This window comes from Aotus nancymaae, unplaced genomic scaffold, assembly GCF_030222135.1.
Source record: "Aotus nancymaae isolate 86718 unplaced genomic scaffold, 86718_ANA_hifiasm-v0.15.2.pri h1tg000064l_1, whole genome shotgun sequence".
Classification (NCBI taxonomy): Eukaryota; Metazoa; Chordata; class Mammalia; order Primates; family Aotidae; genus Aotus; species Aotus nancymaae.
The window spans coordinates 11,600,216-12,631,437 of record NW_026988479.1 but is presented as its reverse complement, the minus strand read 5'-3'; the positions used below and the strand labels follow the sequence as shown (position 1 = coordinate 12,631,437).

Genomic DNA, 1,031,222 nt, shown 5'->3' with positions numbered 1-1,031,222 from the left:
TGGGCAACAGCTGGATAATCACTGGGAACCACTGGGAGTCAGGTTTTCGGGTAAGATGGCTGGCTCAGCTGGGCATCACCATTTGGGAGGGACGCCTTATATGAAGTGGGTGGGGATGCGTGGCTCAGCTGTAACTTCTCAAAGCCTTCTGCTCAGAGACCTTAGCTGCCTCTCTAGCTAACAAACTGGTCAGTGCCAAACCCTTTTGGGATGTCAGTGGCTCTGGCCTGTACCAGGTGACAGATGGTCAACACAGAGGTGTTGGACTTATCTTCAAGCTGGAGAGACCCAAGGGATGAGTGAAAACCCATTGCCAGATTCCTCCCCAGATTTGGGAAAGCAGATTCTGAACTCCAAGAGGGCACAGCCTGCTCGACTTACTCTGCACTTCTGGTGCCTGGCACTCAGCTAGCATTCAGGACTATTGATGGGAGAGGGAGGAAAGGCACGTGAGTAGGGCTTGACTGGCAGCATCTTTCCTTCATCCACCTCCTCTCCCCTCTCCTGGGCTGGCCTCCACTGGAGCTCTGTTCTTCCAACTCTCACCACTCACCCTCTGCACCTGGTCGGGCAGTTCAGAAGAACGAGGTCAGGCCTCTTTGAGCCCCATGGTTCCCAAGCAGGTGGGCAGGAATTTGTGCCCTGGGACAGAGAAGGCCCAGAAAGGCGAATCCATTTGTCTGAGGGTGTGTTGTGAGCAGTGGAGCATACTTGGATGAAACCTGCTAACTCTTTCGACCCACAACTGAGTTTGAGCATCAACCTGAGAAGACGGTTCAGGCTGCAGTTGTTTCAATAATCATAGCAGCCAGCATTTGTTTTGCATTTGATGTGTGCCATGCCCTGTGCTGAACGCTTTAATTCCAGTTAATCTCCGTAACACCTCACGAAGGCAGATGACAACATGACACTCTGCCTAATTCACAGGATTACGGGAGTTAGTTAATAGACCCTTGAGAAGAGGTGCAGGCCCCCTCCTCCTACTGAGGCTGCTTGCTGAGCTGTGTCATCCTCAAATCCCAGAAGTCATACCCTATGAGTGCATTCTGCAGCTAGGAGGTCACGAACGTCTGGCCCTCAAGGGTGGGCAGGAAAGCAGATGCCAGAGCCAGGCTGAAGACCCCCGCTGCGGCCAACCTGCTCTGGACCTCGCCTGGCCTTGGAGAAGCCCAGTGAGGGGCTGATGGCTAGTGAGGGCTTTGTCTCAGCGCACACACATTTCCCCTGCTATGCTGCTGGCCTGGTTTCTCCTTATAGGAAAAGTTCCAGAGTGATTTCATATTTGGTGGTTTTTCTACCAACCTATGTTTCCATAGTTTACAAATAGTGTCTTTTGACCCTAACAAACTATTTTACTTTAATGAAAACATCTTCTGTTCTGTTTTCCTCATGTGATTTTCCCATAGGAGTCTGCACTCCCCGTTGTCCATCCCTTTCTGCCCAGGCAGCTTCTCCTGCCGTACCAGGGTCAGTGCCCATGGGAATGGGCCCCTGGCTGGGATTTTAGAGATTTTCAGATGCTGCCCATATGTTTGCACATGGGGAGACTGGGGCTTGGGGCTCGAGAGGCAGCTGGCTGTTGTTCTTAGGGAGTGTTGATGTGGCTTTCTCTCTAGACCACTCACAGCTCCAAAGCTGCCCCCTAGTGGTTGAGGCCGATCTAGGTTTCCCATCACCCCGGTGGAGGCTCCAGGACCCATGCCTGCCTGCCTGCCTGCATGCCTGCCTCTGGGGTGGCTCTGGGGCTGAGGAAAGGCAGTGACTGCGGGCCTGAGGGTCAGGACCCTTTCGGGGGTGGAACAGAGAGGAGGGGTGGCCCTGATGACATGGCAGGGCTGCTCTCTCTCAGATTCCCGCCCTGTGGTCACTCCAGCTTCAAAGGCTGCTCCAAGCTCCCAGGGTCACTGGAGGCTGCAACTCTCCTTCGCAGGTGTCAGGGCTCTCGACTGGCCTAGGGTGGAAGGAGGCCTTGTTCTTGGCTGTGTGACCCGTAGCACATCCTTTTCCCTCTCTGAGGAACATGTGTCCTTTTGAGCATTTACCGCACTTGCCGGGCCCTGTTCTAGCTCCTGCTTGACTGGCAAGGAGATGGATGGGGCTCAGGGAGGCTGAGGGATGAGGGGAGCAAGAATTTGAACCCACATCTTCCCTGGTAGCAGTTTTTGACTGCTATGCTGCAGGTGATGTTAATCTATTAGACCCCTGGACCCTGCCAGTGGACATGCATGATAAAAATGTTTTGATGAATCTCTGAATTGTAAGTTAAAGGCTGGAAAGTTTGGTTTTGGACCTTTTTCCTTTCCTTGGTTTTTCTTTCCTTCCCATTCTTAGTTTCCAGCTGCCTCTAGGAAAGACCCCACTGTCCTTCCCAGCGTTAGGAGTCTTTCATTCTCCCTTTTCAGTGTGTTCAACAGTTACTCCTTCAACAAGAATATATTCATCATCTATGTTGTGTGTTTCTGGGAGCTTGAGACACAACTGTTAACAGAACAGGCGATCCCTGTGTATGTTTCTAAGGAACATGGTCAGATAAAGATGCAGGTATAGTCTGGTGTGCTGCAGGGGCAGGGGTGCGAAAGGAGGGGAGAAACATGCCCCCGAGAGAGAAAGAGTCACAGGGAGCAACAGGAGAGACAGAGACAGACAGAGACTGGGGGATAGGGAGTGAGATTCACACAGAGCAAGAGACAGAGCGTGAGAGACAGAGACACACAGAAACACAGGGAGGCAGAAGCATAAAAACGACACACATGGCCAGAGAAGAGATACCATCCATAGAGAAACGCAGAGGCAGAGACCCAGAGAGCGAGAGGGCGAGAGTTTAAGACAGAGAGCAAGAATCATTTCTGGCAGAGGACGGGTCAGCATGGCAGTTCAGATGGGAAGCTTTAGAGTCATCAGGAGACTTCAAGCCTGAGTTCAGGCAGGGTGATCACGTGGGTTTGAGCAGTCTCCTCACCTCTCAGAGCCAGTGCCCTGGTCTGTAAACTATGGATGATGTACCATTTCTGTGAGCTTGAGGAGATGAACTTGAGAAGGCCCTAAAACATAGAAGGCAGCTACTTCAGGCCCTCGGAGTCAGGCACAGCCTGGCAGAAGCGTCCCGTAGCATGAGATGCTCTGGATTTCTGGTGGCGGGTGCTGGTGCTGGAGATGTCCTGACTGCGTGCAGGCTCAAGGGGCTGGAGTGTGAGTGGAGGGAAGGCACCCAATAAAGGACGAGCTCTCTGTCCCAGGGTCTTCTCTGGGCCAGGAGATACACCTAGGACCTTTTTTCTTTTTTAAAAAAAACACAAGCTCTTTGATAAGCAGGCTCTCACTTCTGAAGGATGCCTCAAGTGGAGTCATCTGGCAGGGCCTGGTTTCACCTGTGGCCACTTGGCTGCTCTCTATTTGGCACAAGGTGTTGAAATCCCTTTTAATTTGCTCCTTCCCTCTGAGAGGGGGTGGAAGGCATGAGTCGCAGGAGCTTACTTCCTGCTTTCAGAGTAGGGCCTCTTGGTTTCAACTCTGCGCAGCACGCCAGGGAATGTGGGCCTTGGTAAGTATGCGTGTAAGTGTTTACATGACTAAGGAATCTCCCGTGTGGTCGCATCTGACTCAGAAGTCCTGTGGGGTAGCCTTGGCAGTTGTTATTGTATGCACTGCCTCTGCCTGATGTATACAACAGTCACTTTCTCAATTCATGGGTGGCGCATGCTAAACATCCGCATGGTGCCTGTGATAGCGGGTAGTGTACAAGGGGGAGGGAATATTATCTTATTCCCTTTATATAGATAAGGAGGCTGAAGCTTAAGAGAGGTTAAGGAACTTGATAAAATTCTCCAAGCTTGGATCCTATCACCCAGGATTGTGTTTGGTTCCAGGTGACAGCAAAATGGCTACAGTGGCTTTTCCGAAGAGTGGACTATTTGCTTACATAACCACAGGTACAGAGGCCGGCTTTCCAGGACTGGCACAGCAGCTCCACCTGGCCACGTCCTGCTGTCTTTCTGTTCTTCCATCCTTAGCATGCTGGGAGATAGGTACTCCATAGCTCTTTTGACATCTGCAAAACAGGATGAAAAAGAAGCGGCGGTGGGGGTTCGGGGGGTGGGCAGGGAAGTGGAAGAGACCGTGCCTGTAACAGGAAAGCAAAACCTTTTCAGAAATCCCTACTAGAGCACCACTGACCATTCTTGCAGTGCCCCAGCTGCAAGCGAGTTGGGGCAGATGAATACTTTTACTTGGGCATGCTGCTGCTCCAAACAAACTCAGAGTCTGCTTTGGGAGAAAGAAGGGGAGAACGGACATTAGATGGGCAACCAGCAGTGCTGGCCACAGTGAACAGTCCTCGTAGCCTTCTGTCTCCAAATGCCATGTGGCTTCCTCTCCACCAATCAGCTTGGACTTTGCGTTCTTGGATACCAAAGTCCAGGTCTTTTTGGTCCATCCCCTAGCATCTGCCCTGCAGGTTATTTTGGCTGGATACTAACTGTATGCAGGGCTGCTTGTGAGTGAGTGCTAAGGATGCTCCCTGTGTACTTGGCATCTTCTGAGGGGATACAGAGTGGGGTTCAGGATAGGGCTGGGCAAGGAAGGCTTCCGCTCGCTGCTGCACTCCAGCCTTCTTCCTTGCTCTATTTGGCATCAATGGTAGGTGTCCCTTTTGGAGGATAAATGAGAAATCCTGAGTCATGGAGACCTTTAGGAGCCCATTGCTGAGGCTTTAGTGGCGGCTCATTTATCAGCTGTGGAAGTTTTCCTGAAGCACTGATTGAAAGGACTTGTCAGCTGCAAGATCTATGAACTTTATCTCAAGAATGACCCATCCGTGCAGCACCATAAATCTTTCTGAGCCACAAACTGGGAGGTAGAGATGGGTGAGATTTGCTATTGGCCTCTTGGAGCCAGTTTTCTCAACTCCCTTGTCCTCTTGCCCTCCAGCACGTCCTCACGTTTAAGGATAGCCCATCCGGTGGTGTCCCGAGCTGAGCTGAGCTGAAGGAGGTCACAGAAATGATGTGGCCAGCCTTGCTGTCAAGGGGCTGTGCCAGGTCTGCGCCCCCCAGTCGTGGGCCTGACTCTAGCCTTGGCACCGAGTGGGCAGGGAGGAATATCTGGGCTGGAGGGGCTTGGGCCTTGCGTTACACCTCATACAGAGGATGTGAGGCAGCATGGAGAGGGTAGAGTGAGAACAGGAAGATCTAGTCTCAAAACGTCATTTGACAATAGAGCATAATGGCAAGGGCACAGGCTCTGGTTTGGACAGCATGGGTTTGAATCTCTGCCCGTCAATTACTAGTAGTGTGACCCTGGTGATAAAAGGCCCTTCCAGGACAAACAGGTCCACACAGGCAGCGCACTTCAAGGGTGAGGAAGCTGGCACTCTAGGGGAGCTAACAGCCCCCTGCGGGCCTTTCCCTCGTTCTGGGCCTCACCTCCACCTCCAAGCAGCAGGCTGGATCTGAGGTGAGAGTGTACAGGGGAAGGCTGAGGCTTCGTAGGGCATTTTGAATGTATTTTCCAGCCACAGATCCATCATTTTAATGTAACACAGGCCTCCTATTTGAATGATTAACTAAGGAACTGTCTGTCCTGGTGCCGGCGACTGCTGCAGAGCCCAGATAAGGACACCCATAAAACCATCTCTAGGCAGCCAGACAAGGCTTTATGCATGTCCTAGAAAGGGTAGTTTGATTTCCAGCTGTTTCCAGTAGAAAACTGCTGGATCTTTTACCTGCTGGATTTTTTACCTGGATCTGGGAAACTGCTAGGCACCAGCAGCCTGTGAATGTAGGCGGGCTAGCCCCAGGTGGACTCCAGGAGGCCCAGGTGGAGATAGGTGGGGTGAATGAGAGAATTAGGTTTTGCTGTAGTGCCAACTCTACATCATGGGGGTGCCAAAGTGAGCTCCAGAACTCTGGGGTGGTGTCATGGAGCCCTCCCACTGCCAGTCTGGGGGACTCCTGTCCACTGTGAAGCCCTGGGCAGGAGCTACCCCTTCCTGAAGCAGTCCCTAGCTGGACACCGCCTTCTCTGAGCTGCTTCTGCACTTTGCATGTGTCACGCATGCACTGCATACTTTTGAGTCTTCATGAGTGTCAGGCTCTGTGCCAGCTCTAGAGATAGGATGTAAATGAAAGGATCCCAGTCCTCATGGGGTTCATGTCAAGTTGTGGAGACAAAGTCATAAAGAAGGAATTACAATACAGTATAGTAAGCATGAGGGTTGGGGAGTGAAGGGGTCTGTGGAAACACTCAGAGGGTCAAGGCAAGGGTCCTGGTGGAAATGATGATGAACTGAGTCATAATTTTGGATGGATGAGGGGTATCAGCCAGGTGAGGGGATAGATGTAGGTGTTAGGGAGGAAGGAGGAAGGAATTCCAAGTGCAGAGGACTGGTGGCTAGAGAGATGGCATTTATGGGAAAGCACAAACAGTTCAGTGTGGCTGAATTATAGTGAATGAGGAGAAAGTGTAGAGATGAGACTGGATACTGGGCAGGGGCCATGTCACAGAAGGACTCGAAACTATGATGAGGAGGTGACCCTCTGTCTTGAGGTTGATGAGGGGACATCAAAAGTGTCTAAGATTGGGTACCCCAAGAAACAGACTCTGAGATGCTGATATTTTCATGCAGAATGTTGTTGGTTAGTGCTTTCGGCAATAACACCTATGAAGGGGTGAGGGAAGCAGGAGAGGGCAGAGGGCAGAGAAGTCGCAGTGGAGGCTGCGGAAAATCCCTAGGGAGCTCTGGAGTTGGGTGGCCTTGCAGTATTGTCCTGAGTTGACACAAGGGAGACAACCCTTTGTATCTTTGCAGAATTAGTGATTGGTGCCAAGAGTATAGGCAGCCAGAGAAAAAAATGGGTAAATTAGACTTCATCAAAATTTAAAAAATTCAGTGCTTCAAATGATACCATCAATAAAGTAAAAAGAAAACCCACAGAATGGGAGAAAGTATTTGCAAATCATATATCTGATAAGGGTGTAGTATCCACAAGTATAAATAATTCTTACAATGCAACAGTTAAAAGATAAATAACCCAATTAAAATAGGCAAAGGATTTAATTTCCAAAGGAGATATACACATGGCCAATAAGCACATGAAAAGACGCTCAACATCATCAACCAGGGAAATGCAAATGAAAACTACAGTGAGATGGCACTTCGCACCCCCTGGCATGGCTGCAATAAAAAAGACAGTAACAAATATTGGCAAGGATATGGAGAAATTAGAATCCTCATCCATTGCTAGCGGGAGAATAATATGGTGCACCTTCTTTGGAAAACGGACTGGGAGTTCTGCAAAAAGTTAAATGTAGAGTTACCATACAACCCAGCAATTCCACTGTTAAGTATATACCCAAGAAAACTGAAAACATGACCCCATAGAAACTTGTATATGAATTTTCATAGCAGCATTATCTATTGTATCCCCAATGAGAGGGAAAAAAACCCCTACATGTTCATCAGTTGATGAATGGATAAACGAAATGTCCTATATTTACAGTGGAATATTATTTAGCATGAAAAGCAATGAAGTTTTGATACATTCTGCAACATGGGGGAACCTTGAAAACATGCTACTTAAAAGAAGGCAGACACGGAAGGCCACGTGTTTCATGCATCCATTGATATGAAAATCCAGAACAGGCAAATCCATAGAGACAGCAAGTAGATTAGAGGTTGCCAGGGGCGAGGGGAGCGGGACAGGGACTGGCTGCTAATGGCCTTGAGTTAGCAGGATATCTTTTTGGGGTGATGGAAATGTTCTGGAAATATTGATGATGGTTGCACAACTTTGTGAATATACCCAAACTCCCTGAATTATAATTTAAAGGGGTGCATTTTTATGGCATGTAAATGATGACTGAAATAAAAATAGTCACTGAATGTGCACACTTTGGGGACCCGGGTTACACACCACTGCATCCATTGCAGAAGACTTTGTCTGTGGGAGTAGCACAGTCAGATTGTCACTTGAGCACATGACCCCCATGACAACCCTAAGAGGCAAGCATTGCTATTCCCCCCTTTAAATGAGCGAACCAAAGCCTCAAGAGGTTAAACAACTTGCAGAGGGGACTAGAGATGATTTGAACAGGAATGTGAACTCATGTCTATCTCAGGTTGAAGGCCACGTTCCTTATGATTCTGAGCTATTTCGTGTTCACTCATTCACAGATTTGTTTCCCCTGAAAGATTAAATGGCATCTGTAGTAGTACAGATGCCATTCCACAATGAACGTTCAGCACCAGTATTCTCCCAAGCCACAGGAAAAAATTAACGGAAGGAACAGCATTTCTCATTTTTAATCTTTTTTTGATGCAAATTTTTGCTTATACTTTGACAACTTGTTTCTACTAAAAATATATATCAGAAGGCATCTTATTTGTCAAAAATATTACAAACTTATCTTCATCAATATTTCAGTTTCCTGTCAGATGTTCCCACACCTAAGCACATTCCCTTGACGACCTGGGGAGAGTTATGGATTTCAGTCATTGAAGTCAGGGCTGATGGAGACACACTTTCACTGCTGTTTTCCCCAGGCTTCTCCATGAGGCTGCATCGCTATGGCTGATGGAGAGTTGAGGATATTATCCTTGGCATATATGCCACCGACTCACTCCTCTCTCAGACCTGCTCTTTCCAAAGTCCCATATTGGTGCCTCTTGGGTACACCCTGGCTAGGGGTAGGGGAGGAGAGGGTGTCAGGTGCATCTAAGGTGATTTTGGTAGATTCTTCTCCATATGAAGGAGGTTGGGAGGAGGTGCATGGGTTGGGGCTATTTAGTGGGGAGACAGAATGAGCCCTTGGAAAGGCACTTTTCAGACAAGTGGACAGTGGGGATGAGTTTCAAGACCCCAGGAAGGACCCACACATCTTGCTCTGCTTACTTACTGTGGCCTGAAGTTTCATCCTTAGATGCATTCTGCAATATGGGGACTCAGCCAAGGAGGATGTTGATGCTAGTGAAATGAAAACACCCCTGCTGCCCAGGTTACAGCCTCAGTGGTTACTCCTATTTCAGCGTGAATGTCCAGGCACACTTCCACAGTGGGGGAAGCAGAGGGTGCCAAGGACCTGAGTGATGGCCAAGAGACCAGGGAGGGGAAAATCGGGGGTGAAACAGCAAAGTGGTGAAGAGGGCTCTGGGGGTGCACTGTCTAGTTATGGGCCTGGCTCTGGGCGTCACCCTGGGCACAGTCTGTGTTTGCTACCTGATCTTTGAAATGGAGGTAATAATAGTCCTGAATTTGTTGGGTTGTTGGAAGGATTAAATGAGATAATACATATTTGGCAGGCATCCGGGAAAATATAGTCATATGAGCAGAAAAATGCGGTCTCTAATAGTGCTCTAATTTGTCTCACAAGTTTCCCACTTGCTGGCTTGTGGGAAGGGAAACTTTTCAGTTTTAGTCTAATCTGGTAAACGTAGACTTGGTTCTTGCCTAGTCAGGGTTCAGTTGTAGAGAGACAGACATATAGCAGGATATATAATGGCTTATGAAATTGTTGGGGAGGTAAAGAAGCACACTCTAGGCTGCCATGGCTCTCTAAGCTATATACTGCTGGGTTAGGGTGCCAGGGGTGTGCTGCCTCTGCCCCAGGCAGAAACCTGCAGAACTGGGAACAGCTCCTGTCCCCACCTTTGCCACAATCTACACCAGGAACACAGGCACTCCACAAATCCTCAGTGCCCACTCTCTGTTTCGCTTTAATGCATCTGGGTAGCAGAAGCTAAACTGCATTCAGAAACCCTAGCTGCAAATGAGAACGGAAATGTGGTTTTTAGCTTTCTAGGCTCTTTGTGATAGAAGCAGGGTAGAATGCCTGTGGAACCATCAGTCCTCAGCGTTCGCCACATTCTTCCCATGTGCCTAAACAGCCGTGGCAAGAGCTGGCTCCTTTCTAACTGCTGCAGCTATCCCCTGTGAAAATTAAAATGTGCTTACCCTTCTTCCACAAAGGGAAAGCTTCAAATGCCGTCAGTCACTCCATCTCTAGGTGGCATTATTCCTTCTCTAGTTTAGTGACGATTCTGCCTTAATATCATATAACCTGAAGCCTAAATATAAAATTAACAACCACAGAATATACTATGCACAACCACAGTATACATTATGCAAAGTAGAAAAAAGGAGAGAAAGAGGGGAATTGAGGCCTGTGTGTATGTATATTGTATAACATGCATATATACTCACATATGCGTTGGTTTTTATGGTGTAACAAAGTGCTCCAAAACTTACTGGCTTGAAGCAATCACTGTTTATTATTTCCCACTATTCTGAGGATTGGCTGGGCAGTTCTCTTGGTCTGATGTGGTTTGGCTGATCTCTGCTGGGCCTGCTCATGCATCTGTCATCAGCCAGCAGGTCAGCTAATGGCTGAATGACCTAGGATCACTCAAGTATCTGGTGGTTAGCAGGTTATTGGAGAGCGTACCTCATCTTCCAGCAGGTTAGCTCAGGCTTTTTCACATGGCAGTCTCAGGGCCAAGCCCCAGTGTGCAAACACTTTTAGAGCATTTGTTTATGTTATATTTGCTAATGTCCCATTGGCCAAAGCAAGCCACGTGGCCAGCCCAGACTCAAGGAATGGAGAAATAGACCCCATCTTTCATTGGTAGGTAAAGAATTGATGGCCATCTTAACCATCTACCACAGTATATGTATACAACAAGATAGGCCATATGCGGGGCCATCAAACAAGTCTCAATAAATTAAAAAAAAACAAAAAAACAACTGAGGTCATACAGAATACCTTCTCTGTCCACAATGGAATTAAACTGGAAATCAATAGCAATAGTATATCAAAAGAAAAAAAGCCAATTATTTGGAAATTAAACCAAAGTCCTGATCAAGGTTTGGGGAGGGTGACAGGGACCTGTCTTGGGTTTTCTTGATTCCCATCTTGTCTTAATTTTTTCACAGGGATGGCAAAGATTTAGGAAATTTGTCAGATAATCGTTCTTTATTCTCTCAAGCACAACCTGTTGTCACATTTGCTGATTAAAAAAGTTTTTTTTTCTAAGGAGTGCCTTGATCAAAGAGGCTATTTGTTAAGATGGCTTTCATCATATTCCAATTGTCCAAACTCTGTTTTCCATCTCCTCCTGATTGGCTCTAAGCATTGGGCCATCCTGACCCCAGGCCCCCATCTTTGCTGTCACAAATGTTAAGCAGAATGTGGTCATTATTACTGGTTTTCCTAAGTGTCTGGAGAATTGGCATAGACTCTACTGATATAAAAAGCATATCAAGAAGCCTCTGGTACCCTATTCTGAGCCTAAGGCACACATCACTCACTAATCAACTATGACACTGACCCCTGCAAGACAAGGCACCAGGCTGCCCCTGCCAGTCAGTTGGAGTTGGCAACAGGGATGAAACTGATTTGTCCTTTCAGTTTTAAGCACTTGCCCTTGGGTTTTTCTGTATGGTGCAAATATGATGTATTGTGCTGATGTTCCAGATGTTGGGGCCTGGACTATAGAATTTTATGTACTAGTGATATGCTGTAACTGTCCAAAGTGCATGAAATTGACTACATGCAACAATAAAGCAAGTTATGGCTCTTTCCCCCTTTTCTGTAATAGTGTAAAATTTGCAGCTTTTTTCAAGTTGAAATAAAAAAAAAATACCCTGAGTAGTGTTATGTGAGCAGACTTAACATCAAGCCGCCTGCCGTCCCTCGAGCTGTCTTCCCCCTTTATTTCCAGATCTTAGGACATCCTAGAAGCTTTTACCTCTTCCTATGAAGAGGCTCTCAAAGATTTTAATAGTCAGTTCTGCCCTGTAGCATAGGAAAATACCTTACTTGCACACCAGAGGCCCCTGTTTGATTTAGAAGTACAAATAGTTTAACAGCTACCAGCTCTCGAATTTCTTGTGTGCCAGGCGCTCCCCTGAATAATTTATCCGCACCAGCTCACTCACTGCTCACAACAGTCCTGAGCACCTGGTATTAGCATCCCCATAGTGCTCAGGATGAAATGGCTCAGAATGGTCAAGTAATTTGTTGAAAATTGCATGCTAGTAAAAAGCAGAGGTAGGATTGGAATCCAGGTCTGTCTGGCATCAAAACCTTGATTAATCCTCTCCTTGGTCTTTCCCTCAGGGGATGTGGTGCTCCTTGTTTTGGGGCTTATAGGCTCCTCTGTCCTTTTTCCCGCTTTCTCGCTACCTTTTACTTGCACTAAATCAAACGCTTTTCAATCTCAATCTCGATCTCTTCTCAGCACCACCCATGCCCCACACCCGCTGCCCGCCTCTGTGAGTCTGCAAAGGGCAGACATTCCTCAGATAGGAACAACATCTTTCATCCCAGGCACCCAGCTTAAAATACAGGAGTCCTGGAGCAGAGAAATATGCCTGAGAAGTAAGCAAATGTCCTTTCTGGAGAGCAGAATTTGAAAGAGGCAGGGAGCTCAGCAGAGCATGGGAGGAATGGGCATGGGGGAGCTGGGAGCTACAAAGTCAAGTTACACTAATCTCACCAGCTTCAGGCCTTAGACTGAGAGATTTATTCATTGTTTACCCACTGAGCTCTGGGTGTGCCCTGTTGACTAAGATCTGCCTCTAGAAGTCACATGCAGAGTAGGGAGAAAGTCAGGTACACATGGAAGCCTGCAGCTGCTGGAGAGGGAGGAGCTGGCACGTGAGGAAAGAGACTTCTCTTTGGGGCTGCGTCCTTTTGGTGCCAGTTCATACTGAAACTTCAGGCCATGCTCTGCATGTTTTCCCACTGCTCTCTGGCTAGTTGCAAAGACCAACATCCCCCTCCTCCATCCCTTTTGAGGCTCAGATAAATTATTGAATATCAGGAAATAAGTACTACTCACTGCCTGGTAAGAAGCTGCCCATCACAACCCGAATCCTGCAAGCCAGGGAGTCTATGTTCCTGACGTTTGGTTTAGAACTCACACTGACCACTCCTGTTTGTCTTCTCTGTCTGCAGTGTCTTAATATTCATAGAAATATTTCACCTGAGGCTGTGGTCTTTGGATCTCAATAGCTGTAGTTTGGTTTCAACTGCTTTGGAGGAAGAGGCATCACCTCATGCTGCTTCCAAAATCACTATGATGTGTCCCTGTGTTTTACGTCATACAATCTTAAATATATCCTTAAATATAAAGGAAAAAAAAATCTCCAGCCTTTTCGCATGTTGTGCTGGGACAGAAATGTAATTTTCTGTGGAGGAGCCTTGCTGATAATTTGCCCAAATCCCTGGCCTGGCAGAATTTGGTTCTGGAGGCAAACTGTCAACCGTCTCTCTGCTTTCCCTGCAAGTTCCACCTCCTGCCTTTCTCTGCCTTCAGCCCACTGGGATCCAAGACACATAGACGTGCCTCTGTGTCTATTCCATGTACGACATGAAACCAGATGGGAAGGCTTCAGCCCACCTAACTGGACCCTACTGGAGAAGGGAAAGAAGTGCTGCTGTTTCTCGTGATACTGGTGGTCTGATTTCCCTGAGGCCCCTGAGAGAGGTTGGTTTTGACTTCTTAGGTGTTGACCATACTCTTTCTGCTAATGTTAGACCTTGGGACTTAAAATGAGCACATAATATTAGACCTGGGCCCTGGAGCAAATTGCTGTTTTTTGCCTACTTGCTTGGCTTGTGATATTAGACAGGGGCCCATGTGTTCTATCCCGTTGGAGCACACTGACTATGGGACTGGCAGCAGGGGTGTCTACCTTCCTATCTCTGCCTCTCATTCAAGCCCTGTGCTGACAATTCCAGCATGGTTTTTGCAGAAGCGCTGCATCAAAATGGTAGGAGAGAGGCAGAGTTCTCCCAAAGTCTCAGCATAATTTGGTTTTATTACAAGGGTTTTCATTTTGATGGCAACATTATTCTTTTCATGGAAGAAATTATCTTCAAATTATTTAATCTCACTCTTTTTTCTCTGGGGATACTTTGGGGTATATTGCTGCAGTCTTTACAGATTGCTGGAAAGTAGCTAGACTGTCTATCGTCTTAATCATTATCACAGGCCCACATTTGGAGGGGAAGAAAGTCTCTAGTTTACAGAGACATTTGGTCTCTGAAATAATCCTGAAATATCTGTGCTTTCCAGAGTAGAAGCATTTAGGCTCTTTTATTTCTCCAAAGGAAAATATTATCAGCCTAGGAAGAGCTGATGATTTCAGTCAAGAAAGGTTAAGAAGGAGATTGACTCCACCATCTTTCTGGGGTAATGTGTTACCCTGAGATGCAGATCCTGGGCAGAATATTCATTTTCATTTTGCTGTGATATGGAATCTACGAAGCATTACAAAATCATAATAGTAGTTGTTGATAATAGCAAAGCAGCCAGATAAGCTGTGATCTGGAGAAGGCCCCTTAGGGGTAAGTGGTAGGGCCCAACCTGATGTCACCATGACAGGTGGCACCTGACATGGTCCCCAAATCCCAGCCCAGAAGCAGCCCTGGAGGAAAATACAAGGTGAGGGAGGGTTCCAAGTGAGGCAGAGGCCAAGGCTGCTTGAGCCTCATTGGCTTCTTGAGCCAGTATCAGGAGCTGAGCAATCCCAGACCTTTGTGGCCTCCTGGAGGGTGGCACTTTGTGGAAACTTGTGCCTCCTGGTCAGGTGAGTATTAATTGGGCCGAGGAAAGAGCTGGGGACTGCTGCTGTAGATTAATCAGGGGGAATCCTGGGAGAGTGGACCAGAGCACCCCACAGACCCATAGAGACAGGAACATAAGACATAGGTGGCCACTCCGGTTAGCTGTCCTTAAAGTAGCTCTCAAATTCCTGGGTCTGGAATGCTCTTCCCAGGCACATTAGTCTACCTGGCTCAGGCAGCCCCCCTTCCTGGCAGCCCCTGCTTTTGACGCTCCTTCCCTAGCAGGGTTGACTGCTGTCTCCTTTGTGTCCCTAACGGAACTTGTGCAGACCCTTGGTGAGGTACCTCTACCCTAAAATGCAATCATCTGTTCATGGTGGCATGCTTATCTGTCCCTACATGACTATGAGATCTTGGAGGGCAGAGCCTTGTATAGTTTCTGGCCCAAGATATGGACTTAATAAATGAATGACAAAGTATTCTTTGGCTCGATCCATATAGAAAGATACAAACAGAGGGTGTGAAACAATGGCCTATGTGCTAGATCAGGGCTTGATTCCTGGAGCAGTCTTCACTGGCTGTGTAGCCTTGGGTAAGCCACTTCATTCATCTTTCTGAGACTCTGTTTCCATATCTGTTACCTAAAGAGGGTGATCCTGAAGGCCGGAGGCTCCAGTGCTGGTCAGGGATGGTGTTTAGCCCTATTCTGCACGTGGACGTGGGCACAGCTACTCCAAGAAAGGCCTCTTGGCAGGGTTGACGTGGTCAACTTTGTTCTCCCTGATGGACGGGCCATCTTGCAGGGTAGAAGGTGTGATGCCAGCTGACACAGCCTGCTGCATGCCAGGCTTTACATGCATCATCTCCTTCATTCCTTGCAAAAACCTCATGTAGTGAGTCCCACATTGCAGACTGGAAAACTCAGACTTGGAAAGAGGAAGTGCTTTTCTCAAGGTTCTTAAGGCTGTAATCCTTGTGGTCTGACTCCAGGATCTTGTTCTTAACCATTGTGTTCCACTGCCTTTCTGTGCCTTAGAGGAACCTAGGGGTCAGTGGGACCATGCCAGGGTAGGCTTTCCCACCAAAGGTTTGAAGGAGGCTAATGAAGTCAGCCCTAGAGACAGGTGGAGAGGGGAAGGGAGCGCCGTCAGCCTTAGTCCTGGATTCGGGGTTCCCAGGGACTTCCCCTTCTGAGAGCTGCCCTCCAATGGCCTCAGGGGACCCAGCATCTGAACCCTTGCCTTTTAGCTCTGCAGTTGTTTCTCTTTGTTTTCCAGCCCAGTAGGCAACAGGAGGCTTGCAGTCTGGGTGGGGCCAGAAGTAAGACCATCATTCTTATTCTCATTGCTGAAGAGGAAACTGTGGCCCTTCCTTCATCCCTCCGCCCCCCTTGGCTGACTTAGCCAACAGTACCTGAGAGGTGACCCAAGGGCCCAGTAGGAGGCTTAGCAAAGTGGTTAGGGTGTGGTTCAGAAGTCAGACAGACCTGGGGTTCTAGTCCTATCTAAGTCACTCACGAGTTGCTTAACTTTTCTGAGTCTCAGATCCTTCACCTGGTGTACAAGACTTATTTGAAATGTTGGTCTGGCTTTCAATAGCTGCTCAATAAATTATAGCTGTTATCATCATTAGTAGCCCTAGGGTGGATGTGGGGTGAGACAACAGGGGCCTGCTCTGTGAAGCATGAGTGAAGGTGAGCTTTGGAGGGCTCAGGTCTGCCACTAGGGCTCATCCTTAGCTGTTGGCTCTGCCGGGCATGGCGCCTCCCATGGGTGGAGTTATTGCTGCCTCTTCTTTTCTGAATCCAAGCATTTGATGAGGGCAAATGTGTCTATGGATCCTCCCTAGAAAAGTTGGTTTGAGATGAGATAAAGGATGCCGCTTAGAAATGACTGGATATATATTTCTGACAATATCAAGATTTTTATTTAATTAAAAAGCATTTATTTCCCACTTATAAGTGAGAACATATGGTATCTGGTTTTTCATTTCTGCCTTAGTTCACTTAGGATAATGGTTTCCAGCTGGGTCCATGTTGCTGCAAAGGACATGATTTCATTCTTTCTTATGGCTGCATAGTGTTCCATGGTGTATATGTAACATTTTCTTTATGCAGTCCACCACTGATGGGCACCTGGGTTGATTTCATGTCTCCTTAAAGATGGGAACAATAGACACTGAGGAATACCAGAGATGGGGTGGGGGCAAGGGTTGAAAACTACCCACTGGGTTATATGCTCAGTACCTGGGTGACGGATTCATTCACACTCCAAACCTCAGCACCATGCATTTGTAACACATCCGCACATGCACCCCCTGATTCTAAAGTATAAGTTAAAAAAAAAAAAGAGAGAGAGAGAAAGAAAGCATTTATTTGGGATTTGGGCTGGGTTTGGGATGGATTTACCTGCCTCTTGATATCTTGTTTCTCCCTTTTGCAAAGCACTTTGATGACATATTTCTTTTCCCCTCTACCAAGGGAGGGAGGTTTTTCACCTGTTTTCCTCTCAGGGGTGCCACCTCCTTCCCCGTGCCCTAGGAGCTCTGGTTGAAGACAGACACTTAGCTATCAGTGGGAATGAGGCCTACACTGGGAGGCACCCAGAGCTGCCCTTGGCTTTTTCCAAGTATAGGGGAGTAGTATTTGGAGAGGCTGAGACCTCAGGAATATCCTAGAACTCAATGTTGGGCCATTGCCCCTGGAGCTATGCAAGGTCTAGATGAGAAGGTATTGGGCTCTGGCTCTTCTCTGTCCTATTTGCTACTCCCCCATCCCCAGTTCCCACTAAAAATGTCACCAGACTTAGTATATAGCTCACCACACCTCAATCTATCATCCTCTCCAGGCCACCCTCCACTCCCACCTGGATGAAAGCATTAGCTTCATAACTCAGCTCCCTGCATCCAGCTTCCCACAGCTCTCATCCATGCCCTGCACAACAGCCAGTGTGACCTTGCCAGCTTAGTGACTTGTCATGATGCCTGACACATAATAAAATACCCTAAACACAGCCTCCAGAACTCTGTGTGCTCTCAGGCCCACCTCCTCCTACCCACCTTGCCTCCCCAGCCTTCCTCCAGCACCCAGACTTCAGAGCTTTGCCCATGCTCTTCCTTCACGCTGTGATGCTTTCTCACTCCCACGCTCCCTTAGCTCCATGAACTCCTACTCACCTTTCATGTTTCTGCTTAAATGTTTTCTGTTAGGCCTGGCATGACCCCATCAAACTAAATCAAATTGAATACTCTCACAATTTGCCTTTCCTCTATGGCATCCGTCACAGCCATTCATGACGTATATTTTGAAGTTGCTCTAGGCAGGGTCTCTCTCCAACAGACTGCGGGCTCCAGGAGAATGTCTTGCATAGAGACTGGTGCACAGTAGGTGCTCAAGATTGCTTCCTGAGTGAATAAATGGAAGTTTTTCCTTTTTCTCTACATTGAGCCTACCTTTTAAGAGTTTCTCTGGAGATGATTCCCTTGTATGTTTTGAACCTTGTGAATTTTGACTGTATGGTAAATTGACATTCAGGAAGAAGAAGCCTGCGTGGACTACTACCCACCCGACGTCCCTACTCATTTCTGATCCTCGGCAAGGGTCGTGGTACATTTCCCGGTGCCATGTGCAGGGCCTCCCTGCTTTTCTCGCAGCATGGCTGCAGGCACGTGTGAATGTCCTCCCGGAGCTCAGTGTGATCCACCACTCTTCCATTGAAGGGCTCCCTGTCCTCCTGCCATATGGACGTACTGGCTTTTCATCACGCCCTTGGTGAGCACCAGGCATGGTGCCAGGCCCTGGGGGAAGTCGTTATGAGTGTAAGCTGTCAGGTCAGAAAAACCTGGATGTGACTCCTGAATCCATCACTTACTAGTGGTGGGAGATTAGACCAGTTATCTAACCTCTTATCCTCAGTTTTCTCATCTGTAAAACAGGGATAATAATAGTGCATAGAGCATAGAGTTGTGAGGAGGACTGAAAGAGGCAGGCTGTGGAAAGCACTCAGGTCAGTGCTTGGCACGTGGTAATATGCACAGATGGTAGCTGCTGCTGCTGCTGTTATTAATGTCAGGCCACACACTTCCATAAATCCTCTCTGCAGTGTGGCTTGGTCTCTGGTACTATGGGTTCCTGCTGGGAGGAGTGGAGGGCTGAGGCAGGTGGACTGTGGAGAGGCACACAGAAATCTGGTTGCCCTGTGGGGCTCTCAGGAAGTTTGCTCTGGTTGTGTGTATGGGGGCCTCCCACTCAGCATATGGGACTGCTTGGCTGGGAGCCACATTTCCATGGGAATCCACTGGCTAGTAGGTATGAGCTGTATGCTGAGATCTGTGGGATATTTTATTTGGAGAGAGACAAAAGAAAGTTCCGTTAGGTTTCTTGTTTCTCATGAGACACCTCTCCTCGGTCTGGGAGGGCTTCAGACATGGCGGTTGGCCCCGCACGCCAGCAAGCAAGCTGGTGGGGATGGCGGAAAGGTGAACTGCAAGGTGGAGGCAGCTTCTTTGCATTTCTTGAAATTACAGATTCCTAGAGGTAAATGGGATGTGACGGATCATCAAGTTCAATCTTGCAATTTCATACATGAGGAAACTGAAACCCAAGCAAGCCATTCTGCTTTGCTGTGACTCAGTTTCCTGATCTGTAAACTAGGGATATTGGCATCTCCTTTACAGAGCTGGTGTGAGGATATGGTGTATGTAGTGCTTGGCTCGTAGCAGGTGCTCAGGCAATTTCATCCCTTCCTCTGTGTGTGCCACTCCCACATTCTGCTAGGTTTCTCTTACTGAATCAAGGTGACAGGGAGATTTCTGCAGGGGTTTCCAGTATAATTTATTTTTATTATTTATTTTCATTTTTATTTTTTGAGATGGAGTCTCACTTTGTCACTCAGACTGGAGAGCAGTGGGGTGATCTCGGGTCACTATAGGCCCCGCTTCCTGGGCTCAAGCGATTCTCTTGCCTCAGCCTCCTGAGTGGCTGGGACCACAGGCACATGCTACCACACCTTGCTAATTTTTGTATCAATATCGTTTTTATATGTGCATAATGAACAATGTTAGCCCTGGAACCACAAAACGCGAATTTGAATCCTTGCCCTGGTGCCATTAGGGAAAAATATCCCCAATTTGGACAAATTGCAGGACTTCTTGGGAACTCGGCTTCCACATCTAACTGGACAACATCTGCTCCCTACTCCCACAGGGCTGGGACAGAGCTTGGGTAAAATCATGTACACTGAAAGGCCTGCAATGTCTAAAATGCCCAGAAAGTGGAAGGCGCCATCCTTTCTGCTTATCTATATTGTCTCTTCCATGCCCTAACATGGATTTTTCTGCTAGAGGAATGAGGCCTTCAGGATTGAGCTGTGCGTGGGAGTGTGAGTTGGAGTTTGATCTGGTTCTTTGAGTGAGTCTTCAAGTATGTAAATGCCATGAGCCGGTCTAATTGAGTCCCACCTTCGGGTTATCTTCCCCTTTCTTTTCTCTTTTTCCTGATGTGTGTGAAAGCTGGGCCTTCTTTCCTGTATGTTACTTTTGGTGATGATCTATATAACCAAGAGTGAGCAGCTGCTGAATTGGCTGGAAATAATCCCAGACTCACTGGATGAGAGCATTACAATCTGATCCTGATTCACAAGACTAAGGGCTGAATTCCATGACAGAGGAGTCAAATCTCTGGTTTATTTACAGGTAAAAGGGGCAATTTAATCTGATGCAAGAGGTGTTTTTTGTTTGTTTGTTTTGAAAACAGCAGTGGTAATTGTATCTTTCTCATGTTCAGTTAATGACATCTTTTAATATTTTCCATCTAACAACATTTATTCTTTTATCTTCCAGGCATCCTTGGTAAATTCATTTCTTTTTTCTCATTAACATGTTTATTAGTCCTCAAACATTTATTGGGCTTCATCAATAAAGTCAGAGGATGAATAGAAATTTGGATTTTGAGCAGTTGAAGCTACAGCCGGGTCAGAATCACAAAAGATAGGATTTCTGTCTGCTGATGGCTTCATTCCCCAGCATGGGTTTTGGGGATCAAGAAGCTGGGAGTGAAGAACAATTCAAGTTCAGTTTTCTTCCTGACTCTTGGGGCATTCTCAGCTCACTACCTGGGGCATTGTGGGTGTCTGAGGTGCAATCTTGCTGGCTTCAATACACATCTGTCCTAATAAGCATGTTCCTGAGAGAACGAATCTCAGTATCTATAATAAGTTAGGGTTTAGAACTCAAAAGCAATTATTTAGAATGTTGTTCTCTTGCCAAGTCTTCTTGAAACTCTAATACCTAGTTTCTTCATAGGTAAGATGGAAATTAATAATAACACTAATAATAATAATGTGAATTCTCATTTATTGAATACTATGAGCCAGACACTGTGCTAGGCACTTCACATAAATTACCTCATTTGATCCTTATATGAACCCAAAAAGAGAGGTGCTAATTGTGTTCCTCTTTAACAGATGAGAGAATTTGGGCACAGACGAGGTAATCAATTAACTTATTCAAGGACACATGGACAGTGAGAGGCAGGGCTGGAGTGATCATTGTGTAATGAATAAACCCTGGATTGGGAGCAGAGACTTGGATTTCTGCCCTGATTATCTCCTAATTCTGTGACTGTGGAAGTCACCCAACTTCTCTGGGTTTCAGGGTTTGTTTTTGGGTAGTTTTTGTTGTTTGCTTGTAAATGAAAAACATGCTTAGAAAAAAATGGACTTTACTTAAGCGCTATTTTAGCTCTGACATTCTGGAATACTGAGAAATTCTACTGAGAATAAAAAGGGCCACTAAAGCTAACTGAATAGAATTCTCTCCCATGCAGAACACTCCAGATGGCCTTGATTTCTAGCAGTGACACCTCTATGCCAGTGCCTGTGATTACATTGCAGCAAAGTTCCTACCAGGCTCCGAGCAGTTCTCAACCATCTCACACTCCAAGCCCCTTGAACATTGCTCTCAATTCTGCAGTTTCTCCTCATGTGCCCTGAAGCTCAAACTGCACGTAAACAACCAGTCCAAGAACAATAATTCTGCTGCTTGGGATTGAGGAGTGTATCAATTTTCTGTAATTCTTTGTAGCAGAGTGAGCATACATTATAGAGTTCAAGTGTTTTGAAAATAAGCTATGAAGAATTGTTATCTACCGAAAGAACTGGCAATTTGTCAGCGTTCAGCAGCTGCGGGGCCGAGTGACTCTGGGCGGTGTATGCTGTCAGTGCTGACCTCAGGGAAGTATGAGCAGAGGAGGTGGGGGCAAGGAAGGGAGTGCTCCTCAGTATCTCAAAGAGAAAAATAATTTAGCTGTTGCAGGTATGAGAGGACTTTTACAAGAGCCTGAAAGAAGCTACGTCAATTGTGACACAAAAGTCCTAATTTGCAGCAAGATATAAAAGAAAAATCATAAAAACATTGGTACAACTCAATCTTAGCATCTTGACCTACCTGCTATTCTCATCCAGTCCTAAGAACTCATTTGCTTGTATCAACACCAACAAATCTCAGTCTCCTTGATAAATTTTTTACTTTCCTTCAGCAATTTTGTAGTTCATATTTCAGTTATGGTTGACTGTGGCTTCTCAGTAACTACAGTTTGAAAAATAAAACAGAAACCTTCTTTTTCATTTTGCTAATTAATCTTACAGTGGTCTCTGCTTTTGAAATAGCCTTTTTTCCCTCTTTTTCTCTTTCTCCCTCTCTGCCTTTTCCTGCTTTCCTTCTCTCCCACCACTGCCTTTCTCTTTTATATTTTTAGAATTCTTGGAAGAGGTTGCTCAGTTGTCATTGATCTCTCAGGTTAGGAGTGGTTGGCAAGCAGGACCAGAACCATGGACAGTGCCACATACACGCTTGCTTCTCCAGAGGCACCATTCTGTTTAATTAAAATGCATTTAATGGCATCACTTTAGGGCAAGATTGAAACCTGTAGAAAAAGTTTATATACTCATTTAGAAGCTACAGAGCTGAAAGTGGACTAATATGTCCCTTGTTGTTCTAGGAAAGAAAATGTCTTATTCCTAGGAGCCTAACAGCTCCAGACAAAATTTGTGTCAGAAGTTGCTAGCTGTTAGCAGGGAATGAGGATCCTGTGACAGCTGGTAAGATTAAAAAGGAAGAAAAAGCCAGAGTTGACTTTGATTGGAAGTTTTGGGGGCAGAGTTGGGACTGTGTATTCCTCAGTGGAGACTAGTGAGTGGTTTTCCTAGAGGTCTTGGTCAACCTGCCTGAGATGGAGACATCTGGGCGTTTATAGGAGTTATGGATGAGAAACTGGGGTACATTTTGTTCTCACAGGAAGAGAGTATCAAATGACATGCAAATGACATGCAAATTGGCCACCACAATTTTGCTGCCATTAGCTCATGTAGTTTACAGAATGTCACAGAGCTAGGAGAGTAATAATTTAAGTATCAGGAACGTCACCTAGAAGTAAGGGATAATTCAATAAGGTAGAACACGTTTTCCCGAATAGCCATGATTAGGGGAGGTCCTCTGTTGAGGAATGAAGGTTGAGATGCTTTGCTGCTCAGAGCATCTGGTCCTGGAATTATAGTAATGTAGAGAGAGGGACAGAGATCTTATGAAGTCCATGTAGCATCAGAGACTCAAAAGTATTTAAATGTGATTTTATTTATTTTGTGGTATGTGGTACATGCAATTACAAAATATAAAATCTTAAAGGTACAAAAGATGTTTTTATTGTCACGCAGGAACATTTAATTTTTGCTATTTGAATTTGTTAAATTTGTTCTTTTATGATATCTCAGTTTTGTGTCATTTTAAAAAGCCTTTGACTTTAAGATGATAAAAGTCTTAAAGTTATAAAAATATATATTGCCATATATTTTGTCTAGCACTTTTATGGTTTTATTTTTTTAATGTTATTATAAAAAATTTCAAGTAGTTCTCTCTCTCTTTTTCCTGTTTGCAGCTATCTACTTCTCCTACCCAGAAGTAACTGTAGTTATAGATTTTTCAAGAATCCTAAAATGTACTGTGCACATAAAAGTATACACTTGCCGTATTTCTTCCTCTTTATATACAAGTAATAGCCTACTGTACAGACTATGATGCAACTTCCTTTTTCAATTAATAAACTGTCTTAGAGGTAATTTTATATTAGTACATAGCAAGTTGCCCCATTGTTTACAGATTTCAAAAACTGTTAGGATATGTGATTCTATTCAAGCTTTGTACCAGCCCTGTTCTGTAAGTGAACACACATTTCTGTGTTACAGATGAAGAAAACTGATTTACCAAGAAGTTCTGTGACTTGTCTAACTCTTTTTTTTTTTTTTGAGATGGAGTTTCGCTCTTGTTACCCAGGCTGGAGTGCAATGGCGCGATCTCGGCTCACTGCAACCTCCGCCTCCTGGGTTCAAACAATTCTCTTGCCTCAGCCTCCCGAGTAGCTGGGACTACAGGCGTTCGCCACCATGCCCAGCTAATTTTTGTATTTTTAGTAGAGATGGGGTTTCACCATGTTGACCAGGATGGTCTCGACCTCTTGACCTCGTGATCCACCCATCTCGACCTCCCAAAGTGCTGGGATTATAGGCGTGAGCCACCGTGCCCAGCCGACTTGTCTAACTCTTATTTTCTCCAACAGTAAAGGGAAGGATGCAAACTCAGGTCCTGTGGTTCCAGTGCTAAAGCTTTTCTTTCCCTACACACAAAAATTATAGTAAATATTCCTCTAAAAACTCTCTATCAACTTATTCTGCTAGAATAGAATTACCCAGTTTTCACTTTTCTTTATTTTATCCATATCTAGATTGGTAGCAATGTTATTTCAGTATATTTTACATATAATTCCACCATGCTCAGGCTTCCATTGTTGTTAAGTCAGCTGTCTATGGAACTCATTCCCTTTATCATATTCCCATGACTGCTTTTATGTTTTTTCCCTTTATCTTTGGTGTTCTGTGCTTTCACTATATCACATTTCAAGGTGTTTTTATTTTTCAATTTTATTCTTCTTGGTATTTGTTGGGCTTTCTGAATCTGTGGATTGGTATCTCTTACATGTTCTGGAAAATACTCTCCAAACTTTGCCTCTGAGTCATCTCTCCTCTCCTACTTCTGGAACTCTGGTTAAACATGTTAGATTTTTTTCACTCTACTCCCTTATCTCTTTGTAATAGCTTTTATTGGGATATAATTCACATACCATACAATTTTTAAAGTATATAATTCAATGGTTTCTTAGTATGTCCAGAGTTGTAAAACCATCATGGCAGGAAATTTTAGAGCTTTTAATCACCTAACAGAGAAACTTCATGCCCTTTAACTATCATATCCCAATTTCCCATCTCACTTAACCCTAAACAACCACCAGTCTACTTTCTGTCTTTACATATTTGCCTGTTCTGGACATTTAATGTAAATAAAATTATATAGTATGTGCTCTTTTATGAGCAGTTTCTTTCACTTAGCATAATGTCTTTAAGATTCATACATGAATGAAGTACCTTCATCCATGTACTTCCTTCCTTTTAATGATTGAATACTATTCCATTTTATGGAGATACCACATTTTGTTTATACATTCATCAGCTGATGGACATATAGGGTTTTTTCTTCCCCCAACCATTTCTCTATGCTGCTATAAACATTCATGTAAAACTTTTTGTACGGACACACGTTTTCATTTCTGTTGGGTGTATACCTAGGAGTAGAACTGCTGGAATGGTAACCATACATTTAACTTTTTGAAAAACTTCTAGATGGTTTTCCATAGTGGTTGCACCATCTTACATTCCCAGCAGAAATATATGAGGATTTTTATTTCTTCACATCCTCACCAACCTTATTATAATCTGACTTTTTGATTACAGCTATTCAACTGGCTACAAAGTGGTATTCCATGGTGATTAACCTGGTGCATTTGCCTGATGATTAACAATGCTGAGCCTCTTTTAAAATGTGCTAACTGGCCATCTTCTTTGGAGAAATGACTGTTCAGATTTTTTTTTTTTTTTGCCCATTTTGACTGAGTCATCTGGTTTCTTAAAAAATTATTGTGTGCTTTTATGTATTTTAGATACAAATTCCCCATCAGATACAGTTTGCAAATATTTTCTCCCATTCCATGGGTTGTCTATCACTTTCTTGATAGTGTCCCCTGAAGCAAAAACGTTTTTGAAGAAGCCCAATGTCTATTTTTTGCCTTTCTTTATTTTTTATTTTTATTTTTGAGACAGGGTCTTGCTCTGTAGCTCAGGCTGGAGTGCAGTGGCATAATCATGGCTCACTGCAACCTTGACCTTCTGGGCTCAAGCAGTCTTCCTGTCTCAGCCTCCCAAGTAGCTGAGACTACAGGCATATACCACAATGCCTGGCTAAATTTTAACTTTTTTGTAGAGATGGTGTCTCGCCATGTTTCCCAGTTTGTCTTGAGCTCCTGGGCTTAAGTGATCCTCCCTCCTTGGCCTCCCAGAGTGCTGGGATCACAGGTATGAACCACTGTGCCTAGTCTAATTTTTCTTCTTTTATTTCTTGCACATGTGGTGTCATATCTAAGAATCCATTGCCTAGTCCAATGTCATGAAGATTTACCCCCCTATGTTTTCTTCTAATACTTTTATAGTCTTGGTTCTCACATTTAGATATTTGATCCATTTCAAGTTATTTTTTGCATATGATGTGACATAGGAGTCCAACTTCATTCTTTTGCATTGGCCATTCAGTTGGCCCAGCACTATTTGTTGAAAATATTATTCTTTCCCCATTGAGTTGTCACAAATCCTTGTTGAAAACTAATTGATCACAAACATAGGGATTTATTTTTAGACTCTCAATTCTATTCTGTTGATCTATATATGTCCATTCTTATTTCAGTAATACATGATCATGATTACTGTAGCTTTGTAGTATGTTTTGAAATCAAGATGTGTGAGTCCTCCAATTTCATTTCTCTTTTTCAAGAGGGTTTTAACTATTCTGGGTCTCTTATATATGAATTTTAAGATCATGTTGTCAATTTCTAAAAGGAAGCCATCTGGAAGTTTGATAAAAATTGCACTGAATTTGTAGATTGATTCGTGGGAGTCTTGCCATCTTAACAATATAAAGTCTCCTGTTCCATGAACTGGGAATGTCTTTCTATTTATTGAGATCTTTATTTCTTCCAGCAATAATTTATAGTTTTCAGAGTATAAGTTTTGTACTTCTTTTGTTAGCCTTATTTCTAAGCATTTTATTCTTTTTGATGTTATTTTAAATGGAATTTTGTTTGTAATTTCACTTTTGGATTGTTCATTGCTAATGCGTAGAAATACAATTGATTTTTTATATTGATTTTATATTCTGCAACCTTACTGAACTCACTTATCAGTTCTAGAATTTTTTTAGTGGGTTCCTTAGGATTTTCTATTTTTAAGATCATATCATCTGTGAATACAGTTTTAGTTTTTCTTTTACAATCTGGATGTCTTTTAATTCACTTTCTTTCCTTATTGCTCTGTGTTGGAGATCTGAGACAATGTTGAATAAAAGTGGTGAAACTGGATACCCTTTTGTTGTTTCTGGTCTTAGGAAGAAAGCATACAGTTTTTGTACCATTAAGTATGATGCTAGTTGTGGGTTTTTCAGAGATGCCTTTTAGCATGTAGAGGATTTTACCTTTCATTCGTAACTTGTTGAAGGTTTTTAATTATGAAAGGCTGTTGGATTTTGCCAAATGCATTTCCTGCATCTATTGAGATAATCATATAGTGTTTGTTTTTTACTTCTATTGATATGGTATAATACATTAATTATTTCCATATATTAAATATCCTCCTTGTCTTCTTTCCATATTTTCCATCTTATTATTCCACTTATATTTTATTGTAGTGTGTGCCTCCCAACTAAAATATGAGCCTGATGAAGGTAGAAACTGCATCTTGCAGTAATTATTGGTTTTCAGGTTTGAGATCTTTGTGGATCTTGAAATATGTGAACCCACTAAACACCCCCCTGGTAAAAATACCACTAAGAATAAAGGAGAGAAAAACGAAGTTGGATTGAGGTGTGTATTCTGGGTGGTCACTGGGTCTCAATCACCAGGGAGGTGTCTTTTTCTTACAGACAAGTCTTCAAGAAAATAATTTAAGTTTGTGCCTCAGCAAAACGACGAACCACAGACTGCAGAGTCACTCTTGGATAGCATAAATTTCCAGTGCTGCATTCTCTAGGGTCACAGGCCATTCATATTCACCCCTATGGTACCTGGCATGTTAGGAGGATAGCAATTGTTTGTTCATTTTATTAGGACTGTGTTCCATGCAGTAAGTAGCAGGTTAAGTTCTGAGGTTATAGAAATGCAAACCACCATGGCACGTGTATACCTATGTAACAAACCTGCACATTTCTGCACATGTACCCCAGAACTTAAAGTATAATAATAATAATAATAAAGAAATGCATGAAATATGGTCCTTGCTTCAAGGAGCTCAGAATCAGTGGAGGTAGAAGACACTTAAAATACAGGTGAAAGTGCAATAGTGGTGCAAACACAGGGGAGGAGAGAGGATGAGTCTTCCTGTAGCAAGTGAGTTCTGTTTTCCCTTTCTCACCTCCACTGCCATCGCCTGGTCCAAGTCACTATCCTCTCGCTCCTGGAATAATAATCAGGTAGGAGCCTTCTAACTGACCTCCCTGCTTTTACCTGCTACCTGTGCAGTTTATTTTCAGTAGCACATCCAGGGTGGTCCTTGAAAAACTTAAGTCTTCTCATAGCCACGGCCCACACTGACTGCCTATCTTTCCACTGTTCTCAGAGCCCTAGTTGCTGCCATGGTTCACAAGTTCCTACCTGATCTGGTCTTCTACTATGTCTCTGACCTCTCTTACACTTTCACTTTTGATAATACCATGGCACACGCTAATTTCCTTGTTGGTCTGCAGCACATCTCCACCTAGGGTCTTTCCTTTTTTGCCTTCCTCTTCCTGGGACCACTCTTCCTCAGGTACCGCTCCTTCCTGCTCCCCAGGCTTCTGTGCAAAGCCCTTGTGAACAAGGCCTTCTCTGATGTCTCTACATAAACTGAAAGACTCTCTTTCTCCCACTCCCTCTCTGCCTGAATCTGCTTTATTTTTCTCTATACCACTCATTCATTTGTTGATGGTCTATCTTTCCAGACTAGAATTAAGTTCCATGAGATCAGATGTTTTTGCCCACTTGATTCATTATTGTGACTCCCACTGCCTGGCCTGTTTCCTGGGCCATTAAATATTTGCTGACCAATTTAATGTACTGACATCCTAGAGTCTGAGTAGGAGGGACTTAGGATGAAAAAAAATGGGCTGGAATATGAGGTAGACTGGGTGTTCATTGAACTGAATGATTTATTTCTCCCACATGTAAGGGTTGATTTTTGGACTAGATGGTTGCTGAAGTCCATTTTCATCCACTCATCTCTGAAATACTATAACAAAGTGGCAATTTGGAACCTAAAGTGGACCAAAGCTCTATGTGAAGGACACTGACAGCTTTTTGCAATCTGAAGGGGGAAGCATGCCTGAAGGCACCACAACACATTTCCAGGTAGTGAACGTGGCTCCTGAGACCGCAGCTGGTCATGGAAGCCACCCAGTACCAGTTCGGAAAGCATCTGGTTCTCTCATCTCAAGAACAATCCTTGCACCAAACCCCAAAGCTCAAATTTAATAAAAGGCTTCCTTAGCATAATGTATTATTAACAGTCATGGGCTATTGAGTGCTTCCCTTGAGCCATGCTCTGTGCTGGGAGCTCAACACAGTTCTCTTTTAATCCTTTGAGGTATATATATTGATATCATCTTCATTTTACAGATGAAAAAACAGAAGCTCAAAAAATGTTTATTATTTGCCTAGGACCATGTGGCTGGCAAGTAGCTAAACTAGTACCTTTTAATTCCAGTCTGCTGGAGTCCAAAACTCATGTTCTTGGCTACATTGTATATCCCTAGATCAGCCACCTGCAACAGATACATTACTTCAGAGGGTAAGAACACATCCCTGCAGTTTCTCTGCTTTTCTGCCTTTGGAAAAACATGGAGAGAAAGGTCTGGCTGGAGGATCTGTGAAACAGCAGGGAAGAAAGAGGAAGGTGGGGAGTCATGGAGACGACTGGAGAGAATGCTATTGTACAGGAGATGTTGGACTCTGTGTATGTATCACAAGCTAATTAGGAGAACAGATTAAGCTGCTTTGGTGTCAAAATAGCTGTGGGGAAAACAACCTTAATAGCAGGTTGCAGATGAAAGAAAATGAAATGAGAGAGAAATGAGGAACATTTTAAAAGAAAACAATCAGGCTGGAGGGAATGGAGAGAGGAGAATAAAGCAGTGCATTTAAAAAATTAAAGAAATTAACATGGAGTGGCTTATGCAAATCTGGTGAATGACAGTGGAAGAGTCTAGTCCCACAGTAGCCTCCGTGCTTGCCATGTTCAAAGCCCCACGGTTTCTACGGTACAGGAGACAGAAGGAAGGCGGTAAGCAATTTGGGGGAAATCACTCAAGAGAAATTTCAGGGACCTGGGTGTGCTCTTTCCCTTCTCATTCTCAGCCTGGCCACTCCCTGTGGTTCTGCCCTGTTTCCCTCTTCTCATTCCTCCCAGTGAGATCCCTGGTCATTCTACCCCTCTCATGGATCACCATCCCTTAGTGGATGGCTCTCAGATCCAGCTCTTCAGCCCAGATGGACCTCCTGAGTTCTCTAGCTGTTGCCTACCCAATCCTGCACTATCTCACCTAACACATCAAAAAGAAACTCATCTGTCTCTCCATGTCAGCACACGGTACCACCATCCACCCAGTCATCGGGGCCAGAAAACTGGGAATTTTTTTGACTCTCCTCTCTCTCTCATATACCCATCAGTCAGTCACTGAATTCTGTTGCCTCTACTTTCTACATATATCTCTAATCAGGTCAGCATCTCTCTTGACCTTACTGTCACTGTCCTGGTCATCACTTACCTGTACAACTGCAGTAGCCCAAACAGTTGTTCTACTTCATTCTTCTCACTTCCTAATCCATTCCCCACACAGCAGCCTAAGTGGTCCTTCCAGAATAAATCTAATCATGTCACTTTCCCTCCTGAAAACCTTCAATGTTCCTTTTCTTTTCTGGTTATCTATTGCTACTTAAGAGGAGACCCCAAAACTCAGTGGCTTAAAACAACCGTTTTATTATATTTTATAATTTCTGGGTTAGGAATTCAGGCAGGGCTCAGCTGGGTGATCATTCTGTTGCATGGGGTATCAACAGAGGTCAGTTAGTGGTATTAAGCTGGTAATGGGTTTCACTCACAAATATGGCACTTTGCATGGAAGATCAGAAGGCTGGCCTCAGCTGGGGCTGTCAGCTGGAGCTCATACATGCGGCCCCTGAAGCATGATGGTCTTAGGGTGGTTGGTCTTTTTACATGGTGGCTCATGGCTCCACAAGTGTGAGCTCTAGGGAACAAAGTGGAAGCTGCATGGTGTTTTATGGCCTAGCCTCAGAAGTCATGTAGCACCATTTCCATATGACTCTATTGGTTGAAGCAGTTACAAGCCTGCTGAGTTTCAAGGAGAGGGGATATAGACCCCCACCATGGGAGAAATGTCAAGGAATTTGCAGCTGTGTCTTCTAACCACCTTAGGGTGAAGAATGGCCTCTGTAGCATGGTATATGTGGCCCTTCATGAACTGGCTCCTGCTGATCTCCTTCCTGCTCAACATTCCCAAACTCATTGCATTTTATGCTCCAAGGCTGTAGCCCTCCTTAGTAACTTACAACTCTTTAAGTAGTCTGAGCTCTTGTGAGCTTTTGGACTCCTTACTCCGTTTATAATGACCTGTCTTCATTTGACAAAAGCTTTTTCCCCTCTCAGAGATATATATTTTCAGACACAGAGCTTAAAATCTCAAATGTCAGCTGGTAGGATTTCAGGAAAAATAATAGAAAAGTAAAAAATAAAAATCAAGTTGTAGATCTATGTTGGGAGAGGAGGTTAACTTTCCAGGTAGTTCATATTGAGAGTGTGTACATAGCTCCTGAGGGTCATTTCTGCTTTCTGTGGCTTTCTTTAGCTAAGGCCAGAAATTTAAAAAAATCCCAATGGTTGTGGAGAGCTCTTCTCACCCACCCATCCACCCAATTAGAAAGAAGAACTTGTGGAGGGCAGGGGATATCACAAGAGAAAATGGCACACGAGGGTGTAATGTCTCAAGTAAGAGGCTTACTTTACACTTAATACTAGTATATTACTGTTCATAATACTATATGGTAAAATTATCATGTTATAAACATATATAAGATCTTATACGAAACTCTGAATGGATTGACACTTGATAATTCTCTTAAGTAGAGCACAGTAAAGCAGTAGTGGTTGGCTACATTCCATCAATTGTTTAAAATTCTTTTTGACTTTTTCTCCTGGTCTTCTGTTATCCTTTCTGCAGGTTGCTTCTTCAACCCTTACATTTTTCTGGTTTATAGTTTGCTTAGGTCTTGCTTCTGCATATGAATCCTTCCATAAGTTTTACCCAAAGTATCATGGGAGATATTTTTCTTCTTCTTTGGCTTGAGAGCTTTTGGCATTTTCATAGATAGTTTATAAAGATCATCCAATGCCAGGTGTGTCCTCCTCAGAACCAGATCCAATAAGGGTCTCATCTCCAATCCATGGTGTTCGGCAACCAGATTTCTTCAACAGCAGCTTATAGTTTTGAAAGTAAATCTTCCCATTTAGTGCAGTGAAGTGCAGAACATACTCCAGGCAGATATTTGATACTGTGGGGCCTCTGAACAAATCAATAAGAAGACTTTTTAGTCTTCTATGATCTTCTGTTACATCAGAATCATCACTAGCAAATATTAGCATGGGTTTTGTTCCCTCAGAACATTTACTGTTCTTAATGTCTTTTAGAGAGACAAAATTCTCAATACCTAGTTCAATGAGATCCAGCACATGGTAGTCATACATACGACCTATTACTAGATTATTTAGCCGCTTCTTCTTATAGGAGCCAAATATCAATAAAGAACAATCTGACTTCTTTGAAAAGAATTCCAGTGATGTCTGATCCTCAAAAGATCTTGTAATATTTTTCTTTTTATACAGTATACCATATGGTTTTTGCAGTGCACACACATCTTTAAGTATTTGCATCACTGTTGCATTTGCATTTCCCCCTTTAATCAGCATGGCATTTTTATTGTTTTCATTGAGTTTCGGCTCTCTCTTTTCAAGGAATCTCTTGGCTCTTTTCATTTTGAGCTTTACAACTTGATCCAGAGCGTCCATTGCTACTGCTACCTGCAACTCTATTTTTGACAAAATTCTATTCCCATTCAATACTCAGCTTAAGTGCTACTCCTTTTAGGAAGCTTTCTGTGAATCAGTCTAGGTTAGATTTTTTCCCAGGTAGTCAAATAATACTTATTACACAGTATTGTAACTGCTTGTTTAACAGCCTGCATCTCTCACTAAACTGAAAGTTGTTAGAGGATAAGACTATGTATTAGTCATCTCTTTCTCAGAATTTAACACAAGATTTGGCACCTGTCAATCACTCAATAGATGTTTATTGAATCCCTTACCCTCTCTGTGTCTCAGTTTCCTCATTTCTAAATTGAGCAGGTTGGTTAGCAATTGGGGGTTTATTTTAGGTGCGTTTGTCTCATTCCGTTACTAGGCATAGAATCGGAAAAAATTATGAAGTTAGGACTGGATTCAGCAAGAAAGAAGATGGTGATCCATTAGTGATGTCTGCCATGGGCATGGCAGAGGGAAGAGGTAGCATGTATGCTGTGCATTTAACATGCCTAGATTAGATCACCTCCAGGGCTTCTCCAGCCTTAAATGTCTATACGTAGTACTGTCTATATCACATTTATCTTGAATCCCACACTGTAAGAGCTGGGTGTCACTCATGGTGTCACTCAGTTTAATGTCTTCATTGCATGGATGAGAAAACTAAGACTCAGAGGGAATTGATTCACCTGGATGTCAGAACCTGAGTACAGGGACAGATCTAAATCAAATTAATTTGCACTTATCTAAGCCAAGCAGGAATAGAGGGTTACTATATAATAGATGCTAATCTCAGCTCAATATTAATTTTTCCCTTGCCTACTTCAAGGTGTCAGACAACTTGGCAATAGAACCCAAATTGGGCTTAAATCCTGGGCACAATCACTCACTAGCTGTGTGTTCTTGAGGGAATTACTTGACTTTTATAAATTTCAGTTTCCTTTTCTGTAAATTGTGGATAATATCTATTGTATAGGTGAGACAATATAGGGAGAGCACTTTTCATGTCTCTGGAACACAATAGAGTAGTATGGAAACGTGGGGACAATGTAGGGAGAGCACTTCTCACATTTCTGGAACACAGTAAGGACTCAAATGTTAGCTATTACTACTGGTAGTATTAGTATGGCCACCTCTGGTGTTATCACCAAGCTTTTTACCTAGCTTACTCCCTGGAGCTAGCACAGAGACCCAAACAGTGTGGGTTGCAAGGCTTGGGGCACTGGTTATTTGGACTCTCAGGAGGGACTTGGTACTTTGTTAAGGAAAATTTGAAGAATCCTATTTTCCCCAACCAAAAGGCTTTGAAACTGAATGCAGTGACAAACTGTGGCTTGCTCCTGGGAAATGTTTCTAGACCACTATCAGATCAGCTGCATTTTCAATCAGGATTTCTATAAAGGAGCAAGGGCAGCTCATCTAACAGGCCAGATGCTTGATCAGATCTAAGTAGTTTTGTCTTTGGGAAAGAGAAGGAAGAAATGGTAAAAGTCAATGGAAAACAATTGACTTCAGACAAATACATATCTATCTGTCTCAACCAGAGGGGACAGGATCAGAGTCTCCCAGTGTTTAGGGTTTTTCACTGAAAGTTGAATACTAATGAATTAAAGTGAGCTGACTATAAAGTTTAAAAAATAAATAGTTTGGGAAAAATCAATAGAAGGTGATTGTTGTAGAGGCCTGGCATAGCAGTGAGGACTTGGGGAGCAGTAGGGAATGGTTAGGTGTTAATCTAATATGGGGAGGGCTAATGCATGAAGCTCTCCAGGCAACAGTGACAAATGCACTTCTAATCATCTCCATATTAAATTTAGTATCAAGGAGAGGAGCACTTCTCTCTCTTCAGTTTCACAGGAATGTGATTAACACGGATATGAAAAAAGTTAAAGGAAACAGAATTTGATTTGAACTTCATAGACTATTTCAGTGTGAAAATTAAGATGTATTTGTAGGGTTTTAGTGGATAAATTTACAGGGATTCTAAATTGTGACTAAACCAATTCCATCTTGTATTTTTCTCCCTCCCCTTCCCGTTTCCTGGAGGTGTAAGTCTGCTGAGAATCAAGCAAAAGGAAGAAACAGCCAACCCAGCTGAGGGCGAGCCTTGCTGTGGTGGGGAGGAAAACCACTTTGGGAACATAGCAGCGTGAAGGATCTGAGGCTGGTTGTTGACAGGGGAAATGAATCCCTTGGTTGGCCCTGAACCCTTTATCAGCACAAGAATGGGCGCTCTGAATTTTGAATGAGAGAGCTGAACACAAGAAGGAGGTGCTGTACGGTGATTCTAAATCTGATGGTCAGCAGTTGGCTATAGTGCTGACACAGCTGCAATTCCACTGACAGTGGTCCGGGTGGGATGACTCTGAATTTTCATCTTCCTGCAGTCACTCTCTCTCACCTTCTAAGTAAAAGGTTTAGGATTCAAAGGCTGAGAATGTAAATGGCTGCCTATGGGCATGTGCACCTGGAAAGAACTCTTCCCACTGAACAGAGACACACCATCAGTGACAATCCCCAGAATGTGCTGCAGGGTTTGCATGCTAAGATTCTCTCTCTCAAGTTTCACAATTTGGGGGCATAGTGAAGGAAAAAAGGGGGAGAAGAAATCTGGGGCTCCTCCCGCTTTGACAGTGAAGGTGCCAGCAGCTTTCCCGCCTTACGTTTTGAACACTGGCTGTGCTTTATGGCTGTCAGGCTATGGTGTTTCAGGCTTACTTTTTATAAGAGGTTCCTTTTTGCAGTGTGCTTGCAAATTAATCCCCTTTAGGGATGGGCCTTCTTTGAACATGCTCTACCTTTAGTAAGTAATTTAAGGAACACAGACCGTTGGTCTGGCTACACATTAGAAAACAGTGTAATTAAAAGGATGGGTTTAATTGGGAAATTGACCCAGAGCTCAATTTAGCATCATCATCCAGGCCAGACAGGGTCAGGCTGACGTCAATGGGAGTCTGGCTGCCTCAGGAGTTGGGGACAGAGCTTGCTTGATTAAGGTGTTTCCTGGGAAATGAAATTAAGCCTAATGATTTTCAATGAAAGGGACTGCTAATTGGGAGGCAGTGCTGCTTAACTGGGATCATCTGCAGGTAATTAAAGGTTTCCTCCTGATGGCCTTCCCTGCTTATGACTCTGGGAGGTTAAGATAATGTGAGCGATACAGACGTCCTCAGCCCCCTGTGCAGAACCTCTCCCTTGACCCTCTGTCCAAGGCCACCCAACTAGGCCACCTTTCTAGTCCTTGGAAAATAGTGCTTAGAGTGATGTCTTCAGTAGACCCTCAGAAGCCTGGGTGAGTTTAGGTTTCTGGAGTGAAGCTGCTGCCAGGGAGTCTGTGAGGTCCCTGGAAAGGGGAGAAAAAGGCAATGAGGTTACATGGCACGCCAAGGAGGTGCCCTGTGTTTTGGACTTGACACCCTGACCTCCAAGACCTTTGTGTCATATAACTCTGGCTGAATGGGACTTAAGGTTGACAGTGTTATCTTCGGTAGAGATAGGTGTCTTGCCCCATGTGAGAAGGAAGTCCTAGTATAAAACACTCTGAATTAGGAGTTGAGAAAACTGATTTCTGGTTCCAAATTTACTACCAACTGGCATTGTGACTTTTTCTCTTTAAGCCCCAGTTTTCTCATCTGTAAAATGGGAATGGCTACACCTAACTATGGATTATGTAAATATCCTTTCATTCTAGGTATTGGGTAAGGCCTGGGGAAGGATAAAATTTTAATCTGTGTTTTAAGGAACTCAGTCTATAGTGGGGAAGACAGACCTGTAAACCAACAATTGCTATTTGGTGTCACAAGCCCTATAGGACAATAGAGGAACAGGTCAGTCATCAGAGAAGGCTTCAGAGAGAAGGGAACATGAAGCAAGATTTTTATGAGAATAAGTTTTATGACTGGATGAGGCAGTTGGCGAAAGCATGCCAGGCAGAGCAAACAGGGTGTGCAAAACAGGGGCATGCAGACCCTAGGGCACAGTCTGGGGATTGTCCCTGGTGGTGCATTTCTGCTGGGTGGGAAGGATATGCATTGTGAGGAAGAAGAAAAAGGGCAGTGGCGGTCACAGGCAACAAATCACAGAAGGCCATGTATGTTACTAAGGGAGCTTGCTTGGACTTTCTCTAATAGGCAGTACGTGGTCACTGAAGAGTGTTAAATATAGGAGTGACAGGTCAGGACTGAGTTTGAGAAAAGCTACTGATAGAAGCGTGCTCCCAGGCGGGGCACAGTGGCTCACACCTATAATCCCAGCATTGTGAGAGGCCGAGGCAGGCAGATCACCTGAAGTCAGGAGTTCAAGGCCAGTTTGGCCAACATGGTGAAACCCTGTCTCTACTAAAAATACAAAAATTAGTCGGGCATGGTGGCACATACCTATAGTCCCAGTTACTTGTGAGGCTGAGGCAGGAGAGTTGCTTGAACCTGGGAGGCAGAGGCTACAGTGAGCCGAGATTGTGCCACTGCACTCCAGCCTGGGCAACAGAGCAAGACTCCGCCTCAAAAAATAAATAAATAAATAAATAAAAATAAAAAGAAGTGTGCTCCCAATTTGGGAGCTGGATTGAAGGTGCAAGAGGCAGGGACACTGCCAGGAAAGTTCAGAAGGCAGGAGGTGAGTCCCTAAATTCAGGCAAAGGCAGTGAGAACAGAAAAGGGAACAATTTGAGTTTGTATCATGAGTTGCATTGTTTGCTCGTGTACATTTTTAAGCTTCTGAGAACCTGAAATCACAAGTCTCATTATATAGCCCCTTTGTTCACACTTCTTTACCTGCTGTAACCCCACACTCTGAAGAGAGAGGCTCCCCGGGATCTGACTTTCCAAAGGAAACTTTGATGAGGCTTTGGACTGCCCACCCAGTCTCGTCAGGTAAGAGGAATGAGATAGGACCAGAATTTGGGGCGTCTGGCCTCCCTAGGAGGCTTAGAAAAGAGAGCTCTGGCAACAGGCAGGAGTCCAGCCCAGCTCTTAAGTGTCAGTAGCTTTTGAAAAAACATGCGATGAAAAGCAGCCGAGACTGGAAGCACAAAGGGGAGCAGGAGCCTGGGTAATTGCAGCTTTCACTGAGACTGCAGTCTCATGTTCTCTCCTTTCAGACCTGGCAGTTTGGGTAATAGGCAGAGCATTCATGTTGCAATGGATAAGGTAGGGTCCCATTTCCAATTTTTTTGAAAAGCTGTTCCCAAGAGTTGGGTCACCTTAAAGACTCAGTATCAACTGTTGGTGCCAGTGCAGACTCTTGGGACTAAAGCTATTACCTTCTAACCCCATCAAAAAGCATCTTTAGTGTTGAAGTTTTTTGAAGTGTTCAGCTATGATTCTCTATAAAGTGCCTCTTTGAATAGCTCCTGTGCAGAGTATGAGTTAATGGGGCTGAGATAAGCTAGATGGGGGATTTCTTGCTTTTCCATCTGAAACCTTAACTGATCCAGCCCTCCTCTTCTTAACTCTTACAGCACTGACTATCCGTACCACCCCTCAGCAAAGAATGCCCTAGGCTGAGATTGAAATGTATATCTGTTGATGAAATACCTACAGCCAGTTGTGAGAGGTTATTAATCTCAATTAAATCTGATTATGACATGATTGGATTTGGGAAGAGACTGTCCAAGTCAAGCCTGGCCCCTCTTGATGTTTACCCAATGGCAGGATCATATCACACAGACTGGTGTCCATGTCGGACAGAAGGAGAGCCTCTGGCACCTCCAGGAAAGAGGGTCTGGATGCCGTGGATATTCAGGTCCCCAGCCACAGAAAGCTTCACAGATTGTAGTGGTCTAACTGCTGCTGGCTTCTTGGTGAGATGTGACATTCATTTTGGGGACTCTATTAATCATTACAATTATGGAATTATTACCTTGAAAAATGCCATTTTCATTACCTTCCCAGTAAGGATGTATTGGTAGAGGACTTGGTCCTCAGTGTTAAGCCAGAGGAACAAGCTGGCACCAGTAACTTCCCAGGTCCTGCTGAAGGCCAGGCAGATTCCTGAAAAGACAGGAGTTTGGCCTGACCTGGTGGGCTGCTAGGGGCTCCAGCTGTTGAAAACCACGGCTCAGCCTGCTGTTATCTTAGGGAACAATGAATGGGTCATTAGCTTGTGGGCCAGACAGGCTGGGCGAACTGTGCTAGCCTGGACTCAGAACTGCAGAGGGCTGGGGAGCCATTAGCTACTGAGTGCTAGAAAAATATTAACAGATGAATTCCTGCCTTTTTACAGAACATGTGTCTGAAAGTACAGGTGAAAAATAGGTCCAAGCTGAACAATAGACTTATGTGTTATAAGGGAGGCTGTTTTCAGATAATGGGAAAGATCACAAAAAATTTAACATATTTAAGCATTTAAACATAATTGATAATAGTGTGGTAATGTGTCATGTATGTTATTTTAAAAAATAAAACATACTTTTATTAAAGTAATATACGCTCATACATTAAAAACTCACAATGAGCGGTAGCAGTCAGGAGTCCTGCCTCTCATCTCTTTTCAGAACTGTCTCCAGGGTCCACTACTTTCAATACCTTTTTATTTTTTAAATTATATTTTAAGTTCTGGGGTACATGTGCAGATGATACAGGTTTGTTGCATAGGTATACAGAGAGGGGAACATCACACACCAAGGCCTGGGGGGTGGGGGGCTAGGGGAAGAATAGCAGGGGGTGGACAGACTGGGGAGGGATAGCATTAGGAGAAATACCTAATGTAGATGATGGGGTGATGGATGCAGCAAACTTTCAACACCTTTAATATTTCTTTAGAAACTTACCTCCATATTTGTAAATAATATGCAACTACTGCTATTTCTTGACTCATTCATTTTGGGCATTATTGAATTCTTGTTAGAGTGTGGGTGGGTTTAGGATGCTTACACACACCCTTCTATTCACTTTCTACCCCGCCTCACTGCCACTTCCCCATCTTCCAGTAAAATGACATAAGGTATTTTGGTTGAATTAGGAGTCTATGCTTGCATTGCTATGATGACAATTGTTCATTGAGAAGCCAGGTAAAGTACTGCAGTTGTTTTCGTTCTTTGAGAATTTTTAGTTTGGTTTTTATTTTCTAGAGTTACTGTCTTTTTCTTTCTATTTTTTACTCCCAGAACTTTTTTTACATACCTTTTTTTTTCACTTCTATCAATTTTTTTTTTTTTGCAAACTACATATCAATATTCTATAAATTCTATGTGGTTGTTTTCCTCTTAGAGTCCCCTTCCTTGGAAACTTCTATTTTCCTGCTTCTGACTGGGACTGATTGTTCTCTATGTGACAAGGTTTTGGCTGTGTGTCCCCACCCAAATCTCATCTTATAGCTCCCATAATTCCCATGTGTTGTGGGAGAGACCTGGCAGGAGATGATTGAATCTCCCGAGATCTGATGGTTTTAAAAACAAGAGTTTCTCTGCACGAGCTCTCTCTTTGCCTGCCCCCATCCATGTAAGACGTAACTTGCTCCTCCTTGCCTTCCACCATGATTGTGAGGCTTCCCCAGCCACGTGGAACTATAAGTCCAATTAACCCTCTTCTTTTGTAAATTTCCCAGTTTCAGGTATGTCTTAGCAGCAAGAAAATGGACTAAAGCACTAGGTCTTCATCACTTGGGAACACTGTAACTTTTCTGCTTTAGATTCTCTGCTTAAGTTTTTAGTTTGTTCAAGTTTAAAATGTTTCTGTTTACTCTGAATTGCAGAGAGGTGGGAAATGATAGTTTTGGTGCTTATAAAATCTCAGGTTTAAAAACTCACTCTAAAGCTGTGCCCCATTGTCTTCTTCATTCCATATCCAATTATCACACTTTCCTTGGTCTCCCTCTCTAGGAAAGTAGAAACTAGGCAAAAGTTTCAGGAAAAATTATCTTTGTCTTCCAAACCTTCCACTGATTTTTTTTTTTATTTGCATGATCTTATTTTTAATTTTCAAGTTCTTTCTTGAACTCTGTTCCCTTAAAAAAGATAGGATCCTATTCTGGTTTCTTGTATGCAGTATATTGTTTTTTATTAAAAATTTCAGCATTTACTTATCTTTATTAGTTCATTTTTTTTCTGGTTCTTTCCTTTTTTCCTGTTTTGTACTTTCTTTCATATTGGAGGGATTCCTCAAATGTTAAGTGATCCTGTTTGCTGTTAACATTTAACATTACGGTTTTTAAAGGCAGGTAGGGGTGTGTGTACATGTGTGTATGTGTATATGTGTAAGAGAGAGAGAGACTAGCCAATTACTAGGCTTCACTGTAGTAATATCAGGAAAATATAAGAATCTGGCCAGCTTTTCTACGGATAAAAATAATCTTGTCTGCAGCCTATGGGGAGAATGCCTGATTACCAGCTTTCTGGTAGTGGAGCGGAGGAATGGGGACTGCAGACTTTAAATTAACCTCTCTTTATCTCGAATATGCCTGATTTTTAGAGTCCAGAGTCTCTCTGATCTGATTTCTCCAAAGAATAAACCTTTGGTTTCCTTGGGAATGGGGTGGATGGAATTAGTCAACTGGCTATGTGGAAGTGGAGAGGAAATCTTGGAGCATAACACTTCTGTATGTCCACTGTCAGTAAGTCCTGTTTTCAGCATTGTGCCTCCCATTCCCAACCTCTGCCTGTTGTTGCATCTAGAACCTTAAGTCTTGAGCCTTTCTGGAAGGTGTGGAGGGAAGAAGTAGCTTATTTACTATAGTGATCTCCATTTTGTGGGCACATTGGCGGTAGCTTCCTCTGCCCTGCTGTGTAAGTTACCAACCCTCCATTTATTTGCTGTCTTCCTAGTTTGTAGACATTTTTCATTCACTGTTATCTCCTTTCTCACTCTCTTTTCCTTTGGTTATTTTATACTTAAAAATTAGTTTACTATCATTTTAGTGGGATTTTTCAGAGGGAGAAGAGACAAATGCTTGTGGTCAAAGTTTTTAAAAATACTTTTGTTCTTTTTCAAAATTAAACATGTAGTTGACTGGCTTAGGTCCAGCGAGTACTATTCTCCTTTTGTATCATGAAATAAATTTCATCTTTTTCTAAACTGTACAGTGTTTATATGCTGTTTTTCCTCTAGTAATAGGCCTTTGATTTTATCCCCCTATAATCTAATATTGAAGAATTTGTAAAAATAAGGAACAACACACAAATATAGTGAAGCTAACAAAACTGAACTGCTGTTTGGGGAACAAGGTCAGCCAGTAATAACTTGAAATATTTGTCTATTAGTTAGGAAAATCTGCCTTTGAAGAACAAAGAACAGATTAGAAATGACAATGTATGAGGTACAACAATTAGATGTGGACATTAAGGGCTGTTAGTAGACACAACAAATGAGGCTTCCTATTGTGCTTCTCCCCACCTGCTTTCACTTCTGGTGTGTCTACAGGACTCCAGCAACCCACTAGCTTGAGCTCTTTTCATCCTTCAGCACCCAGCCCAGACAGTTCCGCCAGTGAAAACCTCTCTTCAATCCTAGCAAGGCAAATTGCTCTGCAGATACTTTGCTCTTGCTTTCTTTTCCAGATTCTTATAGCGGTTTCCAAATGTCCTTCTGTAAACTGGTGCTCAGCTGTGATGAAATTTCACTGGTCTTTAGAACAATTAGAAAAATAAAGAAATGTAAACTGTGTATTTGTGTTCATTGTGGGTATACACATGGTGTGAAGTGCCAACTCTTTTTTTCTGGTGAGGAAAAGCCTTCATTATGAAACTGCCCTTTATTTTTATTCTTAGATAATAAGGAAATGTCTTTCACAAAATGGTGATGTTAGTAAATAGTAGACAGACAAATGTTTGCTTGGCAAAATAACAGGTTGTAAACATCAGAAACTAACCTCTGAGTTAGGAGACTAGAATGTCACATGGGAGCAGTAATTGCAGTAAACCATCTGATATTGTTTGGCTGTGTCCCTACCCGAATCTCATCTTGAATTGTAGCTCCCATCATCCCCATGTATCATGGGAGGGACCTGGTGGGAGGTAATTGAATTATGGGGACGGGTCTTTCCCATGCTGTTCTTATGAAGTGAGTAAGTCTCTTGCGATCTGATGGTTTTTTAAAAGGGCGGTTCCCTCCACATGCTCTCTTGCCTGCCACCATGTAAGATGTGCCTTTGCTCCTCTTTCACCTTCTGCCATGAATGTGAGGCCTCCCCAGCCATGTGGAACTGTGAATCCATTAACCTCTTTTTCTTTATAAATTATCCCATCTCGGGTATGTCTTTATTAGCAGCATGAGAAGAGACTAATACACCACACATGGACTTAGCTACATTCTTTGCACTTAGTCTTTGCTTTCTTACAGCAAATATCGCTGTCACAAATTCTCATTCCTATGCTGAGTGTGTAGGGTCTTTAGAAGACACTCAGCACACCCCTGGAAATTAATGGTTAACCGGTCACATTCCCTGGCTGCTGGGTTAAGCTTCTGGGCTTGCTTTCAAGGGTTAGCATTACTTGTATGGGACTCAGGTCTTGCTATTAATACCACTGTTGCATGTTCAGTGCTGAGGCACTTCCCTGCCTTTCCATTCCACCTGCAGCTTTCATAGGGAGGCCAGCCCCAGCTTGGCAGCATCCCAGGGACCAAAATTCTTCCAGTATATCCTCTTCCTTCCTTCTCAGCATAACCCACATCCTTCCCTTGCCTCTCCCACTTAGGGGAGCTCCTTAAGGGACCCTGTTTTATTCATCACCACATCTTGACTCTCTTCTGGCAATGAGCCAGATGCCTGGAATGCAGTAGGCACTCAGTCAATGTCTGTGGAATGAATAGTAAAGAATCATGCCTGGAAATTTCACAGTACATGTGATTTGCAGGTGCCTCCATGTGTTCATCATTTACTAGATAAAAACAAATGAACACTGAGAACTTTGTAAATCACAAATTCTAAGAAATTCATGGATAACCTTGTGTAAGAATTTCTTAAATTCTTAAAATTATGTGAAAAATCTTGTGTATGGTTGATGAATGTGCATTTTTCTGGGGAAAATAATTTTCATGACTACACCTTTAAAAAGTTAAGAACCATCGAAGAAAATGAGGCTTGGACCTATGCACAAATATGCCTGAATACACATTCTAAGATGGGAAGTGCTATATTGATACAAGAAATTGTTATTATTATCTTTGAGAGTCTTGCTTTGGGATACCTGACCTTCTGGCTCGACCACATTTTTGCTGTTGTTGTTGCCATCCTTTCTTGGAAACTCTATAGCTTTGGGGTCTAGCATTTACCACTGGAAATGAAGCCTGGAATTTTAGAGTCAGAGTCACCAAGCTTACTACATGAACCTAAAGCTCCAGGTGACTCAGAAAGATTTTTAGGTTAATAACTAACTGGATTGGATAGAGTGTTTTGTTTCACAAACATGATCATAATTTGCTCTTATTTACTTTTAAATTATAAATGATTATTCAGTAGTTTTTCCTCCTTTTTAAATGGGCTCTTGAAAACATTGCTTTAATAAAATATAAAACTTAAAAGCAGCTGTGGTGTTGGTATGTAATGACTCAAGTATAATTAAGAGTCATAATTATCCCCAATTAGCATTTGGAATGCCAAAGTAGGAGCCCCAATCAGCTCAATGTGCACAGGAGAATCCGACGTGAAACAGGGACAGGGCATGGGGTGGGGAGGGGTTGATTTAGGGATCCCTAAGCATCAAATTGAAGAGGGTTGGTCGTGGAATGGGACATCTAGGAATTGATTCGTCATGGGTGGGGGGATTGTGGAGGAAAGGAAGGTCCCAGCTTTCTCTGGTTTAAGGAGAAAAGAAAGCCTTGCTCAAGGGAAGGTGCTTCTGACAAATGTTTTCCTTGAGTTCTGAGCCTTAATTACTCCAGATCAGACAGACACCCTGGAAGAACTTCCTGCCCTTATGAAAATGTAAGTTACTTGAGGACATATCGAGGGCCAGAAAGCCCATCCTCTATAGCCCACAGGGACTCCATGACCTGGTGTAATCTCCAAGGCTGCCAGCCTTTCCCACTCCCACAATTTTGTGCTGCCTTACCCTCACCTGCTTTCCCCAAGACTCCACTAGAAACCTTTGCTTTCCCCACCTTCTTTTCACAGTTAATATGACAAGGGTTCTGCATTCCCATGGCCCTTGGGCATCCCATGGTCCCAAGGGAGTAGGAAGCCTTTTTACCTACCCGTCCTTCCTCTAGGAAACTTGGTGTAGATCAGAAAGTGTGGTGGTGATTTCCCACCTCCGCTCTGGTTATGAGTCTCCCTAAAAACAAGGGAGCCTGCAGAACCTTTCCCTGCTATTAGCTCATGAATGAACCCAATCTATGACTTGATGACATGGAACTAACAGGGGCAGCAACGACTTTAATGCTTGTATAATTTGGCTTGTGAGGATGGACCTGCCAATGTTGTTATTTCCCTTGAGCGCTGCTCCTAGATGACGATGGTGCCTGGGCCAGGGTGGAGCAGGAGGAGGTCTGAGGAATGGCATGCCTTGCAGACCTGTCAGCTTGGAGTGCAGGCACATGTCGCAGAGCCATGGTGGGATATGGCTGGAAAGGTCTCTTACAACCAGCTTACAGTAGTGGACTTTGACACTTGGGTTTTATTTACCAATGTGGGTTAGTACGGGCTCACTGGAGGATTGTGAATAAAGGAGAGACCTGGCTGGAGTTGGGCTTTGGAAGACTTGTCAGGCATCCTGTTTAGGGGTGTTGATAGATGCGAGGAGCCTGGAAGCAGGGAGATGTACTGTTCATCCAGAGAACACTGTTCAGTCCAGAGAATGGTGGTGATGAACTGGGAAAGGCTGGCCGTGGGAATGGCACGGGAGGGCTGTGGTCCGATGGGTCTATGGGCAGGGTGTGGGGAATAGCAATAGAGGAGCCCATATGTCTGGCAAGATGGCACAGGGGAGTAAGGAGGAGGGGGCCAGGCAGAAATGTCAGGGTTGGGATATTTTGAACTTAGGTAATTGGAGGGATTAAAAGAGGGAGAGAGGGATATGAGACTATTTGGGAATGAGAAGAGGAAGAGACTGAATTTGGGGTAAGTCATATTGTTTGAAAGAAATGGAAATGTCCAACCAGCATGAGAGTATGGGAGCTGGGTTGGAGCATCTGGGTTGGGGGAGAGCAGAGTGAAAATGCAAGAGGACGAGGATCGAGTCCCTTGGGGGTGGTGCCTGTGTGAACCCAGGGCCAGAAAAGAGCCGGGGAAAAACAACTCTACTGGCAAAGCTGATGGCTTTCTTGGGACCTTCATCCTTAAGGACTGGAGCAGCTCGGGTTGGGTCTGTGGACTCACTGTGACTCTGGTCTGTTGAAGGTATAAAAGGAGGCTCCCATGCTGGTTAGTCATCTCTGACCCCAGAACTGGGCAGATCTGAATTCTAATCCCATTGTACACTTCTAGCTGTACAACATTGACTAACTTATTTAACCTTCTGGATGTCAATTTTCTTATCTGTAAATTAGGACCTGCCTCATAGGTCTTGCAGCAAATATTTACTGAGCACCTTTGGTGCGCTAAGCGTGGTGGGTTTACAGAGATAAGATGTGACACATCTCTGCCTTCAAGCCATTCATCACCTAGAGGAGAGAGAGACAGAAAGCCAAATACAATAAAATGTAGTAGGTGCTACAGAGCCTGGACCAGGGAGGGTTAGGAACTTGTGGAAGGTTCATTAAAACTGGATTGTGTATGTGTGTGTGTGTGTGTGTGTGTGTGTGTGTGTGTATGCGCCTGTCTGTGTGTTGGGGGTGGGACAGGAAGTTTCCTGGAGGGAATGTTGCAGATAGTTTGAAGATTGAGTAGGAGTGAGGCTGAGTGATTCTCAACTGTGGCTGCCCATGAGGAACCACCTGTGAGTCAGGGCTCCACCTTGACCAGTTAAATCAGGATCTCAGTGTGGGGGTGGGGGTGGGTTGGATAGGGCCCAGGCATTGGTATAATATTAAGGCATCTCGTGATTCTCATGTGCAGCTAAGATGGAAAACAACTGAATTAGCCAAAGGGGGAATGGAGAAGAGAAAGGGAATCCTACCAGAAAGAGTGGTGTGTGTGAAATCTCAGAGGGGCGAGAGGAAAAGTTTCAGAGGGACTGCAGAAATTCAATTAGAATATGGTTTTACAAACTGGAGTTCATGGTTTGTTAGTGAGTCATGAAACTGATTTGGCATGTCATGACCTGCTTTAAAAATCAAACAGAACAAATGGAATTGAAAATATCAGGGCACATGGTGCATAGTAAAGATCAGTTTCCAGAAACTTTTGCTTCACAAACACATGCGGGTGTGTGACCTGAGCCCTGCAAAACGTACCTCTTGCCCCGAGCACAGTCACAGACTTTGGAGAACGCCGGCTCAGCTGGATAGAGTGCCGAAGTTGGGTGGTGATGGGGAGGTAATGAGAACTGGGCTGTGAAAGGCACTTGGGCTCTGTCCCTAGGAGAGCGGGGAGCCTTGATGGGTTTTTAACAGACAGCAACGAGGTCACCTCTGCATTTCAGAGCAGTCCCTCACCTACAGCGCAGCCTGGAGGAGGAAGAGAGGCTGTGGCTGTGGTGATGACTCCAAGGGAGATGATCAGGTGTGACTGGCAATAGCTCAGGGAAGGAGTGGAGGGGACACAAAAGGAGGACACTGGGGCTGATGGATGGACCTTGACCTCTGCCCTCATCTTTCCCTTATTCTTCTTATTATTATTTGAGACAGAGACTTGCTCTGTCACCCAGGCTGGAGCGCGGTGGTGCAATCTCGGCTCACGGCAACCTCCACCTCCTGGGTTCCAGTGATTCTCCTGCCACAGCCTCCCAAGTAGCTGGGATTACAGGTGATCATCACCATGCCCAGCTAAGTTTTGTATTTTTGTAGAGATGGGGTTTCACCAGGTTGGCCAGGCTAGTCTTGAACTCCTGACCTCAAGTGATCTGCCTGCCTTGGCCTCCCAAAGTGCTGGGATTATAGGCATAAGCCACCAAGCCCAGTTCATCTTTCCCTTATTGTTTCTTCTGTGGCAAGTCCCTTGATCTCTAGCCAAGGTGCAGACAGTCCTTCTGGCCAATCACAAGGGCTTGATTCAGGACCTTGGTAGCATTTTTTCTCTCAGCTCTTTACCCACTTTCTGTCTCCATCTGGGGAGCTCAGCATCACTTCAATGATTCAAGCAGGAGGGAGAAAAACCTCCGAATCTTTCTTTAAGTGAAGGCTTTTGGGGGGGGCTTCCTGCTCCCCTAGATGCAAAAATAGCAGAACAGATGTAACTAATGCTTTACGAGAAAATTTTCTTTGAGCTGATATCAAACATAAATGTTGGGCCCTGATGGGGATGTTCAGAAAGTTCTAGGTTGGAAATACTCATTTTATCTCATCTAAGGATGGGTGCTCTGTGGACTTCCTCTTATCAGCAGGATTTGTGCCTTTGTGGCGCTAGAGGCTCAGATGAGGGGTGGGAGCAGTCAAGCTACAGCCTTCCTCTGTCTCTCTCCTAGGCTATGTACTGGTGATAGAAAGAAGAGTAACAGGCAGCACCTACTATGAGCACGCTTGTGGGGAGTGAGTAGCACCGCCAGCCACTATGAGCCACCTGCTATAGCCCCCCACCCCCGGGCCACCCTGGCCCCCTTGCTGTTCCTACCACACCCACTCCTGCCTTAGGGCTTTCATTTCTGGTCTTCCCTCTGCTTGGAATAGTCCTCCCTCAGATCTGCACAAATGTCTGTGCTCACATGCCACCCTTCCTGCAGGTGGCCTTTTCTGACCACCAAGATAGATTTTTCTTCCAATTATTTTTAAAATTTGAGTCAGGGTCTTGCTCTGTTGCCCAGGCTGGAGTGTAGCAGTGTGTCCATGGTTCTCTGCAGCCTCAAACTCCTGGGTTCAAGCAATTTTCTCACTTTAGGCTCCTGAGTAGCTAAGACTAAGGGTATGTGCCACCATGCCTGGCTAATTAATTTTTTTTTTCTGTAGAAATGAGATCACACTATGTTACCCAGGCTGATCTGGAACTCCTAGCTTCCCAAAGTGTTGGGATTACAGGCGTGAGCCACCGTGCTCAGCCTCTTCCAGAACTTTTTTGCTCTCACCCTGCTTTAGTTTTCTTTAATTGTCCCGATCCCTACCTGAAACAATCCATTTGTTAGTTTTTGGTGGCCTTTTCCCTCAACTAGTGGGCGAGTTCCTTGAGGGCAGGGACCATATCTGTCCAGGTCTGCCTCGTTCACTGCTGTGTCCTTTGTGCTGGAACATGTGAACCTGTAGTGCATGTGGCCCGAGGCAACTGATGCTGAATAAATATTTCTTTAATGAATGATGGTAGATGTGGGCATCATTGATGGACTGACACCCAACCATGTGTGAAACCCCCTGCTTGCTGGTGAAGGAGGTTTGGGAAGCTTGGGTCATCTCCTGGGGCTCTTGTGGGAGACAGCCGCTTGCAGTGTGACACCGCGTGGTTTCGTACCCAAGCACCTTTCCCTGGGGCTGTGATATGGCTTGATTCTTGGTCCCCACCCACATCTCATCTCCAATTGTAATCCCCATAATCTCCATGTGTCGAGGGAGGGACCTGGTGGGAGGTGACTGGATCATGGGGTGGTTCTCCCCATGCTGTTCTTGTCATAGTGAGTTTTCATGAGGCCTGATGGTTTTATGCTCTTTATCCTCCTTCACATGCTCTCTCTCACCTGCCGCCATGTAAGACGGGCCTGCTTTCCCTCTGCCGTGAAGCCTCCACAGGCATGCGGAACTGTGAGTCAATTAAACCTCTTTTCTTTATAAATTACCCAGTCTCAGGCAGTTCTTTATAGCAGACTAATACAGGCTGGGACTCTGCTCAGAAGGCACCCTACTCCCCTTGGGGGCTTCCAGATGGGGTTCAGCGGTTTGTCCTTCAAGACTGACAGTAGGGGTCCAGGTCCATGCTGAAATCAATACATAAGTTATGTCCGAATAGGCACTGTGGTTTTGTAAGCACATATACCACCAGGCCCAGATCTGGGACTCAGCTGTACCCCACTCCTTGCTCCTGGAGCCTGTGTTGCAGCCTCCTTCACATGTGTTCTCAAGGCCTTCCTCCTCTGCACTGAGGCTGGAATCTCCACTTCCTTTCTTTGTTCCCTTTGTCATCCTTTCAGCTGGATTTGAGACTGATGGGAGTTTCAGTCAGGTCACAAACTCAGAGGTTTCATGCGTCTCATTTTCTGTAAATCTGAGTCCCCATCCTACAAGGCTGGCAGAAACTTGGGCTCAGTCATTCTTGGGTACTGCCCCTCCTCAGGCAGTGCCAAGGACTTAGAAAAGCTCTGCCATTGGCCACTGAGCTGCCATTCTTCCAGCCACATGGTTCCCTAGGTCCAAGTTCCTGCTGTTTCTTCCCACACCAGGGCCCTGAGCCTCCTGTCCAGTCTGCCTACTGCATAGGGGTGTTCATTCCCATTGCGCACCTACCCGACGTGTGTTTACAAAGAGACCAGCCTGTGTAGCTGCAAGTCACAAGGCTCTACATGTGAAAAGGACAGGCAGCAGATCATGTGTTAAAACCACCAAAATCAGTGTTAAAACAATCAAATGCGGTGGCCCAGGCCTGTAATCCCAGCACTTTGGGAGGGTAGATCATGAAGTCAGGAGTTCGAGACCATCCTGGCCAACATGGTGAAACCCTGTCTCTACTAAAAATACAAAAATTAGCTGGCCGTGGTGGTGTGTGCCTGTAATTCCCAGCTACTCTCGAGGCTGAGGCAGGAGAATCACTTGAACCAGGGAGTCAGAGTTTGCAGTAAGTTGAGATCACGGCACTGCACTCCAGCCTGGCAGCAGAGCGAGACTCTGTCTCAAAAAAAAAAAAAAAAAAAATAGCCAAAGACTTCAGCAGTTGGGAGGAGAGTGAGGGTGGGGAGGGTTGGAGAGCTGGTGAAGGGCTCCTTGTGGGGAGACAATGGTAAACCTGCATCTGGAAGGTGAGTTGATTTGAGGGTTTTTGTGTGGGGGTTGGGGAATTTTGTCTGAGGGATGGGGAGAACTTAATCCCCATCTCCCATACAAAACCCAGCCAGCCAACTCCACAGCCAATATGAGGGGAATTTGCCAGGAGAAAGAACCAACCTGACCTGTTGAACTCTGAGGAACTTGAAAAGAGTGCTTGACAATTTCTGCATCAGTATTCTCCCTGCTGCTGCCAGCCAGGCCTGACAAAGTTGGGTTTGAGATGCTGCAGCTCCGGATGGCTTTGCTTCTCTTTATAACAACGTGTGGCTTTGAAATGTAATATAACAAGTTCGCCTGTCACAGGCCTGAGCAGTTCCTCAGCTGTCGCCCCCAGCTCTGCTTCTGCTGCAAAGGAGCCACATTAGAATCCCACCCTGGAGAAAATGAATCTGGGGTTTGTGGAAGACGGCAGGTGCTTTTTATAGCTTTCAATGGATTTGGAGTGGTGCACAGAACTGACAAACCACCTCTCGAGGCAACGGCTCCTCTGGACACAGTGTTTGAAAAGGATTCAATTCCACTTAAATGATGGCATTTTAAGTATTTTTTTTCACATTCTGTACCCCCTGTCTTCCTTTTTCTTTTCCGTAGGAAGTAATGTGAATTAAAATTGCCTGGGAAAGTCTAGGCATAAATATTAAAATGTTTGGCTGCTGGTTAAAGGAAATTTATGTTTGCAATTTCCCTCTGTTGTAGAAGCTTGCTTTTATTTTTAGCAGGGCTGTTATCCCCGACTTCAGAAGATGTTCCTCTTGGTGTTTCTCCCTCTTTCTCTATGATTCCTGTGTCCTGTTCTGCCACACCTCCATGTCTGGTGGTCTTGGGAACAAGTGCCCATCATCTACAAAGCAGGGAAGCAACATTCTAGTAGCCACAGGGTCCTGCAAGTAAGCAAATGAGTGACATAGGGTGGGGGCAGAGTGGGTGTGCCCAATGGAAAGGGAAGAAGCTGCCCCGCCAGCTGCCTGCTGACGGTCGGGGGTAGGCCCCCAGGTTTTCATCCAGATTGTAAGGTGAAATTCCTTGAATTTTAAATGTAGATAACTAAAAAACAACCCCACTATGTGGCTGAATAAAACATACTCATCGGATTCAGCCCTGAAGTTATCAGTTGGCAGCTTCTGCCACAGATGCATTAGGCCAGTTATGGCAGCTTATCACACAGTGATAAGCCCAAATTACCCTCCAGCATAAGGAGTTCTCTTGACGCTTCCAGACCTGCTTGGCCGGCAGCTGCCTCTGTAGGGATAGTTTTAGTTTGAAAGAGTGACCTTGTGGCATAGAAGAAAGAGCCTCGGCTCTTGTACTTTTGTTCAAGTTCTGCAACTTCTGGGCCCGACTGACCTTGAGCAAGTTGCTTGAACCTCATGGGTCTTAGTTCCTCTAATCTTTTAAATAAGAAAAATTATATCTGAATTACTTACTAGGTTTCTTTTGAGGCAAAAAGGATCACATCAGTAATCATGACTGGAAAAGTGCCGATACCAATTGCTGTTCTTATTTTGTGTGGCCAGCACGTGGCGGGAAGGAACTGTGAACTTGAAAAGATGCTTACTCCATGCCTGTCCAAGTTCCAGCCTGGTTCTTAGTTCTGGCCTAAGCCCAAGGGAAGTGAGGCTTGGGGCTTTCTGTCTGTAGTAACATGATTTCCCAAAGCCATCGTGGCACAGACCACTGAAGGCGGAGCAGGGGCGGGCAGGCAGGAAGCAGGGGCACCTCAGGTCCTATCTCACCTCACCAAGCTCTGTGGCTCAGAGCATTCTTGAAGAACAATGTGTTCAGCAGATTGTTTAAATAGAATATTTAAGCACAGAAGCGTTATCTAGGGTAGTGTTTCCCAAACTGCTGTTCTAGGGCATGCTACTCTCTAGGATGTTGAAAGAGAGGAGGACAGGATTTCATACTCAGCTAAGCTGGGACACATTGCATTAAAGTTAAACAGGTGTCTTTCTGGCAGGACTGTGAGTTCTTTTTTTTTATTATGCGAATGTATACTGTGAGGTGAGTATACACCGTATTTCTCAAACCTTTGTTTATAAGCTGTCATTGGCATTTCATTAAGAGGCAGTTTGGGTAATGTTGACCTAGGTTAGCTGACGCATTTCTTCTCTCCACGGATTTCTGTTGCATGCCACTTGAGTACTGGGGGATAAATGAGCCGAAGCAGACCTAGTCTTGGCCCTGCCCTCCTCACGTTTACAGTCTAGTGGGGGAGGCGAGCACTAACCAAGTAAGCACACACTTAAGTGTAGAGTCATGGCGGGAGAAAACCCGTGTGGGAGAGGAGTGTGGTGCCGTGGGGAATCCACCCCTCTGTGTGGGTGTCCCAGAGGGAGGGAACACTTTGAAGGATGCAGAGGTCTGAGCCGACCTGGAGAGCCCAGAGCCAGGAGGTATGGGTAGACAGGAGCCAGTGTGGCCAGAACCCTGGGAGTGAGGGCTGGGGATGTGTGTGGGCAGCTGGAGAGGCAGCAGGGCTTGGCCACAGGAAGGATTTTGGCCTTTATCCTGAGGGTAGTGGGATCTCCGGAATCTCTCTTTGTATGGAGAGGGGAGGCAGAGCAAGAGTGCTATTTCCATTTAGATTTTGAGGTGGCTTGTCAGGGAGCTGATGGAGATTATGGGGGAGGCACTAAAGCCTCCCTAAGCCATGATTTGGTGTCGCCATTGCTTGACATCTTTGGGCTGCTGGGGCGACTGGGGAATGTCTGCACAAGGGATGCCTCCTTTTTGCTGTCCCAGTTGCAGGATGCCTTTACACATGGAACACAGAATGACAAATAAAACTGGCAGTGTAGAGCAGTACTGAATGTTTTGCTGTATCTTGTTACTTGACCTATGGGTGCAGTCAGCTTTCCACGCAGATGCACTATTTCCCAGGAAGGATGCTACTGCCTGTTGGGGCAGCCAGGTCACAGTATGCTTTTTCTGGTCCCTGTTTGCTCTGGAATCAAGAATGTGTTGATTGTGTCTCCCTGAGGACTAATGTTCCCTTGAATTTCATGTTACTCAGCCAGTACAGCATGAACTACCCTCCATGTGTTCAAACTTCATCCCATAAATATTTATTAAATGTCTTGCCAAGCATGGGAGATAGAAGAATGAACAAGATAGGCATGGCCCCTGCTCTTACCCAGCTCTCCTGCTCATGGGAGGCAGACCATTAAATAAGATTGTCAAAGGTGAAGGATTTGGGCCCCTCCCTAGTTCAGGGGGCTTCAAGGAAGCCTTCCAGAGGAAATTGCTATCCAGGGTGGAGAATGAGTATCTGCTAGCAGGGTGAAGTGAGGGGTGAGAGAAGAATGCCGGAGAAAAAGGAAGAACAGACACAGTTCCAGAGGTGAGAGAATGGGGCTTGTGCAAGAGAAAGGGGAGGCCGGGTGTGGTGGCTCATGCCTGTAATCTCAGCACTTTGGGAGGCCGAGGTGGGTGGATTATCTGAGGTCAGTAGTTTGAGACAAGCCTGACCAACATGGTGAAACCCCGTCTGTACTAAAAACACAAAAAAATTACCTGGGTGTTGTGGTACACACCTGTAGTCCCAGCTACTCGGGAGGCTGAGGCACGAGAATTGCATTAACCTGGGCGGTGAAGGTTGCAGTGAGCTGAGATTGTGCCACTGCACTCCAACCTGGGTGACAGAGCAAGACTGTCTCAAAAAAAAAAAAAAAAAAAAAGAGCGAAGGGAGAGTCAGTGTGGCTGCAGCATGGGTGCAGGGCAAGGTGAGAAAACTTTGTAAGATTTCCACTTTTCTTGCTCTCCTGGAGAATGTGTGGAGTCCTGAGTAGTCTTGGTGGCAGTTGTCCAGTGCATCCTGAGCACACTCAGTCCTACACACAGCAAACTAAGCTGTGCTTCTCCATTGACTGCAGGCACAGGTCATGTAACAAGACAGCAAAACATTCAGTACTGCTCTAAACAGCCAGCGTTTGTTATTCTATGTGCTCCAACTGTAAAGGCTTCCTGCAACTGGGGCAGCAGAAAGGGGCCATCCCTTGTGCAGACATTCCCCAGCCACCTCAGCAGCCCAAAGACGTCAGGCAATATGACGGTGTCAGGCAATACAACCCGTATGAGGGGGTTGTGACACTAGCGATGTCGGAAGTTGCAGGAAGTAATTATTGCAAACTCTTGGAGCAAGCTTACTGCTAAGAAGCCTTTGCATGGATGCCCTGAGCCCTGCACCCATGAATTGATATAACTGCAATGACAAGGGACGGCTTTTTTCATTTAACGAAAGGAATTGGTGGGGGAGTAGCAGAGATATATCGGCTACAGTGACCTTTCACGGTAGGCAGAGAAATGCCAGTGTTGAAACAATTATCTCAAGTGCCCGCGGGTACCAGCTTCCTGTTGATAACATGTGGTGCTAATTACATTGAAGAATTTAGGGCAGATGTTGTGTCTAGAATTAATTGGCCTGCAGAAAGGCCGAGCCTGGCTCAGGACCAGAGCAAAGATGTCAGCCTCTTTCAGAGCCAAGTGTGTGGGGCAGCTTCGCCTTCTGGCTGCCTCCTCTCATGACTTCGGATGAGGTTCCACTCTCCTCCAGTCACTGTGCTTTACTGCACTCTCTTAACCTTTTCAGTGAACCAAAAATTCGATTGGCCAACCACTCTCCCCCTTTTTTGTTTATAGTCTTCTAGCCCTGCAGGGGAGGAATCAGTGGCTAGTTAATCAAAACACTCTGTGTGGAAAGGTCAGTGTGGTGAGACCCCTGCAATATATTTCCCTAGAATGGGTGATATTAGCATTCTGCCTCTGCATGCCTTTTCGTATTGCCCAAGTCGAACCCTGTGGTCAGGAAATTGCATCGGTCCTGTGGGTTCCTGATGGCTATGATTTTAATTAGCGAGAGGAACAGTGCCAAGTCTGATTGAGTTGCTCTTTCCTCCTATTGGACCACTGTTACTGGGAAAGGTGGGCAGTGGTGCTGGGAGATGCTCAGTGGTTTCCTGGCTGTGAGCACCCAGTCCCTACTCTGGATCTCTTCTTTCTTTCTCCTTCCTTCCTTCCTCCCTCCCTCCCTCCCTGCCTCCCTTGATCCCTCGATCCCTCCCTCCCTCCCTCCTCCTCCTCCCTCTCTTTCTCTCTCTCTCTCTTTCTCTCTTTCTTTCTTGGTCTCTCTCTGTTACCCAGGATGGAGTGCAATGGCGTGGTCTTGGCTCACTGCAACCTTTGCCTCCCGAGTACAAGCAATTCTCTTGCCTCAGCCTCCCGAGTAGCTGGGAATATGGGTGCATGCCGCCACGCCCAGCTAATTTTTTGTATTTTTTTAAATACAAAAAGTATTTCCAGATGGGGTTTTACCGTATTGCCCAGGCTGGTTGCGAACTCCTGAGCTCAGGCAATCCACCTGCCTCGGACTCCCAAAGTGCTGGGATTACAGGTGTGAGCCACCGTGCTGGCCTGGACTCTCTTCTTTCATAACTTACAAGTGTAAGGGCTGATGACAGTATTAATTAGCCTGCAGCCACGCTGCTTTGTGCCAGGTCTTGTGCCGAGCATTTCACATGCATCGTCTCATGGAATCTCTGTTACAGCCTTGTGGGTTTATTATGCTTCTTTGTCAGACAAGGGAACAGAAGCCCAGAAAGTTTAATTAACATGCTCAGGCCACCCGGCAAGTAACAGGAGCCAGGATTTGAGCTCAGGGAGTTTGACTCCAGAGTCACTTTTTTACAGTCCCTTGTCCCCACGAGATCCTGAATTCTATGAGGAGAGGGTTGGCGGCATGTGGTTTTGTTCACCCCTGTGCCTTCGCTCCGACTGGAAGCCAAACACAAAGGGTGGGGGGTCTCACAGGCATTTGTTAAACGAATAAATGAACTTAACACCCAAACCTTGTGTGAGTGTGAGAGCAGGAAAGGCAGTCTGGAATCAGGTTCACGCCCTCTCAGCAGCTTTGGTGTGTTTTACATACAGGGTCTGGAGGGATGGTGTGAGGGCCCAGGCACAGTGCTGGTGGTTTGCTGTTCTTGAAGAATCCAGTGGGCTGGGCATGGTGGCTCATGCCTTTAATCCCAGCACTTTGGGAGGCTGAGGCAGGCAGATCATGAGGTCAGGAGATTGAGACCATCCTGGCCAACACGGTGAAACCCTGTCTCTACTAAAAATACACAAATTAGGCCAGGCACAGTGGCTCATGCCTGTAATCCTAGCACTTTGGGAGGCCAAGGCAGGCAAATCACAAGGTCAGGAGATAGAGGTCATCTTGGCCAACATGGTGAAACCCCATCTCTACTAAAAATAAAAAAATCAGCTGGGCATGGTGGTGGGTGCCTATAGTCCCAGTACTCGGGAGGCTGAGGCAGGAGAATCACTTGAATCCGGGAGGCAGAGATTGCAGTGAGCCGAGATTGCACAACTGCACTTCAGCCTGGCAACAGAGCGAGACTGTCTCAAAAACAAAAACAAAAACAAAACAAAAAATAACATAAATTAGCTGGGTGTGGTAGCATGCGCCTGTAGTCCCCAGCTACTTGGGAGTCTGAGGTAGGAGAATCACTTGAACCCGGCAGGCGGAGGTTGCAGTGAGCCTAGACTCCACCATTGCACTCTAGTCTGAGTGACACAGCAAGTCTCAAAAAAAAAAAAGAAAATCTAGTGAAAGTTGCTGTGCTTGTCAAGGTAAACTCACTTCTGAGAAATGAAGACATTGTTGCCATTGAAGGTAATTGTGGGCTATTTGGTATCATTTCTTATTTTCCAAAATTCTTTAGCATTGAAAACTTTAATCCATAATAGTCAGCTAACCAAAAATGGAAGAAAACTCTAGACATCTTCATTTACCTTTCAGATATCTTCAGAGAATTTTGTCCTCCAAGTGAGTGGTGGGATGGGGCGGGGGCGGGGTGCACCTGCAAGTGTCTCCATTACTGAACTCACACATTGGTTTTCTGTGGTGAATGTCTCTTATTTTTATCATAGAAAGCTGTTTCATTTAGAAAAATTTAAATTATATAAACAAAACAGAAAGACAAGAAGAGTACAGTAAATAAAAGTCCCTCAAAAACCCACCTCCCAGAGCTAAGTAGTAGATAATTTGGTGAACATCTTTCTAGCATTTGTGTGTGTATAAAATACAATTTTAAAGAGAGTAAAGTACTGTAAATACTGTTTTGCAATCTGCTCCCCTCTCTCCTCATTTAATATACTGTGGAGATCTTTCCATATCAATGGAAATATGATACAAATATGATGCTACATTATTCTTTTTAACGGCTGTATAGGACTCTGTTGTGTGGCTGTTTCAGGATTAATTTAATCTGTCCCTTAAAATGTGCATTTATCCACATTCATGTGGCACTATAATTATCCATTATTGTCTGTCTCTATGCTGTGAGCTCACTGAAAACAGGGACACAGTTAAACCCACGGGCATACAATAGGTGTCCTATAAATGTTCGCATGGGTAGATGGATGGGTAAGTGAGTGAGAAGGAGAGGAAGAGGCTTTGTTTTGTCATTGCTGTGGATGGTTTCTGGCTGAACCTGTCCGAGTGACAACCTATTAACCCAGGGCTGGAGAAGGCATTTTAGTGATTATATAGCTGCAGGGTCCCTGTCCTTTTGGAGCCATGAGTTTAAATCCTAGTGCCATGAGGAAGTATTTCTGACACCAATCAGATTAATTCCTGATCTTCCTGAAGGGAAATCCTTGGTTTCTGGACCCTGTGGGTTACTTTCCATGCCGCTGCAGCCTCTCTTCTGCTCATCTTTTTCAAAGCCACATTGACTGCCCACAGGAAAACGCCTCTTACACATTTAGGGAAACTGGAATTGGCTTTTTGTGGGGAGTTGAGGGGCAGTGTCAGGGATAATAGCTACTTCTCTCTTTGTCTCTGTCTCTCTCTCTCAGGGATAATGGCTACCTCTCTCTCTCTCTCTCTCTCTCTCTCTCTCTCTCTCTCTCTCACACACACATCTTTTAAAGTTCTGAGCTGGATGCTTAACCCTATTCCAGGGGTACAAAATGTGATGAAAAGTAAAAAGAAATGAAAACCTCCAAGATCATTGACTGAAAATAAAATTAAAATCCTAGAGGCCTGCTTCTGGGGACAGGGAAAGATAGAATCAAGCTGGGGTTCTTAACCTGGGGCACAGCAGTGGGAGGCACACAGATGGACTTCACTGGGTCCATAGCCATTGCTAGATTTTCACAGGGTTTTGAGACCCCAAATAGGTTTAGAGTCTCTGTTTACAGAGGAAAAGCAAAGTAAGAACCCAAGCCTCATTTTCCTTGTCTATAAAATGGAACAATTACAGAATTGGGTGAGGACTGAAAAAATAAGATGTTTAGAGTGCCTGATTCAGGGGCATGGGAAATAGGTACTATTACTGATGCTTACAGGGTAATGTATGGGTGACTGTCTAGTCCAGTATTGTCGTGTGTGTGTGTGTGTGTGTGTGTGTGTATGTGTGTCTGCGCGTGCGTGCGTGAGTGTACATGTAATGGACTATAACCAGAGATGTGCTTTAGCAGTTGCTGTGGTCTAAATGTCTGGGCCCTGCCCCCACCCCAATTCGTACACTGAAACCCAATTTCCAATGTGGTGTTATTAGGAATTGGGACTTGGGGAGGTGATTAAGTCATGAGGGTGGAGCCCTCAGAAATGGGATTACTGCCCTGATAAAAGAGGGCTGGGGAGCTTGGTTGCCCTTTCTGCTATGTGAGAACAGACAGAAGATACCATCAACAAGGAGCCCTCACCAGGTACTAAATCTGCTGGCACCTTGATCTTGGACTTCCCCAGCCTCTGGAATGGTGAGCAACACGTTTCTGTTGTTTATCCAGTAGCCAGTCGAGGGTATTTTGTTATAGCAGCCCAAATAGATTAAGACAGCAGCCTTGCTCTGACAGAGTGTTGGTCCCATGGACCATAGAGAGAGAGAGACAAGAGCAAGATTGGCGCCAAGTTAGAGGCTGTCTCATTGTCCCGACGTGAGCCTGGCCGCGCTGAGGATGGATGAGGAGAGAAGCAAAAAGGAAATGCTCCTTAGGACTTGGTGGCTGGAAGAGGAGTTGAGAGAGAGTCCAGAGGAAAGTGGGTAGTGGGGGAGAGGTTTGCAGGAAGAATTTGGTTTACTCCTAATGGGTCTGAGGAGAGGTAGGCCACAGGAGTAGCAGTGGAAATCTAGCAAAAATACAGGTCTCAGAAACATAATCACTTTGAACCCCTTTAGTTCTTTATTTGCATGAGTTGCAGTTTATGGGGATTTTTGGAGTTTAGCTAAAACAAGGGGGCTGACTTCTGGCAGAGGGAGAACCTGGAGCAGATAGAGAAGGAGAAGGCAGGGTGATGGAAGGGATGCCCTGGTGTCCCAGCCCAGTCCCTAAATGTGATGGTGAAAGGCTTAAGGAAAGAAGCTGAAGTTGCCATTTTTGCAAAGAACCCCATAAGTCATGGAGTTGCTGAAGGATGCCCTGTCCCCATGTGACAGAGTGACACAGAGTCAGAGAAAGGGGATTTTCCACTTGGGTATAGAAGGCAAAAAGAATCTGTAAGCACAGGAAGAGAGGTCCTTTTTTTTTTTTTTTTTTTTTTTTTTGAGAAAGAGTCTCACTCTGTTGCCCAGGCTGGAGTGCAGTGGTACAATCTCGGCTCACTGCAACCTCTGCCTCCTGGGTTCAAGTGATTCTTCTGCCTCAGCCTACCAAGTAGCTGGGATTACAGGCATAAGCCAGCATGCCCAGCTAATTTTTGCATTTTGTTAATTTTTGTACCATGTTGGCCAGGCTGGTCTTGAACTCTTGACCTCAGATGATCCACTCACCTCGGCCCCCCGCAAAGTTCTGGGATTATAAGCATGAGCCACCGTGTCCCACAAGGAGAGACACTTTTGGAGTGGATGTTGGCATATGGTTGATGTATTTGTGATTGTTACTGTCAGAAGCAACAGAAACGAGACTCTCTTGTTGAGTGTGGGGGAGACTGTAGATAAGGCAGAGGAAATACGTGGCTGATCCTGCCTAGTGATCACAGATGATAGATGGGCTTATGAACCTGTAAGAGACACTCCTTGGGGACTGTTAGGAGATGGAAGATCTCCAAAGACTGGAGGACTTTTGTAAGTGTGTAGGGCAAGAGTAGGGAATCTGTTTTTAAGGTCAATGTGCCTTCATTTCCATCTACAGGCTGGAGAGACCAGGGAAATTTTAGATAATGAAAGTAGCTATCTGAATGTTAGATTCAAGGAAACTCAATTCAAGAGTTTGAGGACTCAATTGATAATTTTTCCCCCAGCTTTTAGTATTAGCCAGACCTTTGCATCAGTTTCCCTCTCCTCTCCTCTCCTCTCCTTTCCTCTCCTCTCCTCTCCCGTCCTTCTCCTCCTCTCCTCTCCCCTCCTTCCCCTCCTCTCCTCTTCTCTTCTCTTCCTCCTTTCTACTTCTTCTTCTTCTTTCTTCTCTTCCTCTTCTTCTCCTCTCTCTCTCTCCTCCTTTCCCTCTCTCCCTCTGCCCCCTCCTCCCTCCCTCCCCCACCCTCTCCAGTGAGAATCTGCATCTCAGAGCTGAGTCCTGGCAAAGAAAAGTCAGTAAGTCAAAATAACTGAAGTTCTTGATTAGAATTCCAGTTTTTTCAAGCCCGCTGCTGCAGACCCATCTCTTGGGACTTCATCGCCTCCCAGTTTGCTCTGGCTTGAGTGATCTTTGTAGGGTGACTCTGTGGGTAGAAATGTCTAGAAGCCCTCTGTTGAGAAGGGGTTATTCGTTTTCCAGCCTACCACATGATGCTTGAGCTCCAAAAGACCTCCGGGGCAGAGCTGCCTTGTCAGCTCTAGGATCCACTGAGTCTGTTTCAACAACTGTCGCCAATTTCCAACAACACTGGGGCTGGATGTAGAGCTTGTGGCTAGATTCTTGGGTCTCCTCTTTCCTTCTCTCAGTGTATCCACCTTTTGCTCTCACCCACCCATGAGGCTAGTTCTCACTTTCCATTATCTTTGGCGATTACTCCCCACTATCCCCAAAGAGGAATAAGATGTGGTTCCAGGTGGGTAGAGTTTTCAGCTTTTAGGCCAGAGATAAGGCATGGGCTTTCCAGGTCCCAGTCTCTCTCTTTTTCATTTGAATTTTCTTTTTTTAAAACTTCAAAACATTTTTTAATTTTTAATTTTTGTGGGTACATAGTAGAAATATATATTTATGGGGCACATAAGGTGTTTTGATGCAACTATGCAGTGCATAATAATCACATCATGAAGAATGGGGTGTCCATCCCCTCAAGCATTTATCCTTTGTGTTACACACAATCCAAGTGTATTCTTTTGGTTATTTAAAAATGTGCAATTGAGTTATTATTGACTATGGTCACCCTGTTGTGCTATCAAATAGTAGGTCTTCTTCGTTCTAACTTTTTCTTTTTTTGTATCTATCAACCATCTCCACCCCTACTTCTTTTGGGTCACACCATGCCTGGTGCCCAGTGTCTGATGGGACTCTCACACCTGTCTCCCAGTCCTCCTGGGCAGAATCCCCTGCTCTCACCCTCCTCAGCTTTGAGCTGATGCCTCATTGCCACAGGGCCCTGAGCTTTGCTGGGTGGCAGTGGGTGCTTACATGAACATCCTCTCTTGTAACACCTATCGGATTCCACATCTTTCCTAAACCTCTTTATAGCGTCAAATGCCACCACTTAGGGTAATAAGTTCTACATGCACCTAACATCATCGAGGAATTTATTTCTTTCAGAGAAAGAACTTTTCTACTTTAACAACTTTTTTTTTGGATGGAAATATTTTAATATTATATTATAAACTTCCTTGCCTTTATGATCAGAGTATTGATTATATTAGTAGGAATAATTTTTGTTAATCCTGTGGTAAGATATATGTATTTCCTCCCTCCAAAAATCTGTGTTCCATGGAGCTGGGCTCTTCTAGTTCTGCAGCTGGTCATTTTCACTCTCCTCCCATGCCGGTCTGCATTCGGCAGTCACGTCTCATGCCCTGCCCTCTCATTTTTATTCTCTACTCTTTAAAAAAATGTTGGTACAGTGTGGTGGCTCACACCTGTAATCCCAGCACTTTGAGAGGCCAAGGAAGGTGAATCACTGAGTTCAGGAGTTTGAGACCAGCTTGGTCAACAGGTGAAACCCCGTCTCTACTAAAAATACAGAAATTAGCCGGGCGTGGTGGCATGCGCCTGTAATCCCAGCTACCTTGGGGGGCTAAGGCACAAGAGTTGCTGGAACCCAGGAGGCAGAGGTTGCAGTGAGCCAAGATCACACCACTGCACTCCAGCCTGGGTGACAGTGAGATTGTCTCGAAAAAAAAAGTTTAAAATTTTTTGATTGTAATAAACACATTTATGTAGAAAATAGATAAAAACAAATATGGAGAAGAAAATGCAAACAAGTATGAAGAAAGAGCATTTTTTTTCCCATTTAGTTCTCCTTCCCTTCGTCGTTACACATATGTATGAAAATTCAATCATGCTGAATATATATTAATATATATTTCAAATTACTGAGCTATTTTACAAAATGATTGAATAGTGTTTTATCATAAGATGTACAGTTTTAATTTAGCTCATCTCTTATGATTTAAAAAATTTACATTTTTTAAACTAATTAAATAGATGATGAATATTTGTGAGTATTTTATCCTCATTTAAATTTTTTTTAAAAGATAGATGCTCAGATGTGAGATTAATTGATCATATTCTAGAGTTTTGCTTTGTTTTTTTTAAGCCCAATTTCACTGACTGATTGTACCAATTGTTGCCGATAGCAGCATCCCTCCTCTTCTCTTGTTGCTTGTAAGAGTGTAAAATGGTACAACCTCTTTAGAAAACAGTTTGACAGTGTCTTAAAAAGTTGCCCTATCATATGACCCACTCCTAGGTACTAACCCAAGAAGAGAAATATATGTCTACAGAAAGACTTTTACATAAATGGTAATAGCAGCTTTACTATAATAGACAAAAATTAGAAGAAACCCAAATTTCATCAATGGATAAATAAACAAATTGCAATGTATTCACAGAATGGAATGCTGCTCAGCAATAAAGAGAAATCAACTATTTTTATGTGCAACAATATAGATGAATTTCAAAACAATTTTGCTGGGTGAGAGAAACCGGACAAAAAAGGACACTATACTGTGTGATTCCATTTATATGAAGCTTGAAAAAAATTCAAACTAATCTAGAGTGACACAAAGCATAGCAATGGTTGTGTAGGGATGGACGGGTTGGAAGAAGTGGTGAAGAGGCTTTATGAAGGTGCACAAGGAATATTTTGGGTGATGAATATGTTTGCTATCTGGATCGTGGCAATAGCTTCACAGGGGTACACATATATATCAGAATTTATCACATAATACTTTTATGTATAGTTTATTATATGCCAGTTATATTTTGATAGAGCTAGTTCTTAAAAAGATATTGTTATATATGGCAATTTTTTTCTAGGAAAGTATTAGTTAATATTCCAACTGGAAGGGAGTGTGTAAATCCCTTCTCACCAGATTGGTACTATTAAGGTTTATAATTTTTAAGCATCTGTGATCAATTGAATAGGTAAAAAACTGATACACATATTAAGGCTACTAACCCTTATGCTTATGTTTACTTCATACATCTTTCCCCCAGTTTCTGGTTTTAATTATTATGGAGAATTTGTGATACACAAGAACTGTAAAAAGTTTTATGGTTAAATCCATTGAGCATCTCTTTCATGTTTTTCTGCCTTCCTAATGTGCAACTTCTAATTTTGGAAAAAGGATTAGTCAAGTACATTAAAATTTCTTTTTAAAAACAAGTGAATGAGGCTGCAGTGTGGAACTGTGATTTTTTCCCCACGTAGTAGTGTATGTGAGTTTGGTGACAACTGTTTAAGGCCTTTCAAGATCACTATTTTCTAAGTTTATTGTGTTGAAGTACTCTTTTTAATGTTAAAATATTGTAGACCTCCATATGATAGTGATTATACTTTTAGGGTCTGCTGATGGAGAATACATAATGACCAAAAACTCCTACACATTCGGTTGCTTTAAAAAATGAATTTGCCTAAGCAATGTCTAGAAGGGTTTTTTCTGATGTCACCTCCTAGAGGTTTTATGGTTTCTGGTCTTAGATTTAAGTCTTTGATCCATCTTGAGTTGAGTTTTGTATAAGGTGAGATATAAGGATCCAGTTTCCTTCTTCTACGTGTGGCTTGCTAATTAACCCAGCACTATTTGTGGAATAGGATGTCCTTTCCCCACTTTGTGTTTTTGCTTGCTTTGTCAAAGATCAGTTGGCTATAAGTATTTGGCTTTATTTCTGGGCTCTCTATTCTGTCCACACATTGGTCTATGTGCCTATTTTTATACTAGTACTATGCTATTTTGGTGACTATGGCCTTATAATATAGTTTGAAGTTGGGTAATGTGACGACTCCAGATTTGTTCTTTTTGCTTAGTCTTGCTTTGGCTATGCAAGCTTTTTGGTTCCATGTGAATTTTAGGATTGTTTTTTCTAGTTCTGTGAAGAATGGTGATGATATTTTGATGGAAATTGCATTGAATGTAGATTGCTTTTGGCAGTATGGTCATTTTCACAATATTGATTCTACCCATCCATGAGCATGGGATGTGTTTCCATTTGTTTGTGTCACTTATGATTTCTTTCAGTGGTATTTCATAGTTTTCCTGTAGAAGTCTTTCACCTCCTTGGTTAGGTATATTCCTAAGTATTTTTTTTTTTTTTTGCAACTATTGTAAAAGAGTTGGGTTCTTGATTTGATTCTCAGCTTGGCTGCTGTTGGTGCATAGCAGCACTACTGATTTGTATACATTGATTTTGTATCCTGAAACTTCACTTAATTTATTCATCAGATCTAGGAGCTTTCTGGAGGAGTCTTTAGAGTTTTCTAGATATATGATCATATCATCAGCAAACAGCGACGGTTTGACTTCTTCTTTACTGATTTGGATGCCCTGTATTTCCTTCTCTTGTCTGATCACTTTGGCTAGGACTTCCAATACTACGTTGAATAGAAGTGGTGAAAATGGGCATCCTTGTCTTGTTACCATTCTCAGGAAAAGTGCTTACAATTTTTCCTCTTTCAATGTAATATTGGCTGCGGGTCTGTCATAGATGGCTTTTATTATCTTATGGTATGTCCCTTCTATGCAGATCTTTGCTGAGGGTTTTAATCATAAAGAGATGCTGAATTTTGTTAAATCCTTCATGACCAAGAACCCAAAAGCAAATGTAAAAAAAACCAAAAATAAATAGATGGGACTTAATTAAGTTAAAAAGTTTCTGCACAGCAAAAGAAATAATCAGCAGAGTCAACAGATAACTCACAGAGTATCTTCACAAACTATGCATCTAACAAAGGACTGATATCCAGAATTTACAAAAAACTAAAAGAAATCAGCGAGAAGAAAGCAAATCATGTCATCAAAAGTGGGTTAAGGACATGAACAGATGATTCTCAAGATATACAAATGGCCAACAAACATGAAAAATGCTCAACATCACTAATAATCAGGGAAATACAAATCAAAACCATAATGTAATGCCACCTCACTCCCACGAGAATGGCTATAACTAAAAAAATAAGAAAATAATAGATGTTGGTGTGAATGTGGTAAACAGGGAACACTTTTACACTGCTGGTGGGAATGTAAACTAGTATTACCACTATGGAAAACAGTATGGAGATTTCTTAAGGAACTAAAAATAGATTTACCATTTGCCCCAGCAATCCCACTACTGGGCATCTACCCAGAGAAAAAGAAGTCATTATATGAAAAAGATACTTTCACACTCATGTTTATAGCAGTGCAATTCACCATTGCAAAAATATGGAACCAGCCCAAATGCCCATCAATCAATGAGTGGATACAGAAAGTGTGGTGTCTATCTATCTCTATATATGTGCCATGGAATACTACTCAGCTATAAAAAGGAATAAAATAATTGTTGTTGCATTTGCAACAACCTGGATGGCATTGGAGACCATTTTTTTTAAGTTTATTTTTTAAATTATACTTTAAGTTCTGGGGTACATGTGCAGAATGTGTAGGTTTGTTACATAGGTGTACACGTGCCATGGTGATTTGCTGCACCCATCAACCTGTCATCTACATTAGGTATTTACCCTAATGCTATTTCTCCCCTAGCTCCCCACCCCCAAACAGTCCCTGGTGTGTGATGTTCCCCTCCCTGTGTCCATGTGTCTCAATGTTCAACTCCCACTTATGAGTAAGAACATGCAGTGTTTGGTTTTCTGTTCCTGTGTTAGTTTGCTGAGAATGACAGTTTCCAGCTTCATACATGTACCTGCAAAGGACATGAGCTCATCCTTTTTTATGGCTGCATAGTATTCCATGGTGTATATATGCCACATTTTCTTTATCCGGTCTATCATTGATGGGCATTTGGGTTAGCCCCAAGTCTTTGATATTGTGAACAATGCCACAATAAATATACCTGTGTTTGTGTCTTTATAGTAGAATGATTTATAATCCTTTGGGTGTATACCATTTGACCCAGTAATGGGATTGCTGGGTCAAATGGTATTTCTGGTTCTAGATGCTTGAGGAATTGCCACACTGCCTTCCACAATGGCTGAACTAATTTACACTCCCACCAACAGTGTAAAAACATTCCTATTTCTCCACATCCTCTCTAGTATCTGTTGTTTCTTAACTTTTTAAGGATCACCATTCTAACTGGCATGGGATGTTATCTCATTGTGATTTTGATATGCATTTCTCTAATGACCAGTGATAATAAGCTTTTTTTCATGTTTGTTGGTGGTATATATGTCTTCTTTTGAGAAGTGTCTGTTTATATCCTTCACCCACTTTTTGATGGTTTTGTTTTTTCTTGTAAATTTGTTTAAGTTACTTGTAGATTCTGGATATTAATCCTTTGTCAGATGGATAGACTGCAAAAATTTTCACCCATTCTGTAGGTTGCCTGTTCACTCTGATGATAGTTTCTTTTGTTGTGCAGAAGCTCTTTAGTTTAATTAAATCCCATTTGTCAATTTTGGCTTTTGTTGCCATTGCTTTTAGTGTTTTAGTCATGAAGTCTTTGCCCATGCCTATGTCCTGAGTGGTATTGCCTAGGTTTTATTCTAGAGTTTTTATGGTTTTAGGTCTTACATTTAAGTCTCTAATCCATCTTGAATTAATTTTTGTATAAGGTGTAAGGAAGGAGTCCAGTTTTAGTTTTCTGCATATGGTTAGCCAGTTTTCCCAATACCATTTATTAAATAGGAAATATTTTCTCCATTGCTTGTTTTTGTCAGGTTTGTCAAAGATCAGATGGTTATAGATCTGTGGTGTTATTTCTGAGGCCTCTGTTCTGTTACATTGGCCTTTATATCTGTTTTGGTACCAGTACCATGCTGTTTTAATTATTGTAGCCTTGTAGTATAGTTTGAAGTGCTTTGTTCTTTTTGCTTAGGATTGTCTTGGCTATACAGGCTCTTTTTTGGTTCCATGTAAAATTTAAAGTAGTATTTTTCTAATTCTGTGAAGAAAGTCAATGGTAGCTTTATAGGGATAGCATTTAATCTATAAATTACTTTGGGCTGTATGGCCATTTTTATGATATTGATTCTTCCTATCCATGAATGTTTTTCCATTTTTGTGTCCTCTCTTATTTCCTTGAGCAGTGGTTTGTAGTTCTTGAAGAGGTCCTTCACATCCCTTGTAAATTGTATTTCTAGATATTTTATTCTCTTTGTAGCAATTGTAAATGGGAGCTCACTCATGATTTGGCTGTCTGTTGGTCTATGATTAGTGTATAGAAATGTTGTGATTTTTGTACATTGAGTTTGTATCCTGAGACTTTGCTGATGTTGCTTATCAACTTAAGGAGATTTTTGGGCTGAGATGATAGAGTTTTCTAAATATACAATCATGTCATCTGCAAACAGAGACAATTTGACTTCCTCTCTTCCTATCTGAATACCTTTCATTCTTTCTCTAGCCTGATTGCCCTGGCCAGAACTTCCAATACTATGTTGAATAGGAGTGGTGAGAGAGGGCATTCTTGTCTTGTGCCAGTTTTCAAAGGGAATGCTTCCAGTTTTTGCCCATTCAGTATGATATTGGCTGTGGGTTTGTCATCTCTTATTATTTTGAGATACTTTTCATTGATCCATAGTTTATTGAGAGTTTTTAGCAAGGGGTATTGAATTTTATTGAAGGCCTTTTCTGCATCTATTGAAATAATCATGTGGTTTTTGTCATTGGTTCTGTTTATGTGATGGCTTATGTTGATTGATTTGTCTATGTTGAACCAGCCTTGCACCCCAAGGATGAAGCTGACTTGATCATGGTGGATAAGTTTTCTGAGACACTGCTGGATTCGGTTTGCCAGTATTTTATTGAGGATTTTCACGTCAATGTTCAGCAGGGATACTGGCCTGTGATTTTCTTTTTGTTGTGTCTCTGCCAGATTTTGGTATCAGGATGATGCTGGCCTCATAAGATGAGTTAGGGAGGAGTCCCTTTTTTTTATTGTTTGGAATAGTTTCAGAAGGACTGGTACCAGCTTCTCTTTGTACCTCTGGTAGAATTTGGCTGTGAATCCTTCTGGTCCTGGGTTTTTTGGTTGGTAGGCTAGTAATTACTGCCTCGATTTCAGAACTAGTTATTGATCTATTCAGGGATTCGACTTCATCCTGGCTTAGTCTTGGGATGGTGTATATGTCCAGGAATTTATCCATTTCTTCTAGATTTTCTAGTTTATTTGTGTAGAGGTGATTATAGTATTCTTTGATAGTAGTTTGTATTTCTGTGGGATCAGTGGTGATATCTTCTTTATCATTTTTTATTGTGTCTATTTGATTCTTCTCTCTTTTCTTCTTTATTATTCTGGCTAGTGGTGTATCTATTTGTTAATCTTTTCAAAAAATCAGCTCCTGGATTCATAGATTTTTTGAAGAGCTTTTTTTGTGTGTCTCTGTCTCCTTCAGTTCTGCTCTGATCTTAGTTATTTCTTGTCTTCTGCTAGTTTTTGAATTTGTTTGCTCTTGCTTTTCTAGTTCTTTTAATTGTGATGTTAGGGTGTTGATTTTCAATCTTTCCTGCTTTCTCCTGTGGGCATTTAGTGCTGTAAATTTCTCTCTAAACACTGCTTTAACTGTGTCCCAGAGATTCTGGTACATTGTCTTTGTTCTCATTAGCTTCAAAGAACTTATTTATTTCTGCCTTAATTTCATTATTTACCCAGTAGTTATTCGAGGAGCAGGTTTTTCAGTTTCCATGTAGTTGTGTGGTTTTGAGTGATTTTCTTAATCCTGAGTTCTAATTTGATTGCACTGTGGTCTGAAAGACTGTTTATTATGATCTCTGTTCTTTTGCATTTGCTGAGGTGTGTTTTACTTCCAATTATGTGGTCAATTTTAGAATAAGTGCAATGTGATGCTGAGAAGAATGTATGTTCTGTGGATTTGGGGTGGAGAGTTCTGTAGATGTCTGTTAGGTCTGCTTGGTGCAGAGCTAAGTTCAAGTCCTGGATATCCTTGTTAATTTTCTGTCCCTTTGATCTATCTAATATTGACAGTGGGGTGTTAAAGTCTTCTACTATTATTGTGTGGGAGTCTAAGTCTCTTTGTAGGTTGGAGACCATTATTCTAAGTGAAGTAACTCAGGAATGGAAAACCAAATGTAGTATGTTCTTGCTTATAAGAGGGAGCTAATCTATGAGAATGCAAAGGCATAAGAATGATACAGTGGACTTTGAGGACTTGTGAGGAAGGGTAGGAGCAGGGTGAGGGATAAAAGAAAACACATTGGATGCAGTGTAGTGATGGGTGCACCAAAATCTCAGAAATCACCACTAAAGAACTTACTGCTGTTCTCCATAAGCCTATTGAACTAAGAAAAATTAAAAAATGAATTTGCATTATAATAATCACCACAGCACTTATATACATGTTGGGAAATAGTGTAGATCTGTGTGAAATACATATTCTGTCTACAAAGTTTGGTGTGCTTGAGGGTGCTTGATCTCTGTAATAATTTCAATGCCTTTCAGGTTTGGGAACCCACACTGGGAGCCGTACCTTTCCAGGTAGAGCTGAGACTCAGATATTTTGCCTTTGCTGAAACCTGCCCCTTCCTTTAAACTACTTTCAGCTGCAAATTGTGGGGATGTGGATTTGGGGCTTCCAGGAAGCCTGAATTTGGCATAAGTGGGAGTATTAGTAGGCTTTTAAAAACTTTTGTCTCCAACCTACCTTTATCAGTTATGAAGGCGCATCTCATTCAAGAGTCCTGAGAGTGGGTGAAAGAGATATTAATTATACTCTTCTCATTTTCTTTCCGGGAATGTCTTTACCCAGAATAATCAGCATATGGCTTTTCCCTGGTTCCTTTGTCATTTTCTCTCAGGGGACTGGAAGCATGCCTGTTTAAATGAGATAACATGTGAACTGCCCAGCACAGGGCCTGGCTATAGTTCACGCTCAACAAATCTTTGTCTTCTCTCCTTCCCTCTTCTATTTGATAGCAGCTTCCAAGCTCACATGCAAATTGAGCATTGATCTCACAGCAAATATGTTTTGGCTTAGTGATGAGTCCACTCAAAAGGAGGGAGATAGTTATTTAAATTATTGAAACATCTTAATCCATAAGTTCACATAAAGTTGTTTTGAACTAATAGTTTTAGGCACTTAGGCTCCTGTGTTCCATCTTATGGGTGGTTAATGTCTCTTGCTATTACATACCAGGCAAAATCTCTCTTGCTGTCACATACTTTAAAGATTCAGGCGTTTGAAATTTTCTTTTTGTTAAACTTGCAGTGGAGTATTGGATTCCTTGGTTCATTAAAAAAAAAAAAAGCCCTTTATCAAAATGTTAAGCTTGGTTAATTTGCATAAAATATTTCTTCTGCAATTTACTCTCTATTACTTTTGAAGCACAAATTGTCTCTGCTGCAGCGTGGGGTGCTTGTGATGGCACTCAAGCTATTAGGGCATTCAATTCCAGGAATGAACAAGCTTTAGGTTTGAAGCTCAAGGAGAGAAATTGGAATCTTGTTTCACTTTATTGGGTGATCTGAGCTGATTTGAAGGAGAAAAGAAAGAAAAGGAAGCTGATCTTGCAAAGAGTGGGTTCAAAGGCCTAGACTGAGAGTATAGAAAGGTGTGGACAGAAGCTGGGATCAGTTTTGAGCTCACATATGCTTAGGGAGCAGAGGAAGATGAAGAAAAGTCTTGGGGATGTCTCTAGAAAGAAGCTCAGTGACAAATCTAATGGGCATTTGCAGCCAGATTCCCCTGCCTAAGATGCAGCCCCCATCCTGCCATTCCTCTGTTTTTCATTCAGCCTTTCTGCTTTCCATTAGCCCAGAATCAACTCTACATTCAAACAGGGAATCAGAGTAGCTGGTGGATATCACTGAAGGAAACAAACAAGCTTCAGCACAGCAAGCAGGCTGTTCGGAAACCAGAGGCTGAGAGACTTTCCTGGGATCTCAGAAACAGGAGCCTTGATGGTTCTGGCTTTTCTACCTCAAACCCACCCACCTCAAACCTGGGTTTGATGCTTTCTGTGCAGGGCAGCAGAGAGGAGCCTTTCTGCACTTGCAACCTCTCCTTTAAGGCGAAGCTACTCAGCCTGAAAAACACTGACATTCACAAATAGCAGATGGGCAGGCCATAATTAGGCAGTCTCTGGCTCCTCTCACTCCACTTTTCTTAGAAAGGGGAAGACTCACAGAAAAGAGTGGGGGTTCCCTGCTGGGGAAGGGTCTTTCCTTTGCACACAGGAGTTTCTTCCTGAATCATCCTAGGCTTTTCTCTGAAAGTTCAGGAAGAGCTAATGTTAGTAGGAGCAAATTTGGTGAAAGGTGGGATTCGTGTGCAGGGAGATGGGGTTATATTTAGACCTGTATAATTAAAGATCCATTTATGTCTGAGCATCCTTAAACAGACAAATATAAAACTCATGAATACCAAATTCTATTTGGGTAACTGGCTGGAATCACATACACACTTGCATATACACATCCTTTGAGCCTGTCTCTGTCTATTCACGTAGAAATAAAGGCCACCACCCGTCTCGGCTCAGGGCTAATGAATTTTGAGCCTCACTTCCTAGGGCTACAATAAAGAATTCTTCAACTCTATGTTCAAACAGGAAATCAGAGCAGGTGGAGGACATCAGTGCCGAAAGAAACGCAGGGAATCAGGGTAGGTGGTGGATGCTGAAGGGAACAGACAAGCTGCAGGACACCAAGCAGGCTTTGGGGAAACTAGAGGCGGAAAGACTTTGGGGTTTTAGTGACAGAGGCCATCATAGCCCTGCCTTTGCCCAGAAATACCCTCCTTAAATCCAAGTGTCCTGTTCGTTCTGATTTTAAAAGTCTGGTTCTCTTACAGCCTGAAACCTGAGATGATCTGACATGAATATTGACAAGGGAGAGACCAACGTTTCTTCTGAGTTGCTTTTCTTCTAGGACTTAAGTAGAAGTAATGTTCAAAACCTAAAAACAAAGAAGTCAGTGATTCACAGCTATTGAAAAAGTTTGTTTTTCACTTAAAAATACTTCAAAAATAAGAAAAAACACAAATTCCCAATCTTATAGAAGCCCAGGCAGTCTAGAAAATGGGGAAAGCTTCCTTTTTCAATGAGTTAGTGGTAGTGAAAGTCCACTGATACCGACTTTCTGCACTTCAGAGATCTCACACATCTCCGTATCACATCAGAGATAATCATGTGAAATTACTGCAGTCATGTCAATTTCCAGGCAAGTAGGTACAGGTAGACTTTTGGATTTCAAATGTACTGGAGTTTAATGACCTTAATATCCTTTGCCACAGAATCCAGCAGAGGCCCCTCTCCCTTTCTCCCTCTCTCCTCTGAAAGCCACACACACAGGCACGTGTTCTACACAATTCTGTTCTATCCTGTCTGATGTTTATACTCTCGCAATGCAGCATCTGAAGGACAGAGAACGCAGCCAGGGGAGCCATGACTCTGGGTGTCATGGGATCACAGAAGGGATACACAGGAGAGTGGAAGCTCCAGGGACTACAGGAGAGCATGGCCATGTCCTCCTAGAGTTTTCTCATCAAGGTCTTGAATGCAGATGGAGAGTGTCTTCTCAGCAACAGAGATGGGAGAGATGGCTAGTATGTTGAATGACAGGTTCAGGGATTGAAGAGTTCTTGAGTGGATGGAGCTGAGGCCTAGAATTCAACAAGGCAAGAGCTAAGGGGAAAAAGGTAAGGCCTAAAATACCAAGGACACCAACATAGAATTGGGGAGGAAGGACTTAGCCTGTGTGGATGTGATGTGGGGATGTAGCTGATTGTGAATGCATTCTGAGTCAACAGTGGGATATGGGATGCAGGGAGGTAAAGTGATCTTTGGTTACTTCACTAGAGGTCTGACTGGAGTGGAGGAGCTGCCAGCCCCCTTCTATTATGGCCTGGACATGCTGGAGCATCATTCTTAGGTCAGGACCCTCCAGCAAGAACTGCACAGAAAATCGGAGTGCATTGGAGGAGGGTCCAGGCCCTTGGAGAAACTGGAGACCCTACCGATGAGAAGGGAAGGCATTTATTATTTGATCCAGAGAACTGAGTGCTGTTGAGTTTATTGTAAAGTATCTGCAGGACTGACCAATGAAAGAGGGATTTAATTTGTTCTAGGTGGTCTAATGCAGGGGTCACCAAACTATGATCTGCTGCCTGCTTTTATAAATAAGGTTTTATTGGAGTACAGCCATGATATTTTATATATTGCTTATGGCTACTTTCATGCTGCAATACTAGAGTTGAATAGTTGCCAAAGAGACCACATGGTGTATAAAACCTAAAATATTTACTATCTGATTCTTTCCGAAGAAAAGTGTGTTGACCCCAGGTCTAACGTGTGGGAATGAGGTCTGATTTGGAGGAGCTGATGCTAAATACTTTAAGAAGGTGTATTTTACTCAATAAAAGGAAGAAAAGTTAAATTTAAGGTATTAATTGAAGGTAAGAGTTGAGCTACCTTCTTGGTGGGATTGATTTAGAGGCAATTCAGTCATTAGTTGGTGTTTGGTCTTAGGTGGCCTTGGACTCTTCTCCAGTTTTGGGTGTTTCTGATTCACTGCCTTATGGAATTACTTAAGTTACCTTTGGTTTATTTTCTGATTAACAAATATGGTCACCTCTATTCTTCCCTACCCTCCTCTCCTTATACACAGAGTTAACATCTTACTCTGATTTGTCACTCCTGCTATGGCTAAGGTAAGTCTGCCCTGCACTCTCTTCAAGTGTGTTTATAACGAGAATTCTAAGAGGGTCCCCTCTTAGTGTTTCACCTACAAAGATGCCCATAGGCAGGCATTTAAATGGCAGTATTGTAACAGCAAATCTAGGGAGGTGGTATGGATTAGAAATAGTACAGGTCTTAGAGCCAAACAGCCTTAGTTTGAATCTCAGCTCTACCATTCACTGTGATCTTGAAAAAGCTTCATTCATTCATTCATTCATACATTCAGTGTGTATTGGATACCTACTATGTGCCAGGCACTATTTAAGGCACTTAGGACATGTTAGTGAACAAAGGAGTAAAAATTCCTTCCATCTGGGAGCTTATAGTCTTCCAGTGAGACAGATAATATAAATAGAAAACATAGTAAATATGGAAATTATCTAATATGTTGGAAGATGATTAGTACTATGGAAAAATAGTTTCCAAATATTCTTATCCGGCTCTACTTTCTGAGGTTCACAGTTTAGAAAAGATGGTCAGGATAGACCTCCTCATTGAGAAAGTGAAATTTAATCAAAGACTAGAAGGAGGTGAAGGAATTGTCCACCCAGACCTCAGGAGAAGATCAGGGCATTAAGGTAGGGTTATCCCTGGTGTGTTCAAGGAACAGCAAGGAGGCCAGAGTGGCTGGAGTGGAGGGGCAGGAGGGAAAGCCGGAGAGGAGGAAACCAGGGAGGAAATGGGGTGGGGGTGGGTGGGTAGAATGGGAGTGGATCCCTCAGGGCTTTGCACATACTTTGTCTTTTACTGTGAATGAAATGGGAAGCCACTGTAGGAGCTTCCATTATGAACAACGGAGTGGATCTGACTTTTGACTCAACAGAATCTTCTGCCTGCTAGTTGAGATTAGACGATAGGGGTGTGTATTCCTTTCCTGTGCTGCCAAAACAAATTACCACAAATGGGGTGGTTTAAGACATCAGAAATTTATTCTCACACTTCTGGAGGCTGGGGGGTCTGGTCAAGATATTGGCAGAGGTGTACTTCCTCTGGGGCTGTATTAGGATTCTCCGGAGAAACAGATCCAATAGGGTGTGTGTGTGTGTGTGTGTGTGTGTGTGTGTGTGTGTGTGTAGATACATGTACATAGACGATCCCTGACTTACAGTGGTTCGACTTAATAATTTTTTGACTTCACAATGGTGTGAAAGTGACACACATTCAGTAGAAACCGTACTTTGAATTTTGATCTTTTTCAATAAATCACATGAGATATTCAATACTTCATTATAAAATAGTCTTTGTGTTAGCTGATTTTGCCCTATCATAGGCTGATATAAATGTTCTAATCATGTTTAAGGTAGGCTAGGCTAAGCTGTGATGTTCAGTAGGTTAGTTGTCTTACATGCATTTTTGACTTACAATATTTTCCATTTATAATAGATTTATTGGGTTATAACCCTGCCCAAGTCAAGGCAACCTCTGTGTACATATGTGTAGACACACTCTCTCTCTCTCACACACACACACACAGACACACACAGAGAGAGAAAGAGAGAGAGAGAGAGAGAGAGAGAGATTTGTTATAAGGAAATGGTTCACATGATTTTGGAGGCCAAGAAGTCCCAAGATCTGCAGCTGGCAAGCTGGAGACCCAAAAGAACCAATGTGTAGGTTCAGTACAAGTCTGAAGGCCTGACAACCAGGAGATCTGATGGTATAAGGTCCAGTCCGAAAGCAGGCAGCCTTGAGATTGGAAAGAGCCAGTGTTTCTGTTTGAGTCCAAAGGCAGGAAAAGACCAGTGTCTTGGCTCAATCAGTCAAGCAGGATGAGTTCTTTTACTGAGAGAGGGTCAGCTTTTTTGTTCTATTGAGGCCTTCGATTGATGGGTGGAGACCAACTCACATTAGGGAGAGCAATCTGCTTACTTACTTACTCAGTCTACTGATTTAAATGTTATTCTCATCCAAAACACCCTCACCAGACACATAGAGTAATGTTTGACATAATACCTGGGCACTCTTGGCCCAGTCAGGTTGCCACATAAAAGTAACCATCAGGGCCAGGCATGGTAGTTCACATCTGTAATTCCAGCACTTTGGGAGGCTGAGGTGGGCAAATCATGAGGTCAAGAGAGTGAGACCATCCTGGCCAACATGGTGAAACCCCATCTCTACTAAAAATACAAAAATTAGCTGGGTGTGGTGGTGTGCACGTGTAGTCCCAGCTATGCAGGGAACTGAGGCAGGAGAACCACTTGAACTGGGAGGCAGAGGTTGCAGTGAGCAGAGATCATACCACTGCACTCCAGCTTGGTGACAGAGTGAGACTCTGTCTCAAAAAAAAAAAAAAAAAAAGTAACCATCACAGGGGCTCCTGAAGAGAACCTGTTCTTTGCCTCTTCCAGCGAGTAGTGGCTCCAGGTATTCCTTTGTTTGTGGCTGCATAATTGCAATCTCTGCTGCCATCTTCGCATGCCCTTCTCTCTCTCAAATCTCCCTCTGCTTTACTCCTATAAGGACACTTGTCATTGGATTTAGCCCACTCAGATGATGCAGGATGATCTCATATTGAGATTCTCAATGATATCTGCACAAACATTTTTTTGCAAATAAGGTCATATTCACAGGTTACAGGGGTTAGCATGTGGATATATCTTTTTGAGGAGCATTCAACCTATGACTGGAGGCAAGGGCAGTGGTAGGGAGATTGGTTAGGCGGCAACTGCAGAAATCCCGACAGGAGATGATAATGGCTTAGGCCAGAGTGATAGCAGGAGAAATGGTGGAGAGCTGAAAAGATTAATGACAGATTGGATGGGGAGTGTGAGAGAAAGACAGGATTCAATGATAACTCCAAGGTTTTGGTATGAGAAGTTAGAAGGATGGGATTCCTTCTATGGGTTGGGGAAGGCCAGTGGTGGAGCAGGTTTTTGATTGATTCACTGTTTAAATTATTTTTTGGTGGAGCAGATCTGGAGTTCAGTTTTGGACATATTAAGTTTGAAATGTGTTAGACATTCAAGTGGAGATATTAAGCAGGCAGTGGGATTCACAAGTCTGAAAACTGAGAGGAGACATCTAGATTAGAGATGTGAATTTGGGAATTTTCAGCATGTAGAAGGTATCTTAAAGCCACATGACAAAGTTTATTAACCTCAAGGAATAAGGATCCAATTATATGGAAAGTTGAGTGGAATCCAGTTTGTCTGGGAAGGGTGAGTCCAGGCTCATCTGAGGTGAGACACTTTAGTCTTTGCTACTCCTGGGACTGGCAGCATTGACATCACCTGGGAGCTTGTCAGAAATGCAGAAGCTCAGATCGCACCTCAACCCACAGCATCAGGATGTGCACTGTACAAGATGCCAGGTGTTTTCAATGCACGTTGAAGTTTGAGAAGTGCCACTCTCATCAGTACAATTACTCACCTCACTTTCAGTGTTTGTGGGATGGGCTTAATTTAAATTTTCTGGGAACACTCATTAAGAACATCTGCTAGAGTGAAACAAAGGATTAGGGAACATTCTATAGGAAAGGGCAGATACCTTGTTATCTAAAAGGTGTCCCCAGAGGTCCAGCAAGGTGCATCAGCCTCAGGGGAAAGCAGGCGTGAAGGTGCAGGTGAATGGGGGTCATCGTATGTTGACCATTTGACTCCTCAGTACCAGTCTTCACAGCCCAAGAGTCCTTGTGGTGTTTCTTCACTTTCTCCAACCCCCTCTCACCACCTCCTGATAAAATAATTGTGAATTTTATAGCCCTGAAAGGATCTGGGGGCACCTCAGGTACATGGATTTTTTTTTTTTAACAGATAAAATGTGATTTCTCTAAAAGTCTTAAAACATTTATTTTAGAAGGTGAGTCTTTTTCCCTCCGTTCAGTGAGGTTTGTACCAAAATAATCTATAAATCCTTGTGTGTGTAGGTGAATAGACTAATTTTAGGAGATGCTATCTCCTGGGAGAATGGCTCACAGCCTGAGGACAAAGGTACTGATGTAACTCATTTCAACCCATGATTTGAGAATCCACTTTCAAATATTTGCTTTACGAGGATTTTGAAAGTAGGTATGTCTTGTTTTATATAGTAGGCCCATTTCAGAAGACTTTTCATGAACTCTAACTTCTAGAAACCAAGCTGCATTTCTCCATGAGTTAATGTGATTGTTTCAGAGATACTTTGCCCCCATTTCTGAATGAGGCACAAGCAAAACTTATCTCAGCTTGGGAATAGGGTGACCAAATGTCCCTGTTTGCCTGTGACTGAGAGGTTTCCTGGGATAAGGGCCTTTTAAAAAAATAGACAATACTTTTAGAGCAGTTTTAGGTTTTCAGCATAAATGAACAGAAAGTACAGAGACTTCCCATATTACCTCCTTCACCCACACATGCACAGCCTCCTCCACTATCCACAGCCACCACAGTGGGAACATGTGTTACAATCGATGAACCTACTTTGACATGTTATTATCACCACAAATCCATAGTTTACATCAGGGTTGGTGTTGTATAGTCTATGGTTTTGGACAAATGTATAATGACATTCATCTACCATTACAGTATCATACAGAATAGTTTCAGTGTTCTAAAAATCCTCTGCATGCCACCCATTTATCCCTCCTTTCTCCCAAATCCCTTACAACCAGTGATCATTTTTACTGTGGATTTGCCTTTTCTAGAATGTTATATAGTTGGAATTGTACAGTCTATAGCCTTTTTAGATTGGCTTCTTTCGCTTAGGAATAGGCATTTAAGTTTCCTTCAGGTCTTTTCCTGGCTTGATAGCTCATTTCTTTTTTAGTGCTGAATAATATTCCATTGTCTGGATGTATCACTGCACTGCTTACATATACATTCATCTACTGAAGGATATCTTGTTGGCTTCCAAGTTTTGGCAATTATGAATAAACCTGCCATAAACATCCATGGACAGATTTTTGTGTAGACAAAAATTTTCAACTTATTTGAGTAAATACATATGAGCATGATTGCTGGATCCTACGGTAACAGTATATAAGAAATCGCCAAACTGTGTTCCAAAGTGGCTGTAACATTTTGCATTCCCATTGGCAATGAATTAAAATTTCTGTTGCTTCATGTCCTCACCAGTATTTGGTATTGTCAGTGTTTTGAACTTTGGTAATTCTAATAGGTGTGTAGAGGTATCTCACTGTTGTTTTAATTTGCAATTCCCTCGTGACATTTGATGTATCTTTTTATATATTTATTTGCCATCTGTGTATCATGTTTGGCAAGTTATCTGCTCAGTCTTTTAATTTTTAATCAGGTTATTTGTTTTTATACTGCTGAATTTTACAAGTTCTTTGTAAATTTTGGATTAAAAGTCCTTTATCAGATTTATCTTTTGCAAATACTTTTCTTATCTGTGGTTTGTCTTATCATTCTCTTGATCGTATCTTTCATAGAAGAGAAAATTTTTATTGTAATGAAGTCTAGCTTATCAATTATTTCTTTCATAGATCGTGCCTTCAGTATTGTGTCCAAAAAGTCATTACTATACCCAAGATTATCTAGATTTTCTCTTGTTGTCTTCAAGGAGTTTTATAGTTTTGCATTTTACATTTAGGTGTATGATCTGTTTTGAGTTAATTTTTGCGAAGGATGTAAGTTCTGTGTCTAGATTCATTATTTTTGCATGTGGATATCTGGTTCTTCCAGCCCTATTTGTTAAAAAGTCTCTATTTTCTCCATTGTACTGACTTTGCCTCTTTGTCAAAGATAAGTTAACTATATTTCTATGGGCCTGTTTTTGAGCTCTCTTCTGTTCCATTGATCGATTTGTCTAATCTTTCACCAATACCACATTGTCTTGAATATTATACCTTTATAGTAAGTTTATAAAAAGTCCAAACTTTGTTATTTTTAAATTGTAAAAAGTGTACAGTGTGATGTTTTATTATAGTTATCTTGATATACATACACATTGTGAAGCAATTACTATGGTTAGGCAAATTGCATGCCCACTGTCCCACATAGTTACTGTGTGTGTGTGTGTGTGTGTGTGTTATGTGTGTTAAGCGTTTCTAAAATCTATTCTCTTGGCAAATTACCAGTATATAGTATATAATATATTGTTAACTATAGTCCGTATGTTATGCATCATGTCTTTTTTAATTACTCATCCTACATAACTGCGACCCACCCCCTCTATCTGCCCTGGTAAACTTTTTTTTTTTGTATGTGTAACCACATTATTGAGGTCTGATTGACATACAAAAAGCTATATGGATATATGGTGGATATGTTAAACTGCTTGACTGTAGGAATCACTTTTTCTGTGTGTGTCTATGTATTTATGTATGTGTCTATCTATCTACCTATCTATCTATCAATCTATCTATCACATCTATCACTACAGTCATATGCTGTATAATGACATTTTGGTCGACAGTGAACTACATATACAACAGTGGTTCCATAAGATTATAATGGAGCTGAAAACTTTGTATTGCCTAGTGAAGTCATAGCTGTCATAATGCCTTAACTTTGTAGCTACCATAAAGTTGTAGCACAACACATTACACATGTGTTTTAGGTGATGCTGGTGTAAACAAACTTACTGTGCTACCAGCTGCATAAAAATATGGAACATACAATTAGGTTCAATGTATCATACTTGATAATGATAATAAATGACTATGTTAGTGGTTTATGTACTTTCTATACTATACTTTTTATTGTTATTTTAGTGTACTCCTTCCAGTTATGAAAAAATAGCTAACTATAAAACAGCCTCAGGCAGATCTTTCAGGATATATTCCAGAAGAAGGCATTGTTATCATAGAGAAGACAGCTCCATGCATGTTATTGCCTCCCTCTGAAGACCTTCCCATGGGACAAGATATGGAGGTTGAAGACAGTGATATTGATGATCATGACCTTGTGTAGGCATTACCCTGTGTGTGTTTGTGTCACAGTTTAAAGGTTTTAAAAGTAAACAAACAAACAAACAAACAAAATACCTGGGAAAAAAGGCAGTTATGAGCTCTGCTGCATCAGACTTAAATGTACTTGCCCAGCAGCTCTGAATGGAACAACGGAGCTCCCAGCACAGCACTTGAGCTCCTATAAGGGACAGACTCACCTCAAGCAGCTCCCCGACCCCCATATATCCAAAGAGACACCTCATAAAGGAGAGCTCAGGATGACATTTGGTGGGTATCCTTCTGGCTGGGATGAAGATAACAGAATAAGAGACCAGCAGCAACCCTTACTGTTCTGCAGCTGCCGCAGGTGATCCCCAGGCAAGCAGGGTCTGGAGTGGACCTCCAGCAGTCATATAGCAGAGAGGCCTGACTGTTATAAGGAAAACTAAAAAACAGAAAGAAATAACTTCAACATCAACAAAAATGACATACACTCAGAGACACCATCCGAAAGTCACCAACTACAAAGACTACAGGTAGATAAATCCACAAAGATGGGAAGATACCAGTGTAAAAAGGATGAAAATGCCCAAAATCAGAACGCCTCTCCTCCTCCAAGGGATTACAACTCTTCACCAGCAAGGGAACAAAGCTGGACGGAGAATGAGTCTGATGAATTGACAGAAACAGGCTTCAGAAAGTGGGTAATAACAAACTTCTCTGAGCTAAAAGAACATGTTCTAACCCAATGCAAAGAAACTAAGAACCTTGAAAAAAGGTTTGACAAAATGCTAACAAGAATAAACAGCTTAGAGAAGAATATAAATGACTTGATGGAGCTGAAAAACACAACACGAGAACTTCGTGAAGCAGATACAAGTTTCAATAGCCGAATTGACCCACCAGAAGAAAGGATATCAGAGATTGAAGATCAACCCAATGAAATAAAATGAGAAGGCAAAATTAGAGAAAAAAGAGTGAAAAGAAATAAACAAAGCCTCCAAGAAATATGGGATTATGTGAAAAGACTTAATCTACATTTGATAGGTGTACCTGAATGTGACAGAGAGAATGAATCCAAGCTGGAAAACACTCTTCAGGATATTATCCAGGAGAACTTTCCCAACCTAGCAAGGCAGGCCAATATTCAAGTCCAGGAAATACAGAGAACACCACAAAGATATTCCTCAAGAAGAGCAACCCCAAGACACATAATTATCAGATTCACCAGGGTTGAAATGAAGGCAAAATGCTAAGGGCAGCTGGAGAGAAAGGTCGGGTTACCCACAAAGGGAAGCCCATCAGACTCACAGCAGATCTTTCAGCAGAAACCCTACAAGCCAGAAGAGAGTGGGGGCCAATATTCAACATCCTTAAAAAAAAACTTTCAATCTAGAATTTCATATCCAGCCACATTAAGCTTCATAAGCGATGAAGAAATAAAATCTTTTACAAATAAGCAATTGCTAAGAGATTTCGTCACCACCAGACCTGCCTTACAAGAGCTCCTGAAAGAAACACTAAACATAGAAAGTAACAACCACTACACAGCTACTCCAAAACGTACCAAATGGTAAAGAGCATTGACACAATGAAGAAACTGCATCAACTAACCAGAAAAACAACCAGCTAGCATCAGAAAGGCAGGATCAAATTCACACATAGCAATGTTAACCTTAAATGTGAATGGGCTAAATGCCCCAATCAAAAGACACAGACTGGCAAATTGGATAAAAAGCCAAAACCATCAGTGTACTGTATCCAGGAAACCCATCTCTTATGCAAGGACACACATAGGCTCAAAATAAAGGGATGGAGGAAGGTTTACCAAGCAAATGGTGAGCAAAAAAAAAAGCAGGAGTTGCAATCCTAGTCTCTGATAAAATAGACTTTAAACCAACAAAGATCAAAAGAGACAAAGAAGGGCATTACACAATGGTAAAATGATCAATGCAACAAGAAGAGCTAACAATCCTTAATATATATGCACCCAATAGAGGAGCACTCAGATACATAAAGCAAGTTCTTAACAACATACAAAGACTTAGACTCCCACATAATAATAGTGGGAGACTTTAACACTCCACTCTCAATATTAGACAGATCAACAAGACAGAAAATTAACAAGGATATCCAGGACTTGAACTCAGATATGGACCAAGCACACCTAATAGACACCTACAGAACTCTCCACCCCAAATCCACAGAATATATATTCTTCTCAGCACCACATCGCACCTACTCTAAAATTGACCACATAATTGGAAGTAAATTACTCCTCAGCAAATGCAAAAGAACAGAAATCATAAGAAATAGTCTCTCAGACCACAGTGCAATCAAATTAGAACTCAGGATTAAGAAACTAACTCAGAACCGCATAACTTCATGGAAACTGAAAAACTGGCTCTTGAATGTTGACTGGATAAACAATGAAATGAAGGCAGAAATAAAAATGTCCTTCAAAATCAACAAGAACAAAGACACAACATACCAGAATCTCTGGGACACATTTAAAGCAGTGTCTAGAGGAAAATTTATAGCAATAAATGTCCACATGAGAAGCAAGGAAAGATCTAAAATCGACACCCTATCATCGAAATTGAAAGAGCTAGAGGAGCAAGAGCAAAAAAACTCAAAAGCTAGCAGAAGACAAGAAATAACTAAGATCAGAGTAGAACTGAAGGAGATAGAGACACAAAAAACCATTCAAAAAATCAATAAATCCAGGAGCTGGTTTTTTGAGAAGATCAACAAAATAGACCGCTAGCCAGACTAACAAGAAGAGAGAGAAGAATCAAATAGATACAATAAAAAATGATAAAGGGGATATCACCACCAATTCCACAGAAATACAAACTATGATCCACGATTACTACAAACAACTCTATGCACATAAACCAGTAAACCTGGAAGAAATGGATAAATTCCTGGACACTTGCACACTCCCAAGCCTAAACCAGGAAGAAGTCAAAACCTTCAATAGACCAATAACAAGGGCTGAAGTTGAGGCAGCAATTAATAGCCTACCAACCAAAAAAATCCTGGATCCAGACGGGTTCACAGCCGAATTCTACCAGACATACAAAGAGAGCTGGTACCACTCCTTCTGAAACTATTCCAAACAATCCAAAAAGAATGAATCCTTCTGAAATCATTTTGTGAGACCAACATCATCCTGATAACAAAACCTGGCAGAGACTCAACAAAAAAAGAAAGTTTCAGGCCTATATCCATGATGAACATAGATGCAAAAATCTTTAAAATACTGGCAAACCGACTGCAACAGCACATCACAAAGCTCATCCATCACAATCAAGTAGGCTTCATCCTGGGGATACAAGACTGGTTTAACATTCGCAAGTCTATAAACGTAATTCACCACATAAACAGAACCAAAGACAAAAACCACATGATTATCTCAATAGATGCAGAGAAGGCCTTCAACAAAATTCAGCAGCCCTTTATGGTAAAAACTCTCAATATATTAGGTATCAATGGAACGTATCTCAAAATAATAAAAGCTATTTATTACAAACCCACAACCAATATCATACTGAATGTGCAAAAACTGGAAGCATTCCCTTTGAAATCTGGCACTAGGCAAGGATGTCTTCTCTCACCACTCCTATTCGATATAGTATTGGAAGTTCTAGCCAGAGCAATCAGGCAAGTAAAAGAAATTAAAGGTATTCAATTAGGAAAGGAGGAAGTCAAATTGTCTCTATTTGCAGATGACATGACTGTATATTTAGAAGACCCCATTATCTCAGCCCCAAATCTCCATAAACTGATAAGCAACTTCAGCCAAGTCTCAGGATACAAAGTCAATGTGCAGAAATCACAAGCATTATTCCTATACACCATAACAGACTTAAAGAGAGCCAAATCAAGAATGAACTCCCATTCACAATTGCTACAAAGAGAATAAAATACCTATGAATACAACTACCAAAGGATATAAAGGACTTCTTCAAGGAGAACTATAAACCACTGATCAAAGAAATAAGAGAGGACACAAACAGATGGAAAAACATTCCATACTCATAGTTAGGAAGGATCATTATTGTGAAAATGGCCATATTGCCCAAAGTAATTTATAGATTCAGTGCTATCCCCATTAAGTTACTTATGACCCTCTTCACAAAACTGGAAAAAAACCACCTTAAACTTCATATGGAACCAAAAGAGAGCCCAGTTAGCCAAGACAATCCTAAGCAAAAAGAACAAAGCTGGAGGCATCATGCTACCTGACTTCAAACTATACTACAAGGCTACAGTAATCAAAACAGCATGGTACTGGTACCAAAACAGAGATATAGACCAATGGAACAGAACAGATGCCTCAGAGGCAATGCCACATAACTACAACCATCTGATCTTTGACAAACCTGACAAAAACAAGCAATGGGGAAAGGATTCCCTGTTTAATAAATGATGTTGGGAAAACTGGCTAGCCATGTGCAGAAGGCAGAAACTTGACCCCTTCCTTACACCTTACACTAAAATTAACTCCAGATGGATTAAAGACTTAAACGTAAGACCTAACACCATAAAAACCCTAGGTAAAAAGAAGAAAACCTAGGCAGAACCATTCAGGACATAGGCATAGGCAAGGACTTAATGACCAAAACACCAATAGCATTGACAACAAAAGCCAAAATAGACAAATGGGATCTAATTAAACTCCAGAGCTTCTGTACAGCAAAAGAAACAATCATTAGAGTGAACTGGCAACCAACAGAATGGGAAAACATTTTTGCAATCTACCCATCTGACAAAGGGCTAATATCCAGATTCTACAAAGAACTAAAACAGATTTACAAGAAGAAAACAAACAAACCCCCAAAAAAGTGGAAGAAGGACATGAACAGACACTTTTCAAAAGAAGCTATCTATGAGGCCAGCAAACACATGAAAAAATGCTCATCATCCCTGGTCATTAGAGAAATGCAAATCAAAACCACATTGAGATACCATCTCACGCCAGTTAGAATGGCGATCATTAAAAAATCTGGAGACAATAGATGCTGGAGAGGATGTGGAGAATTAGGAACAATTTTACAGTTAGTGGGAGTGTAAATTAGTTCAACCATTGTGGAAGACAGTGTGGTGATTCCTCAAGGATCTAGAAATAGAAATTCCATTTGACCCAGCAATCCCATTACCTGGTATTTATCCAAAGCATTGTAAATCATTCTATTATAAAGACACATGCACATGTATGTTCATTGCAGCACTGTTTACAATAGCAAAGACCTGGAACCAACCCAAATGCCCATTGATGATAGACTGGACAAGGAAAATGTGGCACATACACACCATGGAATACTATGCAGCAATAAGAAATGATGAGTTCGTGTCCTTTATAGGGACATGGATGAATCTGGAAACCATCATTCTCAGCAAACTGACACAATAACAGAAAATCAAACACCGCATGTTCTCACTCATAGGCGGGTGTTGAACAATGAGAACACATGGACACAGGGAGGGAAGCATCCCACACTGGGGTCTGTTGTGGGGGACTAGGGGAGGGACAGCAGGGGGTGGGGAGGTTGGGGAGGGATAATATGGGGTGAAATGCCAGATATAGGTGATGGGGGATGGAGGCAGCAAACCACATTGTCATGTATGTCCCTATGCAACAATCCTGCAAGTTTTGCACATGTACCTCAGAACCTAAAGTGCAATTATATATATATATAATATATAAAAGTTAAACAGCCACTAACAAATTCTAAAAATAGAAAAAAGCTTATAGAATAAAGATAAAAAGAATAAGGTTGTAAAACATGTTTGTGTTTCTAGTTGTTATTACAAAAGAGCTAAAACACTAAAAAAGTTTACAAGCTGGAAAAGTAGAAACGTTATAGTAAGCTAAGGTTAATTTATTATTGAAAAAAGAAAAACTTTAAAAAATAGATTCAGCATGGCATAAATGTATAGTGTTGATAAAGTCTATAGTAGTGTATAGTAATGTTCTAGGTCTTCACATTCACTCACCACTCACTCACTGGCTCAGCCAGAGAAAATTCCAGTCCCACAGCTCCATTCATGGTATGTGCTCTATACAACTGCACCCAGTTTTTATCTTTTATATATATTTTTTTATGGTACCATTTTTATGTTTGGATATCTTGAGATACACAAATGCTTACCGTTATGTTATGGTTGCCTGCAGTGTTCAGTAAGTAACATGCTATCCAGGTTTGTAGCCTCAGAGCAATAGGCTATACCATATAGACTAGATGTACAGTAGGCTATACCATCTAGATTTGTGTAACTACACTCTATGATGTTCTTACAATGCTGACTCGCCTACTGATGCATTTCTCAGAACATGCCCCATTGTCAAGTGATGCATTACGGTACGTCAAAACATCATGTTGTTCACTGTAAATATATACAGTAAAAGATAGAACAAAGTTGGAGGACTGACATGACACAACTTCAAGACTTACTATAAAGGCACAGTATTCAATTCAAGACAGTGTGATATTGGTGGAAGAACAGACAAATAGATCAATGGAACAGAAGAGAGAGCTCGGAATATGGACCCATATAAATGTAGTTAGCTGATCTCTGACAATATGAAAATATACATAATTAATGTATACAACCTTGATTGGCTTGAAGATAAGCATACACATGGGAAACCATCACCGCAATCAATGCCATAAACATATGTGTGGCCTCCAAAAGGTTCTTCCCACCCTTTTTATTTATTATTATAATTATTATTTATGATAAGAATACTTAAAATCTACACTCTTAGTAAACTTTTAAGTCTATAATACAGTTTTGTTAACTATAGGCATGATATCTTCTTTTTTTTTTGAGACAGAACCTTGCTGTGTCACCCAGGCTGGAGTACAGTAGTGGTGTGATCTTGGCTCACTGCAACCTTCGCCTCACGGGTTCAAGATATCCTCATGCCTCAGCCTCCCTTGTTGCTGGGATAACAGGAATGTGCCATTGTACCTGGCTAATTTTTGTATTTTTGGTGGAGACAGGGTTTCCCCATGTTGTCCAGGCTAATCTCGAACTCCTGGCCTCAAGTGATCCGCCCACCTTGGCCTCCCAAAGTGCTGGGATTACAGGCATGAGCCACTGCACCTAGTCATGATGTCTTTTAGTTTGTGTGTCTGGGCTATTGGTATTTAAAGTAATTGTTGATATAGTTGAATTAATATCTACCATTTTTTATTAATGTTTTCTATTTATTCTTTGTTCTTATTTGTCTTCCATTATTTTTCTACCTTTTTTGGTTTTAATTGAGCATTTTATGTAATGCTACTTTTTTTTAGCATATCCATATGCTAAAAAGTGTATACTTTAAAATTTTTAAGTGGTTGGCCTATAGATGCAATATACAGTTACAATGAATCCAAGTTCACTTTCAGATAATACTATACTGCTTCCCAGGTAATGCTTGTACCTTATAATAACTCGTATCCTCTCTCCCATTTCTTGCAGCGTTGCTGTTATTCAGTTCACTTATGCATAAGATGTAGTCACTGATAACATTGTTGCTATTATTATTTTGAACAAACTATTATTTGTTAGATCAATTAAGAATGAGAAAATAAGAGATTTTAATTTACCTTCAATTATTCCTTCCTAATGTTCATTCTTTTTTAATGTAAATCTGAGTTTCTGGTGTTTATAATTTTGTTTGAAGGAGTTTTAGCATTTCTTACAAGGGAGGTGTACTGGTAACAAATTTTCTTAATTTTTATTTTTCTGAGAAAGTCTTTATTTCTCCTTTACTTTTGAAGGATAATTTCACAGAATATGGAATTCTAGGTTGGTGAGTTTTCTTTTTCTTAATATTTTAAATGTTTCACTCTATTGTCTTCTTGCTTGAATGTTCTTTAAGGAGTCAGATATAATTCTTATCTTTGCTTCTCTATAGGTAAGAATTTTTTTCACCTTTGGTTACTTAAGAGTTTTTTAATCTTTGGTTTTCTGCAGTTTAAATTTTAGGGTCATGCTTGTAATCCCAGCACTTTGGGAGGCTGAAGTGGCAGGATTGCTTGAGCCCAGGAGTTTGATACTAGCCTGGGCAACACTGCGAAACTTTGGTTAATTTTTGTGTTTTTTTAAATCAAGACAGGCACGTACCTGCTGTCTCAGCTACTCAGGAGGCTGAGGTGGGAGATCGCTTGAGCCCGGGAGGTCGAGGCTACAGTGAGTGGTGATTGGGCCAATGTACTCCAGTCTAGCCTGGATGACAGACCCTCAAAAAAAAGAAAGAAAGAAAGAAAAAGAAAAAGAAAAAAAGAACAGAAAAAAAAAATAACCTAAGTAAATGCCCAAGTGTAGCTTTTTTCTTTTTTGGGATTTGTGCAGCTTGATGTCCTCTGTTGTTTGGTGTCTGACAGTAATTTTGGGGAAATTCCCAGTCGTTATTGCTTCAAATATTGCTTCTGTTCCTTTCTGTCTATCTTCTTCTGGTATCCTCATCACATGTGTGTTACTACATCATTTGTAGTTGTCCCTCCGTTTTTGGATATTCTGTATTGCTTTTTTTCAGTCCTTTTTCTCTTTGATTTTCAGTTTTAAAATTTCTATTGACATGTCCTTAAGCTCAAAGGTTCTTTCCTCAGCCATGTCCAGTCTACACAAGAACCCATGGAAGGTATTCTTCATGTGTTAGAGTGGTTTTTATTTTATTTTTTTATTATTTTTAGAGATAGGTTCTTGCTCTGTAGCCTAGGCTAGAGTGCAGTGGCACAGCCATAGCTCACTGCAGCTTCAAATTCCTAGGCTCAAGCAGTCCTCCTGCCTAGCCTCCCAAGTAGCTGGGACTACTGGCACACGACACCATTGCTGGCTAATTTTAAAAACATTTTTATAGAGATAAGATTTTACTATGTTGCCCAGGCTGGTCTTGAACTCCTGGCTTCAAGCAATCCTCCCACTTTGGCATCCCAAAATGCTGGGATTACAGGTGTGAGCCCCTGCGCCTAGCCTGTTAGTTACAATGCTTTTTATTTCTAGCGTTTCTGTTGGATTCTTTCTTAGAATTTCCATCTCTCTGCTTATGTTACTCATCTGTTCTTGCATGTTGTCATTTTTTCCATTAGAACCCTTATCATGTAAATCATAGTTGCCTTAACTCTTGTCTGATAGTTCCAACCATCCTGCCACACCTGACTTTGGTTCTAACACTTGTTCAGTCTCTTCAAATTGTGTTTGTGGCCTTTCAGTATGCCTTGCAATGTTTTTCTTAATAGCCACACCTGGATGAAGGGAAATGGGCATTTAGTTGTGTGGTGGTGAGGTGCAGGCTGGGGGAGGTGCTCTCTAGTCCTATAATTGGGTTGTGGTCTTTTTGTGAGCCTGTGCCCATGGACTGTGACTTTCACAGTGTTCCCTGTCACCCACTTTATGTGGGACAGGATGGTTAGAGGTGGCCCGAGTTGTGTATTTCCTTCCCCCACATGGAAGGCTGGTGTGGGATGCAGTTGGGTATTTCCTTTTCCCTGTTAGGTTGGACTCTGTTACAACCTTGATAGGTTAAGCTCTGGTAAAACAGTTTTTCTTGCAGGCAAGCCTTATGAAGAAGGACAGAATTCCCTGGTGTATTTCAAAGCGGCTGCTTTCCCTGTCTTTCTGTTGTAAGCATGAGGGGATTTTTCTTCTGTTTTCACTGTGAGAACCTGGTAGGCTTCTAGAGATAAGACTCATAGAAGTGTGAGGGCCTGCCTATAACTGGGGACTCCTGGAATTTTTAACTCTTAGACTTGTCCACGCTGAGCCTCTAGCAATTCATCAATTACAGTTAAGGTCATCTCGCTGCAATACTGGCTCCCGCAGAGGTTTCTTTCTGCTCATGGGATTCTGCTCTGGTAAGTTGTAGTTTTTTGTCTCTGCCTGTCTGATTGTCCCACTTTTGGGGCAGTTGTTTGCCCCATGAACCTTCCTTCTCTGATGGATCTGAGAATTATTAATTTTTCAGTTTGTTTAGGTTTTTACTAGGACAGAGTGATGGCTTCCAAACTCCTTACATGTCAGATCAGAAACTGGAAGACAGATAAGGGCCTTGTCATACTAAAATGGGTACGGTTTTGGGAAAACCAGGATGGTTGATCACTGTAATTGGGAGTAAAAAGATCCTGGATCCCATCTGGGCTCAGGTGAATCCCCCAGGACATGGCATTCAGTGTGTTGGAGCCTTAGTTTCCTCTTGGCTGAAATCAGAGAGGGTTGACTTTGGGCTTCCTTCTATCTACTTTTAAGTTTGTAGGATCTGATTTTCTTTTACTGGATATTCTTAAAGCAAGACATCTCCGGACTTAAACTAGTGGAGACTACTTGCTAGGAGAGAAGACCTACGTTCTCTTGTTAAACATCCTTATCCTTGACTTGGACTAACCTTGGTTTGGAAGTCACAGTGACCCTTTGCTCTCACAGGGCCTCCCTGCTGTTTTCACCCATTACAACATTTGTCACACAGCAGGGAGCTCTTGCCCTTAAATATCACCTATTTCGAAACAGAACAATTTTGGTGGGTGTGGACTCAGGATGTTCTGCCCTTTTTGGTTGAACTTGACTGAAAGGATCTGATGTAGAAGTTGGAGTGGGGCAGGGGCGTGGTGTGAAGGCCTGGCCCAGCCTATTAGCCTTGGACACAATTCTTGCAGGTTTGCCTCTGATTTATTTCTTTCCAAAATGCCTTTCAGTCTTGTATCTCCAGTTATTTCATGATCCCTGATTTGCCCAGCAACATAATCAGAAACATTAAGTGCATCATTATCTTCTAAAGTCCGCAGCAGAGAAATAGCTAAGACAATTTTTATGAAATTGTAATGTGCCCACTTGAACACAAACTCTAATTTCCTGAAGTCTAGCTCTAGTTTGAAGAATTGCCTGATTTTTAAAAGTTGAATTTTGCTGTCAGAGAGGCTGCCTGTACTTACTGCCAGCATTGTTATTTGTCTTTATATATTTTAATCTTAGCTCTTGAGTATAAAAAGCTCTCTCCTTCCTTCCCTTCCAAGAGTTGAGTTTCAACTGCGTGACTAGATTGTACAATTTTGCACAGGCTTAAGGCTTCGCAAGGAAATGGAACATGCTGCTGTCTCATTGTTTCTTCTGGCAAATGACAGATTTTCCCAGTGGCAAATAGACATGGGGAGAGGTCAAACAATTCTGAAAAGCAGAAAGGGCCTTAAGAAGAGGTCTTCTGCTCGAGCTCTTTGCTCCCTGGCAGAATTGTATTCAAACCATTCTAGGTAGGAGAGCGGGTGTCACAATGTCCCTTGGGAATCATTTCATTCCCAAGAGTCTTGTGGAAGGTCTTTAATTGCAAGCCAAGTCATCCACAATTGCAGAGGACAACACTACGTAACAGGTATGGTTTTAAGTACTGAGATACAGCAGTAAGCAAGATAGGTGAATACATAAGAAAATCGGTAATACTATCAAAAGAATAAAACAGGGACATGTGGTAGAAAGGCCTAGGGATGCAGCAAGGGTGACACACCTTGAAAGGAAATGGGCCAGGAGAGGTTGTGTGAAGTATGTGCTCATATTTAAGATGAGATCTGGATGACAGTCATTTAGATTCTATCCCATAGACAGCTGGGAACCAGCAAAGATTTCTCAAATGGATGAACACAGTATAATGTAATCAATAATCCATGACCATACCTAGATGAGCATATATGTCATATTTTTTAGAAGAAGCTCAGCCTGGCCAACATGGTGAAACTCCATCTCTATTAACACACACACACACACACACACACACACACACTAGCTAGGTATGGTGGCAGACACCTATAACCCCAGCTACTTGGGAGGTTGAAGCACGAGAATTGCTTGAACTTGGGAGGCAGAGGTTGCAGTGAGCTGAGATCATGCCATTGCACTCCAGCCTGGGTGACAGAGCAAGCAAGACTCCATCTTTAAAAAAGGAAGAACCTCTGTGAAGTAACCATTATTCCCATTTTACACACGAACACTAAGATTCAGAGGCTTCAGTGAACTTGTGCCAGAGGGGACCGACAGTCTCTTATACCTCTTGATGAGAAATGTGGAGACCCCTTTTCCTTTTCTCATTCCCTTCTGTTCCCCAGGGCCACAGAGGTAGTCCAAGGAACTGGCTCTTTCACACATGTTGTCTGTTTGACCTTAGGTCAGTCACCTCGGGAATGAATATGCCTATCTATAGATGGATGAGGTGCCCTTGAGAGGCCTCACAGACTTCAGATATTTTGAGCATGGAATTCATCCTTACATATACTCTTTTTAGGCCCAAGGGAAGCAAGATGTGTGTGTGTGTGTGTTGGGAGGGGGGTCTTCTGGCTCTCTTTATGAGTTGAGGGATGGTAAAACAGGAAGCCATTTCCTCTCCTGTGTCCTGGAGGGAGAACCACAGAGCACACTGGGGTCCTTGCCAGCCTACGTTGGGCGTGTTCGGCTGCTTTTGAGACCCCACATTCCATCCGATCCTTGTAATAAATGGGTGCACACATGTTTATCTCCCCCGTTTCCACCATCCTCACTATAGTGGGCTTAACGCCGACCTATTAAGCTGTTTATTATAAGGTGATGAATAAAAACAGTCTTTGTTAGTTTCTCAAAAAGTAGATCAAACATACCAAATCTGTTATCGTGTTATTTAATCTTAAGATATTAACTCCCATCTATTCTGTAACCTCCCCTGGGGAGTTTGCAATGAGAGGGATGTTTTATAGCCTGAAATGTGTGTTTGATGATCTCTGCCTCATTAAATTGGAATAGAACCCGTCATTTGTTCTTCTAATAGACACTTAAACAACACACCATATATTAACACTCTTTGTTACAGTTGCTGTTTGAGATACCTAAGCAGTCAGAAAGAAGCCAAGGTCTTGAACGCCCCTCAACCTTCCCCCACCCAAATGCCCCCGGCCATTTCTGGGACTGTTAACAATAGATATGGAACCACTTACCGCTCCTCCACAGGACAATGGCTCTATTTTGTGTGTGTATGTGTTGAGGGGAGGTTGGTGATGACTCAAACAGTTGTTTTGTGGTAAAATACATATAATAAAATACGTACCATCTTAACCATTTTTAAGATACAGTTCAGTGGGATTAAGTACATTTATCTTGTTATGCAGCCATCACCACCATCTACCTACTTTTTCATCTCACAAACTCAAAATTATGTACTCATTAAACATTAACTCATCCTTCCCTCCTCTCCCTGAGTTCCATCTTACTTTCTGTCTCTATGATTCTGACTACTTTAGGTACCTATTGGGAGTGGAATTTATTCTTCTCTCACTGGCTTATTTCACTCAGCATAATGTCTTCAAGGTTCATTCATGTCATAGCCTGTGTCAGAATTTCCTTCTTGTTTGGGTCTGGTGCAGTGGCTCACACCTGTAATCCCAGAACTTTGGGAGGCAGAGGTGGGCAGATCACTTGTGGTTGGGAGTTCGAGACCAGCCTGGCCAACATGGTGAAACCCCGTCTCTACAAAAAATACAAAAAATTAGCCGGGCATGGTGGTACATGTCTGTAATCCCAGCTGCTCGGGAGGCTGAGGCAGGAGAATCACTTGAACGTGGGAGGCGGAGGTTACAGTGAGCTGAGATCGTGCCACTGCACTCCAGCCTGGGCGACAGAGTGAGACTCTGTCTCAAAAAAAAAAAAAATTCCCTTCCTTTTTTAGGGCTGAGCAGTATTCTATTCAACATATAGACTAGGTTTGTCTCTCCACCACTCAGTCAGTGAATACTTGGTTTGCATCCGTCTTTTGGTTATTGTGAATAAATAAAACTGCTCTGAATGTGGGGTACAAGTATCTGAGTTCCTGTTTTCTTTCTTTTCTCTTTCTTTCTTTCTCTCTCCTCTCTCCTTCCTTCCTTCCCTCCCTCCCTCTCTCCCTCCTTTCTTTCTTTCCTTTCTTTCCTTCCTTTCCTTTCCTTTCCTTCCTCTCTCCCTCCCTCCTTCCCTCCTTCCTTTCTTCTTTCTTTTTTCTTTCTTTCTTTCTCTCTCTCCTTCCTTCCTTCCTTCCTTTCTTTTTCTTTCTTTCTTTCTTCTTTCTTTTCTTTTCTTTTTCTTTCTCTTTCTTTCTTTCCTGTCTCACTCTGTCACCCAGGCTGGAATGCAGTGGCATCATTACAGCTCACTGCAACCTCTGCCTCCTGAGTTTAGATGATTCTCCTGCCTCAGCCTCCCGAGTAGCTGGGACTACAGTACCCCCCACCATGCCCAGCTCATTTTTGTATTTTTAGTAGAGATGGGGTTTTGCCATGCTGGCCAGGCTGGTCTTGAACTCCCTGCCTCAAGTGATCCACCTGCCTCGGCCTCCCAAAGTGCTGGGATTATAGGCATGAGCCACTGGGCCTGGCCCTGAGTTCCTGATTTCAATTCTTTTGGTTATATACCCAGAAGTGGAATTGCTGGATCATATGAAAATTCTATTTTTAATTTTTTGAAGGAAACACCATACTGTTTTCCATAGCAGCTCCACCACTTTATTGAATATATGTATAATTATTTTTTATCATTTAAATTCTAATGATATATAATTCATTATACATTCAAATATTTTACAGAAAAATTTCCTTTACCTTAAAATATTCTTTGTATGTTTCCTTTGCATCCTAGTCAGTAGATCTCCCTTTGGAGTCATCCTTGACTTGTCTTTTTTCCTCCATATCCAACATTCAAAGCATGAAGGAATTCTGTCAGCTTGGTCTTCAAAATATATCCAGAATCCCATCAATTCTTGCCACTTCCACTTGCCTGACTTGCCAGTCTGCTCTCCCCAGAGCAGCTGGAACAGTCTTTCTAAAACCTGTCAGTTCATGTCATTCCTCTGCTTGAAATTCTCCTAACGTTTTACCAATGTCATAAAACCAAAGGCCTTACCATGGCTGCATGGCCCATCCATCCCTGCACCTCCTAAATTTGCCTCCATCATCCCTGCCCCTCCTCCTGAACTCACCTCCATCATCCCTGCCCCTCCTCCTGAACTCACCTCCATCATCCCTGCCCCTCCTCCTGAACTCACCTCCATCATCCCTGCCCCTCCTGAACTCACCTCCATCATCCCTGCCCCTCCTCCTGAACTCAGCTCCATCATCCCTGCCCCTCATCCTGAACTCACCTCCATCATCCCTGCCTCTCCTGAACTCACTTCCATCATCCCTGCCCCTCCATCTGAACTCACCTCCATCATCGCTGACCCTCCTGAACTCACCTCCATCATCCCTGCCCCTCCTGAACTCACCTCCATCATCCCTACTCCTCCTCCTGAACTTGCCTCCATCATCCTTGCCCCTCCTCAACTCTCCTTCATCATCCCTGCCCCTTCTCCTGAACTCACCTCCATCATCCCTGCCCCTCCTCCTGAACTTGCCTCCATCATTCCTGCCCCTCTGCCTGAACTCGCCTCCATCATTCCTGGTCCTCTTCCTGAACTCATCTTCATCATCCCTGCCCCTCCTGAACTCACCTCCATCATCCCTGCCCCTCCTCCTGAACTGCCCTCCATCATCCCTGCCTCTCCTTCTGAACTGGCTTCCATCATCCCTGCCCCTCCCGAACTGGTCTCCATCATCCCTGCCCCTCCTCCTGAACTTGCCTCCATCATCCCTGCCCCTCCTGAATTTGCCTCTGTCATCCCTGACCCTTCTCCTGCACTCACCTCCATCATCCCTGCCCCTCCTCCTGAACTTTCTTTCATTATCCCTGCCTCTCTTGAACTCACCTCACATTATCCCTGTCCCTCTTCCTGAACTCACCTCCCATCATCCCTGGTCCTCCTCCTGAACTCACCTCCATCATCTCTGCCCCTCCTGAACTTGCCTCCCATCATCCCTGCCTCTCCTGCAGCAGCTTTGGTATTCTGGCTGCTTCTGGAACACCCAGGTGTGTCCTTTCTAATCTTTGCACAAAATGTCTCCTCCCCCTGGGGCACCCTCACTTCCACCATCTCCCCAATCCCAGCTGCATGGTGGGGTCCCTCCTTCACTTCCTCTGCTCAAATATTACCTTCTCAAATAGACCTTTCCAGACCACCCTGTTTAAATGGTTAAACTAGCACCTTCCCCACTCACTCCTACCCTCAAACCCTGCTCGATTTTCTTCACAGTCGTTAGCTCCACCAGTCACATTTGCCTGTCTCCTGTCTCCACCACAAGGTAAGAGCCTTAAGACCTATACCCTTGTCTACTTTGTTCATTCTGTATCCCAGAACCCTAGCAAGGGCTGCTGTATCTAGGAATTCCTACCTAGTCCTTGAATGCATGTTCATACCTACATTTCATATAGTGATAAACTTTTAAAAGACTCTGGAGTCAAATGTCCTAACTTCTAAAATGGGTTCCACTTTAATGACTTTCAACACTTTGCTTAACCTAAGCCTCAATTTCCTCATGTGAAAAATGGAGATAAATAATAACACTTACCTCATAGAATTATAGCTGAGGATTCAATCAGATAATCTATGTAATGTGCTAGTCACTACATCTGCAAATGGTAAGTGATCAAAAAAAGTTATTTTGTCGTAATTGATGTTATTCTTTTGATTTCTGCATTTTTTACTTGATCTTGTTTCATGTGCACAATGGCAAATATCACTTTTTAGGGCTATATGATCTGCATTCTAATGATTTATGGCACCTGGCTTAGCCATTCCCCAGGTAGATGATTCTGAGCTTTTTTTCCTCTTTATAAATAGTGCTGTGACCAGCTCCTTTGTACACCCTGCCAATGTGTACTTTTTGTTCATCCTTGTTAAATATAAACTGTTTGGGATGTTGTCTTTATTTGGCTTGCTGGATGTGAGACTTGGAGGTGGTCATGTGGCCTTTCTCCACTTGGCTCACACAGCACCCCCAGTCCACCTCCAATGATACCAGCTGGACACAGCACTCCTGCTTGTGGCTTTTCTGGTTGAAGTGGAGGCTGTGGAGGAACAGGACCCAGAGGAAAGGGAACATGCTCTGTGGTTAGGCAGGCCTGGGGTAGAATAACGGTGCTGACGTTTCCCAGCTGTAGGATCTTAGTCAAGTTCTTTAACCTCAACTTCAATTTCCTTGCTTAACAAGACTAAGATGACCTACCTGAAAGGGCTGCTGTGAGGACTGCTGATCCCGTTCAAACACGTTTAGTATAGTGCCTGGCACGCGGCGTAGACAGTGTCTGCTATCATTGTTGTTATTGTTCTTTGCTGGGAGGTGGTCTCTGCCCTACAGGACTCTGGTTAATAGGGGAGGGTGGGTAAAATGTTAAGGTCGAACGATAACATTGTCGCTCAGTCTCATGGAAATGCAGGTCTGTCTAGTGTCTTTGTGCGTTGGAAGATAGGTTTCAGCCCTGCAACTTCTCCTTCTAGAGGATGCTCTGACTTGGTTTAAACACCATCAGTGAAAAAAGCTTTCTTTTCTATCTAGCCTAACCCTTCATTTCATGGTGTTTGTTTGTGGTGCCAGTGCTGAGGCCGGTGCCATCAGGGGCTTTGCCTGAGATAACTGAGCGGGTTGGTGTCTGGTATGAAAACACAGATCCTGGCAACTCCGGTCTGGCTGCTTCCCCTGTTAGAATAAACCTGCAAGCGTAACCCCAGAAGGAGGATGCAAGTCTTTCTCCCCATATTTTTCTCTTCTCTTTTAAAAAATACCATTTATGTTAGAGCTGAGAGAACATTCAAAGTCTGAGTTAGAGGTTTCAAATGTGTGACACCTGGGGAAGGGGGCTGGTGGGACACTTGACTGCTCCAGGAAGAGGTGTGATTTGTAAATCTTGTTGAGGTCTGAGGTGAGAGGGAAGACCAGAAACAGAGAGAGGGAGAGGAGATAATTAAAACAACTACAGAGATAGGATTATTTATAATGGTACAACAGAGGGAGTGAATTCAGAGATGGATCTGAGTTCTGAGTTAAGCTTCAATTGGGAGATATGTATATATAAAAACAAACTAAATGGAATGTGTGGAATGTGTTGACAAAGGTACCTGGGTGCTCACCTTCCCTTCAGCTCTGCTTTTCTCTCTGTTGGCCTTGTTCAGCATCTCCTCCAAGAATGACAGGATGGCCACCTTTGACTGTCATCTTAGCATCATCAGTGAAAGGACACCTCCTCTTTCCTACTAATTCCAATGAAAGCCCTAGAATTGAGCCTCATTGGCCTGGCTTGGGTCATGCGCCCATCCTGAACCAGTGTCTGTGGCCAGGAGAATCACATGCTCGTTGGGCAGGCTGGGGTTGTTTGTCCAGCTTGGGAGGCACCTGCCTTCCTTCATCATATGGGCTGAGGGAGGGCAGGAGGGGCTCCTCATGGGAAAATCAGGGCACGTTTAGCAGAAGAAAAAGTAAAGAAAACTGGGCAGGCAAAAGCCTCAGGTCTCTGCTCCATTTATTTATTATGTGCTGATATTTACTCATCTGAACATTTTCCTTTGTGCAAATGAAAGGGTGCCCCATGAATGGCTTGTGTCAGGTGAATACACCCAGTCTTCATAAGAATAAAATTATAATGTATCACCTTTTGTAATTTTCCTACAACCTTTGTACACACCACAAGTAGGGGGTTTGCACGTGACTATTGAATTTGAGTTCAATAAAAGATTTGTACCTCCTGAATTACACTTCCACACACAAGATGGGATACATGAACTTAATTACTGTTGGATTCAATAACATAGGCCATTGCCCTGGGAATTTATTTTGTGTTATACCCGGGGGGAGAAACTGGGCATCATTTCTAAAGGCAGTCAATTTCCAATTATCCATGCTAATGGAAGAACGCAGCATGTGGAGACTCTAAATACAGTTTCTGTTTGGTTTAGGGAGTGGACATGAGTTTTTATTTTTCTGCCTGAGTTATTTGTCTTGCTTGGGCTTAGGAAATATTAAAAAGAGTTTGCATTATCTGTATCTGTACTTTCTTTCTTCTTTTTCCCTTGGTTTACAAAATATGAAGTATATTTTATAATTTGGATTAAAAAATTTTTTTCATTTTGAACTAATTTTAGACTTGCATAATAGTTGCACAAATAGTAAAGTTCCTTATATCCCTCACCCAACTTAGCTTAATGTTAACATCAGATATAACCATAGTACAAAGCCAGAAACTAATGTTACACTATAAACTATAGACTTTATTTTAATTTCACCAATTTTGACCCTTTTCTGTTCCATAATCCCACATTTAGTTGTTATTTCACTTTAGTCTCCTCCAATTTTCAACAGTTTCGCAGTTTTTCTTATTTTTTATGATCTTGATACTTTGGAAGAATACTGATCAGTTATTTTGTGGAATGCCTCCAGTCTGGGTTTGTCTGATGTTTTCTCATGCTTGGAATGAGGCATTCATTTTTGGCAGGAACATCAAGGAAGTGTCCTCTGTGCATTGTGTCAAGAGGTTCACGATGTCAGCATGTCTTATTATTGGTGATTTTGACCTTCATCCCTTGGGTAAGGTGGTTTCTCCACAATAAAGTTACTATCCTTCCTTTTATAATTAACAAATATCTTGGGGGAAATACTTTGAGACCATGCAAGTCCTGTGTTTCTTCAAACTGTCACCTGCTAATTTTACCATCCGTTGATGGGTCTTGTCTGCAACAATTACTATAGTGTTTGCCTAATGATGATTTTCTATTTCCCTTTTTCCTTCTACATTTATTAATTAGAATTCTACTGTAAGGAGGAACTGTCCTTTCTTCCCTATTTATATGTTTATTTATTATATTCCTGTGGGTTAAATCCAACACTATCATTATTTTTTTCCCAAAATTTTTCTAGCTCTGACCATTAGAAGCTCCTTTAGTTTGGACTCTATTCTTTCATTTATTTGTTCAATAGACTTTACTTATTTAGAGTAGTTTTAGGTTAACAGCAAAGTTGAGCAGAAGGCATTGCTATTTCCCACCTACTCCCTGGTCCCCCAACATGTACAGACTCCCCTATTATCGATATCCTCTACCAGAGTGGTACATTTGTTACAACTGATGAATCTACATTGACATATCATCATCATCTAAAATCCATAGACATTATGTGCAGTATATTCTATGGGTTTGGATAAAGTCTAATGACATGTATCCATCATTATAGTATCATACAAAGTAGTCTCTCTGCCCTAAATGCTCTGTGCTCTGCTTATTCATACCTCCATACCCACTATTTTCTGACCTCATTGATCTTTCTACTGTCTCTGTGGATTTGCCATTTGTAGGGTATTGTGTAGTTGAAATATCATGCAGTCTGTAGCCTTTTCAGCCTGGCTTCTCTAACTTAGTAGCATGTGTTTAAGTTTCCTCCATGTCTCTTCGTGGCTTAATAGTTCATTACTTTTCAGCACTGAATAATATGCCATTGTTTGGACATACCACAGTTTATTTATCTAGACCTTATTCTTTTGACAAATCCACATCCTTTTTGAGCATTTTCTAACTTTCTAGCACCACAAAGTGTTCCAGCTTTATCTCACATTTTTGCTGCTCTAGCACTGAAATCAAGTACATTTCAAGGAAGCTTGGTTCTTTTTATTGAATAGTGCTTAGAATAGAATAGCACTGTGAAACCAAGACCTAGGCACTACATATGCTCATTGATACTGGGTTGTGTTTGTTCTAGACCCTCTCCGTAGAGCTAGGAAATATATGTATTGTACTAATCCTTACATTAATACCATCTATATTTCTTGCACTGTGGTTTGATGAAAGCAGTGGCCATGGTTGTAGAGATAAAAACTACATATGGTCCCGATAACATGGATTCCCTTACCCTAAGGCTAATTTAGCTACTGCCACAGCTGAATGTTCCACCTGCCAGAAACAGAGACCATTGCTGAGCCCTGTGTATCAGACCTCTTCCAACTTGGAATGGGCAGTGTTTCATTCTGACTGGGATTGACACATATTCAGGGGCCAGATTTGCCTTTCCTGCCCACAGTGTCTCAGCCAGCACCACAGTGCGAGAGACCAAATTGGTGTCTGACGTACTGGCATGGAATACCACATTACATTGCCTTTTATGGGAAAGAAGGTATGGCAGAGAGCACATATCATGAGATCCACTGATCCTTTTAAAAACTGTACCATCTGAGAGATGCTGGCCTGATTAAGGATTGAAACAGCCTCTTGAAGGTATAGCTGAGGTACTAGTTTACAGGTAATGTTATGCAAGGATGGGGCAACATCCTTTAGGCTGAATATACACCTTAAACCAATAGACATTAGATGGTGCTGTGTCCCAGTAGACAGAATACATGAGTCAGAGAATCAAGGGGTGGAGGAAAGAGCACCCCTGCTCAACCTCATACCCCTGCACCCTGGCAGCCGGCAGCCAATGCCATGGGGAAACAAAAGACCAGTCCCTCAAGGGGCACCAAGAAGGTGTACAAACTCTGTTCCTGAGTTCCTTGGGGACCAGACAGAAGTGGCCTCTAGCAGACACCACACCTTTGCTTGGCTTTCTTCCCCTGAACTCGTCTGCTTCCCTTGCTCTCCTTCTTAGGGCATCTTCTCAATCAATCACTTCCTCAAGAATCCTTGTCTCAGGCTCTGCTTCTAGAGAGTCAACCTATGATAGTGCTGATTGGTCACTTTTACTCAATTAATGTCATACTTTCCCAGCTCTTAAATATTCTCGAATAATAAGATTTCTAATGGCCATATGATGTTCTATTGTATGACTATTATGTGGTTGTTTCTGAGTTTTCACTATTATAAATAATTCAGAGAAGAACATAATTGTGGCTGAGCTTTTGTAAATATTCTTAATTATCTTTTTAGGTTAAATTTCTATGGGTGAAGTTACAAAGTCATGGTTCACAAATATTTTATGGTTCTTAACATAGATATCAAGAACTTTGGCCTCCAAGTGGACTGTACCAGTTTATGAGTCCGCAAAGAGAGCAACTTTTTTTTTTCATTTTTGCCAACCCAGAGAATAATGATTTTTTAAAGTATTTGCAAATTTGATCAGTGACTGATTATCTTAACGCATTTTATTTTAGTTACTTGGCAGTTTGGTTATTTGTATTTCTTTGATGAATTGTCTATTCAAGACTTTTGCTCATTTTCTTATTGATGTATTTTCCTCATGAATTTCTTTTTTTTGAGACAGAGTCTCACTCTGTTGCCCAGGCTGGAGTGCGGTGGTATGATCTCGGCTCATTTCAACCCCCATCTCCTGGGTTTAAGCAGTTCTCCTGCCTCAGCCTCCCGAATAGCTGGGACTACAGGCATTGGCTATGTTTTTGCATTTTTAGTAGAGATGAGATTTCACTGTGTTGGCCAGGCTAGTCTCGAACTCCTGAACTCATGTGGTCTGCCTGCCTTGGCTTCCCAAAGTGTTAGGATTACAGGCATGAGTCACTACACCTGGCCCCTCATTAATTTGTTTAAGCCTTTTTTGTACCTGATTGAAAGTACAGGGAACTTTCAATTGTAGATGTAAAGGGCACCACACAGCTTTTCACAGAGTACAATGACAGGGTAGAGGTACCATGACCCTGTCCCTTCATTTTACAAGAGAAGAAACTGAGTCCTAGGGGTATCCAGGAAAATCTGGCATTGGTTGAGCCCAGGCCTCATGACTCCAACAGAGTTCTTGCTCCACCACCTTTGTCAGAAGTGAGGGCTAAGAGTTGACAGAATAACAGCCACTATTCCCAATCCAACATTAATTGTACACTTAGTATGTGTCATCTTTAGTGCAAAGCACTCTATGTATATGATCTAATCTTCTCAAAACCCTGATAGATATGTGCTATTATGACTAACACTTTACAAATAAGGAAACTGAGTCACATAGAGGGTGAAAACCTTGTAGAGATCATCCATTCTAGGAACACTTTGGAAGAAGGAAAAGAACATCCCCCACGATTGTGCCCTAACATAGTCATGGCTTGTGCCTGGTGCGGTTCTTTTCCTCTTCCCTCCCCTCCTGCTAAAGTCATTCTGTGCACCCAATTCTGTAACTTGCTTTTCTTTCACTCTGTGTTTCATGTTGCTTCATAGATTTTATAGCCATCATTTTAATGCCCTGCATAATATTCCTTTGTTGAGCAGATGCTAAATTCTTGAATTTAGTGTTCTCCCACTGAAGATGTTGGGAGAATTTCTGGGGACCCCTGCTGTCTCCCCTGCAGTTCTCCCTGGCTTGATAATTCCCTTTTCACTTCATGCCTTGAGTGAAATGATACAAATTTAACTTGCAAATTGCCTACGGATGTCTTTCATAGTTGGAGGCATCTGTAAATTATATGCAAATATGTGTGCAGCCAGGCAAATTCTTCCCAATGCTTTGACCTTAAGAAAAATCTAATGGAGATGAGTCTGTAAGTGGTTAAAAATTTCTTCTCTGAGCCTCAGTTTCTCAGTCTATAAAGGGGTGTACTAACCTGCTTGTGTGAGCTGCATGTGTGAGATTTTAAGGAGAAATTGCCTAGTATAGAATTATAAAATGCTGGTACCATTCCTTCTGAAACTATTCCAACAAAAGAAAAATAAGGACTCCTCTCTAACTCATTTTATGAGGCCAGCATCATCCTGATACCAAAACCTGGCAGAGACACAACAACAACAACAAAAAAGAAAATTTCAGGCCAATATCCCTGATGAACATCAATGTGAAAATCCTCAAAATACTGGCAAACCGAATCCAGCGGCACATCAAAAAGCTTATCCACCATGATCAAGTTGGCTTCATCCCTGGGATGCAAGGCTGGTTCAACATACACAAATCAATAAATGTAATCCATCACATAAACAGAACCAATGACAAAAACCACATGATTATCTCAATAGATGCAGAAGAGGCCTTTGATAAAACTCAACACCCATTCATGCTAAAAACTCTCAATAAACTAGGTATTGATGGAACGTATCTCAAAATAATAAGAGCTATTTATGACAAACCCACAGCCAATATCATATCATACTGAATGGGCAAAAGCTGGAAGCATTCCCTTTAAAAACCGGCACAAGACAAGGATGCCCTCCCTCACCACTGCTATTCAACATGGTATTGGAAGTTCTGACTAGGGCAATCAGAAGAGAGAAAGAAATAAACAGTATTCAAATAGGAAGACAGGAAGTCAAATTGTCTCTGCAGATGACATGATTGTATATTTAGAAAACCCGATTGTCTAAGCACCTTCAGCAAAGTTTCAGCATACAAAATCAATATGCAAAAATCACAAGCATTTTTATACACCAATAATAGAGAGACAGCCAAATCATGAGTGAGCTTCCATTCACAATTGCTATGAAGAGAATAAAATACCTAGGAATATAACTTGCGAGGGATGTGAAGGTCCTCTTCAAGGAGAACTACAAACCATTGCTCAAGGAAATAAGAGAGGACACAAACAAATGGAAAGACATTCCATGCTCATGGTTAAGAATCAATATCATGAAAATGGCCATACTGCCCAAAGTAATTTATAGATTAAATGCTATCCCCATCAAGCTACCATTGACTTTCTTCACAGAATTAGAAAAAAATACTTTGGATTTCATACAGAACCAAAAAAGAGCCCAGTTAGCCAAGACAAGTCTAAACAAAAAGAACAAAGCTGGAGATATCATGCTACCTGACTTCAAACTATACTACAAGACTACAGTAACCAAAACAGCATGATACTGGTACTAAAACAGATATATAGAGCAATGGAATAGAACAAAGTCCTCAGAAATAATGTCACACATCTACAACAATCTAATCTTTGACAAACCTGACAAAAACATGCAAGGGGGAAACAATTCCCTATTTAATAAATTGTGTTGGGAAAACCGGCTAGTCATATGCAGAAAACTAAAACTGGACCCCTTCCTTACACCTTAAACAAAAATTAACTCAAGATGGATTAAAGACTTAAATATAAGACCTAAAACCATAAAAATCCTGGAAGAAAACCTAAGCAATACCATTTAGGACATAGGCATGGGCAAAGACTTCATGACTAAAAACAAGCAATGGCAATAAAAGCCAAAATTGACAAATGGGATCTAATTAAAGAGCTTCTGCACAGCAAAAGAAATAATCATCAGAGTGAACAGGGAACCTACAGAACAGGTGAAAATTTTTGCAATGTATTCTCACAAAGGGCTAATATCCAGAATCTACAAAGAACTTAAAAAAATTTACAAGAAAAAAACAAACCCCTCAAAAAATGGGCAAAGGATATGAACAGACACTTCTCAAAAGAAGACATTTATGTGGCCAATAAACATATGATAAAAAGCTAATCATCACTGGTCATTAGAAAAATGAAACTCAAAACCACAATGAGACAGCATCTCATGCCAGTTAGAATGATGATCATTAAAAAGTCAGGAAGCAATAGATGCTGGCAAGGCTGTGGAGAAATAGGAATGATTTTACACTGCTGGTGGGAGTGTAAATTAGTTCAACCATTATGGAAGACAGTGTGGCGATTCCTCAAAGATCTAGAACCAGAAATGCCATTTGACCCAGCAATCCCATTACTGGGTATATACCCAAAGGATTATAAATCATTCTACTATAAAGACACATGTACAGGTATGTTTATTGCAGCACTGTTCACAATAACAAAGACTTGAAACCAACCCAAATGCTGATTAATGATAGACTGTATAAAGAAAATATGGCACATAAATACCATGGAATACTATGCAGCCATAAAAAAGGATGAGTTTATGTCCTTTGCAGGGACATGGTTGAAGCTGGAAACCATAATTCTCCTCAAACTAACCCAAGAACAGAAAACCCAGCACCACATGTTTTCACTCATAAGTGAGAGTTGAACAATGAGAACACATGGACACAGAAAAGGGAACATCACACACTGGGACCTGTCAGGGGTTGGGGGGCAAGAGGAGGGATAGCATTAGGAGAAATACCTAATATAGATGATGGGGTGATGGATGCAGCAAACCACCATGGCATGTGTGTACCTATGTAACATACCTGCACATTCTACGCATGTATCTCAGAACTTGAAGTATAATAATAATGAAAAAAGATGGAAATTAGTATTTCAAAGAGATATCTGCTCTCCCACGTTTAATGCAGTGCTATTCACAATGGCCAAGGTTTGGAAGCAACCTAAGTGTTCATCAACCCAAATGATAGACTGGATAAAGAAAATGTGGCACATATTCACCATGGAATACTATTCAGCCATAAAAAAGGATGAGTTCATGTCCTTTGCAGGGACATAGATGAAGCTGGAAATCATCATTCTCAGCACACTAACACAAGAACAGAAAATCAAACACCACATGTTCTCACTCATAAGTGGGAGTTGAACAATGAGGACACATGGACACAAGGAGGGGAACATCACACACCAGGGTCTGTTGGGGGGTGGGGAGGTAGGGGAGGGATAGCATTAGGAGAAATGCCTAATGTAGATGATGGGTTCATGGGTGCAGCAAACCACCATGGCATGTAGATACCTGTGTAATGAACCTACACATTCTGCACATGTATCCCAGAACTTAAAGTATATTAAAAAAATGACAGAACAGATTAAGTTTTATAAATGTAAAGCAGGCACAAATAATCAACATCAGCAAAGAAAAACAACACTACAAGGTAAAGATATAAACAAATGTGTGCAAGAAATTTAAAAGGCTGGATGAACTAGCCAAATCCTTAGAAAAACACAACTTTCAAAACTGACAAAAGAAGAAATAGAAATCTGAGTGCTTCTATGACTATTAATAAAATTTAATCCATAATTAAAAATTTGCACCTCTGCACTCTATCACTCCATTACCAGAATCTAGACTCAGGTAGCTTATCAGGTGAATTTTACAAAACATTTAAGGGAGAAATAACATGATTTTAGGAAAACTCTTCCAGATTACATAAAAAAAATACTTTCTACCTCATTTAATGATGCTAGAATAACTCATAGCTGTAAAATTTTTAAACAAAATATCAGTCAATCAAATACAGCAACATGAAAGAAGGATAATACATTCCGATCACATTTATTCCAGGAATCCAAGGTTGATTTAACATTTGGAATTGATCAATTTATTTTACAACATTCACAAAATAAAAAAATAAAATAATATGATTAGATTTATGGATATAGTAAAAAGATTGATTAAAATCCAATATCTACACATAATAAAAAGTCTTAGCAAAATAGAAATAGAAAGGAGCTGGTGTGGTTTGGCTGTGTCCCCATCCAAGTCTCATCTTGAGTTTTAACTGCCACAGTTCTGACATGTCATGGGAGGAACCTGGTGGGAGGTGATTAAATTATGGAGGCGGGTCTTTGCTGCTCTATTCTTGTGATAGTGAATGAATCTCACAAGATCTGGTGGTTTTAAAAATGGGAGTTTCTCTCTACAAGCTCTCTTTTTGCCTGCTGCCACCCACGTAAGATGAGACTTGCCCCTCCTTGCCTTCCACCATGATTGTGAGGCTTCCCCAGCCACGTGGAGTTCTCCATTAAACCTCTTTCCTTTGTAAATTGCCCTGTCTCAGGTATGTCTTTATCAGCAGCATGAGAACAGACTAAAACAGGAGCTTTCTAAAAACACGAGGTATTTATATACTTACTGGTAAAATGTTGAAAACTTTTCCTCCAAGATTGAGAATGAGACAATTGTGCTTGCTATGCCTACATCAATTTCATATTATACTAAAAGGTGTAGTCTATGTAATAGGGCAGGAAGAAATATAAATGTATAAGGACTGGAAAGGAAGAAGTAAAAATTTTCATTTTTTTGCAGTAGATATAATTTTGTACATAGAAATCTCAGAAGAATCCACAAAAATAATTAATAAATAAATTAGCAAGATTGTCATGTACAAAGGTCAATATGCAAAAATCAATTGTATTTTTAAAATCAAGAAGATAACAATTCAAAAATACAATTTAGAACAATATCATTAAGATCAAAGCTTAGTTTATGCCCTGCCTCCTGAGGGTAGGCCAAACTCAGTGACATCTTTAAAGAATAGAGAGAAAGGTAAAAATAGTAACTTCACAGTGAAGAAGAAATCTGGCAAGCACCACCTTAACCAAATGATGAAGGTTAACATCATCACTGATATCATATGGCTAGCTTGTACCCCCTAATATAATGTAACTTTACCTCTGTATGATCTTTTAAATAAACCCATATTACCAGTCTAATAATGAGGAAAACATCAGACAAATCCAGTTTGGAAGACTTCTACAGGACACCTGGCCAGTAATCTTCAAGACTGTCGATGTCACAAAAACAAAGAAAGTGTAAAGAAAGATTCCAGACAAAGGAGACACAACAACTAAGTGCAATGTGGTTTCTCGGATGTGCTCCTATAACAGAAAGAGGTCATGTACTGAAAAAAGTAGTGAAATCCGAGTAAAGCCTGGTGTTTAGTTAATACTAATGCAAGACAACGTGGTACATACACACAATGGATAGTAAATAATGAGATCCTGTCATTTGCAACAACATGGGTGGAACTGGAGGTCATTATGTTAAGTGAAATAAAGGCACGGAAAGATAAAGTTTGTATGTTCTCATTCATTTGTGGGAACCAAAAATTAAAACAATGGAGTTCATGGACATAAATAATAGAATAATGGTTACCAGAGGCTGGGAACAGTAGTGGGGTGTGGGAGGTAAGTGGTGATGGTTAATGGGTACAAAAATATAGTTAGTTAGGATGAATAATATTAGTATTTACTAGCACAGCAGAGTGATTACAGTCAACAATATTTTATTGTACATTTAAAAATAACTAAAAGAGTATATAGAATGTTTGTAACAAAAATAAATCATAAATACTTGACTGATAAAAAGATTATGAAATCCTATAAATTTAAGGGGTACAAGTACCATTTTATTACATGTATATATCATATAGTGTTGAAATCTGAGCTTTTAGTGTAACCATCACCTGATTAGTGCACCTGGTACCCGTTAAGTAATTTCTAATCCCTTACATTCCTCCTCCCACCCTTCTAAATCTCTAGTGACTATTATTCCACGCTCTATGTCCATGTGTACACATTGTTTCGCTCCCAACCATAAGTGAGAATACAGAGTTCTTGACTTTCTGTTTCTGAGTTGTTTCACTTAAGATCATGGCTTCCATTTCCATCCATGTTGCTTCTAAAGACATGATTTTATTCTTTTTTATGGCTGTATAGTATTCTATTTTGTGTGTGTGTGTGTGTGTGTATGCACCACATTTTCTTTAATCATCTGTTGATGAACACTTAGGATGATTCCATATCTTTGCTTGAATAGACATTTCTCCAAAGAAGGCCTACAAATGGCCAACAGATACATGAAAAGATGCTCAATGTCACTAGTTATCAAGGAAATGCAAATGAAAATCACAAGGAGATACCATCCCACACCTGTCAAAATGGCTATTATCAAAAACCAAAAAAGATAAGTGTTGGTGAGGATGTGGAGAAACTGAAACCCCTGTACACTATTGGTGGGAATGCAAAATGCTGTAGCTGCTATGGAAAACAGTATGGAAATTCCTCAGAAAACTAAAAATAGAACTACCATATGATCCAGCAATTCCACTTCTGAGTATTTATCCAAAAGAATTGAAATCAGGACCTCAAAGAGATGTTAGCCTTCCTATGTTAACTGAAGCATTATTCATAAAATGTGGAAACAACCTACATGTTCATGGATAAGTAAATGGATAAAGAGATTGTGGTATACACATACAATGGAATAGTATCCAGCCATTAAAAAGAAGGAAATCCTGCAATATGTGACAATATGGATGAACCTGGGGGATACTGAGCTAAGTGAAATAAGCCAGTCACAGAAGTACAAATACTGCATGATTCTTCTTATATGAAGTATCTAAAATAGTCAAACTAATTGAAGCAGAGAGTGGAATGGCAGTTGTGAAGGGGCAGGTGGAAGGGGGAGTTGGAAGTTGTGAATCAACAGGTATAACATTTCAATTATGCAAGATGAATAGATTCTAGAAATCTGCTATACAACATTGTGCCTATAAATGACAACGTTTTAGTATTTTAACACTTAAAAATCCACTAAGGAAGTACATGTCATGTTGAGTTTTTAGCATAAATAATATAATAATACAGATGCTTTCCAGTGTTGTTCATTTCTGGGCACTTGAGCCAGTTCAGTTTAGTGTGCAGAACCTTCCTGACCCACCGTATTCCATTTTGGAAATTTCGGTAGGCAATATTGAACGGAAGTATGGTTTTGGTTCAGGCTAGTTCAGTGGGTGGTTTTGGAACTCTGCTTGTGTTAGTTAATGCTACAGTAAGATGGGGCTTCTCGAGGGGCACAGCAAATGAGTTGGGTTCCTTTCGTTGTGTTTCCCGGGCCCTTCTGGCTGTGTATGACTCCTCCGGCTCCAGTTCTGCTCTCTGGTCTCCGTCCCAGCTTGAAAGCTGCTTGGGTGCTCATTCCTTAAGGAACTCCATTTTGCTCCTAGTCTTGGGATCCTTGCTGAGCTGGAGCATCTTTCAGCACCTTCGTCCTGTGGGACACAGCCACACTGTTGACCCAGCAGTCAGCATCCTCCATTCCCCAAGGCGTGAGCCTGCAGCATACCCACACTGTGTGGTCCTTCTAAAGGCAGCCTTCTGGCCCTGACTGAGAGGAAAGAAGGGCACTGCCAGCCTATCCCAGAGGTTTGTAGTGTGTGTGGAGTCTGATGCCAACATGGGGATACATTTCTCTTTGTAAATGAGTACAAAGCTAATGAGAAAAAGAAAAAGAAACTGCATTGCCTTTCTGAGAGAGGAAAAGAAAATTGTCTTCAAGTCTCAGAGGGCTTGTTATTCAGCTAACAGAGATCAGGTGTCTACATATTTTCCATCAGACTATAAAGTGCGTAAGGCTTGGACATCAAGGGAAATGCCATGGGTTCCATGGGAGGTGGCAGCAGTGTGCCTGAGTGCTGCAGTGTGTCATAGCGGGAGCTTTGACGTCAGGCAGTGCCTGGCTCTTCTTCCACTTACTCACTGAGTGATCTGGGACTCAGGCTTTTATTTTTAACATGGGGCTTATCACGGTGCCTATTTCATGGGGGACTGTCAGGAGGATTACATCAGATAACACACAGGACCACGGCGTCTGCCATGCCGTGAGTGCTCACGTGTGTCAGCCCGTGTTAGTATTGTGGCCCTCATGATTTTTTCCTCTGGGGTCAGAACTTGGGCATCCTCTGCTCTGTTTCTGAGTAGGTGCTTTGCCATTAGACTTTTCTGGTGTTTATTTTTATTTCGTTGTGAGTTATTCATTTGCTTAAAATCAACTCTTCCTAAGGTGTGTGGTCACTGCACCATGGCTCTGCATGGGGGGAAGAAAGCAAGAAGGCATGCATGTGTGTGTGTGTGGGGATGGCTGTGAGGGATGCAGGGAGACGGAGTGAGCCTGGCTCTGCCGAATACATATAATCAATAGGTGAAATCGACGTGTTCGCAAAAGCTACAGGCCCTGCTGGGTGAGCTGCTTTCAGTGATGTCAAGAAATGCATCTATTTCATTACTCCTCTTCTTGGGATGAGGAATTATTCCAACGTCACCTTCAAACCACAGCAGAATAGCCTGGGAGTGGGAACATCATGTCATTCCCTCGCTGTCCTTACTTTCTATCCAAGGGGTAAACCTTTGGGGGTTAAAATATTCAACGTAAACCTTGGAGCTTCTTTGCTTCAAAGAAGGGAAGGAAACAAACGTATTATTGAGCTATGAGCATTTATTAATTCACTCAATATTTATTGTGTACTTAAGTCCCTTTTTTTGGCACTATGGGTTCAGCAGCAAATGAGACAGACCCAGACCTGGACCCCACCTTTGTGCCGCTGAATGTCAGGTGGGAGAATGACATCAAGCAATTGTGCCCTGTGATGAGTGCAAAGTTGTAAGGGTCAGGGGTGCCTTTTCTGAGGACTTAGAGAAGCTGTGGCCAGAAGGGTGAGTGGGGCTGTCCAGGAAGAGGGGACAGGGAGGAGAGCATCTTGGCAGGAGGAAGCCCTGCAGGAAAGGCCCTGAGTGGAGGGGGCAGGGTGCTGGTGGCCAGAGCAGGAGGGGCAGGAACGTCCAGGACAGAGGGAGCTAGAGGCTCCTGGGCTTAGCAGGATGCACCGGGAGTCATGGTGCTGTGCCTGGTCTTTGTCCTGAGGACCCAGGAAGGGAAGTAAGTAGAGCAAAGTGATCACATTTACCCTGAGAGAGGACCACTCTGACTCCTGTGTGGATAATGAATGACCATGGGTGAGCTGAGAGAGGGAGACGCTTATAAGGCCTCCGTGATGTGCAGGTGACACGTGGTGGGAAGCAGACTCTAGAGGTACAGCAGTGAGGAGTGGGCGGAGCTGAGGGGAGTGAAAGGGAGATTGACAGGTGAGTGAGTCACTGAAAGTGGGGGCTGAGAAGGAGGGCAGGGTGACACCAGGGTCTGGGTGGGGTGGGGAGTGGTTTCCCCAAGGTGGGGACACAGGAAAGAAGGTAGGTTTAACAGGGGATGCAGCTCAAATGTTCAATTTTGGACACACTGAATTCGGAGCATACCAATGAGACAGCGAAATGGAGATGCATGTAGCAGGTAGATACATGAGTTTGCAGCTAAAAGTAAATCTGGGCTGACGATAAGGTATTATAGGCACCTCTTTTATTGGATGGAGCCCAATGGGTGATTTGATTCTTGCCAGCATAGCATCATGAACAGGGGATGGGGGTACACCTAGAACTTTCTGCAAGTAGGTCCATCTTTCTCTCTCTGTGACCTTCAGCAATTCATCTAGCCTTTCTGCGCTCCCCTAGCCTCAGCATAAAATGGTGATAGTTATATCTGCTTCTGACTGCCAGTAGCACATGTTTGAGGATCCATTAAACTGAAAATAAAACACGTGGGGCTCGTGGAAATAAGAACTATGTTAAAACAAGGAGTTATTATAGTTGTGCATAAGCCAATGAAAAGCAGAAATACAGCCCCAAGGCTCAGTATTGATTTTGGTCCCGGGTGCTTCCCGCGGCTGAATAAATCTGCCATTTCTCCCCCCGAGCACTGGCGGAGCTGATGGCAGGTCTCCAGCTCCCAGCCTCCTTGCCCCCACTCCAAGGTTATGTCCTTCCTTGGCTCAGGCCAGATCCAGCACGCCCACACCTGCCTGTGCCCCTCTGGTCACCCTTCCCATGCAGGGGTTGGCTATGGGGAAGATTCCAGTTGTGAAGTTGGAGCATGGCTAACAGCAGATGCCCTCTGATTAAACTGGGGACAGGTCCTCGAGGAAAGTGGAACTTGGATCTCCAGAAGAAGGGATTTAAGGACAGAGGAAATGGCCCTAGACAAGGCTTTCATACTTCAGGATGCATTAAGGGTTTTTGGAACTTGCTTCATGTGTTGAACCACTGGATAATATTTATTGAGGGCCCACTGAATGCCAGGTTCTGAGATTAGCCCGGGGATACAGGAGTGAAAAAAGACAGTGTTTGCGCTCTCGGAATTAATATTCAAATTGAGGAAGAGAGAGATAATAAAGGAATAAAACACTCTTAAAGGAAGGACTGAGCAACCAGATACAAGAGAAAATACGGATGTGGCTGGGAGGGAAGTGTCTATTTTAGAGGGTGTGGTCAGGGAAGGCTTCAGTGAGATGGTGACATTTGAGTGAGACCTGACAGCTATGAAGGAAGGGAGAGGGAAGAGCAGGGAGAGAAGACTGTGGGCAGGGGGCCTGGCCAGAAGGGAGGACCTGCGGGGTCTATGCTCGCTAAGTTTGCAGAACCATGAGAAGAAATGTGGCTGGAATCTAGGGAATGAAGGGCAGAGGTAAGGGGCTAGATGGTGCAAAGCTTTGTGAGTCATGGGAGGAAATGTGAATTTTTGTTTTGCTGTCATGGCAAGCTATTGAAAGGTTTTATGCAAGGGAGTGATTTCTATTTTAAAAAGATTGCTACATAGGTACAATGGAGTACTATTCAGCCATGAAAAGAATGAGATCCTGTCATTTGCAACAACATGGATGGAACTGGAGATGATGATGTCAAGTGAAATAAGCCAGTTGTGGAAAGACAGATTCACATGTTCTCATGTATTTGTGGGATCTAAAAATCAAAATAATTGAACTTATGGACACTGAGAGTAGAAGAATGGTTACCAGAGGCTGGGAAGGGTAGTGGGGGGTTGCAGGGAAGGTGAAGGTGGTTAATGGATCCAAAATAATAAAAAGAATGAATAAGACAGAGTATTTGATAGCACAACAGGGTGACTATGGTCAATAGGTTAATTGCACATTTAAAAATAACCGGGCCGGGCGTGGTGGCTCACGCCTGTAATCCCAGCACTTTGGGAGGCTGAGACAGGCAGATCATGAGGTCAAGAGATTGAGACTATCCTGGCCAACATGGTGAAACCCCGTCTCTACTAAAAATACAAAAAAATTAGCCAAGCGTGGTGGCGCGTGCCTGTGGTCCCAGCTATTCAGGAGGCTGAGGCGGAAGAATCGCTTGAACCAAGGAGGCGGAGGTTGCAGTGAGCTGAGATTGCACCACTGCACTCCAGCCTGGTGACAGAGCAAGACTCTGTCTCAAAAAAAAAAAAAAACAAAAAACCCGAAGGAATGTAATTGGATAGTTTGTAACACAAAGGATAAATCTTGAGGAAATGGATACCCAATTCTGCATGATGTGATGGTTATGCATCAAACATCTCATGCACCCTGTAAATACAAACACCTACTATGTATCCACAAAAATTTTAAGAAGAGAAGTTTCTCTTAAAAAAAAGTTGCTCTCACCTTAGGGGATAATAAGTTGCAAGGGAAAGGAGAGAATCAAGGAAACCAGCCAAGAAGCACCGCAGTTCTCTGCATGGGAAGTGATGGTCTTGTGAACTTGGGAGTATCCGTGGAAGTGGGTGGCTTCAGCGGGTGTTTGAAAGTGGAATGGACCCCCCTTGCTGATGGATGGGAGGTGAGGGGCGAGGAGATGGATGAACTAGAGATGACTTGTGGGATTCTGGCTTAAGCAGCCATATGGTTGAGCATACATTCACTGTAACAGAGATGAACAGAGAACACAGATGCATGGAGGAAATCCAGACTTCTGTTTTGGCCTGGTCACAGGTCTGACGTGTCTGTGGGGCATTGAGGAGAGGTAAAGTATGAAGCTGGAGGTATAGTCAGAAGTCATCAGAATTTCCAGGCTGGAAGTGTACCTGGAGGATCTCAGCATAGGACTGGACTCGGGCACCTAGGGAAAGGGTTTTGGGGGAAGGAGCAGAGGGCTGGATCTGAGCCCTGAGAAGCCCTGGAATATCAGCAGGAATGACGGTGGTGGGTGGGTGGTTGGGCGGGGCAGGGGAGGTGCAGAAAAGCCAGCAGGGCTGGAGTCACAGGAGCCAAAGGAAACTGCTCAGAGGCCACCACGGAGAGGATCGAGGGTACCCACTCGGTCTGGTGACTTGGAGGAGGCTGCTGATGGTGACAAGTCATTTCAGTTAGTGAGGATGAAAGGCAGATTGGAGTGGGTTGAAGAATGAGTTGGAGGTGAGGAGGCAAAAGTGACATTTAGGGACAACTCCTTGGAGAAATTTTGCTGTCACACTGGGCAGATAAATGGGGAAGTGCTGCTTACTTGGGTTTCTATGAACATAAGAAACAGTCTCTTCATCGTTTCTAAACCTCTCTCCCACTCCGATGCACCCACCCACAGCATTCCATGATAAAATAAACCGTGGATGATATGCAGTCCCCAACATAGTAGCTGTGACTCCACTCCTTTTTCTCCCTTTTGAGAAAGTTTCTAGGAATGCAAATCAGTCAGAGTAAAGCTGGGATAACTACAGATCTGCTGACTTCCACATATTCAACTATTCCATGTAACCAAATTATTTGTAGCAGAACATCCTATTGACCACACCTTACATTGTTGTTGGCATGCTGGCTGAGATGTGTTGTTGTTCCAGACATGGTTGGGTGGCATTCATTCATTAAATCATTCATTCATTTATCAACTACTTTTTGAGCATTAACATCATGTCAAGAGCTTGTAGTATGGGCACTGGGAGAAGTGGTGAACAAGACAAACACAGCCTCTGCCCTCAGGAGCTCCAGCCAGGTGGGCAGGCAGATGTGGAGTAAGTGATGTCAAGTGAGCTTACAGCCAGAGAAGCACTGTGTTCTCAAAGACAGCATCACTGCAGGTGCTGGCCTGGTCCACAGGCATAGCAAGAGTCTCTCTGAAGAAGTCAGGATGAATAAGCAGAGAGAAGAACTAGTGAGACTTATGCTGGGGCTGGGTGTGGACAGCAGCCCAGGCAGAAGTGAATGCCGAGGGATGGAGGGAGCCCATTTCCACTGGGGTCAGGGCTAGCCCATCCAGAAGGTCAGGGAAGGAGGAGAGTGAGAGGTGAGAGGCAGGGGCCAGACGTGCAGGGCCTGGGGGCTCCAGCGAGGAGATTGATATTTATCAGGAAAGCATTGTGAAGAATTTTGTGTTGAGGGGAGAGGGGTGATGGGATGGTCAGACTTTTTCTGAAAGAGCACTCAGGTGTCTGGGGAATGGGGTGTAGTTGGACAGAGAAAGGTGACAGGCCAGTGTCACCTGTATACAGGCAGGGGAAGGCATTAAGTCCCTTCCAGCCCTATTTTATCAAACCTTGCTGGGTATTTGGAAAGGGGCTGGGGCAGAACCAGCCTATTGCTTCTCAGTGTCCTGTCCCTGTAGCCTGATCTGTTTTTCCTCTGTCCCCTCCCTCTCATCTAGGGGAACCCAACAGGTTAGTTGGGGCCGGTTCTCAAGGGCCAGGACAGGAGCAGACGCCATGGGATACCCACAGGGTCAACATAGGGACACAGGATGTAGAACTAACAGCCACGGAAGCTAGAGGGGCCGTCTTAAGGAACTGACAGTGGTAAGCATGGAGTGCAGAGATGCAGGTGCGTGCATGACTTGGGATGGGCAGTGCAGAAATTCACTTATCCAGGGAATGGCAGGACAGTGATTCGCAAACTTTGCTGTGCATAAAAAAACGCCTGGGGAGCTCATTGAAAGTGCAGACTTGGAGGCCTTCCTAAGGAATGCTGACTCAGCAAGTGGGGCTGGTAGGGCAGGAATCTTCATTTTTAAGCAGCTTTTTCCTCTCTCCACCCAGGTGATTTTGATCTAGATAACCCAACGGCCTTCCTTTTGAGAATGCCTCCATGCTGGCCCGCGTCTTGGCCTTATATCCTCAGTGCCCTCTTCTGTCTCGCACCAGCGTGAGCCTGAAAGCTGATTTCAGCTCTGCAGGAAGATGCGAATGACCACGTTCCCGGCTGGGGTGGCCGGGCTGTCGGGCAGGCAGCGCGCGGCCGCCAGGGGGCGCCAGAGCCCTGGCTCGTGCGCTCGGGCTCCTCCGCCCGCGGACGCCGCGCCCGAGCCAGCGAGCGAGCTAGCGAGCGGAGCACAGAGCTGCGGGCTCACAAAGCGGCCGGACGCGCGGCGGCGGCGGGTGGCAGGAGCGCAGGGGTGCGAGCCGACGATCAGCCTTCCCGGCGACCGTGCCGCGGGAGCTCGAGCAACTCGGACGCGGGGACCCGGGCCGGCCCCCAAGGTACGTGCCCAGTGGAACCCCGCGCCCCAACTTGGAGTAGTTGGGACCTCCCCGCGGCCGCCTGAGGGGCCGGCAGGGTCAGGGCCCGGGGTTGCCTCTGCGCGCCCCTCTTGCCGCCGAGGCCGCAGGGCGCGCGAGGGAGCCTTTCCCCTAGCTGTGGCCGGGGACCCCCAGCTGCAGGCAGCTCCCACGCCGCTTGCCGGAGCTCGGGTGCTGCTGGAGCCCTGTACTCCCCTCCCCTTCTCCAAAGCGTGTGCACCGTCCGTGGGAGTGCGGCGTGCGGACCCGGGCTCCCCGCTTCTGGGGAGGGGTACCAAGCGCCTGACAGGAGGGCGGCATCTGTGGGGCACTCGGAGAATAGGCGAGAGGGGTCCCCGTAGTTGGACGGCAGCCTCCGATTCGTGACGCAGCCTCCAGGTTCGTAGCTGAGTCCCCCATTCGTGAGAGGGGTCCCTGGGTCTAGACGCGCGACAGGCGCCCTAGGTGCGCGAGCGCTGGCCGTCCCCGCCGCAGGGTCCCTGCCTCCTCGCTGGGCCGGGCTGGGGCGCTAGGACGCCCGGGTGCCCGGGGCTCGCGGCCGCCCGCCCTCCCCGCTCACAGCCCCGCGCTCCCTGCCCCGCAGATGCCTGCGATCGCGGTGTTGGCGGCGGCCGCCGCGGCGTGGTGCTTCCTCCAAGTCGAGAGCCGGCACCTGGACGCGGGCCCCAACCACGGCAATTTCCTAGACAATGACCAGTGGCTGAGTACCGTCTCCCAGTACGACCGGGACAAGTACTGGAACCGCTTTCGAGACGTGAGTACTGGCGCCACACGGCCCTGGGTAGGGGGGCGCGGAGCCTCTCGGAGCGGGGACCCCTGAAGCGGGGTTGTGGGGGGCAGGTGCGCATCTCCCGCGGGGGCTGGTCGGTCGCTGCTTCCTGGGCACTGTCTTGCCTGAAAGGAACTTTAAAGAACTTCGAAGCCTCCATGCGCTTGCCTGGTACCTGTGGTCCAGGTGTGTGTATTTGTAGGGCTGGGAGAGGTGACTGCACTAAAATACGGCACAGATCACCAGCAGCTGTGGAGAAAGAGGTTCCCTGCGCTTCCGACTTCTCCTAACCGTGGTGGTAGACTTTGCTTAGCTCCCGAGAAGACCTCCCGGGGCAGCGGTGACTTGGACCATCTCTAAGATGTGTCAGGAGAGTCCTTGCTGAAGAGGTTAGGTCTGGGAGTCCCAGCTATCTATGGGGGAGTCAGGTGTTGCGTGTGTGGGGGGGGGGCGGGGAGGGGGGTTTATGGCAATAGGCCTGATAAAATGCAGGGGAGGTGGGGTGGTTTGACCCTCGGAGTCTTGAAAGGAAACAGGAACAGCTAGCCCGTGCAGTTGATCCCCTGCCCTGAAAGGGACCCTGGGTGGCAGAGCATTGCTCCTCCAAGGGAGCCCTGCGGGTGGAGAAAGCTGCTCCCGGACACCCAGAAGCACACTTGCGGCCGGTTTCTGCTCCAAGGCTGGCTGCCATTCTCCAGGTGTGCCCTAGGGATGTGGGGCAAGAGGCATCTGGTGCTGTCTTTCCAGCAGATGGCATCTCCTCTGTTCTGTGGGAGCAGCTGCCAGCTCCTTCAAGGACTGCCCCAGCTGGCCAGGGCCATGCCCTTCCAGGAGACTTGGAAGTACCATATTTTATGGTACTTAATGTTAGGAATTCCTGTTTCTGAGAAGCCTTAAATATTATAAAAGTGCCCAAGGAATAAGAGTAAAAAGAGAAAAGCTTTAATGTTCAAATACAGTTTCTTTGTTTTTGATTAGTTTTAGGTGTTAAACTAATATTTTTAGCAGTATATATATATTTTTAAATGGTAATTTGACCCATGCCACAGACCCCCTTGTTAATGTCGCAGGGCATAGTTTACAGAGTCTTTGAGGTGGGGTATGTGTGGAGGTCAGCTTCTGCACTCCTCTAAGTCCTGCTCCCAGTATCTGCAGGCCTTGCAGGGAGAGGGGATTTGAGAAATTGAATGAATCCCAGATGTTTCTTTGCACCTTCTAAAGAGCACGCTCTCCAGATCCTGATCGAGAGGAGATGCACTCAGAGCCTTGTGTGGGGGCTTATCACTCTCCTCTCTGTTCCTCCTTTTCCTCTTCCTAGTTGAGGTTGGGCTGCTTTTCTTGGAAAGGGGATTTCAAACACATTCAGGTAATAGTCACAGTTATTTGGGGCCTTTTATCAAAACTGTAATTTCATTAAAAATTTTTAATTGGTACATAGTAACTGTTGGGGTCTTACTTTTGCAGTAGATAGGCCCCCCACTCTCCTCCCCTACCCCAGTGAGATTCCTGCCACTCCTTGCCCCGTTCCTGACCTGCTCCCTTAACTGCTCAGATCTGAGAATCCTGCATTGATGACCTTTGTCTATGACTGAAAAAGATGCCCAAACCATGAAGGATTCACCTGGGGCAGAGATAATTTTGCTTTTCGTTTTGTTTTTACCTTTCTATGGTTCAATTTTAGATAGAGTTGAGGAGCAGGGCAGATGCTTAACTCTGCTAGAGGTGGAAGAATTGAGCCAGGATTAGAAGTGAAGGGCCACCTCTGCAGATGCCTTGGTGCTCCTGGCAGCTGGATTGGGATGAAAACACTTGCGCTTGTTGGGTCTTTGGGTTGTGGAAAGGTTTACTGTGCTTCCATGGCTGTTCAAGATTTTCTAGTCTCAGTGTATTATAAGCATGATATTCTGGATTCCTGCTTAGCTTTAAATTTTTAAAAATTGGACTTCATTTCTCATAATTCTTATGGATGATGGTGACATTTTTAGATCTTTGGATCAGTGTATTTCCATACCTGACTGAGGATGAAGCTCACCTGAAGTGCTTGTTAAAGCACAGCATCTAGGATCCTCCCCTGGAGAAGTACTCTTTAGATTTCTGGGGTGAGTGCTGGGACTCCATATTCTAAACAAACATACTAGATTATTATAATGTCTAGGAAATACTGCCTTTAGATAGTGTAAAAATGTCCAAGACAGCAAAAAGAAAAGCTTTGATGTCCAAATGCACTATTTTCTTGGTTTTGTTTTTGGAGCAGTTTTAGATATTAAACTAATATTTTTAGCAGCATATATTTTAAAAAATGATAATTTAATGCAGCATACCACTAAAACATCTAAAAATGTTCAAAAAAATCCCCAACATTTTGAAGCATCACCCATTTTATATGCTTTATGGAGTCACCTGTCACTAACAGCGGCTCAGACATAATTTAATGTCATTAACCTCTTTAAAGTGTTGTGGAACTCAGACCAGACACTCTTTGAGGGCAAGTCCTTGGAACACTAAGCCTGAGCCTGGAAACAGGTAGTTAGAAGTTGCTTTCTGTAGAAACCCACTATTCGGTGGATAATCAATAAAGCCTCAGCTAGCCTTGCAGTTGCTCAGCCAGCCTGATCATTTTCATTGAGCTAAGCCTTGCTTGAGATTGACAAAGTCCCAGTTTCTTTGCTATTTCTTTAGTTGGTTTTTTTTTTTGAGACGGAATTTCGCTCTTGTTACCCAGGCTGGAGTGCAATGGCGCGATCTCGGCTCACCGCAACCTCCGCCTCCTGGGTTCAGGCAATTCTCCTGCCTCAGCCTCCTGAGTAGCTGGGATTACAGGCACGCGCCACTATGCCCAGCTAATTTTTTGTATTTTTAGTAGAGACGGGGTTTCACCATGTTGACCAGGATGGTCTGGATCTCTTGACCTCATGATCCACCTGCCTCGGCCTCCTAAGGTGCTGGGATTACAGGCGTGAGCCACCGCGCCCGGCCTCTTTAGTTGTTTTGTTGAAGCTACTGATAACTTTGAAAGGCTGTGTCCCACGATTATTGTTTTGATGATTGTCAGTTTTTGAAACCCATTGTGAAAGAAAACTTCTTGCCTTCCTTCTGACTTGTCTCTGTTGGACTTGGGGGAGGGATATTCAGATGTGATTTTTGAACCTGGGAAACTGAAAGCTAAGGGCTATTGTTAGAGAGGTGATTGTAGCCCTTGGGTGTTGTTGCAGGGTCAACTTTGAAATGAATATGACAGTGGGGTGTGTGCTCCATCTCCCTCGACTCTTGGGTGTGCTGTGACATTGCTAGAGGGGACTTGGCAACCTCTACTTATCATTTTGGAAAGTGTCCTATTGCTCTAGGTGTGTAAATACCTACTATCCCCTTATTTTTAGAAGTAAAGCTTTCGGAATAACTCCATGACTTATTCCCTGGAGTTACAGATCCAGGAAAAATAGAACAATATTCAGATAATTGCCCTTAAATGTATTTGTGGTCTATTAGTTTCATCATTATTCTTTTATAAACACTAGCAATTGGGAAGTTTTGGTCAGATGGAGGCCTGGACTTTTGTACACATACAATGTTAAGGAGGCGATGAAGAGGCAGATGTTTGTATTAAGTTTTACAATAATTCTCCATCTTTAGCTGACATTCATTTAACTCATGGTTTGAGGTTGAGGCATCAAGATGCCACAACCGTTCTTCTAATTTGTCTGAATCTGATTTGGTGTTGGCTTTCCATAACCATTACTGTAGGAAGTTTTCCTTTTTTCATCAGTACATTCATTCATTCCAACAAATATTTGCCTACCGTCAGCTAGGCATTGGGTTATAAGAATGAACAAGATAAATAAATGTAATCTCTTCTTTCATGTAACCTCTTGTTTGCTAGAGGAAATTCTTTAACTTACGCTGTCATAGACCCGTTTTAACAATTTTTTTTCTATGAACATAATACAGTCTGGTTGTAATTGAAAGATTAAAACATTGCAGAAATAGGTAATAGCTAACACTTATGGAGCACTGAGTGTGCCAGACAGTGTTTAAGGTACTTTCCATATATTATCTCACTTAATATTCATACAATCCTATGAGAGAAGTACTTCTATCGTCTCCTATTTTCTAGGAGGTTAAGTCTCTTGATAAAAATTACAAGCTGAGATGTTGAGGAGCTGGGGCTGGAACTCTGCCATCTGACTCTAGGCTCTCACGGTACCACAGCCAATCAGGAGCTGAGTGGATTTGGGGTGCAAGCCTCCGCTGATAGCACATTGCAACTGTTTCCTGCTTTATGAATGAGAGCAATCTATGAATAACCTTAGGTTAAGACAAAGTGGGATGGGAAGTCAGGTGGACATAGTGTATCGCTGGGGTTATGTCAGGGCTTATCGTCTCCTCATAATGAGCTTCTGATTTGATTAAAATAATATTGTTGCTTACACCAAACATGACATTTTCTTTCTTTTGCACACATGAAACTAGCCCTGACATTTAACTTTAGGATAATTACCTTTAGCAGGCCCGCAGAATCACAAGTGTTGCCTTGGCTGGCATTTATCTTACTGTGGAGTGACCTGAGTGTGTAATTCTAATAAGAGCACAAGGACCAGCTTCTGTTCTTTTTCATTCTGGCTCATGCTCTGTGGGATTTGGTGGTCTCTGTAGCAGAACTGGGGTGGCAGTGAGCATCTGATCTGCTCATTTGATCTTAACATATCAGCTATAATGAGTTTCAAGGGCAAGTGGAGCCTATTGATAAAACAGTGGCTGGCTCAGTCAGTGGGACTGGTGACAAAAGAGGTGGTATGGCTTAGTGGATCAGTCATTAATCTGTCACCACGGAAACTCAGCCTGTAATCGAGAGTAGCAGAAAATCATTTTGATTAAACAGGTTCGAGGAGACTTAAATGAGTTTGTGATCCTGACTCTCTTTAATGAACCCACTATTTAAATCCCCTGTACTAGCTGACCATTGATAGAAACAATTATTTCACAGGATCATTATAAAGGGACAGTTTAAAAGTTGACAGGCCTGAGAGCCTTCTTGTCTTCTCTGTCCTTACCTTCAGTGTGCCCTTGCCAGAGAAAAGCTAGGTCTTCTTAGATGGCAGAACTCCTTGTCCCGGTTGATCTTCCCAGGTCTCTCCATGGTACCTTGGTAGAACTGTATCGCTGGGAGGATAAGTGCTCTCCTATATTCTGATGAGGCCAGTTTCAAAACTAAGAAGTGACTCCAAATGGTTAACACTCGCAGGTTTCTGGTCTAAATGCACACTACCATTGTGTCTTTCCCCCCATAAAAAAAACTTATGCACAGTTCATTTAACTTAAAGCAATCTCAGATTATCATCTCTGAGCCTCTGACTCTTCATTTGTTAGGAAGTAATAATAATATTCTCTTGGTGAAACTCTAGATTGCAAGTGACTGAAATGTGGTCCAGACTGGCTTAAATGGAAGAGGAAGCATATTCACTTGTATAACTAAAAATTCTAATAAGCTGTGGTTTAATGTAAGGCTGGATCCAGGGGCTCAGGTTACATGGTAGGACTAGGAGGGGTTTGTGTGTGTCTCATTCTGCCTTCCTGCTCCCCATCTTTGGGCTTTGTTTCTCCTATGTTGGTTTTGTGCTCAGGCTGTTTAGTTCCATGTAGGGGCTGATAGCAGCTGCAAATCTGCATCATCATAGAGTTTTCATGTTCTCAGTAGTGCCAACAAAAGTCCCAGAACTGAGACTTGCCAGATTTCCCAGCGTTAGGCACCCATTCCTCCGCCAATTACTTTGACTAAGATGGTAGAATATGCTGATTGTCCAGGGCTGGGGCCTAGGACTAGAGGGGCGGAGGAGGTTTCGTTGGATCCCACTGTCGATGGATGGGAGAAGGGTAGTTTTTCAAGAGGAAATGGTTGCCTGATGGGCACATGTCAACAGATGTCCACTGTATTGACCAAGTTTATGGATTTAGCATGAAGAGTAAATTGGTTAATGCAGGTGAGCTCTTAGCACAGTGTCTGGCATCATAAATAGTAAGTAGAGGCTATTCTTTTTATTAATTGTAACAACTCCTATAGTACTTTTATGCAGCATTCCTTGATTTATAGTTGTATATATCTATATTTTAACTTATTTAATTGTTGGATGCCTGCTGAAGGACCTAAGTCTTGTCATGCCTCATACACAGCAGGTGGCCACTAAGCATTTTGTTGGCTTGAATTGCCTCCTGAGCAAACCTCTTGGATAAACCTGAGGAAGGAAAGCTTTTAGGAGCATACTAGGCACACGTGTTTATAGTCTTTGAGAGGTGGAAATTCTGGGGATCACACATATTGAAAAACCTTTTTTTTGGTCTAACTCCTATCTCTAAGCTGGGACCTCGCCACTTTGTAATTCTTTTTAAGCTACACCATCGTATATAGCTTGGTGTCCTCGAGACCTTTACCACAGAGCCCCACTCAGAAAGCTGCTCATTGAATGTTGGAATGAATGAATGGTTGAGTATACTGTCCCAGACCAGAACTCTCTACATTTCTGGCAAGTGGAGAGGGCTGTCATTGCAGAGTGAGTCATACTAGCTTTGAATGTGTATGTCTCACTCTATTAGTAATTGACAATGACGATAGATACTAACAAATGCAGTGCTGTTGAGAGGCAGAGGGAACCCAGCAGGAAAATGCAACCCCCCTCGCAATTCCAGCACAATCTCTGATTCCGTGAAAAGCTCTTTGAGACTGAGTCATGTCATGGTGTAAATGCCCACTCTTAACCTGAGATCACATTCCAGTCTTGCCAAAGCTAAGCTTAGGTCTTTGGCTAGAGCGCCAGTTTCCTCTTCTGTAAAACAGGAATGGTGATACTTGCATTGTGGGGCTTGTTGGGAGGACTGAGTAAGCACGTGGCACAAAATAGGTGCTTGTGATCTTTGAGTGGCTGGTATATCTATTTTAATTCATATGATCTATAGCCATTTAATTTAAGGGAGCTTACTTCTCTTCTGCCTTGTGAGTGTGAGTTGTTGGCACTCAGCTATAGATGCTGCTTTCTGTCTCTTAGAAACATGTTGGGGGAGTTTGTTCCATGATCCTGAGCCTGTCTTCACTGCATTTCTTGCCAGTCTGGAGGGCTGTGTGAGGTTCCATATGGCCCGTTCTTTGTTATTTTCCAGTTGTAGCTCTTGGCACAGAAGATTTTGCCATCACATTTCACGTTCTTGCTGGAATCCCCTCCCCTAAACTGGCAACTGTCATCATGAAGTATCTGGGATGGGGTTTGTGCGCAACTGTGCCTGAAATCCGACTTATGTGAAGGATGCCCCTGGGAGCCCTGTGATGCAACTAAGCACTATTTGGTGTCACTTTAATGTTAAGCCCTGATCCAGTTGTCTCCAGCCCATCTCAAGAGTTAGAAACCTCATCTTGTCCTGCAGAGTGGTCCCAGGCAGGCTTTAGGGGCAGCAGGGGATGGAGTCCATTTTGAGACAAATGATCCAACCAGCCTCTGTATTACCATGGTGTTCTCAGCACCCTCTGTACACCTGGTGCCCATAATTTGGTTTTGATTTTGCATCACGTTGGCATCACTATGCTTGGGGAAGTTCTCGCAGGGGCTAGCACATGCTTCTTGGCATTCAGGCAGTCCCCAAGCACCAGATTTGGCTTTAGAACCAAAGGAGAATACTAGTAGGATTGGCCAGATCTTTGATCTTTCTCTCCAAAGACCCAGTTCTTCAGTTCCAGATCATTTACAGGTCATCGGAGAGCCTATTATTCACTACAACCCAAGCAGGTTGGGTGTGGCTTAGGGGACACCCAGCAATAACAAATAGTTAATGCAGGTAGGGTAACTTGTTTGCACTCAAGATGTTCTTCAAATGCCAGTTATGTGCCAGGCCTCTGCTAGGCGCTGGGTGAAGAAGATAGACAAGTTTATACCTTCCTGGGGTTTATGGTCTAGTGTGGTGGACAAATAATCACAAAATAATCATTTAGGTTCCTTTGAGAAAAGCACTACAAGGCAGAGGCACTGATGCTCTCAGAACATGTCATGGGAAGTGGGAGGAGGAACTCATTAACCATTTTGGATGGGGACTGCTTCCCTGGGAAGGGCATTGAAGCTGAGCCCTGCAGGAGGACGGCAGTGAACCAGGTGAGGAGAGGCTGTGGGGAGAGTGGGTTCGAGGATCTTGAAGTGGGAAAGACCTTGATGTGTTTCCATCAGATGTGTTTGCCCTAGGGTTCCCTGAAGTAGCAGGCTCTCTCCTAGTGTATTGAAAAGTACACTTCCACATTTTCAACTTAACACACATTTGGGGGCAGGGGAATGAGTCAACCGCAAAAAGTGAGGCACACAGAGGGCCCAGGTACTTGGGAGGATGGCCTGTTCTTTCCCCCAATCTTTGTGGCTCTCTGTGTCATCTTCTGCAGCCATCTCTATTGTGTAAACATCCCTCACCCTGGTCTCCGCTCAGTCCTTCTCACTCCTCTCGTGTCCGTGGTCTGGAGTTTTTCCTTCCTTCTGTGGTCAAGTGTCCTGGGCTTTAGCACTCCGACAGTTCCCACTGCTGTTTAGAAATAAGAACATCATAGTGTTTCTTGGACAGAATGGTGATCTGTGAAGTTTCTGTTTTAAAAATGAGACTAGTATACATGGGGCTGCTCCTTCCCCTTTTCCTCTTACCTCCTCCCCTTCCACTGTTGCTTTGGGACTAAAGATGAAAAGCAAGACTCAGGGATCAGCTTAGTGGCAGAGACAGACACGCATACAGTTACTTCAGTACCACATGGGGAGTGCAGGATAGAATGTGCACCTTCTAGCCCTTGCGTCTGAGTCCGCCCAGCGTTCCTATGACAGACATGAGGATAATGGTTTATTTTGGGGGGAGATGAAAGATGCATTCACAGACTGGTGTTGTGAATTATCGGGGATTCTTTTAGGAGGGTAATGTTAAGATCCAAGTTAATTTGACTGGACAGCTTTTCTCATGGTTTTATGAAAATATAACCCCCAGAGACCCTCTCACTTGATCCTTTAAAACTAACTTTTTTCTGGGGCAAGGAAGGAAGGGAGGACATATTATACAAGGATTTGTAATGCTTCCCAAACCCTTCCTGTGTGATCTGGGACACATCACACTATGGAGGGTACCATCAACATTTCCCAGCAGAATTATGAGGTGGGTGAGCAGTCATTTAGCGTCCATTGGCGCCTGTGATTGGAGCAGGGAAGCGGAACTTACTGCAGGTGTTCCAGGCAATCTTTGTGCAAATAAAACATGGAGAAAACAAACGTGCGGAGAGCAGAGGCCTCCACTTTCTATTTCAGCTGTGCTCATTCTGTCCCACTGTGCAGATAGAGTCGCACTCTGACTCAGTTCTGAGAGGCCTGGCCAAGGCAAAAAGAAAAGATGCCCAGAGTGGTCTGTTAGAGTGGCATTCTCAGACTAACATCTTTACAGTCTTGAGAAATCACTGTCACGGTTTATTTAAAATGCAGATTTCATCCTCCTAGTCCAGAGCATAGTCTTTAGAAGGTCAAAGGTGGCACCCAGGAACCTGCATTTTAAATGAGCAGTCCAGGTAATTTTTTTTTTTGAGACAGAGTCTTGCTCTGTCACCTAGAGTGGAGTGCAGTGGCGTGATCTCAGCTCACTGCAACCTTCGCCGCCTGGGTTCAAGTAATTCTCTTGCCTCAGCCTCCTGAGTAGTTGAGACTACAGGCATATGCCACCACATCCAGCTAATTTTTGTATTTTTAGTAGAAATGGGGTTTTACCACATTGACCAGGCTGGTCTCAAACTCCTGACCTCAAGTGATCAGCGCCCCTTGGCCTCAAAGTGCTGGGATTACAGGCTTGATCCACTGCGCCAGCCCAGTCTAGGTGAATCTGATGTAGGTAGTTCTCAGACTATATTTTTAGGAAAATCCTAGAGAATTGTTACTTATCCCAAATAGCCAACACCATTTAGCTGCAATGAATAATAACATTTTAGACAAAATGAGCGTTTTATTTTGAAGACTTGCAATAAATTAATATGAGTGCAGTATTTTCCCCTTATGCCAACAGGGCTACCATTCACATCAGGAAAAAACCATCTTGTTTTCCAATGTGTGACTCTACATAGGTCTCAGCAACAACTATTGTCATGAGGTATTCCTGGAATGGAGTAACATTTGGGTCTTGATTGGCTGCTGGGGCCTAGGGATGCTGGCACACTTGAGCACAGTAGAATCGATGTGGGACCCTCTACATGACAAAATTCCAGGGGATCACCTCAGCAAATCTGTCTCCAAAAGGCCTGATTCTAGCCAACTTTGTCCTGACTTTGTATCTTCTCTAACAGAACTGCTATGTTTTCTGCACAGATGAAATGAGGGAAATTGACTCTGGCATTGGCTTTAGTTTATAGTGAAAAGAGTATTGAAACTGAAGTGGTGTTAAGGGTGTGTAACAAACGAGGAATGGTGGATGTGATAAAGACTGTGTTTACTCTTGGGCACTGAGATGCAGCCACTGATAGTCGGAACCCTAGAGGGAGTCTGAGACATAGGGGCTGGACGGTGACGTTGCCTGATACTCTTTTTGGTATAGTCAATTCTTTTCTTGATTGATCAGACTTTTTTTTTTTTTAAATATCAGAAGGCACCCACCCTCCTGCCACCCCCTCCCACCAAAGGACTCATCAAAGTTTAGAAAATTTATGAGCATCAACCAGACTTGGCAGTATTCCTCATTCTGAAGTCCTTCTGTACCTACTGAACAAACTCTCAAATGTTCTTTACCCCAGCTGGTTGAATTTCCTTTAATTAATGGTAAATTAATGGCACCTAAAATTGATAAAAATTATTGCCAAGAGGGAGAAATAGTTAAGTCTATTGGACAGACTTGTATGACTATTTGGGGTCTTTCCATTGTTCCATTGTTAGGGGAACATGGGGAATTTCTGGGTCTTTCCATGCTCATTGGACATGATGATTCCCTTGTGACTTCTGTGGGCGTGGTTGGCTGGTATCAGTACTTTCATCTGGCCAAGCCCTCACTTCCCATCCGAGTCAGCCAGCCTGGTCGTGGCTCTGGACCTGGTCTGGAGCCTTCGTCCAGCCACCTGGAATGAGGCCTGCATCACTTCCAGTGAATAAAACAGTCAAATGCTATCCACGGTAAAGATAAAAATAATGTTGTATTCACTGTTGTTAGAGAAATTGTGAGATTTTACATGCCAGAATTGTTGTTTTAAAAATTCCTACCTCAGAAAGACCTTTTCATGTGTGTTTTGGAATATTTTGCTTCTTTCCATGGCCATCTGCTCCTAGATCTTTGCCTTTTTAGAAACCAGATCCTGTTGTACTGATTCAGTAGGTTTTGTTTGTTCATGCATTCATACCAAAGATACTTACTGACCAGGGTACCATGTACCAGGCGCTGTGCTATGTATTAGGATGTAGCAGAGGGGAAACAAACATTCTTGTCCCCTGAACAGGTTGCAGGCTTTCTATTTGAGACAAAGGGAAGAGAAAGAGGTGCTTGGAGGTCAGGGAATCCTGTTGGAGATTTTTCTGCAAAGAAAAGGGCCTACTCTGCAAATGGCCCGGAGCAGTTCTGGCCAGCTGGGCCTCCAGAGGCCTTCATTGTCCTTCTTGTGATCCAGGGCCACATCTCTGAATCTTTCTGGTGGTCAGGTCACTTCAGCTTGCCTCAAGTCTTCCTGGTGAACATTAGGCAACCTCTGTTATTTTGCCCAATTTTGTGGGTGCAGACACTGCCAATAGGCAAACAGGAAGGTGCTGGCCTGTACAATCAAGGTGGAGAGTTTAGACACGACAGAACTTGTGTGTGCATAAATGCTGAAGTGTGGCGAGTTTAGCCTTGTCAGGGCTTTTGGTCAAGGGCTGTAGTGCATGGAGAGGTAATTATGGAAAACATGCTCTGTCTTTAGCAGCCCTGGATTGGTAGGGAGTGTGTTTCATTGGAGCATAGCATGCAGAACTCAAAAGATGCACATTATAAATGTCCTACTTGATGCAGTTTCTCAAAGTGAACACACCCAAACAACCAGACCAGGAGACAGAATATTACCAGCATCTTTGATGACCATCTCATGCTCCTAGTAGTCACTGACTTCTAACATCATAGATGTGTTTTGCCCATTTTCTTACTTGTATAAATGGAATGAGTATGTACTTTTAAATGTCTGCCTTCTTTTTTTGATATTAAATTTTTTATGCTTGTGTGTGTGTGTGTGTGTGTGTTTATTTTCATTGCGGTATAAATATTCCACAATTTATTTACCTGTTCTCTTGTTGAGGCGCAGTTAGTTTCCAGTTTTTGGTTATCACATAATAGCACTCTCTGAGGCATGCCTTTTGGTGAACCTACATACGCATTTTTCGCAGGTACACACCTAGGTATGGGAATCCACTGGTCACCGTAAGAAAGGTGAGTGTTTAACTTAAAGAGGTGCAATTAACTAGTTTTCCAAACTGGTTGTGCCAATTACTCTTTCATTCATATATGGAGATTCACTGGGAGCAACATTTTTTGTTTTAGTGATTGAGAAATTAAAAACAGAAATCCTATAATCTAACTCATGCATCCAATTCAACAAAACTGTATCAATTATGTGTCAGACATTTGCCTACCCTTATGAAAATTACGTTCCAGTTGAGGGAGGGAAGCAACACAGTTAAAGGTACAATGGTTGGTTTTAAGTGCTAGAGACAAAGATACCTTAGTATAGAGGGAATATAGAAAGGATATATTTATGCTCTAATGGTGGGTCTTCCATTATTCTTTTGACTTGACATTGTTCTTTTCCCAATTTAAAGAAAAAGATACTTAAAAAAAAAAGACGATACAGAAAAGTGGAATAAGTTACTTCCCTCTGAAATACACTCACATTGAACACTTTTTGGAAAGGGTCTATTTGCCTCCAGTAGACTTTTGAATACTAAAATTTTTATTTTCGTGGTTGATATCATGCTGTTTATATGATTTGGGGCTGTCTTTTCTCATATAACAAAGCATAAACATTTTAGTGTGGTGCTATTCTTTGTAAATGACATTTTAATGGTGTATTTGAGTCCAGTGAGTGTATATGCCACAGTATACCAAACTAAGGTATCTATCTGATGGGAGGCAACTGCCGTTTCTTTTTTTTCCTTATTCTAAATAATTGTGTGATGAATATTTTTGGTCACATGAGTCTTTCTACGTTTACAACTATTTCCTTTTGATATATGTCCAGAAGTAGCAATGCTCGGTGTGCCATCACGTGTATTTTTTTTTTTTTTTTTTTTTGAGACGGAGTTTCGCTCTTGTTACCCAGGCTGGCAGTGCAATGGCGCGATCTCGGCTCACCGCAACCTCCGCCTCCTGGGTTCAGGCAATTCTCCTGCCTCAGCCTCCTGAGTAGCTGGGATTACAGGCACGCGCCACCATGCCCAGCTAATTTTTTGTATTTTTAGTAGAGACGGGGTTTCACCATGTTGACCAGGGTGGTCTCGATCTCTTGACCTCGTGATCCACCCACCTCGGCCTCCCAAAGTGCTGGGATTACAGGCATGAGCCACCGCGCCCGGCCCCATCACGTGTATTTTAAAGGCCATTAATGTATGTTATCACGTGGTACTGATTCTACCCCTGGAACTGTAGGCTATGTGTTTTACTGCAACCTTGCCAGCTATGGGCATCAGTGAATGTTGGTAAAGAAGAGGAATTTGATGGAAACATGGCATGCCAGGTTATGTGCAAGTACTAAATCAGCACAGGTAAAGTTAGGCATGATCATCAGAGTCCCGACTGGGAGGAAAGTTTTTCGGCTCCCACTTCACTTTTGTCAGGGAAACAGGTGTGAGAACTCACAGTTCACCCAGAGCCGGGGAGCAGAAGCTGCTGCCTTTCCTCATGCTTGTGCCTGGCCTTGGGAATGCTTTGCAGAGCCTATTCTCAGAAGAGCCCTTTCAACTGGTTGTGGGGATATTAACGAATCCCAGCCTTGTTCCTAATTAGGAGCAGGAGCAGATGCTCCAAGCTGGATTTTAAGTGAGATTGCTGCTGACCGATGCCCTGCTGCTGGTGCAATGTATGGATGTTTTAATGCCCTTGTGGTGGAGGAGGGAGAGAAGATCATTAAAACCCAAGTCCATTCCCACCACAGCAGTAAAGTGGTTTTTCCTGTCGAATACAGACAAGGCATGGGCCTACATCTCAGCCTTCATTTGTGTTCAAGACATCTACTTGATTTTCATTACCCAATATTTCCTCCCACCGCAGGCTTGTCTGGTGCACTCACCTCAGAGAGCAGGCAGGGAGAAGGGCTTCCCCAGATGCTGTCTCAGCATCATGAATGAGACGGAAAACACAACAGTTCTCACAGTCTGTGTTAGCTTTTTGGGAGCTTTCTGCCAGCCTAGAGCAGTGATTCCCAGCCACAAGATTTTGCCCCTAGAAGACTTTTGGCCCGTCTGGAGACATTTTTGGTGCCATACTGGGTGGAGAGTGTGGAGAGTGTGCTACTGGCATCTAGTGAGTAAAAGCCACGGGTGCTAAACAGCCTACAGTGAACAGGGCAGCCTCCCTCCAACCCCAAAATAATTGTCACTAGGGTCAAGGTTGAGAAATACTGGCTTAGAGAGATGGTTGCTCCTTTTATTATAATTTTTAATGTGAGATATGGCCGGGGGGATGAAGGGTAAGAGTGCCGTTCATTTGAGAAATACATGTGCCAGGTACTCTCCTAGGTTTTGGGACACAGTTCTGAACAAAACAGACGATGTTCCCTGCCCTTGTGGAGCTTACATTCTAGGGCATAAGGCTCTTCTTGGTTGTGACGTTTGACTTTTCCAGACCCTAGGGAAGGGAGGGCTGACTGAAAAAATACATTACTTTTTATTTTTTGTCTTTTTTTTTTGAGATGCAGTCTCTCTCTTGTTGCCCAGGCTGAAGAGCAATGGCGCGATCTTGCCTCACTGCAACCTCTGCCTCCCAGATTGCAGTGATCCTCCTGCCCCAGCCTCCAAGTAGCTGGGATTACAGGTGCCCACCACTATGCCCAACTAATTTTTGTATTTTTAGTGGAGACAGAGTTTCACTGTGGTAGTCAGGCTGGTCTTGAACTCCTAACTTCAGGCGATGTGCCCGCCTTGGCCTCCCAAAGTGCTGGGATTACAGGTGTAAGCCACCGAGCCAGGCCTAAGTACATTACTTTTTATATCTCAAGGATGTTTGATAGATTATTACATTCAATCAGGCATAATAAAGACTATGATTTTTATTATTTTTGCCAAGATAAATGGCCACTGGGAGATGTTGTTTATTTACCTATGCATTACAGTAAATTGGCTGCACCGTGAATCAGAGGGCCTGTTTGATTTTGTTACCCTGAGGAGTGGGAAAATGCAGCATAACAATATTTATGTTCCCCAAGAGAACTAACAGTCTCCAGATGGACAGGCTAAGTATTCTCCCTTAATTCTTGTTTCTCTGCACGTCGTGGGTAGTGTCCGTTATTTCCAACAAGATGAACTTCGTTCACAGCTTGCTTCTTTCTCATCTGCTGCATGGCACGTTTCAATGACCCATGCCCCTGAATAGCAGTGACAGCCATTGCCACACAGCTGGGTATAGGGAACATGTTCCTTACCCTGGTTACCATTTGGTCAGTTTGAGGCACACCTGAATTGTGAACTCCTGCGTTCCAGGCCTTGGTTCCTGTATTGTGGCATCTTGAAGCCTCTCTAGATGGTCAATATACATTTGAGGCTGTGCTCGGGGAGCATCTTCTCTTTCCCTGTGTAATTCTAGTATCTCTGCCTTGGGGTGGGAAAGGGGACATGATCCATAACAAAGTGATCAAGCCCACCAGCCTCTGAGAGGATGTCTGATCACGTCTTTACTTCTGATCAAGTCATCTGTGGGTCCACATCAAGTCCACAGGACAGTGAAGATGGAGAGGTAATGCCTCTGCTTTATTTGGGTTTTTCTATAGCTGCTGCTCATGGATATGAAGTTTTAGTCCAGAATTATGGGGTGTACCATGTGGCCCATTCCCATGACTGGCAGAGAGAGTTCCCCTTGGCATTTTCTGCAGTTTCCCCTTCCTCCCCCCATTCTTTATTCTGTATCCCTCCCTAAACCCTCCCAATTTCCATCCCTGACATCCAGCATGGGTTGCTGTCTCTGTCTTGGCTGGTCACTTGCCAGGTGAAGATCAGATGTCTTAGGGATGGATAGGAGTATGGGAGAAAAGGTCTTTCGGGTCCAGTCTGAAAAGGCCCTTTCCCTTTAAATATTAACTTCCTGCCAATGTAACTCCTGAGCAATTCTTTTTTTTCTTTCTTTTTTTTTTTTTTACCTTTATTCTTTTTTTACCTACGTGTGAATTGACAACTCCTGAGCAATTCTAAGCTAAAGTGTATCTTTCTCCTTTCCTGCCTTGAGTTAAAGTCCAAAGTCCCACTGAGCTCTTTGGCATACTTTAGTGGCCTGGAAGACAGAGAAGAAAACCTGTAATGTCATAGCCCGTTCCCTTATTACAGCTTGGCAGGACCCCATCCTTCGAGGTGCTCACACAGACCTGTCGCTGACGTTGCTACTGTGTGACTCGTCATCCAACAAGGGACCTTGACACTCCGGTGAATTTTCTGGAGTAACTTTTTAAGATACTTAAGTTATAGTTTTAAAATTTTACTCTCTCCTCCATTCCCCTCCCCACTGCAGAGTTAGTGTTTATGTGAAATCTACATAAGACTGACCAGCAGAGTGGGTGAGCTTCTGCAGAAAGAACACAGATGTTGATTTATAGGCAAGAAATGCAGTTTGTATTATACTGGACAAGGGAAGCAGATAATCATTTCTTCCCATGTTTTTGATCAAGTAAAATTTTTAAGTTTGAGAAATGCTAGTTTGTCTTAATTACTAAATACTGTGTGGTAGGCATGGTACCAGACTCTGGGGTGTGAAATTGAAGACTAAATCTTGGCTCTGAGGAGCTGAGGCTGTATTTGGATAAACAGGTAAATAATTATAATACAAGGTGACATGAGGGGAAGCATAGGACACCAGGGGAGCCTCAGGGAGGGTCATACAGTCCCAGTGGAGAGGTCAGAGAGGCTTGCAGAGAGAAGGCATCTGCTCTGAATTGTGAAGTGCCTTTTGTAGAAGTATCAGAGGAAGAGGGCAAGGGGGAGAATGATGCAGAAGAATCTGTCACCCACATAAACCCCAGAGCCTTACACAGCTAGGACTTTGCTTTAAGTCCCATTCACAGATGCATATCCAGCAGCCAAAGGAATTCAAGAGGAGTTTCAGTTTTTACTTTGAGGAAAAAATGTTAAAGAATACTCAAAATCATAACCCACAATGAAGGTTCTCAAAAGCTCTGTTCTCCTCCTCTTCCTCTTCCTCCTTTCTCTTCCTTCTCATCTTCCTTTTCCTCTTCCTCTTCCCACTTCTCATTCTTTTGGTCCCTCTGTGTGCTCAGCAGTCTCTTTTATGGCAACAGCATAAAACTCTTCTTAGCCAGGAGGTACTTGCCTCTCCTGGTTAAATACTTCCCACTTTCCCCTGGCTTCTTAGGTGCTCTTCTACCCTCCTGACTTCCAGGCTAGAAACAGATAAAAGTGTTCTTTAGAAGGCATGGGGTGGGCGATGTGGAGTGGGGAGAAGTTGGGGAAACTTGACATCTTAATAAATCTCCTCCCTGTCACACTCATGGGGCATTTGGCCATTCAGTGCCCACCCTCTCAGTAATGATAGGTGGGCTCTAATCCACTTACTTCTTGGACACATTATTTTCAGACATCCTAATCTCTCTTTCCCAGCGGGTGCACCCTCTCTGTGCAGAGCAAAACAACTCTATGTCCAAAAGAAGCAGGAAGGCCGCATAATAGGATTAGTATATCACAGTTGGTAGAGCCGATTAGAACTGATTGTCTTGGGGCAATATTGATTGTCTTTTGGAAATTATTTCAGTAATACGAGTGAGTGAATGTGTGTGTGTGTGTGTGTGTGTGTGTGTGTGTGTGTGTGTGTGAAGGAGAGCAGTGTGAACAGCTGCAGCTTTCTAAGACCAGTCATAAACACATGTCCTTGTTTACCAAACATGTATGGGCAGCCAGCGTATTGAAGAATTTCAATTTGGGAAATAAACATGAGGCAGTTTTGTTTATTTTTAATTGCTGCTTTCCCTTAATAACATCTTGGCAGATTGCATAGCTCTCTATCATGTTTAGCCTTAAAACTAAGTCCAGTTGAGTTTGCAACTTGCATCTGCTATCAGATTTGGGGTTTTCTCTTCCTCTTCCCCTGCACAGTTTTGACTTGTGGCTTGAGGAGTCCGAGTGGGGATGAATGTCTGATTGATTATTTAACCTTCTTCCCCGCAGGCTTGGCATCAAGGCATGCCCTCTAGAGGGCCAGGCAGGGAACTTGCTTACTATATAATTTCTTGATGCAGTGGTTTGAATCCAGGTCAACCTCTTCCTTCCTATCTTGCTTTTATCAGTTAATACGGGTTAAATTATGCTGTGGTCAACAATAACCAACTCCATGTGAACCACACTTTTGCTTAAAACAACAAAGATTTATTTCTTCTCATGCCACACATCTCATGGATTGGTAGGGGCTCTGACCTGCGTTGTCCCAGGACACCAGGCTGATGAAGGCTCCATCTCCATGCATTCACTGTGCAGGAGGAAGAGTGTGCTGCAGGGCCTTGCATCAGCAATTCAGTGCCTCTTCTTAGAGGAGACACAATTTGGAGAGCAAAGTAGGTCACATGCCCAGACCCCACATCAGTAGGGCAGTTAAGGGTGATGCTGCTGTCTTGTGCCTAGGAGAAGGAGAAGCCACATGCTTGGCCAGTGGCATTAATAATGTTCCAAGGGCATCCCTTTCTGGGGATCTGTCCTGCAGCTTATGCTACTAAAGCCCTCTCACCGATAGGTGGTCCCCATCGATGGATATGCATGCAGTGGCTCCAGCTGAGCTGTTGATGATGCTCCCTAAACTCTCATTCCTTGCTCTACTAACCAACAGGGACAGTGACTTCCCTAATGTAGCCCCTTCTCTCAATTTGGTTAGACCTCTTGAATTCCCTTTTCTCTTCTCTTTAGTTAGTCACAGGACAGATAAGCAAGTTTGCTGCCTGAGAAAATGCCCAAGCGGAGAAACAAATCTTCTCTTCTTGCAGATGCTCCAGTTTTTGAGCGGTTCTCCTATCTAATAACCCCTTAAATGGCACTGGACTAGGGAACACACCTCAGTGGGAAAACCTGATGAACGTTGCATGTCCCCAAAGGCTGGTGACCACCGCCTTCTCCCTTTGATTTTCTTCTCATACAGATGGGGGAGCAGGGAGGGCTGGTATGGAGTAATGTTAGGGGTTAGTTCTTTTACCCCTTCTATGAAGCTCTCTATGTAAAAATCATTCTTTCACATCTGGAAGCTCATTGCCTGCTCCCCATCCCTATCTCCCTTATTATTATTTTTAGAATAGTAAGGAATTTGGTGCTGAACTTTGATCTTAGTCAAATTTGGGGTGGGGGGGTGAATACAAAGTCTGACTTAAACAACACAGTCTGGATATAAGGGACCTAACTGTCTGCCTGGAAACACATTAGTTTATTGATAAATAGGAAAACTTACTAATATATACCAATTTTAAAATACTCTAGATTTGTGGCTTAGCTTATTTTGGTGGAACTTCTACTGAATGCAAATTTCTTTTTCTGTTCAAATTTACTAGGGACTAGGGAGAAAGCTTGTTTCATTTCTGAAAACAAACATTTTATTGGGTCATTTAGTTTATGTTGCATTTAAAGTAAAAGCAGTGATAATTTCAAATCTGAATGTCTCTGACATGTGGGACTTGGATGTGATTTTTACTTTAAATTCAGTATTTTCTCCCCTTTTTGGAATACCAAAGCCAGGCTTGTCTGCTGGAGACTTCGAATTTTGCCACTAGGGATTGTGTCTCAGGCCCTCATGCTTGGTTATCTGATCTGTTGGTGGATGACTCCAGCTCACCAATCTTTGCTCTAGTGGAACTTAGATGCGATTTTTACTTTAAATCCAATAATTTCTCCCCTTTTTGAGATAAGAATGCCAGGCTTTTCTCCCGGAGACTGAATCTTGCCACAAGGGATTGTGTCTCAGGTCTGCATGCTTGGTTAACAATCTGTTGGTGGATGACTGCAGCTCACTAATCTTTGCTCTAGCCATAATAGCAGCTGGTATTTATTATGACTTAGTCTGTGCCAGGTGCTATTCTAAGATGGCCTTGTCACCATCTTCCTCTGTTTTTCCATCCTCCTGTGCATGTGTATGCCCACACATGTACTGGACTTCTACCCAAGCATTAGAGATAGCCCATTTAATCTTCCTGGTTCTGCCAGAAGATCCTGTTACTGCCGTTTTATACCTGAGGAATCTGAGACACAGGGTGAGGAGGTGACTTGCCCAAGTAGAAGAGCTAAGGAAAAGCAGGGGAGCTTCAAATCTGGGTTTGACCCCAAACCTGCATTCTGCGGCATGCTGTGTTGCTGAATGGAATCTTCTTCATTCTGTTCATCGGCTCAGCAGCCAGCAAGTTGACAGAAACCGGGTCTTTTTCAGCTTCCTTACATGAAGCCAAGTGTTCCTCTTTCCAGAGTCACCAGGATATGCTGATGTGTGGGCGCTGCTTTTGTCAGCTTTTTACAGTGGTCCTTAGCTTCAGGTGCTGTCTGAACTGACATGTGGAGCTTAGGAAGGGGTGCCCTGTTGAAATGAGGCTCCGTTTTCCCCCTCAAATGTCATCATTCCCTGGAGAGTAAGTGGGGAAGTGTCACAGTCCAGTGGACATTGACCAACTCTAGCTGCTCTTAGGGGTTGTCGGCAGGTTGACACGTTTGCTTTGATATATAGCCAGCAGGCTGGCCCCGTCTGCCTCCCTGCAAGTTATACTGAGAAATGCTTCAGAAGCTAGAGGTGCAAGTTGGCTATACCCGAACTCTGAGTGGTCTGCAAGTGTCTTCCTAACCTTGAAGCTAATAAGAAAGGGATCTGGATTGTGCTTCTCTGGAATTCTTGCAAGGGCCTTCCCAGTCCCACTTACAACAATAAATTCACTACTTAAAAAACCCATAAAATAAACCTCATTTTTTGAGAAAATTAATCATAAGGAAAAAAATACCTGTAATCCTGTCACCCCAAGATAGCCACATTGCTTTATGCATTCATATACCCACACATACACAATTTTAAATGAAATCATGTTGTGTATACGCCCTCTTCATTTTAAAATGCTACATAAACATCTTTCTGGATCATGGCATATACTTTGACCACGTCTGCCTAGTATTTCTGTGGGTGGATAGTTCAATAATTTATTTAAATAAGGCTTCTTAAAGCATTTGGACTGTGTTCAGTTTTTCCCTATTATAACAATGTTATGATGAACATTTTCAGTGATTAAATCTTTGTTCATCTTTATTATTTCCTTGGGATACATTTTTAGTAAAATAATTGCTGGGAAATAAGAATATGTAAGACTTTTTTTTTTTTTTTGAGATGGAGTCTCATTCTGTTGCCCAGGCTGGAGTGCAGTGCTATGATCTCAGCTCACTGTGATCTCCACCTCCCAGGATCAAGTGATCCTTCCACCTCAGCCTCCCAAGTAGCTGGGATTAGAGGCACCTGCCCCCATGCCTGGCTGATTTTTGTATTTTTAGTAGAGATGGGGTTTTACCATGTTGGCCAGGCTGGTATTGAACTTCTGACCTCAAGTGATCCACTCCCTTCAGCCTGCCAAAGTGCTGGGATTACAGGCGTGAGCCACCATGTCCGGCCAAAAATGTAAGACTTCTGATGTGTTTTGCTGAGCTGCACACCTGCTCTAACCCACTCAGCCCGACAAGGTCATGTTTCACAATACCAAGAACATCACTGACACCCCTAGAAAATGTTAAGGTCCCGCCCTCAAGATCTCAGAGTTCTTAGTTCTTTCACTGACCTATTCCTTCCACCTTCTAGATCTTTACTTTTCTCTTCTAAAACACAATGCTGACTTTTTTTTAGTAGCTAATATCTATGCATGGTTCAAAATATTTCAAAAAGGATACAGCAAATGTACTTGCCTCCACCTCTGTTTTTTATCTGCTCTGTTTTGTTCTCTGCTTCTCTTTGCTACCTGCCACAGGTGACCACCTTTATTAATTTCTTACACATTCTTCCAGAAATTGTGTGTGTGCATGTAAGCAACTGTATAATTTGGGACCTACTGGAGAGTGGAGGGTGGGAAGAAGGAGAGGATCAGGAAAAATAACTATTGGGTACTAGACTTAATACCTGGATGATGAAATAATTTGTACAACAAACCTCCATGACATGAGTTTACCTATGTAACAAACCTGTGCATGTACCCTTGAACTTAAAAAAACCCCTATAATTTGCACCCTTCCCAACATTTTACCCCAAGGTATGAGTCTATACACACTGTTCTCTAGCTTGCCTTTTTAAACATAAAATATGATAAACTTAAAAAAAATCAGAACAGAGACATCTTTGTCTTTTTTTTTAATATATATTTTATTGTACTTTAGGTTCTGGGGTACATATGCAAAACATGCAGGATTGTTGCATAGGTACATACATGGCAATGTGGTTTGCTGCCTCCATCCCCTCATCACCTATATCTGTCATTTCTTCCCATGTTATCCCTCCCCAACCTCCCTACCCCCCACTGTCCCTCCCCTGTTGCCCCCCAACAGACCCTAATGTGTGATGATCCTGCCCTGTGTCCATATGTTCTCATTGTTCACCCGCCTATGAGTGAGAACATGCAGTGTTTGATTTTCTGTTCTTGTGTCAGTTTGCTGAGAATGACGGTTTCCAGATTCATCAATGTCCCCACAAAGGACACAAACTCATCATCTTTTATGGCTTCATAGTATTCCATGGTGTATATATGCCACATTTTCCTTGTCCAGTCTATCATCGATGGGCATTTGGGTTGGTTCCAGGTCTTTGCTATTGTAAACAGTGCTGCAATGAACATACGTGTGCATGTGTCTTTATAATAGAATGATTTATAATCCTTTGGATATATACCCAGTAATGGGATTGCTGGGTCAAATGGAATTTCTATTTCTAGGTCCTTGAGGAATTGCCACACTGTCTTCCACAATGGTTGAACTAATTTACACTCCCACTAACAGTGTAAAACTGTTCCTAATTCTCCACATCCTCTCCAGCATCTGTTGTCTCCAGATTTTTTAATGATCGCCATTCTAACTGGTGTGAGATGGTATCTCAATGTGGTTTTGATTTGCATTTCTGTAATGACCAATGATGATGAGCATTTTTTCATATGTTTGTTGGCCTCATATATGTCTTCTTTTGAAAAGTGTCTGTTCATGTACTTTGCCCACTTCTGAATGGGCTTGTTTTTTTCTTGTAAATCTTTCTTAGTTCTTTGTAGATTCTGGATATTAGCCCTTTTGTCAGATGAGTAGATTGCAAAAAATTTTTCTCATTCTGTTGGTTGTCGGTTTTCGCTAATGATTGTTTGTTTTGCTGTACAGAAGCTCTGGAGTTTAATTAGATCCCATTTGTCTATTTTGGCTTTTGTTGCCAATGCTTTTGGTATTTCAGTCATGAAGTCCTTGCCTATGCCTATGTCCTGAATGGTTTTGCCTAGGTTTTCTTCTAGGGTTTTTATGGTGTTAGGCCTTATTTTAAGTCTTTAATCCATCTGGAGTTAATTTTAGTGTAAGGCGTCAGGAAGGGGTCCAGTTTCTGCTTTCTGCACATGGCTAGCCAGTTTTCCCAACACCATTTATTAAAGAGGGACTCCTTTCCCCATTGCTTGTTTTTGTCAGGTTTGTCAAAGATCAGATGGTTGTAGATGTGTGGTGTTTCTTCTGGGGTCTCTGTTGTGTTCCATTGGTCTATATCTCTGTTTTGGTACCAGTACCATGCTGTTTTTATTACTGTAGCCTTGTAGTATAGTTCGAAGTCCAGTAGTGTGATGCCTCCCACTTTGTTCTTTTTGCTTAGAATTGACCTGGCTATGCGGGCTCTCTTTTGGTTCCATATGAAGTTTAAGTTGTTTTTTTCCAGTTCTGTGAAGGGGGTCATAAGTAGTGTGTTGGGATAGTGTTGAATCTATAAATTACTTTGGGCAGTATGATCATTTTCACAATATTGATTCTTCCTAACCATGGGCATGGAATGTTTTTCCATCCATCTGTGTCCTCTCATTTCCTTGAGCAGTGGTTTGTAGTTTACTTGAAGAGGTCCTTTACGTTCCTTGTTAGTTGTATTCGGAGGTATTATATTCTCTTTGTAGCAATTGTGAATGGCAGTTTCTTCTTGATTTGGCTCTCTTTAAGTCTGTTATTGGTGTATAGGAATGCTTGTGGTTTCTGCACATTGATTTTGTATCCTGAGACTTTGCTGAAGTTGCTTATCAGTTTCAGGAGATTTTGGGCTGAGATGATGGGGTCTTCTTTTTTTTTTTTTTTTTTGAGATGGAGTTTCGCTCTTGTTACCCAGGCTGGAGTGCAATGGCGCGATCTCGGCTCACCGCAACCTCCGTCTCCTGGGTTCAGGCAATTCTCCTGCCTCAGCCTCCTGAGTAGCTGGGATTACAGGCACGCGCCACCATGCCCAGCTAATTTTTTGTATTTTTAGTAGAGACGGGGTTTCACCATGTTGACCAGGATGGTCTCGATCTCTTGACCTCGTGATCCACCCGCCTTGGCCTCCCAAAGTGCTGGGATTACAGGTGTGAGCCACCGCGCCCGGCCCTCGATGATGGGGTCTTCTAAATAAACAATCATGTCATCTGCAAATAGAGACAATTTGACTTCCTCCTTTCCTGTTTGAATACCCTTTATTTCTTTTCCTTGCCTGATTGCTCTGGCTAGAACTTCCAGTACTAGATTGAATAGGAGTGGTGAGGGAGGGCATCCTTGTCTTGTGCCGGTTTTTAAAGGGAATGCTTCCAGTTTTTGCCCATTCAGTATGATATTGGCTGTGGGTTTGTCGTAAATAGCTTTTATTATTTTGAGAGATGTTTCGTCGATACCTAGTTTATTGAGGGTTTTCAGCATAAAGGGCTGTTGAATTTTGTCAAAGGCCTTCTCTGCATCTGTTGAGATAATCATGTGGTTTTTGTCTTTGGTTCTGTTTATGTGGTGGATTATGTTTATAGACTTGCATATGTTGAACCAGCCTTGCATCCCCGGGATGAAGCCTACTTGATCATGTTGGGTAAGCTTTGTGATGTACTGTTGCAATCAGTTTGCCAGTATTTTATTGAAGATTTTTGCATCTGTGTTCATCATGGATATTGGCCTGAAGTTTTCTTTTTTTGTTGGGTCTCTGCCGGGTTTTGGTATCAGGATGATGTTGGTCTCATAAAATAATTTGGGAAGGATTCCCTCTTTTTAGAGTGTTTGGAATAGTTTCAGAAGGAGTGGTACCAGCTCCTCTTAGTATGTCTGGTAGAAATTGGCTGTGAACCCATCTGGATCTGGGCTTTTCTTGGTAGGTAGGCTATTAATTGCTGGCTCAACTTCAGCCCTTGTTATTGGTCTATTCAGGGTTTTGACTTCTTCCTGGTTAGGCTTGGGAGGGCAAGTGTCCAGGAATTTATCCATTTCATCCAGGTTTACTGGTTTGTGTGCATAGAGTTGTTTGTAATAATCTCTGGGCCAGGTGCAGTGGCTCACGCCTGTAATCCCAGCACTTTGGGAGGCCGAGGTGGGTGGATCATGAGGTCAAGAGATTGAGACCATCCTGGTCAACATGGTGAAACCCCATCTCTACTAATACAAAAAATTAGTTGGGCATGGTGGCGCGTGCCTGTAATCCCAGCTACTCAGGAGGCTGAGGCAGGAGAATTGCCTGAACCCAGGAGGCGGAGGTTGCAGTGAGCCGAGATCGCGCCATTGCACTCCAGCCTGGGTAACAAGAGCGAAACTCCGTCTTGAAAAAAAAAAGAAAATAAATAAATCTCTGATGGTAGTTTATATTTCTGTGGAATTGGTAGTGATACCCCCTTTATCATTTTTTATTACATCTATTTGATTCTTCTCTCTCTTCTTGTTAATCTGGCTAGCGGTCTATTTTGTTGATCTCAAACGACCAGCTCCTGGATTTATTGATTTTTTGAAGGGTTTTTTTGTGTCTCTATCTCCTTCAGTTCTACTGTGATCTTAGTTATTTCTTGTCTTCTGCTGGCTTTTGAGTTTTTCTTGCTCTTGCTCCTCTAGCTCTTTCAATTTTGATGATAGGGTGTTGATTTTAGATCTTTCCTTGCTTCTCATATGGACATTTTTTGCTATAAATTTCTCTCTAGACACTGCTTTAAATGTGTCCCAGAGATTCTGGTATGTTGTGTCTTTGTTCTTGTTGATTTTGAAGGACATTTTTATTTCTGCCTTCATTTCATTGTTTATCCAGTCAACATTCAAGAGCCAGTTTTTCAGTTTCCATGAAGTTATGCGGTTCTGAGTTAGTTTCTTAATCCTGAGTTCTAATTTGATTGCACTGTGGTCTGAGAGGCTGTTATGATTTCTGTTGTTTTGCATTTGCTGAGGAGTGATTTACTTCCAATTATGTGGTCAGTTGTAGAGTAGGTGAGATGTGGTGCTGAGAAGAATGTATGTTCTGTGGATTTGGGCTAGAGAGTTCTGTAGATGTCTATTAGGTTTGCTTAGTCTAGATCTGAGTTCAAGTCCTGGATGTCCTTGTTAATTTTCTGTCTCGTTGATCTGTCTAATATTGAGAGTGGAGTGTTAAAGTCTCCCACTGTTATCGTGTGGGAGTCAAAGTCTCTTTGTAGGTCATGAAGAACTTGCTTTATGTATCTGGGTGCTCCTGTATTGGGTGCATATGTATTTAGGATCGTTAGCTCTTCTTGTTTCATTGATCCTTTTACCAGTATGTAATGCCCTTCTTTGTCTCTTTTGATCTTTGTTGGTTTAAAGTCTATTTTATCAGAAACTAGTATTGCAACTCTTGCTTTTTTTTTTTGCTCTCCATTTGCTTGGTAAATCCTCCTACATCCCTTTATTTTGAGCCTGTGTGTGTCCTTGCATGTGAGATGGGTTTCCTGGATACAGCACACTGATGGTTTTTGACCTTTTATCCAATTTGCCAGTCTGTGTCTTTTGATTGGGGCATTTAGCCCATTTACATTTAAGGTTAATATTGTTATTTGTGAATTTGATCCTGCCATTTTGATGCAAGCTGGTTGTTTTGCCCATTAGTTGATGGAGTTTCTTCATTGTGTTGATGCTCTTTAACATTTGGTATGTTTTTGGAGTAGCTGGTAGTGGTTGTTCCTTTCTATGTTTTGTGCTTCTTTCAGGAGCTCTTGTAAAGCAGGCCTGGTGGTGACAAAATCTCTCAGCAATTCCTTGTTTATAAAGGATTTTATTTCACCTGCAATTATGAAGCTTAGTTTGGCTGGATATGACATTCTAGGTTGAAAGTGCTTTTCTTTAAGGATGTTGAATATTGGCTCCCACTCTCTTCTGGCTTGTAGGGTTTCTGCTGAGAGAACTGCTGTGAGTCTGATGGGCTTCCCTTTGTGGGTAGGTCAACCTTTCTTTCAGGCTGCCCTTAGCATTTTTTTCTTCATTTCAACCCTGGTGAATCTGACGATTATGTGCCTTGGGGTTGCTCTTCTTGAGGAATATCTTTGTGGTGTTCTCTGTATTTCCTGGACTTGAATATTGGCCTGCCTTGCTAGGTTGGGGAAGGTACTCCTGGTTAATATCCTGAAGAGTGTTTTCCAGCTTGGAATCATTCTCTCCATCACATTCAGGTACACCTATTAAATGTCAATTAGGTCTTTTCACATAATCTCATATTTCTTGGAGGCTTTGTTTATTTCTTTTCACTCTTTTTTCTCTAATTTTGCCTTCTCATTTTATTTCATTGGGTTGATCTTCAATCTCTGATATCCTTTCTTCTGCTTGGTCGATTTGGCTATTGAAACTTGTGTATGCTTCGTGAAGTTCTCGTGTTGTGTTTTTTAGCCCCATCAAGTCGTTTATATTCTTCTTAAGCTGTTTATTCTTGTTAGCATTTTGTCAAACCTTTTTTCAACATTCTTAGTTTATTTGCATTGGGTTAGAACATGTTCTTTTAGTTCAGAGAAGTTTGTTATTACCCACCTTCTGAAGCCGTTTTCTGTCAATTAATTGTACTCATTCTCCATGCAGCTTTGTTCCCTTGCTGGTAAGGAGTTGTGATCCCTTGGAGGAGGAGAGGCGTTCTGATTTTGGGCGTTTTCATCCTTTTTGCACTGGTCTCTTCCCATCTTTGTGGATTTGTCTACCTGTGGTCTTTGTAGTTGGTGACTTTCAGATTGGGTCTCTGAGTGGACGTCCTTTTTGTTGATGATGAAGTTATTTCTTTCTGTTTTTTAGTTTTCCTTCTAACAGTCAGGTCCCTCTGGTGTAGGACTGCTGGAGATCCACTTCAGACCCTGCTTGCCTGGGGATTACCTGTGGTGGCTGCAGAACACTAAGGGTTGCTGCAAGTTTCTTCTTCTGTTATCTTAGTCCCAGAGGGATACCTGCCAGATGTTAGCCTCAGCTCTCCTTTATGAGGCGACTCTTTGGATATACAGGCATCAGGGAGCTGCTTGAAGAGTCTGTCCTTTATAGGAGCTCAAGTGCTGAGCTGTGAGCTCTGTTGTTCTATTCAGAGCTGCTGGGCAGGTACATTTAAGTCTGCTGCAGTGGAACTCATAACGGACTTTTTCCCCAGGTGCTCTGTCCTGGGAAGGTGGGGCTTTATTTATAAGTTCCTGATGTGCTGCTGCCCTTTTTCAGAGCTGCTCTGCCTAGCAAGGAGGTAGCCTAGTCACAGTCTGCCAGCAGAGGCATTGCTGAGCTGCCGTGGGCTCTGCCCAGTTGCTGGGTGAACTTCCTTGTGGTTTTATTTATAGAGGTATAGTTAGAACTGCTTCAGTAGTGGCAGATTGCCTCAGTGATGGCGGACTGCCTCAGTAATGGCAGACGCCCTTTCCCCAACAGAGCAGGACCCTCCTGGGTCCAGCTGCGCTTGCTGCGAAACTCTTGAGTCCAGAGTGTTTCAGATTGCTGGTCTTTGTAGGAGTGGGACCCATCGAGTCAGATCACCTGGCTCCCTGTTTCAGCCCCCTTTTTCTCACTCGAATGAGCGGCTCTGTCTCCCAGGCATTCGAGGTGCCAGTTGAAATGGCCGCCCAGATTTCTGTGAGTTTTTGTGCGGAGACCCGCTGTGCCGAGTGAAACAGCTGTGCTGAGAACTCACAGTGCTTTTCAGCCTGGGAATCTCCTTGTCTTTGGGCTGTAATAACTCATTTGGAAATGTGGTGTTTACTCACCCTCTGTGTTGTTCTCGCTGGGAACTGCACTCCAGAGCTGTTCCTATTCGGCCATCTTGGATCTGCCACAACATCTTCATCTTTTTTGTGTTTAAAACCCTTTAGGCCAGGTTTGGTGGCTCATACTATAATCCCAGCACTTTGGAAGGTTAAGGCAGGAGGATTATTTGAGGCCAGGTGTTCAAGACCAGCCTGGGCCACATAATGAGACCCCATCTTTACAAAAAATAAAATTAGCCAGTATGGTATGCCTGTAGTCCCAACTATTCATGAGGCTAAGGTGGCAGGATGGCTTGAGCCCAGGAGTTCAAGGCTGCAGTGGGCCATGGTTGTGCCACAGCACTCCAGTCTGGACCACAGAGTGAGACCCTGCCTTAAAAAAAAAAAAAAAAAAGACACTTTAGGTGATGGATTAACTAAGTATCTCATGTTTTCAATGACAAAATTATCAGACCCAAGAAGTTTAGCATTAATATAATAATGCTATCAAGTCTGCCTTAACATTTCTTACTTTCTTTAGCCAGAACCTTGTTGAAAAACATTTTCTCTTACTTTACAAAAGCATTATATGTAACTGTTTTTTTCTTCCATTCCAGGATCTGTGAAATACTGAATTTGGTTGTTATGTCACCTTTTATCTAGAAAAGAGAAGAGTACTGCTACCATTTTGGGGAAGGGGGGTCTTTCAGGACATGGCTATTTTTCAAAAGTTGAGGCAGGTTGTCCTGCTGAATGTTACCCCATCTGTATTTGCCTGGTTGCTTCTTCATTATTGGACTCTGATCAGACACTTTACCAGGAAGATCACAGCAGTGATGTTCTGTATTATACTTCCTGCTGTATCACATAAGATGCCTAATGCCACTTTGTCTCACTGTTGGGGATGCTTAGTTTGATCACTTGGTTAAGGGAGTGTGCTGCCGGCTAGCTCAGTGTACAGGCACCCTGTTTCCTTTGTATCCAATAAATAATCTATAAGCTGGAATTTTGAGAGCATGTGAATATCCTGTTCTTCACAACCTTTTACCCAATGACTATAGCATCCATTAATGGTCCTTTCCTGTAGTATTACATTGCAAAGTGATGATTTTCCAGTTCTACCTACATGTTTTCACTAGAATTTTTTAGTAAAGAAGAGCTTCATTGCTCTCCCACTTTGTTAGTAACACTGTGGACTCTTGGACTTTTTTTTTCCAGTTCAGTGCATTACCATTCAGCATGTTGTCGTGGACATCACTGCACCTATTGATGCACTAATTGTCCCAAATTTGACCCTGGGAGCCCTTTGAAGCTTGCTTTTCTGTTCTTTTGAGCACTTTTGCTTACTTTATGGCATAATGAGATATTCTAGGCTTATCTTGCATTTCCTGAGTCTTGGAATCAGATTTAAAGAATCCTGGTTCCTTCTAATGAGGACTGGTATTTACAAACCAAGATCTAGGGTCTGGGTGTGCGTGCCACTTTTGGGACTTGTCATTACTTTTAGGCACTTTAACTGCACAGAGGTAGGAATGATATAAATTATGAGCTCGTATCGATAGTTTCAGTGTAAATCTAACACCATACCATTAGACTTCATAAAATAGGCTCTTTATTTTTCCCACAGTGAGAACCCTGATTCCAAATAATATCAATACGTTTACTTATTTATAGTATTCTACAGTGTATACAGGAGTCTAGGAATTACAGTACTGATCATACAACAAACCTACAAAAGTTTAAGATTTCTTTTTTATTTTTCCATAAGTTACTGGGTATAGGTGGTATTTCGTTATATTAGTAACTTCTTTAGTGGTTATTTGTGAGATCCTGGTGTACCCATCACCTGTGCAGGCACCATGTATGTAGTCTCTTATCCCTCACCCCTCGTCTACTCTTCTTCCCAAGTCCCCAAAGTCACATGGTATCATTCTTAGGCCTTTGTGTCCTAATAGCTTCGCTCCCACATCAGTGAGAACATACAATGTTTGGATTTCCATTCCTGAGTTACTTCACTTAGAATAATAATCTCCAGTCTCATCCAGTTCAGTGCAAATGCTGTTAATTCATTCCTTTTAATGGCTGCATAGTATTCCATCATGTATATACACCACAGGTTCTCTGTCCACTCTTTTGATTGATGGGCATTTAGTTTTATTAAAGTTGTGAAGTGAGGTTGTCCTAACAGTGTGAAGAAAATAATTCAGGTGCTGTAGACAGCCAGCTCTTTTTGTTCTTATGGTATATCCTTTAAAGATTTAAAGGAGTGGTGTTTTGAAAATTACTTGGACAAATTATTATTTTTACAGTGATTTTGTTTCCATGTTAATATACAATTAGGTCTGCTTATTACTGTTTGTATTCAGCTTTAGGGTGTGCTTTGTTCATCACTTTAAAATTTATTTCTTGAAAATATAAAACACTTATGTTCAAAATCAAAACTGTATAGAGAGGAATAGAAATCTTACTCCCTGTTACTGTCCTTTCCCCCAACCCCCATTCCTCCTACCCACTGTGAGAACCATTTCCAGTAGCTACTGCTTTATTATTTCTGTTTCTTTCTACAAAAGCAAGGATGTATATTTGTATGTTTTTATTTCCTCTCTTCTCATATGTATATATGTATACATGTTTACTTTTGCACCTTGCTTTTTTCCACTTACCAATACATGGAAACAGCTTATAGCAGTTTATCAAGATCTTTCTCTTTCATATGGTGCAGAATTTTTCCCATTGTGTGGATTTGTAGTTGTTTATTCAGCCAGTCTCCTATGGATGGACATTTAGGTTGTTGGAACATTTTCTGGCATATTCATGAGGGTGAGTGAATAACCTGTGCATCTGTTGTTTCATATTTGCAGAAGTATGTATCTTTGGGGTAAATTCCTAGAAGGGGAATTGCTGGGTTATAGCAGAAGCATATGCAGGTTTGTCAGCAATTGCCAAATCGCTCTCCACAGGGCTGAATCATTTTGCACTTTAACCAGCAACATAGAACAGTGCTTGGCTCCCTACAGCTTTGCTAACAGAATATGTGATGAAGCGTTTGGACTTTTGCAAGCAGGATAGGTAAGAAATGGTATCACAGTGTGGTTTGAATTGGTATTTCTTTTATTATAAGTGAAATAGAGCATCTTTTCAAATATTTTGTGTGGCTATTTTATGAATTTTGCTCATTTTTCTGTTGGGTCCTAATTCTTTTTTTTTTTTTTTTGAAAGTTGCATAGTATTCCATTCTCTGAATGTATTTTGATTTATTTACCTTGTCTCCTATTGGTGAAAACTGGGGTTGTTTCCTATGTTATGCTGTTAAAAACAATGCTGTAATGAATAATCTTAAGGAAGCCTCATTTCATTCATGTGCAATTGTATCTGTAGGTTGCATTTCAGAAATGAATTTGCTTGGTTAAAGGGTATATGCATTAGTTATGTTAATGAATATTGCCAAATTACACTCCCCTTCCATGGGTTGCTCCAGTTAACGCCCCTACCAGCGGCACATGTGAGTGCCTATTTTCTCCCTAGTGACTGAGTGATTGCCTTTTGGAATTTTGTCCTGATAGGAAAAACATGAGCTCTCAGTGAAATGTTAGTTTGCATTGAGCATTTTTGTGTGTGTACTTAAGACATTATTTTAAGGTTTGAGCCCCCTTTTTCCTGGCAGAATCCCTTCTTCCTGGTTGAGGTGGTGATGGGGGAGTCAAAGAGAAGATAGTATGATGCAGATTGCTCCTGTCTGACCAGAAACTCTGCCTCTGGAGAATTGCAGCCGCAGACTAAAGCACTCATGAAGTGTCCTTGTTCCTGAGGTCCATTCCAAGTGTGTGAAGTGTCTGTTGGCAGCACTGAGCCAGGGCCCCTGATGTGCCCTCCCACGAGTTCATGGCAGTGAGTCTTTGGCAAGCCACCCTCCAGATGAATTCTTTAGTGGAGAGAGAGTCTGAATCTGGCACCACAATTTGTGACTTGAGGGATGTTTTCATCCCTCTTATTTCTGCTCACCCTTGTCAGTTGCTCTATTCTCCTCTCCTGCCCAATCTACCTGGGTGAAGTCACTCTGCCCTATTATTTTCCATGCCCTCAGGTCCCATAGATGTGTGATTACCGCTTCACTGATTGCAAGGCTGTGGAGTTTCTTGATCACCATGTTCTCAGCCTCTTATTTCCCTGCTGAGAAGTGGAGGGAGTGATGGGGCCCATCCTGCTCTTGGGAGACAGTCCTTTTCTGGCTGCTGAGACCTTGCTCTCCTAGGCGTGGCGTGCTTTGCCGTGGGTCTGATCTGACGGCTGGCCTCCAGGAGCCATCATTATCTATGCTGGCCTTTCACGTTAATTTATAATAGTCACCAGGGTCCTGCAGTTTCCAGCCATGTTTGTTAGCCACGCTGTGGTGGAAAAAGCAGTGGTGATGGATCTTTTTCTTGATTCTGGCAAATACAGATGCACAAATAAGAATAGCAGCTACTATTGACTGAGAAATTACTACAGGCTGAGCACGTTACTTGTATTCCATTTAACCTTTGCAGCAACTGAATGAAGTAGGTGCCATCATCATCTCCATTTTTACAGATAAGGAAGCTGCCCAAATCCTCATAGCTATTCAGTAGCAAAGAAATAAAAAAGTAAAAATATACAAGTAATTTGACTTCGGGGAGTATTATGATTTGGTGGGGAGGGCAGCAAAATCTGCAAATCTATGTAAAAAATAAATGTCATTTATTAAGCCTCTGTCATCTGAATAGATCAGCCCAGGATCACCCCATGTGGCTCTGGAGACTTTAGCTTGGGTTAGAGAGTTGAACAGAGCTTAGTCCTGCACAGAGCAGGTGGAGCTGTTGATCAGTAATGCCAACATTTAGTGAGCATTTACTACAGGCCAAGTGCTGGGCTGAGGACTTTGTGCAGTTAACTCATATTACTCTCACAACAACCCTATGAAAAAACTGTTTTCCCCCAATTTACATTTACACACAAGAAGACAGGCTCTGAACATTAACCACGTTGCCCAAGGTTGGATGACTAACCACTAGAGAGCTGGCTGATCTGCCTTCAGTTACTCATGCTCCTAGCTATCATGCTTCCCATGAGGCTGGGGAAAGTGTGCCAGACCACTGGGCAGCTTCCTCCAGGCAGATTCTCCCTTTTAGTATTGGAGAGAGGGAAGCTAGAATTTTTTTCTGTTTACTGTTTGGTGAACCAGTGACCAATGATTTTAAGAAAGCAGATTTCCTCTCTGGCTTTGGTGGGCTTGGTACCAACGCAGTCTCCGTGGACTGCAGAGTGCATGGCTCTTGGGTGAGCCACCACACTAGACTTAGAGATGGCTGACCACTTCTCAGAGCATGCTGGGGTCTCGAGGGCACCGTGCCCAGCAGCCACACCTTCAGAAAGCTTCTGGATGTCCCTGTGGCCTCTTCTACCTCTGCCTGGGTTTGGACTTCTTGCTAATACTATCATCACAGTGTGGGATCAGCCTCACCTCCCACACTGTGCCCATGGATAAGACAAACAGCATAGCTCTTATCTCAGAAGGCCAGTGCCAGGCTGGTTGACCCAGCTTGACTGACCTCTTTTCATAACAATACCTTACATTTCTCTTTAAATTTTTTTTTGATCAATCAGCAAAAATTTAAAAGTATGTTCTCAGTGCCACAGGAAGACACAAAGACACTGCTCTTGTGGAACACATTTTTTAGCTGAGGATGCCCCCATAAATCCATCCACAACAAATGGTCAAATACATTTCATTGTGGATAGATTTGAAATCCATAAGGCAGTGCCCAGGTGAGTGCCACGAACATCACGCAGGCCATCTGTGCTCAGAGTTGAGCAGACAGGAGATCAGTGTGGTCTAGAGTCTTTCTAAGGGAGGTGGAGCTTCAAGGGTAGGAGATAACTTACAGTATCATAATGGAGTGAAGAGTGTTCTAGGTCCTGGGAGGTTTTCACAGCCAGCCTCTGGGTCCCAGATGGGAATGCAAGGTTGAGCTGCTCTGAAAGCGCATTGTATAGCAGCATAGTCAGTAATGGAGCATGTTCGAGTAGTGTCCACAGCTACCGCCCATGGAATAGCCTCTTTAGTGGGGGCGGCCAATGGAGGGAAGGCATTTCCATGCAGCAGCTCATCCCCATGACAGAGGCCCATGACAAGACGGTTCTGAGCCATCAGGAACATTTACTCAAGGAGGATCGGATATGTATAGCACAGTCTTTCCAAAGTATGTTGCACTGAACCTTAATCCCATGAGAATAAATGATTCCCTAGAGAAGAACATAATATATTTCATTTAGATATGTGCAGTACACATTAGTTTTTAAAGGGCTCTAACATGTTCTATAGTTAAAGAAACCTATTTAACTTGTTAACCCATTGTTTCCCAAACTTACCATAGGATCTCCCTACTTTTTTTGCATAACTCTTATTAATATTGATAAGAACCAGGGTTCGTGCCTTTCAAAAAAACTTCGGGAATGGTAAAATAGTATATTTCTGAAAGATTTCCATGGTAAAAGCACTTAACTATTAAAAAGCTTTTGTATTTAAAGGTTCCAACTCTTGGATGACTGAATAGCAAAGTTGTTCCTGGCTGGTTCTGAAAAGCTAACTACACAAGCTGACTACATATTCCTTTTTCCTCCTGAGTTAAAATGTTAAGTTCCTTGAGGGCAAGCAATGATCCTTTGTATCAAGCCCACAGCTTTCTCAGCACTGGCAATGTAATAGCCACTCAATAATAACTTGTTAATTGATTGATTGAAGCCATTTGTTAAAGGCCAAAGAGTTAATTAGTTGATGCTGGAATCCAGTTCTTTCAACTTCCAGCCAGAGGCTTGTTTTATCCGCCCACACACTCTAAATTTAGGGCCCTCCAGCTTCCTGCAGTTTACCAAAACTATTTTAAAAGGTCAACGAACTCTTTTATTAAGTGGTTTTCTGCAGGCCCATCATTCCTGACTCCCCTTCTCCTATTATCATGGGACTTAGCTGTGATGAGGTGGGTGAGGGGACAGTTGTCGGCAGGTGTGTGTGTGTGTTCGGGGGAACAGCCTTTCTTCCTTAGTTTTCTCTCACTACAGCTTCTTGACCCAGGAAAGCATGGAACTGTGATCGTGCCTGCTTCCTTCTCCCTGTGGGTTTCACTTTGGGAATTCCATCCTGGTACTGGTTCTGTGGGAAGTGGGGCTGAAGGCCGGCAGTTCCCATGGCTGACTTTCAGCTGACACCCAATTTTTGAGCATAACAAAAATGTGTTACTCTCCCTGCAAACTTCCATTGCATTACTATTATGTGTGTATTGGCTATTGACAGTGTACTTGGGGGTTTTGCAGAATCAATAGAAAAGATGGTCCTTTGTCAATAGGATGACAGTGTAAGCCGTTTGTCATATCAGTCTAGGTTAATGTGGATATAATGAGCATCTGTTAATTTCTTTTCCTGTACAAATGTATCAGATTTCAGATGTATTGAAATGTGTCCTTCTATGGCTGATGCTTGAACCTACAGCTTGTTGGTAGACAGGAAAAGGCATTGGTAGAATTCAAATGGCTTGCAGGAAAGTTCTTTAACACCCAATGGGCTGTATCTGTTTCTGGGTCTATTCTTTAACCATGAAAATCAAAAGAAAAACAGTGTGTCAGTCTACCTCTGCCATGTATTGGCATTCCTCTGTTCTCTTTAACTCCAGGAGTCACTAAGCAGCGTTACTATGTAAAAATTGATTGAATTTAAAGAAATGGAATGAGGAGACTTCACTGTTCTACGTGAGTCTTTTGGTTAGCAGTAGTCCATTGGAGTGAGATCTGATTTTGGTTACAGACAGGGTGTCCTACTGTATAAAGCTGTTTTAATAGAAAAATTATTAAAATAATTCTAAGCCCTGAAGGCAGTGGAGGTTTTAAAAGTGTGGAGGATTTGAGACCAAAGTGGGTTTTATTAAAACTGTTTATCTGGATTGTTTGTGGCACTAACCTAAACCATGGAGGGCCAATTTGCCTGAATTACATTGTTGGCTTTAATTTCGTTGAAAACAAGGGCCAGTTAGAAACCTTTCTATTTGATGTTGCGTAGGCATATATCTGCCTCCACCCTTCCATTTGCTGAGCCCCTGCCATGTACAAAATACTTTCAACCTTGCAGCCTTCATAAACTCTATTTCCTTTGTGTCTGAAATGCTGTCTTTTGGCCGGCCATGCCCTTTATCTGGTTAACTCTTCCTCATCCTTTTAGTGTCAGCCTGGGTCTCCTCCTTAGGGAAGCCTTATTTGAATCCCAAGCAGATCACATTTTTCCCACAATATTATCAGATGTAGTTTTTCTTCATTGCCCTTGTCATGCCTTTAGGTCAATGATGATTTGTTTTCTTTAATATCTGTTTCCTCTGCTAGATTATATGCTTCATGAGAACAGAAGTGTGTCCGTTTTCTTTAATACGTTTTCAGGGCCCTTGTACAGTGCTCGGCACCAAGTAGGTACTCAAATAGTTGTTGAAAGAAGGCAAGAAAGAGTTGGACGCTCATTGTGGAGATTTTGGCTTTTCGGATTGCAGTAGGTACACCTCTCAGGAGGTCCTCAAATATTCCCACCTGACATTCATGCCCTTGTGTAGTCCCCTCTCCTTGAGTATGGGCTGGACCTGGTGACTCATTTCTAGCCAGTAGAATATTGCAAAAGTATAGGATGTCACTTCTGAAATGAGGTTACGGAGAGAATGTGGCTTCCAGCTTGTGTGCCCTCTCTTACTGCCTTCTTTGCTCGTCCTGATGGAGGCCAGTGGCCATACTGTAGGCTACCCTACCAGAGACCTAGGCCATGTGTCAAGGAACAGAGGGAGGCTTCTGGTTGTCGGCCAACCAGTGAGGAGCTGAGGCTCTCAATCCAGTAGTCCCTGAGGACCTGAATCCTGCCAACAACCATGTGAGTGGACTTTGAGGTGGCTCCTCCCTCTCTCCAAGCTTCCCATGAAACCTTGGCAGATGCCTTGATTGCAACCTGTGAGGAATCTTGGGCAGAGGACTGAGCAAAACTGTGCCCAGATTCCTGACCCAGAGAAACTGAACTCATTAATGCTCACTATTTTAAGCCACTAAGCTTTGGGGTAATTTGTTATGAAGCCATAGAAAACTCATACACAGATTTTTCTCTATTAGGTTATTAGCTATTAATGATGCTCATGGAAACTTAATACATGCAAGGTCTTGTGCTAAACACTTAAGGTGCACACTCTTATCTGTTCCTCACATTAACTCTGTGCAAGTTCCATTATCTCCATTTTACAGATGAGAAAGATGAGGCAAAGAGAGATTGAGTAACTTATCCAAGGCCTTAGCGGAGCACTAGGAGTGTAATCCTGGAATCTGCTTTTACCTACCAGTCTAAAGGTAGACTATGATCTAGAATGGCTTTGGGCTCCTTCTTCACCTAAAGACCAGGGCTGTTGACTTTATGAGCTTCCAGGACTCAATGCAAATAAGTTGTCCAACTGTTCAGTCTGAAGTTTTGGGCAGTGGCTTAACTTGGACCCTGTCTCTTTAAGGAGCTGTAATAAGCCCCTTTAGGAGAGAACAGATCCAGCTGTTGTTTTATTTAGGCATGACTCTCTTAATACCCTATGAATTAGCATGCTTAGTGTGGAAACCCAGAAAGAAATTCTGGTCAGCCATTCTGCTTGTGTCCAAGAATAAAATCCAATCTGGAACAAAAAAGATGGTGGCTTTTGGAGTAAAATGAGCAGCATCCACTGTGATTACAGCTTGTTTTCAACTTCTGCAAGATGAAATTAAATCGAGTAATTGTTTGCACATTTAACCACATGACTCTGATTTGTCTGAGGCAGATTGTGGCGTTGTGAATATTTAAACCAGTAATAAAGTCTTTAAGCTTATGTTCCATTTTATTTCATTTATGTGTGTAGATCTTAAAATCTAATGAACAGAATGTAAGATGTTTGGGGGAAGAGACAAATGTTGTGTATGATCACTATGGATTTCGGTTATTAAGTTCCAAGACCTTGTGCTGTAATTTTGTATGCATTGTGATTCTGATCTCTGGATTCTGGAATATATGTTCTTCCTTAGAAATCTTGGAAGACCAAGACTCTTTTGTTGTCTATTTTTCTATTCTTTAGTGTGATTCTATATCTCTTGTCTCAGAATTGATTTTTGGCAACTTCTTGAGTACTGTGTGGTTGCACGATAATCACTTACCCAAATAGATTCATTTTGAGTGATTGCCAAATAACCAGGCATGTATAGATACAGATTGCAAATAAGTACTGGGTGTGTAATGTGTCTTGAGTGTGTAACTCAAGACATTTCATATTGGGTATGAAATGTGTCTTGAGTGTGTAACTACTTGAAATGTTGCTTCAGATCAGACCTTGTATTCCAGAGACATGCCTGTGTATCTAGTAGCAAAAACCTCTGACAGTTCAACAGAACTTTTCCAGCTAAACAGGAATCAAGTTGGGGCTCTCAGGAAGAGATGAGTTTACAATTTTTAGAAATTATAAGCTTATACATTAGTCTTAATGTCGTTATGAGAAGGAATTTGGATGGAACTTGGATTTTATATTCCAAGGCTTTGCTTTGCCCATGGTGTTCAGCTGTCATATATTTTAATTTTTTTTTAAAGCCGTCATGATGTTGGCAGCTTTCTGATGCTGGAGTTGTTTTCTAACCTCAGTGAGATCACAAGCAGATTAAGTGTGTTTGATTTGGTAGTTTCTTCAACAATCTAAATTTGGAGAAGTGTGTTCATTTATTTTGGTATCTTATATCTTTCTCATGGAAGTATTTTATGAATATAACCAAAATTAATGGGCTTGGGTGCTTGTTGGTTACTTCTCATTCTGTCGTGAGTCCTGGATCCTGGTGTTACCTGGCACTCCCTTCCTCTCCTTTGGCTTCTATAGCATTGTTCTCTCAAGGTTTTCTGCATGGTCTCTCCGATACCTCTGGCTCTTTTTGTCTGGGTCCTATTTTTTCTCCCAACCTTTAAATATTGGTGATTCTCCAGAGTTCTGTCCTCAGACCTCTTTTCATCTTACTAATCTCTCCTGGATAATTTAATTCACTAGGAATGTTTTTGCTACCACATATATACTCACACTGTAATACATGTCTTCAGTCCAAGTTGTTCTCCTAGGTTCAAGACACCACTTGTTCATCTGCCCAGCAACCTCTCCACTCGAATGGCCCCTCCACCTTTCTACGGCACAGTCAACATGTGCAGACCTAAGTTCCTCTTCCTTCTAGACCTGCTCTCCTTCCCCTTGCTTCTCATTGTGAAGACTGGCGTTGCCATTCTTCCTGTCACCTAGACTGGCAGGCTGTTGGTATCTACCACCCCACCCTACCCAGGCCTGTCCATTTGATCTACTCAGTTGCTCTCAAATTCATCTTCACTGGCTCCTTGTCAGTCTCTTAATTTAGGCCCATAACATTTCTTGCTACACTATCTTTTCCATATTCTTAAAAATTTGGGGTGTTGAACAATGAGAATACATGGACACAGGAAGGGGAACATCATACACTAGGGCCTACTGGGGGGTGGGGGACTAGGGGAGGGAGAGCAGGGAGTCAGAGCCTAGGGGAGGGATAGTATTAGGAGAAATACCTAATGTAGATGATGGGGTGATGGATGCAGCGAAACCACTGTGGCACATGTATGCCTATTAACAAACCTGCATGTTCTGCACATATACCCCAGAACTTAAAGTATAATAAAAAATTATAAATTTTTAAATTATGATTTTTAATTCTTTGGGTACATGGTATATATATTTGTGGGGTACATGAAATATTTTGATACAGGAATGCAGTGTGTAATCACATCACAAAAAATTGGGTATCCATCCCTTCGAGCCTTTTTTTTTTTTTTTTTTCTTCTTGAGACAAGGTCTTGCTCTGTCACTAAGGTTGGAGTGCAGTGGCATGATCACTGCTCACTGCAGCCTCAACCTCCTGGGCTCAAGTGATTCTCCTGCCTCAGCACCCCCTGCTGCCCCCCAGTAGCTGGGACTACAGGTGTGCACCATCACACCTGGCTAATTTTTGCATTTATTTTTTAAGAGATGGAGTTTTGCCATGTTTTCCAGGCTGGTCTCAAACTCCTGGGATCAAGTGATCTGCCCTCCTTGACCTCCCAAAGTGCTGGGATTACAGGCATGAGCCACTGTGCCTGGCCACCTCAAGCACTTATCCTTTGTGTTACAAATGATTCAGTTATACTCTTTCAGTTATTTTTTATTTTTTGAGATGTAATCTTGCTCTGTCGCCCAGGTTGGAGTACAGTCATGCCATTTTGGCTCACTGCAACCTCTGTCTCCTGGGTTCAAGTGATTCTCCTGTCTCAGTCTCCCAAGTAGCTGGGACTATAGGCACTTGCCACTGTGCCTGGCTAAGTTTTGTATTTTTAGTAGAGATGGGGTTTTGCCATGTTGGCCAAGCTGGTCTCAACTCCTGACCTCGTGATCTTGCTGCCTCAGCCTTTCAAAGTCCTGGGATTACAGGCGTGAGCTACTGCGCCCAGCCTCTTTTAGTTATTTTTAAATGTACAACTATTATTGATTATAGTACCCCTGTTATACTATCAAATACTAGGTCTTATTTATTCTTTCTAATTTTTTTTGGTACCCATTAACCATCCCCAACTTCTTCCTCCCAATCCAATCCTATTCCCCTTCCCAGCCTCTGGTAACCATCCTGCAACTCTCTATCTCCGTGAGTTCAATTGTTTTGATTTTCGGATCCCACAAATAAGTGAGAACATGTGATGTTTGTCTTTCCGTGCCTGGCTTATTTCACTTAACATTGTGATCCCCAGTTCCATCCATATTGATGCAAATGATAGACTCTCATTCTTTTTTATGGCTAAATAGGACTCCGTTGTGTATATGTACCACATTTTCTTTCTCCATGCATCTGTTTTTGGACACTTAGGTTGCTTTCAAATCTTGGCTGTTGTGAACAGTGCTGAAACAAACATGGGGCTGTAGAATCTCTTTAAAGTACTGATTTCCGTTCTTTTGGGCATATATCCAGTAGTGGAGCACATTATCTTTAAGCCACCTTCCACATGGACCTTGCTTTGAGCTCCATATTTCTGAAACCTAAATCTGATCTTGTCACATTCTGGCTTAATATGCTTCAGTGGTGACTCTTCATTGTCCTCAGGACTAAGTTCCAATTTTTACCGCGGTCCATGAGGCCCCTGAATGATTTGGCTCTTGCTCACCCCTTTAGCCTCATCCTTTGCCACTCCCTGAATGGTACTGAAACTGTTGGCACTTGTTGAAGCTGGAATGAGCTCGCTGTTCTCAGTGAAGCTCTCCTTGTTTCTTCTAGTGAATTTTTGGCTTTGTATCTGGCTCCTAACCTCTTTGTTCATCTCTCTGAGATACTATTCAGCATGCTGCATTCTGACATATGGATATGTTCCTCCCCATCCCTTTCTTTGCAGACTCTCTTAACCTTTAAAGAGCATTATATCTGAAATAAGAGCAATTAATGATAATAGCTTACGTTTATTAAGCCCCTGCTTAACATGCTAAACACCGTTCTAAGTGCTTTGCAGGTATTTTCTCATTTAACACTCACAGTAGCCCCATGACATCAATATCACTGTAATCCTCATTTTTTTTCAGATAAGGAAACCAACACACAGGCAAGGTAACTTGCCCTGGGTCATACAGGTGGGAAGTGGTGGAGCTGGGGTTCGAAGCCTGGCAGTCTGACCATGAACCTGCCCCTTAGCTGGTGCACAATCTAGCTTGCCAGTGTCTGTGTCTTGCAGGAATTAGTCTGACCTGAGGAAGCCTTTCTCATCTCGAGTGTGAGCCATGGCCTTGTCTGTGTCCAGCCGCAGTGAAACTTTGGGCTGAATGCCTGAGGGGATGGAAGCTCCAGGCTCTGGCTGCTTCCGGAGGAACAACAGATGTCATTCCTGCCTTTGGGGTCTTTCTGGATCCTGGCTGTCAAGGAGAAATGTGCATGCTAGAAACAATGGGAAATTCTACCGGTGAAAAGTAAGAGAAAATAAAGTGGCTATAAGGGTGTGAGGTTTGCCCAGATGTGGCCTCCTGGTGTCCCTGGCCCAGAAGGCTAAGCACAGGGGGGCATCAGGACCTTCCCACTTCCTGTTGCTCACGACTTTTAGTGCCAGCAGGTGTAGGCACAGGTTGGGCGTTAACCCCTTCAACAGAGTCAGAGGGTCACGGCTTGAGTCCTCATTAGGCCTTTTATCTGGGGCTCTGGATGAGTCTCCTTGTCGTCCAGAGCCTCAGTTTCTTCATCTGATGATGTTAACACTGGCTTCATGGGGTGTTTGAGGATCACAGGAGATGATGGGATGTGAAAGTGCTTTGCGAGTAATCAAATGCTACAGAAATGGTGGTGGCTTTTATTATTAGATCATAGAGAGGTTTGCTGGAAGATATTTCCGATTTATCTGAGTTTCAGTTATTGTCTCTCTATCTCGTTAGTACCAGTAAGTGAGACTTGGCTGCATTTTGCTGTTTCTAGGTTAGGATAAAATTTTCTTAAAAGGCAGCTCCGCTTTTCATAAAGCCTCATTAGAGCCCAGAGACAGGGGCAGAACAAAGACGCAGGCCCCGGAGCACACTGTGACTTGCAGCCTAAGCTTTCCAGGAGACTCTCATTTCAATTACAGTGGAATGCCAGTGATCTTACCCCTGTCTCTCCTGCCCTAAAGTCCACAGTTGTGGGAGTTTTATTAGCAACACTGACAGCATTTCAAGGGGCTGTCCCCAAAAGCTGCTTCATTAATGAAGACATTTCTGGAAGTATCCTTTCTGACTGACTGTGTGTTCAGCTGGTTCCCCATGGCTTTTCCTCCATTTGATGCGAGCATGCACGATACCCAGTTGCCAGTGTCTTGGATGCAGATGGTTTAAAAGAAAGTAGAAACTCTGAAGCTGCAGTCTCTTTAAGATCTGCCTGAATATCACATACCCTTAAACAGATTTTCTACCCAGGGAGGTAAAGTTTCATGGATCTCTCAAGACATGGACTGATTAATTAATGATTCCATTTATTTAACAAAAATGTATTGAGCACTAATATGTGCCAGGCACATTTATAGATCCTGGAGAGACAGACTTGAGCAAGATGGAAGAGGTCCCTGCTCTCCTGAGTTTTACATTCGAATAGGGCCATGGACAACAAACCAACCATGTTTGTATATTAGAATTTCGGATAGAGCTCCATGCAGAGAAGAAGACAGGACAGGGAGATGTGATATGTGTGATATGCCTCCTTGGGGTCACAAAAGTTAAATAAGAGCAGCCAGGAAGGCCTTGCAGAAAGTTGAGTAGAGGCAGCTGAGTTAAGATCTGGGGAGAGGCATTCTGGTTGAGGGAGCAGCAATGCAGAGGCCCAGAGGTGAGAATGAATATGGTGTGTTTGAGGACTAAAAGGAAGGATGTCTGGAGTGCATTCAGTGGGCATAAGTGTGGGAGAACTGACAGGCAGAGCTCTGTAGATCACACAGGGCCTTGTAGATCAGTGTAAGGAATTGGATTGTATTTGATGTTAGAGATCACCTTCTCTTCTCATCAAATTCAAGTGCAACAAGTAGTTACTCAGAGTGGATTTGCTTGTAAAGTCTTTGCAACTCCATGTTACTTGCTTCTCTACTAGAGACAGTCACCGTTGTCCTCTCTGTATGTCCAGTATTCATCCTGGAACCTGACCTCCATCTGCTTCCTACTGGACCAACTTACTTCAACATCTGTCGAGTTGGGGCAAGGAGGAGGGCAGGGAGTGGCTGCTGAGCTCTACTCCTTGGCTCTTCTGTGTCCCCTAAGTGCATTAAACAGGCTGGTCCTTATCCTGTACCTTGACCTAGAAAAGACTCTGGCGACCTCATATCCTAAGGCCTTACTGCCCTGCCATGAACATTGTTAAGCATACAGGGGTGGAGATCTTCAGAGGAGTCCTGGTCGGTAGACTCCTCACCTTGCAGATGAAGGGCAGATCTCCCAGACTTCTTGAGCCTCTCCATTCTCCAGCACAGGCCTTCCCCATACTGACCATCTCAGTGCCTGATTCATATTTGTCTTTCATATTGTCCTTAAATGTACCTGTTTGGGTGCTTTAAAAACTAATTCAATTCAGTGAATTGAATCAACACCCCTTAGCTTGGATTTTAAGGCCCTTTACCATTTGGTACTACTTACTACCCCATCCTTCTTACTTATGCTTCTTCTATACAGATTCTCTCCCGTACCATACCATACCCACAATCTGTCAATACCACTGTCCTTTGTGCATCTGTGTTTGCCAAGCCCCTTCTAGCATACCTTTTCCATTATCCTAGAACTCCAGGAACACCTTCAATTTCCAGTTCCAAGCCTGCCTCTCTGGGCAGCCTTCCTCAATTGCTTTAATTCATGAGGATCTTTCATGTACCTCTGAATGGCTCTAGTGCTTATGGTCTTTGTCGGTAATGGCCTCACCATGTAGTTATTTTACCTTTTTATCTCCTCCAGTATACTGTTGGCTCCTGGAGTGCAGGGCACTTGCTTTATTGATGGTGTTGATAAAAGCCTCAGAGATGATGAGAATCTGTGAACAAGCTGGGAACCACATGCACCTCCTTCAGGTCAGGGTGGGAGTATATTCCCAATGAAATAGTCTAGAAAGATGGAGTAGCATTGCTTAAATTTCTCGGTGTTCTGGTCAGATTTTTAGATAGTTTCCAAAAGAAGTCCCTTGCTGAAAGAATTCCCTGTGCCTCCAGCTGTGAGCAATGAATTTTTTTTTAAAAAAGCCTTACATTAGCCTCTATCTCTTTGTGGAAACCAAGGACATCCTGCCCTTGTAACCACCTCTTTATTGATGGGAAAATTCCTCTAAGGCTTGAAGTTGGGAGTTGCCTATTTTTGTTGGAGGGGGAAGGTCAGCTCTGGAGATAGGTGGATGTGGCCACAGGGACTGTCTTGTTGCTTCTGGCATTTAGTTGGTAAATGTTCTTTGTCTCAGACTTGAGGATGCTTCCCCTGCCCTTGAATTCAATAATAGGTCTTGTTTTTGGCTCTCAGGAGACTACACGACATGTACATCCACACTCACTTATCTTGAGCAAGAACGGGCCCTGTCTGGTTCAACATGTAGTCACCAACACACTCACTTGATATGGGGTATTGGACTTGGGTTGCCTGCCTCACTGCCCACCTGACCACATAGAATTGTGTGTAGAGCTTCATTGGGAAATGGCAAGATACAGCCAGACTCCAGACTTTCCTTCCTGTGTGTATTCTCTGTTTCCCTGTTGGTACACAACGTTCCAGCTTAGCACAGCCACATTGGTAGCCCATCTTTATGAGCTTAGAAGATGATAAAAACAGTTGCTTCTAGTATTTATTTTGACATGAGTGTTCTACAGCATTTGATTTTAGCTGGGGGTCTAATCTGTGTGTTGTCATTTGATGCTCAAAATGCTTCCCTTGTACCCACAGAGCACAGGTGTTTTCTCAAAGGGACAATGTGATACCCCCAAGAATGTTAGATGTTTTCTTGCCTTTATTGGTAAAAGCTAAAAAACAAAACAAAACAAAATAAGAAATGGAACTCTTACTCCAGGAGAAATTTAGTTGGAGCAAAATGAGATAATTAAAGAACAGTAATGTTTCTTTTTTTTTTTTTTTTTTTTTTTCTTTGTTGAGACGGAGTTTCGCTCGTTACCCAGGCTGGAGTGCAATGGCGCGATCTCGGCTCACCGCAACCTCCGCCTCCTGGGTTCAGGCAATTCTCCTGCCTCAGCCTCCTGAGTAGCTGGGATTACAGGCACGCGCCACCATGCCCAGCTAATTTTTTTGTATTTTTTTTAGTAGAGACGGGGTTTCACCATGTTGACCAGGATGGTCTCGATCTCTTGACCTCGTGATCCACCCGCCTCGGCCTCCCAAAGTGCTGGGATTACAGGCTTGAGCCACCGCGCCCGGCCAGTAATGTTTCTTAAATTTCATAGCACATGAGTTTTTACCATATCTTACCATAAAAGCTTGACTGAAGGCCAAGATTCACTGACTTTCTCAGGACGAGTGATTATTTTGCAAAGTTAAGGCATCTAGGGTCTAAAGATGTTGCTCCAGGCAGTATTTAATACTTTCTATATTTTTTGAAATTTGTTTCTCTTATTACAAAAGCAATAGTAACATATAATCATTGTAGAAAATTTAGAAAATAGTGTCAACTCTTTTTTTTTCTAAGACTCTTCCAGGCTGGTCAAGAGAACCTGATTATGGAGCCAGTTTTGGAAATGATGACCAAAGCTTGTGGTGTCTTCAGGAGGGTTTGCTGGCCAGTCCACATGTCTTGAACATATGCCACGAGAAAGTGACACTGGTGTCTGTTTATGTCAATCCTTTGCCAGGTCCTGTCTCCCATAGCCTGTTCCCTCTGAAATGTGCTTCTCTGACTTATCAAGAAGAGTTCAGCCAACCTAGAAGGAGCACTCACTGGAATGATAATGCTGTGGTCCATAAAGAAACCATCTCTCTTTAAAAGACACCTCAACATTCCTTTAAGTTCTTGCTTGTATTTCATAGCAGTGCACTGGCTGCCACTGTTTTCTTTATTTTTGATAATCACAAAACAGAATTGAGTCATTTCTGTGGGTTTTCTCATTTTGTGTCCTTTGGTTTATCCCCCATATGCAGCTCCCACTTTGTTTAAAACTGAAGGAGATTTATCTTGTTCTAGCAACAAATTCCTTTTTATTTCCCTCTGGGATAGTTAGACAAGCCAATATGTTCTTGTTGAAAAAAAAAGGGATGTAGTAATTCTGTGAGGGTAGGCTCAGTGCTTTTTAATCTTTGCATCCCCAATGCCTTTCACGCTATTTGGCACATAGTAGGTACTCAAACAAGGCTAGTTGAATTACTGATTTAAAACATCGACACTGATTTAAAACTCCTTATTAGCTTATCTCATGGAAAGAGGGCTGTCACACTGTATACCTCTAGGGGAACCTGTCTGTGCAGACTAATGGAGCAGCCTTGTCTGTAAGTAGTAGTCAATCCAGGGTATGAGATTTGAAAGGCCTCTTGATTCTTGGTATGGTTAAAACAAAATCTTGAAAAGTGACGTTGAGTCTGAAAGCTTCTCATGCTCTCCCACTGCCCCACACTGATAATACTCATCAGTCTCCTCAAACCTAGGAACATTGTATGCTGCTCAAACTCATTCTGTGTGGATAGACTTCATCTAAATTCTAATCCATGCCAGCACTGCTTCTACTTTATATCATTCTGGTCCAACCCATTCATGTCTATTTTCTCTTTGATCTTCCTCTGAAAAATTCATAAGGACCTCTGCAGGTATCTGCATATGTGTGGGTTTCTGCTCAAAACCTACTATGTGTGAAACTCCTTCTTCTTCATAGTGAAGCCTCATCTTAGCTAGTGATTTTTCTATCTGATAAGTTGTTTTCCTATTTCAATTTATTCTCTACAGGATATCAAGCTAAACTGAGAGCCCGAGACCATTAGGTAGGATGACTATTGGAAAACATGAGTTGACCAAACAACTTGCAGACTTACTTCAGATTTACTGAATAGTTTCTTGAAACAAAGGTTAATATACCCACTAGCTGAGGTATAGTAGTTGGTAGTGTGTGTTAACAATGAATTTCTTCTGTGAGTGTCAAGCTATCTTGTATTGAAGCAGCCTGTTTGGGATCACGATTATAGTCTCATAGATAAAATAAAATTTATATAAATTTCCCATTGGTTCTAGGTGACTAGCTATTGTTTGGGTCCACCATGGTATCCATTACGTTCTGTCATATTCTCTACAGAGAATCATTTTTCTGATTGTGGGTTCTTTCCTTCATCATTCATTATTGCCTCCTTGAGGACAAAGACTTTCTCCTTTCATATGCATTCCCAGTGGTGATAATTATGACAGAATGTAATACCTTTCAGTAACTGTTCATTTACTTAATAAATATATCAAAAATTCTGATTAAGCTGATAGGTCAAAAACACCCTTGGGTCATTGGATATAAAGATAAAATCTGGGATCAAGAGTTACCAAGATTCTTTAGCATTTAATATAGTTAGAGAATTAGAAGGTATAAAGGGCACATTGCTTCTCAGTTTGCCAAAAGGAGAGAAGAAATCATTTGTAAGTATTAAAAGTATGTGCAAACAGCTCCATGAGTTATGATGCATGAGTTCTTGGTTATGTTAGTTTTGTAATAATATAGAATCCCATTTCTCCTCCTGTCAAAAAGAAAGCTGTGAGCACTGGATTGAGCAGGAATCTCCTGAGAAATAGGAGAAGCAACTGGGGGCAGTGATAAGTAAACACCATGGACAGCTACGGAAGTTTCTCAGATTCGGGCTGTGGCCCCTTATGTGAGCAGTCTAGCTTATTAAATTGGACTAGGAAAAGAAATTAGTCTCTGAATTCTTTTTCTCTTTCTACTCCTCCTTTATCTTCTTTCTACCTTCTCTTCCTCCTTTTTTCTTCTTCCTCCTCTTTTTAGAGATAGGGTATTACTCTGTTGCCCAAGCTGGAGTGCAGTGGCATGATAATAGCTCACTTTAACCTTGGACCCTTGGGCTCAAGCGATCCTTGTGCTTCAGCTCCTGTGTAGCTAGGTGAGTACCACTATGCCCAGCTAATTTTTTTTGTTTCTACTTTTTGCAGAGACGGAGTTTTGCTTTGTTGCCCAGGCTGGCCTAGAACTTTTGGGCTCAAGTGATCCTCCCACCTTGACCTCTTAAAATGCTGGGATTACAGATGTGAGCCACTGTGCCCAGAAAGTCTCTGAATCTTAAGCCATGAAGAAAACTGGTGGCTGGCAGGAAGGATTGATTCCATTTTAAGGAAGATCCTCTGTCTCAGATCCCCAGGGATGCAAGTATTAGAGACAAGGAGCCACCTGTTGCTGTAGGTCACATCAGCACAGATACCCATGGTAAATGGTTGCCATTATTCCAGGCTATCTCAGGGCTATGACTTTGGCTGGGTGCTGTCTCTTTAGCATTGTCTTTATTTAGGCTCCAAGAAGTAGCTATTCTTCTCGTACACCCTGTTAGGCCAGCCTGGGCCCTGTCTCCTAGGAGACATGCTTGATATTCTGAGAGCAACTATCTTAGTTTGATTCAGGCAGCCTGGTGTCTACAGTGTGCCCTGGAAACAAAACCATCTGTAAAGAAGGATCTTTTCTTCTTGATGAGTTACTGTGGGACTCTGGGCAAGTCTCTCCACCTCTTCTGGCCTCAGATAACTTTATTGTCCTTAAAATAAGGTGATATGTGTGAATAGACCCACATCCTTTGAGGAAACGTGCTCCTGAAGATGGAAGTGAAGTAATATTATCACAGTGATAAATGGGTGCATTCTCTTGTGTAAGGTACAAAGTCTTGTTACAGCCTCAAAACTTGGCCCCATTTCTCCACAGTTCCCAGCTAAGTGAACTGATAACCCAAAGGTTTGAGAATTGCACACGTATCTGAAGAAGCTTAGCCTTTAAGACAATGGAGGTCTGGTTTGGTGATAAATTTAATTTGAAAAGAGAGACCATTTTCTCATATATTATTTTCTTTTGGTAAAAAACAATGGAACAGATAGATAGATATGTGCTTCATATTCAAGTGTTCCAAATTATGCATGACAGCTTTCCAAAAATTGGTATCTAAATACAACTCCCCTTTTGCATATATATGATTTGACCGCATTCTTGGTCTTGGATTGTATAAGGGCTGTCATTTATTGCTGTGATTCAGCAATTGTGATTAATTGTTCAAGGACCTTCATTGTCCTTTGCCAAAACAAAATTAAGGGAAAACAACATTCTCATCATGCCAATCATGTAACTTTAATGTGTATTTATCCTTTCATAGAGGAATCAATATCTATTTTTGAATGAGAATGCAAATCATTATGAGCCTCTCTCAAACATTGCTGGAATAAATCGTTTTGAATTCTTCTAGGGAACTCACTTCATTACCTTAGCAAGTTATATCTTGTTCACCCCTCCCCTCCAGCCTCAGCAGATTTTGAGGCACTTGTTTGGATTTATAGGGATGTGGCCTTTGCTTTAGGTTTTTTTGGTGATGTAAAAGAGATTTTAAATGCTCTTTCATATGAATGTTATCGAACCACCTTAAGCAGGAGCTCAGTGATCCTCTGAATGTGTTTCCCATTCTTCTAGATATTTTGGGGGGATCTTTGTGGTTGACTTAAAACCCATCCTGTGATTGCCAGAGTTGATGTAGGAGTGACTGTTCTTTTAAGTCTGGCTTCCTGTCTGTTGTTGAGCTCTCATTAACACTCATATAGGCCCAGGTTTTGCTTGTTAGATGAGCCACCTTAAGTTGTATGAACTGGGCTACACTAACAGAGACAACAACAATTCTATTTTATACTGTGGAAATTTATCTTCACTATTGTCACCAGTGCTATTCTTAAGTACAATATATGGACTCTTAAATCTTACTTTTCTTACTTTTTTTTCCTGTTCCCAAGTAGTATCTGTCTTTTATTCTTGATAGTGACATCCTTGTACATCATAATGTTTGTCCTTAGGGAGCATGGCATTCATTTGCATTCATCCATGCACAAACAGCTAAATTTGGTTTGGAGAAGTGAAACCCAGGGGATCAGGGGACTCCACTACAGTCATATTAGACCTCTAAGACCTTGATTTTTCATTTAATTTTCTGCATTCCCTGGACCCCCACAGAACAGGACAATAAAAAACACACAATGACATCTTGATCGTGTCTCATTCTACCCCTGAAATTGCGTCAGTGTTGTGGTGTAGATACCTATGGAGCAGTGTGGTAATGTTTACCTCAGTACTGCTGCTAGGAACTGTCCGTGGTGCTGATAGTCTTATTAAGAAAACTATTCTTGAACAAGAGTGCAGCCCTGGATTGAATGAAACCTTTTGCTCCCTGAAATTAGAGCTGTAGATTCCCATGGCTGGGTTTTGCCATACTGAATGAAACAGAAAATTGGGAACAATTATTTCACTAGATTGAGCCAAAATAATGGTTTTAGCTTTCAGTGCCTTGATATTTTGGGCTCAAGTTTTCTTGGTCTTAGACATTGGAAGAATTTCTTACTACTGGGCTGTTTTTGGTAGATAAAGCTCATGTTTTCATTTTTTCTTTCCTGTAGCTACCCAGGAGTATCACAGAGAGCACACAGGGAATTGACAATTATTTTTAATGAGAGGTGTGTATGAAGCAGCTTCTTACTCTGAATTTCCTGTACTGCTTTTTAGTGGAATCAGGGAGTTTGAGATGTGCCTCTGGTACCGTTTGCATTGACAGTGAATTTCATAATCACTTTCTGGAAGGACCAAATGGGCTCTGGCTTTGAGTTTTATTTCAGAAGCATGCCTTATTTTTTTCTAAGCAAACCTACTAGTTGTGACAATTGGGGAAAACAAAGCTCTCTAATATTTGCCTTTGGTTTGAATGAGGTGAAGAACATGATAAAGTGGAAAAGGACTTAAAAGTCAAGTAAGCTTCATCTTCTCTTTTTCTAAAACTCAGATTCATGGACTTGAAGGTGTCCTGGATTCTTAGGGTGCTAGTGCCCTAGAAAATTTTCAGGAAACAAGGGAGTGCTTTTTTTCTCCACCCAAGTAGCTCTGCCACTTTGATACTAGCATCAGGACCAAAAGTGATATTGAATTTAATGTATATTTCTTGAGAATTTACATCTGGGCCCTCATGGAGCTGATAGAGCAGTGGAGAAAACAGACATAGGATAGCTAATTTCCCATATGCCAAGGGTGCCATGTAAGTAAACAGGGAAACTATATTTTTTGCATTTGAAATGCAGGTAATAAAAATACAAGTACCATTGTGAGTCAGAACTGTGTTTTGGGGATTTGTTGTTGTTGTTTATTTTCTTACTAAGAATTATTACATGAGGTATTAGATGAGACATGTCACCTATGCACATTATAATCTAAATTTTTAGGATGTCTGTTAGAGACATCCAAATTAAAAAGAGGAATTCTTTCAAAACTATTATGTTATAAACCTTGAATCAGATTCACTTTTTTTATTTTACTAAGTGTCAGTAGGTAATAGTCAATGCAAATGGGGAAAAAGATAACTGAATCATTTGGGATTCAGTAAGCCCCACTCTTTCAAAATAACGGCTTCATAATGACTTGGCAGAACACTCCATTTTCATATTTTCTTAGTCTATGCAACAACAAGCCAGCAGAATTGGTATAAAAATACATTTCATTGGCAAAAAGCTCATCTAATCATAATGCCATTTTGACACAAAACACACAGCATGTGATGGTGAAGTTATACACCATGAATGTAAGTAATTAAATTTTAGCTTGTTTTACAAAACATACTTTCAAGGTTTTCTATGTAGTTAGTGGTCTAAAATATGTAGTTGTTATACAGATTAAGAATCCCAAATCCGAAATGTGAAACACTGTAAATCCAAAACATTTTGGCTGTCCACCTGATGCACAAAGGAAATGCTCATTGGGGCCTTTTGGATTTTCAAATTTGAGACGTTCAATCAAGGTCAGTATATAATGCATGTATTCCAAAATATAGAAAAGTCCACAATCTAAAAACTACTGGTCCCAAGCATTTTGGATAAGGGAAACTTAACCTTTAGTGTCTAAAATTACCCTAATTTGTGGAACTCAAAAACATACATGCATACTTACTGAGGTAAAAAGTCATAGAACTGGCTGAAGGAAACAAATCTAAATGGGTGAAGCAAATCAGTGGACTCTGCTGGCAGCATCTTATACAAGCCAGAATTAGTGTGCTGCAATAGGATTAAGATTTCAAGTGGAAGCATAAAATGTATGTGCAGGACCAAACACAGTCTGAGTGGGCTAAATCCATTTTTTATTTCTACATAGATCAAGGGAATGAGATTTACTAAGATGATGCTTGTTAAATATTCAAATGAGAGCTGGATTTTTGTGCTGTTGCAGGGAAAGCACATTAGTTGGATTAGTGCAGATCTTTCATACTACTTGGAGGTAGATTTCAAGAGTCTGTTTATGCTTAATGTAATTCTTCTGTTTGTGTTTATTGTCACTAAAAAAAGGAAGCAAAAGAGGTGACAGATGTCCTGTAAAATTGAATACATTGTAAAACGCACTGTGATAGCATTGAGTTCATTCCTGCTGAGGCTGAAACGTGAGCTCGGGGCAACATTGAAACTGTGTATTGTGACAAGTCACTTTGAAAAAAATTTTGTGTTGTGCAGGAGTGTTTGGTGATAAGCAGAGATGGAATGATCAAGCATATCTTCTGGCTTCAGGGAGCATGCGGTATAATAAGAATGATATATACCTCAGAAAGGGGAAAACTGTTCTGTTTTAGACTAAGGATCAAGGAGGGAGAGGTGATCTAACCTGTGGCCTGTGGCTTACCTGAAAGATTTAAGAGTCCTGGGTAGGGTGGATCTGTTCCTGGACTGGGCTGGGTGTGGGGATTATTGGTGGCTTCAGAGCAACTGAACTGCTACACTGGGAGAGACTGAGGGGCTTTGAGCAGGAGAATGCTATGATTGCTCTTGCCTTGCTGAAATTAACCTGACATGGGTGGGCAGGGCAGATGAGCTGTGGAGGAGGGGACACTGGTGGAGAGGATATTTTAATAGTATGGGTGAGAGAGAGGGGTGGAGCAGCCATAGTGAGAATGGATGGGATGACACGGATGCAGCATGGAAATAGAATTGGCAGCATCTAACAGCTTTCAGATGCAGAGGGCTGGTGAGGTGAGAGAGCCTATGACTTCAAGCCCAGGTAATAGGGAAGATAATGGTGCCATTGTCAGGAAAACAGGGAGAGCAGTTTTGAAAGAAGCTGAATGTTGTTGTGAAATTTGGAGCTAAGGACTGTCTACATAATTTTCAGGGCCCAGAAAAAAGTTAAATGTGAGGCTTCTTGTTAAAAAATTACTAAGAATTTCAAGATGGCAATAGCAGAGCATGGCGCTTCTAAGCATGAACCCTGTGTGAATGCCCAGGTCATACACCCATGGAGTCAGCCCTGATTGAGCTGGAGGTGTTAAGATGCATGTGTACCCCACAGCTTTCCTGGGGGAGATGCACCTGCCCCCATTTTTGGAATGTTCAAGTAAAAACTCAGAGCAGATTTGCATGTACTGTTGCAGGATGCCACAGAGTGGTGACCAGGGCTGAAAAGAACAAGAATCATAGCAGTCTTTGAGTGGAACTGAACTCTATCCCAGTGGGTTAACACCTAGCATTATCAAAGGTGAGAAATTCCCTAGAACAGGTGTGGAGGCATGAGTCCTCTGATATTTGTTATCAGTTGCAATTTGAGTGAAAACTATTAAAGTTGAGAAGAAGGGTCCTCAATCTTCTTGCCCTTCCCCACCCCAACATCTCACTCCTCTAAGGGTATAGCTTGAAGATTCCCTGGGCTTTTTTGCATCGAGGAAAGAAGGTTATACACTTTTTGGGAGGTATCTACTATGTTTTTTTGGACACATTCTTCTAGAGATTTTTTATGAATGCCACATCGTTTAATTAAAAAAAAAATTATTTTTTTCTTATTTACTTTTGTCTTTTTCTTTCTTTCTTTCTTTCTTTTTTTTGAGACAAGGTCTCACTTTGTTGCCAAGGCCAGAGTGCAGTGGCTGTGATCATAGTTCACTGCGGCCTGGGCTCAAGTGATCCTTCTACCTCAGCCTCCTGAGTAGCTGGGACTACAGGCATATGCCACTACACCAGACTGTTTATTTTTAATTTTTCATGGAAATGGAGTTCCACTATGTTACCCAGGCTGGTCTGGAACTCCTGGGCTCAAGCCATCCTCCTGCCTCGGCATCCCTAAGTGCTGGGATTACAGGCATGAGGTACTGTGCCAGGCTCCTTGTTTAATCTTAGTCATGGATTTTGCCTCATTTTACAGATAAGGAAACTGGGACTTAGAGAGGCAAGAGGCTCAAAATTTCACAGTTACCACTTGGCAGAGCCCGTCTCTGTGATGCTGTCTCTCTTTGCTGGCCACAGAAACACAGACAATCAGAACGCTTAAGACTGAAAAAAACTAAGTCATAGCTGAGCTAATGTTAAAACTACTTTCTGAGGAAACTAACTGGTTATTTTATTCAGGGCTGAGGGGAGAGAGGTGAGGTGGAGCAGAGAATGTTTTTGAGTCAAAATTGTGCAGGCGGTTCATGTTACTGGCACATGACCCAGGAGAGCCTGTGTCTGCTCAAGGAGACTATCTCTCTTTTTGTCCCACTGGGCAGAAGGTATTGGGCCCTTGGGTCAGTTGAGAAGAAGTCATTTTCCACTTTGTGACTGTGACCAGCCAGCAGGCTGGAAAGAGTGCCAGGGCAACTAGTCCTGCAACTGTCCCAGAGGCTGAAGCCAAGCATGTCCTTCCTGGCTTCTTATCAGTTCCAATGCCTTGAAGCAGGGCCTGAGGGTAAGGAGATCACCGGAAGGCTGTGGAAGAGAAGTGACACCTGAACGAAGAGTGCTGTCTCACTTTCCTGGCACCCTGCTGACAACTCAGTGGAAATCAGGTGTCAGGCCAGATTCCTGCTGAAGGGCAGATCTTCCTCCCTCAGGCAGGGCTTTTCTGATAGGGCCCTGCCTGACAGGAGGAGGGAAGCTGGGAGGGCACAAAGTAGAGCAGGTGCCAAGTGCAGGATATCTCTGTACAAAGTGTCTGCTAACTCTGAGAAAGATGCAACAACAGAGAATGTTTTGGAGTTTGAAATAATCGTTGAATTAATTAATTCTGATTTAATGATTCAAATTAATTGATGGGGAAAAATGTCCTTGATATACTGCTGTTTGTATATGCAAGTTCAAGGAAATTTTACTATAAAATTTAAAAAAGTCTGATTGTCACTCATACATTCTTACCTGTATTTGAATTCCACTTAGTGGCTACACCTAATGAAAAGAAATCTCTGAGTCCTGGCCCCTGTATGTAGCCCAGGCACACAGGGGGTCAGGTGGCATCTGTAGGTGTTTGGGCATCTTTGGGGTTGCATTTCATGGTGGAATTCTGTCTGATATTCCCTACCCTAAGAGACCCAAAGAAACTGCCAGGTTTCTAATCAAATGATATTTGGGAGAAGGAGGGTGGACTGTAACTTGCTTTAAGATTATGTGCCCTCTGTAGTACAAATGTGAGGTGAGGCGTGGTTCTTAATGAGATACCAGTGAGTGCGTATGTATTTATTTTTTAATACCAATGCTCAATGCTTATTTGATGTTAGAGACTGAATGGTAGTATTATGGAAAGCCAGGCATCAAGCCCCTGGGCTTTTGAATATAGCCAGATTATATCACCTACCTTGAGGTTGCTGGTGTTTTGGGCTGGCTTTATAGATGTGATTTAAATTTATTTAGGAATTTTCTTGCAGGCATAGATTGAATCCTGATCATTTCTCTCATAGGTATGGTAATAGATTCACAGATGCCTGAACAGGTGAGTAGGGTGGTTTAGGGAGGTGTTGCCTACTTCTGGCTCTCAGACCCCTGTGTGGAGTGTTAGCTATGGTGATGGTGGTGAGTCATTTATGGGGGGGGTTGACTTCAAGTTGGTGAATCCATACAGTTGCCAAGCTTTGCCTATTATATGGGTGTGGTTGAGTGTAATATAAAACCGATTTATTTCAAAACACCTCTGATTTGCCAGTAGCTTTTTGTCACAGTGTACTCATTTTAATTAAGATTTTTCTAGATATGTAGAGGAGTCTCCTCGGATAGAAACAGAACAAGTAGAGGACCATGGTTAGGGAGCAGCTACATCCCTGCGGCTGGGTCATGGTCTCCTCTGTGTATTCAGTGGCATATATTATGTAGCGCACAGGACGGTTCTTTAGTGTGGACACTCTTCTCTGCTGGTGAAGGCCCTTCTCAGCTGTTGCCCTCCTCCTCTCTACCTTATGCAAGAGGGGTAATAATTTATGTTAGGAAACAATGAAAAACTTTAGGCTGACCTTTTGTTCAAAATAGGTATTTATGCTTATGAGAATCATCACCACATCTGTACACCCATATTCATAGCAGCATTAACCACAACAGCCAAGAAATGGAAGTAACCCAAGAGTGCACTGATGGATTAATGGGTAAAGAAAATGTGGTGTATGCACACAAATGGAGTATTTTTCAGCTTTAAAAGCAAGGAAATTCTCTCACATGCTACAACATGGATGGATGTTGAAGACATAATGCTGAATAAAATAATCCAGCCACAAAAAGACAACTACAGTATGATTCCACTTTATGCAGTATCTAACGTAGTCAAACGCACAGAAACAGAAAGTGGGATGGTGGTTGCCAAGAGCTGAGGGAAGAGGGAATGGGGTATTGTTTAATGAGTATAGGGTTTAAGTTTTGCAAGATGAAAAATTTCTCGAGATTGGTGGCACAACAATGTGAATATACTTAACAGTACTGAACTGTACAATGGTAAATTTTGTTGTGTGTTTTTTTTTCTTTTTTAAAAATTTATTTAAGTTTCAGATGTACATGTGCAGATTGTGCAGGTTTGTTACATAGGTATACACATGCCAGCCATGGTGGTGGTTTGCTGCATCTATCACCCCGTCATCTACATTAGGTATTTCTCTAATGCTATCCCTCCCCAATCCCCCCATCCCCTGCTATTCCTCCCCTAGTCCCCCGTCCCCCAGGCTCCGGTGCGTGATGCTCCCCTCGCTGTGTCCGTGTGTTCTCATTGTTCAGCACCCACTTATGAGAGAGAACCTATGTGGTGTTTGATTTTCTGTTCTTGTGTCAGTTTGCTGAGAATGATGGTTTCCAGTTTCATCCATGTCCCTGTTATGTGTTTTTAAAATCACAATAAAAAGAATCATCATGTTTAAAGTTTCTAAGCCATGTTGACTTGTGCCCGTCTTGTCTTTTCCATGGCATTGGCACCTTCCCAATTTTCTCATACTGTGTATCTCACATACCTTCCTCCTATGGGAATTCCTCAGAATCCAGGTTAGACTTGTTCTGGGATCTCTCACCTGTGGGATCCTGCTGAGACCAAAGGGAAGCCTGCCTTTGCCTCTGGGCCCCTCCTGTGGTGGATGTCTACTCTTCATGTCTCCTAGCGTCTATGCTCTGTTTCTTCCTGGCCCAACAGCTCTCTGGAGATCCAAACACTGAGTCATTTTCTGCAGCTGCATTGATTAGTTGCATCATTAGATTTGGTTTAATTGCAGTGACTCTGCTGCTAACGATTTATACAAGGTACAGCAGGAAAAAAGTCTTTGGGTGTTTCTATCTCCCCAACAGATAAAATGTAATCATTTTTCCATATCATTCGAATTTTTATTGTTAACAAATGCCTGGCACTGTTTTTTGGTGTGATATTTAAGTCCAAAGGGATACTGTGAAACCTGCATATACATAATTTAATGTAGAGCATAGAATTTTAGTGCTGGAAGGGATTTCTGAGAGCTTTAATTTCAACTTCCTTTTTTTATAGAGGAGGAATGTGGGGCCCTGATTAGGGAAGTGTTTAATGGCGAAGCTGGAATCAGGCTTAGGTCACAGTTTGTATTGTGTGCTGTATTTCTCAGTGCACCCCCTTGGAATTTATAAAACTATATCCAGTGCCAGGGATTTGAACACCATTCATTTTAGAGCATAATATATCTATTAGCTTGAAGTCATTGTCTATTCAGTCTGTCAGCAACGAGAAGTGGCTGGTACCTTGTATAAATTCTTCAGACCATGTCTAAAGTCCTGTATCAGTTACCTTCTCTTTACCCCAGATATATGCTTCTGATGCCATGTGCAAAAGTCAACTTTTGCACTTAATGCTTCCAAGGAGCTGGTTATTAGAGGATTGCTGGATTAAAACATTTTGAAAATGGAAAAGTTCTTCTATAACATGACAAAAATCGTCCTTGAATTGACCTTTCTTGGGAAGTAATGTTTCATTCACCTTTGACTCCCTCTTCACTTTCCTTATTTAAACATGTGTAATACTCTTCAGGGACCTTGTACATTACTCCTTGTGAGATTATAAGCTTCCCAAGCCTCCCTGTCACCTCTGAGTGCTCAGAGGGACCACCCTTTTCCCCCTCAATCTGGCTGTATTGAATTTAAGTAGATCATTCATAGGGTTGAAGAGAAAGTATGATCACAAATAAAATGCAGCTTCCTAATGCAATGTGAATAACATTTTGTAACCAGATAGAATGGGCCCCACCCAGTTTCATGGGGAGGTGAAATTTGGTCTCAGTTCTGAAGGACAGAGAATTTGTGAAGCTAATTTTAGTAGAGGGAAAATAGCATACCTAGGAAGAAGGGACTATAGAGAAGCGGCATGGAAGAGGGCAGTGGACTTTTCTTTTGGAGTGTTTACTTGGCTCATGTGATCCCTGATGTTCTGCCTCATTCTCCACCATTTGTAATAGTGGGTTCCTCCAGGCCATTCTGTCTGGAAGCATCCTGCCAGATATCTACAGTTGACTGAGCAAGTGACAGGCCCCTAAACCAAGATCAGAGCCTCTTTCTTGGGAATTTGGACTAGGAGCTGGGAGAGGCACTTAGTTAGCTGGGTTTGTGCCATGTGAGCTTGGGAGCTGGGAGGCGGACAACCTGGTACCTGCCAGGAGGCTGGAGAAGGGGACGAGAATGGTCAGCAGACGGTGATTTTCCAGTCCTTAGGGCCTTGCCTGGTTGTAGGGCCTGGCTGTAGCCCTGCCTGCACACCCATGTCAGATTTTACTTCCTTGCCAGCTTTCACATGACCACTGTCTTCTTCCATTTTATTACTACAGCAGCATAGATTTTCTGGAGGTCCCCACTCTCCTCTGGGAAGAAGTGAGGATGGCTCTATTACTTGCATCTCCGAGTGTTAAGAATAAAGGGAGCCTCAGGGAGCAGAACGAGTCCTGGTTGTATCTCAGGAGTTTGTTGCTGAGGTTTGGTTTTGATCTCTGGAGGCCAGGTGGCTTGCTTGGTCCTAGTGTGCCTGGGTCAGTCTGTTCTGTCTGCTGTGACTCAGCACCTCTGGCCATTCTGAGCTCAGCACCTGAGAGAGGGGATCATTGGTTGGAAGCTTACATATACTTTTGGTAAACCTGGGACACCTATACTGCATTCTGCACTTGACCCTGTTGTGACGCCAGGCAGAGCCCATGTGACGCATGCTCAGGCACTTGAGAGGGTGGGAGTGAAGGACCCAGGGTGCTCCAGGGAGCAGGAAGACTTCACAGGGAAGGTGATGTGGAGTTGGATGGAGGAACCTGCCTGATGAACAGGGGGAGCATCTAGGCAGAGGTAGAGGGTGTGTCAAGTGGAGAAGAGCATGACACAAGGGATGCAGGGAGAAGTCCAGAGCAGATGGCATTTGAGACAGAAGGGGAAGTACAGTTGCCCTCACAGGCAGAAGCTAGGTCACAAAGCATCTTGGGAGCCTGGCTGAGGCTCACTCTTCACAGGTAGGGTGATCGCACATCTCACTGTGTCAGGGACAGTCCCGGTTTATGCCTGTTATCCTGGTATAATGATGAACAGGGCCCCTCTTTTACTCTCAAAAGTACCTAGATTTGGTAAGAAATGATATCTTTGTCCTACTTTTAGATGATGGGACCCACTGAAGGATTTTAAACAACAGAGGGACAGGATGAGATTTCAAGTTAGGGAGATGATTCAGGAGGCCGGGGAGAGATGGAGGGGCAGGAGCATGACTGGAAGCCAGATTAGAGAGAAGGGCCTGAGCAAAGCAGTAGTAATAAAATGGAAGAAGACAGTGGTCATGTGAAAGCTGGCAAGGAAGTACAGACCACGGCCCTTGGTGAACCCACAGCTGTCTGGAGAGGGGGCTGGTGAAGGTAGCTGAATAAGAGCAGGCATTGGCAGGGGTGCAGTTGAAGTTTGTTTTATGTCTGTGGTGTAGGGTCATGGGGAAGCCGGACAAGGAGTCAAGTATGGAGCTGAGGGTAGTGGTCTGGGGCCCAGGAGAGAAGGCTGGCCTGGGACAACCATCTGGAAGTCATTTGGTTGTGAGTGAGAACTGGATCCATCAGTGTGTATGCTACTGTTCGGGGGGAGTGGTGTCACGGAAGAAGAGAAAAGTCAAACACTAAGCCTTTGTTTAGGGATACCAGTGTTTAAGAAAAAGGCAAGAAGAAATGAGTGCACACAAAGGACACTGAGAAGGATTAAGGAGAGAGGGAGGAGAAGACCTCAGGGCATGGCAGGAATAGCTGTTATCATGGGTTGGAGATCTCCTGTGATTCACATACTATGCTGAGAACTCCAGGTCCTCACATTGTAAATCTGCAACAGTCTTGCAGGTGGGTGGAATTAGCCATGACTTAGGGGCTCAGAGTTTAAATAACATGTCCAAGTTTAGCTGCTGAGCTGAAGTGGCAGACCTGTTGGGGCTTTTTTTTTTTTTTTTTTTTTTTGTCAAAGCCCATGTTCTTTTCCACCCCATGGGGGATTGGTGGTGATAGCAGAGATGGACGCTCCAGAGTCCAGAAAACCCCCTCCTTCAGGGGACCTCAGCAACTTGGGCAGATGTCAAATTGGAGGAACTTGACCATTACAGGTACCAGTGAGAGGGAGGCCACTGGGCTTATTTCTCTGTTGGCCCCACTGAGCAGGTCACATGACAGAGACCTGGACAAGAGGCTGTTTAAAATGGAACATGAAAAACAATGCCAGGGATTTAATTGCACCATGAATTGTGGCCAGAAAAGGAGCCTAGCAACAAACTCATTTTCTGTTGGGCACAAGGCACAGAGGATCTACTATAATTATTTCGGTTTTTTTCCTTGTTGGCACATGCCTCCCTATTTATTATTTCCTTCCTTGAGTGCACATGATGGATCAGCTTTTATCTAAGGTACTGGTGTTAGAATTGCATAGCTGCATTGTGAAGAGTTTGCAGGGTCCTCAGTGTGAGTGTGGGGACACACCTGAATCTGACATTTATTGAGCACCTACTGTGTGTGCAAGGTAGTGTACCTGAGTGTTGTACATGCACTATCTTATTTAATCCTTGGCACAACCATATGAGTTAGGTAATATTATCTTCATTTTAGCAGTGCAGAAACAATACTAAAGGAAGTTAGCAATTTGTACAAGATCTCGTGGCTAACAAATGGCAAATTGGAGATTTGAACCCAATTCTCCCTGGACTTCCCAATTATTCTCTACGTCTTCCTTCCTTTGCCCTGGACTGATGTCTTATCCAAGTCAGAACCTCCTTGGCTTGCGTCTTTTTTTCCCTCCTAAACTATGATTGTTCTTGGAGACTGTGAAGGACTAGCATGACTGTTTAAAAAGTAACTGGTTGAATGACCCAAAATATTTCCAACAACCCATGAAGAAGCCTTAGCCTGCAGCTGGACTAGCTGAGGTCTTGGGATTAGCTGAAGTCCCAGGAGGAGTGGATCAGAATCTGCAGAAATGTCATCAGTAAGTGAACACTCCAGGCCTGTCACTGGCAGGCTTTGTACTTTTTGCCTCTTTAGAAGTGGAAGGAAGCTATTTCTGAGACTCAGGAAATTGTGATGCTATCAGACACCCTGTGGCCTTTACGGGTGGCTCTGGGGCCCTTTCTTCTTGCAGGGACATGCTTTTCTGGTTCTGTTGGGAGCTCTGCACCTGCCTAGAGAGCTGGAGTGAGTGTTCTTTTAAAAGGCAACGTCTTAGTACATAGACAGAAACATCCCTTTTGTTTGAGACCTCTTGCTTATGGATTTTCTTTTGTTACCAGGGTGGGTCTGTGCTCTTTTGCTAATGAATTACCCAGGAGTCAATGGCCCATGCACAATGGATTGGTGTTGCCATCCATGCATCATAAGACACAGCTGCCAGCCCTTTGTGGCTGGGACCCAAGGGTCAGAGCCTCTAGAGTGATTACAAAGCTCTGCCATTAGCTACTTTTCCATTCCCTTTCTGTATTCCAAGCAGCCCTGCAAATACGCATTTGCTCACTTGCCTGGTGTGAGCAGTGGTTTAAGCCTGGCGGGTGGCTAAAATGGCTGATTTGATTTATCTTACTAAATAGTATGATTGATAAAAGTTGGAATCATAGAGCCAAAAGTAACCTTGGTCCAGGGCCTTTATCCTGCAACTGAGAACACCACGGCTGGAGAAAGGTGGTGATTTCCTTGGCTAGGTCTTGAGGAGACTCCAAGGTGACAGCTGAGGCAGCAGCCTCTGCCTTGTACCCTGGTGATTTTTCTCTGCTACCACTTCAGATGCCTGCATGGAAAATGCTTCCAAGGCTGGTCCCGTTGCCTAAGAGAATTGGAAAAGAAGATTATGAAGAGATCGGAGAAACCTCATCAATTTCCAGTGGCTGTTGGTGGGTTTCTTCTCAGCCACTCTGATGTTGAGTCTGATTGTGACTCACCTATTTCTATCCAGAATCACAGGAAGAGTTGTGATGAATGCTGAATCACCTGCAGACAAGTGAACGAGCATCAGTTGTCATATTAGAAAACTCCTTTACTCCTCAGGTTATTAAAGAACTGTTACTGCCCTCCAACAGTCAGGTAATAAGTGAAGCCTCCCAGGGCTGAATGGCAGCAATAAGTGCCTTATTTGCACCTAAGGATTTGCTTGCTCTCTCAGCAGGATCTGGGTCAACAGACATGATTTTCATAAGACATTTATCTTTCTTTACTTATATTAGACAGGCTTTTTTTTTTTTTCTGGAACTTGCTTTTGAAGCAGTAGGCTTTGGGGAAAAAATAAAACTGGCAGATTATAAGAATAAAAGCTTAAATCAAATTTAGATATAAAAAATAAAATATAACTTCGAGGGAACCAAATCACGACACCATTTCCATTTATATCAACACTTCACCATAATGTAGTTTAGACTCAAAATTTGATTCTGAGTTCTGTAAGATGGTTGCTCATAGCAAAGGTACAGTTATACCCACTGGATGGTGCTTACATTGGAGAGATCATTTAAAAAAGATCATGAACAGCAAGTGGCAAGGGTCAACCTTTGACATAATCAGATTTCATACGAGAGTCTGTTACATCATCATTCCTGTTGCTCTTGGCTTTGCTCTTTAATGAACACCCCTCCAGAGCTAGCTGTACATATTTTTTCCTACAATTACATTCTTGGGTCATGCAAACTTATTTCTTCTCTCCCTTTCTGTCTTCTCCCTTTCTGTTTCTTTCCCTTTCCTCTTTCTTTCACTTCTTCTCTATTTTCTAGGAGCTTTTCTCAAGTTTATCTTTCAACTCTCTGTTAAGTTTTCCATGTCTGTAAATATACACGAATATATGCATGTACCTTTCCAAGCCTTTTTTCTTTTGTCTTTCCAGATGTTCTTTTATTTTGTCCTATTATTCCTATTTCAGGGGTACTATATCCTTTCTTATCTCTCTAAAGATATTCATGGTAATTATTTTAAAGATTTTTTCCCCCTCCCTGCAGAGTCTTTTTTCCTCCAGGCTCTTTTTCCCTCTATTTTGATCTCCATTTTCCCTGTGAAAGGTTTTCTTCCAAAGTCTGATAATACTCAGTTGTTGGTTCATCTGTAAGAGGTACTACAAAGCTGTTTGGAGGCTTTGATGTGTGGGTAGGGCTAGTCGACTCTGAGCTTCACTGTAGGGTGATCTGGCCGGGCTGTTTGATTAAGAATCAGTGTTGGTATCTTTAGGTCTTTCCTCTTAGGCTTCTCAGACTCCTCAGAGGAGATGCTTATCATAGCTCACCTGTAGAGTGAAGGGCCAGCTGTTTTTACTGGGAGCCAGTGAGGATGAGAGAGTTGTGTTTGTGTGTGGTGGGGTGTGTGTCTCGGCATCCCCCTTTGTTTAACACTCCTACTTTAAATGAGATACCCCAGCTTTAAACCTTTGCCCTCAATTAACAGACCCTGTGATGTACCAGTTAATAAACTTCCTATGTTTTGCCATGGTAGAGAAAGCAGGCAGCTCTGTTGTGCAGAGTGGCAGAGGAGGTCTAGGGGCCTGACAGCTTCTTGATCAGAATTGTATTCAATTCGTCTTACTTTAGCCCCACTCACCCCATACCTCTGGAGGAATCTGTTAATAATAGCATGAGCTCCTCAGCCTTTTGAGACTTGCAGTGTTAAATGGATTGGTCCTTAGATCTCCCTTTGCTAGTTTACACTTTAGTGTCCTCAGGTCAGCAGAGACTTTAATGAGTGATAAAGCCCAGGGCAAGAGAAGAGAAGTGGCTTGTCTGTTGTCATAGAACTAGTTAGGGCAGAAACTAGTGTAAAAACTAGGTCTTCGGACTCTTCATCCATCATTGAAACTATCCTGTGTACTTCACCACTGTGTCACACTCACACCCACACACAGTCTCCCCATCCTCTATCTCTTCATTGCCCTTCCTCCCCCTCTCCATTTCATGTGACCGCTGAACTAATCCTATGAGTTAGGCTTGATTATCTTGATTTTACAAATTAGGAAACTGAAACTCAGATGGTATAATTTGCTTGTGGCCAGAGTTATCTGGTGGTAGAGCCAGCGTTTGACTCCAAAGCACATGCTCTTTACTGCTGCATTGTAACCTCTTATGTCATGTGTTGGGCTGCTGAGCCCTCCCTAAAGAAACCAAAGGATCTGTAAACTTTACTTACTTTTATCATGGACTTTTACAGCTGACTTGACTTGAAAAACTTAAGTAATGGCTATTTTCCTTGTGATTGGGGAGTCTGTCTAGTCTATCTCCTCCTGCTCTCTCTGCAGTTCAGCAGCCTGCCTGCCAGTTCGTTTTGGCCAAGAAGAGATTCTACCTTCCTTTTTGAACCTATGGTTGGGAATTCAGACAGACAGGTTATCAGGTTCAGCTTGGTGGCTTCGGTGTGTGTGTGTGTCTGTGTGTGTGTGTGTGTGTGTGTGTGTGTACACATGCAAATATCTCCAAAGGAAATTTTAAAAATGAAGTTTTCTTACAAAGGTACACAGTGGTGGTAGATTGGTCAACACATTCTAAGAAGGAAACTAGCTGTGGACATTCCCTTCTGGGGCAGGACTGGGATCACGGATTTGAGGACTTGCATTTCTCCTCTGGGTTATTTAGGAGGTATGCCCAGGAGCTGCTTGCCTTGGGTTTTCTCTGTTCCCTGTAGTGTTCCCTCTGTCAGGCAAGGTGTCACCCTGGAGATTCCTCTCCCTTTCCCACATCCCGTTGATCTGCAAGTCCTCTCATTTTATCTTTAATTATATTAATCCAAACATACCTTGAACTCATCTACTCGCATCCATTTCCCCATCTCTGCTTGAGGGCAGACTGCCATCATCTCCTGCCTGGACCCGTGCAGGGGCCTCCAGTTGTTGATCCCCCTCCCTGCTCCCTACTTCCTTCCTCACTGCCCCCTTACCTTTCTCTCCCTTCTTCTTGTCTCTTTAAAAAAGCTCACAATGTATTCAGCCTAAAAGAGGAAATTCTGACATATGCTATAACATGGATGAACTTTGGGGCCATTATGCTAAGTGAAATGAGCCAGTCACAAACAAATACTGTTACGATTCCACTTATATGAGATTATTAGAGTAGTCAGAATCACAAAGACAGAGAGTAAGGTGGCAGTTGCCAGGGTCTGGCTTGGGAGACGGATGGGGGGTTACTGTTTGTTGGATATAAATTTCAGTTTCTCAAGATGGAAAAGTTCTGGAGATTGGCTTCAGTGAATCAACTTAAAACTACCAAATTGTAGACTTAGAAATGGTTACAATAGTTTACAATAATCTGTACATTTCAAAATAGCTAGAAGAGAGTAATTCAAATGTTTCTAGCATATGTAAATAACAAGTATGTAAGGTGATAGCTATCTCAAGTGTGCTGATTTGATCTTTACAAATTATGTGAACGTGTTTGAATGTGTTAAATTATCACATGTATTCCATAACTTTGGACATCTATTCTGCGTCAATTAAAAATTGTTTAAAAATGGCTAAGATGGGAAAGTTAATGTATATTTTACCACAATTTTAAAAAAAACTACAGGATTTTTTTTAGAGGTGATAAAAATGTTCTAAAATTCATTGTGGTGATAGTTGCACAACTCTACTAAAACCCATTGAATTGTGCACTTTAATTGGGTGAATTGTAGGGTATACGGATGATAATCTCAATAAAATCATTAAAAAACTTAATCTCTTTTATTGCAAACCCGCTTTTTAATACCATCAGAGCTGACCTCTGTTTCCCCTGTGCTCCTCTGCAGGGACTCAGAGATGGTTTTCACGAGGAGATAGCTCTCTCGGCTCAGTTCCAAAGGCTAGTCAATCTGTACCAAACTGAAGTTCCCTAGAAAAACTTTGGCTTGTTTGTATCCACCTCTTGGGATGAGATGGAGAACCAGGGGTGGTGGGAGAGAATGTACCGTGATGACAGAACTATCAGGGGTAGTTGTATTATTATTTTAAGATGATTTATTATTCTTTGAAAATGCAAAATTGGCACTGAGCATGAAAGAACAATCGTGAGTCTGCTACATAGTCCAGCCCTCCAGTTCTGTACTGATAGTAGGGCTTTTGGACCCATTTGTCATTCTTTCATTCATTCAGGAAATGTTGAGCCCTCTCTGTCACACCCTGAAGAGAGATAGGCATATCTTTCATGATGTGGTGTTGAAATTCAGGGGTACAATCTAAGGCTTTCTTTGCTTGGTGTAGTTTACTTAGGAGTAAAAATGTATAAAACACACAGGAATAGCATAACAGGAAATGTTGCAGAATCCATATGAGGAAAATCACAAAAATTTACTGACTGCCATAAAAGAAGACTTCAATAAATGGAGATGTGTGCTGCCAGTTTCTCTCTGTGTGATAAAGATGTCAGTTCTTTCCAAAGTAGTGTATCATTTCACCCCATTCCAATCAGCATCTCAGCTGGGGTTTTCTTTCTTTCTTTCTTTTTTTGGATTGTGTCAAATTATTCTCAAATACGAATACGCTGGTTGGAATTGCTAAAAAAATTTTTGGAAATGATGCATAATATAGGAGATTTGCATTTCCAGATATAAAATGTACTCAAATGATGCTAATTAAGACCACGTGGTTATTATTGCAGGAACATGCCAGTGCGTGGAATGGAATAGTCTAGAAACAGAGCCTAATGTGAAAGAGGGTTTAGTGCATGATGGAGGGAAATAATGAATTATTTAATATATCTAAATTAACTACTTGGAAAAATAGGATTAGAGTCTTTCCTTTCCTTACTCTATATACAAAATAAATTTTGGTTTGATGCAAAAAATTTGATAATAAAAAGATGAAAAGTAGGAAAAATTGTGGGTAACTTCCATATTAGGGAAGTCAACAGAAACAAAATGTCACTGGAGGAAAATGACTCCTCTCTCTATATGAAATTAATTTTTTTTGAGATGGAGTCTTGCTCTGTCAGCCAGCCTGGCATGCGGTGGCACAATCCCGATTCACTGCAACCTCTGCCTCCCAGGTTCAAGCAATTCTCCCTGCCTCAGCCTCCCAAGTAGCTGGGATTACAGGTCTGTGCCACCACGCCCGGCTCATTTTTATATTTTTTAGTAGAGTTGGGTTTTTGCCATATTGCCCAGGCTGTCTTGAACTCCTGACCTCAGGTGATCTGCCTGCCTTGGCCTCCCAAAGTGCTGAGATTACAGTTGTGAGCCACCACGCTTGGCCAAAATTAATGTTTTAATAACTAAAAAAAAAAAAAAAAAAAAAAAAAACTTCCCCCAAGAAATTAAAATTAAGATGCTGGTAAAAAAAATCTTAGAAAAACACATGCAACAAAGCATTAATTATGTAAATATATAAAAACAACACTAGAACCTTAGTGGGAAAATTGGCAAAGGATGTAAGATGGCAATTAATAGAAAAAATACAAATAGGTAATAAATATGAAAAAAATCTTAAACCTTTTAATGCCTCCCACTTAAAGAAATACATTTTATAGGATGGCTTATATGTGCTCCTTAAGAGAATCATGTTTTCGATGAACCCTTAATATCCTAAGGAAATGAGTTTAATATTAAGTGGAAACAACGGGAAACAAAATTGTATGTCAAAAATCTGTAAAACAAAGAGAAAGATACAGAAAAAAATTGGTAAGACATTCATTGAAAGTTTGGTAATGCTGTTGGAAAGAAAAAAAAAGTTTTAAATTTAAGCTATTCATTACACCATTGGTAGAAATGTAGATTGGCATAACTTTTAGATAAAGCAATTTGGCAGGTCTTATTAGGAACTTTAATGAGTCAATGAATGCCATCCAAGAGTTTATTTTTGAGAATTTCTCTTAAGGAATTAATTAGAGATACAACCATAGGTTTGCCTATGTGAATGTAAGTCAGTTTATTGATGAAAGTTTAAAAATTGGAAATAAGCTGTAAATCCAGCAATGAGAGGTTATTTAAAGAAATTACATTGAATGTACTTGATATAATGTTTAATGATAGTATAAGATGTAAGATTATAAATATAACATGTTCACGTTGTGTTAAAAATATGTAAGCTTAGAAAATACATTGGAAGTAAGGAGAGCAAAATGTTAATTGTGATCATACATGGTTAGAGGGATTGTTGGAAATTTTAATTCTCTTTGTTTCTTTATATGTTTTCCATATTTTCTTCCTTGAGCAGTTAGTACTTTTATAATCAGAATCTTGTCTTCATGGAATATTTAGTATTTAAGCAAACAGTTCATTGATGTTTTAGGGATTATACAAATTCTCCAGGCTACTGATATTTAGCAGTTAACATTCTTAAGAAATGGAGAAGGGAAATCTTTTTCTCAACCACTTTTAAGGTTTATACCTACTTCCTTGAGATATAATATAGTTTGAATGTGAGACCTGAAAGGTAATAGTAGGAGAGTTCTCGTTTATCCTGCAGATCTATCGAAGATCATTGGAATGGGGGATGCGTTTTAGGAGTCGAAGTAAATTCTATTGTGAAGGACTGAAGATCAATATAGAAATGTCTCTTTTTTTTTCAAATGACAGCTGAAGAAGAAAGGTAGATCATTACTCTCTGCCTATTTAAAGGCTCTTCACGAACTGCTTTTAAAAATCAGTGCTCGGTTCAGCAACTTTGCCATTTCTTCAGACGGCCAGTTTTGGTGGATCTATTTAATTAGATTTAAACATGATATCTGTAGCCCCAGTAAATTCAAATAATTAAGCTTCATGATTTCTTGTGTGTTATAAATGTCACTAAAATTGCTGTTGTGGAACAGATTATTTCTTTGGTAATTGTAATTTTTGTCATGAATTGTTTCATCACTTATAGTGATTAGAACTTTGAAATAATTTCTTAAAATGGTACTCAATTGAATATATGTTGTATTTTTTCTTTGGATTGAGTCTCCTTGTCTGTTTTTTCCCCTCAAATATTTGTGCTAATGTGCTTTCCTTCCATATAGGAAAGGATACAGATAAATGCTTTCAAAGTGTACGGTGCTCAGATTTAGAGTTGTCCTGGGAGGGTAGCCTCAGTGTTCCTTTTAAAAGGGAAGCTCTGTGCTAGTTGGTTGGATTCCATCTGGGAGTATGCATGATAAAGGTTTTTGGGAGGTTTGGACTGGCCTGTGGTATCCATCAATAACCAAAGACCTTTTGAGATATTTTCCTGTTTGCTATGGCTCCTCAGTCTCTTGGGAAGTAACCTAGACAATAGTGACATGGAAGAGGTGGTTTTGGAAGTCAGATGGGGCCTCTTTTTTCTGATCATCATTGCTAGACACTTGGAGGATTCTACAGGTCCTCCAAAATGCTGGTCAGTGATTGAATTGACAATGTTGAGAACTTGATGTGTGTTAAGAGAGTCCTAGATGCTGCGGATGCAAATACATCTTTATCTCCTGCCCTCCTCCATGAGATAAAGATGCACCTTCACTGCCTGGTGACTGGCAGTTGTCTTTTCTGTTCACCCTAATGCACGGTTCCCCCCAACCAAACAAGATGCTCTGCTGTCTCTGCTCACATTGCTGCTATTTCTACCTGGAATCATCTATAAGACTCGTTCTGTTTCAGCAATAAAGGTTCTGATTTTTCAAGTCCAGCTCCATTTCCATCTCTTCTCTGGAACTTTTATCAGACCCCAAAGCCAGGTGCAGTGGCCCTGCTCTCAAGATTCTGCATTTGTCTCTAACTCCCTTCAAGGCAGGTGCTACATCTTACCTTGTAGCGTGGCTATTTGTTAACATCTTTTTGCCTTCCACAGGGCAGGAAACCATTTGACTTACCTTTAGTTTCCTAGAGAACGAAGTAAATATGCTTGTTGGCTGGATGGGTGAAATGCCTTTTAGATATGTTGATCTAGGACAAATACACAGTGGGGGCAAGCATTTCAGCACTTGGCCCAGGGTTGTACTCAGCCAATGGTATTGTCTGACAACTTACTAACTTACTGAAAACTCAGTAAGATGATAATATCAGTATTAGGATCAGTAATGCAGGTCATTATTTTATTTCATTTTCATTAAAAAAATTCAATACAGTGTAACATAAAAATCACCATTTTAATCTGTGAACTTCTGTGGCATTAAGTATATTCACACTGTAGTACAATCATCACCACTGTCTTGCTCCAGAATTTTTTTCACCTTGCATAATGGAAACACTTCTCCTTTCCTCCCAGCCCCAGGGAACCACCATTCTACTTGCTGTCTCTGTGAATAGTTTGACTACCCTAGGTGCCTCACAAAGGTCAGGCAGGAATTATAACAGCATCTGTCTGTCTGTGTCTGGCTTATTTCGCTTCGCATAATGTCTTCAGGGTTCATCCATGGTATGTCATATGTCAGAATTTCCTTTTTTAAGGCTGAATAATATTTCATTGTATTATATGCTACACTTAAAATATCTTTTCACTGGTCAGTGGATACTTGGTTTGTTTCTACCTCTTGGTTATTGTGAATAATCCTTCCATGAGCATGGATACAGATACCTTCTCAAGTCCCTGTTTTCAGTTCTTTTGGGTATATATCCAGAAGTGGAATTGCTGAGTCATGTGGTAATTCTATATTTATCTTTTTGAGGAAACTCAGTGCTGTTTTTTCGTAGCAGCTGCATCATTTTATGCTCCCACCAGTGGTGCACAATTTTTCCATATCCTCACCGACACTTGTTATTTCCTGGGTTTGTTTTTGTTTTATGTAATGACCATCCTAAGGGGTGTGAAGTGGTATCTCATTGTGGAATTTGATTTGCATTTCCCTAATGATTATGGTTATTATCTTTTCACGTGCTTATTGGCTGCAATTTATCATTTGAGTAGCTATTTAGCCAGACATTACACAAAAACTCTTTATATGTGCTGTCTTAGTTCATTTTTTGTTGCTTTAATAGAATACACAAGACTGGGCAATTTATAAAGAAAAGAGATTTATTTGGCTCATGGTTCTTCAGGCTGAGAAGTTTAATGGCATGGCCTTGGTTTCTGGTGAGAGCTCTTAAGCTGCATCATAATATGGTGAGAAGGTCAAAGGGGAAATGGACACCTGCAAAGAAACAAAACCCAAGTGACGTCCTGGCTTTATAACAATCTACTCTTGCAGGAACTAATTCATTTTACTTGAGAAACAATCCAGTCTTGCCAGCGGAAGAACTTACTTAGTACATCAAGAATGGCACCAGGTCACCTGCCAGGGTGAGACCCTCAAGACCCAAACACTCCCCACTGGATCCTGCCTCCCAACACTACTACATAGGGGAACAAATTTCAACATGAGTTTTGGTGGAGACAGACAAACCATATCCAAACCATAGCATGCACCATCTCACTTAGTCCTAACAGCAAACCTGTGGAATAGGCAGTTACGATAGATTCATTTCATGGAAGATAGAAACAGAACTCTGAGCAGTTAAATAACTTGTCCAGACCCATGCAGCCAGTGAGTGACTGTGCTAGTACACAAATCCAAGTGTGTCCAGTTCAAAGACTAGGTGAGGAGTTTATTTTTCATACTTAATAAGTAGTCTGAGGGATATAGCTGCTGTCCTTGCCTCATCAGCTCAACAGCATCAGAGCTAACATCTGATTCTCTGGGTCTTTCTCTTATGGCTCCCTCATTGCTTCCTGTTTGTGGGATGGCTGGTACAGCTCGAAACATTATATCTATGGTGAAGATGGGGAGAAGAAATGAGGGCCAAACTAGCTGGGACTGTCTTTAAAAAAAATTGAAGCAAAAGCTTTCCTAGAAACCTCTGAACAGATTCCTGCAGACATTGCTGTGGCTAGATCATCTGATGACCCCTCAGTGTAAAGGAGGCAAGTGGGTGGCTGATGCTGCCGTCTCTATAGTGAAAGGCAGCAAGGGAAAAGGTGTTTGCAGTGGCTTTTGGGCAGCCACTCAGCAGTCAGTCATGGCATACATTTCTAGAGAACTTTGTGGTTTATTTTTCCCTAATTAGAATTCTAAAGCCAAAATGAGTGTGATTAAGTTCCTCTGCTGCATTTTAACTGGAAACAAATTTTATGTCAAAATCTTCTCTGACCAAGGAAGGCATATACAAAGATAATGACAATACCAGGAGAGGAGGATAAAAGATTTAAGTCCAAATCACTTAGTAGACTGTAAAGGACTATACAAATGTAGTTTTGCTAGGCTGGGAGCTTCCTGGGGCAGAGACTGTGTCTCATCATTGCTGAATCTCCAGGGTCTAGCCCAGGGCCTGAAACATCATAGGCAAAATAAATAGGTGATTACAGAATTGGCTGAAGCATCATTTTAATATGCCAGTGGTAGAAAAGCTTCCAGGACACCCAGCTGTCCTAGATGAGGGAAGGAGAAGCTGTCTGTGAATTGCTGAGTATGAGTTGGGGTGATGGATAGTGTTTTTGCCCCCTTGTGAATAGAGCCTTCGGTATATTCTATAATAATTCTATAGGTATGTTTAAATCAAAATTTAAATTCCAAGTAAATACACTGCTGGCAGAAATCAGTTAGCCAGCAGTGCCATCTTTTTAAGATGTATCACCTGCCATGTGGCTCTGTGTGCTAGAATGTTGAACACACCTCTGTGTAGTAAGATTATATCATGTGTTTATCATCCTCATCAAACACTGTTTACTAGCTGCCTGGGGGGAACTTCTCAATATGAAATGCTCTCCTGCCTTCCTAAGTACTTGCTATTCTGGCCTGGATTGAGGTGGACACACAGGAATTGAAGACACGCTTCACAAGCTGTCCTAGAAACAACACATCTTTACAGAGACCACTCAGGCCAAGGTCCTACCCCAATCACAGTGTACACATCGCCTTGCTTAATTTATGCCCCAGCTTTGAGTAGTTTGAGTGCTCAGTCCATTCAGGACTCGAATAGAGATCTTTGGTCTCCACAGTTTAGGTTCTCTCCTCTCTTTTGGATTATAGATGAATTGATCTCTTGGGTCTAGAGTGACGTCAGTGTCAGTATGGATGGATTGATCTCTTGGGTATAGAGTGACTTCAATGTCAGTATGGGCTAAGGATTGAACAATGGATTAAGAGTCCGGGGTTTGAGCCACAGCTCTGCCAAAGATGGACAAGGCTTTGGGAAATCCCCTTCCCTTTTCTAGGCCTCAGTTTATTCTTCTGTTATGTGGGCATGCTGAATGTGCTAAGCCAGATCATACTTACTGAGTGTCTACTATGAGCTGGGGGATGCACTGGCACCGAGGCCATTGTTTTGAGCAAGTTGAACTTGTTTCTGCCTTTTTGGAGCTTACATTCAGTAGATATGATATGGCCATTAAGTAAATACTTATCCAAGTAAGTATTAATTACAGTGGTGGTAAGCGCTGTAAAGGAAAGTACAATATAATGTATTATGTAATAAGAGACCTGACATGATGGGGGTGGGGGTGAGCTGGAAACACCTCACAGAAAAAGTTCTGCCTTAAACAGAGATGAAAGTACATAGGAGTTTTCTGTGGGATTATGTTTTGTGGGATATGTGATCCCAAGGGGCAGAGTCATCAATGTATTCCCACAGACAGAGCAGGCTGAGAAAGTAAAATCCTGCTGCATTTCAGGAACTGAAAGGAGACCAACCTATGGGAACAGAATGAGTGAATAGGAGAAAAGCAGAAAGACTGCGGAAGGGTAGGCAGGGCCCAGATCACCACAGAATCATGAAAACCACGTGGAGATTTTGGTATTTATCCAAAGAATAAAGGGAAGCCACTCAAGGTAGGGCGAGAGTGCCATGATCAGGTGTAAGTCTGCAAAAGATCACTCTTCCTGTTGGATGAAAACAGGTTGGAGGAGAACAAGGGCACCTGGGTTCGAGGGAGTTCTATCAGTCTGTCCTCTATCAGAGCTGCTCCTGGTTTAGATGATGGCAGCAGTAGAGATGAAGAGAAGCTGAAGGGCTTGAGAGAGATTAAGGAGGAAGAATGGATAGGATTTGGTGTTTTACCTTAAGGTGGAGGAATTAAGGAGAGGGACGTGTTAAGACAACTCCCATAATTCTGGTTGTCTGTCTTTGGGGGGTAGGTGGGCTAGGAGCCAGTGAGGAGAACCAGAAGGGGTCCCACAGTTTGGCAGCAGGACATTGAGGGAGGACTTAGGCCTAACTGGGATGAACTAGTGCTTCTTTAAAGCTTATCTGAGGGAGAACATAATATTTCCATTCAGTGAGTAGACAGAGTCTACACATTTTCCAGGGAAAGATGCAGAATGAAAATGGTTGATACGAACAGTGAAAGGAACTTAGATTCCATGAGGTCCAGCAAACCATGAGTAACTCCAGGAAGAGTTGAGGGAGTTGCCTTGAAGGACAGGTTGGGGACTGGCTCTCCTATGGCCATCTCTCCTGGTTGGTTGGCTGTGATTGCCTCTGAACTGGGCTCCCTGCCTTTCCATATTCCCCACACGACTCTCCTAGTGATGTGACTGTGTCTCAGAAACCCCTTGCTTAAGAGGTTAAAAGCCTGAATAAAGGCTCTTTGTTGTATGAAGGACCCAACCTCTGCTCTCAGTCTCTCTCCTACTACTGTCCTCTCCACTTTCTCCTTCCATCACACATTCTAACTTGTTTTTAACCTGAGTGCAGCCAGGTTACAAAGAGATTGGTATGTCTACAGTGGCCCCAGGGAATGACTTGTGCTGGATCATGGCTTGGCTTATCCATAGAAAGTCCTAAAGTGGACAGAAATGGAAAACTTCTGGGTTCTACAGTGCAGGTACAAGTAAAGAGAGGTTACTCGCAGCACAGCAGTACCTTTGAGCATGGAAACAGGACTTGGCCAGGATAACATGACTTGCTGAGTAGCCAAAGTATTGCCTTTTATGGTAGGACAAGTTGTTTCTGGGTTCTGACCTAGAGTGGAGTAGTAGGGAGATCAGAGTTCTGAGGTCTTTGGCCTGGTAGGCATCTTACTCTATGGGGGATTCTGTGATCACCGAGCTCTGGATGCACCTTTGTGAGAAAACAAGGGAGACCACAGAGAGCTCAGCCCTTGCCCATGTTTTTGGCTTCTTCCTAAACCTGGACCTGCTTAGCTACTTCTTCCAGAGTAAATGAAGAAAACTGTGTTTTCATGGGGACCTTGGTGAGATATAAGAGCATAGCCCATGCTGCTTTTGGGCCCACGCATAAAAGCATCAACCAATCTTGGGGAGAAAGGCTTCTCTCCACTTCAGCAATGAACACAGTGCTTTTAGTTAAGATAATACTAGCTGCTGTAGGAGAGAAATCCCAGCACCTCAGTGGGTTAGGGGGAGGGCTTTGCTTCTTGGCATCATTCAGGGACCTAGGCTATTGGGGGCAGCTGCTCTCTCTAACATGAGTCCACTGGCAAATGGGGAAAGAGTAGGGAGAAGGCACACCCACTTCTTAACTGTTGGACCTGGAAGTGACACACGTTATTTCTAGTCACTCCATTAGCAAGCATTAGTACCTAGATGCAGAGGGCTCTGGGAAATGAAGTTTTTGGCTTGGCAGCTGCTTCCCAGCAATGCCTCTGCTCTGGAGGAGAATATGAATGGTTGGTGGGCCACTCACCCTCTGTGCCACACACAGCAATTGTGCACCTTATGGGAGTCCCTTGGAGCCTGTGACCCCTGGCAGAGATGTCAGCACTCTCAGGGTGTTGTGTGGGTAGGACTGAGCAATCGGGGTGCCAGACTGGGAAGCATTCTTTGTGAATTCTTGTTTTCACTTCTGGGGACTCCCAGAAATAACTGGGTAGCACTTCCAGTAGCAGGAGGTCCTACATCATGTTGAGACAGTCACCCATAGGTTAGGGAAAGGCCTATAGGTTGATGAGGTTTGAGGAAACTCAGGTCACATGTAATAAAAATTTTCCAGAGTTTTTCTAGGGGAGATGATCCACATTTCTTCCATAGAAATACCCTACAAATGTAGGAGAATAACTCAGCCGGCTGCCATTGTTAGAAACATCTTTTGAAAACATGCCATTTGTCTTGACTCTTACCTAGCACTCAAAAGGCAAACTTCTGATCTGCGTTGAGCTCAGCGTGAAGGGGCCTCCTTCTGTGGATGTCCGCCTCTTGATCATAGATACTCCTGTCACAGATGAATATGTAAGTGGACATTCTGACTTCCAAATCAGTCTTACCTTTGTTTCAGAAAGAATGACTCAGTTCTTAAGCTCATCTGCATCAGAAAATTGAGCATCAAGCTTGCTTTTCAGGTAACTTTTCAAAGCTCAGCCCTAAAGAGCCCTCATTTCTTTTGCTGATGTCAGTTGGTGTCCAAAGAGCATATCATGTCTGAGTAGGAGTTCCTGAAAAGATGTGCATTCATATTGGGTGTCCAGAATTCTCATTGCTTCCTTCTGCATTTGGGAGTAAGCAGTTGATAATCTTATTACCAAATGGACTGCAATTGATATGTAAAAAAGTTATGTCATGGTATGTATAGATTAAAAACAAACAACAGCAATGATGATAGGCAGCTAACAATTGATCACTTACTGTTGGCCAGGCATCTTAACTGTGCAGTACTTTATAAGCTAGGTACTGTTGTCATGTCTATTTTATGGATGCAAAAACTATGGCAGTTCTTCAAAGATCATATTGTAGACATGTGGCCAAACCAGGATTGGAGCCCAGCTGTTGGCTGTAGTACCTAATTTCTGGATAGACACTAACCTAGAATGAGTTGGTGTACTTCTGGCAACCTTTTTTTTTTTTTTCCTGTAATGTACCCTTAACAACATAGAAGAGGTAATATATACCCCAAAGAGGTTTGAGGGTTTTGGGAGTTTAACTGGAAGCATCTATTACAGTAGGAAATGTCTTTTTAAACATCTTAATACATTTTGTAAATATGGCTTTCTATTTTATAACATAGTGTGACTCTTTTACCATGAAAACATTTTCATTTTATCATTTCTAAATGTCCATGTCAAACTGACACTTTAGAAAATATGCACCATGTTATTTTGTGGCTTGCTGTACTCTCTGGTAAAATGCAGGACACCAATAGAGGTAAGCAGGTCCCAGCTTGAGAAGCTTTGACATGTGGTTTGCTAAACTGGAGGTTATAGATGTGTGATCAGCATCCAGACACTGACGTGCAAACATGGATATCTGGAGAAACTTCATTTCTCCGTAGTGCTATGTTATATTGTGATTGAGCAACATTATTAGAGTTGTCATTTGCTTCAGAAAATACATGTGGTCTTCTTCTTCCTTTTTTTTTTTTGGAGATGAATTTGGCAGCAGAATTCCAGGTCATTTTCTTTTCGAGGGCAGGTTGGGAGGATGTTTGCTGGGACACAGATGAAAAGCCACACGTGGGAGCAGGAGGTAATGTGCAGTAGGATATATCTTTGTTGAATATTCTCCCCTGTCTCCAGCATCATAGTCTTTTTCCATACCAATGCTTTATGGGAATCTAGAAAATAAACAACTGGGGCAGATCAATAAGTACATTAGTAATAAATGTATCTCCACTAGGTAAGGCCATCCATTGTACTAAGCCCAATCTTAAGTGTTGGTTTAAAATATTAGCCTTGGGAAAGCATTTTAGAAATAGTCAGTAGAAACAAGGGACAGCCTTACATCTTTATGACTGTTGTTCATATTTATGAATATAGACAGACCCTTTGGTAGACTTTTAGAATGAAAACTTGTATTGGTAACAGAGAAGACTGCTTTTTAAAAAAATCAGTTTACTGAGGAATAATTTATATGCAATAAAATGCATTTATTTAAAGTATACAGTTTGAAGTTTAACAAATATATTCACACATGTAAATACCACCACCATCAAGACTTACAACATTTTCATTATCCAAAGTTTCCTCATGCCCCTTTAATACTCAGTCCCTCAGTCCCAGGAGACCTCTAATCTACTTTGTCACTGTAGATAAATTTTATGTGTAAGTGGAATCATATAGTATGTAATCTTTAGTGTCTGGCTTCTTTCCCTTAGCACAATCTTTTTTAGATTTGTCCATGTTCTTGTGTGTATCAGTAATTCTATGTTATTGCTGACTACTTTCCATTGTATAGGTATAACTTGTTTACCCATTCACCTGTTGATGGACATCTGGATTGTTTCCAGCTTGATACTATTATGAATAGGGTTGTCGTGAGCATTCATGTACAAAGCTTTTGTTTGCCATGAGCATTCATGGCAATGAATGCTTTTAACTTCTCTTGGGTAAATAGGAGTGGAATTGCTGGGTCATATTTATAGATCAATGGAACAAAATAGAGTGTTCAGAAATAGACCCACCCATATATAGGCAGCTGAATTTTTTGTTTGTTTTTAGAGGTAAGGTCTTGCTCTGTCACACAGGCTGGAGTGCAGTGGCATGATCATAGCTTGCTTCAGCCTCAAGCTCCTGGGATCAAGTGATCCTCCTACCTCAGCCTCCTGAGTAGCAAGTGCTACAGGTGCATGCCACCATGCCTGGCTAATTAAACAAAATTTTTTAGAGATGGGCCTTTGCTTCATTTCCTAGGCTGTTCTGAAACTCCTTGGCTTAAAGCAATCCTCCTGTCTTGGCTTTCCAAAAGACTTGGATTATAGGTGTGAGCCACTATGCCTGGCTTATTTTGTTTGTTTTTACAAAGATGTCAAGGTATAAATCACTGGGGAAAAGAATAGATTTTTCAACAAATATTGCTGGAACAACCAGGTAACTGTATAAAAAAAAGAATCTTCACTCATACCTTACAACATACACAAAAATTAACTTGAAATGGGTTATGCACACCTGAACATCAAAGTAACATGTAAAAGTATAAAACTTCTAAAAGAAAAATCTTTATTACCTTGGAGTAGGCAAAGATTTGTTAGACAGGACTCCAAAAGCAATACTCATATGAGGAAAAAAAAAAAACTGAACTTCATTAACATTAAGAACTTGTGCTCTTAGAAAGTCCCCATTAAGAAACTGAAAAGATGAACACATACTGGGAGAAAATATTTTATATACATACCTGTGCATATACACATGAATATGGATATGTATATGTATGACAAACGATTTATACCCAAAATATATAAAGAAGTATTACAACTTCATAATGAGAGGACAATCCAATAAGGAGATGGGCAAAATATTTAAACAAAAACTTCACAAAAAGAGATCTATAACTGGCCAATAGGCACATAAAAAGATGTTCAAAATTGGTGCTTATCATGGAAATGCAAATTAAAATCACTAGAAGTTTCACTTTAATGATAGTGGCTAACATTTAAAAGTCTGGCAGTACTTGGTACTGGTGGGAATGTGGAACTCTCATTGATTGTTGCTGAGAGTGTAAAATGGTACACTTGCTTTGGAAAAGTTCATGGCAGTTTCTTATTAATACTATTTTTGATAGCCTTTTTTCTTAGTGAGTTACAGTTATACCCTCCACTGTATCTTTTACTTCCCCCAGTTTTATGGCTTTTTGGGGAGAGCGATAGGTTTTCTCAAATCCTATTATTATCTTTGAGTGGATTATATAAGGCTATCACTTTTGCTCCTCTGCTTAACTAAAAGTAATATCAAAGAAAGTGATAGGTATATTTCAAAAGACAATTACTATAAGAAAAGCAGTTAATATATATAACTAGTGTTGATTCTGAGAACCCATGTAGTTACCATTTCTAGAGTTCTTTATATCGTTATATCTTTGTGTAGATCCATGTTTCCATCTGGTATAATATTTATTCGGCCTGAGGCATTTAATTTTTGTTTTGTTTTTTCATAGGGGCAGATCTGCTGGTGATGAATTCTCTAAGGTTTTGTATGTCTGAAAAAGTCTTTATTGAAACTTTTGAAAGACCTTTTAGCTGGGTATAGAATTTTATGTTGACAGATTTTTTCCCCCAGTACTTTAAAGATGTTGCTCTTCTGTCTCGCTTGCGTTGTTTTCAGCCAGAAATTTGTTCCTTTTCTTTTTTCTTGTCCTCTGTATGTAACATGTCTATTTATCCTCTGGCTACTTTTAAGGTTTTATGACTTTTTCTCTTTAATGAATTTGGAGCAATTTGATATGAGCATTTGTATCCTTTTCTTCCTGTTTCCTGTGCTTGAGGTTCATTGAGATTCTTGGAACTTTGAGTTTATGGTTTTTATCTGCTTAGGTTTCTGAAAACTAACAAGGTGACTTGAGCTTTTGGGATATTTAGGAAGATGTGATTCTCAGGGTTGCCAAGGTAAGAGTGCCAGGTAATGTATTTTCATTCAATTGAGTTAACAGGTAAGTAAGTGGATATAGATCAGCAAAAGTTTCTCTTTTTTCTCAGAAACCTTAAGTGGGCTTGCCATTAGATTCTGGGTTAAGAAAATAAGGACATTAATTTTAATTTTAATTTTTATTCACCTGAGCAATTGACCAGGTAGTGATTTCCCATTTGTGGCTTTTTGGCTTAGTGCTTATTGGAATCACGCTTCTGGAATATGGTGAAGAATTCCTCTGAACCAGGGAACTGCTGGTTATCCCATTGTGGGGATCTGAGCAGTTTTCATTATTCTTTACAATGGAGAGAGAGGGAATGACCTCTCCCTCCATTGTAAATAATAATGAAAACTGGCTCTCATCTTGACCTCGTCCTAGAGGACCCTTCCTACCATCTTTGGGTGCATGTCCCTCAACACTGGGCCTTTGTAGCTCATAGTATACTTATTAGTATACTTCTTAGTCACTGGCCTTCATTAGTCAAACAGACATATGGCTTGTGTTCCTCCTCTTCCCTCGCAAATCCTATTTAAACAGCCCACAGAATTACCAGTAGCACTGACTCAGCTCACAAATATTTGTGTGCTCATAATAGGAAGGGATTGCCTTTTATGATTGGAATCTCAAACTATTTGGACCCTTCTCTATTTGTCTCACCTTCCTCCCTAATTCAGGAACTATTTACAAATCTCTATTTACATATTTATCCTGAAATACATTTTTCTCATCAGTTTTAAATTTAATCCTGCAAATGGCTTGTATCCTATAAGTAGGACTTAGAAATATTATCCTGTATCTCCTTTTCTGGCTTACTTACAACTGTGCTAGTTCCTAAATTGGAATGCTTCCCTGGTCCTAATTGAATGTTCATTTGTGGATTCAGGCCAAATTCAGATTCAGGGAGGTCTTTGATGGAACAAGCTTTGATCAGCAAAGATATAGCACCTGAGGGACAGGATGCAATATCCTCCAGTTAGTAAGGGGGGTGGGAACATACTTGGGATTATCTATGACTTTATTTAGCTTCAGAATATGCGGCTGTTGAAGCTCTAGACCTTAGGTACTAAAATATAAAGTCTTGGAAAATATTTTTTAATACCTTCCAGAAACACATAGTGCTTATTTCAGGAATTACTGAAAATGTAAATCTCTGTTATTTTCTTTTCCCAGCGATGTAATTAATATGTGGATACGTGGTCACATCCTAATTTAGTAAAACTTCTCCAGCAATAAATCATGACCAGAAGGGTATTTTCAATGTTTTGCCACCAGCAAGTGAATGTCTTCCATTTAATATGGGGAAATGTAAACAGAGCAAGCATTCCTGTTTCTCCAGGCTTTATAATCATTAATAAAGATGTCTTTCCTCCAGAAGAGAAGGGTGATGAGCAGTCACATTTTTATTATTCTACTGAATAAGTGAATATACCCAGCACATAAATTAGCAAATACATTTTCTCCCTGCAGCACACGTTGACATTTTCCTGCAGATGGTTTGGTAGAAGCAGAAGCTCAAAAGGTGGTTAGTGACAAAGGACAAGCATGTCTGGTCACTATCTTTTGCCACTCAGAAACACTGGCCTGCTTCCCACTCTCACCCAGCCAGTGTACGTGTTGGGAGGGGAAGCTTTGTGACTGTATACACTGTAGTGAAGAATGGAGGAGGAATAGGAAGTAAGCAGAATCTGATCCCTAAGAATTGTATTTTTGCTCTTCTGTAATAAATTTGTTCATTTGGTTGTAAGCAGGACAAAGCATTTTTTTTGTGTGTGTTTTCCTTCCATTTGGAATTGTTTACCAATTGCAGTTTGTCTATAGATGATATTTCCTTGGACCCCAGTAGTTGGGAGACAGATTATTTGACCTGTAAATGCCCATATATTTGTTTCAGGAGAACAGTTGGGTAGAAGGAGGGTAATCTCTGTTTAAAAAAAGTGGGTGCAGGGCTGAGTAAATTCAGATTCTTGTCATGCACATACTTGGTGGAAACCTTGTGATTGAAAAACCAGTTGTTGATGGGAACAGTTTTGGGCTCAGTATGACCAGTTTGGTATTTCTTGATTGTGAGTGAGGTATTTAGGACTGAAGTTTGTGTAGAGGCAGAAGCCTTCCAAATAGAGTTGTGACATCACATTATACCCTGATGTGACATAGGGCATGGTACTGCTCCCTCCAAAGGTCGTGGCTTCAGAGAAGCCAGGAGTGTAGCTCAGGTCTTGGTTTGAGGGTTGTGATTTATGCTCGGGTGGGATGGAGTTCATGCCAGGAGCTGACAAGGAGTAGATGTGACTGAGATCTTCCAGGAAGGCAGGACAAGATCAACTGGAAACTACCCTAGTAAGCGAGTAGAAATCCCATTCATCTATCCACTCAGCCATTAATTATCTGCTTATTATTATTATTAAAACTGTTCAATACCAAAGTCAATTTTGAAATAAGAGAAGTTTGTAAAATCATAGATTATGGTGCATGTTTGTTTCTTTTGTTTTTGCTCACGATTCAAAAAATTTTGCTTGTCATCAGCGAAAGAGAATTAGTGTTTATGCATTTTTATATTTTCTTCCACTAGTTTATATTTAGAATGCAGTATAATTCTGGGGGAAAAAATCTCAAAATAGACTAAGAGTCAATGAGAAGCAAAATATAGCTCTTCATTCAACAGAGTTGACTGAGGAGAAAAGAATTTTGAGCTACTGTCCTCTTTTCTAAAATGAGGTAACAGTGGTATTTACATCATAGAGAACGAGGTTAAGACTGTAAGGTTTTGATACAGCACCTCCAAAAATTACTTTTAAGATTTTATAAAAATAGCTTTAGATGCTACATGTTGTTTTTAAAGGTACCTTTTTTTTTTTTTTTTTTCACTTAACACTAGATTTGGGACAGCTTTTTCTGTTAGAACACAGTGATCTAGTCAGATAATCAGAGTACACTTGGACTCACATTTATCTTCCAAGTCTTCTGTTGAAGGAAATTTAGGTCCTCTGCACTTGTCTTCCCTCACAGTGCAGTAGAGAACATTCCTGCACATTTATTTTGCTTTATTTATTTATTTGCTTTGAAGGATAACATCTCTGTCACTTGTGCTTATGGCCTGTGAAGGGCGACATAGTCCCTGCCCTGGATCCCAGGCCCTGGTGAAGACTCCACTGAAGTTCCCAGGCTTCTCCTGAGGTGGGAATTGGAGTCGATACAGTTCTCTTTCTGTCCAAAGGACTGCTCCTCTTTCTGAGCTTCAGGGGCTCTGAGTGCGCCAACTTGGTTCTTTCCATTTGGCCTGGGAATGATATTTCCCAGACAGTAACCTTGCACTTCACTTGTGTCCCTCCCTAAACCAAAGTGGACAGCCATGCAGTTATTTTCTCATTCACTGACATTTCAAGGTGACACATTTTCCTTGGGAAACATCTGCCCATACTTAGCCATCTCCCACGAGTTGCCTTTTTCAGGCCTGTCAGCTGTAGAAGGGAAGTCCAGCTAATGTCTCACTGTGGCTCAACTGCTATAGGGTTGCCAGATGTTCATTTTGGCATAAGGCACTCCAGCTGTCAGAAACTGGGTATCAAGAAGAGGTCTATACCTGCCCCCTTGTCAGTGAGGTCCTGAGGTGGACTGGGCCTTCAGAGTGCAAATCTGTGCTCTGACAAACTAGAGATTTTGCCTGAGTGGAGTGGGGCTTGTGGGCCTGGAAAATGATTGTCTGGTGAGAGAAGTAATATATGAGGTCACTGTTGCACTGGGCTCATGTAGTCCATCTCCATGACACGTAGTTCTTCCCTGCAACTCTGCGTATTGTGGGTGGATTGTTGATCTGGCATCAGAGGGCTCTAGATCAGAGTGCTAGAGCATCTTTCTCCCCCTATTCTTCTTTCTCCTTGGCTGCTGTGATAGCCACACAGACCGTTTCTTTCCTGTAGAGGTGATGGCTAGAAAGTGCAATGGAAAAGCATATTCAGCCTTTTCCTTTTCAAGGTCTAAATAGATTTTTAAATTTTTTGGAGAGGGTTGAAGCTGTGGAATGAAGTAAAATTTTGGTGTTTGGGAGAGCTGTCATTATCCATTGCATTTATTTAACTTCCCAACTTTGCCATGCTCTCATTTGTAGGATGGGAGCCTCACAAGGCCCTGGTGAGATCAACAGACCCAGAAGTTGTCAGCCCCATTTTACAGAAGATAAAAGTGAGGCCCATGAGGGGAGGTGGCACATCTAAAAACATACAGCCAGGAAGCAGCAGAGTGGAAAGAAGCCTGGGGTCTCTCTGCTTCCAGTTCAGGGTGTGTTCCAGAACATCAATCACATTGATTACTCAGAGGGATTGTCTTCAAATGCCAATAGTATTATGTCTTTACTGTTCTTGAAATCTTTTGGGCCTCCTTGTTGACTTTAGAGTGACACCCAAACTCTTAATATGCCCGACAAGGTTCTCGGTGATTTGACTGCCTCTCTCTCCATCCTCATTACTCATGCTCTCCCCTTCTCCAAGTCTTTACTGTAATCCTACATAACACCCTCCATCGCGCCTCCTGTCTGTAACTGTGCTCATCTCTCTGCCCGTCCTCATTCTGTGGATAATTAGGACCTATCCTATAGGCCTCAGCTCAGAGCTCCCTTTATATGTGAAGTCTTGGCTAGATCCCAGACTGGGTTAAATAGTCATCCATTCTAGCTGCTCACTCCACACCTTATTCCATTGTATTGTGATGGGATTGTGAGGGCAGGGAGTGCACCTGTCCTTTTCTCCACTGTATCTTCATTGGGGCCCAGTATAGTGCCCGGCCCATAGGAGGGTGTAAAGTAAAGACCTTCTGGCTGGAAGCCATCCTGCCACTGGTCCTGAGAAGCATGGGCATTTATGACTTGATTCTGGAGTTTATTCAAAGCAGGACACTAGGAAATATACTTTCCTGAGGTCCCTAAACTTGATGTGCTCATCTGCAAGGCTTGGTGCTGTTCTCAAGGTGGCATTTCTGCCTTTTCTGTGGCTTGCATCCCCTTCTCCCTCCCACTGCATTGCTGCCTCTTTCTCCATTTGCATCTCCTTTCAGGGAAAGCGGGTTTCCTTTGTGTGTGGGATGTCTCTGACTGTGCATTTGGTGGTGTCCATCAGAGAGCTGGCGTGCACACTCCCCTCTGAACTAGAGCTCACGCTCACGTGTGTGAATCTTGCTTGTCTTCTCCTTGTGCTCGAGGCAGAGAGAGCTGTCCAGTGGTGTGGAGCGCAGTCTCTAATACTTGTTGACTTCATTAAAATGTGGGGATGTCTTCTGGGCCAATTATCCAATGGGCACAAAACTGAACTTGTTTGGAATAATGAAACCAATAACAGAACCCGACAGCTGTGATTCATATGGCCAATGAGATGGTTTTCAAAAAGCAGCCTTTCCCTGGCTTCTTACAGTCAGCCTGCTCAAAACATCTCAAAAAGGCTCTGTTGTCATGATAGACCTACATGGTCATCAGTTTCCAAGGGCTGGTTCCCCTTAACATCTTGATCAGTTCTTAAAATTAATTATCATCAGGAACAAGTCAAATGATACCTCAGATCCTTTTAAACACTAACAGGCACTGTGGTGGAGTGTCCAGATAACAGAAAATAGATCAACTGGAAGATGTTGTAATAAACCTGCACAGCATCTTAAATGCCTGTGAATACCGAATATCAGGAGCATGAAAATAAGGGCATAAAATGGGAAGGCTTGCAAAGTTAATAAGGTCTGTGGTGTGATGATTTGGGAAGTGGTGAAGCTGAGGGAGAAAGAGAAGTTTTCCGGGCTTGAGGAGACAGCTGGGGCCCAGGCCAGCTATGTGGTAGCACTGGGAGGTGGCTCATGGTGGACTGTTTCTAGACCATTTCTGATATGCCTGGGCATCCCTTCCCACCACCACAATGCTTATCCATGGCCTGAATCATAGGAGGTACCTGGTAAAAGCTAAACCAAGCTAAACTTAATTTTCATTCAACCATAGGTTCCCCAAGGGCTAGACATCTATTTTTCTCAGCACCTTGTTGTGAGCCTAGCACTTAATAGCTGTCAGATGATGGAAGGAATGGATTCCTGGTATGTATATCCTTCTAACCTAACAGAGAAACATAGGAACATCAAAACCAAAAAACAAAACTAAGTTTGCTCAACCCAGGCATTGTGGGCACAATAGCTAGTCTTCAATGGCAGCTGTTGTGTGCCTCTTAGCCATGTAATATTCGTCATGTGCCAAGTATTGCTAATTTATCATGTTAAAATGCTGCTAAGGCTAATTTTACTTGATCCTTATAGGCAACCATAGGCTGTAAGTACTATTATTATGCCGTTTTACAGAAAGTGATACACAGCCAGCACACAGCAGATTTGGGATGTGAGCCCAGGCTGTCTGACTCTAGATCCTGTGCTCTGAGACACCAGGCCAGACTTCCTCCTCCAGATTTCCTTTAGCCCAGTGCTCTTCAGCCCAATCCCATGGCAGCCTCCCTCACCACCTGCATGCTGCCTGTGGATCTGCAATTCCACAAACATGGTTTTGGTTCAACTCACCTGCCTAAGGTTATAAAGCTTATGTCTCCTATGAAGGATGTAACAAATAAGATTGGTACAGACATTTTCAGTGCTTCTAACAGTCTGCCTCCTTCCAGGCTTTTCGTAGGGAAGGGAAAATCCCCTTTGAGGATGGAGAGGCAGGAACCCTGTCTGGTGCTTCCTGGATGGAGTTAGGAGTGGGTGGTCATGACACTTTGGAGATCATATAGGGGACTGGAGGTAGCCTGGATTCCTTCAGACTTGGAAGTTATGACCTTATTTCCCGGGAATCTGATAGGCTGTGCTCTAAAATGTGTGTTTGGGGAGGGGGTTTGGGAGGGAGATGGGATGACCTTTGTGGAACATAAATTAAACACTGGGTACAGTGACCCACTCACCCAGTGAGGAAGGTGGAGTTATCCTTCCTTTTTATTTGGTTGAGAAAATTGAGGCTCATGGAGGCTGAGAAGCATGGGCAAGGCCCTGCAGCTAGTATGTGGTGGAGCTGGATGTTCCTGGTCTGTCTCATGTTCTTTCGTTGACATCTTGTTCTGATTTCTAGGGGAATTGACTTTTGATGGAGGCTGGTGTCCTTAGCCATGACATAAAATTAGAAAATGAGCTGCAGGTAACCTTAAGAGTTATGCAGTTAAAAAAAATAAAGTAAATGGGGTCCAGAGAGGGTAAATATGTTCCTTTCATGTTGGTCATAGCTAGGAGCTTAAGGCTGTTCCCCTTTCCCCTTACTTTTTCTCAAGAATAGGTTGGGATTAGAGGCAAAGATAAGCTCTTTATTCCTGAGAAGGAGGGCAAGGACTAGGTTTAAAAGGGACTCAGGAGGTATTGCATGCTATCGGTGGCATTGGCAAGCAGGAATGATCACAACAAAGGGCCGTGGTGTTTCTTCTTCAGCCTCAGTCTGCTGGGCATCATGGTTGAGCCTATACAAGAGGAAACGTGTCCCTGTCTGTCTCTCTCCCCTCCACATCCCCGCCCCCTGCTATCTGATAGTTAGACCATACCACTTACCATTCATGGTGGGGTTGGGGGACACCTAGCCTCTTCTGCCTTCTGTAATGTATAGAGATTGCCAGGGATACAGCTCTGAATAACACAGCCAAGGTCTTTGTTCTCATGGGCCGGCCTTATGGTCTAGTAGAGCTAACAGACAGACATTAAGCCAGAAAACAAATAAATCATCTATTTTCAGGTAATGGTAAATGTTGTGAAGGAAATAAGTCAAGATGCAGTGAAAAAACATCTTCCAGGGAGATGAAATATCATCTACAAAGATCCCAGGTGGTGCAGAGCTTGGCCTGTTGCAGAGGCTGCAAGGAGGTCCTTGTGCCTGGAGCCAAGTGAACAGTAGGGGTGGGGGTGGGAAGGAAGCCAGCAGGCATAGACCCTGCAGGGCCTTGTGGCTTGGAAGCAGGACTAGGATGTCATTCTAGGCACAGGGGAAAGCACTGATGGGTTTTAATCTAGGAAATGATGTGCCCTGACATAGGTTTCAGATGTTCTCCGTGTCTCTGGCTCCGTTTTCTCTGACGCTGTTAGGTGCACAGTGGCTTGTGTTTTCTTACAGAGCAGAAAGACTTGAGGTTCTGTTTTGTGTTGTGGGGAGAATGAGATTCTTCATTTTTTTTTTTTTTTTTTGAGATGGAGTATCACTCTGTTGCCTAGGCTAGAGTGCAGTGGCACAATTTTGGCTCACTACAACCTCCACCTCCCAGGTTCAAGCAGTTCTCTGCCTCAGCCCCCTGAGTAGCTGTGATTACAGGCACCCGCCACCACACCTGGCTAATTGTTGTATTTTTAGTAGAGGTGGGGTTTCACCATCTTGGCCAGGCTGGTCTTGAACTCCTGAGCTCATGATTCACCCACCTCGGCCTCCCAGCGTGCTGGGAATACAGGCATGAACCACTGCGCCTGGCCAAGAATGAGATTCTTTATGTTAGCCTGGGTGATCAGAGTTCTCTCTGTGGTCTAGCCTGAATCACTGGCATGTTGGGGTTTGGACTCAAGAATGTAGTGCTTTGTGCTGCTTTTCTCATATGTATGTACATATATGTATATGTACATATATATACACACACATACACACACATATATATGTGTGTGTATATATATGTGTGTGTGTGTGTATATATATATATATATATTTTTTTTTTGAGACGGAGTTTTGCTCGTTACGCAGGCTGGAGTGCAATGGTGCGATCTCGGCTCACTGCAACCTCCGCCTCCTGGGCTCAGGCAATTCTCCTGCCTCAGCCTCCCGAGTAGCTGGGATTACAGGCACGCACCACCATGCCCAGCTAATTTTTTGTGTTAGTAGAGACGGGGTTTCACCATGTTGACCAGGATGGTCTTGATCTCTTGACTTTGTGATCCACCTGCCTCGGCCTCCCAAAGTGCTGGGATTACAGGCTTGAGCCACCGTGCCCGGCCAATATATATGTATTTTTTTACAGGGACCTTGAGGAAGGGAAAATGAGCTCAGGCAGGATTTATACATTCCTGGGTCACTACAGAATGCTACCATCGAATAGTTTCCTAACCTGATCACCACTCCCCCTTCTCAGGTACACCAAGCTAGTAAGTGACTGCAGGAACCCTGGGGTCCTGTGTCCCAGGAAGGTTTAATTTTTATCATAACATCTTCCCTCTGGGTTAAGCCTGTTAGTGCTCCTTTTTCTCTGCCTCTTGTCTCTTCCCAAGTTTCTCCCCAGTTGTGAAATGCAGCTTAAAGAGCATAGCGTTGTCACCTTTCCCTAGAGAAAAAAGATCAATTGCTCTAAAATTGCCCATTCTCCTTGGACAGCAGTGGTTTAAAGTGACAGCTATGGAGTTGAAGTAAAAATCTTATATCTGTTTTTTCCAGACCATGAAATTATGTCCTGCTCCAGTACGTATTTCACTGATATAATTAAGCTCTTAATTCTCTCTGAGTTTTTTTCAGCCATGTTTTAGCAGCATTCCAGGATGCTGTCAATGCCTCACAGCGGTTAAGGGCAAGACCTTAGTTCAAGACCCAGCCTGGCCACTCAGTCACTTTTTGGCCTTAGGCAGATTTCTTTCTCCCGCGAGCATCAGTGTCCTCAATGTAAAATTGTTATAATGGTAGAAGCTAATGGCAGTGAACATTCATATTAAATGATTGAAGCACTTGCTTGAATAATTCATTGAGTCCTCTTAACAGTCCTACATGGCAAATGCTATTATTATTTCCACTTTACAGGTGCAAACACTGGGGTGAGGTTTAGTCACTGACTGAATGCCACTTACCTAGAACTTAGAAGAGCTGGGATCTAAAGCCGGAGTCTGTGTTCTTGGCCCCTCACTAAAGCTATCCATAGAGCCTCCCTCTGAGGGTTGCTGGAGACTTAAATGGAAAACTGTGTGCATCACACTTACTATAGTGCCTGGTGCATAGTCAGTGTTCTCTAGTTCTGAGGTTGCCCTCTTGGAAGACTTCAGAGTGGAAGGGCAGAGGCTTTGAATCCACATGGGCTTTCTGCTGATGGTGACAGTTCTTTGGCAGCCAGTGCTCAAGATGGACTGCATGTTAAGCCATTAGGTGTTGACAAGGTAAGACTGTCTGAAAATTGGTGTTCTGCCCAGTCGCCCAGGCCCACTGGCTGCCTTCAATATCGTGGGCGTGTATCCACTCCTGCCTGGCCTTACTGCTCCTGTGGGAGTCCTCGCTCATTGATACACACCTCAGTCCTAGAGTTAATCTCTTCCTTCTGATGACTTTGGCACCTACGGCGTTTGGCAGTGGCATCAAGCACTAGGGACTGACACCACTTTTATGTGTCCCTAGGTGTGACCGTCCTGGTGAGAGGCTGCCCCTCTCTGCATGCCTGGCTCCTGGGCTGCAAGTATGTATTAGTGGTGAGCCTCTGTAGGAGGCTGGGCTTCTTTAGCAGGGAGCCGACAGCTTCTCGTTTTGACTCTGTAGAAATTGGGGCATCCTCTCAGCTGACTATCACAGCAGCCTGGAGAGCCACAGCTTGCCTGGGAGCTCTGAATCAAGGAGTGACAGAGCCAGGCTGCCTCCCAGCCACAGTCTTCTGTTTTCTTTTTCCTCTCAGTTGGTGGGCCAAATAGGTGAACGGAGGAGAGTTGGAGACTCAGCCATTGGAGGAAGGCTGTGGGATGGTTCTGCTTGCCTGATCTGAGTTCCCAGATGGTGTGGAGAAGATGTGATATTGATCCACAGCATGGCTCTGAGGGCCCTTGCTTTCTTTTCTGACCACAAAGAATGTCCTCTCAAAGGAATGAAAGAATGTCCTCTCAAAGGAATGAAAATATTTGGCTAGACTGGGAAGGGAATTAGCCAACTTTTTCTCTTTCCCTTGCCCTGTGCAATTTAGATGTTGTCAGTGGGTTTGTTCTTGGTGCTTCTCACTTAAGCAGCTGGTGGCGATCTGGAGCTTATATAGATCCGGGAAGGAGAAACAGGAAGAGCCCTCTATGGCCCAGTAGGGGTCTGTCCGCCAGTCCTTGGCTCATTCATGGTGACAGAGCTGGGACAGCGAAGGGGGTGTCTGGCATTCAGCCCTGGGCTATGCACATGAGGACCCTTGTTTCTGTCTGGAAGAGAGGACACAGGAGGAATTGGCAGCCAGCTTTACCTCCTGCCTCTACACCTTCTCCCAGGAAGCGCACCCCAAGCTCTCTCCCTTCAGAGACTTAATAACTTGCAGTTCAGCTGATTTATGGGACTAAGATAAGCTCATTATGTGAGCTGTCAGTAATTATATGAATTGATGAGGGGATTCCCCTGTTCCTTCCCTTTGATGCTTGCAAAATCATTTCAGGTTGATTTCACTTTCTTGACCTAAACAGTGATGAATTTAGATATTAGCTTCTTTTAGTTCAGAATAACTTCTGATATCTGCACCTATTGCATTGTAAGAAACTTGTCTTAGATGGGGTTTACAGGAAATTTCCTGGCACTGTGAGTGACCAAAGGCTCCTTGCATCTTTGATACGGTTGTATTGTCTTTATTTTCCTAATTGTTAAATACTTATTGAGAGCATCACCTGGGAGGGCTTCAGTGTGCTGGCTCCTGGTATGAATGTTTGCTGTATTGGCAGCCAGATTCAAAGGAAATGATGGAGTATTTTTAAACATGAAAACTAATAAGCACCTGGAAACACAGCTCTGTGGTAGTGCTGATGCAGTATATCTCTTTATATATCAGTAGGCTAGTGTTTCAGTGATTCATAAAACTAATTAGCACAGGAGCACCAGAGGTGACAAACCCATGGGTTAACTCTGGCTTGGATGTGTTTTGTTTGGCCTGTACAACCATATTTAAAATGTTATTTTGAATTGGTTGTTAACATTAAAAAAATTAGAAGATGACATCTAAAAGCATCTAAAAATCCATACATCTGGATGGCCTGATTCTCTGGGAAAATCCTCAGACTTGAGCACACTGTCCCACGATCCCTTTTGGAGACAGTTGGCGGTCGTAGCGGCTCCCCATCTCGGCAGGGCATGCATGCACTCGCCATCCAGGTTGTTTCTCTGTTTCTACTTGATCTACTTTGTTTGTTTAATTTATCAGTTTGGCCTCATATACGCATTTGAATTAGTGACTCCAGGAGCGACCAGTGAGTGTAGTTGTGCTCAATGAGTTATTGCCTGTCAACCCTGCTGCACCATCCTGGCCTGAGCTAACATCTCTGGTCGGGATTGGCACAAACATCTACCAGCGGGTTTGTCTGTCTTACCTTTGCGTCCTCCCTGCTCCTCCCAGCCCCAGTCTATGCTCACAACATAAGTCAGACTATGCCTTTGAAAATGTAAGTCAGAGCATATCACTCCTCTGCTCCAAACCTTGCTGTGGGCCCCCGTTTCTCTCAGGGGAAAAGCCAAAGTACCCACACTGTTACCTTGGAACAGGTAACAAGGTAACAGGTGTTGGGCCTCCTGTTACCTCTCGAAGATGGTCTCCTCCTCTTCCTCCTCCTTCTCTCTGCCTCACTCACTCTGTTCTGCTGTTCTTTGAATAAGCCAGACCTTAGGGCCTGTGCCTGTGCTACCTGGAATGCCCTCTAGATATCTGCCTGGCTCTCACTTCCTCACCAATGAAGCCTCCCCTCACCATCCCATTGATTACTGCAACCTACGCACACCCTACCCCCTGCATTTCTCACCCCCTCAGCCTTCTGTACCGTTTCATTTTTCCATAGCATTTATTCCCTTATGACACATTAGATGCTTTCTCTATCTTGCCTCTTATTTGCCACTTCTGTCTGCTAGAAGGTGAATTTGATGATGACAAGGAATTTTTGATTGTTTATCATTTTATCCCAAGCATCTTGAGGCACGCCTGGCCCAGAGTAGGCATTAATAAATGTCTGTTGTTGGATGTTTCTGTTTTCTGAGCACTTCCCAGTGCTTAACCCTTAGAACAATGGGAATTGGGAATTGTCTCTTTGGACACACACTGCCCAGCATGGGAGCTCAGCAGAAGCAGTGCAGCATGACTGCTGTCAGCTGGAGGTGTGAGGGCCAGAAATCATCTTCCGTAGTGGTCTCCTTGCTCTTCTATCTCTTTCTCTGTAAATGGGAGTTAAGGTGCCAGCGTATCTGTCAAACAAAGCAAGGAAGAAATGGAGAAGGAGGGAAAGAAGGTGAAGGGACAAGTTTAGGTGGTTCCAGTTCTGAAGTCATCAGCTCTGGGACTGTAGGCTCATTTCTGAGCACCAGTTTTACCATCTCCGAGATGAGTCCTGTTGTTTCAGAGAATTCTCTGAGGTTTCTCACAACTCTGTAAGTTACCAGTAGTTTTACGAGGGTCCTGACCTACACTGGCTGTATTTCACATTTAGCAGAAAACTTTAAGTAGAATTACTTGTGCCTCTCATCTACACTATGTAGGATCCATAATTGTTTCCTAAATCAGTGTTATTAAAAACACACTTTTTCTTTTCAGATTTCATTAGAGACTCCATTTTGGGTTCAGATATTGCCTCCCGCCTCAATGAAGTATGACATGATTTCAAAGAGCGGTTTTACTGGGCTGTGGTTTTAATATCCCCTTTGGGAAGGTGGGGAGCAGGTTGAGGTCTGACACCCTGGGGCTGCTTTTGCAACCCCAGCATTCACACTGTCATATGTTATTAACGGAGTTGTTTAGATTTTCACTGCCATTCCTAATTACTTATAGAGAATTAACTTCAGTTAAAGATGAAATAGTATAGGCCAACTATTGCCTCGGCCAAGTGGCACAAAACACACCTCATTCCCACTCCAGATGCTTGTCAATAAAAAATGACATTTAAAAATGCTGACTAACTTCAAGCCTGTGAAATGCTTTCTTCCATAATTCAAATTCATTTTTGGGAAGATCTGCAAGTCTATTTTCTTATAATGCCTGTAAGCATATTTAACCTCTGATAAACTAGAGTATCTACAATGGTTGTACATTTTCCTAAAAGCTTTTCCAAGAGAAACTTAACAGCTTCTACTGAAACAAATGAAAACTCCTCTGACTCAGGAGAACTGAAATAAATGGGCCTATTTTCTCTAAGACACGACAGCTTTGCACTTGTAACCTGTCTTCCCTGGCTTTTTGGTGCTAGCCTGAAGGTGAAATCTTCATGAACAGATGCAGCTCCTTGTTACTCCTGGGGAGGGAGATAGAATGGCTCTGAGGTAACACTAATAAATGCATCATTTCCAAGTGCCCCAAGAGAAATGTGAGACTAAAATCTTGATATCTTAGGCAAAATAGAAGCCTTTCTTGAGTAAAAACACCCTTAGCTTTCCTCTAAGAGAAAGAGATGCAGGAACTCAAGGAGAGGTGGGTGAGAGAGAGGGTGTGGGGAGTTAGTGCACATCACACATACAGGTACCATGAGCAGATTTTCCTTGGTGCAAGCTGTGTGGCCTTGAGAAAATTATATAATCTCTTTGATCCTCCATTTCCCAATCTTTTTTTTTTTTTTTTTGAGTCAGGGTATTACTCTGTCACTCGGGGTGGAGTGCAGTGGTGAGATCATGGCTCAGTTTAACCTCGAACTCCTGGGCTCCAGTGATGATCTTGCTTCATCCTCCCAAGTAGGTGTGTGCCACCATGCCCAGTGAATTTTTTTAAACTTAATTTTTTTTTAAAAGATGAGGTCTTGCTATATTGCCTAGGCTGGTCTCTAACTCCTGGCCTTAACTGATCTTCCTGCTTCAACCTCCCAGAGTGCTGGGATTACAGGCATGAGCCACCATGCCCAGCCATCATTTCCCAGCTTTAAGATGAGAATATTAATAGTGCCTGCTGCATAGGGTCAATCTGAGGACTAAATAGGATGATGCATATAAAACTAGCACATGATAAGTACTTAGTCGATTTTAGCTTTTATTAGCTATCATTTTGCTAAGTTTCCCCCTGCCCCTCACAAGACTCTTTCTTGTCCCTGTTGGAATGATGGAAAGATAAACTCCTTAAGCGCTATTCCTTTTCCTCCAGCTGAAGTGTTCCCATGAGTGGGACCTGGTGTCCACCTCTCTTGATGACTAGTCCAGCACTATCCCACCTGCTGAAACCATCAGGGATGACCCTTGGTTTCTAGCCTCTGGTTATATGTTGGGTTTGGTACAAGGATGCTTGATAGACCCTGTTGGAAGACAGGCCCTCTCTGTGCACTGACCCCATGCTTGTCCACTGACTCTGGCTCCAACAAAGACAGGATATGAAGGAGTGGGCTGCAGTGGGGTTTCCAGTGGGTGCTCTGCTGGGTAAGTCTGAAAGTGGCTGTGGAAGAGCTGCCCTCTGGGTAGTGACAACCATCCCTAATTTGTCTGTAGCGTGGCCTTTTCTCTGATCCACACTTTTCCTCCTTGCCAGCTGTTCTTTGGACCATCTGTGTTTGGGTGTTTGCCTATGCAGTATTGAGCTCCTTGGCTGGAAGAAGCACTCAAGTCTTGTCAAGGGCCTTCTGAAGTTCTGAGTGCTGTGTGTGCTGAGGGCGGTGCAAGGACCATCTGATGGCCACTGTGCTGACCACACTGCCACAGAACTCCATAAAACCCTGAAGACTAGTTAGACGGAGAGCTCTTCCACTTGTTCCCTCAAAGCAGAAGTAATATAGTATAATCCAAGGGCCTTTTTTTTTCCTAGGAAATACAGTGTATCTTGCAGATTTGCTGTGGTGACTGGGTGGGGTGAACAGGGAGAGATGAGACCTTTCTCAGGCGTAGGTGTGGGAAGGGACTCTACATAGCTTCCTGGAAGACTTCAGTGGTGTCCTTATCTGCCTGTGTATGTTCCATACAGAACTGGCCTGAGCCCCTCTCTGTGAAGACTTCCTGTAGTCTTTCTCTAAGTCATTTGCATTTGTCCTAGGGACCTGCAGCGTCTGCAAAGGCTGGCTTGGTACAGTCTCTGTTTGTGTTGACAGGCAACAAGAATCGGCCTGTATGAGGCTGTACTTGGAACACTGTCCTCTTCCACACCGTGGTCTGGTGATCACCCAAGCTGGCCAGAAGCTACAGTGACCGCAGCCTCATGATGCACAGGCTGCCTGCAGAGGGGCAAGAAGACAGTCACCTTAAAGCCCATGATGAATCAGCTTATCTGCAGTTTGGTGGATGAGACCTGCTTTAGGGCAGAAAATGTTGAGATTAAAAAGCAATTCTGTTTATTTTCAGGAAATGTTGAGCTTAGAGATAGCAAGTCCAGAAAAGAAGTTAAATTCTCCCAGAGTTAACAAGCCTAGTGGTTTCTTTATTCTCACAAACGTCTCCTCCTTTTCCCTGCCAACACTGTGTCAAATTGTGGGGTTTGCCTGTCTGTCCTGTTAAGGTACAGCGGTTGAACAGGAGGGCTCTGAAGAGAGACTTTCTAAGTTCACTTACTAGTTCTTTAAAAAAAGAATTTTTGCAATTAAAAGCAATCTAAATTACATCGTTTTAAAAATATGTAGTTTGAAAAGGTCAACTTTTAATCACTGCACAAAGCTTTCCCCTGCTATTGGTGGGATCTTACTTTACGGTGCAGATGTCTGGCCTACACTGGTCTTTGGGGTTGACCCGTATCACTTGGTTGGGAGCTATGGTGGTGGTGGTGGTGGTGGTGAACTCTGCAGGGAATAAATGTTTTCAACGATTGAGACAAAGTCACAGTTTTTTTTTTTTTTTTTTTTTAAATTAAGAGGCAGTATGGTGATAATGATGATTGTTTCATGAGTATATACTTACCTGCAAACTCACCAAGTCATATATGTTAAATATTGACAGCTTTTTATATGTCAGTCATACCTGAATAACAATTATAACAACAACAACATCAAACAGTAAAGGGTCAATATGGCCCAGTAGTGAAGCAGCTGTGCCCTGGATATTTCCTGGTAGGTTTATTAGAATTAAATGAGCTCATGCCTGCAAAAGCTTGCCACGTACCACGCCTAGTCCTCAGTGTTAGTTATTAAGGTTACTAGGTTTCCTTGATGTTCCTGCTCCTGACATGCTTCAGACCTTTTCTGGCATTACTTTTGGCACCCTACATAGGCTACTGTGACTCGAAAAGTAGAACTTTCAGGAAAAATAAAAGGCTTGTTAAAATATAACTGTGAAGTGCCTATCTTTGGGTGGCACACGTTGTCTCCTTGCCTTTCACTGCATGAGCTTTAGGATGGTGTCATTTGTATGCAGATGTTCTCTCCCCTCCCATTCATTTGGCGCTCTTTAGTTCTCCCTAGTGACTTGCAGTGTCAGGTTTTTGGAAAATCCAGCGGGCACAGTGCATGCTGTACCTATTGGGTCGGTCTCTTTGCCCCGTTTGTGGGCTGCAGATTATGGTAGGTTGGTGCTTTTGGCATCCCCCATAAAGTATTTCTCATGCAGCTTGTTCATTTGCAGGAATAAACAAGTGCTATAGTATTAGATTTTATCGATCACTTAACTAGGAAGAAATTATGGAAATATTATCCATAAAATCACCATAAAACCCTGTTAATCTGCCAAATTTTCAAATTAGAGAATCAATTAGATTTGTGAGTATTTGTTTAGCTGTGGTCTCTGGGTGACTCCTGCTTTATTTACTCTTATAATTCCCCCAAAGATTTGTTTCTGTCTTCCTGAGAGAAGAATGTGTTCTGCATATCCTATCAGAAGCTGCTTGAAGGGATTGAGACAGAGAGATAAATTAAGCAAATATTTCAGATTTGTTACTATATTTTCGTGAGCCATATAAGTTAATGATCCAAGGCCAGATACATTGCTTAATGCCAGATACAATCACGTTACATTCTGCTTTTCCTGGGGAAGCTGAGGATGGATTTTAGTTCAGGTTTCTCTGGCCCATCTCCCAGGGTGATGGGGATCTGCCTCATGCTACTTTATCTCGAACTGAACACTTAGTCCCTAGGCACCAATTATTTCAAAGGCACAAATTATTGTCATGGTGCCACCTCATTGCACCCCATCAGCTAACGAGCCTTCCTCACTAAGGTCTGCACATGCTCAGAAATGGCAGGCAGTCTGGCTGGCAGGCCTCATGGAAGTCTTGTCAGCCAGTGGAATGGAATCAGGTGTCGGTGATATTGGCAGCCTCCTGTATAGTGTGGCTGGCTGGTTAGACGGTGTCCTGGGCAGTCTCTCCAGGGTACTGAGGATTGGCCCTACCATCGCCATTCTAGTAGTTTATCTTCCTTCTTTAAGGTTCTGATGATTCTCTTTTCTTTGGGAAATTTTCATCAAACATTCACTTGATAAATATTTACTGAGCATCAAGTATATGTGGGATGCAGTGCTGGCCTCTGTAGACAAGAGGGTGGGTGTGTCCAAGAAGGCTTCCTGGGGGAGTGATGTCTGAGCTGAGTCATCATGTCTGAATGTGTGAGAGCTAGCTGAAATGACTCAGCCCCTTGCAGCCCTGAGTAGTCAGTATTAGTGTTATTCCCACTTGATGGAGAAGGACATGAATCTCAGAGAGGGTAAGTGACTTGCTCAAGGTCAAGAGCAAGTGAACTTAGGAAGTCTTTCTTCAGAGCCCACATGTTCAACCACTGTTCCTTAGTAGAGGACAGACAGGCAAAATCCACAATTTGACCCAGTGTTGGCAAGGAAAAAGAGGAGCCATTCGTGAGGAGCAAGAGGACAATGAATAAACCTGACCTCCAGGGCTGCCTCTATGAGAGGAGGGGAGTTTGGGGTGAAGAGAAAGACAGACTTGATCACCATCCTTAAGGCTTTTAAGGAGTTTATGATCCAGTTAGAAAGATAAGGCTGGAATGCTCTGTTTGATAGAAATAGAAACTATGATCACATGTATAGCCCAGACATTGATCTCCAGGAGATGACAGCAAGTGATCTATAACCACTGTTATCCACACATACCCTGTGTAGGGGTCCAGTCCTCAAACATGAAGGAATAATGGGCGTGGCTCCACTCACTTCTTGGGCCAGCCCTTGCTAGGTGGCATGCCACTGCTGTTCTAGACGGTCATCCATGGAGCTCCCTGCCTCCCACTTCTGGAGAAGTTCTTTGGTAAAGGTCTGACTCTTTGGCCTGGCTTCATGGTGGGATCATGGAGCAGGGTGTTGAGCTTTTGGACCAAGAATCTGGAAGCCTCAGTTCTAATCCTGCCTCGATTGCTCACTTACTGAGTGACCTTGGGCAACTTGCTCAACATCTATGGGCTCTGTTTTCTTCATCTGTCAAGTGAAAATAATACCACAAGGTAAATAGGTGTTGATGGTTGCAGAAGTCTCTTTTAGCATCCAAAGTATGAAAGGATAAGACTCTTTGGAGAGCAAGTTCTTAGTGTTACATGTTTTAGAAGGGGTATAGATGACCACTGAGATACCCTCTTTTGGGTGGCAGTGAATGGGTTCAGCCACATTTCAAGGTCAGATAAGTCACTCAATCCACATGAGATTAATAAATGTACTACTTTGGACAACTACTTAATGTCTCTGAGTTTCTTCCCCTGACTATAAAATGAGGAGGCTGAGTTTTACCTTACAGGGTCATTAGGAAAATTAAATGAGACAGTGCATAAATGGCTCCTCAAGCAGAAAATGTTCATTGTCTTCCCCTAGTAACAACCTAGATGTGTGCTCATAGGTAGCTGCAGGTGTAGCAGGTGTACCAGGCAGGGGTCTCCAATCTCATATCTAATCCAGTGTCTCCCAGATTTGTGAGTACCACAGTCTTGATTGCTGCCACATCATCAGACACCTGAATTTATGTTAAAATATTTAAAAAATCAATTCCCCTTCCCCCCAACTTAGTCTTAAAGAATAATCCATGTGAAGCCGCAGGTTTAATACACCTTCACATAAATTGTTTAAATAAAAATATATGTGTATTTTCTAAATTCCTCAGTTGTATCACACTTTGAAAAACACTGTGCTAGTCAAATGCCTTTGAGATACTTGTCATGCTTGCTGGTGGTGGTTTCTCTGTTACTTCTCATTAAATATTCAAGAAATTTTGGAGATAGGAAATTTGAGGAACAGAACTAGCTGACTTTCAGTGAGGAACCCCAATCCAGTTTGGTGTCTGGGTCCTGAGGCTTAAAAACTCCATCTCTCTCAAGATAGTGGAACCCAAGGGTCTCAACTGAGGTAGTCCTTCAAAAAGCTGCAAAATATTGAGGAATATTATTGGCTGCAAAGAAATGTAACTTATGTTGGAGAGATATTCAGAGTTATGAATGGGTGCCATTAGTATGCAGTTGTAGCCTTTCCTTTGGTATTGAGGGATTGGGATCTTTCTGGGAGAAAATTAAGTGAATGACCTTGGTTAGTTATTCCTATCTAGGCCTTTCTCAGAGGGTGAGTGCACATACAGGATAGAATCCCACCCAGGATAAACAGCATGCTTTGGACTGGCCCGCTGGGCTTACCTCCTCACCTCTCAGGAATAAGCTCCATGCCTTACAGGAACTGACTTGTATCTCTTCCAAGCTGCATTGCAGGAACATTATTTCTGCTCCATCAACCGCCTCACCTCACCATAGCCTTGCCTTCTCCTTTTTTTCAGTGTACACATAATGTAGCAGCTGCCTGCAGTTGGGCTGGTAGCTGGGTGATTATGTTAGTTATTAAACACAGTCAGTTGGGAATGAGTCACCAGGTATCAAGTGGCAGATCTGGTGCGGATGAGATTGGGGAGGATTCACAGGCCTGATAAAGTGTCCTTCCTCCTGTTTACCACTTTGTTCCCTGCTGGAGACCAGCTCATCCCAGACCAGTGAAAATGTGTCCTGTTTGTCAAGACTGCACTTCTATTCTCTTCTGAAGAGAAATGTGGTTTTAATTCCAAAGACCAGGCAGAATGGCTTGTGTTCATATGGCTGATAAATCATTTTAAAGAAAATTACTTTGGCACGCCTGACATTTGTATGAATTGCTGATGAATTAGAGGAATGTATCCAGATCACGTCAGAAATTTTTTACCCTTACGAAACGTTGTGGTCTGCAGGAAACAAAATCCAATAAAGCTATAAAGCTGTCTGACCATCCTTCCAAGCTACAGAAATGCAGTGTTCTGGGAGCATGTCACTGGCGTATACATGCCACGTGCTGGGCAACCTACAAGGAAGAGAAAACCCCAGGGTAGAAATGAGGAGGTTTGGCCCCAGCTCTGCCCATTGGCCACCATGCACCACCAGGCAGAAGTCACTTAGTTTTGCTGGACCTCAGCTTTGCTGAGTTACTGACACCAATTCTGATCAAAGCTTTACCCTTTCTCTGAGAAACATGTACATATCCAAAAAGCATTTTTTTTCACACAGTACCAGTGCTTGGTGGACCCTGTGAAGTACATCTGTGGGTCTCAGGTTAAGGACCCCTAGACTTAATGAGCCTTACAAACTCTTTCTGCTCTAGAGACTATCTTAAAAACCTATTACACTTTATAATACTTCTCTCATGTAAGAAACACTAACTGGCTCTTGGAGCTGACTTTCTCATTCCTGTGGGTTCTGCCTCCTGGTTCAGCTCAGTGAACATTTATTGAGCACTTACTGCATGTAAGGCACTGATTCAGATGGGAGAGTTGCAAAGATGGATGAGATTGATACCCAGCCTTTGAAGGGTATAGCCTGTGGGAGGCTGTTCGTGTGGTCACCAGTGTTAATACTGATGAAGGCTATAAGGCATGGTGGCAGCAACAGTGGAGAGAAGGTCAAGGTTTGAGATCTGATTCCAGCCTTGTGATGAATTAATTGTAAAGCTGTCCTTTGTGATCCTAAACATCTCACTAAGTGCCTCAGTTCCCTCAAATGTACAATAATTTTAAGACTTTTTCTCTTTCAGAATTATAAAATTCAGAGATGCTAATGAATTAACTTAAAAAAGTTGACATTAAATGCTATGGGACTGTGTAGTGTGTAGAGGGCTTAAATGATAACTCCTGTTATTAAGAGTTTTACAGTCTACCGGTGGAGACAAGATCCACCAGTAAACCATACAACTCTTAGTATCAGGAGTTTTTTTTTTTTAATCTAAAAAATTAAATAAAATGTAAGAATGAATGACAGTGCATACTAAGGGTTCAGAGAAGGAAGCATTGCCAGGGATTTGGCTGACTGAGGAAGCCTGTGCTTGGAATCCATGGATCTTTATTTTGAAAGATTTATTACTTTACTCTTATTACTTTATTATATAAGTCATCCATGTTAACTATAGAAAAATAGAAAATACTTATTAAACCCTAAAACACAACTCATCATTTGAGCATGTGGAGATAACCACTTTTTACCATTTGGTGTAAACCCTCTAGATCTGTGGATGCATGCACTTGCATGGAAATTCACTCATTTAATAGCGTTTATTATGATTATAAAATGTTTCTGGCCTTGAGGTAGGCACTTGAGTTTATTATAGTAAACAAAGCAGATACAGTTTCTTAAGAACATTCTCTGCTAGGCTGAGAAACAGCCTAGCATTAGATGAACAATTATTAGAAATATGTAATTGTAGCTGTGTCACTGCCTATGAACGTAAGCATGCACATACAGTTGGGACCGTGTTATTGCTCTGCTGCCTATGATATTCCCTTTCTAATGCACTGTGAACTTTTCTTGATGTCACTTGATGCATATATCAGCTATCTGTTGCGAATCAACCAGCCATAGAAACACATAACAATAAGCACTTATGTCTGTAGTTAGCTGGAATTCACTCACCTTGGCTGGTCTCCTGGCATGGCTGTGCATCTACTGGCTGTCAGCTGATGCAGGATGGTCTCAGCTGGGGCAACTCCATGTGTCTCATCTCCTAGCAGATAGCTCTGGCATGTTCTCATGGTGATGGCTGAGGCACAGGAGCAGAAGCTGAAACACTATAGTGTTTTTTCAAGCCTCTGCTTGTGTCCTCTTTTGACAAGTCACATGATGGGCTCAATGGTAGAGTGTGAGACCACTGCAAGGTGACATGGCCAAGAGTGTACATACAGTAAAGGGTAAAGAATTGGGGCCGTTAATGCAATTGATGTGTAATATACATCCTCATTGCCCTTCTTACTTGCTGCACAAAAATCTATCATGTACATAAAGATGGCGGGGGTAGGGGGAGGGGAATTTTAAGACACAGAGTATGTGTTGGCAAAGATGTGGAGAAAGCACTGGATATTGGGACTGGGTCTGCCCATTTGCTGTGAGCAGAGGAGGGTTGCAGGTCATCATGTGTTAGGAGAAAGAGGCTGGACTTTATCTTGTCAGTAATGGGGATGATACAATAAGGGTGGGGGCCTCAAAAAGTAAATTTAAGAATGATATTTGGCACATATTTGGGTGAACAGAGGCTGGATAAAGGGAACCAAGTCACTATGTATTGGAATAATTCAAGCATGGGCCTAGGGATGGAAGGAAACGGAAGTGAAGGGATAGACCAAAGCAATCCGATTAATAATTGCAGCTTTCATTAATTGAGTTCTTACTAAATGCTGGGCACTATGCCAAACTCATTGTGTTTACCTGTAATCCTCTGAACAGTACTCGTATTATCCCCTTTTATAGATAAGGAAACGGAGGCAGAGTAGTTAAACAGCTTGTCTAAGGTCACACAGACACCTTGTGGAAGTCTGGGTGTGAGCCCATGCCGTCTGTCTCCAGAGTCTGAACCCTTCCCTGTAACTCCAGAGATCACCCCTGGGGGCAGCACATACCATCCAGGGAGATTTGCTACGACTCGGTGATTCCTTATGGAAGAAAAGAGGAACAGAGATAAGTTATAGAAATAACTGAGCATTCTAGTCATAGGAGTTGTACTTTGGACAGAAGTAGGAAAGCTAGGTGAAAGTCAGGTTTTGGGCTGGTGTTGGGGATTGTAAAGTTGTTGAGGTTGGATATGCATTGGGCAGTTGGATGTCTATGGACTGCGGGTGGAAGCAGTGGTAAAGCCATGGACTTGGGGGATCTGGGAAATACAAAGAGAAGGGAGAGCTGGAAATGGAGCCTTGAGGGCAGCATACACATAGGAACAGAAAGTTGAGCCAGTGAAGGAGTGACCTGAAATGTAGGTGGAAATTGTAGATAGAGTTTAGTTTAGACTAAAGGAGAAGAGTTTCAAGATGGAGGAATGGTGTATGGTCAAGAGTGGGAAAAACCGTGAGGAAGAAAACTGAGAAGGGTTCTAGGATTTGGCAGTGTGGAGGTCAGTGAAGGGGTTGGAGAGGGCAGTTTCACGGAGCTGTGGCAGTAGAAGGCAGGCCACATAGCTGCCTGGAGGGCAGTGTGTGGATGTCAGATTAGAGCCTATGCTCAGGGAGTTTGGCAGCCAAGCCCAGGACCTTTGTTGGGGGCGGCAGGGCTAGGGGAAAAGGCTGTCCTGTGCCGTAGAGACTTGGAGCTCAAGAGGAGGCAGCTGGGGATGATTGAGGATGCTTGAGAGAGGGGCCTGATTGCAGGAGCAGATCCCAGGAGGAATACATGAAAAATGCAGACCAGGAACTGGCTGAGGAGAAGGAAGAGGAATTCACCATGGAGGGAGGAGGGAGAGATGTGAGGAAGGACCTGGGGAGACGCTGAGTGAATTGGAGGTTTGGTGGGGCTGGGAGAAAAGGATGAGCCTCGTTCTGATGCGGGCAGTTGCCATTGCTGTACTGCAGTTACAGCTTCCTACACAGGAGCCAGAGGTTCTTCTGAAAATAAAACCACCTCTCCCTCGTGGCCTCAGGACAAAGTCTCTTCTCCTTAAGGTGGCCTGTATTGCTGGGTTCCTGGCAGTTCTTCAGACTCTCCCAGCCACTCCCTCTCTCTGTACTTTTGCCAGCGCACGTATGTTTATTGCAGCACTTTCACAGTAGCAAAGACTTGGAACCAACCCAAATGCCCATCAGAGATAGACTGGATAAAGAAAATGTGGTACATATACATCATGGAATACTATGCAGCCATAAAAAGAATGAGTTCATGTCCTTTGCATGGACATGGATGAAGCTGGAAACCATCATTCTCAGCAAACTAACACAGGAACAGAAAACCAAACACCACATGTTCTCACTCATAAGTGGGAGTTGAGCAATGAGAACACATGGACACAGAGAGGGGAACATCACACATCAGGGCCTGTCGGGTAGTGCCCCAACAAGGGAAGGGAGGGCACTAGGACAAATACCTAGTGCATGCAGGGCATAAAACCTAGATGACGGGTTGGTGGGTGCAGCAAACCACCATGGCACATGTATACCTATGTAACAAACCTGCATGTTCTCCACATGTATCCCAGAACTTAAAGTATTAAAAAAAAATACTCGCACCAGCTCTGTTCCATTTGCCACATCCCCCACCAGCTACTCCCTAACTGCAGGCCTTGGTTCAGACAGTTGACCTCTGGCTTCTTTCCTGAACTCCGCTGGAAAACGCTGGCCTTGATGCCATGCCTTGCTGGCAGTAGGGGCTCAGAACAGATTTCCTGAAGGCAATTGAGACAGGTCATGTTAAAACACAGAGGGAAACCTTTTTTGCCTCTGGTAGTTGAGAACATCTATGAAGGTAGGGATTTCTCTGGTGTTTCTCTCAACCTCTTTGTATGCTCACCAGGAGAACCACTGTGTATTTTTCAAGCCCAAGCAGCTGTCCTCTGCCTTGCAGTCCCCTTTTCTCTTATTAAAAACAGAAATAGAATGGGCAAAGCAGACCTCACAAGGACCTTCTTCCTCAAGACAAATAGCTGGTGTTCCTATTAAAATGGTAATTTCCTTTATTTAAAAAGGCAGATGTGGTCAAATTAAGCTAATCTAATTTGCAATTTTTCATTAAAAATATATATGAGTTAGGCTGGGAGGCTGTTCAGGTCCCAGGGGTCATTGCGTTAGTAGTCGTGGGAACAAATGTCCTTTATTTGCTTATAGATACATATGGCTTCCAGGCAGGCATGATTTCCCCACACTGACTTCTCCATGACCTTCTTTCAGACCACAGGGGATTTCTGACTGCCAAATTGTCTTGTATTTTGCCCTTTATATTAAATAGAAAATCCCCAAGTCCCCCCAGGTTGCAGAGTCCCTTCCAGAGAGAAGAGGAGAAGGGTCTCCTTTAGTAGGGAACATAGGACAAAGACATGGGAATTTTTATGTCACAGCAAGAAAGAACATGACGTTCTGCTTGAGCCTTGGTGGAGGTAGAGATCCTCCCCCACCCACGTACGTTGACCAGAGTGAACAGGACACTGTGGGTGGAGGAGGACGGGATGGTGGTATCCCTGCATGCTGAATATGCCCTTGACATTCTCACATCACAGAATTAGTTGATATTGTTAGTAGCCTAGAATTTTTCTCATAAAATGCCATCAAGCATGTCTGACACCTGTATGCACCCATCCAAACCTTAAAGACACAACACAGCTAAGCTGCATGGAACCCAAGATGTTGTGGCCAACTGGTTTTTCTTCCACACTCTAGCCATGAGGGACTTGATTCAGATCTCTTCCTTAGCATCTCGGAGGCCTGGATGTGAGCACCAGCTCTGCCTCTTGCAGCTTTGTGGCTCTTGGTCTGTGAAATGGGGATGTCGCTATGCTGAGGACTGACCTGCAAGTGCTCCGTGGAAGCTCAGCACGTGGTGGTAGTCAGGAACAGTGGCTCTTGTCATCACCACCAGCTTTGGGATTGCTCATCACTTCATCAGCTGTTGGGACCATGTGTTAAATCCACAAAGTCAGGGATCCCTCCTGCTTCTGGTTCACCTCAGCAATGACGCCTTGAACCCTGATGAAGGATGTTTGGTGCAGTGATGCACTGTGCTGTCAAAAACTTAGTACAAATCTTAGTAGTATTAGATAGCGGAGATTCAAACATTTGGGGTCCACAGAGACAGGCGGTGCCTAACAGAGGGCAGGGCGTCTAAGCTTGTGGGGGCACAGGACCAGGGAAAGGTGTTCTTGGAAGTCTAGAAAGCTCTTGGCCCTTCTGGTAGTCTTGTGCAACACCATAGCTTGTGAGGAATTGGAGGTGTTTCTGTGCTATTTTAAAGAGGGCTGTTACGCTTGGAACTTATGTGTCTTTATTTGGATTATCATTTGTAAGCCTGCGATAAAAACCATCTCCCAGGAAGTGTGTGGCAGTGTGCTTTATTTGTACCTCTTGCATCCCGCCTTGATTGGTCTTTGGAATGAGCCTTAGGTGTTTTGCTGTAGTTGGCTTATTTTCTTGCCTACCTAAATTATGCCAATTTGTGCACAGTGCTGTATATGATGACAAGTGAATGGTCTGTGGCAAATTCTTTCTTCTGCAGTCCTTTTCTTGTCAGTGTCACAGCTGTGAGTGTTGGCAAGATCCTCCAGATGGATTTTCTTTTCCTCTTAAATGTTTGTCTAAAACTAATTTTGACTGTTTTGAAGAGGTTGCTGAGCAGTTTTGGTGTTCTGTAGAACAGAATCTGCAGCCCTGGCAGAGGCGCTAAAAGTTTCTAGTTCAGTGTGATGTGTGAATGCCACATACAGAAACTGCGTCCACATCTTTGGAGAGCTGGAAGGTGACTGGCCATGCATGCCATTGAGCTGAACTGGAGGGCTGCCTCTGTGGCTGGGGCCCTCCATGCCATCATACCATGTCGACTTTAATGAGGGGTTGAAGTCCTTCAAGGGCAGGAAATGGTACAGGTCATCATAGACCCACACACTCTAGACATCTGTCTGCATATCATGAAAAATAGAGCATAATCTTGTGATCTTGCTTTTGTTCTACAATGTCTTGTAAATTCAACATCAAAATTTCCCCCCACATACCCCTTACCCTAGAGATGCCATCAGAGAACACAGGAACTTGGCATGATATTTGAAAGAGTATCTGTATTCAGTGGGGTTTCTTGGTCGGCCATGTGCTTATATAGTTGTGTGCTTTCAGTTAGCATCTAGCACAATACTGTCACCCAGGAGATGAAACTCTCATTCACTCAGTAAACACTAGTTAAATGTGTGTGTGAACAGACTCTTCATATCTGTTGATTGTATTTCATATTATAAATATTTCCTCTGTGCCATCTGACAAATCATTTTGGTGTAACTGTTCCTATTTTTCCCTTTAAATGCACTTTTAATTGATCCTGGGTGGAACAGGTAGGACTTAGTTCAATAGCCTTTATGGGGATGGGAGACCTGGATTCTATTTTCAGCACTGTCTCTTCCTCTCTGTGTGACTTTTTCTCATTGTATGGATACTGCATCTTACTCATTTGTGTATCCTCAAAAGCAGGGGTCACAAACTATATATAGCCCACCACCCTTTTTTTGTTAAGTAGACTTTACTTTTTTTTAGTAGTCTTAAATTTACAGCAAAAATGAGAGGAAAGTACAGAGATTTCCTATATAGCCCCTGCTGCAACACCTGCACAACCTCTGACCTATTATCAACATCCCTGCAAGTCACACATTTGTTGCAGTTGATAAACCTACATTGACACATCATTATCATCCAGAGACTATAGTTTACATTACTACAGTCATTCTTGGTGTTGTGCATTTTATGGGTTTGGGCACATGTATACTGACATGTATCTATCACTATATTAATAGTATTCTACAGAATAGTTTCAGTGCCCTAAAAATCCTCTGAGGTCATACAGTATTGTAAGCCTTTGCACATTGGCTTCTTTCATTTAGTAAAATGTATTTGAAGTTCCTCCATGTCATTTCATGGCTTGGTAGCTCATTTCATTTTAGTGCTGAAAAATATCTCATTGTCTGAATATACCATAGTTTGTTTATTCACCTACTGAAAGTTTTGACAATTATGAATAAAACTGCTGTAAACGTCCATGTGCTGGTTTTTGTGTAGATATAAATTTTCAACTCCTTTGGAAAAATACCAAGGAAAGCACTTGTGCTAGATTGCATGGGGAGAGTGTGTTTGCTAGTATAAGAAACCACCAAATGGTCTTCCAAAGGGGCTGTACCATTTTGCATTTCTACCAGCAATGAATGAGAGTTCCTATTGTTCTACATCCTTGTCAGCATTTGGTGGTATCAGTGTTCTGGATTTTGGCCATTCTAATAGGTGCGTAGTGGGATTCATGGTTGTTTTAATTTGTAGTAAGATAAATTTAATGTCACGATGTAAAGCATCTTTTCATAGGCTTATTTGCCACCTGTATGTCTTCTTTTGTAAAGTGTCTGTTAAGGTCTTTGACTTTTTTTTTTTTAATCAAGTTGTTTGTTTTCTTATTGTTGAGTTTTAAGAGTTCTTTGTAAATTTTGGATTACAGTGCTTTGTCAGATATGTCTTTCACATATATTTTTTATGCAGCATGTGGCTTGTCTTCTAATTTTCTTGACAATGTGTTTTGCACAGCAGAAAATTTTAAGTTTAATGAAGTCCAGCTTATTGATTCTTTCTTTCATGGATTCTGTCTTTGGTGTCATATCTTAAAAGACATCATCAAGCCCAAGGCTATCTAGATTTTCTCCTGCATTATCTTCTAGGAGTTTTATAGTTTTGTATTTTACGCTTGGGTTTGTGATCCATTCTGAGTTAATTTTTGTGAAGAGTATAAAGTCTGTGATTTATTTTTTCTTTGCTTGTAGATGTCTAATTTTTCTAGCACTATTTGTTGAAAAGACTACCTTTTATCATTACTTCCTTGTCAAAGATCAGTTGACTATATCTGTGTGGGTCTTTTTCTGGGCTCTCTATTCTGTGCTGTCTTGATTATGTAAGCTTTATAATAAGTCTCAAAGTTGAGTAATGTCAATCCTCTGACTTTGTTCTTCAATATTTTGTTATCTATTCAGGGTCTTTGACCCCTCCATATAACCTTTAGAGTCAGTGCATTAGGATCCACAAAATAACTTGTGGGAGTTTGATTAGGATTGCATTAAATCTCCAGTTGGGAAATACTGATATCTTAATAATATCGAGTCTTCCTATCCATGAACATGGAATGTCTCTCAATTCTTTTTTTTTCATCAGAGTTTTGTAGTTTTCCTCATATAGATCTTGTACTTTTTTTAGATTTATACTTGAGTATTTCATTTATTTGGGTGCTAATGTAAATGATATTGTGCTTTTAATTTCAAATTCCACTTGTTCACTGCTGGTAAATATGAAAGCAATTGACTTTTGTATATTAACCTTGTATCCTGCTACCTTGCTATAATTCCCACCACCTGCTTTTGTAAATAAAATTGTATTGGAGTATGGCCATTCTCATTTGTTTACATGTTGTCTGTGGCAGCTTTCATGCAGAAGAGTTGAGTAGTTGCAACAGAGACCATATGGCCCAGAAAGCCTAAAATATTTACTGTCTGGCCCTTGACAGAAAAAGTTTTTTGATCCCTCCTCAAGAGCATTCAGAAGGTGTTTAGCAGATGGTAGGAACCTGGCAGAGTATGTGTTCAGTGAATGCCTGAAGAATGGATGAATGAGTTGGTTTATTAATCTGCAGGTGGGGTGTTCACTCCTAGGAGATGCAGAGGAGATAAGATTGTGGGCTCAATCCCAGCACTACCTCTGAGGACCAGAAGTCTATGCAGGAGTGTGGATGGTGAATCTGACACCTCTGTTGGACTGTGAGGAGTGGCTGCTGGTATTCAATTATTTAGTTACTAGATATTTATTCAACAAAACAATTCCCAAGCACAGTAATGAATCATTATTCTAGTTATGGAGCACATACTATTTGCTGGTTACTCTTTGGGGCTACATATGTGATGTCTGAAGTGTTTTTGACATTCCTACATAGCTGGTCATTTTCCTGTTTTGCAGATGGTAATGGTGAGGCTCAAATATTGATTCACACATCTGACATCATATCATTAGAATGCAGCTGAACCAGTTTCGAAGCATGGGTCTATCTGATGCAGAAGCACATGCTCTTGCCACTGAGACCACAGACCTTTATATGTACCACACACTCTTACTAGTACTGAGGAAGTGGATATCAACAAACATGGTTCCTAATCTTAAGGTGATTGTGATCTAGAGTGGAAGCCTGAATTGTCTCAAATTTTTTTTGGAATGAGGTACTAGGAAGGCTTCCTGGAAAGGGAGATGAAGGTTATAACTGTGATAAAAACAACATGTAATGTTTATTATTTACCATGTGCCTATACTGTGCAAAGTGTGTTGCAGACATTATCTCTTTTAATCTAACTCCATGTAATTATGTGATAGACACTGCAGGGCTGAATTATGCACACACCCCCATCTGCACTAGTTATATTCAAGTCATAATCCCTGGTACCTGTGAATGTGACTTTGTTTAGAAAGAGGGTCTTTGCAGATGTAGTTAAGTTGGAAATTTTGAGATGATATCATCCTGGGTTTAGGGTGGTTACTAAATCCAATGATCAGTGTCCTTAAAAGAGAAAAGGCATATTTGACACACAGAGGGGAAGGCCATATGCAGTTAGAGGGGGAGAGATTGGAGTTTTACTGCCGCAACCAAGGAAAGTCAGGTGCCCCTAGAAACTGGAAGAGGCAAGAAAGCTCCCCTAGAAACTTCAGAGGGACTCTGCTGGGCACCTTGATTGTGAACCTCTGGCCTCCAGGAAACATGCATGTATGTATATATATGCTACCAAGGCTGTGTCAATTCATGGTGGCAGTCACAGAAAACAGTTATTACCCTACCCAGGGAAGTTGCATTTGTTGTCCATGGTGGCATACCTGGTGAGTGGTAGAGCTTTGAATTGAAGCTAGAGCTTTGATAGGGTAGTCTATTTTAGACTGCTAGAGCAGGGTTTGGGTTCCAGGTGTAGTGGAACCCGATTAACCAAATATTGTGGGCAGAGTCCCAGTGGGCAGCTCTGCCTGTCAATTCTAAGTGAGCATTTGTGCTTATTCCTCAGAGGCCTTGTTTCTTTGCCACAAAGGGCAAGCACCCCTCTGCCTCCTGTGTACAGAGGCCCAGGTGGAATCCCCATAGGGAGCTTGCTGGGCCATATGTCCATGCTGTGCTGACAGTCCTTGTGCCTGGAACAGAGCCCATGTCGTTTGTGCCAGCTGGGGACTCAGAGGGCAGCCTTGGAAAATGTGGCCTGGAGCTGGACTGGACATTTGAGGCACAGGCTGTGGACATAGCAGGAGGAAGAGGCTTTCATGCTTGGTCTAGGAGTGGGGAAAACAGTGTGTGCCTTTTATGGTCCTTGAAAGAACAATGACCTTGGTTGGGCTGATGAGGAGGGAGCCAGTGCTGAGTTTTACCGGAAGCTTCATGTTAAATTGCAAATGATTCAGGACTCTTGGGGGTTGTAGAGGGTGGGAAAGAGGTGGAATAGACACCAATGCCTGAAAGAGTGAAAGCATGTCCTGAGAACTGCAGCTGTGGAAGGCCTGTCATAGATGCCTGTTGAGAGAGTGATATGGGCCTACAGGGGCCTCATAGTTAACTGTTTCTTGGACTCCCCACTGTCAATCATTTCCCTCTCAATCAGTGGATGCTTCTATTTGGCCAAAGCCTGTGGCACTGCCCTCTTCATTTGTCAGCTGCCTTGGTTTATCTCACTGCAGCTCCATCTTAACTAGCTGGAGGGAAGGAGAAAGTTATCCTGACTAGGTCACCTTGTAAGGCCAGCCTTTCACACAGGCTGGCTGCATTCTTGTAGGTGAGGATCATTATTAGAGAACTTCTAAAGGCTCCCACAAATCTGTTTCCATCCTGTCTTCTTAAGGAGTATAGGTAGTTGAAACTCAGCCAGCTGGTTAGCAGCTACTGTGGTTGGAAAGACGAACTCATCGGGCCAGCAGTAGGTACTAAGGGCTGGGTGGGTCAGGATGCGGGGAGGGGAAGGGCAAATGGAGCTGCCATTTGTTGAGCCCTGCCAAGTGCCAGGCAGTGTGCTAAGATTTTAAGATTTTTCCCCCCGTTTTTCTTAAACTTAAATATCACAGCAGCTCTTTGAAGTATATTTTCCTGTCTCCATTTTCTAGGTAGGAAAAAGCATTTAAGGGCTTAACTCTTAAGTGACTAATTTAAGGACTCACAGTAAATGGCAGTGATGGGATTTGAACCTGGGGTCTTTCTGACTCCAAAGGCCATGCCCTTACCTACTGCTTCTGAGGCATGAGGGGCAGGCCAGGCAGGGCCCCCAGGAGGCTGCTTGGTGATGGCTCTTTTACATGGAGATTGTGGAAAGGGACTGGAAAAACAAAGAGGCCATTTTTACTAATTTCATCATTTTATTTTTTATTTTTTTTAATTTCATCATTTTAAACAGTCCTGGCCCAGCAACTAAGAAAACTTCTGAGACATTGTCACATCACATACTTTCATTTTATGGTGAATATGTTTAAGCTATTCTCTCCCACTGGGTAATGCTAGCCACTCTCTCTTCCTGGGCATCTAATATGGTTTGGATTTGTGTATCCTCTGAAATCTCCTATCAAATTGCAGGAGGAGGCTGGCTGGAGGTGATTGGCTTATGGGGGTGGATTTTTCCCATGCTGTTCTCATGATAGTGAATGAGTTCTCATAAGATCTGATGATTTAAAAGTGTGTGGTACTTCCCCCCTCACTCTCACTCCTCCTGCCATGTGAAAAAGGTCCTTGCTTCCCCTTTGTCTTCTGCCATGATTGTAAGTTTCCTGAGGCCTCCCAGTCATGCTTCCTGCTAAGCCTATAGAACTGTGAGTCAATTAGATCTCTTTTCTTCATACATTACCTAGTCTCAGGGAGTTCTTTATATCAGTGTGAAAATGAACTAATACATAGAATTGGTACCAGGAGAGTGGGGCACTGCTATAAAGATAACTGAAAATGTGGAAGCGACTTTGGAACTGGGCAGTGTGCAGAGGTTGGAAGAACTTGGAGGGCTCAGGAGAAGACAGGAAGATGTGGGAAAGTTTGGAACTTCTTGGAGACTTGTTGAATGGCTTTGCCCAAAATGTGAACAATATGGACAATTATGTCCAGGCTGAGGTGGTCTCAGAAGGAGATGAGGAATCTATTGGGAACTGGAGCAAAGGTCGCTCTTGCTATGGGTTAGTAAAGAGACTGGCAGCATTTTGCCCCTACCTTAGAGATCTGTAGAACTTTGAACTTGAGAGAGATAATTTAGGGTAACTGGAGGAAGAAATTTCTAAGCAGCAAAGCATTCAAGATATGACCTGACTGTTTCTAAATGTATATGCTTATATGTCTGAACAAAGAGATTATCTGAAACTGGAACTTATAATTAAAAGGGAAACACAGCATAAAAGTTTGGAAAATTTGCAGCCCAGCCATGTGGTAGAAAAGAAAAACCCATTTTCTGGGGAGAAATTCAAGTCTGCTGCAGAAATTTGCATAAGTAGAGAAGAGCTGAATGTTAATAGTCAAGACAATGGGGAAAATGCCTCAAAGGCATTTCAGAGACCTTTGTGGCAGCCCCTCCCATTACAGGCCCAGAGGCCTAGGAGGAAAAAATGATTTGTGGGCCCAGTCCAGGGCCCAGCTGCTCTGTGCAGCCTTGGGACATGGCGTCGTGCATCCCAGCCACTGCAGATCTGGCCATGGCTAAAAGGGGCCAAGGTACAGCTTGGACCATTGCTCCAGAAAGTGCAATTCCCAGGCATTGGTGGCTTCCATGTGGTGTTGGGCCTGTGGGTGTGCAGAAGAGAAGAGTTGAGGTTTGAGAAGCTCTGTCTAGATTTCAGAGGATGTATGGACATGCCTGGATGTTTAGGCAGAAGTCTGCTGCAGGGGTGGAGTCCTCGTGGAGAATCTCTGCTAGGGCAGTATAGAGGGTAAATGTAGGGTTGAAGCCCCCCCACAGAATCCCCACTGGGGCACTGCCTGATGGAGCTGTGAAAAGAGAGCCACCATCTGTCAGACCACAGAATAGTAGATTCACCAACAGCTTGCACTGGGCTCCTGGAAAAGCCACAGATACTCAATGCCAGCGCATGAAAGCAGCTGTGGGGACTGTACCCTGTGGAGCTGCTTGAGGCCTTGGGAATCCACCCTTTGCATCAGTATGGCCTGGATGTGAGACATGGAGTCAGAGGAGATTGTTTTGGAGCTTTAAGATTTAATGACTGCCCTGCTGGGTTTTGGACTTGCATTGGGCCTGTAGCCCCTTTGTTTTGGCCAATTTTCCCATTTGGAATGGCAGCATTTACCCAACGTCTGTACCCCCATTATATCTTGGAAGTACATAACTTGTATGTGATTTTACAGGCTCACAGTGGGAGGGACTTACTTTGTCTCAGATGAGACTTTGGACTTTTGAGTTAATCCTGGAATGGGTTAAGACTGGGGGACTATTGAGAGGGATAATTGTATTTTGCATTGTGGCTTGAGTTGTATTTCAGGGATCCCAGGGAAGATGAAGAGGCTCAAGAAAGGACATGAAATTTTGAAGGGGCCAGGGGTGGAATAATACGGTTTGGATTTGTGTCTCTGCCCAAATCTTCTGTTGAATTGGAGGAGGGGCCAGGTGGGAGGTGATTCGATTGTGGGGGTGGGTTTCCTCCCTGCCGTTCTTGAAATAGTGAGTAAATTCTCATGAGATCTGATAGTTTAAAGCGTTTGGCACTTCCTCCCACACTCTCTCTCCTGCCACCATGTGAAGAAGGCCCTTGTTTCCTTCACCTTCTGCTATGATTGTAAGTTTCCTGATGCTTCCTAGTCATGCTTCCTGTTAAGCCTGTGGAACTGTGAGTCAGTTAAACCTCTTTTCTTCATAAATCACCCAATCTCAGGTAATTCTTTATAGCAGTGTGAAAATGGACTGATAGAGCATTCCCCTTCCTAAGCAAGAGCCTCTTTCAGATGCTCACATTCATACATTAGATACAAACAGATCATTTTATTACCTCTGTCTCCTTATTGCATAGGAAAATGTACCCAGAAGCTATTGTGGTGACTACAGCCATAAAGCAATTACATTAATGAGTTTTCTATTAAGTTATTCACTTTTAGCTTTGGATGTTGTCTAACCTGTCACATTACCTTTCCCCCAGCCCCCACCATTTCTACTCCTGCCTGTGCCCTTAGTGACTCCTTTTGGTGGCAGGTGGATAGATTACACCAGAGTTGGAGCGTGATTCACACACACAGCATTTGCTTCACCAAGCTCTCGGTCTGGAGTTTATTTGGTGTGGGTCTTAGGGAGTTGGTATATGAATATCTTAGAGGGAAAAAAGGAGAATGATGAATGCTTGGAAAGCCCTTCCCTGACATTCTAATTCTTACCCAGTAAGTGTTAAAGTGGCAGTATTTAGTTTGATGATTCAGTCTGTACAGGGGAATTGGTTTTAGTGCTATCACCACTGGGGCTCATGAATTGATCCACCACTAAGGTCTGAATGACTTGAGAGATGAGTTTATTTGGACTTTGGAAAGAGAAGATAGTTTCAAGCCCCACTTGCCTCACAGCTTCTGTTGTCACATCAGGCCCTGGCTGGTACTAGTGTGGTGGCACTGCCAAGCATGTCTTGGCTCATCAGAGCAAAAATCTCACATTCAAGTCAGATGCTGATTTCATGTATGATTTATGGCTGTTAAGCCAAAGACATGAGTAAAGTTTAAAATCACTGGCTTGTCTTGTGTGATTTTTAAGTAGCTCCCAAATCCCTCTGGTCAGCAATGGATACTGCTCAGAAGCATTTGCAGTGTGCTTAGGTGTGGGGGAGTATTAAGAGACCTTGTTGCTTGAGCAGCGTCTTTTTGAACATTAAACCTCCCTTTTTTGTTGGTTAAAGCCACAGGATGGCTCAGAAATGCATTTCCATATTACCCAGGATTTATTTTCCTTTTCAGTAAAGATGAATCTGTTTATGTTTGATCTCTGTCATGTTTGAAGGAGATTAAAATAGAATCATTATGATGAAACTCTTTTCAAATGGTTAGTCTGTTGTTGCTGTGATGGAAAGCTAGAATAAGTTTTCATTCTGGTGGCTTCAAAACATGATCTTGACATTATCAGCCCTACTCAGGGCCAAGATGGGGGATGCTTGGGGGATTGTGGGGTGGGGGCAGGGTGGCAAGTGCTCTTTGGCCCACAGCCGTTTACAGCATCCCACCATCCCTGTAGACATGGCTTTCAAGGTTAGATAGTGATGGGAGAGTGTTTAGGTCTCTTTTAGGCTCTTGGAGCAGAGGGTGGCTTGGGTTGTACTGCAGGGCTCCCAGGGGAGAGGAAGAAGCTCAAGATATTGTCTTGGTTGTATAAAAGGCAAGCCCTTCAACAGCCAACCCCATTGAACCCTGTGAAGTGGCTCAGGGTAGAGCAGTGATTTCCTGGGTCTGGCTCCATGGACATCTCCAAGGCTAGCAGTTTGCCTTTTGGGTGCCTTTTTATGCCTCTGCTGCTGCTTTCTTCTCTCTGTCTAGCTACTGACTCATTCTTCAAGCCCCACTTCAAACTCCCCACAAGGGAACGGAGTTGCTACAAGTGATCCTGTTGCTGGCTAGTCTATATAAAACAGCCTTTGCCTCAGGTGCTGAGCCCTGGTCTGGCTGGTTTAGGCCAGACGTGTTTGCCTGGTACCAAACATGCTGACCTATGGCCATGGAACTCTGTCCAGCTGATTTGTTCAAAAAGGAAGCTGTCAGTGTATAGCCGTTTGTACCATCGTAGGCTCCTCTCTGGCTCAGGTGGGGATTCCAACCTCGTTCCCATGGAGGGCCTTTGGGTTTGTTAGCATTTCTAGCTCAGAGACTGCAGCCGTTTATGCGTGAGACAAGTTACTGCCGTTTAGCTCAAACTTCAAGGTGGTTTTTCACCATCAACAGGCCCGTCCACAGTTGACAGAGCTGGAGTGGCTATGCCTGTCCTACCTGTATCCCCAGTGCCACTTCTTTCTTGCCTCCTACTGGATTTGTTGTCTACATTCTTCCTCTAGCTGTAGAGCTGTGAGAACCCAAGCATCTAAGTCTCCCTCACATAGCAGTTCTCATGCAGAACAAAGTTAAGAAATGGAAGAGAAGAGGTGATTGTATTGCATTTCTGCCAGCTCTGTCTCCTGCTTCCCATTTAGGCTCGCCTGATTTCTTTTAGACCCTGTCTGATTTCTCTTTAGAACAAGAAATTCCATTCAGGACTTATTTGATTAATTTGTTGATCTTGGAACTTGTCCATTGTAGAGAATGTCAAGGGGTTTCTTCTGAACACATTGTAAGAGAATCCGGAATCCTCCTACAGCTGGTGGTCATGCGGGAGCATAAGAAGTGGTCCCCTCCCACGATTTATCTGTCAGCTTATTGAATTGCTTATGTCTTGCCTTCTTCCAAAAACTTAATTTTTTATTCCACAAGTAGTACATGTTCCTTGTAGAATAAAAGAAAATAACAGGAACAAATTGTTCCTTGATACTTGGGGAGTAAGACTTCACATGTTAAAATATTTTATTTTTCTTCTATTTTTTTTTTTTGAGAGATGGAGTCTCACTCTGTCACCAGGCTGGAGTGCAGTGGCATGATCTTGGCTCACTGCAACCTCTGCCAGGTTCAAGCGATTCTCCTGCCTCAGCCTCCCAAGTAGGTGGGACTACAGGTGCACAACATCACGCCCGGCTAATTTTTGTAATTTTAGGAGAGACAGGGTTTCACCATATTGGCCAGGATAGTCTCAATCTCTTGACCTCATGATCCTCCCATCTCAGCCTCCTAATGTGCTGGGATTACAGGCTAAAATATTTTTCTAAAGTTAAATCAACTTTAGGCATAACTTGCTGAGATAGATGAGAAGCCCAGTATCATGCATTCCTCAAGGCTTCTTCCCTTGAGAGGGGTCATTTATAAGACTCAGGAGGGAGAGGGGATGGCTAGGAGACTCTGTAGGCCCCAGCACTGAGTGTTCCTGTCTCAGAGGTACCTCCCTGTCCTTCCCCACACAAATTTCTACCCCATGCTGGCCCTGTGTTACAGAGGCATCAGGCTCTCCCAAGGGAGGCCCCATAAGCTCATCCCTGCCTTGTCCAGTAACCTGTGTGGGGCCATTTCCTGATTCAGTGCTTGAAGCACATACCTTCATCTCTCCTATTTGAAAATGCTGGTACAATTAATTTGCCTCATTAGACCAACAAACTGAAAACAAAAATTGGAGGAGGACTTATCCACTGCCTGTCAGTTCCTCCCCTCACATTTGGAAACCCACAAATAATGTTTACTCTTTTGTAGAGCAAGGAGAGCCCAGACCTTAGGGAGTTCAAAGCTGGTCTTTCCTTCGTGAGTTAGGAAGCAAGATGCCATATTGCAGCAAAAACAGATGAACAGATGACACCAGTGAAATTCCTAATGTATTCTTTCAACATACTGGCACACAAAAAGGAGGCCCAAGTCACCCATCGTCCATCTATTCATACTTAACAGCTGTTAATACTGTGCTGTTGACCTTCTAATCTTTTTTTCTATGCATCTATATAGAGGTGTACCAGAAAGGTTGGAGACAGCTTGCAGACAGTCCATATACAGCAGTATTTGAAGTATACAGTATACAGCAGTATTTAAAGAAGAAACTGACGTGAAGGGGAAAAAACCAAGGGCCTGAAAATAAGATAAGTTCAGGAGTTAACTTTTCCCATAAGGCTTATTCTTTTCCCTCAGCTCCAGAAGGGATTTTTCATGAAAAAGAATCTTCCATAAGGAGCTAAAAAGTGAAACCTGTTTGTATGGTGGATATAATTTCCCTTTTAAAAGCACCCCCTCTGCCCCCATCCCAGGGGAGCTCTGCGGCTGAGGACCTTGTAATTGCTGAACTGCATTTCAAATCGGAGTGCAATTGTGATCAAACCAAGGACTCTCATTACTCCTTTGCCTCTTGCATCAAAACCATTCACACTGACAGCGAGCAAAGCCAAGCACACTCAGCCTGTGATTCTTGGCAGGCCGACCTCCCTTTTAATAGGCAGGGTAGTGCGGGAGGGCGGGGCAGCTGGTGCTGGCTGCAGGAGGAGGGTGGTGGTAGGTAGCCGGAGGTGCCTGTGCTGCTCTCTTCTTGGAACCAGAAATACCCAGGGCTCTGGGTCGCTTTCTGGGAGTGTAACTGGGTGGCTCCGTGGGCTTTTATTCTAGGCCCTGCTTGTCCCCAGACCTGGAAATAATTAGAGGCAAGTTTGTCTGGAGTTGTCTACTGTGTGGGGAAAGCCTGGTGGGCTGTTGGCTTCCTTTTATCATGTCCATTTTACTTCATGCACTTGGTTGTTGAGATAGCCAGCGACAGTTTTATTGCATTCAGTGCTTTTGAGTTTCTCGTGGGGCCTTCTTAAAAGGCCCGATGCTCCTAGGCACAGAGGAAGGGAACATTCTTCTAAGCCCCTTTGAAGTGGCAGGCGTGGACTTTGTTCTCTGCAAACATGTTTCTGAGAATCAAGCTGTGGATCTCCCCAGCAGGGTGGACTGGGGTAGCTGGAGGTCACGCGTAGCCTGTGCAGACTTGGAACACAGAGCTCCTGTTAGCCGGTTCTGTGCTCAAGTGTTCTTTGTCAATGTTGAATTTCTGTTTTAGAATTTAAAAAATTCTTATTTTTAGTTTTTTACAACTAGGAGATACAATTGCTCTCTTTCTTAAATGCGTCTGGCCTCATTCTTACCCAAAAGTGGAATTCTGGATTAAATAATTTACTGAGATATTTTTGAGTTTTTATTTTACATTTCTATTGAGGTATAATACACATACAGAAAAAGTGCACAGATCTTAAGTGTGCATCTCAGTAAACGTTTACCTCTAAATACTCCTTTGTAACTTTATCCAGATGAAGATAGAAAGCACTTTGAGCGCTTTCAAAGGCCCCCTCATGACCTTCCCAGACAGTGCTCCCTTCCCAAGGGTAAACTGTGGTTCTGACTTATCACCAAATACTCATTTTGCCTGTTTTTGAATTTGGTATCAAATGAATTCATGAATTCATCCAGTGTATGTTGTTCTGTATCTGCCGTCTTTCACTCATTATGTCTATGAGGTTACGATGTTGATGTGTCTAGAAGTAATTGTTTGTCATGGCTGTGCTTTATTCCTTTGTTGATTAGACATTTTACTTCTTGACATTTTTTTAAAGCTTGTCTTATCAAAAGCGATCTTTTGATGTTGGCCATCATTTATTTCAATGATTTTTTAAAAAAAATTAGCAGCGGGTCTTTCTTTTTTTGCAAAGGAGATGTCATATAGAGTCCGTTCATAGGAAACAGATAAAATGTGAACTGCTGCAACTGAAATGGGAGAGGGTGGCTTGGAGCCCCATCCTATGGGGATAAGAGAGCGGGCATTGCTTTCCCTTAGCCCCATAGGATGGCCCTTAGGTGTTTAGCTTATCGGTTCAGACTTGGCTTCTGGAGTTGGACTGCCTGCCTAGTTTCTCCTTGCTGTACATTCTTGGACAAATTACTTAACCTCAGTTTTCTTATCTGTGAAATGGAGATTTAAAAAAATAATATTGACATTGCAGGGTTATAGAAAGCATTAAGGAAAGCGGTGCCAGGAAAGCACTGTGCTCTGTGTTCCGCTCAGCAAGGGTGTCATAAACGGTGTGATGAGTACTGCTGTCATCTTTGTAGTCAGTGTCATTTTCTGCAGAGCCCTAGCACTCCCTGGGGCACCATCAGAAAGCCATGGATTCATGGCAGTAGCAGAATCACAGCCCTCACTGTCCCTCCAGTCCGTGAAGATGTGACATGCCATGGCATGTTGGCATGCCTCTGAGGCCCTCCTCCCTGCTAGTGTGGGAACCCATGGGCAGCAGGTGTGTCACTCATCATGGGACTGGCAGAAAGTTGGCACTCTCCTGACTAGTGGAACTGGACCCCCCAGAGCCCTACTTCTCAGACCCATTTTTCACTATGTACCTGGGCTTGGTGGGACTTCTGAGTCTGCTACATAAAGACTGTCTGGGACTTCATCTTTGTAGCAGGATATCCTTGTGGCATGAATCCAGAAAGAGGTTAGGATGTGAAGAATGGAGCCCCTTTCAGGCTTTTATAATACCCTGGCTTCCAGCCAAATTGGACTTTTGGAGCCAGGCCCAGGCCCATGTGTTGCTGGAAGGATTAGATATTACTATTACTGTTGTAATAACAATAGGTGACAATTATTTAGCGCATGCAATCTCCACTGGATGTGTATTTAATCTTTCTGACAGCCCTATGAGATAGGTATACTTACATGCGTTGATCTGCCCACTGGGCATCTCCTCATTTTAACTAGAATTAAATTCCATGAGGGAGAGATTTTATTTTATTTTCTTAACTGTTGTATCCCCAGAAGCTAAAACAGCATGGGCTAAATAAATATTTGTAAAATGAATGAATAATTCTTTCTATTAAAGACAAAGAATTTGGGGCTTAGGCCAGTTAAATGACTCACCCAATATCACACTGCTAGTAACAGGCCGAGCCAGGTCTGTTTGATCCTGAGCTCCTGCTGGTAACTGTCCTCCTCCTGTACACCAGTTGGAGGGGAGGCCCCTCCTGAAAGGATTGGTGAGAGAGAGGGATTTTACCTTGAGCTCAGTGTTTGTATGTCCTGTGATGATGAGCCCAGCGTGCTGCAGAGTACACGTGGGATGTGCCACCTGCCATTCAGGTGGGGTCATTCAGGACCCTCACCCACATGGGCCCAGGTCTTGGCTGCCCCCAGACAGCCTGGTAGGGCAGAGGACTTGGCGATGGGCTTCCGTCTTGTCCCTTCACCAGGATTCTGCAGGCATTGGGCAGGTATTCCTGTCCTGGACCCTTCTACAGGGATGCTGCAGAGGAACTGGTAGGGCAGGAGATAAAACCCACCCTTGTCTGACAGAGACCTTGGATCAGTCCTGTGCTTAGGGCAATGATTGTTCATGCTTGGGGATTTTCATTCCCCTTCTCTTTAAACTGTAGGTATTCCGAGTAGGAAACTCCATGTTGATCTTGTTAATCTTATGGAGGCTTTTCAAGCCATTTTGATTTTTAAATGCACTTTTACTCACAGTACAGTTGGCAGCAGGTAATTACCATTAGGCCTATCTTAGTGTGTTTTGTGCTGCTTTAACAGAATACTTGAGATTGGGTAATTTACAATGAATAGAAACTTAATGTGGTTCACAGTTCTGAGGACCGGGAAGTCCAAGATCCAGGGGCCTAAACGTGGTGAGGGCCTTCCTGCTACATCATCACATGGTGGAAGGTGGAAGAGCAAGAGAGCATACACAGAGAGAACAAGAGATGGGACTTGCAGCCTCAAGCCTTTTTAGGATTGGCATTAATCCATTCATGAGGATGGACACATTCAAACCATAGCAGTGTCCTCATACCACGAACTGTAGCTGCAGCGAGTTCCTGTCTGCCATCGTTTCTACATTCTTGAAGGAAGAACTGAAGATTTATGAGATGAGATGAAGGAAGAGAGTAGCTGCTCACCTCCAGGTCTTTTTTTTTTTCTTGGTGCTTATCCTTTCTTTGCTGTGTCTCCAGTTAAGTGTGTATTTACGCATTCCCACTTAAGTATGTATTATCTCCTCTTCTATTCCGTATTTTTCTGTGCTTAGCATTGTCATTTTCTGGCATTTTACATTGGAGTCCTTACCTAATTGTATCTAATCTCTGTAACACTCACTGTCTTTACCCTTTCTTGGAATTTCTGACACAGTGTTGGACCCTTTTTTGTGTGTGACAGTTTTGGAATTACCCTCTGACATCAGTTGGGTGCTGTTGAAAAAGTGCTTGTCTCCTCTTAGCTGTTTCTCACCCTGGGGTCATTTTTAGCAAGTTTTAGCGATGGTGTATTGTCAAGGTCTTTTCTTTAAAAGTTACAGTGCAGGTGTCTCCTTACGCTTTCTCTCAGCATGCAGGAAGGGTTTTGTAGCCAATCATTATATGGAAAGATCAAGCTTCTATTGCTCAGGGAGGGTATTGGTTGGCAGAGTGTGGGGTTCAGTGGATCCAGCAAATGAGACGCTGAGGAGCACAGTAGTTGAGAGCTTGGCTGTGGACACAGAGTGCTTGCGTCCATGTGGGGAACCGGCCAAATTTCTTCCTATTGTTTTCTCATTCTTTAGACCTACACAGTTCAGTACAGTGACCAGCAGGCTCATGTGGCTACTCGGCATCTCAAATTGGGCTAACCCACAGTGGGATGTGCTGGGAGTGTAAAACACCAAGATTTTGAAGCCTTAGGATGATAGATTATTAATATTTTAAAATATTGGTGGCATGTTGAAATGATACTTTGGATATGTTGGGTTAAATAAAATATTAGCATTAATGTTACCTGTTTTTGCTTTTTAGTGTGACTGCTAGAAAATTCAAATTATATACGTGGTTCACATTTGGGGTTGATGTGGTATTTCTGTTGGATAGCGCTGATCTCACCTGAGGATAGTAACAGCCCCTTCCTCCTTCATGGGTTTCTGTGAGGGTTAAATGGGTGAGTAGATGAATGGTGTTTAGTTTGATACTTGGTGTATAGTAAGCATTAACAAAGTCTCGGACGATCATCATTGACGCTGCTGCCATCAACACCTTATCCAGGGTGAAAACCTAAGCTAAGAGGAGAAAATTTGGGTGTGGAGACATCTGGATTGTGGTTTGAGGTAAACTTATCAACCTCCACAGAGGTTGTTTATGATTTGGGGCTCTCTGGTGTTATAAGTAATCCTCACCCCGTCGGCTCCTCATTTGTATTGGTAATGGAAGGTTGTGTATACAGTTCGTGATAAATCCTGTTACCTAAAGGGAGGGCTGCTCACTGCAAACTGCTTTGTAGAATCCCCAGAGGCTTCCTTACTTACCAAGCTACTTTGACTCTTGCAATGGAGTGAAAAATCAGGTTTTCATGAAGCCAGTTAAAAATAGCTAACCTTTTGGATTGCTTACCATATGCCTAGCACTATGCTAAGTACATCTCGTGTATTTCTTCATTTAATGCCCACAGTAGCCCTCCAAGGCAAGTGCTGGCCTCGGCAGTTTAAGCGGAGGGAAGCAGGACTTAGGTAAGTAACATCTTGCAGCCAGAATGTGAGGGAGCTGGGCCTTGAATCTAGGTCGGTCTGATTTTCAATTTGTGGCACTATTCATTCTGCCTCCTTAAACTCAAAAGCGAGTCTCTTTTAATCAGGAAACCTTATGCAGCACACTGGGTATTTCAGAATGATTGAGACACTGGAGAGGGCAAAAGTCTAAGGCATAAGCCCAGAAAGTGGCTACGAGTCCTCAGGCCAGGGCTGAACTGCGTCTGGAACCAGAGTGCAGTACATGGTGGCCATTGACAGGTGTGGCCAGGTACTGTGACCAGATGTGAGAGCAGCACAGCCCTGGTCTTAGGCTGTCCCTTTGTGTCAGCCGGGCAGGTTTTATAGGATGCATTCATGGACCTGAGGCCCATCCACCAGAGAGGCTTTTCCAAAACCCTGGGGAGGCAGAGATGCTTGACAAATGCATTAACTTTGCCAGTGCTGCTTAAAGGAGGCAGGTGATAAAATGTTTCCAAAGCTACAGTGTTTTCTTGGAGAAATCTCAGTACAGCTAAAACTCTAATGACTGCATGTGTCAGAAAGGATCTTCTCTTTCATTTAGTCCTGATGTAAATTTGCTGGTGACTTTACTGTGTTAGCTAAATTCCAGGAAAGATACATGTCACTGGGTTGGGTGTTTCTGTTGCCTCGGGACACTGAATGGTGCATTCTTTAATGAGCAACTGTCACTCACTGGAGCAGTTGCCTTTCAGGGAGCCTTTCTCTTGAATAGAATAATTCTATTTAGCATCCCAGTTATTTCCTCTTTGACCCCCTTTCAGTCAAAAAATGCAAGGTTTATTCCTCACCTTTTGACATCCAATGCCTGTTCGAGCTTCATTAGCATTTGTTCTCATTGATGTTCATTGCATTTTAAATGCGGCAGGGACGTGATTAAGAGGTGGAAAATCACCGGACTTGGTCAGCGTGTGACTGTCTGATTGTGGCATGATGACCAGCTCAGCATTTAATCACATCTCTTGTGTTTTCAGTTTGCTTTCATACCCCTGGAGGGAAAAAGTTCAATTCCAAGTCATGCTCTGGCTTGGCAGAGGTAGTCAACAGGTGAGAAGGGTACAGAATCAGTTGGTCCTGAGTGTGCTGAGAGGCAGGCTAGATCCTAGATAGAATTCATCTATCTACCGATCATGCTAGGCACTATCCTTGCATTGCTCACTGCAAGAATAAGCCAGCTAGCTGGGCTTATTCTTATAAGGAAGTGTACCTGTGGGATCCCAGTAAATCATTGCACTAATCCTGTGGGGTTGGTGGTTGCTATGGATGGAATTGTGTCCCTCCAAAATTCCTATGTTGAAGCTCTAACCCCCAGTGTGATGGTATTTGGAGATGGGGCTTTTGGAAGGTGATTAGGTTTAGATGAGGTCATGAGGGTATGGCCTTCATGATGGGATTAGTGTCCTTATAAGCAGAGACATCAGAGAGCTTGCTTCCTCTCTCTCTCTTGGCCGTATGAGGGTACAGCAAGGAGGCAGCCATTTGCAAGCCAGGAAGGGAGCCTTCACCAGGGAACTGAATTGGCCAGCACCTTGATCTCAGACTTTCAGCCTCCAGAACTGTGAGAAGTAAATTCTGGTTGTTTAGGCCACCCACTCTAATGCATTTTGTTATGGAAACCTGAGCTAAGACAGTGGTCCTAATTCTATTTCACAACTTCGGGAAGCTTACATAAGTTCCCAGTCAGTAAGTGGCACACCCAGGTCAATCTGGGGGTAACAGCTGTTCTCCCTGGCACTTTTTGACCCCCATGTGGATATTGCCTATTGGGGTTTTGCTTATATATGTTCTCCTCAGGAGACTCTTACAGCCCTGTCATTATCTCTGGGTCCCTCGCAAAGTCATGTATAGAGCCAACATTGAATAGATACCAGCATAGTGAATGAATGAATATGACAGCCTGGGATGGAAACCAACCAAGGAAAGAGGTAGATAGATGGAGGAAGCCCCAAGTCACTCACCTTTTCCTTTCACTTATGTCTTGTGTATGAGTTTGCATGAATAAGGGTTCCCAGAGAAGCTTCCTCTGCTGTCCAGACACCCACCCACCCAACAAGGAGGGTCTCAAGCTGTTCTTTCCTACATGGGCCCAACTCAGCCTACTTGTCAGCTCAACTGACACCACCCTGGTGGGAGCCCAAACCTCTGCTTCCATCTGAGCACCAGGCTGGATGGGAAAGAAAGGATTAAAGCCTGCAAGTATGAGTCTGTTGTACAGAGCAGCATCTAGGTCATTCCTCCAACACAAAAGGAATGAAGTATAGCTCACCTAGCTGCAGTTTGCAGCCCAAACCTTGCTGCTCTGTGCAGGATAACAACAGGCGGGCATGAGGCCATTTTACTAAGATACAGCAAGATTAATAAGGGAGCAGAACACATGTTCCTCTGGAACCCACAGTCCTGTGCGCAGCTGTGAAGGGAGACACAGGGGAGATGCAGAAGCAGTGGGGACAGGCCTGTGGGGAAGGGAGGGGGAGGCACAGGGCCAGCAGGGCTAGTGTAGCCCCAGGCAAAGGCCAACCCAAGACACTTCCTGGGAGGAAGAGTCGCATGGTGGTAAGGGTCCTAAACCTGGGTCGGTGATGGGTTTCTAGAAGTCTGAAGATATCCTGAAGCTGTGTGTGGAATGCTCCACGTATCCCCCTTGCACACTGTCCTCTAGCCTAGCTGGCTGTGTTTGGGACTGCACAGGGCCTTTGCCTGTGCTCTCCTTCCTGCCTGGATCAGCTTCTCCCATCGCTGCCTAGAGTTCCTCCCACTCTGCCTCCAGGTCTCACTTCCTTGTGGAAATCTTTCCAGACCGCCAGAACAGGTCACAGGTGTCCATTGTTCCCTAAGGTCCCTGTGCTCCCTTTCTTTGTGGCACGGTTCAGTTGTCACTGAACCTTAATTTGTAACCCTCCTCCCACATCTTTTGCCTACTTGGGTTATTGTGCTTCACTAAGTAAACTGGATTTTCCTGACTGTTCGTTAGGATGTTCATGCCTGGAAACAACTCTGCCAGCCCTGGCTCAACATCATCTGGTTCAAGAGCCATAATGAGCTGACCACAATCTTTGTGAATGTTAGGTACAGACGTTTGAGTGGGAATGTGGTTGGATTAATTTGGGCTAGTGAGTGTGTCTTCTAGGACCAGGGTTAATCTCAATGGAAACTACTTTGAAGAGAGGGTCATGTGATAATGAAACTGCCTTTTGGGGGTTGTTGGGTAGTGTAAGTGGGGAGAGAAAGCCTGGCGTGGAGAGCATATGGGCTGATATTTCCACTGCAGTTTCCTAACTAGAGGTGGACCCGTGCCCTCTTCGCCCTCACCTTGGCTACGGCCCTTTTCCTGCATCCATAGCAATAGCTCCTCTGACTTTGGGGACAGGGATGAACTCTCTATGTTAGCATCCCAAGAACTTGGCACAGTTATTGACAGGTAGTTGGTGCCTAACTGGTGTTGGTTCCAATGTGAAAGAAGAGAAGAGGCATAGGGGGGTTTCCAAACTGCTTAGCCTGAGCTGCTTTGCTGGGATGTGTGGTTTTTATGGGTCAGCATGAAGGAGTGTGGGCAAAGAAAAACAGGGAACTAGAAGGAGCTTGACATGGGATAGCCTTGGGGAATATAGATCACGAGTGTTGACTCTTTTGTTCTATTCACTGCATGCCTGCTTTTGAATTTAATGTTCCTGAGGCATGTCTCAAATTGAGTTATTTATATATTTTTTCATTAAGTTGTAAACTTCTTACAGGAAGGTGTCCCCCAGGTGCCTTATCTGGAGCTTTGATCCCCTGGAGCTGCTCTAAAAATACTCAGTGACTTGGTTTCTGTAAAGCTGAACTTCATAGTCTTCCAGCCACAGTGCTCAACAGTGCTGCTGCTGCTGCTGCATGTTGACTGCAGAGGTGGGTGTGACTGTTCAGGGCTGTTGAAGGCTGACGGGGATTCCAGGCCAGGGATCCTCTTGTCAGTCATTGCATTTTTTACCAGTTGTTGCCACCTGGTGATTGTCAGTGTTTCACTTCGAGTAGCAAAGGAAGGGCATCAGCTTAGGTGGGGAAGCCGTTGATGGAGGCAAAGCAGAACTACAGGCGCTCCGTCCCCTGAATCCAGGGCTTATATGAAGCAAGTGTAATTCAGATACTTCACCTACTTTAGGATATGTGAACAGGTGAATTGACAAAACAAACAAAAACACTGGAAGCACAGAATCGCTGCCGTTGACTCCGTTGTCTCAGTGCACCCTCTCTGTCTCTTTCTCATCTCTGGCTCAGCAATTTAAGCAGTCAAAGGCCTTGTGTTAAAAAATTGTAGCCACATCACATATACACCATGGAATATTATGCAGCCATCAAAAACGATGAGTTTGTGTCCTTTGTAGGGACGTGGATGAACCTGGAAACCATCATTCTCAGCAAACTGACACGAGAACAGAAAATCAAACACCTCATGTTCTCACTCATAGGTGGGTGTTGAACAATGAGAACACACGGACACGGGAGGGGAGCACTACATACTGGGGTCTGTTGGGGAGAAATAGGGGAGGGACGGGGGAGGTGGGGAGTTGGGGAGAGATAGCATGGGGAGAAATGCCAGGTATAGGTGAAGGGGAGGAAGGCAGCAAATCACACTGCCACATGTGTACCTATGCAACAATTTTGCATGTTCTACACATGTACCCCCAAACCTAAAATACAATAAAAAAAAATTGTAGCCACAGTTATATGTTATTCTCCTCTTTTTCTTGGTCTATTGATACTTTTCTTGTTTTGCTGACAACTGGCCCACACTTAGCCGGAGCATCCATCCCCCTTTCTCTCACCTTCTCTTCGAGCCATATTCTTTTCCCTCTGGTTCTGACTTTCACAAGGCTGGTGAGAGACTCCCTTGCCCCACCTGTTTTGACTAAACTCCTACTTCATCACTTACGTCTTGGCAGGACTTGAAGACCTTCCCATTCAAAGCAGTTAAGGTGTTCTGACAAGCAGTTGGTTAGCGTTAAATGGCATTAACTGACTTCACCTGAATGTAGTCCTACAGCACAGGGGGTGGAGTGAGGCAGGACTCCAGCTTTGACCTCCTAGGTCAGCTTGGTGGAATTTAGGGCACAGGTGTTGGAGTCCAGCAGGCCCCTGGTCCTAGCCTGCTCTGTTACTTTTGGTGGGGTGGTCGCAGGCAAGTTTTTGGTTATACCTGTTACTTTTTGGTGGGGTGGTTGCAGGCAAGTTTGTTAGCATCTCTGTCTTTTCTTGTCTGAAAAATAAAGATGATAAAACCTGCCTCCTAGGGTTTTTGTGGAGATTAAACAAGATCTTCTATCTTTACATTAGTTAGCACGATGCCTGGTACTGAGTGGTCAGTAAATGGTAGCGATTTGTGGTATTATTATCTAGTTTATAGATTTTGATAACACAGCTCCAAATTTTCTATTTAGAAAACATCAAAATTGTCTTGTTTCCTATGTGACATCCTGGATCTTAATAAAATTAAAAAGGGCTGTCTTATTGGAGTGCTGGGGGAGTATTCTTGGAGAAGATTCAGTGAAATTCTTGACTAAAGTGCAGAAATCCCAGATTTTTGTCTGTTTGCTTGCTCACTGAACTTCAGGGCGAAGAGCTCTTCTGGGAGCCTGTCCCCTGTCCCTGCCTCCCATGGCACTGGTTGGGAGCCCATGCCATGCTCAGAGCCTTTGCTGCACCCTCTGGGGCAATTCATGAAGATTTTCTTTTTTTTCCAGTGCTGCCAGAAGTTTTGGTGCTGTACTTTTGAGCGCCGTTGTGTGTAAGTGGTGCTACAGAATATTTAATAAGGTCAAACATAATATATGTTTGAAAACTGTGTAAGTTGAGTTAGGAAAACAGCTTTGATTGCATGAGTAATATTTAAAGTGCCTGTTAAAAATATAGTAACTTTTCTATCAATAAAAGAAAACCTTCTGAGCTCTGGAGAGATTTTTAAAGCAAGATCCAGTGGCTCTTGCCTGTCTTGGTGAACGTTTTCCATTAAACAGATGATTCATATTACAAGAGTGGAATGATTAACATGAATTATGGGGAAATTATTCTAAGACTTGAGTGTCTGATTTACGAATGGATTAGGAGGCAGATTGCTTCATAATTGTTTTTTTTTTAAAGGGAGATTTTTAGCTGACTAACCAAGACCCTCAAAAAAGAGGGTTTGCTTCAGTATTGGTGTTCCTTTGAGGGGCAATTTCTCAGGGTCCTTTATTTAAAGAGGGAAACCTACTTCTAGGGAAGAGTGGCTACCTGCTTCTGTTGGTTCTGGAGTAGACCCTAGAATTAATCTCAAACCTGACTCAATTAGAAAGGCTCGAGAAATCCAGAACTGCCTCTTGTGGGGCGAACCTTTGAATCCAGGGCATGTGCCAGAGAGCTGGGAAGAAACCAGCTTAATTCACATTGGCTGGAGATTCCCGTGTGGGTGCACAGAATGGCTGGGGCTGTCCTCACTTGCTTACTGGCCATAGCACTGCTCACAGGAAGATCTGAGTGGAGACTCCTGGACTGAGAACTGCAGCCTGGGAGGAGAGGGGATGACTGAGCAGGGGGCAGCTGTGGAAAGCTGGGTGTTCTGCACATGCATCCCACAAGCTTGGGTGAGTATCCTCACCAGAAGTATGACCTGAGGCCCTACTGTGTGCCAGGGCACTTGGATATGAATTCTCCCTGTGAGGAGCTCACATTCCATCTGGGACAACAAATGATGAGCTGACTGTGTCCTACAGTGAGCATGAAGAAGCAGTTTGCATGCAACTAAGTCACCTGATCCTAATAGCATCTCTTTGAGGGAGGCACCATTATTAGCCCCATTTTACAAACGAGGAGCCTATAGACCACACAGTAATAAGTGACAGAGCCTCAGCTAGGACACAGCTTTGCGTAATTCCAAGACTTGGCTCTTAAATCCTGCTCTATCCTTGGTATAAAATGGTAGCTAATGCTGTGGTGTCATAAGCACTGAGTATTGGGCACTGTCCCACACTATAGGCTCCGGGAGGGGCGGCTTCAGATTTTGCCCTTTTTATACAGTACCACTGTAGGTGTTTGTCAGGGAAATGGGTGAATTGCCCTTGTCTTAGGTGGGGCAGCTATAGGTTGAGGCAAAGCAGAACTATAGGCGCTCCTATGTCCTAGATTCCGGTATCAACAGAGCTGTGGGACCCTCATGCAAAAAGATTCTGCAGCCTTGCGCTCATCTACCCCATCCAAAGCCTGTGTAAAAATGACTCCATTTTTCTGTGACTTTGTGCCGATTCTTCTATCAGGTCACTTAGGTTTCCACTGGCAGATAAATCACTCATAATTTGAATGTTAAGTCCCATGGTGCCTGGCACATGGCAGCTGCAAAAACCATCACCCAACATCTTTGCCTGTAGCTTCGAGGTTGATGAAACAGCCACAGTTGTGCAGATGGTGATTAGGTATTAGGGAAAACTGCTTGCAAATCTTGGTATTTAACTTCTGTCCTTCTCCAGTGAGGCAGTCTCTGTCAGAAAGGCCAGCAAAGTGGAAGTGAACACCCCCATGTAATGGAGGTTAATAAGGTCAGAGTTTATTTAGAATTAGAAGCAGGAGATGAGTGGCTGGGGGAAATAAGCAGCAGAGCTAGGCTAGGGGCACGCGCAGGGCCCTGGGATCTCAGGTTGTTAGTGTAGAGATGGATAAACAGAAGGTGCTCCTATACCTCGCTGCTCACTTTTACTGTCATCCACCCTGCTTCCTGCAGGGTCTCCCAGGCTCATTCTGAGCATGGATTTGTGCATCTCAAGCCTGTCCCCTGTGACTGGCTTGCTCAGGCAGGTTCTGCAGGACACCTGCAACTTGCTTCCAGTTCTAGACTTCTTTAATTGGGTGGTTCTTTGCAAAGTAAGTCCTATTTTCCTTTAACTGAGGTTATTTCAGAAAGTCTCCATTTCTCTTTATCTTCCTGTATTTATTTTGTACCTGGTATGTGCCTGGTACTGAGGATAGCTGATGGATACGACAAATGTAGTCCCTGCCCTCCAACCCCACATTGTCTCCTGACAGCTCTAGGACAGTAAGGATTCTTAACCTTTGTGTACAGGTGAGATGTCTGAGGCTTAGAGCAGGTTGGTCATTGACCCAAAGTGATGCATAGCTGTGAATCCAATCCAGGTCTGTCTGTCTTCAGGTTCTATGCTCTTAACCATGAAGCTGAACTGTGACTCAGTACAGTGAATTCTGGTAGGGCTTCTCAGGCTACAGTTTGTTTCTTAGCTTCTGGACTCAGGACTTATGGATGTGTAAGCCAATATTTACAAGTTCTGAGTGGGATCACTTAGCAATGTCCTTGCATAGAGCATAAAATCCTTTTGTAAAGAAATGAGATATATTTAATGCATGTCTGTGGTGTGGGTTTTTGGTATCCCTGGACCTATTTTATTCTACTGGGAACATACTTGTACTGGGGAGGGAGAGCTCGGTAGGTGCTTGTGGGACAGATGCCCATCTCAAATTATGAACTTGGGAAGGCAAGGTCTTACTCATCCTTTATCTCCCATATTCAGCCTGATACCGGCACAAAGATGTGCTCAGTATGTGTTCCCCTGGTGAAGAAGGCTGGATTACTGTCATGAGGGCCTCTGAGGCAGAATAACCTCATGAAAAAGTGTGTCCCCTTTGGAGTCAAACTGACCTCGGATTGAGTTGAGCCTTGCCACCTTTTGAGAGCATAGCCTGGTAAGGAATTTAATCTCCCTGTGTCTTAGTTTCCCCACTTGAAGGTTGTGGGAATTAAATTAGTGCTAAGTCAGGAGCTTAGTACAATGCCTGCCCATGTTAAGCCAGGGGTTGCAAACTATGGCCCTCAGGCCAAATCTGCCCCATCTGTTTTTATAGAGGTTTATTTAAATGCAACCATGCTCATTCTTTTATGTATTATCTGTAGTTGCTGTGGCACTGCAATGGCAGAGTTGAGGAGATGTCCTATGGCTCACAAAGTGGAGAATATTTACTATAGGGCCGTTTACGTTAAAAGTTTGCTGACCTCTGTATTAAGTCCTTAATAAATGGTAAGCTGCAGTGGTTATTACAATTACTGTTTTTATCTATAATTTCACCACTCCCCTTATAACCCTTAATTAAGTCACTTTTAAAGCAGTGACCTTCTTCTGTACTTTTGAGTTTTGGGAGGAACTTCTCAATGCTTGGTGAACACATTTGTGCTTCCTTTGGTTTTGGTCTTGATGGCTCTAAAGATTTGGGTGGAATTCCTTCCCAGTGTTTTCCTTCTGGTCTTTTGATCCCTCATATTTTTGGGTCTGCCCTCAAAGGTGGCATTTCTTCCAGCAGCATCTCTGAACAGCTCTCCTTACTGAATGGCTGGGGATGAGAGGAACACTTAAGGGGGAAGCTTGCTGTAAAATCATTGTGTTCGAGGGTCCTTCATGCTGCCCCGGAATCTGTAGAGACAGGAGTTCCTGAACTCTGGGAACATGAACTCACCCAGAGTCTTGAATTCTTTCCTGAGTCTTTCTGCCCTGATTTTAGAGATGAAAAACTCCTAAAACATGGAGGCAATTTTTATTTTCTCTCAGTAGTTTCCTTCTTAAAAATGTAATCTTATTTTTGAATCATGAATGTAATATATGCAATTTGTGGAAACATGGGAAATGAAGGCAACGGCAACAATTCATGCAAATCTTACCACCCAGATAACCACTTTTTAGCATTTTTTAGCATATTTCCTTCCAGATTCCTAATCATGTGTAAATTTTTATGTAATTGAAATCACATTGTTTAAGTAATTTTATTTCCTGCATTTTTACTTATGTCATAAAGCATTTCCTCTAGTGTCTAATGTTCTTTAAAACCATAATTTTTATCTATGCATATACACATGCATCCACCCACCCATGCATCCACTTACTCAGTAGGTATTTCCTTAGTGCCTCTTATATCCCCGACCCTGTTAGGTGACTCTGATACACTGATGAGTGAAATAGACGTCATCTCTCCCTTTACAGAGCTACAGTCTAGTAGGGCATATAGAGAGATGGTTAATCATTATAACATTGTCATAGCTCAGACTGCTATAACAAAATACTGTAGACTGGGTGGCATAAACAAAAGACACTTATTTCTCACAGTTCTGGAGGCTAGAAGGTTCGAGATCAAGGTGCCGGCAGATTCAGTGCTTGGTGAGGCCCTTTTCCTGACTTGCAGATGGCTAACTTCTCTCAGTATCCTCACATGGAGAAGAGAGGAGGCTCTGGGGTCTCTTCCTCTTATAAAGACATGTATCCCTTCATGGGGTGCCACCCTCATGACCTCATCTAAACCTGATTACCTCCCAAAGACTTTACCTCCAAATATCATCACACTGGGGGCTAGGGTTTTTTTTTCAACATGTGAATTTAGGGGTAACCCATACATTCAATTCATAACAGACATTATATGATAATGCTTTAATGGAGGAAGCAGAGGATATGTAGAAGCAAATACAGAAGGGACCCATCACTGCACTTGAAGTGTTGAGGGAAGGCTTCTCAGAGGAAGCCAGTCCCAGTCTCTGAGTCATCTCTTTGGAGGAAGCTTGAGAAATCCTGATCTACCAGCTTTCTTTGGGATGGTAGACAGTCTTCTGAGAAATATGTACCTAAATGGAATGGAAGGAAAATAAATTAGTAGTTACTGTGATAGGTGGAACCCCAAATATTACTGTGCTGTATTATTATCAAGACTGTCTTCCTGACACAGGGCACTTTAGAAATAAAGTGAGGCACTGCAGAGATCAAAGTGGGCAGACTCATTTGGAGATGCTGGGCTTGTTCCCGAAATAGGAGGCAGTGTTGCAGAGAGAATCACCTCCATTGACTTAAGGGCACAACCTAGGAAGGGTAGTATTGGAAGTACTCTTAGCTTTTGAAGGTCCAGCAGCACTGTTGTGAGATCCTGGATCCTGTCTGCCTTCTGGGGACTTTAGGGATGCTCTTGGTCCCTGTGGGTCCAGATGACCATTGGATTAATGTGGACAAGGCTGTGTGCCTTTGTAAGATGTGAAGTGACACACCATTTTAACAAGGGCAAAACTCAAACCCAATGCTCTTCCCAAGTTCTGAGCACACAATGCCTGCCTTCTTCCTTTTGCCTTGTTACCTTTTTGTTTGTTTTTATGTGTTTCCCCTGAGGAATGACATGGGGGAGAGATGGCTGTTGTGGCAAACTGATTGCATATTGGATCTTGGATGTTGATGTTTGACAGCTGATCTGGGCTTGGACTTGTGCATCTGCACAAAGAGACTAATGGCACCAATTGCTCTTTGTCTTAAATCCTCTCTGAGTGGTTGAAATAGAAGTTGGCCCCTCTTTTTTTTTTTTTTTTTGGGATGGTGTCTCGCTCTCTTGCCAGGCTGGAGTGTAGTGGCATGATCATGGCTTACTGCAACCTCCGCCTCCCAGGTTCAAGCAATTCTCTTGCCTCAGCCTCCTGAGTAGCTGGGACTACAGGCGTGTGCCACCATGCCCAGCTAATTTTTGTATATTTAGTAGAGAAGGGGTTTCACCATGTTGGCCAGGATCGTCTTGATCTCCTGACCTCATGACCCACCCGCCTTGGCCTCCCAAAGTGCTGTGACTACAGGCGTGAGCCACCTAGCCTGGCCTGGCCCTCTTTATTACTTGAGTGATCAGGAGATGGAATGGGCCAGGGACACCCTTGTGGGGATTTACTAGTACATTTGTCACCACAAGGGTCTCTGAAGTTGTTCCAGGACAAATCTGTGGACCACAGCCACCTCCCAGCAGTGGATAAGTAACCACGTAGATGTTCAAGTGATGTGGAGAAAGCTCCATGCTATATTACGTCCATCCTAGAGGGAAAAGAATCCAGTTCAGGAAATGTATCTGCCTATGTATTTCTTCTTGACTTTTTATCTTTATCCAAGTTGGGCAAGCATATAAAAATGCTGACTGCATTTGCTCCTTAGTGTGGACGGCAGTGCTTCATAAAAAAAGTAAAAATGACCTTTCATTAGCAAAAGGCTGCAAGCAAGGGCAGAAACCAACACAATTTGCATGTCTTTACCTTCATCTGTAAAATGTGAGAGTTAGCACTACCCTGTAGGGTTGGCTGTTAGGATTAAATTAAAGAGCACATGTGCTAACCGACTGTCTGCCCTGTAGTAGGTACTCAATAAATGGAAAATGTTATTTTTATTGATATAATGGCTAATTTTGATTCAGGCTTCAAAGTGCTTTACATGTGTTAACTCTTGTAATTGATTTTGTATGCTCTGGATCAAACGTATTTTGGAGTTTAATCAGAGAGGGAGGTGACGATGAGAATGCCTTGTATCTTGCGCACCTTCCTGCAGGCAGCTGCTTTCCTAGTGATGAACAACCAGAGAGGGGGGTCTTATAACCAAATGAGAGTATCATGCAAATTTCAGATTCAATCCCTAGATTGCTTTCTAAGATACAGTAATATTACTGTGAAGGGATACAAAGTTTTATTTTTAAGAAGGTCTTATGCCCCAGTTAGAGGGAGAATTCTTACCTCATATGGACATGATGCTCAAAAGATTGCTCCTAATATAGGTCTTATTTCACAGACTCCCCAGTGGGCTTGATTTATTTAGACTCCCTTTGAGGCTAACTGGCTGTGATAGACAATTTTTAGCCTTCATCTCAGAAATGATGCCTTAAGAAGCTGTGCTCTGTTCTATACTGAAGGCTTTGTGATGAGTTCCTACTTTCAGTACCATCCAAAAGTGCCTATTAAATTGGAGTTCAGGGTACCTAGATTCTTGATTTGATCATGTAAGTCTTGAGATTTTGTCCAGGAGGTATAGAAAAACCCTTCAACGTTTTGAGTGTTTAATCTGTTTGAACTGAGTCTTAGAAAGGGGTTAGCTAAAGAATATCAAACTCTGATGTAAACAGTTCATCAAAAACCAACAGAATATGTCTCTTAGATGCACAGTCACCTGGAACACTCCAGGTTTGCAGAAAATACTGAATACCTGTTGGATAGATTCAATTTCTTATCATGGTTGGTGGAAAGATACAGCTGTCTGGGGAGGTATTACAGGGGAGAAAGCCACCCTCCCTCCCTCTCTCCCTTCCTCATTTCCTGCATGAAGGTAACAAGAGCTAAATGTATTGTACAAATCAGGGGCAAGAGATGCCTTGGGTCAAGACTGTGTCCTCTTCTGTGAGTTGGGCAGTGGTGTTGGATGAACCTCACCTGTTGGGCACACTTGGCAGGTATGAAGGATGGTGGAGATTTTCTGGCCTCGGGAAAGTGGCTTTGTCCAGTCACTGCTCAGTGATGTGTCTTATGGACACATAGCATGTGGCCACAAAACACCTTTACTCTGCTCCTCCTTCCTAAGCAGGCTGGTTGGGTCACTTGATGCTCTCTAGCAAAACCTTCAGGATTTGCAGTGACTGGTGCAGTCCTTGGGAAGGAAATGACTCCAGAAGTCCTTGTTGGAAGGCAAAGTTTCTGGTCTTTGTTTTTCACATTTGTGTCTCAGGGTGAGGTAAACCTGGCAATGATATCTTGATTCCTAGGAAGATGATCTATAAGGTTTAAATGGAATGATACCTTAGGGTAGTGATATTTTATTCTAATGAAAGGCGGATTATTAACAGAAGGTAAGAAGAGGGGATTATAAGGGTTCCAATTACTCTGTTGTGACAGAATGAGAGAAGTTCAATTTCCTCAACTTCACAAAGATTGTATGAGAATCATTAGTCACAAATGGAAACATGACTGATCTCTTTAAAGGAAATGTGTAGTTTATGTTCAGCCTATCCCAGCAGTACAAGCTGGGTTACACCATGACCCTTAAAGCATTTGCGTACACTCACCTGCTTGCCGTTCCTCATATGTGCATGCACGTGTTACATATCTGTCTGGCAAACTCCTACTCATTCTTCAAGATCCAGTCAGGTATTTCTTTCTCTGCGCAGCCTTCCTTGACCCTCTCCTTCCTTGATCCACAAACAGAGCTCATCATGAACTCCTTTATATTCCCACTGACCTTGAAAATGTGTTTATTACAGTTCTCATTCCCATATCCCCCAGTGCCTCATGCTGTGCCTAGAACAAAGTGGGCATCAGGGCTAATTTGTTTCATAGTGGTTTGTTTACATGAGCAGCTACCCTTCTGGTCTGTGAACTTCCTAACAACAGGGAACATGTTCTGTTCACATCTTTGTCCTTAGTACCTGAATCATAATTATAGATGTTCACTTAGGATTAGCTAAATGGATGGATTTAGCACAGTGGCCTAAGAAGAGGATGGGCTAGTGTAAGACAGCAAACTCCACGAGTTGTCCTCTCGTTGGATTCCATTGTAAGCTCTAATGCCCTGTTCAGGGGAGTTTCTGTAGGGAAGATGGAGCCATGGGAGAGCCAAAACCAGTTCTTTGTATAGATATGGGAGAAAGGGAGGAGAGTCTCTGCTAATGTCAGGTCAGCAGTAGGCCATGTTTCCCTTTATGTTCCTGGGAGACAGGATGAGCTCCTGTAAAGAAGGTGCCCTATAGCTATATTAAGGTGGATATTGGCTATAGGATCTGCAGCTGGAAGAGGACACTTCGTGAGTAGCTGGCCCCCTGGTTGGTCTGCACACCTCTCTAATTTTTTTTTTTTTGAGATGGTCTTGCTCTATTGCCCAGATGGAGTGCTGTGGCACGATCTCGGCTCACTGCAACCTCTGCTTTGTGGATTCAAGTGATTCTAATGCCTCATCCTCCTAAGTAGCTAGGGTTACAGGCATGTGCCACTGTGCTTGACAAATTTTTTGTATTTTAGTAGAGATAGTGTTTTGCCATGTTGGCCAGGGTGGTCTCCAACTCCTGGCCCCCAAGTAATACATCTGCCTGGGACTCCCAAAGTGCTGAGATTACAGGCCTGAACCACCACACCCCGCCTCTAAAATGGTTTTTGGTGGAGGTAAATGGAATTCATCTGCTTGGGTTCCTGGTAAATAAAATGACAACAGCAACAAAAGAGCACTCTCTGCTGACTAGCATGATGCTGGGTAGGTGCCCACTTCCCTTTTTTAGATTTCCCACTAAGTTTCCTAAATGTCCAGATGGCAGTTTGCGGGTGAATAATTTATACCAGGATCTCTTATGCATTATGCAGTGCAGATTTAAATTACAGATTGACCTCACTTGGCAGCCTAACAGTAATAAGTGGGCTTTGTGGTGGTGGGCTTGATAGGCTAGCCTGTGGCCGAGTTAGAGTTAGGCAAATGGAAGTGGCAATGTCATCCTAATCCAACCTACACTGATGAGACAGAGCAGGTGTAAGGAGGTCCCAGAGCTTGGTGTGTTTTCATTCAGTCGAGCCCACCCTCTAAGGGTGAGCTCAGCTTCAGTTACTATCTCAGGAGTACACAGGTTCCTTCCAACAGGAGGGTAGTGGAAGTGACAGGTGGAAGAACTGAGCCTCTCCTGGAGTCTTTGGCTTCCCAGGAGGAGTGGGTTTTGCTCCTCCGGCAGGATCAGTCCAAGGCGGCTGAGCTACCAGGCTGGCATCTGCTCCACTGGGTCTGTTGTGTTCAGCAGCTGCTGCCTGAGCATTTTTGACTCTGTGAGGGAGGCATGCAGGACTCCACCCAGGGGCTGGCTATGATCTGAGCCAAAAAAGGAGAGGGGGAGGCATGAGGGCAAGAAAAACTATTGGAGGAAGAGTGGTGTCGGGGGTGTTGTGGATCATGTCTGGAGTGGCTCCGGTCTTTGATGCAAACTGGGTAAAAGAGGTGTGGTGGGAATGCTGAGACGATCCAGCACCTCCAGGATGATCATTGCAGGCACACATGGTGCCCAGCCCCACACCAAGCTCTCATCCTGGGTTACTTCACTGATTCCTCATGACTGCTCTTTGAGATGATGCTATCCTGTTCTCCTATTTTGGAGGTGAGAACTAAAACTTGAGTCAGGACTGTGTGTGGTGGCTCATTCCTATAATCCCAGCGCTTTGGAAGGCTGAGGAGGGAGGATCACTTGAGGCCACGGGTTCAAGACCAGCTTGGGCAACATAGTGAGACCCTGTCTCAACAAAAAATTAAATTAGCTGGGTTAGGTGGCACACACTTGTACTCCCAGTTACTCTGGAGGCTGAGGCAGGAGGATCACTTGAGCCCAGGAGTTTGAGGTTGCAGTGAGCTATGATCGTGCCACTGCACTTCAGCCTGGATGACAGAGTGAGTCCAAAATTCTTAAAACAGGCCGGATGCAGTGGCTCACACCTGTAATCCTTGCACATAGGGAGGCTGAGGTGGGCAAATTGCCTGAACTTAGGCATTCAAGACCAGCCTGGGCAACACGGTGAAACCTCATCTCTACTAAAATACAAAAAATGTAGTCAGGCATGGTGGTACGTGCCTGTAGTCACATCAACTCTGGAGGCTGAGGCATGAGCATTGCTTGAACCCAGGAGGTGGAGGTTGCAGTGAGCTGAGATTGCGCCACTGCTCTCCAATCTGGTAGACAAAGAGATGCCTTCTCATAAAACAAAAAACAAAACTTAGAGTGAGTCACTTACCTAAGGTGATACAGTCTTTAAGTGAGACTTGAAAGCAGGTTGTTCAATTAATGAAATATTCACTGAGTACCTCCCAGGGGCTGATCATTTCCTGGGTGCTGGGATACAGCAGGAGTGAGGAACACAGCTGTGTCCTCAGGAAGGTTACATTTTTGTGGCTGAGACACAAAGCAGTCAACAAACAAAGTACCTGACATCTGCATCTGATGGCCGGGGCCTTGCCCTTAAACTTTATGGTCTATGGATTGATTAGACACAGTGTGTTCCACAAATATTGATAGAAAGCCTGTGGTGTGTAAAACTGTCTGCACCATGAGAGGTGTGCTCAGAGGCAGATACACTCAGTCCTGAGTTCAAGGAGCTCACAGTTGGTGGGAAAGAGAGAAGTCGAGTATACAGGTGACACAGGGCAGGGTGTAGCCCCAGGGAGGGACTGAAGAGGCTGCCTGGGGGGGTCAAGGGAGGGTGCAACGTCATCCTGGGGAATCTTGGAGAAGCCTCAGTGGGAGCAGGGTTTGAGGTATTCTTGAGGAGTGGGGAGAGGACCAATAAGGGCAGGGCCTTGCAAGGGCAGAAATCCACAGCAAGCATTCTGGGAAGATTTGGGTGGAATAAAGGATGTAAGCAGAGGAATGCAGGAGACTAGGAAGGGAGAGGCTGGGAGCCAGGGATCAATGCTTGGTGTGGCCAGGGCCGGGAGCTACTGCTGGGTTTCCTGCAGCAGTGGATTAAGAGACACCCTTTGGGGTGAGTGTGGGGATGGCGTTAGTAAGTGGAATGAGTCGGGGAGATCGGATTTCAGAGCTCCTGAGGGTTGGAACATGAGTGAAAATGGTGGGAGTGGAAAGGAAAGGGCAAATGCGAGAGTTTCCCACCTTCAGCAGACATCAGGAAATTAAGCTGGTGAGGCTGTTTGGGAGGGAAGACGTGGGGTTTAGCTTTGTCCTGTGGTGCTGGGGAGGCCAGCAGGTGTCCGTAGAGGGAGGATATAGGTAAGGAACGGAAACTCAGGTGTTCCTCTTCTGAAAGTCGATGGGTCTGCCAGGGAGAGAGACTGGGGACAGGAAATTGAAGAGGGGACACCTCGACTTGCCCCTTCTGAACCTCCCATCTAGGAAGAGTTCTAGTTCATCAATTAGTGCTATAGGTGTTCTGAGACTCTTGATTTGTTTGTCTATCACTGCAGTCCCTGTTGGTCAGAGTGTACAGTTAGTTTCCTGGAGGGACCTGGCAGTAGCTACGGAATTTGAATGGACTGAATAATTAGTCTCTGTTGAGGGTAACACTTTAACTGATTGGGAGCTCTCTGTTATCTGAGCAGAGACATTTGTTTCTGATGTGTAAAGATAACCCATCCCGAGGTGTGTGGTGGCAGGTGTGGTGCCAGCAGAGGCTCTGTGATTGGGCTGTGTGTCTGGTTCATCTGGAAGAAGGCAGTGGACTCCCTTGGCCTATGTCACTATTTATTTATTTATATTTTTATTGATTGATTGACTCGGCGTTTTTCTCTGTCACCCAGGCTGGAGTGCAGCGGTGTGATCTCTGCTCACAGCAGCCTCGAATTCATGGGCTAAAGCCATTCTCCCACCTCAGCCTTCCAAGTAGTTGGGACTATAGGCGTGCACCACATACCCAGCGAATTTTTGTATTTGTTTGTAGAGGTGGGGTTTTGCTATGTTGCCCCTGGTCTCTTGGGCTCTGTTGATCTGCCCACCTCAGCCTTCCAAAGTTCTGGGATTGCAGGAGTGAGCCACCCTTCCTGGCCCCTGTGTCACTTTTAGGAAAGGGTTCTGAAAGGTTTTTCCTCTCTGTCCTCTGTCAGTTTGTCTTCTCTGACTTGACCAGTACTGCAGTGGTACTTGGTAAGTCCAGAACTACAAGGGTGGCAGCTGTTAAAAGGACTTTGCATGTTTTTTTGTAAATAGAGAAAATAAATTGTATGTGTGTGAGAGAGAAAAGAATATGGCGAAAGGGTCACTGCAGTGTCCACCTTCTACAATCACACATGAAACATCACCCGCTCTTTCCTTATCTTTGTTTTGAATTAGAGAAGTTATTTCACTAGCATTTACAAGAAATGACAAATTCTCCTTGACTATAGCCTATCAGCGTCTCTGAATGCATGGTTTTGGCCGCGTTTTCAGGTAATTTCTGACTTAAATGCCTTTTCCTCCTCCTCTACCCCCTCTGCCCTTTCCTCTTCCTCACTCTTTCTTCTCCCTCCTCTCTTCTCCTCCCTCTTTCTTCCTCCTCTTTCCCTCCTCCTGTGCCTTTCCACCGTGCCTTCTTGCTGAGCTCCTATGTGAGCTGTGCCAGGCTCTCTGCTAACTCTGTAGCAGATGTGGTTTAATCCTTCCAGGGAAGGATAGTCATATGCGAAAAAGATTAATAACAACTTAGTGAAAAAGATAGAAAATTCCTTCGCAATCATGTGTCCAAGAATGCCGCATCCTCAGCAGTCACCGCGTCATAACCACCTTGAGGGGAGACACAGTGAGCATTATTTGTTTTTCTGCCCCCAGTTGACTGCATAGGGGCCTGTTAAATATTTAATGAGTGATTAACAGAGATGCCTTTGTGGATAGAATTTAGTTCTGTGCCTTGAGGAAGAACATCTAGTCTATTAAAATATTTACTGGCATGGTAGTAACAATGATAGTAACTGCTGCTGGTTGGTGGCATGCAGTGTATCAGCCCTCATTCTAGATATTTCTCCACAATTTTCTCAAGCCTTCTGAACAGCCTGGCAAGTCCAGACTTTACTCATGAAGGAAAAGAGAAGTTAAGAGACTTGCTCCAGATCACACAGCCAATACCTTGTAGAGGGGATTTCAACCTTATCCTGTCTGATTCCAGAGCTGGAGTCCTTTGAGTCTCTCCCCACATCCTTGCTTATGGATTGGCCTTAAGGTCTTTTAGTGCCTTCAGGAAAGTAGCTTCTCATGCAGGTTCTCCACTGTGTGGTGTAGAGCAAGTCTGATGAGAGGCTGAGCTGGGATTCATGCTCCTCCATGCCCGTCCTTTAATTTTGGTTTACATGGGCCCTACTTCCATCAGGATTATGTGGCGCTTCTGATCTACATGAAAAAATCATGTGTCCTTTTTGTGTTTTAAAGGGTGCTATCTTAAAGGATGCATGAAAGATGGTGACAGTCGAAATGTTTAGTTACCGTATGATTGTGGTAATGTGCTGCCCTTGGATGTGGTCAAAACATAGAACTATCTTGGCTACAGATTTACAGCACTGGACGTCAGGCCCTTTGCAAGGCAGCTGACTGGCTGTGAAACAGAACTGGGAGGGCCTGGAGAGCAAGATCCAGGAGTTTTCTCCTGCTCTGGGAATGGAGAATGCAATACTCCTTGGATTCTGTCTCACATTATGTTCCTCTCCTTGTCCGTAGAAGGTGGACAACAAGGGGATTGTGGTTTTCAGGAGGGCCCTTGGAATCAGCAGAATGACAACGAGAATATCTCCTGTAGAGGGTGCTTCCCACTAATCAGCTGTCGTTGTCACAGCCACCTAGCAAGAAGAAGGCATTGTGTTTCCACTTCATCAACGAGAAGCCTGAGTGGCCAGGCACTTTGGGCAGCTGCACACACCCCGTGAGTGGCATCCTCAGCAGATGTGTCTGAATTCTTTCTGAAGGACCATCTGCTCTGGTGGGAGGGTGGGGATCCACTGCAGAAGGCCTACCTTTCCAACCCAGCATCTTGCTTCTCTGATGCTCTTGTCTTCTTCAGATTATTCTGGCTGTTGGGCTATCTCAAGTGCCTGTGGTCCTTGGTGGGTCAGGAATGTTTTTATAACTGTTCTCTGAAACAAATGTGGCATTTGCTGAACCTGCAACTGAGCCCTAGTTGGACGTTGTGACTACCTACACTCAGCTGGATCATGGTAGACTCAGGAATGAAATATGTCCTTCATGTGAAGCACATGGGAAGCATGCATGTTGATAAAATAGAAACTCGTGTCCCCTGAAAAGTGATCAGACTTGATCCTAGCATAGTAGTACTTCCATGCCCACTTTGATGCTACATTACACACACACACACACACACACACACACACACACACACTAACCCTATATGTTTCCTGCTTTTTGAAGAAGGGATCTCACACTTTCATTTTGTATTAGACCCCACAAATTCATTTTGCAGCTGAGGATTGCTTCCACTGAAACCAGGGGGATGAAAAATCGTGAACCAGACAGAGCCCTGCCCTCAACCCTGCCCCTGAGACCAACAAGTTGGAGAAGCCATCTGTGTGCACTCTTTTGGATGACTGCAGCTGAGTCCAGCCTTCTAGCCCTTTCCCCTGCACCCACTCCCCTGGCACTCCAGGTGCCAGACATGGGAGTGAAGCAGTGTTGTACCCTGCAGATGAGTTCAGCCCTTCTCCAGATGAACCTCCTCCAAGTCACCTTGGTTGATGCCACGTGGTGCAGAAGCCTTGCTCAGCCACGCCTTACCACAGAATTGTGAGAGACAATATGTGGCAGTTGTTGTTAAGTCACTAAATTTTGGGGTAGTTACACAGTAACAGATATTGGGACAGTGTAATTAGACCAGCGACATTTCCCTTCAGACCTTCTTTTCCCTTAGCTTCACTGAGGTTTCCCTCTTGGGTTTTCTCCCACCTCATTGGCAGCTCCTCTTCTCAACTCTCCTGTCCGTAGCACTGTAACGTCTCTGGGGTCAGTCTCATTCCTGTCTGTGACTTCAGCCATGCCATCCACACCAGCACCTGACTCCTAAACATCTGCTTCTGTTTGAACTGCTAAAGGAACACATCTCTCAGCTCTATATCTCTTGTGCAAAGTTTTCTTCTGATCTCAGCACCCAAGGATTCATAGACAGCTCACTCTCAGCATGCTGAGAACTGGGCTTAACATCTCCCTGTCCCTCCACATTATGGCTTGAATTGTATCCTCCCAAAAAGAGATATTGAGGTCCTCATCCCCAGTACCTCAGATTTTGGAAATAGATTGTCTTTAGGGAGGTAGTCAGGTTACTCTGAGATCATTAGGGTGGGTCTTTAATCCAGTCTGACTGGTGTCCTTATGAAAAGGGGAAATTTGGACACAGAGACAGACATGCACAGAGGGAAGAGTATGAAGACACAGAGATAACGCCATGTGAAGATGAGGGCAGAGATCTGGGTGATGCATCTACAAGCCAAAGAATGCCAAAGATGAGCAAACCGCTAGAAGCCAGGAGACTGGCAGGGAACAGATTCTCCTTCCTGGCCTCCGAAGGAACCAGCCCTGCAAAGCTCCATCTTGGGCTGCTAGCTTTCAAATCTATGAGACAATAATTTCTGTGCTGAGCCACCCAGTTTTTGGTCATTTGTGTGACTACTCTAGGACACGAAGATACTCCCCTATACCATCTATGCTGTAAGCTTGATCTTCCTCCTCTAGTCCTGCTCTCAACAAATCATTCCCCAGTTTCTCCCCTTGCTGACACTGGCAACCTGAATCTTCAGCCCCAAGAACTGGGCTGGCTTGAAGTTAGGCACTCAATAATATTGACTATTTAATAGATGCCTTCAAATATTGCAGGTCTTTTGGCAATTATAGCTGCTACCCTGAGGATGTGCAGAATTTGAATTAAAAAGAGAGGCAAACCCCAAGTATCTTTTTTATCCATCCCATCTCTCTGTACTTCAGGTTTCCTGAGAGAAACTATTGATTTCTTCCTGAAGCCATGGGGAAGGCATCTATTGAGAGCCACATATATGTAAATAAGGACTCAGCAGCTTGCCTGCCTTTCAGTTCTTCAGAGAACTATTGATTTTGACTTGGGAGAGTTACCTGAGAGTTCTCTTTTGACCAGTTTCTCCGTCATTGTGTAAGGGCAGCACCAGTGTGTTGAGTTAGACAATGTGACCTTTGTAACCAATCTTGCAGGTTTGCCTGAGCTCTTTGGATGGCTTAGGGCGAGGAGGGCAGTGTTAGAGCTGTATTGATCTGCAGTGGGTTATTGAAGTTGTTGCAAATGCTTACCTCTATTTTTCCCATTCAGTGATATTGAAATCACTGGTCTGCAGAATTAAGAGTCAGGTTTCCAAAGAGATGTTGTGCTATTTTTCTCTTGATGGTGATTTGAACAAGTCAGTGTGCTGTGTCCTTTCAGAGCATCTGGACTACCCTTAGCAACAGGGGAGCAACATAATTGTGGCAATTTTATTTTATATTGTAACTACTTCAACATATTTCTGATACTTGGTCTATGCAAAAATTTTTTTTTTTCAAAGAAATTATAGTTGTGTGTTGAAGCCCTGAGCAGGGCACAAAGACATCAAAGTCAGCTATAATCATAAAAAGCACATGCAAATCTTTCACATTAATAATTCACAGTTAAGCACAGGCGCTGTTCCCCCCACCACCCCAACCCTCTGGGATTGCAGCAAGTAGCAATTTGTTTAGCTTTGGTAAAGGGCACAAAATCACCAAGTTCAGATGTTCTATTTTGGTCATGCACTTGCTGTATGGATTTGATTTAGGTCAATAATCAACTCTATAAATGGATAAATATTAGGAAGTTCTGATTTGTAAGGGACAGTGCTAATTTTATAGACAATGTCAGTATCATTATCCTCTGAACCCCAAATTGCTCCATGTCTACCTCCAACCTGTTTACTTTCCTCATTTGTTCATTCTATAAAAATTTACTGAGTGCCAACATGTGCCAGGCTTGGGCTTGGTGCTAGGGATACTTGGTGAACAAGACAAGCTTGGCCCTGCTGTCTCTGTGCAGCAGAGTCTAGTCTGTATGCACCAGGTGTGGCCCACAGCCCAGCAGCAGCAGCAGCAGCAGCATCACCTGAGAGCTGGATACAAACGCAGCATGCCAGGCCCCGCTGCTCACCTATGGAATTGGAATGTGCAGTTTAACAGGATGGCCAGGTGATTCCTATTCCTATAGAAGAGGACGTATATCTTCAACAGTTATTCTAATATGGTGTGAAAATGCTCAGGAAGGCCATGTGTGGGGCATTCTGAGAAGAGCCACAGGTAACACCTGTGCTAGAGTAGGAGGGGCTCTGAAGATTTCGGCTTCAAAGCAAGAGACTGTTTTCTTGTTTGTTTTGAGATGGAGTCTTGCTCTGTTGCCCAGGCTAGAGTGCAGTGGTGCCATCTCGACTCATTGCAACTTTCACCTCCCGGGTTCAAGCCATCCTCCTGCCTCAGCCTCCTGAGTAGCTGAGATTACAGGTGTGTGCCTCCATGCTCGGCTAATTTTTGTATTTTTAGTGGAGACGGGGTTTTACCATGTTGGCCAGGCTGGTCTTAAACTCCTGACCTCAGGTGATCAGCCTTCCTCAGTCTCTCAAAGTGCTGGGATTACAGGCGTGAGCCACCATGTCCAACCCAAGAGACTGTTTTAGTTGAGACTGGAAGGACAAAGAAGCATGAGCCAGGCAGAGACTGGTGGTTGTGTGAGATCTCACGTTCCAGGCAGTGTGCCTAAACTCTGACGCATGAGAAATTACACTCTGTTAGAAGAATTACAATCTTTGGAGCTCAGAGCACTAGGGGCAACATGGGAGGCGGAGAGGGGCTTCACGTCCTAAACAAAAGAAGTTTGAACTTTCCCTAGATGGTCACAAGGAGCCATTGAGGGATTTAAACATTGTTTGATTTGAAAACGTGATTAGATTGAAGAAAAATCACTTCAACCCTGGTGTGGGAGATGGGTTGGTGCAAGGGAGGGTAGAGGGCTACCCAGGCTACAGAGGACAGGCCTAGACCAAGTAATGACATGGCAGGGGAGGTAAGTGGTACTTTTGAGACATATTTCGGAGGCAGAACTGGAAGGACCCTGGAGTGGGGAAGGCAACAGTCAAGGGAGAGGCCCATTAGGAGGTGCCATTGGCTGGACCCTGCAGAAGGTTTGGGTAACTTTTTCTGACACTCACGTTCTGGAATCTGCCCCACTAAACATATGCTATGTGGATTTTGGGATATTTCTCATTTCCCCTCTTTATCAGATCATCAGTTTTTTGAAGACGGGGCTCACGTATTGCACAGTTTTGACTTACAGTGTCTAACACTAAGCTTGGCACACATGCTATCAGGCATCTTTTTTCTGAGTTGCAAACCCCTTTTCAGGAGAAGGGTGGTGGAAGGAGGTAAGCCTTGGAGGAGAATTGTCTGGAAAAGCCCTGTTTCCCTGTTTGTTTCTTTTAAATTTGAACGATGTCTCCTGTTTGTATGGCGCTTTACAGTTCAGGCATCATTTTCATAACCATCACCTCATTTGCATTCCTTCCGTCCACCCTCTGTGCAGCTTTAGAAAAGGTTGTGCATTCACAGCTCAATGTTAATCAAGGGCTGATTATCCCGGTCTTTTTCTCCTCGCTGTTCTGACTTCCTGCCTTTTGACTTGGGAGTTATAGCTGGAAGCAGGTTGGGGTCAGACAATGCAGAGTTGAGTCAAATAAATTCTATCCATTTAAATGAGCCATTCAGGAGAAAGGACAGGTGGAGGAAGGGTGCAGGGAAGGAGGGGGAGCAAGCTCCCGGTCTGTGGCCCCAGCTTCCAGGTACCTGGCTCTTGAGGCCAGGAGGAGCCCACAGGGAAATGCAAGTTCTTAGCCTTCCTGGGCTTCTCATTATTTGAGATCTGTTCTGTTGTGTGCTGGGAGAGGAAGCCAAAGGGCATTTGGTACAGGAGAAAGGAGAGTTGAGGCCTTACCAACATTGCATCTTGAGAGGGAGCCTGTGTAAAGGAAGACAGGGGCTTTGGGCGGCGCAGACCTGAGTTTGGATCCTTACTCAGCTACTCTTAGCCCCATGGCCTTGGGCAGCTGTTTAGCTTCTTGGAGTCTATTTTTTTCTGTAAGATGGCAGCGATAAGCCCTGTCACACAGGTGTGCGAAGCCCAGATGAAGCAGAGGTGAGTGCTCTTTGGTGCCCCCAGTGTCTGGTGGAGTGCCTGCATTAATGCTGAGACCTTTGTGTCTATCTGGTAGTTTCCCCTTCTCCACCTTTTTAGAGATGAGGCTTCCTTAAGATCTGGGAGGACATCATGCTTTAAGTAATTTCTATATAGAGTGTTAGGGTCCTCAGCCTTAATGTGCAAAAATACTCATCCAGCAGTTTGTTACACATTCCTGGGCTCAGCCCCTAGAGAGAGTGATTGGTCCAGAACGGCTCCCAGTTGATTTTATTATAGGGACCACATTTTGGGAAAGTTTGGAATAGAGCCAGAGCTAAAGAACCACTTAGGCCAGGGTGTTTGGTAAAAATACATATTCGCAGCCCTGCTCCAGACTGACTCGTGGGACTCTCCGGAAAGCCTGTATTTTTACCAAGCACCAGGTGCTTCTTGGATAAAGCAAGTTTGGTTAACACTGAGCTGTGGAATCCAGGTGATGCCCATCTCTGCAGGAGTATTTGCTGCATGAGGTACAAGCAACTGGGGATGTGTTTCAAAGGCAGACACAAGCTTACCCCATAAACAGGAAGAGCTCATCAGGGAAGGGATTCTGAAGTGCTCACGATTGGGACTGAGTGGGTACAGCATTGTAAGGTGTCAAATTCTGGAAACTGGTAGTTAACAGATAGTCATATTCTTTGCTAAAATGAGGCTTTGAGACTGGATGACTTTAGTCCTTCCAGTTCTGAAATCACTTGGCTCCAAACAATTCCATGTAAGTTACATTACGCAGAGATTAATATTTGTTAGAAGGGTGCCCCTAATATCTGGTGTTTGCATTCTTTGAAAATATTGATCTATATTGTGTGAGTTTATTCACTTTCTACATTTAGTCCATGTTTCTTCTTACCTGTGATTGTATTTTCGAGGGGAAGTAGAGCATGTGTGGTTCCGTGAGACTCTGCCTAAGAACCTTCTATGAAGCTTTTGTTACACAAGCTAACAGCACTGCTTCCTGGTGGTAGCTTTTGGAATTGCAAGCTCATCATTTTGGGACTATAGGAAACACTTGCATCAAAATCCCTTGGGGAAGGGGGAACAGTCTTTGTTTTTTTTAAAAAAGGCAAATTCCCATTTCAGACCAACTGAAACAATCTCTGTGGGTAGAACCCAGAAACCTGCATTTACGCTAAATACTTTATATGAGCCTTTTGCCCAGTGTTGTTTAAAACCATTGCTTGACAGCAGGATTTCTCAACTTGGCAGTATTGGCTTTTTGGGTTGGAAAATTCCCTGCTGCAGGCGGCTGCCCTGGGCAGTATAGGGTAGTATAGGATAGTTAGCAGCATCCCTGACCTCTATCCACTAAAAATATCAGTGGCACCACCCCTCACCATTTGTGAAAATCAGAATTATCTCCAGATATTGGCAAGTGTCCCCTATGGGGCAAAATCACTCCTGCCTAAGAACTGCTGCCCTGAGGTGTGCTGTGAGTGTCTATCCTGTTTCAATGACAGCATGTGCCACAGGGTCACTCAAAATTAAGATGTGACACCTGTCTTCACGGAAGGTTATTCATGCAAATGTGAAATGACTTCGGATTTGTAAGTAGAATAAAACATTTTGGCTATGTGACCTTTGTTTTGATTTTTAAATAGTCATCAGGGAAAGTCATACAGAATGGACTGGAATTAAGGACTCCCCACACTTGAGCATGGGCTACCCTGTGTCTTTCTCAGGTGGCTGTGTCAGCTCAGACTCCTGGTGCATGGGAGCCCCTTGGGAGAGATTGAGAGATAGAAGTGTGATTTCTTTTCTCCCAGAATCTCTTTGCAATAATTAAGTTCTATTAGGTTTTTCCATTGTGGGAATGGGCTGTTTATTGTGTGAATTGTGTTTTTGTACAGAAAACACATTCCTAAAAGGTTATGGACAATATTCACTGTGGGGGAGAGAGTTCACCGGGCATTCCTGTGGACCCCAGCCTTGTTAAATGAAACTTGCTGAGCCTGTTCTATGAGGGGGAGCTGAAGTATCCTGTATGGCACCTGGTGTGGCTTTCCCTAAAGTGACCTCTTGGTCTTAACACTACCACTGAAGGTCAGTTACTTGGTGGGAATGTCAAAACCCCCATAGCACCTTCCAGGCTTTCTGATCTTTTCATGCCGGGACAGAGGGCCCCACACTGGAATAGCCAAATGCCAGGGAACCTGTTGCAGGATGAATCTTTGGGTATTGTGGAAGGGATTTCACTTCTTCTTCCCTAAAAGTAGATGGTTGCCATTGACCCAAGGAGGAGCTGTGTAAATATGCTTCCTCTTGGATCTGGGATTTCATACAACAGGGCTGAGAGGCTGAGCTTTACAGGTGGCTGTGATGGGTGCTGGAGTCGAGGCAGCTGAGTGGGTTAGAAGCAGTGAGGTGCTTGCTTTCTGCAAGGCTCTTCCATCATGCCTCGGTGCAGCCCTGGAGAAGCCCCTGCCATATCTCGGGCCCTTTCTTCCACTGTTGAGTGGGAGTGTTGAGCTTGGACATTTCCAAGGCACTGAAAGGTGGCATCACTATGTGGATGGGAAGAAGTTCTATTAGGTTTTTCCGTTGTGGGAAGGGGCTGTTTATTGTATGAATTATATTTTGGTACAGAAAACACATTCCCAAAGGTTATAGACAATATTCACTATGGGGAAGAGAGTTCACTGGGCATTCCTGTGGACCCCAGCCTGGTTAAATGAAACTTGCTGAGCCTGTTCTATGAGGGGGAGCTGTGACTTGTGGGGAGAAGAGCTGGCCTTTGTACCTCTTCTGCTCTGGGTAAGGCTAGACAAGAGGGTCCTGAGTAGGGAGGGGAAGGAAATACTATGTGGTTTTTGACCTCAATCTAACTCATCGTCCCCTCCTGAAGGTTTGCAGGTCTAGCTAGTCTCTGCATCAACATGAACACTGAACAGGGGACAGCCAACCTTCCCAGCCCTCCCCTTTGTGACTGAGGCCCTTGCAGCTTCCTCTGACACCTGTGAGGGTGGACAAGGGTCGGGATGTACTTGCACTTGATTGAAGGCCTTCGGCTCAAAGACAGTCATCCAGCAGCCGTCTGATGCCTGAAAGCTTGCTTTGGGAGTACAGTTCTTTTGGTTTAACACTTGATCTGGCATCAGATCATTTAGCATTAGTTACTACATTTTGGCGTGAATGAGATTCAGCTCATTTCCTATGATCAGATTTTGCTGGGAGAAGAGAATATAGATACTGTACTTCTGAGGGGTCAGGTAAGAACAAAGAGTGGAACAAAAAGCCAAAAGGAACAAAAAAGGCACCGAACTTGAAGACCAGAACTGACAAAAGAAGTTTCTACTCTCCAGTGTTGCCAAAGGGCAAGGTTCTCTGACTCCTTCCTCAACCACAGGTAATTTTCTGAGAATAACCGAGCATCTTCCATTTCAGCCTGCTCTCCTCTTCTAGTCTGAAACTCTAGCCAGATTTCTTTATTTTAAATAACCTGTGAAGACCCTCATTTTCTTCCAGGAGCCTACTGTCTTTGTCATTCTATACCACTATTATTCACACTTCTGCCTGACATTCTTCTAGTGGAAATCGACTTTATTTGCTCTTGAACGGGTAAGAAAGAGGTCATGGAAATCCCTCTTGAGATAACAAGTCTTGCCACCCTCCATGGACACAGCAGAGATTGGCTGGGCTACCAGATGAATTTTTTATTTATATTTTCAATTATTCATAGTGATCAATTCCATGGGGTGAGCTGAAAGAAATGCCCCAGACAAGATTTTTATTTTAGTGACATAAAGAATGAAATGCCTTTCAGATTCTTTATTTTATTTTCTTCCATTGAAAATTTCTTCTTCTGAAGGAAACCTGGCCGTTCTGTATTGGTGCATTAGGGCAACAGCATACCTAGGAAGGAGGGCCAAGGTGAGGCTGGGATTTCATGTCCACAGCAGGTCTAGGTCAGACACGGTCCTCCACGGAGGTGTGTTTCTGAAGTGCTTTCTGTGGAACACCGTCCACCAAAATGCTCTTTGCTAAGAGTTTGTTCACATACATGTTTGCAAGGCTTTGCTCATGTCCTGGAGCTGGACAGGCCTGCGTGCCCACACACTGCACCCTACACACTGCAGACCTGGCTCTCTCTGGCAAGTCACTGAGCGCAGTCACATGGTAAAGGATCAGTGAAGTCTTGCAGTAAATAGTTTGCTAGTTTTAAAACCACCCATTCTCAGCTAATTTGGCTACAGAAGCTTTTTGTTTTCTTCCTTTGACACATCATTAGAAGGAACAAGTTTTTAGAAATGCTGCTCTATGAAATGATTTTCTCCTGGGATTAGCTGCTACCCACATCATTGTAAACATGGAGTTTTTGCAAATCTATCTGAGTGATTGTCAGGGGATGCAGGGAAATGTCCTCTCTACTCTCAGCAGGAGGGCCAGGGCTGTGTCTGTCCTATTCAGGGGTATAGCCTGAGGGTCTACCACAGTACCTGGCACACAGAAGCTCAGTAAAAATTAATGGAACAAATGAGTGAATAAGAGAAGTTTTGTTTAAAAAAGGCGATAGGCCTGTAAAACTCTTAGTTCACACATGTCCTCTGTGGTAGTAAGAACAATCTCAAAAGCCAAGTGACATATTTCATTTTGCTTTTATTTTTTACTATTATTTTTTCAAACCTGAAACACGATTGCATCCCTGAGGCCTAAGCCATCTTCCTTGGCAGCATCCTGATTTTGTTTGTACCATGATGCACCTGTTCGATTTGCTGGATTTTCTTGACACTTATGAAGAGTAAAGTCTCTGGGAACAGGTTTTGTTTATTCTGAGCAGATCTTAAAATACAACTACGTTTATACTATGCCTGCAAGGCACTCTGAGCAAACACACACATTAGGAGAGGATATAACTTGTTTCTTGTCTCTGAGACCTTGCCTTGCAGAGCATAGAAGTTTCTGCCAAGTGTGTGCAGAACATAATGCTTGAAGTTGTTTCCCCTCGAGGAGACTGTGGCCTGGATGGTGCAGCGAGTACATGAATAGAGACAGTGAAGAGAGCATCACAGATATGCATGTTGACTTCAGAGTCGTGGAATGCGAGAGGGACCAGGCCCATGGTCCCGTGGAGGGGTGCAGAGTACGAGGGCTCTGGATGCGAGTCCCAGATGCTGCATTTATTAGCTCTAGGACCTTGAGGGGGTCAGACAGCCACTGTGGGCCTCAAACTTCCTCTTCCTTTTTTTTTTTTTTTTTGGGAGATGGAGTCTTGCTCTGTCACCGTGGCTGGAGTGCACTGGTGTGATCTCAGCTCACTGCAGCCTCCGCCTCCCAGATTCAAGTGATTTTCCTACTTCAGCTCTCTGAGTACCTCAGATTACAGACACATACCACCATGCCCAGCTAATTCTTGTATTTTTAGTAGAGACCAGTTTTCACCATGTTGGCCAGGCCAGTCTCAAACTCCTGACCTCAAGTGATCTGCCCACCTTGGCTTCCCAAAGTGCTAGGATTACAAGCATGAGCCACCATGCCTGGCCTCAATTTTCTTACAACTGAAGTAAGATCTGCTGCCTCCCTGACCTCCTCACTTAATTCTTACAACAGCCTGGTGAGGGGTATTACAGTTATTCTTATTTCGCAGATGCAGAACTGAGGCTCAGATAAGTAAAATATCTTGCTTTAGGTCATAGTTAGGAAGTGGCAGGGTGGGTCAGGAATCCAGCTGGGGCTGGCTGCTCTGAAGCCTCAGGGTGTGGCACTAATCATCGTCCAGCATTCTCTCAGTGAGACCCTGTTTATTGGGGAGCTACAGGAAGGGGTCAGAAGGAAGGGATCAGCAGAAAGGTTCAGGCCAGGCAGCAAGTGTCAGGTAATGACACATTGCACCTGTGCCGTGGAGGAAGGCGTGCCATCCAACTGTTTCAGTTCCCCTTTCTTGAATCAAATGAGGATCAAGATCTCCTTCAGTCATGACAGCTGGAGATTGAATGGCCCCTAGCTCTCTACCTTCTCTGGTGTGTGTTTTAATCAAGTGTTTTTTTTTTTCCCTTTGAAATAGCAAAGTGGAATTTATGAGGAGCTTCTACCACATGCTCTAGAGAACATGACCCTTGTAAATATCATGTTCCCACCCATCTGGAAGGATGAGACAACTAGGAAGTCAGAAGCTGGCATGTGTAGGAGCACACATCACACCTGAACTGGACCCCGGGGGCAGACCTCAGGCTCTCAGGCTTGGAGGGTGCTGTCCCAGATTAGGAGCACTCATCCCAGGGGCTTCCAGTTTGTTGTGAGGCCCCCAGTGACTTCTTCAGAGCATCTTTTCTATAGTCTAGAGTTAATCAGAACCCATAGCTTAAAAGTAGAATCATGGTTCACCAAGCATAATCTGGGCATCTCTGCTCGCTTCCCCAAAACCTCTAAGCAGCCACAAACACCCTTGCTATGTGTACCCATCTGGACTCTTCCAGTATCATGAGACAGAATACTTATTTCAAACTGATTGAAAAAAAGGAGCTTTAAGACACAACCCAGAATTCAAGAGATATTTCTGGTTTTAGGTTTAGCTTGATGCAGAAGCTCATAAATGCCACTGGGAGCTCGGTTCCCCCTTCCCATCGCTGAAATCTGTTCTCTGTGTATTAAGTCTGTTCTTGGGCAGGCTGTCCTCATGGGGTAAGATGGCTGCCACAGTGCCAGTCTCATAGGGCCTTGCATTTACATTTAGTAGAAAACATCTTTCAGTCATTCTGGCAAGCATCTCATTACATTTCCTTGTCCAAGGAAAATGTGCCCATTCATGGACCAATCACCTTGGCCAGGAAAATGCAGTACATTGGTGGGCTTAGGTTTGGGTCATGTGCTCCATCATGGAGCTGGGGTGGAGTCCCAAAGACAAGGACTAAATATAGGGGTAGCTGGTTTGCCAAAGGAACCTAAAGAAAGGGAGATGGATGCTAGTGGCTGTGATATAAAACTTGCTACTTCCCTTAGATCTCTTTGGTCCGGTCACTGGCTGTACGCTGGCGTTATGTGTGCTGGCTGGGAAGAGGCCAGTGTACGCTTCTGACTATATTACAAAGCAGACATGTATGTGTGTCCTGGCCATGTGCTAACACTGATGTGACAACTTAGACTTAATGAAGTCAGTGACAATGTTACAGTTACCATTCATTGGGTCCCTCGCACACGTTAGGCATTGTCAGTCCCTTTGATGCGCATTCTCTGACTTAATCTTTGAAATAACAATACAGAGGAGGGTCACCAGCCTCAACCTACAGATAGAGAAACAGATTCAGGGAAGTAAAATGCCTTCAAGATGATACTGTTAATTAGTCGAGAGGCCATGGTGAGAATTCATTTGGGTCTTGTGACCAGAGTGTATTCTTGCTATCAAATCACTCTCTCACTCCTGTGGATATACTTATTTGAAAGAGAATCATATGTTTATTAATGCTTCTTCATTGACAAGGAGAAACTGAAAAATGTCTTCGTTTAGGAAGGTCAGAGCTTGATGCAGTTGTAAACTGAATTCTTTCTGTGTGTTTGTGAATATATACACTTGCATACATGCTGTTATAAAAGTGGAGAGAGTTGAATCCCTGGTCTTAGTGTGAATTGATTCTTGCCCTTTGCCTTTAGTTGGATGGATGCTGCAGCTGATGCTGCCTCGCTGATCCTGTAACTTGAGTTATTAGGTGCCTGTGGTCAGCATGTCCGGAAGTGGAGGATGTTGTGAAGTCTGAGACCACAGCTTTAGTAGACTTATCATTTGTACATGATACAGAACGGAAGATGCCATCAAGTGTCCTGGGTCAGTAGGGATACCCAGGAGGTAGAATGAGAAGGCTGCATAGAAAGGATAGGTTTAACGAACTCCAGTGGAAATGTGTTCTTGTCATTAGAAATGTTACCTGCAGGATGTTCAGCCTTGCAGACAAAACTGCTTCTGTAGCCTGATACACAAAGCTTTCTTCCTCATAGTCCCATCCTATAGCTCTGTAAATAGGCTTGTTATATCTGCCAACTGGGGTTATTACCTGCTCCCTGGACAGACAGTGTACTTTTTTGCTTCCACCTTGGTGTATGTAACTTCTTGAGTCTGTGCCTAGAACTTTTTGAAAAAGGTAGATGTCCATCAAGTATGTATGCACCCATGAGTTAATTTAGCAGGTACTAGTTGAGATCCCACTGTGTGCCAGGCACTGTTCTAGGTGCATGGGATGTAGTGGTTAGCAAGGCAGACAGTGTCCCTGGTCTTTGTCCTGGGGAAGCTCTCCTTCTGGCCTTCACTGAGTAGATCATTCACTCTGAAGGTTCTGCTGGGCCTCCAGCCTGGACACCTGCCTTAGGAGCCCTTTTCTTAGGAACTTGCACTTGAAGCTCTCTTGGCCTCCAGTCCTGAAAAAATATTTCATTCCTTTGGCTGTCCTTTTGCTAATGCCTCTAGGCAGAGAGCCCAGGGAAGTAGTTCCTATTTTAAGGGAGAAATTCATTTTGTAGGCTCTTTATCCAAGCCTCCTTTGATGTAAGTCACAAAGACTCATTCAGGGTAGGAGGAGGAATAATCAGGAGGCAAAGAGGGTAGTTTGTGCAGCCTGATTGCTGACCTCACAGAGACCGTTACCAGGAGCTAGAGAACTAAGGGGGCCAAGAAAGCAACTGTTGGTCTCTTCTCTTTGTGTTCTTTGCTTTTCTGCTCTGCACTGCTCTTTCCTGAGCCTGGGTTTACCTGCTTTACCAGGTACATTGGTGGCAAATGTCTGTCCCACAGCTCTGGAATTTATAGAGCCTTATTTCAGATTACCAGTGGAGAGCAATAATACTGTAAATTCCCATTCCTGAGGTTAGAGGAGAGAATAACTGGGTCAGCTGTGCTGCCCACAGCTCCAGCAGCTGTGATCTGAAAGGGGATGGTGGGTTCTGGGGTGCAAACTAGGCTGCAGGGCTTGTCCCTATGATAGACAGAGGTCAATCGTGGAAAAATGCTGATGAGCTAAGGATACCACCCTCAAGGTTTCCTCCGAAGCCAGTCAAGGGAACTTACTGTCTGCTCAGTTTTAGGAACCTTCTCCAAACCAGCAAACTGCAGGATTGGCCTCAGCTGACCCTTGTCCTCAATCTTAACACCAAGGATGGAGAAACTCCTGTGTTAGCGTGGTACAGAGTATTCATTATTTTAGAAAATTCTGTAGGTACTGCAAAGTACCTAGAAATTCAGTGTGTGATATTAATATTGAAGGAGAGAAAATCATTAGTTTGGGTCAGTGAATCCTCTGTTACAGTAAGACTGTGTATTCCAAGAAAATAAAGAGCCTTTCTCACAGGGGGAAAAAAAGAAGCATTTGTACAGATAGGCTGTGTTCTAGACTGGGGATGGGCACCGCAGGGCTCAAGCTTTATAATGTATTTCAGTTCCTCTCACCTGTATTTGATTGACTTGAACACGTTGAAATTTGTTCCAGTGTGTTAACAGGACTGGTGTGTGCACATGCAGTATGCAAGTTAATTAATGTTTGCTTTCTCCGTGCAAGGCCTTCTGGGGACACATACATTGGGCCTGATGAGGGCAGGGGGTGTGCTTACTTGACAAGGGAGGCCTTAAATCTTTCTGGTCCCTGAGTTTCACAGTAGCCATTAAGTATCTGCTCAATTGCAGGAGCCATAAGCAGTGTCGTCTCAGACTTTGCTATTAACTCTTCAGTTATATACTCTTGGCCAATTATTTCATAGGTGCATTACTCAATTACAGCATTAATTTTCAATGATGAAAGCAAGTGCATGTTCATGATAAAAATTTGGAATATACAGGAAGCATAAAGGAGAAAGTGAAAAGCACCTGTCATTCTGCTACATAGAGAACAATCACTATAAACATTTTGGCATATTGCCTTCTCTTATCCCTCTTAACCCAATGTGTGCATGATACGTTTTTTTAAAAAAAATAGCATATGATTTAATATCTGGTATTCTGTGTTTTTTTTAACCTGTGTTTTCCCATATCGTTTGCTAGTCAATGAATGTATCTCTTTTACAGTTTTATTGATGTGTAATTTAATATCATAGCAGTTGCCCATTTTAAGTACACCATTAATGAATTTTAATAAAATTTCAAGTTTTGCAACTGTACCACAATCCAGTTTGTGAGCATGTCCATTTTCTCCCCAAATTCCCTGAGATCTCACTTGTACCCTAACCCTAGGCAACTGCTGGTCTGCTTTCTGCCTCTGTAAATGGGACATCTGTGGACATGTCACAGGGGTGAAATCTCACCATGCGTGGTTTTTGGCATTTGGCTTCTTTGTCTGAGCATCACGAGTGGTATCCCCCTTGTTGAGGGGTGCCCCCTTGGGTGCAACCGAAGTGCAAATAAACCAGCGGTCAATTTAAATGTTCTTAGAGACCCAGCTCTTCTCGGTGCGCTGGGAACCACAGTCTGAAGGCTGTAAGCATGTCTCCTGCCAGAGAAAGGCAAGACAGCGAAGGTGTCTCTCCTCAAGCCAGAGGACAGCAATTACAAATGTTAGGACTGTGAGGAGAAAATGAGGCATCTGTGTCAGCATCTCTCTGACCTCAACAGGGGACTTCGTCTTAGAACCTGGGTTATTGCTTCATTCTGAACCAAAGACTGTGTTACAGCTATTGATTTTTACCATGAAGGTTATCTTTGAAACCACAGGGCCAGAAAAACATTGTCTGCTTTGGAGAGAATATGGAGCACCAGAGCAAGAAGCATAGTAAATGCGTTCTGCGACCAAACCCTCCCGCACTCCTGGAATTGAAACATTTTTGCTCTCAGTTTGCGCTAGCTAATTAGAGAGACCTTTCTCAAACCATTTACTTTCTTGCACGGAGCTTAAAGGACTCCCAAGACATCTTGCTGGAATGTTTACAGCCTGTCTACCTACAGACAGGTAGAAATGATATAGTTCCTTTTGGCTGGAACCCTGTTCATATATTTGAAAGAGGAAAGCTTTTGAAAAGTCACCTCTTCTATTTGTCTCAGCAGAAAATAAACTTATTTGGATGCTCATACACTATGTCAGCTGGAGTTCAAGTTAGGTTCAAGTTATGTATCTGCATTGTTTTGAGGCAAGTCTGTCTCATGGAATCTGTGCACTCTTGTGAAGATAGCGAATTTTGTACCACTCACGGTGCAAGAGCCAGGCAGAAGCAAGGAGGGAGGGAGGAGTGGCTCTGTTGGCAGAGACCCCCAGAGAGTAGGACTCCACTGGGCCCTGGTGGGGCACCTTTTAAACACCGCAGTCAAGATGGAAACTACCCAACCTGCTTCACATTCACAGTGATGCATCGGACATGATGGTTATATAGCCTCCAACTTCTGATTGTTTTGTCTTTTTTTTGTTGTTGTTGTTTAGTAATAGTAGAAGTCATTGAGATTCATCTCCCAACAAACAGGCACATCTATCTGGAAAATCTCACACTTCTATTCAGTGCTTTCAGAAATCTTTATGTATTTATAGATTTAATGTGGATATGCCAGTGTTCCTGAGAAATGTAAGTTCTCGGCTTTGACCAGATTACAGTTACTATTCATTTGTTTCCAGGAACTTGGGTGCCTGGCATACAGTACATCCTTGCCAAGTACCAGTGCCTGAGCACTTGGATTCTGAAGGATCTCTTACTCTCTTGGTCTGCAAATAAGATTTTCTCACTCTTGCCTTGAGATCCTTTGTGTTTCTTTTTTATCAAAAGATCCTCAGGCTTTGGCTTATCAGAAAGACCAGAGCAGATGTCCATGCAGGAGATCGGGGGGCTTCTCCATGTCCTCGATTAGTCCCTAGTGGTGGCTAACATGGGGGTCTCAACCTGGGGAGGGACCCATTGTCTGCTGGAGGTCTGTGGCTTCTGACTTGGCTCCCTCCTCCTCAACTCTTTTCCCAGTCCCTCCTGAGCTGCTTCCCAAGCTTTCTAGAACGTCGTGTGCATCTTTCCTTTACCTATAGAATCCAGACCTAGCTCTCGAGCCTAATGTGTATTTCTAGCTGCTACTTCGTAGTTCTATCAAATTATTGTCCTACACAGCTTTGTACACTTAGGCCCTTTTGCCCGGTGAGCTCGGTGATGACTTTAATGTACATCAGAATCACCTGAGCATGTGATAAAAACTACAGACTCCCAGGCCCGACTCTGGGAGCACTGCTAGTAGGCAGGGAGTTGACCAACACCCTAGGTGAGACTGATGCAAGTGGGTAGGGGCCACACCTGTGCTGCTCTGGCTGTCGACATCTGTTGATCTGTACCGCTTTTTAGGGCCTGACTGAAGTTCTTTTCTCCTGGGTAACCTCCCCTTTCCCTCTTAGACTCACCCTCATTTTTTGCAGCACTTACTATTTGTGATACTCACTTTGCACTTAACATATTTTGACTTGGACCATGATTTAAATGTTTGTTATATATGTATTTTTTCAGCAGACATCTGTTTGTTTGTCTGCCTCTCTATCTACATACAGTCGCCTCTCGGCCTTTTGGCTAAGATCAAGTGTAGTATCTACACATATACAGACATATATATGAAAGCGCTTTCTATTTGCATGGCACTGTATCATCTGAGAACACTTTTGTATATATTCCTTAGGTCCTGCAGAGCAGAACATTTGCTGCCTGCACAAAACATGGCACATTCCCCTCCTCCAGCCCATAGAAGTGGAGAAGAATCTGTGGTGCTGACCAGCCAGTCGCTATAGTAATCATACGGGGCCTGTTGAGATAAGCAATGCTTGTTCTTTCAAGCATTCGGCAAGTGTTACCGACTGCTGGTTTTGTGCTAGGTGCTCTGTTAGATGATGATCCAAGGAGGAACAGACCATGAAGAGCTCAGTGCCTGGGGAGGTTGGAGTGGACAGCTGGGGCGTGGGAGCCGAGGCAGGGCCAGAGAGGGGAGCAGAAGCCAGAGTGACCACCTGGGGCCTCGCAGGCCTTGCTCAGGAGTTTCTATCACTGGCTTTTGGGTGGGTGTGTTACTTTGGATGCAGGGGAGTGATGTGATCTGAGTTAGTAGAACTTTAATCTTGAAAAAAAAATGGCTGTATTTCAACAAGTCTGATGAAATTCGGGTGGAACATGAAGGTCAGTGAGGCGGCTGGGGAGTGTTACGTCTGCCTGGATGTGCTGCGGCAGGTTGATATGGTTTGGATTTTTGTCCCCTCAACATCTCATGTTGAAATGTGATTCCCAGGGTTGGAGGTGGGGCCTGGTAGGAGGTGACTGGATCATGGGGATGGGTCCCTCCCCAGTGGTTTAGCATCATCCCCTTGGTGATGCGTGAGTTCTCGCTCAGTTCACCAGGATCGTTGTTTAAAAGTGTCTGGGGGTGGGCGCGGTGGCTCAAGCCTGTAATCCCAGCACTTTGGGAGGCCGAGGCGGGTGGATCACGAGGTCAAGAGATTGAGACCATCTTGGTCAACATGGTGAAACCCCGTCTCTACTAAAAATACAAAAAATTAGCTGGGCATGGTGGCGTGTGCCTGTAATCCTAGCTACTTGGGAGGCTGAGGCAGAATTGCCTGAACCCAGGAGGCGGAGGTTGCGGTGAGCTGAGATCGCGCCATTGCACTCCAGCCTGGGTAACAAGAGCGAAACTCAATCTCAAAAAAAAAAAAAAAAAGTGTCTGGGACCTCCGATTTCTCTCTGTCTTGCTCCTTCTCTCACCATGTGACGTGCCTATTCATGCTTTGCCTTCCTCTATGAGTTAAAGCTCCCAGAGGGCTCATTGGGAGCTGAGTAGATGCAGGCACCATGCTTATACAGCCTGCAGAACTATGAGCCAATTAAAGTTCTTTTCTTTATAAATTACCCAGCCTCAGGTGTTTCTTTATAGCAATGCAGGAATGGCCTAACACACAGGTCTTTTGGAGTCAGCTTCTCTCTGGTGGGCCCTGATTAGGGTCTGATTATGTGCTGCATGCCCTGGGAATGAGCTAGGTCTTCTTGGCCACACTTTGGCAGGTCTCCCAGATGCAGGGATTCAGAAGACTCTGGAGTTGGAAGACATCTTATGGATCCCTTTGTTCACTTTCCTTATTTGAGAGATGACAAGGCAGACTCAGGGGAGGAAACTCACCTGGGACCTACAGCCACAGCCTTGCCAGTCACTTCACTGCTCCTTTTTCTCACACAGAGGAACAAAGAGTCCCTTGGCCTCAGTAGCGTGAATGCTGCTGTACAGCTGAGTGAAGAGCAGGCCTCCTTTGAATCTCTTGGGCATCACAGTGGATGCCCAGGAAGTACAGCTAGACTAGGAATTTGAATCCCAGCGCCTCCACCATTTGCTGATTATATGACTTTTGGAAAGTTATTTAACATCTCTCTGGACTTCTCCTGTAAAATGATAGTAGAAATACCTACCTTGCAGAGATATCAGGTGAATTAAATGGTATAGTGTGCATAGTACTTACCACAGTACCTGATATAATAGGTGCTCAATAAAGGGAATGCTGAAAATACCTATGGCTGAATAATGCTTGGCATGTGTGACTTCCTTAGATGAAAGCTATCATTATCAAGGCGAATGTGGGGCTGGGAAGATCTTTGCAAAGATTCACACAACTCCTTCCTGGCAAACAGAGGGAGGTTTGGTGGAGTGCTTTAGAACATTGAGCTCACGTAGGCTTGGCCTCATCTCTTCGTCTCCTCAGTCTATATCTGGCACATAGTAGTTGGTCAATATGTATTTGTTGAGTTGGGTATTTTTACTATCAACTTAAAGCAAGTTACATACCTAAGTATCAGCCTTGCATTCACATTCGCTTTTAACTCTTGCTTCTAGCTTTCTGTGTGAATTTTTACCATGCATCTGGTGATAGGTTTGGAGGAGGTTCATGTCTTGTGATCTGAGAGATATGTGGCTTTAAAATAAATGCTGATGCATTTAAGGAGTGAATTAAACTGGCCTTATCCTAATCTAACTAAAGAGGTTGTGTCAGTTTGCATTTTGGCTGAAGCTGGTGGAAGGAGCTGGGAAATGCAGGCGGATTGTAGGTATGTAGCCCTCACCGTAAGAGCCGCTCACCACTGACAATTGCAATTATAGTTCCCATCCCCACAGTGTCTGGTTGGGGGGTCTCTGATTCAGCCAGCCAAAGGCACTGAACAGAGATAGAAGGCAGGGAAGTGGCAGGAACATAAATATTATGAATTGGGCCCATAGGTCATCTCTTAGCTCCTGTGCTTCGGGCTGCTCGTCATGATGAAAGAGCTAATTTTCAGGAGCAGTGGACTGGTGGGAGGCCTGGCAGAGCAGAGTGAGGTCTCAGCTCTGCTTCCCGTGGGACATACAATAATGGCTGGTCTGGCTCCAGCTCATAACGGCTAATCCCCACTGAGCCTAGTTTGAGGGCCAGGGGAGTCTGTCTTGTAAATGAGAGAGAGACAGGATCCGCAAAGAAGGTTCTGTCCCCCAAACAGCGTTTCCTTCTACCATTTGTTCGGTCTCTTTCAGATCCTTACCTAGACTCATTTAGGTGAGGAGACCTGTGGGTGATATGCTGAGTGAGCCACGCAGATGGCTTCTTGAGCTTGCGCTGTGGGATAGCGTGTGTGCATAAATGGATGTGGTGTGTTAGAGGAGCCAACAAAACAATAATGCAGAAAGGTTCTGCAGGGGCCAGAGAGCACACCATCCCCCTGTGTTCCCTTTTCCCTCCCCACTACATCCCACAGTTAGAGTCAGTTCCCATTTTGTTTTCACGGCAGCACTTCTTTAGGTTGGACATTCCTCTAAAGTTTAGTTTTAAACACTGGACAACTGCATGCTTAGTGTCTAAATAAACCATAAAAAAAAGCTCTACTGTTAATGAAGGCTTTAGTTGGATTTGTGTGATGCATGGCATCTGTATTAGGGTTCTCCAGAGAAACAGAACCAAAAGGAGAAATTAGAAGCTATAGATAGATGTATATGTGTATATATAGATGTAGATACAGAAATAGATTTAGTTTAAGGATGTGGCTCAGTGACTATGGAGATTGAGCAAGCCAGAGACCCAAGAGAGCCAATGGTATAAATCTCAGTCCAAGATCTGGTAGTCTCAAGGCCCAAGAAGAGCCTATTTTTCAGTTCCAGTCTGAAGGCAGGAAAAGACTAATGTCTCAGCTCACAGTTAGGCAAGAGGAGGTCCCTCTTACCTAGACATTTTGTTCTATTCAGGTTTTCAACAGATTGGATGAGGCCCACCCACACTGGAGAGGGCCAGTCTGCTTTACTCAGCCCACTGACTCAAATGTGAATCTCATCCAGACACCCCTTCACAGACACAGCCAGAATAATGTTTCACAAAATGTCTGGGCACCCCATGACCCAGTCCAGCTGACACGTAAAATTAACCATCACAGTATCCAAAGGCTGGGGTAGGGTGGTGAAAAGTCAGAAAAGCGTGCTAGCTCTTTCTGACTTTATATACCATTTGCAATTCCCCAAAGAGTTGCAGGTAGCAAGAACCGTTCTTAAAAGATCCCATGGTATACGGAGATGATGCCGTTTAGAAGTAGTGATGCAGATGGTCCTGCCGCGTACTAATTGTGTGATCCTGGCACATCTCCTAGCCTCTCTAAACTTCAGCTATCTCAGCGGGAAAGTGCGAATGAGGATAGCACCTGCTCCTTAGGATTGTTTTGAGGAGAAAATGAAATAATTCGTGTAAAACAGTTAGCATTGTGCCTTGGCCTGTAGCACACTGACTGCTGTTACAGCTGTGTTCTGTGTTGAGAAGGAGGGCAGCGACTAGCACCAATGTGAAGTGAACACTGTGGGCCTGGCACGGTGTTAAATGCTTTGTGTGTGTGAACTTTCTTCTGGCCTGTCTGTTCAGGAGCTAGGTTCAGGTCTTAGTATCTGCTTTGTTCTCTCCCCCGAAGACCACACAGATATTTTCTCTTCTGGTTTTTTTCTTTTGTCATTTAAATGAGAGGAGTTTTATATCTGTGGAGGACATAGGTCATCCTTGTGAACTGTCACTCTTCCCAGTCCATCCTCTTCCTGCCATCCCTGTCCCCAGAGTGCAGATGAGGTTGGGGATATGGCCTAGGAAGCTGAGGCCCCTGACCAGGAACTTCGGTATGTTTGCCATCTATCTGGGTGAGATTTACAGATTCTGCAGAATCACATGGTTACCCTTCCAGTAGGTTACTGGCACAGATTTATGGGTCAGTCCAATCATTTTGCACACTTTGTTCTCCAGTTACTAGCAAAGAGAAGTTCAGCTTTCAGTGGGAGGTCAGGTGGCACAAAAGGCTGTGATGAGCTGCTGCTGTTTCCACCTTCAATGGCTTCACAGGTGGGCATGGACCATGGACAGTTAATTCTGCAGTGTGATCTTAAGAATCTGAGGGGTGTCTGTAGGAACAATATGTTCATTATTTTTTCCTGCTGTGGCTTTTCTCCACTGTTTCTTTGGCTTGAGGATCTGGGCTATTTGCCATGTTAGGAAGACCCACTCTAGAACAGGCAAGTGGGCATGCCTCTGCAGCAGCTCATCATGCGTGTGGAGGACTCGTCTATGGTTTTGGTTCATTTTCTTCACTGTGACCCTAGGAGCTATGTGTTTTTATTGTTGTCTACCTTACAGATGAGGTAACAGAGGCACAGCCTGGTTATTTGCTTTGTCTGAGGTTACACAGCTTGTGTGTGAAAATTAAGCCTATATTTAAAGAATGTACTGGCCTATTGGAACAGAAAGCACCAAGACACCATTTAAAGAGTCATGAAAGGCTGGGCATCCTCCTCTGTGTTGCCTTCCTCTTTTCCGGGAGGTTGAAACCAAATGTCTCAGCCACTGGTATCTCAGTTTCCCTGATGGCAAAATAGATATAGTTGTATTGGTTTCTGCCAGTGCCACAGGGATATTTAACACTTCATTATGTTATACTTAAGAATCTGTTTTCTTATTTGTTCATGTGAGTTGTTTATGAGATTATAAAAATAAACCTGTAATTTTTTATATTAGAAAGATGAAAAGTTACTAAAAACCGTTAGTTGTATGTTTTTGGTAACATCGGTTTTTATTATTGGGATATGCCCAGTGATAATAATTGCAGCTGGCATTTACTATGCGGAAGGCAGCGCTTTAGGTGGTTGACTCATGAGATCTTTAAAACCACTCTGTGCAGGAGGCATTCCTGCCATTCCCATTTGACAAAAGGTAAGTGGTGGAGCCGGGACAGGAAATCAATCGGACTCGGAGTGTGTGCTCTGAACTACAGTGCTCTCTCCCTACCCACATCAAAAAGCAGAGCTCCTGGACTTTCCAAAAAGTTCTGTTTAAGTCACTGATGAGTGAACATTTTTGTTTTTTAGACTTTAAGGGAAGTATATTTAGAGTGAGTCTCTTTTGGATAATGTTAGAAATGATGAGGTTTAATGCAATATGTATCAAAATACACCCCACTTGAGGGCATCCTGAGAGAAATTACTTGTTTGAGTTTTCACAATGGGCATGAACACAATGGAATGATAGATGAGACAAATTCAGGTAATCTCCAGATTAAAATTCTGAACAGTTAAATAGTATTTTTCTGTGAAAAGCTGAATCTCCTGATAAGCTCCAAATTATATTCCCACCTTATTTGAGAATATGTGTTGGCAGGTTTAACAAGATCTTGGCACATTCTAATTTGAGATTTATTACAAGATGTGTGCATGTTTAATAGCGCCTTAATTATTCATATCCACATCTTCCTGACAGTAACTTCCTTCAGCTGTAGATAAATTCCTGGTGCATTGGGGAATATTGGCTTTTGCTGTTAAAAAGATCCAGTAAAAGAAAATCAAATGCATATGCAAGAAATTACCCAGGGCAACCAGCTGCACTCAGGCTGGAGCTTGTCCCTCATATAGGATTGACAAGCTCCTCTCTGCCCTTGGACTAGGGAGCGACCTGGTGGAATGGAAGGAGCTCAGGTTCTGAAGGTAGGCTCACCTGAAGTCCATTCCGGTTACAGCCTAAGAATCAAATGCCTTTGGCCTGATTTCTTAAAGTCTTTAGGATCTAGATTTTTTTTTTTTTTTTGCATGCAAAAGTAGGTACCTAATGCCTCTCTTAAAGGTTTGATGTGAGGACAAATTGAAACATCTGTCAAGTATGTGTGTGTGTGTGTCGGGGGGTGCCATGTATGGTACAGGGAGTACTGAATGGGAGCTGCATTTTTTTCATTTCCTCATCTCCTATCATCAGTCCTTTGAGTCCCTCTATGGATATTACACAAGATATGATGCAATAGTAATTATCTGTTATGGAAAATAAAGGGAATATGGTAGGTGAAGTGCTGGTAAAAATGTAGGGGAATAGGTGCTCACACTCATCCCTGCTGATGAGTGTGAATTGGTGCAGCCCTTTTAGAGGTTAACCTGTTGATATCAATGAAAACCAAAAGGCCTCAGGGCCTTGGCACTTGCTGTTTCCTTTGTCTGGAATGCTTTCCTCCCACATGTCTGTGTGGCTTTCTCTTTATTTTAGCCCTTGGCTCAAATGTAACTTACTCAGGGAAGTCACAGCTGACTGCCCTGTGTAACTACACTGCCCCTCACTCTGTGGATTGCTTATGCCACTGTTTTCTCCATAGCTCTTAATATTTCCTGGTGTTATTACATATCCATGTGTGAGTTTGTCTGTCCATCTCCCCCATAAATGAGAGTTCTGAGAGGGCAGGGACCTTTGATTTGTTCCTTCCTGTGTACCCAGCCCTGAGAGCAGTGCTGTGTCCGGCACAGAGTGGGTGGTTCATAAATCACTGTTGAGTAATATAATTACAAGTTACTGCCTTGAAGTTCTGTTTTGGCAGACAACTTCAGAGAGCTGGGCTGTTAGCTTTCAGGAACTGTGTATGCAGAATTCTTCTTAGCAAAGGCATCAGTGACTTAAGAGAAGTGTTTGTATACAAGATCTGGCTCTCTTGTTGAGGAGGGTGCTGGAGTACTTTGTCCTGGCCCCAAAGCACAAAGTACAATGAACCCAGTGGCCAGAAACCATGTGGCTTCCTGATGAGAGAAAGATGAAATTTCCCTGATTTGAGAAGTGGTGTCATGCAAGGGAGGGCTGGTATGTTTTTAAATATCAAGGACATATGTTGAGAGATAATACCATAGCTGATTGGTAAATAGTTTATTTCAATCAAAAACTTATTTTCACTATTTTGAATTACATAATTATGACATTATGTTGACAACCTCTTAGTTGCCCCCATCCCCAAAATCTTTCCTGTTGGAAAGATAGAGCTGTTAGTTTGCCATATCTATTTCCAGACTTACGTTTTGTGTATTTATACACATATATATCAAACTCAAGGTCTTCAGGTGTATGACAATTTAGCTTACTTGGTAAGTGCAAACCCCTCATATATATATATACATACACACACACACACATATATATGGTAAGTGTATATAATATATATATATATGAGGGGTTTGCACTTACCATATATACATATATGAGGTGTTTGCACTTACCAAGTATAAATATATATATATATATATATATATATATTTTTTTTTTTTTTTCCAGGATTGACCCATCAAGCTTATCTGTACAGCTTAGTGTTGGTGTTGCTCTGCTCTCTCTGTCCCTTTGGAAACTAAATTTTGGGAAGGGGAAACCTACTTGCGAAATGGGTTGTGTTCAGATTATTCTGAGATTTCCAGCTTGTACAGGAAGTATAGCTTTTTTTTTTCAATTGTGGTTAAAAAAACAAATAACATGAAAGCTACATCCTTAAGGAAATTTTAATTGTACCACACAGTGTTAATTATATGCACAGTGTTGTACGGCTGATCTATAGAAATTTTTCATCTGGCGTGATGGAAACTTTGTGTCCACTGAATAGCCGCTCCCATTTGTCTTCTGCTTCATTCTGCAGCCCCTGGCAACCACCATTCTACTTTTTGTTTTTACAGTCTAACTACTTTAGATATCTCATGTAAGTAGAATGATGCAGTATCTCCTCTTTTGTGATTGGCTTGTATTATTTAACACCATGTCTTCCCGGTTCATCCATTTGTAAGATTTTCTCTCTCTTTTTTTTGAGATGGAGTCTCCTGTTGCTCAGGATGGAGTGCAGTGGTGTGATCTTGGCTCACTGCAAACTCCACCTCCTGTTTTCAAGAGATTCTCCTGCCTCAGCCTCCTAAGTAGCTGAGACTACCAGTGCCCGGCCCCACACCTGGCTAATTTTTGTATTTTTAGTAGAGATGGGGTTTCACCCTGTTGGCCAAGCTGGTTTCAAACTCCCGACCTCAAGTGATCACCCACTTCTGCCTCCCAAAGTGCTGGAATTACAGGCGTGAGCCACCGTGCCTGGCCAAGATTCTCTTTTTGTAAGGTTGAATAATATTCTTGTGTATTTGTACACCACATCTTATTTATGCATTCATCCATAGATGAACACTTGGGTTGTTTCCACCTCTTGGCTTTTATAGATCATGCTGCAATGGACATGGGAGTGCAGATATCCCTTTGGGATCTTGATTTTAAATATTTTGGGTGGGTACCTGGAAGTGGGATGGCTGCATCATGTGGTAGTTCTCTTTTTAAATTTTTTGAGGACCCTCTATACTGTTTTCCATAATGGCTGTACTAATTTACACTCTCTGATAATATGTGAGAGATTCCTTTCCTCCACACCCTTGCCAACACTTACCTTTCGTGTCTTTGATGATAGTCATTCTAGCAGGTGTGAGGTAATACCTTATTATGGTTTTAATTTGCATTTCCCTGATGATTAGTGATGTTGAACATTTTTTCCCATACATATTGGCCATTTGTATGTCTTCTTTGAGAAATGTCTATTCAGGTCCTTTGCCCGTTTTAAAAATTGAGTTGTTTTCTTGCTGTTGAGGTATTTGAGTTCTTGATACATTTTGGATATTAATCCCTTCTAAAGTATGGCTTGCAAATACTTTCTCCCCTTTTGTTGAGCCCATGCCATGTCAATGTTTGTTTCATATATTTGGGTCCTCTAATGTTAGGTGCAAATATATTTATAATTGGTATATCTTCCTGGTGAACTGACCGTTTTATCAACATATAGTGTTCTTATTTGTCTCTTATGACAGTTTTTGACTTGATGTCTGTTTTGTATGAAATACATATGACCACTCTGCTCTCCTTTGGTTACTTTTTGCACTGAATATCTTTTTCCATCCTTTCACTTCCATCCTGTGTGTGTCCTAAAATCTAAAATAAGATCATCTTTAAAAAAAATCCATTAAACTACCTTATGTCTTTTAATTTGGGAATGTAATTTGGTTTCATTTAAAGTAATTACCGAAGGGGAAAGACTTACTATTGCCATTTTGCTGTGGCTTGAATGTGTTCCCCAAAAGGCACATGTTAAAAACTTAATCCCCATCGCAGCAGTGTTTGAAGGTGGGGCCTAATGAGAGGTGATTAGGCCATGAGAATAGTGTGAATGAATTAACGCTGTTATTGCAAGAGTGGGTTTGTTATAAAAGGGAGAGTTCATCCTCCTTTTACTCGCTCTTGCCCTTCCACCATGTGATTCCTTTCACCATGTTACGACACAGCAAGAAGGCCCTGGCAAGATGCTGGTTCCTCAGTCTTGGACTTCCCAGCCTCCAGAACTGTGAGAGAATAAATTCCTGTTCGTTATAAATTGTCCGGTCTCAGGTTTTCTGTGATACTAAAATGGACTAAAATGCACTTTAATTGTTTTCTGCTTATCTTTTAGTGTTTTTTTTTTCCTTTTTCCCTCTCTTGATTATTTTTTCTTTTTTGGTAGGGATATGTTTTGATTCCTTTCTCATTTTCATTTATGTATCTTATGTGGTTTTTTTTGTGGTTACATGGGGCTTATTTTACAGTTGTAATATCTATCTATTTTAGGATGATACCAACTTAGCTTCAGTCACATACAAAAATTCTACTCTTTCACTTCTTCCCTCTGTGTTTTCTGTTATTGTCACAAATTACATATTTTGTATTGTGTATCCATTAACATATCTTTATAGTTATTTTTGTACTTTTTACTTTAACTTCTATGCCAGAATTAAGTGATTTACCTACCATTGTTAGAGTATTACAATATTCTGTATTTGTAATATTTATATATTTGCCTTTACCAGTGAGCTTTTCTTTTTTCCCTTGAGATGTTATCTCACTCTGATGCCCAGGCTGGAGTTCAGTGGCACAATCATGGGTGACTGCAGCCTCAACTTCCTGTGCTCAGGTTATTCTCATACCTCAGTCTCCAGAGTAGCTGGGATTGCAGGTGTGTGCCACCATTCCTGGCTGATTTTTGTATTTTTTTGTAGGAATAAGGTTTTGCTATGTTGCCAAGGCTGATCTTGAACTCCTAGATTCAGGTGGTCTGCCTGTCCCAGTCAGTGAGCTTTACACTTCTATATGCTTTTATGTTGCTGACCAGTGTCTTGTCTTTTAGCATTCTTTCTATTCAACTTGAAGGACTCCATTTAGCTTTTCTTGTAAGGCAGGTCTAGTGGTGATAAATTTTATCAGCTTTTGTTTATCTAGGAAAGCTTTTAATTTTTTTTGATTTTTGAAAAACATAGATACAGGAATCTGGGTTGACAGTTTTTTTTTCTTTTTTAATCACTTTGAATATATCATCCCACTTGGTCAGAATATATCATTTTGGCCTGCCCACCTTTTGGCCTGCAAGGTTTCTGCTGATATATACACTGATAGTCTGATGGAGACTCCTTTGTATGTGATGAGTCACTTTTTTCTTGCTTTCAAAATTCTCTCTTTGTCTAACTTTTGACAAATTGATTATAATGTATCTCTGTGGATGTTTTGGGTATGTTCTGGTCGAGATCTATTGCTATTCTTGGATTTGGATATTCATTTCCTTTACCAGAGCCATTATTTTAGACAGTCTTTCTGCCCCTTTGTCTCTCTCTCCTCTCCTTCTTCTGGAACACCTATAATATACCTATATATACCTATTCGTCTTTATGGTGTCCCATAGTAGGTCCTTTAGGCTTTCTTCACTTTTTTTTTTTGGTTGGTGTTTCTATGACTGCATAATTTCCAGTGGCCTGTCTCTGAGTTTGGTGATTCTATGTTGCTTAAACAGTTCTGCTCTGCTCTTGAATTACTCTAGTGAAATTTCCAACTCAGTTATTGTGTTCTTCAGCTCACAAATTTGTTTGGTTAAAAAATGCTCTTTTTCTTTTGTCGATACTCTCGTTTGTTTATACATAATTTTCCTGAGCCTGTTAAGCATCTTTATGATGGTTATTTTGAATTCTTTATCAGATAATTTATATAACTCTGTTTCTTTAGGACCAATTTTTGGATATTTATTTTGTAACTTTGATTGAGCTATGCTTCCCCAGTATTTTGTGAGCCTTATAGTTTTGTGTTGGGATTTACACATTTGAAAAACACAGTCACTTTTCCCAGTTTTTCTTACAGGGAAAGACCTCAGCAATCAGCCCAGCTAGAGATTCCAAGGGTCTCTTAAACCTTTTCAGGGGAGAAATCTCTAGGCTTGTGCTTGTTATTTCCCATTTAAAGGGATTTGCTGATCTGGTCTCTCTTTCAGGAGCTTGTAGCCTCTTGCTCCCTCTGGTGTCTGTATGAGGTACTTCAGGTTTTCTGGTACTTTGATGATTGAGCTCTTTTCTGTTCTCTGGCTCCCAGGTATCCGAAGTTTTCAGAGTCTGTCATCACTCTAAGTCAGGCAAAACAGAAACCACTCCCTCAGGCAGCCCTTGAAAAACCAGAACATAATGTATACATTCCTCCCTTCCCTTTTCCTCCTATTGGAGAAGCCATGAGTTGGGTGCTTTCTGCAAATTGTGGCAAGCTGTGCTGGTGTCTCTGTGTGATACTACAAGTTCTCTGGTGCTGCCACTAGCTTCTGTGCTCTCTTTTGTTCTCTGTGGATCCCAGGTATCCAAGGTATGTCAGTTTCCCATCAGCACTCTGAGTCACTTGAGACAGAAATCAGTCCCTTGGGCAGGTCCCTGAAAAACTGGAACATTGGATGTATGTTCTGCTTTTCAATTTCCCTCCCAAGGGAGAATCCACAAGTTGGACTCTTCCTTTTGATCATGAGCTGTGCTGGCTTGGGAAAAGGATTGATACAGTTGGAATAAAATAGTTTTATGTTACCCATTTCAATGTAGCTGTTCTTGATTTTGAGTTTGCCTGGGGTACTGTGACTTCCTAACTGATTTCTGGAGTCCTCATAAAGGCTTTTGGATCATGCGTTGTTGTTAAAGCTAGTGTTTCTGTTGGGAAATGAGTTCTCGGGTTTCCTATTCTACTGTCTTGCTGATGCTACTTCAATAAGAAGTATAGTTTTATGGCATTGCATAAAATTGTATCCTAGCATCCCTCTACTGAAAACATAGCTAGTTTTATCATTGAAGCCTTCTGAGAAACCATTTATAAGTATTAAAAGGACTTGCTCTTGGAGAGCTGTCAATCTATTACTTGAAATTAACAATAAGCGTATTGGAAAAATCTGTTGGATGAAAGAAAAGGGTAATGAATGGCTTTAAATTAATGAATCTTTCACCTAAAGCTAGCCATGGAGTATTGGCTGTAAATCAATTAAAGGCCAAAGGAAATCTTCATCATTGAATTCTGTGGGTTTTTACCTAGAAAGATTTCCCTCAAAATGCAGTTTCCCTGGAAATCTGTGAATCTTCATTTCTCTGATGAGAGACAGCTTAAAATTCAGCTGGGTAGTTTTTGTGATGTCTCAAATAGGCTCCATAATCTTTGTGATATATAGTCCTGGAATTTGTGTGCACCTTCTCTTTTCTCTGAGGGCAGAGATTGGACAAACTTGAACTGCTGATATAGAGAAAGTGACTTATTATGGTTTTTAGCTTTCAACTACATTGCTTGGCAAATTTTTAGGAGGTGAAGCATGAATTGTATGCCCTGGACAGAATGGCATCCATGAAATATCCTCTGTCACTGAGCAAGTCTGTGAATGAATGAACTTTGATTTCCTGCTGAGAAGCAGGTGAATTGGTCAGTAAATCAACATTATTTACTGACATCAGAGCAGCATGTCTTGGGATTAGGAAAAATTTTATCTTGACCAAGAGAAAAGTTAATGGAGGGCCTGCTTTGTGCTGTCTCATGTATGCTCTGGTTTTTAGAGTCTAAGCTTTGTCCCCAAACACCCTACTTGCAAGGAAGGGAAAATTAAACAATAGGTAATACTTGTTTCATCTTTGAATTCCCATTTAATCAAGGGGTAGTCTCCTAGTAACATCCTAGGTCTGTTTGTGTTTCCACTTCAGACCCACTTGGCCATCTAAACAATTGTCTGGCTCACTGTCCACCAGAACCCTAGTTACAGGGAGAGGAATCTTGAGCACTCTTATCTCTTCTCAAGGTACTGAGAGGGGTTCCCAGGAGACTGGGCTGAGAGGACAGACAAAGCCTCTGATTATGATCAGGTGGTCCCTCAGTGCTGCTACCTGGAAATAGGAATTCTGCTTGACATTCTAGACAATAGAGCCATGCTTTTTTTATTATTTAAGGACAGCCTTTTCTTGCTTCTCAGGTAGTCGACCGCTAGCAATTTAAATGAGCTGGGTTTATGGATGGCTGCAGAAATCCTCTTTACTCAAACCCAGTATCTATCCATCAGCCACTGTGCAGCACTTATACAGTGGAGGCAGCGGGGGGACAGCTCATCAGAATCGCCCCAGTGGAATGTTATGATAGGAAAAAAGAGGAATAGATTACATATTTATGTGGTCTTTGAAAATGCAGTGGGACAAGAAGATTGCTTGTAATGTATGCAGTTACATTAAATGACTATTAACCTTCGCTGGTTGCAGATGTCTGGCGAATACATTTGTGCCTATGTATGTTGTGTGGCTTGAAAAATTAATGAGACTTTTTAAATAATCAAATTAAAAGTGTATGTTACTCCACGTTCTGTTGAGCTATCAAAACAAAACTGGGTACAGCTTACAAAAATAAAGTGTCTACTGAGAAGAAGGAAAATATGAATTGCAGGGTGAAATTCACAGCTATGTGGATCTTGGAAACTAGTTTCATCTGATGGAGTAAAATAAGAGAAAATATGCCCATCGTGACTTGTTTTATTTGTAGATTATGGTTGGTGAATTCTCTCCTTTGTCCTGAATGCATCACACTCTGGAGGAAGGACGTGGCCTCGCAGTGATGTTTTATTTCTCTGGATGCCAGACTTTTCTTCAACCTGTTGGCTTGTAGGGTTGACTTGTCAGACGTGGTAAAGAACGGTACCTGCTGAGCTGAGCCTTCATTTCCTGAAATGGTGTGTCCGAGAGGCTTTTTTGACAAGGATGTCTTAGTTATGCTATATACACCGTTAGAATTTCAATTGTTTTTTAAACAAGCCCATTCAAAAGTGGGCGAAGGATATGAACAGATACTTTACAAAAGAAGACATACATGAGGCCAACAAACATATGAAAAAATGCTCATCATCACTTGTCATTAGAGAAATGCAAATCAAAACTACATTGAGATACCATCTCACGCCAGTTAGAATGGTGATCATTAAAAAATCTGGAGACAACAGATGCTGGAGAGGATGTGGAGAAATAGGAATACTCTTACACTGTTGGTGGGAGTGTAAATTAGTTCAACCATTGTGGAAGACAGTGTGGCGATTCCTCAAGGACCTAGAAATAGAAATTCCATTTGACCCAGCCATCCCATTACTGGGTATATATCCAAAGAATTATAAATCGTTCTACTATAAGGACACATGCACACGAATGTTCATAGCAGCACAGTTTACAATAGCAAAGAACCAACCCAAATGCCCATCAATGATAGACTGGACAGGGAAAATGTGGCACATATACACCATGGAATATTATGCAGCCATCAAAAACGATGAGTTCGCGTCCTTTGTAGGGACATGGATGAACCTGGAAACCATCATTCTCAGCAAACTGACACAAGAACACAAAATCAAACACCGCATGTTCTCACTCATAGGCGGGTGTTGAACAATGAGAACACATGGACACAGGGAGGGGAGCACCACACACTGGGGTCTGTTGGGGGGAAATAGGGGAGGGACAGCAGGGAGGTGGGGAGTTGGGGAGAGATAGCATGGGGAGAAATGCCACATATAGGTGAAGGGGAGGAAGGCAGCAAATCACACTGCCACGTATGCATCTATGCAACAATCTTGCATGTTCTTCACATGTACCCCAAAACCTAAAATGCAATTAAAAAATAAAGAAAGAAAGAAAGAAAGAATTTCAGTTGTTTTTTAAACATTCTCATCTGACTTTCACAAAGCTTCCCTCCATCCATTCCTGAAACTCACCCATTCCTGATCTGCTGAAGCCCATGTTCTCCCCAGTGTCCTGCATTGCATCTAAACAGCAGTAATATAGGTCAGGGACGAATCCCCTGGAGCCCCTGAAGGTTGGAGACCATGAGATCTCACTACCCTTTCTCCATGGCCAGGAGATAGGAGGAACAAGGAAGAAAAGGCTTCCAGCAATTTCACTGTAGGAGCTAAATGCAGAGGCTCTTTCTGCTTCTTGATTGAACATTTCTTACAAAGCCCTTTGTACTTATCTAGCTGTAGTGGAAACTGCGGAGGGAGGCAAGGACTGTAGTTGGTGACCAGAGACTCTTGCCCAGGATACCTACACTCATCTCTGCCAAAAGACATCCTCCTCTGCCTCAGTTAAGCAGTAAAATCAGGGAGCAGCCATGTTATGCCCAAAGCCCTTGAAAGATGGTAGGCTGTTTGATCTTCCTAGCTGAATGGCCATTCAGAGCTGTTGTCAGCTTGGGAAAAAAGTAATCCTCAGAAGGATTCACAGTGTCACCCCCTGTTGGATCGTGAGGCACCATGGGGACTCTGGTTCTTAAATGGATCTCCTCCAAAGACGGGTAGATTTTTTTCTCCAGTGGGCACACAGCAGGCCCACGCTGAACACAGAAACGGTGTTATTCTAATTGTTAAATAAGAAAAATGACATGTTGTGAGTTAGGCTAATTGATCTGCAGAATTCTGGTTTCCTTCAATTTAAGACTCTGTCCTGGGAATGAATGAAATATTCAGAAAGCAGAAGAGTTAGAGATATAAACTGCAGGGAAAAAAGGAGTTAGAATAAGGTTTTACTTGTACAGTTCTGAATTCCAGGGATTTAAAAGTAAAGGCATCCAAAAATGCTCCTGTTGCCAAGGCCAGGTTGTCAATAATAAACTGTGAGCCACAAGTCCTGGTTGTGGGCCTGGAAGCCAGCAGAGAGGGGATTCAACCTGGCAGGTTCTCCAGCTCCCAGCCTTTAGCTCTTCAGGACTCAAATTTTGCTCTGAAGTTCTTGAATCATATGATATCAAGGACTAGGAGGGAGGGCTCATGTCATAGCTGAAAGAAAGGACAACTCCCAAGTGCTCAGGAATGACGAAGTTCTTTTTTGAAAATAAGAGGATTGCCTCTAGCTAGCTGCTGTGGTTTGAATATGTCACCTCCAGAATTCAGGTGTTGCTCATTTGTTAGCATTCAGAGGTGGGCCCTTTGAGAGGTGATCTGTCCGTGAGGACACCTCCTTCATGAATGGGATTATGACTCTTATAAAAGAGGCTTCACACAGCAGCGCTTGGTTCTTGTCCTTCCACTGCATGAGGACACAGTATTCTTCTCCTCGGACGGTACAGACTTCCTTGGATGCCAAATGCTATCACTTTGATCTTGATTTCCCAGCCTCCAGAACTGTGAGAAATAAGTTTCTGTCCTTTATAAATGACCCCAGTCTCAGGTGTTTTGTCATAGCACAAGTGAACTATCAGCCAAACCTTCAACGACTAGCAGCTCGCCTCTGAGAAGGCAGTCTGCTTTCCTGTGACCTTGGCATAACCTGGGAGCTATTGGAAAGACTGGTACCCCCGCTTCCACCCCCGCTGACCTGCTGAGTCAAAATCTGTATTTTAACAAGATCTCCTGGGGATTCACATGCACCATGAAGTCTGAGAAGCAGAGAGGGATGGATGAGTTATCTGTGTCCTTTCAGCAGATCTTCATGGGAACCTACAGCCTGGCCTCCATGCTAGTGCTGGACACACAGTGAGAGGAGACAGACTCTGCCTAGTCTTAGGAAGCTAAGTGTCCAGAGGAGAAGATGGCAAATAATGATCATGAAATGATCTCAGGGGTGTTTGTGAGATCCTTGAGCCACATTGCAGCTGGAGGCCACTTGATGTACTCTGGTGGCAGGTGTCCTGGCGTGGAGGTCTCCTTTCTCTCCTGTGTAAAGCAGAAGCATTGAAGATGAAGTGCTCAGCTGCTCCTAGCTACTGTTTCTCATGTATCAAAGTGGAGATGTGGGGGTGGGATGCAATATTTGCTTCATAAGGCTGGTGAGTTATTCACCGAAAGTTGTTGAACCTGTATTCTATACCCATTGCCATGCATGGTTCAGAGTTGAGGACAGATCCTTGGAACTCATAGCCTCATGGGAATGACGGATGAGATGGAAAAGGAATCACAGTTCCACGGAGTACAGCCCCATGGAATATGAAATGCAGAGAGGCACTGAGGATTAGTGTTGAATTCTGTCCAAGGTGAATCTTGGAAGGCTTCCTAGTGGAAGGAGATGGATTTTTAGCTAAGACAGTGCAACTGTTCATTGACATGGTTCTAGCTCTGGCCTTTGCCTTTTCTTTTTCCTATCAGAGCTACATAGGGTCATTGATAAACTCAGGCAGAGGAGAGTAGGGACCTGTACAGATTGGCAGGGTAAGCAGACAGGTGAGGGTTCCTATTTTAGAGAAGCTACAGGATTTGGTGGATACCGAAGCTGGCTTTGGTGCATATAGCAACTGTTTCAAATGTTCTTGAAGACAACTTATTTCTTCTGGGTATTGAGACTGTAGTGCATGCAGGTGGACAGAGAGCTTTAAATGCTACTATCTCAGTAAAGCCAATTAAAGACATGGAACTGGCTCGGTTTGTTCTGTGAGCCTAATTTATGGAGCACCTGCTTGGTGCTTAGCTCAGGATGAGAGGCAGTGGAGGAGTAAAGGGAACATGGAAAACGTGGTCCATGCACTCTACAGCCTTTAAATATGGCAGGATCCCATATGTCCTTTTAAACAGAGCCAGGCAGTAAACCAATAGCTAAGGATTCTAGCCGTGGATAAACAACAGACGTGACAAATACTGATACTGGCTACTTTTCATAGAGAACAGAGTGTGTTCCTGGCACTCTGCTGGATGCTTTATATATTGCATTTCTAATTGATTTTATTTTAAATCCCCAAAGCAGGTTTTATTATCTCTGTTGTACAGGTGAGGAAAATGAGACTCAGAAAACTTGTCATTGGAAGAACTGGGGTTCCAGTACAGGTTTGCTAGGTGCTAAGTCCTGTCTTGTTTCTGTGGAACCATGTGTCACTTCTAAATTCAGCCCATGGAGGCTGGTGGAGGTACTAGAGGGCAGAGATGGTAGTGTTTGTGAGACTGGAGTTTGGAGGCCTTTGAACTGATATTGGAAAGCAAGAATTGTCCCAGTATCATGTGAGAGAATGATGTTTCCTGGTCCTTATTCACTGATGAGCAGTGATGTGCCTGGTTGCCTTGTTAAGTAAAATGTGCCAAGGAAAGGAAATGAAGTGGGTGCTGCTTGTCCTCAGAGGCTGTCAGGCTGGGGAGGGGCTGGGAAAATTGAGGGTTAACTTGGATAAAGCCCCGAGGCAGGAAAGCCTAAGGGGTGGAGCTCAGAGCTTGAGGCCAAAATGAATTGAGATGATCTAGAGATGGAGTTCTGAGAGGGTGATGGGAGGAGAGCCTGGATGTCTGCAGGTGAGTATAGTGCAGGACCCATCTGGGAGGACAAAAAGCAGGCTCTAGCCAGAATCTCCTTATCTCCCTGTTATGAGCATCTGCCAGTTCTGCTGCCACTCTCTTCTGTGGGAAGCATTTACAAGGGGGTTCTTAATTTTCTGACCAGTATATGGTCAGAAATAGCTTGGAAAACAGTTGTTTTTCCTGCAGTGCATGAATGCAACCCTTCTGTAAATGCCTTTGTTCCAAGGAGCTCTGGAAGAACTATAGGCAGCAGCTGGGTAGGGCAGGGTGGCCTCCTGGCCAAGCAGTGGGTTGTAGCTTGGATAGACTTGGATGATTGTTTTCCTCAGAGCATCTATATTTGTGCAAAGTAGCAATATGTTCTGGGAGCTTAGAAGAATGGGGTCAGGTTCATTTTAAGAGGAGGTAGGAGGGAGGCTGGAGCCTGTGACTCTCCTACGGGTCCCTTCTGAGGCTGTTGGTGTCCTTCCTTTGGGTGGGTGTCCCAGGTGCCTGGCGTGTGCCCTGATGATTTCCTGAGACTACCCCTTGCAATAGGTAAGACACTTTCTGCAGCAAGATGCTGGGATTTACTTTTCCTCTCTTTAATCTTGTTGTCCTGACAAAGTCTGGCTCTTCTGTGTGTCCCTACCTCATCCCTACTTCCAACTAGATGACGGTAGTTTCCTACCAATAGGGCTAATAGGATTAATGAGTGTAGCAGGGACTGGTTTCTGTGTTGCTCCAAAAGCATAATGCTTTATGTTTATTAAAACACACACACATCTCCACTGGGTGCGTAGGAGAGACTCGAACGGTGGGAATTTCAGGCACTGTTGGGAGTGGATGGTAGGGACATGTTTTGGTTCAGGTAACTTAACCCCACCCTCTGTTACTCCAAGTGGGTGGCACTGTGTTCTTCTCCTGGAAGAGATTCTCCTTTTACTGTGGGAGCTGCAAGGGAAGACAGTAACCCAGGATGCTCCTGGTTGGGATTAATGTTTCCCTGACAGTAGGAAAATGGGCCTGTCCCTGGCTTACTGTGGTCTGGTGGTAGCTGTCATCCTTCAGATCCACGAAGAAATGGGAATTCCTCCTTCAGGGGCATTTAGTCTTCAGAGAAATCCTCCTAACACAAAGGAGTCTCCTCTTGCTGGCAGACAATTTACTAGATGGGGATGATGGGAGAGAGGTGAAGATAGGATTTGGGGGTGAAGAGAGCATCTTTTCTCAGGACCTCTAGACAGAGCCGCTGTGGATGCTCTCCTGTTCGCTGTACCCAGCTCGCTGTGTGCTTGAGGGATGGGCCTGCTGCTCCTGAAAGCGCACAGATTCCAACCTAAACCACCCCAGATTCCTGACAGCTGTGGGCTCCTGCATTGGCACTTCTTGGAATACTCTTTTATAACCCAGCGTCTGAATTGAAATTAAGAAAAAAGAAAAAATTTTTAGAAAGTCTGCTCCTTCCTCACTGGTGTGGTGACAAAGGATTTCGACTGTTCGATATGGCATGGTTTTCCTGAAGGCCTCAGCAATTTTCTGCTTTATTCTCCAACCCTCCTGGAGGAGGTCTCTCTCATTTGAGTGCTGTGGGGATGAGTTCAAGCAGCTCCATGACCCTCTGAGGTCCCGAGCTGGGCCAGACCCTGGAGTCTGAAACCTGTGACATTCCTTCCCTCTCCACTTCACTTGACAGGAGGCTGCCTGGGACCAGGCGTGGTAAGCTCTTTCAGGCCAGCTCCTCTGCTAGGGATTTAAGGGAGCTGAGTTTGAATACCGAGCCATCCCCTAGAGGGTTTCCAGGCATTTTTTAAAATGAGATGTGTCTAGGATCCCTTTGAAAAAGAAGTACTCGAAAGAATTGGCATATTAATGGAGCTACGTGCCAAGCAATGAAAGTGTCTCCACATTTTCAAATACCTGGGTACCTGATTTTTCTAGTTTGGGCACAGAAATGGAAGACTAACTTTTGTCAGACAGTAAAGCCTAATTAATTCAAGCGAGCTAAGTAAATTAGGACATAGGCATACACCACGATGCTAGGCAGCCACTAAAACGATGCTGTAGAATATTTAATGATGTGAAGCAAAGTTCATGCTTTATTAAGTGTAAAAAGGTTACAAAAGAGTGGGTACAGACTTACCCTATTCTCTCATAATTAAAAAACAGTACACAAAAAGACTGACTAGGCGGACATCAAAATGTTAACAGTGATTCTTTCTGGGAGTTCGGCTTTCAGGTGATTATTTTAAAATTTTTACATATTTATATATTTTTCAGTGTATACATATTTATCAAAAGGAGAAAAGTCAATAAAAGTGTGCACATGTGCTTATGTTTGTGTAAAGATTAGACTGAAGGGAAAGAGGAGTGAAGTAGATACTTTGAAATTATTTAAAATGATGTTGCACACATTACTTATGCTTGCCGATGAAGAAACTGAGGTTCAGCAGAGTGGGCATAACCTTATCTGTTATACATGCTTGTTATAATTATGGAAGGAGAACATTTGTAAGGAATCCGAGACAGTGATACGTTTTAATACTCTGCAGATGATTTTAATATATAGTCCACATTGAAAACCAACCATCAGCCTGGTGGCTCAGGAACAGACACAAATTTGCAGTCACCCTCCTTCCCTCCCCTCAGTAAGAGAATGTGGGGAGATGCTTAGCACATAGTAGGTGCCCAGAAGATTCATCTTTTTTTTTCTGAAATCAGTGCTTTTGTTCTGGTTGAAATTAAACCATGACATTCTAAATCAAATGGAGAAAAGAGATGACTTTGAATTTATCCCTTTTGGATTATACTGTTTGTTAAACTAACACTCAGAGGCTCGGTCTTAGGGCCTCAGATCTTAGTACCCATTTGGAAACATGTGCTTTTTAAGATGAAAACAGCATAGATTTTCAGGCTGGCCTGTAGGAGATTTGTTCCAGAATGAGATAAGGGTTCCCCAAGGCCTGTTCCCTCACAGAGGGTGCCTGTATTAGGGAATTGAGCAATCCTTCTGTTCCTTTCTCACGAGAGTCAAATTGAGTTTAAAGCTGTGTGTTACCTGCATCTGGGGGAGATAGCTTTTTCTTTTGTTTAGCATCATAGCTTCTCATTTTCTGGGTGGCTTTTGCAGTTTTACATGAATGTTATTCAGTAGCAAATAGCCAGTAAACGTTCTCTAAATTATTAATTCATTAATAAACGCATTAAATGCTTGCAGCAGCTTTGCAGTGATTAATGATGGGGTCCATCCTCCATTGGAACTGCCATCCTCAGATGCAGATTCCCACTCTATTGAGTGGAACAGGGCAGATATAGGAAAAATGCCAATGAGTTGTTGGATGACCGGGCTGGAGATTTTTGTGCAAATTCTCCTTTCGTCACAGAAAGCAAGCTCCGCAGAGGCCAGCTCATCAAATATATGTTGCTGTTTTGATGATTAGTGATTCTGGCATGTTGATCCACCCTACTTTCTTCAAAACAATTATTTCAACTGTAGTCTTCTCTGGGGAATTGCTTCTTATGGTTTATAAATCAGTAGACGATATAAAATTCTTAAATGAGGATGACACTAGCATGGTTCCACCTGGATGCTATTATGCTGTGCTGTTTATAATTACAGCCAGGTCTGCTTGCTTTTTTCCTGAGCTCAGAAAAGCTTGGTGCCACTCATTTAAATGGGAGAGACAGGAACTTATAGAGACTGCCCATGCCGGGAGCTGTGTTAAGCACTTTGTGCATACGTTTTCTCATTTAATCCTAATGAGACTCCTTTTGAGAAAGGTAAAGTCTCTTCCATTTTACAGAACTGACTCAGAGAGGTTCAGTAACTTGGCTGAGATACACAGCTAGTGAGTTATGTAACCTGAATTGGAAGAATGACAGGACCCTGGCTTGAAAGCCTATGCTGTCTTTAGGCTTTTGTGCCTCTGGGGTTGTGGTACAAAGAGGCAAGCACTTTTGAGTGAGGATTCCTTGGTGACTAGATTAATGATGTATATGTGGAAAAAGAGACATTAACAACTATTTACAGAATGCCTATGATATGTGATATGTCAGACCCTCTTGGGAAAGTGGAACCTATAAATTGTATGGGGACTACTCACTGAGCACCTGCTACTTGGGAGGCATGATACTAGGTGCTTCACATACATTTTCGTATTTAATGCTCATGATCATTCTACGAGATAAGTCTCTGTAGCCTTAACTCATAGCTCAGTGAAGATAAGAAATCTACCCACATAGACACACCGATTTTAAGTGGCAGGACCAGGATTTGGGCTCATTTTTGAGTTTGTTGTTAACAAATAATTACAGTGAGTGAGAATCGGGTTATAGCATGCTCAGCCCATGACAGAGGATCACTGTATTCATCAGATGGATAGGCTGTGTTTAGTGCTTGTCCCTAGAGGAAAGGCACAGGCACTAGGTGGAGAATAACAATGCCTGGCTGAGAAACGTGGGCAAGGCTTTGGGAGCGGGGGAGGTTTGGTTACTAGGAGTGGGCTCCTGAAGCAGGTGGTGAGAACAAAGCCCTGGAGACCAGGATGGGGTGGCCAAAAGGAGCCCACAGAGAAGGTGTGTGGTGCCTGGGACCCTAAGCAGGAATTCCAGCAAGTCTTTGCCCTTCTCCTTTCTCCTTATCCATGCTCTTTTCCTGTGGGCTCTCTGCTGCCTCTCTCCTTGTGCCAGGAAACAGGTTGGAAAGTGTTTCCCGTTAGGAGTCTCCGGGTGTTGTAGAGGAGAAAGAAAGATGGTGATGATGTTGGCATCCTTCACTTCTCACCGGAGATCGGTCTCCTTTTGGATGACTTTTTCCCCAAAATGCAATAGGCATTTTTTTTTTTTTGGTTCTGATATGAAAGCAATTCCTACTCATTTCAGAAGAATCAGATTCTTCAGAAAAGCACAGAAAAAGGGCAGGGGGTGGGGAATCCACATTCTCACCACCTGGAGATAACCACAGTCAAAAGTTTATGTGTATTTCTACAGTCATGTCAGTGTGATGTAAATGTGCATACTTCTCACCATCCGATCTCTGGGTATAATTCTGTCTTACTGTCTTCTGGTTTTCTTCACTACAACCCTCAGTCATCTTTATACGTCAGTATGTTTAATGTGTATTATTGTTTCTAATGGCTGCTAAGTACTCCATGGGACGGTTGTATAAACATTCATCTTTAGATGATGTATCTGCCAGGGTCCAGTCAGGAAAGCAGAAACCACGTTAGGTGTTTTAAATGGAGAATATTTTATATAGCGAATTGGTTACACAGGAGATGAAAGAGCTGACAGCAGTAAGGAATTACTACCACCCTTAGGCTAGGGGTCACATGGGAGGAGGCGGTGCTGATACCAGAGGCCAGGAGCCAGGGCCTTCTGGTGGGAGCTGGAACCGCAGAGGCGCTGTCCTCAGGAACTGGAGCCCTGGGAGAGATGCATGGCACTCTTCTTTCATGGCTGAGGTACCCCCCAAAGCAGGGGGAGCTGGGGAGAAATGCCTTGGCTTCTGGTTTCCTACCTCCCAACGTTCTCTCTGGGCCTCCCACTGGACAAAGCTGCCTTGCTGCAGCCAGAGGTCAAAGGAGTGTGAGAAATAGCTTTCTCTCTGATACAGAGCAGAGCAGAGGCAGAGCCAGGAATTGTTCTGAGATCAAACAGGCAGATGGCTGGTAAGGATGAGAATCAGTCAACTTAGTCCAAAGGCTCTTTGTGTGTCTGAATAAACTTGGTAGAATTAATGAGATAATATCGTTTTAGTACTTTTGTATGCCCTGCACCGGCTGAAGTCCAGTTGGGAACACAAAGAACTATGGGACATGACTCCTGCTCTGTAGTAAAGTTCAGTAGGGGAGATAATAGGAACGTTAATGCCTGCTGTTTGTTGAGCATTTACTAACTGCCAGGCACTGTGCTCAGCCCTTTGTGTATATCATCATTTTAATCTTCATGGCTCATAGCAACACATTCATTTCTTTTGAACATTTACCTTGTTTTGTCATTATAGAAATGCACACTTGGTTTAGTGCAGGATGTGTTCCTGGAAACGAAAGTGCTCACTGAGTCAGCACTATGCAAGGTCGTGATACTTGAGCCCCTGCAGCACAGCGTTCTAGTCTTCAGATGTCGGCAGTCACCCTTCCAGGCAAAGGCCCCAAGGCCATGTCAGGCATCCATCTTTGCCTGTCATACTCCCCATTTCTGACAGCTGTGGAGTAGTCCATCCAGGCTACAGTAGTTTTTATGATATCCTCTCTGAGTCACCAATGTGGTCACCAATGGCTAAAAGCCTGCTGGTCTTTGCTCTGTGTTCTGTGCGTTTTTATCTGGGAAATTGGCATTTTAGCATCATGTGCCAGATTCTTCCTTTGCTAGACAACTTTTACAAACCATTATGGTTGTTACCCACAGTGGGTAAAAACCATGGACAAGAACACAAAATAAACGGTGAGAAGAGAAGCTTCAGCATAGTAGGCACATGCTGCAGAACTGAATTGGCTCAGGACGGGGTGGCAGAGCGTGCTGGCTGGGAGCTTTAGCTGTATGATGGGTTGTGTTTTTTCTCCCTGGCTGAGAGCATAAATAGTACTTGGAGAAAAATAGATAAATATCAAAACTGGGCTCTTGTGGCTTGTGTGTATGTATGTTTGGTTGTTAGAAATGATTTTGGAGACAGCAGTTAAGTGGCTGAGTTCTTCCATTGATAAAGGCCTGCCTCCAGCTTTGTCCTGTGAGGACAAGGGATGTGTCTTGCTTTGCTCATAATTGTGTCTTTATCTCCTAGTATGTGGAAACTTAACAAATATTTATTAGCAGTTGGATATATGCACTACTGTATAAAGCTATCCTCATTTTACAGGCAAGGACATCGAGGCTCAAATAGGTTAGATAAACAACTAGTGAGTACTGGAGTTGGTAACGGTGGAGTCTGTCTGATGCCAGGATGGGGCTTCCTGAGGGTTCTGTGTGTGCATAGAGCCTTCTAAGACCACTGGATTTTCCAGAGAGAGAGAGAGAGCAGTAAACTCAGAGACTGCAGTAATTCAAACATGGGTGCACCCAGATTTTATGGGGCCTAAAGCTTGTATGACATAGTGGTCTTTTTATAAAAAAAATCCCTGCAGAATTATATGTACACATTTAGGAGTAAAATTATGTGTTGTTTAGGCTGAGAAAATAATCACAAAATTACAAACTGTTAAAAGCTTATGCACATCACAAACATGGTCCAGTCTGAAGAATAACAGATTGACGTTGTGGATTAACTGCCCGACACACCTTTATAATAAAATGTCCTCGTATGTTATGTTTTTGCTGTATGCTTTTTGGTTGTCTCTTTATATGACATCAATTTTGTAATCTTTCTCTACTGAGAGATCGAAAAGATAATTCAGTCTTTCCTCTAGCATGGCTGAGGAGATTTGTTTTTTATTTTTGATATTTGGATGAAGAACGCACACAACTTCCTACACAGATGTCCCCTGCTCACTGCTTGTAATGTTGCTCCCCTCAAGCACAGGGACTCTAGTTAATTCTGTGTCATGTGACTCCCACCCAGAAATAGAGGAACAAAGCATGAGCGTCTGTGACTGTACCTGGTGCCTTACCGGGGACACTCCTGCTGGGTGAGAACTTGCATTTTGAACAGGCAGCAAGGGGCACCAAACCCCCATGGCGGTTTTATGTGTCTGATTACTGGAAGGTTGTGTCACAGGTTAGATTCTGGCTCTGTAGCTTTCAGAACTTGTTTCTCCTCCACCTTCCCGGACTTCCAGTGCTGTGCACTGTATGACATGTTCCTCTTGTCATATGACTTCCCCCCGATTCTTAAATGTTACTGTGATTTCCTCAAAGCCATTTCCATGCCATGGTGACTAGTGATAATTCTAACTATACATAGATGTGACCACAAACTACACGGTCCATCCCACTGAATCTTCTCTGAATACATCCCTACCTCTTAGCTGGATTCCAGTGCTACCTGGAACAAGGTGAGATAGAGGTTTTAACCAATTGTTGTTAAAAGAGCTTGGCTTTTGCACATTTTATGTAAACACATATCCATGTGAATGCATTGCTAGGGCCCACCCCAATGTCTTGGAAGGAGCGTGCACAGGAGGAGCTCTGAGGCTCTCTTAACCTCACAGCGTGCCTGCCTCTAGCCCAGGGGAACTCTGGCTGCCTTGAGTGAAGAAGTTTGCATGGAGGAACTGGGGTGGAGCTGGGTGTGAAGGCAGTAGGACTGGGAGCAGCCTCAATGAAAAGACATGTTTTTACAGTGGAGATCATAATTAAATGGCCAGTGAGCTGTGAGGAAAAGACGATGGTGTAGAGTAAATGATGAGAATGGCCATCCCGAAACCAGCCCATGTTGCTGATTACAGCGCAGCTGCTGACATCCATGAAGCACTTCTGGTGGCCGGGTGAGTTTCTCCAGCCCTATCTCAGTGAGTCTCCAGACCATGTGCTGAACTGTGGCTTCCAAAAAGATACTAAGTCTTAACCTCTGGTATCTATGAATGTGACCACCTTTGGAAATGTAGTCTTTACAGATGTAGTCAAGTTGGGATAAGAGAAGCAGGATGGGGCCGAATCCTATATGACAGACATCCTTATACAGGAAGAAGAGACATGGGGCACAGACACACAGGGTGAGAGTGCCGTTCAAGGCAGAGGTTAAAGTGCTGCCTTCAGGCAAACACCCAGGATTGCCGACAACCAGTAGATGCTTACCATGTGATAAGCATGAGTTTGGTGGGCCGTTATGTAAGTAAAGACTTTACTAATAGTGTAAAGACATAAGCCTGAATAAGGGCTATAGAAAATTCAAGGGTGGTTAATAAAATTAGAATAATGAGTGTTATTGCAGCTGTGGATAAATTAATAGTTGAAGCTTGGAAGGGTCAGGGGAAGGAACGTGGCCCTGCCAACCCTTTGGTTTTGGATTTCCAGCCTCTGAATCTGAGAGAGTACGTTTCTGCTGTTTAAGCCCCCAGTTTATGGTGCTTTGTTATAGTGGTCCTAGGAAACTGATGCACTCCCCGCCCCAACCCTACAAGGTACGTGCAGTCATAGCCCCCAGTGGCAGAAGAGGAAGCTGAGACACAGATTAAGTAAATTGTTCATGTCACGCAGCCACTCACGGTAGAGCCTGGGCAGCGCCTCCAGCCTCCTCTCTGTAGAGAGGCCCTTCTGGTGGTATTCCGATGGTACATGGACCACTGGCCCACAGCAGCAGGGGTCTTGCTGCTCAGTTGACGAAGACAATCTGCCTTGTTCACCTGTTGGGGGGAAGCTGTCTTCTTTTATCAAACCTGCTGGTTTCCCATGTCACAGACCTCACCAGGGCACCTTCTGTGGCACATTCTTAATTTCCTCTTCCCATAAAAATCTGATTCCTGACTGCCCCACATCTTCTGCAGTTCCTGTCCCCCAGCTCTGCACAACAGCTAAGCTTACATCTTAGCTGACACATTTCAAACTGGTAAACTTGGCAAAGCACATTCCCTTCATTTGAGGGCCTTTTGGAAGCCTGAGAGGAAAAGCAGCTGGGCCAGGGCTTCTGAGTTGCTGTTTGCACAGGTTTATTGGCAAGCCTGTGTGTTCCAGGGCCTGGGTCAGGTGCTTTGGGAATGCAAAGATAAACAGAACATTGCTCCTTTCCCTACCTTCAGTATTACATGTGGGTTCAAGCCTTTGAACATCAAAACCTAGTTTCTCATGGATGTAAAATTTTGACTGTGGTTATCTCCAGGTGATGAGATGGTGGGTTTTTTTCCTCTCTTCTTTCTGCTTTTCTGGAGAATTTGATTCTTCTGTAACGAGTAGGAATTGCTTTTATAACAGAACCAAAAAAAAAAAAAGAAAAAAGAAGCCCGTTGTATTTTTTGGAAAAAATCATCTAAAAGGAGATAGATCTTCAGTGAGAAGTGAAGGGACACATACATCATCACCATCTTTCTTTTTTTTTTTTTTTGAGACGGAGTTTCACTCTTGTTACCCAGGCTGGGGTGCAATGGCGCGATCTCGGCTCACCGCAACCTCCGTCTCCTGGGTTCAGGCAATTCTCCTGCCTCAGCCTCCTGAGTAGCTGGGATTACAGGCACGCGCCACCATGCCCAGCTAATTTTTTGTATTTTTAGTAGAGATGGGGTTTCACCATGTTGACCGGGATGGTCTCGATCTCTTGACCCTGTGATCCACCCGCGTCGGCCTCCCAAAGTGCTGGGATTACAGGCGTGAGCCACCACGCCCAGCCCTCATCACCATCTTTCTTTCTCCTCTGCAACACCTGGAGCCTCCTAATGGGGAGGCTTTCCAACCTGGTTCCTGGCATAAGGAGAGGGGCAGCAGGAAGCCCACAGGAAAAGGGAGTAAGTACAAAGAAAGGAGAAAGGTAGAGAGTTGATGGAATTCCTGCTCAGGGTCCCAGGCACCATGCACCTTCTCTGTGGGCCCCTCCTGGCCACCCCAGCCTTGTCTCCAGGGCTTTGTCCTCACCATTCCTTCAGGAGCCCACTCCAGCTTCCTAGGAACCAAACTAAACCTCCCTCCTCCCGAAGCCTTGCCTGCCTTCTCAGCCAGACACCGTTATTCTCCACCAAGTACCTGCTTCTTTCCTCTAGGGACAAGCACTAAACACAGCTATCCATCTGATGAATACAGTGATCCTCTGTCATGGGCTGAGCATTCTATAACCCGATTCTCACTCACTGTAATTATTTGTTAACAACAAACTCAAAAATGAGCCCAAATCCTGGTCCTGCCACTTAAAATCGGTGTGTCTATGTGGGTAGATTTCTTATCTTCACTGAGCTATGAGTTAAGGCTACAGAGACTTATCTCGTAGAATGATCATGAGCATTAAATACGAAAATGTATGTGAAGCACCTAGTATCATGCCTCCCAAGTAGCAGGTGCTCAGTGAGTAGTCCCCATACAATTTATAGGTTCCACTTTCCCAAGAGGGTCTGACATATCACATATCTTAGGCATTCTGTAAATAGTTGTTAGTTAATGTCTCTTTTTCCACATATACATCATGAATCTATCACCAAGGAACCCTCACTCAAAAGTGCTTGTCTCTTTTTACAATAACCCCAGAAGCACAAAAAGCCTTAAAAATGTACAGACTTGCAAGTCATGGTCCTATGATTCTTCCAATTCAGGTTGTACCACTCACTGGCTGTGTGTCTCCGCCAAATACTAAACCTCTCTGAGCCGGTTCTGTAAGATGGAAATGATATTACCTTCCTCAAAAGGATTCTCATGAAGATTAAATGACAAAATAATATTGCTAGTATTTATTGAGCACCTACTTTGTGCCAGCCCTGTACCTGTTCCAGACCCAAAAATACTCTTGTGAAAATGACTGGAACAACCCCAGCCTTGTAACTTCCGAAAGACTAAGACGGCAGTGGGAAGCAAAAGATGCACTATTTTGAGTTTCTTAACCTTCAGTCAGGAACTCCTAGTGGATGCAGAGTTCATGGACATTTTAGAAGGGCATACCTTACTCCTGAAATTCTTTATAAGGTATATGTACGTGTATAAATGTTTAGTTCCTTGGGAGAAGAACTATAGTTGGGTTAGACTTTTAGTGGCATCTACAACTGATTTAAAGGATCTTCAATATTAATTCCTCTTGTAAAGCAAAGGAATCTCCCACAATATGCATGTTCTCCTATAGTTTATCATTCAAAAATATTTAATATCTAATTTGATTTTCTCTTTCCCTTTACATTGTCTTTCTAAAAAGTCTCATTTCTGTAGAGTGGACCAGCCTGAATTTCTGGACAACTGTTTATAGGCTCTGCAATATTATTTGGCAGTAAGTTCAGGCTGTTTATAAGATGCCTCTTCAAGAGCCAATTTCATTTTATAATGGTTGAAAGCACATTGTTTTAGAAGCACCATGACCCTCAGCATTATGGGCCACCTGGAATGGGCTTGTGGATGTCAGTCATCATACTCACAGCTTTTGCCCTCCTCCCAGTATTTAAATTATTCATCTATGACTCTGAAGCAGTACTGTTTAGGGAAAATTTGTGAATCTGGAGTTGTCAAAATAGAAAACCTGAAATCAGCTTGGTTTTTATTATTCTCTAAATTGTCTCTGCTTGTTTACAGGAAATTTTGTAAGGCATAGAATTATCTTGCCAATATTAGTTGAGTAAACCATGTCATTGTTCTTCCTTCTGTGCCCCGAGTAGTCCTTGGCCAAAATGAGAACACATTAAAAACAGTAGTGACAAAGTGCTTAATGGGTATGTTTGCTGGTAGTTCCTGAAGATCACAACCAGAGTTCATTCCCAGGAAAAAGGAGACGCGAAGATACTGCTGTAGTATTGACTGACTGTTCTAGAGTAGACCAAGGGGAACTGATGGTAGAGGTGGAAGGAAGATTTATGTGAAGCTGTTCATGCTTCTGAAGGAGTTCACAAATGGTGTTGGCAGAGAATGGTACTACCTGCATCTTGCCCAACATAGTTACCCTGTGGCTTCCCCAAGTGCACAAAGTAGTATTGTCATGATATCTCTTAGTTGGTAAACTGCTTTGAGTAATATCAATGACAAATAGGTCCAGGACAGCCATGGGCGTCTGCTGGGATCTGCTCTTTGTTCAGGCTGGAGGAGAAGATCCTGCGGGTATGAGTAGAGCAGAGGCATCCCCCTTTCCTGGGAAGGGGGAGGAGGTCCCCTGTATAGACCCTGAGCATCCCTACTGGGGGCTCCAAGGCTGTAAGAAAATACTTAATTCCAACGGAGGCATGGACAAAGAGATCAAGGGGTCAGTTAAGACACTAGAAGATTCCCAGGGATGTCTCTGTTTCTTCCCTGTTTGGCTAAGGATGAGCGTCTTTTTTTATTAAGACCTCATGATCTTAGACTAGACTCCTAAAGAAGGCTTTTCTCTTTGAGGAACAAACCCAGTGGCCACCAGAACCTGAAATGGAAGAGTGTTATACTTGATACAATCTGTGTTCATGGGGCTTTTTGCATGAGGGTGCTCTCCACTCACTGTGGCACAGAGCTGCTGGAGGTCAAGCGAAAGCTGTGTTACAACTGGTTTCAGAGTTGGAGGACACAGTTAAGAACTGCTAGAACAGGCCAGACACGGTGGCTCATGCCTGTAATCCCAGCACTTTGGGAGGCTGAGGCGGGTGGATCATGAGGTCAGGAGATCAAGACCATCCTGGTTAACACAGTGAAACCCCGTCTACTAAAAAATACAAAATATTAGCCAGGTGTGGTGGCATGCACCTGTAGTCCCAGCTACTTGGGAGGCTGAGGCAGGAGAATTGCTTGAACCCAGGAGGCAGAGGTTACAGTGAGCCAAGATTGCACCACTGCATTCCAGTCTGGGAGACAGAAAGAGACTCTATCTCAAAAAAAAAAAAAAAAAAAAAAAAAAGGGAGGGAAGACATTTCAGAAAGGATGGAACCACAGAAGGGGAGCACTAAAATCATTGTAGACTCTACCCAAATCATTGGCAACCCTCTGAGCTCACATGAATGGTGAGACTCCAAGGTTTCTAGCAAAAAACAATAGCAAAAGTCTGTAGTAACTGAGCAGTTTCAGCATTGCAGGGGAGACAGTTTGGACTTGGAGTCTAGCCACATTAACTGCCTATTGGAATACAAAAATTATTTTAAAGATAAAAGAACCTGGAGACTCTGTGTGGCCAACAGTATGTTTTGTACAATACAAATTACTAGGCACGTGAAGAAACAGGAGTGTCTAAGTCATGGTTATGAGACAATTAGATGAAACTGACCCTGAGGTGATCCAGATGTGAGACATAGGAGACAAGTACTTCAAAATCAAATCATGTTATAAATATATTCAAAGGCTTAAAGGAAGCAGGAGACATAATACACAGATTGGGGATTATAAGCAGAGAAATGGAAACCACTTTTTTTATTGTACTTTAGGTTCTGCGGTACATATGCAGATCATGCAGGATTGTTGCATAGGTACATACATGGCAAGGTGGTTTGCTGCCTCCATCCCCCTGTCACCTATATCTGGCATTTCTCTACATGTTATCCCCCAAATTTTAACAGATGGAGTCAAGAGTAGATTGGAAATGGCAGAAGAAAAAGTCACTGAATCTAGACTTAAATCAATAAAAAACTTTTCCAATATGAAAAAGAGAAAAAATTAGGAAAAAAAATCAACAGAACATCAGGGGCCTGCAGGACAATATGAAGTGGTCTAACATATGTGTAATAGGAATCCCAGAAAAAGAAGAGGCAAGTGGGACAGAAAAAATGTTTGAAGAAATAATGGCCTAACATATCCTAAAACTGGTAAAAATATTAATTTATAGATACAGCAAGCCCAGCAAACTCAAAGAAGGATATATACAAAGAAATCTGCACTTAGGTGTATCATAGCCAAAACGCTGAGAACCAAAGAAAGAGAAATTGTTAAATTAGCCAGAGAGGGCAGAAGGATACGTTATTTATAGTGAGAATAATGATTTTTAAAAAGGTGACTCCTTATTAGAAATAATGGAGACCAAATAACAATGAAACAAAATATTTTAAATTTAAATTTGTTTAGAACATTAAAATCTTGTCAGCTGTTAAATCTGCATTAAATAAAAATATTAATCAAAAATGAAGGTAAAATATTTTCAGATAAAAGCAGAAAATTTGTCACCAGCAAAACTACACTGTAGGATATGCTAAAGGAAGTTTTTCAGTCTGAAAGACAGTTGCACCAGATGGCAGCATGAATGTACAGGAATAAATGAGGTGTGTTTATGTTTAATATGTAAACATAAATTTATGTATAAGTATAAATGTATATAGGACTATATATATTTTTTTCTTCTCTTGATTTATTTAAAAGACAGCAATTTAAAACATTTAAAAACTTTATTGGATTTGTAATGGGTATAATGTATAACCCAATATATATTATATAATATGTGCATATATATTCATATATATAAACATCAGCAATAGCCTGCAGGAATAGGATGTGGGGAGGGGATAAATAGAATTATTTTGTTTCCTATGTTAAGTGGTACAACAGAAACTCTGCCTAGACTGTTATAATTAAGGACACATATTGTGATTATCATGTCAATTACTAAAAAAAGTAAAAGATAGACAGTATAAGAATTAAAACGGTATGCTAGTAATGTTCAATTAAATGAAGAAAGGAAATGAGAATTGGAACAGATGGAACAAATAGAAAACAAATAGGAATATGTCAGACCTAAATCCAACCATCTCAATGATTATATTAGATGTAAATAAACATTCATGTAAAAATCAGAGATCGTCAGGCTGAATTGAAAGGGAAGACACCTAAATGTTATCTACAAGAGGCTTACTTGAAACACAGAGAAATAGGTAGGTTGAAAGTTAAATTGTAGAGAAATATATACCGTGCAAAATATAAGAATAAGAAAACTTGAGTGACAATAGTAATATCAGACAGTAGACCTTAAAACAAGGCATATGAACCAACATAAAGAGAGGCATTTCATAAGAATGAAAAAGTCAATTCACCCGGAAAACCTGACAGTCATCAATATGTACCTGCCTAGTAACAGAACTTCAAATTATTTGAACAAAACCAAACAAGTATAGGAAGAAATAAACAGATTCTCCCTTGTAGTTGGAGATTTCAACACTCCTCTCTCAGCAATTGATGGAACAATCAGATTAAAAATTAGTAAGAAACAGTAGATCTTAAAAACACAATCAACCATCTTGAATTGATTTTTGTAGAACAGTCCACACAAAAGAAGAACATACTTATTTTGTAAGTGCATGTAGAACATTTGCCAAGAGAAACCATTTTGTGTCATAAATAAGACTCTCATTTCAAAGCGTTGAAATGTTAGGAAGTTTGTTCTCTGACCACACTGGAATTGAATTGGAAATTAGTATCAGTATAATATCAACAAAATCCTAAATAAATGAAAATTAAACATGCTCTGGGGAGACCCCGTTCTGGTGTCCAAAGCAAGACAACCTGCCTTCAGGGTGGGTTATGGTCAGCCCATCACAGCGAGAGGAGAAGGCAGCTACCATTCACTGGGTTCTCACTGCACACATAGCACTGTTAACAATTATCCTAGGTGGAATAACTCATGTAATCTTCATACCACTATTCCTGTTTTAGAGGTGAGAAGAATGAGGCTCAGAAAGCCTAAGTGACTTGCCCACGGTTTCACAGCTAGTGGGTGGGTGAGCTGAGGCTGGGGCCATGTCTGTCTGATTTCAGAGACAGACTTCTCTGGGCCATAGTAAAATATGGCCTTTTAATCATTCTTGTATGGTCAAATTTTCTGTCTTGATGAGATTTTGGAACTATACCATGCTGTTTTCTGATGAAAATGTGTTCATGACTACCTGATTTGTACTTTCTCCCATCATTTTCCTCTTTCTATTAAAATTAAGCATGCACAGAAGTTCAATCGAAGACATCCACTGACCTCCCAGATCTTGGTGAGATAGCTTCTGACGGTCCTTGGTCTGCTCATGTTTGTGCCCTATCAGGTCTCCCCAGGGTCTCACTGACTTTCTTCCTGCCTCTGAACCATCTCCCCAACCTGTTCCTCAAGGATTTGAATGCTCACTGCAGGCCAGGCCCTCTACTAGTCCCTTCCTCTCACAAAATAGAGGCACACCTCATAGTCTCCTTAAAACATAGTCTGATACTTATCATGATGAAAACAATTCATGCCTGCTATAGAAAAAGGAAGAAATATCTCTCATCACTAAGAGGTAGCTACCCTTAAGATTTTTTAAAATATTTGCTTCCACTGTGTTTTGTTGTGCATGCTTAACAAAAACCTATTTTTTTTCAGTTATAATTTCTTAAAACTTTCTCTTTATTTCAGATTCTTTGGAAGCATCCTTTTTAATGTATCGTGATATACTGTTGAGTGAATGAATCATAGTTTACTCAGTCATTCCAAAGGAAACACATTCTGAGGACAGTCTTAATTAAAGGGGGATAAGGAGCACATACACACATACAGACACACACACCACTTATTTGTGTAAAAACATGTATGTGTGTGTTCACACACATACACACATAAAGATATGTACACATACATATATGTGTGTGTATATACATCCCTCTTTAATTGAAGCTTAACTTCAAGAAAAGGCAAAAGAAAGAAAATATCCATACATATTATGTTTATATACATATATACACATTTATCTATTGCATGTGTATGTATGTATTGTGTGTTTATACACATATACACACACAGATACTCTTGTCTGTCTCTTCTTAAGGTTCACTTAAGCTAAAATTCTTTAAGCAAAGTACATTGAGTTTCATTGAGGTTAGCTGTGCCTCTCTCCCCCTTTTGCAGGAGAGCGTGGTAGTCTGGTCTCAGGAAGCCTGCTGCGAAGGTCTCTGCTGTTCCATACGTGGGCTTCTGTTCCATACGTGGGCTTCTTCACATCCCAAGTCCCTAATTCCCCACCTGTGTGAGCCTGTGTCAAGATTCTGCATAGTGTTGAATGTACCTTTTAACCTGTCTCCCTGGGATGATAAATTGTGCTAGTCAGGACATCTCTACCAGTCCTTACAGAGGGGAGCCCTAAACTGCGATTTATCAGTGCTTGTCACAGATGAGTGCTATTTACTTATGAGGCCTGCATTAGTGCCGGGTCAATGGGAAAGCCTTTCTATCCTCCAATTCACTGGGCAGCATTTGTCCAACAGTGGTGTTCATAGGCAGAGCTAGGAGTGCAATTTCGCAGCCTGGATGCTCCTTTAGTTCACGTTCAGTCGGCCATACCATGCTTTGCAGTCACCCATCCCAGCTTCTCCATTACTTGGACGCCCATTCTTACTGCTTTGCTCATCACTCGTGACTAGAAATGACGTCCTTTAATGCAACCTGAGTCCCAAGTTTGAATGCGGGCTCCCGCTGTGTGACTTGGTGATATTTGAGAAACGCATGCGTATTGCTTTTCGGTGCTTTAGTTTCCTCAGCTTCTGACTTAGTCTGTTCAGGCCACAGTAACAATACCATATGTTGGGTGGCTTGTAAACAACAGATAACTTATTTCTCATAGTCTGGAAGCTGGAAAGTCCAAGATCCAGGCACTGGCAGATTCATCATCTGGCAAGGGCCCATTTCTCATAGATGCTGTTTTCTCACTATGTCCTCATGTGGCAGAAGGGACGAGGGGTCTCTTCAGGGCCTCTTTTATGAGGACACTGATCCCATTCATGAGGGCTGTGCCCTCACAACCTAATCACCTGAAGGCTCTACCTCCTGACACCCTTACATTGGGGATTAGGTTTCAACATAAAAATCTGGGGAGGTGGGACACAAACATTCAGCCCATAGCAACTTCTTAACAGGAGTAAGAGTAAAACGCCCTTACTGAGTTGTTCAGAAGATTCAGTGAGTAAATACATGAGGGAAAACACTGTAAAATGAAGTAATATGCCATGTATTTTTATTGTTTTAATATATGATATTCCTCCACTGATAGTTGATTTATATAAATCAGAGACCACTCCTGATAACATGTATTTTTTTTTCCTGTAAAAAAGTATTAACTAAACTTGCTTGGTCAGTGAAGTGAGTGTTCCCTTAACTTCCTGATGCCAGAATTGTAAACAGTGTCTGTAGTTGGCCTTTACTGGGGTAAAAGATCTTGTGGCTACTTTAGTGAATACTGAGTCCTTTAATTCTTAGCCTTCAATGCAATTTTTATATTGTCAGAAATGATAAAGTTGCATTTTTCTTAAATAAGTGGCGAATTCTTCATTGGCTGGCTCTGTGGTGACCTCCTGGATCCAACCATTTTGATGAAATGTAGACATGGCCATCTCTGTTTCCAGGAAGATTAGCTCTGTACCTCTGGTAGTGGAGCTCTAAGGAGGAAGAGTGGCAAGTAGGGTAGATATAAGGTGACCTTTCGTGGTGGCAGTGATATTTAGGGCAACACAGTGACTGACCACTGAGTAGCATTATGTGAAAGACGTGTTGATTTGTGACTGCAGGGGACATAGTTTATTGTAGAATGTTGGGGAAGTACAGAAAAGCATAAAGAACAAACAACAGCTGTATTGCAACCATGCAGGTGAACTTTTGTAGTTTAGCTAGGTATTTATTCAGAGTATTTACGCAGTGTCTCCTGTGAGTCAAGTGCTGGGATGCATCAGTGACCAGGATGAAATTCCTGCCCTCATGTAGCTGATGTCCCAGTGGAAGTAGAGGAAGACAGGGAATAAATGAGTGATGAATCCTACAGAGAAAAATAAAAGGAGAAAGGCAATACCAGATGTGGGGGATCACGGGGGTGGAAAGAGGAGTTTGGTCTTCCTTTAATAGCTAGTGCAGGCAGGAAGGATTCATTTTTAAATGGCAGTTGAGCAGAGATCTCAAGAAAGAGGGAGTAAGCTGTGTGGATATCTGAAGGAGAAGTATTTCAGATTAAAAGAACAGCAAGTGCAAAGGCCCTGAGGCAAGAATGTGCCTGAAACATTTCTGTAGCAGATCAGAGTGACTGGAGCAGAGGGAACCAGAAGGGAGAGCTGGAAAGTAGGAGAAGCAATAGAGTCAAGTCCTCCTTCTGGAACATCTTCCCTTCTCTGTGAGATGCTGTCTTTATTCATGTACAGAACCTTGCATAGGAATGCCAGTTGATATGTGAAAAATAATGGAAAATATCAATTTGGGATAAGGGAGGTGACAACTTCCACGACATTGGCCTTTGTTTTCAGTTGAGCTTATGTACATGAAGGCAGTGTGTTGTGATGGAGACAGCATGGGTGTTGAAGTCGTAGGACTTGTGTTCAGCTCCTGACTGTGTCATGGCCAGCCCTGTGTCCTTGAGCAGATCATTTATCTTCTTGGAGCCTCAGTTTCTTCACTTATAAAACTTAATATAGAGTTTTTGAGAGACTTAGATTTACAATGCATAGTAGATACTCAAACCAAGCCATTTTGCCTATATCTATTGATAGGGAATTGCTATAGTTTTTCTCATGATGGAAAGAAATATGGTCTACTACAGCTAACTCTCAATTATGTTTTCTTAGATGCTGCTGTTTCATTTGGAACCATATGGTTCAATAAAGAAGCCAAAAGACACATGTGGCCATTTAAATTTAAATTCATTGAAATTAAATTAAATGCTCAATTCTTCAGTCATACTAGTTATATTTCAAGTGGCCAGTAGCCCGTGTGGCTACTGTTTTGGGCAGTGCAGAATAGGGACCATTTCCAGCATCACTGAAAGTTTTATTGGGTGGTGCTGCCCTATAGCAAGCGGGCAAACTTCTGCTTATTCTGAACTCTTTCCGAACTCTTGTCTGAAAGTGGTAATACCTGTCTTTATGGTAGCGTTCATAATTTTGTCTCTGGACCTCCAGGAGCACAGTCACATTGGGTGCCCACAGTGGGCAAGGTGGGATTTCAGAGCCCCATGACAGGTTTCCTGAATCTGAATTTCTGTGGGTAAGGCCCAGGGATCTGCCTCTTTAACCACTTCCTCTGTAATTCTGATTCAGGCTAAAGTTTGAGATTTGAAGCTCTAGAGGGCATTGTCAGAATTTATTAAGGCATGTCCCATCCTAAAATGCTCAGGCGATGCAAGCTACAGAATTGCAGAATATTAGTACTAATTGCGTATTGCTTTGGTGAATCACTTCCCTTCATCATGGTCCACTTGAGATTAAACTAATTTGTTGGGCTCTGTGAACTCCCCTGGAGATAGCATTTCATGTGCTCTAATAAAAGTTGCCAACATGTTATTTGTGCTTTCAAAATATTCCTGAAATAAATGGTGCTCTGTGTTGGTTTATTAGATTTATTTAAAGGAATAAGTCCAATACCCAGTGGCTTACAATGTACATTGAAAAAAAATTCAACAAACCAACCGCAGAATTGAATTAAACAACAGTGGCCACAGTTTTCTTAAAAGAATGTGCCAGATGGGCACTGGGCACAGGGGATTACTAGACCAAGAAGATAAACAAGATTAAAATGGAATTATTTCTCATTCCAAATCAGGATTTTCTGCCGTGTTTGCAGCGACGACTCTGAGGGAAATGTGGCCTGCAAAGAGTTTACCGTCATGGTGCCAATTGTGTGTTTGTCCAGTGATAAATCAGTGGATTTATGGATTTAATTTCCTCTTATTGCCAACTCCCTTCCTATCTGAAGATACGAATTTAAAAGTAACGGTGTATATCTACAGGTAGTAAAATTCCATTTTGTTCTTTCTCAGTGGCTGAATCCGGTATGGAATGAAAATCACAGGAAAATCTTGTTAAAGATGTGTCAATGCATTACACTGTAGAGATTCATGTGCAGAAGACTAGCTGGCTGTGCACTAGTTCTGTTCCGGGAAGGGCTCTGTTCTAACAGTTGTTTTCTCTGGAAGGTGATGGGCGACTCAGTCTTTTCAGATCACATCCACACCCATATGGCAGCTGCCCCGGCATTTTGGTCTGGCTCCCACAAACTTTTTTTTTTTTTTAACTACCCCAGCGAGTAGACAGCATGGGGTTGTCTTATGAAACCAAGCTCCTCCTTTTCCTGGATGCCGAGCAACATTTTTGGGGGTTTAGCTTAGGGTAGTTCTCATTTGAAACTCTCCTCAAGGGTAATTAAGACTTCAGCTTCACCCCTTTTAGTCTGCAGTTTCTTGCTTTGGAAATTGTTCCTACCTCATACCTCATAGAGAGAGACCTCTGCTGAGTTAGGATGCTCATGGTTACACATGAATGAAATTTAGTTCAGGCTGGCTTACATACAAAGCAGAGTTATTGTTCCCTGAAATTGGAAAGTTCAGTGTTGGACTTCAGGCACAGCTGCATCCAGGCTTGCACTCGCTTCCTCCTCTCTATTGGCTGCAGCTCCTTTGGCACATTGGATTTATTCTCGGAGATGCTTTTTTCATGTGACTGGGAAGATCTTCTCTGATAGCTCCAAGGCAGCCTCCTCCTCACAGGGCCATGTGGAGAGAGAATCCTTTCTTTCTGGCATCCACATGCAAACAGGAAGGGTTTTTACCAAGCTGTGAAGGTCACACATCCATTCCTGGATGAATTGCTGTGGCAAGGAGGGTGAGCTCACAGTGGCCAGCTTGGCTGGGGGTGTAGTCAGCTATGCCTGGACCTTAGGCAATTGCTTGGAAGAAGGGAAGCCTGTGGCACAGACAGAACAGAGGTCCTCTCCACCACTCCAGGCGGGGCATGCCAAGGCCTCTCATCAGCTTTCGTTTGCATGGGGTTCTCATAGCTCAGCCCACCCCTGTCTTTGCTCGAGGGAGCTCCGTTCTTACTTGCTGCATTTGGTTCTAGCCTGGGCCCATAAAGCCGTCTTATAGATGTGAACCCCTCTGCTCACACCTGACCTTAGTGGTGGTGGCCTCCTGGAGTTGCCATGGAAACACCATGATGTCAGGGCCTGTTCTGATTCTGGTTTGTAGGACCTGGGAGACCATACTGACCTTTCAGGTGAAGTATCTACACACTTGCAACCTGCCTGTGCCCCTCCCTGGCAATGTGAAGTGAACTTTTCTGAGCCTCATGTTTTTCATCTTTCAAATAGGGACAGTAATCACAGCTATATTAGAAGGCTGTTGTGAAGATGAAATAATTTGGCACAGAGAGCTCGCCTAGCCCGTTGCCTGGCATGCGGTCGGTGCCCATTCCCTGTGGCTCTGCTTCTCCGGTGTCTGTCTTCTCTCTTCCTGTCACTGGCATGCATGCTTCTACTGAGGCAGATGGATGGATTTCTTCTTGTTCTGTAGATCGCCAGGTAGTCCAGGGAGGTGGTAAGTTGTGCAGTTAAACTGGTGGGTTCTGGATCAAGACTACCCAGGTGAATCTAGGCTCTGGCTCTTGCCAGCTGTGTGTCCATAGGCCAGTTCCCAAACTCCTCTTTGCTTAGTTATGCACTCGAAAAATAAAATAGGGAGTAATGAGGATTACATCAGTTGAGATGCTTTGTGCAGTTGGAATGATACCAGCACTTAGTAAGCAATCGATATGTTAATTACTACTTGTGCCAGTACTAGTCTTCCCTTGTGCCTTTCTGGCTTTCCAGACCTGTCAGGGTTGAAGCTAGACAAGGGCCCCGCCTCTCCCTGACTGTGGGGTATGCGCCTTCAGCGGTTCTCCTGGTGTTAGGAAACCTGTCCATTCTGCCATGTGAAGGTTTTCCTGGAAATACCTTTTTCTGGCTCAGAGTATTTCTTTATTTCCAACTGAGCAGTGGCCCAGCTCAATCATATCAAGACATCAGAATAGCCTGTTTCTATTTCACTTATTTCTCAAACCTTTATTGAAGTGCGATATTCCTGTGTGCAAAGTACATGAATAGAATTGACCTACTACGAAGTGAGCGCACACATGTAACCAGCCCTGAGATCAAGATACAGAATGTTGCTGGCACCCCAAAAGCCTCGCTAATGCTCCCCTAATCTTATTCTCCTCCTGACTCCTTTCACCTCCCTTCTTTCCAAAGGATACTGCTGTTCTAACTTTTCATCATATGTTGGTTTTGCCCTTTTTTGAACTGTGTATAGATGGATAGATGGACTGACACAGTTTATATTCTATGTCTGGCCTTTTGTCAGTCACTGTTATGTATCTGATATCTCTGTGGTAATGCATAGCAGTAGTTTTATTTTTCTGTGTAAAATTCCATTGTGTGAACATACCACAATATTCATTTTATTAATACTCCTGGTGCATATTCAAGTGAGGGTTATTTTGAGTATTTCTGCTTATGAACATTGCTGCTGAGGTCTTTCGTATTCCTTACTCATTTTCATTGGGTTAAATCCTAGGGTTAGAGTTGCTGGGCTGTGAGGTACATGTGCTTATCTTCAGCGCCTGTGGCCAGTTTTCTGAGGCGGCTGTCCCACTTTAGCGCTGCCTTCCTGCCAGCAGCGTGCAGTTCAGTTGCTTCACATCTTCTCCTATGCTCAGCATGGCCATTTTTTAGTTTTTAGCCATCTTGGTATATATTGGCCTATGGGTATCCTATGTTGTAAAGTGCCTATCCATACCTCCTGCCTCTTATTTTTAATTGGATTATCGGTCTTCTTCTTATTGATTGGTTTAAATTGTATATTCAGGCCATTTGTTGGTTTTAAATGATGCAAATATCTTCTCTCCTACTATGTGGCTTGGAATTTTACTCTCTTTATGGTGTTTTCTGGGGTGGGAGATGCTTTATGAATTTTATTGTTTGCATGCTCATTTCCTTACACATTTTAAAGCAAGATCTGGGAAAATACGGTTTTCCTCCTCTTGTTGAGCAGGGTATACAGCTCTACATGGCTTTGTTCTAGCTTCAACCAACACATCTCTAGCTGGGAAACTTGTGGTCTTTCCCCCCTGAATTGCTTCTGCTTTATGATTAAAAAAAACACCTTCTCTCACCTTTGCCTCTGGCTTACATGTTAGACCTCTTTTTAAAAGACTCTAAATCACTGACTCTTTGGACCATATTTTAGACCATGGAGCCAGAATGTGCTGTATTTTAAAGAAAAGCAACAAGCCAATGAAGTATTTCCTTTAACGATTTTCCCCTAAAATGGTTATATGATGGGCAGGCCTTGAAAGAAAAAGAGGAGTTAAGGGTTAAAATACACAAAAATTATAATCATTTATTAAACAAACAGTATTACTTAAAATGAGCATTCATCAATCCTTTAGCTAAGCACTTTACATGGATTAACTCATTTTGACTTGGTAAACTCTATGAAGCTTGCCTCATTAATAAACTCATTTTATAGATTGGATAAGTGAGGTATGGTTCATTTCTAGGTTACGTAGTCAATAATTTTGTTGAAGCCTAGACTCAAGCTGGGTTCTGTTGGACCCCATAGCTCAGTATTCTGCGCTGCTCTGCTGGTGAGGATGTATCCTTGGTTTTTGCAGTTTGCATCAAGCTAATCAAACCACATTTCAAGCTTTCTGCTATGAATAGTTTGGTACTGAGGAAAAATTGGATAGCTTCTCCTTCCCCAGTTCTCCATCACAGAAATAAATCAGTGAAGTCAACTCTCGTCTTACTGGCTTTTAAAGCTATTTACTAAGGCATTATTCCAGATGGCACTGTGTCTTGTTCTCCTGGTACCGTTAGGAGAGGCTGCAGGTTCTAGGTAGACCAGGAGGGACTTCAATAACCTGGCTTAGAATTCTGTATGTAAAAATCATTGTGAGTTCAGTTTTCCTTCTAAATGTAGCCTGGTGTCCAGGCTTCGCAGCAAATGACTGCCAGGTCTCAGGAACCTAGGAGAGGCTAGTGATTTGATTCTCTGGCTGCTTCTAGACCCTCTCTGTATTCATTGGTTGAAGACCCTTGCTTTATACCCCACTGGCTCACAAGTAGGAGGGGTTCAAAGTAGAGAGTGGGAATTGGCTGTGGCTGGGAAGATAGGGCCTTTAGAAGGGGAAGCACTGAGTAGGATTCAGGATGCCATGCTGGTCTTTCTATGTTGTGGGCAGCTTATTGTCGAGACCTGGGACAGAGTTAGGATTGGGTATGTCCAAGGGTTCCAAGTCTCTTAGGTTCTTGACTTATGTTTGGAAAGGAGTAATAGGTGTGCTGCCTTTACTTGTTCTTTCAAAAGTCAGTAGCAGTGTGCAGTGAGCCACAGACTTTACCAAAATTGAGATAGAAGCTGCCTCTACATGGTGGAGTTCTGTGCATTGAAGGAGAAAATCACACAGAAGCTGAGGACGGTGCCTGGCTCCCTCTTGCTGAGTGAAGCACCGTCAGTGCTCTTGGGACCATAACAGTGGTGAAGCTAAGTCTCTCTGGGACTGTTAAAACTCACTTATTTGTCATCTGGAGGGGACTCTTGCTGCTTCCCTTCTCTCTTTAACCAGAGGGTCTTTTCTTGTTGTGCTTCCTCTTGATTATTGATTACCTCTTGCAATGGGACTTCCCTTCACATTTAACTTGAAAATAGTATTTTCTCAATTTTATGGCCTGTGACTTCCACCCGCCCATTGCTTCTCTCTCCACGTAGGTACTGCCTAAAGCATAAACAGCTGTTTTCTGGGTAATTTTCCACATTGTATTTAGCAGTAGCGAAGGGCTCTGGGAATGATTGCCCTAGCCTGAAACAGCCATCCATAGACACAACTACAATGGCAGCATAAAGATTGGCTCTTTAGGGAGTTCAGAGCTGAGTAATTGCAGGGAGCAATTTGCTTTCTCTCTTCACTAGTATCTGTCTAGAGACAATTGCAGAAACTTTTAGTGGCATCTGAGAAAAATCTTGTCCTTGAAGTTGGAGATTAAAAAAGGAAAGCATGGTTTCTTCCATTGGTTAACTAGTCCCTATCCATTTAACTAAATTTTTGCTCTCTGTAATCTCAGGGAGATGACTCTGAGTCTGTTTTTTCCAGTTGGGTAGGATAGGGGAGAACAGAAGCCTCAAGGATGCTTAAGGACCGCCTCCTGGCACTGTCACTGCAAGGAAGTCTCGTCGAGTCCTGAGGCAGGAGCACGCCTCTGTGTGGAGGTGCTTCTGGTGGTGTTTGGCTTCGTTTGCCTCCTGCAAGTTATGACCAGAAGGTCTGAGTCCAGGAGGAGGGGCATGAGGAGCAGGACATGTGGTCAGTCTTGGAACTGGACCCCGGCTATCTTCTGACAGGGAGCTTTGGGGCAGAAACAGTTTGCACCATAGCAGCCAAGTGGAGACTTGTATGTCCCCATAATGCTTGGGTGATGATCTTGGAGGTGGTGGGCTGGGAGAACTGTGGGTTGGGAGCCTGCAGGACCAACTGAAAAACAGTGTGACCCTGGGTGCCACCTATTTTTCTTCTAGGTTAACAGTGTGTTTTTGTTAAGGATGGCACCCATAGAATAGAAATATCAAGATATTAGGGAAATTCTCCAGCACTTCCTGTTGTCTTTTAATAAGCTCTTATAAAGCGATCACTAAGAGAGCCAATAATTATTGAACTGAATAGAATTTGTGTAGCTCTTTCTTTAAAGTACCCATTTTCCACTGTTACCTTTTGAGATAATGATGCATGTTAATTCATACTGTGTGTGAAACAGTGGTCTGTCTTCTTACTGCAAAATTCTATCCTAAGATTGTTGGGGGGACTTGGTCCTCCTTGTGGCCGAGACTTGGTGCCTGGGTCCCTGTCACTGGATTCGCCCACACCGTTCTGCTCTGTGATTCCATACACTTAGAAACTCTATTCTGTCTCCTGTCGCTGTTCTAGGCTGCAGTTTCCCCTGGATTTTGGTGAGGCTCATCCTCCCTCATTCTGCCTCCCTGGGAGGTACACTAGCAGAGCTGCCGAAGCCACCATGGGCCTAGTAAGAAATAGGAGGAGGGGCCCCTCTGGGTGAGTGCAGACCTGCTCCAGGGTGCTTGGTCACTACGTGCAGTGCAGATGGGATTTCAGCCTTCATTACTTTCCTGACCTGGCATTCTTGTGTAGTGAGTGACCTGTACAACCATCCAAGCAGCCCTGTGGACTCTCATGGTCAGGACAATACATAGATGTTCAAGAAACATTAATTCCCTACATCCCTTCTTACTCAGTATAAATTCACTCTTTTCTGAGAAGAGAGTTGCCAAATTTAGAATGTTTTTGAGGCCATGTGATATAGTAGGAAGTGTCTGACCTTTAAAAACGAATGGACCTAGATTTAGATCCTGCCTGGCTTTGTACTTTGGCACTTAGCCAAGTGTGTGAACTCAAGCAGATTCCCTAACATCTCAGGACCTCATTCCCTTTATCTTTAAAATCATAAAAACAGCATCGACCACATAGGGTGGTGAACAACATTAAGAGATCTAATCTTTTTAGAGCAGGATGGACAAACTCCGCCTGCAGGCCTGTTCCATCTAGCTAGTTTAGAATGATTTTTTTTTTTTTTTTGAGATAGAGTTTCACTCTTGTTGCCCAGGCTGGAGTTCAGTGGCATGATCTTGGCTCGCTTGAACCTCTGCCTCCCAGGTTCAAGCGATTCTCCTGCCTCAGCCTCCTGAGTAGCTGGGGTTACAGTCATGAGCCATCATGCCTGGCTAATTTTTGTGTTTTTAGTAGAGACTGAGTTTCTCCATATTGGTGAGGCTGGTCTCGAACTCCAGACCTCAGGGGATCCACCCGCCTCAGCCTCCCAAAGTGCTGGGATTTTAGGCGTGAGCCACTGCATCCACCCCTACAATGATTTTTAAAGGAGGGGTTAAGAAGAAGATGAATGTGTGACAGAGTCTATGTGGCCCAAAAAAACTAAAATATTTATTTACTATTTGGCCCTTTACAGAAAAAATATGTACCGACCCCCACTTCGGAGGATGAGCTCTGCCTGGCACAGAGCAATGGCTCTGCATGTGGTATTCTCCCCTCTTACAAATGTCTCCCTAGGGCTCTTCCATGCCTGAACATTTGGTGCAAAAGGCTTCCATTACCAAGATCAGGCACAAAGGCCAAGGCGAGGCTGAAATGCAGATCTATTCAAAATGGAATAGGATGGCCTTGGCAGTCCAGCGTTTCATGACTTTTTCCTATCTCTAAGTAGAAACCTCACTGAGGACCTTCCGTGCTAATAGTTTCCACAGGGGTGAGTGGCTCATGATAATTTCTAATAAATAACCATGTTTAAGCTGAATATGAGTTGGCCATTTTTCTGATAGTCTTTAAACTGGTTATTTATTTTCTTGGAGAAATATAACCCAGAATGGTTTGGTAATGAACTGCTGCTGCTGTTAGGGGACTTGTTCACATTACGGTGAGGGAGATTTATGTTCCCAGGTAGATTTTAGTTGTGAAAGATTCAAGAATAATGTGGTCCTCTAAAGAGCGGAGAGACAGTGTTAATCAGCGCAAAAGGTCTATGTTGCTGTGGTTGAGTATGTGTTCATAATTTATTTAATAATTTCTCCAGTTCTGTCGTCAGGCATAATCACTGTGTGGAAGAGAAGAATGCAAGGACCAGCAGGAAGGCAAGCAATGACCAAAATCAAATTTGCATCTAATTTTAGTGAAGCGGGCCCCAGGTTTCCTACCGTGAGTGTGTGCCAGTAACCTGCTTGGCTGTTGGGCCCGATTTGTGCTTGCGCTGCTGTTGGGGACCAGGCACGTTAGTCCGGAGCGATTCACAGATCAGACTGCAGGCTGGTGTTCATTAGCCAGTTGGTCTCCATACATGGAGAACTGGTCCTCCCTGGAACCTGTGTAAACAAACACTGTATCAGTGAGACTCTGCCCGCTGCCCCATCTCTACCCAGGAGGCATGCAGAGGTCCAGTGTCATAGCGAGGTTGATGTGGGCCAGCTGTTCCTTGTCCTGTAGCTCCCAGAGCTTCCCTCACAGTCACAGAACTTGCCACCTCTTTGAACCCACCCCTCCTTTCCCAGAGAGGAGTCATTTGCACACAGGTGTTAGTGAGCCCAGTGGATTTTATGAAAGATTTTGTGTGGGAGACTGAGGATGGTTCTTACCTCACACATTCCACAGCAGACAGTCCCAAAATTTGTGATTAAATGCATATTTTCTCCCTTCTGCCACCTGAGGGCCCTTCCCATTGACTGGCTTTCTCCTGACCTTGCTTGAGTGCAGAGCCAGGCTCAGCACCTTCCTTCTCCTTCCATCCCCTTCCTTCCAGATGTCTCTTAGGGTTTCAGTTCTTCTCCCCTCTCTTTCTAAACTCTGGGTTCACTCATATTTTAGTGCAGAAAGCTCAGTTTCTTTGTGCTTTATCAAGCGTGGTCCATTTCCTTCAAAAGAATTGTTAGTTGCCAAGAGGAGCCATAATTTCTCCATGTAGCAGCTTTGATTCCTGTTCTGAGTCTCTGCTGATTGCATGGGGCTTAGTTGGGTCCAGTTCACCCTTTGGAAACTGATGGATTAGAACCTGGTGGAACCAATAGTCAATTTGGGGCATTAGGCTATTGTGGTGCATGGAAGGAGCCATTGGACAGAGCCAGATTTGAATGCTGGCTCTTGTGCTCCCTGTCTTGTGTCACCTGGAACAGGTTACTTAACCTCTCTGAGCCATAGTTTCCTCAGCTACAAAATGTAAAGGCCACCACCATCCTTGCAAAGTCATTGTAATGATATCGTGGAATAATCTATGTAAAGTGCAGGGTGCGGTGCTTGTCAGGCCATGGATGTTCAGTAAACATTCATCTGCTTCCTGTTGTAGGTGGAACACAGGCTCAAGTTGCAGTTTCTTGGTTTCCCCTTAGGAAATGGCAAGGGACTGTTACTTCCCCTAGGACCTGGGTCCTTGCTCTGCTGCCCACTGGGTCTATTTCAGGTTTATAGTAGAAAATATTTTCACATTGACTATGCTCATTTTCTTGGTCACTGTCTCTTCCTTGAAGGCTATTTGTGGAATATTTTCATTCCCTTTTACCCCTCCACTAGTTCTTTCTTTGTTTTGTTTTGTTTTTGAGGCAGGGTTTTGCTCTGTCACTCAGACTGGAATGCAGTGATATGTTCTTGGCTCACCTCAACCTCCACCTCCCAGGTTCAAGCGATTTTCCTGCCTCAGCCTTCCAAGTAGATGGGACTACAGGTGCACACCACCACACCTGGCTAATTTTTGTATTTTTTTGGTAGAGACAGGGTTTCATTGTGTTGGCCAGGCTGGTCTTGAACTCCTGGCCTCCAGTGATCTGCCCACCTCGGCCTCCCAAAGTGCTGGGATTACAGGCCTGAGCTGCCACACCCAGTCTCTACTAGTTCTTAAGTGTCCTTACCCTCCATCCTTTCCTGGCTGAGGCTGACAGTCATGCCATAAATTCAGGAGGCAGACACCCTGGTAGGAGTTTGTCACTTCAGGCTTGGATCCCTTATAACATGTGAGTGATCTGGGAACTGTTACAGTCTCTATCTGGTTCTGAGGAAGGATCCAGGAGCAAGTGTTGAGGAGCAAAAGGGAAAAGATTATGAAGGCACAGAAGCTCCACTGGGAGGTGGAGGCAAAAAGGGTAGAGTCTTTGAAGATAACCTTACCACAATCAAGATTCTCACTTGGAGGGAGCCCTGTCCCCAAGGAAAGGTGGCAGGTGCCTCAGTGGACCAGATTTAGTTGAACGGTCGACTCTTTCCCAGGTGTTCCAGTTGCCTATTGAAAAGGTGCCGGGATCTCCCATGCGGTGACCCACTGCGCAGGCTGAAACAGCGGCGCTGAGATTCGTGGCGCTTTTTTGCCCTGGAATCTCCTGGCCTGGCTCCCTGTTTCAGTCCCCTTTTTTAAAATCAGATGAATGGGCGACTCTGCCTTCCCGGAGCTCCACTTGCCAGCTAAAAGGGGACCCAGTCCCATTTACTCTGCGCTGGAAACTGCTGTGCCGGGGCGCCGGCAAAACAGCCATGCCGGCCAAAACAGCCATGTTGGCAACCCGTGGGCCTCCTCCGCCTGGGAATCTCTCCTGGTCTGTGGACAATAAAAATCTGTCTGGAAATGCGGCGTCCACTCACCCTCTGCGCTTTCACTGGGAGCTGCAATCTTGAGCTGCTCCTAACCGGCCATCTTGGATCTTCCCCAGTGGACCAGATTTAACATGAGGAACTGAGCCTCACATCCTTACCTGAGGGCATTCCAGCCTGTGCCCCTGTAGATGCCCTCATCTGCACTGCATATTTGCGGTTGGATTGTGAAATGGCTTTTCCACAAGTTCTGTATCTATCCAGAGCATAAGAGGTCTAAGCACCTAATGCATCTGCAGTCAGTTCTTGGCACTTTTCTGGGCAGCTCTAGTCAAATGGGAACCCCTGGGGTTTCAGAGCCTCACTTCAGAGAGGAGCTGGAGTCTAGTGCAGTATTTCTGGGCTTTCTCCTTTGGTGCCTGGTCTGGCACTGGGCACTGCTGAGTGAAAAGTAGCCTTTGAGGAGGCCACGTCTCTCCATGGCAGGGACCAGGAGGAAGAAGCTAGAGATTTCCTCTGGCCCAAATGATGTTGGGGAGTCCCACCATCATTTGGAGGCTAAGGAAGAGATCTTTAATGGCTGACTTCGAACCTGGAAGCTCTTCTCCAAACAAACATTTCTGTTTGCATTATCACCTTATTATGAAGGCATCACCTCCTTCCTGCTGGGTCTGTTCCTACTGATAGCAGGAGTGCGGGCCTGTCAGGAGCTGATGCAGATGTTCCCATGCAGGACGCCTGCAGACAGCTGGATGGACTGCAGTGGCAGTCAACAGATAATGAGAAATCCATCACACATGCGTGCTTGCTTGCAGCTCCGAGCCGCATGCGTTAAGCTGTGAGTAATGTGATTACTTAAGTGGCATTTTATTTACACTTTTGCACAGAGCAGTGGCTGCTGCTTTTCCAATGCAGCTATCACCCAGATTTGATTTTAAAAAATCTCCTCAGAGTCAGAATGGCAACATCACAAATATACTGATCCAGAGGAAACCAGTGGTATATTTTTAAAACTCTGTTATCAGCTTAAGGCAGAGGATAAACTCGGGTCAACTACAAAATATAGTTAACATTTCTTGATGCCTCCTGTGTGCTGGGTGTTTGTCATATAAGTCTCAAATAATCCTCCTGTTAACCTCGATAGAGTAGGCACCATTGCCCTCATTTTCGGATGAGGAAACTGAAGCCTAGGAAGGTTAAATGCTTGTCCAGAGTCACTTAGGCGATGGCAATAGAAACGTCAGGAAAAGTTACCATTTATAAAACTGCCATAGTTGTTCATATATTTCATGTTTTAGACCGGGAAGCAGAACCATTGATTTCAGCTCCAAGCTGGGCGAAGAGCTGAGTTTTGTGAAGAGAGGCATGAGAAACGGACATCTGAGGCTGTGATGGGCAGCTCTGTAATAACCCACACAGTATTGTTCCCAAATAATTCCAGCAGGCAGCCCTGACAAGGTGCCTTCAATTCTTGCTGTGACTCGTGTGTCCTGCTGGTAAATTAGATGAGGTGTCTGAGCCCCAAATACCTTATTTAATCGAGCCACAATTTGGATTTTTTTTTTTTTTTTGCAGGAGCTGTCACTGCCTTGTGGGTAAACGTGATTTCTAGGGCTTTCTCCTGCATGTTTCTGGCATGGGCCATGGGCTATGTGTTGATGGGTGAGCTGAGGGTCAGTCTCTGTTTATTTCAGAGCTTTCATTTCTTAATAGGTAGCAGAAATACCAGGACAAAAGAAATAAATGAATGGGTGACACTATTTGCCATCCCAGAAATTATAAGGGTTTGTGGGTCCATTCAGCTGCCTGGAAATATTTCTGGACTTTATCCATGATTGTGGCCCAAGAAGCTCTTCATTTTTACTTCTCACGTCTGGGACCTAGATACTTTTCTCCGAGTCTATGCTGCTGGTGTGCATGGACCTTAAACTGCAGATTTGAGTGCTGTGTGAATTCATGTAGAAATGATTTTACTTTTCTGGGCTATGGTTTCCCAGATTATAATGTTAGGATGATGATGCTGTCTTCCTTATACCTACCCCAGAGGGCTTTAAATGAATGAGTAAATGATTGAATGAATAAGTAAATGAATAAATATATAGACAGTATACACATTTAAGAAGTAATCCTTGTGGATTTTTTTAAAATTGAAAAGTAGTAAAGTAGAGGCAGGAAGAAATCCTTTGTATTCCCATAATCATTGTTACCATTTTGATTTTTCTCTAGTCCTTTTCTGTATTCCCTTCTCTTCTTCTTTCAGTGGGTCATGGGCACAGTGTAAGGATGGTCGAGGCTTCCAGCATGTTGGTGGAGGTGGCTGTCCTTCCTTTGCAGGCCTCCGAGCCTTGGGAGGGGAGTTTGGTGCACGGGGGCTGTGTTTATGAGGTGGAGGAAGTTGTTACTGTGGCAACTTTAGTCTTCTTTCTTACTGTTCTTCTGTTTTCTTCTCATGTCTTCCTCTGTAACTTTCCTCTAAGTGTCTTCAACTTGCAAGAGAACATAATTTTGCCAAAGGATTTGGTCTTGGTAATTTGTTCAAGAGATTCTGTTTTAGTAGTTCTGGGCATCATGAGAAAAATCCAACTGGAATCTTTCTTTAATGTTTGTAAGTTATTTAACAGGAAAGAAAATTTTAAAGATCTAGAACGTAATTACCGTTTGTGTTCATGTTAGATTCTTGAAATTTGGAAGCAAAAAGAAAAATAAATGCAAAAGCAGCTTATTGCTTTAGTCTGCCTTGGATTCTTTCTGTGCATTCCAGTCCTTACTAGTCTGAAAATTGCTCCTACTTTATTTACACAGAGCTTTTAGTCATATTTGATTTATCATTTGACATGTCTAGAATCATAGAACATTAGGACTGGAAGGGACTTGCAATGTTATATTAACATTTCTTTTGTTTCTCCAAATAATAAATGAAAAGAATGTGTAAAAATAAAAGTATTATGTGGTTTCTGCCAGCTGAGTGTACCCTATACGAAACAAATATATCCTTATTGATCTGTATTTTTTACCATATAAATGATCTTACCTGGTAATTTTATCCTGGAGAGTTTTTATTTTTAAAGATGGGGCTGGGTGTGGTGGCTCACACCTGTAATACCAGAACTTTGGGAGGCCAAGGTGGGTGGATTACCTGAGGTCAGGACTTCAAGACCAGCCTGGCCAACATGGTGAAACTCTGTCTCTACTGAAAATACAAAAAGTTAGTTGGGCGTGGTGGCAGGCACGTGTAATCCCAGCTACTCAGGAGACTGAAGCAGGAAAATCACTTGAATCCAGGAGGCAGAGGTTGCAGTGAGCCAAGATTGCACCATTGCACTCCATTCTGGTCAATAAGAGCAAAACTCCATAAAAACAAACAAAACAAAACAAAACAAACAAAAAAACAAAACAAAACAAAAAAAACATGGGAATCAGGGAACCCTGGTTGTTCCTCTTCCCCTTCTCCAGTCCCCTGCAACCTAGAGTGGGACCTTTGACTGAGTGAGAGCCAGAGGCCATGAATCATGATCACTGGCTGTAAGGGGGACCTCCAGGGTCCTGGTTCCATGGGCACATGGCATGGCTCCATGAGCTCACCTTCAGAGGGAAAGATGTTTAATTATTGAACAAAGGAAAGGTGCAGCAAGCTCTCAGTATGTCTTTTTAGGAGGGAAAGAGGACAGGCAGAAGATTAGTTGTTTTTAATTATGCTTCATAATGACTCACACATGTCCATAACAGGTGGCATGGCAAAATTTGCTGATGGATTGGAAGGGCCAGGGTGTAGGCTTGCTTCTTGTCCTTTGGGTGGCATAGACACAGTGTCATGGCTCAGCATTCCAGCTAAAGTGGCGGGATTGTAATTATCATATGCATTCTCCCCATCAGCCAGCTGCAGTAGCTACAGAGTTTCCTAGTCATAGAGCAAAGGGCTGACTGAGAGGTGCAGGAGACACTGAGCAGAGCCGCCGGCATCTCCCGTTGTCTCTTCTTTGTCGTTGCACCTGGGCTAATGTTTCATGGTCTTTTGCCGTAGCTTAGAGCTGCAGCAGCAAAGACTGAATGCTTGTGCACCTGCCAGATCCCCTGAATGCAATGTCCTCTCTCGCCCCACTGTGTGTTCCTTCCCTGGAAAACTGTCCTTCAAAAGCTAACTTCAGTGCAACTTCCTCAGTAGAATCTTCCCTAATTCTCTGGAATAATTTGTGGCTTCTTCCTCTGTGTATCCATAGATAATTTTTCTAAGTGATATTTACCAGGTCATGTTATGCTTAATCTGTTTACATTTCTTGTTCCTTCTCATCTGCTAGACTGTGGGTTTCATGAGGTTAAGGCTAGTTGTTAATCTTCACTTTGCGGCTAAAGAAAACTTCATGCATAGCCTCCAGCCATAGTTTTCCAGAGAGATGATTGATGCTAAAGCCACTGCATCCTCTGCATGGTGCTCTGATGTTGGTGTTGGATGTTTCACTTTGCACAGGGCCACCAGGAGTGCTGGTGGTAAACAGGTGTGAGTGCTCAGGTCAGGACACACAAAGGGAGGAGACTCCTGTGTGCCTCACGCCGGCCTGCTCTTGAGGCTGCTGTCTTTGGGGCTGCAGGCCATGATTCTTCCCAGAAAACCATCTTAGTGAGACTGGGCCTGAGAGTAGGGGTGGATCAGGAATTCAGGGTGTTTTGCCTGCTTTCCTGGGGCCAGACACATGACAGATAGACCTGCTGCCCACTTACTTAGAGACCTTGTGAGGCAGGTGTTTTCATCCCCTATTTCACAGATAGGAAAGTTGAGGCTTCACACATAATCAGAGTCCTGGTAGTGGTGGTGAGAATCTTTTGAGAGGCCTGGGATCTGTGCTGTCATCTCCCATTGCTTGGTATCTCCTGTATCATGGTGCATCTCCACAGGGCAGGTAGCCCCGTGCGCTCTCTCCAGGGTCTCTGGTGTTCACATGATGCCGTGGAAGCAGTAGTATGTAGTGGTTACAGCATGATCTTTGAAGTCAGGCAAAAATGGAGTTCAAATCCTGGTTCTGCTTCTCATTAGCTGTGTGAACTTGTATAGTAATTTTATCTCTCTAAGCTTCAGTTTCCACAACTGTAACATTGGGATGCTTGTCTCAGATGGTTATTGCAAGAGTGGCTCATGCCTTTAATCCCAGCACTTTGGGAGGCTGAGGCAAGAGGATTACATGAGGCTAGGAGTTTGAGACCTGTCAGGGCAATGTAGCAAGACCCCATCTCTAAAAAAAAATAAAAAATTGGCTGGGCATGGTGGTACACACCTGTGGTCTTAAGTACTTGGGATGATGAGGCAGTAGGATCACTTGAGCCCAGGAGTTCCAGGTTACAGTGACCTACAATTGTGCCACTGTACTTCAGCCTGGGTGACAGCAAGATCCTGTCTCTTAAAAAAAGGAAAAAAAAAAAGTGGTAGCTGCTATTATTACAATTACTATTACTATTACTATCACTATTACTTTAATTTTTTGATTTATGCTTCGATTTGATGCAAGTCCTAAATTTTGCATCAGATTTTGGCTCAGCTGTGGTATTCCAAATCATGAAGAATCATGAGGTCGTCTTAGTCCCTGAGGGACTCTCAGGGCACTAGGAAATGTGGGGTGGAGCCATTGGGAAGAAATCTACCTGTCCTCCTCCTGTGAAGCCTGGTTGACCCTGCTGAGACCTTCCAGTGTCATCCCCGCTGGTTTCTAGGTTCCTGTTACTGCCCCAGTTAGAGTCACTAAAAGGGAGTTATTTATTTCACCTTCCTCAGAAACCTCCAGGTCATAGAACCATCAGTTTTGAGACAAAGGGGAATAGGTTGCAGGGTTGCAGCACAAGATACCAGCATAAAAAACCAGCAGAGGTTGGTTTGTTGTCTTTTTCATTCAGTGGATATTTGAGTACCCCGTGCCAAATGAATGCTGTTCTGAGGTTCAGCAGTGAGGCCACCCAGCCCCACCTAGTGCCCTAGGGACTGCCATCTGTGTGGCTGAGTTGCAGAGTAGCAGCCAGCTTCTACAATGTGAGCAGTTCAGTGCTCTGTCCTGGGCTGCAGATCACACACAGAGGTGCCTGGAGAGCAGAGGGACTGCGGACAGGGAAGGCTTCCCATGAGAAGAAGTGTCTAAACTGGGATTTGATAGAGGAGTAAATGTTAATCAAAGAAGGGTGAAGAGGAGTGTTTCAGGCACAGAAGGAATAGCATAGACAGAGTTTCGGGGGTCAAAGAGAGCTTAGGTTGTTGTAGGGTTAAAATGTAGTTCATTGATAGCTGGAATGGAACATGTAGGGTGGAGTGTGGCCATAATGGGACTGCAAGGCTCAGCAGGTGCTGGGGCACAGAGGTCCTGTGAGCTGGGCTCTGTGAGGTGGACTTGGCCTTGACCTGGGAACCCCTCCAGCATGTTAAGCAGGGGAGCGATGTGACCAGGACATCCCTTTAGAAGGTGACTACTGAGGCAGTGTGAACAGCTTGGGCAGGGCTCAGGGGAGGAAGGGAGGCTGATTAGGACATGTGACCATGTTGTAAGGAGAAATCGTTGAGGTGTGAGAGGAGGCAGAGGAGTGGGGAGATGTGAGAGAGACCCAGGAGTGCAAGCAGAGAGGCCTTCAGTGTTGCCTAAATGGCAGAGGGAAGGAAGAGGGAGGAGTCTAGCCTGCAGCCTGGGTTCTTGCCTCGGCAGCAGGTGGTCAGAGGCGCTATCTACTGACCTGGAGACATTTTGAGGAGCAGACCCTGAGAGTGGGAGGTGGATACAACTCTGGAAAGCTCCAGAAGCTTGGGGAGAAATCCCCTGCTGTTCTGTACCTGGTTTGCTATCCATAGTGGGTCTGGCCTTCCCTCAGTCACCTCAGTCACTGTGATGTAGTGTGTGACTTCCTATGGGGGCTGCACATTAGAACCACCTGGAGAGCTTTGAAAATATCCCAGTGGGGAGGTCACACCCCAGCCACTGAATCAGCACCTCCTGAGCTGGGCCAGGCATCAGTGTTGAAAAGCCTCACAGCATCCCCAGCCATCAGCCAAGGTGGAAAACCACTGTTTCTGCCAATCCCTGTGTTTGGCACCTCACAGGGAGGATAAGTGGGGAGGAAGGGTGAGGTGGTAGTTAATAGCTGGTGTTTTATTCTCTAGAAGGTGGCGTCTGGATGTTCATGGAGGCCTGCCAGCTATTGTGGGGGAAGGGGGCAGGCATTTTCAGAAAGATGGCTGTTTCTAATTAATTTGGAATTTGTGATTCTCGGACAAGGCTGGGCCTCAGGCCAGTATAATTTGTACTTTCTCTGAAATGAAGGTTTACATGCTATAAGCTATAAGATGGGAATGGCTTTGTTTGGTGTGCCAAGGAGACATACCCTTTCAGGGTTCCTCCATCTGTTTTCTACACGAAAATTAATGATTACACAGAAATTTTGCTTGTTCAGGACAAGTTCAGGTCCCTTATCACGATATAGTTAATCATAATTGAAACTTTAATTAATTTGTTTACATTTACATGATAGGTGATGCCTTTCAGTGGTTTAAAACACCACCTCAGCACACAAATTGGCTCAATGGTGTAAGTATTATCTTTTTAAATAAATGGGGTCTATTTAATAGAGGGGGGTCACTGATCTTAGATAGTAGGAGTCTGCTCTTTACACAAAACATACCTGCAACTCAAGTTTTCAAATTACATTGATTTTTAAAAAATCACTCTTCATATGTGAGACTAATAAAATTACATGCATTTAAATATTTCATAATTATTTTTTCCAGTTGCAATTGGTCTCCCTTCAGTTGGGCCTAATTGGGAAGATTCAAATATGCAAGAATTGCCTTAATGAAATTTAAAACATATCCACAAAGACTAATAATGTTTCCCTCAGTGTTCCTGGGACATCCCACTACTATAAACCTCAGGAAATGGACATGATGGAAGTGTATTCCTTTTATTTGCTCTGTAGGCCAGATATTATACCAAGCACTTTGCATCATTATTGCAAGTCATTGTGACCATCCTTCAAGGTAGGTGCAAGTGGTCTTGTTTTATGGATAAGGAAATGGACTTGGAGAAGCTGAGTAGAATGTGCAAGGTCACATAGCTGGTGAATGCCAGAGCCAGAATTTGATCCCACGTCTGCTTCAGAGCCTGCCCTGTTGACAGTATCTTCTCTGCCTTTAACTCCCTGGTGCTGACCTATTCTTTCTCTCCTAGATACTGAAAAGGCTTCTCTTGGCTAGCTCAATTTGATAATTTTGCTAATAAAGTCAAGGTTGTGGATGGTTTTGAGTCTCAGGAGACAACACATGTCTTGGCCAGAGTACAGATGGAGCATCGTATGCCAGTTCATATCCCCAGAAGAAAAACCCAAATGCAGAGCATATTTTTGGGGAAGAAACGTCAGACTCAGTTTTTTTTTTTTTTCCCCCCTGGGAAAAGCACAAGCCAGTGGGTTACTTCCCTCCACGCCAGCTTGGATGGACTGAGCAACACAGACAGGAAGTCCCAAGAAGAAGGAGCTCTTTGTGGCAGTGATGATCCTTTAATCAGCCAGAGGGGCAATGACAATGCTATTCATTTTACATATTTCCTGGGAATATAAATCCATCTTTCTCAGGTTTGAGGACCCCTCAAGCATTTTGAAACTGCAAGGCAAAGGAATTTCTTTGCAGAAATGTAGAACGTGTATTACTCTTGGCCTCGGATGTCATCCTGAGGTTTTTATTGAATTTCGCCCTTTGGACCAACGTCACAGGCGATTACTCATTTGAAATTCTTGTGGATGGCAATCATGGCCGAGTGTTTGGATTTAATCACGAGTTTGCTAGCTGTTCTGCAGTAATGACATAGATTGCTAGAGCACAGTCAGATTTCTTCCCACCTCAGTTATTCCACCCCATAACCTCATGTCCTTTCCCATGAACTTAGTGAATTGTTGGGACCTTTTCAAAGGAGTGATGGGAGGTGACTTAAGAGAGAATATCTAGATGACCTTTCTAATGTTATGAAAATTTGAAAATTTGAATGAATTATCAAAAATGTATACATTTCTTCCTATTGTTTGATGTGATTCTTTTATTTTTTCTCATTTGTAATGCTTTCGTACTCAGGAAGTTGAGGTAGGTTTTTGATTTTTCAACTGTATGTAGACATAGCATCAAAATAGTTGCCAAATAAAATGTAAATTTCATTCTAAATCTTAAATCTCAGTAGTAAATATTTGTTTTAGTTCAGTGAACCAGTACCACACACATTTATTTTTCATTGGTATATCCAAGGGATGCAATTTATCAAATGCATATAAACAGTCCATTTGCTGCTTTATCTCTTCTCATTAGTTACAGTACAAGTATGATTGTCAGTTATTATCTGTGTTTTACTGGTGGGTTATTTATTGAAAGAGCAGAGCAAGTGACATTGTTATTTTCTGAATCATTTTGTCTAAGACCTTCAGGACTTTAAACCAAATGTCAGACCAATTTATCAAAGAATTGCTCTATTCAGGGATGAAAGTGATTTAGAGTGTGTGTATAAACATACACCCACCTGTACTTATACACACCAGTAATAGTTATGGGAATTTCACAGGGATACAGAGATGTTAATAAAACTGGAACTGGTTACTTATATTTGATGTAATTTAGCAAGGATTTACTGCATGCTTTTAAGTGACATCTTAGGGGATGTGCAGGTGAGTAAGAACCATCTCTGCTCAGAAGCAGCGTAGACCCATGTGTATGTGCATGGGTGATTTGTGCACACAGAAATGTATTAATGCAGACAGCTCCCAGTCCCTGTTGCACAGGGTTCTTTCAGGTGGTAAATATGGATGGAAGGCTGAGGAGCCTCAAGTCACTGCCCAAGCTGGGTCACTTCATTCAGAAGGATTCTCACTGGGGCTCCTCACCAGAGCTGGGGAGGAGATAGCAAATTATTTGCCCAGAGATGTGAATGAAAACAGCTCAGAGGTAGTGTAGTTGTGTGTGAAGCTAGCTCTTTTCTCAATAAATGGAGTGTTTTGTACCTTATAATAGTTTGATTAGCAGAGATTTCCGTTGCACACAAAATTAGGGGCAAATGTCACATTATATAATGGATGCATTTACATAATGGTCCGGAAATCTCACTTTTCTGGTGACTTCTGTTATTAATTTGGGGACATTTCTCCCACCCACCAATTAGACCTTCTTCCTATTCCCCCAGTCAAGTAGTGTGAAGATAAATAGAACCAGTTTGCACTGAATCCCCTTGAGAGCAGTTTGGCTGCAGTCCCTTCATTGATCTCTTTCTAAAGGTTGCAGTTTTGGTAAAGTGGGGTCTGCCTCCATCTGGGATCTACAAACTCAATTCTGATCCACTTAGCCTTGCAGGGAAGTGCTTCTCCGTTTTGTGTGCATCTGCAGTTGGCCCACAGACAACTCCAAAGTGACTGCCTGCCCTCCTTTTAATTTGCTTCCTTCTGTTTATGTCTCTATTGCTCCCTCCTGGTCAAGACAAATGAGGCTCCCATTTATTTTCTAGGATGGTAATTTGTATTAATATTATCTCAGGTAATCATCAGATGAAACGGCAGGGTTCAAACAGCTTAGCTAAAATATGTATGAAGGAGAAATGATCTGTTTCATGTGAACTAAATGTGTTTGATCTGTAGCATCTGAAGCTGTAGTATGTAATAAATTACATCATCATCTTCATAATTGGGTGCCAAGGCAGTTGGGTTTCCATTTGGTTCTGCCACCCTATCTTTTCCTCAGAGTCAGCTTTGACATTCCTTGGAGATTAAATAGGCACCTCTTGAAAGGCAAATCCCTGGGGAATATTTGAGCTAAATTGCATCAGTCATTTTGGGGCTATGTATAGTAAAAGAAAATTCAGGTTCTTATTTAAAATGAGCTGGAACCATAGACTCTGCAGTTGGTTATGATCATCCATGATGAAGAGACTTAATCACCCAAATTATAGCAGGAATATTTTGGCATCATTTCATGTTAAGCAGACTTAAATATTTTATTGGAAGATGTGTTATAGAGTGGAATGCTCTTGGCATATTTATGGGTATGAAAAACATATAGTAATATAACAAATATACTCTTTACTAATATATATATATAAAATGTGTATATATGTGTATATATAAAACATTATTTTATTTTCCTCAATGCTTATCAGAATGGAATATCTCTAAAGTATTAATAGGTAAATTCCTCTGCACCAGCCATCAAGTGCCAGTAATTTAACAGGATTCAATACTATGTTAGTGAAATATTTAATAAGTGAGATAAATGGAAAAATACAATTTTATCTATGTTGATCAGCTGTAGAAAATAAAAGAATAACTGGAAGCTTAGTTGCTACCAGTCTCTGATTCTTCCTCTCCCACTAACACCAGCCCTCCTCCCTCATCCCAGACATGGATGATTTGTCACTTACCGTGATCTTTATGTTGACTTTCTTTTTTGAGACAGTCTCACTCTGTCTCGCCCAGGCTGGAGTGCAGTGGCTTGATCTTGGCTCACTGCAGCCTCTGCCTCCCAGGTTCAAGCGATTCTCCTGTCTCAGCCTATCTGGAAGTTGGGACTACATGTATGTGCCCCCACACCCAGCTAATTTTGTATTTTTAGTAGAGACGGGGTTTCACCATGTTGGCCAGGCTGGTCACAAACTCCTGACCTCAGGTGATCCAACCACCTCAGCCTCCCAAAGTGCTGAGATTACAGGTGTGAGCCACTGCACCTGGCCGTGTTGACTTTTCGTGAGAGTTTCTGCTGCCCTAGAAAACTGCATGACTACAGACCTAAGTCAATACGCTTAAGTTTGAGCCTCTGTTTACATTTATAGGTTCTTTCAGATTTTAACAACCCCTTAAAAAAGGGTAGAATAATATTCATTTATGAAATGCTACAGTGATATGGAATCAGTCTTTCCTCATATGGGTCAGTTAGAATTTACAGCAAAACTGTTCTCTGCCCTGTCCAGAAGAGTCCTGACATAATTATAATCTTCAGTGTAGCCCATAAAATACACATGTAGTAACACTGCCATCCTTCATTCCTCAACCTGTAGAATGCATTAATGGGACTTAATAAATAGCTGTATTTAGATACGCATCTTTCTGTTTGGGTTCATGTTTTAAAAATTAACTGTTGCTGGAGTCCTTGCAAGTCTTTAAAAAAGCTCTATCATTAGATGATAAAATTGCCACTCAAGAGGCTAACTCAGATAGATATGCCTCGCCTGATAAGTTTGATCTATCCAATATGTCTTTTACCACAGTTTGAATTTTAACAAGCCATAACTTTATTGGGGCAGAGGGAAGGTCAGAGGCAAGGGCTGTTAATGTCCTGCACTTTGTCAGTTTCAGGGCATAAGTCTGGGGCCCTACAGCACTGGCATAGTGTGGGGGCAGACACACTACTTCCCAGGGTAGAAGTGATAAAATTATTAACAGCATAGTGAGTCATGGGTCTGTTTGTTTTAGGACAACGTAAAATAGATAATATATGTTTTTATTTAGATAGAAAATAAGATTTTTTTTAAAAAGCCTGGTTGTGCTACCTGAGTCTTAGGTCCTGGAGAAATGCCCAGGCTTGGCATTGGTAGGTGTGGGTTCAGGACCGTTGACAGCTATCCTTATGTCCTTTGAGCACCCCAGTCGTTAAGTGGGAGTCACAGATGAACAAATTTTCAGGAGGTGAAGTTCTAGAAGAGACATTGTTTTTCTTTTGTCTTTTCTCTTTGGCTTTCTCCACTTGAGTTTGACCTGTGCCTCACTGGAATTCTCCCAGATGCAGAGTGACTTAATTGATGCAGCCCAGCCTGCTTGTACTCACCGTGTGTGGAAGCCCTTGAACCTAGCTAGGACAGTGTGCAAGAGCCATCATGTACGCTCCGGCACTTATTCCCTGACCTGGACTGCAGCAGTGGCTGCTCAGAGCCCCTTCCCCCATGCTCAGTGATCATCCCCCAGATGGGCTCTGGTGCCTAGAATCCTTCACACGTGTTCATGATCTTGGACCCTGATGTGAGGTTTCCTCCCTCAGCTGCAGCCAAAGCAGTGACACCTAAGGTTTTATCAACTCTGGCTCATTGGTTTTTGCTTTGGCAATCCACTTTCCCAAGGCAGGGCAAAAGCAATCAGATCCAGAGAATCATTTTTCTTCCCTGCTTGGCCTGGCTGGGCAAGTGGTTGTTTGAAGGACTCATTTTGCATAATGAGTTTTCACTCAAGGTGTACTTTCACATTTTGGCAGCAATTAGGCAGTATTGTTGCATTTGCAATGAGTTTTAAATATTCTAATGCAGATGGCTACTTTTGGAGGCCTTATACTTAAAACTGTAATTTTTCCCTAGGAAATATGTAAAAATGGCAATTACAGTTAACCTGAAAAAGTGACAAGGTCCAGACAAATGCTTCAAATTCCATCCAAGTTATAAAGAGTTATAAAGTATGTTGAAATCATTAGGGAATATCTGGTTCTTGAGACTTGCTGAAACATTTCTTTGACATCAAAGAGAATGTGGCTTGTGACATTGAAGTAAAAGGAACTTGTCTTTGGTTCCAGCCCTTCCCGTTTGGACATACAGCCTAAGCTTCCGAGGGCTTTCTCTATTAGAACAGCATGTTCAAGTAGAAAATATTTCACAAGATTCCACATTGCCGTTAGACGCGATGCCATCTTCTGTATGTGGAGAGAGCATTGATAAACCACAGTTGGAAGGATGAACGGTTTGATCCTTTTTTTCTCCACTGGTGGGGATGAGTTCATCTTCGGTTATATCTTCCTCTGCCCTTGAGAATAGCAGAATATATTGGTAACATGGTTGTCTAAGGCTAAGAACATTTTGGTCATCAAACCTAGAAATTGGATGCTAAATTTCCTATCTACTATTCAGCCTTTAACTTAAAATCATTTAACAGTGGCTGCTGAGTTTCTGACAGCACAGTTCCAAAAGTTTGAGATTGTAAATTTATAAATGGGGAGGGAGATTACAGAGAATTTTCTCAGTGATATTTCATGGTATAGGGCTCAAAGACTTCCTACCCAGATAGGTGAGAAGGCCAGTTATTCTATAAAATTAAAGCTAGAGCAAAGTGGACAATTCTTTGAAACTAAAAATAATTCAGTGCCGAGTCCTCGGGTTCCAGAGGAAGCTGTTTATTTCCTAATGCTTTGGAAGATGGAATCACTGGCCAAGAAACAATATGTTCTGATTTTACTCTAAATCTAGTTTTCCTAAAATCTATTTAGGTGAACTCAACAAGGATATAATAAAGCTACACAATTGAATGACACTGAGGCCGATAAAATTCACAGGAGATCGTGTCAGAGATAAACTGCATCAGAAGACAGCATGAACAATAATTTAAACGAATTGTGCACTTCAATGTAAATTAGCTTTTCCAGAAGAGATGTTGAGGTTTCATTTTGGACAGCTTTCTGAAACTGCATCATGCAGATTGCCTGCCGAAAACACATATAGCAAAGAAATTGAATATTAACTAAAAAGGGACAAGTCCTTAAAGATGGTATGAGGATAATGTGCATGGGTGACACCTGTTCAACTTGCAAACTGTTCAGTTTTGCTGACAGAGTGGGTGTGCCGGGAAGCAATGGGGTCAAAGAGTGCTGATGGAGAGAATGAAGGGAATAGACAGTGGCTGTTTGGAAGGAAAGGGTTATTAGGAGTGGGGAAGAAGTTAATTTCACTATGAAGAAGCGAGTAATTGAGATCCTTGCAATTTCAAAGCAATGAATTGTCTAGCCTCAGAGCATAAATTGATGCAACCCAAATGCAAGAAAGACATGGTTATGAAGAGACCAGATTAGCCAGCCTTTGTTTTTTCATCTTTCCATGCCCAGAACAAATGGTATTAAGCTAAATGTACACCCTTGGTTAATTCTAACATTTGAAAGGCCATCTCTTTTTAGGTTTTGTGAGTATTGAAAAACTGGAACTGGGCACCACAAGATGCATGTCTCTATGTAAAAGAAATGTTGACAGTTGAATTATCAGCTGTTACAGACACAGAGGCTTAATCATAACTGAGAGCAGCAAGGCATCACCTACAGTGTAATTGATAGCAAATACACCTTGCACTTAGAAGGCATCTGGCTTTATATGTCAAACCAAGAAGAGCAGTGCTGTTTCCATACTGGGATGAAATGTTTTTACTATTCTCAGGATTTAATACATACAGTTTGAAAGACAGGAATTTGAAAAGTAAATTGATATTTTTTATTACACATTAATGCCTGTTTTGGGGAAAATGTCTAAGCTTTCAGTGTTTTCCTTTGTGTTTTGGGAGGGGAAAAGAAAGGCAGGTTCTTATGCAGTTAGGTGAGAAGCTTCTTGAACTCTGATCTTTGTTTTCTATTTTTTTTCCTTATATAGGATGATTATTTCAGAAACTGGAATCCCAACAAGCCCTTTGACCAAGGTAATGGATGCAGTATTTCTTGCTGTATAGTCTGTGGTAAATGTGGTTTCATTTTTTCCTTCCTTGCTGAGTTAATGTTCCCACAAAGGCCAGCTAGCTTGTGTTATTTTATTGACTTTGGGGATTGAATTGACTGGGGTGGTAGAAATTATTTTATCCAATTGGTAATTTGTCTGAGGTTGTGTCTAGGACTGATTTAAATAATTTCTCTTAATTGACTTGACCAGCATAATCATTGATTGGTTTTGTTTTTTTAAAAAAAGTGAAATTTGATTATCAAATTAACATGGTGAATTGTGGGGCTGAATGCAGTGCTTTCATTCATGGAGCTGACTTTGCCTGGAGATGCTTCCCTAATTCACAGGAGCCATAAACATGAAACTTTCTTTCTAGAAAAAGGTTAATCCTGGGAGACTTTCAAGGGCACTGCTCTTTCATTTGTTAAATAACTTCTTCATGGTTTCTAAATAGAAGCCTGTTTCAGAGTCAGTTCAGTGACTATGTGGGTTTAAGCATGGCCCACAGAAGACTTTCTTCACCTCCATCCCCCAGCAAGCATCAAACCAGTCTCATGATAGCTGTTGTAAATCACTAGCAGTGTCCTCCTGTGAGTTATTTAAGACACAGTGAGGACCTGCCATGAATCACATCCCTTCCCCCATTGTTCCATGTGTGGTACTGTTGAAAATGATGGTAGATTGCACTTCGTGTGTGTATGCAATTAATGCCAAAATGCAGTGAAACAGTATTACCTATCACATCTCAAAGCATCCATGCTTCTGATAATCAGCTTCTGGAGTATTCTGTGTGATCATGTTGGTCAATTTGATATGAAGAAATCGAGGGAGGCAATGACATGTAACATGGAAGAAGGTGCTCCTTTCTGCCCTCTGCTGTCAGTTTAATGGGTCACTACCTCTGGACTCTGGTTTTCTCATAAGCCAAAATAGTATTAAAGTTTCCATATATACATTTATCATATGCCTTGAAATAATGTAATGCATTCATGTATGCATGCATTCATTCTCAAACGTTTATTGAACTTTCGCTATATGCATAAGCAGCAAGCCAGGTACTGGGGATAGAGCAAAAATGCCATGGTGCCTACCTACAGGAGCTCAGCGTGGGGACTAGGGAGATAAATCAGTCAATAATTGCAGTGGGATCTGTTAATGGCTGTGATGCAGGTGTGTTCATGGAAGCATGTGAATCTGTAGATGGAGAACTGTGTATGTGTGTGTAAAGGGCAAAGTGTTCAGCAAAACTTTCCTTCAGAGGCTCTGTCTGGACTACACACATCTTAGTAGCCTTAGAGTGGTAAAGAAATTACTCCTTTACAGCTCTAACAATGACTGAATCATCACAATGTTTCACTCAAAAGCATATGAAGGTGTTTGTAATTTAGTTTAGAAATGTTCTATTAAAAGCGATCAAAAATTTTAAAACTTTTCAAGAGGATAAAACTTTATCTATGACGAATACTCGTAAAGAGCAACCAATTCCCTGTCTGTGCCTGATGAACAAACCCTTCTGCAAACAACCCTACCAGGCTTTTGCTTGCAAAGGTAACTCAGCTGACAGTCTCTCTGAACTGATTCTTTTTAGCCAAGAACTAGAAATAGGTTCTTGTGCTATAAGGATCAAATGTTGCCTAAATAACTGTCAAAATTACTCTTTCCCAAAGCTTGCAAACCAATACACACACTCTCCCAAGGGAAGACATTTTTACTTTTACTAATGCACATTGGAGAAGGAATATATCAAGGTAGGTATCATTTGCCACTTAGGATATAAATGATAGCTTCCCTTGGTTTGGGAGTTAACACAGAAATTTTGAGAACCACAAAAACACAGCCTTTAAATCCGTGTAGGTAAACAGTCCAAACTCTCCTAGGAATGATGGCAGCTATATCCAGCAGAGCCCTATCCTGTTCCCTCTTTTTCTAGCTCTGCAGGCTTGAAAACTGGGTCTGCTCAAATTAATCCTCCCGGAAAACTTTATGACTTTATGGGATATAATTAAGGACCTTAGCCGAGTAGCCCCACTTTGTACCTCAGGGGTAGCTGCTGTTAGCTATTTATATACAGAACCATGGGGAGCCCAGGCAGAGCTGAGAATAGCCTTCACTTAAAATATCAGCCCCAGCAGATGTCATCAATTATGTTGTGTGTGGCTCAATAAAAATGGGAGGTTACTCTATCAGCACTGACACCACTTGGTGAAATATAAACCACAGGCATGGAAGACGTAGAGCATTTCATCTTCCAGAAAATAGGAGAATTACTGAACTCCAGTGGAAGTTGTCAGCCAAAGAGAGGAGTCATTTCCTCTCTTGAGCTGAAAAAAGAATCAAACATAGTTCAAATAGTTTTGTGGTTGGGGGAAAGTTTTAGTTTGTAGAAATAGGACTTGTCGAAGAGTGTCTTCAGAGTTTCAGATGACAAATATGGTTTAGGATGAGGATGGAAGGGGCTTCATGATGGAGGTGGGTGTGGAGTAGGCTTGGAATGTAGAGGGAGAGGAGGGGAAGGAAGGCCCAGCAGAGGGAATTCTGGTAATAGCGTAGTCAGAAATGTGGATTTGAAAAGGGTTGAGGGAATATTCCATACCAATCTGCCGAGTTTGAATTTCGTTTTCTTGGCAGTGCGGTGCCATAGAAAGTCTTTGAGTAGGGAAGTGACATCATGAGGTCAGTATTTTAGAGGATTTGGTTTGGTGACTCAACAGCTATAATTAGGAACCCAAAACATACTTGCTAAATGATGTCACTCCCATAAGACTCTTGGGTAACTTCAAGGCATCATTCGTTGCCTCGGAGCCCTGGGCTCTGGCTGTCACCAGTGATCCAGCTTATTAATTCAGCTCTCCAGCTACCTTGACCTCTGAAATGCCCATGCACCCAAGCACCTTCTAATTGTCATGTTGGTATAGTGAACAGTTAGAAGACTCAAAGTATTCAAGAAATAGTTACTTAGCTGTAATTTCTCTCTCTGCTTAAAAATACTTACTGAACTTTGAACAACAGGGCTTCATGGAGTGAGTGCTATCATCATGTAATTGACTCTAAGGCAGTCAGAAGAAAAGTATCCCACCTGGGGCTCTCCAATGATGAGACTCAGAATGTCTTTAACTTGTTGTCTTTAAGTGAATCGTTAATGCTTCTGTCAGTGGAATATAATGGCCGTCAACATCAGACTTTTCTGAGATTAGGGTAAAGTCGCATAAATAGTATACCCTTTTGTCTTGTAATGATCTAATGCCAAATCTCCTCACAGAAAGGGTGGACAGGAGTTCAGAATTGAAGGCAATGATTTACTCAGGTGAGAAATTTCCCTTGTGCAGTTCACAAAGAAAGACGCCCTGCAGAGAGAGTTGGGCAGGCTGCACAGTTGGAGAGAGCCATTGGCCAGTGCAAATGGGTTTCTTACTTGCATAGTCAGGAGAAATGAAGGCCCCTGGATGGAACTTCAGAGGGCTGGCTGAGGGCACTCTGAGGTGATTCCAGAGTTTTTGGTTGCCTCTGCCACTTTTCCCTGCCAGCATCTTCCCTTAACTGGCCCCTGACAAACCCGGGAGCACATATGAGGTTAGCGCTTCTCAATGGGGACCTGGGTCAGCAAGATGCTTCCCTAAGAAAACCATTCATGGTCAAATAAGGGACACACATATACCCTCGTCTCTTGGAGATTTCACCGTGCTCATTATCAACTTAAAAGCTCTGAGGAGTGTTTCAGTAAAGAAACCCATTTAACCTAGCATTTTCCATATTTGCTTGTGAACATATTTTCAATTTTTTTCTGATACACACCTATCAGGTACTCAGAGGAGGTAATGTATTTGGCAGGATACACTTTGGTAAGTGCAGTCTGGGATCTTAGGGTTTGAAGTCAGATTCTCCAAGTTTAGAATTTGACTCTGTCAGTTACTAGCTATGTGATCCTGGGCACATAGCTTAACTTCTCTGATTCTAAGCCATCCTATCTGGAAATAGCAATAATGATAAGTACTTTCAACAATAGCACTGAGAAGATGAAATGAGTTAATATGCCTGGCATGTAGGAAGTGCCTAACAAGTGATCAGTAAGTCATTGATTGTTTTCATTCTCTTCCTATTTAGTAGCCTCTCCTAGTGGCTTTCTTCCCATTCCACCCTGGCTTTATTCCCTTCTTGTCTTCTTTTCTGGTGGCCTTCCAAATTGTGATGCTCTGAAGCTCTTGGAGCTACAATGACACTGGCTTGTCTTACCTAGTGGTGGGTCATCGGAGTGGTGCCCTCCAGATCCCCATTATTGGAACTGAAGAGGTTCAGGCTCTTAATGTGTTCATTCTTTCTTTCATTTCATAAGGAGTTACCAAATACCTGATGTTTAAGTGCACTGAACTGTATAATAGGGGTGACACTAAGGACGACCTCTCTTGGGGGACACTCCCAGTTATCAATCCTAAGAGACATCCATCCAAGGACCTGTTGGGGGAGGGAAGTGAGAAGGGTTGGTCTGGGTAGCAGGGAAATCCTTAATGTGTCAAGTGTTTATACAGGTGACACAGGTCAGTTTAGTTGAGGTGACTTTTTTTGCTACACCTTGGCCTTATGTAGTCTGTGCCTTTGGTATGTGGACTGGGCTCCCTGATGCTCTACAACCAATACTTGCTGGTAGCAATTACCTTCAATGCAAATAATAAAGGTGTTGTCACAAAGATTGTAGTTTATGCCTTCAAGTGAGATGTCTTGATAAGGGTCTGGAGGGGAATGAAATAATTTATTGAACCACAAAGCTGTTGTAAAAATAAAATGAAGGTAATGCTTTGGGGATTCATTGAATAGGGGATGAACATATAGCAAAGTGAATTCTAACAAGGTGTTTCAAAGCTTCCTGATTAGACATTTTAGAAGAAGAAAATGTAAACTTCTTTTTGGTACTTTTGATGAACAAAAGGGTTTTTTGTGCACTGGAGGATTGGGAAGGTAATTTATGTATATAACCACTATACTATTTTAGAATAAAATTCTGATTACATGAAGATGTCTCAAAGTGACGGAACACAAATTTATTTGGCGATGAAGTTCCACTTGATGAGACAAATCACTGTAGGACAAATGGCAGAAGAGGTTTAGCGTGGAACTTTCCTGAGACAAGTGGGTTCCTTTAACGTGGAGTAAATGAATGTTTTAGATAAAGTGTATAGACATTGGTTTTAAAGATAATGCTTTTTATTCTAGAGTGGATACTAATCATTCTTCCAGAGCAGACTGGCTACAGCTAAACCTCAGATGATACTGGAGATCTTCAAAGCAGCATATGAACTTGTAGAAATTGATCTCCAGATAAAAATAAAGCTCAGAGAGTCAGGGGCCCCTTTCACTCATGCTGTTCTCTTGAATAGAAGAAAAGAAAGACCTCACCCTTTGACTTCCAGTCTATTATACCAAGATCCTGACAAGCTGAAATTCTGACCAAAGCCCTGAACTGTTTTAAGGCAAAAATTCTAAAATCTAAAAGGAGGGAGTTCTCGTGTTCCAGCTGTGTTTCTGGAACCAGATCCCAATGGATTATCACAGCATTTGTGTTTTGCCAAGGTCTGGGGAGTCAAGATTGCTTCTTTCTAAAAATCTTCTATTGAAGGGGAGTTTTCTTTCTCTAGATTAATCTGAAAATTTATATAATAGGCTTAATAGAAATCTTAAGTCCCCATAGCTTTCTTTTTAATGTGGAGTTTAGCCTCACCCCAAAAGAGCCTCTGATTAGCATTTATAGGACCTTGAACGTTTTTCAGTTTTTTAAGAATTTGTTCACCTTATCTGATCCCTGGAGCTGTTGATTTTCACAGGCAGCTGGCCTCATTTGTGGAAAGCATCTTAATACTTTTCTCCTGGCTCTGTCATGTTTGGTCTGGTTGGTTTCTCCCTCTCACCTTTGCCTTTTCCACATAATTAGGAATATGCTTTCCCTAACAGCAACCACACATCTTATTCACATTAACCTACTGTCTGCCCCAGACGTGCATACTCGGCTCCAGCCTAATTAGTCTCTTCCCACTGCCATCTTTCCTTCTGTTTGATTGTAACAATAAAATAGTTCTATTTAAAAAAATTTTTTGGAGTATTTATTTTTAAACATTCTAATTCAGTACTCAAGGGAAGAAACATAAAGCTGTTAATTCAAATATTAGTGTGCTCCTGCTTTAACTCAGTCTCTCTGCCTTGATGTTTGATCAAATTGAATGTTTTCCCTTTTGTCTTTGCCTTTGCCTGTTTATTTTGGAGAAATGAAACATCAGATATAAAATTTAAATCTCATGGGTGCCCCTTCTTCTTTCCCATTTTCTTTTCTCTAAAGGATACCATATTATTAATTTGCATTTCTGTTCATGCATGTCCTTATGTTTTTATGTTGTGTGTATGTATACAGGCAATGTTACATTATATGTTTTGCAATAGAAATTAATGTTTCTCTTTGTAATCTGTTTATTCTACTTAACTTTGCTTTTGAGGTACCTGTTTGATAGTTGTAGATCTAATAAACTCTTTTATATTGTACCATTCTGTTGTATTAATATTTCACAATTAATTCAATTATTCCCCCACTGATGGATGTTTCTCTTGACTCCATCTGTTTAGCTCTTGGGGCTGCTTTTTCTTAGTACTTATAAATGTAAATTGCTTGGCCTGAAGAGTGTGGGATGCCAGGAGGAGGGCTGAGATGGGACATGGCTCTGCCATTGTTAAAATGTGCAACTTTGGGCAAATCACACAGCCTTTCTGGACTTCACTTCACCTATCTCTGAAATAAAGAGGGTAGAGGTTCTTGGCAGCTATGGTAGTTAAGTTCAGGCAGAATAGTTTTCTATATATGTTTTCTCATAAAAGAACAATGAAAAATTTGAAGCACGATGCTGTTATTTCAAAGGTTACAGTTTAGCTAATGAGGTATGAGTATACTGTAACTGAAATAAAACCAATGGAATTAAATGGGCCTTTAAACCATTGGGGGTGGAGACGGCTCAGAATAAAAAAGCCAAAAAGGCGGAAGAAGTCTTTTCCCACAGAATCCCATGGGACACTGTGAGCCATGGAGGAAAAAGCAAGAATTGAAAGGGCTCAAGTTCAAATCTTACCTCTCCCATAAACTTACTGTAAACATTTGAGTCATTTGACTTATCTAGACTTTGTTTTCTTATCTGTAGAGTGGGGCTAATTGCAGCTGTCTTGTAGGGCATTTGTGGAGAGATCATGTTTGCAAAGGGCCAAGGAGTGAGTATGTGGTATGTTCCCTACAAAGAGTGTGTTTTCCTGCTCGGTCAGTTCTGCCAGGAACTGTGTGGGCTCCATTTCCTCACTGAGTGCTGGGATCAGCTATGAGTGTGCGTTCTGACTTCACTATGACTTCTCAAAGAGCTATCAGGACTCTGTGCCCCTAGAACCAACAAGCAAAAGCCATTCTGGATTGTTGCAACCATTTGGAGGGAATCGTAGTGAATGATGAAGGGTGGTAAAATTCTCCCTGCAATTATGGGGCACCGCAGCTTTCTAATACTGTGTTTAAGAAGTTCTTTCAGCACGAACAAATCCATTTTAAAGACATGTTTATTACCTTTCCCCAAACTCATAAAATGTAGTGTTCGTTTTATAAAAAGGAAAAAAAAAAAGCTTCCTGTTAATCCACCTGCTAGAACAACAGTCCCTGAATTAATTATATTGTATTTGTCGAGTCCTAATGAACCAGCCTTGGTTTGGGAGAATTCTCAATCGGGAAAAAAATGTCAGCTGAATTTTAAAATCAATCAATAATGGTGTTAAATTTTTCTCATTTGAGAATGTAGATTAGATTATTGTTTTCCCAATCAGGAGATGGCTGCTTGGAGAAAAAGTGCAGGCATCACCTGCTTCCCCTACACCTTTCAGGTCCGAGATGGGGGTTTGGTTGTGTTAAACTCCTCAACTGTACTATGTAGCATTTAACTGCTGGAGACCTATTAAATGTTAATTCTGCCCCAGAAGCCATGCCTGATGAAAGGCAATGTGGTGTAGTGGAAAGGCCCTGGGGCTTTGCAGTCTTAGAAACCGGGTTTATTTCCTAGCTCTTCCCTTTAATAGCTGTGTGTACCTAAATGGGTGCCTCAGTTTTCCTATCTGTAAAATAGAAATTATGACATTTATTACACCTGTGGCATGAGGGGTAAAACTCCAGATTCAATCTCATAATGAACATGAGAAGGGCATGAAAGCTTTGGCAGGAGATAGAGTACTGCTCTCTTCTTCTAGTGTTTCATATTTGGAATTATCTTAGTGATTTTAATGTCTCTACCTATTCCATCAGAGTGTGAGCTCATTGATTAGTTAATTATTGAATCAAGAACTCACAGATCCCCTAGTACATATGTGTTGGTTACAGGAAGGACTGTGGAGGGGAGTGTGACAGTGCTGTCCTCAGGGGGCTTGTGGTCTACAGAGCCAAGAGACGCACATGAAATAAAATCACTCAGAGGATGTGTTTGAGGTGCCCTAACAGAAGCTTGCAGAGTTGGGGCTCAGGCCAGGGATTAGCCAGCCCTTCCTGGTTGAAGGCCAGGGAAAGGATCCTAGAAGAGGTGACCTGGGGGCCCTTCTGAAGATAGGCAGGTGTTGGAGATAGAGAGAAGGGGGGAGCATCTGATGGGGAGAAATGTTTTCTGATAGTTGATCCCTCAGTGCTGCAGAAGTGAAATCTGATCATGCTTTAGTCCTTTGGCGTTGCTATTCTAATACCATCGAATGAGTGGCCAAAAACCAGTGGAAATTTATTTCTTACAGTTCTGGAGGCCAGCAGTTGGAGATGAGGATGCCAGCATGGTTGGGTGCTGGTGAGGGCCCTCTTCCAGGTCACAGATAGCCATCTACTTGTAGATGGTGTCCTCATGTTTGGGGAAAGAGAGCTCAAAAACTCTATGGGGTTCCTTTGATAACGGCACTAATTGCATTCAAGAGCGTTCACCCTCATGACCTAATCACCACCCAAAGGCCATACCTCCTAATGCCACCACATTGGAGATAGGATTTCAACATAAAATATTTGGGGGGACACAAATATTCAGTTCATTGAAGATAGGATGCTTCTTTAAAAATACTTTTGTTGAGAGCTAGGAAGGAAATGTCAATCATTACTTTAGTAGGCTGTTTCGCTTTTTCCCTTTGTCTCTCAAGTCTCATTCTGCTTGGCACCTTGAAACACCGAGAGCAGGATTGTAGGTAGCCAGATGGGCTTGATACAGTAACACTGGGAGTGGTGGGGACTGGGACAAACTAACACCCATGCTACCTGCAGAGAGCAGGCCTGACTCAGCTCTAGCTGAGGATGTTATGAGGGCTTGGGTGAGCGCTGTCTTCAGATTGCTCAAAAGCAGCTGGTAATGAAGATTTGTTTTTGTGTGTGAAACCTAGTTCTTCAGTGCTGGAAAATCAATTATTAAAAAAATACAGTGAGAGGGTAAATGTGCCTTTGGGCTGTTTGTGGCTTCTCTTCTTGTCTTTTGCTTGTGTCGTGCGTGTGCTGGAGGTTGATGTGTCCTTGGGGTCTCTCTGACTTGGTGCAGCTGCATAGCCCTCGGGGTGGAGGCAATGCTTCGCTGAGTTGGGGACAGGCTGCCTGAGTGGAAGTTGTCTTTGTTGGGACTGTGCTCAGAGACCACAGGAGGCCTGCTGTGGTTTGAATACGTTCCCCGTCCTGCCCCCCGCCCCCCTGCAAGCATGTAAACATGCGTTGGAAACCTAATCCTTAATGCAACAGTGTTGAGAGGTGGGGCTTAGAGGAGCTGTTTAGGTCATGAGGGCTCCACCTTCAGGAATGGAGCCATGCATATCTGTTGTAAAAGGGCTTGAGGGTAGGAGTCTGATCTCTTGCTCTTTCTCACCGTGTGATGCCTTCCCCCATGTCCCGAAGTAACAAGAAGCCCCTCATCAGATGCAGCCCGTTGATCTTGGACTTCTCAGACTCCAGAACCATGAGCCAAATAAATTTCTCTTCATTATAAATTACCCAGTCTGTGATACTCTATTATAGCAGCACAAAATGGACCAGTACAAGGCATAAAGCCGCTTGTAATAAGCATGAGGGCCTGAATTGCTATTTCTGTGTGGCCTCCTGCATCACCTGGAGATGGGCTGATTTAGTCTTCAAAAGAGGGAAATACAACCCATGCCATCATACATGCACAAGACTCATACTCAAAAATCCATACAGAATATGGTGCCCCCATGACTTAGAAACATATGCCAGTTCCCAAAGAACAAAAGTCGAAAACTTCCTATGTGATCTCAAGAGTGATGATGTGAGGTGCTGAGTTTCCTTGCTGTCAGGAGAGTATGGGCAGTTCCATGAACACTGGCAGCCTGGCCAGAAGGAGCTGCTCTGCAGAGGATGGGTGCTGTGTATAGTAGATGGCCCTGCACTGCTTTTCTTCTTCTTTGGCTCCAAAATTCATGATAGAAAGGCCTAAGAAGGTGGCAAATGTCAGTTTTCAGTCATTGCCAAGACAATACAATACCTAATTATGTGAAAAATTGCCCTCCAAGCCCACTGGAGCTGCTGTGACATTCTAGTCCTCAATTTGCCCAGGGTTGTGCCACCCTCAGGCCCTTGCCCTGAACTCCACTCTAGCTCCCCCTTTTCCTTCCTAACATCAATATATGGTGATCAGTGCACTGAGTTCTCCTCCTGCATTCACTTCACGTCCATGAATGCTCAATTTCCCTGTAGGAACTTACTTGAACTGTCACTCAGTGGTCCTCGGATCTGCAACCAAATACATGATAGCCCGACATCTTTTTTTGTTTTTGTCTTTGCCTCATTCACCAAAAAGTAACTTATAGGCCTATATAAGTGTCCATTGATAACATGAATAATGAAAATACTTGAGTATAAGCAAAAAAAATTGAGTATAAGTAAATTAAATAAAGGCACAGTGAAGGTAGTACTCTATCACATGCATAGTAAGTTTCTGTACACTTCTGTAGCTGGGCTCAGAGCTTCCTAACAAAACAAAGAAGCAAGCCCAGAGCACTATGTTCCCATGATGTGTAAACAAGGCAGATGTTCAGGAGAAATACAGGTATTCATAGTAGTGAGTCCAGAGATGCCTTCCTCCTGTGGGTTCTCAGAAGGAGGTTTATCAGGGTAGATCGTGTTTCTGTCAGTATCTGACAGTGAATACCCCAGTAAGCTTTTATGATTACTTCATCTAAGATCTTTCAGTATACAATGATGCTTAGTGCCAAAGTACAGTTCTATAAATCAACTCAATAATTCAGAGTGCACTGTCTTTTAAAGGGCTGGCTTGATACACAGATGAAATTGACAGTATCAGGAATAATGGTTGGCCTGCATCTCCATCAGGGAATGCTCTGATTGTTTTGTTACTGGTAACTGATTAGCACTGGGAACAGAGAGTTCTGGGCTTTCCTGGCAGGAACAAGGAGTTCAGATGATCTGTGCTGCCAATTAATGGAAGCATATGGTTCTTCTCTCTTCAGCCAAGTGGCAGGCAGAGCCAGTCTTGTTGGTGAGACATTCAGAATCCAAACCAGAGCTTTGATGCCTGACTGCATAGTTACCTTTCTCCATGCTAACACTGTAGATTAGTTCAACCCCATAGGCAAATGAGGGATTAAGAATGTCAGCATTCTTCCCCATAGGCCACCGGGGCCAAGGACAGTGTTAATGTGGAGCTTCACAGGGTAGTGGGCTTTACGTGGGTGGGAAATGATTTCCTTGCACACATACATGCATATTTACGTCTGTTTCTCAAATGTGTGTGGATGCTGATGTGTTCAATAAAATCCACATCTTATTTAGAGGCATTAGCAAATCCATATTAGATCTTGTTGTTATAAAATTCTCAGCAACTAACAGAACGATTAGAATGATAGTTATCTTTGGAGAGGTCAAGGGCAGGGGGAATTTATACATTTTTTTTTGACAATGGAAAGGGTTCCTGATGGTGGAAGAATCTGGGTACACTATCACAGCACATACATGCAGAACTTTGATTTTGTAATGTTTTCAAGCAGGTATTATGAAGCAGTCATAAAAAAATGCTGACAGATACCCACAGAATGCCTAATTTTAAGCTACATCTCTTTGCGATGACCCTGCTAAGATAAAATTATTTGTAGGAGAAAAATATACCCTTGGGAAAAATACAATTTTTGGATATAAGCCATGCAAATGTTGGCAGGCATCTGCTAATAATTATGATTTTTGCTTTTAGCGAGGTCGATCCTGAGTTGTTCTTTCTATCAGTGATTAGGCAGGAGGAGAAATTCCCAGTTTGTAATGATAAAATTATACTGTCAGATTAAGAGTGAGCATTCATCATTCTGTTCTCATAGCGAGGCACAGATTTCTTCACCCAGAAATGGTTTTGAGTGCTTTATGAATAGTTTTACAAGCAGGGGTAGCATGGTGAGATGCTGAGAGCAGGAGGCAGCCTCAACATAAGCTGGCACGGTGTGTGGACATTTGAACTCCTTCAGACATAATAGTCATACCTGGATATTTGCAGGTTGCTCAAAGAGAGGGAGTTGAGGATTCCATTTGGTTCCAGAGGGTGGCCCTGTAATTAGGGGGTGGGAGTTGTAAAGGGATGGCTTTTGGCTCAATCCAGGTATGGCATTTTTATATCCCAAGTTGTGTGAGGATGGAGTAGGCTGCCATGGGGGAGACTGAGTCACCGTTCCTGGGATGTGTACATGTAAGAGTAGATAGCCACATGGCTGGTTTGCTGTAGGGGGAACTGAACATTGGATGAGGACAGAGATACTGTTGAGATTGTTTCTGACCTTGAGTTTAGGCAGTTCTGTGATAAGGCAGGTCTGTTGAGAGGTGATAATTTATTTTATACAATGACTCCCTATAGAATTTCCTCAAACAGTCTGCCTAATTGGTATGTCTGAAGTAGATTCAGTTTCCCAAAGTTATGTCTATGTAGCTTTGCAAGAATATCTAATGAGTAAATTAGGTCAATCTTTTGCAATCAAAGCCTCATTCATTGCAAATACAAGGAAGTAAAAAAGAAAAATGGCAGAATTACTAGATGTTCCTAGTAAAGAAAAGTAACCTACCCACTCATTGTAGAGCTTCAGTTTTGTGAATTTAGAGCCAACCCATTGCTCTGAATGGATTCTATTGATTCTATTGTCTTTGGCAAGAAAAGCAGGGGAATAAATGACCTTGGTGCCCCATTTTGTCTATCCAGAGCTGTAGACACAGGCATAGGTTTCCAAATGCAGTGTGACTTCTCACTGTGAGACTCATGTAGAGGGAATGTTGTCCTCTAGAAAAGGAAGTACTTTTGTCTGACATTCAGCTGCTTGCTTGGGGAGGCAAGTCGGGGGTGAATAAAGAATGACATGGGAAGTCATTTTCTTTACAGAGTAATCACCGAGGGCCCAGAGGGATAGGTTAGATCCCTAGGAGTCCCTACCCATGTCCCTACCAGTGTGCTGTTGTCCAGCTTCAAAGCATGGAGCCATATCCACAGATCCCATGCCACTGCCCCTAAGGGCATGCTCTTAGGAATTTCTGTCTTCTGACTTAGCTCACGTTGTTTGAGAATTTAAGTGCGTGCCAGATTAAATGTAGTTTTGTTAGTGTGTCAAATAATGACTCTTTAGATGTTTAGGACATCGTGCTGTCTCAGACACCAAAGAAAAGACCCCTACCACTCTCAGATGAAGAGGGATTATTATGTGTTTGGAAACTATGTGCCTGGTGTTTATATCTGGTCAACACTGAGCTGACCCGCCCTGAAAGAGAAAGGGGAAGATCTGTTTCTGCCTCCAGGGACATTCAGGCAGAAGGATGACAGAGCAGGGATCAGTCAGGAAAGATACTGCCTGACATGAGGTAACTCATGCTGTAGGAAGTGTTCTATACAGTATTCTCAGTGGCTGGTGTGCGGTCATGACTGTCACCCACATTTTTCTACTTTGGTCTGTATTGCTCTATATGTGTACCATTTTTCTTAGAACATGCTTTCCTCCATGAGTTTGATTATTCAAATGTGCCAAACAGACAATTATCCTGTTGGTATAACTTTCCAGATAGCATGGGGGAGATAGGAGAATTGTAATTAAGAAAGTGAATTAGAGCTCTCCTGTCTCTTAGTTATTTATTTTTTTTATTTTTTATGTCTCTTAGTTATTTAACTGTTCCTTTAAGAGCTTACCATAATATTACAATAATTAGCACATAGCTTGCCTCACGAAGATCTGCACACATTCTATTTTCCTGGCTTAGCATATTTCTAGCCCCTTCCTGTGGCCTATCCAACTCATTCTTGAGGTGTTGGTTTGCATGTTACTGACTCAGGAAGCTTTCTCTGATAGACCGTAGACCACTTTAGGCCACCCCCACCTAATAGGCTATGCTTTGCATTGTTACACGATTGTAATTTAATAATTTTAAAGAATTATTTGCTGCTTGGCCTTGGCTAGACTGTGCTCTCCCTGGGAGCAGGCTTATATCTCTTTTGTGTCCTGCTGTGTTGCCAGGGTCCAGCATAGGACTGGATGCAAAGTAAATGCTGAGTTAATAGCTGTTGAATTAATAATAATACCACTTATTGAACACCTGCTGCACTGTACTGTACTGCTACTCCTTTTGACAATGTTTGTATGTGCACGTGTGCTCAATCTTAATGAGTGCTGACAACTCTATAAGAAAAGCATGGTGGTACCCATTTTACAACGGCGAAACTGGCTTCAAATCCTGAGAGTAACACACTCAGAAGCTTTCAAAAGGCATCAAAAATTCACATGTGGTAATCTGGAAATGTATCTTTGATATGGTAAGTATAAAAAAAGCAAATAATGTGTCTAATACGATTCTAATTATGACAAACAAAGTGTTTATGTATGTATATATCTGACAAATGCTTGTATTTGCATATAAAATACCTGCATCAGTACCAAATTGTAATGGATTATCTCTGAGGAATGGGCTGAGAGGGGTATGAGAAATTCAGTTTTTGCTTCATAATTTTTTTACACTGTCTATCTAAACATGTTATTATAAGCTCGCTTACTCTTTAAATAATAAGCAAAGGAGGCCGGGTGTGGTGGATCATGCCTGTAATCCCAGCAGTTTGGGAAGCTGAGGCAGGCAGATCATGAAGTCAAGAGTTCAAGACCAGCCTGACCAATATGGTGAAACCCTGTCTCTACTAAAAATACAAAAATCAGCCAGGTGTGCTGGTGCGTGGTGTGTACCTGTAACAACTGGGATCCCTGCTATTTGGGAGGCAGGCTGAGGCAGGAGAATCGCTTGAACCTGGGAGGCACAGAGGTTGCAATGACCCAGGATTGTACCACTGCACTCCAGCCTGGGTGACAGAGAGAGATGCCATGTCAATAAATAAATAAATAAATAAGCAAAGGGAAAAAAAAGGGTCTGGCCCAAAGTTATCTAATTAGTGTGGTGGCCGAGAGGGATTTGAACTCTGGCCTATCTGGCTCTGAAGGCTGTGTTCTGTTCTTGACACCCTTTATGCATCTAGGACAGTGGTTCTCAACTGGGGAGATTTTGCCCATCAGGGAATACTTGGCAAAGTCTATGAACATTTTTGGTTGTCATAATTTGGAGTGTGGGGGCTGCTACTGGCTTCTAGAGGGTAGAGGCCAGGGATGCTGCTCAATACCCTCTGCTGCACAGGACAGCCCTACAGAAGTGATCTCATGTCAGCAGGGCAGAGGCTGAGAAGCCCTGCTCTAGGTAGGCTGCTGGCCACCCTCATGGAAGCTCCGATCTCAGACTAGGCCCTAGAGAGCCCTGGCAGGACCATCAGCCACATTGCTGTGGAATGCCTGGTACTGGCCTGGGAGCCATGGACACAGAGCAGCTCTAAGGCCATTCATTTCCATGCCAAATGGAAACAGCAAATGTTGAATCATATATTGGGCTTTATCCTTGACCAAAGATTTTAAAAAGACTGAGTGGCTGCCAAGATGGCCGAGGTGGCTACAAGATGGCCGAATAGAAACTTCTATGGTCTGCAGCTCCCAGTGAGATCAACACAGAGGGAGGGGGATTTCTGCATTTCCAACTGAAGTAACTGGCTCATCTCACTGGGATTGATTAGACAGTGGGTATACCCCATGGAGGGTGAGCCCACGGAGGTGTTGCCTCACCTGGGAAGCACAAGGGGTCAGGGAACTCTCTCCCCAAGCCAAGGGAGGCCATGAGGGATGGTGCCAGGATGAACGATGCACTCAGGCCCAGATACTATGCTTTTCCCACAATTTTCACAACCTGCAGACCAGGAGATTCCTTCAGGTGCCTATACCACCAGGGCCCAGGGTTTCAAGCACAAAACTGGACAGCCATTTGGGCAGACACCAAGTTAGCTGCAGGAGTTTTTTTTCATACCCTGGTGGTGCCTGGAATGTCAGCAAGACAGAACTGTTCACTCCCTTGGAAAAGCACTGAAGCTAGGGAGCCAAGTGGTCTAGCTCAGAAGATCCCACACCCATGCAGCCCAGCAAGCTAAGATTCACTGGCTTGAAATTCTTGCTGCCACCACAGCAGTTTGAAGTCAACTTGGGATGCTCAAGCTTGGTGGAGGAGGAGCGTCCGCCATTACCGAGGCTTGAGTAGGCAGTTTTCCCCTCACAGTGTGAACAAAGCCGCCAGGAAGTTCGAACTGGGTGGAGCCCACAAGAGCGCAGCAAAGCCACTGTAGCCCGACTGCCTCTCTAGCTTCCTTCTCTATGGGCAGGACATCTCTGAAAGAAAGGCAGGGGCCCCAGTTAGGGGCTTATAAATAAAACTCCCATCTCCCTCACAGAGCACCTGGGGGAAGGGGCAGCTGTGGGCACAGCTTCAGCAGACTTAAACATTCCTGCCTGCTGGCTCTGAAGAGAGCAGTGGATCTCCCAGCCCAGTGCTTGAGCTCTCCTAAGGGACCGACTGCCTCCTCAAGTGGGTCCCTGATCCCTGTGCCTCCTGATTGGGAGACACCTCCCAGCAGGGGTCGACAGACACTTCAAACAGGAGAGCTCCAGCTGGCATTTGGCAGGTGACCCTCTGGGAAGAAGCTTTCAGAGGAAGGAACAGGCAGCAGTCTTTGCTGTTCTGCTCAACATCAACAAAAAGGATGTCCACACAAAAACCACATCCAAAGGTCACCAACATTAAAGAAAGACCAAAGGTAGATAAATCCATGAAGATGAGGAAAAACCAGCACAAAAAGGCTGACAATTCAAAAAACCAGAGCACCTCTTCTCCTCCAAAGGATCACAACTACTTGCCAGCAAGGGAACAAAACTGGATGGAGAATGAGTTTGATCAATTGATGGAAGTAGGCTTCAGAAGGTGGATAATAACAAACTCCTCTGAGCTAAAGGAGCATGTTCTAACCCAATGCAAGGAAGCTAAGAACCTTGACAAGAGGTTATAGGAATTGCTAACTAGAATGACCAGTTTAGGGAAAAACATAAATGACCTGATGGAGCTGAGAAACACAGCACAAGAACTTTGTGAAGCATACACAAGTATCAATAGCTGAATTGATCAAGCGTAAGAAAGGATATCAGAGATTATGGGACTCTGAAAAAAACCAAACCAAAGTTTGATTGGTGTACCTGAAAGTGATAAGGAGAATGGAACCAAGTTGGAAAACACTCTTCAGGATATTATCCAGGAGCACTTCCCCAAACTAGCAAGACAGGCCAACATTCAAATTCAGGAAATACAGAGAACAGCATAGAGATACTCCTCAAGGAGAGTAACCCCAAGACACATAATCTTAAGATTCAACAAGATTGAAATGAAGAAAAAAATGTTAAGGGCAGCCAGAGAGAAAGGTCGAGTTACCCACAAAGGGAAGCCCATCAGACTAACAGCAGATCTCTCTGTGGAAACGCTACAAGCCAGAGGAGAGTGGGGGCCAATATTCAACATTCCTAAAGAATTTTCAACTCAGAATTTTATATCCAGCCAAACTAAGCTTCATAAACAAAGGAGAAATAAAATCCTTTACAGACAAGCAAATGCTGAGAGATTTTGTTATCACCAGGCCTGCCTTAAAAGAGCTCCTGAAGGAAGCATTATATATGGAAAGGAAAAACTGGTGCCAGCCACTGCAAAAGCATACCAAATTGTAAAGACTGTCGACTCTATGATGAAACTGCATCAACTAACAGGCAATATAACCAGCTAGTGTCATAAATTCACACATAACAATATTAACCTTAAACGTAAATTGGTTAAATACTCCAATTAAAAGACACAGACTGGCAGATTGGATAAAGAGTGAAGACCCACCAGTGTGCTGTATTCAGGAGACCCATCTCACGTGTGAAGACACACACAGGCTCAGAATGAAGAGATGAAGGACTATTTACCAAGCAAATAGAAAGCAAAAAAAAAAAAAAAAAAAAAAAAAAGCAGAGGTTGCAATCCTGGTCTCTGATAAAAACAGACATTATTTTTATTTTTTTATTTTTTATTGTACTTTAGTTCTGGGGTACATGTGCAGATCATGCAGAATTGTTGCATAGGTAGATACATGGCAAGGTGGTTTGCTGCCTTCATCCCTCTGTCACCTATATCTGGTATTTCTCCCCTTGTTATCCTTCCTTGCCCTCCCCAACCCCCGCTGTTCCTCCCGTAGCCCCCCCAAACTGACTGCAGTGTGTGATGCTCCCCTCCCTGTGTCCACATGTTCTAATTGTTCAACACCATTTGACCCAGCAATCCCATTACTAGGTATATACCCAAAGAATTATAAATTGATCTATTATAAAGACACATGCACATGTATGTTCATTGTGGCACTGTTTACAATAGCAAAGACCTGGAACCAACCCAAATGTCCATCAATGATAGGCTGGATAAATAAAATTTGGCACATATACACCATGGAATACTATGCAGCCATAAAAAACTATGAGTTCATGTCCTTCATAGGGACATGGATGAACCTGGAAACCATCCTTCTCAGCAAACTGACACAAGAACAAAAAACCAAACACCACATGTTCTCACTCATAGGCAGGTGTTGAACAATGAGAACACATGGGCACAGGGAGAGGAACATCACACATTGGGATATGTTGGGGGATGGTGGCTAGGGGAGGGACAGTGGGAGGAAGGAGGTTGGGGAGGGATAACACTGGGAGAAATGCCTGATGTAGGTGACAGTGGGATGGAGACAGCAAACCACCATGGCATGTGTGTACCTATGTAACAAACCTGCAAGATCTGCATATGTACCCCAGAATTTAAAGTACAATAAAAGAAAAAAAGAAAAAGACACTCCAAACTGTACAACTACATGGAAACTGAACATCCCGCCCCTGAATGACTACTGGGTAAATAACAAAATTAAGCAGAAATAAATAAGTTCTTTGAAACCAATGAGAAGAAACAACATACAAGAATCTCTGAGACACAGCTGAAGCAGTGTTTAGGGGGAAATTTATAGCACTAAATACTTACAGAAGAAAGGAGGAAAGATCAAAATTGATACCCTAACATCACAATTAAAGGAACTATAGAAGCAACAGCAAAAATTCAAAAGCTAGCAGAAAACAAGAAATAACTAAGATCAGAGCAGAACTGAAGGAGATACAGACATCAAAAACCCTTCCAAAAATCAATGAATCCAGGAGCTGGTTTTTTGAAAAGATAACAAAGTAGACCACTAGCCAGACTAATAAAGAAGAAAAGAGAAGAATCAAATAGACACAATAAAAAAGGGGTGATAAAGGGGTTATCACCACTGATCCCATAGAAATACAAACTACCATCAGAGAATATATAAATGTCTTTATGCAAATAAACTAGAAAATCTAGAAGAAATGGATAAATTCCTGGACACATAGCCTCCCAAGACTAAACCAGGAAGAAGTCAAGTCCCTGAATAGACCAAAAATAAGTTCTGAGATTGAAGTAATAATAGTCTACCAGCCACAAAAACCCCAGGTCCAGATAGATTCACAGCCGAACTCTATGAGAGGTACAAAGAGAAGCTGGTACTATTTTTTCTGAAACTATTCCAAACAATAGAAAAAAAGGAACTCCTCCAAAACTCATTTTATGAAGCCAGCATCAACCTGATACCAAAACCTGGCAGAGATACAACAAAAAAGGAAAATTTCAGGCCAATATCCCTGATCAACATCAGTGTGAAAATCCTCAATAAAATACTGGTAAACCAAATCCAGTAACACATCAAAAAGCTTATCCACCACGATCAAGTCAGCTTCATCCCTGGGATACAAGGCTGGTTCAACATATGCAAATCAATAAATATAATCCATCACATAAACAGAACCAATGACAAAAACCACATGATTATCTCAATAGATAACAGAAAAGGCCTTCAATAAAATTCAACACCCCCTCATGCTAAAAACTCTCAATAAACTTGGTATCGACAGAATGTATCTCAAATAATAAGAGCTGTTAATGACAAATCTACAGCCAGTATCATACTGAATGGGCAAAAGCTGGAAGCGTTCCCTTTAAAAACTGGCACAAGACAAGGATGTCCTCTCTCACCACTCCTATTCAATATAGGAAGTTCTGGCCAGGGCAATCAGGCAAGAGAATGTAATAAAGGGTATTCAAATAGGGAGAAAGGAAATCAAGTTGTCTCTGTTTGCAGATGACATGATTGTATATTTAGAAAACCCCGTCATCTCAGCCTAAAATCTTCTGAAGCTGATAAGCAACTTCAGCAATGTCTCAGGATACAAAATCAATGTACAAAAGTCACAAGCATTCCTATACACCAGTAATAGCTAAATCATGAGTGAATTCCCATTCACAATTGGTACAAAGAAGATAAAATACCTAGGAATATAACTTACAAGGGATGTGAAGGACCTCTTCAAAAAGAACTACAAACTACTGCTCAAGGAAAGGAGGACACAAGCAAATGGAAAAACTTCCATGCTCATGGTTAGGAAGAATCAATATCTTGAAAATGGCCTTACTGCCCAAAGTAATTTATAGATCAATGCTATATCCTCATCAAGCTACCATTGACTTTCTTCACAAAATTAGAAAAAACTACTTCAAATTTCATATGGAACCAAAAAAGAGTCCATATAGCCAAGACAATCCTAAGCAAAAAGAGCAAAGCTGGAGGCATCACACTACCTGACTTCAAACTAAACTATAAGGCTACAGTAACCAAAACAGCATGGTACTGGTATCACAACAGATATATAGGCCTCAGAACAGAACAGAGGCCTCAGAAATAATGCCACACATCTATGACCATCTGATCTTTGACAAACCTGACAAAAACAAGCAATGGGGAAAGGATTCCCTATTTAATAAATGGTGTTGGGAAAACTGGCTAGCCATATGCAGAAAATGGAAACTGGACCCCTTCTTCACACCTCATACAAAATTTAACTCAAGATGGATTACAGACCTAAACATAAGACCTAAAACCATAAAAACCCTAGAAGAAAACCTAGGCAATACCATTCAAGACATAGACATGGGGAAAGACTTCATAACTAAAACACCAAAAGCAATGGCAAGAAAAGCCAAAATTGAAACATGGTGTCTAATTAAACTAAAGAGCATCTGTACAGCAAAAGAAACTATCATCAGAGTGAAAAGATAACCTACAGAATGGGAAAAAATGTTTGCAATCAATTTATCCATCTGACAAAGGGCTAACATCCAGAATCTACAAGGAACTTAAACAAATTTACAAGAAAAACACAAAGAACCCCATCAAAAAATAGGTGAAGTATATGAGCAGACACTTCTCAAAAGGAGACATTTATCAAAAAATAGGTGAAGGACATGAACAGACATTTCTCAGAAGGAGACATGTGGTCAACAAACATATGAGAATAAACGACTGGTCATCATCACTGGTCATTAGAGAAATGCAAATCACAACCACAAGGAGATACCATCGCACGTCAGTTAGAATGGCGATCATTAAAACGTCAGGGAATGACAGATGCAGGAGAGGACTGGAGAAATAGGAACACTTTTACACTGTTGGTGGGAGTGTAAATTAGTTCAACCATTGTGGAACACAGTGTGGTGATTCCTCAAGGATCTAGAACCAGAAATAGCATTTGACCCAGCAATCCCATTACTGGGTATATACCCAAAGGATTACAAATCATATGTGTGCATACAAAGACACATGCACACATATGTTTATTGCAGCACCGTTCACAATAGCAAAGACTTGGAACCAACTCAAATGCCCATCAATGATAGACTGGATAAAGAAAATGTGGCACATATATGCCATGGAATACTATGCAATCGTAAAAAAGGATGAGTTTATGTCTTTCAGGGACATGCATGAAACTGGAAACTGTTATTCTCAGCAAACTAACAACAGGAACAGAAAACCAAACACCTCATGTTTTCACTTATAAGTGAGAGTTGAACAATGAGAACACATGGACACAGGGAGGGGAACATCACACATTGGGGCCTGTTGAGGGGTGTGGTGAGGCTAGGGGAGGGCATAGCATTAGGAGAAATACTGAATGTAGGTTATAGGTTGATGGGTGCAGCAAACCACCATGGCATGTGTATACCTATGTAACCTGCACATTCTGTACATGTATCCCAAAACTTAAAGTATAATAATAATAATAAATCTCAAAAAAAAAAGAGACCGATACAGAGAGCCAGACACCTATTGGGCTTTTAGGGAGGTGGTCACCAGGAGAGAGAGGAGGTCCTGGGACGGTACAGAGGAAACTAAGCTGCTTTTAGGATGGATGTTGTCATCTGAATTTTTCCTCATCATCTTGTCTTTTAATGCTTTAAAGCTTATTTATAACCTAAAATTGGGTGTTGTGCAGCCATCTCAAAGTCCATCTGTGGCAACATTTTGCTGGTGTCTACATAAATATGTCTCACACAGTAGTTTTCTTTGGTTTGTTCACTACTGAGAGGAACCTCTCTAGGAGTTTAATGGATTGACGGTGACCACTCAGGCAGGGAGACCACTCTGCCGAATCAGAGCATCAGCCTTGTGTTCTGTAGTGCAGCTCTTGGAAATAATCTAATTGGCTTTCTCACTTCACAGATGGGAAACCAAAGCTAGAGAGGTGAAGTCACTTGCCAAACACTCCCCAGCTAGTTACTGGCCCATCAGGACTAGTCTGCAGTCTCCTGGCTCCTGGTCTTGCAGTAAGTCCAGTCAAGACACCAATGGGAAGACAAGTGTGATTGTTTTCTTGAAAACAAACAGGCAAACAAACAGGCAAACAAACAAGAAAATATTGTGTGGGTGAGGTTGGTTAAAATTCACTTTGGGGAGGAATTCACTTAGGAGGAGGGAAAGATGATAAGGGGTGAGTATTTTACATTTTCAGTGGCTTCGTGGTATAATTCATTGGTTTTCAGAGCGTGGCCCTCAGACAGCCACATGATCTTTAGCTGAGGACTTGTTAGAAATACAAATTCTCCATCCTCACCTGACCTGCTGCAACAGAGACTTGGGTGTGGGGGACAGCAATCTGTGTAGAAACAAGCCCTCTGGTTGATTCTGATGCATGCTCAAGTATAAGAACAGGCTGGTAAGAGGGAAAGAAGCTGAGACTCCACTTTCTGGTGTGTACACGTCATTAGCTGGTGTGTAGGGTATGTCACAGACTTCTCTGGGTCTGTAGAATAGGGGTGGTGATACCTAACTTGTTGAATTGGTAGAAGCATCAGTCAGCTAAGACAGGCCAGTATGATTTGTACAGTTTTAGCCAAGTAATCCAACTTGGAACATGTGTTTGCTCTGTTCCTCATGGACTGGTAAATATCACTGGTACTCCCTCTTATGATGTGCCCTTGAGGCTGCTTTCATTCACCTCCTTTCTCTGTAGCGTAAAACAGCCTATTCCTGAATACTGAAGCCATTCTGTGTGTACTCTTGAGGGAGGCCCTCTTGGAAAGATTCAGCTTCCCAAGTCTCTGCATACAAGGACAAGCAGCTTGTGTTGACAGGCAGCGGGGAGAATGAGGGAGCATTCAGGGAGGCTGTGCAGTGGAGCTTCCCCTGTTTCTGTGAGTGGACTCAGATACACCACTGACTATTAAAAATCCTGATTTCAGTGTTAAAATGTGAGAAATAATATTAAAAAGCCAGCACGTGCTTAGAGTTTCATACATTATTATGTTCAGTCTTCACAACTGCTCTGTGGAGTTGAGGCTATTACTGTACCTGTCTTACAGGTAAGGAAACTGAGGCTCAGTTAAGTCAGTTTATAGGGCAGCAATCAGCAAACTTATTTTTGTGAAAGGTCAGGTAATAAATATTTTTGGCCTTTGGGGTTCATCTCTGTTGGAACAACCCAATTTGGCCTTGTAGAGGGAAGCTGCCATTACAATAAGCAAATGAGTGGGTATGGCTGTGTTTTAATAAAACTTTGTGGAAACTGAAATTTGAATTTCATAAAATTTTCATGTGTTATGAAATACTGTTTTAAGTTTTTCATCTACTTTCAAATGTAAAAATCATTTTAAACTCATGAGTTATATAAAACAGGTGGCAGGCCAGATTTGGCCGAGGGCCATAGATTGTTGACACCTGGTTTACGGTCACCTGGAATCAAGGTTCCAATCCAAGTGTGTCTCTTCAACCAAGTTTTGATCTCCGGTATACTATGCTGCACATAATAAGGAGAAGTCACTGATTGTCAACGTATTTCTTAAAAAAAAAAAAACCTGTGTTACAAATACTACTTGCCTTTATCATGAAGCTTGTCAGATTTTTTAAGGAATGTCTAATTGTAATTTCCTCTAGACTTGTTTCTTTTTAGCTCAGTGTTACTTATAATTTGGGAAGGCATTTTGGCTTTTGAACTGACAGTTTGGAATAATTGTTTTTTTTTTTTTCCAAAAAAAACATGCACATAGTATAAAAAATTCAAATACTTGAAAAGTACACAAAATGAAAAGTAAAATTCTTTCTCTTGTTGCTTTTCTTCTGTAATAATTCTTCACATAGATAACTATTCTTAATAGCTGTTTTGCATCCTTCCAGAAGTTGACTGTGTAAATACATCAGTATATATGTATGAATATTCATTTTTAACTGCATACTTGCTTTTTCATGTAATACATCTTAGAGAGTGCTCCATAAATTGTCCATCAATACATAATTTTTATAACATAGTATTCTGTGTGGTGTACTTCTGAAATACTGTTACTTAACCATGATTCCGTTATTGGCTTTATTTCTAATTTTTGGTTGTTACCAAAAATAGTTCATTCAGTATGCTGTAATTAAATCTGTCATGCATCTATAAATAATTCTGTGAGATAAGTTCCTAGAAGTGAAGCCACTGCATCAAAGGAAATGTGCGTTTTTGATAATTAATGTTTTTCTTACACTGAATTTCAAGCAAGTTATTTGTCGGAGCCACGAACATCCACAAAGAATAGCATTGCTGGTGGGAAAACGGACTCCCTCCTGCCACCTTTAATGCTTCCAGTTGTCTGTTGTTTTCTGTTTGGTGAGAAAATAGATTGTGTTTCATCTTCAAAGGAATTTATAGAGAATTAGTGCATGGTGACACTAAGGTTTTGGGCTCCAGATCTCATCATGATCTTTGACATCTGTTTAAAGGAACAGTAACCTTTTCTTTGATAACATAGAAATGTTTTCTGGGCCTTCTTGGCCAAGATTGTCAGATGGGGAAACAACAATGCTTTGTGAAAACCATGATCTCTGTAAATATTCCTCAAAGTCTAAGGGAGGATTGTTAATAGCTTATACAGCAATTGATGTCTACTGATTTTCACCACTGGCTATATTACAACTTCTGCACTAAGCCTTTATATGAATCATCTCTTCGAATATGCATGAACATGTAAGACTAGGACTATTCTCATCCCTGTATTTGTGGATGAGGAAACAGGTTCAGCGAGGCCCAGGGTCAGAGAGCAAGTAAATAGTAGGGCTAGGCTTTGAACACAGAGCTGACTTCAGAACTCTGTTTTTGATCACTAGTCATCTCAAAATTTTGTAAGTGTTAATTTACTGCATGATAGAGATCAATGAATGGTTCTGAGGGAGCCATGGAAGTAGCTGTTGCTTCTGCCTTCTGCTTCACAGCTAGACATAGAAACAGGTGTTTCTGCCAGACTGTGAGTTCCGAACAGGATGGTGGGTCCCTTACTGCTATATGACCCAAGTGCAGAAATGTGCTCAACAAATGTTGACTAACTGAACAAATAAGTGAATAAATTTATACACAAAAAAGAGACTATATATTAAGGCTTTATAATATCAGGGGCTAAGTATTAGGGTATAAAGATTGAGATGCTATAGATTTTTAAGGGAGAAGAGGGCTTAGAAAGTGTATATTTTCCTGTATTTTCTCACTCAGTATGAGACCAAAAGAATAGTAAATTTTATTTTTAATATGTTAAAAGTTTGCTTGGTGGCTAATCCTTTGCCTCTAAGTTGTGTGTAGGGAAGTGGTAGGAAGAGTTAACCCAAGGCCTTTTGCATCTAGTAAACGGCTGTTTTATTTTTTTTTTTAATTTTACTTTGGGCTCTGGGGTACATGTGCACATCCCGCATCCTGTAGGATTGTTGCATAGGTACATACATGCCATGGTGGTTTGCTGTCTCCATCCCCCCACCTCCGTCACCTACTTCAGGCATTTCTCCCAGTGCTACCCCTTTCCATCTTCCCTGCCACCCTCGCTGTCCCTCCCCCTACTCCCCTCTACCCATCCCCACCTAGCCCAGTGAGTGTTGTTCTCTTCCCTGTGCCCAAGTGTTCTCATTGTTCATCACCTGCCTATGAGTGAAAACAAGTGGTGTTTGGTTTTCTGTTCTTGTGTCAGCTTGCTGAGAATGATGGTTTCTAGATTCATCCATGTCTCTACAAAGGACATGAACTTGTCGTTTTTTTATGGCTGCATAGTATTTCATGGTGTATATGTGCCACATTTTCTTTGTCCAGTCTATCATTGATGGGCATTTGGGTTGGTTCCGGGTCTTTGCTACCGTAAACAGCGCATAAACGGCTATGTTTTAGATATGATTTGTCTGTCTGGACCAAAGCTCATATTGAAATTTGATCCCCAGTGTTTCGATGTTGGGAGTTGGGGCCTAATGAGAGGTGTTCGGGTTTTGGAGGGCAGATCCTTCATGAATATCTTGGTGCTTTTACTCAGGTAGTGAGTTCTTGTGAGACTGATTAGTTCTCATGGAAATGGATTAGTTCCTGCAACAGTGGGTTGTTATGAAGCCAGGCCACCCTCTCAGGTTTTCCTCTCTTCCCCTTTGACCTTCTTTGCCATGTCATAATGCAGCAGGAAAGCCCTCACCAGACTTCAGGGCCATGCCCTTGAACTGAGCCTGTAGAACTGTGAGCTAAATACACTTCCTTGCTTTATAAATTACTCAGTCTCAGGTATTCTTTTATAGCAACACATAATGGACTACAAGATAAGTAGGTTTTTTTTAAGTACTCTGCAAATGTATTTGGTGATAAGTGGTTGACGCAGGTACACAGTGGTTGCGTAGCTGGGGTCCAGAAGAGCTATGTGTTATGTTTTCTGTACTTGGGTTGATTATGGACACATAAGCAGAAGAGAGATTGCAAAGAATATACACAATTTGCATTAATTCCATAGTCCTAGGATGATGTGGGTACTTACCATAGCAAGGCCATAAAGTCTGCATGGCTGGTGGTGCCTGAATGAAGGGGGGGTCTAAACTTGGTATGTTTGCCACTGACCTGCACTAGAACTGAGTGACCTGGAGGAGCTCCTCCAGCTCTCGGTGTAAGAACTGAGCTTGCTACTTGCCAGGCCCTGGGCCAGGTACCCACTTTCATCTCCAGCTTCCCTTCACATGCCCTCTTCTGCCCTTTCCTCACTCTGCCACGTGGGCATTTTATCCGTGACTTGTTCATAGCCTCTGCCTGCCATGTTCTGCCTTCCCTCCATGGTTTCTTCTTTACCCTGGTCGATGTCTCTTCATCCTTCAGATAGTCTTGCAGGTTGAGTGAACTTCAACTTCAGATGTCCTGCAAACTGCCGGGTGGTGGTACAGAAGTGTCCTGACGACCTGTGAGGGTATGTGCTGAAATGCTGATCCTGGGCTCCACGTGTAGAGATTAGATTCAGCAGATCTAGCATAGGGCTTCTGATTTGGGTGATCCAGAGACTCCCCTGGAGAACCAGTGTGGCAGAAGCTCCATGTGTGTGACTGCAGCTGCCAGAGACCCACTCTGTGATTTTCAGCTTGTTTTTAGGTTCTTGCTGCCACCCCTCATGTGCCACGGCCACATGTTGGGCAAAGTTGCTTAGACAATTTTAGGCTGAATGTGTGACAGAATGAGATCCAGAGTAGTGGGTGGGAGTGGTCATTCATGGCAGATTGTAAGGGTGAAGACCCCCTCAGGTCACACTGTCCTTACCCATGTCAGGGCCATCAAATTTAGAGTCCAGCAATACAAAGTGAATCGCAAAGTTAGAGATAAGAGAAGCGGTGAAATGTGGAGACGGTAGTGTAAGCTCTGGAAGCCTTGAGGGAAAGTTGAACTGAGGATGTTTAATTTGGGAAAAAGCCAGTGTAGTAAGTGGGAGGAGGATAAAATACATTCTGTTTGATTCCAGGAGTCTTAATGGATGTAGGTTATGGGGAGGTCAACTTTAGCTTGATAGATGGAAATGTCATATCATAATGACAGTAGCAATAGACAGCAGACAGTTTACTCATCACTTTATAGATAGTGTCTCTAAGATTTACAGCATCACTGTAAATGGTTACTGTTACCCCCGCTATACAGATGTTGGAACCGAGACTCAGAGGTAATTAGAAAGGTTGACGTAGGTATACAGTGATTTAGTGGGGAGTGAGAATTCAAATATTGGTCAGATTCACTTTAAAACCTGAAGCGTGTCCCCTCTGCTGTTTCCTCTCAGTAAGTAGAGTTGTCTATAATGCTGGGCTGCTTGTAGGGGGATTGAAGTTGCATCACTAACTGTTCAAGTAGAACATGGAGGACCACTAAGAAATCCAGAGAGAAACTTTCCCTAAAGATGCTCCTCGGCCTGTTAATAGGTGTGAATAGTTGTTATAGGTGTGCATGTTGGTCAGAGAAGCTGGGACAACATTAGTTTAAACATTAGTTAGACATCTTCTCACTGGACTTCTCAAAGCCTTTTATATGTTAACGTACATTGTGGCTCTTGAAAGACAGGCAGCATATACAGTGATTCCCAAACTTATGTAATCATGGATCCCATTCTTAAAGAATATCGCAAGGCAGTGAAAGCACTTTTCTTTTTTTAAACAAATGCAGCTGTGAGAAAATTCATGCTGCAGAAAATACATGATTGAGCCATCTAACCATACATCTCTTGAGGCTTGAGGTTGCTGATGTCTCTGTGATTCAGTTCCAGAACCCTCTGTGCACCTTTGCAAAGCAGGAACCCTCCACGCCTGGGCACTTTCATCTGGAACTTACGCTTTTCTCACCCCTACTAAGTTCTTGATGCTTATGTTGCCCTCAATTTTGCTTTCATTTTTAAGGAGCAACAATGAATGTTTAATGAATTCCCTCCTCTGCTATGTCCTTAACTATTGATTAAAACCAACAATTGGCATAACGATCATTTGAGGTATAATTATTTCTTATAAATGTTATATGAGTACTAGGAATGGCCTTGTAAAGCTCCAGAAAGTCATAGAAAGATACACTTAATCCATGTGTTTATAAAACCAATTATTTTTCTAAAATTACTTTTCAGATTGGCTAAGTTGCAAAGATCATTGATTTTTTAAAAATACTGGCGTCAAGGAGAATCTTAATGAAATATGATGTGTTTACTATTAATTATGTTAGTTCTTACCTGGCAGCTTAATACCAGTAATATTTATTGTCTACATTTAGTGGGACACGTGGTCATGTTCACTAATACCTTCTTAATTTTGTGGAGGATAGGGGTAGGAAGGAGAGAGTTATTATCTTTTTTATTCAAATCCACAGAGGATTATTTTACATTACTCAGAGTTTAAAATCAACCTTTAAAATTTTTATCTGTTTCTATGAGCAATGTTCTCTTATTAGGTAGAGGTAAACTTTGTCCTGGACATTGGTAAGTAATAAAATTAGTATTTAAAAAATAACAAAGATCTTTGAAAAAGTCTTCCACTTGGTAGGAGATTTCATCTTTGGTTCTTACATTGGAGCGCAATAGGCCAAAGTGACAGAAACTGGCATGGTAGAGAGCATCAGGTGGGAATCAGGTGGGAAAAAGGGCACTCAGGTACCAGCAGTTGCCCAGCACCTCGCCCTGTGGAGTTGTTTGCAGTCATAAATAAGTTTGGTAGCCCCATTTTTTTTTCTGGGTGTCAGCACTTTCTATTGAGGATGGAACAAAATCTCGATGGTTAGTGTTAAGTGGGACTCTGTTGTCTGGCAGGACACTGCTAACTTAAGGCTCACAGATTTCACATTCTCCTGACTTCAAATTCAAAACTGATTACTGTATTTTATAGTTCTTCTCTAAGAAATTAATTTTTCCACTTTGGTGTTAGGGCTTTTTGGAAACTTCTAGGATTCAGCTTCAATATATGTAGTTTCTTTTCAGATACCTCAAAAATTGTTTTTTTCCCCCTTCAATTTCTGTTCCGTGTTTTTCTTCCTAAATATCTTCATTTTGAAAATCGCATACTGGAAGCAACAGGCTTACAGTTACCTGAAAGGCAGTGTGTTTCCCAGAGTAGTCTCTCCAAGTCCCGGCATAAATCTGAATTTTCTACACATTGAATTTTGGAGGTTGGTGTTTTGTGGATCCCTGTGCATCTAGCAGACTCTTTAAGTCCCTGGCTTTGTGTTTTTGAGTACCTGTATTGAGCATAATATAGTCTCTTTATAGGCAACATGTTATTTTTATGTGCTTTTCTTTATTACATATGATGCGAAACCATCTCTGACATTTTTTATACTCACTGAATTTTTATTAGAGTTATATCTATCATCAGTAGTAACCTAAGCTGCAACACTCTTCTCTGGAATATTTACTGAGATTGCCACCACTGTTGGGAAAGAGGGCCGTTGCCACCTTATTAGAAATAGTTTCATCCTCATTGCTTTTATCTAGTTAGGTAATCCTTTAATCCCTGTTCATTGCCCGTAGATCCCGACTCTCCTTGCCAGTGCTGTTAATGCAACCCCACAGAACAGTGTGGTGGGTGAGGCTGGCCTGCTAGTTTATCAGTTTCAAGTCATTACAGAATCATTAGTTCTGGTGGCTGCAGTGATTAGAACTGGAGGTCTCATACCTGAGGCTTGCCGTGTTCATTCATAATAAGGGATTTAGCAGATATTTATGCAAGCAGAAAATTGAATCAGCAGCACTATCAGTGTATTAAATTATGGCATTTTTCCTGAAGAATTCCTGTGAAATATAATAGTAGATTTGGACAGAACCATTTCTTACGTGGATTAGTTTACGGTCTTTTGGTAACATAGAGAGGTAGGAAGTTTTCTACATGAATAAGCTTCCATTATCTTAGAGACTTTAAATCAGTTTGTTCTGGATGGTACCCATATGTGAATACAGCAGTCCACATTTAGATACTTACCTTTTTTTCCTATGAATTTCAGAAAATCATCTTCTTAATGATGTCTTTGGTCTTAGGAAAGTGAGACTGACACAAAATAGAAAGGCTCTGATACTGAATTTTAAATACAAAATACTAGCCTGCCTTTGACCTTTGGGTGAATTTCATTGTAATTTTAAGAGATTTAAAAATAGCCACCGGGCCGGGCGCGGTGGCTCACGCCTGTAATCCCAGCACTTTGGGAGGCCGAGGCGGGTGGATCACGAGGTCAAGAAATCGAGACCATACTGGTCAACATGGTGAAACCCTGTCTCTACTAAAAATACAAAAAATTAACTGGGCATGGTGGCGTGTGCCTGTAATCCCAGCTACTCAGGAGGCTGAGGCAGGAGAATTGCCTGAACCCAGGAGACAGAGGTTGCGGTGAGCCGAGATCGCGCCATCCAGCCTGGGTAACAAGAGCAAAACTCCATCTCAAAAAAAAAAAAAAAAAAAAAAAAAAGATCACATTCCTTTTTGTTTATTTTTTTACTGAATATAGTTTTTAAATAAGGAATAAATAAATCCGGTTGGTTCAGAAATGAAAATAGAAGTACAGTAAAAAGTCTCTTTGTGCACGATTTTCTCACCCTATAACCACTGATACTAGTTTCTTATGTATTCTTCCAGAGATACTTTAATGCACCCATTAGTTAGCATGTGTGTATATATTCTGTTTCTCCTTTTTAAAGACATATGAGTATGTTATACACAATGTTCTCCACCCTGCTTTTTGCAAATAATATATCTTAGAGATCTTTCTGTGTTTGTGCATAGAGATCATTGTTAACTTTTTCATTCTTCTACAGCTGTATAGTTTTTGGAGGTTTTGGGGGCAGGGTCTCACCCTGTCAGCCAGGCTGAAGTACAGTGTGAAATCACAGCTCACTACAGTCTTGACCTCCTGGGCTCAGGTGATTCTTCCACCTTAGCCTCCTGTGTAGCTGGGACTACATGCAGGCATCACCACGTCTGGCTAATTTTTGTATTTTTTTGGTAGAGACAAGTATAGTAGTCCCTTTTCATACTGCTATGGAGAAATGCCTGAGACTAGGTAATTTATAAAGAAAAAGAGGTTTAATGGACTCACAGTTCCACATGGCTGGGAGGTCTCACAATCATGGTGGAAGGTGAAGGAGGAACAAAGGCACATCTTACATGGCAGCAGGCACCAGAGCATGTGCCAGGGAATTGCCCTTTAAAAAATCATCAGATCTTGTGAGACTTACTATCTAAGAACAGCAAGGAAAAACCCCACCCTCCTGATTCAATTACCTCCCACTGGGTCCCTCCCATGATGTGGGGATTATGGGAGCTACAATTCAAGATAAAATTTGAGTGAGGACACAGACAAACCATATCACTGGGGTTTTGCCATTTCACCCAGACTGGCCTCGAACTCTAGGATCCAAAGGTGTGTCTACCTCACACTCTTGAAGTGCTGGGATTACAGGTGGGAGCCACCATCCTCCTTGTATGGTTTTTTAGTATTTAAATAGACTGTAGCTTATTCAACCTATCCTCTATTAATGAGGATTTTTGAATTGTTTCCAGGATTTTCTATCATAAGCAGTTCTGGAATGAATAACTTTGTATATATGTCATTTCATACATCATGTGCCTGTTCTTCAATTTGCTAAACTCCCAGAAGAGGAGCTACTGGATCAGAAGATGTATGCATTTTTAATTTTGATGACTATTGACAAATTGTCCCCCATTCCATTATAGTCACTGTCTTAGTCTGTTTGTGCTGTTATAACAGAATATAACAGACCGGGTAATATATAATGAACAGAAATTTATTGGCTCATGGTTCTATAGTCAGGGATGTTCAAGATCAGGGGGTTAGCATCTAGTGAGGCCTTCTTGCTGCATCATCCCATGGCTGAAGGGCAGAAGAGGTGACAGAGAGCAAGAGATCAAATTTAAAGACTTGAACCATTTTATAATTGACATTAGTCATTCATGAGGGTGGAAATGTCTTCTATTGGGCCCCACCTCCCAATACCGTTGCATTGGGTAGTAAATTTCCAATACATGATTTTTGGTAGACATATGAAACCATAGCAGTCAGTATTTGGGCATAAGTGTTTCCAACCATCTTGGCAGTAAGTATGTCTATTCATATCCTTTGCCCATCTTTCAAACGAGTCCTTAGTCTTTTACTTGTAAATTTCTAGAAGCTCTTTATATAGAGCAACATTAGCCTTTTACCTGTAGCTTGAATCAATTTCCCGTGGTAGTGTTTGTCTTTTGACTTTGCTTATGTGTACTACTAAGTAAAAGTTTCATTGTTATGTGTTCGTATTTATTAACCTTGAATTTTATGGCTTCTGGATTTTTAGGTATGTCTTAAAGGCCTTTTCCACCTTAAGGTTAATAAGAGATTTTTCCAGTTTTTCTCCCATTATTTTTTAATTAAACTTTTCTTCCCCACCCCACCCTGTTTCATAGGATTTTCCTATTGATCTCATTCTCCTTTTGGAATTTATTTCGGTATGTGATGTAGGATATAGAACCAACTTTATTCTTCAGATGCTATCAAATTGTCATTGTGTCACTAGTTGAATATACATTTTTTTTTTTTTTTTGTCTACTGATTTGAGATGCTACCTTCGCTATACACTGAAGTATTTCCATTTGTATTTGGATTAGTTTCTGGACTTTGTATTTAGATCTATTTGTTTTTCTCATAGTCACATTTCAGTACGAGTACCACACTATTTTAATCATTGCTTAATAATGTTACACTGTCTGATAGACTTGTCTTTCCTCATGACTTTTCTCTTTTAGAGTCACTTTTTTCTTTTTTTGATAGTCTTATATATTTATTTTTCTAAATGTACTTAAGGATAAACTTGTATAATTTCCAAACTAAACACAATGTTATCATTAGGAGAACATTACATTTACAAATTTCCTTACAGAGAGTTGACAGCTCTGTGAGTTTGTCTTCCTGTCTAATATGGTTTGAATAGATGTCCCTACTCAGATCTCATGTTGACTTGTAATCCTCAGTGTTGGAGGTGGCACCTGGTGGGAGGGGTTGGGATCATTGGGGCATAGCCCTCATGGATGGCTTAGCCATCCCCTTGATGATAAGTGAGCTCTCACTCTGAGTTTTTGCAAGATCTGGTCATTTAAGAACTCGTAGCATCTCCTCCCACCTTGTTCCCTTCTTGCCCTGTCATGTGCCTGCTCCCCTTTGCTTTCTATCATGATTGAGAGCTTCCTGAAGCCTCCCAGAAGCAGATGCCAATGTGCTTCCTATATAGCCTGCAGAACCTTGAGCAAATCAAATCTCTTTTCTTATAAATTACCCGAGTGTCAGGTATTTTCTTATAGCAATGCAAAAATGTTTTAATACACTGTCCGAGAACATGGTATGTCTTCTGATTTGTTCAAGTTTTCTTTTGTGTCCTTCGGAAGGGTTTTAAAGTTTTATTCTTATAGCTCTGGCCTATTTCTTATTTAGTCAATTCCTTGGTATTTTATTTCATATGTACTATATTACATGGAATTTTCTCTTCACATAAGTCTACTATGTAATGGAAGTTTGTGTGTAAGAAAGCTATGGATATTTGCAAGTTAATGTATTTTGATAGCTTTCTGAACTGTGTTGGGTTTATTATAGTTTTTTAGCTTATTCTTTTAGAATTTCTAAGTATATAATCAACTTGTATTTAAAGAGTCCTAGATTTAAGTACTCCTTACCATTTTTATACCTTTTTAGGCATTTTGTAGTTTCCCTTATTCGACGTAAAATAACAATGATGGTAGTGAACTCACTTGTCTTATTGATCTTAATTTTTGTTGACTGTTAAAGGGAAAAACTTTTTCTCTACAGACCTAACACTTTTAATACAAAATGTTTGAATATTTTTTTTTGTACACCAAGCGATCCTCTGATTATCTGTGGACAGTAACTGGGTATCCTCCAATTCAGTTCAAGTCTGACACTATCCACTCAGAGTTGGTGTTAGATCCTACAAGTTAAAGGACTCAATCCTGCAAGACTGCCTTCACTTCAGATGCCAATCATAAATCTCGTACTTCTGATGAGTGACGATACATTCAAGAGTTCCCACAACCCCTACCTCATTTTCAGTGCTTTGCTATAATGGCTCACAGTGCCAGGTAAATACTTAAAACACAGGCAAATACTTTGCTTATTATTACTGGTTTGTTATAAAGGATATAAATGAAAATCTGGATGAAGAGGTACGCAGGGCAAGGGTCTGAAATGATCCTGAGGGCAGGATCCTGAGTGTACTCTGTCCCTGTGGAGTTGGGGTGCATCACCTTCCTGACATGTAGGTAGATTAACCAACCCTATTGTTTAGGGTTTTTATAGAGGCTTTGTTATGTTGGCATGATTGATTAAATTAATGGCCATTGGTAATTGTGTCATTCTCTACTGTCTCTCCTCTCCCTGGATATTAGGGATTACGGCTGCAAGTTCAAATTCTTTAATCACGTGGTTGGTTCCTCTGGAACCAGCCCCCCATCCTTCAGGAGTCACCTCATTAGCATAAACTCATAAGGGGTTGAAAGGGTTTTCTTATGAATACCAAAACATGGTTCTCTCCCATGTATCACTCACATTCCAAGGGTTTTAGGAGCTCTGTGCCACGAACGAGGAATGAAGACAAAATGTGTATTTCTTATTATATCTCACTATCAATGACTTCTTTTGGCTAAGATCAAGTGTATATCTCACTATCACACATGTATTTAGTGTTTCCCCATTAAGTGTGATCTTATCTTTGTAGCTGAGAAAAATATATTTTATCATTTTAAGGAAGTATATGTTTGTTCCTTTTTTTTTCTCCTAGACAGAGTCTTGCCATGTCACCCAGGCTGGAGTGCAGTGGCGTGATTTCTGCTCACTGCAACCTCCGCCTCCTGGGTTCAAGTGATTCTCCTGCCTCAACCTCTTGAGTAGCTGGGACTACAGGTTCATGCCACCGTGCCCAGCTAATTTTTGTAGTTTTAGTAAAGATGGGGTTTCACCATGTTAGCCAGAATGGTCTTGATCTCCTGACCCAGTGATCCGCCTGCCTCGGCTTCCCAAAGTGCTTGGATTACAGGCGTGAGCCACCTTGCCTGGCCTGTTTGTTCTTATTTTATCGAGTATTTTTGTTATTGGTGTTGTTATCAAGAGTGGTTGAATTTTACTCAGTACTTCTTCAGCATCTTTGGAATGGTTACATGATTTTACTTGAGCTCTATTATGCACTGGTTTGATGGATTTACTGATACTGAGCAATCTTTGCCTGCCTTGTGTAAACTCTGGTCATGACGTATTATTCTTTTATTGTGCTTCTTGATTCTATGTGGTAATTTTTTTTTTGCTTTGCTATTCGTAAATGAGATTCATTTTGAGTTGTCTTTTATGTGTAGCACTTATTTTAAATCACTTTTTCTGTGAAAGAGTGTTCTAAATAATTTCACAGTGTGAGCAAGATTATAAGGAGCATGTTTAGCATAAAGGAACAAGTGGTTTCAAGGACTGCAGTGTGTTCATATATGTAAGTGTTAATTTCAACCAGTAGTGAAAATAGGGTTTGTCTCTTTGGGGAGGCATATTATGGAAAATAATTTATTAACACTTCATTAGTACTAATGAGACCTACTCATAACAGTCATTAGTTAATTAAACTAATAGTTTAGTTTAATATAAGTAGCTTGGGTTTACATATATTAGTTCATTTTAATTCTCTATACAGCCCCGTGAGGAATTGATTTCAACTTATAGAGAGAAAGCTGATTTGGAAGAGGTGAACAAGGCTTGCCCAGGATCACACAGCTAGTAAGGGAGGAATGGCACATGAAATCTACATCTACTTGATCCCAGTGTCCATATTCTCAACCACCATGATGTATTGCTTTTAAAATAAATTTGAGCTTTTGTACATAATTCGAGTTAAAAAAAAAAAAAAGCCTATTTCCTGAAGCAGTGCCTTCAAGTGTAGACCCCAGACCAGCAGCATATGCATCAGCTGGAACCTTGTTAGATTCCCACACCCACCCAGATCTACTGCAGCAGGAACTCAGGGAATGAGGCCCAACAATCTGTGTTTTAATAAGCCCTGCAGGTGATCCTCACATACACTAAAGCTCAAGAACCCCTGCCTTAGAGACTGCATCCTCTTCTTCCCTTCTGCAGTCTGAATTGTAGGAGTTACTAACATGTCGACTCTTTGAATAAGGGCAGAATATTCTTTATTCTTTCCAGAAATAAAGGCTAATTATTTGTTTAACACCATACATCTTGCTCACAAAAGCGAATATTTGCTGAACCTAGATCCCTGTGAAACTTGTGAGAATTAAATGTTCTTGTGAAATGTCAGTAAAGCATCATTTACTCAGAGCCTCAGTCCAGGCAGAGGTCTTAAACGGATTAGACTTCATTTTAGGAGTGAAAGTGGTTCGCAGATGTGCACGTTTTCCGTGTATGGCCTATCTATGGGATGTTCCTTCCTGGGACTAAGTAGATGGGAGGCTGTGAGGGGAGGGCCCAGCACCCTTAGTCCTCTGCCTCCCAGAGAGGCACACGCTGCCACTGTTCCATTCACTGATTCAGCGAATGCTGGAAGTGGGAGCTTACGGTGGGCTGCCCGCTGGACCTCAGCTGCAGGTAGTGCTACCAAATGGAGGAGATGACAATAATTCACTTAACCTGAAAGGCAATTAATGATTTCCATGCAATTTCCAGTTGCTTGCCCTTCCCTTCCCGTGCAGAATTCATTCCATTGGCATCACTTATTTACAAAACGCAGACTGCTAGCAAACTAATTGGGTGAAGTCATTATAGAGGGCAGTGTGGCTGTGAGCTGGAGCAGTGCTAAAGTGGTTTTCAATAACATGACTCTCATCCCTGCCTTGGTCCTCACCCCAGAGCAATTAGATCTGAATGGTGTTGGTTGGGGGCTGTGAGGGGGCTATGGGTTTACTAGTGACCACATATAGTTTGCTGAAATGAGCTCTTCATTATATTCAGGTATCTCGTCCAGTTCAGGAAACTCCCAGATCTGACATATTTCTGTGCTCAGTAGATGTTTTCCCACTGTGCATACATGTGTATGACCACTGGGGAATTGATATGGGAAAGGAACCAGTTTTCAGGGTCTGAGGGTATGTACTTGTATGAGCTGATTCTAAACCATTCCCTCCCTAATCCAGGTCAGATATGACCACGGACCCAGTCTACATCTCTGTGCCTCAGGACCTAAGGGCTGGAGACTAGGTTTGGTCAAGCTCAAAGAAGCTTGGGGAACCACACTCTTGTGTACATCTATACACAGCCTGCCTCTAACATTTGTGGGGCCTGCAGGGAGAGTTTAAGCAGAGGCTCATATACCTCCTGTCTAAACAAATTATAAATCAGGCTAACCCACTGTTAAACAATAACTTGTGTTCTGTCCTCCTTCCTTGGCAAGTTAACCTTGATAATTCTGTGGGAAGTGACAGCGTGAAAAGAGCTCCTATTCTTTGACCACCCTTGGCTTCATCCACCTCCACGAAGGGCCTTGTGTGCATGCCAGCAGCCAGCCATCAAGGCTCTGATCATAACCCCCTCCTCACTACAAACCACTGCCCTGAGGCTTCTCCTTGGGCCTAGTGGGCCCTCATTGGCAGCTCAGACCACCTCAAAAGGACAGACTTGGAGGACAGGCCAGATAGTCATGGAAGTTGGCTTAGGGCCAGTTGGGCAGAAAATTCTGGAATCTCAGGGGCCAAGGACATGAGCTGGAGAGGCAAAGCATGAACTCTGGCTGGACATTTTTTCTAAGCCCTACAGAAGCCCCGCCATACTGGGAGGGACACAGTCAGATGAGGCACAGAGTGGAGGCTCTTCCTGCCTGTGTCTAAGCATGAGGCTAGATTTGTGAAATGTTAGCACAGTTTCATTTCTCTGGGGCTTCCATTAAAGGAGAGACTTTAAACACAGACTTTCTTTTTTTTTTTTTTTTTTTTTTTTATTGCATTTTAGGTTTTGGGGTACATGTGAAAAACTTGCAAGGTTGTTGCATAGGTACATATGTGGCAGTGTGATTTGCTGCCTTCCTCCCCTTCACCTATATCTGGCATTTCTCCCCATGCTATCCCTCCCCAACTCCCCACCCCCCTCTATCCCCCCTCCCCCCCAACAGACCCCAGTGTATAGTGCTCCCCTCCCTGTGTCCATGTGTTCTCATTGTTCAACACCCTCCTATGAGTGAGAACATGTGGTGTTTGATTTTCTGTTCTTGTAAACACAGACTTTCATATTCATGTGTACACCCCCACAGACATTTACATGTATTGATGATTGATCACAAGCCGAACCACCTGTATGAGCTGCTGTTGTACTCACACATTCCACCCTTACATACTCAGAGTCCTACACTGCTAGTGGTCATATGTGTACTACTCTTTGTATAAACACACACACTTCCTAGTTCTCACTTGTCTCCCATACTGTGGTGCCCATACCCAGACACCCAGACACAGAGCAGTGTCTTCATACAGACATTTGCATCTTCCTGCCTTGCACATGTATGTCTACCCACCAGCATTTCACTTGTATACATACATGCCTCCAAATGTAGGCATCTTTCTGCCCATACTCACTTCTCTAACGTGTAGCCACACTTTATCTGGGCATGTTTTCTTGTTAGCACTTGCGATCATCGATATTACCAGGAGTCAGGTTGAAACTAGTGGATGAAATAAGGCATGAAGGTTTTGGGTGCAGTTATTTTACAGAGGTTCCACTTAAGACTCATGAGTGGATAATGAAAACCGGCCACGTTGTTGTTCCTGATGACCATGAGGTAATCTGAATGTAGACACCCACTCTACCATGTCTCTCTAGGTGACATACTCCCTCTGAAGGTTCACACTTGCCATGCAACAGGTCAGAGGACTTGGCCATGGCTCCCTCGCCTGGATATTTTAGGAGCAGTATTTAGCATCCCTTACAGCATCGTACATCAAAGAAACCGTGCAGCAAAGATAAAGTAACACTAGACCTTGCTGGGAGCCTTAGCCCCTACTTTGCCGATGATTCAGCCCCAAATGTCTGGTCTCCAGATCATTGCCCACTGGAAGGAGCAGACACAAAGAACGCACTTGGTTTTGTCCCTTCTGTAGCAGTGCTGTCTCTGAGATGAAGTAATATGTGGTCAGTGAGGCACTGCCAGGTCAGCCATATTTAGGCAAAAACCCTTTAACATCAGTGTTGTGTCCACTTTAAAGTAAAAGATGTCCATCTCTTTGATAAGCAATTTTTGTTGGAAGAATGTGTGGTGTTTAGTAATATATTTGTCAAACCTAAGAAACACATTAGTACATCACTAATTAAACTCCAGACTTCCATGAGTTGGTGAACATGGTGTTTTTCAGGCTGCCTCTCTAAATCCATGGTTTTCCCTTTCCCTACTCTCTTCTTTGGAGGCAAGACACTAATCCTAGCCCACCCGCAAGGAGAGTTGGGAGGAATTAAGGTCTGTTACCTGTAGGGACCAGCATCTACATACATTATTTCGAATTATATTGAAAGAAAGATTTCACTCACCCTAACCTTTAAAAGGATATAATGAGATTTGATGTGATTTATGTTCTGGACAACATGGTGTAGACTTGGTTATCTCTGCTTGTCTCTGTTAAATATGCTAATAAACACTGGAAATAGCACAGGAGGCAACCAAAAGAGAACAATGAAAGTGGTAAGAAAAAGGTGAGCTGGTTTGGGAGCTCCGTGCTGGAGAGGCAGTGCAGCAGCAGTGCATCTGCATCGTCCCCTCACCCAGCAGGAGAAGGTGGCTGAGGCATGGTGTTTTGTATTTGACCGTGGTAGTGGATACAGGAAGGTACACATGTTATGGTATTATGTGGAACTAGGCATATATAAATATATATATATATGTACACAAATAGCAGAAGAAAGCAGCACCAGCAGGCTAATCCCTGCCTTGATACAGCAGGAGTCCCCTTGACAGCACTGGGTGAACCCAGCACCTGGGCTCCACTAACAGTAGAGGCTAAGGGGGAAATACTGGCCTCCCCGCTGGGCCTGAGAATCCTGTCCTCTACTGAGAGAGGACACAGTTTCTGGGGACCATCAGCAGAACAGGCCCCACAATAAGTGGCCTGGTATGGGAAGCCCCTTTATCCCTATGAGCCCAAGACTCCTTTTCCCCATCCAGAGGCACCTGGGCAGCTGGGGACACTGGTTCTCATCCTCATGGGCCTCAGACTGTCCTTTCCAGCCAGGTGACACCAGATGGCCTCGTCTGAGAGAACCCTTTGCCTTGAAGAATGAGGCAAGAATGTCTGCTGTCAACACTCTTGTTCATTATAGTACTGGAAATTGTGGTCACTGCAGGGAGGCAAGAAAAAGAAATAAAAGGCACTGGAAGAAATAAAGCTGTGCCTATGAGCAGATGACATGGTTGTGTAGTAAATCCCAAGGAATGTTTTTTTAAAAAGAAATAAAGCCTCCTAGAACCATTAAGTGAGATCAGCAAAGTCACAGGATACAAGAACAATAACAAAAAATTTTTTGCATATCCTCATATTAACAATGAATATGTGAAAATTGAAGTTAATATCATTTATAATTATTCCAAAGAAAAAGAAATATTTAGATACACAGGTGAGACATGTATAGCAGGGGTCCCGAATCCCCAGGCCACGGACTAGTACTGGTCCATGGCCGGTTAGGAACTGGGCCGCACAGCAGGAGATGAATGACAGGTGAGCAAGCAAAGCTTTGTCTGTATTTATAGTCATTCCCTGTGGCTTGCTTTGCTGCCTGAGCTCCGCCTCTGTCAGATAAGCAGCAGCATTAGATTCTCATAGGAGTTTGAACACTATTGTGAATTGTACATGTGAGGGGTCTAGGTTGTGTGCTCTTTATGAGACTCTAATGCCTGATGATCTGTCACTGTCTCCCATCACCCCCAGATGGAACCATCTAGATGGAGGAAAATAAACTCAGAGCTCCCACTGATTCTATGTTATGGGAGTTGTATAATTATTTCATACTTATGTAATAATAGAAATAAAGCACACAATAAGTGTAATGCACCTGAATCATCCCAAAACCATCCCTGCCCAACCCTCCCCTGGTCTGTGGAAAAACTGTCTTTCATGAAACCATTCCGTGGTGCCAAAAAGGTTGAGGGCTGCTGATGTTTAGGATCGGTTTACTGAATATTATCAAGCACCGACGCAGGTCTAGAAAGGAGTCCAAGTAGGCAAATGTGATGAGCAGGACTGGGATCTACCACAGTATGTTCCATACAGCCTAAGACAAAGATCTTCCCTCCATCCAGCGTAGTGCAGAGTAGCACATCTATTTCAACTGACACATACAAATTGTATTATGTTTACGGTATAAAAAACACTGATGATAGATATCAAAGGAGACCTGAATGAATAGAAAGACATATCTTGTTTATGGATTTGGAGACTTAACATGGTAAAAATGTTCATTTTCTCCAAATTGATACACAGGTTCAATGAAATTCCTGTCAAAATCGCAGCAAGGTTTTTTTATAGACACAGATAAGGTTATTTTAAAAATGTATATGGAAAGGCACAGGCCCTAGAATAGCTAAAGTGATTTTGACAAAGAAGAATAAAGTAGGAGGAATCACTCTACCTGATTTTAAGGCTTACTCTGTAGCTGCAGTAATCAAGACAGCATGGTACTGGCAGGGGGACAGACACATGGATCAGTGGAACAGAACAGATAACCCAGAAATAGAGCCAGGTGAATATACTCAACTGCTTTTTGACAGAGGTGCAATTCAGGGGAGGAAAGACGACCTTTCCAATAAGTGGTGCTGGAGTGGCTGGACATTCATAGGCAAAGAAACGATCCTGGACCGAAGCCTCATCCATAGACAGAAATTCACTCAACATGCATTGTGAATTTACATGCAAAATTTAAAACTATACAACTTTTAGGGAAAACAGCATTAAAAATCTTCAGGATTTAGGGCTAGACAGATAACTCAGACTTGAAACCAAAAACCTGATTCATTAAAAAAAAGTTTGGTAAATTGGAATTATTAAAAAATTTTTTTTAAAAAGCTCTTGCTGGGTGAAAAACTCTGTTAAGAAGGTGAAAAGATGAACCAGACTGGAAAATATTTGTAAATCACATATCTTATTCCAGAGAACACGCGTTAAGAATATGTAAAACACTCTTAAAACTCAAGAGTGAAAAAAAAAAGCTAATTTGAAACAAGTAAAAGACATGAAGAGGTATTCACCAAGGAGAATATACAGATGGCTTATAGAAACATGAGATGATGTTCACCATCATCAGGGAAATGCAAGTTGAAGTGTAACAACAGAGTATCACTAGACACCTATCAAAATGGCTGAAGTGAAAAATAGTGGCAACACCCAATGCTGACAAGGTTGTGGAGAAACTGAGTCACTCATATATACCTGCTGGGAATGTAAAGTGACGTAGTCACTGTGGAATGCTAGTACCATACAGTGCAGCAATTGCACTCTTGGGCATATATCCCAGAGAAATGAAAACTTATGTTCATGTAAGAACCTGCACATGAATGCTTATAGAAGCTTTATTTATAATAGCTACAATCTGGAATCAGGCCAGAGGTCCTTCAGTGAGTGAGTAATTAAACCAACTGTAGCATATCCATACCATGGAATAGTACTTTGCAGTAATAAAGGAATGCACTGCTGGGTGAATCTCTAGGGAATTTTGCCTAGTGAAAAAGTCAGTCCCCAAAAGGTTTTAGGCTGTATAGTTACATAACATTTTTGAAATTCCCAAATTTTAGAAATGGAGGCAAGATTGGTGGTTGCCAGGGGTTAGGGATAGTAGGGGAGCAAGGGGGCAGGGACAGCAGGAAGGTGGGTGTGTTATAAAAGGGTAACACCTGCCAGGCGCAGGGTCTCATGCCTATAATTGCAGCACTTTGGGAGGCTGCGGTGGGTGGATTACTTGAGGTCAGGAGTTTGAGACCAGCCTGGCCAACATAGTAAAACTATGTAGTTTTACTAAAAATACAAAAATTAGCTGATATGGTGGCGCACACCTGTAACCCAGCTACTTGGGAGGCTGGGGCAGAAGAATCACTTGAACCCAGGAGGTGGAGGTCACAGTGAGCTGAGATTGAGCCATTGTACTCCAGCTTGGGCGACAGGAGTGAAATGCCATCTCAAAAAAAAAAAAAAAGGTGACACCAGGGATCCTTGTGGTGAAGGAACTGTTTTGTATTTGACCATGGTAGTGAATACAGGAAGATACACATGTGATGGAAATATGTGGAACTAGGTACACACACACATACACAAATAGTGCAAGTACAGTTGAGGAAATCTGAATAAAATTGATGAATTGTATCCATCAGTATCCTGATTGTGATATTATATTTATTTTTGCAAGATGTTACCTTTTGGGAAGGTTGGATAAAGGAAAATGGGGTATATCTCTGGATTATTTCTTACAACTACATATGAATCCACAGTGATTGCAATAAAAAATAAAAAGATGTGATCAGGTTTAATATATTTTGAAAGTATTAAAAATGATCAAACAGGTCCTACTATAACATTTTCAGAAAAAGATATAGAAAAGGACTAAACAATGTGACGTCTGAAATTCATATCCCCAAAGTTGGTAGATAAATAGGAAATAATTTAACACTTATCAGTTTAATTCTGATGCTATATATTTTTTTAAAATGGAGTTTTACTTTTCTTCTTACAGAAGTAGTAAAGATTCATTGTGTTTAAAATTTCCAAATAAGCCCAAAGAATAAAATAAATATTACCTATGAGCATTTGCTTTTTAATAGACAGCCCAGGCTGTGTTTTGTTTTGCTCTCACTGGTTCCTTCTGTCATTCCTTTTTTAGGAAGCTGATGGGCGATTTTCTTTCCAAGGAGTATTCTCAAGTCCTTGGGTATGAATGTCTTTATCTGACTGGCTGGGTCGTCTTTCTGCAGGGTTGCTATTGGTTTGAGACAAAGCTCTTACACAAAGTTTAAGAAGTTAGCTACCCAAGAGACTAGAACCAAACGTGTGTCTTTTATGTGCTCGGTGGCTCTGAGTTGATATTAGGTGGTTGCCAATAGCTGTTTGCATGTAAAGAAAGATGGGGAGAGCTTAGATTCTAGAGTGTCCAATTTTGTTTCTGACTAGCCCCTCTTGTTAAGAGTGGAGCACAGGGGAGTCTTACATTGCCTTTCCTTCAGAGGCCAGAGGCTTCCTTCATTGCCTACTACTCTGCAGCAGGGGTCCCCTACCCATGGGCTGCACAGCAGAAGGTGAGCATTGGGGCGAGTGAGACTTACTGCCTGAGCTCTGCCTCCTTCAGATCAATTGCAGATTTAGAGTCTCACAGAAGTACAAACCCTATTGTGCATGTGAGGGACTAGGTTGTGCACTCCTTATGAGGATCTAATGCCCGATGATGTGAGGTGGAACAGTTTCATCCCAAAACCATCTCTGTGCACCTTCTTCCCCCTACCCACCTCTTGATCTGTGGAAAAATTTGCTCCGACAAAACCAGTCCCTGGTGCCAAAAAGGCTGGGGACTGCTGCTCTATAGCACAGTGACAAGGCTGCTCTTAGCTTAATACATCTCTTGTCTGAGCCTGTTGTGACATCTGTTGTTTGGTCTGCCCAGACAGTAGCCATCCACCTTTCTAGCAAATGTGTCTCTCCCCTTGCCTAATCTTGTGATTCAAGTGAGAGTATCATCTTCCCATAGAGTCTGTCTCCTGATCGAAAGGAGTGACTGGGGGCCTGAGAGCTACCAGAGGTGTCTCCAGGACCTGGTAGTGGACAGCCCCTGGTAGTACCAGTCATCCTTGAGACCAGCCCCTACTTTTAGGTGTTTGGCTGTGCTAGTTCACATTGAGTTTCCTTCACATGTCCCAATTCATACTTTCTCCGACATCAATATACATTATATTCTTTCTTTCTTTTTCTCCCCTTTATCTTACTGTCCCTAACTATAAGTGGAAAGGCAAAAATAAGTTCATCACTTTATTCTGTCTGTAAGTTTCCTGCTGTATCCCAGACAAGATTGATTGAAGATTCCCATTGTGTGTCTAGTGGGGATCAGATGCTTTTCCAGGAGCAGCTCCAGTCTCACCACAAATTCCCCTGACTGGAATTTAAGAGGGCCTGGAGTGGGGCTGCCCAGGTTGCTCCCAGTGCCTGTATTTGCAGTGCATGAGCTCATCTGGTTACTGAAAGCCACCCAGGGTAAGTCCTAACAAATGTGTGAATCAGGACCAATGCAGGATTACAGAAGTATATTTAGATTGTTCCTAAATTCTGACATTGCTCCGAGGTAAATCCATTATCTGGGTAAGAGCATCTATGTAGTAATTAAACTGAAAATATTATATTTGTACATGCTTTCTGCCCCTCAGCAAAACATTTAAAATACTCTTGGAGGTGATTTTTAAAATTTTGCACTTTTGTACTGCAATTCCACCTGAGTAACATTCAAGCAATATTTTGAGAAGAGGATTAGTTTTTTTTTCTTTTTTTGTTTTTGCTTTGAGACAGATTCTTTGTGTGTCACCCAGGCTGGAGTGCAGTGGCATGATCTCTGCTCACTGACCAGAGAGTCAGTGAGCCTTCTGGGTTCAAGTGATTCTCATGCCTCAGCCTCCCAAGTAACTGGGACTATAGGTGCCATCAGATCCCGCTAATTTTTTTTGTATTTTTAGTAGAGACGGGGTTTCACCACATTGGCTAGGCTGGTCTCAAACTCCTGGCCTCAAGTGATCCGCCTGTCTCAGCCTCCCAAAGTGCTGGCATTACAGGTATGAGCCACTGCGCCTGGCTAATGATTAGTTTTTAAGTCTCATGTTGGGTGGGTTTTGGAAAGAAGTCCTGTGATTCACTTCTGTGTGCAGTCTGAAGACTCACTTGGATACAAATAATTATCAGGAACAGGACTGCTATAACATGTGAGGTATAAGATACTATAGGGTACACAGTAGTGATACTTAAACTGAATGAAGGACAAGTGGGAGTTAAACATCTAGAGAAAGCAGTTAAACATTTAGAGAAAGCAGTTAAACATCTAGAGAGGGCCATCTTCTAGGCAGAGGGAACAACCTATGCAAAGGCCCAGAGATGGGGAAGTCCTGAGCCTATGGGTAGGGGTTCCTAGGGAGTAGAGAATGAGACCAGAGGAGACTGAAGCTGTGAAAATGAAAATCTGATTATATGAGGCTCATCAGCCATGTTGAGGGGTGTGGACCTAACGCTGAAGGAGGAAGTGGGTAAAGCACGGTGGAGGATGAAGTGGCCTCTTCGGGGCTTCCATGGCGTTAAAGACCCAGCCTGTGTGCATGGCACTTTGCAGTCCAGCATCACTTACTGAGAATAAATGTGGATGCCTTTGCAGCATGATGTTTCAGCCCTCAGGGCAAGGAGATCAAGCCACAACGTGTGCGGTAAACAGATTAATTTGGTCAATAGTTTAATTCTGGCAACAGCTGAATGACATTATAAAGAATGCAGTGGCATTTCTACTGGAAATGTCTGCCATCATTTTCTTCATGACATGAAGAAAATAAAGGCTTCCCAACCCCAGAATGAATTAGCATGAAAGATGCCCATCAATCTCCCTGTGAAGAATCATTGTGCTGCAAAATTGCTTTAACACAGAGAAGGAAGAGATGATAATTGAGCAGGATGGTGTGCAGCCCACTGATAGTCTTGTTTCAAAAGCCCCACCTCTTTTCAGGGTTTAGGTTGGGTCTGGATGTCACTGTTGGGCTGTGGCCTTAGATCAGCCCGATAGTCCAAGATTCAGGAACCTGGTGAGGTTGGCTCCAAGTGGGGAAAAAGGCTGCCTGCACCATTCCTGATGCTTGCTGGGGGGCGGCCTCCTGGTGTCCTTGAGGGCTGGACCTCTTCTAGTTCTGAGCTTCTCCCAGGGGGCTTTTGTTTCCACATATTCCTTTCTCAGTTCTTGAAGTTGGCTTCTTTTTGCCCTTCCTGTAGCACAGTGGTCCTCAAAATGTGATCCCTGGACTAGCACATTTTGCAGCTCCACCTCAGACATACTGAAGCAGCACTTCTGATGACAGAGCCAGAAACCTGTGTTTTCACAAGCCTTCTAGGTGATTCTAAAGAATGCTGAAGTAGAGAACCACTGCTACATCAAATGTGTATGTTGAGGCATCATGTTGCATGCCTTAGCCTTTGAGAGTGTGGAAGGTCTAAGTTTGTGTTTGAGTATGGGTGAACATGTTTGATCCGTTTAGGGAAGGTTCTGTGCAGGCAAATAGTTGTAGGTAACACCTGAGTAGGGGGGCTGAGTGAAACTCGAAAGTTCTTTAATACCCATTAGTACCTAAAGATGATGTTGATGACAATAGCTAACAATTTTGAGTGTGTACTATGTGATAGTCACTTTCCCAAGCATTGTAGACATCATCCTATTTTATTTCTACAGTAACCTTTATGAGGTAGTTGCATTTACTGTCTCCATTTCTTAATGACTAAAAGTGAGGCTCAGAGCAGTTAACTAACTTGCTCAAGATCATCTGATCAGAAAATGGTAGAGATGGAATCTGAGCCCAGGTCTGCAGTTGGCCCCTGTAGTCTAACCCTTGTCATGCTCTGCTCATGTCCTGGCTCTTCAGGGGGATGGCTGATTTCAGGAGCACCTGGGTTTCCTGTGTGCAACTCTTGGGCTGGCATGGTGGTTGTGTTTCAATATACGGCCCTCCAAAGAGATCAAGCGTGAAGGGCTTTCATGCTTTTGGGGAGAACACTACTTAATCTTCTCTCCAAGAGTAACTTTAGAAGCATAAACAGGAGCCAAGAAAATGAAGTGAGCTATTTTACATTTGAAATGTACCACAAGTGAATGACTGCCTGTTAAATTGGGCTGGGCCTGTGCTTCCAGCCCCCTGTGATTGAAGCCATTGAAACATACACCTGGAGTGCTAGAGTAAGCCTGGCTAATTGTCTTCCCAGGTCATTGCAGCAGCCTGTGAGAAGGACAAGCCTCCCATGCTGCCTGCGGGTCTCCCTGGGGAGTTTCTTCTTGTTATTAAACAGCGAGAAGTAACAATTTTATTTTATTTAACTGGGAGGAGGAATCTGGGCAGAGGCTTAGACACCTTCATGAAGCCTTGCAGATAAAGTTTCTGTTTTATTAAGCTCAATAGAGACAGCTTCCGAATTTCAGCTTGCTACTTTCAGGTTGATTGGTGATGCTTTTTTAAGTTTCTCCCTGGTTCTGAAATCTGCACGTAGATAGGTACTTTGGGAATCAGGTATGAACTGGCCTTTTGATTTTAAACCAGTTTCCTTTCCCAGCTAACGTATTTTAAGGATTTCTGTTTGGCTGTTTTCTCCTTATGGACCCCAACTTTGCAGTCCGTACCTTGAAAGCATGTCACTCACTCCAAGGAAGAATCTGGCTAAATGTAAATTAAGTCACAGTGTATGTGTATACCCTGCCTACATGGCAAGCAATCCTCTGTCTGTTGAGTGTCTTACCATTTTCTGGATTTATATTGGAGACATCCAGTAGTGGACTGCCTTTCCCTGTGATTTCTCCCTCCTAATTAGCTTGTAGTCAAGTTCCAATAATATATTAAGCTGAGAGCTTTTCTTGTTAATTTCCCCATAGAAAAGATGTGGCAAAGCTACAGGGAGGCTGAACTTAACCTACAAACAGTGCTGAGCTATGCTGTTCTTCTTTCCAAAGAATCAGCCTCTCCCTTGGAGAGTAAGTTTGTTCAGCATCTGTTTATAATGTTAGAATGTTGCAGGAAGTTGGAAACTCTGTGGCATCATTAGATAGGGGAAAAACACCTCAGGAATAAACTTCATGAAGTGACTCAACACTTCTCTTATTATTTAGTAGGTGCATGCACCAAGGGGATTCCAACTTTTGCAGACTTAACTTTTTCATGAACTTTATTTTAGTACATTATGAATTGATGCCCATGAATGATCTTTTTATTTGCTAGCCTTATATATATTTTTTCAGATGTTCCTGAGTGGACAGACATTCTGAACTCTGGCAGGGCATGTCAGCTAACAGTTCATGTTTTTGGCAAGATCATTACCTTTGCTTGTACAACCTTACATGTTTGAGCAATTTTTTGAACTTTTAGAACTCGTTTTTGCTCATGATTTTATCAACATATGATACAATGAGAATAATTTCATCTCATTGTTGAAAATAGGTGTTGAAACTTGGGTCTCACAAATGTGGAGATAACAATGGGAATCACAAGCATGCCCCCAATGGCACATCATTAGTCTCAGATGGATGGACACTGGAATGAAGACAGCCAACTATGTATTCAGTTGTGAGGAAAGAGGGAAATAAAGGGCACAAATGAAATGCTAAAAATGTGTCATCAAAAATGGTATTTCGAAAGCTGAGTTATTAGGAATTTCATGCTGCTTTAGTACTTAGGGAACAGTCCCCCTCAGATAGACCTGTTGTTTCATTGGCACGCTTTTTACGTCTTTTGCATATTATAGCACATTTTGTATAGGGTTGCCCTGGATCATAGCGGCTACCCCTTTAATTTGTCATCCAAAGTTCATTTTTCTCACATCATGATTGGGAGAAAAGTCACGAATTAATTGATGGAAATGGTGGTCTGGTCCTTTTTCCATCCTCTCTCTCTTCCTGCCCAGCTGTTATCTCCTTTCCTTGCTTTATTTTTGCCATAGCATGGATACTTAACAAACTCCATTTTACTTATTGTTTATCATCCGTATGTCCCACTTAGACTATAGCTCCGTAAGAGCAGGGAGTTTTGTCTGTGTTATTCTTCACTCCAGACCAGTGTGTCTCAATTTTTTTTTCATTATCACTCTCTTAAAAAGACTTCAGATTTTTTTCCCTAATTGCCTCTCCGCTTTCTGAAATTTAAAACCACAAATATACTGTTTATCTGTTTCCATGCTGTATGTATATCTGTGCTTTATATGTTAAAAATAAAAGGTTTTCTTTTCATCCCTCCAAAATCAGTTTTTACTCCCTTGAGGGACAGTGTGGCCCCCTTTGAGAAAGCACATTCTAGACCTGGTGTCAAAAGGAGTACACGGGGCACAGTAGGTGCTCAGTTAGTTTGCGTTGAATCAATTTGACTTACCTAGGATGTCTGTCTTCATTAAAGTGGTTGAACCCACACATAAATGATGCGCTTGCAGTTTTCAAGTATCTATTTTTAGGATTTAATTGTCTTTTTTTTCCAATAGAAGCCAAACAAATGTTGGCTAAGCACTTGACAGGTATGTGAAGGGGATCACTCTCTTACAGTTGTATTAAATCCGTGTTTTTAAGAGTCTGTGATTATCCAGGAGAGGTAATGCTTTAACCGAGGATCTTATTTAAACCTATAGACAATTATCCCTGATGATCTACGTGTACACAGAAAGCCAATGCACAAATTTACTAAATGCTCTTATTAGCTACCAGTGTTAGCCTTTGTTCCCACTTAAGCTCTGATACTGAACCTGAACTGTTTGGTGACAGAGCCCCTGACAGTATTTTGCTTGGCCCCAGTAATGGGCCTACCCAAAGAGAGGTTTCCCCCACCTACTCTGAAGTGGGGTGGGAATCAAATAGAGGCATAGAGGCACTTAAACAGATCTTCTTAGTATGCTCTGGCTTTGCCCAGGCAGCCTGCATGTTTTCAGATCCCTTGATACGCTAGCTGCTTTGTCCTCTCTCCTGATGGTGTGTGTATGTGACATGATAAAAGCCAGATTTTTTTAGTACATTAAATAAAACAAGAAAACTTGATGCTTCATGCTGTCCTGTGTGATGAGAATAGCAATAAAAGCATCACAATTGGTGTGTTAAAGAAGCCAGATACCAGGAAGACCTTTTCAGATGGAGTCTGATCAAGGCTTTCTCATCAGACAGAAACAAACCCAATGCCGGAGCCTTGTGGAGGGTTGGTGTTGCTTCCCTGAGATGCCGTGGGAGGAATAACTGGTGTATACATTCCCAGAAGGAAAACTTTCATTCATCATTTTAGGTGCCTTGTTTCTCCATGGAAATATTTCAGATGTTAATTTTCTTGAAAGAGAAGATTGACATTCACACTTTTATTTTAACATTTAAAGAAAAATATGAATATTCATGTTGAGGAAATGAATTTAGTTACAGTCTAAACAGATATCATAATGAATGGTTCTGATAGTTCAGCTCTCATGGTTGTAATAATACAGTTAAGTCCCTAAAATTGGAATCTATCGTCATCTCAGTCATTGACTGAAAATATCTCATTGAAGATATTGTGTAAAAGTCTGGGTTACAGGAATTTCATGCTGTTTTTGACACCCGGGGATGAGGCAGCCTCCCTTATAACATATAGATCTGTTGAATTTTGTATTTGCTTTGTTAGGACAGATTCCTTGAAACAAGACCTATGTGTGTCATATATATTGCCTTGTAATAATTTTCATTTTAGTGGGGTTAGGCATGCTGCATCTTTTAGTGCTTTGTTACAGCTGGAAGCATGTGCCAGTTTCTGATATGGCTCTGGACTTTTATAACCAGAAGCCATGTGCTTTCCTTAGTAACTATAACCCGCTAGTCATTTACCTTAGGATGGACAGACATTTAAAAGATGGGATTTTTGGAAGGTGCTGAAATCAGACATTTAAAACTGAAATTTCCACGGCAACAGGCTATTTAGAAGAAACTCGTGAATCCTTTTAAAATTGGAATGCCTCCCCCCTTTATGTTTCTATATCGATATTTGGATTTTTATATTCCAGTTTTTCTCAAAGTGAGACACACCTGTTTAAACAGGTGTATTTCTGCTGGCCATGTTTCTGTGGCTGTTGGCTGACTGTGGTGGAGTGTTAAGAGAATAATTGCAAAGATGCCTTGGAAACATGGATATAAAGTCAAACATCTTAATAGTAAAAGTTGGGGCACTTTTTCACTAGACTCTCTTTTGAATGTTAATATTTTCTGTTCTGGAACTGTGTGTGTGCCCGAGAGAGACTTAGGATTCACTGTGGAGACTAGCGACCTTCACTTATTCACTCACTCACCTACCTATTCACTGACACATCTTCTTGATGACCATTTGCTCAGTGCCAGCTGAGCACTGATCTCTCTCTAAGGTGTTGAATGTGACTCAGTCCTTGCCTTTAGTGTCCGTTTAGAGAAGTCCAACAATGACACTAGAGGGCAGCGGAGTTCCTGGTGGTTAGGAGACTAGACTCAGGAGTCAGACCTGGGTGATGCTGGCCCAGTGTCTACATCCTATGTAATGTGGCTTGTTCCTCTGTAAAGTGGGCTTAAAATACAAACAACCTCACAGGGCTCCTTGAGGATTAAGTAATCTAAATCCATGTAAAGTACAGTGCCTTGCATGTGATAATACTTAGAAAATGATGATCCAGGCTGTCCAGGCTGGTGGTGGTATGACTCACGCCTGTAATCCTAGCACTTTGGGAGGCCAAGGCAGGCGGATCTCTTGAGGTTAGGAGTTCAAAAACAGTATGGCCAACATGGCGAAACCATATCTCTACTAAAAAAAAAAAAATGCTGGGCATAGTGGTGGGTGCCTGTAATCCCATCTACTCAGGAGGCTGAGGCAGGGGAATTGCTTGAACTTGGGAGGCAGAGGTTGCAGCGAGCCAAGGTCACACCACTGCACTCCAGCGTGGGTGACAGAACAAGATTCCATCTCAATAAAAAAGATGGTCCATTCAGGTGCTGTAGAGAGTGACTCAAAATGGATCCTGGGGGGGCACCACCAGGCAGGGTGACTTGAGTGAAAGGATTAGTTATGTGCATGCCCCCTAGAATGAGAGAAGGGTGTTTTCTTTTTCCACAGATTTAACCAAAACAGTGGTTTTGGAAATGAGGAGTTGTCAGTATGGGATGTGGAGGACATGATTTTGAGGTCATTTGATTTTGTTCTGCACTGCTTTGTCTCTGCTCGTCCTCTTCCTTTCTCTCAAACATGGGTTCTTGTTGCTCTGTCTAGAAACACCACCCTCCTGGATCGGGAGATGCAGCTGACCCTACTAGATGAAGGACATGGTGTCTAGACCCTCTGGACTATCCTTTCAGAATCTGTTGCTGGGGCAGATGGAGCACTGGGTGGGTTGCCCAGGGCTTAGAGTCTAGATCAAGAGAATCCTGAAGCCCTTGGCTCTAGAAAGGTTCACATTTTCTAATGACTTCTTCAGGACCTGCTCACTCTTAGGAGGCAAAGCAGCTCTAAAAGACACCATGGAGGCCCTATAAAATCATCATGTCTCTCCAGGAAAAAGAGCCATGCTAGATTATCTTCAGTGAAGTAGATTAGAGGCTCAGCCAGGACCAAGACCTCAGCTTCCTAAGCACACAACACAGCCTGGACAGACACATGTTGAATGAATACTTTGATCATGACGAGCTCTGGAACACTGGGCAAAGGCACTGTGCCAGTTATTGTTTCTGCACACGTCTGTGTGTTTTCTGGCAATAAGGTATACTTTCTCATGAAATTTGACCTGGGGTTTTGTTTGGTGGTATTTTGAGCTTCTATTCATTTGGAGAAGAAAAGGCATGATTCTTAATTGCTGTAATTTTACCTTCATGAATTCAGAAATGCAACTCCTTGAATAATGAATCCCCTTTTAGAAAGAAACATTTTTGCAGCAATGCCAATTTCTGGCTCATTAGGCCCATTCTAGCCGCAGAGATGTCTGGCTTTCCCTGGGGCAGGCCCTGCTATGTGTTGGGATACTCTTACATTTTCCAACCCCTCTGCCTCCAGAAAACTCTACCTCTCATGAGGAAGAGTTAACATTTAATGAAAGGACATTTTGAAACCCACTGCCAGAATCCTGCTTACTTACCACTCTGCAAATAATTTTAGATGAGTGATTTTTGTCATCTTAACATCATTAGTTCAGGTCCACACAAAGAACACAGTGTTTGTGTAAACAGGCCACTGGACAAATTAAGAGGGCGATACTAGCATTTCCTGGGTGCAGATTTGGCAGCTGTCATCTGTTTGGAGAGATTCCAGGTGAGGTCCTAGGGAAGAGAGCTTTGTATAAAACAGGTTTCTTCTCAGAAGCCTCTTTAAGGTTTCCCCTTGCAGGGCTTACAACAAAAGATTGCCTTGGTGGGGACCCTGCATTTTGTCTGTCCCACTTCAGCCTGCTTGGAGCCAGCCTGGGCACTGTTTTATTCCTTGTTGATGATTTTCTTTCACATCACCATGCTGCCTCTGCACAGGCACCTGGCAGCTAGTTACCTTTGGTGGTATTGTCTGGCATGGTGGTCTGATGAGGAGGAGCTCCTCCATGGGCAGGTCTGGGACCACCTGTGCTTGTTGTACGCCTTAAATGCAGGGAAGGAATCTGGCTGGCTACTATAGGACTCAATTCTGGGTGCTTGCTTCTTCTGTGTCTCAGGAATGGGACCCATGGCTCATTTGTTTGATGTAGCTGAGTCACATACCTTGTCAATTTTCCCAGCAAAGCTTGAAGAAAATCTAGTCTTTCCAGAAGAATTAAATAAGTGGCATTGTTGTTCTTTAGCTTAATTCACAAGTTTTCTGGGATTCCAAGTTCAAATATTTGTTACCTTGAAAGAAAGTTAATTTCTCGGCTTTATAAATTGTTCATTTCAATCAGAACAAAGCAGGAATACTGTTTTACAGTGGCCATAGTTGGATAACTTGTAATGTCCAAGAACCATGTGTTAGGACTGGATTTAGAGTAGTCTCCTTTGGCACCTGATGATGTGGTCATCTTTGGTATAGCTTCCATTACTCTCTGGTCAGTTAGAAAAGGTGCTGCTCTTTGCATAGGAAGATCTTACCATCAACCCACTAGACTGAAAGGAATCCAAGATTCTAGTTCCAACCCTGTTACTAACAAGCTGTGTTTCCTTAAACATATTATATCCCTCTGACAGGATTTCATTATCCCAGAAATGAAGAGAAAGGATCAGGCTTCATCTTGAACTCTGATTAGTTAGAAATGGATTTGTGGTCACAAGTCAATGGGGAAGAATTCTATAATTGATTAGCCATGTCTGCCATAGGGAGGAAAGGGTGAGTGTTGGCAGTCCTGAGCTGGGTCATGCCAAATCTCCTTCTTCTGACCGTCTATACCTATGTAGTAATATAAATGCAGTGAGGATAGGTAAGTAAGATAGTGCAGTATGGTGGATAGGAGTAGGGTTGGAGCCACACAGCCTGATTTCTATTCCAGCTTACCACTTATTAATCATGGTATCTTAGATACATTACCTAGACTCTTGGAGCTGTAATTTCCTCATCAGTGAAAGGAGAATGTTATAGTCCTTATCGCAAAAGACTGCTATGATTGAGTCACGTGTTTTAAGTACTTTGCATAGTAGATGATCAGTAAAAATGTTACCAAGCTGTTCTTACTAATATAAGAAGTACAGTGAGTACTTCTTTCAGTAACAGTGGGTGACTTTGCCAAGCAGTTTTTTATTTCAAACCACAGTGTGATACCGACATTTGGATATAGATGACAACCTCTAAGCAGCACAGAGGCGTATTATGTCCCATCCCTGAAGAGGAAATCCCATCTTTAGAATCAGAGCATCTGAGCTGGAAGGAATTGCAGAGTCCACGTTTTACAGATGGGAAACGGAGGCTGTGGTCGGGGAGGCTCTAGTCCAGTGTCCCTGGTGGAGTCAAGGCAAAGTGGGGACTGTTCTCAGACTCCAGCACATTCTTGAGCTCTGTTTCCCCCTGGCTTAGTGCTGCCCAGAACAGGGGCCTCTGCAAGGAGACGAGATGCAGCTGGGTGCGATGGTGCTCTCAGTGCTCCTACAACCCTGGGCTCTGGTGAGCAATTTAGATCAAAGCAAAGTGCTGCCTTGTCACTGGGAGCATGTTTATTTATTCATTATGTTTGAAAAGAGACTCCAGTTATAGGAAAGAAATTCTTCAGTCAGCTGAGTTTTTTTGTCTTTGTTGGTTTGTCTTGATTCCTTGTGACTTCTCATGAACCTCCCTGTCTTGTTCTCTGTTCCCAGTGTCAAGTCTGAGCTCCATACTCCCTTCTCCTGACCTAAGCCTTCAGAAACTTGCCTCCTAATCCAGCTCCTGCCTCTGGGCTCCTCTCCCTGTCCTCAAGCCTCCTAATTCCTGCCTTGTGCTTATTTTAAAACCATACCTTTTGCCCACTTCTTTCCATTGTGATTTCCTACTTGTCCTGAAAGCCAAAAGATCGCCTCTTTTATTCCTTTCCCAATGATGGCTTCACAACACACCCTCGACCCCTGATTCCTCCAGGTAGAGTTGGGTGGTGTTTTAACCTCCCCTGCTCTCATTTCATACTTGCTATGTCACTCACATATTGCATGAGCCTTTTTATTTGTTTGTTTAGACGGAGTTTCTCTCTGTCGCCCGGGCTGGAGTACAGTGGTGTGATCTCGGCTCACTACAATCTCTGCCTCCCAGGTTCAAGGGTTTCTCCCACCTCAGACTCCTGAGTATCTGGGACTATAGGTGTACACCACCACACCTGGTTAATTTTTGAATTTTCAGTATTTTTTTTGTATTTTCAATGGGGTTTCACCACGTTGGCCAGGCTGGTCTCGAACTCCTGACCTCAGGTGATCCGCCCACCTCAGCCTCCCAAAGTGCTGGGATTACAGGCGTGAGCCACTGTGCCTAGACTTATTGCCTGATCCTTGAAAGAAACATTGCTATATTATACAGTTTTTATTGGCTATCCAGTAGCACATTGGCTACCCTGGGTGAGTATTTGATAAATGTCTGGATATTGAACTGAATGAGATATAACAGTTAATGCTTGTTGCATGCTTTCTATGTGCCCAGTGCTCTGCAGGGCTATATACAAGTGTCTCATTTGATTATCTTGAGACCCCTGCTCAAGATAGCCTTCACCTGCTGAATGTGTTGCCCATTCTGTCTGAGTTCCCCCTGCCATTTAGGTTCTACCTCAGTGCCTCCTTTCCCTGCCATGCTAGGGATTGCCTTGTCATCCTCGCTCACTCCAGAACTCACGTCGTAGGGAGCATTATGTGATGAGCCATCCTTTCATTGTACATTTGTTATGCCCCCTGGATCATTTGCTTCTAGCAGAGAGGGGCCAGGCTTTGAATCTGGATTGAACCCCAGTTATGCCACAGTTTGACTTTGGGCCAGCCACTGATCTCTTTAAACCCTAGTTTTCTTTGTCTCTATAATAGGTAGTTATGTGTTCCTAAGAACTTTAACTAGCCTAGAATCTGAGGATTAACCTCTGAAGTGAACCCTCATGCATCAGATAAAAAATGTGCAGTTATCCTAAAGATACCTTGTGGTTTCTGGATCTACAAACATTGACAAACTCAGCGCTTTATGAAAACTTTCTACCACAAACTGCTCATGGTAGGGAACATGAGCCCCATTGCTGGGAGGTTTAGGGGTACGGCTGGAAGCAATCTTTGATAAACCTTAAATTTCTTTGAAGTCTTAGGTTTCATCTTAAGAATTCTTACACATTTTGAATTCTACTTCTTAACATATCTGTGTTTATTTTGGTATGAAAAATGTGTAAAATTATCATCCAGTAAAATTTACATTCCAGGAAGGTGCTGTCATCCCAACTGTTCTAATTTTCATGGAAGATGAGACATTTTGGTGCCGTGGCTTTTCCTCTTGTCCCTCAAAGCTTGGTTGATGTCAGTCTTCTCTAGGTGAGGGCAGACTCTGACCACTGGGGCCCTGCAGAGGACAGTTCTTTCTTTCCTGGTCTTAAGACCTGATCTGTGTAAAGGGTGATTTCACCAAGTGGGAGAGGCTGCCTAGAAGACACTTTGCCTCATTGCCCAGGTGCAAAGCAGATTCTTAACATTAATTTGAGAAGAATGTATCTGTTTCCTATAGAGGTAAAAACATCCTTCTCGTATGTCTTAAATGTGAAAACCTATAGAAAGCTTGGTTCTTGGCACATAGTAAGTGTTCAGAAATGTTGTTGTCTCCCATTGAAATTGTAGACCCTGGCACCTACCCAGCCACACTAGCCGATATTTATCCAGTACTTTTTGTGGGCAAGATTTTCTCTCTCATTTATTGAGTCACAATGTGTGTGCTTAGGACATGGTACGCCTTTGGTCTGCATTAAGGAGTAGATATTAATTTTTCCCTTGTAATGGTTACATTGAACTTTTGCTTAAAAAAATTGGGGGTAGGACTTGTGAATTAAGAAATTTGCATAGAAGTGGAATATTTCTACAACAAACTGATCATGATTTAATATACTGTAAATTCTGCCTCATGTCATCTCTACTCATTCAGGTACTTTCTTTAAAATTCAGCTCAAATATAGTTTTCTGACCATGTCAGGCCCCGCTATCTCTTGCTCTTTCCCCATTATCTTTTCTCATTTGTATCCTGACACTGACACTTGGTATGTGAGGTATTGTTTCTGTTTATCTTTTCATGCCTGTGTCTTATTATTGGTTTGAAGGTATAGACCACAGCTACTGATACATGCTTATTCGATCAACCATCTGACGTTGTTGTTGTTGATTGCAATGTGCCACAGGTCTGCTTGGCTGTAGAGAAATGCTGGTGAAGCAGATAAACATGATCCTTTCTTTCTAAATGAATGATGGAGACACATGCTTCTGCAAGGGCACATTCAGTAGAATTGACATCACTTTCTGGTGTCTGGATTTTTTTTATTGTGCCTGGGTAGTGGTACTTTAGGGAGATGTAAAATGGGGATAACAATGGCACTTACTCGATAGAGGTTTGATGACATAAAATGAGAGAATATAATTGCTCTGCACAGAACTTGGCTCATCAAGTCTAAAAATAAGAGTTCTTGCTGGTGTTGCTGTCGGTATAGTCAGTGTGCAGAATCTATGAGACACCTTGGGTGTGAGGTCTGTTTCTGCACTTACTTTTCATGTGACCTCAGGTTAATTGCTTATCCTCTCTCAACCTCAAATACCTCTTGAGTAAATGGGGATAGCTGTAATGAACACGTGCACTCTGAATAGCAAGTGCTCAGTAAAGGGGAGTTATCACTATGATGGTGCTGGGGTGGATGATTTCACTTGGTTTCTCCACTCTTTTCCCACTCACCAATAATGAAACCCATGACTATGCCCCAGATTAGCACCTTTTATGGTCTCCAGCTGCTGCAGTGGGCTTTCTCCTTCCTGAAAGTATCCGCAGTGAGCTGCAGAGGCCTCTGCAGTGCGTTAAAACCAAGGCTCATTGCCTTGACCTCCCCTAGGCCTGGCTGAGCACCTGCCCCCTGGTCAGCAGCAGCCTGAGTCTCGGAGGTCAGAGGCTGAGCTTGGGGTTGTGTTTACCTCACTCTCCCCACTTTTCTATTTCAACAGACTGCAGCGTCTTTGTCCAGCCAACCACTTGAGGCTGTTATTCACGTGTAAGAAGTGAGCTTCTGACCTTGTGTACTGCAAGGAACCTCAGCTTCAGGGTGAAGCAGTCTGGCAACACACAAAATACAAATTCAGGAAATTCTGGAAATGCAGTTTGAAAGGACTAAGACTCCTTGCCTTTGGCCCAGGGCCTCTAGGTCAGTCATAGACTAAAAAGTAACCACATGGGCTTCTCACCTGACCAAGATGAGATTATTAATCAGGCACTATGCAGGTGAATCAGGCCAAGGCTGTTGCACAATTCCTGCTGTCTGCTTCTGTCCAGCAGAATCCACAGTGCTTGACGCATAGTATATGTTCAGCTTATGTTTATTGAGTGAATAAAATTAATCCTGACAGAATTATGGTTTAAAGGGATTCTAAGAAATTGCACCATCATTAATGTATTAGTTGCACTATATTGTATACTTATTGTGTGCCAGGCACTGGGATAAACACTTTCTGATTGTCCCTTATTTTTAGTCTGAAGCATAAACTCCTGTTATTTTCTCTCTACTCTGACACACTCAACATACTCAATACAGAATACTTCACCTCTAGTCACCACAATATGTAAGGATTTCTCCACACTAATACTTGATTCTCCAGCAGAGAATCCACTTAGAATACCAAGTATCCACTTAGAATACTAAGTGGATATCCTACAGTTTAACTTAATTCTGACACCCTCTACCAGGAGTTGCCGTCGGATCCCACAGGTTAAGGGCTCACTCCACAAGAAGGACCCCCCACTTTGGATGCCAGTCATAAGCCCCAAGTTGTGACTTGTGCTTCTGACTAATTGGCTATAAATTGGGGTTCTCATAACCTCTTCTCAGCTTTGATTAATTTGCTAGACCTGCTCATGGAACTCAGGGAACCACTTTACTCTCATTACCCATTTATTATACAGGATATTACAAAGGGCATAGATGAACAGCCAGGTCAGGAGATGCATAGGACAAAGTGTGTTGAAGAAGGCAGAACTGCTGTGTCCTTTTGGGGTACACTACCCTTTTGTGTTCAACAGTCCAAAAGTTCTCTGAACCCTGCTTTTGTGGGTTTTATGGAAGCTTCATTACATAGGTGGGATTGATTACATCATTGGCTATTGGTCATCAACTCAACCTGCAGCCCTTCTCCCCAGCCCAGAGGTTGGGGTGAGACTGAATGTTCCAACCCTCTGTTCATACCTTGGTCATTTTGGTGACCAGTCCCCATCTTGAAGCTGTCTAGGGGCCTCCAACTGCCAGTCAACTCATTAGCATACAAAAGACACTCATCACTCCAGAGATTCCAAGGGTTTTAGGAACTGTGTGCTAGGAGCCAGGGTCAAAGACCAAGTATTAGAACAGAAGATTCTATATCTATAAAATCTTTCTATACCCTTATCTATAAGAGTTTTAGGAGCTTTGTCTCAGAAACCAGGGGAAGACACCAAATATGAACTTCTTATATCACAATATCACACTTAGCAACATCCCTATTGAGGCAGGTGCTCTGTATTTTGTAGTTGTAGGATCTAAGCCTCACAGGTGCTTAAAGACTTGCTCAAGGTCACACAGTTAGTGAGTAGCTGCGATAGAAACCTGAGATCTATTTGACTCTGAAGATCCTGCTCTTAACTCCTGTGCTCCAGTGGAATCCAGGATAATAGGGGCTAAAGGGTGGGACTGTATTCCTTTACATCCCTGGACCTTTGTTTCTTCACCTTCAAAGAAACAGCATTAGATAGAGGCTTTGGAGGTTTCTCCTAGAACTATCATTCTCAGTCGTTTTTCTCTGTGGGCCTCAGGTATAAGAAGGGCTGAGTTCTGACCCCAGCTCATCTTCCTGCAGCTGGTGTGTTGGCTGCTGAGAGTGACAACTGTGTTTCCATATTGTTTTGACTCATTACAGATAAAGAATTATAGCTGATTGGCTTTTGGACAGAGTACTGGGGGAATGAACAACCTTAGAATTAAGCCCACAGACTCCAGTGATGTCAAGTGACCAAGTTTATTGACAATTTTGGGTCTAGATATCTCTCTACCCTAACTGGCGTAAAGCTGTACTATGGAGAATACAAGTAACAGAATTAGAAGATGAGACTGTGCAGTGGAGCCCTGGGCAAACCTTCCCCTCCATCCCAGCTGCACCTGTGTGCCTTGCCTGGTGACTGGGTTATCTAGAGAATGACAGCTGTGGGATTCACAATGATGACAGACTGGTAAAGGCTCACCTTCACCTCTCCAGATGCCTCTTAGTCCCAGACCATGTATCTGACCTATATTAGAAATGTGCCTGTTATTATGTCTCTCCTGAACCTTCTTGAGTTAATAAAAAGGATGGGTAGGAGGCTTTTAAATAATGGAATGAAATGACTCTTAAAACTGACTATTCTAAAGCATTTCAAAAACAAGTGTACATGTTTTTGTGTATTCATTCTCAGTTCTCCAAAGACTAAGATGCGGTATTGCCTTAAGGGTTCCCTAGTTAAGTAATGTGTCCAGTTCTAGCCTGGGAAGTATTAAGAAAGCGAGGAAGTTCCCTGCTTCTCTAGATGGCATTTTCAGTGTTTCTTTGAGATGAATTCATATAAAACTTGGTCCGGTTTCTTTTGCCTGTTCTGTGGAAGAGGGAGGGTGTGCAAGAGGAAGGGAAGCTGACAGAGCATGGAATGAAACTGAAACTCATTTAGCTGATATTATACAACTGACGTTTCCTCATCGCTTTGCTCAATCGTCCTGTGTATAACAGGGCAAAGTGTTACCCTCAAATTTTATAGAATTGGAAATGCAAGGAGAAGAAGGGACTACTCTGGATCTTATGTTTGGTCCCAAGATCTTGCAGTTCCTGGCTTTGTAACAAAAAATCAATATCAAATCTAGTTGTTTTGGCAAATACACAAGTTTGGAAAGTCTATAGTGGACCATTGAGAGCACTGAAAGTACTTGAGTCTTAATGCCCAAGAGCATAAATATGGATTTATTACCTTTGGTATTTGAGAAAGTTTATATTTCTGAGCATTTCCTGTGGTTTTATATCTGTATACCAAGTGTGTTGTGTGCCTCTTTTAAAACTTGATCCCAGGAACCACATGCTAATTAACTGTATGAATCAATTTTCTACCTTCTAATATGACATAACTTTCCTGGCCATTCTTAGGCTAAAGGGTTGGGTTCTTGTTTTGTCCTGATTCGACTGACACTGAGACTGAATTCTCAGGGGGCTCATAATGGAGGCAGAGTATAGTGAAGCAATATGTGGTTAGTCTGATTCAATCAAGCCCAGTGACTTCTCATCTGTCACGGAAGCCACTCTCCAGGTTCTTGGCTCAACAAATTATTATGGAAATGGTTTCACATTTACTGCCAATGGTAATGTTGCCTGCTTCCAACTTAGGGAAGGATATTTACAGTGTTTCTATTAGTTTGAGTCATATCAGAGCAAAATCAAACTACCTCCACATCTACTCGCGCTTAGAAGCAATTCATTTATAGCATGCAGGTCATGCAATGCTGGCTGTGACATGGCCTGGTTATTTAGGGTTTTGGCAGCCTTAATAGCTTTGAATTACCAACGGAAAATATATTTTTGAGATAGGAAATAGTAAAAACACTCTTTGTGAGTAATTCCTACCATGGTGTGGGATTTGATGTTGAAAAGGAAAAAGATTATTGCTGCCACATTCAAGAAGCTACATATAGAACTTTTTTTTTTTTTTTTTAAGATGTCTCATTAGGTTGAAGGGTGGAAATAACATTTATTGAGTGTGTTCTTTGAATTCTTACAACATTCCTATAAAACAAGCGCTTACTATCCCGGTTCTACAAATGAGGAAATGGAGGTCAAAAGGGACTAGGAGACTTGCTGATTGATGATTGTTTCATCAGGAAGGAATGAAACTGGGTTTTACAGTCAGACAGTGCTCACTCCACATCCTGTGCTCCTTCCTTTACTCCATAGAACTGGAATTCTGCTTAGTTTTATTATTATGTTTTAAATAATTTCAACTTTTAGATTCAGGGACTACATGTGCAGGTTTGTTACCTGGGTGTATTGTGTGAGGCTGAGGTCTGGGGTACACCTGATCGCATCACCCAGGTACTGAGAATCGTATCCAATAGTTTGTTTATGAGTCCTTGTCGCATTTCCTCCCTTTCACCTGTAGCAGTCTCCACTGTCTATTGTGCATCTTCGTATCCATGAGTGCCCACCGTTCAGCCCCCACTTATAAGTGAGAACATGCAGTATTTGGTTTTCTCTTCCTGCATTAATTTGCTTAGGATAATGGCTTCCAGCTGTATCCTTATTGTTGCAGAATATGTGATTTCATTCTTTTTTAAGGGCTGTGTAGTATTTCATGGTGTATATGTACCACATTTTATTTCTCCAATCCGCTGAATTTCAGATATGAAATGGTGTTTTGGATGGCATGGTCTCTTTAGGGAAGCAGCATTCAGTCTTTCTCCTATCTGTGAGTTGTATGGCCTTTCTTAATACCTCCTAATCTCTAAAAATGAGGATAACATCCTCAAGTTCACACAGTCATCCATATTATAATAATTCTGGGGCAGGTCAAAAGTTATTGATCTGGGCATATCCACAGAGCTCCCTGTTCTGCCAGCCAACAAAAGGAATCCTGTAATTGCCAGCCTCTTTTTGATTTTTTCTCTTTTTCTACATAAATAGAAAACAAGATGTTTTTCTGGTTGGGAGCGAGATTAAGCCGGTCAAAACAATTAGGGGCAAAGAAAAAAGGATATATAAGTTGGGATTATTTTGGGAGTGCTCATAGTTAGGCTGGCTCTTTTGTGGGTGTGAGAGAGATGAATGGGAGAGGGAGGGATTTTGATTAATGTTGCTGGGGATTGTATGTTTAGATCCTTTTAAAATGCCTTCCAGGGACAGTAAAGGATGAAATTTCTTATTTTTAACTTGATAAATGAATGAGCTGTGCTCTGATTGTAAACCATGTAGGATTGTGGACTCATAGGGTATGATAATAATTAAAAATAATTAAAAATAATAGTCAATGGCAATAGTAAATCACAGGAACTACGGTTAGTATTGACGGAGCATGAGCAGAGCAGGCCTGGGGCTGAGCCTTTACATGTATCCTCTTATTTAACCCTACAGCACCCTGGAAGCATCTAGTACAGGGCCCAGCACATCACATGTGCTCAGTAAATATTGGTCCATGACCCCTGTCTTTTGTCTCTGAGTCCCATTGCCACCTCCTCCACTGTCTCTGTTCCTGCCACAGGGCTCTATTAAGTCTATCCACAGTGGTGCCTCAATTTACCATCTCACACTGGCAGAGGAGGCAACCCAGGGGATCTCTTGTTACCTGCAGGTAAAGCATATGCAAACCCAGAGCAGTGTTGCAACCGAAGCCTATCCTCTTCCTGTAGTTAGAAAAAGTTTGATTGAAAAAATTCATGGAGGAAATATATGTGCACCTGTAAATCATTCATTCACCATCTCTTCTACTACATAATACTACATCAAGAGAATGCAGGTGTTGGCGTGTTGGTTCCAACTTAGAACAGCACCCCACTGGAAAGACTCCTTGCTGGTGGGTCTGCTCCAGGCCTGCAGGTGCTCATTCTGGGCAGCTGGGGTTGTCAGTGACCCTGGCAGAGTGATAGCGCTGCTGGCCAGTGACAGGCGTGGAAGGAACTCATGAGACAGGTCACTCAGGGTTCCCTACCTGGATACCAGAAGACCTGGGCAAGAAGAACTTCTGGAGACCTGAGACTGGAACTTGGGGAATCTATGTTCCTCAGGGCCGAGGACTGCACTTTTACGTATTAGGTGTATTTATATACATATTCAGGGGCAAGCAGGCCTACTCTCATATTCTTCACAGGCTGGTGCCTCTGTGGTTCAGCGTGTGGCCTCTGGAATCACCTGGCTGATTCATTGTCGTCACATCCCTTTGACAAGACTTTAAATCTCGCTGGTTCTCAGTTTCCTTGACTGTAAAATGGGCTTGATACTTGTCCTATCTTTGTGGAGCATTTGCGGATTAAATCAAGCAACACAAATACATTGCATGAGATGTTGTCTGGAATGTAGGTAATACTTAATAAATGTCAGCTATGATGATATTTATGTGAAGTTTCTCCATTTAAATTAAATATGCCGGTTGTAACATAGTAAAAGTAACTTTAATCTGTAGGATTATAATTAGCATTTTCTAAATACACCTACTGATACCTCCCAGAAGCCCTAAAGAGCAGTTGGTTGTTACAAGTGAAGAAACAGACAAATCTCTTGCTGCTTGTGCCCCTGGTGGTAAATTGCAGGGCCGAGAATTCCACCGAGTATGGCCCAGGCTTCTCCCACTCAGTCATGAACGCTTCTAAAATAATTTCACCTTGTTGGCTTTTTCATATGCCAAGGACTCTTTCATTTCTTTTTCTGTGTTTGGTAGGCTGTGTAGAGACAGGCAGGTGAACCCAGCGTGGGTGGACTAGGCGACCAGCATGGCCTTGGGGCAGGAAGCTCCAGAAGCTTGGAGGGAATTCTCAGGCCACTTTGTGGCTTCGTGTTTGCACACTCTCAGAAGCCCTTTTCTTTAACCTAACCTTAAGTGTGTTTCCACTTAGGGGTAATTATTGACTTCTTGGACTCCAGCCCAGTGTGGCAGCCTGAACAAGGATGTTAAGTAGGTTTTTGAGTACAACTAATGGTTCTTGTAGAGGAATTGAAAAGAATGATACATACTGAATCTGGCTTTTGAGTTCTTGTGCTGCAGGGTAGTGTGAGTGTTACGAGTGTGTTTTCTGGTCTGCCTGCCTGGCTTCTCACCCTGGCTTTGCCACTTGTAAATGCTTGACCTTGGGCATTGTATGTTGACCTCTCTTTGTTTCTAAGTGTTCTCATCCATTCAGTGGTGGCAATGATAGTGTCTTTCTGGTAGGGCTTTGCTGAGAACTAGATGAATTAATTTATACAGAGTGCTTGGAACTGTGCTGAGCACATGTAAGTGCTATGCAAAACTCAGTTGTTCCTTTTTTCTTTTATTCTACTGTTTCTCTCCCCAGTGACCAGCTCAGGCTCTTTGGGCTCAGAGATGCTCCTCCGTCTGTTTGTAACAAGTAAGAAATGTTTGGCTTTCAGTGGTGGCTGTGACTTGATCATGCATCTTCTCTAAAACTCAATCCAAGAGGCATGTTTCAGGATCTGAGGACACAGGGACACTTGGAATCACAGCAGCAGCAGGGAGAGCCACTGCATCCCAAGTGCATAGTTCTACTGTCTTCTTTCCTGCCACCCCACCTGGGCATTTCATCACGGCCAAGAGCAGAGCCTTTTTCATCTCATGGAGTCATAGGGTGAAAGCAACCTACCAGGTTGTGTAGTCCAGTCATTCATTTCCTGTAAACTGTTGACTTGTCCCTGCTTGAACACTCTCAGGCCTGGGAATCTCATGACCCACAGGGCAGGCAGCTCTTTAGAGAGCATAACAGCTTCCTTTCACTAACATGCAATTGGCTGCCTCATACTTCCCATTCGTGGCTTTTCTTTTTATTCTGAAACCATGTAGAGAAACATCCGCATCTCACTTTACTCCTTGACAGCACTTGAATAATTCATTCTTACCAAGTACCGTGCCAAATTCTGTGCTATGTAGTGACAACATGGCAGTGAGTGAACTTGCTCTTGTGAAGCCTATAGTCTAGTGGGGAGATCAACAGGTAAACAAGCAAAAGGAGCATGAACTTCAGTAAACTTGTAAAGAAACAAATGGGGTATGGTGATAGGAAATAAACCATCTTCTCTGGAGTCATTGGGATTATCACTTCTTAGGAGAAAATCTTTTAGCTCTATCTTGATGACAAAGAGGGAGCCAGCCAAGCAAAGGGTGGTGATGTTGGCCTTTCATGCAGATGAAACAACTTGCACATGGCCTTGAGGTGGGAACAAGCTGAGCGTGCTCGAGGAACAGAGGTGGGTGCTTCTAGGGTGTATTGAGTGAGGGGAAAAGAGTGGGATATGAGATCGCAGGGATCAGCAGAGGTCAGTTGGGATATGGGCTTTATTCCAAGGGCAGGAGGAAGATGCTCAAGGGTTTGAAGCAGACAAGTCTGGCTGTTGGATGGAGACTGCATTTGGTGGGGTTGGAAGTGGAGAAGTTGATTATAAGCTGCTTGTTGTAATATTGCAGGTGAGTGGATGATGGCCTAGGGGCAAGTGCTAGAAGTTCAAGAGAGGAAGGGAGGCTTGGGGGTATGTTTTAGAGGTAGAATCTATGGTACAGGGTGATGGGCTGAACAAAGGGAAGGAGAGAAGGTGAAATTAAGGATGGTTCTTAGATTTGTACTTTGACCCTTAGGTGGGGGATGGTGCCATTTATTGAAGGGTCCTGGAAACCAAATGATATGTTTCCCTCAAGCTAATCTGCTGCCTCAGTTTCCCATAAGAGCTGAGTCATTTCCGCCAAGACAGTGCACTCTCCCAGACACAGAGTGGGGACACATGAAGCACTTTAGGTGTTGTTCCATCAGGTTTATAAAACTCTCTGCGTTTTGCAAGCTGTTGTGCTACTGGCTGAACGTCACTGCAAATATTCTGAATAAAATAAAACATATTAGCATCTAACACCGATCAAGCCAGTGCTAAAGACTTTGTAGGCATGATATTAAAATTGATGCCCTGCATAACAAACCAAGAGTTATGAGTAGTTATTTCCACTTTACAGAGGAGTAAAACAAGGCTAGGGTTGGTTGAGTAACCAGCCCAAGGCCACCAAGCAAATGCAGAATACAGGACAAATCCAGATCTGCCAGAGTCTAGAGCCCAAGTGCTTATCCACTAGCCAGAGTTACTCTATGTGTTGCCAGCATTCCGTGTTTAGGGACAATTTAACATTTCCCCTCCCTTTGGAAGTAAGTGGCAGCACGTCTACATTGCTAATCCACATTACTTAAGAGGGATTTTCCATAATGTCCTCCAATCAGCCTGATTAATATATGAAGGAGAGACGGTTATGCAAGAGTGACATGGCTCCCCATCTAAGCAGTTTCTTGTTTACATATGCAACATTAGAAAGCACCCTGTAAATCAAAAAGTTGTAAGCCGGGTAAAGTAAATAACTTCTGTTGATGACTTGGTGAGATACTTTAAATTCATTTACGCAGCCCTGTGTGCCAAGTTCTCAAGGATTATAGAGAGAAAATGATTTTCTCATTTAGCTAAAGCACACATTACCCTTCAGGTAAACATGGTAATGCCATCCTAAGGAAAAAAGTGTAAATAGCAGTAATGATAAGGAAATCATATAGTGAACATCAGTAATTAGAAGCAGCTCCCTGGGACTTCCCCAGAGAGTCAATGATAAGATGCTCAGGCTTGGAGCCATTCATCGCCCTTTCTGCTGCATGAGATGAGTGACATGCCTTTAGCCTTGCCACCCTGATTTGGGGACATGTTCTCATCACATATAGGTGGTGATGCTGAAGCTCTCCTGAAACTTATCGGTGAAGATCTCACATCAGGTGCCACTTTTCCCTTGATGATGAGGCTGAGCTCCACACCTAGGGGCTGGGACACACTAGATCATCTGTTGATGCCAGTGGTCAAGCCCAGAAAAGTGTTTGAAATTTATCACCCACGTCCATGGTGTCAGTTACCACATTTAGGGCATTCAAAGACAGACTGTCATCAGTTAGTTACTTGGTAAACCAAGGTAATCATTAGCCTAAATGAAGTTTCATTAAGGATAATGTACTCATTAAGCATAAAATGGCTTGAAAAAACTGAACTATCATCATTTCTTAGAATAACTCAAACCTTGGCTAGGAAGGTTGACTTTCACCTTTGTGCAACAAGCAATCAACGTTTAATTAGTCGAGTGCTTTGATTTGTTGATTAGAACGCATCAAGGACGTGAATATGTATGATGTTCTTAAAGCAACATATTCAGATCAGCCGTAGCTTTTCTGAAGCTACTTGTCCAGCAAGTTGCAACGGCTCACAATGAATATGGATGCTAGTGATTATTTATAGAGGAACTCTTCTATTCCCATCCTTAGCCTTTACAAAGTTATTTTTGAGTTTACTGTGACCTGATTTTTAATGCCAGGAAAAGAATGCTTTGCTGTTATTTTCCTTTTCAAATCAGAGTTCCTCAAATGAAGGAGACATTTCAGCTTGTGAACACCTAACTAATTCGTTTATAAACTGAGGAAATGACTTTTTAAACTCAAATAAAGCCTCTAAATGCTATTCAACACAATTTTTACTCACTGGTTCTCCTGGAGGCATTTATACATGCTGGGAACACTAAGAAATTGATGTCATGTGTGTTTGTGTATGTACATTCTTGCATACAGCTGTATCACGATGGATAGAATCAGGCCTCAAATGGAGCAAAATACCAGCTTGTCCTGATCATTAGTCTAGCTTCTCTGGTTTGTTATGTTGCATGAAACCTTCTGGGTTTCTATTTCTAACACAAGGAAAACATTTAAAAACTTAATTATATATTAGCAGTATAGTCACAAGCAAGTGTTTTGTCCAGATTTTGAACAAGTAGACAAATCTTTCTTAAAAAAACTTAAGAACCTTAAAGATTTATTTCTTTAAGGTTCTCTCTCTTTTTTTTTTTTTTCCATCTTTCTATTCCTGCATTGGGATTGGAAGTGGTGAGGATTTGCTACAGCTCTGTGAATCTGGGTTTTCCCTAGAGGCTGAGTCATAAAAATGGGATCAGTGTGATTGGGAAATGATTGCCTCCAATGATGCAAAGCCCATACTCTGCCTCAGATGGATGGCTACGTATTGTTCCTTAGCAGCCTTGAGTGTCCCTGTAGGTTGGAGTGTTCAGGCATAGACTGCAAAGTGAGTGGGCCAGGAGCCTTCGTAGCAGTGTCACATCTGGGCTTCAGTTGGATTGAGAGTTGTGTGACTTGCCGGGATGCAATTTCAATGTGTGTTTAAGTTGTATGTGTTTTGTTTTCTCCTTTTATTTTCCCATCCATGGAATAGAGCTGGGTATATTTTTAATATAGGCTCTTCAGAGTTGACAGAGTGTTGGTATGAAAATGATGAAGAAGAGACAGTGTGTACCATTTACTGTAGCCTTTATCCAAACTGGGATTAAGCAGCCTTTCTCAATGTGGTGCAAAATTATCTTTGTTTTTTCTTTCCATTTTTCTAGGGGAAAGCTTATATTGCCTTAATTGTTCAAATGAAGTATACACATGAGGTATTTTCAAATGTTAACACTGGCATTGGTACCAGAGCTTGGATTACATCCCAAATGGGGCATCTCTGGGACTTAGTTAATAAGGTTCTGTTTATATTAGCAGTGAGAATATTAAAATTCTCCCCCAAACAGCTGGAAATGTTACAGTGGCTTTGTTTCTGAAGCATAACAGGAATGAAGCACATTATTACTTTGGAAACAGGTAGGTAGGGCAGTCCTTCTCCCCCACTAGAATTAAATGGTAAGAATGGGTATTTGTGAAATTGACTGAATGGTCTTTGGAGGATGCTTATTAAAATCCTAACATCGTTCCAGAGTTTTGTAGTGGATTCATTGTCAGCTGTAATCTTATTAGGACTGTTTTGTTTTTTAATCAACATTCCATCCATGGAGCCCCTAGATATACAGGATGCTTCTCTGCTGGTCCAGCCCTTCTGGTCTCCTTTGTTCTGATGAATTAATTCCTCTCCTTTTCTGTCAGTCAGATCCTTCACTCAGTGTGAGACATTGTCTTGCTGATTCCTTTCCCTTCCTGGGGCAACTCAACAGGACAGTTGCCTTGATGTCAGGATTGTTTCTTTTTGTCGTTGTTGTTGTTTTCTTTATCCAAGAACACTACATTCTAAAGATGCCAGTGGACAACTTCACAGCTGTGCTGTGAAACAGAGTGGGGCTTTGCTAAATAGATCCGGGTAATGTCTATTCACAGTGTCACTGGCCCAACTTTTCAATTCATACTCACAGTGTCGTAAACAGAAGTCTCATTCTAGAATCAGCTCTGGGTTCCAATTCCAACCTCAGGAGGTTTTTAAACTACTCAAAGCCTCAGTTTCCATATTTGTAAAAGGGGGATTCTGACAAATACCTAATGAATGTGGGGCTTAAAATCTAGATGGTAGGTTGATAGGTGCAACAAACCACCATGGCACATGTATACCTATGTAACAAACCTGCGAGTTCAGCACATGTATCCCAGAACTTAAAGTAAGATTAAAAAAAAGAATAACAATAAATTTAAAAAGAGGGATTTGAATTTGTAAGTTCATCCATTTACTCCCATTCACTGAATGAATAGTCAGTACCTATTATGTGCCAAACACTGTTCTAGCACTGCAGATGCAACAGTAAATCGATAGGAATGCCTGCCTTTCTGAAGTGTAGATGCTGGTGAGGGAGACGGCCAGCAATCAGGCTAAATCAGTAAAACACGGAGTCTGGTAGTGTAAGTGCCAAGGAGAAAAGTAAGGCAAGGAAGTGGGGGTATAACGTGAGGAGTTGACATTTTATTTTTTATACATTTTAGGAGGTTTGATATTTCAGATGGGGCCAGGGAAAGACCTTACTGAGAAGCTGCCAGTGAGCAAAGACTAGATGAAGTGAAGGCGGCAGGGACAGTGGGGAGAGGGAAGCAGCTGGTCCGGAGAGCCAAAAGGGTCATGTGGTGTGTCTGAGGAACCACAGGGACATCTGGTGGAGGGGGACGAGAATATTCGGCAATGAGAACAGAGAAGCCATGGGGCCATAACTAAGACAGAAGGACTCTTCACGTTGAGTGATATGATGGGATCACAGACTAAATGGAAGAAGCAAGGAGATCACTTAGAGGCTGCTGGCTGCTGCTCTAGCGCAGGCTCGGGTTGCTAGGGGCCTGGGATGTGGTGGTGGTGCCAGATGCGAGAAGATACTGCTGAGTTCTGGATATGTTTTGGTGAGTTTGCTGCTGGAGTCTTTAGGGAGTTGGCAGTAGGAGGTGCTGGTTTTCAGGGAAGGATGGGCATTCACTTCAGGACTTGTAGAAGCTCCTGTGTTGATGGTTGAGTCTGTTGGTCCTAATGTCAGGGTAGGGACCCAGGTTGGGAATGTAAGAGCTTTGGGAGTCATCAGCCTGTAGTTGGTATTTAGCACCATGACAATGGGATGCATTACCTAGGCAGAGAAGCAGGGGACTATTGACTAAGAACTGGGTTCTCTGACATTCAGAAGTTGGGAAAATGAGGAGACAGTAGTAGAAGAAGCTGAGAGGAAATTGCTGGAAAGGTGGAGGAAACACATGAGAATGTGGTGTCCGAGAATCAAAATAAATGTTGAAGGAAGAGGAAGAGATCATTGGGGTTTAATGCAGCTGAGGGTCAGGGAAAGCAAGGACTCAGAGCTCGTGGGGTTTCAGTAGTGATCACAGAGAGCTGAGCACCATCCTGGTCAACTTTGTGCTCAACAAACTAGGTCTGTCGTGACTCATGCAACCAGGAGGCTCTTTACTGACCAGCCTGAACTTAAGAGAACCTATGCAGAGAAAAGAAGCCACAGCTGAGAAGGGAATCCATGAGGTAAGGGAGGGTCATTGCTGACCTGAATGGTATTAATGATATTGGAGGCATGTGTCAGACTGATGCCTTGTTCTTCTGAACACAGGGGTCATTTTATCAACGTGTGGGCTGGTTCTGTGACAGGTGGCTGTCATCTGCAATAAGGTGGCAGCACCCTATGTTCTCCTGGGTCACAATGTGACAGGATCCACTGACTCGGGCTCTGAGGAAGATGAACTTTTTCCTCTTTAAAAGCTCAGTAAATGGTGAAAAAGTTAATGGACAGAACAGCGAACTAGAATCCACAGGTCGGAAGTAAATCCTGATAGTCTTTGGTAGGTCTTTGATGAATGGTAATGGAAGCATCACATAAATGATTATTCTACAGATGGAGCTGGGAGATTTTGCAGATACCTTAAGGTAGATTTTGCAAATGCTTTAAGGCAGCATTCCTTGCTACCCACCAAAACACATTTATTCAGTTGTTTAGTATTTATTCAGAAGAGTTATATATATATATAAAATTAGAACATGTGACAAAAGACATGGTTGAGTTTTTATCTAACCATAAAAACAACAGTTCTTAAAACAAGAAGTTTTGGATACACTAAAATTAAAATCTGTCAAAAATAAAATGACACACAAAATAAGAAAAATATTGCCACAAATAAGTCAAGGCGATGCTAGCCATAATATATAAAAAGCATTTACAAATTAATAAAAGTATTAAAATCTTACTAGATAGAGATGAGCAAAAAATGTCATAGATGATAAATAAACAATTAGCATGAAAAAAGTATAACTTCATTAGCATTCAGAGAAGTCAAAAATGAAACAAGATGCAATCTTTCTATTATTGGCCAGTATTTTTTGAAGAGATAGTACTTTCCTTTCTCTTTTAGACATCTGTTTATCCAGCCACTCAATATGGCAAGCACTATGCTAGAAAGCACAGAAGTATAAATTCTGGAAAGCAATTAGCCATAAATTGAGAATTTTTTTAAAAAACGCATATGCCCTTTCAGAGTCTCTTCTAAGGAAATGAAATTAGGACAAGGACATATTCAGAAATGCATTCATTGCCACATTATTTATAAAACCAACTTTTAATGAAATACTCATTGATGAACCATTATGATGGATTAATTTGGCATTATTACAGAATGGAATATATGAAACTTTTTTACATTTCTTGTTAAACAACAGCTATGACATAAAAAAGTGAAAAGGTCAGACTATGACATAGTTTGTATCGTATGATCCCAATTTCGTAACAGAAAAATATTGATATGAATATAAGAAAAAAGAACTCATATGTTTATGGAGGGGGTAATATTACAAATTATTTGCCCTTCTTATTTTTGTATCATTCTGACTTTAAAAAGTTTTACCAGTAGCAGTGAGGATGATGATTGTAATAATATTTACTTAGTCTTTGTAGTGCGTCAGGCACTGTACCAGGAATTTTATATAGATTGTCTTGTTTAATTTCCACAACTAGGATATAAATTGGGAAATACTATCATAGCCATTTAGTAGATGTAGAGACTGACCTCTGGTAGTTAAGTAACTTGTCCATGGTCAGACAGCTGTTAGGAAGTGGAACTGGATTTGAACCCGTTTAATGGCTTCTTATATCCTATTCCACATTACCTCTCAATGAAAATGTGTTACTGTGATAAATTAGAAAAAAAAAACTTAAAAAAAATTTAAAGGAATATATGTTTCCCAAATTTGGTTTTTAAGCTTGTTATTTTTTTTAGAGAAGTAGTATGAAGACTTTTATAATGGGAACTAGAATCTGAATATTCTGTGGCAGGCACGTCACACACATTATCTTATTTAATCCTCATGCAGCCTTGGCAGGTAGATATTATGATTCTTATCCTGACCTTGCTGTGCCTGGGAAAACTGACCCAGAGGGCACAGTGACTTGTCCGTGGTCACATAGCCAGTGCACTGCAGAGCTGGAATTAATAGTTCTGCTTTGTTTCAATGCAGAATTCACAGTTTGGCTCCCTCATCTCTCATCTCCTTCCAGAGTATCTCAGTCTTCCTCTGAGTGCTTTCTAAGCCACATCTTTTTAGTGAAGCAAAATAGGCAGGTGCCAGCAGCTTGCTCGGAACAGTCATTTGTTCTGATGTGACAGAGCCCTGAAGTTCCTGCACTTATGAGTTCCAGAGCAGGTTTTGGTTGTATGAATGGAGAAATTCATGTCTACATGAAGTCTGGAGACTTACAGAATCAGTGAGCCTCTCATAGTCATCTAAAGAGTGTAAGATCCTGATTGTGTTGTCAAGGTTAATGCGACGGTCCTTGGATGGGTATCCTGCCTCATTTGTTCTCTTTAGGCCACAGGGGACTTTGGTCAACCTCATTGCCTGGATTTCTTCAACTTCCCTGGAGTGGCTAAGTTATTTTCATTGCTGGATATCAGTTTTCTTGAAGCCAGATGTGGATCCTTTCATGAAACTAGACCAGCTATTGCAAGTCCCTTGTTGCCAGGATTTGCTGATTCAACAAATATTTACTAAGCTCATATTGTGCAGGGGTCACCCTGCAGAGTACTGGTCACATGATGATAAAGACAAGCACAGTTCTTGCCCTCCAGGAGCTTATAGTTCAGTAGGGAAACTAACCAAGTGATCACATAAGTGAATGTAAGTTTTAAACAGTGGTATGTGCCAAGTAGAGGTACACAGTACTCCAGAAGTTTGTGAAAGCAAGATCTGCCATAGTTGGAGGCAGTCAGGGAATGCTTCTTTGAGGAAGTGGCATTGAAGCTGAGACTTGAAAGAGCTAAATAGGTTAAAGCAGAGAAGGAAGAGCATTGCTGCCAGGGGTATTGCACTTTTAAATACTCTGTGATGGAAGGCAGCGGGTGAGAGGGGGTGAAAGAAGATCAGTTGCAGAGAGTTGGGAAGGCCTGGTGAGAGATGCCACAGAGGGACCAACTGAGGCCAGATGGCCCAGGGCCATGCACCTTGTGGAGTACTGCCCTCATCCTAGCAGCAATGGGAACCCACCGAAAGGTTTTCAGGCAGATACAGAGGGCTAGGAGACAGATTTATGTTTTGAAAAGTGCTCTCTGGCTACCATGTGGGGAATGGGTTAGACAGGGAGAGCTGGGATTTGGGGTCTGCAGTTGGGAGATTGTTGCTATACATGAGTCTTAGGCGGCACTAGAAAGGAGCTGGTGCTGGAGATGATGACAGGTAGATGGACTCAGAGTAGGTGAGGGATGTCGAAGGGCTTGAGGCAATGATCTTTGAGGTAATGGGTAGCAAAAGTGGGTCTTCTAATTCTTGAGATCCTTCACAGCGTTTAACATTACCCTGGGAACATGGTAGATGCTAATTTGATTGACTGGTGCTCTTAGATGGCCTGAGAGAGTTATTCTTTTCTCTCTCCCTCTTCGACATGCCCAGGGTGAGGTATCATAGTGACTTTGGGGGCCACACTTTGAAGCTCTAGGAGATGTGTGGGATACACACAATTCTGCATATTTACTGCAATCCAGAGTGCTGGCATCTGCATCCCTGGCTTGGGCCAGCCTATTCCAGCCATCCCTGGAGGGATGTTACCCTGCTGCTGCCAACCAGTCATGTATTCATACCTGTCTTTGCATTTCCTGCTGCAGGAGCCTGCCTGGGCTGGGTCACTTGCCTTGGAGTAGGTAGTCTGGATGATGACTGACATAAAGTTTCCAAATCTGGAGCTGTGAACCACCCTCACATCATGCTATGCCCACTGGCCGCAGTCCAAGCTCAAGGCTGGCCTGTTATAGCCTGTGGCCAGATAGGGTGGCCATCATGCCTGAGCGCCATTCTTCATCCACTGCTCCAGCTCCTACATCTTCCTCTGCCTAGTGAGGCAGTAGTGATATCAGAGCTGGATCTCAGAGCTCATTTTATGGCTGCTTGCATGCTTTGTTAAGATATCTTCAAAAAACAATTAATGTTAAACAAAGCCACAGCCCCGAAATTATCTTAAGTGTCTGTGAGATTCGGGTGAACTGCCCACTGCCCATCAAGGCAAAGTGGCAGGTGAGTATCTGAGAGAGAGCCTTCCCGGAACCCAAAACACTAAATGGACAGAGGCTCCTAAAAGTCCGAAAAAGAAATAGTTGACGCGAAAGCAAGTGGAGGGAGTTGGAAACCTGTCCGCATGTGTTGGCTATACTTTCAGTGAAGGGGCATTAAAAGGATAGGCCAAATGAGATTATTTAGTTTGGTCTAAGAGGGTCATTTTACATTGTTAGAGTGAGAAGAAAACAAAAGAAGTGATGGATGACCCCTTTGCCCGGTGGTGAATTTAATTAGGGAGTGGAGCCTGGCTGTTCTTTCTCTCTTACTCACGTGTTGGATGTGGAGGGAATCAGAACCACATTGAAGAGAGAGAGTGGCTGCTCTCAGCATTTTGTTTTCAATGTGATTAAACCTGTGGAGCCTGACAGGACCAGGGTCCTTTGTGGTGCTTTGCATGGTGCTAGCATCCTTTATCCAAAGGCTCTGACCGGAAGTGAGTGTGTAGCTACTGGCTCTGGGTTGGTGCTTGTGGGAGGCTCAGATGGGAGCTTTCACTGAGTCCTCGTGGACCTGGAGAGGAGAGTGCTCAGCGAGGGATCTGGGGTAGAGGGTGGAGCCATGGGGTGATCACTGATCTCCTAGAAGGAAATCAGGTGGGGCCTGGTATGGGGGGCAAGAGTCTGGTCCCTGGGAAAGAGGAGAATGTGGGATGAGGGGAGGAAGACTTGGCTGTGCTCTGTCAGCTCCTAGGGGGCGGGGCTTTCCGTGTCATCCTTCCATCTGCTCAGCATAGGGTGACACAGGGCTGAGTCCTGAGAAAGAAAAGCCCAGTGCTCTTGCCTGGCCCCCACCCTCAGGTCTTGGCACTTTCCACCCGCCACTCTGCTTCGAGGAAACTGAATTGCTGCCGTTCTGCTAACAGGCCACATGTTCTCTCACTCCTGTGCCCTTGTACAAGCTGTTCCCTTTTTCTGAAACGCCCTTTCACTTCTTTGTTTGACTAATGTCCTGGCCCCGGCACAGTCAATATCTCATTAGCAAAAGTAATCAAGGCCACCATGCTACTTTTTCCCCTCATCATGAGCTATTGAATCTGCAAAGCATGAAGGAAGAGAAGTTGCTATCGTAGCCGTCTCTTTTCCGTCTGTGGGTGATACTGTTTGGAGTGGCTGGCCCAGTCTCTCCTTGCCTTCTACAAGCAGCCCAGGAATTAAATAAGCAATTAAATGCGTTCCCATTCTGCCCAACAGAGTGAGGTGTGCATTATTTTTTCACAGGGGGAAGGGAAGAAGCTGTGCAGGGGGCTTCAGAGCTGCCTCTGGCGAAGGAGAGAAGACCCCGGGCCATTCTGGGGCTATGGTATCCTGATAGGTTATATACATGATTGCCATGTTGTGTCTCACCCATTCTAATTTCCACACAATTAAATCCGCCTTTCCTAACATATCCTTAAAGGGGAAATAAATTACTGCGCCCTGTACCTATGGCCCTCCATGTTGTTACCGCTAATGTAACTTCTCGGGGGCAGTCAGGCGCTGTTCATATTTCTTAGTCATTTGCACCCCTAAAGCTATACTGAGCTATCAAGTATTCATGGACACCATCCAGACCTCCCGTTTTTCTCTGCTCGTTGTACCTAAAGGTTTGAGGGCAGAATGAAGCAAGGGCTGGCTGCATTACTTGGGGCTTCAGTTCTACCCTTTCCATCCCTTCTTTAATTGGGTTATTTCATCAGAGGTGGGCACCAGTCATGACTTATAAAATAATTCTCATGATATCCTATAGTGACTGCCCATAATGGGTCTGGGGAGATGTCTGTGTCTCACTTTATTTACTAGAGAATGGTGCTGGGGGTGGTTGGTTCTGATCTGTCGCTGGAATGGCTGGATGTTTCTTCTTCACTGCTTTCTGCCTGCTCCAGGGCCTCCATCACCCAGTTACAGTAGCCAGAGAACTGGACATCAGAATGCCTTCTCCCCTCCCATCACTTTCTACCTCCTCTTAACATCCCAATTAATACCCAAGGCTTTGGATCACCTCCCAGGCATATTCCAAGTCTCTCTACTTCTGACTGTCTCTGCTGTCACTGTTTCTTGGCCTGGACCTCTTAATTGCAGCAAACTCCTGACTGATCTGCTTCTTCCAGCCCTTACCCCTTCCCCTCTATTCTCTTTGCCACACAAACATCAGAGTGATACTTTCTTCTCTATAGCTCATCTGTTTAAAAATGCAACTTTGTATCTACCTACCAGCATTAATAAGGCCCTATCAGCTTCAGAGCTTTTACTTACAGAAACAAAACATGAGATTTGTCAGTGAAGACAGATAGCATACCTCTCCCAGATCTCATTCTCTCCTTGCCTCCATAGAAGGAATTACAGTTCTGAATTTGGTATTTCTCATGCCCATGTGTATGTTTTTACTATGTTGTTATCTCTAAGTAAACATTACATACTGTTATTGTACATGTATTAAGCGCCATGTAAATGATATCATACTATTTTTTTCCTTGACATATTCTTGAGATTTCTCCATGTTGTTGGTTCATGCAGTTCTAGCTCATTCACTTTAGCTGCGCGGCCATAGTCTATCGTGTACACAGTGATTTGTTTGTCCATCTTTCTGTTGATGGATATTGAGTCATCTTTGCAAAGTATGAATCACATCATGTTTCTCCTTTGTTTGCAACCCTTCAGTTCCCTGGGTGAGAGGCTGTGCAGGATGCATGCCCTTGTTTGTGCCTGGCCCTGTGAGGGACTGCACAGTCCACACAGGCAAATGCTTGGGAGGCAGCCTTGGGAGTGGGAAAAATCCTTTTAACTTAGGCTAAGTTACATGCCTTTCCTTATTCCCACCTAGCAGTGGCTGCTCTTGGTGAGTGACTAACAAATAATACTGGACTCTGCTGTGTTAGACTTCAGGTCTTGGGAGCTGGGTTTATGCTGATTTGCCAGGCTTTCATGTGCGTGAGGCTCTCCTGTGAAACTCATTCCTCCCTCCATCTCCCCATGCAGCACACAGCCCTGGGAAGGAGTCTCTCCGAGCTTGTTTTTCATACTACTTACTTTTTCATCATCTCTTTCCTGTATCTTTTCCATAAAGACAGATGGTGAGTTTGTTGGAATGCAGCATGCAGACATGGGGAATTTTCTGGAGCTGAGAACCTTACTTTTAAGACTCATAGACTAGATATTGTTTCCTCCCAAATTACTCCCCACACATTAATGTCTCCAGTGACCTTGGCCGAAGGCAGTGAAGGCCATCAGTGGTGTACATGGCACATAGAATGTGCCATTTTCTATAATGAAAAAGTAGCTCCAAGCCTGTTTTACCTGATAGGCCATTATTATCTGTATTTTGGAAGGGTATGATTGATCTATTGATACTGCAGGTCACATATTGCAGTTTTGAAAAAGAAATTTATGATTCATGTGAAAGTTTTGAGGCACTGGATGAAACGTATCTTATTTCAAACAAAAGTTTATATGTTCAAAGTCCAAGTACATTAGACTTCTCAGCTAAGCCCCAGGGTATGGGCTGTGTCTTAGAGTCTCCTGTTACAGAATTTCCATCATACAGCAGGCCTTCTCCAAAACCAGTGGGTACGATATCCCATGGTTTGCTTAGCAAAGATTATGAAAAAGGAGAATGAAGAAGAAAATACGTATTAACTAAGGACTTACTCTGGGGTTTGAAAGCTATGTGTTAACTTATTTATTCTTCATAAAACCCATGTGTGGGGATGTTTTATGTTTCTCATTTTACAGAAGAAACACTCAGAGAGGTTAAGTAACTTGCTCAAGATCCCAGCCAAGAAGAGTTAGAATCTTCTTCCTCTCAGCCAGGCGTAGTGGCTCAAGCCTGTAATCCCAGCACTTTGGGAGGCCGAGGCGCGTGGATCACGAGGTCAAGAGATCGAGACCATCCTGGTCAACATGGTGAAACCCCGTCTCTACTAAAAATACAAAAAATTAGCTGGGCATGGTGGCGCGTGCCTGTAATCCCAGCTACTCAAGAGGCTGAGGCAGGAGAATTGCCTGAACCCAGGAGGCGGAGGTTGCGGTGAGCCGAGATCGCGCCATTGTACTCCAGTCAGGGTAACAACAGCGAAACTCTGTCTCAAAAAAAAGAATCTTCTTCCTCTCATATCCTGTAGTTTCTAGCCCTCTGTAGCTTCTAGCTGGAAAAATAAGACAGAAGAATTAATGGAGAAGAGAATAGAAGACAGCCAGGAACATTCTGTATCCCCAGATGCAAAGGGTAAACACAGACAGGAAGGTCTTTCAAAGCTTGCTTCTCCTTATCTGGGACAGGCTTATTTCCAAAGGCTTTGAAACAGGTGGACTTCAAAATGAGTTCTTCTTGGTTTGCTCAGAAAATATACATAGACCTGTATTCATTGCCAGTGTCTGGGTTAGACACCAGCCCTGCTCAATCTTGACCTCAATCTCATGGAAGACTGGGAAGGAAGGCTGCAGATGAAAAGGGCCTCTCAGGGGGCAAGTGGTTGTCAAGCTTTGCTGAACTGTAACATGTGACCTGAAGGACCTGAAGGCTGGTAGACAGGGTGGGAAAAGCATTTCAGGAGAGCGAGAACAGTATGCCAAAGGTTCCAAAGTGTAGGGAGCGCAGAGTATAGGCATACCTTAGAGATACTGTGGGTTTGGTTCCAAACCATTCCACTAAAGTGAACATTGCAATAAAGCGAGTCACACACCTTTTTTATTTCCCAGTACATATGAAAGTTATATTTACACTATCCCAAGCAGTACAATTACGTCTTAAAAAAATCGGTGTACATACCTTAATTTAAAAATATTTTATTGCTGAAAAATGCTAACCATCATCTGAGTCTTCAGAGAGTCACTGTCTTTTTGCTGGTGGAGGGTCTTGCTTCAAAGTTGATGGCTGCTGACTGATCAGATTGGTGGTTGCTACATGTTGGGGTGGCTGTGGCAGATTTTTAAAATAAGACAAAAATGAAGTTTGCCACGTTGATTGACTCTCTCACAGAAGAATCTCTGTAGCTTGCCATGCTGTGTCATAGCATTTTACCCACAGTAGAACTTCTTTCAAAATTAGAATCAACCCTCTGAAGCTCTGCTATTGTTTTATCAACTAAGTTTATGGAATATTCTAAATTCTTTGCTGTCATTTCAACAATGTTCACAGCCTCTTCACTAGGAGTAGATTCCATCTCAATAAACCACTTTTTCTCATCCATAGGAAGCAATTCCTTATCTGTTCAAGTTCTATTAAGAAATTAAAGTAATTCAGCCACATCTTCAAGATCCACTTCTAATTCTAGTTATCTTGCTATTTCCTCCACATCTGCAGTTACTTCCTATAATGAAATCTTGTAACTCTCAAAAGTCATCCATGAGCATTAGAGTCGACTTCTTCCAAATATCTGTTGATGTTGATATTTTTATTTTCTCCCGCAAATCACGAATGTACTTAAATGGCATCTAGAATTATGAATCCTTTTCAGAAGGTTTTCAGTTTACTTTGCCAAGATCCATCAGAAGAATTACTGTCTATGGTAGCTATAGCCTTATGAAATATGTTTCATAAATAATAAGACTTGAAAGTGAAAATTACCTCTTGATCCGTGGGCTACAGAAAGGATGTTGTATTAGCAAGCCTGAAAACAACACTAACCTCCTATGTATTTTCATCAGAGCTCTTGAATGACCAGGTACATTGTGAATGAGCAGTAATATTTCAAAACAGATCTTTTTTTTCCTGAGTGGTAGGTGTCTTAACAGTGAGCTTAGTATATATAGTAAACCATGCTGTAAACAGATTTGCTGTCACCTGGGCTTTGTTTTTCCATTTCTAGAGCACAGGCAGAGTAGATTTAGCATCATTCTTAAGGGCCCTGTGATTTCTGGAATAGCAAATGAGCACTGGCTTCAACTTAAAGTCACCAGCTGCATTAGCTCCTAACAAGAAGGTCAGCCTATCCTTTGAAGCTTTGAAGCCGGGCGTTGACTTCTCCTCTCTAGCTATGAAAGTCCAAGATGGCTTCTTCCAACAGAAAGTCGTTCTGTCTACATTGAAAATCTGTTGTTGAGCATAGCCACCTTAGTCAGTTCTCTTAGCTCGATCTTCTGGATAACTTGCAGCTTCTCCATCACCACTTGTTGCTTCGCCTTGCACTTTTATGTTTGGAAATGGCTTCTTCCTTTAAACCTCATGAACCAACCTTGCTAGCTTCAAACTTTTCTTTTTAGATGTCCTCGCTTCTCTCAGCCTTCAAAGCATTGAAGGGATTTATGGCCTTACTCTGGATTTGGTTTTGGCTTAAGGGAAGGTTTTGGCTGGTTTGATTTTCTGTCTAGACCACTGAAACGTTCTTCATACTAGCAATAAGGATGTTTTCCTTTCTATAATTTATGTGTTCACTGGAGTAGCACATTTAATTTCCTTTAATCACATTTCCTTTGTATTCACAACTTGGCTAAGTGTTTGGCACAAGATGCCTAGCTTTTAGCCTGTCTCGGCTTTCAACATGCTTTCTTCACCAAGCTTAATCGTTTCTAGCTTTTGACTTAAAGTGAGAGATGTTGGACTCCTCCCTTCACTTCAACACTTACAGCCCATTGTAGAGTTATTAATTGGCCTAATTTCAATATTGTTTTGTCTCAGAGAATAGGGAGGCCTGAGGAGAGGGAAAGAGATGGGGGAGGGGTCACCTCAATGGACCAGTCAGAACATATAAAACGTTCGTTGATTAAGTTCACCATCTTATATAGGTGTGGTTCGTGGTATCCCAAAACAGTTGTAATAGTAACATCAAAGATCACTGATCACAGAGCACCCTAACACATAATAATAACAATGACAAGGTTTTAAATACTTCAAGAATGACCAAGATGTGACACAGAGACACAAAGTGAGCACTTGCTGTTTGAAAAATGATGCCAATAGACTTGCTCAACTCAGGGTTGCCACTAACCTTTTGTAAAAAATGCAAGATCTGAGCAGTTCAATAAGCAAAGTACCATAAGATATGCCGTATAGGCAGAAAGTGGTGGCCAGGTGTGGCTGGAGCAAGCAGCAAGTTGGGGGCAGGTGTAAGATAGGGGAGAATGGGGCCACATACATGGGGTCCCGGATAGCATAAAAAGAGCTCCCACCCTTTCTTCTGCCATGATTCATCTGACTCAGAAGGTCCTGTGGACTTGCCTGGGCTGATGCTCACCTAATAGGATTGTAACTCTTCTTCTCTATGCCACTGCTAAGTAAGAGATATGTTTTTAACCAGGCAACCTTATATTTGCTCCAAGAGATAGAAGATAACCTAAAAATGCCTGTTCTTGAGCCATTGTTACTTCCACTAATTTATGTTAACTATGTGGTTATCTCATAATGGATCATAACCCTCCCATGTGTCGGGGCTCCACTACTGGTAGCTTTTGGAGGGCATCTGCAGGGAAATTACTGAGAGTTGTTGAGGGGAAGTGACATAAATAGCTTTATCATTTTCTTTTTTAGCTCCCACACAGCTATATACCGATTTCTACTATTAACAGATTGAATTTTAGTGGTTCATGTCTTGTCTACAGTTACAGCACCAGGAGCATGCTCAGAGTGAGTGTAGCGTTTTGTCCATAGTGCCCAGCACAGTGCCTGGTACACACATGGGTGCTCCATGCCTGTGTGAGTTACAGTTGCGTTTGAGGTAGGTAATAGTGGCAGATGGGGGAGAGATTAAACTTGAACCCGGCAACATCTCAATAAGGAGGTATTTGCTATAGATGAAAAATTAGGATCAGTTGCTGGAGAAGGGGTCTGATTGGAGTGGGAACTAGAGGGCAGAGGGTGAACTCAGACATGAGGAGAGAAAGGATGACATTCTAGATGACTAAGTTTCTGGCTTGGATAACGAGATAGGGAATGCAGAAAGAAGAGATGAACACAGAAAAACCGTGAGGTAAACACTGGACCCAGCTGGCTGCCCTGTTTCCAATCAGCCACCCTGGGGAGGAGGAGAAGCAGGCTGTTGGCACATGGACCTGGGGCTCAGGGTTGAGGTCGGGCCTAGAGAAATGTCTGGGTGTCGTCAGCATGAGGCGGGTGTTAGCCATGGAGATGAGCAGCATGCCTCACTATCCTTTCAGGGAGAGTGAGAGAGAGAACCTAGGACAGAACCCCAAGGAGCAGCAAAGCATAAGGAGCAACAAGAGGGATGAGACCAAGGAGCTGCTGGAGAGGCAGGAAGTGGACTGGACGGGGCAATGTCACAATATCACAGAAACTACAGGGAGCAACATGTTCAGGAGGGAGGGAGACACAACCAGGGGCTGAGGGGCTCTGAGAGCCAGGCCAGATGAAGACTCTGATGTGGCCTTTGGAGTTAGTGGCCTGGAGGTCGTTGGTCCCCTGGTGAGAACAGTTTCGTGGAGTGGAGTGACAGGGAGGGAAGCCAAGGGGAGGAGGCGAGGCAGTGAAGACAGTAGCTGCACACTGGATGGAGACCAGCACCTAGCTCACTGCTTTGTCCCTCCCCGAGCTGGATGCTTGGGAATCCTGAGTTAACTGAAAGGAGTGCAGAGAATACCTGGCTCACAGACTGGAGGCGTTGGCTCCACCTGGGTCATATAGCCCTTATATAAGTCCAACCCCGCAAATGAGATTTCATAAAGACACAGTAACTGTTGCATCCTCCCAAGCCCCATGTCTTCTGTCCCCTTCCTGGTGTCTTGTGAGGCTGGAGGAAAGTTACTGATGATATCTTGTCCAGTTTGGTCCAGAGCTTTGAAGATGTTTTCTTTGAGTGAAATTGAGTCCTTCTGAGAAAATGCCGGTGACAGTGGATGAAATCCAAAACAGATGACTGAGTAGGAACATTTCTAGCCCTTGTGTCACTGTCTAGCCATTGATGCAATCCCCCTAGACCCCAATAGGGACCTGTGCAAAGGGAAGGGTGGCTGATAAAAGTGTTCTGCTCAATGTAGCGTGTCTCTCTGATCATGTACTGATCGTGTACGTGATCTCATTGGGTACTACTTCTCCACCAACTCCTTCAAGAAGGCTGGTTGTGAAAGGACAGTGAGAGGAAAATGTCTGAAGGGGGCATATGGGGCCGAGAGTTGTTAAAGGTGGAGTGACTCAAGGCTATTTGCTGTCCCACCTCCAGATCTGGATTTTTAGGAGGCTTTGTGCTTGTGAGGAGAGGATATATATATATTTTTGATTCCCAATAATCATCTCTGTTCTGTGGCACAGATAAATTTGGCCTCAAAGGGAATTTGTTTCCATACGCTGCTTTTCCCACTTCTGCCCCTTTAGAAGACTTCGTTCCTCATGGCTTATCAGGATGGAGCACTGTATTTTGTTACCACCTGTCTTGTAGCAATACCACATTCATTTTGTTTCCAATTACCAAGATGTAGTTTGAAAGGCCTTATCTAGCAGAGACACAGCTTGCATCTTCCCTGTGCAGTATTTCTCTGCAGTCCTGCACAGGCTTCCTTAGGTGCCAGCCTGGCTCACATCTGTTTTCTGCCGCTCGGCGAGTTGGCCTCTTCTTGGCACCCTGGCACCACGGTAGTCCATCACCTAATCTCATGCCTGTCTCACCATGTTCTCTGAATTCTTTCTGAAGATTTTATTTATTTATTTATTTTATTAAGACTTAGGAGCCTCAGAGGGCCCTAGATGGAAAAGTGATTGCTACAAAGCTGTCAGGTATTAAAGTCATACAAGTGTAGCTAATTTGTCTGTTTCCATTTCCTGAATTAAAAAGAGAAATGCAACAAATTAAACTAATTGCTGAGACTCCTTTGGTGCTAGAGCCAAGCCATCTGTGCAAGGAATTTCAGGGTCCTGCCTCAGCTCATGACCTGCAGCTCTACTCTGGTGAGTCAGGTGGTGGTTGGCAGCTGGTGGCTATCTTCTGGTGGCAGGGGCTTCAGGGATGATGGCCTCAGCCTTGGAGCAAGTAAATTTGAAACGGATGGAGTGGAACCTGTGTAATCACTTCATAGGCTTCCAAAGGAAAGAGAATAAGAAATAAAAATATTCCTGGCCACCCAGGATACAGGAAAGCCGGTTTCTCTTCTGTTTCACCTTCTCCATCTCTTCTTCCTCCCCATCTCCCAACTGACCCTTCCCATTTTCTCCTCTCTCTGCCCTGACTTCACCCTGTCCCTCCCTTTGCTTGTCATTTCATTCACTCAGTCCGCCCCACTTGCTGTTCTGGGTCCTGGAGATATAGTGGTCAACAAGGCAGACAAGATAGTCCCAAGCATGGTTAAGTTCTGTGAAGGGAATCAGCAGGTGTCAGTGATGGAAAATGACAGGGAGAGGGTGGTGAGGAGTGACATCTCTGATACGGGGAAGTGGGGATGAGAAGGAGCCAAGCTTGAGAACGTTCAAGGGGCAAGGCTTAGAGGGAGCTGCAATTCCAAGACCTCCCAGAGAAGCATTGAGAGCAGGGGTCAGGAGGGAGAGGAGGCATTGAGGGTAGGGGACAGGAGGGGGATGATGGAGGAGTTGGAGAGAGGTTGGGATGTGTGCACCTGTTTCTGATCCTCATGAAGAAGTCTGTTGTCTTGTGTTCTGTGCCTTCTATCCTGATCCCCTGAGCTGGGTTGTGATGTGGCTGTCCCGGGACTCTCTGTACTGGGCTGTCAAGGGCAAGATGCCCTTGTGATTTCATCAGCTCATGGACATGAGTGTTGATTTTACTTGAAATTCTGCAGAGCTCTGGCCAGAACCTCTGCTACTTGCCCAGCAGCTTAGGGAGGGTGGCCTTTACCTTCTCCCATATGGAGGAGCTTGGCCTGTGCTGGGCAGCAGATGCCAGGAGCTGATGGGACATTTGGGGGCAAGGAAAGACCCAACAATCTGTGTAAGGAGTAACTTGTGTGAGGCTGGTGGAGGGAAGGCTTTCTGTGGCTGGATGCTAGGATCTGTCCATGAGAGGAGCTGAGATGTTCCTGTGCTAGGCTTGTGCCTCATTGGTTTCTTCTGACTCTGGTTATCCAAATCATGTCTGCTGTGAGCTTATTTGGCTAGTCTCCTAAACACAGCTGTGTGTCCTTGGGAGAAAGCTAAAGCCAAGATGTTCACTTTACATGGTCACTGAGGAAAGCAAAGCTATACTTAAAAATTGGTAAAATTTGTTCTTTTCCTGGAGAATCCTCTTGCTTTTGGTCACTGGACTAACTTCTAAGGTCACACCTTAGCAATTGCTGGTGACAATCATAATAGCACAGAAGCAGTCAACAAAGTCGGGTGTCAGCCACTGTGGTAAGTGTGTTGGCCAGATTGTCTCCTATGCGATAGATAATAGTCACCGTTCTGTATCATAAATAAAGAGCTAAAGCATAGAGTGGGCTAGGTGACTTGATCAAAGTTACACTCCTGGGAAAGAATGGAGCCGGAATTTTAATCCAGGCAGTCTGACTCTCTAACTCTGTGCCTGCCTGCCTGCTGATGAGAAGTTCCTGAGAGGCTAAGCAACATGCCAACGTCTACACATCCAGCGAGGGCTGGAAACTGGACTCACTGTTAATCTTTTGAGAGACTGAGGCTCTCTCAGCCTTCCCTGAGCTCCCTCTGGCATTCTCCAGGTCCCTGCTGAGCCACAGCAGTGGCTTCCAGGTCCCACCCCTAGACCAGTGCCAAACAGGCTGCAGAAGTCCCCTGGAGAACTTAAAAGTACAGAATCTTGGTTGCTACCACCAAGATTCTGATTTCAGGAGGTGAGATCTAGGAATCCCTATTTTGTTGTGAAGTCGGGTTTGAGAACCACTGATCGAGGCACTTACACTGTTATTTACTTGAATAAACTTTCTACCCTGATCTCTCTTCATCCTCTTTAAGGCCAATAACTTTCTACACACTGAACCATGGTTTGCAGGCCAGGATGTCTTCCATGCCCCTTTTATAGACTTTTTTCCTGACTTTCATCTCTGTTGAATTAGCTAGGTTGCTTCACACCATGTGCGGGCCTTAGTGCCTGCTCACTCTTTTTCCCGAACTACTGGGGATGAGTACTTTTTAATCATTTTATTCACAGTGTCTGCCAAATAGTGAGTACACCATAAAGATGAATAGGATTGATGGATGCTTGGAAGGATATATTTACATGTAATGAAATGGCCTGCATTTGCATATGGAGTTACCTGTTCTTCCCTGGAAGAGAACCATAAGATTCTCGTGCTTCAATTATTGCCATTCACATGGAGAACACCAGTGCGGGCTCCTTGTACCTAATGAACACACTAGTTGTTTTTCAAATCACCCACACCCACCAGTGGATGTGGGTCTGTACTGACCCATCCATGTTCCTTTACCAGGCCTCCTTGGAAATTGGTGACCGGAGCCTCAAAGTCGGGTGGTCAGAGCTGAGGTCATGTGGGTCTAGAGGGGAGGAGAGCTTCAGCTTAGGAGCTCAGCCTGATGGCACTGTGTTCACTTCTGTTGAGCAAGTGAAGACCTTTAGCTCAGCGACTCTTGACTGAGCACCTGCAGCAGGCCAGCACCCCATGCTGGCCAGAGGGTTGGGTCAGACCATCTCTGCCCTCAAAGAGTTCACAGTCTGATAGGCAAACCAGAAGCAGAACTATTGACCCAAAGGTTTAGTGTGAGGAGGGAGGTCACTCAGACAAGGGCTCTGAAATCCAGTCGGGAATGTGGGGTGAATCCAGGCTGTCTCTATGTGACCTCCAGCCAGGTAAGCTCTTTGGTCTCACTCATTGTAAAGTAGGGATTATAATAGTATGTACTTGGTGTATGACGATAGGAGACACTGGCAGATATTTGTTGAATAACCAAGAGCTGAGACTGTTTAGGAAAAGCTTCCCAGAAAAGGAGATGTCTGCATTTTGTTTTGAAGAATGAGTAAGATTTAGCCAGAAGAAGGGCGTTTCAAGGATGGAGGGAACTGCAGGAGCAAAGGCCCGGTGGTGTGTGAGGTAGATGAGGGAAGCTACTGGCAGCTCATTTGTTATCTAGGCATTAAGTTTTAGGTGAGGAAAATCATAGCTGATGAGGGTCAGAGAGGTGGGTCCTACTAAGCAATTTAAACTGTATTCCAGAATTGATGTATCCATTGAAGAATGCAGGGCAAAAAAGTGGCACGATTGAACCTGCACACTCTACACAGTCTCGATAAGAAAGAGACCCTGATCTCTTTAGCTGTGCATTGATCAAGCTGGGATCTGTTCCTGTGGGCCCACTGCTGCAAAACTATTTGCAGAGTATTATCTTCATGTCCCTTTTAGCTACCGGTGGAGGTTCGGCAGAAGAGTGCCTTGGGGCTTGGACCACTGGGAGCATGTCAGCCTCATGGCCAGGTCCTGTCTACCATACCCTGTGGTCTCCTGGGGGATGAAAGGGAATCATCAAGCAAATCCTAATCAGATTTCACAGGCAGGCGTCTGCCCAGCCCGATTTAGATTATCATATATTATCCTCAGCTCAGAGAACTTGTGATGGTGGCAAGATTAGCTCACACTTTGCATTTGCCCTGGGAGTTTACACAGCAGCAAGCTTGTTTGTCAGCTAATGCTCCAAAGTTTCTAGCCCCTGTGGGGACCCTGTTTCCAGCTCTGTTTAATGTTTAATTCAAATGCAGCAAATGAGAGGTGCAAAGCTGATGGCAAGCTATAGACTTCTAGGCTTGGGAAACTGGCCATGGGGCCCCTCCAAGTCTAGCCCTCTGACTGTTTCCCCCATTCCCTGAATCCAGCCTAGAATTTTCATTCCTGAGGCACAAAATTGAGAGAGCCTCATTTTATGAGCAGAAACACAGCCCCTGTTGATAGGTGCTTCTAGTCCATCCTAGTCCTCATTGCTGATAGGACCCTAAAGCAGATACCCTAATGTCACTGCCTGCCTCAGAAACTGACAGTATCTCTCACTGATTATGAAATAAAGTCCGAACTTAACCTTCGTGTTCTATCTGCAGACTAGGCCCTTCTACCCCACAGCTCCACCTTCCTCTTCTGCCTGTGTTTGCTCATGCTGCTGCTTCTCATTTCTACCTGTGGGAAATCTTGTATGCTCTTCAGTGCCCAACATGATACTATTCCTTCCATCAAGACTTTTCACGCCTGTTAGTCTGCTTCCTTGTTTTCCACTCAGTGTTTTAGGACCAGTATTAGAGTCATCTGTGAGGTTGGCACTCCAGACTGGAGGGTCCTTGAACTGATGATCCTGGTGTCACCTTTATTCCCCATCTTTCTGCCCAGTGCCCAGCTCAAGACCTTGCAGTCAGCTCACGATATGTACATAAAATTGGATTCGATTCCAAGACAAACCTGGGCAACCCATTCATTTATCATCCATTATTTCAATATTTCATTGTGAGGATCAGGAGAATGAACAGCTTCTCCATGGCCTTTCTGTGTTGTTCCATTATCCCAATGCCTAAACCCTGTGAGTTTCTATTTTGAGACTGTTTGTCACAGACTGGGAAGGAGAAAGCTGAAGAGGGGAAATGAGGCCTTGTCACAGCTCCCACCTGAATATTCTAGAATTGGCTCACCCGGTTTTCTTTCAACCAAACAGTGGGGGTTCTTGGCCATAGCTGGAGGTGTCCTTGGGGTGGTGAAGGGAACTGCACCAAGGAATCAAACAATCCCCTGGTTCAGGTGATTGTCAGTCTGGAGTCTGTTAGTAACAGGGTCTTTGAGGACTAGAACTCACTGGTTTCAAGTTTAGGAAGCTGGAAATGTCTTTGTATTTTGTGTTCCCTCCTGTGAAATGGGGATACTAATGTATAGCTTATTGAGGAATAAGAGAATTCAGGTGATGTGTCTGATGCTTCAGAGAGTCAAGTATCTCTTCTTCTTCACCTATCCGCCCCACCCCAGTCATCACCCCCTTATCTAAGGCCACTCAGGGTAGAGTTACAAACATTATTTTACAAAACATAACGTTAATACTAGCATCTTACACGTACATCTTTTTGCTTTACAAAGTGTGTTACACTCGGCTTAGCAAATGCTTGCATGTGTTGTGTGCCTGTTGCTCCTGGCCATGCCACACTGTGCAGGTAGGTACAGATGATTAGGAAGCAGGTGCCAGAGGGGTGGAGAGCCAGACGTTTGCCTCTCCAGATCCAGGCGGATCCCCATTCAGTTACTCAGTGGCTGTGTGACCTTGGACAAGTGGCTTAACCTTTTTGAGTCTCTTCACTGTAAGGCTGATGTGCTAGCAGTCACACTGCAGTGTTATTCTGAGGATGAAAGGAGATACCTCCTATGGTGCTCTCTTGCCTGGTGCTCTGTCACATCAGTGTGATGTGAGCAGTGGCAAGGTTGGAGGAGTTGGGGCCTGGTCTTCACGGAGCACATGCCACAAGTGGGTAGAAGGCCTCATCTACATTTAATCTTCAGAAAAGCCCCAGGAAGTAGGGAGGGACAGTCTTATTAATCCCCACATCTTTTGTTTTAAGGGAAGTCAGGGGCTTGCCCCAAGTCTCATGGCTGGCAGGTCATTAAGTGGGGCTTGGAGCAGGTCTTCTGCCCAACCTCAGGCTACCCGACCTCAGGAATGAGCTCCTCTCAATCTCTGCTGGAGATAGAGCAAGGCAAACAATCTGTCATGATGCTAGGCAGGATTGAGACTGCTACAGGGGGAATTTTTGGTAGAAAAAGTGGTTAAACAAAAGGGTGTCATGAGAGGGTGATGGGACCTCCACACCTAAGAAAAGAGTCGTTCTCAGGTGTCTAGGGTGCTCAGATAAAGCAGAGGGGAGATCGGATGACCACTGAAGGTCTGCCAGCCCTGGCAGCCTGGAATTCACCCTGTGTGACAACTTAAATGTGTAGGTTAACTAATTGGTAGCATTATGTCCTATTAAGGGAGAGCAAATGGCTGTGCCTTTTCTGAGACAAAATCAGAGCTGAAATCAAATGCTCTCAGAGGAATTCAGAGCTGGTGCCTTTATTTTTAGATCAAAGTGGGAAAAGGGGACAGATATTTTGTTTTTCTCACTGGCTATGGGTAGAAACAAGTCCCTTTATTTTTATTAACCCAGTATGGATGTGGTTCTTAGAAGACTGGGGATGGACTCTGCCTTTTGCACAGTCCTATTTTTGTAATAAAAACTAATTTTAATATTGGAAGAAAAATAACATCAGAGTTGAAATAGCCTGAATGGCCTCAGAAATACTCTGTTGTCAGTCATGTATTAGCCAGGTTGGAAACAGAGGAAGTCACCAATTCCCTACCCAACACATCATTGTTTTCTGAGCACCTGCTCTTCTGGGCCGGGCACTGTGCTAGTCCTTGGGGTTGCAGAGGGACTCTTAGCCATTTATTAAGGTTATTCTGAGCTACTGTCTTAAGACTGGTTCAGGGGATATAGTGGTTTACACAGCAGAAAAGATCGCTGCTCTTGTGGATGTGCATTCTACTGGGAGAGATAAAAGTGTCTCTGGTGGGTCAGCCCAGATGCAGGTCACTGGCAGTCTTAGTCTGAACAAATCTGCATTGCTTATTTCTGCCGTCTTCCCACCTGAGGGTGCAGGGCTGGTGTGAGGGTGGCCCCAGAGGGCGAGGAGTTGGTTGGGCTGGTACGAGACTCCGTCACTTGCTTTCTCTTCTTCCCCGACAGACTCTGTAGAGAAAAAACCAGCATTTGGGTTCAATTCTTGCTCTGGTATACAGTCATGTGAAGTGTCAAGTCACTTGGCCTCTCTAAGCCTCAGTCTCCTTAAATGCAAGGTGTGGATAAAGATGCTTCCTCATGGGAAGTCGTAAGAATGGATTGCAATCAAGTGCCCGGTGCCCACCAGACATTACAAATGACAGGCATTTTCTCTTTGCCCTCTAAGAAGGTGCTGCCCCAACAGTGGTACTTAGGTAACTGAGAACTGGAATTGTTGGGAAATTCTATCCCTTGTTCCACAAAGTGTGTGTTTACCACATGCCAAGCACAGGGGATTGGGAGCTAAACAGACAAATTTCCCTTACCCATGGAATTCACATTCTAGCAGGGAAATCAATGTGAACTAATCAAACAAATGTGTTGGCCAATTTTAGGGCGGTGTCTTGGTGAAGCAGCAGGATGATCTGGGAGGCCTCTTGGAGGACGTGTCACTCATATTGATCTGGACAGTGAAATGGGCTGGGGGTTGAAATGGCCTCAGAGATTCATCTTTTCCTCTGCTCGCCTGCCAGGGCTTTGGAGGTGATTTCCTGAAGGAAGCCTGTGTCAGGCACATTTCCTCTCAACTTGTGGTCCTTCTGTTTCCCTTGTCCTCACCTTTTCCTAGCTATACTGGCTCTATTTAGGACAGGAGGGCATGGGGACTTCCCTGGCTTTCATCTCTCAGTCCCTACTTGGAAAGCTTTTTGGTTCATTCCCTGTCTTTCCCCACCCCTTGTCCCGCTAGAGATCTCCTTTCCCTCCCACTCCTCATTTCTCTCAACTGACTCACACCAAAGACATTTCTTCTTAAAAAGACTCTTCAAAGTGAATGCTTGGGGCTCCCCTTCCTCTTATCTTTGAGTCCAACAGCATTTTTGCAGAGGAATTTTTTTTTTTTTAATGTGCGTTAATGTTAAAGGGAATTTTAAACTTTGTTGTCTTATAAACTCCATTTTCTTTTTCTTCCTTTCCAAACCTCCCCAACCTCCTGCAGCCCTTTTTCCCTGTGTATGTATTCTGATCTTATCTCCTCTGCCATTCCTGTGCCATTCTCACCTCTTCTTTTTTGTGCTTTCCTCCCTGGTTTTCCCTTGCCCTCACTTTCTCCCCAAGCTGGACTCCCTGAGCTCCTTAACCCAGCTGTCGCCAAGGGCTGTTTTCTAAGTGAAGGGGCCTCTGGTCTCCTCCAACCCCAAACTTCTTTGAAGATGCCTTTGATAACCTGGGGATGGCCCCCAGCAGACCTGTACCACAGGACACCTATTTGCCCACTGGCTGAGGTTGCTCTGATTTCAAAGAAAGCAAATGTTGTCTTTAACTTCACATAGTAGATTTTCGCTGGGAGGAATTTCTGTAGCTACTAAGAAAAATGTACACCCAGCATTCATTATTGAGGGGCAGATGCTGCTCTTTGAGGCCATTCATTCATCTCTTTTCCCTGAGCATAATGTATCACACCTTCTGTTAATTAATTCCTTTAGTGTCTAGGGATCTCCTCCTGTCTGTAAGTTACAGTCCCAGTTTTTGGGTGCTACTGAAATTTTTCTGGCAGAGGAGGACATGATCTGAACTTTCAAAAAGAGAAAGCAAATGAATTAGTAGATTATGGTTGTACTGTTATGTACTCAGACCTGGTCACCACCCCTTTGCCTGCCCCGACCAGATCGCCACCTCCACAAATGCCATTTAGGAGAATATTGTAAAAAGAGAAGCCAGGGCTTTAGGATTTTTTTTTTGGCATCAATTTTACTGCATTTCATAAACTAGATACCACTTATTAGCTCCATGTGCAGTTTATTAGCATCTTTTTTTTTTTTTTTTTTTTTTATTTGAGACTGAGTTTTGCTCTTGTTACCCAGGCTGGAGTGCAATGGCACGATCTCGGCTCACCGCAACCTCCGCCTCCTGGGTTCAGGCAATTCTCCTGCTCAGCCTCCTGAGTAGCTGGGATTACAGGCACGCGCCACGATGCCCAGCTAATTTTTTGTATTTTTAGTACAGACGGGGTTTCACCATGTTGACCAGGATGGTCTTGATCTCTTGACCTCGTGATCCACGCGCCTCGGCCTCCCAAAGTGCTGGGATTACAGGCGTGAGCCACCGCGCCCGGCCCTATTAGCATCATTTTTCTTTTCTATGCATGCCAGCCTTCAGCCTGCATGACCCCTACAGTTGATTTGTATTGATGAGAACATCGATTTGAATTGTTGCCTTTTCTGATGAAGGGTTCATCTTTCTGAGGACTTAACAGGTATAGCAGGTTCTTAGAGTCATTTTAAATTAAATTACTGATGAGTAAAATGTAAGTTTCTAGTAAGTTAAATATGCATATATATTATATATAAATATACATATATATGCATTTTTACCTTATGTGTACACACACACACACACACACACACATTGTGGTGGGGGAGATTTTTGTAAGCATTAGAAGCCGATCAGGATCCTGAGTGTTTCCATTAAAACATCTTGAGTTCTTTAGCAGGGTGTAAATCTCCTCCAGGACATCCAAGGGTCTTCCCTGCTTCTATGGGATCTGCCAACTCATGGCACCACCCCCTTGCTATTGTGTTCACTGTCAAGAGAATGGCTGCCTGTGAGCCTGTTCACGACGACCCTGATGCCAAATGCTGAAGAGGGTTGAGGACATACTGGCCATTTGTGTGATTAAGGAACAAGGTCTTTCTTTCTTGAAGACAAATAAAACATTATTGTGGGATTTGCTTGATGCTTTTCATCTTAGGAGCTTTTATAAGCAAGAGGGTTGGTAGTTTTAATGGTTGTTGCTTTAGATTAATTCAGTCATTAGGAAGATAAAGTAAAAGTTTATATTGTTGGCATTCCTCTGGGTTTGATGTCCAGGTCTAGAAGTTTCTTTCTATAGCATTACAGTTGGTGTAGGTATAGTCAAAAATAAATGTGGGCAGTGCAAACCTCCTGTCTCTACTATTATTGCAGATAAATTTTTATTGTGAAATTTGAACAAATTATGCATTTCCTCTAAGAAGTCACTGCCCACTGCTTGCCATAAACGTGTGTTTGCATGTGCTGAGATGTATCCACATGCACATATCTAAATGGATGGTGGTGGAGGAGATTGGTGGGGCCAGATGGGATGGTTTAGGAGCTTTTCTGAGCACATTCTATATACCAGGTGCTCTGCAAAGCACTTTACATGGATTGGTTGCTTTGTTATTTGACAACCTAGTGAGAAGTGAGATAGTTATAATTATTTTTCTACTTCAAAGTTAAACTGGGGTCAAGTAAAGCCAAGTAACTTATCCAAGGTCACAAAGCTAGTAAATGGTGAAGCTGGGATTAGAACCTGAAGCCTGAGCTTTTAACTACTAAGCTATATTGACTGACAATAACCTTAATAGAAAAATCCAGCAATCTCCGGGACTGGCAGATCAAATCATAACCAACATTTGTTAGTCTTCTACTATACCATTCCCTGGCACAACTGTGTGCTCTTCCCCTAAGCAGCATACATGCTCATTATAGACATACAACTTTTGTACTTATCAAGGGGTTGGATCAGCTCTAATCATATCACAATTTTGCTCAAAAATCTCACAGACCTCCTACCTATCCAACCCACCAGTGCTCCAGTCGTGGCCTCTAGTCCTTTGATCATCACATGGTTTTACTACCCACAGTTTCTACCTGACTCGTGCTACCCATTTTCCAGGGCTCACTCCTAACACCCTCTTTTCCATAAGCCTTCATGCCTGACGCAGGTAGTAATTTCTCATTTCCATAGTAATTTGCCATTTTTCTCTCTTGTGATATTTGGCACCTTTCTTTTTATAGTTGCATAAACTCCTTGAGGGCAGGACTGGACTGCAGATTTCTACAGAAGGAGTGAGAGTGGTTCTGCAAAGGTGTGTGGTGGTCGGATACACAGGGTGGGCCCTTTCATGCTACACAGGCTGTGTAAGAAGGTGGTGGTGGCCTCAGCCTCTGGCAAGGTTTTCTTCCTTGAGTGAGGGGTGCTCCATGGGGCACATGGTACCTTTATCCCTTTACTCCTTCCCATGGTTTATGGACCCCTCTTTTCTGTCTGTCTCGGTCATTTGTTAGAGAACACTGGGGCTGGTGAAGGGCCAGGACTTCCCTGACACCAAACCAGAATGGTGTTTCTTCCCTGACCAATACCAACTTGTGTGTTCTTGGGCCTGGCAGTGAACTGGCTTTGGGACAAAATCTCTGATCAAGACCAATGCTCCCTTTTGGAATGGGAACTGTCCTGCACATTCTGGGATGATCTATTTTATTTCTACCCCACTGATGCAGACACCTGAGTTCAGAATGAGAAGACGGACAAGCCCAGGCACTGAGTGTGCTGCTCGTGTGTCAGGACCGTTGACTGCAAAGGACAGCTCGGACACGGTATAGAGGAGAGCAGCAGATTTGGTTGTGGAGTTGGAAATTAGGGCATGTATGAAAAATAATTAGGAATTGTAGCCTCAGGAAAAGAAGCCTGCAGGGAGATCTAGTAATTGTCTTGAAGTATATGAAAGCCAATTTTACCACTGAGTTAGGTCAGCTTGTCTCTTCCCCATGGAGAGGAGAGAAGTATGTTTAAGCTTGGAGGGGAAGGGTTTCAGCTAAATGTGCAATTATTACTTGCTGGCATGAGCTGTCACCAAAGTGCTTGCATCAAAGTTGCAGAAAGAGTTCCTCTTTCCAGAAGGAGGGCTTAGGCAGAAACAGGGAGCTGTCTTAGATATGCCTCAAGCTTCCTCTTGTCCCCTGAACTTGCTCATTTCATTTAAATGTGAAAAGTACCATGATATGTATGTGAGAGTAAGCATGATGTGACATTACTTGGTTAGGTTAGACACAGATGCTTTTGAATTTCTTAAAGTAGGTTCAGATCTCAGCTCTGCCTTTCATCAGTTGCATAAGTTGGGGCTAGTGTTCCTTTCTGGACCTCTGTCTCTTTTATTTTAAAATGGCAATTATGCATCCTTAGTGGCATTGTGGCAAGGATTAAATTACAACAAGTATACACAGATTTTAGAACTGTTTGACACATAGATGGTACTAGTTATATAGTAGCTAGATATTTATGAGGGTAAGTGTTGCTCAGACTTTTCCCTGAAGGAGTCATTACCCTGGTTAAGGTGATTTGATAAATGCAAAGATACATGTACACTGAGAAGATCCAGGCTGAAATTCTTAGGATCCCTAAGTTCTGACCTAATATGCAATTCAAAATAAAAACAATACTGAACTACAAAATAAATTCAAGAAAGACCGATTTGTATTGTATCTGATGTTTATTATAATTCTAGTCCACAGCTTGGTGGTGTTTAGTTTTTGTTTTTGAAATATCACAGTCTTAGAAAAATATTTTTGGACCCTAAGCACATGTTCAGGCTGCTGGTGATGAAATGGAATAGCAATTGGATCACAGCTTCAATCTCTCTTTCAACAAACAATTCTTGAGTGCTTGATCAGTCAGCATCTTGGTTGCAAGAAACAGAAGCCAACTCTGGTTAAGAAAAAGGTGATTTATTAGGATGACAGGCTCACAGAACTACCAGGGGGCTAGGACAATGGGCAGAAACTGAGGGCCCTGCTGAAGGCCATACATTGGAAGTGGTCAAGTCTAAGTGCTACCATCTTGGCTATAGCGAAAATTTGATCTTGATATTTTCTTTGAGTCACTCCATGAAAGACTTGGAAGTCCCAGAAAGAGGTCTCATGCTGAGTTCAGACCATGTAACTTTCCACAGCAATACCAGGACTCAGGTAAGAGAAATAATCTGGTACCTCCACTTATGAGATGAGAGGCAGGTATCATGGAAGTTACATTCCCACTAACACTATACACAGTGGGAGACTGGGGGCAAGAAGAAAGAGAGTTAGATATTGGGTAGGGAATAAGAAAGACAGGTATCTTCTGTGCCCTTGACATGCCAGGCCCTGTGCATCACCTGTATCATGGTCAACCATGTGCTTAGCTGGTTTGTAATCTGTCTTTTGCCTGTCTATGAATTTTTGTCTTGTCTTTGCAGACAGCCTTTAGGTTCTAGGGGGCAGGGACCCTGGGTTGTAAGCTTTGTAACCCCAAGTATGGCACTCAGTAAATGCCTGGTGATCAGCTGTATCCCACTTACTGGATTCTGTAGTGAGCTCACCTCCATTAGCACAGACACAGATTGGGTGTCCCTGGGACACTGGGAGCGTGTAGTTAAGACTAGAAACAGCCCCTTGGCCTCAAAAAAAAATCAGCAAATACGTCTCTAGGATTGCCACCGACTTCTAGCACCGTGTGCACTGTAGGCCTAGGGTCTCTGGTGGGAAGGTTGAAAAATAAAATAAACTCATCCCCTCAATTGCTTTATTAAAGAATGCACAGATGACAGTGCATGAAATATTGGTGTACAGAGAGCTCGTCCTTCTGCAGGGGAGAGGGGCCTCTGGATGATTGGTTTTTCTACATGGCAACTGAGATAGCTTGGAAATATTGTGACTATTGTGCTCACCTTATCAAGCCCTGTCTATTAATGGAGAGATAGACCCAAGTGATTCTTGTTTTCCAGATCCTCATTATTCTGCCATCACTGAGGTATCAAAATGAGTGGAGGGGGCACAGGAAAGTACTGGTGTTTCCATGTAAGCCAGCTTGCAGGATCAGGCATTTTCTATGGGTTGAGCTTGAGTGCCATTCTGACCATCTTTTAAAAAATTGGTAGAATCTTATTTTCTTATTTGTCTGTCTGGAAGATTTAGAAAAGTTATGAGTTGGGTGTTGAAGGCCAGGGCTGTATTTTTGGTGTAAGAGGTTTAAGTGAAATAATTGTTGAGTTTCTTGAGAACGCTATTTCACTCAAGTGAAGTATGAAAACCTGCATTCAAAGGCCAGGTGCTCAGGCCGTTCTCTGGCCACAGAGGCAAATTGTTCATGGTGGTTTCCTATGTAACATGAGCAAGACAGGAGCAACTGCTCTGGTACTCTCAAAGGAACTTTAAGTCACGGTAACCTTCATAATTGGAGGCACACAGATAGCATATGTTTATCAGAAAGGTACGAGGATACCAATGTTGCCCTCTCAGATATAAATGGCAGTTCACACTCTAGCACCAGTTTCTTCTTTGTCGGAATTGTTAGTTGTGGGAACTGTTAGTAGGAAATGAGTTCTGCATGTCAAAAAACAGTCACTGAAAAAATAAATAAATAAAAATAAAAAATAAATAAAAAACAGTCACTGAATGCCTACTGTGTACCAGTGGGAGGTTTTCCTCTCTTGTCTTTATTATTATTTTTTTTACTTTTGGTCATTTGTAATCTTTTTCTCCAACAACTACTTGAGTCCAAGAATAAATTAAAGATATCTGCATATAACTATGTTTTAGTTGCTTAAAACTGGTGGATGGAGTTTCCTTTATCCAGCATACATTTACAGAGCCGATAATACCAGCTGGGTCCTGACCCTCCAGGTTGGTAACATGACATCAAGAAGGTCATTTCCCAATTAAACTCAGCAAAGGTTGATTGAGTGCCAACTCTGTATCAGACACCATGGAAGTCAGTGGGGGCACAGAGATGAGCAAGATCCACTCTCTGTCCCCAAGGAGCTCACCATCAGGGAGAAAGAAAGCAGGAATGGCAAAGAGAGAACCATGTGACTTCTTGCATGTGTAGAATTGAATTGAATATTGGGTCATAGGAAGCTGTCCAGACATGAGCATGAATTCAGAGGTGGGTGTGATGGGAGAAGAGCAGATTGTCAGGTCACAGCCTGGTGATGAGCAGGTGGTCTCGGGTGCATCAAGGATGCTTGCTGTCTCTAAAGGCTTGCTCATGTTTGAGTTCCATTGGAGGCTCTTCCTGTTCACTCCATAGGACACTCCCCACAGTGGGAACCCCTCGTACATGTATATTTATATCCCTGCTATGGGGACAGTCTCTCACCTGGTTCACTGTGGACATGATCTCAGAGCACAGTGATTAAGGATAAGGGTTTTGCAGTCACCCACAGGAAGCCCCAAGTCGCAGCCTATGACTGTGCACTAAGGTGAGTTTCATAGCCTCTGTGAGCTTTAGTTTCCTTATCTTTAAAATGGTAATATTAGTAGCACCTGCATAAGTCACCTTGGGCTGCCACAAGAAAATGCCACATAATGAGTGGCTTAAACAACAGCAATTTATTTTCTCATAGTTCTGGAGTCTGAAAGTCTTGAGATCAGGGAGGCAGCGTAATTAGCTTCTGGTGAGCGTCCTCTTCTTGGCTTGCAGGATACTTGCCTTCTTATAGTGCTTACACATGGCCTTCTGTTGGTGTGCACAGAGAGAGAAAGAGAGAGAGAGAGAGAGAGAGAGAGAGATAACAAGCTCATTGGTGTCTCTTCTAAGGAGAGCACTGATGTAATTGTGGGAGCTCTACTTCATGACCTCATCTAACCCTGAGAGCCCAAAGGCCCTGTCTCTAAATACCATCACATTAAGGGCCAGGGACTTCAGCATATACATTTTGGGAGGGACAGAATTTAGTCCATAGCAGCACCTGCTTCATTTGGTTGCTTTTAGATAATGCTTGTGGAGTGCTTGGTCCAGTGCTGTTACATGACATGTACAATCAGGCGTGTGTATCCAAGGGTTGGTTCTGCATTCCCAAATTCAACCAACCATGAATCAAAAATATTGAAAGAGGAAACAAAAAAAATACAATGTTTAAAATAATACAAATAAAAACAGTATAACAACTATTCATATAACCTTTACATTGAATCATAAGCAATTTAGAGATGATTTAAAGCATACAGGTGGGTTATCGAGGTTATATGCAAATACTACATCATTTTATTATATCAGAGATTTGAGCATCTGTAGATTTTGGTGTCTGCATGGGTACTGGAATCAACCTTCATGGATGCTGAGGGATAACATTACTCTGTGAATGTTTTCTTTTGTAGTTGCATGGGTATATCTCTTTTCCTTGTAAAATTATGAGATATTTAAGTGAGGCCTGTATTTTATTTGTGGCTTTCTACCTGAAATAATTGCTAAAATGAAGATGGGAATGAAAGGAGAAGGATCAGACATTTTGGATTCAGAATAGAAGCTTTGAATCTTGTCCTGGCTGTGTCCTTGCCACATGCTCTGGAGCAGTGATCAAAACTCTAAACCTCAGCGTTTCAGATTGGTAAAATGAGAATAACACATCTTACTTCCTAGACTTCTGATGAGGACTAAATGAGATAATCCGTGTGAAAGCACCTGTATTTTCTGATACATAGTGGATGTTCTCTAAATGTTGGTGGGATGAGGTTTGTCTGTAAAGTATTCATTGATTTGGTACAATTAATCAACTTGTGGTCCTAACTCCCAGGTTGCTCTGACTCTCCTGCCTTTGATGTGGGCATTCTAGATCCAATGGGTGTGTACCTGGGTAAAGAGGCATTTGGTGAAATTTTTTAAAATTAATTTTTAATTTTTATGGATGCATAGTAGGTATATATATTTGTTGGGTACATGAAATATTTTGATACAGGCATGCAATGTGTAATAATCACATGGGGATAAATGGGGTGTCCGTCATCTTAAGCATTTATCCTTTGTGTTACCGACAATCCAATTATACTCTTTTTGTTATTTTTAAGTGTACAATTTTTTGACAATAGTCACTCTTTTGTACTAGCAAATATTAGGTCTCACTCATTCTTTCTAACAATTTTTTGGTGTTCATTAACCATCCCCACTTCCCCATAACTCCTCACAACCCTTTTCAGCCTTTGGTAACCATTCTTCCATACTCTATCCCCATAAATTCAATTGTTTGAATTTTTAGCTCCCACAAATAAGAACATGCAAAATGTGTCTTTCCATGCCCAGCCTGTTTCACTTAACATAATGACCTTCAATTCCATCCTTGTTATTACAAATGAAGAGATCTCATTCCTTTTTATGGCTGAATAGTACTCCATTGTGTATATGTACCATGTTTTCTTTATCCATTCATCTGTTGATGGACACTCTGGTTGCTTTCAAATCTTGGCTATTGTGACTAACACTGCAATAAACATGGGAGTGCAGATATCTCTTCAGTATACTGATTTCCCCCTCAAAATACCTGGAAGTGGAATTTCTGGATAATATTGTAGCTCTATTTTTAGTTTCTTGAGGAACTTCCAAACTGCTATCCATAGTGACTGTACTAATTCACATTCCCACCAACAGTGCACTAGGGTTTTCTTTTCTCCACATCCTTGCCAGCATTTATTGCCTGTCTTATGGAAAAAAAGCCATCTTAACTAGAGTGAGATGGTATCTCACTGTAGTTTTGATTTGCGTTTCTCTGATGATCAATGCTGTTGAGTATGTTTTTATACACCTGCTTGCCATTTGTACAGTCTTCTTTTGAGAAATATCTATTCAGATCTTTTGCCTATTTTTCAATCAGATTATTAGATTTTTTTCCTGTGGAGTTGTTTGACCTTTTTATATATTTTGGTTATTAATCCCTTTGTCACATGGGTAGTTTGCACATATTTTCTCCTATCCTGTGGGTTGTCTTTTCACTTTGTTGATTGTTTTCTTTACTATTCAGAAGCTTTCTAACCTCATGTGATCCCATTTGTCCATTTTTGCTTTGGTTGCCTGTGCTGCGGGGTATTAAGAAAATTTTGCTCAGTCCAGTGTCCTGGAGACTTTCCCCCAATGTTTTCTTTTAGTAGTTCCATAGTTTGTGGTATTAGATTTAAGCCTTTCATCAATTTTGATTTGATTTTTCTTATGTGGTGAGAGATAGGTGTTTAGTTTGATTCTTCTGCATATGGATATCCAGTCCTCTCAGCACCTTGTATTGAAGAGTCTGTCCTTTCCCCAATGTATGTCTTCTCTCTGTTTTCTTAGTCAGTCTGGCTAAAGGTTTGTCAATTTTGTTTATCTTTTCAGAAAAACCAACATTTTGTGTCATTGATTTTATGTTTCCTTTGTTTCAACTTCATTTATTTCTGCTCTGATCTTTATTTCTTTTCTTTTAGTAAATTTGGGTTTGGTTTTCTCTTGCTTTTCTAATTCTTTAAGATGCATTGTTAGGTTATTTATTTGAAGTCTTTCTTCTTTTTGATCTAGGCACCTAGAGCTATAAAATTCCCTCTTAGTACTGCATTTACTGTATCCCATAGATTTTGGTATGTTGCATTTCCATTATCATTTGTTTCAAGAAATTTTTCAGTTTTCTTTTTAATTTCTTCATTGATCCACTGGTCATTCAGGAGCATATTGCTTAATTTCCATGTGTTTGTATAGTTTCCAAAATTATTCTTGATATTAATTTTTAGTTTTATTCCATTGTGGTCAGAGAAGATGCTTGATATTATTCCAGTTTTTTTTTTAATGTTTCAAGATTTGCTTTGTGACCTAACAAAAAAGGTCCATTCTTGAGAATTATCTAGTTGCTGAAGAAAATAATATGTATTTTGCAACCATTGGATGAAATGTTCTGTAAATATCTATTAGATTCATTTGGTCTACAGTGCAGATTAAGTCCTATGTTTCTTTGTTAATTTTCTGTCTGGAAGATCTGTCCAGTGCTGAAAGTGGGGTGCTGAAGTCCCCAGCTACTATTGTATTGGGGTCTGTCTCTTGCTTTAGCTCAAATATTTACTTTATATATCTGGGTGCTACAGTTTTGGGTGCAAATACATTTACAATTGTTATATCCTCTTATTGAATTGACGCTTTTATCATTATGTAATGACCTTCTTGGTCTCTTCAATATGTCTAATATAAGAATTGCTACTCCTGCTCTTTTTTGGTTTCCAAGGTGTGAAATATCTTTTTCTATCCCTTTATTTCAGACTATGTGTGTCTTTGTAGGTGAAGTGTGTTTCCGGTAGACAACAGATCTTTCAGGATTTTTTTTTTAAGTCCATTCAGCCACTCTATGACTTTTTATTGGAGAATTTAGTCCATTTACTTTCAATGTTATTATTGATAAATAAAGACTTCTTGCCATTTTGCTATTTGTTTCCTGGGTGTTTTGTGGTCAGCCTTTTCTTCCTTCTTTCCTTCCTTTTTGTATTCCTTTTAGTGAAGGTGATTTTTCTCTGGTAATATGATTTAATTTCTTATCTTTTGTGTGTGTGTGTATTCATCACATGTTTTTTATTTGAGGTTACAATGAGGCATGCAAATACTATCTTATAACCCTTCATTTTAAGCTGATAACAACTTAACACTGCTTGTGTAAGCAAACAAATACACAAAAAGAAAACTAAGACTCTACAATATAACTTTGTCCCCCAGCTTTTTGTGTTTCTCTTTATATATTATTGTCTGTCTTGAAAAGTTGTAGTTATTATTTTTGATTCATTAACCTTTTAGTCTTTCTATTTAAGATAAGTAGTTTACATACCACAGTTCCAGCATTATAATATTCTGTGTTTTTCTTATATTTAATATTGCCACTGAATTTTGTACTGTCAGATGGTGTCTTATTGCTCATCAATGTCTTTTTCTTTCTGATTGAATTATTCCCTTTAACATTTCTTATAGGAAAGGTCTGGTATTGAAATCCCTCAGCTTTTGTTTGTCTGAGAAAGTCTTTATTTCATTTTTGTGTTTGAAGGATATTTTCACCAGATATACTTTTCTAGAGTAAAAGTTTTTTCCTTCAGCTCTTTAAATATGTCATGCCATTCTCTCCTGGCCTATAAGGTTTCCACTGAAAAGTTTGCTGTCAGACACATTGGAGCTTCATTGTACATTATTTCTTTCTTCTCTCATGCTGCTTTTAGGATCATCTCTTTATCCTTGGCCTTTGGGAGTTTTATTATTAGATGCCTTGAGGTAGTCTTCTTTGTGTTTAATCTGCTTGGTGTCCTATAACCTTCTTGTACTTAGATATTGATATTTTTTTTCTCTAGGTTTGGAAAGTTCTCTGTTATTACCACTTGGAATAAACTTTATACCCCATCTCTTTCTCTACTTCCTCTCTAAGGCCAATAACTCTTAGATTTGCCCTTTTGAGGCTATTCTAGATCTTTCATGTGTGCTTTATTGTTTTTAATTTTTCTTTTGTATCCTCTGTGTGTTTTCAAATAGCCTGTCTTCAAGCTCACTAATTCTTCTGCTTGATCAATTCTGCTATTAAAAGACTCTGATGCATTCTTTAGTATGCCAGTTATATTTTTTTAACTCCAGAATTTCTGCTTAATTCTTTTAAATTATTTCAATCTCTTTGCTAAATTTATCTGATAGAATTCTGAATTCCTTCTCTGCATTATCCTGAATTTCTTTTGAGTTTCCTTAACATTTTAAATTCTCTGTCTGAACGATCACATATTTCTGTTTGTCCAGAATTGGTCCCTGGTGACTTATTTAGTTCATTTGGCAAGGTCATGTTTTCTTGGATCATTATGATAATTGTAGATGTCCATCTGTGTCTGGGCATTGAAGAATTAGGTATTAATTGTAGTCTTTGCAGTCTGGGCTTGTTTATGCCCATCCTTCTTGGGAAGGCTTTTCAGATATTTGGAGAGACTTGGCTATTGTGATAAACTGTATCTCCTTTAGGGGGATGTCTCAAGCTCAGTCATGCTTTGGTTCTTGTAGACTGATAGAGGTACCCCCTTGGTGGTCTTGGACAAGATCCAGAATTCTCTATATTAGAAGTCAGAGGCTCTTGTTCTCTTCCCTTACTTTCTCTGAAAAAAACAAAAACAAAAACCAAAACAGTCTCTCTTTCTGTTCTGAATCATGTGGAGCTTGGGGTGGAGTGACACAAACATCCTTGTGGCCACCACCCTAGGACCACATTGGGTCAGACGTGAAGCCAGCACAGTACTAGCTTGCCCAAGACCTACTATAACCACTCCCTGGCTATGGATTATGTTTGCTCAAAGTCCTGCAGCTCCACAAGCAGCAGATGGCAAAGCCTGCCAGGTCTGTGTCCTTCCTTTCAGGTTACTGAGTTCCTCCAGGTCCTGGGCAGGTCCAGAGGTACCATCTGGGAGCCAGGAACTAGAGTCAAAAGCCTTAGAAGTTTACCTAGTGTTCTATTTTACTGCATCTGAGTTGGTAGCAGACCACAAGACACAGTCCTTCTTACTCTTTCCTCCTCTTTCCAAAGGTAGAGCAGCCTCACCCCATTGCCACCACCACCAACCACGACCACCACCACAGGCCCACAGGGAGTACTGCCAGGCTACTGCTGATGTTCCCTTAAGGCCCAAGGGCTCTTTAGTCAGTTTGTGGTGAAGGCTGCCAGGCCTGGGACTCAGGGCAGTGGGCTCCCCTTTGGCCCCAGGGCAGGTCCAGAAATGCTGTCCAAGAGCCACAGCCTAGAAGCAAGGATTCCCAGAGCCTGCTTGGTACTCTATCCCACTGTGGCCAAGCTAGTACCTAAGGTACAAGAGCAAGCCCCCTGAGTCTCTCACTGTAGCCACCACAGCTGGGAATGTGCTGGGTCTTACCTGAAGCCAGGACATCTTAGAGCCTCTCCCCCACAAGGCCCACAGCATGCTACCCGGATATCACTGCTGGTGATTCAGGGCCCAAGGGCTCTATATTCAGCAGGTGATGGATCCTGCCAGGACTGGGTCCTTCCCTTCAAGATGGCAGGTTTCCTTCTGGCCCAGGGTGTATCTAGAAATGTCATCTGAGAGCTACAGCCTGGAATGGGGGCCTCTTGACTGAAAGGTGCCCTTTTCTGCTATGGCTGAGCTTGATGAGATTCTTGATGGGGATAATAATTTAAAAAAGAAAAGTCAGACTTAATCTGGTAGAGAAGTAATGACTTAGATCAAATATTCACATAGAAAAATGGGTTATTTTGAATGTTCTTAGTCCCATTAACAAAATTTAATCTAGTGGTGAGAATTTATGGGGCAGCAAGCAATCTGTCTTGCCTGATGATACTCAAAAGTGCAAATAAACTCTTCATATAACCTTTCTGCTTTCAAAGTTTAACAGTATACAAGCATTTACATTTCCAACAAGGTGGTCCTTACTCCAGTGTGTAAAATATATGGTCTGCTAACAATTTAAATTTTCTGAGAAGGTACTTTAAACAGAAAGAAATATGAGCAATGATGAAGACAGCAATGGTATGAGACCTTATAGAGAAACTGTATCTGGGCCTTGGTAAAGGAACAGGGAAATTGAGAGTCATGTGTTGGCCTGGAGTAGCTGCCATACCGAGTGATTGATCTTAGCTCCAAAAGCTTAGAAAATCTTCATGCCATCTAGCCTGGTCACTAAGAGAATAGGCCTTGAAGGCTGACAGACCTGAGGGTTAAGTCCCTCTAACTTGGACTAATTATTTTATGTTACCAAACCCAAGCTTTTGCATCTATAAACTGGGATAATAATGTCTACTTTAAAAGATTGTTATGAGGATTTAGTGAGATGGTAAGACCGCATCCTGCACATACATTTGAGTCTAGGAAGTATTGGCTGATGTTATTATTACTATTCTGTCATTGACTAGTGATGAACTACGTAGTGACCTATGGAAGTTTTAGAGCCTGAAGTAAAATGTCACATCACCCTAAAATATCTTGTGTAAAGGTACTTAGAGAATTTGCCCACTGAGGTCCTCGAGCCCTGGAGGGTACCAGATGTATCTTAGACTTCTGTTTATCTTCGCTGCCTTTCCCTGGTGGCCATGTCTGCCTCTCTTGCATATATCACTGGAAAATAAGTCCTGTGGCATGGGGGCGTTTTCTTTCCCATTTACTGCTGTTTCCAGCACTGAAACCAGTGCTTGGTATATAGTAGGTGCTAAATACATATTTGTGTTAAATAAATTTACTGGCTTCTCACTTCCCATCTCTCTTAATGAATTTAAAGGCCAATAGGAGTTTTTGGAGCAAAATTTCCTTTTCTCTTTTCATTAGGATCAGCATGATAGAGTAGGCAGAACACTAGGCTAGGAGTATGAGGCTGGGGTTCTAGTTTCAGCTCTGCAGCTATCTTGCTTGAGAACCTCAGAAAAGTCAGCCTTCTCTTTCTGCTTCTACATTCCCAAACAGCATCACAAGGAAACTGGTTTATACAATTTCTGAACGACCCTTCCAGTGCTGATGTGGAGTAAATAGGCTTTCAGAATATTCTTTAGGGACACATCTCAGTTTCTTGTCCTCTTTTCTTATGCCTCCAATAACTGCCAGGTTCACTTATTTTCTTCTTGTCTTCCATACAGAAATCACTCCAATGCAAGAGAAGTTTTTAAACAATAGCTTTTCCCAACACATCTTGTGTATCTAAGCTAGGGTTTGTCAGCCTTGGAACTATAGACATTTGGGCCACATAATTCTTCGTTGTAGGGGAGGAGGCTGTCTTGTACATTGTAGAATGTTTAGCACCCCTTCTGGCCTCAGCCCACTAAATGCCAGTAGCATCACCCCCACCTCTGCACACAATTGTGACAAGCAAAAATGTCCTTAAATGTTGCTAAATGTCTGTAGAGTCAGGTAGAGGGAAAAATCATCCTCATTTAGGCACACATTCTTTCATAGTCTTATTTTAGAAAGCATTATAAGTCCAGGTGCAGTGGTTCATGCCTGTAATCCCAGCACCTTGGGAGGCTGAGGTGGGAGGATCACCTGAGGTCAGGAGTTCGAGACCAGCCTGGCCAACATGGTGAAACTCTATCTCTACTAAAAATACAAAAAAATTAGCCGGGTGTGGTGGTGCATGCCTGTAGTCCCAGCTAGTTGGGAGACTGAGGCAGGAGAATTGCTTGAACCCCAGAGGCAGAGGTTGCAGTGAGCTGAGATCATGCCACTGCACTCCAGCCTGGGCAACAGAGCCAAGACTCTGTCTCAAGGAGAAAAAAAAAAGCATTATAGGAAGAGGGAAGGTTTCATCAGGAGACTAGAACAAATGGGAATGGTATATTGATAAGGTGCTTCTTTTTCACCTGGGGAGGAAGGAAAAGTAAAAAGACAAAAAACAAAAAACAAAACTTTCTTACCAGCTTGAAAGTAAAGATATAAAGCTAGCCCATATATTTTGCTGGGGACCTGAATTCACACTGAGATAATTCTATGTATAATATATCATCAAAGATGAGAATAGGGAGTGACAACTCTTAGATCTTACCCAGATTTGACAGCTATTGGATCTTATTCTTACATCATGGAAATTGGATAGCTGTGTCACTGAATACTTGATGAAAATGGTAGGTTTTTAAAATCTTCCATCTGGCTCACATCTTAGATGCAGGCAAATCCCAGATTTTTGAATACAAAACCAGTTTGGAGATGGTCACATTTTCAGTGCAGCCAGGATGTTATCAACCATGAGTTTATTATGAACTTGTTAATAACATTTCATCAGCAAAAGTATGGTACTGGGTGCTGTGAGTGAAGTAAAAATATAAAAGATAGGAACTCACAAGTTTGTTACAAGGAAGACAAAAACCAGGGGCAGCATAAATCAATGTATAAATCATAAAAAAAAATGCAGATGAAAGCAATGATGATTTTATAACATAAACAATTACTGCCATTGGAGCCCAAAGAAACCCAAGTGTGGGCTCTGGCTAGCAGGCAAGGCAGTCAACCTTGCCTGGAGAGAGAGTTTAGAGGCTCCTGGGTAAATAACATGGGATGCCCTGAGTATAGTTTGTGTAAAGCCTTAGATTTATATATTTTATAGTCTACTTTTTTTTCTTTTTTTAATTATACTTTATGTTCTGGGGCACATGTGCAGATCATGCAGTATTGTTGCATAGGTACATACGTGGCAAGGTGGTTTGCTGCCTTAATTCCCCCCATCACCTATATCTGGCATTTCTCCCCATGTTATTCCTCCCCACCCTCACTGTCCCTCCCCTAGCCCCCCACAACTGGTCCCAGTGTATGATGCTCCCCTCCCTGTGTCCACGTGTTCTCATTGTTCAACACCTGCCTATGAGTGAGAACATGCAGTGTTTGATTTTCTGTTCTTGTGTCATTTTGCTGAGAATGATGGTTTCCAGATTCATCCATGTTCCTACAAAGGACAAACACTCATTGTTTTTCATGGCTGCATAGTATTCCATGGTGTATATGTGCCACATTTTCCCTGTCCAGTCTATCACCGATGGGCATTTGGGTTGGTTCCAGGTCTTTGCTATTGTATACAATGCCACAATGGACATATGTGTGCATCTGTCTTTATAATAGAATGATTTATAATCCTTTGGATATCTACCCAGTAATAGGATTGCTGGGTCAAATGAAATTTCCATTTCTAGGTCCTTGAGGAATCACCACACTGTCTTCCACAATGGTTGAACTAATTTACACTCCCACCAACAGTGTAAAAGTTTTCCTATTTCTCCACATCCTCTCTAGCATCTATTGTCTCCAGATTTTTTAATGATTGCCATTCTAACTGGCATGAGATGGTATCTCAGTGTGGTTTTGATTTGCATTTCTCTACTGACCAGTGATGATGAGCTTTTTTTTTATATGTTTGTTGGCCTCATATATGTCTTCTTTTGAAAAGTGTCTGTTCATATCCTTCACCCACTTTTGAATGAGTTTGTTTTTTTCTTGTAAATCTGTTTTAGTTCTTTGTAGATTCTGGATATTAGCCCTTTGTCAGATGGGTAGATTGCAAACAATGTTATCCCATTCTCTTGGTGGCCAGTTCACTCTAATGATTGTTTCTTTTGCTGTACAGAAGCTATGGAGTTTAATTAGATCCCATTTGTCTATTTTGGCTTTTGTTGTAATTGCTTTTGGCATTTTAGTCATGAAGTCCTTGCCTATGCCTATGTCCTGAATGGTTTTGCCTATGTTTTCTTCTAGGGTTTTTATGGTATTAAGTCTTATGTTTAAATCTTTAATCCATCTGGAGTTAATTTTAGTATAAGGTGTCAGGAAGTGGTCCAGTTTCTGTTTTCTGTACATGGCTAGCCAGTTTTCCAACACCATTTATTAAAAAGGGAATCCTTTCCCTGTTGCTTGTTTTTGTCAGATTTGTCAAAGATCGAATGGTTGTAGATGTGTGGCATTGCCTTCAAGGCCTCTGTTCTGTCCCATTGGTCTGTATGTCTCTTTTGGTACCAGTACCATGCTGTTTTGATTATTGTAGCCTTGTAGTATAGTTTGAAGTCTTCTTTTTAAAAAAGATTATTATTTCAATAGCTTTTGGCATATAGGAGGTTTTTGGCTGAATCAATGAATGAATGGATAAATTATATAGTAATATGGTAATAAAACAATTCAAGGATGCTTACTATTACCACTCCTCTCCAACATAGTACTGGAAGTCCTAGCAAGAGCAGCCAGACAAGAGAAAGAAATAAAGGGCACCCAAATCCGTACAGAGGAAGTCAGACTCAGACGCACTGTTTGCCAGTGATATGGTTGTATACCTAGAAAACTCTAAAGACTGATCGAAAAAGCTCCTAGAACTGGTAAATGAATTCAGCAAGGTTTCTGGATGCAAGATTATTGTATAAAAATCAGTAGCTCTTCTATATGCGAACAGTGAACAAGAGGAGAATCAAATTAAGAACTCAACCCCTTTTATGATAACTGCAAAAGAAAAAAAAACTTAGGAATATACCTAACCAAGGAGTCAAAAGATCTCTACAAGGAAAACTACACAACACTGCTGAAAGAAATCATGGATGACACAAACAAATGGAAACATGTCCCATGCTCATGGATGTGTTAGTATACTTCTTTTTTTTTTTTTTAGATGGAGTCTCACTCTATAGCCCAGGCTGGAGTGCAGTGGCACAATCTCAGCTCGCTGCAATCTCTGCCTCCCGGGTCCCAGTTCAAACAGTTCTCCTACTTTAGCCTTCCAAGTAGCTGGGATTACAGGCACGAGCCACCATGCCCAGCTAATTTTTGTATTTTTTATTAGAGACGGGGTTTCACCATGTTGGCCAGTCTGGTCTTGAACTCCTGACCTCATGATCTGCCCGGCTAGGCCTCCCAAAGTGCTGGGATTACAGGCGTGAGCCACTGCACCCTGCCAGTACACTTCTATTTTTTAAAAAACATTATTATTTCAATAGCTTTTGGGATATAGGAGGTTTTTGGCTGAATCAATAAATGAATGGATAAATTATATAGTAATGTGGTGATAAAACAATTCAAGGATGCACCCACTTTTACCACTAGAATCAATATTGTAAAAATATACAATATTCAAAATTTCAATATTGTGAAAATAACCATACTGCCGAAAGCAATCTACAAATTCAATGCACTCTCCATCAAGATACCACCATTGTTCTTTACAGAACTAGAAAAAACAATTCTAAAATTCATATGGAACCCAAAAAGAGCCTGCATAGACAAAGCAAGACTAAGCAAAAAGAACAAATCTGGAGGCATCACACTACCTGATTTCAAACTATACTATAAGGCCATAATCACCAAAAGAACATGGTACTGGTAGGCACATTGACCGATGAAACAGAATGGAGAACCCAGAAATAAACCCAAATGCTTAGAGCCAAGTGATCTTGACAAAGCAAACAAAATCATAAAGTGGGGAAAGACCCCTTTTAACAAATGGTACTGGAGTAATTGTCTAGCCACATGTAGGAGAATGAAACTGGATCCTCATCTCTCACCTTATACAAAAATCAACTCATGGTGGATTAAGGATTTAGACCTAAGACCTGAAACTAAAAATTCTAGAAGATAACATTGGAAAAATTATTCTGGACATTGGCTTAGGCAAGGATTTCATGACCAAGAACCCAAAAGCAAATGCAACGAAAAACAAAGATAAATAGCTGGGATCTAATTAAACTAAAGAGCTTTTGCACAGCAAAGGGAACAGTCAGCAGAGTAAACAGACAACCCACAGTGGGAGAAAATCTTCACAATCTATGCATCTGACAAAGAACTAATATCCACAATCTACAGTGAACTCAAATCATTTGTAAGAAAAAAATAATCCCATGAAAAAGTGGGCTAAGGACATGAATAGCCAATTCTCAAAAGAAGATAAACAGATGGCCAACAAACATATGAAAAAATGCTCAACATCACTAATGGTAAGGGAAATGGAAATCAAAACCACAATGCAATACCACCTTACTCCTGCAAGAATGGCCATAATCAAAAAATCAAAAAGCAGTAGATGTTGGCGTGAATGCGGTGAAGAGGGAACACTTCTGGGAATGTAAACTAGTACAACCACTATGGAAAACAGTGTGGAGATTCCTTAAAGAACTAAGAGTAGAATTACCATTTGATCCAGCAGTCCCACTACTGGGTATGTAACCAGAGGAAAAGAAGTCATTATTTGAAAAAGATACTTGCACGTGCTTGTTTACAGCAGCACAATAGCAAAATCATGAAACCAATCCAAATACCCATCAATCAATGAATGGATAAACAGTGGTGTATATATATACACAATGGAATACTATGCAGCCATAAAAAGGAATGAATTAACAGCATTTGCAGTGACCCGGATGAGATTGGAGACTGTTAATCTAAGTGAAGTAACTCAGGAATGGAAAACCAAACACTGTGTGTTCTCACTGATGTGTGGGAGCTAAGCTAAGAGGACGAAAAGGCATAAGAATGAAACAATGGACTTCGGGAATTGTGGGGAAGAGTGGGAGGGGAGGGAGTGCAAATATAGTGCAGTGTGTACTGCTCGGGTGAAGGGTACACCAAAATCTCACTAATTAACACCAAAGAACTTACTCATGTAACCAAATACCACCTGTACCCCAATAACTTAAGGAAAAATTTTTAAAAAGTAAAAGAAAGACTGGGGACTATGAAGGCTACAAAGCAGGCCCACACTTTCACCATTTGTTACAGGTTAAGTTCCTGGGGGTGTGAGAAACTCTGCCGTGGAGATTTGTTTTTATTAAAGAGTGCTATTGGGAACACCTGTGAGGGAGTGACGGCAGCAGGACTGGGCAGGAGGAGATGTTGAACTGAGATGTACCCTCAAAGAGGAACTCAGCTGATCTCAGGGGAGCTCCAAAGCTGAAAGGGCTTTTCAGAGTCATCACACATGGAGGCAAAGAGGCTGGGCCTTTGGGTGATCACATCACCCGGTCACTGGGTGTGATGTAGCATCAATCCCTGAGGAGGACTGGACGAGGAGACTCCTTCTTCCCAGCGCAATGCCTAAGGAGAGACTCAGCTGTGAGCCACCTAGCGGTTGATGCAGCTGGGAAATAAATGCCTTGGCCCTGGGGCAGGGTATCTGTCCTATACACACAACATCCCTTACACCTGAGAGGGTCCTGGATCAGCACCAGCTGGGAACTTTTTAGAAATGAGTGTGTTTAGGCCTTACACGGGCCTTATCCATCAGAAACTCTGGAGATGTGGCCCAGCAATCTGTTTTCACAGGCTGGCATATCTGTTTTTTTTTTTTCTCACAAAAATGCCCATAACTTGTTTTATGTGCAAGTTTTTTTGTGTGTGCTTCTTTTTCTTTTCTTTTCTTTTCTTTTTTTGAGATGGAGTCTCACTCTTGCTGCCTAGGCTGGAGTGCAATGGCACAATCTTTGCTCACTGCAACCTCCGCCTCCCAGGTTCAAGCGATTCTTCTGCCTCAGTCTCCCAAGTAACTGGGATTACAGGTGAGTGCCACCACATCCAGCTAATTTTTTGGTATTTTTATTAGAGAGGAGATTTCACATTAGCCAGACTGATCTTGAACTCCTGACCTCAGGTGATCCACCTGCCTTGGTCTCCCAAAGTGTTGGGATTACAGGCATGAGCCACTAGGCCCAGCCCAGAGTGCGAGTTTTAAACCATTCTAGTCCCAGAATCCTAATGACTAACCTTTCATCCGTAGGAATTTCTGTTCATTCATGTCATTTCAGAGGTTAGTTAGTTAGTGCCTGGGGAATGGGATTGGGAACAAGTGATTAACAGAAAACTCTATGGAGAGAGAAACCATGTAGAAGGCTTCCTCACTTGCCAGCTTTAGGATACATGGTAGTAAAGACCCAGACCAGCAGAAACACTGGGAAGAAGAGGTCCCTTTCTTGCTCTGGGAGTCACCTCTGGAATCCAACAGCATTTAGACAGCACACTTAAGACTGAAAGAAAAAAGCAGAGTTGAGCCTATTAGGAGAGGGAAAATTCTCCAGGACAGAGGATTGCTAAATTAATTACTCAGATGCAAAAATTTCAAAGGAAGAGTAATTAGCCTGTTAAACTAAAAAAGAAGTTATCATGTTGTTTGCCAAACAATGAAGTACTAAGGACTGGGAACTGCTTTTAAACTAAAGAAAACTAATCCTCCTGGAGCATTCCCATCCAAATTGTCTTGGGAGTCTTTGGAATTTGAGCAGTGTGGTTGTTTATTTTATAAAGAAAAGATGTGTTCTTACAGAGCTCTAGGTAGTGCAAACACCAGTACTGGTGGGACCAAATGGGCAATTCACGTAGGAGTGCAGGAGGGAGGAAGGGACCCGGGCAGCAGAGTGTAAAGGAGGAGGAGGAAATGATACCAGGATGGAGGCAGCCATCTGTGAGTGCAAGTCCAACAGTGGCCAGATCTTTCTACTAAAAGTAACCCAAAAATTCAGGCTAGATTTTTGTATGATATTCCTTAATTGCTTACTGCTAGCAACTTATTTGAAAAGCACTGTATGGGCTGGTCACCACACACCTGTGGGCTCGTTGGATCCACTCTTTATGGCCTCTGGTGCAGGAGAGCACTGGATCCACTTGTGTTTGAATTCTTGTTCATCCCTTCTAGCTCTAGGTGCTTGAGCAAACTCTGGGTCTTCTCTCCACAAGTCTCTCTGTTACATTGGCTGTAGAATGAGGATGAAGGAAACACCTGGCTCATGGTTTTGCTGTGTGGATTCCTTGAAGTCATGTATAGCAGGTACCTACCAGGTAGCTCTCACAGACCTGCAATTACCTGAGCACAGGTAGAGGCCCTCCCTTTTCAACATGTATATTTAGCACCTCAAATGATGTAGTAGTGGGTGCTCAGTGAAGCTCTCTGTGTGTAGTAGGTGCTCATTGAAGCTCTCTGTGTGTATTAGGTGCTCAGTGAAGCTCTCTGCTTCACACACACGTGAATTATTGGATATCAAACTGCTTTAGAGTGAACTCTATTCTCCTACTAATTTCCCTTTTCAGATCAAAAGGTGAGGGTTTTCTATGGCAATGTGTTCCCATGAGGACTTATGCCCCACAATATGAATGTGCAGACTCTGCTAAGGTAGAGAGGGATGGTTTGAGGAGTCTTTAGAATTTGAGCAGTGTGGTTGGTTGTTTTATTCATGACCCGTGGAAACCAGGATGGCAGAAGCCAGTTTCACAGGGCAGACCACATCCACATGTCACCTCATTTTTGCAGCAGTACTTGGTGCAAAATATTATATTGCTACAGGCCCTTCCCACTGTCTGGGTGCAAAGGCACTTACGCTGCTCCCCAGGACCTGAAGAGCCAGGAATGCACCCCGACGGTCCCTTACTTTGTGGTGCTACCATATCTGATGATGCTGGGAGGTTTTGTCTTACTCCATCCCTTAATGCTACTGCTTGAAACAGGAGTAAAAGTCTGAAAAGTTGTCAACTTGCCATTTAGAAGTTGGTTAAAATCAGTGGCCTGCTTCATCAGTCTGAATGAAAATTCTAGATGTTGACTTGGCTTCCAATGAGAGAAACTTTTCAGGCGGGAGCAAGGCAACCCAGCGGGTCTGCCCTGTAACAGGGCTTTGAAAGGGCATCAAGGGCCTCTTGCCCTTGTTGATTGGACAGGGCCCACAAAGAGTCCAGATGGAGCCTTTGTCTGTCAGAGAAAGGAATACACCAGGGAGATTTGCTGCCCATTTAAAAAACGATTGGGCATGAAATGGATACTGTTTGAATTACACAGAGACACATCTTCTCATTAGCTTTTTCAGGATCACAAAAAGCCTGATGGCTGGTTTAGTCTCAGCCAGTGGGATCTGGTGCCAGAAATCTTGTTACACATTTGCATAGGGAAGGAGTATTTGGAGAAGAGGGTATCCCTGTATTTCATCTCCTTTCACCCTGTTCTTGCTGTCTATGGAGTGCCTCGTATCAGTTTCCAGCATGGCCTCACTGAGTGGAAGGTGTTAAACCATCCTTTCACCTTTCCCCACATTGGCTAACTGGGCAACAATAGAGGCCAAGTGAGGTGATCAGGCTTCTGATTCGGGGAGTTGCGAGGGTAGAGTGCAGTCCTATTGAGAAGGGGACTCATCAGCAGGAGAGGGGGACTGCTGTGGATAGCAGGGCCATTCTGGCACCAGGGGCAGCTCACATGAGGTCTTCTGGAAAATAGAGATTAGAGGCAGTATAATTTCAGGACTGTAATTTGGCTTAAAGATGACCTGGCGGAGAAACCTGGAGAGGAAAAGGAGCCCGGTTTGGGTTGCTGCACTGAAAGGAATGCTTAAAATGAATCGTGGGAAAGAGTTGAAACTGACACTGAGGACTTGCTAAGATCAATGTTAAGCATTTGACACATTCTCTCACCCAGTCCTCCTGACCACCATATCAGAGAGATGTTACCACTCCACTTTAAAGCTCAGAGAAGCTATGTAACTTGCCCAAGGTCACACAGCATGCAAAAAGCCGAGCTCAGATTTGGAACTGTCTGTGTTTGGAGCCCACAGTTCATGCTCCTTTGGCCCTTCCATATAATTTCTATCATACATGTTGGTGATTTGCTTATAGGAGCAAAGACAGTGACCAGGAAGTTGGCGATCTGGGTTCTCTGCAGACTGTTTACCTTTAGCTTTGGCATTCTGAGCAATGGTCTCTCCAGAACCCTGTGCTGAAGCAGCCCCATGGGTCTGTGAGGGCATTATGATAATCATAAAGCTGAGTCCAGATCTGGAGCAAGGCCAGCCCATTGCTGCTGATGAACCTCAGTTAGACTTAAGCATGTTCATCAGGCATCTGGAGACTCATTGCACCAAGGATGCACATGTTGATATGAGAGGCTGTCGTTCTAAAGATACTTCTTGGTCCTGGTCTAATAGTGTGTCCTTGGTAAATTCATGAGATTTATTGCTACCTGTTTCTTTATCCAACACTCCAAAGCCATTTTCCATCTTGGGGCCCTTGCAGTCCCTCTCCTGGGATTGCAGTGTTCCTCATCAGATCTTCCAAACACTGGCTCCTTGTCAGATCATGGCTTAAATGTTGCCTCCTCAGAGAGGTCTTCCCTGGCCACTTAATCCAGAGTGACCATTTAGGAGCTCTCTATTGCATCACTCTTAAAATGTGCTGCCTAGGTCGTATCATTATCTCATGTTTTCTCCTTACAGCTCTCTCTTATTTCTTCTTTCCTCTCCCTCCCTCCCTCCCTTCTTTCTTTTCTTTTTTCTGTTTTTTTAGACAGGGTCTTGCTCTGTCACCCAGGCTGCAGGCTGGAGTGCAGTGGCATGATCATGGCTCACTGCAGCCTTGACCTCCTGGGCTCAATTGATCCTCCCACCTCAGCCTCCTGAATAGCTGAGACTACAGGCGCTTGCCACCATGCCTGGCTGATTTAAAAAAAAAAAAAATTGTAGAGACATGGTTTTGCTATGTTGCCTAGGCTGTTCATGAACTCCTGGGTTCAAGCAGTCCTCCCTTTTTAGCCTCACAAAGTGCTGGAATTACAGGCATGAACCACCATGCATGGCCTCCTTCTCCTCCCCTCTTTTCTTTCTTATCACCTTTCTACTAGATCATAAGTTCATTAAGAGCTAGGACTTTGTCTGTCTTAGGCATCTCTGAATGCTCAATGCTTATAATAATACTTGACATATAAAATGAGTTTCATAAATGTTTGTTGAATTGATAGAGTGAAGTCTTCCCTACATTAAAAATGAGTGTTTTTATTCTCTGAAACAAAACCAAACAATGAGAGAAAAATGAGTGTGTGGGTCTGGAAATACTCCAGGGATTCTCACAGCTCTGAATTTTTGTGACCTGGAAATCTTAAGTTATTAGATCCATCCAGAGATGCCCCTTGCACAGAGTTTATTCAGCATTAACCAAACATGCCTTTACAGCAGACACATGTCAGGGGACTTGGGATTCAGAAATAGTGAGCAAAACTTGGCCCCTGGCCTCACAGAGCAGGCTAGAGAAGTGGTTAAGCCCATCGACCTGGGCTCGGCAATTGTTAGTGAATCCCCATGATATTCCAGACACTGTGTTAGGTGAGAGGCATGTGGCAGTGAAGAGGATAAACACTGTCTTTGGTCCTTTGGAGCTTCGGCTAGATTTAGCAGACTTACAGTTACGTTCCAGATTGGCCACTTCCTAGTTGCATGATCCTTGGCAAATTCAAATGCTTGTCTCATCTCTCAGGTGGAGATAATTTTGGCCTCACAGGGTGGCGTAAGAATGTAATGGCATTTTGCACTGGGCAGTGCAGTAGAGGCTCAAGAGACATAAAAGCGCCTCACGTGTTTGAGGGTTTGTGGGTTGTCCATATAAATTAATGCAGGATCAATATTGGATGATAAGGAGAATATTGGCAGGAAATGGGAACTACATTCTGGAAGGGAAGTTTCAAGCCAAACTGTAGAAGAGAGAGTCATGAGAGTCCTTTAAAAGAAAAAATGAGAATCCTTAACTTTAACAAAAAAATTTAGAACATCAACAAAACCCCACTGGTGGAAAGAATTTTGGAGCCATTATAGTAACCAAAAATGATTTTCTTTCTGCTCTGTCTTACCTGTTAGGTGATCAGTATTTATTGCTATAGAACAAAAAAAAAAGAAAGATCTTGCCCCTTGTGTTGGTTTTATGCTTGTCTTAGGAAACCCCATAGATCCTTTCCCATTATTTATTGTTGCAACTGTCTTCTGTATGCAGTTAAGCCCTGATTTATGTTTTATATTAGCATGATAGGCCTTATCTTAGCTAATGTAAAGGAAGTAATTAGCCATTGAGCGGTGCATCGGTGGAGAGGTAGGTGGGAAAGAGCTGATTGTGAGTAAGGCAGGAACTGAGAATTGTTTAGCTTATTTAGATGCATTGATGAAGTAGTTTAGCAATGACCGAACAGCACAGGACACAAAAAAGAGGAACAACAAGAATACACAAGACTTAAATTATACAGCACTTACCAATTCCTATAGTGGAGAATGCAATCATTTTTCTCTCAGTTTGCAGTGGTTTCTAATAGTAGATGCCCCAAGAAACCTCAGCTCCAATCAACACTAACTTTGTCATGATTGCTTCAATATTACGAGTTGAGGAATGAAATTTAATAACCTTGGGAACCATCCTAAGAAAGCAGAAATGAACCTGCTCTAATTGGAGAAAGAAAGGGCTTGGAAATGAATAGTCTTCAAATATCCATTTGTAAACCCACAGCCAAGTGTTTCTGAAAAATTAACAGTGAGAGAGATGAAAGTAGTAATAGCTTTCATTTTAGTATGTCTGGGGAACTGCAAATGCTTTGTAGCTCATTTAAATACCTCACCCAGTGCTTGGCACTTAGAAGGCTCATCATAAAAGCTTTGAATTGTACAGGGTCAGGTCAGTTCTTTGAAAAACTTTAGGACCTTTCACCTGTGGGATTGAGATTCCAGGGAAGAGATGGTATGGAAGTCTGTTTTCAGGGGGCATGGCATACATTTTCGATTAGCCATATTTAATGGGAGCTGCTTTCTGGTCCTGCAAGAATGAAGAATTTGCTATGAGAGTTCTTTGTATGTACTTTTACTGGTATTGATTTTCCATCTTAGATAACAGTACCCTGGAGAGCTGACCACTTCATTCTAGGACCCTTTAAACTTGTTCAGTACTTTCAACACTGCTCAAAGTTTTCTACCAAAGAGCTCCTAAAGACAAGTTAGAGCACACATCTATTTTGAAGTTCAGGGAGCAGAATCCACTGTGAGACATGTGTTCTTGAAGTCTCTTCTATACAAGTTTATACATTTTGCATTCTATTCCATAGTAGATCATTGATCGCCTTAATATAAATAAGTTCTAGCCAGGCTCAGTGGCTCATGCCTGTAATTCCAGCACTTTGGGAGACTGAGGTGGGCGGACTGCTTGAGGCCAGGAGTTTGACACCAGCCTGGACAACATAGCCAGATCCTGTCTCTAAAAAAAAACCTACAAAGTTTTAGATTATCTACTACCATCTAGTGAAATAGATGCTGCAGGGAGATTCAATTTAGGTTTGCATTCTCCTTGGCCTACCATATAGTCTGAGAAGCAAGGATTAGATTGGATTATGGGAATACAAGAGAAAGAAGAAGTGGCCAGGTTGTGCTAGATGCGTATGGTGTAGTGCTACCTGTTCCCTTCCTTTAGCTGGTTTTTAGACTTGCTGAGAGATGATCTCACCAGAGTGCTCCCCTGGAGCTCTGTTCCATTGGCTGCCATACTGCAGAAGTGACCTCTTCATCTGAGAATCTGAGAGGTGATTTGAGATCCCTGTTTCCAATCTGGAGTAGGCTTTTCCTACAGACTTTCCTGTTCTGGTTTCAGTTAACACTATCTCTGCCAGGCTCTGTGGGAGAGGGCAGAAGACATTCACAGGCTGAGGATCAGAGAGCACCAGCCTTATACGCCACACCTGCCTTGTTGAACTCTGCCCGCCCATATGTCTCCAGTATACCCCTTACCACCAACTTCCCTGGACTCAACTCCTTGTCTGCTTGGATCAACATTGTTTGCCAGGTTCTGTTTCCCTAACCAGGCTCTTCTTTTTTTCTAGCCTCTTACCAGTGGTGCTTGAATGTAGGCCCTTAGGATACCTTAACAATTAAACTCCACGACTCTTCCATAGAGACTTTTCAAAGCCCAGAGAGCTTTTCTTAAAAAGAGCATGATCGTAGGTTTGTGTACAAGGCTCTGTAGTGTGAACTTAGTGCCCAGAACTTAGGCGAGGAAGAGGATTTTCATCCTTTATTCCCAGCCCTTACTATCTGTGGGTAGAGACAAGGCAGAGTACGGCTCTCCTAGAGAGGCATGAACTGCTTGGTTGTTGTAGGGTGGCTTCATCAGTGGTGTGGATGTGGTTAGTCAGCAGAAGTTTTCAGGACATTTGAAAAGTTTTAATGTTTCTTCTTATAGAGTTTACTCTACCATTTTGAGGCTGAAAAGACTGAACAGACCTTGTGTTTCTGAAGTGTCCTGGGTCCCCTTGCCCTTGGTGGACATCCATTTTCTGTATTTTAGGAGTAAGCTAAAAAGATCTGGCAAGAGCCACGAGGATAATAAATGAGCCATGAGGATAATAAATGAGCATGAACTATGTGCCAGCCTTGTGCTAGACAACCTTCATGTGTTATCCCATCAGATCCTCACAACATCTCAGTAAAGTGGATCTGTTTGCCTGCAACTGAATCCTAGAGAGTTGAGTAACCCATCAAGATATCTCATAGAAAGAGGCGGCACAGCACGCCTGTAATCCCAGCTACTCAGGAGGCTTGAGGCAAGAGAATCGCTTGAACCTGGGAGGCAGAGATTGCAGTGAGCCGAGATAGCACCATTGCACTCCAGCCTAGGTGACAAAGTGAGACTCTGTCTCAAAAAAAAAAAAAAAAAAAAAAAAAAAGAGGTGGCACAGCTGCCTCTCTCCTCTCAAACCTGCATCTCTCTGATCCAAATGCTTGGATTCTTATCTTCTAGGTACACTAAAAATTTGGTGGTAATTCTTAAGAGTTGCTGAGTTTCCCAGTCCTTCCATGATCAACAACCATGGCTGCTGAATAATGTCAGAATGATCAGCACCAAAAGAATTAATTCTCTGGATGTCTTTGGCCTGGGAAAAGCTCCATGTTTTTATAGAAATTTTAATTGCATTAAAGTGAAGCACAGGTACAAAAGATAGAGTTTATGAGCCACAGTGATCTTTTAAGTATACTTTTTTTTTCCAGGAAGTATTTGATTTTTACTATGCTTTTTATGCCCTCTTATTCTCTTAGGTTATAGAACTGGTTCTTTTGTATTTTGAGTAAATCTTTCTCGTCTGTTCATAAATGTCTTATGAATAATTTATGTCAATTATAATGAAATAGAAGCCAAGTACCTTTACTATTATAGCATTTTAATAAATTCTGGCCATTGTGATGGATGAGAAGGTGAAGACTTCTCTGGATGGCATCTTTTTCTCTACTTAGAGGCAATGCCATTCTCAGCTCCTGTTGCCTGCGCTGTCCCATCCTGTGCTGTGCCGGGTGGGCTTCATGCATCTCCCCATTCGCAGTGTGGAACATATGCACGCGCCACAGAAACCCTTCATGGGAGGAACCACAGCTAGTTCACCTGGTCCCTGTTGCTTCTTAACTCAGAGGGAGTTAAGTTCACGGGGCAGCAGTATTGCCTTGAAAAGCACCTTTCACTTTCTTATTCATTATAAAAGTAATACAAACTTACTAAGATAGCCAACAATTTGACTTTGATTTCTGATAGCTCAATTTTTTTTTTCCACAGGCAGGCATTTTTTTAATGAGATCTTCTGGGTAACATGAGTTTTGGGGAAGGTGGACAGAGGGGTGTGATTCATCGCTACTTGGCATTTTAATTGTCACCTTTATCCCCATCATTAGTTATTTTCATTAGTGGTTTAGTGACTTCAACTATCAACTATGGTGTGAGACTCACCAAGATTAAAATCCAGGCTCAGAGCCTGTGTGACCACAAGCAGGCTTACCATTTCTCTCTCAGTTACCAGTTGGTAAATTAAGAATGATCTGATGTCTGTATCAGTTTCTTTATTGTTGAATTAGGATAATAGTACATTATTCTACAGTTGGTGGTTGTCATTGTCTCCATGTCAGCCCCCTAATTAGGTGACAGAGTATGTAATGTTCTCCTCCCCTTCCTTTTTATTTAATCCCCCTCTGCTTCTTCTGCCTTTCCCCACTCCCTCCCCATTTTCAAAGGGAAATCATTTTCTTGCTGGAAATGCTGAGTGAGGGTCCTTGTCAGAGAGGCTGGGGAACAGGGAAAATGTCTGATGAAAGCTTTGAGAGGGAGGCTTGGCTGCCCAAGCTAATAAAAATTTTGTGGTCGTTGATTTTATGGATCACGTTTCCACAGCTGCTCTGGCAGACCCCTCTTAACGCCTTCTTTTCTAATAATCAGGACGTGTAAATTACCATGTTGGGCTTATCAGTGGTTGCTCATAAGGTCTTGCTTTGGATGTGAGCAGAAGGGCCAAGCTCTTCCCAGCCATTCTCAGTAGTGAGTAGTCCTTAACTCCTTCATCTCAGAGACAAATGCCAAGATCACCCAGGGCTGGGCACCTGCTCTGGAGCCTGGCCATGGTTATGGCTTGTCATTGTCTCCTTGCTGCAGGCAGGATTTGAGATAGAGGGCAGTCAGGAGAAACTGAGGGCCCTGATCTGTAAGTGGGGCGGAGGCTGTGGCTGTGGGGAGAGGAGGGGTAGGGAAGGGAAGGGCACTTCATTTGGAAGAAGGCAGCTCTGGTTCTGAGTACTGGCTTTGGCATTAAGGCTTTATGGTGCTGGGAAGTTACTTCATTTCAAAGTAGTTTTCTCATCTTCACCTTGCTTTTTCACTTAATTTATCATAAATCCTTCCTATGTTACCATATATAGATCTACTAGTTTCTGTAAAATAGCTGCATGATGTTTAAAAAATGGATTATGTAATTAAACCATTTCCCTACAGTTGGTGTTCTGGATTGCATGTTTTTGTCCCTCTCAAATTCCCATGTTGAAGCTCCAATTCTTAGGGTGTCTGTATTTAGAGCGGCAGCGGGTGGGGGGGGGTGGCTCTAAGAAAGTAAGTAAAGTTAAAAGAGGTCCAAAGGGTGGGGCCCTGAGCTGATAGAGTAAGTGTCCTTCTAAGAAGAGACACCAGAGAGAGCTGCTGTGTCTCTCCAGTGGCTTGCACTGAAGAAAGACCATGTGAGGGCATAGCAAAAAGCTGGCTGTCTGCTAGCCAGGAAGAGGGCTCTCATAGAACCTGACCTCACTGGCACTCTGATCTCAGACTTCCGCCTCCAAAACTGTGAGAAAGTCAGTTTCTGTTGTTTACGCCACCGGTCTGTGGTACCTTTGTTATGGCTGCCCGAGCCGACTAACACAGATGGACATTCCAATTATTATAATTTTCCCTTATTATAGATTACGAAGATAAACATTTTTGCCTAATATGTTCACTTGCTGAGTTATGTTTTTTTTTTCCCTTTTTTCTTGTTATAATTTTCATATATACCAAAATGTTGAGAAGATAATATAAACTTCTAAATACCCATCTATCTACATTGAACAATTGTTACTTAAGGGCACGACTAAAAAATTGAACACCAAAAAAGGCTGTTAGCAGTTTATAACCCACTACCCCACCTCACTCACATACACAAATAACGTTACAGAGAAGATGCTTTTAGCTTTGACACAGAAAGAAGTCCCTAGGCCCTCAGTTTAAAGGGGAAAGAAAAGGCCTCTTCCCAGGAGGGCTATCTTTGGTCAGACTCATCTTTCTGTCCTCTGCCTCTTTGTCTGTGTCTGTCCCATGTCCCTCCCTTCCACTTTGCCAATCCTTGGATGCAGGAGTTCACCTTTATGTCACTCTGCTCTCTGCCCTATGTAGACACATGACCAATAGACCCTTTGTTTGGCCTCAGAGAACTTGGCCAGCCTCTTGAATATGAAAGGAAAGAATGGTGAGGTTTTCCAAGCTGCCATTCTTCCCTGGTTACAGCAAAATCCTATGGGCAGAATATTCTGTTTTATATTCTGCAAGGCTCTGTTGTCAGCTGGTGAACAAGCCTCTCTGGAGACGCGGGAGGCAAGTTGCCTGCATGGGTTACCATGGGGACAGACAAGCTGCAATAAATGTTCCTGGTCTTAGCTTGACGAGGTTTTCACAGTTTGGGATAATTTCTTTGTAAGTTGTCCATTAAGTCACTCCTAATGAATCACTGGGAGTGTCTGCTCTTCACATGAACCTTGGGTTAGCATGACTCAGGCAGAGGGCAGTCTTAAAAGCAGCAGTGAGACAACAGGCCATCTTTGTGGACTTTTTGCAAATTGAGTGGCCTTTTGTCTGAGGAAGATTCTGGAAGTCACCAAAGTGGGCCAGGAGTTCACACTGCTGTTTTACACTTTTTTTTTTTTTTTTTTTTTTTTTTTTTGAGATGGAGTTTCGCTCTTGTTGCCCAGGCTAGAGTGCAATGGTGCAATCTCAACTCACTACAACCTCTGCCTCCTGGGTTCAAGTGATTCTCCTGCCTCAGCCTCCCAAGTAATTGGGATTCAGGTGAGTGCTACCACACCTGGCTAATTTTGTATTTTTAGTAGAGATGGGGGTTCACCATGTTGGTCAGGCTGGTCTCGAACTCCTGACCTCAGGTGATCCACCTGCCTCAGCCTCCCAAAGTGCTGGTATTAAAGGCATGAGCCACCGCTCCCAGCCACGCCACTGTTTCAGATCAATCTTTTGCTTACTGGTCTCAGCAGATAGGCTTGTGCCTCCCAGAATCCTGTGTGGCTTGATGTTCCCAGGGAGAGGGAGGAAGGAGGTTCCTGGCAGGGAAAAGGGAGTCTAAGAGTTGATCACTGGGCCCTCCAGCCTTGACTTCCCCTCTCATTTTCAGGACGAGAATCTGAAGTGTGTCAGTGTGTCTGTTCTTACTAAGTGCCATTTTCTACATAAAATGCATATTTGGGGTTCCCTCTTCCTGCCCCTCTTCCCTGACTAGTCTGGTCACAGGTTCTTGCATGCTGGGTTGAAGGCACTGTGGAACTCAAAGGCCCTGGCTCCCCAGCCTGGTCCCTGTGGCTCCCAGGCCCTCCAGGACCAGGCTCCATCTCCTCTCCAGCTGCTGCTGGCCCTAAAAAACACTTGGATCCTTAAGCCTGCCACAAACCTTCTTATCCCTGGAAAGACTCAGCTGACTCTTGAAAAGTTTCTGCATATAGGTGGGAAAGATAAAATTAACCTTTGGTGGGCACCTGCTCTGCGCTAGGGACGTTATCCTGTTTGGGTCCACAGGAGATCTGCAGGTTTGGTGATAGAAGAGGCAGAGGGGACACAGGGCTTTGCCATCCTCTGGGGATGGCTTCCTGTTACCCAGAGTGTTCTTCCTTATGCTATTATCTGGTTTAGACCTGCTTTTCCATAGATGTCAGTCTGCCTAGAAAGTCTCGCATGATCCCCTGAAAGGCTGAATTAGGTATATTACCTGTTCCCCATAGAACTGTCCTCTCTCCTGTCTCCTATGTTCAACTGTGAACCCCCGGAGAGCTGGAAGAACATCTTTTTGCTAACCTTTTTGTATTCACCTTTAGCCTACAGAAAAATGCTTTACACCGATTGATGCTCTGTTAATTGAATAAACACAAATGTGTGTGATTTCTCCCAGGGGAGGGACCCTTTGGGCCAACCCACAAAATGGAACCTTCTCATCTCAGCATCTCTGAGGTGGTATCAAGCTCTGCTGTGCCAGGTGTCATGACCCTTCGCCAATTAGCCTATAGGATGTGCTCAAGGAGAGTGCAAAGGCTTGATTCAGGATTTTAAAATCAATGTAACTAATTAAAAAATAACTCGTTGAACTGAAAAACAAGTTCAGAAACAATTAAGATAATTAAAATATCACCACCTTAATTGAGACCAAGTAGTGAGCTTAAAAATAAAATTAATTAATAAAAAACTTACACAGAACCAGTAATTAACTGGCTTTTGAATTCAATGCTTTATAGCTTAACAAATCTCTTTAAATTAATTCATTCTTGGTTTGTTCCTTGAGAAAAGTTTTTGTAAAAAGTCATTTTGAAAAAAATAATTGGATCTATGCTGTGTGCCCGTTGACTCTTGAATAGTTTCTGCATATAGGTGGGAGAGATAAAATTAACCTTTGGTGGGCACCTGCTCTGCGCTAGGGTGTTATCCTGTTTGGGTCCACAGGAGTCCTGCAGGTTTGGTGATAGAAGAGGCAGAGAGGACGCAGAGCTTGGCCATCCCCTGGGGATGGCTGCATCCTGTCACTCCTCATATGCAGAGAGAGATTGAAACTTGGAGCAAGGTCCCCAAGAAATCAGTAACACCATGCCAAGGAAACTTCGAACCCTGCTCAGGGTTATTAGACTCAGCTCTCTCCTCTACCTTCTCACCTGCAGTTTCCCCTACTTACTAAAAGGTCTCCCAAATGCCACTTATTATTCAGCTCTCTTATCCTTCCCTTTACAAAGTGGAGCCACAGTCCTTTCCAGTAGTCGTGCTGGGTGCCTTTCCAGAGCATCCATCACCCTGAGCATTGAGGCTGCTGGGAAAAACGTATTTGGGAGGCCTGTGTTTAAATGGAAATGACACAGTCCTCATCCCCTTTCAATCCCAGTGTTGCTGTTTTCCGAAAACAAAATGCATCGAGGTGATTAAACAAACTCTGACAGCTTGATTTGTTACTGTTCTGTTGCTCTGTGAAGTTCATTTACTCTAAATAATTCGCATACATGTTTGAAGTATTCAGACCCTAGTAATTGATTTTTAGCAGACTTGATTTCTGTATGCAAATTGTTAAGTATGTCTAGGGAGTTTAATAACAGTTTTTATTTATTAGTATTTTGTGTTGGAGGCTTTCTGTTTTTAAAGAAATGTTAACGTCCAGAAGTGGAGTGTGGTCTGTAGGAGTTAGCCTAAGGTAGGGTGACAGATGACAAGATGACAGGAACAAAATTGACCAGACTTTGGCTCTTTTGACTCAGCTGGGGGATGGCTGCATTCAGAGGGGGTGGGCTGAGGGCTCAGGTGTCCAGAGCTGGGCACTCCATCCTCTGAGGGAAGATCAGGGCTGGTGACCTCCTCCTGTGGGTGTACTGAGAGGGAATAGTGGCCCAGCCTCTGCAGCACCAGGTCCTCTGGCTGCCCCCTCATTTTACCTGGTAAGTCTCATTCTGCCCCAAAGTCCTCTCAAGAATATGGTGCACCTGGGCTCCTGGTGTGAGGTGAGCCCCCCAGTCAACTTTTTAAAGAAGATTCTAGGAGATTCTCATGCTTGAGGCATGCACTTGTGAAGAATTTGGGTTCTGGAGTCACAGACCAGGTTTGCAAATACCCTTTGCATCTCTCATTAGCAATTTCTTTTTAAGACCTGCACATTAATAGCAGCTACCTCCTTTGGTGGCTGTGAAAATTAAATGTGGTAATCCAGTCAGAGGGCTTAGCTCACTGCCTGTATGTCAGAAGCACTCAGTGAGTGTTAACTATGGTTCTTTGTTATTATGAAAACTTATTATTTACTTTGGGTACACAAGACAAACACAAAAAAACTTAACAAACCCATACGAGGTGCTTAGCATGTTCCAGGTCTGTTCTAAGTACTTACAGATATTAACTCATTCAATATTTATGATAACCACGAAGCAATAGCAGGTACTGTTGTTATCCCCGTTTTTACAGAAGGGGAAAGAGAGGTATAGCAAGGTTAACAGGCAGCAGAGGCAGAGTTCAGTCCCAGAAGCTCCTGCCCTGGAATCTGTGCTGTTCCCGGCTCTGCTCAGCTGATTCATGGTCCTTGTGATTGCACTGTCCATTGAGGCCATGGGGTGGGGAGGGGCAATGTGACATGTTAACATAATTGGCTACAGAGGCAAAAATAAACTCAAATTCTGCCACAAAGCTTGTTGTGTAGTAAGTACTGCAGATTTTGATACCCATCACCCTAGGCCAGCCTGTTATTCTCCATCTGCGACATCCACTTTAGTGAAAATCTCAAGTTGTCTGCTGCAGCACTTGGCATCTGTTGGGGAAAATGCTGGTAACTATAGCGGGGGCTGCCAGGGGTCTAGTCCCCAAGTCTTGAGATCTATAGATGTCTTCATCCTGTGGTGTGTGGAAGTGCGAGAAGGGACAATGAAGTACTGGCATGTCCTGCTAAGCTGTTTAAGCAGCAGAAACACCTTTGGATTTATCTGTTCAGGACCCTAGAGAAATTTTCATTATTAGTGGTCATCTGGTAATCATTCTTAATTGTTGACTCAATTTTGGATGATTCTTGGAGAACCAGTCAAAATTGGCAGAGCTGCAGCCCCAGGGTTGGGCTAGGGGGCAGCGCACTGGCCTGAGACTGCCCCAGCCTCCTGGCTTCTCATGTAGACATCCCCAGGAACCAAGAGACTTCCACTCAGGACCAGGAAGCTCTTGCTGCAAGTTTCTGGAAGGCCCAGCCTTGGAAGACTCTGCAGACAGACACAGGGCCCTGCCACCTGCCTTGCAGAAGCTGGCTTCAGCTTCAGAGCTCTGAGTGAATGAACACCCTGTCCCTGGGACTTGAATCAGCCTCTCTTTTATCTCATAGCCTGTTTCTCTCTGCTAAGCTCCAAGTATCAGAGCCACATCCCTTGGGGAATAGACTGTACCAGGTGACTCCCCTAGGACCAGGCCCTGGGTCTTGTTACTTCCCAGACGGGCCTGAGCATGCAGCATGGCTTCTGTTTACAGCTGCTGAAGCTGCTGCAGTGGAGGAAGCCAGCTAAGCTGTTCAAGTTGCAGAAAGGCCTTTGGATGTTGTGTGTTCAGGACTCTTGAGAAATTGTCACAAGCATCTGAAGAAAGTAGTGCACAGATTCTGGGCCTGGGCAGGAGGAGAGGAACGGTGATATCCTCTACATGCTGAGGAGTCAGGAAGGCTGAGTCCAGTGGTTAAGAGCACTGTGGCATTTCTTTGTGTTTGTTTTGGTTTTTTCACCATGCCATTTCTTACAGAAGTTTTGCTGTACCTGCTTAGGATGCCAATTTGTTGAACCAAATGTTTGCATGGGGAAGTCATGAGGAGACATCACCTCTCCTGACTGTGGAGAGCAGTTATGAAAGATTTACTGCTTAATAGGCTTTAGGCCCCGGAGCTGGAAGATGGCACAATTGCTTTTGTTTTGCAGAGAATTCCCCGAGGCCTCTTCTGTGCCAATGATGAGCATGTGCACCTCAGCATGCAGAGTGCTGATTAGCCGAGGGCCTGCTGCTTAGCCTATTCCCGGAAATGTTGCAATATATGAACTGCTGTCTTTGGAGACCCTTTCTGGAGTTACTTGTTTGAATCAACATCCCCCCATCTCATTACTGCCTCCCCACAAACCACACTTAATAGTCAGATTGAGTATCTTATGATTGCCAGAACATGCCTTCCTGCACTTGCGTGCCAGCTCACCCGCCTGGATTGCCTTTTCTATCTTTGCTTTTCAAAATCCTGCCCATCCTTCAATATCCAATTCACATATTAATGCTTCACCAATTCATGCCCTAGAAATTGATCTTCATTTTTCTCTTGAGCTCTGTTATCATTTTATATGCCCGTCATGGTCCTTATCTAATTCTGCCTTGCACAATAAATATTTATGTGTAAGCTCTTCCCCCTCCCTGTTACATTGTAACTTTGTGCGGCACAAAACTGTCTTATACATCCTGAAGTTCTTCAGAAACTTAAAATAGGTTGTTTATGCACATAGTGAGTGTTTATTGAATGGAAGCAACAAACTCTGTCCTCAAGGACTTTTTATAGGAAATAAGTAAAATGAGGCATGAATGAAGTCATAAAAAGAAACACCAGATTCATAACCAAAGAGGGAAAAGTGGCTCTTGTTCCTTGGATCACATAAGATTCTAAAGGATTTTTTAAAAGTAATTCCTGCCTGACCTGAAAATGCTGAAACTCCCAAAGCACAAAGGAATTGCTCCCCAATATTGTGGAAGAATGTGTGTGATAGACACAGAATTTCCCCTGGCTTGAGCTTTCATTCCATTCCCCTCCAGCCTCAGAGGGGAAACACATGCATGCAAACACATGGTTGGTTTATTTTCTACTTGTTTATTTAAGTAGAAATAGAAATTAAGGCTGGGCATAGTGACTCACACCTGTAATCAGAGCACTTTGGGAGGCCAAGGCGGGCAGATTACCTCAGTTCAAAAGTTTGAGACCAGCCTGCCAACATGGTGAAACCTCGTCTCTACTAAAAATACAAAAATTAGCTGGGTGTGATGGTGTGTGCCTCGTGCCACTGCACTCCAGCCTGGGCAATAGAGCGTCTCAACAACAACAACAAAAATTGAATTTCCCTGGAGGTCCTAACCCCACCCTCCTTCTTGTTGTTTTTGCCTCAGCCCTGGACCCATCCAAGGACCCCTGCCTGAAGGTGAAATGCAGCCCTCACAAAGTGTGTGTGACCCAGGACTACCAGACCGCCCTGTGTGTCAGCCGCAAGCACCTGCTCCCCAGGTAAGGCAGGAAGGTGGGGGGTGCTATAGGCCGGGAGGTATTCTGCAGCTGTCAGATGTGAGGGTTTGCAGTCTTTGGCTGGGAAATATGGGGAGGGGAGAGCATAGTGTTAGGGTCACCATTTATATAGTGTTTGGTGCCTGTTCTCCGACTATGGTAGGAATCTCAGTTCTCAATCATAGATTTACAAAGAATGTCCATCTTTATTTCCTTTAAATCTATTTCATTTTGACTATAGCCCTGATTTGAACAAATGAACAGAAAATTTCTTCTTGGTCATTATTGAGACCTTTCTCCTCCCAGAGCAATGCCACGATTCAGGAAACTTACAACTAAGGAAGCAGGGCCAAGCGTTTGGTCTCCTGGTTGCAGTGACAGCCTCACTGTGATGGTTCTTTGAAGTTCCTTAAGGTCCAAGGGCTCTCTGCTTCCATGTCCCCATAGAATATAGCATCTTTGCCAGTCTTTTTTTCCTGCCTTTTCAGGACCACCACACCACCATTCCTTCTGGGAACATGCTTTTTCCTCGGGGTACAGCCCCTGATATCCTCTTTTCTCCAGCCCAGGAGGGACTTTCCCCCATCTTTTTAGGGTCCTTAAAGCCATGGCTCTTACCCTTAACTCCACTCCCAGCATCATCTATCCAGTGGGTTTAAGCTTTCACAAATGATGGATGCGGTCTTTGAATTCAGACTGCTTCTGCTTTCGGTCCTGCAAAAATACCCAAAGCATGAAAGCAAACAAATTTACACATGCAAACAGGCTTTCTTTAAGAAGGGAGTTGGATGGGGCAGGGATGAGAGGATGGCAACTTCAGTGCATGTTCTTCACCTCCCTCTTTGCTGCCTGTACAATTGAGAGGTGTCGCGTCAGGCTTTGAACTTACCATGTCCAGTTCCCAATTGGGCAACATGCTTTGCTGCTCACCTGCACTGCACCATGACCTTAGGCAAATAAAGCAACCTTTCTGAATTTAGATAAATAAAGATTCCCACTGAAATCTGCCTCCCCAGAACTTTTGCTTTATAACTCCAGTTTGACCTGGGACCATACAGCGTGGGTCCTATCCCTTCCCTCTCTTCCTGAAGTCCAAGCTATGCCGGTCCCCTTGACTGCTCCTCTTGGGGCATGTTTAAATTTCCCTCAATCCCGTAAGTGGTTTCCTCTGAATGTGCCTGGAGAGTTCCTGCCCTCTGAAATTATGGTCTGGCAGAAAAATGGCGCTCCTGGCATGGGGTGAGCATCTAGAGCAGCCCCCACCCCATACCCCTCTGGCCTCTCTAAGCCTGGCACCTGCAGCATCACACCTAGCCTGTAAGGTCATCTTGCTCTGGACTGTCAAGGTTCTTTTAAAAATAATCAGACTTTTTCTCTACAACACCAAGATGGAAGGTATCATAATGTGCTTTGCTCTGTCCCCAGACTGAACTGTTTTCCCTGGTGATAAAGCTAGATTACATCCTGGAATTCTTGAGCCTGTGCTAGCATTGTGCTCGGCACCCGTTTCCTTGAATTTTTCCAGCCATTTTGTGAATTTGATATTTTGTCTCTGCTTTACAAATGAGAGGCCTGAAGTGGAGCAATGCATTAGTAATTTGTTTGGAATCAACAGCATGATTCAAACCCAGGACTGTCTGCCTCCAAAGCTTATGGTTTTCACTACTACAATATGTTGATTATCTTCATTCTAGCTGTTATGGTCTGCTCGTTCATTCATTGATATTCAACGAAAAGGTATTGAGGCCTTAGGCACTAAGGCTACGGAGGTAAACAAGAGACCCTATTCCTACTCTGAAAGAACTTCAAGTTCATTGGGGAGTGGTATGTAAAAAACGTGTTTTGGAGAGGTTTATTATTTAAAGTTCCTTTTAAGGTATTTATTATCTGAGAAAACTAGCCTAGACTCTCCTGCTGCATGCAGTGTCTTCCTTCTCTGATGGTGGAAGATGTGGCCATATTAGTTAAAAATATCCAAATACCCTTTGGGATGGTGCTCTAGGTTGTTCAGCTGTGTGTGTGTGTGTGTGTGTGTGTGTGGGTGTGTGTGGTGTGTGGGTGTGGGTGTGGGTGTGTGGGTATGTATGTGTGGGTGATATGTGGGTGTGATGTGTGTGAATGGGGTGTGTGGGTGTGTGGTGTGTGTGGGGGGGTGTATGGGTGGTATATGGGTGTGATGTGTGTGAATGGGGTGTGTGGGTGTGTGGTGTGTGTGGGGGGTGTGTATGTTTGGGTGGTATGTGGGTGTGATGTGTGTGAATGGGGTGTGTGTGTATATGTGGTGTGGTGTGTGTGTTGTGTGTGTGTATGTGTGGGTATGTATGTGTGGGTGGTATGTGGGTGTGATGTGTGTGAATGGGGTGTATGTGTATATGTGGTGTGGTGTGTGTGTGTGTGTGTAAGATGGAGAGTCCGTTGCATGTTTCCAACTAGAATGCAGAAGATAGCCCTTTCTGGAAGTGTTAGAGAAGACCTTTTTAGTTTTAAACTCAAATCTGTTTGAGACCTCGGCCGGGCGCGGTGGCTCATGCCTGTAATCCCAGCACTTAGGGAGGCCGAGGCGGATGGATCACGAGGTCAAGAGATCGAGACCATCCTGGTCAACATGGTGAAACCCCATCTCTACTAAAAATACAAAAAATTAGCTGGGCATGGTGGCGCGTGCCTGTAATCCCAGCTACTCAGGAGGCTGAGGCAGGAGAATTGCCTGAACCCAGGAGGTGGAGGTTGCGGTGAGCCGAGATCGCGCCATTGCACTCCAGCCTGGGCAACAAGAGCGAAACTCCGTCTCAAAAAAAAAAAAAAAAAAAAAAATCTGTTTGAGACCTATTCAGCAGCCTCTTTGGTAGTCAGGCATATCCAGGTGTGTGAATTGTGTTTTTCTGGGCACACCGTGTTTCTGTGTTGGAAGCACCAACACTTTTTTGCTTGTGTTGAAAATTGTAATCCTCATCTCCCACGTCTTCTGGTGACCACAAAATTATAGTGGTTGAGAGCATGGATTCGGGAAGGAGACCCATCTGGGCTCAATTCCCAGATTGGCTATTTCCCAAGTGACCTTGGCAAGTTACTTTATCTTTCTGAGTTTGTGCTTCCTTATCCATTAAACAGGTTTAATGACAGTGCTTCGACCATTCCTCCTTTTCATTTGCTGGAACACGTCCTCTAGTAATTCTTACAGGGAGGGTATATGAGTGATAAATTTTATGAAACCTTGCATAGAGTATTTTGTGTGTGTGTGTTTGAGAGTTCAATAAAATGATGGTGTGTAAAGTACACAGCCTAATGTCAAGTAAAGACAGCTGTTGGTACAATTACTAAAACAATTATGACAGTAGTTGTTATTGTCTACTTCGTTTTGGAAAGTCGGCCAGAAATCTCCAAAGTTGCATGTTACAGAGTAAGAGGTAACTCATTGCAGGTGCCTTGGTCCCTACCCAGTTTGATTGTGCCTGCGTTTGCAGTTTCTGCAAGAGGAAGCCTTTGAGGTTTAATGTGAGGATGACAGTGTCATTTCTGCTGCCCTCTTTGCAAATCATAGCAGGTGTAGACTGAGAAGATGATGGGATTTCTGATCATTGGGCTTATGAATTCACTGGAAAAACAGCCCAAAGAGGAGGCACTGGCTGAGATGGCGTGCCCACTCCTTTATGAAATCTGGGAGGTGGCCTGGCCCAGGAAGCCCCTGCAGTGTGTTTGCTGTGGTTGTGTGTCCAGCCTTCCTTCTCTCCCTCTTAGAGGCTGAATTACTCAGCTCACGATATCAGTTGAATGCATACCTCTTCGAAGGGTCTTGGACACCTTCCCAGAAGAAACATCTGTCCTTCCACATTATACTCCAGGGGTCCCCTCTGACCAGGGAGACCATGTTGACAACTCTATTTATTCATCAATCAGGGAAGTAATCTTTCTCTCTGTGAAACATCTGTAGGCAATCTTGCCAGCCAAGCTGGCCTCCACAGCAGCTCAAGAGGCAAATCTCACCCGCCAGACAGTCAGGAGTGCGCACAGACAGAGAGGCAGCCAGGCCAGCGTTAGCTGATTATGAGGCTCCAGACTTAGGCTGTCTTTGCAAGCAGATCAAGACAGAAGGACAGCAAGCACATCAGCAGGAGAATTTCATTAGCTTTCCTTGCCTGCGGAGATTGAGTGAGCAGAGAAGCTGTTTGACACACACATCTGTGACTGCGGTGTGTCAGGGCCGGCAGGCAAGCAATTTCGGTGGGGGGCCAAGCAAGGCAGCCAGCCCTGCCCTGCTGGAATTCTTCTCCTTGATTAGGGTGGCATTTGTATTTGGTTTCAGGTAAACTCACATTCTCTTTGGAGAATTCTCTTTAGAAAGTCTTTGTTTCACACCTTCCTGCTGTTAAGCAATATTGAGTGGGGTTGGGAGGGACAGATTTTTGTAGTATGTTCATCTTTCAGATTCTCCAAAGGGGCCAGTTATGCACAAAAGAGCAGTGTGAAGACAGCTGGGAGTCAGGAAGCCTTCTCTTAAGCCACTTAAAAATTTTTTAAATTTAGTGTGGTGTAATGATAGTTGACGCTTATTATAGAAAACATTAAAAGTGGAGAAAAGTAAAAGGAAACAAGAAATAGGCAATAATCACACTATCTAAAAACAGTAATGAAAATATTGCAGAATTTTTTTTTCCATTCTTTTCTCGAATCATGGGTTTTGTCTATTGGTGTGTTTTTGTCAAAACCTATCAAGTCGTTTCTATATTGCAAAGAAAAATTTCTATTATACACTGTTTAGTTATTATTTATAAGTGAATATTTTAGTGATACTCCAAATTATTTACAGATATAATTTTTTTGAGACAGTCTCACTCTGTCATTTGGGTGGAGGGCAGTGGTGTGATCATAGCTCACTGTAACCTTGAACTCCTGAGCTCAAGTGATATAGATATATATTTTAATCATTATATAATGTACTATATAAAAAATAACTTGGAATGAGTCACAGACCTAAATATAAGAGCTTAGGCTTTTTTAGAAGTCTTGGAAGAAGGCTTAGAAGAAAACAGAGTTATGACCTTGAGTTTTACTAAGATTTCTTAAGTAGGACACGAAAAGCCTGAACTATAAATGAAAAAGAAAAGCAACAAATTAGACTTCATCAGTGGTCTTCTAAAGACACGTTTACAAAATGGAAAAGACAAGTCACTCTGAGAGAAAATATTTGCAAAACATGTACAACAAAAGATTTGATTCTAAAATATAATGAAAGCATATGTGCATTTAAAGACTCCCTCGTGGATGTTCATATCAGCTTTATGTGCAGTAGATAAAAACTCTGAAACAACCCAAATGTCAACAAGAGGTGAATGAGTAGACAGATTGTGGCCTATCGCATGATGGATTACTATTCAGCAATAAAAAGAAATAGGCTATTGATACATCCAGCAATGTGGATGAATCTGGTAATAATGAGGCAGAGTGAAAGGAGATAAACCTCCCTCCCACAAAAAGAAGGAGATACTGTACAATTTCCATTTACATGAAGTTTTAGAGAATACAGACCAATTGATGATGACAGAAAGCAGGTCATTTGTCCTCAGAGTAGTGGTCATTGAGTGCCTAAGCATTCTGTAAGGCTTGATCATAAAGCAGACCCTTCAAGAGACAGTGAAGTCACACCCTGGTTTTAGATGCCCAGGATTCCATTGGTAAATGGGTTTGTTTGTGGAAGAAGAGTTTTTATTACAACATTGTGTTACTCTTCCTGACTTAGGTTTTAACAACATTCTTATAGGCGTTTTTTTTTTTTTTTTTTTTTTGAGACGGAGTTTCGCTCTTGTTACTCAGGCTGGAGTGCAATGGCGCGATCTCGGCTCACCGTAACCTCCGACTCCTGGGTTCAGGCAATTCTCCTGCCTCAGCCTCCTGAGTAGCTGGGATTACAGGCACACACCACCATGCCCAGCTAATTTTTTGTATTTTTAGTAGAGACGAGGTTTCACCATGTTGACCGGGATGGTCTCGATCTCTTGACCTCGTGATCCACCCGCCTCGGCCTCCCTAAGTGCTGGGATTACAGGCATGAGCCACCGCGCCCGGCCTATAGGCATTCTTAAGAAAAATGTTCTCTTAGGGAGCAGGGGGATAATAAACAGAAGGTTCTCAGGCCTGCAGAGGGCTCTGCCCTCAGGGATTCTCTGCTAGTCTGCATGGCTGGTTCTGATTTATTGTTCTGTGGGGGCTGGAGATCGTGGGGCAAGGGGTGGAGGTTTCCCTGCAGAGTGTGAAACATTGATTTTACCTCTCTGTTGCCATTGATTTTCATTTGGAGAATGGAAAATTGAAGCATTTGTTTTAAGCCTTCCAGACAAGCCACATTCTCAAATTCTGCAAGCGTATTGTGAATGGGAGGGAAAGATGTCTGGATGGAACTTACAATATCTAAGTGTACCCTTCGAAGCCTTTGGGGAGCAGTGGGAACTAATCTGTTTTTAAATAAGGAGCAGACATGGCCCGACTTCCCAATGGGCTGGGCCTCTCTAATGTAATGGCCCTTTATCTCCGCTTCTTAACTATCTGGAATAACAACTAATTCTCCACACCAGCAAAGAATTCAGATCCAGTCAAGGCTCTCGATACAGTAGACCGATCTGAGAGCTTTCTGTCTTTTATGTGAACTTGAAAAAAAGAATCAAAGTATTTGAGGTCAGAGAGAAGTACATCACAGAATGTGCCTCAAATACCAAACTCTCAGAGGATATTTGAAAGGATGACGGTTATTTCATCTCAGTTTTGTTTTACAACAAAGCACTGCCTCCTGCTACATGGGCTTTGAACTGGTTGATTATACATACACATATCTGTTGAGGTTTGGAAGACACATGGTCGTGCAGGAGGTGGGTGATTCCTGGGTGTCTGTATGGCTTTCTGGCACTTCACAAGTCAAGGCATTGCCAGCGACCAAAATGTGATTGTGCCCACATCCATTTCTATGATTCTGTATTTATGTAGCTCATGCCCTTCTCCAGGTGGCCCATGCATTGCTTTGGGGGTGTCCTTTAAGCTCAGAGGATCTTCATTTACTGCGTTCTGCATCTGGATAGGGTGCCAATGAGAGCTTGGTGCTATATTCCTGTGCTGATTGTGGAATTAATGCATGGAGTTTTGGGTTTCCCTCTTCCGAATCAGTCATATTCGCCAACAGAAACATCATCACTGTGGTCTGTTGTTTTGCAAATAAATGCCACTGGACAGTAAAGAAGACGAGAAGGAGAGTGGCTGGTTCAAGGATGCTACTTACTGACAACCTACCTTGTCTTAGGCACACTTTGCAGGAGGAATCTTACTGACTTCTCACTATCGTCTGCTAGGTCCATATTATAATACCCATTTTACAGATGGAGTTGTTGAGGTTCTATAAATAACTGTCCTAATTGGACACCACCAGTAAGGGGAAGATTTGGAACCATAGTGGAGGCCACTGCACTTCTAGATTCCATGCCCATTCCCTATGCTGCACAGCCTCCTCTGCTGTGGATCGTGGGGCAAGCTCTCAGGAGCCTGATGTGCTTTTCCCTTGGTGGTAAAACTACTAACCCATCTGCTCCTAGCCCTAGACGTGCTGCTATACAGAGGTCGGGGCCCTTTTCTCCCGATCCTTGCCCCTTGCAAAGCAACTAGTCGATGCCCTGGTATTTCATCTGTTTCTTCCTTTCTGTGCCCTAAGCAATAATTCTGAGTTCCTATTTCCCCTTTGTGGCTTTACCGAAAGTAACCATTCAAACCACGTCACTTAAAGATAGAGATATTTAATTACTTTGAACCCACAAGCCTGAGTCTCTATTTTTTTTAAAAAAAAAAACAGCAGAAGCACTTTATGGCTGTGCTGAGGGTAAGGACCCAACTCGTTGTGGAGCCTTCACTGAACAAGATTTTATAACTCAAGCCACCTCATTCCTCTGTTCCTTTGTTTTTCTCTCGGAAACAAAGACTATTGATTAGATGATCTTGATGATGAGCAGCAGAGAGTAAAAAGCAATTCATAATGGAGATGTGAATAATTTTGTGGAATTTTTAGTCCCTTGGATTAAGGAACAGAATGAGAGGCAGATATTGCACATCGTCAGGCAAATTCACTGGGCTGATTTTACAAATACTTTTTTTAAAATAAAAGAAAACTGCCAGCAAAACGTGTCACACTCATCTTGTTCTGCCCTGTTTTGTCTTTTTTCATTAAAAAAAATATTTCATCTGAAGATGGGAGTGGGTGGGGCAGGTTTACCTGCCAAGGTTGACCATTGGGTCTCTGAGTCTCCTACCTCCTGACTGGCCTGGTAGTTTCTATGTGTGGTCTTCAAGAACCAGAGCCTCTGCCCTGGGAGCCTGTCATCTCCCATCCAGGTTGCACTTGCTGGAAAGAAAAAACAAAACAAAACACCACATCCAGAGGGGGCAGTTCGTATATTCCATTGACCCCAAAGCACTGGATCACTGTCTGATTTTGAACAATGTTCTATCTGTAGGAGATGGAGAATGTTTTATGGTTGAATTCCCAGGATGTGCACGTGCTCAGATGCTAATAAGTCGAGTGTCTGCAAAGCTGAGAATGGCTGTTTGCAGGGCCAAAGATTGATTAACAATGCCCTCTCATTTCCCACCTCCATTTCTAGTAAAATGCCCTTAAGTGCACTGCCCTCCTCTGTGGTTCTGCCCAGAATGACGGGGCTGCAGTTGCTGTATTTATTGGTGTCCTTACTTATTAAGACATGTTCATACCGATTTATTTCCTGCATCAGATTTCAGTGAATTAGAAAGAGGAGGTTGAGGTAGCTGTGCCTATTTTGAATACATAATTACTAGGTGTGATTTCCATTAGGGGTCAGGTCTTGCTGGGTAGCATACAGGTGTGAATTGCAATATGAGTACATCTCTCCTTAAACATTGAGAAAATAACAAACTTGAGCCCCCCTGTAATTCACTGAAGATGTTAAATTGCCCATCTTGAGTTCTAAATTCCTTGCAAGTTCCGTAGATATTTTCTAGTATTCAGGTAGACAAGAACCTGTGTGGCCTCCTCACAAAAGATATTATCTTCTTTCATAAAAGTTATCAGATTGAGGCTGGGCACAGTGGCTCATGCCTGTAATCCCAGCACTTTGGGAGGCTGAGGCAGGCAGATCACCTGAGGTCAGAAGTTCCAGACCAGCCTGGCCAACTTGGAGAAATCCATGATCTTACTGAAAATACAAAATTAGCTGGGCTTGGTCGCACATGCCTGTAATTCCAGCTACTCGGAAGTCTGAGGCAGGAGAATCAATTGAACCTGGGAGATGGAGGTTTCGGTGAGCCAAGATCATATCATTGCACTCTAGCCTGGGCAACAAGAATGAAACTCCATCTCAAAAAATAATAATCAGTTATCAGATTGAATTTTCCCACTTCTTCATTTTAATTTTTCTTTAATCACTTTCCTTCTCCTTCATTATTAATAAATCTACTGTCACTTACTTGCTGTTCTGCTGAAACTCATCAAGATCCGAACCCAGAGGCTTCAGTTTAGACATTTTATGTCAGATTATTCCAACCAAGGAACTGTGAAAGACATTCTTTATGGATATGAGCCACCAAGGTAGGGTCCACCTGGGGCACTGACCAAGTGGGTTCTGGGCTAGAAAATGGACTTAGAATGATTTAGGTGGATATCCAAGGCTATCTTTAGAAGGAATTTTGTTTTAAATAGAATGTTCTCAAGCTAATGTTCTGTCTTTAATGTTCCTCATGGAGAAAGGGTGCAGAGGGCAGGCCCTTTGTACACAGAAGGACAGGAGAGATGAAAGTTAATTAGTTTGGGGACCTTGGCACGTTTCCAAGACAGTCTCTTAAATGAAGCTTTTCATGGGCATGCATTGAACCCAATGTTACTGTGTTAGTGAGTAATGAGAAGTCCTTCTCTCGGCCTGCCTTATCCATGATGCATCTACAGCTGGAGGTGCTGTGGTGTCATGCTTCCCAGTGAACTACAGGTCCAGCTTCGGAAGGGTGACATTGACTTGAAGGAAAGGAGGAGACCTGGCTCAAATTTTCCACGGTTGTGAGGAATTCCCAAGTGGACAGCAAAGTGACAGGGGGCCCTCTGGCCTGGAGCTAGGTTCCTTCTCTTGGTAGGCATCAGGGGAGGCCATGGCTGAATATAGTGACAGTGATGAAGTGCTTTAGAGCTTGAGTCCTTCCTGTAGTTACTTCGGCAGGGCTAGCTCAGAAAACTGCTCATGTGCATGCTCTGGTGATGGTGGGTTAAGGGTCATTAATTCAGATCCCACTAAGTTGGAGTTGGTGATAATTTCTTTATTCAACAAATATTTATGGGCGCCTTCCATTTGCCAGACACTGTGTTACATGCTTGGAGTTTTGTGATGAGTGGACATCATCTACCCATGTGGAGATTAAAGTCTATTGAAAAAGACAGATGAAAAAATATTAAGTATCTAATAAATTGTGATAAGATTAAGGAGGATAAGAGTGGAGTAGTTTAAGAGTCACTTTAGATTGGTTGAACAGTGAAGGCCTCTGCAGAGGGCAAAGGTAAAACCACCTTTGTAAAGATTATGAGAGAAGTCTAGCATGGCTGACTCTATCTTGCCTCTGGCTTCACAGGCTGTCTGTCTTTGCTCATTCCTAGACACAGGCCAAACCAACCATGGGAAAAATTTAGTTTATAGTTAAACTTTGAAGGAAGGATAATAAAGGTCCCTTTCTAAAATGATCCCTCTCCTTACTCAGGGACCAAAACCACCTTTGTGAGACTAATAAAAAGCTGTAAGATTAGGATTATGGGAGGTCCTGAATTCTGCTAAAACATAGGTGTAGGTAAACAATAACCAACCATTGTCTACCAGCTTGCCTTTCTCTAATTCCTTGCTGCTCAGGAGTCTTGTGGCCAGAGGTCACAAGATTTGTGACTTTGTGTATTCTATTGCTCCTATAGATGACATCACTATTATAGAACTTAAGATTGATCTTTTGAGATATTTTTCAGACCTGCACATTGAAGCATCTGACTGACTCCACCTGGACCCGGGACTCATGACTCAACTGGTCCTGTGGCCCCTACCCAGAGGAGGACTCAGTGCATGAGGACCCTTTTTCGCAGCTCTATGATGTCATCCCCCACCAATCAGCGGCACCCATTCCCTAGACCCCTGCCCACCCAATTATCCATAAAATCCCTAGCCTCTGAGTTCTCAGGGAGGCTGATTTGAGTAAGAAAACTCCTGTCCAACCACTTGGCTAGCTCACATTAAACTCTTTCTCTACTATAATGTCACAGTCTCAGTGGATTTGTTTTCTCTGTGTAGCAGGCAAGAAGAACCTATCAGGAAATTACAAAGTGGTAGTTACCAGCAAAGCAGAGAGGAGGAGAAGTGTTCTCAGTGGGGAGAATAGCTTCTGCAAAGGCCTTAAGTCAGGGAAGAAGGGAAAGAGCTTGATGTCCAAAAGAAAGTGAGAAAAGGGGAGGCCTGTGCTGCAGGAAAGAGGTGAGTGAGGGAGTGTGGATACATGAGGCTGGGAAGAAAGGCAGGGCTAGATTCTGCAGCACTTTGAAGGCCACGAGGACACGTGCAGCTCTCAGACCAGGTGTGATGGGATGTTTTTTTGTGGCTTTCAGTTGGAGAGTGACAGAATTGTGTGGTTTAGTGTGGACTGTATTTCCTTAAATTCCTGTTCATTAAAGCAGATTTTTGTACCACATTAGAGAAGCTAGAGGGTTCTGTGTCATTAAAAATCCTAAAGATCTCCTCATTGAGCCTGTAGACTGGCAGAGGAGGTTAAGAATGTGAATGTGTATAATCTAATCTAGAAGCTAAAAAATCCCATGAAATAAAGTAGAAATTCTAAGAAGGAAGCAAGCGCTTCCAGCTGCAGTTGGGGTTGGGGGCGGAGTGGACTCAGATAAGGAGCATTACTTAGTAGTATTTATTAGCATTTTTTAGTGTTTAAGAGCATATGAGGACACTGGCTCAGACCCACTGGGATGTGCTTAATGTTGACACCTGTTAAGTTGTGGAGCTGTGGGACCAGGGCTATGCTGCCCCAAACCCATCTTCTGTGTAAGAGCCACTCTGCCCTCAAGCTACTTCCTGCACCAAATCTCCATTTCCTTCTAAAATGATTACTTTAAACCCCACATTGTGGCATTGCTATAAGGAAAGCAGTGAGCTTGGTGCCAGTACACAGTAGGCGCTCAATCAGTTTAGGCTTTGATCTGAGCCTCTAGTTCCTCAGGGAACAATCAGATGGGGGAACAATCCTTGCCAACCTCACAGAGGTTTTCAGGCTCATATCTGCAAAGGGTCCTGCTATTTTTAATGTTCTGGATGGTGTCAGTTGTTATCTTAGTTCATTTGAGTTGCTGTAACAGGTTACTATAGACTGGGTGGCTTATAAACAAATTAAGTTTATTTCTTACAGTTCTGGAGGCTGGAAAAATCCAAGATCAAGTTTTGGCAGATTCTGTGTCTGGTGAGGGCCTACTTCCTGGTTCATAGACCGCTATCTTTTTGCTATGTTTTCACGTGGCAGAAGAAGCCAGGAATATCTGTGGGGACTCTTTTATGAGGTCACTAATTCCATTCATGAGGGCTACATTTTTATGACCTAATCACCTTCTAAAGGCTCCACCTCCAAATACTCTCACATTGGGGACTAGGTTTCAGCATAATTTTGGGGAGGCACAAATATTGTCTATAGCATTCTTCCCCTGATCCCCACTAAATTTATACTCTTCACATGCAAAATACACTCCTTCTATCTTAATAGCCCTAAAAGTCTTAATTCATTCCAACATCAACTTTAAAGTCTTAAGTCCATAGTCATCTAAATATCATCTCAGTCAGATAGGAATGAGATTCAAGATACTGTTCATCTTGAGGCAAATTGCTCTCCAGCTGTGAACCTGTGAAACCAACATGTTATGTGGTTCCAAAATATAATGGTGGGTTAGGCACAGGATTTCCATCCCAAAAGGGAAAAATATGAAAGAAGAAAAGGATAGTAGGCCCCAAGTAAGTCAAAACTTCAAAAGAGCACCCAGCAGTAAACCTTAACGTTCAAGAATAATCTTTTGTGACTTGATATTCTGCCCTTCAGGCTCACTGAGCAGAGCTCCTCCCAGACTCACTGGGGTGGGGGTACTGCCTGCCAGATCCACTGGAGTGAGAGTCTCACTTTCTGGACCCATTGAGATGGCTGTGTTGTCCCCACAGCTTTGCCAGGCAGGGGTTGGGCCCCTGGTGGCTCCAGGCAGCCCTGTACTCTGCAGTGTATCTGTGCCTGGTTCTTGCTGCCATAGCTCCCTTGGGCTGGAATCATACACTGGTAGCTCAGCTCGTGTGGAGCTGCTTGAGTAGGTGGTATTGCCCTAATGGGGTCTTTCTGTGGTGGCCTCATAGTACTCACTGTGGCTCTTGCACTCTGGGTCTGAGGTGGGTAGAGCAGCCCTGATGATTTCTGAATTGCTCTTTCCTTGTCTTTGATGGTAGCTCTTGGCTTTTGTTCAGGTCACTGACTAATGTCCCTATTGTCTTGATGAATAGTGCCTGTCTTCTGTTGAGATGGCTGATCCATACCAATCTCCTTTACACGGTGTCACTTTGCCATACCCTTAGCATTCTCTCTAGAACATACTTCCTCATTCCTTACAATATGAATAGGCTGGGAATTTTCTAAATCCTTAAGTTCTGCCTCCTCGTTGATGAACAATCTCATCTTTGAGTCATTTTACTATAAACAATGAGGAGGAGCCAGGACACTTCTTGAGCACTGTGCTTAGATATTTCCTCAGCCAAATATCCAGTTTAATTGCTTGCAAGTTCTACCTTCCACAGACACGAGGACATGAACACAATTCAGCCAAGCTTCTTACCACTTTATAACAAAGATGGCCTTTCCTCTGGTTTCTAATACTGTATTCCTCATTTATGTCTGAGCCCTCATTGGAATAGCCTTTGCTATCTGTCTTAGTCTGTTTGTGTTGCTGTAAAGGAATGCCTGAGGCTGGGTAATTTATAAAGAAAAGAGATATATTTGGCTCATGGTTCTGCAGGCTGTACAAGAAGCATGGTGTAGCATCTGCTTCTGATGAGGACTTCAGGAAGCATCCACTCATGGTGGAGGGCAAAGGGGAGCAGCATCACATGGCAAGAGAGACAGAGGAGGGGGGTCCCAGGATCTTTTTACCAATCATTTCTCATGGACATGAAAAGAGCGAACTCACTCACTCATTACAGTGAGAATGGCACCCAGCCAGTCATTCATGAGGATTTCCTCCATGACCCAAATACCTTTCATTAGGCTCCACCTGCGACATTGGGGATCAAATTTCAACATGAGATTTGGAGGGGACAGATATTTAAACTAGGTTACTATCCAATTTCTACCAGTATTCTGTTCAGGATTACTTAGGTATTCTCTAAGGTGATCAAAGCTTTCTCTACAGCTCTCCTGTTTTCTTTCTGGGCCCTCACCAGAATAGCCATAAAGATCCTTTCACAACAGTCTGGACTCTTTCTGGCATGCACTTCCAGACTCTTCCAGCCTCTGTCCATTGCACTCTTTCAAAGCTGCTTTTACATTTTTAGGTACTTGTTACAGCAGCACCCCACTTCTCAGTACCAATTTTCCATCTTACTGTGTTTGGGGGCTGCTATGCAAAAATACCATCAACTGCCTGATAAACAGCAGGAATTTATTTCTCATAGTTCCAAAGGCTAGGAAGTTCCAGGTCAAGGCACTGGCAGACTCTGTGTCTGGTAAGAGTCCTTTTTCATTAGGACGTTTCTTCACTGTGTTCTCACGTGGTGGGAACAGCTAGCCAGCTCTCTGTGGTCTCTTATATAAGGGCACTAATCCCATTTATGAGAGGTGAGTTAATGATCTAATCACCTTGCAAAGGCCCCACCTCCTAATACCATCACCTTGGTGTTCAGGATTTTTGATACACGGATTTTGGTGGAGACACAAACATTCGATCTACAGCAATTATTGTTTTCTCTACTGGCTGAATCCACACTCCACTGCTTGTTATGCTCTTACCACTCACTTGCAATGCCCAGATTCCCTCTGGATTGTCAGCCCTAGAAGGGCGTGACTAGTTCACTCTTGTATCCCCTGTGTCTAGCTCAGACCTTGGCACATTGCAGGTGTTCATGGCATGTTTAGTGGATGAATGAATGAATCAGTTAAGTCAAGAGAGGAGCTTGGGGTGCAGGGCCAGGCTGGTGCACTTAATGGAAGCTGTGTTAGGTCAGCCGAGTTGCAAAGTGATGCTCGGAGTAACAGTTAGGGCTGTTAATATGAGGGAAGTGAGTATATCCTGTTTCCCTTTGTTTGCTGCATAGAACCTACCACATTCCTGGGTACACAGAAAATATTTAGAATGCGTCTGTGAAGCTCCCCAGGGAAACTGGAGGCAATGTGTCACTCTGCTATAAACGTGGACATACCTAGACTCTGCACCTTGCCGGACCTGGTAACCTGCTTATTTAGAGCCTTGTCTCTTTGCCTTCCTCTCTCTGTGCTAAGTGACTACACACATCTAAAAGTCAGCTCTCCTCTGCAGCTACAGGCTTGGCCTTGGTGGTGATGTAGCAGGAGCAGCCGCAAGAAACAGAGCTCCTGAACACCGAATGGGGAAGGAAAGGGTTTATTATTACAGCCGGGAGCTGAGGAATAATTTGTCCAAATTCAGCTCGTCTAACAAAGGAAGGTTCTGTCTTTATATAGGCTTATACTTTAGATATTACACGTGAAAGAATCTTAGGTTTACAACCTTAGAAATCACATATGAAAATGGTTTCGGTTTACGGCTTCAGGAATCACATGTGAAAAGGTTTTGGGTTTGATCTTGTTTTGGGTAAAAACAGTGTCTTCTGGAGAGTTTCCCCAAGACCAAGCCTGCCGCCTACAGGAGGGTGAAACAGGAGGCGCCAGTCGGTCAGCCTTTTCTTCTATTGAAATGCAGTGTGATAGTCAAAGGGGAAGTTGATCTCAGATGCCTGGGTCTCCTTCCTCAGTGAGAGGATATCATCCATCCCATTAGATTCTCTGAGAGTTGCAGTTCTGTGTTCTTCAGAGCGCTGCAGAATGGCCTTGGATCTGCCTTAAGGAAGTAAAAAAGGAGCGAGACAGGTATTGAGCGTCCACACTGCTGACCATCTCAATGAGGGCCTGCCTCTCACAGCTCCTGAGCCCTGAGGCTCTTCCATGCCTGCCCAGGTTTATCCTTAAGGACTGCCTCAACCATGAGGCTTGTAGGCTCCAGAATCTCTTCTCTCTAAGGTCTGACTCATCTCCCCGTGGTTCATAGGATTCACCCTTGTTGCTCTTCAGAATAGGAGGCAACAAGGCTGCCTGAGGCTCATGTTGCCCACTCAGACAGAAAGAAGTCTGGGGAGGAAGCAGGCAGCATCCTCATGGGTTCATTTCTGTCCTGGGGAGAAGAAGAGGGGCTGGGTGGTGAGCTGCTCAACCCTAAGCGGGGCTGAGGCCGACAGCTGCTGCTCTCTGGCATGTGGGAACCCAGGATACACCTGCATACTAATTGAAATATGTTGCAAACGAATATGAAATATGTGATTTCCTGCCAATCTACTTGCTCTCCAACTTGAGCAGTTTCTCCTTGCACCATTTTCTTCATCTTGTGTTACACGGGAAAGTTGGCTTTTTGCTCTTTATGGCTCTGTGATTACCTACAGTTCTTTGGTGGTGTTTCCATATTCTTTGTATCAGAGCGGTTCTCAGAGAATTACCTGGTAGAAATAGGCAGAGCAGAGGCTTGGAGTCATGATGTAGTGCTCTTTCAGGGTGCTGGCATTGGGGGTGCAAATTGGTACAACATTTCTGGTGGGTATTTTGACCTCCTTGATTCTATGATTCCACTTTGGCGGATCTATCTCATGGAATTAAATAGACATTCACATAAAGGTTTATATACAGGGTTGTTCAGTGTGATTCAGGATGTTGAATGATTACAAGGTTAAATAAGTGGAAACATTCCCTTCCTCTAGATGGCTTCGGCTTGAACTCTTGCAGTGTTGGGAGCCTCCCTACCAACTTTCAGAGGTAGCTTCCCTGTGTGGACAGCTCTTATGTGTTATTTGAGCTATCTTCTTAGGTTGAGTCAAAAGGCTTTTTCTTGGTAACTTCAACATGGTCCAGGCAGAATAGGTTCTATCTGGTTCTGCCGTGGAATACCATTGGGACGTACTGGCTTACTACTCCCTGTGCTAACACAATTTTGAGCATCTTGTCTTTACCTGGGGGTCGGTTGAGTACCCAACTGTGTATCGCCCAAAGTGGCCAGTGATAAACAGCTATGTATGAGTGAGTGGGAACACAGGGCAAGTGTGTGTGGAGGTGGGGACTGTCTGAGACCTTCTCAGACAGGGCTGCCACTTGAGCTCACCCTTGGGAAGGGGTGGGGCATACTGGCAGAAGACAAGTGTTGGAGAAAACACAGGTTCTGGGGAGCTAGCCGGAGTTTTTTACTACCAATCCAGAAACGTAGAGAAGGAGCTTTTCTGGGGCTCTGTCTTCTCTCCTCCAACACTGACTGTGAAGAAAGCTTCCAGAGCAGTGAATAAGTAACGATGCAGATCTGGCTGTACCAGCCTTCTGTAGCACTTTGCTGAATGACCCACTGTTAATGTCTTATGGGGAATGGTATTCAGCCTAAGCTCCTAAAATGCCCTATCTCAATCAGGATCCAGCCTGTCTCTATTTTTGTCCTGGCATCCTGTCCCCGAAGCCACTTCGGCTTCATTTTACTGACTTGCTCCTTCCTAAGGCAGATCACACCCGGCCCTCACAGAACAGGAGGCTTTGCTGCTGGTGACCAGAAAACAATTATGGATGTTTTCTCTCCTATGGTCACATCCCATGATAATTAATTGCCCCCAAGGAAAGTCAGCAAGTGTTTTCCAAGATTAGAGCAGTGAAGCCGATGGTGGAATTGCAAGTGCTTGCCCAGGCCTGTGTATGCACACCTGAGCCTACAAACAATTAGCTGGAATCTGTGCTTCCCCAGCTGCTCTGGCTCCTCCTGTGAAGAAGCAGGATTAGGAATGCTCAGGAAGGAGATGCCATATGAAGTTCTCAGCCCTGGGTTTGCTTGATGAGTATTTGCTTTTTTCCAATTAGTGTGTCCATTGCTAAAGATTTCCTCTAAGGTCTCAGGGCTAGAGGTGGACCTCTCTTTACTTGGCCAATGAACAAAGAAAAGCGGCAAAACAAGAAATCAAACCAAAATGCCGAAGGTCAGTGGGCAAAAGGAACAATTTCTTTTCTGACCCTTGTTAGTAAGAAATGGATTTTTAAAACAGAGTACATCACTAACTGTTATCCTAAGGGAATAAAGAAAGCTCAACTGTTCGTTTACATTTCCCTAATAGCTTGCAATTAGAGTGCTGCTTGGCACTTTTCCTTAACAAAGCAGAATTTTAGTCAGAGCAGAGAGTGGCTCTGTGTGTGTGTAAACTGCTTTTGCATGCAGGCCTCAGGGACCTTGCTTGTTCAACAACTGAACTTTGAGGTAAAACCCCACTGGTGTCTGCCTTATAGAAACCCTTAGTGTTACTGGCTGTGCTCTGTCACTCTCTGAATGGAAAGTGCAGACTGCAGTCTCATACCAGTTAGTGGACACATAGTCACACCATCCTGTTAGTCTTCATGATCTGGTCAGGAAGCATGGAGGATATTGTGAGTTTAATGCAAGAAGTAGGTTTGACTGGTATCCTTGGACATCATATATATAAAACCACATATATTATTATACATTATATAATAACGTATATTACACATAATAACATAATTATATATAATAATTATATATATTTGAAACCAAATATTTTCAAAATATGATAATAGGGATAATAAGGATATTATTAATAGGGATAATAAAGGTATTAGTATCCCTATTTTGTATATACTCACGCGCACACACACACACACACACACACACACACAGAGGATGTCCAGGGATGCTAGTATCCCTATTTTATAAATTAAAAAAAATTAAATATATCTTTATATAAAACCAAATACGCAATATATAATTATATATATTATATATAATTAATATGTCATATGTAATATAGAATATATATGTACATATATAATATATATTTATAAAACATATTCTATATTTCTAGATATAATATATACATTTGGTTTCACTTCTAAGGAAACATTGATTCAAGTAATGTCCAAAATGTGTGACCCACCAGAGATGTGGATTGTGATCTGGCAGGTTCATTTTCTTCTTACTGTTTTCCCATCGGCCACATAATTTGCTCCTGGCATATTAAAATATAACCTGGCTTGTGGGATTCCTGGAATTAATAGCAAATGTCTTGCCACATAAATATTTTGTTGGAAAAGTTAGCAGTCTGTGGATCTTTAAACATCTCAAAATAAGAATAAGAACAAAAATAGTTACCTTTTCTGAATACATTTAGCTGTTCAGAGAAATTAAATATGATCATTATGTTTAATCATCATTCCATTTAATGTATGTTATGGGAAGTACATTTAATGCAATGCTAGCAGTATCTTTGAATTTGTTGCTTAATTTCTGGCACATTATAGGTAATTAATGTGTTTGTTGAAAAAGTAAAGACTCTCTAGGATCCTAACACATTTGGAATGTTAATATCCTCAGCTTTGATAGCTTTGCTTAAACAGGCCCTCAAAATATTAAGCTGGAAGTTTAATTCAGATAGGATTGATCTCACCTCTTCATCTCCACTGAACTTTTGAGGACTGGTCAGGAGGCTTTTATCTAAGTGAGCTCCTGTCTTCAGCCTCCTTCTTGCACTTAGGAGATCTTTCTTTGATTCTGACAACTTTGGCTTCTTTAAGTATTACTGTCGAAATGTGAGACTGGCAGGTGTGAGTTCAGCAGCATATATTTCCTCAGAAATTCTGAAAATGCATTTCTTTTTTAGATTTTGAACCAATTAGACCGGCGATACATGGTTGTAAGAGAATTGGGCAATAGAAAGGCATGTAGAGTAACAAAGCAGCAGTTCTGTTTCATATCCTCAATTCTTCTTTGAGGGTGTGGTACACATTTGGTGTGTGCCTCTTTACTCATTATCAGTTTATTTACACCTACACATAAAATGCTTTTGGAAATTCTCATTTGAGGCTGTTAAATCCTCCCATCTACAAAGAATAGATTCTCCTCAGCTGCCTTGGCCATTACGCAGCCCAGGTAAGAGGTACATCACGGAGTCCCAAGTTGAAATAAACCACGTTCTAGAGTTCGACATTTGGGTACATCAGAGAGATGTTTATGCTTTGGGCATTGCATGCATACCAGACACATATCCTTCTGCTGGCCCTGATTCTGCTCTAAGACTTTTAAAATATGCACTTTTCCTAGGAGTTTTGAAGGTGCTTGAGAAACCTGGCATGGGGCTGGCTCGGAAAGCAATCCCTGGGATGATGGCTCTCTACTTCTGAGGCCTGCTTTTCTCTCCTGGTATGAGCAAGTCTTGATCTGGTTGCATCGTGACCCTTACCCTCATTACCTGGGCCAAGCAAGACAGGGTGAAGCATATAAATGTGCTGGCATTCCTGTGGTTGACATCCCAGCTTGAATCAATGGATGCCCTCCACTCTGATGCTGGGGGCTCATCTTGTGAGTATGGGTCCTCCCCATCACCCCAGGTCTGTTTTCCCATGAAGTCTCCCCAGCTCACCCCTTCTCTAACATACTCTTGTGTTCTTCCTTGACTTTTCTCCCTCTTGGGAATGTTGAGAGGAGATGAATAGTTCACATAAAGGGCTTAAAACAATGCCTGGAACGTTATAGGAGCTGGACACATGTTATGTGAGCAGTAGCAGCAGTGGCATAATGCCTCAATAAATGTTTAGCTGCTGTGATTGTTATTATTATATATTCGTCCTTTTAAATTTCAAGCTTGTGTAAACAGCATGTCTTTTGCACCATGGAGTGCCCAGTAGCACTTGGGATGCCCTCAGGCACATAGGAGTCACTCTCTTCAGTTCCGTTTGCCTTGTTAGAAAAACTGGACTCTTTGGATATGATCTCCTGTCTGGGATCTTCTTCATTTGGAACAGGAAGGTGACGTGTGAGATCTCCTACACCAGGATGGAGAATATCTCTCATGGGAGTCTGTCTCTTTCATCAGAGCTGCTTTTGTAAATGACACAGGCTATTATGCTCTTCCTGTATAATTTTATGACTTAGTATAATGACTCAAATAACCCTAACAACAGAGGAATTATAGCATCATTTTACATGACAGATTATTTCAATGGTTAACATGGTTTTCATTTCAATTAACATTCATTATTTTGTCTCTGGTTCAAAATAGCCACTAAGTCAACTATCTGAGTATCTTCCATCCCTGCTTTAGAAGCAATTAGTTTTGATTTGGCAAACAAATTCAATATTATTTTTGAATGAGCAGTTTGATAGTAACATGAAAGTAAAATGCACGTAATCCTTCTGTGCCAGGACACAAACACCCATTACTGGAGAGGGATTGTTCTCTGGTGGGTTCTTCATCCCTTTGAGCTGACAGTTCTCTGTCTTAGAAATGTAATGAGAGAGAACAAAGACAGGACAGAAAAGAAGGTCCAGTACCTAGGACTGGTTGTGTAAGCCTCATTTTTTCCATCTGTATAATGGGGATATGAATAGCATTTACCTCAGAGTAGTTGCTGTGTGTGAGGAATCAGGGGGATGCATTCAGGGCGTTTAGACCTGCATGTAATAGCCACACGAAACAAGTGGAGTGCTGCTGCTGGTCTTCATTATCTGGAATTGCTTTACTCCTTCACCAGCTGTTCATATGCAGAGCAAAAACAGTTCTATCTAAAGTTATACAAACGTGGTAGATGGCACAGTGTACTGAGTAAAATGAATAGCCCTCCTTCAGTGACCGAAAGAAAAAGTCAGCAATTCTACACATATTTTTAGTGGCTACTTTCCCCATTATTAAAATATTTTTGACACAGATTGTTGAATTTCATCCAGCAGGATTATGTCAGGAAATTTACACCTGTATGTGTATTTATTACTAAAAAAACCAAAAAATTACTCTGTCTTGCCACCTGCTTGCTGTGGGCCCTGGCTGGGGCCCCACTCTGTCATCATGGTCAAGTGAAATGCTGGGTCACACTGATGTCATCAAGGACTCCCTTGGTGTCACCTGCGGGGTGGCAGCAGGGCGTGGGGTGGCAAGGGCGGGGATATCTTAGTGGGGAGCAGCAGGTCCAGTTTAAAGCAAGAGTAGGAAACACCGACATATGGAATTGAAGGTTAAGGTTGACATTTCCAGGAACCAGGAGAAGAGCACCTTGAAGAGGGTTATGACCTGAGCAGTCCCTCTTGCTTGTGGCTGTTGCCGTGTTAAAAGAGTGTGCTTGTAGTTTTGTCAGCCACTCATGGAGAGTTGTTCTTAGAATGAATACTAATAGATTTGTTTCAATAGTATATTTTATAAAAATCCTCTGAGTTGTGTCACAAAGAATTGTTTTATAGCAAAGTAAATCTTTAATTTGACAATATCAACCTGTGATTCTGGGCAGTACTGTTAACTTGTTAGAAGATCCAAATGATCTGTTAACTGAGTACTATTCAATAATGTTGGCTGACAGGTCCTAGTATCTGAATTTTCACTCTAGACTACATTTCTTTATAAATACTATTAAACTTAATATTTCTTGCTTATTTAAAAAATACATAATAAAATATTGTGAGAAATATAGAAAAACACTATTTCAGCATTCTGAATTATTATTCCTGACTGCTGAAGACTGGTATCTGCTGACAGTTTGGAACCACATCATCAGAGGTCCTCATACAGCTTTGGAAACTGTCAGACTTCTAGAGTGTGGGAATCCTTCGGCCCGCTGGTGCACAGGGGAGCTCCCTCCACCCACTGCTCACTTGTTTCCAGAGTTTTGTGGGGTTTTTACTAAATGATTTTTTTTTTCTGAGTCTGAATTAGGATTTCTGGAAACAAGAGCCTGTTGAATTCTTGTTGCTTAAAATAACACGCCATTTTTGTCTTCACCATAGTGCAAATAATTTCCAGAAATATAAGAAAGCTCTAAAGGTCCAAATTAATATGTTCACTTATTCACTGAGTAGGACCATGTGCCAAGTGTCACCTATATTTCTAAGTACCAGGAGCACAAACATGATTAAGGTCCAGTCACCTCCCTTAAGGAGCACATAGTATATTGAGGAAGATAGACACAAAAAGAACTTTCACATTGTAGTGAATGCCAGAGTTGGGTCTGAACAGGGTATAATGTTGAAATAAACAATGTCATGGTTAACTACTTGGGATGAAGTTTACAGGTCAGCAAGACTTCACAGAAAGCAATGGATTTGAAGTTTGAACCAGGAATAGACATTGCTATGCAGGCAGAAAATAATCGTCCAGTCCTATAGACTTAAATTTGCATGATATGTGGAAGAGACACTTAAGTGGTAGATATGGCTGGCTGGAGATAGAACTTAATAGGACTGCATGGAGGGAAAAGGAAAACTGGTGGGAGCAGGAGGAGGGAGGTGTCCAGGATGGGCTTCCCAGGCTTTTAACCTGGGTGTACTCCATGTCCTGTTAGAATAATAATAGCCTCTTAACCTTTAGTCAATTAAATCAAGGTGCTTGCTTGGAAATCAGTCAGAGAGCCCAACCAGAACTGGTCACAAGGCTATGGTGGAGTGGGAGTGCAGCCTGACTGCTTGTGGAGGAGCCTCGCAGGCTTCCTGGGGAACTGATATTATAGCCAGACCTTGGAGAAAGGTGGATGGAGGGGAGAAATGTGAGTGGGAATGAAGGTGTATCAGGTCAAGAAAAACCCACACGATGGCACATGGCAAACAACTGAGAGTGGCTGGAGCAAAAATTGGTGTTGGTTGTGGTCAGTGTGCGTGAGGGTGTCAGGGACGGGAGCAGGCAGACAGGGAGCCTGTGAAGGAAGGCCGGGACAGTTTAGTACCCAAGCTTGGAGTAGAGACTATGCCCTAGGAGGTAAAGAGAAGATAGAGGGCTTTTCTGTTTTGTTTTCTTTTGTTTGAGACAGAGTTTCGCTCTTGTTGTCCAGGTTGGAGTGCAATGGCGTGATCTCGGCTTACTGCAACCTCCACCTCCCAGGTTCAAGCTGTTCTCCTGCCTCAGCCTCCTGAGTAGCTGGGATTACAGGCACCTGCCACCACGCCCAGCTAATGTTTTGTATTTTTAGTAGACGTGGGGTTTCACTATGTTGGCCAGGCTAGTGTCGAACTCCTGACCTCAGGTGATCCCTGGCTTCCCAAACTGCTGGGATTACAGGCGTGAGCCACCATGCCCAGCTGAAGATAGAGGTTTTAAGCATGATAATCACATGATTAGACTTTTACCTAAGAATCATTCCTCTGCTTCAAAAACATAAAGCTTGAAATTGGAGTATACTTTTTTAAATAGATTGAGAATACACAGTTAAACAAAAAGGAATAAGAAATGCCAGTGACCTGTTGATTATCTGTCTTCTTGCCATCGTGGAGGGCTGGAGGGTTAGGATTTTGTGTGTGGTGCCATCAGCCTGCAGGAGATGTGGCTGCCCCTTGGCACCAGCTGGTCTGGGGTTGATTTAGGGCTCACTGGCCAATGAGAAGGCTGACAGGACCTGCCTCTCAAGACTAAATTGTTGTGTCACCCCAGTTGACGAATATCGGTGACATTGGGCATAGAAATCCCATCAAGACACCTTCATTGGATTTCACTCTTCATTGACTCCAGAAGGAAATACCTCGAGTTAAAAATCTGTTTCTTGCCTTGACTGCGTTAGTTACTTTTTATGATTTGCACTGAATTGTGGGATTAAAATATACAATAGTCAGGGAAGTTCTGCCTCCTTGGGCTCACATATATTTGTATATAACTTTACATAATTTGCCTCTGGAAAGAGACTTCAGAATCATGTGCCATCTCCACTAGAGTCCTACCTTGTTGAGGTAAGCAACAGCTGAGTTTGCCCCCACCTAACAGGTATTCTTGTTTCATTAGAATTGAGAGCATTTAGGTCAAGCATGGTGGTTCACGCCTGTAATCCCAGCACTTTGGGAGGCTGAATTGGGCAGATCACAAGGTCAAGAGATGGGGACCATCCTGGTCAGCATGGTGAAACCTCGTCTCTACTAAAAATACAAAAATTAGCTGGGTGTAGTGGTGCGTGCCTGTAGGCCCAGCTACCCAGGAGGCTGAGGCAGGAGAATTGCTTGAACCCGGGAGGCAGAGGCTGCAGTGAGCCAAGATCATGCCACTGCACTCCACCCTGGTGACAGAGCAAGCCTCCGTCTCAAAAAAAAAAAAAAAGAATTGAGAGCATTCAGAATGGCTTGGCATTTGTACCCAAAGCCCCCAAGGTGTCCTAGGAGAAGTGGTTTTACCTGGGCATGATTCATAACCACCTGATAACCAAGTATGTCCAGCTTGCTCCTCCGCAGATATAGAGCCAGGAGCAATGTTTCAAAGGAGTATTATTTTCAAAACTAAAGCCTAGTAATGAAAGTGCAGATGCTAAAATGGTATGAAAATAGTCCCAGATTGATGCGGTGGTTTCCTGAACAACTTCCATTCAGCAAATATAGAAGATGTAACTTTGCCATATTTCTTGGTGACACTGGGAAAGTCACTTCCTCTCTGTGTCTGGTTCCTCAGTTAGAAAATAAAGTTGTTGAAGTCGAGTAGTTTTAAGGCGTTTTCTGGTTCTGACATTCTGTGACTTTGTGATTAACTGCTGAATTACCACCATAGTGGTCATCACATCCCTAAGCGACCCCTGCTGTCGCCCCACAGGGATTGTTTAGCATCTAGGATGCACCAGGCTCTCTGATAGGCACCAATCAGCCTCACCTCTTTGCTTTCCCTTAATGAACTTACTTTAATGGTGAAGTTCAGGTCCAGTGATAGAGATGATTAGTCATTAACTGGTGATTGATAGCTGGTTCCATCTCTTCTTCAAAGCTATTGGTTCAATGTTTACATCTACCCCCCTGCCTTTGGCTAAGCTCCCTTAGGCTTTTTTCCTCTTGGGCATCATCGTATACGGTTATGTCTGCTCCAGCGAAGCTGCCCACTCTTTGGACTTTATAGCCCCTTTCTGGGAACTCATAACAAGAATTGCTTCAGCTGTAGACATGCGCTCTGGGGACTGACCCAGGATCAGGGCTGCCAGATGCTAGAACTTGTCCCTGCATTTGCCGATTCATTATCAGTGTCAGACAATCTGCTGTGTGAATGTTGATAAATGTGTGGTGTTCTGCTGAAGGAATCATGTACCCTAAGATTAACCCCATGCTGACAGCCCACTCATTCACCACAAGGAGTCCTGCCCACCATCCCTCTACCAGTAGTCTAGAACAAATCCTGAAAGAGTGTTTGGTGAAGGATAATAGCAGACCTCATGTCCATGTGAAATATAAATGCAAATAATAGACTTTAAACAATTCCAGAGGGCAAAGCCAAGGTGAGCAGCAGCTGTGAAAGCAGTGAGGTGTTGGAGAGAAGACCCTAAATGACACAAGTATGGATGCCCTCACACAATTGTCAAGCTGGTAAAATAGGTTGGGCTGAGATGGGCTAAAGAAGAGAGACACATCCTTGGACACTCCCTACAGCTGCATGCATGCCATCCCAAGTCTAGCTATTCATCAGCTCCACGACTTTAGGCAAGACTCTGGCTCTCATTGAGTTTCAGTTTCCCCGACTGGTAAGACAAGCAAGTTGAACAAGCAAGGTGATTTCAAGGGACACTCATAGGACTTTCTTCTCTGGTTGTTTAGTCACAGGCTCAGCCCTGTGGCCCATCCAGTCTAGGATCCTTGAGGACCCTAAATGCTATGCTGTGGGCACCTGCTGATCCTCTCTGATGTCACCCTCAAAGGTTGTTCCCTGAACAACCTTTTTCCTCCTACCACCTCCCCCAAATTGCTAGAGTAGGTTTGAGGTAGAATAAGAGCCAAATTAATGGTGCTCTTTGCTTTATGCATCTTTCTTTTTTGCTCACTTTCCTTCATTTGGAAGAGGGTAGGTTACCCTAGACACCAAACTTGAATTCCTGCGGATTGGTGATTCATTCCATACCTGGTAGAAAATATTTCCTTCTTCTGCTTCCATGAATTATTTTGAAATGTAAATGCCATTCCAATTCTGGGTACTGAGAATTAGTCACATTTCTATAGTAATGGTAATTTCATCCTCCATACCCCCACCTGTAGGGGCAAGTAATAATTGTAATAATGGCTACCATTTTTACTGCTTCCTATTTTGCAGGCAGTCTGCTGAATACTTTCAATACATCAGCTCATTTAATCTTCATAATATCCACTTGAACTCAATTCTATTTTCCTCCATTTTACTAATGAGAAAACTGAGATTTGTTCCATTAAGTACCTTGCCAAGGTCGCACTGTGAGTGAATGACAGAGCTGAGATTTGAACTTGTACTTTCTGACTCCAGAGCCCAAGCACTAACCATCAGCAGGAAGTCCAGTGCCAAACATTTCAAAGGCACAGTAATTGCCTGATTGATGGGCCATCTAGAGACGTGTATCCTTCAACCAGAACTCAGCCCCAGGGCCCTGGGAATTGCTCCAAGCCGTTTGCTGGGAGAGCAGCTTCAGCTAAGAGAGGAAGGGTGGCTGTAACTGCAGGCCTTTATTTCAGTGGTTTATGATACGGTGATGGGGTTCCTTCCGTGGACATAAGCCATCCTAATAGCACCATTTATCATTATGACAAAGGTTAGAATGGGGGGAAACTCGAGCTGGAATGAAAGAGTAGAATTCTGATTATTTTAACAGTTGAAAGTGACATCACCTCAGAGCCTCTATCAAATGGCAAATTGGAAGCTGGACTGAAATTGCCTTAAAATATATCCAGAGATAGTTTTCTACAACTGTGATAAAGTCTTTCAGATGTGTTCAGACATGTGCTTTTGTCTAAAACACTTACTGAGTTACTTGTGTGTCATCTACACAAAAGGCTGCCTGTGAGCTCCAGGAGAGTCTCAGACTTTGGGGTGCTGTCCTCTGTGCACCTGTAATATGCCACATACAGTATTTGGGCTGATTAAGCCATATTCCCTCACTATTTTTTTTTTCCATGTGTTGTAAAAATCTTTCCATGTCAGTAGTCATGTTTTCAATGGCTACATCCTTAGTCCATCTGGTTTGTTGAACCTATGCTTCTGGGACAACATCCCCTGCCTCCTCCTATCAGTGTTTTGGAGCAAATGGGAGTGCTAGCTAACTCCTGCAGGATCCTTCAGCCTGGCTGGATAGTCTTTTATTTATTTGGCCTTTTATTCTGGGAACCTAGAGGAAAGACCCACAGGGTCTGGAGCTTCAACTAATTTATCCCCTTCTTTCTCCCTTTAGGCAAAAGAAGGGGAGCGTGGCCCATAAACACTGGGTTGGACCTTCGAATCTGGTCAAATGCAAGCCCTGTCCCGTGGCACAGTCAGCTATGGTCTGCGGCTCAGACGGCCACTCCTACACATCCAAGGTTGGTTTTCTTGTCTTTTGTCATCAAAAATACTTCATGTCGGCTTGTTCTAACATGTCTCTGTGCCAGAACTGGGGCTTGGGAAGCTTGGTGGGCTCCAGGCCTTGACCTTGAGAAGCTACTGTATGAACAGACTCAGAGATGTTCTCTGGCAACGCAGGCAAGCAAAATAAAAATGTTCTATCCCGTGTAACTGGGCTGGTTGAGGGGTAAGAAGAAGGGATGGTCTGAGAGTGGCATGTGATCCTGAAATTAATCCAGACAAGCTTCCTGGAGAAGGTGAGATAGCCATTTGTTCAAAAGATTCAAGTCACATAGCTCGGCTGATGGGGAACAAACCAGTAAGGGAGGCTCAGGATGCTGCCTTGTGCCAGTGCGGCAAAAGGAAGGGATTTGATGTCAGTGCACACTTAATCCACACTTATTGCACATCTAGAATGCAGCTGGCCCTGCACAGGCCCCAAATAAGGCATTGTTCTTTTCTGGAGGGGGTACCTCAGCGACTTACAGACTAACAGGGGTAGGGACAAGTGTATAACAGGTCATTTTAACTCAAACCAACAAAAAGAAAATTGTTTCGTAGAAAAAGGGGGATGGGATAAAATATGTCTATTTATGTTTATTGGAGGGATGAAGAAAGGCTTTGTTTTTATTGGAAGGATGAGGAAAAGCCTCTTCTAGAGGAGCATTTCACCTAAGCTCTAATAATAAGATTTACAGGCAGGGAGGCAGGGGTTATAGAAGTAGAGAAAGGAGGTGATAATTTGTTCTTGGAATGCTTCTTGGGTGAGGGGTGGCCATTTGTGTTTGAGACTGTGTAGATTTCACCGGGATGATGAACTAAAGGCAAACCATTGAATTGATGCGAGTTTGCTTCTTTATTTTCATATCCAACAGCCACCCCCTGAGGGTCTAACACTGTGCTAGGCACAAAAGAGCCAGCGTATGGGTAAGGGTTTTCTGTAAGACACAGGAGTGGGGTAGCGCTCCGGCCCTCCCCATCTCCTCCAGCCAGAGCTGCACCATTTTCATCTGTCTTCCTGTTTTTCTGTGTAAGGTTAGCTTGCAGAGTAGAGTTCGTGACTAAAGAGAGTTGCTATGGGGACATTGTGGTCACTCCTGGCCACACCGCCACATGGTTCTTGGGCCTTTCTGCGGGACCTCCTCCTTGTTATGCTCCCACTGCACAGACAGTCGGCGACTTCTGTTCTCTATGATCCCCTCAGCACCTTGACTCTCACACCGTGGAGATGTCACAGACCCACAATGACCCTCACTGCTTGCTGTCCTCAGAGACTTACCAGGGTTATTTGGAGGCTGTGACCACTTTTCCAGACTGATTTTGTGATGCATGGGTTGTATATTCTTATGTTTTTGTCCACTAACAGTTTTATGCTCCCAGCTGTTCACAGTTTTCTAACAAAGGAGAAGAAAAATGTGTTTCTCACAAACAGGAAGGCACTTATGTCTGGCTTGTACTCAGACACATGGAATCTGCTTTAGGATTCAGTAGCATATTCATTGCTTGACTGGTTCCTTGGTTCATTCAACAGGCATCATTTGAGCCATTTCTAGTGCCAGGCCCTGTGCTAGGTGGTGAGGAAATTTATAATATAGTGAGAATAGAAGAATTGACTCTTCTTCATGGCCAGACTCAGGAATCCTTAACTCTCTAACTCCAGGCCTGTCCTGTGAGTTAGAAATTCTTTGTCCAAGATTGTAGCCGGTATGTCTTTCTCAATAGCCATAGCCCATTTCACCTCAACCAAACCCACACTTCCCTGTCCCCTTACTCTTTTTAGCCCCTAATAGATTAAACATTTGTGACAGTTTGTAACAGGACTTGATTTTGACACCCTAGCCATGTCTGGAATGGTAGATTTAAAGGGGACACTGATGAGATATTTCTATCCCCCATTCCCAAAGGCAGATCAGGCCATCATTGTCTTTCACTTCGATCCTAGGTGTGTGAATAATCACCTGGAGAAGCTGTTAAAATGCAGATTGTGAGATAGCAGGGGCTGACATTCTGCACTTCTAGCAGTTTCCCAGGTGATGGCCAAGCTTCCGGTCCACAGACCACACTTTTAGTAGCGAGGGCATCAGTGTTTATAGAAAGCTTCTAATAGATCTCCCTGCCTCCAGTCTGCCCCTTTGGCTACCCCAAAGTCCACTTCCACATATCAGAAGAGGGGGAAATTCTGTAATAAAAGTCTGTGTCTTCTCTGCTAAAAATGCTTGGCTAGCTCTCCCTTGCCACTAGAACTGAGCTCAGCCTCAGGCTCTATCATTACTAACAGGACCCTCCAGAGCCTGCCCACTCCTGCTCCAGGTCACTTACCATAGAAAGAATCTTTCATTCATTTGTTCAGCAACTTTACTTAACACAGTACTGAACACAAATGCAGTTGTTCTATGCACCATGCAAAACATGGGGTGGGAGCAGTGGTGAATAAGACAGATACCATTCCTGCTCATCTGGAGGTTACCACCTGGCAGGGGGCACAGAAATAAATAGGCAACTGAGCAAATCAATATGTAATTTCAAATTTTAGTAATTGCTACGAAGCATAGTTCTGAGAGAGAGGGTTGGAGAGAGGCCTGCTTTATAGGACATGGTGATCCAGGAAGGTGTCTCTGAGGGGGTGTCCTTTAAACTGAGAGTGGAGGAGTGGAATGTTCCAGATAGAGAAAATTGCACGGACTAGTGCAGTAAGGCAGTGTGATGTGTTTGAAGAACTGTGAGGATGCCCCTGTGGAGAGACATGAGATGAGGAAGAGAGGGAGGATGTCTAAACCATCTAAGCAGGGACACTTAGCCTGAAAGGTGAGAAGATGATCTGGCAATGCCAGGCTTGAGGGACACTCAATATTGCAGTTGCCTTAAGAATATGAGATCCCAGAGGCAGAGAGCATTTATAGTGCCTGCTCAGAAATGGCGTGCAGTGCATAGTGGCTGCTCAGAAAATATCATTACAGAGAGAGGAGCCGGCAAAGATTCTAGCTGAGAAAGAATGGGGAGATTCCAGTCTGCATGACCAACTTCGGATTTGAGTCAGTGGGGTGGAGAAAGCTTTGCAACTGGAAAAAAAACAAGTCATCCCCATCCTGGGCCAAGCTGCTCAGCTGAACACCCAACCTGGGGCTCTGGCAGACTTTGCTGCTCCTTGCAGTGTTTTTGTCTTTGTGAAGATCCTGTTTGTGCTGTTCAGATTATTCCTTCCAGCTCTGGAACAGACTGTCTGATCCTCAGCCTGAGACTGGACATGAGCCATGAGATGTCAGTGAGTACTAAGAACTGTTTGGGCAAGTGGCATATTGTACATCAAACCCCAGCAAAAACCTGCTCACTCACCTCTTTCTCTCATTTGCAGAAGGAGCTTAAAATGCCAGCTCCCTGTGAACCTTGAGGTGCAAAGAGCAGTGGTAACCTGTCAGACATTGTTGAAATGCTGTCTGCCCAGGGAATATCTGTGGAAATGTTCGCTGGTCAAAGCTTCTTGGTAGTCTAGACAGGAAAGTTGACTTTTTGGATACATTAAGGTTGCCTTACTATTAACTGGTAAATAGCCGGTTTGAGAGTCAGGATTAGGATTGGGAAGACCCCTTACCAGTGACTCGTAATTCATTATAAGAGGAGTGGCATGTGCATACTGATGGGCCTGGCCCTCAGAACTTCCCAAGCAGCATCCTGATGTTCCTTTAGTGTCTTTGAATTCCTGCACCAATCTGACCAAGTTCTCAGTTTCCCAGACCTGCTGAACCCTTTCCCTGAGGCAGAAGAAGATGTCTAAAGCCCTCTTACCAAAGGTCGTGGTATTCTTCTCCCATATTCCGTATAGGATATACTGAAGCCCCAAAAGACAAGAGCAGTGGTAATTTTACACCATGGTCTCCTGCCTGGGTATCTGTGGCCTACTCACTTCTATTTGAAGTTAAAGGAAAAAGAGTGGTGGGAGGGGCACCGCTGCAGTGGAATGGCATGGGTGTTGATTCTCGATGCTAGGGTGCTAGTTTTCTGTCTTACGCGCACATCTAGAAGTTTGTGCTCTCTCTTTCTTAACATAGTGGGCCAAATATTACTTAATTGGAAACTGTGCTTTGATTGCTCAAGACTTCTGAAGCAGAGGACAATTCTAGACCCCTGTGGCATTCAATGAGGCTTCCTTCCAAGGGGCCTATTTCAGTCTGGTTGGATTTACTAATGGAGTGTTTTAGTCATTGCTCCTAAATACATGGCCGCTTATTTATGGAGGTTCAAAAAGATGATTTAGTCTCACAGACAAAGCTGTTGGAGACCACCAGTAGATGCTCAATTAATAAGACTGAATTAGTTACCTGTAAAGGAGCAAATGACTTCCCATCCCATGGAGTTAGAGCCTTTTTTGGAAAATTGGTGTCAGGATACAAAGGACAGATGAGACCATGATGCCTGTGTAGCTGGAGGTGATTCAGTGTCATTAAGTCAAACTCATAAAAATTAGTTTTGGCAAAAATTTATTACTGCCCCCATCCCATCATCACCAGGGAAACCCATACTCCATAATAAATAATCACAGTTCTCTAGGTGAATTGTTTACCCCTTCAAGATGGGTTCCGTAGTTGTGGGAGCATCACCGGGGCAGGTGGAGGAAGAAGCCTGAACATCCTCTCTCCTTGATGCTGGTGTCTGTCCTCAGGTTGCGTCAGACAAGCTTTCCTTCTGCTTCTGGGCCCCCAATAGTCAGAGGCTTCTAGAAGTGGGGGATGCATTGAGGAGTCTTTGTCTACAGCAGGCCTCTTCTAATGCCCCGATAGCAGGGACACCACTGAGAGCTGTGTGACTCCCCCAGGATCAAAGATAAAATGCACAGGAAGGCATAGAGCCTTGAGATGAAGGGATATAAGATGTTACATGGCAATAAATGTTTATTCAGACACTATAAAGCATAATCCATAAAAGATAAGGAACAGAAGGGCACTACAGGGAATTGACAAATGGAAGGCCAAACAGTGCAGCTGGTTTGAGAGTGTGATATAGACTCTGACCCTTCACTTGGCTTCCAGGCAGTATGGATCACCCTAATAACTTCTTAACTGCTCTTGATATTACATTTTTATGGCAAGGAAGACTGAAGTCAATTTCTGACTTTAATGAATTCAGAAATTGAATATGTATTGAGTTCTTTCTTCCTCTGTGCCGTACATTGTGTTAAATATTAGGGATGTGGCAAAAGACAAAATAGACAAAGCCCCAGTGTTCATGGAACTTACAGGAAGGTAGACAAATTGAAAAGCAGTCTCCTTTCATGAGACTGTGTGTTCGGATAAGCGACATTTGGGAAGCTGCGGGAACACAGAGCAGGGCCACCTCAACCAGTCTGGAGGTGTAAGCAGTCGTATTTGGGGGAACCGATGGTTCAGGTGAGATCTGAGAGCCAGCTCTGTTCTCTGGCATCAGCTTGGCTGTTGGTAATCAGCGACCAAGCAGGCAAACACCCATCTGCTCTCACTCTCCTCCCCGTGACATTCTCTTCCTTAATTGCTGTTAAACAATTAGCAAATGGCTCATTTATGTCTAGACACAGAAGAGAGATGCAAAGTTAAGAACTGCTGTGGAGGAAAATGTTTCTCTTCCCTTCTGCCTGTGCACGTGTGAGGGAGGGGGAGAAAGCGCTTGCTTTACAGGGTTGGCATTTCTTTCAGCATATTGTCGCTGCAGATTATATTATTTTTTTCAGAGGCATCTTAATAGTTTCCAACAATTGCTACCTTGTAAAGGTCATGTTTGAAGTTCTTGGCAAGTAGAATCTGTATTGGCCGACATTTCCTAAGAACAGGCTATTCTCTCAGGGTTAGAGCAAATCAGGGGTGTGGATGTGGAAGACTTCTCAAGCTGGCTTTAAGCTCAGCATGACTTCTCAATCTCCTACAGGCTTTTATGACCCTGTGACCATGTCAGGCATAGGAGGTTTTTATGTGTGACTACTTTGCTTTTAAGCAGAGTTGAGACTGTTGGTGTTTTCAGGAGTATTTTTTGGATCACTCTGCTCTCTCCAGACCTATGGGTTGAAAATTGGCTTTACTTGCAAATGGCTTATTGGTGAGGGCCTTGCTTCTGACTAAGCAGAAAATAAAATTATTGGAAACTGAAGGCAGAAGATTGCACTTGCACATTTTGTGCATCGGCAGGCTGGAACACAATAATAGCAATGGCACCGAGGATGAGAGCAGCAGCAGCAGCAGCAGCAATTAGGCAAGCCACTGGATGTTCCCATCTGTGCAGCACTGAGGGGAGGTCAGACGCTGAAATCCTCACTTCATCCATGTGTGCTCTTGGGTGGTGGGGGGAAAAAGAGTCTTGTGCAGATAGACCACAGTGGATACCAACAGTCCGATAAGGCAGTGGTCTGCAACCTTTTTGGCACAGGGACTGGTTTTGTGGAAGACAGTTTTTCCATGGACCATGGCAGGGGATAGTTTGGGGATGATTCAAACACATTACATTTATTGTGCACTTTATTTCTATTATTATTACATTGTAATACACAATATTGCATAATTATTTTTGTTGTAATGAAATAATGATGCAACTTACCATAACGTATTATCAATGGGAGCCCTGAACTTGTTTTCCTGCAACTAGATGGTCCCATCTGGGGGTGATGGGAGACAGTGACAGATCATCAGACATTAGACTCTTATAAAGAGCATGCAACCTAGATCCCCCATATGTGCAGTTCACAGTAGGGTTTGCACTCCTGTGAGAATCTAATGTCACCGCTGATGTGACAGGAGGTGGAGCTCAGGCAGTAATGCTGGCTTGCCCACTGCTTATTTCTTGCTGTGCAGCTGGTTCTTAACAGGCCGCAGACCAGTAGAAATTCATGGCCTTGGGGTCGGGGATCCTGCAATAAGGGATTTGGTAGTAGATTTTTATTATTTTGATTTTGTTTGTATGAGCCCATTATCTCACTGCTATAAAGAAATACCTGAGACTGGGTAATTTATACAAGAAAAAAAAAGGGGTTTATTGACTTACGATTCTGTAGGCTGTACAAGCCTCTCCTTCTGGGGAGGCCTCAGGAAATTTATAATCATGGTGGAAGGTCAAGCAGAAGCAGGCCCATCTTATGTGGCAGGAGCAGGGGGAAGAGAGAGAGGAGGAAGATGACACACACTTTTAAAAAAACCAGGTCTCATGGGAACTCTTATCACAAAAACAACACCAAAGTGGGGATCTGCCCCCATAGTCCAGTCAGCCTCCACCAGCCCCACCTCCAACACTGGGGATTACAATTCAACATGAGATTTGGGTGGGGACACAGATTCCGCCAACACTGGGGATTACAATTCAACATGAGATTTGGGTGGGGACACAGATTCAAACCGTATGACTGTTGCTTGGAGAAAACCAACACGTGAAGTTGTATGTGTTTGGAGAAGTACTCAGTGGCATCTAGCCAACTCCACACAATTTTGCTTTATACATTCAACAGTTTGAGGGTTGGAGACACACACTCAGTGTCAGATGCCCCAATTTTGCTTTTTACCTCTCAGTCCTTGTTCATTTCCAACCTTTTTTCCTTAGCCAAATATCATTTAATAAAAAGAGCTAGTTTACATGATGTGAAAATCCTCAATCATTAGTTTAAATAGAGTTCATGCCCTCATTTTATTAGAATCATCCTCTTTTCTGATTCACAGGGCTTTTGGAAAGAGCCAGTGGGAGTAATATTTAAAATATTAATTGTGCATCAGTTAGGATATAGGTTATAGCTGCTGTAACAAAAACCCAAATGAAACAGAGGCTTATAAAGGGATTACATTTTAGCTCTGTCTCCTGTAAACATTTACCAAGGTAAGCAGCCCAAGGCTGATGTGCAGCCTCCAGACTGGTGATGATGAGGATCCTTTTAGCCTGCTATCATTCTCAGTAATTGGAGTTGTTGAGCTTCTGTCTCTGGGTCCAGGATGGCTGTGACACCCAGCCAGTAGGATGGAGGAAAAGAAAGGGGGCACAATTGTGAAGTGACCAGTGTTACTTCTGTTTACATCCCACTTGCCAGAACTTAATCATAAGGCCACTGCAAGCTTCAAGGGAGGCTGGGGGATGTAATTTTTATTATAGGCAGCAATATTCCAGGCAAAATTGGCAAGTTACATTATTGAAAGAAGGACAAGGCCGGGCATGATGGCTCATACCTGTAATCCCAGCAGTTTGGGAGGTTGTGGCAGATGGATCACCTGAGGTCACGAATTCGAGAACAGCCTGCCCAACATGGTGAAACCCTGTCTCTACTAAAAATACAAAAATCAGCCAGATGTTGTGGCACACGCCTGTAATCCCAGCTACTCAGGAGGCTGAGGCAGGAGAATAGCTTGAACCTAGGGGGTGGAGGTTGAATGAGCTGAGATCGCACCATTGCACTCCAGTGCAGGTGACAGAGCAAGAGTCTATCTCAAAAAATAAAAAGAAGGACAGAGTAGATATTGGGGTTATCCAGCAGTCACTACTACAGTAATATTTAAATAATAATAACAGAAAAACAGTAATTATTGAGCATATTAAGTACTATGACATTGTGCTAAATGCTTTAGTTTTATTTTCTGTATTATTTCATCTAGCTCTCACAATAAATCTATGAGGTATGTACTACTGTTAGTCCTGAACTGAAAATGAGAAAACTAAAGCTATACAACTTTTTTGAGGTCAATACCACTAGTAAGTAGCGGAGTAGATATTTGACCCTGGTCTGACTCAAGAGCTGCAATTTTTACTTCCATGAGTCAAAAATCATCTGAAAAGTAATGTAAAATACTAGCTGTGATATCGGGATGCTTTTGATTTTAATGACAGAAATGTGACTCAACCCACAAAAGGAGATTTACTGGCACAAAAGTCTGGAAATTATATTAGGGTAGCCAGGCTTCAGAGAAAGAAGGAAAAATTCCATGTAGCCACCACTCCATTTCTTTCCATGGCTTTATTCTGCAAAGAGGCTTTCTGCCCTCAGTGGAGAATAGGGATTTTAATACCCCAGATTCACTTACTTTCAGCCTGGTAATACCAAAGAAATTTACCCATGTCTTAACCTTCATAAAAGATTCCAACTGGCTCATTTTGAATCATGTGCTCTTCCCTTAAATAAGTATTATATCCAGGCTGATATGGCCCTATGATTGGTCTACTCTGGTCACATGATCTTCTTCATCCCAACCTTCACTATGAATAAGAGTAAGATTTTTTCAGCAGAAGAAGCAGAAGGAAGAGAGTTTATACTGGATGAATAAAATTTAATTAGTAGTGTACCACCCAACCACCTTTTTAAATATTGGATATGTTAGCCTCATTAAATGCTTTGGCCTCATAACCCTCGTTTGAGCTGGTAAGAATGTATTAAGGTATATTGTGTTTCTAGGAATGACAGGCATAGAGGGGCATGCAAGGCAAGTTTTTATACTAGACATATTGTTTAGTTGAAGAGGAAGTTCATCTACGGGAACATGATCTTGTGTCATTTTAATTCAGGATGCTTTCTTTCTTTCTTTTTTTTTTTTTTTGAGACGGAGTTTTGCTTTTGTTACGCAGGCTGGAGTGCAATGGCGCGATCTCGGCTCATCGCAACCTCCACCTCCTGGGTTCAGGCAATTCTCCTGCCTCAGCCTCCTGAGTAGCTGGGATTACAGGCACGCGCCACCATGCCCAGCTGATTTTTTGTATTTTTAGTAGAGACGGGGTTTCACCATGTTGACCAGGATGGTCTCGATCTCTTGACCTCGTGATCCACCCGCCTCGGCCTCCCAAAGTGCTGAGAATACAGGCGTGAGCCACTGCGCCCAGCCTCAGGATGCTTTCAAACCATTTGTCCTAATGCTTTAATACTGTCTTCTGATCATGTGACACATCTGTCCTCAGTTCTCCCAGCATTTATTTCTTCTTAGAACATGCCAAGATAACACAGTTTTTTTGGCTCCTGAAGATAAACTTTCAGGGAAAATGGTTATTGTGACATTTTCAGAAGGCACAGATGTTCAGACATCGTCCATTGTGAAAATACATTCATACAATTTACACAGACTACTTAAGCATGCAGATTAGTCATGAAATTAGAGCAGAAGGAAGCAATTCAACTAATTATTTTACCACTTATTTCTATGTTCTATATGCAAACATGCATTTAACCAAGATTTGAAGAATAGGATTTCATTTCTTCTTCTCAAATGCCCTGAGTAGAATGCCATGTAATTAGTTAGTGCTTTTGTTAAAAACACATTAGGAAGAATAACCTTCTTGTTGTCAGTTCTGTTGAATGCACAATTAAGCCATTTGATAAAGCAATTACCTGAACACAAAGATGCATGGCCTCACTTCGTCAGGAGATGAAATTAAGGATTAGGTAAAACTGCAGAGCACATGGTATCTCTGCCTACCAATCCTTTAAAAGACAGAAAGGTCCCTGGCCAGAATGAATAGGCACAGTGCTATAAGCCTAATTAAATCATTACAAACCACTTTAATTAAGTTCATGATCATGTCGCTTTTGTTTTTCTTTAAAAGAGACAAACAAAATATTCCCTTGTTGACATTCTGCTCAAATGAGTATGGTCAGACTTCTTCACATTTTCCAAGAGAACATTTCAGCACCAGGGTATCAGTAGTGCTCAGAGAAGCTGATCTTACTTTATAAGCCCTAGGCTGGGACTTGTGTGTTACATGAGGAAATTAAGGAATATTAATTCGGTTAGAACTTACCATGAGTTGTTGCCCTAATTGCATATTGAAGGAAATGGCTTTAATGATGCTTTTATTTTTACCAAAGCAGTTTTTTCTTTCCCTTTCTGAAACCAATGATATATTTGGGAATCTTTGCATACCATGCACAGAACGGAAACGCGTCCTCCTTTAGACAAGGGTGTCTTTCTTGTGCTGCTTGGTTCTGTCCAGGAGGGTTCTCAGAACAGCAAAACTCCAGTAGCAGGAAAGGCTCTGTGTTCAAGAGAGTGACTTTTTCCAAGTTCTCATCCAAAGGCACTAAGGACAGCTTTTGAATCCAAACCTCCCCAAAGTCAGGCCGTAGAATGGCAGGCAGCTAAGAAACTTGAGTGCTTTAGGAACCTGGTGACCCAAAACAGTTTGAGCAGATTGAGCTCATTAGAAGTGTTTCTTTGCTTTCTCTTCTCCAGTAGAGATACCAAGAGATGATATGTATCAGTGAGGGTGGGATGCCCCAGAAGTGGCTCTAATCAAGATCCACTACATCACCCATGTTGTCTGCCATTTTCTGCTGGAAGCTGTCCAGACCAGTCACTCTTTATAGCAAACCAGTGCACAACCCAACTCCTGGGCACCAAACAAGGAACAAGGAGAGGTGGAATAGAGAGAACGCATCAGTTGTTTCGGCATTTTAATGCACTATGATGATCCCTTACCCACATCTGTCCCTACAAAAAAGGAGTAATCATTTTCCTGGGATTTCAACTGTTAGGCTCAGCCTAAGCACCATCTCCTCAGTGAACCCTCCTGAGCTCTTCATGCCAAATTAGACCATTTCTTTCCTGTAAACTTTAACAACAGCACACAAATACTTCTGTTAGAGCATTGATTTAATCAGATTGGAAATGCTATAGTACACGTGTGGAAATCCAGCCATATGATAGAGTAGAGATCCTGAAAACTCTCAGATTCCAAACTCCTAGTTATCATGCAGACATTATTTTAATAGTTGAGCCTGCAAGATATAAGGAAAATCCCTGGTTGTAGGGAGAGAGAAGAATTGAAACCCAGACAGAATCCTGACCACTACTCTGCGGGGTGGGGAGGTAGGAACGCTACTCAAGATGTTTAGGAGTAACAGCTGCATGCCCCAATGTAACAGTATGCAGCTGTTGCCCCCAAACCTCTTGATTAGCTTGATTGGCTCCTCTCCATTGATTGGAGACAATGCCTTAAGTCCTAACAAAGTGGGAAGTTGGAGCCGAAACCACAAACATATCCAGGACCTTCAGTGGGCTCACCCTGAGTTAAAGGGTGGGAGATACACACACACACACGTATATATACATATATGTATAACACACATATATGTACATGCATATACCTATATGCATGTTGTCTTTTGCCATTTTCTGCTAGAAGCTGTTCAAGCCAGCCATCTGACTTCTCTTTATAGCAAACCAATACACAACCCAACTCCCTGGAACCAAACAAGGAACAAGGAGAGGTGGAATAGAGGAAATGCATAAATTTTTTTGGCATTTTAATGCACTATGATGATCCCTCACCCACATCTATCCCTACAGAAAAGGAGTAACCATTTTCCTGAGATATTAATTGTAAGTCTCAGCCTAGCACCATCTCCTCAGTGAACCTTCCTGAGCCCTTCAGGAGGGTTCACGCACATATATATTTACACATATATAGGACATGCTTCAAGGACAGACTTTCTTCAGGGGAGTCCAGAGTGATTGAGTGCTCGGGGTGCCCACACCTTTTTTACCTTTCAATTTTTCACTGGAAAAACATTTGAAAAGTGTCAACTCCATTTTCTGACATTAGCCTAGATGAGAGAACAAAGCAGGATCTTTCTAAATGATGGAGGATACCAGCATCAAAAATTTTATATATATACATATATACACATACACACACACACACACACACATACATATAAATGTATACACACACATATATTTGTGTGTATCTCCACCCTTTAACTCAGGGTGAACCCACTGAAGGTTTTGAATACACACACACACACATGCACACATATATACACATACGTACATATATATATTTTAAATCTGTCTGTCAGCAAAACAGGCCAAAAGAACACTTGCCAGTCTCAGCTTGGACTCTGGTTAGAGAGGGAAAAGATCACAGGTGAAACTATTATAACCAAGAACTTGTATCCAGTCAGACAGGGCAAAGGTGTTACACAAAACATTTAAAGACATATATAGGACTATGACACAGACATAAACCAACCAGAAAAAGTAGTGGCAAAAACTGCAGTTACTTTTGCTCCAACCTAATATATCCATTATACCTCAACAGGGCTGTTTAAAACGTGTATATATTAAAAATGAGACCTGGGGAGTGTGTCCAGAGGTCAGCATATTCTTCCAGTCACCCACGTTTCTTTGTGTGTTTCTCATTTTTGATGCTGGTATCCTTCGTTTAGAAAGATCCTGCTTTGTTCTCTCATCTAGGCTGAGTGATGTCAGAAAATGGAGTTGACACTTTTCAAATGTTTTTCCAGTGAAAAATTGAAAGATAAAAAAGGTGTGGGCACCCCGAGCACTCAATCACTCCGCACTCTCCTTTCCTGAAGAAAGCCTGTACTTGAAGCATGTCCTGGATTTTAACATCCCTTTGGGAACACAACCTGGCTTTCATTTGTTGGTGTTACCCTTCTCCCCCTCTTTGAGAAGAGGTCTGGGGGACTGAGCAGCTGCCGGAGGAGCTAACCAGGAGGTGGCTGTGGTTGCAGAGCAGGTCTCCTGAGGTGGCCTGTGGAGCCTGTGGACCCAGTGGCATTTCAGAGAAAGTTTGCTTTGGTGGGAGGGACAGTTCTGGCTCACGGTTTGGCAAGAATAAACTATGCAAAGTCTTTAAGTATCTGGGAGACAAGAATTGGTGTCAGTGCAGGTGAGGGAAGAGCAACTTGTTTGACATGGCCTCTGAGACTGATGTGACAAAGCTTTCAGCCATGTCGGTGACGAGAACAAGGGAGATTGTATCTGTGAAGGTTATGGGTTTGGAGGGGCTGCTTTGTCTTCTGACTGTAGGCATTCAGGCTCCATACACCGATTCCATGCTCAGAGCTTTAGTCCACAGAGTTGCACGAGGCCACAGACTTTTCTGGCACCTGCTTTGGGATCCTCTTCTCGGGTGGTCGCTTTAAAGTCATGTAACACACCCACCCTGTGCCAGATCCCTGCTGGGACACTGGTCCTATGCCCAGGTTGCAGCCTGGTTCTGGGAAGACACATATGTTGATGTAGATAGTTTCACAGGTCAGCCAGATGAGGGGAGTGGTGGAAGTAGAGTCAGGGTACAGTACTGTGGCAGGGACAGAGGAGGGCTGGGTGCAGCAGTGTCAGGGTTAAGAGCTTGTCCTTGGCTTGTTAGATATGTGACCTTGAGCAAATTACCTAATCTTCCTATGCTGCAGTTTCCTTGTCCATGAAATGGACATAATAATACTTGTCGGGAAGGGTTTTTGTGAGAATTGAGTTAGCTATTACATATTAAATTCACAGAACAGTATCTGCCACATTTATAAGCCATCTATAAGCACTCATTTATTACTAATTACCCCCCCTCCAAGGAAGTCTGAGGGACCTTTTGTAGCACACCAGTCCTCTCCCGGCTCCATTGGCCTGGCTTTTACATTACACCTTCCATTTGCTTCAGAAAGCCTTCTCTGCCTTCTGCTCTCGAGTAGGTCGGATTGCACCATGTTCTGCCCATTGGAGGTGGTAATGGCAGCAGGCACCTCTGGTTGAGGGCAGACTCTTTAGCAGGCACTGGCTGGGGCCAGACTTTTCTTACTCATTACTGATCCCGTGGCAGCACCCAACATGGCAGATGCAGTGGTGGTCAGGTCTGTTTTCATTCATTTTTCCGGCATGAAGTGAGCATTAGGCCACAGCAGGTTCGGGTTAGGTTTCATTAGTGAAATCAGAACAATCTTACATAGACTGTGAGGCTCCAATAGGGAATGAATAAAAGCCTACCCAGCATTGCAAGGGGGAATGTTTTTGCACACTCATTTGTTCTCCTGACTCCCTATGACATCCCCTTTCCCCATTCCACCATATATCCATTTGTCCAATGCTTTCTGAGCTCCTCTGACATGCCCAGTCTGTATACAGAATGCTGAGGCAGGTGAACTGAGCTGGCTGTATTTGCTAGAGCTTGGGAATATTATTTGGGCTTTGCTGGAATTTCCAATCCACGGCTCACATATCTCTGAGACAGGGTTGTGTTGGAAGACTAAGTGACCAGCAACTTTGGTTGCTGGAATGACCATTCCTGTACTGGAACTTTCTCAGGTCTGCCAAATGTGCAAGGGAGTCAGGAAACTGGGCTTAGAACTGCTCCTTCTGGGGAAGTCCCCCTCCCTAATAAATTAAGCAAAAGCAGCCCCTCTATTCACAAGGCCAGAGACCAGGGTCTACTCCCTAGTGGCCAGCTTCACCTCCCTTGATCTGGGTTTCATACTCTAGCTCCTCCCTGTGTGTAAATAGGTGTGATTTGCACAAACACTAGTACTGATACAGTACTGTCTGCTGTGTGCTACCTGCCATGCTATGCACATAACATGACATTGCATAATTCTCATGCCAGTCTCCAAAGATGGGTGCTACTAAAAAACTTCTTCTTCAGATAATGCAGAGAGAGCGACACACACACACACACACACACACACACACACACACACTAAGTTATTAATGCTCCTGTGCTCCCTTGGCCCCGAGGTGCAGGCACCAGACTTCAGCACATCACCCTGACTCACAGAGCCCAGACAGCCAAGCGTCCTCCACCCTGCAAAAGCCAGTATGACAGAATTATACCAATTTACACAAACCTGAGAGGGGTAGGATTCAGTTAGCAATGGCAAGAAAATTGGATTTTAAACATTAAAAAAATTTTTTTTAATACCATAACTACAGACTGAGGGTCTATTAATACTGCCTTGGCAAATGAATGCAAACGATGGCTTGGGTTGGCTCATCGATTTCTTGGATACAACTATGCACTATGATGATTTATTTTCAAGTATCACAAGCAGCCTCTTTTCCTGAGTAGTTGAGATGTTCCTGTTGCAGTTGTATCTGCATTAATTTCTCCCTTTGAATAGACCCTTTCTTTCCCGAACTCCTGATTTTATGATCCCAAGCCCAGCCCAGGATGGCATTTTACAGAGTCCTGAGCAGGGGTCTGAGTGTTGGTGGGATGAGGTGGGGAGAGCTTGGCCCCATAGACCATAACTGACTCCACTGGTGCTGCCTCTCTGCATGGTGCCATCTCCCAAGTACCTCACTCAGAAGTGGTTGTCATGGAAACCTGTTTGGGTTTTTTTTTTTCTCCTTGGGGAGGGTCACTGTTTTATTATAGCTACCTGGAAAGGGTAGAGTGCTCAGCTATGGCAGATGAGTGTAGCATACTGCTGAGCAATTTCAGGGGTGGCTGCGGCAGTATGCTATACTTGGGGGGCTGAACATGGGGTGGACTACGTGGTACCTCTCAGGGAGGCTGTTGTATATAGCATCCCATTATTGTATCCTATATGCAAAGTGCTTCTGTCACTCACCTTCAGTGCTGCCAGTCTCCCAAAACCTATTCTCCTTGATGACCCCACCCCATCAATGAGGGAGGCTCCCTCTTTCCCCCTGCCCACCCACCCATCTACCCAGATTCTGCTGTGCTATTAGAAGCTGGTGCTGTGGGGAGAGAATGAGGGTTCCTGAGGTTACTTGGTTTTCACAGCTCACAGGTTTTCTTGATTGCATGTTTTGTAGATCCACATTTTTATCCCTGTAGCTGTCATTTTTTTTTGACCTGCTATTTCAGTCACTCAAAACAGTATTACTTTATTGCTTTGGAATTTCTAGGACTTTTTTCCTTCCTAAGGTTTCCATCAACCTAGGGATAATACCAGCTAATGATAAGAATGGAGAACCACCGCTGGCTTTACTGAGCTCCTCACCAGCCTGGCGGTCATAGGGTTAGTGCCGGTGGGCCCATGTGCAGTGTGTTCTCTGTGCCAGGTGCTACTCTGGGAGTTTGCTGCTCACCATCACATCTGGCTCTCACAACTACCTTGGGATGCACAATTCTGTTTTCATTTTTATAGAGGAGGTAACTAACACTCACAAAAAGGTTGTTGCTTGCCTGAGATAACACAGCCGTAAATGACGGAAGTGGAATCTGAACCTGGACTTAGCTGAACCCAAACAGTCTTGGTCTTTGGTTAATACAGGCATACGTCATTTGATTCCACGTTCCTTTATTGTGCTTTGCAGATACTGAGTTTTTTTTAAAAACTAGAGGTTTGTGGCAGGCAGCCCTACATTAAACAAGTCTGTTGGCGTCAATTATTCAACCATGTGTGCTCACTTCATGTCCTGGTGTCACACTGTGGGAATTCTCACAATATTTCAAACTTTACAAATTATTATATCTGTTATGGTGATCTGGGACCACAGATTTTTGATGTTAGTAAAATTGTTTTGGGGCATCACGAACCACTCCAATCTAAGATGATGAAATTAATTGATAAATATGGTATGTGTTTTAACTGCTTCACCAACCAGCCTTTCCCTGTCTCTCCCCATCTCCATCAGCATCCCTGTTCCTTAAGACACAACAATATTTAAATTAATTAATAATCCTGTAGTGGCCTCTAAGTGTTCAAGTGAAAGGAAGTGATTTAAAGTGATTTGATTTAAAGTGACCTGTCTCTCACTTTAAATCAAAAGTTAGAAATGGTTGTGCCTAGTGACAAAGGCATATTGAAAGCCGAGATAGGCAAAAGCTAGGCTTCTTGTTCCAAGCCAAGTTGTAAATACAAATAAAAATTTCTTGTAGGAAATCAAAAGTGTTACTCCTGTAAACACCCCAGTGATAACACAGGGAGACAGCCTTATTGCTGGTAGGGATAAAGTTTTGAATGGTGTGGATAGAAGGCAAACCAGCCACAACATTCTCTTAAGCCACAACCTAATCCAAAATTATCTCACCAAATCTATGAAGGCTAAGAGAAGTAAGGAAGTTGCAGAAAAAAACATTTGATGCTAGCAACGGTTGGTTTATGAGGTTTCACAGAAAAGTGCAAGATGAAGCAGCAGGTGCTGACGTAGAAGCTACAGCAAGTTATCCAGAAGCTGTAGCCAAGAGAATGTATGAAGGCCACACTAAACAACACATGTTCAATATATATGAAGAAAACCTCCTGTTGGAAGAAGATGCCATCTAGGACTTGCATAGCCAAAGAGAAGTCAATGCCTGGCTTCAAAGCATGGGCTGGCTTTCTTATTAGTGGCTAATGCAGCTGGGGGACTTTAAGTTGAAGCCATTGCTCATTTACCATTCCCCAAATCCTATGGCCCTTAAGGCATAAGCTAAATCCACTCTGCCTGCGCTCTAGAAATGGAACAACAAAGTCTCAAGGACAGCACATCTGTTTACTGCATGGTTTATGGAATATTTTAAGCCCATTGTTGAGATATCTGTTGTGCAAAAAAAAAATTCCTTTCAAAATATTATTGCTTATTAACGATGCACCTAGTCACCCAAGAGTTCTGATGGAGATGTACAAGGAGAGTAATGTTGTTTTTAATGCCTGCTCACATAGTATCTACTCTGCAGCCGAAATTGTTAAGGGATAATTTTTTACTTTCAATTCTTATTATTTAAGAAATACAATTCATAAGGCAGTAGTGACCATAGGCAGTGGTTCCTCTGATGGATCTGGGCAAAGTAAATTGAAAACTTTCCGGAAGGGGTTCACAGTCTAGACACCATTGAGAACATTTGTGATTCATGGGAGGATGTCAAAATATCAACGGTAACAGAAGTTTGAAAGAAGTTGATTCCAACCCTCGTGGATGCTTTGAGGGGTTCAAGACTTCACTGGAGGAAGTAATTGGAGATGTAAGTAGACATAACAAGAGAACTAGAATTAGAAGTAGAGCCTGAAGATGTGACTGAATTGCTACAATCTCAGAATAAAACTTGAGCAGATAAGGAGTTGCTTCTTATGGATGAGCAAGGAAAGTCATTTCTCGAAATGGAATCTACTCACGGTGAAGATGCCGTGAGCATTGTTGAAATGACAACAAACGATTTAGAATATTCTGTGAGCTTAGTTGATGAAGCAGTGGCAGAGTTTGAGAGGATTGACTCCAGTTTTTAAAGAAGCTTTACTTTGGGTAAAATGCTATCAAGTAGCATCACATGCTACAGAGAAACTTTTGTGAAAGGAAGAGTCTATCGATGCGGCAGACTTTATTGTTGTCTTATTTTCAGGACCTTCCTCTTCAGCAGCTACCACTCTTACCAGTCAGCAGTCATCAATATCAGGGCAAGGCCCTCCACCAGCAGAAAGATCATGACTTGTTGAAGGCTTAGGTGATGGTTAGCATTTTTTAGTAGTATTTTTAAATTAAGGCATGTACATTATTTTTAGACCTAATGCTATTGCATACTTAATATTCTATAATGTAGTATAAACATAACTTTTATATGTACCATGAAGCCAAAAAATTTGAGTAACTCACTTTATTGTGATATTCGCTTCATTGTGGTTGTCTGGAACTGAACCCACAATACTTCTGAGGTTTGCCTGTACTTGAATTTTATAAAGTGCTAAACTCTCCTGGTTTAATGGTGGTGAATAGGAATAGCATGGTGCCTATGTAGAGTAGCTTTTGAGTGGCCTACCTGAACCATCCACCCTGATGGCCGGTTGGCATCTCACATTCAATGTGTCCGAAACAGAGCTCCTGACTCTCCTCGGTCCCCAGTGTTTCTTCCAGTCTGCTAATGACTCTACTCTGTATCCAGTGACTCAGGCCAAAAACTCTAGAGTCACCTTTGACTGCTCATTTTCTCTCATTTTCTTCAACCAATCCTTAGCAAGCCGTATTTTCTTCACCTGTAAACTGTATCCTGATTTTGACGACTTATCACCGTTGCTACGGTGCCACCATCTTGTACCAGGGCCGTTGCATGCTCTCATTACTGATCTCTGTTTCCATCCGTTTGCTTGTAGTCTGTTCTTCACAGAGCAGCCAAGTGATCATTAAAACAGCTTATTCTGCTCTAGTCACTTGGGTGGCTTTTCTGCCTCCAAGTGCTGAGCTCGTTCCATATGAGCACTTTGAACAGGCCGCTCCCTCTGCCTGCATGCTGTTTCCCTAGACCGTCATGGGACTGGCTCCTTCTCATCATCCCCATCTTAGCTGGAGGGTTATCTCCTCGGAGAGACCCTCTCTGACCATCACACAACAGAGCTATCTTTCCCTCAGTTACTTTCTGGCCTATTGCTTTGCTTTCTTCATACCAGTTACCTGCATCTGAAAACTGTCATTTCACTTGCTACTCAAGACTGTATGCTCCATAAAGGCAGGGTCCATGTCTATCCTATTTCATCCTGAGTTTCTAGAATGGGGCCTAGCATATGGTAGATGCTCAGTAAACGCTGTGAATAAAAAATTAAGTGATTGGAGTGCTGTAGTTCTCATAATGTGCCAGAAAAGCTGCTGGATGGACCACTGGATTTATTTTAGTCCAGACTCTCTCCAGGTCTGAGAGGGACCCTGCCCTTCCTCTGCCCCAAATGAGGATGCTAGCCTCTTCCCATTGCTCTTTCAGGATCCCAGGGAGACAAAGAGAGCACAGGATCATGATGCTTAATACAGAAATACTGCTGGCTGCTGCTATGATTTGAATGTCCCTTCTAAAACACATATTGAAACTTAATCTCCAACGTGGCAGATATTGAGAGGCGGGGCCTTTAAGAGGTGATTGGATTATCAGAGCTCTGCCCTAATGAATGTTTTAATGGGTTAATGGATTAATGGGTTATCATAGGAGGGGAACTAGTGGCTTTATAAAAAGAGGAAGAGAGACCTGAGCTGGCACATTAATGTGCTCAGCCACCTGGCCATGTGATACCCTAGACAGAGTCCCCACCAGCAAAAAGGCTCCCAGCAGATAAGCCCCCTCAACCCAGGACTTCTCAGCCTCCATGACTGTGAGAAGTAAATTCCTTTCCTTTATAAATTACCCAGTTTCAGCAACAGAAAATGGACTAGTACAACTGCCCAAACACTGATGTGTGCAAGCAGGAGTGCAGGAAAGAGGCACTTTGCTCATCCATCCATCCATTCATCAATCAATCTTTTCTCCTGTTCGTCAGGCAAGGACTGGGTACTTGTTCCTCTCTAGGCACAGGATATATAAAAATGTACTAGGCAACATCTCTATCCCCATGGAATTCCCAGCTCAGAAAGGGAGATGTATTGAATGGCTTGAAAAAAGGTGGTGTGTATCCTGTGGGCACACAGTAGGAGAACGTCTGACCTCACCTGGGTATCAGAGGGCCTCTTGAGGAGGTAATGACTGAGCTGTATAAGAGAAGTGTGAAGAAGGGCCTCTGGCAGAACCACCAAGTGGGGCCAGCCCTGGACACCCCACCCTCCCCTCCCCACACCCATGGCACACTCCTCCTCCTGTAGATCTCAGCCCCTCAGTCGCTTCCTCAGGAATGCCTTCCCTGATGCCCACCCAGCTCAGGGCCTGTCGTTACACATCTCAACAGCACCATGTACCTTTTTTCTTAGCATTTGCCATAGTTATAGATTAATTTTGTATTTGTAAGATTATTTAATGTCTCTCTACTCCAGTAAACTATGATCATGGAATAAGAACCATGTTTATTTGTGGCTTACCATTTTATCCTCAGAATCTTGTTCAACGCATGGCACAGAAAAATGACTTAATGGATACACTTGGGTATTGCAAGGTGGGTAGAGTGGCAGGGAGTATGGGGGGAGATAGGGCTGGAGAGGTGAGCAGGGGCCAGATAAGGAAGGTCTCTGTGGCCCACTGAGGGACTTGACAGGAAAATAATGGAAATGTGAGTTTATTGTATTTATAAGGAACTGACATGATTGAGCACTTTGGGGATTCTTTCTAGTCTTGGTGGATGAAATAGCTTCTTGAGTAAATATTATAAAGAATCTGTAAGAACAGATGAGCTCCCATATGCAAAGAGTTTTCAGTCCTCGAAAGAGGGGCTAATAAACTTCAGTTCACCATCCAGTGTCCTCTGTGTACCTTGGTTCCAGACTTTGTGCCCAGCTCTGGGAATGTCTGAGATGAATAATTCAAGCTCCCCTGCCTGGAGGCGCTCTCCATTTGAAGGGGAGGGCCAATCTGTGATCTCCAACAGACTGACAGTGAGGAAATTTGAACTGCTGAAGCAGTGGGAGGCTCCAAGGGCCTGAGAGCCTGAGAGCCAAGGGGAGTGGCAATTAAATTAAATGTGGCTGTCCAGGGAACTGTTGCTTTTATTTGTCCTTACCTAGAAACCAAGGCATAAATGTAAAGGCTGGCTGTGGGCACTGCTCTCACTAGACATGAACACAGGCCTTCTCCAAATATATCCCAGGGAGTGCTGCCTGGCATCAATGTCACCGTGAAGGACAGTGTCTCAGCTTCGTCTACAGTGAGGTTTTATTTGGCTAGCATCACCCTTGGGGTTGCCTTCTCATCCTGGCTCGGCTGTGTTTTGCTAGTGCCTTTACTTTATATTCACAGCACCTACTACTGTGCCTAGTAGCTAGTAGGTGCTCAATAAATGTTGGTGGAAGGGTACGATGGAGCAGGGAAGAGATAGTCCATGGGAGGATCGGAGACATAACCTACTGGCTGCCCATATTGAAAGCAGAGTCCCCATGCTTGTGCAGAAGCTGACTGATTTGCAACACACATCTTTGCAACCCCTTTAGCCAACTCTCCTGTGCTCATCTCTTCATCCTCCTCAGCTCTCCCTTTGCCTCTTGGCCACTGAACACAGAAGATCCTGTGGCCCCATTTTGATTTCTCTTTGTGCTACCTTTTTTCCTGGGTTATGGCTCAGTTCCATGGCTGGATTAGTATGTGAAGAGATGGGGTGGAGAGGAGAGGGCTTTAGACTGGAATTTGAAACTGAGCCAGAGAATATTGAAAGAAAGAGAAAACACTTCATGGCTGCAGGTGCCTCAGAATCCCAGGAGACGCAAGTTGCATCTTGTCAAAGCCCCTTGCTTAAAAGCCCAAGGGAACAAAGAGATTTTCCTTTTACAGAATCTGCCCATTCTGTTTGTTCCATGACCATTTTTCCTCTCAAAGCTTGGGGCCTGTGGGATATTTGAAAGGTATTTCATACTTCTGGGATAAAACTTTACATCACAATCAAATTGACTGGATTTTGCTCTTTCATTAACTTCAGCCAGCAAAGGTTTGTGCCGAGTTTGTGTCCCCATGTCTGGCTGTGAGGTGAGGGGTGTGGAGATGGCTGGACACAGGCCCTGTCCTCGAGGAGCTGACAGTCCTAGCTGTCTCTTACCTTACTCTGGCTGGACAGTGAGCACCCCTCCAGTGGAAGATAGGGTGTTCCCAGAGCAGTCTATGCTTGTGTGCCAGATGCCTGTGATCTGCAGAGGGAAGAAGGCCTGGATAGCCAGAGGCAGAGCCCACGGTAAAATTCCCTCTTACAGACCAAGAAAAGAGAGGTGTTCTGATAGTCACAGATGTGTCTGTTGGCTAATTGCTTCTTTGTGAGAAGTTTAGAAATTACTTAGCAGTTTTGTTGACAAAAGGATAAACTTCAAGTTGCTGTTTTGCAAAAAAATCACTTGTTTGTTCTTGAGGCAGGCTTAACCCTTTTACATTGAAATAGAACCTTAAACTAGCAGCTTGTCTTGCATGGGATTTGCTTTTTGTTAGAGAAAGTATTGCTTTCATTTCTGTTGTTCGAAATGATGGGCCATCTCCAAGTTGATTCCATGTCTCCATGTAGTCCCAACCAAATCAGTGAGCAAGTATGCCAAGTATCCGGTGTTAGATCCTAGTACTTACACCCAGCCTGGTTATATGGGGAGGAAAATGCCTCTGTGGCCTTCCTGGCTCATCCCCCGGTATATTTCAGAAGGGGCCCTGTTTCTTTATTCCAGGTCAAATTGTGCAGCTATCTTTGATAGTTATGATAGTTATAAAGGCCTCTAACCCAGGGCTTCACAAAATGTGTTCAGAAATGTGAATTTCTAAAAATGTATTCTCAATTGAGAACACATTTCTAATTTTGTTACTCAAAATCAGTGTAGATTTGGTGTTTCTGTTTCAGTATGAGATGATGCATCTGATGGGACTTTGGAGTTGAGGGGACTATGATTTTAGTAGAGATGTGAAAGCTTTTTAAAGCTTCATCTGTTTTATGTGGCTTCTGAACATGAGTCTCTTGGTGACTCCAGGCACTGGCAGGCCTGGCTGGACGAGGTCACCGAGGAGATGCTGAGGGTCAGCAGTACAGTTCCCCAGGTCCTAGGTACAGAGAAGAGCTTGCTGCTGTCCCACTGCCCTCAGGTCACTGGCTCCAGACCCTCTGCCATCGTGTTGTGGTAGGTGTGGAAGGGGGAGGAGGATGGCCACATCCTGCAAGTTAGTATGTTGGCCATGACAGCTACTATATTTAATATGAGATGGGAGCTGTCATCACAATTTTGAGTCTGGGAGCACCTTCCCTAGAAGGAATAACCAGAAAATTAGAAAATGCTGTTGAGACACGGTGTCTTTTGAAGTTTTGTTGTTGTTTTGTTTTGTTTTGTTTCAGTTTACTTCAGAGACAGTATCAAAGACTTTGACACTCATGAGCAGGGACAAGAGGGGGATGGGAAGCCAGGAGAGCGGCACTGTGTAGGCCCCAGCAGGCACAAGCCCCCTCCTCCTCCCCTTGCACCTGCGTTTCTGTGCTGGCTCTCCGTTCTAGTCCTTCCTCCATTCTCCTGCTCAGCCTCCTTGCCACAGTCTCAGTGCTTTCCTGGCCTCCTCTCTCGGCGTGTCGACTGTGCTTCTCCTTTGCTTGAGAACCCACAGTAGAAGTTTCTTCCTTCTCACAAGACCAGGATCCAAATTCAATTCTAAACCTCTTTCTTAATCTCTTTGCTCCTGATCTCCCCCATACCTCATCTTTCCAAATGTTTCAGAACCTTGCACCAAATTGCAAAGCCACCTGGAAGATTTCTCCCCACAATGGCTTTCCATCTTTCAACCCCCATGGTAATTAAGGTCCCTTGCCGTGGTTCACCAGAGAATTGTGACCAATGTGGTATAATATGCTAATTGATCCATTTGTTGATCTACTTGAAATCTCTTTAAGGGCAGGGACTCGGACCTTGCTACCTTTTTTTGTGTATTTCTCAAAATACCTGCTTTAGCGAAACAAAGATGATTGGCATGAAAAGCTAATGATATCTGGAGGACTGGGGGTGATGATGGGTGAGACAAGGGGCAGGAGGATTAGCAAACTTTCTCTCAAAGGGTCATAGATTTGGCATCCTGAGAGTGTTCTTTCTGTCTTTCTTTACAAATGCCTGGGAGCAAGCCGATCAGGTGATTTGTATCCAAAAGTAGAAACAAGCCCATATGGGAGATAGACATCGTTCATCTTTCAAATACGTGAGAGATTGCTGAGCAAAGGAAAGCATACAACCAACTCACATTGATAAAACCAATGCGGTTAAGAAGTTAAGGTTTACCTGAGGAGGATGTGCCTTCAAGTCCATGACACTGCTCTCAGACTTCAGTCACATTCTGGGAGAGGCTTTGTAGGAATAGAAACTGTAACCCCTCCCTGGAGAGGGACCCAGATTAGTCTTTTTTTTTTTTTGGAGATGGAGTCTTACTCTGTCACCCAGGCTGCAGTGCAATGGCAGGGTCTCGGCTCACTGCAACCTCTGCCTCCCAGGTTCAAGCAATTCTCCTGCCTCAGCCTTCGAATAGCTGGGATTACAGGCACCTGCCACCATGCCCAGCTAATTTTTGTATTTTTAGTAGAGATGGGGTTTCACCATGTTTGCCAGGCTGGTCTCAAACTCCTGACCTCATGATCTGCCTGCCTTGGCCTCCCAAAGTGCTGGGATTACAGGCATGAGCCGCCGCGCCTGGCAGATTAGTCTTGAGGCAGGAAGTTCTTGTGGCTAATGAAGGCATGAAGGGAAGCCTAGAACCCATCCAGTCCAGCCTCCTGTGGTCCCTACTCCCTGACCCCCAGCAATCTTCACACGCATGGAAACTAGACCTGAGTAGCTGGGTTATTGTCTAAGCACAGACTGGAACTCCTACTGGAAGTAGGAACAAGTCTTCCTACTTCCACCTAAGTGCTTTACACAAGAGAGTGGCAGATGCTTCTAGTCACCAGCAGGCTTAGAGAAAGCACGTAGTGTCGGGAGTCCTTTGTTGCAGAAATCCTGGGTGAGAAGTTCCTAGATAGAGCCACCCTTGTGTTTCCCTTGGTTTACACACTTTTTTTCTCTTTTTTCCTCCCTGCTTCCTGACCTCCTTTCTGGGCCTTCTCAGTGTTCTCCCTCTTACAGGGCTTAGAAAACCTTCCCTGAAACCCCTGAAAGATCCAGCACAGGCTGGGCTCCTTACCTCAGTGTCTCCTGCCCACCAAGGTCCTAATGCTCCCCAGGGCCCCGCCCCGGGACACACACTGCAGTATTCGCTGGAAGAGATGCTGCAGGGCGTCTCCAGTCCTCCCTACCCTGCAGAGGTCCCAAGTGGCAGGATGTTTGAGCCTGAGAGGCCTCGGGGAGGTAGCTCTTTTAGTGAACTTGATGGCATGAATAGCAGTTTTAACGATGACAATAATAATGATAAAGTGGCTACTGTATACTGAGCGCCGCCCAGCGCTAAGAGCTTTACTTCTACGATCTCACTTAATACAAAGCCCAAAGATGTCACTGGTACTGATTCTCTTTTTAGAGGAAGATGTTGAAGCAGAGAGAGATACTGACTTGTTTGAGTTCATGCAGCTGAGCTCATGCCCAGACCTATTCCTGCAGCAGTCAGCCCTTCCAGATGCAGCTGCAAATGTGGACTTCACCTGGAGGGAGGAAAGGAACCCACCTAGTAACACCTATCTCCCTGCTGCAATTAATCAGATGGAAGGGAAAGAAAAAAGACTGTGCCTGGCTCCCTTCACCATTCCCTGTAGGAAGCTTCTCTGGTAGCTTTTTATTGTATCAATTCATCCCAGCAAATATCTACAAGGATTTCTCTAGTTGCTGGGGAAATGACAGCTTGTTACGTAACAAGAGTAGTTGATTGGAACTCAGAAGACATTAGTCAAGTCTCAGCTGTACTTCGTATCATTCCGGTGACCTTGGGCAAATCCTGTGACTTCTGTGAGTCTCAGTTTCTCCATCCATCAAATGCAGCTGGCTTCCTAAGTCCCTTAAAAGCTTGATGCACACACACAAAAAAAGAAGGGAGAGCGCTTTACTAAGAATAAGGTGTAGTAGAAAGCTAAGTGTTTCTTTTCTTCATTAGTCACTTGAAACATGCCCATTAAAATTTAAACTTTCTGGGAGCAGGAATTGAGTCTGCCATCATCTTGCTCGGTTGGTAGCTTCAGTGACTAGTGGCATCAGGCATGTTCCGGGGGCTGCGGAGGCACTGCTTGCATGACCTACTCAATGGATGCAGGAATGGTGACAGGAGTGAATGCCTTGTGTGCTCATTCCACCTGGGCGTACAGAGCCCCGGCAGGCCACCTCCCTAGAAGGCCTTTATTCAATTTAGGTTCTGTAGACTGTGCTCTGCCTTCTAGAGGATGGTTTTGCCTACCTTCAGAATAAACAAAGAGCCTAGGCCCTCATGTTTGAGCCTTTCTTTCATGATCTCCTCCCTGAGGGCTGCTGAGTGCTGCTCCTCCCCGGGCTGCCTTTGTGGTCTGGGCGCGGTGTCTTCCCAGCAGAGATGCTACTACTGTCCTTGCCCAGTTACTAGCCCCACCTAGGTGAGGGCTAGAAGGTGGAAGGTAAGCCCTTGACATCTTGTAGCCTTGGGGGTGGCTTACTTTGTCCCTAAGTGAAACTTTGTGACTGGGGAGTATGGGATGCAGTGAGAGATGGAGGGAGGGGCAAAAGGAAGAAGCCTGGGAGCTCAGGCCAAAGGTCTGGAGGGTCAGGTGTGCTCTGCCTTCAAGCATCAAATTAACCCAGTGAGAAAAGGGGAGATCAGTCAGATGGGGAGTTCCTGTGCCAAATACTCTATGAGCATGTTTTATTTCATTTGCCTTAAAACAGCATTTGAAATAGGTACTATCACCTCTAATAGATGGGAGAACCAGGACTCAAGTATGATGTTGCAAAAAACATTGAAGGTCTGTCAGTCTGTCGCTGCAGAGCCTATGACTCCAGCCTGGAATAACACTGTAGGGGCAGGGAGGAAGGGCTTTTGCCTTGGATGAGGAGGTAAACAGAAACAATGGTGAGATACTGTTTTTCACTCTTCAGACTGGCAAGTAGTTTAAGAACCAATGCTTACCTTACAGGTTATCAAGAGGATCAGATGAGCTAATGGATGCAAAGCTCAACTTTAGTATTTATTATTCAGTTTCTGTCATCATTATCACCATTAGGCATTCAGGAATGACTGACCAGGATTGGACCTGGCCTTTTCAGTTTTCATGAGTGTAGATCTGGCTTGATCTTCCTTCATTCCCTTGCAAAAGGTGAATGTTCTTCCTCCTCAGCGTGGAGACCCAAACTGTTCTGTGTTTTCCAGGACACTGGTCTCTTTCTCTAAAGGCATCTCCCCACAGGCCTCCCTGTCAGTCCCTGCTTCCTTCTGGAAGAGGCATGGCCAGCAGCTCTGTGCGCAGATGGTGAGTGGGATCATCTCACTGGGGCTGAGCTGCTGCTTGGGGAAATGTCACTTTCTGCTCTTGCCTCGCAAATGCCTCAGAGCTGTGGTTGATGATGGCCCTAAATTTAAATCATGGTTTTTCCTTTCTAGTAACGGGTCCTTTCTGACAGCTACCCTCAGGCCTGCTTCATACTGTGATGTCCTTGCCGCTGGCTCTGTGAGTGTTGGGTGGGCTGGGTGGGACATCTCCGGACAGCCCCAGTGCTGCCACTTAGGGGACCCTCCGACTCTGAGGTGCCTTGCCACCTCCTCACGTGGCTTGTTACTCTCAGGGCTGAAGGTTCTTTCCTTTAGAATCACATATTTAGTTATCTTCTACATACATGGGACATTTTTATTTTCAATTTTAACACATTGTATTGCTTTGTAATTTTAACACATTGTATTGCTTTGTTCTGGTTATAAATGCAAACAGTGTGTGTGTAATGGTGCTTTTTTTTTTTTGCTTTGTATAAGTCTCTTGTCTTCTGATGCCAATGGAGTCCTTACACGCATATCCCTCCAAGGAAGCAAAGCGAGTACTTTGCTTCCTTAGCGGGATATGGGTGTAAGGACTCCGAGGAGAAGCATTTGGAGTGGTATAGTGGGGTTGGCATGGAAAGGTGAAGACAGGCCTGAGTCAGTGGCAACTGAGAGGATTTTCAGTGGTGATAAGAGGATCTAATAGTTTCTTTTCTTTTCTCATTTTTTTTTTTTTTTTTTTAAGGTTTGGTAAGGCACTGTGGTATAACCTTCACCTCTGTGGCACTACGAAATCTTTAGCAGAGCATTCATTTTTCACAAATGTGTCTTAGGACTTTTGGTGAGGGCATCAAAGACTATCAGATGCATCCCTCTCTAATATTGGCTTCCCAATGCCCCTGCCACACTGATCCTACTTGGCCTCATTTCCATCCCTTATGTGTCTTCTGCGCCCTAGAAATGCCCCTGACTGGTACTGCTGCTCAAGTCTCTGCCCTCCTGGAACTTAGTCTGGCAGGGGAGAAGAAAGGCGTTATCCATGGCATGACCCCAGGTTGGACAGGAAATTATGGGCAGTGCACTGCCCTGGACTTGCGATCCCCACACCCTGCAGCTCTGAGTGTGTCCTGCTGCTCAGGGCTACCCTTAGCAAGCAGAAGGAGGCAGGGCCAGCTTGTGGGGATGGAATTTACTGAATCTCTGTGGGCAACAAGTGAAATGACTTAGGTACTCTGGGCACAGTTTCAGAAGTGGGATGGAGGCACCATAATAGCTGTAGCTTCCTGAGTCTGCATGGGGTGGAGGTGGGGCTGGCAGAGGGGGATGAGCACTTACCCTGTGCCAGGCACTGAGCTGAACTCTCATCATGATCCTGGCTAATCCTTGTAACACAAAGAGGCAGGTGCTGTTATTATCCCCATTTTACAGATATAAAAACTAAGCCTCACAGCTGTGACAGGCTCAAGGTCACTTACAGGCAAGCAAGAGCTGGGATTTGAGACCAGGTTTGTCTGCCTCCGAATTCTTTCCTCTGATGATATTGCCTCGCTCCAGAGCCAGGTAGGATTCTTACTGCATTGTAGCTGACTCCTGCCACACTGGAGGGATAGAAGCCTGGCAAAGTTCCCCAAGGTCAAGACTTTAAGAATGCCCATTCCCTCCATAGGCTGGGTAGTGGGGAGATGTGTGTTCCAAATGTAACCTGTGGTCTCCAGCTCTCACAGAGAAAGTACTCTGTGTCTGGCATTGTGCCAAGTACTTCATACACATTATTTTAATTTTTTTTTCTAATACCTCTCTTTTTCTCTAGAATGTAAGCACCAAACTGCCAACAGCCTTGCCTGTTTTATTCACCATTGTATCCCTAGCAACCAGAGCACTGCCTGGCCCATAATAGGTGCTCAACAAATATCAGTTGAATAAATGCAGTGTCACTGCCCATTGAGGGAGGCACCATGGTTTCCCCCATTTCACAGATCAGAAAGCTAAGGTGCAGGAGGGTTTTTTAAGTTTCTCAGAGCATGTAAGGCTGGAGCCAGGGAGGATTTGAACCCAGGTTAGTTTGTTTAGAGCCTCTGTTTTCACTACTCTGCTGCTCTGGGAAGTCAGCAGTGCAGCTCCTGAGGATTCGAGTAGCTGATGTATTGGCTTCCCTGTGAGCTCACAGTGACATCGTCTTAAGGCAGCGAAGGAAAGGAGATAATTGATGAGCTTAATTATCTGTGGCAATGACATGGTGAGGGCGCCACAACGTGAGTGCTCATTATTACTTTGCAGTGCAGAATTCCCTGAAACGGGAGCGCACATATTGCAACAGGCACCAAGAGACAGGAGCTGTTCTATTATGTTCACGAAGTACCCGCTCCAGAGCTTGGTATTAGAGTGTTTGAGAAACTACTCAGCTGTATGAAACACAGATTATGTTAGACAGAGAGCAGCTAGCCTCCTGGAGATCGCAGTTGGCCTTCATTAATGAATTTTGGCCTGATTAACACAGGATTCGGACTGACATCAAAATATGCAAGTGGAAACTTGGTAGGGGTGGGAGGAGACTAGTTTGAACTTTCTAACTTTGAAATCAGGGGAAGAGAAGGCTAGTGCAAAGCTTGGAGCTGAGGACTGAATGTGTAATGAGCTCTTGGGTCTTTGAAGCTGTCCCACTTTGCTTAGGCCTCTGTAGACTGAGGCCCAGCTCAGACTCTGGGGCCTTCCTGGCTCTGTTCCATGCCCAAGCATGCATCCAGGATGGAAATCTGAGGCTGATTGACCCTCAAAAGCTGTGCCAACTGCTTCTCTTGCATCTCATTTTCTAAAAACCTGGATGCTTGTCATGCATCCTCATCTAGTGTCACCATTCCCTGAAATCTTCACAAGGACTTCCATGGCTGTCTTGCCTCTGACTGCCTGCCCCCGTTTCACAGGGTTTTTATTCTCACCCCTCCTGTGTGCACCCATGCCAGTTGATTCTCCATGGATCTTTCTCCATAAGCATCCCTACCCACCTGGTTAGGCTCATGGCATCTTATCCCAGTAGCTTGTTGCAAGTAGCTGGCATGTCTCTCCTCCCTTTGTCCCCATGGGCTGGCCTCCTGGCTCGGGATCTGCTTCTTTCTGTGTACACTAAGAACTTACCCAGATATTTGCCTTCCCACATCAGATGTCTGCATCCCAACCAGCCTTGTGAGTTTGCCTGCTCAAATCACGGCCATCTCAGGATCACTGGGGCTATAGTTCTGGCCTCAAAAGTGAATACAAAAGGAGAGTGGGTTCTGCATGAACCACGTGACTTGGCCATTACTGCCCATGGAGCAAGTGGTGAGAGTCATCAGCACACAACTTGCCTCGCAGTCATCAGGGCTGATGACTGGTGGGGCACCTGACCTATTCAGCTATCCTTTTATCAGGCTCTGGGAGAAGTGAGATCAGACATGTTCCAGAAAAACTGTGTAATCAAAAGAAAGGAAAAATGACAGTCTCTGTCCAGCCCTCAACCATTTTCACACCTTATCTCCATCATCAGAGAATCAACTCTTGCAAGGGCATTTTATTACTTAAACGTATTTTTCACAGAGGTGATGCCAAGCAAAGAAAATCCTCTTTGAGTTATATGGCGTTTTCGTTCAGCACTACAGTGTCTTACATCTCTAAGCAGTAAAATCAGGCAGTAATTCCAAGTTTAAGTTACTGTTTCATTTAAAAAATACCACTTTAATCTTGTTGCATTTGGTCAGAAGTCTGCTTTGGCTTTTTCGGTCACCTTTATGTGTGGTTTCGTTTCTGTTGACTCTTGTGGACATATGCAGGCTTTATTCAGAAAGATATTTGGGGTTTATTTTCTAGAGCAAGTGAGAGGGGAGAGAGGAAGAAATTGGGCTGAAGTGCAGAAGTAAAGCAGGCCGAATGGCTGGTGATGGGTATCTGATGTCAGCCCAAGGTGAGATTTTAATGGCTTTTGTTTACCTTGGAAAGTGTCAGCTTTGGACAGAAATTGGTGGATGTGCTTAGCTAGTATCTGTTTTTCCATTTTCAGAGTGTACTGGGGCAACTAGGGATGGAATATTGCCTCTCTGTCACTTTAAAAATCTGCTGTTACTGTGTCTCCAACTGCATTTCTTCTCCCTTATCTGTGAAGTCTCTGTAGGTAAGTGAGGAGAGGTGTTTTTATGCAGAGACTCTAAGAGAGGTCACTGCTTCAGAAACTAAGGCTCAGGAGCCTGCCCTCTACAGTGTATTAGTTACGACAAAGAAACGCAGACAGCATGAGGAGGACAGACCCCAGGCCGGGAACACCCCTCAGAAGGCTGATCTGCGGAGATGCCCGTGGACAGGAGACGCAGCCCCCCCTGCTGTGTGATCAGAAGAGAGTAGCTGGCTTCACCATTGTCTGAGCTCTGAATGATAAAGTACTTATGAAGCCTGTATCCTTGGGAGTTCAGAACCAGTAAAATAGGTTTGAAGTTACAAAAGAGGCCATTACTGGGCTGCTTTGTAGAAGTTATAGATCTGATGTAGACCTCTGTTCGCTTCGACCTTCCTTTTCATGAGTGATGTGGTCATCGCACCTGTGCCTTCCTGTGGCTGTGAAGTGCTCTCTCTGATATAGCTACTTATACTATGTGTGGTTTTCTTCCCTCATTTCGTCAAGAAATTTGTTCCTTCTTTGGTCAGAGGTCTGGCAGGGCTTTGTGGGGCTTGCTTTCTATCTCATTCATTCATTCGTTTATTCAAGAAATAATTAAAGGACACCTACTGTGTGCTGGCTGTGTTCTGGGTGCCTGGGGTGCAGCTGGGAATGAAAAGACCAAGTTTGCCACCCTGGCGAAGCCCTTGTTTCAGTGAGATCATGGCAGGGGTCCTGTAGAGACATCTGGGAGGGACACTGTAACTCTGAGTGTGCACCACCTTGGTACAGTTCTCAGAGAATTCCCTACCATTTATGTGACTCGGCTTTGTTTGTTTGGAAGATAATGGTTCCTGCTGGCACCATCGGCTGACAGGAAAGACCATTGTCAGCACAGCCCCAAACACTGTGAAAACATTTTGACCTGAGCACACTCACTTCAGAAAACATTTTGACTTGAGACTTAAGACTTATAAGAGCACAGACTTTAGAGTCAGATAGCCTGGATTTGGATTCAGGCTTCGCAACTTAGAGCTGGCTTTCACTGGTCAAACCACATCTGTGAGTCTCAGATGTGTAAGTTGGATGTTATTATCATTTTTACACATGTTCTTCATGTGTAAGATAGTTACTATTTTTATCATATAGGGGCCAGGGTGAAAATTAAAGGAGAAAATATATGTAAAAATTTTAGCACAATGCCAGGTTCATGGTTAGTTATATTACATTTTATATACATTATGAAGACTTAGAAGCCATGTCTACCAGCACTGTGAAGGACAGAAATATACTTAGTGTTCGTATCTGTACGATGAAGAATACATAGACATATGACACAAACATCCTGAGGTCTAGCAGCTAGATTATAATTGGGAAGAAAATATTAGAGGGCAAGAGGACACCAGAGGAGCAGGCATGGGGCTGTGTGTGGTTAAGTGGGTGGGCTGGAAATGTGACTGAAGCTGAGGGGGTGAGCCTACAGGAGGAGGAGTGGTCAGGGAAGTGTCCGGAGGGGGACACGCCTGGGTGGGGAAGGTTTGGGATGGGAAAAGGAGGTATTCAGATGAGGGCAACATCAGAGTGAAGCAGGGACTGGGAGGAGGGAGAGGACAGCTGTTGAAGGATTGCTGCCTGTTGAAGAGTCAGGGCAGTGTGGTTGAAGAAGTAGGATCAGTACCAGATGGTGATTGGCCTCAAAAGGGAGGACTTGAGTTTTGATCAGGGCTTGAGAGGAATATGTTAGTTTGGAATATTTGGTAGGACAATTCAGTAAGTGGGGAGAATCAGAAGGGATGGTAGGAGAAACAGTCGAAGCTTTGCATCTGTTGGACTGTGACCGTCTGGATGCTATTCATGGAGCCAAGGAGTATTGAAGCGTATAGTTGGGCAGTGAGAGATGACCTCATTTGGGCAAGTGAGTTAGAGGTGACAACAGAGCTGTGTCAATTGCTCAGCAGGTGGTGAGATGGGTGGGGCTGTTCCTCCATCCTCCTGCCCGTGCATCTGTGTAGCTGTCCAACATTTATTTAGTACATACTCTTTTTCAGATTATTTTCTAGGCACTGGGGCTAACTGAGTTAAAACCTAGTCTTCATGGAGCTCATAAGAGAGTCAGGCAAGAAAACTGTCATTGAAGTACAGGGCAAGAGATCAGAGTGTTAGAGGTGGGCAGGTGCTGGAAGTACCTAGGGATGCCTACTGCAGGTTCCCGGGGGAGCTGTAGACAAAGCAAAGCATCCAAGAGGAAGCCTTGAGGGACATGGCAGAGGAGACCAAGGTCGGGGAGTGAGCGTGGTCTGCAAGCTGGGTCAGAGAAAGCGTGTGTTTGGAGAGACATAAGGGCTGTGGGTGGAGAGAGATGTGGGGTACAGATCTCTGGGGACCTTTTCTGCTGGGCTAAAAATCTTTACTTTTTGTCTGAGGATAGCAGGATACAAGGAATGGTTGTAAGCTGGGGTAGGGTGTCACAAACACATTTGCATTTTACAAAGATCACTCCAGTGTGGAGAAGCTATTGGAGGAAGAGAAGAATGAATGTGGGGTTTAGGAGATGGAAGAAGTAGCAAAGATTCATTGTCTACCATGTGTCAGGAATGCTGCCAGGCACTAGAGATCTAGAGATCACTAGTTATCCCTTCTTCTCCCTGGATGGCTGCAGGAAGTAGGATTTATCTTTAGTGAGAAGGAAATGAAGATTTGGACAGGTGATGTAAAGTCGCCTGCCTTTAACCCCAGTAAGCAGTGGTACCCTGTGTGTCAAATTCCCTACTAGGTTTGCAGTTAGAGGTCCTGGGCAGAGAGCTTCTCTCTACCCACCATCACAGCTGGAGAGGTATAAGTCAAGATAGAATCGGGTGCCACCTCAACTTGCCCCCACCTCCAGTGAATTCTGTCTGTGGAGTCAACTGCCCCAGCCAGTGGGGAACAGGCAGCATGGAGGGTAGGCTTACTGTGTGCTGGGTCCCCTCCAAGGAAACCAGGACAGCTGGAGAGACAGGCATCTCAAGGGCATTTGTAGCAGCAGAGACAATTCTAAGCAGGTGCTAGCACCTCAGAACATCCTCTTCCTCTCTCCTAGCGCTGCCTGAGCCCACATATCCAGGATGGCAAGAGACGTGTGAACAAGGCCTCTGCTCCCACACTGCCTCTTGCACCTCCCCGGTCTCTCTGGGATGTTTTGTGCTTTTTTCTATACTTGAAACATCTCCTTTTCTCTCTTCCTTGTATTTCTTCTCACTCTTCTTCCCTTCTCTCCTCTGCCATGCCTCCTCGACAGCTTTTTTCTCTTGCTCTCTCATTTCATTCTTATTTTTGTCTCTTCCTTTCTTACTCTTTTGCTTCTCATCTGTAAAATGGAAGTGATAGTCCCTAACTTCCTAGAGTTTCTGGGAAGATGATGAATTAATTTCAGCAACTCTTCCTGTTCACTTTTGAGGTACAGCTTATATGTGGCCCTGGGGTGTATGAGCATGAACAGTCTTTGAAGGAGCTTGCATCAGGTAGGAGTCAAGTTCACAGGCCCGATCCTATGAACAGAACTGTCTTCTGAGGCCTTGGCTGGGCCACTCTGGACTGCTCGGGAGAGCTCTGATGATCACACTTGACAGTTAATCTGTTAGCTAGGAATAGCTGCAGGCTCTTCTGCCTCCAGGAGAGGCTAAGTCTGGGTGCTGTCAGCTTCTGGAACACAGAAGGTAGCCACACATTACCTGATTCAGGTCTGTGAGCTGATCAGCTTCACTTCTGTAAGTTGGCTCAGCTAATTGCAACATGTTACAGTGGCTTTGAATAACAATCACTATCACTAGTGACAAGTCACAGTTGACAAGCAAGGCTTCCATTTGGCCGACTCTGTTTCTTCCCTGCAGGTCAGCACCACACAGCTTCCAGCAGGGCACCTCCTGTCCTCCCTTTCCCTAGCTCTGGCATAATTTCCCTCTCCTCTCTGTCCCCTTAGGATGCCTGTAAAGGCTTTGCCAAACCCCTCATTGTTGTAGAAGTCTGTGAGTCATTACACATAGCACTGGACTAGGCAGAAGAGAAGGCGTTGGATTAAAAATTAAATCTGCTACTTACAGGCCTCGTGTCCCTGAGGCAGTCATTTGCTGTCTCTAGTTTCAGTTTCTTAATCTACAGAACAAATATATTAACACCTGCTCTCACATAGGGTTACATAAGTTATATCCCATAAATAAACAAAAAGTGTATTAAACACAGATGGTCCCTGACTTACAATGGCTCAGCTGAAGACATGACTTTAGGGTGGTGCAATGGAGATACAAATTAAGTAGCAACTCTACTTTGGCTACCGTCAACCATTCTGTTTTTTACTTTCAGTGCAGTATTTAATAAATTACATGAGACACTCTCCCTTTCATTATTAAGTAGGCTTTATGTTAGATAATTTTGCCCAGTGTAGGCTAATGTGAGTGTTATGAGTACATTGAAGCTAGGCTAGGCTAAGCTATGATGTTTGGTAAGTTAGACGTATTAAATGCACTTCCGATTTCTGATATTTTCACCTTAAGATGGGTTTATTGAGGTGTAATCCCATAGTAACTTATGAGCATCTGTACTTGTAATATGCTAGGATCTAGTCAGAGACACCTATTTCCTTCAAGAAGTAGATATGTAAACAGATAAGCACTGTCCAGTGTGGTGAGTGCAATGGGAGAATTATCCTGGGGCATGGAGGCAGGAGCCTCAGAGAAGCTTTCTTGGAGGAAAGACACTGGAGGCTGGCATGGAAGAGGGAAGGGCCGCAGCTGGCCCTCGACTGTGAGCCTTCACTGAGAGCCCCTTGGATCTGGGCTCTCTGCTGCATCCAGGCCTTGCCTGGCGAGGCCGTGCATGGTCCCACCTCTCTGATGTACACCAGGCTGTCCTCCCTCCAGGGGATTGGCCATCTCCTCAAGAGGATGACAGGCCCTACCAGTCTTTCCTTATCTGCACTATTCTCCAAAATCCCAGATGAGTAAAAAATCCTACAGAAATTTAAAATGTCAGAGTAGTGTCCAGTGTTAAGAAAATCCCAGGCAGAGGAGGTAACAGGGAAAAGCCCCAGAAGTGAGAACCGTGAAGATGAGCCAAGGCGGCTCCCCTGTATACAGTTGGGGAGCTTAAAGCAGGGCCCAGGAGCCTGTGCGGGTTGGCCTGCGCGTGCAGAGCAGGGCTATGCCCCTCACCAAGGTGCAGGTCACTCTGGAATGCATTGCCTGGAAGACAGCAAGACTCTCCACTGGTTTTGTTACACAGTTTTAGAGAACCTTTATTCAACCTTGCCTCTAAAACCAAGCCTGTGACAATCTGTACATGAACTGGACTGAAACCTCCTCGCTCACTGGAAAAGGGATTGCTAAATCACTGACAAGATAAACAAGGGGAGAAAATGAGCAAAGCTAATTGCTGGTATCAATTAAGAGCATTTTGTGCTCCGGGAAAACCTCAGTCACTCGTCCCCTTAACAGATCCTTACTGAAGGTCCGCTGTTTACCAGGTGTAAGCCAGTCCCTTCCCTGAGAGCCACCCTCTAGGGGGCACCTGCCGGAGGGACAGTAATTGCAACAGCTGAGAGTGGCAAGCCACTGGGGAGGGAGGAGTTTAGGGAGGGAAAAGAGGAGTGGTTTCTGGGAAGGGTTTTCATAGCACCATAGGGCAAAGCAAGTTAAATTTTATTCCCCTGGCTATTAGTTTAATAATTACTCAATGTATAGAGCATTTAAAGAATAATGCAGTGAATACTATATGCCCATCATTAAGATTTGACAGTTGTTGCTGTGGCTCACGCCTGTAATCCCAACACTTTGGGAGGCCGAGGCAGGCAGATCCATTGAGGTCAGGAGTTCAAGACCAGCCTGGCCAACATGGTGAAATCCCATCTCTACTAAAAATACAAAAATTAGCCAGGTGTGGTGGCAGGCAGCTGTAATCCCAGCTACTTGGAAGGCTGAGACAGGAGAATCACTTGAACCCAGGAGGTGGAGGTTGCAGTGAGCCGAAATCACATCACTGCACTCCAGCCTGGGCAGAAAGAGTGAACGGTCTCATTAAAAAAAAAAAAAGAAAAAGGATTTGACAGTTGTTGCATTTTGCCACGTTTGTGTACTCTTGCTTTCTCTATATACATACACACTTTCCCCTCAACTAGTTAGAGGTAATTTGCAGCCTTGTGACACCTCACCCCTAAGAAAAGGGGTGTTCTCTTATATAACCACCTTAGTAAATATTACTACACCTATAATAACATTCCATAATATCACTTAGCATATAGTTCACATTAACATCACAGAAATTCTTCCCAAAATGTTTGTATAATAATGTGTTTTGTGTAATAATTATTAGTCAAGGTTCAGTGAACTTTCACTCATTTCATTTGTTTCATATTTTTAATTTATTTTAATTAGGAATGATGAGTATGATAATCCACCCACCTCAGGTCTGTTTTGTTTGTTTTTAGAGTTCAGGCTGTTATCTTATAAAATGCCCTCAATTTTGGATTTGTTTCCTAATGCATAGACTCGGGTTCAAGACTTTTAATACCAGTGCCTCAGGTGCTACTGTGTGCTTCCTTTTATTGCAAATCAGGAGGCACATGTCAACCTGTCCCACTGGCAGTGGTGCTAGCTTGGACCCCTTTGTTAAGGGGTGACTGCCATTGATTTTGTTGAAAGTGTACCTTTTCTTCTTTGTATAATAATAACACAAGATTCTGTAAGGAGACACTTTGAGACTGTGAATGTTTTGTTCTGAAATAACTTTCACACAAAACTTTTAGCAAACATTAAATGGTCCTTTCCTGACACAGTTATTACATGAGGAGTTCCAAAATGGTGATTTTCTAAATCCAGCCTTTTAAAAAAAATTTTGTATAAAATTCCTCTTTTATATTTTTAGCAGCTTAGTTTTAAAGATGTTTAAGGCTCTGACTTACTTGCAAATCTTAACTCATAGAAGTGTGTGTGTGTGTGTGTGTGTGTACCACAGGGGGGAGAGAGAGAGAGAGAGAGAGAGAGAGAGAGAGAGAGAGAGAGAGAAAGAATGAATGAATGAATGCAAGACTATGCCCTAGGTCACACACGGGCCAAGCGTCGGTTCTGCTGAGATGGTCCTTCCCATTCTCCTCAGCCCTCTCCACCTTCCTCACTGTTTCTCAAGTGCAGTCAGAATCTTCTACCCCAGACCTTTGTGCTTCCCTTTTCCCAGACCCCCCTTCCCCAGAGAGCTGCATACCTCACTTTATTCTGTTCTCTGCTCAGATGTCATCTTTCCAGAAGATTTACTGATCACACCATACAATACATCATTCCCTGTCTCTTTCTCTCCCTTGTTTAATTCCCTGACTCCCATCAATGCCTGCCATGTGAACTTCATGGAAACAGGCCTTTGTCCCATTGGTTCTACACCTAGACCAGGGCCTGGCCCATAGTAGATGCTCAGTGAATATGTTGAATGCGGAAGGAACACATAGACTTACGGATGTTCAGTAAAGTTCTAAATGAGACCTTTCCTTGTTTCTCTGCATAGCTTCCTCTGGATGACCTCTGAGCCATTCAAGCCCTGTGCAGAAATGGGTGGTTATTCTCCCGTCAGCCGGGACAGCATGTGTGGCATCCGACTGGTGCAGTCGGCAGCCGCTCACTTCACGCCCAATTATTAAAGCCGGCAAAGCCTCAGGATTGCTTCCCCCCCTCTATTGCAACATGATTTTGGGCGAATAAAAACAAATCAGAATTCATCAACTGTGAACAAAATTGTCAACTGTGAACTGTCAACAGTCTGGCTTAAAAATGGATGATAGGTTGACGAAATACAGTGGAGAAAGAAATTTGAATAAAATGTTAAAAATAATACCCAAAGCATGCGAGGCAAAGCAGAGTGTGGTGTGGTGGAGAAATGTACTTAGTTGAGACCTGTGTGAGCAATGAACCAGAAAGAGGTTGTTAGCTGTGCTTTACAAATCATAGAAGAGAAAGACTTACTGGCCATTTGCGGGAAAACATTCACTCATTCCCACCAATGTATTAGCGTGTTATGCAAAATGGGAGGAAAGATTGGTTGGGAAATCTGCTAGCACACTTATTTTTAAGTAGGTCAACATTTTGAATGTATCTGCCCGTTCATGTAGTCATTGGCTCTTGCTTCTTTTTCTGTCTGCAGTGATTAGGGCAGGCATTTTGTTTTAGCAGGTCAAGGGTTTAGAATCCCCAGGGGTTTGTATTTATATTAATATTTTGTGTTTGTATGAGTATGGATTCTAGTACAATGTTTAAAAGTCCTTATTTCCTAGTTTCTCAACTCTTCTCCTTTAGAGAGTTAGAGTTCATTATTTATTTGACTCCTTCATCATAAAATCAATATAAAGGCTTGAATTTTTAATATTTCCTCTTTCCCGGGCATGCGTCACAACCGTACAACTTGGTCAAGTCCTTTAGGTCCAACTGCTCATATCCCGAGGCTGCTGTTTGGGAGTTTTTGTTTTGTTTCTTTCCAGCAGAGCTGAGCCATCTTGGCACAAAGATCTGTGCTTTATAAACCTAAGACAAAGTGTCCTCATTCCTTAGAGTCTATCTCTTTTTTAAAAAATCTGGGTGGAAAGTATATTAATTTGTTAGTGCTACTGTATCAAAGTGCCACAAACTGGGTGGCTTAAACAGCAGAGATTTATAGTCTTTACGTAGACTCCTCTGTGTAAAGCTGAAATGATGATCAGGTTTTGGCTTCTGTATCTGTTCTTCCCTAGAAAGAACCTGGGAGAGGGAGGAGGGAGGATGAGGGAAAGTGATGGGAGGGTGACTTCAAGGGTGAGAATTAGAGAAGTGTTGTGGGAGGAGAACATTTGTGGGAGGCAGTGGGTTCAGGAGCGGAGCTTCACACTCTGCAGCCTTCCTGGAGGGCTTTCCCTGCACTTGCTGGTTTTGCTCATGGAGCTTTCTGGGAGGTGCGGTTCTAGCTTGGTTGTCACATCCGTAGAAGCCTATACACATTGTTTTATATTTTATCATAAAGTCTTTGATGCATAAAAACTCATATATTATTTATAGAAGTTGTCAAGCCTAGTAACAGAACAAAAGCCTCAGAATCTAATGCTTACTTTATAAAATAAAACATTATTGATGCTTGCGACACTTCCGTTGGGCTCCTGTCTGGACAATCCTGCTGCCTCCCCTGGGAAGGTGACCCTATCTTTACAGTCCTCTCCCTCCCAGTTTTTAAAGGAGCTTTTACCACATTTATATGTATCTCTAAATAGTCTGTTTTGAGCTCCATACAAAATGGAATTATGGCTAGATATGATGGCTCTTGTCTGTAATCCTAGCATTTGGGGAGGCTGGGGTGGGAGGATGGCTTGAGCCCAGGAGTTTGAGACCAGCCTGGGCAATACAGTGAGACCCCCATCTCTACAAAATATTAAAAAAAAAATAAGCATGCTGGTACATGCCTGTAGTCCCAGCTACTCATGAGGCTGAGGCAGGAGAATCGCTTGAGCCCAGGAGTTCAAGACTGCAGTAAGCTATGATTATGCCACTGCAGTCTAGCGGGGTGACAGAGCAAGACCCTGTCTCTTAGAGAAAAAAAAAAAAAGAAAGAAATTATATAGCCTTTTAAGCATCATTGAAATGCCACATGTTGCCCTGAAAGGTGAAAAACAGATCTATGCCCTTGAACTTGGATTTTCACTGATGCAGATAAGAGGTAAGTACTGTTTTCTCTGGTGGTGCCTTTCTGTAGCTAGGGAAGAGACTGGGCTGCTTGCAGAGATGGCCACCAGGGCTGGGCAGGAGAGGGGATGCTGCAGGCCAGCCGAGAAAGTGGAGTTCCGGGAACTACAGTCCACAGGGCTCCCGGTCATGGCAAGTCCACCCAGAGAGGTCCATACTCCAGTGATAGGCTGGTGTGAGCAGGGAGGCTGAGAGGCAGAGTACTGAATGTGGAGCTCACAGAGGAGTCTCGGAGTAGACACAGGTGAAGGATGGTTCTGGATGAAGGTGTTGAGTGCTGAGCTCCAGCACTTCCTTCCTTGCACAGGCAGATTGATAAGCACCCGGGGACTGGAACAGAGGTCCAGAGCAGCAGAGTGAATGATTCCTCCCTTCCTTCTGTCTCTGTCATTCAGCAGCTGTTTATTGAACACCTACTATATGCCAGGGCTCTGTGTATGTCATATCATACCAGAAATACATCAGTGACTAAAACCTTTTCTTGTTGGTAAGACCTTCATGATCTAGTAGGAAGTAAGCCATTCTGTTGGTCAGCTGTTGCTAAGTTATACTGTAATAACAAGTAATCCCCAAACATCATTGGCTTATTACAAATACACCTTATTTCTGTGTTCACGTTGTGTGTTAGCTGTGGCTCTGTCCAGAACACTTCAGCTCTGTTCCATGTTCTCTGCCTTCTGGGTCCTGGGCAGAAGGGAGCAGCCCTTACCTGGTGCATCATTTTCATGGTTAGAGAACAGCGAGAAAGGTGATAAAACCAGTGATTCTTGACATGTCTGCTCAAACCTGGCTTGCATCCCTCCTACTAACCACCACTGCTCAGACTGAGCATGTGGCTAGAGCTGGTGGGCCTACAGGGAGGTGCTGCTGCAAGACACGGGGCCTGGAGAAGGAGTGTGGATTCCTGTCTCAGAGAGAGAAGAGAATGGAGTGGAGAGTGAGGAGTCTCACAGTCTATCACAGATACAATCAGGCAATAACAGCAATAGCATGATAAGGCTTTGTGATAAATAAAGGTAATTAATTTGGACTTTACAAAATAAGTGGACACATAAAAATATATTATTTCCCCTAAATTAACTTTAAGGATTCTGTTAATAAGCCAGAGAACCACTAGTCTGAAACCGAGGATTGTTCCAGAGAGCTAGCCCAGAAGAGGCGGAGAAGGCAGCAGGCCGGTAACGGCAGCCGTGTCCAGCCATGGGCACGTGCACACATGCTGTGCTGAGTGAAAGGAAACTCCTCATGCTAGTGACCTGCCTGCTGCCTTCTGGCGTTCCACTCAGCTCAGCTCACCTTCGGTCCACGTGCTGTCTCTAGGCACATCCCAATACCTGTGGGCCTCGTTTGTGCTCCGTCCCTATCTAGACTTATTTCCTGCCTCACCTCATAGTCACATCCACATGGCTTTACAAGGACACACTCTTTTTTGCTTCATCAGCTCAGTTGATGTTTGAGGCGTGGGCCGTGGCTTCTTTCTGTATAGCTCCCACGATGACTACTGTCATGCTGGGCATATACTAGGCACTTAACAAATATGCACAAGCGGGAGTTTTGTATCAGGAGGAAGCCAGCACTTTGTAGGTTTGCTCTGTTGCTCTCTCCCTGTAAGGACAGCCAGCAACTGTATGGGTGATCGTTGGAGTGACACAGGAGTGACTCCAGTACATTCAGAACCAGGTTTAAAGCACTTTTTCCCTCCGTTTCTAACCAGTATAGGGACTGAATAGCTTGTCCTCTCACAATAAGTCAGTATTTATCTGCACTCATGTGTGTGGCTTTGCAAATGCTAGTGGACTTTTTTCAAAGGTATGCATTTGTGTTTTTCAAGGGCAAGGACTGTATCTCCTCTTTTCTTTCATTTAAAAGATTCCCCATGGCACCTGATAAGAGCTGCATGCACAGTGGGTGCTCGTTAAATTTCACCTATCTCTTCTTCCTTTGAACCTCCACCAGATATGCATGTGGTCCTGGGCCCGTGGGTCTTTGCAGAGGACCGATTACACACCAGCCTTGATCTTGAGAAATTTACAGACAAAAAAGGAGTAAACTCTCAGACAACACAGATCCAGGCCAATAGCAAAGTTGCATAATTAGCCACACACAGTTCAGTATGGGATGTCTATATTCTGAAGCACCATCTACATGAGAGACACAGTGTTGTGGAATGCATTAAGTGCTTAGCCCTGAGCTTTGTGAGCTTTTGCAGGTTATTTAGCCTGAGTCTCAATTTCTTCTTCCATATGTGGGGATAATAAAAATGCTGATAATCGTTGTGGTCTTTTGTACCTATTAATAACATTCCTCTCTCCTGCCTGTGTTCTGAGAATTCACTGAGTAAAGAGCTGACAGAAAATGACTGAAATAGCCAGGCGCGGTGGCTCACACCTGTAATCCCAGCACTTTGGGAGGTTGAGGTGGGTGGATCATCTGAGGTCAGGATTTCAAGACCAGCCTGACCAACATGGAGAAACCCTGTCTCTACTAAAAATACAAAATTAACTGGGTGTGGTGGCACATGCTTATAATCCCAGCTAATCGGGAGGTTGAGGCAGGAGAATCACTTCAACCCGGGAGGAGGAGGTTGCAGTGAGCTGAGATGACACCATTGCACTCCAGCCTGGGCAACGAGTGAAAATCTGTCTCAAAAAAAAAAAAAAAAGAGTAAAATATTAACATTGCTACTGATAAAGGGTTGACAAGAGGATGTGGATTATGAGCTTCTAATATTGAATCTTAGAATTAGGTAAACATTTCCATGGAGTCACAAGCTAATTAGACCATAGGCATCCTGATGGGGAAGACCCATGTAAACTTAGGTTTTAGACAATGGAAGCAAGAGCATTCACTCCTCATTGCTCCCAAGGGGAAAGGGCTGAGCCTCAGATTACCATACAGACTTACTAAAGGGATTGTTACTCTTCCTTCTCAGGAAGAGCATTTGAGTAGGCTAAGAGGGACCAGGAGTGGTATTCCAGCGGTGCTGTCTCCACATGGGAGGAGTGTGGAGAAGATGCCTCAAAGTGAATGGAGGGGGCTTCCTGGACCAGATAGGACTCCACAGATGTTAAGTTTCATGTTAATAATTTTATTTTAGAAATAGTGACAGTAGAGTTTGCCATCGTTAAAGGAAGTCTTCCAGGGCTTCCACAGTGTTTTTGGAAGTTACCCTCTGCATTTGGAAAAATATAAAAGGCCATTTCTTATTCAGTATTCTGTAATTCAGACCTCTAACTGAGGTGGACCTCTCCCTGCTTTGTCTTTGCTTTTGTGATGCAAAGGGCACTGGCTGCTTCTTAGGAGGCGAAGTAGGGAGTCTGTTGTTGCTGCCTTCTTAAGGCCTGTTGTGTCTCTCTTTTGCAGTGCAAATTGGAGTTCCATGCTTGTTCTACTGGCAAAAGCCTCGCCACCCTCTGCGATGGACCCTGTCCCTGTCTCCCGGAGCCTGAGCCACCAAAGCACAAGGCAGAAAAGAATGGTGAGTGGAGGTCTCCAGAGAATCCCTGAGCAGGGATGGGGGGTCACAGAGGGTTGATGTGGCCGAACTCTATCCCAGGCACCAGGAACAAACTGGAGAAATGAGCAGACATGACAAGTAAGTACTCCAGCTTATTTAGGGGCCCTCAACTGAATTGCCTTCAACTACCATTAAAAGGAAGAAGAAGAGCCTTTGAAAATAATCCTTTTAGACCAAGATATCCACTAGGTTCTTTTAGAGGTCATATTGGCTATGGTGTGGGAGTAGCGTGTTTTTCAGCATCTAAGACCAGGACCTGCCCTAGGGTACATCTTGGTCTTTCTTGAACTCTAAAATTTCGAATCCTTTGAACTTCTCAAGGCCAAATATCAAAACAGAGACTGCAGAGATGTCACAACAGTGGAGAGAGTTCTCCCCCAAAGTATTTCTTTATTAATATATTCTACTTGTAAGGCAGCACAGAGCCAGGGGACAGATGAAAGAGAATACCTCCCTAGGGGTGGCTGTTTCTCTTCCACAGCTGAGAGGGTAAGGGAAGGTTGGGCTCATTTGGATGTTTTCATGATGGAGAACGTAATGTTGTCCCACTGGTGTCAGCCTCTTTTTGAGCCTTCCTTGGTGAGACCCAAGATAGATGTTTGAATTTGCCTTTCTGTGGAATTGGGCTTTCTCAGCTGTAGTTGGCTTCTCTCTCTGTGTGTGTGTGTGTGTGTGTGTGTGTGTGTGTGTGCGTGCACGTGCGCGTGTACTCATGCATATGCTTGTGTTTTCTAAATCTAGGAGTGATTTGTAATGGAGCAGAATGAATGGGGTATGAGTGTTTATTTGCCTCTTTAAAAGTCATGTTGTCTTTTCCAGGGCAAATAGATGAAGATTTCAAATCTAAATGTTATTATGGTTACTTCAGGAATATTTTGTTTAAAGGCTCTTTGGGAGGTTTAAGTCAGGATGTGGAAGGACGTTGTAAACCATGAAACACTGTGATTACAAATAATCTCCAAAGATTATTCTTGATTTCCAGAAAGCTAATCTCATTGCATTTAGGCCTGATTCATTTAGATATATATGCAGTAAGAAAAGTTAACTAATATAGGTAAGCCTCTTTGTAGTCTGGTCAGAAAATCTAAAGCCATGTGGTGTTAAGCAACTACAAAGCCCAGAAAATCAACTTCTGTCTAGAGATTTCTTTAAAATCCTTGGAAATTTCAGAAGCCTCTCTTATTCCAGGTATATTTTTATTGTTTTTATTTTTGCTCTTTTATTCTGAGGCTAGGAAACTAAACTAAGAAAGTCATTGACAGCCAGGCATGGTGGCTCATGCCTGTAATCCCAGCACTTTGGGAGACCGAGGCAGGTGGATAACTGGAGGTCAAAAGTTTGAGACTAGCCTGGCAAACATGGCGAAACCCCGTGTCTACCAAAAATACAGAAATTAGCTGGGCATGGTGTCAGGTGCCTGTAATCCCAGCTACTCAGGAGGCTGAGGCAGGAGAATCACTTGAACTCAGGAGTTGGAGGTTGCAGTGAGCTGAGACTGCACCACTGTACTCCAGCCTGGGCGACAGAGCAAGACTCCATCTCAAAAAAAAGAAAAAGTCATTGCCACTGTTTTGCCTGTAGCATCTATAAATGGAGGTGAATCCATCTCTCCTTCAGAGAGATGGTCTCCAAGTCTGCCATTATAAGGTAACAATCCAGATTTCTGGGAGGGCATCATGATTTTCCAAATAAAGATCAACCCTTGTTTCTTAATGATGGACTTCATATGTAAGCAGATGAGATTGACACTCCAGGTGTGGCCTTGACTGTGCCATCTATTTGTTCAATTATTTACAGGTAAAAATGAGAACAGATTCTTACTGAATTTATACAAGTAACTCCATTGCCATTAAAAGTAAAGAGACTTAGAAAAAGTGTTGTTCCTGAATTCTGAAAGGTCAGTGAGAACAATATTGCCTTTTAAAAATGTTTCATTTCACAACATTTACAAAAGCACAGACTACTAAGTTAATGATGAGGGAGAGATCAGGGAAAAACAGAACTCCGTCATATCAGAAAATAGAACATTAAAAATAATACCAACAATATTACAAAACAACTAAAATTCTATTCCCTCATCAGTTCCTTCAGTCCAATATAATTATTTTTGCTCCACCAGATCTTGGGTCAACAGTTTGCTTTTATGAACACCATTTGGAAATTATCTAAGAAATACCACCTTGAAAGTCTGCATCAATGAGTGTTACTTGAACTGTCAATAGTTCAAACTTGGTACAATTCTTTCCATGAGGTTCTAAGAGTGTCCTTCATTGTTAAAGACCTCACTTCTAGGCTCTGACTTACAGTAGAGTTTTCATGTAAGCATGAGGGGAAGCAGAAGCTACCTGTTGGTGGTAGTAATTATGACAGTACCAACAGTATCCTAATGCAGGAGAAAATAATCACCTTTTAGGGTACAACATTTAACTGTCTAATATAGATTTTTTTTTTGAGACAAAATTTTGCTCTGTCACCTATGCTGGAGTTCAGTGTTGCTATCTTGGCTCACTGCAACCTCCACCTCCTGGGTTCAAGCGATTCTCCTGCCTCAGCCTTTCTAGTAGCTGGGAGTACAGGCACATGCCACTACACCCAGCTAATTTTTATATTTTTAGTAGAGATGGTTTTTTGCCATGTTTCCCAGGCTGGTCTCGAACTCCTGGCCTCAAGCAGTCCTCCCGCCTTGGTCTCCCAAAGTGCTGGGATTACAGGTATGAGCCACTGTGCTTGGCCAAACTATCTAATAGGGATTTGATCAGTGTTTTTCTACAGGATAAGAACACATTCAGGGCAGTGAGGGCATTGATAAATCCCCAGTCATTCTGTGAAATGAAACACTTAAGTTAATAATGCTTTACCTGGACAAAATTGAGCAAGGTAAGGCTGACCTTTTCCTTTGATTTGACACCTCTTTCCCTGAAGCTTTCACAATAATTTGTGACAGGCAACAAGGGCTGACCTGAGGTGGTGGCAGTTCAAATGAAGAGGAGGGCATGGGTACAAGGGGGAGAGCAGAGGTGAAATAAAAGGCAACTTTCAGTTGGCAACTTAGCTGTGGCTGTGGAGAGAGGGAGGAGGAAGAAGAGCTGAGCATGCAGTCCACCTCCCCTTACCTGTCAGCAACCCCTTCCAGAAGCTGCAGGCAGTGGGCATGGTGTCCACAGGCATTCCCTGCCTCAGAGACACATTACGGCTCTGGACCATGGGAGGAGCAGCCTTACTTCTGTGCCTATTGCAGAAATGAGAGTTTACAGTCTTATAAATGCAGGCCTGTAAAAACTGTGGCAATACACACACACACACACACACACACACACACACACACACAGTTGTATTGGTATTTTATTTTCAACCTTACCTCTGTTTTGAACCTCATTTCATCTGAGGTGAAACATTTATAAAGTCACTTCCAGGTCAATTCTGTTAATGCAGGGCTGCACCTGAATTCTGGAAAGTGGAGGTGGTCTAAGAGCCTGTGAGCTGCAGTATTAGTGGGAGGCATTTCCTAGTGTTTTCTCTTTCTTTGGGATCCATCCACCTAGATGGAGTTCTTAACATCTTCTGTTAGGCGAGTGGTGTTCATTCTCACTGCGTCTACCGAGAGACCTGTACTCACCTTGTCCACTTACGCCATGGCGAATCCTCTTTCTTCTCTGTGAGACTCTTCTGGGTTTACTAGTCCTCTCAGTTTCTACTTGGTCCTGTTCAGGGACACAGAAAACTTGAGGAGACCCTTCTGTAGTTTTCTGGCATCAAGAAAGACTGTGGTGAGGTTGCTATATCAAGCCTTCTCTTCATGGATCAGTTCTGTTAGACCAAGATATGTTAGACGTTCCTGGCAACCATTTCTACTCAGTGCAGAGCACAGTTTTATGAGGCTTGCCTCAAATTGGCATTCAAACTGGTAGGCAAACACAGGTCCTCTTTACTGCTGGGGCTCTCCACCTGTCTTGGGTTTCAGAATCACCTCTTTGCAGCCTAGGGTCCGGAACTGGGTGACAGATGGGGAGAATTGTGGAGAGCAGAATCCGCCCCTCACCTGCATGATCTTCTCCTCAGAGCTTTACTTCTTGTTGTGCCACTTTGGCCAACGCTGGATGTCAGCATGGAGGATGTGTGAGGCAGGTCTAACTCGCTCTCTTCCCATCTCCTGGTGTGCTCTGCTTCTCTGCCTCTTCCAGCCTTTGGCCTTTTGAGTTATAACATACCCAGCTCTGGCAAATCAGAAGTCTCTTGTCTCACCTTTAAGTTTCACAAGCTTTTTATTTTATTTTTTTCAGAAGGCAAAACCAAGTGGCTGATTTCTTTGTTCTCTTTGTTTATCTGGCATTTCTCCCTGGGTGTGTCCCCTGAAGACATGGTGGAAGGTGGGACCATCCTTTAAAATTTCTGAGTATTTCCTACTACACCTCTAAATTACCTCCTGACATTGGGCAGGTGACTGCATTGCCTTATTTCTCTCATTTCCATAAAGCCAGTCCAACCTCAGAGTATGAAGCAATGGTTATTAAAAAAACAAAAAATAAATAAAAGAAAACATAAGTTAAAAAGAGGGAGATGAAATTGAAATCTATGTGTTGAGCCTGGGATTCTGTGCATTTTTTCTGAGTCTTTTCAGGAAAGTTGTCTCCCAATTTCCCTTGGTGTTTTCTAGGACCCAACAGTCAGCCCAGTCAGCAAAGTCATTTTTTTAGCTCTGACCTGAATTCTTCAGCTCCAGGGCATTGCTGATGCTTTTTCTTCAGTCCTCAGTGAAGACCATGAGGAGAGTCTGAGGTGCTGTTCCTTTTTTATTCTTTAGAATGCTTGTAAATCTAAAGAGGGAATAGAGGTCTCAAAAGCGGAGGCTTTAAGGTAGATTTTTTCAGCTTACCCATACTCCACCCCTTCTGAACCTGAGCAGCTGCCCACCTTGACCCACCTCTCTGTTTCAGGGACACAAACCACTCCCTTCCAGCCTGAACGTAGCAGCCCGATTCCCTGCACCTCATCTGAGGAGGGATTTGGAGCTTCCTCTTCCCTGAGGTGAAGGCTTGGCAGAGTTGTAGGATTTCGGATCAAGAAGGGTCTCACTTACCCCTGTCACACCATGTTGAGGGGTCCACTCTGTTCCTCCAGGGTGCCCCAGCTTTCCCCATAGGGACTAGGGGAAGGCCAAATGGATGGGGCCTCAGACCTCCCTCAGAATGATGCCATTCTTACACTTTACCACCTGAGATTACCTTTGTGGGAAGAGTTTGACTACCATCGGTCTTTATTCCATCCCCATTCACCAGAAGAGAACCCTGGGGCCCCACTGAGAAAAGACCCTTGCATGTATCAACTGACAGCTCACCTGACCCAAGGTCTACTGAGTTTCTTCCTATCACATGTGTGTACATCCTCATTCACAGTCAGCAACATCTTTAGCCTAAAGATGGTGGCAGATCTGTACGGTGGGAGTTAAATTTAATGTCTCCTGGGTCTGAAGTCGCTTGCCCACATCTTACAGTATTAACCACCAGGCAGAGAATATCACCACACTCCCTAACCAGCAAGGTTTAGAATGGCACCCGCCCCCTCCACTCTGTCTCTAGAAGAGGAAACAGAACAGAACACTCTCCAAGGACAGCTCCTTCTTTTCTTCTGTTGGCACAGATTAGATTAGAAGGGATGTGGCTCCAGCCTAAGAAATTATGGAGAAGGCTGTGGAACTGTTACCCCCATACTGGCCTGACATGAGCTGGGAGGAAGGAGCAGGATGGGGGCAGGTTTGGTGCAGAAGGGGAGGAAAGAGAACTGCAAGTTTTTCCAACAGGGCGTGCTGAAGAGGAAATAACTTCCCTCCAGCTGAGCTATTTAGAACAGTAGGAAAATAGTCTACAGTGATTTTCTTTTCTCAAATAGTGCTTTCAACCTGAGGGCTAGGTTCTGGGGGAAACCATCTCGGGTTGACAGACGGTTGTCCAATTCCATTACTTATCACAAGTGGAGTTGGAAAAATGTGTATATAAGGGAAGAGGAGGCGGTACAAAGGAGAATGGGATAAGGAGTTCCGCTAGCTGTAATGTCTCAATGGAAAATTCCTGAAAGAATCCTGCTGCAGAGGCTCCTAGAAAAATGGCGATTTATCTTTGCATCCAGGAATGAACATTTTTCTTTAATGCCCATTGTGTAAGAGAGTGAAAGCCTTGGGCTTGCAAACTTGCAATTTAAAATCGGTTTATGCTAACCTTTCCGTACCTATTCAACTTCATTTACTTGTCATTCAGTACTACATTCGGGTCAGAAATTAAGCACATAAAGGAATATTTAATTTTTAGGGCCTTGTTATTCTAAATGTCATGACCTTAAAAAAATGCTTGAGAATTAAATTGGCAACTGCATCAAAGAAGAAAAATTCATTTGTCAGGACTCTGAGGTAACTGCTGACTTTGGCTTTGATCTCAGATTCTTCCTCTTCTGTGAGTTCAGCTCTGGGAAAATGCACCACAGGTTTTCCTGGTCCTCTGAAGTCTATTTGGTAGCAAGTAAGTGGAGAAAGCTAAAGGTGAACAGAGAAAGAAGGATAAGCTGAGGCAAAGGGTTGCTGGGGTTGGAACCAGAGTTCAGCAAATGGGATAGAGGTTTGCACTAGAAATTAATGGCTTTGATTGTTTGCCTGGACAGCACTCTTCTCTTGCCCTTACTAATTTTTTTTTAATTTACAAAATTAACATACGTTCTTTTAGTTTTAAGGGTATAAGTGCAGATTGGTTCTACAGACAAATTGCATGTCGTGAGGGTTTGGTGTACAGATTATTTCATCTTCCAGATAATAAGCATAGTACCCAATAGGTAAATTTTTGATCCTTACCCTCCTGCCACACTCAACCCTCAGGTAGGCCCTGGTGTCTGGTGTTCCCTTCTTTGCGTACTCAGTGTTTAGCTCCCACTTACAAGTAAGATGATGCAGTGTTTAGTTTTCTGTTCTTGCATCAGTTTGCTTAGGATAATGGCCTCCAGCTCCATTCATGTTGCTGCAAAGGACATGATCTTGCTCTTTTTATGGCTATGTAGTATTCCATGGCGTATGCGTACCACATTTTATCTATCCAGTTTACCACTGATGGGCTTTTTGGTTGATTCCATGTCTTTGCTATTGTGATAGTGCTGTGATGAACATGCATGTCTTTGTGGTAGAAAGATTTATATTCCTTTGGGTATATACCCGGTGATAGGATTGTTGGGTCAAATGGTAGTTCTGTTTTAAATTATTTAAGAAATTGCCAAACAGCTTTCCACAGTGGCTGAACTAATTTACATTCCCACCAGCAGTACGTAAGTGCTCCCTTTTCTCTGCAGCCTTCCCAGCATCTGTTATTTTTTGACTTTTTAATGATAGCCATTCTGACTCACGTGAGATGGTATCTCATTGTGGTTTTGATATGAGTTTCTCTAATGATTAGTGATTTGAGCATATTTTCATATGCTTCTTGGCTATGTACATGTTTTCTTCTGAAAAATGTTCATGTCCCTTGCTTACTTCTTAAGAGGATTGTTTATTTTTTACTTGTTAATTTAAGTTCCTTATAGATTCTGGCTGTCAGACCTTTGTTAGATGCATAATTTGCAAATATTTTCTCCCATTCTGTGGGTTGTCTGTTTACTCTGTTGATGTCTATTTACTCTCTTTTACTGTTCAGAAGTTATTTAGTTTAATGAGGTCCCATTAGTCAATTTTTGTTTTTGTTGCAATTGCTTTTGGCATCTTTGTCATAAAATCTTTGCCAAGGTCTGTGTCTAGAATGGCATTTCCTAGGTTTTCTTGAAGAGTTTTAAAGTTTTAGGTTTTACATTTAAGTCTTTAATCCATCTTCCCAGTTTGGTTAGCTTTTTTTTTTTTTTTTTTTTTTTTTTTTTTTTTTTTTGCATATGCCTTCAATTATTTTTATATACATATAATAACTTTTTAAACTTTACTCATCCATAATTGGGATTATATTTTACATAGTTTTTTGTTACCTGCCTTTTATATATCACACATATACTTTCATGTATGTGCACATAAACCTTTCTATGTATGTGTGTATTTGCCTATCACCAGCTAACCTGCCTACCTGCTTCCTTGAACTCTAGAATTAAATATATAATGACTACTTAGCATTTCCACTTGCATGCACCTAGGCATATCAAGCTTAACGTCCAAAATCAAACTCCTAATCTTCCCCCCAGATCTGCTCCTTCATCCTGCAGTGTTTGCTATTTTAATTAACTCCAATTCCATCTTTCCATTTATTGAATAAAAAGCCAAAAAACCAAAAATACCACCCTTCTCTTTCTCTTTGCCACATACAACTCATCAGCAAATCATATTGGCTCCACTTTCAAATATAGTCTCAAACATAACCACTTCTTACCACCTCCACAGAGGAACCACACCAGAGGCTTAAGACATCCTTGTCTTGTCTTGTAATAGCTTCCTAATTGATCTCCCTGGTCCTTGCATTCTTTTCTTGCACATGGTAGTCCAACTGATTCTGTAAAATGGAAATCAGATATGTAATCCCCTGTTCAAGATACTCCATCTTATTAAGATTAAGAGGATAAGTTAAAGTACTTTCAGTGATCTGCAAGGCTGACATAAGCTGGTCCTCTGTTATGTGTCTGTCCCCATCTTTTGCTGCTCCGATCCTTGTGTGCTCAGCTCCAGGCACTCAGGTCTCCCTGGGGCCCCTCACACATGCCCTTTACACCACTGCCTCAGGGCTTAGCACTGACCGTCCCCCTGGCCAGGACTCTCTTCCCCAGACATCCACAGGTCACTCCATCAACCACCTCTTTAAATCTTTGCACAAATGTCACCTTCTGAGGAACCCTTCCCTGAGAACTTCCTACCTACCCTCTCATATTTATTTTTCTCCATATCATTTATCACCTTCTAATACGTTAGTTTGCTTACCTTTTTTGTTCATTGTCTGTCTTATCCAGGTAGAATGGAAGTTATAAGAAGTCTTTTTGTCTAGATTCTCAATGACTGACAAATGTCGAATGAATCTGCTTCATTCTTTTTAAAGTGTTTTCCACTGTACATATGTACCATAATATACAATGTTTAAAATGGTAAACAGTTGATTTATGGCACAAGATAGTCTGTATAAGGTGCTTAATTTGAGAATCGTGCTAAGCACTTTATACCTATGTGTAATCCCTCTGACAGCCAAATAATGTTAGCTCCTTTGCTGGTGAGCAAATTTGAGATTTGGATCTGTTCAGTACCTTGCCTAAGGCCACACAGATAATAGATGACAGAACAGGAGTTTGAAGCCTTTCCTGGAACTGGTGCTCTTACCCTTACATTATACTGTGTTCTTAACCTAAATTCAATGTCCACTGAAAGGTCAAGCTTCCTTTGAAAAAAGAAAAAAATGCACACCCCACTTTTCCACACATGTGTCCGTCCACACACTTTAAGCTACATTTTCCCATGCTTTCAGTACTCAGAGAATATAGCCCTTTACTGAGATCACAGCTCTCACTGATGGGATTTTTCCAAAGTGAAAGAATTAATGTCCTCACACATTTTCTCCTCTTTATTTCTCAAGCAGGCTTAGCTCTCTGAAGTTTATCAAAACACTAGTACGGGCTTATTGTTCACCACCATATTATGCTTCTCTGATAGCCACAAGTTTCCAACCTAGCTCTTAAAGATAAAAATTCATTTGTAATCTGTCCTGAAGTCGACTGCTCTTCCATTGAGCTACTATATATTACTGTGAAAGGAAAAGACAGCATTACAATAAAAAATAAATTGAAATTATCATCAGAAGAAAGTAAGTGGCTTCCACCCCACAAAGCAGGCTGCTTAGTGAAATGTTGGTGGGCCCCTTTTCTAGATCCAAGCGGTGTATTGGGAACTAGGCCTTTGACAGGGCGGAGAGCAAAGAAAGGTGTGGCCTCAGTCTAACAGGTGTAATGAGAATCAAATGAGCTCAATTTTAGCTATAAAAATAGAGTTAGAGTTCATAAAATGTAACTTTTATCATCATTGTCATATTGATGATGATGATTCTCTGTTCAAAAACCCAAATTGGCAATTAGACATAAAGAAAGCAGGACTGTCACTTTGATGATTTAATTTGTGGAATGCATAATGATGCCAGATAACGCTCAGAACCAATAGTTGGTTGAGTGTATAGTAATAGATGTTCAGATTGGTTAGAACAGCAACCAGAACACACCCAACTACCCAGATCTCTCCTTATTCCAAAGAGACCAAAGGAAAAGAGAGAGCTGAGAGATATGTTCAAATCACAAAGAAGTAATTAGGGCAAAACTTTGTGTGTCTCTCCTAGTCCCAGAAGGGTTACCTCCAAGGCCCTCCTGCGTGAAAAGAGGGAGCAGAGCTTTATGGCAAGAGAAGGCAGACCTACTGACACAGTAGGAGATCTGCTTGTGAATCTTATTGTTTCAAGGCTTAGAATGAGCCGAAAGCAGCAATAACTTCAGAACAATTTAGGGAAAGTACTGGGAGGTTGAGGAACAGTGATATTGGGACAGAAGAGACCATAGGGTCTACAGAATGTGTGAATCCCTGCTTTCAAGTTTCCCAGTTGATGTAGTAGCAGGTTTTCCTGGAAGCAGGTCCTTTATACTTGAGTAAATTTTACCACATAGAAGAATCTTGTATGAACAAACCCAGCCCACCTGTTGCATACCAGTGGGTCGGGGTGGGGAGAAGGTCTCAAGAAGGTAGTTACATGTGCTTGTCTCCTCTCACCCTAGCCAAGAGAGCACCAATTTATTTTGGACTCCTTGGCCTGACTATCCTTAGTCCAAGCTTGAGTCTCCTAAATGGCTCTTGCCACCAAGTCATATGTGGAAGTGGAGTGAGGCTGACAACCAAGTAGATCCCCTGGGCTTCACCCAAATGCAGATGTGATCATAGCCCCAGCTTCAGAAATTATATAGACAAGGGATACTGATGTTGTGAAGCCAGATTTAGAAGTTGAATGTCGAAGACCAGAAAATTAGTGCTGGCAAGGGATTTGATTAGAATTCTGATCAGGTATGAGTGCACCGGGCCAAGAAATACTCCCGAAAATGACTTGCAAAAAACTACTTTCAGTTAAAAAATAAAAGCCCTTGTTTTTATGAGGGCTACTAACTAATCCTATGGAACTACCCCTGAGAAGTATTACAGAGGCTGAAGAGGCATAAATCTCTCTCCCTGTATCTCCCCAAATCTTTGAATTTAGACTATTACGTCCTAAGCCAGGCTAGTCACCAGGGAGTTTTTATGCTCCAGGACAGTAGCTTAGAGTGGACAACATTATGACCCCTTACTCCCTTGATCTGATCTGAACCCAGATCGCAGTCTATGGCCTGGTTCCTTTAGGTGGGATACTGCTGATTCTCCCCAGCCTCCAGGATCTGGCGTCTGTACTTCCCATAGACCCCCTGTCCCCCAGGGTTGGACACTGCAACAGTGTCCCCTCACCTACCAGGCTCCTGTCTGTGATTTATACCTGACAGGCTTTCTTCTCCACCAGAGTCTTCAGCTCCAGCTTTTCCCACAGCTTGTTGGTTGCTGTGTGCACCAAGCTCAGGACAGTGCATGGCACAGATTAGGCTGACTTCAATCATTTGTGGAATGAAGTAACTGAGGAAATGTATAGGGTCTTACTGTTACCCAGGCACATTTATATACTTGAGGTTTTGGTGGCCCCAGCCCTTGGATAAGTTGGGTTTTGTAGGTGACTTAGGTCCCAAAGTTGAAGAGGCAGGCTTCTCAACCTGAAAGTACTTGTCTATGGACCCCCCTATGTGGGTCATTCTGGGGTGCAACCTCAGGCTAACAGGTAACTGCTGTACATTTCTGGCTTCTCTGCACTGGGAAGATACCATCATCTAAACTGAGCTCAGGCAGGTCTGTTCTTTTCCTACAGCCTACGTCCCTGACTTGAGAAAAGGGCTCAAGGTATCCCAAGAAGCAAATATTTTTGCCTTGATGACAGAAGTGTAGCATCCTGTGTGGTATAGAACATTCTGTTTAGTGTTTCCTTGGGCTCTCTGTGAGAACACAGAGAACATTTATAGCCAGAGGAAGGAGTATCTGGAGATTATAAGCATTTGTTCTTATTTGAGTGAAAAGCTTCTGTTACAAGAATTATACATATTTCTGTGTTGTGAAATCGTTGGATTAAAATCTGATTACCACTGTGCCCAAGAAGAAACTTGCCTATCTGGGGAAAGTATAGTGAGTTAAAATAACACAGATCTGTTACTTTGTGTACCTTGCTTCTCAAGACCTCTGAGCTATATTTAAAATTTAAAGCTTAAAGCAATACCCCCAGAGTTTTTTTTTCCCTCTAAAATTGAGGGCAGCGATTGGGTCTGTTGGTAGTGAGTAATGTATCTTCATCCAGCTGGCCAGCATTTATTAAATACCTGTTCTGTGCCTAGGTCCTATGCTCCTTCTCCCCTAAGGGGAATAACAAGAACTCTTAGGACCAGATATATCCACAGTGTGCTGCTCATAGGTCTGCGTATGGAGCTCACTTACGTCTCAAGGTAATAATTGTGTCAAGCTGAGCTGTTTTCCATGTCTTTATAGAGCAGGTTTTATAAGTCCAGGACTCCAAAAGTTTTTTATCGCTTTCTGAGTACGTTTCTATAATTTGGACATACTACCATTGTAGTCTCTGTGGTCAGAAGAGCGAGGCTTCATTTCATGTGGTTGAGACAAGGAAGCCTACTTAAAAATACGGGTGATTCTATTACATTTTGGACCTTATGTACTGGCATTTTATACTCATTAGACTGTGACCTCCTTGGAAGCAGGGATTATGTCTAATTTATCTTTATGTCCCCAGCATAGGGTCTGCCGAATGCATGGTCACCACTGAGTGTAAATATTAATTTGTAATGTATCTGTTATGCATTTAATTAGAACAATACTTAATAAGTAGCTAGATTAAATTAAGTGTGTTTCTACTTCCTGTCTGTTAAGAGTTGTTTAATATACATATGGTGGAGACTGATCTTCCTGGTTTACTCCAAGACTTTGGATTCAAGTTGGCATCTAAACTCTCTGGGTGGCTTTCCTTGTTGGCTTTCTGTGATAACCACCCTGACTGCTTTGCCCTCTGGGGCCCTGTGCACCTGGTTTGTTGCCTCCTTGTCCATGAGCAGCAGCCAAGGGACATCACAGTGTGGCCTCTGGCACATGCGCTGCCTTTGCTTTCTATCTTCTGCAGAAAGGCTCCTGTTCCCCTGACCTTCCATGGGCCTAACTCTGTATTCAAGGTTTACGCAAACTTGTTTACACTTCTCTATTATTTGCCTTCAATTTTATATGATGAGGCTTGTTGAGAGGAGTGTTGTACACTGGAAAATGCATTGCCTGTGGAACCAGGCAGTTGTGAAGATGAATTCTAGCCCCAGAACTTGCTAGCTGTGTGGCTTTGAAGAAGCTACTTCTCTGAGTCTCAGTTTTCTCATCTGTAAAAACAAAGAGGTCTATCTTGAGAGGTTATTATCAGAATGAAACAAATTAATTGAGATAATTATGAAAGTCGCTGGTTCTAAAAGGTGCTCAATGAATATCATTTTGCATCTTTTTTTTACCATGTGCACACCCACCCACACATACACCCCATTAACATGGATCTGCTCTTTGTACAGTTTGACAATACTGGCCTGCCAAAAGACCTTGGAATTCTAGAATTAGTCTTGTAAGCATGTAGCAGACACTGTTAGTTGTCTAGCCCGTAACCATTTGATCTGGTTTTATTTAAGGAAGAATAAGCTCACCTGCATTCTTTCTTTCCCAGTCTGTTCCAGCTGAGGGTGTGGCCCTGTGATTCAGTTCTGGCCCATGAAATGCAAATAAAGTCTTCTAGAGATTTCTAAGAAAGCTTTTGCTTTTATAACAGGCAGAGCTTGTGCTGTGTTTTATCCTTGCAGAAGTGTGAGTGGAGTTACAGCAGCCCTTTTGTAGCCACAAGATGCCAAGCCTAAGGCTTCAAACCCACCCCCCACCCATTAAGGATGACAGAGCAGAAGCCCAGAAAGAACCTGGGAACCCGGTGGCACTGTGGAGTAGCTGAAGCAACACTGTGACTGCCTTTCTTCTGATTGCTTGTGTCACAAAGTAAATCCCCATGAATTTATGCCACTGTTAACTAAGCTTTCTTATTTGCAGCTAAACACATTTTCTAATGGACATAGAGCACATCCCTTTAAAAGGCAATATTGGTGTGAGGTCAGAAGTTGCCAAGGTGTCAGGAACAATGGCAACTTGGTATCTAGGGAAGGAGGAGACCTGAGATGGCCTCAGGAGCCATCTCTGGTTTACTCCAATGCTTCTGATTCAAGTTGGCCTCTAAACTCTCTGGGTGGCTTTCCTTGTTGGCTTTCTGTGATAACCACCCTGACTGCTTTGCCCTCTGGCGCCCTGTGCACCTTGGTTTGTTGCCTCCTTGTCCATGAGCAGCAGCTAAGGGACATCACAGTGTGCCTCAGAGGTTATGGGATACTCTGTCTCAAGAGCATGCAGTTCCTAGAACTAGCTAAAGGGTTTAGAATGGCCTGGAGTGAGAATATTTGACCTATGGTTATAAATCATGTGTTCCTCATCCCTTGTAAAGACTGACAAGGGAGCGGAAAAATTGTTCCATGGTACCAACCTGCAAGGCATGCTGGACCAGAACACCCTGTGCCTGAGGGAACCAACCAACTGGAGAAGACAGGTATGTGATGGAAGACAGGAGACAAGGTTTATTTAAAATGAGCATTAAAATAACATCGGAATTATGCATATTTATTATAGAGCACGTAAAAATACTGCAAAATACAATGAATAAAATTTTTAAAATTACCCAGTATCCCAAACCGAATATAATAAAATACTATTTAAAAATCTTTACCATTAGCTTAGTAATACTTAATAATATTCCCATATCATCAATTATTCTTTTAAAACTTGATTTTTAATGGCTGCATGGTGTTCAATTCTGTAAAACTTCTATAATTATTGTAGCTAGTCCTTTATTATTGAACATTTAGTTTCTCTAATTTTTAGTTATTACAGATACTGCTTTTATGAACAACAATGTGTATAAATTTTGTGCACATCTTATTTATTTTCATAGGATGGATTTTTAGCAGTAGAATTTCTGGGTAAAATGGTTTGTATACTTTAAGTCTTTTGTTACATACTGGCAGAAATTCTTTTGGAAGAGATGTGTCACAAGTGATGTGTAGGAATGCCTATTCAGAGGACCCTATCATCTTTGGATACTATAATTTTTAAAGGAATTTTTCCACTTTGTGGGTTAAGAAAAAGGTAGCTTTCTTAGCTGGGATTTGGTTTAACAGTATGTGATTGACACTCCAGCACCCAAATAACAGTAGTTTAAACAAAAGAGGGTCTATTTCATTTTCACATAAAATAAGTTAAGTGGTAGGAAGTCTAGGACTGGTATGAAGCAACCTCAATCATGAGGGAACCAGGCTCCACTCTTGTTGCTTAAACAAGTCTGCCTCATGGTCCAAGATGTCTGCTAGAGCTCCAGCCATTCCAACTTTAATACAGTCAGTGGGAAAGATTGAAGAGCAAAGAACGACGCTCCTTTCTTTCAAGCAGACCTTTGTGAGTTTGGATAAAATTCTGCTTTCATCTCAATGGCCAACTCAGTCTGAATTTAGTCTGAGTGCAGTCACATGGTCCTTCCTAGATGCTGGGGAATATAGAGTGATTTCAGGTTGAAAGCAGTAAGCCAGCTGAAAACCAGGGTTCTTATTACTAGGCAGAAGAATGGATCTTGGCTGACTCTGATGCATTACCTGACTCTGATGCATTTTGATTTCTTCCTTCTTTGATTATCCTGCAGGTTTAAGGTGTGTGTATGTGTGTGTGCATGCTATTTGTAATTATTTTTTAAATGACCCACATCCTCTGTGATTTCCCTTTTAGAATGCTGATTTTTTTAAAATCAGATGATTCTTTTATATCCTTAATTTGATATGAATTCCTCATATATAGTTCACTTTCCCCCCAGTACGTGATTTGTCTTTAACAGTGCTTTCTGATGTTGGGGTTTTTATCCAGTCAGGTCCATCATTCTTTTCTTTAAGAATTCTAGCATTGATGTATGTTTAGAAATCTCTCTCTTACTCTGAGACCAGATAAAATTTCACCTATGTTTTCATTTTGTTCTGTCATGGCTTGAATTTTTCATGTTTGATGCATTAGGCCAGTGGCATTCAAACAGAAAGAAATCATTTCTATGGTAAGCTAGCACTCAAAGCTTTCACCAGGCAGTGCCTTTGCTCTGTAAGACATGCCCTATTTTCTTTTCTCTGCCATTATACCTCATGTTTTAGAAAGATTTTTTGAGGCACCCATTCACAGATTGCAACTTGTAGTTGGAAAAATATTACTAATAATCTAATACTATTTGGGGTATAATATGAGAACTGAAACTGTAGTTTTTGTGTGTGTGTTTTAAATAGCTACTTTAAAAAATGATTTTTACTCAATAATTCATCTTTCATCTAACAAGTTACTCTCTTTTTCATGAGTATTCTTATCTATTCTCTCCGATATTCAAAACCATTTTGAAAAGTTTAAAGAAGTGATATTTAGATTGGATTTACAAAGTAATTTGAGAAGAATTGATAACTTTAGAGTTAAGTTGTTCCATCTGGAAGTGTGGCACATGTCTCTCCAAGCCTTCTTGGAAAACGTCTGCAGTTTTCTTTCAGAATACGGGAGTATTTCTCATTACATTTATGACTAAAGAGTCAATGTTTATGATTGCTTTGTGTGAATGAAATCTGTTTTCCATTTTTGTTAAAATAACTCTTTCAAATAGGAAATCTTGATTCTGATAGTTTTTAGTTTATCATTTTGGATTTTCTTTAGAAAATGATATCATCTGTAGATAATGGGCATTTTTATCTTCCTCTCCAAAGTAAATTTTAAGAAACAGTCATTTATTTATGTCTCACTATTGCTAGACACTCTGTACCTTAGGTATGTTTTTATTTAATAGTCCTGAAAGCCCAGTGATGGAAGGCACTATGATCCCCATTTTTAACACAAGGTAACACACCTTTTAATATTCAGATTCCCCCAAGTCACCAATCTGGAAAATGGCAGAGCCAAGATTTGAACTCAGATTATTCTTACTCTCATACCTGGGCTTTTAAGTACTTAATTCTATTATCTATATGTATGTTACATTTCCTTTGTGTGTGTGTCTTAATGCTTTGGTTAAAACTTTCAGAATAAAGTGAATAATACTTGGCTAAGAAGCCCCTGGTAAGGTAATTATCGATGTTGTTGGGGCATAAATGGGTATCAGGGCTGTGAAGGCCTTTGCACAGATTGTCCTTCTGTGATTGGTCTAGTGAACTCCTGGTGCATCACTTAGAACTCTCCTTACTTTCCTGGCTTGGTCAATTCTTGGTCATTCTTCATGCTTAGAACACTGTATTCCCCTTCTGTTCAGCAACTGGTGTCCAATAAAGCTCAACTATGTCCCAAAGTCATTACTTTAATGTTTATTTTTTTCACATAAAGTCTTTATTTTAGAAAATTTTTAGATTTATAGAAATATTGCAAAGATAGTAGAGAGAATCCTAGATATCCTGCACCGATTTTTCTCTGTTATTAACATCTTACATTGGCATGGTTCATTTGTCACAATTAACAAACAGATATCAATACATTATAATCAACTGAAGTCCTTATTTTAATTCCTACTTCCTTAGTTTTTACCTAATTTCCTTTCTTTGTTTCAGGATCTCATCCAGGATACCACATTGCATTTAGTCATCATGTCTTCTTAGGCTTTTCTAATATTTTCCTTGTTTTTGATGACCTTGAAAGTTTTGAGTACTGGTCAGCTATTTTCTAAAATGTCCCTCAATTAGAATTTGTTTCATGTTGGTCTAATGATGAAAGTGAGGTTATCGGTTTGGAGAAGAACTCCCAAGATCCACAGAGGAATCAGCACAAGTGTCATTGTCGTCCTATGAAGTCAAGGGTACATGCTTATCTATATGCCTTATCACTGTTGATGCAAACCTTTATCACCTGGCTAAGGTAGTGTTTGTCAGGCTTCTCTACTACAAGGGTACTCATTTTACTCCATTTCTATACCATACTCTTTGGAAGAAGTTACTATGCACAGCCCACACTTAAGGAGTAGGTATTTAATGTTCCATCTTCTTATGTAGATGCTTCAGGGTGGAGTGTCTACATAAATTATTTGAAATGTTTTTGCATGAGAGATTTATCTCTTTTACCACATTTATTTATTTCTTAAGGCATGTATTAATATTTATATAAATGTGGACTCATGGATATATATTTTGTACTTGAGGTTATAATCCATTACTAACTATTGAATTAATCCAATACTAAGATTTTACGTTTCAATTGTTCCAGCTTTGGCCATTTGGCACTCTTTCTGTTGGTCTTGTGTCCTTTTGACATACTCTCACTGTGGTTTATTTTATTTACCTACTCTTGAGCACTTCTTTAATTTCTGGCACTATAAAATATTCCAGGCTCATCTTGTATATTTTGTATCCCAGCCATAGAATCAGCCACTTCCACAATCAGACCTAGTTCTTTTTATTGCAGAATGGAATTAGAAAACAAGATCCCAGCACTCAGTGTGCTCACTACTTCTGGAATGTTGTTGCTGCTCTGCACTCTCATTTGCCAAAGCATGGGACTATATATGTGTATACTAATCCGTGTGTGTGTGCGCGCACATGCGAATGTGTGTATATATGTATATATATGTATGTACATACATTTATAAATTATTCTATATGTATCCATATGTATTAAGCTAAATACAAGTTTATGCTAATATATCCAACTCATTATCATATGGATCGTTACAGCTTCCTCCCCTTGCTTATCTGTATTTTCCACTCTAACAATGGGAAACTTGGCTACCACCATCCACCATCCATTCACTTAATTCTTCAATTTCGGTATCAGAATTATTAACCCTTATTTCCATGGGAAACAGCTTTATCAACTATAGTGCTTATGTATAATCTGTTTGCTTATAATCTTCACTCATTTCCAAAGCTATAAGGTGAGCACCTTTATAATACATTTAGATTATTGTGTCACATTCTGCATTGCATCCTAGGATCCCCTAGCCTCCTAAATGGTTTTTTTTTAAATTTGCATACATTAAGGTTCACTTTGTGCTGTAAAGTTCTGTAGGTACTTGCTAATTCATAATGTCATGTATCTGCCCTTATTGTATCATAACGAATAGTTCTATCACTCTAAAAATATTCTTTGTGGTTCATCTTTTCAACTACTTCTCTTTCCCTACCTCAAAACCCTGGGAACCACTAATCTGTTTACCTTCTGTACATTTTTGCTTTTTCCAGAATGTCATATAAATGGAACTGTGCTTTACATAGCCTTTTTATACTGGCTTTGTTCACTTTGCAATATTCATTTAAGATTTTTCTAGGTCTTTTTGTAGTTTGGTAGCTAATTTATTTTTATCACTGAATAGTATTCCATTGTATGGATGTTTCATAGTTTGTTTATCTATTCACATATTGAAGGGCATCTTGGTTGCTTCCAGTTTTTGGTGATTATGAATAAAGCTGATGTAAACATTTGAGTTCAACTTTTTGTGTTACCATAATTTTTCAAATCAGTTGGGTAAATACTTAGGAGTGCTATTGCTAACTTGTATATAAGATGTTTAGTTTTATAAGAAATGAAAAAACTGTCTTGCAAAGTGGCTGTACCATTTTGCATTTCCAGCAGCAATAAATGAAAGTTTCTGTTGCTTTGCATCATTGTCAGCAATTGGTATTGTCAGTTGTTTTGGATTTTAGACACTGTAATAGGCATGTGGTAGTATGGTATTACTGTTTTAATTTGCATTTCCCTATGAAAAATGATGTTCATAAGCTTTTCATATGGTTATTTTCTATCATATGTGGTGAAATGTTTGTTCTCATGTTTTGCATATTTTAAAAATTGGGTTGTTTATGCTCTTGTTGAATTTTAAGAGCATTTGTATTTTAGATACAAGTCTTTTATCAGCTATGTGTTTTGCAGATATTTTTGTTGAGTCTGTGGCTTGTTTTTTTGGTTCTCTTAACAGTGTCATTCACAGAGTATAAGTTTTTAATTTTAATAAAGTCCAACTTATCTTTTTTTTCTTTTATAGGTTGTGGTTTTGGTTCACCACCAAACTTAAGATCATCTAGATTTTTCCTCATGTTTTCTTCTAGATGTTTTATAGTTCAGTAATTTACAGTTAGACCTATCATCCATTTTGAGTTAATTTTTGTGTAAGTTAGAAGGTCTCTGACTAGGTCCATTCTTTTGCATTGTGTGTCCAATTATTCCAAAATCATTTATTGAAAAGATGATCCTTTCCTTGCCTTTGTGCCTTTAAAAAAAATCAGTTGGCTGTATCTCAGTCCTTTATTCTGTTCCATTTATCTGGTGGTTTTTTTTTCCACAAGCATGCTGTCTTTATTAATCACAGCCTTTATAGTAGTCATGAAATCTGGTAATGTGAGACTTCATCCTTTGTTTCTCTTCTACCTTATTATAATGCTCTTTTTATAAAATGTAATTAAAAAATTTTTTTTTAAGAAATATGTCTGGTTCCCAGCCTTTTTGCCTGATACATGTACATTGTCTGGGCAATCCAGTGGTTGGCCAAGCACACAGTAGGCCTTCCTTTATCACTTGCTGACTGCTTAGAAGGTCAATAGGAACAATTCCCTTAGCCAGTGAGTCCAGCAGATGGCTGGGCATGGCCATCTTGATGGGCCATTGTGCCTCAGCATCTCTTATGGGGTGACAGACACTTGTGGTTCTCAAAAGAAAACTGATTCTTAGTGCTGATGATTAATACACAGAGATGCAAAACTGATTGTTCTTAACAAAAAAAAAAAGAGATTTAGGATGAACTGGTGCTCATAGTTGAATGGGAATTAGAGCATTAAACATACTGTACAGAAACAAAAGAAGCAGTTTATGCAGTAGATTTAGCTAAGGCATGAGATGATGCAGAAACTTCCTCTGGTCACTTTTTATAGTGTGGTGTCATATGGCAGATTGGATATTGCTAAATGTCTTAGGCAGTATTTGTCCCTTTCGTATTTTGTGGGTCTATATTTGCAGAACGTTTTTTTCCATCTGTCTTCCCTTGCTCCCAAATATGCTTGGAGATTGTCTCCAGCATTTGTCTCCTGTCTGTAAGGTCTTTGCATGCTTTGTGATGAATTTCTAGCCACAGTGCAGTGCTGGGGCAAAGAGACATATGCCCAGTGTGGATTGGCAGCAGATGGTGCTTATCAGAATGCACTGAACAGTAATCCAAGCTCTCATGAAGTGCTAGCTTGCTGTTAACACCATTCTTCCCACCTCTTTGGATTGCTGGGTGGGCCCACTTCAGCTGGAAGCCAATCCATACTGATGGTCCTTTTTGCTCCAGGCACACAGCCTGGTCTCTGCTGGCATCACCACCTAGTGGGCACTGGGAAGCTGCTGGACACAGCCGGAGCAGGGAAACAAGTGCAAGAGGAACAACAAAAGCCTAAGTGAAAATCTGGCTATGCATGACAGCTCCACGCTAACCTTCAGAGAAGCTCTCCTGGGAGGTAGCCTTGGCAGACTCTTGCCAGCAGCTGGTTTTATTATTCTTCAAAGTATGGGAGCAATAAATGGATTGCCTGCAGGTATATTTGGTCCTAACCTAACCATAGGAAAGCTACCATGGAGAGAAGCTGTTGTTCAGGTGGAGAGCCAGGCACGTGTATACCTGTGAATACCCAGCATTGCCGTGGGTGCATAGAAGGTTCCCTTTGATGAAGCTGCTCTGTTCTTCTCTTTCAGGACCTGCCCAATGTGGTGGCTTAATAGAAGCTACCAGCAGCCATGTATTCATAGACTAAATCATACATAGGGCTCTGATGCCAGAGCTGCTCCTCCCTTTAGGCCATCGTTAGCAAAGCCTTTCCTGCTGATGGTGTGGGCCCTGCCCATGGGGCTGTGGGACCTGTTGCATGGATGAGCTGGTTTGTAGGAGAGCCAGAGAGGTGGCAGGTAGCAGGTAATGGGTTGTAATCTGAATTTGCATCTTCCAACTTGAGTTTTTTGCAAAGGCCAGCATACAGGGTGAGATAATATTGAGGAAAAGTAGTAACTGAAATTCAAGTATGCAGTGGATCATTAGCATGAACATGGTCATTGAGGTCCTCAAGGACCAAGATCCATAATTTATTTTGTCTGCACATGCCTCAAGTTTACCTCTGTTCTCCTGGGGCTTCAGGTATAGGCAGAATGTCCCTGTTGCAAAAAAATAATGTGTGGCAGGCAGAAAGGCAGAATGATAAAAGGTCTTCCTTCTAGATTCAGAATCTACTAGTTAATTCACTTTTAGCAAATCCTTTACCTGTTAAATTGATGCCTTCATTGGAGGAATGGAGATAAGAATAACATTACCGCCCAGTGGAGTTGTTCTGAAGTTTTAATAAAATGATCAAAGTAAAGCACTTGGAATGGGACCCAGCTTATAATTAGTGACATTATTACCACCACAACCACCACCACCACCACCTGTTGGGATTTACTCAGAGTGGTTGACAAAATATTCAGGGAAACATTAGGGAAGTTATAAGATACAATCTCTAACCTTTTGGAAGGCAGAAAGGTTTTTAATAATAGGACAGGCTGAAGGCATCCAGTTCTTACCTTAGAGCTTTAGGTCTTAGGGTGAAGATTAGGGATAATAAAAGCTTCCCCAGTTAAGTCTGTTTACCTCACATTCCTTTGTCTCTGCTCTAACTACTTGTTTACTCATGTAAACTTTGTGCCAGATGGTCCTCTTTGGGGGAGGTTGAAGGGAGATTACTCATTAATAGCGTTTGTTCTAGGCCCCAGAACCAAAGCTTTTATCATTTGTAAAACCACTCTTTTAACCATGTTAATTATCCACAAGCGTGTTGACTTAGAACTTCTGTTATTAAATCTATACTGAATAAAAGTGAGGAAGAACTGCTAGGCTGCAGTCACCCTCTGAGAGCAGCTGATGACCTCCCTAGCCCACTCATTGACTATACTCAGTGTGTGAGTGTATTTTATTCATCTGTTGCAGAGTCAGCGTTTGCAGGACAGACCCCTGCAAGTAGTGATTGATGTCTCAGGTGGTGACCCCGATGTGATCAACGTCTCACAACCACCATCATCATCTACACCGTTACTAGCAATAGGAAGGTCCATGTAACAACCTTCTTTCCACCCTCTGTCATCAGCTCTTGGTATTAAGTAAAAATCAGAAAACCTTTTTTGGTTCCTCCTATATGCTGGACATACAATAGGACATACTGAAGGAGACAGGCATGCAGACACAGTTTCTGCTCTCATAGAGCTTAGACTTTCTAGGGCTGAAACTTGATAAATTAATTATATTTCATTAATATTAAAATAAGCAATGCAGTTTGTGATTATTAATTGCTTGGAAAACCAAAGTAATGGTATCCATCTGACTGCAAACAGCCCTGACCCATAAGGTCTTTCTTTGGCTCATGTCATTGTCAATCTGTGACACAAAAGTATATTTCTATAAAAAGCGAGGAGAGCCAGAGAGGACAGGGAAGTAAATTAAAGCCACTGCAAAGCTCCTCACCAGTTTGTTGTTGTTCCGGCATTAAGTAGTTATTCCCTCTGCCCTTCCCTCTCTTCTTCCTTTCCTGTCTCTGAAATCCCTCTATTTCATCCCTCTCTTCTTCACTTTCAAACCACCCAGTCAGTGGAAGCCTTGGCACTTAAAATATTTCTGTAGGAGGAAGAGGTAAGGGGCCGAAGATGTCTCTTGGGATCTTCAGCCCTTCCCAGGCCTGGTTCTGGGCATTGTCAGGTACCTGCTCCTTTCCTGCCAGATACCAGCATCCTGTATCCAGGGAGGCTTCACTGGGGTGAAGGCATAGAGGGAGTACTCAGAGGTCTGGTTTCCTCAAAGACAGAATCGTTTGACATCCAGTAAGGTCTTTCATGAGTCCCAGAGTTTGGTGACAAAAGTGTGGATCTACATAGCTTCTTAAACTGTCTTGCCCTCTATGTCAGAAGGGGAGAGGAATCATTCAGTGGCATTTCTTTCTGCAACCCATGATGCTTTTGCCTCCTGTTCCCCCACAACAGGCCCACGGGAGAGACAGCTCCACCCTCAGGCAAGAGCATACATCTTAACCCCTCTTGCAGTTAGGTGGAAAGGTTTGCTGTTCCCTGATACCTAGTTTCCCAAAGGCATTTTTCTATTCTATGACAAATCTGATATGGCCTCTGCCACCAACTCCTATTTATGTGATCATTAAAATATGTAAATACAGCTACTGGCTGCATTCCACCCATGTGAATGAGACCAGCACCCCTGGGTCACCTCTCCCTGCTCCACTGTGCCATAGCCTCAAACATCAGGGGCTGGGAACTAGAGTTTCTGAAACTTCATGTCTGAGTCTGTTATTCTCAATGCATGTTTACATATCAGGAAACCTTTTTTTAGGTTAGGGACTCCCAGGAGTGCAAGGAGTATAGCCCACCCACCCCAGATAAATCTGCAGGTGAGGCTAAGGGACTATATATATGCTGATCCTGCTCCTCCCTGATCTTAGTTGGAGAGGACAGTGGGTGATTATACACTTTCTTATCCTAAACCACTCAATAGATGTTGGGTATTTATTATAGCAGCTGCTGTTACCTTAACAAAATACAAAATTAATTCGAAGAGTGTTTGTTGAGCACTTGCTATGAGACAATTGTACTAAAATCTGGGAGCCTAACAAGGACTACAGAGGAAGGTTTGCTCTCATGGAGCTAGAATTCCAGGGCAGCACTTAATTCATCTATCTAGTATGTGTGGTAAACTTGCGTTCAGTCAATCGTAGGCTAGTCACAAGGGGATGAGGGCTACATCGTTATGTGCCTCCATTTCCCAGTACCTATTCCCATCTAGTAAGATCTCTGTTTAGCATCTAGTAAGTGCTTGAAAATATTGTTGATGATGCCTTGACTTGGATCAGAGGCTCCTCCTCCTGGTTCTTGGGGAGGCATGGGCTCCTGTCTTTCTTCCTAAGTAGGGGAGAAGGATGCCTTGGATTCGAGTATACAGAATATACTGTCTGAAATTAGCTTTATTTTTCATAGTCTCATAGAAAAAGGAGCTTAAGCTCAATTGTCACTATCGGAGTCAGAGCACCTGCTGGTTCTAGCGCTGCCTCCATTAGCGTGCAGCCTCCCTCTCTCCCAGGGCTGCCAGGCTGGTAATCTGAGAGGGAAATGACTTCTGGTTGGAGGGTGGATGGACTCATTGTTGCTAACTGCTCACCGTGTCTATCACTGTCTCACCTCTCCTTCTGAGGAGAGAAATCAATAGCATTTTAAATGTCTTGCTAAGTAAGTGTTTATGAAGCAGGTTCCCAAGGGCTTAGCCTGGGGGCAGTGCTCAGGGCAGCAGGAACTGCCTGGAGCAGGAAAAGCCTCAGAGGTAGAGGGGCCTCCCTCCCACCACATTCTGGCCTTACTGTCCTGTAAAGTGACAACCTTAGTGCCTGAGCTCTTTGAGCTGCGAAATGAGTCAGCATGCTTCTGAGGGCGTGAGAGAATGGCAGTCACTCATTCATTCATTTACCCATTTATTCCATGACACAAATTCTGAGCACTGTGTTCAGTGCTGGGCATGCCATTCCTCCTCAGAGAGCTTCCTGTCTGCAGGGTAGATAAACACACTGGTTTATAGTTTTGTATTGTAGAACATGAAAGAAGGAAAGGAGAGAGAGCTTAGGGAGGAGGACACAGGGGCAGATGGGATAGTCAGAGAGGGCTTCCTGGATGGAAGGGAAGGAAGTTCGTATGTCTTGCCGTTGACTATTCCTTACCTGCAGACTTTCTCCAAGAGCTACTGACTGTGGGAAAAAAAAAGGTCAGGGGATGGGCAAGGCAGAGAAATCCAGAACTATGTGATCCACCCCCCTGTTCAGAGTTACTGGATGGATAAGGATTAATTAGAAAAAGAATTGATGTTTGCCAGAGCTGGTACCCAGTGGGTATTAGCTTCTTTCCTCTTCAAGAAAACAGATGCATTACCCTTTAACCCCTCACCTTGAGTGTTGCTCAGCCCTTTTTTGCTGTCAGGGACACATGATTTCCTATGCAAGCCCAGCTCTCTCCAACCTCCCCTGCAGTTGTTCTCAGGACACCTCCCCCTCTCTGCCAGTCTCCTCACTATCATCCTCCACGAGGGCAGCTCCATCTCTGCCTGATTCCCTGGTTAATCCCCAGTATGGAGCACCGGGCTGACACATAGAAGGAGTCTGAGCAGAGAGACAATGCAGCCTTCTCCCATCGTGGCATTGGTCTCTCTTTTCCCCACTGCCCTTGTTCAGCTTAGCCAAAAGAGAAGGTGAGTTGAGTAGTCTCCTGGGCATTGTGGGGTGAGGACTTCCTAGCAGACACATGCTCCCCACCACAGCCCCAGCTTGGGTTAGGCACAGTCCCAGCAAAGCCTGGCTATGATTCATTCTTGTGACAAGGGAGGGCATAAGCACACAGTGACCTCAGGATCATGCTTCCTCTCCATGGAGTCTCAGATACTGGAAGCCCCACCGTAAGGGATAGTCTGGTAGACAGGCCATTCTTGAAGGGCAGCAGCCAGCAGTCCCAGGTGAGCATTCTCCCGGGTTATGGCTTGCATTTCCTCCTCTCCCTTCCTAGTTCACCCTCTTCCAGCTTTGCTGTCCTTCTTTCCATCTACCCTTCCTTTGGAAAAACAGCCACCTTGTAGAGAGGACTGTGTCGGTGCCTTTGCCTTACAAACAGGAGTCTCTGCCTGAAAATGGCTTCCTAAAAGCAGTGAAGACCCTGTATCTTCCCCAGGGGTTCTGTGATTCAGACTGACAGCTGCCGTCAGCTGGGGGAGCCGCAGGGGCTGACAGCCACCACTCTGGTCCTGATATGGCTGGCTGTGCTCCTCGGCTGCCTGCTTTCTCTCTCTCCTTCAGGCAGAGGGAGAGAAAAAAGAAGTTGCAGCAGAGACACCTGCAGAAATAGCACTAATTTGGCCTAATTTAAATTCAGATGCTAACTTGTGGCAGTCCTGTGAACGCCAGGCTCAGGGCCTGAGGAGTTGCTTATGGTCTCACTCGTAAGGAAGGCGTGCATCTGAGGGAAGGACTCGGCCACAGCAAACCCCCAGCAGTGGAACCCACTCTGGAGGCAGCCAGTGCCCACTCCCGCCCCCACCAAGGCTGGGCAGGCCTATACCTGGACCCCTCTGGACCACCTGCGTGTGCCCTTTTGTGATCTCCAATTTTCCTCTTGGACACGCTTTGTCAGTTGGAAAAGGCAGCTGCTGTCATCCGTGCCACTGTCCACACCAGCCTGGCCCCGATGCCAAGTCCACATGCCGTTTCTCAACTGTTGAGCTGTCATCACCACATGGCTCGCCTTTGGACTGAATATTCCCTTAACCACAGCCTCATAGTTCACTCTGGAGCCCCACAGACCTAGGTTTAATTCCTAGTTCTGCTACCTCCTAGCTTTGTGATGGACAAATCATTTAACCTCTCTGAGACAACCCAAGTTCTCTCTGCCATAAAACAGGCTTATTGATAGTGCTGAGCCCGTGACATGTGACCAAGCCGGGATATGATGTCCGTGAAATATTTTATATAGGGCTTGGAATACAGTGAGTGCACCGTCATGCCATCTGCTGTCACCACAGCTATGGGTGCGAGGGGTTACCACCAACAGCTGCCTGTGGGGATTTACAGCTCTGCCTCTGAGAATGCCATCTCTTGGCTCACTGTATGGGTATTGTGAGCTGCGTGAGGTCATCTTGGTGAAGTGTCTCCAACAAGTGTGGTACCTGGTAAGACCCCACCAATAATCTCTGTAAGTGGTGGAGATTGCCCCGTCAGCACTGTACACAGTACTCACACAGCATTCTTCACGCTCTGTTGAAAGGTTTGGTTTCATTTGTCTCTCTGTAGGTCAAGAGCTTCTTGAGGGCAGGAACTTCCTGCATGGCAAACCCTAAGGAGCCTGTCCTCCAGTGCAGCTCTAGACCTGCCCCTCTCTCCATCCCCAGCCTTGACTTGGCTGCACTGAGGCTGTGAGGGCTGAGTTCTTTGCCTCTCTTCTCAGTAACAAGAAGAATCCCAAAAGCCTGGTGAACCGGCTTCCTCTTTCCTGTTGCTCCTCCTTCTCTGCCTGTTCCATCCTCAGCCTTCAGACCCATCAGGGTCTCCCCTATCTTGAACACCTCATCATCACCACCATGGTTCTGAGTTCATTGTGCAGAACATACCAAGTACCTCCCTTTTCTCCACACCTGCCCCTACCACAGCAACCCTGATGGCTAAATCCTCAGCTACTTTCTCTCTGTAGATTTTGGGGATGTTGACCACCTCCTTCCATCTGCACTCTTCTCCTTTCACCTCAGCTGATTGCTGGGCTTCCTCACCCTTGGCTTTCTCCTGAGTACTTCCATCTTCCACATTGCAGGAGCCCACACTTCTATGCACTTACATTCCCTCGTGCCTTTTGCTGGCACCTTCATCTCTCAGCTTCCCCACTGCAGTGCCTGCTCATGGGCGTTCTTGCCTGTTCTTTTCTCCTTCCCACTTCCTTGTGCCTCAACCCCAAATTAATCTTTTAAAATCATGACTTACGGAACAGTCATACTTTTCTTTTGCTATAACCAGGCTCATTCACTCATTGTCCTCTGAACATGATTAGACCTTTGCTTATGCTGTTCCCAAGCCTGAGAATCCTCTGTTCTTTGTCAACCCGTGAACCCATGCCAACCTACTGGGATTTCCCCTCTGGGATCAGACACGTTTGTTTGTTTGTTTGTGAGGAGGATATTTCTCATTGGTACTCACAGTGAGTCAGCAAACATGTACTGAGCTCCTAACATGTATCTTGCTGTTCAGAAGTTTCTAGTGGGTTTGAGGAGATGGACAGGTGTAAAGAATGCCAAAAAAGAAATAGCATTTCCGGCTGGAGAATACATATATATTTCTTTTTATTAGCTATTATATGTTGCATATACATATACACACATACATGTACACACACATATATATGTGTGCGTATGTATATCGTAAACTCCTCTTTGATAGTTTACCCACCATCTAAGCCTGTGTGTACACCATACGTTTGTTAATCATTCTTGCCACTGTCATTTTCACCACCCACTTAATTCGTGATTATGATAAAAAGAGTTTTGCTGAGATAAAGCTTAGGCTTTGAGAACTTGCTATTAATTCCCTGGATAGTGCCTACCCTTAAAAAATAGGGTCTGCTAATTTCTGATAGTTGCTCAGTGCAGGCTATGAGTGTTTTGTATTTGTTAGAAAGAATGTGTTAAAATTGAATCTCTTTGAAATGAGACCCAAAACATGGCCTGTCTTGCTGTAGTGATGCCATGTATAATTTACAAGGAAGAATGTGCTTTCATAATTCAGGGGGAAGCACTTACAAAACAAAACTCTTTATTACTGTACATATTATGATTTTTAAAACTCTTTGGGAAGAATTAGAATTATAAACATATAGTAGCTGCTTAGGTTTTCCCGTTGGGGGATATTTACATCTAGAGAAATGGCATAATTACATTTTCTGTTTTTGAAGTCAGCTGGGTTATGTTAACTCTGAGAAATTCAACATGAGAGCCAGTAAATTTTAGAAACTGACACTAGTTGAGGGCAGACCTAGCTTTAGTTTAATGGAAAGAATTCTGCTTTTGAAATGAGGGACCTGGGTGTGAGGTGGTATTTAATAAGAAGAAAGCTTTGGACATATTGTTTCTTCTCTTTCCCAGTTAGGGATACTGTGGGAAATAAAAAGAGTTAGAAAATGGTCCACAGTCCCACGTAAATGAGGAGGTTATTGTCAATTTTATTTGTGAGACTTAAATGCTATTTAAAAAAAATTACAAAATATGTATTACTGAACATGTGGGAGATATTATTTTAATGTAGAGAAAAGAAAAATACAGAAAATATGGATTTTTAAAACAAAACAGGAATGATTTTATAGGTAGTGCCTTGGAACCTACTTTTCTGACTTTAAGGTAAGTCACAAAGTCCCCTCAAATGATTTGAGGAATTGATTTTAAAGGGCTGCACAGCATTCTGTAATAGGATGTATTTAACCAGTTTCTAGGCTTAAGTTGTTTGACTTTTTTTTTTTTTTTTTTTTTTGCTATTCAAAATAATTTGTTAGCATTATTACAGATAGGCTAAATGGCTAAAATGAAATTACACATCAAAGATACAGATAACTCTAGGTGTTTTGATCCATCCACACTACCAACTTATCTGCCCAGAAATGCCATACCAACTTACACTCCCACATTCTGGTCATTTGCCAACATCTTTTCTAATCCTGAGTCGTTAGTTTAAAAGACAGAATTTTTTAAGTGTTTCTTAGTTGCTAGACCTCCCCCAAAAATCGATTCCTATTTTCATTTGTATTGCTTTGATTACTTGTGAGGCTGAACGTCTTTTCTTTGTTGTTTGGCAAGCTGTAGTCCTTCCTCTGTAAATTGCCATTTGTGTCCTTTGTACTTAGAGGCCTTGTTCAACACCTCTGCTCTTAACATCGAAGTGCCACGGCGTAGTCACTAATGGTTCATTAAGCTGTGTTATGTCCTCTTGGATCAGACCTTTAAACTGTTCATTTGTCCAAAAATAAATGTTTGTTGGATAAATGCTAAATGAATCATAATGCAGTAACTTGGATGGCCATAGGGCCAAGAGCTAATGGCTGTTATCCCCAGGAGCGGCAGGACATGGCTTCATCCATCACTCTACCCAATATATTTTTTAAGTATGCTAGGTGTGTAGTAGGCCTTAGTTCCTGCTCTCAAGAATGTTTGTCTAAACAGTTTATTTATTTTTATTTTTGAGATGGAGTCTCGCTCTGTCACCCAGGCTGCAGTGCAGAGGCGCAATTTCGGCTCACTGCAACCTCTGCCTCCTCGGTTTAAGCAATTCTTCTGCCTCAGCCTCCCAAGTAGCTGGAACTAGAGGCACATGCCACCATACCCAGCTAATTGTTGTATTTTTAGTAGAGACGGGATTTCACTATATTGGCCAGGCTAGTGTCAAATTCCTGAGCTTGTGATCCGCCCATGTTGGCCTCCCAAAGTGCTGGGATTACAGGCAAGAGCCACTGCGCCTGGCCACCCAGTGTTTTTTAAGTGTGCTAGGCTATATATTAGGCTTTAGTTCCTGCTCTCAAGAATGCTGGCCTAAAGAAGAGTTTTGTTTTTTTTTTTTTTAATACCTTTTTGTTTTATTTGAGACGGAGTCATCTCACTCTGTCACCGGGCTGGAGTGCAGTGGGGCAATCTGCTCACTGCAACCTTCACCTCCTGGGTTCAAGCGATTCTCCTGCCTCAGCCTCCCAAGTAGCTGGGACTACAGGTGCGTGTCACCATGCCCAGCTGATTTTTGTATTTTTAGTAGAGACGGGGTTTCACCATTTTGGCCAGGATGGTCTCGATATCTTGACCTTACGAATTGTCTGCCTTGGCCTCCCAAAGTGCTGGGATTATAGGCGTAAGCCACCGCGCCCAGCCTAAAGAAGAGTTTATAATACAGTGTGTGAACTCAGTAAAGGAAATCCATTTGAACAGAAGGCCATCTTTGAGAGGGGGCATTTTTGACCCATAGAAAATGCTCATGCTTTCACGAAAGTAGCAGAAGCCTCCCAGCCCACATGATTTCTAAGGCATTTATCCCTTTTCTCCTTGCATGCTTCGTTGGGGAGGTAAATTTCAGCAACCAACAGATCAAATCCAGTTTGTAGTAAACAAAATGGAACCTCCTCTAGAACTCTTTCTTCTTCATGTTATTATTTTAAATATTGAAGGGGTCTCACTATGTTGTCCAGGCTGGTCATGAACTCTTGGCCTCAAACTATCCTTCTGCCTCAGCCTCCCATAGTGCTGGGATTACAGGCATGAACCACCATGCCTAACATGATCTCTGGCTTCTCTGCCAAACCAAGTTTGAAAATCACTGCTGGAGTTGCACATGTGAGGACTTTGAGGGCAACCTGACCCAGGGCCTAATCCCAGCTCTTCCACTAAACAGTCTTGGGCTCCTTACTTACCTTCTCTAGTTCTCAGTTCCCTATGAATTAAAATAGATAAATAAATTGCCACACAAGGGTTTTAGTAAGGATCAGTCAAGACGATGATTTAAATTGTTACTAAAGTCATATAAGTTTATCATTAAGGAAGTCTAGCTGGTTGGTTATGACAAAAGATTGTACAAGGTGGCCTTTTCTTTGACAAGTTTACTACAGCCTGGATCTGTCTGGACCTTAGTTTTGCAGATCTGAAACTTGATTTTATTTTTACATTGAGAGTGGTCAGTCTCTCAGGGATGCAGTCAACTGAACAAAGTTCTCAGGAGACTGTTGTATAAACCAAAACCAAGATAGCTTATCAAGTCTGGATAGTTGTTAAATAGACGGGGACCAGAATACTCACATCACAGGTCAGCTGTTCTCTCCAAGTGTGGCTCTCTGAGAGCCAGATTGTAATTTGTGCTTCTTAGGTGAGCTGGGAATTACAGCAGAGCGACTCAGTTGATCATAAGCAGCCAACCCCCATCCCTTCGCCACCCTAGCTAAGATAGCTTGATGACATTGGCAGCTTTTAGGTTTAGTCTTGCTTACATGACCATCCAGGGACTGAGGTCCCAGCCCCTCGGGAGAGGGCTTCAAAGGGCACTTCCAGTGCTTGCCTCTAAAGCTGTCATTTTCTTCTTGGTTCTATAATGACCACTTTTTTCTTTTTTCCTATTTGACACATTGTCTGGATGTGGTAATGTCTTTAAACTGGCTAACTTCGTTCCCACTAAGTCTTGCTCTCATTCTGGAGTGGAGTCTCTGAGAGATTTTGCAGGTGTTCACTTGCACATTGGTTCTCTCATTCATTTCTCCGAGATCAGTCTCATTTCCATAGTATCCTAGAGTAGGTGGGTAGGTAGGAGGTTTGTACCTCACTGATCTCTCTACCCCATGACCCATCTGCAAACTTCTTACCTTAAGCAATGGTCTGGGATATGAAGCCCACCCACAGGGATAACATCCCCAGCAATACACACATTCTCTCTCAGTGTCTCCGGGGAGCTGGCAGCAAGCTCAAGGAACCCCTGCTGCTCCAAGGGCCCACTGAACATGTTTGTAAACACACTCAAAGCCACCGGCCCTGTGTTGCTGTGCTAGACAGTATCTTTTTCCAGTGAACCTTCTCTGCCAGATCCTGTATTCTGTCATTTAGAGTCTGCAAGTGGTAGTCCTGTGAATTACATTTCCTCTGGGACATAGCATTTTGCCCAGTGAGAGTGTGGCCGAGATGACTTTTTTTACTCTGTTTCACATGGCCGGAAAGCATGTGTCCTCATACTGTAATTGCCACTCCTTCAGCCCTTCACCTGTGTCCCTGAGAAGCAGCTTGCGTCCCACAGGGGAGACTCACCACTCTGACAGCTGGATGCTTTGATGTGTCAGAGTCACCCTGACTTACAGAGGGGAGCACAGGAGGTGTGGGAGCCCCAAGGTGGAAAATGCCCTCCCTCTTAGCCATAGCATTTTGGAGGGGGCATGGGAGCGGTTGGCTTCCTGAAATCTGAAGGACACAGCAGTTTGAGGGTGGTAAGTTTATTCTGACCACAGAGCTTCATAGACACCCACTGTCCCCGCTGCCCACCTTATAGTTCCCCCGTGGTCCTCATCAGCTCCTTGCCCAGCAGGCTTTTCAGCAGCACAGCTACAAGGTCTCTGCTGAGGTTTGGCTTCCTGCCTTCTGTTGTGCAAGAGAGAATGAGGGGTGCAAAAGGGGTGGTGGGTATGGGGGCAAGAGAGGGGGCTGCAGCCAGACTGACGGCTGATGAGCGCTGCAAGGGGGTTGATGAAAGAAGCCTCCCCGTGTCTGGAGAGACCTACTCTGTCACAACACCCTTTTACCACACCCTTCAGTTAGTCTGTGTCTGCTACTCCCCACATATGGATTATTGAATGTTTATGGCTATTACAATGAATTAACATTAAATAAACTAAAGGCTCAATTCCTTGGTCACACTAGCCACATTTCAAGTACTCCATAGCCCACACATGGCTAATGGCTACCATATCAGATACTGATGATATAGGACATTTCTATCATCTCCAAAGTTATATTGGATAACACTGCTCTGGAACAGGGCAGGGGATTATTGGCTCTACAAAAGAAGCGATTTTGGGATTCCATTAACACTAGAAGAGTTTTATAAGCATTGCATTCATCTAAAACTGGCCTAGTAGCTTCTGATGGCTATATTATTTGTATAAATTGGAGCCTGTTTTTCTCTGAAGGCACTGTCTCTGTGCATCTCTCCTTCCCCCTAATAAAAGAATCAAGTTCAAAACATGGAAAGAGCTTGATAAAATCTCAGGCACGTGAAGCGAGGTCCCAGAACCCTCAGTCTCTCATAGGACTTCTTGCCACTGTCACCTGGTCCTTTAGGTGATGTTTGTCCTCTAGGTATTTTGACCCAAGTTCCTGATTTAGTCATCAGAGTTGGAGTTTTTCAGAAAATAGGACAATCATAAAAATACATGGAATTAGTTATTTTAGAATGAAGATTTTATTCATTCATTTACTGAATGCTTACTATGTGTCAGGCAGAGCCCGGATTCACCAGCACCTGACACAGAGCCTGGAACATAATCGATATTCAATAAATATTTATCAAATGAATGAATAAATTACTAACCCAAAACAAGTCCACTAAGCCATTCAGCCTGCTGTTCCTTTTTGTTTCCTGTGACTGTTGTGGAGGTCCTTGGCCCAGCAACTCAGACAAGCACCTGGGAGGCAGCTTTGGATTGACTGTGTCAATTGGATTCTTCTGGCTATTGAAGCTGGTTCTGTATTTTAATGTGGTTGTCTTATGGTTCTCCAGAGAAACAGAACCAAAAGGGGCTGTGTGTGGACAGAAAAAGGGAGAGGAAGAGGAAAATTGAATTTAAGGAATTGGCTCATGCAGTTACAGTGTCTGGAAAGTCTAAAATCTGTACGGTGGGCTGGCAGGCTGGAGACCCAGGGAAGAGTTGATGTTGCAGTTCAAGACTGTCTGCTGGCAGAATTCCCCCTTTTGTAGGAGAGGTTAGTCTTTTTCTCTTAAAGCCTTCAAATAATTGGATGAGGCCCACCAACGTTATAGAGGCTCATCTGCTTTACTCAGTCTACTGACTTAAATGTTAATCTCATCTACAAAAATACCTTCAGAGAAACATCTAGCATAATGTTTGACCTACCATCTGGATACAATGGCCTCAGCCACATTGACACATAAAATTAACTGCTCTGGTAGTCTTGTCTTACCTACCCTAGGTGGCGATGAGTTGTAATTGAAGGAGACCTGTTTCCTGACCACACTGAGCACACGTTTTTCCTTGTCTGGCTTTTTCTCCAGGATGGTCCTGCTCCCTCCCTTTGGAGAGCTAGATGACCTCAGATATATAGAATTTCACCTCTTGCAGACACGTTTTTCTCTGCATGCCTTCCTTCTGTTTAATGACAGTGTTCATCATTCCTCAAAGCCCACCTCCTCACTTGTTTGTATAAGCCCTTGAGCCCAGTTTTCCTTGGCAATGTATTCCTGAGTGATGGTAACACCTCCCCAGCTGCCTTGACTAGTTTCTTCTCCTTCCTGCAGCTAGAAGGAGGCTCATAATGGACTGGAAGTATCACAGGTTTGGACTCAGATTTAGATTTCAACCTCGGTTCTATTGCTGGCTGACTCTAACCTCTCAGAATCTCAGCTATCTCATCTGTAAAATGGTATGCTAGTTTATTTCATGGTGCCCTTGGTAGCACTTCTCATTCAGTTTTAGAATTTATTTCCTCCTTATCTCCTTGTCCTTGTTTGTTTTGTTTTGCTTTGCTTTTAGAAATAGGTTCTGCTATGTTAGCTGAGATCAAGTGATTCTCCTACCTCAGCTCCCCAGTAGCTAGGACTGTGGGCGTGAGCTACCACACCCGCTGCCTCTTTGCTTTTGAGGACAGAATTATGTTTTATTTACCACTGTGTAAATAGTACAGCCAGAATACAGTAGATGCTCATGAAATATCTATTCAATGTTAAGTGAATTTATTCTAAGAGTGATGTGGGCAGAGGTAATGTACGTAGCAGGTGCTTTACACATAGGATTCTCTCCCACTGTTGATGGCTGCTTGTTAATGTCCCTTTTCCAGGCCTTATCTCACTTGTGGTGCTGCCAGTCTTTTTGAAAAAATTTCATTGTGCTTTGGCAGCATCACAGGTGAGATAAGGCCTGGAAAAGGGATCTACCTTAACATGAGATCTACCTTCTTTTTAAGTATACAATACGTTATCATTGACTATAGTTACAATGTTGTACGGCAGATCTCTAGTGCTTATTCATCTTAATTGAAACTTTATGCCCTTTTATTAGTAATGGCCCATTTTCCCCTCCCGCTGGCAACTGCTGTTCCAGTCTTTGGTTATATGCATTTGACTGTTTTAGGTACCTCATATAAGTGGAATCTTGCAGTATGTATCCTTCTGTGATTGGTTTACATCACTTAGCATAATGTCCTCAAGATTTCATCCACGTTGCCACATTATGAGATTTCCTTCTTTTTTAAGGCCGAATAATATTCCATTATATGTACATATCACATCTCATTTTTCCATTTATATTTTTCCATTTATCTGTCCATGGGCATTTACGTTATTTCCATATCTTGGCTCTTGTGAACAGTGCTGTAGTGAACTTGGGAGTGTTGTCTCTTTGATATTCTGATTTCTGTTCTTTTGGATAATTACCCGGAAGTAGGATTGCTGGAGCATATGCTGAAGGCCTCCAGTCTTATCTCAACTGCGTGGCAGGGATGACTGATATACTATGAGATCAGTGGATATTCAATTTTTAAATTTTCTCTGTCTAGCTTTGTAGTTCTCCTACTTTTTTTTTTTTTTTTACATGTCAGATGGCTCCCTTCCTAGTAATTGCTCTATACAACAGGAAATTTGTTTCGTGATTGAGGTGCTCAAATGTTAGAGCTACAAAGGAGTAGATAGAGGTAAGCAGGGCGTTTTCTACCATGTTCTGTGTTAATACTTTAAATATTTCAATAGGTCAAAGGTTGGTGTTCCTTTTATTCTAAAAACCTGGTGATATGTTATTAATCACAGCAAAGTTTAAGGATCCCAGCTTTACCTCAGTGTTGTATTTAACAAAAAATGAGCAGTCAGTTGTAACTCCCCCTCTCCCCCCACCAAACTGGTGCAATTTAGTGCTTATGGAATTTATCTGTCTGGCAGATCAGCAGTCGAACATAATTTTAATTACACCTGTCACCCTCGACCGCACTTTCTCATTCTGTGCTAACCTTATCAGGGTAGCGATACCTGTGCTGCTGGGTTTTGCTGTTCAAAAGCCAAAGTTTTCTTCAACTGCCTGGTACTAGAATTTCAGAGAGAAGGCACTGCATTAATATAAAGTGACTTAATAGGAAGTACAAGCTATTAGGTTGCATGTCTGACTAAGAAGATCTTCTGCAGACTTCCTGAAATCGCAAAGGATGCAAGTGTTAAAGTTAGCCAAAAATACTATATTGACACTTGCTAATTAGATCCAATTTCACCATGTAGTCTGCTATGGTTATGTGAATTTTACTACCTTTATTTGCATTGTGCTATAGAAGCAGTTCTTGCTAATGATACTCAATGTCTTTTGAGGGGAGCAGTCTTTTAAAAGAGACAAATCAGCTTGGTTCTCCTTCATTTCAGAGAGCAGAAAGGATGAAGGGACAGGGGAAGAAAATCACTTAGACTGACAAAGAATTGGCATTTCCTCTGTTGTGATAATTAGGGTATTGAACATGTCTGAGCATCGCATTGCAGATGAAAGGATGCCTTCCTCATGGCACCTTCTGTCCATCGGTAGCACAATTTGATTCTCATTTCCTCATCTATTATTCGAGTCCCAGTCTGGTACATAAGTCACACTTTTCATGTCACTTCTCTCAGAGCATGTTTTATGTGTTGCAGACTTTAGAAGTACAGTAATAGTTAGCCTATCACACCCTGCCTTCAAATCTGTCCCTAGTGCCTGCCAAGCAATGACTACCAGAATGTATTTTCAAGATGTCACTGTAGGGGTACCCAGTCCTCTGGCCAAAACCCAGTCCCTACTCTCTGCTGGGGGAGCTGGTTGGAAGTGAAGCCAGTCCTTCTGTTTCTATTGAGATCTATTTTTTACATTACCAAAATAAGTCACTTTATTCAACTTAGCGACCAAGTACTCTCAATGCTTACTAAGAAATTACTATATACCAGTCAAGGTTCTAAGTGCTCTATATGTTAAATTCATTTAATTGAATCCTCGTAAAAGCCCTGTGAGGTAGATACTACTCTTAGTTCCATTGTTAGGATGAAGACATTGAGGCATAGAAAGCATACAGGTTGTCCCAGGTGACAAAGAAAGCAAGAAGCAGAGCCAGGATCCAAACTCAAGCAGTGGAGCTCCAGCATTTATGCTCGTGTCCACTATACTGTGCCGCCTCTCTTACTTGCCAGGCTTTGCTGTCTGGGAATCAGAACCAAGGTTAAGGAATGGGAAAGAAAGAACAAACTCAGAGAAAAGTGAAGCCAAGTGGTCCCTCGTGTGAGTTGCAGACACAATTGATGTGTTCCCAGCCAATGAGCAGTGGAAAATTCTGTCTGTGGCTCATATGGAAATGGAGGAGGTCTGGAAGAGAACTGTGGCCACCCAAATGTTAGCCCTAACAACTGTAATACCAGTGTCAGTAGCTGCCCTTTTTTGTTTCCTGTCTATGATCTGACTTTCATGCAGTATATCCTATGCTTGAAAAACCTTGAGACATATACATTGATATAAATCTACACTTTTTTTCACTTAGGGAAACTGAGGTTCACAGAGCTTAACCAGGCACACAGCTACTTAGTAGCAGGGCTTCATTGTACATCCTGGGATTCTGGAATGAGTTTAATATTCTATATCCCCTTTCCTCTACTTGCCTTAAGGGAGCTTAAAATCAGTTTGTTTCAGTTACCTCTTGCTGTGTAACAAACTGCCCCATCTTGGTGACAAGATAATAACAAATTACTTATCGTCAGTATCTATGATGGTTCTTCAGGTCAGTTGGAGTGGTTTGCACTTGAGGTCTTTTGTGTGGTTGCAGTCAGATAGTGCCTGGGGCTGCAGTGATATTGAAAGCATTCTTCTGTGTTTGGCGTTGAAACTGGCTGTCAGCTAGGATGTCAGGTGGGGCTGTTGGCTGGAACACCCACTTGTGGTCTCTTGGGCTCCCTCAGAGTTTGGCAGCCAGTTCCCAGAGTAAGTGCCCAGAGACAGGCAGAGCTAGCAATGTGGTGTGGAAGGGAGAAGTTGGAGCAGAGGGGAGCCTCTATCACTTTTAATGACCTCGACTGGCAAGTCATACTGCACCAGTCCTTTCATACTCTGTAGGTAGGTCACAAAGCTCTGTCCAAGTGAAAGGAGGGAACAGAGAGACTCCATCTCTCTAAGCAAGTAGTGTCAAGGTCACATTATAAAGAAAAGCATATTTTGAAAATATAATCTGCCAGTTTTTTCCAAAAATTTGTTTTCTTTTAGAGCTAAAACTTCTGCATCAAGCAAACATTTCTGTCAACGCATATATTTCTCTTTAAACTTGTTATTGATATCAACTCTTTTCTCAGTGAAATGTATGGGTATTAAAAAATCAACCGCATCTTCAGCAGTGCCAGTCAATGGAAAATATCGTTGTCTTCATCCAAAGCAAAGCATAATTGAGAGTAATTCCAGGGATGTTGAACAACCAGACTAATTTGTAGAATAACTGCATTTCATTTTGGTGTTTTCTAGTTAACAGAAAGATGTTCCCTCATGGCTGCCAGGTTACTGTGAATACAGATAGGCTCTGAACTACCTTAATGAAACACTTACAGCTAGCATATTTATTTTTGATTTGTTAGAATTTTTATTTAATGTAAAATAGGTAATCCTTTTTTATCTATGAAATGTGTATAAGGACTAAACAGTAACAACACAAAGAAAGAACACCAGCAACTTTGTTATTGCCATTAACTTTCAAGTTACCTTGTGTCACCTCCTGACCCATCCTCTCCCCTCCCTGCTTTGTGGCAACTATCATATTGACTTCTGTGTTTATTGCTGCATTAATTTTCTTTATAGTTTGGCACATATTTGCAACCCTTAATAATATTTTGTTGAGTTTTGCTTGCTTTAGAACATTTTTATAGTTGGAATCATACCGTATTCTTTCACTCAATGCTGCATTCCCAAAATTTATCTATGCTGCTGCATGTAGCTAAATTTCAATCACTGTTCTATAGTATTTGCTGTTACATAGTTTTCAACATTGTAAACAAGAACATATGCTTTTGATGGGCATTTCCTTTTTCCAATTTTCCCCATCATAAGCAATGCTGATATTAACATTCTTACTCTTCTCCGTGTATACATGTGCGAACGTTTTTATGCAGGGCATATACCTAGGAATGAAATTACTGAGGAATAACAAATGCTGGTTTTCAACTTTATAAGAAATGACAAATCATATTCCACAGTGATTGTTCCATTTATGCTTGTACCACGAGGATATGAGAGTTCTGGTTATTTCACATCCTCACCAAAACTTTTCTGTGTTTTAGGTTGTTTTTCACTTTTGCCTACCTGGTGTGTGTGAAATGGGATCTTTCTGGTTTCCTTTGGCATTTATGGGCCTCTTTGCTTACATTTATTGGTCATTCTGGCTTTCTTCTTTATTCAGTCCCTGTTCATGTCTCTTCTTGGTTTTTGTATTGGGTTGTCTTCTCAAAAATTTATTCATAGAATTATTTTTCTATTCTGGATACTAACCTCTTTTCAGTTGTGTGTTCCAAATATCCTCTCGCAGTTTGTGGGCTTCTTCTTTTTACTCTTTGTAATGCCTTTTAACACAAAGAAATCATTAATTTTATGCCATCCAATTTTTTAGTCTTTTGTGTCCTTTAAAAGTCCTTTCCTATCTTGAAAAATCCTTCCCTACCTTGAAGTCACAAACATATTCTATTCTATTTTCTTCTGAATGACTTTTTTATTATTAAGTACATATATTTTAGGAAGACTATGCATTCCTGGTGATGTGAACCTCTTATCATCGTGTTTTGATTCTGTTTTTGGTAGTCTTTTTTGAATTTTGATAATTAAGAATTCTGATACTGAAAGTCTGATAATATAGCCACTTCCACTCTCTTAGCATGTGCCTAGAATATCTTTTAAAATTTTTATCCTTTTGTATTAAATATTCGTTATCCTTTTGTCTTGGTTGCCTGATAACAGCAATCAGCTAGGTTTTCTTTTTTTCATTCTGGTGTAATTTAACCCACATAGATTTATGGAAATTCCACTCATTAATATTTTCTGCTTTTTATCTCTCTTTTTTTCTAATTTTGAATTTTTTTTCCTTGTTTTATACTCATCAGTCTTGAAGATAGCCACCCTATTCCTATCCTCTTTGTTAGTAATCCAGAGATTTTGGCATGCGGACTTTACTTATCAGAGCCTAAATTTAATCAGCATCTCTGCCTGCCTCCCAGACAATACAAGGAAGAACCTTGGGATACTTTAGCTCTAACTTATATGGCATTGTTGGTATGGGCTTGTGTTTTACATTTTCTAACTTCCAAGATATTATCATTATTTTATATAGTTCATGTTTTGCTTGATTTTACCTACTTATTTTCCTTTTTGTCTGTCGTTCCTTTTTTCACTTCAGAAATCTTGTCTGCAGGCACTTTTCTTCTGTCTGAAGTACAGTATATTTTTACAGAAATTCCCATAATGAGGTTCTGTTGGTTGCCTAATATCTATTTTTGTTTGTATCACAATGCCTTTATTTTCCTGTCATTCTAAGTACAACCTAGGCAAATAGCAGTCATTGAAAGAAAAGACTGAGGCACAGTGATAACCTTCACTGCATTGTTTATGAAAGGCAAAAACAAAAGCTGAGTGAAAAACCTACATATTCAATAATAGGGGAGTGGTTAGCTATACAAATATGACATCATATTTTACAACCATAAGTTATGTTTTAAAAGGTAATGTGATAGTGTAGGAATACACTCGCAATACAATACTAAGTGAAAAAGAGCAAGGCACTAAACTAAACATGATGCATGCCCATAAACACCCTGAGAAAACTCTAGGAAAGATACAGCAAAAAGTTAAAATATTTCTCAGGTGTTGAAGTGATAGGTGATTTGATTTTCATTTTTATACTTTTTGATATTTTATAAACTTTCTGCACAAGCAAGTATAGCATTTATAATTAAAAACCAGTAATTTATTTTACAAATTACCCATAATCAAAATGATTTTAAGGAAGACTGGATTGTTTACATTCACATCTGACCCCGGCAGTGTATGAGTAGCAGTTACATTTTTAATGTCTGCCAATTTGGTAAGTGCACTACAGTATTTTATTATTCCCATTTACTTTTTTATTACTATTGAGGTGAAATGCTTTTGTGTGTGTGTGTGTATTTATTGGCTATTTGTATTTCTTCTCACTCAAGAGCATTTGCTCATTCCCTTTGTCGATTTTTCAATTACATTCTTAATGGTCTTGCTATTGATTTGAAAGAACTCTTTATGTATTAAGAATATTGACGCTGCCTTTTTTCAAATTGTTTTCCAACTTGTCTTTTAACATCATTTATAGTAACTTAGTTGTTTCTTTTTTAAAATTTTAAAAATGATTCAGGTACACATTTTGAAAAAAGGGAGAGGACTAATTACAAGCAAGGTAAAATATATATTCAAAAAAGATCCTGATATGCATTTGTATAATAAGGAGAGAAAAAGCAAATAAAATACACCTCTAAAACAAATTTCAGAGAAAGGAGGAGAAGAGGGGCAGAACATGTTTCTAGAGTTTTAACTAATGCGGGGCAGGGGTGATTTGCCTTTTCAGTCATTCCTCTGTGGATGTACATATCCATACTTTTGTATCAATATCTTCAGTGGTTATCATGTACCTTCCTGAGGGTTATAATAATTCATTGTCACTAGATGAGATACCTGAGGGAGGGGACAAGGTGAAAGGAAAGGAAGGCATCAGCAAATTACAACTATTAATATATGTGTGGTAATGATTCGTTTGTATTATAGTAGGAATTAGCCCAGTGATTGTTCCACATTGATCAGAGTCCTGAGGGTTAGACCCGTGTCCACCTCTTCCTCTGTATCATTGGAGTGGTCCCCATTTAGTCAGTCATATCTTCCACACAGTAAACCACCTTTTCTTTTCTATGCCAGGGTTTTTCAACCTGGGCACTCTTGCCATTTTGGGTGGGATGATTTTTCTGTGGTGGGGGCTGTCCTGTGCATTGCAAGATGTTAACAGAATCCCTGGCCTCTACCCACAAGATGCTGGTAGCACTGTTACAGTTATGATGAACAAAAGTGTCTCCACATATTACCAAATGTCCCCTCGGAGGTAAAATCGACCCTGGTTGAGAACCACTGTTGCAGGCTAAATCTGACACAGGGCAACGAGTGGTAGAGGTTTCCTTCTAGGCTTTGGGGACTTTTAGATTTAATTGCAATTTGGAGAAGTTTCTGGCTTGATTTGCTTGGATGGAATCGTGGCTGTTTGCCCATAGCCCTCTCCTCTTCCACAGTGTGGGGCTATTGTGCATCTTTTAATGAACATAAACCCTTCATTTTTATACTCTATTTTATAATTTTTTTTCTATTTTTCTTTTGTGGCTTTGATATATACAGAGCCCCTCTTTATTCATCTTTTAATAATTAGTACTGTTAATTATTTTTACCCTAATCCTTTAATCCCTGTAAAACTTACATTGATGTGTTTTGTGAGGTGAAGTTTTAACTTTTTGCAACTTTTTTCTTTTAAAATAACAAATATAATGGTGCCATTGGTTGAATAATTCTATTATGATGTCCTTTAAGACATTCATTATGTTATTACCTTTTCAGAGTCATATATTCTGTTTTGTGGTTCTGTCTAAAGAATCTCAAAATATTATAGTTTTTAATGATTAGCACAAAGATGCTACTTACATATTATTTGTTTACATGTATGCATAGCTAGGTGTTGAGAACAATGTAATTCAGAAACTTTGTCCATGTTTTCTTCTATGACTTTTTAAGTCATTTAAACTTTCTGCTTAGAATTTGGCTCAGAAAAGAACATCAGCCTCAGCTTCTTTTAATTGGTCACCAGAAGCAACTGTGTATAAAGCTCCTACCATGTCAAGGTACTGCCGTAAGAGAGACAGAAATATAATGCTGTCTATAGTTGCTAAAGCCTTGTGGTCTGGTAGGGAGGCAAACTCAAATCTGGAAGCCACATGTGCTGCCTCCTATGGCCGAGTTGACTGTTTAATTCCCCACTCTGTGGGAGCTGAGGTCCCCCCTCCACATAAGCAGCAGGCAGCCTTGAGAGCTCCAGCCACAGCAGGGCATGCAAAGCCCGGGAGGAGAACCTTGGGGGGCCACAGGGTGCTGCAGGGCCTCGAGGACTTCCCAGTCAGCAGGAGGAGCTGCGGCGCTCTGGCCTCCACATGTACTTGAGCACACAGGAGTGGCCCAATGCCTGTACCCAAAACAAAGCCCCATTGTTCCTGGTTTCTCCTTCTTTACTCTCTACTAGGCTCCACTCCTTGGACCTCCCGCAGGACCATCTCACAGCATTGTGAATGTGAGGCCATAGTAGGCTGCTGGTTTTTTTTTTAAATTGTTTTGCTCTCTTAAAATACAGCAGATAGTTTGGGTCCTAGGCAGCCTCATTTGATGCCTGGGCAACCTTTCTCTGCCCTAACTAAAACTCTAAGGTGGGTTGGTTTGTTTCCTTCCAGAAGTCTAGAAAAATATACCACGTCCCTGTGGTGAAAATTGTGCAAGAGCTAGGTGACTTCTTCATGTTTTCACTGCTAGACACCAGTTGCTGTTAAGATGACCCGTTTGATTTTTCCAACTTCTTATAATCTGGGTTCTTTTGGTACACAAGCCTGTTTCCCACATAAAACTTACTGTTTGATATAGAATTTATTTTCTAGGTCTTCTTATTTGGGAAATATTATTTGAATTTGAACTTAAAAAAGTATTGTCTATTCGGCTCCTCACTTGCAAAGAGTTCTATGTATGTAAGCCAGAGACTGAGTGTTCTAGGGATGTCCAGCTTGTTAAATACCCACTTCATGCTGTTCTCATGCTTGTGATTCTTGCATGACCTTCATTTATTCTGCATGACAATGTGTGAGGTAGGAATATTATTTTTACCAGTATTCACATAAGCAAAATATCAGCACTCACAAGGAGAGCACAGCATCTTGCGGGGGATGTTCATCTTTGTAAAGGTCCACATAGGAATGTGTAGGGATTTGTAAGTGGTCTGATTTTGTGATGAAAAGTGGCTTTTTTCCAGTGGGGCATTGATGCCCTGATTCCATCATCCTTATCTGCCCTAGGCCTTCTCCAGTGAAATTGACCTGCCTAACTCTAGCCATTTCAGTAGAAGTGTCCTTCAGACTCCAAATCTTGAAACCCCAAAATGGAATGATTTCTCTTCTTCTTTCCTCCACACTTCTCTGCGCTGGCTGGGTTCCCTTCAAAGCCATCTGTCACTGGGCTCACTGTCACGTGCTTAGGTGCTAGAACCTTCTTAAATGGCATCCTGACCTGGGGGATGTTAAAAGCAGTCCCATTCTGTAGCCACTTCCCTTGATCTGCCCCATGCCACCAGAGGGGTAGGCCACAGACATGTCTCAAAATAAATCTGTCACCTTGGGAGGCTTTGCATACAGAAGGGCAGGACGAGATGTCCCCCCCGTAATCTATTACATGTATATGTGTGCACACAAACATACCCCATTTTCTCTCATGCTGAGAACTGTCAAAGGGTGATAACATCAGAAGCAGGACCTTTTAGGGCTCTGACTGTACTTCCCTGCATCCTTCAGATTCCTTCAGGCTCCTGTTTGTGGAAGGAGAACTTTGTGGGAAAATGTGCCCTGAATGTGAGTGTGAATGTGAATGTTAGCGGCACTAGCGTCTGAATCTCTGCTCTGCTCTTTAAAAAGCAGACCAATTTTACTTTCCCAGGACTAATGTGATAACCATGCTACAAATTCTTTTCCACACCTACTTAAGCCACCTCTTGGTAAAAGTAGAAAAATGAGGTTTCAGAATTTTCTTTTACCCAAAGACACTCTTTGAATTAGCTGCAGCCTAATTTAACAGGAGAGAATCTGTCTATCCTGGAAAAGTCACCTCAAAACAGGCTTGACCTTTGTCTGTTCACCCTGCCAAGTTTTCTTGGTAAGACCCCCACAGTGTACAGAATAACTGTCAGATAAATGGGTGGTTTCTGCTGGAGTCATTGGGGGTTTTCACATGATTGCACAGATTAAAAAAGCAAAACAAACTAAATAAAAGATGATGTATTCTGACCCTCTCAGGGATTTGTTCTTGTCAGGATTCTAATATCCCTTGAGATAGAAAATTGGATTAATGAGTCTTAGCTATGTACATATTCCATTATGGATGATAAGCTCAGGTATATTGACACAGTAAGTCCCTCTTCCAGATAGATCTGAGACCCCCAAGAGGATCTGTCTTTTCTTCTTCTATCCTGGACATTTTGAATCTGGCCATAGCAGGCTTAACTAGCTGGTACATTATGTATGAAGGCAGTTTCTCAATAAAACCCCAAATCTTGATGCCATAAGATTTCCACTCTTGGACTATCAAGGATATATGTGTGAACCAGAACGAATGTCTTTAGGCCACACCCCCTCTTGGGACCACATGGCCAGGGAAAATGGGCTCAGTGAGTGTCTTAGGCTGTTTTGCATTGCTATAAAGAAATACCTGAGACTGGGTAATTTATAAGGAAAGAGGTTTAACTGGTTCACGGTTCTGCAGGCTGTACAGGAAGCACAGTGCTGGCATATGCTTCGAGGCCTCTGGAAGCATTTTACTCATGAAGGAGGTAGAATCAGGTATATCCCATGGCAAAAACAGAACAAAGCAAGATAAATGGTGGTGCAGGAGGAGGAGGGAGAAGAGAGGTGCTACACACTTATAAATGATCACATCTTGCAAGAAGTCGCTATCATGAAGTCAGCACCAACCCATGAGGGATCCACGTCCATGATCCAAACACCTCCCACCAGGCGCCATTGTGTCCCCCACACTGGGGATTACAATTCAGCATAGATTCGGGCAAGGACAAATTTCCAAACCAGATCAACAAGGAAGGAGATAGTCAGAGCCATCTCTACTACCCTAATCGACCCCTACTGTCTCAGCTACCTGCAGGTCTCTGCTGATCCGGCTCCCAAGGCAAGGTCTCAAAAACACTGTAACTAGTGATAATGCTCTTAGCATTACTAGCAGTAGATGCACTGAAAAAGAGAAGTGTTTCATACTTCACAAAGTATTTTGACTGGAATTTATGTCTCGGATCCAGCTATTCCGTGTCTAGAGGGAGTACGAATATTTCTGCTTCATTTAGTTACATTCCGAAAGTACTTATGGGGGATGCAGAGAGGAAAAATTCATTAGTTTCACAGGTGTTAGAGAATGAGAATTTCTGGAGGGAGAGGTTGGCATTTGGACTACACATAGATCGTAGAGATGAATAAATAATGTTCTCTAGGCAAACGATTCCCAGACTGGGTTCCTCAGAGCTGCAGATACCAATCCAATCATGTCCTGCACACAAAAAAATGTGTGGTCATGTAAACTGGGGGACCTCCGGGTTAAGCAAATTTAAATAAACTCTCTTTAACAGGAGGCTGCAGTGCAAGTCAATGAAGAAAGTTTGCCCAGTGAATGTTACTATGAAAGACTTGGCTAGAAATACCCACACACTCAAGACTCTGAGATATGCTGCTCTGATCTCTAGCAGTCTTTCCTGAGTCTCATCAGACTTTTTTGTTTTATGCCACATACATTCATACATTCAAGTTCTTAGGCCAAAAATTTTTTTAAAAAACTTAAAAAAAAAACACAAAATGATGGATACAGTGTTAATTGTCGAAAATTAGAAAACATCAATAGGCAAAAAAAGAAAAAAAATAAAGTCTGTTCTTCCATGCAACAGACCCATTGATAACCTTTTATTATATACCTTCCCCTGCCCTCTCTTCCGCTCACTCCACACATCCACATTACTCATTTCATGTTACAAAAGTGGGACCAAACCGTCAATGCTTTTGTAAGCTGCTTTTTTTCACTTAATGTATCATAAGTATTTTCTATGTCATAATATTCTTCTTTAGCATACTTTTAAATGTCTTCTTAGTCTTCCAACATATTTGTGAACCAAAATTTAACCCATAATATTAGCCATTATTTCTAGGTTATTTTTTCTGTGATAAGCATTATAGTTGTAAGAGTACAGCAACATATTTGGATCCATCTGTGCTTATTCGACTTAAGTTTTATAGAAAATCTACCAAGGGGTCATAATTTTCAGTGTCTGTCCCTCATCTTGAGGCAGAACCCTAATTAGAACTAGCTCTTGGACCATCAGAAATACGCCTCTAATTCTTAGATTAACTATTATAGAACCTTCTGACTGAGAGGTTGGGACCTGGAGTCAGACAGCCTTGGTGCAAACTTCGACACTACTATATAATATTTCACTGACCTTGAGTTGTGTATGTCACTTCCCCAAGCCTCAGTCTCCACAGCTGTAAAATGGGAATGATAATAGTGCCTGCCTCAAAGAATTGTGAAAATTAGCGAGTCTATCACTTGGAATTGTGTGTAGGAGGATGGCAGGGAGAAGAAAGGGAAGGATTAAGTACCAGAGACCAACATAACCTCTGCATGCCCAAGGTGCTTCTTTCTCCAGCTTGTCCTCATTTTCTGACAATTAGAACCTCTTTTTACACGGTGAGAATGCAGGATACAGCAGGACAGACATGACTATGGCCATGACCTGACTGTGACTCCCAGTCCCACCACTTAGTAGCTCCTTGACTTAGACATGTTTTGTAACTTCTTCAGGTTCACAGTCTGGAAAATGGATATGAATTAAAATCCCCGCCTCACAGAGAGTTGGTGTGCTGATTCAGGGAGATCACATTTGTGTGTATAGTGCCTGTCCTATAACAAGCAGTCAGTGGCAGCTGGATAAAAGTCACTTGAAATAATAATGATTTCAGTGAATTTTCTCCAGGATTAAATGATGAAAGAAAGAAATGAAGGCAAAGTGCTAACATGGTTATTGGCAACAGTAGGTGTTTAATATATGGCGGTTCTTGGGACTCCTGGTGTTGGTGTTGATGAATATGACAAGCTGAGCTGCACTGGTGCCACTTGGACCCTTGCAGTCAACCACTGGCAGTTTGAGCACTGCAAGGTAGTGGACCCCTTAGGTACAGCACGTGCAGACAAATGAACCATCTTTACCTTGGTCTACAAATTGGAAACTACTTACACCCAAGTACTCTTGACCTTTCCACGAGTTTTAAAGTCCATAACAGTGGCTTATAAGGTTGTTCCTCTGGGGTGATATTTTTAAGTACATTATCAGTGCAATTTATTGCTGATACAGTAGATGGGAATGAGGCAAGAGGACCTGGTGGAGAATGGAAAAGGTATGTAATAAATTTCAAGGATGCTTTAACCATTGCAATGCTTTGTGAACACAAGGCATGTCTAGAATTCTGTCTCTGGGTTTAAGGAGAAAAACATGCCAGGAAATTGTGTAAAGCATGAGGAGTCACAGTGGAATTGAGTCTGAAATGTACAACCTCATAACACCATGAATTTGGTCTCAAGGCACGTTATGGGCTATAATTCCTGGGAGTCCTTAGAGATGCTGTAATACCACCTAAAATTAGCCCTGTTCAAATTCTTGTTTATGCCTGTGCTCCACATTATAAACCATTATTTTCCATTCATATCAGAGCTGAACTATTCTCACAAACCAGCAATTCTGTATTCCTTTCAGAATGACTCGATTGCACTAAAGTTTTTTTGGAAGATACCTTTGTTTTCTTCAATGCCCTGAAGTGTGAAGTCTATATAATTTGCTAAATGTATCATGTTTACATATGCATAAGCCAGTTACCTCCAAATCACCATCTCCTGCCTGTGATATTGGCTGGATGCTTAAAGAAAATGAAGCTTAATTTTCTGTAAGCAGCGTTCCATGGTTTTCGAATAAGCTTGCGGAGACACAGATAAACTAAATTACTTAGTGGTAACTATCCAGACACTATCCAGACAGGAATGAGAAGCCAATGTGAAACAAGCCAGGTGTGCAATCATTCTAGCATCCTTCAATCACAGTATGCAAGGAAATATGAAAATCACATTCCAGGGATCCCAGGCTGCTGCCAGGTTAAGCTGAGGTCTGAGGTGTTATCAGGGTGGGATAGCAACAATCTATAAACCCAGAGACCTGATTTTGGCATATGGAACCTGTTCTTAGGCAAAGCACGTTGATGTGGTATCTGTGGTAAAAGAATTAGGTCATCTTTTCATAAATTAGTCAGCATGGGTGAAATTAAGAGCACGGATCTGAGTTATTTGGTCCTGGTTTCAAATGCTCACTTTGGCCTTCATGTGTATGCTGGCGAGGGAGCTGGAGGCTGGAGTGAGGAAGCCCTCTAGCCTGTTTAGGGACCTTGGTATTCTCATGTGTTTAGTAGAGATCATAGTGTCACCCTCCCAGGGCATCCTGAGGCTTCACTGAGACAATGTGTGTCTTTTTCTCTATGCTACATCATAGTGTCTCACACATATGCATTTCTCTCTTCCCCGCAAGTCCATTCTCTGTTTGGCTGGAAGTTATCCCTCTCTATGGTGGCTCTATCTCTCTACAACATCCTCAAAGGTGCATGCTGGCCATGATCTGACATGTTTGTATGGTAATTGGAGCAGTGTTTTCACTTCAGTACTCACATTCTTCCCTTTGCACCTCCTGTAAACACATGTCAATGCCAAGTTTTGGCCAGGCGCTCTGCTGGAAACTGGGGTGTGTATAGACGTATTATTGCAGAATTCTTACTGCGTCTGATCTCAGAGTCCAAAAGAGACAGCAGGTTGTGATATGGCATGGAAAAGTAGAACCGCATGAATAGGGCCCTGGGGAAACCACAAGGAGGGGGAGGTATACTCTTCTTAGGTGAGTGTTGGAAGAAGATTCCCCACGTGAACACTTATTTGAATTGAACCTTGATTCTCCAGAAAGGAGGATTCGGAGAGTGAGAGAGAGGGCCAGTGTCTTCCTTGTTAAAATTCCACCAACTCAGTGGAGGGAAAGCATTCTCCTTTTACAAATTAGGAGAGGGGAGAATGAGCACCAGGCAAGGGCTGTGTCTTAATCATCTTTGTATCCCCCAGAGTGTCTGGCTTAGGGAGTGCTGGAATTGAATTTAGACCTGCCCAAGGTCACAGGGCAGAATGGAGAACAGCACACAGATTGTGTTGATTAAAAAATCCTGCATTTAGGAATTATTTTCTCCCTTTTGGTTTAAAGGAAAAATGTTAGCATGTAGCATGAGAACAGATGGATTGGTGCAAGCTGTCTTGGGTTACAGCTAACAAGTCTCTAATGTTCATATCACTCAAGCTTTCTCCCACCCCAGGGCTACTGCCCTGCACTGCCTTTGCTCCCTCATTTATATGTATTTATATTCTGCATATACTTGAAGAGGCTCTAGATGCACATAGAAACAAATGCAAATACAGATGCTCTCTCTCCCTTTTAACAGATGTGTAGCATAGAATATACACTGTTCTGCACTTTCAGTTGATATCTCCTGGAGGTCTTTGCATCTCATACCAGCAGCTTTGTAGTTTTCCATTGGCAGATACACTATAATTGATTTAACCATGGACATTTGAATGTTTCCAGCCTTTTTTGCTATTTCAAATAATGCTGTCATGGATAGCCTTGTACATGCTACTTCAAATGTATTTATATGCATGTCTGTAGGTGTTAGTCCCAAAGTGAAATTTTGGGGTCAAAATGTCTAGCAACCTTTCTGAATCACTTTGCCATTGTTATATTCTTTTAAAAGTCAGTAGGGAGTAAGGCTTCTCTTTGTGACCTGGCCTGAAAATAAAATCTTACTCTTTTGAGAGGTGAATTTTAACTCATTTAGGTTTATTGAAGTAAAAAGTTAAGTTTAGTACTATCATCTCTGTTATTTTTTTTCATATTTTCCTTTATGTTTTTAACATTGTGTGGTAGGCATGTGTGTGTATCATTCTTCCGATATTCAGGAATGTTATCACTTGAAACAGTGATAAAATTAATATGATTCTTCTCTCTCTTCCCTTCTCCCCCAGTTTAGCCTCCCCTTCCTTTCTCCTGACACTTTGATCATAGCTGATATAATTATCCTCTTACGGTTTAACCTTGGTTCAGTGAAATGTGTTCAATCTTATATTACTCAGCTTTTAATTCTGTCATCTGACTCCAACTATTATACTTAAGGCAATTAGTAAACTTGTACTTCGCATCATCTTCTTTCTTCCCCTTTTTGTTGTTTGTGTCATTTCTTCATTGTCAGGGCATGTAGCATTTGCCTTCTGATCTGACACTCCAGACTCCACGGTTGTCTACAGTTCTCTGGTATTTCCTTTGGAAGGGCTCATGAGAACAATAGTCCCTGGTTTACTGTCCAGGACTGCTTTTCTGTAGCATTTTTATTGATAGACAGCACAATTAGATGTGAAATCCTTGGTTCAACTTTCTGACTGTTTTAAAGATACTGTTCTATTGACTTCCTCCTTTGAATATTGCTGTGCTGAAATCTGAGGGCAGTCTTATTCCTTTTTGCTCTCCTAAGTTACTTAGGTATCTTTTCTGCTACTGTATTGAGTTTTTTTTTTTGTTTTGTTTGTTTGTTTTTTTATTATACTTTAAGTTCTGGGATACACGTGTAGAACGCGGAGGTTTGTTACATAGGTGTACTTGTGCCATGGTGGTTTGCTGCACCCATCAGTCTGTCATCTACATTAGATATTTCTCCTAACGCTATACCTCCCCTAGGCCCCTACCCCATGACAGGCCCTGATATGTGATGTTCCCTCCCTGTGCCCATATGTTCTCATTGTTCACCTCCCACTTATGAGTGAGAACATGAGGTGTTTGGTTTTCTGTTCCTGTGTTTGTTTGCTGAGAATGATGGTTTCCAGCTTTATCCATGTCCCTGCGAAGGACATGATCTCATCCTTTTTTATGGCTGCATAGTATTCCATAGTATGTATGTGCACATACTCTTTATCCAGTCTAACATTGATGGGCATTTGGGTTGGTTCCAAGTCTTTGCTATTGTGAATTAGTGTCTCAGTAAAAATACATATGCATGTGTCTTTATAGCAGAATGATTTATAATCCTTTGGGTATATACCCAGTAATGGGATTGCTGGGTCAAATGGTATTTCTAGTTCTCAATCCTTGAGGAATCACCACACTGTCTTCCACAATGGTTGAACTAATTTACACTCCCACCAACAGTGTAAAAGCGTTTCTATTTCTCCACAACCTCACCAGCATCTGTTGTTCCCTGACTTTTTAATGATCACCATTCTAACTGGTGTGAGATGTTATCTCATTGTGGTTTTGATTTACATTTCTCTAATGACCAGTAATCATGAGCTTTTTTTCATGTTTGTTGGCCACATAAATGCCTTCTTTTGAGAAGTGTCTGTTCATATCCTTTGCCCACTTTTTGATGGGGTTGTGTTTTTTCTTATAAATTTGTTTAAGTTCCTTGTAGATTCTAGATATTAGTCCTTTGTCAGCTTGATAGATTGCAAAAATTTTCTCCTATTCTGTAGTTTGCCTATTCACTCTGATGATAGTTTCTTTTGCTGTGCAGAAGCACTTTAGTTTAATTAGATCCCATTTGTCAATTTTGGCTTTTTTTGCAATTGTTTTTGATGTTTTAGTCAGGAAATCTTTGCCCATGCCTATGTCCTGAATGGTATTGCCTAAGTTTTCTTCTAGGTTTTTTATGGTTTTAGGTCTTATGTTTAAATCTTTAGTCCATCTTGAGGTAATTTTTGTATAAGGTATGAGGAAGAGGTCTAGTTTCAGTTTTCGGCATATGGCTAGCCAGTTTTCCCAACACCATTATTAAAGAGGGAACCCTTTCCCCATTGTTTGTTTTTGCTGGTTCAACATATGCAAATCAATAAACATAATCCATCGCATAAACAGAACCAATGACAAAAGCCACGATTATCTCAGTAGATGCAGAAAAGGCCTTCGATAAAATTCAACACCCTTCATGCTAAAAACACTCAATAAACTAGGTATTGATGGAACATATCTCAAAATAATAAGAGCTATTTATCATACAGTCAATATCATACTGAATGGGCAAAAGCTGGTGAAGCATTCCCTTTGAAAACTAGCACAAGACAAGGATGCCCTCTCTCACCACTCCTATTCAACATAGTCCTGGAAGTTCTGGCCAGGGAAATCAGGCAAAAGAAATAAATAAACTGTATTCAAATAGAAAGAGAGGAAGTCACATTATCTCTGTTTGCAGATGACATGATTGTATATGTAGAAAACCCCATTGTCTCAGCCCCCAAAGTCCTTAAGCTGATAAGCAACTTCAGCAAAGTCTCAGGATACAAAAATCAATGTGCAAAAATCACAAGCATTCCTATACAGCAAAAAAAGACAAACCCAGAGCGAAATCATGAGCAAACTCCCATTCACGATTGCTACAAAGAGAATAAAATACCTAGAAATACAACTTACATAAAGGACTCTTTAAGGAGAACTACAAACCATTACTCAAGGAAATAAGAAAGTACACAAACAAAGGGAAAAACATTCCATGCTCACGGTTAGGAAGAGTCAATATCGTGAAAATGGCCATACTGCCCAAAGTAATTTATAGATTCAATGCTATCCTATCAAGCTACCCATGACTTTCTTCACAGAATTAGAAAAAGCTACTTATAAATTTCATATGGAACCAAAAAAGAGCCCATATAACCAAGACAATCCTAAGCAAAAGGAACAAAGCTGGAGGCATCACACTATCTGACTTCAAACTATACTACAAGACTACAGTAACCAAAACAGCATGGTATGGTACCAAAATAGATATATAGACTAATGGAACAGAACAGAGGCTCAGAAATAATGCCATACACCTACAACTATCTGATCTTTGACAAACCTGACATTTTTAAAACCCAGTAACTCTATATAGGTAGATCTTAGTATTGACCATTCTCAGTCCATCTTCCTGGGTTATGCTGTGCCTTTGAAACATGTAAATTCAACTTTTATTTCATGAGTGGTTTAATAAATTGTATTTTTAATTATGTCCTATTCCATTGTTGTCTTTTTTTTCTTCAGAGGCTTCAGTTATCCACATGTAGGGTTTCCTTTGCCTCTTCTCTATTGCTGTAAGTTACTCTGTAATTCCTTCTTTATTTCCTCTTCATGTTGTTCGGTCTTCTCATTTCTGGCATCCTTCTCTCGTATTTTTCCACAGTTTCTGTTCTCCCTGGTGCTTCTCCACTTCAACTTTATTTTCCCCTAGGTTCTAAATGCTTCCATGCCCGTTCCTCCTTGACTCCTTATCTCCCCGTCACTGAGTTACTGTATACTGCTTTGTTGTCTGTCTTTACAAAGGTGATTGTCATTTTAATTCATGGTTTTATATTTGGTCTACATGTTCATCTTTTCCATCTTTCTGCTAAGTGTTCTGTGGTAAGCTTTGCTCTTTTTTTTTTCTTTCAAAACTTAGAACATAGATGCAGTGCTACTCTTTTAGCCATCTTTTATAACTCATGTTAAAAATCAATGTGCCAGCCATTAAAGGAACAAAAGTTAGACACTACTGTCCTACCTATTCAAAGCCATTATTGGAATAAGTTAGATATTACTCGCCTACCATTCAGAAGGAAGCCCTGTGGATGGAAGGGGAGGAACAAGGCTATCTTTATAGATTCACAGTCCAAAGGCAGTTGCTTCAGGGATTTACCAGTAACAGATGGTCCCCTATAAAAATGCCTCCTCTGTGTGGTCCTATCTTTTCTGTTTTATGAAACATATCAGGTCCAAGAGGGTTTCTCTCAGCTGTGCTCACTGTGTCTCTAATTTTCTTGCCAGACCTAAGTTGTACTTTATGGTAGGCACTTTCTGAGATCTGCTGCCTCTAGGCCATTTTGCTCTTTTCTTCATTCCCTTGTTTTACCTTCCTGTGCAGCTTGTTTAATCTGTGCACTCTCCCTTCTTTCAGATCCCTTAGTTTTTGCTGAACAAGAAGTCTATCACTTCAGAAGGAGCTCTTTGCCTATAGGAAACATATTTTTGCTGAGTCATTGTGTTGTGATTGGTCCAGCTGGACCTTTTACTTTTAACTTCTACCTGGGTGGCTTCTGCTGTACTGTTCAAGGCTAGGGATAGATTTCCTAGTTTTACTGAAAATAAAATTTAGGGTTTTTTTTTTTTTTTCCTGTTTACGTTGTTGCTTATATATGACATTCAGAAGGGGAAGAGAGAAATTACTAGCTATGTCATCCTGCCTTGTTAGATACTGGATCTCTAAATAGGCAATTTAGATCAAATATAGCAGTTTTACTAGAAATAGAAATAATAATGATAGCAAACATCTCATCACTGTGCCAGTCACAAGATCATCTCTGAGCCCAGAGGAGGTCATTTGAGGCTTGAACACCAGCTACTTTTCATGCCAAGTCACTATACCTCATCATGCCCTCAGGAGAAAGGGAGATGATTGAGAGAGTTGCATGACCTGAAAAGTGAGAATAGTAGTATGGCAGATAGCCAAGCGGGCAGGATTTGGAATAGCCTAAGACACCTTTATGGTTTCAGGAGGCAGTTTCTCCCTACATCCTCATTTATCTGTCTTCCTCCTGCATCAGCTTGCTCACTGAAAGCATGATAATGCAGGTGTCCTGCTGCATCTGGTCCAGGCATCTCCAGGATCATTCTGTTCTGGCCTCAATTCCAAGTGGGAGTTTTCAGCTCCAGCTTAATGTCCACCATCTTACCTTAGATTCCAGCACCCTTGGAGATGCTGCTGGACGTTTGTTGCAAGAAAGAGTCTGTGCTACCACCCTTCCATCAGCCCATAGCACCATCCAGTCTAGACTAAGGCAATGGTGGAGTAGTTGGGGGAATTAAGAGGACCTCATGGTTCTCAGTATTCATTTTAAGTCTATGCCTAGTCCTCCCCATGTAATCTATGAATCAAAGTGCACCAATGTTCTCCTCCCACCCCCAAATAAAAAAGCCATTCCCAGGTTCCAGACACCTCCTAAGCTTCCCATCACCTTCAGGATCTGATCTCAAATCCCTAGCTTGGTCCTCTACCAATTCTTTGTGGCTTTCTGCTCCGTTAAATAACAATGTAAGTTTATCCCATGTTTAAGTATAAAAACATACATGCATATTTTGATGCTTTTGGGATTGAAAAAATATCAAAACTGAAATTGTTCAATAATACCTAGATTTGGATGTTGAATCTGAGCAGGTCAAACTGGATACAAATTGCTCATTAGGAATAGAGACTTGTATATACCATAAAAAGACATCTTCTGTCAACAACTTCTTACAGATATAAGTTCATAATAACAGCCCTGGAACAAGCAGTGCTGACTTTGTCGGATGTCATCCCTTGAGATGTATATATGCCTGTATATTATGTAATATAGTGGAATAGCTTAGACATACAGAACATATATACATATTTATACAACTTATGATTTATTTATTTTTGAGACGGAGTCTCATTCTGTCACCCACGCTGGAGTGCAATGGCGCCATCTCGGCTCACTGCAACCTCTGCCTCCTGGGTTCAAGCGATTCTCCTGCGTTAGCTTCCCGAGTAGCTGGGATTACAGGTGTGTGCCACCAGCCCGGCTACTTTTTTGTATTTTGAGCAGAGACATGGTTTCACCGTGTTGGGCAGCCTAGTCTTAAACTCCTGCCCTCCTCGGCCTTCTAAAGTGCTGAGACTACAGGCATGAGTCACCGCGCCTGGCTGCAATTTAAGATTTTATATACATTTATGATTTAGAAATGGTGTATTTAATTTGAGCAGAGCATTAAAAATAAATCACTTTATTCAAAGTGGGCTCCTCTTTATTTCTAACGCCTGTCTACAATGTCTTCTTCCTCTGTGAGTCCTCCCTGCATATGAGCCTCAGCTCAATTCTTGCCTGCTCCAGGAAGCCTTCATTGACTATTGTTGGCCACTTGAGCGCATAGACTAACAAAAGGCAAAGTGACTCTCAGACGGCCTCTCCGCAGTAGGATGGCCCTTGAAGGAATTAGGCATCACCACCTAGCCCCTTTCCCAGGACTCTGTCCTCCCCGTACCCCTATAGCTCTCTCAGTAGTCCAGGTTGAGCCTGTTTTACACCCGTCTTAGAGCACTTGCCATTGCTGATTTTAGCTGAGAACAGCAGTTGTCATTTCTCCAGCTTAGTCTTTATTCGTTGAGGGCCTAAACAGTCTGGTTGGCCATGAAATTCTTCAGTAAAATTGCTGGCTATGAGGCTGCTAATCTATTTCAGGTTTCCCATGTAGGGAAATGCTGACCCACTGGCTAGGGAACACAATTAAAGCCAGACTTGGCATTTTAAACCAATATTTTGCATATTATATATATATATTATTATTAGTATTTTTTTTGCCCCAGAGTGTGAAAATGGCTGTGGATTTTATCAGAAGCTTTAAAAGCTTATTTCATCTAGCTAACTTCCCTGATCTGGATCATTCAGGGAGGAAAAAAAAACAAGCGTTACTTCACTAATGCACATTTACAGATGTTATACAAGTTCTAAATGTGTTTCTTTTTCCAGATGAAAGATTATCATTAGAATCAAGGGAAACATTAAAGTCTCCTCAAATCAGCTTACCTAGAATAGTCTTAATGGGCTTAATAGGGAAATTTATCCATCTTTGCTTGTAGATTAATTAGTATAACTCATCTTTTTCCAAGTTTAATGTCAGTATTTTAAACTATTTCAAATATTGCATTTTAAAGACTTTATTAGCAAGCACCTGAATAATGGAGCCTAATTCCTTTGCTCATGTCTGTTTTTACGTAAAATGATGCATTCTCTAAGGATAAGAGAACATGCATATATATTGATGTTTTAGGCACTGAAAAGTAAAAGCTGGAATTACATATAACGCAATTTAATTTGAGCAGGCATAACCTGGCTCAAATCTCTGTTAGATGATCTCCAATTAGAAAGGCAGTTCACCTTGTATATGTTTTTTAAATCCCTTCAGTAAGCTCCTATTGTGTTTTCTATTACAAAACTGCTTATGGCAAGGAACCTATTATTAGCTTCTCAAGTGTAACTGCTCCCAGCCCCTGAAGCTCCTCGGAAGAGAAGAAATAGTGGCTGCCTTGTCAGTATTTGAAATCAAAATCTTTACCATAACCATTATTCCCATTTTACAGATGAAAAAGCAGGGGATCAGAGAGGAGTAGGGACTTGCGTGAAAAGCAATGACTTGTATGCTGAGGGTTGTGAGAGCTGGAAGTCTGAGGGAGTTTCGGTCCCAACCCTGTACTCAAGTGCGTGATCTGTATTTCGTGAAGGAGGTGCTTGGCATGCCTAGTGGAAGAGCAGACACGGGCACCTTTGGGGAAGCTGGGGTTGTCATTGATGAGCAGATGAGCGAAGCTCTAGTTGAGAGAGCTGGGTTTGAATTCCAGTTTTGCCATTTACCATCTGTAGGACCCGGGAGATACCATCTACCTTCTCTGAAAAACGATAGAAGAGATTCCCATCTTGCTGGATGGCTTTATGTGGTCATTCCCTGTGAAAACATCACATGCATGATTTTGATTCCCCTACTTTTCTATTTGATGGATCCCCACGCTGCTCTGTGTCCACAAACACAAATCAAATCATAGCCAACAGCTACTGAGTGTGGCCTGGTGCTACTCCATGGCAAGCCTGGTATATATGGCCTGAGCATTTAAGTACATTTTATTATAGTTTCATTTTCCACACAATCCTAATACTAGTTCTCTTATCACCTTCTTTCTAGAGATGAGGAAACTGAAGATTAAAAAGTAACCTGTCCGTAGTGTCAGCAAGAATGGCAGCACTGGGATCTGTGTTCAGCCCTGTCTGACTCTAGAGCCCACTTTTTGTTTTATATATATCTTTTTTGGAGACAGTTTCACTCTGTCTCCTAGGCTGGAGTGCATTGGTGTGATCTTGGCTCACTGCATCCTCATCCTCCACAGTAGCTGGGATTACAGGTGCCCACCACCACACCCAGCTAATTTTTGTATTTTTAGTAGAGACATGGTTTCACCATGTTGGTAAGACTGGTCTCAAACTCCTGACCTCAAGTGATCCGCTACCTCCTCGGCCTCCCAAAGTGCTGGGATTACAGGCATGAGCCACCACACCCAGCCCAGAGCCTACTTTCTCTCTCCTGCCTTTGAGGCAGAATGACTGTGCAAAGCAGAATCAACCCTCACCTGTTTGCATTCCGGTTTACTGGGGCCCACGTTCTTAAGGGAATTGTAGACTCACTCTTTCTCCATAGTCATGCTCCCATGGCATGCAGCATTCTCTCCTCGGGGTTTCTACACATTTTTCCAGCACTGGAGCACCTTCTGTTTGCTTAGATATTCAGTGACAGGAGGGACTTGGTCCCTGTTGGTGAGGAAGAGCCTACAGTCCTGCACTGGAAGACAAGACACGTGCTGCTGAAGGCTTCCAGCAGCCTGAGAACGCCATGGTGGAGCAAAGAGACCTGACCCAGGCCAGGCAGTTCAGGAAGGCGCCCTTTTTTTTTTGCTAGAACCCAGACTCTGTAAAGTGTTATCTCATTTCTGCCCTAAGGAAGGCTCAGCTAGACCTTCTACAGGAGCTACTAATTGCAGACACTCTAAGCACATTGATCCAGGGCTGCTCTGATTAAGTAATTATTCACAACAGCACCTAGGAGGGCTAAAGGAGATTAGTTTGAAAGAATCAGCACCAGGTCTCCATTTCTGAGAGGCCTCCCAGCCTGCTCCCAAAGAGAACTTGAGTCCGGCCCAACTCCTTAATCACCTTTAGCGGCACTAAAGTTTAAATTCTGATTGTTTTCATATTCGCTTCTGCTAGAGCCCTGAGATAGCATTGGTGAGGTTCGGCTGAGAGAGGAGGCTGGTCCTGTGACAGAGGGGGAGGAGCTGGGTAGGGTTATTTTTATTCTTTGGTTCTTTAGCTGAAAGATTTCATGCATTACAAGAATATACCAGTAATTGGTTCCCCAGCAGAGGTTTACAGATGTCTTATGATGCCTGTGTGTCAGATTTGCCATTTTTGGACATCCCCAATTGGGTGTTCAAATGTGGCTTCAGTTAGGATTTCTAAGACAGGCACACTCGCTCACACTTGCTCGCTACTTCTCACTCTATTAGATAGTAACACTGCAGCTTTGAATAAAGGATTTCTATGCTCTGTCCCCCTTTCCGTTTTTTATCTCATCTCCCAAATGTTTTTTATTCCACTGATTATTTGTCTTCCCCTTTTTTGTCAAATCCTCAGAAAGGGCTTTTTAGACTGTCATTCAGCCCTGAAGTCATCAATGAGCTGAGACCAGCATGGAATGCCAGTTACAGACTTTGGGAGCATTTTTCAAAGACGCTTGTATTTCCTAGCTCCTATCTCTCCACTTTCAAAACCATGACCTATTTTGAAACTTCCTCACCAGCTCTTCACTAGCCCCTGGCTTTGTCTGAGGGAGGACACAGGGGCCAGGGAGAAGTGGACAGTGGGAGCCCAGGGTACAGGCACAGCCAGACTACTGGCACTCATCCAGGTAAGAAGCAACGCCTCTCTCCCCCAAAGACTACTGCCTGGGTAGTCTAACTGCCACATAAGCGAATACTAATAACTTAGAGCTCCCCTTCCCCTTTACAACCCCACCAAGGCTATGGTAACCCTGGAACAGCTTCTCTGTCCTATAGTATTGGCAACAGTGGCTTCTCCTCCCTCCCATCAGCTGGGTTCCTCATGCTGCACTCCAGGCTTCGTTTGAACACTGTCTGCATTCAAATTCGGTCTAGCTTAAAGCCCTTTAAAGCTCCATGCCTTGGGCAGAGGGGGGCAAAGGTAGCCAGGTAGAGGAGCGATCTCATTTTCTTCCCAGGGCTAGGTACCTTCCATGGAGACTGAATGTGCCTTACTTACACTTGCTCATTGCATTTTGTTCATATTTTCCAAACAGACAGGAAAAGTCCACTGGGAGAGCACCAAATTACCTGGGCCCTTCTCTGCCTGAGTGCTGTGCTTTCCTGGGAGAGGGAGCTATCTTTTTCCACATTTTGGAGTAATGTGCAATGGCACTATCCTTTTCTCTAATGAAGCCCCAGTGGCCACACATGTGACACAGGCAGCAGGCTGTTCGCAGTTCTTCCAAAAGACCATTGTTCTCACACCAAAGCTAACAAAGGCAAGAGCCTACTTGCTCTCCCTTTATCCTTTATTGCTCAGCTAGCTACCCCCCCGCATCATTGGCAGAGCTCTCTACACAGGGGAGGGCCTGACATTTCGATTTTTTTAAACCCAGAGTATGGACCAAGTATATTAATTGATAAGTTAGTATTGGCTGCCTACAAGACTAACACATCCAGGAAGTAAGCCCTGCACACGGAGATGGCCCAGCAGGATAACAGCCTGATTCAAATCCTGTCTCTTCCACTTAATAGCTGTTCAACTCCGGGACTCTGTGGTCTACTGTTCATTCATTTAAAATATATTTATAGCGAAAAATATATTTTTGAACAACTACATACCTTTAGGGCAAATGCTAAGAATACAGGTGTGGGTAAGTCAGACCAATCTCCCCATCCTGGAACTTATCCACAGCAGACAGAAATTGTAACCTGTATTTCTTGGACTTCTACTGACCCGCCTATAAAATAAGGAGAGATGTTATTCTTTAAATCACAAGCATCTCCTCAGGCTTAAAAAAGCATAACAATAAAATTCTAACATATTATGCAGACAGTTGGGATATGAGAGGGGAACATAAATTTACTGAGTTCCTGCTATATGCCAGTAGCTGTGAGCTATGTTTTACGAATATTGTCTCATCTTATTCCACAAAGTGATGCTATGAGCTAAACTTTATTGCACCATTTTGCAGATGGAAAAATTGAAGTTTACAAAAGGCAGTACGAGGGTGATTCTAGTCAGTCAATAGGTGTGTATTGAGAGCTTTCTTCATGCCAGGAACTGACTGTGTTAGATGCTGGGCCCCCAGTGCTGCAGTGTCAGGCCATGTTTTATGTTGTTATAATCTTAGGGAGAGATGGGCACTGAATGAGATGGGTGTGATGAGTGCCATTTGAGAAGGCATTAGGAGTGCAGGAAAGGGAAAACTCAAGTTTGAGGATTAGAGAAGTCCTCTAAGAAAATGTCACTTTAAAGCTGAGATCTGATGGAGAAATTGTCATTAGCAAGGCAGTGAGAAGAGGTGTTCATTTCCCAGTGGGAGGGGCAGTAAGGTCAGAGTGTGAAGGCTGAGGAGGATCAGATACAGAAGACAGATTTGGCTCTTCAATGCATGTGTCCTGCAGGCCATTTAGCTCACATTATAGAGTTGTTTAGACTTAACCTACAGAATAACTGGGAGCCTCTAAAGTGTCTCAAGCAGGAGAGTGACTTGATCAAATGTCCATTTTAGAAAGATCACTTTGGGTACCGGATGGAGAAGATGAAGATGGGAGACTGATTAGGAGTCTGTTCCCAGTTGTCATGGTGGGAGGTAGTAGTGGCTTCGGAGACTAGAAGAGAGGCAGTGGAGATAAGAAGCAATGAAATTTTTCACTGTACACTGGGACAATTGCCAAGTGTTTGCCCTGAGCATGTGAGTATCTGCTGGTACCATTTTCTAACTATGGGAACAAGCAGATATGAAGCCGGGGAGCAGATCCCAGAGACGCGGCTCACACACCAGCCCTGTTGGAGCAGATGGAGATTGTGTAAAAATGATGCGTTGTAACCTGTAGCAACAGGAGGGCAAATGGGGAAACATCACTGAGAAGCAGGATGCTGAGGAGAGAACTGGGAGCACGAGAGCAGTGAAAATCAAGCTGAAACTGGGATGAAAGGTGGGAAGGAATGTAATTGAAAATGGGAGAATTAGAGGGCTAGCTAGCATGTGTCCACCCAGGAGGGTAAGGAGAGCACAAGAAAGCAGGTCTTAGTCTTCATGATTCATCCAAATCCTTTCCCAAGAAAACACTGTCTTTTCCTCTGAAGAGTCTGATGCCGGTGGCCTGAGTGCCCTGCTCCTCTCACCAGGACCTCTCTCCAGAAATCACCAGGATTGCTGCAGGGTAGAATGCCACAATGGCCCCAGAATAGCAGGGGGATATGTGACTGTATTTTTCACCCCACCAACATTACTTTTCCCTAGGAATGTACTAAGTGTGTGGGATGTATCCTCCGGGTCCCCACTTCTGAAAGCTTCAATCCCCAGTTCACACCTTTATCGGGGCAGTGATGAGTACCTTAAAAGGCAGACACTTTTCTCCCATCACCAGCCTACGTATTGTGGCTGGAATACCAAATCTGAAAAAATAGCCCTCTGCAGGCTGTTGCCTTTGATTATTTCCTTCTCTGGGATGTATCAAGCTCCAGGCAATCTGCCCCTGACTTTCTCCTCATAAAGGACCATTCAGTTGAAGATGCTGTGAGTGAATGGGGCCCAGTAATTCAGAGCCTCCTATCTCCATTTCAGTTTTCTGATCTCTCTTGACCCACGCCAGTGGCTCCCTGCTGGTGGACTTGTCCCTGAGTGACAAGTTTCTTTCAGGATTCCAGTGCCTGATCCCATCAGCCATCCAATGCCTGTGTACTTTGGGAAGCCGATGGAAAATCCAGCAGTCTTGTAAAGATAAAGATTACCTGCACATCTGTCAGGGTTTAGTTAAATATGACTGACTAATTTATCTTGTAGAGTGAGATTTCCTCTGCACGTTGACTTGGCAATTTTCTCTGTTCAGAGAACGTTGAAATAGATGGTGTGCATGGCAATACAGAAAAAAGAGGCTACTAATTTCCCATTTTCAAATGTGAAATTGACTATGGAGTGCATAACGTATTTCCCTCAGGGGAAAAAAAAGGCCACATTCTCTCTGCTTAGAGCAGGGCAGTGTCAGAAAAGTGAACACCCAGTGCCCCTGAGGCTCTGAGTTAGGGCCCCTAAGCGAGACAGGTGGGCCTGCTCCTGAGGATTTGCCTCTGCACCTGGGCTAAGCCAGGATTCTCCACTTTCATAACAACTAAACAACTACCTTCCCTACTATTTGGGAACATAGCTTAGCAAGAGATGCTGGTTCCTGGCTGGTGGGGGCTTATCTTTTTTCTCAGCCCATCTTAAAAAGCTGAGGGGAAGAAGTACGGGAACAGACTTGGATGTCAGAATATCATGATGACACTCCGGAATGTTAGATAGCTCAGAATGATCACTAGCTTGATTCAGTGCCACCCAGCACAACACCCTGCTGCGGTGGGAAGATTCTGCATCTGTGCTGACCAGTGTGGAGGTCACTAGCTGTGTGGGGCTGTTGAATGCAGTGGTGCAACTGAGGAACTATTTTTTTTTAATTTGATTTTTAGAGACAGTTTCGACTCTTGTTGCCCAGGCTGGAATGCAATGATGTAATCTTGGCTCACTGCAACCTCCGCCTCCCAGGTTCAAGCGATTCTCCTGCCTCAGCCTCCTAAGTAGCTGGGATTACAGGCATGCACCACCACACCCAGCTAATTTTGTATTTTAAGTTGAGATGTGGTTTCACTATGTTGGCCAGACTGGTCTCGAGTTCCTAACCTCAGGTGATCCATCGCCTCAGCCTCCCAAAGTGCTGGGATTACAGGCATGAGCCACTGCAACTGGCCTTAATTTTAATTAATGTAAATAGCTATATATATGGCTAATGGCAGCTTACTAGATAACACAAGCATCTATTTTTACTTATTTCTTATGTGGCTAAAGCCAGTTGTGTGTAGGTGGATTTGTTGTTGGTTTTCTGAATGCTGTGATGCTAGCCCTAAGGTTACCTATAAATCTTCAATTTAAAAATAGGAATAGCAATCAAAATCTTAGGTGGCACATACTGAGTAATTACCATATATCATGTACTTTGCTAAGAAATTAATATACATTGTCTGAAATATAGTTATATAACAATATTATCCCAAGTTTTACAGATAAGGAGGCCGTGGTGCTGGAGGCTGACTTGTCTGAGGTCACCCAGCCAGTGAGTGGCAAAGCTGGGATTCATTCCAGCCAGCGCGACTCCTGAGAAGTTATGCTTTGCTGCCTGTCTAGACATTTCTCAGTGCTGTTTCCTGGCTGGTGTTTTAAAATACAACCATACTCTGGTTGTTAAAGCAAGGCAGTGTCTTCAGGTCATTAAAAACTGAGGTATAAACACTGGACACACATTTATTCCATGCTTTGCAGAGTAGAGAGTCTGGATCCTACCTGGACAGAAGGCAGTGTTGTAAATGAGAGTCCTTAGGTTGCAAAGACCCAGTCAGGGCCTGGCTGCCTCTCCCCTAATGTGGAGAGTGGAGAAAGACCTTTTCTGCCTGAGCTCTGGGAAGTTGGGTTCTCCATCAAAGCCCTACGGTGAGAAATGGGCTTGCCTGATAAGCACATGTGGATAATAAAAATGAGGAGAGGATCTGCATGGTATTATTTTCTTCTGGAGAAGTTTCACATTGTTTTTTACAAGGCAGGCAGATGGGGACTGATCACCTTAAATCAATCAGGCCTGTGTTGATTGAAGGCTAGCTTGGAGTTCTCCTGAGGCTGTGTCTACTCCTTTTTTGTCACTGTCCCTATGGCTTCCAGTGAAGACCCAGGGATTCCCCCTGGGCTCCCTCAGCACTGGTAGGTTCTGAGCCCTAATCTGCGTCTCTTCAGCACTATGAGACATTCAGAACTTGGTTGTGCCTCGTAACAGCATTTCTGTTTAACTCCTTAGCAGTCTGCTCCTGGAGCTTTAGAATTTGGGAAAAGTTACAAAAGTGGGGTTGTTTTTTGTCCCTTTTTTACTCATTGGAATTTTGGCTCCTCAGATCTTTAATTTCTCTCTCCAGATGCTGAAGGCCCCAAACGCATTGCTGGGTTCTCTGGGTCTTGGTAGCAGCCCACTGCCTGGACCCTTTGCTGGTTTTATTAGTATTAAGAATTAGCATGTGCCCCGAGGGGCTAGGGAAAGTCAACTTCCTTCTCTGCACCATTTTTTTTTCCTTTGGGATTTCTTTCCTCAAGTCTTAGCATTCTACAAGACCTTCACTAGCTTGCACCCACATACTCACCTGCCCACCCATCCATCTGGATTTTCTTGTTCTCAGGAGTGTCTGTCTGCCCCAGTGACTCTGTCTGACTCTAAGAAATGAGCTAAATAGCTATAGATGGGCTGAAAAGACTCTTTCGTGGAGAAGGCATCCATCTGTTTATAGTGGAAAGTCAAGAATGAGGCCATAGGAAGGCTAGCAAAATAGGCCCAATCCACAAATCCAAACCTTGGGCTAAAGCAAAATTGAGCGTCTGCTATTACTAGGATCTTTTGGTGTCCTAGGCAGCCTCTCTCTAAGAGCATTAGCTATGCCTGGGTGTTCATCTCTTGGCATGAGTTTAGTGGTAAATGTAATCTTCTCTGGCAAAACTGCAAGACCAAGCTTTATGAAGTTAGCAAAGTTGATGTGTGATGGTCTTCAGAGGATGCGACACAAGTGTGAGACCACCGCAGCTTGCTTTCACAGCACAGAGGCCATCCAAATTCAAGTTCAGAACAATGGCTGCTCGCCCTGGGAGTCCAGGCTCTCTTTTTGTCCCACTCTTTGTTTGTGCTAACAGCGTCTTTGGGGTGTTGTCCAAGTGAGGTAGGAGTTATGTCGTGGTTGGATAGAAGGATTTGCTTTGAACATGGCTTTGCCAGTAGCCTTGCACACAGAGGGCAGAAAGCCCCCAGACTCATTGTTTGTCCTGCTTGCTTTTCTCTAGCCTGCACAGACAAGGAGTTGCGGAACCTTGCTTCCCGGCTGAAGGATTGGTTTGGAGCTCTTCACGAGGATGCGAACAGAGTCATCAAGCCTACCAGCTCCAACACAGCCCAAGGCAGTAAGACCATTTGACTTCTGCTCATTTATTTTCAATATCACATTTCAATTTATTAGACATTGTTTTAGGGTTAGCAATATCATTTGGGGGCAAAAAAACACCTACTACATTGAATATATACTTTGACTTTAAACATGTCCCAATCTCAAGAAAAAAAAGTTGGATTAAAAAATGTTTAGTAGGCTGGGTGTGGTGGCTCACACCTGTAATCCCAGCACTTTGGGAGGCCAAGGTGGGTGGATTGCCTGAGCTCAGGAGTTCCCAACCAACCTGGGCAACATGGTGAAATCCCGTCTGTACTAAAAAAAGAAAAAAAAAAAATATATATATATGTAATTAGCTGGGCATGGTGGCACCTGTAGTCCCAGCTACTGGGGAGGCTGAGGCAGGAGAATCACTTGAACCCGGGACGTGGAGGTTGCAGTGAGCTGAGATCACGCCACTGCACTCCAGCCTGGGTGACAGAGCAACACTCCATCTCAAAAACAAAAACAAAAATGTTTAGTATAGGCATTTTGGAAAAAATATATGATCTTACCATTTTAATGACCATAAGCATGCTGTGGTACATACTTTGAGGTTTTCTTCAGTGTCATACATGAAAGTGTGTGTGTATAATTACAAAGGTTGAATCATACTTTCCAGACTGTTTTATGAATTTTTACCATGTAGAAATGTGACTGTGTTTTCATGTTGTGAATAGTATTCTGCTTTCTAATAGCTACACAGAATGCAGTTTATGGACATAACAACTTACTTAATTTGGTCTTTATTTAGGGACATTTAGGTTGTTACCAGTGTTAGGCTAATAGAAGCCACACTGTAGCAAACATCTTTGGTGCTATGTTTACAATAGACTGCATATTGTCTTCCACAGAAACTCCCAGACAGGTGTCTCCTTTCCCCATCTGTAACAGGCAGATTGCTCAAGGAGCCTCCCATTGGCATCAACTGCTGAGCTGGCAGAGACCATACTCAGCTTTGTCATAAGCTGCAGCGAACACTCAGAGTGGGCCCTCACATTTGCACATTGATGGAGTCTCTTTGATGCTTTTAATTCAAAGGCAGTTAGGGAATAGGCTTCTCCACACTGTGGCCAGTCAGCACAGAACAGATTACTAAACAACACAATTGTTTGGTACATGTAGTTTGGCCACAGCCTTTTCTATGTAGTCATTTTGACATTATTTGGTCAAAATATAAAAACACGCCATTTAAAACAGAGCATTTCACCTGATCCCATGCTTGTTTGGAATTTCTGAAAGTAATGCTCGTGGATTGAATGCAGTAGGTAAGAAGTTAGAGTAGCAACTGTTGAGATTGTCCAGAGGTTGACTAGCATCTGGTCTTCAGCCAAAACAAAAATGATCTCCCTAACTTTTAGTTATTCTTGGCTGCTCATAACCTTCCAGAGATATCAGTGGAGAACATCGATCCAGGGGGACAATTACTGAAATAGTTGGGATCTTTTATCTTAAGGAAAAAATAGCATTTAAGTCCCAAAAGTGGTTCTTGGTGGTTGTATCTGTGGGAAAAGCAAAATAAGATTTTTTCCCTGGATCCTCTAGGAGCAGCTGGACTTTTGGGTTTTCTGAACAACCTTTCAACAAAAAGCAGATAAATGTGAGGAGACTGCTGCTTGCAGCCTCCAGTCTCTGGAGATTTCTCCAAAAGACCTGCTTTTGCCCAGAAGCAAATTGAGTCCCTGAAGAGGCGTTTAGGTTTGATATCCTGAAGCAACTGGAGTAAAGGGAATGTAAAAGAATGATGCTTGGTTAGCCCACAAGGCCAGAGGAATGAGTGGCGTTTGAGTCCAGGAGTTCTGAAGGGGAAGCCCGGGACCCTTGCTTGGTCCTGTACTCTTGGGGCCAACTAGAAGTGCTGCTCTCCTTTCCCCTGTACGCCAGGTAACCACAGATGTCAGATGAGGCACCACTTTTCTAGTAGTGCTGCGCTGGGCTTGACTTTTTGACTACTGCCCAACGAGATTGGCTCTTCTTTTTGGTGACCAGTCAGCAGTAAACTCCTCTTTGTGTATTAAAATGTTAGTATTCTATACAAAAGTGTAGAGCCGTGTAGCAAATTATCTCCTCTTATTCAGCAGCCCCTGAGGACAGCATAGTCAAAGACTGTTGACAATCATGACGTTCAAAGAAGGGGCCACGTTATGTCCCAGAGCCTCTCTGGAAAATAAAGAGGGTATTTTAAAATATGTTCTAAGATAATGAATAAATTTAAAAATGGAAAGATTTTATGTTTAAAGCAATAGAGTTTGCAGCAGCTAGAAAACTTCTCCCAACATTTTTTTTTTTTAATTGAACACTACATGCCTGTCATGCCTGAAGCTGCTGAAGGGGACAAGACAGTCTTTTCCCTCAGGGAGCCTATAGTCTGATTAACAAGCATGGGCAATGAGGGGAAGCACAGTGTTCTAAGAAAGCTCAGAGGAGGAGACGCTGCACTTATTTTATTGGCTTCTGGACAATGAAGACTTTTCTGTAAAGATGCTGCTCTAAAAAGAGTGGGTACACTTTGCAATATTCTACATTTCACTAAGCAGGGGTTCCTAGTGATGCACACAGAAACTTAATGACCAGGCTGTAGGCAACAGACCCCAGCAGGACCCCTTGCACTGCCCATCCCTAAACATGACACTGTAGCCCAGCTGGATGGTCTCAGGACAAGAAGATCAAGTCAGGCAGAAGGCTAGCAGAGGAGTCATTGAGAATATGTAGGTTCTGGATTAAGCTTGCCGGGGTCTGAATCTCCATTCTACAATTGTATGACCTTGAGCCTTATTTTTTCATCTGTACAGTGGAGATGATGTGGCACCATTTCATAGGACTGTTACAAGGATTCAGTGAGATAATTAAGTACAAAGTGCTTAGAAGCATGCTTTCTACATAGCAACACAGACGTTTGCTTTTATCGGTATTCTAGAAAAATAAAACTAGTCCTGGAAATCCAGTTTATGGAACAGCGTGGCACCTTTGATTCTGAAGGAAGATGAGTTTTAAATCTGGGGCATGTCTACAGTAGACTCAATATCCCGAGTGTTGAGCTAAGTGTTATTATTTTAGTGCATACAGTTTCCATTGTGGAAACAAATAATGCTTTAAGAAAGCGATGACTTCTCCCCCAGGGAAATAAGAAAGAAATTATTGTCTGAGTTGATTTGGATTCAATGTCATGGATCTCTTTAGGGGACTGAAGAAGAGAAGAGTAGAGAACAGAGGCAGGCACCTGGCTTGTTTTGCCATTAATGTTCAGACTGCTTGGATTTAAAGGTCCTCTGGGATGTAATCAGTGCTTCTGGATTATGCTATATTGTTTCATTTCACTGCTGTCCTTTTAAAAATATTTTGTTTCGGTTTTTCAATTTTTCTTGAAATATAAAAGCATAGTTTTTGGTATCATAAGCTATACCGCTTACTCATCATGTTTCTATTATTTCTTTTGGGCATACCCCATTTCAAGCAAATGAAAATGCATATTTATATCACAGATACATTATCATTTGGGGATTTGTTCCCTTTAGAATAGATTTTCCTCAAATGCTGACTTTTAAACTGTTTCACTTAAAAAAAAAATCACAAAATATTCTAGAGAATCACTCAATCTGTATCCTGGGAAGGAAACAGCCTTAGGAGGGGAGTGGGATTGGGTCTTGGCATCTTCTTGGGTCAGTGAGCAAGGAGGGAAGCACCAGGCTTGGTGGCAGCTGAGATGTGCCTTTTGCTTGGCAGGGTTTGACACCAGCATCCTGCCCATCTGCAAGGACTCCCTGGGCTGGATGTTCAACAAGTTGGACATGAACTATGACCTCCTGCTTGACCATTCAGAGATCAATGCCATCTACCTGGATAAGTACGAACCCTGTATCAAGCCTTTGTTCAACTCTTGTGACTCCTTCAAGGATGGCAAGCTCTCTAACAATGAGTGGTGCTACTGCTTCCAGAAGCCTGGAGGTAAGGTGGGAGGGATGCATGGGGTCCCTAGCCCAGGGCAGACTTCCTGGAATAGAGGAGGACAACATATGACTATGGAGAGGGCAGAGAGCCACTGCCAGACGATAAATAATTCATTCCATTTAATGCCAGGCCCACAGTCTCATTTCTCCCAGTTTATATCTGCTTTTAGTGTGGTATACTAGAAGACCCAAGAGAATAAGTCAAGGAGTCAGTTACTTCTGCCTGCTCCTCCCTTTGGGAAAGTCTCTTCACTGTTTTTTCATCTATAAAATGGGTATAGAAACTTTGACTACATAATCCAAAGGTCATTGTGAGCTCTCAATGTAAAAAAATACCTTACAAATGTAAGAGACAATGAAAATTATTCTCATTGAGAAAGCCACTTGTCAGTTTCTCTAGGATAAATTCAGATTTATACTAAGTATCCTACGCAAGGATATTTCAGTTATGAATAATCTCCAGCTAATGAATAAAAGAGGCAAAACTTGAGGAATAGAAAAGATCCCGGGGTATTTCAAAGTCAGGCAGGTTGGCTTGCAGGGGGATTCAGAGTAGGGACAGGACGACTCTCAGGAAGCCAGTGGCAGGTGCTCTCACTTTGCCTCCCTCTGGCTGAGGAGTGCACCTGAGTATGGCAGTCACAGTTAATGGGACCAGCAGAGACTGGCCCACATCTGAATTCCAATCCCAAAACCCAGTGTGGGTCAGGTATTCAGGAGAACATTCTACCACAGGCATAGCTGGCATACCCGACATATTCCGCCAGGAAAGGAGGATGGCTGCTAATATGGAAGTACTTAAGTTGTGTATATAAAACAACTGTAATTTATGTTCTCTGCATGTCTGTATAGACAGTACACACACAACAAACAATGTGGGCATTATAAAAGGGCATTCAGTGAAAAATAAGTATGTGTGTATGGGATTTCAAGATACGTTCTTACAAGTAGAATTACTAGTCAAAAGGCCTTTTAAAATTGAGCAATATTTCCCACTTGACTTCACCTCGAAAGCGGTTGTAACAATTTTTACTTTCACCAAAAATATTTGAGAATAGCTATTCTCTATGGTGTTACCAAGCTTTTTGAGTTAGGTTGAACTTCTATACATATGAAACATTCGTGAAATGTCTATATGTTCTTTGTATATTTTTCTATCAGGTTCTTGTTTTTTTAAGGAAACTGGAACTTTTCGGGACAAAGATATTGCAAATATTTTTCCCAAATTTCAGTTCATGCATTTTTGCTAGGGAGAAATTTTAAGATAGTCAAACTTCTCCCTTGTTTTGGCTTCAAGACTCCATAAAGCTTAGCTCACTTTATCTCTTATGTTTTCTTCATAAGAGGAAACCTTTCGTTTTTGTTCTTCACTTTATGTATGTTTACATAGTCAAGTAGGCTCCCAGCCTCCCCCACAGCCCTGGAGATGGTCATCCAGTTGCCCTTCTCTCATTTATTAACCAATTTGAAATGTGGCTTCTAATTATATATATATATATCCTTTTATGTATTCTAACTAAGTCAGTTTTAGACTTTTAAATAACAGTTGTTTTACAATAATGTTTTAACATCTGGCAGGACCATCATTTGCTGCCATTAATTTTGTTTTTTAGAATTTGTCTGGATATTAATATGTTTCTTTCCCTCTGTGAACTTCAGCATCAGTTTACCCAATTAAAAATGGTTTCTATTGGTATTGTTTTTAGTATCAGGCAAAATTAGATTAATCAAGTAAAAATCAATAGCTGTATAATATGGAATCATTTTGTCTTAGAACAGGATCTATCAACCGGTGGTGTTACATTTTAAAATTTTGTTCTAATAATTATTGTACTTCCCTTGAATTTATTATTGTTACCATTGTAAATGAAAAAGGTTTTTTTTTTTTTTTTTTTTTTTTTTTTTTACATTATACTCCCTCCCTGGTGGTTGTTTCAACATCGATTTTATTCCAACTACCTTACAAAGCTCTTGTTTTATTTATAAGTTATTGCGGTTGGTTTGCTGGATTTTTCAGGTATGCAATCATACCATCTGCAGATAGTGATAATTTTTCTCTTCGTCTTTAATTTTTATACCTCATTTATTTCTCTTTTCTAATTATATCTGTTAGTACCTAAAATCAATGTTAAAATAATAGCCATTTTAAAATTTTAGTAAATACTTGTAGCGATTCTCAGCATTAAGCCTAGTGACAGCTTTAGGTTTGAATTCATATTGTATCGTGATTTTTAGCATGGTTTCCTTACAACACAGAGCCTGTGTGTTAATGCTTTACCTGGAGGTAACAGTGCCAGGCCCTGAGAGTAAAGCTACTTACTGTTTTAACCGAGAGTCAGAGTGGTCACCTGGCCTCATGGTACATCTCTGGATAGGCTGCCCTTACTCTCACGGTTGCTGAAAGCCAGAACCCCTACCTGTGGCACAGCATCCAGGACTGTCATAATAAATGCTACCTTTTATAATACAGATGAAATTTGTTTCTCCTTTCCTTTGATGTTTTCCATTTATATGTTTCTCCTTTACTCTGAAAGCATCTTAAGAAGGCAACAAAATATATTTTACTAGCAGTTTCTCTCATGGAACAAGCACCAAGACCAGGTAGCATTGTGCAGGGTAAGAGTTGTAAATAGTTGCTTAGATACTTTATATGCAAATGTGGGACCTGCAGAAAGAGGCAGTATCAGCCAAATATAAGAGCTTAGAGAACCAGAACCCCTCTGCCAAGGACGGGAGAAACATGAACCACAAGGTCTGCCAAGGCAAGTCATGGTAAACTCTGAAGAACGAATGAGGTCACTTTTCATTTTGTTTAGAATGACTTCTTTTCCATGACATGCATTTTGCAGCTGAGGACCCAGAGGCTGGAACAGGTGAAGAGACCTGCTCAAAGTATTCAGCTGGGAGGTGGCAGAGCCTAGATATAAAGCCTCATCACTGCCTCTCCAGATCTCTTCTGTATCTTCATAATTGTCCCTCGGCTTCAAGGGATTAATTTGTGTTTTACTTTCCTAGGGGTAGTGAACCGTGAGGTCTGAAGTAACCATTCCTGTCCATCCTCTGCTACAGCAAAACATAGGCTACATAAGTATTTGTCACCTCTGATTAGTTTGTTTGTGGATTCGAAACACTTCCCCACTAATAAGCCTTGGCTGATTACTTCCTTCCTGATAGAAAGGAAAAAGTCTGTTACACTACCTATTAGGTACTTGATATTTGCTTGAGTTGGCACTAGAAAGAAACATTTCTATACAATGCAAGTAGTCCCCAAATACTATTTTAAGTGCATTGTGGTATGAGGTTTGTTTTGTAATTAGTCACACTAATGGCCTGAATTTGTTTGTTGTATAGTAACAGCATATGGAACAATTCCCCTCCCAGGTGTGTCATTGTCTACATTTCACGTCAAGAGTGAAGTCAATCATTAGAGATTATATTCCATGCCATCTGGAAACTGACTTCCAGAAATTATTTTTTAGGTCTCCCTTGCCAGAATGAAATGAACAGAATTCAGAAGCTGAGCAAGGGGAAAAGCCTGCTGGGTAAGTACAATTTCTTCACTGTTTAAACAACTAATTAAACCAGCCATGTCCCTTGTAATGATCAGCGTGACAATAGTTATTCAATTAGGGCTAGTGTTTCATGAAAGAAATGCCTTGTTTTACCCCCAGGCAGAGCTCTTCCAGGCAGCTGGACATAAACAGAGGACTGGTGGCTGGTTAAGAATTGCTGTGTGTTCCTTCAGCAAGAAGAGAGTTCCGCCAGGGCTGGAGTCTAGCACCATCCCCACTGCTAACTCCTCCCTCATCTTAGGCTAAAACAAATCTTGGCTTTTTCTTTCCAAGTGAAATCATTGAATGGTGCTCTCAAGTGCTCTTTCCAGTGCCAGAACTATAAGGTCTAAAAATTATAGCATTTCCTCTATTCCCTAGATAGGGTTGTCTGTTGAAGGAAGGAGATGAGTTGTCCTCTCTTGAGAATTTATCAGACAGAGTTGAACAACATGCATGTGCTTAAGCCTATTTCTACCTTCACCTAATCCCTCCAGGAAAGTATGCAGGTATGCAGGCTGTTTAAACACCGTGGAAGCAAGTGGGTTGTATGAATATGTGTTCTCCTAACATGCAAATCATGCGGGCCTCTCAAGGGGCTAAAGAGCTCCGAGCCTGCCTTTCTCCAGCATGTGGAGGAAGTCCTGGCATTTGTCATAGAAACACTGGAAATTCTCATTGGTTTGCTGAAGAAAGGAAGAGTCTGCGTTGCTTTCCTTTCTTTTAAAAAAAGAGGTGTCAGCTGTAACAGTAATTCAGAATTATTCCTGTGAAGCATTCAGAGGCAGGTGCATTCCCCAAGCAGCTGCCATTTCAGAAGTTTCTCTGTTTATTTGAAGGAAATGGGCAAGTTTTCTAGCAGATTGTCTAATGTAGGCAGTCTATGAATTCCAGTGATTTCTCCTCTTATGATTTTTTTTGAGTTACCTCTAAATGCATGTATTCTCTTCCTTTGACTTTTGGCTTCTGATGACTTCCCCAAAGTTGTCATGATTTTGAACTCCTTGGGTCTACATTGTTCTCCTGAGTAAAAGGACATAAAGATATGTTTCTGGTCTGAAGGCAAAGTGACTGGATCCCTCCTCCATAGGTTTTTCCAGTGCAAGGACTTTTGTGTTTATTGATCTAATTTCTCCCTGTGGGATATTATTTTGAGTGAAATACCTATGATCTACAGGTGGTTGTAGAACTAGTGCACTGCCGTTTACTAAAACACTGTTTTTATGCAGTATAGATATCTTATACATTGCCTCATTATTAAGGGTCACCTGTGATTAGATGTCTCATATTCCATTTACCCCAGTGCATGTGAATGAAATGCCTACCTTTCTCCTAAAATAAACCTCATTTTGTTTTAAAGCTTGCTTTATCACATTTCCCACATATGGGGATTACTCCAGCTCACTCAGAAAAAAATGCCATTTATTTGCTTACAAATTCTTTTTTTTTTTTTTTTTTGAGACGGGGTCTCGCTCTTGTTACCCAGGCTGGAGTGCAATGGCGCGATCTCGGCTCACCGCAACCTCCGCCTCCTGGGTTCAGGCAATTCTCCTGCCTCAGCCTCCTGAGTAGCTGGGATTACAGGCACGCGCCACCGTGCCCAGCTAATTTTTTTTGTATTAATAGAGACGGGGTTTCACAATGTTGACCAGGATGGTCTCGATCTCTCGACCTCGTGATCCACCCGCCTCGGCCTCCCAAAGTGCTGGGATTACAGGCTTGAGCCACCGCGCCCGGCCTACAAATTCTTTATGTATTCAGGGGCATACAGATTCAAATAAATAAAACAATCAATAACAAATTATTATCAGCTATAATAATTGCATTGTAGATTTGGAGCAGCACCTGCTTCTTACCAACCTAGGAGCTCAACCCAATTTTTTTTTCGGTCCAAGGAGGAGCCAGCTATCTACATGTTCTCTTTGTAAGCAGTCCTTGATTGAAAATCTGTTCACAAATCTCTTTTTGGGCTATTGACAACATCTACTGCTCTTTGAAAACTAATGTGCAATGGCTTACACTCCTTAATAAGAGGGTGGCCATCACTAAGCATCTAACTGCGGCATCAGCGGCCTTTCCTAAGTGATAGCTATAGTGTTCCATGGTCTCATTTCATCTCTGAGAATATAGTTATCTTGGTATAGCCTGGTGAGTAGCATGTTCTAGACTAGACCCTAGAGTCAGCTGGGTCTAGGTTTATGTCTTGATTCAAAATAGGAGAAATCTGTCCCCCCACCTATTTTTTTTTTCTGGGATTGTTCCACTAAATAAAAGGTAAATTTGAAAATGTAAGCACACTTACTTACAAAAATCAGAAACAAAATGACAACATAGAAAGCCACAGTGGTAGGCAGGAGCCTCTGTTTTCAGGAGGCTGATAGAGATGGTGTTACCACCCAGGTTACACAAAGAGGAAGAATTCTTCCATACAAGATGCAATCTCACTGTCATGAAACACACACCCCCTTTAAGGAAAACCAAAACTAAAAACTGTTTTATAAAGATTACCCACAGCACAATGAGAATCAGATTGACATCAGACTTACTGTTGACAATGCTGACTTACGAAGAGAAAATAATATCTTCAAAGTGCTGAGGGGAAATAACTATGAACCTACAATTTTAAATTTATCCCAGTGATCATTCAAGTGTGATGGCAGAGATACTCTGAAACCATCTAAGATTCAGTCAGCTTACTAACCACAGACTCACTTAAATATCGCTAAAGGATTTATTCTACCAAACAAATGATCCCAGAAGGAATTATTCAGATGCAATAATGAAAAAGAAATGACATGCTTCTAACTCTAAATAAATAAGACCAAAAAAATAGTTTTATAGCCACCTAGAATTAAAATTTCAGACAATTGGCAGAAGTGAGAAAAAGGTGGTAAGAATGTGTTAAGCTTCTAGTTTGTTCATGAAAAAAATAAATATATAGATTAACTGTAGCTCTTACTGCGGAAAACTATGCTCCTCTGTGGAAAATATGAATAACCGTAAGAATGTTAGAATACATAGTGTTTAAACCTATGCAAATAAGACAAGACATAAAGAAAACTTGATTTCCATAGAAGGCAGGAAAAATGGTAAGTAGAAAACAGATACGGTGGCAGAAACAGGAGTAAGCATTTCTATAGTCACAATAAATGTGAACAGGTCGAACATATTTATTATCATCGATAAGTGTTTTAAAGGAGAGTTAATGAAAATAATTCCACCAAAAGTTGAAATCAAGAGGGTAAATACTCTTTTTTAAACAACATTAATGTCTGACAAAGCGTATCTGTTTTTTACAATGCAGTCATCTTGCTGAAATATCCCTTTTACTATATGCCAGCAGTTGCTGTGTAGACCTGCCTTGCTTAATGACAATGGTTCTGAGAAATGTGTCATTAGGTCACTTTGTCATTGTGTAAACATCATAGAGTATACTCACCCAAACCTAGCTGGTATAGTCTATTGCTCCTAGGTTACAACCCTGTACATCATTTTATTGTACTGAATACTGCAGGCAATTGTAACATAATGGGAATTATTTTTATATCTAAACATAGAAAAGGCATAGTAAAAATATGGTGTTGTACTCTTATGGAACCATTGTCACATATACAATCCATTGTTGACTAAAGGATGGAATAGAACTGTAAGGGGGATTTATATCCACGGTGGTCTTCAGAAACTTTGACATACCTCTTCTTGAAACTAACAGTTCAAGTAAACAAAGATTTGTTAGCATTCACACTTATATATGTATTCCTGAACCTAGCCATTGAATATAGTCTTTCAAACACACACAAATATCTGCCACAGACCATACCACAAAAGAAACTCAACAAATTTCAAGTAAATCATCACAGATCAAACCTACTGACCACAACACAACAATAGAAGTAAAATATGAGATTACTAAACCCCATACATTTGGTTTCATAAATAAATATTGATCAAAGATGAAATAGTGTAAAAACTACAAAATATTTAGAAATGAATGAAAATGAAAACATGGGGTACCAAATACATAGGAAGCAACTAAAATAAACTTAAGGAAACTTCATCGCTTTAAATGCGTTTTTTAAAAAAAGACAAAAATGAAATTAACTGGATTTCAATTCAAAAATTTTTAAGAACAACGCAAAGTGAATAGGACTAAAGCAGACAACAGCAAAGTAAAACTGTTAAAATACCGTATCAGAAATAGTTTTTTGAACAAACTAATGAAATAGACAAACTTGTGACAATATGAGGAAGTGAAAAGGTTCAAATAGTGACATGAATTTAAATGTGGGATATAAGCTCAGTTATAGAATACTGTATATTGTGGTTCTCAAGCTTACAAAAACCTAGATGAAATGGATACTATCAGTTACCAAATTTTGGTAATAGAAGACCCAAGTAAATCAAAACCAGGAAATTAATCAAAATGCTACTCTCAAAATGGGCACCAAGTCCAAGATACTTTTATGGACACATTCTCATTTTATAAAAAATGTCGAGTATACCTGAATCATTTTATGAATTAAGAACATCCATAGAAACAATGCAGAAAACACAGAAACAAAATTATATGCCTCAATCACTGTATTAGTCCATTTTCACACTGCTATGAAGAAAGGCTCGAGCCTGGGCAATTTCTAAAGAAAAAGGTTTAATGGACTCACAACTCCACATGGCTGGGGAGGCCTCACAATCATGGTGGAAGGCAAGAGCACAGGTTCAGGGGAACTGCCCTTTACAAAACCATCAGATCTCATGAGACTTATTCACCATCACGAAAACAGCATGGGCAAAACGCACCCCCATTATTCAGTTACCTCCCACAGGGTCCCTCACATGACGTGTGGGGATTATGGGAGCTAAAATTCAAGATGAGATTTGGGTGGGGACACAGCCAAAACATATCAATCACTTAGTAACATATTTGTAAATTTGTGCCACCAGTAATCCATCTTGTTAAAAGTATGTAAACCATAAAAACCATATGATTTTCTCACGTTAAACATGTAATTAGTAACAGTAGTGCCCATTCAAGATTTAAAGGGAAAAATTCGTACTAATCAAAGAAGGAATAGAAGGAATTTTGCTTAACCTTGGGCACATTGTTTAACTCCAGTTTATCACTTCTTTTGTCTGTAAACAGGGAGATAGTAATAGCAACACCTTATGGTGATATTGGCATGGCTTGATGAAATAATGCAAGTAAAGCACTTAGCTATTATTACCTCTTTCTTAGAGGCTAGAAGACAGTGACAAGGAATGGCTTGGAACTGTGTGATCCATGGACTGGTGTAGTTCATAGAACATTTGTTACTAGTCAGCACTGAGTGCAGTAGTTAATGCATATAGAAAGTTTTATAGCAGTGTCACTTTGTGTGGTTGCGCAAAGTATTGGTAATGCCCGACTTGATATTTACTAGCAGATGCCTTGGGACGATTACTTAATTCTCCTAGACCTCAGTTTCCTATTTATTAAAAGGTAACAATGGTAAGTATCTCTTAGAGTTGTGAGGATAAGAGATTGCACAAATATATGTATATGTACACATGGATTAGATCAGTGCCTAGAATAGAAGTGTTCAATACATGATAACTATTATCATTCCTGTTTAAAAACTGAGCTCCTTAGAGCTCAGTGCATTTGGGCTCCCAAAGGTTAAGGGCCCTGTAATCTTGACTAAGTAATGGCTAATCATCCCTATCCTCTGCTGCTGTCATATTTTTGACATGTGAGCCCTCTTTCCTGTGTTGAGAGGCATTAACCCTGAGTATCTCTGCACGTCTCTGATTAAAGTTGTACCTTTTGTTCCCCCAGGGGCCTTCATACCTCGGTGTAATGAGGAGGGCTATTACAAAGCCACACAGTGCCATGGCAGCACAGGGCAGTGCTGGTGTGTGGACAAATATGGGAATGAGTTGGCTGGCTCCAGGAAACAGGGTGCTGTAAGCTGTGGTGAGTAGGCTCTCCTGCATCAGTCCCACAATGACCTGGCTGACCTGTGGGTCCTCACTGTGTAAGGATCTCCACAGAAGCATGACCAGAGGTAGCTCCAGTCTACATTGAGTTTATAATGGAGATATAGTAACCCTGAAATCACATGAACTCACACATAGCTAGCTTGGCAAGTGGCAGGAACTCACTATGACCAGAGAAGGGAGTTAGACAGAACTGCTGCAGGCAAAGAGCGACTTCGGCTGCCTTTACTTCTCATTTAGGGTTGTAAACCTCCTGGGAAGGTAGGAGCATTTCAAGAATTCTAGGGCTCTTATGAGAAAATAGTTTGTAATCTGTGCCCTGTAGATTGACCTCAGTGGGGCAGGGATGTTTCCGTGTTCAGAAAGTAAACTGCTTGGTTTTACCCTACAGTTAAGTCACATGCAAAGGGAAAACTGCTGACATGGGACATGTGGTGTAAGTGGAAACTAACCTCAATGCTTGACTCTTTCAGAAGAGGAGCAGGAAACCTCAGGGGATTTTGGCAGTGGCGGCTCTGTGGTCCTACTGGATGACCTAGAAGATGAGCGGGAGCTTGGACCAAAGGACAAAGAGGGGAAGCTGAGGGTGCACACCCGAGCCGTGACAGAGGATGATGAGGACGAGGACGACGACAAAGAGGATGAGGTCGGGTACATATGGTAGTGCCCACAAGAAAGAGGACACAAGTTTCGCACAAAATTGCAAGTCACATCCTATTCCTGCATTTGTATCTGAGACTCCAAGGCACCAAGGTCTCTTCTCCATTGTTGTTCTCTATACCCGACCTAAGGTTTGGAAGACAACTGCTTGTTCCCAGAGGATTCTGATTTTGCATATGTTTGTATGGGAGAAGGAGTGTTGTGTTTTGTTGCTGTTTATTTTTTGGATAGGGAAATGGCTGATTAACTAGAGCCTCCTTCCCTCCTGTGAGATTTTTCCAACAAGCATGTGATTTATGTGGAATTCTGACAGTGCAGGGAGCCCCCACCCTCTTAAACGTCAAAGACCCTTTTGGTTACCCACACTGGTGGTTATTACAGCATGGTTCCCAGCCTTACAGTGTCTAAGTGCTTTTCTTGTGTCCTGTAGATGTTGTGAAAAAGACAAAAAAATACACACATACCACACTGTACCTTTCCCTCCTGCCCCTTATTACTCCTGGTGTTTATTATTAAAAATTTGTTTTTTCACATCATTATATCTGGCTTCCTATAAACAACAGCCTTAATTCAGTTAAGACTCCCTTTGGGGAATTCATTTTATTAAAAATTGGTGTCTGGATACTTCTCTGTACATGCATAAATATGCATGCATGTATAAAAAGACTGTGTGTGTTCTTTGCACACACACACATACCTCTCAGAAAAAGTGTTTGACTATCTTAAAAATTCACTTGAGAAACAATTATAAATTTGTCAGCTTGTCCAGACTTGGAACGAAACTTCTGGAATAAGAAATTTGTATCAAAGTCCTTTTTTGCACTAACAGTTGGCACTTGTAGCCTGCAGGCTGAGGAGGTCTCTTCTCTGTGCATCAGCAGTTACTGAAAGCCTCCGATTGAGAAAAAACCTCCGTCTGCCTAAATCACTTTTCTTACAGAAGCCATGTGACTCCCACACGACATGGGCCGCTTCACAAGCCATCTCTTTCATTTCTGCTCCAAGTGCCCTTGGCTGCAGCCATCCTGTCTGCCATAGGTTCCTTCCTTCCTTACCTACTCAAGGGCTTTTTCTAAGGCATGCACACGTATCCCCTGTTCTCTGAGAGGAGAGTACAACGGTGTTCCTTAAGAGAAGAAAATTTCTAATTCTGAACTCAATGTTTTGCTTTTACTCCCTTTCTACTGACAAATCGTAAGGGCACAAAAGCTGTACAGATTTTTTTTTAACCACTCAAAGAATCCCAAATGGAGGCCTACAAAGAACGTCATGATAGCACATGGAAGCAAACCCTGGGTTTTTAAGAGCAAATTCTGTCCCCCTCTCACTCCCCATAAGTTACAAGATACTGATGAAGAAAGTTCTTCACCATAGTGTTTGTTTTAACTAAACTCACTGGAGTCTAGTTCCAAATTTGGTAGTCATCATCTCTACATTCCTTAGAATTTCTCTCCCTATCGAGCTGACCCAAGATACAAGTACCAAAGGCTAGTCTCTAAAGTTCCCCATTTCACTCAGTACCAGTCCATAAGCTCCTGCCTTACCTGGCTTTCATCTACCAGGATGCCCTAATCAGAATCAGCCACCCAAGCGAGGCTCTCTGGCCCATATGTCTGTCTCTTGCCTTCCCCCATGAACTTTTCAGTCTGTCCACACAAAAGCCACATGAACTCAAGCAAGAAATATGTTCAGCCGAAACATCACAGTGGCAGCTGCCCAATCCCCCACCCGAAACTAACCATTTGGATGTACCAACCCACCTTAAATTAGCATGTTCCAATCCTTGCATTGGCTGAATAAAGTGGCATTAGTTGGTCTTAGATAGATAGGAAATGAACATACTTGATATAGCAAAGTCCTTTGGCTTCGTAAATAACCCTGAGGTTTTATACATACTTTCCCCAGAGAGAGACAGACCATAGGCAAGCTCTGTATTGGGCTCTCAACTCCATCACCTTTGTTTCAGTATTTTTTTCTTTCTTGAACAAAACTGAGGTAATTTAGAAAACAGGTGCTTAATTGCAATAAAATTAAAGTATATTAAAAATCAAGACGTATTTTAAAATCTCAGTTTAGATCATCAAAGAAAGCCATTGTTACTATCTCCTTTGAGCTTAGGCAAATGTACAAGAAAACAAATTGAAATTGAAAAATTGATTTCACTTAGAAAAACTTCTAGGAGCAGGGTGAACCACTAATTTTAATTTGCCTGATTATCTTATGACAAGTATCAAATTAAGATGTATCAAATTAAGATGACACTTAAAGATCCTTAGCATTAACTTAATGATGGAGAAGAGTGCTCAATAGATAATTCCCAGTAAGGTAATGAGATGACATTTTCAGAGACATTCTAAGAAGATATTTCAATTCATTAAAATATTAAATACAAAGCCCTCCTCAAACTGGAGCCCCCAAATTGATGGAGCCACTTTAATAATGCTTTTCATGCCTCACTTTGACATGACAGCATTAGATTTTTAAAAGACCTTTAATACTTTCCATGAGTACTAAAAATTAGAATGAGTTACCTTATCCTTAGAAGTAGAATGTTTGCTTTCTTCTTTTTGGAAAGAGACCCCCCAAAAAGCCCACTGGTACCAGTGACAATGAGTCACTTGTACAGTGACCAAGTACACATAAAATACTGATTAAAAAATAGTATCATGATAATCCAGTCCCTTGTCTGATAGAAGTATTAACCTGAACCCTCACTAACTCACTTTTGAAAAGTTCTTAGTGAATAGTTTCATTCTTATTCCATAAACAGCTCTTTTAATACAATTTCCTTGGCATCCAAATTAAATCCCAGAATTTTGTTCCACCATGGTTAGTTGTTTGCCATCTGAATGTATTATTGTTTCTACCAATATTCTAGGCATGAAAATACCTTAATACTGAGTTGGAGGTTTTGTATCTTGTTTCTTCTCCTTCATGCCCATTTTCTTACCCACAGTAGCAAATGACAACGTGTCTGTCCAGGTCTCCCCCTCCACTTGCATTTTTAATTCTTGTTACCTTGACCACACTGTACAGTAACATCCAAGAGCCCGTTCTGCAGTGGGTGGTTTTGGTCTTTTTATAAACCTTTTTCTCAAAGTCACTGATGTTTGTCCCTGTTAAATGTGTAGCATTGTAATGAGAGCCCATCTAATCCTGAGTGTCAGTTTGTTGTCCCTATTGTAGATGAAATAGTGACGTAGCAAAAACCTAGTAAATTCTGAATGCTTTTCCACGTAGACCTATCTGGAATGTGAACACAACTCTTTGGTTAATAGTAAATGCTTAACTGTAGTCCTGAGTAGGTGCATTTCTGTCTGTCTCAATAAATTTTACTTTGTCTGCAACATCTGAGTGTTTGTAATTCACTGGGCAGGATGTGCATTCAGCACGCACATCCCACACGCAATCACTACGGAACGGTATGAGCAGACAAAAGAGGATAACCAACAAGGCTGTCAGGACTTCTGATTGTGATAGAGAGGTCTGCCTGCAGGTAGTCTGGCCTGGTACCTGCAGCGCCCCTGGCATATGCATGCCCTATGCCTGCTCAGTCTAGAACAGGGGTCCCCAAACCCTGGGCCACAGATCAGTACTGGTCCATGGCTTGTTAGGAACCTGGCTGCAGAGCAGGAGGTGAGCAGCAGGTGGGCAAGTGAAGCTTCCTCTGTATTTATAGCCACTCCCTGTCACTTGCATTACTGCCTGAGCCCTGCCTCCTGTCAGATCAGCAGTGGCATTAGATTCTCAAAGGAGTGCAAACCCTCTTGTGAACTGTGCACACCAGATATATAGGCTGCATACTTATGAGAATCTGATGCCTGATGATGTGTCGCTGTCTCCCATCACCCCCAGATGGGACTATCTAGTTGCAGGAAAACAAGCTCAGAGCTTCCACTGATTCTATATTATGGTGAGTTGTAGAGTTATTTCATTATATATTAAACTGTAATAATAAAGTGCACAATAAATGTAATGCACTTGAATCATCCTGAAACCATCTCCCTCACCCTGAGGTTCATGGAAAAATTGTCTTCCATGAAACCCATCCCTGGTGCCAAAAGGTTGGGGACTGCTGGTCTAGAACCACTCACCTGAGTCCTCCTTTTGGCGGCCTTTGCCTCTCTAAGGCTCCAACTTCACTCCTTACCTATCAGATTTCACTCTTGTCATCCTGTTTACAGCCTTAAAGTTTTTAAACTCTGCTTATCCCTTCCCTCCCCAGTCAGTTATTCTCTAATTCTCTGAAAAACAAAAAACAACACAACCCACCTCTCTTCCCTTTATGGGGACCCTAGGGTCCCCTCTGTTCAGGAATACACCAGATCCTTGTCAAACATCAGAAAGTCAGAAAGCACCTAAATTGGTATGGGAATTATTTCCGTTTCCCCTCTATCCACATTTGGGCCAGTGTGTCTATGACTTAATTATACCCTGAGTGAGTAATTTTGCCATGAGCTGAGGTAGAAACTATCTTATGAATAATTCCACTCCTTTACCCTCTGGACTAGATTTTACAGACAGTTTACAGATTGACAGTTCAAGAAAAGGTGCTTCGTAAATCCGCAAAATAACCAATGTCAGGAGAACAAGGGCCAATGTAATGTCTCCGAGGTAGTTAAGGGCACATTAAAGAATTGTTGGCATTTGTGAACACACTTCAGATTCCTCTCAAATCAGCAGGTAACCCCCCATCCACTGTCGTGGATGCCATATTAGTTTGTTGAAGGCCAAGACTAACGCAAGAACAATTGGAAGGCAGTTCTCCAGCTTTGGTTACAGAGCTGACCATAAAGGTCACACTACTTTCTCAAATTTCTTAGTGGTAAGATTTGCTTTGATATATTGACCTAAAGAAAAAGAAAGATTTTAAAAAAATTTATTCATTCAACAAACCTTTATAGATTAATTGGTAGATGTATAGATTTCACTCTGTTGGATGGATGGATGCTACCATGGGCAGGAAACATACTCAGTTCTAGGAATATAAAAGTGAGTGAGATCTGGTACCTGCTTGAAAAAGTTATTACCACCTTGAACAAGACAAACAAATAATTGTTGAAAAAACTAGGTGGAGGCTGGACGTGGTGGCTCACACCTGTATCCCCAGCACTTTGGGAGGCTGGGGAGGACAGATCTCTTAAGCACAGGAGTTTGAGACCAGCCTTGGCAACATAGTGAAACCCTGTCTCCACTAAAACACAAAAATTAGCTGGGCTTGGTGGCAGGCACCTGTAACCTCAGATACTCAGGAGGCCGAGGCAGTACAATTGCTTACATCCAGCGGGTGGGGGTTGCATTGAGCCAGGATCATACCACTGAACTCCAGCCTGGTCAACAGGGTGAAATTCCGTCTCAAAAAAAAATATGCTCCCCCCACCCCGGCTAAAAACATTAGCTGGGCACAGTGGCATGTGCCTGTAGTCCAAGCTCCTTCAGAAGCTGAAGTGGAAGGATCACTTGGGCCTGGGAAGTCAAGGCTGCAGTGAGCCATGATCGCACCACTGCACTCCAGAGTGACTTCCTGTCTCAAAAAAAAAAGTAGGGGAGGGTTGATGTTGAGGGCAGTAGCTACAGAACCCTTGTTAAAACTTGCCTTTCTTGGTTCATTTTATCCATCATTACCTGGCTTTCCTCCTGCCTTTCTGGACATTTCTTTTAGGTCTCCTGTGTATTCTTTTCTTCAGTCAGTTCTGTTAGTATGCGTATACCTCAGATCTGCATCCCCATCCCACTTTTAATTTTACATGTTTTCTTTGGACAGTCTTATCTTTGTCTATGGTTTTAAAAATCTCCTCCATTCTGAGATGCCCTCAATATGTATCTGAAGTATAGGTTTTGATTTCTGTTTCATTCTGAAACAATCACCTGCCATTTGGATAATTCTACTTGAATTTTTCACTGACACCTCAATTTCAAATTTTAAAAAATCCAAATGACAGAATGAAACATATAAGGAATATACTTATGACAATAGGAGTCAGCAAGGCTTTTCTTAAGTCCTAGCACACATGAGCCAAATGGAGATGAATAAATTTGCCTCCATCGAAAATAATAAAAGACTAAAAAAGACATAGGTGACATAAAACATATGGAGGATTAGAAGCTACATATATATACACACACACACACACATATATATGTATGTATATATACATTACAAATATATATTATATATTTATATTTATAATTTATATTTTAATGTATATATTTATATATATAATAATTTATATTTATATGTATATATTTATATATATAATGTATATATATATATAAAACAATTTAATAAGAAAAATACAGCCCAAGAGACTAATGGACAAAAGATAAAAACAAGCAATTTATAGAAGACAAAAATGGCAGTGAAACTATACCTGATCTCACGCATGATCAAAGAAATGCAAATTAAAGCAGTGATACATCATCACTGAGAAAAGAATCTTGATCACAGCAAGTATTGATGAGTGTGCGGGGTAAGGAGCACTCTTGTATGCTGTTTAATCAGAAGAGCCTTGTGGAGGGTGATTTGGCAACAGCTACCAAAAATAAGAGTGTACACCCTAGGAATTAGTAATTCCAGTTTTCAATAACTACTTCTGGAGAAACAAACATTACACTAATTTATAAAGTTATATGTAAAAGTATATCCATTTATTAGAACAGGAAACTTGGAAAAAAGCTAAATACTAATCAGTGGGGACATTGGGTGAGGCTATACTGTGGAATACTTTGTAGCAATTAAAAAGGATGAAGTAGCTTATATGCACTGACTTGGAAAAACCTATAACATATTGGTTGTATGGGGAAAAAAATCAGATGACATATGAAGTATAAAATATGTAAGTTAGATATCTAAAAACTGATACTCTCCATTTTCTTAGTGTAGGTATGGAAATGCACAGAACAAGTCCTGAAAAGATACACATCAACCTGGTAGGAGTGGTAACCTCTGAGGGAAGAACCAGGATGGGGGCACATGGTCAATGAGGTCATCAGCCTCATCTCTAAATTTCACTTTTTTAAAAAAATGATGAAGCAATACACCAAAACATCTTGTGGATTCAAAAATCAATGATATAAAAAGTCATCAGGTTCCTCTTTAAACTGGCTCCTCCAACAGCCCTTAGCTTCAGAAATGGAACCATTGTCTATGCCATTCTCTCCCACTCCCAACCTGTAATAAGTCACTAAATACTGTTAATTCCTCTAAATACCTATTTCTCTCTGTCCCAGCACTATTGCCATGGTTCTGACCATTGTCATCTCTCTCAACCCTCCAAAGAGTTTCTTAACTAGTGACCCTGCTTCATCCTAGCCTAACTCGAATCTATCCTACATGCCACTGCTGCTGGAGTCATTTGTTCTCAAAGGCAAATCTGATCATATCATTGTCTAGTTAATTTCAAGGTTTCCTGTCACCTTCAGGCCCAAATCTGAACTAAATGCCTTGGCAAACAGCCTCTTTCGTAATTGGCGCTTTGCATTCTTTGTTCTCTTATATTCTTCACTTCTCAAATGCTTTTTCCCAAGTATCTCCAGTCTTCTCAAGCTTCCTACCAGTGCTCCTGCTGGTCTATTTACTAGTACTATTCCTCCTCTGTAAATCCTTCTAGATTACTCCTAGAAGAACCAGGGATTCCTTTTTTCTCTAGCACCCTATGTGTATCCCTCAGCATAGCAGTTGTCCAGTTCACATGTTCAATTCACTCATCAAACATGAGCCCTTTGAAAGCAAGATATGATGCAAAATGGGGGACTAGAGAAGTTCTAAGCCTTCATTCTCCCTATAGAAACACCAAAAAAACAAACGAGAAACAAAAACCAACTACAAACTGGTTAAAATAACCCTAAAGGAGCTCTGTAAATATTGCTGTTAAAGGTCTACAGCAATAAAGTTAACACTTAATCAAGAGACGGTCACATTCGTAATAGTAGGTCTTCTCTGTTCCCTCTGGTTCAAGGAAGCTTCTTGGTCTGGAGCAGGTGGCAGCTCAGTTACTGAATCAGAGGTAATAGAGAACACCTTATTTGCAAAGTTATAACTTGTCTGGAGACTTCCTATAGGGCTAGTCTCTGTTCCACCTAACTTGAATCTCAGGTTGAAAAAAGCAATAGGTACTACTCATCAAAGCTCCAGGAGGACTACAGACCATAGATGCCTGGAGCAAGAGGTTTTGGTAGAGGCATACAATATGTCCTAAGGCTCTGAAGAGAAGCTGGGTTAAGATTCTTTGGGAAGTTAAAACACTGTAAAGCAGCTATGCACATAGAAATAAAAAAGGCACAAATAGGCCCAGGCAAGATACATACTCAGGCCGAATGCATGATAACACTTTAAGATTTCACCTTGGGCTAATTCTGAGACTCACACTTGCCTAGTTAGTTAGCAAAGGACTGCACTGGAACAGTGACAGTCTGCAAAGACTGAAATAGATGAATGTTTTTTCAAATGCTCAATTTGTAACAAAAAGTCACAAAGTATACAATGCAACAGAAAAACATAGCCCATTCAAAGGAAAAAAGCAAAGTGGCAAAAGTTTTCCCTGAAGAAGCATAGGACTTACTAGACAAAGACTTTAAAACAACTATTATATATATGCTCAAAGAGCTAAAGGAGCCAGGCATTGAGATGCATGCTTATAGTCCCAGCTACTTGGGAGGCTAAAGTGGGAGGATTGGTTAAGCTCTGGAGTTTAAGACCACAGTGAACCCTGATCACTACTGCTCTATAGCCTGGATGACAGTGAGACCTTTTCTTGAAAAAAGAGCTAAAGAAAACATGAACCAAAAACTCAAGGAAATAAGGAAAATTATATATGAACAAAACAGAAATATGAACAAAGAGATGTAAATTATAGAAAGCAAGGGAATAGACATTCTGGAGCTGAAAAATACAATAACTGAATTATGAATTCACTAGAAGAGTTTAACAGTATATTTGAGCAGTAGAGGAAAATCAGAGAACTTGTAGATAGAACATTTGAAATTAACAAGTCTGAGGCACAGAAAGATAAAAGAAAACCAAGTAGAATTTAAGGAACTTGAGACACCATAAGATGGACCAATATACACATTAAGAAGATTCCAGAAGAAGAAGAGAGAAAGGCATACAGGGATTACTTGTGAAACATTAAAGTTGAAAATGTCTCAAGTTTGAGGAGAGTTCTAACATTACAAATCCAAACAGTTCAGTCAACTTTAAGTGACATAAACCCAAGGAGATCCATACCAAAACACATAATTAAACTGTTGAAAGTCAAAGCCAAAGAGAGAATCTTGAAAGCAGCAAGGGAAAAGTGACTCATCAAATAAAAAGGAGCCCCAATAAATTATAAGCCAATTTCTCAGTAGAAACCTTGGAGACCAGGAAGGAATGAAATGATATCTGAAGTGTGAAAAGAAAAAAAAATATGTCTGTCAAGAATTCTCTACTCAGTACAAATGTACTTCAGAAATGAGGGAAAAATTAATACATTCCTAGGTAAACAAAAGCTAATGAATTTCTGTACCACCATACCTGCCATATAAAAAATGCTAAATTGATTCCTTCAAGTTGAAATGAAAGGATGCTGAACAGTAACTCAGAGCTATACAAATATATAAGTTCCTTAAAGGTAAAGGTAAACATGTAGTCAAACATAAAAACCACTACTATTATAATTTTGGTTCATAACAGTTTTCAACTTATATAGGATTTAAAAGACAAATGAACAAAATATAATTATAAATTTGTGTTAATTTGTACACAATATATAAAGATGTAATTTATAACAAAAACAGAGTTGAGGGGGGTGGAGCTGTAAAGAAGTAGAGTTTCTGTATGCAATTGAAGTTATTACCAATTAAAAATAGGTTGTTATAACTTTAAGATATAATTTTCATAGTAACCACAAAGAAAATATCTATAGAATATACGCAAATGGAAATGAGAAGGGAATGAAGACGTGACTACAAAAAAAATCAACTAACTATGGCCAGGCATTGTGGCTCATGCTTGTAATCCCATCACTGTGGGAAGCTGAGGCAGGTGGATCCCTTGAGGTCAGGAGTTCAAGATCAGCCTGGCCAATATGGCAAAACCCATCTCTACTAAAATTACAAAAATTAGCTGGGCGTGATGCATTTCTGTAATCCCAGCTACTCAGGAGACTGAGGCAGGAGAATTGCTTGAACCCAGGGGACAGACGTTGCAGTGAGCTGGGATCTTGCTACTGCACTCCAGCCTGGGCAACAGCGTGACTCTGACCAAAACACACAAATACACACACACACACACACACACACACACACACACACACACACTCCAAAGGAAGACAGTAATGGAGGAAATGAGGAACAACAAAAAAAACCCACAAAAAATTCTAAGACACACAGAAAACAACAAGATGGCAAGAGTAAGCTTTTCCTATTAATAATTAAATAGACTAAACTTTTTAGTCAAAAGGTATAGACTGGTAGAATGGAGAAACAAAAAAATGATCTAACTCTATGTCCTCTACAAGAGGCTCTGCTTTATATCTAAGGACACAAATGGTTGAAAATGAAAGAACAGCAAAAGATATTCCATGTGAATATTATTGTTAACCAAAAGAGAACAGGTATGGATATATTGATATTAGACAAAATGAGGTTTACATAAAAAACGATTACAAGAGACCCAGAAGGACATTGTATAATGTTAAAAGGGTCAATTCACCAAGATGACAGAACAATTATACACATGTATGCACCAAAAATCATACCTCCAAAATACATGAAGCAAATTGACTTCAATGGAGAAATAGACAGCTCTGTAATAATAGTTAGAGACTTCAATACCAAATTCCAGACAGATCAATGAGCAAACAGAGGACTTGAACAACACTATAAACCAATTGGACCTAATAGACATATACAGAACACTTCTCTCGGTAATATTAGAATAAACATTTTTCTCAAGTGTATATGAAACATTTTCTAGGATAGACCATATATTATGCCATGAAACAAGTCTTACTGCTTTTGACGTTAAATTGTATGTATTTAAAAAGGCAGAAATCACACAAAGTATCTTTTTTTAAAACACAGTTGAATGAAACTAGAAATCAATAACAGAAAGAAAACTAGAAGATTTACAAATGTGTGAACCTACAGCCATACCACCCTGAACACACCCAATCTCATCTGATCTCAGAAGCTAAACAGGGTTTGGCCTAGTTAGTACTTGGATGAGAAAACTTACAAATGTGGGAAAATTAAACAATACACTCCTAAACAACTAGTAGGTTAAAAAAGTAATCACAAAGGAAACTAGGAAGTATCTTGAGACAAATAAAATGAAAGCAACCCAAAACTTGTGGGGTACAGCAATACCAGTACTAGGAGAGAGAAACTGACTACTCTGAATGTTTACATTTAAAAAGAACAATCTCGGCAGGTGGGGGTGAGGGGGGTGGGAAAAAAAAAAGAACAATCTCAAATACTGCCAGGATCCAAGATGGCCAGTTAGGAGCAGCTCAGGATTGCAGCTCTCAGTGAAAGTGCAGAGGGTGAGTGGACGCCGCATTTCCAGACAGATTTTTGTTGCCCAAAGACCAGGAGATTCCCAGGCGGAGGAGCCCCACGGGTTGCCAGCGTGGCTGTTTTGGCCGGCGCGGCGCTGGTTCCCGGTGCAGAGTAAGCAGGATTGGGCTCCTCTTAGCCAGCAAGGGGAGCTCTGGGAAGCTCCAAGAAGGCAGAGTTGCTCATTCATCAGATTTAAAAAAAAGGGGGGGGGGGACTGAAACAGGGAGCCAGGCCAGGAGACTCCTGGGCAAAAAAGCACCACGAATCTCAGAGCCGCTGTTTCAGCCGGCACAGTGGATCGCTGCACAGGAAATTACACAGATCCCAGCGCCTTTGCAACAGGCGACCAGAACACCTGGGAGAGAGGCAACTGTTCAACTAAAAAACAAAAGGCTCTGAGGCAGGGAGCCAGGTGATCAGGCCCAGCTGGTCCCACCCCCACAAAAACAAAAACAACAAAACAGCAATTGGAAACGCTCTGGGTTGAGAGTTTCACAAGCACAGCTGAACCTGGGATGGTCCAGCTCTGTAGGGGAGGGGCGTCCGCCATTACCGAGGCACTCCACCACTAGGCAGGCAGTCCGCAATTGCTGAGGCAGCCTGCCACTGCCAAGGTAACCCGCCATTACAGAAAGAGTCTGTCATTACAGAGGCGGGCCACAATTGCCGAGGCAGTTCTAACTACACCCATATAAACGGGACTGCAGGGAAGTTCACATGGCAGCTGGGTGGAGCCCACAGCAGCTCAGCGAAGCCTCTGCAGGCAGACAGTGACTAGGGTGCCTCCTTGCCGGGCAGGGGAGCCCTGGAAAAAAAAAAAAGGCAGCAGCACAGCGCAAACTCATAAATAAAGCCCTAACTCCCGGGACAGAACACCTGGGGAAAAAAAGGGGTTTATGAGTTCGCCTGCAGCAGACTTAAACGTACCTGCCCAGCAGCTCTGAATGAACAACAGAGCTCACAGCTCAGCACTTGAGCTACTATAAAGGACAGACTGTCTCCTCAAGCAGCTCCCTGACCCCTGTATATCCAAAGTCACCTCATAAAGGAGGGCTCAGACTGACATTAGGCAGGTATCCTTCTGGGACAAAGCAGAAGAAGAAACTGGTGGCAACCTTTACTGTTCCGCAGCTGCCGCAGGTGATCCCCAGGAAAGCAGGGCCTGGAGTGGACCTCAACAGTCTTACAGCAGAGGGGCCAGACTGTTAGAAGGAAAACTAAGAAACAGAATTAACTTCATCATCAACAAACAGGACGTCCACTCAGAGACCCAATCAGAAAGTCAGCAACTACAAAGACGACAGGTGGATAAATCCACAAAGATGGGAAGAAATCAGCACAAAAAGGATGAAAACACCCGAAACCAGAACACCTCTCCTCCTACAAGGGATCACGACTCCTCCCCAGCAAGGGAACAAGACTGGATGGAGAATGAGTGTGATGAAATGACAGAATCAGGCTTCAGAAGGTGGGTAATAAGAAACTTCCGTGAGCTAAAAGAACATGTTCTAACCCAATGCAAAGAACCTAAGAACCTTGAAATAAGATTTGACGAAATGCTAATGAGAATGGACAACTTAGAGAGGAATATAAGTGAATCGATGGAGCTGAAAAACACAACACGCGAACTTCGCAAAGCATGCACAAGTTTCAACAGCTGAATTGACCAAGCAGAAGAAAGGATATCAGAGGTTGAAGATCAACTCAATGAAATAAAACAAGAAGGCAAGATTAGAGAAAACAGGGTAAAAAGGAATGAATAAAGCCAACAAGAAATATGGGACTATGTGAAAAGACCTAATCTACGTTTGATAGGTGTACCTGAATGTGACGAAGAGAATGCATCCAAGCTGGAAAATACTCTTCAGGATATTATCCAGGAAAACTTCCCAACCTAGCAAGGAAGGCCAATATTCAAGTCCAGGAAATACAGAGAACACCACAAAGATATTCCTCAAGAAGACCAACCCCAAGGCACATAATCATCAGATTCACCAGTGTTGAAATGAAGAAGAAAATGCTAAGGGCAGCCAGAGAGAAAGGTCGGGTTACCCACAAAGGGAAGCCCATCAGACTCACAGCAGATCTCTCAGCAGAAACCCTACAAGCCAGAAGAGAGTGGGGGCCAATATTCAACATTCTTAAAGAAAAGAACTTTTAACCCAGAATTTCATATCCAGCCAAACTAAGCTTCATAAGTGAGGGAGAAATAAAGTCCTTTGTAAACAAGCAAGTACTCTGAGATTTCATCACCACCAGGCCTGCTTTACAAGGGCTCCTGAAAGAGGCACTACACATAGAAAAGAACAACCAGTACCAGCCACTCCAAAAACACACAAAATGGTAAAAAGCATCAACACAATGAAGAATCTGCATCAACCAACGGGCAAAACAGCTGGCTAGCATCAAAATGGCAGTATCAAATTCACACATAACAATATTAACCCTAAGCCTAAATGGACTAAATGCCCCAATCAAAAGACACAGACTGACAAATGGGATAAAAAGCCAAAACCCATCAGGGTGCTGTATCCAGGAAACCCATCTCACATGCAAGGATACACAAAGGCTCAAAATAAAGGGATGGAGGAAGATTTACCAAGCAAATGGAGAGCAAAAAAAAGCAGGAGTTGCAATTCTCATCTCTGATAAAATAGACTTTAAAGCAACAAAGATCAAAAGAGACAAAGAAGGACATTACATAATGGTAAAAGGATCAATGCAAGAAGAAGAGCTAATAATCTTAAATATATATGCACCTAATACAGGAGCACCCAGATACATAAGGCAAGTTCTTAAAGACTTACAAAGAGACCTAGACTCCCACACAATAATAGTGGGAGACTTTAACACTCCACTGTCAATATTAGACAGATCAACGAGACAGAAAATTAACAAGGATATCCAGGACTGAACTCAGACCTGGAACAAGTAAACCTAATAGACATTTACAGAACTCTCCACCCCAAATCCACAGAATATACATTCTTCTCAGCACCACATCACACCTACTCTAAAATTGACCACATAATTGGAAATAAATCACTCCTCAGCAAATGCAAAAGAACGGAAACCATAACAAACAGTCTCTCAGACCACAGTGCAATCAAGTTAGAACTCAGAATTCAGAAACCAACCCAGAACCGCACAGCTTCATGGAAAATGAACAACTTTCTCCTGAATGTAGACTGGATAAACACTGAAATGAAGGCAGAAATAAAGATGTTCTTTGAAACCAACAAGAATGTAGACACCACATACCAGAATCTCTGGGACACATTTAAAGTGGTATCTAGAGGAAAATATATAGCAATAAGTGCCCACATGAGAAGCAAGGAGAGATCTAAATTGACACCCTATCATCAAAATTGAAAGAGTTAGAGGAACAAGATCAAAAAAACTCAAAACCTAGCAGAAGACAAGAAATAACTCAGATCAGAGCAGAACTGAAGGAGATAGAGACACAAAAAACCCTTCAAAAAAAAAAAAATCAATAAATCCAGGAGCTGGTTTTTTGAAAAGATCAACAAAACAGCCAGGTCACTAGCCAGATTAATAAAAAAGAAAAGAGAGAATAACCAAATAGATGCAATAAAAAAAGATAAAGGGGATATCACCACAGATTCCACAGAAATTCAAACCATCATTAGAGGTTATTACAAACAACTCTATGCACATAAACTAGAACACCTGGAAGAAATGGATAAATTCCTGGACAGTTGCCTCCTCCCAAGCCTAAACCAGGAAGAAGTGGAAACCCTGAATAGACCAATAACAAGGTCTGAATTCAAGGCAGCAATTAAGAGCCTACTACCCAAAAAAAGCCCAGGTCCAGATGGGTTCACAGCTGAATTCTACCAGACATACAAAGAGGACCTGGTACCATTCCTTCTGAAACTATTCCAAATAATCCAAAAAGAGGTAATCCTTCCCAAATCATTTTATGAGACCAACATCATCTTGATACCAAAACCTAGCAGAGACTCAACAAGAAAAGAAAACTACAGGCCAATATCCATGATGAACATAGATGCAAAAATCTTCAATAAAATACTGGCAAGCCGATTGCAACAGCACGTCAAAAAGCTTATCCACCATGATCAAGTAGGATTCATCCCAGGGATGCAAGGCTGGTTCAACATACACAAGTCTATAAACATAATTCACCATATAAACAGAACCAAAGACAAAAACCACATGATTATCTCAATTGATGCAGAGAAGGCCTTTGACAAAAAAAATTTTTTTTTTTGAGCACTTTATGTTAAAAACCCTCAATAAAGTAGGTATCGACAGAATGTATCTCAAAATAATAAAAGTGATTTACGACAAACCAACAGCCAATATCATACTGAATGGGCAAAAACTGGAAGCATTCCCTTTGAAATCTGGCACTAGACCAGGATGCCCTCTCTCACCACTCCTATTCAATATAGTACTGGAAGTTCTAGCCAGAGCAATCAGGCAAGAAAAAGAAATAAAGGGTATTCAAATAGGACAGGAGGAAGTCAAATTGTCTCTATTTGCAGACGACATGATTGTATATCTAGAAGACCCCATCGTCTCAGCCCAAAATCTCCTGAAACTGATAAGCAACTTCAGCAAAGTCTCAGGATACAAAATCAATGTGCAAAAATCACAAGTATTCCTATACACCAATAACAGACTTAAAGACAGCCAAATCAAGAACAAACTGCCATTCACAATTGCTACAAAGAGAATAAAATACCTAGGAATACAACTAACAAGGAACGTAAAGGACCTCTTCAAGGAGAACTACAAACCACTGCTCAGCGAAATAAGAAAGGACACAAACAGATGGAGAAACATTCCATGTTCATGGTTAGGAAGAATCAATATCATGAAAATGGCCATACTGCCCAAAGTAACTTACAGATTCAATGCTATCCCCATCAAACTGCCAATGACCTTCTTCACAGAACTGGAAAAAACCACCTTAAACTTCATATGGAACCAAAAGAGAGCCCACATAGCCAAGTCAATTCTAAGCAAAAAGAACAAAGCGGGAGGCATCACACTACTGGACATCAAACTATACTACAAGGCTATAGTAATTAAAACAGCATGGTACTGGTACCAAAACAGAGATATAGATCAATGGAACAGAACAGAGGCCTTAGAGGCAACACAACATATCTACAAACATCCGATCTTTGAGAAATCTGACAAAAACAAGCAATGGGGAAAGGATTTCCTGTTTAATAAGTGGTGTTGGGAAAACTGGCTAGCCATATGCAGAAAGCAGAAACTCGACCCCTTCCTGACACCTTACACTAAAATTAACTCCAGATGGATTAAAGACTTAAACATAAGACCTAACACCATAAAAACCCTAGAAGAAAATCTAGGCATAACCATTCTGGGAATAGGCGTAGGCAAGGAATTCATGACCAAAACACCAAAAGCATTGGCAACAAAAGCGAAAATAGACAAATGGGACCTAATCAAACTCCACAGCTTCTGCACGGCAAAAGAAACAGTCATTAGAGTGAATCGGCAACCAAGAGAATGGGAAAGATTTTTTGCAGCTTACCCATCTGACAAAGGGCTGATATCCAGAATTTACAAAGAACTAAAACAGATTTACAAGAAAAAAAACAAACAAGCCCACTCAAAAGTGGGCAAAGGATATGAACAGATACTTTACAAAGGAAGACATACATGAGACCAACAAACATATGAAAAAATGCTCACCATCACTGGTCATTAGAGAAATGCAAATCAAAACTACATTGAGATACCATCTTATGCCAGTTAGAATGGCGATCATTAAAAATCTGGAGACAATAGATGCTGGAGAGGATGTGGAGAAATAGGAACACTTTTACACTGTTGGTGGGAGTGAAAATTAGTTCAACCTAATTTTCACTTCCTAATTGTGGAAGACAGTGTGGCAATTCCTCAAGGACCTAGAAATAGAAATTCCATTTGACCCAGCAATCCCATTACTGGGTATATATCCAAAGGATTATAAATCGTTCTACTATAAGGACACATGCACACGAATGTTCATCGCAGCACAGTTTACAATAGCAAAGACCTGGAACCAACCCAAATGCCCATCGATGATAGACTGGACAGGGAAAATGTGGCACATATACACCATGGAATATTATGCAGCCATCAAAAACGATGAGTTTGCGTCCTTTGTAGGGACATGGATGAACCTGGAAACCATCATTCTCAGCAAACTGACACAAGAACACAAAATCAAACACCGCATGTTCTCACTCATAGACGGGTGTTGAACAATGAGAATACATGGACACAGGGAGGGGAGCACTACACACTGGGGTCTGTTGGGTGGAAATAGGGGAGGGACAGCGTGGGGTGGGGAGTTGGGGAGAGATAGCATGGGGAGAAATGCCACATATAGGTGAAGGGGAGGAAGGCAGCAAATCACACTGCCATGTATGCACCTATGCAACAATCTTGTATGTTCTTCACATGTACCCCAAAACCTAAAATGCAATAAAAATAATGGTAATAAATATAAACTTACCAGTTAAATAACACTGATTGTGAGATTTAAAAAATAATATCTAACTAACAGTATTAACAATATACAGACCTTTAACATAAACACATGTAAAGATTCAAAAGAAAAGTATAGAGGAAAGGATACTATAGAGAAATACTAATCAAAAACCAACTTGTATAGGAATATTAATATTACATATCTCAATGTTTAAATAAAGTCTATATTGGACATAAAGTTTTAGATCATAATCACACTTAACTTACTATAAAGTTATAAGAATTCTAAATGTCTACAAAAAATAAAATAGCTTCATATGATACAAGGCAAAAATCAATAAAAATTATATTTGAAAATTGACATACCTACCGTTGTAATGAAAGACTGCAATAAACCTCTCTCTTAAATATTGGTAAGTACAATACAGAAAATTAGGAAAGTTATAGAAAATTGGGGCAATAAAATTAAGTTTAATAAAAATGGATGTACATAAAACTTTGTGCCAGTTAGAGAACGCCTGTTCCTCTCAAACACACTGGAGCAGTTTCAAGATTAATCATGGATTAGGTCCCAAATTCTGGGATGCAGGGAAGATTCCACAGTCCACCCTGTAAAACAAGGAACAGCCCAGTCTCAGGCATTAGGAGACTCAGCCTGGCTTACTTACATAAAAATTTCCATGAAAATTTTCTCCCTTTTGCTCTATGTGTGTTCTTATAATTTAAATTTTTCATAAAATAAAAATTTTCAGAGACCCAAAAAAGAAAAAAAAAAAGAACAATCTCAAATCAACAACCTAACTTTAAGCCATAAGGAATTAGAAAAAGAAGGGCAAAATAAAGCCAAAACTAACAAAAGGAAGAAAATTATATAGATTAAGGTAGGGACAAATAAAACAGAGGAATAATTCATAAAAATAAACAAAACCAAAAATTTATTTGTTGAGAAAATGAACAAAATTGACAAAGCTTTAATTAAGAAAAAGAGATGACCCACATTATTCAAATCAGAAAGTGGGAGGTATTGCTACAGATTATATGTAAGTAAGAAGGATTACAAGAGAATGCTATGAACAATTTTATGCCAACAAGTTGGATAGTCTAGGTAAACAGATGAAATGAAAAAACTCTGAGAAACACGCAACCTACCAAGACTGAATCATGAAGAAACAGAAAATCAGACTAGACTCCTAACCAATAAAGAGACATAATCAGTAGTCAAAAATTTTCCAGCAAACAAAATCTACGGACCAGAAAGCTTTACTGGTGAATTCAAACAAACAACTAAAGAAATAATATCAGTCTTTCTCAAATTCCTCACAGAATACTTCCTAATTTTATAAGTCCAATATTACCTTGAAACCGAAGCCAAAGATGCTACAAGAAAACTACAGACCAATATCAATAATATTCATGAAAAATTTTCAATACCAGCAAGCTAAATTCAGCAGTATATTAAAAAATTTATAAACCATGCCAAAGTGGAATTTATTCCTGGAATTTCAGGTTCTTCAACATACAATGCTCAATAGTATAACATATCTGGCATTTACAGTGAAGAATAAACAATAATAACACATGATTATTTCAATTGACTTGGCAAAATTTGACACCTTTTCATGAAAAAAATACACTAGAAATAAAAGAAGAAAACTACATAATAAAGACTTTTTATGAAAAGCATTTAGCTAACGTCATACTCAATAGTAAAAGACTGAAAGCTTCTCTCTTATAACTATAAAAACAAGGATGTCTGCTTTTACTATTCTTATTCAATATAGTATTTGAAGTTCTAGCCAGAGCAATTAGGCAAGAAAAATAAAAGCATCCAAATTTGAAAGGAAAAAGTAAAATTAACTCTGTTTGCAAATGGCATAATCTCATACATATAAAATCCTAAATACTTCAAACACAAAAAACTTAGAATAAATGAATTCAGCAAAGTTTCAGAATACAAAATTAACATACAAAAATCAGCTATATTTCTAAAGAACAATGAAACTCAAAAAATGGAATTAAGAAAACAATTCCATTTACAATAGCATCAAAAAGAGTAAAATATTTAGGAAGAAACTTAAAGGCAGCAAAAGAAAGCTATAAATAAAAAAAGAAAGCTGTACACTGAAAGCTGTAAAATACTGCTAAAAGAAATTAAAGACATAAATAAATGGAAAAAATCCTGTGTTCATAGAAGACTTAATATTATTAAGATAATGTTTCTGAAAGTGATTTACAGGTTCAAAACAAATCCCTATAAATAGTCCAATGATTTGTTTTGCAGAAAGAGAAAAACCCATCCCAAAATTCATATGGAATCTCAAGAGGCCCTGAATAGCCAAAACTATATTGGAAAAGAAGAACAAAGTTGAAGACCTTACACTTCCTGATTTCAAAACCTACTACAAAACTATGGTAATCAAAAGTGTGGTACTGGCAGAAAGACAGACATACAAATAAATAGAATAAACAGCCAAGAAATAAAGGTTCCAAGACCATGCAATGAGGAAAGAATAATCTTTTAAACAAATTGTATTGCAAAATAATTAAATTGGACCATTACTTTATATATATATATATACACAAATTAAATTATATCCAAAAACGATCAAAGACCTAAATGTAAGAGCTAAAACTATAATACTCTTAGGAGAAAAAAACTTCAAGATATGGGATTTGGCAATTATTTCTTTTTGACACCAAAAGCACAGGCAACAAAAGAAAAAAATTGATAAATGGAACTTAATGAAAATGAAAAACTTTTGTGCAAAAGAAACTATGAACAGAATGAAAATGCAAACCATAGAAGAGGAAAAATATATGCAAATACTCTATCTCGTAAGGGATTAATATCAATAATATATTTTAAAAGCTCTTATCACTCAATAAAAAAGCAACCTAATTTTTAAAATGGGCAAAAGACTTGCTTGAATAGACATTTTTTCCAAAGAATATATATGAATGATCATTAAGCACACATACAAAATGCTCAACATCACTGATCATTAGGGAAATAAAACTCCAAACAACAATGTGATACAACTGTACTCCATTTAGGATGGCTATTTCCCAATAAATAACAAGAATGTGAAGAAACTGGAAACCTTGGGCATTGCTGGTAGGAATGTAAAGTGGGGCAGCCATTGCAGAAGACAGAATAGCAGTTCCTCTAAAAAGTAAATGTAGAATCCCCATATGATCGAGTAATTTCACTCATACATATTTACCCAGAAAAACTGGAAACAGGCTTAAACAGATACTTGTATACCAATGTTCAGAGCAACGTTATGCACAGTAGCCAAGAAACGATAACCCAAATGTCCATCGATGAATGAATGGATTAAAAAAATGTGGTCTATATATACAATGAAATATTTTTCAGCCTTCAAAAGGAAATTCTGTTATAAGCTACAACATAGATGAAGCTTGAAAACATTATGCAAAATGAAATAAGCCAACATCAAAGGATAAATACTGTATAATTCCACTTATATTAGATAACTAGAGTAATAAAATTCAGAGAGAGAGAAAGCAGAATAGTGGTTTCCAGGGATTGGGGAAAACAGAAGATGCGGAGTTAGTGTTTAATGGATACAGAGTTTCAGTCTGGAATAATAAAGGTGTTTTGGGGAAAGATAGCAGTGATGGTTGCACAAAAATGTGAATGTACTTAATCCCATTGAAACACACATTTAAAATGATGAAAATTGAAAGTTTTGTTACACGTATTTTACCACAGTGAAAAAATTCTGCTCTTATTCCTCAGTTCAACACATGGTAGATGAGCAATTACTGTCTGTTGAATGAGTAATGAACATAACAAATAGCAACGGGAACAAAGAAAACTGACCAATTAATTCTGCCTGGATATATTTTTTAAAAAAGAAACCTCATAGAAACAATGACATTTGATCAATACTTTTATACAGACTGAATTTTTTATCAGTTCACACAACTCGAATTTTTAAAATAGCTTTATTGAGGTATAATTTATTTAGTATAAAGTCCACCCATTTGAGGTGTGACCTTTTTAAAATTTACTGAGTTGTTAACCACAGCACATATAATGTTAGAATATTTCTATTACTCCAAAAAGAAACCTCATGGCCAGCTATACAGTTATTTCCCTTTCCCAGGCTGAGCCCCAGATAACTGTCCAACTATTTTCTGTCTTTGTGGATTTGCCTTTTTTGAACATTTCATATAAATAGAATCATACTACATGTGAGCTTCATGTAGATCCACTGATGACAAATCTGTAAGGTCAAGGTTCTACTGCCTACAAGTTCAAATATTACAAGTTCAAATGGTAATCCTGGTGCCATACAATGATTTGCAAAGGGTTTCAACCATGGATCTTGAGACTCTAAACAGCTCACAGACATGCTCTCCAAATCAGAGGGCAGGTTCCCTTTTCCTGACATTTCTGCTGTTTCTACTATTTTAGTCAACTATTCTTAGTTTTACTATTCACTGTTTCCTTTTTTTTTTTTATAAAAGACTTAGAGACCATTTGATTGTATATAATAAAAATATTTTCTTCCTACTTATTTTTCACAAATTTGACCTCTATTCCTATAAATTCAAGCTTAATTTTAAAAAGCTAATCACATTCTGACAAAACAATGAAACTCATTAAAACCAGTTCTAAGTTCTTATCAAAATTTTGGCCAGTTCTTAAAATAAGGACCTTGGTAATGCTGTTTCCATGGCTTGCAGATTGGAGGCTCAAGGCAGCTTTCACTCACCTCCCGTTTATCTGTGACCATGTTCAAAAACAAATGAAGGCCTCAGCATTAACAGTCTTAGTGGTTCACACTCTTCTCCCATGGAGAACAACACTGATTGGAGCCAGCTGTGCAAGCTAGAAAGAGCAACAACACCTTGATGTAGAGCTACTCTATGAGAGTACTGTGTCACAAGTGGATGTAGTTCAGCTTCTGCACAGTAGTTTGTCATGGGGGAATTGGTGCAGGAGTGGGTTGGTATGAAAGAGAAATAACACTAACAGCCATTATTAGATGCCAAGACTGCTTACCTACAACGACATTATCTTGTAGAAGTCTCACCACAGTTCTGTAGGTAGATACAATGTCTCATTCTACTTTACAGAGAAGTTATGCAACTTGTCTTAAGTCACACAGCTAATAAATGGCAGAGTGAGGATTTGAATCCTGCGTGGGCAATCACCAAAGTGGACATTCTTTTTTTTTTTTGAGATGGAATCTCACTCTGTCTCCCAGGCTGAAGAGCAGTGGCAATCTCGGCTCACTGCAACCTCTGCCTCCAGGGTTTATTCAACTGATTCTTCTGCCTCAGCTTCCTGAGTAGCTGGGATTACAGGCATGCACTACTATGCCTGGCTAATTTTTGCATTTTTAGTAGAGACGGTTTCACCACATTGGCCAGGCTGGTCTCAAACTCCTAAACTTGTGATCTACCTCCAAAGCTGACATTCTTAACTGCTATGCTTTGGGGCTATGTGATCTGACTTAAAAAATAAAAGCAAACCACCATGGCACATGTATACCTATGTAACAAACCTGTACATTCTGCATATGTATCTCAGAATTTAAAGTATAATAAAAATTAAATAAAATAGAGATAAATAAAATAGAAGTTAACTACATATACACATCCCTCCAACCATCTGTACACAAAGCATATCACTCTGGACCTTGAGGAAAAATCCAGTGAGACATCAATTCACAACATTTATCATTTACCAGGTACTCAGCATTATCTCAGGAAGAAATCAGACCTTGCCCTCAAAGAATTACTGATTTCTGTACTGGAGAGAGCAGAGGACAGAGAGCTAGGAGTTCTTCACACAGTATTGAGTGAATAAGCTAGTCTGAATATAGATAGTGTTGGGTAAGAATTTCCCTGGCTGTGATTCCTTAGACAAGTTTCTTCCCTTTCTGGGCCTCAGGGTTCTCACCTGTGAGATGGATGGGCTGGGCCCGCTGGTCTCTGAGGTCCTATGATTCTGTGCTTACTGGCAGTCTGTGCTCTTTGCTTTCTGTATGACACCATTTCTGCACATCAAAACCTCACCCCTGGGCTTTTCCCTAATTTCCATGGCTTCGAGAACAACAAAGCCCCACATATTTCTTTAACACCCAGCTGTACTATGTGGAGTCGCTTTCTCTTATAAATGAGGATGAATTAAGATGAATTTCATCTGGGGAATTGCTTTACACTTTAATCACACACTGCCCTCCCCTCTCTTGCTGATTTTAGTCCCCCTATGGTTTCTCAAAGATCGAGTCTCAACTTCCTACAGCGTTCAGTGCCTCATTTGCCACAAACTGCCATATTTCACCTGTGGCTGAGTGGAGAATTCATTTCATTTCACTGTTCAGTCTCAATAGCACAAGCATATATTCAGGGCTGACATATTTTCATTATGGAAAAGCAAAGCTCTCCAACAGACGCTGCCCATAGGGATTAATGAGGGGAATGGTTATTTATTCTGCCGCTTGACATTTCATGCAGAATAATTCCCAAGTCATTTTATACTTTAACAAATAGTTCACGAACAAAGGAACTTAGCACTTTGGATGAGCATTAAACTAGGATTTAGGAGCTGGCTAACATTAACCAATAGAAATGAAGCCACTTTCCAAAATCACATTCAATGTTAAGGTTACTATATAATGTCACAGCCAGTTGGCCACAGGAGACAGTCATTCTTGACACCAGACAGTACCACCTGTTCTAGAAAGCAACCACAACAATCACTCCTAGAAAGCTCTAAGGATACCCTGAAGTCTCCTACCCTAACGTAAAATCTCTGGTCTGTCTATAGATTCAGTCAACACCTTTGTTAGAATGAAATATCCTGGTCCATTTTTGGTCAGAAGCCCATGGCTTCTTTTTGCCACATAAATATAACACAAACTCCCTCTACAATTTCTCTGTGTATGCAAAGCCTACTTCCATCACCCTTGATCTTCTTTTCCATGTTAATTTTTTTCTCAATCTGCTTCACTTTTATCCTACAGTAGTTTCTCTGATTCTGGAATATTTCCTCTATTTCCTCATCTCAAGCCATGTGCTTGGTGAAGCATCTGTGTTAGCACAGTTGTCTTCCAGGTGATGTGTTAACCATCCCATATGGCCCCCCTCAATCACCGAAAAAGGCCATTCTCTATACCCCATAAAAGCATAGCCTGGGCCTTTTGGCTGGTTTAGACGCTCAATAAAATTATTTTTGAAATGAGAAGAACTGAAATCATCCAGGATCAGTCATGGACTAGAACCTCCAGTAATATTCCAAGGCTTCAAAAAAATTCCTGTGAAGTCATCCACTCAACAAATATTTATTGTGCCCCTATCTTTATTATTGATGGAGTCCTCCCCCCATCCTACAACCCATGACATTCAGAGTAGAGTTTCCTAACTCCAGGGCCACATCTGAAGTTGCTAGAGCCAGGACATCCGGTATTATTGCTTCTACTTCATTGTTCTGATCTGCAGCCTGTCTCCTTTGAGCTTCCTGGATGGCATTTGGGTCTGCCCCTTCTGAGCTAAGACTGAAGGACAAGAGGGACGTGACTCCCAGGACCCCACCCTCTCCAAGTTGCTTCCAGTTTATCTCTGGCCAAGAAACTCCTGGCAAGCCAGAATAAGGTCTAAACTTTTATGGACAAAACTCTCATGGGTTCCCCAGGGAATCTGAACCTGCTTCTTCCCTTTCCATCACCCCAGCATATGACCAAGTGAATTCTCCAGAGCACCTACTGGGTGCTAGGGCCAACATAATCCCTAGGTCTAGGATACTCAATGAGGAGTATATGGAGTGATAAGGACCTCAGGTCACAGGGGTTAGATAATTCAAGTGACCTCAATGTTTGGTAAGAGAACTGACAAGCAGCTCATTATGTTTCAAAATACTGAATAAAATTAATGTACTTCACTGATAGCTCAACCACCAAGATGTAGATATAAATGTTCCAATTAGCAGAGGAAAAAACAACAAGCAAGCAAAAATCCACAAGGTTAAGCTAATTCTAGAACTAGCTTTTGCCTCAGAATCTTTGGTGGTTTCTGTGTTTTAACAGTCTGTGAGTTCAGAAGATAGGAGACAATGCCTGGGCCACAGAAGTAAGTATACAGGTAAGCTCAGAAACTTCAGGAAAGCCAAGACTTTCAAAAGGCAATGATCTCAGTGAATGAATTTTTTTAAAAAAACAGGAAAATTGGGGTTGAAGAGTAGATATGCTGACCTTAGCCTTGGTGCCATATAAAATAGAATAAAAATAAAAAACATTTCCCACGAGAATTTTAAACCCCATCTGCATTCATACAGGTTTGAGGTAAGAATTTATATTACCAATGTGGTCCAAAAACCCAAGAATAAAATTGAATTTGATGTGTCCTTAGCAGAAGCAAACACAAATCTTCTCTGGAGAATAGCTTAAAAACTAATTGCAAATATAATAAACATAAGACATAGAAAACATGGGGAATAATTTTAACATATGAAATGTAACGTGAGAAGGCCCAATATAAGTATAATTGAAGTTTCAGAAGAATCTAGGAAGTAGGGTAAAATAAATATTTAAAGAGGTAATGGGTTAAAATTTTCCAGAATTAATGAAAACCGCCAATCCTTAGGCCCAGGAAGCCCAAGAAACTCCAATTAAAATAAATAAATTTATATCTAGACCTATCAGAATCTATAGAACATTAAAGACAAAAATCCTTAAAAGCAGTCTGAAATAGAAGATGAATAACCTTTACTCTTCACAGAAATAACAATTAGATAGCTGGCTCTCAAACTTGAGTGTGCAGTAGAATCACCTGGAGGACTTTTTAAAATGCATTTCTCAACTCCAACTACAAAGTTTGGGTTCAGCAAATCTGGAAAAAGATTTTTTAAAGTTGCATTTCAAAAAAGCTCCAAAGTGATATTGATGCTGCTGGTCTAAGAATCACTTTTGAAAATCATTGAATTAGAGTGATATTTGCATTATAAAGAACAATACTGGAAAACAAGAGACATTAGAAAGATATCTGTAAAGTATCAAGTGAAAAATATCACTGTTAATCTAGAATTGATACTTGAAAAAACAAACTATCATTCAAGAACATGTGAATGATAAATATATTATTGGATAAAATATTGTTGGCAAAATAAAGATATTGTTGGACAAAAATTGAAAGTTTAAAACAGACTTTCACTGAAATAACTTCAAGAATATGTGCTTCAGAAGTAAGAAAATTATTTCAGAAAGAAGATCTGAGATGAAAGGAGGACTAGGAAGCAAACAAAATGGTAAATTTAAACCAATATCGATTATGTAAAAGAAAAGCATTACTTTCTAATATGAAGGGCTATAAAAATTAATTTAGAATTAACACTGTAACATACAAAAGCATACAGATCAATATTGGAATGATCAGATTTAAAACAGCTTATTTTGTGTGAGGAAAAACAATAATTACATTTAGACTCATAAAACAAATTATAAATATTAAAATTTCCAGCTTCTTCACTATAAGAATGGTAACAATATATAACACCAAATTAGTTGAGGAGAATGTCTGGAACGAGAGGAAAAGAATAGTCCAAAGGAGTTTGTGAATATAAAAAAGATAATAGAAACTCTTATTTTAGTAAATATGACCCTTTATTTTTCTTTTAATATTTAATCTTAATATTTAATTCATTAAATAAGCCTATTACATATTAACATCAATAACACTTTATAAAAATAAGTATATATTTCAAAATAAACTGAGAAGAGTGGCAATAATCTATACTTGTGCTAATCTCTTTAATGTCTGACCTAATAGAAGAGAGCTGGATTGTCATATCTGTTTCTGCATTCAATCTGTTGCAATATGTTGTGTTGGTTGAAGTATATGAAGAGAATCCAGCTTTACACAGATATGAGGTTGAAGAAGGAAGAATCTTGTAGACTCTCTAAAAGAGTCTTTGTGACCCCCAGGGGTCCTTGGATCACACTTTAACAACTGCTACACTCAAAAGTTTTCAGTTGCAAGATTGCAAACTAAACATGTGCACCAATCTTCTGCATCCTACACAAAACTGAAACAAGTTGCAGAAAATAGATTAAAATAAAAATGTATGGCTGTACCAAAAAAAAAAAAAATTCATTATAGGCTGAGTGCAGTAGCTTATAACTGTAATCCCAGCACTTTGGGAAGATGAACCAGGAGGATGACTTGAGGCCAGGAGGTTGAGGCTGCAGTCAGCTATGATTATGCCACTGCACTCCAACTTGGGCAACAGAGTGTGACCCTGCCTTCCCCGCACCACACACCCCCCCACACACAAAAGAAAAGGAAACTAGGTATGTGTGCATCAGGGGACAGAAAAGTTCCTTGAAGAAGAATTCTATCATAAACAATTAAAAATGTCATTTTTAAAAGTCCCATGCTTTGAGGTGGTGGATGTCAGAACCTCTTGAAGAAGATCCAGAAGCAACAAAAAGGGTGCTAACTAAGTTGAGGTACTCTAGGCAGATAAAATCTTGTGCATCACTCTCCAGGGCCCATAGGGGTGGGCAGCAGCCATAGGGGTGGGAGTAGGAGTGGAGGGTCGGTATCTGCAGGTGGGAGCTGAAATCAAAGAGGGAGGAAATTGCTTCCAGTGCCAGAAGAAACAGGGTGCTCAAGCACCAAATGCCAGCTACTACTCCACTCATCCATTCAATCCACCCTTGCCCATTCTCACCAGACACATTTCATTCAAAATAGTAACACCTGCTAAGGTACCATAGTATAGAAATACTGGATACTGGAAAATTTAATGGGAAATTTTGAGCACCAAAATTAACACATACAAATAAATCATCAAATATAGGAGGAAATTTGGCACCATGGAAGAAGCAAACTCGACCAATGGCAGAATTTATATCCAAAGACAAAGAATTAGTAATAGAAATAAGAATATGACTTTTAAAAAAGATAATTTACATACTCAGAAAATCTTTAAAACACATTATTATCTTCTTAAAATGAAAAAATATAACTTACAGGGGAAAATTCTCAATAGATGGATTGAAACATCAAATAGACACTTAAAAGGAAAAAAATTAATAAGCTGGAAAATTGAGTAAGGAATTCTTTCAAAATGCAGCCAAAGGACTAATCAGGTGAAAAGAAGGAAAATAAGTTAATAAATGTGAAGGAGAGATCCAGAAACAAGTTTGTAACGGAAGTTCTGGAGAGAGAGAGAATTGATAATGAAGGGATAGCAATGAAAGAAGAAAGAAAAGCCAAGAACTAAAGACAGGCACAAATCTTCCATTTAAGAGACCATTAAGTGTCAAGCAAGATAATGTCAAAGGTACATGTAAAACTCTAAAATCTGCTGGAAACTCAGAATACCTACACATGAATAAATCAGAGTGATGCAAGAGATTGGATATACCAATAGACAATGGCCAGGTTATATATAAAATGGAACTCTGGGCCGGGTGTGGTGGCTCACACCTGTAATCCCAGCACTTTGGGAGGCCGAGGCAAGCAGATCGCTTGAAGTAAGGAGTTCAAGACCAGCCTGGCCAACATGGTAAAACCCCATCTCTACTAAAAATACAAAAAAAAAAAAAAAAAAATTGCCTGGGCATAATGGCATGTGCCTGTAATCCCAACTACTGGGGAGGCTGAGGCATGAGAATTGCTTGAACTCAGGAGGCAGAGATTGCAGTGAGCTGAGATAGCACTGCTATGCTCCAGCCTGGGCAACAGAGCAAGACTCAATCTCAAAAAAAAAAAAAAAAGAAATAGAACTCTGACTCACAATCCACAGCAACTAGCTCAGGTGGCCAAGCCATCATTTATGGTAAACGGCGCAGGAAACCAGTCTGCTATTTCTAAGTCAGATTTGTAAGGAGTCAGATCTCTACTTCTAACAAAAATCCAGGAAGTTAAGCAATAATTCCTGTGATAATTGTCCCCAAGCGGGACTTTATTAATAACTGACAACTTTCATAATTGTGTACCTGTGTACCTACTTCCAACACAGGATCAATTAGGTAAAGTCAAATATTTACCTGTAACCAATTACATAGAATACTGTCTCTTGTTAGCCTGCCTACAGCTTCCGGAAGCATGCCAATAGCCTCCAATAGGGCATGCCTGAAGCCTTCCATTTTTTCACTGTAAAGCTTTACCACTCCTCTGCCTGCTGTAGAGCCTTTGAAAGCACAAATAATGGTGGCTGACTCCTATGGCAGGCTCTGAATAAACCATGCCTGGTTATTCTCATTTGGTTGGTCTTCATTCATTTCCATAGTTATGGTGGAGGCTCCACAGAGCCCCTGTCTGCACTGTGCACCACACAGACCCGAGCCTTCATCCAGGTATGGTAGTCATGAAGACCCCTTGTGCTTTGCTGGCTCATGGCTTGTGAAGCCTATGATGACCCACCATGAGCATGAACTCTGCTCTCTGTGTTAAGTTTCTTGGCTGTTTATTCTCAGTTTAGTCACTGGCTTTGTTATTGGTTCCTATTTGTTTGGCATCTTTGAATCTGGCCATCTCTTTTTACTACTCCCACCCTTTTTTTGGCATATTTTGTGTTACTGTTTTGTGTTGTGCTGTCTAAAGGTGCTACTTGTCAAAAGAAGGAGAATCCTAGGGTAGAACATGGGCAAAGGCCCTATCGGAGTGTTGTTCAAGCTGGCATCACAGGTGGGGAAGTTTTCAGGTCTTGTTGAACAGGTGTCCATTGGACAAACTTGGCTGTGGATCACCAAGCAAGAACCAATGTGAGGTTCTTCTTCCATCCTGAATTTGTGTCCTGAGAGCTTGGCTTTGATCCAGAGGGAATGTTATTTCTGGCTTTCCACCTGCCAGGGGCACAGACTACTGGGCCTGTGTTCAGAGGCAGCCAACTGTCAGGTTATGGATCTGAGACATGAAGGGCACAGCATTACATGCCTACCGACTATCACCAGCTTGCAAGGGGTCCTCTAAGTCTAAATTCCTTCCTCTATCTGGAAAATTCCCTGCTTCTTGTATGTACTCTGAATACAGTCCTAATTCTTCTGCCTTTCTCGCTAAATGGCATAACTTCAGATGATGATTTAGGTCTTCAGAGCCACTCTGGGGAACACTGAATTTGAATAAAATGGTTTGAGAGGCACCTAAGTAAAGAAAGGGAGTAAGATTCCACAAGCTCCACGGGTGGCATTTCTTGATTGATATTCAGAGACCTCCAGACAAAACTCTGAATTAAAAATTGCATCACTAAAAGAGCCTCCAGCCAAAGCTAAAGGACAACTTGGCAAAGTTAGGCAAGAACAAGCTAGACTTATCTCCCTAGTCAATCCTTTCTCTAGTGCTTGTCCTCCAGTTGCTGCTCTACATCTAGCTCTTCTAGAACCTGCCTCCCCTTCCCATCATCTGAGCTCATGACCAAGTGAATTGTCCAAACACCTACTGGCTGCTAGAGCCAGCACAATCACTAGGTTCAGGATACTCAGTGAGGAGTATGAGTAGTGATAAGAACCTCAGGTCACGGGGTTAGACAGTTCAAGTGACCTCAATGTCTTCCTCTTACGCTGCTGATCTCTCTCTCTTTCTGCACCTCCTACCTATTCTTTCCTTTGTCCAGTCCCCCTACCTTTCCCAACAACTTTCCTAAAACCCTCAAATGCCAGTTGCCTATAAGGACCCATTCCTCTCATAAACCCGTCATGCAGGCAACTGTAGAACTTAAGCCTTGGACCTGAACTGATTGAAGAGCGATAACTAAAGATTTCCCAAACAAGACCAGCAAATATTCATACAAGAATTTAGAATTCCTTTGTGTACATATGACCTAGGGTTACCTGACCTACATCAACTTGTAAACACGTTGATCCCAACCTCAGTTACTAAATCCTAAATGGCAAAAGCTAATTGGGCTGACCCAGAAAGCAACTTACAGGATTCTTCTTTCCATAACAAACCTGAGGGTCAAAAACAGGCCAGAAAATTAAATCAAAGTCTCATAAAAAGCCATACCTGAAATATTCGCAGTAAAAAATTGATAGGACCACAATTCAATCATGCAAATAAGCACAAAAGATGAAACTATGGATTTTTCAAGATAGATGGGAAATACTTTCTGACCTATCTTGGGAGATTAAAAAAAAAAAAAAAAGGTGCTATTGTGATAGCAGCCCTTTCATCTCATGTTGTCAAATGGAGTTAAACCTGACGATAGAGACCTAATGTGAAAGTAGACATTAAAATGGGAAACAGCCCATTAGCTAAACTCTAACACCTGAATGAACTTTTTGCCAGGCCTTTAGAAAAAAAGTGAGGCAAGCTCTGAAGTAAATTTATGGAGCTATAGATTAAAAAGCTAGGTAGTCCATTCCCCAACCAGCCACCTGCTGACAAGGACACTTGTAGATATTGTTAACAGAAAGAACACTGGAAAAAAGATGAACCCATCTTACAAAAGAAAAACCAAGACAAAGAAAAATCCCCCAATTTGGATCAATGAGAGTGTTCCAGGGAATGAAAAAGCATTCAATGTGTTGCCATACCCTCAAGCACTCAAGGTAAATCAACCATGAATACAGTCATGCTAATCAATTCCTCGTGCTACTCATACTAAAAATGATATGTGTGCCACTTTTTCTGCATTATACTTTGCTACCTTTCTTTTTTTGTCTCTTTTTTTAAATTATATTTTAAGTTCTGGGGTATGTATACAGATTGTGCAGGATTGTTACTTAGGTATACACATGCCGTGGTTTCCAGCTTCATTCATTTCCCTGCAAAGGACATGAACTCATCTGTTTTTATGGTGGCATATCATCCCGATACCAAAGCCTGGCAGAGACGCAACTAAAAAAGAAAATTTGGGGCCAATATCCATGATGAACATTGATGCGAAAAACTTTACTACCTTTCTTAAACTTCTTCCTCAGAGTAAACTTACGACACAGGTGGAAGGTATTTCAAATAACCCTCAGGTTTTCCCCATCTCCCAGCTCTTACCCTAACCCTTGTGTCTTTGAAAACATTCCTTCCTACTCAGTGATACCACCCCTGCAGATTTGATAAAAGATTACTTTGCAAATGGAACTGTAATGATTAAAAGCATGCCGGAAGGACTATTTCTTGAGGTTGCAGAGAACTCCTCTGTTCGTAGTCAAGTTGTGTCTGCTCTTGATATGCCATTGCTTCTCCCATTACATTTAATGCATGCCACAGAAAAGGATCTTGACACTCTAAGGGCAAAACTTTTACTGATACAGGCAAAATAATCAGAGCAGAACCTATAAAAATACAGATAGAGTCTACCAAACTATTACATAAACTTCCCTAATATTCCATGAACTCAGACACAGGTAAGGGAACAAACCTATAGTTGCAAGCCTTGTATCCCAAGGTCTTCTCATACCCTGCATTAGCCCTTGTAACACTTCTGTCCTGTGAGCAAAGAATCCAAACAGATGAGGATGTCAATTTGCTCAAGACTTCATGGCCACCGGCAAAATGTTATTCCTCACTTTCCAGAAGTACCCAACCCAACCAACTCCCCCAGAAGCCACCTCCTTCACTACAGTGAACCTTCGCTCTGCCTTTTTCAGTGTGCCTCTACACTCAGAGTGTCTATACCTTTTTGCCTTCTCCTGGGAAGGACAACAGTTTATCTAGACAGTCATGCCTTGGGTGTTATTGAAGCCCTTTTCTACTTTTCCTAGGTTCTCAAACAAGACTTCAAAGATCTAAATTTCTATTGTGATTCAGTTCTAATATGCTATGTAAATGATCTCCTACTCTTTTCTGAGAACAAGGAAGACTACAAAAAGGTTTCCATTTACTTGCTCTCAGTCTTAGTAGAAAAGGGACTTAAAGTTTCAGAAGATAAATTACAATTTTTCCTCAATAGTTTACTGAATAGGGCACGAGAGGTGAAAAACTGCTAGACTGAAGGCTATTCAAACGTGCCCTACATCTCGCACAAACCACAATAGAAGGATTTGTAGGTTTAAGTGGATATTGCAGACAATGGGTGCCAAATTTTCCTGAGATTGCAAAGCCTGTTTACAAATAAGTCCTCAGGAACAGACTGCTGCTCCAAAAGCCCAACAGGAACAGGACTTCTAGAACCTGAAGAAGGCTTTTCAATAGCTTCCTTTGCTAGGTACCTCTAACTACAAAAATTAACAAACAAACAGATAAAAATCATTTCATCTCTTTGCACATGAGTGATTGGGACAAGTCCTTTGGGTTTTAACTGCATCATCAGTAGACCCAGGGGCAAAGGTTCATCCCCCCTTGTCTGAAGACCCCAGCTACTGCTGTAAACTTGGTGATGTTTCTGCTACACTGGTTCTAGGCACCCTGCTTGACCACAGGGTTCCTCACACAGTACGGACATTACTGAGGACACACAGCACTTTTCAGCCATCTGATTAACCTCTTACGAGATGCTATCACTCCCTGCCTCTCATATGGGTTATTCATGGTAGCAAAACTTGAACTCTGTCACTCTCCTGCTCCTAAAAGAAGATAGGGAGCAGAACCTCAGGATTATCTTTTCTTAATTAGAGAACCCTCTGTACCTCACTCAGGTTTATCAGAGACTCATATTGAGAACCATGACATCATAATCTTTGTTGATGGATCATACCTCAAAATGTCAGCAGTGGAAGGTACCCGAGTCACAAAGCACCAAAATATGTTCATAGTGGCGAATTGCTACGGGTCTGCAGCAGCCTCAATTCTTGCCTCCTCAGAAGAAAGAATTTGACTGAGGGGCTTAAGGTAGAAGGAGAGACTGAAGAAAGTTTTCGAGCAGGAGAGAATGTTTATTGAAAAGCTTTAGAACAGGAATAAAAGGAAGGAAAGTATCCTTGGAAGAGGGCCAAGTGGGCAACTTGAAAGGCAAGGGCATGCTTTGACCTTTTCGACTTGGGGTTTTTTATGTTGTGACACGGTCCTGTGTCACTTCTCTCAACTCCTAAGATCTTATTGGGAAGTTGCTAATCACCAGTTTCAGGTATTATCTATTAGGAGACTGCCTTTCCCTAGTGCCAGCTGGGACCAATTTATTTATTTAGCGGGACAAGTTAACACTGCCTGACTATGACTGGTCACCTGACACTTCTGGAGTGCGTGTTGGGTGGTGAGGAGCCCTCTTGTGCTCTGCTCATACCTGACTAGCTACTTACTGTAATAAAAACTGAATCTGAAGGTTATGGGGCAAGATACTCCATCACTAATCCAAGCTCTCCTTCAGAATACAGTCCTCTGTCTGAGGCAAAGGCGTCCCAGGTGGCAGAACTAGCTGCACCTACTAGAGTTTGTCAACTAGCCAAAGACCAGAGAATAGACTTATATACAGATGGCAGGGGTACTCTAGAATAGTAAACGACTTTCAGGTGCTTTGGAAACAAAGCGGGTTTCTCACCTCCCTGGAATCTCCATCAAAAGTGAACTTTTGATTCCAGAAAGTTAAGAGGCATTTAGATGCACTCCTACTTCCTAGAGAGGTGGCTACTATAAAGGTTGAAGCCCATGTAAAAAGATAAAATGGAAGTTAAAGGCAAAGTAGCGGCAGGTCATCATGCCACGCAAGTGGCTTTAGCCAAGGTTATGATCCTTTCTAAACTCTCCAACGATACATCTCTGCTCAAGGGACTCAAAACGGCCATTATAAAGTTTCAACATGACAAATACCAACAGCAAAACATCAAAACCAGTGATGTACTTTTACAAGAACCACATCTGAAATGAAGTGACATAGGAAGGTTGAAAGTAAAGGGATGGAAATGCACACATGAGGCAAGTAATAACAAGAAAGCTAATTGCTATTATATGATGAAGCAGAGTAGAAGGCAAAAAAATAAATAGAATAGATTTTATAAGGACTAAAGAAAAACCAGCTTTACTCATGGAGAGTCCTACCTTGTTTCAGGATGTGGGATAATCTGCTGAAGTGTTTTTCTCAGCGTCTGCTCCCCCGTTGGCTTTGGATTTACTGGCTTGGCACCGGGTCTTCCCTTTGCCCTTCTCCCCAAAGGAAATTCGCCTCTTGTGCTTCTTCTATCTGTATTCCACGGTTATTTTTTCTTGTTGGCGCGAAGCAGGGTGTTCTCCGATCCTCTTTTTGAGCCTCAGTTGTGCGCAATCCTTGAGCACCTGTCTCAAGGGCGTGGTCTTAACCTCCTGCAGGCTTGTGCTGGGCTTGTTACTCTTCCCACCTGTCTCTCAGGGATAGAAAATGTTTTTCCCCTTTCTCCATGCCCAGCTGCAATGAATTACTTCCAGCTTCTTAAGGCTACAGTTTTTATTGTGTTTCCTTCTGAAGATTAACGCTTTTATTTGAAAGGGGTGATGGATTTCCATGGAGTTTCAGCAGGGGCTAAAGCTAAAGTAAGCTGAACACCTGGGGAAAATTACACCTGTAAGAGTTTGCAAACCTCCTCTGTTTCTGTGGCTCCCAAGAAATTCACACTCTTTTAGGCCATATCCAGCCTTTAGAAATTCCTTAAAAGTTTCTATATGAACCTTCTTATGCACTTACATGGTGTTTGGTATTCTGCATCAGATAAGCAGCTCTCCTGGTCCTGTTTCTCTCTGTAGACACCTGTCTCTCTCCATGCTGAAATTTACCTGAGTCTTATGCTCCCAGTAGACAGCAATAGTTAAGTTCTCCAGTTATTTGCTGTTTCAGGAAAGGACATCGCAAAGAACCACCCTTTCCAATATGACTTACCTGAGTCATATTGGAAAGGGTGGTTCTCCACTCTTTGTCATGACTGGCATAAGACTTTTGTGTTTACCTGAGACAAGGTCAAACACAGATCTTTTCCCTCCTTTTACTTGAACCTGTTGATAAACTAGATACAGACCCTGTCCCTTTCACCCCTAGCCTTAGGAATGAGTAACTAAACCTAGAACTGTTTGTCTCCCTGAAACGAGGTAGACGCAGAAATAAACATCTTCAGTTCAGCAACATGACTGAGACTTCCCCTGATTGCAAAATAATCCCATCTGTAAATCACCCCACCTGTAACTTTTCTCCTTCTCCCTACAAAGTCCAGGATGAAACCACATTGCTGAGATGGTCTGATCTTTGAATCCAAGGTGTTCTTCTATTACAATAGTTTGAATATAATCATCTAAATTGTCTGGTGCATTTTGTCTTCGACACTAGATTTCAGGTTAGTTATTGGCCCTGTGATCTCAGTTCTCTGAAAGTCCAAGAAAAGTTGCTCATTTACATTTTTAAAGCTTTTTTTTCATGCTATAAGTGTGGGAACAATACTGCTTTCTACTCTTTGTGTCTCTGAGCTGAAACTGAGTCTTGATTCTTTTATTTACCACTTCCAGAATGAAGAGGGTGTTCTCTAGTATCTTGCAAAGGTGACTAATCAGGTGGTTTTGTTTGTTTGTTCTGCAGTACTATTACGAACTAATGGCTTTTAACAATTTAAGGGTTTCAATTTGCCGCATTTATTCTTTTTAAAATCATTATTGCCCCAGCTTTGGCCAGTGGGAGCCCCTTTAAATTGGTCTTTAAAATCGTTGTAGTGTTGATAGCTTCTTTCCTTTCTGCCTAACAGGATGTTCTAGTGTCATTCTATGTATTTCCCACCCTAGATCTAGAATCAGCCATTCCTCTAGGAAGCCTTCGCTCATTTTAGTAGGAAATGGTATTTAATAACTATAATCTGGCCTCTAGTGGTATTTTAATTATTTTGTTTGTTTGAGACAGAGTCTTGCTCTGTTGCCAAGGCTGGAGTGTAGTGGCATGATCTTGGCTCACTACAACCTCTGCCTCCCAGGTTCAAGCGATTTTCCTGTCTCAGCCTCCCAAGTAGCTGGGATTACAGGCATGCGCCATCACGCCTAGCTAATTTTTGTATTTTCAGTAGAGACGGGTTTCACCATGTTGGTCAGGATAGTCTTGAATTCCTGACTTCAAGTAATCCACCCACCTCAGCCTCCCAAAATGCTCAAAATGCTGGGATTACAGGCGTGAGCCATCATGCTTAGCCCCATTTTAACTCTTTATATAAAAAATTCATTTATTTTCTTAAAAATATGGAAATAATACTATTACTCATAGTATTTTATTAATTAAATGGGATAAAGAATATAATCATGACTTACTAAAGGCTAGCTTTTTCATTTGTTCAGAAAATATTTTTTGAGCACATGCTTTGAGCTAGACATGTTCTAGGCTCTGGGAATAGATATAGGGGGTGGGGGAGGAGAAAGAAGTCAAAACCTTTGCCCACATGGCATTTACATTCTAGCGGAGGGAGGAAAATAATATAGAAATAATAAATAGTAAATCAGGCAATAAGTGCTATGAAGAAAACTAAAACAATGAAGGGGCTAAGAGGATGTTATTTTGACTAATAAGGAATGAGTCAAATTTCCACACATATATATATATATCCTTCAAGCAATACCATTGGGAAGGTAAATCTAATCTATGGAAGCAAAAGTCTATTTTCAATGTTCTATGAGGCCTCCTTATTTAAATCGATTATAAATAAGTCATTGTGCAAGGCTTGCATCTTATTTTCCTCCTGAACCACATACAGGCATCTGTTTCTCCAATGAACTCAGTTTGTGGTGATATCCAAAGATATTATTATTAATATCCAAAGATATTACCACAAACTGAGTTCATTGGAGAAATGGACAACTGCATTTTGTTGGTGTCTGGAGAAAAGGCCCATGTGTGCCCTGCTCCTATGCTAGCAGATACACAAGGCACAGAGCATATCAACGATTCTCCTCTGGATGTGTGATAGTACATATAAAATTCTATTATGGTCCCTCCTTCCCAATAAAGGAGAAGTGGCCAATAGAAAGATCCATCCTTTTAAGAGGTAATAATCCCTCAGCTCTGCCTCCTCATTCTCACTGATGGGTCCTTAGAGACCTTCCAGCTCCTCTTGAAAACATTTTGAAGGGGACTATAGTGCCTAAGTACAGGAAGTTTTTATTTTAATGTCTATTGACATATCACCAAAGAACCAAATAAAAACATTTTATTTGGTGATACTTTCTTAAGGCGGCAACTATTTGTGAAAAACACTTAGGTGCCAGAGATGAATGACAGCCCCAACCACATTTCCAATGTATCCGCATAAGAAATAGGAACATTGCTGCCTGAATGCTATAAAGTATTTTTATGGAGCTCTAAATTCTGTTGGTGTATAGTAAACCAGGCACTAGAGACAAATTTCCAAGATTGCCTATATATCAATATAATAGACAGTCCAATCTATTTCTAGGGTAATCGTTGTATATATTTTAAAGATACATTTTTGTTAAAAATGAGATTTATTCTATACGAACAGCATTACAAAGTGGCTGCCCAATGGTATGGCATTAACTTTTTTAGAGTATTATTCATAGTTGGTACTGTAGATTAGTGTCTTCAGCATCCTATTGCTTTGGGCACCAGACCACCCTAAAATCCCCAAAGTCTTGACTATTAGACTGTTAAATCTCTTTTAAAAATCTCCTTAGGTGCTTTTAAAAATGGTAGAGACACATAAAGCCTGCACTAATAGTGTTCCATGATTAATCCTCTGCCTTACCTATTTGCCATAGTAAAACTTGGCTCGTATACCAAGAAACCAGAATCTTTGGGTGATGTTTCAATCTCTGAAATGTGTGAAGCATGCGCCTACTGTTTCCAACACATATTCTTCTTCCCACTAGACTGTGGACTTCTCAGAGTTAGTGCTGTATATTATTTATCTCTTTGTTCCTAATACCTTACTGGCACACCATAGTAGGGACATATCCAGAGCCTGGCATACAACATGGTAGGGGTCAAGAAGTAAATTGAATAAATGAATATTGGTTTCATTCATTTGAGCTCTTATTCAACTTCCTTCTTACAAATTCCACCCTTTCAAAGCATTTCTGGCTTAATTTAGACTGATCACCTGAATCTCCCCTGTACAAACCATGGTCTTTCTGACCACTAAGACTTTGCCTGTGCTGTTATCTCCACTAAAATGACCTTTACCTCTATCCTCCAGGAAGTTTTCTCAGGTAGCATTTATCTTACAGATAAATTGTTGAGAGGCTGAAGTCAGGTAAGAACATGCTAGCAGATGCTTGGCACAGTAAACTCGAATTTCCTTCTCACTGCCACAGACCCTACTCCTTCTTCAACTTGAGGCACTGTATCTTGGCTTCGCAGTTCAGCTCATGGGTAAATACTATTGTATATTGACCAGGAATTGTCTTTTCCAGGTCTCTCTGGTCTCCCCAGCTAGGTCCTTAGAGGGTCATGCTTTATTTATCCCTTATGTATTAGTCAGCATTCTCCAGAACTAATAAAATATATGTACATATAAAAGGGAGTTTGTTAAGGAGAATTGGCTCACATGGTTACAAGACAAAGCCCCATGATAGGCCATCTGCAAGCCGGGAAAAGCAAGAAGCCAGTAGCATGGCTCAAGTCCAAAAGCCTCAAAACCACAGAAGCTGGCAGTGCAGCCATCAGTCTGAGGCCTAAGGCACAAGAGCTCCCAGGAGGCTACTGGTGTAAGACCCAGAGTTCAAAGACCAAATAACCTGGAATCTGATGTCCAAGGGCAGGAGGAGAGGAAGCCAGGAGACTCTGCAAGCAACCCTGTCCCCCTTTTTCTGCCTGCTTTGCCTTGTACTGGCAGTCGATTGGATGATGCCCACCCAAAATCAGGGTGAGTCTTCTTCTTCCAGTCCACTGACTCAAATGTCAATCTCCTCTGGGAACACCCTTTCTTGGTATATACCTGGACACATCCAGAAACAATGCTTTACTAGCCATCTAGGCATTTCTCAATTCAGTCAAGTTGCTACCTAATATTAACCATCACAGCTTGTATTCATTCTAACATGTAGAACATAGTAAGATACCTAGGAGAAACTCAGCAAAAGTTGGCCAGCCAGCTTTCTCATCTCTTGGGCTCTCTTCTCTCCTTTTTCTGTGGTGCACACTTTTGTGAGGGATGTATTTTTGTCCTTACCTCATTGCCTTGCTTACTCCGTGACTCTCGTCTTGGCCACAGCAAACTGGACCAAGGGTAAAACATTCAGCTATTTTCGTTACACATCTCTTAGGGATGTAAATAAGAGATAACCCAGAAGTCTCTGAATAGGTGAGACAAGAACATGGAAGCTTGCCCAGGTGGGGCACCCACATTTCACCCTGCAAACTGGAGAGTCGAAGGTATTGTTACAAGACTGAGAGGAGGATGAAGCAGTTAAGCAGAATGGACAGAGAACAAGAGTTTCAGGGCCTCCTGTCCAGTTTCCAGTTCCTAACTCTAGTAACTCTTCCTAGGGCCTGGCACTTTTCTGCTCTTGGGTTCTGTGAGATGACCCTTATCATTCATTAAATCTCTCCTCATCCCTACCCAAGCTAGCTTGCCACTCAAAGATTCTTATTTGACATATTCTCTTTATTTTGTGATGTTCTGCTCTCCCCAAATACTTCAAAGAGCAACCTTTGGGAACTTTGAGGGCATGGAGCACGTGGAACTCGTCTATCTTCTTTGCCTAATAGATCTAATTCTGGGGTAAAGGGATGGGAGAGAGTGGGAGAGTAGAAGTTGAGACTCCTATTGAGAATGCTCACTAGTTTGGAAATCCACCCAGTATCTGCATTACACCTGTTCTTGGACAGCAGTGGCTCCTGGGATAATTAGCTCCTGGAAGCATCATGATCTGGGCAGAGAACTGTGCCAAGAGGACTAGCCTCAAAGCCAGATATGCCTAAGTTCTATGACTTAGAGCGTGAGGCTCCTTTGTTGTATTTCTGATGCAGCCGATATGAGGATTAAAATGACTGGTCTCAGGCTGCGGTGCCCAGCCCAGTGTCTGACACATAGTGGTGCCCACTGTCCCTGCCATGCATCTTTAGTGTGTTCTGACCCACACACGAGAAGGGATGTTGAAAACAGAGGTTGATTCTGAGACAACAATGATGCCTGTGGTCCCTGTGCAGGGAAATGTATACCAATTCTTAGTCTCTTAGAAGCCATTTCAAAGGACACAGGTAAGCCAGCATTCTTCCCTGAGTGGGCCAAGTGTTGAAAGCAGGAAAGAATGTTTAGACAGAATAAGGAAGAAAAAGCTGGATTTCCTTATACTCATAGCTATTGCTTTCTCTCTCCTCTGGATTTCACAATCTGTTTGGGCTGCCATAACAAAATACCATAGACTGGGTAGCTTAAGCAACAGAAATTCATTTTCTCACGGTTGTGGAGCCTGAAGTCCAGGATCAGGGAGCCAGTGCGGTCAGGTTCTAGTGAGGGCTCTTTTCTTGGCTTGCAGGTGGTCACCTTCTTGCTGTGTGCTCACATGGTGCCTTTCTGCTGTGTGTGCAGGGAAAGAAGAAAGAGAGGCGGAGAGAAAGAGAGATTTTATAAGGTCACAAATCCTATCAGATTAGGACCCTGCCCTTATGATCATATTTAACCTTAATTATTTTCTAGGAGCCCTATCTCCAAATACAGTCATATTGGGGGTTAGAGCTTCAACATAGGAATTTTGGGAGGACACCATTCTGTACAAAGCACTGCAGTTTGAGAGCTTGGGCAGGAGTTGGTAGGAAAAGAACAAAGTGAGTGCATCTCTTCTCTTTACCACAGTCATAAATAAACATCAGACAGGAGATAGATGCAAATTCAGGAAAGAGCAAGACATCATCACTATCCCAGGAGGGAAGAGACTGTTACATTTCAAATTATTAAAGATTCAACCACATGCACGGAATAAATGTATCTCATTTAGGTCTTGAAGTTTTCTGCCTTTATTCTTATTTAATTAGAGCATTTGCTATGTAAAGACCTCATATTTTTGTGGGAAGCATCATCAGCAAATTTAACTCCAGAAGAAAAGTAATTAATTTTAGAAATAGATGCTGTCAGTTATACCTTAGCATAAACCATCCCACTTGTGAGCAACCATAGCCTTTGGGGGTTTTTTCCTGTTACTTCTGTTGCAGTTCCTGGGCTAAGTATAAGGCATGAACTGTGCTGAAATGGTACTTATATTGAAGTCTTATGAATATTGATGTAATCTAAACGAATCTAGTAGAAATGGCCAGTTTACACCCCCTCCACACACACACAGGGATGCGCACCATGTTTTTGGTACTAACCTTGATGTTTGCTTACATTAGTCATCACGCTTGGTAAACAAAAACCTTAGAACTTCAGGCAAAATAACCACAGCAATGAGTAGTAAAGAAAAACTTTATTGTGAATATTGAATACAGTGAGAGAATTTTTCCATTTGTAGGAGATGAGGATACAGTTTTGCTTCTTTGAGGGACTGACAGGATAAATTATATTAGCAGATTAACTTACATCAATCTATCTGTGTAGTCTGGGAATAAATCCAGTTGGTTGTGGTGAATTATTCTTTCCAAATGATGCTGGATTGTGTTTGCTAATGTTTGATTTATAATCTACCAGCCTTTGGGTTGGGTGTGTGTTGTGCAATCACCAGTTTTTTGGGTCAAATTAGAGAGACCATCAGAGTGAGGGTAGCTTTGTAAAATGTCAGGAAATTTGAAGGGTACCATGATGAATAAACACAGTGTTTGACAGTCGCTGTCTCTGATGGTCCTGTGTTGTGGGGGTGGGAAAGGAGTCAGCCAAGGGCCTTATCTCCTCAGTTGCACTTGTGGTTTGAACATCTCTGATGACCTCATCTGTGCAGCTTCTCCCTGTCATCTCCTCTCACAGCGCACAGCTCATTCCCCTGCAGCACACATCACATTTGTATTAATAGCTATATACTGATTGGTTTGTTTACCTGTTTTCTTTCCCTCATTGGACTTTATGCTTCATAAAGGCAAACACATGTTCATTTCATTCACCAAAATATTACCTAGTACCTGGCACAGTACCTGAACCATAGTAGGAGCTCAAGAAATAATTATGGAATGAATAGTAGATTTTAGGCAAGATTCAACTTGACTCAACATAAGCTCTATTACTATGCTATTAATAGAATATAAGGAATTTATAATAATAATTTTAATACTTATAATAGCTAATACAATGCCTACACATCACTTCATTCACTTGGATTTAACATAGTATTTGGTGTGCTAGGAGTTCAAGTTTTTGCTTTTTGGGACTTTATGAATTTTTTCCCCCCAAGTATTTTTGATCTGTGGTTGGTTGAATCCACAGATACAGAACCTATGGGTATGGAGGGCCAACTCTGTACTATATACAAAAGCATTATATACTAATAAGTTGATATATATTCTTTTATGTGATTCCTTCAAAAAGCCCTATAAAGAAGGCTAACTAACCTCAAATAATTTACTTGAAGTCACTAGGTTAGTAAGCTAGGATTTGAACCCAGGACTTTCAGAGGCTTCGAAGCCTGTGTTCTTTACAACTATGATAAATTGTTTTCTTCCCAAAACAAATTGCAGCAGAGAACTAAGCTCAGTACATTTTCGCTAATGTGAGACCACTGTCTTCGTTTATTCATTCCAAATGTGAGGTTCCTTGGGCCAATGTTACATTAACATTTAGAAGGATTTTCTCTATATATAATGAAACTACTGTTGCATGTAGAATAAATATGATTGTTTAAATGCCTAAGGAACTTCATTTAAAATGCGGCATTCATCACAAGAAAATAATCCTCCTTCTCCTGCCTTTGTTCATGACAATGTGCCCTGAAAGGCAAAGAGAAAAGTGTGGGGCCTCCCTCTCTCCCACCCCCCAGTCCCAGGTCCAGAGCCTGTCAGGTAGGGGCCAGAAGCTGCAAAACTGTGATTCCACTCATAGTGGGAGTTCAGCGGAGAAGGGGTGGAGGACTCGGGTTTTTAGCATGATTGTGACCAGAAGCCCACTCCTGCATTTCCCCCTCCTAAGACAGCCCTCCGCATCTTGTATATCTGTGATTAGCTTGGGCCAGCTCAAGAAAAGAGCAATTCTATGGCAGATATATTAATGATTTTTTTTCTACTTTGGGGTTGAAAAGGATAGGGGCTTGGAAAATGAGGATGGTCTGTGCAGGCAGGTTGGGATGGAGTTGATTCATGCAGCAATTATTTATTGAGCAATTACTATATGCTTGAAGGTGGGGATGCAATCAGGGATGAAACTCAGTAGAGTGAGAGTATCCAAGAAATTATTATTTTTAATAAGTACACTTATAATAGGGGCTAAGATGAAAAAATCAAGGGTGCTCTGCGGAGATAATCCAGCTGCCTACTACACTTGAGCTGAGGACAGATCTCACTTTAGAATAGTGACATTTACCCTAAAGCCTGAAAGAAGAGTAGTGGGTAGTTGTTATTCATAGGGTAGATAGTACCAGAACTCTATGCAGAAAAATCATTATGGTCAAATTATTTGAAGAAGGAAAGAAATGAGGGCAAAATAAAGCACAGTGGTGGAGTTGGTGTTGCTGGTGCAGGAGTAAAACCAGGGTGTGAGGCAGGAGGCACTGGCAGGGGCTGGATCACTCAGAGCCTTCCAGGTCCTACAGAAGACTGTGACTGTCAAGAGCAGTAGGCAGCCAGTGAAAGGGTTTGGGCAATGGACTGACATGGCCAGAATGAGGCCAGAACCTCATTCTTTGCAGTGAGGAGAACCAGCTGGAAGGGGCAAGGTGGGTGTTTGAGACCAGGTCACATTTCATTGTAGAGAGAGAACAGTACGAGGTGGTGACAAAGATGGAGAGAAAAAGGAGAGCTTGTAATTCATTCTGGGAATGAAATTGCCAGTTCCTGGTGTCTGATTGGATATGGGAGGAGAGAAACATGGAGATGTAAAAGGTGATGTCTAGCATTCTGACCTGACTAAGTAATTAGGTAGATAGAGATGCCATTGTTGAGACAGGGGCACTAGAAAGGGGAGAACTGCAAGGCAATATCAAGACCTCGTTTTAACTGTGTTTTAGTTCAAAAACTTGAGACATCATATAGACCTTTGGATATATTTATCTGGACCTTAGAAGTAATGAAGGTCTGAGCTGGAAAGTTAAATTAATTTTAGTACAAGAAATACTGAATATTTACTCTCAGCCAAGCATCAGACTAGAATCAGGGAAGTTCCTCATCTTGACCAGAGAGAATTAGAACCAAGCATGAGACCATATCCTGAAAATGTCATGTAAGATATGCACACACTACAATAAAAAGGGTCCGACAGCTCACAACGAATTGTGACCAGCAGTGGGGAGAGGAGAGAGAAGAAATGAGTATGGGGAAAGGAATCCAAGGAAGTTCCATGGAAGAGGCAGAAGTTGGTCCAAGCTTCAAAGGTTGAGGAGAAGGGCAATGTGCAAAGGAGTAGAAGGCACTCTAGGCAGTAAGAAAATTCTGAGCCAGGCATGGTGTAAGTGCAGAGGAGGCAGAGGACACAATGCTCTGTCTAAGGGGCACAGGGAAGACAGGAAGAAAGGCTGGAAATGTGTGCTCGAGCCAGAGTGCCCAAGACCTCAGGTGAGATCAGAGAGCTTGGATTTTAGGACATCCAGTGACTTCCAGCACTTGCAGCTCATCAGAATGACTTGGGGGGATGATTAAAGTTTATACCCCCAGGATCTAACCATAGAAATTCAGATTCTATAATTGTAGGATGAAAATCAGACAAACCCATTCAAAAGTGGGCGAAGGACATGAATAGACAATTTTCAAAAGAAGACATACATGAGACCAACGAACATATGAAAAAATGCTCATCATCACTGGTCATTAGAGAAATGCAAATCAAAACCACATTGAGACACCATCTCATGCCAGTTAGAATGGAGATCATTAAAAAATCTGGAGACAACAGATGCTGGAGATGATGTAAAGAAATAGGAACACTTTTACACTGTTGGTGGGAGTGTAAAGTAGTTCAGCCATTGTGGAAGACAGTGTGGTGATTCCTCAAGGATCTAGAAATAGAAATTCAATTTGACCCAGAAATCCCATTACTGGGTATATATCCAAAGGATTATAAATCATTCTATTATAAAGACACATGCACACATATGTTCATTGCAGCAGCAAAGACCTGGAACCAACCCAAAAGCCAATTGATGATAGACTGAACAAGAAAAATGTGGCACATATACAGCATGGAATACTATGCAGCCATAGAAAACGATGAGTTTGTGTCCTTTGTAGGGACATGGATGAATCTGCAAACCATCATTCTCAGCAAACTGACACAATAACAGAAAATCAAACACTGCATGCTCTCACTCATAGGCGGGTGTTGAACAATGAGAACATATGGACACAGGAAGGGGAGCATCACACACTGGGGTCTGTTGGGGGGAATAGGGGAGTGACAGTGGGGGGTAGGGAGGTTGGGGAGGGATAACATGGGGAGAAATGCCAGATATAGGTGATGGGGGGATGAAGGCAGCAAACCACATTGCCATGTATGTACCTGTGCAACAATCCTGCATGTTCTGCACATGTACCCCAGAACCAAAGTGCAATAATATGTATATACACACACACATATATATTATATTGTGTGTGTGTGTGTGTGTGTGTGTATATATATACATTTAAAAAAAAAAAAAAGAAAATCAGACACGCCAGGAGGTTCTTGAAGAGCGAATCTGGAAATTGTCACATGAGAACTGCTCATATCTATGAAGGGATAGGAGCCAAAAGTCTAAGACTGCTCTAGGTACCAAGTGGAATCATGCAGTATTTGTCTTTTAGTTCACTTATCAAACTCAAGCACGCGATATTCCCCAGGTTCATCAATCCTGTAGTACAGATCAGAATTCCTTTCCTTTTTAAGAATGAATAGTATTCTATTATATGTATATGCCACATTTTGTTTGTCTACTCATCCATCAATGGACACTTAGGTTGCTTCCATCTTTTAGCTATTGTTAATGATGCTAATATAAACATGTGTGTATATGTTGGAGTCTTTAAACAACTCAGTGTTCAGGTTACAGCCTAGACTATCCAAATCCAATGAGACCCAGGCATCAGAATTTTAAAATCTCTCCAGGTAGTTCCAATGTGCAGCCAAGGGGGCAGGGAACCACCATGTAAAAGGAAGTTGTTCACAGTGGAAGCAGAGAGAAGAAAAATACATGTACCTGCATCTTGGTTCCCCTTCCCTCTTTTCCTGCCAAGGCCTTCTTCCAGACCTACCTCTACCCAGGACAGAAATGACACCTTTGAGGTAAGCCCTTGGGATGGGGTAAAAGGCAGTGCATGGGGTGGCAATTTCTTAAATTCCTTCATTGTTCAACAGAATTGTATGGCAGGGACCTGAGGTACATGTTAAGGGCAATTTTCTTTTTTTTCCCTTTGTCTTCTAATTTCAACTTTTATTTTAGGTTCGGGAACGCATGTGCAGATTTGTTACATGGGTATATTGTGTGACACTGAGGTTTGGAGTGCAAGTGATTCTGTCACCCAGGCAGTAAACATGGCACCCAATAGGTAGTTTTTGTTAGCCCTTTCTCCTTTCCCTCTCTCCCTCTTGTAGTAGTCCCCAGTGTCTATTGTTCCCATTTTTACATCCATGTGTTTCCCAATGCTTAGTTCCCACCTATAAGTGAGGATGTGTGGTATTTGGTTTTCTGTTTCTGTCTTAATTTTCTTAGGATAATGGCCTGCAGCTGCATCCATGTTTCTGCAAAGGATATGATTTCACCTTTTTTATGGCTGCATAATATTGCATGGTGTATATGAATCACATTTTCTTTATCCAGTCCACTGTTGATAAGCACCTACATTGATTCCATGTCTTTGCTATTGTGTACAGCATGGCAGTGAATATATGAATGCATGTGTCTTTTTGGTAGAGCAATTTGCTTTCCTTTGGGTATGTACTCAGTAATGGTATTGCTGGGAAAGATGGTAGATCTGTTTTAAGTTATTTGAGAAATCTCCAAATTGTTTTCCACAATGGCTGAACTAATTTACAGTGCATAAACATTCCCTTCTCTTTGCAGCCTTGCCAGCATCTGTTATTTTTTGACTTTTTAATAATAGTAATGACGATTTTCAAGTGATTTGATTTGCCTCGGTGATTTTTATTATAAACAGCCTTAACCTGGTCCTTGGTTTTCAGGACATCTGTGACTCAAGATTGTGATACTAGATGTTGCTGGTGCAGGTTTCATGGAAAGGGGATCCAGCTTTCACAAACCTTGCCTTCCTACAGCAGCCGTGCTGAGGCCTCAGGCTAGAAGAAGGAAAGATGGCTAGACAGGGAAGGCAGAAGTGGCTGCAGAAGTGCTGGCCTGGGTTACCACAGATAAGGTTCTGAATGTGGCTGCTGGGAATGAGGATACCTAGATGCAACTATGAGATCAAAGGAAACTGGAAGGGTTTGCAAGCAGTCCTGGAGCAGATAGAGGTGAATACAAGTTAGTTATTTTATAACCTACTGAGGGCTTCCTAGGTAGACAGCTGTTGCTGACAGGGCTCCCAATACATTCTAAAGAAGTACAGACCACTTCGGTGGAAGACTAATAATTTACTCTGACTATGATGGTATAGACACAACTGGTATATAGCTAGAGAACTAACTTTTAAATTCTCCATTCTTTTCAATGTAATAGTTCTACTTGGGAGAAATTTGTCTTTCTTAAGTAATTTTGGAAAAGTTCAGTTGTGTTTAATAAGGAGATTATAAATCAACTACTCTTACCTTATGTTAAGTTAACCCCTCATATATAATCAAAAAATAATAAATTTTCCCCAATTGCTTTTTTAAAAATTATCACTACACAGCCCAATGCTCCAACTCCCATATTTATATGAAGGTGAGAGAGAAAACAGATCAATATTTATAATTTGTTACAAACGTGGTGGCTTCTATCAAGACACAGGCAGAAAAGGGTAAAGTACAGAGAGGTAGAGACTGCCTGAGAATGAGCTTGCCGCGTCTCAAAACTGTACAGGGAAAAGCAATGAACCAGAGCTACATTAAAGGAAAAATATATCCTTCCAAACCAGGCACAGAGTTGGAAGATGGCTAGGCCAGGGAGAAGAGCATAAATCCAATGGGAGAAGAACAGCATACAAATGGCCTAATTCAAACTCCATGCATAAATACGGCATCCTAAATAGCACAGGCTAGTGGTTGAGATCCAGGGTCCTGAAGTCCTCCAGACCTAGGATTAAGCCCCTGCACTGTCACTTAACAGATCTTGGGAAGGTTATGCTCTCTCAACCTCAGTTTTCTCATCTGTAAAATGTTATAAAAGTGCCTATCATTTAAGGACATGTGAATTTGAATGGGCTAATTCATGTGAAGTACTTGTACTAAGGGGTGGCCTGTTCCCAAATGCCTCTCAGAGGAGTCTGTTCCTGGGGCCAGCTGTGTGCAAGTTTTTTGTCTCGATAAGAGAAGAAAATGCTGTTTTCATTCTATACTTTCATTTCCTAGTATTTTAAAGATGCTCAACCTCATTCCTAAGATAAATGCAAATTAAACTACCCTGAAATACCATTTTTCACCTATCATATTGGCTAACATGCTAAAGTTTGATAACACACTCTGATGTAGAGGCTGTGAAGAATCAGGTCCTCTCAGACTGCTGACTTGAATGTGAATTGGTATAACCACTAGAAAGGTAATTGGCAATATGTCAAAATTACAAATGCACAGACCCTTGGACTATGGACGATGTTAGTCATTAAAGAAAATTTTTCTAAACTCAAAAGACTAGAAATAACTCCAATGTCTATCAATAAGAGGCCATTTAATTAAATTATGTTTCATCTCTCTAATGGAATACTTTGTAGCTGAATAAAGGTAGTTCTTTTTGTGTTCATATGAGAATTCTCCAATTTATATTTTAAATTATAAAATAAAGGTGCAGATCAATATGTGTAATATGCTACATTTTGTGTAATAAAAAGAGAGTAAACATGAATATTTATTCACATTTGTCTTGAATAACCATAAGAAATTTTAAGGCCGGGTACAGTGGTTCACACCTGTAATCCCAACACTTTAGGAGGCCCAGGTGGGACTGCTTGAGCTCAAGAGTTCGAGACCAGCCTGGGCAACATAGTGAGACCTTATCTCTACAAAATCAAAAACAATAAAAATTAACTGGGCAAGGTGGTGTGCACATGTAGTTCTAGCTACTCAGGAGGCTAAGATGGACGGATTGCTTGAATCAGGAGGTCAAGACTGTAGTGAGCCCTGATTGTACCATTGCACTCCAGCCTTGGTGACAGAGCAAGACATGGTATCAAAAATAAAATGTTTATACCTTTTTCTTCTTTTAAAGTTTCAAATCATGCAATTGAATTCTTATCAAAAAGTAGTCAAGTAAGAATTTAAAATTTAATTTTCTAGAGTCAATCAATTTGTTCTGTGGTCATCCTTGTGGGATTGAGCCTAGTCTTGTTAGAGTCATCACGGCCCACTCTATGTTTATTAAAAGATTTTTTTCATATATTTTTTATGTTTCCTCATGTTCCAAACCTTGTTTACTTTGAGAGAAGTAGAACAAGTACTGCTCTCCCTGGAAGGAGGCAGGATTGCTCACCAGATGGGCATAGAACAGTGCACAGCATAAACCTGCTTTCTGACCCTGTCTCTGCCTGTAGCTATTTGATCTTGACCTTAGTTGGACAAGTTGCCTTCTTTGTCTGGGTGCCTCAGTTTACCATTCACATAAACTATTTACTATATGGTACCATTTACCATAGACATAAACTAAAGATGTTACTCTAGAATTTTTTCTTTCAGTTATTCAATTTTAACATGAATATTAAAGACACATGCCTGTGTCCTTTTCCACTTAACCTCTTACTTTCTTCAATTTCCTGATCACATTCTTCCTTTTTCAAACATTTAATAAGTATCTATTACGTGCCTTGCATGGTGCTAGGTGCTTTTGGAATACAAATATGAAAGACTACATCCCTGCTATCAAAGGGCTCATATGGTCTAGGGAAGGAGAAAGGCAAAAGGCAATTATAATACAAAGGGAAAGTTCCATATCAACCACATCCTACCCACAAAGCACTTGGAAATGAAGAGTGCTGATGTGACCCAGAAAAGCGTGGAGTCCCTTGGATGTTACAGTCTCTACAAGTAACATATTGACTTATTTCCCCCACAACCCTAGTGCTCCTGCTGCTTAGGCATCCTTGGCTCCTTTCCCTTACTGTTTGGCTCTTTCTTGGGGAAATGTATCCTTTCCTTTCACTTCCTCTCTGGATTTATCCTGGAACCCCATAACTGGTCTTTATATCTGTCATTTCTTCTTAATCCAGTCTATCATATATGCACTTGCTAGGCAAATACACCTAACATACTTCATTCCACTTAGCTTCCTGAATGATCAATCTCTGAATATGAAGGTGGCAAATGAACAAAATGCATGGTAAGCTGTGCTATCCAACATCTGGCTAATCAGAGCCCTCCTCTATGTGACATTTCCACAGATCTACACAATGAGACATGATGAATGGTGGCCCCACTCCCAGACATTCTAAGATCCTGCAACACTTCCTTTAAAAAAAGGAGATAGGATCTCACTTGCTTCATTGACCAGGCTGGAGTGCAGTGGCACAATCTTGGCTCACTGCAACCTCCACCTACTGGGCTCAAGCAATTCTCGTGCCTCAGCCTCCCAAGTAGCTGAGATTATAGGTGCCCACCACCATGCCTGGCTAATTTTTGTATTTTTAGTAGAGATGGAGTTTTGTCATCTTGGCCAGGCTGGTCTCAAACCCCTGGCCTCAAGTGATCTGCCTACCTCAGCCTCCCAAAGTGTTGGGATTGCAAGCTTGAGTCACCATGCCCGGCCAGGAGATACCTTCTTAACATCCAAAAAAGATATTTGCTTCATCTTAATTTAGTGATACACATTTTATTGTATTCTAGGTGTATCATATGTGTGGTAGCTCTTTATTAACTAGTATATTTGATTAACCTGGAAACCCCATTTCATGACTTTAAAAGCTGAGTTTATCCTACTTAATATTTTTTGTTCCATAAACAGTGTTTAAGATGGTAGATTTGTATATTTTGTCAATGGAAAAACAAAATTGATTTTGATTTTAAAATCAGAGATTTATTATAATACTTTATATAAAATTTCTATTGTTACCTCCCCCTCAAAGAAAAATTCAACAACAGATAAATAACAACTACAAATAATCACCAAAAACAAATCCACACAGACTAGAATAAATATCAGTGTAATCACCTGTTCAGGAAAAAAATGCAAAACAGTTGGGCAAATTGCTTAGCAGATTATGCAATGGGTGTTTGGGAATTTTAAATGTGTCTCAGTAGAAGCACAAATATTTATCTTTTCTATTCTCAGTATAGTATATGGTCAATAAACATCTTCCTCTAATGTACCAGCCACCTGTAGTATCACCCATTGGAATTTAATTCGTTTGTGAATCCTTTTCCACTGTCTTGTAATTATTTGCTTCTAACCTGACTATTGGGGTCCAAATGCAATAAAAATTATTTTCAATTTTTATACTTTGGACAGTGCCCAACATACATCAGTGTCCTGCCAGGCACTCAAAACACTTATTCAACATAGAGAAAAAAACAAATAGTTTCACCAGAAAGCTAGGAGAACCACAGAATTTAGAAAGCAAGCAGGACCATCGCTCTATCTTCATTTTCCAGAATTTCCCTTAGTAGAGAATATAAACATGTCCATTCAAAAAAACCACTCTTAGGAAACAAGGCTACTTTTTTTTTTTTTTTTTTTTTTTTTTTGGACGGAGTTTTGCTCTCATTGCACAGGCTGGGGTGCAGTGGTGCAATCTGGACCTCTGCAACCTCTGCCTCCTGGGTTCAAGTGATTCTCCTGCCTCAGCCTCCCAAGTAGCTGGGATTATAGGCGCCCGCAACCATGCCTGGCTAATTTTTGTACTTTTAGTAGAGATGAGGTTACACCACGTTGGCCAGGCTGGTCTCGAACTCCTGACCTCAGATGATCCATCTGCCTTGGCCTCCCAAAGTGCTGGGATTACAGGCTTGAGCCACTGTGCCCAGCCGAGGCTACTTCTAAATGTCAAAATTGTAAGTTACTGTTTAGTTTTCAGTTTCCTGTATTAGCCATTGTGTCCCCATCTTTGAGATCAGAACCTTGTTAATTACCCCTTGGCCAGTGCTTCTGACAAAGTTGCATGCTCAGGGGCTCCTTACTCCCCAGGAGGGTTGCTCTGCCCCTATGCAGACCTGGGCTGGTGGGAACCTCTTGGCACTCTGCCCAGGCAGAGCACTGAAGTTGCAGGGTCAGCGCCTTCCCTGTGGCTTCTTTCCCTCTCTCTGCTGAAGGTGATTTGATAGGAAAGGAGTCCTGTCCTCTAGCAGAGATCAGTGTTCTTGCTTCTGATGTCCCAGTCTTCCGTGTTGGCCACTTACCTTACTCACTTAATTCCTGACTTGAGCATATGCTCCTGAAGCACATGGGACGCACATCTGGGTTACAACTGTCTTGTGGGTCTCATTCTGCTTGAGTCAGCTGGGCCTGGCTGCCTACTTTTGTTCACCCCATTGGGCCCCAGAACGATAAAAGTCTGTTCTGTGTTCAAGTGTTTCTATTAATACTGTAATATTCTTCATGAGATTTGTCTTACTACCCACCCACCCCTCATAAAATCAGCCAGACCTGGACAATAGCAAAACAGGTATTTGGGCAATTATTCCTGCACCTATTCAATTTCTTATTTCTATGTCCCACTCAACAATATTACGTACCAGCAAAAGAGCCAATCCATGGTCTCTCACTGCCTAAGTTTTCTGCCTCCTTTTAAATGTCTTTATGAAAGTCTCTGGTCATATTTATAAGTTTTTACAGTATATCAAAATAGACGAAACTAACTTGTTTTTCCTTTTTATTTGAGTCATGCCCAGGTCTGAATTTAACTAGGTGACTTAGGGATATAATATGTTCATGCTTGGAAAATAACTGCTGATTCAGTTTAGAGGGTCACTGAACAAGGCTAATGCGATTGCCTTCATCTCCAGCTTCATCTGTTTCCATGCGCCCAGAAACAGTGTACTCCAGCTAGATACAATATATTCAGCGGAATGGTGACAATCTCTTTCACTTCCAGGTCTTTGCAAGAGCTATTCCCCCTGACTTAAACACCTCCTCTGCCCCTTCCCTGTTGCCTGGCAAACTCCCCCCTCATCATCTGTTACTTCTGAGCATATGATCAAGTTATTTGTTCTTCCATGAAGCCTCTCCTAATCACACCGCTAAGCTGAACGTATGGTAAGGTTTACTGCACATTGTTATTGCTTATCTGCTTCCTCTACTAGATCTATGGTCTATGGGCCTCATGCTGTGCCTGTCTTGCTCCCTATCATGTGCCCAGTGCTCAGTACACTGCCCGACACATAGCAAGCCACAAAAGGAAGGTTGGAGGACAAATGGATGAATGGATAGATGAATAAATAAATGAACAAATGTACCATACTACGATGTGCCTGATTATGATGTAGTCAGTATCCAGATAAATCACATCTATTAGCATTGCTAAGGAAATATATGAAGAACGCATGTTGAGTGAAAAAAGAAGCTAGTTCTTTAAAAAAAAAAAAAGGCTAGTTATAGCCATTTACAGAAATTTTAATTTTTAGAGAGAGAACAAGCATGAACTATCTGAAAGATGTTTACCAAAATGTTAATCCACATCAGGATAGGGAAACTGGGGGAGATTTTATTTTTACTTTCTTCTTTATGCATTTCCATAATGCTTGAATATCTAGTATGAGTATAAATCATGTTTATAATAACTCTCTCACTAAACAAAGCTACTAATTTGGAAAAGACAAAGAAATGCAAACATTAGTGTTTTGCTCTTCTAAGGCTGAAGGCCAGAAGTGTAGCTAGCTGAGATCCAGAACCATGAGGGGGCAGCAGCACTGATCAGATCAGAGCTTTAGCCACAAGACGGGATTGCATGCCTATGGGATGTACAGGGAGTAGCATTTACATGGAATGTCTGCAAAGAAAGAGGTCTTCACATGACTTATACATTCTTCTTAATTAGGAGTTTGTTTTTCTCATCTCTGTAGGAGATTTCTGCTAGTTTCCAATTAAAAATACCAAGAAATCAGGATGAAAACAATGACTTTCCTATTGTTTGGTTGTCCTTTATATTGTCTGAAAAATATGTAACTGATCCCAGAGGTGATATCTCCACAGCTATTATTTACATTTTTAGCTTTTTTATATCTCCTCATCACCACCCTCAAAATAACATGCAGATAATCCTGTCTGTGATTGGATGCTAGAATTGAGGCTCTGGGATCTTGTCTGTGTAAGCCTACACACTAGGTTATGGCCAACTTTGCATTTGCGGCACCCTCTCACTGGCAATAAGAAAGCTAACAGTCACCAAATACGATGGAGACTGTGGAAATTCACCCTGTGTGTAACAGCAAAAGGAAAAAGAAAAGCAAAAAGAAAATCTAATGGTACTTTAAAAGGCATTAGCTAAATAAAGTTTAGTACTACCCTGTTATTGGAAATGAAATAGGAATTTAAAAGAATGAGCCAGAACTCTCTTACCAACATGGGGAAATACCCAGAGCATATTGTTGAGTGTGAAAAGCAAATTGCAACATAAAACATATTGATGGTTTTATTTATAAAACACACACACACACACACACACAGATACATGGTACTATATCTCTTTTACAGAACTGTATGTATGTAAGTGCCTAGCAAATTCTGGAAGGACACACTAAACTGAAAATTTGCTACTTTTGGGTGGCATAGCAGAGCCTTGAGTGAGAACAAGGATTGAGATCAAATTGAGTTTAGCATTATTTAAATTATTTGAAAATTTTAAGGAGAATGTATTAATATATATTAACATTAATATTAAAATATATTAATATATATATTTTAAAATGCCTTAATATTATCTAGCACAAAGTACAGATCAAACAAATGGTAGTTGCTTTTACTATTAAAAAAAAATAAGCAGTGCTGATTTAATTAGCCTTAAAGTTGCTAAATATGTTGCCAAAATTAGCTTATGTGTGTTACAGTTATGTATTAAGAGAGACATTTTATTTGCCCATTTATATACTTTCAAATCCAGGTGAAAGAGAAACAGATAATATAAGATTAGGCAGTGATGTTATCAGTAAAGCAAACTGCCTCCAAGCTTCTTAAAGAACATACTTTCTACTGCAGTCTGAGCAAAGTCACATTCCATCTCTGCATCTCTCTTAATGGGCCATAGAGACTGAAAGAGTATTTTAAATATTCCATTCACTTCCCAAAGGAGCCGATATGACATTTCCACAGAAAAGAAACTTACACCGTATTACCTCTTAGAAGTCTATAAGCTCACAACTTTACAATTTGATAATTGAGAAATCCAATTGGCTCTCTCTGAGGCAGGGAAAATGGATTTGAGAGGAGATGGAATTTGGGCAATGACTTTCAGGCAGCCAGGTCAATAGCTCTAAGAGGCCAGATTGATTGCAGGCAAGGAGTTGGCAAGGAGGTGGAGAGGGGATGGGAGTAGATAGGGAGAAGCCGGGCTTCTGGTTGGTTGCCTCTTGCTGCTTTGCTGCAAAGTCCCTGAGGAAACTGATTCAGCTTCTTTCCTGCTGAGTCCCTGCATCCAGATATTTCCTTTTCTCCGGGATAACATTCCCCAGGCCTTGAGTGCTTTCACCCTGATAGATCAGGATAAATTATGACATGGTGGCTCATGTAATTTGTTGTGTATAATGATGAAGACACTGAACTGTGCGAATAATTTTTTTCTTAAATAAAATGAGATTCATGGTTAATTTTTAACAATGTCTTGCTCATCTATCTTTTAATTTGCTTTCTTGAGTGAGGGTGATAATGTTACTATACTGCATCCTTGAGGCCTGGAAAAGGCTGAGAACCTCCGATACAGAGAACAATGTGAAGTCCTCTCCTATCTTAGTCCATTTTGTGTGCTATAATGAAATACCTGTGACCAGGTCATTTATAAAGAAAAAAGGTTTATTTGGCTCATGATTTTGATGGCTCGGAAAGTTAAAAATTGGGCATGTGTATCTGGGGAGGGCCTCAAGCTGCTGCCACATGATGGAAGGTGAAGGAGAGCTGGTGTGTGCAGAGATCACATGGCCAGGGAGGAGGCAAGAGAGAGTAGGGGAGGGGCCAGGATCTTTTTAACAAGCAGCTCTCCCAGGAAGTAACAGGGAGGGCATTAAGTGATTCATGGGTGATCTGCCCCCGTGACCCATACACCTTCCATTAGGTCCCACCTCCAACACTGGGGACCAAATTTCAACATGAGGTTCGGAGAAGACAAATGTCCAAACCAAAGCACCTAGTAACTTGATTACCTACATGTTCTGAGGCCAAGCAGGCCGTGATTCGCATCCTGACTAGCTGTGAAATCTTGAGCAAGTGGTAAAAGCTGTTTGAGGTTTAGCGCCTTCTCTGTCCAGCAGGGGCCCTGAGGCAGCCCTGGCAGAACATGGTGGGCACTCAATATTTAGTTGTTCTTGCCCTGTAGGATGCATACCCAATTGGACCCACTGAGCAGCTCCTTGTCCACCCACATTTTGCTCCTGTTTCCCAGAAGTCTCAGTAAGTCATTGCTTAATAAACTCCAGTGCTTTTTATGTTTTTATTTCTCAGTGTAAATTTCATGGTGGGTTCTTCCTGTCTTCCTCTAACTTCCATACCTTCCTGATTAATTCTCCTGTGTCTGATTTCTATAAGACCATATATACTGTTCTTGCTGGGGAACACTGGTGTCAAAGGTCTGGAAGGGTTTCCCCTTATGAGACATGAGGTTTTAATGACTAGGCTTGACTCATGCCCTAATGAATGTACCTAAAACTCGTAGCTTTCCAAATAAAGTCAGTGTAGGAATTTGTCTTGGGCCCATTTTGAGGCCTCATCTCAGAAGGCCAATGTATCTGGCAACTCTGACTAGAATGATAGGCAGTTTGATCATGTTGCCTATATCATAATGTCAGAAATTTTGTATCAAGTGGAACAGTAGCGCAGTCTGGATCCTGACCCACTGCCATTGTATTCCACCTCTCCCTATCTCCCTGATGGAATCCTAAAAGAGAACTTCCACTTCTAGGCATGATGGAATAAAACAACCTCCCTTTCCTAGAGAAAACCAGTATTAATCCTGGATGTGATACAAAACCCAAGTGCCTAAAGGTCCTGGGAAGTAAACAAAGCAGACAGACTGGTGGGGAGTGCATGTTAGTTTAGATGAGGGAGCCAGGTAGTGGTATAAATAAGTTTCCACCTCCGAGGCTTTAGCCTAAGGCTAAGCTGAAGTAACAGAGGCAGATGGGGTTGAATGAAAAAAACCTGTAATCTTTCCAGCCTGGGGAACCAGTAAAGTGAAGCTAGACAATTGAGCTGGGTGCTGAAGAGAAGAGTGAGAGACCCTCAAAAGAGAAAAGAAGCCAGATGGGAGATCCCCAAACTCTGTCTACCCACATCTCTGTATAACCCCTAAACTATGCAGGCATGGAACAGATTTAGAGCAGTTCAGTTAAAGACAAAAAGTCTTCTTTTTTTTTTTTATTTTTTATTTTTTTTGAGACGGAGTTTCGCTCTTGTTACCCAGGCTGGAGTGCAATGGCGCGATCTCGGCTCACCGCAACCTCCGCCTCCTGGGTTCAGGCAATTCTCCTGCCTCAGCCTCTTGAGTAGCTGGGATTACAGGCACGCGCCACCATGCCCAGCTAATTTTTTTTGTATTTTTAGTAGAGACGGGGTTTCACCATGTTGACCAGGATGGTCTCGATCTCTTGACCTCGTGATCCACCCGCCTCGGCCTCCCAAAGTGCTGGGATTACAGGCGTGAGCCACCGCGCCCGGCCCCAAAAAGGCTTCTTTAATAACAAAGCTGCTGCCTGAGAAATAGAATTTACAAATTCAAGCTCAGCCATGAAAATAACCTGCTAAAACAAAGGACAAAGGAAGCAACACTCGTTGGGTTAAAAACAAACAAGCAAACCCCCAAAACCCAAGATTTCCCAATCCTCCTAACTTAACATTCATAATGTTCTGGATAAAATCTAAAATTACTTGACATTCAAAGAATAAAAGATAGGCTGGGTTTGGTGGTTCATGCCTGTAATTCCAGCACTTAGGAAGGTAGAGGCAGGAGGATCACTTGAGGCCAGGAGTTTGAGACCGGACTGGGTAACATATTAAGAGACATTGTCTCTACTTACCAAAAAAAAAAATCAAAAAGGTCAAAGTAAAGGGGAAGGGGAGGAAGAGGAAGAGGAGGAGGAGGAGAGGAGAAGGAGAAGGAAGAGGAGGAGAAGAGAAGAAGAGAAGAGGAGGAGGAATAGGAAGAAGAAAAAGGGGAGGAGGAGGAAGAGGGGAGGAGAAGAAGGAGGGGGAGGAAGAAGAAGGAGGAGGAGTAGGAGAAGACAAGAAAGAGGAATAGGAAGAAGAAGAGAAAAAGGGGGAGGTGGAGAAGGGGGAGAAGAAGGAAGAGAGAGGAAGAGAAAGAGGAAGAAGAAGGAGGAGGAGGAAGAGGAGGAGAAGGGGAAGAAGAAACAAGTGAGAAGAGAAGGAGGAGAAGGAGGAGAAAGAGGAGGAGGAAATGAAGAAAGAAAGAAAAGAAAAGGAAAGAAAAAAAGAAAAGTAGGAAGAGGAAGAAGAAAATAAAATCAGTCAGATGTGATGGTACCCACTTATAGTTCCAGCTACTCAGAATGCTGAAGCAGGAGGATTGCTTGAGCCCAGGAGTTTGAGCCTACAGTGAGCTATGATTGCACCACTGCACTCCAGTTTGGGAGACAGAGTGAGACCCTGTTTTAAAAAACAAAAACGAAAACCAAAACAAAATAAAAGAATGGAGCACAATCTCAAGAGAAAATAGTCAATTGAGGCCTAGCCTGAAATGAACCAAATGTTGAAAGTAACATACAAGGGTGTAAAGTAACTATCATAACTATTCTTAATAAAGTAAACCCAAACATATTTTCAATAAAGAAAAATCTCAGCGGAGAAATAGAGATCATAATAAAGCAATGAAAATTATAGAACTGTAGATGTCTACTAGGTTTGCTTGGTCCAGATCTGAGTTCAAGTCCTGGATATCCTTGTTAATTTTCTGTCTCGTTGATCTGTCTAATATTGACAGTGGAGTGTTAAAGTCTCCCACTATTACTGTGTGGGAGTCGAAGTCTCTTTGTAGGTCGTTAAGAACTTGTTTTACATATCTGGGTGCTCCTGTATTGGGTGCAAATATATTTAGGATCGTTAGCTCTTCTTGTTGCATTGATCCTTTTACCATTATGTAATGCTCTTCTTTGACTCTTTTGATCTTTGATGGTTTAAAGTCTATTTTATCAGAGACAAGGATTGCAGCTCCTGCTTTTTATTGCTCTCCATTTGCTTGGTAAATCTTCCTCCATCCCTTTATTTTAAGCTTATGTGTGTCCTTGCATGTGGGATGGGTTTGCTGAACACAGCATACCAATGGGTTCTGACTTTTTATCCAATTTGCCAGTCTGTGTCTTTTGATTGGGGCATTTAGCCCATTTACATTTAAGGTTAATATTATTATGTGTGAATTTGATCCTGCCATTCTGATGCTAGCTGGTTGTTTTTCCCATTAGTTGACACAGTTTCTTCATTGAGTTGATGGTCTTTACCATTCAGTATGTTTTTGGAGTGGCTGGTACTGGTGTTTCCTTTCCTTGTTTAGTGCTTCTTTCAGGATCTCCTGTAATGTAGGCCTGGTGGTGACAAAATTTCTCAGCAATTGCTTGTTCGTAAAGGATTTTATTTTTCCTTTGCCAATAAAGCTTAGTTTGACTGGATACGAAATTCTAGGTTTAAAGTTCTTTTCTTTAAGGATGTTGAATATTGGTCCCCACTCTCTTCTGGCTTGTAGGGTTTCTGCCGAGAGATCTGCTGTGTCTGATGGGCTTCCCTTTGTGGTTAACCAGACCTTTCTCTCCGGCTGCCCTTAGTGTTTTGCCTTCATTTCAACCCTGGTGAATCTGATGATTATGTGCCTTGGGGTTGCTCTTCTTGAGGAGTATCTTTGTGGTGTTCTCTGTGTTTCATGGACTTGAATGTTGGCCTGCCTTGCTAGGTTGGGGAAGTTCTCCTGGATAATATCCTGAAGAGTGTTTTCCAGCTTGGATTCATTCTCTCCATCACATTCAGGTACACCTATCAAATGTAGATTAGGTATTTTCACATAATCCCATATCTCTTGGAGGATTTCTTTTCACTCTTTTTTCTCTAATCTTGACTTCTTGTTTTATTTAATTGGGTTGATCTTCAGTCTCTGATATCCTTTCTTCTGCCTGGTTGATTCGGCTATTGAAACTTGTGTATGCTTCGCAAAGTCCCTTGTGTTTTCAGCTCCATCAAGTCATTTATATTCTTCTTTAGGCTGTTTATTCTCATTAGAATTTTGTCTAACCTTTTTTCAAGGTTCTTAATTTCTTTGCTTTGGGTTAGAACATGTTTTAGCTCAGAGAATTTTGTTATTACCCACCTCCTGAAGCCTGTTTCTGTCAATTCATCAGACTCATTCTCCATCCAGCTTTGTTCCCTTGCTGGTGAGGAGTTCTGATTCCTTGGAGGAGGAGAGGTGTTCTGGTTTTTGGTGTTTTCATCCTTTTTGTGCTAGTTGCTTCCCATCTTCATGAATTTATCTACCTGTGGTCTTTGTAGTTGGTGACTTTCGGATGGGGTCTCTGAGTGAACATCCTTTTTGCTGATGTTGAAGTTATTTCTTTCTATTTTTTAGTTTTCCTTCTAACAGTCATGCCTCTCTGCTGTAAGGCCTGCTGGAGGTCCACTCCAGACCCTGCTTTCCTGGGGATCACCTGCAGCAGCTACAGAACAGTAAGGGTTGCTGCCAGTTTCTTCTTCCATTATCTTTGTCCCAGAAGGGTACTGGGCAGATGTCAGCCTGAGCTTTCCTTTATTAGGTGTCTCTTTGGATATACAGGGGTCAGGGAGCTGCTTGAGGAGACAGTCTGTCCCTTATAGGAGCTCAAGTGCTGAGCTGTGAGCTCCATTGTTCTATTCAGAGCTGCTGGGCAGGTACATTTAAGTCTGCTGCAGCAGAAATAATAACCGCCTTTTTTCCAAGGTGCTCTGTCCTGGGAAGGTGGGGCTTTATTTATAAGTTTCTGACATGCTGCTGCCTTTTTTCAGAGATGCCCTTCCCAACAAGGAGATAGTCTAGTCACAATCTGCCAGCAGTGGCATTGCTGAGTTGCTGCGTGAACTTCCTCGTGGTTTTGTTTACAGAGGTACAGTTGGAACTGCCTCAGTAATGGCAGTCTGCCTCAGTAATGGTGGACTGCTTTGGTAATGGCGGACTGCTTTAGTAAAGGTGATTGCCTTGGTAATGGTGAACTGCCTCAGTAATGATGTACTGCCTCGGTAATGGTGGATTGCCCCAGTAATGGCAGACTGCCTCGGTAGTGGTGGACGCCCTTCCTTACACTGAGCTGGGCTGTCCCAGGTCCAGCTGCACTTGCTGCAAAACTCTCAATCCAGAGCGTTTCAGATTGCTGGTCCTTGTGGGGGTGGGACTCGCTGAGCTAGATCACCTGGCTCCCTGTTTCAGCCCACTTTTTTTTTTTTCAGTTGAATAGGCAACTCTGACTCCCAGGCATTCCAGGCACCAGTTGAAACGGCTATCCAGATTTGTGTGAGTTTTTGTGCAGAGCCCCATGATGCCAGCTGAAACAGCCATGCTGGAAACTCCTGGTGCTTTTCAGCCTGGAAATCTCCTGGTGTGTGGGCAGTAAAAAATCATTTGGAAATGCAGTGATCACTCACCCTCTGCATTGTTCTCACTGGGAACTGCACTCCAGAGCTGTTCCAATTTGGCCATCTTCGATCCTCTCCACCCCAAATCCACAGAATATACATTCTTTTCAGCACCACATCGCACCTACTCTAAAACTGACCACATAACTGGAAGTAAATCACTCTTCAGCAAATGCAAAAGAATGGAAATAATAACAAACAGTCTCTCAGACCACAGTGCAATCAAATTAGAACTCAGGATTAGGAACTAACTCAGAAACACAAAACTTCAAGAAAACTGAACAACTGGCTCTTGAATGTTGACTGGATAAATAATGAAATGAAGGCAGAAATAAAAATGTTCGAGAAGATCCAAGATGGCTGATTAGGAGCAGCTCAGGACTGCAGCTCCCAGTGAAAGCCCAGAGGGTGAGTGGACGCTGCATTTCCAGATGGATTTTTATTGCCCACAGACCAGGAGATTCCCAGGTAGAGGAGCCCCACGGGTCACCAGCATGGCTGTTTTGGCCGGCGTGGCTGTTTTGCTGGTGCCCCTGTGCGGTGGTTCTCCGTACAAAATACTCTGGTCTGGGTGCCATTTTAGCTGGCCAGAGGAGCTCCGGGAAGGCACAGTCGCCCATTCAGCTGATTAAAAAAGTGGACTGAAACAGGGAGCCAGGCCAGGAGATTCCCGGACAAAAAAGCACCACGAATTTCATTGTCGCTGTTTCAGCCAGTGCAGTGGGTCGCCGCACGGGAAATCACACAGATCCCAGCGCCTTTTCAACAGGCGACTGGAACACCTGGGAGAGAGTCAACCATTCAACATAAAAAAAAAAAAAAAAAAAGGGCTCTGAGGCAGGGCACCAGGTGATCAGGCTTGGCTGGTCCGACCCCCACAAAAAAAAAAAAAAAAAAAAAAAAAAAAACCAGAAAACAAAAACAGCAATTGGAAGCCCTCTGGGTTGAGAGTTTCACAGCAAGCACAGCCGAACCTGGAAGGTCCAGCTCTGTGGGGGAGGGGCGTCTGCCATTACTGAGGCACTCCACCACTACTGAGGTAGTCCGCCATTGCTGAGGCAGCCTGCCATTGCCAAGGCAACCTGCCATTGCTGAGGCAATCTGCCATTACAGAGAGAGTCTGCCATTACAGAGGTGGGCCACCATTGGCAAGGCAGTTCTAACTACACCCATATAAACAGGACTGCAGGGAAGTTCACATGGCAGCTGGGCGGAGCCCACATCAGCTCAGCAAAGCCTCTGCAGGCAGACAGTGACTAGGCTGCCTCCTTGCTGGGCAGGGCAGCCCTGAAAAAGAGGCAGCAGCACAACAGAAAATCATAAATAAAGCCCTAACTCCCCGGGACAGAACACCTGGGAAAAAAAAGGGGTTTATGAGTTCTGCTAAAGCAGACTTAAACATACCTGCCCAGCAGATCTGAATGAACAACAGAGCTCACAGCTCAGCACTCGAGCTCCTATAAAGGACAGACTGTCTCCTCAAGCAGCTCCCTGACCCCCGTATATCCAAAGAGTCACCTCATAAAGGAGAGATCAGAGTGACATCTGGTGGGTATCCTTCTGGGACAAAGCAGAAGAAGAAGCTGGTAGCAGCCCTTACTGTTCTGCAGCTGCTGCAGGTGATCCCCAGGCAAGCAGGGCCTGGAGTGGACCTCAGCAGTCCTACAGCAGAGGGGCCAGATTGTTAGAAGGAAAACTAAGAAACAGAAATAACTTCATCATCAACAAACTGGACATCCACTCAGAGACCCAATCTGAAAGACAGCAACTACAAAGATGACAGGCAGATAAATCCACAAAGGTGGGAAGAAACCAGCACAAAAAGGATGAAAACACCTGAAACCAGAACACCTCTCCTTGTACAAGGGATCACAACTCCTCACCAGCAAGGGAACAAGGCTGGATGGAGAATGAATGTGATGAAATGACAGAATCAGGCTTCAGAAGGTGGGTAATAAAAAACTTCCATGAGCTAAAAGAACATGTTCTAACTCAATGCAAAGAAACTAAGAACCTTGAAAAAAGATTTGACGAAATGCTAATGAGAATAGACAACTTAGAGAGCAATATAAGTGAATTGATGGAGCTGAAAAACAACATAAGAACTTCGCTAAGCATGCACAAGTTTCAACAGCCGAATTGGCCAAGCAGAAGAAAGGATATCAGAGGTCGAAGATCAACACAATGAAATAAAACAAGAAGGCAACATTAGAGAAAAAAGGGTAAAGAGGAATGAACAAAGTCTCCAAGAAATATGGGACTATGTGAAAAGACCTAATCTATGTTTGATAAGTGTACCTGAATGTGATGAAGAGAACAAATCCAAGTTGGAAAATACTCTTCAGGATATTATCCAGGAAAACTTCCCCAACCTAGCAAGGCAGGCCAATATTCAAGTCCAGGAAATACAGAGAACACCACAAAGATATTCCTCAAGAAGAACAACCCCAAGGCACATAATCGCCAGATTCACCAGAGTTGAAATGAAGGACAAAATGCTAAGGGCAGCCAGAGAGAAAGGTCTGGTTACCCACAAAGGGAAGCCCATCAGACACAGCAGATCTCTCGGCAGAAACCCTACAAGCCAGAAGAGAGTGGGGACCAATATTCAACATCCTTAAAGAAAAGAACTTTCAACCCAGAATTTCATATCCAGCCAAACTAAGCTTCATAAGTGAAGGAAAAATAAAATCCTTTGCAAACAAACAAGTACTCAGAGATTTCATCATTACCAGGCCTGCTTTACAAGAGCTCCTGAAAGAGGCACTACATATAGAAAGGAACAACCAGTACCAGCCACTCCAAAAACATACCAAATGATAAAGAGCATCAACACAATGAAGAATCTGCATCAACTAACAGGCAAAACAGCCACCTAGCATCAAAATGGCAGTATCAAATTCACACAAAACAATATTAACCCTAAAGGTAAATGGACTAAATGCCACAATCAAAAGATACAGACTGGCAAATTGGATAAAAAGCCAAAACCCATCGGGGCGCTGTATCCAGGAAACCCATCTCACATGCAAGGATACACAAAGGCTCAAAATAAAGGGATGGAGGAAGACTTACGAAGCAAATGGAGAGCAAAAAAAAGCAGGAGTTGCAATTCTCATCTCTGATAAAATAGACTTTAAAGCAACAAACATCAAAAGAGACAAAGAAGGACATTACATAATGGTAAAAGGATCAATGCAACAAGAAGAGCTAACGATCCTAAATATATTTACACCCAATACAGGAGCACCCAGATACATAAAACAAGTTCTTAAAGACCTACAAAGAGACTTCGACTCCCACACAATAATAGTTGGAGACTTTAACACTCCACTGTCAATATTAGACAGATCAATGAGACAGAAAATTAACAAGGATATCCAGGACTTGAACTCAGACCTGGAACAAGCAAACCTAATAGACATTTACAGAACTCTCCACCCCAAATCCACAGAATATACATTTTTCTTAGCACCACATCACACCTACTCTAAAATTGACCACATAATTGGAAATAAATCACTCCTCAGCAAATGCAAAAGAACAGAAATCATAACAAACAGTCTCTCAGACCATAGTGCAATCAAGTTAGAACTCAGAATTCAGAAACTAACTCAGAACTGCACAGCTTCATGGAAACTGAACAATTGGCTCTTGAATGTTGACTGGATAAACAATGAAATGAAGGCAGAAATAAATATGTTCTTCGAAACCAACGAGAACGAAGACACAACATACCAGAATCTCTGGGACACATTTAAAGCAGTTTCTAGAGGAAAATATATAGGAATAAGTGCCCACATGAGAAGCAAGGAGAGATCTAAAATTGACACCCTATCATCAAAATTGAAAGAGCTAGAGGAACAAGATCAAAAAAACTCAAAACCGAGCAGAAGACAAGAAATGACTAAGATCGGAGCAGAACTGAAGGAGATAGAGACATAAAAAAACCTTCAAAAAAGCAATAAATCCAGGAACTGGTTTTTCGAAAAGATCAACAAAATAGACAGACCACTAGCTAGATTAATAAAAAAGAAAAGAGAGAATAACCAAATAGATGCAATAAAAAACAATAAAGGGGATATCACCACAGATTCCAGAGAAATTCAAACCATCATTAGAGACTATTACAAACAACTCTATGCACATAAACTAGGAAACCTGGAAGAAATGGATAAATTCCTGGACACTTGCACCCTCCCAAGCCTAAACCAGGAAGAAGTCGAAAGCCTGAATAGACCAATAACAAGGTCTGAAGTCGAGGCAGCAATTAAGAGCCTACACCACCCAAAAAAAGCCCAGGTCCAGATGGGTTCACAGCCGAATTCTACCAGACATACGAAGAGGACCTGGTACCATTCCTTCTGAAACTATTCCAAATAATCCAAAAAGAGGGAATCCTTCCCAAATCATTTTATGAGACCAACATCATCCTGATACCAAAACCTGGCAGAGACTCAACAAAAAAAGAAAACTACAGGCCAATATCCATGATGAACATAGATGCAAAATTCTTCAATAAAATACTGGCAAGCACTAGCACATCTAAAAGCTTATCCACCATGATCAAGTAGGATTCATCCCAGGGATGCAAGGCTGGTTCAACATATGCAAGTCTATAAATGTAATTCACCACATAAACAGAACCAAAGACAAAAACCACATGATTATCTCAAGAGATGCAGAGAAGGCCTTTGACAAAATTCAACAGCAGTTTATGCTAAAAACCCTCAATAAACTAGGTATTGATGGAATGTATCTCAAAATAATAAAAGCGATTTATGACAAACCAACAGCCAATATCATACTGAATGGGCAAAAACTGGAAGCATTCCCTTTGAAATCTGGCACTAGACAAGGATGCCCTCTCTCACCACTCCTATTCAATATAGTACTGGAAGTTCTAGCCAGAGCAGTCAGGGAAGAAAAAGAAATAAAGCATATTCAAATAGGAAAAGAGGAAGTAAAATTGTCTCTATTTGCAGACGACATGATTGTATATCTAGAAGACCCTATCACCCCAGCCCAAAATCTCCTGAAACTGATAAGCAACTTCAGCAAAGTCTCAGGATACAAAATCAATGTGCAAAAATCACAAGCATTCCTATACACCAATAACAGACTTAAAGAGAGCCAAATCAAGAACGAACTGCCATTCACAATTGCTACAAAGAGAATAAAATACCTAGGAATACAACTAACAAGGAACGTAAAGGACCTCTTCAAGGAGAACTACAAATCACTGCTCAACGAAATAAGAGAGGACACAAACAGATGGAGAAACATTCCATGTTCATGGTTAGGAAGAAACAATATTGTGAAAATGGCCATACTGCCCAAAGTAATTTACAGATTCAACGCTATCCCCATCAAGCTACCTATGACCCTCTTCACAAAACTGGAAAAACCACCTTAAACTTCATACGGAACCAAAAGAGAGCCCAGTTAGCCAAGAGAATCCTAAGCAAAAAGAACAAAGCTGGAGGCATCACACTCCTGACTTCAAACTATGCTACAAGTCTATAGTAATCAAAACAGCATGGTACTGGTACCAAAACAGAGATATAGACTAGTGGAACAGAACAGAGACCTCAGTGGCAATGCCACACATCTACAACTATCCGATCTTTGACAAACCTGACAAAAACAAGCAATGAGGAAAGGATTCCCTGTTTAATAAATGTCATTGGGATAACTGGCTAGCCATGTGCAGAAAACAGAAACTGGACCCCTTCCTGACACCTTACACTAAAATTAACTCCAGATAGATTAAATACTTAAATATAAGACCTAACACCATAAAAACCTAAAAGAAAACCTAGGCAAAACCATTCAGGACATAGACATAGGCAAGAACTTCATGACTAAAACACCAAAAGCATTGGCAACAAAAGCCAAAATAGACAAATGGGATCTAATTAAACTCCAGAGCTTCTGTACAGTGAAAGAAACAATCATTAGAGTGAATCAGCAGCCAACAGAATGGGAAAACATTTTTCAAATCTACCTGTCTGACAAAGGGCTAATATCAAGAATCTACAAAGAACTGAAACAGATTTACAAGAAAAAACCAAACAAACGCATTCAAAAGTGGATGAAGGACATGAACAGACACTTTTCAAGTGAAAACATATATAAGGTCAACAAACATATGAAAAAATGATTATCATCACTGGTTATTAGAGAAATGCAAATCAAAACACATTGAGATACCATCTCACGCCAGTTGGAATGGAGATCATCAAAAAATATGGAGACAACAGATGCTGGAGAGGATGTGGAGAAATAGGAACACTTTTACACTGTTGGTAGGAGTGTAAATTAGTTCAATCATTGTGGAAGACAGTGTGGCAATTCCTCAAGGACCTAGAAATAGAAATTCTATTTGACCCAGCAATCCTATTACTGGATGGCTATCCAAAGGATTATAAAAGACACATGCATACATATGTTCATTGTGGCACTGTTTACAATTGCAAAGACCTGGAACCCACCCAAATGCCGACTGATGACAGACTGGACCAGGAAAATGTGGCACATATATACCATGGAATACTATGCATCCATAAAAAATGATGAGTTTGTGTCCTTTGTAGGGACATGGATGAATCTGGAAACCATCATTCTCAGCAAACTGACACAAGAAGGAAAAATCAAACACTATGTTCTCACTCATAGGCGGGTGCTGAACTATGAGAATACATGGACACAGTGAGGAGAACATCACACACTGGGGTCTGTTGGGGGGACTAGGGGAGGGGCAGCAGGGCATAGGGAGGTTGGGGAGGGATAATATGGGGAGAAATGTCTGATATAGGTGATGGGGGGATGGAGGCAGCAAACCACATTGCTATGTACCTATGCAACAATCCTGCATGATCTGCACATGTACCCCAGAACCTAAAGTACAATTTAAAAATACATATATATATATATAAAAGAAAATTATAGAACTGAAATATATAATCTCAAAAATTAAAATAAAAATTCAAGGGATGGACTTAATAGCCAAATGGACATAATGGAGAAAAAGTTAGTATACTCGAAGATAAAGGAACAGAAATTATAGAAGAGTGAAAGAGAAAGAAGAAATACTAAAATCAAAATAACAAAACCTGTGGCTCTGTTAGATAATATTATATCAAACAGTAAACATGCATGTATTTGAAATGCCATAGGAGAAGAGAGAGTAAAGATGCAGAGAAAATATTTAAAGTAAATAGAAATAATAATAAAATAACAAATAAAATCCCTGGTATATAGATCTTAAACAATACAGTTCTAAATAATCTTCTGAAAAAAGAAATCACGAGTAATTGGAAACTATATGGACTGAATGATAATAAAAATATGGTATCAAAAATTTTGAGTTGAAGAAAATGCTTAGAGGGAATGTTGCAAATTCATGAGGCTATATTAAAAAAGAACTTAAATTGATGATATAAACTTCTATCTTAAAAATCTAGAAAAAGAAAAACAATAAACATAAAGCAATCAGACAAAACGAGATAAAGACAAGAACAGTTAATAAAATAGAAAATAAAATAACAATAAAGAAAAAAAAGCTTGCTCTTTGAGATGAATAAAATTGATAAAACTTCTAGACAGAATTATCATGAAATAAAGGAGAAAAGTAAAAAGGAAGATATCACTACAGAGCCTTCAAATATTAAGCACATAATAAGATGATATTATGAGCAACTTCATGAAAATAAGTTTTACAATCTAGACAAGATGGAAAATTTCCTGAAAGACAAATTTCCAAAACTGACCCAAGAAGAAATAGAAAACTTTAACAGACTTAGCTCACTTAAGAAAATTGAATTTTGTAATTTAAAGTTTTTCTGAAATAAAAAAACTCCTGGCCCCAATTGTTTGGTTGGTGAATTCTATCAAATATTTAAGAAAGACTATTAATCTCTCTTGAAAATCAGGAAAGGAGGAATACCAATCAAGTTCATTGATTAAAAAATCAATCTGCAATTTATTGTATTAGTAAAAAGAGAAAAAAACCACAAAATTTTTTCGACAGATGCAGATACCCACTACGTCCAATTTAATATTCTTTTTTGGTAAAAACTTTCCACAAGCAAGGAGCAAAAGAGAGTTGTCTAAATTTAATCAAGGGCATTATGTAAAGCCTATAGACAATAGTGCAGTGCTTAATGATACCTTCTTAAAATCATAAATAAGGCAAAGATATTGTTTCACTGATTCTATTTAATACTGTACTCAAGATACAAGCCAGTGTGATACAGCAAGATAAGTAAATGGCAGATTGAAGAGGAAGAAGTAAAACTCTTATTTGCAGACATGATTAGGTATGAAGAAAACTTTACAGATAGCTAAGAGGCTGAACCATACTTTTGACAGCCTCAATGGAACTGGGAGACAAAAGTTTTGTTCAAGGTCTGCCAAGGATGTGGATCCTCCCTGATAAATCTTCTGTGCTTAAGGTTAGACTTCTAAAGGGTTCTATCCTAGGAATAAGATGAATGAGAGGTATACAAGCTGTCACAGAACTTCAGCTCAACTTCAAATATTTCAGTCCCAAAAATGAGTTTAAAAGGCTCTGTATCACTAGCATCACTAGAAAGCTGGCAGAGACAAAAATCAATTTTTTTCTGAAGGAAGATATTATCTTCTTAGCTTTCACATTATCTCTATACTTTTTGTGTATGCAATTACTGACATCGAGTAAAAAAAAAAAAAAAATCCAGGATCGTGAGAAAATGACTAAGAGCAAATAGAAATAACAGATAATACAGAGACACTCAGAGAAGCTCCATAGAGCAGATTTTAAAATAATTATGCTTACTACACTTAAGGATTAAAAAAAGTATGTAAATTTTGACAGAGAACTAGAAACTAAAAACAGTAACATAATATATTTGAAAAAGAATCAAATAAAAATTATAGGAGAAAGATCCAAGATGGCCAACTACTAGCAGCTCAGGATCGTAGCTCCCAGTGAAAGCGCAGAGAATGAGAGGATACCACACTTTCAGACAAATTTTGGTTGCTCACGGACCAGGAGATTCCCAGTGGAGGAGCCCCACAGGTCGCCAGCACAACTCTTGTGGCTGGTGCGGCAGTTCTTGGTGCAGAGTAAATGGGACTGGGTCCCCTTTTGGTTGACATTTGGAGCTCCGGGAAGGCAGAGACGCCTGTTTAGCTGATTGAGGAAGGGACTCAAGAAGGAAGCCAGAACGGAGATTCCCGGGCAGAAAAGCACCACGAATCGTAATGCCGCTGTTTTGGCTGACGCAGTGGGTTGCTCAGATTCCGGCGCTGGGAACCAACAAGTTTGACATCCACTCAGAGACCTAATTTGAAAGTCGGCAATTACAAAGACAACAGGTGGACAAATTTACAATGACGAGAAGAAACCAGTGTAAAAAGCCTGAGAATACCCAAAATCAGAATGCCTCTCCCTCTACAGGGGATCACAGTTCCTCATCAACAAGGGAACAAGGCCTGATAGAGAACGAGTGGGTTCCAATAACAGAATTAGGCTTCAGAAGGTGGATATAATAAGAAACTTATGTGAGCTAAAAGAACATGTTTTAGCCCAATGTAAAGAAACTAAGAACCTTGAAAAAAGGTTTGATGAAATCCTAATGAGAATAGACAATCTAGAGAGGAATATAAGTGAATTAATGGAACTGAAGAATACAATACAAGAACGCCAGGAAATATGCACAGGTTTTAACAGTCGAATTGATCAAGCGGAAGAAAGGATATCAGAGGTCGAAGATAAACTTAATGAAATGAAACGAGAAGACAAGATTAGAGAAGAAAGAGTAAAAAGGAACAAAGTCTCCAAGAAATATGGGACTATGTGAAAAGACCTAATTTACGTTTGATAGGTGTACCTGAATGTCATGAAGAGAATGAATCCAAGCTGGAAAATATTCTTCAGGATATTATTCAGGAAAACTTTCCTAACCTAGTAAGGCAGGACAATACTCAACTCCAGGTAATACAGAGAACACCACAAAGATATTCTTCAAGTAGAACAACCCCAAGACACATAATCGTTAGATTCACCAGGGTTGAAATAAAGGAGAAAATTCTAAGGGCAACTAGAGAGAAAGGTCAGGTTACCCATAAAGGGAAGCCCATCAGAATCACAGCAAATCTCTCAGCTGAAACCCTACAAACTAGAAGAGAGTGGGGGTCAATATTCAATATCCTCAAAGAAAATAATTTTCAACTCAGAATTTCATATCCAGCCAAACTAAGCTTCATAAATGAAGGAAAAATAAAATTTTTCATGAACAAGCAAGCACTCAGAGATTTCATCACCACCAGGCCTGCTTTACAAAAGCTTCTGAAAGAAGCACTATACACAGAAAGCAACAACCAGTATCAGTCATCCCAAAAACTCACCAAAAGGTAAAGAGTATCTCCATAATGAAGAATCTATATCAACTAATGGGAAAAATAGCCAGCTAGTATTAAATGACAGTATTAAACTCACAAATATCAATATTAATCCTAAATTTAAATGGATTAAATGCCCCAATCAAAGACACAGAGAGGCAAATTGAATAAAAAGTCAAAACCCATTGGTACGCTGTATCCAGATCCATCTCATAGGCACACAAAGACTCAAAACAAAGGGTTGGTGGAAGACTTACCAATCAAATGGAGAGCAAAAAAAAAAAAAAAAAAAAATAGGAGTTGTAACTTTTGTCTCTGACAAAATAGACTTTAATAGTAACAAAGACTAAAAGAAACAAAGAAGGACATTACATTGGTAAAAGGATCAATGCAACAACAGGAGTCAATGATCATAAATATATATGCACCCAATATAGGAACACCCAGATACATAAGACAAGTTCTTAATGACTTATAAAGAGACTTGGACTCCGCACAATAATAGCGGGAGACTTTGACACCACATTGTTAATATTTGATGGATCAACGAGATAGAAAATTAACAGGGACATCTATGATTTGAACTCAGACCTGGAACAAGTAAACTCAGTGAATATTTACAGAATTCTTCACCCCAGGTCCACAGAATATACATTTTCCCCAGTATCACATTACACCTATTTTAAAAGTGACTACATAATTGGAAGTAAATCATTCTTCAGCATTTGCATAGCATTTCACAGACTTAAATGAAATATTGGTTGGCTGTTTGTTTGTTATTTTCTTTCCTTATTCCTTCCTGTGTCCACTGTTAAGCACAATTATCAGCATAAAAGAGGTTTTTAATACCTATTTCTAGATTGCATTCCAGCCTGGGCAATAGAGCAAGACTCCTGTTCTCTCTCCCCCTTTCTCTTTCTCTTTCTTTCTTTCAAAAAAAAAATAAAAAATAAAATAAAAATAAATATTATAGAACTGAAGAAGCTGAATTTAAGAATTCAAATAGACAGTTTAAAAAATTAGACATATTTAAAGGGAGAATTAATGTGCTGGGATTTAAGATCGAATAATATATTAGTAATAAAACACCAGGAGACATAAAGATGGAAGACACAGAAAAGAAGAAAGAGACAAAAAAGGACAATTAGATAGTCTAACATACATGCAATTGAAGTTCCTAAATAAAAGGAGAGACAAATGGAACAGAAGCAATATTTGAAGAAAAAATGACAGAGAATTTTCCAAAGCTAATTAGACATTAAAACTTAGATTCAAAAGGCACTATGAGCCCCAAACATAATAAACTGAAATCCATACATATATACATATTAGTAAAACTTCTAAAAAAAAAAGAGGAAATTCTAAAAAGCAGCCAGAATTAAAAACAAACAAAACATTACCCTTTATAAGAGTAAAAATTAGACCAAGAGCTGGAAAAAAAATGTAAGATAGAGCAAAATAATTGAAGCACTAGCTTTCAGAAGTCAAAAGGAATACAGAGTAAAGAAAAATGTAAACATATGTATAAACATAATAAATATTAAGTGCAATAAAAATAGTTTTTACAGCAAAAAGAAAAAAATAGAGGTTGAAATCCTAGTCTTTGACAAAGTAGAATTTAAACCAAAAAGACAAAGAAGGGCATTACATAATGGTAAAGGGATAAATTCAACAAGAAGAGCTAGAGCTAACTATCCTAAATACATATGCACTCAATATAGGAGCACCCAGATACATAACACAAATTCTTAGAGACTTACAAAGAGACTTAGACTCCCACACAATAATTTTGGGAGATTTTAACACCCCACTGTCAATATTAGTCTGACCAATGAGAAAATTAACAAAAATATCCAGAACTTGAACTCACCTCTGAATCAAGTGGACCTACTAGACATCTATAGAACTCTCCACCCTAAATCGACAGAATATACATTCTTTTCAGTAGCACATGACACTTATTCTAAAATCGACCACATAATTTGGAAGTACAACACTCCTCAGTAAATGCAAAAGAACTGAAATCATAACAGTCTTTTGGAACACAGTGCAGTCAAATCAGAACTCAGGATTAAGAAACTCACTCAAACCCACACAATTAAATGGAAATTGAACAATCTGCTCCTGAATGTCTCCTGGGTAAATAATTAAACTAAGGAAGAAATCAAGAAGTTCTTTGAAACCAGTGAGAACAAAGAGGCAATGTACCAGAATCTCTGGGACAGTTAAAGCAGTGTTAAGAGGTAAATTTATAGCACTAAGTGCCCACATCAGAAAACTAGAAAGATCTGAAATCTACACTCTAATATCACAATTAAAAGAGCTAGAGAAGCAAGAGCAAACTAATCCAAAAGCTAGCAGAATACAAGAAATAACTAAGATCAGAGCAGAATTGAAAGAGATAGAGACAAGAAAAACCCTCCAAAAAAATCAATGAATCCAGGAGCTGTTGTTTTTTTTTTGAGAATATTAATAAAATAGACTGCAAGCTGGACTAATAAAGAAGAAAAAAAAGAAGAATCAAATAGACACAATAACAAATGAAAAAGGGGATATCACCACTGACCCCACAGAAATACAAACTACCATCAGAGAATACTATAAACAACTCAATCTTAATAAACTAAAAAATCTAGAAAAAATGGATAAGTTTCTGCATTCACACATCCTCCCAAGACTAAACCAGGAAAAAGTCAAATCCCTGAATAGACCAATAGCAAGTTCTGAAATTGAGGCAATAATCAATAGCTACCAACCAAAGAAAAGCACAGGACCAGACGGATTCACAGATGAATTCTACCAGAGATACAAAGAGCATCTGGTACCATTCCTTCTGCAACTATTCAAAACAATTGAAAAGAAAGGACTCCTCCCAAACTCATTTTATGAAGCTAGCACCATCCTTGTAGAAACACAACAAAAAAAGAAAACTTCAGGCCAATATTCTGATCAACACTGATGTGAAAATCCTCAATAAAATACTGACAAACCGAATCCAGCAGCACATTAAAAAAACTTATCCAACACAATCAATTTGGCTTCATCCCTGGGATGCAAAGCTGGTTCAACATATGCAAATCAATAAACATAATCCATCACAGAACTAGAACCAAAGACAAAAATCACATGGTTATTTCAACAGAGGCAAGAAAAGGCCTTTGATAAAATTCAACATCCCTTTATGTTAAAAATCTCAATAAACTAGGTATTGATGGAACATATCTCAAAATAATAAGAGCTATTTATGACATACCCACAGCCAATATAATACTGAATGGGCAAAAGCTGGAACCATTCCCTTTGAAAACCTGTACAAGACAAGGATGCTGTATTTCACCACTCCTATTCAATATAATATTGAAAGTTCTGGCCAGAGCAATTAGGCAAGAGAAAGAAATAAATGGTATTCTAATAGGAAGAGAGGAAGCCAAATTGTCTCTGTTTGCAGATAATATGATTATATATTTAGAAAACCCTGTCACCTCAGCCCCAAAACTCCTTAAGCTGATAAGCAACTTCAGCAGTCTCACGATACAAAATTAATGTGCAAAAATCACAAGCATTCCTTTATACCAACAATAGACAAGCAAAGAGCCAAATCATGAATAAACTCTCATTCACAATTGCAACAAAGTGAATAAAATACCTAGGAATACAGCTAACAAGCGACGTGAAAGACTTCTTCAAAAAGAACTACAAACCACTGCTCAAAGAAATAGGAGGATACAAACAAATGGAAAAACATTCCATGCTTATGTATGGGAAGATTCAATATCATAAAAATGGCCAAACTGCCCAAGTAATTTGTAGATTCAATGCTATTCCCATCAAACTGCCATCAACATTCTTTACAGAATTAGAAAAAACTACTTTAAATTTTATATGGAATCAAAGAAGACCCTGCATAGCTAAGGCAATCCTAAGCAAGAAGAACAAAGCTGGAGGCATCATGCTACCTGACTTCAAATTCATACTACAAGGCTACAGTAACCAAAATAGCATGGTACTGTTACCAAAACAGAAATATAGACCAATGGAACAGAATAGTGACCTCAGAAATAAGACCACACGTCTACAACCATCTGATCTTTGACAAACCTGGCAAAAACAAGCAGTGGGGAAAGGATCTCCTATTCAATAAACGGTGCTGGGAAAATTGGCTAGCCATATACAGAAAACTGAAACTGGACCCCTTCCTTACACCTTATACAAAAATTAACTAAAGATGGATTAAAGACTTAAATGTAAAACCCAAAACCATAAAAACCCTAGAAGAAAATCTAGGCAATACCATTCAGGACACAGGCATGGGCAAAGACTGTGATGAAATGCCAAAAGCAATTGTAACAAAAGCCAAAATTGACAAATGGAATCTAATTCAACTAAAGAGCTTCTTCACAGCAAATGAAACTAGCATCAGAGTGAACAGGCAACCTATAGAATGGGAGAAAAGTTTTGCAATCTACCCATCTGACAAAGGTCTAATATCTAGAATTTTCTAGGAATTGAAACAAATTTACAAGAAAAAAAAACAAACGAATCCATCAAAAAGTGGGCAAAGGATATGAACAGACACTTCTCAAAAGAAGACACTTAATGAGGTCAACAAACATATGTAAAAAAGCTCATCATCACTGATCATTAGAGAAATGTAAATCAAAACCACAATGAGATACCGTCTCACACCAGTCAGAATGGTGATTATTAAAAAGTCAAGCAACAATAGATACTGGTGAGGCTGTGGAGAAACACTTTTCACTGTTGGTGGGAATGTAAATTAGTTCAACCATTGTGGAATACAGTATGGCAATTCCTTAAGGATCTAGAACCAGAAATAAATTTGACCCAATAATCCTGTTACTGGGTATATACACGAAGGAATATAAATCATTCTACTATAAAGACACATGCACACATATTTTTATTGTAACACTATTTACAATAGCAAAGACATGGAACCAACCCAAATGCCCATCAATGATAGACTGGATAAGAAAATGTGGTATATACACTCATGGAATACTATGCAGTCATAAAAAGGAATGAGATCACATCCTTTTTGCAGGGACATGGATGAAGCTGGAAGCTCGGCAAACTAACACAGGAAGAAAAAACCAAATACTACATGTTCTCACTCCTAAGTGGGAGCTGAACAATGAAAACACATGGACACAGGGAGGGGAACAACACATACCAGGCCTGTTGGGGGATGGGGGGGCAAGGGGAAGGAACTTAGAGGCTATGTCAATAGGTTCAGCAAGCCACCATAGCACACATATACCTATGTAGCAAATCCGCACATGCTGCACATGTGTCCTAGAACTTAAAGTAAAACTTTTTAAAAATAGAATTTATGTGTTAAAATATATATGAATGAAAATGCAAGACAAGAGAATTAGAGTTTATATGGCCCTTGAATTGCTAAAGAAGTTGTAATGTTAGAGCTGGATGCATGTTATAATCTCTAGGTGAATAACAAAACCATGAATAAATAATAAAAGGTAGCTTAACTGAAAAATTGTAAAAATTAGGAAATAACAAAAATAGGTAACCTAAAAGAAATCAAGAAAAGAGAAAAAATAAAAATGTGGAACTGTCAGGACAAACAGAAAATATTAAAACTCAAATGTAATAGGAATTTTCTTAATTATAAATGGATTTACATATTTAATTAACAGAGAAAGATTGGTATAGTGGATTAGGAAGAAAAAAATTGAACTATATCCTATTTACAAAAAAAATCCACATAAAATATAAAGACATAGACAGATTGAAAAATAAAGTGATGGGATATGATATCTTATGAAAACACTAACCAAGACAAGTTAATATAATCACATTAACATCAAAGTAGGCAAAAAGTCTTATTGGAGATAAAGAAGTCATTTTAATAAAATAAGCAGTTCAATTTACTAAGAATATGTGGCAGTTTTAAATCTGACTATAGTATCGTAGTTTCATTTTTTTTTTAAAAAAAAGCAAAAATAATCTGGAGAAATAGTCAAATTCACAATTATGTAAATTCATAATTTTAATATGTGATTAACAAAGATTTGAATAACAGATTATTCAACCTGACTTATTGGACATATAAAAACATTGCACACGTGGACCATTTAACAGAAGTTGACCATATCCTGGGCCAAGACATAATCTCAACATATTCCAAAGATTGGGCCTGGCACAGTGGCTCATACCTGTAATCCCAGCATTTAGGGAGACTGAGTCAGAAGAGTGGCTTGAGGCCAGGAATTTGAGACCAGCCCATGCAACATAGTGAAACCTCATCTCAACAAATTAGCTGGGCATGGTGGCGTCAGCATGGAACCCTGGCTGTTCGGGAGGTTGAGGTGGGAGGATTGCTTAAGCTCAGGAGTTCGAGGTTGCAGTGAGCTATGATTGGGCCACAGCACACCAGCCTGGATGTCAGAGTGAGATTCTATCTCTAAATAAAAACAACAACAACAAATCCAAAAATTCCAAAGATCAAAACCATATAAAATATATTCTCTGTCCATAATGTAATTAAGTTAGAAATTGATAACAAAATGAAAACTCCAAAGTCCCTAATTATTTGGAAATTAATAAATACATCTCTAAAAAACTCCACAAGTCAACCTACAATTGGTATTAGAAAATATTTTTAGACCGGGCGCGGTGGCTCACGCCTGTAATCCCAGCACTTTGGGAGGCCGAGGCGGGTGGATCACGAGGTCAAGAGATCGAGACCATCCTGGTCAACATGGTAAAACCCCGTCTCTACTAAAAATACAAAAAATTAGCTGGGCATGGTGGTGCATGCCTGTAATCCCAGCTACTCAGGAGGCTGAAGCAGGAGAATTGCCTGAACCCAGGAGGCAGAGGTTGCAGTGAGCCGAGATCGTGCCATTGCACTCCAGCCTGGGCAACAACAGCGAAACTCCATCTCAAAAAAAAAAAAAAAGAAAAAAAAAATGAAAATATTTTTAACTAAATTATAAGAAAATATTGCATATAAAAATATTATATATAAAACTCCATGGAATGAAAGTCATGCTGAAAAAAAATTAGAGCTTTGTGTGTTTATTGGAAAATAAAAAAGTATGGGAAAAATCAATAAGTTAAAACCCATCTAAAAAAGGAAAAAACTAAGGTATTAAAACCCAAAAGTTTTTTTAAAAGCCCCCCCCCTTAAAAAAAAGATAAAGAAGTACATAAAAAGAATAGAAAAGGTGAAATGTTACATGACAAAATGGGTTTTAAGTTGAATGTTGGCTTTTTAACAAAATTAATAAAATTGACAAGTGTCTTGTGAGATCAAGTTTTAAAAGTGCCTAATAACGGACAGGACTAAAGAAGATACATATCAGTATACATCCTGCAGATGTTTAAAAGATACGTTATATTATTATGAATTATTTTATTTTAATTTTTAGTAAGCTAAAAATTCAGATGAAATGATAAATTCTTAGAAAATACATCTTAAAACTAATATGAGAAGTGGGAAATTTGAATAGCTTATATTCATTAAAGCTTACTGAATCTATAAGACCTTACTACAAAGAAGTCTCTTTGAGAATTCTACCAAATATTTAAGGAAGAAATATCACTAATCTTACACAAATTGCTTTAGCCATTGGAAAAAAAAGATAACTTTCCAAATCTTCTTATGAGCTCAGGACAATTATACAATCAAAACATCAAAGAACCTTAAGCATAGAATATTATTTAATTGAAGCCAATATAATTCATGAACATAGACACAAAAGTTCTAAATGAAATATTAGCAAACCAACATCAGTAATATGTAAAAAGGTTATTTCTCTTTTACATTTTAAAAAAGTGGTACAAAATAGATGTACATAGCCTGTAATCCCAGCCCTTTTGGGGAGGCTGAGGCGGGTGGATAACTTGAGGTCAGGAGTTCGAGACCAGCCTGGCCAACACAGTGAAACTCCATCTCTACTAAAAATACAGAAAAAAAAAATTAGCTGGTCATGGTGGCAAGCACCTGTAATCCTAGCTACTTGGGAGGCTGAGACAGGAGAATCGCTTGAACCAAGGAGGCAGAGGTTGCAGTGAGCCCAGATTGCGCCACTGTACTCACTTTGTCCAGCCTGGGTGACAGAGTGAGACTCTGTCTCAAAAACAAACAAACAAACAAACAAAGATGTGCATATTTTCAGGATACATGTGAAAACAATACATTTATATAATTTGAAAAAACTCAAATCGATAAAATTGGAATATCCATCACCTTAAATTGTGTCTTTTCTTTATGCAAGAAAAATTCAAATTACTATCTTGTAGCTATTTTGAAATATAAAACAGATTATTGTAAATTATTGTCATCCTACTGATCTATCAAACAGTAGGTCTTATTTCTTCTATCAAACTGTACATTTGTACCCATTTATATACCTCTTTTCATTTTCCCTCCCCTATATCTTCCCAGCTTCTTGTAACTACCAACTACTTTCTATATTTTATGAAGCAGTCAGGTTGATTCCCGGAATGCAAGCTTGGTTTTACATCAGAAAAAAAAAATCAATATAATTTCCTGCATTAACAACAACAAAAAAGATCATTATATGATTATCTCAGTAGACACAGTGAATGCAGTTAATTAAAGTCAACATCCATTTATGATTTTAAAAATATCTTAGGAAATTAAGAATATAAGAAATCTATTAATCTGAAATGTGATATTTAGATATAACTTATAGCAAACAATCAACTTAGTGGTGAAATATTAAAAGATTTCCCTGTGAGATCACAACCTAGAATGTATGCTCACTATTGTCACTTCTAATCAACCTTGCAGTAGAAGTCTTTGCAAATGCAGTGAAAGAAATTTAAAATAAACACAAAGGTAGAAAGATTGAAGAGGTAGAAAACTGCCATTAATAAAACTGCCATTAATTAGAGATAATTATATTTGTAAAAGACTCAAAGTAATCTATAGAAGAATGATTAGAATTAACAACTAAGTTTTGAAAAATTGTTGAGTACAAGATCAGAATATGAGCATTTATACATTTCTGTATGCCCATCAGAAAATGAAATTTTAAGGTGTGATTACAATAACCTTAAAATAATCAAATACCTAGGAACAACCTACATGAAAGAACTTCACACAAAAAACTGTAAAATATTATTTAGAGAAATTAAAGAAGATCTAATTAAAAAGAGGAATGTGCCACATTTATGGGTTTGAAAAGTCAGGACTGTAGAGACATTACCTCTCCCCAGATTTGATCTATACATTTAAAGAAATTTCAATCAAGAGCCCACCAGGTTTATGTCGTATGTGTGTGCATGGGTAATTTGACAAAATGATCCTGAAACAGAGAGAAATACAAGGGGCCGAGAAAAGTCAAGATATCTTTGGAGGAGAAAATGAAAAAACAGGCTCTACTGGATATTCAGATCTACTATAAAGCTACATTGTAATTTTTACAATTCAGGATTGAAACCTAGGAGAGACAAATAAATCAATGAACTAGAATAGAAAGCTCAGAAACAGAGCCGTACATATATGAACATGTGATTAATGGAAAAGGTGACCCTACGGAGGAGTGGGAAGTGACTGGCTTTTTAACAAATGCTTCTAGAGCTACCGGATATCTAGTTGGGGGAATACTTGACCTTGTCTCATACATACATAAAAGTCAATCTTGGGAGGATGGTAGACCTAAAATATGAAAGGCAAAATAGTAAAGCTTGTAGAAAATAACATAGAAAATTTTCTTATGACCTCAGGGCACAGAAAGATTTCTTAACCAGAAACCAAAACACTAACCACAAAGAAAAAAATTGGCAATTTTGATTACATTAAAAGTGAGGACTTTTACCATCAGACTACACTCTTATGGGAATGAAAAGGCAAAGGCACAAAGTGTGAGAAGATATTTATACCCCAATAACTGACAAACTGTATCCAAAATATGTAAAGAGTTCTTATAAATCAATAAAACAGAAAATGCTAATTAAAAAATAGATGAGAGATTTAAGCAGATTCACAAAAGAAGTTATCCAAATGACTAAAAGTCACAGAAAAGTGCTTAACTACATTAGTAATCAGGAAAGCACAAATTAAAAGCACAGTGAGATACTACTGTTCATTTATTAGAATTGCACACAACAATGAAAACAAACCATTTCTACACACAGCAGTATGGATGAATCTCATGAACATCATATTGAGCAAAAGAAATCAGACTGATAATTATACATATTGCATGATTCCATTTATAAAAATCTTAAATATAGGCAATTCTAAACTGTAGCCGATGGGGATAAAAGTTAACTGAAAAAACTATAATGAAAAGTAAGGACGGACAACTATTAATAGTCAGCATAGTAGTTTTCTTTTTGGGAGTGATGATGGTAAGGGGAAAGATCAGGCAGAAACCTAGAGGGGAACTTCTGGGCTGCTGCCAAAGTTCTGCTTTCTGACCTGGGTATTTGTTATATGTTTGTTTTATGATCATGTGTTTTTATATTTTTGCATATTTTTCTATATGTCTGTACATTTCACAATGAGTAACTTAAAAAGAGTGAAGGGCACATCCTTCTTTCTTACTTCCTTAGTGGAGAATCAGGGTTACTCAGTATGAATGGCAGAGAGAAAACTGAGTTCTAGACCATCATGGTGACGCCAAGTCAGCCCTGGACCATCTACCTCTGAACTACTTCTACACTACAGAGAAACCAACACCAATCTCATTTAAGTCACTCTTGAGAATTTGTTTCTTGCAGACAATCCAAGTCTAACTTCTACAAGGTAAGAGTTGGAATTAATGCAACTTACACCTAGAAAATACCTATTATATATTTGGCCCAATGCTTGGTTCTAGGTACAGCAAGAGGAATCATGAACTTGTCGACAATGAAGGATTGATAAAAGGCAATCCCGCCGGGTGCGGTGGCTCACGCCTGTAATCCCAGCACTTTGGGAGGCTGAGGAGGGTGGATCACGAGGTCAAGAGATCGAGACCATCCTGGTCAACATGGTGAAACCCCGTCTCTACTAAAAAAATACAAAAAATTAGCTGGGCATGGTGGCGCGTGCCTGTAATCCCAGCTACTCAGGAGGCTGAGGCAGGAGAATTGCCTGAACCCAGGAGGCGGAGGTTGCGGTGAGCCGAGATCGCGCCATTGCACTCCAGCCTGAGTAACAAGAGCAAAACTCAGTCTCAAAAAAAAAAAAAAAAAAAAAAAGGAGGCAATCCCTTGATGGGCTAAATGCTTCTCTCTGATCCCTTAAACCCCATGATTGATTGGAATTGGACAGTCATTTTTTTATTTCTTGGAATAACTTAGATCAGCTACCAGTTTCCAGAGTAGTCCCTACCAACAACCACCAACCCCACCTAGGCTTCTCTTGTCCTATGGAAGGCTAATCTACGGTTATTGCCAAAAAGTAAAAATGTTTTTATTAAAATTGGCTATGGACCAACTCTTTGTTTAAAAGGAGCTTTGGTGGCCTTTTCAATTGTCCTTGGATCTCAAGCACAGTCAGACTGGGAAGGTGAAAGATTTATTTTTCAGAACTGAGCTTCACTTAGCTTTCTGTGTAGGGCACAGGGTCTTGAACTGAGTAGTAAGCAGAAGTGGGGATGGGTCACACTCATTCCCAGAATCAGATTGAGCCCAGGTTATTTTAAAGTGAGCTATGAAGCAAATCAAAGTTGTTTTTAAATACATAAATCCAATAAGCCAGCTGGACTCAGGACTAAACCTATATCTTTTCTAGAATTACTCAACCAGAAAATAAAAATATTCCCTTAACGGAACCTGAATTGAATTGTACTGTTTTTGCATTTGGTTCAAGTCCTTGGATTTTGGCAGGAGGGGACAGCTGTGGGTTTGTGCAGGGGGAGCTGAGGTCTGGAGTCTATGCTGGGGGGCAGAAGGTTCTATGAGCTTGTTTGTGTTTGCAATGTAAAACAAAACCTTGTTAGGGGTCTGACATGCAGGAGCTCTGGCTGCAGATAGCAATTCAGCCATTCAAAGGGAAGATGACCTATATTTGTCTATAGAGACTTTGCATTTGCTGTTTAATCAGTCCTTGAGAAATCAGCTGTAGTCCAGGGAAAATTGCAGAGAGTTTGGGCTTATGCCTAATTCTCTCCAAGATGGACAGCCTATCTGACAGGTATGATTTGTTACACAGAGAATGCAATGTTTTCTCCTCGAAACATACTCCTCAGGCATAGCAAAGAAAGCATTGTGCCTCTCCAAACACTCTACAGAAGTCGTGGAGTTTGATCAAGGGAAGGTTTCACCAGCACAGACACTCTGGCTCAGAACACAATGTATTGTAATGCAAATGAATTCACTCCTTCATGGGGAATCGGGAGCTTTTCAAAGAGGTACAAGAAGAGGGAACAAATGGCTCCTCAAAGAAAACTACAGAAATAAAGCAAAGCAGTGTCACAGCATCTTGTCCCTTTGAACCTCAGAGCTGCCTAAAATCAGAATAACTGACTCATGCTGCACCGGGGCTTCAAAGGAGGAAACTGATGTTCAGGCCCCTGTACCACCCACCAAAATCATAAAAACCAGAGTGAAAAGCCATCTGGGGTTGGCGTCTTGAGCTCCTAATGATGTCAGTATTGGTGATGGTTCTGAACAGCCACCATTTACACACGAATCAATTTATATCACACCTTATCATATGGTAAGCACTGAGGGTGTAACTGGAAAAGAAAAATATGTGTTATCATTTTCCTCTAGAAGTGCATCCTCTAGTGGGGAGTGCCAGACTGCAGTGGTGGAAGAATCAAATTGTTCAGGCCCTAGAGTTTTCCCAGGTTTGTCCCTAGCTTTTAGACGCTGAGATGAGTTACCTAATGAGGCTGTGAACAAAGAAAGCATTAGGATGCCTCAGTGGCCAAAAGGTCAAGTCCTAATCTCATCTTGTAGCTCCAAACATAGAACTAGACAGTGAGAAAGTTGCCATATTACTTCCCTGCTTAAAACCCCTTGATGGTTTCTGATACTCTTTGAATTGAGTCTGAAATCTCCACTTTGCTTCTGAAGGCCTGCACCATCTGGTGCCTTTCTGCACCTCCAGCCTGGTCACACTTTGTTCCCCACCCACAACACCAGGCTGGTCTCAGTTTTTCTAACTTGCCATGGTTCTGTCCACCCCAGGACCTTTGTACCTGCCATTTCCTCTTCCTTTTGCCTGGCCAAACCTCTCCAATCCTTAGAGCACAGCTTTACTGTCACTTTACTGGGAGGTCCCTTTCTACACATTCCAGATCAAGTTTCTGGTCCATCTGCCTGTTGACCTCTTTACATTGCTTTCCTAGCACTTAGCATGATTATAATTATAAGAAAATTGTGTCATTATTTGTAAGCCACCTTTCCTGCTGGGTTGTAAGCTTTGTTACATCAGAGTTTGTATCTGTTTTTTCTTAACACCATATCCCACCCCTAGCACAGTGCCTGGCTGTAATCATAAAAGTGGCTAACATTTGTTTGGGTACTTGCTACCTTCTTCATGCATGAACTTAATTAATCCTCATAATCACCTATGAAAGAAATACTATTGGCATACTTGCTTTGCAGATGGGGGTTTGGAGAAATAGGTTAAATAACTTGCCCAAGGTTAAACAATTTACCCAGCCAGTAAATAGTAAGAATTTGAATCCAGATCGTGGAGCTCCAGAGTTTGTGGTCCTAGCAACTGTACTGTGGTGGCTCAAGAAGGGTTTGTCAAATGAATGAGTTTATAAAGAAATGAATGCAATTGGGTTGACGTGGCATTCATGAGACTAATTGACCAAGTAGTGGCAAGAGTGTGAGGTGTGTTTTCTCTCTGCCTGTTACATGTGCTAACATTTATTGAATATTTATTACAAGCCCATTCCCTTGTTTTGCTGATAAGGAAATTGAGACTTAGAAAGTTTAGTAACAGTCCACACAACTAACAAGTAGCAGAATTTGGAATTCAGCCTTTTACACTATATTATACTGCCTCCCACATACAATTGGGAATAACAAATGTCTGTATAAAAATGAAGAGAGAGCTCCACACTTGCGGATTTTAATCACGTGCACCCAGGCACACACACAAAGCCCTTTCAAATAAAAGAGCAAAGTGGATGGGATTTAGATTCTTTTCTCTCTTTCCTTTGGAATGCAACCCAAGTAAGGTATAGAAAACGACCGCGGATGACAGCTGGGATCTTGCGCTGGCAGACAAAGAGTCTTGTTCTTCATATGCAGACATAAACACTTGGCATTTCAGACCAGGAGACTTGTAGTTAGCAGACAGCCATCTCCTGCTTTTGCTACATCCTACCTCGTTCTCCAAATCCTTACCTCTCTTCTACCAATTGCTCAGTCTGGCTCTCCTGGCCCCAAGTATTAACTGTGGTCCTTGGATGAGGAGTTGGGCACCAGTCAGTGTTTATGAAGTTGACAGAACCCACCTTTGTAGGCAGTCAGATTCTGACCCTGGGCACTGGTTTGATGGCTTTTTCATCCCTACAGCAACATTAACTGAGCACCTAATACATAGCAGGTCACATGCAGAGTGTGGGAGATATAACAGTGAACAACAACATGGATGCTGTCACCATGACACAGGCTGCCTCCTCCAGCAGATGAGAAGCTGACATGAAGCGACTGCTTGAAAAATTAATTACAGAATTATGGCACAAGGTGATGTAAAATGTCACCAAAAGATGCCTTCTTTGCTCCAACTGCTTGTTTGCTGGTCCATACTCCCATTACTGCCCAATTATAGAAGGCAAGCTCACAGCTGACAGAAAGAGAGGTTGTGTCCTTCATCTAAATGATAAGAAATATATTTCCTAGGACCAGATTCTCCCAGTTGATACCAAGTAGAAAGTAAAGCATAACTGGTTTAGTGTTTTTTTTTTTTTTTTTTTTGCCACCAAGACAGAAAGGCATAAGAGGACTGGGAAAGAGAGGAGAGGAAATTTGGAGAAAGTCAAGAAGGAGAGAGAACTACATTTCTCCTCACTGGGTTTTCTCCCCACTGGGTGATCTTCAGAGAATGTTCCTAACAGTTTTGGGGTGGCTATTAATACAAGGTCTAGTACCCACTTTTTGATGGGAGTTTCCGAAGCAGAAGCCCTGTGAGGAGCTGGACAGAGCAGTAGAGGTGATAGGATGGCAGAGGGAGAAAGCAGACGGCAAAGCTTACTCAATCCCTGCAAGCTTGAGCTGGCATGGCAGACTCCTGTGGGCCTGGACCAGGGGGAAGGTGATAGGGAGAAGCTCACTGTTCTATGACAAGATTTACTCTGGGTACACCTTGCAAAACAAAGGCCAAGGCAGACAGGTTAACAGAGGCCGGAGGAATCTTCTATGCCTCGAGTCCAAAAGAATGGAGAAGGGGTATTCGGAGAGACACCAGAGAAAGACAGTCTCTCTCCACCTGTTTAACCTTCCTGCTTGGTGTGAAGCCTCAAGATGCCTGGAATCAATAAGTGTGTGTGCATCTCAGGAACCCTGGAGGGAGAACTCTGAATGTTGAGTTGTTCCCAAATACTGACAGGATTATATTTGATTCAATACCTGGGAGACTTTTAAACTAAAAATGACCAAAATAAGTTGAACTGAATATAGTGTGTTAGACTAAATTTAATTTTCCCTTTGCCAGGCAGAAGGATGAGGGTTTGTCTGAGCCAGCTCTTCCCTGCCCTGCACTTACCCCACTGAGCCCAGCCCCATCCTCCTCCTCCAGCCCTTGCCTGTGTGCCGCCATGTGTCCAGCACTGGCCAGCTGTGGGAACCACCATGGGAGAATAAGACTTTGGGTCTCTGTCCTTGCAATCAATTTAACCCTGGCATGTGACGGGAGCAGAAGTTATAGGAAGAAGAGTGCAAACAAAGCTCTAGGAAATAGTTCATGCATCTGAGCCTGCAGACTCAAAGATGCAGTTAACAACAGAAATTGTAAAAAAAAATTTCCAATGTTTCTTCTCCAGAGTGAAATAAGAGCTCTCCTCTGCTTAAGTGAATGCTTGTATTTCTGATTTTCCTGAGGAGTCTAATGGAATAGAACGAGCCCATCAGGGATGGGACAGCATGTCCACCGAGCAGGGAGAGTACAACCTGGTAATTCATTTCTTTAAGATATTTTGCTTAGGGATTGGAAAGTCTTCTTACAACGAATACTTTGTCATAAAAATGGCTATAGGATCCCCAATGGCCAGGTCCAATAAAATACAGAAATGAAAACAAACCTTCAATGTCCCCTTGTTTCCAGGTTTTTCTGCAGAGGAAAGAGAGAGGAAGGGGAGGGGGGAAGAGAGAGAGGAAGAAAGAGAGGGAAGGTGATGGAAGGGAAGACAGAGGGATATGTGAGAGAGAAAAGGGAGCTAGCTGAGCAAGGAAATATAATGCAGAATATGGGATTTAATTATAAGTTCTGGTTTTCCCTCCAAAACTGTGATATTTCTGGAGGCCCAGTTTAATGAATAATGGAACATTACCACTACTACTAATGATAATATTTCTGCTAGATAAACAAAGCTATAAGTAGCCTAACTTTCCATCAATAGGAGGCTGGTTGAGTCAATTATGGTAGCATTATACCACGTACTTACTATATTAACAGATTGTTTTGAATAACATGTGGCTCTTCAAAAGAATAAGTTGATTTATAATATTGATCCAAGAGAGATGTTTGTGAAAGTAGAAAGAGTAAGTTTAAGGACACTATGATTTCATTTTTGTAAAACAACAACAAAAACAATACACATGAACTTAGGGAAAATAGTCTCTGATGTTTACACACATATTCATGTGAGTAAAGAGAAAGGTGTGAGGGATCCCCATTAAACTTAACATTGGATACCTCAGGGAGAGTGGAGGAGGTACTGGAAGGAAAGAAGAGAAAATTAAGATTTTCTTTGCACCCCTCTATATCATTTGAGTTGACACAATGCATACAGATTACTGGAATCTCATTTAAAAGAATAAAAACATTAGAAACATTAAATTGCTTAGCATATAAAATAGCAAATAATACTAAGGGGTACCAGAAAGCACAATCTTTGCAGCCTATTATGTATCATATCCACTGCTAAGTCCTTCATACACACTCTTGCTTGCATCTCACAACAGCCTTATGCTACCATTTTACAAGCTCAGAAATGCTAAGTTGCCTGAATTTGCACCACACTTTCCTGACATAGTTGAGGTCTGAACCCAGGTCAGGCCAACTATGTAGTCCTTGGGGGAGGGATGTAGCTGGAGGGCTCCCAGGTACCAAGAGGACCAGCACAAGGCCATTGTACAGGAGTATCAGCAATTTCCATTGTATCCAGTGACAGGGCAGGGACTGTGACAGCTGTGAGCTGGACCCAGTGTTAGAATAGCTTTCCTAGCATATCAAATTTTTAATATCTCAATTCTCATGGCTGGACTCAGCTGAGCAAGCTGCTATTACCCATCAGCTTCTACACAGTATTTCCCAGAAACAGGCTGTTTGGAACATCTTATGTCTGGAAACATTTTATCATCAAGGAGACTTAACCAAGACACATTACAATTGCCTAGCCCACTTTCCTATGCCCATGGGCAGGGAAATTAAGGGTATTCGGGTCTAGCTGAAGCATGGAGTTAGGCAGTCAGGTCTTATTAATTTGGAGTTTGGTGACAATTTAGCATAAGTGTGGCTGAAATTTGCTTCTGCAACATCTGTAGATAAAAAATTTGCCAGATTTCTTAATAAGGAAAGCAGACAAGTAAGGATGGAAAACATTTAACCTACTTGAGAGATTTAAGTGGTTTTTTTTATTTGTTTGTTTTATTTGTAAAGAACTTAAGCATTGTGTCTGCATGAAAATGCCAGCTCCTAAATAGTTATTATTAATGGCGAAAGAAGATTCAGCAAGATTTGTAGGTCATAACTTTTTAGAAGTAGCCAAGTAACTATACCTGCTTTAAAACTGTAGTCTATTTCTTCAACAATGTTATTTCCTTAAATGACATGACATTCTCCCATCAGCATTGAGGATGTCCTGATGTATTATCTCCGAGACTGAAAACATCAAGTGTCAAAATCTTTCTTGCAATTTATTCATTTTCAGAAGACTGTGTTTATCAGTTTAGAACTTTGCTTGAGAACTTTGGATTTCTCTATTTGTACAGGCCAGCAGATATAAGTTTCACTCTGCCTCAAAAAGAAGAATTGCCTTCTTTCCCATATTTTGAAACCACATCTTCTCTTGTCTTTCCAGTTTTCATGGTCTCTGTTTTATAGTCTCCAAGATTGTTCCACTCTCCTTTTAAGGTGATCCTTCCATTTCATCCTTCTGAATTTGCAGGTGGGAGAAGAGCAGTCCACATCTGCTCCATTGCCTAGTCACTATTTCTTTCTCTGTCTTCAGTCCCTACCATCGACAGAAACTGCTCTCCCAAAGGTCACTAATGACATTCTACCAGCAAATGTGGTGACCTTTTCTCAGTCTTCATGGTGCTTGCCCTTTCTGAGTATCTCACACTATGGACCATCTCTTCTGCCTTTCTAGAAAATTCATTTTTGCTTCCATTATCCTGTAATTTCTTTCTTCTTTTCTTGTTTCTGAATGTGGTTTTTGTTCCCTTTCTTTGCTTTCCCTTGCTCTCTTACTGTCTTAAATATAAATATTTTCAAGTTCTCCTTTCTTCTGGTGGTGGTGACAGGGATTGTGTCTCATCCTCTCCTTTGACTATAAATGCTTCTCTGTGGATGAGTTTCAAATCTATAGCTAAAATCAAGTCCTGCCTTTCTAATTAAACTCCACCACGCCAGGTGCATACATTTGATTCTCAGTCTGTTCTTTTTTCTAGTGGCATTACTACCTTCCTGAGCAACAAGGTTTGCTATCTTGGGATTACTTTAAACCACTCCCATCTTCCCTTCCCTTCCATCCTAACAGTAAGTGAGACCATAAAATATCTATCACAAACTAGTGCTTGGCAGTTCCTTCGGAAGTGACTTAGGATAAACTCAACCATCCTGAGCCCCAGTTTCCTAATTCTTACCATGTAGATCATGGCAGATACATTGCAGGTATTGTTAAGGGTTGATGGCCCTGCCATTACAGCACAGAGAGGATGGTACCATACTACTTTGAGTAGATAGCTTGAATTGTTCATTTTGTTTTGTTTTGTAGAGGTGGGATCTCCCTATGTTGCCCATACTGGTCTCTGACTCCTGGGCTCCAGCAGTCCTCTTGCCTTAGCCTCCCAGAGTGCTGGGATTACAGGTGCGAGTCACCACACACTGCTACTTTTAGTTGTTTTTGCTATAATAATTACAGTTGATTCTTGTTATTCTCAGTGGTTACATTCTCTAAAGTTTCCACAGACACTAAATTAGTGAATATTGAACCATTGGTCCTAGGGAAATACAGGGCTAGGTTCCTATAAACCTCTGATCACAATGTTATCATTGAGCAATCAATATATAACTTTGTTTTATGTATGTTTCTATTTAAAGATACTTACTATACTTTACTGATTTATGAACATTGGACTTATAGCCAAGAATATTATAACTTGTGCTTGAATGAAGCTTAACTAACACACATATTTTCTCCATAAGGCACATCAGAGCCTGTTGCACTTAAGAAAACTAGACAGCACTTGAGTATTACACTTGGGGTCATTTTAAATGGTTAAATCACCAAAAAAGTGCACAAAAATGCCACACACAAAAAAAACCCAACAACAACAAAAAACAACATGGTACTGTTAAATAGACCATGAATAAAGACACTTGTTTACTTCATGAGAGTTGAAATATTAAGGCAGAGTGTATTAGTCTATTTTTACACTGATATAAAGAACTGCCTGAGACTTGGTAATTTAGAAAGGAAAGAGGTTTAATTGACTCACAGTTCCACATGTCTGGGGAGGCCTCAGGAAACTTACAATCATGATGGAAGGCGAAGGTGAAGCAGGTATCTTCTATACAAGGTGACAGGAGGAAGAATGAATGCAGGAGAAACTACCAAACAAGTGTAAAATCATCAGATCTCATGTGAATTTACTCACTGTCATGAGAACAGCTTTGGGGAACTGCCACAGTGATTGAATTACCTCTACCTGGTCTCTCCCTTGACATGTGGGGATTACAGGAATTAGGAGGATTATAATTCAACATGAGATTTTTGGGAGGGGGCACAGCCAAACTATATCACAGAGTGTCACTTTGCTCCAGCTCAGCTGGGAATGTGAGTATTGGGCAACTCACAATTTCTGATCCTCTGCACATGCCTGTAAATAGCAGTGAAAGCACCCTGAGTGCTGATTTTGAGATTATAAATAAATTGAAACCAGTAGGTGAACTGGCAAATATGGAGCCTGTGAATAATGAGACTCAACTTTGCCTTTTCCTTCTCTTATCTGCTACACTTGACCTCACTGAAGACTTGGCTTCCCTTTGCCTAGATTTACTGCAGTAACTCTCCTGAACTATCATTCTACCCCAGCATCCCACTTTCCATGCCCATCTTATACTCCTCATTGTCTGTGCTGAATTCAAGATTCTGGCTGACAGGAATTCTCTTTACATTTTTCCCTCTCTGCCTAGCTCTATCTCTATGAATAACACTCTTATCAGCTGCCATATTGTAAATGTATCATTTTAAGGACAAACACTTACATTCATTTTCCTAATTTCTAGAATGAACTGATAGTTTTCAGCCTACCTAATCTACAGGATTTTTGTGAAAATCACGTAAAATAGTCATTCTCAAGATTTCATGTTAACAAAAATCGCTGGTGAAATGGGCCAGAAAGGGAAGAGAAATAACTTAGAAATTCAGATTTCTGAGCCCTCACCTCAGAGATTCTGACTCAGTAGATTAAAATCAGTCCTAGTCCTACTTTTAACAACAATGTGAGGTGTTGCTTGGATCACACTAAGAAGCACTGGTAAGTCAACAGATGTGAAGGTGTTTTGTAAGCTAGCTACCTTCATCCACCAGAAAAATAGCAATTGAGCACCTACTCTGTATTGCTCAATGGTGAGCAAGGTATGTAACAGTGAAAGGGACAGAAAAACAAACTCAAAAAAGAGATGAGAAAGGATGATTAGTATGTTTTTGTTAATGCTGTTTTTTTCATAAGAACATAAAAAAAAGAAACTTCTACAAAGAAAACAAATAGGCAAGTGCCGAGATCGCAGAGGCAAGTGCCGAGATCGCAGAAACAAGTGTGCAACTAAACCCTGAAATCAAGCTCAGATGTTCCTTCCACCATTCACATCTGTGAAAATGGTTTGCATGCACTTCCTCTATATCCCATCAGCTGGAACTCTCCTTGAGGACAAGGAGCTAACAGTTTGTGTGCCTTCAAAGATTACACTGTGGGCCTTGAGCCTGATGTGTACTCAGCAGAGGTTTGGATGGTTATTTTGTTTAGACATATGTCAGTTGGAAAATAGCCCCCATTCAATACAGTTAGACATATGGGCATTTATAAAATAGCTAGTTAATACCTTCTTGTTGTTTAGTAGGCTTGTAGTCAGGGATAGTCACTAGCCACTCAAAGAGGTAGGTAAGGAAAGGAAAAGAGGAAAGATAGATGTATATAAAAATGCTCATTGTGTGGCAGCCACTGTGCTCACACTTCTGCCACCAGCACTGTGACACTAGTTAATGCAACAAAATCATTAATGAAATACTTTATAATTTTTCTACTAAATATTAAAAAGCCAAAGTGTATTTTATTCTTACAGGATGTCACAATTCACACTAGCCACATTTCAGGGGATCAATAGCCATGTATATCATGTGGCTACTGTGTTAGACAGCACAGCTCTAGAAGAGGGAACAAATGGACTTGAGTGAACTGAGTTAGCCAGAAAAACACATGGGCCTGGGTTTAATTGATAAAAATATTTTTGGGTAAAGAAACCAAAACTTGTTATTCAGTATTCAGATGCAGCAATTTTAAGTCTGTGTTCTTCAAGGGATTGAGGCTGAAGATAATTTATCCCAAACTCAGATTTTGTTTTTTTTGTTATTATAGTTATTTATTAATTTCTGGGGTACATGTGCAGATTATGCAGGTTTGTTACATAGGTATACACATGCCCTGGTGGTTTGCTGCATCCACCAACCCCCGTCATCTACATTAGGTATTTCTCCTAATGTTTTCCCTCCCCAATCCTCCCAACCCCTAATATCCCATCCCTAGGTCCCCCGCCCCCCAACAGGCCCTGGTGTTTGATGTTCCCCTCCCTGTGTCTATTGTTCTCATTGTATGAGTGAGAACATGTGGTGTTTGGGTTTCTGTTTTCGTATCAGTTTGCTGAGAATGATGGTTTCCAGCTTCAACCATGTCCCTGTAAAGGACATTAACTCATCCTTATGGCTTCATAGTATTCCATGGTGTATATGTACCACATTTTCTTTATCCAGCTTATCGTTGATGGACATTTAGGTTGGTTCTAGGTCTTTGCTATTGTAAACAGTGCCACAATGAACATATATGTGCATCTGTCTTTATAATAGAACAATTTATAATTCTTTGGGTATATACTCAGTAAGGAAATTGCTGGATCAAATGACATTTCTATTTCTAGATCCTTAATGAATCGCCACACTGTCTTCCACAATGGTTAAACTAATTTACACCCCTTCAACAGTGTAAAAGCATTCCTATTTCTCCATATCCTCTCCAGCATGTGTTGTCTCCTGATTTTTTAATAATTGCAATTCTAACTGGTGTGAGATGGTATCTCAGTGTGGTTTTGATTTGTATTTCTCTAATGACCAGTGATGATGAGCTTTTTCTCATATGTTTGTTGGCTGCATAAATGTCTTCTTTTTAAAAGTGTCTGTTTTTTTTTTCTTGTAAATTTGTTTAAGCTCTTTTAAACCATAAAATTAAGATACATACAAGTCCAAAGGAAACCAATGATATTGAGATTTTTTTGCAAAATATTTAAAAAAAGAAACTTAAAGAGATAATGTGACAGTATAGGTGCTTCTTTATTATTACATTAAATAATTAGGACAAAAACATATTTTCAGAGCTAATAACTACCATAATTTTAAAGAGATAATAAACACAAATAGTAATATAAAAGCTTGTAATATGAAACTGTATGCCATATCTATTGGTGGCAAAGTCACAGGTGCTGTAAATGATGGTTTACTAACTACATTTATAACTGAAGGAAAATTTAATTTGTAGCTAGACCTTAGTGAAAGTAAAGATGTAGTTTCCCCCACCCAAGATCATGGGCTGCCTTAATTATGTCCATGGATCGTCTGGTTCCCAAGTTTAGAATCAGTTCTAGATAGAATTACTTGGATAAATGGCCCAGCAATTCAACTTAAAAGAGACTCCTGGCTGGGTGCAGTGGCTCAAGCCTATAATCCCAGTACTTTGGGAGGCTGAGGTGGGTGGATCACGAGGTCAAGAGATCGAGACCATCCTGGTCAACAAGGTGAAAACCCGTCTCTACTAAAAACACAAAAATTAGCTGGGCATGGTGGTGCGCGCCTGTAGTCCCAGCTACTCGGGAGGCTGAGGCAGGAAACTTGCTTGAACCCAGGAGGCAGAGGCTGCGGTGAGCCAAGATTGTGCCATTGCACTCCAGCCTGGGTAACAAGAGCGAAACTCCATCTCAAAAAAAAAAAAAAAAAAAAAAAAAAAATTAACAACAATGAATCAACTTTGTTATTTTTGTCATTTTTTATTTTTAAATTTAATTGGTATTTTTATTTCTATAAATTTATGGGGTACAAGTGCAATTTTGTTACATGCCTGGATTGCAAAGTGATGAAGTCAGGGTTTTTAGGATAACCATCACCTGAATAATGTATGTTATAGGCATTAAATAATTTTTTCTTATCCACACTCTTCTCACCTCCTCACCCTTCCAAGTCTCTATTGTTTATTATTCCACACTCTATGTTCATGTGTACACATTTAGCTCCCACTTATAGGCAAGAACATTCAATATTTGTCTTCTGGTGTCTGATTCATTTTACTTAAAATAATGACCTCCAGTTCCATTCATCTTGCTGCAAAAGACATTATATCATTATTTTTTACGGCTAAATAGTATTCCATTGTGTATATATATATTTATATATATATATAATATACACACACACACCACTTTTCTTTATTCAGTCATATGTTGATGGGTACTTAACATCAACATAAATACTTATTTATTTTCCTTTTGGTAGATACACAGTAGTGAGGTTGCAGGTTCCAATGGTAGTTCTATTTTAGCTTTTTGAGAAATCTCCATACTGTTTTCCATTGAGGTTTTACAAATTTATACTTCTACCAACAGTGTATGAGTTTCCTCTTATCTGCATCTTCACCAACATCTAGTAATTTTTGTCTTTTTAATAATAGTCATTATGATTGGTGTAAGATAATGTCTCATTGTAGTTTTTATTTGTACTTCTCTGATGATTAGTGATGTCGAACATTTTTATATGCCTATTGGCCATTTATATGTCTTCTTTTGAAAATGTTTATTCTTGTCTTTTGCCCACTTTTGAAAAATGGGATTATTTGTGGTTTTTCATTGAGTTGTTTGAGTTCCTTATGAATTCTGAATATTAGACCCCTGTTGGATTCATAGTTTGCAAATATATTCTCTTATTCTGTAGGTTGCCTGTTCACTCTGTTGATTATTTCTTTTGCTGTGCAGAAGCATTTTAGTATAATTAAGTCCCATTTATCTATTTTTGTTTTTGTTGCCTGTGTTTTTAAGATATTAGTCATAATTTCTTTGCCTAGACCAGTGTACAGTTTTTCTCCATTTTTTTCTTGTATTTTTATAGTTTCAAGTCTTACATTGAAGTCTTTTATCCATTTTGAGTTGATTTTTGCATATAGTGAGAGACAGGGACCCAGTTTCACTCTTCTGCATATGGCAATCCATTTTTCTCAGCACCATTTATAGAAAAGTGTCCCTTCCCTCGTGTATGTTCTTGTCAACTTTATCAAAGATTAGCTGGCTGTAAATATGTGGCTTTATCCCTGGATTCTCTCTTTTGTTTCATTGATGCATTTGTCTATTTTTATACCAGCATCATGCTGTTTGGGTTATTATAGACTCCTAGTATATAATTTGAAGCCAGACAATATGATGCTTCCAGGTTTGTTCCTTTCACTTAAGATTGCTTTGGCAATTTAGGCTCTTTTATTTTTTTTGGTTCCCTACTAATTTTAGGATTTTTTTTTTTCTAATTCTGTGGAAAATGACTTTGGTATTTTGATAGGAGTTGCATTGAATCTGTAGATTGCTTTGGGCAGTATGTGCATGTTAATGATGTTGATTCTTCTAATTCATATTCATGGCATGTTTTTCTATTTGCTTGTGTCATTTATTATTTCTTTCATCAGTATTTTGTAGATTTATTTGTAGAGATCTTTCACTTCCTTGGTTAAATATATTCCTAAGTATTTTATTTTATTTTTTGTAGCTATTGTAAATGGGATTGGCTTCTAGATTTAATTCTCAGCTAGATCATTATTGGTGTATAGAAGTGCTACTGATTCTTGTACATTGTTTTTTCTACTTAAAAGTTTACCAAATTCATTTATCAAGTCTAAGAGTTTTTTTGTGGGGGGTGGGTGGAGTCTTTAGTTGTTTCTGTATATAAGATCATATCTTCAGTGAACAGGGATAATTTGACTTCTTTTTTTTTTTTTTTTTTTTTTCCAATTTTAAGGGCTTTTATTTCTTTCTCTTGCTTGATTCCTCTGGCTAGAACTTCTAGCTCGATGTTGAATAGCAGTGCTGAGAGTGGGCATTCTTGTTCTCTTCCAATTCTTAGAGGGTATACTTTCAACTTTTCCCCATTCAGCATGATGCTGGCAGTGGTTTTGTCATATACGGCCTTTATTATTTTGAGGCATGTTTCTTCTATGCCTAGTTTTTCAAGTGCTTTTATTATGAAGGGATGCTGAATTTTATCAAATGCTTTTTTTTTTTTTGCATCTACTGAGATGATCACATGATTTTCATCCTTAAATCTGTTTATGTGACATATGACATTTTTTGATTTGCATACGTTGAACCATCCTTGCATCCCTGGTATAAAACACACTTGATCATAGTGTATAATCATTTTGATGTGCTGTTGGATTTGATTTGCTAGTTGTTGTTTCTTCCTCCACTGCCACCACCGCCGCCGCCACTACTTCTTCTTCTTTTCCTTCTCCTTCTCCTTCTTCTTTCTTCTTTCTTCTTTCTTCTGCTTCTGCTTCTGCTGCTTCTTCATTTTTGTTCGATGTTCATCATGGATATTTGTCTGTGGTTTTCTTTTCGTTTTGTCCTTGCTGGCTTTGGTATCAAGTTGATACTGACCTCACAGAATGAATTGGGGAGAATTCCCTTCTCCTGAAGTTTTTGGAACAGTTTCAGGAGGATTGGTATTAGTTCTTAGTATGTTTGATAGAATTTGGCTGTGAAGCCATCTGGTCCTGGGCTTTTCATTTTTGAGAGGTTTTTTCTATTATTACTGATTAAATATTGCTACTCATTATTGGTCTGTTCAGGTTTTCTATTTCTTTCTGATTCAATCTTGGGAGGTTGTATATTTCCAGAAATTTATTTATTTCCTCTAGGTTTTCTAGTTTGTAAGTATATAGTTGTTCATAATAGTCTATAATGATCTTTTGTGTTTCTATGATAATGTCTCCTTTTCATTTCTTGTTTTGTTTATTTAGATCTTCACTCTTCCTTGGTTAGCCTAGCTAGCAGTTAATACATTTAAAACATCTTTTCGAAGAAGCATCTTTTTGCTTTGTCAACCCTTTGCATTGTGGTTTTGCTCTCTATTTCATTAGTTCTGCTTTGATTTTTGTTATTTCTTCCTTCTGTTAATTTTGGATTTGGCTTATTCTTGCTTTTCTAGTTTATTGCAGTGTGATGTTAGGTTGTTAATTTGTATTCTTTCCACTTTTTAATTTATTGTTATAAATGTCTCTCTTCACACTGCTTTTGCTGTATCCCACAGGTTTTGGTATGTTGTGCTTGTATTTTCATTTAAAATTTCCATCTTAATTTCTTCATTGAATCAATGATTATTCATGATCAGGAGCATGTTGTTCAATTTCATGTATTTGTATAGTTTCTGACATTGATTGTGGTATTGATATCTGGTTTTATTCTACTGTGGTCTGAACATATATCACATATTATTTCTATTTTTTAAGCATTTGTTGAGACTTGTTTTTTGGCCTAACATATAGTTTGTCTTGGAGAATGTACTTTGTGCGGATGCAAAGAATGTATATGCTGAAGTTGTTAGGTAAAATGTCCTGTAAATTCTTTAAGATCCGTTTGGCCTTAAGTCTAATTAAAGTCCAGTGTTTCTTTGTTGATTCTTTTATCTTGATAATCTAATGCTATGACTGGGGTTTTGAAACCCCCACTATTACTGTATTACTGTTGTTCTCTTTCTTTAGATCTAGTAATATTTGTTTTTATGTATCTGAGTGCTCCAGTGGTAGATGCATATATATTTAAAATTGCTATATCTCCTTGCTGAATTTATCTCTTTATTTTTATTTGATGATTGTCTCCATTTTTTGACTATTTTTGATTTAAAGTTTAAAGCATAAAGATATAAGCATAGATATTCTTGATCACTTATGGTTTCCATTTGCATGGAATATCTTTTCACCCCTTTACTTTCAGTCTACATGTCTCTACATGTACAAGATTAGTTTCTTATAAGAACCATATAGTTGGATTGTGTTTTGTTATTGATTCCACCAGTCTCTATCTTTTAAGTGGAGCACACATAGACCATTAATGTTCAAGGTTAATATTGATATGTGAGGTTTTGTTTCTGTCATATTGTTAATTGTTTTCTAGTTGGCTTATAAATTCTTTGCTTCTTTCTTTTTCTGTCACCTTACATATTAAACAAATAAACTACATTCAATGTAGAGAAATAAAAGAAGCAATCAACAAAATATAAGAAAATTAATATCCTATAGACATAAATATCATTAATATTTTGATGCATACACTTTGAGGCATATAAAAATGTATCTGGTATGTACACAGGTAAAAATATGTAGATATTTATTTTTAAAATAAAAGAAGATGATATTGCATATACTCTCTCATAACCTACTTTCATTCACTTAATGCATCAAAGACATCTCTGTATGTCAAAAAATATTTGATACCATTTTTTAATGTCAGGATGGCTGAATTCCATTGTAGAACTGTGACATAATTCAACAAATTCCTTTCTTAGACTTTTAAGTTGGTTCATAATTAAAACAATACTAACAGTAAACAATTATTTCATTTCCAAACTTTCTATTAAATTTAGGTGACCCTTTCTTTTTCAAGATAAAAACAGAACAGGAGAACTGGCAAGATGGCCGAATAAGAACAGCTGCAGTCTGCAGCTCCCAGCAAGATCAGTGCAGGTGGTGGGTGATTTCTGCATTTCCAACTGAGGTACCCAGTTCATCTCAATGGGACTGGTTGGACAGTGGGTGAAGCCCATGGAGAGTGAGCCGAAGGAGGGTGGGATGTCGCCTCAGCCAGGAAGCACAGGGGGTTGGGGGATTTGCCTTTCCTAGTCAAGGGAAGCCATGAGAGATTCTACTGGGAGAAATGGTGCATTCCAGCCTGGATTCTGTGCTTTTCCCATGGGCTGCAACTGGCAGACCAGAAGATTCTTTCCAGCACCTGGCTCAGCAGTTTCCACCCCCATGGAGCCTAGGAAACTAAAATCCACTGGCTTGAAATTCTCCCTGCTAGCACAGCAGTCTGAGGTCAACCTGCGATGTGAGCTTGGTAGGGAGAGGGGCATCTGCCATTGCTGAGACTTGAGTAGGTGGTTCCACCCTCACAGTATAAACAAAGCCTGCAGGAAGTTTGAACTGGGCAGAGTCCACTGAGCTCCCTGGGTCAGAGCACCTGGGGGATGGGGCAGCTTTGAGTGCAGCCTCAGTAGACTTAAATGTCCCTGCCTGACAGCTCTGCAGAGAGCAGTGATTCTCCCAGCACAGTGTTGGGAGTTCTGACAAGGGACAGAGTGCCTCCTCAAGTGGGTCCCTGACACCCGTGTATCCAGACCGGGAGACACCTCCCAGTAGGGGCCAATAGACACCTCATACAGGAGAGCTCTGGCTGGCATCTGGCAGGTACCCCTCTGGGACAAAGCTTTCAGAGGTAGGAACAGGCAGTAATCTTTATTGTTCTGTAGCCTCTGCTGGCGATAGCCAGGCAAACAGGGAGCATGTTCTAACCCACTGCAAGGAAGCTAAGAATCTTGAAAAAAGGTTAGAACAATTGCAAACTAGAAAACCTAGAGAAAAATATGAATGATGCAATGGAGCTGAAAAACATAGTACGAGAACTTTGTGAAGCATACATAAGTATCGATAGCCAAATTGATCAAGCAGAAGAAAGGATATCAGAGATTGAAGATCAACTCAATGAAATAAAGTGAGAAAACAGGACTAGAGAAAAAAGAGTGAAAAGAACAGCCTTCAAGAAATATTGGACTATGTGAAAATCTACGTTTGATTGGTATACCTGAAAGTGACAGGGAGAATGGAACCAAGTTGGAAAGCGCTCTTCAGTAAATTATCCAGGAGACCTTCCCCAACCTAGCAAGACAGGCCAACATTCAAATTCAGGAAATACAGAGAACACCACAAAGATATTCCTCGAGAAGAGCAACCCCAAGGCACATAATCATCAGATTCACCAAGGTTGAAATGAAGAAAAAAATGTTAAGGGAAGCCAGAGAAAAATGTCAGGTTACCCACAAAGGGAAGCCTATCAGACTAATGGCATATCTCTATTCAGAAACCCTACAAGCCAGAACAGAGTGGGGGCCAATATTCAACATTCTTTAAGAAAAGAATTTTCAACCCAGAATTTTATAAACAGCCAAACTAAGCTTCATAAGGAAAGGAGAAAAATAAAATCCTTTACAGACAAGCAACGGCTGAGAGATTTCATCACCACCAGGCCTGTCTTACAAGAGCTCCTGAAAGAAGCACTAAACATGGAAAGAAACAACCAGTACCAGCCATGCCAAAAACACACCAAATTGTAAAGACCATTGATGCTATGAAGAAACTGCATCAACTAATGGACAAAATAGCCAGCTAGAGTCATAATTACAGGATCAAATTCACACATAACAATATTAACCTTAAATGTAAATGGGCTAAATGCCCCAATTAAAAGACACAGACTGGTAAATTGGATAATGAGTTAAGACTCATCAGTGTGCTGTATTCAAGAAACCCATTTCATGTGCAAAGACACACATAGACTCAAAATAAAAGGATGGAGGAAGATTTACCAAGCAAATGGAAAGCAAAAAAAGCAGGAGTTGCAATCCTAGTCTCTGATAAAACAGACTTTAAATCAACAAAGATCAAAAGAGACAAAGAAGGGCATTACATAATGGTAAAGGGATCAATGCAACAAGGGGAGCTAACTATCCTAAATAGGTATGCACCCAATAGACGAGCACCCAGATTCATAAAGCAAGTTCTTAAAGACCTACAAAGAGACTTATACTCCTACACAATAATAGTGGGAGACTTTAACACCCCACTACCAATATTAGATAAATCAATGATATAGAAAATTAACAAGGATATCCAGGACTTGAACTCAGCTCTGGACCAAGCAGACCTGATAAACATCTGTCCACTTCAAACTAATAGAATATACACTCTTCTCAGCACCACATCACACTTATTCTAAAGTTGACCATATCATTTGAAGTAAAAACACTCCTCAGCAAATGCAAAAGAATGGAAATCATAACAAACAGTCTCTCAGACCACAGTGCAATCAAATTAGAACTCAGGATTAAGAAACTCATTCAAAACTTCACAGTTGCATAGACCTGAACAACCTTCTCCTGAATGACTACTGAGTAAATAACAAAATGAAGGCAGAAATAAAGATGTTCTCTGAAAGCAATGAGAACAAAAACACAACGTACCAGAATCTCTGGGACACATTTAAAGCAGTGTGTAGAGGGAAATTTTTAGTACCAAATGCCCACAAAAGAAAGGAGGAAAGATCTAAAATCAACAGCCTAACATTACAATGGAAAGAACTAAAGAAGCAAGAGCAATCAAATTCAACAGCCAGCAGAAGACAAGAAATAACTAAGATCAGAGCAGAACTGAAGGAGACAGATGAAAAGCCCTTCAAAAAATTAATGAATCCAGGAGCTGGTTTTTTGGAAAGATCAACAAAATACATAGACCACTAGCCAGATTAATAAAGAAGAAAAGAGAGAAGAATCAAATAGATACAATAAAAAATGATAAAGGGGATATCATCACTGATCCCACAGAAATACAAACTACCATCAGAGACTACTGTAAACACCTCTATGCAAATAAATTAGAAAATCTAGAAGAAATAGATAAATTCCTGAACACATAGACCCTCCCAACACTAAACCAGGAAGAAGTCGAATACCTGAATAGACCAATAACAAGAACTGAAATTGAGGCAGCAATTAATAGTCTATCAACCAAAAAAGTCCAGGACTGGATGGATTCACAGCCAAATTCTACCGGAGGTACAAAGAGGGGCTGGTACCATTCCTTCTGAAACTATTCCAAACAATAGAAAAAGAGGGAATCCTTCCTAACTCATTTTATGAGGCCAGCATCACCCTGATACCAAAACCTGGCAGAGACACAACAACGACAATAAAAAATTTTAGGCCAATATCCCTGATGAACATCGATGCAAAAATCCTCAGTAAAATACTGGCAAACCAAATCGAGCAGCTCATCTAGAGGCTTGTCCACCACAATCAAGTCAGCTTCATCCCTGGGATGCAAGCCTGATTCAACATACACAAATTAATGTAATCCATCACTTAAACAGAACCAATGACAAAAACCACAAGATTATCTCAATAGATGCAGAAAAGACCTTCAACAAAATTCAACAGTCCTTTATAATAAGAACTCTCAATAAGCTAGGTATTGATAGGATGTATCTCAAAATAATAAGAGCTATTTACGACAAACTCACAGCCAATATCACACCAAATGGGCAAAAACTGGAAGCATTCCCTTTGAAAACCAGCATTAGACAAGGATGCCCTCTATCACCACTCCTATTCAACATAGTATTGGAAGTTCTGGCCAGGACAATCAGGCAAGAGAAAGAAATAAAGGGTATTCAAATAGGAAAACAGGAAGTTGAACAGTCCCTGTTTGCAGATGACATGATTGTATATTCAGAAAACCCCATTGTCTCAGCCCAAAAATCTCCTTAAGCCAATAAGCAACTTCAGCAAAATCTCAGGATACAAAATCAATTTGCAAAAAACACAAGCATTCCTATACACCAATAACATACAAACAGAGAGCCAAATCATGAGTGAGCTCCCATTCACAATTGCTACAAAGAGAAGAAAATATCTAGGAATACAATTTAAAAGGGGTGTGAAGGACCTCTTCAAGGAGAACTACAAACCACTGCTCAAGGAAATAAGAGAGTATACAAACAAATGGAAAAACATTCCATGCTCATAGTTAGGAAGAATCAATATCATGCAAATGGCCATACTGCCCAAAGTAATTTATAGATTCAATGCTATCCCCATCAAATTACCATTGACTTTCTTCTCAGAATTAGAAAAAACTACTTCAATTTTCATATGGAATCAAAAAAAGAGCCTGCATAGCCAAGACAATCCTAAGCAAAAAGAACAAAGCTGTAGGCATCACGCTACCTGAATTTAAACTATACTACAAGGCTATAGTAACAAAAACATCATGGTATGGTACCAAAGCAGAGATATAGACCAATGGAACAGAATAGAGGCCTCAGAAATAATACTGCATATCTATAACCATCTGATCTTTGACCAACCTTAAAAAAACAAGCCATGGGGAAAGGATTTCCTATTTATTAAATGGTGTTGGGATAACTGGCTAGCCATATGCAGAAAACTGAAACTGGACCCCTTCCTTATACCTTATACAAAAATTAACTCAAGATGGATTTAAGACTTAATTGTAAGACATAAAACCATAAAAACCCTAGAATAAAACCTAGACAATACCATTCAGGACTTAGGCATGGGCAAAGACTTCATGACTAAAACACCAAAAGCAATGGCATCAAAAGCCAAAATTGACAAATGGGATCTAATTAAATGAAAGAGCTCCTGCACAGTAAAGAAAATATTATCAGAGTGAACAGGTAACCTACAGAATGGGAGAAAATTTGTGCAATCTACCCATCTGACAAAGGGCTAATACCCAGAATCTACAAAGAACTTAAACAAATTTACAAGGAAAGAAACAAACAACCCTATCAAAGAGTGGGCAAAGGGTATGAACAGACATTTCTCAAAAGAAGACATATATGCAGTGAACGGACATATGAAAAAATGGTCATTATTACTGGTTATTAGAGAAATGCAAATCAAAACCGCAATAAGATACCATCTCACACCAGTTAGAATGGCAATCATTAAAAATTCAGGAAACAATAGATGCTAGAGAGCATGTGAAAATATGGGAACACTTTTACACTGTTGGTGGGAGTGTAAATTAGTTCAACCATATGGAAGACAGTGTGGTGATTCCTCAAGGATCTAGAACTAGAAATACCATTTGACCAAGTAATCCCATTACTGGGTATATACCCAAAGGATTATAAATCATTGTACTATAAAGACACATGCATACATATATTTATTGTGGCACTGTTCACAATAGCCAAGACTTGGAACCAACACAAATGCCCATCAATGATAGACTGGATAAAGAAAATATGGCACACATCCACCATGGAATACTATGCAGCCATAAAAAAGAATGAGTTCATGTCCTTTACAAGGACATGGATGAAGCTGGAAACCATTCTTAGCAAAATAACCCAAGAACAGAAGACCAAACACTACATGTTCTCATTAATAGGTGGGAGTTGAACAATGAGAACTCATGGACACAGGGAAGGGAACATCACACACCAGGACCTGTTGAGGGGTGGGGGATGGGGGAGGGATAGCATTAGGAGAAATACCTAGTGTAGATGACGGGTTGATGTGTGCAGCAGACCACCATGACACATGTATACCTGTGTAACAAACACGCACGTTCTGCACATGCACCCCAGAACTTAAAGTATAATTAAAAAAAGGAAAAATAGAACATAACGACCACCATCTCATAGATTATTGGAAATATTAGATGAGATGAAGTGCATACATTACTTGGCACAGATCCTTTTATTTAATCAATATGCAGTGGAAATTACCTATTTTATAATTTAATTTCTATTATGATAGTACCTCTTTTCTGGAATGCTTTGGACCAGAGAAATATTTGATTTGAGTTTTTTTGGATTTGGGAATATTTGAAGAGTATATGCCAGCTAAATATTCCTTATTTTAAAAATCCAAAATCTGAAATAATGTATTGAGCATTTCTCTTGAGTGTCATGTCAGTACTCAAAAAGCTTCAAATTTTGGAACATTTTGAATTTCAGATTTTTGTGTGAAGGATGTTCAAGGTGTATTTCATAGGGTAGATTACTAAGCACGACATTTCTAGACAAAAAGATATGATCAAATTTGAAATGTGATGTCAAATTTTGACCTAGCAATATTGTTTCTAAACACCCATGAATGAATGTAAATATATATTTCCCTTAGCATTGTTGATTTTAATATCTTTGCCATTTTGCTATATCTTTGACATCATTACTAGGGGAGTTGAAAATTTTGTGTACACTTGTTGGCTATTTAATTTCTATTAAAAATTATGTTTCTCCCAATTGGTCCTTTGTCATATATTGTAATTTTTTTTCAGTTTTGAATACTACACTTTTAGCTTTATCTACAGTATCTTTTTATGGAGAAACTTTAGCAATAATTTAATGCTGCTAGTTTCACCTATTCCTTCCCCACCTCTTTGGTGGGTTCAGTTTTTGGAATCACACTTAGAAATACCAGCTTTGTTTCAATTTTATAATATATTATAATTTCTCCAACTACTTTTACCATATAAATGTTTACATATAAACTTTTAGGTCATCTAAACAGTAGGCATCAAATTAGCTTAAAAATTTTAATAGCCACTTGAACCAACGTAATTACCACATAGGTAGATTCTTCGTAATAAAGAAATGTTTAAGAATTTATAAAAATTCTGTTTAAAGTACATTTCAAATAAGTAGATTTGATTCTATTTTATTCACTTACATTTTATTTGACTTCCTAGTTCACAGTGGTAGGGAGGAGGGGTTACATTAGATAGAATAATGTTAATTAATTAATAATGTTAATTAATCCTTCCCTCTCCCTAAGTAGTAATCACCACTCAGCCTTTACAGGTACTTTATTTTCTTTTCCTTCATTTCTCTCCTAATCACCTTTACGTTTCTAGCTTTGTCCTAAGCCTCCACTGATTTCATCAAGGGGAATGAAACAGGAATAGCATAATAGCTAAAACAGTAAGACGAACTTGGCCACTTTTGCTAATCATGCTGATTTTTTTTCCCTAACACATCAAAATATAGCCCTATGTAGAAACTCTGACTTTGTAGAAGTGATTGCTTCTTCAAAAACAGAATGGTGCCATTGATTTATTTTGCATGATGTCTTAGTTATAGATAAATATTTTATGGTGTTGGAATAGGGAAAGCCTGAGTCCACAGAAGTGTTAAACATGAGAGACTTTATTTTTTCCTTTTTTGTCCCTATTTCCTGTGGCAATATTCTGTTTAATTCAATCAGAACTTTGTATCTTTACAATATGTGGATTACCAGCTTCACTGAGACAGTGCTTGAAGAAGTTTGGCCCAGATAGCAGCACCTCTCGTCACAAATGGAATCAGACCACTCTTACATAGGAGATATAAAATTGTCATGGTGGGCTGAATGACAGCAAGGCTGAAGGTAAGCTATTTAGAGAGAAAATGTATCTCAAAAAGGCACTGTATTGACCAAGAAGATGTCTAAGATGTCAAAAGGTGATAGTGAAAGGAAATATGAGTTCCTACCTTCCCTATAGAAACTCACTCAAAACTAAGTTAGTCTTCTCACCAACCCAGAATTGAAATGAACAACCAGAGAAATTTCTTGCTTCTCCAAGGTCTTTGGAAAGGCACATTTAAAGCTATGCATATGTGCCTATTGACTGCATTTTATGTCTCTAAACTGTATATGTCACTGGGTCTTCTACCTCAACAGGTAACCTCATCTGTGAAAACTGGTGCCATTTCAACTGAGCCACCCCATTACAGATAGAGCTAAGCCTGTTAGAAGTCATCGTATTCATCAGTCATCTGCCAACGCATCCAAGCCATGTGTCATCCAGTCAAACTTCAGGTGGAAGAGTAGAGAGCTATTTAGAAAGTCTAACTCTGTCCTCCTAGTCACACTTCTCTGATTTGTTTAGACATTCCCTTGCAACCCTGCCTCCAACCTGCTTTCTTTTAAATAAGGTGAAGAATAAGAGGAGTTGCTTACTACCCCAGTTCTCATAAAAACAAATTAGTTTTTATATCACAGCTATGACTGAGCCCAATGCCCAGAATGTATCCAAGACTCCTGAATCCTGTGATCCATCTTCACCCCTCCATCCCACTACTGTAACCTTCACTGGAGAATGGCATGTGCATACAGGCTTGAGTTCTCTGCCATTAAATGTATTTGTTGGTATGTTCAACCAGTGATGGGAGAAAAATTACAAAGCAGGTATATAAATTTAAAATGTAGGAGGAGACCATGACAGCCAGAGAATAAATGATATACTCTAATATCTTCAACCCCCTTGCTTTTTTTAAATTTTTTAATTTTTTTTGAGACAGAGTTTCGTTCTGTCACCAGGCGCCAGGCTGGAGTGCAGTGGTGCGATCTCGGCTCACTGCAACATCCACTTCCCAGGTTCAAGCAATTCTCCTGCCTTAGCCTCCCGAGTAGCTGGGACTATAGGCACATGCCACTACGCCAGCTAATTTTTGTATTTTTAGAACGCTCTTCCTTTTAATTTACCCTTTTCTGAGGTGATGGCTCCTGGAGGGGGACATATCAATATATTCTGATTGGAAGGTGGGAAGGGGTGAGAGGGATGTCTAAAGTTACATTTGTCAAAACTAGGAAAATGTCCCCTGGGCACATCCAAGGATGGAGAGGGGCAAGTGGAGACTAAAGGAGAAGCTCAGCCTTTCCTTTTCTACGATTGGCTGCTTCTTAAATCACAATCTCCCAACACACACAGTGCAGAACACTCTGGTGTGCAATTGTCAGAATACTACTTCTTGGTCAGACACTGGTCAGACACCTTAACTGGAATCAAATTACCCTGCAGTGAATGCAGAATTGGTTTCATTTTCTTGGGCCCACTTCCCTTCCTAGGGTTTCCTTGTTCTTCCTTTTGCTCATGTCCTACTTTCAAAGGCCCAACTTATGCCCCACTTCTTCCAGGAACCCATTCTTGGCAGGTTGAGACCTCAATTCTAAAATTCCGGTATCATCATCTGAATTACTCATCTTGGTACCACAGTAGAAGAGACTCTGTACCTCCATGCTTCCTGCCCTCTGTCTTACTGTTTGAAGAATATATATGAAATTCTCAAAAACATACGTGATCCATGGCTCCTTGACCCCGTAATGTCTGCAAAATCCTGAACCAAACTCATAATCTCTTCTTCCCTCTGAGACCTCAACTCCAGAGTAGACTAGAAATAAATTGATGTGCTTGCTTTGAAGTCCAACACCAGGCACAATGGTGATCCTCAGTGCTACCCATATCCAAGAATCAGTAAACTGTTTAATCTTTCTAAGTCTTAGTTCCCTGATGTTAAAATATGAGTAATTATAGTCCCAATCACATGAAATCTAAGATAAGATATAAATACAAAAATACAGTGCTTGGTTCAGCAAAATGTCAATGGCTGTTACTTTCTCCTCCCTCTACTTTTTACTCCCTACTATCCTCCAACATTTTCCTGATCTACATTTACTGAAACACAGTCTCTATTGATTCTTACTACTTTCCACTTTCCTTTCTTTCTGTCACTTAATTAAATGATGTGACATTCCTACCAGACTATAACTAAGTCTACTATGGCCATGAACCTAATCCAGTTTTAGCACTTATCCCTCTGCTCCTTTCCCCTGCTTTGCATGGTGTATACTAGCATGAATAAATGAATGAATGAATGATTACCTATGACTTTCTTTTAAAAACTGGTACCTGCTTTACTATGTGTTTGTATCAAAGCTGGCTCTTTTCTGTCCGCCCACATTAGTGATCTTGGTGTTTTGAGGACAGGAGCTGTCAGGGTAATTGGTTTTGCACCACAGAGCATGCAAAAAGGCCTAATTGATGATGACATTTTAGTAGCCAACAACAATTGAAGTCAGAAGGGATTTTTTTTTTTTTTTGCATCATCTTTATGTTTAATGAAACATTCAATCCTCCTCTTTAGGAGTTTCATTTTCTAATTTCCCCAAACTGCATTTCTAGTTCCTACATGTTGCTTGTCTCATGGTGACAGTTGCAGGCATTTTCCCAAATGCTAATGATACAAAGGATGAATGATAGTGTGGGTAAATTGCTGTGGAATCACGCTTTTGAAAAGATAAAAAGAACAAGAAACGGGACTTCTCTAGCTTCTGTTCAATTTCAATGACACATTTCTTATTAGCTGCCTTTGTTTTTACTCTGTGGGTATTTAAATTTTAGCAAACTGTGTAGTTTCTCCCAGAGAACTACCAATTGAGTATTTTTCAACTATGGCAAATAGCATTTTTCTCATATGAAGTAGATTATGTTATTGCAAAGAATAATTGAAAATACCCTTGAGTTGTTGAGTTGGTTCCCAAAGTGGATTTTACTTGCAGAGAACACGGAAAAATGAGACTGATTGAAGTGGGCCCCATTCTTAGTTCTAGACTCTATTTCCAGTGTATTTATGGGTCTCCCGTACCCTCCTTCAATCCATAGTCCATGTTGCTGTCAGAGGGTTTTCTAAAACGCACATCTGATAACATTGTCCCCTCCTAAGACCCTATTATGACTCTTCCTTACTTTCTGTATAAAATGCAAACTTTTTTCCTCCCCAGGATTAGCTACTACTCTTCTCAAAATGTACTGTAATCTTCCTGGCCTTTGGAAGTTTATGTATGTGTACCTATTGTCTAGAACCTAGAAGAAACTCTCTGCCTTCTCAGACCTTACCCAGCTTACCTTGCATTCTCTTGACTACTATTTACCTCTTAGAATTCTATCTGGATGTCTCTCCTATCAGGAAGTCTTCCATAATCCCCAGCTTGTTCAGGGGCACCTCTCTGATTATACAGGCCCATACACCTCCAACACCATAACCACACCATAGCCTTGTATAGTCATTCTCTACTTGATAGTCCTCAGTAGACTGCTCAGGTGAAATGAGTTGTCTCATTCACAACCTTCCTGAGGGGTCCAACATAATGAATGCCTCATATATTTTTTAACATTGTGGTATATTAGGGATAAAAAAGAAGACCTGATAAGTATTAGGATTCTAAGCTCATTTTGCTGAGGCTAGATTCAGACATTCAGCTTATATTTCATTTGAAATTGAATACTTCATGAGATGTTTCCCCAACCACAACAAAGGGACTACTGAGCTGACCCTTCAGAAGCCTCCTGCAGGGCCTGCCTGCAATAGGTAATCCACATCTACTGTTAGCTATAAGAATCTCACTTCTCTATAAATAGTTTCTCTCTCAATGGTGCGTCTATCAATGGTTAATAGAACTTGAGAACCTAGTTCCTAGTTATTTTTGCAACTAGGATAAAACATGATACAAAATAAGTTTAAATTATAAAGATTGATTTTCTTGACCAAGAAGCTTGTGAACTTTAGGAGAATTTGCACAGGAAGATGACCAAATATTTTTTTTTTAGCTAGGAATCTAACAGGCAAATAAAGTGTAAGTCATTTTTTGGCTTCCATGGTGGATCATCACCTTGAAATAGGTAAAAGCCATCAATGTGGTCACACTTGGCCGCCTAAGTCAAAGTTGTTAAAATGCCCAGGACAATATTCCACACAAATGTAAAGACTTATCCAGTCAATAGGTTCCAATAGAGTCTTAATACTGGTAGGATTCAGTATGTTGCTCAACATTTCTAAAGGAACAGCTGGACCAGAAGAAGCTGTTAGCAGACTTAGGATCAGATCACAATTATCCACTTAATGTGGCATTTATCTGAAACAATAAGTCTGTGCAAGGTCATTTAGACTAACCACCATTAATTTCATGAACATTTTCCTAAAACTAGAAATTGTCATAAAGATAATAATTTATTGCAAGCATAATCAATTTAAGAAAAATAATTAGCATGAGCCATTATTGTGGGGGAACATTAGCTGTCCATAAAACATATGTCCAAATCTGTTTCTTGTGTCTCTTGGAAGAGATTAGTTACATATGGTTTATGTGGTATGCCTCTTACAGATGTGGATACTTTAAAAAATCATGAACTAGCCTTATTAATCTTTTTGTGAATAACAAAAGAATTAATTGAGAGCTTCATTATCATAGATGATTGAGGTTTTAGATGATAATGGCATTTCATTTCAAAAGTTCATCAAAGAGAGGATTTTAATTGTGAAGCTTGACTAATCATGACCATTTTGACTCTTGATAATTATGTATCAAGATGGAAGTTTTGAGATTAGGGGTACATTCTGCCATTGTGCATTTGATACAGAAAAAAAAATGTTCCAGATTGTAATATTTAAAAATGTCAAAAACCTACTTCTAAACATACTTGTTCTAAAAATTCATTCTGAGTTTAGATTAGAAGTATATGAGCTGAGAACAGTATTGTTGGGATGGTTTTCAGCAGTTGAGAGGGAACAGTCATGGGGACAAATTCAATAATTTTAGCTAAAAAAAGATTTCAGCAAATCCTTTGTTCAAGGAGTTGCCATATAACTCAAAGCAAATGGGTTAAGGTGCATGTGAGAGGATTCCAAATGCCCATCCATTAAGGAGACCCACTAAGAAAATGTTTTCCTATGAGGTTTTCTATTCCTCAAATACTCCATGACACATGAGTTAGAAGAACAAGTTCATTCTTGTTTCAGAATAATTAAATAGGTGCCATTAATGGCTCCATGGCTGATATCTAACAACTGTGGTGCTATACAAGTGTCCCTCTATGAGCCAGCTGCTTCTGGAGCTGGTACAGCCTTTCGAGCTGAAGCCGGATGAGAAAGACACTGACTTCCTTGCAAACTGATTATCACTTTCTCTCCTTACCTTCACTTTGATTCTGATGTAAACACAATTAATTGGGAAACTGATCTGCTATTAGAAAAGCTTTCTTTTATAGGTAGAATTTCTAAAATGGGACTCAAGAAGGAAAGTTACTTCTTTTTCATAGAAGAAAACAAAAGCTCAAAAAGACTGTGAAGAATTAGAGAGTTCGAGGCCTTCTGTCAACCTTTTCCAAGGAATGCACCAGTTCCCTGAGTGCCATCAGCATTTCAGTAGTGGAATATAATTTCTGGTCAACAACATTCTCAACTAAGTTTAACCAAGTCATGCATCAAAAGAAATTTAAGATGTATTCAGAAGCCGATTGAATTCCAAGACACATCATTGGAGTATACTCTTATTTTCTCATGGAACTTTTATTGGGACCATCCTGAACTGACAGCCCTTCCCAAACCTTATTTTCCAGAACTGAAGACAGCAATTTGGGATCATACAACACTCCATTTCCTTTAAATAGCAGACATCCCTCTGGGCAAGCAAGACTACTTAGGTAAATAAATAAGCTCTGTTAGCTAATGAGTGAAGCAGATCTACCCCAGGGCTGAAATAGGAAAATATCAACTGATTACATAAAAGGAGAAAAAAATGCATTGCAGGTTCAAACTCCTTGCCTGAGCTATGGTTGCATGAGGGTGGAGAGGAGTGATTAAAGCTCATTTAAAACCATCCAGGGAAGATGCAGAGTCTTTTGCCCTGTATTAATCAGGCTTTTCCAGAGAAAGAGAACCAATAATAGAATTTATATATAATATATATAAATATGTTTATATATATATATATATATATATATATATAGAGAGAGAGAGAGAGAGAGAGAGAGAGAGATTTATTATGAAGGTTTTGGTTCATGCAATTATAGAGGCCAAGAAGTCCCATGATCTGCTATCTGCCAGCTGAAAACCCAGAAAAGCCAGAGATGTAGCTCCAGCCCAAGCCCAACCCAAAGGCTGGAGAACCAGGAACCAAAGATGTTAGGCTTGGTCTGAGTCTGGAGGCCTGAGAACCAGGAGTGCTAATGTCCAAGGGCTGGAGAAGAAGGATGGCTCAGCTCAAGCAGAAACAGCAAATTTGCCTTTCCTCTGCCTTTTTGTTCTATGTTGGCCCTCAGTGGATTGGAAATGCTCACTCCATAGTGAAGGCAGATCTTCTTTACTCAGTCTATTGATTCAAACACTCATCTCTTCTGGAAACACCTGTATAGACTCACCCAGAATGTTTGCCAGCCATCTGGGCACCCATTAGCCCAGTCAAGTTGACACATAAAATTAACCACCACATGCCCCATCTCTATTTTCAGCCACAGTTGCCAGAGGGAACAGAGGTATCATGTTTTGGGTGAAGACTGATAAATACTTTTATTAGGAAAACAATGATAAGCCCAATTTGAATTGGACAATAAAATGGACATTGAGTTTTTGTGCAAGTTGGAAAAGAAGCAGAGCCAATGTCAGGAAATCCAGTTTCAGGAAGCAAAACAAGTATATGAGATGGCTCTGTGCAGAAAATAGGGTGTGCAGTAAATTTAGACAACATGGGCGTAGTGCTGAGACCAGAGTTAAAACGAAAAAAAAAAAATAGGCACATATTTGCTTGTCTGTGCAGTTTCCTACTTTCTGCAGGAAGAATATATAGGCTCAGAGCTGTAAAGTCAACAGGTCATATTTGGCTCAAGAATGTAGCATTTTGTGGTGATTCTAACAAATCTACATCTATTTGGTCCTCATAAATCATGTTAGTTCACCCAGACATACATGAATGCAGCCAGCCTATAAAAGAAGCCCTCGTGTTCACTCTTCCCCCTTCTGATTCCTGCCCTTCCTCCCCACACATGCTGGTCTCATACTGATCACTCTTAGATCTCTGTTTCTCCCTTCCTACTCTGTCCTCACTTCTGTTAGCTGTTTGTGATCATCTTGACTCCGGGTGTGTCTGGAGTGTCCCTTTCAATTCTGACCCAGCAGCCATCAGCCTCCTCCCCACATGGCTTTATCCATACTGATACCATCCCTCTGAGACCAATATCGAGTTTCTTGCAACAATATTTGCAATATTGGCTTCTTGGCCTTGGCTTTTGGTCCCTCTCTCAGCTTGGCTCTATCTCTGGCCGTATACTTTCTGCTCTAACTCTGACCCCACAGCGATCATCCTTCTTAGTTATATTCTACTCAGACTTACTATAGCTGAGTTAATATTCTCTTAATATCCAGCTGGCACAGGATATAGTCTTATCCCTGGCATGCACAGAGTAGACACACGATAAGTATTTGTTGAAATATTGCTAAATAAAGTAGGTAACTGAATATTGCCACTGGTAGTTTCTGGACTGCTGGTTGAACTTATAGACTTATAGATTTATCTCATTTATTTAGCCTCAATTAGGGCTCCATTAATAAATCACTCTCAAAACCATATTAGTTGCATGGTTAAGCCCATGATGAGCACAATTTATCCACTGGTGAATGAGAACTGATTGAATTAGCTAAAGATGGTTGGACTAAATTAGCTGCAAAATTGAAGAGCTTTTGTCTTTGGGGTTAGTTGTCATCCCTTGAACTTACTGGATGTTCTAGGCCAAGATCTGACCTGAGCCACCAATTAGATTGAGCACCAAATCACTGCCATTCATGAGCTGGTAATATGTTACATGTGCCTCAAGAGAGAAATCTCACAGCTGAAAGATAAATCTCATTTTGGCCATTTTACAGATAAGAAACTAAAGCAAAGAGGTGAAGTGACTTGTCTGATATAACTAGACAAGCAGATAGATGCTGGAGCCTGAATTCAAAATGAAGTCTGGATAATTCCAAAGATTATATTCTCTTTATAGTTCCACTTACAGTTTCCTCACTATGGTCCAGGCACAGAGTAGACATCCAGAATTCAAAACCTATAAAGAAAAAATCAGAGCTTTAAGTCCCAAGGAACTCACAGCCAAGTAGGAAAAAAGACTGCATTTAAAACAGGCAGGTGACCAGAAATTGGCAGCCAGTCGTGAGGTGGGAGGAGGTCCATTGCAGGGAAGAAGCTCGAGCATGGTCACCGCACAGAAACAGCCCAGCTAGCTTTTTCAAAGATGCCAGCTAGGGGTGAGTTTTAATGTTCCCTGTCTTTTTCTGTCCCCATCCTGGTTTTCCCTTCTTTCTGCTCTGCCAGCCAAAGCCTCAGGATCTCATTCAGGACAGCTGTCCGAGGCCAAGACATTCCCTACTGGTTGATTTCCATTTACTCACTTCTTTATTCAGGTCTCTGCTTCCCCCTGCCCAATCATAGGTGTGGGTGAGATTCATTTTACTTCCTCCAAATCTCTTGATTTCCTGTGAGCCTCTCTGACCACAAGTAACATAAACAGCTGCAGAAATGGCACAAATCATTTCTCACACCTGGGCTTCCCCCATCACCAGAGTCAGCATGGATCTTAAAGTTCTAGAGCTCAAATTTGAATGATTATTTTCCTTTCAGCTTAAGTACTGCACCATTGGAGTCATTTTATAATCCTCCAGTTCCACCATGAGCAAGGGTGCTCAGGTCCTGCACCCAGATCTGCTAGTCAACAGGGAGATTTGATTAGCGTGCAGGGAACTAGTTGGGGGAGCAGTGGGAGAGTATTCAAAGATGTCATCCAGATCCTTGTTTTCAGGGGTTAAAGGGAGGACATGAAGGGATAATTTAAGATGAACACAGGCAGAACTGAAGTAAGTGTCAGAATGGTTGAAAATGATTAGATGATGATAAAATTCTCCTTGAATACTTGCTATGTGCCAGACACTGGGTATCCTCACAGTAACACTGTTAGGCGTTTTTCCCCAGTTTTACAGATGAAAAACCTGAGTCTGAGAATTAATGAGCCTAAGGTGTATAGCTTATATGTGGCAAAGCCAGTTTTCAAACCTAGGTCCACCAGAATCCTGCTGTTAGTTTCACTGCACCATGCTGCAAAGAAGAAAGATGAACAGCTGGGCCTGCTGGGTAGGAGTTTAGGAGGGAGATAAGAGGAGACAGCACTGGAGTATGCAGCTGTACTCAGGATACTGTCCTGAGGGACAAGCAGGGCATCTGGGCTTCAGAAGAAGAGGGGTAAGCTGCAGCAGGAGGGAAGCAGGGGTTGCAGTTGAGGATCAGACAAACCTTCCTCCTTGAAGGGCCCAGCTCCCTTTTCCTTTTCCACAGAGGATGAGAGGACATGCAGGCCTGAATTCTCTGGTGGGTGTAACTCCTGGCTACACAGCACTCACGCCAAGGCCCAGAAAAGATGAACTGCCTTGGACAGACCGTGAGAGCAATGAGTAAAATCCAGCTCTCATTTCCATCCACTGGAACCCAGACCTCATCAAACGCCCACAACAGTTTTAAAGAGAATGTTAGTTACAATCCAGAGCTAATTAAAACTTTCCATAAAATGACTCTTTAAAATTTAAGAGGCCTTGAATGCTAACAGCCCAGGCTTGTCTCTAACTGCAGAATTATTATTAACACATCAGCACAGCAATACTAGCCATTGAATTTGCTCGGCAATTTCGAAATAATGATGTTTTGCGTGCTTCCAGCTGAAATGGCGTGTCCCTTTCAATTCTGACCCAGCAGCCATCAGCCTCCTCCCTCCACTGCTTCCCCCATACTGATGTCATCCCTCTGAGACCAACATCGAGCTTCTTGCAGGAATATTTGCAATTGCCCTGGGTTTATCTCTACCCTGATGCCTACCTGCCTAGTTTGGATTTTTTTATTTTCACCTCCACTTGAAAACAAAGACTGTGCTCATGTGGATTACATTGTATGTATGGTGAAGGTATAAAATGCACAGAGCTCATCCCTGTCCCTTAGAGGCTGTGGGACTTTAGAACAAGTTATTAGGACATTATGGCTACTAATGACAATAATTGTTAACATTTGTTGAGCACTTACTATGTCCCAAGCACAATTTACATGTTACCCAAATTCCCCAAACAAACCTCATTTTTATTTATTCTTTTTAACAAACAGCTATAAAGTACTCACTACAACACTCAGTATGTGCCAGGCACTGTTGTATTTTATGTTCCTTCACAACTTAATCCTTATAACAATCTCAACAAAGCAGATATAGTTATTATTTCCATTTTACAGATGAGTGAACTCAGATGCAGATGGATTAAGTAACTAGAGATTTAGTAAACAAAGTAACACGACCAAAAAGTATAACAGTGAATCAATGCCAGGGTTCAAAACCATGGATTCAGACTCCAGAATCTGCATCCTTACTCTACACTACCGGTCTTCCAAATCGAACATGCTTTGGAATCCCCTGAAAGGCTCATGGAAACATAAATTGCTGGGTCCTAACCACCCCCTCCTCCACCCTGCCCGGTTTTGATTCTGTAGTTGGGCCTGAGAATATGCATTTCTAAAAAGTTCCTAGGTAATGTTGATGCTGCTGTTTGAGACTGATCTAAACTGTGTTGCTAATGTTCCAATTATCTCCTTTATTACAACTGAGGAAACTGAGTCTCAGGTTAACTAAATTACCGAGGCTATATAGCTCAGAAGTAGCTGAACTGAACTTTGAAAATAGGTTGTTCTGACATAAATGAAAGCACCCTGAATCTCAGTTTCCCCATCTTGATAATGGGGAGATGAATATCACCTAACTTACAAACTTGTTAGTACTAACCAAAGTAATTAACATTATGGACTATGGCATGTAGCAAGTACTCACTGAGTGCTTGCTTTCCCTGTATCCTGAAAAACCCTGTATACAGTATGTGCCAAATAAATGAAAGTTAAACTGTGTTGATTCGATCCAATTGCTCAGAAACAAACTTTTGCTGCTGTTGTTGTCCAGATGCTCCTGACATCTCCAGGTTTGCCTTCCCTTTAGTGCCCAAATGTCAAAGGTCTAAACAGGCCTTTCCCTTCTAGAGTCCAAGTTCCAGGAGCTGTCACGTTTTATATCTCCTGGAGGACACTATTAAAATTTTATGACATATGAGTAGCATCTTATGGAGTTGGCAATGTGGCATCCCTGCTGGTATTTATATCTTTGTTTTTGTTTGTGTTTTTCCTTATGTCCAGAATAAGAATAAATAAAATTTCTTCTTATTTCCAGTTTGGAGCCTGCCTCTCGATGCTGTTATACACACAGATAAGTTAATACATGTAAGAGTTTAATTCTCCATTGCCTCAGCCTTGACAATTTTGCTTAAACAAAATATTCTTAAATTCTTCTCTACCCCTCCACAATACAAAGGAAAAGCAAAACAAACAAACAAATAAAAAATGCAAAAAACCCCTGCTTTCAAAATTGAGTCTAAGCATTCACGTCAAGGGAAGAAAAAGGCTGAGAAACCCTTTGATTTAGCAATCTCACTTCTAAGAATTTACCCTGAAGATTGATTCTCAGTAATATCAAAACCAAACACTCATACGAGCAATATTATTCATTGAAAAGTTATTTATTATAGCAAAATATTAGAATAAAGTAAATGCCTAGTCATAAAATACTGGTGGCATTTTCATACAGTGAAATGATATGCATCTATAGAAATAAATAAGGATAATATTTGTGAAATGATCTGGCATAATTTTCAGGATATGTATCTTTAAGTGAAAAAAGCATAATGCAAAAAATTATATATAGTATATTACCTTTTATGTTAAAAGAAATCTCTTTGGTATTTGCCCAAAGGAGTTGAAAACTTATGTCCACACAAGAACTTGCAAATGGATGTTTAAAGGAGGTTTATTTATAACTGCCAAAATTTAGAAAGAACCTAGATGTCCTTAAGTAGGCAAATGGGTAAGTCAACTATGGTACATCCAGACAATGGAATATTATTCAGTGTTAAAAAACAAACAAACAAACAAGTATAAGCCATGAAAAGACACAGAGGAAAGTTAACTGCATAATATTATCTAAAGAAGCCAATCTGAAAATGTTACATATTTTATGATTCCAACTATATGGCATTCTGGAAAAGGCAAACTATGAAGACAGAAGAAAGATTACTGCTTGCCAGGAGTTGGAAGTGGAGGACATGAATAGGCAGAGCATGGAAAAGTGTTAGAGCAGTGAAAATACGCCATATGATACTATAAGGGTGGATATACATCATTATACACTTGTCCAAAACCATAGAAGGTAAAACACCAAGAGTTGACTCTAATATAAACTATAGACTTTGAGGGATTATAACGTGTTCACCAATTTTAACAAATAGACCACTCTGATGAGAATGTTGATACTGAGGGATGTTGCATGTGTAGGGGCAGTGGATACATGGGAAATCATCCCTAGAATTTTGCTGTGAGCCCAAAGCTGCTCTAAAAAATTAAAGACTTCTAAAGAATTCAAACAGATAATTAAAAAAATATAATCTCACGCCAGTTAGAATGGCGATCATTAAAAAATCTAGAGACAACAGATGCTGGAGAGGATGTGGGGAAATAGGAACACTCTTACACAGTTGGTGGGAGTATAAATTAGTTCAATCATTGTGGGAGACAGTGTGGCGATTTCTCAAGGATCTAGAAATAGAAATTCCATTTGACCCAGAAATCCCACTATTGGGTATATACCCAAAGAACTATAAATCGTTCTACTATAAAGACATACATGCACACGTATGTTCATTGCAGCCCTGTGTACAATAGCAAAGATCTGGAACCAGCCCAAATGACCATCAATGATAGACTGGACAAAGAAAATGTGGTACATATACACCATGGAATACTACACAGCCATAAAAAACTGTGAGTTTGTGTCCTTTGTAGGGACTTGGATGAATCTGGAAACCACCATTCTCAGCAAACTGACCGAAGAACAGAAAGCCAAGCACCATATGTTCTCACTTATAGGTGGGTGTTGAAAAATGAGAACACATGGACTCAGGGAGAGAAGCATCACACACAGAGGACAGTTGGGGGGTGGGTAAGGGAGAGACAATGGGGGATGGGGAGGGATAACATGGGGAGAAATGCTAGATATAGTATGCACCTACAGTAAAATAAATAAATTTAAAAAATAAAAATAAAAAAATCTCTCTCTGTGTGTGTGTGTGTGTGTGTGTGTGTGTGTGTGTATGTGTGTTATTTTGCAAAAAGAAACACAGGAAGGATAAACCAGAAACCAATAAAATTAGTTACCTAATGTCTTAGTCCATTTCTGCTGCTATAAAGGAATACCTAGGGTGGGAAATTTATAAAGAAAAGACGTTTGCTTGGCTCATGGTTCTGCAGGCTGTACAAGAAGCATAGTACCAGCATCTGTTTCTATTGAGATCCTCAGACTACTTCTACTTCTACTCATGGTGGAAGGTGAACGGGAGCCAGAGTGTGTAGGGGTCACATGGTAAAATAGGAAGCAAGAAGGATCAGGGAGAGATACCAGTCTCTTTTTAACAATCAGCTCTTGAGGGAACTAATAGGGTGAGAACTCACTCGTCCCCACCACTCTGGGAGGGCATTAATCTATTTATGAGTGATCTATCCCTATGACCCAAAAACTTTCCATTAAGCCCACCTCCAACACTGAGAATCAAATTTCAACATGAGATTTGGAGGGGTTATTTTAAATAACCCCTATTTTAAATACTATTTTAAAATACTATTTTAAAATAAACCTAACTATGACAAGTCATTAGTAACATAGAAGAATGAGAAGGAATATAGTATGGGGGTGAGGGAAGAAATTGGAGTCTTTCTGAGTATATCCTTTTTACAGTTTTCCTTTGATTCCATATTAATGTTTTACATATGCCAAATCATCAAAATAAATTAACTCTTCACCCCAAATCCACAGAATATACACTCTTCTCAGCACCACATCACACTTACTCTAAAATTGACCACACAATTGGAAGTAAATCACTCCTCAGCAAATGCAAAAGAACAGAAATCATAACAAACAGTCTCTCAGACCACAGTGGAATCAAATTAGAACCCAGGATTAAAAAACTCACTCAAAGCACAACTACATGGAAACTGAACAACATGATCCTGAAAGAATAGTGGATAAATAATGAAATGAAGGCAGAAATAAAGATGTTTTTCTAAACCAATGAGAATGAAGAGGCAACATACGAGAATCTCTGGGACACATTGAAAGCAATGTCTAGAGGGAAATTTATAGCACTAAAAGCTGACATGAGAAGCAAGGAAAGACCTAAAATCAAAACCCAAACATCATGATTAAAAGAACTAGAAGAGCAAGATCAAACAAATTCAAAAGCTAGCAGAAGACAAGAAATAACTAAGATCAGAGGAGAACTGAAGGAGATAGACACAGAAAAACCCTTCAAAAAATCAGTAAATCCAGAAGTAGGTTTTTTGAAAAGATCAACAAAATAGATAGACCACTAGCCAGAGTAATAAAAAGAAGAGAGAGAAGAATTGAATAGATGCAATAAAAAAATGATAAAGGGGATATCACCAACAATTCCACAGAAATACAAACTAGCATCAGAGATTACTACAAACACCTCTATGCACATAAACCAGTAAATCTAGAAGAAATGGATAAATTCCTGGATACTTACACCCTCCCAAGACTAAACCAGGAAGAAGTTGAATCCCTGAATAGATCAATAACAAGGGCTGAAGTTGAGGCAGAAATTAATAGCCTACCAACCAAAAAAAAGTCCAGGACCAGATGGGTTCAAAGCCGAATTCTACCAAATGTACAAAGAGGAGCTGGTACCATTCATTCTGAAACTATTCCAAACAATACAAAAAGAGGGAATCTTCCCTAACTCATTTTATGAGACCAATATCATACTGATACCAAAACCTGGCAGAGATGCAACTAAAAAAGAGAATTTCAGGCCAATATCCATGATGAACACTGATGCAAAAATCTTCAATAAAATGCTGGCACACTGAATCCAACAGCACATTAAAAAGCTTATCCAACATCATCAAGTCAGCTTCATCCCAGGAATGCAAGGCTGGTTCAACATCCACAAATCTATAAATGTAATCCAGCACAGAAACAGAACCAAAGACAAAAACCACATGATTATCTCAATAGATGCAGAGAAGCCCTTTGACAAAATTCAAAAGCCCTTTATGCTACAAACTCTCAATAAACTAGGTATCAATGGAACATATCTCAAAATAATAAAAGCTATTTATGACAAACCCACAGCCAATATAATAATGAATGGGCAAAAACTGGAAACATTCCCTTTGAAAACTGGCACAAGACAAGGATGCCCTCTATCACCACTCCTATTCAACATAGTATTGGAAATTCTGGCCAGGGCAATCAGGCAAGAAAAAGATACAAAAGGTATTCAATTAGGAAAAGAGGAAGTCAAATTGTCGATATTTGCAGATGACATGATTGTATATTTAGAAGACCCCATCGTCTCAGCCCCAAATCTCCTTAAGCTGATAAGCAACTTCAGCAAAGTCTCAGAATACAAAATCAATGTGCAAAAATCACAAGCATTCCTATACACCAGTAACAGACAGACAGCCAAATCACGAGTGAACTCCCATTTACAATTGCTACAAAGAGAAGAAAATGCCTCTGAATACAATTAACAAGGGATGTGAAGGACCTCTTCAAGGAGAACTATAAACCACTGCTCAAGGAAATAAGAGAGGACACAAACAGATGGAAAAACATTCCATGCTCATGATTAGGAAGAATGAATATCATGAAAATGGCCATACTGCCTAAAGTAATTTACAGATTCAGTGCTATCCCCATCATGCTACCACTGACTTTCTTCACAGAATTGGAAAAAAACCACCTTAAACTTCATAGGGAACTGAAAGGGATCCCACATAGCGAAGACAATCCTAACAAAGCAGAAGGCATCACACTGACTTCAAACTATACTGCAAGGCTACAGCAATCAAAATAGCATGGTACCAGTACCAAAACAGAGATATAGACCAATGGAACATGACAGAGGCCTCAGAAGTAATGCCACACATCTACAACCATCTAATCTTTGACAAACCTGACAAAAACAAGCAATGAGGAAAGGATTCCCTATTTAATAAATGGTGTTGGGAAAACTGGCTAGCCTTATGCAGAAAGCTGAAATAGGATCCCTTCCTTACACCTTATACAAAAATTAATTCCAGGTGGATTAAAGATTTAAACATAAGACCTAACACCATAAAAACCCTAGAAGATAACCTAGGCAATACCATTCAGGACGTAGGCATAGGGAAGGACTTCATGACTAAAACACCAAAAGCAATGGCAACAAAGCCAAAACAGACAAATGGGATCTAATTAAACTTAAGGGCTTCCACACAGCAAAAGAAACAATCATTAGAGTGACCCAGCAACTAACAGAATGGGAAAAAAATTTTTGCAATATACTCATTTGACATAAGGCTAGTAACCAAAATCTACAAAGAACATAAACAAATTTATAAGAAACAAACAAACAAACCCATCAAAAAGTGGGCAAGGGATATGAACAGACAGTTTACGAAAGAAGACATTTATGCAGCCAACAAACATATAAAAAAAGCACATCATCACTGATCATTAGAGAAATGCAAATAAAAACCACATTGAGATATCATTTTGCACCAGTTAGAATGGCAATCCTTAAAAACTCAGGAGACAACAGATGCTGGAGAGGATATGGAGAAATGGGAATGTTTTTACAATGTTGATGGGAGTGTAAATTAGTTCAACCATTGTGGAAGACAATGTGACAATTCCTCAAGGATCTAGAAACAGAAATACAATTTGACCCAGCAATCCCATTAGTAGGTAAAACATTCTATTATAAAGACACATACACACATGTTCATTGCAGCACTGTTTACAATAGCAAAGACTTGGAACCAACCTAAATGCCCATCAAAGATAGACTGGGTAAGGAAAATGTGGCACATACACACCGTGGAATTCTATGCAGTCAAAAAAAAGGATGAGTTCATATCCTTTACAGGGACATGAATGAAGCTGGAAACCATCATTCTCAGCAAACTGACACAAGAACAGAAAAACAAACACCACATGTTCTCACTCATAAGTGAGTGTTGAACAATGAGAACACATGGACACAGGGAGAGGAACATCACACACTGGAGCCTGTTGTGGGGTGGGGGGCTAGGGGAGTGATAGCAGGAGTTGGGGGGATTGAGGAGGGATAGCATTAGGAGAAATACCTAATGTAGATGGGGATGGATGCAGCAAACTACCAAGGCATGTGTATACCTATGTAACAAACCTGCATGAGCTGCACATGTACCCCAGAACTTAAAGTATGACAAGTAAATAAGCAAATAAATAAAGATGGAGGAAAGCTAAAATGAAATTTAAACACGGACTATTGATCCTATGTTAATATCAAATAGCTATCAAAAGCATATAAGAGAAAAGCAGAATTTGTTCAAGTAACTCTTGAATGTATCACTAGATACTATTGTTGAGATTTATTTTTATTTTTTTATTTTTTTAAATTTTTTGAGACGGAGTTTCGCTCTTGTTACTCAGGCTGGAGTGCAATGGCGCAATCTCGGCTCACCGCAACCTCCCCCTCCTGGGTTCAGGCAATTCTCCTGCCTCAGCCTCCTGAGTAGCTGGGATTACAGGCACATGCCACCATGCCCAGCTAATTTTCTGTATTTTTAGTAGAGACGGGGTTTCACCATGTTGACCAGGATGGTCTCGATCTTTTGACCTCGTGATCCACCCGCCTCGGCCTCCCAAAGTGCTGGGATTACAGGCGTGAGCCACCGCGCCCGGCCTGAGATTTATTTTAAAAACAAAAAGAACAACAAAGAAACCTTGAACTCTACTTAGATTTGTTTTGGTACTGGCATTGGTGTAGTAACTTTGAAACCACTAATTACTGCATTGTAGATTTGAGCAATGAGTAACTATATTGATACTGAGAACCAGAGTTCTCATTATGCCTATTTGTAGAATAGTCATTCTCATTGTACAAGAAGGAACATACAAATATACAAATATAAAATTCAGAAACTCAATGGAGAAAAAAAAGTCTTTTCAACAAATAGTACTGGGACAATTGAATGTAAATGCAAAAAACATCTAGAAATGACAATACACCACTTAACTAAATGGACTGTAGACCTAAATATAAACTGCAAAATTATACAGCTTCTAGAGGAAAATAGAGAAGAAAACCTAGGTGACCTTGGGTTTGGTGATTAGAGGTAATAAAAAAGCATGATCCATGAAAGAAAAGAAAAAAAATGATAAGTTGTATTTTATTAAGGTCAAAATCTTTTACTTCGTGACAGACACTATTAAAAGAATGAAGACTGGGTGCGGTAGCTCACGCCTGTAATCCCAGCACTTTGGGAGGCTGAGGGGGGTGGATCACGAGGTCAGGAGATGGAGACCATCCTGGCCAACATGGTGAAACCCTGTCTCTATTTTTAAAAGCCAAAATTAGGTGGTATGTGCCTGTAATCCCAGCTACTTGGGAGGCTGAGGGAGGAGAATCACTTGAACCCAGGAGGCAGAGGTTGCAGTGAGCTGAAATCACACCAGTCCACTGCAGCCTGGGCAACAGAGTGAGACTCCATCTAAAAAAAAAGAAAAAAAGAATGAAAAGATAGCAACAGACTGGGAGAAAACATTTACAAAACATATACGTGATAAAGGACTTGTATTCAAAATGCAAATACACTTAAAGCTCAACAATAGGAAAAAAACACTATTTTAAAATGGGCAAAAGATCTGAATAGACACATCATCAAAGATGATATACAGATAAAAAATAACCACGTGAACAAAATTTCAAAATTATTTATCATCAAGGAAATTTACATGAAAACAGTGAGATACTACCACATACCTATTTAAATGGAAAACAAACAAGCAAACCCAAAAAGAAAATCCTAGCAAAGCAGCAAGAGTTCTCACTCATTGCTGATGGGGATGAAATATGACCTGTCTGAAAACAGTTTGTCAGTGTTTTACAAAGCTAAACATAGTCTTACTATATAACTGAGCCATCATCTTCTTATTTATTTAAAAACTAATGTCCACAGAAAATCTTGCAAGCAAGTGTTACTGCAGCTTTATTCATAATTGACAAAAACTGGAAGCCACAAAGAGATCATTCAATAGGTGAATAGATAGACATTTATTTACTGATTAAAAAGTGATGAGCTATCAAGTCACAAAAGGCTGTGGATAGACTTTAAATACACATTGCTAAGTGAAGGAAGTCAGTCTGAAAAGACTACATTCATACATATAATTGGAAAAGATTCCAATTATATCACATTCTGAAAAAGACAAACTATAGAACTAGTAAATGTGAAATATAGAGGTAGTAAACATGAGATTTGTGGTTCAGGGGGAGGAGTAGGAGATTAAACAGGTGAAGCACAATAGATGTTTAGAAAAATACAACTATTCTGTATGATACTATAATGTTAGATACACAACAATACATGACATTATTTTCAAAATTTATAGAATTTTATAGCCCAAAAAGAGAACCTCAATGTAGACAAATAAAAAATAATAATTAGGAGGTCCAGGGATCCCAGGAAGGAATTCAGACTGTGATAAGAGTCTCTGATTACATTGCAAATATAAAAAACTACCTCAGTGATGGGGGTAGAATAGGTGCTGACCTATCTAACTTTAGTCTAGAAGTACAGTCTATAAGACTGAAGTCAAAAGAAACTTAAATAAGCACTGTATGCTATTTGATAAAGTTGTTTCTTATGGGGAACAGATTAATAATCCAGATACTGCTACACATGTATACTGCAACTGAACAATTAAGTAAGTGCACAATAGAAGTGTGGGAGCCAGGTTCCTCACTGTTAAAGTGGGAGGTTACAGATAAGCAAGGGGAAGAGGTTGGAATGGTCCATGTGGTCATTCATTAGGGTTGGAGACATCAGTATGAATTTATATTTAGCTTAATACAGATCAGAAATATTTATGGATAAATGTATATGTATAGTTTAGTCTATACATATATAATTCTTTGTTCTGTCAGCTGGGAGGGGCTAGAAAGAACAGCATCCCAGCAGCAATGAACATACCTAGAATCCAGATGTTGGTCTATAATACCATTATAGGAACCATTAAAAAGAACCAGGATTCCTTGGAGAAATGGCTGATTATAATATTGAGGCAGGAAACAAACAAGATGAGCCTGAAGCATCTTGCAATATCAGAAAGTAAGGAAGTGCTTAAAAATTAAAATGAAACCTACAATGATGGGATTATGTCAGAGGAACAGAGGGACACAGAACCCAATTGAAAGAACTTCCAATGGCCAAAGCTGGAACAATTTGAGTAATAAAATACAGCAGTATTGGATTATAACCCAAGTGTAACATAAACATGCATGAATCCATACTGAAAATGACTAAATAAATAAATAATTGATGGAGAAGAAACCAATGTCCCTTTCAAAAGAAGTATAAATTTTTAAAAATACTTTAAGTTCTGGTGTACATGTGCAGATTTTGCAGGATTGTTACATAGGTATACCATGCCATGGTGGTTTGCTGCCTCCATCTGCCCATCACCTACATTAGGTACTTCTCCTAATGTTATCCCTCCCAACTTCCCAACCCCTGTTATCACTCCCCTAGCCCACCACCCCTCAACAGACCCCAGTGTGTGATGTTCCCCTCCCTGTGTCCATGTGTTCTTATTGTTCAATACCTACTTATGAGTGAGAACGTGCAGTGTTTGGTTTTCTGTTCTTGTGTCAGTTTGCTGAGAATGATGGTTTCCAGCTTCATTCTTTTTTTTTTTTTTTGGATGCATAGTATTCCATGGTGTATATGTGCCATATTTTCTTTATCTAGTCAAAAAAAAAAAATAATAAATAAATCATGTAAATACTCCATTCTTAAGAAAGGAAGCATAAACCTCTACTCTTAATTGTATACTTCTCAGTGACTTCCTTTCAAAGAGTACAATATGGAAAGGAAGGAGGGAAGGAGTAACTTTACAGTGAAGAAACCCAACAAAACACCCATGGCCAGGTGATCAGGGCCATCATCAGCAGTGAGAAACCATGTTGATACAATGTGATGAAAATGGAACTTCACCTCTGTGGTTTTTCCCCCAAAGCTCACAATCTCAGTCTAATTATGAGGAAAAATAACAGACAAATCCTATTTGAGGCACATCCTACAATATATCTGACCAGTACTCCTCAAAACTGTCAAGGTCATCAAAAATGAGAAAAACAAGAGGAGCATTCACAGCTAAGAGGGTCCTAAAGGGACATGATGTGAGTGTAAGGTAGTATCCTGACAGGATCCTGGGACAGCAAAAGGACATAAGGAAAAACTAAGCAAATCTGAGTAGCTACGAATTTTCAGTGATTAAAAATATGATATCAATGTTGGTTCATTAATTGTAACAAATGTAAATGGTTAATAATAAGGGAAACTGGGTGTGGGGTATACCAGAACTCCAATCTTAATTTTTCTGGACATATATAACTGTTCTGAAAAAATAAACTCTATTGGGAAAATAAAGTTCCCCTGGTTTTGATTCCTTTTATGTAGAGATTTGGGTCTGGTCTGTAATGCAATTCCTCATTCAGTTCCTTACTCTTTGAGCTATTTCCCTTTTTTGTCCCATCTTATTCTGCTTCTACCACACTGATTCCATCACTCTGCAGTTTTAGCAGCTTGAAAACCCAATCATCATGCTTACTTCTTCATGGCTTCTGCCCTCATAGAACAACACAGAATGAGTTTGCAGCCACAAAGCAGTTCTTCAGTTATTCAAGGATACTACTTTCCTGAAGCCATCCTCCCAGGACTAAAATTAAGTAAATTTCCTCCCCATTCCTCATGTGGTGCAGTTTCTGAATACTTCACTACCGTGGACACTTTCCTATGAATATTTGTGTTTGTTAAAATGAGAAACCTATATGTAAATATGTCTTTCCTGTTGTACTCTGATCAAAATTAAGCATAATATCATTTTTAAAATTGTATTTACTTTCACCTAGGGCTTAAAATATATATCATGTCATTCTGGATTTAGATCTCCATTTCAAGAAGGTAAGCTAAATATAATTAAGTCTCCTTTATGCATGCTCCCACTCTCATTAAATGCATCCCATTGATGAAATTTCAAACAATTCATTTAAATTCCATACCTCATCCAGTTGCTCGCACTATTTGAAATCAACAGCTGCTTTTGACGACTTTCTGAATGAACTAACACTTTCCTTAGTCCTTATTGTATAGAAAGCCTTACAGGTATGCCAAGAATGCATAATATACACACTCAAATACATGTCTTTTGTTCAGTAATGGGCTTTGTGTTGATTAGCAAAATCATAGCTCTCTCAAACAGGAATATATCTCAATAGCACTTTTCCCAGAGGAGTTAGCTGAGGTATAAAATAGTGAATCAGCACCATGGAATTTGGTGGCATGAAGTCTTAGGTTTTCATGCTGAGCATAAAACCAAACATAGCAATAAAATAAAACTGTGGTAGAATAACTCCCAGGGGAATATGGAAATTATAGTACTCAGATATGAAAGTTGGAATTAGTTGCTACCTTTTTGTGTTCCAGAGTAAATCTTTCTGAACGTTGCAGAGAAGTGATTTGGGACTTCTGATGTTTGGAAAGATGTCTTTACTCATTTGAATGATATTTCTTTCAGGATTTGCCAATCTGTCCTATCCTTGACTCTCTCCTTGGGAAGAGTGTGGTAGGTGTAAATGTAAGGTGTACAGCATCAACTAAGACTTTCTGAATGTTCTCAATGAAGGCAAACATATATCTATTGGGCAACTTGTTCAACAGCCCAACTTCCTGTTTTTTCCCCTTTCAACTCAGCATGCATCCCAAGTTTCTTCTTTCCTCTGAGCCTATAGTCCTCATTGATATTTTTGGCTTTTCCTCACAACCCCAAACCTTCTGTTTGATTGTTTGATGTTATTCAGTATGTCTGTTTATTACAGTCTGCCATATATTTGCCTCTGCTGATAGTATATGGATAAATAAAACGTTAAAATGTCACATAATTGTGTGGCAATGGTTTTGAGGATGGAGCGATGTTCTGCATTTCTTGCTTTTTCCTCTTACATTAGGACTCCAAGGACACTGAAATATGGATGTACTCAGTAGTCCTTTAAAATCTACCAATGGATACAACCTAAATGTTGACCTAGGCCAAGTACATTTAACCCCCCCAAAATAAAGTTGATTCATTCAGAAGCAAAATCTATTTCATTTGATTATACCCTCAGAGCTGAGTGTTCAAAAAAATGCTTGTACTTGAAAGAACTGACCAAATGTTGAATTTGGCACAGTTTGTGGCAAATCCAGTTTTATCTTTCTCCTCTGTGTGAGTAGGGGGAGAGAAAGATTTGTCTGTCCTTTTATAAACAGTTTGAAAGCAAAATGAGGCTGGCTATTTATGCTTCTGGAAATCTTGCTTGGTTCAGAGATTTAGAATTAGTTTTGTGGTGTTTGACAGCTTATACATCTCTGTCTAAGCTTGTGGTAACTGAAGTTGCCCAGTGGGAGGAAGGTTAAGTTGTCTTTCTGAACAGCTTCCAGTCATCTTTCTTAGCAGACCCAGAGGCAGCTCTGGTGGTTCAAAAAGAACAAATAATTTTGTCTCCCAGGAGGAAGCACTGCTTGAGAGCATTAACTGCATTTTCTACCCCATCAGAGCTTCTCTGTATACTTGGGATAGTGCTGACTGTATTTAACATATGCCATAACCATTGCATGGACCAATGACGTCTCTGCTGTTCCTTCCTCAACCATTGGTGTTTCTGCAAGAAGCAAGCTGTCAGAATTAGTATCCACTATTCCCTTTCTGACTGGAAAGCCTGCAGTGTAACCAACACTGTCTCCCCTGGCCAACCTCCAATAAGGTGTGATTTTGCTTCCCTCCTGGAAGGTATTCCCAGAAATTAGCCTTGAAAGCCAGAAAGCCCCTGAGCAAATACATTGGAAGGTTCAGAAGTTTTGATTGTGCTGAGATTTGTTTCCATGCCTTGTTCAAAGAAATTGGGGGTAGCAAATTGATTTCATCTTGTGTGTCAATTCAGATCAATTGTTATGCACAGGAGAACTGTGTGGAGAGACTTGCAGGTCATGTCTAAACTCTGGTGTTGAGTAAAATTAGAGCCTGACTGTTTCCAGAGTGGGAGCCAGCCCCACTGAGGCACTGGGTTTGAGTGCCTCAGAGTTGTCAGCAAGGGGCATGCAACAATCATGGAGCATTCTAGACATACCTAGTACTGTTTCAAGTGCATGGAGGAGCTCTGACACAGTAGAAAATGTGGTTATTTCTCTCAAAAAGAGTGTACATGGAACGGGATGATATGTGGTATTATTGAGCATGGTTCTATGATGAATTTATCACTGTTCCTTCTTAACCCAGTCACACAGATATTTAAAAACACAAATGGATGGATGTCCACCATTACTGAGACTTGAGTAGGTGGTTTTCCCCTTACAGTGTAAACAAAGCTGCCAGAAAATTTGGAATGGACCCTTGGACTGGGCAGACCCTACCACAGTGCTGCAAAGCCACTGTAGCCAGACTGCCTCTCTAGATTCCTTCTCTCTGGGCAGGGCATCTCTGAAAGAAAAGCAGCAGCCCCAGTCAGGAGCTTATAGATAAAACTCCCATCTCCTTGGGACAGAGCACCTGGGGGAAGGGGTGGCTGTGGGCACAGCTTCAGCAGACTTAAACATTCCTGCCTGCTGACTCTGAAGAGAGCAGCAGATCTCCCAGCATAGCACTCAGGCTCTGCTAAGAGGCAGACTGCCTCCTCAAGTGGGTCCCTGACCCCCATGCCTCCTGAAGGGGAAATACCTCCCAGCAGCAACAGACACCTCATACAGGACAGCTCAAAGAAATTGGGGGTGGCAAATTGCTGGCATCTGGTGGGTGCCCCTCTGGGAGGAAGCTTCCAGAGGAAGAAGCGGGCAGCAATCTTTGCTGTTGTGCAGCCTCTGCTGCTGATACCCCGGCAAACAGGGTCTGAAGTAGACCTCCTCCAGCAGACCTGCAGAAGAGGGGCCTGGCTGTTAGAAAGAAAACAAACAAACAGAAAGCAATAGAATCAACATCAACAAAAAGGATGACCACATAAAAACCCCATTCGAAGGTCACCAACATCAAAGAACAAAGGTAGATAAATCCATGAAGATGAGGAAAAACCAGTGTAAAAAGACTGAAAATTCCAAAAACCAGAATGCTTCTTTTTCTCCAAAGGATCACACCTCCTCGCTAGCAAGGGACAAAACTGGATGGAAAATGAGTTTAATAAATTGGCAGAAGTAGGTTTGAGAAGGTGGGTAACAACAAACTCCACCAAGCTAAAGGAGCATAATCTAACCCAATGCAAGGAAGCTAAGAACCTTGATAAAAGGTTACAGGAATTGATAACTAGAATAACTAGTTTAGAGAAGAACATAAATGACCCAATGGAGCTGAAAAACACAGTACAAGAACTTTATGAAGCATACACAAGTCAATAGCTCAATCGAATTCTTCTTTCTTCAGGCAGAAGAAAGGATATCAGAGATTGAAGATCAACTTAATGAAATAAAGTGTGAAGGCAAGATCAGAGAAAAAAAGAATAAAAAGGAATGAACAAAGCCTCCAAGAAACATGGGATTATGTTTAAAGACTAAACCCATATTTGATTGGTGTACCTGATGGGAGAATGGAACCAAATTGGAAAACACACTTCAGGATATTATCCAGGAGAACTTCCCCAACCAACAGGCCAACATTCACATTCAGTAAATATAGAGAACACCACAAAGATACTCCTCAAGAAGAGCAACCTCAAGACACATAATCATCAGATTCACCAAAGTTGAAATGAAAGAAAAACAAGGGCAGCCAGAGATAAAGGTTGGGTTACCCAAAAAGGGAAGCCCTTTAGTGGATCTCTTTGTAGAAACCCTACAAGCCAGAATAGAGTGGGGGCCAATATTCAACATTCTTAAAGAATTTTCAACCCAAAATTTCATATTCAGCCAAACTAAGCTTCACAAGTGAAGGAGAAATAAAATCCTTTATGGACAATCAAATGCTGAGGGATTTGGTCACCACCAGGCCTGCCTTACAAGAGCTCCTAAAGGAAGCGCTCAATATAGAAAGAAAAAACTGGTAGCAGCCACTGCAAAAACATACCAAATTATAAAGACCCTCAACATTATGAAGAAACTGCATCAACTAGTGGGCAAAATATGTAGCTAGCATCATAATGACAGGATTAAATTAACACATAATAATATTAATCTTAAATGCAAATGGGCTAAATGCCCAATTAAAAGACACAGGTAGGCACATAGGATAAAAGGTCAAGACTAATCAGTGTGCTGTATTCAGGAGACCCATCTCATGTGTAAAGACACGCATAGGCTCAAAATAAAGGGATAGAGGAACATTTACCAAGAAAATGAAAGTGAAAATAAAAAAGCAGGAGTCTCAATCCTAGTCTCTGATAAAACAGACTTTAAACCAATAAAGCTCAAAAAAGACCAAAAAAAAAAAAAAAAAAAAAGGCATTACATAATGGTAAAGGGATCAATGCAATAAGAAGAGCTAACTATCCTAAATATACATGCAGCCAATACGGGAGCACCCAGATTCATAAAGTAAGTTCTTAGAGACCTACGAAGAGACTTAAGACTCCCACACAATAATGGTTGGAGACTTTAACACCCAACTGTTATATTAGACAGATCAGTGAGACAGAATATCAACACTGACATTCAGGACTTTAAATCTACTCTGGACCAAGCAGAATTAACAGCCATCTACATAACTCTCTACCCCAATTCAGCAGAATATATATTCTTCTCAGCACCACATCATACATATTCTAAAATTCACCACATAATTGGAAATAAAACACTCTTCACCAAATGTAAAGAAAGGAAATCATAACAAACAGTCTCTAGGACCACCATGCAATCAAATTAGAACTCAGGATTAAGGAACTCACTCAAAACCACAATGGAAACCAAGCCATCTGCTCCTGAATGACTATCAGGTAAATAATGAAATTAAGGCAGAAATAAGTAAGTTATTTAAAACCAATGAGAACAAAGACACAATGTACCAGAATCTCTGGGACACAGCTAAGGCAGTATTTAGAGGGAAATTTATAGCACTAAATACCCACAGCAGAAAGCAGGAAAGATCTAAAATTGACACCCTAACATCACAATTAAAGAAACTAGAGAAGCAAGAGCAAACAAATTCAAAAGCTAGAAGAAGACAAGAAATAACTAGGATCAGAGCTGAACTGAAGGAGATAGAGACACACACATACACACAAAACCCATCAAAAGAATTAATGAATCCAGGAACTGGTTTTTTGAAAAAACTAACAAATAGATAGACCACTAGCCAGACTAATAAAGAAGAAAAGAGAAGAATGAAATAGACACAATAAAAAATGATAAAAGGGATATCACCACTGATCTCACAGAAATACAAACTACCATCAGAGAATACTATAAACACCTCTACACAAATAAACTAGAAAATCTAGAAGAAATGGATAAATTCCTGGACACGTACACCCACTCAAGACTAAACCAGGAAGAATTTGAATCCATGAAAAGACTATTAACAAGTTCGGAAATTGATGCAGTAATTACTAGCCTACCAAAAAAAAAAAAAAAAAAAAAAGCCCAGGACCAGACAGATTCAAAGTCGAATTCTACCAGAGGTACAAAGAGGAGATGGTACCATTCCTTCTGAAGCTATTCCAAACAATCAAAAGACAGAAACTCCTTCATAACTCATTTTATGAGGTTAGCATCACCCTGATGCCAAAACCTGGCAGAGACACAGCAAAAAAGGAAATTTCAGGCCAATATCCCTGATGAACATTGATGTGAAAACCTCAATAAAATACTGGCAAGCTGAATCCAGCAGCACATTAAAAAGCTTATCCACCACAATCAAGTTGGCTTCATCCCTGGAATGCAAGGCTGGTTCAACATATGCAAATTAATAAATGTAATCCATTACATAAACAGAACCAATGACAAAAACCACAGCATTATCTCAATAGATGCATAAAAGGCCTCTGATAAAATTCAACACCCTTCATGCTAAAAACACTCAATGAAATAGGTATTGATGGAAAGTGTCTCAAAATAATAAGTGCTATTTATGAAAAACCCACAGCCAATATCATCCTGAATGGGCAAAAGCTGGAAGCATTTCCTTTTAAAATGAGAACAAGTCAAGGATGCCCTCTCTCATCATTCCTATTCAACATAGTATTGGAATTGGATTGGCCAGGGCAATCAGGCAAGAGAAAGAAATAAAGGGCATGCAAATAAGAACAGAGGAGTCAAATTATCTCTGTTTGCAGATAACATGATTGTATATTTAGAAAACGCATAATCTCAGCCCAAAACCTCCTTAAGCTGATAAGTAATTACAGCAAAATCTCAGGATACAAAATCAATGTGCAAAAATCACAAGCATTCCTATACACCAATAATAGACAAACAGATAGCCAAATCATAAGTGAACTCCCATTCACAATTGCTACAAAGAGAATAAAATACCTAGGAATGTAACTTACAAGGGATGTGAAGGACCTCTTCAAAGAGAACTACAAACCACTGCTCAAGGAAATAAGAGGACACAAACGACCAGATAAACAGTCCATGATCATGATTAGGAAGAATCAATACTGTGAAAATGGCCATACTGTCCAAAGTAATTTATAGATTCAATGCTATCCCCATGAAGCTACCATTGACATTCTTTACAGAATTAGAAAAAACTACTTCAAATTTCATATGGAACCAAAAAGAGCCCAAATAGCCAAGACAATCCTAAGCAAAAAGAACAAAGCTGGAGGTATCATGCTATCTGACTTCAAACTATATTACAAGGTTACAATAATTAAAACAGCATGGTACTGGTACCAAAACAGATGTATAGACCAATGAAATAGAACAGAGGCCCCTGAAATAACACCACACATCTACAGCCATCTGATCTTTGACAAACCTGACAAAAACAAGCCATGGGGAAAGGATTTCCTATTTATTAAATGGTGTTGGGATAACTGGCTAGCCATATGCAGAAATCTGAAACTGGACCCCTTCCTTACACCTAATACAAAAATCAACTCAAGATGGATTAAAGACTTAATGTAAGACCTAAAACCATAAAAACTCTAGAAGAAAACCTAGGCAATACCATCCGGGACACAAGCATGGGCAACCATTTCATGACTAAAACACCAAAAGCAATGGCAATAAAAGGCAAAATGGACAAGTGGGATCTAATTAAACTAAACAGCTTCTGCTTATCAAAAGAAACTATCATCAGAGTGAACAGGCAGCCTACAGAATGGGAGAAAATTTTTGCAATCTATCTATCTGTCAAAGGGCTAATATCCAGAATCTACAAAGAACTTAAACAAATTTACAAGAAAAAAACAAACTTAAACAAATTTACAAGAAAAAAACAAACTTAAACAAATTTACAAGAAAAAAACAAACAACCCTATCAAAAAGTGGGCAAAGTAAATGAACAGACACTTCTCAAAAGAAGACATTTATGTGCCCAACAAACATATGAAAAAATTCTGATCATCACTGGTCATTAGAGAAATGAAAATCAAAATCACAATGAGATACCATCTCATGCCAGTTAGAACAGTGATCATTAAAAATCCAGGAAATAACACATGCTGGAGAGGGTGTGGAGAAATAGGAAAGCTTTTACACTGTTGGTGAGAGTGTAAATTAGTTCAACTATTGTGGTGATTCCTCAAGGACTAGAACTAGAAATACCATTTGACCCAAAAATCTCATTACTGGGCATATACCCAAAGGATTATAATCATTCTACTATAAAGACACATGCACACATATGCTTTTGGAAGCACCATTCACAATAGCTAAGACTTGGAACAAACCCAAATGCCCATCAATGTTAGACTGGATAAAGAAAATGTGGCACATATATGCCATGCTATACTATGTAGCTGTAAAAAAGAATGAGTTCATGTCCTTTGCAGGGACATGGATGAAGCTGGAAACCATCATTCTCAGCAAACTAACACAAGAACAGAAAACCAAACACTGCATGTTCTCACTCATAAGTGGGAGTTGAACAATGAGAACACACAGACACAGGGAGGGGAACATCACACACCAGTGCCTGTCAGGGGTTTGGGGGATAGAGGAGGGATAGCATTAGGAGAAATACCTAATGTAGATGATGGGTTGATGGGTGCAGCAAACCATCATGGCGCATGTATATCTATGTAACAAACCTGCACATTTTGCACATGTATCCCAGAACTTAAAGTATATATACATAAAAAAGAAAAACAAACATTATATTGAGGTATGTGAAAGATACAGAAAAATAAAGATACAGAAAATCCTTTATTAGTTAGTGTAGAACTTCATATTTTTTTTATTGTGGTAAGAATACTACTTCAACAGACAACTCCCTGACTGCTCTAACTAGAATACTCATCTTTATTATCTATTCTCATAGCAGAGAACATTTTTATCTTCAAATTTGGTTATGATTGGTATAAGTTCTATCAGGACAGGGATCTTCTCTGTTTTTATTCATCATTATATTTCTAGAACTTAACACATCATTTCTTGCTTTAACTCCTAGACTTTGCTTTTCTTGGAAATGCCAACCCTCAGAGTAAGTTTTTCAGAAAAGAAGAAGCCCCTGGCCTTCTAAACTGCCCTGTTTGGGCACTGGGCTGTGGGCAGGTGAGATAAAGTTTGGGGTGGCCATTGCTTTGTAAGAAACTGGCTGTGTGATAGAACTTGGGTTTGTGTTATTTCAGAATCCTATTGCCATTCTTTATCCATCCTTTCAAGCTTCAAAGGACTAAGGATATGATCCTATTCTGCTTTACATCAGTTTCCTGTAGGCTTATATAACTTCACTACCTAATTACTGGACAAGAAGTTCTTTCTGAACAGAAATTAGGTCTTTCCTTATTTTTGCTATGGTAAGCCTTATTCACAGAGAAATTTAATAACATATGAGGTTAAATCAAATCTGGAAACATTTATAGGAAAATGGGTTCATGGGAAAGCAGAGTTTGGCCCATTAGTATCTTCCCTAGGATTGCCAGGATAACATAGTGATAATTTACCCTGTGGATATGTGAGTCACATAAAATGTCATGTTTCCCTTTTTGCACTGGATGTTGGAAAGTCTAGCATCAAGTTCTGTCCAAGTGTATAATGCTTTATGATAAGAATTTGTTAAGCCATCTCAACTTATTTTCAGATCAAGTCAGTGTAGAGAAATATATTAAAAATATTTAATAAGATGTCTATTAATACTCATGATGTATTAGGAGCTCAACACATGTTAATTCCAATTCTCTCTATTTTAAAAGCTAAGTAATATTACCCTCCCTTTTAAGAGAAGCAAATAGAGTGCCTACATAATTTACCCAAAGTTATAGGCCTAAACTCTGTCTAGACAAAGAAACTGAGGCTCAGAGAGGTTAAATAATTAGTTCTAGTTTACTCAGCTGATTAGTGACTGTCTTGGTCTTCTAGAGCTGCCATAACAAATCACAACCACAAACTTGGTGGCTTAAACTACAGAAACTTATTTTCCCACAGTTCTGGAGGATGGAAGTCCAAAAACAAGGTGTTGGTGGGGCCATGCTTCCTCTGAAGTCTCTGGGGAAGACTTCTTCCTTGCCTTTCCCTAACTTCGGTGACTCCAGGTAATCCTTTGCATTTCTTGGCTCATGGCTGCATCTTTCTAATCTCTTCCTTTGTCTTCACATGGTCTTCTACCCTGTATGTGTCTGTGTAGCCTCTATTCTCCCTATAAGAATATCAGTCATTGGTATAACTCACCCTAATTGAATATGACCTCATCTCAACTAATTACATCTGTAGAAATCCTATTTCCAAATAAGTTCACAGTTTGAGGTTTTGAGTGGACATGAATTTTTGAGGTACACTATTCAACTCACCACAGTGACTGAACTAGGATTATAAGTTAGAACTAACTCAAGGCCATGTTCTTTATACTACACCAAACTAACTACCTCTGCCTATGTTATCGTTGCCATGACATTTCACAACTGACTGATCCCTATGGGAAAGACAGCACTGGCTGATTCTAAAGTTAATTTGGCAGTTATCTCTTAAGAGTGAGCTGGTGATTTATTTGTATAGAAGAAATGCTGAATGGCCAACTTAGAGAAGATGTAATTAGTGGATTAGGTTTAAAGTAGAATTACATTTTGGGAAGCTAAATATTCAGAGAATTGGGTTGACTAGATAGGATGGGTTTAGTTGACATGGAATTTCTATCCTCACAACAACAGCCTCTTCATCCATATTATTTTCCCTTTTTCCAGCTTCCAAACCCCGTTGTTGAGAAAAGTGCTTACCTTGCAAAATGTCTCCTCACTTGCAAGGCTAGGAAAAGCTGTTTCCCAATCACTTTTTTAATATTAACATTATTCTGAAAATTACATCTCATTCAGCATGATATTTTAATGAGCCTTTGTCTGTTCTAGTTAAGTCAATTGGAGCTGAGCTAATGAAATACAGGAATGGGGTGAGATGGTCCTCAGAGATATTGTCTATCTTCATAACTCTATGGCTTAGAACAGCAGTTCCATTAGCTGCCCTGTTCAGCCCAGCCATGAGAAATTGCAATTCTTGTTCTTTTCTAGATGTGATTTCCCCATATATTTCATTGTGGTGGCAAAGTGGGTAGACAGAAGGTATGTTGTTCGTAAGATTCTTTACCCAGGGCCTCGATAAATTAGCCATATTAGAGGACAAGAGGAACCAGGCTTCCTCAAGAGGCAGGCTGGATGGGACATATGACAGGAACCTGGATCCAGTTAAGAAAGAGGGCAAGGGGGAAGGAGAGAAGACCACCTGGCCATTTCCTGGGTTAGACTGCAGGGATGCAGCCTTGGGAGAAGGAAGAGCATTGTCCACTGACAGTTTGAAGGTTAACTAAGGATGCTAACCTGCTCAGTCTACTAACCATCTCTCCTCTTGAACCCCATCCCCAATGGAAAAGCCTTCCTCTCCCTGGCACTGCTGATGATCTCAATTCTTCATGGTGACTGATTCCTCTCTTTGGTGACTTAATCTCCATTGTGTCTGATTTCTTCTGTGATTCTTCACCTTTGAGGATATTTTATTATTGCTAAGGCTTGGCACCTCTTCCATGAGGCTTATCAACCATTTATACTTTCCTGTAAATGTGAAATCCTTGAAAGAAATTTCTGATAAGAAGAGGGTCCAAATCTTTTCTTATCAGAAATTTCTTTCAAGGATCTCACACTTACAGGAAAGTGGAAAGAGTGTGACCTTTGCGGCTAAATAGGAAGCCTTTTGACACAGGAAGCCAAATACTGGTTTCAACAAAATTGTTAGGAGTTAGAGAGAGTTTTTCAAGAAGTACAATGGGGAGGAGAAAAAGAATAAAAACAAGAAAGAGAAGAAGGGAAAGAGAAAAAGAGGGAAGGGGAGGAGGAGGGAGGAATTAAAAAGCCTGGGTCTTCTGATTAACTTTGGCAGCATCTAAGCATGATTACCAAGAGGGTTGGCAATTTCTTGTAGAACAAACACATTGCAAGAGATAATTAGAGATAGGACTTTAGATTCTAAGGTTAGAGAAAACTTGGTTTAAATCTAGGCCTTTCTCCTTTATAAATGTGTAAATTTGGAATGTCATTTGACTTTGCAGAGTTCTGCTTCTTCACTTGGAAAGTTAAGGATATTGAAAACCTACATAACAGGCTTTTGCAGAAGACTAAGTGAATGCCTAATGAATGTAAAGAGTGGCCAGCACAGTGCTAGATAAATGCCACTTCCATGCTGCCTTTTACTGTTTATACAAAGCAGTGTGCAGCAGGGCTGGGGCAGTTCGGGATGACCCCCACAGGCAGCGCTTGCTTCCCTTAGAAGGGCCCAGCCCAGGTTCAAAGCACAGACTTAAAGGTTGGTCCTGTGTTCCTCGCATGGCTGGTTGGCTCCTATTTCTGAAGTCTTGCTTCTATTGTCCCAAGGATTTACAAGTTTCCTTCAGTGCCTTCAGTCCCTTCCTCCACATACATTCACAGTAGGGAATGCCTGACAGGGCTGTCTGTGCAATGGACAGGGACCTGGCTGGGAAGCTAGATTCTCTAACACTCTTGAACTTCTCCAGTAGCTCCAGTGCTCCGAGCATTGAAGCTTCACCTTCCTGCAACTCGCTGGCTTCTCCTGGGCTTGTTTATTCTAGGCCTTTTGTAGTCTTGCCTGCTGCCTCCACACAGGGTTGCTTCTCGAATTTGAAGCACTGCTGGTTTGGGATTTGAGATGACAAACCAGGTAAAACAGTGCATCATGTTTGTTTGAGCCACTGTTGTGCATGCAGGTCAGAGACTCACAGGGTGGACCGAGTATTGGTTTGAAAAGTGGCTGCCTTTCTCTTTTTCTAAAACTACTTGCATTTCTTAAGCCAGGCCTCAGAGGGACTGGAAACATTCTTCTTTACAGACCCCATCAGTGATTCGTGAGAGCATTTGTCCTAGATTTACTCAGCTCTGCAGCTGAAAAATGTAGCAGGCAGAAAGCTAACTTTGGAACAGTTCGAGGGCTTACCCCCTGACACCAGCATACATTTTCTTTCCTAGCTGAGGACCAATTATATAAAGGACCATATGGAAAAACTTCACTGGAAAAAAAATAAAGTATGTCTAAGCTTATACTCAGCTGGCCAAGAGGGGCCTATTGCAGCCAGGGGATAAATTAAACATTGACAAGACAAGGATATCGCTCAATGAAAGCGGAGTGCTACGGGACTTGGTGCTCAGGACCGCTGAGTTCATCCAGACTAGCTTTGTCCCAGATTACTTTTCGAACTTGGGTAACTAAGTTGCTTGACCTCCTTGGGGCTCAGTTTCTTCATTATCAAAGGAGAAGAATGTACCTGACAATCTAAGCCCCTTATTGTGTAGATACACTGCAGGGCAGAAGCAATGATGCAGCTGGCCAGAGAAACACAGATGAGAATGAGATTTGTGTACAGAGTGACCTTGTTTTAGATATAACATTCCTAAAAATTTGTGTATTCATAAACCATATTTAACATATGCTTAGGAAACTCAGTTTTTAAAGAACTAGTCCTTGGCTAGGCACGATGGCTCATGCCTGTAATTCCTGCACTTTGGGAGGCTAAGGTGGGAGAATCACTTGAGGCCAGGAGTTCAAAACCAGCCTGGGCAACCTAGCAAGACTCTGTCTCTACAAATAATCATAATAATAATTTAAAAATTAGCCAGATGTGGTGGCATGTGCCTATAATTCCAACTACTCAGGAGGCTGATGTGGGAATATTGCTTAAGCCCAGAAATTCAAAGTTACCGTTAGCTCTGATCACACTGCACTCCAGCCTGGGTGACAGAGCGAGACCCCATCTCCAAAAAAAAGAAAAAAGAACTAGTTTTTAAATTAAAAATTGTTTTCTTTTCTGGTGGAGAATACACAGAAGCCTGAATAGACTTAGTAACAGAACACTGAGGTTCACAGTGCTCATGCGCAAAGCAAGAGTATACATGAAAAGATGGATTACTTTCATCAAACAAGTGTCTTACTCAGAGATTTACAGCAAGAGATAGATATCCACCTACATCAGTGCCCATTTAAAGGCACTTATTGAAAGGATGCAAATCTCAAAGACACTTGTCAGTGAAGCACTGTATACAGCCATGGAGTCCCTGTCTTTGAATGTCTGGACCTTTTGTCCTTGTTCTCATCCCCCACATGGAGCTCCCCAGTTCCTCTCTGATATGAGCTCCACTCTCCCCACCATCTGGCCACCTCTGCCCACCCGGACTCCTCCTCTCACTTTGGTTGGTATGTGGCTTTGGTTTTTGGGGCACTGGGCCATACTCTGACTCTCTACATGGCCTTTCAACTCCAGAGCCCTAAAAAGACTGATTTGGCCTCTATGGCATTGAAATTCTCAGGAGAGAGAATTTGATTCCTTCCTGGTGGAGCAGTGCATTGAATTGCAAGCTAGTTGAAAGGATGCCACCCTCCCATGGTTGCACAGGCTGTAGGTGAATGGAGAGAAGTCCCAGAGAACAAGGATATGGGCAGAACAGTCAGCACAAAACTCAGTAATGCTCATCGAGAAAAATACTGCATATGCCACAGAAACACTTGGACTGACTTTTTTGCTTTCCAACTTTCTGATCTCCCCATCCCCTTTCAAGAGACATAGAATGAAAACCCCATTCTGGAATAATCTAAGAGTGGAGTACTAATGAGCCTAGGACTTTCTATTGCACTTCTGGGTCTCCAATTTCATTTATCAAATAGGGCAAAACCCACAAACCCAATATCTAGGAAAAATTCAGAGACCAAAGAGATATACAAACTTCTTGTCCTTTTTTCCATCTTCCAAAGCCATACATCATTTTCAAACAAAGAACCGTCTCCTTATTTCCATGTTAAGAAAAAGGCACAAAATGTTACCAATTCAATAAACTGTTATGATTTGCCTACTACTTACTGGTAATGGAGAACCAGACAATTAACGGATTTCCATGGACTGGTGAAGCAAACAGGTGCACAGGGAATTCCAACTCAGGCATAACATTATACGTTTGTGTGGTGATGTCACATTGCTCCTCTCACAGAGCTTCCACATATCCAGTGGATGCAGTGTCTCCTCGAAATACAGCCAAACATGACCAGAGGCAAGCTTGGAGATGAAGACAAAGACAAGGGAGTTCATTTTACCCAGTTTTCCTCACAAGCTCCATCTGTCCTCACCACATGGTATTCTTCTTCCCAACACCCACGTACAGCCTTATCCCTCCCTGAAAACTCACCCATAGTGATAACTAATCTTCTGCAGACATAGATGTTGTAACAAAAATAATTTCACTGCAATGGATAACCTCTCAGATCCATTCCACCTCTGAGATTCTGGGTTTCTCTGACTATTATCTGTGTTTACAGGAGAGCTGCATTTCCTCCACTGTTTATCTATTTTTAAGGAACCCAACTTCTAAGTTATCTTTGCTGGCTTTTTTTTCTTAAAAAATTAAAGTGCCAGTGTTCACCTTGATAAACTAAAAAAGAAAGCTTCTCCCACTCCCTTCCCTTTCTTCTCTTTATTGAGATTTCCCATATCAGTGGCATAGAAAGAGCACCTGCTGAAGTCTGTGCTCATATCCATGAAGAATAAGAACAAGCAGCTGATCTCTTCTTACTGCAATTTAGAGAAAACAGAATGATGCATTTAATACCTTTGGGGGAAGGGACGTATGTGAAACAGTCCCACGCTTTGTCACATGTAAACTTCTTATTCTCCAATTAGCCATTTGATGTAGAAAATGCTAATTTATTTGTATTTTAATTTGTTAATTAATAATGTGTTAATTTCTTTCAGTGTTGCCTTTGAAAAAGAAGTTATTTATTTATCCAACAAATATTTGTTGTGTGCCCTCTGTGGGCCTAGTGTAGTGTTAGGCCTTGGGGGTACACTGGTATGTAATGCAGAGTCACTCCCTTCCAGAAGCTAGTAGAGAAAAGAGAGTTTGAATGAATAATTATGATAAAGATAAAAGAAATGGAAGTGTGAGGTATTAAGAAAACACACAGTAGGGAAAGAGCTTATAAATGAATTAGGACCTAATTCTCTAAGTGGTGTGCAAGTGTGTGTGTAGTTAGGGAGAAATGGGGGAAGGTGCTTCCTTGGTTTTGTCTACTTTGGACATAAGTATTTTTTTCAATTTCTTCAGGGGTGTCTACTCAGTTCAGTTATCTAAATAGCACAGTGCTCAGTGGGTTTAATCAACTTGGGATTGTCTGAAAACTACAATAGGGTTGCTTGAAAATGACACAGAATAACAATTTATTGAGAATGACCATACTGTGGATGGGTTAGATTTGGTTCACCTGCATTATGGTAAAATAATAATAATAATAAAGCAGGGTGGGGAACTAATACTGGAAGCTTGAATAAGATGGATAAAAGTCCAGAGTGGGGTTGGATGAGCAGTCCAGAGCCAGCATGGCACTTCATGGCATCAGACAGTCAGGCTGTCTCCTCTTGTCATCCCTAGCACGTGGACTTCTGCTCATGGCCCCAGATGCTTGAGCTCCAGGCATCCTGGCCACACACACTCCAGGTGGAAGAAGAAAAGGATGGGCTGAAGCCCCATCCCTTTAGGAACACCTTGCTTTACACTTCTGCTCTCATCCCACTGGCTGCAATTTAGTGACATGCCACATGGCTGCAAAGGAATCTGGGGAATCCAGTCTTTATCCTAGAGGACCATGTGTATGGTTAAAAATGTGGGATTTTATTGCTAAAGAAGAAGAGGAGAACAGAGATTGAAAACCAACAGCACTCTGCCACATTCTCTGCTGAAGAGGTTACAGAAGGTTTGCGGCATTGAGCCAAATACAACAAATTATAATGACCCTTTGTATCTCTATTATGTTACTCCTCATTAAGGGACTCAATACCCTTCACCTGGTTAGCTGAGGGATTAATTCCTGTAGACTCTGAATTTGCCTCTGCTTGATAAACATTGTTCTTGTTTGCCCACAGTGGGATGTCTAATTTTCACCTTAGGATCCCTGCTGTTGAACTCAGAGTGTTTAAAAAATGTTCCTTTTTAAAATATTGTAAGGCAATGTACATTTAATGTAGAAATTTTAGAAAATTCAGAAAAATATGAAGAAAAGAATCCAACCATAATCTCACTATCAAAGATAATTTCTATTAATATAATTATATAACATAAACATTTGGAAGTATATTTTTTCAGGTTTTTTAACCTTTTACATTTAAAAAATAATATGTAGTATATCCTTTAGGTAAAAGATTCAAGTGATAAATATGTATAAAGAGCAAAACCTGAAAGTGACCTCATAGCATCCTTCACTTTGACTCATTCATTTATCTAATCATTCAAAAATACTGAGTTTTAACTATAGAGTTATAGCAGTAATTATGACAGAGGCAGACCTATCCTTATGGAGCTTACCTCCAAGAGTGTATGAAGACCACTTATGAGAGAGAAAAAGGTGAGACAGAGAGAATTCCTGCAGGTATGGGTGGTGGTGATGCTTTTGTAAATCACAGAAAGCGCAGGGAATCTAACCAAACATTCAGAGGCACAGTTTGACCCAGCCATACGAATGACATTATCAAAGAACTGGATGGTTGCCCCAATTATTGGCTTATCTACTGCAGCATTGGTACCGTTCTTAGGTGGGTTTCATTCTTCCTGACATGAGATATCCTCCAGCAGCAGCTAGGACTGCAACTTTTCTCATTCCTAGCCATTACCTCATCAACACTACAAACCAAAGAATGAAATTTCACTGGCCTACTTGAACTGACTTGGTCCATTCCTAGATCAATTGTTACAGCCAGGAAGATGGCATACATTGATTGGCTTAAGCCAGTTATGACCCACTCCAGGAACTGGACATGGGATTAGTCCTACAAAAGCCACTTGACAAGGAAAACTGTAGTCCATTTAGGAACAGGAGTAGGCAAATTGTTGCTATGCGGTGGAGGTGGATGGCTAACTAGTGATCACTATATGAATAATTTGACGCTTCATGGATGAGAAGGAGGCAGCCTCCTGAAGAGTCAAAGGAAAAGTGTCTTTTAAAAAGGTAAAAAGGTTCTGTGAGTTGAGAGAGAGGCTGGTACATTCAAAAAGATTAGAAAGACAGAATTGCTGGGTGAGAGACAGAGATGAGACATTGTAATGGTCATCCTTCCAGTCATGTTTCTATGTAAAACAAATATTTTTGCTTTTTCTACATATAATGAGAATCATGTTCTATGAATCGTTTTCTGACTGGCCTTTCTCACTGACAAAGATAAATGCTTAACAATCTTGCAAACGTATCCCTAAATCTAAAATAAAGTTAAACAAAAGAAAGATGTCATGCAAATGTTTTTGTCAGATAAATCTGTCAGTACATAAAGATTTATCACATTCTTTCTGAAGGCAATAGTTTATGTGTATCAACAGTTTTTTGAACTATTCTTCTAGTGATGGACGTTTTTTCCCAATGTTTTTTCATGAATCTTAAAGAAAATGCATCTTCCTTGAGAATTAATTCTGAGATATAGATTTTCTGGATTAAGGAATGTACATATTTAAAACACCGATAATACTTCCAAGTTACCCTCACAATGATTTTGCAATGAACACACCAAACAATAGTATATGAGAGTGTCTGTTTCCTTAACAACAACACTGAATGTGATCGATATGTTTAATTACTTCCAATCTAGTGGATAAAAAATGTGAGCTAATTGTTGATTTAATTTTCATTTCCCTGATTACTAGTCAAGTTGAACAACTTTTCATATGTTTATAGTCTGTTGGCATTTCTTTTTATGTTAATTGCCTGTCTCTATTCTCTCTCAATTTTTCATTTTTTGGCATTTATAGGAGATTTTATATATTCTGATTATTAATCCTGCCTATAATTTGTGTGATAAACATTTCCTCTCAGTCTGTTGCTTATTTTTTCCCCAAATTTTATTAAGAAAAATTTCAAATACTCAGCAGTTTTTTAAAATGTTGCTTATTTTTTTAACTTCTTAGCATACCTTTTGTATACAAAGTTTAAATGTATTTTACACATCTGTGAATAGTTTTTTTTTCAAATTTCTCACATTTTGTATTCTACCTAGAAAGACCAAACTCATTCCAAAGCCATCAAAATATTCTTATTTTCATCTAATATTATCATTGTATTCAGTACAACATTCTTTAGTCTATCTCAGTTATATTTTCGTGCTGGGAGCAGAGAGTTGGGGCACATCTAGCTTTATTAAATCAATGACATTGGAACAACTAGTTATCCATTTGAAGGGAAAATAGACCATTCTTTTCCTATCCATGTGAAAATCAATCTGTTCCCTAAGCTAAATTTCTGTATCTGCCTGGAACCATTTCTGCATCCTCTGTTTTATTCTAATGGTCTATTTATTAATTTCTCTATCAATAATACATTGTTTTAACTACTCTACTTTATAGATTTCTGTTAGATCAAGTACATTAGTCACTTCTCTGTTAAGGGTTCTTTCTTTCTTTAAGTTTCCCTGCCTTATAAACTTTATAACCAGCTTGACAAGTTCCATGAAATATTCTGTTGGGATTTTGATTTAGAATTCACTGAAACTTTTGGATAAACTCAGAGAGTATTGGCATCTTAACACTAGCTCTTTCCAACCAGAAACACGGTGCATCTTAGTGTGGGTTCTTTATCTTTGGAAAGCGGGTAGCCCTGGCTCTTTAAAGGGAATGTGTTGGGTCTGGACTCTCAGTGATTGTATCATCCCTAAGGGCTCAGCATCCTTCTGCTCTCTAAAACAAAGAAAGAGTAATGTCTTTCAGTCTGATAGAAATAATCACTTCCCCTCTGGTGGAGACTAAAGAGAGCTACCCTATTAGGCTGAGCCTTGGCACAATGACATCTTCTGCACAGCTTCTGGGACTTGTCCAAGAAAAAAAGAGCTTCTGGAGTCTTGCAGTTTAATTTCTCCATGCCCAATACTTTGTGAGGATCTCTGTTGCTTCACAGGGTCACAAAGGAGGGTTATAAATACGGACACTTAATTGGTAATAAAAATCTTGTACTCCTATCTCCATTTGCTAACTTGCTCTGGGTCTGGTTCCTTTGGACATTTAGTTTTGAATAGGTGGCATGGAGGAATTTGTAAGAATTTGCCCTCTCCCATGATGTGTTCTCTGGCTCCTTCTAAGTTGCTGATATGGTTTAGCTATGTCCCTGCCCAAATCTTATCTTGAATTGCAGCTCCCATAATTCCCATGTGCTGTGGGAGGATCCTGGTGGAAGATAATTGAATCATGGGGGCGGTTTCCCCTACACTGTTATTGTGGATGTATGTAAGTCTCATGAGATCTGATGTCTTTTTATGAGGGGAAACCCCTTTTGCTTGAATCTCATTCTTTCTTGTCTGTCACCATGTAAGACCTCCTTTGCTCTTCTGGCATGATTGTGAACTCCCCAGCCATGTGGAACTGTGAATCCATTAAACCTCTTTCACCATATAAATTACCCAGTTTGTCTTTATCAGCAGCATGAAAATGGACTAATACAGTTTCCCCTGATTTTGTTTCCATCATCTATTCCCTTCCCAGATCTTACATACTTTTCAGCTTTGGGATGTATATATAATACTGTCCCCTTGCTGTATGTATATATGTAAATCTTTAACCATCAGAACAACATGGAGAATATTATAACTAAGGAAGAGGGATTTATAATTTTTTTGTAATAGGACAGTGCCGCCTACTTGAATAATTTCCACAATACAAGCCATAACTGCTCACCTAGTGAACAATAGAGAAGACAAAGTCATCAGAGTTAGAGGGATATACATGGCCTTGTGGACTGTATTCCTACCCAGATTCTTCAAGTGATTGTATTGACTCAATCTAATTCAATAAAAGATGAATCCAGGAGACTCCACAGACCCTTTGAGGGAAATGTATTGCCACCGTAGGCTCCCCAACATGATAAAAATTGTAAATCTGATTGCTTTCTCAGCAGGAAGCTTTGTGGTCTGGGCAAGTTCTCAGCTCTGGTCACTGGCTGCCTGGAAATAGACTCGATGATGTTGGGGGTGGGTATGGTGGGAGTGAGACAGGCCTTTAGGACTGTAGGATGCATGGAAGCGAGTTGAGGTCTGTGACTGCCAGCTTTCCCTCACTTCCCTGGTGACCTGTGTGACTCAGCAGAGGCAGCCATAATCCCCCAGAAAACATAACTTCATTGGCCTGGGAACCACACCCTCACCCCCCACAGCATTTGCAGCAAGCATTGCCCAAAGACAGGCTAGGCTCAGATACACCTATCTCTGCCCTTGCCAAAGACAGAGGACATAATCTCTTGGGAGCTCTATGGCCCTGCCCACTGCCTGATAAACCTGAATACATAACCAGGCAATCCTAGGGCAAGTTTGCTTCCTCCCTATAGTATCACAGCTGTTGTGCTCTTGAAAGCACCACCTTCTGGCTGGAGGCCAACCAACAAAAAACCAGTGCACTCAACAAAATTACAACCAAAAACCCTCACAGAGTCCACTTTACTTCCTTGCTACCTCCACTGGAGCAGGTGCTGGTATCCACAGCTGAAATACCTGAAGACAAATCACAACACAGGACTCTTTGTAGACATTCCTCAATACCAGTCCAGAACCCTGTAGATCCACTGGATTGCTAGACCCAGAAGAGCAAAAACAATCACTGCAGTTCAGCTCTTGGGAAATTCCATCCCTAGGGGAAAAGGGAGAACACCACATCAAGGAAGCATCCCATGGGATGAAAGAATCTGAACAACCACCCTTGAGTCCCAGATTTTCCCTCTAACATAATCTCTCTAAATGAGAAGGAACCAGAAAAATAATTCTGGTAGTATGACAAAACAAAGTTTTTTTTTAAACACAAAAACAAGGTTGTTTTGTAATTTTTTAACACCCTTAAAAGATTATACCAGCTCACCAGCAATGGATCCAAACCAAAACAAAACCTCTGAATTGACAGAAATTCAGAAGGTCGATTATTAAGGTAATCAAGGAGGCACCAGAGAAATGTAAATTTCACCTTAAAGAAATTAAAAACATGATACAAGGTATGAAAGGAAAATTCTTCAGTGAGATAGCATAAATAAAAAACAATCACAACTTCTGGAAATCAAGGACACATTTAGAGAAATGCAAATTGCACTTCTCTAAATAGAAAGTCTCAGAAATAGAATCAAACTAGCAGAAGGAAGAACTTTGGAACTCAAAGACAAGGCTTTCAGATGAACCCAGTCCATCACAGACAAATAATGAAGCATTTTAAAAAATGAACAAAGCATTCAAGAAGTTTAGGTCTATGTTAAGCATCCAAACCTAAGAGTAATTGGTGTTCCTGAGGAAGAAGAGAAATCTTGAAGCTTGGAAAACATCTTTGAGGAAAACTCCCCATGCCTTGCTAGAGATCTAGACATCCAAATACAAGAAGCTCAAAGAACACCTGGGAAATTCATGGCAAAAAGATAACCACCTAGGCACATAGTCATAAGGTTATCTGAAGTCAAGATGAAGGAAAGAATCTTAGGAGCTGTGAGGCAAAAGTACCATGTAACCTATAAATGAAAACCTATCAGAGTAATAGATTTCTCAGCAGAAACCCTACAAGCTAGAAAGGATTGGGATCCTATTTTAGCCTCCAAAACAATTATCAGCCAAGAATTTTGTGTCCAGAAAAACTAAGCTTATAAGTGAAGAAAGGATCATCTTTTCCAGACAAACAAATGCTGAGAGAATTTGCCACTACAAAACTAGCACTACAAGAACTGCTAAAAGGATCTGTAAATATTGAAACAAATCCTTGAAATACACTAAAATATAACCTCCTTAAAGCATGAATCCCAAAGGACCTATATAGCAATAAAACAATGAAAAATAAACAAGGCACTCAGGCAACAAATAGCACAATGAATAGAATAGTACCTCACATCTCAATACAAACACTGAATGTAAATAATGGAAGCGTGGATAAGAACTTACCAACCAAGTTTCTGCTGTCTTCAAGGGACTCACCTAAGACATAAGGACTCACATAAACTTAAGGTAAAGGGGTAGGAAAAGATAATCCATGCAAATGGACACTAAAAGTGAGCAGGAATAGCTATGCTTACATCAGAAAAAACAAACGTTAAACCAATAGCAGTTTAAAAAGACAGAGAGGAACATTACATAATGATAAAAGGACTAGTCCAACAGGAAAATATCACAATCCTAAATATATATGCATCTAACACTGAAGCTCCTAAATTTATAAAACAATATTACTACTAAAGAAATGAAATAGATAGAAACACAATAATAGTTGAGGACTTTAATACTCCACTGTCAGCACTAGACAGGTCATCAAGACAGAAAGTCAACAAAGAAACAATGGACTTAAACTATACCCTAGGTCAGGCATGGTGGCTCACGCCTGTAATCCCAACACTTTGGGAGGCTGAGGTGGGTGGATCATGAGGTTAGGAGTTCAAGACCAATCTGGCTAAGATAGTAAAACTCTAACTATACTAAAATATTAAAATTAGCCAGGCATGGGTGACAACTACCTATAATCCCAGCTGCTTGGAAGGCTGAGGCAGAGAATTGCTTGAACTCAGGAGGTGGAGGTTGCAGTGAGCCAAAATTGCACCACTGCACTCCAGTCTGGGTGACAGAGTGAGACTCTGTCTCAAAACAAACAAACAAATAAACAAAAATCTATATCCTAGAACAAATAGACTTAACATATTTTTACAGAACATTCTACTCAACTACAGAATATACATTCTATTCATTAGCACATGGAACATTCTCCATGATAGACCATATGATAAGGCACAAAAAATGTCTCAGTAAATTTTAGAAAATCAAAATTATATCAAGTACTCTCTCAGAGCACAGTGGAATAAAATTGGAAATTAACTCCCAAAGAAAACCTCAAACCCCTGCAAATATATGAAAATTAATAACGTGCTCCTGAATGATCTTTGAGTCAACAATGAATTCAAGATGGAAATTAAAAAATTATTTGAACTGAACTATATTAGTGACACAATCTATCAAAACATCTGGGATACAGCAAAAGTGGTGCTATGGGGAAAGTTCCTGGCATTAAATGCCTACATCAGAAAATGTGGAAGAGTACAAATAGACAATCTAAGAACTTGGAACTGGAGAAACAAGACCAATTCAAACCCAAACCCAGTAGAAGTAAAAAAATAACAAAGATCAGAGCAGAATTAAGTGAAACTGAAACAATAAAATACAAAAGATAAATGAAACAAAATCTGGTTCTTTGTAAAGATAAATAAAATTGATAGACCATTAGTGAGATTAACCAAGAAAAGAAAAGAGAATATCCAAATAAATTCAATTAAAAAATAAACAAAAGATATTGCTACTGATATCACAGAAATATAAAAGATTATTTAAGGCTACTATGAACACCTTTACATACATAAACCAGAAAAGCTAGAGGATATGGATACCTGGACATATACAACCCTCCTATATTAAACCAGGAAAATATACAAACTCTAAACATACCAATAATAAGCAGTGAGATTGAAGTGGTAATTTAAAAATTGCCAACCAAAAGAAGACCAGGACCAGATGAAATCAGCTGAATTCTATCAGAAATTCAAAGAAGAATTGGTACGAATTCTATTGACATTATTCCACAGGATAGAGAGGAAATCCTCCCTCAAAACCAGGGAAAGATATAACAAAAAACAAAACAAACAAACAAACAAACAAAAAAACCCTGCAGACCAGTATCCTTGATGAATATAGATGCAAAAATCCTCAATAAAATACAAGCTAACTGAATCCAACAGCATATCAAAAAGATAATCCACCATGATCAAGTAGGTTTCATTCCAAGGATGCAGTGATGGTTTAATATCTGTAAGTCAATAAATGTGATACACTACATCAACAGAATTAAAAACAAAAATCATATGATCATTTCAATAGATGCAAAAAAGCACTTGACAAAATCCAGCATCCCTTTATGATTAAAACCCTCAGCAAAATTGGCATAAAAGGGCCATACTTTAAGGTAATAAAAGCCATCTGTGACAGACAAGCCCACAGCCAACATTATACTGAACAGGGAAAAGTTGAAAGAATTCCTCCTGAGAACTGGAACAAGACAAGGATGCCCATTTTCATCACTCATGTTCAATACAGTACCAGAAGTTCTAGCGAGAGCAATTAAACAAGAGAAAGAAATCAAGGCCATCCGAACTGGTAAAGAGGAACTGTTGCCGTTTGCTAATGATACGACCATTTACCTAGAAAACCCTAAAGACTTGGCTGGGCACGGTGGTTCATGCCTGTAATCCCAGCACTTTGGGAGACCAAGGCAGGTAGATTATGAGGTCAGGTGTTCAAGACCACCCTGACCAACATGGTGAAACCCCATCTCTACTAAAAATACAAAAAACAGCTGGGTGTGGTGGCATGTGCCCGAAATCCCAGCAACTAAGGAGGCTGAGGCAGGTGAATCACTTGAACCTGGGAGGCAGAGGTGCAGTGAGTGAATCATGCCACTACACTCCAGCCCTGGGTAACAGAGCAAGACTCCATCTCAAAAACAAAACAAAACAAACAAACAAAAAAAACCCAAAGACTCATCCAAAAAGCTCCTAGAACTGATAAATGAATTCAGTAAAGTTTCCAGATACAAAATTAATATACACAAATAAGTAGCTCTGCTATACACCAACAGTGACCAGGCTGAGAATCAAATCAAGAACTCAACCCCTTTTACAAGATCTGTAAAAAATAAAAAAATAAAATAAAAATACTTGTAAATATACTCAACCAAGGAGGTTAAAGACCTCTACGGCCAGGCGCAGTGGCTCACGCCTATAATCCCAGCACTTTGGGAGGCGGAGGCAGGTGGATCATGAGGTCAAGAGATCAAGACCACCCTGGTCAACATGGTGAAACCCCGTCTCTACCAAAAAAAATACAAAAATTAGCTGGGCATGGTGGCACGTGCCTGTAATCCCAGCTACTCAGGAGGCTGAGGCAGGAGAATTGCTTGAACCCAGGAGGCAGAGGTTGCAGTGAGCCAAGATTGCACCATTGCACTCCAGCCTGGGTAACAAGAGCGAAACTCTGTCTCAATAAAAAAAAAAAAAAAAAAAAAAAAAAAAGAAGACCTCTACAAGGAAAACTATAAAAAACACCACCGAAAGAAACCATACATGACACAAACAAATGGAAACGCATCTGACACTCATGAATGGGTAGAACCAATATCATGAAAATGACCATACTGCCTAAAGCAATATACAAATTCAATGCAATTCCCATCAAAATACCATCATTCTTCACAGAATGAAGAATGATTCTTCATATAGAACCAAAAAAGAGCCCACACAGTCAAAGCAAGAGTAAGCAAAAAGAACAAATTTGGAGGCATCACATTAACCAACTTCAAACTACACTATAAGGCCATAGTCACCAAAACAGCATGGTACTGGTATAAAAATGGGCACATAGACCAATGGAACAGAATAGAGAACCCAGAAATAAGTCAAATACTTAACAGCCAACTGATCTTCAACAAAGCAAATAAAAACATAAAGTGGGGAAAGGACACCCTTTTCAACAAATGGTACTGAGATAATTGGCAAACCACGTGTAAAAGAATGAAACTGGATTATCATCTCTCAGCTTACACAAAAATCAACTCAAGATGGATTAAAAACTTAAATCTAAGACCTGAAAGACTTTAGAAGATAATATCGGAAAAACCCTTCTAGACACTGACTTAGGCAAAGACTTCATGACCAAGAACTCAAAAGCAAATGCAGCAAAAACAAAGATAAATAGCTGAAACTTAATTAAACTAAAAAGCTTCTGCACAGCAAAATAAATAATCACCAGAGTAAACAGACAATCCACAGAGTGGGTGAAAATCTTCACAATCTATACATCTGACAAAAGACTAATATTCAGAATCTACAACGAACTCAAACAATCTGCAAGATAAAAAAATCCCATCAAAAAAACTGGCTAGGGATATTTAATACACAATTCTCAAAAGAAGATATACAAATGGCCGAGGCGGGTGGATCACGAGGTCAAGAGATCGAGACCATCCTGGTCAACATGGTGAAACCCCGTCTCTACTAATACAAAAAATTAGCTGGGCACGGTGGTGCGTGCCTGTAATCCCAGCTACTCAGGAGGCTGAGGCAGGAGAATTGCCTGAACCCAGGAGGCGGAGATTGCGGTGAGCCGAGATCGCGCCATTGCGCTCCAGCCTGGGTAACAAGAGCGAAACTCCGTCTCAAAAAAAAAAAAAAAAAAAAAAAAAAAAAAAAAAGAAGATATACAAATGGCCAAGAAGCATATGGAAAAATCATCAATATCATTAATTATCAGGGAAATGCAAATCAAAATCACAATGTAATATGACCACACTCCTCCAAGAATGGCCATAATCAAAAAATCAAAAACTAAAATATGTTGGCAGGAATGTGATGAAAATGAAATACTTTTACACCATTGGGGGGAATGTAAACTAGTACAACCCCTATGGGAAACAATGTGGAGGTTCCTTAAAGAACTAAAAGTAGATCTAACATTTGATCCAGCAATCCCACTACTAGGTATCTACCAGGCGAAAAGAAGCCATTACAGAAAAAAGATACTTACACATGCATGTTTATAGCAGCACAATTTGCAATTGCAAAAATAAAAAGCCAGCCCAAATGCCCATCAATCAACAAGTGGATAAAGAAAATGTGATATATATCTCACACTTACATATATGTAAATATATTATATATATAAGTGAGATATATATATATAAATATATATATATAATTATATATATAAATATATATATATAATTATATATATATAAAGTATTCCACGGTACATGGAATATATATATTATAGTATTCCATGGTACATGAAATATATATATCTATCATATATATGTATATAATTATATATATCTATCATATATAATTTATATTTATATATATATGATATATATATATAATTATATGTACCATGGAATACTACTCAGCTATAAAAAGGAATGAAATAGGATTGGAAAACCAAACATTGTATGTTCTCACTCATATGTGAAAGCTAAACTATAAAGACACAAAGGTATAAGAATGATACATTGGACTTTGAGGACTTGAGGGAAAGGGTGGGAGGGATGTAAGGGATAAGAATACACATTGGAGCTAATGCCAATGGGCATTCTGTCTCCCTAGTGGCTGAATTCCAGGAAACTCCTTCAGATGGGGACTAATGGCAGCTGTATTTTCTAGGGGTCCTGCTTTAGTCAGAATTGAACCAATCTAAGCAAGATGGTCAAACAGAAACAGCCCTGGTACACAGCTTCCAGCGAGATTGATGCAGAAGGTGAATGATTTCCACATTTGCAACTGAGGTACCTGGTTTACCTCATTGGGATGGATTGGACAGTGGGTGCAGCCCAAGGAGGGCAAACTAAAGCAGAGTAGGGTGTCACCTCATCTGGGAAGTGCAAGGGGCCAGGGAACTCCTCTCCTAGCCAAAGGAAGCCATTAGGGACTGTTTCCAGCACTCTGGCCCAGATGCTGCACTTTTCTCATGGTCTTAAGAACCCACAGATCAGGAGATTCCCTCTGGTATTTACACAACCACCAGGGCCATGGGTTTCCAGCCCAAAACTGGGTGGCCCTTTGGGCAGAAACTGAACTAGACACAACAATTTTTTTTCATACCCCAGTGGTAACCTGGAATACCAGCAAGACAAAGCCATTCACTTCCCTGGAAAGGGGGCTGAAGCCAGGGAGCTAAGTGGTCTGGATTGGCAGGTCCCACCCCCACGGAGACCAGCAAGCTAAGATCCACTGGCTTGAAATTCTTGTAGCCAGCACAACAGACTGAGCTCGACCTGGGTTGTTCAAGCTTGGTGGGGGGAAGGACATCCACCATTGCTGAGGCTTGAATAGTCCATTTCAACCCCACATTTTAAGGAAAGCTGCTGGAAGGTTCCAACTGGGCAGAGCCCAACACAGCTCAGCAGCTGCAGGCATTGTCTCACTAGATGTCCTCACTGGGAAGGGCATCTCTGAAAAAAGGCAGCAGCCCATCAGTCACTTATACATAAAACCTCCACATTCCCGGGACAGAACACTTGGGGAAAGCAGTGGTAGTGGGTACAGCTTCAACAGACCTAAATATCCCTGCCTGGCAGCTCTGAAGAGTGCAGATTTTCCAAGACAGTGTTTGAGCTCTGATAAGGGACAGACTGCCTCCTCAAGGGACTCCCTGACTCCCATGTATCCTGACTGGGAGACACCTCCCAGTAGGGGCCAACAGACACCTCATACAGGAGAGCTCTGGCTGGCATCTGGCAGGTACCCCTCTGGGACAAAGCTACCAGAGGAAGGAACAGGCAGCGATTTTGCCATTCTGCAGCCTCCACTGGTGATTCCCAAGTAAGCAGGGTCTGGAGTGGATCTCCAGCAAACTCCAGCAGACCTGCAACAGAGGGGCCTGACTGTTAGAAGGAAAACTAACAAACAGAAAGAAATCATTTCAACATTAACAAAAAGGACATCCACTCAGAGACCCCCTCCAAAGGTCACCAACCTCAAAGACCAAAGGAAGATAAATCCACGAAGATGGGAAGAAACCAGCACAAAAAGGCTGAAAGCTCCAAAAACCAGAATGCCTCTTCTCCTTTAAGGGATCACAGCTCCTCACCAGCAAGGTAACAAAACTGGACAGAGAATGAGTTTGATGAATTGACAGAAGCAAGCTTCAGAAGGGTGGGTAATGACAAACTTCTCCTAGCTAAAGGAGCATGTTATAACCCAGTGCAAGGAAGCTAAGAACCTTGAAAAAAGGTTAGACAAAATGCTAACTAGAATAATCAGTCTAGAGAAGAACATAAATGACCTGATGGAGCTGAAAAACACAGAACGAGAACTTTGTGAAGCATACACAAGTTTCAATAGCCGAACTGATCAAGCAGAAGAAAGAATATCAGAGACTGGAGATCAACTCAATGAAATAAAGCGAGAAGACAAGATTAGAGAAAAAAACAGTGAAAAGAAATAAACAAATCCTCCAAGAAATATAGGATTACGTGAAAAGATCCAATCTACTTTTGATCAGTGTACCTGAAAGTGAAGGAGAGAATGAAAACAAGTTGGAAAACACTCTTTAGGATATTATCCAGGAGAACTTCACCAACCTAGCAAGGAAGGCCAAATTCAAATTCAGGAAATACAGAGAACACCACAAAGATACTGCTTAAGAATAGCAACCCCAAGACACATAATCATCAGATTCACCAGGGTTGAAATGAAGAAAAAAATGCTAAGGGCAGCCAGAGAGAAAGGTTGTGTTACCCACAAAGGGAAGCCCATCAGACTCACAGTGGATGTTTGGCAGAAACCCTACAAGCTAGAAGAGAGTGGGGGCCAATATTCAACATTCTTAAAGAAAAGAATTTCAACCCAGAATTTCATATCCAGCCAAACTAAGCTTCATAAGTGAAGGAGAAATAAAATCCTTTACAACAAGCAAATGCTGAGAGATTTTGTCACCACTAGGCTTGCCCGGCAAGAGCTCCTGAAGGAAGCACTAAACATGGAAAGAAACAACCAGTATCAGTCACTGAAAAAACATACCAAATTGTAAAGACCATTGACACTAGGAAGAAACTGCATCAACTAACTGGCAAAACAACCAGCTAGCATCATAACGGCAGGATCAAGTTCACACATAACAATATTAACCTTAAATGTAAATGGGCTAAATGCCCCAATTAAAAGACACAGACTGGCAAATTGGATAAAGAATCAACACCCATCAGTGTGCTGTATTCAGGAAACCAATCTCATGTGGAAAGACACATATAGGTGCAAAATAAAGGGATGGAGGAATATTTACCAAGCAAACGGAAAAAAAAAAAAAGCAGGAGTCTCAATCCTAGTCTCTGATAAAACAGACTTTAAACCAACAAAGATCAGAAGAAACAAAGAAAGGCATTATATAATGATAAGGGGATCAATGCAACAAGAAGAGCTAACTATCCTAAATATATATGCACCCAATGCAGGAGTACCCAGATTTATAAAACAAGTTCTTAGAGACCTACAAAGATACTTAGATGGCCACACAATAATAGTAGGAGACTTTAACACACCACCGTAAATATTAGACAGATCAACAAAACAGAAAATTAACAAGGATATCCAGGACTTGAACTCAGCTCTGGACTAAGTGGACCTAAAAAACATCTACAGAACCCTCCACTCCAAACAAACAGAATATACATTCTTCTCAGCACCAGATCACACTTACTCTAAAATGGACCACATAATTGGAAGTAAAACACACCTCAGCAAATGCAAAAGAACAAAAATTATAACTGTCTCTCAAACCACAGTGCAAACGAATTAGAACTCAAGATTAAGAAACTCACTCAAAACAGCACAACTACATGGACACTGAACAATTTACTCCTGAACAACTACTGGATAATAATGAAATAAAGGCAGAAATAAATATGTTCTTGGAAACCAATGAAATGCGAACTAAAATAACAAAGACACAACATACCAGAAACACTGGGACACATTTTGTTAAGTGTGCTCTGAATGAAGAGACAACCAAAACAGGCTTTGTGTGAGCAACAAGCCTGTTTATTCACTCACATGTGAATGGGCTGAGTGCAAAAAGAGAGTCAGCAGAGGGTGGTGGGATGGGAGCCGGTTTTTTAGGTTGGGGGTAGGTATTGGAAAGTTACAGTTTAGGGTGTTTTTTTCCAAGCTGAAAGGGTGGTGTCACTGGCTCCAATATCAAAAGGTTGACCTATCAGTTGAGGCAGGAATGGTGGTAGAATGTTGCAAGGTTGGTTAATGAGGCCACATGGTTCATTGTCACAAGGTTGGCTTATCAGTTGAGGCAGGAATAATGGTGGAATGTTGCAAGGTCAGTGAATCAGGCACTGCAGGAGCTAGCTATTCATCTCCTTATGCGGTTTTCTTACTATCTCAGACTTCCTGGCTCTGGGAGGACATCTGGAGGTATACATGTGGGTCACAGGGGTCACCATGGCTTGACTATACTGTAGTCCATGGTGCAGTCAGTTCAAAGAAACTTGCACACTTAAAGCAGTGTGTAGAGGGAAATTTATAGCACTAAATGCCCAAAAGCAAAAGCAGGAAGGATCTAAAATTGACATCCTAATGTCGAAATTAAAAGAACTAGAGAAGCAAGAACAAACAAATTCAAAAGCCAGCAGAAGACAAGAAGTAACTAAGATCAGAGCAAAACTGAAGGAGATAGAGACACAAAAATCCCTTTTAAAAAATGAATGAATCCAGGAGCTGGTGTTTTGAAAGATCAACAAAATAGATAGACCGCTAGCCAGACTAATAAAGAAGAAAAAAGAGAAGAATCAAATAGATGCAACAAAAAATCATAAAGGTGATATCACCACCGAGCACATAGAAATACAAACTACCATCAGAGAATACTATAAACACCTCTATGCAAATAAAACAAAATCTAGAAGAAATGGATAAATTCCTGGAGACATACACTCTTCCAAGACTAAAGCAGGAAGAAGTTGAATCCCTGAATAGACCAATAACAGAGTCTGAAAATGTGGCAGCAATTAATAGCCTACCAACCAAAAAAAGTCCAGGACTGGATGGATTCACAGCCAAATTCTACCAGAGGTACAAAGAGGAGCTGGTGCCATTCCCTTTGAAACTATTACAAACAATAATAAGAAAGAAGAAATCCTCGCTAGCTCCTTTTATGAGGCCAACATCATCCTGATACGAAAACCTGGCAGAGACACAACTAAAAAAGAAAATTTCAAGCCAATATCCCTGATGAACATTGATGCAAAAAAAACTGAATAAAATACTGGCAAACCAAATCCAACAGCACATCAAGAAGCTTACCTATCATGATCAAGTCGGCTTCATCCCTGGGATGCAAGGCTGGTTCAACATATGGAAATCAATAAACGTAATCCATCACATAAACAGAACCAAAGACAAAAACCACATGATTATCTCAATAGATGCAGAGAAGGCCTTTGACAAAATTCAACAACCCTTCATACTAAAAACTCTCAATAAACTAAGTACTGATGGAATGTATCTCAAAATAGTAAGAGCTATTTACAACAAACCCACAGTCAATATGATACTGAATGGGCAAAAACTGGAAGCATTCCCTTTGAAAACCACAACAAGACAAGGATGCCCTCTCTCATCACTCCTATTCAACGTAGTATTAGAAGTTCTGGCCAGGGCAATCAGGCAAAAGAAAGAAATAAGTGTATTGAAATGGGTAAAGAGAAAGTCAAATTGCCTCTATTTGCAGATGACATGATTAAAGACCCCATTTTCTCAGCTCGAAATCTCCCTAAGCTGATAAGCAACTTCAGTAAAGTCTCAGGATACAAAGTCAATGTGCAAACATCACAAGCCAATAACAGATAAACAGAGAGCCAAATCATGCATGAACTTCCATTCACAATTGCAACAAAGAGAATTAAATACCAAGGAATACAACTTACAAGGGATGTGAAGGACCCATTCAAGGAGAACTATAAACTATTGCTCAATGAAACAAGAGAGGACACAAACAAATGGAAAAACATTTCATGCTCATGATTAGGAATGCTATCCCCATCAAGCTACCTCTGACTTTCTTCACAGAATTAAAAAAACACCACCTTAAAATTCATATGGAACCAAAAAAGAGCCCACATAGCCAAGACAATTCTAAGCAAAACAAAACAAAACAAAACAAAAAACAATGCTAGAGACATCACGCTACCTAACTTCAAACTATACTACAAGGCTACAGTAACCAAAACAGCATGGTACTGGTACCAAAACATACATATAGACCAATGGAACAGAACAGAGGCCTCAGAAGTAATGCCACACACCTACAACCATCTAAACTTTGACAAACCTGACAAAAACAAGCAATAGGGAAAGGATTCCCTATTTAATAAATGGTCTTGGGAAAACTGGCTAGCCATGTGCAGAAAATGGAAACTGGACCCCTTCTTTACACCTCATACAAAAATTAACTCAAGATGGATTACAGACCTAAACATAAGACCTAAAACCATAAAAACCTTAGAAGAAAACCTAGGCAATACCATTCAAGACATAGGCATGGGGAAAGACTTCATGACTAAAACACCAAAAGCAATGACAACAAAAGCCAAAATAGACAAATGGGATCTAATTAAACTAAAGAACTTCTGCACAGCAAGAGAAACTATTATCAGAGTGAACAGGCAACCTACAGAATTGGAGAAAAATTTTGTAGTCTACCCATCTGACAAAGGGCTAACATCCAGAATCTACAAAGAACTTAAACAAATTTACAAGAATAAAACAACCCCATCAAAAATTGGGTGAAGGATATGAACAGACACTTCTCAAAAGGAGACATTTATGCAGCCAACAAGCATATGAAAAAAGCTCATCATCACTTGTCGTTAGAGAAATGCAAATTAAAACCACATTGAGATACCATCTCATGCCAATTAGAATGGTGATCATTTAAAAGTCAGAAGACAACAGATGCTGGAAAGGATGTGGAGAAATAGGAACTCTTTTATGCTATTGGTAGGAGTATAAATTAGTTCAACCATTGTGGAAGACAGTGTGGTGATTCCTCAAGGATCTAAAACTAGAAATACCATTTGACCCAGCAATCCCATTACTGAGTATATACCCAAATAATTATAAATTGTTCTATTATAAAGACACATGCACACACCTATGTTTATTGCAGCACTGTTCACAATAGCAAAGACTTGGAACAAACCTAAATGTCCATCAACGATAGACTGGATAAAGAAAATGTGGCACATGGAATATCATGCAGCCATAAAACAAATGAATACATATCCTTTGCAGGGACACGGATGAAGCTAGAAACCATCATTCTCAGCAGACTAACACAAGAACAAAAAAACAAACACTGCATGTTCTCACTCAAAAGTGGGAGTTGAACAATGAGAACACATGGACACAGGGAGGGGAACATCACACACCAGGGCCTTTTGGGGGGTTGGCAGATAGAGGAGGGATAGCATTAGGAGAAATACCTAACGTAGATGATGGGTTGATGGATGCAGCCAACCACATGGCACGTGTATACCTATGTAACAAACCTGCATATCTGCACACGTATCTCAGAACTTGAGATACAGAACAACAACAACAGAAAAGAATACCCATTGGGAACAGTGTACACTGCTTGGGTGATGGGTGCACCAAAATCTCAGAAATAACCACTAAAAAATTTATTCATGTAACCAAACACCAATTACTCTCCAAAAACCTATTGAAATAAAAAATTAATTTTAAAAAAGGTCAATCAAGTTTAAATAGTTGAACTCTGAATTTGAGTGATTTCCAGACCACCCAAATTGTATTTCAGGTAGTAAGTAATAAATCCCATAAACCAGGGCAAGGCTTCAGACCTCACAGATGGGGACATGACTTTAGATTGAAGCTCCCTAAAATTGGGTGGGAGTCTGATTCTGCACAGACCTTGGCGTGCAGTAGGCTGCAATCCCAGATGCCTAATCCTTCGGCCCACCATGATGAGAAACTTTAGATGAAGTGCGGGAACAAGGACCTCAGTGTCAGACTGCCTGGATTCAATCCCTGACTTAACCCTTTATCAACTGAGTGACTTTGGGCAAGGTAGTTAAACTCTCAGAATCTCAGTTTCCTCATCTGCAAAATAGAATTAATAATTGCACCTACCTTACAGAGGTTTTGTGAAGACTAAGTTAACTTGCTATGTGTAGAATGCTTAGGACAGTACCTTATTCACAGTAAGAATTTAGGTTAATGGTAAACTAATGTTAGCTCTCCTTCCATAATTATCACTCTGAACAGGACATATGACTCACCCTGTGAATTTCGCTGTGTAATATACAGTGCCAGTGTTTGGCTCCCAGAATGCATTGATGCAATGCTGACATACTGTCACCTGTCTTTTCTATCAGGGATGCACAGTGATACAGGCAGGTGTTAGGATCCCATTAAATGTTCCTGCACAGTAAACACTGCAAATCACTCATAGACAACAGGTGGTGATTGGTTTAGGACACACAGAGAACTGATTAAGGCAGAAACAAATATAGATTCTCTGCAGATGAGCCCTGCAAATACCACATCCACACCAGTCACTCAGATGGCAGAGGGCTGTGAGATGAGAGGGAAAGAATTTTCCAAGGCAGTGGGAGCTTTTAGTTCAGCTGAATTACAGTGATACCAGAATCTTCTACAGGTTCGCTATCTAAGTATGGATATCACTGCTCTCAAAATCTCCTGGTCACGTTTCCATTACAATAATGCAGTTGCTAATTTCTATGCTCTCTCAGGCTGAAATCCTGCATAATTTTCTCATTCTCTAACTGCTTTTCCTATTTGATCCCGTAAAATAACAGGAAGGTTTCTATTGTGCTACCAGAATTAGAAACGTAAGGCAGAATCGCTCAGTTGTAGAATGCACTCCAGTTTAACCCTGATGCAGCCGTGTTTTCCCTGGGGGCCATGTGAGCATCCACTCAGACCCATAGCAGCATTCCCTGGGCTCCAACATAGAACTTCTGAGCTACAAAGTTAGCCCAATACTGTGCACCTCCAGGGGTTGGCTTGGCTTGACGGGTCATAGTGAGGCATGGAGAGCCTGCCAAATGGCCACTTGAATCCCAATTTGTGTGTGCTTCATGTCATCCTCCAGGTTTACTTACGCAAGGCCCTGCCTTGAAAGCCTTTCTCTCACCTTCTTTCTGCATTATCATTTCCTCATTCACCCTTTGATTCCTTTCCCAAATGCCACCTGAGCGATAATAAGCCTCGTTAACTTTTTTGAGGGCTTGCAGTAAACACCTGGTGGATATAAATTTGGTGTTGGTGGTGGAATGGGGTAACGGGGTAGGAAGCAGGGTTTTTGTCTGCTTTTACTCACTGATGTATCCTGGTGCTTAGAACAGGACCTGGTGCAATGCACCCAATCAATACATACTGCTGAATTATGATTGAATTAATTAATGAGTTATGCTAAGGACTTTACACAGATTATTACACTGAATCTTATAAAAATCTTACAAAGTATTATAATCATCTCCATTTTATACATGAGGAAACTGAGGCTCAGCAAAACTAACCTTCCCAAAATCATACCATCAGCAAGTGGTGTTGACAGCCCTCAAATAAAAGCTATATGGTTCCAGAACCCTGTTCTGAGCCACTAACTACCCAGTCACACGCCCACACTCCTGCCCCTCAGCTATGCTGCATTTGTGTTCTGCACTGCACCTGCGCTGACCTGGTACACAGGCTTGATCAGGCTGAATTCCAATTGACTGTTTATTTGCGTAACTTGAATCACAGGGACATGTGTTTCACCTGCTCTCCTGTTAGGACATGGCCCTTTATATGGGCTCCCCAGTTGATGCCACCATGTGGTCATAAAGGACACTGTTCCAGATTTGTCCACTTCCCCTGAGAAAGAGACTCACCCTTCCCATCACCACCTGCAATAGGGCATGGATCATGCTCTAACTTTGAAAGTTTACCAAAGTTTCAAGACTTAGGACAAAGAAGTATAATACAGTGTAATACAGAGGAATAGCATTCAAGTCAGGCAAGCTTCATCCCACTATTTTGTTTATTCATTACTGAGTGATTTCCTTGTGGCTGGGTACTCTTATATTAGGACACCTCCTTGCCTCAGAATCAGGCCAGATGGACCCTGGAAGAGAGGGACATTTTTGCCTTACCCTGATCTAGAGCCTACCTTTTAAATTATTTATTGCCCAGGATAATGGACAGCATATGTTTTTAATCCCTTCAGGAGGGAATCTCATCACCAGTCTGACCCTAAGGGACTAAACTGAAAATCATACAAGGAATCAGCAACAATAGATCCCAGAGTTGGGGTTACTGAGTTTCAAGAAGAATCTGTGATATCCATCCTCCAGGTCGGACACAAACAGTCCAGTCCAGCAGGACCACATGAGCCCAGGCCAACTCTTTTCCAGACTCCCCTCAGCCTTAATGCCTCATTGTCCGCAAGTGTCTCACAGTGGCTGCAAGTCCCTTGAGAGCTGTAACTTATTCACCCATCTTCCCTGTGACTAGCCCAGCACCTAGCACACTGTTCTCTTCAAAGGCTGGTTGTGGCAAGCCAAATGCCCATTGTCCCTATCCTGCCCCGATACGGTTTTATCTCTGAGCCCTGGAAAAACATTAGCTTTCTGCAGCAGAACATCTGTATACTCAGCAACCTGGAGCCAGTGGAATCAATCTGAACATTTCAAGCCCTGGAGAGAAAAGCCTTTTTTATGTTGCCCTGAGGGTAGGTGCCAGGCATGCCCTGGGATTCTGGACATAAAGCATAGGACGAGATGCACAAAAGTCAGGATTAGTAGAGCTCAGTTTTAGTCTTCTTTTCATGTTCTGTGTTGACATGACAAATAGTGGCTCTCAAACAGAATTATCCAAGGATGTGACAGAGGCAGAAGCACAAGCAAGTAAACAGACAGGCTCAGTGTGAAACTCCGAGTTCTCTGCCAGCGTTAGTTCATTCAGGGCTATCTGGGGACTTGCCCTGATTTGTGCAAAGGGAAGAGGCCAGTGTGGTCAAAGCCTAGTACTATGTGTGAATTCTTTAATCCATTTGACATACCCAGGTACTATCCAAAAAATTACAAGAGAGAAAGGGAAAAAAAGTTTGCTTTGGCAGAAAAATGGTTAGAAAATTAATTAAGGGAATATAGCTGACTTGAGACTCTTCTAGATATATTTACTTATATGACCCTTTATTGACATAAGAGCCCTCAGAAGGTGTTATGGGTTGAATTTTATCCTTCTGAAGTTCAATGTTGAAGTCTTCAACTCTTGCATCTGAGGATGTGACCTTACTTGAAGATGGGGTCTTTACAGATGTAATCAAGTTAAATGAGGTCAACTAGGTCAGGCTTGGCTTTGAGCCAATATGACTGCTGTCATCATAAGAAAGGGAAAGTTGGACACAGAGATGTGCATAGAGGGAAGATGATGTGAAGAGACACAGGGAGAAGATGGCTGTCTATAAGCCAAGGAGACAGCACAGGAACAGATTCTTCCTTACAGCCCCACAGGGAGACCAACCCTGCTGATGTCTCAATTTTGGACTTCTAGCTCCAGAACGAGATAATAAATTTCTGTGTTTAAGCATCCCAGCCTGTGGTCCTCTTACAGTAGCCCTAGCGAACTGATACACAGGGCATCTGGGTATCGGTAGTTTGTGTTACAGACCTGCTGCCAATCCTGATGGTAATCTAACCTGTGCTTAAGGGTTGTGACTTTCTTACAACATCACCAATAAGGGGCCTCTCCTGGCTCCCAGGGCCTGAGGATTGTTCACGCTCAAGACACAATCGGAAACAGCCGTTAAACCCTGAGCATGCAATAACACCCAAACATAGGCAGTCTTCTCCATGTTTGCATTTTGCCTGCTCTCTGACAGAACACTCAACACAACCAGACCTGGGTGGACTGGCTGCCCAGTTTTGGCACTGCCTTTGCTAACATACTCACCTGAGTTTCTGTAGGCTGAGCTGTAAAGGCTGACTTAGTGGCTGGTCATAGTCCTGGGTTGACCACACACGACGGGTTTGCTGCCAGTCCAAGGCTACATTCATACCAGGGGCCTGGCCCTCCGCAAGTGCCCAGTGCTCTAAAAATGCCAATCACTGCATTTATTTTTGTAAAGTAAATTAAAGTTGAATTAGGAAAAGGGTTTCCAGACATGTTTCCTGACAGTAGGGAAGAATTCCTTGGAGGGAATGAAACTGCAAAAGAGAGGGGGATTACTGATATGATTAAGGGCATATGAGGAAAGACTGGCCTGGCAAGGATATTTGCCATTTATTGAAGCCTCTGGGGTGCCAGACCACATCCTACTGCTTTATATCTACCACAACGGTTTCATAAAATCCCTGTAAAATATGTATTATTGCCATCATTTTTCACAGGTGAAAACTGAGATGCATACAGATTAAATAGTTTACTCAAGATCACACAGCAGGTAAGGATGAATAAACCAAAAATATATGTTCATTATATTGGTCTACTTTCTTTGGACTAAAACATCATTCTGTTCCTTTTCCCTGAGTTAGTAGGAATGGAAGTAGGGCTAGGTGATTTTGGCCTTTATCACTTTCTCTCTGCTGCTGTAGATTGCTCCCTGCCTACCTTCCACCCTGCTCTGTGTTCAGGAGCTTGATCTCTGTGTGTTGCTTCAATGGGCTCCCTTGCCTGCTGGCTTCTGTTTGAGGTCAGCCAATGGAAGTCATCTGCAGGAGACCAGATGATGGAAGGAGATGTTGGTGTTAACCTCCTTGCCTCCCTCTCTGCTGAGTTCCCCAGAGTTGGCCGTGTGCCTTGAACCAGGGCTAGTTTCTATCAGATGGCCCTCTCCATAGAACTCTTTCTCTGGGTTCCACTAACATCACATTTGTTTGTAGTACTGGAGTAAGTACTGCACTATCCATAGTTTTTTTCTTTAAGCCCAGTCCTCACCTTTGTTTTTTTAAAAAAGTATGTGGTACTCATGCTGAATGATGTTGTGTACCCCTTTGGGTTACATGGCCAAAGATTTAAAGTAGAACCAATTGATCTGGCTTCTGGACATGTTAACCTGAGAACAGGAATAGAACAATGTGTGCCAAGAGCCTGCAAGGGTAGAAGGAAGCAGAGATGAGCTCAGAGATGCCTAAGGGTCTCTAGCCTAGCAGAGGAGGCAGATGTGGGAGGGGTTAACCACACCATAGTATGTCAGGCATTAGAACAGATCTCTGCCTCCGACCTGGCAGATAAACTGGAAGGCATGCGGCTGGGGTGGGCTTCAGGTTCTGGGTGCTTTCTCTTTAATATGTAGGTCTCCCATGTCTAGGTTTCTCTAGAGTGTGTGGGAAAAAACTCTGGAGTCTGTGCCTCAGTCATTCAAATAGATCCTGTGGTTCTGGGGTCTGGCCTGAAAGAAAGCATGTGCCTGACAAGTTTTAATGGTGTCCTCAGCTGGAACTAATGGTGTGTTTGCTGTAGTCTTTGGAAAGTCCTTAATCCTTCTCTGCCAATCAACATCCCTTTCTTTGAGGCCCCAGAGGGAGTGGGAAATACGGGAAAATGCCCAGCAAAAATAAAATATAACAAATAAAACAATATATTATCAGCTGTGGTGTTTCCCTCCAGCCCCAAAGCAGAGAACTCTAATAAGATTGTGAAGACGTTTTTCTTAAGCTAGTTAGGCTTAAAGAACTTCAGACCGAAGATTGATCCAATGCAAGATCATCTGCTCCAAGAGGAATGTAACCAGAGAGAAGTGGTGGCAGAAGAAAGGGCTTGGGTCCCAGGACTTAGCTCAGAGCTGTCCTGGACCTCAGGGGAGGCAGATGTCCTGGGCTAGCCCATCTAGCAGGAGAAAGGGGGGACTCCCAGAGAGAAAAAGATGTTGTCTGAATAGGTCTGCTTCCCTCTCTACCACCAAAAGGGAAGACCTAAGATCAGTGCAGAAATGGAAAACCAAATTCCACATGTTCTCATGTACATGTGGGAGCTAAGCATTGGGAACACACAGACACAAAGAAGAGAACAATGAACACTGGGGACTACTAGATCCGGGACGGGGAAAGGGCTGAAAGCAGAAAAGCTGACTATCAGGTACTATGCTCACTGCCTGGGTGATGGATCATTCGCATTCCAAACCCCAGCCACACTGTTTACCCACGCAACAAACCTGTACATGTGCCCCATCAACCTAAAATAAAAGCTGAAAGAAAAAAAATAAGAAAGAAAGAAATGTACTGTGTGCCAACCCTTTAACTCATAGGGATTCTACTCATGGAGGCCTAGAATCCATGTTAGCATTCTTTCTTCTTAGGAGGAGTGAGTAGGAGAGAAGCAAGGGGCTTCCTAAGGACCTGTGTCCCTTCCTTTGCACTGTGACTCAGTAGCTCATGACCGTCTGACCCTCCTGCAGACAACAACTAGACTGGACAAAGCATCTAAACCCAATGATCTGCAGGCATGGGAGACTGGAAAGTGAACATTATCAGGCAGATTCTGGAGCAGGAATGACAGATCAAAGGAATGGCATGGTTTGAGACTGCAATATGAATGGAGTTTTTGATTCTAGAGCAAACTAAATCTGCATGCTGTAGGGAAGCTAAAAGTCAGCTAGAAACCCCATAGTCTCTCTGATCTGAAAAACTAGATGTCTGAGTTTAAGGTCGCCACAGGTGCCAGAAAGCGAGGGAGGAATCCCTGAATGGAGAGAAAGAAAGAGGGCCCCAAGCTTTTTGCATAAACTCTGCCAAGTCTCTGTATGAGCCCTGCATCATGCACTCCCAGAAGAGACTCCAGGAAAGCTTAGGGCTGCTGCCAAAGAGACAATGCTTGAAGTTTCAGTTCAATCAGTTGCATTATCTTCTGAGGTTAGGGAGGAAGTACTCTTAAGGATATGACCAAGATAAAACATAATCAGTCTCCGAAATGTAGTATTCACAAGTTCCAAGACACAATCCCAAACCACAAATGAGTAACAAGCAACATCTGACCTAAAAGCCTGGGCCTCTTGCTTCATTAGAGATGGTAGGGGCAGCTCTTTTCAAAGTGGGGAGGGGTGTTCCTGGGACAGGGTCCATGAGGTCAAACTATTTTTATTAGAATGCTAAGTTATTATTTGCCTTTTTCATTTTCTTGCAAGTATACAGCAGAGTTTTCCATGAGCTATATATATGACATGTGATATTAAAACAGATTGAATATAAAAGTAGATGTGAGAGTCCAGCTCTCTTCTATTACTATTTAAGAGATTTGCAAAATTGTGAAACAATGCTATTTTTCTTACTTTTTTGCTAATTTGGAAAATCTAGTTGTTTTTCATTAAAAAATGATGAGCTTATTTTCTTAGATAAATTAATAAAAATTTTTTTAAATTTCTAAGCTTTTATTTTTAATATAGTAAATATTGCTATTACTCACATAAACAAAAATTCTTAGAGCTCCCAGGTAAGTTCGAAGAGGATAAGTGGTTCTGGGACCACAGAATCTGAGCTTTGCAGGTATGAGGCAGTTATTCTCAAACTTCAGCATACATCAGGGTCACCTGGGCAGCCTGTCCAAACAGATTGCTGGTCCCCATCTCCAGAGTTTCTGATGGAGGAGGCCTGTGTAAGGCCTAAATATACTCACTTCTAACAAGTTCCCAGCTGATGCTGATCCAGGACCTTCTCAGGTGTAAGGGATGTTGTGTGTGGCCAGAAATCCCCAGCCCCTTTGCAGGGCCAAGGTATTTATTTCTCAGCTGCATCAACCGCTAGGTGGCTCACAGCTGAGTCTCTCCTTAGGCATTGCGCTGGGAAGGAGTCTCCTTGTCCAGTCCTCCTCAGGGATCGATGCTACCTCACACCCAGTGACCGGGTGACGTGGGCACCCAAAGGCGCAGCCTCTGCCTCCATGTGTGATGACTCTGAAAAGCCCTTTCAGCTTTGGAACTCCCCTGGGATCAACTGAGTTCCTCTTTGAGGGTACATCTCAGTTCAACCTCTCCTCCTGCCCAGTCCTGCTGCCATCACTCCCTCACAGGTGTTCCCAATAGCACTCTTTAATAAAAACAAATCTCCACGGCAGAGTTCCCCACACCCCTGGGAACTTAACCTGTAACAAATGGTGAAAGCGTGGGCCTGCTTTGTAGCCTTCATAGTCCCCAGTCTTTCTTTTACTTTTTAAAAATTTTCCTTATTGGGGTATGGGTGGTATTTGGTTACATGAGTAAGTTCTTTGGTGGTAATTAGTGAGATTTTGGTGTACCCTTCACCCGAGCAGTATACACTGTATTTGTAGTTTTTTATCCCTCCCTCCCGTCCCACTCTTCCCTCCAAGTCCCCAAAGTACATTGCATCATTCTTATGCCTTTGTGTCCTCTTAGCTTAGCTCCCATGTATCAGTGAGAACATGCCATGTTTGGTTTTCCATTCCTGAATTGCTTTACTTAGAATAATAGTCTCCAAACTTATCCAGGTCAGTGCAAATGCTATTAATTCATTCCTTTTATGGCTGTGTAGTATTCCATCATAAATATATACACCATTTCTTTATTCACTTGTTGATTGATGGGCATTTGGGTTGGTTCCATAATTTAGCTATTGTGAATTGTGCCACTATAAACATGCATGTGAAAGTATATTTTTTGAATAATGACTTCTTTTCCTCTGGATAGATACCCAGTAGTGGGATTGCTGGATCAAAGCGTAGTTCTACTTTTAGTTCTTTAAGGAATCTCCATACTGTTTTCCATAGCAGCTGTACTAATTTGTATTCCCACCAGCAGTACAGAAGTGTTCCCTGATCACTGCATCCACGCCAACATCTACTGTTTTATGATTTTTAAAATTATGGCCATTCTTGTAGGAGTAAGGTGGTATTGCATGGTGGTTTTGATTTGCAGTTCCCCTATCATTAGTGATGTTGAGCATTTTTTCATATGTTTGTTGGCCATTTGCATATCTTCTTTTGAGAATTGTCTATTCATGTCCTTAGCCCACTTTTTCATGGGATTGTTTATTTTTTTCTTACCGATTTGAGTTCATTGTAGATTGTGGATATTAGTCCTTTGTCAGATGTATAGGTTGTGAAGATTTTTTCTCACTCATTGGGTTGTCTGTTTACTCTGCTGACTGTTCTTTTGCCATGAAAAAGCTCATTAGTTTAATTATGTCCCAGCTATTTATCTTTGTTTTTATTTCATTTTCTTTTGGGTTTTTGGTCATGAAATCCTTGCCTAAGCCTAGGTCTAAAAGGATTTTTCCAATGTTATCTTCTAGAATTTTCATAGTTTTAGGTTTTAGATTTAAGTCTTTAATCCATCTAGAGTTTATTTTTGTATAAGGTGAGAGATGAGGGTCAGTTTGATTCTCCTACATGTGGCTTGCCAATTATCCCAGCATTATTTGTTGAAAAGAGCGTCCTTTCCTCACTTTATGTTTTTGTTTGCTTTGTCAGAGATCAGTTGGCTTTAAGTGCTTGAGTTTATTTCTGTGTTCTCTATTCTGTTCCATTGGTCTATGAACCTATTTTTATATCAGCATCATGCTGTTTTGGTGACGATGGCCTTATAGCATAGTTTGACATCAAGTAGTGTGATGCCTCCAGATTTGTTCTTTTTGCTTAGTCTTGCTTTGGCTATGTGGGCTCTTTTTTGTTTGCATTTGAATTTTAGAATTGTTTTATCTAATTCTGTAAAGAATGGTGGTGGTAGCTCCTACTCTTTCTGATTGGCAGAGTGGCAGTTTTTCTGCTGACCAGACTGCTTTGCTTTTGCTTATGTCTGGACAAGTTTGAAGCTCAAGTGTCCAGTGCTGAGCATGTGGCTTCTCCTGTAAAGTATTTGTGGTGGTGTGCAGAGTCCTGGAAAGATGGTTAGGGGCAATGATCTGGGTTAGTCATCCTGACAATGGGCTGCTAGAGCTGACTCATGTCTGCTCATGGTGCTGACTGTTCTATTTTTAGGAATTCACCAAGCCGAATGTTAAACATAGTGATATTACAAATTAAATTATATAAAGTTACAATTAACTAGATCATATGAGTATATAATTAAATAAATACATAATTAAATATGAAGCAAATTATATTTTTAAAAGGTAATGTGTACTCAAAGCTTATCGCTTCCTAATTATTTGACTGCATTTTAGCTGTGATCTTAGGATTATTGACATCTATTGTATCCGTATAATGAAAATGGTATGTGATGGTGCACCACAGAGACACAAAAGATGTTAACAACCTTAAGAAAATAGGTAATAGAAAAGGCAGTCAAATAATTAGAAAAAAAGCAAGGCCAAGCATTTAGAAGATAAATGAGTTGCTAAATTCTGGGAAAACAGCCAACAAGGAGCTGAGTTGATATGTTTCCCATCCCAGCTCAGAAGCTTCCCATTGTATCTGCTGAGCCAAGAGACCCTCAGAGATTATGCCATTTCTTTGAGCTCTTTGCTAATGGCAACGCTATGCCTTCTTCACTGGTGTGAATGGAATTCTGACTTTCTTATTTGTTTATCTGGTCCTATCTATGCTTATCTTCTAATGTCAACTGTGTGCTGAGCATTGGAATAGAGAAGACATGCCCTGTCCTTTGGTAGTTCAAGTCTAACAGAAAATACAGACATACGTAAAAGTAATGAGATATAGTGACGTGTACACATCCAAGTAAAAAGAGAACCACATAAATATCTATCGAATAGAACCCTTGGAAGCATCAGATTACTCACTGTCTATTACGAGAATTTCACAGAACCAAGAGCACAAAAGCAATGTCTGTGTGGAACAGCTGAGACCTGCCAGGTAGGCAAATGATGCCAATTGGAAAGAACATTATATGCAAAGGCACAGCAGCAATGCAGGGTATGGCTTTTGGTCATGGGGACTGTGCAGAGCTGCCTACACTCTCCCCTGGTTGCTGAAGACCACATGTTATACTATCAGCATTAAGTCTGCTGGCATCAGAGAAAGGCCAGCTGGCTAACATGGGAATCACAGCCCTGACTAAGGCTGTGCTCACAGGCTATTATAATCCCCTGAGCTAATTGGACACTATTTCTGTATTTGTGTGCTTCTGCAGCTTTGTAGGATGATTCAGAGATTTTATGATTAATCTCATATTGGAAAGGGAACCTGTGGAACCACTTCTCTGAAAATCTTCCAATGACAAGACTTTCTCATTGTTGGTGATGGTTTAGACTGACTTGCTGGGTGGGAGGTGTTGACAAGGCATCAGACGACCTGCAACATTTGCCATCTGATTCTCGAGTCACATCCAGAGCTGGTCCACTGACCTTGATCTTAGAATAATTGATTTGGATGAACTAAAATCCTGGCAAAAGTCCTAGAAGCTTTAGCAGCTTGTGCTAAAATGTTGTTTTCCATTTCCTATACAGCAAAAATTAGCTTGCTGTGGTACTGAAATCAGGACGTAGCACAAGTCCCTTTAGACTCCTGTGTAGCCATAGCATCTATCTTTTTCTTTGGAACCAAAAGGCTTCATTAAGCATCCAAGAGCAATGAGGATGTTGGACACTGCAGGCAAATCAGAGTGGTCTGTCTCAGCTGGTCCCATTACTGGGGAAGATTGACAGGTTCCAATTCGCAGGCCTTAGCCTTTCAAATATATCATGTCATAATAAACCTGTTTGCATTTCTGTCTCTCTGGCAAGACTGCCAGCTTTTTGAGGGCAAAGACTGGGTTTGATTTATCTATGGGGTTCCAGGTGTTAAATGCTTGCCTGGGTGCATGGATAAAAGACTGGATGGATAGACAGATGATTAATCTTGCCCTATCAGACTTAGAGTAGAAAATCTAAGTAACTTGGAAAATGTTCATTAAACAGTTAAAAGAAATTTTAACTTTTAGGAAACATTAAAATAAACTTTTCTAAGTCTTCTTTATGGATTATTTTATTTGATCTTCATATCATTCCCATGAAAAATATCTTATTAGCATCTCTATTTACAAATGAGAAGTCTTATTTTAAAAAGATTCATCACTTTCTCAAGATCATTTTCTCACAAGATCACTTTTCACTTTCTCGATTCACTTTCTCAAGATTAATGAGAGGAAGAGGCTAGGTTCAGGATCTTTTTGTCTGACTCCAGAGTCCTAATTCTAAGACACAGTTGAGTAAGGGGGATAACCTAGTGCTACAGGCATTGAAGGTATGTAGGCAATGGAGTAGGCTGGGGCAGTGAAGGAATACTTCTTGGGGAAAATGGGATTGAAACTGAAGTCTACAGGGTAGTTATAATGTAAAGAACTGCAAAGGGGATGGGAACATATTCCAGAAGGGAAGGCACAGTGGGCTAAAGCTTGTTGTGATTGTGATGATCTGTGCCAGGCTGTGAGAAGATGAGAAAAGGAGGGGACTGGAGGGGGAGTTGGCAGCCAAATGCGTCTTTGAACCAACCTTCCTCCTTTGCCTTTTTCCTGGGATTTGTCCATTAAGCTGAAAGATAATGTCAGTCTGGTAACTAATTTCTTTCATCAGCAGGTCTGGGTCTCTTGCATGTCTTAGTCTGAGGGATTAAGTAAAGCAGAATGCCCACATCCATGCCAGGCTGGCATGGGAGTTACTTCCATATGAGAAAGCTGTCTGCTGCCTGCTACCTGTGGCTTAGCCAGCCTTGCTTGAGGTCTCCACAGAGGCTACCACTGGCATTGTGAGAGGCAAAGAAAATAGGCTGAGTCAGAGGCAGATTTGCAAATATGCAGGAAGTCCCTTAGAACCGTTGCCAAGAGGAACTGCAGTACTTAGTGTTCAATTAGAGAGCATAATAGAAGAAGGCACTCGGAGCAAGTTATAGGGCAATTGAAAGCTTCTCCATTATATTTGAAAATGGGACACAGAGCGCTCCCCATTTCAGATTACAAGGTCAGGGTATCAAATGGGATCATCAGTGCAGATATTGAAGACTGTGAAAGGGTGGTGATAATCGATAGTTATAGTCAAGGCATGCATGCTAGGCAATGTGCCAGGCACTCCATATGTGTCATCTAATTAAATTCTTACAACACTTCTGTGAGGATACAGAGATTCAGAAAGGTTAATTGACTTGCCTAAAACCATCCAACTTTTAAGTTGTTGAGTCATATTTGAAAGCCAATTCCGTCAGGCTCCAAGTGCTTTGCATTGTAACTGCTTCTGCAAATATATTCCAAATATTCTCCTCCTGGGAGTAAAGTATGATCTACTCTAGTGAAAACCAAATGTCCCAACAATCAGCACTATGAGAATACTCTAGGTCATGTTAATTGTGGGGTGTTAGAAAGGCTATTAGACCAGTTATTAGAAGACTTGAAATATGGTTTCTAGACCTCTTGATGAGTACATAAATGACTCTTCTTAAACTTGGAGGGAGTATATATAAAGGAGTTATCACAGTGACTAGCTCGCAGTGAATGTGTAATAAATGTAACTCCTTGTTATTATTTGAAACACTAAATATTGCATAAAGACTTCCAGAAATGGCTTCATGATTGGAAGCCATAATACTAGACAATCTCTAAAGTTGTTTCCAATTCTAAAAGTTTGATTCTTTCTGCCTTCTCCATCCCTTTCTTCAGGGTTTTCCTAGAAACTTTTGAACTTGCATTAGTATAAAGCTCAATTCTAATCCTCCTACTTAGAGGCACCATAGTTGACATCAGTCATATTTTCTTCTGATCTATTTTCTTTTGTGTTTTTACATAATGAATGTTATTGTACATGAACAAACTTCTATCATGTGTTCTTCATTTAACTTGGTATTGTATTTTTTCACATCCTTAAATTTTTTCCTCAATATTACTTTCAATGACTGAAAAATAATTTGTCATTTGGATATTTCTAAGATATTAGTCCATTAGCTTGTTTACAACATTTAGCTGAAAGAAATAATGCTTTAATTGCTATCTTTGTATAATAAATTATAGAATATAAAATTATTTCCTAAAGGCAGAGACTTTGAATTGAAGAAGAAATTGCCATGCTTTTATACAAGTCATCCTGATTCTTGACTTATGAGTCATATTGCCAGTTGAAGCTATTTCTTTAAGTATTTTTTAAAAGATATATATGTGGATGGTACATTTATTTAATATATATGTACCTGAGAGTATTTTCCTGTTGCTTTCACATGAATTATTATATTCTATTGTTATCTCCTTAAAACTACTTCTCTCTTTTTCTCTATATTTTAGGATCACAGAGGAAAAGTGTATAGCCAAACAGATACATATACCTTTGCAGGTCATTTGTAGATCATCTGAAAAGATGCTTATAGAATTTTACTTTTACTTATAATTAAGATATTCCATCTTAGATTTACATCTGTTTGGGTCATTTTCATTGATTCTATCTGAGAATGTAGTTAAGATTTCTCACCCTAATATCTTCCTATTAAAGTTCCTCCTTACAAAAAACTATGCAGAACTTCCTTCAATTATGTTCTTCATTATTGATTCAATATTAATGATTCTGGATTTTTCCTTAGAAATTCATGTAATTATTAGGTGGAATGTTTACTCTCTGTTTTCTGTCTCTATATCATCACTCCCATTTTACTATTTATCTTATTTCTCTAATTATTAAATGTATTTTAAAGGTTATTGTTTGTATTACTAAACTGAATTTTTCTGTTACTTCTGATCTTTAATGCTTCCAATGTAGATTTAGTTCTATACTTTTAGTTTACAGAAAATCTATATTTTATCTATCTTTTCTTCTGTCTTATTATGTTATCTTTTCAGTTTAAGTTTTCCTAGAAACTTTTGAAACTGCATTAAAGTATTTCAACTGTATTTTAACTTTGTGGAATTCTGTTTCTATTCCAGAGAGGTCATACCTCATAGCATCTTCTTAAGTATACAATTTTCTAAACTCTTTTTCTGATCCCTGAATTAAATTATCTTCAAAGATTTGCTGTTCCTCTGCATCTTCAGAATAAAAGAGCCTTTCACCAATCCTATAGCATATTCGAATGGATCCCATAATGTTTTTTCTCTCATGTGCTTGCATAAATGTGCTTCAGCACACTTATTTGTGCCAGATGTGCTTTGGCACATTTATTGGGTAGAGCCAAAGTTTTCTGTGTCTTATTAATTACTGAGGCCCTTGAATTCTGGTAAACACTTTTCTTGTATTTTATAACCAAAGAGCAAAATGTTACACACAGTTCTTAGCTCAATTTTTTGTTTCCATTGGGCACTCAACCTGTGTGGGAAAAAACGCTAAGTGCTATGTGCATGTAGCCCCCACCTCATCCCCACAGACATACTCACTGTACGTGCCCCCCTCCCCTATATGTCCTGTTTACTTGTTTTCTCAGGGTTTAGTCTATGGGTAAAGTAAATGTACTGGAAAAAAAAGTGTGTATTGGGATTGCACTAAAGAAGTAAGAAGCAGTATTTTATCTGCCAAGAAGAGTGACATCCATGTAGTTGAGAGCCATTGCTCCATTTTCTTGGTTGTGTTTCAGAACCAGATAGACAGTGATGAACAAAGGTTCTACCTATTTACTTTAGGACAAGAGTGTTTCATGGGTGAATTCGTGAAAATATGAGAAAAGTCATGTCTAAGGCTACAACAAGCTATAATCTTAAGCCAGAAGCAATATTCTAGGAACCAAATGTCTGCTTCACTTTCTGGGGTCACAGAACTAAATTAATTTACTCTAGGCTGTATTTAAGATTAGAAGCTAGTTTTGCTGGTATTATTTTTTTCTTCTTGTCTTCATCGACATCTTTCACCATCATCTGTCTTCTCCATTTTTCAAAGTAGCTCTCTCTTTCATTTAATGTTTTCACTTCTTTCCTTTGAACCAAGTTCTCAAACATTCCTTTTAGTAGAATGAATTCTGTGCAATAATAAAGAGATCTTTCTGCAGCAATAAGTTGTGAAAATAATCATTTTCTTTTACATGTCTCTAATTTACAAAACATAGATACCATCAATTTCTAATGTACTGGATAGTTACACTTAATTATTTTTTACATCATTTCCCGCTAATGTGTTTAGAGGAAGTGATTACTGGAGATGTGATTGAAGTACTAGAAATCTATTTGGGAGACAGATGGTTCATCTCAACCCAAGAGCTGAATCCATCAGTAGGAAAATAGAGTCATGCCCCAGGTGGGATAGTGGATGTGTGAGATGCCATGTTTGTGTTTGTGCAGGCACGTACAAGCATGTAGTTTTATAGGCTATTGGTTATGATTCTCTTTGTGGATATAGGACCTGTGTAAAGAGTTTAAGACTCATTAAAATAGTATACACTCTGAAGTGACAAGCACCATGGATCTCTGAGTGTCTAATGTTCCCTGTACTGACTTTCTACATTTTGAGATGTAATGAACATTTAGAGCTCATTACCATCTAAACGAATATGGGGAGTTGGTAGAACTTGGCAATTGTCTTTTGCGGTGCTCATATCTGCCATTGGGGGAGAAATAGAAGTTGTAGGAAGAGGAATAAATGCCTAAACTCACTTCTCTCTCTCCTTCCTAGGTCACTCCTATTCTCTCCCATCTCTCTTCACTACAGTGTGACAAACCTGTTCTCAAGGATCCTTGCTTCCTTCTCCACTTTAGTCTTCCTGTTTTTTTTTTTTTCTGTTAAATACTCAGAGTAGGTTTCCCTTCTTACCCATTGGGTAATCTTTCTTCCTTCATTTAAATTCCATCTCTCTTTTTTTTTTTTTTTTTTTTTTTGAGACAGTCTCACTCTATCACCAGGTGCTAGGCTGGAGTGCAGTGGCACAATCTTGGCTCACTGCAACCTCCGCCTCCTGGGTTCAAGCAATTCTCCTGCCTCAGCCTCCCGAGTAGCTGGGACTGCAGGTGCACACCACAACACCCAGCTAATTTTTGTATTTTTAGTAGAGACGGGGTTTCACCATGTTGGCCAGGATGGTCTCGATCTCTTGACCTCATGATCCGCCCGTCTTGGCCTCCCGAAGTGCTGGGATTACAGGCTTGAGCCACCACACCCGGCCTCCATCTCTTTTAAAAACAAAACAAAACAAAAACAAAAACCCATGCTGGCATCGGACCAAATTCTAACCTCAGATGTCTTCTCCCTTTCTGTCCAAACCAAATAATCCAGAAGAAGATAGGAGTAAAAGTGAGCACAAACATCTTCGTAAGTATGAGTTGTAAAGTTATGAATAATGATATCTCAGAACCTCCAAAATGTTTTAGAATGGTATATATGGCATGCTGCCAGATTATTGACATTCACGAAAAACCTCTTCATCTACCCAAATGTGAATAATAATAGCTTATTGAGGGTCTGTTATGTGCCAAGCATAAGCTTAGATTTGGAATTAAATAATGAATTAGATATGGTTCCTTTACTGTAGGAGCTCTCTGCACAGAGGTACTGATAGGCACTCAAAATAAGAAATAGCAGCATAATGTAGTCCAAAGATCACCAATAGAGGAGTAATGTAATAGTTAATTTTAGGTGTCAACTTGACTGAATTAAGGGGATCAGATGGCTGGCAAAGCATTATTTCTGTGTATGTCTGTGAGGGTGTTTCAGAAAGAGATTGACATTTGAATCATAGACTGAGTAAGAAAGATCCGCCCTCATCCAGTGTGAGCAGGCACCATCCAATCCATTAAGGGACCAGATAGAACAGAAAGGCAGAGGAAAACTGAATTTGTTCTCTCTTCTTGAGCTAGAACATTCATCTTCTCCTGCCCTCGGATATCAGATCTCAAGATTCTCTCACCTTTGGACTCTGGAACTTGCATAAATCCCTCCCGCAGCCAAGGGCTTTGGCCTTGAACTGAGAGTTATACATTCAGCTCTCCCAGTTCTTCTGCTTTTAGACTTGGACTGAGCCAGGCTACCGCCTTCCCTGATTTTCCAGCTTGTGGATGGCATATTGTGGGACTGCTCAGCCTCCAAAATTGTGTGAGCCAATTCCCATAATAAATACCCACTCATATATATATTTATGAGTTGGAATATATATATTTTCCAAGATAGTATTAGGTTGCTGCAAAAGTGATTACGGTTTTTGCCATTAGAAGTAATGATAAAAACTGCAATTACTTTTGCACCAAACTCATACCTTGTTGCTGTGTTTTTAATATATATGTTTATATATATATTATATAAAATTATATCTATATAATATATATATATTTTTGAGACATGGTCTCGCTTTGTTGCCCAGACTGGAGTGCCGTGGTGCCATTTTGGCTTCCTGTAACCTCTACAGGATTAGGTTCAAGTGATCCTCCCACCTCAGCCTCCCAAGTAGCTGGGACTATAGGCACATGTTACCATGCCTGGCTAATTTTTGTATTTTTTTGTAGATATGAGATTTTACCATGTTGGCAGGCTGGTCTCAAACTCCTGAGTTCAAGTGATCCTCCCACCTCAGCCTCCCAAGTAGCTGGGACTATAGGCACATGTTACCATGCCTGGCTAATTTTTGTATTTTTTTGTAGATATGAGATTTTACCATGTTGGCAGGCTGGTCTCAAACTCCTGAGTTCAAGTGATCCACCCACTTCAGCCTCCTAAAGTGCTGGAATTATAGGGTAAGCCATGGCATCTGGCCCTCGTTCACATATTGATATCTATTATCTATATCTATATCTGTGTGTATGTGTGTGTGTCCTATTGGTTCTGTTTGTTTGGAGAACCTTGACTGATACAAGTGATTATGTCTGGAGATTTGGAAAAAATATCCTGAAAGGCGACATGCCAGTTGGGTTTTAAAGAGTGAGCAGGATTGGTAGCTTGAGTAAAATAATGAATAACCTCTTAGGCAGAGGAAAGAGTAGGTATAAAACTTTGGACATATTAAAGACACATTTTGGGGAAGGTGTCTTAGTCCATTTTGTGCTGTTATAGCAGAATATTTGAGATCGGGTATTTTATAAACAAGAGAAATGTATTTCTTACAATTCTAGAGACTAGGAAGTCCAAGATCATGACATTGGCAGGTTCAGTCTCTGGTTCCAAGATGGTATTAAGTTGCTGCAGAAGTGATGTCAGTTTTTGCCATTGGAAGTAATGACAAAAACCGCAGTTACTTTTGCACCAAATTCATACCTTGTTGCTGTGTCTGCTGGAGAGGAGGAACATTGTGTTCTCACATAGCAGAAGATCAGAAGAGAGTGAATTTACTTCTGTAAGAGCTTCTTATAGTGGCATTAATTATTTATGAGGATTCTGCCCTCAAAACCTAAACACCACCAATTAGGTCCCACCTCCCAACTGTTGCATTGGGGATTAAGTTTCTAACATGTGAATTTGTGGGGACGCATTTAGACCATAGCAGAAGGCAAGAAGTTCAGTGTGGCTGGAGCATAGTATAGGAGGGGGTGCAGGAAGTGTGGCATAACATCAAGCTGGGAAAGGGGGTAGAAGCTTCATTTTGAAGGTAGAATACGGTATGTGAAGGCTTTTATCTTCTAGATGGTGGCAAAGCATTGGTGGACTTTGAGACAGGATGTGAAGGGATCCAACTTTTATCTTAGAAGGTTCATACAGAATGTAGAATGCAGAGTAAGGGTGAGGGGGGTATGGAGGTGTGACAATGGGGGAAGGAACTCTGATCGGAACACTATGGCCATGGTCCAGGCAAGAAAGAAGCTCAGATCACAGCAACGGATAGATGACCTCAGAGAAAACAAACATTCTCCTTTCACTAAAACTATAATATAGCAACATCGTCCAAGGAACAAAATGTAAATTGTTGAAGTTGTTGCTAATCTTTTCTGATATGCTCAACTCTACTGAACTCTAAAAGGAAATTTTGCATTTAGCTCTATTTCCCCATTTGCATTTTATTGTTGTCTGCAGTAGTGAGAACTATACTAGAAAATATCTGCAGTGGTTTCCACTTAAAACAGCTTAACATCTTACTTTATTATGGCTCCATTTTCATTTTGAAACAAGTTGGTCTGTGTGAATAAATCCACCAAATAGAGAATCCCAGTGAGTCCCATGGGAAAACAATTCTCTCTGCAAGACCCCAGTTTAATATTTCTTCAGTGGAAGGTCTCTCTCTGAGGGAAACAATCTAAAAAAATTGTCAGCCTCCTGTTAAGATTATTTCTGTTTTGTTTCTGAAACAAATTATGAGCCAGCAGTGCCCTCGCCTGGCATCTTGAAGTTACAGAGTGACATTCCTATTTCAGCACAGAAGAGGATTTTTACAGAAATAAGCCATTAGTAATACTAGTTCTCTCTCCTTGAAGACCCAAACTAACATGTTACTTGGGGCCACAAATTGTGGCTGAAATGGGAATCAAGGAGAAGGCTATTTTTCCATGGTCAATGTACAGGAGGCAGTGGAAGTATTCAACAAAACGAACAAACAAAAAGCCTGAATTTGTTGTCTGAAGCTGAGTTCAGATGTCAGCATTGCTTCTCACCTACTCTGTGACCCTGGCTGATCATTTTCCTTTTGCTCACCTTATGGAAGCATTAGATGGAAGAATGTATCTAAAAGCATCTGTACATGGAAAATACTCAATTTATGTCATATAAAAACCTGAAAATTCCCTAAAGGACTGTAATTGATACAAATTTTCTGGAAAAAAAAAAAAAGAAGAATCTGCTAGCAAATACCAAGAACTATAAACGTGTATGGGCCTTTCAAGCCAATAACTACACTTTTAGAACTTATCTTAGGAAAATTAACTAAAATGTATAAAATGTTATATGCACAAAAGATGTTCATTATGGTGATTTTTATAATAAAGTTTGGAAGTAGTCCCAACGTGAATATCCAAGAAACTAGGGAAATGGTTAAATTAACTTGCTATATCTATGCCACATTTTGATGCTGCCATTTAAAAAGAAAGTTTCAATAAAATTTTAATTATATAAAAATATGATGTTAGAAGAACAGGCTGCATATTATATCAACTATAATATAAGAGATGTAAATAAAAACAAATAGAAAAAAATATTTGAAATGAAAAAATTAGATGATATCAGTTAATGGTAAGGATTTAGGGAAAATGGGTACTTTCACATCTAATAGAAGTGAAAATTTGAAACACTCTGGACAGTCTTTTAGATACATTTTTTACAGTAAAAAATACGTAAATGCATATGATAGAAAAAGTTCTATCCGAGCACAAAAATGAGCATAAAGATATTCACCAATATCTTGTTATAACAGTAAAAAATTGGAAAGCACTTGCTTGTCCACCCATATTGAAATGATTAAACAAATTATAATATGTGTGTTTAGGTAGAACAGGTGATTCTGTGGGAGCAAGCAACATCCAAATCATGATGCCTTAAAAAAACAATAAAAGTTTTCTCACATTGTAGTGTGAGTAAAAGTAGCTTATCACACTTCAGCTGGGGCTCAGCTCTGTCATCTTTAAGATTCAGACAGAACTGCACTGTCCCATGTGGTAGCCACTAGCCACATGAAGCTATTGAACCCGTGAAATGTGTCTAGTCCGAATTGATAAACACTGTAAGTGTAAGATATATACCGGTTTTCGAAGGCTGAGTATAAAAGTGTAAAATATCTCCTTAATGGTTTTTCATGTTGAGTGCATGTTGAAATGATAATAATTTGGGTGTATTGGATAAATAAAATACATTATTAAAATTAATTTTGCCTGTGTTTAATATTTTTTAAAATATGACTTATGGAACATTTAAAATTACATAACAGCTTGGATTATATTTTTTACTAGGCAGTGCTGGTTGAGAACACCACTAGTCTCAACAGGAAGTGAAAAGAGAAAAAGTATTTGTCAGCTCTTAAAGCTTTTGCCTGGGAGGGACATATGAAACATTGGTTTGTATCTCCTTGACTGAAAGCAATAACACTGGCAACCTGAGTTTAGTAGACTGGGACGCTCCTATCCTATTGTGTGCCCAGAAAGAGAGAGAGAGCAAGGACACCAGAGAACAGCCCTCCTATCAACCACACTGTGGAACACCACACGGGGGATTAAAATGTTAGGTCCCTACATGCTGATGTGAAAAGAGTCCAAGACATGATGGCCAGTTAGAACGGCTATCATTAAAAATTCAGGAGACAACAAATGCTGGGAAGGATGTGGAGAAATAGGAACACTTTTACACTGTTGGTGGGAGTGCAAATTAGTGCAACCATTGTGGAAGAGAGTGTGGCGATTCCTCAAGGACCTGGAAATAGAAATTCCATTTGACCCAGCAATCCCATTACTGGGTATATATCCAAAAGATTATAAATCATTCTATTATAAAGACACATGCACACATATGTTCATTTCGGCACTGTTTACAATAGCAAAGACTTGGAACCAACCCAAATGTCCATCAATGATAGGCTGGATAAAGAAAATGTGGCACATATACACCATGGAATACTATGCAGCCATAAAAAGCGGTGAGTTTGTATCCTTTGTAGGGACGTGGATGAATCTGGAAACCATCATTCTCAGCAAACTGACACAAGAACAGAAAACCAAACACTGCATGTTCTCACTCATAGGCAGATGTTGAACAATGAGAACACATGGGCACAGGGAGGGGAGCAGCATCACACACTATGGTCAGTTGTAGGGGGCTAGAGGAGGGACAGCGGGGAGTGGGGAGGATGGGGAGGGATACCGTGGGGAGAAATACCAGATATAGGTGATGGGGGGATGAAGGCAGCAAACCCCACCTTGCTATGTATGTACCTATGCAACAATCCTGCATGATCTGCACATGTACCCCAGAACCTAAAGTACAATTAAAAAAAATTACATATTGTACCACACTGTTTACAAATCGCACACCCACACAGGCAGAACAAAATTGTACCAATTATGAGGGCATATATTATACAGGTAATAACTTAGGAAAATGTTTGGAAGATGTACACTAAACTCAAAACAATGGTTACCTCTTTGAAGGCAAGAGGTTGCTTTATGTTTAATGTTTGAATATCAGACTATGAAAATGAAGTGTGTTTGGGCTGTTTGAGCTGAATGTCTTCTGTTTGTCCCTCTGGTTGGACTCTTTAACATCCCCGACCCTGTCCTATGCTGGGGTGTCAGCTGCATAAATGGGTTGCAGCCTTGCTTGCTGCTTTCTGATGTGTTTGGCCAGAGGAGGCCACTGGTAGGGAAGGGGAAGAGTGAGGATGAGGCATGTATGCTCCTCCCAGTGATGTGGACCACCTCCTCTTGCTGTCAGGAGGCGGTCCCCACATAGTTCTCTCTGTCTTGGATTCTGACCATTGTCTTCTCCCACTCAGGCTCCAGGTGGCAATGTCACCCCACTAGTACCAAACCCCAGGTGCTGTAGTATCTCTTGTGGTTTCCTTACATTCTATCCATTCTCTTATAAATAGTAGGTTTACTAAACTCTCTTCAAGTTACTCAATTTCAATATATCCTGTATTTTTTGCTGGGACTATGAGTAATACATGACTTCCACAATTCAAAATGAGAAAAAATCACCGAAGAAAAAAAGCCTTGCCCAGATTATGACCAAAAGTGACAAAATTGTTTGCCTCACCTTTTCTGACATTAGCATTATCTGTATTTTCTGTACTGTTATACTTCTTTGTGGTTAAGTATCTCTATAATAAATATTACCTTTACAGTTTATTCAAAAAGTAAAAGTCTAAAATGAACAAAACAAACAATGTTACTCTAAAATTGAACTTGAGGTCCTAATAATAAATTATTTGCTTACGTCAGTGTCCAGAAGAGTTTTTCCTGGGTTTTCTTCTAGGAATTTATAGTCTGGGGTTTTATGTTTAAGTTTTTAGTACATCTGCATATGCCAGATGGATTAAATAGTCATCTGCCTATGGCTAGCCAGTTTTCCCAACATCATTCATTGAATAGGGTGTCTTTACAGTGCTTATATTAGTTGGCTTTGTCAAAGATCAGTTAGTTGTGGGTGTCTGGCTTTATCTATGGTTCTCTATTCTGTTCCATTAATCTCTGTGTCTATTTTTGTACCAGCACCATGCTATTTTGGTTACTGCAGCCTTGTAGTATAGTTTGAAGTTGGGTAATATGACGCCTCTGCCTTTGTTCTTTTTTCTGAGGATTTCTTTGGCTATTCATAATTCCATATGCATTTTAGAATTTATTTTTTATAATTCTGTGAAATATTACCTTGGTTATTTGGTAGAAATTGCATTGAATCTGTACATTGCTTTGGGGAATATAGACATCTTAATGATATTGATTCTTCTCATCCATGAGCATGGAATATTTTTTCCATTTGTAACATCTCTGATTTCTTTAAGCAGTGTTTTGTAGTTCTCCTTGTAGAGATCTGTCACCTCCTTGGTAGATATAATCCTAGGTCGTGTGTGTGTGTGTGTGTGTGTGTCTTTTGTAAATGGAATTGAGTTCTTGATTTGTTTCTCAGCTTGAACATTATTGGTGCATAGAAATACTACTAATTTTATACATTGATTTTATATCTAGAAACTTTATTGAAGTCATTTATCTGGTCTAGGAGTCTTTTGGAGGAATCTTTAGGGTTTTCTGGGTAAAGTGTCATGTCATCAGCAAACAGAGATTATTTGACTTCCTTTTTTCCTATTTGGATGTCTTTTATTTGTTTCTTTTGCCTGATCGCTCTGGTTAGGACTTCCAGTACTATGTTGAATAGCAGTGGTGAGAGTGGACATCCTTGTCTTGTTCCTGTTCTTTGGGAGAATGCTTTCAGTTTTTCCCATTTGGTATGATGTTGGCTGTGTATTTGTCATAGATGGCTCTCATTACTGTGAGGCCTCAAAAGCAAACATATCAAAACCAAAAATTGACAATTGAGACCCAATTAAACTAAAGGGCTTCTGCACAGCAAAATAAACTATCAACAAAGTGAACAGGCAATCTACAGAATGGAAGAAAATATTTGCAAATTATGCATCCAACAAAGGACTAATTTACATAATCTATATGAAACTTAAATCAACAAGAAAAAAACAAATTACCCCATTAGAAAGTGGACAAAACACATGAGCAGACACTTGAAGACATACATGTAGCCAAAAAACATGTAAAAACGCTCGGCCTCACTAAATTACCAGAGAGATACAAATTAAAACATGGTGAGATATCATTTTACATCAGCCAGAATGGCTATTATTAAAAAGTAAAAACAAAAACAAAAACAAAAACAGACATTGGCAAGGATGTGGAGAAAAGGGAATGCTTATACACTGTTTATAGTACAGCCCCTGTGGAAAGCAGGATGGAGATTTATCAAAGAACTAAAAATAAAAATGCCATTCAACTCAGAAGTCCCGTTTCTGGTTATGTGCCCAAAAGAAAAGAAACTGTTCTACCAAAAAGACATCTGTACTTGAATGTTTATCACAGTACTATTCACAATAGTATAGTCATAGAATCAACATAGGTGACTATCAATGGTGGATTGTAAAGAAAATGTGGTACATATACACCATGGAATACTATTCAGACATAAAAAAGAATGAGATCATGTCCTTTGCAGCAACATGGATGCAGCTGGAAGCCATTATCCTAAGTGAAATAACTCAGGAGCAGAAAATAAAATACTGCATGTTTTAGCTTGTAAGTGGGAGCTAAACAATGGGCACACATGGACATAAACATGGAAATAATTGACACTGAGAACTATGGGGAGAGACGGGGGCGGCAGGTGAAGGGTTGAAGAGCACGCGTGGTGATTTCCACATGCAATAAGACAAAGAGGTAAGGCAAGCCAGGGATAGGCATTGCTCCATTCTTTAATTCTGTGAATTCCATTCCTTAATTATAGCATCTGTAGCACATGAGGCTGGCAGGGGCAGGAGAGGACAGCAGCACACCAAGGAGGGCAAAGTGACTGAACTCATTAACCTGCCCCCAAAGAAATGTTCTCTTATAGTTGTGGTTCTCTACCAGGAACAGTTTTTTCCCTCAAGAGGGTATGTGGCAATGTCTGAAGACATTTTTTGTTGTCTCAACTGGGGGAGGGGCTTCAGCTGGCATCTACTGAGTAGAGGTCAGAGATGTTGCTAACCACGTCCATCTCTTTCTTTTCTTTTTCTTTCTTTCTTTTTCATTATTTATTTATTTGTGTGTGTGTGTGAGACGGAGTCTCTCTCTGTTGTCCAGGCTGGACTGCAATGGCACAATCTCAGCTCACTGCAACCTCCACCTTTCAGGTTAAAGTGATCCTCCTGCCTCAGCCCCTCTAGTAGCTGGGATTACAGGCACGTGCTACCATGCCTGGCTAATTTTTATATTTTTAGTAGAGATGGGGTTTGCCATGTTGGCCAGGCTGGTTTTGAATTCCTGACCTCAGGTGATCCACCCGCCTCAGCCTCCCAAAGTGCTGGGATTACAGGTGTGAGCCACCATGCCCGGTCTGCTGCTAACCATCTCGCAATGCACAAGACAGCCCCTCAAGAGACTGTCTAGCCCAAATGTCAATAGTGCCCAGGTTGAGCAACCCTGTCTTAGGGCAATGGACAGACACCACTGTTTAGTCTCCTAGGAGTGGCGATGGACAGACACCACTGGTTAGTCTCCTAGGAGCGGCGATGGACAGACACCACTGGTTAGTCTCCTAGGAGCGGCGATGGACAGACACCACTGGTTAGTCTCCTAGGAGCAGTAATGGACAGATACCACTGGTTAGTCTCCTAGGAGCGGCGATGGACAGACACCACTGGTTAGTCTCCTAGGAGCGGCGACGGACAGACACCACTGGTTAGTCTCCTAGGAGCGGCGACGGACAGACACCACTGGTTAGTCTCCTAGGAGCGGCGACGGACAGACACCACTGGTTTGTGTCCTAGGAGCGGCGACGGACAGACACCACTGGTTAGTCTCCTAGGAGCGGCGACGGACAGACAACACTGGTTTGTGTCCTAGGAGCAGCAATGGACAGACACCACTGGTTAGTCTCCTAGGAGCGCTTGAGCTTTCAGAAGAAATTGGAGCTGCCCAGGACAAATCCCAGCCTCATGCACTCACCTGCTTTTCTGGGATGAGTGTTGGTACTCATCTCAGAAAAGCAAACTCTCTAGGGCTAGATAGTTTGATAAAAGCTAATCTTCCTCCTTAACTCAAGAAAGCCAATTTTGTGTGCATTATTATTCAAATGGAACTCTCATAAGCAGAAGATCTGATTGGCCCAAATAATGTTTGATTTGATTAGAGCTTTTCTGTTATCTTAAGATAACTGCTTCCAAACTAAACACAGACTTTAGGTCTGGGGAACCTTTGAATCTCACCAAAGCTCATCTTCAAATGATAACTTTTAGTCCACCCAAATGAGGATATGGCCTAGACTGAGGGTGATTCCTGAAGAGGAGTCTCTGGAAGCAGGGTCTCCTGGGATAGTTGCATTAGGGATGTGGGTTCAAGTCTAGACTCTCTTCAAGTCTTGCTGTGTAGCCAAGAGCAATACACTCTCTGAGCTGGGGTTTTCTTTTTTGTAAAATAGAAATAACAGCTTCTGTATTGGGTTGTAGTACGGTACACAGAGTAGTGACTCCAGACATGGGAGTATGCTATTAAGATTAGCAGTGAGAGTGATGTCATCAGTTAATCGGCCACTTGACTCCTGTAGGTGTGTCCCCCTCAGACTGTTTCTTAGTTTTTGTAACAAAGCTTGGTTTGCCAGGATGTTCTAAGTCAAGTCAGTGCGGGTAAAGTAGTGAACCTGCCTGACTAGGCCCTGCTACATGGAGCGTGCTCTCCCTTGATGTGACCTCACACTGTGCTTCCTCATTACAGACAGTCAGAGGCAGCGGATGCAGGGCTCAATCCCATCCCCTCTCCTACTGACTCCAAATCCAGATGCGTTCCCCTCAACCACACCGTGTACTAAATGCTATACGTTTGACTTGGTATTTTCTATACATTCTCTTTTCACCTGTTTGGACTTTGGAGTGAGACCGATATGGGTGTGGCATGAATCTCTAGCTCTGCTACCCACTGGTTTATCTTCAAATAATGCCTGAAACCTGTTAAACACAGTGTCTGGCACATGGTAAGCACTCATAAATATGAGCCATGCTTCTATTCCGTCATCAAGTGCCCATGATTCAGATGTGACCCTGCAGGCACCGTGAAGACAGGGACCATGCTTGTTTCGTTACTGTGATAGTCCCCAGTCCCAGCATGGTGCCTGGTGGTCAGTGTTTATTGAATGAGTGAAAAGCCAAGGCTGGTGAGCTGGGCTGTGACTCTAGGGTCTGAGGTTTTTGTGATTCCACACTGGGCTCTCTGGGAGACCCCAAGTGACTCCATGGGAAGATAGATGATCCAACAAACGTTAGCAACAAAATGTGTCACTAGCCCCTCTCTTTCAGCCCATGGGCTTCTAAGATACAATCTCAGGGTTTAGGTGGGAGAGTTCACAGTGCTTGAATATTGCCTCTGCTCTGTTGATGAAGGGGCTTTTATATTATTGATGCTGTGCTGCCATTAACTTCAGCAATGGTTTGAGAGAAGAGAAACTTCTGGAATAGTGAGATCAGGAAGAAGAGAAAGAAAATGAACCAGCCAGAGAGACAGGAAAGGAGTCCAAGTGGAAGGACACAGAGTAGGATGCTATGTGATGATTTCTGACCTATCTTTGCCTCTGCTGTGATTCTCCTGCATAGCTCTTGGCTTTAGCATCAAAGTGCCTCAGGCTACTCACCTGGAGGATGTATAATACAATTTCTACTTTATCATTCAAAATAATTTTTACAAGCTTGAAGGCCACTCCACAGATGTGAAGGTGGAAGATTCAAAAGTGCTTGAAAAAGGAATGATGAAGGCATATTAATTTATGTGATAAGCATTTAATCATCACCTACTCTGTGTCAGGTGCCGTGGCAGGCACACAGAAGCTAGTAAGATATCGTCCCTGTCCTCAAAGGACTTCTTGCTTAGTGGTTTTCATTTAAAATGCAGACATGAATAGCAGAGATTACTGTGTACAGTCTTACATCCTCCCTGCAAACTGCCACCAGGAAAGATAATGAACATCACACTGAAGTCGCAGCTGAAAATTTCCAGAACCAACCACTCCAATAGAGAAGTCTGGGATGTGCTGCCAGGCAGCTGAACTTTCCTTGCCTTTTCATAAAAAAAATTTTAATTCTACAGAAAAAGTAAGGATATAATGGGTGACAACTAGGAGTATTAATATCTGCTCAGTTTGACTTCTTTGGGCTTTCCTACTTCAGTCACTTGGAGAACGAGAGTGCCCTGGGAGCATCAGCCTTGCACTTTGCAAGGAGGGCTGACAGGCAGGCAGGGAGTCAGGCAGTGGACACGTGGGCTGCTGTAGAAGGGCAGGGCCCTGTCCTACTGCACTCTAAGGGAGAACAGTGCTTTGAGGCTACCAGGTTATGAAAATCAAGTCCATCCACTCTGTCTACAGAATCCCTCTTTTGAAGGAAAGTTAGTCCAGTCTAAATTAACAAGATTATTGAAAGGAGGAGATGGGCCAATGGAAAAAGAAACGTTAGTTTCGTGTGGAAAGATGCAGATTCTGATCTGGCCCTAGTAATTAGCAGATGTGTGCTTCAGCAAATTATGTAACCATTTAGAAATTTTAGGTGCCTGTAAATGAGATCATCAGCAACAACAGATCTCAAAGGATTGTAAAAGGATAACCCAGTGCCTGATCAAGGTACATGCTCAATCAGAAGTACTTTTTTCCTTTTTCCTTCACTTTTAATTCACAAATAAAAATTGGATATATTTATTATGTACCATGTGATGTTTTGAAATATGCATACATTGTGGAAAGGGTAAATCAAGCTAATTAACATACGTATTACCTCACATACTTATCGCTCTTTTGTGGTGAGAACACTTAACACCTACTGTCTTAGCAATTTTCAAGAATACAGTATGTTGTTGTTAACGATAGTCACCATGTTGTACAATATATCTCTTGAACTTATTCCTCCTATCTAACAGAAATTTTGTCCTTAAATCAATATATCCCCAACTCCAGAGAAGTTATTTCTTAAAGATGTTCAGCTTTATTATGTCCAAATTCCTGTGAAAATTTAAGTTGATGACTAGATATCAACAGCATAAAGCTTTATTGAACAAACAGATAAGCATATGTTTAGTGAGAGAATTGTCCACAGCAGAGAAAGGGCTCCCAAGTTACTTTGTAACAGAGTCCTATCTTCCAAGCTCCAATCCTACCCATACAAGCACAGGCCCCTTCATTCCATTTGGTACGCACATATTTCTGAAAATGGAAGACAAATAGAAACGCTGACCGAGCTGTAGTTATCATATTTTGCACATTATACAAATTCAGATTTCATGTGATTAAATGTAGTCAGTGTCTACTTTTATGTGATCCACAGAAGGGTCATTGGATTCACACCTGGTTACCTCTGAGATACCCCAAATACTCCCACTCATTGCTGCTTCTCGTGGGAATCTGTTCCAGAAAATCATTTTTCTTGGAAAAGCTATCTTTGCATACCTATATACCAACAACCTGTCCCCAGACACAAGAGATCTCTTGAATCATAAGATTGGAGTGGTCAGAGAGGCAGAATAAAATAAGCTACCAGATTATCCAAGCCACCTAAATGTGAAACAGAGGAGATACTCTACAGTAGCACCTCTCCCTGCTCCTCTTTCCCCGTTATCTGTGCCAATCATAAGGACCCTCAGGCTCCTGCTCTTAAAAGAGCATCAGCCTAGGAGTCAGCAAATATGCTTAGATAGTGTAATATTGCTAGAGAAAAGTTACAAATTAAGATAATAATAAACTTAAAAATTAAAATCACTTGTTTTTTTCACTCGGAAAAAAATTGCTGAATATAATCCAATAATTTATTTAATATAATTAGAATCTGAAAAGAAATGCTGTTGATAACTTGACCTCTTATTTTTTTTTGAAACAAAGTCTCGTTCTGTTACCCAGGCTGGAGTGCAGTGGTGTGATCTTGGATCACTGGTTCAGGTGATTCTCCTTCCTTAGCCTCCCAAGTAGCTGGGATTACAGGTGTGCATCACCATGCCAGCTAATTTTTGTATTTTTAATAGAGAGGGGGTTTCACCATTTTGGCCAGGCTGGTCTTGAACTCCTGACCTCAGGTGACCCACCCACCTCAGCCTCCTGAAGTGCTGGGATTACAGGCATGAGCCACCATGCCCAGCCAATCACTTGAAATTTCTGACTAATGAATTGTTTATAACTTTTCAGGTCTAAACATTTACTTTTTAATTTTATATTTATTTTATTTATTTTTTTTTATTGCATTTTAGGTTTTGGGGTACATGTGAAAAACATGCAAAGTTGTTGCATAGGTGCATTCATGGCAGTGTGATTTGCTGCCTCCCTCCCCCTCACCCATATCTGGCATTTCTCCCCATGCTATCCCTCCCCAACTCCTCCCCCCCACCGCTGTCCCCCCCACTCCCCCGCAACAGACCCCCGTGTATAGTGCTCCCCTCCCTGTGTCCATGTGTTCTCCTTGTTCAACACCCTCCTATGAGTGAGAACATGTGGTGTTTGGTTTTGTGTTCTTGTGTCAGTTTGCTGAGAATGATGGTTTCCAGGTTCATCCATGTCCCTACAAAGGACGTGAACTCCTCATTTTTAATGGCTGCATAATATTCCATGGTGTATATGTGCCACAACACTGTTTTGTAATACATCACAGTCTAGCAAGCCATTTTTGTTTGACAGTAAAGCAGTTTCCAGGTTTTCACTATCGTAGACGATGCTATCTTGAACATTTTTTTGTAGCTAAATCTGTTTACTTTTTTACACATTCTTAAGTATTTTGTTTGGATAAATTACTGGAAGTAGAATTCCTGGGCCAAAAGATACGGAAATGTTTATGAGTTTTAATGCAGATTAGCACTTTGTCCTTCAGAAATTGAGTGCATGAGTTTATGCCCAATTTTCTCTAACCTCATTGTTTAAATACAAGTTTGTTGTAGTACAACATACATGAAAAAAGTGAGCAAATCTTAAATGTACATTTGTCAAAAAGTGAACACAATTGTGTAACAGGTACACAGATTAGGAGACAGCACATCACCATCAACTCAGAAGCCCCTCACGTTCCTCCATCACTACCCTCTTCCTCTACCAGCATGAAACCACCATTCTGACTTCTAAGATTATAGGTAAGATGGGTAAGTTTTCCTGTTTTTCCCCTTTATACACTTGGCATCGCATAGTATGCATTTTTTGGCCTGGCTTCTTTTGCTCCAATTTTGTTTTGAAATTCATCCTTGAGCTGCATAAAATTGTGATATAAATTTTCATAGTCGTCTAGACTCCATATTGTGAAAATGCTAATCTGCCATACATTACTCCGTATTATTGGTGGACATTGTTGGTGGGTTATTGTTGGTTTGCTGAGGAACCTCCGTACAGTTTTCTATAATGGTTGTATTAATTTACATCCCCACAGTGTGTGATTTCCCCTTTCTCTGGATCTTCACAGACGTGTGTGTGTGTGTGTGTGTGTGTGTTTGATAATAGCTTGTTTTTTTTCTCTCTCCTGATGGATATAAAGGAGCTTCGGCACAAAGTCTGAATTGAGAACTCTGGCTCTGAAGTCAGAGGTACAATTTTCTGCCCTCAGGGACCTCAGAGAAAATGATCTAATGTAGGGAACAAATAATGTAAATTATTTTCTCCAATATTTTACAATGAAATGAATGAGGTGATTAATCATTGCTGTGCTGTTTCTAATTTTGGCTGGCTGAACAAGTCCTTTCCTCTCTCATCTTCAATTTGACACCTATACAAAAGTTTATGATGTTCACTAGATTATCTCTGTCTCTCTCTCTTTAGATTCAGTGATAATATTTTGGGATCTGTGACTCTATAATTACTGGTAAGAAGACATTTCCAGGTTGAACACATTCTTAACACTCTGTGACACTGGAGGGCAGTAAAACCACACATATAAAATAATGCACGCTTCTGAGCGTATCACAGCGAAAAGGCTTTTGCTAAGTTGCATGCTTTCTTGCTGTGCAAGTTGATTCTGCTGTGAATACCAGGCATGGATTTTCTTCCTCACTTATATCTCTGACATAGGTCAATTTTGCAACCATCTTCCTGCTCTTAATCCTCATTGCAGTGAGTGTTTTCACAATTAAAATTGAGAACTCTTGATTTGAAAATAAAATGTACAGTCAGTCCTCTATGTACGTGGTTCTGCCTCTGCAGATTCTACTGATGGAGGGTCTAAAATGTTTGGAAAAAATAAAAAACAATAAAAAATTACCATATAGCAATAAAAGTAATACAAATAAAAACAACAGACTATAACAAATATTTTTATCATTTACATTGTATTAGGTATTGTAAGTAATCTACGACTGATTTAAATGATATGGGAGAATGTGCAGGTTATATGTAGCATCCCCAGATTTTGATATTTGCTTATGGAGGTTCCAGGAACCAATCCCCCATGGATACCAAAAGAGGCCTATAATATTTCAAATTGTAACTGTCTTGGAAAATTCTTGCTGTGAGATTGTTATAACTAAGAACTTTTTGTGCTTGATCAAAGCCCCTTCTGATTCAGCTCATATACCAACTGAGTCAGATTGGAAATAAGCAACCTTTCATACTGTGCACCAGATACTTGTTTGTGTCGAGGTGATGGAGAGAGGGCACAGAACAAAAACATCCTTTGCTGATATCAGGATGACCTGATGTGCTGCACTGTGCTGTCAGCTAGCACCCTGGTGGTCAGAGCGGAGGCTGGGACCTCAGTGCAAGCGTGAAGCAAGAAATCAGAAACCAGAGGAAGTCCTAGGAATTTGTAACAGTGAGAAGCTCTTTTTTCTCTGTTGAAAGAACAGGGAGTGCAGGAGCAGACTTCAAATACAACTGACATGATTTTGATTTCAAATAAGGGAAATGGTCCCTGATCCTGAGGCATGAGTTGCCATGGGCAGAGGCTTGTATCATTGATTAACAGGATGCAACTTTGCAGAGAGCCCTCAGACTTTCCAAGCCTAGCCTACTCAGTTTATAGATTGGTTCATATGGAGCCCAGAGAGGGGTGGTCTCACATAAGGTCTCACAGCAAACCTATGACAAGCCCTTTCCTATTGCAAGTCTTGGTCTAAGATGATAATTCCTTAGACTGAAAGTTTAGGCTTAAGGAGTAAGCGCTTTGGGGCCCACAGTTGCTATCCAGATTGTTGTTGGCATTGTTCCCAGAACAGGTTGAAGTGGTACAGTCAAACCTAGGATAGCACAATTTCTGTCTGGCTATGATTTAGAGATCTGAAGAATCGTCATGCTCCTAGAACATATTTTCAGGTGAGGGTCTTTGCTCAGTAGGTCAGCTTCTTTTCTTGTGTATTCCAATTCTCCCAACACCCCAGAAAACTTGGTGGCCATCAAGAGAAGCTGTTAGGCTTCTATGTGACCAAGTCCTAACCCTTTGCTTTGTTCAGGGACTAAATGCTATCTTACTCTGCCTGATATTCCCACCTTTTTGTCTTACTAAAGAGAACCTGCTTTTTGCTCTCTCCTATTAGTGAAAATGAGCTTTTCAATTAATTGAGATTACTCAGGGAAATAGAAGGGAATTGACAGAGCTTATATTCATTATGAATCAGACAATAAAGAAGCTATGTTGAGCATATGGCTTTATTTGATCTTCCGAAACACCCTCATTAGGGAGAGAGGATCATTCCCATTTTACAGGTGCATAAAATGAGTCTCAGAAATGAAAGAAACCAGTTAAGTGTTCAAAGAAGCAGTAAGCCACAAAGTCAAAATTCAAACCGAGGTGTGCTTGATTCTAAAATGGATTTTTCTCCAGATAGAATGAAAATCTTGATTGTGGAAGTCAGGTATTGAATTGTAATACACCCAAAGCAGGGCAAGAGAATCAGAAAAGAGAGTGCTCCCGGATAAAGACAGGATCTCTCCAGGTTGGCTTAAGGCTGAGTCCAGGCTCTGTGATATAAATGTAGGTAGATGGAGTTTTGCTTGTAAAGTGGAACCATGCTGATTTACTAATGTTGGATTCTAATGTCGCGTGACGCTTTGTGCTTTACGAAGCACTTTTATGCACATTATCTCATTTGTTTTCTCACTGCAATTCCACAAAACAGGAGGAAATAGTGTTGATAATGTTGGGCTATGTTTGACAGATTTTTATACAATTTAATATAGTTTGGTAATTTTTTCAGAAGGAAGGAAACACCAAGCCTATTGTACAGTCTCTCTGTGTTCACGATGGGAAAATTTGGGTTCATAAGAATCTATTTCACCACTGTGATGGAAAAAGGAATTTGACAAATCAAGGGATCTTTGGATATCAGCCTAAGAGGAAAAAAATAAGGTTGAAAAATGCTTAAGGGATTCTATTTTTCCGTGTGTGGAGTGATACTGTGCAGTATTATAAAATGGGAATCCTTGCATGTATCAATCTCATTCATTTACCCATTCATTCATCTACAAAGGGGCACTAAATATCTACTAGTTATCTGGCGTTGTGCTAAGCATACACATAAAATGGTGAGCAAAAATGGATATTGTCCCTACCCTCATGAAGCCAGGACTTTACATTTTTGCCAGTATGATAGGTATGTACTGATCCTTAATTGTGGTTTTAATTTTAATTTCCAAGGTTATTAATGAAGTTGAGCACCTTTTCAGCCATTAAGATGTCTCATGTGAAGGGATGAAACAAACAGATTTGTGTTTCCATAAGGTCTGTCTGGCTCTGGTACAGAGAGTGAACTGAGAGGAAGGAGCCTGTTAGGAGGCTGGTTCAGCAGTCCGGTCCAAGGCAGATGACAGCTCAGGCTGGAGGTAGCCATAAGGGCACCAACCTAATACATTTCAGAGTAATAGTTGAAAGCAGTGTTTCCAAATTCCCGAGGGTCTTTATAATTTGGAAACCAGAAATTGGAATCTTAGCAATTTTCAGAAATTTCCAAAATCGTAAGTTTTTAAAAAAATGCTTTGAACATTTTTCATATTTCTTAATTATTGTTATGGATAGCAGAAAAAGTCGTTTCAATACATAAGAAGTAAGCAGAAGGTTTAGAGACTTTACAAAAAATTGTAGCCTATAGTGATATTTAAACACTGGAAAATGCTGGAAAATTTTTGGATGATACTCTAGTAATGTAGTGTTCAGATCTCCTAGGAAGGTTAGTGATACTTCACAGCATTGAATGTCAAAATTGCCCATTTTAGAATGTAATTTGTTTGCAAAACTTGCTATTTCTTGAAAAACCACTCATAAGATTTGTGTGAAGCATATGTATAAGCTTATTAATATTCATTTTACTTGAAAGATGACTCACCATTAGCAGCAGAGAGGACCAGGGACACACACTCATGAACATGTCCACAGCAACAAAGGAAACATTAATTAGATTCTGACTGTCTTTGGGCTAATGTCTGGTTTCTAGAAATGTCTGCCTTAACCTTAGATTTTTCTTACCAAATTTTTCTTGCTTTGAACTTCAAGCCACGAGTGTCTTGGTGTTACTTGTGAACTTTTAACTCTCAAAGGGTATTTATATTATTTGTTTTTCCTTTTCCTGATTTCTTGACTGTTTTTTCTCAAAATTGAGGAATTCAGAAAGGTGTAAATTTCCCAAGAAATATTGAGATGGAATTCCAGCATGGAACACAGGGCTCCTGGTAGATTGGCTGAAACAGTCTGGCTGAAAGAGGGTTGATGAATCTTATGCCTGTTTTTATGTCTTCTTTCCAAATTGACTAGTCTCCCTAAGTTTGGTCATCATGGGAAAACTGAGGCAGGTCAACAAATAACACACCAAGTAGATAACTGACCCCACTCTATTATCCACAATGAAAATGAAATTTCCAAACAGGGCTCTCTTACTCCTCTTTAAAAAAGTAAGACTCTTATTCAGACCAGACAATGTTATTACTTTGCTTGAGAACGAGGAATCCACCACCAAGAGGCCCAGCAAAGGAACATCTGAGAAGAAAAGGAGACAGTTGCAAGCACACAAAAGGCACTGCTTTCTCTCCTAAATTACTTCTTTTTAATGTACAAATGGTGAGATTTTTCTCATTACTGGGGAAAAAAATGTTAATTTGTAAAAAATTGGGATTTTTTTCACAATAAAAGCAAGAAAAAGAAGTTGGAATCATCTACAATCCCAACTCTCAAAGATAACCACTGTTTATACAGAAAAAAATTCTCTGTATGAGTACACACAGACATATAAAACTGATCCTATTTTGTTTCCTGTTTTTTATACTAAGTATGTTGAAAAAATGTTTCTGTGCTGAAAGACTGCTATTTGTGCTCATTTGCTCTTTAGTAACAGAATCCATCAAAATGTTTTGTGATTGTCCACAATTCTTTTAAAACCCTACTTCCCAGCCTCCTTTCCATCTAGATGTAGCTCTGCAGCCAAGTTCTAGCCAGTGGAAGGAATGGGAATATTGCACTGAAGGAAAGGGATATGCCCTCCATTGCTCACTCTTGCTACTTCCAGCTAAAGGGAGTGAAGAAAAAAATCGATCTTGGATGATGCTCTACATAATAGGATAGAAGAAGACTGATAAGAAGATTGATGGACTGATAACAACACAGAAGGCTGATGTGACAAAATAGACTGTTAACAAGATAGAAGGCAGAGGAACAAAATATAAAGAGACTAAGGCCCTGAGTGACCTCATGGAGCAGAGCTACTGCAAGCCGTGGACTGATCGTCTCCAAACTGTGAATGAGAAAGAAACTCCAATTTTCTTTGCTTCATCATAAATTGAGTCTTCTTAATAGTAGCTGAATCTATATCCTAATACATGTCTCCAGGTCTCCTTCTACAATATGGTTTGAATGACTGTATTTTTTACCATATGGATGTTCAATATCAAAATTTACTGAATTCAACTAAATATGAATTGTTGGCTATTTCTGTTGCTTTTAAACTTTTCTTCATAATAAATACCACTACAATGAATATCCTAGTATACTAAAAAAAAAAAGTAATACACCCATTCTAAGAGCAGAGAGCAGGCTGAAACACAAGTCTTTCTAAAATCTAGGGCCCTTCCCATGGAATCAGATACTCTGGACTTGGTCTGAGGACAAGATGGGTTGACTAGAGATTTGAACATGATTCCTGGAGGTTGATTCTCTTTTAGACCTCTTCCAAATTATTCCTTGACTCAAATCCTGGGGAAAAAAAAAAACAAAAAAATGTTTTTTACAGGGTTATTATCTACTCCTGAAGATTAGGTGATCGATAACTTGTAAACCATGGCTCTGTCATAATGAAATATGCATAGTTTAAAAGATAGAATACAGATAAAAACATTAATGTAGAAATAAGACCAATTAATTAAGATTAAAAAATAAAAAATAATCTGATTATCTCAAGTATCGATAAACAAGTGCAAGTCATCAAATAATCTCAATCCTTTTTCTTTGTTTTTGAATCCAAGCAGTGTTCACCAAGATGCATGAGAGAGTCTGAGCAGAGATGAAAGTAGAGTTTGGATTCTTCTTTCTACTGGTTTATGATAATGATCCCTGGCAGAGTTTCTAATTGCACAGTCTTCTCCAGGTGCTCTCTCAGAATTGTGACATGTATACTCGTCTAGGAATGTGTAGCTATTGGTAGTGCTGAAGTTTATATATGAACTTCACATAGAAACTTTTCAAAGTGGAAAGAAACTTTGTTATTTTTATATTCATCTGCTAAATAATTACTAAGCCCCCTCTGGGCACTTGGCACAGTGCTCCTTTTTTTGGGGCATTTGTTACAACTTACTCCACAGGGAATATTTTTCAGGCTGTGTAGGAATAAGAAAATTGGGAGGAAAATGGAACACTACAGAGTCAGGAATACAATATTCTAGAATAATCTTAAAAATCCACAGCTATTTGTATATCTTGAAATAAATGGCCTTCATTTGCTTGGAAAAGGCACTTTTAAAAGAACTTAAAAAAACTGAACAAGAGCATGATGATAAAGTGGGAGGAAAAATTATCTAAGACCTGTCTGCTTAGCATATGTTTTTCTTAAGAAAAAAATTAGAGTGACCATATTATCATATATCCTAAAGGAAGAAAAAAGTTATTTGAAGAGGTAGATGGCAGATCTTCCAAAAATGTTTTTTGAGGCAAAGGATACCATCAAGGAACTGACAGACAATGGGAGAAGAAACCTTTGGCTTGTTAGTGTTTTTTAAGAATCTAGTTTATTTTGCAAAGGCATTTGTGGCTAAAGAAATTGGATAGGATGTTACTGTATTCTTAGAAGACATTTTATGCTAGGAGGACTGGGAAATACTTTCACAAGTTTATTCAGTTGTTTTGTAAAGTATCAATTAATTGCTCAATTTTAGTTCATGCCCATTGTGAGGTAATTAATGCAAGATAAGGAGATAAGGATGCAGAGAGTCAGGAATGGGCAGTGAGGAGGATTTGTGGCCAGATCTTAACCGACCACATGGATGATGGCATAAAGCAGATTATCAAAATCTGCCAAAAATCCAGGAAATCTAACATTAAATTCAAAGAGTATTCTAGAGTAGTGTCTCTCAGCCTGACCATTGACCCACTGAAAGAGTTTTTAAAAATTTTGATGCCTGGTTCTTACCAATTCTTATTTAATTAGTCTGGGGAGTGGCCTGACATTAAGATATTAAATGCTCCCCAGATAACTCTGATGTTTATCTAAAAGGCTGGCCAGGGCAGTGAATTAGTGGTATCTTTTTGTCTCTTCACTATATCTTGCAACCGCAGGGAACCTAGAATGCAGACTTTTTTTTGGACACAAGTTAAGCCAGACAGGGAAGACTACTGAGCAAGGTGATGCCTCTCCCCTCTGTGCACCAACCCTTTGTGCTGGGTTTAAAACTGTCCCCGTTCTTGTTCATACTTGTGTTACAAGTAAAATGCTCAGTGCTGCAAAGTGCAACCAACACTCAGGCAAAAGTTTTCTCGGCAAGGCAATTTACTTCTAGAGAAGGGCACTTCCTGCATGCACAGCAGAGGCAAGGGAGAACACACAGAACAAAGGATAGCAGTTTCTTTTTTTTCTTTTTTTTGAGATGGAATCTTGATCTGACACCAGGCTGGAGTGCAGTGGCAATCTCGCCTCACTTCAACCTCCTCCTCCCAGTTCAAGTGATTCTTCCACCTCAGCCTCCCACATAGCTAGGACTACAAACGCACATCACCACACCTGGCTTTTTTTTTTGTATTTTTTTAGTGGAGAGGGGGTTTTACCATGTTGGTCAGGATGGTCTCTATCTCTTGACCTCGTGATCAGCCCGCCTCTGCCTGCCAAAGTGCTGGGATTACAGGCATGAGCCACTGCACCTGGTGGAGAGCAGCAGTTTTTATCCTTAATGCAGACCTTGTTCCTGTGTCCTCCCACTGTGGGCTGGGACGGACCACACAATCTAGGCTAATTCCAATTGGTTACTGTTGACATCATCAAGGGGGCAAGGGTGGACTTTTGACAGGAAGAGTGGTTACATAGGTGACAGGAAATGCCTGGGTGTGTTTGGGCACAGCAGAGATGGGGGAGCTGATAGATAAATGGGTAACATTACTTTTTTAGAACAGAGCAAAGAACCAGAAACTGAAACCCTTTGAAGAGGAACTATTTGTTCTTACCAATACCAATGTTTCCCCTTCATCTGGACAATCAAAACCTATGCTTAGCATCAGAGTAGTTGGTGATGCAACTTCGGATTTATACAATCAGTTCTTTCTTTTCCTTTTCATTCTTTGTTTTGTTTTGTTTTTGCTTTGTATTTACCTTGATTTTACATTTTTGTGAATTTTACACCAAAATAAAACAAATGAAACTGTCACTTGTGCTTCTCAATCTACATAGCTGGTTTAATGTACGGACATGCTTCACTTTTAAAATTTTTACATTCATCAAACATTAAAATATGTATTTAAAAATTATTTATGATTTCCTTTTGGATATCTCCCTGGGCCTCACTAATGGCTCATAATTGCTGTGCTCATATTTGACACTCATAGTCAAAGGACCCGGACAGCCCTAGAACTGTAATATCTGAGTGCTGCAGAGCAATGAATTTTTAACATAGGCTTTTGGATAGAGCCTCTACAAATTACCTGATTCTTTTTTAGTGCTCTATTAATGAAGATCTAAAGTGTGGGATCATTAGTGCATTTTCCAGCTGGACAACTCATCGTACATACAGTGTATCTGCATTTGGACTGTCTGTCCATGTTAGGAGTCTAGGGTCAGCCTGACCTGAAGCAGAGCGGAGAAGTAGCCACACAGGCAAACATGAGAACCATGCTTTTACTATGAATTTACATTTCTTGCCACCACCTGCAACTCAACCTTGGCTAGGACTCAGCTGACAGGGGCAACATGTCGTCCTGGGACATAAAGGGGTGGGGTTTTCTGAGCTCCTCCATTCACCACCCCCTGGCTACTGTCTTTCCCTCCTCCCTTTTCTACTTTAATTGTCATCTTCTACCATTGGGCTGTGTGGAGTTGAAGTGGGAGGGGACTGTGTACTCTTGGAGCAGCAGACAAGGCAAATGTGTCTGCTTCTTGATCTTGAAATGCTAAAATCAAACCCCAGGGATGCACACTTCAGATATTTGTGGTTTGGACAAAATAGAGAGTAGGATTGGGCTGTCCAGCTGGGCTCATGGCTGGTGGCTCAGGCTCCAGCACTTGCAGGCTGTCAGAGTCCCTGGAGCCTCCCACAGTGGTGCTGTGCTTGTGTGATGGATTAGCCCCATGGGGCCTGCTGTTTGGTTCAAGGCTCAACAGTGCAGTGCCCACCTCTGTGTCAGATTCCACAGGAGCCAGCCATGAGAGAGAGGATCTGACTCAGAGCTGGTAACAGCTACAGCTAAGAAGTGCATTGGCATCACCAGCCCAGGTCACCCCCAAATGCAAGATGATACACATCCCTTTTGCCATTGAATTTGGGTTGATTTTGAGTAAATTATTCATTAACCATCCAACTTCTAGGACAATCATTTTTAAAGCTTTGGAATCATCTGGTCACTTGTTAAAAATGCAGATTTTCAGACCATACCCCAGACCTTTTAAATCAGAAATTCTTGAAGGTGAGGCCTTCAAGGTAATTTGATATAATACTTGAGGGGAGTATTCTATCAAACAGTGATTATGGGCAGAGGGGAGGGAATCAGTCTCACCGGTTTCCGAACTCTTGAGCAAGTTACTAAGATTCTGAGCGTCCACTTTTCTCATCTGTCAAGGGGAAGCATGAGAATTCTGGCCTTACTGGGTGGTTTTGGTGCTCACTTGGAATGGAGCAGTCCAGTCCTTAGCACGTAAATCCCAATCAACATGGGCCCGTGTTCTGATCCTGTGTGGAACCTGACTTTGTGCTTCTCTTACGTTTCTGCCACTTGTCATCATCTGATCCACACTCAGGTAGTGGGAGTCATTGTCACCCCACCTTGGGCTGTGTGTCTTGCCTTCCCACACCATTCCTGTTGCTGGGAGCTGTTTCTTCCACCAAGGCAATCCCTCTAGCTGGAGAGAAGTCATCCCCCACACATTTTCAGCTCTAAGGGAAAGGGTTCTCAGGAGAAATGGCAGGGAAGCCTTTTGACAAAATATGTCTGCATCACCCCTTCGGGCTCCCTGGACCATGACTTTTATTTAGGGGCACTCATGAAATCTCAGGAACTTTTATTCCTAGCTGTGCCCCATCCCAGAACCTGGGCATGGAGATATTCAAGGGCAGCAGTAGCAAAACTAACAGATCAACCACATCTGCTAATGAGGGGTGGAACTGTGCCTGGTGGTCAGGGTCCTTGGAATGTGTGTGCCTCTGACTTCCTGTGACAAGGGTTGGGGAGGGGGCTTAGGTGAGGCTGAGCTTAGGCTGGGAGACAGCAGGACAGTTTTTGCAGGAAAGCTCTCAGTCTCCAGACTTTAATGGAAGGAGGTGACACATAACAATATCACTGTGGAGTCATGAAAGTGTCTAGGTTACTAAACATACTCGTGTTTGAATTTTAAATCTTAGCTTAGCCACCTACTAGGTAATGAGTCATGCGGTATATTATTTCTTGGATATTTTATTTTCTCTCCAGTAAAATAGAAATAATACCTCCAGCTTCCTGGGGTTGATATGATGATTAAATTAAGCATATGAAAGCACTTCTACAGATTATACCCCCACACTAACATAAACTGTGATTTTTAGGAAGAGCACAGGTGTGGAATCACAGATGGGCTTGAAGTTCTGCTTGGCTACATCCTACCTGTGTGACCTCAGGCTTAACCTCTATGAGCCCTGGCTTTTCCAGCTGTTAAAAAGGGAACAGGTCTCCCACAGGAGCCTGCTGTGGGGCTTAAATAAGACAGCAGGTAATCCGCCGCCTGCATGAATCAGGAATGTGGCACGGGCTTAGTGAGTGCCAGAGCCTCCTCTTCTCCACAGGCAGACGAGACCCTTCTAGGGGCTGGGCCGGGCCCGCTGGCTCCCTAGGTGCCTCTGTCATGCTTGTTACTCCTGGAGCCTGTTGTGTCCACTCAACCCCATGCCTGGGTGTCAGATTCAGCTTCCTGTATCACTGTTTTGAGAGCCTTGGTATTTGAAGGAAAAAGCCCCCTTCAAGGTGCTCCATAACTTGGGAGGACTTGTGAGACATTGATCACCACCTGCAGAGGTCTGTCCTGCAGACCCTTACTCAATGACGGATGAATGAATACACTCTCTAACCCAGTACAGTGATTTTGAGTGGGCTAGGGATGGTGGTCAATTGCTTTCAGAGGGCGATTGCAGCTAACCAGCCACAATTCCCTATACCTCCTCACATTTATTCAGTATAGATTTCATAACAGAGGTTCTAAGTCAACATGCTTGTGGATAATTAACGTGATTAAAAGAGTGTTTTTTTTTGAATGATAAATGCTTTGGTTCTGGGTTCCAGAGTAAATACCATTAATGGTTAATTCCCCTTTGATCTCTCCCTGAGAGGGCCAACCAGCACAAAGTTTACGTGAGTAAACAGTTAAAGTAGAGACAAGGGGATGTGGGGTAAACAGATTTAACTGGGGAAGCTTTTATTGTCCCTGATACTGTACCCTATGACTTAAAGTTCTAATGTAATGAACTGGCTGCCTTCAGCCCGTTCCATTAAAACCTTTCAGCCTTCCAAAAGGTTTGAGACTACATCTTCTAACTTGTTCTAATATTTCTCTAATATTTTGCCAGCCACCCTGAATGAATCCCAACAGACTTGGGTGGGGTCTCTCTTGCTCTTCCCATTGGAAGAGAAGCTACTCCTCTTCTGGGACCTTGGCTCCAGCCATGCACGTTGCTTTACTTCCTGCCTCTCTGCCTCCTTGCAGATCCTTCCCCACCCAGTCTTTACCCATGTCGTCCCTCCCTCCTGGCGTCCTTCCCCAACCTCTCCACACACCCCAATGCACCCCATGCCTAGAGGCATGCTATGGCTTCAGTCTTTTTGAGCCTTTCCTTCTCTGCTGTGACCTTCTCTCTCCCTGAAAGCATATGTTATCTTACTTGTTTTCATTGTTCCCTAGAGTGTGTGCTTTCATCTCCTGGGGAGATTATACTCTTTTTAGGACAGGCACTGTGTCCCTTGCAGGTCTAGTGAGGGTGCCAGATGAATAGTAGGAAAGCAGTGTCTATTTACCATGTTCAAGGGAAACAGGAAGTACAAGAAATAGTCAGCTTAGCGGGCAGTGAGCCCAGACAGCCACTGGGGGGCGATGAAGGACCAGACTGTGAGTGGGCTGGAGCCTCTGAAGGAGGAGGCCAGGCCAGGGACTCAGGGAACAGGGGCTGTCACATCACAGTCAGAGAGGATGACCCAGAGACAGGTTCTCCAAGGAGGGCCAGAGGGCTGAAAACCCAGCAGAGGAAATGCCCAGAGCCAGGGCCCTCCAAACGTTCCATGCCTGTTAATATGCCTCCAGTCACCCCAGAAGGGCCTGGGGCTGCCTCTAGGGTACCCAGAAATCTGAGAGCAGGGGAGTTCTTCCAAGGGAGCATGTCCCCTCTGTACCAGACACAGTGCTGATGCAGGAGGCCCCTGTCCTTCAGGGCAAACAGGTTAACCCTGGCACAGAACAGGGTCATGGTTGGAGGATGGGGGGAGATCATACTTTCTGTGGTCTCAGGAAGCCAAGAAAAATCCCCCAGAGCAGAGAAATCCACAGGTCCCACCACACTATGCTCTGAAAGCTGCGGCTAACACAGCCTTAGCTTCTTAGCAGTCAGTGCTAATCAATTGGGGGAAATTTGCCAGATGCGCTTTATCTGGTTGGTGCTCCCAGCCTAGCTTTGCTGCCCCAGCATGGGCCTTTGCTCCCTGCTCTGAGCTGACAAGAGCTACCTCCTTCCCTTGGTGATATGTAATTGTCACCCTCCTTGGCCTCACCCACACAGCCTCAGAGACACCTCCCAGGTTCAGGTAGGAGTAGCCCTCGGGTGCATAGGGGTTCACGTACAGAGAGAATTTCATTATTTTTCAGCAGCCATATTTCCTAGGCTTGGCATTGGTGGGACTTGTGGGGAGGGCTTACCTCTGTCCTGTGTTCAAGGTGAAGGTTGTTGAGGTCATGGCTTGTTGGAGGGAAGCTTTGGCTGCAGTTGCAGAGGTAAAGCAGGGATTGGTGGGGTGAGAACACGCTGTGCACTGGCCTGGGTGACCCAGTGGGATTTTCTTCTGATGGTGTCTGGATGGACATGCTGGGGAAATCGCCCTTGAATGACAGCTGCAGTTAATTCTAATTTACAACCTCTGAGCCTCCCTCCACCACCTGGAGAAGGAGCTGTCATAATGGCTTCGTGGCAGACGTTGCTGGTATTTTTATTCTTGATGTTCCTTGCTCTGGTCCTGGTGTAGCCTGTGCACCCTCCATCTACTGGCTGTGTAGAGAGAAGACCAGCTCAGCCTGCCCTGACCAGCTTGTTCCACTTGACCCAGGTCTGACTCATCATGCCCTCTCCCTTCTGCCCAGCTCATCTTCCCTTGACTGGCTTTGCTGACACCCTCCCTGCTTGATCCTATCCCTGCCCCTGCCCTGTCCCTAGGCTGCTAGGTGATCCTTTGTCTACACTTGCTCTTTCTCACCTGTGACTAATCTTTAGTGACATACCCTTCTCATTCTGGCCGTGAGCCCCTGGAATACAAAACCATGGTTGCTAGTCTCTGTTAAATCAATTTAGTAAATGTTAACTGAGCGTCCGCCATGTGCCAGGCACTAGGTAGGTGTCAGTGATGCTCATGGAGCTAGACTAGCAGATAAACACACAACACAAAGGCCATGGGTAGTGACAAATGCTATAGAAGAAAAAAAAGAACAGTGCATGTGACTGGGATCTGCTTTCAACATAGGAGAGGAAAGTGACAGTCATGTTGAAACCGGAAAAAAGAAGGTGCCAAGGGTGAGAGCTCTGTCTGTCTCTCAGACAGCTGCACCACACAGCCCACATAGATGAAGAACATCTGGCTGAGGGTACAGCAAGTGCAAAGGCCTGGAGGTAAAACTAGCTTACATTTCTAGAAACTGACGAATGAACTGTGTGAATTCAGCGGTTGGTAGGAGATGAAATATTGTCAAATTTCACATGTCCAAGCTGTATTGATTTCCCCACAAAACCTGCCCCTCCTCTTATCTTTCCCATCTCCATTCTTCCACTGCTTAAGGGCCAAACTTTGCAGCTGTCCTTGACCCTCTCTCACACTCTGTAGCTACTCTCTCAGCAAGTCCAGTCAGCTCCATTGTGCATCCAGGATGTGACACTTCTCCTGCCACCTCCACGATGGCCATCCTAGTTCAACCACACCTGGAGCCAGCAGCAGCCTCATACCTGATTTCCACCCCTAAGCAGCCAAAAGGAAGCTTTGAAAATGTAAGTTAGATGACAGTCCTGTGCTGCTCAAATTCTCCTGTAGCTCCCACCTCATTCAGAGCATAACCTGCAAGTGACAGAGTGGATAGGAGAGGCGGAGTGCCTGCCCGGCGTCGTGGGTGTGCACTCTGCCTCTCCTATCCACTCTGCTCCAGTAGCAGCCTTTATTTCTTTATACATGCCAAGCACACAGCCCACCTCAGGACCTTTGCACCTGCTCTTCGTTCAGCTGGAGAACTGCGGCTGCCTCCCTTCATACACACATACCCACATGGCTTTCTTTCTTAAAGTTCTTTATGTCTCTGCTAGTATGTCGACTTATTATGGAAGCTTCTCACCAACCCGTCTACTCCTCCTCAATGTCACCCATCCTGAGCACTTTCTTTTTTTTTTTTCTTCTATTTGTTTATTTTTATTTTTGAGACAGAGTCTCACTATGTCACCAGGCTGGAATTCAGTGGCACGATCTTGGCTCACTGCCACCTCCACCTTCCAGGTTCAAGTGATTCTCCTCTCTCAGCTTCCCGAGTAGCTGGGATTACAGGTATACACCACCTCATCCAGCTAATTTTTGTATTTTTAGTAAAGATGGTTTCACCACGTTGGCCAGGATGGTCTCGAACTCCTGACCTCATGATCCACCCACCTCAGTCTCCCAAAGTGCTGGGATTACAGAGGTGAGCCACCAGACCTGACCAGTGCTCTCTATTTTTCTCCCTGACACATATCACTATTTGATGTATTCATTGTTTCTTTGTTGTCTGTTCCCCTTAGGAAGGAAGCTCATTGGAGGCAGGGACTTCATTCTGTTCATTGCTGTATCTCCAGCACCCGCCTGGCATGTGGTAGATCCCCCAAAATATTTTGGAGGTCAGAAACATAGGCAGGGCTGGACCATGGAGAATATAGTAGACAGTGTTAAGCACTGTAGGTTTTATTCTAAAACAGTAAGAAGCCATTGGGAAGTTTTTTTTTGTTGTTGTTGTTTTGAGACAGAGTCTTGCTCTGTCACCAAGGCTGAGTGCAGTGGTGCAATCTCAGCTCGCTGCAACCTCCACCTCCTGGGCTCAAGCAACCCTCTCACCTTAGCCTCCTGAGTAGCTGGAACTACAGGTATGCACCATCATGCCTGGCTAATTTTTGTATTTTTTGTAGAGACAGGGTTTTGCCATGTTGCCCAGGCTGGTCTTGAACACTTAAGCTCAAGCAATACAACTGCCTTGGCCTCCCAAAGTGCTGGGATTACAGGTGTGAGCCATCACGCCTGGCCCCATTGGGAAGTTTAAAGCAGAGAGAATGTGATCTACTTTGCACTTTGAATTCGCTGTAGATAGAGTGTGGAGAATGACTAGAAGTGGGGCCAGAGATGGAACTCAGGGAATGTGCTGGTGGCTTGCACCAGGATGGTCCATGGATGTTGACAAGGATGTGAGCAAAGTAATTGGCAGATGAGCTGGGAAGAAGCTGGTGCCCAGGGCCACACAGACTCCTCATGTAGCCCCAGCACTGTGTGACTTATCCTCAGCCAGTCCGGGCATCAAGGAGGACCCACTATGCTGGCACTCAGGCAGGTGCAGGGAGTTTAGATTCTGAACTTTTCTGCAGATGGGAGTCTGAACTGAGCCATCCACACTTCTCCCTTCATACTCAATGGTAAACATCTTAAGAGCAAGGCTGTGTCTGTTTGCAACACTCTTCATGCCTCACACATATACACTCCTGAAGATGTTCAACACGGTTGGAGTCTCTGATAGTAAATGCTGAGACAGACTAGAGTGAAAGATGTCCATGAGGAATGAACACCTGTGAAAGGAAGGGGAGGAAGCAGGATGGAGCAGAGGGAAAAGTCGAAATACAATATAGACCTGACAAAGCCTTGGCCCACCTGATAAGGAGCATGGGATCAAAGATCACCCATCAGTGTTGGGCTGAAATGGCTAGCCCTATACCACTGAATACAGGCTGCCCAGGAAAGTGTGAGCCAGGCTCTCTGCAGCTGAGGCAGATCCTAGAGGAGCTCACAGCTGGAGGTGCCTGCTGTATTCCCCCAGCATCTGCACAGCAAGTCTTTCCTTGAAGGGTATTTGGATGGCATGTCTTGGAGTCTACTACAGAGGATATGCAGTTGCTGAGGGCAACTTGAGTGAAGGCTACTGTTCCTCCCCCTATGAAGTAAACTGGTCCCCAAGAAGAGTTAGCAACAGCTTGGGCTCTTTCTAGGCCTCTGAGCCAATTGGCCTGAATGGAGCAGATGAACTAGACACTTGTCTTGTGCTAAAGCATCTCTTCAGACTCCAAAGAACATTTACAGATGAGATTCATTGAGAGGGCAATTTCAGAGTCATTTCAGCCTCTATTATGTTGTGGAAAGATATAGGCCTTGTGATCCCAGACAGTCTATTGTTCCAATCTGATTCTGCCAAACACCAGCTTACGACCCCAGGCAAGTTGACAAGCTGTCTGGAGGTATTTTCCTTCTTCTGTAGAATGTGTATAATGATACTCAAGAGATAGGGCTGTCGCACTAATCTTGTCTTCTCACTGGCCCACAGGTTTTGCTGAATGAATGAATACCATTTGTTGTCAATTTGCACCCTTATTTCATGCAGGTCACAGCAGTCATAAGCTCCTGGAGGACAGGGGCTTCTATTCACACTCACAGAGATGTGAACAGGAGCCACCCCTATTTTACCACTTCTCAGTTGCATAAGATTTGTCTAATTGACGCTTCTCCAGCCTGTGTGCACTGCCATTTTCATGGCTGAAAATGTAGGACCTGGTGCAGAGTCTGGCCCAGAGTTGGACTCCAAAACACATTAGTTGCAATGATTGACACTCGCCAGAACACCCTGGGGTTTCACCATCACCCCAACAGTCAGCTCATGACATCCTCTGAGAACAAGTTCCAATTTTACCCTGACCTCAGTCCATCTTTCTGGAATCTCATTTGCATGACAGGCTACATGCTGCCCCAGCTGGATTATAAAGTTGATCAAGAGTGGAGCATTTGCCATAGCTCACTGGTTCAGTGGCAATTTAATGTCACCTGGTAAGCCTGTCTAAACTTCCTGTCAGCTCTCTTTTGCCTAGAAAGATTTTCTTTTCTCTAGGTTGTGAGAGAAAAGATTGCATATCCACAGAGGAAAACATAGCCTTTGGTAGGACTGAAAAGAATTTATGTTTGGCCATTTCAGAAAATTGCCCCCTGGTTGTTCAAAGCACAGTCCTTCACTTTGCTCCGTAAAGGCTGGTGGAGTAGGATAAGCACCTGCTATGGACCTAGAAAGGCCTGAGTTCAAATCCTGTGAGGACTTGAACGGTCTGCCTCACTTCTGAGAGCTTTGATTCCTGTATCTGTGATGCTTATCTTGCCGATTGGTTGAGAATTTAGAAAAGTAATTGCCTGATACACTACCTCTGCTCAATAGCATGCACTTACCATTTTCTTTTGCCAAGGAAAGGGGACAGAAAGTAGGTAGTGCTGATGTCTGTTTTGTTTAATGCTTTGTGATTTGCACTCTATGTGGGGAGATGGAAAGTTCTGGCACCTGCTGCACTGACTCAGGACTGAGGAGGTCAGCAAAAGTGCAGGCGCCTGAAAGAGTGAAGAACCATAGTATGGCCCTGAGAGGGACTCTCACAGACAGTAGTAGCCTCTGAATGGTGATCCAAGAGACAGAAGTTTGAGCTTCTCTCCCATCACTACCATCTGCACTTGCATTACTTTTGTGGCAGATAGGACTGAGAATATGGCTGAGACCCCTGCTCTGTCCTCTACATGCAAGGCAGACTGGCTATATCCTAAACACTGAGAAGCAGGCTGTTAGGTAGACTCTTCCAGGCAGGGAGAAGGAAGAGTTGGGGCTTGTAAACTTATAAACCAGCCTGGAAGCTCCTTAAAGGGAGGAACTATGTCTGTCTGGTCACCACTGAATTCTTAACACCAAGCATAATGCCTGGCACATAAGAGACACTCAACATCTGTTGAATCCAAGCCAGGTTGTACATAGACTTTTTTCATCCATCCATCCATCCATCCATCCCTCCATCCATCCATCTATCCATCCATCTGACACCCGTTTGCTGAGGGCATACTCTGTCCTTAGTACTGGGTTGAGTTGGGTTTATGGAGACAAAGCTAGTCTCTTACCGCTCACAGCCTAAGCAAGGCAGACAGACATGGGTAACTGACAGTACCAGTAGGGACCAAATTTTCTAATAGAGAAGAGCCCTGGGAGCATGAGGTAGGCATTTAACTTATAGGAGGTAGAGAAGGACAAAAAACAATTCTGAAGGAAGGGCAGGCAAATCAAATAAAGACATGGGTCATCTAGCTCAAAGCTGTGATTTTCCATTGTCTCTTTATAAAGTTTCTTTGGATGATAACATAAAGATATCTGTAAAATGGCTGGCACATGCTATTTGCTCTCCAAAACACTGCAGTTATCATCATCATGATCATGAACATCATCATCATCCTCACTGTTGTCAACACTGTTTGCTTTGCAGGGAAGGTAGAGGAAAGTACCTGTGTCTTGCTGGGTTTTGCTGCACACTTACACCATCCTGTCCTCTCTATGCTTAGGGCCAGGCCTCTTAGTTCCCTCAAAGTTTAGAAGGTCTGGGAGGAAGGAGTGACCTGGGTAAGGTGGGGGAAAACTTCCAGGGTCCTCCAGGGGATTCTGAGCATCTGTAGGAGCTGAGAGGATAGTGAGGCAATTTGCTTGACTTTTGACCTTTCTTCCTGGATCTCCCCCTCTTCAGTGACAGTTGGGCCTTGTACCATCCACCAGGTAAGAACACAGCATTTCCTTCCTCTGGAGGATACAGCATCAAAGTGCCATCTTGTAAAGAGAGACCAACCCTCACCAGACAATATAACCTCCTGAATCCTTAATCTTGGACTTCTCAGCCTCCAGAACTGTTAGAAAATAAATTTTTGTTCTTTAGAAATTACCCGGTCTCAGATATTTTGTTACACCTGCACAAAATTAATTAAGACAGAAATTACTCTTAGCATACTTGAGAGAAGTGGAGAGGGAATTCAGCTCTGGTGTGGACCTATGCTTTCATGGAGGGGAGCTAGGGGACAACCAGTACTGGCTTTGGGAAACACACTTTGTTCAGGGCACTGGACACATGCCTGTCAATCCAGGCTCTCCTGAAGGCTCCTGATTCTGAGTCCTGTCCTCATAGTAGATAGGAGACACTGAAGGCATTCACATGTGGGAAGACTGAACAGGAGCTCCAACATTCAGACTTCCATCGTACCACACATCCTCAGCCTCAACATGGTATGAACCATGGCCAACACACCACTGTTTCTTTTTGTTGCAAGGTAACCAGTTTAGATTGGCGTTCAGAAAGGGAGGTTTCTAACTGAACCAAATGCCAACCAACAACACTCAACCTTCTAATCAGGAGACAATTCAGTGGTGAGTGAGTACTCCCAGGGCTGGCTGTATGCTAGTTACATGCAAAATAGAATCTAATAGATCTAATCAAATGATCCAAATAAATTTATTTGTGCTTAATTAGGAACAGAGGGGCTATAGTGTTCAACATCTCTATTCTCTTGGCATTTGGCTTCTAAAAATCACTGCTATGGCCTATGTGACTCTAAAACATGATTTTTTTTTTTTACAAACTTGATTTCTCTCTCTCTCTCTCTCTCTGTGTGTGTGTGTGCATGTGTGTGTTACAAATTATTTGGGGGTTTATAACCACATTTGATATAAATTAACACATTTCTAGAATTTATACTTTTGGTCTAAAAAGCATAAAGGGAAGTGATCCAACATATAACTTCTCCGCAGTGTAAGAAATTATTGAGTGAAAAGGGTCTGGCTGATTGGAAATGATATTCCCCTGACAAAAACCCACTATGTTTCTCTCTTTCATATGCATGCGAACCTGTGTTCTCTCATATTCTCTTGCTGTCTCTCATACGTGTGGTAGGAGGTAAAAGAAGAGGGTTTTCTGGAATGTTCTGGAACTTAAGGAACTTGTTTCCATTATTCAGGCTTTTAGAGGTGGTAACAAAGCAAAATACTACTTAATTTTGAGTGTGGCTCTGATAAAGAGACATTGGCTGTGTCTTGTAAATGAATCTTGTCCAGAACTATACAGTCTAGTGAGTGTTATTCATTACTAAGTAGTCATGCTGGAAGGCTGTGCACCTGTTCTAGAGGTGTTTTAGTTGCTCTAAACAAGCCATTGAGTAACTCTCACTCTTCTTTTAAGATGATCTTCAGGGTCATATACAAGAAATTTATCCTCATTACCCTCCCATCATTGTGCAGGAGAGCAAGCAGAGTGGTGAGACAGTATAGTTCAAGGTACTCATCCATCAGGTAAACTCCTAATGATCTTTGGCTATTTTCCAACATTTAAATCCCTCCTTCCAAGAAAACAATTTGGCCTCATGAAGGAGATATAAAAATTATGTGTCATAAGCTTGGGAAGTAACTTTTGTTTGTTTGTTTCTTTGGTTGGTTTTCTTTCCAACTCTTATTTTAGGTTCAAGGTATAAATGTGCAGGTTTGTTTCATGGGTAAATTGCTTGTGGTGGGGGCTTGGTATACAGATACTTTTGTCACCTCAGGTAATCAGTATAATGCCCAATAGGTAGTTTTTCAATCCTCATCCTCTTCCTACCCTCCACCCTCAAGCAGGCCTCAGTGTCTAATTGTTCCCTTTTTTGTGTCCATGTACACTCAATGTTTAGCTCCTACTTATAAGTAAGAACATGTAATATTTGGTTTTATGTTCCTGTGTTAATTTACTTAAGATAATGACCTCCAGCTTCATCTATGTTGCTTCCAAGAACAAGATTTCATTCATTTTTATGGCTGCATAGTATTCTGTGGTGTATATGCACCACATTTTCTTTATCTAATCCGTTATTGATGGACAGTTAGATTGATTCCGTGTCTTTGCTATTGTGACTAGTGCTGTGATGAACATATATGTGCCTGTCTCTTTATGACAGAATAATTTATATTCCTTTGAGTATGTACCCAGTAATGGGATGCTGGGTCAAATCGTAATTCTAAGTTCTCTGAGAAATCTCTAGACTGCTTTCCACTGAATTAATTTACTAATGACTGAAATTAATGACTAAACTAATTCACATTCCCACTAGTAGTATATAAGCATTCCCTTTTCTCCACAACTTTGCCAGCATGTGCTATTTACTGATTTATTTAATAGTAGCTATTCTGACTGGTGTGAGATGGTATCTCATTGTGGTTTTAGTTTGCATTTCCCTAATGATTGGTGATGTCGAACATTTTTTTCATATTCTTGTTGGCCATGTGAATGTCTTCTTTTGAGAAGGGTTTGCTCATGTCTTTTACCCATTTTTAAATGGGGCTGTTTGTTTTTTGCTTGTTGATTTATTTAAGTTCCTTATAGATTCCGGATATTAGACATTTGTTGGGGTCTTTTGTGGTTCTAGATGAATTTAAGGATTGTTTTCGCCATTTCTTAAAAAATGACATTGGAGAAAGAGTATTCAGGGAGGAGGATCCAAGATGGCCAAATAGTAACAGCTCCGGAGTGCAGTTCCCAGCAAGAATAATGCGGAGGGTGAGTGCTCACTGCATTTCCAAACAAGTTTTAACTGCCCACAGACCAGGAGATTCCCGGGCCAAAAAGCACCACGAGTTTTCAGCAAGGCTGGTGCTGCAGGTTGGCACACAGAAACTCAAACAAATCTCGGCAGCCGTTTCAACTGCCACCTGGAGCACCTGGGAGACAGAGCCATCCATTCAACTGAAAGGAAGGGGGCTGAGACAGGGAGCCAGGCAATCTGGCTTGGCAGGTACCACCCCCACAAAACAAGCAATCTGAAATGCTCTGGATTGAGAGTTTTGTAGCAAGCGCAGCTGGACCCAGAATGGTCCAGCTCAGTGGGGGGAAGGGCATCCACAGCTACTGAGGCAGTCCACCAATACTGGGACAGTTCACACAGCAGTTGGGCAGAGCCTGCAGCAGCTCAGCAACACCTCTGCTGTCAGACTGTGACTAGACGACTCTGTGCAGGGCAGGGCATGTCTGAAAAGAGGCGGCAGCATGTCAGGAACTTATAAATAAAGGTGACCTTCCTAGGTCAGAGCATCTGGGAAAAGAGGAGGTTATGAGTTCTGCTGCAGGAGACTTAAAGGTACCTGCCCAGCAGCTCTGCATGGAACAACGGAGCTCCCAGCACAGCACTTGAGCTCCTATAAGGGACAGACTGTCTCCTCAAGCAGCTCCCCAATCTCCGTATACCTGAAGAGACACCTCATAAAGGAGAGCTAAGGCCAACATCTGCCAGGTACCGTTTTGGGATGAAGATAACAAAAGAAGAAACCAGCAGCAAGTTCTGCAGCCCCCATGGGTGATCACCAGGCAAGCAGTGTCTGGAGTGGACCTCCAGCAGTCCTGCAGCAGAGGGGCCTGACTGTTAGAAGGAAAACTAAGAAACAGAAAGAAATAGCTTCCACGTCAACAAAAAGGACGTCCACTCAGAAACCCCATCTGAAAGTCACCAACTACAAAAACCACAGGTGGATAAAGCCACTAAAATAGGAAGAAACCAGCACAAAAAGATGAAAACACCAAAAACCAGAAAGCCTCTCGTCCTCCAAGGGATCACAACTCCTCACTAGCTAGGGATCAAAGATACATGGAAAATGAATCTGATGAATTGACAGAAACAGGCTTCAGAAGGTGAGTAATAACAAACTTCTCTGAGCTAAAACAACATGTGCTAACACAATGCAAAGAAATTAAGAATCTAGAAAAAATGTTAGCTGAGATGCTAACTAGAATAAACAGCTTACAGAAGAATACAAATGACTTGATGGAGCTGAAAAACACAGCATGAGAACTTCGTGAAGCATACACAAGTTTCAATAGCCAAATTGACCAAACAGAAGAAAGGATATCAGAGATTGAAGATCAACTCAATGAAATAAAACAAGAAGGTAAGAATAGAGAAAAAAGAGTGAAAAGAAATGAACAAATCTTCCAAGAAATATGGGATTATGTGAAAAGGCCTAATCTATGCTTGATTGGTGTACATGAAGAGGACAGGGAAAATGAATCCAAGCTGGAAAACACTCTTCAGGATATTATCCAGGAGAACTTCCCCAACCTAGTGAGGCAGGCCAACATTCAAATACAGGAAACACAGAGAACACCACAAAGATATTCCTCTAGGAGAGCAACTCCAAGGCACATAATCACCAGATTCACCAGGGTTGAAATGAAGGAAAAAATGCTAAGGGCAGCCAGAGAGAAAGATTGGGTTACCCACAAAGGGAAGCCCATCAGACTCACAGCAGATCTCTCCACAGAAACCCTACAAGCCTAAGAGAAAGGGGGGCTAATATTCAACATCCTTAAAGAAAAGAACTTTCAACCTAGAATTTCACATCCAGCCAAACTAAGCTTCATAAGTGAAGGAGAAATAAAATCCTTTATGAACAAGCAATTGCTGAGAGATTTCATCACCACCAGGCCTGGTGAGAAGAGCTCCTGAAAGAGGCACTAAACATAGAAAGGAACAACCAGTACCAGCCACTCCAAAAACATACCAAATGGTAAAGACCATTGACATAATGAAGAAAATGCATCAACTAATGGGCAAAATTTCCAGCTAGCATCAAAATGGCAGGATCAAATTCACACATAACAATATTAACCTTAAATGTAAATGGGCTAAATGCCCCAATCAAAAGACACAGACTAGCAAATTGAATTAAAAGTCAAGACCCATTGGTGTATTCAGGAAACCCATCTCATGTGCAAGGACACACACAGGCTAAAAATAAAGGGATGGAGGAAGATTTATCAAGCAAATGGAGAGCAAAAAAAATCAGGAGTTGCAATCCTAGTCTGATAAAATGGACTTTAAACCAACAAAGATCAAAAGAGACAAAGAAGAGTATTACATAATCGTAAAAGGATCAATGCAACGAGAAGAGTTAAGGATCCTAAATGCATATGTACCCAATAAAGGAGCACCCAGGTACATAAAGCAAGTTCTTAATGACCTACAAAGAGACTTTGACTCCTACACAATAATAGTGGGAAACTTTAACACTCCACTGTCAATATTAGACAGATCAACGAGATAGCAAATTAACAAGGATATCCAGGACTTGAACTCAGAACTGGACCAAGCAGACCTAATAGACATCTACAGAAATCTCCACCCCAAATCCACAGAATACATTCTTCTCAGCACCACGTTGCACCTATTCTAAAATCGACCACATAGTTGGAAGTAAATCACTCCTCAGCAAATGCAAAAGAATGGAAATCATAACAGTCTCTCAGACCACAGGGCAATCAAATTAGAACTCAGAATTAAGAAACTACCTCAGAACAGCACAACTTCATGGAAACTGAACAACTTCTTCCTGAATGTTGACTGGATAAACAATGAAATGAAGGCAGAATAAAGATGTTCTTTGAAACCAATGAGAACAAAGACACAATGTAGCAGAATCTCTGGGACACATTTAAAGAAGTGTCTAGAGGGAAATTTATAGCAATGAATGCCCACCAGAGAAGCAAGGAAAGGTTCAAAATCAACACACTATCATCAAAATTGAAAGAGCTAGAGGAGCAAGATATCAAAAGCTGGCAGAAGACAAGAAATAAGTAACATCAGAGCATAACTGAAGGAGATAGAGACACAAAAAAACCCTTCAAAAAATCAATAAATCCAGGAGCTGATTTTTTGAAAAGATGAACAAAATAGACAGACCACTAGTCAGATTAATAAAAACGAAAAGGGAGAAGAATCAAATAGATGCAATAAAAAGCAAAAAAGGGGATATCACTACTGATTCCACAGAAATACAAACTACTATCAGAGATTACTACAAACAACTCTATGCACATAAACCAGTAAATTAGGAAGAAATGGACAAATTCCTGGACACTTGCACCCTCCCAAGCCTAAACCAGGAAGAAGTTGAAACCTTGAACAGACCAATCACAAGGGCTGAAGTTGAGGCAGCAATTAATAGCCTACCAACCAAAAAAAAGTCCAGGTCCAGATGGGTTCACAGCTGAATTCTGCCAGACATACAAAGAGGAGCTGGTACCATTCCTTCTGAAACTATTCCAAACAATACAAAAATAGGGAATCCTTCCCAAATCATTTTATGAGACCAGCATCATCCTGATACCAAAACATGGCAAAGACTCAACAAAAAAAGAAAAGTTCAGGCCAATATCCATGATGAACATAGATGCAAAAATCTTCAATAAAATACTGGTAAACTGAATGCAACAGCACATCAAAAAGCTTATCCATCATGATCAAGTTGGCTTCATCTCTGGTCTATAAATGTAATCCATCACATAAACAGAACCAAAGACAAAAACCACATGATTATCTCAATAGATGCAGAGAAGGCCTTCAACAAAATTCAACAGCCCTTTATGCTAAAAACTGTCAATAAACTAGGTATCAAAGGAACATATCTCAAAATAATAAAAGCTACTTACAACAAACCTGCAGCCAATATCATACTGAATGGGCAAAAACTGGAAGCATTCCCTTTGAAATCCGGCACTAGACAAAGATGCCCTCTCTCACCACTCCTATTCAAAATAGTATTGAAAGTTCTAGCCAGAGCAATTAGGTAAGAAAAAAAAATAAATGCTATTCAATTAGGAAAGGAGGAAGTCAAATTGTCCCTATTTGCAGATGACATGATTGTATATTTAGAAGACCCTATCATCTCAGCCCAAAATCTCCTTAAACTGATAAGCAACTTCAGCAAAGTCTCAGAATAGAAAATCAATGTGCAGAAATCACAAGCATGTCTATACACCAATAACAGGTTAACAGAGATCCAAATCATGAGGAAACTCCCATTCACAATTGCTACAAAGAGAATAAAATACCTAGGAATACAACTAACAAAGGATGTAAAGGACCTCTTCAAGGAGAACTACAAACCACTGCTCAACAAAGTAAGAGAAGACACAAACAGATGGAGAAACATATCATGCTCATGGTTAGGAAGAATCAATATCATGAAAATGGCCATACTGCCCAAAGTAATTTACAGATTCAATGCTATCCCCATCAAGCTACCAATGACCTTCACAGAACTGGAAAAAACCACCTTAAACTTCATATGGAACCAAAAGAAAGCCCCCATAGCCAAGTCAATTCTAAACAAAAAAAAAAACAAAGCAGGAGGCATCACACTACCGACTTCAAACTATAGTACAAGGCTACAGTAATTAAAATAGCATGGTACTGGTATCAAAACAGAGATATAGACCAATGGAACAGAACAGAGGCCTTGGAGGCAATACCACACATCTACAACCATCTGATCTTTGACAAACCTGACAAAAACAAGCAATGGGGAAAGGATTCTCTGTTTAATAAATGGTGTTGAGAAAACTGGCTAGCAGTGTGCAGAAAGCAGAAACTGGACCCCTTCCTGACCCCTTACACTAAAATTATCTCCAGATGGATTAAAGACTTAAACATAAGACCTAACACCATAAAAACCCTAGAAGAAAACCTAGGCAAAACCATTCAGGACATAGGCATAGGCAAGTACTTCATGATTAAAACAGTGGGTTCTCACAAGATCTAGTTGTGGCACCTCCCCTCTCTCTCTTGCTCCTGCTTTCAGCATGGTTTGTGCTTTCTCTTGAGTAGCCTTCTGCCTTGAGTAAAAGCTCCCTGAGGCCGCTCCAGAAGCTGAGAAGATGCCTGGACTATGCTTTCATATAGCCTTCAGAACTGTGAGCCAATTATACCTCTTTTCTTCATAACTTACCCAGTCTCAGATATTAATTTCTGACAACACAAGAATGGTCTAACATATGGCAAAGGACTATAACAGCAATGGACTTGAAGAGACATTTCTCAAAGGAAGACACACAATTGGCCAACAGGTACATTAAAGAATGATCAGCTTCACCAATCATTAGGGAAATCCAAGTTAAAACCACATTGAGATATCACCTCACATCTGTTAACATGGCTTTTATCAAGAAGAAGTAAAATAACAAATGTCGGAGTGGATGCAGAAAAAGAAAACTCATACCCTGTTGGTGAAAATGTGAATTTGTACAGCAATTATGGAAACTAGCATGGAAGTTTCTCAAAAAATAAAAAATAGAACAACCGTATGACCTAGTAATTCCACTTCTGGGTATATAAAGAAACTAAAATAAATATGTCAACAGAATATCTGTACTCCCCATGTTTATTGCAGCATTATTGACAGTAGCTAAAACACAAAATAACTTAAGTATCCATCAATGGATGAATGTACTAAGGAAATGGGAGATATACACATAATACAATACTATTCAGCCTTAAAAAGGGAGAAATCCTGTCACTTGCAAAAACATGGATGAATCTGAAGGACATTATGCTAAGTAAAATAAGCCAGGCACAGAAAGACAAATACTGCATAATCCCACTTACATGTAAAAATCTAACAAAGTTGAACTTATAGAAATAGAGAATAGAAGAGCCTGAGAGTGGATGGGGAGGGAGGGAATCAGGAGTTGCTGATCAAAGGGTACAATGTGTCAGATTCAGAGGGGAATGGGACTTGTTAATCAAAAAGCACTAAGTTTCAGAGAGACAGTAAGAATAGATTTTGAGAAATATTGCACACCAGGGTGACTATAATCAATAATACTGCATTATATATTTCAAAATAACTAAAAGAATAAATTTCAAATGTCTCACCATAAAAAAGATAGGTAAGCAAGGTGATGGATGTGTTAATTAGCTTGATTTAATCATACCACATTGTATATATATGTTAAAACATACATTGTACCCCATAAATGTGTACAGCTATGATTTGTCAATAAAACAATTTAACAACCCACAGAACCATGACCTAAATAAATAGTCATTATAAACTAAAATGAATAAAAACAAAAAATGCATAGGTGTGAGTGTGAATATGCTTGGTCTATATCTGCCAGTGATGCTCTGGGATAACAGGCTTAGAGAGTTGAGGTTTCTAAGAGAATCTGTGGGGGCTTCTCTACCTTCTTTGTCAGGGTCAAGCATTGCTGGTGAGCCAGGCTTTGATGTACCCTCCCTTTGAGACCTGTTGTCTCTTCCTGGCCCTTTTCAAGAGGACTAAGTCAAGCAGTGAGGTGAAAAAATCACAATTTAACAAATGCCACAGAAAGTTATTACTGGCAGTTCCCTATGTAGAGCTAGTTCAAGAACCCTCCCAAAATCTTCCCTCTGGTTACCATGCCACCTTCAGATGTGTCTCAGGAAGACTTCTGTTGGAACAAGAATACATTCCCTGGCAGGGAGAATACACTAATCAATAGCAGCTACTGATAGTTTTGCAGAAAGTAGCTTACCTCCTCACCAGAAAGCTGCTTCAAGGTTCTATGGACACAGAAGCCAAGGTGAGTCTTTCTCAAGAGTGAAGGTTAGGAGGAAGGTAGAAAAGATGGGAAGATGGCAGAGGTCTAGCATACAAGACTTTCCCAGGAAGGCATTTGTGGGAGTAATGTAGGAATAATGAGAGACTTTAGGCTTGAGCCTGGGTAAGGAGGCCTCTGGCAAATGATATTTTCCTGTTTTATTGGGGTGCAGTCTTGTCCATTTTCTACAGTGCTGTTTTCCTCTCTTACCTATCTACCTTGGAGAGATGCAGAGGAGACAAATACAAAGAGGGGATTAAATTTGAAAAAATTCTGCTTTATATTTTTTTTCTGAGATGAACCCAACAGGATTAAGGTTGAAAAAGTTCTACTTTCTATTTTTTTCCTGAGATGAACCCGAGGTGATATTTCTTAAAGGGGTGATAAAAAACCTATTATTTGAAATTGCAGTATAGTGTCACTAAGAGGCTATTTCCTATTCAAGCCAAGGGGCAGCTGGAACCAAAGGAAACTTCTTTTGTGCTTTTTCAGCTTGGACTTGTAATTTCTGGCAGTGCTATGGGCCCAGGCAAGCTGCCTTCTGGGACAGTGACCCTTTAAATGTCCATCAAATGCTGTCCTAGAGAGAAAAGAGAAAGACAATTAGTCTGGGTATGGCATTTGGGACTCCCTTTAGCAATACTGCTATGTATTTTGCCCTTATTTATAGTTAAAATTTTCTAAGTCACTCAGGTGTGCAAGATTTGAACTATATTTTTTCATCAAATGTCTACCTGCACAATCCAGTCTTATTCCTTTCAAGAGAGTGCTTCCTTGATAGTACAGTGGTGGGTTGACAGCATCCAGCTGGTAGATTGTTGTAGGGATTATATACTGTAATGTTCCTAGAAATCTGGAACTCGAGAGTCTGGTCTCTGGGCCTATTGTACTATACAGCTTTTCACACTTTGTGCAACCTCTTCTGGCTCGCTTTTCTCAATGGCAAGATAATAATTCAGGCATGTACTGTTTAGTTTTATTTTATGTGTTTATTTGGTGTTTTCAGCTTTTTAGTGATAGGGAAAATAAAAGCATACATTGTCAAACAATGTAAAACTTTATTCAATAACATATGGAAACTAGTAGGATGTGGACAATCATCAGTGAGGCTTCTGCACAGCTCTTTTGAATGCAGCCCACACTGGTCCAGTGTGTGATAAGACTGGGCCTTTAAAAATTCATACCAAATATCACAGTTTCTATCCATATACAAATTCCATGCTGGCTCAGGGTAATTTCTGCAAAGTGACTATGCCTTTCACATAATTTATGTTCTCTTTTCACTCTGTGGGGGCTGCAGGCAGATGCCTGCAGGAGTGTGAGTTTGATGAAGTCATCAGCCAGCTCTATGCTATTCCTGGCTGGGCTGGTACTTCCGGACACCACTGGGAAGAAAGGTTGAGGGAAACTCTCAATCTGTGCACCAAAAGGTGTGCAATGGCTCAACTAGGAACCCCAATAATCAAAGAGGGAAAGCATGGCACTGAATTCCCTTAGCCAGAGGCAACTCTTATTTTCCTTCAAGAGTCATCCTGGGCCTGAACAAGCTCTTGGAATTATGAAGGTTAATTTCTAGGGTCAGCATAATGGGTCTAAAGACCACAGGAGAATTTTCTGACCCAGGAAGCTGGGGGTGGCACAAAGGGAGGGGTGTGTATGTGTGTTCACATGCATTTACGTGTATTAGGGAGGTAGGATGGAAAGGGTACACAGACTGTGAGGGCAAAGAGAATGATGTATGGGAAAGGGAGGGTGACCAGACACTGCTTCCCAGAGGAAGTGACATCTGAGCTGAGCTCTAACATTGATTGCTCACCAGCCAGGGAAAATGGGGATGTGGGTTTCAGGCACAGAAAAAAGCAAGTGCAAAAGTCTCACAATGAGAGAGAGCATGGTTTATTAATATTTAAGGAGTGGAAGGAATTCAGTAAGGTGGAATCGTAGATTTCACAGCAGAAAATATCCAGAGATAAGATTGCAGAGGTTTGTTTGTCCATTCAACAGACATTTATTTAGCACCCACAATATGTCAGGTAATGTGTTAGACTTAAGTAAGACATCAGTTGAAAAAAATAGGATGTTTGCCCTCATGGAGCTTATAGTCTGTAAAATGAAATGACATCCCTAGTCTCACCTGCTAGAAAAAAATTAAACTTGGAAAGAAGGCATAAAGATGAATAGCATGTTCATTCAATTTCATATTGAAACATTGTTTAGTGGATTCACTCAACAATAATTTGAATATCTAGCATAATTTGCCTGTTTTTTTATTTTGATGTTCACTATTAACTATGAAATCATATTCTGAAGTTAAATGCTGTATTAGTCCACTCTCAGACTGTTGTAAAGGTACTACCCAAGACTTGGTAATTTCAAAGGAAAGAGGTTTAATTGACTCACAGTTCCACATAGCTAGGGAAGACTCAGGAAACTTCCATGGTGGAAGGGGAAGCAGGCATGTCTTACATGGCAGTAGGTGAAAGATCATGTGAGAGCGCAGGAAAAACTACCATTTATAAAACCATCAGATCTTGTGAGAATTCACTCGCTATTATGAGAACGGAGAAACTGCCCCCATGATCCAATCACCTCCCATCAGGTCTCTATTTCAGCACCTGTGGGTTACAATTCAAGATGAGATTTGGGTGGGGACACAAAGTCTAACCATGTCAAATGCATAACATAGGTATCTGTGTGGTAGAAAAGATAAGCTTCAAGGTCACAGTTTTATTGTCCTATAGGATGTTAATAAATTGAATCTCCATCCTAGTATGTTACTTTTCTATTGTTGGTATAGCAAATTCCCACAAATGCCATGGCTTAAAACAACTCAAATTTACTATTCTATACTTCTCAAGGTCAGTTTGGTACAAGCCTCACCAGACTAAAATCAATGTTTCTGCTGGCTTTGCTCCTTTCTGGAGTCTCTCAGGAAAGAATCTGATTCCTGTTCATTTGCATTATTGGAAGAATTTGGTTCCTTACAGGCGTATGACTGAGATCCCCATCCATATTCTTGCTAAGTGTAAGATGAGGGGTATTCCCAGCTTGTGGAGGCCACCATGTTTCTTGGCTCATGTTCTCTTTATCTAACTTCAAATGCAGCAACAGCAGGTCCTTCTCACATAGCATCATTCTGACCTACTGTCTACCTTCTATTTTTAAGGTCTATGTGATTAAACTGAGCCCATTCGGATAATCCAGGATTATCTCCCTGTATCAAGATCCTTAGACTAAATTAATTTTTAAAATCCTTTTTGCCATATAAAGTATTATATTCACAGGTTCTGGGGATAACAGTGCTGACATCTTTGTGGGGAGGGTCATTTTTTTCAGCCTACCACAATATAGTAAACACGGTCCATGTTCCTCAAAATGCTTTTAAAGTGATATATTTCTTGGTTTCATGGTAAGTCTTTTAAAAAAAAGCCTATTTTTATTTTTTACTTTTGTGGATACATATTAAGTATATGTATTATGGGGTACATATAATGTTTTGAACAAGCATGCAATGTGAAATAACCATATCCTGGAGAATGAGGTATCCATCCACTCAAGTATTTATTCATTGAGTTGCAAACAATCTAATTACTCTCTATGTTATTTAAAAATGTGCAGTTATTATTAATGATAGTCACTATTTGTACTCTTAAATAGTAGGTCCTTTTTATTTTTTTCTAATTATTTTGTACCCGTTAACTTTACTCACCCCCTCCTCCTACACTTTCCAGCCTCTGGTGACCATCCTCCAACTCTCTATGTCCAAGAGTTCAATTGTTTTGATTTTTAGATGCCACAAATAAGTGAGAACATGCAATGTTGGTCTTTCTGTGCCTGGTTTATTTCACTTAACCTATTGATCTCCAGTTCCACCTATGTGGAATCTCATTCTTTTTTATGGATGAATAGTACTCCATTGTGCATGTGTACCACATTTTCTTTATCCACTTAACTGTTGATGGACACTCAGGTTGCTTCCATATCTTAGCTATTGAAAACAGTGCTACTGCAAACATAGAAGTACATATAACCCTTCAACATACTAATTTATTTTGTTTTGGATATATACCCAGCAGTGGGGTTGCTGGATTATATAGTAGCTCAATTTTTAGTTTGTTGAGGCATATTCAAATTGTTCCCCATGGTAGTTATACTAATTTACATTCCTACCAACAGTGTACAAGAGTTCCCTTTTCCCCACATCCTGCGCCAGCTAAAACAGTGGCATTAAGATTCACGGTGCTTTTCTGCCCAGGAATCTCCAGTCTGGCTTCCCTCTTGGGTCCCTTTTTCAATCAGTTGAATGGGTGACTCGGCCTTCCCGGATCTCCAAACGTCGACCTGAAGGGGACCCAGTCCTGTTTACTCTGCACCGAGAACCACCACACCAGCCACAAGAGTTGCGCTGGCGACCTGTGGGGCTCCTCCGCTGGGAATCTCCTGGTCCATAAGCAACAAAAATTTGTCTGAAAGTGTGGCATCCTCTTTATTATTTCTTTTCTTTTACTAGTTTTTGGCTTGGTTTGATCTTGCTTTTCTAGTTCTTTAAGATGCATTAGATGCTTATTTGATCAAATGCTCTTTTAAATAACTTTACCATCTTACTGGTTTCCTTATTGATGATTCAATAAGTTTTGGATACAGGTTCTTTCTATATTTGCATGTTTTTAAATTTTGGGGAATTGAAATAATTGTTGGTTTTTGAAGGTTCACTGACATTGTCAAGTGGACTAACCTGCCAGTTTTTATTACACTGTGCTGCATGGGCAATACACCTGGGCTGTTGCAGCTTTCAACAAGCAATTTTGGCTCCTACAATGTATCTCAAGTGGTAACATTTGGTGATTTTTACTAGAATGATGAGATATACTCAGGTAAGAAATGAGACATAATACCGTTAATCTTTTCAGTTTGTCTATTTGACCATTAGTGAGCTCAAGTAACTAAGAAAATATTTTGTGCTTCCTGGAATTAAATAGAAACTTCTATTAATAAATTAGATTACAAAGCCTCTTAAATTACATGCTTCATAGGATTTTAAGGAATTACTTAGATATAATATTCTCAGAAATCCCCGTATTATTCTCACATTGCTATTAAAAACCACCTGAGACTGGGTAGTTTATAAAGAAAAGAGGTTTAATTGATTCACACTTCCACAGAGTGTACAGTGGGCATGACTGGGGATTCTTCAGAAAACTTACAATCAAAAAAAGAAAGAAAGAAAAAGAAAACTCACGATGAAAGGGGAAGCACTACACACTATCAGCTAGATCTTGTGACAACTCACTCACTATCATGAGAACAGCAAGGGAGAAATTCACCCCCATGATCCAATCAACTCCCACCAGGTTCCTTCCTCAACATTGGGAATTACAATTTGACATGAGATTGGGGACACAGAATCAAACCATATTATTCTGACCCTAGATCCCCCAATTCTCATGTTCTTCTCACATTTCAAAACGCAATTCATCTCTAACACATTTTATGAGACCAACGTCATCCTGATACCAAAACCTGGCAGAGACACAACTAAAAGAGGAAATTTCAGGCCAGTGTCCATGATGAACATTGATGCAAAAATCTTAAATAAAATACTGGCAAACCGAATAAAACAGCACATCAAAAAGCTTATATATCATGATCAAGTTGGCTTCATCCCTGGGATGCAAGGTTGGTTCAACATATGCAAATCTGTAAGTGTAATCCATCACATAAACAGAACCAAAGACAAAAACCACATGATTATCTCAATAGATGCAGAGAAGGCCTTCAACAAAATTCAACAGCCTTTTATACTAAAAGCTCTCAACAAACTAGATATCAATGGATCGTATCTCAAAATAAGAGCTATGACAGACCCAGAGCCAACATCACACTGGATGGTCAAAAACTGGAAGCATTCCCTTTGGAAACTGGCACAAGACAAGGATGCCCTCTCTCACCACTCCTATTCAACATACTATTGGAATCTCTGGCTAGGGCCATCAGGCAAGAGAGAGAATTAATTTTTAAAATCCTTTTACCTGATTGCCCTGGCCAGAACTTCCAATACTATGTTGAATATGATTTCTGAGAGAGAGCATCCTTTTATGAAGCGTATTTGGATAGGAAGAGAGAACATCAAATTGTCCCTGTTTGCAGATGACATGATTGTATATTTAGAAAACCCCATCATCTCAGCCCAAAATCTCAAATTGATAAGCAATTTCAGCAAAGTCTTGTGACAGTTTTCAAAGGGAATGCTTCCAGTTTTGCCCATTCAGTATGATATTGGCTGTGTGTTTGTCACAAATAGCTTTTATTATTTTGAGATACTTTCCACTGATACCTAGTTTATTGGGAGTTTTTTTTTTTAGCATAGAGGGCTATTGAATATTTTTGCAGAACTTCTCTGCATCTATTGAGGTAATCATGTGGTTTCCGTCTTTGGTTCTGTTTAAGTGATGGATTACATTTATAGATTTGCATATGTTGAACCAGCCTTGCTTCCCAGGAATGAAGACAACTTGATCATGATGGATAAGCTTTTTGATGTACTGTTTTATTCTGTTTGCCAATATTTTGTTGACACTTTTCACATTAATGTTCATCATGGATATTGGTCTGAAATTGTCTTTTTTAGTTGTGTCTCTGCTGGGTTTGGTATCAGGATGGTGTTGGTCTCATAAAATGTGTTAGGGAGAATTCCCTCACTTTGTATTGTTTGGAATAGTTTCAGAAGGAATGGTACCAGCTCCTCTTTGTACCTGTGGTAGAATTCAGCTGTGAACACATCTGGTCCTGGACTTTTTTTGATTGGTAGGCTATTAATTGCTTCCTTAACTTCAGAACTTGTTATTGGTCTATTCAGGGTTTCAACTTCTTCCTGGTTTAGTTTTGGGAGGGTGCAAGTGTCCAGGAATTTATCCATTTCTTCTTGATTTACTGGTTTATGTGCATGGAGTTGGTTGTAGTAATCTCTGATGGTATTTTGTATTTGTGTGGAATCAGTGGTGCTATTTCCTTTATCATTTTTTATTGCATCTATTCGATTCTTCTCTCTCTTCTTTTATATTAGTATAGCTAGTGGTCTGTCTATTTTGTTGATCTTTTCAAAATACTAGCTCCTGGATTTATTGATTTTTTTGAAGGGTTTTTTTGTGTTTCTATCTCCTTCAGTTCTGCTCTGATCTTGGTTATTTCCTGTATTCTGCTAGGTTTTGAGTTTGTTTGATCTTGCTCCTCTATTTCTTTTAAGCATGACATTAGAGTGTCAATTTTACATCTTTCCTTCCTTCTCATGTGGGCATTTATTGCTATAAAGTTCCCTCTAGACACTGCTTTAAATGTGTCCTAGAGATTCTGGTACATTGTCTCTTTATTTGCATTGGTTTAGAAGAACGTCTGCATTTCTGACTTCATTTCATTATTTAGCCAGTAGTCATTCAGGAGTAGGTTGTTCAGTTTCCATGTAGTTGTGTGGTTTTGAGTGAGTTTCTTAATTCTCAGCTCTAATTTGATTTCACTGTGGTCTGACAGAGTGCTTGTTATGATTTCTGTTCTTTTGCATTTGCTGAGGAGTGATTTACTTCCAATTATGTGGCCAATTTTAGAGTGAGTGCAATCTGGTGCTGAGAAGATTATATATTCTGTGGATTTGGGGTGGAGAGTTCTGTAGATATCTATTAGGTCCACTTGGTCCAGATCTGTGTTCAAGTCCTGGATTTCCTTGTTAATTTTCTCGTTGATTCCTTGTTAATTGTCTTATTGATCTATCTAATATTGACATTGGAGTGTTAAAGTCTCCAACTATTATTGTTTGGGAATCTAAATCTCTTTGTAGGTCATGAAGAACTCGCTTTGTGTTTCTGTGTACTCCTGTAATGGGTACATATATATTTAGGATGGTTAGCTCTTCTTGCATTGATCCCTTTATGATTATGTAATGCCCTTCTTTGTCTCTTTTGATCTTTGTTGGTTTAAAGTCTGTTTTATCAGAAACAAGCATTGCAACCCCTGATTTTTTTGCTCTCCATTTGCTTGGTAAATCTTCCTTCATCTCCTTATTTTTAGCCTATCTGTGTCTTTTCACATGAGATGGGTCTCCTGAATACAGCAGCACACTGATGGATCTTGACTCTTTATCCAATTTGACAGTCTGTGTCTTTTATTTGAGGCATTTAGTCCATTTATATTTGTTGTTAATATTTTTATGTGTGAATTTGATTCTGCCATTTTGATACTTGCTGGTTGTTTTGCCTGATAGTTGATGCAATTTCTTCATTGTGTCAATGGGCTTTACCATTTGGTATGTTTTTGCAGTGACTGGTACTGGTTGTTCCTTTCCATGTTTAGTGCTTCCTTCAGGAGCTCTTGTAAGGCAGGCCTGGTGGTGATGAAATCTCTCAGCCGTTGCTTGTCTATAAAGGATTTTATTTCTCCTTCACTTATGAAACTTAGTTTGGCTGGATATGAATACTGGGTTGAAAGTTCTTTTCTTTAGGGATATTGAATATTGGCCCCTACTCTCTTCTGGCTTGTAGGGTTTCTGCTGAGAGAGCCGTTGTGAGTCTAATGGGCTTCCCATTGTGGGTAATCAGACCTTTCTTTCTGGCTGCCCTTATCATTTTTTCCTTCATTTCAACCCTGGTGAATCTGACGATTATGTGCCTTAGAGTCACTATTCTTGAGGAATATCTTTGTGGTGTTCTCGGTATTTCCTGAATTTGAATGTTGGCCTTCCTTGCTAGGTTGGGGAAGTTCTCCTGGATAATATCCTGAAGAGTGTTTTCCAACTTGATTTCATTCCTCCCATGAAACTTTCTAAACATTTTACACTAATTCATTTATTAGTTTAGCTAATATTAGCCCTACAGAATATTTAGGATTGTGAAAAAACAAAATTTTGAACTAAATTGAATTAGAGTTTTGACAAATTTTTTCTATTAACAGCAATTATATTTGTAGTATGTCTGTTTTAACATAATTTTAACACCCTCAGTAAACTTTGAAATGATAGGCTAATATTAAATTGATGATGGATAATGATTAATGAATGATCTTTGGCTACCTGCATAATTTCTAAGTAAAATAGAATACAGAAATCTTAGTTACTGAGTGTCATCTTAACATCTAAATGGGTATACTTTTGCTTCCTATTTGCATATGTTATAGAGTGGGTATATCTTTGGATACTGCTAGTGGAGGTGTTTCTTTTTGCCACCTGGAGAAGGTGTAAAAGATGTGTGGATGGCTGTAGGAGGTTATATTATATGTTCCTATGCTTTTGGTTCTACTTAAATGCTTGTGTATGATAGATAATTCTTAATTAGACACTTACCAGCTCTCTCTTTAAAATAGAATTTGTTTATACATTTTAACGAATACAAATAGTTAAGACTATATCAGGAACCAGGAGCGGTGGCTCATGCCTGTAGTCCCAGCACTTTGGGAGGCCAAGGCAGGTGTGAATTACTTGAGAACAGGAGTTTAAGATCATCCTGGACAACATGGTGAAACACTGTCTCTACTAAAAATAGAAAAATTAGCTGAGTGTAGTAGTGCAAGCCTGCAATTTCAGCTACTCGGGAGGCTGAGGCAGAAGCATCATTTGAATCTGGGAGGCAGAGATTGCAGTGAGTTAAGATCACACCATTGCACTCCAGCCTGGGAAACAGAATGAGACTCCATCTAAAAAAAAAAAAAAAAAAAAAAACTAAATGGGCATTATAGCAAGGAAATTCAACCATTTGCAAGATCATGGGAAGGGACAATGGCAAAAATAAATGAGGTAGTTTGACCTAAGTAAAGTGTCTGGTTGTTCCACATGTGAAAAGGAATAATGGAAAACAAAACTTTAATACAGAAAGTTGTTTAAGGTTTTTAGAAATTGAATTGTATTCACCTTGATTTATACTACTTGCAAATGATGAATCTGAAAGAAGCCAAGGAAGGTCCTCAAATTCTGGAAAAGTTTGCTCAGTGTTGGTGGGCTCATCCATAAATTTAAAAAAGGGGGGTATGAGAGGAACTTGAGAATCTTCACTGCTGAGTCTGATATTAATGAAAACCTAGAATATCATTTCTCTCTGTTAAAATGATAGATTTGTCTTAGAGTATTTATTCTGCTCTTATGAGGGAGAGAAAATGTTATTTTTTACATCCTGTGTAATCTGTATAGATAGCAAGGATTCAAAATCTCACCAGAATAATTTTCAGTTATTTGTGTGACTTTATCATGCCTTTGATCCTAAGGCATGAAAATTCTAATTCCATGAAATTGTGCCACCCTTTTTATTTAAAGTATTGTTTACTTAAAATATTGTGTGGTCTCTCTGATTAATAGGTAACCAAGCTATTGTTTCTATTTTAATCAAGTGCTTATATCTCTTCTTTTTTTTTTTTTTTTTTTTTTTTTTTATTGCATTTTAGGTTTTGGGGTACATGTGAAAAACATGCAAGGTTGTTGCTTAGGTGCATACGTGGCAGTGTGATTTGCTGCCTTCCTCCCCTTCACCCATATCTGGCATTTCTCCCCATGCTATCCCTCCCCAATTCCCCACCCCCCCGCTGTCCCCCCCACTCCCCCACAACAGACCCCCATGTATAGTGCTCCCCTCCCTGTGTCCATGTGTTCTCCTTGTTCAACACCCGCCTATGAGTGAGAACATGTGGTGTTTGATTTTGTGTTCTTGTGTCAGTTTGCTGAGAATGATGGTTTCCAGGTTCATCCATGTCCCTACAAAGGACGTGAACTCCTCGTTTTTAATGGCTGCATAATATTCCATGGTGTATATGTGCCACATTTTTCCTGTCCAGTCTATCATCGATGGGCATTTGGGTTGGTTCCAGGTCTTTGCTATTGTAAACTGTGCTGCTATGAACATTCGTGTGCATGTGTCCTTATAGTAGAACGATTTATAATCCTTTGGATATATGCCCAGTAATGGGATTGCTGGGTCAAATGGAATTTCTATTTCTAGGTCCTTGAGGAATCGCCACACTGTCTTCCACAATGGTTGAACTAATTTACACTCCCACCAACAGTGTAAAAGTGTTCCTATTTCTCCACATCCTCTCCAGCATCTGTTGTCTCCAGATTTTTTAATGATTGCCATTCTAACTGGTGTGAGATGGTATCTCAATGTAGTTTTGATTTGCATTTCTCTAATGACCAGTGATGATGAGCATTTTTTCATATGCTTGTTGGCCTCATGTATGTCTTCTTTTGTAAAGTATCTGTTCATGTCCTTCGCCCACTTTTGAATGGGCTTGTTTGTTTTTTTCTTGTAAATCTTTTTTAGCTCGTTGTAAATTCTGGATATCAGTCCTTTGTCAGATGGGTAGGCTGCAAAAATTTTTTCCCATTCTGTGGGTTGCCGATTCACTCTATTGACTGTTTCTTTTGCTGTGCAGAAGCTGTGGAGTTTGATTAGGTCCCATTTGTCTATTTTGGCTTTTGTTGCCAATGCTTTTGGTGTTTTGGTCATGAAGTCCTTGCCTACGCCTATGTCCTGAATGGTTTTGCCTAGGTTTCCTTCTAGTGATTTTATGGTGTTAGGTCTTATGTTTAAGTCTTTAATCCATCTGGAGTCAATTTTAGTGTAAGGTGTCAGGAAGGGGTCCAGTTTCTGCTTTCTGCATATGGCTAGCCAGTTTTCCCAACACCACTTATTGAACAGGGAATCCTTTCCCCATTGCTTGTTTTTATCGGGTTTGTCAAAGATCGGGTGGTTGTAGATATGTTGTGTTGCCTCCGACGCCTCTGTTCTGTTCCATTGGTCTATATCTCTGTTTTGGTACCAGTACCATGCTGTTTTGATTACTGTCGCCTTGTAGTATAGTTTGATGTCTGGTAGTGTGATGCCTCCTGCTTTGTTCTTTTTGCTTAGAATTGACTTGGCTATGCGGGCTCTCTTTTGGTTCCATATGAAGTTTAAGGTGGTTTTTTCCAGTTCTGTGAAGAAGGTCATTGGTAGCTTGATGGGGATAGCATTGAATCTGTATATTACTTTGGGCAGTATGGCCATTTTCACGATATTAATTCTTCCTAACCATGAACATGGAATGTTTCTCCATCTGTTTGTGTCCTCTCTTATTTCGTTGAGCAGTGATTTGTAGTTCTCCTTGAAGAGGTCCTTTACATTCCTTGTTAGTTGTATTCCTAGGTATTTTATTCTCTTTGTAGCAATTGTGAATGGCAGTTCGTTCTTGATTTGGCTCTCTTTAAGTCTGTTATTGGTGTATAGGAATGCCTGTGATTTTTGCACATTGATTTTGTATCCTGAGACTTTGCTGAAGTTGCTTATCAGTTTCAGGAGCTTTTGGGCTGAGATGAGGGGGTCTTCTAGGTATACAATCATGTCGTCTGCAAATAGAGACAATTTGACTTCCTCCTTTCCTAATTGAATACCCTTTATTTCTTTTTCTTGCCTGATTGCTCTGGCTAGAACTTCCAGTACTATATTGAATAGGAGTGGTGAGAGAGGGCATCCTTGTCTAGTGCCAGATTTCAAAGGGAATGCTTCCAGTTTTTGCCCGTTCAGTATGATATTGGCTGTCGGTTTGTCGTAAATAGCTTTTATTATTTTGAGATACGTTCCATCGATACCTAGTTTATTGAGGGTTTTTAGCATAAAGGGCTGTTGAATTTTGTCGAAGGCCTTCTCTGCATCGATTGAGATAATCATGTGGTTTTTGTCTTTGGTTCTGTTTATGTGGTGAATTACATTTATAGACTTGCGTATATTGAACCAGCCTTGCATCCCTGGGATGAATCCTACTTGATCATGGTGGATAAGCTTTTTGATGTGCTGTTGTAATCGGCTTGCCATTATTTTATTGAAGATTTTTGCATCTATGTTCATCATGGATATTGGCCTGTAGTTTTCTTTTCTTGTTGAGTCTCTGCCAGGTTTTGGTATTAGGATGATGTTGGTCTCATAAAATGATTTGGGAAGGATTCCCTCTCTTTGAATTATTTGGAATAGTTTCAGTATGAATGGTATCAGTTCCTCTTTGTATGTCTGGTAGAATTCGGCTGTGAACCCATCTGGACCTGGGCTTTTTTTGGGTGGTAGGCTCTTAATTGCTGCCTCGACTTCAGACCTTGTTATTGGTCTATTCAGGGTTTCGGCTTCTTCCTGGTTTAGGCTTGGGAGGAGGCAGCTGTCCAGGAATTTATCCATTTCCTCCAGGTTTTCTAATTTATGTGCATAGAGTTGTTTGTAATAATCTCTGATGATGGTTTGAATTTCTGTGGAATCTGTGGTGATATCCCCTTTGTCATTTTTTATTGCATCTATTTGATTATTCTCTCTTTTCTTTTTTATTAGTCTGGCTAGTGGTCTGTCTATTTTGTTGATCTTTTCAAAAAACCAGCTCCTGGATTTATTGATTTTTTGAAGGGTTTTTCGTGTCTCTATCTCCTTCAATTCTGCTTTGATCTTAGTTATTTCTTGTCTTCTGCTAGGTTTTGAGTTTTTTTGATCTTGCTCCTCTAGCTCTTTCAATTTTGACGATAGGGTGTCAATTTTAGATCTCTCCCTTCTTCTCATGTGGGCACTTATTGCTATATATTTTCCTCTAGAGACTGCTTTAAATGTGTCCCAGAGATTCTGTATGTGGTGTCTTCATTCTCGTTGGTTTCGAAGAACGTCTTTATTTCTGCCTTCATTTCATTGTTTATCCAGTCAACATTCAGGAGAAAGTTGTTCATTTTCCATGAGGCTGTGCAGTTCTGGGTTGGTTTCTGAATTCTGAGTTCTAACTTGATAGCACTGTGGTCTGAGAGACTGTTTGTTATGGTTTCCGTTCTTTTGCATTTGCTGAGGAGTGATTTACTTCCAATTATGTGGTCAATTTTAGAGTAGGTGTGATGTGGTGCTGAGAAGAATGTATATTCTGTGGATTTGGGGTGGAGAGTTCTGTAAATGTCTATTAGGTTTGCTTGTTCCAGGTCTGAGTTCAAGTCCTGGATATCCTTGTTAATTTTCTGTCTCGTTGATCTGTCTAATATTGACAATGGTGTGTTGAAGTCTCCCACTATTATTGTGTGGGAGTCTAAGTCTCTTTGTAAGTCTTTAAGAACTTGCCTTATGTATCTGGGTGCTCCTGTATTAGGTGCATATATATTTAGGATCGTTAGCTCTTCTTGCTGCATTGATCCTTTTACCATTATGTAATGTCCTTCTTTGTCTCTTTTGATCTTTGTTGCTTTAAAGTCTATTTTATCAGAGATGAGAATTGCAACTCCTGCTTTTTTTTTCTCTCCATTTGCTTGGTAAATCTTCCTCCATCCCTTTATTTTGAGCCTTTGTGTATCCTTGCATGCGACATGGGTTTCCTGGATACAGCACACTGATGGGTTTTGGCTTTTTATCCAATTTGCCAGTCTGTGTCTTTTGATTGGGGCATTTAGTTCGTTTACATTTAGGGTTAATATTGTTATGTGTGAATTCGATCCTGTCATTTTGGTGCTAGGTGGCTGTTTTGCCCTTTGGTTGATGCAGATTCTTCATTGTGTTGATGCTCTTTACCTTTTCATGTGTTTTTGGAGTGGCTGGTACTGGTTGTTCTTTTCTATGTGTAGTGCCTCCTTCAGGAGCTCTTGTAGAGCTGGTCTGGTGGTGATGAACTCTCTGAGTTCTTGCTTGTTCACAAAGGATTTTATTTTTCCTTCACTTATGAAGCTTAGTTTGGCTGGATACGAAATTCTGGGTTGAAAGTTCTTTTCCTTAAGGATGTTGAATATCAGCCCCCACTCTCTTCTGGCCTGTAGGGTTTCTGCTGAGAGATCTGCAGTGAGTCTGATGGGCTTCCCTTTGTGGGTAACCCGACCTTTCTCTCTGGCTGCCCTTAGTATTTTCTCCTTCATTTCAACCCTGGTGAATCTGATGATTATGTGTCTTGGGGTTGCTCTTCTAGAGGAGTATCTTTGTGGTGTTCTCTGTATTTCCTGGACTTGAATCTTGGCCTGCCTTGTTAGGTTGGGGAAGTTTTCCTGGATAATATCCTGAAGAGTATTTTCCAGCTTGGATTCATTCTCTTCGTCACATTCAGGTACACCTATCAAACGTAGATTAGGTCTTTTCACATAGTCCCATATTTCTTGTTGACTTTGTTCATTCCTTTTTACCCTGTTTTCTCTAATCTTGCCTTCTCGTTTTATTTCATTCAGTTGATCTTCGACCTCTGATATCCTTTCTTCTGCTTGGTCAATTCGGCTGTTGAAACTTGTGCATGCTTCACGAAGTTCTCGTGTTGTGTTTTTCAGCTCCATCAATTCGCTCATGTTCCTCTCTAAGTTGTCCATTCTTGTTAGCATTTCGTCAAGTCTTTTTTCAAGGTTCTTAGTTTCTTTGCATTGGGTTAGAACATGTTCTTTTAGCTCACGGAAGTTTCTTATTATCCACTTTCTGAAAGCTGATTCTGTCATTTCATCACACTCATTCTCCATCCAGTCTTGTTCCCTTGCTGGTGAGGAGTTGTGATCCCTTGTAGGAGGAGAAGTGTTCTGGTTTTGGGTGTTTTCATCCTTTTTGCGCTGGTTTCTTCCCATCTTTGTGGATTTATCCACCTGTTGACTTTGTAGTTGTTGTCTTTCTGATTTTGGTAATTTTAAGTCTGCTGTGGCAGAACTCATAAACCCCCTGCTCTTCCCCCCAGATGTTCTGTCCCAGGGAGTTACGGTTTTATGGTGTTCCCCTGTGCGGTTGCTGTTTTCCCTGCCCACAAGGTGGCAGCCTAGTCACACTCAGTTTGCAGAGGCTTCGCTAAGCTGCTGTGGGCTCCACCCAGCTTCGTGTGAACTTCTGGGTGTAGTTAGAACTGCTTCCGCGATGTTGGCCCGCCCCTGTAGTGACGGAGTCTCTGTGGTGGCGGATTGCCTTGTTAGATTGCCCTGGGAACAGCAGGGTGCCTATGGAGAATGCCCCTCCTCCACAGAGCTGGACCGTCCCGGTTTCAGTTGTGTTTCAGGTCTTCTTGCTGGGTAAGAGGGGACACCGTCTCATCTGATCTGCCTCCGGAGCCGCTGCGTTGGCTAAAGCCGCGGCTCTGAGATTCGTGGCGCTGGCCTGGCTCCCCGTTTCAGCTCCCCTTGCTGGCTTATAGGGGACTCAGACTCTCTCACTTTGTACAGTGAGCCGTTGCCTCAGGGTGCCGGCCCAGCGGCTGCGCCGTTCAAGCCAGCGGCACCAGCGGCGCTGGCGACCCGTGTGGCTTCTCTGCGTGTGAATCTCCTGGTCTGTGGGCAGTAAAAATCAGTCTGGAAATACGGCGTCCACTCACCCTCTGTGCTTTCTCTCGGAGCTGCATTCCCGAGTTCCTCCTAAGCGGCCATCTTGGATCTCTCCCCCTATATCTCTTCTTATAACTCTTGATTTGGTCATTCCAAAATCAAAGCATAATTTAGAAAAAAAATCAAGATGTCTTTTTACACCTAATATATATATTTTTTAACTTTTAGTTTAGGTTTGGTGGTACATGTGAAAGTTTATTATATACGTAAACTCATGTCATGGGGGTTTCTTGTACAGATTATTTCATCACACAGGTATTAAGCACAATACTTTATAGTTATCTTTTCTGCTCCTCTCCCTCCTCCCACCATTCACTCCTTAGTAGTTCTCAGTGTCTGTTGTTTTCTTCTTTGTGTTCATAAACTGTCGTCATTTAGCTCCTGCTTATAACTGAGAACATGTGGTATTTGGTTTTCTGATCCTGCATTAGTTTGCTAAGGATAATAGCCTCCAGCTTCATCCATGTTCCCACAAAAGACATGATCTCATTTTTTTATGGCTGCATAGTATTCCATGGTATATATGTATTACATTTTCTTTATCCAATCTGTCATTGATGGATTTAGGATAATTCCATGTCTTTACTATTGTGAATAGTGTTGCAATGAACATCACACGTATGTGTCTTTATGGTAGAATGAGTTATATTCCTCTGTGTATATACCCAGTAATGGGATTGCTGGGTTGAATGGTAGTTCTGCTTTTAGTTCTTTGAGAAATCGCCATGCTGCTTTCCACAATGGCTGAACAAATTTACACTCTCACCAACAGTATATAAGTGTTCTCTTTTCTCTGCACCCTCACCAGCGTCATTGTTTTTGACTTTTTAATAATGCCCATTGTGGCTGGTGTGAGATAATATCTCACTGTGGTTTTAATTTGCATTTTTCTAATGATCAGTAATATTAAGCTTTCTGTCATATGTTTATTAGCTGCATGTATGTCTTCTTTTGAAAGCATCTGTTCATGTCCCTTGCTCACTTTTTAATGGGGTTATTTGTTTTTCTCTTATAAATTTTGCACCTAACATTCTTTGAGATGTTCTAAGATATAATGGATGCTAGAAATAACTAGCTCTTTTATGCATGTTTCTTAATTAACTCAACACAATTTTAAAAGCTGAATGACAGAAATGTAGAGGTACTGCATGTGAAACGTGGTGAAGTTTCTTGAACCTGGTTTTTAGCCACAGGATAGAAGATAGAACAATCGAGTCTTATGAAAAGCCCAACCTGAAGTTCCTTAATAAAATTTCCAGACAGAAGTTAAATTATCTGGCCTTAGTGGTTGCTAAGTACTGTATGCTCATGGAGGCTTATATGGTTAATTGATACCTCTTGCTTAAAGTGAAGATAATCAAGCTAAAACATCATGAGACCATCAGCTTTTTTGTGATTTAGAATAATCTTTGCAGATTATTTATGACCAAAACAGGGGAACTATTAGGAAAAAGTCTTTTAGAACTTAGAAATAGGCAGAAAAGTGAACACCATGTCCTTTCAACGTCATACTGTAATATTGTTTCACAGATTTATTCAAAGATTAATTATATATGGGGCTATTTCTGCTATTAAGGGATTAGATACAATAAAGTTACATGTAACATAGATTTCTCTCTGGTAAAATAGATAATCTTAAAAGTTATATTTTATGGCCCTGTATGATATTCCAATTTTCTGCCTAACATAGCAAATTTTTTTCAGAATGCCTTTTTTCCTGGATTATGTAAGAGTCCCTAATTCCTTAAAATGCTCTTTGAATTAGCTTTACCATTGTACTGATCCCCTCATTATTTAATTAATAATCTTTACCACGTAGTCATGCTCTTAATTGTTCAAAAATTTTAATTGGACATACCCTACGTTGCAGGATGGAGAACTGGGTGGAAGCAGCTTCTCTTTCCTTCTCAGCTTTAGGATGAGCCAGTCCCTGCTTCTTACTTAGATGGCACCTCTTTTTTCTCCCTCTATTGGCCTCCCCACTACTCAATCTCAGGCCAGTAACTGTGGGTCAGTCAATCTCTTTCTGAGCCTCTTGTTAACTGTCTCAGAGTCCTAATCCTGCATTACAATTTATGTTCCACTTCTTAAGGAATAAATCAGTGGTTGTGCTAAGCTGTTCCAGACAAAGAAAGGCCCAGGGAAGAAGATGATTTTGCCATCTTGCCCCACTCTGCCCTCTGGAGCACCTACCCCTGACAGGCCTGTTTATTTATTTATTCAATGATTTATTTAATTATCACTGTTTCTTTATCTGGTGATTTATTCAGTATTCATTCATTAATTAAGACCCCAGAAACTGGTATCAGAACCATAGTGGATGGTTTATTGACTTAATTAGGTAAAAGCTTAAAGGCTCCCATTGAAGACATCAATAGTGCAAATATCTTTTTTTTAATATATAGGCAGACATTTCTATATGCAGCTAATTTATTTGCTGTGACAAAAGAAAAACAGATTTTCTGCAGTTGAATACAAAATAAATTGATTATTTACTCTTGCAGAGTGCAGTCGGTGGTAGAAGACAGTCATTCAGGAACCCAGGCTGCCATTTTCAAGGTGTGGCTTCTTCCACAGTTGCCCTGGATATTGGTATTCAGTTGGCAGATGGGTAGAAACAGGGAATTGAGAATTAGGTGAGAGGTTTTCATGGGGCAGGCCTGGAAAATGTATCATCCACCCATATTCTGTAGGACAGAATGCCATGACAAAGTAACATGTGCAAGGGAGGCCAGGAAACTTAGTCAAGGTGTGTTTCTACAAAGAGAGGGCAATGTACTTGGTAAGGAGCTGCTGAGTAACCACAACCTCTAATACCAGGAATCCCGGAGTCCATGCCACCCTCACTGACCTCGAATCTGGAGGTTGCTAGAAAGGGGCTGTCGTGTCTGTTTAAAACCTCACATCACTCTGTCGAGCTGCTTGCTTAGCAACAATTGCTCTGGTAGAAAGTACAATGGTGAAAATGACTTCATTTCTCACCTGGGGGCAGAGACAATTCCCTTTTTTTATTTTCCTTTATCCTTATTGGTAGGAAGCTTTCAGTGGTATCCATTGAATTTATTTCAGTAGGTGTTGGGAAATGATTGACAGTTTTTAGGAAGAGATTGAGATGATCACAGTTGACCTTCTTGAAGATAACTCATGGCTAATGTCTGGCTTCACCTCTAGTACCTAGCAAATGACTTGGAAGCACATGGAAGGCACTTAGAACTACAGAGTTTTATAAAGTCTCCAATTTGATATGTTAATCCACTTAAGCATTCTGAGCCTCCAAGAGGTTAAGTAATTTCCCTGAGCCATGAGGCTACTTTATAGAAAAACACAAACAAAGTCAAGTCGCTTTTTACTCAGCCCACACTACTATGCCAGGCAGCATCTCCTCCAGTAGTGAAGGACTAACATTTCATTCTGATGCAAAATAAAATGTTGAGTAACCAAAAATATCAGTGAATATAATGTTTTTCCAAACTGAACGTTCTGTTTCACTTTGTTTTAGCCATAGAACCTTTTTCATTTTAACCTGTGGGGTTGAAAATATTTCTAAGACGTACCAACTGGTTCTCCTGCCTTAGTAACCAGTGTTCCAAATTGAGCAAACAATGTTGCCCAATGTTCATAGGGACAATTGTGTTTCCAAAATGTGGAAGAAAATTATTTTTAATAACCTGAAACTCAATCTTGATAACCTGAATGAACTGTGAGAAACTGTTTCCGGGTATTTTCTCTCCTAAACAACCTTTAAATTTCAGAACTTGAATCAGAGTAAAAGATCCAGCTTCAATCCAAAATAAATCCTGTGATATGTATGTCCACATGGGTGAGATTCACCAAAAAACAAAATCACCTTTAGGTTAGAAACCATGTGAAGTTTCTCCAAGTAGGGTCTGCAGATTTTCCTGACGGTCACATTGCTGACAGTCAAATAGAGGAATAATTCTGAGGTGTTTTTTTGTATTTGTTTGGTGGCGAGGAGGGGCTTGGTGGAAGTATGTGAGCTGAGAGATATAAGAGATTCCTACTACCAGGAAAGGTCATGAGACCAACTTCCACTCTTAGAGACATCTACCTTTTTATTTTAGAAACACAACTCATTTTATTCTGTCCACTTGATCAGCGTTTTCTTGAACTAGTTGGGAAATGATTTGAGAAGTTGCTGTTTTTTTTTTTTGTTGTTGTTGTTGTTGTTGTTGTTTCTGGCTCATTCTCCTGGAAAGGACGTTCCTCTATTTTAACACATAAAGTTGTGTTTAAGCATTGCGGCCAAGGAACTGAGGGTTTGCCAGGAGCAGCGTCTATGGTTTCAGGATGCTTTGTCCCTACAATTGAATTAATTCACTGAAGGAGCTTATTTCTACCTGCTGTTAAAATCACCTACATTATCCCATGCATATAACAAATACATTTTGTGGGCGTCTTTCCTTTTTTCCTTACACACCCTCATAGGGTTATTTCTCATAGTAGTAAAATGGGAAAATTACACATAAAATCTTAGTGAGCTCTGGCAAAGCTATACTTCTCTTAGCATATGCATTCCCCTCTGTTCACTCACCACTGGGGATGGCCTGCTTACATGAGATTGCTAAGATTGTTCTCTTTGATTCCACCCTGCCTTACCCAGCCGACTGCGGAAGGGCAGGGATCATTGTTCGTTTTCCTTTTCTGTCTCTACCCAGAGCTTAAAGTGTAAGAGGTGATTTTCCACATGCCACTCTTGACACTGTGTGCTGCTCTGAAAAATCTCTCCTGGAAGTTGAATTTTGCTAACAGTGGTTAGTTATATAACGAACATTTTATTGAACTCTTACTGGGAACATTGTATTAATGACAGAAAAGAAAAACTTCTTGCTCTCTACTTAGCTGTAGAATACCCAGTCAAGGTTAGAGAAGTGTATCTCTAACCTTGAATTTCCACAAAACTACAAGAACATATGTCCTCCGGATGTAGAATAATTCAGTGAACAATAACCACCTGTTTCTGAGGGCTTACCAAGTGCTAGGGCAGAGTATTTTCTGAGATGCTTGTCTCCCAGTGTGTGCTCTTTGGGATAAAAGACAAGTTGTTCTTGTCGATTGCTCTACCCCTTGCATTGAATGTAGCTTCTGGCACATTGTGGTGCTCAGTAAGTCCTTGTGGAGGACGGAAGGCCAGAGATTGCACCTGACGCTGGCCCTATCTATTTTATCCTTGAAGCTATCCTTAAGCATGTTTATGATTTTCAAATTAATTTTTACAACTGGGGCATTCTTTCTGTTAGTCATTTCATCTTTCTAACAAATCAATAGATCCAGTGATACAGATGTTGTACTAAAGGCACACATCTTTCACATGTGAGGGGTGGATTTGATTCTAAGTCATTCTGTTACCAAAGACTGCTCACCGTGGTATAACTATCGCCTCCCAGCAATGCATGACTGGTGTGGAGTTGCACGTGGCTGTTCAGAGGAGGTGAATGCTGCCCTGAATAGAAGTTATGCTCAACAAGCGAGGGACCTTCCAGAGAACCAGAAGCAAAGCAAGGCAGGATGGCACCTGGGCCTCACTTCATGATGTCTCTTTCAGGTGATAATTAGCACTTGGCTAAGAAAGGATAGTTCAGAGAGGCAAAATGTTTGTATGAAACAAAGAGAGGGTATTTCTCTAGGAATACCCTCACCAGACTCATCATCAGAGACTAGAGGATTTCCAATATGATCCTCTGATGGTTCCAAGTAGGCTGCAAACACTGACTGATAAGAGAATCCCTTTCACAGATATGCAAGTTCAGGCACAGGGCATTACATATTAAGGCGATTAAAGTTATGAGGGTGAGTCAGATCTCTCAGTGGGAAACCAGACTGCCTACCTCTTTTTCCTGTTAATCGCATAACATTTTAAAGCTAGAGAATTGAATGAAAGGAACGAGGCAAAGCAGCATCAAGGAGGGGAAAAATCATAAAGTAAACGATAGGCTTACCTATCTAGCATCCTTGAGTCATGCAAATGATGAGTATCTTGCCTTTTTGATGACTGTTTTGATCCTAAACAAGCCCATTTTGTGGCTTTTTAAAATTCTTTTTGAGACAGAGTCTCACTCTGTCACCCAGGCTAGAGTGCAGTGGCGTAATCTCAGCTCACTGCAACCTCTGCCTCCTGGGTTCAAGCAATTCTCCTGCCTCAGCCTCCCGAGTAGGTGAGATTACAAGTGCCCACCACCACACCTGGCTAATTTTTTGTATTTTTAGTAAAAATGGAGTTTTGCCATGTTGGCCAGGCTGGTCTTGAACTCCTGGCCTCAAGTGATCCTCCTGCCTCAGCCTCCCAAAGTGCTGGGATTACAGGTGAGGAGAAGCTCTTCTCCAAGTGTATGCTCCATGGGGGAAGGCCATCCTGGTCCCAAAAAGGAGCTCATAACTCCTTGCGGAGGACAGAAGGAAGGACAGAGCCTGCACAGGAATCATTCCTGTTCTTTTTATCCTCAAAACTACCTGGATACTGGTCATGCTGGTGATTTTCAAATTTGGTTTTCTGATGCCTCAGGATGAACAATTATTTCAAAATTCATCACAGAAAATGTAGAATGTTCTTGAAATGAGATACTTGCTAATGCATATGCCTTACACCCAAAGAAGGTTTGAAGCGGCCAGCTTATGCCACTCAGCACTGAAGCACAAGGGAATAAATGCAGGGGCTCGTCAGCTGAGATGTGGGCTTCTCCTGGGCTTCCCACACGTTGCTGATGTCTTTTGATTGTTGAATGCTGAACAGACCTCTGCCTACAGCAGATACTAGTTTTGGATGACTGTACTTTTAAGACCAGAGGAGGTAAAAGAACGGGGAGAACCAAGATAAGCTTGGCCTCTCTGCTGATGCTCTGGCCTTCTATCTCCTAGAAATGATTGGTTTTTCCCCCAACCAAGGCTCTGTCCTGAAACCTGGCCCCATCTTCCAAACAAGCTCTGCTTGCCCTTGGATCTGACTCCAAACTCCAATTTTCACACACCACTCAGATTAGGTGTTTCCCGCAGAGCTGACCTAGCCTCAGACTCCTGGCCCCTCTATCCTCTGGGCCTCTGTTCGGCCTCATTTTATATTCCTGTATCTGACCTTCGATATCACTCCCCCCACACCTGCCCTGGCCTCCCCCTGCTTTTGGCTTCTCTTGCCTCAGTGCTGACAGCTGGCTGTGATTGCTTCCAATTGAACTTCTAAGGAACAGAGACTCCTTCCCGCCGGGTTACATCTGAGTTGCTTCTTAATTAGGCCTAGGATCCTGGAAGGAGATATGGGGCAGGATGAACCCCCAAGCTGTGATTTTGGCCTCACCTAAAAATGGGAACAGACCAGCAAGCCACCCTGGGGCTCATACCCCTGCCATCCTGTCCAGAAATAGACCCAGAATCCACAGCTTGGGAGGAAACCACAGGGACACTCACTGATGGTTCAGAAGACCGCATCTTATAAGGCTTTACCTATTTGACCAAACTCTTAGATTTTCAATGTACTATTTAATTGTTTTCTAGTCCCTTTTCCTTTTTCTGCTCACCATCGTAGCTCCCACTGGACAGGCTGAGGTGCATGTGGCTCTAACAGATGTTGGAGAGGATGTGGAGAAATAGGAACAGTTTTACACTGTTGGTGGGAGTGCAAATTAGTGCAACCATTGTGGAAGACAGTATTGTGATTCCTCAAGGATCTAGAAATAGAAATACCACTTGACCCAGCAATCTCATTACTGGATATATACCCAAAGAATTATAAATCGTTCCATTATAAAGACACATGCACACGTATGTTCATTGTGGCACTGTTTACAATGGCAAAGACCTGGAACCAACCCAAATGTCCATCAACAATAGACTGGGTAAAGAAACTGTGGCACATATACATCATGGAATACTATGCAGCCATAAAAAAACACTGAGATCGTGTTCTTCATAGGAACATGGATGAATCTGGAAACCATCATTCTCAGGAAACTGACACAAGAACAGAAAATCAAACACTGCATGGTATCACTCATAGGCACATGTTGAACAATTAGAACATGTGGACACAGGGAGGAGAGCATCACACACTGTGGTCAGTTGTGGGGGGCTAGAGGAGGGACAGCGGGGAGTGGGGAGGATGGGAGGGATAACATGGGGAGAAATACCAGATATAGGTGATAGGGGGAGGAAGGCAGCAAACCACCTTGCCATGTGTGTACCTATGCAACAATCCTGCATGATCTGCACATGTACCCCAGAACCTAAAGTGCAATTAAAAAAAAATGTGAATTCTCTAGTAAGTCATGGCTTATGGGGATGCAGGGGCCTGTCTTTCCTAAGCAAGATTATTTCTCTCTGATCCTTGTCCTAGAGCTCTGAATGTGTTTTGCCTTTCCAAGAGTAGAGATATCATCCGATTTTCACATTTCATAAAGTCACTACGGCTCAGGATACAGGACAGATCAGAGGCAAAACTCGAGAATTAGAGCTTTGTTTTAAGAGTCATTTTAAGAGCCCTGACAAGGGGCATTGAGGACACCTATTGTCCATGACCATTTGTGATGACTTAGTTGAGCCAAAGTGGCTTTAGACAAAAGAGACTATTAGAACAGTCTGCCTGTTCCCCACCTCCCACTTTCCCAGCACCCAATTTAAGTTTTGAACCTTATCATTATGTAAGAAAGACATCCACCAGCTGCAGGAGGGATGGAATCAAAATCATAGTCTGCCTATCCACAGGGCTCGTTTATGCCCCAAAGGCTTCCCAGTCACTGGAAAATGAGGCCCTGAAATCCGACCCATCAGATGAATACCTCCCAAAGAGTGAAAGCAATAGAGTTAGAAGGAAATCCTGATTTAAATTCCTTCCTCTAAGCAAACTTGCCCAATTCATGGCCCACAGATAAGACGCAGGACAGCTTTGAATGTGGCCCAACACAAACTTTTTTTTTAAAGCTCATCAGCTGAGTGTACATTATGTGTGGCCAAAAACAATTCTTCTTCCACTTGGCCCAGGAAAGCCAAAACATTAGACACCCCTGGTGAAGCAGAGGTTATTAGTCAATTCCTAAGAGGCTTTGGGCTTGAGTAATTGGCCATTTTTGCCTCTTCAACGCCATCTTCTTTGACTTCTGTCAAGGACAGAAGAGGATTAGCTGGGCATGGTGGTGCACACCTGTAGTCCCAGCTATTCAGGAAATGGAGGCAGAAGGATTGATTGAGCCCAGGAGTTCAAGGTTACAGTGTGCTATAATTGTGCCACTGCACTCCAGGCTGAGCAACAGAGTAAGATTCTTTCTTTCTCTAAAAATAGTAATAACATAATAAAAGGAAAGTAGAGGGATATTTGGGCCCAACCTGGGAAGCCAAGGGGCAATATGGGTGAAGAAGAGAAAAGTAGTTTTCTAAAAGAGGTAGAAAGGTTTGAGGCTTCAGTGAGAGAAATATCATTTAACAAGAACTCAGAGACACCATCAGATGGTGGTGCCAAGACTAGCTGGGTTGTGGAGACCCGCACCCAGCGGCACTGAAGGAATTAAGAAACAGACACAGAGATAGAGTACAAAGTGGGACATCCGGGGGCTAAACAGCCTTCTGAGCTGAGAGCCTTGAGCAGACGCTGACTCACGTATTTATTCTCTCAGAACAGGTGATTATTATTAACAAGCAGGTGTTCTGTGTTTTCTCGTAGAACCAAGATAAACTAGGTGGGCTGCTGGTGCCTGCTTACCACTGATCAAACTAGAAAGTGTTCTTCACGAGGGAGCTATGGGGGCAGGATCACATACCATGCTTAAAGAACTGGTTTAACTGGTGTATAGTATATATATATTGTTTACTACTTTAGAACACCCCAAGCAGTTTTCTGCTTGGGGGGGCTGGCTCAGTTTTCCTTGCCATCATTCTCAGCAAACAGCATAATCCATCACACACATTAGGACTTGTCCCAGCATGAGGGAACATAAAATATCCCTAAGATGGTAGGTGTATTTTCAGTTATGAACCAAGAGACATTGAAGTCAGAGGTGCTAGCATACTTGGCACATTAGATTCTCTGTTAACAATGAAAGAGAAGGTTTCAATTAGTCTTTGTTTAAACTTTTAAAATTTTGATTTTTTTTAAAATCGTTAGAGTGTGATCTGGTGGGGAGAAGACCAACAAATGATAACCCAGGTAGAGGGGGATGACTCTAATCAGCGTTAGAAAAAAGCAAATGGACAAAGATCAAGTAAACACAAATGCCCACCCCCATCACTTGGCTGATAAGGATTAAGAAAAGAGGAAGGAACTGTATGACAGAGCTTTAGTGACCCAAAGCCAAGTATGTGACATCTTTCTTAATAGCTTGAAATCTATGGGTATGCAGCCAAGTCTAGAACAGCAGGAGAATCCTGTAGGAAGCAGCAAGACAAGGACAGAACCAAACAAGTGTGCACTCTTCCTGAGGGCCAAAAAATAGTCTCTAGGCTTTATATTTGTACGGTACTAATTCTATTAAGAAGGAGTAGCTTCTTAAAACTCTGTATTGAAAAAGGGTCTTAGTAGAGTAGAGTACTGCAATTGATTAGTGATGTCTGCCCTGGGCCCAGGTTAAGTACTGCAGTTGATTAGTGGTGTCTGCCCTGGGCCCAGGTTGGAGAGTGGGCTCAACTAATGTGGGAAAAAGGAGTGCTACTTGTGGCACAGTCTATCCCACTGGCACTCTTTATATTGGGGTTTAGGGTCAAAGGCCCAGCTAACACTGAAATGTGTTTGTCTTTTATATTTGTCCTGCATATTATTTCTCTTGGGGAGTCATAGGAAAAGTGGATGGATCATGAGTAGAATGTGTTTCTGGATTCCTTGGCCATAAAAGAAATCCAAAAGGACCTGTTACAAATGCTCCAAATTTTACACACAGCCTACGTTTGGAATTTGGGACCTAAAATTCCAGGTAGGGATTCTAGAGGTCACACTGGGTACTTGGGGAGTGGAGTAGGAATGTAGGAATGGCATCTCTTGGTGGGCTTCAAGAGTCATTCCCAGTTTCCTGCCTTCCTTCCTGCCCAAAAGAAGTGTTGCTTATGTCTCTGGTCCCATAGTCCAGGACATCATTGAATACCACTGACTTAGGCCAGGACGACGTAAGGGGATGTCAAGGTTTGAGATGACATAGTTCACCTTTGTTCCACACAGAAGTATTACGATGGGGAAGCTGACATTATCTATCTGGATCTCATCACCGTTTTTCCCTCTAACAGCCAGAGGTAGATGTTCAGGCACCCATATTAAAAGATTCTTGGCATAAAAGTAGATTGAGTATGGATTCTCATTTATGGGTTTGGGATCCCCCTCGAGGAATTAGCACAAGGAACCTATATGGCAGCCCCAACAGCTTAACTGCAAAGATTGGCTTTTCTCAGGATGACAATTCATGTTACACAGTCTGAGTACACATGAAACAGCCCCCAATTGCCTTTGGGCCAGAGCTCACTTAATTTTGTTCCTAAGAATATATAAATCAAAACATCGGTCAAGTGCTAAGTACCAGGTCAATAAGACTTCAGTTTTGTTGTCATGTTTGCTCTTTGTCATCAGGAAAATAAAATGAACAAAACAAAATAAAACGGTGATTATTTTTAGGATAACATTACAAAATTGAAAGGACCACAGAATTATTTGGGAATATGGCAGGAAACAAATGTAAATTTAACTACAAGGATATTACTATATTACATATATCTTTTGAGGACAGCTTTGTGTAACTCATTTCTGTAGTCCCCAAAATGTTTGAGCAGTGTCGGTATGCTCTGCAGCATTATTAAACTGAAAAGAGAGGATTGTAGTGTTAAGTAATAAAAATTCCCTGTGCTTAAATTTGAATTTGTTTCCTGCCGTATTCCCAAACCCTAGAATAATACCTGGCACATAGGAGAAGTTCTTACTAGCAACGTGAGTAATATGGTTATGGGCAAGCTTTTAACCTGCTGGAGCCTCAGACTTCTTATGAGTAAAACTGGGATAAACATGTCCACACTGTTTCATGCCTTTATTCAGTGTAGCTTCCTCTCCCAGGAGTGTCTTGACCCTTTCATTTCAAGACCTTGCTCAGGGATCACTTTTTCTTTGAAGATTTTCTTGACATTGTAAGGGCCAAAGACTTTGGCCCTTTGGAGATTTGCTGAAAATCATGGACATGAGGCAGACTGATTAATAGGAGAAAAGACATACAAACTTATTTAATGTGTATACATAGAAGCCTTCAGAATGAAGACCCAAGATACAGAGAAATTATCCATTTTTATGCTTAGGTTCAACAAAGTATGGGCAGCCATATAGAAACACAGACAAGAAGGTATGATCTGATCTAACGGACTGGGTAAACCCAGCAAGGCCTGTCTGTCTAGATTCTTCTTGGCCTTGCTAAGCATACATTTCTTCCTTTTAGATATGAAGTAGGCCCGTCTCTGGAATAGGATTCTAATGACCTGCAGCCAAACAAGGTGATAGGTCATGTAATTTCTTTATGGCCAGTTTTTACATAGAATATTTTAAGTTTTATGGATGGCTTTTTGGAAAAGCCAATCTTGTTTCTATGATCTGCTTTGGGGAAGAAGGATTCTAATTTATAGAACTAGTTTTGAGTCCTGTGTCTTCTAGTTTACAGAAGACTCAAAACTAGTCCTGTAAAGACTAGTCCTCCTAAGACACAGGAGGGCAGGAGAAGGTCAGAGAAAAACAGGCTCCTGAGGCTGCTTCTGCAGCTTTCATTTTGGGGTATTGTTTTCTTGAGCCTAAACAATGTCCTCTTTCCTCCTAGGAAGAAATGACATGACTCTCCTTTAGGGTCTCCTAAATTCGATCATTTCCATCAAAGCACCTACAGCTCTGTAACTTTTGTCTACTTACATAAAATGCAGGTCTAGCTGCCTCTGCTAGACAGTGTTTTCTTACAGGGTAAGAACTCTATCTTATTCATTTCTCTATGCCCAGAGCCAAGAACAGCAGAAACTTGATATATCATTTTGAATAAATAAATGAATGAATAATGAAGAACTGTAATCAGCCAAGTGATGTGAGCCATTTGGAGCTTGGCACAGTAGGCCAGACAAACTTAGAGTTCACCAGGGGTTAGACTGAAAGCATCAAGATTCCCTAGGATTCAGACACTGTCTCCAGAATGCTTCTGTTAAATTTAAAGGCAACCCTGGGTTGCAAGTCATTACTAGTCACCAGTATGTTATCTGAAAACGGAGTCTGTAGAGCCTAAGACATAAGCACATTTCATGAGGGCATCATGAAAGGGGTAGGGGTAGGAAATTTGGAGCATGAATTCCCCTGGGAAGGGATCAGACTTGGTGGGTGTCCTGGTACAGCAGGGGACATTTTGTAGGGACACTAACTGAGCAGGTGGGAACCTGAGATCTTTCATCCACAGCACAGTGCTCCCAGGGCCCTGTGGAAAGTAGGTGGTAAAATGGACCTAACTTCTTAAAAGCAGGGGCAGGCTAGTCATCTATTTGGGTACTGAGAGCACCCAAAGCCAAGTGGAGTACCAGTGTCCAAAGCTTCCTGGGGAAGAGGATGAACCCGCTTGGCTTCAGGAGGTACAGAGGCAGCATCCAGTTGTGTCCTCTTGGACCTGGTCATAGAGGGACAAGTGTAAGCCCAGTGGGGTGAAAGTTTTCAAAAAGGGAGTGGTTCGTTTTGCAATTTTCCTATGAGTAGCAAGTGACACAGTCATTCAATTCTGGAGTAATGACTAACCTGACTTTTTAAAAAGAGTGTATTAAATCTATTGGGCCAAGGTCTGGCTGTTTCTGTTCTATTCTATTTTTAAAAACAACTTTATGGAGGTCTATTTTATCTATAATAAACTGTACTCATTTAAAGCATGAGTTTTGATAGATTTATATACTCATTGCTATAGACTGAATTGTGTCCACCCAAAATCCATGTGCTGAAGCTCTAATCCCTAGCATGACTATATAATCTCTAGGGCTACAAGGAAGAAATTAAGGTTAAATGAGGTCCTAAGAGTGTGCCCTGATGTGATAGGATTAGTGCCCTTATAAGAAGACACACCAGAGAGAGAGAGAGAGAGAGAGAGAGCGTGCAAAAGAGCTGTGAGGACCCAGTGAGAAGTCAGACGACTGCAACCTGAAAGAGAGCCCTCACTAGAACTTGACCACGCTGGTACCCTGATCTTGGACTTCCAGCCTCCAGAACTGTTGAGAAATAAATTTCTGTCATTTAAACCACCTGGTCTATGGTATTTTGTTATGATAGTCCAAGATGACAAATACACCCATGAAATGACCACTGTAGTCAACATACAAAACAATCCCACTACCCCCAATTTTTTCTTCTTTTCTACAATAGGCTGAAGAGTTCTAACCTTGAGAGTGGGGAGATATCTGCCGTAGGAAAAAACACAATTATTTTCAAAATGCTCCGGAAATGTTTTGTTGCTTATGCTGTCATGTAAAGCATGAGTTTGAACAAAAGAAGCAATTATGCAATTAAGGCAAAGAATGCATGGCAGTCCAGCCCTGAGCATGCAATCAGGCTAGGCATCGTTGCCACCTATGAACTGGTTGTGGTAACCTGCATGCATTTCCAGCTGAAGCCTGATGAGAAGCAACAGGTTGTCTGGGCATAGAGAATTCCAGAATGTTTTGGAAAAGGGAAGCTTTTGATGTTTTCTGCCTCTTCATCCTCACTTCCCAGGAACCAAATTCCCTTCTCCTCCTTCTGGAAAGGTTGTCTTAGTCTTTCCCACTCTTCGTCTCCTCTCCCATCTCCGACCCCAGGCAGGTCCCTATACAGCTTCCCAAACCTGTCAACCACTTGGGGAAAAGGGCCTCCTTTGCTTCTCTGATACACCCCATGGGCCTGACATAGTGCCCAGCAAGAGAAGCTGTACAAGGAATGTTTGTTGAATGACTCACTGATTAAATGAAGTAAAAAAAGGCAACTGAAAAAAACCCAAATAGCAGCCATTTGAGATCTTACATATTAAGACAACCTAGAGTGTTGTCTAGTAAGTTGTCTTAAGATTTTTACAGGGCTTTTGGGCAGGCAGGGCTTGCAGAACAGAGAAGTTATTTTCACTGCCTAGAAGAATGGCTCAACTGCCATAGCATGGCATCAGAGGCCTCCCTCCATCTGGTCTCATCCACGTTTCCAGCTCCATTTCCCACCTGCCCCATGTGTGCCTAGCAGTCCTGATGCCATAATTTAAATTCGTTGTGTGGGTTCTGTCTCTGATTTTGCCTGTGCAGTTGTGCTTTCTCATGTGCACTTCCCAGCTTGCCTACCACATCCTCCTCCCTCGTCCACATCTAGACTTAAAGTCTCCTCTCCTTCAGAGCCTTTCTTCATCTCGGCTCTGGCAGCATGCTACTGCCTGTCTGCTCCCACACATTGCTCTCACCATCTGCCTCTTATTTATCTTCCACACCAGACGATGGGCCCCTTGAAGGGATGCTGTCTGGCCTTAATCATCTGGTAAACACCCTGCCCACTCCAGGGCTACACACAGAATGGTTCTCAAGAAACACTTGTAGAATTGAATTGCCCAGTAAACTCTTTTTATCTCTCTTCCCAGATGGAAGAAGTGGAAGGCAGAGGCAACTACTCCAGTGGGAGGAGCATGGCCTTGGGTCCAGGTAGAGTTTATGTTCTAGCTCATCACCATCTGCATTCATATTAAATTGCTTTGTAATCAATTAACACAAACTAAGCAATTTCAAACAATACTCCCTTCTTTCCTCCTGGTTTCCATAGGTCAGAAATCCAGCACAGCTATGTTGAGTCCTTTGCTCAGTTAAACAAGGGGTCAGCTGGGCTAAACTCTTGTGGTTGTTGGCAGAATTCAGTTCCTTCTTGTTGTAGGACAGAGGCTAATTCTATTGCTGGCTGTTAGCTGAGAATGCTCTAAAGTCCTGAGGCCACCTGCATTCCTTCACATGTGGCTCCTTCAACGTTGAAGCCAACCATGGAGAATCTCTCTCAGGTCTAATCCCTTCCATTCTTCAGATCTCGTACTTTCTATTTCTCTGACCTCTTCATGCAGATTTAAAGGGCTCTCATCTGGTTAGGTCCACCTGGATAGTTTCTTTTCTGATAAACGCAAATGCAACAGACTATGAATCTACCTATATCTGCACAACTCTTTGGCCATATAACAAGACAAAATTCTGAAAGTGATGCTCCATCCTAGTCACAGGCTCTGCCCACATTCAACAGAGGAAATAATAAAAAGATAAGGTCATCAAAGTTCATCACAGAGTTCTTCCTACCACATCTCTTCTGGCTACATTACCTCCTTTGGAATATCAGTTTCCTCAGCTGAGGACAGGGATAAATAAACCTACCCCCCAGACTTGTGATGAGGATTAAATTCAATACAAAATGTGAAAGAGCCGCTCAGTGACTGCAGGTCTCTTCCCTTCCTCCTGTTATTTCTGCATTGTCTGCCTTATAACTATGCTCAGATTATCCAGAGAAAAGACACCAGCTGGACTGTTTGACTATGAAAAAAGTCTGAGACCCTTGGTAACAAATGCAGATTTAAAAACAGACTAATTGGTAATGTCAAGTGACTGTCTTTGAAGGGTGGTAACAGCTGAAATCACCCAGTTTTAGCTCATGACCCAAGTGAAAGTGATTTCATAAAGATTGAAATCCAAGCTCCTCAAGTGGAAGATTACATCTGTAAAAGGCTTAGGTCATTGTTTGTTTTGATAAAACAAAAAAGACCCTTTGTCCATAAGACTTGGGCTGTAATAAATTGGATACTATGAGCAGAAAGGAGCCCAGAGAGATGGATGCTGTTGGCTTTTAGAATTCAGCTGATATAGAATAAGGCAGAATTGGTACACACATCAGCTCTCCTTTTCACTCTGTCCTTACCGCAGGGATCTCCTGCTTTTCCTGACTCCCTCCCCCAGCTGCCTGGGACCTTCCTAGCAGTGCCCCAATTGGGTAAGTTCTACTCTTGGAATTATCTAACTCTTACCCAGAAAACTTATCACTCCTGAGTTTCCACACCTCAATGCCCAGCTGGGTGCTGCCTAATTAGGTACAGGAAGAAGGGACATGTTAGTTAATGGGAATGGCTAAATATGATACCCTCTTCCTAGTTACCTCTGTAGTTTAAAGATGCCTTCAGTGTTATTCAACCAAAACAGACTTTCTTCCCTTTTAGGCTCCGACGGACCGCTCAGTTTCCCCAAGTGCATGGAGCCATAGTTCTCTCTCTATGGAACAGACACCTACAGCTCACTGTGATGGTTAATTTTATGATCAGTGGCCCAGGAGACACCGTTCCTGCAGAGAGACAATGTTCCATCGCTGCACCCCCTCACCTCAGATGCAGACTTACCATTTGACTTTTCTAAAGGACCCTTGTCCTTCGTCGCATACCTGTGAAGCAAGACATCACCTCTGGGTTGGGGAAATAAGAATAAATAACAGTAAAATGCAGTTGTTAAGTATGAATTTGCATCAAAGCTTTTCTGTACCAGTGGGTTTTTTAGGTGAACAAAAAATTGGCTGTATCCTTTAAGAACTGCATTATACAAACACCTGTTTTATTTAGATAATGAGGAGAAATAAAAGACCAGTGTTCCTCCTTTTTTGGTCACTAATAATACATTTAAAAATGCAAAAATTCAACTAACCCTCTTCAAAGATGTGCAGTGGTGAGGAACCTGCATGTTCTGAGGCTGAAGTGATCACCTGCAGGGTTCCACCCAGTGGGAAGCACTGATGTCTGTGTTATTAAAGCCAGCTTAGTTGTTTCATGGAACCAATGTCCCTGAGTGGTTGGAGAAGTTTGAGGCTTAGCAGTTTGAACTGTGTAGCCTTATTGTCTGCTTTGGAGACTCTCTTGGGGATAGCCTGGAATGTACTATGTGGGCATCCCCTTAGAACTCTGTAGCCCTGATGCAGGGGGTATTCCATCAGAGATATTCTCTGCCTCTTTGCCATCCCACAGCTCATCCGTGGATTAGGCCACCACTCTTTCTCAGGCGGATTTCAGGCTCTCCATTCTAGTCTTTGCTCTGCAGCCACAGACACATTTTAGGTGCACCCTAATTGTGCCCCTTCCCGCATCCCTCAGGATAAAGTTGTAATCACCAGGTATGAGTAAGGCCACTTAGGATCTTTAGCCATTCTGCTTGGTCTACTTATTGTCTTGCTGTGCTCCTCACCCCTTCCCCCAAACACACTCCCCTGTCCTTTCTTTGGGCCCTAAATGTGGAATGCCTTGCAGTCCCTCACATGTGTCATGAGCTTTTTCACTCAGGCTTTTGCACATGCTATTCCCATTCCCAGGAGGAAAGTGTCCCCTCCCCTCCTCACGCTTCACCTTACTCACACCTTGGTCCTCAGGATTCAATTCAGGTGTTACCTTCTCTGTGAAGCCCTTTTCCTTTCCCCTGCAAGTCTGGAGTTGGTGCCCTGCCCTTTGCTCTCATGACCTCATTCTGGTTCTTATGTTGGTAGCGAAGCTGCCTGTGAGCTGATGGATGATTTGAATCTCCACTAGAGTGACTGCCTGACATTTGCCTAATATTCAAAAACTTTGTGAAAGAGGGAAGGAAGAGAGAAAGGGAGAGAGGAAAGAATGGAGGGAGAAAAAAGAAGGAAAAGGCAGGATGAACATATGGATATTAGAGAGACATGGGTTTCGAGGTAAAGTGGGTGGCTGGGGAATGTGGAGTACTGATGTCACTGTTCCATCCCGAATGAAGCAAGAGTAGTCACAAACACACTTGTATCAGCATTTCAGGCTGTGTAGGGAACAGGCCAGGAGCAGGCAGCCAGGCCAGCCAGCAGGCTTTGGCTCTTACTACCCCACAACACCAGAGACAAGTTCCTTAGTGTTTCTGAATCTCAGCCCCCTCCTTGGAAAATGGGTGGTTTTGCTGGATTCTCTGCCAACTATGAGGAGAAGTTTAGTGGAAGCCATGATTCCTCATCTCTTCCCAAAGCCTAGCTCTGAGTTTTCTGCCTGTTACTTACTTAGGGGCTCATGACTGGGTTGATGAATGAGCTTCCCTGACCTAAGATTTCACTAGTTAATATTGAAGCTCACTGCAGCTCCTAAAATGACCAAATGCACCATAGCAAATGAAAGCTGACAGGGAAGGATCAGGAGATGTTTTCTAGGCCAGATCCATCAGTTTCTCCATTAATCTGTGCCATCAGCAGTACTAATGCAGGGTTCTCAGACAAAGGAGTCAAACAGCGAGGGAGTAAGGTCTGTGCTGGCTTTCCTTAGTGGTGCCTGATTCAGTACATTGGTTTTTCTCTGGCACAAATGCCATAAAGTACAGTTTGTGGGCAGGTGTGAATTGCCAGGGTTCCACAGAGGCCAGGGAAGGAGAGTGCATGGTCCATGTTTTGCTCTCTCGTCCCTCCACTAACAGGTCCTGTGACAAAGTGAGTGGTCCAATTCATTGCACTGAAAATGCCCAATGAAAGGGAATGACAAAGTAAACTGCAGCCCTCACTCTCAACTTATATTATTTACTTTAAAAAATGTTAGTTATGAAAATACATGAAATGGGCAAATACTTATATTTTTGAATTGATTAATGTCAAGTGACATTAATCAAAACAAGATATGAATGCATGTTTGTAATGTGGTTATAATTATGCAAACAAACAAAAGCAAAAATCCCAGAAACCGACGCATAAGGACAAATGATAGCATGGAGATCTTTGGCTAGTAGAATTATTGTCCTTTAAAAATTCTATCTGTACTTTTATGATTTTTCTGAAAGGTGCCTGTATTTCAGGTTGTTAAAATATAATTAAATATTTTCAAAACAATCATATGAGAAAAGGCCTTTGAAGGTTATTTTGTTCAGTGGCTCCCAGGTATGGTTTTGCTGAGGACCCAGCTGTTGCCTCAGCACCACTAAGGAAGCTCACTAGGTACACAAGGTCCAGGGCCCCAGCCCAAAGGATCCTGACTTAGCAAGCCTGGCATTGGGCCCAGGAATCTATATATTTCCATTAAATTAAAAAAACAAAACAAACAAAATGCTTGCCAGGTAATGCCAAGGTGGAGCTGGTGTTGAGGGTGTTTGATCTGGTGTAGTCCATTCTCTCAAGTTGCAGACTGAGGAAACTGAAACCCCAGAGAAAAGAATCACCTACTACGTATGTGATAGAAACAGTTCCAGAGCTCCGTGCCCATTTGGTGGAACATGGTGGACTTTGAGTAATCAGACAAAGCATCTGAGCAGTAAAACCTCTTCACCCCTCTGTGTTCCTTGTCACTTTATGGTGTGGCTTTCCAAAGGCTGACGCTTCTGGGATGATCTGCCTGAGGGACTGCATAAGAATGCTAAAATGCAATAAATAAATAAATAAATAAAAAGAATGCTGATGGGAGTCAAAGTGCTCTTCTTGTGACCTTTTATGAACAAAGGCATCCAACCCTCCAGATTTGAAATGTTAATCTCTAGGAATTGGATAAAAGGGCTCCGATCCTGCCTGCCTTTCCTGAGGGCTGGTATTATGATGTCTCTTTGTTTTGGCATTCAAGGCAGAAAATGAAATTGCTCACCCTCCTTTGAGGTATGAGGTTCGTGTTTCTAAACGAGATGCTGGAAGGACAAACTGTGCCCAGTCTGGGCAGACCTCTGCTCAGTCAGGGGAGCTACCCTTCAGTCTGTGAATGAAGGGGAAAGGGCAGGAGCAGGAGGAGGAAGCCAGAGATGTGGGTGCAGCCCGAGCTGCTGAGTCAGTTCTGAAGCATGCATTCACCAATCACACTACATGCCATTCAGCCAGCTCCTTTCCATTAGAGACCCCTGAGAGCTTCCTTTCTCCTCAAGCGTTTCTCATTAAAATATAAGTCACTGGAGATGATGGGGGTCAAACTCTACATTTTTCTGGCTCCTGTGAAAACGGTTGCACCTGAAATGGTGCTTCCCTCTCACTTCCTGAAGCATAAGCAGCCCGCTCATTTGTACGAAGAAGGTTGGGAGGATTTGGAAATCACCTTGTGTTCTGGCCAGAAGCTCGCTAGAGTTACTTCAAAGGAAAAACGGCTTTATTATCGGATGCCCAGGGCCTGGCACAGAGACAGAAAAGCAATCAAGAAGCAGGCTGTCTAGGTGCCTGCAATAACAATCATGAAGATAATGATGAAGATAATGATGCTAGCTTGTGTGGCAAGATAGGGTTTCCTTCCACTTATTTTCTTTACTCCTCCTCCTCCCTAATGAAGACAGTGTCTGTAATAAGACAGGATAAACAGATGGAGGCAAGCAGGAGGAGGGTCAAAGTGAGCCCAGAGTACTTTCAGCACACCACCTGGATGGCAATGAGGGTCTTGAGGAGAGGACAGAGGCTTGGTTTCACAGGATAAAAGGACTACAGGGCAGGGTGAATAGAGAACACAGGGAGAGAAGGGTCTCCTGGATAGACCTCAACGGCAGACATTTATGATACAAATGAATTAAGAAAAAGTTAAGAAATATTTTATGCTATCATCGGAATTCAGTGTGTTTCATGCACCTGTATATTCATTGCAACACTATTCACAATAGCTAAGACATGGAATCAACTAAAATGCCCATCAACGGTAGACTGGATAAAGAAAATGTGGTATGTGTACATCATAGAATACTATGCAGTCATGAGAAAGAATGAGATCATGTCCATTGCAGAAAATGGATGGAGCTGGAGGCCATTATCCTTAGCAAAGTAATGTAGGAATATAAAACCAAATACTGCATCTTCTTACTTATAAGCGGGAGCTAAATGATGAGAATGCATGGACACAAAGAGGGGAACAACAGACACTGGGGCCTACCTGAGGATGGAGGTTGGTGGGAGGGAGAAAAGCAGAAAAAATAACTATTGAGTTTGAGGCTTAGTACCTGGGTCACAAAATAATCTGCACAACAAACTCCCATGACTCAAGTTTACCTGCATAACAAACCTGTACATGTTCCTCTGAACCTAAAATAAAAATTTAAAAAGAAAACAAAAGGAATTCAGCGTGTTAAATCTACTTTTCCTTTTGGTGATGGGATATCTACCTCTCAGTTCAGACCTTGCAGGTGGAATTGAAGACATGCATAATGCTGTTCCAAGCCACTTAATCCTTTAAAATTCATTTAAAATTGGTTCAGATTTTGAACCCAAGTGTAATAGGACACATAGCTTCTGTTACCATCTCTGTGCTTACCACCAATTTGTCTGGAGTTTCTTGGGAAGTATTGCATTGCACCTGGCCACTTAAGTTACAACCTCTTACTTTCTTAAATTAACTGTCAACTTATTTCTGGCATCTCATAGCAGCAATTATCAGCCCATTGCACATTAGCTTGATTTTCTCCAAACACCATCAACACACCATATTCTGCATACTCTACATTTTTCAAATTAGTAGACTTTACTTTTAGATTCACAGAAGAATTGAGCAGATAGTACACAAAATTCCTACAACCCCCTTCTTCTCTTTCAGCTTCCTCTATTGACATCTTGGATTAATATGCTACTTTTGTTACTATTAATGAACAAATATTGAGATGTCATTATTAACTAAATTTCATATTCTTTATGCTGGTTCACTCTTCGTCTTGTATAGTTCTTTGGGTTTTAACAAACACATGATGTTACAGGTCTACCATTACAGTATCGGTGAGGGTTTCACAGAGAAACAGAACTGATAGAATACACACACACACACACACACACACACACACACACAGAGAGAGAGAGAGAGAGAGAGAGAGAGAGAAAGAGAGAGAGAGAGATTAATTAGAAGAAATTGGTTCACATAATCATGGAGCCGGACAAGAACCAAGATCTGCAGTCAACAAGCTAAAGACCCAGGAGAGCTGATGCTGTAAGTTCCAGTCCAGGTCTGGTGACCTACAGCCTCAAGAGCCAGGAAGAGCCAATGTTTCATTTGGAGTCCCACAGTAGGAAAATAATGATGCCCCAGCTCAAGGTGGTCAGGCGGGATGAAATTCTCTATTGTTCACGGGAGATTTTGCCTTCTTGTTTTATTTAGGCTTTCAGTTGATTGGATGAGGCCCACTCACATTAGGAATGAAAATCTGCTCTTCTTAGTCTACTGGTTCCAGTTCAAATGTTAATCTAACCCCAAACAGTCTGACACACACAACCAGAAAAATGTCTGACCAAATATCTGGGAACCCTATTGCCCCTCCCTCCAGGTCAAGCAGACACATAAAATTCATCTTCACAAGTATAATACAGAATAGTTCCATCCCTTAAGACTCTCCTGTGCATTAGCTTTTCGTCTTTTTCTCCCACACCCAGCCCCTAATAACCACTGAAATATTTACCATCTCTGTAGTTTTGACTTTTCTAGGGTGTCATATAGTTGAAAAAATATGGCAGCCATACAGAGAAGCCAGACTGGGAGAAAATATTTGCAAAGCATATCTGATAAATGACTCGTATCCAAAAAAACAAAGTTGTGTACCACATCCTTGAGGGCAGAGTGTCATCATACATCTAGAGATGTACGATATTGAGCATTGTTTCCAATGCCACCTGTATAGCTTCTTTGGTGTCTGTTCAGATCTTTTGCCCATTTTTTAAATTGCCAAGGCCAGTCTCAGAGTATCTTTCCCACTGTCCTGAAGTTCAAGGTTATACAATGAATTTTTAGAACCCTACATGTGGGTTGCATTGAGAGGAATCAAAGGCCTCCCTTGAAATTCAACTTTGTTATTAGGTGGAGGTAAGAAATTCGTACCCACTGAGAAGAACCAAGAAGAATCATGGTTTAGAGAAGAAAGAATGGAAGCATTGGCAGTGGGCAGTAAAAAGGTCTAGAGCATAAAACTGGCATCCTCAGAGCTGAAGCTGGAGGCCCTTTGGATCTAGAGACAACATGTGGGCTTTACATAAAGGAGGGATCTCTGAAGACAAATCTGATCGGCTCTGTTTGCTAGTGTGTTCTTTGGGCTCTGGAGACTCGTAAGAGACAACTTTTCTTGATACGTTTAAGGGAAAAGCAAAGGGACTCACTCAGGTTTACTAAAGGAGTTTGTTGTAGGTCTAGGTCAGGACCCAAGTGTCTACTTTCCATCCAGCGGTCTTTATCAAGACTGTGTAGCCACTAACTTCATTTTGGGGGATCTGAGTTATCTCTCAGCTGAACCTTTTTGGATGTGATGGAGGAATGGATGGAGGAGTTGAAACTGCCTTGGATGGAAAGAAGAAGGAGTAAGAGAACTGTAAATTATAAACTTGGTGATGAATAAAATATAACTTGCTTGAGCCTGGAAAAGGAAAGACTAGAACCTCTGGAGAAGCAGGAGGATTAATTGGGATGGCCTGCCAGGAAGGTTTGGGAGTCACTCAGAACTGGGAGGGCCACCAGGCTTAGCGGCATAGAAGCACCCACAGACTGCTACCAGGGTGTGAGTTTCTAGCTGCCACTTGTTTATTTCTAGTGACAACTTGTGGCTTCAGTGAAGCATTTCTTACACATCAGTACAGGTTGCTTTTCATTCCATTCTAGCTCAAATTTATTGTGTATTTTTGTAATATATATCAGATTAGAATATTCTGAGAAGCAAATTCTGTCTTTCAAGTTCAGTTTTTAACACTCACAATATATCAGTTTTTGCCACTGATAGATCTAATGTGGCTAGCTAGCAATGAATCACCATAAAATTGATAAAATTAATTATTTTTCTTGAAAGAGAAAAGAGCAAGGAGTAGCCATATTACAATTCACTAAGTTGATATGTTTATACAGTTGTCGTGAAAAAAAGTGTATCACTGCACACCTGTATCCATTAGGAATATATTTAGATGAATCATAGGATAAAAAATTACTGGAAGGAATATGAGAATAACTCTTTACAGAAATGCTTTATTTCTCAATCAGCTATGAGAGCTTATCTAACTCACTGGGAGTATCTTCTAATGAGTCTTAAATCTCAAGAAAAAGAATAAGCTGCCAGAAGCAAGGTTATCAGTCACACAGTGTAGAACAAAGAATACTGGATGAATTGTGGAGATTTGGGTTCTTAACCTAAATAACAAATTTCTTTTGTAAACCTGAGCAAGTGGCTTTTCTCTCAACCAAGGTGATGTAATGGGTGCATGAAGAAAAACAGATTTTAGCTCTGTTCTTCCTCCAGTGGTTTGGGGATAGCTACTTGGAATTGGATGTAGAATTTAGTTCCAAAATAGGTGACAAAAGTGTCCTAATCTACTAGTGATATTATCTATGACCCTAGAAGAGGAGAGTAGACTTGACTTTCTTGGCTGTATAATCTTTATAGGATCAGCCTCAGTAATCTCAGTATAGAAGGTAAATTTGTTATTTACGAGCCTAGGGAGTTATGCAGACCTAGGCTAGAATCCTGGCTCTGCTTCTTACCAGCTGTGTGACTACTTCAACTATCTGAGCTATATAAAGTAAGTGATAATTGTACCAACCTCGTAGGACTATTGTGAGGATTAGATGAGACAGTGACTATAAAGTGGCTTATCATATTGTAAATGCTCAAAACATATATGTATTGATACTATTAATGGTGATGATATTTGTGTTAACATTACTGCACACTCTCTCAAGATATCCTTTTTCATCACATTAAAAAATGTTATTTTATTGATACATAATATTTTACATATTTATGAATTACATGTAAGTATTTGTATAAGTATAGAAGGTGTAATGTTCAAGTAGGCGTATTTGGAGTATCCATCATCTTGAGAATTTATCATGTCTATATGTTGGGAACATTTTAAGTCCTCTCTTCTAGCTACTTTGAAATACATAAAACATTGTTGCTAAGTATAGTTATTCTACTCTGCTATCAAACATTAGAACTTCTTCCATTTAACTCCGTATTTTTACCCATTAACCAACCTTTCTTCATATCCTCCTTTCACATGCACACTCTTCCCAACCTCTTGTATCTATCATTTTATTCATTGATGTCAATGAGATCAACTTTTTTCAGTCCCATGTATGAGTGAGAACATGCAGTATTTGTCTTTCTGTGTCTGGATTATTTCATTTAACATAATGATCTCTAGTTCTATCATGTTGCTGCAAATGACATAATTTCACTGTTTTTTATGGCTGAATAGTATTCCATTGTGTGTATAAACACCACATTTAATTGATCCATTAGTCCACTGATGAATGTTTAGGTTGATTTTCATATCTTTGCTATTATGAATAGTGCTGTGATAAATTTGCAAGTGCAGATATCCCTTTGATATACTGATTTCTTTTCCTTACAATCATGGAAAGTGAAGGAGAAGCAAGGATGTCTTACATGGTGGCAGGAGAGAGAGGGCACGCAGGAAAAACTGCCTTCCTTCTATGTCTAGTTTATTTAGAGTTCTCTGGGAGATGCATTGCTCTCTGCCACTCCTCTATCTTTTGCAAACAGAGCTATGCTTTGTAGGCAGCAGGTGGGTGGCAGTAGGCTCAGGGAATACAGGTCCTTTCACATCCTTAGGGGTGAATGGTTTCATCCCGCCCAGGTAATCCCAGTCCTCTTGACTGGTGATTGTTCTGGATGTGGGCATGTGACCCAGTTCTGGCCAGTGAGGCTAAGGGAGGGAATTTCTAGCAAAGATTTTCTTTCTTGATAAGAGAAAGAACATTATAGGAGTACGAGCCCCTTTACTCACCCCCATCCTTATAGCAGCATGTGATGCTGATACTTAAGGGTATGTTGCTTGAAGCCTCAGCAAACATCTTGTTATTCTTAGTGAGAGACCAAGAGTATTTCAGCCTATAGCCCCAGAGTCCTGACATTGCTAATCTTCAGAATCAACCCTGCAATCACTTGCTTCCAGACTTTTTATGTTTGTTGTAAACAACTATCTTTGCAGATTTAAGTCACTTTCAGTTTGATTTTGTGTTACTTGCAGCCAAAATTAATACTAATATCTGTAAATATTCAGCACAAATTCTTTAATTAGACCACTTACTCCCAACATAACCTAACCCTTGATGTGTCTGAGTTGGGAGAACCTGTTACTCCAGTTAGGAAATGGGATACCTTACTGATGCAGCTGGGAAACTCTGCTACCTGTTATACCTGACAGCAGAGACCATGTGCAAAGGCTTTACTTTTAGGGGAAGAGGTAAGAAAACTCAGGTGTAGGTATGTTTTTAGCCCTTCTTTCAGCTTCAGCAAGGCCTTACGAGAGATAAATTTAGGCTACACTGGATTCTACAAGCGGAGAAGGAAGATCATGCAGCTTTACTGAAGAAGGTCCTTTTTGCCTATGTCCTAAAACCTAAGTTGAATATAAGTCCAATAATTTGTAGATGTTCAAGGTCAGAAAGGCTTAATTCTTTACCCCAAGCTAAACTTAGATGTTGAAGAGGTAGAAGACTTAGAGATAAAAAGATCAGCTCCTTTCTATAAACCTGTCCCCACCACTTTCTCTCAAGTGTTTTGTATCTGACAGAGGGTGTTATCATGCCTACCGGGAAGAGGTATCTGGGATGAAGCTTGGGTCAAGGAGAGGTTTGCTCTGGCTAATTTTTCAAACGAGAACATTGGTTTAACTTCAGACCATGTGGATGAGCCAGACACAGTGGCAGAGAAGATATCTAACTTTGGGTACTTGAGTGCCTAATGAAATGCCTAGAAGCAAATAGACTGAAACCACTAAATTTATAAAGGAACTGTATTGCCAATGACAGCTCTCAGCTGGCTGACAACAGCAAACATGTTTCATTCCTAAAGCAATTCTTTGACCTAGGAAGAAGACTATTGAAGCTGTGCATCCCCATCAAATACACATATTATCCACCGGTATACATATCATCTTCCAGTACAGCCTCTTAATTTTTGTTCAAGTGGCCAAAGGAAGCCATGGAGGAAATAGGAACAGGAGCATTGTCCCAGAGAGAACAATCAAGGAATGTCAAGTTGGCTGGCCAAGAGTCATGTGATTGCCTGGGCAGAAGGTCCTTCTTGGTTTTGTCCAGCAACAGGATATACTAGTAGCAGGGACCACTGTGCATTGTTACCTTTCTCTCCTTTTTAAATAGAATTATTAACCCATTCCATTTGCACAATTGAATACTGACTGGTTTGAGAATTTTTACAATGATCTTTTAGTCATAGTAAGAGGTAGACTTACTATGAAGTTAATGACATTTTGTTGTTAAAACCCCTCACTTGCATGGACTTTTCCCATAGCTCAGTGTGTTCTCCCTTGGGGCATGAAGGAACAGGATACAGAAGCTGGAGCCCTGAAGTGCTGTCCAGTGTGGAATTTTACTCTTTACACCCAGGTAGGGTCTTAGTGCTTCAGGTAGCCAGGGGGCTATCAGCTCTACCTCCACATTTGCCTGGCTTCCAGGGACAGCATCCCTCTGATGGATCACATTTCAGCACCTGGAGTGTATTTTTAACCCAGAGGAGAAGTACCTGAATGAGCGACTGCTCTACTTCCTGCCTGGAGACCAGGACAACCCAGGATTCATCACCTCCCAGCCATCCTTGGCCTCAGGTCAAGCGTGGTGAGGTAGGGAAGGACTGGGAGTGCCACGGGTTAGACTGAACTGGTTGTTGTGGAAGCTGCAGTCTGCACTACCATACTGTGAGATTCCTAGAGTTTATCTCAAAGCAGATCTGTCTGAGTAAGACTCTGCAGAGGGTGTTAAGAACTGTGGCACTAAAAATAAGGAAGGAAGTTGCAAAGTTGAAAGAAATTTTCTAAACTTTCAGCAGTAAAAAATAAAATAAAAACTGTATTATTTGTCTGTTCTTTCCATAGAAATTTGAATTATAAAATCATTGTCATATGAAGAGATGATCAGTGTATGCGACAAAAATGTAGGAAAAGAGATCAGTTAGGCAGTTAATTAATATAATACTTATGCAATAATATATTTTTTCTGAATTTTTTGATGTTTGTGGTATTTGCCAACTTTTTGAAATATATAATTTCTTGTGATTTGTTTTCTCATTCTATGTAAATATTCCTTTTGTGTACCAAATTCTGCGTTTATAATTTAGCATTTTTTTCTTCAGTAAGGCCTCCCAAATTGTATGAGCTTCAGGCACTAAAAAATCCAGTTTCTCCCTGGCACTCTCTCAGCAGACAGTTTATATCTGGAAGGAAGGACTGCCCATCACCCAGAAATACTGGAGCTGGGACTGGATGAGACTAAGGAGTGTGAGTATTTTATGCACATGTCAGGATTGTTGAAATGTATGTATGAGAAGATGGATGTGTATATGTGTTGGGAAACAAGAAGATTGATGAATGCTATCACTTGCTAACTCAGCAACCATTGCCCGTCTTTTTCTTCCAGTATTGTTCAAATATCTGGTTACCCCTTTGCCACCCCCCCCACCCCGCCCAACAGGCCATAAACTGGTTTCATTCCACAAGCCCTGGGGTGGATTCTGATTCATTAACAAAGAAGCATGTGGCATTTCCTTGGCAACTGCTGTGGTTCAAAAGGGGGCACATAAATTGACGTTGTCTATCTCAGAGAAGGGAAAGATTTTCATTCCATGCTTTAGGCAGAGTTCCTGCTCTTCCTACATATGAACAGAAACATTTCTCCACTTGTAGCTGGCAGTCACCAGGGCACCATGAAAGGGAACTGCGTTAGGATGAATTTGATACCGTGAATGGTAGAACAGACATGAAAACGCCATGCTCCATTAGGATATGGCTGGACCGCTGGCTCCAGCTGCCCTGAAGCCTGCCTTACCCCCTGACTTTCTGTTATACAAGATCAGGAATTTATTTTTAAAATCACTTGAAATTGAGTTAATATTTCTTGCATTTAAAAGCATCTTAACCGGTACAACGTGTGGCTTCAATTCAATATATCAACATTCTTGTCAGCTTGTTTTCTTCAAAATATAGGATTTAGAAATTGTATAATATTTACTCAAAGCACATTTAGCTAAATTAGACTTTATCTCACTGCTGTGCCATGCATAATGACATTTTTATAATCAAAAAAGCAAGATTGTTAAGTTAAATAGCATGATGGTGCTTTTATAACTTGTAGCTTTGAAAGCATATGCATTGTACTCCACCTTGATAATACTGGGTATAGTGTGTCTCTTTTATTTCTTACATCACTCATTTGGTCTTTGAATAAGTAATACACCAATTGTCATTTTCATAACAAATCAAATTGCTACATACTTTAAAACTTATTTGAATGAAAATTATTTGTTTTCAGAAAAAATGCTAGTATCTCTGTTTTTAACTGTTTGCTAGTATTTTTAGCACTTGTCAGAATCTAAATGGAATGAGTAATGTTAAGAAAATCCCAAAGGGAAAATGTGGCACATATACACCGTGGAATACTATGCAACCATAAAAAATCATGAATTCTTGTCCTTTGTAGGGACATGGATGAACTGGAAACCATCATTCTCAGCAAACTGACACAAGAACAGAAAATCAAACACTGCATGTTCTCACTCATAGGCGGGTGTTAAACAATGAGAACACATGGACACAGGGAGGGGAGCATCACACACTGGGGTCTGCAGTGGGGATCTAGGGGAGGGACAGTGGGGGATGGGGAGCTGGGGAGGGATAACATGAGGAGAAATGCCAGATATAGGTGATGAGGAGGAAGGCAGCAAACCACATTGCCATGTATGTACATATGCAACAATCTTGCATGTTCTTCACATGTCCCCCAAAACCTAAAACGCAATAAAATATATCTATATAAAAGAAAACCCCAACAAATAGAGGTGAGGAAAGCCATGAAGAGAGGGTTCTTATGATAACAAAAAAGACTCTGCAAGAACCACAACTTTGCACAAAAACCATCACAATCTTAGATACAAAAAAATACTTCTGCAAGGATATCTGCTCAACAACTGCTTGTTCAGCCTCAGACTGGTATCACCGTTGTTATTGATCTTTGTAGCCAAGGATAATTACGTCCAAAACAATTGTATGTCCTCCTCATTTTTCTCTTTAAAAATCTTTGTCTTCCTTTACCTCCCTGAATACACACATAGTTTACTACGGGACGCATATTCCCATTGCAGTGCTCTCTTCCCAAATAAATACCTTTTCTTTTGGTGTGCCTCTTTCTGTTTGTTTTTCATGTTGAGCTACACGTGTCAGAAACAGGACTTGAGAAAGATCACCATCAAGATGCACTGGCAATTCTTGGACCTGCGGTGCAGTATTGACTTGAGCCCTCTGAGCGCTCTGCTCCCATGATGAGTCTGCCCGATGAGTCTTCTCTCAGGCTGAGCCTCCCTCCTTTTTGTAGATGCTTTTTAATATGATTTGGGGTCTGGTTTGGATAAGGCTGACTTAATAAAGGACAAGGCATCCCTCCTGGGATGTTAAAAGACTTTCTGTCTTTTCTGGTTAGTCCTTTCTGGTATAAAAACAAGCGTCTTTCTGGATTGCATACTCTTGATTTCTACAGAATTTGCATTCTGTTTGTGAGACATGCCTCCTGGTGAATTTATTTCTAGTCCAGTCTATACCCAGTTAAATTTTTTTTCGGGCCTAGGTAAAAATTTTTGTGAACATGCTTGTCGTTTCTTTTTTCTTTTAAATTTTACTTTAAGTACTGGGGTACATGTGCAGAATGTGCAGGTTTGTTACATAGGTATATGTGTGCCGTGGTGGTTTGATACATCCATCACCCTGTCATCTACATTAGGTATTTCTCCTAAATTTGGTTTGACTCTTTGTTCTTGAAAATTTCGGGGAGGCAAAAATAAACATTCTAAACAGTGGGCACAGGATGGCTAATTAAAAGCCATTAGAGTGGGTTCCTCCATCTAAAACACCAATCTAAACTCGTGACATTCCCTAACAGGATTTATAAGATTTTCTTTGCTTTTGGGAGACTAATAAGAAACAGAATGGGATTCTCAAACATTAAATCATGCCAGGTTTTTGGGGGATTCCAGCAGGGTACATATTTTTGGCTCTTCTTGCACACATTTTTAAACTAACTGGCAAATTACATCAAGGAAAATTCAAAACTCAAATGGTTAGTCATTATTTGAAAAACCTGCAACTATAGAATTTATATGTAGAGTTTTCTAAGCTGTCTGTCTACCCATTTTTTTTCTGCCTAATTTGAATCTCCTCACTTTTTTACTGGTGTTGAGATAAACTCACTACTTAAGGCATTCCAGCCAGGATTTAAAAAAGAAGTTTTAAAAGGCTATCAAATTAATGATTTTACAAATTGCAATAGCTCCATGGTAACCAACAACCTAGATACCTTTTACAAATATCGATTTAGGTTTGCCTGTGTATGATGTATGATCATCAGTTGTGTGTCATTTTTCACTTAATTGAAAAATTAATTTAAAATAAAAAGGACTAAATAAATATTTATAAAAGTTAGGCTCTCAAATCAAACAGGTCAAAATCTTGAGCTCAGGGAAATAATATAAGGTATCTCTGTCCAGATTAAGATTTTGGCTTCTATTTTTATTTTATTTATTTATTTATTTTGCTATGCAAAGGTCAAAAGAAAAAGGCAAAAAAAAAAAAAAAAAGAAGAAGAAGAAAGAAGAAAGAAAAGGAAACGTTTAAAATTCTTTTCTGCTAGTGAAGCAAACTAGACCAGCAAACAAAAGGTAGATTTGTTACTAATTCAAAGCTACTTAGAGATTTTGTTTTTCTTATCTAAATCAGCCAGTCTACCTGAAATGTAAACATTGAAAATTTAACCCTAAACTCATTAAAAACTAAGAAAAGAAAAAAAAGGGGTTGGGTGGGGGTTGAAAGAGGTTTTTAAAAATCAAACTGCCATTGAAACTGCAATACGCAAAATTTTGGCCCACAGCCTTCTTTAGATTATCTAATGGGGCAAATAAAGTTTAACCATGTGTATAGGTCCCAGTTGAGTCAGAGATATAATTTGGATCCAACTGTCTCTTACAAATTGGTAAGTTTGTATTATTAACTCATGATAAACTCTAAAATGAATGCTATATAATCTTTATATGTGTATGTACATGTACTGAATGTATCTATGCATATGTACATGGATCATGCTATACATCATGTCTACGTGGTATAATCTGGCATAGTCAGCCAGAATTTTTTTAAAGAATGTGTGACTGTTTTGCCAATAACTCAGAAGATATGGCTGTTTTCATTAAACTAATAATATTAAATTAGTCTTACTTATCAAAAAATTATACAAAGATCATTCTGCTTTAGGCTGGCTATATAGTTTTACGAACTTTGTATCAAACCTTGACGTTTAAAAATATCTAGCAAAGACAAATATACATACTAGATCTTTTTTCAGTTACCTTTTTTGGAACATTATTGATATAAATATTCCAAAATTATATAAATTTATAAAAAATTAATTTGTCAGTCATAATTTTGATTAATTCTTTTCTAAAGTTATATTTGTATGAATGTGTTATATAATGTGAGTATTCTAAAGATTATATAAAATTGGCTGGGCACAGTGATTCACACCTGTAATCCTAGCACTTTGGGAGGCCAAGGCAGGCAGATCACCTGAGAACAGGAGTTCAAGACCAGCCTGGCCAACATGATGAAAACCTGTCTCTACTAAAAATACAAAAATTAGCTGGGTGTGGTGACAGGTGCCTGTAATCCCAGCTACGTGGGAGGCTGAGGCAGGAGAATCGCAGGAACCTGGGAGGTAGAGGTTGCAGTGAGCTGAGGTCACATCACTGCACTGCAGTGTAGGTGACAAAGTGAGACTCCATCTCAAAAAATAATAATAACAGGATTATATGAATTTTATAAAAGTTTGGGAGTCTTGATGTGACACTGTCAGTCATGATTCTGGTTATCTTAAAATGCTCCAAGTAATAGAAATAATTGAATTTCCTTGTCAGTTGGGAAATTGCATCAGATTTTAACCATGGTTATTCTAAGTTTTTATCATCCACAGTTATTATTTTGAATTCTGCTCTAAAATCATTTGCAGTCAGCTATAAACCAAAATTCTTTTTCATGGGAAAAGACTCTTAACATGTACTCTTGAACACAGATTTCTGATGACTTTAAGATCAATGGACTAAATAAAAATTGTTAAAATTCTAATATTGAAACTGATGAGTTCATAAAACTGCTAATCAAATTAAGTAAAACAAAAAATGTGAAATTAAATAATTGATGAAGATAATGTTTTTATAACTTATTTAAACCATTATTAGTTCTTTACTTAAGTGTTTTGTTTTCCTCATTTAAGAAAATTTTCTCTCATAGCTAGCTATAGTTTACAAGAGTTTGGTAAAGTATACCTCTGTGAACCAAAGGTGGAAGCATTTACTTTTTCTCCCTAGGTGATTCCTCCAACAACTGGAAACTCTTTGTTGAGTATTATCATTTTTATTTATATAAGTTCAGTGAAAGTCTGCTCTCTCTTTATAAGCAGGATACAATTGGAAACATTAGTTATATTACCAATGCTTTCAGTGAAATGTCATATTTAAGGATTTGCACAAAATGCCTAGCTTCAAGAGTTCCCAGCCTTACAGTAAGTGAGCAAAAATTATTACTTTCTGGCAGGCCCAAGAACCTCATGACTGTAGGTAAAATCTGAAGTCTGTGTGGGCTTGGCTTCCTAGCTCCAAGAGGTTTTCAAATCTGAGATTCCTATACAATCAGTGTGGAGAGAAAACTTATGTTTCTAAAGAAAATCTATTATACACCTGTGGCTAGATTGCAGCCTTGTTCATTGTTTTCAAGTTCATGTTAGCTACATGTAGACTGGATTAGTTCCTGAATTGTCCCAATATCCTCCAATATTTGGCTACAGTTTCCCAACTAAAAACAAAAGCTTCTCTGTTCCAAAGCTCTACACCCTGAAACTAAACACATTTTAAGAAGCAAGCCTAATGCCTGATGTATGGACCAACAACAAGTTCACCAAACTGCTGCATGTCATGACTAGAGACATTCAAACAAGAAAATAGGGGAAAAATTTAATATTTTCATGCTATAGACAGCTTTTCCTAAGTCGTTGGAACAAGATTTCATATGATAAGGAGACTTTTACTGCCCCTCTTTAATGCTTACCTTTTCACTCGACAGGATAATGGAATAATTGAAATTTTATAATCAGTAGCTTCTGCTGGTAACTTAACAGAACCTAATCAAAAATTATTTAATACAAATTGGTTAAATAAGAAAATGTCTGTGCTATTGTTGATATTATGTGCTGTACCTGGACACATTCCTCTTGGAAAGTAGAGACTCATATACGCAAAATAAGCAAGCAGCACTTAACAGTCATAGCAGGTCTCACCTAATTCCCAGTGGTCATTTGATTTATTCAATTAGTTGTATATAAACATAGGTTCATGACTTAAAACATTATGTACACTGAAATCATCATATTATTATTAATTTCCCTTTGTATTTTCTCTTTTTAAACTTGCGTTACTTGCTAATTTTTTGCAGAAGTGTAACTCCTAACAAAATAATGCTGGCACTTTGAGATGATAACAAAAGACTATGGGACAGACAAAATTGAACTTAATAATGAACTTCAGGTAGACCTAGCCTGAAACCCACTTCCTTAAAACCTCCTCTGTTGCTCAAATGTTGTTAACAGGGTTTTGACGCTGACTTCTATAACCAATCAACCTCCCCAAAATAAGACAAGATCAACAACTGGTACAGGTGTATTCTGGCATGGAGGGACATCAAAACCTCCATGATCAGTGATGCTTTAGGAAAAAGATCCTGATCAAAAGGGTGAAACGTGAAAGTTTGCAGAATCAAAGTGAAGTCACTAATGATAAGAAACCCCCAACAAATAGAGCTCGGAAAGACAATGAAGAGAGGATTCTCGTGCTTGTATACCTGATAACAAAAAAGACTTAAAAAAAAACCCCCACAACTTTGCACAAAGACTATCACAGCCTTACACAAAAACATACTTCTGCAAGGACACTTACTCAGAAACTGCCTTCCCAATCTTGAATTGGTGTCACACATGTTATTGATCTTTGTAGCCAAGGATAATTATTTCAGAACAATTATGTAATTCTCATGTTTTTTTTCCTTCAAAACCTTTGACTTCTTTACCTCCCTGACTATTCACATAGTTTACTGTGGCATACATATTCCCATTGCAATACTGTATTTTCAAATAAATATCTTTTTCTTTTAGAGAGCTTCTCTCTATTATTTAGGGTTAACATATTCAAGAGAAAGAAAGCAGGCTCCACCACTGTTTCCGTAAACACAGTAGAGGTAAGATTACATGTAGCGAGAGAGTTAAGCAATTCACCATGTATCTAATGATCAATTTATCTTAAATTGTTTCTGCAAAATGAAAACAGTCAGGTTCTGCGAAAGTATTCTTTTCCCAGATAATCTGAGATGAAAGGACAGAGCTGAAGACCAGAATGGCCAATGAAGTGATATGAAGGAGACATGAAAGCAAATGCTTTCCCTCTAATTATGGCTGAACCTTTAAGACTTAGATCAGATTCCCCAGGGATAACAAAATTCAGGCCCCTGTCTGGCCAAGATGGCCAGAAAAGGTGATGTATCAGTTTTATTCTTGAAAATTACTAGGAATAGAAACCCTTCATCTCAACAGCATCTGCGTCCAGGGTTGTTTCCTCTGACAGCGGAAAGATTCTATGCCATATCTCCTTGAAGTTTCTTCCTTTTTCACTATCATCTATTATTGTATTCCTTTCTTCCAACCCAACTCCTGCCTCAGTAGTGAACAAGAAATTATTACAAAAGTCTTTGTATAGGGCAGTAGGTAAGTAACCCTTCTTCCTTCTAGAATAAGCAAAGCTGGAATGTTAAGATAAGGCTGTTTCCTGTCCAGCGTCTCATATGTATCATATACAGCCACAAAGTTGGCTTCTACTCTATATACACTTTTATGTTTTGCTTTTTTATGTTTAATATAATTGTAAAAAATATAAACACTTTCATGTTTTGCTTTTTAATGTTTAATACTAACATTAAAAAGCAGGTTTTGGAGTTCACATAGGGACCCAAATCTCAGCTTAGCCATTTTTTTAATGAGTGACTTTGGGCAAGTACATACTTTCTCCAAGTCTCGGTTTTCTTATCTGAAAACAAATATAAAAGCAATCTCTATATTACAGGATTGTTGTAATATTTAATGAAAATGATGCATTTGTTAGTAGATCCCCTTGACACGTAAGTAGCACTCAACAAATGATGTAATAATTGTTATGGCAGAATATAACAGGAGCAGAATATATACATTGATACATGTTATTATAAATAAATATAATAAAATGAAGTTATCTATTTTATATATTACATATAATATGAATACATTTATTCATTTTTCTTGAGAATTAGAAAAATGTAGAACAGTAGAAAGAAAAAGTGTCGATCAACCCTTATCATACCAACTTTTCCCATGTTGGCATTTCCTTAAAATTTTTTATTGAAGATTTTTTAATTACTCAAGTAAGATATAACTACATTGTTCTCTACAAAAATTATAACACTGAAGATAAATATAAGGTCAGGGTGTAACTTTCCCAATCTTAGCACCATCACAAGTTCAGTTAGATTTGTTTTTCTAAAATCACCTTTGTTCCAATGGATGATCTTAGGACTCTTAAGTCACTTTTCTTATCACCTAAGGTTACTTATCCTAGGCCTCAAACTCACCAATGATTTCAAAATGCACATAGAGTCTACTCCTACCCTAACCTTTTGCTCATACTTGGATTATTTCTTCCCATTCCAGGATTGAAGCACATCAGCATCTTAGTTTCTTTTCAAATAAACTCAATTCTTCAGAGACTCTGGATCTTAGATCTTTGTTGAATGCATAGTTTGCAAATATTTCTTCCCATTCTGTAGGTTGCCTGTTTACTCTGTTGGTAGTTTCTTTTGCTGTGCAGAAGCTCTTTAGTTTAATTAGATCCCACTTGTCAATTTTTGCTTCTGTTTCAATTGCTTTTGAGGACTTAGTCATAAATTCTTTGCCAAGACTCATGTCCAAAACAGTATTTCCTAGATTTTATTCCAAGATTCTTATAGTTTGAGGTCCTATATAGATCTTTAATCCATCTTGACTTAATTCTTTTTATATGGTGAAAGTTAGTGGTCCAGTTTTATTATTCTGCATATGGTTAGCCAGCTATCAAGACCTCATTTATTGAATAGAAAGTCCTTTCCCTGTTGCCTTTGTGGTGACTTTATCAAAGATCAGATGGCTGTAGATGTGCAGCTTTATTTCTGGATTCTCTACTGTTCCATTGTTCTATGTGTCTGTTTTTATACCAGTACCACACTGTTTTGGTTACTGTAGCCTTACGGTACGGTTTGAAGTTGGGTAATGTGATGCCTGTGACTTTATTCTTTTTGCTTAGAACTGCTTTGGCTATTTGGGCTCTTTGTTGGTTCCATATGAATTTTAGAATATTTTTTCTAACTCTGTAAAAAATGATGTTAGTAGTATAAGTATAGTATTGAATCTACAAATTGCGTTGGGCAGTATGGTCATTTCAATGACATTGATTCTTCTATCTATGAGTGCATTGATAGTTTACCATTTGTTTGTGCTATCTATGACTTCTTTCAGCAGTGTTTTGTAGCTCTTGTTGTAGAGATCTTTCACTTCCTTGGTTATATGTGTGCCTATGTATTTTATTTTTTTGTGTAGCTATTATAAATAAAACTTCTAAAGCAATACAATCCCTAGTGGAAAGGTGAGTCACAGAGGGAGGCTGTCTGCCTCTCTCACCTACTGGAGCTTCACTCACTTTTACCAGCTGGATGCTGTCACAAGGACTGTTTGGACACATTCTCTTCCCCAGGACCTAGAGTATCCTTTACAATTTCAGTGGATTCTCATTTTCCTTCTGCTACTCAGGCTCACAGAGTTGATCTTTATACACTCTCTTGCTATTTCCAAGTGGCTGAGGCACACCAAAAGGCTCTATTCTGCCATCTTGGAAAAATAAACAAAGTTGATACTCTTTTAATTGGATTGGATTGGATGTATTTTATGCTGACAAATGTGAAAGTTTTATAAGGGCATTCGTAGAGTTTTCTGTGACCTTGGTTCTCTTGACTCTATTTTTCCTATGGTCTTAAGATGCTCAATAATACATTTTTCTCCAACCAGGAGAGTTATTACAGAAGAATCTCTATAAACTGAGTGATGCTGGAATTACCCAGGTTGTTTTCCTTCTGAAGTGGTTTCACTCCCACAGTATCATGCTGTTAGAATCCAGTTAACACAACACAGAGATATGCTTTCATTTTTCTCTTAGTAGTCTTTGGAAGCCTTTGGATCAACAGCTGCCTACAGAAGAGATCTCTCGGGTGCATTGTTGGGAACTGCATCTTGCCTTCTAATCATTTGACTTGCTCTATTTCCTCACTTCATTACTCTCTTTTGGCTTCACGTCAGTGTCCTAACATTTCTTTCCTCCCCTGTCTCCCAACACATGCACACCACTCTTGTCTGTTTTTGTTTCACAACAACCATCTCAGCAGAGCACTCTGCCACCATTAGCCTTTTCCTCTCCCACCTTTCCGTCTCATCTATTCCTGTCCTCAGCTAGCCTCCTCTGTCTGGATTCTCTAGTGCCAAGCCACCGAGCATCACTGAAGAAAGTCATGAAACAAGGGGGCATGTCAGTATATTAAAGTGATTAAGTTCATGAGCTTGGGCATCGAACTGATATGATTTCAGTTCAAAGGTGAATATTTATTAGTTTTGTGACATGACCTTTGGCAAGTCACCTGTTTGAATTTTAGTTTTTTTCATCTCTTAGAGACAATAACAACACCTACTTAAAGTGTCAGGCTTACAGTTGGTGATCATTAAACACGAACTTTTATTACTGTTTCATGATGATGGCAATATACCAGTGACTAGTAGGCATTGCTTTATCTCATTTACTGTTTTTACAGCAATTTTTTGAAGATGATGATTTCTCCATCTTGTAGATGAAGAAGATGACGTTTCAGAGGTAACTGAACAAGAGTCAATTACTTATTAAGTTGGTGATTGAACCATAATCATAGGATGCTAAAGCCCATTTTCTTTCTCCTATACCACACTTTGCCTTTAGTGTAATTTTTTAAACATTATTTTAAAAAATCATTTACTGAGCTAAATACCAGGGACTGTTCTACATGCTTTCCTTATATCATCTTGTTAAATGCTCATGATATCCCTCTATTAATACACTTAATTATATATATATATATATATATATATATATATAATATTAAAAACCCCATTCACAAGCAATGAGAACTTTAGGCACAAAAGAAAATCACGTTTTCTTTTTAACCAATGGACAGTTCTGGGGCTCTTGGTGCCACTTAATCCTTCTGCATGCCTACTATGTGTTGGCAACCAGATGCTACAATTCCTAGTTTTAAATTTTTCCTGGTTTGATTGCCAGCTTATTTAGTGATTTTCCCCATTCCCGTCAAGCTGAAGCACTTTGAATTATTGCCACACAGATGCCAACATTTCAGGGGTAAGATTGTGTGATTAAAATGAAATTTACAGTGTCAACAGTGATGCACTGTGGAAAGATTACTACCATTTTCTGGTTAAAGACTGTATTTTGCTTTACTGCAGGATTCAAATTAACTCATAAATATTGAATGGTATATAATGAATATCCCTTTTAAATAAAAAAAAAAAAAGATTCTTTATTAGTGCCAACAAATGAGATTTATGTAAGCTCTTGGGAGCATCCTACATTGAAGCTTTGTTCAGTGCTGTGACTAACTCACAGTAGATCATTAGCATAGCTGTGAGACTGCTTCCTGAACTCTCAATCATTCTAAAATAATTCAGATGGAATCTTAGTAGAACACTAAGCTGGGGTATGAAAAGGATAGGTGGACAAAAGTCTATTTGCACAAGAGAGTGAGGATCAATGGGAAATCATTCATCCAAAGGGAAAGAGGAGCCAGGCTCTTTTAGCTTCACCCAGTTGCAAAGCTTTGTTATCGGAGTGGAGTGCTGGATCTTACCAAGACATGGTGGCTGCCCTCCCACTGGCTGCATCTCAGACTCAACCTCAACCCCATGGTCATGTGTCTGGAACTTGTTACAGAAGGAGAAGGATGCTGTCATACTAAAGGTGCTGTATTAATAAAATAAAAATAAACCCCAAAACATATAGCTTCTTTAAGAAAATGTACCACAATAAAGAGATAGAGATGTGCTCCCTTATTTCAGCCCTGGCACCCAGAGAGTCCCAGGGTGATGGTGGTGGTCCTCACGTATCTTGGCATCAGTGGATTATGGGAAACTGCAATGTTTAATGGAAAAGTAGAGGCATCCCTGGGAGGAGATGGTAGACAGGTCAAGATAAGGCAGTGGTGTTCACTGGACTTCATGGCACCCAATCAGTTGAAATGGATGATGGGATATGGCACTGAATGTGTGACTAAACTTGCCTGTGAGCACATGTGAGGGCTCCTTGGTACTCCCAGGAATAATGTCAAGGACTTTTAAAACGTTTGCAGCAAGAGAAGAAAGAGTCTGGAAATTTAGCTTATCACTGTAACCCTGACTCCATCCATGAGTGAGCAGTTGAGATCTGGCTACCTTAGAACTCAGAAAACTATATCACATAGTAGTATTAATTTAAAAAGTGTGCACACAAAGTGGATCAATAATCTAAATGTAAATCTGAAACTATAAAACTCTCAGAAAAAAATGAGAAAATCCTGGGTTGAATTTGACGATGATTTCTTGAACATGATGCCGAAAGTACAGGCAACAAAAGTAAAATCAGATAAACTGGACTACCTCAAAATTAAAAACTTCTTTGCATCAAAGGATACAATTAACAAAGTGAAGTACACCTACAGAATGATAGATATTATCTGCATAATATATGTTGATGAGGTTAATATCCAGAATATATCAAGAACTCCTACAACTCAACAACAATAACAACAAACAAAAAGGATGCTTAACAAATGAACAAAGGACTTCAATAGACATTTTTCTAAAGAAAGTATACAGGTCAACCAGCATATGCAAATATGTTCAACATCATGAATCATTAGGGAAATGCGAATGTGGTGATGAAGAAAGGGGAATTTTTTCAATAGATGGCATGTCTTAGTCCATTTTGTGTTGTTATCACAAAATATCTGAGTCCAGATAGTTTATAAAGAAAAGAGATTTATTTAGCTCACAGCTCTCTAGGCGGGGAACTATGAAAAGCATGGCTTCAGTATCTGCTTAGTTTCTGGTGAAAGATATGTGCTAGGTCAAAACATGGCAAAGAAGGTCAAAGTGGAAGCAGACATTTGTGAAGAGACAAAACCTGAGGAGTGTTCTGGCTTTATAACAACTCACTGTCATGGGAACTAATGCATTCCCATAAGAACTAATCCAATCTCACAAGAACACACTTATTACTGTGAGAATGGCTGTCAGCCTGAGAGCTCTCCCCCCATGACCCAAACACTTCCCAGTAGGCTCCACCTCCCAACACTGCCAAACTGGGGATCAAATTTCAACATGAGTTTTGGTGGTGACAAACAAATGATATTCAAACCATAGTAATGGGTAAAAAGTTATAATTATGCAAGATTAATAAGTTCTAGAGATCTGCTGTATAACATAGTGCCTGTAGTTAACAATTCGGTATTGTGCTCTGAGAAATGTATTAAGAGGATCTATCTTATGTTGAGTGTTATTACTACCAAAAATAAAAAGTAAAGGGACACAAAAAAACTTTTGGAAGTATGTATATATTTATTACCTTGTTTGTGTTATCACTGGTACACATGTGTATATCAAAATTCATCACATTGTATACATTAAATATACACAGTTATTTGAATATCAATTATACCTTAATAAAGTCGTGAAAAAGCACAAAGAGATATCACCCAACACCTATCAAGAAGGCTACTATAAAAAACATAAAATAACAAGTGTTAGTGAGAATGTGGATATATTGGAATCCTTGTGCATTGCTAGTGGGAACGTAAAATGGTCCAGGTGCTATGCAAAACAGTATGGCAGTTCCTCAAAATATTAAAAATAGAATGGTTGCATGATCCAGCAATTCCACTTCTGGATTTTTGTCAAAAATAATTCAAGGCAAGGCCTCAAGGATATCTGTGCACCCATGTTCATAGCAGCATTAGTCACGATAGCCAAAAGGTTAAAGCAACCCATGTGCCCACTGGCAGATGAATGGATAAACAAAATGTGGCATATGTATTAATGGCATATTATTCTACCCCAAAAAGGAAGAAAAGTCTGGCATGCAGCAATATGTATGAACTTGGAGGACATTATGCTAAGTCAAATAAGCTGGTCACAAAAAGACAAACTCTGTTTGAATCCACTTATGTGAATGGGAAACCTAGTGTGGTCCAATTCATGGAGACAGAAAATAGAATGCCGGTTGCCTAGTCCAGGGGGAAGCGGGTAATTTAATGAGCATAGAGGCTCAGTTTTGCATGATGAAAAAGTTCTGGAGAGTGTACAACAATGTAAATATATTTAACAATATTGAACTGCACACTTAAAAATGGTTAAGATAGTAAATTTTGTGTAATGTGCATTTTTCTACACGCACGCCTAGCTTGTTCTCCAGTTCATCTGGTTAAGGGAGTGTGGATAGTTTAGAGCAGCATTTCTCAACTGGGGAAGATGACAATATCTGGAGACACATCAGTTTTCACAGTTTTTTTTTTCTACACAATTTATTAGACTAGAATTTGAAAAGGTTACTGGTTACAAAAGTCAGGTTAATTTCATTTCTATATATCATCAAACAAATTACCGTTTTAGAAGATAACTGTATATAATTACATCAAAAACAAAGCTACCAGAAATAAAGCAAAATATTAAATATGTAAACAGAGAACTAATTAAGATGTTGAAGATCTAAGTTAGCCAGGCATGGTGGCTCATGCCTGTAATCCCAGCACTTTGGGAGGCAGAGCAGGAAGATCACTTGACCCTAGCAGGTCGAGGCTACAGTGAGCCATGTTCATGTCACTGCGCTACAGCCTGGGTGACAGAGCAAGACCCTTATATATTCCAAAGCCAGTATCAATAAGATGGGCATGAGCTGACGTAGGTGGCCGACTGGAAGGTCCCACCCTCGGAGCTTTCTTTACTTTAGAAACAGGACAGTCCCGCCCACATCCCAACAAATAATTATCTGGTCCAAAATGCCAACAGTGAGGTTAAGAAATCCTGGCTTAGAGCAAGCCCATTCCTTTTGCTGGGAAAAAAAAATCCAATTGGTAATGGGTAACTAACTACATTGTCACAGGCAGAGAAACGTGGTTATCTACAGATAATTCGTACTTTCTGTTTCGTCTCCCACAAGCTTTTAAGCTAGATTTTAGTGTATCCCCAGAAAGATGTCTCCAAAGGATAATCTGTCTCGTTTTGTCCTCGGTAAATATGTCCTCCATCAGCCATCATCTTTCACCAATCTTTAGCAAGCTGAAGCCTGAGAAGAATGAAAGGAAAAACTGTTATCTCTGCAGGCGTGCAGTGAATCTGTCCCAGCCGCGTGTGACATTTTTATCCACACTTCCAGATTACTTAGTCACACGCTCAGCTTCATTGTATGGATGTGCCCTGCCTCTGCATGAAATCCTCATGCCAAACTTTCTGTGAATGAGAAGAAACCATGGCTCCCCTCTGGGTGATTGTCCAGAAGAAAGCTGAGTTGTATTATTTGACTATTAGTATTACTGTGACCAAAAAAAAAAAAAAAAAAAAAGCTAGCTATTGTGCAAATTCTCAAAATCAGGTGATTGAATTAGGCAGGCAACTAAATTCCTGCTCTTTAGGGGTTTGCATTTGGGTGGAAACAAGGGGTTGTTTGCAATGGAATAAACTGTTTCCCAAGCAAGTGACTACTCAGGAATCAAGGGTCCAATAATAAATGCCCCTTTCCTTTTCCTGTCATATGGTAATTATAAGTGCAGTAATTTATGCCAATTTAAAATTACACATATTTAGACTGTTTGAGCTGGATAGGTAAATGTGGCAAACCCTCAATTTTATGGGTGAAGAATGGAGACCCAGAGAGGGAAAGTAATTTGCCTATTGGACACAGAGTTAATAAGTGATGGAGGGCTTTCTTCTCTGAACTGTATCACATTGCTACATTCTGATGTGTTGGTTCTCATACTGTTGCAATCACTTCAAGGCCCTGATCAAGTCAGAATTAACTGATAGAGAGTGGGTAGAGTATATGCTACATTTACATGATCAGTGTGTGATTTAATATTATTTAGTATTTGCCCAAGTAAGTTATAAGCTCAATAAAGATAGAAGCAATGCTTTCTCTTTTGTAACATTACTCACTGCCAGGCACATGGCAGGTGCTTTCCCAATATTTTACTATAAAAATTTCAAACATGCAGCATGTTTGAATTGTCTCCTATTCACCCAAAGGAAGGATTCTCACCGTTAGTTTATGGGGATGGCCAAACTCATGCTACCCTACGCTAGACAGATGAGATTTATCAGCCACACGTAATCACAATTGAGGGAGGAGGACACCAGTGCCATACAGGGCCACATGGGGGTTCCACTCAGGAACAAAGTGAACTACCAGGGGCTGAGGGGTGGCAGGCTTTGTAGTACCAAGAGGGTGAAGTGCCCCTGGTTCCCATGGGAGGATATGATTGACTTGACTGAATAATTCTGTGGGCTGGCAAGGAGCTGAAACCCACTATTCAGGGATAAATAGGAACCTGTATATGATCCCCTGGATAAAGAGGGCTGTTTGGCTTGGGTTCTTATCCATGAGAGCAGGCTGGGGGGAACTCACAGTAAGGTCATTTGAGGCCCTCCTGGCTTCACTAGATGTCAGGGCAGCTCACAATATGCGGCTTTACTTTCAGGCCTTACACTACTCATAAAGTTGAAATAATTTTTCAGTGAATACCTATACATCTACCTCCTAAATTCTAGCACTGATACTCTACTATACTCTCTATAATGCATATTCCTCTATCCTTCTATCCATCCATTGATCATCTCATATTTTGTGTTTCAAAGTAAATTGAAGACTACAGGACACTTCTCCCTAAATATGTAATAAAATCATTAAGTAGAATTTCATATTTATGTGCAGTTTTTATTTTTGATGAAAATCCACATGCAATGAAATGCACAATATTAAGAAGTGTACATTCTGAATTTTGACAGATGCATTCACTAACTAACCCGAGCTTCCATCAAGATGTAGAACATTACCATCATTTCAAAAAGCTCCCTCATGCGCCCTTTCAGTCCATCCCTGACCTCACCTTCTGCAAAGGCTGATCTGATTTCTTCAAGTATATATTAGTTTTGCCTATTCTAGAATTTCATATCATATAGTATGTCCTCTTTTGTGTAAGGCTTTTCTCACTCGGCAGGTTTTCCAGGTTTTGTTGCATGCATCAGCAGCGTGTTGCTTTTTATTGCTACATAGTATTTCATGGCATGAATATACCACGGTTTGTTAATGTATTCTTGTACTGATGGACACTTGGGCAGCTATGTACATTTTTAGCACAAGTCCCTCTGTGGGCGTGTCTTCATTTCTCTTTGGTAAAGTCCTAACTGAACCTAGGCTAGATGTATATTTGGTCTCATAAGAAGCTGCCGGCCTTTTTTCAAAGTGGTGGTTTATTATTTTACACTTCTACCAACAATGTATACAAATTATTGTTGCTCCAAATCCTCACCAATGTTTGGGGTTGTCAGTCTCTGCATAATTTGCTTTTGAATTGAGTTTGAAAGTGAAAAGTGTGAGTGTGGAGGAAGGCAGGACTACGAGGACTAGAAACAGGTTTTGTAGAACACTCCCCAAAACTGCCAAGTTGTTGTCATTCTCCAGGTCAAGACCAGGGTGGCACTGATTCCCTTTGCTTTGACATTTAAGAACTGTGATGTTTCTGGTCCCTGGTAAGGAACTTGAGAACTTAGCAATCAGAAGCTGCAGTACTAGAAGCCCTGACATCCAGAGGCCAGTTATGCTTTATGACACTTTGTAAAGGGTACTTTCTGCATCAGCTAAGGACCTGCTAATGCCTTGTGACATAATCATTTAAGCTGGTCTACAGTCTGTAGACTCGGAAGCCTGCAAATCCTTCTGGGATCTGGAGAAGATGGTACACAAACACAGCCTCTTGACTCCCTTCAGTGGGACTGAGTCAACCAAATGCCAACTTACACTATCACTTTGTAGCCATTTACAAGTAGAACAGGTGAAAATAGAACTTGTCCCCTTCTACCCACCCATCACTGCCATGGGGACTTTTGAAATTAAACTGCTGGCCATGTGGAGGGGGTATTGCAAATGCTGTTAGACTGGCCAAGAAAACAAGTCTCTGCAGCCTTTTCTTCTATTAAAAGGAAACTCTGACTGGCACCATCAGTGCAGAAAGAGACAAAGCAGGATGAGAAAGAAGGTAGGCACCTAGACTTAAAGAACGGAGGTGTTTCTCAGCTCTGACCTACTGCTAAACTTCCAGTGTTATCTGAGGATCAGGAATAGAGGGAATGACAAGAATGACCTGGAGAATGAAGAGAATTCCAGGTGTGCATGTCCAAGTGTGTCAATGTTTCCTGATCCTAGGACTAAGATTGACAACAACAGTGAGCAACTAGCTAGTGTTTCCCCTCCCAGGACATGTAGGATAGAAGGTTGGCAAAGATAACCATTGAAGCTAGGGAGTAAATAGCATGAGGAATATGCTCTTGTCTTTCATAGAAGGGAATTTCACTCAGTTCTGTTAGGGAAGGCCAATTCCAAAGACAGAAGACAGGAGACCAGAGGACACGGTCCTAGAATAGAGTGTGGTCCTGGTGGGTCAATAATCCAAAGAACAGTAGGCAATGAAAAGGCAGAGGTACTTTGGGGACTTGAATGCAAATGAAAGAACTTCAGTTTAATTCATTCTGCAATGGTGAGCCAAGAGAAAATCAGGGGTGTGGTGTCCTGAAAACTGTGATTTGAGAAGATGAGTCAGATTTCAAGGCAGGCCTGATTAGCAGAAAATAGTGGAGGTTCTAAAACCTGTTGGGAGGCCAGTTAGAAATCTACTGCAGCAAGCCAGGTGAAAAGAGGACAGAGCCCAAACTCAGATATCAGGAGGGAGGCTGGGAAAAAAAAAAAAAAAAGGAGATTGTCAGGAGAGATACTGAGGGAAAAAATATGCAGGGTTCATTCATTACCAAAAAGCAGAGGCAGGTAGCATCTTTCCATAGGCAAGAATCTTCTGCAGTCATCCCCAAAAACAAAGGTCTGCAGCTCTGCTGTGTTCTGGAGGCCATCATGGATGAGTGGGTCATCAACGGCAATATCAGCCTCCATCCCATCTGCCTCATTCTTCCAGACACAGAAAACACAAATGCTGACAGGCAGCAAACACACTGGCTGCTTCCTCACCTGAGGACAAGGGCTAAAGAGAGGGAAGGTGGTCATCTGGGTGAGGATGCTGTGAGCCATTGACTGGCCCCTTCTCTTTGGTGTGCTCCCATCCACTCTTCTTCAGTTCTTTCTCTTCCCTGAATGCAAATGTGGTCACGTAACCTCAACCCCTCTGTCTCTAACGCTTCTCATGGCACTCAGGAAAACAACTCAAATCCCCCTACTGACCTCCATGGCCCTGAGTGATCTGACCTCAATCTTCCTCTCCCACCTCTTCTAGGGTCCTTGTCCTGGCTCACTGCCTCCCTCTCATCATATTAATTCCTTGAGGAATGGGCTAGCATTACCCATGACACCTCCTTCCTGGAATACTCTTCTCCTTCCCCCAAACCACATTCCACTCATTCCTTAAACTTGGGGTGTCTGCCCTTCCTCCTACCATTTAGTCTCAAGAAAGGTTCCCCCTATTATGTTCTCTCATAGCCCTTTTTTTCTTTTCTTGTTTTTATTACTAGAGCTACTTATTTGACTTTAATCATTTAATATCCATCCTCCTCATTAGACCATGAGCTCCATGAGGACAGGGACCACATCTGCCTTGTTGGCTGCTGGTCCCAGGGCCCGCAAGGCTGTGGCAGGTGCTCAGCAGCCTGAGTTTGTTGATGAGAGGTCTGAGCGAGTGATGCTGAGCTCTGGCTCTGCATGGCTGCTGCCTCTCCTCCCTCATCGGTGTATCCAACACTGCTCATTGGAAGCAATCGGCACTTTAGACTCTTTTCTGAAAAGGGGACTGGCTTTCCTGAAGATAGGAACCAGCTGGTCACTTTACTGGGAGTGCTAAGTTTCCTCACAAGCCCTAGTTTGTGCTTCTCCACTGTGGTTTTACCTGTGAATGTAAAAACTCAAACTGCTAAATATTTTCCTGGTCCCAATAGGTGGGACAGGCTTCCCAAAAGCACTGGCAGGTGTAAAATGGAGATAAATAAGAGGGTTTTTATCTTTCCGTAGTTGCACAGGAGCTGTGTGTATTCCATGGTCCTAGTTAGCACAGACTTTGGAAGATAAAAAACACTCTATTTTTAGAAGAGCCCTTCATATTATAACAGCATTTACAAAGTGACAGTTTCAACAGCTGTAGGGATTAGTATAAAGAGTCTGAGAGATGGCGCTATGTTATTATACCTAAACACAGTATGTACATGCAGAAATAGGAATCTAGCAGCTAAAAGAATGGTGGGTGTGTGTCTCTGTGTGTGTGTGTGTGTGTGTTTTTGTGTGTCTAATGATATCACATTGATGTTATGTTGTAGAACTGTGATGTACCTGAATTTCCACTTTAGGTGTGTCTAAACTGATACATTTTGTGTTTGCTTGTGTCATCAATACCTAGAAATAAAATCAGATGAGCTGGAGTGAGCCCTTCTTTGCCAGGTGAGCCAGCTGATGCCTAGGTTTGTTAGTGCAGTGCTTCTCAGCCTTGCTGCACATTTGTGTCACCTAAGGAGCTTTCAAAATTCCCAATGCGCAAAACAGTGCCCAGATCAATTCCTTCAGAATCTTCAGGTTGAGACCCAGATGTTACTACTTTTAAAATTTCCCCAGGTAATTACAATGAGCAGCTAAGTGTGAGAATTTCTGTTTAAGGGTTTTTGAGCATGAATCAAGGCATCATTGCCAGTACAGACAGAGGTCATTGTATAAAGGAGAGAAAGGAAAACTGATACTGGTAGAACATTTGTTATAAAGGCCGTAAAAGTGAAGCAGCTAAGAGCATTGACTCTGACATTAGACCTCTTAAAATCAAATCCTGATTTTACCCCTCCTCAGATATGTGATCTTTGGCAACTTGCTCAAGCCCTCTGTGTTGTAATTCTGCCTTACTGCAAAGCAGAAGTGAATTACTATGTCTTCCCCAACATGACCAACAGAGGAAAGCCAGGAGCTGATAAGAGGCCCAGAAATGTAATGGGCTCAATATGTAGAGAACAAAAATCAGTGCACATGGATGAGAAGTTCAAGTATTCTCATGGAAAATCAGAGACATGGAGTCTTGTACCCTTAACACTCTGATTGGATTAGAATTCATTGCTTGCTCTGAAAGCCTGAACCACATGGGGGCCCAGAGTCAAGGAAAGTATGTGAAATTATAAAATGGGTTTCATTGAGGAGGGGGGACAAAGATGGCCGAAAGGGCGCTTCTCCGGAGTGCAGCTCCGGGCAAGTGAGACACAAAACCAGAGGGATATCTGCGTCTCTGAACGAGGGACTGGTTCATTCCAAAAGGACTGGTTGAACAGTGGGATTAACCCAGAAAAAGGCAGTGAAAGCAGCCCAAAAGGGGCGAGCAGAGGCAAGATGGGGCACTGCCCCACCTGGGGAGTGCATCTGGCACGGAGGATGGGGGAGGGTTTCACCTCCTTGGTACTCCAATTCAGATACAGCGCTTCGCTACATAACCTCGGCAGCACACAGATCAGGAAAACGCCACCTGGCTGAGAACCGCCCGAATTGCAGACCTGGGCAACAGCCCAGGCTGGCAGCTCCGGCCAGACCAGTACCTTGTCAGTGCAGACCAAAGTGGAGACTTGGACTAACACCTAGAAGGCTTGCGAAAAGGAACTGCCCATTCCACAGAAGAACGGAGAGTGGACAGCGGGGAGGGGGATATGGCCAGACAGGTCCCACCCCCACGAGATCCACCAAGCGGAATCCCTCTCCTGGAAGAGTTTCACAGTTAACAAATCAGATGGAGCGGACTAGGTGGAGGGAAAGAAGCTCGCCATTGGGAAGGCAGGGCTAATCCCACTGGCATAAGCAGAAACCAGGCAAAGAATAAACAGCAGCCTGGCTGAGACCGAGGCAGCCCAGCAGCACCTTCACTGGCAGACAACAGACAGACTGTCTCAAGCGTCACACTGACATTTGCGTTAAAAAAAAAAAAAAAAAAAAAACCTCATACAGGAGAATAACCCCAACTTTAACAGAAAGGACATCCACTCAGAGATCCTACCCGAAATCACCAACTTCAAAGATCAAAGATAGATAAATACATGAAGATTGGAAGAAACCAGCACAAAAAGGATGAAAACATCAAAGTCTAGAATGCCTCTCCTCCCCAGAGAGATCACAACACCTCACCAGCAACGGAACAAAACAGGTCAGAGAATGATTTTGACGAGCTGACAGAAGCAGGCTTCAGAAGATGGGTAATAACAAACTTCTCTGAGCTAAAATAACATGTTCTAACCCAATGCAAAGAAACTAAGAACCTTGAAAAAAGATTAGATGAAATGCTAACTAGAATAACCAGCCTAGAGAAGAACATAAACAACTTGATGGAGCTGAAAACCACAGCACGAGAACTTCGTGAAGCATACACAAGTTTCAATAGCCGAATCTATCAAGCAGAAGAAAGGATATCAGAGATTGAAGATCAACTTAATGAAATAAAAAGAGAAGGCAAGAAAAGAGAAAAAAGAGTGAAAAGAACAAAGCCTCTAAGAAATATGGGATTATGTGAAAAGACCTAACCTATGCTTGATTAGTGTACCTGAAGAGGACGGGGAAATTGAATCCAAGCTTGAAAACACTCTTCAGGATATTATCCAGGAGAACTTCCCCAACCTAGCAAGGCAGGCCAACATTCAAATACAGGAAATACAAAGAACACCACAAAGATACTCCTCAAGAAGAGCAACCCCAAGGCACATAATCATCAGATTCACCAGAGTTGAAATGAAGGAGAAAATGCTAAGGGCAGCCAGAGTGAAAGGTTGGGTTACCCACAAAAGGAAGCCCATCAGACTCATAGCAGATCTCTCAGCAGAAACCTTACAAGCCAGAAGAGAGTGGGAGACAATATTCAACATCCTTAAAGAAAAGAACTTTCAACCTAGAATTTCATATCCAGCCAAACTAAGCTTCATAAGTGAAGGAGAAATAAAATCCTTTACAGACAAGCAATTACTGAGAGATTTCATTGTCACCAAACCTGCCTTACAATAGATTCTGAAGGAAGCACTAAACACAGAAAAAAAAAAAAAAAATCCAGTACTAGCCACTGCAAAAATGAACCAAATGGTAAAGATCAACTATGCAATGAGGAAACTGTGTCAACCAATGGGCAAAACAAACAAGTAACAAAATGGCAGGATCAAATTCACACATAACAATATTAATGTTAAATGTAAATGGCCTAAATGCCCCAATCAAAAGACATAGACTGGCAAACTGAGTAAAAAGTCAAGACCCATTGCTGTGCTGTATTCAGGAGATCCATCTCACACACAAAGACACATATAGACTCAAAATAAAGGGATGGAAGAAGATCTACCAAACAAATGGAGAGCGAAAAAAAGCAATACTAGTCTCTGATAAAATGGACTTTAAACTAACAAAGATCAAAAGAGACAAAGAAGGGCATTACATAATGGTAAAAGGATCAATACAACAAGAAGAGCTAACTATCCTAAATATATATACACCCAATACAGGAGCACCCAGATACAAATAGCAAGTTCTTAATGACCTACAAAGAGACTTAGACTCCCGCACAATAATAGTGGGAGACTTTAACACTCCACTGTCAATATTAGACAGATCAATGAGACAGAAAATCAACAAGGATATCCAGGACTTGAACACAGAACTGGAACAAGCGGATCTAATAGACATTTACAGAACTTTCCACCCCAAAGCCACAGAATATACATTCTTCTCAGCACCACATTGCACTTACTCTAAAATTGACCACATAATTGGAAGTAAATCACTCCTCAGCAAATGCAAAAGAATGGAAATCATAACAACCAGTCTCTTGTACCACAGTGCAATCAAATTAGAACTCGGGATTAAGAAACTAACTAAAAACCACACAACTTTATGGAAACTGAACAACTGGCTCCTGAATGTCGACTGGATAAACAATGAAATGAAGGCAGAAGTAAAAATGTTCCTTGAAACCAATGAGAATGAGGACACAATGTACCAGAATCTCTGGGACACATTCAAAGCAGTGTCTAGAGGGAAATTTATAGCAATAAGTGCCCACATGAGAAGTGAGGAAAGATCTAAAATTGACACCCTAGCATCAAAATTAAAAGAGCTAGAGGAGCAAAATAAAAAAATTCAAAAGCTAGCAGAAGACAAGAAATAACTAAGATCAGAGCAGAAATGAAGGAGATAGAGACACAAAAAACCCTTCAAAAAATCAATAAATTTAGGAGCTGGGTTTTTGAAAAGATCAACAAAATAGACCACTAGCCAGATTAATAAAAAAGAAAAGAGAGAAGAATCAAATAGTATTTGTTAGTACAACAAGTTGACTATAGTAAAAAATAATTTGATTGTACATTTTTAAATAACTCAAAGAGTATAATTGGATTCTTTGTAACACAAAGAATAAATGCTTGGAGTAATGGATGCCCCATTTTTACCCAGATGTGATTATTGCTTATTGCATGCCTGTATCAAAATATCTCATATAACTCATAATTACATATAACTACTATATATTCATGAAAATTAAAAAAATTTTAAAAAGAGTTACATATTAAACCCTAGAGTAGCTACCACACATCTAAACCAAACAGTATAATGAAAAGAACATTAAATGAATTAGAATGTTATTTTTAATTTATAATATGGAAGGGATAAGACCTTAAAACTTCAAAATAGGTAAAGAGTAGCATTGATTTTAAGTTTTAGGGAGTTGGCTTTACACAGGAAGGGAAGGAAAGGAACTCTTTGCATAGTTGAGTTTCTCCCAAAACACAGATTTCTAAAGTCTATTGTATTTTCAAGTCCCTCTGAATAGTATCATTCATTCATTCATTCATTCATTTTTTTCTAATACAGAGTCTTGCTCTGTTGCCCAGGCTGGAGTGCAGTGGTGCGATCTTGGCTCATGGAAACCTCTGCCTGTACACATCACCATGCCCAGCTAGTTTTTGTATTTTTAGTATAGACGGGGTTTCACCATCTTGTTCGGGCTGGTCTCGAATTCCCGACCTTGTGATCTGCCTGCCTCGGCCTCCCAAAGTACTGAGATTACAAGCATAAGCCACCACGCATTTTGTGTTATACTATAAAATAGTCTTAGTTTTTATGTAAATAATGTCAATTGGGAGACTGATTTGCAAATATTTTAATTGTGTAGTAAACATAATTGTATTTATTTTGTGTTTGTTTGAGGTTAAGTGTGTAAAAAGGAAATGTTGCATTTATCTTAGTAATTGGTGTGATCATGTTCACCTGACTTTTGAGAGACTTTAGGTTTATTAGATGATGATAGCTTTTCTTCTTTCTAAAATAAGATTGTTCAATACCTTGGCTGTGGCAGAAAGTTCACAACACTGAGGACACTAATGAAAGTGAAGTGTCTACTTTGATACTGCTCCTGTCTAATATGCATTAATATTTTAGAAAGATTGAAAACTGTATAATTAACTGATTATATTTAGTACTGAAGAGTTGCTATAACACCAGTATCACACAATCTGTAAAAAGTAGTAATTATTTCTCCTGCAACTATAGAGGAAAATGCACCAGTATTTTAAAGATCTGATCATTTAGGAAAAAACATTAATATATAGGAGCTATATGCAGAAAATTAAAATGAAATGCTGGGAAAAATAAAATAAGACTTTAAAAATGTGGCAGATGAAATGTGGTCCTGAATAAGAAGAATGAGGATATGAAGATGCTAATTCTCTTTACATTATTTTGTAATTTTAATGTAATTTCAAAAATACTAATAAAATTTGGAGGAATGTTTAAAAATAATTTTGAAATCCTATTTACGAAAGAGATCAGTGAGAGTAAACGAAGTATACAAAAGAGTAGTGAGGTTGGGCTTGTATTGTCAGATAATAAACGTATTAAGGAGTCGCAATGACTAATGTTGTATCACATAGTAGTATGGTATAAGTGGAAAACAGAGAGTCATGTAAAAGAACAGAAAAGTCTAAAGTAGGGCCAGGTATTATATTATTATAGCTCAATCACCTTAAGTATGTATCATGTATATGAGTTTTGATTTGCATTTCCCTGATGGTTAGTAATGTTAAACATTTTTTTCATATATCCGTTGGCCATTTATATGTCTTCTTTTGAGAAATGTCTGCTCATGTCCTTTGCCCACTTTAAAAAAAAACGTTTTAATGGGATTATTTGTATTTTACTATCAAGTTGTTTGAGTTCCTTGTGTATTCTGGATATTTGTCCCTTGTCAGATGAATAGTTTGCAGATATCTTCTCCCATTCAACAGGTTGTCTCTTCACTCTGTTTGTTGATTGTGCCTTTGACTGTACAGAAGCTTTTTAGTTCAATATAGTCCAATTTGTCTATTTTTGTTTTTGTTGTCTGTGCTTTTGAGGTCTTAGCCATAAAATTATTGCCCAGACCAATGTCCTGAAGTGTTTCTCCTCTGTTTTCTTCTAGCATTCTTATAGTTTTGAGTCTTACATTTAAGTCTTTAATCGATCTTGAACTGGTTTTCATACATGGTGAGAGATATGGGTCCAGTTTTATTCTTCTGCATAAGATTCAATTTTCCAGCAAAATTTATTGAAGAGAGTGTCCTTTCCCCAGAATATGATACTGATGTCTTTGTCAAAAATCAATTGGCTGGAAATATGTAGATTAATTTCTGGGTTTTCTGTTCGATTCCATTGTTCCATGTATCTATTTTTATATCAATACCATGCTGTTTTTGTTACTTGTAACAAAAACTTTGTAACATATTTTGAAATCAGGTGATACTTCCAGCTTTGTTCTTTTTGCTCAGGATTGCTTTGGCAATTTGGGCTCTTTTTTTCGTTCTATACAAATTTTAATATTATTTATTCTAATTTTATAAAAAATGACATTGGTATTTTGATAGAGATCGAACTGCATCTGCATATTGCTTTGAACAGTATGATCATTTTAACAATATTTCTTTTTCTAATCCATGAGCATGAGATGTCTTTCCTTTTATGTGTGTGTCCTGTTCAATTTCTTTCATCAGTGTTTTATAGTTTTCATCTCCTTGATTAAATTTATTTCAAAGCATTTTCTCTTTTGTAACTATTATAAATGGGATTCCCTTCTTGATTTCTTTTTCAGTTATTTCATTATAAGGATATAGAAATGCTACTAATTTTTGTATGTTTACTTTGTTGTTGTTTTGTTTTGTTTTTGTTTTGAGACAGTCTTGCTCGGCTACCCAGGATAGCGTGCAGTGGCACCACCTTTGCTCATTACAACCTCTACCTCCCAGGTTCAAGCAATTCTCTCTGTCTTAATCTCTTGAGTAGCTGGGATTACAGGTGCCTGTCACTTCGCCTGGCTAATTTTTGTGTTTTTAGTACAGACAGGGTTTCGCCATGTTAGCGAAATGGGGATAACATTTAAAAGGAAAATTACTAAATTTTGTTAGATATTATCTTTCTTTTACAGCTGAGGTGAAGAAACTGACTACTATGCCAGCTGGGGATGTTTGCCTCAGTGAAGAAATTGGCTCAGCTCTGAGCTGCCTCATAATTGGCAGCAGACACCCATGGTGGGCGTAGAGCTCCAAATGAGTACACCCTGTGTGTGGGGAAGCCTCAGCTTCCTTCTCCTAGGAGCTGGAGGAGCATCATAGTTTTCTCAACAGATTGTCTTTCCCTCATTCAGTTCTTAAAATGAAATCGAAATGGCTTTGGGTTATTTGTAATTGGAATTTTAAATAGGTACACATGCTTTTTCTGAGAACTAGCTAGTAACATCAGAAAGGAGCTGAGAAAAAAAATCTACAGAGGTGTCTAGCAATTTTGTTGTCTCATTAAATAGTCCAAATCTCTGCTGTTCTTTTGCCTCCATTTCCAAGGGAAGTACAAAACCAGTGTTGCTCGTAACTGCAGGATGTATTTGAAAGAGTTTCAGTAATGACTATAATAATAAATGCTTACAGCTACTGCACACTTACAATGTGCCACTTTGCTAAATCTTTTGCACACATTTCATTTAATCCACACAACTACCTTAGTAAGGTGAAACTATTTTTATGCTCTTTTCACTGAGAAGGAAACTGGTAACTTTTTATTTTTTAAAAGTAATCTTTTCAAGATCACAGGGCTGGAGAAGTATCAGAGGCCAAGTGAAACCTTATCAGTCTCTGAAGCAAACACTGTGCACTTTTCTGTCTTACTCTTTAAACTAGGAGAAAGGGCTTGGGATTGTGATATACATCTGAGCGACAGAGTCAGAAAAGGTATAGTATCTGTGTCTTATATACCTCCTTGGAAAATGTGCATAAGATGAGAGCTGACTATGAAAGATGGTGCCGTGGAAGTTAGGGAGCAGTGTGTGCATATTTGTATCTGCATGAGAGGTTAGCAAGAGCAGTGGGTCTGTTTCACTTAAGCAAAGCACATAAACACTTAACTTGGCCTTGGATAACAGAAAGTGAGACAAAGAAAATTACAGCTACATCTCTCAAACTCTGTGGAACAATCTTTCTATTTTAAGCATCCAGGTTTATAATCCTTGACCCTTGATCCATAAAGTTTTCATGAAGTTGTGGGACTGTCACCCTAAGATCATGGATTTTCCTATGTGCTCCTGTAAGCCCACACACACTTGCACATACCCATTCACACACCAAGACTTAACACTTTACATTGTTTTGTACTGGGAAGAATGAACACATCAGCTTTAATGAGGTCTGGACCTGGGTGAGCACTATTTGACATTCTAGGCACATTGCTTTATAGGAGGAGTTTCCTTCTGGGATTATTATTTTGAATGTTAAGTCTATGAACAGTTTAAGCATGGGGATTACCATGGCTGCCATTCATGCAACAGATTTTGTTGACTACCTTACTATCAAGCAGAAACAGAAATTATAGAACATTGGCCTTTTGTAGACCCTGTTCTTCCAAGTTTCTTTGTTATAAATGCTACTTCGATATTCTATGACACAGAGAAATGTCTTTACAAATTCCCTGAAAAATTCTGAAAATTGGTCCAAGTAGCATTCACGGGAGGGCTATACTAAACTTCCTATTTAAAGGTAGAAGGGTTTGTTCTTTTTTATCCCATGATAGCTATGTAAGGCCTAAGATCCCTCATTATTATCATATTTACTGTTGGGAAACCTTGTTCTAATCATAAGATGTCCACAACATATCTGGCGTCTCTCAGGTTCAAAGTGTTCTGTTGGATGAGTTTCTGCTGTGGAGAAGCAGTGGTGTGACGTTGCTATTGAATTTAGTTTACCTTCAGTCTCAAAAGCCAACAAAATATTTTAAGGGAAATTATATTCCCATCTGCATTACACAACTCATCAATGTTTTCATAAAGAAAAAGTTTAGGAAAGGCAATTTACTAAAGAGAAAAGTAAATAAATGTGTGAAAATGTTCAAAGATATGTAAATCAGACTGAGAAACCTGATAAACATCTTCATTTTTTAAATTGGTCAGCGTTTTAAATTAAAATACCCAGTTGGCAATAGTGAGGGGTAATCAGCATCCTTCTGGCAGAAGTGTAAATTGGTCTAGCATTTTCCCATGGAAAAATTTGACAAGATGTAACAAAAGTCCTAAAATAATGTACATCCTTTTACCCAAAACTTCTGTATCTAGAAGTTTTTTTAAATAAGATCATAATAGTAATATATACACAGATATATGTTTTAAGAACTTTATCAAAATGTCGTTTAGAATAGTTTAAAAGTAGAAATAAATTTGAAACAATTTATGATGTCAAAGTTGATTAGGTAGAATAATCTTTACTGATACGAAAAATATTCACAATATTTCTCTTAGTGCTTATAAATGAGCCACAAAATGTTATGGATGTTATAATCTCATTTGATTTTATATAATACTGGGGTGTGTGTGTGTGTGTGTGTGTGTGTGAATAGAGGGTGAGGTGGGGGAGAAACACACTGGAACAGATATCAGAATATTACATATGGCATGCTCCATGTACTGGCATTAGAAGCAATTTAAGGATTGGCTGATGAAAGATATAAAGACAAAAATGTTATTTTGTGATGTTATTTTTCTGTGTGAAAATAACCAATTGTGCTGGGACTTCCGTGAGCCAGTCAATGCCTTGTGGAAAGCTGATATTTAATTTCCTGCATTGTAAATCCACATACAGATTCACACAAGTTCTGATGTCAGGGTCCCAGTCAATAATAGTCTATGTGCCTGCCCAGCCCCCTCTCTGAAGTCCTTTGTATTCATAAAAGCTACCTTGTAAACAGTTATTTAATATGTCTTGAGCTCAGTGCTAAGCACTTCTTGGTATAAATTCATATAATCCTTTCACTAATTCTATGACCTAGGCACAATCAATCCTCTTATTGTTGAAAACTCCAAGCTTGAGAGAGATCAGGAATCTGCCTAGGTCACAGAGGCAGTCAGTGCCCAAGCAGGGCTGAAATTCAGCTCAGTGTGGCTCTACACCTTTGGATACAACTTCCGTTAACATGGCCTCCCACTCACAATTATTCTCTCAGAGCACAAGGACTCTTTAAGGAAATCTTATTGGTCTTTCAACTCATTATTCTCCCAAAGCATGCCTGTTTCCTCCTCCTTATGTGCAATTGAAAGCCAATTGAATACTTTATTCTTATATAATTTGATAAATATCTGATAAGCAAAGAAGGAAAGGAGTATGTTTGCCAAATACTTAATGCATGCGGGGCTCAAAACCTAGATGATGGGTTGACAGGTGCAGCAAACCACCATGGCACACGTATACCTGTGTAACAAACCTGCACATTCTGCACATGAATCCCAGAACTTAAAGTAAAATAAAAAAAAATAATAAAAATTATTTAGGTGTGTGTTCATAGGAACATACATCTTGGAAATAGGAAAGAGGTCCAATGAAGTTAATACATTGCATAAATACCATTATTCTTGTACCTTGGAGTTAATAAAATACTGGCTTACATATTGTCTAAGGAGCCTTGGGGGGGGAAATAGCATGAAAACCATTTGCTTCCTAAATACAAAACTTAACTCACAAAATCTGCCTAAACTATGGATGGCACAGTGAAATAAATCTGATAGCAAATGTCTCTGAGGTGACTTAGTGAAATAGAGGAAAGCTTGCAGATTTGGATGAATTGTCCAGTAATCTGACAGGTGGTTCCCAAGGCCTGACATTGTTCTCTTCACCTTGCTGGTTTGTCCTGCAATGAAATGTTGCCAATCTAGGCAGAGGAAAACAGTGATCTGGTGGGCTTCCCAAAATACTGGCACATGCCGCCAGGAGAAAGTGCACCAGACCTAATTTATCTTGGCAAACCTGGAAGAAAGACCTGAATGGTGATCATTCTCAGGATTGGGCCCCTTGGCATTCCTCAAACTCATTCCTGCCCCTAGAACCTGGTTTGAAATGATACAGGAAAAGCAGCTTTCCTGTTTCCCAGCATGTACCTCCAGCTTATCTACAATTGCTCAGTTTCCTGAAGTGTAGTTTTGTTGTGTTTGTACTAAGACAACCAGTCCGGAGCTGAAAAGGCCAGAGTCCTTTTACTTTTCTGAATAGCTCAGAGGTCTAGGTATTCAGAAAATAAAGATAAAGGGGTGGGAGTGAGGACCCTCCCCTGAAAATTCTGCATTAACATCGCATCACCACACCATGCACACCTTTTCTATGCTTTGCCTTTGAACAGCACATCCTACCACTCAGGGCTGGCATTGTTGTCCCCATCCTATTATCAGCCAAGGAGGAAAGGCCGTGTAAGATGGGCTGACAGAATGTCCCAGCTCCTGCTCAAATCTGTTGTCTGCTGGATGATCACAGAATTGGCAAAGACATGCAGACTAGATGGTCTGCATCCATCTCTAACAACGCTGGGAAGAATTCCCAAACAACATAATTCAGGAAAGAATCAGAAAATAACTCTTTCCTGACATAGCCTACAGCTTGTCACAAAATCCATGTGTCATTCCAAAAATCACTGTATGTTTTGTTTTCCTTCTTGATGCTGTTTAGATAATTTAGATTCTAGAAATATGATGCATGCTTAAAACATTCTAAGATAGCTTTATATGTACGCTTCTGTGGCTGCTGTCATAAATGATGCTGTGCTAATGTTTGTGGCTTTAAAAATATTTTGACTCCACTCTGCTATTGGTCAGCATCTTCAAGGAAGTAATTTGAATTTTACTGAGGAAAATCAAAATGGAATTTAATAAACTGCAATTCATTTTTCTTATGAATCATGAGGGAAATAGAAAATATGCATTTTGTAAGACTTTGATAGTAAGAATTGATATTCAATTATTAGTTAGAACAATAGGAGAAAACAGAGGTTCCTCATAATTCAAAGGATCAACCAAGTTAGTAGATTAAGCCCTAATTAACCTTAGTAAGGTATTTAATCTCTCTAAGATCCCGCCTTTTCATCTGTAAAATGAGAATAACAGCTATTACAACATGGAGACTAAATTTTAAAGGGGGTACTGGCATGTAGTAAGCCCTTCTTAAATGCTCACTATCACCACTGGTATTATTGCCAGTTTTCCTCTCCACCATATGTTACTTGTAGAAAACACTTACGTCAATGAAGATGGAAATGGGGTGTTAGGGCAACTTGCTTGGTTAGAAGGTTGAAATGATGAAACAAAACCCATATTATGCAGGTGGACCGGTGGATTTTGTGGCCATACATTGCACATAAAATCTTGGGGAGGTATTTTGTAAATATGCACCTCTGGCAATACAAGGGTCTGGATAAAGTCATGGTGCTGCCTATCAGATCCACATCTATCTACCTGAACACATGCCTGTCTCTCAGGTAGCACAATAATTGCTATTGGAAGAATCACTTCAAGACTCCACTTCAAGACGCTACTTGATCCTCCTGCATGTGGATTCTCAAAAACGTTTTCATTTGCCATTCTTCATCTATGAGTATTTTCTTTGTGGGAGGTAGAAGACTAGTTGTTAAGTCCATGGACTTACAGTGAATTGGGTGAAAGATTCATTTGAGGGAGCAGGGGACACTTCATTACACTGTTCCCCAAGAAGTATTCTGGTTGCAGGTTCCCACTTTCAGAATCATTGGTCTCTTGTATGCTTACCACATGTAGCCTCTTATGGATATCACAGGGCTGGACCCCACATCCCTTTGTTCTATGAGATGAGATGAGGGTTAGGTATTCTTTCTGGTGGCTCTTCAGGTTCTCAGGTGGAATGTACAGATGCGTACAGCAATTGGGAAATGGCAGGGTCTTTTTTCCATGCAAGGCTTTGAAGGCCTGTTGGCTCACACAGTGTAACACATTTTAGTGGCGAAATAAAAAGGGTTGCATATAGGCTCCTGGACTCTAGTAATGTGGGGATACATGATCCCACACATGGAGACTGCCAGCTTCTTAAGGCATGGGAGCAGGGTGTGGTATGCCAAGGACACAGCCTGGTATGGCCATTAAGTCAATCACAAATAATTGATAATAATGGCATCAATAACTTTATTATCCTTGAATGAAACATTTGTGGATATTCTCATGAAATGATGACAATGCTTTCCCTTTGCAAGCCTAACATTTTGCATAAAAATATTTATCACACACTTGTGAAACTGGAGAGTGATTGTTAAAGGGGAAAAGAGATTTTTAAAGATGGGAAGTGAGCTTTGAAGTTTACATTCATTTTGACATGGGGGCTGTGTGAAACACCAAATCCTTGTTTGGCAAGAATATTCCTGGTGACTTATCTTGTAAGGGTTTTGATTAATGCCTTTCAATTGTAGCAAATAAGAATATACATCACCATGTGAATTAAGGCTCTATTGGCTCATAAAAATAATCCTTGACAGATTTTAGAGCACTGAGGAGTGCAATTAAACAGGCAGGCCCTTCTGCACTAAAGTTCTGTGTTAGATAAAGCCATCTCACTGGTATTTTTAGTCATAAATTACTTTTTTTATAAAACTAATCATTTTCTTTCCTAAAATAATGACCACCATAACTCAGAAATGCCCCCACATAAGAGTGAATCTGGAGGACCACTAGGTAATGCCCATAGAGCCCTTAGCATGAGCCTGGAATGTAATAAGCACTCCATACTTTGAAGTCAGTGATGGTGTTATTCTTGTCATTTATTTTTTACTATCATTTCTACTTAGGTACAGAGTCACTATAAGTATTATGAGAATAAAGGATTTCATTGATAAATTGCTATTTATACAAATGATGGATGTGGGAAAGTGAATATCTTGATATGGGTGTCGGAGAATTGGAGAGTCTCTAGCCCCATTCACCTGCTGCATCGGTGAGGGTGTCCAAGTTAGAGCTCGCAGGAAAATATGAGTAGTGCGCAACTGACTGCATCACAGGACCACAAAGGGGGAGTTGTTGGAGTCGTCTGGTAACCTCCTGTCCCTATGGAATCACATGCCTCTTTGAACTTTGCTACTGTGCAGCCTGTGGCCATGGACCTGGGAGTGGGCCTAAAGCTGCTATGGGGCCAGCAGAGCCAGAAGAACTTCATGAACAATATGAAGAGAGCAAGGGCCGGTTGAAGCTCCCCAGGCACTTCTGTACTGGCTCATCCTTGTGCCTGACTGCTCCAACCAATGGGAGTGTGATCCTGCTTCAATTCTGCTTCTAAAATCTCAGACAAGTCCTCTCATGTGGGGAAGGGAATCCTGGTAAATGTAGTTTCCTGCCTTTGGTCAGGCAGTGCCAAGTTAAGAGACTGCAATGTGTGGCTATGTGTCAGAAAATCTTATCAGTTTTCCTAATTTGGTAGTTTTGGATCCAAGTAAGCAACATATAAAATAATAGCTTAAATTGCAAAGTCTAAAGAGGTAGCTTATTAGATTAGAAAGTGCACTGAGCTAGGGTAGATAACCTTCTTCATTCTAACATTTATACCTATGCAAATAGGAAATGTCACTCACTTCCTTGGTCTTTCACTTGGGGAAATGACCCTACACCATGGTCAAGATTCACCAAGTTACAAATAACCCTCTTATACTTCCCCCAAACAAACACTGGAGCAAGGGTATTTATTAGAAAATACGGTCGTATCTCATGAAGGAAAGAAAGACAAAGCAGCTTCACATGGACCAGTTCCAGTTCACCAGCATCTTATAAAGGGCAGCAACTCTCTCAATTTACCTGAAGCCTTGGACTTTTGCCTCTATTTCTTTGTGTGTCTCTCTCTCTTTTTTTTCTTTTCTTTCTTTTTTTTTTTGTTTTGTTTAAACATACTTTCAGTTCTGGGATACATGTGTTGAACATGCAGATTTGTTACATAGCTGCACCCATCAACCTGTCATCTAGGTTTTAAGCCCTGCATGCATTAGGTATTTCTCCTAATGCTATCCTTTCCCTTGCCCCCTAACCCCCAATAGGCCCTGGGGTGTGATGTTCTCCTCCCTGTATCTATGTGTTCTCATTATTCAGCTCCCACTTATGAGTGAGAACATATGGTATTTGGTGGTTTTTCTGTTCCTGTGTTAGTTTGCTGAGAATGATAGTTTCCAATCTCATCCATGTTCCTGAAAAAGACATGAACTCATTCTTTTTTATGGCTGCATAGTATTCCATAGTATTCCATGTGCCACATTTTCTTTATCCAGTTCATCATTGATGGGCATTTGGATTGGTTCCAAGTCTTTGCTATTGTGAATAGTGCTGCAATAAACATACACACACATGTGTCTTTATAGTAGAATGATTTATACTCCTTTGGGTATATACCCAGTAATGGGATTGCTGGGTCAAATGGTGTTTCTGATTCTAGATCCTTGAGGATCTTTTTGTGTTTCTTTATTCTTGTCTCCATACATGGGCCTTCTCTGTCCATCCATGAACATAGCAGAAAACAGTCACTTAGATCTTGAACCTCTATCTCTTCATGGGTTTGGTGCTATCAGTCAATAGATTAGCATCTTAATTGCCAGTTCCAAACTCCCAGGAAAGAGATTTCGATTGGCTAAGCTTCAGACAAATGCTCACTTGTGATCCATCAGTGAGAGTTGGCAGAAGGAGGGAATCCATATGGAATAAGCATGGTTTCTGGGCCTCAAAGCTGTGAGTCAGGGGCAATTCCTATAGAAACAAGTGTGATGTAGGAAGATGCCCCAGAAGGTGCCACTTCACTCCACCCTATGTGCTTTGTAGTGTTTTTATGAGTTTCAAGTGTGATCATAGATGTGAAAGTGCTTGGTAAGTGCTAAAGCATTGGACAGACAGTTTTGTGGGCTCCTGGCCTAGACAAGAGCTGCCCTGAATTGTGTATAAATTTGAGGAAAAGTTGTCTGTCTTAGAATAGTGATGTCATACATGGGCTCTGAAGTCAGACTACAGATTTCAAATGTGGCTGTACCACTTGCCAGCTCTGGAGCCCTGACAAGTTTCCAAACTTCATGAAGCCTCCCATCTTCCTATGTAAAATGAAGAAAATAAATCTATCTCATAAGGCTGTTGGTAAGATTAAATGAATTAAAACATGCCAAGGGCTTTGTTCAGGCACATAATAATAGTAATGATAATGAAAATAATAATAGAATGATATCATTTGCCTTGTACTGACAAAGGTGTTAACGTCCAGCATGGTCTTCTACACCCACTATTCCAGAAATTGGTCAAAACCGCATGATTGATAGCTACAGCAGTTCACCCTCCTCCATATGGTCTTTGACAAGATGCTGTAGTCTGCAGGAAAACATATGTTATCCTATTCTTCTAAGCATGAGCTGTAACCAGAAAATTATCTGAGGAATGTGCTTGGATGCCAAGTAAACCCTTTGGGTTAGCTGTGTGCTCAGAGTGACGCATGGATGAAGTGGAGATGACTGGCTATGCTGTTTGACTTAAAAGATGCCACAGAAAGATCACCTCACTGTCAAGCTGGATGTGAGGAAACTGTTTTTTAATATTGCAATTTACTCCTGATGATATATTTAGTCAATTCAATTCTCTCCTAGCCAGCAGTGATATTTGAACACTTTAGGTATGTGTGTCTTCAATAAGCTAAGAGTTTCCATTTGTTGGGCAACTATGAAGGGTCAGACATCATGTTAGGCATTAATCATTTAATGAAATGTCATAATTAAAATAGAAACTTTAAGTTTCAATGAAGAGATAAAGGAAACAGTTTTTTGCCCTTAAAGAGCTCACACTCTAAGAGATTGGGTCAGGAGGTAGAGATGAAATAAATACCATATAGATTTTGAGAAGTATCTTATAAGTAGTACAAACACATTGCTGGGGCCCCAGATGAAAGACAGAGCACACATTCAAGTGCTCAGGTGTCAGCCCACATGTCACCTTCTCAAAAAGGCCTGCCCAAACTAAAGTATCCGACCTCTCTTCATTACATTACCATTTTATTTTCCTCAATAGCTGTTATAATAATTAGCACAAAAAAAACTTGTTCTTTACTACTGTCTCCTTCAACTAGAAGGTATACTCTGCAATATCGGAGAATTTGTCTGTTATTTGCTGCTGTAAATGTCTGTTAAGTGAATGAACATTGAGTCAATAGGATCAGAAAAGTCTTCATAAGTGTACCCATCCTAAGTGTGTCTTAAGAAAGTAAGGCTTTCAACAAGTATTGGTTGCAGTTAGAATGGGGGGAGTCATTATAGGCAAAAGTAATAGGGCAAACAAAACCCAGAGGCTGTTGTCTCAATTCCCAAGGAATGACTCCCAAAGAGTGACAGGGTACACACATTTCCTGGAGTAATGTGTGAACGCACATGTTAGTTTAAAGAAAATATGATATGACCAAAGTGGACTATGGTTGAAGGGATAAGTGGGTTTGATGTTGGAAACTCTCTGGCCCTCTAGACAGATTGTTTCTCCTTGGGGGAATCACACATGAACCCACCAGGCACTAGGCTGCCACACAAGATGGATGAGCTTTCTGATGGAAACAAACTCTCCCAACTAGAATACAGTATTTCACTTACTGCCTGTGGCAGAGGCTGTTAATTCTCACCAAATATCTAGTACCTATGCATCTTTTGGGGGGTCATGTGCCTAATTATCAAGTCTAATGGATCTGTTGCTTCTGGTCTTAGACAACTAAGAATGGGAGCACTTTCTGTTTGCTCCTTTTCTGTGTAATCTATCTACCCAGTCAGAATCGAAGGATTTCAAGGTGATGAACTAGCAGAGTGGGCTGAGCTCCTGAGTCTCCGCCTGGAAAAGAGTAAATCAGGAAAGATCCCAGTTCACATCAGACTGATGTAAATGAAAGATAAATCTTTGTTATTATAAATCTGAGACTATGGAGTGTTTATTTTACTGCAGTGTAGACTAGACTAGTCATTCTGACTAATGTACTCCATCTTTTTTAAAAAACTACATTAATCCTTTGGGTTTGTTTTGTTGGGGGGGAGCTGTTGGCTTTGATTAAATTGTTGCATATACCATAATCATGATGACCAGCCACTTAATTTAACCAATCAGACTAATGATCCTGCTTGATATCTATTGCTCCCATTCCAACTGAGCAAATCACAATATAATACTAATGATATGGAGTATTGATTTGATCACCAGTTTCCATAATGGCACAGTCAGTAGACTTCTATTAAGGGAGTAAGTTGTAAAATACTTACTATTTTAAGGATTACAGAATCTGATTTGGGCAAGGTCTGTCAAATTTCCCTAAATTTTTTACCACCTCATCTTCCTCCTACATTGATCCTTATTCTAATTCATGGCTAGCTTAAATAATTCAACTCAACAAAATTATAAAGTTTGAGGGAAGGAGAGAGGTGAAGGAATCAGGTAAAGTAGAGCAAGAATTTGTGTAAAATTCAGGACCTTGCTACTCCAGGGCATAGTGCCCATCAGAATGCCGTATGAAGAATGCTCTCTGGAAAACAATCCCCTGAGATGCCCTGCACACAGCACTCCAGGGCACGCTGCATGCACAAAATGGTGCTTCTCAGAGATGTGAAGTTTGGTGGCTCTGTGAAAAAATGTAGAAATAATCCAAACCCATAGTGAATTATAAATACCAACCTTCTCAAATATAAGTGAATCAAATTAGACCACAGTCTCTGAGTAGAATAAGCAAGTGTGAAATCTTTCTCCCACACCAATCCAGGGGAATGGGATTTAGAGAAAGACAGAGGCTGATTAATGCTCATAGTGGAGTATCATCTTCTGGAAATGGAATGACATCTGGCCTCAGACACTTTGGCTCATTTCTGTTGTGTGCCTCTGCATTCACATTTAACATGACTTCCAAATAATTCGTAAAATTGCTCTTGATATTGGTTCAATAATTGCATAAGCATTTAAGCTTGAATTTAGATGGAAAATTAAATGAATATAAAAATTTATATTCACTTAGGCCTCATTTAGTGTCTGAAGAGTTTAAGTAAGCAAAGCTCTAACCCTCAGGGTCCAAAGTTCCTTCTAACATGGATTTTTCAATGCATGTGTATATACGTGTATGTATTTCTGTTCACTAAGGAAAACCAAGACAATATAGAATAGTAAAAATAGAGAAAGAAAAGACACCTAGGATCCCCAGGGCTAACTATTGAGAATATTTTTATGTATATTTTATGGAGTTAAATTAGTGTACAAAATTATTGTGTTATTATTAAAATTAGCAACTTGGCATTTTTTTCACAACAATTACTATGTTTCCCCTAAATCATTAAAACCTGTTTTCAAACATTTTTAAAGGCTATATAATAGACCATACTATAACTGCATCAACCTCTGTTTCATTCTACCAATCATTATTACCGAATATTTAAATTATTTTTAAAATATAGCTCATTCATTACTTCTCGGCCTTTTGGCTAAGATCAAGTGTAAAGTATAGCTCATTCACTTTAGGGGATATCCCTAGAAGTAGAAATATTGGGTCAGAGCATATAATCCTTTCTTGAAATATATTTTCAGCTGTATCAAAGAATTTCTGAATATAAAAATTATTGTGGAAAACTATAATAAACCATGCTCTATCTATCAAAAGATGGTTGTGCTAATGTTAGCCCTTTTTATTGATACATATGTTTCTTTTCATGTGCAAATAAAAACTCAAGTATAAATGGTGTTAAGACTAAGCAATTGCCATTTACTTATCATCTATTGTTCCGGTGCCCCTTTTATCCTAGCCTCCAGAATCTCCAGGGTTGGAGCAGGAAGGGAGAAAATTGACTGTCCAGTCCTAAGGATAAGACCAAATTTGCACATGAAGAAAAAAGGAGCACAAATGGACCATGCTGCCTGTGTTTAAAGCAGTCTGCCTCAAGCCATTCCCCTTGCTCATTCCTCCATATTCAACATCTTCCCACCAGGAGCCTCATTCAAAAGGGTCTGTGACTTTGCTTCCAAATGTATTCTGCCCAGCAGGATTGGCTCCTTCCCAGATACTGTCGGCTTTGCAGAAATCAATGTGGTGGTGGTTGCCCATTCCAAGAATAATCACTTTAAAGACTCCTTGAATATATAAAATCAATAGCAGAGCAAGTCATTGCAGTCCATATAATTAAATCACTCCCAAGTGCCCTCATTTTTTTTCTCTAAGCAATTGTGATAAGAGCCCGAGCTGACAGAATCTCCTCAGGGTGCCTCATCTGAGCTTCAGAAAGGCCAGGGCTTGATGCACTCATGTTGCTCCTGTGGTTGTCAAGGCTTCTGACCTCAGAAAACAAAGCCATAGTGCCGGATACATAAGGAGAGAGGCCGGGTAGGAACACAGGCACTGCTCCTCTGTGAGACTGCCCAGCCATGAGTCTGGTGGAGCAAGTATTTGCATCAAAGTCAGTCACTGACCTATGGGGCAAGACATGCAGCATCTCTGCCAGTGATAGTGACAGGGGGCAGACAAATGCCTAGGCAGACAAGGGTGGGTTCCTGGTGCAACCCCACCTTCAAGCCCAAAAGCAGTCTGAAGCTGTAAGACCAGACTGCTGGCCCCAGCTGAAACCTGTGACCCAGAGTGAGAACGTCTGTTCTTGTTTGCCCACCCTTTCCCGATGGAATCTTTCTGAATAATGCCTTTTAACCAATTGAATGTTGCCTTTTCCAGTACTACCTATGGCCTGCCCCTGCCCCATTTTGAGCCTGTAAAAGCCCCAGATGCAGTCACATTGGGGAGACTTTACTGCCTTCACATGGGGGGACCATCCTCACATCCTCTCTCCACTGAAAGCCATTTTCATCACTCAATAACACTCTCTGCCTTGCTCCCTCTTTGACTGCCAGTGTATCTGCATTCTTTTTGGGTGCGGGACAAGAACTCAGGAACTGGTGCACAAGGCAGACTTGGCTGGGGCAGGCTGAGAGGATGGGCCATCTACTGCAGCAGGTAGCATGGCCGAGGGAGGTCTGAGTGGCGCATCACCAGCCAGAGGTCCCCGGCTTGCAAAATAACTGAGAAAAAAATCCTGTGTGGCCAGCCAGACAATAGTTGCTGTACACTTAAGGGGTGTGGCTGGCAGCAGACTCACCTGGCAGACAGGTGTTAGAATACACCCTTGAAGAGTCCTCCTATATGTGAGGCGAGACTTAGATGAACTTAAATGTAACGTCCTTGGTGTATGGAGACTTGAGAAGGAGTCCAATTACAACCAGGAAAGAAGGAAGAGCACAACCCTCACTGACAGAAATACAGGAGCTGATTACACTGTATGGAACTGGGTAGGATATACTAAGGGAAGAGAATGGAGTTGGGATAATTAGAGAAATCTTTATGAAGAAGTAAACCTTATGAAATGTTCAGAAATAAAGTGGAGTTGGAGTTGTGCTTCTGAAATGGGAAACTAATTATTGCAGACCAATTTTCCCATTGAGAACAACCAGAAGATAGAGACAAAGTATATAACATGCATGTGGGTGTGTGTGCACATAGGTGTGTGTGTTTGTCCTAGACAATCCCCGTATGTTTTAAAATTAAGAGACACAATTCTATATAAACTATGAATCAATAAAGAAATTATAATGAAAACTTGAAAATATTGCAGCCAAATATTAAGGAAGATACACGTCGAAATTTTAAGATGAAGCTAAAGGTGTGCTTAGAGAGACATTTATGGCCTGAAATACACATAAGTTTAAAACACAGAAAAGCTAAAATTGTTAATTGTGAGTTTGATCCTGTCATTACGATGCTAGCTGGTTATTTTGCCTGTTAGTTGATGTAGTTTCTTCATAGCATCGATGGTCTTTATAATTTGGTATGTTTTTGCAGTGGCTGGTACTGGTTGTTCCTTTCCATGTTTAGTGCTTCCTTCAGGAGCTCTTGTAAGGCAGACCTGGTGGTGATGAAATCTCTCAGCCGTTGCTTGTCTGTAAAAGATTTTATCTTTCTCCTTTGCTTCTGAAGCTTAGTTTGACTAAATATGAAATTCTGGGTTGAAAATTCTTTTGTTTAAGAATATTGAATATTGGCCCCCACTCTCTTCTGTCTTGTAGGGTTTCTGCAGAGAGATCTGCTATGAGTCTGATGGGCTTCCCTTTGTGGGTAACCAGACCTTTCTCTCTGGCTGCCCCTAATATTTTTTTCTTCATTTCAATCTTGGAGAATCTGACGATTATGTGTCTTGGGGTTGCTCATCTTGAGGAGTATCTTTATGGTGTTCTCTGTATTTCCTGAATTTGAATGTTGGCCTGCTTTACTAGATTGGGGAAGTTCTCCTGGATAATAACCTGAAGTGTGTTTTCCAACTTGGTTCCATTCTCCCCATCACTTTCAGGTACACCAATCAAATGTAGGTTTGGTCTTTTCACATAGTCCCATACTTCTTGGAGCCTTTGTTCATTTCTTTTCATTCTTTTTTTTCTAATCTCGAATTCATGCTCTATTTTATTGAGTTGATCTTGACACAGACTGGCCAAATGATGAAGGTTAACATCATCACTGATATCATATGGTTAGCTTGTACCCCCTAATATAATGTAACTTTACCTCTGTATAATCTTTTAAATAAACCCATATTACCAGTCTAATAATGAGGAAAACATCAGACAAATCCAGTTTGGAAGACTTCTACAGGACACCTGGCCAGTAATCTTCAAGATTGTCAATGTCACAAAAACAAAGAAAGTGTAAAGAAAGACACAGATTCTGGACGAAGGAGACACAATAACTAAGTGCAATGTGGTTTCTCGGATGTGCTCCTATAACAGAAAGAGGTCATGTACTGAAAAAAGTAGTGAAATCTGAGTAAAGCCTGATGTTTAGTTAATATTAATGCAAGAAAAAAAAAGCTAGCATTTCTAGTTAAGAGCATCGGTGGAAGGGAAGGTGAGGTTCATTAAGGCCAAACCCGTCACCTAAAGTTTTATCTCCTGGCCTTACCATTAAGAGGTTACCTAACATTAACTTGCCTTCCTACAGTGACAAGGAGGTCACTGCCTGTAAGTGGCTGGTCATTAGGAAGTTCTTCCTTTATGTTTTCCTAAATATCTTTGATCATGGGTTCTTGTTTTGCCCTCTGGGTGCTGATGGGCATGTAGCGTTAGGTGCTGAGAAGGTAACACTAACTCCCTGCAATCTTCCAGGTAGCTATCTTCCCCAAGACTGTCTTTGAATCGCTGTCACAGATATTTCCATTGCTGACAGCCTTGGGATCTTGGAATGCATGATGGACCAGAGCAGTACAGGATGCAGCCTTTATTAGTACAGCTAGAATCACTCAAGGGACTTCATGACATGTCTAAGAACACATAAGTAATTTGGGCCGCTTTCTCTTCATTCTGAAAGCTTGTAACACCTCCTATTGCTGTCAGACAGGAAATGTCAACTCATTTTTAATAGCAACCTAAACAAAGCATAATGTGGAAAGAAAGTCAGATTTAAGAATTATTTATATTTTGATTTTATTTGTACATTTTACTCCTTTTACAGAATTAACTGTAGTGTATATCTTAAGAGAAAATGATTGATGATAAGACAATAAAATTGACATATGTCATCAGTAGTGGTCTTGAAATTAACAGATGCCTTGAAAATGAATATGTAGTGTGTTAAAATAGCTAAATATGAAGACTTCATTAAAATAAGTACTCTGTAGGGGTATGCCCATTCTGCATGGGCTTGAAATTCTCAGAAAAGCAACTGTAGTTGACCCTTAGAAGCAACCCAATCCAAACATCTACTTTTTAGAGAACCATTGTTAGCGGTGTTATTGTTGGTATTTTTGTTCATTCACATGGTTTTGCCTTTCCATACTATAAATGATTTCAAACATTAAGTATCAACTTCAAGTATTTGGAAAATGCTTTCATGCAAAATGTATTCTATCTACCTCTGCCCATCTTTTCCCTCCCCTCTTTTTTTCTCTCAATTTTAATATTAAATATGTTCTATCTCTCTTTTTATTATTATTTTTAATTGACACATAATAATTGCACATATTTACAGGGTACAGTGTAATATTTTTTGCTACATGTGTACAATGTATAATGAAGCCACTTCCTTTAATGGAGGGGAGAACTGAGGTTCAGAAAATGAATGGCGTTTACCTAGGGTCACATAGTGAACTACTAATACATACAGTACTAGAGCACATTTCCTGCTTTTCCAAGTACAGGACCCATTTTAAGTGGCCTCCAGTTACAATAGAAGACATCAGTTTCTAATTATTTTCTATAAATAAGTGGTCACTTCAGGAATGGCAAAGGAAAACATTCCCTCCCATCCTAGTTTTTTTCTTGACCTTTTGGGATTGCTCCTTTTCTTTTACAAATTTTTGCAGCATCTGACAAATCAAACAAACAAAATCAACAAATAAAATAAAAACTAAGAAACATAACTTTATCTAATAACTATTTATAATTATTTTAATAGTATTGCATAATTCTTTATAATTATATAAATTGTATAATTGTTATTTCTCATTATTTAAGAAGTATTATACTATTAGCATTTAATGAGTGCTTTTTTTATTGTACTTTATGTTCTGGTGCGCATGTGTAGATCATGCAGGATTGTTTCATAGGTACATACATGGCAATGTGATTTCTTGCCTCTATCACCCCGTCCGCTATATCTGGCATTTCTCCCCATGTTATCCCTCCCCACCCTCCCCATCCCACCACTGTGCCTCCCCTAGCCCCTACCAACAGACCCCCGTGTGTGATGCTCCCTTCCCTGTGTCCATGTGTTCTCATCGTTCAACACCCACCTATGAATGAGAACATGCAATGGTTGATTTTCTGTTCTTGCGTCAGTTTGCTGAGAATGATGGTTTCCATATTCATCCATTTCCCTACAAAGGACATGAATTCATTATTTTTTATGGCTGCACAGTATTCCATAGTGTATATGTGTCACATTTTCCTTGTCCAGCCTATCATCGACGGGCATTTGGGTTGGTTCCGGGTCTTTGCTATTGTAAACTGCCACAATGAACATACGTGTGCATGTGTCTTTATAACAGAATGATTTATAATCCTTTGGGTATATACCCAATAATGGGATTGCTGGGTCAAATGGAATTTCTATTTCTAGATCCTTGAGGAATCGTCACACTGTCTTCCACAATGGTTGAACTAATTTTCACTCCCACCAACAGTGTAAAAGTATTCCTATTTCTCCACATCTTCTCCAGCATCTGTTGTCTCCAGATTTTTAATGATTGCCATTCTAACTGGTGTTAGGTGGTATCTCAATGTGGTTTTGATTTGTATTTCTCTAATAACCAGTGATGATGAGCATTTTTTCATATGTTTGTTGGCCTCATGTATGTCTTCTTTTGAAAAGTGTCTGTTCATATCCTTTGCCCACTATTGGATGGGTTTGTTTGGTTTTTTCTTGTAAATCTGTTTTAGTTCCTTGTAGGTTCTGGATATTAGCCCTTTGTCAGATGGGTAGACTGCAAAAATGTTTTCCCATTCTGTTGGTGCCGGTTCACTCTAATGATTGTTTCTTTGGCTGTACAGAAGCTCTGAAGTTTAATTAGGTCCCATTTGTCCATTTTGGCTTTTGTCGCCAATGCTTTTGGTGTTTTAGTCATGAACATAAGACCTAACACCATAAAAACCCTGTAAGAAAATCTAGGCAAAACTATTCAGTACATAGGCATAGGCAATGACTTAATGAGTGCTTTCTATGTGCCATTTGGTACACAGCCCACCCAGCAAATCTATGAGGTAGATACTGTTTATCTGTTTCCCGTGGACAGGCATATGGTATCCGGTATCTGATAATCCTGCATCTGAATTCCTGCTCACCCAAGTTACTTGCCATTATCAGCCTCAATTTCCTCATCTGTACAATGGAGGTGGCACCTACTCTATGATGCATGGAAAGTGGGTAGCACAGCTCCTGGCACAGAGTGTCTAATTTTTAATTTATGGCTATTATTATTTATTTGCTTATCAGGAAATGGAAGCTCCAGAGAAAAAAATTAGTTGTTTAAAGTCTTGCAGAATTAGAATTTGAGGCTGACATCAGTTTATGCAGTACACATCTGACATCGGTCTACATTGCACACACACAGACACACACACACAGAATAAATTAGGGACTTTTTTTCTCATATAAAATAAGCCTAGAGTTGACAGTCCAGGCTATTATGGTGGCTCTGTGATGCCTTCGACCACCCAGCCTCCTCCTCTTTTCTGCTCTGCCTCCTTGGTTCTGGGCTCCATCTTCAAGGTATCCTCATGGTCACAAAATGGTGTCTGTACCATCACCATGTTCCAAAAAGGCAAAAGGAAAAAGGAGTAATGAGGAAGAATAAAAGATGTCTCTAAAATGACTTCTAAATGCTTGGGTTCAAATATGCAGGCCGTCACTGTGCATTGTGCCAGGTACTAAGACATTCAGGACTATTTTTCCTGGTGTATAGTATTAGATCAAGTGGAAAGAAACAACTGGGAGTTAAGCAAACAGGTTTCTTAGATCATACTGTCCCACTGTATTAGGCCATTCTTGCATTGCTATAAAGAAATACCTGAGACTGGGTAACTTGTAAAGAAAAAGGGATTAATTGAATCACAATTCTGCAGGCTGTACAGGAAGCATAACAGTGGCATCTGCCTCTGGGAGGCCTCAGGAAGCTTCCACTCAGGGTGGAATATGAAGGGCACCAGGCGTCACTCATAGTGGGAGCAGGAGGAAGAGAGAGAAGGGGGAGGTGCCACACACTTTTAAACAACCAGATCTCGCAAGAGCTCACTCACTATGACAAGGATAAACCATTCATGAGAAATCTACCCTCATGCTCCAATTACCAGGCCCCACCTCCAATATTGGGGATTACATTTCAATGTGAGATTTTGTTGCGGGACAACTTCCAAACTATATCACCCACTGAGTAAGACAGTCTTTCTCCCATAACTCAGTTTCCCTACCTGTGAATTGAGAAAATTGAGTAAGGTAGATCATATAAAATTCTGTGCTGTGCACTTCTCTGTGGCAAATGTTCCCGGCATCCTCAGAAGGGAGTGTTCCATTGATCAGATGCCCACTTGGAGTACAGAGCAGAACATCACTGCCATCACACAGCTGGCTCTTGGCTGTCACTGTATGTTGCAGGCCCATGTCTTGCTCTGAGTCATGATGCCAGGGAGCGCCTCTATACTCTTCTCTGTACTAATTTCCTTGTCTGTGTGCCAACAAGCCTCCCACACTTTAGAGTTTGCAGCCAATGGTTTACAAGCTTGGAGCGCCCATCCTACTGACATTTCTGAGCACTCCCACACTTTTTCAATTCTTTTTTCTATTCCTCACAACTGCATGCCCCCCCACAACCCCCAGCTTTCTGATAGGATTGATCTCGTGAATAACTTATCCTATGATGTGAACAGCTGAGTGTGATTCACAGGGAGCAGGAGAGGCAAAATGACGTTTTAAAATTCCCTTCTAAGTACTTGACATTGTACTACTGCCGCCTTCACATGTCATCCTCACAATGAGATTTGTGGCAATATCCCCACTTGATGGATGAGGAAACTGAGGCATAGAGCAGGTAAGTAAGGTTATACAGCTAGCAGGGTGCCAGTCAGAATTCAAATGCAGCCCTGTATGGCTCCCAAGTTCATAAAATACTTGCAATTTAATTTCAGGAAATGCTTGCATTTTGAGCCTTCTCAGTGGTGGCACAATGGTAGACTTTCTAACTCTCTCTCTCTCTCAAGGTTGAAATATGAACTATTTTGTGCATAAGGCCATCTCTTTGTGCTCCAAGGTCACCTTTTGCCTTCTCTGTGCTGTATCCTGATATTTATTGCCAGTGGATTAGCCTCATTTATTTGGGAGAGTCACATTCAGGTTTATAGCTCTTTTTACTTGCTGGTGTTGGCCAGGGATGCCCAGGACATCTCTGCCAGCTGGCATGGCAGCCCTACTGTCACTCCTGAATTCTAAAGAGGACATTTGCTCTCACCACACAGGTACGGCTGCCTCGAGCTAGCTCCAGGAAAATGTTGCCAAGGCTCCATGCTGTGCTGCCTGCTGCATATCTTACCTGAATTCATTGCTCCTTGAAGAGGATTTTTTTCATCCCTCTGCAAAAAGTCAGGGTGAAAACCAGTTTGTTAACAGAGAGATATGAAGAAATGTACCAAGAAAATTTCAAAGAGACAGAAGGAATCAATAACACCGAAGAAAAATAGGATGAATGCGACACCTGGAAACACATTTTTTACCAGCAGTATTGTCATTCTAGTCTAAAACATAACCAAATAAAAGATTCCTACCTTAGGCTGCCAAAAACACCTAATTATAGAGAAATATTAACTGATTTCAAGTCCCCGAAATGTGTTGGTAGAATGCTAATTTTTAAAAGATGATTAAAAGACTTTCTGCTGTGAGAAATAGTCTATAGTCAAAACAATTGGGAAATATCTAGGTTACACAAAATTAACTGGCTTTGTCATTTCTTTCTGAAGATTTTTCATGTCTTTAATATGTTAATGAACATTATGAATTTCTTTTTCTTTTCTTTTTCTTTTTTTTTTTTTTTTTTGAGATGATGTCTTACTCTGTCGCCCAGGCTGGAGTGCAATGGCTCAATTTCAGCTCACTGCAACTTCCGCCTCCCAAGTTCAAGTGATTCTCCTGCCTCAGCCTCTCTAGTAGCTGGGATTACAGGTGCCCACCATTACGCTCAGCTAATTTTTGTATTTTTAGTAGAGACGATGTTTCACCATGTTGGTCAGACTGGTCTGGAACTCCTGACCTCAGGTAATCTGCCCGCCTCAGCCTCCCGAAGTGCTGGGATTACAAGCATGAGCCACCATGCCTGCCCCATTATGATTTTATGACAGGAACTGTAGTATGCAGGATTTTCCAGAATTCATAAACTTCCTGACCTTCACAAAGTAGTTCCTACCTGTTCTCTGTCACCAAACCGTGTTCATTTTCTCCTTGGACTGTACTACAATGTAGAATGTTAGATATATTTATAGGTTTCCTGATGTGTGGATCTTCCCCAGTGAAGACTGTGACCTCCAGGAGGCTGGGTCCAGGTCAGTCTCACTCCCTAGAGTGTCCCCGGCATCTAGTGCTGAGTCTAACACCCAGAAGCTACTGCAGAAACATCCGTTTTATTGTTGTATTTTTTATTTTTATGTTTATTCCTTGTAGCAATTGGCAAAGTGTCTGGAACAAAATAAGCACTCCATAAATATTAAACATATGCACCATTATTATCCCCTTTTACAGGTAAGGAGACCAAGGCTCAGAGAATTCAAGTAACTTGCTCTAGATTACATGGGAAGTAAGTGATGATGACTGGATTTGAATCCAGACATTCTAGTCGTAGAGCCTCCACTATTGTATTAAATAAATATATCAGATGTCTGCTCAATCCCAAGAGGGAGGCAGAAATAAATACTTACAGTAAGTCCTGGCTCAGAGGGCAGCTGGGGTCTTCTGGATTAGGATGGATGGTCTGGTACATTCTCAGGGAGCTGAGAAAGCTCATGTTTATTGAGAGCTTTCTGTGTGGCACACACTCTTATACATGTGTCAACCATTTAATCCTCAGGCTCTTCGGGAATCAGGTAATACCATCTCCTCCTGTAGAGAAACAAACTGAGGCTCAGAGAAGCTAAGGGACCTGTCCAGGGTCACTGGGCCAGGAAGCAACCGAACAGAGATTGTCTGATTCCAGAACACCTGGCCTGGGTGGAACCACTCAGAGCAGATGGCTGGGCTGGGGCCTGGAAGAGCACAGAGGCCCAGACGGAATTCTTGGAGCAAGGGCTGTCACTCTAGATTCCTTCCTCTTCTGTTGCCTGCCAGGCTCCTGTCCTAAAAAGTTATGTGGCATCAACCCTTCAGCCCTGATGCTATCCAGATGCTGGTCAAGGGACAGAGAGGCCCCACTCCTTGCCCTCACCTTGTTGCCTAGCTCACCTAGCCTTCTAATCTGGTTAATCAAGTGGACTCTGGGGCCTGAGTGCACTCCCATTTTCACCACCTACTAACTCTATGGCCATAAGCTATTTCACCTCTTTGAGCCTCACATATAATAATAAGGCCGACTTCACTAGGTTGTTGTAAGGATTCATCCAAATGACACCTAAGATGTACTTTAGCTTATTGCTTGGCACGTTTCAGATGTCTATGAAGTAGTTGCCATTCGTGAAGTAATGAGCCAGGCTGGTGGTGCTGAGAGGACTGTGAATGCTTTCTAGTTCTTACCCTTGGTGGGGCACAAGGATATATGGGTAAACACAGCACTCAACATGTACAAGGTGCTCCATAAATGTTGAGTTGACTTGGCTTCTTCTCCAGAATCAGCAAAAACAAAAAGCTAGGAAGAAGTAGATGTGCTGTGGCGTGCCCACAGCAGCTGGGGCAGTGGCACAATGGGATGGCCACCTGTCCCTCCCTCTCTGGGTAACTCTCAAGGGCTCTGCCGCGCCTGCAGGGAAGCTTTCAGAGCCTTTCTCAGGAAAGCTCCTTTGTCTCCAGGACGTGCATGTTTACCTGGCTCTTTCAAGGGGATGCACAGGCTGAAGTCTTAAGCGGATCAGCATTAGTTTTGCCGGCTTTGTGGACTGACTCCAGTTATACTATGCAGCAACCTTCTGCCAAATAACAAATTCAAGATCCCATTTTTCATGCAAATGCCACACCTGGGGCCAGAGGGATCTTTTCTGTTTGTTACGAGATGGATTAGTAAGTGGTCCATGGATCCAGCTCTTTCTGTGTGCCCGGCTGCCTGCTAGCCCCTCCCATGTCTCACCTTAGTAAGTCCTCACTCTTTCTGTAAGGCAGATGACAGCATCTCCAATTTTCAGGTAAGGAAGATGAAGCCAGGAGAGATTAGGTAATTTGTGCAGTCATATTATTCCTAAGCAGTAGAGCTCTCTGGCACCAAATTTTGCCTCTTATCAATATGCACCTCTACTTCCCACCACAAATTCTATTTCTCCCTTGAGGTGGAATGTCTGGCTGGATCTTAGGAGACCCAGGTTGTAGGCCTGACACAGCCTCTAATTTGGGTAACCCTGACAAACGATTTAATTTCCTTCAGCCTGAGTTTCACTGTCAGGAAATTAATAGCGATAAGAGCAACAGTCATCACTTATTGTGTCATTACTGGGTGTATCATGGAGTACTTTACCTGTGGCATCCTATTGAGTCTTCACACCCATGCTTTGAGGCAGTCAATAATTTCTCTTGTTTTTCAGAAAGAGAAGGAGGTCCACAGTGAGAAAGTGATTGGTCGGTTTCACAGCCAGTGAGTGGCTGGGCCAGGATCCAGCATGGAGTGGGATCCTAAGCACTGCATATCCAGCCTCCTGTCCCAGAGAGGGAGGGGGTTGCACTATGATCTCTGAGGCTCCTTATATATCAATCTCTGGGATTCTAAGAAGGTACTAAGACAGTGGTCAGGTGGCAGAGACTAAGGTCCACAGGACAGTTCAGTCACTCCAGTGCCATCCCTTGTATCACTCTGTCCTATCGATTCTCAGGCCCTGAGCTTTTGCTCCCTCTTGGTCTCTGCCTGCCTTACCCTGTTCTTTCTGCACATTCTATGCACTCTCTTCCTTCAAGCCCCCAATTGAGTCTCACTTCCCCTGACCACTTCAGAGACACTTGGGTCTGTCTCTGCTCTTTGCACTTATTTGACACACAGTTTGGATAACTTTGATTGCTCCTTGACTCTAAGCTTCTGGTCTTGGACGTGACAGGTTTATAGTGAGCCACAGGACGATGACTTCACATGCATATTTCATATATGCTCATGCAGCCTGTGTGCTCCTACAGGTCCCCAGCATATACATGGGGTGGAAACATACGTCTTAACATTATGATTTCAAAGCAATTACTTATTTCCAAACTCTGTTTCTTTCATTTTTTACATTAAAAATATTATATTCAGGGGGTACATGTGCAGGTTTGTTACATAAGCATATTGCATGATGCTATAAACTGTTTCTTTTTGTAGTTTTTTTACCATCTTCCATTCCCTCTTCTACTACCTTTGAGGCAATTGAGGTTAAGGGTGGTTCTACAAAACCAGTGTAGCAAATGCCATTAGCAGAAGCAGAATAACAAAGCAGTGTCAACTAAGCTTCTCCATCTCAGGTTTTCAAACCCAGCACAAGGGTCCCCAGAAAGGCTTTAGTTGGGCACAGCTGATAAGTATGCTCCTCTCATTCCCTCTTTATTAGTAAGTCCTTTCATCCTCTTCCAAAGAAGCCACACAGAGGTAGAGAAGTGGAAAGGATCATCAAGGCCTGAATGAAGGAGCATGAAGTCTGCTGCTATGTTAGCTCTGTCCCCAAGAGAGATCTAGGGACATTTGCTCATCTGGACAATTGTTGCTGAGAAATATCATGAGGCTTCAGGGCTGCTGTGAGGCCACTAAGGAGCCAAGTCATGCACCTAGCGCAGATTCACATCCATTTGCCTAATGTTAACCAGAAATACCCGCTTCTCACCCAGCCGCCTGCCCCGTGATGATACATTGGTAGAACATTGCAGACACTTAACAGATGGTGGAATCCAAGTATAGGGACCTTGTCAAAGGGTCTTTAGAAAAGGTGGGAATGGTCAGAAGTGTCTGTCACCCATTGGAGGCCAAGGCTGTGCAGGGAGGGTACAGTGTAGGATTTCCCCCATACAAACCTTCTGATAAACCAATTATGGACACACCAGAAGTATTGAAGAGGATTCTTGATGTTAATAATTTATTAGGTCTGCAAATCTGGGACAGGCAGGGAGTCTTATAACATGAAGGAGTCTAATGGGCTTAATCAATTCAATTCAATTCTACAACCCACATATTGAGTCCCCAGTGTGTGACAGACCTACGCTAGGAATCAGGGACACAGAGCTGCAGGAGGGTGTTGTCAAGCTGAGGATCTACAGTCTACTTCCCGGACTTAGCATTGAGGCATGGAAAGTGCAAACTTTACAAATGAGATAAGGGTATTCAAACCTGCCCCCAGACATTGCACATTAGACCGTGTGAGGGTTGCTTCAGAGGCATGGCTAAATCTCATAATACCAGCAGTGGCTCTCTGAACACTGTAACATGTGTTCTCAAATGGAATAGAATGGTAACCTTTGTTTTTGTTTTTTATTTATTATTCAGTGTTCTCTGCTAGATGTCTTGCTAATCTATCATCCCTGCAGTACAAAGCTGTCATTACCAGGTATAATTTTGAGGAGACTTGACCAACCTGCTCAAGAGATGCCGACAACTTCTTGGTCAGTCTTGACCCACACACTAAAGTAGTGGCCAAAGCTTGTTCCTGCCACTGTCACTTAGCCTGTGTCCCAACAGCCCATGTTCTCAGAAGCACTGCTCTTTCCTTGATAAATCCATCCTTCTGTTTTGTAGATGGAAAATTTCATGTTAACGACTCTGTAATGGCCAGAAATGAAGCTACTTCCTCAAAAGTAAATCCATGACTGGTGGGGGCCTCTCCTCCATTCGTATTTGATTTCATTGCCTTTCTTAGTGTCAGGAAAGACATCCCACCACTCTGTTTTCACCTTCATCCAAATGTTCAACCTTTAATGATGAAAAGACTCTGAATATAACAGTATTTCCCTTTCTCGCAATGTCCTCCGGACACTTCACCCAAGCAAAAAGTTATAAAATGTTTCACATTGTTCCACACAGTATACATTATCCTGAAGAATGAGGGTGGCACAGCAGGACCTTCCTCATTGTTCAGGTCACCAAGTCAACACCCTGCATCAAAACCTCTCTCTGAAATGTCAGGCCAGGAAGGACCTTACAGAGAAACTGAGAACCACTTGCAGGTAGAATTACTACGTGTTCATGTCTCTTCATACCCTCTTTAAGCCTTACTGTTTATTTATTTAAAGGAAGAAAAGAAGCACATACTGGTGGATAAACCCTGACTGAGTGTTGGCTGTATGTCCATAAGAAGGTAACCTGGCCTCTCTAAGCCTGTGTTTTCATCGGTAGAATGGAGATGATAATAATAACTGTTTTGTAGGGTTGTTACCAAGGTCCAATGTGATCTTGTATATGGTGCTGGAAGCCTCATCTGGTGTCCAATAGGTCTTAGCTGTTACATGTGGATGTACCAAGATTACTGACTCTCAGAGAGGGCTGTTCGTTGCTATCACCTCTCCCCAGCTCTCCAAAGGAAGACATCACTGCAAGCCCCAAATCTCTTTTTGGCTTCCTGCAGAGAAAGGAGGAAAGCCGTTGCTGGAAAAATGCTCTGTGGAGGAGAATGAAGTCACTTTGTTGGTGGTGAAAAGATCATTTGAGAAACCCTGATCAAGGGCTGAGTCTCCAAGCTCCCCCTAAGGGAGCTGAGCTGTGCCTGTTGCAGGTGGGCAGAGGAACCAGAACATAGGCAGAGAGCTTCCCAGATATGGAAACCTTCTGGTCTGGCTCACCTTGCCATCCTCATGATGCCCCTGGAGCACATGCTGGTTCTGTTTCTGGCTGAGAGGGGCAAGGGAGGTGACCCTGCTCTCTGAATGAAGAAGGCACTTTTTTTTTTCTTTTGAAAGAATCTTCAAGGATGATTTTAGGGTCTCTAAGATAGGCGAGTTTTCTTCTATTTTTGAGTGATGGACACTATCTTCCTGGTGTTGTTTTTGGCTGCAGCCTCTTTAATCTATTTGCCTTACTGACTAAAATTTTAGAAGAGGAAATATTTGGATAAATATTCTCTACTTTAAAAATGGCAGAAAGGATTTAGATGACAGCATTTTTTACTAACATTATCGAAAGGTGAATGAAACAATTACTCTTATAGTAATGATACTGAAACCACATACTGTTCCTGAAGGTTAATGCTGGCCCATAGGTCCAATCTATGTGTATTGCAGTAATAAGCAGAGTGCATCTGCCTGCCATGTTTAGCAGACATGAGGTAAGAAGTAGTTGCAAGCAAGACCAGAAGGAAAGCAGAAAGGGAAAATAAAATTTGGTGAATGCCAATTACGTGCTGACAATAGGCCAGAGGTTTTCATGTTAATACCCACCTCCAACAATCCCATAAAATAGATGTCATTATTATCCCCCACTATATGAATGAAGAGAACGAGGCATTCCTAAAATCGTGTAGTTTGCAGTAGAATCTGAACTTTTCTCACCTGAGAGTCCATGGTTTTGACCACTATTCCGTCTGTAGACCCCAAGAGAATTTGGTGGAAGAAATTTTACATTTCCAATTAAACACTAGCATCTGAGAATGCAAGGCCTTACTATGTTGATTTTTCCCAACTTTTCCCAACTGTTTCCCATTTTTTTCCCAACTATTTCCCAACTTTAATATTTTGGAAATTGTTTATACGTATTATGTTCTGTTGATGTAGGGGAAAAATGAACTGAAAAAAAGTGATGATAAAACTATGCAGTTTATTAACATTTACAGCTCATTTGTCTGCCTGGTTGTATAGAAACTGAGCAAAGAGGCCAGTCAAGGTGGCTCACACCTGCAATTCCAGCACTTTGGGTTGCCAAGGCAGGTGGATCACTTGAGGTCAAGAGTTCTAGACCAGCCGGGCCAACATGGTAAAACCCCATCTCTACTAAAAATACAAAAATTAGCTGGGGGTGGCAGTGCACACCTATAATTCCAGGTACTTGGGAGGCTGAGGCAGAATCATTTGAACCTGGGAGGTGGAGGTTACAGTGGGCAGAAATGTCCCACTGCACTCCAGCATGGGTGACAGAATGAGACAGACAAGAAAGAAAGAAAGAAAGAAAGAAAGAAAGAAAGAAAGAAAGGAAGGAAGGAAGGAAGGAAGGAAGGAAGGAAGGAGGGAAGGAGGAAGAGAACGAAGGAAGGAGAGAGAGAAAGAAAGAGAAAGAAAGAAGGAAAGAAAGAAAGAGAAAGAAAGAAAAAGAAGAAAGAAAGAAAGAGGAAAGAAAAAGAAAGAAAGAAAGAAAAAGAAAGAAGGAAAAAAGGAAAGAAAGAAAGAAACTGAGCAAAGGAAGAAATGTGTGGTGAAGACTTCAAAGCTTGGAGGATATGGGTTCCAATCCCTACTAGCTTACTAATCAACTGTCACCTTAGAACGAATTACTTAATTCTTCTGCTCCTCAATTTACCTGTTAATTGAGGAAAATGGTGACTTCCTCCTTTGAGGAAGAACACTTTTGTTCTTGTGAGAAATAAATCCTTTAAAGAATGTGAAACACTTAGGATCAAGTAGATACAGCACAGAACAGACTCTAAGAATGAAACTGTGTTCAACATTTGGATCATTATTCAGAAATACTTATTTCCTCTTGTGAACTGAGCTTCCACAGAATGTTAGGTTTATTTTTAAGCAGATCAGCTGTTCAAAGACAGCTGCAGTAACCCTGACCAGTCAACTGGCAAACAGTAAAAAGCAGGAGTATTTCCACTAAAGGAAAAATTTCTCAGAAGTGTCCTACTGGGAGATAATAACCACTACTACCTTCATTTGCAAAAGTCAATACCTTTCCTCCATGGATGGTTGCATTTAGTATTTTTACATACTTATATAAATACAGGTATTTCAAATTTTCCATTCCTTTACATTCATTGGGTTTTCAAGAGAAAAATAATCCATGTGAGATGTTACAAAACAAGACTTTGGAAAGAGATCTGTAGCTCCATGGAAGATTTCCTTACCTCTCCTCTTTTGGTCCAAAAGTCATGATGAGCTCTGTGACTCTCAATAAAGTATTGCCAGACTGGTTTCCAATTGTATGCCTTTATTCCTCCTAACCTGTAAGCACCTGTTCAGAATTGCTTAATTAACTTGGGCCCAAGTTACTGTTTTTTTTTCTAGTTGCCAGTTCAACTTGATAGAATGTACAAAGTAAAATTTCAGAAAGTAGACAAGGGAAACTGCTGTTTTCCCCAGTGTCTGGGATTTTTATTTACCTTTTTATCCTTTGTGGGGGAAAACTCAAGAACTTCTCCTTCCTGAATCTCTATAACTAACTCCCAATCCCACTGTGAAGGGACATTTCATTTTGCCAACTAATTAATAATACTTTTTTGAAGGAGAACAATCCCCAAAAGTCTCTGCCCAAAGCCCTTTGATCACTTGTTCTTAGTGAAATAAAGCAAGTCAATAACTAGAAGGCAGAAATGTTAGCATTTAAGACCTTAACTGAGGTTCTTTCATGGGCGAATAAGCATCTAATGAGTTTTCATGTTTTCCCTCCCTAGGCTTCTAACACTTAATGTATTTGCTGTTTGTCTGGGGAGGAAGTGTTTGGGAGGCTAGGGAGTGGGAGTTAGCCAAAAGGAAATATGTCTGGCTGGTTTAATTATTTTTCTTTGTGTAGAATAATATCCTTTAGAATGAAGAACTACAGTGCATTGCCCTGTTTAAATCACTTTATGTTAGCTTACTACTCAGTGGGAAAGGAAGAGGAGAGAGCAGTAGTTTACCTAACTCTGCCTAGGGGAACAGCATCATAGGTCCGTGGTAATGAGAGTGTGGTTAATGAAAGATTGTGCCACTGCACTTCAGCCTGGGCGACAGAGCGAGACTCCATCAAAAAAAAAAGAAAGAAAGAAAAAAGAGAAAGAAAGAAAGAAAGAAAAAGAAAGAAAGAAAGAAACTGAGCAAAGGAAGGAATGTGTGGTGAAAACTTCAAAACTTGGAGGATATGAGTTTCAATGCCTACTAGCTTACTAATCAACGGTCACCTTAGTGCAAATTACTTAATTTTTCTGCTCTTCAATTTGCCTATCTGTTAATTGAGGAAAATGGTAACTTCCTTCTTTGAGGAAGAACAATTTATTAAATGCATTTTTAGTTTCTTGGCAAAGAAAATCAACCCTTGAATAAAAGACATAATTGTTTTCATACTCCTAATATGAACCTTTATGTGTATCTTTATTATGTGGTAGCTCAGGACGTGCAAAGGTTCTATTCCTTTTGGGAGATTAACTCTGCATTCATGCCTTGAAATCTTAGAACATATCATGTTCTGGATCTAACATTCATTGATAACTTCATAACTATTCTCAGCTGTAGCTGAGAGTAACCTGTGGAAATGTAGAAATATACACGTTTAGCTTGTCCACCTCCATCCTGAATATCCACACTGAGTTTCTGAGTCAGAGGGTCTGGAGGGTTCAGTTGTCTATAGTTTAAGAAGTGCCCCAGGTTATTCTGATGATTCTTCATGTTTGAGAACTAAGAACCCGGAAGAATGGTTCTTACATCACACATTAGTGTGCATCAGAATCTTCTGGGCTCACATAGCAGAGCCCCATCCCCAGCAGTTCTGATTCAGTAGGTCTGGGACAGAGTTTGAGAGTTTTCTTTTCTACAAAGTTCCCAGAGGATACTACTGATCCTGAAACCACACTTTAAGGATCAGTAATCTAAAATAGAGGTCAGCAAACTATGATCTATGAACCAAATCCAGCTTGCTTCCTATTTTTGTAAATAAAATGTTTTTAGATCACAGCCACATTCATTCATTTACATATTCTTCATGGCTGCCATTGCACTATTATGGCAGATGTGAGTAATGCAAAAGAGACTGTATAGCCCATAAAGCCTAAAAATATTTACTATTTACAGAAAAGATTTGCCAGCCACTGGAGTAGGAGATGATAGTCTAATCTTGGGCTTTTAACTAGGGATAGTGTTGACAGATAAAATACAGAGCATGCAGTTAAATTTAAATATCAGCTAAACAAAGAACATTTTTAAAATTAAAAGTATGTCCCAAATATTGCATGGAACACATGTATACTAAATAAGTTATTCAATAAATCTCATCTCATTGGCCTGAACTGAGTCACTGGCCATAACCAGATGTAGAGTAGCATTCAGTGGGGATGTTTCCAGGCAAGGTTGCAATGTGACTCTATAGAATTTTGTGAAGAAAGTTGAGAATGGTATTGAGGGAGAAGTATAAGCTTCATTCACACACCCTTGGGAATAGGACCAATTCTGGAGGCAGGTAGCCATCTCTCCTGCAAGACAAGATGGGACAGAGTCTTCAAGCAGCTGTTGCCTGGACAGCAGAGTGAGGCAGGGAATAGCAAGTGCCCCAAAAGGTTCTGGTTATCACAGGTAAGATTAATCCTTCTGCTCTCAACATGTACTTCTTTTTCCTCAGAAAGATATCAGTAGGTGATCACCAGAGATTTGACTAGTTCCTGCTTCTGATATTCCTAGGCCACCCCAGCATGGAGTCACTAGAGCTGGGTGATCTATTGCAGCTACTGGGCATGAAGCTTGCCCATGTAGTATTTTGAGTTGCTGTTTAGAAGTTCTATCTGACACACAAAATTTGCCTTTCTGCAGAAAGAACTCTTGCCATACTAACCTTTTCTCCCTCATACGTATTCAACATTTCAATAAATAAACAGCCACTGCTTTTAGTATTATTTCATGATATACTGACAGTTATGATGTCTGAGAAAGATATAAAAACTGCGCTCTATGCAAATGTTGATCTAAGGGATCATATGGTTTAATGATCATATGGTTAAGGGATCATATGGCATATGCTTTGGAGTGACACAGAATCTAGATTTGAATTTGCACATTGGAATCCTGGCTAAATTACTGTTATACTGCTCTTTTGGCTTCTTATTTACATATGACCTTAGGCAAAGGCAAGTTATTTAACCTTCTTGAGACAACTTATTCCATTGAACAGTGAGGGCAACGATAGACCCTATCACATAGGGTTGTGGTGAGGATCAGGGAGATGAAGCACTTAAAGTGTCTGACACACAGCCTGCACATGGTGAGTGCTCAATACATGGGAGTCTGTTGTTATTATTTGTTAACATTAACTATTACGAATATAAACCATCAACTACATGGCCAACCACCTACTCAATCTCAAACACATTTTATTTTTCTACCTCCAGAACTGAAACATTTGGGAAAACTTATAAAAGTTCAACCCTTCATATATGGATAACTGATTTTCAACAAACATGCAAGGGCAACATAATGGAGAAAAATAATCTGACAATAAATGGTGCTGGAACAATTGGACATACACATGAAAAAAAAAAAGACCCAAACACTTAGCAATATCTTACACCAATAAAAATAATTCACTCCAAATGGATCGTAGACCTGATCACAAAGCCTAAAACCATAAAACTTCCAGAATTACATATAGGATAAAACCTTTTAACCATGAGTTAGGTAAAGGTTTTTTTTTTTTTTTTTTAATAGGGCACCAAAAGTGGAATAAAACAATAAAATGATAAATTCAATTTTATCAAAATTTTAAAACTTCAACTCTTGGGCAGACCCTGTTAAGGAAATGAATAAAATTGTCAGACAGGAGGGAAATATCTGCAAATCATGTATCTGATAAATGACTTATATCTAGATTATAGAAAGACCTCAAAACTAAACAAGAAAAACAGCAACCCAATTTTTAAAATGGACAATCTATTTCAATGGCCACTTCACCAAAGAAGATATTTGGATAGAAAATATGTGCATGAAAATATATACAACATCCTCAGTCATTAAAGAAATGCAAATTCTCACTAAAATGAAGTATCAGTACATACCTATTAGAATGGCTTAAATTTTTAGTAAGTTGGTCATATCAATACCATGCATTAGTGATTATTTTCTTCATTGCTCATGGGGATAACAATGATACAACCACTTTGGAAAAGAGTCTGGCAGTTCCTTACAAAGTTAAATATACATGTACCATATGATGCAGCCATTTCACTTCTATTTACCCCAAGATAAATATAAGATAAATAGATATGTTCATACAAAGACTTGTACTTGAATGTTCACAGCAGCTCTATTTTTAATTGCCAAAACCTGAAAACAGTTCAAATGTCCATTATCCAGTAAATAAATAAATAAATTGTGGTATGCAGTGGAACAAGACTTAGCAATAAGAAGGAATTAACTGTTGATTTATGCAACAACCTGGGTGAAAATAAAAATAGTCATGCCAAAAGAAAGAAGTCTGACAAGAGAGGGTATATACTGTGTGGGTTTATTTATGTGAAATTCTGGAAAATGCAAACTATTCTATAGTGACAGAAAGCTGATTGGTGATTACCTGGGTATTGGGAATAGGGAGGGATGAAAGGAAGAATTTCCAAAAGGCACAAGGAAACTTTTTGGGGTGACAGATGTGCTTATTATCTTGTTCATGGTGTTGATTTAACAGGTGTAAACATACGACAAAACATAAAATATTCATTTTAAACATGTGCAGTTTATTGTATGTTTTTGCCTGTACCTTCAATAATGCTATGTAAAAATTTCAACACTTCACTTTCTGACTTCGCTCTCTCACCACTATCCCCACTCGCTGAACTGAGCATTAAGGCTAGAGCTGATGCTGACTCACTGTGGTAACAACCACACTTATCAGGACTCTTTGTTGCTGTGAGTCTAATCTCTCCTATTTTATAAGGTCCTGGAAGGCAAATCCTGTACTTAGATGCCCCTGAGGCTGAGCCTGCTCTAAGAACAGCGCCCTGCTGTGGCTTCCTGCGCCCTAGTCTGCCCACCTTACTAGCAACTCCAATCTCTAAGTACGTCCTGAGTTGAGACTGCATACAGAAGCCACCCGGGCTACTAGCCCCACCTTGGCACCTGCACCCTAGCCCTGCCAGAAATGCCTGTGTGCTGCCCAGGATCCCTGATTCTCAATCCTAGCCTGAGCCAACCTCAGGCCATGTCACTGAAGAACTCACATGCCTTTTGCCAGTGCGTGTGTGTGTCTCCCTGGGCAAGGCTTTTCCATCGTGTGCCAGAGTGGCTTTAGGAGCAACCCTAACCTAATTTGTCTGGGAGCAAGGCCTGAAGGTTAGAAATTGAAGCTGGTGTCATTGAATCAACATCATTCCACTTGGTTATCTGCCCTTATGGGCTGGCATGATATGATGAGAGCAGACTTGGATAAGCAGAAAGATGCCTCCATCCCATCCCTGCCCCCAAGGGAGCAGCCTGCAGTCCAGGCAGACATGTAGGCCCTCTCTTTCCAGCAGCAGCTGAGTCTGGGAATTCTGAGACAAAAAGACATCACTATATGGGAGCTATCTTGTGAAATGCTGATAATTCACCCCCTACTTCCAAATGGATCTTAGTGTACAGTTTTAACATGATTCTTAAATACTAAATAAGTCAGTATAAAATGAAATGGTACATGCAAAGTAAGTTCTCACAAATGTGATATGTTCTGTGTCTTAGATGGAGTTATTAGTCGGCACTAATGTTTAATTCACACAAAAATGCCATATCCAAACAGCCCCCACTATCCTGTTCCACCGCTTGATCATGCATAAATTGCCTGAAGCTCTCTGAATTTCACCTAATTCATATAATGAACTTCATCATGTGAGGAAAACCCAGATGGGCTTGATGACACTGTCCTCCACTGATGGGCTGGCTCAGGAAGCCCTAGCATTGCAGGTCAGCACATACTTGTTCTTCTCAGTGATCAAGGCCCCTTAAAAAAATGAAGCAGAGGGCCGGGCGCGATGGCTCACGCCTGTAATCCCAGCACTTTGGGAGGCCGAGGTGCGTGGATCACGAGGTCAAGAGATCGAGACCATCCTGGTCAACATGGTGAGACCCCGTCTCTACTAAAAATACAAAAAATTAGCTGGGCATGGTGGCGTGGGCCTGTAATCCCAGCTACTCAGGAGGCTGAGACAGGAGAATTGCCTGAACCCAGGAGGCGGAGGTTGCGGTGAGCCGAGATCGCGCCATTGCACTCCAGCCTGGGTAACAAGAGCGAAACTCCGTCTCAAAAAAAAAAAAAAAAAAAGAAGCAGAGACCATAGGACCTACTAAAAGCCGAGCCATGCTGAGATTCTGTTTTTCCTCCCTACCTCTTCCCTCTGTGGGTTGCTAAACCTGCTCCAGTACAGTACCCCAGGGCTTAATGGAGCAGACCCCAGAACTCTAAATGCAGGTCACTGCAGACTCCTGCCTTCTCCTAAGGCAACATTCATTGAGCAGAAACAATAAAAATATCCCCTATGTGCTCTGTACTGTGGTAGATACTTTGAGTATGTTGCCTTTTTAAACCTCACGACAACCCTGTGAGTTAGCAGTTATCATTCCCATTTCACAGCCAAGCAAGTTGAGGATTAAAGAGACTACTGATGTTCTTCAAATGTTAATGTGCATCTGAATCACTTGGAGGTCTTACTAAATGCAGGTCCTGGTCTGATCCTAGATTCTGCCTTTCTAACCTGTTTCCAGGTGAGTAGCAAGAAGCGGCATGATTTCCGATTTCATCAGCCATAAAGGGCAGAGCTGGGGTTGAACCTGCTTAGTTGAACTTCAAGGCCTGAGCTCATCCACTTGCCAGGTATCCTGTGAGGTGAGCGTTGAGGGTGGAGGGCAACTGTGTGTGATGAATCAAGACATGGTGCTGCCTTAGAGGATACCCAGACTGGCCAGGGAGGCAGACACTTTTACCGAGTAATGAAATGTGCTAAGTGCTGCATAAATTGTGTGACAAATTCCTGTGGGTGCCAAGAGATGAGGAAGGGGAAAGGAATTCATCCAGCTTGGGAGGGAAGTATTCAAGGGAGACATCAGAGAGCTTAACCTTCAAGGAAGGGTAGGATTCAGCCCTCAGGGAAGAAGAGATTTGGCTTCACAGGACATTTCAGTCTGAAAGGGCAGCCAGGGCAAAGGCCCAAAGCTGAGACAGTGAGTGCTGCATTCTGGCACAGAGAGAAGTCTAGTGGGACCCAAGTGTGTCCTCGGCTCCCACCTGCACAGTGCTCTGCTTTTGTTAACAATTTCTGCTGTCCTCCATCCCTGAGTCCCTCACACCGCATGCCCTGAGTAAGTAGGTCAGGAGGGAGGGGTTGGGGAGCCAGGCGCTGCAGGGCTGGGGATTTGATTGTCTTCTTTCTGCCTGGCTCTGGCACCTGCTCCAGCCCATCCCTCCTCCTCCTCCCTGGCCAACCCAGACCCAGTGAGACAGAGCAAAAGAAGGTGGGCTGAGGAGGCCCTGAGCTACCCTCTGCCCTGGCAGATCCCCAGAAAACATGTCAGGGGCTCTGAGAAACAGAAGGAAGGAGCCCATCGTGTAGGGAGTCTCAATCTCTGCTGCACACCAGTCACCTGGGGGACTTTAGAATCTACAGAGAAGGACCAGCCCCACCCCAGAGCTTCCTCAGGGAATTGAAATATGCAGCCAGGGTTGAGAATCGCAGATAAGCATGAACTCAGAAAAGCTTGGGGCAGAGAAAGCCCACTAGGTTCCTGAGGAGGAACAAATATTTCAGACATTGCTACAGCTGAGAAACAAGCAAACTATGATACTTTTCTAATATGAAGAACTGAATTGAAAGGGGCTAAGAGGAGACCACCTAAACCATAGGCAGTTTGTCTAAGATTAAAGTGTGTTTTTAAATAATATTTATGGATTGCATCTGATTACATCACAAACATATAGTTACTGAAGAATATTTGAAAGTTTTTAAAAAAGTGTAAAGAAGAAAATTAAAATCTGACCACCTAGAAATATTCACCCTTATGATAGGTTTTTTCTAGTCTTTTTTTCTTGGCATGTTTCTAATATAAACCTACACATGCATCTGTCAATAGGCGATCACATTGCCCATACAACTCACTCCCTGATAGTGTGTTTCATGTTTATTTTATTGTCAATTGTTCCCTTCACATCCCCCAAAAAACTCCTTCAGGCAGGAAGTTTGTGTATTTTGATCCCCTCTATAGTCTCAGAGTTTACAGTGTGTAGCACACAGTAGTCTCTCCATAATTATATGGTGAGTGTTAAGCATATTCATTATTTAAAGTCAGGGACATTGAGGTCAGACTTAGATCCAATACCAGTTCTGCCATTTACTTGGATAAGCTACCAAATCCTGCTAACCCTGTTTTCTTCAACTATAAAATGGGCATAAGAAGATAACTGGCCTGAAGTAGCAATGCTTAGTATACAGCCTGGTATGTAGTAAATCCTCAGTAAAATGTTAGCTGTGACATTATATATTCTGTATTAGGCAAGCCCTCTTGGAAATTTGAGAAGAGACAGGCCACAAAGTCTACTGGTGCAGAGGGAAGATGTTGTATATCTTAAAGACACACAGACCTGAGAAAAAGAAGCACTGAACTTCAATTGACTTCATCTACAAAGTTTTGTTTAAGAAGAGTGTATTAGTCAGGGTTCTCCAGAAAACAAACACAATAGGAGATCACACACACACACACACACACACACACACACGGGATTTACTATGGGAATTGATTATAAAGGTTGACTTCCAGTGTGAGACGAAAGGTTTGAGAAATGGAAGACAATGCTGTGGTGTCAATTGGAATCTGAAGTCTGGCCCAGAACCAGGAGCACCAATGTCCAAGCACAGGAGAAGAAGGAAGTCCCAATTCAAACAGGAAACAAATTTAACCTTCTTTTTGTTTTTAGGAAGCCTTTGTTTTATTCAGGCTCATAACCAATTGGATGATGTCTACCCATATTGGTGAGGGCCATCTGCTTTAGGTAAACTATGGATTCAAATGCTAATCTTTCCTAGAAACAACCTGAGAGACAGACACACCCAGAAATAGTGTTTTATCAGGTATCTGGACATTCCTTAGCCTAGTCAAGTTGACACATAAAATTAACCACCACAAAGACAAAAAAAAAAAAAGCAAAGCAAATTAAGACTATCCTACATCCTGAAATATCCTTGATATGATTTTGCTGTGTCCCTACCCAAATCTCATCTTGAATTATACTTCCCATAATCTCTATGTGTCATGGGAAGGACCAGATGGAGATAATTGAATTATGGGGTTGATTTCCCCCATCTCGTTCTCGTGATAGTGAGTTAGTTCTCATGAGATCTGATGGTTTTTTCAGGGGCTTCCTTCTTCGCTGGGCACTCATTCTCGCTCCTGCCACCATGTGAAGAGGGATGTGTTTCCTTCCCCTTCTACCATGATTCTAAGTTTCCTGAGGCCTCCCCAACCATGCTGTACTGTGAGTCAATTAAACCTCTTTCCTTTATAAATTACCCAGGCTCAGGTACGTCCTTATTAGCAGCATGAGAACTGAACTAATACAATCCTACAGTGCTTTCTTCAAAACATATGAAAAACACCTTGGTATAATGCTCAATAAATGTTGAATGTTATTCAGCCACCATTTTCTTCCTTCTCCAGAATCCTCATTGAAGGGGCAGAAGTGTGTCCTAGATTTGGCAATGCCTTCTTCTCTGATACAGAAGGGACTCCTCTGCAGATGTCTATTTGTAAGACAGAACATTGCCAGGTGAAAGTATGGCAAGCCTCCTGCAGAACTCCCTGTCTCTGCAAGGAAAACTTTGTACCTGGCTCTAGGGGATGCTGTCTCAGATCGTATGTCACCTTTTAGTCATCACCGTTTGCCTTGATTACATTATAATATGAGGCCCATAACAGAAGATTAAAAGAAAAAAATTACCTAGTATCTAAGACAGAGCATTCTGTGATGTAAACTAAATGTGATAAATATTTGTTAGGTTAAAAAAAAATGTATCTTTTTTATTGAATAAAATACTTGTTAAACAAAATCATGCAGGCTGTTTTTATGTGACTGGGTTTCTTTTTCCCAAATGCTATTTTATTTCCATTAAACACAAATTATTGTCCTTATATGAGTATTAACTACTCTATTTCACTCTGAACATGACATGTACTCTCACACGTGTGTCTTTCTTTTTTAAAAGTACTCAAAACCCTTACCTTAGAAAGCAGAAAAGACTGCATTTTTCTCTTGGTTAATTTGGAGTGGTTCTCTTCTCTAGCTTACCTGGGAAACATTTTTGTATAACTCTTATATTTGGCATGGCTGTCTTTTAATAATGATAACTGATGTATTATCACTGCCAGTGCTCACCACTTAATGTCACCTGCTTTTGTGGAGCCAGAACACCACAGTGGTAAAGGTGAGGGACTTATGAGTCAGACAGACATGGATACAAATCTTAGCACTGCCTACTCATTTTCTATGACTTTTGGCCATCATTTAACTTCTAGAAGCCTTAGAAGGCAAGGGCATGAGTGTTGAACTTGTAGGGTCATTGAAAATATCAAATGAGATAAAGGCACAGCAGGAGTTTAGATAGGGTCTGACATGCAATAACTATGGTTATTGCAAACATGAAATAACCATGGTAATTATTCTTACTAGTTGAAGTGACTACAATCAGGGTCCATTCTTTTTTTTTTTTTTTTTTTTTTTTTTTTGAAACAGAGTTTCGCTCTTGTTACCCAGGCTGGAGTGCAATGGCGCGATCTCGGCTCACCGCAACCTCTGCCTCCTGGGTTCAGGCAATTCTCCTGCCTTAGCCTCCCGAGTAGCTGGGATTACAGGCACATGCCACCATGTCTAGCTAATTTTTTGTATTTTTAGTACAGACGGGGTTTCACCATGTTGACCAGGATGGTCTCGATCTCTTGACTGCATGAGCCACCGCGCCCGGCCCTGGGTCCATTCTTAAAGAAAGAAAAAAGTTTCTCAAATGGCCTCTCAAAGCTTGAAACTTTTTTGATTTCTTCTTTATTGTCAGCTAATCAGTAGGAATGCTAAGCTCAGAATAAAGTGATCAAGAAACAAGGGCTTAACCCCAAATGGAAAACACTCTCTTTTATGGGCACCACCCTCTCAAGACAGCAGTGAGAGCCCCTTCCATATTTTTCTTACATCTACTTTAGGTTTCATTTTCACTAAACCCCAAGTCTCCTGGAAAAAGAGGAAAATAAAGCCCTGAATAATATTGCAGGCAAGGTGAAAATAGTTTCCTGGGATTAAATCAGTAAAAAAAAAAAAGCTGTTTTTTCATTATAGGCTTTCATCATAGGAACTTTTTACAGGTTCAATGTAGAATAAATTTAGATCCTAACATTCAAGAGCTAAGTAGCTACACAGTTCCTAAATTGAATAAAAATCTAGCATCAGGGCACCTCCAATGAATGTGGTCTTTGTGTAAGCTGCTGTTTATCATATGCTTACTCATTTCTTCTAGGATAAAATTGCCTTCAGGTTGAGTCTTGAAGCATTTTTCCTCCCACGTATTAATGTTTCAAAAGCAAAGCTTAGGGCAAGAAAGACATGCAGACAGCAAGGGTGTTTGCTTGAAGGCGGAGGCTGATAGGGCTGGGGACATTTATTATCAGGTAGGACCTGGCAAACATGACTTCCCTCTCAGGAATGGACATGTGTTTACTAAGTGCCCAGAGACTGATGAACACCAGTTTATAACTCAGGGTTTATAAGTTATAAACACCGATTTATAACTTATCACTGAAAATTCAAACTCCTAAGGGGACCACACCTATTCCTCTTTTGACCTGCACCCTTCCCTCTGTGTACACTCACTTTATGTGAAGGGTCAGTGATAATCATTGAGTGGCTGGTTGGGCACGGTGGCTCACACCTGTAATCTCAGCACTTTGGGAGGCAGAGGTGAGTGGATCACCTGAGGTCAGGATTCAAGACCAGCCTAGCCTGGCCAGCATGGTGAAACTCTATCTCTACTAAAAATACAAAAATTAGCCTGGTGTGGTGGCACATGCCTGTAACTCCAGCTATTCGAGAGGCTGACGCAGGAGAATTGCTTGAATCCAGGAGGCAGAGGTTGCAGTGAGTGGAGATCCCGCCATTGCACTCCAGCCTGGGTGACAGAGAAAGACTCCATCTCAGAACAACCACAACAAAACCAACAAGTGGTCATCTAAACAGGAGATCAGGACAACTTGTTCATTCAGTAACTATTAATGGAATGGCTGCTATGAGTCTGGTTCTATATGAGGCACTGTGAATGATGAACAAATCATAATCACTCTTGCCATGAAGTAACTCACAATCTATTGAAGGAGGTAAACAGGCTACAGGTGAGTATGAAATGATATGGAACTCATAATGGGATGTGGAAAGTGTATGATGTGTGGGAGCCCAGAACAGAGGCATCTCTGCCAGCATAGTGAGCAGGGCATAGGGGAGGGGAGTTGGGGAAAACTTGGAGGCAGTCATCATGGAGCTGAGACCTGAGGATGGCTGAAAGTTAGAGGAAGAAAGGAAAGAGCTGGATGTGGTGGCAGTGGGCAGTGGGGGACTAGAAAGCAGGAAAGAATGTCCTATGATTCCTAATTCTGTTGGCTTATAAGCCATATGTCTTTTTGCAAAGATGTTTGAAGTTGGATGCTATTTCCATGACACAGGCACAGTTTTCCTGAGGCCAGACCAGGCATTCTTGGGCACTTTTTTCTCTGGAATTTGCTAAGATTGGTAATGTCAGTGTCTCCCTTGCTAAGTACCTAATTGTGTAGTAGGCTTTTGTTGACAAATCAATCTTGTGGGGAACCTAGAATATATTCTGGCTTTGTACATATTCACCCTGAACCATTATGTTTTTGGTGTTTTGCTCATTTTTCAGAGGGTAGTCAGATGTTTGTTATGGCCAAATTTTTGTTGAAAAGACATATAACCCCTTGATGTAATACTTGCATGTTTTCTATATGACTTCTATTTTAGTGGATACCACATCTTCCCTGGGAAATGATTCATTCTTCATTTGCTCACTGGTGAATTTATCACATAGCTATCCTGTACCGCATGGTAGGCATAAAAATGGTGAGCAAAAGGCAGACACAATCTTGGCCCTGTGCACTTCACAGTCTAGTGAAGAAGACAGATTAATAAACACATAATCAAGGACTTAAATGTAAAATTAAAACTGTGCTAATGCTATATATAAATAAAGAACAGTAGAATAATGATAGCTTGGACACGGGAGAGAAGATACTAAAACCAAGGAAGTGAAAGAATTTTCAAGGTGTCAGGAAAGGGTTTAGTTACCATCTAGGTAGGGTGAGTAGAGCCAATTCACAATCAGGCAATACAACTGTGAGGGAGATTACAGTTTTTTTAAGAACCAAGAAAGACGGCACAGCCTGAATATAAAATAAGGCTCAACTTTTAAATCTGAGGCTCAGGTGGAATTATCTGGACGTGTAGCCAAATCCATCAGTATCCTATGTCTTCCACTGGTGATCTCAGCTGGCCAGAAATGGCAAATCTGCTCTCATATGGGGAAGCGTCTTTGTACCCTGGGAAATTTGGAAAAAAGCCCTGAGCTGGTAAAATACATAAACCATGGCATTAACATATTTTCCTTTGGAAAGTTTTGCAATCCTAACAATTTGTGTGTTTTTGTCATTTATGGCAGTGCTTACCAACATTTACCATGTCATAAAATAAATAATATTTCAAATAAATACTGGGGCTACTCTCTCGAGGGATTTGGAGCCCTACAGGAGGCTGTTCTTGGCAGGATGCCAAGAGCCCTATGGACTCTAGCCACCTCAAGACCCACTTGCCTGCCCCAAAGGCTGAGAGTATCAAGTCTTGAAGCATACTGATAGATAACAATCTATTTAAGGTGTATGAAATGGTTAAGTCCATCTGACCCATTGGAGTTGTTATTTTGATTTTAACTGTTTAATTGGTAACACACTTGTGATTTCAATTTGAAATGTCTAGATAATTTGATTGATTGTATTTGTAAACATTGTTTATTTGATAATCTGACCTGTTACATCCCAAAGTTGAGATTAATTATTTTGAAAGTAGTGTTTAAGTGCCTAAGAAAATCATGTTAGAATTGTAGATCTGCCTACCGCTACGCCCTGGGAGAATCAAATTCATTACATTTGTGATTGTGATTTGAAGCATCTAAGGACATATTAATTTGCAAATTATGTTAAATGTTATGGATAATTTAATCCATCAAATTTATTATTAACTATTAATCAAATTATATTAATCAAATAACAATTTAAACATTACTTATTTTATGTAGAAAATAGCTAGATTATCAATAAAAGAACATAATTCACCAACTGAGATTAATGCTTAAGAAAAGCAAGTTTTTTATTTTAATAATTTTAGTATTAATTAAAATATAAGTAATAGTAAATACCCCATTGAATGTGTAAAATCCATTCACATACAACATAAAACTGAGTTGACAACCTGAAGACAAGGACATGATCAGGAGGAATAAATAAGAACAAAATTCATTTGATCTAGAGAGTGATGAAGGATTTTCCCAGGGGAAGTGAATTTGGCCTGGATTTCAAGATTAGGAGGAAACCAGATCCAATGAGAGGAAGGGAGAAGAATGTTCCAAGTACTGAAAAAGGAAGAGGAAGAGGAAAAGGGGGAGAAGAAGGGAAGAAGGAAGAGGAGAAGGACAAAGAGCCAAAGGCATATGTAAAGGTCCCAGGGTAGCCTTAGGCATTGGGGAGTATTAAAAAAGTCAACCAGTCTAGAGCACAGAGGATAAAGGAGAGCAGAGAGCTTGGGCCCCCAGTGTGTTCTCACCTCCTTTAGTTTTCTGCAAGGGAGTCTTTTCTTTAGAGAAGCTTCCTCCACCTCCTTCCTAAATTAACTTTGCTGGTTACTTCTTTACTCCTTATGCTGCGTAATATTTATTCATCATATTTATCACCCCCCAAAATAAATTTCTATTTTTTATATGTTTGAGTTGTTGATCTTTCCCACTAGAATAGGTATTCTATGGCTCCACAAGACCAGGAATAATGTTTGTTCTGTTTACCACTATATCCATAGTACTTTGAGCAGTGTTTGCAGTGAATACATAATTCTTAAAGGAATGAATCAATCAATCAATTAATCCGTGGATTAACAGGAAGAACCTCGAGGGCCAGGCTAAAGATTTTGGTCTTCAGACTAAAAGCAGACAGGAGGCATGGCCAATTTGCATTTTGAAAATGTTTGACTAACTGCAATGTGGAGACAAATAAAAAATGATCGCCACCTAGACTATAATAGTGGCAGTGGAAATAGACGTGCACAGACCTGGAAGGTGAAAGAGCTTGTCGACAGATTGATTATGCAGATGTAAAGGAGAAGAAGGTCATTTGTTTCTAGGTTTCGGGCTCATGAAACTGGATGCATGGGGATCCTAATCCCTGAGACAGAGGACATTAGAAAGGTACTAAATCCAAATTTTGCATAGGATGAGATCAAGGTACCTAGAAGCATCGATGTGGAGATGTCATATAAGTGGTCAGATCTGTGTGCTGGAAGCTAGGCTAATGATTTACACTGATGAGCCATCATGTATAGATAACAGCTGAACCCACGAGTATCAATAAGACAACCTAAGCAGAAAACAAAGTTAAAAGAGTACATAATGAAAAGTAGAGGGGCCTATGATTAAATCTTGATAAATTCTAATATTTAATGACCTAAAGAGGCAGCGGACAGAGATTTTGGAGGAACATAAGGAAAATGTCATGTTACAGAAGCCAACGTAGAGTGTGGTTCAAGAGGGGAGTGAACAGTCAACACCAAGGAATGTGACCCAGAGGTCAAACAATGGGGAGATGAAAGGTGGATTTAGAAACCTGGTACTTATTGGTCATTATTCGACACAGACCTAAGCAGACTTATAGTTCATATAGAGTTGTTGAGTATTCTGTATCTTATTTTAAATTAAATCCTGTGTATTAGGAATTTAAAGGGAATGAGGTATAGTTAAGCATGCTACATCAAAAGCTATTTTGCACATGAGGAGTATTTATTTATCTATCATATAACTCACAGTATGCTCTAAAACACTGTTTCCTGTCATTGGGCATCAGGTCCAAATAACATAATCAGTGTCACAGTGAAGATCATGAATGTCTGTATCAGGCCCAGGTGATACAGGCATTCATGATCTTCACTGTGACACTGATTATGTTATACAAAATCAGTGGGTGGTGATACAAAATCCTGGCTCTTCCCCTGACCTTGAGGTGCATTTGAGCAAATTCTCTGAACACTCAAATCTCCTTTTTTCATCTATAGGAGAATGTAGCTGTGATGGTCACCTCAGAGGGCTGTTGGAAGATAGGTGCTGTGGAGTGTCTGGCACAAATACAATGCAGAGAAGGTCTTCCATTACAGTTAATAATAGTTAATATAATATTATTATTGTTAATTATAGACAATTAAGGCTAATTACTAACCCTGCTTCTTTCAAGGTCCTACTAATGTTTCACTGTGTCTTTGGAAATCCATACTTGACCAAATGTCCCATAATCTTTCTTCCAGTTTCTGAATTCCTGAACTACATCTGAACTATATGACTCAGTTTTTGATCTGGTGCTATCATGGATTATGATCCAGGAAATGTTGTATATGCAATTACTGTCCCTTCTATGATACCCCTCATGTCTTCTTCAGGCTTAACAAAACGATCTCTGTGCTTCTCTTGTTATTCTGGACGTTTCTCTTGATTGTAGCAAGTAATGCTGGAATACAGATCTTAATTTATACTGTGTTTTCTTGGGAACAAAATCTGTGCATTCAACAAAAACAACTATCAACAGAGTAAACCAACAACCTATAGAATGGGAGAAAATATTTACAAACTGTGCATCAAACAAAGGGCTGATATCCAGAATCTATAAGGAACTTAAACAAATTTACAAGCAAAAAACAACTCCATTAAAAAGTAGGCAAAGAACATGAGTAGACATTTTCGAAAGAAGGCATATGTGCAGCCAACAACTGTATGGAAAAATGCTCAACATCACTAATCATCAGAGAAATGCAAATGAAAACCACAATGACATATCATCTTACACCAGTCAAAATGGCTATTATTAAAAAGTCAATAAATACCAGAGAGGTTGTGGAGACAACAGAATGCTTATGCACTGCTGGAAGGAATGTAAATTAATTCTGCCATTGGGGAAAGCACTTTGGCAACTTCTCAAAGAACTTAAAACAGAATTACTATTCAACCCAGCAATCTCATTATTGAGTATATACTCATAGGAATATAAGTTGTTATCCCATAAAGACACATGCACACATATGATCATCACAGCACTATTCACAATAGCAAAGTCATGGAATCAACCTAAATGTCTATCGATGGCAGACTGGATAAAGAAAATGTGGTACATATACACCATGGAATACTATGCAGCCATGAAAAGAATGAGATCATGTCTTTTGCAGGAACATGGATGGAGCTGGAGGCCATTATCCTGAGCAAACTAATACAGGAACAGAAAACCAAATACCATGTGTACGTACATTGAGTACATATGAACACAAAGAAGAAAACAACAAACACCAGGGCCTATTTGATGATGGAAGATAGGAGGAGGGTGAGGATCAAAAACTACCTATTGGGTACTATTCTTATTACCTGGGTGATGAAATAATCTGTACACAAAACCTCTATGACACATAATTTAACAAATAAAACCTATATAAACAAACTTGCACATGTATCCCTGAATCTAAAATAAAAATTAAAAATAAAAAACAACTATGTCTCACTCATCTCTCCATCCCCAGGACTGACACAGATTGGCTACTCATAAACTGAGCTGTCACATACTGAGATTATAAATTCCTAGAGAGTATGTGCTGTTCTTGAACTGTCTTTTGGCTACTCTCCAATAGGGTTGAGTGCCCAGGTGCAGAAAGCTTTCTTTTTAATGGTGCCTCTTCCATTAGTCTTCCTACCCATGTGATAACTGTTAGAACACAAATAAGGTGGAAGGTTAATAAGTGAGACAGGAAAAAAGTTTCCATATTAAAATAATAAAGGAAACAGGAATTACCAGCCTTTCCAGAGTCTTTTAGATAATATCAGTTATTTTTCAAGAGGGGGCAAGTATAATTGGAACTCAGTACTCCTTCTATTGTGGGGCTACGGAGTGGGGTCTTGTTTCCATGTTACATTCTTTTAGGAAAAATGCAAAGACCAACAAGGCTATGCACCATCAGTGAAACAACTCAGACCTGCTGTGTTAGCAAATCCTCTGACCTGTAAAATCAAGTGGCTCGAATATGTATGTTCCTCTGAGCTAAAGTTGTGATACATGTAAATGCTGTGGTTTACATACATATATTCTATCCTTTGTTGCTTTTGGAGTTCTTATTCCTCTCTCTCTCCCTGTCTTTCTCTGTCTCTTTTTTTCTTGCCTTTTTAACGTGTTAATTTACTTATTGTGGCTCTCCCCCGATTTACATATATGAAGGAAGGAAATCTGTCTGTGCCATTTACCAAGAAAACTCCAAGGTCTAGAATGTTGCCTGGCATAAACTAAGCCCTTCATACATATTTAGAAATGAAAGAACTATCCTCTCTGATGGGGCAAAATTTAAATAAAGTCTTATTAGTTATCAGGCCCAACTAATCTGTTTACTAAACTGACCCATTATTTGACTTATTAATGAAAATAATCTAGGAGTTTAGGTATATAGCACATTAGTGATGTCATTCTCTTATTGAAGCAGTTAATCAATTCCTAGATAAATTATATTTTCGAAGAAAGGGAAACCCCTGAGGCCGTTTGTGGGAATGAAGCACAAGCTCAGTGGCCTCACTCCATGGGCCATGGTCATGTGCTAGCTGCTCGCCTTGTATGGAGACAGGGCTATTTTTTAATGGAGACAAAAAGCTGTGACTGATGGGCCCACAAACACAGGAAATTTCCATTTCAGTCGCATTTCCTTTTCTTGTTTGAAGTTGCATTTTAAGCTTTTTATAACATGACAGATGTTAAATTTCTATTTCTGTTGTTGATAAGTCATTGAGTGTTTGTATTTGTCATTACAACTCAAGACTAAAGACCAAATCAATCAGGGGATGAAAACACAATACATGATGGTGATCATATTCCATCATGTTGCAATAAAACAGATAAGCCTCCTCAGACAGATTCCCTGCTTTTTAAAGAGATTTCTCCTAACCTGTGGCTGTAACTGACAGCATCTATCCCAACATCTCAGGACGCCAGCCAAAGTAATTTCTTTTTGTGTCCCTTGTTACAACGGCTTGAATGGTCAGATATTGGAACGTATACAACTCAGATTAAAGGAAATGGCAGCATTATATCGCAATGCCAAGGCAGCAATTATTGCAAACAAGGACATTTACTAGAAAATGCCTATCTTGGAATCTCCTTCTGCCAGAGTTCTTTCCTTTTTTAATATTACAAAGAGAGAGAAAGCTTCCAGAGCTCACCAAGAAAATGTATTTTCTAAACAACACATTTACAAAATCTGCTTCTTCACACAATAATACCTATATTTTACCTTTGGTCCTAAAATTTGTTTAATTTTTCTACGTTCCTTCATTGGCTTCACGTGGCAAAGTTTCTATTGTCAAGACTTGGTTAATGGCAATGGCAGGGGCATGACCTGGATAGAAGGACAGCTGTGGCCACCAATGCCAGTGCCCATGGGCCACAGAACGGAGTTCTTTGTTACTTTGATTTAAAGGTTAGCATGCAGAGGGAAACCTTGTTTTCTTACTTTTCAGTTATTTGGCGGTGAGAAGGAGTCCCATAGAGCAAAATTTTAAAATTTAGTACATTAAAAATTCATGTGTTTGAAATTATGTTCAGGTTTATATTTAACATACTGCAAAAAAGAAGAAAAAAACATTATTTATTTTAAATTGAGAACTATGAGGGCTGGGAAAACTTTGAAATCCAGGTAATGCATGACATGGATCAGAAGCATCATGTCTATCACATGATAATTTTCATTAGAAAGTTACCTGACCAAGTGTTTTACCCCTTATCCCCTTCAATGCCCAGCAACTATAATGAATATTGTAGGTAGTCCAAATAATTGTTGAATTTTTGTTGAATGAATAAGTGAGTTGGTGAATGAATGACCGAATGAATGAAACAGCAAGAGAGAAAATGAAGTGTCTTCAAGCTCAAAGGTAAGCTATTTCTATAGCCAGCATCTATGTACAACAAGGCATCATAGAATGGGGGAAATGCCCTTAAGTTACATAATTGCCAAGAAGATTTTTCTCCATGTTAACAGGATAACTTCATGAAATAAAAACCTTGTCTGTTTTTTTTTCTCCACAGTTTTCTGAAGACTCTACTATGACATATTTTGAATCAATGAGTGGCTTTGTTCTAGAATATTCCATGATAAAATATTATTTATTCCTGAATTTTTCCTCGCAGCATAGCTCTAAAAATGAACTGGAACCCATTCTTTAAAAAAAAAAAGAATTTATTTGTTTACGTGAAATTGACAGATAACATTGTATGTTTTTATTGTATGCAACATGATGCTTTGAAGTATATATACATTGTGAATGGTCAAATTTGGTTAATTAACAAATACATTAAGTCACAGGCTTATTATTTCTGTGATGAAAACATATAACATCCACTCTCTTGACATTTTTTAAGAATACAGTATATCATTAACTATAATCTTTTGCTGTACAATAGATGTCTTGAAATTCATTCTCATATTTATTCTCCTGTAATAATATATTCCTTGACCAACATCTTCTCAACTTCTTTTCTCTACTAACCACCTCAGCTTCTGGTAACCACCATTCTAATCTCTACTTTTATAAGTTCAACTTTTCTAGCTTCCACATGTGAGTGAAATAATGAGAATGAGGTATTTGTCTGTGCCTGGCTTCTTTCATTTAACATAATGTACTCCAGTTTCATCCACATTGTCACCAATGGAAAGATTTTATTCTTTTTTATCCTTTTATTCTTTTAACTAAATCATATTCCATTGTATACATATACAACACACCTACTTTATGCATTCATCCATTGGTGGACAATTAGGTTGGTATCCTATCTTTCCTACTGTAAATAGTGCACCTATAACATGGAATGCAGATATCTCTTCAACGTAATGATTTTATTTCCTTTGGCTATAACCCAGTAGTGAGGTTACTGGATCATATGCTAGTTCTATTTTTAATTTATTCAGGAAATTCCATACTGTTTTCCATAATTCTGTACTGATTTATATTCCTACCAACAGAGAATAAGGATTCCCTTTTCTCCACGTACTCACTAATACTTGTTACTTTTATCATTTTTTATCACAGTGATTCACACTGGAGTAAGGTAATATCTCAATGTGGTTTTGATTTCCCTTTCCTTGATGGCCTGGAGTCAGGGGCCGTGACATTTATCCCAGTGGTAGGCCTTAATTTGGTGAATCATTACTGAATTCCAAGGTAAAGTCCTATACTTACTTCCCTCTCTTTTCTCCAAGCTTATGGTGTCTCTTTCCATACTGCACTGCATGAGGTGGAGGAAGTAGTGTCGAGGGCAATAAATCCTTTCTACTCTCTTCAATGAGTCTTTTAAAAATATTATCCTAAAACCAGGTACCCTGATCTCTCACCTAGTTTCCTTAGCTCTTGTGAAAGTGAATTTGTGCATGGACAATTGTTCACATTGATGTTTCCATGAGATAACAATCACTGGATAGTCCTACTCCAATATCTTGCTCCACCCCTTGACTTGGAACCATTCTAAAGGCATTCTGCTCCTGTGTATCTTGTTTGAACCACCAGCCTGTTCCCATGTTTGGAGTCAGTGGGAGGCATAGTGCCTATTGTGTGGGACAGAACATAATGCCCCATGTTTGGAGTCAATGGGAGGCATTGTGCCTATTGTGAAGGAGTTTAATTCCACTTGGGAGATAATATTATCATGTAGACACACAGGAAATAAGGTGAAAATAATCACAGGACAATTTATACACAAACATATAGTGTTTTCTTAAAATAATTTTATTATGATTAAATGAATGCATAAGTACTATAAATATGTTGAAGAGAATAAAGAAGAGAATGAACCAGCAACAGTAACACCATAATTAAAAAGCTTAAATCTATTAATATGTTGATATACTGTCCCAATATTTTTTTTATATGTGAATATTTATCTAAGGATAAGTGCTGGGATTAGATTTAAACTTAATTTTGTTACCTAGTTCTTTCTTGGCTAAATATGGTAATATGAACATTTGTCTATATCACTCGCACACAGTGACCTCTTATAATATCCTTACAATGACACATTATTCCAGTAATGCAAACAACCATGGAAAAAGACTCAGAGAAAGCTTGTTGTGATCCCCAGGAGAATAGAAGAGAAATGAATTGTACTGTGGGTCCTAGCATTCCATTTCTATTGAGGGCCTTCTTCACGTGTTATTTGGATATCTGACATTAGCTACTTGCCATATGTCAGACGGGAGACCAAGTATTGAACACAAACAGTGAGTAACATGAAGATCCATGATCTAGAAGTTTGCAATCAATTGTGAATCAATTAAACCTCTTTCCTTTATAAAAAAAAAAATTCCATTAAAAAGTGGACAAAGGACATAAATAGACAATTCTCTTGATATGCAAACAAATCTCTTGATCTAAAGATACACAAACTGCCAACAAACATGAAAAAATGCTCAACATGACTAGTTACCGGGGAAATGCAAATGAAAATCACAATGAGATTCCACTTTACTCCAGCAAGAATGGCCATAATTTAAAAATCAAAAAATATTGGATGTTGGTGTGGATGTTGTGAAAAGGGAACACTTTTATGCTGCTGATGCGAATGGAAACTAGTACAACCACTACAAAAAACAATATGAATATCCCTTAAAGAACTAAAAGGAGATCTACCATTTGAGCCAGCAATCCCACTGCTTAGTATCTACCCCATATTAGTCCATTTTCATACTACTATAAAGAAGTGCCCAAGACTGGGTCATTTATAAAGGAAAGAGGTTTAATTGATTCACAGTTCCACAAGGCTGGGGAGGCTTCAGGAAACTTACAATCATAGTGGAAGGGGAAGCAAACACATATTTCTTCACATGGTGGCAGGAAGAAGTGCCAAGCAAAAGGGGGGAAAGCCCCTTATAAAACCATCAGATTTCATGAGAACTCACTGACTATCACAAGAAGTGCATGAGAGTAACCACTCCCATCATTAAATTACCTCCTGCTGGGTCCCTTCTATGACATGTGGAGATTATGGGAACTACAATTTAAGGTGAGATTTGAGAGGGTACACAGCACCAAACCATATTATTCTACCCTTGACTCCTCCCAAAACTCATGTCCTCACATTTCAAAACACAATCATGCCCTTCCAATAGTCCCCCAAAGTCTAATCTGATTCCAGCATAACCCAAAAGTTCAAGTCCAAAGTCTTATCTCAGACAAGGCAAGTTCCTGCCACCTATGAGCCTGTAAAATAAAAAGCAAATTAGTTAACTTCCTGAATACAATGGGAGTACAGGCATTGGGTAAATGTACCCATTCTAAATGGGAGAAACCAGCCAAAAGGATGGGGCTACAGGTCCCATGCAAGTCCAAAATCCAGCAGGGCAGCTAAAACTTAAGGCTCCAAAATGATCTCATTTGATTCTATATCTCACATTCAGGGCATGCTGATGCAAGAAGTGGGCTTCAACAGCCTTGGGCAGCTCTGCTTCTGTGGCTTTGCAGGGCACAGCACCCCTCCTGGCTGTTTTCATGGGCTAGTGTTGCATATCTGCAGCTTTTCAAGGGGCATGGTGAAAGCTGTTGGTGGATCTACCATTCTGGTGTATAGAAGTTAGTGGCCCTCTTCCCATAGCTTCATTAGGCAGTGCCAGAGTGGGGACTCTGTGTGTGAGCTCCAATCCCACATTTCCCTTCCACACTGGCCTAGCAGACGTTCTTCATGAGGGCGCCGCTACTGCAGCAAACTTCTGCCTGGATATCCATGTATTTCCATACATCCTCTGAAGTCTAAGCAGAGGTTCCCAAACTTCAATTCTTGACTTCTGTGCACCCACAGGTCCAACATCATGTGCTGATGTTGGACACAGAACCAAAACACATCATACCTAAAGGAAAAGAAGTCATTATATGAAAAAGACGCACGTGCATGCATGTTTATAGCAGCACAATTTGCAATTGCAAAAGTACTTAGGTCTGACCTAAGTGCCCATCAATCAACAAGTGGAAAAAAAATGTATTATATCTACACCATGAAATACTACTCAGCCATAAAAAAAGTGAAACATGGCTTTTGCAGCAACTTAGATAGAGCTGGAGATCATTACTGTAAGTGAAGTAACTCAGGAATGAAAAATAAAATATTGTTTGTTATTGCTTATAAGTGGGAGATAGGCTATGAGGATGCAAAGGCATAAGAATGATAGAAAGTACTTAGGGGACCTGGGGGGAAGGATGGAGGGGGATGAAGGATAAAATACTATATATTGAGTATAGTGGACACTGCTCAGTTGACAGGTGCACCAAAATCTCAGAAATCACCACTAAAGAACTTGTCTATGTAACTAAAAATTATCTGTTCCCTCCAAACTATTGAAATTAAAAGACTTAATTTTTAAACTTAGCACTTTATTCTGTGTCCATTTGTTCTCAAGAAAAAAGTGTTTTTTTATTCATTATCTCATAATCTTCCAGTAGTATAATAAAGAATTTGTCTAGTCTTTGTCCTGGGTTCCTAGTATGGAACTTCTAAAATCCTTGACATTCCTGAGTGATAGAATCTTTGTTATGCTAACTAGGTTACTCATGATGGACCCTTAGATAGCTTCTTTTGGGCTAGTTGGGCTGATCACCAGAAAGACCTACCACGTGATTAAGGAGTTGAAACTTTAGAATATCTTAATTTGAAGGGTAAGGATCCAGGAAACTAGAGATTAAGTCACATGGTATGTTAGTCTGTTTGCATTGCTATAAAGGAATGCTCGAGGATGGGTAATTTATAAAGAAAAGAGGACTATTTGGCTCATGGTTCTGCAGGTTGTGCATGAATCATGGTGCTGACATCAGCTTCTGATGAGGACATCAGGAAGCTAATAATTAGGATAGAAAGCAAAGGGAAGCAAGGTGGGGGTCGGGGGCAGGTGCCAGGCTATCTTAAACTACCAGCTTTCACAAAAACTACCAGAGTGAAAATCATACATTACCATGGTATAGCACCAAATCATTCAGGAGGAATCCACACCATTAGGAAAACACCTCCCACCAGGCCCACCTCAACATTGAAGGTCACATTTCAACATGAGGTTTGGAGAGGACAAAACATCCAAACCATATCACATGTCCAATGAGCTAATGAATCATGCTTATGAAATCAAGCCTCAATGAAACCTCTAGACAGACACAAACAAATGGAAAAACATTCCATGCTTATGGATAAGAAGAAGGAATGTTGTGAAAATGGCCATACTGCATAAAGTAATTTATAGATTTAATGCTACTCCCATCAAGCTACCATTGACTTTCTTCACAGCATTAGAAAAAACTACTTTAAATTTCATATGGAACCAAAAAAGAGCATGTATAGACAAGACAATCCTAAGCAAAAAGAACAAAACTGGAGGCATCACACTACCTGACTTCAAAGTATACTACAAGGCTACAGTAACCAAAACAGCATGATACCGGTACTGAAACAGATATATAGACCAATGGAACATAACAGAGGCCTCAGAAATAATGCCACACATCCACAACCATCTGATCTTTGACAAACCTCACAAAAACAAGCAATGGGGAAAGGATTCCCTGTTTAATAAATGGTATTGGGAAAACTGGCTAGCCATATGCCGAAAACAGAAACTGAACCCCTTCCTTACACCTTATACAAAAATTAACTCAAGATGGATTAAAGATGTAAATATAAGACTTAAAATCATAAAAACCCTAGAAGAAAAGCTAGGCAATACCATTCAATACATAGGCATGGGCAAAGACTTCATGACTAAAACACCAAAAGTAATGGCAACAAAAGCCAAAATTGACAAATAGGATATAATTAAAATAAGAGCTTCTGCACAACAACAGAAACTGTCATCAAAGTCAGCAGGCAACATACAGAATGGGAGAAAATTTTTGCAATCTATATCCATCTGACAAATTTTTGCAATCTATCCATTCTGATCCAGAATCTACAAAGAACTTAACCAAATTTACAAGAAAGAAACAAACAACCTCATCAAAAAGCAGGCAAAGGATATAAACAGACACTTCTTAAAAGAAGACATTTATACAAAAATTAGCTGGGCGTGGTGGCACAAGCCTGTAATCCAGCTACTCAGGAGGCTGAGGCAGGAGAATCACTTGAACCCCAGGGGGTGGAGTTTTCAGTGACCAGGGATCACGCCACTGAATTCCAGCCTGAGCAGCAGAGCAAGACTCTGTCTCAAAAATAAAAAAAAAGAAGAAGAAGACATTTATGCAGCCAACAAACATATCAAAAAACTCATCATCATGGGTCATTAGAGAAATGCAAATCAAAACCAAAATGAGATACCATCTCACACCAGTTAGAATGGCGATCATTAAAAAGTCAGGAAACAACAGATTCTGGAGAGGATGTGAAGAAATAACAATGCTTTTATACTGTTGGTGGGAGTCTAAATTAGTTCAAACATTGTGGAAGACAGTGTGGAGATTCCTTACGGATCTAGAACCAGAAATACCATTTGACCCAGCAATCCCATTACTGGGCATATACACAAAGGATTATAAATCATTCTACTATAGGCCAGGCACATTGTCTCCCACCTTTAATTCTAGCACTTTGGGAGGCTGAGGTGGGTGGATCACTTGAGGTCAGGAGTTCGAGACCAGCCTGGCCAACATGGTGAAACCCCGTCTCCACTAAAAATACAAAAATTAGCTGGGCATAATGGTGCATGCCTGTAATGCCTGTAATCCCAGCTACTTGGGAGGCTGAGGCAGGAGGATCACTTGAATCCGAGAGGTGGAAGTTGCAGTCAGCTGAGATCACGCCACTGCACTCCAGCCTGGGTGACAGAGCCAGACTCCATCACAAAAAATAAATAAATAAATAAATCTACTGTAAAGACACATGCACATGTATGTTTATTGCAGCACGATTTGCAATAGCAAAAACCTGGAATCAACCCAAATGCCTATCAGTGGTAGACTGGATAAAGAAAATGTGGCATATACACCATGGAATACTATGCAGCTATAAAAAAGGAAGAGTTTGCAGTGGCTTATGCCTGTAATCTTAGCACTTGGGGAGGCTGAGGCAGGCAGATCATGAGGTCAAGAGATCAAGATCATCCTGGTCAACACGGTGAAATCCTGTCACTACTAAAAATACAAAAATTAACTGGGCATGGTGTCACATGCCTGTAGTCCCAGCTACTTGGAAGGCTGAGGCAGAAGAATCACTTGAACCCAGGAGGTGGGGGTTGCAGTGAGCTGGGATTGCACCACTGCACTCCAACCTGGTGACAGAGCAAGATTCCATCTCAAAAAAATAAAACAAAAAGGATGAGTTCATGACCTTTGCAGGGACATGGATAAAGCTGGAAACCATCATACTCAGCAAACTAACACAATAACAAAAAACCAAACATCACATGTTCTCACTCATAAGTGGGAGTTGAACAATGAGAAACCACAGACACAAGGAGGGGAACATCACACACTGGGGCCTGTCGTGGGGTGGGAGCTAGGGGAGGGATAGCATTGGGATAAATACCTAATGTAGATGATGAGTTGATGGGTGCAGCAAACCACCATTGTACATATATACCTATGTAACAAACCTGTACATGTATCCCAGAACTTAAAGCATAATAGAAAAATAAATAAAATAAAATAAAATAAAACCTCTAGACAATAAGGCTCAGTGGAGTTTACTGATTTATTAAAACACTGATGTGCCAAGGGAATGATTCACCCTCAGTCTACAGAGAGAGGCATGGAAGCTCCATGTTTCCTCCCAGACCTCACCCTATGGGTATACCTTATAATAAAACTATAATCATACGTATTACTTTTCTGAGTTCAGTAAGTCGTTCTAGCAAATTATCAAATACGAGGGCCAGAGTAGAAAACTCTTGGATTGGTCATTTGTTGGTCAGAATGCCGGTGGCTTGTGGATCCACATAACTTATAATTGACGTCTAATATATAGTCTTGTTATGAACCATGTCCTTAAACCTTTGTAATCTGATGCTAACTCCAGGTGGTTAGCATCAAACCAAATTGTATTACAGTATATTTAGTTGTGGTAAAGTCAGGAATACTTCCCAATATTTGAATGTAGAAATCTTATTTTCAAGTTTACAAGGAATATGTTAATGTTTAAATGCACTAAGTAATTCCCTTCTGATAATACAGTTAGTAAGTGACTGACTTAGAATTTAAACTGAGTCTTGTGTGATTCCAAGGTCTGTGATCTTTTTGCTTTTTGCCAGCCTGCTCTAACTCTCACAACACTCAGATACTACAAATGCTTATCCCATTCCCATTCCAGGAATGAAACTGAGAGGAAAACTGCTAAGGGAAACATTTCTGGCCCTAGATCTTCAGTCTCCTTAGTGTGAGAAGTGTTTAGAGCAAGGTAATTTTCCAGAATAAGCCTGAAACTGTTCAGCCAAAGACGACTGTCCTGAAATGTGAACTGTACAAACTGCTTTCTCTTGTGGTACACAGTTTTCTGATTTCCTTTAAGAAATGAGAGCTCCACAATCTTGAATGATGTTCAAGGCCACTGTGTTAGGCTCTGAGAATACACAAAGGTAGAACCTAAGGTCTCTTCCTCTGAGCAGCTAACAACCCAGTTGGGAAGACAGGACAAGGAAGAGCAGGATAAATAATTGAGACAAAAAAGATCACTCAAAGAAAATATTTGTGAGGGTCAGGGCGTTTGTGGAGGAATTTCTAAGGGGAGATCAGGAGTTGGGCCTTGAAACATGTATAGGATTAGAAAAAGGATTATTCCAAGATAGGAATAGAGCAGTATGTGCAGTGTCTCCTACAGTGTCTGCAGTGAGAGTGGTGATGAAGACGATGGCGATGGTGATGATAATTCAAGCAATTCTGCAGCTTTCAGTTGGGTACACTTCTGGTTAGTGTGCCAAGTAGTAAAATAGCTAAGTGTATGTTTTGAAATGAAACTTACACTGTTTAATTTTGTTCCTAGAGGCCTTTGAATTAGAAGCACTCATCCCTAGAAGGAAAACTTGCCCAATAAGAAGGAAATGCCTGTGTTAAGGGTAGGATATACCTGTGGGTCCCCTGAATGGGAGTATCCATTTTGATAGAGAAAATCTCAAAGCCTGGGGTTTACACAAGAAAAGGATTGAATATGATGAAACATTGAGCTCCCTATGTCACCATCCCCAGACAGTAAAATGCTAATCCTCTGCCAGGCCAGGGTACCCAGAGAGTGGTGGGAACCGACCCATCCTCCCTCCCTCTGACACTATGTGGTTCTCGTGCAACTGACCCATTCTATGTTTCAAGACCCGGCCTTGACTGATTTAAGCTGATTATGGTCTCCTCTCCTTATGTCAACCATAAAATTATGGACATATTAGCAAATCTGAGGATGGATCAGCAAATCTGAGCCAATAAAGGAAAGAGTATTTAAGGATTTGTTCAGGATTAACTAGAAGCGGTCTTCCTCCTCCCTTGGACAATGGTTTAAGACTGTGAGTTTGCAACTAGCAGTAGCTGTTCATGAAGAAGAAAAGAGGGCTTGGAATGGGGAAAGTGGCAATATGTGAAGCCTGAGGATGAAGCCAGCACTATGAAATATAGAGCAAAAAGAAAAACCAGGTTCTGGCTATAACATAGATGTGTTATTGAATCAAGTATCACCTAAACACAGAAATGTTCCTAAATCTTTCAGGTTTGTGAGCCAAGAGCTGCCTTCCTCACCCTCATTTTTTGCTTAATTTGGCTTTTTTTTTTTCTTTTTTTCTCTCTTACGACAAAAAGTCCCTAACTGATGATAATGAAAAAGCAATCTCTGGTGTTATATAATTTGCTCAATTTACTACCTGTGAATGTTCACTCCAAGTGTTAACCATTTGTGTAAAACAAATATCTATAACAATATTATCTAAGCATAATTCACTATATATATTCATAATAGCCCATACTTGGAAATATGATATGTGAATATTTGTCACATCTGTCAGATCATAATGACTACTGAATAATGGCACATTCTAATGAGATTTAATATTCAAAAATTGAAGATCATCAGTTAAGATAATTACATTCAGAATATCACTGATAGATGATATTTTTGCACATAACAAATCTTAAAGTTCCATAATTTAGATAAAGCACTTACCCCAACTTAGTCTCATTTTGAATTTAGTAATCCACTTTGTATTCAAGCATTTGGATCCTGTGAAATAGTTTAGCCCTTAGGGTCTCCTCAAAAGAAATCTCAGATCAGAATGCAAGCAGCCATATCAGGATAATACCAGGGAGTAGGTGAAGCGAAGACAGATAAAGTGCTTGCAAAGCACTGCCTTTGCTAATTCTCAGATGCCTACACATTGTACATTGCATCTTCATTCTCATTTCTACCTTCAAGGCCCTAAGGCTGTGTCATGGACAGAATGAGTGTGCTTTGTGAGACAAAGAGGATATTCAAAATCACTCCATCCTCACATGTATGCTCCAAAACTACACACTAAAACATTTCTCCAACATTTACCAGAGTCACTCCTGTAAACCAGAATATTCTTATCTTTTAAAATACCTTGTTTTCTCTTTGTCTTGTCCTTTTCCATTTTCTTTTGTGCTTTGCAAAGAGTAAATGGCAAGAGGGAGTACAGAGTCCATCAGTGATTTCTTGTACAGACTCACTTGATGTTAAAAATTTGTACATATATCTCTCATCCAGGGTGAAGAAGCTCCTCTGAGCCTTGACAAAGAGCTTACTATGGCCATGGTAAAAGGAGGAATGCAGCATTCCCATGTCTGGATGAGAAGTGATATTTTCAAAGTCCAATGTTACATGGAAGACAAAGTCCTTTCCTTCATGGGAACTTTTTCTTTGCCCATTCATCTCTATGGTCACAGAAGCTAAAGTGAGAAATTGCTGTTTCACTGCATGTTCTCACTCATAATGGAGTGTTGAATAATGAGAACACATGGACACAGGGAGGGGAACATCACACACTGGGGCCTGTTGTGGGTTGGGAGGCTAGGGGAGGGATAGTATTAGGAGAAATACCTAATGTAGATGATGGGGTGATGGGTGCAGCAAACCACCATGGCACATGTATACCTATGTAACAACACTGCACTTTCTGCACATGTACCCCAGAATTTAAAGTAAAATAATAATAATAAAAAGAAATTGCTGTTTCAATGGAGGCCAGAAACAAGAGGACAGCATCTTTAACCTGATGAATAGAAATAAAATATTATATACATTGTTATTAACACAACAATATATGTAGGAATAAATATATGTGCGTATTTTATATTTATTTAAAATACTATTTAATATTTACCAGTTAATATCGTATAGATATATAGTTTTATATAGTTTAATTTCTTAAAGACTTTACTTTTTCTCCCTTTAAAAATTTCAATACAAGTTGATTGACTTTTAAAGCAAAACTAATAAAAATATATTCTGGGCTTTATAACAGATGTAGAAGTAAAATATGCATAAAGGTCAGGGTGGAATGTATAGAATTACAATGTTGAAACACCCTTCATGTGCTTACAGATAGTATAATATTATTTGAAGGTAGCTGTGAAAAGTTAAAGTTTCAGGTGATAATATCTAGAGCAACCACTAAAAATTAACACAAAGAAATATAACTAAGATGTCAATAAATAATATAAAATGGAAAGCTAATATCTTAACATTAATTAATATTAATTAATATTTTAATGCCTGATTTGTCCAAAAGAAGGCAGGAAAGGAGGAAAAGGGAACAGAGAAACAAAGAATTTATGGGATATTGTTGTGGGCTGAATTTAGCACCCTCCCCAAATTTATATGTTGGAGTCCTAAATTTCTGTTGTTTAAGTCATCCAGTCAGTAATACTTTGTTATGGAAGTCCTAGCAAGCTAATACAAATATATGAAAAACAAATACCAAGAAGCTAAATATAAAATCCAACCATACTAATACTTAAGATGCAAATTGATTAGCTCTACATGTAAAATGCAGACATGGTCAGACTGGCAAAAAAAAGCAAAACCCAACTATATGCTCTTTACAAGAAACATCCTTTCAAGAAATATCTTTTAAACCTAAAAGACATAGTTGGATTGAAAATAAAAAGGCTGAAAAAATTGTGCCAGGCATACACAAGATATAAGGAAGCTGGTATGTTCATATTATATCAGAAAAAGTAGACTTTAGAACAAGGAGAATTAGCAGAGAAAAACAAAGACATTTCATAATGATCAGAAAGGCAATTTATTGATAACATAGCCATAATATATATGAAACATACATAGATCAATTGTACTTGTATTATTCTGATAATAAAGAATTGGAAAATTACATTTATAATAGCAACCAAAATATGAAACAACTTAGAATAAACCTAATAAAAGATGTACAATATTTCTACACTGAAAATTACAAAACAGAAATGAAGTAAGATTCAAATAAATGGAGAAGTATAAAATTTTCATGGATCAGATGCCTCAAAATTGTCAAGGTGCTTATTCTCTCCAAATATTAAAATCCCAGCAGAGTGTGTTGAAGAAAATGGAAAACTAATAGGTATTTAAAATCTGAAATTTAACAATTTTTCCAAGTCCTCTAGGTATGATGTTACATGATTAATCTGAGATTTTTCTAACTTTTTATGGTAGGTCTTTAATGCTATAAACTTTAATCTTAATACTGCCTTTGCTGCATTCCAGAGATTTTAGTATGTTCTGTCTCTGTTTACATATATTTCCAAATTGTTTTTTACTTCTGCCTTAATTTTGCTATTTACCCCAAAGCAATTCAGGAACAAGTTGTTTAGTTTGTAATTGTGTTGTTTTGAGATATCTTTTTGGTATTGATTTCTATTTTTATTTCACTGTGGTACAGGAGTATGGTTGGTATGATTTCACTTTTTTTAAAAAAAAATTTTAAGACTTGTTTTATGGCCAAGCATGTAATCAGTCTTGCAGTATGTTCTATATGCTGATAAGAAGAATGTATATTCTGTGGTTGATGGGTGGAATACTCTGTAAATGTCTGTTAGGTCCAATTGGCCAAGTGTCAAATTTGTGTCCAGAATTTATTTGTTAGTTTTCTGCCTTTATGATCTATCTAACAATGTAGGTAGAATGTTGAAGTCCCCAGCTATTATTGTGTGGCTATCAAAGTCTTTTCCTAGGTCTAGAAGTACTTGTTATATGAATTTGTACGCTCCAATGGATGGGGGCATGTATATTTATGAGTTAAGTCTTCTTGTTGAACTGAACCCTTTTATCACTATCTAGTGCCCTTCTTTGTCTTTTTTTTTTCACTGTTGTTGGTTTAAATTCTGCTTTATCTTGCATAAGAATAGCGACCCTTGCTCTTTTTTGTTTTCCATTTACATAATGTTTCTTTCTGCAACCCTTTACCTTGATCCTATGTGTGTCTTTGCATGTTAGATGGGTCTTTTGAAGACAGAAAACGGATGATTCTATTTTTTATCTAACTTTCCACTCTGTGCCTTTTAAGCAGGGCATCAGACCATTTACATTCCAGGCTAAAATTGATATGTAGGTTTTAATCCTATCATGAAATTGTTAGCTGGTTGCTTTGTAGTTTCTACTGTGTAGTTGGTTTATAGGATCTGTGGACTATGTACTTCAGTGTATTTTTGTGGTAGTGGCTAGCTCTTTAATTACCATGTTTAGAACTCACTTAAGGATCTCTTGTAAGGTTAATCTAGTGGTAATACATTTTTCTGTCTGGAAAAGATCTTACTTCTCCTGTGCTTATGAAGTTAGTTTGGCAGGATATGAAATTCTTGGTTAGCTTCCAATCTCTCCTGGCTTGTAAGGTTTCTTCTGAGAAGTCCACTGTAAGCCTCAAAGGGTGCCCTTTGTACATGGCCTGAACTTTTCTCTAGCTGCCTTTAAGATTTTTTCTTTAGGATTGACATTGAACAGTCTGGTGATTATATGCCAGGGTAATGTTAGTTTTATGTAATATCTTACAAGTTCTCTTGAATTTCTTGTATCTGAATGCCTACCTCACTTGCAAAATTAGGGAAATGTTCTTGAATTATTAGGGAAAAACAAGAACAAACTCACCCCAAGCTAGCAAAAGAAAACAAATAACTAAAACCAAAGCAGAACTGAATGAAATTAAGACCCAAAAATCCATTGAAAGAATCAATGAAAACAAAAATTGGTTTTGTGAAAGAATAAGGAAGAGTGATAGCTAACTAGTGGGGGTGACAAAGAATAAAAAAGAGAAGGATCAAATAAGCACAATTAGATATGACAAAGGTGACATTACAATCAATCCCACAGAAATACAAAAGACCTTTGGAGACTTATGAACACCTCTATGCACACAAACTACAAAATCTAGAGGAAATGGATAAATTCCTGAAACATACAATCTCTCAAGATTGATATAGGAAGCAAATGAAAACTGAAACAGAACAATAATGAGTTTTAAAACTGAATCAGTAAAAAAAAAAAAATTAAAAAATAAAAAATAAACCGAGAGAGAGATCCAAGATGGCCGATTAGGAGGAACTCGTGATTGCAGCTCCGAGAGAAAGCGCAGAGGGTGAGTGGACGCTGCATTTCCAGATGGATATATACTGCCCACAGACCAGGAGATTCACAGGGGGAAGAGCACCACAGGTCACCAGCGCTGCTGGCTTGAGTGGCGCTGCCGCCACTAGGCCTGCACCCTGAGACAGGGAGCAGTGGCTCCTTCTGCAGAGTGAGTGTGACCGAGTTCCCTGTAAGCCAGCAAGGGGAGCTGAAACAGGGAGTCAAGCCAGGAGATTCCCCGGGCAAAAACGCGCCATGAATCTCAGAGCCGCCGCTTCAGCTGACGTGACGGCTCACTGGGCAGCGGATTTTTACTGCCCACAGACCAGGAGATTCACAGGTGCAAGAGCCTCATGGGTCACCAGTGCGGCTGGTTTGACTGGCGCAGCCACTCTACCTGTGCCCTGAGGCAGGCGCAGTGGCTCCTCCTGCAGAGTGAGTGAGACCGAGTCCCCGGTAAGCCAGCAAGGGGAGCTGAAACAGGGAGTCAAGCCAGGAGACTCCTGGGCAAAGAAAGTGCCACAGGAAACACAACTGAACCCGGGTCAGTCCAGCTCTGTGGGGGAGGGGCGTCCTCCATTAGGACACACCCTGCAGTTCCCAGGGCAATTTGCCGTAACCAAGATAACCCGCCACTACAGAGACTCTGTCACTACAGGGGCGGGCCAACATAGCGGAAGCAGTTCTAACTACACCCATATAAACAGGGAAGTTCACAAGGAAGCTGGGCGGAGCCCACAGCAGCTCAGCGAAGCCTCTGCAGGCGGAGTGCGACTAGGCTGCCACCTTGTGGGCAGGGACAGCAACAACAAGACAGCAGAAAATCATAAAGCCCTAAATCCCTGGGACAGAACACCAGGAGGGAAGAAAAAGGGGGTTTATGAGTTCTGCTGCTGCAGACTTAAAATTACCAAAATCAGAAAGACAGCAACTACAAAGTCGATAGGTGGATAAATCCACAAAGATGGGAAGAAATCAGCGCAAAAAGAATGAAAACACCCCAAATCAGAACACTTCTCCTCCTAAAAGGGAGCACAACTCCCCACCAGCAAGGGAACAAGACTGGATGGAGAATGAGTGTGAAGAAATGACAGAATCAGCTTTCAGAAAGTGGATAATAAGAAACTTTTGTGAGCTAAAAGAACATGTTCTAACCCAATGCAAAGAAACTAAGAACCTTGAAAAAAGACTTGACAAAATGCTAACGAGAATGGACAACTTAGAGAGGAATATGAGTGAATTGATGGAGCTGAAAAACACAACACGAGAACTTTGCGAAGCATGCACAAGTTTCAACAGCCAAATTGACCAAGCAGAAGAAAGGATATCAGAAGTCGAAGATCAACTCAATGAAATGAAACGAGAAGGCAAGATTAGAGAAAACAGGGAAAAAGGAATGAACAAAGCCAACAAGAAATATGGGACTATGTGAAAAGACCTAATCTACATTTGATAGGGGTACCTGAATGTGACGAAGAGAATGCAGCCAAGCTGGAAAATACTCTCCAGGATATTATCCAGGAAAACTTCCCCAACCTAGCAAGGCAGGCCAATATTCAAGTCCAGGAAATACAGAGAACACCACAAAGATATTCCTCTAGAAGAGCAACACCGAGGCACATAATCATCAGATTCACCAGGGTTGAAATGAAGGAGAAAATACTAAGGGCAGCCAGAGAGAAAGGTCGGGTTACCCACAAAGGGAAGCCCATCAGACTCACTGCAGATCTCTCAGCAGAAACCCTACAGGCCAGAAGAGAGTGGGGGCCGATATTCAACATCCTTAAAGAAAAGAACTTTCAACCCAGAATTTCATATCCAGCCAAACTAAGCTTCATAAGTGAAGGAAAAATAAAATCCTTTGTGAACAAGCAAGATCTCAGAGATTTCATCACCACCAGACCAGCTTTACAAGAGCTCCTGAAGGAGGCACTACACATAGAAAAGAACAACCAGAACCAGCCACTTCAAAAACACACGAAATGGTAAAGAGCAGCAACACAATGAAGAATCTGCATCAACCAAAGGGCAAAACAGCCAGCTAGCATCAAAATGACAGGATCAAATTCACACATAACAATATTAACCCTAAATGTAAACGGACTAAATGCCCCAATCAAAAGACACAGACTGGCAAATTGGATAAAAAGCCAAAACCCATCAGTGTGCTGTATCCAGGAAACCCACCTCACATGCAAGGATACACAAAGACTCACAATAAAGGGATGGAGGAAGATTTACCAAGCAAACGGAGAGCAAAAAAAAGCAGGAGTTGCAATTCCCATCTCTGATAAATTAGACTTTAAAGCAACAAAGATCAAAAGAGACAAAGAAGGACATTACATAATGGTAAAAGGATCAATGCAACAAGAAAAGCTAACAATCCTAAATATATATGCACCTAATACAGGAGCACCCAAATACATAAGGAAAGTTCTTAAAGAATTACAAAGAGACCTAGACTCCCACACAATAATAGTGGGAGACTTCAACACCCCATTGTCAATATTAGACAGATCAACGAGACAGAAAATTAACAAAGATATCCAGGACTTGAACTCAGACCTGGAACAAGCAAACCTAATAGACATTTACAGAACTCTCCACCCCAAATCCACAGAATATACATTCTTCTCAGCACCACATCACACCTACTCTAAAATTGACCACATAATTGGAAGTAAATCACTCCTCAGCAAATGCAAAAGAACGGAAACCATAACAAACAGTCTCTCAGACCACAGTGCAATCAAGTTAGAACTCAGAATTCAGAAACCAACCCAGAACCGCACAGCTTCATGGAAAATGAACAACTTTCTCCTGAATGTAGACTGGATAAACACTGAAATGAAGGCAGAAATAAAGACGTTCTTCGAAACCAACGAGAACGAAGACACCACATACCAGAATCTCTGGGACACATTTAAAGCAGTCTCTAGAGGAAAATATATAGCAATAAATGCCCACATGAGAAGCAAGGAGAGTTCTAAAATTGCACCGTATCATCAAAATTGAAAGAGCTAGAGGAGCAAGATCAAAAAAACTCAAAACCTAGCAGAAGACAAGAAATAACTAAGATCAAAGCAGAATTGAAGGAGGTAGAGACACGAAAAACCCTACAAAAAAATCAATAAATCCAGGAGCTGGTTTTTTGAAAAGATCAACAAAATAGACAGATCACTAGCCAGACTAATAAAAAAGAAAAGAGAGAATAACCAAATAGATGCAATAAAAAATGATAAAGGGGATATCACTACAGATTCCACAGAACTTCAAACCATCATCAGAGATTATTACAAGCAACTCTATGCACATAAACTAGAAAACTGGGAAGAAATGGATAAATTCCTGTACAGTTGCCTCCTCCCAAGCCTAAACCAGGAAGAAGTCAAAACCCTGAATAGATCAATAACAAGGGCTGAAATCGAGGCAGCAATTAAGAGCCTACCACCCAAAAAAAGCCCAGGTCCAGATGGGTTCACAGCCGAATTCTACCAGACATACAAAGAGGAACTGGTACCATTCCTTCTGAAACTATTCCAGATAATCCAAAAAGAGGGAATCCTTCCCAAATCATTTTATGAGACCAACATCATCCTAATACCAAAACCCAGCAAAGACTCAACAAGAAAAGAAAACTACAGGCCAATATCCATGATGAACATAGATGCAAAATTCTTCAATAAAATACTGGCAAGCCAATTGCAACAGCACATCAAAAAGCTTATCCACCATGATCAAGTAGGATTCATCCTGGGGATGCAAGGATGGTTCAATATATGGAAGTCTATAAATGTAATTCACCACATAAACAGAACCAAAGACAAAAACCACCTGATTATCTCAATTGATGCAGAGAAGGCCTTCGACAAAATTCAGCAGCCCTTTATGCTAAAAACTCTCAATAAACTAGGTATCGATGGAACGTATCTCAAAATAATAAAAGCTATTTACGACAAACCAACAGCCAATATCATACTGAATGGGCAAAAACTGGAAGCATTCCCTTTGAAATCTGGCACTAGACAAGGATGCCCTCTCTCACCACTCCTATTCAGTATAGTACTGGAAGTTCTAGCCAGAGCAATCAGGTAAGAAAAGGAAATAAAGAGTATTCAATTAGGAAAGGAGGAAGTCAAATTGTCTCTATTTGCAGACGACATGATTGTATATCTAGAAGACCCCATCGTCTCAGCCCAAAATCTCCTGAAACTGATAAGCAACTTCAGCAAAGTCTCAGGATACAAAATCAATGTGCAAAAATCACAAGCATTCCTATACACCAATAACAGACTTAAAGAAAGCCAAATCAAGAACGAACTGCCATTCACAATTGCTACAAAGAGAATAAAATACCTAGGAATACAACTAACAAGAAACGTAAGGGACCTCTTCAAGGAGAACTACAAACCACTGCTCAACGAAATAAGAGAGGACACAAACAGATGGAGAAACATTCCATGTTCATGGTTAGGAAGAATCAATATCGTGAAAATGGCCATACTGCCCAAAGTAATTTACAGATTCAACGCTATCCCCATCAAGCTACCAATGACCTTCTTCACAGAACTGGAAAAAAACACCTTAAACTTCATATGGAACCAAAAGAGAGCCCGCATAGCCAAGTCAATTCTAAGCAAAAAGAACAAAGCAGGAGGCATCACACTACCGGACATCAAACTATACTACAAGGCTACAGTAATCAAAACAGCATGGTACTGTTACCAAAACAGAGATATAGACCAATGGAACAGAACAGAGGCGTCAGAGGCAACACAACATATCTACAACCACCCGATCTTTGACAACACCGACAAAAACAAGCAATGGGGAAAGGAATCCCTGTTCAATAAGTGGTGCTGGGAAAACTGGCTAGCCATATACAGAAAGCAGAAACTCGACCCCTTCCTGACACCTTACACAAAAATTGACTCCAGATGGATTAAAGACTTAAACATAAGACCTAACACCATAAAAACCCTAGAAGAAAACCTAGGCAAAACCATTCAGGACATAGGCGTAGGCAAGGACTTTATTACCAAAACACCAAAAGCATTGGCAACAAAAGCCAAAATAGACAAATGGGACCTGATCAAACTCCACAGCTTTTGCACGGCAAAAGAAACAGTCAATAGAGTGAATCGGCAACCAACAGAATGGGAAAAAATGTTTGCAGCCTACCCGTCTGACAAAGGGCTGATATCCGGAATTTACAACGAGCTAAAACAGATTTACAAGAAAAAAACAAACAAGCCCATTCAAAAATGGGCGAAGGATATGAACAGATACTTTACAAAAGAAGACATACATGAGGCCAACAAGCATATGAAAAAATGCTCATCATCACTGGTCATTAGGGAAATGCAAATCAAAACTACGTTGAGATACCATCTCACGCCAGTTAGAATGGCGATCATTAAAAAATCTGGAGACAACAGATGCTGGAGAGGATGTGGAGAAATAGGAACACTTTTACACTGTTGGTGGGAGTGTAAATTAGTTCAACCACTGTGGAAAACAGTGTGGCGATTCCTCAAGGACCTAGAAATAGAAATTCCATTTGACCCAGCAATCCCATTACTGGGCATATATCCAAAGGATTATAAATTGTTCTACTATAAGGACACATGCACACGAATGTTCATTGCGGCACAGTTTACAATAGCAAAGACCTGGAACCAACCCAAATGCCCATCGATGATAGACTGGACAGGAAAAATGTGGCACATATACACCATGGAATATTATGCAGTCATCAAAAACGATGAGTTCGCGTCCTTTGTAGGGACATGGATGAACCTGGAAACCATCATTCTCAGCAAACTGACACAAGAACAGAAAATCAAACACCACATGTTCTCACTCATAGGTGGGTGTTGAAAAATGAGAACACATGGACACAGGGAGGGGAGCACTATACACTGGGGTCTGTTGGGGGGGAGTGGGCAGGACAGAGAGGGGGTGGGGAGTTGGGGAGCGATAACATGGGGAGAAATGCCAGATATAGGTGAAGGGGAGGAAGGCAGCAAATCACACTGCCACGTATGCACCTACGCAACAACCTTGCATGATTTTCACATGTACCCCAAAACCTAAAATGCAATAAAAATAAATAAATAAATAAATAAATAAACCTACAAATCCCCTAAGCCCCTGGACTATCTATTACAAATTCATACCCAACATCATACTCAACAGTCAAAAACTAGTCTCATTCCATCAGGTGTGGTGGCTCATGCCTGTAATCCCAACACTTTGAGAGGCCAAGGTGGCAGAATACTTGAGCCCAGAAGTTCAAGGCCAACCTAGGCAGCATAGCAAGAACCCATCTTAATAAAAAACAAAACAAAACAAAAACAAACAAGCAAAACTAGACTCATTCCTTTCAAGAACTCTCCCACTCCTATTCAACATAGCACCGGAAGTCCTAGCCAGAGCAATCAGACAAGAGAAAGAAATAAAAGGCACCCACATAGGAAAAGAAGTCAAATTATTTCTCTTCACAGACAATATAATTATACACATAAGGACTCAGCCAAAACATCCTGAAAATGAAAAATGACTTCAGTAAAGTTTCAAGATAAAAAATCAATGTATATAAAAATCATTAGCATTTCCATATACTCATAATGTTCAAGCTGAGAGTCAAATCAAAAATGCAATCTCATTACAATTGCCCAAAATACAAATTGCCCAAAAAATAAAATGTCTAGGAACATATCTTTAAAAGGAGGTAAAAGATTTCTACAAGGAAAAGTACAAAACACTATTGAAAGAAATCAGAGACAATACAAACAAATAGAAAATCATTCCGTACTCATGGATTGGAAGAATCAATATTGTTAAAATAGCCATACTGTCTAAAGCAATCTGCAGAGTCAATGTTATTTCTACCAAGTTATCAATGTTATTTTTCACAGAACTAGAAAAAACTATTCTAAAATTCATATGGAACCAATAAAGAGCCTGAATATTCAAAGCAATCCTAAGCAAAAGAACAAAACCACAGACATTAAATCACCCAACTTCAAACTATACTATAAGGCTACAGTAGCCAACACAGCACCATACTGGTACAAAAACAGGCAAATAGGACAATGAAACAGAATAGAGAACCCAGAAATAAAGCCACGCACCTACAGCCATCTGATCTTTGATAAAAGTTGACAAAAATAGGAAATGGGAAAATGACACCTTATTCAACATATGATGCTGGGATTGCTTGCTAGCTATATGCAGAAGAATGAAACTGGACTCCTCATACAAAATTTAACTCAAGATGGACTCGAGATTTTAAATGTAAGATCTCGAACAATTATAATCCTGGAAGTAAACCATAGGAAAACCTTTCTAGATATCAGTTTTGCAAAGAACTTATGACTAAGTCCTCAAAATCAATTGCAGCAAAATGAAAAATTAACAATTGGCATTTAATCTAAAGACTTCTGTATAGCAAAAGAAACTATCAACAGAGTAGACAACCTACAGAATGGGAAAAAATATTCACAAACTATGTATCTAACAAAGGCCTGATATTCAGAATCTATAAAGAACTGAAACAATTGAACAAGCACAAAACAAATAACACCATTGAAAAATGGGCAAAAGACATGAACAGGCACTTCTCAAAAGATGACATGCAAGTGGCTAACAACAGGAAAAAAATGCTCCATATCACTAATCAGAGTAATGCAAATCAAAACCACAATAAGATACCATCTCACATCAGTCAGAATAGCTATTATTAAAAAGAAAAAACAACAGATGCTGGCAATGCTTCAGAGAAAAGGTAATGCTTATACACTATTGATGGGATGTGAATTAGTTCAGCCACTGTATACAGCAGTTTGGAGATTTCTCAAAGAACTTAGAACAGAGCTACTATTTGATCCAACAATCCCATTACTGGATATGTATCCAAAAGAAAATAAATATTTCTACCAGAAAGATACCTGCACTCATATGTTCATTGTAGTACTATTCACAACAGCTGATAATCACGCTAGGTGCTCACTAATGGTGGATTGGAAAAGAAAATGTGGTACATATATACTATGGAATCCCATGCAGCAATAAAAAGGAATGAGATTATGTCCTTTGAAACAATATGGATGGAGCTGGAGGCCATTATTCTAAGCAAAGTATTTCAGGAACAGAAAACCAATACCACATGTTCTCACTTATAAGTGAAAGCTAAACACTGCGGGAAGGGAAGGGGAAAGTATTGAAAAACTAACTATTGGGTACTATTCTCAGTACTATGTGATGGGATCGATCATACTCCAAACACCTCAACATCATGCAATATACCCAAGTAACAAACCTGCACTTGTACTCCCTGAATCTAGAATAAAATTTGAATTTATGAAAATAAATATATAACAAAGTAAATTTTTTATAAAATTTAAAGGGTCTATAATAAGAAAATAGTCTTGAAAAGAGCAATGAGATTGGAAAATTTATATTTTATTATTTCAAAATAAAGCTACAGTAATAAAGACAGTATAAGATCAATTGATTGATGGGAAAGATTGTGAATCTAAATACATATGTACACATATATGGACAACTGAACTTCAATGCACAAAGTCAGTGGAAAAAGCTGTTTTAACAAGTGGTGCTAGAATAACTGGACATTTGTATGAGTAAATAGAAGACTCAGTCCCCATTTCATGCCCTGCACAAAAATTAGTTTACTTAATATCATATATCTAAATATAAAAGCTTAAAAATATAGAGCTTTCTAGAAGAAAAAGTAGGAAGAAATAAGGAAAGTCGATTAAAAAGAAAATGGATAAACAAATAGTACAAAATAAAGCACTACTTAGCAATGAAAAGGAATAAAAGAACATTAAGACTGTGTACTATATTATTTCATTCATATTCAGTATAAGGACAGAAAGTCATTGCCTCTGGCATGGAGTGAGGCAGTTAAAAAATGGCTGGAAAAGTTAATGAAGAAATTTTCCAGAGTGATCAACAAACAAAAAGAAGGATAAATATTACTTCTAGCTGAAGAAGATTAAAAACTGGGGTGGAGCAATAAGAAATGGTTTTATGTAAGAATGGGCATTTGAGCTGGGTCTTGGAGGATGAGAAGGGAGTGGACCTTAGACACAGTGTAAAAGGAATGATAAACAGTCTAATTTCTGCACCTTAAATACCAAAAAATACCACAGCATCTTTCTTTCCATGCCACAAATGTCAATGGATTCTTCCCCATACAATCTCAAGGTTAATAAACAAATGTATGCTTCAGCCCTTCAAACAGGCTGTCTTTCTAAGAAACAGTTTGCATTCTGAATGAATTGCATATTCTGATTGAAATATTTGCTGTAGGTAACATTTTGTTATTTCTTGGCATCATAGATGGAGGGAAAATCCACCTAGCATCTCTTAAACTGCCTCTCAATATGCAGTCCTCTTCCCCAAGGCTTTTCCTTTGACAGACCACTGCCTGCTGTGCTAATTCTGTTGACTAATTTGCAATGTAGAAGAGTACTCACAGGGAGACCCCTCTGTCCAGCAGCCTGCCCCACCCTGTTCCAATAGGAATCTAAATTAGGAAATATCCAATTTCTGCACATTCACCTTCTGCTTAGTTATCTCAAAGCTAGTCCACTTTCTCATGCAATTTCTGCACCATATCAGAAATTCATGGAAGTTTTGAACAAGAGTATGATGCAGTTCCCATACTGATGCAGTTTTTTTTCCTATTCCTTTTCTATTTGTGAAAAATTATGGAGTGCATGAAAAATTTTGGTAGAAAATAATGTGCAGTGTATACAATGTGGTTCCATCAAGACAGAGTATTCAGTGTCCATTACCCAAGTACAATATATGTACAATATTAAGTATTTTTTAAATACAATGTTAAGTATGGTAGTCCTACTCTGCTATCAAAACTTGAATTTATTCATTTTATCTTACCATATGTTTGTACCATTTAGCCCACTTCTCTCCATCCTTTCTCCTCCCACCCACTCACCTTCCCCAGCCTTGTTATCTATTTTCCACTCCTAAATATAAGTAAGAACATGCGTTGTTGTTTTGTGCCTGGCTTATTTCCCTAAAGATAATGATTTCCAGTTCCATCCATGTTGCTGCAGATGACATGATTTTATTGGTAGTATTCTATTTTGTATATACATCGCATTTCCTTTATTCATACACTTGATAATCAGGTTGATTCTATATGTTAGCTATTGTCAATAGGGTTGCAATAAACATGTAAGTGCAGGTATACTTTTCCTACATTGATTTCTTTTCCTTTGGGTAGATACCCAGTAGTGGGATTGCTGGATCGAAGGGAAATTCTAATTTTAGTTTTTTGAGAAATCACCATACTGTTTTCCATAGTGGATGTACTAGCTAAAATTCCCACCAACAGAATGTGAAGAAAAGAGAACTCTTTTCTTCAATGCTTTCTTCAACAGAATGTGAAGAAAAGAGTTACCACATTCTCTCCAACTTGCTTTTTGTGTGTGTCTTTTTAATAATAGCAATTCTAGCTGAGATAAGATGATACATCACTGTGGTTTTGATTGCATTTCTCTGATGATTAGTGATATTGAGCATTTTTATATCCCTATTGGCCATTTGTATGTCTTATTTTGATAAATGTTTATTCATGTCCTTTGCCTACTTTTTAATGGGATTGATTTTTTTTTTTATTGAGTACTTTAGTTTCTTGTATATTCTGGATATTCATCCCTTGTCAGATAAATAGTTTGCAAATATTTTCCCATTCAATAGGATGTCTCTTCACCCTGTTGATTATTTCTTTTGTTGTGAAGAAGCTTTTTAGCTTAATAAAGTCCCATTTATCTATTTTTTGGTTTTGTTGCCTGTGCTTTTGAGCTCTCAGTCATAAATTCATTGCCTAAATCAAGAATTAGGAGATTTTTCCCTAGATTTCATTCTAGTAATTTTATAGTTTTGTGTCTTGCATTTAAGTCTTTAATCCATTTTAAGTTGATCTTTGTATATGATGAGAGATGGAGGTCCAGTTTCATTCCTCTGCATGTGGTTCTCCAATTTTCCTGGCATCATTTACTGAAAAGGCTACCTTTTCTCCAATCTAAGTTCTTTCTTGTTTTGTCAAAGATCGGTTGGCTGCAAATGCGTGGCTTTGTTGCTAAGTTCTCTATTCTGTTCTATTAGTCTGTGTGTCTATTTTTATACCAACATCCTGCTTTTTTGGTTACTATAGCCTTGTAATATATTTTGAAGTCATAAAATGTGATGCCTCTAGCTTTTCTTCTTTTTGCTTAGGATTGCTTTGGCTATTCAAGCTCTTTTTTGATTCCATATGAATTTTAGGATTGGTTTTTCTAATTCTGTAAAAAATGACATGGTTATTTTGACAGGAATTGCATTCAATCTGTAGATTGCTTTGGGCAATGTAATCATTTTAATGATACTGACTCTTCTGATTCGTGAGCATTGGATGTTTTTCCATTTATTGGGATAATATCCAATTTCTTTCAACAGTGTTTTGTAGTTTTTCTTGTAGAGAGCTTCTACCTCCTTGGTTAAATTTATTCCTAGGTATTTTATTTTTTTGTAGCTATTGAGACTGCCTTTTTAATTTCTTTCCTGGCTTGATCGCTATTTGTGTATAGAAATGCTGCTAATTTTTGTACCTTGATTTTGTAAGTTTCAACTTTACTCCTGAATTTATTTTCCAAATCTAGGACTTTTTATTATAAAAACTTTCAACCATATGCAAAAGTAAAGAGAATATCATAAAGAATGCCCCTGTTACTCAATTTTACAATACCCACATTTTGCCATTCTGATTGATTTCTCTCTCTCTTTTTTTTTTTTATTGTTCTCTCTTACTGCTTAAGTGGAAAGGATAATTTTTTCTCACTATAAAAATGCTTTAATGGTGGTGTCTGTATGGCATGTGGTGTCAAGAAAGAACAGTAAGTGCCCTCCCTGCTGCCTTCCCCTGGCCGCTAGCAACTACTGCCCTAGTCTCTACTTCGTGATCAACTTTTTCAGCTTTCACATTTGAGTGAGAAGATGCAGAGTTTTTCTTTCTTTGCCTGGCTTATTTTACTTAACATAATATCCTCCAAGCTCATCCATACATCCATGTTGCCACTAATGACAGAATTTTGTTTCTTGTTTTTGGATTCTTTTGAGTTTTTGATCACTTTATAGGAGAGGAAGGGTAGGGCTCTATTTTTGAGCTCAAGTCACGGTCTTTCCTAGATGCTAGCCTGAGTTAATAACTTTACACTATTGGACAGTGCTAGGAACCTGCAAAAAAACAAAAAGGGTCTTGTATTTATACATGATAGATAATCAATCTAATTGTGTTAGGTATTGTGTTGGAATTAAAGAGGAAGTGTTTGAGTTGTATAAACAGGGTTCAGATCCCAGCCTTACTACATTCTCAGGCAGCAAATTAACTTTTCCGAGCTTAATTTTCTTCAACTGTAAAATGAAAATGTTAATAGTATCTATTTCCTGGAATAGTTATGAGGGTAAAATGAGATAATGCATCTAAAACTTCCGCATGTGACTAGCACACAGTAACTGCTTAATAAATATTTAAAAGAATTATTGTAGTCTTCCATCATTGCTGGATCTGGTACCAAACTTAAATACTTTCATGTAGGTTCAGATTTCTCACACCTAGACTTTTCAAGAATAGGTTTTCTAAAAAAATCATAGTTTATAGAATAATTTAATTTTATCTAACCCTAAAAGCAATACTTAAAAAAACTGTTAGATGTATATGCATCCTATTTGTCTAAATAGAGCTTTTTGGAAAGCCAAGAATCCCAAGGCCTCTGGCTCTTGTTTTCCTCATCTGGAAAGTGAAATTCCATTTTCATAAAATTTCACAAAGTTATGCACACTTCTACATAGATGAAATTACATCCTCAGGTTATGGTGCTGTGGGTTTTTCATATTGAATGAAGGGATCTGTGTCTTCTCATGCTTGATATGTAAGGAAGGAGCAGAAGATGTAAAGGGAGACACAATGAGGATTTAAACAGATTTATTGAAAATCATATTTGGAATGCATGAGTTGCAGGCTCAAGATTAAGGCAAACCTCTCTTCAGTACATTTTCTTCAGTAGTAATAGACAGGAAAAGGTTTTTCCTTTTTAAATTATTCTGTAATAAGAAATGGTTTAAACTGGAGAACTTCTTTATTCAGTAATTTGGACAGATCAAGGGATACAATGAAAAGATCATTCAGTAACAGAACTAAAGCTGTTCTAATAGAACTCTGTCAGTCAGAATTAGAAAGAGATGGTCATGACAATTGACAGCCATCATGCTGGTACACTCACCACAGGACAGACCTGAGCTAGATACTCTCATTAATTCCTGTCCCTGACTTTCCTCAACACTACCCCTCTGAATTCTGTTCGAAACCCTTGAGTGGCTTCTCTTTTGTCTCAGAATAAAGTTTCCAAAACTCAAAACTTAGCATACGCTGAAAGTCCCTGGATGGTCCAGACCCTACTGACTTCTTTAGTAATTCTGCCCTCATTCATGTGTTCTATCCACACCATCCTCAAAGGAAACATACTCCCACTGCCACGGGGCCTTTGCAAAGACTGTCCTCTCTGCTTGGAATGCCCCAGTGGGTTCTTCTTCATGCTTTAGACCATAGCTCAAGCATTTATGGTACCATTGAACATCTCCTTCATAACTCTTAAAATTATAATCAATAACTAATTATGCAATTAATTTGTTAATATTATAGGTGTTTACATTTCCCATTACAATGGAAATGTCATGAGCATAAGGACTGTGCCTAATATGCTGACAATTCTATTCCTAATGTTTGTATAGGACAAATGTTCAATAAATATTTCTTGACTATGTAAATGAATGGATTTTCATTCTCTACCAATAACAGAGCTTGGGCTATAAACCTCTAAGTGCAACATATCTTTGAATAGAAACTTATGAGTCACTCAGCTCCATGAGCACTGGCTTCTGGTGACTTGTATACCTGTGATACCTTGTGTGTGTATGAGGATAAATATCTATTGATCTATGCTCTCACCTGTTTTCTCTTTCCCTGGGTTGCTTTTACTCCTAGATACCCTACCAGGTAACCTATGATTTCCTCATTTTTGCCATCATTTTTCTATTACTGGTCTTTTTTGCTTTTCCCAATTCCCCCAGAGGCCAAGACTCTCCTGAAATCTGGTGGTCTCAGTGGCATTCACCATTCATGGCTCCCAGGCTTTTGATTTAATGGCTCTTTTACTTTCAAGGCCTGCCTTCTTTCCTGTCAAGATATTTAGTTATTGTTATTCATAGAAAATTATTCAAAAAATAGATTATTCTCTCTCTCTCTCTCCATCTCTCAGCTAATGGGGGTACTATTATTGGTTTTAGGGCTATGAACTTTAGGGCAAAGATAATTTTTTAAATCCTTGGTTGAGTTTCAGGAGCTTCATGATATTTTTCACTGAATACCATGCATCCTCTTATAAAATAATTATGATACGCCTGGCTCTTTAAGAGGATGCAAACTGTACAACTAAGACTTGGGAATTGAGAGCTTTTGAAAAATAATTGAAACTTTCATACTGTCTATACAACTATGGTTGTGATTTATTTATTTATGTGTTCATCAATCTAACGAGCATGTGCTCAGTTTCTAATATGAGTTAGGCACCATATTTACACCCAGTTGGTGATAGAATGATGTACAGGGCAGATGAAAGTCCTGCCCTCAGTGAGGCATACATTCATGTTGCAAGAAATAAAGAGTAAACAATAAAATATCTATTTATAGTGAGTACAATGCTATAATCACTGAAAATCCGTTTTCTGCTCCATAGTAAGAAATACATTGCTGCTCTATCTTGGCCATGCTATGTGCACTGTTCAATTATAGCAGTGTTTTTCTTTTTCTTTAAAAAGAAAAAACTTTTATTTTAGGTTCAGGGTACATGTGCAGGTTTATTATCTAGGTAAACTGCATGCCATGGGGGTTTGGTGTATAGATTATTTCATCATCCAGGTAGTAAGCATCGTACCTGATAGGGAATTTTTTTTTTTTTTTTTTTTTTTTTTTGAGATGGAGTTTCGCTGTTGTTGCCCAGGCTGGAGTGCAATGGCGCGATCTCGGCTCACCGCAACCTCCGCCTCCTGGGTTCTGGCAATTCTCCTGCCTCAGCCTCCTGAGTAGCTGGGATTACAGGCACGCACCACAGTGCCCAGCTAATTTTTTGTATTTTTAGTAGAGACGAGGTTTCACCATGTTGACCGGGATGGTCTCGCTCTCTTGACCTCGTGATCCACCCGCCTCGGCCTCCCAAAGTGCTGGGATTACAGGCGTGAGCCACCGCACCCGGCCAGGCAATTTTTTAATAGTCACCCTTCTCCCACCAGTCACCCTCAAGCAGGCCCCAGTGTCTGTTGTTCCTTTCTTCGTGTCCATGTGTAGTCAATATTTAGCTCCCACTTATAAGTAAGAATCTGGTATTTGTTTTCTGTTCCTGCATTAGTTTGCTTGGAATAATGGCCTCTAGCTCCATCCATGTTGGTGCAAAGGATATGATCTTGTTCTTTTTTCTGGGCTCCATACTATTCCATGGTATATATGTATCACATTTTCTTTATCCAGTCTACCATTGATGGACATTTAGGTTGATTCCATGACTTTGCTATTGTGAATAGTGCTGTGATAAACATAAGTGTGCATAAGTCTTTATGGTAGAGCAATTTGCATTTCTCTGGGTATTTACTCAATAGTGGGATTACTAGGTCAAATGGTAGTTCTGTTTTAAATTCTTTGAGAAATCACCACACTGCTTTCAATAATTATTGAACTAATTTACATAACCACCATTAGTGTATAAGTATTGGCTTCCCTCCACAACCTCACTGGCATCCTTTTTTTTTTTTTTTGACTTTTTAACAATAGCCAATCTGACTGGTATGAGATGGTATCTTGTGTGGTTTTGATTTGCATTTCTCTAACAATTAGTGATGCTGAGCAATTTTTCATACGGTTGTTGGCCACGCATATGTCTTCTTTTGAAAAGTGTCTTTTCATGTCCTTTGCCCACTTTTTAGTAGAGTTGGTTGTTTTTTTCTTGTAAATGTGTTTAAGTTCCTTGTAGACACTGAATATTAGACTTTTGCTGGATACAGTTTGTGAATATTTTCTCCCATTCTGTAGACTGTCTTTTTACTCTGTTTCTTTTGCTGTGCAGAAGCTCTTTCGTTTAATTAGGTCCCATTTGTCAATTTTTGTTTTTGTTGCAACTGGTTTTTGTTTGCAGATGATATGAGTCTATAGATAGAAAACCCCATAATCTCTGCCCAAAAGCTCCTAGATCTGATAAACAGCTTCAGCAAAGTTTCAGAATACAAAATCAATGTACAAAAATCAGTAGTATATATCAGCAGTATTTTTCAAAGTTTTTAAAGATTCCCTAGTGATCATGAAATTGAGAGTTTACTAATATTTTTAATGAATTATATGGAATATACCAGAGATTGTTTCACATTTTAAAGGTTAGTATTGACATTTGATTCAGATTTGAATATATGGAGATCCTGGTTCTAAGGTAAAATATATGTGACAGCAGGTCACCATCAAAAATGTTGAAGGCATGAATCCTCAGGCCACAACCACAGCACTGTGTCATCACATATGAGGTGCTTAGGGGCACCACCTATGAGGTGCTTGTTATAATGCTAACAAGACAGGCAGCTGGTTCCATTAGGACAAGATGTAGGCACACTCAAATTCAGCTTCATTTCAAAGGATATTTCATCTCTTTAGATTTTGGATTTGAAAATACTATTTGAATGTATAGTCAAGAAGAACTAAAAATAAGTTATCACTCAGCATGAGCAACTTTAAAAATGATATGATGGGGATAGGAAGCATTGGTAGGCTTTCCTAATTATAGATACGCCATATATTATTAAGTTACTCCATTTACTCCATCTTTATTGAGCATTTATTGTGCCCCAGGCACAGTGCTGAATAAATCACACATAGTTCTGACTCTCATCATGTTTACAATTTTCTCTTCACTTAATGGTCCTGAACCCTGACAGCACAACAGAATCATCTGGGGGACTTTTGAAAAAACCTGATGCCCAACCCTATTCCCAGAGATTCTAATTCAATCAGTCTGGAATAGGAGGCAGAATTAACATTTTTAAAGCTGTCCGGATGATTCTAATGTGCAACCGTGATTGAGAATCAATGGCCTTCAGCATTCAATAAAAATCTTGCAAATTTGAATATTATTTTGCTTAAAATACCCAGAACATTTTTTTGTCTCAGGGTGATAAACTCTTCTTACAAAAGTGAGAATTTTAAAACTTCTCTAAAAATGTCAGCATCTATAAAATCCTTAAAATCCTTGAATTGTTTTTTATCATTTTTAAATACGAATTGTTATCATTTTAAAATCACTGTTCTCGGCTTTGATTGTTCATTAATAATCAATTTTTAAATTATTTTTATTTTGAATTTTCACCTTAGTTACTAGTTTTGAGTTATTTGTGAATTTGTGAAACAACCTAAATTTCCATTTCCTCTTAATGATTAAAATTAAGGACAAAGCCAGGCGCAGTGGCTCATGCCTGTAATCACAGCACTTTGGGAGGCAGAGGCGGGCGGATCACAAGGTAAAGAGATCGAGACCATCCTGGCCAACATGGTGAAACCCCGTCTCTACTAAAAATACAAAAATTAGCTGGGCGTGGTGGCGTGCGCCTGTAATCCCAGCTGCTCGGGAAGCTGAGGCAGGAGAATTGCTTGAACCTAGGAGGCGGAGGTTGCAGTGAGCAGAGATCGCGCCATTGTACTCCAGTCTGGCGCCTGGTGATGGAGTGAGACTCTGTCTCAAAAAGAAAAAATAAAAATAAGTAAATAAATAAATAAATAAATAAAATTAAGGACAAAAATCACTCCTTAAATTTCATTTTTTAGTGACAGTTATCAAAGTTCTATATCTATATAGTTGTAGATAAAATATTTAAATTGATAAACATTTGAATATTTGTTTCATTTTTTCTATGAATTATTTTAAAATATTATTAAAAGTATGAGTCATACTTTTACTCCCATTAATACATTTACTAACAGCTCATTTTTCTTTGCTTTCCAGTAATAAATCTCCTTATGGTGAAAGTTTATCAAGAATCTGAAAAAAAAATCTCTGCCTGATTCCAGGCCCCATTTCTCTCATCAGCTTTTGTGTTTTCTCTGTTTTAAGAGTTTTTAACTGGTTAAAAAAGGCAACTCTCATCTCTAACACAACGATTTTTGCCTTCCCTCAAGATAGGATTAAACCATCTGATTGAAGGACTCCGTTCTGCTTTATTTCCTTTTCAAATGAAGCTGAACAAATCAGCTGAAATACCTGTTAGCTGTCTGTGTCTCCCCCCAAGTTGGGCTCATTGCTTGTTGATGATATTCCTATTTATTCCATTCTTTGGAGATATTGATGACAACTAGAGGTATCTTTCATCTTCTCTCATCTCATGATTAGACCCTTAAGTGGGTGGCCTATGAATATAGTCACCTTGACTTGGCAGCCCACAAGTATGTGGGCTTAGCTTCATCCCTTAAGTTCTCTGAGCCTCAATTTTCAGAATGACAAAATAGAGAGGAAGCGAGAGAGAGAAAGAGAGCGAGGATATACTATGAGTGTTAGACATAATGCATGCAAACTACTCAGCACATTGTCTACACTTTCTAGGGTACAATAAATGGCATATAGTATTAATATTGAGCTGATAGCCTTTCCGTATGTTAATAATAATCCATCACGTGGTGTAAGGTAAAAGCATAACTTGGAGCTACTGAAGACAACAGCAGTAAACCAAATGTCATAATAAAGTAAGTCACACACATTTTGTTTTCCAGTGCATATAAAACAGATGTGCTTTCATCAGGCTTTGTTGTTACATTTTTAAAGCACATAAAAGTTACGTTGACCTTATGTTATATTCTATTAAGTAAGCAATAGCATTATGTCTAAAAAATGTATATAACTTAAAAATACTTTATTGGCCCTGAATGCTAACGATCGTCTGAGCCTTCAGTGAGTTGCAATCTTTTAGCTGGTAGAGGGCTTTGCCTCAATGTTGTTGGCTGTTGGCTGATCAAGGTGGTGGTTGCTGAAGGGTGGAGTGGCTGTGGCAATTTCTGAATGTAAGACAACAATTACATTTGCCACATTGATTGACTCTTTCACAAACGATTTCTTTGTAACATGTGATGCTGTTTGATAGCATTGTACCCACAGAACTTCTTTCAAAAATTGGAGTCAATCATCTCAAACTCTGCCACTGCTTTGTCAATTAAGTTTATGAAATATGCTAAATCCTTGTCATCATTTCAACAATGTTCACAGCATCTTCAACAGGAGTAGTTTCCATCTCAAGAAACCACTTTTGTTGTCTCATTGGTAAGAAGCAATTCCTCATTCTTTAAAGTTTTGTTAGGAGATTACAACAGTTTGGGTACATCTTTAGGTGCTGTTACTAATTCTAGTTCTCTTGTTATATCCATTACATCAACAGTGACTTCTGCCACTGAAATCTTAAACCCCTCAAAATCATCCATTTGGGTTGGAATCAACTTCTTCCAAATTCCTATTAATGTTGACCTCCTCCCATAAATCACAGATGTTCTTAATGGCGTCTAGAATGGTGAATTATTTCCAGAAGGATTTCAATTTACTTTATCCAGAGCTATCAGAGGAATCACTATCTATGGTAAATATAGCCATATGAATTGTATTTCTTAAATAATAAGACTTGAAATTCAAAATTACTTCTCGATCCATGGGCTGCAGAATGGATGTTGTGTTACCAGGTATGAAAACAACATTCATCTCCTTGTACATCTCTACCAGAACTCTTTGATGACCAAGTGTGTTATCTATTAGCAGTAATATTTTTAAAGGTATCTTTTTTTCTGAGCAGTAGGTCGTAACAGTGAGCTTAAACTGTTCATTAAACCATGCTGTAAGCTGTCATCTGGCCTTGTTGTTTCATCTATAGAGCACAGGCAGAGTCGATTTAGCATAATTTTCAGGGCTCTAGGATTTTCAGAATGGTAACTGAGTATTGGCTTCAACTTGAAGTTACCAACTTCATTAGTCCCTAGCAAAAGAATCAGCCTATCCTTTAAAGCTTTGAAGCCAGGCAGTGATGTTTACTCTGTCACTGTGAAAGTTCTAAATGGCATCTTTTTCCAAGATAAGGCTGTTTTATTTGCACTGAAAATCTGTTGTAATATAACCACCTTTATTAATTATCTTAGCTAAGTTTTCCAATGACCTGCTGCAGACATACAATGCCTAGTTTTTCTTTTGCTTTATGATGTTGGTGGACTTTGATACTGAATGAATAGACCCATTTTTTTAATTGGGGGTTACAAAATGGAAATCGAATTCTAAGTCTATCCTTTTATTTTCGTCTATGTTACGATCATTCTACAGAGCAGAATGGATCCCCACCCAAAATTGGTTGGTCATCAGAGCTAATGATGTCATGCACAGCAAGAGGGGATGAGAAGATTCATTACATGAGGCGTTTGGAGGTGAGCAGGGCTGGCTTTGCAAGCTGGCCCACAAATGGCTGGAGAGAGCAGTAAAAGTAGACTGGCGAGGGGTTTATACTGGGATTACAGTGTGGCACTGAAGTGAGGGTTTCTGTGTACAGGTAAGCTTGTGTGCTTTGTACTTTCTATAGGAGCCAAAGGAGAGAGATCAAGCTTTGCTAGTAGCCTAGATGTGGGGCAGAAAGAAAGGAGAGAGATAGGAGGCTATAAGTTGTCAGCAGTCAACATAAAAGAGTCAGACACTTTACTGCAGGTTATTTGTTGGAACATTTTATAAGGAGACACTTGTCCTCGTCCACTATTTGCTGACTAACTGGCAGTATAGTTTATAAAGGAAAGGTAGGAACATGCTTGATCCTTTCATTTATTTACTGATTTACTGGTTTTCAAGATAATGAATTGGTTTGCTGTCATCCTTGAAGGCAATTAATTTTGTTAATGTTATAAACACATGAATTGAAACATATTTGATGAGTTTCAATTCATCGTGTTTTTTTATCATTATTGAAGAACAATTTGTATTAATTTTAGCAAGTGAGAGGGTCGTTAAGTTGGCCTTTGAAGTCCTTTTGTCATGACTCAGTCCTTTGGTCACTTCCTAGCAACCCACTCTGGGTAT

General features: G+C 41.5%; 1 protein-coding gene and 2 pseudogenes across 1 annotated transcript; 2 read left to right on the top strand and 1 right to left on the bottom strand.

Moving 5' to 3' along the window:
* Window positions 1–31,918: 31,918 nt before the first annotated feature.
* Window positions 31,919–32,822, bottom strand: LOC105705898 (ribosome production factor 2 homolog; annotated as a pseudogene).
* Window positions 32,823–119,947: 87,125 nt separating this feature from the next.
* SPOCK1 (SPARC (osteonectin), cwcv and kazal like domains proteoglycan 1) lies at window positions 119,948–647,194 on the top strand. The gene is made up of 10 exons (XM_021664934.2): window positions 119,948–120,118; window positions 351,800–351,845; window positions 486,984–487,098; window positions 515,521–515,647; window positions 561,279–561,393; window positions 629,577–629,693; window positions 633,440–633,661; window positions 637,143–637,205; window positions 643,027–643,164; window positions 643,661–647,194. The coding sequence occupies exons 1-10, from the start codon at window positions 119,948–119,950 to the stop codon at window positions 643,849–643,851; spliced, it is 1,305 nt and encodes a 434-aa protein (XP_021520609.2). The 3' UTR covers window positions 643,852–647,194.
* LOC135270687 (U2 spliceosomal RNA) lies at window positions 285,749–285,858 on the top strand (annotated as a pseudogene).
* Window positions 647,195–1,031,222: the final 384,028 nt, after the last annotated feature.

Excerpts from the sequence above, each read along its gene's own strand:
- SPOCK1 (XM_021664934.2), top strand. The coding sequence starts at position 119,948 with ATGCCTGCGATCGCGGTGTTGGCGGCGGCCGCCGCGGCGTGGTGCTTC. Across the intron at positions 515,648-561,278 it reads GCCACTCCTACACATCCAAG|TGCAAATTGGAGTTCCATGC; the intron begins GTTGGTTTTCTT and ends TCTCTTTTGCAG. Across the intron at positions 643,165-643,660 it reads ACAGGGTGCTGTAAGCTGTG|AAGAGGAGCAGGAAACCTCA; the intron begins GTGAGTAGGCTC and ends TGACTCTTTCAG.